General features: G+C 34.6%; 1 protein-coding gene, 1 long non-coding RNA gene and 1 pseudogene across 3 annotated transcripts in view; 2 read left to right on the top strand and 1 right to left on the bottom strand.

Annotated features, from left to right (window-relative positions):
* Nucleotides 1–26,925, top strand: part of LOC309840838 — a 332,568-nt gene extending 305,643 nt beyond the window's left edge. The window contains exon 3 of the long non-coding RNA XR_014298819.1: nt 26,808–26,925. This is a non-coding gene — a long non-coding RNA (uncharacterized lncRNA). The remainder of the gene's footprint in view (nt 1–26,807) is intronic.
* Nucleotides 26,926–272,227: 245,302 nt separating this feature from the next.
* CNTN5 (contactin 5) lies at nt 272,228–1,054,754 on the top strand. Its single transcript, XM_082683339.1, has 23 exons — nt 272,228–272,349; nt 511,019–511,240; nt 529,107–529,230; nt 529,359–529,534; nt 593,235–593,330; nt 655,603–655,806; nt 704,739–704,841; nt 748,879–749,060; nt 762,670–762,806; nt 764,915–765,044; nt 767,088–767,238; nt 896,810–896,937; nt 899,000–899,175; nt 931,235–931,355; nt 959,805–959,963; nt 970,037–970,186; nt 990,592–990,662; nt 991,889–992,123; nt 1,000,244–1,000,353; nt 1,035,830–1,036,016; nt 1,036,457–1,036,569; nt 1,047,706–1,047,874; nt 1,052,263–1,054,754. Exons 1-23 carry the CDS (start codon nt 272,295–272,297, stop codon nt 1,052,364–1,052,366), a joined length of 3,303 nt encoding a protein of 1,100 aa, XP_082539465.1. The 5' UTR covers nt 272,228–272,294; the 3' UTR covers nt 1,052,367–1,054,754.
* Nucleotides 647,334–650,806, bottom strand: LOC309841237 (V-type proton ATPase subunit D pseudogene; annotated as a pseudogene). Its single transcript has 2 exons — nt 650,731–650,806; nt 647,334–648,074 (listed from the first exon to the last, which is right to left on the bottom strand). The product of its transcript is annotated as a V-type proton ATPase subunit D pseudogene (transcript).
* Nucleotides 1,054,755–1,153,433: the final 98,679 nt, after the last annotated feature.

Below are 1,153,433 nucleotides of genomic sequence, written 5' to 3'. Positions count from 1 at the left end.
TTTTATAGCAACATGGATGGGACTGGAAGAAATTATGCTGAGTGAAAGAAGTCATGCAGAGAGAGTCAATTATCATATGGTTTCACTTATTTGTGGAGCATAACAAATAACATGGAGGACATGGGGAGATGGAGAGAAGGCGGTTGAGGGAAATTGGAAGGGGAGGTGAACCATGAGAGACTATGAACTCTGAAAAAAAAAGAAAACTGAGGGTTTTGAAAGGGTGGGGGTTGGGAGGTTGGGGTAACCAGGTGATGGATATTAGGGAAGGCACGTATTACATGGAGAACTGGGTGTGTTGCAAAAACAATGAATACTGTTATGCTGAAAAGAAATTAAAAAAGCAAAAAAACTGCATTTAGTACTCCAGATAAATACATAAATCTTGTTGTATCTGTTTAAAAAAATGTTAACAGAAAAAATATATGATAATTTAAAATAGTAAAAGCATTTGTCTTTTAGTCAGCTATGAAAGTGATCTGATTTATACACAACAAACGTGAAAATTTTGTAAAATAAAACAGTAAAAATATTTTTCTTATAAAAAAAAAGATATAACTGTGACTGTGAAAGTTCTGGAAACCAGGAGAACAAGGAGTCCCACCAGGGGAGGAAGATAAGGTGGGTTTATGGGGACCTGTGATCCAGTTAGTTATTGTTCCAATGACCTAGAAGCTTTCTTTAACCTCTCCAGATAAATTAATCTATACCCAACTTGATGTGTTAGTCACTCTGCAGACTCCTCACATTTTTTTAAGAATGTAGTAAAGGACCTCTTGTAGCCAAGTGGCTTGCTATCTGATTTTATCTATATGTATTCTTACTTCCCAGGAGGATTTAAAACAGGTGTGTCAGGTGGTGTTATCTGTCATATAGATTCTGCTTTGTTTAGCAAGCAATCAGGAAATTAATGTAAGGAACTTCTGTGGAAACAAAAGAAAAATGTAGGTTAATAGAGCATATTATAAACTCACTATCTGACTCCCAAGTGCTGTCAGTGAGAAGATTTCTAAATGATAGGCTCAAAGTATCCTCAGATGACATGGGAGCAGGCAGTTGCAATCAGATAGGTTTTTCTGATTTGTAATTCAAATGTTTCGTGCTCTTTTTGAGTGACTCATAAGCAACGGACACAGAGATTGTCCGTATATGGGTTTTGGGGCAATATCTCTTCAGTTGACCTCAATTTGTCCAGCTTCAGAATTCAGTTCAGTTTTTAATGACTTTAAGTCAAGAGAATGGAAGAAGATTGAATCTCTTGGTTTAGACAATTATAGCCAGATAGTTGAGAAAACCAGAGGAATTTAGTATCTAGTCTGATTTATAATAAATAATATTAAAATCTAATATCTACAAAGATATGTTATTAAAACATTTTCTCTCTCTGAATCACCCTCGTTCCATTAATCATAGCCAAATTAAAACTAACTCGCTTGTAAAACAGGCCCAATTTTAATGAACTCGGGCCTACTTATTTACATAAGCTCAGCAAGAATTGTGATTGGCCATATAAGTTTTTAAAAATCTTCTTTGCTGGAACTTCTCATAAGGAATCTCTAGATTGAAATTTTAATAGCTTCTTGAGGCTGGGTCCAAGTCTAATAGTTGTTGTCAGACTTACCTTTACCTGTAATACCTATAGGTTTGGATGAATTCCTCATCTCAATGTTCTCAAAATATCCTAAGGTTCCTAGATCTGCCAGGAAGTGACATGTTTTACTCACCTGGTAAGGCTGCTGGGAACTCTATAAACAAGGTCTTCATTTCCAAGGGGCTCCATAAAGTCAACCTTATGTCCTAAATATTGTCTGCTTATATCTAAGTCTATGCATGTCTCAAAGAAGACATTCCAGTCAAAGCTTTGGTAATATAGCCAATTTCCAATTGTGTCCTGTTACAAGAACAGATTTTCACAGAACTTATGAATAATTATATTACCATAAAAGAAAAAAAAAGTATTCACTGAGAGCTTCTGAATTTCAGAGAATTCAAGTCAGGAGCAAAGCTAAAAGCTTCAATTCGTACACAAAAGAATACTTTATCATATTTCTGTAAGTCATACATATCATGAGAGAAAACTTTCTTAATTTGGAAGAACGAATATCAGTGCACCAACAATATTTCAAACCAGAGTCATAAAAATATAATCATCTTATTCAATTCATTAATTGCATATTATTAATACCTGTTCCATGTGAATGCAGCTTTCCATTAGTTCTAGAAATTCTTCCCCGGTTTAGTTATATATCAGACATATCAGAAACCTGTATTTGTTAGAAAGATCTTTTCATGAATTTCCTTGAATATAAAACATACTTTGCAAAAGCATAAGGACAATAAGAATACATAACAAAAACAAAACAAAACAAAACAAACAAAACTCAGAGATGGGCATGGTTGAAGATCTGATGAGAATTCATTGTAATGCAATTGGCAAGAAAGTGTATTTATTTTTGTGACAAAAAACATTCTGATAATTATAATGTCTAGTGATAACTTTATATCAGAATATGTTAAAACTTTATGAATATCATATAATTTTAGAAGAGTTGTAGTATTTACCCTTACAATACAGCTTAAGAAGGTATGCCACATTTGTTTAACAATGTTCCCCAAGTAACTTAACATACCCAGTGAAAAAACCTAATTAGTCAAAAAGTTTTGAAACACTTGCCTAAACAAGATTACAGATCATTAAAAAGTTAATATTTATATTTAACCAAGATGATAATAAAGGATCCTACAGAAGGTTATACAGTTGTTAGCAAAACTTAGCTCCTTTAATATTGAGAAGTTTCAGTTTTCTTTACTAATTAGACTTGATAAAGACAAAACATAGAAACTTTGCTGTTCTGAGTAGATAAAGAAGAAAAGAAAATTAAAAAAAAAATTCTTATCAACAGAAGGTGAACAATCTATGAAAACTTAATTTATTTTTTTAAGAATTTGTTTATTTCTTTGAGAGAGAGACAGAGAGTGAGAAAGAGAGAGCACACGATTCAGGAGGAGAGGGACAACCTGATCAACAGGACCCCAGGATCATGACCTGAGCCAAAGGCAGATGCTTAGCAGACTGAGCCACTGAGGCTCCCTGAAATCTTTGTCATTTTGAAACAGAGAAAGCTGAATCTCAATCTTATACTAGTGTAATTTTGAAAATCCATCCATTTCAATCTTAGTTCTGATCATACAGAAAGTTATTTTCCAAAGGCTTCTCTTCACTAAACTTTTACAACTTTTTTTTTTTTTTTTTCAGATTTTGCCTGAAGCCTTTATTCTAAATAACCAGTCTCATTTTAGGGTAAAATTGTATGTGTGTGTGTGTGTGTGTGTGTATTTCTCAATATATTTCCATTCCATATATATATATATATATGGAAATATATATATATATATATATATATATATATATATATATATTTTTTTTTTTTTTTTAATCAGAACTACATCTAGGGGTACCTGTGTGGCTCAGTCTCTTACATGTTCGCCTTTGGCATGATCCTAGAGTCCCAGGTTTAGGATTCAGCCCAGCATAGGCATTAGGATCCCTGCTAAGCAGGGAGTCTCCTTCTTCCTCTGTTCCTCACCCAGCTCATGTTCTCACTCTGTCATTTTCTCAAATAAATAAATAAAATGTTTAAAAAAATACATCTAACATTTCTTGCATATAGTGTTGCTTCAGTTATTTCTATCACCTTTATTTATATTTAGCAGAATTTTAACTCTTAGTAACCATAGTCTCCAGTGAAAATTAGGTAGTAACCAATTGTGTTACTGTTTGTTATACCATAACTTTTTAGAACTAAAATTTACAAATACATTTCATAATTTTTAAAACCATGTTTTTCCATAGTGCAATCTTTAAATAAATCTTAAATCGTGTTTATCAATAGACACAATACCCTCAGTTTCTCTGCAATAATAGGCCAAAAGCAGACAAACTTATGTGCGTTCAGTAATCAATACTTTAATATTTTATTTTATTTGGAGAAGACCTACGTATTCAATGAATTCAATCTAATTTGTCATTTAACTTAGCAATACTTTAAAGTTTCAGATTACTGAAGATTTTGAAAATTTTAAACTATTTTATTTATTGAACTTGCTTGTTCTTATCCATTACCCATGAAAATATTATGAGACAGAATCAGCCTTTATTATTTTTTTTTATATTTTAAATTCAATTTAGTAGACATATAGTGTATTATTAGATTCAAAGTACAATTTAGTGATTCATCCGTTGTATATAACACCCAGTGCTCATTACATCAAGTGCCTTCCTTAATGTCCGTCACCCAATTACCCCATTCCTGCACTGACCTCCTCTTGAGTAACCCTCAGTTTTCCCCTAGAGTTAAAAGTCTCATATGGCTTGCCTCACTCTCTATTTTTATCTTATTTTATTTTTCCTTCCCTTCCTCTGTGTTCATATGTTTTCCTTCCTTCCTTCCTTCTTTCTTTCTTTTTTTCTTTCTTTCTTTCAAGATTTTATTTGTTTATTTGTCAAAGATAGAAAAAGCACAAGCAGGGGAAATGAGAGAGGAAGAAGCAGATTCTCCTCTGAGCAGGGAGCATGATGTGGGGCTCCATCCCAGGACATGGGGATTGTGATCTGAGCCAAAGACAGTCACTTAACCAACTGTGTAAACCAGGTGCCCCTGTTTTGTTTCTTAAATCCCGCATATGAGTAAAATCATATAGTATTTGTCTTTCTCTGACTGACTTATTTCACTGAGTATAATACACTCTAGTTCCATCCATGTTGTTGCAAATGGAAATAATTCATTCCTTTTGATGGCTGAGTAATATTCCATTATACATATATACTACATCTTCCGTATCCATTCATGCACCAATGGACATCTGAGCTCTTTCCATATTTTTGCAGTTGCTGCTATGAACACTGGGGTGCATGTTCCTCTTCAAATCACTATATTTGTGTCCTTTGGATAAATACCTAGAAGTGTAATTATTGGGTATTTGGGCAGTTCTGTTTTAACTTTTTGAGGATCCTCTATACAGTTTTCCAGATTGGATGCACCAGTTTGCATTCTCACCAACAGTGTAAGAGGGTTTCCCTTTCTCTGAATCCTTGCCAACATCTGTTGTTTCCTGAGTTGTTGATTTTAGCCATTATGACAAGTGTGAGGTGGTATCTCATGTGGTTTTGATTTGTGTTTCCCTGATGATTAGTGATGTTGAGTATTTTTTCATGTGTCTGTTGGCCATTTTTAGGTCTTCTTTGGGGAAAAGTCTCTTCACACCGTCTGCCCATTTCTTTATTGGATTTCTTTGTTTGTTTGTTTGTTTGTTTTTTGGATATTGCATTTGAGAAGTTCTTTGTAGATTTTTGATACTGGCCCTTGATCTGATAGGTCATTAGCAAATATCTTCTCCCATTCTATAGCTTGCCTTTTAGCTTTGTTGATTATTTCCTTTTCCTTGGAAAAAGAAACTTTTTTTGTTTTGATGAAGCCCCAGTAGTTCATTTTTTCCCATTATTTTATTTTATTTTATTTTTAATTTATCTTTTATTTATTTTCGGCATAACAGTATTCATTATTTTTTCACCACACCCAGTGCTCCATGCAAGCCGTGCCCTCTATAATACCCACCACCTGGTACCCCAACCTCCCACCCACCCACCAATTCAAACCCCTCAGATTTTTGCTTCTGTTTTCCTTGCTTCTGGAGATGTGTCTAACAAGAAATTCTTGCAATCAAGTTCAAAGCAGTTTCTGCCTGTGTTCTCCTCTAGGATTTTGGTGGATTCTTTTCTCATGTTTAAGTCTTTCACCCATTTTGAATTTATTTTTGTGTATGATGTGAGAAAGTGGTCCAGTTTCATTCTTCTACATGTTACTGCCCAGGTTTCCCAGCACCATTTGTTGAGGAGACTGTGTTTTTTCCATTGGATATTTTTTCCTGCTTTGTCAAAGATTAGTTGAATGTAGAGTGAAGGTTCCATTTCTGGGTTCTGTATTCTGTTCCATTGATCAGTGTGTCTGTTTTTGTATACTGCCTTGATGATGAGAGCTTTGCAGTACAGCTTGACATCTGGGATTGTGACACCTCCTGCTTTTCTTTTTCAAATTTCTCCTGGCAATTCAGGGCCTTTTCTGGTTCCATGTACATTTTGGAATTGCTTGTTTCAGGTCTATGAAAAATGCTGGTGTTACTTTGATAGGGATTGCATTAAATGTATATATTGTTTTCAGTAGTATAGACATTTTAACAATATTGTTCTTCCAGTCAATGAGCATAAAATGTTTTTCCATTTCTTTGTGTCTTCCTCAATTTCTTTCATAAGTGTTCTATAGTTTTCAGAGGGCAGATCTTTTATCTCTTTGGTTAGGTTTATTGCAAGGTATCTTATCATTTTTGGTGCAATTGTAAGTGGGATTGATTCCTTAATTTCTCTTATTCCTACTTTATTGTTGGTGTATAGAAATGCAATAGACTTATGTGCATTGATTTTATATCCTGAGACTTTGCTGAATTCCTGTATCAATTCTAGTAATTTTTTGATGGAGTCTTTTAGTTTTTCTACATAATCTGTGAAGAATGAAAGTTTGACTTCTTCTTTGCCAATTTGGATGCTTTTTATTTTATTATTATTATTATTATTATTATTATTGCTATTGTCTGATTGCTGAGGTTAGGACTTACAGTACTATGTTGAACAACTGTGAAAATTAACCATCATTTTAAGTCATCATTTTGGTTGACAAACTGTATCAGAGGTAACATGAGCTTATTTGACCTTTAGTAAATGTTGGTAGAAGGAAGTTTTATATTTAATCCTGCTCTAAAGATAAATGCCTATTTTAATTAAGCCAACAAATTTAAATTAGCTTAAATACCAAATATGCTCCACCTACGTTTAGTAGAAAGTAACTTAACTTGTTCTCCATTGTCAATTTTACTTGAGGCTCCTCTGATGAAATCTGAAATTGACAGTTTAAGTCCAAGGGAAAGCTTGGGCCCCTAATGGTTCACTTTGAACCTCATAACAAGGCAACCCATCAGCTTGGGGTGCTTTTTGTTCCCCTCTTCGGTAGTAAGTGTAGGAGGAGCAGAAGCCAATGATGTCAGAGACAGTGAGAATGGTGTAGGAACTAGTTTTGCAAGTCATGTCCATGGTGGTGCCAGATAGGAGGAGGGGGAGGTTGAGTCAGGAAGGCTGGAAGGGGATAAAAGCCCAGAGGGCAGAGAAAGAGGATCCCTGGTGCTAAAACTCATCAGCTTGGACAGATGAACAGAAACACTTTGTTGTTGTTGTTGTTTAAGATTCTATTTATTTATTTGACAGACAGAGATCATAAATATGCAGAAAGAGAGGGGGAACCAGGTTCCCAATTGAGCAGAGGGCCCAATGGGGGGCTCAATCCCAGGACCCTGAGATCATGACCTGGGCTGAAGGCAGAGGCTTAACCCACTGAGCCACCTAGGTGCCCCTTGTTGTTGTTGTTTTTATTATTTTCACAAAAAAAATGGAAATAAGTAGTTTAGGTTGGACTGGAAAAAACAGGGCACATCCCTGAAGCAAAATGAGTGTTTGCAGCTGTTTGGGAATATTCCTTAAAGTTCACATCTCAAGGTAGGCCAACCAGACAATTGGTTCCAATTATCAAGCCATTATCTGGGGAAATTAATGAGAAAAAAAAAAAATATATATATATATGTGTGTGTATATATATATATAAAACAAGAGTTTGGCAACATCCATCCAGTCCTCTAATGATATATTTCAATCTGACACACACACACACAAAAGCAGAGGAGTTGTGACTCGAGAAAAACAGTTTTATATGTACAAGATCTTGCTAGCAACCAGTTTACAGGGGGACAGGCACATAGAGAACTTAACAGAACATAGGTAAGGTAGAAATTTAACAGAATCCAAAGGGCCTGAGGCAACTGAACTGATGGTGGATTGAGGGGCAGAAAGAGTATGGACAGATCAGGGTTTTGGTACAGGGCCATAAAGTCCTGACTATATAGAATTTTGGTCCATTTTACAGAAGAAATCAAGTTGTAATACAGTGTTATAGTTAAGACTATCATTTTTTTTCAAACTTCTTCATTCTCTAGTTTAGTTTATATTGAGGCCAACAGTGTCACAAAAGAAATGGACTTGGTAAATAAGCAAATTAGTTGTCAGGGTAAAACTGGTTCTAATTTTTCAAGATGTATCCCAAGAGACTGTCAGATGGGATTGAGGATCGGTTACTCATTTAAAGGAGAGATAAGCAGTGACAGTCACCTAGGGGTTCCTGCTGAACCCCAAGAGCATCATCTTGGAAACTCAGGGCGCCAAGGATTGTCTCCCTGAAACCATCAAAGTATTGCCTCTGGTTCAGGTGAGCACCTGGGTCCTGCCGACCTCCTCTACCTCATGCACCTCCAGAACAGGGAACACCTGCTCATTCTTCCTTTTTCAATCAACATGAGTTTCCTCAAGAAACTTAGAAAAAGGCACCCCTGCACTTAGATTGAATTTAGTCTTGCAAACCAGTGTGTTTAATGTTGTTTATTTATTATTTTTTTCTTTTTTAGGCCTTTAAATGGGAGCTGATCCTGGTGTCTCTATATACACCATAAAGGAAAATCTTTGCCTTCAGGGAGAGAGTTGACTCCTATAAAAATTAGCAACTAGAGTTGATTCCCCAATAAAGGCCATCATTATGACTCCAAGATCTCTGAATAGCTCCTCCCCCTCATTCTGATAGGCCTTTCAACAGTTGGTGGCAGATAATGGCCACCAGGGATAATGGTCCCTTTGGTGGTCTGAATTTTTCTTGTCAAACCCACTGAAATCTTTGGTTCTCTTTTTGCCACCCATTCAGGTTAAATTAACTTCTATTATTATTATTATTATTTTTAATTCTCTGCATCCCTGAACTGCTTTGGTTGAATGCCATCAATTAAGTGATGAATAAGAAAAACCCACAGGGAAAAATCTCGTTGAGCAGGATTCCTTGTTAGGAAGTAAAATGGCTTATAACAAATTGTATGGTGACCTGTATGAACACAACAATGTGAGCTACAGGATCTCTGTGATAGGTGGCAGAATATCCTACAGGTCTCCTTGCCCACCACCAGCAAAGGAGAATGTGGAAGTATGTATGAGAGGAATCTGAGGAGGAATGGGGGTTGGATTCATAGCACCTCATAACCCAAAAGACCTGAAATAGAACTTCTGAACAAAGCGCAGCATAAGAGCAAGCCTCCACCACTCTTAGGAAAACCTTTCAAAATGAACTCCAATGCATTTCATCTGCCTGGTATCTGTTTAGACCTGTCTCACTTCTGGCAGTTGATAGAGGGAACAGACAAGAATGGGCTGAATTCATTACAAAGTCAGTCAGAAAATATGAAAGAAATAAACATAAGACACTAACACCTAAGAGAAGGAACAAAAAGATTTCTGATGAGGTAGAGATAGCCTGGAATATGGGACAGTCACATAGTAGTCAGTGTAATGGTTCTAAGTAATGACTTGCGAGCGTTACTTCCAAGAGCAGTTGGGAAGCACTCTTTAACATTTCTCTGATTAGAAGTTTAAGACATCTAGGGGGGCAGGAGACACTGGATAAATCAATCTTTATTTGTGTGTCTCCAGGCAAGCTAGAAATTAACTACTTTCAGAGGGAGGACTACTAGCATCTTGAGGAATAACTCAGACATTTCCCTGAGGGTTTTAGTCACCTAAGAACACCTTTTGGTGGGAAGGAGAAAGTCTCCCTTTATTTTTTGGACCTGAAAATCAGTCTCTCACAAATGATACCAGACTGTCCTATTCCCAGGTAGATGGGAAAGAGTGAGTAGAGCAAAGGAGGAATCAGTGCTGACTAAGCAACTCTCCAGCACAAGGGAGGTGAGACTTGGAGACTCACGGATGATGAAGGTGGCTCAAACTGCTATTAGTTTGTGTCTCTACCTGATCAACAAAAAGATGTTTCCTGGTGAACTGGGAGTCCTTGGGCCCTGGGACCTTGACTCAGCCAGAACTTAGGGAGTCACTGACATTCTTAGTCTTATCATAAGAAGGAATTCAAGGATAGACAGGTAGCACAGAAGTTGAGTAACAATCAGCAAAGCTTATTAAAGTACTGGAGATGCAAAAGCAGGCAAGGGAGATTGAGAGAGATCAAAGGGCTGGATTTCTTTTATTGGTTGTTGCTAACTAGGGGTGGAACATTCATTACTTAGGGAGGGAAGCTGAATTTCTAACTTTTTCTTTCTGATTTGGTCAGGGGTTTCTTGTCATGTCATCTGCCATTTTGGATATGTCTGCTTTGATCCAGCTTTTTGTGAAACACTGTTAGGATAGGCTTCTGATCTTCACTAACGGGCCATGACTTCCTTGATGCTGACCTCCAGACATCCTGTTAGAACTTAACTGACTGTCTACTCTACTAAAAACATTTGGTATGGTGTGTTGTTCATTTAATATAAACTATCAGATAATGGAATTGGAAAGAAAAGATTATAATTAGCCTCAGCCTAAGGTTTCTGAACATTATTATTTGGCAAAATGAAGCTTATAAATGCCTCTACTCATAAGTGTGGTGTTGTTTGTAAGGAAATATAGTTTAAAGGATAGAACAAATTGAGGTAGAGAGGGGAAGAGAGACAGGAAAAAGTGTTCTGAGGCCACTGCTATTGGCCAGTGAGGGAAACTACAGGCTGTACTTCAGTATTGAAGGTGAACCCAGATTTGGCACATTTTCTGAGTTATAATCATAGAATATAGTGAAATACTAGATGGAAAATTTGAGATAAAATTATATGTCAAAAATGATAATTTATATTTTATTTTGTTATATTTTGCTTTTTGAAGGAAATAAATGGGTGACAAACCATAGGAAAGTAGGTAATAGGGTATAGGGTGTTATGAAAATAATAAGGTTGAGAATATGAGATGTCCATATGTGTATATTGATTAGACACGTAGAGTTTTGGAAAATAAATCCCAGAAATGGGCTACTTGTGTTGATACTTAGACAGTGAAGGGTCCACACTGATTGAACATCTACTGTGAGCCCGTAATTTTTTCATAATTATGAAATAATTGCTTAGTCAGCACTGATTCCTCCTTTGCTCTACTCACTCTTTCCCATCTACCTGGGAATAGGACAGTCTGGTATCATTTGTGAAAGTCTGATTTTCAGGTCCAAAAAATAAAGGGAGACTTTCTCCTTCCCACCAAAAGGTGTTCTTAGGTGACTAAAACCCTCAGGGAAATGTCTGAGTTATTCCTCAAGATGCTAGTAGTCTTCCCTCTGAAAGTAGTTAATTTCATAATTATGAAATAATTATGAAATAATTTATTATTCTGCTATAACCTTAGCAAAGCAGCTTTGATAGAATGTTATGAATGATATAGAAATAAATGAATTCATGTATCTTGTAGAAATGTGTGGACAAAGGTATATAAATATGAAATGTGGACTTGGGAAAATAATGTCTATGATATTTGTCTTTTTGATTGTATGGTAAAGGGAGCATATGCCATTTTTTCTAAAGGGGCCATTCCTGTTTTCTGATTATGTCCTCTGGTGACAGACGTCTCCAGAAATAGTGTCTACGAGCTTTGTTCCAAGACCAGAGGCATCCTGGAGACACTGACAAATAGGTTGGTAAATTATCATATCCAAGATTAAAGCTGGTGATAACTGCAAATCAGAAAGTAATTGATGATGCTCTACAGTTTGTCAATATTCAAATCCCTAATCAACAGTATGGCTCCCTGAAGAAAGGCACCTTCCTACTACCCCTTCGCTGTTATGCATTGTACCAAAATTAAGTGACAGAGTTTGGGAAAGACATGATACAATATAATTCTTTATACCTTTTTTGTACTAAATTCTAGAATTATCTCTTAAAGTCTGAGAAATCACTTCATTGATCTGTCATTCGTCCTTATATCTGGATAATTTTCTCTAATTAGAACACATATAGTTATCAAAATAGACATTTAAATGTTATACCTTTCATCTATTTGAACTTTTCAAATGTACGCTTCTTCGTGGAAGACTTTGGGGTGGGAAACTGTGGAATGATTTTAATTTAAGCCCTCTCCTCCCATGACACATGTGTGAATTACAGAAAACTTAACTATGATGTTCTAAGCACCTCAGTTAGTCTTCAATTTTGAAATTACACTCTTAAAAACAGAGTCACAAAACACCTTTTCATTTCAATGATGTGAAGCAAATCCCTGTGCTTCAATTAAGAGCAATTGGAGGGAACAGTGATAACAGAAGTCCACCTCCAAGCAGCGTGTAACGAGACGATTAAGAGCTCTGGCAGTTAGCCAGACTGCCAGGCTGTTTTTCATGGCTGTTACTTTACTGACAGTACCTTCATGACATTTGTACCTTGACACCAGAAGTGCTAACAGCTGCAGCACCAGTGGAAGAAAGGCAGGAGAGACCTTTTTCAGCTTTAGTTGCTCTCACAGATTGTCAGCACCCTAAGAGAATAAAGTCTGTGAAAACTGACTCCAGCCTGCTGCATTCTTTGTGATGATTTTTGGTGTGGTGACTGAAAAGCAATTTTGTTCCATGACATTGGACTTAAGAGGCATAAGAGTTTTTCCAGAAAGAAGATACACGTGGTAAACATGTGACAAACGGCAGTAACAAGGTTAGGCTGGGAGTTCATGGTTTTGAATGAAATATTTCAATAGAATTCTGGGCTCCGTTATTTGCTACAGACAGCTTTTTTGGCCCCAAACTGAGGAAGCCAAAAAAGACTAAAGGACAAAAATTCTAGTTACTTTGAAGTTGGATGGTATTCTTAACTAATAGTGACAGATGCAACACCATGACTTCTGGTGGCTGCTACTTAATTGTAGGGCTTTGGGCTGTCAGGACTGAAAAAGGTCAGAAGACAAGTGCATGTATGTGAAAAAGGAGTTCAAATGATAAAAGATGAGATGTGGTCTAAGAAAAGTTTATTTTTGGAACTATGCCAGCCCATCTTTGTGCTTGCATTGTTATTCTTGGCACATCAGTGTGTCACTAACATTTGAATATTCTCTTGAGAACGAAGGTCCTAAAGGCTTACACTACTGTTTACTATCAGGGTACCACTAGGCATTGACAGGTCTTTTTCATAAATTAAGTTTTTTTTTTTTTATCATTTTAGTGTTACTACCATTTTGGTCTTAAAAATATGACTAATTATTTAGCTAAACATAATTAACTTTCCATAATTAGAAGACCATTTAAGAGACATTATACAACAATTAACTTACTATAAAAAATTTCCTATAGATGTACTGATACTAATAACATATTGGAAGTTTATGTGGATATAGCATAGGAGAAGTATTTTTAATTACATGATAACAGAGCTGTCTCCATACTTTCCTGAAAACACCATATTTGAAAAGCTGAATATAGAACTTTGTCTTATCTAAATTTTAAATAGTCCACATACCCAATGAAAGAATCTTTAAACAGTATGAAAACCCACAAATATGAGAGGTATTTAAGGGAAATAAGATTTTATCCCTTAATATGAATATATTTATGTATTATATTATTATATTACATATATAATATTATATATTATTATATTAATAGATTTATTAATAACTAAGTGACTTTAAGTAAATAAATCTAAAGGAAACAGGAAAGGAAAAGAAAAATTTATAATCAAGCATAATCCAATCACTGTATCTACTAAATTCTGTTACCTTCCTGTACATTTTGATGTCTACAAGAGTTAAGAGAACTGTGTAATTTTGTATAGCTGATGAGTGACTAGAATTCAGTATGCCCACTCTGAATTCCAGGGTTCTTTCTAATGTAATATTCCTGAACATGCGCAAAAAAACTAAAATATCAGAGTATTTTTCTTTGGGCACTTTGTTGTGATTCATGTCAAAATGGAAACTTCAACTTGTGTTGAGAGACTATAAATACATTGATTAGATATGATAGCATTGCATCACAGTAATTTTAAAAATGTTTGAGAATTAAATACATTCTTTTTTGTTTGGCTTTGCATTTAATTCTCAATTGAGCAATCAGAGTGAGAGAGGCCTTAAAAAAAAAGAGCTATGCATCATCCAGAATGTCCACAGGGAAGTCTGCACAATTTTTCCATTTCATTGCTAATGAGTCATTTTCACCTGACTCCTGCTCCCACCACTTCCCACCCTGAAGAGCCAGCTGTCATTTTCCACAGCTGAATAGGTTTGCTACCAGACAGGTGGCAGCAGGGTGGGGAAGAAATTGTGTCAGTGGGATGTAGTTAATCTAGAATTAGGATGATCCACCTGGTATCATTAAAAAGTGTTTCATAAATGGTTCACTACAATATAAACAACTCTTAAAAATTAAGGTTTTCAATATACTTAGAAAGACAGGAATATTTACCATTAATTGAATATTTGAGCCATCTTCTACACAGTGCTAGACTAATGAAGTCCATTTAGAAATGACAGCATTTTTTTATCCTACTTATAGGAAAAGTCACTTGAACTGTGCTATTCTGGATCCTCCTGTGTGCTTTAGTCTCTTTGAAAAAAAAAAGAAAATGTGTCTTCACATCAGTAAAGCCAGGTTGAAGCTTCAGTGGTTTAAAATACTTGGAAATGAGACAAAAGTTAAAGGAGGGTGTGAGGTTAAGAAAATGTAATACTTAGTTTTACGTGTCATCTTAACTGGCCTCAGGGTGGCTAGACATTTGGTCCTTCTGGGTGTGTCTGTGAGTATGTTTCCAGATCCAATCAACTGAATCTCTGAATAGAACAGAAAAGCTAACTTTCTAGTGAGTAAGAGGGGATTCCTCTTACCTTCCTGTTCAAACATCAATTTTCCCCTGCCTTCCGACTTGAACTGAAACATGAGCTTTTCTTGGGTTTGAGACCAGGACCTGCCAACTTTTAAACTGTATCTGTAACCGTTGGTTCTCCTGATTCTCTGCCTTTTAGAATTAGACTGGAACTATACTTCACAGCTCTCCTGCACCTCTACATTGCTGATGTATCAGTCTCCATATTTACATTTCCCATTAGCCCAATTTCTGGTAGTATAATTATAAACATATAAATATATCCTTATTAGTTCTGATTCTCTGGAGAACACTTATACAGAGAGGGCATATAAATAAATAAATAAATACATGTCTCCTCCACCTTAATATATATAATATTAATAACTATAATTAATTATAGTGATTGTTTATTTATAGTAATTATAATTATATTATAGATATATATAACTATAATAGAGTTATATTAATAATTCTATTGAGTCTCTGAGTAGTAAGTTATGCGATCAAACTCAGGAATTCCATGTCCACTCGTCCACTGATGTACCTCTTTGTTGTTAAGTGTAGCCATGGGTCCTATGCAATCTTAAGGTCTTTGTCATGGTTTGAACATCTGGTAACTTCTTTGAGAGTGGTGGAGGCTGCAGAATTTAGGACAAGAAAAAAGAAACCCATACCTAAAATATATGTAGATCATAGTGTAGGAGAATTCCTTTGCTTCCAGGTTGCAAGGATACCAACATAACATGGTAACTTGTTACCATGCAGCTGATTAAAGTCCTCATGGAGTAGGGCCAAATTAATGGCAATGGGTGGGCTTAACATAGTTAGGGCATTCTACAATGGTAGTAGTTGGATCAGCTTTATTGAGTGAGGGCTCATGTTATTTGGACCTAAACTTAACCTCTGTCTTTGACAAGGTTTCCACTCTGTTCATGAGTCTGCATGCTAATACTAGACTGGCTGATAACAGGGACTGGCTTTAGTTAATTGGCCAAGACATTCTGTGTATTTGTTTGTGTGCTTGTTTATAATGTTTGTATTTGTTTTATAATGTCTTTTCCTAGTGGATGGTAGCATAGCCAATCCCATGGATGGTAAACATACCTTAACACAATACCACAGACTGGGTGGCTTAAACAATAGAGGTATATTTTCTCACAGTTGTGGAGGCTAGAATGTCAACATCAAAGTATTTCTAGGTTTGATTTCTCCTAATGCTCTCTTCTTGGCTTGCAGATGATCACCTACTCTCTGTGTCTTCACAAGGTTATCACTCTCTCTATGAATGTTTCTAGTTTAAATTTCTTTTTTTTTTTTTTTAGATTTTATTTATTTATCTGACAGACAGAGAGAGACACAAGCTGGCAGAGAAGCAGGCAGAGAGAGAGTGGGGAGCAGGCTGCCCACTAAGCAGAGAGCCCAATAATGCAGGGCTCAATCCCCAGACCCTGGAATCATGACCCAAGCCAAAGGCAGAGGCTTTAATCCACTGAACCACCGAGGCACTGCTCCTCTTCTTTTTAAAAATATTTATGTATTTATTTATTTAAGAGAGAAAGAGAGAGAGAGAATGTGAGCAGGGGGACAGGCAGAGGGATAGAGAGAGAATCTCAAGCAGACTCCCTGCTGAGCACAGAGCCCCGACATGGGGCTCAATCTCAAGTCCTTGAGATCATGACCCAACTTGTAACCAGTCATATGCTCAACTGACTGAGCCACCCAAGTGCCCTATCAAATTCTTATAAGGACACCATTTATATTAGATTAGGTCTACCTAAAGACCTCATTTTAATTAATTACCTCTTTAAGACCTTATCTCCAAATATGGTTACATTTTGAGGTACTGGGGATTAGGACTTCAATGTGAGTTTTGGAGGGGCACAATTCAGCCCATAACACCAATCTTCTAATCGTATGCCTCCCAGTCCCTGAACAATGAATCAAGCCATTTGCCACTGTCCACTGCCATTTTATGTGTTCTTATCCTAGGCTATTTCTCTTTCAACAGGCAGGTTATAAGGACTTTTATTTTCCCTTTGTGCAAACCCAAAATCCATGTTAAAATGACAAAAAACCAGCAGACTCATGTAAGATAAATTCATGGTGACCAAAGGTGAGTGAAGCAGGATTATGAATAATGAGACAACTCACCTCCTTTTGGGTTAAATCACCTAGGATTTCTGGGCAACTTTTGATCTACTTTAAAAGAAATGAAGAAAAAAGATAGCTTCGCAAAGGCCATAACCTTTTACAAGATAGAACTCGAGATATAGCAACTAACATATGTAAAACTGAGTTTAGAATGAACTTCCTCATCTATTATTTCTTGAAAATTTTATTATAAGCATTTGAGTACACAGGGAATCTGACATCATTTTTTCCATTCTAAAGAATTAGCTCAGAAATGTTAAATTACTTTCTCAAAATCTAAGAGTGGCAGAAGCTTGAGGAAATCTGACTGATTCCAGATGTAGCAGTTTCTTCACTACAACACACTGTCTTAAAAGACAGGTATGAGCTTGCTGAGAAGACAAGAGTGAAATATGAGAAGCAAAGTGGAGGAGGGAATTAAAAAGAAAATAAGAACCATAACACTGTCATTCATTACAATTTCTTATTTTGCTACATCAATTCATAATTAAAGGGGGAAGTAATAATTAGTGATATTTATTAAATGTGTATTATATGGCATACACATTGGTAAGCTTATGTGCATTATTTCATTTATGAAATAAACGTTCATTATTTCATAATTTCGTGAAATAGGAAACAAAAATGATGCACCATGTCTTCACTAAGAAGTAATAACAGTAATGGAACACAGAATTCTGACTCCCAAGTAATTCTTCCTAATGAAAGCCCATACTGAAAGAAACGTAATGGTTTACATTCTTTTTTTTTTTTTTAAAGATTTTATTTATTTGACAGAGAGAGATCACAAGCAGGCAGAGAGGCAGGCAGAGAGAGAGGAGGAAGCAGGCTCCCTGCTGAGCAGAGCTCCGATGCGGGCCTCAATCCCAGGACCCTGAGATCATGACCTGAAGGCAGCGGCTTAACCCACTGAGCCACCCAGGCGCCCAATGGTTTACATTCTTAAGCAAGTTTTTGTTGTTTACTCTTACAAACTTCAAGGAAAAAAAAAAACAAAAAACAGTGTTCTTTTTTTTTTTTTAATTCTGTGCTCTAAGGGATAGAGTAGAAATGTATAATTGTCATATGTTAAGAAAAGAAGGAAGGGAAAACAAAGGAAGGGAAAAAAAGGAAAGCAATTAGGAGGGAAGGCAGGCAGGAGAAAAGAAGAGATAAAAGAAGTGAAAAGGAAACAAATGTGTAATCCCTCTGTTCATAATTCCTCACAAAAATAGACATTTTTACTTGTTAAAAACACAATAATTGGGTTTTTATTTGTTTGGTTTGGTTTTATTTTAAGCCTTCTTTCTGATTACACAATTCAACCTTGGCTTCATTTTTTTTTTTTAAGATTTTATTTATTTATTTGACATAAAGAGATCACAAGGAGGCAGAAAGGCAGGGAGAGAGGAAGGGAAGCAGGCTCCCTGCTGAGCAGAGAGCCTGATGTAGGGCTTGATCCCAGGACCCTGAGATCATGACCCGAGCCAAATGCAGAGGCTTTAAACCACTGAGCCACCCAGGTGCCCGAATGATTGGGTTTTGAAGTGAACTTAGAATATATTATGTTTCTTCACATAGTGTTTGTTGTACATGTGGTGTGAAATTAAAAAACAAAAAATTTACTGTGACTAAAAAAAAGTGATTTGTGTACTACAGGGATATTTAGAATTTGGACTTGATGTCAGAAATGCAAAAGCAGGATTAAAGAAAATCACTGGTTAACCGATATGAAATTACTGATACTCCACCATGACAATTTTAATGGAAATACATCTCTTGTGGTTCCAACTAATATAAAAAAGAACCATAAAGATCATTAATTTTTGGTCATGAAGACCACAAGCAACTGAAATACTTTTTCTCAATCTAATCATGAACTATGCAAGATAGGTTTCCTTTAACTTTTGGTAGAATCTTAACATGGAATCTCAGTTAATGGCCTTCAGTTACTTTGAAATCAGCAAACTAATATTCCAAAACTTATATTCCAGTTTAGTTATTTGAAATAAAGTATATTATATATATGGGTAGCTTTGCTCTGGTTTTGATGTGGGCACATTCATAAATCTATCAAAGAGTAAATTTAGGAAAATACAATTTTCACTGAGTAGAAAATTTCATTGGAACAGTGAACTTGGATGACCTCATACATGTAAATTCCTTGCAGGTAACCAAACATGGTGTACTTATATAATTTTCAAATATGTTTAAAATGCAAGTGTCACCAAATGGTATGAAAATTTTCCAAAGTCAATTGCTACAGAGCCCTTTCTTCCAAAATACATAATTTGAATAAAATAATTTTAAAAGGCAAAAAAAAAAATGTAAGTCACTTATAAGATTTAAATAACCAATACATATTGCAAATTTCTTAAATCAAGGGAATAATAAAGATAACTTAACATTGTAAATGTTAGGTATGATGTATAATTATTATAAAAAAAACTTCTAAAAAACCTGAAATATAGGTATAAGTTAATGTGTTAACTGTTTTTTCTTTTATTTCAGCCTTTTAAAAAGTTATTTTATTTAAATTTCATCTTGTCAACACACAGTGAAATATTAGTTTCAGGGGTAAAGTTTAGTGATTCAACACTTATATATAGCACCCAGTGTTCATCAATATGAGTACCCTCCTTAACCAATAATCCATTTAGTCCATTCCCTACCCACATCCCTCCCACTGAGCTTCAGTCTGTTCTCTATAGTTAAGAGTCTGTTTCCTGGCTTGCCTCTCTCTCTCTTTTTAAAGATTTTATTTATTTATTTATTTGTCAGAGAAAGAGAGAGCACAAGCAGGTGGAGTAGCAGGCAGAAGCAGAAGCAGGCTTCCCACTGAGCACGGAGCCCAATGTGGGGCTCTATCCCAGGACTCTGGACCTGAGTCAAAGGCAAACACTTAACCCAGTGAGCCACTCAGGCATCCATCTTTTTTATTCTTAAAAAAAAAAAAACAAAAAAAACTTAAATTCCACATATGAGTGAAATAATACAGTACTGTCTTTCTCTGATTGACTTATTTTGCTTAGCATACTTCTCCCTAGTTTCATCCATGTCATTGCAAATGGCAGATTTCATTCTTCTGTTATAGCTGAGTAATATTCCATTGTATATTTAAACCACATCTTCTTTATCCATTCATCAGTCCACGGATATTTTATAATGGATTTATATAATGGATATTTTATAATACTGCTAAAAACATCAGGGTATATGTATCCCTTAGAAAAGCACTATTTTTGTATTATTTGAGTAAATACTTAATAGGGTAATTGCCAGATCATAGAGTAGTGCTTTTGACTTTTTACGGAAACTTCACGCTATTTTTCAGAGTGGCTGCACCAGTCTGCATTCCCACCAACAGTGCATGAGGGTTCCCTCTTCATTACATTCTTACCAACACATACTTCTTGTGTTTTTTTTATTTTATTTTATCCATTCTGATAGGTATGAGATGCTATCTCATTATGGTTTTTATTTGTATTTCCCTGAAGTTGAGTGATATCGAGCATCTTTTTATGTGTCTATATGTCTACTTTGTAGAAATATCTGTTCATGTTTTCTATCCATTTTTTAACTGGACTATTTGTTTTTTTATGTGTTGAGTTTTATAAGTTCTTAAATATTTTGGATACAAACCTTCTATCAGATCTGTCATTTACAAATATCTTCTTCATTGGGTAACTTTTTAGTTTTGATGATTGTTTCCTTCACTGTGCAGAAGCTTTTTATTTTGATGAAGTCCCAATGGTTTACTTTTGCTTTTGTTTCCCTGCCTCAGGGCCATATCTAGTAAGAAGTTCCTATGGCTGATGTCCAAGAGGTTACTACTTGTGTTCTTTTTTAGGATTTTTATGGTTTCCTATCTCACACTTGTGTCTTTCATTCATTTTGAATTTATTTTGTATACGGTGTTAGAAAGTGGTCCAGTTTCATTCTTTTGCGTATGGCTGTCCAGTTTTCCCAGCACCATTTGTTGAAGAGACTGTCATTTTTCCACAGGATATTATTTTCTGCTTTGTCAAAGATTATTTGACTATATAGTTATGGCTTTATTTCTGGGCATTCTATTTTCTATTTTGTTCTATTGATCTATGTCTATGCTTGTGCAGTACCATACTGTCTCGATCACTACAGGTTTGTAATATACCTTGAAGTCCAGAATTGTGATGCCTCCAGCTTTGCTTTCCTTTTACAAGGCACCTTTGGGTATTCAGGGTCTTTTGTGTTTCTAAACAAATTGTAGGGTTGTTTACCCCAACTCTGTGAAAAATGCTAGTGATATTTTGACAGGGATTGCACTAAATATGTAGATTGCAGGGTGCCTGGGTGGCTCAGATGGTTAAACCTCTGCTTTCGGCTCAGGTCATGATCCCAGAGTCCTGGGATGGAGTTCTGTATCAGGCTCCTTGCTCAGCAGGGAGCCTGCTTCTCCCTCTCCCTCTGCTGTTCCCCCCCTGCTTGTGTGTGCTCTCTTTCTCTCTCTGTCAAATAAATAAATAAAATCTTTAAAAAAATAAACAAATATGTAGATAGCTTTCGGTAGTATATACATTTTAACAATATTTGTTCTTCTAATCCATGAGCATGTAATGTCTTTCCATTTCTTTCTCTTATCTTTAATTTCTTTCATCAGTGTTTTATAGTTTTCAGAGTACAGATCTTTTACCTCTTTGGTTAGGTTTATTCCTAGGTGTCTTACAGTTTTTGCTGTGATCATAGATGGGAATAATTCTTTGATTTCACTTTGTGCTGCTTCATTATTGGTGTATGGCAATGTCACAGATTTCTGTACACTGATTTATATCTTGCAACTTTACTGAATTCATTTTCAGGTCTAGCAATTCTTTGGTGGAAACTTTGGGTTTTCTATATGGGGCATAATGTCATCTGCAAATAGTGAGTGTTTGACTTCTTTGCTGATTTGGAAGCCTTCTATTTCCTTTTGTTGTCTGAGTCTGAGTACTATGTTAAATAGCAGTGGTTAGAATGTACACCCCTTCATTCTTCCTGACTAGAGAGGAAGTTTGCTTGTTTGTTTGTTTTTTCCCATTAAGAATTATATTAGTTGTGGGTTTTTATATATGACCTTTATGATATTGAGGGATGTTCTCTCTATCCTTGCTTTGTTGAGGTTTTTTTTTCATGAAGGGAAGTTGTACTTTGTCAAAGGCTTTTTCTTCATCTCTTCAGAGGATCATATGGTTTTTATCCTATTTTTATTAATATGGTGTATCATGTTGATTTATTTGCAAATATGGAACTACCTTTTAGCCCAGGAATAAATCCCACTTGACTGTGGTGAATGCTTCTTTTAATGTACTTTTGGATTTGATTTGCTAGTATTTTGTTGAAAATTTTTACATACATGTTCATTAGAAATATTGGCATGAGGTTCTCATTTTTAGTGGAGTCTTTGGGTTTTGGAATCATGGTAATGCTTACTTCATAGGGTGAGCTTGGAAATGTTCCTTCCATTTCTAATTTTTGGAAGTTTGAGAAAAATGAGTATTAACTCTTCTTTAAATTTTTGGTAGAATTTACCTGGGAAGCAGTTTGGCCCTGGACTTTTGTTTGTTGGGATATTTTTTATTACTGATAATTTCTTTGCTGGTTATCAGTTTGTTCAAGTTATCTATATCTTCCAGTTTCAATTTTAGTAGATTATGTGTCTAGGAATTTATTCATTTCTTCCAGGTTGTCTAATTTATTGGCATATAGTTTTTAATAATACACTCTTATATTCCTTTGTATTTCTGTATTGTCATTTCTCCTCTCTTATTTGTTATTTTGTTTATTTAGGTACTTACTCTTCTCTTTTTAATAAGTCTGGGTAGGGGTTTATCAGTTAATTTTTTTCAAAGAACTAGCTCCTGGTTTCATTGATAAGGTCTACTGTTTACAAACTACTTTAGTTTTTGTTCTTGGGAACTCTATTTCTCTTTCTATTCTGAATGATGGCCTTGCTGGATAGAGTATTCTTGTCTATAGATTTGCTATCTTTTAGCTTGCCAAGTTTTCTGTGGAGACATCTACTGCTAACCTTGTGGGTATTCCCTTGTAAGTAAGGGACTTCCTTTGTATTGCTCCTTTTAGATTTTTTTTCTTTATTACTATATTTTGCAAATTTAACTATAATATGGCTTGGGGTTAACCTGCTTTTGTTCATTTTGATGAGAGTTCTTTGTGTTTTCTGGATCTGGGTGTTTGTTTCCTTCCCCAGATTAGGAAGTTTTTAGTGATTCTTTCCACAAATAAACCTTCCCTCTTTTTCTTGCTTCATCTTCTGAGAGTCTTGTGATACAAATTTTATTACGTTTGCTGGAGTCACTGAGTTCCCTAAGTCTACGCTTGTAAGTATCATTCTTTCTTTTGTTCAGTTTCATTATTTTTCATAAATCTATCTTCGATATCACTTATTCATTCTTCTGCTTCTTCCACCCTTGTGGTTATAACATCCTATCAGTTTGAAATCTTAGATATTGCATTTTTCATTTCAGCCTTACTGTTTGTTTGGGGTTTTTTTTAGCTCTTTTCTCTCTGTGGTAAGAGTGTTCCTGATGTCTTCCATGCTCTTCTCAAGCCCAGTGTATATCCTTATGATGTTGCTTTAAATTCTGCATCAGGCATATTGTTTTTATCTGTTTCAATTAGATCTCTTGCCATGAACTTTGCTTATTTTTGTTTTGGGATGAATTACTCCATCTTGGTATTTTGTCTAGTTCTCTGTCTTCTCTGTGTTAGAAAAACCTGTTATGTTTCCTACTCCTCTGAGCAATGTCTTTATGAAGAAGAGGCCATATTCTGTTCAGGGTCTGGCACACCAGGAAGGGTCTCTGGTGTTCACTGTGTGTACTCGGCTGCTGTGTTTTAACTGTCTATCCCTCAGGTCAGTCATCTGTAGCAATTGGACAATTTTAGAACTTGATCAGAGTGTGGTGAGTTTTCACTGTCTGTGCTCTGGTCTGCTTGTTAAATGAGACCTGATGCTATTTCCATTAGAACTGAAGCTTTGCAGAACTGTATGAGCAATAGATGTGATACATGTGGGGGTTCATGCTGGTCTTCTGTGGAAGGAGCCTGCTGCACTGGTCCTTAGGCACACCTGCCTGAGATAAGCAGTACCAGAGTAACACAAGGGAATAGAACTTAGTGTAAGCTGGTTAGGCAGCCAGTGTTGGCACTCTGCTGTTTACTGACATTGGTTTATGCTGACGGGTGAGAGAGGGATGCCACTATTCAGTTCATTTGTTTCCAGAGAGTGGAGTTCATTCTTTCTGCTCTCAGGGAAGTCTCCCAGAGTGAATAATTGCCTTTCATGTGTCCTAGGCATTTTTCAGATTGCTCTTTTTACAGTCTGTCTCCAGGTTGCTTAACTTCCTGGAGCAGCACAGTACACTTTGGCTGACTTTTAAAACTATAAACCTTAAGGACCCAGTGTGCCAAGGACCTGCACTCATTTTCTGGAAGAGGGTCTTGCCTCACTGGGACTGATGAAGTTTGATCCAGTGGGGTGGTTACACCAGAGTGCTGGGGAATGGGATTTGGAATAAAGCAGGTTAAATAGCCAGTGTCCAAGTTAGCCACCCCTAGCAAGTGTATCTGCATCTATGCTAAGAGGGAGGGGGGAGTGAAATGGTGCTCACCAGCTCCTTTGTTCCAAGAAAGTCAATTCTACCTCTCACAGATGTACTCCAAGAAGCAGGAACAATAACCCTGAGCCCATCTCCATCGCCACCCTCCATCATGTACTCTAGGCAATCCTCAGACTGCATCATCTGTTCCAGGATTACTTGTCTGCTTTCTGTCCAGGAGTAGGGCAGCACCCTAAAGGGTTCTATTCCAGCAAAGCCCATTGACCTCCAGAACTCCAGTCTTGTGGTGTCTGGGTGGTTCAGTCAGTTAAACATCTGCCTTCAGCACAGGTCATGATCCCAGGGTTCTGGGATTGAACCCCATGTCCTGCTTCTTCCTGTCCCTCTGCCTGCCACTCCCCCTGCCTGTGCTCACACTCTCTCTCTCTGTCAAATAAATAAATACAATCTTAGACAAACAAACAAAAGAAGAAGAAGAAGAAGAAGAAGAAGAAGAAGAAGAAGAAGAAGAAGAAGAAGAAGGAGAAGAAACTCCAGTCTTTAAGACCCACTGATTCCAAAAACTCACAAAAATCATTCCCTCACATTTTCCCAGTCAATGGCTTTGTTGAAGTGTATCCCTTGTGCATATTCCTGTGCACTCCTTTCTCTCTTTTCCCTCTCTCTATGGCCAGGGCTCTCTCACTTCCACAACACCTATGAACCGTTTCTCCCCCAAACCACATCTCTCTACTTCCTACCTTCCTTGATGTGGCTTTTTTCTCCCTCTAGTTGTGCAGGTTGTTCTGTCAGTCCTCAGGTCAATTTCATAGATATTCGGAATGATTTGATAGTTACCTATCTCTGTTTGAGGGTTGAGGCAAGCCTAGGGTCCTCCTGCTATGCCACTAGTTTAGCTCTACCAACCTATTTCAGCTTTTGAATTATAATTGACATAAAAACTTGTAAGATATTAAATGCACTGTGATTATTTGATGTACAGATATATCATGAAAGAGTTCCCCCATCTAGTTAACATCTATTTATTTATTTATTTATTGTGAGAATATTTGAACTTTACTGTCTCGGAAAATTCCAATTATACAGTAGTGTTATCAATAGTATTCACTGTGTTTTACTTTAGATCCTCAGATTTTTTTTATCTTATAGTTAAAAGTGTATACTTTTTGACAAATGTCTCCTTATATCTCCCATCCTCTAGCCCCTGACAACCACTTTTTGACTCTGTTTCTCTTTAATTAATTGAAGAGTTGCTCTTCGATTAACTTTGGATTTAGTTTGTTCCTTTACTAGTTCCTTGAAGGTAAAGTTAGATTGGTTATTTAAAATATTCCTTTTTCCTTAATGCAGATTTTTCTTTTCTTTTCTTCTTTTCTTTCTTTATTATCTTTTTCTCTTTTTGTTTTTTCTTTTCTTCCTTTTTTTTTTTTTTTTGCTATGCACTTCCCTCTTAGAATTGCTTTTATTGCATCCCATAAATTCTAATATGTTGCATTTCATTTTTATTTATCTTAAGATTTTTTTTTTTATTATTATTTGATTTCTTCTTTAACCTATTTGCTGTCCAGGACCATGTTGCTTAATCTCCTTGTATTCATGAATTTTCCAGTTTTCATTTTGTATTTGATTTTGATTTTCATACCACCATGGTCAGAAAAATTACTTGGTATGATTCTAATACTCCTAAAGTTATTGTCTAATGTTGTCTAACCTATTTCTATTTTTTTTTATTTTTTTAAGATTTTGTTTATTTATTTGACAGAGAGAGCGCACAAGTAGGCGGAGAGGCAGATAGAGGGAGAAGGAGAAGCAGGCTCTCTGCCGAGCAGGGAGCCTGATGCGGGGCTTTATCCCAAAATCCTGGGATCATGACATGAGCTCAGGCACTTAACCTATTGAGCTATCCAGGTGCCCAGCCTATTTCTATTCTTAAAAAAAGTTTCAGGAATTCATAAGAAGAATGTGTATTCCTCTGTTGTTGGAGGAAATGTTAAGACTGTCTGCTCTGATGTGTAGTTTAACTTCATTGCTTGCTTATTGGCGTCCTGTGTGTATTATGTGTTAAATGTTTTAACCTATTAAAACCCATGAAAATTGGATTAAAGTGATGTTCATCTCTGTTTATTATAAAATATAAATTATAGAGGAAAATTAAGCCTGGAAAGCAATGACTAAATAGATATCTAGTGTTTAAAGTGTTATATCTATGTGTTTATGTTGTTAACCACTATAACAGTATATAGTCATTTCCTATATAACTAAATAGAGCCTGTTTCTTAACAGGTGACCTTCAAGGATTGCTATTTAGTGCCACTCAAGATCTACTAGCATCATTTCTGCATGACTACTGCAAAAGGATATCTTAACAGATCAGTTCTTTTTTGAAGTTTATAACTTGGACCGTTTTCAGAAAGCAGGTACAGTTCATTTTTTTATTAATCTGTCTTTACAGTTGAAAAGAATGTTGAAGGGGAAAAAATACATAAAACCTGTGTGTATCATTCATGATACTTCTTAGCGCAATATATTAAAGTCAATATTTTATATACTGAAAAGCAGAAAGTGTTCTATCTTTAAATTGAAAAAAAAACTTGATTGTATCATTTAAACACACTCTACAAATATTCTGGAGATAATATTAATGAAAAGTGGTACAATATTTTGTCTTTATTAAACTTATGGTTTTATATGAGCATGGCAAGAACATGAAGATTGTGTTAAATCGTTTGAAACAAAAAGACAATCAGTCCTCTGATGTACCCTCCTCTATTTCTTTGTCAACAAATATATACTATGCTAGTGAATAGATTTTGTGATGATGAGTTTGAAGACAGTGCTTAACCTGTATAAACAGGAAGTCATGGCAGAATGAGTTTGAGTCATCCCCACTTTCTTAAAACAACTTTTGAATGAAAGTGATTACTACAATGTTTTCTCAGCAGCTCCACATTCTTATATACTTATTCAGCAACCCAAATCATTAAATAATAAATGCATCTCCCTGGATCTAAGAGTCCTTTAAAATTAATACATTAAAATATTTTAGAATACATGATCAGATCCATGTTTAATATTTATGAGTAAGTGGACATCAATAGATCATCTCAAGTTAAATCCAACATGTACTGCTTAACTATAATATTTGTGATGTATCTTTAGATAATCAACCAAATAGATCAATTCATTTTACATAGAATTATTTACCTCTGTATTCTAATTATTTATAAATATTGACAATATCATAACTTAAGGTTTCCATATAACTCTCCTCTAATTTGTTAGGTTAGTTTAAATTAATTGATTTAAAATATTAGAATGTATTTTACTCAGTTTATTCTATATTTTCAGTATCTTCAGTCTTAAAAATTGGAGTTAAAGAAAGAAAGTGATCAAATCTGAATCTGGGGATAGTTCTGAAGGAGAAAGTAAGGGTCAGCAGTTTGGCCAGGACTTTCTACAAGTCAGGCCCAAATTCTGGAAAGTAACTGCAGAAAATTTTATATATGAAATGTCTTTCTTTCACTCTATTAAATCATATCAGCTTTTCATTTTTATTGAAGGCCCTTATTGAAGGCTCATACAATATGAGGTGTCCTTAGATTAATTTTGTGGAGTAAAGCAACCATGAATTTGACATTTTCCCAAAGACTAGGAAACAAGAGGAGAAAAAAGATAAAGAAGTGGGTAGAAATTCTCTAATAGTGAAACTCCAAACCATGGGGAAAGAATAGTTTGCCATAAATTAGTGCATTGCTACATTCCAATATTAGGCAGATTTTTCAGCCAAATTTTGCCATCATAGTTTTATTTGTAACAATAAGAATGATCTCAGAATAGGTTACATATACAAAATAAAATTAAAACAATCACCTTTTTTTCTATTTACAAATTACATGGACGCATTTTGGAAGGTATATAAAGCATTTTATCCTTAACTCTTAATCACAAGAATGTCTTAACAAATCAAAGTCTATATTAACTTCCTACTTAGGTGATAACTTGAGTACCAGATATAAATTATATGTAGACACTTTAATTAGATTTTGTAATGTTGGGAACCATTTATTTGTGGTGCTTGTAACATTTTCAAAAAAAGACAACTGAACACAGCATAGCAGCTGTAGGTAAGAGTATTTTGGGTCTAATTCTCACTTCCAGACGGATGATTGATATGCAATTTAGATTTATGGTAGACATATCAGCAGATGGAAATAGAATGGAGTAAATGTATTTCCCACCTGTGAACTGGTGTGCTCTATCAATTACCAGCTGAATTGTATTAAATTCAAGTAATTGAACAGAACTCTAATTAATTTTTGAGAGGAGAGTTTTTGTCAAGCTATTAATAAATCCAGGTTTCAAGTTGACAATATAGAGCTTATTTAACTGTACAGGGAACCTATGGTTGCAGGTTTGGCATAGCATAGTCCACTCTTGTTAAGTCACTTTTGTTATTACTCTGCCCAACTAATTGAAAAGCACAGTGGTAGAATAGGAAGCAATTGAAACAAATGAGACAGACTGAGCACTCCAAAAAGACTTAAGTGAATTAGAATTGATGAATCTGATGAGAGTGGATTCATGGTGTCACTTTAAATAAAGCCCCATTTTATTCATGTACTTGCGCCTCATCTGTCTCTACAACTACTAAAAACATCCAGGGGAAACACTGACAGTTTTATCTTGACATAATCAACTAAATTCCTGCCATAATAAGAGGCAACATATATTAAAAGCAGTCCTGAGTTTAACCTCTGAGAATGAGATATTTCACTCAATAACTTACACAACTTTTATCGAATAGGCATTGGCTTAGCTCCAAAAGAGCTTCATTCCGTTAAAGAAGAGTCTGAGTGGCTCTAGGTTTATAGATTTTCAGAATTGGCAGAATTCTGATCATCTATTTAAAAAAAATTCTCTATTCCTTACTCTCAATATATGCAATCCTAGAGTACTACAGCTAATAAAAATAGTAGGACGCTCTTTCACTTTCAAAAACGGGAATTTAATTTTTATCATAATGGTCTTGACAATTACATCACAATTTGAAAGGGGAAAAAACAACCTTTTTATATATATTAGTTGCTACATGTGTATAGTGTATATTAACAGTACTGCTACATGTTATGCATCCAGAACTGACAATTGAAAATAATGGGGAAAGTCCATGGAGATTATTTTTGGTGAATATTTGAAATTTTTAAACAACTAGATAGTCCTTCAGGGTTAGTGTGTCAAAATCAATGTGAATGTAGATTTTTAATTGCAAATATGGAAGATGGAACAGTTCCTTCCAAAATTGTTATTCAATAATAAAATTTTTATTTTGAAGTATTTGTTATAAACATCTGTATTTTGCCATTTATAAATAATAGTATTTTTATATACTATTTTATTTTGTAAACTATTAAATACTCTACTTGTAGTTTTTTGTCTTTCAGAAGATACTATTTTGAAATATTTTATAGGAACACTTGCTATATAAAGTATACAAAAATATTTTAATATGGGAACTGAAAAAGAATGATTTAAGTAATTTCTCACTTGGCATGAAATATTATATAATATGAAGTTGTATGAATGTCTTAAATAACATTATCTCTCTCTACCTGCTAATAGTAGAGGTGGGAAGGGGTGATTTGAGTTGACTATCAAGGGCTTATATTTAATATCAGTATATTCATAAAAGACACAGTGAATTACTATTTTTCAAGTTGGAATTCCTAAAAATATGAAAAAAAAAAAAAACTGGGTTTTCCCAAAGCAAGAAGAAAGAAAAAAGAGTAATAAATTTTGATGTAAAAATATGCCAGACTGCCTGTTTTATAGTGCATAAACCTTTGCAACCAGAATGCAAAGCATTCATAAACTCTAAGCATTCAAACACTTTGAGTGGTGTGAATATATGCAAAATACCTCATACATGATACTTGTCCAGTAAACAGTAACTTTTTATTGAATATTTTTTTAGTGGAGAGAATTAACAGAAACAGAGAAAATGCTGACATTTAGGCTATGTCATACTTTCCTATACTTTTAAATTTTAAGGAAGACTGAGTGTGGAAAACAAAACAAAACCAGAAAGATTTTTCTGGAGCAGTTTTCTTTTTTTTTCTTTCTTTCTTTCTTTCTTTTTTTTTTTTTTAAAGATTTTATTTACTTATTTGGCAGACAGAGATCACAAGTAGGCAGAGAGGCAGGCAGAGAGAGAGAGAGAGAGAGAGAGGGAAGCAGGCTCCCCGCGGAGCAGAGAGCCCGATGCGGGGCTGGATCCCAGGACCCTGAGATCATGACCCGAGCCGAAGGCAGCGGCTTAACCCACTGAGCCACCCAGGAGCCCCTGGAGCAGTTTTCAAATATAAGAAAGTTTCTGTCTAATCTTGCTTACATACCAACAATTGAAACCCTTAGCCTGAGTGCTCAGCCACCTGAACACTTCAAATCTATCCTGCAAAATATGAGAAGCTCTTTCTCTATCAGCAATGTCTGAAATTCTGAAACTCGGTTGGTCTCTCCGTACAAAGCCTAGTATACAGGGTGAATCCCAGACAGACATTGATTAATGAGATACAGACGTTCCCTAAAATTTGTCACATTTGCTGAATGTGTTGAAGTGATTTTTACAAATGGAAAGATTATAGGCTCTGGAATAAGGCTGACTCGGGATTGAATCTCTGCAGTAAATTTGCTAGCTGTAGGAACTTGACTTAATAGCTATGGACCTCAAATTGCCTTAAGCTTTAAAAAAGTGGATGATGTCTTGTTTTGTAAGAGTGCAAGTGGGGGGGGCACCGGGGTGGCTCAGTCAGTTGAGTGTCTGTAAGAGTGCAAATGGTTGAAATTAAGCAGGTCTGTCTATCATCTATCATCTATCATCTATCTTTCCACATTCTTCTATCTTTTCTTTTGTTTGTTTTTCTTTCTCTTTCTTTCTTTCTTTCTTACACATTTTTTGGAGTTTGGTTTCTGAAAGGTGTTTAAAATGATCACTATTATGATAGAATGAGTACTATACTATTTTACCACTGAGTGGAACAAAACTTTACAGGGTCTTATAAGTTGAATGAAGAAACTAGGAGAGAAAAAAAGAGGAAGGAAAAAAGTCAGGGAGGAAGGGAAAGAGGAGAAAGGAAAGGGAGGAAAAGGAAAGTAAAGAAAGAGAGATGAAGGGAGTGAGCAGACCGTGGGGGGCAAGAAAAAAAAAATAGACACTGCTTTTTTTTATCTAATAATAACATTTGCACCCAGGGCTACTGTGCTATAAGGTTAACAGATAAAAGTGATAATCTGTCACAAATATTAGAAATGGAAGACAAAAGAATCTTCCATTTATAATTGAAACAATGACTGTATAATTCTCTGCTGAATTTTTGTGTTGGCACATAATACTGTTTCCCCATTCTTGTCCTCTCCAATACATTAGGGAGCCTGAGGGCCTAAGAACTGCCTTTCTCAGAAGACTTGCTACCAAGGTTCAAGATTAAGTGCCATTTAACTGGAAACATGTGATATCAAAGATGTAAGAGAATCAGAAGTCCTATCATTGTCCTTCCAGCTACAGTGGCACCAGATCCTTTCTTTAGTATCCTGTATCTCAGTGCTAAAATCTAGGATCATTGCTGGCAGCTATCTACAGTTTCTAACTGTGTGAAAGCTCACAGTTAATTGAAGACTTAGCAGTGGTCTTTCCTGACATTCATTCTCTCAGATCTTCTAACAGTTTATAAGTACCTAATATCTACATTCCTTTCTGCTTAAGATATCACGGGTTTTATTTTTTGTACCTAATCTAGAAAGATAAAGAGAATGTCTAAATAGAAACAAAACACACACACACACAGACACCCTTAAAGAAATTTATAAATCAGAGATATGTCATGTTCATAAATGGGAAGACTAATTTCAGAAAATGTCTTAATCCATCCTCAACTAGTTTTATTTTGGTGTAGCTTTACAAATAATTACAAGTTATTTGTAAATTAAATTACAAATTTACAAATAATTAAGATAGTGTGTTAGTGGTATAGCATGGACTCCTGAGGTAGACCTCTGAAATGAAATAACACAGGTAATGTTCTATGTCTTCATAAAAATTTGGTATAAAATTTGGTATACAACTGATGTGATATACCCATAAGAAAAAATAAAATCCGGTCTCTCAGCATGCCATAAAAAATAAATAAACAAAAAAACTCATTAGATTTCAAAGTTAAATTTACAAAGCAGAATTTTGAACATTAGGAAGAAATAGTGGTACTAATATAAATAAATATATTTTTTTAAACAAGAAAAACAGTCTGAATGAACAAAAGGACAGGTGTGGCTACAATTCAAACAAAAGAAAGAAAAAATAAGATTATATTAAAGATCTTGGTATCCAAACTTTCAATAACTCTGTTTTATTTGTAAAGTAAAAACAGATTTTGATATTGGCAAATAATAATTTTTACAGATGTACTGTAGAATAACTTTGCACGTTTACAGCATGGTAGATTGCTATTTTGTCTTTAGCTCTCTTCATATCTGTAGTATTTGATTTTTACCTTTCCACTCTTAATAAAGGAATAAAGTGTATTTACCTTCTCTTTGACTTTGGGCTTAGCCATGTGACTTGCTTTGGTCAACAGAATGAAGCAAAATTCATAGTACATTAGCCCTTGGACTTCAGATACATTGCATATTTCCACTAACTTTGTTGCTCTTTTCCCATCACCATGAAAAAAGGAGAAAAAGAGATATGTAAAGTACAGCCACCCCAGGTGAATCATTCCAGCTAAGCCTAACATTAATTAATTAAACCCTCAGCTGTCTAACATTAAATTCATGATAATAAATGATCATTGTTTTAAAACAATGAATTTGGAGATAGTTTGTTTTGCAGCAATGATCAACTGATTCAACTATTATTCACAAGCAAATTTGTTTCTCATTATTGCTACTCATTATCTATAAATATGTTTTCACTGTCCTTCCCTAATTTCACTGTTTGTATTATTAGTCCTATCTCACATGCCCATTACACCCAGTTTCCCTTCTTTCCATGTTTGAGATCAAGGTCAAATTAAACCATTTCTATGGTATGTGTCAGTATCCTTTTTGATAAAATGAAAGACACATGACACATACTGAATGATATCCACATTTGTTCATCTGCTTTTATTTCCTATACAGTAGTTTTTTTAAAGCTAGGTACTTCAATTTTATACTAATCTGAACATTCCGTATAGTTTTATACACAGTATATGTTTAATATTTGAATAAAAAAGCATAAGAAATGATGAATATAATCTATATCCATATAGGGATATATGGATATCTATATCTATATCCATGGATATCATCTATATCCATCATTACAAAGACAAATTTTTTATATTGGACAGAGGAATTAATTTCATTTACAAATTATTCTTCCAGATTTAGGTTTTGTTCTTACTTTTCTATGGAGACTATGATTCAAGGAGAGTTCATATGCAAATTAGATAAGTTGATGATCATGCCTTTACAGAAGTTAAGTAATCTTCAAATAATGATCCTTAGGCCTAATATGTCAAAATAAGGAAGTGGAAAATCCCTATAACTAATGTATGGTGAGTTAACTAATTAGACTATTAGCAATAAAGATTATAGTTTAAGTGGTTTTTAAGTGACAGTATTCTGTCTTAGTAAACTTTAAGAGGCACTAGCTGGGTTTCAAAAAATGGAACATTATTGCATAAATTGTATACTTCACTTAGTACAGCAACATTTTTTTCCATTGAAAATAAAGTTTAAAATATCTATACATTTTATTGTGCTGTATCAACTTAGAAACTGGTATCTCTGTATGCTTTAGTGATTAGTTCATGTATGAAAACATAGTAAGTTGTCTATAATTGAGCACAGTGGCACCAGAACTTTTATTCAGTCCATTCTATTCTAAGACCATGATTGCAAAGGTCATTTAAAAAATTGTTTTTTCTTTTATACTACTTTAGAAAAGTTGGTACATTTACTTTTCAACCTTTTTTTTTCTCTTACCTAATTTGTGCCTCACATGTTGAAGATGGGGAATAGAAAGAAATAGATTATCTTCAGTAAAAAGTTTTTGACCACTCATGATTTATGTGACTTGGAGAGCAATAATTTACATATAAGATGGTATAAATAGGTTTCAGAACAAAGAAAAAGCTTAAGATTTGGGTTTATAGTACTTACAAATACTCACTGTTTTTTTTTTTTTTTTGCTTCTTTATGGAATGATGGAAATTCACAGAATTAGCTTGACCACTGCCTCATAGATTAAATCTAGAGACAATATATTCTATTAAATATTTCATACTATCTGTGTTTCTCATATAGGTAAGTTCTTTAAAATATTTAAACATTCCACTCTTATATTCTAAATATTTTAATAATATTTTAATGTTTTAAATATTTAATATTAAGCTAACGTGGGATAGAAAGTATTAAAGTATCTTCGACGTTTGTTTGGGATACAGTAGAAGGTGAAACATGGCCTTTGTGTTTATATGTCACTATAGCAAATCATATTGTTTTAAGATTTCAGTGATGCATAGCAGTGGAAATAACAGAGATGAGAACAATAGACTTTTCCATAGACTGAGTTTTCCAGGTCATTTAATCCTCTCTCATGTCTTCCGAACACTTCAACAGCATTAATGATAACAGATTGTCACATTATTGTCCTCATCATGATCTGTTTGGATAGAAGATAAAAAATGCTCTCCTCTCAAAGCTATAGGTAAAAATACAGTGATCATCAGCTCATCAACTTTGCACACATTCTCTCTCTCCCTCTCTCATACACATGTGCATTGCTGTATTGTGTCATTTTATTAACAAGTATAAACTATCAAGATGGAAATCAAGAACTGGGAAATAAAAATTTAAAAGGCCAGTATATGCTGGCCTTGAGTGATAAAAAAATCACGTCCTTTGATCTTGGAAATTCTCACATTCTCACTCATATCCATCCATGCAAGAATCTTTAAAAGAAATTCTAATAAGTTTTATTACAATTCTTATGCTATAATTTATTATAATTTTAACAGATTAAAAATAGAATGGGAGACAATAGTTGGGAATTTAGAAATAAATATAGGACCATTCTATGAACTGAGAATTGACAGCCTTTCAGTGTTGGCCAGAAGACCCTATAGGAAGCAGACTAATAATTATACATGCAAACCAATTTAGAAGTAATTCATAAAGTAGTAGACAGCTGAGAGAATAGTGTCAAGACAATCCTGGGTATGTGGGTTGAACCACTGTTGTGCTGTCCAGTAAAGGTAAGTACTAGCCATATGTACTATAGATCATTTGAAATGGGGCTTGTTTAAATTGAAATGTGTTGTAAAAATAAAATACAATACATCTGTATTGTATTGTACAATACATCCAAGACTCAATATGAATAAAAGTAAAATATTCTATTAATAATTCTATTTTTATCAAATGCTTAAGTGATACTTTAAGTATATTATTTAAATAAAATATATTATTAACATTACCTGTTTCTTTTTTCTTTAAAATTATGTAAGTGGCTTGCATTTGTGGCCTGCGTATTTATACTGAACAGGTCTGGTATAAGGAATTTTAGCAATATCCTATAATTACTGATTAAGGCAATCATAAATTATTTAAAATCTGAATGTATCCATTTGCACCTCCAATTTAGTGGGTAGCTTTTATCATAAATCTATTAGACATGTTCCATTTTAAGACAACGTAAAGAAAATAATTAAAAGCTGTTGCTTGAGCCAGTTTTTTACCTTCTGGAAAACTCAATTTCACAGTGTACTAGAACTTTTAAAGTCCTTGAAATACTTATCCAGAGCTTTTGGATACTAATTATTTTTTCTTCTAAAGCACTCAAAGATAATTACATTTAAGTGCTTGTGAATGAGAAAACTTTTAGTGGAAGTTATCTGTATAACTTGAGGAAGGGTCAGCATCAGCATATCCTGAGTGAAGTACCTATGTAAAACCAATGTCTAACCAAACCAAAGTACATGGCACAGATCTTAACTATTCTCAGTGCCATTTCTGGCTACAGTACATTTATTCACAACCTTTGTACTTCTACCAGGCACAAACAATCCTTGCTTCAACTCTGCTTTCTGGTTCTGGCCTTTGGAGGCATGCAGTGTTCACTCAAACTATGTATAAGAAGTACAAAGGAAAGGAGGCAGAATAGAAGAGAGAGCTCAATAACTTTTATATGAATGATAGAACTCAAGAATCTTGAAAACTGAAAGTGCCAGATAAGACACATATCACAGCAATAAAAAAAAGAAAATATTTAGTTTGTTCCAAAGTAGAAAGATGATCTAAAATTTAAGGATCAGAACATAAAACTAAATTTCACACACACACACACAAAAGAAGAAGAATACCATTAATTCCAAAAAATAAATCATGACTCTTAGTTTCAGTGTGGAACTATTATTTTCACTGAAAAATTATTTATGTGTTTGCCTGTGTTGTTACACTTCATCTTGCCAATATCATCTTTGAATTTAAAGATTTATATAAATAGCATTTTTTTAATAAAGAAATAAATTTAGTTCCAATGCACATTGTTTCAGTATTCCTGATTTGGATAGATGTTGTAGACTTCATTTTTATCAAACTTAAGTGTTAGTAAAGTCAAAGGATATATATATAAAACAACAATGGATAGTCACTGCATTTCTAATACTTCCTTTGGAAATTGTGTTTAATTGCATCAGAACTGTTTCAATAACTCCTTTTTGACCGTATTAGTAAAACCTGTAATAATAGCAATAGGTAAAATTCATCATTCACTAATTAAATATCAGAAGGTATTCTGTGATTGATTCTCACAACAACTTTCTAATTCAAGATTATTGATATCCTTGAGGTAAATCAAAGCAGTAAGAGATTAAGGAATAAATATTTGAGGATGTTTCAAATACATGTAATCTGGTCCTAGAGTCTCAATTTTTAGCCACATATCTCCTGCTACAATTGGGAAATTCTACAGTCTTTAATCGCTTACCTATCAAAACACAAGTTCTCTGTAGCCATGTTACATATACAATGCATATGCTGAAAATTATTTCCAGATAATTTTCCAGAAGTCATTTCTGTTTGGGTTATTTAAGCCTACACTAATAAGGAGACTATGGTGTTGATAGTTCACCAAAGAGATCATCCCATGAAACACAAGAGAGATGAGGAAAGCAAGACATGGAAGTCAGAAAAGTCAAGAAAATGTGCTATTATGAGTATGTCTAGAGATACAAATGGCTAGAACTCCATCATGCACCAACTTGCCATGAGGTTTCATATAGAACCTGCCTCAGAACTGTCACACCACAGAGATAAGTAACTTAGTTAAATGTGTCCTTTATTGATCTCATTGGTTGGGTATTGACTGACTTGGCTGAGCATCAAATCCTGGCGCTATTTTGGGTTTCCCTGTTTTGGCTGAGAAAGCTCCTATAGTGCTAGAGAAAACCTGAGGCAGAGAAGAAGTGATACAATGCAGATCTTGGAGGGAAAATGTCAATGAACACAGGAGCTGTTTTCTGTGAATGTTGGTGGATCAAGGTTTATGGATTGGGACATTAATATCATCTGCTACTGTGGTATAGTCACAATATGGTCAGATTTTCTGAAAATACACTGAATCCCATCAAAAAGTTTCTTCAGTCAATGTGCAAGACTTTTTACCCTAAGCTTAATCTTGGGATAAAAGTAAGTTTCTTTTAGACTAATTCTCTGCTTCTATTCATTGGAGGGATGTGTCTGTGCACACTAATAAACTCAACAAGCATATTAAGTTGTTTTATCTAATACATCAAACACTAGAGTGGTTCACCCAAAAATATCAAATTAGCTATTAGGTATAAAATAGTGAAAAGAAATTCTTTAACAGATGCTTCACTTTCTTGTGAGTTATTTGAATGACATGGACTCACAGCAGTATAATAAGCAGGATAAAAACTGTTGTGGAATACCTTAACTAGTATTTATTTTAGAATTTGTCTTGTGTTCCATGGTTATTACATTTAGAATTTGTCTTGTGTTCCATGGTTATTACATATATTGTGAAATAAATGTCATAAGAGCAAAAGACAACTAAAATAATCAAAGGAACATGTTCTTATGGGTACAAATTTTTATAAGAATTACAAAGTCTTAAGTTATAACTAAATATTTAAATTATTTTATTTTGCTGCTTTAAAATTTAAATGAACTTAGAAACTTAAGGAGAATAATTTTAAAACAGAAGATTTATTAACACCACTTGGGGTTGGGAGGGAAATTATAGTATATAGTTTTGATTATTTTTCTCTGTAATTTGCCTTGAAAAAAGACATTTCGCTTCATATTTTCTTAACACTTAGTAGTATGAGAAATAAGGTTAAACATAATCTTAAAAGAAACTTTTGAAATGCATATTATGCATATAAAATTTGAATTAGTTTGTAAATATTACAGTAAAATTAGTAAGTCACACCCTTTTTCAGAAATATCTATTTTAATCTACTTGAGGATTTTCAAAGAATAAAGATGAACATGTGTGAGAAATATTTTTAAAGATGCCTATATGCCTAAAGTATAGTGGAAAGAATTATTTCTGTGTCCTATATAAAATCAAATTAAAGAAAACAAAAATTAAAACTATACCAAATTTTGCTTTCTTTACTATTTCAATAATTACTATATAATATTAAACTTGAAATAATTGTTAAACTATAGTATTCATACTTCAGAATATCATATGCCATGTTATGTATTTTAGTTTAAATTAGATCCATGAACTTGTTTGTGAAAATTGAATTAATGTAATACAGTTTATATATCTTTTGGTAATAGCCCCTTCAACTTTCATTAGTACAAGTGTATGTTAATTTTATAGTGTTATTGGGACATCTGGGTAGTTCAGTGGGTTAAACCTCTGCCTTCAGCTCAGGTCATGATCTCAGGGTCCTGGGATTGAACCCCACATCAGGCTCTCTGCTTAGTAGGGAGCCTGCTTCCTTCCCCCCTCCCCCGCCTATTGGTGATCTCTCTCTCTGTCAATAAATAAATAAAATCTTTTAAAAAAATTTATACTACTATTAAAACAAAAAGTCTCCAAAGATATAACACAAAAATTCTACTATATAACATATATCTTAGTAATTTGAAAATGTTTAACCAAGTCTTCTAAAATTTATCTTTGTATTGAATCTGACCAGACAGTTGTATACCTGAATGTTATTTTTTCTTTCTTTTATAAAGTTGCCTGTACTGAATTGCCTTTTGTGTTTGCTGTTGTCAGGAGGAAAATCTTCCTGTGCCCTATGGTCTTTCTAGCTGGACTTAGAATCAAATGGACACGAGACAGAGTAACAGTGGAAAATCAAATTTAGTAGCCTTACATAGAGGGAAATCACACAGACATGAAATTCCAAAGACACTGAGGCAAGATGAAGCCTATATGACCTAAGGAGAGGGGTAGGGGGCTTGAGGACAAAAGGCGAGAAAACTCTTTATCAAGAAGGTGAAAAGAAATGTTTGGAAAAACAAAAAACAAACAAAGAAACAAACAAACAAACAAAAAATATATATATATAATGCAGTTAAGTTACTTAGGTAAAGGAGAGTCTCTGTTAATAGCTCTCTTCCTGTTATAAGCTGTCCTTTCCAACATAAGTTTAAGTAGTTCAGGGGTTACGGAGAGCTTTTCCTGCATCTTCTGGATTTTTAGGACTTCTAACACAAAATAATATTTATGCCATTTTTTACTCAATTTTATTTTGTTGCTATTGTTATTGTTTGGTGAGGATGAGGGAAGAAAAAAATAATATCAGAGATCTGGTGGGAAAGAAAAATTAAATAAGTCAACAAGAAGATTGTAAGGAATTCAGCTTTTACTTTCTATGAGGTGAGAAGATGTTGGAGGATTCTGAACTCAGAAACGTAATAATTTAATTTACATTTTAGGTGTTTGTTGATGGATTAAATATGACAGGAAAGAAAACAAAAAGTATATATGTCACCAATGTTTTGTACCTCTGTAACTGGAAGGTGAGATTTGCCTAGGTAACCAGAAAGATGGAGTTTCTTCTTACGAAGACTGAGAAAATGGCAGGTTTCAAGTATGGAAGATTAGGAGTTTATTTTCAGAAAATGTGGAATCCTATTTAATATACAAGTAAAGATGTAAAATGGGCCATTAGACATAAGAGTTTGGAGTTTAAGAGGGTAGAGCTGACTAAAGATATAAAATTGGAGTCTTCACTGATGTTTCATGCTAATAATTTAAAAGAACACAGGGAAAGGAAGAATAACATAGACTAAAATGTAGGTTATAGAGGAGGAGAAATAGGAAAAAAGCCTGGGAAGGAGCAGCTACAGAAACTGAAGGACAAACAGAAGTCGGTGATTCAGATGACTTGTGAAAATAGCTTTGAAGAAAGAGGAAGTGAACAGCAATAGCAAAGCCTGCTTAGGTCTGCTAAGATGAGAACTTGGTATTGATTTTATTTATGTTGATTTCATTGTTACCGAGCCAAGAGTTTTTGCAAGTGGAATGATGGTTTGGTGGAAATAAACACCTAATATAAGTGCATTTATGGGAAAAGAAAAAGCAAAAAGAGCAAGTACAGAGAGATTGTTCTCTAAGCAATGATTATTAATATTAAAAATCCTAGTAATAATTATGTAAAGTAAGTAATTACATGAAAGTAAATAATTGTAAATGCTATGATACCCTGATTTTATAAATCTATATTGAATTTATTCACAACTACAAAATATAATTACATGTCTTCCTTAGAAATATTATTTTCAGGCTTTACATTTTCTGTATTTTGAGAAAACATTCTTTTGCTTACTTCTGCTTCTCTAAATTTCTCTCAATTTGACCTGACTGGTTAAATAATAATTTATTGAACATGTCTAATTGTTTGGGTGATTGACATACTTGGTTCCTTGTAAAGCATTTGAAAAAAGGCCTTATTATCATATGTGCATGTTATACCTTTTGTAAATCAATAAAAACCTAGCAATTGGTGAAGTAAAAATTCAATGTCATATTATAACTAAGAAGAAGCTTCTTCTTGAAATGATTCTTATTCTAATGAATACCCATAGCTAACTGAAATAGTTTAACTCCCAGATATTTTAACTTAAATACACTTGTGATAAATAAAACACCGAATATTGATTTATAATAAATATAAAAGCATATTTCAAAACAAAATACAATTTTCCTAAAACAGAACATCTAGAATTTGTTTTCAGACAAAATGAATGAAAATCCAAATAGTTGAAATTTATAATTACATTTGATATTTTTTCTATACTAGATTCATAGTTTGACTTTTTGATTCATTAAAACTTAGAGGTGGTCTGGAAGTGTGGAATGACATGACATTTGTCATCAGAAAGTATGAATGTGATTCCCAACTCTGTTTTTCAAAACAGCATATTGAGGGAACCCATAGTCTGAGGGCACAGACTTGTAAAATCATAATAATCAGAATATCTATTATATTGGATCACCATGGAATTTACTGGGCTATACTATTACTTACAAGTCACAAGCTTTGCACTCTTTGTGAAAGGGGAAGTATCTTATCTACAAATACTGAAAAAGTGAGAGAAAAGAGGAAGGAAAAACTGAAGGCTTAGATTGTCCTCATAAGAACGTCTTTGTCTTGAAAATCATTAATGTCTCTATTGAATTATTAAGCAGAAAAAATTCCAGAGATCGAGAACTTTATGAAACACATCCTAAGTCCAGTGTCTTACCTTTGCAATTTAAGAAAATTTAAATGAAACAACGTAACTGTGGAAAATTACTATGAAAGAACAAAAGGAGTAAGGAAATTCCTGGTGTAATTAGCATACAAATGGAAATTGCTGCAGTAGTGCAGATTATAATCATAAATTATAAAAGTAATAAAAATGGTATTTAATTTTTTAAAGATTTTATTTATGGGGGCGCCTGGGTCGCTCAGTGGGTTAAAGCCTCGCCTTCTGCTCTGGTCATGGTCTCAGGGTCCTGGGATCTAGCCCCGGGTCAGGCTCTCTGCTCAGTGGGGAGCCTGCTTCCTCCTCTCTCTCTCTGCCTGCCTCTCTGCCTACTTGTGATTTCTGTGTTAAATAAATAAATAAAATCCTTTTTAAAAATATTTATTTATTTATTTATTTGAGAGAGAGAGAGAATGAGAGGGAGAAAGAGAGTATGAGTAGCAGGGAGAGGCAGAGGAAGAAGTAGATGGGGAAGAAGACTCTCCATTGAGCAGGGAGCTCCGATATGGGACTCAATCCCAGGACCCTGGAATCATAACCTGAGCTGAAGGCAGTTGCATAGCTGACTGAGTTATCCAGGGACCTAGTATTTAATTTTGATTGAAGAAACCTTACTCTGCTTTAATAAATAAGCTATTAACTTATGTTGAAATAAACCAGTTATGATAAGTATTTATTATCTGATATTTTCCATATTTTAAGAAAGTTTTTTAGTATCAGGAAAACCATTGAAAAATAACATTACATATAAGAAAGGAATTTTCTACTTGTTACAAATAAATAAAACTTTACATAATTTAAAAATATTTAAAAGCATTACTACCTAATGAGTGTGATTTGACTTGTAGATTTCCACAGACCATTTCTTATAACGATGTTCAGAGACATCTGTTGCTGGGAGTGTGGGAGGCAGAAATAAGGAATAGGAAACATGAATCAAAGCTGTAATAATAAATAGTTAATCACTGAAATTTTAACCTGTAATCTAAAACAAATTAGTTGGTCATTTTAAAGATTAACTTTTATAGATTTTCAAATTGTGTCCCTTTCATGTCATTTAAGAAGCAGGTAGATTCTAGGGCCCAAATTCAATTAGGTTGTTGTGCTATTTATTTTACTTTTAGGAATATAATAATTATTTGGATAAATGAAACTAGAACCAAGCAAGTTTGAGTTTTTGTCCCAGCTGGATATTAGTAATGTTACTATGTCTGCATAGAAAATGGCTCCAGTGAGGGCCATTTGTCAGCAGAGAAAAACCTAGAGATACAAAAATAAATAAATAAATAAAAATAAAACAAAAGTAAAATGCAAGGTATTATTTGGTTGCTGTAATTCAGAAGTAGTGAAACATGGGGACTAAAAATGCTAGGAAATACTATTCAGAATGAAGCCTGCTTTGGTGTCACTCTGCTTAGTTCTGATCAGGCAGTTTTGGAAGAGAAGCATTAGCGACCTAGAAGTGGCAGGATGAAAAAGTTACGGAACCTGGACTGGATCCTGATGGAACAACCAAGTGGTACTTGGAGACTTTTGGAGAACTGGAGGTTTATTTAACACCAGTGGGCTCAGAGGAGGTTGTTCTCCAAAGCTCTGAGCCCGGAGAACAGGCTGGAAGGGGAATTTATACCTTCGTACTTCCACATACTTGGTACTTTTGGCATGGGGGACACGGGATAGGAAAGAAAAACCTGGAAGGGCTTTGAGACAGACTGGAATTCCCTTGCTGGTTTGGTTGGCCATATTAGAGTACAGTTTTTCCCTTACCAAAAAGTGAGCAGGGGATGATAAATCTTTATCGCATGGAAAATGAAGAAATTAGTGATGTATGGTTTGGAGAAAAAGAGACTTAGAGACAGTATGTGTGTTCTCAGCTGCTTAAAAGTACTGCCATGTGGAAAAGGAATTAGAGTAGATATGCCTTGCTCCAAAGAATAAGACTCTGAATTAAGGCAAGCAATGAGAAAGAAAAATATTTCACCTCAACATGATAAAAAGATTCTGACATTTTAAATTATGTGATGCCAGTGGAAGTTTCATTGTTAGAAGTGTCTTGCACTTGGAAAGTGATAGTTATGGTTATTTCCAACACTAAGAATCTTTAATTTTGTGAGTTAAAGTAGATTTGAAACATCCATTCAAAGTTCTACTAAAAAGCCTTGCACATAGCTTTAAGATAATCTGAAATTCATATTACTATGTCTTATTTCTATCTTTGCTTCTACTCCATCTATGCATCTATCATCTATCTACCTATCATTTATCTCATGATTTCAGTTCTGCATAATATAAGCTGCATAAATAGATAAAAAGTTATGTAGCATGTACTAATAGTCTTATATTAAAATGGAAAAACATAATAATTGGTCTTTCATTTAAAACAAAAAAGATTCCGGGGTGCCTGGGTGGCTTAGTGGGTTAAAGCCTGTCTTCGACTTGAGTCTTGATCTCAGGGTCCTGGGATCGAGGCCCACATCAGGCTCTCTGCTCGGTGGGGAACCTGCTTCCCCCCCTCTCTCTCTGCCTGCCTCTGCCTACTTGTGATCTATCTATGTCTGTCAAAAAAATAAATAAAAATCTTTAAAAAAAAGGTCCCATTTCAACCTACAAAGATGAAATTTGATATAGCTCAATCAAATGCTATTAATCAAATAATGTGGTGCAGAGGGTGATAGAACAAGTCAAGTAAATGTGCAATTACAGCGAAGTGTGCTGTTAAAAGAAAAATATTTAGAGTGATTAATTAAGTCACATCCATGTTTACCAAAGTATTTCTTCAAGAAAACCTAACATTCAAAAACTATAAACAATGAACTTTGACTACTCATAAAAACCACCTTCTTGTATAGAGATATTCTCTGATAACTTATTTGGCAAAACTTCTCAAGGATAATTCTTTTGTGATTAAATATATGCAAGACATATATCAAGGAGCATAAGAAAGCTGGCAGTAGAGCATCTTCAACACAGAAAAGCTTTCCCATCTCATGCCTTCTAAGAGCTTTGCACGCTAGGATTTTGTCCAGTGATAATTCCATACCTTGCTGTTAAGGAAATTCTGTAAAAATCTTTCAAGAAATGTATTTGGATGGGTGCCTGTGTGGCTCAGTGGGTTAAGCCTCTGCCTTTGGCTCAGGTCATGATCTCAGGGTCCTGGGATTGAGTCCCACATGGGGCTCTCTGCTTGGCAGGGAGCCTGCTTCCTCCTCTCTCTCTGCCTGCCTCTCTGCCTGCTTGTGATCTCTCTCTCTGTCAAGTAAATTAATAAAATCTAAAAAAAAAAAAAAAAAAAATCCTCGTCCGAAAGAGTCTCATATTAATGTTTACCTCCATTATATTCAAAATAATCAATCTTTTGGTAAATATGATGAGGATGAAATTTTTCAGCTCACCTTTCATTCTGAAAAATAAAAATGAAGATGAATACAACTAATGAAAAAAAAGCGATAAAAGCAAAAAAAAAAAAAAAGTTATACAGAAATGAGAAATTTAAATCAAAGCCCTTAAGTAGAGCTCATGATCTCTATCACAGAAAACAGTGACATGAGCACAGCACTGCTTGTTGATATACACACACGAGTGGTGAAATGACTGACTATAGATTCCCAACTACTAATAAGACATTCAAAAATCAAGAAAAGCATCTTTAAGGGAGAAATAAAAAATGGGCTCAAAATTTCTTTTTAAATATAGCTAGTTGCTTATTTCTCAAAATCATAGTTTAAGTCATTGCCCTTATAAGATAAGACATTTCTGAGCCTCTTATTGGATAGATGAGGGAGAAGTTCAAATCACATTGCTTTTCATACCTGAAGGACCTATAATATAACAAAGAAGTAACAGTGGATTTCAGTCAGGACCCCTAGATGTTGAGTCCTTCTCTAATGCCCGTAGTCGAACCAATGCCTATAAGCATCTATTGATTCCAAATGTGAGATTTCTTATTAAGGGAATTTAGTTCTCTTGCAAAGCAGGGGAAAAAATCACTTGCGTACAAGCATACATACAAACGTATTTGATATTTCAAATAAAGCATTAACTAGGAATCTCCAGAAAGTTAGAAAATATGGGGATAGTATTTCTCATATTTTAGCACTCATATTTTCTTAGTAATTAATTATACATTGTTGTGAATGGTGTATTATCAATGCCATAAACTGAAAATAATGACTCTAAATTAGGATGGTGTTTTTTCTTAGGCCTTTACTCTGAACTTTCCCATTAACAAGTTTGCCTCTCTATAGGAGTATCTCAAAAGCAACTTAACTGTGTGCAAACCAAAACTCATGATTATACACTCTGATTCTTGCCATGGATTAAATCATTATTCTCAATTTCTAAACCTCCACCCAACCAAGTAATGAAGGTGTTATCACTCTTATTTTACAAATAAGGAATGTGAGGTTAAGAGAAGAGATGTGTACAAAGTCACACAACCAAAATGGGAAAAATTCAGGAGTTGACTTGATGTCTAAAGGGCATTAAAATTTGTGTATTTATCACATGAGGTATATAGGAAAAATATTTGGGAAAGAATTCTAAACCTTGGTTCTATTCAAATGTAAATTGTATTCATGTGCTGCTAAGCATATGTAAATTACTAGATAATCCTTATCAGAATAACTACAAAGCATATCTCCATTTTGGTTACTATGTCCTAGACACTTTGATATAGAAATACTAAGACTTTATTATATTGTTCCCAAAGGTAATAGTAACTGAGAATAAAACCTCAGTATTTAAATGAAAACTTTCAAAACAAAAATACATGAGAATAATTACATGTATTAATGCATATATCAAAATATTAAAGGAACAGAATAAAAATTATTTGCTCACATTCATACCACAATAACATAATACATTTTAAATTCTGTGTTTTCCTTCAGGTCTTATTCATGGGCAAAAATAATTTCACAACACTACAATGATAGCATTGATATTAACGATTTATTTGACTTTTTTCCTTTATATTGTGCTTTACAGATATGAAGATTGCTCTTAAGTATTGATTTCTTTGTTAAACATAGACTATTAACTTTCACAGAGGTCTGAGAGGCAAGGCAGTAATTCTGATTAATTGATGATAAAAACAGAAATTGAACTAAATTAATTTTGAAAATGCAATACAAAAAATTGTGACCTAATTTATTTTCAGAAATGTCTATGTGTTGCTGCAAACACCTGCCTTCCTTTTCAGATTTTAACAGATCCTCAGCCTGTGCAGAGATCTTCTCAGGCTTATTTTTTAATTCTTATTTACCCTCACATGGGCTGTGACTTTTTCACAGACCTCAGAAAGAAGCCTAGAGTTTTCCACTGATGTGGTCAAAGAGGTGTTGGCTCTCTCACAGCATTTCTCTGCCCGCAAGGAGTTGAACTCTATCAGAGCAAAGTGCATTTGTATCTGAGGAATTAGGTGGGGACACAGAATTGGAGTAAGAATGGAAAGAACAGCAGTTGTTGCCACTGCCATTTCTGAGCAGAAACAAACCATCTGAGAAAATAGTTTGGCTGTGGATTTTGAATACTGCTGATCTAACTTTATTTTCTATTGCCGCTGCCTGGGTCCCTATTTTTTGAGACAATTTAGTGCTTTAGGACAGTCCCATCCCCACTATATAGAACAATTATTAAGAAAGATGTGAAGTGTTTATCAATAAAATCCCTAGATGATGGTCATCATCTCTTTAGGAAATCCTTTATTTTTGGGGTGATGAGAGGAAATGCATTTGGTGCTGATTATATTGTTTTCTTCTTTCTTTCCTTGTTTCTCCCCTGCCCTTGCTTCCTTCCTTGCTTCTGTTTTTCCTTCCTTCCATCCTCCCTTCTTTTTCTTTTCCGTCTTCTCTTCCTTGTTATTCTAATGAGCTGTCCCACCTTCACAACATCGATGCCATCATATAGAGCTGATCAGATTATTCACTGCATAAGGTTCCCAGCCAAGGTGGACATGTGAGCCTGAAATCCCCATCTATGTGCCACTTGCCAAATAAATTAGGGTCGTATCTAACCAGTAGGGCACCTTTTTCTAATTCTCAGAAAAGCTCATTAAGGCTGGTGGCAACCCTGCCTTCCCTCCTCCTGCCATAGGAGTTTTCAGTTGTGCTTCTCCAAAGTAAATCAGTCACAGCTCACAGGTCAGTGAACCCACAGAGTCAATATATTCAAGCATTCTGCAGTAATTATTACCTTTGTCTTCCTCTATAGAATCTTACCAGAAAGTTCGAACAAATGTTTGGCAGAAACATCTTAACTGTGTAGGGTCAAAATATTTATTTGAATTTTAAAAGGTAATATCTATGGGTCAGTGGAGATATTACTATCCTATAAATATTATTCAAATGGAATTTCTTGCCATCTTTTTTTTTTTCCTACTTTTGATCCACTTTCTTGGCAAGCAATGTATAATTTGACTCAGTCCTTACATTCTCACTGCCAAGGTGTACAGGACTTATTTTGGCATATGGTCTTGTTTTTATGATCTTTTAACCTTTGTGTATTATAGATATGCCATGGTGTAATGGATCATTTGGGGTACTGAACACTTGGAATGGCAGCAGGTCTGGTTGAGGCCATCTGGAGATGCTGAGGAAGGGGAAGCTTGTTTCCTTGTGGAATAAGCTTTTTTTTTTTTTAAAGATTTTTTAAAAAAAAATTCATTTACTTGACAAAGAGAGACACAGTAAGAGAGGAAACACAAGCAGGGAGAGTGGGAGAGAGGGAAGCAGGCCTCCTGCTGAGCAGGGAGCTGAATGTGGGGCTCAATCCCAGGACCCTGGGATCATAACCTGAGCCCAAGACAGACAACAACTGAGCCGCCCAGGTGCCCCATCTTTTAAAGAGAGTTATACAAAAATAACTGGAAAACTTGCAATAGCCTCATTTAACAACAGGATGTGGTAATATACAAGGTAAATGAATAATCAAGGGATGGATAGATGAACAATTATGTGGTAAAGAAAATATACATCTTTATTTTGGAAGCTAGCATTCTAGAATGATCCATCAACTTCCTACCCCTGGTGGTCTTAGATTTTAGAAAGAGGCTATTCTAACATGAACAAAAGTTTTCATTTTCTTTTTGCTTTAGACATGGACATAATGTTCCCAGAGGCTGTATGTATGTGTGTGTGTGTATAGAATGATGGTGGTAGACGTTTGGAAATGAATATATAGGGGCGCCTGGGTGGCTCAGTGGGTTAAGCCGCTGCCTTCAGCTCAGGTCATGATCTCGGGGTCCTGGGATCGAGTCCCATGTCGGGCTCTCTGCTCAGCAGGGAGCCTGCTTCTCTCTCTCTCTCTGCCTGCCTCTCTGTCTACTTGTGATCTCTCTGTCAAATAAATAAATAAATAAATCTTAAAAAAAAAAAAAGAAAAGAAATATATAAGAGAATTTTTTTATTATATATTTTTGAGGTCTATTTAAGGTTTACTGTGTGTATTTTGATGGTGAACTGTCTTCTAACAGCAATTCTGAGCGTATTTTATATCATAAAATATCTTTATCTATAATGTATTTCAGTATGTGCAATCAATGAAATCATTTTCTTAGCATTTGCTTGTCACTTTTCAAGAATTTGTATGTAGGACAAAACACACACACACACACACACACACACACACACACACACACACCTGTTTATCCAAAATTAAAACACACACACAGTTGATAATATAAAATGCTGGCAAAGATTTTGAGATACCAGAGGCCTAATTCATTGTTGGAGGAAGTGAAAAATGGTCCAACAACTGGGAAAAATTTCCTGCAGTTTTTTTATAAAAGTAAATATAGACCTACCCTATGATCTGGCAGTTCTACTTCTAGGTGTTTACCCAAGACAAATGAAACATGTATCCACAAAAATACATGTACAATAGTAACCATAACAGATTTATTCATAATAACCTAAAACTAGAAATAGTCCTAGTGACTAGATAAGCAAATTGAGATATGCAAAGGAATACTTACTAATCATCAATAAGAAGGAATAAACTATTGATCATATAACAGTATGAATGAATCTCAAAAACATGCTGCATGAAAGAAACCTCATTCAAAGAAGTATGTACTTTATGATTTTGTGTATATTAAATTCTCAAACAAACAGATGTTATCGATGGTAGGGAAGAAAAACAGAATAATAGCTCTCACTAAGGAGTGGAGTAGGAGCTGACTAAGGAGGTGTATGGGAGAACTTTCTGGAATGATGCCCAATGACCTTCGTAAATAATAAAAGAATACAAAATGATCTTATTTTAACCAACCAGATATTTAGTGTTAAATAATAGCCAAAATTCTGTTACTTTCTAGGAAGAGTCTATTTCAGGTAGGAAGCCAATAAATAGCAGGATTTTTTAAAAAATTTTTCTCTAATTCTCTATTTTGTACATTTGGACTCCTCTGTTCATTAAGCAGGTTCAGTCTCCTCCAAGTTTTAAGTAGGAAAAGGGTAAACAGGTAAATTCTAGGGAAGATATTATTTGCCTGGTAATGTCAAGAGAAAGTACTAATTCTAATGCCTGACACTGGAATTAATTTCCAATTAATGCTGCATCTTTATCTATAGGAATTTTGAGTGTTTTTCAGAGACCTTCCCTCTCCCCCTCAATTCCCAATTTTTGACATCTCTTACTTACAATTATCTTATCCAAGCTAACTGTCTTTATTCTAGGAGGTCACTTACAATTCCTCAGCTCCTAAAATTGTACTATCATGCAAGCAATCATTTGAGCTCCCCTCACTACTGCTGGCAAATCTTTTTGGAGGGTTGTAAGACAATCCCAGACAGTCTTGCTCTTATAGATGATCTACAGGAAAATAGTCAATGTGATCCATGGAAAACATTGGCCTTTGGTCTATTTTGGTGGGAATGAAATTATTTCTCACTCTTAGCCCTATATTCTGCTATCAAAGACTCCGTCATCTAGCCGGCCATAGATTCATTTTCTCAGAGATGAGTCAGAAATAGCCCACTCTGATCCACACACTCCAATGGTCACATATTAAGCTCTCCTAGTAGTTTTTTTTTTTTTTAAAGATTTTTATTTATTTATTTGACAGAGAGAAATCACAAGTAGACGGAGAGGCAGGTAGAGAGAGAGGAAGGGAAGCAGGCTCCCCGCTGAGCAGAGAGCCCGATATGGGACTCGATCCCAGGACCCTGAGATCATGACCTGAGCCGAAGGCAGCGGCTTAACCCACTGAGCCACCCAGGCGCCCCAAGCTCTCCTAGTAGTTTTAAAGACTCACTTGATTTGAAGAAAAAACAATCACTACCCTCTTTGAGGACCAATTGGAGAGTTGCTGATGCACATTTGTATCTTTCTGATGATCTCCAATTTTTCTCTTGGTCTCCTTGTAAATTTGTAAGGCCTGATGACATGTGCTCAGCTGATGGTAGCTAAAGGGGTTTGAAAATCCAGGATAAGTGAACTAGCATTTCACTTTGAATTAGGCAATATTTACCATCTATTTATTCTCTTGTGTTTTCTTCTGAAGCTAAAACAGAGTCTCATTTTAACTTCCTATGGCACTAGTGATTATTGAACTTTATTGTATACTAATATTACACTCAATCAATTAGTATCCTAAGTGATTTGCATATGTTATGTCACTCATCATAAAATTACAGACATGAATTATTGGCTTCATTTTGTAGATAAAGACATTAATGCTTAGAGACTTTGGATACCTTTTCTTTCAAAATTTGTGCAGTCTCAGACAGCTGGAGTTGATATTCCAATTCAGGTTTATCTAAGTTAAAAATAATATAGTTGTTGTGGTACAAAATTCCTCCTGTGTTTCTATCTTATTTCCCTTACATTTTAAAATGCCTCTTCTGCATTTAATTTATTGTTTTATTTTAGATAATATATAAAATACCTAAGCATCAGTATTATTTGAAATAAAATATGGTATGAACAGGTGAACACACAAAGACAGTCATTCCTAATTTGGCTCCAATATGCATATACTTCTATGGCTAGTTCCTCAAATTCAATGCGACATTTCAGATTCTCCAATGAAGTGTTACAGAAGTCACATTTGAAAGTATGGAGTTCATTGTTACCGAGTCTATGATCTGAGTAGAAATGCCAAAAGATTACAACCATCTATTTTGTTTTCCTGCCAATTAAACTAGGCATTTGCCAAGGAAGCTCAGCTCTCCAATGGAGCATAAGTTGAGTTTGAAAATATAGAGTTAAATATCCTTTACAGCTAGACGCTGATTAGAAGGCAGTGAAAGGTTACAACATTTCTCTTTACCCCCTACAAAGTACATGTTCTTGCCTAGGAAATTGAAATCTAAAGCAGGTAACACTGACAGGACGAATGCTGTTAATCGAGATGGATATGTGCCATGTATAACACGGATTGAGACATTAAATGTCCAGCATTAAATGAAACTAGCAAATTGAGGATTCTCCAGTGTGTCAGATGTGTACATGATAGCTGCGTGAATGTGAACACATCTAAATAACTTGGAAGAGCCTGTTGTGTTGCCACAGAGCCAGCTTTTCTGAAAAGCTGTAGAGCAACCTTACAGCATTGAAAGGGCAATCTGGAAATAAATGTTATCTACTTATAATATGTACTATAGCTGAACAATTTAGCTCTTTAAATTTGCTGTCTCATGCACAGACAGGTATTTTGAGAGTATCAGTGTAGTTGAAATGTCTTACTGCTCCTTTTCCTTTCCATAAAATATTTATTTTTCTAACTTAGCTCTTATAATTTACATCGTAGAAACAATAACTTATACAGAAAGATAGAAATTGAATCATGATAAGCATATATGCCAAAAGCATATATGGGTTTCCTTCATTTTCTAAAATTGACCTCGTGTTGGTTTGGATTTCCTACTCCTAAAATCAGAAGAAAACTAGAAAAACATTAAATTTGCTAAAAAGAACTCGGTCTTCTCCACTTTCCACAGTTTCTGTGTGAGTAAATACTCAGCTGATTCACAGAACTCTCTAACAGAGTGTTATCTCCCCAGGCAAGAGGCATTATCTTCTACCACTCCTTTCTAAGATGTCTGGGAGCAGACGGGAGCTTAAGTATCCTTATGGCTGTGAAGAGGGGAGAGAAAGGCTCTGCTTTTTGTGCTGTCCTTGGGACTGCAGTGTCTTGTCCCACCTGCCAGCATCATCTCCATTCTTGGTCACCAAATGTTAACACTCAGCACAACTGAGAGGGTGTTTTGTTGACCCTGTCAACACATGTGGACGACCTCCCCTCTCTGAGTAGACTAGCCACTTAATGCTCTCATACAACAGACCCTTTGATATATGGACTATGTAGCATCTGCAATTCCTTCCTTCTGTGCCATCACCTGCCACCCACCAGCCCCCATCCCCTCAGTAAACTTGAAGATTCCTTAAATGCCCTGCAGATCATGGCAAAGAGGACGGACAGCCTAAGGCCCATTGTAGCTATTATCTTCACTAGTACTTTTGCTCCTATTTCCAACTTCTTGAATGAGGTAGGGTAAAGTCACAAAGTCATCTTATTAATTCCTGATTTGACTCCTTATGAATCTCATGAATCTTTTCTGACTTTTTTTTATTTCTCTTTCAAATGTTAAAAACATTATTCATTTTATTTATAATTCTATAAATTATTAGAATATATCATCTTTGCAAAATAGAACGACTGAGAATTCTGGATACGTGACACAATATGGTCCAGACAACCATAATGTCTCTAACTGGCAATCGCCTCCTAACTGGTCTCTCCGCTTCACCTTCGCCTTCTTAGTTTACCTCAGAGCATCTAAGTTATTTTTTTAAAATATAAATCTTATTATAACAGCTTTCTGCTCAAAACCTTGCCACAGTTGTAAATAATACAAAATAATATAAAAAATTCCTAACCATGGCCCACAGGACCCTCATGATATATGCTTCCTGGTTATCTTTCTTTCTACTCTTTCCTTTGCTCAATTTGACATACCTTAAACATACCTATCTCAGTTGTTTGCTATTAAGGGGCACCTGCATGGCTCAATCATTGAAGCATCTGCCTTTCGCCCAGGTCATGATACCAGGGTCCTAGGATCAAGCCCCTCATCAGGCTCCCTGTTCAGTGGAGAGCCTGCTTCTCTCTCCCTCTGCAACTCCCCCTGCTTGTGCTGTCTCTCTCTGTCTGTGTCAAATAAATAAATAAAATCTTTATAAATAAATAAATAAATAAATAAATAAATAAATAAAATTGTTATTAACTTTACCTAGAATTGCCCAACTTCTGGTATTCGTTTAGCTAGTTCCTTCATTTCATTTAAATATCCAATCAAAAGTCAACTCTTCACATAAGTCTCTCCTAATCACATTATCTTAACTAGCACACATTCTCTTTCCCATCCATTTTAACATCATTTATTCTCTTCACTTATCAGTGAAAATATTATATGTCTGTTTGTTCTGTTTACTGTATGCCTTGCTTAATACTGCAGATATTCCATGTGGTCAACAGGTTTGTTTTGTTTCAATAACATATTCTCATCCTATAGAATGTGTTTGGCTAATAGCAAGCATTAAGTTAATGAATATATGTTGAATAATTAATTATTTAATTAAGTAAAGCATTACCAAATGAATCCTATGCTCTAGGAAATCTTCCTTAAATCGGTTTCACATGAGATCAAAAAAATAAGAGCACTTCAATCCATGATAAATTCAAGAGGTATGCCCAAAGCAACTAGAATCTGATTTCATAGCAACAGAGACACAAAAATAATCCTGGAGTTGCAAAGGGTAGAGTTATAAATTCTTCCTCTCTGACATACACCAAAGGGGTCTTGTGGGTAATGGAGGGTGTTGTAATCTGGAAAAAGTAGAGTGGTTTGACACCTACATTTGTGAAAATATTAATCTTTTATTTAGTTTGTAGGTAAAAAGTTTTGTAGTCTTTATTCTTTTATTATTTTTGTATTAACTTTAGCAATGCTCTGAAAACTACTTTTGTTTAGTGACTTGGTACCTTTAATCAGGTTTTAGTACCCAGTTGCCTCAATCTCCTACTGTGATAGTGACCCAGGTTCTCTTTAGACAGTGACCCACAATAAGGCTTCTAATTTTTCATTTTCCCTTTGGTCCCATACACATCTGTCATGTTCCATTTAATTCCAATAGGGACAAGTTTTCTGTATATAGGATATAATACCTTAAACCAAAGAAATTTTAAAGTAGCTTTCAGGGTTCCTGGTGTTAGGGAAAAAAAAATGTCCTTTCAGAACATACATGAATGTCTTTTAAGTAATCATAGCAGGCATTCTTTATTGAACATTTACTATGTACCTGACAGCATTTAACCACACAGAATATAGACTATAATCCCTGGCTTTAATAGCTGATAAAGGTGAAGTACAGAAGGCTTATTGATAAAACATGCTCAAGATTACTCAGGGGACACCTGGGTGGCTCGCTTGGTTAAGTGTCTGCCTTCAGCTTGGGTAATGATCCCAGGGTTCTGGGATCAAGTCTTGCATTGGGCTCCCTGCCCAGGGAGAAGTCTGATTCTCCCTCTGCCCCTCCTCCTTGCTTGTGATCTCTCTCTCTCAAATAAACAAATAAAATATTTTTTAAAAAGATGAATCAGTTAATTATATTAATTCAAACCGTTGTTTTTACATAGTTGTCAGCAGGACATTGATATCCCCACCTTTCATGTAAATCTTTCCCAACATTATTAACACAATTATTGAGTACCTATGGTGTGTAAGACAAGGACTTTGTTTTTCAAATAATTAACTGAAAGAAGTTTGCTCATGGTTCTATGAATACTCTTAGGGTATGTTTCCTTTCATAATAAATCCAAAGTAATTAAGACATAAATATAATGCTACTTTTTAATATAAAAATAAACTGACATTTAATAAATGTTCATGAGAGCAGAAGGGAGAAAACAGAATTATATTAAGGCACTTATATTAATGGGATTATTATTAAAGTAAATGAACTTTCTCATTTGGCAGGATTTGATAAAAGAAATAATTAGTTTCTTTATTTGGTTTTAAATTAAGCTTCTATTTTTAAAGACTATCTGATCCCAACATTTGGAAGAATGAAATAATCTTTATTTAAATCAGTGATAAACATATGTAGGTAACACCAAGCTTCAAGATTGCCAAGTACTGGAGAAGGAAACTAAGAACTAGCAATTATCTATTTTGTGCCAAGCTTTTAATGTAATTTTGTTTAATATAATTTAATATAATTGAGTAACCCAGTTAAGTAAATTATAATATTCCTCTTTAAATATAGGAAACACACTCAATGAGCTTGTGTAACTTGCCCAAGGATATTTAACAGGTCAAGGATGGAAGTGGCATTTGAACTCACAGCTTTGTAACTCCAGATCCTTCTCTCTTATTACTAACACCTTCTTGCTTCCCAAGCCTTATTCTTTTTCTCATTTCCGTCCTCCAACATCCCTGTATACTCAGCATATACTAGAAACCATATAGACGGCTGACTGATGACTTATTACCTTAGATAAGATTTTCCTTTGTAATTGAAATTAAATCAGCACAATTATATACTTAGTAGGACAGAACTCCTTTTCAAGCTCAAAAATGCACACCTACACACACATACATACATACATACACATAGGTAGATTCATTTCCAGCAAGAACAACTAACACAGCACTGAAAATCAGAGTAGAGGTGATTAGTCCTTAATAGACTATTAAAACTCAAAATGGACTATTAAAACTCAAAGTGATCTCTACAGTGCCTGCAAAACAACAGAAAAATAAACTTTCATTACAGTGGGTTTGGGCTCACTTGAGTAAATCAAATGAGATTATGTAAAAATATTTTCTGAATGGACAGGTGTGACAATAAATGTAAGTTAATATTATTTATTGTTACTTCAGAATAGAGACACTTAGAAATTATATATAAGGTCTTCACTCACTCCCTCTCTCCCTATTGCTACTTTTCAACTATGATTCACTTTGCATGTGTTCAATATTAATACACTACAAGTCTTTCCATTTTCAAATTCAAAATTTAAATTATGGAATATAGATTAATTACATTTGGCAAGTATTAGGTTATGTGACTGTGACTTAAATTATTCAGTCTAATAATTTACTTGTTAGCATTATTTGTCTAATTACACAATTAGATTATATCTGGCTATCTCAGAACCCTTAAAATTATGTGTACAGTGCTTGAATGTGCTTCTCCCACTATACAGAAACAAAGTCAAGCAAAATTAAGCAAAAACCAGCTGATCTGTCCAATCATAAAAAGTAGGCAAAAATTCTAGGTGGAAAATATATTCTAAATTTCTTGAACTAAAAAAAGTTAACATTTCCTTTTGGACTTAAAAAAATATTGTTGTTTCATCTGATTATTTTTTAATGCAATTCTCCTATTAGCTTGACATGTAGTTGTAAAGTGTAAAGTTAAAATGTTCTTTTTTTTTTTTTTTTTAAAGATTTTATTTATTTATTTGGCAGAGAGAAATCACAAGTAGACAGAGAGGCAGGCAGAGATAGAGAGAGAGGGAAGCAGGCTCCCTGCTGAGCAGAGAGCCTGATGCGGGACTCGATCCCAGGACCCTGAGATCATGACCTGAGCCGAAGGCAGTGGCTTAACCCACTGAGCCACCCAGGCGCCCCTAAAATGTTCTTTTTAAATTAAAAAAAAAAGTTTGAGACAATTCAATTGAAATCATCTCAGTAGAAATCAACAAATATTGACTACACAGCATCTTTCATATAAAGCACTAGATACTTTTCACAACTGTAAATGGTAGTACAAACTCTAAAAAGTTTTTATATTCAGAAATGTAACCTCTAGTAGAGAAACACATATGTAATAAACAAATACACACATAATATAATGTACTTATGTAAACTACATAATCTAGTACATTAGATTACTGGCATTTGGCTGTTCACTAAACATACTGTGAACCAAAGATTATTATTTAACCCAATAAAAGCATGTCAGAATTCTTGTCTCAGAGAACAGAGATCAAGGTATTAGCTAATATTATTGTTTATTCTGTGCTAGACAGGGACCTAAACATTTTCTTGAATTAATTTCATTTATCCTCAGATGAATTATATGGTAAAGGTAACACTATCATGTTTATTAAAAACTTGAGAATCACTTTAAACAAAAGTTGGACCCCCTACTTTATTCTCTAGAATGAAATCAAGTCAGAAAGGTCAAATGTTAAAATACTTCAAAATAAAGCCATAAAAGTGCTAGAAGAAAATGGAAGGAATTTAAAAATAATCTTTAAAAATAAAAATCATCTTTAAAAATAAAAAATACAGAGGATTGAAATGCAGATAGGTTAAGTAACCTGTCCATTATCACTGAGCAAGTCAGTCAGTCTTGAGCAGTCTCATTCTGAAGCCAGCAGTTATAATTACTTCACCATATAGTATCAACCTAGCTCTTTATATTATTAGAGAGATTAACAGGTAGTAAACCTTACTTTTTATATCTGTGAAAATGAAACAAAAATTAATTTACAGACTTGCACGTGTAAGTGCTTAAAAAAATAAAAGACTCAACAAAAGTGAACTGCGCCCTTTAAAACATCCAGCATTCTGGGAGCGAGGACAGGGATGGAAATGCTTATGTGGAAGGCAGAATGTAAAGTTAGAAGAGTATGGTCTTCGTGTTCAAGCAACCATGGATTAGACCCTGGGTTCTGTCACACAGTAGCTGGGTAACCGTGTTCAAATTATTTAACATCCCTTATTTTTATGTTGTTTATCTATTAAGACAGAGAGAACACCGTCTCATGGAGTTTTTGTGATCACCAAGTAAAAGAAGATGGGTTATGTGCCTAACACAGCATCTGAGACATAAGATTACATTCAATAAATAAATTTGGCCTGCAGTTTGCCATGTCAAAGACTTACCAATATAGTTTTACTGTGGTAAAATATATATAAATTTACCACTTTAACCATTTTTAACCATAAAATCCAGTTTCATTAAGTTCATTCATAGTGTTGTGTAGCCATTATGACTATCTTCAGAACTTTTTCATCATCTCAGAGATTTGTACCCATTAACAATATACTTGCAGTGATTATCAATATAGTTATAATAATATAACTACATATAACTGTGACAATATTATAGTTATTAACAATTTGGTTATTAAACAATAACTCCCCATTCTCTTCTTCCCTCAGTCTTTGGTAATCTCTAATCTACTTTCAGTGTCTGTGAATTTGCCTCTTCTACCTAGGTACCTACTTATACTAGGTATAAGTAGAATTGTATAGTATTTGTCCTTTATTTTACTTAGCCATATCTTCAAGTTTTATCCACCATGTTGTAGCATGTATGAAAATTTCATTCTTTTTAAGGCTGAATATGATTCTATTGTATATCTATCTACATTACATTTTTGGTTTGTCTAGTCATCCATTGATGGCCATTTGTGTTGTTTCCATCTTTTGAATATTGTAAATAATGTTGTTATGTCCATTAGAATACAAGTATCTGAGTTGTTTGGGATTCTTCCAGGGGTATATCTAAGAGTGGAATTGTCAAACTCTTTTCCACAGTGGATGCACTATTTTTTATTTCCATTGGCAATGCATAATTGTTCCATCATCCTTGTCTATACTTGTTATTTTCCATGTTTTGATAAAATTTATTTTAATAGGTGTGCAGTGGTATCTCATTGTGGCTTTGATTTGTGTTTGTTTTTATAATGTCTAATGACATTGAGAATCTTTTCATGTGCTATTTGGCTATTTGTTTATCATCTTTGGAGAAGTGTCTATTCAAGTCCTCCTTTGCCCAGTTTTAAATTAAATTGCTTTTGTTGCTGTTGAATTATAGGTACTTAATAAATGTTGGATAAAAATCTCTTGTCAGATATATAATTGTAAATGTTTTCTCCAATTAGTTGTGTTGTCTTTTCACTTCTCTTGGTGGTATTCTTTCACACAAAGAAGTTTTTAATTTTGATGAAGTTTAGTTAATCTATTTTTTCTTTTGTTGCCTGTGCTTGTTGTCGTATCAAAAAAAATCACTGCCAAATCCAAGTTCATAAAGGTTTCTCATTATTATTTCCTTTAAAGGTTTCATTGTTTGGGCTCTTTATGTTTAGGTTTTGATACATTCTTAAGTTGAGTTCTGTATATCATTTAAGTTCAGGGTACAACTTCATTCTTTGCACATGGATATCTAGTTTTCCCAGCAACATTTATTGAAAAGATGGTCATTTCACCATTGAATGGTCATAGCATCCTAGTAAAATTTAATTAACCAAAAATATGAAGATTCATTTCTGGGCTTTCTGTTTTGTTGGTTTTTTTGTTTGTTTGTTTGTTTGTTTCATTAGTCCATGTCTATATTTATGCCAGTACCATACCGCTTTTATTGCTGTAGCTTTGTAAAGTAAGTTTTGAAACCAGAAAGTAGTTGTCCTCCAGCTTTTCTCTTTTTCACGTTTGTTTTAGCTATCCAGAATCTTTTGAGATTCTGTATGAAATTTAGCATGGATTTCCCTCTTTCTGAAACAAACAAGCAAACAAGAAAAACAAAAACAGAAACAAAACTTGATGCCAGTGCAATTTTGATAGGGACTGCATTGAAATTGTAGATTGCTTTGGGTATCACTGTCATTACAATATTAAATCTTTCAATCCATGAACATAGGATGTCTTTCCATTTATTAACATCTTCTTTAATTTCTTTCAACACCATTTTATAGTTTCCAGTGTAAAAGTTTTCTGCTGCTTTTAAAAATTTATCTCTAAATTATTTTTATTAAACTTATTTATTATTAAATTTATTTTTCCATAATTTTAATCAACAAAACTCTTACAAAGAGCTTTTCTAAGCTGTAGAGTAAAATGTAGAAACTGACATAAATTTCTAAACGTAAGTAGAAAAGAAATACTATTGGTCCACTTTTACTAGGTTATGCGACAAAATAGCCAACTCAATGTTACAATAACAAGGTTTTTTCTTGTTGTTTTTCACTTCATGTCAGCTGTGGGTTAGAGATGAAGTTCTGGGTTCTGTGATGATACAGAACTTCTCCATGTTTCCTTTTCATCTGGGATACATGCTGAAGGACCAGCCCCATTGGAAATGCATTCTCTCCTGTCAAAGGACAACATTAAGAGGGCAAATAGAAATACACATTCTCCAAACTTTTTTCTAGGAGTTTGTGCAGTTGTCAGTTTCATTCACATCTCTTTACTCAAAGCAAATTCCATGGCCACCCAAGATTAATGGGGCAGGGAAACAGGAAAGATACAAAGAGATTGAATAATTGTAAACAAATAATTTCCATCACAGTTACAAATAAAGAATAATCTTTCACAGTTGTGATTGTTAGTTTCTTCTAGAATTGTCACTTGTTGTACTGTTTGAATGCTGTCACCAAACCTAACTGCTTTATTTCTTTTTGAAAGAAAAGCAGTTTTCCTTTTCTTTCTTTTTTTCTTTTTTGAAGAAAATTCCTTCTTTCCTCACATGTCAAAAAAATTAAATGATAGCATAATTATGAAATGCCTTCAGTAAATTTGAACAAAGGTTTATCAGTTTCCAGTTTACTACATTTACAAAAAAAGACTCAAAAGTCTTTGTATTTTAAAATAGCAAGTATCCATGAAAAATGCCACAGGGCTTAGAGAAAAGGAAATAAAATGTATTCTTTGATAAAATTTATTGCTAGCACAATATTAGTAAAGAGAAAAATGTTTTTTTATAAATTAAGATTTCAATTAATATAATTGTGTTTATTTTTAATTAAACTAAATAGAATTGCTTGTTTCTAAAGCTCAGAGATATTAATATACTATATTAAATTCCTTAAGTATCACAGTTTATGACAAATTTAATTCCTATTTTCACTCAAATATTCAGGTGGTTATAAGATTAGCAGACATGTTAATTTTCTGGCTCACCCAACATATATTTAGCCTATGTTTAAAAAGGATTTTATTTATTTATTTGAGAGAGAAAGTGAAAGGGGAGAAGGTCAGAGGGAGAAGCAGACTCTCCATGGAGCTGGGAACCTGATGTGGGACTCGATCCCGGGACTCTGGGATCATGACCTGAGCCATAGGCAGTCGGTTAATCAACTGAGCCACCCAGGCACCCCTATTTAGCCTATTTTGTTTACTGAAGATCACACAGTGCTTTCCAAATGTGTTCATAAAAGTCTACCTCCTTGCTGAAAGGCAATTCAAGAATCTCATCTGAAATTTGTTCAGAGGAAATTGATGGGATAAGTAAGTAAGGAGAGAAGGCCTAGAAGGACTGACCTGTCTTCTATGTTCCATGTAAGTTCTTAGGACAAATAAAGTTTCAACACTAGTCGACATTATAAGCATTAATATTATCCATAATATCAGAATATAAAGATTTTGCAAAAAACAGTTTCAAATTTGAATAGAGCCCTCTAATCATTTTGTCATTCACTTCCCAGTGTGATTAAATTACGGAGCATGTGTGAGAAGGTATTGAAGTCTGTGGAAAAAAAAAGGATAAGGGAGATAAGCAGAAATTGATGACCCTGTGCTTTAGTTAAGTAAGCCTGAGTGGAAGTGGGCATTTGTACTTTAGAGAATGCCTCCTCTTGAAAGAATGACAAGGTCCTAGTGAAGGATTTTAGGCAGCAGTGGAATATGGTCATCTAGCATTTTAAATAGATCACTCTGGCAACTGAATAAAGATGACTCTGAGGTGAGAAAAGACTGAAAACAGAGAACTACCAGCAAGGCTAGAGCTAAAATAGATGAACACCTAAATGAGGATCAGTAGGAAGGGATCAGAAAGTAAGAATGTGGGTTTTACTGTCAAATTGACCTGGCTTCACCCTGTTCCCCAGCTCTGCTACTTAATTCTTTCACAGTGTATAAATTCTTTTTTTTTTTTTTAAGATTTTATTTATTTATTTAACAGAGAGAGACTGAGAAAGGAACATAAGCAGGAGGAGTGGGAGAGGGAAAAACAGGCTTCCCATTCAGCAGGGAGTCTGATATGGGGACCCCAGGAACCTGGGGTCTTGGTCTGAGCTGAGCCAAAGGCAAATGCTTAAGGACTGAGCCGCCCAGGTGCCCAACACTGTATAATATTCTTAATCACTCTAACCTTCAATTTCCCTTCTTGTCTGTAAAATGAGATGCGGTACTGGGACATTTCTTATAAGTGGTTATATGGATATAATTAACTAGACATATACATATTTAATATCAAACTGAATATATAGTCAATATCAATAATGAGAACCAATTTTGTTGTAGCAGGTAAAATAATTTTCTTAGTTTATACTTTTAGAAAGTGACATAGCACAAACCTGGCTGTGGGGCCTTTGACTTTTTTTTTTTTTTTTTCCTACTCTACCATAGTACTTCAGAGAGGAGGTTGAGAGAAAACAATTGTAGAGATGTGTAGAGGTAGTCCAGTATTAAAGCTGAGGTTGGACTAAATGACCTTGCAAATCCATTTTTGTGTCATTTCAAATATACTAGTAAGTGTCCCTGGTATCAAAAGTTGTTTATAATATGATATTATGTTTCCAAATAAATAAATATAATATGTAGCTTTAGCTCCTCAAGGACATAGATTGTTTCTAATTCCTCTTAGTATTTCCCATGCTTCATATGGGATCTGATACTTAACAGCCCTTCAATAAAGTGTTTCTGTATGAATACATCACACTCTTTTTGAAAATCAGTTAATCAAGCATAGCATAACTCATTTGAAATAAAAATAACAAATAAATGCAAGTAGCAATGAGAAAATAGTGAGGGAATTACAAGCAGTTCTTCTGTACTCCTCTGGTAATATATTGTTGATGATTTTCCTTGGAAATTTTTTTTCTATTGGGGTTAGCCTGAGTGAAAGGGTATTATACAAGGTTCTAACAGTGGTATCAGAGGAAAACCTTTGAGGTCCCAGCATCCCATCCACACTCATTATTAAGAAATCCTCCAAATATCTGGCTTCGATACAAAGTGGAATTACTAAAAGCCTTAATATTATTGCTGGTTTCCTCACTAATGATTATTTTTCTTCCTCCATTTCATAATGTCCTGCCTGGAAAAGCCATTGCAAGTGAGCGGCCGGAATTAGAATTCTTGTAAGGAAATGACTTCCACAAGTTGTTAATGATTTTGCAGCTTAGCTCAACCTTCACACCCCACAATTCCTATCCAACTCATTTTGTTCTGGATATTAATCACAATCACAGGAGAGGAAATGTTTTATTTTAATGTTTAATAAGTTTGTAACTCTCTTAGGCATGTCAGAAAATGTTGGAAAAGAAAGGTCTCCATTGATACCAAAAATTTTCATCATATCAAAGATACTCATTGCAAAAGGCAAAATATCCTTTCTTGGGCTTTAAAAATTTATAGCTATAATTAAAGATTACCACTATTAATGTGCATCAACTCAGACCTGGCGAAGCTCAGTGAACACTACTCACAGGCTGAATCTAGCTCTGCATGTTGGTAAATGCCTCTGTGACGTCACCTCAGGGAGTTGGCTTCTCTCTACACTGACAGAAATGAGACAGTAATTAGAAGTGAGTGACAAGGTGCTTTTTATCTTTGACTAGGAAAGATTTTTTGTGTCAAAATATCTCACCAGAGGAGTAAGTTTATCTGTGTGCGTTTCTTGTTCTGAATGCATTTTGCATGATAATAGAAAGGGGAGAAATTGTTTCTGAATGTTGCTTAGTGACAAATAGCAGATAAACTGCCTTTGCAGATAACAGGTGTCTCAATGCTGTCATATTGTGATATCGACAGATAGGACCCATAGTAAGCTGGGGATATTTATACTGGAAAAGCAATTTGTTTTTGATAGAATAAAATCAAAGATATTAAAGTGCTTTTTATGGTATTATGCCTCTAAAGGTTTAAAATTACCTGACAAGATTTAATCATCCAGTTGTAAAATACGTGTTAAGGATTTAATCACCTGAAATTTTCAGCACAATGAGAAGACAAATAACCAGTATAATGCATTTGCTGTTTTACAGAACCTGCCTTGTCACTCAAGATGTGCATTGCTGTCAGTCCAGACCACTTTCAAGCAATTCATAATTATGCTGGAAAATGGTCTGCATTGACTGTATTTAACTGGAAAATTAAAAAAAAAACAACAACATAAGGATTAAATGGTAAAATGTTAAAAAAAAGAAACATTTAAAAAAGACCAAAAAATCTATGTAACTATAGCTTTGCCTGGCATAGATTATAGGAATGTGAAAAGAAGAGTTTGATCTTGAACTGGAAACTGATAAAGTTAGGACAAAGTGCTTCCTTCCATCATTTCCTTCCAGTGTAAGGAGAACATTTTATGGGATTTTAAAATTCCATTTTATGGAATGTGGATATATAGTGATCAGGCATAATAGCAGGTGGAAAAATTGATAATGTTTATCAGGAAATATGAGTCTGATATACATTGATGTTTATATAACACAGATGTACAGTTATATACTATGCACTAAGATCAACAATTTCTAAAGAATCAATAAGTGAACATTATTCAACTTAGAAAATCTCAGCACATACTCTGTCCAAAAAGATAGTTAATATGGAAATTTAAAGAAAATAAATTAAGATCATCAATACTCAACTATGAATGAATACCGTAGGCTGTAACCCATTAGACAGAGAGAATATGAGTATTCAAAGACTTCATTGTCATAACAGTAAAATGTAATAGGCTTGGCAATAAAGTACTATTCTAATTCCTGAAGTTCACATTAATAACCCCATTAAATTAAGGCTGATCATATTCTCTGACAGCAGTTTCCAATAGACATTACAGATCTTATCTTTCAAGATCCTACTCTTCAATAAATTTTGATGTGACTACAGTCTTGGAAAAAACAAGAATCATAATGCCACTGTTTGCCCAAATCAAGTGGCCAGAAAACTAATTTCGTTTATTTCCCCCATTTTAATATCCCCACATTCCTTTTTATCAATTAGTTCAGAATAATTGTGAGAACATATTTATTGGGGTATTCAGGAGTACATTTAATATGTTACTCAGAACTCTCAGCCTAAAGAAAAAATAGCTTCGTATTAGTTTTAAATGTTCACAATTATTTGAACTTTAAAATAATTTTAGGGACATTAGCTTTATATTCAAATCCTAAAATAATCAATTTCATAATAAAAAATCATCATGTACTGATAATTATTTATATCAAATAATTTAGCTTTAGTTAGTAATTAACCACTGCTTATATCACACAAGTTTGTGTTGTGGACTTTGCACACATAATCTTCATACTAGTGTTGGATGCCTTACATGTATAATTCTCATTTTATCAATCAGAAAACAAGTGCTTGGAGTGAAAAATAACTTGTTCCAGGTCTCATGATCACCAATACCAATTAGAAATATCACATGTTTGTCCACAGAATGGCAGTTTATTTGCTGATGATATTCTTCCCAAATGGTGGTATAAATTACTCCGTTAATATTTATTTGCCATGTATGTTCTGAATACAAAATATCTTAAAAATATTTTAGTTGGAGCACCTAGGTAGCTCAGTTGGTTAAGAGACTGCCTTCGGCTCAGGTTAAGATCCCGGGTTCCTGGGATCAAGCCCTGCATTGGGCTCCCTGCTCAGTGGGGAGCCTGCTTCTCCCTCTCCTTCTGCTGCTCTGCCTGTTTGTGTCTCTCGCTCTCTCTGTCAAATAAATAAATAAAACTTTAAAAACAATTTTAGTAAAGATTTGAATAAATTATCTCAAAAAACAGTTGAGAAATCTGAGATTTGCCTGCTAAAACACACTTAGATTATGGTAGGAAACAGATAAAAATCCAGGTTCCTCCACATCCCATAACCCATGCTCCTTTGTTCATCATCCAAAATATATGGCAATTTATTATTTTATTCAATGAACAATTATTGTGTACTATGCTATATGATGGAAATATCTTTTTTAATATTTTATTTATTTGAGAGAGAGTGTGTGAGCATGAGCATCGGGGAGGGGCAGAGAGACAGGGAAAAGCAGGCTTCCCACTGAGCAGGGAGCCCCATGGAAGAGACTCAATCCCAGAACCCTGGGATCATGACCTTAGACAAAGACAAATGTTTAACCCACTGAGCCACCCAGATATCCCTAGAGATATCATTGTTAACAAGAGAATTAAGACCCCTTCTGCCTGGAACTTATAGTGTAAGAAGTAGCAAACAATTTTATGAATAACTGGTTATCATTGTGAGATGTGTTATGAAGGAAAATAAATAAATAAATAAATACCATGAAGATATATGACACACAGGTCAGATTTAGGCAAGGTAGATTTTCCCACAGATACAACTGGGACCTGCATTTGCTAGATAGAGAGAGATTCTGGGAAAACATTTGTAAATGTCTTGAAATTTTTGCTTATGCAAGCAAAAACATTTAATTAATTAATTAAGTTATTTTTAAAAAATATTATCAATAATTAGGAAGGATCAAAAAACAGAGCAGAAAAAAACAAAGCAAACAAACAAACAAGCAAAAAACAAACAAACAAACAAACCCTGCGCATCAGGAAAACCTAGTTTTATTTGTAGCTCTGCCACAAATTTTATCCTGAGAACTCAAAAGGCATGTGGAAAAGAAAGAAACAAACATAAAATAATTAGGGATGTATACAATGCAAGAAATAATAAAATATGATTTGGAAAATTTTTCAGTTTCTTTTCAGTATCCCTCAGTGGTTTGATCATATTTCTGTTATAACACTTACCATATTATATTATGCTGTATCTATTTACATTTGTTTCTCATCCACTGGGCTAAAGTCAGAAATTCATGGTGTATTCTTTTTTCCATTACCAACTTTTGAATACTGGTAGAAAGTGATTATGTGAGTATTTTAACATTTTTCCCCAGGTTTACTGGGGCATATTTGCCACACACCCCAAAATAAAACATAAAACAAAAAACAAAATTAAAACACACACACACACACACACAACCCCCAGTCAAACTAGTTAACATTTCCATTGCCCTCAAAAAAATAAATAAATAAATAAATAAATAAATAATAAAACAAAAGAAGAAGAAAAAAACCAGTCAAACTAGTCAAACTAGTTAACATCTCCATCACCCTCTATATTAACATTTCTGTTTATTTGTTTTTCTGGTAAGAATACTTAAGATCTACACTCCTAGCAAATTTCAAATGTACAATACAGTATTGCTAACAATAATTACCATACTATACATGAGATTTCCTGCATAACTGAAACATGAGTGATTTTTCATCCTAATTTTAAAATTTAAAAGATATGTCTATATACAAAATCTTCATATTTATTTATTTTTTAAAGATTTTTTTATTTGACACAGAGAGAGAGAGACAATATTTGACACAGAGAGAGGGAATACAAGCAGGGGTAGTGGGAGAGGGAGAAAGAGGCTTCCTGCTCAGCAGGGAGTCCCATGTAGGGCTTGATCCCAGGCTTGATCTCAGGACCTGAGCTGAAGACAGACACTTAATGACTGAGCCACGCAGGTACCCCTAAAATCTTCATACTTAAAGATTAGGTTAGTAGAAGATATAAACATACCCTCCATGATTCCTAAGAACACCTATGTGGTTGGTATAATATGGGTGTCAGGAAATATTTTTTGAATGGAAAGACTAGTTGGTAGGAGACAAAGATTTTCTTTCTAGACATAAGGTTTTCAACAGTAAAGAACCATCTGCAGACCTCTGACTCCTCACCCTCAGGCAGAAATACAGATGATCTGGTGCGGAGAAAATTAGTGATTAAATGTGCATAAGGGACTTAAATGGAATTTTTCTTGAAAGTACTTTATGATAGTGGGCTCCTAGTGTTCACAAATGTTTTTTCCTTGATAAACTGAGGTTCTGGTTTGTGTTTGAACTTTTCAGCAGGCTACATACTAGATTCCTCTGTCAGTAAAAGATAATTATCATATGAGTGAAACCATATGATAATTGTCTTTCTCTGCTTGACTTATTTCACTTAACACAATCTCCTCTAGTTCCATCCATGTCAATGCAAATGGCAGATATGCATCCTTTCTGATGGCTGAGTAATATACCATTGTATACATGAAGCACATTTTCTTTATCCATTCATCTATTGAAAGACATCTCATCCAGAGTTTGGCTATTGTGGACATTGCTGCAATGACATTAGAGTGCATATGCCCTTTATTTTCACTATATGCTGGCTAACTGAACATAATTTAAAAAAAAAAAAAAAAGCTTAAATAATAAATAAACTGTCAAGGTTCATTCTGTCTGAGAGTCAACCTGGTTGAGATAAAAATTGACAGGGAGGAATCAGACAATGCCAAGCAGAACAAGGAGGAAAAAATCAAAGAGTTCAGATTTTAATTAGAGGTTCTAAATCCAGAAAAGCCTGATCATTAGGGTACACTGGACAGACTACTGGAAACAAAAAGGTAAAGAGAAGAAAATAAATAAAGGATTCTTAGAAAATAAGAGAAATTAATCCTTAAGAGACATCTTGGAGGCTAGCTACCACATATTCTATACTCAGTCTCATTTTCTCTCATTTTTATTTAATTGAAATTAATTGGTAATTTTCATTACTCTTTGTTACAAAAAACACTAGCATGAAAATGGAAATCAAGCATACATACAAGTAGATTTTCTCATTTTATTAATATATCCATAATTTTACATAACAAAATGAAATTTATACTTTTTACCATTATACTAAAATACTCACAAGTACCGTTTTCCCTTTATAAGCCTCCAGAAGTTTACTCACATATCCCTTTTAAAACATGACAAATATCATATGTCAAATCAAATGACATGTGTATTACTTCTTAAATTCAATACAACTCAGAAGCGTAAGCAAGAAGTAATCAAAGAAGTTATCAAAACATATCACTATTCTTCAAAAGAACTTTTCTAGAAAAAGATTAGAAACATTTACAGTCTACTAACTGGTAAATGATATAATAGAATTTAACACACTCAAAGCTCTAATTTTCTTCAACTAAGGACCGATATTCAAAGGTCCAATTTCAGAGCTGGATAAACATCCGCTATCTTCTGCACATCTGTTTTTAATTTCACATTCATTTTCCCTCTCAGATAATATTAAAATGTAAAACAACAATAAAAACAAACAAACATCAATTTGACTAATACAAAGAACAAAAGTTTTGGCATTAGATACATCCATTGGATCATAAAAATATTCAAGATTCTGGCTGGTTTTAAGTCAGAAAAAATGACAATGATCCATCTACTAAAACTATCATGAATGTATTGAAGAAACCAGATTTGTATATGACACAGGAGAGAAAGAGAAAAGTTTAGAGATGGCATGAATCAGAAAGGAGCAGAAGCCATAGGATTATAAAAGCAATGATTTAGATGTTTCATGTAGAGGATGTTGACCCCCTGTCTCACTCTTGATATACCTTTTGTTTCAGAGACAAATGTATCAGTTATCTTCTGTTATCAGAATAAACAATCCCTAAATACCAGGGGCATTTCTTGCTTATGTTATCTGAGAACCATATCTCAGGTGAGGTTCTGCTCCAAAATATGAATAGTCTAAGGGTCTGCTCCATGTTGTCTTCTCCTTTTGGATCCAAGTTGAAGGAGCATTCCTCTCTGTGACATGGTATTCTCTTGGTAAAGAGAAGTAAAAGTGCTTAAAAATGAAATTAAATGTTTATTTTTGTTATTCAAGCATGCTAAAATGTCTGCCAGTCGCATTGTAAGCAAAACATGGTTGACTCACTTTTACAGAGAATATTTGACTATGTTTTGATTGGAATCCTTTACCTATGCCTGATGGCAACAAAATAATTTCCAGTGTAGTGGAAAGGACTGGCAATTTTGTTTTCTTCCACTTAACATAGTCACTATCATTTACCCAAAGACCCATTATGTGGATACAAAGGAGAAAGTAATATAGCCATTTGGCTGATAATGATGTCCCTTTTCTGTTGAACATTCCAATAACAGACTTGGACTGTAGTATTCCTATATTTACAGATTGTATCAGAGGCTGCCACCAGTCAAAAATCGTTAGTTTCATGATTTACACTGACAGCTCATTCTCCATGACTTAGCTAATATTGAACAAAGATAGATTTACTGACTTGTTGTAGTAAGGGAGACCATACACCACCATGAACTATGTGGTGTCTTACTAAGAAGGAGTCAGGATGGCCTTGATATAGGGTATGGACATTTGCTGAGTGATTTAGGAAGGGCTTAAGGAAGTGGGTGATTTATTTTGGATTAGGTTCTGTCAGGAAGCAAGGCAATTTGATGATTGGGTATCTTAAACTTACTTATTTTTTGTCTAGCAGGTGTGAGGAACAAAGCAGGGCTAGAATTGTCATTGTTAAAAAGAAAAAAAAATATAAGTAGTTACTCATATTTGTTGGGACTGGGAATTGTTTTCTATATATTATATTACCCCTGTCTTTTTCTTATATTCCAACATGTTTATAGATTAGTCTTACTTCTGCTTATTTTCACTATGTCACAGAATGTCTTCTCTTATTACAGTTGATACTTTGTAGAATTGTTTATGTTCCGTAAAGAACGTTGCTGACAATTTTTTTTTTTTTATTTTTAAAACTTCATCTCAAAGCTTTAGGGTATCCCTTTGTTTATTTTAAAATGTTTGTGTTGTTTTATATGTCTTAATCTTAGCTATTCCTAGTTGGCTTTCTCTATTCTCAACTTATTCTAAAAATCATAAATCTGCATTTTCCATAAAGAACTTACTAATTATCCTTCATCACGTAGGCGTTTCTGTTGAACCTATACTTGACCTGATGTGGCATAATCTCATTTCTACTCTTCCAACTACCACATACAAATATGAGAATACTTAGTGACAACTAGAGTGTAACAAATATTTCCTTCTCTAGGAAGTGCTTACAGCTATCTTGTCTTTGGTGCTATGAAAGACGATATGCGAACAGAGAATTACAGATCAGTTCCCTTTCTGATTTTTAGAGTGGACTATACACTTTCTCTTTTCTCTGGCTGTCTAAAAGAAACTAAGTTGTCCACTGAAGTAATCTCTACTCTTTTTGAAGCACAATTTAAATGCTTTACCTGCTATGAGTCACATTTCCATTTGTCTTTTTTGAAAAAAAAAAAAAAAACATGAAAAAGGAAACATACTTCTTCCTGCAATCATACATGAAGCAAGACAGGATTTTCTAACACAGTTTAAAGAGAATTTTAGACTGTCATGAGCCTAATTAAATTGTAATACTTTCTAACTACAAATCTAAGAACAACAACTACTTCTAACTTTTCTTTGGCTTTGAAAATCAAGTAATTTCCCTTATTTTTTTTTAAATGATGCATAACTGACATACAATATATTTGTTTCAGGTGTACAACATATTAACTAGACAAAATGACATCACAAAAAGGCTAGTTACTTTGTGTCACTACACAAGTTAATGCAATATTATTGACTATATTCCCCATGCTGTACATTACATTCCTATGACTTATTTGCTTTGTAATTTGAAATTAGGGATTTTTGATTCCCTTTACGAATTTTGCCACCCACCAATCTGGCAACCCACCAATCTGTTCTCTGCCTTTATGAGTCTGGGTTTTGTTTTGTTTGTTTTGCTTTTTAGATTCTACATGTAAGTGAAATCATGTGGCATTTGCCCTTTTCCATTTGATTTATTTCACTTATTTCTTCAAGTTTCATCCATGTTGTCCCAAATGGCAAAATTTCTTTTTTTTTAATGGCTGGGTAGTATGCCATACAACACTATACATTGTGTAGACACACATACATACACACCATATCTTCTTTATCTAACCATCCATTGATGTACACTTGTTTCCGTATCTTAATTATTGTAAATCATGTTGCAAGGAATTTAGGGGTGCACATATCTTTCCAAATTAGTGTTTTCATTTTCTTTAGATAGGTACCCAGCAGTAAGATTGCTGGATCATATGGTATTCCTCTTTTTGAGGAACCTCCATACTATTTTCTATAGTGACTGCATCAATTTACATTTCTACCAGTGGTGCACTAGGGTTCCTTTTCTTTACATTCTTACTCACATTTCAGACTTATCTTTTTTTTTTTTTTTTTTTTTTTTTTTTAGCCATTCTGATATTTTATTGTGGTTTTGACTTGATTTGTCTTAGGAGGGCACATAATTTTCTTCCTTACTTTAACTATAAAATTTGTAGGAACCCTACTCTTAACAATAATTGGACTCATGGACTTCAGAGATCTCTGTTCCCATTCTAAGTACTGTTACCAGCCAAATTTCCTAGTTAACACATTTTTATTGTTCTAAATCTGTTTCATGTTAACATCTCTATTTATTTAGATCCACTTTGTAAATAATTCTGCCAATTTTAATTTTTCACCAGATTTATTTCTCTAAGTATAAAAAATAACCTTTTAATAGCCATAATTAACAAGCCATACTTTGGGCTATCTCCCAGTCAGCATCATTGGATATATCCAAGTATTCAAGAATACATATATCAGTTTGGCTCTTGTAGAGTGAAAGCAAGCATTGAAAAATGAGTTATGTTATATAACATTGAATTTTAAGTCCTATCTTGAGAATCTATACCTCAAAGAACAATAATAGGAAAAAAAAAACATAATTTTGCATGGATTTTAAATATATACTCGACTACCTTATTTGAGGATCTTTGGCTGACTGATATTAATTAGGACCCCCAGAATGGATGAATTATATCTGGTGAACAGATTCTCTGCCATACTGTTATGGGCCAAACTTAAAAGAAATTGACTAGATGTACATGTAGGAAAGCATAACTAAGTGGGAAAAAAAGTGAGAAGAAAATTAAAGTTATAGGTTCATTACAATTAAGTAATCTCATTCAAAATAGTTCATAAGAAATTATGCAAACAGCATGATATTCACTAAGTACGTTATAATGGTTACTTTTATTTTAATTAATTAATTAATTTTTTATTTCCTTTTCAGATTTTATTTATTTGAGAGAAAGAGAACAAGTCAGGGGTGGGGAGAGGGAAAAGGAGCAGAGAGACAAGCAGACTTCAAGTTGAGCAGGACCCTGATGTGGGGTTCAATTCCAGAACCCTGAGCTCATGAACTGAGCCAAAGTAAGATGCTTAACTGACTGAGGCACCTAGGTGACCCTAGAATAGTTGCTTTTAGATAGAGAAGGATATAGCAATGGAGAAAGGGATAAAAGTGAATAAATAAAATAATTGATAAAATAAGATAAGATAGATAAAATAGAATAGTTGCTTTTAGATCAGAGAAGGATATAGCAATGGAGAAAGGGATAAAAGTGAGTAAATAAAACAATTGATAAAATAAGATAGAAACAAGGCACTTTCAATGGCAATAGTTTGACACAAACTGAAGTATATATTTCACAATATAATACAAATAACATAATATACAATAAAGTAGCATTTTATACAATTAAAATAGCATAATATACAATTAAATAGCATTTGACCAGCTTATTCCCATGCCTGTTTGTCTTCTGAGTACCTATGGTCCCCTGACAAAAAGTTTATTAATTTTATTTATTTATATACTTAATTTTTAAAACATATTTTGTTTATTTATTTGAGAGAGAAAGAGAGAGAGCATGAGAAGTGGGAGGGTCAGAGGGAGAAGCAGACTTCCTGCCAAGCAGGAAGCCTGATGTAGGACTTGATCCCAGGACTCCAGGATCATGACCTGAGCCAGAGGCAGTCGCTTAACCAACTGAGCCACCCAGGTGCCCCTTAATTTTATTTTTTTACTATCTACTATTGCCCATCTCTCCTGACTAAGAACTTATGTTTATAAGAGCAAGGAATTTCATTAGTTCTTTTGTTAGCTTATTTGTTTCCCCAGTACAAAAGCAATACATGATATTTATTAGATACCTCAATAATTATTCATTACACAAATTAATGAACTACATGAGTAATAATGAATTTGAGATCATACCATAAGTCCTGTCATTTTTATATATTATTTCTGGTTGAAAATTTGATAATTAAAAAGAATCTGTAGTGGGTGCTGGGTTAGTAAGGAGTAAAATACATTTAAGTGCTTATTAGTGGGTGATTATTTCTGGTTCAATGATTTTTTTCAACTGAGGAGTCAAATCAAATCAGTGTTCCAGTTCAATTTTAAGTTGAGACTGAATAGAATATAATCAATAAAACATGAAAGAAGATATGATTGAATGTTATATCTGACCCAAAGAAAACACTACCATCTATGTACATAACACTAACTCTGAGTATGAACTACTCTGAAAGTGTTTTGTTTGTTTGTTTGTTTGTTTGTTGTTTGTTTGTTTTTTATAAATTGATAAAATGACTTTGGATCAAAAACTTGGAAGTGGGGCACATGGGTGACTCGGTCATTAAGTGTCTGCCTTCTGCTCAGTTCATGATCCTAGGGTTCTGGGATTGAGCCCCACATCAGGCTTCCTGCTCAGTGGAAAGCCTACTTCTCCCTCTCCCACTTTTCCCTCTCTCACTGTCTCTCTTTTTGTTAAATAAACAATATCTTTAAAAAATAACTTGGAGATATAAAAATGATATATGTGTATGTTGTGTGTTTATGGGGATAGATGATGATAGAACAAAGAGTGTGTGTATATCTAAAAAAGATAAATACTACTCTTAAAAAGCATAAAAGTCTATCTCAGTAGATGCAGGAAAAAAAACCACATTTGACAAAATTCCACATATGTTTATGACAAAAACTCAACAAATTAGGTTTCGAGACAACATAATTCAACATGATAAAGGTCATATATGATAAACCCATAGCTAATATCATATTCAATTGTGAGAAATTGAAAATCTTTCCTCTAAAATCAGGAACAAGACAAGGATGTCCACTCTCACCACCTTCATTCAGCATAATATTCAAAGTCCTAGCCATAGATGTCACATAAAAAAAGAAATAAAAGGTATCCAAATTGGTAAGGGACAAGTAAAACTGTCACTATTTGCTGCTGACATAATACTATATATATAAAACTTTACAGACTGCATCAAAAAACTAATAGAACTAATAAACAAATTCAGGAAAGCTGCAAGACACAAATTTATATATGGAAGTTTTGATAGTTTCTATAAACTGATAATGAAGTAGCAGAAGAGAAATTTAAAAAATAATGTTATTTATAATTTTATCAAAGAATAAAATACTTAAGAATAAATTTCATTAAGGAGGTAAAAGATGTATATTCTGAAAACTACTGGACATTAATGAAAGAAATTGAAGATGGTACAAACGCAAAGACATACCATATTCATGGACTGGAATAATTAATTTTGTTAAAATAGCCATTACCCAAAACAACCTACAAATTCAGTGCAATCCCTATCAAAATGCCAATAGTATTTTCCCCGGAACTAGAAAAAAAAAATCCTAAAATTTATATGGAACCACAAAAGATGCTGAAATGTCAAAGTAAACTTGAGAAAGAAGAATAAAGCTGGAAGTACCACAAACATAGAGTTGAAACTATACTACAAAGCTATGGTATTCAAACAGTATTGATTTTCTTAGAGATAATTTCCTTGGCTTTAAGGAAGCAGTTCTCACTTTTTTCAGGACCAATATATTAGAAGTGATGGCTATTTATAGCAATTATTTTCAAGACAAGAATAGAATATGGGGCAAAACAATTCACTTGGATAATCAAACCTCTTATAGCTTGATAACGTCCCACCCACCCTCTTTCAATATGTTGCCAAAGGGTTTTGGAGAATTTTGACTGCCTTATACAGTGACTCTTAGTCTCTCTGCAAAAATAAAAAGGGAAACTTCAAGCTTGAGGCTAGAATTAGGGGTTTAAAAATAGTCTTCAAAATTTTTAAATGCCTCAAAGCAGCAATATTTGTATCTTTGCTATGAGAGTTCAGTGATCAGCTAAACTTGTTTCAGGTGTTCTTTTGAACTAATGACTAGGGGCTAGGAAAGAGGATAGCTTACTTCCAGAACATTTGGTGAAGGCTAGGGATGCAACTGTGCTCTGCAGAGGAAGCACAGACACCGCCACTGAAGAGATTTAATGGTAAACAGCCCCGTTGACATTTAGCTTTCACAGAAAATACTTATTACCTAAAAAGAAATCAACTAGACATAAATCTGCTAGAGTCAAGCTCATGGTAGCACAGAGAGATGAGGATTCAGAGAGAAAGGGAAAGTATAATTAAGGAGACTTTTGTTGTTAAATAAAGATTAGAAACCACCACTCTATTGCTAAATTTGACAGGCCCCAATTTAAGACATGCTCTATAGTCATTATAGTTCAGTTTTCTTTTCTGTATTTTGTGACAAAATATAACAAGCACCTGTATGTGCTTTTTTGATCATCTATTTGCTCTCCTCCATGTGCATGCTTGTATGCTATCATGAATAACCAACTGACTTAACATGAATGAGCTCATCAGCTTGTGGCTCTCATGAGACAGAGATAGCAGATCTAGTTTCTTCACTGTCCTTTAATGTTTCCTTATTTGGGGAGTGTCTTCAGCTTCTAATGGGATTAAGTCATACACATGCCATTCTCACACAAGTCAGAAGAATCAGGCAAAGCATACCTCACTAGTGTCTATAAATACCTTTTTTATTAAAGATAATTTTTACGGAAATGAATAAGTCATCATATTTAACATTAGTCTGTTTGTGTGTGAATATTTAAAGCCCTCAAAGCAATAGGAACCAAAAAACCTGAAGAAATAATGAGTAACTAGATTTATTATTTTTCTGACAGTCTAGTCCCATATAAAAAATACAAAATATTGTAGAATTATTTTTCATCTACTACATAGAAAATATCAAGAACACAGACTGTAATTTATGTCAAGTGGTTGGTTTTTGCCAGACTTAAATTCTGAGTGATTTAGTATCAATTGAATGATACAATAGATAGTACACAAGTTATTCAAGGGAATTACTACCTGCCCACAATTAGTATTTATTAAATTATCATACATCTCGGTTGAGAAGTACATTTGTTTACAGTAAGCCTACATATCTTGAGAAATTATATTCCTAGTTTACTGGGCAGGAGTACCTATAGTTGACTTCAAATCTTTGTAATTTTCAATAGCCACTGTGATTTGTAATGTACAGTATTCAGAAATGCTTATCTTAACAAGGCAGAAGCTGCTTTACCCTGGGCTTTTCCACATGGAAGATCATCTGATGATAATGACATGTTTCCAACAGTGGCAGGGAAGCTACCAAGGACACAGAAGGCCTGTGCAGATGTCAAGACTGCTGGGGACGGCACTGCCATGGTTGATGCACCCAGACTCTAAAGTCTCTTTAAATTCCTTTCACATAAAAGAGGAGATTTGAAGTTCAACCTCTAAGGAAGAGTTTTAAAAAGACCAAGAGTGTTTCATCCAAGTTCCATGGGTGATAAAACACATCAATCTGAAACATTACTAGCGCGTTGCTGATTCCCTAGACATCCTTCCATTTGCTGTAGCTGAACCATGATAGCGCTGTTCCATCAAGGGAAAATGATCCCTCCTCCCCTCCAAAAGCTTTTTACAAGGCAAAGCTATAAAGCCCTAGATTTATTAACAATTTCCATTTCAAGAGAAGCCCTGTTTGTATGGCAGTAAAGCTGTGCTTTCATGCAAATGCAGCACTTTAAGCCTGTTTTCCTAATGCCTTCTCAAGTCCTGTAAATAATGCATCCCTGTGCGGCATCCTTCACTTTTAAACAATTTGGGCAAACTGGTTCAAGTTGTAAAAATACAAATGTACTTCCTTTAACATAATAATAGCTTTGCAGACACTTTGGAATTTGCCAATTCTATACTTTTCTGAAACTCATTGATATTTGATTGCAAAATGGGATGTTCCTAAGTGAATTTCACCCCCTAAACAAGGAGTCTAGACAACAGAAAAGTTAGGATATATTCCAGTAAATTTGAAGAATGATAAAATTGTTTCATGAAGTTGAGAAGAACTGTATACAAGTTTTATAAACTGAAAGTGTCATGAGAAACTTCTTTTGTTCCCAATACCCATGACAGATTTTTGAGTCCAACAAGTTTTCACTGTACTATTTTAGTTATCTTAAGCAAGCAAACCAATTCAAATTTATCCTAATCTTGTTATGCTCTTTCTCTTATCTATATGTTTGTTTTCTAAAAGACATTATAAATATATCAGCTTATTGCTTAAGATAATAAAATGTTGCAATTCTCATTTAAAATTTTTATTATTTGGTATAAAAGAAATTTCTTTTTCTTTCGCCCCTGAGGATTATTTTTAAGGTAAATTCCCTGAAAAGGACAGTAACAAATTTGAAAAATGTAAGTATTTCCAAAACCCAGATTGGGCAGAACACACCTGACTGGACTTGAACTGAGAAGAATTGATTAGTATTATGTTTTATTCATGAACCAATAATTTTAGACTAGAGTGCTAGCAAAGGAGAAAAATATATTAAATGGTTCAGTGAAAAATTGAGTTATGGCAAGATTGCATAGAAAATTAATCTATAAGGCGTGACATAGTAGCGAGGCAAAATTGGGAGAAAAGGGGTCAAAATTATGAAGACTACTTTTGTCTTTAAGTTGCTTAGATATCCTTTTAGGCTCTTTTTTGGTAGCAAGCTGTGGACAAAGCAATATAAAATGGCTTAGACAATAGTGAGACCAATCAATTAATTTAACAAGAAGGACCACAGTTAAAAAGAGATTTGTCTCAAGGTTATCCTATTTCTGTTGTGCATTCTGCAAGGTCAGCTTCACCCTTATGCAGGCTTCCACATGTTTTCAAATGACTACAGCAATTCTAAGTTCCACAGACACACAAGGAGCAAGAACATCTCAAGTGTAGCTATTTTGAAAGAATTTATGGAATTTTGTAACCTGAAACTTTCAGGACAATTCTTTGGTAAAGGTCACATGGCTGTCCCTGAACAAATCTTTGACAACAAGGACCAATGCCATGGATTGGTTGTCTCAAGTCCCTTTTCCAAAACCAAACTCCATGGAGAAGTGGATAGCAAAGCCCTTGAGTAGAGCAGGGTCCACCTCTGGAACTTGGATAATGTCAGTTTCCTCTGAAGCACTTAGGAAGTGTACAGAAAAAACAACTAATTAAATAAAATTCTCCATACTTAGAAGTGTTATGCCCCAATAATGGGTCTATGATTAAAGGAGCGAGCCTGCTACAAAGCAAAGGTCAAGCAAAGCTTCATTTCATGCCAAGCATCAAGAATCAGACCGACCAGCAAACAGACCGGTCAGGGCCGCCCCTTACAGAGAGGACAACCCCTCCCTGCTTTCCAGACTAACTTTTGTAGAGCAAAGTCCATGTGGTTGGGCCTGGCCACACACAGGTGGCTTATGGTTTCTGGGACTTGTTTTTAAGTAAGTTGGCGGGGGGGGGGGGGGGGGGAGGGCGCAAAGTCAATTTAAGTTTTACAACAAAATGGCAGTTCAACCAGGGTGAAGCCTCTCTGGCTGAATAGGCCCTTACATTCCCCGCTTTTCTTTCGAGATTAGTCAAATCTTTGACTTTTCAGCCAGTTCTATGTCCCTTTTTAATGGCTGCTGGACTGTTTTAATGACTCCAGTGTGATTTACCCAGAAACAGCATTTCTCTTCTAGGGCTAGGCAGAGCCCACTCTTTTCTAGAAATTATGGGCGTATATTTCCCACCTATACTTTAACAATAGAAGCAACAATGAACTCAATGAACTCATTGTTTCTGAGTCTTAGCTTCAGACCACAATTGGTGGGGTCCACTGGTAGCGGCATCCATTTCTGGCGGGCGTCCTCGTGCTTAGCTCGTTTGACCTGACTCACGTGAATCCAGGCCCTGACACCCTCTACTTTCACCGTGTGAGGGTGGTCAGGATGACAGCAAATGGTCCCTTCCAGGGAGGCTCCAAGCTTCCCACTTGGTGGCAGTGTATCCAAACCAAGTCTCGGGGTTGGTTGGGATGTGGTTCCACCTCGGTCTCCGTCCCAGTGTGGGCTGTCCGGATCCCTGTATGGGTTCTTTTTAAGACAGACTGTAATGCCTGCAGTGACTGGAGTACAGACTGATCAGTCATTTCTGCTACAGCAACCTCTTGTATCTGAGGGTAGAGCGGGGGAGGTCTCCCGAACATTATTTCAAATGGGGTCACCTTGTTTAAGCAGAGTGTATGGCGTGCCCTGAGAAGGGCAAAAGGAAGGAGATCCACCCATCCACTGCCAGCCTCCAGAATTAGCTCTGCCAAGGTCTCTTTGAGAGTCTGGTTCATTCTCTCTAATTGCCCGGAACTCTGGGGCTGGTAGGCACAATGTAGTTTCCAATTAGTGCCCATGGCCTTGGCCAATACCTGTGAGACTGAACTCACAAATGCAGGGCCATCATCTGACCCAATTATGAGAGGTAACCCAAACCCCTAGTAGCCTTTTTGGCTACCACTCCTGCCATCTCATGTTTGGCAGAAAAAAACCTCTATCCAGGCTACCGTCCATATAAATGTTGGCAGTCTTTCCCTTGGCCATCTGCAGTGCCTTGGTGAGTACAGTCAGCTCTGCTTTTTGCGCCAAGGTTCTGTGTGGCAGGGTTGTCATCCAGAGTTCCTGCTCAGGAGAAACCACCACAGCTCCTGCATACCTCTTTCCATCAACCCTGTAGCTACTCCCGTCTGTGAACAGAGTCATATCTCTGCATCCGGGAGGGGAGTGTCTCTGAGATCCCGCCTTATTCCTGCGACCTGGGTTAGGACCTTCCTGCAGTCATGTGGGTGGTCAGTCAGCTCCTCTGGCAGCGACATGGCTGGATTTAGCACCGCTGGGGCCGGAAAGTCACTTTTGGTTTGTTGAGGAGGAAGACCTGATACCCCGTCACTTGGGCATTTATCATCCACCTATCTGGTGGAGTCTGGAGAAGGCCCTCAAGGCCCTCGATAGCATGGGTGGTGGTCAAGATGAGATTTTGACCCAAAGTCAATTTGCTTGCATCCTTGACCAGGAGCGCCATGGCAGCAATTTTGCGGAGGCAAGGTGGGGAACCCAGCCACTACTGGATCTAGTTTTTTTGTTAAGATAGGCTACTGGCCTTTGCCAAGGCCCCAAAGTCTGAGTCAAACCTCCCTTAGTTCATGGTGAGGTCCTGCCATCTCCGCGAACCACGGTATCCACAGCCTGCAATAGGCCACCCCGTCCGAAGATACTAACTCCCTCTTGGAGATAAAAGCCTAAATAAGTGTTGTGGCTCTGGCAAAGCTGTGCTTTCATTGCTGACACCTGATACCCTTTTCCTGCAGAGTCTGTAAGAGAGCTCTCGTCCCCTGCAAGCATGACCCATAGTCCTCAGCGGCTATTTCCTCTATTCCCATTAACTTGAGTTAATTAACATGAGTTATCCTGAAACTTCTCTGAAGTTTACCTCAAACTGCCTAGCTTACGTAAACAAACATTTAAAGACAACCAAATCTAGAATTTAACACCCATAAAGGTGTGTTAAAACTACTTTTTTTCTCTAAGATAACCCTCATCTCCAGAGATAGCCAAATCAGGACTAATTCATTTGAAAAACAAGTCCAATTTTAACAAACTTGGCCTAATTATTTACATAAGCTCAGCAAGAACAGTGATTGTGATCGTATAGAATCTGCATTGCTGGAACTTCTTATAAGGAATCTCTAGGTTGAACTTTTAGTAGCCTCTCTGGGCCAGAAGCCAAGCCACATAGTTGCCATCAGACATGCCTGTAATACCTGTCAATTTGGGTAAATTACTCTTCCTGAGGTCCTGCCCCTGCCAGGGAGTGACATTCTTTACTCGCCTGGTGAGGCTGCTGGGAATTCTGTAAGCAAGGTATCAGGCCAATAGTTCCAAAGGGCTTTACGGCTCCAGGTTTCATAAAGTCAACCTTAGTTCCTTAAAACTGCTGAAAGACCCCTGCCCTGGAAAGTCCCCTCCCCTGGAAGATAGATAGGACAACTAACCGCTTGTTTGCTTTTCTGTGAACCGCTGGCTTTTAGGCGTAGATTAGGTTATTAATTGCGTGACTAATTGCTCTTCTGCCCTTATGTAACTGTTTCGCTTATAGAAATAATAGAAGACGCCATGATGTCATTCCTACCTTCCCCCTTCTTGTTCCCCCTCCCTGCCTCTCTCCTCCCACGCGCGGGCCCTCAGAACCAATCAGCTTGTTCCCCCTTCCCGCCTCTCTCTTCCCCGCGAGCGGGTCCCCAAAGCCAATCAGCAAACTCCACATATGCCTTTTTCAAAAGTTCAAACTGTCCACCAATCAGTTGCGCCCCACCCAAAACTTGTTTGCACCTGTCTATAAAAACCCTGCACCACCCCAGCCAGGTGTGCTCAGCTAGCAGGAGCTGCTGACCACCCGCAGGCGCGCGCTGACCACCCGCAGGCGCCTGCGTAACAATAAAGAACCTCTTGCTGATTGCATCCAGTGGCAGTGTTGGATTCTTGGGTAAGGGGATCCGCGGGTCTTTCATTTGGAGGTCCCACCGAGATCATCGGACTCCTGCCCAAGGATCCAACCGACTCCCACTGGGAGGTAAGCTGGCCAGCATTTAAATTTTAATAACTATGTGTTTTTGTCTCCTGTCTCGTGCTCTTGTTTGTCTCTCGTCTTGTGAGGCCTCTGTTCTGCCTGTTCTGCGGGTAGCAGAATAGGACTGTACAACAGCGTGCGTTGTTGCTCTGTATTCTGTAGGCAGCTTGAGAAGGAATTGACGAACTCGGACTTCTCCCCTGCCACCCTGGGGGACGCCCCAGGGATCTGTCCGCCGCAGAGGAGCCTCGTGGTTCCCCTGGGCTGGTTCTGTCCGCCGCAGAGGAGCCTCTTGGTTCCCCTGGGCTGGTTCTGTCCGCCGCAGAGGAGCCTCTTGGTTCCCCTGGGCTGGTTCTGTCCGCCGCAGAGGAGCCTCTTGGTTCCCCTGGGCTGGTTCTGTCCGCCGCAGAGGAGCCTCTTGGTTCCCCTGGGCTGGTTCTGTCCGCCGCAGAGGAGCCTCTTGGTTCCCCTGGGCTGGTTCTGTCCGCCGCAGAGGAGCCTCTTGGTTCCCCTGGGCTGGTTCTGTCCGCCGCAGAGGAGCCTCTTGGTTCCCCTGGGCTGGTTCTGTCCGCCGCAGAGGAGCCTTTTGGTTCCCCTGGGCTGGTTCTGTCCGCCGCAGAGGAGCCTTTTGGTTCCCCTGGGCTGGTTCTGTCCGCCAAAGGGAGACCTCGTGGTTCCCCTGGGCCGGTTGAATTTGTATTTTCGGTTTTGTACCGAAATCGCGCAGCGTCCTTCTTGTTAATTGTTTTGTGTGTCTTGCTTATTGTCCTTGGTGTTTTCTTTGACTCCGAATGGAGGCCAACAATGTATGTCTTCATGCATGTCTCCATGTTATGTCTTTAAATGTGGATATATGTTCCTTGTACTGGTCATGAAGGTTACATTCTGTTTAAGGGGACTCTGGCTTTATTTCTCTCTGTTTCTCCTAATAGATGTGGGGGGCTTCTCCCTCACTCAGTTCCCATGTAAATGGCTATTACTGGAGCCAACTGGGGTTGGTCTAACTCGAGACAGAGACCATAAGGAATATTCCCAAGCAGCTGCCGAAACTCTTTTTGTTTCGGGGAAGTTTCCTTGTGTTCTCTGGCCTGACTTGGACTGCCTAACCCCTCCCCCCTTGCTGGTGGGAAAGCATGGCGTCTGCTCCTCTGTTGGGGCTTATGAGCTCTGAAACCGGGAATCTTTTCTCTGCCTCCTGGCAGCACTTTGTTTCCTCTGTTTTCCCCTTCTGTTTCTGTACCGTACCAACGTGTGTGCAACCTGCATGACTAGCCTCTAGATCATGCACCACAGCTCCTCCTCTTTTCACTGTCAAGGAGCAAGAAGAGCCCCCCCTGAACCTAACACCCCCACTCCAGATCTTCCCACGCATGTCTCAGGTAAACATTCAAAGCGGAGTGGGCCCAGGTGGAACGCAAATCAGTATTGGAACTAAGTTAAGTTTGTTGGTTTAATTAAGAAAGACGTGTCTTTTAAGTTATCAGCAGTAAATGTGAAACTTCAAAATTTACTGAAGGTCAAATAAGCTCATGTTATTTATTAAAATTTGTTAGCAAAGAAATGACTAAACTGATGGTTAATTGTCTATCTTAAAGTTCTAATGGGTAATTGCTGAAGTAGCTTTCAAAGTCTTTGGTAACCTGAAAGTTTTAAAGTTTTGCTTGGATGACAAATGGAATTAAATTGTGGACATCTAGGTCTTAACCAAACAGGATAAAATGCTAAGTCATAAATTACTGGATGTAGGTTTCTGCTTTTGACTTCTTACTGCAAAGAAACTAAGAGTATTTAAATCTGCTGGTAAGCTTGTTTTCCACTTAACTGATTCATAAATTTGCCACCTGAAGAATTCTGTTGTAACAGTTCACAATTGGTTAATAACTAAAGGTGTTTCTAAGAATACAAAGTTCTGCTTAGTGTAACTAAGACTGATGGAAATAAAAGGAAACTCTGTATGTAGGAAAATAGGAGATATGTAGGAAAGATTTAAGGAATGGGAATACATTTTGTTGAAGGTAAAGAAAGATAATTTTGTCCTAAATGAAATGGTTGTTTAGAAGGAAATGGCTTGGGACAAACCTGAATGCAAAGGAAAGTTGTAGAAGGTTTGTGAAGGGAAATCTTCAGAAAAGGAATTTTATCTATGGTCAAGAATGGATTAAGATTGAAATGAATGGGTTTTAAAGGTACATTGGTACAAGACTGAAATTCTCTGTTCAAAAGGACAATGTTTTCTTAGATCAATCTATCTGCTGTTAAGAAAATGTAAATGGTTTTTTCTTTGCCTGCCCAGAAAAACGAGTTTCTATGTTCAGTTTTATCAGGTGTTTAACATCCCTAATTATATTTAGGCATGTGCTTTAGAACTTTCTAAGATTTTAGCAAATGTTGACAAGATTTAAATTGTAAATCTATTTAACTCAGGCTTTTCCTTGGTATGTGAAGTTGCTCATGAAGTACTACTGAACCAATGATAAACCTTGGGTTACATTTGGGAAAATGCTATAACTATTCTAGAGATTCTACGCACTTCCTAAAGTTTTAACGTTTTGAGAGATCATCGCTTGATACTGTAATTATGGAAATGTTATGTATCACAGAAATAACCTGATTTCCTTGCAGCTAAATGGTAAACTCCCGTGTCTCTTTAGCTCTAACCATATCCATTCTGAGTTTTCGTCATTTATAATTGTTTTAATTCTCTGGTAAAATGAGTTTTATCTTCAAGGAGATTCCTATAAAGGACTTTCAGGACAAATAGATATTTGATATACTTGAAAATCCTAAAACTGAAATGGGTAAGAATTTCCAAAACTGACTAAAGCCGCATTCACCAGAATTAGTAATATGGGACTAAATGAACTAAAAGATGATAATGTTATGTCTCTTACTGTTTTATCTTTGAACATTGCTGGTTCTCTCTACTGTTTGCTCTTACAGACTAGGGATACTCCCTCCTAGTTATCTGTAACTTATAGAGATGTAAAAGTGCTCATTTGTAAAAGTGCTCAAAGCATTCACCTTCTCTCTCTATCTGAACCCTCTGAAACCAAAAGGTCTTAGTAAGTATTCTTTCTTCATGACAATCAGTCATTTGCATAAGTTCAATAAGAATCTGTTCTCCTTGTAACAGGAAAGAATTGGAAACTGGTTATTTTACCAAGGCTTTGACTGGGATGTCATATTTGAAAAGACTCAGATATGACCAGACAGCTTTAAGGAACTAAGGTTGACTTTATGAAACCTGGAGCCATAAAGCCCCTTGGGACTGTTGGCCTGATACCTTGCTTACAGAGTTCCCAACAGCCCCACCAGGTGAGTAAAGAATGTCACTCCTTGGTAGGTGCAGTCTCGGGAAGAGGAATTCGCCCAAAGGCATTGCAGGCATGCCTCATGGCAAGTACAGGGCTTGGCTTCTGGCCTGGAGAGGCTACTAAAAGTTCAACCTAGAGATTCCTTATACAAAGTTCCAGCAAAGCAGATTCTAAAAGATCTATTGATCACAGTCACTGTTCTTGCTGAGCTTATGTAAATAATTAGGCCAAGTTTGTTAAAATTGGACTTGTTTCACAAGTGAATTAGTCCTGATTTGGCTATCTCTGGAAATGAGGGTTATTTTAGAGAGAAAAATTGTTTTAGTAACACACCTTTATGAATGTTAAATTCTAGATTTGATTGTCTTTAAATGTTTACCTAAGCTAAACAATTTGAGATAAACTTCAGAGAAGTTGTACAATCGCTTCTTTAGTCAATCTTACTGTTTTGTGGGGATATTAGCAGACCCCACGGCACATGATTAAACAACTGGAATAATGAAATTGCCTAAAAACCACCATATCGCACTCCATAGGATTAACTATGGACTTGTGGAGATAATGGATGACCCCACTTTCTTTGAGTGGATTGAATGATCCATGGGGGACTCCCCTTATCTTTTGACAAGTTTTCTCACTTGCCAGTGATCCTCTGTAATCAGGATATTGTTAAGGCTGGACCACTCAAAGGTCGTCTTATTTGTTTCATCCCTTAGTCATATTTATCCTAGAGGCCACCTCTGTTGAGGTGCAATTGCAAACAGATGCTGTAGCTAAGCATAGAACAGCCCTCCTCATAAAAAGAGCCTCAAAGCTCACTAGAAAACAGTCCTTGACTATAATGACTTCACATCAGGTCCAGATTTGTCTTAGAAGCCAAAGGCCACCAATGGATGATGGAGGCCAACTTATTAAATACTGGGCTACACTAACAGATATGCCATAAATAATACTTAAAACTTGTCATACTTTAAACCTAGTTACCTGTATGCCTGAACCTGACCACTGTACTTCTTTCTCTATAGAGCAAAAATGTTCAAAAGTTATTGATCTTGCTTACTCTATTTGTCCAGATTTAAGATGCCCCTGTTAAAAATATGAATGAGAGTTGGTTTTCTGATGACAGTAGTTTTCATAGAAAAAAAATAAGAAAAGCTAGGTGTGCCATAGTGCTCACTAGCACTTTGCAATTGCCAAAGCCTAAGAATTAACATTTATACTGACTCCAAATATGCTTTCCTGGTACTACATGCCCATGGAGCTATTTGGAAGGAAAGGGGATTGCTATCAAGCCATAACTCCCCAATCCAATATGGGCCTAAGTTCCCAAACCCTCCTCATCGCTATACTAAGGATGGCATATATCAAATCTGGGATACACATTTGTGTCTTACACCCATGATTGGACAGCTCAGTCAGAAGGCAGTTTTATGCTGGGAACAAGAATCATACGAGTGGTACTTGGGCAAATAACACATGATGTCTAGGATGGCTCACTAGAAATGTGTTCCCAAGTAATAGTACTCCAGGCTACTGACCGGTTTGCTACTGATTGGGCAAGGTGACCTGGAATTAGATGGCCAGCTCCAAACGGAACCCACTGGATATGTGGAACCAACCTGTGGCCCTGGCTTCCTCCAGGGTGGATAGGTCGCTGTACTTTAGGATTTGCCTGGATCTATGGGCGCATTACTAAAACCATTACAACTCCAGCTAATCTCCCCAACTTGAAACAAAGATGGACACGATTTGTTTTTAAATGGTGTGATCACTTAGCATCCATCTTTGTTCCATCTGCGGGACTAGAGAATGTCATGTGGCATGTAGAAGCCCTTAATAAATATACTACAAAGGCACTCAATGATTCACTAAATGGCATCTCCCTACTTAATACCGAAGTGTCACAGATATGCAAGGCAGTCCTACAAAATAGGATGGCCTTGGATGTCCTGACAGCAGCCCAGGATGGCACATGCGCAATTATCGAGACAGAATGTTGCGTATACATCCCAGACTATCACAAAAATGTCACAGGAATAATAAAGGATATGAACACCCAGATTAAGGCCCTACAAGATCCTTCTCTCTCAGTAAATGGTTAAGTTCCTAATTTGAAGGAGGACTATGGCCGAATCTCTTTTTCGGGCTTTTCATTCTTATCTTTGCGTTATTAATCTTAATATGTTGCTTTGTTCCATGTTTCTCTACTTGGTGCCGAGACTCCATTGCTACAATGACTTCGCCACGACAGACGATCCTTGTCGCGCGCAAGGACGCCTCTTCACTGTCAGCACTGGATTCAGCTGCCTCCACCTTTGTAACTCCCTTATACGTTCCTTCCCTGATCAATATTGACCCGAGCAGGTAGGGACAGCTCTACGCCCCTATTCAGCATGAAGAAGTTATAGAAGATGAGACCTTCCACCTTCAACCCCCTTAAAGATTTCAGGGTCAAGATTGTTCATGGGGAAATGAAGGAGCAGGAGGCTGGCTGAGGAGAAAGCAAAAGCTGGCGCCTTGTACCCCACTTAGAGCAGGAACAAGACGAATGGATATAAGATTCTATCCATGATAAAGAAAAAGGGGGGAATGAAAGACCCCTGCCCTGGAAAGTCCCCTCCCCTGGAAGATAGATAGGACAACTAACCGCTTGTTTGCTTTTCTGTGAACCACTGGCTTTTAGGCGTAGATTAGGTTATTAATTGCGTGACTAATTGCTCTTCTGCCCTTATGTAACTGTTTCGCTTATAGAAATAATAGAAGACGCCATGATGTCATTCCTACCTTCCCCCTTCTTGTTCCCCCTCCCTGCCTCTCTCCTCCCACGCGCGGGCCCTCAGAACCAATCAGCTTGTTCCCCCTTCCCGCCTCTCTCTTCCCCGCGAGCGGGTCCCCAAAGCCAATCAGCAAACTCCACATATGCCTTTTTCAAAAGTTCAAACTGTCCACCAATCAGTTGCGCCCCACCCAAAACTTGTTTGCACCTGTCTATAAAAACCCTGCACCACCCCAGCCAGGTGTGCTCAGCTAGCAGGAGCTGCTGACCACCCGCAGGCGCGCGCTGACCACCCGCAGGCGCCTGCGTAACAATAAAGAACCTCTTGCTGATTGCATCCAGTGGCAGTGTTGGATTCTTGGGTAAGGGGATCCGCGGGTCTTTCACTGCCTGGTCATATCTGAGTCCTTTCAAATATGACATTCCAATCAAAGCCTTGGTAAAATAACCAGTTTCCAATGGTGTCCTGTTACAACGAGAACAGATTCTCATTGAACTTATGCAAATGATAGATTGCTATGGAAGAAAGAATACTTACTAAGACCTTTTGGTTTCAGAGGGTTCAGATAGAGAGAAAAGTTGAATGCTTTGATTCGTTTACAAATGAGCACTTTTACATCTCTATAAGTTACAGATAACTTAAGAAAAAGTTTCCCTAGTCTGGAAGAGCAAACATTACAGAACCAGTCTGTTTAAAACAAGACAAAACATTAAGAGACACAACATTACAACCTTTCAGTTCATCTAGTCCCAGGTTACTAATTCTGATTTAGTCCAAACTTAGCCCTTACTTCTGTAAATCCTTACCCATTTCAGTTCCAGGATTTTAACATATCAAAGACCTGTATTTGTCCTGAACGTCCCCCATTTGAATTTCCTTTAGGGAGGTTACCCAAATGTAAAACAAGGTTTATCATTGGTTTAGTAGTACTCCCTGAGTAACTTAGCATATCAAGGAAAAGCCTTATGAGTCAAAGAGATCTCCTTTACAACTCTAGGCAAAGAGAAAACCATTTACAGATCAACTAACCTAAGAAAACTTTGCCGTTTTGAACAGAGAGAAAACCAGCTTTTCTCTAACAGTGTCTTTCCTCTTTTTTTTTTCTTAAGATAGTGAGTTTTCTGGGTTTCCCTTCCTTCATAAATGATGTTGCAGACAAAGGGAGGGGCATCTTTCAGATGCTGTCCTGCCCACGTCCCTCGCGGTAACTTAGGAGCATCTTAGCTAAGGTCTGTCCATATAAACCCCAGACCAGGCTACTCCGTGGAGTAGATGACCGTTACGCCATATGATACCCCGCGGGACTCAGGGTGCTGCCCAGTCAGACTCCGTAGCTGAAGCGGTGGAGCTATACAGACACATCCATACAGTCAGGCACTCTTCAGATTCAAACAGGTTGGACACCCTCCCCTTTGGGTATCCCTGGCTAATGGGAGGGGATCAGTCTCCCTTTCCATTCTTTATGAATGGATCTAGCTCAGACAGTGGCCCTGGGGCTGTTAAAACAGAATTCAGTTAAGCACAAAAAATATTTACCAACAGATTTCAAAAGCACAAACCTAGTTCCAGCAACCAGCGCTCTAGCATTTTATCCCATTTGGTTTAAAGTTTCAGGTTACCAAAGACTTTGGAAGCTACTTTCACAATTACCCATTAAAACTCTGAGACAGACAATTAACCATCAGTTTAGTCATCTCTTTGCTAACAGAGTTCAACAGATTTTAACACAGGTTTTCACAATAACACAAGCTTATTTTACCTGAAGTAAAAATTCTGAAGTTTCACATTTACTCTTAACTCAAAAGACATGTTCATCCTAATTAACCCGACAAACTTAACTTAGTTCAAATACTGATTTATGTTCCACCTGGGCCCACTCTGCTTTGAATGTTTACCTAAGACCCGGCTGGGAAGATCCAGAGTGGGGGGTGTTAGGTCCAGGGGGTGCTCTTCTTGCTTCCTGACAGTGAAGATCAGAACAAAGTGCCACCAAAAGGCAGAGAAAGGGTTCCCAGTTCTAGGGCTCATCAGCTCCAAGAGAGGCGCAGACACCATGCTTTCCTGCCAGCAAGGGGGAGGGGCTAGGCAATCCACATCGAGCCAGAGAAGGCAAGGAATGTCCCTGAAACAAAGTTAGTTTCAGCAGCTGCTTGGGAATATTCCTTAAAGTCTCTGTCTCGAATTAGACTAACCCCAGTTGGCTCCATTTATACCCCTTAACACACGAAATGAGCTTTTCCCCCAGATTTTTGGTGCTATTTCTAGGGAAGATTTCTTTTATTTAAACATTGTTCATTTTATTAAAACTTTAATCACCTATAAATCTCTTGTTTAGCTAGCCTGCCTCTATTCTTCCCCAGTCTGTATCTTTTTTTTCTAACTAAATATCTGCTTCTAACCTAAGCCATGATTAGCTAGGAGAATAAATTAACAAGAGTTGCTTTTTAATAGATTTTTTTTTTACCTTTGGAAAAGCCTTAATCATAAGAATATATAATAATTAATCAATGTTGTGATTGTCCTTTTAAAATTCTATCTCCCAATTTTCATTTTTTCCATTTAAGACCTATGTTTTCCTGAATTATCTATTATCAATACATGTGTCATTGCATACCCAAAGACATGGTATTTTATTTTTGCAAGAAATGTTTTGTTACCATACTGGAATGACAGGAAATTTAGTTCTAAGTCACCTGGTGTTAAATGCATGAAAAATTCATAAATATCATTTCATTATTAGATACCATTTCCATTAGCTATACATTACTTTTGAATGGATTTTAAACCACAAATAATAGGTAATGGTATATAACCACCCATAGAAAGTTAGTGCTACATAGCTAGAATCATTTCAGCTATCACCCTAACACCTGGTGATCATGAAATGTTTATCCCATCAGCTGAAATATTCTTTCCACAGCCAACTAGAGATCTTGACTCTTTTCTGGGCCTCATACTACCCAGATGCATAACCTTGCTGCCAAAGGCCCTGTGTCTCCATCTTTCTCTTAGACCCAAGATGAAATACTTTAGGTATTTAAACATGTCAGGTCTCATCAGTCTTTGTTTTTTCTCATGCTGTTGCTGCCACTGCGTAGAACAATGAATGTGAGTGGTCCTTAACCTTGGCTGCAAATTCATGGAGCGTTTAAAAAATATTGGCCGAGTAGCACCTAAGACAAATTAAATAATAATATCTGGGGGTGGGATGCCTGGATGGCTCATTCCTTAAGCATCTGCCTTCCAGTCAGGAAAGGATCCCAGAGCCACACATCGGGTGGCTGGATGTGAAGCCTGCTTCTCCCTCTCCCACTCCTGCTGCTGTGTTTCCTCTCTCACTGTGTCTCTCTCTGTCAAATAAATAATTAAAATTTTTAAATAATAATAATATCTGGGGGCAAGGCCCATGATCAATATGTCCTTAAAAACTTCCTAGGTGATTCCAATGTGCAGTCAGGATTGAGGACCCTTTCTTCATCCTCTAGCTCCTGATTCCCTTTCACATCATTGCCTAAAAAGTGTTAGAGAAACTTTCCCTCACTCCTCAGGTGGGGCTTAGTATTCTGAAAGATGCTTTCACTGTGTCTGTAATTCTCTTTAACAGAACTTTGTATACTTGTAAGCTACTTGAGAACATGTATGGTGTCAGTTTTGTTCACAAGTGTATCTTTGGGTTCCTAGGATGATAGGCAAACAATAAATATGAACTGATTTGTCCTGCTTACTGGGACAAGCCCTTTGAAATCAGATTTCTGCTCATAATAAGACCAATATGGATGTTACTGCTACCTTGTAACTATGCACTCAGAGCTCCAAATGAATGAAAGAAACATAAAAAGTTACAACTTTTACTGTAAGATGCAGCTTTGTTCATAGTCCTTAGGTCTAAATCTGCAGTTAGGAGTACTTGTAAACACACATATATATGCCTAGTTCTCAACCTCTTTTTATGATAGAAACAGGTTTATCTTTCAAACCTACCTCCATCTCTCTCTCTCTCACACACACACACACACACAACGCAACTTCACATAGCACATATCACCTAAGACTTTTAGAGAGATGAGAAAAAAATACCCTTAAACCAGTTTAAGACCTTTCCACTCCAGGTTAAACATTTTCTCAATGAAATGGACCATAGCAATAACCACTACCTTCAAGAAAATTCCTACATCAACCTGTATTATATATAATAAAGTTCATACAATAATAATTCAATAGTAGCCCCAATTGAGTCCTATAACTTTAATCTTACAGATAAAACACAATACTGATTAATAGAAATAGTTGATTTTTTTAATAGACTGGAATTAGCCTACAATAGATATTACCTCCTTCATGTAATTCTACATCACACACACACACACAGAAACATATAAATGGAATTGCGATATATTTTCATTTAGAAAGAAAGCAGCAGAAAACCTGATGGGATATGAAATGTCAAAATACAGGCAGAAGTAAATCAGAACCTGGACTTTGCCCCAAGTGGTAGGAACAGAATATGACTAGAGATTCAAATTAATTTGGAAAGTTATGGTGCAGGATTTCATTTAGTTATTCCTTAATGATTTTTTAATTAATAAAAATCACATTAACCAGAATGGATCTTTCCTTTAATCGAATATGAAAGTTTGATTACCTTTGAATTCAAGTTAAATTTAATTTTTAAACCAGTTATTATCATAATTTTGAAGTCTTAGACTGTCTAGTCCTAAAGAGCAGATGCTATAAGCATACCTTAATTATCTAATTAGTACTAATGCATAGCACAGTGCCTGGCATATAGTAAATGTCTGATTAGTATTATTGAAAATATTTAATAGTTAAACAAGATAAAATCCTTACTGCCACATGGAAAATAAATAAGTTTGTTTTTAAAAGAAAAACGTACTTGCTATTTTTAAGAAAAGTTATTTTAAAACTAAGATATTTTACCTTGTAATCAGCTGAAGACATACAGAAAATACGTAAAAATAATATAGTTTGACACAAGATTAAGAGTCTTATTTCAGATCCTTACCATATCGTGTCAAACTTGTATTGATTTACATACTGTAATGAGATATAAGTAATTTAATTTTTTCAATTTTGATGAGGTATTATTGACAAATAAAATTGTAATGTATTTAAAGTATATGACATGATGACTTGATAATACTCTATGAAAGAAGTCTACCCATCAAATTAACACACCCATTACCTCATATACTTGCCTTTATTTAGTTATTTGGTAAGAAAATTCAAGTTTTACTCTGACAAATTTAATTGTTTAATACAACACAATCATCTATAAGTACCATATTACATATGGTATATATATATTATATATTAGACCCTTAATTTATCTTTAACTGAAAGTGTATATCCTTTTTTTTTTTTTTTAAAGATTTTATTTATTTATCAGAGAGAGGGAGAGAGCGAGCACAGGCAGACAGAATGGCAGGCAGAGGCAGAGGGAGAAGCAGGCTCCCTGCTGAGCAAGGAGCCCGATGTGGGACTTGATCCCAGGAGGCTGGGATCATGACCTGAGCCGAAGGCAGCTGCTTAACCAACTGAGCCACCCAGGCGTCCCTGAAAGTGTATATCCTTGACCAACCTTTCCCTATTTCTCACCCTAGTGTCCACTTTCTACTCTGTTTCTATGAGTTTGAATTTTTTTGTTTTATTAGATTTTACATATAGGTGAAACCATGCAGTATTTGTCTCTCTGCCTGGCGTATTTCACTATTGTTGTTGTGAACAATAGGATTACCTTCTTAATTAGTGCTTTGTAATAGTCCACTGTGTATATTATCAGACAATAATAGACTGGATGTTCTTATGGAATTTGGAATTTGGAATTATGGAATTTTATGATATATAGCTACCCCAGATTGGAGAAAATTTTCTCCCAAGCCAGGCTCAGAAGTGTTCCTTGATTTGGTATGTTATCCACAAATTATTTTAAGGTGTTCATTCATTTGATATGTGATGAATTCCTCCTCCCCTTTCCTAAATTACAGAACAATTTGTTAAACTTCACTTAAGTATCAAAGTCATTCCCATTTTTTCTCACTAACTTAAAAACAAAACTAAAAAAAAAAAATTACTCTTTATACATTCATCTGTTGACAGATACCAGCTCTTAGTTTCATTGATCTTTTCTATGGTCTCTTTATAGTTTCTATTTTGTATAATCTGCTCTGATCTTTGTTACTTCTGTCCTTCTACTAACGATAGGCTTATTTTTTTCTCCATTTTCTAGTTTGAGGTACAAAGTTAGATTACCTACTTGAGCTATTTCCTTAGTGTAGGTGTATATGTTATCACTTCCCCTTAAACACTGATTTTGCTGTGCTCCTTAACTTTTGATATGTTGTATTTCCATTTCCATTTGTCTCGATAGTTTTTTTTCTTTTTTGATATTTCCTTGACTCAATGGTTGTTCAGAAGTACATTGTGTATTATTCACATATTTGTGAAATGTCTAGTTTTCTTCTTGTTATTGACTTCTAGTTTCATACTGTTGTGATCAGATAAGATGCTTGATGTGATTCCAGTTGTCTTAAATTTCTTAGGACTTATTTGTGGCCTAACATATGATCTATCCTGAATAATGTTCCATACATGCATGAGAAGAATGTGTATTTGCTGCTGTTGGACGGACTGTTCTGTGTATACCTGTTAAGTCTCACTGATCTAACTTATAGATTAAGTCCAGTGTTTCCTTATTGATTCTGTCTGGGTCATCTATCCATTGTTGAAGGTGGGATACTAAAGTTCCCTACTATTATTGTACTGCTGTCTATTTCTCTCTTCAGGTCTGTTGGTGTTTGCTTTATATATTTAAGTGCCCTGATATGAGTAATTTAAGCATTGGTCTTACATTGCATTATATTCAGTGTCTCTAAGATTCTATTTCCTTTGTGCTTTAAGTAAAGTGAAATAATTATCAATAAGCTTCAAGATATGCTTGTTATACTTTCAGATATCTGAATCATTTTTTATCAACTTTCCTGAAATAATTACATTGTAATGAAGTATATATAATATACCCATTGTATACTTAATGATGATAACATGAGCATTTAGTAAATAAGGAATCATTCTTAAGCTGACATTAAATTATTAGGAAACTGTGAAATAAGTTTGTGGTTAGTTCTAAAATAATAAATGAAAGAAATTTATATATTTTTTTTATTTTAGTTCATTTGTACCACTAATTTTTGAAATCAGTACCATTTATTTATTCTGAAAAATTTAAAAAAAAGATATTTTAATTAAATTATGTCACTTTACTTTTTTTTTTAATTTATGTATTTATTTGAGAAAGAGAGAGAGAGAGAGAGCATGAGCAGTAGGGGCAGAGGGAGAAGAAGAGAGAATTTCAATCAGACTACCAAGCTCAGTGTGGAGCCCAATGCAGGGCTTGATCTCACAACCTTGAGATCATGACTTTAGGTGAAACAAAGTCAGATGCTTAACCAACTGTGACACACAGATGATCTAAACTGTGTCACTTTAAAAAGAATTTTTTTTTTAAAGATTCTGTTTTTATTATTTATTTGACAGCGATCACAAGCAGGCAGAGAGGCAGGCAGAGAGAGAGGAGGAAGCAGGCTCCCTGCTGAGCAGAGAGCCCAATATGGGGCTCGATCCCAGGATCCTGGGATCATGACCTGAGCAGAAAGCCGAGGCTTTAACCCACTGAGCCACCCAGGTGACCCTAAAAAGAAATTTTTAATAGCATACTCATCCCAACTAAAAAATACCTTTTTTATTGTTAAGTCTATGCCGTTTAGGTCCTTAAAAGTATTTCTAAATCTTCCAAGTGTTTGTTTTGTTTTTTAAGTGTAACAGTGATTTAAAAACCTGATTTTCAAATCTGGCTCTTCTATTAATTATGAGAATAACATGGATGTTTGAAATACTAGAATAAATGTCTTTTCTGTTCTAACTCTAAAATATATCACAAATGTATCCATCAACTTCCACTTTTTTTTTTATCTTCCTAATTTAAGTTTTCGGAATTTAGCATAATGGGGAAATACTTTTGGGTCTTAAAAAAAAAACATTTGAACAAACTTGAAAGGGAATGAAAAGCACTGGATTTACACCTTGGTGCTGCCATATTTGCTGAGAATCTTATATCATATATGTGTACCCATGCACGTCTTCAAGACATTTACAACATTGTGTAGGTTACAATATACTTTCATTTGCTGTAGTGAGATTGATTCTCAGAGCAATGATGTGGAATTGGCAATAGGGTAAAATAATTATCTCCAATTTATAATACAGAAAAATGGTGATAGGGATCTTAAGCCTGTTTTCTGTAATGTTAAATTGGGATGATATTATTGTTTTTTTTTTGGGGGGGGGATGATATTATTTATAGTTAAACTCTGGAAAGAAGTTAGTGAGGATTTAATGTAAGGCATCTGTTCCCAAATTTCTTTCTTCTTATCTCACAGGAGCATTTTTGAGTAAGTATCCATGTTTTTCTAGCATACCCTTCTCTAATATTAGACACAAGGCCACCAAGGGCGGAATAGGTAGGTAAAGCATATCCTGATTAACAACATGACTTTCCCACCTGTGCACTAGTTCCTAAACAGGAAAACAAACAAAACAAAACAAACAAAGCCCTCAAGAAATAGAATTCTTATGAGGGTAAAATGAAGTAATCCCTAGAAAATATTATATATGTGAATGTACCTGATGCTGAAATTGTTTCATATTATGTGCATTGTAATAAGGCAGAACATTGTTCAACTTCTCAATTAATTACCTATTAGCTGTGCAGAACTTGGACTTCATGGAGACTCAGTTTTTCTCTTATGACAAATAAAACTTAAATGATGTCCTCCATGTTGTTATGGGGAACAAATGAAATAATCTTCTCAGAATCGATCCCATTACATAATTTGTGCTCCATAAAGTACAACCATTATACTTAACAATAATCATGGGAGGGTAGATTTCTCAAGGAAATGTTGTTGTTGTTGTTGTTATTAACTATTATTAATGGAAGAGGAATACCATAAGGAGGGCATTAGAAAGGTGGTCTCTCCTCTCTTTCTATTTAGATTGATAAAATGTCAACCCTTCTCTAAATGATTTATAGCAAATGAAAAATCCAAACATTCCATTATAACAATTCTTGTTTTCCTACTAAAATATCTCCAGTATTGACAGACAAATTTAACTCTTCATGAAATTCATCAGATGACATTAACTCACACTACCATCTGCATTGTCAAAGATTGTAGTGACCTAAGTGAATGATTTTAGATGTTATTCTCATGTCCCCCAGGCATCTAATAAAATTTTCAGTAATGGTATTTCAAAAGATGACAGTCTGTTTCTCCATAAAAATGTATCAGCTCAGAGCCACCTAAAAGTTATCTTCTTTGTATTTATGGTGAAAGGCAAGTGTCTAAATTGAATAAGAATAGCAGTATCGAAAGTTTGCCACATGTCTATTACATTCTTAATTTTTAAAAAGGGCAAATAGTAAAGAAAAAATAAAGGGAAATTTGTAATCCTATTAACTATTTTGTAGCTGATTTTGCTGATAAAATGAAAGGATATACCATTACAAAACAGATGGTTTTGGTTCAGGTCATGATTTCAGTGTCCTGGATGCAGCCCTGTATTTGTGCTCCTGACTCAGCAGGGAGTCTGCTTTTCCCTCTCTCTCTGTCCCTCCCCCTACTCACACACACATGCATGTGTGTACCCTAGTGTGTGATCTCTCTCTCTCTTTAAAATAAATAAATGAATCTTTTAAAAAATGACTAGCACCTAGGAATAAGAATGCAAAGGTGAAAAGATGGCCTATCAGAGGAAACACATGTATTAATAAAAAATTACACCCAGTTTCAGTGGTTTAAAATAAATTGTTATAGGGACTCAAAAATAAAATATTAAATTCCTCTTTGCTGATTCAAGAAAGGCCTTATCAAGAAGAAACATTCAAGTTAATTATTGAAAGAAGAGCAGGGATTGCCCAGTAATAAAGATCCCCAGCTGGAAGGAAAATTGAGTAAGTAGTTTCAGAAATAACAAAGGCACAAACTCATGAATGTGGAAATGTGAGATGCTTGATGTTGCACTTCAGGAGGTGGTGGGGAATGAGTATATATGAAGATAAGACAAATATGGATTGAAGTAAAATCCAATAGGTTATAGTTAATTGAAGAGGGATCCAGAATTGGTTGGTAACCACAACCATGTGCCAGGCACTGTGGTAAATGTGTTATATTTGGTATTACTAATCTTCACAACTATTTAAGGTAAATTGTATTATAACTTATTTATAGTTGGAGGAACCAAGGTTCACAGAGGTAGGTAAATCAGGTCACACAGTTTGTAAACAGTAAAGCTGGGATTCCAACCTAAGTGTTCTTAGGCCATACTTTTTAACTGTGTCTTATCACTTTTCCATTATGATTGTCCTTTTTTGTCATTTACCATTTATTTGTTATCCTTTTTAGTGACTTTTCTTTCTACATCTTATCTGTTCTTTAAATATTGGGGTTGCCACAATTCTGGTTTTGTAGAATTTGAAGGGAACTATATAAAAATATATAGCAAATTTGTGTTAATTATACAAACATTGTACTTATAAATAAAATGTGGGGAAAAAGTCTGAAAGCCTTCAAAAACTATCATGATTTTATTAGTGGGCACTCACTAAATCATAGGATAAAATATAGAAAACTAGGTAAATAGCCTATAGGTACACATCAAACTAATTAGTGAGAGAATAAAATGATTAAAAATTAAAATTACTTACACAAGTTCTGAGGCATTTTCTATTTCTTTCTTAATGAGTCTTTAATTAGCTGAAATTACATTAGGGAAGTTTCTTGCCTTCTACATCTTTGCCAATATACAAATACCCTCTTTATTCACAAATGATGGGTATAAGTGGATAATGAAACATATTTCTCGGGAGAAAGGGAAATTGTAGTCAATTTAGTATTATTGAATATCAACTTGTGTGTAATTTTGGCTGAAGAAAATTAAAATCAACAGCAAGCAAGGGAAAATTTGTTTTGAAATATTTTATGTTATGTATGTTTTCTATAATCCCCCTATAAAATATTTTGAAGGAAGTGTAAAAGCTATTTCATTTTGAAGATCCAATGAATTTTTTTAATATTACCACGTGCAAAGGAATTATCTATGATTCACATTAATATTGTCATACCCCAAAATGTAAAATAAGCATCAGGCTAAAATTATAGACTGACTTTATCTTTCTTCTATTCCAGGATCAAAGTAGATGCTAACTCTCTCATGGTTTATGAGAAACTGATATGAGATAATTTTCAAACTAATGATTATTTTGTGCTTATGCTTAAAGACAAGCACAATAGAACAGGTCAAACTTTTCTAAAATAAACATAAGGAGGAAATAAAAAAAACTGAAATATCTAAATGGATTGAAATTCTTAAAATGATTTTTGTTTCTAAATAAAATATGGGAAAATTCTCATTATCTATAATGAGATGATTGTGACTCTTTTGTCATTTTTACAAACCCAGTGAATATCCACCAGTGTCATTTATGCTTATGGTTATAAACCACAACCTTTCTTCATAAACCTCAATCAGTCATCATCCTTAAGATTTTGTAAACGTTAATAAATGTAATGTTTCACTTCCAGTTAGAGTATAGGACATTTAAAGTTAACTAGGCATAAAAGAGGTTACTATCATTGAAGAATGGCTTATATAAGCCTATAAAATAAATAGCAAGACAATCTATACTGATTTTTTTTTAATTGGAGGAAAGCATTTTCAAGGAAACTGCTTCTGTCATAAATTCAATATTTAAGACTTCTATAAATAGCCATCCCAACAATAAAATTATAAGTCCCCTTTCATGTTTTATTTTAATAATGAAAAAAAAAATAACGTAATAGCTAACTATCAGGAATATGATGTAACCTTGAGCATGTTAGAATGGATTAAACTCCTGGAGGAGCTGGAAGGAGAAGGAAGGAGAGAACCAGTATCTATTTAGTGCCTCCAACATTCCAGACATTTGTTAGGTCTTTTACCTACATTATCTCATTCGATATGAAGCCTTTGGCTGTTGTCATTCCAACTTTATAGATGATGTTGTCATTCCAACTTTACAGATGAAAAAAACTGAGCATCTCAAAAAGTTTGACAATTTGTGTAAGATCTAAAAGCTAGGAAGACACAAAGTCAATATTTAACCCCTAAACTCTGATGCCAAAGGACAGGATCCTCTAGATTATGATTTTCTTCATCTTTTCTAGTTGTTGATGACCTTGACAGTTAGTTAGTTAAGTGATTTGTAGAAAATCCCTGAATTCAGATTTGACTGATATTTTCTCATGATGAAATTGGGGTTCTAGATTTTAAGGAGAAAGATCACAGAGGTAAAATAAAATTCTCAATAATCACATCATGTTAAGAATACATGTCATACAAATTATCAACATGATATATCTATTTCTATAGCTATATTTATATCTATCTAGACAACCAATTCATATAAGAATCTGAAATAGATCCCTGGCTAAGTTCCTTTCTTTGTAAAGCATCATGCATGGTCCTGAATAGTAGACTAGTCCTGTGATTCTCTTTAAAGTACTTTACGATTTCAGTAATACTGAATTATTCCTTTGTCAACAGTCTGATTGGCATTATTATTTGCTAAAATAATACAGTTGATATGTCCAGTAATTTTCATTATTTTTATTCAGAAACAATATTTAGTCATTATCTTCAAGTTAGGTAAATGTTATTCTGATTATATTTTTTATTTTTATATTTTATTTACTTATTTGAGAGAGAGAGAGAGAGTGCACAAGCTGAGGGGGGAGGGGCAGAGGGAGAGAGAGAATCTTTAGCAGTCTTCCTGCCCAGCTTGGAGTACGACATGTGGCTCAATCTCGAGACCCTGGGATCATAAGCTGAGCCAAAATCAAGAGTCAGATGCTTAACCAACTGAGCCACCCAGGTGCCCCTGATCTCATATATATATATATATATATATATATATATATATATATATATATATTTTTTTAAGTTGGAGTTAAATTTGTTAAATTTGTCTATAAACAGATAAATCATGAATTGATATGTACCGGTAGTTATACTTTATATATGAGGAAGATATAATAAATGAAAGAACTTCATAAAAAATGTAAGATTGGTTAAAATAAAGATAGGAAAATATTTCAGTAATAATTACTAAAATAGCAGAAGTGAATGAATTTAGTGAATTTCTTATAGAGGTCATTGCAGCTACCAAGTGTAGATGACATTTTAGTAGTGTAGCAAAATGACCCCACAAGTGAAGCAGAAATGGAAGCTAATTTGTGAGAATAATATGGCTACTTCATCAAAAAAATAATAGAAGCAATATTGGGAAAGACTAATAAGTTGTTTTTAATAAGTATATTTAGCTGTCATTTACTGAGTACTCACTATATTCTAAGCCCTATTTTCGGTGCCTTCATATCTCATATAACTCTAAGAAAATTACTTCATAGTAGAATATATTTCCTTATGATAAAGGAGACTTATTTACTCATCAAACATTTATTAAGTTCCTAAGAGTTGTCAGGTGTTGTGTTAGGGATATCATAATTAATAAAGTTGTATAATTGATCAGGGCCTAGTTTACAAAATATATTTATAAACAGATGATAACAAAAAAGGAGATAAATGTCTTGTTAAAAGCACATATATGTGGGCGATTATAGGAAGAAATAGCAAACTCTGCTTTGATTATATTTTGGAGTTTTCTAGCTAGAAAATGAGACAGCCACTGAAATTAAATTAAATTAAATTAAATTAAAAAAAAAGAAAATGAGACAGCTAAAATTTCAGTTCCATCCACAAACTATGTGGCCTTTCGTTATTTTTTCCAATTTATGGAAACATGGGAATTTCCTTTAGAGTTTACATAACTGGCACAGTTAAGGCAATAGGTGAAAACAGTACAAAAAATCAACTTGCAGAAGTAAAATGAATATACCTTCCCTTTTCTTCAAGAAAGACCAGCAAGTTAGATCAATATTGCTAGAGCCACAGAAGAGTGCTCTAATTAATACAGTAGATACCTGATATGAGTCCTAACCATGGAAGGAAAGGTTTCTAAATGTAATTTCTTTATGAATATTTTTCTTGATGATTAAAGGAAAGAAGCCCAAAACCAGCTGTAATTTTCTCCAGAAAGTACTACTCAGATCCTCCTTAATTTTCCCTGGGCAACAATCAGCAAACTTCCCATTAGAAAGAACTTGAAAAAGTTTGCTGATTTGCAAAACGTGGCATGAGTGATGTGTACATTACTTGCATAATTGGTTTTGTGCGTACATATGGCACATGCTATTTTGGAAATGTACCCCCTCTGTGTTCATTATAGCTATTGCTCATTCTATTCCCCGATAATCATTTATAGCTCTCGTCATAGTTTATTATTAGAAAAGTAATGAATCAGCAGTTTTAAGCACTCTCCTTTAACAACCTAATTTTAGAATTTTCCAAACCACAGTATGCAGTAATAGAAAGCAAGCAGTTTGCCCAAATATAATTCTAGATATTGAGCTATACATTCTACAGAGATTATCAAAATTTTAATAAATAAATCTTCCTTTTCATTATTCTTAATGAATTTTATTATACTCAAGTAGCATGGTTTATATAATAAACATGTTAAATTTTCAGTAAATCTGATTTGGCAATATATATTTATTTCTATATTTTCTCTAAATTTTACATAGCTGGATTTTTTCCTAACTGTGGAGATATTCATAATATATAGCTATATTGTTTGATTAGATAAGCCAATATCAAATACATAGGAAGAAGATTCAGAACAATTCTCAGGCTTCTGTGTGACTTAGAGATGAACTCAAGAAGAAGTACCACACCAAGGGGAGGGCATATATTGCATGGAGCACTGGGTGTTATACACAAACAATGAATCATGGAACACTACATCAAAAATTAATAATGTATTCTATAGTAACTAACATAACATAATAAAAACATTTAAAAATAAAGTACATCTTGGTTGTTTCTGAATTTTGGCAACTATGAATAAAGCTTCTATAAAGAAAACAAAAATAAATAAATGTTTCTAGCTTAAATTACCCTTATTTCTATAAGTTAATTAAGAAATTAGAACGCTTGTCCTTGCCAGGTTCTAGATCTTTTGGACAAGGGTTTTTATGCCAGCTACTGTGCTAAAAATTTTTCATACTTTATTTCACATATTGCTCACAGTGATTTTATCACATAGATGCTATTTTATTTCCATTTTACAGGGGAAGATACTGAGCCTTGAAGAGGGCATATAACATTTCCAAGGTCACCAGATGCAGAGTCAGCATGAACACAATTATAGTCTTCAGTAAAACATAATACTACATCCTCTATTAAATTATCCCTTTATAGAATAATCGATATCATGTGATTATTTTACCTATAAACTAGGCTGAATTATTGTTGCCCTTTTCTATAGATAAACCACTATGTTTAAATTTGAATTAGAAAATTATCAAGTGATCAGAACAAGATAACTAACCTAATTGCTTTTTTTTTTTTTAAGCTAAATCAGAAACAGACATCAATAACGAATTGCACATTTGACCTTATGACTTACTTTACTATAAGGAATAGCAGATGGATTCCAAGACCAATGACATAACTTATCTGTTTGCACCTTGTTAACCTTTAATTTTACTGTTCTTTGAAGTGAGAATTCAGAAGTCAGAGAACCATCTGCCTCTGTGTTTGTCTGCAGGCAAATTAATCTGCAGCAAAGCATCCTAGAGAAACTATCTACAGTCAAATATTAATGGAGTAGGTATAACTTTGAAGAGAGCAAGGCAAAAGGAGACTATGTACAGCAGAAAATCAAACCCAAAGGGAGATACTTAGTTACAAAATTCCAAGTATGACAAAGGGTAACTTAGAATATGACAAATTATTACTATGGCATTCAACAAGGATAAAATATCAGTAATGCTATTTTGAAGCCACTAAAAATTATCTTTCTCTTTGAAGTTTACTTTTTCTTATGTCTTTATTGTCCTGACAAATAAATCTCTATATAATCCATGACTCTCTTATAAAATATTTTGTAGAGCTGGTAAAAGTAATACTTTAATAGACTTCTCCATCTGCAAGGAAAAATACTTATATTTATAATCTCAATGTCCTCTGCCAAACCAATTTCTCTGTCTAGAATAAATTGATTTTTGGCTATGCATAAATTAAATGTCAACACATCTTTCACAAATCTACTTATGGGCAGCCAAAAACCAGGCTGTTGAACTAGAAAATAAATTCAATACAAATAACTGGATATCCATTTACTCAACAAATAGATATAAAGGAAAAGGAGCTTTAGTGATCCCAAGTATGTCAGCGTTAATTAGTTGATTTTTGAAGATGAATTCTGCCTCCTTTCTCACCATGGACCAGAAAAGCTGTTACATATTATCTTTCTGTCCAGCTATGTCTTATAATGCATTAGCTCCAGCTGAATAAACACTAAAAGAGTAATAAAAAAAAAAATCCTCATAGAGTTGTACTGATGTCACTGTGTGAATATATTCAATTTAAATGGACTGACCATACCCTTTAGAAAGGGTTCAACTGAGTGGAAGCAGGTAATGCTCTTCCTCTACCCCACTAAAAGAGCATGCGTGTGCGTGTGCGCACGCGCGCGCGTGTGTGTGTGTGTGTGTGTGTGCGGCAAAAAATAACTTTGTCAGGAGGAGGAATGATCAAAATCCTGAGACTGGAGGAAATTTGGTATTTTCAAGGAATGGCTGAGAGATGAAAGAATGGTAGGCAATCTAAGGAGTAACCAGGTTAAAGATATTTAATTTTATTTCATACCAGAGAAAAGAGACTGTTAGAAGATGGTAATGTCAGTAGTTTTAATTGCCTTTGGCTCAGTGTTACAGATGTCTGAACTATAATATTTTTCAAAAATTCAAATAAAATTGATAATTCAATATTGTAATTTTCAAAATATTTGCACTCATGGGTTGTGTCCACAAGGCATGGAAAAAAATAAATTCTGTGATACCTGGCACCACCACTGATATGTTAACTAGTTAACAAATTAAGTTGTGCAATTAGTTCTTCCCATATTGTCAGTTACATAATTCAACATTTTAAATTGGTATGGGGCATCAAAGGAATAGTATAAAGTAAGAAACTGAGATCCATAGAAGTTGAGTGACTTGTCCAAACTTTTTTTTTTTTTTTTTTGATTTATTTGACAGAGATCACAAGTAGGCAGAAAGGCAGGCAGAGAGAGAGGAAGGGAAGCAGGCTCCCCGTTAAGCAGAGAGCCCAATGTGGGGCTCGATCCCAGGACCCTGAGATCATGACCTGAGCTAAAGACAGAGGCTTTAACTCACTGAGCCACCCAGGTGCCCCGACTTGTCCAAACTTAAGTCATTTAATTCTGCTGCTGATTTTCTCAGAAACTTTTTTTTTTCCAAAAACCTAAGTTCCACTAAAACAAAATCATGCAATTCAGAGCATAACAGACAATGCTGTACTGGAATCAGTGCATATCTGATATCCCATTTCTGTGAACATCTCTTCCAACTCCAAGTTCAATGACAGCACATTGGTAGCTTGAAATCAGCAATGGTGACAATATTTTTACCATGAAGACTAGCAAATGCTATAAATCAGGACTTTTATTTTTTTCTCCTTTTTTGGAGAACCTAAATCACATTGGTGATTACAGATAATACAATTTTTATGTTCCTTTGCATGAAAAAGGAACATTCTATTATTAGCCCTGTATTACACTCACTACATTTTATTGAAAATATGGCTCAAGAAACTATAAATTGAAAGAGGTATTGACTAACCTAGTCTTCTATATATCCAACTTAGAATCTAACAACAAATATGTGTTTAAACATTATTACCTTACATAGAAAATGTTTGATGAACTATCTTAAAAAAAATTCAGTTCTTCCAAATTTAAAAAAATAATCTAATATGTCAAATAGAAGCTTGATTAGGTTTGTAGGTTTCTATTTTTTTTCAGTAAGTCATTTGTATATAAGGTAGACCTGGTCTAACTTTAGACTCATAATATGCAAAGTGAATAAACACATTTATAGGTTTGGCAGGCAAAGATTGATTTGTTGAAAATACATATTGCTAAAATATATTTTTTATTAACCAGTGTTTATATCCAGGGTAGGAATTATAAGTATACAATAATAATAACAATGAGTGAATATGTCTATTTACACTTATCCAGAAAACCATTATCCACGATACAACTCAACAGTAATGTTAAGTTTTTTCTAGAAATGCATAGAAAGTATTTCATTAAGGGTTAAAGTATATTTTATTTGTAATATGTCTAATAATCCTTGTTATTCCTACTGTTGAGTTGAAGTGCTCAATAGTTCCCACCATTTTATATTAAGTTTTATTATTATCTAGGAAGATAAAATGTTAGTTGAAGAATCTAAGTACTTTGAAGGAAGAAATTTTGAATTTCCATTCTTTTGTAAATTCATAGTACAAAAACAAGTTTCATTTATTGCTCTTAATTTTCAACAAATACAATTATTAATAATATTCTGTGAATACTTATATCATGAGTATGTATTGCTAGGCTTAATAGACCTTATTCCAATTTTGCTAAAGTGACACAATTAAACAAGTAAGATGAGTAGTATTTATTTGTGATATCAATAGAAAACATTTGTGTTTAGACTGTGATCTCTGAGAACTTTTTGTAAAATTTGTCATGCTGGTATTAGCAATTATTCTTTTTATTTAGATTTATAAAAATATGGCTTTGGTCACAGAAGTAATTTAAGGATTAAATTATTCAGGGGTTTGAAAAAAATCTGATGCCCTACTCTTGTATACTGCTAGAAAAGTCAGTCTTGCAAAGGTTAATCCAAGATTATATGACTTGAACCAGAATATTAGGGAAGAGCATTGAAAAAAGCCTATCTGGTCTACGGCCATACCACCCTGAACGCGCCCGATGTCGTCTGATCTCAGAAGCTAAGCAGGGTCGGGCCTGGTTAGTACTTGGATGGGAAAAAAGCCTATCTGAATTAACACAATGCTCAGAATAAATAGTTTCTAGTTTCTGAATTAAACGAAATATATGAAAGAATGAATCTGGAAACAACTTTAAAACCTGTGGTACTAATCTTAATTTGTACAGAAAGGGAATTTTTTGTTTGTTTGTTTTGGTTTGCTTGTTTGTTTCGGTTTGTTTGCTTGTTTGTGTGTTTGTTTAGCTAGATCCATAAGCAAGAAAAATAATCTTAAATTAACATCAAGACATTAAATAAGATCTGAAAAGAGCAATTGTGCTAAAAGCTCAGACGTGGTGTCTAAAATGGTGACACATACTGCAACTGTTTACCAGCTATGAATGGAAAAGATCATTTGCATGTCACCACTTTCTCACATGGTAACAAAAATCACACTATGAAAGATTTTCTAAATATTTGCCTACTCTTTTCCCAATGACCTCTTAAAATATAGATCTTACAATGCATACAGAAAGGTTTGTGCTAGTATCAGGTTTATAGGAAGAGACACATACTAGCAGTCCTAAGGAAACATTCAACAATGATTTTGTTGGTATTCAAATAGTCCTGGGAGTTTTGCTTATGTTACTGGTGGCAGAGACTGGATGTTATATGAATGGAGATCTCAGTCAGTCCTTGGATTCCTCACAGATTTACATGGGGAAATAAATGCCATGCCAAACAAAGACAACCAGAAGGAAAGTAGAAAGCACAAAGTAATTTATTAAAGGAAAAGTACATTCTCCTGGTGGGAGAGCAAGCAGGTTCCAGGAGGTGAAATCAGCCCTAGGTTGTTTTGGGAGTGGATATTTCTTGGGTCTTTTTTGGGGGGGTGAGGGGGGGGTGTTAGAAGGACTTGTGATGTACAGTGGGGAGGTCTCTAATGGAGGCTACAGGTTGGGGAGCTCCTCCTACATTTGGGGAGCTCCTCCTACAGGTTGGGAGGGGTAGTTTTTGACCATACAAGGTTTGTATCAGAACCCTCCTGGCAATCTTCTTCCACTGGGCAGACCTGGACAGCAAAGTAAATGTATCATAATGAGTCTACAGGTTATCCTGGGAGAGAGGTATAAGAGGAGAGCACTCGCTCTGTACCTGTGCCTCTTGATTTGTCAGGCCCAAGGTCTTAGTAGCCACAGGTTCAGGATGTTGTGCTGTCCCAAGTCTTTTAATGGGTAGCTTATTTATTGCTGTCCTTGCCTCCAGCTCATGGATCTATCATTCCCCTTCAGGGACTTGGGACTCTTCCTTGGGGCTTCCTTTCATTGCTCCTGTCTAGCTTCTACATTCAGATATTTCTGCCTTTCTATCTGTCTCTCACTCCTGCATTTCCCACATAGATGGCATTTGATTGAATTATTTGTTCTTCAGCCAAAGCTTATTGGAAGATCTGATATAAACAATTGCTGATTATTGAGGCTAACTTGATACACTTGGTTTTAGGAAACCACATCACCTACCTTCAGAAATAATTCCTTAGGGTTTCTTTCTTTCTACGAGAGTAGTATAATTGATGAGTATTTTGAGGCTCCATGGCCTTTCCAGTAAATTTTACCCAATACCGGGGCACCTGGGTGGCTCAGTGGGTTAAAGCCTCTGCCTTCAGCAGCTCAGGTCATGATCTCAGGGTTCTGGGATCAAGCCCAGCATCCGGCTCTCTGCTTAGCGGGGAGCCTGCTTCCCCCTCTCTCTGTCTCTGCCTGCCTCTCTGCCCACTTGTGATCTGTCAAATAAATTAAAAAAAAAAAAAATTACCCAATACCTATTCTACTTACTCTTGCCAGTTATTTTTCTAAAATATCTATAAAATTATGTTGGATCCTGAATAAAGCTTCTCATAACTCCTTATCGCCTTCAGACAAAGTTCACACCCAAGTGCATGATATGCAAGACCTTTAATTGTTCCAAAATTGCCAATGTGAATTACAGAAAATTTTAGGCTAAGGAGGCAAATAAATCACATAGGTTAACATATGCTCTGCCACTTGGCTATCTATGACAATTTACATATTCCTTCCAAAACTTGGTTCCTTCAACCATAAAATGTGAAGATTATCATTGATAGAAAATACAGAGTGTCTGCCTAACACAGAACCAACCATAAAATGTGAAGATTATCATTGATAGAAAATACAGAGTGTCTGCCTAACACAGTGCCTGCTGCTAAGCAAGCATCAGAGTAAAGGGCAGCAAAATTTGGGTCCACTTCTCCATCTCCTGATTCTCAGAAAATGTTATCAACCACACAGAGACCAGAGATCCTTCCGCCATCATGGTCTACATCAGAACAGCTGCACCGCACAGCCTCGGGGATGCTCTTCAAACTGAAGTTGATATGAATTGCACCCTCTGGAGATGGGAAAAGACCACATTACTTTATGTGGTGGTCTCAACCATTTTCTAGAGCTTAGGGTATGCTTGTTGGTTGGTTGAAAGGGTAATGAAACAAGCAATTTCTTAGAAGTTGAAAGATTTATATCATTAAAATTATTATACAAGTTATTGTGATTCTTCATTTCTGGGTTAAGTGGTTACAGCTACGTTTATCCTCTAACTCCAGATGAATGTTGAAACCATGCTGGGCTTAGAAGGGCTAATTGATTGTTAGCTTATTAAGGCTGGGAGTGTTAAATACAGTTTGACAGCAATGAAATTAGGGACAATACTAAACAGAGTTATATAAACTATAGCTAATAAGTGGTATGTATCATGCCTAGCTTATAAATCATAGCTTTTACTTATAGTACATTGGGTTGTGCAGTGAAGGTAGAATGAGGGGAGGCTACAGGAAATGATGCAAGTTTTGGGGGAAATTTAGTTTGGCTGTGGGCTGGTCATACTTGTTTGAGGATTTTTCTATTATGGTATTTCGCTTGACAAGAAGTTAGATAAATTATTATTATTATTACTATACCCTTTGTATAATTCATAGATACTTGTTAGTTAATTTTAGTAATCTGATAAATATTCAGCAAATCCTATGCACCAAGCACAGTGATCTTCACTGGGTATATGGTAGTGAGCAAAATGGAGGCTCTGCCCAAAGACACTCCAAGTGTAGTGAAGGACACAGAAAATTAAAATAAAACAGGTTAAATAGGGAAAATACAAGGTACAAGGAAAATGTGTGCACTCCTACAAGTTAAGTTAAAAATATATATGGAAAAGACTTTTCAGAAGGTTGTATCAAGTGTGTGTCACAGTTTGGATAAATATAATTTTTTCAGTGTGCATACAACAAGATTTTAGAAATTTCAGCTAGAAGTGCAAAACAATGCATTTAAATGTTAACAGTAATATTTTATAGTTTACATGCTTGCTGCCATCGCCATCAAAAGACTCTAGTATTGTAATAAAAAGTGCAAACTTCTAAACCTTAAATCTTGGCACTTCCAGAACTTGAACAATGTATAGAACCTTACTAAGTCTGAGAATCCTTGTCTGAAAAGGGGCACAATAATGTTCACATAATTTAGTTATGAAGAGGATTAAATAAGATAATGATGAAAAAGTACCTAGTTAAATGTCCAATATGTTTAAAGCGGTCAATCAGATCAGCTTAAAAGAAATTGCTATTTAACTGGTAATTGTTAGGTCTTATAGTTACATAAGAAAATATAGGCAACACAGAGCTTTTCTCCATTTAAAATAAAATTCTGGTGATGCCTGGGTGGCCTAGTCTGTTAAGTGTCTGATTTCCACTCAGGTCTTGATCCTAGGGTCCTGGGATCCAATCCCACATTGGGCTCTTTGCTCAGCAGAGAGCGTGCCTCTCCCTCTGCCTGTTGTTCCCCCTGCCTGTGAGCTCGCTCTCTCTCTCTCTGACAAGTAAATAAAATCTTTTTAAAAAAATAAAATTCTGATAGTATTTTTAATTTTCAACCTGGATTTTACACCCATGGTGACCAAGAACTTGGGCCTCTCTCGGTATTTTTGCCATTTCCTTTCCATTGAAAGGTAAGCACTGCTCCCCAGTTGCACGGTTACAGAAATGTAGCTTCTGGGAAGCATGAATAATAAGACTCCTTCAGATCCCTCCTTCTCATCCTTTCTTACTTTATTGACTGAAAATAATAATTGATTGCTTTCATCACAAGGATTCTTTTATCTGAAAGAGCACCCAAAAGCAGTATAGGAAGAACTTTCTTTTACAGTCAAGGTATGATCCCGGTTGTATATTATTCATTGAAATTTTTCTTCTAATGAATGTTTAAAGCATGTGCACTGTTTCAAGTCCTGGGGATGTTGGGGTGAACAAAATATCTCAGATCCCTTAACAGAGTTTATGTGGTATTGAGGAACAGAGATGAAATAAATAACTAGATCACTTGATCACTTTCTTTTTTTTTTTTTAGGATTTTATTTATTTATTTGGGAGATATTGACGGAGATAGCAACAGAGGGTGTGAGTGAGTAAGAGAGGGCTCGGAGCTGAGCCTGGAGCATGGAGTCCAATGCAGGGCTCTCGATCCCAGGACTTTGTGACCATGACCTGAGCCGAACGCTGACACTTAACCTAGTGGGCCCTCCAGGCATCCCTAGAACACAATTTCTAATAGTGAATAATTCTGACATTAGTTCAATGATCAATGCTCTAATTTCACTTAAAGAAGCTACCAAGGGACCTGGGTAGAAGACTATATTCCGTATATCCTTATGGTTGAAGGAAGCTGTAGGAACAGGAACAGAATTCAGGATCAAAAGCAGCTTCTTTCCCTTATTGTTGCAAGTAGCTACCTTAGAAACTCCTCAAATGGAATTGATTTCATATAAAAAAAATAGAATGTTTAAATTATAAAATCATGTACATTATGTTGTATGATATTAACTTATGACAATGTTGAGGAATGAAAATCATTTGACATTTTTGAGACTGACTTTTTCCCATTTCTTGGTGATAATGTATTGCATGTTTCAGGATTTTATGAGTTTTAGCAATACATATTTTGGTGAAATTTCTGTGAGATTTTCTTAGTCCAGTAAAATGAACTTAAATGCACTCTGCTTTGCAAGTCTAATTTAGAAATTTGAGTAAATCTTCTGCTTTCTCCAAATACAATTTACTCCCTATTTACTTTGCCTTTTAGAGTTATGACTTTTAGTGGAAAGAATAGCTGTCTTAAAAATCTTGCAAATAAATCAACAATTTATCATAGATTTTACATGCATCACAAATTTCCAGAGTCAAATTTTGTGGTAATGATGTTGTCCTAAAAAGAACTGCAGCTGTCTATTCAGTTGTGTTCAATCTCTACTTGATAGGAATAATTACCTTCTTCCCTCGGTAGGTAATTGCCTTTTGATTGAGGTCATCAGAGCAATCAAGACAGTGAGAGGTAGAAATCTCGAGCAGGATAGGAGACAAATGGAAGAATCATGAATAGGAATTTGAAAGGAGAACAAGAAAAAAGAGAGTTAAAGTTAATTTGTTTATAAAATTTTACTCTGCAGCAATAATTTCAGTAGTAGAAGTCATTAAAAATCACCATAATATGCAACCTAGATTAATTAGGTTGATAATTTTATTTTTTGAAATGAAAATCTAAGTGATTTTTAAGCATTTGATTAGGGTCATTAACACTTTCCTATGCATGACAATGTATTCTGTAATTTTGTTTACAAATATTTATTGCACAAATATTTTCTAGGTTCTAGGCTAGATAGGATGGGAACACTATAAAGAATATTTCTGTCTTAACAGTTTATATTCTGATGATTGAAAAACAAAACATATTTATATTATTTTTGATATTTAGGAGCAGAGAGAATTTAGCTGCAAAGGGAATGGAGAGGGTTTTTATAAATTGAACACTGAAGAAATCTTTGATGAATTAATGTTGGGTCCATGGTCAAAGGAACGAGACTGATACAAAGCGAAGGTCAAGCAAAGCTTTATTTCCGCATCAAGCATCGAGAATTAAACTGACCGGCCAGGGCCGTCTCTTGTAAAGAGGCAGACTCTCTCTGCCTTATAGACTAGCTTTTATGGGCAAAGGCCATGTGGTTGGGCCTGGCCATGCACAGGTGGCCAATGAAATTGTAACACACAGAGAAAGCTGCACAGTCATGCTAGGTCACACATAAGTGACCAATTGAGTTATAATTTACCCTAGTAGTTATTTGAACTAGCCTATCACCTTTGTCAGAATTGGTGCCCAAAAGACAGAACCCACATTCCTTGGTAGCTAGGGAGACAATATGCGTCCCCACTGATTGGATACCTCCACCTGGCCTGACCCACCCTTGTATTTGGTCTTTGTTACCTGGGACTGGTTTCCCCCGAGCTTGCTTTTAAGTAAGTCCCTGGGGGGCGGGGGCAGGGTCAGTTTAAGTTTTACTGTGTAAACAACAAAATGACTGTTTAATCCAAGATGGAATCGCTCTGGCTAAATAGGCCCTTACAATTAACAATCTTTTTAAGTAAGTAAGACTCCTCTTGGGGATGAGTTTGCATGAGAAAGTAAAAATTTAAAATATTTTGAATGCTTAAGGAACTTATAGGATACTGGTGTGTTTCAGAGTAGTTTGAACAAAGGATAAGTTTTAGATTTTTGCAGATTAATGAGCGAATCCCCCTAAAAGTACAAGGTTGGATTTTCAAGTATTGATATTAAAATACAATTAAAAACAAAATCTTTTCCCAACCAGATAGTATCTCCCATAAAGGCAGTAGAGAAAGGAAATACTTTTATTATTGAATAAGCATTAAACTAGAATGTGATTTTGCATCTTGGGTAATTAGTTAGGAGAAAGCAAAGACAGAAAGGCTACTTATAGTCAACAAATATAACTCATTGTATAACAAGTCTTCAAGATAAACAATAATTAGCTTTCATGTAAGAGGACTTGGCAGCACCTTTTGTCATATATAGTTCATTCTTAGTAGTAATGCCAGTGACCTCTGTGTTAGCTTATTGGTTTTATATAGAGGATAATCAAACTTCTATTTTTATGACAGTGGGCAGTTTCTCAACTTGAAACAAGATGTTCCCTAAAGTTAAACTCGTCCCCTTCCACAGAAACTGGAAGTTAAGGGGACTATATTCTTTGATATTTACATTTCAAAGAGATGGCTCCCAGGTCCTTCAGAAGGATAGTCCTAGGTCACAAAGCTGACATGTTTCTTTAGTTTAAAGATCCAAAGACATTTCTTTTTTTTTTTTTTTACTTTTTGAAGATTTTATTTGTTTCATTCTTTAAGAGGAAGGGGAGGGGCAGAGGGAGAGAGAATCTGAACCAGACTCCACAGCTGAGTGTGGAGCCCAACCTGGGGCTTGATCTCATCACTGCAAGATCATGACCTTAGCTGAAACCAGAAGTTAGTTTGTCACTTAACAGACTGAGCTACCCAGGCACCCCCGTCAGCATTTCAAAGAGACAAAGAAAGTACTTACATTTTCAAGTTTTCTAAGGTAAATGTTCTAACAAAAAGTGAGGAGAAGAAAATCTCTTCCCTTATTTTCAGAGGGGGGGGAGGGAATTAAACCTCTTATTTTTCACTGGTATTTGTCATTACACAAGTAATACTTATATCAATACTTCTCAAACTTCTCAAAAATTTTAAAAAAAAAGCTTCTCAAATCTACATGCAAATTATCTGGTGATCTTTTTTTTTTTTTTTTTTTTAAGATTTATTTATTTATTTTATTAGAGAGAGAAAGAATCTCAAGCAGACTCTACAGACTCCATGCTGAGTTTAGAGCCTCACACAGGGCTCAATCCCATGATCCTGTGATCATAACCTGAGCCAAAACCAAGAGTCAGATGCTTAGCTGACTGACCCACACAAATGCTCCTTTCTGGTGATCTTTTTTAAAAATTCAGATTCTTTTTTAATGGATATGTTATGGGGTCTGAATGAGAGCATCATAACAAGCTCCTTGGTGATGCCAGAGCTTCTAGTCAGAACACACTCTGAGTAGCAAGATTAGATATGGAGCTAAGACAAGCAGTAAGGGAAAAGTGACTAGGACCAGGGTGTTGGTGAATGTGGAGGATCAGGTCAGGTAGTGTCCTGTAGACCATTTAAAAGACTTTTGGTCTGGGGAACCTGGGTAGCTCAGTGGTTTAAAGCCTCTACCTTCAGCTCAGTTCATGATCCAGGGTCCTGGGATCGATCTGCTCAGCAGGGAGCCTGCTTCCCCTCCTTCTCTCTCTGTCTGCCTCTCTGCCTACTTGTGATCTCTGTCTGTCAAATAAATAAATAAAAATCTTAAAATAAATAAATAAATAGAAGACTTTTGGTCTGAGTGAGATTGAAGCTTTGGAGTATTTAAGCAGAAGAAAGACAAGTTCTGGTAGAGATTTTAAAGGATCAATCCAGATGCAGCATGGAAAAAACACTGCAAAAAAAGCATGATAAAGACAATCAGATTATTACAAATGTAGGTGGATTGTGGCCAGGACAGGTGATGATGGAGGTGGTAGAATGTAGTGTACATCTGATTTGGGATATGACAGAAAGAGTAAGTCTAGGGTGCTCACAAGGATTTTAGTCTGAGAAGCTCAAAAATAATATGTGCCATTTATTTTCCTCATGGGGGAAAAAACATAAGCAGAGAGAGCAAATTTGGAGAAAAGATAGATATAAGATTTGGGGTCTCTATAGTTTGTTTCTAGATACCATCAGCTTGCACAGATATAGAAAAAGTAACCAGGTGGAGGATTTTACCAGAGATGGGACTCAGTATAGGGGAGAAGAAAGGAATATATTGAGGATGTATCCAAGGGAAAATTTGTACACAGAGCCATATTACCTCAGTTGGCCGTGGACAGAATGAGAACAGGAGAGGGAGAGGGAGAGTGGAAAGTTGCTAGCATCAATAGATAGATATCTTTTTTGATTTTGATATTAGAATGAGTGGGTCAGAAAATAAAAGGTGGAGGTTAGAGTATGGCATCTGTAAAATTACTATGATGGAGTGAATGAGGTTCTTGGTAATGACATGATATACAATTTGTTGTCTTAAGTATGTTAGGTAGCTAGTTAGAACATTAGAGTATAGGAGGTTATGGGATTGAGGGCAATGATGAGGGTGCCTGGGTGGCTCAGCTGCCTTCAACTCAGGTCTTAATCCCAGGATACTGGGATCATTCTTCATGTCCAGCTTTCTGCTCAGCCAGGAGCCTACTTCTCACTCCCCCCCCTGGCTGCTGCTCCACCTGCTTGTGCTGTCTCTCTCTCTGTCAAATAAATGGATAAAATCTTTAAGAGGAGTGGGGGTATCATAATGATCACTATCTTGATAGTTATATCACCAAGAATATCCAGATTCCCATGGGAGGGAAGAGGGAGTAGCTAGATGCTGAATATCAAAGAACAAGGGTAATGACTCCAGAGCTATAAGTGACTACAAGAAATAAGTTTAGTCTGCAGTATGATTTGGTGGTTTGATCTTCATTCAAATCTGGGGCTTTTTAGAGAGAATTAGAGGTGACAGTTATGGAAGCAGCAATAAGAACGAAGAGGACATTTACCTCAACCTTCAGCTCATGCTTTGAAGAACGTTGTAGAGGAAATTTGAGAATGAAAAAGGGAAAGGTTCTGTGGGGAAACCCAAGTTTTTTTTAGAACAATTAGGTGACGGGGAAGTTAAAAAAGGGTGTTTAAAATATAAGAAATCTTATTAATGACTGACTGACTTAAAATGTAAATGACTTAAACTCAATGAATGTAATTGTAATTAAAGTTTATTTGGTAAAATAGAAAATATATGATCTATGTTTAATGTAAAACGTTTGTTTAAGGTAAATCAGATCATGTTCAAATCTATAATGATATGCTTAGTATTAAAGATATTTTTTTCTTTTGATTTAATACATGGGAATTGTATCCTCATGTTAATCTCTAATCTTTTCTGGTAGGTATTCTTTAATGATAGTTTTGATAAAGTCATCAAGTCTAATATTTGACTTTAATGACTGCCATTATTAAATAGAATGATATAATAATACTCAAAACACTGAGAAAAGATTTTTCCATCCTGTACAATTCTTAAGGTTAGAAAATAGTATGAATCGAATTCAATATACACAGGCAAATTGATAGATACTAACATAGTTGACACCATACATACTGTGGGTGATGGAAGAGATGGTTTCTTGAAGAATATTTTAAGAGGAGTGGGACAAAACTTAAACATTGATTGTAAATGTCTCTTAGTTTGAAGGCACAGGGATTCTGTTGTTTTATAACTTACCTAAAACAATTGGGTTTTACTGATATACAAGACTAAAATAACTGAAGTCTGTTTCAGAAAGCAAGGAAGCAAAACAAATAGAATTTGCCTGAAGATACCATTATCATTATTACTATGGTTTGTTATACATTCAAGTGGTATAATGTACTCAATGCCATACTTAACATAAAGTTCCAGACATAAACATATACAATGCTAGGTAATGGGAAAAAAGATTTAATTTGTGTTATCCTTTAGTTATCTCATTAAAGAAGATGATGAATGAAGCAGGATTAGGAGTATTTGGTGATTTAGCTCGACAGCCTTGATTTCCTCCCCAATGTTAGGAGAAAATTTAAAAAGTACATTTTGATGCAATGTCATTGTCCTATTTGTCATGTAGCATATTACTGATAAAACAGTAGAGAGCATTCATTCTTTTGGAAATATTTTGCCATTTCTGAAATGATGTATGGAAACTGGCTATATTCTGTGCTTAAGTTAGAATAGTAAATCTGCTTTAGTCTAGTGAGCTGAGGTTTGGAGGTTTTGTTTTATGAAACAATGTACACAGTATATTGTATATTGCAGGTAAAGTTAATTCATTTAAATCTTTCTCTCTGGTCCTACGAAACAGAAAGTAAGATGCATAGCTTTTAATTTTCTCTGCTATGCTCAGAAGACTTTACTATAATCCAAGTTTTCTCACACCTTTTGAAGTGTGTGGAAGAAATAGCAATAAGTCACGTTTATTTCAACATAGGGCACTTCTTTAATTAGAATAACTTTTAAGACCTTGTTTTTACCAATAGGAACTTTTAAACTCCACTGATAGTAATTGGAGAGATAAAGTCACTTGTCTTTAACAGCTGTGTTTTTGTTATTCATTTTTAGAAGCCTGTTCCTATATAATAGGTGTTCCCAAATTGCTGTGGAAATGATGTACACATTTACAAAAACCTTATTTATACTAGGCATGTTGTTTCGACAATTATGATAAATTTCATAATTAAAATGAATATCATACTCCTCATTTTTTCAGCAAAGTCAGTAATTGAGAATATTTGCCATATAATATTTAAAATAGAATCTCATATTAAATTTCAGGACTACAGTTATTTTATCTCTTAAAAAAGAATATAATCTCAGGATGCCTGGGTGGCTCAGTTGGTTAAACCTCTGCTTTCGGCTCGGGTAATGATCTCAGGGTCCTGAGATCGAGCACCACATCAAGCCCCACATTGGGCTCTCTGCTCAGCGGGGAGCTTGCTTCCCCTCTCTCTCTACCTGTCTCACTGCCTACTTGTGATCTTTCTCTCTGTTAAATAGATAAATAAAAAATCTTAAAAAATAGAAGAAAAAAGATGAAAGAATATAATCTCAACCAGGTAGTCAAAATGCTTGAAAACGATGTTGCTTAGGTCTAAATAAACTTGGTACAATTGATTCAAGATTATCTTTTTAGAGTCAATGACATCTTTGAAAGTTTGAAATGATGCATATGGAAAGAATATTATAATGTGGTATTGGAAAGACAAATACATTGTTTTCATTGTATGAAAGACAGTGACAATTCTGTGACATGAGTCAAAAAGTTTTTTTTTTCTTATAACAATATTTATAATTATTATTTTTGCACATGCTCACTTTGCTGGTCTAAGATTTATGTACATTGACTCTCTATTTACAACAACCCCAGAGAACTATCATCTTTTCATAGATAAGAAGTACATTTGTTAAGGTAGCATAGATAATACAATGTTAATAAGTGATTTAAGAAAAACAAAAGTTTATTTCTTGCTTAAGAAAATTCTGCTGTGGTCTAGAAGACTTATTGGCTGTTGCTCATGAGCTCATTCAAGTATGAAGTCTTCTGGGATTTGGTGGTTTTACTCTCTTTAGAGGAGCCCTCCACACTAGTGATAATGGGAAAGAGAACAAGTTCACATCATTGCCCACTGTATCCATTTAACTGGAAGTGGGGATGGAAATATTAGAGAAAATATGAAATATTTGGTGAGCAAATTATCTACTCTAGGATACACAACTGGGAAGAATACTAATGTCAGGTTAATCAAATAACTTGTCTATAATGTACAACCAATGTCAACAGTACTTGACATTGAGATTAGTTTTGTCTATTACCAAACCTACACAGTTGTTTTATATATTGAGGAACCGTCCTTTATTGGAGAGTGATAGACATGGAGAATCTTGAATGGTCATTTATTGTCATGTCATTGACATATTCATATAGGCAATGTAATTATATATGAGGACATGTAGGGGGAAGACACAAATAAGACGTTTCTGTGTCTGTGTGTGTCACAGAAATATTCCAAATTACAGTGCAAGATTTTATAGTCATTAGAAAAAAGTGAAATTTGACTTAAAAAAAAAAACCTCATTAGTTTATCAAATTTTCATAGATATTTCAAGTTTGAACATGTTCTCTGAAGTCTTATAATTCAACCAATACATGAATTCATAATATTGCTACCAAAGTTCCCAGAGTTAGAGACCTGATTTGAATCCTGATTGACTGTAGTGGTGACCATCATTTTGATTACTACATATTAAGAGGTATGCTGGGGATTGTGATAAGCACTTTGAGAATATTACTTTAATTATTCTTACTGTGAACGCTAGTATGTAGGTGCTATAATTATCCTCATTTCACATGTGAATAAATGGAGACCCAGAGAGATTATATTACTTGTGTTGAGATTCACAAGGAGATTGGTAGGACATAATGATCTTGGCTGTAACTGAGCTTGAGTGTCTGCCCACTAATTACTTTTCTGACATCTTGCACAGCTTACTTTATGATTCTTAGTCACTTCACAATATTTGTTCAGGATGTTATGCTAAGGTACATTTTCCCCATCTCATATCTATTTATAATGATTGGTATTCCTCTCATGATTGTGTTTATCACTGACAAATACCACCTTGCTAGATTAAGGTCTCTGACCCATTATCCAAAAAAATTTTACTATCACTTCCGAATCCTTCTGGCAAAATGTTTTTTCTTTATTTAATGAAGACAATATTAATTTTTATGTATATCATATTATATTTATAGAGTGCTCGTATTTGACACTTTCTTATCTCCTCACAGTAATCCTCATAACAGCTCCCTTCCGCCCGGCCTTTCCTCCCATTTAGTTCACTAGTCAGTCTTTTTTGTAAACTCTATTTCACATACTCACCTGGCGAGATGTTTGAATATCTGAAGACTTCATCCTAGGCTCTCTTTTCTTTTTTTTTTAAGATTTATTTTATTTAGAAAGAGAGTTGGGGAAGGAGCAAAGGGAGAGGAAGATAAGCATATTCCCTGCTGAGTGTGGAACCCATGAGGAGCTCAAACTCAGGACCCTGAGATCACAGTCTGAGCAGAGATCAAGAGTGGGATGCTTAAACAACTGAGCCATTCCTCCCTTTTCATTCCTATTTATCACCTTTCCCTAAGACATTTTCTCTACCTCCAGGGTATGTATTCCATTGGTATGTTAGAGACTTCCAAATTTGCTTCCTTAGCACTGATCTGTCCACTTGGGTTCACTTCTACACCCATTTTCTTAGTCAACTTTGTCTTTTGGATGTCTAACAGATATCTCATATTTACAATGTCCAAAAGTGAGGCCTGAGTTTTCTCTCTAAAGGTTTCACCAATTCTTTAGGTAAGTAATTGAAAATAAAAATTTTAAAAGCCTTTATAGGCACAGGGATCTAGTGGTGTACATGACAAAGAGAACTCACTCTTAGCATGCCAGATAAATGTTGATGATTTTCAATAATTACCTTAAAGTCACAAAGCTTGCAAATGCTAGTATGGAAATTCCATGTGGGTTTATTACTATAAATTTTTAAGATGATTATTCTTTAAATAAGAATTTAAAATCGTATTTGTATATTATTGTTTAATTAATATGTGCTTTATGATAAAATTAGTTGTGAAAATTAATTCTAAATAGTCTGATTAAATTGCATAAAGTCAATTGTAACATCAATAATACAAAATGCTTAAACATTATTTTTCATTTTATATCGCTTTTTCCTAAAGCTGATCATAAAATACAGCCAAACTAATGAATTTGAAGGATTGAAAGTCCTACAGAAAATTATAAAATCTCTCAAATTTCTCTTTTTTTCAAGATTTTATTTGTTTATTTGACAGAGAGAGAGAGAGGAGAGAACACAAGTTGGGGGAACAGCAGAGGGAGAGAGAGAAGCAGGGAGCCAGACACAGGGCTCCATCCCAGGACCTTGAGATCATTGACCTGAGCTGAAAGCAGATGCTTAGCTACTGAGCCACCCAGGTGCCTTTGAACCTCCCATATTTCTACCACTGTGAGGCAAACACTATTAAAATAGTAGTGTATTTTCTACCTTTTTATTTGTTTTTAATTTTTTAATGGATGAAATTATGTTCGCTATGGAGTATGGCATTACATTTTTGCTGCTTAGCATAACAGTGTTTACATATCAAGTACTTACAAATCATCATTTTTGTGCTATGTTCAACAAACAAGTAAAGATTTAGTTATGTTAGAAGTTAATAATCCAATAAAAATAATTTATTCTAAATCCCCTTTAGATATACCTCAAGTTCACAACTTCTAGTTGACTCAATAAACATTTAATGGGACATAAGGATAATACTAAATAATAATTTATTTCATATTTCAGGATTTTTAAATTAAGATGTTTGAATAATAAATGACATTTATTGATGTTTATGCAGGTTTAAATCTACTAAAAAGTGTTAATATTTACCAATTAAAATGCTGAATACAAAGGAGAATGTGATACAGGGTTAATGTCTTATAAGGCAGTAGTTGTTGGATAAGATTTGGGGCCTGGCAGTCTGATTTTAGAAACTGATTTCAATGTCCCCTGAACGACCCTCAGATATCTTCTCACTGCTCTTTTTTTGTTTTCTTTTTCCCTTTCTTTCTTTTTCTTTCTTTCTTTCTTTCTTTCTTTCTTTCTTTCTTTCTTTCTTTCTTTCTTTCTTTTATTCTCCCCATCTCCCTTACCTCTTTCTTTCTCACACATAAATACATAGCTTTAATTTTTTTTTATTTGTTTAATTAATATATAATGCATTACTTGTTTCAGGGGTACAGGTCTGTGAATCATCAGTCTTACACAATTCACAGCACTCACCATAGCACATACAGTCCTCAGTGTCCATCACCCAGCCACCTCATCCCTTCCACCCAACTCCCCTCCAGCAATCCCGTTTTTTTCCTGAGAATAAGAGTCGCATGGTTTGTCTCCCTCTCTGGTTTCATCTTGCTTCATTTTTCCCTTCCTTCCCCTATGATACTTAGTCTTGTTTCTAAAATTCCTCATATCAGTGAGATCATATGATAATTGTCTTTCTCTCATTGAATTATTTCACTTAGGTTAGTACCCTCTAGTTCCATCCATGTCATTGCACATGGCAAGATTTTGTTGTTTTCAATGGCTGCACTATATATACACATTTATATGTATATATACGTGTGTGTGTGTGTGTGTGTGTGTGTGTGTGTGTGTGTGGCATCTTTATCCATTTATTTGATGGACATCTAGGCACTTTCCATAGTTGGCTATTGTGAATATTGCTGCTATAAACATTTGGGTGCATGCAGCCCTTTGGTTCACTACATTTGTACCTTCAGGGCAAATATCCAGTAGTGCAATTGCTGGGTTGTAGGGTAGCTCTATTTTCAAATTTTTGAGGAACATCCATATTGTTTTCCAGACTGGCTGCACCAGCTTGCATTCCCACCAACAGTATAGGAGAGTTTCTCTTTCTCTGCATCCTTTCCAACACCTGTCTTTTTCCCGACTGGTTTATTTAGTCTTTCTGACTGGTATGAGGTGGTATCTCACTATGGTTTTGATTTCTTACTTCCCTGATGCCGAATGACTTTGAGCTTTCTTATATGTGTCTGCTGGCCATTTAAATGTCTTCTTTGCAGAAATGTTTGTTCATGCCTCCTGCCCATTTCTTGATTGGATTATTTGTTCTTTGGGAGTGGAGTTTGATAAGTTCTTTATAGATTTTGGATACTAGACCTTTATCTGATATGTCATTTGCAAATATCTTCTCCCATTCTGTCAGTTGTCTTATGATTTTATTGACTGTTTCTTTTGCTGTGAAGAAGTTTTGAACCTGATCTAGTCCCAATAGTTCATTTTTGCCTTTCCTTCCCTTGATTTTGGTGATGTTTCCAAGAAAAAGTTGCTGAAGTTGAGATTGAAGAGGTTGCTGCCTATGTTCTCCCCAAGGATTCTGATGGATTCCTGTCTCACAATGAAGTCTTTCAACCATTTGAGACTATAGCTGTTTGTGGTGTAAGGAAATTGTCCAGTTCTATTCTTCTACATGAGGTTGTTCAATTTTCCCAACACCATTTGCTGAAGAGACTTTTTTCCATTAGACATTCTTTCCTGCGTTGTCAAGGATTAGTTGGTCATAAAGTTGGGGATCCATTTCTGGGCTCTCTATTCTGTTCCTCTGATCTATGTGTTTGTTTTTGTGCCATTACTATACTGTTTTGATGATTACAGCTTTGTAATAGAGCTTGAAGTCTGGAATTGTGATGCTGCCAACCGTGGTTTTCTTTTCCAACATTCCTCTGTCTACTCGGGGTCTTTTCTGGTTCCATATAAATTTTAGGATTATTTGTTCCATTTCTTTGAAAATAATGGAGGGAATTTTGATAAGGATTGCATTAAACGTGAAGATTGCTCTAGGTAGTATAAACATCTTAATAATATTTGTTCCTCCAATCCAGGAGCATGGAATGCTTTTCCATTTCTTTGTGTCTTCCCCAATTCCTTTCATGAGTGTTCTACAGTTTTTGGAGTACAGATTCTTTGCATCTTTGTTTAGATTTATTCCTAGGTATCATATGGTTTCTGGGTACAATTATAAATGGGATCAGCTCCTTAATTTCTCTTTCTTCTGTCTTGTTGGTGTATAGAAATACAATGGATTTCTGTCCATTGATTTTATATCCTGACACTTTACTGAATTCCTATATGAGTTCTAGCAGTTTTGGAGTAGAGTCCTTAAGGTTTTCCACATAAAGTCTCATATCATCTGCAAGGAGTGAGAGTTTGACTTCTTCTTTGCTGATTCAGGTACATTTTATTTCTTTTTGTTGTCTGATTGCTGAGGCTAGGACTTCTAGTACTCTGTTGAATAGCAGTGGTGATAGTGGACAGCCCTGCCATGTTCCTGACCTTAGGGGAAAAGCTCTTAGTTTTTCCCCATTGAGAATTATATTTGCTGTGGGTTTTTCATAGATGGCTTTGATGATATGGATGTATGTACCCTCTATCCCAACACTGTGAAGAGTTTTGATCAAGAAAGGGTGCTGTACTTTCTCAAATGCTTTTTCAGCATCTATTGAGATCATCATATGGTTCTTTCTTTTATTATTGTATTGTATCACCTTAATTAATTTGTGGATGTTGAACCAACCTTGCATCCCGGGAATAAATACAACTTAGTCATGGTGAATAATCCTTTTAATGTACTGCTGGATCTTATTGGCTAGTATTTTGGTGAGAAATTTTGCATCTGTGTTGATCAAGGATATTGGTCTGTAATTCTCCTTTTTGATGGAGTCTTTGTCTGGTTTTGGGATCAAGGTGATGCTGGCCTCATAAAATGAGTTTGGAAATTTTCCTTCCATTTCTATTTTTTTGGAACAGTTTTAGGAGAATAGGTATTAATTCTTCTTTAAGTGTTTGGTAGAATTCCCTTGGGAGCTGTCTGGCCCTGGGTTCTTGTTTTTTGGGAGATTTTTGATGACTGCTTCAATCTCCTTACTGGTTATGGGTCTATTCAGGTTTTCTGTTTCTTTCTGGTTCAGTATTGGTAGTTTATACGTTTCTAGGAATGCATCAATTTCTTCCAGATTGTCAAATTTCCTGGCATATAATTCCTCATAATATGTTGTTATAATTGTTTGTATTTCCTTGGTGTTGGTTGTTATCACTCCTCTTTCATTCATGATTTTATTATTTATTTATTTATTTAAGATTTTGTTTATTTATTTGACAGAGAGAGAGCGAGAGAGATCACAAGTAGACAGAGAGGCAGGCAGAAAGGGGAAAGCACATTCTCTGCTGAGCAGAGGGCCCAATGCAGGAATTGATCCCAGGACCCTGAGACCAAGACCTGAGCCAAAGGCAGAGTTCTAACCCACTGAGCAACCCAGGCACCCCTCATTCATGATTTTACTAATTTGCGCCCTTTCCCTTTTCTTTTTGATAAGTTTGGCCAGGGGTTTATCAATCTTATTAATTCTTTCAAAAAAAACCATCTCCTAGTTTTGTTGATTTGTTCTACTGTTCTTTTGGTTTCTCTTTAATTGTTTTCTTCTCTTATTTTTATTATTTCTCTTCTCCTACAGGGTTTAGGTATTCTTTGCTGTTTTTTCTTCAGCTCCTTTAGGTGTAGGATTAGGTTGTGTACCTGAGACTTTTCTTGTTTCTTGAAAAAAGCTTGTATTGCTATATATTTTCCTCTCAGGACTGCCTTTGCTGTGTACCAAAGATTTTGAACAGTTATGTTTTCATTTTCATTTGTTTCCATGAATTTTTAAAATTCTTCTTTAATATCCTGGTTGGCCCATTCGTTCTTTAGTAGGATGCTCTTTAGCTTCCACATATTTGAGTTCTTTCCAACTTTCTTTTTGTGATTAAGTTGTAGTTTCAAAGCATTGAAAATATGCAGCCAATGATCCCAAAATTTTGGTACTGGTTGGCATCTGATTTTTGGCCCAGGAAGTGACCTATTATAGTAAATGCTCTATGTTCACTAGAGAAGAATGTGTATTCTGTTGCTTTGGTATAGAATGTCCTGAATATATCTGTGATGTCCATCTGGTCTAGAGTGTCATTTACAGTCTTTATTCCCTTGTTGCTCTTTTATTTAGATGATCTGTCCATTTCAGTGAGGGGAGTGTTAAAATCCCCTACTATTATTGTATTATTGTTGATGTGTTTCTTTGATTTTGTTATTAATTGGTTTATATAATTGGCTGCTCCCATGTTAGGGGCATAGATATATAAAATTGTTAGATCTTATTGTTGGATAGACCCTTTGAGTATAATACAGTGTCCTTCCTCATCTCTTATTATAGTTTTTGGCTTAGAATCTAATTTGTCTGATATAAGGATTGCCACTCCACATTTCTTTTGATGTCCATTAGCATGGTAAATGGTTTTCCACCTGCTCCCTTTCAATCTGGGTTGTCTTTGGGTCTAAAATGAGTTTCTTTGCAGAAACATACTGATGGGTCTTGTTTTTTAATCCATTCTGATATCCTGTGTTTTTTGGTGGGGGCATTTAGCCCACTTACATTCAGGGTAACTATATTGAAAGGTATGAATTCAGGGCCATTGTATTGCCTGTAAGGTGACTGTTATTTTATACTGTTTCTGTTCCTTTCTGTTCTGTTAATTTTAGGGTCTATCTTTGTTTAGAGAACCCCTTTCAATATTTCCTGTAGGGTTGGTTTGGAGTTTGCAAATTCTTTTAGTTTTTGTTTGTCCTGGAAGCTTTTTATTTCTCCTTTTTTTTTTTTTTTTCCAGTGACAGCTTAGCTGGATATAATTTTTTTGGCTGCATATTTTTCTCATTTTGTGTTCTGAATATATCATGCCAGACTTTCTGCCCTGTCAGGGCTCTGTGAATAGGTCTGCTGCCAATCTAATATTTCTACCATTGTAGGTTACAGACCTCTTATCCCAAGCTGCTCTCAGGAGTTTCTCTTTGTTTCTGACACTTGTCAGTTTTACTATTGGATGATGGGATGTGGACCTATTTTTATTGATTTTGAGGGGAATTCTCTTGCTTCCTGAACTTTAATGCTAGTTTCCTTTCCCAAATTATGGATTTGTCTTCTATAATTTTCTACAATATACCTTCTGCCTCCCTCTCTTTTTCTCATTCTTCTGGGATACCAGTTATTATAATATTGTTTCATCTTATGGCATCACTTATCTCTCAAATTGTCCCCTCATGATCCAGTAGTTTTTTATCTCTTTTTTTCTTAGCTTCTTTATTCTCCATCATTTGGTCATCTACATCACTATTTTCTCTTCTGCCTCATTTATCCTAGTAGTAAGAGCCTCTCTCTCTCTCTCTCTCTCTTTTTTTTTTCTTTTGCAACTCAGTAATAGCTATTTTTAATTCCAGTTTTGTTAGATTTTAGTTCTTTTTTCTCCAGAAAGGGATTCTCTAGTATCTTCTATGTTTTTCTGAAGCACAGCTAGCATCTTTATAATCATCATTCTGAACTCTAATTTTGACATGTTACTAATGTTCATATTTATTCAGTACCTAGCTGTCAGTACTGCCTCTTGTTTTCTTTTTTTGAGGTGAGTTTTTCCACCTTGTCATTTTGTCCAGAGAAGAATGTGTGAATAAGAGAAGAAAATACTAAAAAGGTAACAATGACCCCAGAAAGATATACTAACCAAATCAGAATAGACCTAAAACTGGTGGTAGAAGAAAGGAAAATTACACCCCCCCCCACACACACACATGATTAGGCTGGTGAGTAGGAAAGAGCCGCACACTTGATTTTGGGTATATTTTGGTCTGTTAGAAGAAACTGTCTCCCAAATTTTAAAGAAAGAAAAGCATATATATATATATATATACCCAAAAAAAGTACACACAATGAAGGGATGAATAGGACTGTAAAGATGAAAATTAAAAAAAAAAATTTTTTTTTAAGGAATTGATAAGAAGGTGGTTAAAAAAAATACAAAAGAAAAAAATAAAGGAGAGAATGTGATCAGGCTGGAGACTAGAACAAAGCCATATGCTAGATTTAGGTTATATTTTTTTCTGTTAAAAGAAACTGTATCCCAAAATTTTAAAGAAAGAGAAACTTATATGTATATAAAATGTAAGGTTAAATACACTGAAGGGATAGACTATGACTATAAAAATAAAAATTAAAAAAAATTAAAGGTATTGATAAGATAAAATAGTAAAAATAAGTTAAAATAGGAAAGAGAACAATTTAAAAAAATAGAAAAAGAAACAATAACAAAAATGTAGCTTTGAAAGACTAAAGAATAATGGGGAAAAAGCCATGAATTCTATGTTCTATATACCCCTAGTGCAGTTGTTTTGCTGTTCTCATTGATTAATAAACTTGATCTTGGCTGGATGTTCTTGATTATCTTTTTGAGGAGGGGCCTCTCACAGTAATTTATAAATGTCTTTACCCCAGGTGGAACTGTACTGCCCTTGCCAGTGGCAAAGCTAAGTAATCTGTTTTGTTCCCTGAAAGCTTTCCATACAGCTTTGGAGGATGAGAATAAAGATGGCAGCTTCCTAATCTCTAGCCCCAAAGGAGTCAAGAGCTCGGAGGCCCCCTCTTCAGTTAGCCCTCAGAGAAAAGCAGTCAATCACACCTTTCTTCCTGGTCTATGGCCACACTCCAAGCTCACCTGGCCAGTGACCCAATGTTGCTATCTCTAGAACATGCCCCAGTTGGAGTTTACAATCCTGAAGCACACTCCCATGCTGCTGCTCCTGGTGGAGGATGGGGAGAATCTCTTCTCAATCACTGCTCAAAAAGCAGTGTCCTGACTGTGCCAGGAGTCATGGTTTACGGTAACACTGAGCTGTGAGTCCACTCCTTGGCTCTGTCTTTGCAGCCAGCTTCCCCACTCTAATACCTAAGAGCTCTGCTATGTTCAGGCACCCCCAGTCTTTCTGTGATCTTGAGGGTCCTGAGACCACACTGTCCCAGCAAGGGCTTCATCCCCTGTTTAGCCTCTGAAGCAAAACCCCCCAGTGGAGCAGACTTAAAGTTCTGATTTTGTGTTGTGTTGCTCTACCACTTGCTGGGCACCAGCCCCTCCCCCCACGGTTTATATCACCTCAGATTCACTTCTCTGCAGGTCTTACCTTCCAGAAAGTGATCACCTTTCTGCTCATAGAATTGCTACTATTTTTTTCTTCAATCTCCTGTTGAGTTTGTAGGTGTTCAGAGTGGTTTGATAACTATCTGGCTGAATTACTGGGACCAGACAAAATTTAAAAGAACTTTTAAAAGTGCATTTTATTTATTCAATTTCTGAATAAAATAAATAAAATAAAATATAAATAAAATTTAAAAAATCAATTTCTGAATGATGTATTAGCATGCTTTAAAAATAAAAATATTGGGGCCCCAGCATGGTTCATTTGTTAAGTATCTGACTCTTGGTTTCAGTTCAGGTCATGATCTCAGGGTTGTTAGATAGAACACTTCATTGGGCTTTGTGCTCAGTTGGGAGTCTGCTTGGAATTCTATCATATCCCCTTCCTTTGACCCTCTCTGCATCTGTCTTTCTCTGGAATTAATAAATAAATCTTTAAAATAAATATTTTTAATTAAAAAATATACTCTAAAAAGTAAAAGAAAAAACTAATTAAAAATATATACTCTGATAGATTTTCTCCTAAAGCCCTGAATGTTTATCCATTGAGGCTCCACACTCGATGTCATAGTTCACTACACATTAATTTGTATTTATCAATTCAGAATTTTTTAATGTATATAAAAATATACTTATGCCTCTGGCATTTCATTGTAAATAAATATTATATATTAATTGTTATGTTTTAGAGATTGTTAACCCTTTTACACAATGTCAGAATATAGTCTGTGAGAACATTTTTTAAAAATTATTTTATTTATTTATTTGACAGAAAGAGAGATCACAAGTAGGAAGAGTGGCAGGCAGAGAGAGAGGGGGAAGCAGGTTCCCTGCTGAGCAGAGAGCCCAATGCGGGGCTCGATCCCAGGACCCTGAGACCATGACCTGAGCTGAAGGCAGAGGCTTAACCCACTGAGCCACTCAGGTGCCCCAAGAACTTTCTTTAAATTAGAAAAAAATTTTGCATTATTCATATATAGTGTTTTATTATTTTTAGGCATATGACATGACTAGATATTTTGTATATACTGCCAAATGATAACCACAATAGTCTAGTTACCATCTGTTACATAGTTAGAATTTTTTCCTTCTTATGAGAATTTTTCAGATTTAATCAATTAATGACTTTCAAATATACAATACAATATTAAGTATAGTCACCACACTGCATGCTATATTCCCATGTTATTTATTTTATAACTGGAGTTTGTACCCTTTGACTCCCTTTACTTATTTTGTCCAGTCCCCTTTATAAGCTTGGTTGGTTTGTTTGGTTTATTTTGTTTTGATTTCCTTGTTTTGGTTCCACATATAAGTGAAATCATACAGTATTTGTCTTTCTTTAACTTATGTCACTTATCATAATGTCCTCAAAGTCCATCCACGTTGTTACAAGTGACAAGATTGCATTCTCTTTTTTATGGCTGAGTAGTATTCCTGTTTGTCTGTCTCTGTGTGTGACTTTCTTTATTCATTTGTCCATCAGAGGACACTTAGCAAACAAAAAGTTGGCCAACAGGCACATGGGAAGATGTTCAACATCACCAATCATTAGGGAAATGCAAACCAAAAGCATCATATCATTTCACATCTGTCAGAGTGACTACAATCACAAAGATAAGAAACATGTTTTGGCAAGGATGTGAAGAAAAGGAAACCCCTGTGCACTGTTGACCACAATGCAAACAGTACAGCCACTATGAAAAACAGCATAGAGGATCCAGAAATTCTACTCATGGACATCCGCCCAAGAAAAATGAAAACACTGTGAGGGCTTTAATTGGAAGGCAGCTCCACTGAACTGATGATAGGTAGTGAACAAAATAAACAATAAACGTATATGTATTATAAGTTAAATAATCCGTATCATAAGTTAAATGATTTATTATTGTAATAAGCACTGTGAAATACAAATGTAGAGAGAAATGGGGTTGATGGTGATATGGTAGAAGTCTGTATTTTACATAGAGTGACTTAAATGATAAGGATTATACATGTGAAATTTGCATAAAGAATATCCAAGGGAGAAAAATTAGTTTCCATTAAGATTCCAAAAGCCAAAAGAAGTTCTGTGAACTCAAGAAACTAAAAGAAGATGAGTAGGGTTATAGCACAGAATGTTGAGGTTGAGGAGAGATGCAATCAGGAGTCAGATTAGCGCTAGTTTATGTAGATGTGTAGGCCACCATATATATGAAGATTTAGGGACTGGATATACACTTTTGATTTACAGAAATGTTAAGATAAAATTTAGGATTTCAGTATTTACATATGCCTGATTAAATTTGCCAAGTATTTAACATGTAATAACATTGTACACTTGTATCTAAATATAAATGTGTGTATATATATTCAGGTATAGATAAGATATATGCATCATGCTTTTGCTTGTTTGATTTTAAAATTGGTATATACAAGGAAATGCACTGGCATTTGGAATAGAATTTTTAAAGTATACAAAACAACTTGATCAATACAGATGTGGGTGGAATGAAAAATAAAATATATATAACAATTGTAGCTAATTCATATAAATTAGAAAAAGAACAAATATTAAAGCATTAAAATTATTGAATACAGCAATGAATGCATTCATTTTTCATGGTTCTGCTGAGGATTTAATTCTCTCTAACATATTTCTTTCAGTTAAAAAAAAGTTTTCTTCACATTTTTTGTCCCATAACTTTCAATAAATGAGGATAATTACATCTAGAAGTGATTCATCTTGATAAGTGCTCTTATAAATTACAGGAGCTAATTTTTAGTGAATTAGGTTTATTGGGAGACTGCTGAGTTAAAAGGGATGTTTTTCTGTTGAAATTCCTTATTAAGTTAATGACTTTTTGTGCAACTGAAATGGTAACTGAAATTATTACTAATATTTAAAATCTAAACTGTTTTGTTTGAACATAAAACACAGTTTCTTGTTTTCCTAGGTTGGACCCCCGTAATTGAGAGATCTATTTATTTAAAAATATAATTGGGGGAATATTTGTATACCATTTTACCTAACATGAGTACGCAACTTAGTTTTTCTGATTTCCTATGCTTTCTCCACGGATGTTCACAATTGCTTGCCATATACCTATTTGGACAGGTAACTTACTACTTTGGTTGGTTACTTAAACCTGAAAAGTTAAGGTCCTTTTTCTTTTTCTTCATGCTTCATATTTGGTAAAGTGAAGTGAGGATCTTGGAAAGATCTGTAAAAAAGGGAAAAACCTGGAGAAGCAAGTTTGGTAGTAGAAGGAAATCAGGTATATGTAGGCCTGGAAATCATAATCCATTGGCAAGAATTTGGTATAGTTAGCTATAAGTTCAAAACTTAGAGAGAGAGAGAGAGAAAATGCAAATTGTGGTGAATCATTTTTACCCTTTTGTACTACCTAGATCAATATTACAGCAGAGTAAGAAGGACAATATTTTGCCTTTGATGAGTTATTCTAAGTTTTGTAACTCTTGTGCTTTCTACACAATCAATTTATAAATGATGCTTTTCACTGACTCTCCCAAAAAGGGAGAAGCTTCAAGTTAAAACATTTCAGTCTGATTATCTTTTTCATCCTATTTTAAACAATTGTATGTGGAGTTCTCTTCTTCTTTTAAGCATAACTTTATACAAAAAATAAAATGATCTCTAGCATCAAGCAGAGGCTAGTTCGTCCTAATCTTTGTATATGTCTTCCCTAGAACTTTCTAGAATATCTCAAGTATGACTCTCTCCCATGCTAATATGTAACATCTAATGCTATCTCTTACTATTTTCACTGAACATGTGAATAATGTTCTGGCATAGCCCCAAATTCCTCCAACTTGAATCTGCCAATTACTCAGCCCCTCTTTAATAGGGGAGCCTTAAACTAAAATCTTCCTTTTGATACCGTTGATTGGATTCAGGTGAGCAGACGTAGGTAACTTTTCAGAGCCTGACACAAAATGTGAGCTAAGTCATTCAGATTGTCTTCTCAAGAAATTAAGTTGTAACATTTAATTTTTTAAAAGGTTTTATTTATTTATTTGACAGAGAGAGAGAGAGAGAGAGATCACAAGTAGGCAGAGAGGCAGGCAGAGAGAGATGGGAAGGAGGCCGCCTGATGAGCAGAGAACCTGATGGCTTGATCCCAAGTCCCTGAGATTATGACCTGAGCCAAAGGCAGAGGCTTAACCCACTGAGCCATTCAGGCGCCCCTAAGTTGTAAAATTTAGAGAGAATCAAACACTTGAGTATCAGCAGAAAAAATCTTGACTATATTAAAAACTATGACACACTTTGATAATCTCACATCTTGATTCTGAACTGCTTTTTTTTTTTTTTTTAAACATATTCCCAGGAAAAGAGTAAAATCTTTAAAATCATTTCTAAAAAGATTTTATTTATTTGACAGAGAGAGAGAGAGAGCAGGGGAAGGGCAGAACAAGAGGGAGACTCAGATTCCCTGCTTAGCAGGAAGCCCAATGAAGCCTAGATCCTAGGACTCAGGGATCATAACCTAAGCAGAAGACTGACAGTTAACCTACTGAGCCACCCAGGCACCCCTCTAAAATCATTTTTAATTTCTCTTGAGATATGGTCCCACATACTTTTCCATCAATACTCCACCCATCTGGACTATCAAATTGAGCTTTTGTCTAGCCTGCCTCTCTATTTCTCAGCTGATTTCAGGAAAACACTATGTGCTATTTCTCCATCAAATGGTAGGCCTAGTATCTCCACTAGGGAGATACTAGCTGATCATCCTAATTAGAATTTTTCTTCTTTAATGGCATTTCCACAGTTTCTTCATTTTGTCATTATTCATGTACATAACTTGCTAGCCTTGTTTTGTGGCAAGTTTTGGACTCATTTAGGCTATTGGAACTATGGAGTTAATGGGGTTATTGTTTAAGAGTACCCATGTCAGAGTTTTGTAAATATTATTGGAACAGAACTCAATGGGTTCTTTTGTTATTCCCTTTTACTCTAATCTCTAATATTTGTTGTGACTGTTTCAATGTATGCTTGTGTGTAATTATTATATGAATATGATACCTAAAACAGTGGTTAGACAAAAGACATTCAAAATAACTTTTTTTGAACTTGTGAAATTTAAGCTTTAGCTTCTTCCCGTTTGCCTATTTCTACCTCCAATTGGGAAAAAAAAAAAAAAAAGACACTGAACTCATACATTTCAAGCCTCTGTGGTAAAGGGTAAGGAGGGGGAAGAGACTATAAGCAGTAGTGATGAGAAGTCAGTGGCCGGGGACCAAGTCAATGAACCAAGTAGTATAAACCATAACTTCTTGATATTGGTTAGAGCTTGAGGTGGCAGGAAGGGCTTGATCTATGTGTTGGCATTATGATTGACTAGTCTTACATATTTCTCATTGCCTATATAAGATGTTAAGACTTCCTCCAATATTTATTCCTTTATTGTGTCTAGGATTGTGCCACTAATATAATAAGTTCATTAATTGAATGAACTGATAAAGTAATTCATAAAAGAATGCTTTGAAAATGAAAAAAAATATAGACAAAGTTAATAGATGGGAAGAAGAAGGTGATGATTAAAGTCATTGGTAGCTTTTTGCACAAAAAAATGTCTTGTCTACTCATCAAAATGCTCAAACAAATGAAAACATGGAAATATTTCTTTGAATCTAACACTCATGGATCTGAATTACAAGTTATTCTAGAAAGATTAGCTGCTGGCCTTTTTCTTTTTATCTCAGTATGCATTTGTGGTAATTATTTAAAAAGACACTGCATAGTCTCAAATTGTTGTTATTGATGCTTTATAATGTAAATATTAAAAAATGTATTTTTTAAAAAATAGTGGGTAGCCTGTGTACATTTTGATGACATTTTGACATAAACTTTGTAATTATATCACAAGTCAGTTTTTGCAGACAGTTAAAATCAGAACTGCAAGATAAATGCAAATCAATGTCATTTCTCATTTGTAAGAGACTTGAGAATTGTAAATTTATAAAATAGAAATCTGTTCTTTCCAAAGAGACAGTTTATGCCTCTTTATGCATGTAATACATAGATAGAAACTTTCATGGACAAGTATTAAATAGATTAAAAAAATAAAAATAGCATTATATTGGGTGATTCTCTAGGAAATGGATCATTGTCTGGTGACCTAAATATTGTACTTGGAATACTTGTTTATGGAGCATTAATTTTCTCAGTCTAATACAGATAGGACTGCCAACAATATTAAAGTTTATCCAATTTGGAACATAAAAGAGAGTGAGTATTTAGAGTATCTTATATTTAAATTTTAAAAAAAATATTAAAACACATTATTCACTACATTTACTTTATTCACTACAAAGAATTTCCTGTCAAGTCAGAAGTTATCTATTTGTCAGAAAACAGTACTGAAAATGAAGAAAATAATAAAGAAGCAAAGTATGAGGGCTAAGTGATGTTGAGAGGTCTAACAAGAATTTTTCAATCTATTCTGTCTTCTTTTTCCTTTGTTCATTTTCTTTGTTCCTTAAATTCCACATATGAATGAAGTCATACAGTATTTTTCTTTCTCTGACTCATTTTACTCAGCATTATAGCTTCTATGTCCATTCATGCTGTTGCAAATGGCAAGACTTCAACCTTTCTTATGTCTGAATAATATTCCATTTATATATGGATATATCTATCTATCTATCTCTCTGTATAATCATGTCTTCTTTGTCCATTACCTATGGATGAATACATGGTTGCTTCTATATTGTGGCTATTGGAAAAAACAAAATATAATAAATGGAGTCACATATGTCTTTTCAAATTAGGGTTTTAATTTTTAATTTAATTTGATTTAATTTAATTTAATTTTAATTTTCTCTGGGTAAATACCCAATAGTGGAATTACTAGGCCATATTCTAATTCAATTTAAATATTTTGAGGAAATTTCATACTGTTTTCCACAATGGCTAAAACATTTAGCATCCTTTGACAGAGTATGAGGGTTCCTTTGTATCCACATCCTTGCCAACAGTTGTTATTTCTTGTGGTTTTGATTTTAAGCATACTGACAGGTATGACGTTATATCTCATTGTGGTTTTGATTTTCATTTCCCTGATGATTAGTGATGTTGAACATCTTTTCAAGTGTCTATTGACCATCTATGTTTTCCTTGGAAAAATGCTCATGTCTTCTACTCATTTTTAATTGGATTATTCATTTGTTTGGTGTTGAGTTGTACAAAAAGCAGATGCCTTACTTTTATTTCAAAAAATCAGATTCTTAAATATTGATAACAAATGGGTGGATGATAGAGGGGAGGCAGCTAGGGAGGATGGGTTAAATTGGTGAGGGGAATTAAGAGTACACATCATGATGAGGACTGGGTAGGTAATATATACAATTATGTAATCATTGTACACCTAAAACTCATATGACACTGTATATTAATAATTAATTAAAAATAAACAAGTGTTTTTTATAGTAACAAAGGATAGTGCTTGTGTGGGGAACAAGTGAAGAATTGAGATGCTTAATCTTATCATTTTACTCTTACTCTGACCTTACTAGTGAGAAAGTATGTGAAAGCACCTAATATACTCTTTTTCAATGGTTGTCTACCCTATATTTCTTTTACAAGCAGATATGAAATGTATTGTTTATCTCCACAATACTTCAGAGGGAAGTATTGTGCCTATCTAAATGTATCACCTTTATTATTCTGAATAAATATCCCAAAAGGATGAATGTAGATACAGATATAGGTACACACATCCATATATTTGGTTTGCCTAAGTATATTTATTTATCTATATACACATATCTGGTTTTTGTCTAATGTTTACATTTGAAATATTAGGATGATATAAAAATCCATACATATTTTAATCATTTGATTTGATTTTTAAGGTTTTGTTTAGCATTTAACAAAAAAAGGAGAGAGAGAGAGAGAAGAAGAAGAAGAAAAAAAGAGAAGAAAACTGGGTGGTTCAGTTGGTTAAGCATCTGCCTTCAGCTTAGGTCATGATCTAGGGATCTGGGATTGAGCCCCAAAGTCAGGCTCCCTATTCAGTAGGGAGACTACTTCTCCCTCTCCCTCTGCAACTCTCTATGCTTGTGCTCTCACAAAAATAAAGAAAAAAAAAAAAATAAGAAAAAGAAAAAAGAAAAAAAAAGAAAAAGGAAGGTGAGAAGTTTGGATCATCTGAATATCATATATAAATTGCTAAGAAATTCTAATATCTTGAAACAAAGGCATGTAAAATTCAATTTTATTCCTTCCAGGGAAGGATGTGATTGTGTGTGTGTGTGTGCTTAAAGTAAAGGTATATCTCTGGGATCTTTAATATAATCTTTTAAGAACACTTTGCTTTAACATAGTCAAATCTATTCCCTCTTTTTTTCCTGTAAATATTCATAAAGCAAAGCTATCTCTATTGATGCTCGATAATTAATATAGTTTTTTCTTCATTTTATATATGTGTCTTACTATTAATATGCCAGAACTTAATCAGAAAATAATTAGTTAATTTGCTTTACAGTTCAGGGTTCAATTTTCTACCTTGCAGGGTAATAATACCATATCTCTTTTTCACTTATTTTAAGTTCAGTTTTCCTGAAACTAATAAGGTATGAGGTTAGTCTTGATATTAATAGCAATAAGTTTTTATTAAATACCACTTTATATTTCTCTAACAATTCTTCAAAAATGTTCATAGTGCCTAGAAAATAGTCCTTGCTCAATAAAGATTGGTTTCCTTCATTTTTTCTTTTTTTTTTCTTTTCTTTTCTTAGTGAGTGAATTCTGTCTGCACAAGAATGGTTCAAGTTTTCGTTTTTGTTTTTTTTTAATATTATACCTTTAGTAACAAAAATTTACTAATACTTAGTACTAGTGCATCTTGACATATTAAACTGTATTTCCAAAATGGAAAAATATATTATTAGATCTTTTATATTATATAGTGCTGTCCTCACATTCTGCTCTCAAAGAATCCAGACATCACTGGATGATAGAGATTAACTAAAAAAAATGGACAGTGTTCTCCACCCATCCATCCAATTATTTTTTTTTTCCATTTTCAGAAGTGAAAGTATTTAGTTGATATCCAGTTCAGGGGACTTTCCTTCCATTTAAAAATAACCCATCTATGGGATTTTTTTGGTAAGACCTGAATTTTGGAGAAGGTGCTATGGATATGATTAAGTTGTGTCTGTTTTCCTGAATCTGGTTAAAAGTCCCTGTATTATTTTTTTTTTATATTTTTCACTTGGTTATCTCAATCTTACCTCAATCTCAATATCACCTCAATCTCAATAAGTTTATCACTTTTAGACAAAAGTTATTTTCTCCTTCAAATTTATTTATTTCAGTCACTGAAACTGCCAGCTTGTATGTAATAAATATTTTAACTTAACTTGAAATAATCCAGTTTTTATTATTCTCTTTCACTTTTATGTTCAGTCAATCTATCTGGTCTGTGTATTATATGAATGTGCATTTGCAAAGTGCTTTATTGAAGTAAGGTTTTATCAGGATGAATGTAATTTATATGTCCATACCTTTCCTTACTGTTTCTGACACCAAAGATCTCTTCACTAGTCTAGAGTCTTTTAGCTGACTTTTTTGCTCAAATAGAGTCAATATAATCTAGACTAGTCTATTTTTTTAAAAACCCGATTGAGCCTCATCCTTCCCTTCACAAATTTCCAGTACCTATCTCTACTCCCCCAAATTCCCTATTTTTCTGAAATGCCCTTATCTCTCTTTTGAACCTATTATAACTTCATGTTTATGACCAAGGAAAACCCCCAGCCCATCTTTTCCTAGGCCTCTTTTTATTATGTTTCTCTCTTCTGTGTGCTATAATAAGGGAACACATACTCTAAGATACACAGATGAAAGCTTAGACACCAACAGCATCTCTTACTAATTGTTTAGCCCTGGGTAAATTACTTATTACTTTGAACTTTAATTTATTCCCTTACTAAGAGTTGATAATTTTATCTACCTCATAGGATTGTGGCAGGTGTTAGAGTTCATATATGTAAAAGAGATGCTGTGGCTTAATTCTGATGAAAATAATTTGCTATACTGTCTACCACACATCCTAGCATTAAACATAATGCTTTCTTTTATGTATGCAATTTTTCATATTCATTAAGCATAAATTGTATCTATACACTTGTATCTATACACTTTGAAATTTATTAAATTTATGTTAGAGAAGCCATAAAACCGCAAAGGATGAAGGGCTTTAAAAAGTCATCCCAGGGGTGCCTGGGTGGCTCAGTTGGTTAAGCGACTGCCTTCAGCTCAGGTCATGATCCCAGAGTCCTGGAATCGAGTCCCACATTGGGCTCCTTGCTTGGCAGGGAGCCTGCTTCTCTCTCGGCATGCTGCTTCCCCTGTTCGTGTGCGTTCTCTCTCTCAGACAAATAAATAAAATCTTAAAAAATAAATAAATAAATACAAAGTCATCCCATATGGAAAATCTAACTGGAAAACATCATGCAGAATCCTACATTGTGTTACTACAAGAGATTCAAGAAATGATAAATGAAATTTCCATGTATACCACCTATAAAGCCCCAGAAATTTGTTTGACCACATTAATAAATAAGAAGTTTAGTTGATATAAGTTGTGTAGGACTAAAATCTGTAAATATGTTCTGCTCATAGCTAGTGAATTCATCATAAATATGTGCAACTTATCACTTTTTATAGGAACTTGTGGAGAAATAGTTAAAAAAAGAAAACCAAAACCCCCCAAATGAAACTAATAAAAGCCTAGAAAACATAATTTTATAAACATTATGTCATTTATCCAGTTCAAATGTTTAAAAATAATCAGATATTACCACTTTTTTTTTTTTTTGCATGGCTATCAAGAGTAAGCCTCTATTCTGAGAACTTTCATTCTTTAATTTCATGAAATTCTGCACATGAACGTTTCTAGGGCAGATACTCACTTGTGTTATGTTATACAATTCCTCACTATCTAACATGAGCTTGCCATTATACTAGTGGACACAAAGAGCAACAAAAGCTTACCTGTTCCTTCAAGAAGCTTCCAATTGCTCAATAAACTTTAATGAGTTTTCACAGTTTTCAGAATTATGTTGAACATTTGTGAATTTTCCTAAATGCACTGAAAGTTTATGGATAATTACCTTGAAATTTATTTTAATGATGATTTAAATGAAAGTCATTAGCTAAATAGAAATTACTGAATTTTGTTGTTTTTCTGCAATCTGTTCCTCTGGGGAAAAAATGGGAATGTTAAAAGGTTAAGGAGGGCATGTATTGCATGAACACTGAGTGTGGTGCATAAACAATGAATCTTGGAACACTGAAAAAATAAACAATATTACAAAAAATATTAATTGCTTCCTCAAAATTTATACTATTGGTACGGTTTGAAAATTAACAAAATATTTGAAATGTCCTTTTCAGTATGATCAAACAATATTTGAAGAATTTGCTACATTTGTGTTTGTTTCAATTACTTTTTTCTGTATAACAATTTACCCTCAAACTTAGTGGCTTAAAACAATAATGTATTATTTCTCACAATTTTGTGGGTTAGTTTGGGTTCTTTTGCAGTTCCCACATGAGCTTTTGGCTATGATTGCCTTCAACTGTGAGGTTAACTGAAAAATAGCTCATCTGGGACAGATGGCCTATCTGCAGCTTTCTTTCTGTTCTCTCTCTCAGGGTGGTCACCCTATCTTTCTCCTTTGGTGACAACAACACACTAGAAGACAATATCCCAAGCAGTTATTAAACCTACAGTGGTGTCATTTAAGTTCATACAATTGCCCAAAGTGGAAATTTATTTTAGAAATGTTCAAAATCCGAGTTGATAATCTTTTATATATTTAACTACTGAACATGGTTTTTTAAAAGACCTTTTAAAGCAGTTTTGGGTTCATAGCAAGATTAAGAGGAAAGTACAAAGATTTCCCTTAGACTCTTTGCTCTAACACAGGAGTAGTTTGCCCACTATGAATATTCCCCACATAAGTGGTACATTTGTTACAATCAATGAATCTACACCAACACATCTTAATTGCTCAAAATCCATGTTTATATTAGATGTCATTCTTGGTGTTGTACATTTGTGGATTTGGACAAATGCGTAATGGCATGTGTTCATCAATATATTATCATGCAGAGTGTTTTTACTACCCTCAAAAATCCTCTCCTCTCTCCCTCTTTCTCCTTCACTCCTACCCCCAACCTCCATGGTTTTATTTTTCTGGAATGTCATCTTGTTGGAATCATGTGGTACGTAGACTTTTCAGATTGACCCTTTCATTTGGTAACATGCATTTATATTTTCTCCACATCTTTTCCTGAAAATTGGCATATATATATATATATATATATATATATATATACACACACACACACACACACACACACACATACATATATATATATAGTGGATATAGAATTACCTTTTAAAATCTTGTTAAGGGGCACATGGGTGGCTCAGTCATTAAGCTCTGCGTTGTGCTCATGTCATGATTCCAGGGCCCTGGAATTGAGCTCCACATCAGACTCCTTGCTCATTGGGAAGCCTATTTCTTCTTCTCCCTCTGCCGCTCCCCCTGCTTGTGCTCTCTCTCTCCCTCCCTCCCTCTCTGTGTCAAATAAATAAAATCTTAGAAAATAAAAAATAAAATATTGTTTGAATTTAAAACAAACAAGTATTCCAAGAAAAATAAAAATTAATAACCCTTTGTTAATATAAAGAAAACACTTGTAAAAAAAGTCAGAATAAAAAGAAATAATTCTATACTAAGTAAATAATCTAGAAGTATATTTAAAAAGTTAATGGCAAAATTTAATTTAAAGTTATGGAGAAAGGGAGCCTAATATGGCAGAAACAATGTGACTACTGGAATCATTATATTGAGATTAAAACTCCATTAGTCTCTTGCTGTGTGTTTTTTGAGAAAGAACAATTTTTCTTATTTGTATTTTTACCTTTTCATAGAACCCTATATATTGCGTCACTGTAGTACTTAGCACACTTTGAAATTTTACATTTAATTCATTGATCTATTACTTAATCTCTGTATTTCTCAATAAGCAGGAAGATCCCAAAAGGTAGAAATAGTTAGTTTCCCAGTACATTATCAATATCTAATATAAAGTCAAGATCAAAGCAGATGATCAATAGATAATTAAACAATAAATTAACTAAGAAAAAAGTTTAATGGAGAGTATAGTGAAGGAGCCTAGTGATTCAAGATGGGAAATGACTGATGGTTTGAGTACAGACTTATTTTAGCGTGAGTTTTCAACAATTAACTCATGAATTTTTAATATATATCAAATGTCTCCAATGGTAGCATCTAAAGAAGCTTTTCCTTTGTTATAGCTTTATACCTGCCTCATTCCTTGGGTAAATCATCCATATGATTAATTTAGATAACTATAATGGTAACAATGGTTAGTGACTGGTTACTCAACTTTAGCCGTTCTATAGATATTTAATTTATATTCATTATCTAGTTTATTCACACAGCAATCTTTAAACAAAAATGTACTTCTGATAAATTAAGGATCTAAAATGTGAAACATTAACTATCCTTTCAATTCAATCTGAGATACACAATGTGACAGGCATTGTGTGTAATATTGTATATAGAGTTAAATATCACAGATAATAGATGAAAGAGCAGGCTTAAAATTTAAATATCTTGATTCTAGTCCTGTATTCTATTATACTGCAAATTCTTATTCTGTTATATCATAAGAATAGTAGAAGCAGATATTTCTGAGGATAGCTGTATACTAAACTGAAGTAAAATGTACATTGGTATAGACAGACTTCTTAGAGAGCTATAGGAGTTGTTTTTTTTTTTTAATTTTTACTCTATTTATTTAAAGTAATAAACCAAAAAAAAAAAAACCAGTTCACTCATCACTCATTTTCCCCATTCCCCTCTATTCTCTTGCCTTTTGCTCCCACAAATCTATTTTCTGTATCTGTGAATTTGATTTTTAATTTTTTTCAAAAAAATACATTTTATTTTATTTTTTAGACAACATATAAGAGAGATCATATGGTATTTGAATTTCTCTGTCTCACTTATTTTACTTAGGAAAATGCTCTCACAGTCCATCTATGTTGCTGCAAATAGCAGAATTTCCTTGTTTGGGTTTCTTTAATGGTTGACTAATATTCCATTGTGTGTGCACGTATGTGTGTTCTGTGTGTGTGTGTGTGTGCATAGTAAAATATAGTATATATTATATATTTATAGTATATAAAACATAGCATATTTTCTTTATTTATCTATTGATGGAGGCTTAGGTTTTTTTCCTATCTTGGCTATTGCAAATAATCATGTATGTATCTTTTTGAATTAGTATTTTTCTTTTCTTCAGACAAATAACCAGAATTGAAATTCCTGGATCATAAGGTAGATTTATTTTTATGAGGAAGACCCATATTTTTTCCCACAGTGTTTGCACCAATTCACATTTCCATCAACAGTATATTTAAAAAGAATAATAGGAATCACTGTATCTTTGGTACTCTATATTTTCTTATACATATCTACACACATATAATCACACAAAACTTTAAGTTTGCTACTTATATTATCTGTGCTATAGATATAGATGAGGTTACTAATGAACAGAGAGTTCATGTGACTGGCCTAAATTCATGCTGCCAGTAAGTGGGAGTGCCAGGACCCTGTCTCAAAGCTGTTTATGTCCATTCCTATTTTCCATTATATTAAGCATGATGTCACATTTTGTAATAGATATTTAGGTATAGTGTCTTAAGCCTGACTTTAGATATGAAAATTCATGAAGTCCTTGTAAGACATTTAGGTAAATATGTTCAGTAGGTGGCTAGAATTACAGAGGTGATCCTAGGTGAGAGGTCGAGGAAGATAATATAAAACTTTCAATGTCATACTTAGAATAGCTTTAAATTTTTCTTGACAGATTATTGAAAAGTGATTCTTGCAGAAAAACCAGAGAATATTTCTACTCTCTGACAAAAAAAAAAGGTTGCTTTTAGATTATATACATAGTACATGTAATATAGCATCAATATAATACATATATATAATGTGCATATGTAATACATATGTAATACATTTATATCTAATATGTGTGTGTAAGTACATACAATCTATTCTCATTACTCATATGTTCTATAAAGTCACTAAAAGCGCTGAATTAGTGAATACTGAATCATTCATTGCTTCTTGGGTATTATATGTATTTCTCTTATATATTATAATCTTGAATCCTACCAACAACTCTTCTAGCAAATTCTAGTTCTTTATTTTTCAAAAAATAAAACTAAGTTCAGAAGTGTTAAGTAAGTCACCCAAAGCAACCCTAGTAACAAGTGCCAGAGTAGTAGTTCAAATATCATCTGACTAACCCCAGGCCCAGAACCTCTTCCAATCCATAAAATAGCATTAGTTTATGGAACAAGTTGCTTGTAGGTAAGGAAGTGCACTCTTTTCAGCAAAACACGAGATAATAACCTAAAATCAAAGGAAATAATAAGCAAATTAAAAAGTAAGCAAATTACTATCCAAAAACTCAACTGGAACCATTCCTTAATGGAGCAACTAAATGTTTCTTCCTCAGTATTTTCTTAGAATAAAACTGAGTCAGAGCATAGAATTCAAACAGAATGAAGTAAATAAAGGTGATTCCATGTTACATTACCAAAAATTGTAAGATCAAATTTAGGTTGACATACTCTAGGAGATTAAGGAGAGCCTAAAAGTCTACAAATAGTCTACCAAATATTAAAAATTTAAAGTTCTTGGTGTATGCAACGGTTAACCATTCTATTTTAAAAATTATCTTAAGTAGATTCTCAAATCTCAAAAATTCCAAATAAGATTCTATCAAACAGCAAATATGTCAGTATTTGTGACAAATCAGATTTTATCACATATCAGCTTTTGTTTTCTTAATCAAAATTATTTTTATATATTAGAAAACATTATAATGGCATGTTTTCTCTGTTGTTCTGCCTAAGAACTAGATAATAGATATAAGAAATGAGACTAGGCTTGGATTTGATGCAAGGTATTTATGAATAGTATTTTATTTATCCTTTAGACATAGTACTTAGATAAATGCCTAACATACTGCAGATACTCAATTTTTAAAATTGAACTAAATCAGTTTTGGAGCTGTAATCTTCCTACATTTTAATCATTCTATGTAGTAAATTGTGTAATTTTAATGACATATCATTAACTGAGAGACAGAATTGAGAGCAATGATGGAGAATACACTTGAAGCAGTTCCTTTAATTCATCTTTGAAATCATTCTTATAAATTTCCAGTAGTAGAGACAATTCATTAAGACATAAACATTTGAGTTAATAAGTGGAAGATTGAATCTTTATTACAATATTCCTTTTATATAATACCTAAACAAAAAGTTTAAACCCAAAATATAGAAATACATAAAAATTATTTAATCACAGTACCAAATACAATTATAAGCTAAACCCAATGCAAGGAACTTCAAAACTTGTGAGCAAAGAAAGAAACAGAGATTTTGAAGTAAAATGAAACAACAAAATATTAAAAATTACTTTTATTACTTTAAACCTGGAAAGAAGCTAATTTTACATACTTGGGTTTCTTTTCTTTTTTTCTCTTTCTTTCTTTCTTTCTTTCTTTCTTTCTTTCTTTTTAATTGGAGTATAAAAGGAATGGCTCTGAGAAAGAAATGAGAGCAATAGGGAGTGACTAAAGGGAAAGCCTATCTCTAGTGTAAGCAGAAATTGCAGGGTTACCCAGTGAACTGAATAACCCTTGAGTATTCCCCATTGGGAATGAAACATGGATCCTAGGGTAGGCAACTAGGAATATCTTAGGAAAGGTAATAGAGTTCAAGTATATTCTGTAAGTTTGTATATTTCTTTAGTTGCTATAGTACTTTAGCCTGCAATTAGGTTATAGAAAGAGACACAATATGGGCACTGGGGTGGCTCATTTGGATAAGTGTCCAACTCTCGGTTTCAGCTCCGGGCATGATCTAAGGAGATCAAGCCCCATGCTGGATTCTGAGATCAGTGGGGAGTGGGCTTGATACTCTGTCTCTCTCCTCTTTGCCCTAACCCATCATTCTCTCTCTTTCTCTCTCTTTCTCTCTCTCAAATAAATAAATAAATCTTGGGGGGGAGTGGAGAAAGAAAGACCATATGAAATACAGAGCTTAAATTTAGCTTAAAGGACTAAGAAATATAGATAATGCAAGAAATTACTCACATAGATTTGATCTAAAGAGATGTCTGAACAGAGTTTCTGAGGACAACTTGATAAAAAGAAATTACATTGAACAGTCAAAATATACCAAATAGACAGAGAAGAGAAATTAGAGTATAAAAAGTATAAAGATTCCAAGCTAGCAAATAAGAAAACAGACAAAGGGAAATTACCACATTTGTTTCACTTTATAGAACTACCTATTAAAATGGTTAAATAGCCCCAGGTTCATAGTGTTCTTTGGCTCAGGCATAAGGAAATGCAAATCCTTTCTAGAACAAAGTAACTCTAAATTTAGCCCTAAAGTTTTTTTTTATAAATAAAGATTAATGAAATATGAACCCCTAGCCCTCAAGAAAAAGTTGCCAAAATTAAGAGGTGGTAAAGAAAAAAAAAAAATTCAAATGTTTTGGGTACCAATCTCAAAGGTCTTTCATATTGTAATAACTGAGATAGTATATAAAGTTTCCACTTTCAGTAGGCATCTAGACATAAAAAATTCTCTAGGAGACAAAACCACATTAGTAACTATGATTTTTATTTTTCTGGAAAATATCCAGGATTAAAAGAAAAGCATAAGAAATAAATGCTCCTAAAAAAAAAAAAAAGCAAAAACAAGCATGCAAACAAACAAAAACTCACAAGCATAGCTGGGGCAGAATATAGTTTTGCTGAAATAAAGGAAGGAATTTCAAGAGGCAAGGCACAGTCAATAGTGTAATGAAACAGGAAGTCAAGAACAGCGAAAAGCTCTTCCATTTAATACTGATGTCAATTTAACCTTCCTCCCTTGTCCGAATTTTGCAGACTTCTTTGTTTGCCAACAAAATCAGCCACTGAGGAAAGTATGGGGGCAAGAAACACTGAGTTCTCTTCATCAATTATTAATAGAAAAAAACAACATGAAAAGACACATGAAACATTACTCAAATAAATATTATTTCAGGTCACTAGAGGAAATTTTGATGTTATTTATTTTTGAGAATTATATTGCTCTGCTTTGTAAACGTGATTTTTCTTAGTTTGTCCTATAGACTTTTTTGGAGGCCAGTGGTTTTGTTTGTTTGTTTGTTTGTTTTTAATTCTCAAAGACAGTTTTGACTCTGTGTATGGCTCTTACCTAGAGTAATTACCATGGCAGCCAGGGTCTCTGTCAGCACAGAAGATTTCATGTTTTAGAAGTTCGTTTAATTTGGAAAGTAAATTCTCTAGTTTCTAAAAATAATTTTCTATTATTTTTCAATTCCATTATCTTTCTATTACTGACTTATCTTAATGTTTTTGATCCACATTGCTTCTGAAAATCATTTGTCTTAAAACTCTTGAAATGAAACAATTTGGATGCAAACTTTTCCAAAATTAAAGGAGAGTGAATATGAAAACTCAACTGAGAACACACTTTAAAGGATCATTAAGCCACCTACAGAACAGGTGCTCCTCAGAAGAACCACGAGATAGTTTTATGTGGTTCATTCTAATGAAAATTGCCAATCTATTACCTTTGAATGTTATTTCTGGAATATGAATGAATGCTAAATATCTAAAAGTGAAGCGCGTTTGAAATACTAAGAACACTATGTAGAGAATTATTAAGAAAATAAATTATTACCTTACTTGTAGAGCTTTCTAAATCAATCTCTAAGACTAAACCCAGACCTTTCTTTTTGTGTTTCTAAGCAAGGGATTCAGGAAATAAAATGGTAGCTTTAATTGACTATTGTAAAAAAAAAAAAAAAAAAATTTTCACCTCAAAAAAAAATAGACTTCTCTTGCACTTAACATTTTCTTATACTCTTTTCCCAAATATTTGTTCTTTTAGCATTTGAGATTGAAGGTCTTTGTTTTGTTTTTATACCTATTGAAGATATATAAATAAATAAAAGTTTCCACAGTATTAAACCACATCAAGTGAATGAATCAATATTCCTAATTAATAATAAATGGCAGTAATACCTCTGAGTTATTTATTATTATTTTTAAGTTGATAAAACTAAATGTTAGGACATTCTCAAGGAGCATTCTGGATGTCTTAATTTAAATATTTTAATAAAATAATCATTGGCTCATTTTATATATTCAACAAATGTTTAAATACCACCTGTACACAATAGGCAACTCTGATAGGATGGAAAAATAGACAGTCAAAGCCCTTCTCCAATGGAAGGAAGCTAAATCCTAGTCAATATGAGAAAATAATTTTTCTGTAGATTTACAAAGTTATTTGAGACTAGTAGATAATATTAATAGTGTGAGAGAATGAGTACATGTGTATGTCAATGTTTATACAAATAATGAAAAGTGCATCTCTAGTGAGAAAATAGATACTAGTGAGATAAAATAGATCCTGTATTATCCCTGAGTAAGACAAATACTAGTAATCAACGGAATTTTTCTCTGGAAAGCTTTTGTCTAACCTGAGGTGATCAGAGATAGTTTTAAAAAGTAGTAGAATCTGGGTGCCTGGGTGGCCTAGTTCGTTAAGTGACTGCCTTTGGCTCAGGTCATGATCCTGATCACGTCCCATATCAGACTCCCAGCTCCATGGGGAGTCTGATTCTCCTTCTGACCTTCTCCCCTCTCATGCTCTCTCTCACTCTCTTTGTCTCAAATGGATAAATAAAATCTTAGAAAAAATTAAAAAAATAGTAGAATCTGATACATCCTTTTAAGAATGAGCAGAATTAAAGTACTTGGGGGTTAGGGGGGAAGAACAACTAAAATGAATAACAAGGTAGAGGAATAAAAAGGTATTACCCCTGCCTCTTACAGGGGAGGAGTACTGTGGAGGAGGTAAAAATTAAATGAACTCATTAAAAGATTTTGTAAAAGTGGATTCTTCCTTGAATATGATTAAATTGAAATATGCTTTTTTATCATGTTTATAAAGCTTCAAGAACTATACTTTCCAAAGATTGTAAATATTGTTATTATTAAGTGAAACTGCAATATCATCTTAGTTTATATGGCCACTTCTCATGCATTCTTCTAGTTCCATTTTAATTGTATATTCCAATATAAATGTTCTCAAATTGTCATTTCTATTATGTTACTCTTACTGCTTAAGTTTCAAATGTTTCCAAATAACTGGGGAACAGAATCACCATTCATTCAATTTACATCCCTAAACTCTATAATCTGCTTTCATTCTAACTTCTCAATAGCAACAAAAACAGAGTTTCCTCTCCCTCCACAATTAATTTTCAGTTTGGTCAGTTTCATATTCTTAATATCTCTCAAGTTTTGTTTCTCTCCAAATTCTTTGCCATCAGTTCATTTCAAGCAAACCTCATTTGTTCTTTGGTGACCCCAAGCACCTGCTAAGGTATCTCCTCATATTAACTGGTATATATTTTCCTTATTGCCCTTAAAAATCTTAAAACTAACAGATGAGGGGCACCTGGGTGGCTCAGGTCATGATCCTGAGCCTTTACCTTCAGCTCGGGTCATGATCTCAGGGTCCTGGGATTGAGCCCCACATGGAGAATATCTGCTCAGTGGGGAGCCTGCTTCCCCCTCTCTCTGCCTGCTGCTCTGCCTACTTGTGATCTCTCTCTCTCTGTCAGATAAATAAATAAAATCACAAAAAAATAATAAAATACTGAGCCCTGGGCCAAGGGACTTTACAATTAAAAAACAAACAAACAAACAACAACAACAATAAAAAACTAACAGATGAAAACACATAACCATTTCCTTTGTTAAAAACATTTTAGTAGCTCACAATTGTCCTCGGGCTTAAGTCAGTATATATCACAGCTTGATATGAAAACCTGTTATCATCTGGTTTCCAAATACTTCTTTCTCCAAATACTTCTCCAAATATTTCTCAATCCAATATTCTCTCTCTGATGACATGGGACTTCTCACATTTTCTTCTTACAGTACATTATGTTTTCACTCAATTGCTAGACTTGCAAATGCGATCTCCACTGTCTAATAAGTTACCCATCCCTCAACCCAAAGTTTATTATTTGGCCAATCCCTCAGAGACTTCAAGTGTTCTTTTTATTAACTTTCTCTTAGAATTATTTGTTGCTCAAATTATTTGCTGCTTATGGTTTTCAAATTCAAGTATGAACAGCCTTGTGGGTTTGGAAAAAATGTTTCAAGAAGTATGCAGTATTTACACAGATAGCTTAAAAGAAATCAATCTTTAGAACCTCAACTTACAGGTACATTTTTCACTAAATTTGGTCCACATGACAATCCATCAATAATGGAGATGTGAAATACACACATACACACACACACACATATACACACAATGGAATATTATTCAGTCACCAGAAAGGATGAATACCCACCATTTGCACTGACATGGATGGAACTGGAGGGGATTATGTTAAGTGAAGTAATTCAAGCAGAGAAAGACAATTATCGTGTGTTTTCACTTATATATGGAACATAAGGAATAGCGCAGAGGACCACAGGGGAAGGGAGGGAAAACTGAATGGGAAGAAATCACAGAAGGAGACAAATCATGAGAGACTCTGAACTCTGGGAACCAAGCTGAGGGTTACAGAAGGGAAGGGGGAAATCAGGTTAACTAGGTGATAGGTATTAAGAAGGGTACGTGCTGTGGTGAGTACTGGGTGTTATACACAACTAATGAATCCTTGAACACTATATCAAAAACTAATGATACATTGGCTAATTGAATGTAATTTAAAAAGAAGAAGGTGTTACAAAGTAAAACATGAAATAATATGATAACTCCAACTCCTCGGCATTTTTTTCCTATCCTATCCTAATTACATGCCAATCCCTGTGTTCAGACAAGTAATGAACAAGAAAGAGTCTCTACTCAAACTGAGTCTTAAGGTCTAGTAGAGAATAAAACAATGAAATATATGTGTGGATATACTTACAATGGTGATGTGACTTAGAAAATAATAAAGTTTTCATAATAACTAATAACAAAAAGACATAAAACTTTTGGAGATAAGAGAAGGGTAATTAAAGGTGTTAAATAATGAGATACATGAAATAAGATATAGACTCAAAGTTTTCTTAAATCATGTTAATAGAAAGAGGGAAATTAGAAAAGGTAGTTTTTTAATAGGAAAAATGGTAGATTTACATTTGTTCTGTAATGAAGTGGTATTAGTGTATCAAAGTAGAAATATTTATTAGATAGTTGGCTAGAATTTAAAAACAGTGCAGGTATACTCCAAATTAAAAGATGTGGTGCAAAACTAAAATATGCAAAACCTCAGGAAAAATATAAAACTTTTAGAAAATTACTTTAAAAAGAAATTTACAGTAAAATATATATTTTGTAGTAGAAAGCAAGAACTTTTGAGAAATATAATTTCTTTGTGTTAAGTCTTCAGACATTCAATTCTCCCTTATACTCTTTCAGGAAAGATGTATTCCTTCTCACATTAGGGAATTTTTTAATGAACAAAAGCATGAGGAACACTGAAATTAAGAATTTTTTAAAAGCTTAAAGTCTAAATTAGGAGATTAGATAAATTGAAAATATTTTGGGAAAAATAAAAGTTTTAAGCTACTGTAAAAGATAGCTACTTCTGACCAAGATGTAGTAACTATAGTAACTTATAAAGAGAAACAATTACCACAAACAACTAAAGAGCTGTACAAAATATATAAACCAAGGGTTTTTAGGTATTGGATTCCAGATAACCTAGAACAGTAAATTCCAAAAAAGGGAAACCTGGAATTCACATATTGTGCTTGTAGAACTGTAAAGTGAAAGACATTTATATGATGTTCAGTGAGAAAATGAGGAAGAAAGAATAGGAAAGAAAGCCAAAGATTTCCTTTTCCATTTTTTTTCAAATTTACAAACTACTCCATAAGATAATTTCAAGAGAAACCCCTTTAGTTCTTTAACTGACATGAAAAAGCTTTACAGTGAAGTACCTTGGAAAAAACACTAACTCACCAAGTTTTAACTACTGTAGGTCAATTCTTACCAGCCTCAACTAGTACTGTGATCAGCAGATTATAAATATTTGAAGTTTACTCTCATTTTTGAAGAATAAGATTATAATAATGTCATTGTTACTTGGTGAAGAGACTAGAGTTAATGTCTTCCGAAGAAACTCAGTAGTGCTGAATATGCCCATTCTCTGTTTGCTACCAAATAGAAAATGCATTAAAAGAATGAATGAGGAATCCGGCTTTCAGTGAAGAATTAGACTCATAACATTTAAAAAGAAGTCTGATATTCCAAACTAGTGCATTATATAATGAGTATAGAGTACCCAACACAGAATCGATCCTTTCTGGCTATAAAGAGAAAAAAAAAAAGTACTTAATATATTATAGCTTGCATTGCAAGATTTAAAATATTTGTTTGAGTAGAAGTATTTATGGCATCTGAAATGAAAAATGTAAACTTATTTGGGATATTACCATTTAATTTTATCCTGTAAATTAATCTAAATACTTAAGGACAGAATAACTAAGGAAGTAATTTTATACTCCCTCTGTTCAGAACCGAGCTTTATTATAAATGTAACCATATATTCAAAACATCAGTTTTTTAAATAAAAGTAGATTTATTGATTTTTATGAACATAAAAATGATTCTGTCCACTAAAAGGCAATTAAATGAAAAGTAACACTGCACTGTTTTGCACTGTATCACCCCAAAATTATAATAACATGATGAACATAGTACAATTTTAATGCTCTCTTTACCAATTTCTTTAACCAGGCTTGTAATTTTCCTCTGCATTATAGCAGACAGATGCAGCTGTTTAAAGAAGGCTTGGAAGAAAACACTGTGCTTTAACTGACAGAAGTGCAGTAAGCATTCCTTGGACTCTCTATTAGTGATTCTGTATTCAGCATATACATTTGGGGAGTATAATATTCTGCCTTTGAGCATAATCACAACTTTTTTGAAGTGCGCTCATTTTATAAAACTAAACAACTCTTCCATCTGAAGGAATTAGGGATGAGCACATTTCTGCATTGGAAGTAGTTGATAATGTCCTAGATATTTATCTTTTCTGAAGAGATAGCAGATTTTCATTTTTAAATCACAAATCTATTCATCAAGCACTTCCACTGATGGTCTATTTTCAAGGTATTCAAATGTCACATGAACAAATGTCACATGAACATGTGACAGATTAGCAAATAGGTTAAATAAGTTTACAGGCCAAAGCGAATATTTGAAAAAAAAAAAAAAAAGGAACTTAAGTTCTTTATGTGTTGTGGCTATTTCTTGGTCTCATGAAATAGAATAGAAGGTTGTTTCTTTGGATTATAGACATTAAAATCCAATCGTACGCTCTTGAGTGTTTTATATCTTTGAACAACATTTATTTATATACTTCTACTATTACTAACCTATAGGTTTGATACGGAAATTGAAACTATAGAAATTTGGATTTATGTGAGAAAGCTGGAGTGAAATATGGGATGGTTTTCCTCCTAAAACAATAGTAACCTATGGGAAATATGTCATAACATTTGTCTAAAAATAATTAAATTATTACTATTAGAGACTTGTCACCTACACATTTTGCCTCAAAAGTCACAACTTCTGGATAACAACATGGACAGCAATAACCTTAACAGCTATAGTAGTTCATTATTTCATTACGATAAAATTTGCATTCAGAGTTTTGCTTTATTTTTTTACTTTGGAATATTTGGAAATAAACACAGACCCATGCTTAAGATACTCAAATGCTTATTAGACGTTCTTAAAAATAAATCATGATACTGTTTGAGGACCAAAAAACATGCAGAAAAATGTAGGCAAGATACATTATGTAAGACAAGTCAAGGCTTTTAGTAAACTTCAGAGAAGTCTTATCCAAAAGTAGTGAATATGTGGATCAAGTTAAAAATCTGGCTTATAGATACTTTGTTTGCTTTTCTTCTCACAGCTGTCTATGTTCTTTAGCTGATGAGGTCCCTCAGCTTCTTTTTGTCCTTTCAACACTGCAGTCAACTAACATTGCCTTTTATTGTGCTTAAATTGTTATTTTTGTCTTTTAGTGTGCTTAAATTATTGTTTTTACCTAAGGAAAATATTTTTCAAAAAAAGAAAGAAAAATATTTTTCTAAGTCCTATGAGATAATACAATGATACTGAACACATTAAGTTTTTCCTATGTAGTATATATTTTAATATTTACATATTAAATTATATATATATGCTTAATCTATTAATTTCAATATATTTAACTTCTGAGTTCCAAGTAATGTACTAGTTCATTATTTCTAGAATTTAACTCTCATTCAATTGCATCCTTCTACAGACTTCATTCTCTTGTGTGTAAATGCTATATGACTCGTTTCTAGAAGATTGCTTGGTACATAGCAGAAAATAAGTTCATTTTTATTAAATAAAAGAGTTATTTTGGTGGAACACCACTTCTGGAGGCTTCTGGATTTTTATTGTCCTATAATTCACTTTACCTCTTTCATATGTTTGGCATCCTTTTTTCAGAAGTCCATGTTGTATTATTTCTTGTTGTGGTCATCTTACTTTGAGTATGGTTTCTTCTTATACAGCTTCTTGGGAAAGAATGCAAAGAGAGTTTTTTTGGTTTGTATTGTTTTGTTTTGTTTTTGTTTGTTTTGTTTTGTTTTTTGCATTAGAGCAGGCTTGGCTACCCTGAAATAAAAAATAAATCTAAATCCTTAATTCTTATAACATCACAATAAAAGTGTATTGTCCCTGCCACAGTCTAACCCATGAAGAGGCTGGGAAAACTTCTGGGCACTGTTCTAAACAGTTGCTAAAGAACTAATGCTCCTTCTGACTATGCCACTGAAATTATGGTCTTCAAAACTGCTCACTGTTCTAGGGAAAGAGAGATCTTGGTTGATCACAAAAGGACATTTTATTTACTTATTTTTAACACAGAGATTTTATATATAGGCAAGGAAGTGACATGCACATCTTTGCCAGCATACTCCATTGCCCAGAATCCAATTACTTGGCATTGCTTAATTGCAAGAGGAATGAGAAATATAGATTTCCTATAACCTGGAGGAAAATGAATATGTCTGCTGAGCACATAGCATTATCTATGCCACCACTCAGCTCTCTGATATCTTTATTCTTCTCATTCTTGATGAATAGGTTGGTTAAGAAAAGAATTTTTATTTAAGAATAATTTTTCTTCAGAATTTTGAAGATTACTCCATTCTTCTGTCAAGTGCAGTGTTATTACTTATGTTAAACAGTTGTTTGTGAATTATTTGACCTCAATTTGTCCCCACAGCTTTTTGTATAATTTTTAGCTTTTATTCCAAAATTTCATGAGGCTATGCCTATTGTGGACCAGTTTTAATTTACTATAAAAGGAGCTCTGTGGACAACTGCATTCTGGAAAGACATTATTTCTAAAAGTCTTCCTCATTTTTTCTTCTTTTTATATTTTCTTATTTTTGATTCTAACCATTTAATAATTGAGATACTGAACTGCTCAATTTGTGAAACAGTCTTACGATTCAGCCATGAGAAAACTCTCATTTTTATTTTCTTATGTTTTCTTTCCACTTCCATAACCTCCTCTGGCACCCACCCTAATGTATTTGAAATACTTTTCTATGTGTGTATACATTCTTTGTTTTTCTAGGTTTGGAGTCAAGATTACGGTTAGGGTAGGGGTTCGATTTTAATAACAAATATTCTATCATGGAACTTATTTTTAAGTTTTTTGAAATAAAGATGAGTTTACAATATATTTATTGCCCTGTTATCACCTGGAATTCAACTGCTAGTTATTTCTCAGCATGTATTCATCATCTTCTAGTGGTAGTCACCTAGGTTTACTCCATTACCACAATACCAAAAGCAAAACATCACTGAGCATTTTTACACATACCAAGTTATGGACCTATATAAGATTTTCTCTCTACTCTTCACTTAGGAGGCAATTACTAGGTTACACACACATTTGAGTAAGCAAATTAAAGTAATTTTAATTGAACATAAAGCGTCAACTTTGATACAATCATATCAAAATAATTACGGCCCTGTATTTGTGATTTTCAGGTCTTGCAGAGTAATTTTTATCTATAAAAATGTGATAAAATTTTCTCATATTTCTTAATTTTTTCTTTATAATTTAGTATAATTTAATTTATAATTTAGTATTTAATTCATTTATATTCACCCTTTTAATCCATTTGGAGTTTTCCTTTATACATTGTGGAAGATTAGGATCCAATTTTATGCTCCTCCTGGAGTACTAGTTTTATAAGTAATGTCCTCTAAAGAATATCTTACTTAATTTGTGATACAACATTATCATTAATGTTTGATCCTTGTTCAAGTTATCTTCCTATGTGTACTGTTTAGTTTGTTCTCCCTTCAATGTCATTGATTTCTTTGCTTTTGCTCCAATACTGTCTTTTCGATTTTTTAAGTTATTTTTGCTTTGTTACAAATTTGCTTATTGATAAGGTAAGCCCTACAATCTCATCACAATTTTATTCTTCTTTTTAAGAAATTAATGTAGATGATCATATTTTTTTTCTTTCATGTGATTTTAGGATTAATATATCAAGTTCTTCAAACATTTTGCCAAAAATTGTAATTGGCCTTGCACTGAATTTATGTGTTAACTTGTAGATAACTGATATTTTTGTATTATTATCTTATCTTATCCAAAAGCAAAATATATATATTCCCATCCGCTCAGGTATTTTAACATTATTTTACATTTTATAGATTTTAGACATCTTTCTAGTCACATTCTAAGGACATGGCCAGTATGAGTGGTACATTTTGGTACATGAGGCAAAAACAGACTGCACTATTGTAGACTATTTAAAGACAGTAGTAAGACAAAAATAATATGATATGCATTTTTAATCATTATGAACTGGTAATACTAAATAATATCAGTGTGAGAATGTAATTAAAATTATTGATTCTTCTTAGCTGTTTTGCACTATAATATTTTCTCAGTTTTTTCTTTTAACTTGAATCATTCGCTATAGGTAGTTCATCAAAGGAAATGTTCACTGCCTGTGTTTTTCCTAGCCCATTTTTAAAGTTCTTAGTATTTATTTCAATTCCATTTCTTCTGTATTTAGAAATCAAGTTTTTGTTTTCTTATTTAAAATACTGTATTTGTTCTGCAATGTTGGACAGTCTCTCTTTTCATTTGTAATGCTTATGACGAATATTCTTTCATTCTTAAATAATCTGTTCTTAAATATTAAAATATACATAAATGTATATTTAAATGTTAATCTTCCTTTCTCACTCTCCTTAAAATGTCTCATTATCTCTTCTTTTACATTTAACTCACACTGATGGCTTTAATCTCATTGTATTTTGAGTTACTTCTAGACTATTCACTTTTTGTACACATTTTATCTATTATCTATCTATCATCTATCTATCCATCTATTTAATCTATCAATCATCTATTTGTTACTATGTTGTTTTGACTTCAATATGTCTTGTAATTTTTTCCATGATAGCCAGATGTGATGTACTCGGTAAAAGGCACTAGTTTTGTTCACATTTTAAAATCACCATGCATTTCTACATTGTACTGAGTATGGAAAAATGAAATAATTCTAAAATTTCCTTTTCATTTGTGTTATAAATACATTTCCAATCTTTATTTACCCCTTGAGTCTTCAAGATATTGTTGAGATATTTTTTGTGATCATTTTATTATTATTATTTTCTTTGCATTTTTGTGAGGTATCCTCTATATATATTCAGTTGTAGATAGAGAAATGTTAAAGAGTGGATTTCCTTTAGCCATGCTTAGTATTCATATTCAGTAAACTTCCTTCTCAGAAACACTGATAAAAAAATATTATACATAATGATTAGCTCACTTTCTAATGTCTAATAAGCATCCATGCATCCATCCTATAACTCCTTGCTAGACTTAGGTGGGATCTCCTCTCCTCATTATCTGAACCAATGGAATGTATTCGTAACTACAATGCCCAATATAAACTATGTACTAGAGACCACCTTTCTCAACTAAAAATATTCTTTATGAGAACTTAAGTCCAATTACAGAATATAATGAATTGCCCCTAAATCCTACCTCTCTATTGCTCCCCAAAACTATCTCTAAGTCGACACTGTGAACGTCAGCTTCCTCAAAGCAGTCATAATTGCTGGTTTATATGATGGATGGTTGCTTACTTTCTTTTCAGCTACATTTTTTATATCTTCTCAGTTGTATGTAAATTTTATTTTATGTGAAAGCATGAGTGTTCCTCATGTATTTTCATAAATATTTAGTGGAGATTTTGGAGAGGTTGAATTGAATGTTTATGTTAGAAACCATTTCATATATATATTTTATTGATACTTAAAAAAAAACTTTTATGAATCTCACAGCTATTTATTTGTGATAACTTGAACAAATGGATGAAAGAGACATGTGAAATTCAAAATTACTTTTGCTTAGCTTTTACTTATTTATTATTTGGCTTTCTCCCAATTAATACCATGCTATTTACATGAACCTTATAAAGTTTAAAATTAACTAATTGTGAGAAATTATTTTATTTATTACTTTTTTCAATTTATTTTCTTCACCCAAATTTTACCAAATTCCTCATCCAAGCACCCAGCCATTCTGACCACCCTGGATCCCACTTTAAGGAAATTAAAAAGTTGGAGGCCTCAATTAGGTCTCAAAATTCAAATATTTGTCTGTAATTTTATACTTGTGCTTTTTCTTTTCCTCACGTCAATCAAAACACCATTTCTGCTCTTTTTAATGTGACTGTTGATTTGACCTCTTAAGTACACCATCCAAATCCCTTTGTGTATTTATTTCGATAGAGATAAAAGAATGAAAATACAGTAAGTCTTAAATTTATTTCATATTCCTATTCTTCCTGTCCATTGGTTTATTTTCCATGTAGAAAATTTAAAAACTACTCTCATTTGCCACTTTGTATAATACATATTTGAGGGTATATATCTTATTTTTGTCAACCACAAATAACGCTCACTTCAGGTCTTTGCCCATAGGAGGCACCAAAATTGATTTATTTTTTTAAAAAATTCAAATTATAGATAAAAATCTGAAGAAGATCCACAGTGTGTAACCGTAGTCTTGGAATTTTTTTAATTATTATTATTAGTTTGCTTTTGTTTTTGTTTAAATTAGGTTCCATGCCGATGTGGGACTCGAATTTACAACACTGAGGTCGTGAATCTAATGCTCTACTGATTGAGCTAACCAGGTGCCCCTGTGCTTAGATTTGTAATTAAAAATTGAAATATAAATGGAAAATCAAGGTATTAAAGTTTTTTTTTTAAATGTTTTTTTTTATCATTAAAATGACCTAAATTAGGATTACTGCTGAACATTTTAAGAAACTTTTATGAATATAGAACATGGCAGAATCTAAAGTAAGTAAAAGGCTGGGTGGATCTAATTTGTTGCTCTATGTTTCCATGAGTCAAGGACTGTTGGTATTGCAGAAAGAGCTTTCATTGACACATTCAGGTCTGGGTTCAAACTGACAGCTATCCATACTCTCAAGATGAGGCATACTGAAATCACAGAAAGCTCTCATTCTCTTTTTACAAAATCCTCAGATATATATTTTGGAACTATAAGAAGAAGTGCATTTTATATTTACAGAAACAAAAATGTCAAAAAAAGGAAACAATAACAAATAACATCATCAAGCTGCAATAAAAAGTAACATAATAACTCACAATGATATTTCATCCCTCTGTAAAATATCCGTCTGCTTCCAGAGTATAATATGGGTTCTTCTAAACCCAATCAGATGATATAAGCTTTCAGCATATCCTAAATTTTCAAACATAATGTTGTTAGAAATAAAGTCAATTTTTACTTTCATGGATCTTCTGAGTGAATCCTACACCACCTCTTTCCTTTTTGCTTGCCTTGATACTACCTATCTTTAGTATTTTACTTCCACAGGAAGTTCCTTCCTGATGTAAATTAGCCATTTCATCATTGACTCCAACTCTGCAATTTAAGTTATACCACTTTGGGCAAGTTATTTAACGTCTCTGTATCTCATTTTCCATACCTCCTGTTTGTTTTTTTTTGTGTGTTTTGCTTTTTTGTTTTGTTTTGTTTTTCATCTCTCTGAGGATTACACTACTTAAGGCACAATACGTGCTTCAAACAGTGCCTGGAAATGCATGCTGTGCGCTAGTAATAAATTATGTTCTTCTGTGGTACCCTGTCTTTCCCTATCATGTCACTAACCTCTATAAAATCACTGCTTGTGCAATTGTCTCTTTTCCCAGAAAGATTATAAAGTCTTAGAATTCTAGCAGGACCTGTATCTCTCTTTATTTGCCATAATATCACTCGTGGCTATCATAACACCCAAGACACAGAAAACAATGTATATTTGAAAGAATTAAATCTGTACTATGTTATAGGACCGGGGATAGGAATGTTATACACATTATCTTTTGAAATTTTTACAAGAACCGAGCAAGAAACAGTACTATACTCTACTGTTGAGGAAATTGAGCCTCAGTCTTCATGGTCACAATACAGATTCAAATTAGTCAAACTCCATATGACTACTACAAGTTCATTATTTCTCTTACAAAACTTCTTGAAGACAGAAAGTCAAAGCAACCAAAAGAGAAGCAAAATGTAGAAATTAAGTCTGTAGTGTGAGATTGTGGACATGCTAAAATAATGGCTGGCCCTTTATTTTCCAGGAATAAAAGTAACCTTGAAGGTGTTGTAATAATCACCTCTACATTCTACCTGAGTAGATTTTTATAATTTCATATCCTTTATTTCATTTTTGCATTTTCTTGTCTTAGCATTTATTGCAAATTTTGTGTAGTATGCATCACATTATTATAAACTTGCCTGTCTCCATAATCTCTATGATTATGCCAATTTTGCACCATGCTTAGCTCAGTCTTTGATCACTATCACTTTTCCTCTTTCTTCCCTGCTTTTAGCTGTTCTTATATAATACCTCATCTGAAATTTTCTTGCAAGGACTAAATTTACATTGAAAATTTACAGTCAAGTGATATCCATATATTGAAAATAGAAAATATGTTCAATATATTGAACATACTTCTGAAAACAAATTGCTGTAATACTATAATATATATATAAATTGTTTCATTTTTGAAGATATACATATTGTAAATATGTGTTTCAAATGCATATACATACATATACATATTTTTGAAACTAGTTAGAATATGTATCTACTTAATATTGCATAAATATATAAATATATTTACATAATATGAATATAATAATTAAATATAAAGATTATAGATTTTTAAAATAGTTTTAAATATCTAATTCTCAAAATAAATTTGTGAAGTAAGAGTTCAGAGTGTATGTTTTGTGTATATTTTGGATATACACACCTGACTGGTTTACTCTACATGACACAGCTAGTGTTACGTAACTAAGTTTCAAAAGTTTCTCTGGTTTGAAATTCATAGTGCTTCCCACAATTCCACATTAACTCACCAAGTAACAATCTGAGGAAGCACTGCTCCTGAGTTAATCATTTACATATTGTCCACTAGCTCCTCTTAGTAGTTCTCAGTGCCAGCTACCTACTAGAAACACTGGAAAACCTTTTAAAAATACCCATTGTACTTTTTAAAGGAAAGCAAAAGGAAAAAAGAGAGAGAGAGAGAGAGAGAAGCAAACCAAAAAACAGACTCTTAACTAAAAAGAACAAACTGATGATTACCAGAGTGGGGTGGAGGGGAGCATGGGTTAAATAGATGATGGGGATTAAGGAGTGCAGTTGTTGTGATGAGCTCCTGGTGTTGTATAGAAGTGTTGAATGTTGCATACCAGAAACTAATATTATACTGTATATTAACTAACTAGAATCTAAGTAAAAACTTAAAAAAAAAAAAAAGTAACCACTGTAGGGCTTAACCTTAACAAGATTTTGATTTAATTAGTCTTGAGTGTTCACCATCCCTCACTGAATTTGTTTTTAAAACTCCCCAAATAGGGACGCCTGGGTGGCTCAGTAGGTTAAAGCCTCTGCCTTCGGCTCAGGTCATGATCCCAGGGTCTTGGGATCGAGTCCCTCGTCAGGCTCTCTGCTCAGCGGGGAGCCTGCTTCCTCCTCTCTCTCTCTCTGCCTGCCTCTCTGACTACTTGTGATCTCTGTCTGTCAAATAAATAAATAAAAATCTTAAAAAAAAAAAAAAAAAAAACCTCCCCAAATAGGGGCACCTGGGTGGATCAGTGGGTTAAAGCCTCTGCCGTTGGCTCAGGTCATGATCCCAGGGTCCTGGGATCAAGCCCCTCATTGGGCTCTCTGCTTAGCAGGGAGCCTGCTCCCCTCCTCTCTCTCTGCTTGCCTCTCTGCCTACTTGTGATCTCTGTCTGTCAAATACATAAATAAAATCTTTAAAAAACAAACAAACAAACAGACAAGATATTCCCCACATAATTTTAACATGAGGGTCAGTGTTGAGAATGCTTGAGCAATATATTGATAATCATAAATATTTTTTGCTAATTAAAATGTCATTTTAAATTTTCATGAGCAAATACCTAACTTTCTGTTGGACATGTCTAATGATATACACCACAAGGACTTCAAATAGACATCACAAAATAGATTATTTTTCCTCTTTCTTCCACCCCAACTTTTTTGTATTTCTTAAGTTTGTCACTCTACACTTTTTAAGCCATAAACTTTTTGGAATATCCTTAAATTCTTCCTATCCCAAATAAGGGCATGCATTCTCTTCATCCACTGATTCTATATAAGTAATAGTTCTCAAATCTACTTTCTTTACTCAAATTCTTATACTATACAGTTGTGTGAAGCCATTCAATTTTTATTAGTTTATAGCTACTTCCTATGTGATGGTGTCTCCCCACTCCAGTTTATCAATCCATGTTCTATACTGGGCAGTGGTATCTTAATTTAGTAAGCTAAACAAAGAATTCTTCTGGTATCACTTAACGGATTCTATAATCCGAAAGAAAAAAATCCAAACTCTCTAGGATATTCAGGAAATCTATTTACACAAAATTTAATTTATTCTCAAAATTGTCATGTAGCATACACTATCCTACTGATAAAAACCCATTTATTCTTCAGTATCAGATTAAAATGATTGTCTGCCGTTTCCCAAATTCTTCCAGCAGAATTCAATACTTAAGAAATTTGGAATGGAAAACTGAGTAGCATGCATATAGGAAAGCTTACTTGGTGGTCAGTTAAGTTTCCGTCTGCTTTTAACTTTGGTCACTGGATTGATGATCTGTCTTGCTGACTCTACAACAAGACATATCAAGAGCTGAAGGGATTCTGTGATGCTGACTCATTAGTGAAGGTAGTTATGATCATTAAGTGATTTATTACCAAGGAGATAAGATACTTGGATCAGTGTCACCAGGCCACTTTCTGCCTTTGGCGAACTAGATGGAAAGCCAAATTATAAAAAAAATAAAAAAAAACAAAAACATAAATCTATTTTTCAATAGATTTATTGATTCCCACTTTGTCACAACCTAGCGTATACTTTGGTTTATCTCAGTTTTAATGTCATATTAAAATCTTAGCCAAAATCTCAAACTTCTTCTACTTAGAATTTTCTTTAATAGAAATGTGTTTTCATTTCTGAAGTAATGGAAAACATAATTTAGCAAATGATATATATTTAGAAATAATCTTTTGAAAAAATGGTTTTGTGAGTTTTAATCAATATCACCTGGAAATTAGAGTGCACAAAATTTGACACAGATTTTATTATTTAAGCATTTTTAAAAAAGATTTTTATTTATTTATTTGACAGATCACAAGTAGGCAGAGAGGTAGGCAGAGAGAGAGAGGAGGAAGCAGGCTCCCCACTGAACAGAGTGCCCGACACAGGGCTGGATCCCAGGACCCCAGGATCATGACCCAAGCTGAAGGCAGAGGCTTTAACCCACTGAGCCACCCAGGTGCCCCTTTTTTAAGCAATTTGCTCAACTTCCTATACTATTTAATCTTTAAGATTAATTGTCATGGGTGTCAAATACATTCATAAATTTGGACTGATTTCTCTAAGGAGTGTTCAGTTTGGGGCCCGATTTTCTCACTTTCTTTCATTTGTTCATTGCTTTTGTAGCTCAAAACTTTTTCTTTTTTGATTGATTCTGGATTTATTTAAATTGAAATTTCTGACTTTTTAAGGTTTTTAACAATAACTCATAAACCAATTATGTTAATTGATTGTAGATTATCTCACACCAGAAGTGAATGGCTATCATTCCCAACTACCTTGTTGGATATCAAGCTTCTGTCATTTTGTTCATTTCATTCTTGCTAGGTGACATATGTTGATGCCATCCTAGGCTTGTGTCTTCCTTTACTTATTTTTCCTTCCTTACACCTCTTCCTCTCCAGTCAGATTTTTTTTTTTCTTAATTTCCTGCCTGCTTCCTTCTTCCATAGGATTTGTTCATGGACTTAATCACTTTGAATACACTATACATTGAATTGCTATAATTTAAAAATATATTTTTTGTAAATATCTTAAGATTAAAATATTACTCAGACATAAATTGGCCTACCAAGAGTTTTGAATATTTTTAGTTCTCTTTTGAAAAAAAACTTGTAAATACTATAAAATTGAAATTCTCAGTTTGTTTTGATAATTTAGTAACTCTACATAGGACAAAGTTTTCTGTATTTACCATATAACTTTGGGGTCTAAATATTTTTATAGATGTTTCTCCATGGGAACATTAATTCAATAAGTTTTTAGAGGAATGAGCATGTTAAAACACATAATTCTGTAATGTAAGCTACATTAGGTTCACATTTTTGTTTCTCATTTTTTGAAAACCTTTTATTTATTTATATATTTTTAATAGATCTATAAAACAACTTGGATTTGTATATAAGAAAGGTAGTGAAGCTAAAACTGAACATTATTTTAATTTAAAATGGCTTGTTCTTAGAATTTGTGTCATTTTTATTGAAGATTCTGTGTATTTTCTTTCTTTCTTTTTTTTTTTCTTTAAGATTTTATTTATTTATTTGACAGAGGGAGACACATTGAGAGAAGGAACTCAAGCATGGGGAGTGTGAGAGGGAGAAGCTGGCTCTCCTTAGAGCAGGGAGGCCAATGCAGGGCTCAGTGCCAGGACCCTGAGATCATGACCTGAGCTGAAGGCAGACACTTAACAACTGAGCCACCCAGGCACCTCTGTTATTTTCTAAGTGTGATGCATAAAGTTTTATTTTATAGCAAACTTTTATTTTGCACTGAGTCTGGAATTGTTTTTCAATCTATAACTAATTTGCTGTATTTATTTTATTATTTTATTATATGTGTTTTTATTTCAATATTTTTCTTTATGGCCTTTAATATATCAGATAAACATGTATATCTTTTTGTTACATATAAGTTACTATAAACATAGTGCTTAAAACCAACATATATTTATGTTCTTACAGTTTCTGTTGGTCAACTGTCTGGGGCAAGGCTGAACTTACCCTTTGCTTCACAATCTCTCACAAGGGTACAATCAGTGTATCAGCCAGGACTGAGGTCTCATATAAAGACTCGGGTAGAAATTACCTATTTCTAAACTCAATTTCATTGTTGTTGGCAGGGATCAGTTCCTTCTGGGTTGTGGGACTAGGGGTCTTTGGCTAGAGCCCACCCATAGTTTCCTACACATGGGTCTCCTCAACAGGTTAATTTACTTTATCAAAGCCAGCAAAAGAATCTACTAGCAAGATGAGTTACAATCTCTTGTAATACAATCACAGAAGTAACATCTTATGTCTGTTGTACTCTATTGGTTTGAAGTTTCTAAGCCAGTCCAAATCTCAAAGGGAAGAGACTGCAAAAGAGAATGAATATCAGGAAGAGAGGATCATTGGGAATCATCTTAGAGTCAATCATCTTAGAAGTCAATTTTCTTTCTTCTCTCCTCCCCTTTCTCCAAAATAAGGGTTTCCAACAATGTGAATAAATGGATCATCTTTTTTGAAGTGGTTATAAATCTAAAGCAACATATAAAATGCATAGTGAAGGTAGTAAAATATTTTTAAAATTCAAAATAATTACTAAATTGTTTTAAGATAAACTATTTTAGGAAAGTAACATGGCTTTAGGAAAGTCATAACCAGAGTGGCATTTCTTTCTTTTAAAAAACAGATATGTATTTTGGGGCAACTGGGTGACTCATTTGAGAGCCAGGAGCATGTAGCTCTTGACTTTGGCATGATGAGTTCAAGTTCCACATTGGGTGTAGAGATTACTTAAATAACTAATCTATAAAAGAAAAAAAGGGGGGGCATCTGGAAGTCTTAATCTATAGAGCATGTGACAATCTCAGGATGGTAAACTTGAACACCACATTGGGTAGATAGATTACTTTAAAATGTTTAAAAAATTTAAATTAAAAAAAATTGGGTATGCATTTCAATGTGTCTATTTAACAGAAACCTTTATACAGCACAGAGCAAGTTATTGAATCCATACAGTATTATACATATAAACTGAAAAAATTTCCTATCTGATACTTTGGATTCCTTTGGTTGGTTTTAAATTGTGTTTGGAATTTCCTTTAGCCCCTAAACACTAAATTGTTCAAATGAATATAGAAAGAGAATATAACCTGTTTATGATATTGAACACTAATGTTAATGGCATAAGTTAAAATGTAAAACAATGGATTAAAATTCATATGGCTTTTATGGTATCTGAGGAAAACAGAGCATGGAGAGTTCAACCGGTTATACTCTTCCAGTTTCATTAAACCCTCTTTTTAAAAAGCTACTTAGTTGAGAATATGAATATGTGTAAGAATGGAAACAAATTACATTTAATCTATGAGGTTTAGGATCCCCTTTACATTATTTTTTAAATTTCACAGTGGGAACTTATTTACCATAAACCATAATAAGAAATAATGATTTGATTTTTGAAGACATTTTTGGCTATCTGCATATTCTATTCTCAGTAAGGGTAAATATTATGTACTAGATTTATAAAAAGGAGAAACTCCTTGACTGGTTTTACTTGATTTTATTTTATTCTGCATGACTTTTTATTCCAGGATTAAAAATATAAACATATTAAAAGTAGGAAGAGGAATTTTTTTTCCTGGAAAACTTGAAGGTAGATACAATTTAAATGATCTAAGTACAAATAAATAATGACCATAATTTTCCTTATCTTTATTTTTTTAAAAGATTTTATTTATTTATCTGACAGAGAGATAGCACAAGTAGTCAGAACAGCTGGCAGAGGGAGCAGGAGAAGCAGTCTTCCCACCAAGCAGGGAGCCTGATGTGGGACTCAATCATAGCACCCTGAGCCAAAAGGCAGACACTTAACCAACTGAGCCACACAGGCACCCCCTCTTACCCTTAAAATTTAAATCTAGAAATATATAACACTCAGCATGTCACTTGGTAGAAAGATATTAAAAAAAAAAACAGTTTTGATGTGTTTTATATTTCTAAGTCTCCTCTTAAAATTTAAAGTAATAAAACAGGTTCTTTTTCTAAAAACATGTATACTACATACTTTCTAATTAAGTCTATAAACTCCTATTTATTAATTATGATCTTCCTTAAAGATGTATATATTTTGAGATATAAGAAAAAAAATCATCAATGGTCCATACAATATTTTAATTATGCCACTTTACATTTTCACAGCTATTCACTTTTCTGTCTAGCTCAGTTTGTCTTATTGGACTGAATTCATTCCCAGAGACAAAAAACAAGCTGAACTGTTTATTATAGGACACAAACCTTTCATTTGGTTAAATGGAGAAATACAGCCTAAGGTATAGAATATACATAACAGATGACATTTAAGGCTGTTAGTAATCAACCATACTCAGATGTGGAATATCTCTGACCTTGGCTATAGATTGGAGCCATGATTTTTCCAGCACATGTTAATTACATGATGGAATATGAATTGTATATTGAAATATGGTGGTATAAAAATACTCTATAGTAGTTTAAATACTTGCTCTTTTGTTTTATCTTCCCCATACCTTTCTTATGCCATTTTCACTATCTGAAATGGTGAGTCTTTTCTGTAGAGCTGCCAATTGGTATCAAACTCTTGGCCTGGTAAAGGATGTAGACTCTGGAACCAGGCAGCTGTTTCACATGCATTCAGGGTCATCTTTGGAAATTTATTTGACCTGTCTCACCATCAGTCTCTTCATCTGTAAAACAGCATCAAAAATATTAAATTCATAGGATCGTTGTAAGGCTTAAATGATTTATTGTCTGTAAAACATATACAGAAATGGTTGGCATGATTGTAAGTATTATATAAGCAATGGCTGTTAATTGGTGTGTTCTACTGTATCGCTAGTTTCTAACTCATTGGTCTCTGCTCTAATCTTGATTATTTCCCTTCCTGTGTGTGGGGTTGACTTAATTTCTTGTTGGTTTTCCAGTTCTTTAAGGTGTCAAGACTGTTGGTGTGTTGGGGATTTTTCAATTTTTTTGAGTGAGGCTAGAATTACTATGTATTTCTCCCTTACGACCACCTTTGCCATATCCCATAGGTTTTGGACAGATGTGTCTTCATTCTCATTGGTTTCCATGAACTGTTTAATTTCTTCTTTGATTTCCTGATTGATCCAAATATTCTTGAGCAGGTTGGTCTTTAGCTTCCTTCCCAACTTTTCCTTGTGGTTCAGTTCCAGCTTCAACGCATTGTAATCCGTGAATATTTTGGTATCGGTTGAGCCCTGATTTGTAACCCAGTATGTGGTCTGTTCTGGACAAAGTTCCATGTGCACTTGAAAAGAATGTGTATTTTATTGTTTAAGTGTGGAATGTTCTGTATGTATCTATGAGGTCCATCTGGTCCAATGTGCCATTCAATGCTCTTGTTTCTTTATTGATTTTCTGCTTGGATGATCTATTACTGAGAATGGTGTGTTAAGATCCCCTATTATTAATGTATTCATAACAATATAGCTCCTTATCTTAATTAACAGTTGTCTTATGCAGCTGGTTGCTCCTGTATTGGGGGCATAAATATTTACAATTGTTAGATCTTCTTGTTGGATAGACCTTTTAAGAAAGATGTAGTGTCCTTCTTTATCTCTGACAACAGTCTTTAGTTTAAAATCTAATTTATGTGATATGAGAATCACACCCCCAACTTTCTTTTGTGACCCATTGGCATTGGCATGAAAGATTTTTCTCCATCCCTTCACTCTCAGTCAGGATGTATCTTTAGGTTCCAAATGGATCTCTTATAGATAACATATGAATGAGTCTTGTCATTTTATCCAGTCTGCAGCCGTGTGCCATTTTATGGGAGCATTTAGGCCTTTCATATTGAGAGTGATTATTGAAATGTTTTTATTGACATGTTGCTTGTGAAGTCCTTGTCTCTATGTCTCTTTAAATTTTTGTTCTATGTCACTCTGGGGTTCTTTCTTCTTTTATAGGACATGGTGATCACATACCCTTTTAAACCTTTCTGGTCTTGGAAGCTGTTTATCTCTCCATCCATTTTGAATGTCAACCTTGCTGGATAAATTATTCTTGGCTGCATGTTCTTCTCATTTAGTGCCCTGAGTATGCCTTGCCAGCTCTTTCTTTCTTGCCAGGTTTCTGTGGATAGGTCTGATGTTATTTCAATGGTCCTTCCTCTATACATGAGGAATCTCTTCCCCCTAGCTGCCCTTAAGACCTCTTGTCTGAAATTATGATTCATCAATTTTACAATTAAGTGTCTAGATGTCTATCTAGGGTCCTTGATCTTGGGAAGCATCCTTTCTGCCTCTAGGATATGAACCTTGTTCCATTTCCCAGATGAGGGAAATTTTCATCAAGAATTTGTTCAGCTATTTCTTCTAGTCATCTCTCTTTCTCCACCCCCTCAGGGATCCCAATAATTCTGATGTTGGAACAATTCATGGCATCATTTATTTCCCTAATTCTGTTTTCATGGCTTCTAAACTGTTTGTTCCAGGCCTCCTCTTGATAATTATTTTCTGTCACTTTCTCTTCTAGATTACTAATTCTATCTTCTGCCTTGGTTACCCTAGCTGTTAGAGTATTTAGTTTAGATTGTATCTCATTGATAGCATTTTTAACTTCATCCAGGTCAGCTCTCATTTCTGCCCTTAGAGAATCTATGTAGTCACTAATGGTCTTCTCCAAGCCATTGCCTGGATAATTATTACCCTGAATTCCTTTTCCAACATACTGTTTATGTAGATATCCAATAGTCCTGTGGCAGAGGGCACCGTCTCTGAATTTTTCTTCTGTTGGGTGTTCCTCCTCCTAGTCATTTTGGTGAGAGGTGATTTAAGGGATGGATAGCTGAATATATCAAACATGATCCAGATAAGTTGCACCCTGGGAAGTTTTGGAGCAATTGGAAGTCATCACCAAAAATAAAGAAAAAAAGAAAAAAGAGAGAGAGAAAGGGGGGGAGGGGGAAACCAGCTAAAATGAGTATCAAATGTAAGATTTATTAGGTACATAAACAAGAATGAACAAACAAAAGACCAAAAATAGTAAATAACAAGAAAGAAAGAAAAACCCTGCCAAAATGAACCCCACTAATAAGATACCAGAACAGATAAGTAATACCAGAACAACAACAAAAAACAATACATAGAAACACTGACAAAAGGATAAGATGGTAGTATGGTTATAAATCTTCAATGTAGGTGAGGAAGGTTATTTTGGTTCTTTCTGGCTTGTATCTTAGTTATCTTTGTTAAAGGACTCAACTTTTCAGAGATATAGGCAGATTAAAAATGGTTTATATATAGGGGTAGTATTGATGAGGGAAAGAGGATTACCTTGAACCTTATATCTATATGTGTATTAAAAATAAAAAAATAAAAGAAAAAGAAACACAGGTATATGTATGAAAAAATTTCAAGTTAAAACGTTATTATGGAATATGTTGTATTAAACCTTCAGTTGTAATGGTAAGTATGTTAAAAAAATTAAAAGAACAAGAATTGTGAGAACAAATTTAAAAAAAAAAGACACAAAGTAAGTAAAATTGTATTTATGAAATATACAGTCTTTGGGCCAATACTGGAAGCTTAATATATTGTTTTCCCCTGATGTTGGGATTTTATAGTTTTATGGGACACTGTGGTGGCTGTCCTCTTGTTCTTTTGGCTTGTCTTCTAGTGGAGGGACCTGTTGCATTGTTTACCAGTCAATCTTGCTTGGGTTGAGTCTCTCTGCCCTCTATCAAGGGACTAGGCTCTGTAAAAACCAGTTTTTCAGCCTTTTATTTTCTGGAGGTTTTTGTTCTTTGGCAGTTTTTTGTGGCTTTTCAGAAGGTCTGAGCATGAATCTGTCAGTACCCACATCTCCACCTCAGTCTCAGTCTCTTCCCTGCTGGGTGGTCCACAACACACAGACTCTCCCCCTACAAACTCTGCTGAACAGCACAACCTCCCATAGGCAGTATTCACTCCCATACCAGTGGTAACCTAAGGCCCCTGCTTGTCTTTGCACACCCATGCCACTAAAACCATGAACAATATTGGTCCAGGGAACCCACTTCCAATGGCTGCCTCTGCTGGGACTGCTGTCTAGAATTTAGGCCCACACCCAATGCATTCAGACCCCATAGGCCATGCAGGTCATGGAAGGCTACAACCTGAGGGACCACAACTGGAGTTCATGCTGGGTTCTCCCAGGCATGGGCTGGGTGCACTTAGGCCCCTTGGTTGCACAGATTATGGAAGGCTGCAGTCTGCAGAAGGCTGTGGGCTGAGGGATCCTGACCAGAGGTCATACCAGGCTCTCTCAGTTGCAGGCAGGAGTGCACCCAGCCCAAGTGGTGGTGCAAGCGGTGGAAAGCTGTGGGCTCAGGGACTCTCTCTGGGCTCTCTCTGGAATGAGTGGTTGCTGGTGGTGACCATCCTGGGACTGTGGAGTTAGGCCCATGATCATGACCACTTGATTCCACCAGTTGCCCCTTAAGATCTTTTGCTCTTTTTAAGTCATTTTAACCAGACATCAAGTCAATGCTGGCCCCTAGTCACAGGGCATTTTTGTATTGGGATATTACTTTACAATGGGTCACTTCTGGTGGCTCCCTCCCCTTCTATTTATCCTCCAATACCTGTCTGAGCATTCCCACTCCGCTTTACCTCTCTACTGATGTCTTCTGCCGCTGAAGAAGTATATAGTCTTACATCTCAGGCTGATTTCATGAGTGTTCAGAGTGGTCTGGTAGATATCTAGCTCACTTTAGGGAATGGGTAGAAACAAGGTATCCTACTTCTTTGTCATCTTGCCCCTCCTCTCTCTCATGATAGTTCTGACTTAGAGTCTGTTTTGTATAAAATAGGTATGACCACCTGGCTCTTATTTGGTGGCTGTTTGCATGGAATTTTATTTTATTTTTTATTTATTTTTAGCATAACAGTATTCATTATTTTTGCATCACACCCAGTGCTCCATGCAATCTGTGCCCTCTATAATACCCACCACCTGGTACCCCGACCTCCCACCCCCCGCCCCTTCAAAACCCTCAGATTGTTTTTCAGAGTCCATAGTCTCTCATGGTTCACCTCCCCTTCCAATTTCCCCCAACTCCCTTCTCCTCTCTAAATCCCCATGTCCTCCATGCTTTTTGTTATGCTCCACAAATAAGTGAAACCATATGATAATTGACTCTCTCTGCATGACTTCTTTCACTCAGCATAATCTTTTCCAGTCCCGTCCATGTTGATACAAAAGTTGGGTATTCGTCCTTTCTGATCGAGGCATAACACTCCTTAGTGTATATGGACCACATCTTCCTTATCCATTCATCCGTTGAAGGGCATCTTGGTTCTTTCCACAGTTTGGCGATCGTGGATATTGCTGCTATAAACATTGGGGTACAGATGGCCCTTCTTTTCACGACATCTGTATCTTTGGGGTAAATACCCAGGAGTGCAATTGCAGGGTCATAGAGAATTCTATATTTAATTTCTTGAGGAATCTCCACATTGTTTTCCAAAGTGGCTGTACCTACTTGCATTCCCACCAACAGTGGAAGAGGGTTCCCCTTTCTCCACATCCCCTCCAACATATGTTGTTTCCTGTCTTGCTAATTTTGGCCATACTAACTGTTGTAAGGTGATATCTCAATGTGGTTTTAATTTGAATCTCCCTGAGAGCTAGTGATGAACATTTTTTCATGTGTCTGATAGCCATTTGTATGTCTATATTGGAGAAGTGTCTGTTCATATCTTCTGCCTATTTTTTGATATGATTATCTATTTTGTGTGTGTTGAGTTTGAGGAGTTCTTTATAGATCCTGGATATCAACCTTTTGTCTGTACTGTCATTTGCAAATATCTTCTCCCATTCCGTGGATTGTCTCTTTGTTTTCTTGACTGTTTCCTTTGCTGTGCAAAAGCTTTTGATTTTGATGAAGCCCCAAAAGTTTATTTTCACTTTTGTTTCCTTTGCCTTTGGAGACATATCTTGAAAGAAGTTGCTGTGGCTGATATCGAAGAGATTACTGCCTGTGTTTTCCTCTAGGATTCTGATGAATTCCTGTCTCACATTGAGGTCTTTTATCCATTTTGGGTTTATCTTTGTGTACTATGTAAGAGAATGGTCGAATTTCATTCTTCTACATATAGCTGTCCAGTTTTCCCAGCACCATTTATTGAAGAGACTGTCTTTTTTCCACCGTATATTTTTTTCCTGTTTTGTTGAAGATTATTTGCACATAGAGTTGAGGGTCCATATCTGGGCTCTCTACTCTGTTCCACTGGTCTATGTGTCTGTTTTTATGCCAGTACCATGCTGTCTTGGTGATCACAGCTTTGTAATAAAGCTTGAAATCAGGTAATGTGATGCCCCCAGTTTTATTTTTGTTTTTCAACATTTCCTTAGCAGTTCAGGGTCACTTCTGATTCCATACAAATTTTTGCATTATTTGCTCCAGCTCTTTGAAGAATACCGGTGGAATTTTGATCGGAATGGCATTAAAAGTATAGATTGCTCTTGGCAGAATAGACATTTTAACAATGTTTATTCTTCCTATACAAGAGCATGGAATGGTCTACCATCTTTTTGTGTCTTCTTCAATTTCTTTCATGAGTGTTCTGTAGTTCCTCGAGTACAGATCCTTTACCATTTGGTTAGGTTTATTCCCAGGTATCTTATGGTTCTTGGTGCTATAGTAAATGGAATCGATTTTCTAATTTCCCTTTCTGTATTTTCATTGTTAGTGTATAAGAAGCCACTGATTTCTGTATTTCACTTTGTATCCTGTCATGTTGCTGAATTGCTGTAGGAGTTCTAGTAGTTTGGGGGTGGAGTTTATTGGGTTGTCCCTATAAAGAATCATGTCATCTGTGAAGAGAGAGAGTTTGACTTTTTCATTGCCAATTTGGATACCTTTTATTTCTCTTTGTTGTCTGATTGCTGTTGCTAGGACTTCTAACACTATGTTGAACGAGAGTGGTGATAGTGGGCATCCTTGTCGTGTTCCTGATCTCAACAGGAAGGCTGTTTTTTCCCATTGAGGATGATATTTGCTGATATTTGCTCAATTTCCCATTGAGGATGATATTTGCTGTGGGTCTTTCATAGATAGATTTGATAAAGTTCAGGAATGTTCCCTCTATCCCTATACTTTGAAGCGTTTTAATCAGGAACGGATGCTGGATTTTGTCAAATGCTTTTTCTGCATCAATTGAGAGGACCATGTGGTTCTTCTCTCTTCTCATATTAATTTGTTCTATCACATTGATTGATTTGAAAATGTTACCATCCTTGTAGCCCAGGGATGAATCCCACCTGATCATGGTGGATAATCTTTTTAATGTGCTATTGGATCCTCTTTGCTAGGATCTTGTTGAGAATCTTAGCATCCATATTCTTCAGTGATATTGCTCTGAAATTTGCGGAACAGGGTGATGCTGGCTTCATAGAAAGAGTCTGAAAGTTTTCCTTTGGCTTCAATTTTTTGAAACAGCTTCAAGAGAATAGGTGTTATTTCTTCTTTGAAAGTTTGGTAGAATTCCCCAGGGAATCTGTCAGGTCCTGGGCTCTTGTTTTTTGGGAGGTTTTTGATCACAGCTTCAATCTTGTTACTAGATAACGGTGTATTCAGGTTGTCAGTTTCTTCCTGGTTCAATTTTGGGAGTTTTTATAGTTTTCCAGGAATGTATCCATTTCATCTAGATTGCTTAGCTTATTGGCATATAACTGTTGATAATAACTTCTCATGATGGTTTCTACTTCCTTGGTGTTAGTTGTGATCTCTCCCTTTTCATTCATAATTTTATAAATTTGGGCTTGCTTTCTTTGGATTAGTGTGGCCAATGGTTTATAGATCTTATTGATTCTTTCAAAAAACCAACTTCTAGTTTCATTGATACTTTCTACTGTATCTCTGGTTTCTACCTCATTGATCTCAGCTCTAATCTTGATTATTTCCCTTCTTATGTGTGGAGTTAGTTTGATTTGTTGTTGATTCTCCAGTTTTTTAAGGTGTAGAGAGAGCTGGTGTATTCTGGATTTTTCAATATTTTTGAGAGAGGCTTGGATGGCTATGTTTTTCTCCCTTAGGACCGCCTTTGCTGTATCCCATAGGTTTTGGACCAAAGTGTCTTCACTCTCATTGGTTTCCTTGAATTGTTTCAGTTCTTCTTTGATCTCCTGGTTGATCCAAGCATTCTTAAGCAAAGTGGTCTTTAGCTTCCAGGTGTTTGAGTACCTTCGGAACTTTTCCTTGTGATTGAGCTCCAGTTTCAAAGCATTGTCGTCTGAGAATATGCGGAGAATAATCTCAGTCTTTTGGTATCAGTTGAGTCCTGATTTGTGACCCAGTATGTGGTCTATTCTTGAGAAGGTTCCATGTGCACTTGAGAAGAATGCGTATTCTGTTGTTTTAGGGCGGAATGTTCTGTATAATCTATGAGGTCTAACTGGTCCAATGTGTCATTCAATGCTCTCGTTTCTTTATTGTTTTTCTGCTTTGATGATCTGTCTATTTCTGAGAGAGGCATGTTAAGATCTCCTACTATTAATGTATTCATATTAATATGACCCTTTATCTTGATTAACAGTTTTCTTATGTAATTGGCTGCTCCCATATTGGGGACATAGATATTTACAATTGTTAGATCATCTTGGTGGATAGTCCCTTTAAGAATGATGTAGTGTCCTTCTGTATCTCTGACTACAGTCTTTAGTTTAAAATCTAATTTATCTGATAATCGAATCGCTACCCCGGCCTTCTTTAGAGGCCCATTGGCATGAAAGATGCTTCTCCAACCCTTCACTTTCAGGTTTGAAATGGGTCTCTTGTAGACAACATATGGATGGGTCCTATTTTTTTATCCAATCTGCAACCCTGTGCCATTTTATGGGCGCATTTAGGCCATTCACGTTGAGAGTGATTATTGATAGATACGTTTTTATTGACATCATGTTACCTTTGAAGTCCTTCTTTCTGTATATTGTCTATATTTCTGTTCAATGCTATTCTTAGGATTTTTACCCTTTGATAGAACCCCCTTTAATATTTCCTGCAGTGTTGGCTTGGTGGTTGCATAGTCTTTTAAGCCTTGCTGGTATTGGAAACTCTTTATCTCTCCATCCACTTTGAATGTCAGTCTTGCTGGATAAAGTATTCTTGGCTGCATGTTCTTCTTATTCAGTGCCCTGAATATATCTTGCCAGCCCTTTCTGGCTTGCCAGGTCTCTGTGTACAGGTCTGACGTTATTCTGATGGGCTTTCCTCTATAAGTAAGGAGCCTCTTTGTCCTAGTGGCTTTCAAGAGATTATACCTATAATTATGATTCCTCAATTTGACTATCAGGTGCCTTGATTTTTTTTTTTTTTGGAATCTATAATCTTGGGTGGAGACCGTTTGGTCTCTAGTACATGAACGCTGGTTCCATTTGCGGGATTGGGAAAATTTTCATGAAGAAATTGTTCCACTCTATCTTCTAGACTTCTTTCTTTCACTTCCCCTTCAGGGATTCCGATTGTTCTGATGTTGGAATGTTTCATGGCATCTTTTATTTACTTGATTCTGTTTTCATGATATCTAAGCTGTTTGTTCCAGGCTTCCTCCTGATCCTTTCTATCTGTTTGTCCTCCAGATCACTAATTCTATCTTCTTTCTCAGTTACCCTAGCTTTGAGAGAATTTAGATTAGATTGGAACTCATTGAGAGCATTGTGAACCTCATCCCTGGTAGCTTTTAGCTCTGCTCTAACATTGTGATCACCTTCTTTGGTCGCTGTCAGTTCTGCCCTAATCAATTCTGTTTGGTCATCCATGGCTTTCTCCAACCTAGCTATTGCCTGGATAAGTGTTAGCCGAATTCTGTTTCCAACATATTGTCTATGTTGATAGCCGTTAGCTCTGTTGCAGAAGGTCCATCCTCTGTATTTTTCTTCTGTTGGGCATTCCTCCTCCTAGTCTTTTTGGTGAGAGATGACTGAACAGATGTAGCTGGATGTATCAAACATGGTGCAGTCAAGGTGCACCCTGGAACACTGGAGCAATCAGGATTCCCCACTCAAATGAGAGAAAAAATAAAAGAAAAAGAAAAAAAGAGAGAGAGAGACAGGAAAGAAAGGGAAGATAAAAGAGAAGGTTCAGCCCAAATGGGTCCCAAGGTAAGATTGATGAAGTATACAAACAAAAAGACTGATAAAAGTATACGACAAGGGAAAAAAAAAATATATATATATATATATATATTTTATATATATTTTATATATATTTTATATATATATATATATATATATATATGCAAATAAAAGAAGAACCTCATCAAAAAGAACCCCAAGTGTAAGATTTATATACTATCAGGACAAACACAAAAAAACAGAAATACTGGTGGAAGAAAAAGATGGGAGAGTGGTTATAAATTCTCATTTTGGGCGAGGAAGATTGTTTTGATTCTTCCTGGATGTATCTTGATATCTTTGTTAAAAGACTCAACTTTCCTAAGATAATGGAGGATTAAAAATTGCTTTACCTATAGGGGTAGTATTGATTGGGGAAAGGGGATTACTTTGAAGTTTAAAAAAAAAAATAGAAAATAAAAATAAAAAAGGAATAAACTAGACTAAACTAAACTAAAACTTAAAAAAAAATAAAAAATAAAAATGCAAAAGAAAAACACAGGTGTATGTATCAAAAAGTTCAGGTTAGAAGGTTATTATGGAATTTGATGTACTGGACAGCTCACTGTGATGGTAAATAGGTTAAAAAATTATCTATGTTAAAAAAAAAAAAAGAGCCAAAATAGTGGGAACAAATTAAAAAATAAAAGTTGTCCTATGAAGTAATAGTGGTGGTTCTCTTGTAGTCTTTTTTTTTTTTTTTTTCTTTCCTGGTTGGTTTTCTGGGGGAGGGGCCAGCCACGTGGGTTTTCAGTCTATGATGTTCCCTGAGTTAAGTCCTCCCGCCCCAGTCAAGGGCATGCGCTCTGAGGAAACTGTTTTTTTCAGACTTTTGTTCTCTGGAGGTTTTTGTGTTTGTTCACTTTTTTTTTTTTTTTTTCTCTCGCCTTGACCGCTTTTGATGGTTTTTGTAGGTTTAGAGGAAAGCAAACTGCACCCTGACCTCCTTCTCAGATAGAAGCCTCAGTCTGGCTGCAGAACCCATATAAATTCCCCCTTGGCCACTGGCAGAGCAGTTTCCCAGTCACGGTCCCTGGGGACACAGGATCTTCTGCTTGTACCCAAACCACGGTAGCGGCATCTGTCTAGGAAGCTCCAGACCACCAGAGAGGTTCCAAGCAGTGATACACACTGAGATTTTCCTGCTGGCCCGGGCTGGGAGTTCCTGGTCTTTCTGGGTCTGAGTGCCCGGCTTGCATGCACCTCTCTCAGGGGAGGCTGCAGGTCATGCCAGAATCTCAGGATCTGAGATCAGGGTGCAGGTTTGAAAGCACCAGGCTGGGCCTTCATGCACCTCTCTCAGGGGAGAGTTTGGGGCATGCGTTTCAGGCTCTGAAACAATGGTGTGGGTTAAGAGCATCGGGTGGGCCTTTGTACACCTCTCTCAGGGGAGGGTGAGGGGCGTGTGTGTCTTAGGCTCTGTAGCAGGGCTCAGCATTCTACTGCCGGGTGTGGCTTCCAGCCCCTCACAGGAGCCAGACCCCATGCAGTCTCGGGCACGCTGGCGGCTCAGGGACCAAGACTTGGTTTCTTCGCCGCACTCTCTCTGTCTCAGCGCCAGGGGAGGCTGTCCTGGGTACGGGGACTTAAGCCCCTGTCTCTAGCCACCCTGATTCCCACAATTTCCCTCCCTCCCCATGATCCTTTGCTCTTTTGTAGTGCTTTCAACCAGTCTCCAAGTTAATGCTGGTCCCCAGACACAGGGCACTCTAGTATTGGGATATTACTTTCCAGTGGCTCACCTCTGGTGGCTCCCTCCCCCTTTTGTTTATCTTCTGATATCAGTCGATGTTCCCACTCTGCTTTATTTGCCCACTGGCATCTTCTGCCCCTGTAGAGATCCAGACATGTATAATTCTGATCTCAGGCTAATTTCATGGGTGATCAGAGTTCTTTGGTAGATAATCAGCTCACTTTAGGGTGTAGGTTGAAAAAGCACCTCCTACTTCCCCACCATCTTGTCTCCCTTGTGATGTATTTTTTTGAGAATTTTGTTGATGGATGGCCTTATGGTAGTTTCCTTGTATATGACAGGTCACTTTTCTCTTGCTGCTTTCAAAATTCTATTTATCTTTGACTTTTGACAATTTAATTATGTTTCGCAGTGTAGACCTCATTAGGTTCAACCTATTTGGGATGTTTTCTGCTTTATGAGTCTGGATGTCTATTTCCCTTTCCAGATTCAGGAAGTTTTCAGCCATTATTTATTTAAATGAGTTTCCTGCTCAATTGTCTTTTTGGGAATTTTATAACGTGTGTGTTGGGGTTTTTTGGTGATGTATATTAAATTCCTTAGGCTTTCTTCACTTTTTTTTTCCCCTCTGATTATTTAATTTCAAATGATTTGTCTTTGAGTTTTCTCATTCTTCTGCTTAATCAAATCTGTTATTGAAGCTATTTATTGAATTTTTCAGTTAAATCACTGAATATTTCAGCCCCAGAATTTTTGTTTCATTCTTTTTTATGGTGCCTATTTATTCTTGAACTACTCATTGTGCTCATGCAATGTTTTCCTAATTAAGTTTTGTTCTTGATCTCTCTTAGCTCACTGAACTTCCATAAGATGATTTTCTTGAATTATCTGCCAGGAAATTTGTAGATCTCCATTTCATTAAAGTTAGTAATTGGAGCTTTATTTTGTCCTTTGTTAATGTCATGTTTCCCTGATTCTTCATAATCCTTTCTTTTTTATTTTGGTGGATTTGAACAAGTAGTCACCTCTTCCAGTCTTTATAACCTGGCTCTGTCAGGGTAAGTCCTTTACCAGCCAGTATGGCTGGAGATTCTTGATGGGCCAGTTGATGGGATCTACTGGAGAGCCAGCTGAACTGCTCCTGGAGTCTCTGGGTGAAACTGCTACTGAGGACGCAAGCCATCTTTTGAGAATCAGGGACTAATTATTGAGAACTTCTAATTTCCTTTGTTCTTAGCTACTCCTAGACAATATAGCTAATACTTCCTCAGTGGATATGGCAGGACAAAAGCAGCTTTCTCAGGTAGGAAAAGTCAAATGTCACTTTACTCTCTCTTTCCCCCACAGGAGAACTTAGAGGTTGAGAGGGTCTCTCTTGGTACTGCACTGTGCCAGCCTGGGTGAGGGGTGACATGGATTGAGTGAAAGTGTTCTTTTTAGTCTCGTCAATGCTTTTCTCATTTCTGTGCTTTATTGGGATGCTGTAACTTCTCTTCTGGTTTCCAGGACCTTCATGAAGGTATTTTCATCCATAGATGGTTGTTAAATCAGTGTTTCTGTGGAGATAAGAGCTGAAACTTTTTATTTCACCATTTTGCTGTCATTGCTACCATCGTACCTTTTTGAAAACATTATTTTTCTTTATCTTTATATATTATATCACAATTATGAACATCTTTTCATCTAAGCAAACCCTGTCACCATTAATTTCTAAATATTTTTCTTTTTGTCAAGGTCACCTTTATTAGATGACCAAATTTTACAAAGTATCTTAGATTATTTTTTCTTAGTTGATATCTTCAGAGCTTTCTAATCTTTTTGTTCATATTCTGTTTTTTATCTAATTATAGACCCTTTGCCTTTTTCAGTATTGTTTTCCTAGTACCTGGCACTAGAGAACAATAAACTACATTGAACTTAAATGAATACATTTAGATTATTATGTGAGAAATATTTTAAAATGCAAAACTGATGTTGTTATTCCACTGTGTAAAATATTAAAACAATTTAATCAGTCAGTGTTCCCTACAAATTCATTATGTTGGCATAAAAGCCTTTGCAAGCTGGCCCTGATTATTGCTCCAAGCTCCCCAATGATTTCCTCCTCCAAGTGTTGACAACCTTTCTTACCTCTTCTCAACCTGAATGACTATATTTGGTTTACAAGACTCAGCTCAAATACTTATCTTCTTAACTCACCCAAGAGCTATTTTCTCTGTGCTATAAGTATAATCTGTAGTTAACCCTGTTAGAGATATAGTTCTCTATACTGCCATTATTATATATTTGTGTCTCCAATGAAATGATCATTTATATAGGAAAGAGGTTAAATTTCCTTAAATCTCATGTGTTGAAGACATTATCAATGCTCAATAAATGTTATGTGAGTAAATCAAGAATAAATGAATAAATTGATATGGTGGTAAGGTTTGACATCCTTAAGATAATACCTTCAATCCAAAATTCTAGGTGATCACATGTAAGAAACAAAGCACATTTGGAGGATTTTAAGAGGAATAAAAGGTCAATAAAAATAGTGTTAATTTCCTTATGAAATGAAAATTTAGTAAAATTCATTCAAATGTGAATTATCATTATGAAAATTATATAAAATTTAAATATGAATTATTACATTATAGCTTTCCCTTTATTTTCAATACTAAGGAAAATGATGTAAAAAAATAATGCCTATTAAACACATAACTAAACATGTTAATAGAAATGTCAAAATGTTTCTTAGTTTCTCATAAAGTTACACATTTTAAAGCTGCAAAGAAAAACAAAACTATCCTATTTTCTTTAAATGTTAAAGAAATTATAAGTGGCCTCTTAATGTTAGATTTTCAACCTTCAGTATCATTTAGAAACTGTATCTAATATGTGACTTTGTAATAACTAAATATTACCTGATATATGTAAATATATGTTTCAGAAAACCAGAAGAGTTTCTTTATTTTTTAAATAAAAATTTGTATATATTTAAAGTATACAACATGGGCACCTGGGTGGCTCAGTGGGTTAAAGCCTCTGCCTTTGGCTCAGGTCATGGTCCCAGGGTCCTGGATCGAGCCCCACATCGGGCTCTCTGCTTCTTCCTCTCTCTCTCTGCTTGACTCTCTGCCTGCTTGCGATCTCTGTCTGTCAAATAAATAAAATCTTAAAAAAAATAAATAAATTATACAACATGACATTGGTGTGTGTGTGTGTATATATATATATATATATATATATACATATATATGTATAATTATAGCAAAATAGTTATTGCAATTAAGTTAGCTAACATACACATCCTCTTATGATTGCCTTGATTTTTATTTTCTTGTGGTGAGAGGACCTAAGATCTACTCTCTTAACAAATTTCCAGTATACAATATAGCTTTATTGAGTATAGTAACCATGCTGTAATTAGATCTCTAGAATTTATCAATCCTACATAACTGAAAGTTCATACAACTATGACAAATATCTCTCCATTTGCCCCACTTTTCTGCCCCTAGTAGTAACCCAAAGAGTTACTTTAGTGTATGGATTGTAAATTTAGTCTGTTGCTTTTCCTTATTAGTATTATTGATTGGAATGTATGATGCAAAACTGCAAAACTCTTAAAGTATAGGAGAAAAACTATAGGAGAGATATGGTATATCTCTGTCTGTCAAATAAATAAATAAAATAAAATAAATAAAATCTAAACAAAACAAAACAAAACAATAACAAGGTACCACCGCACAACTATTAGAATGGCTGAAAAAAAAACATTGAAAACACCAAATGCTGACAAAAATGTAGACCAACAGGATTCTCATTAATTGCTAGTGGGACGGCAAAATGGTACTGCCACTTTGGAAGATAGTTTAGTAATTTCCTACAAGATGAAATACACTCTCACCACATGATCCAGTAATTATACTTCTTGGTATTTAGCAAAATGAATTGAAAAGCTATGTTCACACAACAAACTGTACATAGATATTTAGAGCAGCTTCATTCATAATTTACAAAATTTGGAAACAACTAAGATGTCCTTCAGTAGGTAAATAAACTATGATATACACAGACAATAGAATCCCTGATTGGTGTATCTTAGCCTTGTAATTATTGTAAATATTTTGTGTTCAGTTACCCCATTGCTGATTACAACTACTATCTACTGTTTCCTCAAAACTTATTGCTACTGGATCATATTTTTAGGGAGTGTTTTACTTCATCCTATAGTTCATTTGGACTTTCTGGCTTGTATGTGCCCAATTTAGTTACTAGTATTTTTTTAAGATTTTATTAAAAAAAAGGGGGGGCGCCTGGGTGGCTCAGTGGGTTAAGATTTTATTTATTTATTTGACAGAGATCACAAGTAGGCAGAAAGGCAGGCAGGGAGAGAGGAGGAAGCAGGCTCCCTGCTGAGCAGAGAGTCTGGTTTGGGGCTTGATCCCAAGACCCTGGGATCATGACCTGAGCCAATGACAGAGGCTTTAACCCACCGAGCCACCCAACTGCCCACTCCCCCTTTTTTTTTAAATACCCATTGTCATCTCTTCCAGAAGTCTAGACCAAATCATTTATCTTATATAAAACATTTTGTCAACTTATTTTTTTGTTATCTAATATGAACTAAAATGATGATGCTTTTTTTCCTATTAACTATGTGTAAACCTGGTGCATATGAATACAGAATAACTCATTCAAAGTAAAAAGTAAAAAAAAAATAGTTTGATTTTCAAAACAAGTCTTATAAACTGATTTTAAAGCAAAAACTGGGCATTTGATTTATTTTTTGTGTTCCTTTCATTTCAAAAACATTACTTTGGTCATTAGTAGAGATCTTAGAAACTCAGAGTGCAGAATTCAACCAAAAATTATAAAATGGGAAAATAATAGGATATAAAGAATTATTTTCTTATATACAGAGAACATACTTAACAACAATTCTGCATTGACTGTGAAATCATGTGAAAGAGGGCTTCTAGACTGGGGAGCTACATGAGAGAATCTCTGAATAAGTTCAAAGAAATCAAGGACACAAGATCTGTGTTGGTCTTTCAATATGGAATTCTAGGAAGAGTCAGCCCTAACAAACACACCACAACTACATGAAGTAACCACATTAAAGTGAAAAAAGAAGACTTTATATTGATAGCAAGATCAAGAAAATATCCCATTTCTTCTTAGGTCTGGCATATCATAAAGACACTTATTTTGGTTCTGCATGGTCAAATGGAAAGTTGAGTCTTCCTGCTGTATATCTACTGTATATTAAGGTGAAGTGACTAGGCAACAAATGTTGATGGTTTAGCAAAATAGTGAGATGTAGGTGAAAACATGAAGACCATCAGAGGTAAATATATCCAGTATGGTAACCTATTTAACATAATGGAAATTATAGAACTCCTAGGAGCCATCTCAATTCATGGTCTTTGCACAGTGACAAATTATTTAATGTAGCAGACTCCTGTAAAAAAAAAAAAAATGACAGATAAGTTGTTGATTAACAGATGCCAAGATCTTATCAGTGAATAACTGTTAGGTCACTATAAGGATGAGGTAAATATTCACCGTAACTTAAGTCAGATGCCCCTCAATGCCAGGAATGGCCAGCAATCCCTGTACCAATGGATGAAATATTACTCCAGACTTTGCCGTGAAAGAGAGGAGAAGGCAAGAGAGTCAATGCTCAGAAACAAAGACCCTTTGCTCTTCTTTAATCCCGCTTTTATAGGCCCCTCAGGATAATCACGAATCCTATTTCTCAAGCACATGATATAAGGGGTCTTACTGAAACTAGGAGGATTTGTTTACCTGAAAGATGTGATATGCTAATCTGTGCATTCTTGAGTTGAGCTAAACATAGCCTAAAGGGCAATGCATACATCTTAGATTGCAGGGCTGCTGGTCAGGCTAAGAAAGTTCTGGGGAAAGCAACTCCCCATGGCATTCCAGTGGCACAGATTGGTCATGCAGGCCTTGGCATTCCAAAGGCCTAAGCTTGTCTCCAAAACCTCCTCTCCCCTCCACAGCCTCTGTGTTACATTTTAGCAAGCCAGGTATTAAGGTATTATGGCTGATTTCATGCTCTACATTAACCCAAACACCAGTAGAATAATTTGTAAAATAAAGTGCTTATACTTTTGAAAAGGGAATGTGATACTTTATGAAAAGCATCCTCATAAAGATTTATTTTTCTTCCCTTATATTGTGTTCTCTTTTGAAGTCCTTAATGACTTCTTTCTGGTAGACATTACTTGGATCATCTCCAATCTTCATGAAAACGAAATCTAATAACATGAAACATCAAGAATGTCATAATGCCTTCCCAACCAAGATACTCCTTAGCTTCTATGAAAGTTTGCCTACTGCCTCCCCCCAAACTAAGTTCTTATAGCAAAATATGTAAGAATAGGCAACTTCTAGTGAGTTGAGTAGTTTTTGCTCTTTCATTTATCTATCAATAAAGAAGGCTCAATCAAACATCATGTAAAAGTGGAAGATTTTATACTGATTACCTGTCCACCTTTCTTTCTATCTATGCTCAGAAGTCAGTTGGAGGTTTCTAAATGTGCCATGATTTGTCTAGTCAGGCAGCCTACTTTCTGGTCAGTACTTTCTTACAACTATGTTTCTTACAACTACTGTTTAAGTCTTCTTTTTTATCTTCTCTTCCCATTACTATGTCTTGTTAAAAAAAAAAAAGAAGAAGAAAAGAAAAAGAAAAGAAAAGAAAAAGGTAAACATGCATGTAGCTTAAAAAAAAATACAAAAAGCAATAATAAACAGCAGAAGTCCATTGTCAAATTTTCTCATACTGGGATATAAACATATATAACAAATTATTTTCTCTTCTTGATTACCTCAATAATATTAAATCGGATACCTATGCCACTATGTCTTGCATTAATTCTAGACATAGTCTACTTATTTGAACCCCTTACATTATTCCCAATATCCTTCCATCAACTTCCCTTTACAACTATTAACTTCTTAATTATCCACCATCATTTGCTTAATCTCTATATAAGTATGAAGATATTAGCAATACTATTCTTATCTCTACCTCTACTCCTCCCTTTTATTTTCCAAATTTTGCTGTTACATCTTTCCTTCCACATCATCCAGGTTAAAAACACTTATGCTCTGGTAATATTTTTGTCTTGTGTGTGTATTATTATAGGTTAATTCTATAAAGTGAGAAACAAAAACAACATTTACTGAAGATATTTAATTGTTTGTATGTGTTTATTAACTTTACTGCAGAACAGGGAGTGTGCTAAGATTTTTTTTTTCTCTATAGGTCCAAATGTCTCTATTCCTGTCATTCTATGTATAGTACTCATACCTTTTTAGTTAAGTGTCTTCATTCTAAGCTTCATCAACTATTTAATCATTACATACTTTAACTTGCCTCAAATATGTTTTTTTGTAAGTTTCTTGTACTCTATCTCTACACTTTCTCTATAATGTCTAATTGATTTTCTTTTTAATTAAAAAAAGAATTGACAAAAAATCTTGATTTGAGTATATCACTAATATTTTTAGTGTATCCTCATACAGATTGTTAAAAATAGCTTTTGTCACAATAATCAACATCTCTACTTTTCAAATAGCTGGAAATCAAAGGTCTGTGAAGACTGGTAGAGTAGTAGTGGAAGACAGAGGTAACTTATTGCCTTCTGAGAGATAAATGACCTCAATTATATTTCTATGGTTGGAAATTATAGAAGAAATTGGTTTTCAGATCAGCGTGGGGATTACGATTTTTCCATAGTTCACATGTTCAGATTTTTATAGAACCCACCAATTACATTCAAATATTCCTTTTCTGTTTAATGGAACTTCATTAGATGAATGTACCTGAGATGAACGAAATTAAATGAAGAGTTACACATATCACCTTGCCCTATTGTATATACCTGATAACTATATTTGACCTTCATGATCACTGTATTTGACTCCATAATCATGAAGGTATTTACCATTGGCTGCTAAAATAATTTCCAAATTTCAGTGGATTAGCCAAATGCAAGATTTTTTCTTAACTTTTACCTCCCTAATTTAACTACCTGAAGCTAGTGAGGAATCTTTCCTGATAATCTTTTATCTAGTAGTCATTCTGGAGTCCAGTATCTTTCTACTGTGTGGCTTTGACATCCAAAATCCCTTACTTTACTCATAGTGATTAGAATGAGGTTAGTTTCCTAGCCAAGGCTCTTATAGGAAATTTTAGAGACAAGGACAAAGTAGGGTATACACTACTCTCCACTTTTATTGCCCAGAACTACTCATAGAGTAACAATTTAATTACATAGAATTGTGGAAAATATAGTTCCTTTCTGTGCACTAAACCAAGAAGCAAGATTGGTGAGAATCTATACAGCCATGTTAATAAAACTCTGCACATCCTGATTATTGCTAAATGTCATACTGGAAAGATGATCAGTAATGTAATTAACAAAAAATATGTTTGTGGGAATTAGTTGATAGATATTGAAAAATGGGAAAATGAGCATTATTATAAAGACTCAAAGTCTAAAAATGTTTTATTATAGAAAAAAATGTTAGGATACCTTTTGCCAATTTCAACATGTGATATAGCCTTTATAAAATTCCTACTTTATGGCTTGACAAGAAAAAAAATATTTTTTTACTCTTTTATCTAAATACATTTTATTTTCCTTTTTGTTTTTCTTTTAATGCATTGGTACAACTGGCTACTTTCCTTTTTGGATTTCTCTGAATTTAGAGACATTTTTGTTGGTGCACATAGGAGCCAAACAAATAGCTATTTTTTGTATGCTACTTGCTAAACTACAAGTAACTCAGCCAAGATGTAGGCTAAATGATGTTTAGGTGAGTTTTCAATACTCAAGAGAGTCATGTAACTGTATAAAAATCAGGTCTCAAATGTAATAGAACATTATTTATTCTGGTGTGTAAGCACGTAAACATGACAAAGTGAAGCTGTTAAAACAATGAAATATTTTCTCTCTAAAGATTTTGTGCACAATTTAACATTTTAGAGCATCAGGCTTACTCTTAAGAGTATCTGATTTTCTCATATATATCTTTTAACTTTTCCTCCTTTTTTGTGGTTCCTGCTTTAAGGAACCTCAATGTTCTTTATTTACTAATAGTGACATCTATGATTAATGAAAGCTTGTCATCTGAGATCATTTACTCCCACTGGAATTACCTCTAATATTGTAGAGCCTATATATACTTTATGACAAGTATTATTTTAACATGGTGATTCAACTAAAGTAATATTTTTATGAATTAGGCACCAAGACATGCATTTTGTAACATGGAGTCTGAAAAGAGGTGAAACTACCATGGCAGGAACTTAGGAAAATTCTGGTGGTGTCATATTTCTACTGCAGACTCTTTGCCAGAGAGAGTGTGGTAGTGCAAGGGATCAAAGAGCAAGAGTAAGAGCAAGTAAGAGAGGAAAGAGAGATTAATTTTAAAATAGAAAAACCTTTAAAAAATAAGATAGAAGGGGCACTTGGGTGGCTCAGTTGTTAAGCATCTGCCTTTGGCTCAGGTCATGATCCCCGGGTCCTGGGATTGAGCCCCACATTGGACTCCCTGCTCAGCAGGAAGCCTGCTTCTCCCTCTCACACTGCCCCACCTGTGTTACTCTCTCGCTGTGTCTCTCTCTGTCAAATAAATAAATAAAATCTTAAAAAAAAATAAGATAGACATTTTTTTTTTTTTAATGGCATGAGGAGCTTGAAATTGGTGTCCTTGCTCTTAAATTTAAAAATTTACCTTCATTTATATCTTTAGTTATATCTGGGCATATTCAATCTCAGAACTCAGACATATTTTTTTCCACTTCTTAGATTTCTTACTTAGTAATATAATAGAGTACACATGAAGAGAATTCATGAGTCTTTCTTTCAAAAAATATATAGAGAAATTATATTTAGTATCCTCATAACTTTCCACGTAATAAAAATTTTCAAGATGTTAATTGATCTTAAAAATATTATTAAAAATAGGTGATAAAAATAGGCACCATTCAAATATTTTGGTCAACAGAAGGAGCATACTAAAGATGCCTACTATCTGGGTCTTAAATTATTAAAGTAATAAAATTAGAAAAATACCAATAATTTATTTAAATGCAGAATATTGTTCTGAATATAAAGTCCATTCATAATCATTTAGTAGGGAATACCAGTGCTATTTATGTTCACAGTTTTTACATCTTCAAACTACATTTTCATTGTTTTCTTCTTACTTGAGAAATATCATGCAATTCAAAAAAGGATTTTTATTTTAGCCTCTGTTCCCCAGAAAGCAAAGTGTGGGGTAGAGTGTTTAATTGCTATTTTTTTATTAGGTAGTGCAATCCCAGAGAACAGAAGTGAGGGACAGGAAAGTAAAGTAGGTTAGAAAATATTTTAATAAGCTGGTTTCTACTAAATGGTATTTTTAATCCCTTAGGATGACCCTATAGAATGCAAATATACTGTTTCTTAGTTTATATAGGCCTGACTATCATGGGGTAAGAAAGACAGAAGAACTTAACCATGGTTTCTCATCTGCCATTAATAAAAGTGCCATTCCATTGATGTTAGCATTAAGACTAGATTGTGCAGGGTGCCTGGGTGGCTCAGTGGGTTACGCCTCTGCCTTCAGCTCAGGTCACGATCTCAGGGTCCTCGGATGGAGTCCCACGTCGGGCTCTCTGCTCAGCAGGGAGCCTGCTTCCCCCCTCTCTCTCTGCCTGCTTCTCTGCCTACTTGTGATCTCACTCTCTGTCAAATAAATAAATAAAATCTTAAAAAAAAAAAAAAGACTAGATTCTGCATATGTGAAAACCAAGAAGAGTACCATGGGGTCATCCTTAGGAAATCCCCAGGGTAGAAAATGCCAGCATGAATCAAGGAGTTTTAAAATTGTCTTTGAATGGAGTATGTGAGATTTCATACAGATCCAGTTCACTATAGTGGCAGCTACAATAAACCACTGGTAAGGCCTGGAAGATTTGAAGTGGTGAATGTGGGATACATTCCAACTCTAGAACCACAAAAATACACTACTGTCTTTCATATCTGTTTTCATATTACAACATAGATTCTCCATAATTGTGAGGACAATATACTTTCATTTCTTTTCTGAGCAGAACAAAGGAAGACAGAAGTAAAATCCAATTATTTGTAGTCTCCCTTAAGGTGTTAGCTTGCCTCAGTGTCTGAAAGATTTAAGGAATGAGGATTTTATGAAGCAAGCTACAGCCTCTTGCTGCTTCATCTGGTCTTTTCTGACACCATTATCAATATTCATTGTCTCTCTATTCTATTGCTCTTTTACAGTTCCCTCACTCTTAGCCAGAACTTTGGCTAGTCTTTGTGCTTTACCAGTGGAGTGACCCCAGAACTTTACTCTTGAGAGCTCTAAAACTTGAGTCATCTTGCCTTTGCCAGGGTATGGCTGCTGCCATTCCCATATATTGGTTCAGCAGGCCAGGCAGAGCAGACAGAGTTGCCCGTGAACCCCCTTGTTTCCAGACAGACTCCATACTTTTATCATAGATAAAACAGAACAGCAGAGCCTAGTGCTTACTGTCACAAGGGACCCAAAATGAATTAGTTATATTTGTAGCTCCATGCTTAGAGGGATCCTTATTATAATCCTTATTGGTTGTATTTCTCCCCTAGTAACTAAGGCTTTAACATAACAAAGTGAGTTGATGAGAATAGTGGACTCATAACTTATGCAAGGATGCTGGAAGTTAAGGGAGAAGAAATCAGTTCTACTGTATCCCTTGTTTCTGAGACCCAATGTGTTACAGGAGCTGTATTAATCAATGATTGAGCAAATATAGATATTCAAAAGGACAGCATTTTAATTTTGATAGGTATTTCCTCTGAGGGGGCATCTTAACCTAGGCTTTTACAGGCCAAGTCACTATTAGGCCGGCTGTCTTAATGAAGAACATAGTATTAACAGTGTCTTCTGTGCTCATATGATTTTTTTTTTTTTTTTCACGGCAGGCCGAAACCCTAGTTTTATTTCAGCATCAGCAACGTCTTAGCCATCACAAAAATAAACTCTACCAAGGGCGACAAAAGTCTCTACAGCGAGGGTAAGGGCTCAGCCGCCAAGTGGCGAACATCAGGGGTGCATGGCGGGCACTGCCCGGGCAATAAGTTAGGAAGCGGCAGGGCTGGTGGTGGTGGCGGTGGGGGCCGGGGCCTCACTTCTGGGCCGGCACGAGGTCGTCGATGGCCTGGCCTTGCTCCAGCCGCTGCTCCATCTCGATGAGCTTCACGCCGTCCACCACCATCTGCACCAGCTCCACCTCCGAGAAGCCCAGGCGGTCCGCGTTGGAGACGTCGAAGAAATAGTTATTTTCTTAGAAAGTGGGCCCTTTGGTCCAAGGCAATGTCATGCAGAATTATATATCAGTAGGTTAAATATTTTGTAAGCCCGTGGGTGGTCATGCAGGTAGAGGTGCTCCAAGCAGGAAATATAAATCCATATTCTGAATAAATACTGAAGCTGATAAAGATAAACATTTGTACCTTTCAGGGTAGAAGTCCTATGTAAGCAACTTGATAGCTGATCTCTTCAAGGAATTGTGCTAAATTGAAGGCTCATTTTTGGTCTCTATTGTTGGCAAGTCTTATATACAGCAGTGACAGTATCTCCACCATCTTCATGGAGAGGGTCATTCATTCCTGTTGGGCTCAGGTTATCCCTGCCACCATGGTCACTCTGTACTTAGATTCATCATGCAAACATGGAGGTATGGTGGCTACTGATTGAAGTTAGCTGACATCTATAGGATGGGTCATGTTCATTCTTCTCTCTGAATAACTCTCTCTGAGGAGCATTACTATAAAAAGCAAAGATCTACCTGTTTTGTGATCACACACATAGTTACGTAAATTTTCTTTTCTATATACCTCTTTGATTCTAATCCTTCATTCTGGTTTTCTTCAGGCATCTAAACTGGTAGATAATTCTTCATTACTAGGAACCCATGTTTATACCTACTTCAGCAATCTATTTTTTCTTCTCTGGCTTCTTTTGATCATTAATATAACATATATACATATATTATAAATCTTTAGAAATTATATGCCCCTTAAGAAAGTGATTAGTGCTATTGATATGTGTGAAAGTCCAGTTTTTAAATATTTCCCAGTCTATTTTCTGTTTATATGTTTAATTACATAGTTGATGATATATGAATTGAATAAATATATCTAGGTTTGTTTCCTCCTTTTGGAAGACAAAATAGTTTAAAGAGTGTGATCAAGGGGCACCTGGGAGGCTCAGTCCTCTGCCTTTGGCTCAGGTCATGATCTCAGGGTCCTGGGACCAAACTCCGCATCAGGCTCTCTGCTCTGCAGGGAGCCTGCAAAAAAAAAAAAAAAAGAGTGTGATCAAGTTCACAGTTAGTTTAAGTTGGTGGTTCAAAATGAAGTCAGAGCTATGATAATGATAGCAGTCTTAGTAAACTTGAGCATTGTATAAAATACTCTCATTTGGGCTCATTTGCTATCTTAAAGCAACAACCCTAGTAAATGACATTATTAATATTTTATTTTTTTCTTTCACCTTTTGCCATTATTAACAGTCATACCAACCAATATTGTCTAACTTTTGAAAATATATTATTATGAGTGCATGCATTCAGTTAACAAATATTGATGAAGAAAAATACTAGAGATACCGTAGTAACTCAAAATCTTATTCTAATGAGATTCAGAATAAGTTGATTAATATATAATATGTTATCAGTAAAAATGACCACTGAATAGAAAACTAAGGCTGGGTGAAATTATGACCAATGACAAAGGAACTAACTGGGATGTTCAGGGAAGTTCCCTCTGAGGAAATGCAATTTGCAGAAATGTTTGACCTATATATTTTTTTAAACAAATATGGAGATCAAAGATTCACTTTCCTTAATATGACCTATACCTTTCATCATTATGATCATGGATAAATAAATACAATATTTAAATTCCTTAAGATTTCAATAACATTTAGTAAATATACTGAAATTCAAAAACTATGTATATGACTATATTAAATTTTATACTCATTCTGATATTGCTGGCTATGGATTCCTTACAGAAAACTTATTACAAGTCTTTTATTACAGGGAAAAAATATTGCAGGAATTTATTTCCCTGAGACTTAAAATCTGTATATGCCTACACATTAACTTAATTTATATGAAGTTCCATTCTGAGACACTCAAGTCAAAGCTTTAGAGTTCTCCCCTGGAACTGAAGAGACTTACTCTTTAAGATGCTATCAAATTACTCCATATGGCAAATTAAGTACTAAATGAAATGCTTCTGAATCTATACAGGAATGTATGTGCTTAGTAGTTAAGGTTTAACTCCAAAATAATGGTATTGTAGTACCCCTTGCTTTCCTACCAAGCTATATCATGCTAGTAGAACTTAAATAGGTTTAATCCCAAAATATATCCTTTGTCTAAGAAACATATTTAATGGAAATGCTAAATCATTTGAACTGTATACCTTTTATCTTAATTGGAATAAATAATAGCTTCATAATACACTAACATTCCTTAGATCCTGAGTTTAAAAAATGAAGAAAATCTTGTTACTTTCTGGTAATAAGGTCCAAAAAGCTGATACAACTTTAATAGCTTAAAGAAAAACACTTCAGAGTTTCTGGGGGGAAAAAAATATGTCTTTGGAAAATGGAAGTTTTATACAAATGTTTTTAATCTGTTATTCTGAGATAGTCTGTAAGAATTAGGTCATCACAAATGACTATGGTGAAGTCTCATACTTTCTTTTATGACTAAACTAATGCAGCAGACTAACAGAGTTGATGGGCCTGTTCCCACTTCCATCACCAGGTAAAGGTGTTATTTATTTATTTATTTATTTATTTTAGATTTTATTTATTTACTTGACAGACAGAGATCACAAGGAGACAGAGAGACAAGTAGAGAGAGAGGGCGAAGCAGGCTCCCTGCCAAGCAGAGAGCCTGATGCAGGGCTCTGTTCCAGGACCCTGGGATCATGACCTGAGCTGAAGGCAGAGGCTTTAACCCACTGAGCCACCCAGGTGCCCCCAAAAGGTGTTATTAATTTTCCAGGATTTCATATTTATCTTTTTTTCCCTCATGATATTCATCTCAATCTTAAGGAATATGAAATGCAAATAAAACCTATTTTTAAGAGTGAAAGAATGAATACCTAATAAACTTTTCACACATTTAAAAAAGATGGCAGGTGCTGCTTATATTATATAGTTATAATTCATTCTAATTAGTACAAAGGTAAGCATTTTGCAACTTAAAATTTTATAAAGATGATAAAAATATAAAATGTTTGATTCAGGTACTTAGTAGGTTAAAATGATCATACCTATGATATAATATGATATAATTTCTTTATTGAAATCATGTCTTCATATGCTTATATGCTACAAATAAGCCATTTGTCATGTACCCATATCATGAGATATGGTGTTTTCTGGACTTAGCAAACATTCTGTATATATCACTTCCCTAGCATATTAGAGAGAAGGATAAGTTTTATTGAGATACAATGATAAAAACATTATATAAGTTTAAGGTACACTGCATGCCAATTTAATATATGTATACATTGTGAAATGATGCCAATTTAATATATGTATACACTGTGAAATGATTACCACCATGAGTTTAATTAACATCCATCCATCATCTCACATGGTTACTTTTTTTTTTTTTTTAATGTGATGAGAACTTTTAAGTGTTACTATCTTAGAAACTTTCAAATATCCAATAGAGTATCTTTGGCTATGGTCGCCATGCTATACATTACATGCCCAGAACTTTTTTATCTTATAACCAGAAGTTTGCAACTTTTGGTTTTCTTTACCCTCCTAGCAACAATCAATCTGTCCTCTGTTTCTGTAAGTTCAGGGTTTTTTTTTGTTGTTGTTGTTGTTTTTGTTTTTTTAATTCTTTTTATGAATGAAATCATACAGTATTATTTGTCTTCCTATTTCTAATTTATTTCACTTAGTATAATGCCCTCAGGTTTCATCCACTTTGTCACAAATGGCAGAGAGAGAGAGAGAGCAAATTTTCTTGTTCCATTTGTCCATCAATAGACACTTAGATTGTTTTCATGTTTTGGCTGTTATAAATAATGCTGTAATGAACATAGGGATACATATATCTCTTCAAGATGGTGATTTTGTTTCTTTATGATACATACCCAGAAGTGGAATTACTGAATCATATGGTAGTTCTATTTTTTAATTTTTTGAGGAATCTCCACACTGTTTTCCATAGTGGCTGTACCAATTTACAATCTGACCAACAGTGTACAAGTGTTCCCTTTTCTCCACATCCTCACCACTACTTGTTATGTCTTGTCTTTCGGATAACAGTCACTCTAACTGTTGTTAGATGATAACTGATAGTGGTTATGATTTGTATTACCTTAATGATTAGTCATGTTGACTTCCTTCTCATGTACCTGTTGTTTACCTGTATGTGTTCTTTGGAAAAGTGTTTTCTAGGCTCTTTGTACTTTTTTTTTTTCTTTTTTAGTTTTTGTTTTAATCCCAGTTAGTTAACATACAGTGTTATCTTAGTTTCAGGTAAGAAACTAAGTGCACTCCTTAATCCCCATCACCTGTTTAATCCATAACTCCACCCCACTTCCCTCTGGTAACCATCAGTTTTTTCATTCTCATAGAGTCTGATTATTGATTTGCCTCCTCTCTCCCCACTTCCCATTTCCTCAATTGTTTTGTTTCTTAAATTCCACCTATGAGTGTAATCACATGGTATTTGCTTTCTCTGACAGACTTATTTTGCTTAGCATTATACTCTCTGGCTTCATTTATGTTCTTGCAAATGTCAAGATTTCTTTTCTTTCTTTCTTTCTTTTTTTTTTTTTTTGGTGGCTGAATAACATTGCATTACACACACACACACACACACATGCATACATACATCACACCTTCTTTATCATAAGTCAGGGCACATTTGGGCTGCTTCCACATCTTGGCTGCAGTAAACATTTGGGTATGTGTATCTCTTTGAAATAGTATTTTTGTATTCTTTGGATAAATATTCAGCAGTGCAATTGCTGCTTCCTGGAATCATTCTTTTTTTTTTTTTTTTTTTTTTTTTTTAAACTCCATACTGTCGTCCAGTGTGGCTGCACCAGTTTGCGTGCCACCAACAGTGCAAAAGGGTTCCTTTTTCTCCATGTACTGGTTAACACATGTTATTTCTTCTGTTGTTGAATTTAGCCATTCTGACAGCTATAAGATGATATTTCATTGTAATTTTGATTTACAGTTCCCTGCTGGTAACTGATAATGAACATCTTTTTTTGAGTCTGTTGGCCACATGGATGTCTTCTTTGGTGAAATGTCTATTCATGTCTTCTACCCATTTTTTAGCAGGATTATTATTATTTTTTTGGGGGGTATTGAATGTTTGTTATAACTTCTTTATATACTCTTGATACTAACCTTTTATTAGATATGTCATTTGCAAACATCTTCTCCCATTCCATGGGTTACCTTTTAGGGTTTTTTGTTTGTTTGTTTGTTTCCTTTACTGTGCAGAAGTTTTTCATTTTTATATAGTCCCAATAGTTTATTTTTGCTTTTATTTCCCTTGCCTTAGGGAACCTATCTAGAAAAAAGTTGCTATGGTTGATGTCAAAGAAGTTACTACCTGTGTTCTCTTCAAGGATTTGTATGGTTTCAACCTCACATTTAGCTTGTAATCTATTTAGAATTTATTTCTAAGTATGTGTAAGAAAATGGTCCAGCTCCTTTCTTTTACATGTAGCTATTCAGTTTATTGTTTTTTTCCTATTGGATAGTCTTTTCCATTTTGTCTGTCAAAGATTAATTGACCATATAGTTATGAGTTTATTTCTGGGCTTTCTATTCTGTTCCATCAATCTATGTGTCTATTTTTGTACCAGTACTACACTTTTTTGATCACTATAGCTTTGTAATAGAAATTGAAGACTGGGATTGTGATACCTCCAGCTTCACTTTTGTTTTTCAAGATGCTTTCACTATTTGGGGTCTTTTGTAGTTCCATATGAATTTTAGAATTGTTTATCTTATTCTGTGGAAAATGCTGTTGGTATTTTGATGGGGATTCTATTACATGTGTAGGTTACTTTGGAAGAATACACATTTTAACAATATTTGTTCTTCCAGTTCGTGAGCATGGAATGTCTTTTCATTTCTTTGTGTCATCTTCATTTTCTTTCATCTGTGTAATAAAATTATAAAGTTTTCAGAGTATAGATCTTTCATCTCTTTGGTTAGGTTTATTTCGAGATATCTTATTGTTTTTGGTGCAATTTTAAATGAGGTTGATTCCTTGATTTTTTTTTTCTGCTGCCTCATTACTAGCATATAGAAATAAGCTTCTAAACAATATTTTTTTTATCTTGAAAATTAACTGAATTTGTGTATCAGTTCTAGCAGTTTTTTGGGGAGTCTTGAGGTTTTTTTATGTATAGCGCCATACTGAAAGTTTGGCTTAATCCTTACCGATCTGTATACATTTTATTTATTTTTATGGTCTGATTGCTATAACTGGAGTTTTAATATTATTTTGGGAAAATAAAAAAAAAAAAAGAAAGAAAATGGTGAGAGTGGACATCCTGTGTTATTCCTTAACTTAGAGGAATTGTTCTCAATTTTTCCCCATTGAGGATGATGATAGCTCTGGTGTTTTCATAAATGGTCTTCATTGTGTTGAGATATGTTGCCTCAAACCTTACTTTGTTGAGGTTTTTGTTTTTAGTTTTGTTATTTTGTTTTGTTTTATTTTATTTTTGTCTTTGTTTTTTTCCATGAATCAATGTTGCTTTGTCAAATGCTATTTTGCATCTATTGAGATGATCATATGGTTCTTATACTTTATTGATGTAATGTAACACATTGATTCATTTGCAAATATGGAACCACCTTTGCAACCCAGGAATAATACCACTTGATCCTGGATGAATTCATTTTTATTTATTTATTTATTTGTTTATATAACAGAGATCTCAAGTAGGCAGGGCGGCAGGCCAGGGGGAAGGGAGCAGGCTCCCTGCTGAGCAGAGAGCCTAATGTGGAGATTGATCACAGGACCCTGAGATCATGACCTGAGCAGAAGGCAGAGGCTTTAATCCACTGAGCCACCCAGGCGCCCCCTAGACTTTAATGGATTGTTGATTGCTAGCATTTTTTGAGAATTTTTGCATTGATCAGGGATATTGGCCTATAGTTCTCTTTTTCACTGAAGTCTTTATTTGGTTTTGATATCAGGGCAATGCTGGCCTAACAAAATGAATTTGGAAGTTTTCCTTCCTTTGATATTTTTTAGAAGAGTTTCACAAGAATAATATTAAGTGAAGCGTCTGTCGACAAAAGGACAAGACCTATACAAATTGAAAGTTAAGCAAGGCTTTATTTCACACCAGCACTGAGAACCAAACAGACTGGTCAGCGCCACTTCCTACGAAGTGAAAGCTATGGCCCCTTAACCTCATAGGCCAGTTTTTATAGAGTAAAAGCCATATTGTTGAGCCTGGCCAATGAGATTGTAGTGCACAGAGAAACGTCATACAATCATCCTAGGTTGCACACGGGTGGCCAATTGGATTACACTTTACCCTATGATAGTCGTTTAAATTAGCCTATCACCTTGGTCAGAATTGGCGCCTTGGTTTGGCACCTGAAAGGCAGGGTTTACATTTTTTGGTCGGTAGGGAAGTAATAAATGCACTTTTACTGATTGGACGTCTCCACCTGGCCTAACACGACCGGGTATCTGGCTCCGTTATCTCTGCCTAGCCTGACACATCCTGGTACCTGCTCTCTGTTATCAGGGGCTAGCTGGCCATATGTTACCAGTCCTGTTTCTAAGTGCATTCCTGGGGTGGGGGGGCAGGGTCAACCTGAGTGCACTGTCTAAATTACAAAATGGCTATTCTATGGGGATGGGGTTGCTCCAGTTGAGTAGGCCCTTACATTAAGTTTTCTTTAGATGTTTGGTAGATTTCACCTATGAAGCCATCTAGTCCCAAACTTTTGTTTGTCGGGAGTTTTTAAGTTACAGATTCAATTTCTTGACTGGTTATCAGTCTGTTTAAATGTTGTATTATTATTTTAGTTTTGGTAGATTATATATTTCTAGGAATTTATTAGTTTCTTCCAGCTTGTTCAATTTGTTAGCATATGGTTTTCCATAATATTCTCTTATAATTCTTTGCATTTCTTTTTTTTTTTTTTTTAAGATTTTATTTACTTATTTTAGAGAGAGAGCACCTGTGAGTGAGGGGAGGGGCAGAGTGGGAAGGAGCAAGACAAGAAGACTCCATGCTGTGTGTAAAGCCCAACAGGGGGTTCTATCTTACCACCCTGAGATCATGACTTGAGCAGAAACTAAGAGCCAGACACTCAATTTACTGAGTGTACCTCAGGAAATTTTCCCAGGTACCTCAATAACCCTTTGTGTTTCTGTGGTGTTGGTTATTTCTCTTCTCATTTGATATTTTATTGATTTCAGTCCATTCTTTATTTTTCTTGATAAGTCTGGCTAGAACTTCATCAATTTTATTGATTTTTTTTTAAAGAACCAGCTCCTGCTTTTATTTATCTGTTCTATTGTTTTTGTTGTTTTAGTTTTATATCATTTATTTCTATTCTAATTTTTATTATTTTCTTTCTTGTGCTGGTTTTAGGCTTGTTTGTTGTTCTTTTTCTAGCTATTTAAGGTGTAAGATTTCATTGTTTATTTGAGATTTTTCTTGCTTTTTAAGGTAGGCCTGTGTTACAATATGCTTCCCTCTTAGGGCTGTTTTTGTTGCATTCCAAATGTCTTGTGTTTTCATTTTCATTTGTTTCATGCAATTTCTAAATTTCTTATTGTATTTCCTGGTTGACTCATTCATTGTTTAGTAACAACATTTTTTTTAACCTCCATGTATTTTGATCTTTCTAGATTCTTTCTTGTGGTGCATAGTATTGTGTTCAGAAAAGATGCGTGATATGACTTTGTTCTTGTTTTTAAAGCTGTGATCTGTTCTGAAGAATGTTCCATGTGAACTTGAAAACAATGTGTATGCTGCTGTCTTAGGATGGGATGCTCTAAATGTATACAATAAGTCCATCGGTTCCAGTGTGTCACTCAAAGCCATTGTTTTCTTATTGATTTTCTGTTTAGAAAATCATTGATGTATGGTAGGGTGTTAAACTCCCCTACAAGTATTGTAGTATTATTGTTTAGTTGCTTTATGTTCATTATTAACTGCTTTATGTGTTTGGGTGTTCATAATTTGGGTGCATAAATATTTAGAATTGTTATATCTTCTTATTGCATTATTTCCTTTATTATTATATAGTATTCTTCCTTGTATTTTGTTATAGTCTTTGTTTTAAAGTTTACTTTGTCTAAGTATTGCTACTTCAGATTTCTTTTTTTTTTTTTCTTAAAGGTTTTATTTATTTATTTGACAGAGAGAGATCACAAGTAGGCAGAGAGGCAGGCAGAGAGAGAAAGGAGGAAGCAGGCTCCCTGCCAAGCAGAGAGCCCAATGCTGTACTTGATCCCAGGACCCTGAGATCATGAACTGAGCCAAAGGCAGAGGCTTAACCCACTGAGCCACCCAGGCGCCCTTCAGATTTCTTTTGACATTAATTTGTATGATAAATATTTCTCCATCCCCTCAATTTCAATCTGCAGATGTCTTTAGGTCTAAAAGAAGTCTTTTATAGATTTCATATAGATGGAATCTTTTTTTTTTTTAAATCCGTTTTGTCACTTTATGTCTTTTATTGGAGCTTTTAATTCATTTACATTAAAAGTTATTTTTGAAACAATATGTATTTTTTTGTCATTTTATTATTTGTTTTGTGGTTGTTTTTGAAGATTTTCTCTGCTCCTTTCTTGTCTTTCTCCCTTTCGTGGTTTACTGATTTTCTTTAGTGATATATATGGATTTTTTTCTCTTTATTCTTTGTTTATTCATTAATGGTTTTTGATATACAGTTGCCATTATATTTGTATTTAACTTCTTCATATAGCTGTCTATATTAAGTTGATGGTCATTTAAGTTTGAAATTGTTCTTTACTAGTCTCTTCCCCATGTTTTGGGTATACATGTCATCTTTTACAACTTTCTTTTTTGTGAGTTCCTTGTGTAAGTTTTTACAGAAATATTAATTTTTACTGCTTTTATGTTTCCTAAATTTTCACTGTGAATTTTGCTCTCTTTTCCAAAGAGTCCCCTTTAACATTTCTTATAGGGCTGATTTATTGGTCATGAACTCATTCCTTTCTTGTTGTCTAGGAAACTTTTTATCTCTCCTACTATTCTGAATGATAGCCTTGCTAGATAGAGTATTCTTTTTTTTTTTTTTTAATATAATTTTTTATTTTTTATAAACATATATTTTTATCCCCAGGGGTACAGGTCTGTGAATCACCAGGTTTACACACTTCACAGCACTCACCAAAACACATACCCTCCCCAATGTCCATAATACCACCCCCTTCTCCCAAACCCCCTCCCCCCAGCAACCCTCAGTTTGTTTTGTGAGATTAAGAGTCACTTATGGTTTGTCTCCCTCCCAATCCCATCTTCTTTCATTTATTCTTCTCGTACCCACTTAAGCCTCCATGTTGATCTCCCTGATATGAGGAAGTGGTAGATAGAGTATTCTTGGCTGCAGGTTTTTCCCATTCAGCACTTTGAATATATCATTTCTGGCTTAGAAAGTTTCTAGTGAGCAATCCCCCGCTAGTCTTATAGGTTTTTCCTTGTAAGTTGCTGTCTTCTTTGTATTACTGCTTTTATTTTATTTATTTTTTCTTTATCACTGTACAATACAATACAATACAATACAATACAATATGTCTTGGCATGAATCAGCTTTTGTTGATTTTTATGGGAGTTCTCTGCCTCCTATATCTGGATATCTGTTTCCTTCCCCCAGATCAGGGAAGTTTTCAATTATTACCTCTTCAAATAAATTTTCTTTCTCCTTTTCTCTCTTCTTTTTCTGGGACTCCTATAATGCAAATGTTGTTACATTTGATGGAGTCACTGAGTTCCTTAAGTTTATTCTAGTTTTTCTTAATTCTTTTTTCTCTTTTGTTCATTTTGCTTACTTTCCATTACTTTGTCCTCTAGGTCATTAATTCACTCCTTTGCATCTTCCAGCCTGCTATTCATTACATCAAATGTGTTTCTCATTTCATTTTTTTGAGCCAATGAGTTCTGCCATCTTATTCCTTATCTCTGTGTGTAAGGGTCTCATTCACATCTAGCACTCTTTTCTCAAGTCCAGTAAGTATCCTTAGGATCATTACTTTAAATTCCCTATCAGGAATGTAACATACTTATTTCACTTAGATCTCCTGCCATGGCCTTGTGTTGTCCTTTCATTTGGGATAATTTTTTTCTTCTTCTCATTTTGTTTGAGTCTCTGTCCCTGTTTTTGCATGCTTAGGAAGTCAGCTATGTCTCCTCTTCTTGAGGGTAATGGCCTATGAAAAATAATCCTCTACTGCACTGCCACATAGTTCCCTGCTCCCTTGTGTTGGGCCTGGCACTTCTGGAAGTGTCTCCCATGTGCACTGCATGTGCTCTACTCTTTTTTATGGCCACTTTATTCTTCCAGATAGTCACCTATAGAGGCTCTCTTTGCTTGTTGTGGGCAGGTTTGGTCCCTGGCCTGATCATGCACCTTTAATCTAGGTGTGCTCTGGTCTGTTTGTAACAAGAGACCTGTCACCCCTGCTGCCAGAACTGAGGTTCTGCAAAAGTCCCAGGTTGGGAGACATGGCATGGACAGATGTTTAGGCTCATCTTCAGAGGGATGGGGCCTGAAATGTTGGGATTGAGGCAAGTGTATATGGAAGGGGTAGTTCTACGTAAGTGTGGTGGGGCAGGGCTTGGTGTAGGAAATTAAGTAGTGAGTATCTATACTGAGCTGGTTCCTACAGCTTTGCTTTTATTTCTATATCCCAACTATTACTGCCGACACCAGTGTCAAGGACTTTTGTGTCTACATTTTCTTCTAAGTATCAGAAGCATTTCTATACACAATAAATTATCTGAAAAAGGAATAAATAAATAATATCATTTACACTAGTATCAAAAGCAATAAAATACTTATGAATAAATTTAACCAGGAGGGTTAAAAAAAACTACATACATATTCTATAAGATTTTGATAACAAAAATTGGAAAAGACAAAAATAAATGGAAAATTATCTGATGATCATGGATTGAAAGAATTATTGTTAAAATTTCCACACTACCTACAGTGATCTATATATTAAATGCAATGATATGTGATGTCCTCACTGAGTTGAAGAACAATATTGTGTGTGTGTGTGTGTGTGTGTGTGTGTGTGTGTGGCACCAATTCAGAGGTGAAAATAACATTACTGGATAAGTTTATTAATGTATCTGAAAACCAAACTGTCATAAAAAATCAAAGAGGTCATTGTTTGATCTTATATTAAAAGCCTAAGTTTGTTCACATTCAGTGATAGTAAGTCAAAGCCTATATACATACTCATTAACCTCTCTTTTAAGTCACTCAATTAATACTGATGGTACCGTCTTAAAAAGTATTATAAAACTAACTTGCTCATTGTAATTACAGATAAACAAATAAATGAAGTTACCTGAAGAGTTTAAAGTGGAAAAAAGAAAATCCTTTATTCACAGCTCTTATTTTTAATTTCCAAATCATTTGAATTCTTTTCAGGAAATTTTTTATGCATAATGAAATTACATACATATATGTTCCCTTTCATTCAATATTTCTTTCACTACATCTTCTTTCTCTTTCTCTCTATCCCTCATTTCATATAAATTCTGTGTAAAACATACTACAAGAATATATTTGGGATAGTGTCTGTATCAATGCATATCTTTATTTTAATGGTTATCTATATTCTGTAGTATATAAGTACCACAGCTTGTTTATTGTTTATTTAAACATATTTTTGCTATTTCCAGAATTGTATTCATACCAACATAGTATCGATGAATAGTTCGCATTTACAAGTGTCTTTTTCACTTATGTTACTCTCTCTCTTTTTTGTTAAGCTTTTATTTATTTATTTGACAAACAGAGATCACAAGTAGGCTGAGAGGCAGGCAGAGAGAGTGAGAGGAGGAAGCAGGCTCCCTGCTTAGCAGAGAGCCCGATGTGGGGCTTGATCCCAGGACCCCAGGATTATGACCTGAGCTGAAGGCAGAGGCCCCAACCCACTAAGCCACCCAGGTGCCCCATGTTACTCTATTTTTGTGTAGATTACTAAGCTGAAATTGTCAGAAGTATGTTCATTTAAATGTCTTAAACATTAACAAATTCCCACCAAAATGTTGCATAAATGTATAATTATAGCAGTCATATTATACTACCTTTTCTCTAAATGCTAATCTGTGCCTTTTGGAAGAAAAATATTTCAGAAATTTTTGTGCACCATTAAAATTTCATATATATATGTGCATTTTAAATATTTGTATACATAATATAAATATTTTCCATTTTTGTGTAGATGTGTGTGCATATGTGTTGTATGTATACACACGTGTGAACACACTCATGCATATATACACACTTTTTCTACGTTTTCTATGGTGTTCATAGATTTGAAAGTAGAAGTTCCCTGTTAAATCTATTATTTAGCTGGACTATAATTGGAGCACTCAGTGACAAGCTTCTCCTCAGCAATTTGTATTTTGAGTAATGATTGTTCTCCTGCTCCTTCATGAAATGAATGAGGTCCAGGTCTAGTCAATTATGGAGGGGGAAAACACTGAAATTAATGCAAATTATTCAGAATAAGTTTAAATAACCCTAGATTTGTTTAACTAACACTTAATTTAAAAAATCCTTGAAATCTTACTTTCTGAATTAGTCCTTTTCCAACTAAGCAAATCTGAAATGTAGATACAGTCTTCCAGAACCACCGACAAAGCAATACTTTCTCCTGGCATCTAAGAAAACACTACAGTTGCAAAATAACTAATTTGCATTTTCAACAGCAAGGGGTCCCTTTCTTAGATCAACAAAAATTTCTGAATTTTATAGGCAGGTAAAAAGTATTATTATTACCAAGTGAATTAATAATTCAATCACTAATTTAATCATCCACTTGACCAAGCATTTTTAGTGTGTTATTCCTAGAAGAGTGCTATAATTCTTCCTTTAAAATAAGGTCCACCTATCTCTGGCTCTTTGACTTTCGATAGGTTACTTAAGTTCTCAGAGATAAGACTATATATCTCTATTTATATATCAAGAAAACATGTAAAAGGCCTGATGGATAGGGACTTAGTAATTATTCTGACCTCTTCCTTTATATCACCTCTTCCTTTATATCACTTATTAGAATAAAAGATTGCCCTGATAGTCTGCTCTTTAGCCAAGGATCTCTGCTTAGAAGCGTCCATAGATACAATATTGATAGTTATTCTGAAATGGCTCATTTATAGTTTAATCTGCAAATTGCACATGTAGCCACTTTCCCAGTTTGTAACATTATGCTACCTCAACACTTTAATCTTCCCTCTATACTTCTATATATACAACAGGAGATCCAATTATATTTTGCTGTCCATTGTTAACAATGAAGTTTGATGGTTTTCATAAGCAATTTATGTCCTAGAGAGTGAAAAGTGGTACATGCTGTATTGTTCTTACTTTTAACTCATTTTTATTTCTTTAAAACTCTGCTTTTAAAAAATATTGCCATTCTTTCTTATATTCTAATATCCTACCAACTGTTTCTCTTTAACAAAAGTATGATTCTGCTTTAGGTATCTTATCTTCTTACCTTCTCAATCCATACACCTTCCTATAGGTGAACAAAGGATATATATATATATATATATATATATCCTACTTTACATCTCCAACTATATTTGCCAAAAGTACTTTAAGCTCATCTGTCCATTATTTAATGCATCATCTCCTTCTCCCCAAAGTTGTTTCCTCAACCTTCAGTTCACTTATCAGTGAATGACACTGAAGGGTTCTCTGATGGCAAACATGGGAAATTGGGAATCACTTTGCATTCCTTTTCTCTGATTTTTTTTTTGTTTATTTTGAGAAATTATTTAACACTGTCAAGTTCACATCCCAAATAACTATTATCTATCCTATCCTCTCTATCTTTACTTCTTTTTATTTTTAAGATTTTATTTATTTAACAGAGAGAGAGATCACAAGTAGGCAGAGAGGCAGGTAGAGAGAGAGGAGGAAGCAGGTTCCCTGCCAAGCAGAGAGCCTGATATGGGGCTCATTCCAGGACCCTAAGACATGACCTGAGCAGAATGCAGAGGTTTAACCCACTGAGCCACCCAGGTGCCCCTCTATCTTTACTTCTAGCACTTTTTTTTCAAGTCCTCTTTAATTTTTACCTGGAATATAACAAACATGGTTCTTATCAGAATTTTGATATACATATTCCTTCATAATCTTTCCTCTGTATGACTCTCCATCTTTCTCCCCTCATATCTTTCATTCCCTCAATATATTTTATTATTCCATGCCCGCGGTGTTCACACATGAAGTACTACAATGTGAAGAAAACTTGAATGCTTTCACCCCATTGGTTTGCCAAAACTGGCTGATTCAGTTTTATGCATTGTTGCAGAAGTATGAATATTCATTCCCCCCAAAACCACAATGATTTATCCAGGTAAAAGAGGGTGATTTACTTGTTAAGTTTATGCCAGGATCCCCAGCCACCAAAGCTCATTCCTGTCTTACAAACCTAACAGCTATTCATCCTCCAAAGGTCAGTTCATATATAATCTAATCACATTCAGGAGGCTTTCCAAGATTCTGGGAGTTTGAAATAATCCTTTTTCTTGATGTGTCCTGAAGCAGTGTTACATATTACATAATTGTTGATTTGTCTTTTCCCTTTGCTAAACTGCATGCTACTGAAGGACAGAAGCTAGATCTTTTATTTTGTTCTCTTCAGTCTCTACTAATACTGTGGACATATAATGGATGATTGATACATAGACAAATAGATAAATAGATCAAGATACACACACACATTATGTATATGGTGTGTATATGTGTATATGTATATACATATATGTATACTTTATTTAGTATAATTAATTTTAGTTAATAACTTCAATAAATATGAAATGAATTTTGTTAAATTAAATAATAAAAACAGTTTGAAATATAATTCATTTATAATAAAAGACTGTAATAGGATGATTCATATGTTCCTTTTCTATGTTCATTCTTTGCTTAGTATTCATGTGTTAATTTCTATATTGTCTGTTTGGCTCACTAGTTTTTCTTCACTGACATTTTGGTTAATGAGTTTGATTATAAATGTGTATCAAACAGAGGCTGATTAGGTTTAAGATAATTTTAATGCAAGTAAGCAACTAAGAGTTTTTAAATAGATATTTTCATAATCTATTATTTTGATGAAAATTCCTAGCACTTACAGGTTTAGAAAAGTGTTTTTTTTTTTCACTAGTGCTTCACTTTTCACATGTGCTTCAAAAGAAATTAAAAGATGGTTGTATAATTGGGAACCCATTAACAATTCAAAAGTCTGCTTCAATATTTCCACTTTTATTTTGTATGGAAGTTTCTGTTTTGAACTGAACTTTGAATTTTAAGCAGGAAGTTATTGTGAGATCAAATAAATTCTTGGGAAGGCATTATTCAAGCTCCAAATGAAAGATTCTCTGCTTTGCGATACTTTTTCTTTGCTGACTCCATAAACTTAACTACTTATTGCTAGGGGTTTCCTTGACATAGAGATTGGATTATAGTTAGCTGCCTTTGATGCTGCTTTCTTTAATCAACCATGAACTCTTTGAGTGCAGGGAATAGAGTTCATTGCTCTCAAAATTCTAAGTGCGAAATGAAAGACACAAAGATAGTAGGAAGCAAGGAAGAAAGCAAAAACAACAACAAAAATAGTCTCTGAATGTTTTGCAGCCACTTATTATATTTTTGTGTCAAATCCTATTTCCCCCTTACTGACTTCTGATTGGCTCTGTATCTACCAGGATAGATCCAGGATAGGATGCTATCTGTACTTATTTGTATTCCAGTAGTTTTTCAATCTTCACACCCACTTTGTTTCCTATTTCCCTAAAACAGTTCTGTGAATTAGCTGTTTGTAAGAAAACAGTTGATTTGTTTAATTCACATTAAAGAATGGATAAATATTATCTGTTTTTACATGGTATCCCATTAAAGTTTTAATGTTTAAATAAAAGACATGCTAACACAAACCAATGATTATCATCTTAGCTTGTTTAGGCCACTATAATAAAATACCATGGACTGTGCAGCTTATAAACAACAGAAACTTGTTGCTCACAGTTCTGGAGGCTGGAAGTCCAAGAACAGGATACAGTACGACCTCACTCTGATAGGGACCCTCTTTGGGTCTGCAGATGGCCAACTTCTCATTGTATCCTACATGGTGCTGAAGGGGCTAGGGAGATCTATATGAGGACATTGATCCTTACCCAGAAGTCTCTGCCCTCTTGACCTAATCACATTCTAAAAGCCACACCTCCTGATACTATCACCTTGGGTGTTAGGATTTCAATATATGAATTTGGGGACTATAGCAAAACACAAATATTCAGAGCATACTAATTTCTGTAGAAATTAGCTGCATGATTTTGGGACAAAGTGCTTCATGATGATCAATACTTTTCATGTCCTGCTCTGATTAATATTTTCAGAAGGGAGAAAGAGTATGCTAATTTTGGAAGTTAGTGTATGTGGAAAGAATAGAATTTTGAGAGCTTACTGGATTTTTTTTTTCACCATAATTTCTGAATAATAAATTCCCCTGGCCATTTAAGCACTAGGTCCAAACAGTTAGAAAGCTGGCAGAAAGCCTGCTATGCAGGATAAATCCAGATATGGGGAGATTTTATGGCCCTCCTAGCTGTCTATCTTGCATTCAAGGCTTGGAGTCTGAAAGATAACACAATTTTATGCTCCCTTCATTCTAAATAATACAAACTTTCCAGTTTGTTTGTTTGTTTGTTTTTTAATATATTATAAAACCTTTGCATTTATTTAAGTCAGTGTAAGTACAGGCTCATTGCACTGCTGAAGGATTTTTCCCTTCTCCACAGTTAAAATTTTCTGAACTTAATCATCAAGGAAACTTTTACCAGGCTCATGGTCATCAATCCATAAATGAATGACAATCTCCAGGCCAAAGGCTATCTAATCACCAAGTCCAAATGCCCTGTGGGTTTACTGTGTGTTCTTTTTACTTTTCAAAGTCATAACAGATCAGGTACAGTGGCTCCTGTTTCCACATTTGAGCTGCTTGACTAAACAGGAGGTAATCCCTCACCTTAGGCTATTGCATAATACATTCCAGCTTGTTGCTCTGAGTCTTTTTGACAGTTTTAACATTTGCTACTGGTGGTTGATCTCAGATTTTTGGTCCATGAGTCTGAGTGGCGTGGCTTGCCCTCAAGCTCATCATTCCTTAGTCAGCAAAGTAGTCTGGCATCCTTATTCAGGAGCTGACCCAAAAATGAACATCCTTCAAAGTAAGTACTTCAATGTTTGTGAATGGCTGTGTTTAAAAAGTCAAAATTCTCTCTCTGGATGTGGTGGCATGAGGTAGTTATTCTTTAATATTTTTTTAAAGATTTTATTTCTTTATTTGACAGAGAGAAAGAGCACAAGCAAGGGGACAGAGAGAAGCAGGCTCCCGCTGAGCTGGGAGCATGATGCAGGATTCTATCCCAGGACTCTGGGATCATGACCTGAGCCAAAGACAGACGCTTAACTGAATGAGCCACTCAGGCACCCTATTCTTCAGTGTTGTAACCATCTTGCCCTCCCTTTAAAATGGGAATGTTATATAAATATTTCATACATAAAACCTTTATCTATTTACATATAGTATTCTATGCTCCTATTCATTGTAGATATCTATTTCACATTTTTGCTTTTTAAAATATTTTAAAAGATTTACTTATTGATTTTGAGAGAGAAAGAGAGAACGAACAAGGGGAGGGGCAGAGGGAGAGAGGGAGATAATCTCAAGCAAACTCCCCACTAGGCCTGGTGCCCAATGCAAGACTCCCTCTCAGGAGTCTTGAGATCTTGAGATTTTGAGATCATGACTTGAGCTAAAACCAGGAGTTGGATGCTCAATTGACTGAGCCACCCAGGCACCCTAATATTTTGTATTTTAAATAATGGTCATTGAAAGTGTAAGTAAATACATCAAAAATGAAACTTAGCAATAGTATTTGTATAGGAAGATTAAATTTTCTCATCTAAACTTATTGAATAAATCACTTTTTATTTATAAAACTATGAATTTTAATGCATGAATAAGTAAATATGATTATATAAATAATAGTTATAGATACCATTTTAAAGTCATCTGATTTATAGTAATTCTAGGTATCTGCTTGAAGGAAATAAATAGAAAATCCAGCAAAATTACTGGATTATTTAATATTGTAAAAATTTTAAAAAACAAAATGCTCCAAGATGAAGTGATTGATAATACCATAGTAGAGAAACCTCAGGAAATATTCCATGGCCATGGAAAGTTGTGTTTAGCAAAAATATCTAAGCAGATAAAAAGTGTTATTTATGTAGAAAAGCAGATGAAATGACCATCACATGAAATTATCTAAATTAAGGTTATTCAAATATTTTGATCCCCACTTTCAGCAGGAAATATATTGCACATATGATGTTCATATACACATAAAAATGAAAAAAAATATTCAAAACAATAGTTTTACTACTATATATAATACATACTAACATTTTCTTTTCTTTGTTTTAATTTTTTAAAGAATTTAACTTATGACCTATTAGAGTGATTTCTTAACCAGCAAATGAATTATCTGCAGTTAATCGAATACAGATATAAACTACATAAATAATGTATTCTGAGACTATTCTAGAAAGAAATAAGACATGATATTAGTATTTTTATATCTGAGCACTTGGATTTGGTATACTTTAGTTTTTACCTTATTCTGTTCTGAATTTTTTAAAATATTGACAATACTGGTGAACATAGCTTAATGTACACAATTGTTGAATCACTAGGTTGTATATCTGAAACTAATGTAACATTTGTGCCCTCCCTGTAACATTTGTGTTATCTTTCAGACTCCAAGCCTTGAATGCAAGATAGACAGCTAGGGGGGCCATGAATGTTACATTTATACTTGAACAAAAAATAATAACTATACTTGAACAAAAATAATAATAATAATAAAATAAATAAAAATGCCAAAAATATTGACAATACAGTTTATTAATGATAAAATCATGACTCATTTTTGCACTTACTGTATTTTTTCATCAAGTGTAAATATGTTTTACATTTCAAAGTTTCATTTCCTTCCAATTTCCTTCCAGTTCAGTAAGGCAGGAACCTCCTAATTCCCATAGTATTTTCTTGACATAGTAAATTCAAGATGAGTAACCATTACATAAATAAATGAGTAGATGAATAAATGTATGGATGGCTTATATAACAACTTAAATGACATTTTATGATGTAAATCTTTTTTCTACTCCTATTTCCTTTTTTTACAGAGCTCTCTAAATTCTACTAAAATGGAAGTCAATATAGTCAAAAAACCTTGACATTTTTTTGTTCAAAATGAACTATTGCCCCAAATATGTGTTCAGTGTTAAGACAGAATTATGTTCTGTTGCTGCCATATAAAATGCAGAGCTGAGGGCAAACCAAAGTGTGAATCTTGGCTACATGACCATCTAAATGTGTTCCTGGAGAGTTTAATATCCATGAAACTATGATCCCTCTGTCGTAGAGTAAAAATAAAATTTGTCTCACAACTTTTTTGAATAGTTAAAGAAATTAGTATATTCAAAATGTCTAGGTTTGTGGCTGGCACATATGTTAAATGCCTTCTTTTCCTCTTCCTCAAGTACTTGGATAACATTTAAAAATATTTTCTAGGGCGCCTGGGTGGCTCGGTGAGTAAGCCGCTGCCTTCGGCTCAGGTCATGATCTCAGGGTCCTGGGATCGAGTCCCGCATCGGGCTCTCTGCTCAGCAGGAGCCTGCTTCCTCCTCTCTCTTTCTCTGCCTGCCTCTCTGCCTACTTGTGATCTCTCTCTGTCAAATAAATAAATAAAATCTTTAAAAAAAATATTTTCTAATTGAAACAAAGCAAAACAAAAAAAGCTGACAACAATTTAAAAATATATACAATCATAATTTTTATTATTTATTTTTTTACAATCATATTTTTTAAAACTGTAGGTTTTATGTCTATCCCTGACTTAGTCAGCAATATACAAGGTAAAATTTTAAATATAAAAACATGAAGTGTAAAAATAAAATGGCAAAGCACACACACACAAATACACACACAACCATGAAAACATGTGGGAGATGTTTATGTTATATGATGTGGAGTAAAAGTGTCTTAGAACCAAAAACAATAAGTTGAATATAAATCATTGTACAGGGGATGCCCTAGTGGCTCACTTAAGAGGTTACTCTGGGATTGGGTCATGATTCTAGAGTCCTGGGATCAAGCCCAGTATCCAGCTCCCCACTCAGTCACAGCCTGCTTCTCCCTCTCCTATTGCCCTTCCCCACCCCTCCCTCTCTCTCTCTCTTTCTCAAATAAATGAATAAAATATTTCAATCAATCAATCATCAATCAACTCATCATCATCATCATATAGTATTACACTTAGAAAAAAATGAATGCTCACATATATCTCAGAAATTTGGGCTAACAAGAATAAACAATATTGTCTTAGTTCAGACCTATATTCCCTAAAATCCTCATTTGAAAGTAAAATTGTTGTCTTTATATATTTTTTGTTGTTTTTGTTCTTTTGTTCAATTTCAGAGTTCCATAAGAAACCAAAGTCAGTTTACCAGAGTACATGAAAAATGTTCAAAATTTTGTGAATAAATATTAAAGCTATGACATTAATAAAAGAAATTAATGTTACCTTAACACAGATTTCTATGCATATCCAAAATAAGAATGGAAAATTGTCCCTTTTGTTCACTGAACAAAAAGTAAAGATTGGCTATTTTAGTAAAAAGAAAAGAGAAAAATGCTACTGAATTCACTTTAAAGCAAAATTGAGGGGCACCTAATGGCTCAGTTGTTAGGCATCTGCCTTTGGCTCAGGTCATGATCCCAGAGTGTGGGGATTGTGCTGGGATTGAGCCCTGCATCTGGGCTTCCTCTCAGTGGGAAGTCAGCTTCTCCCTCTGCCTGCTACTCACCCTGCTTGTACTCTCTTTCTCTTTCTCTCACTCTCCTTCTATCTCAAATAAATAAGTAAAGTCTGGAATTGTGATGCCACCAACTTTGGTTTTCTTTTTCAACATTCCTCTGGCTCTTCGGGGTATTTTCTGGTTCCATATAAATTTTAGGATTATTTGTTCCATTTCTCTGAAAAAATGATTGTATTTTGATAGGGATTGTGTTAAATGTGTAGATTGATTTAGGTAGCATAGACATTTTCACAATATTTGTTTTTACAATCCAGGAGCATGGAATATTTTTCCATTTCTTTGTGTCTTCCTCAATTTCTTTCATGAGTACTTTATAATTTTTTGAGCACAGATTCTTTGCCTCTTTGGTTAGGTTTATTCCTAGGTATCTTATGTGTTTGGGTGCATTTGTAAATGGGATCAATTCCTTAATTTCTCTTTCTTCTGTCTTGCTGTTGGTGTCTAGAAGTGCAACTGATTTCTGTGTGTTGGTTTTATATCCTGATAATTTACTGAATTACTGTATGAGTTCTAGCAGTTTTGCAGTGGAGTCTTTTAGGTTTTCCACGTAAGGTATCATATCATCTGCAAAGAGTGAAACTTTTACTTCTTCTTTGCTGATTCAGATGCCTTTTATTTCTTTTCATGGTTTGATTGCGGACAGTATGGAGGTTTCTCAAAAAGTTGAAAATAGAGCTACCCTATGACCCACAATTGCACTACTGGATATTTACCCCAAAGATACAAATGTGAAATCTGAAGGGGCACATGCACCCAAATATTTGTAACAGCAATGTCCACAACAGCCAAATATGGAAATATGGAAAGAATCTAGATGTTCAGCAACAGATGAATGGATAAAGAAGATGTGGGATGGATGGATATAATGGAAAGATTTTGTTTCCCTTGATAGCTGCATAATATTCCATTATGCAGCTATCAAGAGAAATGAAATCTTTCCATTAACAAAGATGCGAAGGAACTAGAAGATATTATGCTAAATGAAATAAGTTAATCAGAGAAAGACAATTATCATATGATCTCTCTGATATGAGGAATTCGAGAGGCAGGGTGGGGGGTCATGGGGGATAGGGAGGGAAAAAAATGAAACAAGATAGGATTGGGAGGTAGGCAAACCATAAGAGACTCTTAATCTCATGAAACAAACTGAGGTTTGCTGGAGGTGGGGGTGAGGGATAGGGTGGCTGGGTTATGGACATTAGGGAGGGTATGTGCTATGGTGAGTGCTGCGAAATGTGTAAGCCTGAAGATTCACAGACCTATACCCCTGGGGCAAAGAATATATTATATGTTATTAAAAAAGCATGAATACAGGTGCCTGGGTGGTTCAGTGGGTGAGAAAAGCATGAATAGATGAATAAGTAAATAAATAAATAAAAAAACAAACAAATAAACAAACAAATAAAAAAATAAATAAATAAAATCTTAAAAAAAAAAAACAAACCCATAATGTCCCAGAGGTTTTGATTTTCTCTTGAATAATGCTCTTTTATACCATATATATGTATATATATATATATATATATATATATATATAGTCAAGAAATCAATGGAAAACTTTTTTTTAAGATTTTATTTATTTATTTGACAGACAGAGATCACAAGTAGGCAGAGAAGCAGTCAGAGAGAGAGGGGGAAGCCGGCTCCCCACTGAGCAGGGAGCCCAATGCAGGGTTTGATCCCAGGACCCTGAGATCATGACCTGGCTGAAGGCAGAGGCTTTAACCCACTGAGCCACCCAGATACTCCTGGAAAACATTTTAAAAAATTATTATAGATTATTTAATTTGGGCTAATTTTCTTAATGTATTAGCTTACGTGTTAATTTTATGAATTAATTTATAGAATTTGATGAAGTTATATAATTTTATGAATCATCTAATTTTATGATTATATAATTATATATTATATATAAATTATATATATAATTATATAGTTTATATAATTTTATTAGGTATTCCCAAAATAATATAAAAAACTTAAACGACTTATTTATTGAGGGACAACACTGCTCAACATGTAAGCTCAGAAGCACTGTGCATTGGGATCAAATGCTGCTCCATCCGTAGGAGTTCTAGAACCCTATATGCAATTCTGGTTAAAAGTTTTTCATCTCTTTTCAACAAATGGTGTTGAGAAAACTGGACAGCAGCATCCAGAAGAATGACCACTTTCTTACACAATATGAACAAATAAGCTCAGTATAGACAAGAGATCTCAATGTGAGACCAGAAACCATCAAAATCTTAGAGGATTTTGGCAGCAGCCTCTTTGACTTTAACCATAGCAACTTCTTCCTAGACATGTCAGCAGAGGTGATGGAAACAAAAGCAAAATTGAACTATTGGGACTTTATCAAGATAAAAATTCCTCCACAATGAAGGAAATGATCAACAAAACTAAAAGCAGCCCACAGAATGGGGAAAGGTATTTGCAAATGACATATGTAACAAAGGATTAGTATCCAAACTATAAAGAACTTGAACTCAACATCAAAGAAAAAAAAAAAAGGTTAAGAAATGGAAAGAAAACACAAATAGACATTTTTCCAAAGAAGACATTCAGCTGGCTAACTGACATGTAAAAAGATGTTCGGCATCAACATCAGTCATCATTGGGAAAATACAAATGAAAACTAGGAGGAGATACCACCTCACACCTCTCAGAATAGCTAAAATTAACAACACAGGAAACCACAAGTGTTGGTAAGAAGGCAGAGAAAGGGGAACCCTCTTGCACTGTTGGTGGGAATGTAAACTGGAAAGCATTACGGAGGTTCCTCAAAAGGTTAAAAAAAAAAAAAAAACGTTAAAAATAGAGCTATGCTATGATCCAGCAAATATACTACTAGGTATTTACTGAAAGGATACAAAAATACAAATTTGAAGACATACATGCACCCCAATGATTATGGCAGTATAATCAACAATAGCCAAACTATGGAGAAAGCCTAAATGTCCATCAACTGAAAAATGGATAAAAAAAGTTGTGGGGGCACCTGGGTGGCTCAGTGGGTTAAAGCCTCTGCCTTCGGCTCAGGTCATGATCTCAGGGTCCTGGGATCGAGCCCTGTATTGGGCTCTCTGCTCAGCAGGTAGCCTGCTTCCCCTTCTCTCTCTCTGCCTGCTTGTGATCTCTGCCTATCAAATAAATAAATAAAATCTTTTTTAAAAATTTAAAAAGACGTATATATAGATATATATAGATATGAAATCTTGTCATTTACAATGACATGGATGGAGCTGAAGTGCATTAATGCTAAGCAAAATAAGTTAGTCAGAGAAAAACAAATACCATGTGGTTCCACTCATATGTCGAATTTAAGAAACTAAACAGGGGCACCTGGGTGGCTCAATTGGTTAAGTGCCTGCCTTCAGCTCAGGTCATGATTTCAGGGTTCTAGGATCAGGCCCACCATTGGGCTCCCAGCTCAGCAGACAGATTGCTTCTCCTTCTGTCTCTAGCCCACCTGTGCTTTCTGTTTCTCTCCCAAATAAATAAATAAATAAAATCTTAAAAAATAAAAGGAACAAAACAGATGAACATAAGGGGTGGGGGAGAGGAACACAAATCAGAAGAGACACTTTTGATAGAGGACGAACTGATGGTTGAAGGAGAGAGGTGGGTGGTGGATGGGTTAGATGGGTGGTAGGTATTAGAGAGGACACTTGTAATGATGAACCCTGGGTGTTGTATGTAAGTGATGATCTACTGAATTTTACTCCTGAAACCATGTTGCACTGTATGTTAACTAAGTAGAATTTAAAGAAAAAATTGAAGGAAAAGAAAATCTCTTTGGTTCAATATTTTTAAAATGGAGATTTAAAAAATACCTGTTTCTAATAGAACTGCCCTATGATCCAGCAATTGCACTATTGGGTATTTACCCTAAAGACACAAACGTCGTGACCCAAAGGGGCACGTGCACCCGAATGTTTATAGCAGCAATGTCCACAATAGCCAAACTATGGAAAGAACCTAGATGTCCATCAACAGATGAATGGATCAAGAAGTGTGGTATATATACACAATGGAATACTATGCAGCCATCAAAAGAAATGAAATCTTGCCATTTGCGACAACATGGATGGAACTAGAGCGTATCATGCTTAGCGAAATAAGTCAAGCAGAGAAAGACAACTATCATATGATCTCCCTGATATGAGGAAGTGGTGATGCAACATGGGGGCTTAAGTGGGTAGGAGAAGAATCAATGAAACAAGATGGGATTGGGAGGGAGACAAACCATAAGTGACTCTTAATCTCACAAAACAAACTGAGGGTTGCTGGGGGGAGGGGGGTTGGGAGAAGGGGGGTGGGGTTATGGACATTGGGGAGGGTATGTGCTTTGGTTAGTGCTGTGAAGTGTGTAAACCTGGTGATTCACAGACCTGTACCCCTGGGGATAAAAATATATGTTTATAAAAAATAAAAAATTAAAAAAAAAATACCTGTTTCTTTTGTGAGATTTAAACAGTCAGTATTTGTATATTACATAGAACTTCTCAAAACATTTCAGCAGTTATAATCTTTGGAGAAAAATAGCCAGAGAATGAGCAACAAGCACTCATAAAAATATAAATAGGCAACAAGTATATGAATTCTAGCCAACCGTGCTTATACTTATGACATGCATTTTCAATATGTAATGATAATGTATTAAAAGGCTTATAAACAAAATATAGGACCTTAAAATTAGCTAGCCATATAGTTAATATTTTTATATTAATTACTATTATCCTTACACAAAATGGATAATTGCTAGTTATGCTTTAGAAGATATTTATTTTGAAATAGATTGTAGAGTCATATGCTTAGGTGAATACCAATGTATACCTTTATAATTGTTTTAAACAGTAAGAAGAAGATCATATTAATATATTTTGGTAAATTGAACATTTTCTGGTCAACTAGGTTTTTCTGGCAACTTTCCTATAAGAAAAAGTGATTCACATATTACTGATAGTGGTATGAATTGAACAGTTACTCCACAATATGTGATTCCATAAGTGAAAGAATAGAAAAAAAAACCACTAGTTGAAGAGAAAAAATGGTTGATTTATCAATGTACAAATTATAATTCCAATTTGTCTTTTACTCTTAAGCTAAAATGAGATATATAAACAACAAGACACAGTAATGAAAAATTATTTTTATCATTTACATGGTCTTTGTATTGTCACTGTTCTAAACTATAACATTTTCTCAAATTAACAGAGTTGATTTTTTTATTGGTGAAAATTTTCCTTATAGCCTTGGGCAATAAAATTAATATTTGGCTCAAATTTTATGCCAAGAAAAAATCAACTTCATACAGATACTCTAATATCTATCGTAAATAATATATTCTTTTTAGTGTCATATCTTTTTGAAAAGTTGGATGGTCAACAAAATAACGAATAAGAAGCACACACCCACACAAAACACAAATACACACCCATACACACCTCTCATCCAAATCAATGACATCAATGAGACAGTAACTCAGAAATGATAATTTCTTTCTTTGCCATTAGTGTTGATAGGAGAATTTCGAAAACATCCCTTTTAAAAAAAATAGACTAGTGTAAGAATTCCAGTTTTAACTCAATCCTGGATTTGAAAAATTTCTGGCAGTTTATTTTACTTTTTTAATAAAGTTTAATCTCATGTGCAAAACTTTTGCTATTAAAAGATGTAAGAACCTACATTTTTTCCCATTTCATTTGGGATGCACATAAAAATTAGTCTGTGAGATACTTATGCTAGATGGCATTTTGTAAAGGATTTGATTTAATCCAACAAGCAATATGATTAGTAGTTTATACAATGAAAAATGAATTGGTACTAATTGTAATTGACATTAAGAGTTCTCTGATTATTTTAAATTATCTGATAAGTAGAGCAAAAGGGGGAAGGAAGCTAAATATGAATCTCTTCTATATGCCTAAACAGGAATTGATTCTCCTTATAATTCCTTATAAACAGTTTTCAATATCCATTTTGAAGATAAAATAATTAAATATAGGGAGGTTAAGTATTAAGTCAGAAGTATGAGAGGTATCCCACACTCTTCTTTTTCTTTACCCACAAAAATAACCAGTCACAAAGTTCTATTAAATTTTCCTTCTTAGCATCTTTTATATCAAACCTCTTTTTCTGTATTTTCTCTGTTGCTTTTCACCTTCCTCACCTCTTGACTGCATTCCTCCAATAGTCCCCCAGGAAATGCAGTAGACCTACCCCCACTGCTTCTCCTTCCTGCAATGTAAGACTAATCACAGGAATCCTTTGCTTAATGCCCTTCAGCACATCTCCATTTTTCTGAGGATGTAGTCTGAAACTTTTGTCAAGTCTATGAGATTTTCTGCATTCTGGTCCCTGCTCATTACTCAAGGTTTATTTTCCCAGACTCTTACTCTATTTTTCTTCAATACTTCTCAGACATCCCCAGACAATTGTTGTTCCAAATCTACTTTCTGCTGCTTTACATCTGAGTATTTTCTCACCTGTCTCCCTCTAACTTGAGCTCTCTACCTCTCCATCCTAATTTCTACCTAATAGTCTTCTGTAAGCTAATGATGGTGTTTCCTCCTACAGAAAGAATTTCACCTAATATCCCCATTCTCTGACCTCTTTTACAAGTGAACTGACAACTCCTACCATAGACATATTTCTACTGAGACCACCTAATTTTTGTATAAGTATTAACTTACATGATTTTCCCTATGAAACTGTGATTTCCTGAGGGCAAAGAAATCATGTTATGTTTTGTATTTGGCTCTGATAACCAGCTCAGTTCTTGTGACAACAGACAATATTGTTTTGGCTGTAAATGAATATTGTTTGAGGATACAGAGAATAGTACATTAGGTCAAAGGAAGGGTCGAAAAGTCACCAAGAACATAGAAGGAAATGAATTAGGAATCAATTTAGGCTATCTTAATAGTTATCAATTATGGGCCTTCTTTCAGAAGCATGTAATTAATGTGATTCAACTTTAATTGTTCCATAACTATATGAGTGTGTGTGTGTTACAGGTTTCATATTTCCAGTACACTAAATCAGACTTGCTAAAGTTGACTTAGGTATGTATCACTGAATAAAAACAATAATTTAGGTTCTTCTAGTTAAATATGACCAATGGGTGCCACTCACAGAAAATGAGGAGGGTTGATAGCAGACCACCACCTTCTGAGGTGTCCACTAAAGCATCCAGGAGATTTGACTGACTAGTTAGTGATTAACAGGAAAATAGAGCAGGTGCATATATAAAATGTTGATCATCTGGAAAACAGTGAATCTAGGAATATAAAATCACTAAAACTTCTGAAAGTTTAAGAGCCAAAACAAATCATCAATAAGGTCTTTAATTTTTTTCAAAACTCCTTGATTTTAAATTATGTATATAACTGTAGTGACTATAATTATGGAAAATGTTTACTTCCAAAGGAAAAGAGTAACAATAAAGTTAATATTTTTATTGCAAAAATAATCTTTCTCCAGGACAATGTGGCAGCAATGGATATATAAGGTATATGTTCAAATATCAAACACTATAGACTTCTGGTCTTCTTCCATTTTTTTTTCTTTTTTAAAAGTTTTTATTTAAATTCCAGATAGTTAACATATAGCATAATTTTAGTTTCAGGTGTAGAATTTAGTCAACCAACACTTCATACAACATCCAGTGCTTGTTATAAGCACCGTCCTTAATACCCATCTCTACTTAACCCTTCCCAAAAATATTGTTGTTTTTCTTACTTTTTATTGAAGTGAATGATACTGCTTTCCATTTTGTTTATAGTTCAGTAAATTTAGTAAATTTAAATTCAGTAAATTTAAAGTCAACCTTGGTATCTTCTCTCTCCCTTAACCACATATGTAATTCTTTACTCAATTCTAGTAATTATGCTTGTATATCTCTAAAACTTTCTACTTTGCCTACTTCCATTGCAATACCCTACTTCAAATTACCATTATCTTTCATCTACATTAGTGAACTAGCTTCCTAACTTATAACTGCTCATTTAAATACACCTACTCTGCCAAATCTCCATCTTTTGATTTTGTTTTTCATAATTTTCATCTAGAATGAGTTTTTGAAAACACAAATTCAAGCATATTCCTATCCCATCAGAAATATTTCAAAGGGGCTACATAGCTCCTCAAATAAAAATAAGACCCATAATTTGTTTCAGTAGTACAAATCTCCAACTTTATCCAACATTGGCTCTGCCTAAACAAACCAGTCTTATTGTTTGTCCTGTGTACTTAGATGCCTCTCATTATTTTAGGTGTCATTCTCTGCATCTAAAATTCTCATTCATAATTATTTCACTCAATTCACTTCTATTCATCCTTATGTTCTCAGTTCAAGCTAACTTCCTTGGAGAAGACTTTCTTAATCCCCCTGCTAGGTCAAATTCTGATACTATGATTTATTCTTACATGACCCTTATTTTTAGCTCATACTGCTTTCCCAATAATCTATCACAGACCCAATTTTATTTGTTTTAAATGTGATTATGTGGTTATCATCTTTTTATTGCCCTCTTTATTTTAAGTTCAGCGAAGAAGGGGCATGCTTGTTTAATTTTCTAAAGTGTCTACTGCATGACAACAATAAGTATGTGTTGAATATATGTATAAGTGAATGACTATTCACTGAAATATCAATCTCTGAATTGTAGGATATTAATTTTTATGGTTTATGTATCTTTAAATAATTTATTTATTATCTGAATTTTTAAATAAAAAAAGTTATTTTAAGATGATTTTAATGAGTCATTATCTTTCTCTTAATATTCTTGTTTATAATATATGTTCAAAGTAATACACCTACTTGTTATATAAATTAAAAACAGTTATTGATTGATAATGTTATATTCTGGATTTCATTCATAGACATCAAAACTCCTGCTTATTTAAATGAATAAAAATATACATTTCTTATTCAGTGATTAGTCAAATTGCACTAGGAAACACTCTTATAGTTTACACACACACACACACACACACACACACGCACAAATAGTACTTTGTATTGCCAGATACACTCTAACTAGATGGCAAGTTTCTGTCACAGAATATGCATTTGATATGTTTTACCCCCCAAGAACCTGGAGAATTCCAGATTCTAAGTAGATAGTAGATAGAGTAGATAGTTACTCTATTTTTTTTCCCATATTCATGCTCCCTTTAGATTGCTTTACTTTAGATTGCTTACCTGCCATTTCTGCAACAAGCTTTCGTGCCAGTTCACTGAACCAACATATTTAAATGTTTCCTTGTAGCATGTACTTTATGCTTGCCCTGGTTCTTGTAGTATATGAGAGTTCAGTACAACCAGAAAAGTATTTGGTGAACTAAGTAGCAAAGCATTTATGTTAGATTCTTTTCTGTGGATTTATATAAAGATATTAAAATACCATAAATGTAAAGTGAAAGTTCTTTAAGCTTTTAAGTAACTTAGAAAATATATAAATGTAGCTGAGACAATTAATAACACTAAATGTTTTGGGTCTCTTCTAGATAACTGCTTTTAATAAACTATAATTTCTCATCTTTATTCCCTTTTTATCCCTTCCAAATCCTGCCAACAAGCTAAAGTATTCTTACATGCTTTATGCACAATTCTCTCCTACTTTGCCTCTTTCTCCTCCTCCTTCCTACAATTATATTATTTATATTTAGAACTGGCAGTATGAGTGGAGTTAGAGAAAAGATGTGGTCTAGGCTGGGCAACATCATTCCTTCAAGGTCCATTTGACCTCTTGACACTGCACTTTCCACTTACTTGCTAGATGTGTGTTTGTGTATCTAACTTTTCTAAGATTAAGTTTCTACATGTAAAAAACAGAGGGATCACCTCTCATTTCTAACACACAATCTTCATTTTAAGCTTGATACAAAATAATTTATGTGAAAATACTTTGTAAGCCTTTAAAAATACGTATATTCCAGAGGATTTATTTTAATCTAATTTATCATTTACAAAGATCATTGTAATATTAATTCTATTCAATATGCTAAAAAAATCCAAGTAATGAATAAAAAGGAGTTCATTTTTCCTTTAAAAGAGAAATATTCAAGCTAGCAAAGAGGAGTACTTTTCATGAATAAAATTTACTTTAAGGTAACTTACTGTTTCCCAGCATCACCATAGTCCTTCTCTCTCATTAAGCACTGAATCCAGAGTATACCTGTTGCTTTTGGTGCTATAGATCACTATGGGAGGCTTTGGTCTTTTCTAACTTGCTCAAGAAGAACTTCAGAGCATATTAGATTTTTTATTTCCTCCTTGCATTTTGCTTTCCTTTCCTGGTACCTAATAGTTGCTTTAGAAAATTCATTCAAATGCATTTCCTTAAAAGTTAACTTGATATCAGTCTGTCTGTTACTAGGAAGAATAAACAACATGTAGGAACACTTGCTATCGCTTTATTTTTGTAGTAAATTTTCTTCTGTGAATCCCCTCTTGAAACTCAGGATATGAGGATTTGGAGCTTGGATAATGAAGAGAAAGAATAGAAAATAGTCATCTTTTTGATGTTATCAACCATGAGGCTATAGAGGCCCAAGACACATGAAGATAAATAACTGGGGAAACTGACACATAGTAGAGAAATTTGTTTCTTGTTTTATTTTAAGAATTATGCTGAGTGAAATAAGTCAAGCAGAGAGAGTCAATTATCATATGGTTTCACATATTTGTGGAGCATAACAAATATCATGGAGGACAAGGGGAGATGGAGAGGAGAAGGGAGTTGAGGGAAATTGGAAGGGGAGGTGAACCATGAGAGACTATGGACTCTGAAAAACAATCTGAGGGTTTTGAAGGGGTGAGGAGTGGGAGGTTGGGGGGAACCAGGTGGTGGGTATTAGGGAGGGCACGGATTGCAAGGAGCACTGGGTGTGGTGCAAAAACAATGAATACTGCTACGCTGAAAAGAAATTTAAAAATTAAAAATAAATAAATAAATAAAATCTTAAAAAAAAAGAATTCGAGGCAGCAAAAAGAGGAAATTAAAACACAGCATAGAGAAATAATTTGGCCTGTTAAAACAAACAAATAAGATGAATTATTCACATTAAATAGACATCTATAGAAAACATTTATGTACCTGGTCATTGTTTTATTTTAAAGAAAGCAAATCTATTATTATAGGGCTTTAGTCACTGGTTAGGATTTGAGGCCTACCTCATACAACCTTCTTTAAATTATACAAAGAACTTTTTGAGTTAAATCTAATAGGAACTTCTTGAGTAGAGCATATCTATACTCAAACATCATATCCTCTAAATTATAGGTATAATCATAAAATTAACAGATATTAAAACTGGATTGTTTTTACCAAATTACTGAATTTTCTTTTTTTTTTTAATTTTCAATTTTAATTGAGGGTGCCCAATCTGGTTTGAAATACCAGAAAATAAGTAGTTATTTAAGAACAAGACTGGAGAACAAAATCTTAAAATATTGTTTAGAAATATGTTATGGGTTAGTATGCCCTGGGACAAGTAATGACATTTTAATAAAGTTTTATTCTCATTTACATGAAGAGAGTTTGAAAAAGGAGGGAAAGATACTTCTTGTAAGGAAGAAATTATCTAGAGAAATTCACTAAAAGAGTTACATTATTTGAAAGACATAAGTAAATTATTTAACACTTTATAATGCTCACTTATCTTTTCAAATAGTTTGGGTTTTCTGCTTTTATTATAGTCAAAAAAGATATGATTAATATAGTAAAAATACAAAGAAGATTTTTTAAAGACATACTTTTCAGCTGCTTTTTCCAGGTACATTCATATTTTAAAAACTGACATATTTCTTTATTGATATTCTTTAAAATACTTGCATACTAATGTGATAGTCTCTTAACCTTCTCCTGTTGGTAACCTCTGCCACTTCTACTCCATCATTTATATGCTATAAGAATGACCCTTCTACATTAATCTGATTAAGTCATAATCCCACTTAAAACCATTCAATGACACCTTACACAATAAACTCCAATGAAGCCAAAGATACTTTTTTATGATCTAGGTCAAAATCAAAATTTCTTTCTTTTCCCACATTATGTTCCAGCAATAACAAACCATATGCAATTGTCTACATTCTTTTATATTTTCATATTTTTATTCTCTTTTTCAATACCTGAAATTACTTTCTATCTTTTGTCTGGTAAAGACTTTCTTGTCTTTCAAAGCCCACAATAGTTTGTCATTGACACCTTTCCTTTCTGCATTATTTTACACACACACACACACACACACACACACACTTTGGGCTCATTCACATAATTGCTCTTATTATACTATACTTGAACATACTGGTAAATTTCTATCTACATTCCAAGCCTTTGAAAACAGAATGCTTTACTTTTGCATCTTCTGTACCACCTAACACATTTCTTAGCATATATTTAGGAAGCATTATTTAGAAAAACAGAACAAATGTGGTGTAACATAAACTCAACAAATGCTAATTTGTTGTTCTTGTTGTTCTGAATTATGCTATTGTTTATCAGAGTTTACTTTGGAAATTAGATGAGGACAGGTCATTATTAATTTACAAAGGACAGTATTCTCTGAATGGCCCAGGCTTTTGCTCTAAGTCTTTGTCTCAGAGCCCTACTGAGACAAAGATAAAGGGTGTTTTTTTAGAGATGAAAGAGATGAGGAGAAACAGGAAAAAAAAAATAAAGAAAATAAGGCAGTTGGTGTCCCGGCTTTATAATTTCAACATTGAAAATATTGAATAAAAATAATTTTCCAAAATCTCCTTTGATAACAGACATTTTATGATCCTACTTGCCATAGCAACAAATAGAAAATGGTGACTCATATCCTTTGGTTTGGATCATTTGTGACTGTGCTTTAAGCTGGTTTATCAGGTGTCTATTTGAGAAAGTTCCCTGGCTAGGTTGTTAAGGCTTTTGCTTGTGCAACTTTGTTTTAAATTTCCATAAGATGATCATTTTAAAGTAATAATGACATCCTTACTTCTTGTTAGGTTGATAGATAGGAAGAAAGAAAATTTGTGTGGATATAATTTGTGTAGATATATTTTTCATATTGTTTTCATTGAGTTTGTCAAATTAAAACCAAACATCAGAAACTACTGATTAGTGAGAGACCATCAAAGCCTTCACAGTATTTGTGCAGGTAAATCAGGAGATAATGCTCCATCAGTTAGATATATTTATACCTGTATTTACTTCTCATAAAAAAGTATAGTAAGCTATAAGAATACTAAAACACTTCCATCTTATACTAATTTTAGTCATTACATTTCTATAATCAGATGGCCTTCAGCATGTATTAATCAGACCTCCTTTAAGATTATTTCCAAAGAAATACTCTTATTTGAATCATTCAGAGTATAGGGCAAACATAAAAGAAATATTAGTTGATATGCTTCAGTTGTCATCAAAATTATATATAATAAAGATTATATAAAATACAGTCATCTTTCCCATGAGATATATCTCCAATCAGGAAGACCTTGTCTGTTTATGAGCAAGAATTTATAAAAATCACAGCATGATTTGTGAGAACACAAGCTAATGCATCAAAAAATGAAAGATAAATGTGACTTTGTAAGTCAGCTTATAATTAAAAAAAATTTCACAACTTTCTTAGGAAGACCTCCAAATGCTGCTATATCTTTAGAAGTTTGATTATTTTTTAAATACCTACTAAATAGGTGCTATACCCAAGGAGTTTTTAATACACATAAAAAGATAACTAAATATATAAGGCTGCAATTGGTGTGATGAGTAAATGTTTGGGATAAGTGTATAAAAACTTTGAAAAAGCAGAATTTACTTTGAAATAGGATGATCTGACACTATTTGAAGAATGAATAGACTTGAGTGAGGTGACAAAAATAGCCTCTGTCACCTTGAAAGTATTCTTGAATTGGCATGAGGAGAATTAAGATAAGAGCTACGGTTTGAAGGAATACCAAGACCTGTTAGACTAGAGTAATAGTAGATCCACATTAAAAAAGCAAAAAGAAGAATGTGATTTTGGTAGCAGGAAAAGATTAGTGAAATTAACAAAAACTTGGGTATGAATTTCTGATCAGAAACACAATGACTGACCTGGAATCTTTTACCCAAGACATCCTCTAAGTAGACTATAAAGAGGGCAATCACTAATCCGGTTGCTCTGAAAGGCACAAAAAAACACTGGCATTGTAAAACCAAAAGAGCAAACTACTTTAATTAAAACAAGGCTACCTTTTTAAAGTTTTTTTTATTTTTTTAAGATTTTATTTATTTATTTGAGAGTGAGAGAGAGCATGAGAGAGCATTAGAGGGGAGGGTCAGAGGGAGAAGCAGACTTTCTGCTGAGCAGGGAGCCTGATGTGGGACTTGATCCCAGGACTCTGAGATCATGACCTGGGCCAAAGGCAGTTGCTTAACCAGCTGAGCCACCCAGGAGCCCACAAAACTACCTTTAGGGGCGCCTGGGTGGCTCAGTGGATTAGGCCGCTGCCTTCGGCTCAGGTCATGATCTCAGGGTCCTGGGATCGAGTCCCGCGTCGGGCTCTCTGCTCAGCAGGGAGCCTGCTTCCCTCTCTCTCTCTCTCTGGCTGCCTCTCTGTCTACTTGTGATTTCTCTCTGTTAAATAAATAAATCTTTAAAAAAAAAAAAAACTACCTTTAGAAGCCATTATGTTTTTGTTTTTGTTTTTGTTTTGAGAGCAAGAGAGAGCTTGCTATGTGTCTGCCTGCAGGAGCAGCAGGGAAGGGGCAGAGGGAGAGGTACGGAAAAGGCTCTGGATGAAGCCCTACCTGGGGCTTGATTTTAGGACCTGAGATCATGACCTGAGGGGAAATCAAGAGTCATAGGCTTAACTGACAGAACCACCCAGGTGCCTGAAACCCATTATAATTGTATTTGCAAATTTTTGTTTGTTTGTTTGTTTTTTAGTAAATAACATTTTTTTCCTTTGAAGTAAAGATTTAGTTCAGCTCATTAGATTAACAATTAAAAAAGTTACCCTCAGATTCTCATTAAGCAACATTAGAGCTTGTTGGTCTGCTAACACCCAGTATGGTCTCTGATCCTTCTATGCCAATAATTTGATTTAATAAAAAAAGCAAAAATATATAGAATGAAAGAAATGTGGTAAAAGAAGAAAATAAATGATACTGTGGTTTCCTCTCAAATGCTTCAAAATAGAGCTCTTCCCACTAGCTTATATATCAGACTGTGAGGACCAAAACCTTCCAGGTGCTGTGTGGTCTCCTTTGATATTTAGAACTGCCCAAAATACCTCATTCAATTCATTAGATGACTTCATTTCAGAAATTATGCTTTTTACTGAAATCTGAAAGTAGAGAGGTCCGGAACTGGCTTTACAAAGAAATGAAATGGTTCATATAAGAATAGTTCAAAAGGAATGCAGAGGTTTCTGGATTGCTTGTGGCTTCAGTGACAGTGATGCATAGATAGTTTGGGGACATATCTCCTTAGATTAGAGTTGACCAACAAGTGAGAAATTTCAGCAATTTCCTAATTCATGATCATTGATCTTTGAGATATAATGGAATTTTATTAAGACAAATTAATGAACATATGATAAAGTATAAATCTGTGTTTACTCTTGTTTCTTTACAACAGACACCTACATATTCATCATAGTTGCATTATTCTCATTCCAAAATGAAGTAGATGCTTCATGAATCTAGAGTCTATAAAATTAGGCAACATACAGAGAAATACACTGCTGCTACAATTTCTATTTTCAAGATCATGAAACTGCTCTGATGTTTTAATCACAGAGAGAAACCTTTACACTATTTCCACAATTGGGCCTGATTAAGCATATAGACTGTGCATTTGTAATTAAGCATGTGTATGAAAAACACAAAGTACCCAATTACCTATGTGCTCCCTGTAAGCCTGTTAACATCTCATAAGTCTCCCGAGATCCACTGCCCTTTTAACTAAGGGCAAAGCCACCTGTCTCCCCTGGAAGGCTAGAATGTCTGAAATAGCTGATTGTTTGCTTCTGAGCTAAATGCCTCTTCTCTGTTCACTGCTTTATCTATTGATTGTACTTTAGCTTATGACTGCTTTGCCCCAAAATTTCCCCCAAGTATTATGACCTATCTAACATTTATTCAGCAGAACCAATACCCCTAACCCTTAGGGTTTCCTGGGTGGCTTCTGAATGACCTTTTCTTCCTTTTAAGAAACTCCAGAGTATATGCACAAGGGATATGAGTACTATCTCTAGTTTAGATATCCTTCTAATCCCTTTGTGCAACTTCTGTCTTAAAATAAATGACCAGTTAGAAAATAAGTGACATTATGCTTTTAAAATGTTTTTTTAATTAAATTTATTTATTTTTTTAAATAAACATATAATGTATTTTTATCCCCAGGGGTACAGGTCTGTGAATTGCCAGGTTTACACATTTCACAGCACTCACCATAGCACATACCCGCCCCAATGTCCATATCCCCACAACCCTCTCCCCAAAACATATTTTTTTAATTATAAAATAAGTTTTGACCAGTTGCAACAAATTTAACAATACAAACATATAAATGCAAATTTAACAATACAAAATACAAATACAATACAAACTTCCAGTCTGAATATGGCAGAGATACATAGTAATTTTCCTTCTTTTTCTACATATCACACAAAACAGCAAAGTAAATAACCAAACAAACAAAAACAAAACAAAAAAAACAAAACACACACACACATACACACACCCCTCTCCATTTTCACTGAAGTTTAAATGTATGTATCATTCATAGATGTTCTGACTAAAAGCAACTATTGCTCTCACAAAAGCTATCTTGGTGGAGTGAAGTGCAACAGAAACATTACAGAAGCATTCTATGGCCATTACAGAATGACCATAGAACTGTCCAGGAAATGCCACTAAAAACGCATTTCCATAAATGTATGATGCAAACCCATAATTGAAAAATCTCATAATTTGCATCTAACAAGAGCTGCAGGATCTAGAGGGGTTAGGTAAAGATCACACAGAAGTTGCACTGAATGAAGGTGCAAAAAAGACCCACAGAATGACCCACAGTGTAGAGGTGTGGACTGCAGGAGAGGAAACAAAACAGGCACTCCTTAGAGGAGACTCCTACAAATAACTGGGCCAGGAAATCCCACTCATTCTCTAATGAGTACTATAGAAGTTGAAAAAGAATCAATATAAAAATGGTAAAGGAAAGCTTTGCTGGAATAATAATGCCATGAAACAGAAAATTTAGGCCAAACATCTTACCATGACCTAGAAAACATCATAACTACCATGAGGTATACAAATAGAAAGGAAAATAAAATGAAAACAAAAAAGTAAAACAGGGTTAGAAAATGTTAAACACATAGCATTTAATATTTACATAGTTGGTCTTTCCTATATAGATGAAACTAAAATATTTAAATATATTTTAAAATTATTAGAGGGACAAACTCAAAATGGTTTAAAGACCTACATTTGACTTCTGAAACCATAAAATCCCTGAATAGAAAATAGGCAGTTATTCCTTTGACATTGACTGTAGAAACATTTTTCTAGATATGTCTCCTCTTGCAAGGGAAACAGAAGCAAAATTCAACTATTGAGACTACATTAAAATAAAAACCTTCTGCACAGGGAAGAAAACCATGAGCAAAACAAAAAGGCAACCTACTAAATGGAAAAATATATTTGCAAATCATATGTCTGATAAGAGGGTAATATAAAAAAAATTAAAAAGTTACACAACCCAACACACACACAGACACACACACACACCCCAATAATCTGATTAAAAATGGGCAGAGGACCTGAATAGATATTTTTCCACAGAAGATATATATAGATGACCAAAAGACAATTTTAAAAAATGCTGAATGTCACTAATCATCAGGGAAATGCAAATTAAAACCATATCAGAATGGCCAAAATAAAAAACAAAAGAAATAACAAGTGTTGGTAAGGACATGAAGAAGTGGGAACCCTCACGCACTATTGGTGGGTATGCAAACTGGTGCCATCATGGTAGAAAACAGTATGGAGTTTCCTCAAAAAACTTAAAAGAGAAATATGATATTTTCCAATAATTGCAATATTAAGTATTTGTAGAAAATAAAAACACTAATTAAAGGGATATGTACACCCCTCTGTTTATAGCAGCATTATTTACAATAGTTAAATTATGGAGGTACCAATGTCCATGAAAAGAAGAATGGATAAAGAAGAAGTGATGTATATAATCAATGTAGTATTAATCAAACATAAAAAAGAATGAAATCTTGCCACTTGCCACAAAATGGATGGAGCTAGACAGTGTAATGCTAAGTGAGATAAATCAGTTAGAGAAAGATAAATGTCATATAATTTCAATCCTATGTGGAATTTAACAAACAAAACAAATGAAACAAACAAAACAAATGAATAAATGCAAAAAAATGAAACAAATGAACAATGAAACAATACAAAAAATGATGAAACAAAACAAATTAACAAAGAAAAAAAAAGGGAGACAAACAAAAAAACAGATAAATATGGCGAACAAACTGGTGGTTGCCAAAGGGAAGGTTGGTGCAGGGATGGATGAGATAAAGGAGAGCATAAGTACTCATGAGATCATGAGTACATACACACACACACACACACACACACACACACACACACACACCCCTACATACACATTGTTAGAAGACTATCAGTTATCCAATAAAAGGTTTTCTGGATTTTGTGTTCTTGGTATTTGTAAGTTTTTATATATTTGCAATGTGTGTGGCATTTTCTTTTAAGCATATCAACATTTACTTTGTACCTAACTGGGTATTCATGATTAAATATTCTTTTTCCAAAGGCCCTGAAATTGTATAAACTCAAAGTCCTCTCACTTCTTGACATGTTCCTACAGAGTTATACTTCCCTGCCTTAGAAAAATATAAATAAAAACTAACAGCTTATTTTTCATCATTTTTAAACATTCTTTTGAAATTAAACAGCAATAACAAGCTGCAACTTAGTAATAGTCTAATTTCACAAGGTAAAATAATTTTGTCATTTTAGCATGAAACCAAAAAGGAAGTCCAGATTTTAGGGAAATGGCTATGATTTTCTTTTATTGATTCATATAATAAAAAGCATTTATTAAAGGCCTGCTATGCAATACAGCTTTTAATGAGGCAATGCTTAAGAAAAGAGGAGCCAAGCTAGTCATGACCTTGAACCTCATGGAATCCATACTCTGGTAGGAGGCTGAAATCAAGAGAATAATTATACAAGTCTGATATCTAACTGAGATACACACTAACAAGGATAGACTAGTTGATACTTACATATCAGTTGTTAAAATTAGGTAAGTAGCTGCTGTCCCAAGGGATGCTGCCTTCTCCTTCTCTGCCCTTCTGTTATGCGGCAGCTAAAGTATTGAAAGGTCCCCCAATAATAGGTCCATGATCACAGGAACGAGACTGATACAAAGCGAAGGTCAAGCAAAGCTTTATTTCACACCAAGCATAGAGAATTAAACCGAACATTCAGGGCTGATTCTTATAGAGAGAGTGACCCCTTCCTGCCTTACAAATTAACTTTTGTAGAGCAAAGGCCATGTGGTTGAGCCTGGCCACACACAGGTGGCCAATGAGATTATAACACACAGAGAAAGCTGCACAGTCATGCTAGGTCACACACAGGTGGCCAATTGAATTACAATTCACCCCATAATAGCTATTTGAACTAGCCTATCACCATGGTCAGAATAGGTGCCCACACCCCTTGGTAGCTAGGGAGACAGTGTGCATGCCCCATTGATTGGATGTCTCCACTTGACCCAACTCATCCCTGCATCCCGGCTCTGTTAACTCTACCTGACCTGACCCACCCTGGTATTTGGGCTCTGTTATAAGTTATGTTTACTACCTAAACAACACAATGGCTGTTTAATCCGAGAGATGAAATTGCTCTGGCTAAGTAGGCCCTTACAGTATTTAACACCAGGCACAGAATCAGGTCCTTGGTAACTGGTTCCAGTTCAACCCACTTCCGGTTTGATTGTTCAGTGTAAATACCATCCAGAACCCCCAGATCCTTCCTCCTTGGCTTTATCATTGGATCTAAGGGAGGTAAAAGAAGGCAGACATTCCATTTTTGTCTCCAGCCTTGCTCCAAGGAATGGTGAGTGTGTATGTGTTTAGAGCCTGAATGGGAGTGTCACCATAGGAGCAGGCTAGTGCCTGTCAGATTAAAAGCTAACATTCTTCCACTCATAAACTTATACATAGGCCAGTTTGGGGGAGGGGTGCACAACAAGAAAGATAACCCGAGAACTGGTGAGTTCACTGGAATCTCCATGTCCCAAAGTCAAAGCTCATGTAGTTCCAAAGGTCTGTATGCAGATATATCCATTCAGCACTCTCACCAACTCCCTTCTGTGCAGGGAAACCATAGCTTCCTAGAATACTTGCTTTGAGAGGACAGGAGAGACATGAAGAGAGGAGGGGTTTGATGTTGATGGGAACAGCTGAGGATTAAGAAAGGACTTTGGGCTCTGTGCACATTGAGAGGGTTCCATAGGGACATTAGACCTGGGAATATTGAGAAGTTGCCCTTTTAACCATTGCTATTAATTTCTTCTTTTAAGACAATACCTTTTAAAAAAACATTGAAGGCCTTTTTTTCTTTTCTTTTTTTTTTTTTTTTTTTTTGGTCAATAACAAAATAAATTTGCAAGCAGAAATGAAAGCTAACTGCCACAGTACTCTACCTCACATATCTGGCTTAAAAGATTAGGTTAAACTTAATTAAATGAGGTGTTCCAATAAATGATTTTGTAACTTAGTCAATAATATAAATATTGAATGTATTAAAGCATCTTATATAGGATTATAGGGGTTAAAAACAAATTAAATGTAATTTCTATTAATTCTGCAGTAATTGACTTAGTACAACAGTTTTTTTTTAAACTTGTAACTATATATGGTGATAGAACTTTTTTTTTTAAAGATTTTTATTTATTTATTTGATAGAAATCATAAGTAGGCAGAGAGGCAGGCAGAGAGAGAGTGAGAGGAGGAAGCAGGCTTCCCGCTGAGCAGAGAGCTCAATGTGGGGCTTGATCCCAGGACCCTGGGATCATGACCTGAGCTGAAGGCAGAGGCTTTAACCCACTGAGCCACCCAGGTGCCCCACAACAGTTTTTGATATAAAGAAAAATTCTCTGCTTACTAATATTGTCACTTAATGACCATCATTTTAGTAAAATTTTCATAAAAGAAGCTTCTTATGATTCCTATGTCAAAATATGACTTAAAAAGGAATTTTACTTAGCTCATGGCAACAGAGTTAAACAAAGATCACAAACATACTTTACTAAAGTCAGTAAATAATTTGAGCATGATCAGAGTAATTTGATGAAAAATTTGTGCTACAGATGACCACTTAGTAAGTAGTAGTAGTTTACAAACAAATATATGCACATACAGATAGATGTGTATTAGTTTATTTAGAGAATGAGGAATATATGTAAATGTTTAATCTGGATGTTAATTATATATTTTTTACATTGATATACAGCTTGTTACATAACTGGAATATCACTCTAGAAAGCATACTACTATATAATATATAATAGCAGATTTGGATACGATTATACAGGGGAAGTGTACAGTTCAATGATCATATAATAAAGTGATTTTTTTTCCCATGTTGGGGTAGTCTGGGAGGACATCCCTGAGTAGTCATAAGTCAACTGTATTTTAATGATGAATAGAAATAAGAGAATTCCATATTTAAGCAAGGTATACTGAAGGTAGTATTTTGAAAGAGAGCCAGTTGTGTTCAGACCAGGTTAGGGTACTAGAATGGAGTGAAAAAAGCAAACAGACAAACAACAACAACAAAATAAATAGATGAGTCTTGGGAAGAAGTTAGAGACCACATCATAGATCATGATGGCACCTACGGTCTACATTAATGCAGAAGGCATTTGATGAGTTTGGTGATATGAATATATTTGAAAATATTTTAAAGATATTACTCAGATTGTGGTATGGACAACAAACTGGAGGAACACAAGTAGTAATATGGAAAACCAGATATTAAGAACCTTCAATGGTTCAGGCAGAAGAAAATGATAGCTAAGTGTAAGCTTTATTATAGCAATGGAGTAATGTACTAACATGAGAACTCTGTAGAGTGTGAGTATGTTGGGTGTGGAGGGTAAAACAGAAGGAAATTCAAGTTCAGTCATTGAATTTAACTTGTTAACTTCATTAAAATATTGTCAAAATCCACTCTGGATCCAATTAGAATCACCTGGGGATCTCTAATATGAGTTACTGACTCAAATAGCCTGCATAGGTCCTGGGTATGGGAATGTCTTAAAAGTTCCCCAGATGATTCTAATGTACAGGTAGCTTAAGAATCACTGATTTAGGGACACCTGTGTGGCTCAGTTGATTAAGCAGCTGCCTTCGGCTCAGGTCATGAGCCCAAGGTCCTGGGATCGAGTCCCACATCCGGCTCCTTGCTCGGCAGGGAGCCTGCTTCTCCCTCTGCCTCTGCCTGCCTCTCTGTCTGCTTGTGCTCTCTCACTCTCTCTCCCTCTGTCTCTGACAAATAAATAAAAATCTATAAAAAAAAAAAGAATCACTGATTTAGTGAGAAATGAGGTTTGGCTGAACTAGAAAGTTACCATAGTGATGGAATAGCCAACAAATTAGAGATATTTTACAAGTGGTGAGTAATGTTACTAAGTCTTTGTAAAATACTATCCCACTCTCTGTCCCTCCACCACCAACCTCTGTATATTATGTTCAGTTTTCTTTGGAATAAAACCCCTTCCAGATATGGTAGACTAAATTAGACCCATTGAGTATAGCATGCATTTTAGGATTGTTTTTTTTTTTTTTAAGATTTTATTTATTTATTTGACAGAGAGAGATCACAGGTAGGTAGAGAGACTAGCAGAGAGAGAGAGCGGGAAGCAGGCTCCCTGCTAAGCAGAGAGCCCGATGCGGGACTCGATCCCAGGACCCTGAGATCATGACCTGAGCCGAAGGCAGCGGCTTAACCCACTGAGCCACCCAGGCACCCAGGATTGTTTTTAATTTACTAAAATTATGCTTCTTATTGGATTCCTTCTTTATTTTTTTTTAATTGGGGTGTAAAATATAAATAACCAATTAGGTGAATTCTAATTAGGGAAGTTGTACTATACTTGTGTGTTGGTAGTTTTCCAGTTATTTAACTTCTCAAAAATAGTATTATTAGCCACACTCTAAGCTAAGTTATACATCAAGTGGTATATGGGGAAGAGTGAAAAGTGTATATAAATATGCACTTTTAGACTGAGACAATCTAAAAGAATCTTTTTATCAGTAAGAATTTAACTGGGTGACTCTCTGTAATGTGTTTCAGTCTCAGAAGCTAAGTATTTCAAAGTGACATTTATTCAGAAATGTTGGCATTTGTCAAGTTATTCTCTGTATTTGGGGGCATTCTTTGGATAGATAAAATAGACTATAAGCCTTCAAATCATAAGCTAACATTTTCACTGAAATTGCAATTATAGCCAGTAAATAATTAGGAATTATAAATTCTGTAACAATAAATACACAGCTAAAAACACAAAACAGCTAAAAATACAAAACCCTGTCCTGGAGATGTTAAGAAGCATAAGTCATATTCTCTGCTCTCAGGAATCTTAAAAATAAAGAAAGACAGGCTGATTAATTAATAAACTCAATAAAATATTAAATTTATGGGGTGGCATGTAACATGGTAAATATGCAAGAAACCAGTACAGCCTTATGCTTCTGATACTGCGCATATAAACCAGAAAAATGCAAATAGGACCTCCCATTCAGGGAAACTTGCTCTCCACACCACATGAAGGGAAAAACAAACTATAGGATGTGACACTAAAACCTACCCTGTTTTAATCACTGGAAAAAATTGTTTTTTACACATGATATCATTAATACCCAGAAAAATTCTTTGGCGATGCTATTATGAATTCTGTTTTGTAGATGAGAAAAATAAAAATAAAAGAATAAAAATAGAGCAGTATTGTCCAGTGGAAATGGAAAGTGGGCCACAAAATCAAGCAATATACAGAATTTAAAATTTTATAGTAGCCAAATTTTTTTTGAAAAAGTGAAAAAATTTTATTAATTTGGGTCCTTTCTCTTTCCTTTTGGATTAGTTTCCCCAGGGGCTTATCGATCTTATTGATTTTTTTCAAAAAACAGCTTCTTGTTTTGTTGTGTTCTACTGTATCTCTAGTTTCTATGTCATTGATCTCTGCTCTAATCTTGATTATGTCCCTTCTTGTGTGTGGGGTTGGCTTAATTTGTTGTTGATTCTCCAGTTCCTTAAGGTGTCAAGAGAGTTGGTGTATTCTGGATTTTTCAATTTTTTTTCCATTTTTTTTAAATTTATTTATTTTTTGAGGGAGGCTTCGATGGCTATGTATTTCCCCCTTAGCACCACCTTTGCCATATCCCATTGGTTTTGGACTACTTGAAGTGTCTTCATTCTCACTGGTTTCTGTGAAGTGTTAAAGTTCTTCTTTCATTTCCTGGTTGATCCAAACATTCTTAAGCAAGGTGGTCTTCAGCTCCCAAGTGTTTGAATTCCTTCCAAGTTTTTCTTGTGGTTGAGTTCCAGTTTTAAAGCACTGTGGTCTGAGAATATGCAGGGAATAATATCAATCTTTTGGTATCAGTTGAGCCCTGATTTGTGATCCAGGATGTGGTCTATTCTTTAGTAAGTTCCATGTGTACTTGAGAAGAATGAGTATTCTGTTGTTTTAGGGTGGAATGTTCTGTATATATCTATGAGGTCCATCTGGTCCAATCTGTCATTCAGTGCTCTTGTTTCTTTATTGATTTTCTGCTTGGATGATCTATTACTGAGACTAACATGTTAAGATCCCTACTATTAATGTATTCATATCAATATGACTCTTTATCTTGATTAACAGTTGTCTTATGTAGTTGGCTGCTCCCATATTGGGGGCATAAATATTTACAATTGTTAGATCTTCTTGGTGGATAGACCCTTCAAGAATAATGTAGTGTCCTTCTGTATCCCTGACTACTGTCTTTATTTTTTTTTTAATTTTTTAAAGATTTTATTTATTTATTTGACAGAGAGAGAAAGAGATCAGAAGTAGAGAGAGAGACAGGCAGAGAGAGAGGGGGGGAAACAGGCTCCCCGCTGAGCAGAGAGCTCAATGCGGGGCTTGATCCCAGGACCCTGAGACCATTACCCAAGCTGAAGGCAGAGGTTTAACTCAATAAGCCACCCACGCATCCATGACTACAGTCTTTAGTTTAAAATCTAATTTATCTGATATGAGAATTGATACCCCAGCTATCTTTTGAGGCCCATTGGTATAAAAGGTGTTTCTCCATCCCTTCACTTTCAGTCTGGATATACCCTTAGGTTCAAAATGGGTCTCTGCTAGATAACATATGGACAGGTCCTGTCATTTTATCCAGTCTGTAACCCTGTGCCATTTTAGGCCATTCACATTGAGAGTGATTATTGAAAATACGTTTTTATTGTCATCACCTTGCCTGTGAAGTCTTTGTTTCTATAGAATGTCTCTGTAAATTTCTGCTCTATATCACTCTTAGGTTCTTTCTTCTTTTATAAAACCACCCTTAATATTTCTTGTAATGTAGCCTTGGTGGTCACATACTCTTTTAAACCTTGCTGGTCTTGGAAGCTCTTTATCTCTGCATCCCTTTTGAACGTCAGCCTTGCTGATTAAAGTATTCTTGGTTGCATGTTCTTCTCAGTTAGTGTCCTTAATATGTCTTTCCAGCCCTTTCTGATTAGCTAGTTTTCTGTGGATAAATCTGCCATTATTCTGATGGACCTTACTCTGTAAATAAGTAATTTCTTCCCCCTAGCTGCTTTTAAGAGTTCCTGTCTAAAATTATGATTCATCATTTTTACAATGAGGTGTCTCATGGTCTTTCTAGATTTTATGATCTTGGGAGGAAAACTCTTTTTGCCTCTAGGAAACAAATGCTGGTTCTATTCCTCAGATGGGGAAAATTTTAATGGAGAATTTGTTCAACTATATCTTCTAGTCTTCTTTTTTTCTCCTCGCCCTCAGGAATCCCAATAATTATGATGTTGGAACCATTTATTTCTGTAATTCTGTTTTCATGGCTTCTATGCTCTTTGTTCCAGACTTGCTCCTGATACTTTGTCTTCTATCATTTTGTCCTCTAGATAACTAATTTTATCTTCTACCTCTGTTACCCTAGCTTTTAGAGAATTTGATTAGTTTGGATCTCATTGATAGCATTTTTAACTTTTTCCCAGGTGGCTTTCACTTCTGCCCTAATAGATTCCATGTTGTTATAATGGTTTTCTCCGCCCTAGCCATTGCTTGGATAATTGTTACCTTGAATTCCCTTCCCAACATACTGTTTATGTCCATATCCAATAGCTCTGATGGAGAAGTCACAGTCTCTGAATTTTTCCTCTGTTGGGCATTCCTCCTTCTATTCATTTTGTTGAGTGGTGGTCAAGGGGATATTTGTCTGAATATATCGACCATGATCCAGGCAAGGTGCACCCTGGAATGGTTCTGATCAATCAGAAGTCAACACCAAAAAGAAAGAAAAAAGAAAAAAAGGGAGAGAGAAAGAGACAGGGGAAAAAAAAAAGACAAACAAAGTGACAAAGGTAAATGAAAAGAAAAAGAAAGAACCCAGCCAAAATGATAACATTTATATAATACCAAAACAAAAACAAATACACAGAAATACTGACAGAAGTAAAACATGGGAGGGTGGTTATAAATCCTCAATGTGAGCAAGGAAGTTTATTTTGATTCTTTCTGGGTGTGTCTTGATATCTTTGTTAAAGGACTCAACTTTCCAGACATAAAGGGAGATTAAAACTGGTTTATATATAGGGGTAGTATAGATTAAGGAAAGAGGATTACCTCGAAGCTTATATCTATATGTACATTAAATAAAATAGAAAAGAAAAAGAAAAACACAGATATATGTATGAAAAAAGTTCAGGTTAAAAGGTTATTATGGAATGTGTAATATTAAACCTCTAGTTGCAATGCATACAAAACAGGTAATCATGTAAAAAAATGGGCAGAAGACATGAATAGACACTTCTCCAAAGAAGACATAAATGGCTAACAGACACATGAAAAAATGTTTATCATCATAAGCCATCAGAGAGATTCAAATCAAAACCACATTGAGATACCACCTTACACCAGGTAGAATGGCCAAAATCAACAAGACAGCAACAACAAGTGCTGGAGAGGATGTGGAGAATGGGGAACCCTCTTACAGTGTTTGGAAAACAGTGTAGATATTCCTTAAGAAATTAAAAATAGAGCTACCTTATGACCCTACAATTGTACTACTGGGTATTTACCCTAAAGATACAGATGTAGTGAACAGAAGGGCCCTCTGTACCCCAGTGTTCATAGCAGCAATGACCACAGTCACCAAACTGTGGAAGGAACCCTTCAATGGATGAATGGATAAAGAAGATACGGTCCGGGGGCGACTGGGTGGCTCAGTGGGTTAAGCCGCTGCCTTCAGCTCAGGTCATGATCTCAGAGTCCTGGGATCGAGTCCCGCATCGGGCTCTCTTGCTGAGAGCCTGCTTCCCTCTCTCTCTCTCTGCCTGCCTTTCCATCTACTTGTGATTTCTCTCTGTCAAATAAATAAATAAAATCTTTAAAAAAAAAAAAAAAGAAGAAGATACGGTCCGTATATATAAAGGAGTATTATGCTTCCATCAGAAAGGAAGAATTCCCAACTTTTGTATCAACATGGACAGGACTGGAGGAGATTATGTTGAGTTAAACAAGTCAAGCAAAAAGAGTCAATTATCATATGGTTTCACTTACTTGTGGAGCATAAGAAATAATAGGGAGGACATTGGGAGTTGGAGAGAAGTGAGTTGGGGGAAATTGGAGAGGGAGACAAACAATGAGAGACTGTGGACTCAGAAACAAACTGTGGGTTTTGGAGGGGAAGGGGTAGGGGGTTGGGTGAGCCTGGTGGTGGGTATTATAGAGGGCATGTATCACATGGAGCACAGGGTGTGATGCATAAACAATGAATTCTGGAACACTGAATGAAAAGAAATAAAATAAACTGAAAAAAAAACAAAAGAAAAAAATTTAAAAAAGCAAGTAAAATATATAGCAAAATCCAAGATACATAATCTAAAATGTAATCATTTCAACACATAATAAATATAAAAACAGGGGTTCTTGGGTGGCTCAGGTCATGGTCTTAGGGACCTGGGATCAAGTCCTACACTGGGCTTTCTGCTCAGCAGGGAGCCTGCTTATCCCTCTCTCTCTGCCTGTTGCTCTGCGTACTTGTGATCTTTCTCTCTCTCTCTTTGTCAAATAAATAAATAAAATATTTTAAAAATATATAAAAACAAATTATTGCAGTATTTTACATTCTTTATGTTGTATTGTCTTTGAAATCCAATGTGTATTTTACAGTTAAGTATCTCTGTATGTACTAACCACATTTCAAGTGCTTAATAGCCACATAAGGTTAGAGGCTACCCCAGCTCAGACTGAGAGATTTGAAATAAATTGTCCAAGGTTTAGTTACTCAAAATGAACAGAACTAAAATTCAAACCCACAGCATGAGCTCTTAAATACTCAATCCTTAAATATAACAATCCTGTGTTGCTTAGGGAGGCATGATCCTAGATTCATAAATCTAACTTGAAATGGTCTTATTAATATAAGATTTTTCAAAAATATTCAAGAAATTATGTGTATCTTTATTCACATAAGAAAAAATAAATGGTCTTAAAGAGGTTACATAAAATTCTAAAGGAGTCACAATCAGTAGATCATATAATAGATATTCAACCCACATCTATCTAGTTTCAAATCCCCTATTTCATCTAAATCACAACCATAAATAACTAAATTCACTGAAGAAGGAATTTATAGGAAAATCAGACTCCCAATGGATATAATACATGGGTAATAATAAACAAAGCAGTATGTTCTAATACTCAAGTATTCTTGTATTATTTTTAAAAAGTGTCTATGTAGTTAGAGAGGAGAAGGGAGTTGGGGGAAATTGGAAGGGGAGGTGAACCATGAGAGACTACGGATTCTGAAAACAGTCTGAGGGGTGTGAAGTGGCGGGGGGGGGGTGGAAGGTTGGGGTACCAGGTGGTGGGTATTATAGAGGGCATGGGTTGCATGGAGCACTGGGTATGGTGAAAAAATAATGAATACTGTTATGCTGGGGGGAAAAAAAACTGTCTATGTCTTTACATTCTCTTTAAATGTAAAACATAACCACTATAACTACTACAATCATCACAACAAAAAATCCAATTGATAGCTTAACTGCCTAGAGGGCTTATGTCCTAGGTTCTCTATTGACAAGCAACCGAATGAGGTTTGTAACTAAGCTTCTAAGAGCTGTGCTTAGTGTTCAGATTATATATGTGCATTAAGAATACTTTACCCAATGGACATAATGCTGCAGTAATGACACAGCCTTCTGAGAAATACTATAGGTAGCCTTAGGCAACAAGGAAATGGGAGGATACCCTAATGCTTTATCATTAATGGCCTAGAAGATTTCATGTTATGGTGTCTTGGGTTTTAAATTAAATGTCAAATATAATTTGCCACTGAAAATGTGAAGTGTGAAACTGCCCTTAGAGACTCTGAGAACTCGGTCTTCTAATTGGTGGCTGCCTAATATTGAGTGAAAATAGTTAGAGATCATTATCTGGTAAATTGTCATGCCACTCTGCAAAAATGTGTGGATTTTTACCTCTTACACTTTGACTCTGGAGTAAATTCTTGGGGTAGTATTTAAAATGTGCAGTGTTCAATACAGTATTAAATACGGTGGAACTGATAAACTCTTCCCTATGGGATCATGCCACCATCTACTTCCTGATCTCTCTGACATTAGTCTGTAACATCAAGAAACTTGTACAAGAAACCGAAGCAACACATAAACTACATATAGTATTATTCATTATGAGTATAATTAATGAATAATCTGCATATATTATTATTAATTATTAATCCACATATAAGTTAGAACAGGTATTTGTTGGGTTTTTTTCCTGATGACAAGGGTTCATATTAATAATAGGACTAAGAATAGGATTTCCAATCCAACTAAGTATATTAGCATTATATCTTTCTGAACTATCTGTATATTAGTGCTAATTATGAGATAAGTTTAAGTCCAAGAATGCACGCTTAAATACAAAGGCATCATTTTTACTGCCGGTTTTAATTACAAATCTAAAGGAAACAAGTACAATTAAATATACCCATAAAAATAATAGATCCATTTCTATAATACTAGCCAATTTGTTGCACCGTTAATATCACTCTGTGTGGCAGTTTTTGAAACATAGCAGAGTAATTCAAGCAGAAAATGGCTAAGAACAAAATTACTGGCATTTAAAGCACCATGAGTGTTTTAGGACAGCAAGTGTCACTCTCAGTGTCTGCAGCAATAGCTATTTTGCTTTGCAGCCACATTGTAAAGTTTAGTTGCCTATCTCATTAAACTCCTTGTTTCTAAGAACAATGAATCTTGTTCTGAAAGTACACTGCTTCTGAATGAAGTTAATTTAACTTTAGAAATACATAGTTGCAACATAATTTGCAAAGGAAATATTAATGTATCTGAGTTTTCCTAATGCCAAGGGAGTGATTTATTTTACTTTCAGAAATATACTGCTTGGCAAATCTCCTCCTCCACAGAGCAGGTAAACACAGGTTACCCTGGAAGAATCTTTCTGGGATGTCTAATATGCCATGGAGTAAGCCACAATGCTAAGGCACAGGCACTTGGCAGCAAACCTAAACTGAGAGAATGCCAGAATTAAGTGGACAGCCAGGAATCACTTTTTTTGTTTTCCTTTTATCCTCAACTTTTTGAATAAAACAAAGACAAACTCTCATATATGCTTGACTTCCAAAACACTGCTACATACATAATCACATTTAATCTTATGAAAACCCTTATGAAGTAGAGTATTATAATGCCACATAAGAGGCGAAAAATGTGTTATGACTTATCTAGCACAATAGTACCTACAATAAAAGAATATTATGGTATCTGCTAGTTTTATTCAAAGATAACTTGAACTTCATACTACATCTAGTCTAAATGATAATAAATTCTAAACTAAGTTTGAAATTAAGTTTCATCATAATGATATTGTCCATTAAAACAACTTGATGGTATTAGTTAAGAGGCAAATGTTTTTGTGAGACTATTCATGACATAATTTTACTGTCAAATATCCTTTGGCCAAACTAGAAGAACAATAATCTCAGGTCACAAACTTCTATTAAACTGAAACATTACACTTGACATAAAGGCCATGCTTTTTTATTTTCTCACTTCTGGCACAAATTATGGTTGTATCATATATGGCTTTCTGATATTGGCCTCAATCCTTTAAACATTACTAACTGTTCTTTTATACTTAAATCTTAAATTGAAAAACAAGAAGCTAGATTAGGATCAGTAAACACTTGTCAAATGCATACTATGTAGCTAACTTTCATTTGTGTCATTTAAGTATCATAAAAGATATGTAATATCTATTAGTAGTAGTTATTATCTTTTATGTATATGAAGAATCTAGGTGTCAGAGTGAGTAAGTTTTGAACAATATCACACAACAAACTGAGATTTAAAACTCACATCTGTTCTCTTAAAATCTCATATTCTTGCAATAATATTAGAAAAACCGCCCATGTTGTAGTTACCTTAATGAGAGTATTTAAAAAATCCTTAAAATCTCATAGGAAACATGTGTAAAATGAAAGAAGTTGTACCATACATTCTATCATTTTTCTCACCTAAAACCCCACTATTTTAATCATCAGTTAAACTTATTAATTTAGAAATTTGATCTAATATTCTAATTTTGTAATATATTTTAAGTCTTAGATGCTTCCTCTTTTTTTAAAGTGTCTATGTAATTATACACAGTATACCTGAAGCTGAAGAATTTGCCTCGGTTACAGATTCTTTATTCTGCTATCTGAGAAAAGCTAACCAGTCCCACAAGCATTCTCCATTTCAGCATGCTTTGCCCTTGAGTGAAGTGGCCTGCTTTGATGGATGTTAGGAAAAGCAAATTCCTCAGACAAGATGTCCATAGAGGATGAAGCTTCTGTATTGGGCAAATCAAAAAGAGTAAGCAAAGCACAGGGAAATGCCCAAGAACTAATGATGGTTAACCACATACCAAGTTTTCAATACTTGGTATGTATAGAAATTTGTATAGATTTGTATAGAAATACAATGCATGTTTGACATTAGGATTTCATTAATGTTTGAGCTATTGACAATCTGACAATAAATACATAACTAAATGTGATCATTTATTGCGTTTCTAACTATGCCAGGCACTTTGCTGGATGCCTGGAAGCAAGTATAGATAAGATACAGCATACCTTTAAAGAGTTCGCAAATTTAGATCAGGAGACAAATTCATCTTTGTTAAACTATTATATGTGAGAACTGGGATATAAACAAAGTGCTACAAAAGCACAAAAAAATTATTAAAGGAAAAATTTTTGAAAGATACCAGACTTGAAATATAGAGAAGAAATTTTCAGATTAAGGAAATCTAAAGGACGTTTAATCATGGGAAGGAGCATGGACAAAGAAGAAGCATCATAAGCTTGAAAAAGGCAAGTAACATTAGCTATAAGCAATCTGAACATGTAGCTGTGTCCATCTTGCTTACTATTAAATGAGTACTTCCTACCTCAGAACCCTACCATGTGATAGACGCTCAGGTGCTCAATAAACAATAAATGAAAATTGAGAGTGTCTATAGGAGATATAGAAGGTTAGTCTCAAAAGGCACATTATAGCTGATTTGAAAGGATCTTTTTTTTTTTTAAGATTTTTTTATTTTTATTTATTTGACAGAGAGAGATCACAAGTAGGCAGAGAGGCAGGCAGAGAGAGAGAGAGGAGGAAGCAGGCTTCCCGTTGAGCAGAGAGCCCGATGCGGGACTTGATCCCAGGACCCCGAGATCATGACCTGAGCCGAAGGCAGTGGCTTAACCCACTGAGCCACCCAGGCGTCCCTGATTTGGAAGGATCTTAAAAGTCATTTTATTCTGTAACGTATGGGGTGCCAGTAATCTAATTTAAAAAGAAATAATCAGTTTTGCTTTTAGTAAAAACAATGTCTACTTATGTATAGTACCATGTCAGGGTCTCACTACCTTCTTAAGCCTTTACCCTTCTTCTGCCTATAGAGGTTACCTGATCTTATCTGAAAAGTTCTGTCCATTCCATGTTCCAGGAATACTTCTGTCCTTAAAGTGATAATTTAATGGGACTCTTGGGTGGCTCAGTTTGTTGAGCAACTGCCTTCAGCTCAAGGCATGATCCAGGAGTCCCAGGATGGAGTCTTGCATCAGGATTCCTGCTCAGCAGGGGGTCTTCTTCTCCCTCCAACCTTTCCCCTTTCATGCTTGCTTTCTCTCATTCTCTCTCTCTTTCTCTCATAAATAAATAAAATCCTAAAAACAAAACAAACAACAAAACAAAACAAACAAACAAAAAAACCCCTGATGATTTAAGGATCACAAATTAGGAATGAAATACTTACCAACTGAATTCACTTGATGTGCACTGGATACAGGTCTGCACCTTCCAATAGTGCAGAATTTCCATTTAACTTTTATATAAAATTATTATATTTTATGTAATGCAATTGTCTATCTGCTAAAGCATGAATTTATTAAAGAAAAATTCATATTTTGTTTACACTTCTACGTTAGCACCTAGTAAGGTCACTGGTGCATTGTTGATGATTAATGAATGTTTACTAAAGAGTTTCATTTGGACCATCCAGAAATAAGATTCTTAGACTGAATCAGAAATGCAAGGGGAATTTAATATGTGGAAAGACAAAGAGTTAGGGCACAATGGAGTAGGTCCTTGGACCATAATGCAGCTGTGACTTGAAAAGAAGAAAGGAGTGAGATTGAACAAGGAGATCTTCAGAGAGATCCTTGATAGAATCAAGTCTAGGTTAGAGTTTCTCAACATCAACACTATTGAATTTTGGGCCCAAAATCTGTTTGTTGCAGAGGGCTATCCCATGAATTTTATGTTTGCCAGCTTCTCTGACCTTGCCACTACACACGAGGAGCATACCCCCAACCTGTGACAATGAGAAGTATCTCTTGGATATTTCAAAATATCACTTGGGGGACATGGTTACTTCTGCTTAAGAGTCCGTGGTCTTGGCCAACCCAGTGTATACTCCCAGAGCAAAGGTTTTCCATTAGAGGAGTTTCTCATTAGGCAGAAATGACAGGGGCCTTATAGTTCCACCATGCTTAGTCTTTGGGTAAGGACCTCCTGGGAGGCCCATGGCCTCAGCTGAAATACTGAGCCAGATTTTACAAGTGTTCTCCTCTAAAAGCTGTCAGCTAACTTCTCTACTTGAAGTTGAACAGAAAATTATTTCTTGAAAGGAGCATATCTACATGACTGCCACATAAAGCCCACTAGATTCTCCTTTGCAATTAATGGCCTCATGTGTGACATGTCCAATAAGCTTTGTTGTTGTTGTTGTTGTTGTTACTTCTACTAAACTAGTCCAGAACTGGAAATGTTTGTTTTGATACATATTCCAGGAACAACATTCTTTTTGTTTGGAATTTCTCCTGCAACTTTGGCTTGTTCTCTTTTCTGTGTTATTGCAGCCTCACTTTGAGTCAACAAAACCATATATCTCTGCATTCCAAAGTTGAAATATACAGTTCTTAGACTTTGGAAATAAAGTCAATCCTTCAGTTGGACAACAGCAAAAGAAGAGAGGTCTGTAGTCTCCATTCGTTTTATACAGTAGATTAAGGTCACTGCTCAATTTACAGTGGTCATCTATTTCTTGGACCTTCTATTTTCATGATATGCATCTGGAAGTCATTCAAGTTATCTTTCAAGTGGGTCTTCTTGATGGATGGTCAAGCTGAGTGTCACATCTATTTGCACTTCTAATATCAAATTCAGTTAGACTCTAAATTTGCTAGACTTCCTTTCCCAATTTGGTATGACACTTCTCAGAAACTCAGGATTTTAAAAATTATATATTATTCACAATGGTGTAAAATAATATATATCTATTCAGTGCTGCTTTAGTGGATACAATGTAAGTGAAATAGACACAATATCAGATTCTTAAACTTTCCAAAAATATTCTGAGATCATCACTATTAAAATAAGAATATTTCAAAACATATAAATTAAGTGTGCTATTTATACAGTAAAGCGTTATTGCCAGGTATTATGTAAGTACTGTTCTGAGACTATAATAGAATTGTTATCTGCTTGTGGAGATGGGTTGGGGGTTGGAAAAATGAAGAGCTTGTGTTTTTTTTTTTTTAAGATTTATTATTTATTTATTTATTTATTTATTTATTTATTTTTAGAGAGAGAGAGGGAGGGAATGCATCAGGGAGGGGCAGAGGGAGAGAGAGAATTTCAAGCTGACTCCTGGCTGAGTGCAGAGCTCAATGGAAGTCTCAATCTTAGACCCTGAGATCATGACCTAAGCCAAAATCAAAAGTTGAATGCTCAACTGACTGAGCCACCCAACTGCCCCTCCATAGTTTACTTTTTAAACAACAGAAGCAGTGTAAATAAATGGATGTTATCAACAGCCTTGTATTCATAAAGCACATATCTATCTAACTTTGAGGAATGAAACTGCTCTTTAAGAAGCAGTTTGCAGGGTGCCTGGGTGGCTCAGTGGGTTAAAGCCTCTGCCTTCAGCTCAGGTAATGATCCTGGGGTCCTGGGATCGAGTCCCACATTGGGCTCTGTGCTCAGCAGGGAGCCTGCTTCCTCTTCTCCCTCTGCCTGCCTTTCTGCCTACTTGTAATTTCTGTCTGTCAAATAAATAAATAAAATCTTTATTAAAAAAAAGAAGCATTTTGCATTAGCATAGGAGAAATGAAATAGGTATAACTTGTTTAACTTACCAATTAACATACTTTTAATTCTCACAACATATTTAAAGTGAATGTTATTAGTCACATTTCTCCAGAGAAACAGAACCAATAGAATATACACACACACAGTGAAAGAGAGATTATAAGGAACTGGCTCACATGATATTGGAAGCTAAGAAATCCCAACATCTGCAGTCAGCAAGCTCGAGACTTAGGAAACCTGGTGGGGCATTTCCAGTCCAAATCTGAAGGCCTGAGAATCAGCAAAGCTGAAGGCATAGTCTGAAAGTCTGAAAGCCAGCAAGATTGAAACTAACGAAGACTCATCCCATGTTTCTATGTGAATCAAAAGGAAAGAAAAAATGATATCTTTGTTTGATGGCAGTTAGAAAGAATTATCTCCTAATTGTGGGAGTGCCAGACTTTTTTTCATTCAGGCCTTCAAATGATTAATGAGGCTCATTCATATTAGGAAAAAAATTTTTTACTCAAGTCCACTGATTCAAATGTTAATGTTATTCAGATGCAACCTCACAGATACACCGGAAATAATATTTGACCAACTATTTGGGTACCCTATGGCCTCAGTAAATTGCCATATAAAATTAATCATTATGACCATCAAATACTATCCTAGTTAATTTCTCTACATAACTTGGCATTGTCACAAAGGACTTTAAAGATGGTGAGTTTATTCCTATTTTTGAACAAGACAATTGAAGCTTAGTTAGCTTATGTGAATTGCTTCAGCTTCCACAGATCGTGTGTTACTGAGCTAGAATTCAAACTCAAAATCATCAACTTTTAACTATGAATCTATGTTCTTCTAATAAATAATAGGTTGATCTTTCATTAATCTTTTTCTTTTATTAAAAAAATAATAATTTGACTTCAAGTGCCAAACAAGGTGGCATAGACTTCCTTTTCCCTTTATCACTCCTCTAAATACAAGTAAATACCTGAAAATAATTCAACAGGCAGTCATAAAAGGATCCTGGCATCTAGAAAGAAGAAAATAAGTTAGCTTAGGAACTCAGAGTTTGAGAAAATGCTGCAATGAATTCCCAAGGATTTCTTTTTAGCTCTAGTATATCCTGGACTGGAAGCCAGAGAGGCATGCCTAAACACCAATTGCCATAAAATCAAAGGAAGGAAGGAAGGAAAAGAAAGAAAGAAAGGCAAGAGAGAGAGAAAGAGGGGAGGAAAGGAAGGAAGGAAAGGGGGAAAAAAAAAAAAGGAAAAGAGGAAGGAAGAAGGGGGGCAGAGAGGGGAAAAGAAAAGCCCATTCCTTCCAGTTTCAGGATCTGGGAAGAGGAGGCCTAACAGACACCTAAGGAAGAGCCCTGAATCTTATTCTACATCAAGGCAGGTGTTAAGCCTTTTTGTCTATAATAGCAATGTTAATAGAATCTCTTTCCTCCCAACCCTCCATCCAGTGGGATAAGAAAATACCTTTCCATTGTTTCAGGGCCCATTGCTCAGCACCACAGAGTGATCTTAGCCTCAGATCTATAAGCCAACCCCTACCCTGATAGCAGAAAGTAAATCAATGGCATCTAGCAGCCTAGGGAAACACCTTTCATTTTTGCAAATAGCAGTAACAAGGATAAAGAAAGGAGGAACACTATTAACAGCAGAATGATGTAGGAGACCAGAATAACATTATAAGGAGTCTAAAAATGAAATTGTCTTTGGAAATACAGTCAGTCCATAAAAGTTGACAAAGAGCTACCCATATACTTAACCAAAAGAGAAACCTTCTAGCTAAAACAGAAGATTTAAATCAGATCAAGAGTGTTAAGATAGAATACTCAGGTGTCCAGAATATAACTGAAAATCACTTGCCATATCAAGAACTAGAAAAATCACAATCTAAACACGAAAAAACCTTGACTGATGTCTATACAGACATGATTCAGTTATTGAAATTCTCTGACAAGGATAAGTCAATGATCATAAAAAATGATTTAATGAATGATGAATTCTCTTGAAATGAAAAAAAAATAGTATATCTCATCAAAGAAATAGAAGCTATTAAAAATATCTAACTGGGAATTCCAGAATAATCAAAATAAAAGAAACTCACTCGATGGACTCAATAGTACAAAGGAGATGAGAAAGCATAGAAACTGTGAACTTGAGGATAGACCAATAGAATTCATTGAATCTAGAGAAAACATCCTGAAAGAAAAAAAGAAAAAAGAACACAGCCTTGGGGATCTGTGCGACAATAACAAACTATCTAGCATTTGTATCATCTGTGTTACAAAAGGAAGTTGAAAGAGTGTGGGACTAAAAAGTATTCAAACAGATAATGACTGAAAAATATCTCAAATTTGACAAAAAGCATAAGCCTTAGACTGAAGAAGCTGAATGAACCTCAAATAGGTAAAATCTGAAGAAATCCACGGCAAGGCACATCACAAGTATTTTTTTTTTTTAATTAAAGAAAAAGAGATAATATTAGGAGAAACTAGAAACTAGAAATACATTACCTGTAGGGGAACCCCAACTCAAAATTTCCTTTCTGAAACCATGGAAGACGTGGTAAAAGATCTTTCAAGAACAAAACAAAACAGGAGGGAAAAAAAGCAACTGAAACACTCTTGGCTGTGAATCTACAAGCTCTATATCCATAAAAGCTATCTATTAAGAATGGAAGGAAATAAAAGACATTCTCAAAGTAAACTAAGAGAATCTGAAACCATAATATATACTCTAAAAAAGGGATAAAATTCCCTCCATACACAGAAAATGCAGCAGAAACACTGGAACTTCAGTAAAGAAAACATTCTATAAGTTGGTAAAATAAGAATAGACTTAATTTTTATTTTTCCCATGAGTTTCTTAAATCATATTTGATATTTAAATTAAAAAATATAACAATATTTTATATTGGTCCTCAATATATTTAGAAAAATATTAAGATAATCATATATAAAAGAAGGAGAGTTAAGGTGCTTAAATAGAAACAAGATTTTAATATTTCATTATAGTGGTAAAATATTATACCAATAGTAAGAAATATAGCAAATATGAATATTGTAATAGCTACATCAATTCCTAAGCAAATGATATGAATAAGTATACTCAAAAACACTATACATAAATAAAATTGGAATAAATAAAATCAAGTGAAAATAAATTTTTAAATGAAATGAAAGTTATTTTAATAATTCACAATAAGGCAAGGCAATCAGATGAATGCAGAATAGAAAGGACAACCAGAAAACAGAAAATAATGACAACCTTAGGCCATAACATATTAGTAATTATTTTAAATAAAATCTAAATTCACCATTTAAAGCATAAAGATTAGCAGAGTTGACTTTAAAAAAAAAAAATGACACAACCATATGTTGTCCACAAGCAACCTACATCAAACATGACATTAGATAGGTTAAAAGTAAAAGTATGAAAATAGACATATAATGCAAATGCTAATCAAAAAAAGTAAGAGTGATAAATTAATATTGCATGATATGTACTACATAACAAATAAAATTACAAGGAACAAAAAGGGATATTACTTAATGTTTAAAGACCAATCCACCACAAATACATTATAATTCTAAGTATGGTTACAACAAACAAGAGACTCAAATATATAAAATAAACATTAGTGAAACTAAAAGAAGAAATAGAATAATGCACCATTTTAAAAGGATTCTGACATTCCACTCTCAGCAAATATATAGAAGAATTGAAAAGCATGATCAACTAACACAACCTAATTAACATTTTAGAATATTTCAACCAACAACAGCAGATATATATTCTTTTCAGATGTCCATGGAACATTCATCAAGATAGACAATATCCTGCATCATAAAATAAACTTCCTTAAATTTAAAGAACTTAAATAATACAGAGAATCTGTCTGATGTATAATGGAGTTAGACTAGAAATCAATGCAGAAAGGCAACAGGAAAACCTTGAAATACTTGAAAATTAACTAATGCACTTATAAATAATCTATATGTCAAAGAAGAAGTCTCACAGACACTAAAAATATGTAAAAGGCATATTGAGAAGAAAATCCAAGGCAATGTACTCTTATGTTAGGAAAAAAATATCATAGCAATAATCTAAGTCTTTGGTCACAAATCTAGGAAAAATAAGAGAAGATAAAACTTAAAGCAAACAAAAGGAAAGAAAGAATAAAAGTGAGCTAAATTAAGAAAACTGAAAACAGGAAAACAAAAGCACTGATACAACAAAAAAAATTGATTCCTGAATGAATGAATGAATGCATAAGTAAATAAATAAGTAAAACAATAAAATTAAGTTTAAAAAGTGACACACTTCTTGTAAGACTGAGATTAAAAGAGATGGCACAATTCACTAATATCAGGAACACAATAGGAGATATCTCAACAGATCCAATAGCAATTAAAAGATTAATAATAGAACACTATGAACAATTTCACACTTGTAAATTGGACAAATAGAAAATGTACCAATTTCTCAAACACCAAAAACTACCAAACAAACCACAACCAATGTGAAATTGAAAACTGAACTGGGGCTACAACTATTAAAGAAATTGACTTTTTGTATTATGGAGGGCACGTATTGCATGGAGCACTGAATGTGGTTCATAAACAATGAATTTTGGAACACTGATAAAAAATAAAATTAAAGGAAAGTAATCAAATTTGTAATTAAAAATCTCCCCAAATAAATCTTCTGGTCAAGATTGTTTCACCATGAGGTTTTATCAAACATTTGCCAAATCAACACTCATCTTTTTTTTTAAAGATTTTATTTATTTGACAGCGAGAGATCACAAGTAGGCAGAGAGGCAGGCAGAGAGAGAGGAAGGGAAGGAAGCAGGCTCCCTGCCGAGCAGAGAGCCCGATGCGGGACTCGATCCCAGGACCCTGAGATCATAACCTGAGCCGAAGGCAGCCGCTTAACCCACTGAGCCACCCAGGCGCCCCTCAACACTCATCTTGAACAATCATTTACAGAAAGCAGAAAATGAGGGAGTCCTTCCCATCTTATTATTTGAGATTAGTATTACATTGACAGAGAATCAAAGGATAAAAAATTCAAACAAAACAAAATTAAGCCAGTGCCTCTCATAAAAATGTAAAAATTCTCGGGGCACCTGGGTGGCTCAGTTGGTTAAAGCCTCTGCCTTCGGCTCAGGTCATGATCCCAGGGTCCTGGGATCGAGCCCCACATCAGGCTCTCTGCTCAGCGGGGAGCTTGCTTCCCTCTCTCTGCCTGCCTCTCTGTCTGCTTGTGATCTCCATCTGTCAAATAAAAAAATAATAATTAAAAAATTTTTTTAAAAATGTAAAAATTCTCAATTAAATATTAGCAAATTGAATAGAACAATCTATAAAAAGAATTATACATATGGCCAAGTGACATTGATTCCAGGTATACAAAGTTGGTTCAACACTCTAAACAATGCAAACCACTTTATCAACAAGCTAAGGAGAAAACTTGTGTGATCATATCAATTAATTTGACTACATATAATATACATTCATTGTAAAAATTCTAAACATTGTAGGAATAGAGAAAAATTCATGTTCACTGATAAAGAGTATTAATAACAAAAGCAACTATTATCTAACATCATTCTTTTTTTAAGATTTTATTTACTTATTTTACAGAGAACACAAGTAGGCAGAGAAGCAGACAGAGAGCAAGGAGGAAGCAGGCTCCCTGCTGAGCAGAGAGCCCAATTCGGGACTCAATTCCAGGACCCTCGGATCATGATCCGAGCCAAATGCAGAGATTTAACCCACTTTGCCACCCAGATGCCCCTAACGTCATTCTTACTGGTGAAAAACTGAAAGTTTTCCCACTAAGTTCAGGAATAAGGAAAGGATGTTTGCTTTCACTCTTCTTATTCAGCATGGTACTTGTAAATCCTAGCAACTGTAATAAAACAATAAGAAAGTGAAAAAAAGGAGTACGAATTGGAAAGAAATAAACAAACTGTCCCATTCATAAATGACACGATTGTGTTTGTAGCAAATCCCCAAAGTGTACTCCTCCCAAAATCCTAGAATTAAAGAGTGAGTTCATCAAGGTCACAGGATATAAGATTAATATATAGGCTTATTTACATTACTATATACTAAAAATGAATATGTAGAAACCAAAATTAAAAACAAGACCATTTACAGTGGTTAAAAAGTGAAATAATTAGGGGCGCCTGGGTGGCTCAGTGGATTAAGCCGCTGCCTTCGGCTCAGGTCATGATCTCAGTGTCCTGGGATCGAGCCCCGCATCGGGCTCTTTGCTCAGCGGGAGCCTGCTTCTCTCTCTCTCTCTGCCTGACTCTCCGCCGACTTGTGATCTCTCTCTCTGTCAAATAAATAAATAAAATCTTTAAAAAAAAAAAAAAAGTGAAATAATTATAAATCTAACAGGAAATGTTAGATTTATATGCTGGAAATTTTGTCATATGATGAAAAACATGAAAGTAGAAACCAAAGAAAACATAAAGAAAAGAGATATACCATGATTACTGACAGGAAGGATCAACATAGTAAAAATGTCAACTCTCCCCAAATGGATCTATGGGTTTCAGATAATTTCTATCACAGTCCCATCAGATTTTCTTGCAGAGATAGACAAGCTTATTCCAAAAGTTATTTAGCTAGAATAGCTAAAACAACTTTGAAAAAGAATAAAGTGAAAAAAAAAAAGAAAATGAAAAAGAATAAAGTGAGAATAATAATTCCTCCCAACAGTAAAGTTTATTATAGCTACAGTAATTAATACAGTGTGGTATTGGCCAAAGAATAAGAAACATAGATCAGGGGAACAGAAGTATAATACAGAAATAGACCCACAGAAATATGTCCAACAGTTTTTCTTGAGAATATGCTAAAGCAATTAGTTTAATGAGGAATAATCTTTTCTCATTGAAAAGATTGGTACAGGAACAAATGAGTGTACTTTGGAAATTAGGACTGGATGAAGAGTCCTTAGACATGAAACTAAAAGCACAACATACCCTGCCCCAGAACAAAAGGGAAAAATGGTCAATCAAACTTCATTTAAGTGGTTTCTGTCTGTAGGAGGCCCTGTTAAGAAGATGAAAAGGCAAGTTTGCAGACTAGGAGAAATATTCCCACCATACACCTAACACTAGTACTTATAAAAAACTTTTAAAGCTAAACAATAAAATTATAAACAAACATTATAAAATGAGTGAAACATACACAAGGACATTTCACAAAGGAGGATACACAGATGGAAAATAAGCATATAAAAAGATCTTCAAAATCTTTACCCATTAAAGAAATTGAAAATTAAAACCATAGTGGTATCACTATAGACCTATCAGAATGGCTAAAATTAAACATAGTAATATTAATAATATGATAACACCTAAAGTTGGTAAGGATGCATAAAAATGGATTTCTCAGCATTTTCACAAGTATTTTTAAATGGTATAACCATTCTAGAATGCTATTTTGGTAGTTAGAAACAACAACAACTAAATGCATTTACCAGATCACTAAACAATTCTATTCATTCACATTTAAATGCATTTACCAGATCACTAAACAATTCTATTCATTCACATTTATCTCAGAGAAATGAAAAAGATATACCCACTTAAAAACCTGTACAAAAAATGTTTATCATAGTATTACCTACAAACTCAAAAACTAGAAATGACCCAAATGTCTTTCAATGAGTAAATAGTTAAACCGATTATAATAAATTCAAACCATGGATTATAACACAAAAGTGAAAAGAAATACATGCAACTAAGATGAACCTCCAAGGAAGCATATTGAATGATAAGTCATGTCAAATGGTTACATGCTCCATGATTCTATTTATGTGACATTTTAAAAATAATATAATTATAGAGATGGAAAACAGATTAGTGGTTTCTGAGGATTATGCTTCTGGAAACATAGTGGAAGAGACAATATAAGGTAGTATGAGGAAGTCTTATGGGGATGGAACAGTTCTGCATCTTGACTGGGGTAGTAGTTACATGAAGTTACATGTGTGATAAAATTGAATAGAACTACACACACACAAGTAAAGATACACAAACATACAAATGAGAGCACGTAAAGTGATGAAAACTGAATAAACTCTAGATTGTACCAACACCAAGTTCATAGTTCTCACACTACTCTGTAACTATGTAAGATGTGAACATTGGAAGAGGTGAAGTAAAAGTTGCCCAGGACCTTATATATATATAGCAACCACCTGTGAACATATAACTATTTCTTTTTTTTAAATTTTTAAAATTTTTATTTATTTATTTGACAGAGAGAGAGATCACAAGTAGGCAGAGAGAGAGAGGAGGAAGCTGGCTCCCTGCTGAGCAGAGATCCCGATGCAGAGCTTGATTCCAGGACCCTGGAATCATGACCTGAGCCAAAGGCAGAGGCATTAACCCACTGAGCCACCCAGGCACCCCAAAAGAAGTAAAACTTTTACTATTTGCAGAAGACATGATACTATATGTGTGTGTGTGTGTGTGTGTGCGCGCGCGCACACGCGTGTATATATAGATATATATATATTTATTATATATAATAGAAGACCCAAAAGACTCCACGAAGAAATTACTAGAACTGGTAAGTGAATTCAATAAAGTAATGGGATATAAAATCAATGTACAGAAACCCACTGCATTTCTATTGATGGTAATGGAGCAAAAAAAGAGAAATTAAGAAAATAATCTGGTTCACAATTGAATTGAAAAATAATATAATACCTAGGAATAAACTTAACCCAAGAAGTGAAAGACTTGTACTCTGTAAACTACAAAATACTGATGAAAGAAATTTAAGATGACATAAACAAATAGAAATATATTATATTCTCCTGGATTTGAATAACAAAGCCTGTAAAAATGTCCATGTCACCCAAAGCAAGCTACAGATTTAATGCAATCCTTATCAAAATGCTGAAAACATTTTGCACAGAACTCAAATGAATAATCCTAAAATTTGTATGGAATCAGAAAAGACCCTGAGTTGCCAAAACAATGTTGAAAAAGAAGAATGTAACTGAAGGTAGCACAATTGCAGATTTTAAGTTATACTACAGAGCTGTAGTAATTGAAAAGTTATGTTACTGAAACAAAAATAGACACATCAATCAATGGAACAGAATAGAAAACCCAGAAACAAACCCAGAATAATTTGGTTAATTAATATTCCACGAAAGAGGCAGAATATACAATGGGAGAAAGACAGTCTTTTCAACAAATTGCGGTGGGAAAATTGGAAAGCTACATGCAAAAGAATGAAACTGGACCACTTTCTTACACTACACACAAAAATAAAATAAAAATGAATTAAAGACCTAAATGTAAAACCTGAAAACATAAAAATCTTGAAAAGAGAACAGGAAGTAATTTCTCTGACATCAGCTATAGCAACATCTATCTGCATATGTCTCCTGAGGCAAGGGAAATAAAAGCAAAAATAAAATACTGGACTTCATAAAAAAAAAAAAAAAACACTTCTGCACAGAGAGGGAAGAAATCAGAAAAACTAATAGACAACCTATGGAGTGGGAGAGGATATTTGTAAATGACATATCTGATAAGCAATATATAAAGAACTTACATGATGCAACACTGAAAAAACAAATAATCCAGCAAAAAATGAGCAAAAGACATGAACAGATATTTCTGCAAAGAAGACCTAAAGATAGTCAACAGACACATGAAAAGATGCTCAACAGCAGTCATCATCATCAAACAAATCCGGATCAAAACTACAATACCTGTCAGATGGCTAAAATCAAAACCAGGAAACAACATTGTTGGTGAGAATATGGAGAAAGAGAAATACTCTTGCACTGTTGGTGGGAATACAAACTGGTGCAGTCACCATGGAAGACAGTTTAAAGGTTCCTCCAAAAGTTAAAAATAGAACGATCACATGATCCAGTAAGCACAGTACTGGGTAATTATCCTAAAATACATAACACTGATTTGAAAGGATATATGTGCTCCTGTATTTGTTGCATCATTATTTATTATAGCCAAATTATGAAAGAGCACAAATGCTCCTCCTGAGATGAATGGATAAAGCAGATGTTGTATACCTATACACATACATATACATATATACACACACACACATATATGTGTATATATACACATACATATACATTGGAATATCACTCAACCATCAAAATGGAATGAGATCTTGCCATTTGCAACAACACGGATGGATCTAGAGAGTATAACCCTAAGTGAAATAAGCCAGAGAAAGACAAGAACCATATAATTTCTCCCATATGTGGAGCTTAAGAAACAGGGGCGCCCGGGTAGCTCAGTCGTTAAGCGTCTGCCTTCGGCTCAGGTCATGATCCTGGGGTCCTAGGATTGAGCCCCGCATCTGGCTCCCTGTTTGGCAGGGAGTCTGCTTCTCCCTCTGCCACTCCCACTTCTGTGTTCCCTCTCTCGCTGTGTCTCTTTCTGTCAAATAAATAATAAAATCTTTAAAACAAAACAAAACAAGGGAACAAAGGGGAAAAAGAGAGATAAACCAAGAAACAAATTCTTAACTATAAAGAACAAACTGTTAACTACCAGAGGTCGGTGGGGGAAAGACTAAAATAGGTGATGGGGATTAAAAAATATACTTATCATGATGAGCACTGAGTAATATATAGAATTGTTGAATCACTACATTGTACAACTGAAACTAATATGATACTCCATGTTGACTACCCTGGAATCAAAATTAAAAACTTAAGGGCCTCTTATCTCCATATTTGAATGACCTAAGAGAAAATTAAATATCAGGATTAATACAGGTTCCATCTTTCTTGCTATAATCCATGAGTCTAAAATTTTATTAATATCACATTGTTTTTATACAAAGGAAATCTTTGAAACTCAAGATCTTTTGGCTTCCCTAAGTGTTTTCTTATATTATTCTACCTATCAAGCTGTCAGAACTCCCTCTCAGACACTAACTATAATTCACCAGAAAACAAATTTATACTCATCTTAAATCTTTATCACCTCTCACTGGTATATGAGAAATATATACACCTGAAATTATACATTTAAAACTTTTTTTTACATAGAATTTAGTTAATTTACTTGCTCATGTGGAACCCTGGACACATGCTCTCATTGGTTTGTTTTCCAGAATGCAATAACCCAGATCTCCTTTTTCATTATTTATGCATTTTGTACTTCACTGAGATCCTCTCTTTGCAAAAAGCCAAGCTTCTAGTAACAATCATTTCTCTCTTTCAGAAGAATCTCTCCTAAAACATGTAAAAATATCTTCTCTTTAATTCTCCATCTCTGAATTTAGAATGTTTTCTCATTAGTAGAAAATGGATGATGCAACTTGCAGATTTTATTTAGCCCTCTACACTAAGAATCAACAGGCAGGAAAGCTAATCCTGATGTTGACTTTCAATTATGTGAGGTGTTAGGCAAGCCTGTCCCTTTTTCATGTATGTCTGATCTGCAAAAATGGATAGCTGTGTGTTTCTGTATACTTTACATGGGAAAATTACACATTACTGGAAAATAACAGAACTTCAGAATTTGAGTTACATGGTAGGAATAATTCATTTGTGTACTATGATGTATATAATAAAATTTAAGCTTCTTTTTTAGGCCTATTTGTCCTTTAACATCTAACTCTTTGTAATTTACAGCCTAGATTCCCTCCTTATCCCTCCTGGGATTTAGCTTGCTGCCATCCATTGGTGTTCTTGCAGCCTAACTACTCCACATTCATTCTCCAATTAAAATTTTGCACTTGCTCTTAATCAGGCAATTTAGTAACTTTTTATTTCTTTCACAACCAGATATTTTGAAATAAGGAATTTTCTGTTGAGGGGTGTGAATGTGAGCATTTCCTGGAAGACACAGAGCAAGAAATAGGTTTGTAAATGGTATTTCGAGTAGCTGTCCTTCAAAATGTTTGGGGTGGGATAGTAGATTGACAATATGCATAGTTTGAATCAAAATCTTGACAGCCTCTAAAGTTAGACTAAAAAAATTTAGGTTTCTGCTTTAAAGGACATGTAGGAAGTTGTTTATGTGTTATATTCTGTGTAAAAGAGTTTTAAATATATTTCTTTTCATTACCAAAAAGAGGGAGGTAATAAATATTTATGATAAATACAGATTTGTTTACTGACAAATTTCTATTTGTTCATCAGTTAACCTAGGAAAACATAGATACTTTATAAAAATCTAAATTTGTTTAAAAGATTTTATTTATTTATTTGACAAACGGAGATCACAAGTAGGCAGAGAGGCAGGTAGAGAGAGAGGAGGAAGCAGGCTCCCCACCAAGCAGAGAGCCCAACACGGGGCTCGATCCCAGGACCCTGACATCACGACCTGAGTAGAAGGCAGAGGCTTTAACCCACTGAGCCACCCAAGCGCCCTATAAAAATCTAAATTTAATATCTTTTTATTTCTGAATATATATGAACTGTATTTTAATTTTATATAAGCTTTACTTTTTACCCTGCAAGACATGGGTTATTGTTGTTTTATTAATACAATGTTTTCTTTTTATTTCCAATTTTTTCTTCCAGTTTTATGGAGAAATAATTGACATAGCCTAGTGTATACATTTATGTTATAGCAAAATGGCTTGATTTTCATATATTGTGAAATGATTAGCACAATAGGTGCAACTAAAAAGAAAAAAAAGAAGAAGAAGAAGAAAACCCCCACAATTTTCCTGTGAAGAGTACTCTAGTATTAACTTTTAACTTTCCTATGTACCATAGAGCAGTGTAAACTGTGGTCACCATAGGGTACATTATATCCCTACTACTTACTTATTTTATAACTAAAAGTTTGTACCTTTGACAATCTTCCTCCAATTTCTCCTTCCCCCACCCTCTGGTTCTGGTAACAACAAGTCTGATCTCTCTCTCTATTTTTTTTTTTTTATGAGTTTCTTTTAGTTTGTGGTTTGCTCTTTTGTTTGTTCTTTTCTTTTTTTAGATTCCATATATGAAATTGTACGGTAGTTGTTTTTTTATTTTTTCTGACTTAGTTCAGTCAGCATACTGCCTTCAAGTTCCATCAATGTTGTAAGATTTCCTCATTTTTATGGCTGAACAGTATTTCATTGTGTACATATATCACATTTCCTTCTATTTTTCCATTTATAAACACAGGTTATTTATATGTCTTGCCAATTGTAAATAATGCTGATATGAGTATGAGGGTGCAAATATTTTTCCTTTGGAGTTAGTATTACTATTGCATAAATTTACTATTTCTATTACTATTTCTATTGCATAAATTTCTAGAAGTGAAATTTCTGCCTCATATGATAGTTATATTTTTAATTTTTTGAAAGTACACACTATTTTTCACAGTGGCTATGCCAATATACAATCCCACCAATGGTGCATGAAGTTTCCCTTTTCTTTACATACATATCAGAATTTTTATGAATGAAAATATACATGAAATATGTAAATTACAATAAGATGATATCTTATTATAATTTTAATATGCATTTCCTTAATAAACAAGTAACGCTAACCATCTTTTCAGGTACATGTTGGTTTTTCGTATATATCCTTTGAAAAATGACTGTTCAGGTCCTTTGTCTATTTTTTAACTGGGTTACTTGTTTTTTGGATATTGAGTTGTGTGAGTCATGTTTGGATATTAACCACTTCTCAGATATATGGTTTGCAAATATTTTTTCCCATTTTGTAGGTTTTCTTTTCACTTTGTTGATGGTTTCTTTTGTTGTGCAGAAATTTTTAGTTTGAAGTACTTTCACTTGCTCCCCCCCCCCATTTTGTTATTTGTACTTTAGGTATTATATCCAAAAAATCATTACTAAGACCCATTAAGGCAGTTTTTTCTTAAATTTGCCCTCATACATATTTTTTATTGTTATTTTTTCAGATAGTATAGTGTGTTGTTTGAAGTCATGGTCTCTGCACCCAGACTGTCTATATATGAATCTCAAGTTTACTCAATGGCTGTGCAATCTTCAAAAATTTACTTAATCTCTCTATACTTCACATTTCCCACCTTAACATGAGAATAATAGTTTTAGTTCATAGAGTTCTATGTGTTAATGAGTTTCCAAAGAAATAGTGCCTGGTATATTTAAAACATTACAATTTAGCTTCTGTTATATTCCCTTTATTAATTTCAGAGATTACCTCTGCAATTACTTTTGTCCTTCTATCTTACAAATATCATTTTTAAGTATTATTCTCAATAAGGATTTATTTTTGGCAAATTCAGGTTATTTTTCCCAGATTTTTAAGATATAATTGGCATCTCGAGTAAGTGAAAAGAGCTTTATTTAACTCTTGTCCCTTAAAGAAACCTCACTAGGTTTGGAACTGTATATTGACAGTTATTTCTAACCAGCATGTTATTCTAATCTTTTTGGATCCCTTTATTGTTATTAAGTCAACAGAGAATTTGCTATTCCTATTTTCACAATTAATGCCTCTTTTTGTCTCTGGCTATCTTTTGTCTTTGGTGGTCAGCATTTCCATTTAATTTTACTGGTTGTTTTTTTTTTTTTTCTGGTCATTCTGATTGTTAAAATTGGTAAATCAGTTATGGAAACTGTTAGTAACTATCTCTCTTTTCACATATTCCTTCATCCTATTCTCTTCCTTTTCTGAAAATCTGATTAGGCATGAGATATTCCTACTATATCCTCAATTCATTTACCTTCCTATCATGTTTTCCATCCATTTGCCTCTTGGGGCTGCATTCTAGACAATTTCCTTATCTTTGTTTCTTCTTTTCCATAATGCCAATTCCTTTATGTTTAAAAACAAATCATATATATTTATTTTTTTAATCTGTGTTTGAAATGTCAAACATCTAGTCTTCACAAGTCTGATTCTGACTTTTATTCTCACTGTTGACTATCACTTATAGTGATTTGTTTTCCTGTGTATATCATGTATATTGACATGAATTTTTCAAATTGAAATTTTCTTTTTTCTTTCCATTTGTCTCATGGTTTAAGATTGATTTATTTCTTAATTAAATTCAACTAATTAACATATAATGTTTGAAGAAATTAAAACTTGTATATGATGTATTATAGGAAGGATTTATGTAGTAATAACTCATGATTTGAGGTAAAAGATAGCATTTTTCCATCAGAATATTGATACTCAGAAAAAAATTCATTCCTATATAATACAATTGACAAAAAAGAGTTAAGTCAGATTAGTTAAATTATAGCATTTAAGCTATGTTTGTATGATTTTTTTAAATTACCATTTTAAATTAACTCAGTACCAGTTTCAGTTATGTCAGATAGGAGGGCTTCTAGAAACTTTTGTAGATATTGCTATGAAGTTTTGTAAGAGATAAGGTGGCTTAAAGATCAAGATTATTCTTAACCCCACTTTTCTTTGACTAGCTGTGTGATCTTCATCAATAAAAGGTGTCAAAGTAATTTATAGAGGTGTATATGTAGAGTGCATAACATAATGCATAGCACATAGAATTTTTAAAACGGTGCTGCTTATGTTACTTTGTGTCAAATAATTTATTTACGAGAGATTCCAGTTTATCCAGTTTATCCAGCTTAGCTACTAAAACCAAGCATGCTCTGTTCTAGATGCTGAGTCTACAAAGATGACAAAAACAAAAATTCTTGATTTCATGGACATCACATCCCAGTAGGAGAAAAAGAAAATTTAAAAGAAAACAAATAAATAGTAGAACCTCAAGCATTGATAATTTATAAGAAGAAAAATAAGGCAGGGTAATGTATGGAAAACCAGTGACAGGGCTGACAGGAAGAATCTTTGGGAGGGACTTCCTGTTTAAGAAGCATCAAGAAGAGCCCAAGGAGCAGAGTCTAATTATCTGAAGTTACCCAGTCTGGGAAGAACTGATGGTGGAGGGGTCCAGGCAAAGGAAACAATGAGTGCTTGGCTTATTTGAAGAACAGCAAGAAAGCCAGTGTTGTGGAAAAGGAGTGTAGATAGCTAGAAGATCTGAAATACACTAGCTACTTATTTTCCTTTACTTGCAAATGTTTACAGTAATTCAGGTAAATATTTGAAAAGTAAAATGTTATTTCATACATTTTTCTTTAATAGTGACTATCACTAATTATCACTATCACTAACAGTGATAATATTCTAAACATTGAAATAAGCTCTTTTAAAATGTGAGGCTTTAAAATTTGTATCTGATTAGTAGTTTCCCCTTTAGTATTTCTGGCTTTTCAATCTTCTGATGAACAACAGTTTTTGTACAGCTACCAGTCTCCATTAAGATATTTCTAAATATATATCCTGTTGTTCTTTAGTAAAATGTATCAGCTGATTATAATTTAACCTGGCATGTGGGAAGAACTTAATATACTCTATGTCTGCATAAATACATTATTTTATTATTTGATACAAGAATTTTATTAAAGTCATGGGAATAATTGTTTTTTTCAAGAGATGCATATAAAAAAGTTAACATATTTCATCAACAAAACTAAAAGATCACCTATAGAATGAAAAAAAAATATTTGCAAATGATATAGTTGATAGTTAGTATCCAAAATATATAAAGAACTTATACAACTTTACATCCCAAAGAACAAATAATATAATTAAAAACAGGCAGAATGAAGCACCTGGATGGCTCAGTGAGTTAAGTATCTACCTTTGACCCAGGTCATGATCCTAGAGTCCTTTGACTGAGTTCCACATGGGGCTCCCTGCTAGTGGGGAGCCTGCTTTTCTCTTCCCCTCTGCCTGCCACTTCCTCTGCTTGTGCTCTCTTCCCAGTCTCTCTCTCTCAAGTAAATAAATAACAAAATAAATAAAAATTAAAAATAATAAATAAAAAATCTTAAAAATGGCCAGAAGACATAAATGGATATTTCTCCAAAGAAGATATCTGTGGGTCATACAGATGACACATGAAAAGATACTCAGCAACACTCATCATCAAAGAGATCCAAATCAAAACTACAATGACATATCACCTCACACCTGTCAGAATGGCTAAAATCAACAACATAAGAAAGCAAGTCTTGGCAAGGATGTGGGTAAAAAGAACCTTCTTTTGCTATTGGTGGGTATGCATACTGGTGCAGCTACTATGGAAAACAATATGCAGTTTCCTCAAAAAATTAAGAATAGAACTAAACTACCATATAATCCAGTAACCACAGTATTGGGCATTGACCCAAAGAATATGAACCACTAATTCAAAATATATATGTACTGCCATGTTTATCACAACACTATTTACTATAGCCAAATAATGGAAGTAGCCCTAGTATTTATAAATAATGGATAAAGAAGAAGTGGTATATAAAATGGGGTATTAGTCAGCTATAAAAAAGAATGACATTTTTCCATTTTCAACAACACAGATGGAGATAGAGAGTATAGTGCTAAGCAAAATAAGTCAGTGAAAGACAAATACTATATGATTTAACTTATATGTGGAATTTAAGTAACAAATAAACAAAGGGGGGAAAAAAGAAAAAGAGAGAGAAACCAGTAAACAGACTTTTAATTATAAAACACAAACTAATGGTTTGGGTAGGTGAAATAGGTGATGGGTATTAAAGAGTACACTTATCATGATGAGCACTGAAAAAGGTACACCTGATGCTAATATAACACTACATGTTAACTATAGTGTAACTAAAACAATAAAGAAAAGAAAAAAAATGTTTCTTAGTAACTTAATGATGCTGTTGGGACTTCTTTGTTTGTTTGCTTATTATTTAAAAAAGTTTACATATTTCAGAACCCAAAGATAATTTCTTTTACTTTTTACTTGAGGAAAATAAAAATAGAGATAATAAAAAAAGAAAGCAAAAAAAAAAAAAAAAAAGAAAAAATGCTTTAGATGTCTTAAGAGAATGGCTTTTAAAGATCTATGATTTTTTGTTTGTTTGTTTGTTTTAGCCCCATTAAGCAACAACCAAGAATGCTGGGGAATGAACCTCTCCCCCCCCCACACACAGGCTGTTTGAAGAGATTATTTTGTTTCTTTTAGTAATAAAATTCAGCGTAGTATTTTTTTTTAAGAATTGAAAAAAAAAAGTGCCTGAGTTATATACATAAGGATTATTCCATAATAGCATGTTGATAAAAGGAATACTCAAATATCTTCTTATCAGAAATTGCTTCTCTGAACCCCTGCTAAAATAGCTTCATCTATCATCTCACTGTTTCTTTACTCTGGCTTAATTCTATCATGGTATGGATCACTCTTTAATATTGATTTATTTATTCATATGCTCATTTTGAATCTCCCTGCATTGTCCCATTCAACAGTAAAACATTTGTCTAAGATCAGTGTCCTGAAATTTTACTGAAGAATCCTCTGTTTTATCCCCAACTTCTTCCAGTTTTATGAATAGATTCTCCCTTTTAATAGCTCTATATTAGTAGTATATTTACAGTATCCCCCTTCTTGGCTCATACTCTGTGATTAACTTCTCCATATATGTGCGCATGTGTGTGTGTGTGTGTGCACGTGTGTGCATTTTCTCTGACATTCCCAAATATAAAACATGTAAATGCTCTGAAAACTTGCATTTGTTGACGAAGAATGGCTAACACAACAGAGAACATTGCAAATAGAGAAAGAAAATACCAGTTTGGGGGACATAGACTGAGCAGAAGCTCATCAAAACAAGTGAAGCAAAACTATAGTAATATCTCAGATTTCACAATCTGAGAGAACTCCATTTCAACATGGGTTGAAAAATTCACTAATTCAAGTGTGAAGTTCTCATGAATCATAATTGTGGTTCTAGCAACTTTAAATCTCTCTAATGTTTATGTGTGAAGTGCTAATTTTCTTCTTTTCATTTCTAGTAAAATAAACAGTATATAAATATAAAAATGTTTTAAATTGTAAAAATTAATAATAAGATTTTTTGTGCTTTACATAGTTTTTGTTTCTGATATTTATTTAAAAGAATGAATGAAAAGTCTTTTTTTTTTTTGGAAGTAGATGACTATAAATCAATCATTATTAGCTGTTATTAACTTTCTTGTTCACTTGTGATTTCTAATTATATGATTCATATAGATTACCAATGTTTAGATTTAAAAATATAAATGAAATAAGAGTAACATTATTAGGTGGAAGATTCACTAATAGAAGTCCCTGTTTGGGCAAGATTATATCAAATTGGGGGGGTGCTTGCCTATATATTTAAGATTTTTTTCTAAAATACAGAGATAACCTGAACTTCTTTTATTTTATTTTATTTTATTTTATTTTATTTATTTGACAGACAGATCACAAGTAGGCAGAAAGGCAGGCTGAGAGAGAGAGGGAAGCAGGTCCCCGCTGAGCAGAGAGCCTGATGAGGGGCTCAATCCCAGGACCCTGAGATCATGACCTGAGCCAAAGGCATAGGCTTTAACCCACTGAGCCACCCAGGTGCCCCGTAATCTGAATTTCTAAGTCCATAAGAAGGAAACAGTTGCCAAGAAACAATTATTTTAAAATTATTAACACACTGTACAATAATTTCCCAATTTAATTACTAAGTGACACCTGAAAACTCAGAAGTTACTTGTCTATTATAGGAATTTTGAATGCACATTTGTCAAATTCTTGCAGGAAATTCCATTCCAAAATTTATATTTTTTATGTTTATCATATCTTTCAGGACAAATAATGGAACTTAGCAAAACTAATGGGCTAGACTCATCATTGTTATAAAAACACAATTAGACAAAATGTTTAAATATTCACAAAAAGTATTTCCTTTAGATTCTGGTTAGCAAAGAATGCTGAGGGAAATATCAGAGTAGGGAAATAAGACACAGTGCAGATAATCACAGGAGTTATAAACAAATGCAGTTCACATTAATAATTAAGTGAGGAAATTTCCTGTGGAGGTTTAGATGAGCTACAGCACAATGTATAAAATCACTTGGCTAACTGATCATTAGTTATGTTCTAGACCAGAGGAGTATATATTAATATAACTGGTTTTTCTATCCTATTTTTCTAGTCCAATAAGTTGTCTAATGAAATACATATGGCTATTTCCCTGTGAGGAAAAATCATCCTCATTAAAACCTGATGTTTTTATTTTATGTAAAGGAGTACTTAATATAAATAAATGTGTTAAAGAAAGTTTATCACTTCTCTGAAGTTTTTGTGTCATGCATTGGATTAATTTTAATGGAATTATTTCAATGTTGTCAATATCCAAGTATACATTAATCTGACCTTTGCAATAAAATGTATTTATTATTTTAGTGTGATAATTTTGAGTTGGTCTGTGTTTGTCTACTTTTTTTGTTTTCTCAGTTTTTGAAATCTGTTATTTATGCCCACAGGGCATTCTTTAAAGAAGAAACATCAGAGCTGCTAAACACACTGAGACACAAGATATCCTAGTAACCAAGGATGGCTTCCTCTTGGAAACTAATTCTGCTTCTGTCAGTAGCTGGGTGTCTTTCAGGTAAGAATTTTGATGTACATATGAAATAACAAAAATATATTAAAATCTTCATTACAAAATATCCTTCATTACAAAATATCTTCATTACAAAATATCCTTTAAATGAAATATGTTCATTTAAATTTATATCAGAAGTCACACTTTTCAACAAAAGAAAGAAAACAATTCTTAAACTTTGTTAAAAGCAAAAAGTCATATACAATTCAATATAATAAAGTACCTAGGAAAACACTATATGAATGTTAATAAAATGAGTATCCATCCCACCTCACTGACTTTCATTTACAATGTAAACCATTATTAACCTTTAGAAGATTTGGTAATATATTTATCATTTAGCTCAAATAATTATAAAAATGTCTCACTACAATGTGAAATTTTATCATATAAAGACAGAATTATGCTGGATTCATTATACTCACACACACAATCATTTAAAGGCATTTCCAACACAATGAATTTGTCTTGCTGTCTCAGCTTCTCTAACTTTGCTTCGATCAATCTTATTGTTCTACATCTCGGATCTAAAATGTTATCTTTTACTCTGCAAAAGTAGTTTATCTTCTTTGGAGTAATACTCTTTAAAAGCAAAGAGGTAATCCTCAACTTAGATTAATTTATTATTGCAGTTATAAATGCACACTATATGTTTAAATGTAACAGCTAACATATTTACATGTATTTGAATGCTTTCAGAAGATATAGCAAAACCTCTTTTTTGTTGAAATGTTAGTAACTAACTGCAAAAACAACAAAACAATCCTTAATTTATTACTATTTTTATGTATTGAGTATAACTGCTAATGTGGAAAAAAACAGGTTTAAGAAGATACTGGAAAGGTAAGATGAAACTTCTAAAAATGTTGATAGACACATCTGTGAAAACATGAAAAAGCAAGAAAACAAGAGCAAGAGGCATTAAAAGTTAAACGAAAACCATGATCCATCAATATTTTGGTTACTTTAAAAAGAAGTAAAGACTCTTCAAATATTTTATCTGTTTTTCTTTCTGTATAGTAGTAGCATCTCCCCCAGTGATTGTTTCTTTCTCTTTTACTGTCTCAATGCCCTTCTAAATTTTATATAGTTTAATACTATTCAGTGATAAAAATAAATAATCAAACCATACATACACCTGGATAAATCTTATATACATATTGCTAATTGAAAGAAGCTTGTCTGAAAAGACTATATATTGCATGATTCTATTTATATGACATTTTGGTAAGGAAAAAACTATAGAAACAGTACAGATTACTGATTACCAGAGGTTGGGAAAAGGGGATGATTAAATGTGTGAGTGAAGATAAAGTATTTTTTAGGGTGATAAAAACACTCTCTATGATATTGTAATGGTGAATGCATGCCATTACACATTTATCAAAACTAATAGAACTTTATAGCACAAAGTAACCATCATTGTATACAAATTAAAAACAATAATAATTTAGGAGATTAATGGATCCCAGATTAAAAGGCAGAATGTGACAAACAATCTAACTATATTACAAATGTATGAAGAAACTTCATTTAAGGCAGTGGGGGACAAGGGTAATGACTTTAGTAACTATGGAAATGAATCTTCAAAACTAAAAGCAAGAAAACACACACACACACACACACACACACACACCAAAAACCTTGTACTTAGGTAATATGCTCTAGTTAGTAATATTATCATTAGCAACTCTAATCCCACTATACATGAAATTGAACAATTAAGGCAGTGGTGGTGAATGGAGGCAATTTTCTCACTGTTAGAATGGGAGGTTACAGATGAGCAAGAGAAGGATAGATTGATCCATGTGGTAATGGGTTAGCATTAAAGACTTCATTATGAACTTACGTTTAGCTTAATGTAGATGCAGATGGTTACATATAAAAAGTATAGATATGTATATGTATGTGGCTAGGTATACACACATATATCATGTTCTGTCATTTAAGATGGCTTATGAGCAAGGTACTATAGTAGAAACCAGTACATAAAGTGCTAAGATCTTGGTTTCTAATACTATTTTCCAATTGAAGGGATCAGGGCTATTTGAAGAAGAACTAACTCTAGGACTGGGGCAGGAAGTATACTTGACAAGCCTAGGGTATCTTATAATAACAAAGAGTAAAGAGATGCTAAAACAAACAAAGCAACACACAAAAAACAAACACAATGAAGCAAGTATGTCAAAGGGACACAGAAACCAACTGAAAAAGTTCCCAATAGCCCAAACTGGAAAAAATTTGAGCAAGAAAATAAAGAAATATGAGTTAAAGCCAAAAGAATAAAATAATTCCCCATAAGTCCATATTGATATAATAAGCAAATAAATAAATAAAACAAAAGAATAGACTAATTTCCCTTGTAGATGAATTTCAAATAATTTATGAAAATACTTTTTTCTCAGGGAAGTGGAATGTAACTTCCCCATCCTTTAAATGTGGGCTCCACAGAAACTTGTTTCCAAAGAATACAGAATGGAAAAGGATAAAAAAGTAACTTTCCAGAGAAGGAAACTGATAACTTTTTCAACTCAGTGATGATCAAAGTCAACATCAGCAAAGATGGCATTTACCCTTGATGTGGTGTGATAAGAATGGCACCTTACTTCTGTGATTTTCCTCATTAAGACCTGTGTCCCCAGTCTAATATGAGAAAAATGTCAGTTAAATCCCAAAGGAGAGACATTCTATGAAATACTTGGCCAGTACTCTTCAAAAATTTGAAGGTCATCAAAAACTAGGAATATAGGAGAAAGTGTCAAAGAAAAAGGAATCTAAGATGACACAAAAGCTAAATGTAATATGTGACTCTGCAATAGAATCCTTTGATAGAAAAAGAACATTGTACATAAACAGAGAATCTACATAAAATATGTACTTTATTTAAGAAGTAGTAGGAAACATCAATCTTATGACAGTGAGTTGTGAAATGGTTAGTAGAGGAGGAAAATTAGATATTGTAAATTTTATTTTCTGAAGGTGAACCAAACAATTGAAAGAATGGCAGATAACTTCAAAAAGATAGAAATTCAAGTCTGTGTGTCTGTACATTTATGGATGTTTTAAGCCTAGAGGAACTACTATTTACAGAAATTCAGTCCACAGAAGACATAATATACATGTTGATTGTATATCTCACTAGTTAGATTTTTCTGTGTAATAAACCATCCTCAGATTTAGTAGTGCATAGGAGTGCATACACAAGCACATGTGTGTGTGCGTGCGTATACACACACACACACACACACACACACACACACACACCCCACAAACATTATTTCTTACAATCCTGAGTGTCAGGTTGATGGTTCTTCTGGCTTGGTCAGGTTTAGCTGATCTCTCCAGTCCCCATGACATTTGAAAGAGTAGGATTGGATAATGTATTTAGCCTCCCACTACTGGTTATTGGCTCCACTAGCAAAGGCAATGGGGATGGCTTGATCATGTCTCTGATTTTCCAGTACGCTAGCCCAGGCTCTTTCACACAGTTGCTCAGATAAGTGAAGCAAAAGTAGGGACAAAATCCAACTTGCAAGCGCTTTTCAAGCCTTTGTGCCATGTTTGTTATTGTCACATTGACTACAACAAATCACATAGGCCAAAACAGGATGCAAAGAGTAAAAAAATAGATTCCACCTTTTGAAGAGAGTAGTTTGCAAAAGCACCCTGTAAAGATATTGAATATAGTATTATTAACTTAGGCATTGCGCTACACAGTCGATCTCTAGGATTTATGCATTTTTCATAGTTAAAACTTTGTACCCTTTGAATAATACCTTCTTGTTTCCCCCTCTTTCTAGCTCCTTGGCACCCACCATTCTACTTTCTGCTTCTATAAGCTTGACTATTTTAGATTCTTTATAGGTTCTTTATATAAGTGGCATACTTAAAAATTTTCCAAGAGGGTAAATCTCATTTTAAGTGTACTTACTGTAAAGGAAAAGAAAAGAAAAGGAAAATAATAAATTAAAAGGGCAGGCAAAACTTTTGAAGATGATGGAGATGTTTATGGCATAGATTATGGTGATGGTTTAACAGATGTATACTTATTCCAAACTTATCAAGTTATATACATTAAATATGTAGTTTTTTGTGTATCAATCATACCTCAGCAAAGTGGTCTAAATAAAGTGTATATAGAGCAGTAAGACATGCCCATTTTCAAGCTCTACCACATAATGTTTTATATCTATGAATATTTTATATGGAAATAATAATCCTGCTTTAGTTAACAACAAAGAAGATATAAGATTTCTTTTTATCAATATTTCAGATACAATGACAGTGAGAACACTGTGGTCTAACTTCATTAGCTGAGCTTAAAATCTTTAAAAATCAAAAAATTTTTTATTAGTATAAGATAAATTCACTTGAATAAAATCAAAGCTTTTCAGCATAGAATGTATGAAATTGGGGGAGAAATCATAATTAGCATAGCCTAGTTCTATACATAGCTACAAAAATTATCAACATTTCAACCTCTACTGTGTTAAAATCCATGTTGTTTTCTTTAAAAATGATTCTTCAAAGATTTATTATCCTTCAAATGTGTATAGAGGAAGCAATTGGGAGGAAGCAATATGATACAGGATTTACCTTCTTTGAATTTATAAACAACTTTACTGACATTCCTTGGTTCTTTAAATTGCTTTTCATTTAATCTCCATGTTTAAACAAACACAACAACAAAAATTAAAGGGTTTAAATTGTTCTGCTCTGTTTTACAGAATATCCTATCTAATGGGTTTTTTAATCATCATATCCCTTTGGGAATGTGGCTAGTAATTATTCTAATTTCTTCTAAAATATTTAACACTTAGAAATATGCATCATAATAATAATCATTAACAGTATGTTTTTTTGTGAAATATAATAAAACGGCATGATGGGATACTGAGCTTAAGAGAGATAGTGAATGTGAAATATGTCAAATACAAATATTAATTATTCATTATTAAATAAGCTACAATGTAGTTATTATTATCCACATTATCATGTGGTTGAAGATCATTTGGTTGAAGGATTTTGAAAAAACATTCTTTTTTTTTTCAGTCCCCAGTACTAGCGTATTGCTTTCAACATCCTAAATCTGCTTATGCATTTCTATCAAAGTTATAGACTTAAGAAAAAATATTTAATTAGATTTATTTAAACTAGATATAGTAATAGTGTGACTATATTGAAAAAATCTCCTTCACTAAATTAAAAAAAAAATTAGAGTTAAAAATAATTTGGAGATCATGTGCCTGATTCCTTATATTTGGCAAGTGAAATATTATTTGTTCTCAATAGGAATGAGGCTCAGGGAGGTTCTATCACATACCCAATGACACATAGATGGTAACTAGTGGAAGAATAATGAGAAGGCTGCCTCCTATATCAATGACTTCAACGTACCAGACAACAGAGAGGGGAGACAAGAGAAGAAATTCAGTTCTCGAAGTTACACTGACTTTCTTCTGATATAATTACCTGTAGTTCATTTTTCCTGAATTAGTTTCAGATGCTTCTGATGTAAGCCGTATTCCTTTAAAACAACCCAAAACCACGCATTTTTCTCAACACTTTCACCTCATTCTTCTTCATTGAGTTAAATTCATTTTATTGGACATTTTATTGTTCCTGTTGCCAAGAAGATGATATACTATTGAATAGAGAATGTCTGTCATGGATAAGCTTATGCAAATACTCTCCTTCTTCTTGGTGGCAGTGAGGTAATAGCTCAGAACTTTGTCACTGACAAGTAGAGTTTCCTAACAACTTTAAAAGGAAATGAAAAGAGAAGTGTTACCGAAAACAAGTGCTTGATAATATTAAGTCTGACTGGTCTACTGCAGTTGAAAAGGAGAAATGGATAATGTGGCTCCTCTGTGATCATTTTGAAATTATATATGTACAGACTGTATTTGTCCCCCAGGAAGCCATGATGATAATAAAGGTTACCTCAGTGCAAAAAAAAAAAAAAAAAAAAAAAGCATACAAGTTTGACTCTTATCAGCTTTGCACTGGTTATATTAGACATGTAATTAATCAAAAGACAATTTAATTTCTCCTTATTAGTGGAGGTGGGTTTTGGTGGAGGAGGATACCTGAATTTAGTTTTATTTTTATCTTAAAAGCATAGAAAATGATAAGAAATATATATAATTTTCAGCAATTCCTAGAGTGATATAAAAAGGAAACCATCAGCTGAAGAGAGCCAGATTCAACATCCCCGAGAAATGAGAATAAATATGTGTTCTCAGTGTTTGGGAGAGTAAAGAGAGAATTAACTAGTTTATTGGGTCAAATGAATGTTATTTCGCCTACATGAGAAATATTAAAGATTTTTCCACATAATTATTGGTTAAAGTATAAGCAAACAAAATACATCAAAATGTTTTATAATCTAGGGGCGCCTGGGTGGCTCAGTGGGTTAAGCCGCTGCCTTCGGCTCAGGTCATGATCTCAGGGTCCTGGGATCGAGTCCCGCATCGGGCTCTCTGCTCGGCAGGGAGCCTGCTTCCCTCTCTCTCTCTCTCTGCCTGCCTCTCCATCTACTTGTGATTTCTCTCTGTCAAATAAATAAATAAAATCTTTAAAAAAATGTTTTATAATCTAGAAATGTTGTGAAAGTTATCTCATGCTACTTCAACTGGACTCATTGAAATTACTATGTTCAAAACAAATAAATATTTCTTGCTAAAATATTAACCAGAAACAGTAGTTCTTTCTGATATTGTAAAATAATGCTCAGAAAATTCATACTGTGTCAACTGTCCACAAGAAATTTTGAACAGATGTTCACGATACCATTTGTTAAGCACAGATAAATTTCTACTACAGTAATAAAACAGCAAAATATATCTACTTATGGTAAAGATTGTTTTATTGCTTAGATAGAACCTCTGAGGAGCTGCCTCTATTTACTAATTTGAAAAATTTATCAACAAGAAAACAGCTACATTTTCTATATCTCAGTAATTCAATACACATCTATTCTACTGATAAAATGTAAGATAGTTATATTTGTAAGAACCCAAACAAGCTGGACACAACTGAGTTGCAGAGAAATACAGAAAAAAAAAATTCTGCTCTCCTTGACTTTAAATAAAATTTATAGGCTTATCAGGATCTAAATATATAAAATACATCATGTGTAAAATAAATCATATCTAACTGATTGTGAGATTAAAATAGGGTTACTTAGCTATTTGCGAAAAATATTTTTTGCTAATAACCAACCAAGTCAACTGCATATTTCTTGAAACTGTAGATTTTTATATTTGGTGATATTTATCTGATACATCTATCAACCAAAATATTTTTGCTAACATTTAGAAAAAATGTTTCCCATTCTAATTCTCACTGTAGCTTTAGCAAAAATTTGTCAGAGAACTTGTTACTTGGTTATTATATGATGTATATATAAAGGTGTCTGTGCTTCAACAGAACCATTCAAATGGGCCAGATCAGGGATAAATATGGTTTTAAGTGATGATATTTACCTTTTTAGTATTTTAATATTTGTAATTATAATTTTTATATCCTTAAAGGAAACAGGATTATCTTACTCTATAAAAACAGGCAAAGTGTACCTTATTTAATGTGTCTTACAAAAGACTTAGAATAATACTTTCTAAAGCATGGGTACTCATTTTTAAATAAAAGAAAGGAATAATTAATTACTTGTTTGATTCTTCTGTGAAGAGAGGCATACATAAGCTATGTTTTTGTTTATAAAAATTTCTGGTCAGAAAACCTCCAAAAATGATGAATAATTTTGGATTTTCTAATCTAATCATCCTTATATCTTTTAATACCATGGACTAAACTGAGATATTTGTGGATATCCTGTAGTCTGGGGTTAAAGAAGAAACAATTTTCTTAGTTTAGTTCAGGAGATTGTGAAAATATGCCGAAAGGAAAAAAGAAAGGAAGGAACGAAGGAAGGAAGGAAGGAAGGAAGGAAGGAAGGAAGGAAGGAAGGAAGGAAGGAAGGGAGGAAGGAAAAGATGGGGAGGAAGAAAGAAAGGGAAAGAAAGAAAAAGAAAGATGGAGGGGGAGGGAGGGAGGAAAGAAGAAAGGAAGGCAGGAAGGAATGGAAAAGAAAGGAAAAGAAAAGAAAGAAGAAAAAATAAAACGTATGGGGGATAAAGGCAAAAAATAAAAAAATAAAAATAAAATAAAATAAAATAAAATCTTTGAATCACCAGTGTCTTTGATCAGGCATCTGAGGTCTCATGCTACACATTTTCACACAGCATGTAGGTCTGACAGATTTGGTTCAAGGTGTTCTAAAGATCTCCAAGAAGAAACCTGACTTGTATGCCTCTCTACTTGTTCTTCTATAGTAATTCAGAGAGATACATTAACTGATAATGTCTTTGCTGTCCTAGAACTATTTTTGTCTAATTCCTAACTTAAGCAAGAACTATTTCAACCTCACCCCTGGACACTTAATTCTGAAGGGTTCAGTACAACTCAAGTTGAAACATTTGTTTCACTTATGATTCAGTTTGTCTTCTAAAAATATCATAGGTATGGTTAAAAAGTTCCAAGTAGGCATAGCATAAGTAATTTGTCAAAGATGTTTTGTATTACAGATAGAAAGTGCAGAGATAAAAGGCCAGTCCCAGTGGCCTAATAAGTTCCAAGTATTTGTTAGCCCAAATCATTTATCTGCTAATTTAACAAATATTTATTTAATGCTTACTATGTATCGTTCTAGTCACTAAGGATACAGTAGTGAACAAGACAGACAAAACTTGCATCCTTGAGGAACACACATGCTAGGAGAAAAAATAGACAATTTAATAAGAAACTAAATAATGCAAGGTCTGCAGGGATAATTCCCATAAAGAAATTAAGGAGGGTAAATTAAAGAGTGATGTCTGTGGTGCTGGGGTAGCAAGTCGTTGCTTTACATAAGATGGCAAGAAATATCACTTGGAAATGGTCTCTAAGGAAACATGTAATGAATGTGAAAAAAAGCAAGCCGTGTGAATATCCAAGAGAAAGTGTTTCAGCAGCCGAGGGAGGCAAATGTCAAAACCCTCACAGGGAAGCACTTTCTGTGTTTGAAGAAGAACCAATATAGAAGACAGAAGAACCTTTATGGATAAAGAGAGTATATGACAAGAAGAGTCATAAAGAGTGAAATTAGTAAATAGGCAATGACTAGATCATGTTTTAAGCAGAGATGTAACTTGATAACATGTTAAAAGATCATACTAAATGCTTTATAGAAAATAGATTGTAGAGCTTGGGCAAAATGTAAGCAGGGAGAACGGGTTGCTATTTCAAAAAGTCTACATGGGGTGCCTTGGTGTCTCTGTCAGTTAAACGTGTGGTTCTTGATTTTGATTCAGGTCATGATCTTTGGGTTGTGAGATAGACTCACATTGGGCTTCACTCTGGGTGTGAAGCCTGCTTTGGATTCTCTCTCTCCCTCTCCCTCTAGCTCCTCCCCCACTTCTCTCCTTCTCTTTCTCTCAAAAAAAAAAAAAAAGTCTCTAAGAGAGAAGATGACAACAGGTATTCAATAAGTAATTATTGATTTGAATATGAGTCAGCAGTGTTATGTGGCTACCAAAACAAACAAACCAACAAACCAAAAAACTTATATTATCGTCAGCTGTATTAACAATGTTGAGAACAAGAGAGAAGTAAGATTTACTTTACATCTATCATGCTAACAATGACTGTGGTATTATGTTCAGTTCCTAGCTCAGACACATAATAGAAACACAGATAAACAAGAATGAATTTACTGGAGGGAAAGCAAAGTGAAAAGGAAAAATTTGAAACCATATTATAATAAAAATGGTAAAAGGAACTAAAAGAACGAGGATTAAATTAAATATTAGAGCTAATGTTTAAGGAAATTTTGAAGTAAGATTCAGTGAAGACCTCCTTCTTCTTGCAGGATCTTTCCTGAATCAATTATCTTTTGCTTTTTTTAAGTCAATGAGTAAAATATATTCAAAACTCCAATATACAAATATCTTAGGGGTCAGGCAAAAAGGCTTTTTGTATTTGAACTCTGGGAATATATTCTTCTCATACTTTTTAAGGTGATTTTACCTGCCTATTTTATATCCTGATTCACAGTAGTGACTTTCAGTTGTAGATTGCCTTCTTTATTTAGGACATTGAGGTCAGGCCTCTGTATATTGTCTAATGATAAGCAACTATAATCGTTCATGGAATAAAACAAAATACAAAGATTTTAAAAAAAGGAACGCCTGGGTGGTTTAGTCAATTTAGCATCTGCCTTCAGCTTGGGTCATGATCCCAAGGGCCTGGGATTGAGTCTTGCGTTGGGTTTCCTGCTCAGTGGAAGCCTGCTTCTCCCTCTCCCTCTGTCTGCTGTTCTGCCTACTTGTGCTCCCTCTCTATTTCTCTGTCAAACAAATAAATAAGATCTTAAAAAATATTTTTTGAAAAAATAACCTTTTTTCTTAACTATCATATAAAATATCATTTTCAGTATCCTGATCCCTTAGTGAGGTACATCAGCCTATAATTTCTCATAGCAAGAAAGAACTGTCACATAGCAAATAGGCAGGATTCTTGGCTCAAAAGTCAGAATCCCAAAGGTAATACCACATACAGCTTCTATCTTTAAGTAGCTGAAAGTTTGTCATATGTGAGCAGCTTAGATTTACTCTAAAATCTCCAAAGGGACAAATCAGTCAAAATACCAAAAAGTGAAAAGTATAATTAATTTAAAATGAAGATCATTCTAAGAAGTCAGAGTTGTGCACTGGTAGAATTACCTCTATCTTAAGAGAATCTGTCCGTTCTCTGTGAGTTCAAGTATGAGCTAAATGGTCATTATGTAAAGATAATTGGAGCATCAAAAGCTTGCTCAATCAGGTGATATAAATGCTTTTCCCCTATTAGATCTATGATTCTGTAAGCTGGACTTTAAGAAAGTAGCTATGCATTTTATATTTTATTTTTATCATATTTTAGTAACATAGGAAGTTTAACAATAGAGGATTACCAAAGGAGAGAAAGATGAATAGTTGCAGGTAGAAAAACTGGATATAGAAAGAATGGGTTGGAGGCCAAAAACAATATATAGACACATCCAGTAGAATTGACTTATTTGATGAGAAGGAAAGGAGAGGAAAGAGGAAAAGATATTTTTTGTTTGCTGTTTTGAGCCAGTATGTGAGAGTAAAGTGGAGCCATCAGTAGAAATAAAGACCAAAAAGTAGATTAGTTTGAAATTAAAGTTGACAAAATATAATTGACTTGTGAGTTGAAGAAATAAACAGTTGTTATTATCAAATATAATGTAATGGATTCAGAAGAAAAAAGTAATAAACTGGAATCTTTCTTATTCATTGTTGAACATGAAGTGACAAAAACCTGATACTTTTTTTTTAATTTTTTATTTTTTTATAAACATGTATTTTTATCCCCAGGGGTACAGGTCTGTGAATCGCCAGGTTTACACACTGCACAGCACTCACAAAAGCACATACCCTCTCCAATGTCCATAACCCCACCCCCCCTTATCCCAACCCCCCTCCCCCCAGCAACCCTCAGTTTGTTTTGTACGATTAAGAGTCACATATGGTATGTCTCCCTCCCAATCCCATCTTGTTTCATTGATTCTTCTCCTACCCACTTAAGCCCCCATGTTGCATCACCACTTCCTCATATCAGGGAGATCATATGATAGTTGTCTTTCTCTGCTTGACTTATTATGCTAAGCATGATACGCTCTAGTTCCATCCTTGTTGTCGCAAATGGCAAGATTTCATTTCTTTTGATGGCTGCATAGTATTCCATTGTGTATGTATACCACATCTTCTTTATCCATTCATCTGTTGATGGACATCTAGGTTCTTTCCATAGTTTGGCTATGTGGACATTGCTGCTATAAACATTCGGGTGCACGTGCCCCTTTGGATCACTACATTTGTATCTTTAGGGTAAATACCCAGTAGTACAATTGCTGGGTCATAGGGCAGTTCTATTTTCAACATTTTGAGGAAGCTCCATGCTGTTTTCCAGAGTGGCTGCACCAGCTTACATTCCCACCAACAGTGTAGGAGGGTTCTCCTTTCTCCGCATCCTCGCCAGCATCTGTCATTTCCTGACTTGTTTATTTTAGCCATTCTGACTGGTGTGAGGTGAAATATCATTGTGGTTTTGATTTGTATTTCCCTGATGCCAAGTGATATGGAGCACTTTTTTATGTGTCTGTTGGCCATCTGGATGTCTTCTTTGCAGAAATGTCTGTTCATGTCCTCTGCCCATTTCTTGATTGGATTATTTGTTCTTTGGGTGTTGAGTTTGCTAAGTTCTTTATAGATTCTGGACACTAGTCCTTTATCTGATATGTCGTTTGCAAATATCTTCTCCCATTCTGTAAGTTGTCTTTTGATTTTGTTAACTGTTTCCTTGGATGTGTAAAAGCTTTAGATCTTGATGAAATCCCAATAGTTCATTTTTGCCCTTGCTTCCCTTGTTTTTGGCGATGTTCCTAGGAAGATGTTGCTGTGGCTGAGGTCGAAGAGGTTGCTGCCTGTGTTCTCCTCAAGGATTTTGATGGATTCCTTTCGCACACTGAGGTCCTTCATCCATTTTGAGTCTATTTTCATGTGTGGTGTAAGGAAATGGTCCAATTTCATTTTTCTGCATGTGGCTGTCCAATTTTCCCAACACCATTTATTGGACATTCTTTCCAGCTTTGTCAAAGATTAGTTGATCATAGAGTTGAGGGTCTATTTCTGGGCTCCCTATTCTGTTCCATTGATCTATGTGTCTGTTTTTGTGCCAGTACCATGCTGTCTTGATGATGACAGCTTTGTAATAGAGCTTGAAGTCCAGAATTGTGATGCCACCAACTTTGGCTTTCTTTTTCAATATCCCTTTGGCTATTCGAGGTCTTTTCTGGTTCCATATAAATTTTAGCATTATTTGTTCCATTTCTTTGAAAAAGATGGATGGTACTTTGATAGGAATTGCATTAAATGTGTAGATTGCTTTAGGTAGCATAGACATTTTCACAGTATTTATTCTTCCAATCCAGGAGCATGGAACATTTTTCCATTTCTTTGTGTCTTCCTCAATTTCTTTCACGAGTACTTTATAGTTTTCTGAGTATAGATTCTGTGCCTCTTTGGTTAGGTTTATTCCTAGGTATCTTATGGTTTGGGGTGCAATTGTAAATGGGATGTACTCCTAAATTTCTTTTTCTTCTGTCTTGTTGGTGTAGAGAAATGCAACTCATTTCTGTGCCTTGATTTTATATCCTGACACTTTACTGAATTCCTGTACAAGTCTTAGCAGTTTTAGAGTGGAGTCTTTTGGGTTTTCCACATATAGTATCATATCATCTGCAAAGAGTGATAATTTGACTTCTTCTTTGTCAATTGGGATGCCTTTAATTTCCTTTTGTTGTCTGATTGCTGAGGCTAGGACTTCTAGTACTATGTTGAATAGCAGTGGTGATAATGGACATCCCTGCCGTGTTCCTGACCTTAGTGGAAAAGCTTTCAGTTTTTCTCTACTGAGAATGATGTTTGCGGTGGGTTTTTCATAGATGGCTTTGATGATATTGAGGTATGTGCCCTCTATCCCTACACTTTGAAGAGTTTTGAACAGGAAGGGATGCTGTACTTTGTCAAATGCTTTTTCAACATCTATTGAGAGTATCATATGGTTCATGTTCTTTCTTTTATTGATATGTTGTATCACATTGACTGATTAGCAGATGTTGAACCAACCTTGCAGCCCTGGAATAAATCCCACTTGGTCGTGGTGAATAATCCTTTTAATGTACTGTTGAATCCTATTGGCTAGTATTTTGGTGAGAATTTTCGCATTTGTGTTCATCAAGGATATTGGTCTATAGGTCTCTTTTTTGATGGGATCCTTGTCTGGTTTTGGGATCAAGGTTATGCTGGCCTCATAAAATGAGTTTGGAAGTTTTCCTTCCATTTCTATTTTTTGGAACAGTTTCAGGAGAAGAGGAATTAGTTCTTCTTTAAATGTTTGGTAGAATTCCCCCAAGAAGCCGTCTGGCCCTGGGCTTTTGTTTGTTTGTAGATTTTTAATGACTGTTTCAATCTCCTTACTGGTTATGGGTCTGTTCAGGCTTTCTATTTCTTTCTGGTTCAGTTGTGGTAGTTTTTATGTTTCTAGGAATGCATCCATTTCTTCCAGATTGTCAAATTTGTTAGCGTAGAGTTGCTCATACTATGTTCTTATAATAGTTTGTATTTCTTTGGTGTTAGTTGTGATCTCTCCTCTTTCATTCATGATTTTATTTATTTGGGTCCTTTCTCTTTTCTTTTTGATAAGTCGGGGCAGGGGTTTATCAATTTTATTAATTCTTTCAAAGAACCAGCTCCTAGTTTCGTTGATTTGCTCTATTGTCTTTTTGGTTTCCATTTCATTGATTTCTGTTCTGATCTTTATGATTTCTCTTCTCCTGCTGGGCTGAGGGTTTCTTTCTTATTCTTTCTCCAGCTCCTTTAGGTGTGGGGTTAGGTTGTGTACCTGAGACCTTTCTTGTTTCTTGAGGAAGGCTTGTACCACTATATATTTTCCTCTCAGGACTGCCTTTGTTGTGTCCCACAGATTTTGAACTGTTGTATTTTCATTATCATTTGTTTCCATGATTTTTTTCAATTCTTCTTTAATTTCCCAGTTGACCCATTCATTCTTTAGAAGGATGCTGTTTAGTCTCCATGTATTTGGGTTCTTTTCATACTTCCTCTTGTGGTTGAATTCTAGCTTCAGAGCATTGTGGTCTGAAAATATGCAGGGAATGATCCCAATCTTTTGATACTGGTTGAGTCCTGATTTAGGACTGAGGATGTGATCTATTCTGGAGAATGTTCCATGTGCACTAGATAAGAATGTGTATTCTTTTGCTTTGGGATGAAATGTTCTGAATATATCTGTGATGTCCATCTGGTCCAGTGTGTCGTTTAAGGCCTTTATTTCCTTGCTGATCTTTTGCTTGGATGATCTATCCATTTCAGTGAGGGGAGTCTTAAAGTCCCCTACTATTATTGTATTATTGTTGATGTGTTTCTTTGATTTCATTATTAATTGGTTTATATAGTTGGCTGCTCCCACATTGGGAGCATAGATATTTAAAATTGTTAGATCTTCTTGTTGGACAGATCCTTTGAGTATGATATAGTGTCCTTCCTCATCTCTTATTATAGTCTTTGGCTTAAAGTCTAATTGATCTGATATAAGGATTGTCACTCCTGCCTTCTTCTGATGTCCATTAGCATGGTAAGTTCTTTTCCACCCCCTCACTTTAAATCTGGAGGTGTCTTCGGGCTTAAAATGAGTTTCTTGGAGGCAACATATAGATGGGTTTTGTTTTTTTATCCATTCTGATACCCTGTGTCCTTTGATTGGGGCATTTAGCCCATTAACATTCAGGGTAACTATTGAGAGATATGAATTTAGTGCCATTGTATTGCCTGTAAGGTGACTGTTACTGTATACTGTCTCTGTTCCTTACTGATCTACCACTTGTAGGCTCTCTCTTTCCTTAGAGGACCACTTTCAATATTTCCTGTAAAGCTGGTTTGGTATTTGCAAATTCTTTCAGTTTTTGTTTGTCCTGGAAGCTTTTAATCTCTCCTTCTATTTTCAATGATAGCCTAGCTGGATATAGTATTCTTGGCTGCATGTTTTTCTCGTTTAGTGCTCTGAAAATATCATGCCAGCTCTTTCTGGCCTGCCTGGTCTCTGTGGACAAGTCAGCTGCCAATCTAATATTTTTACCATTGTATGTTACAGACCTCTTTTCCAGTGCTGCTTTCAGGATTTTCTCTTTGTCACTAAGACTTGTAAATTTTCCTATAAGGTGACGGGGTGTGGGCCTATTCTTATTGATTTTGAGGGGCGTTCTCTGAACCTCCTGAATTTTGATGCTCGTTCCCTTTGCCATATTGGGGAAATTCTCCCCAATAATTCTCTCCAGTATACCTTCTGCTCCCCTCTCTCTTTCTTCTTCTTCTGGAATCCCAATTATTCTAATGTTGTTTTGTCTTATGGTGTCACTTATCTCTCGAATTCTCCCCTCATGGTCCAGTAGCTGTTTGTCCCTCTTTTGCTCAGCTTCTTTATTCTCTGTCATTTGGTCTTCTCTATCACTAATTCTTTCTTCTGCCTCATTTATCCTAGCAGTGAGAGCCTCCATTTTTTATTGTACCTCATTAATAGCTTTTTTGATTTCAACTTGGTTAGATTTTAGTTTTTTTATTTCTCCAGAAAGGGCTTTTATATCTCCCGAGAGGGTTTCTCTAATATCTTCCATGCCTTTTTCGAGCCTGGCTAGAACCTTAAGAATTGTCATTCTGAACTCTAGATCTCACATATTACCAATGTCTGTATTGATTAGGTCCCTAGCCTTCGGTACTGCCTTTTGTTCTTTTTTTTTTTGTGGTGAATTTTTCCGCCTTTTCATTTTGTCCAGATAAGAGTATATGAAGGAGCAAGTAAAATACTAAAAGTGTGGCAACAACCCCAGGAAAATATGGTTTAACCAAATCAGAAGAGATCCCAAATCGTGAGGGGGGAGAAAGGGGATAAAAAGAGGTTCAAAAAGAAAGAAAGAAAGAAAAAGAAAAAAAGAAAAAAAGAAAAGAATTTAAAAAAGGAAAATAAATAAAGAAAAATATAAAAAGGAAAAAATATATATAGTAGATAAACTATTTAAAAAACGTTAAAAAAGAAAAGGGTAAAAGTTAAAAAAAATTAGCAGATTAAGAGAAAAAAAATGAAAAAGAAAAAATTAAATTAACTGCAAGACTAAAAATATCACAGGGAAAAATAAAAAGAAAAAAGAAATAAAAAATCACAGGGAGAAAGCCATGAGTTCCGTGCTTTGCTTTCTTCTCCTCTGGAATTCTGCTGCTCTCCTTGGTATTGAAACCACACTCCTTTGTAGGTTAACTTGGTCTTGGCTGGATTTCTTGTTGATCTTCTGGGGGAGGGGCCTGTTGTAGTGATTCTCAAGTGTCTTTGCCCCAGGCGGAATTGCACTGTCCTTACCAGGGATGGGCTGAGTAATCCGCTGGGGTTTGCTTTCAGGAGCTTTTGTTCCCTGAGCGCTTTCTGTAGATTTCCGGAGGACGGGAATACAAATAGCGGCCTCCTGGTCTCTGGCCTGGAGGAGCTGAGAGCCCGGGGCCCCGCTTCTCAGTGTGTCCTCAGAGAACAGCGCCCAGTTACTCCCGTCTGCCTGACCTCCGGCCGGGCTTCGAGCTCACGGAGCCTGCGACGGGTTCAAGGTAACCCTGAGCTGTGAGCTTACTGTCGGCTCTGTCTCTGTAGCCGGCTTTCCCGTTCCAATACCCGCAAGCTCTGCGACACTCAGACACCCCCGATCCTTCTGTGACCCTGCGGGACCTGAGGCCACGCTGACCCCACGTGTGCTTTGCCCCGGTTTAGCCTCTGGAGCGATGTCCCTCAGCGGAACAGACTTTTAAAAGTCCTGATTTTGTGCTCCGTTGCTCCGCCGCTTGCCAGGAGCCGGCCCCTCCCCCTGGGGTCTATCTTCCCGTCGCTTTGGATTCACTTCTCCGCCGGTCCTACCTTTCAGAAAGTGGTTCTTTTTCTGTTTCCAGAATTGCTGTTCTTCTCTTTGATCTGCCGATGGATTTTCAGGTGTTTGCAATCTTTAGATAAGCTATCTAGCTGATCTCCGGCTAGCTAAAGTAGTCTCAACCTGCTACTTCTCTGCCATCTTGACTCCTCCTCCAAACCTGATACGTTTTGAATTCCATCGAAGGAATCTTATTTTGTTAAGTTATAAAATAGACCATCATGCCTTTAATCATATAAAGTGGTTTTTTCATAAATTCAGATGATTCCTTTCTGTTAAGTTATTCTGCCTGATCAGAACATTGTTTTAGATATAGTTCCTTAATAAGCTTTGAGAAATGATTCCTCTTGGAAAGAAAAATAATGCACTTAGGGAAAATAACCTAGGATTACTATTGTGCACTAAATTCAACTTTGCCATGGATTTTAGGACTTTGGAGAAGTTTTTGTCTTCTCTGTAACACAGTGGCTTAAATTATATTATTTTAAATTATCTTTCATATTCTAACAGTTTTCCAGTTAGTTCACAATTTTTACTAAAGACATAAGTTGAGAATGATAAATACTCAGTATTCTCATATTTGAAAGAATGGTGCTACACATGCCCATGTGTAATTTACTAAAAGATGTCAATGTATGTTAACTCTGCTGGAATTTAAATTAAAAGAAATTAAGTTCAATAATCAAATTAACATGTCAAATATGGTCCATCCTAAATAATCAATTAGAAATTTAAAGAAAATCAAGAATAGTAAAAATAAATAAATAAATAAATAAGTCCTCAGACTATATAAAGCTGATGGAAGGGAACTGAGCCTTTATTTCCCATCACTAAGGGGAAAGAAAGAGGATACTTTCCTCAAGCCACACAAAGAGAGTCTAGAAGAATCCCTTCTGGTAACTAGACTGTCTGCAGGAAGAAAATACACCTCTCACTTCTATGCTTTCTAAGCTACAGAAATTCAGATGTCCATTACAGAGAAAACAATGGGGCAGAACACATTAGAAAAATCTCAGAAAAACCTTGCATGCTTTCCCTAGGCTTGAGTGTGGCTGACATGGTAGTATAAGAGCATAGAAATTAACTCCTGCTTTTTAAATTCATGAGGTGGATAATAGTTATCCTTGAAGGCCAAATGAGTTTAAAAGGTCACAGAAAATACACTAAGTCACAGCATTTGGGAGAACAAAGTTTCATGAACTTTCTGTGGGACAGAAGTTAATCCTGCAGAACTAGTCATCTTGATGAACTCTAGCCAATACAACTTAACAGAAGGAAATAAGCTGTTGGGGGTGGGGTGGGGAGGTAGACTCCTAGGGACTAGAACTGGGAGGGAGATACCAACATAATCTATCAGTCAGAGAGTACAAACGGGGCAGCATGATGGATTGTAAGGAGCCTCCAAAGAACCACCATGTGCAATACAATACAGAATCAACATTTGGGAGTCTGCTATGCAGATAGCCTTGTCAAATTACAACAGTGCCAGTCAGTTAGGCCAAGTAGGACTTTCTGTCTTTATCTTTTCATCAGCACTAAAGGATTCATCAGTAATAGGAAGGAAAAGAAAACAATACCCATTTTCCTCTAGTATGGTTTCCCTCACCATAAGGTAAACCTAATATAAAGAAAAGAAGGTTGAGAGACTGAAATTTAGGTCAGGGTTGGATATATGAACATTCTACAAATTCATCCCAATAGCCAAAAAAAAAAAAAAAAAAAAAAAAAAAAGAAAAACAACAACAAAACTTTGTTCTATAACTTGAAGTGTACAGAAAGCTGGGAATCTACTGAGAATGTCATCCAGGGCAGAAGGAAAATCAAGCAGGGGAAATTTAAAGGCAGTAATTGGAGAAAAATAAAACTTCTCAATGCCTTTGATAAATTTATTACATATGTTTGGATGTTCTCTCCTTATTAACATATAAACCTTCTGGTAGCATTTCATAGGTATTATTTCTTTAATAAAAATGTACTGAATGCTACTTTAAGTCAGAAAATGTCCTGAATGGTCTGGATAAACCAGAAAAAAATGCAATCCCACACAGTCATCAGAGGTTTTTATATCTGGCCTCAGAGAAGAGGTTGCTGCTTTCTTTGGGGGAAGAACAGACTCAGATTGCTCTGAAGTTTCCAAAGCCTGATTACAGATATTTGGGCTGATAAACAAATATTGAACTACGCAGAGGTAGAAAAAATGCCTAGGAGTCTATTGTACAGAACATACCTTATATTAATTATAGTATCATCAGAGACCTTTGTTGGACTCTCTTCTGCATATTTATTAAGCAATTCGCATCAACAACTTCAAGGGAAAGACTAGTATTAAGTGGGTGGTGAAGTATTGGCTGTGTTTGAATAGGTGGGGAGAAAAGATCATTAAAGCAGAGGGAAATGCACTAGTATATTGCACAGACAGTTCTAGCTCTGTCTGCTTGTGTTTTTTGGCACATTACAAAGATTCTTGCCTAATCCCCCTCCCTTTCCTTTAAGCACTCATATTCCATAACTGTATGCTCTAAATGAATTCTTCATATTTGGGAAAGTAAAGTATATGAGAGTATATGTCTTGTTGATCTACAAATAATTAATCTTAATGTTTGGGGAAAGCTTGGAATCCAGAAAAAAATAGATGTTTTTACTAAGTTAATGAGCAGAAGTTATGACATGTTGTTTCTCCCAAGCATTTAACTGTAACTTATGTCAATAGAGTAGCTTGTTACAGATATTATGATTTTAATTTAATTGAAATGTGAGTGGTAGATATTTCTTTTTCTCTTTTGAGAGAGAAGATTAAAAAATCTATACTCAAAGTGGTAAATAAAATAGAACAAAATAGAATGTTTAACAGCCCATGAGAATATCATATGATAATTACCATAGACATATTCAAAACAAATTTGGGAGGTCCTTCAATTGTTCCTTCTAATTATTTAAAGGTGAAAATGGGAGGGAGAGGATGGCAGAGTAGGAGGACCCTAAGCTCATGGATACAACTAGATAATATATCAGCACAAATGACAATGGAAAATGACCAGAAGAGAGGCAGAGCAACCTCCACAGCTAAAGGTGGAGAAGAGGCCACACTGAAGAAGGTAGGAAAGGTAAAGACACAGTTTGGAATGAAATAGACCATGGCTGTCCATAGTCAGGGAAAGCTGGTGGTGTAGAGAAGGTAAGAAACTCCAGCCTTCTCCACAGAGGAGCCTGCACTCCAGGAAACCTGCACAGAGAAGACAAATCTCCATAACATTTGGCTTTAAAAGTGAGAAGGACAAAATTTCATGGATTCTTGTAGCAAACAGGACCTAAAGCCTAGAATTTTAAAAATCAGTGGGCTCAAATCTGGGAGAGCAAGGAGGGCATTAGGAAAGTGAATTCCTGCCCTTAGATAGCACAGCAAGCAGCCTATACAGATACTGCATAGAACCAGCAGTATGAAAAATGCATGGGACTTGTGGGAGTGTTATTCACTCATGTTAGAGCTTGTCTCAGGAAGGCATGGATCAAAGGAAGATCCCTCCAGGAACAAAGGAGGAGGTAGGCACTATTTCTCTACTTTACCCCTCACAGCAAAATAAATAAATAAATAAATAAATAAATAAATAAATAAATAAAAATTTTAAAAAAGTGTTACCTGTGAGGAACTAGCATTGTTTGATACTCCCTACCTAACTGGCTTATGCCAAGATCCCCTCCACCTTGCATTTTGCAGATCTGTCATTCCCAGTCATACTTGCCTCAGTTTCCTTTCTGCAGGGTATTTTCACAGGAGATCTGCACACACATACTCCCCAGCCCCCCGCAATGAATCTCCTGGCCCACACATATTGCAAGGTTTCTGTTTCTGGTCTGGCAACAGCACCAGTGTCCTTTCACAGATAGACAAGGCTGCACCTTTTTAAAATATGCCCCACCCTTAATGGGGCCTAAACACTGCCCACACAGGCAAAAAGAACCTCTATAGAGGGCGCCTGGGTGGCTCAGTGGGTTAAGCCGCTGCCTTCAGCTCAGGTCATGATAGCAGGATGCTGGGATTGAGTCCCGCAGCGGGCTCTGTGCTCAGCAGGGAGCCTGCTTCCTCCTCTCTCTCTCTCACTCTCTCTGCCTTCCTCTCTGCCTACTTGTGATCTCTCTCTGTCAAATAAATAAATAAAATCTTAAAAAAAAAAGAACCTCTATAGACAACTGAACAAAAGGATAAGCATCCCCGACACAAAAGCAAAGTGCGCACACATACACATAGGAGATATTCCTAAAAGCACCAGGACTTAGGGAACAAGAAATACTCCACCACATGACACCGCAGGACCTCTTCTTCATAAAGTCATTACTTTTAAGAGCAAGTGACACAGCTGACTTTCCCAATACATAGATGCAGAAAGTTAGAATGAGGAGAGAGAAAAATATGTCCCAAATGAAAGAATAGGTTAAAAACATAGGAAAAGACCCAAGCAAAATGGAGATAAATAATACTCCCAATATATAATTTAAAATAATAATCATAAATATACTCATGAGCCTTGAGGGGAAAAAACAAAGTAGAGGACATCAGTGAGACCCTTAAAATGAGTTAAAAATAACCAATCAGAGAAGGAGAAGACAATAAATGAAATAAAAAAAATTATTTCTAGATGGAATAAATAACAGGCTAGAGGAAGCAGAGGGATTAATTAATGACCTGGAAGACAAAGTAATGGAAATTAAAGCTGAGCAAACGAGGAGACAAAAATATTCAAAACAAGAATAGACTTAAGGAACTAAGTGACTCCATCAAATGTAAAGCAACATTTGTGTAATAGGGATGCCATAAAAAGGAGAGAAAAAAAGAGACAGAAAATTTATTTGAAGAAATAATAGCTGAAAACTTCATTAATCTGGTGAATGAAACAGATATTCAGATACAGAAGACAGAGAAATCCACCCTCATCACCCCCCCCAAAAAAATCAACCCAAGGATGTCCACACTAAGACACATACTAATTAAAATAACAACAACACAAAAAGTAGTGATGAAGAACAAACAAACAAATAAATAATAAAAGCAGCAAGAATGAAGAACAAAATTATATAATGGACAACCCATAAGTCTATAAGCAGACTTTTCATCAAACTTCAAGCCATTCCCTTCTGGCATATTATGCCACAACATATTCAAAGTCCTGAAAGTAAGAAAATGTGCAGTTAAGAATATCCTATCCAGAATAAAAGGAGAGATACTATCCCAGACAAAACTAAGAGTTCATTACCAAAAAAACAACCTTACAAGAAATATTATAGACACTCTTTGAGAAAAGGAAAGTCCATAAATGAGAGAATGAAAACTAAGTATATTTGTAAAAATAAATGAAAGCATTCATCAAATAAAATAATGTAGTTAATGACATCATATACTTAAAACCTAGGTGGAGAGGAGTAGAGAATAGATTGAGATTTAAATGACTATCAATTCAATATAGACTGCCATATGCAGATGTTATATACAATCTGAATGGTAACCAGAAATCAAAAACCAGTAATAAAAATGCAGAGAATAAGGATAAAAGTATAGACCAAGTATATAGTCCAAGTATACCAAGTCCAATTATATCACTAAAGAAAACCAGCAAACCATGAGAGAGCAGGAAAAGATCAGAGAAAAACTAAAAACACAAACACAAAACAAGTAATAAAACACAATAAGTAAATATTTAAATAATTACTTTGAATTTAAATGGACTAAACCATCTAATAACATAGGGTGACAGATTGAATTAAAAACAAAATAGGGTGCGTGGTCTCGGTGGGTTAAACCTCTGCCTTTGGCTCAGGTCATGATCTCAGGGTCCTGGGATTGAGCCCCACACTAGGCTCTATGCTCAGCAGGGAATCTGCTCCCCCCTACTTCTGCCTGCCTCTCTGCCTATTTGTGTTCTCTGTCTAATAAATAAATAAAATCTTCAAAAAAAACTTAAAAATTAAAAACAAAACAAAACAAAAACAAGATCCATCTACATGCTGCCTAGGAGAGACTCATTTTAGATCTATAGATGTGCAGATGGAAAGTGAGGGGATAGAGAAACATTTATCATGAAAATGGATGTCAAAAGAAGTACAGGGTAACAATACTTATATTGGATAAACTAGACTTAAAAAAAAGACTATAACATATAAAGACACCATATAGTAATAAAAGGGACTATCCAACAAGAAGATGTAACAGTTGTAAGATTTATGCACACAATATGGGAACAGCCAAATACATAGAACAGTTAATAAAAAACATAAATGAACTAATCAATAGTAATACAATAACAGTAGGGAATTTTTTACAACCACACTTACATCAATGGACAGATTATACAAAAAGAATATCAACATGGAAATAATGGCTTTGAATGACACACTGGATCACATGGATTTAGCAGGTATATTCAGAACATTCCATCCTAAAAAGTAGAATACACATTTGTTTCAAGTGCACATGGAACATTCTCAGAATAGATCACATATTAGCTCACAAAATAAACCTCTACAAATTTAAGAAAATTGAACTCATACAGTGCATATTTTCTGACCACAACTGTATGAAACTAGATGTCAACCACAAGAAAAAAATATGGAAATAAGTACAAATACATGGAAGTTAAAAGCATACTACTAAACAATGAATGGATCAACCAAGAAATCAAAGAAGAAATCAAAAAGTACATGGAAACAAATGAAAATGAAAGCACAACAGTCCAAGAATTTTTTTTTTTTTATTTTTATTTTTTATAAACATATATTTTTATCCCCAGGGGTACAGGTCTGTGAATCACCAGGTTTACACACTTCACAGCACTCACCAAAGCACATACCCTCCCCAATGTCCATAATCCCACCCCCTTCTCCCAAACCCCCTCCCCCCAGCAACCCTCAGTTTGTTTTGTGAGATTAAGAGTCACTTATGGTTTGTCTCCCTCCCAATCCCAGAATGTGATTTTTTTTTTTTTGTACCATGGGGATAAAAATATATGTTTATAAAAAATAAAAAATTATATTTAAAGCAAAAAAAAAAAGTCCAAGAATTTTTAAATGCAGCAAAAGTAGTGCTAAAAGGGAAGTATATAGCAATACAAGCCTACCTCAAGAAGCAAGAAAAATCTCAAAGAAAAAACCTAACTTTATACCTAAAGGAGCTAGAAAGAGAACAAACAAATCCCAAAAAGAGCAGAAAGAAGGAAATACTGAAGATTAGAGCATAAATAAACCAAATAGAAAGTGAAAAAAACGGTAGAACAGATCAATTTAACTGGAAGCTGGCAATTTGTAAAGACCAACAAAACTGATAAACCTCTAGCCAGATTCAACAAAAGAGAGGGAAAGGGAGAGAAAGAGAGAGAGAGAGAGATAGAGAGTACTCAAACAAAATCACATATGAGAGAGGGGAAATAACAACTGATCCTACAGAAATACAAACAATTGTAAGACAATATTATGAAAATTTTAATGCCAACCAACTGGACAACCTAGAAGAAATGGGTAAATTCCTAGAAACATATAACCTACAAAAACTAAAGCAGGAAGGAACAGAAAATTTGAATAGACTGAATACTACCAATGAAATTGAATCAGTAATAAAAACAAAACAAAGCAAACAAACAAACAAACAACAACAATAAACTCTCAACAAACAGAAGTCCTGGATCAGTTGACTTCACAAATGAATTCTAAGAAACATTTGGGGACACTGGATGGCTCAGTTGATTAAGCATCTGACTCTTGATTTGGGTTCAGGTCATGATCTCAGGGTTGCAATTAAGAAAACCATTCACCACAATCAAGTGGGATTTATTTCTACGTTTTAAGGGTGGTTCAATATTCACAAATCGATCAATATGATATATTACATCAATAAAAGAAACAATAAAAAACACATGATCATTTCAATAGATACATAAAAAGCATTTGACAAAATACAACATTCATTCATGATAAAAACACTCAACAAAATAGGTTAAGATAGAACATACCTCAATATAATAAAGGCCGTATATGAAAAACTCAGAGCAAACATTATACTCAATAGGGAAAAACTGAGAGCTTTACCCCTAAGGTCAGGCATAAGACACAGATGGCCACTTTCACCAGTTTTATTCAACATAGTATTAGAACTCCTAGCCACAGCAATCAGACAACAATAAAATAAATAAAAAGCATCTAAATTGGGAATGAAGAAGAAAAGTTGGACTATTTGCAGATGATATGATACTATAAATAGAAAACCCTAAAGACTCCACAAAAACAAAAAACAAAAAACAAACAAACAAAAAAAACTACTAGAACTGGTAAATGAATTCATTAAAGTCATAGGATACAAAACCAATGTAAAGAAATATGTTCTATTTTTTATACACTAAAAATGAAGGATCAGAAAGAGAAATTAAGAAAACTATCTCATTCACAATTAACAAAAATAAAAAAGTCCCTAGGAATAAACTTATCCAAAGAGGATAAAGACCTGAACACACAGTTGTCAAAATGGTTGAAAGAAAAAACACAAGAACCAACAAGTAATCCCAAGGATTTGGAGAAATAGGACCCCTCATGCACTGTTGGTGGGAATGCAAAGTAGTGTACCCACTGAGAAAAACAGTACAGAGCTTCCTCAAAAAGTAAAAAAATAATATTATCTACCACCCTACCATCTACTAATCACACTACTGTGTATTTACTCAAAAATTATCAAATCACTAAATTCAGAGATACATGTACCACTATGTTTATTGCAGCATTATTTACAATAGCCAAATTATGGAAGCAGTCCAAGGATCCATTGATAAAAGAATAGATACAGAAGATGTGGCATAAATATTTGTATATTTATATTTCATATATATCATTATATCAATATATATATATCATTATTCACTCATAAAAAGAATGAAATCTTATCATTTGCAGCAATATGGATAGAGCTAGAGAGTATAACGCTAAGCAAAATAAGTCAGTCAAGAAAGACAAATACCATATGATTTCATATGTGGAATTTAAGAAACAAAACAAGCAAAGGGAAAAAAGAGAGAGACAAACTAAGAATCAGACTCTTAACTATAGAAAACACATTGTTGGTTACCAGAGATGGGTGGGTGAGAGATGGTTGAAATAGATGATAGAAATTAAAGAACACTATTACCGTGATAAGCATGGAATAATGTGCAAAGTTGTTGAATCATTATATTGTACACCTGAAACTAATATAAAACTGTATGTTACTATGTTAGAATAAAAATGCTTAATTAAGGTTCTCCTGGGTGGCTCAGTGGGTTAAAGCCTCTGCCTTCAGCTCAAGTCATGATCTCAGGACCCTGGGATGGAGCCCTGCATGGGGCTCTCTGCTCAGCAGGGAGCCTGCTTCATCCTCTCTCTCTCTCTGCCTGCCTCTCTGCCTACTTGTGAACTCTGTCTGTCAAATAAATAAATAAAAACTTAAAAAAATAATAAAATAAAATTCTTAATTAAGAAAATAGAATATTTAAGGATAATTCTGCATTCTTGAAAACTTTTATAGTGGTAATTTCCAAAGTTTTCCATTTATTTATTTTTGGCTATGAGTAATAACCATAATCACAAAATTAATCTTGTGAAATAGATCAGAGAATTATTTATCAGTGTTAAAGGCATCAGTAGTAAAGATAATAAAGATATGATTAGTATGATTAATAGTAAAGATATGATTTCTACACTGAGTTTCTCAAACAAATTTTTTTTTTAATTTGCAACTACTGAATTTAAAATTAAATGTTTAAATTATTCAGCTTTGTTCACTATTTGGGGAGAAATATATGGTATGTTATCAGATCATACATTTTCAGTCCAAAAATTCTCTTAATATTCTCCTACCTGAAAAAGAATTTTACCACTTTCTTTCCAGCTTGCCATGTTTTGATCACTTTGGCCTCAATTAATATTTTATTCTGGTACAGGACTTCTCAAAATATGGGCTGCAAGCTTCAGATCTTATAAATCTTCAGGAGTCCATAGAGTCCATACTATTTTCATGTTGTAGGCCTTTTTTACTACCTTGATATTTTTGTTAATGGAGCAAAAACAGTGGTGGCGAATCTGCCACAGCCATGATTCAATCAAAGCAGTGGCACAAAACAGTATTAAATAAAATTTAAAATGTAATCTCAATAATGTTTTGACAAAACCATAAAAATTATTAATTTTAAGACCACTGACTAATATCTTTCAACAATTTGTGTGACAAAATAGAGTGTTCGTAAGGTTCCTCTGCTGCATTCAGACATACAATGCTTCCAGCGAAAAGAATCACACTTTTGTCTACAATTGTGCAGTTGTTTGAAATGTGTAACAAACTGGCCACCCACTTTTTCACCGAGCACTGCTTTAACTTGAAGGAATGAAAGACAAACTGTTCTTCGAAGTTGTATACTCAACAGATATTTTCTTACAAATGAACTAAGTAGGTCTGCCTCTTCCAGGTAAATGTCTGATGGTATTTATTTGCAAAAGTGAAATTTATTGTGGGTATATTATAGTTGTTTAAAATAATATATTGTACACATTTCCTTTTTTTAATTTGAAATTTTGGTTTCTAATATAATAAAAATGTAGATGGTATAATTCACCTAAAGAAACATTCTTTGAGAAACTCAATTTTTTTTTTCAAATTGTGCATCGTAAGAGCAGAAGTTTTAAAAATAGCTACTCTGCTACAAAGCTGACTGCATGGTAGACACTCAGATATATCTGTTCTTTGAAGTCAGAGGAGGAAAGGCTGAAGAAATAATCATTTGTGAGGTCATGAAGATCATATCTGAAGAAACTTGTGATCCATAACAAAGAATTTAGACTTATTCTATGTGAGTCATTATGTATTTTTAAAGCGTATTTATTTATTTATTTGTCAGAGGGAGGGAAATCTGCTTAACAAGGCATACAATTGTAGGAGAAAAATCAAGATTAAGAATCATAGTCAAATTCAAGACAACATAAAGTCCTAGATATATAAGTCTTTCTAGGAATACTGTATATCTTCATCACCTAGGCAAGAATCATCAACAAGAGTCTAGTAGTTTGCAAATTAACTTGTTCAGGCAAGTGAAGTTCAATCAGAGGTTAAGTTAATGGTTTATTAAGGTCATTCCACATATGAGAACTAGGTAGTATCAAAAACAAGAAGATTACATTGGATGTTGAGAAACAGTGTCTCAGAACTGGAGAACTTTCATAGTATGGATAACTCTCCTGAAGCTTTTCCTTTAACACTAGTGTGAAACAACTATAGAGGGCACCTACACTCTCTATACCACACAGAATTTCCTTGTAGGCCAGATCTAAGAAACACGTTTGCTAACATTATAAGGAGAATGAACACTTTTGGAAGAAAATATACTTTCTGAAAATTAAATTAGAATAATGTAGAAGGGAAATTGGTTGAAAGAAATGTCTCCCAGGAAAGAGACAGATTGAATGAGGTTTGGGGAATTAGTCTCCTCTAAACAATAGCCAAATTCAGGTATAGGATACCTGAAAGTAAGACAATAATTAGATGCCATTAGACAAAAATGAGGAGACAATCGCTCTGTAGTCAGTTTGGATACTCGTATCAGTAGTTTTATTAGGTGATATGCTTCATCTCTTTTGAAGTATCACTAAGAGAATATGAAATTTTTGTATGGGAGAGGATGTATATTCTCAAGTTGAAGGTCATTTGCAGGTAAAATAAAGATTTTGCTAAAGGAAAACTGTAGGTGGAACAAAAAAAAATTAAGGCTCCATTTAAAAAATGGTAGCTGTACTCCCTCTTAACAAAATGGACAAAGGTGAGACAGACACAGGAAGAGTTGAATGATTCTGCTTAGTAAACTAGGAGACTTTTTTCTTTCTTCCTGTAGCCAGCTTAGAGAAGGAAGAAGAAAGGAGGAACAGAGTGAGAGAATAAGAACCTAAGGAAAGTACTCAGTCAGTAAGAAAGTCCCAAGACTTCTATCATTTGTCCACTATCAGTCCAGAGTCTATGGCTTAGGTGTGAGGAGATAGGTTAAATAAATGATGGGGATTAAGAAGTATACTTGTGATAAACACAGGGGGATTTATGGAAGTGCTGAATTACTATAGTGTACACCCGAAACTAACATTACACTGTATGTTAACTAACTGGAATTAAAATAAAAACTTGAAAAAAAAAGTGTATATATCATATCAAATCAATTTATGTAAATGATATTTTGTTGAAGTCAAGGCAAAAGTACCATTTTCCATGTTTCTGTTATTTTAGGAGGAAGAAAAGAAAAAGAAAATATTCATGGGTAAAATTAAGAATTTGGGGGAACTAGAAGTTTAGGGTAGGATATAGTAAGGGAACTTAATTAAACCCCCAATGAGCTTTCAGAAATATTGTAGACAGCAAGTGGTGGAGGTAGAATATGAACTTTCCACTTTTTGTAGGGTGGATCTTTAAGTCATTTTATTTAACATATTAAAAAGAAAAAGTTTTGAAAGCTAGAGAAACCCAGCAGTTGACATCTAGGCTAGTGACTGACGTCTGTTTAGCTTCAAAAATTAAGGAATCTAACATGGTAAAAATGACATCAATATGATACAATGAAAGAGGTCTCAACACAGACCAATGCTGTGGCAATTTTCTTGATTGTGTTGAGAGCTAAGTAACCGGAACAAGTTTCTGTAATGTGATTAGACTTTCTTAGAATGAATAATTGCCATAGTTGCTGTTATGGAAAAGTAATTAATTATATGAAGTAATTATTGTTTTCCCTCAAGTATACTCGTTTGACTTTTTTTTTTCCTAGAAAGTAAAAAAGCAATGTTGTTTTTATCTTGATAGGTAGTTCCATTGTTTGGGTCCAGAATTGCAGGGTAGAAAAAGGCATTGACAGAATGTGAAACTTGTTGGTTAACTAAAGCAGTGGTAAAGTAAAATGTTAACATAAACAGTCTTAATTTAAGGGAATGACTTTAAAGGGGTAGTTTTTAAATGAATCTCCTTTTTGGTAGAAGGAATTGCTTTATATACACTATCTGCCTAAGGAACAGGATGGAATGAACCAAACAAACCATCCTACCACCTGTGATTTTGCAATTTCAGAGGAAATCACCATGAATAAGATACACAAATGTGATAATCTGGAAGTGTGTTAAATGTGCATATGTAAGTCTTTTGATTAATTTCAACTTAGAATTTAATAAATTCCACCCTGATCATTCAGTATTCATATATTCAATGTTCTAAACACTAAAACCAGAAAAAAAAAGAATATTTCCTCAGTAGAAAGATCTGAAATAAAACACATGTATATTTAGAATATTTTAAAAAGTTATATTGCCTTGCAGAAATCTTGTAATATAAAGTAAATCAGAGGTGATTGGGGGAATGTGTTGTCTATACTGAATTTCTCACATGTTAATGGGAATCACAAATTCTTCTTTTCAGAAATATTTGGAAAGCACATCTATATTAATAAATCATTGTATTTTTAAAATATTTAAAGAAATTGTATTTGTGTAGAAAGAAATAATTCAAACATGCATAACTTCTATGTTGATATCAACTTAAATATTAATCACTATTACTTATCAGTCAAGTATATATGAAACCATACCATGTCTCCTGAATTGGGTTAGAAACAATGAGACATCGTTTACAGAAATATAAAACAAGCTTACTGTGCTCATAATATTCTTAAAATATTCTGCAGAGGGAGGAACATTAATGAGCAGGAAATCAAGGTGATTAATACAAGAGGAATCATATACTAGAGAATTCACACACTATATAAATGGTCAAGAAAGAGAGTTTTATAGAAAAATTGATTAGGGAGTGAATCATTGTGACACTCCTTGAAAGATATATTTGAAGTGTGGAGGAGGAAGGATCATTGATATGAAGGAAAATATGAACAGAAACATACAGGTCTATAAACTGTGGAAAGAACCAGGATGCCCTTCAACAGACGAATGGATAAGGAAGTTGTGGTTCATATACATTATGGAGTATTATGCCTCCATCAGAAAGGATGAATACCTAACTTCTGTAGCAACATGGGCGGGACTGGAAGAGATTGTGCTGAGTTAAATAAGCCAAGCAGAGAGAGTCAATTATCATATGGTTTCACTTATTTGTGGAGCATAACAAATAGCATGGACGACAAGGGGAGATGGAGAGGAGAAGGTTGTTGAGGGAAATTGGAGGGGGAGGTGAACCATGAGAGACTATGGACTCTGAAAAACAATCTGAGGGGTTTGAAGGGGCGGGGGTGGTGGGAGGTTGGGGTACCAGGTGGTGGGTATTATAGAGGGCACGGATTGCATGGAGCACTGGGTGTGGTGCAAAAATAATAAATACTGTTATGCTGAAAATAAAAAATAAATTAAAAAAAAAGGAAACATACAGGTCTATACTTAAGTGGAAGGGAATACAGTAGAGAAGTTGGGGGGGTACAAAAGAGAAAAACAATGGTCATGTAAGTCAATAAAAGTATAAAAAGAAGTTACATGAAGACAATTTCAAAAGCTTTCATTAGTAACAGCAAAAAAAAAAAAAAAGAAATGGAAAGAAAAAAAGAGAAAGAAAAAAGACTGCTGGATATACAGACATGAGAAAAATATGAATGACCTCAGAGATTAATAAAAGAAGAAGAGATTTACAATGAGGAACCCTGGGTTTAAACCATGGCTTTGCTGCTCACCAGCTGCATTACTTTGTAAAAGACACTAAACAACCTTGAATTTTTTCAACTTCAAAATAAAAATGATAATAATTTATTCATAAAGTGATGAGGTTAGGTTGGACAGCATTTCTCAGAGTATGTAACATAGTGCTTGATATAATTGAAATGTGTCAAAATGATATTGGATGAAATCTGGAAAGCAATTTTCAGACCTAAGTACAGATTGTATTTTGTAGACATATATTAGTGAACAAAATAGAGTAATATTAAAATATTTTTTGCATTTATTTGATGATTTGATTTATTTGTTCCCCAAACTAGAAAATACAGACATGTGTGAAATCAGCAAAGGGACTTTTGGAGAAAGTGAAAAACTTTAAAGCAAGAACAAGGGAAAAAGAGACAGATGGAGAAAAATTAAAACTAAAAAGGAAAAGTTATTCAAAAGCTGGAAAGAAACAAGAGTGAGGGCATGTGTGTATTAAGGGATATAATTTCCTTTGAAATGGAAAAAGGAAACATAAGTATATAGGATAAAATACAGATAATTAGAAGCTCAGGTTTTTTTTATTTTATTCAAATGCGTTCAATCTTACTGTTTGAGTTACTTTTTCAGAATCTAGATAATGGAGATGAAATTGGAGTATACAAAATTGCCACTGACAGGTTTGCATGCCCTGTCAATAGGTGGCTGACAAAACCACTGAGCAATGGCAAACACACTATTTAGATATATGTCAAATTGTTGCATATATTGATATATATATCAGTCAAGCTTTGGGTGCTTGATTCCTTTTCTGTAATCTAAATATGCAATATTGATATGTAATTGTCAACTGTCAGCTCATCTACCAGGTTTCCCTTGACCATCTTATCTAAAACAATATGGCCTGCCTCATCACTCTTCTTTTTTTTTTCCTCTTTTTTTCTTTCTTTCTTTTTTTTTTTTTTCCACCACCCATGGCTCCCAAAGCATTATTTCATTTTTTTTTAATGTTTCCATTGCATCTATTTCTTTTTTTTTTCTAACTGAGTTATTTACTTGTTTCAAATACTGTCTCCCCCACAACCCCCGCTAACTTTTAAAATCTATAGAACTTAGATTTTTGTCTATATTGTTCACTGTTATATATGCAACAGTGAGAAAATTGCTTGGGATGGAAGGTCACTTAAGTATAATGTTGAATGAGTGAATGCCTATCTGTTTTGTTATTTTACTCAGAAATATTTATTGTGAAAATTTTATGTCAGATGCCACTCAGATATTTAGAGGATATGATAGTAAGCAAAGAAGACTAGATCTCCATATTCTTCATATTTTTTTCTAGTGCTAGAAGTAAAAAAAAAAAAAAAAAGAAGAAGAAGAAGAAGTACATAAAGAAAAAATAAACATATTTCAAAGAGTAGTAAGATAGTGGTGGTGGGATAGTGGTAGGATAGTGATAGTAAGATACTGCTTAAATTGGAGAGATGACATTTAAATGAAACCTAAAAGATATAATACAGCTGCTATATAAACAGTCAGGGCCAGAACACTCCAGAGGGAATTGCAAATGCAAAGGCTGAAACAAGAAAGAATTTGGAGAAAGAAACAAATAGAAGGCAGACCTGAAAGGAGTATAATGAGACAAAAGAAGAGTGGTTTGAGATGACTGTAGAAGGCGGCAAGTGTCAGTCATCTTATTATTAATCTATTCTGTAAAATAACATAGTACTAATTTTATAAGATTCCATAAAACCAAGAATTCTAGTATATGGTATATATTATGTATGGTATACATTAAGGAAAGGTGTCAAAATTCATTTATCAAAATATCTATAAAAAATAAATATTTACTGATGTGCCTGGGTGGCTCAGTCAGTTAAGTGTCTGACTTGATTTTGGCTCATGTCATGATCTTAGGGTGGTGAGATCAAGCCCCAAGCCAGCATGGAACCTGTTTAAGATTCTTTCTGCTTCTGTCCCTGTCCCACCCTCAAAAAATAACAAATTAAAAAAAATATTCACTATATTTCCAATAAAAATATCACAAACATAAAACATCAAGTAAAACAGAACTAATAAAATTACAAAGAATACCTTAGCATTCTAGTGTAAATTATGAGCTTCTAATGTCCATGCTTTCTTTGATTTCAATCCACTATGCTTAGGGATCACACTGAGATATTGACTCAGATGTAACTTCTCCAGTTTGTCTCAGGTCTTCCTGCCCTGACTAGGGCTCCCAAGAGGAGATTAGTAGCTACCAAATTTGATTTAAATTCTGGTTAATCCTAGCAGGAGGGGAGCTCCACTTATGATCTACCTCTTACCCCTTCCCCTGAAATGTTATTTAGAAATATTCTTTCCACATTACTCAGCAAACCTTTTCATTTGGCCTGGGGTAGGGGGAAGAGAGACAAGAGGATGGATGATAAGTGTAGTTGGAGTTAAGAGTCAATGAGACATAAAAAGCTTGAGATGAAGATGTCAAGGATGGAGTTAAAAAAGTCAAGAAGAGGGAAGGTAAGAAAAGCATAGAAAGCTTAAAAACTTGCTGGTAAATATCTAAAATAAACTATCACACAAACAGAAATACCCATTTCAACACTTAAGAACTACTTAAGTGGTGTTTCTGTGACTCAGTTCATTAAGGGTTTGACTCTTGGACTCAGCTCAAGTCATGATCTCAGGATCCTGGGATAAAGACTCGCCTAAGGTCCATGGTCAGCAGAGAGTCTGCTTGAGATGCTCTCCTTCTTCCTCTGCCCCTTCACTGCTCTCTCTCTCAGTCACTCTCTTTCTCTCTAAAATAAAAATAAAATAAAATAAAATAAAATAAAAGTCTTTAAAAAATACTTAATATAATGGAGTAATGAAAGATCAAAGTAAAGTAAGATCAAGGACTTTTCTTGTAAAAGGAATGAGAAGAGAATAGTACAATAACATGGGTTTGCAGATATGGTGATGGAAGATATAATTCCTTCTAATTAATTACTAGTAGAGATAGCCAATAAAGTAGAAACTCAGTGTAAAGAAAGAGTACATGGGCAAAATATGGAGATTGAAAAATTATTCATGGTAGTCACTTTGGAGGGGGAGAAGAACATACCATATAAATATGTTTGAGAATAAACTCGTTTATTTAAGTTCTGAAATTTAAAGGGAAATCAACTAGTCCAGTTGTTTAGCTTTCTCTGGCATTTCCCAACTGGTAAACAGGCAGATGTAACAAAAGCAGTTCTTGGAATTAGCAGGGGCTTGAAATTGACAGGTGCAATGGAAAGGAAGTGAGGAGTACACGGGAATGGAGGTTCCCAGGACCATGGGGTTTATGCTTGAAAAGAGGAAAGTGAGGGAGAATGAGAGCATGCATAGAAGAAAGTCAGCAGATTTGATCACATAGAGGCTAAAAATTCTGGGGCCAAGGGTTCCAGAGAAAATTTGTTGGAAGGATAAGAGGCAGCTGTTAAAAAGATGTTGTTTGAAATCTATCTTTTGGTAGGAATAAACTTAGTAATCATAACTTCTAAGATGTGACTGTGAAAACATATTGCTGATTTAAATGAAAGAATACATAACACCTATGTATCTTTTCGGGTAGTTTCCCTGGTTACAGCTATTCTGATTAGGCTTTGCCCTTATACCTAACTCTTCCCCGATTTCTGTAGTTTTCCTTTATCTTCAGCTAGAGTATTCTTCTGACTTTCTACCAAATATGCCATTCACACTCCCACTTCCACCACTTGGAACATTGCAGTACTTCTCCCTAACATGCACTTCTCCTATTTGGTTGTACCTGTTCAATCCTTATTCATTCTTCAAGAGTATTGACTATCATTTAGGTGAAGCTTCTAAATTATCCAACCCAGAGTAATAATTTCCCCATTACAAGCCCTCTGAATATGTAACACACACAATTCACTTAACATAAATCAGATACTCACTTTCAAAATACCTTGTGTTACCCTGATATAGCATTGTATTCTTAGTATTCCACCAAAACAACCACAAAATATCCCAATAACTTAACCATATAAAGTTTATTTTTCATTACCAATGCAGCAATGTTGATGGTAGTTTATAAAAGGGCCTATTTTGCCTAGTGGCTAGTGGCTTTTCAGGCTCTTAGGGTCTGGGGAATCCTCTGGAGAATCTTGGCCATCTGGCCTGGCCAGCTAAAACACAAAATGAGAAAGCAAGGAGGACTGTGTACAAGCCTGATTGTGTAGGACATTTAAGTTACTATAAGGACTTCAGTTTTTACTCTGAAACATGGACTCATGCAGGATTCTGACAAAGAAGGAACACAATTCAACTTGTGTTTTAAAAGGAGGGGATGATAATTTCTGGGCATATCTTAAATTTATAGTTAACACTGCCCAATGGTTTGCATGTGCAGTGTGAGAGACAAAAAAAGGAATTAAGAAAGATAAGAATGGTAATACCTAGAATCTGACAGATAAGCATTCAATAAGCTTAAAAATGAATCAGTAGGGGAGCCTGGGTGGCTCAGTGGGTTAAAGCCTCTGCATTTGGCTCAGGTCATGATCCCAGAGTCCTGGGATGGAACCCAGCATCAGGCTCCCTGCTGAGCAGAGAGCCTGCTTCCTCCTCTTTCTCTGCCTACTTGTGATCTCTCTCTGTCAAATAAATAAATAAAATCTTTAAAAAAATGAATGAGTAAATAGGTATATGTGGGTGTTTTGTTTTGTTTTGTTTTGTTTTCCTACCAAGTTTGGCTTTTACAACTAATTTAGATATCTCTCTGACTTCCGGCATTGATTTTCTTGTATCATTGGAGAGTGCTTTCTTCTCCATGGTAACCCTGAAACCCAAACCATAGTTTAGGTTTTTATGGATTAAGAGCGTAAATATTTTTGATCTTCTCTTGTAATATCCCCTTGATTATTAGAATGCCCAAGGGATACGTAATAAAAAGACAACTTTTTGTTACAGGCCAACAAGGCACATAAGTCATAAAAATTTAATGTAAACCCTTGTTACCAGTATGAAAGTTACTGTGAGTTCTTTATGATACACTGATTCTGTCACATACTAGAGACCTCCATCAGTGCGATTTCAACTTGTAACTGCCTTTATTGAAAGTACATATAATCATATGGCCACAAAAGCATGACATAATAAAATTTTATTTCTTTTATCTGCACTGTCTTTATCATAGAAAACAGTTGTATATCTGTGGTTTCAGAAACTAATTCTTTATGAAGCAGAAGGAAAAACAGATTTATTTAGATATGGTCAAAACAAAATTAATGTTTAACATATATTTTTTAAAGATTTTATTTATTTATCAGAGAGAGAGGGGGGGAGAGAGCGAGCACAGGCAGACAGAATGGCAGGCAGAGGCAGAGGGAGAAGCAGGCTCCCTGCTGAGCAAGGAGTCCGATGTGGGACTCGATTCCAGGACGCTGGGATCATGACCTGAGCCAAAGGCAGCTGCTTAACCAACTGAGCCACCCAGGTGTCCCAATGTTTAACATATTTTTATGTTGCATCATTCTTCCTTTAAAGAAAACCCTTCCATCTAAAAATTGTACAGATAATGTTTTCAACCTCATGTGTTCTCCCTTATCTATGTTTACAGAGGATCTGGACCAGAATATGCCATTTCTGCCAGTTCCCCATGATTTGGATTATGTTCATAACTATTTTTGAGTGTTTTCCAGAATATTTTTTCTATCCCAGCACCAGGCTAAGATGAGGACAATCACTGGAGTGTGCTAGTTAATTTAATATATCTTATTGTCAGGTGTTCACGGGGTGAAGTGTATCCTTTTTTTTATATATAAAGATTGTGGAGTGACTAAGAATAAAGTTTTGTCTCCAGCGTTCAGGGATCATGACCAGAGTTTCCTATAGAAATATATGATGACTATAATTACTACATGGATTGGATTGTTGATCTATCTAGAATAGTCTCTATTTTTTATGCATAAGATATCCAATATCATAATATACTTTTTACTGGATCCAGAAGACAGCTTTATTGTGAAGAAGCATTTTAGTCTCAAACTTATCTGATCTACCTTGGTCCACTGTCCTAGCACTGTGGAAGTAGTATTTTTTATGTGCTACAAGTGTTTGACTGGTAACAGTTTTCCTGAGTGGAATGCTTTGGTTCGTAGATTTTCCTATTAAGTATGGTACTGTGAAAAGCTTCAGGTAATGCAGACAAGTGAGACTTTAAAACTCTACCTGTCTGGGGATGTTGCTGATATCTAGACAAAGCTTACACTAAAAAGCTAGGCTTTATGTACTTTTGTGTTTAGCTCCTTATGTATGCTCAATTCGTATTGTTGCTCATCACCTGTGCACTAAGAAGAACAGTGCACTTTAGGAACAGGTAAAGGTTAACTGTAGTGATCTGCTTACCGTATAATAGGATATAGTGGGGTATGAGGTTCGCCTTGGCCTGTTCTATCAATATGAGCTCTTAACTTGGCATGCAACTGTGAAAAGAAGTGCTTTAGTTACAACGCAATAGGTAGCATCAATTTTGCCCAGCGCAAAACTGTAGGTGGTTAACATTGGCTTGCCATACTGCTGTTAATGGTAGCACTTTAGATCAGTAAAACTCTGTAAGTGGTAACATTTAATCTCAGCATAACAATGTAAAAGGTGCTGCTTTCATCTCATTTAAAAAGACTCTGGTGTGATTATCCTTACTTTCCAAATTATTTTTGATAACACACATAACTGATAATGTGGACTATTTCCATTGCTGTTCTTAGCAAGTCACAAGACATTAAATTAATATAAGTAAAAATATTTGTAGATGTTTCTTCAGTATCAATGATTTTCTCACATATATAACTCATTCTTTGTTTTAAAAATAAATAAATTCAACATGAAAATAATGTAAACCTCTCAAACATGTTTTCTTTCAAGCCGGTATTAACTTAAAACATTAGTGAAATTAATAGGTAGAGTGTAATTTTGAAGAGCAATCTATAGAGAGGAAAAATTAAATATACAACATGAATCAGGAGCATATGATAAACTATAGAGTAAATAGATGTATGAAATACCAATGTTTTTCTCTGAAATTGTCTTCTAAATAAATAATAACTAGTAACACTGTGTCCATGATGTTATGAATATCAATTCTAAAGCGTTATTGAATTCCTTTTTTTTTCTTCCAAATATGTACTACTACACAGTATATATACTTGTTAGTTGCAGACAGAATTGTGTTTTTTATTGGTAAAATCAATAAATATTGAACTTCAGTGTAGTGCGTTGCATCCTTGAAAAGCCTCTTTAGCCTTTTAAAACCTTGCTGCTCAAAGTGTAGGACCTGGCCCAGCCCTATCAGTACCACCAGAAATTTATAGGAAATGCAGAATCCTATCCCCAGCCTATTGACTCAGAATCTGTATTTTCAACAAGATCTCTTTGATTTATATATACTTTAAAGTTTGAAAAGCAATGGAACAAATGACCTAGATAATCTTTAGGGTCTTGCCTTATAAAAATTCTGTCCAGGGCACAGACATCATAATCAAGATTAGAACTTTTGTAGGATAGATCAAAGAGCTGGTAGTGAGTTATGCTAGAGACATAATTTCAACTTTGTTTAACTTTTTTGAGCCATTTCAGGACTTTTATAAAATTTCCAGAAGTCACCCACTTCCTGACTGAGAAATACTGCCTTTGTACCAAAAGATAATATTAAGATATCAGTTCAGTTATCTAGAATCCTACTAGAGGATCTGGATTTGGTCACTGATTATCCTACAGTTAGAACAGTAAGATCAAGGAGATTCTCCTGTAAACTCAGAAGGATGTAGAGATTTCTGTTCTTATCTATGGAATGTCAACAAAGGATCACAGAAAAATATCCAAGTTTATTTCTGGTATTAATCTTTTATTTAATGTACATTTATTCTACAAGTATTTTTTTTAATATCTCATATATATCCATCAAATCAAGAATTTGGTGAAAATTCATAAACTTTAGTAGGCATGATTTTAAAGAAGTCTAAAGAAAATTATCGTAAATCAAATAAAATTTTATTATATGTTTTTCTTTCAAAAGTTCAAATTAACATTATATTCTTATTGGTATACTTGGGAACTATGGAGATAGTCACTAAATAAACATGTAGGGGGAAGAGAAGATTTATACAATTGGATTTTTAGTATTAGTAAATAGGTAATTCTCTATTCAGATTTTACCTGCTGAAGTGCTAGAAGTTGACTGATTTTATTTCTATGCATTTACAAAATATAAATTATTTTTCCATGTTGTGGAAACAACATTTCATCAATGTAAAATGACTTCTCTTTGCCAAACTGTAAAACTAAAGACACCCACCAGACAAATAATTCAAAAATCTCATAAATAAACAAATCATAATAATCAAAATTAATTATATTGTGTTGAAATAGTCATGTTTATAAAACTACTATAGTTGAAAAATGATTGCATACTTTGGTCTATTATTGATTCTGTTATACATGAGAAGTTTTCTTAAACCAAAAAGTAGCAGAAAAAACAAGTGACGGTTCTTGAGAGAACATTTCTTTATGTATCTCAGTTTTCAGATAATATACACAGTATTCTTTCATACCTCAGCTGCGTGATACATTAGAGTTAAGAAATAGTTTCTCATCTAGACGTCCTTCCTATTGCATACATTTTAAAAGACCACAATAACATGATTCATTTAAGTAACAAGCAGAATTGCACATCTATAATCAGATACAAGCAAATATAAACTTTGAATTTTATGAGCTCTTCTTGGGCTCTGAAACTTTAGTCTTTTCATTGGCAAATGTTTGAATCTAACCAAATCAGTTAAATTCAGTCTACTCCAAGATTTCATTCCTTTTGTTGGCTGCATAGTATTCCATGGAACTAGAGGGTATTATGTTGAGCGAAATAAGTCAGTCAGAGAAAGACAATTATTATATGATCTCCCTGTTATGAGGAATTTGAGAGGCAGATTGGGGAGCTTGGGGAATAAGGAAGGAAAAAAAATGAACAAGATGTGATGGGGGGAGACAAACCATAAGAGACTCTTAATTTTACAAAACAAACTGAGGGTTGCTGGGGGGATGGAGGGGAAGGACAGGGTGATTAGGTTATGGACATTGGGGAGGGTATGTGATATGGTGAGTGCTGTGAAGTGTGTAAGCCTGACAATTCACAAACCTGTACCCCTGGGGCAAATAATACATTATATGTTAATAAAAATAATTAATAAAAAAATTCAGTCTACTCCAGTAATATTTCCAGTCACTTCAAATTTGAATAGTCCAAATAGAATAAAGATTTGGAAATTTTAACTATTTCTAAACTTTACCTTTTTTTTACTGACTCTAAACTTCCAAAAGACTTCAAGCTCACCCAAAAAGAGTGCAGTGAGAATAGCAGGTAGGGAGTAGTCTCTGTTTATGTCTAGGACTCTTTGAGTGAAAACAGCTTGCTTAGTTTGTGCTCAGTTACCAACTGGTAATCAATCAATTACCAGCTGTTAGAATCATTAACCAGTCTGTTCTCTGGCACTGGTTCTATCAGCTGCTTTTTGTCACATATGTAGCTTTGCAGCTCACATTACATCTTATTCTGGCCCTTCTATGTGACAGGTTAAGGTGTTCCTCAAGTGCCCATCTCATCTCCCCCTCATAGCTGCCAGCAATTCTATGGAGAAATGACCCTTTTCCCCTAGATCCTCAGTGGGTGTTCTGGCCCAAAACTTTTTGGGGAGGTTTCCCTTATGGATGTTTCCTTGAGGTGAGGCAGGTGAGTGGCAACCCAGTGAATGTCCTAGCATCTATTCTTAGTTGTCTGAGTTTCTGGATGATTGATTCCTTCCTAGGCCACCTCTGTGCTTTAGGAATAGGAAGCTCTCCTTGACCTCTTTCTCCCTGCTATGACAATCTGCTGTCTCTTTCTAGTATTTACCTACAATTCTGACCATTAAGATGTGTCCGGAGATTCCTCTGGTGGCAAGAATTCATGCAGGGAGTATGATGTCAGTCTCCTTTATTTCTAGATATCCGTGCATAGTATGGGAGGTATACCAAGAACCACAATTTTAGATTTTCCAATTATGGCTCTCTAAAGCTATCCATGCTACTTCTATCCTGCAGGCCTTTCATGAAGTGTGTGTGTGTGTGTGTGAGAGAGAGAGAGAGAGAGAGAGAGAGAGACAGAGAGAGAGATCCTTTTTGTTCTTTAATGCCTTAGTGGAAGGTTAGAAAACTGTGCCCTTTGAAAAAGCACTTTAAAAAAAAATCTATAATCAAAAATATGTTTTGTTTTTGTTTTTGTTTTTGTTTTCCTCAGGTGTAGGCTAAAAGTCCAGCACTTCTTTAGCATTCAGTTGTTAAGAGACAGATGGTAACCGCAGGGAATAGGAAAGGACATGTCTAGGTGATACTTCACATCAGCACATTATATGTGATCATAAAATATTACTAATATTACTGTAGAACTTTAAGACTTTCACATTAGGGAACAATTCATATTTTAATATACATGAAAAACATCACTTTTACTGACAAGCAATGATATATTTCATTTTTATCCATGATAAATGTTAAAGTCAATTTTTAAAATCCTATAAAACTCAAAATGATGCCTGTGATATATATGCTTTAATACTGCCTTTTATTAATCAAATAAGATTAGAGAAAGTGGATACAATTAAATGATGAGAGGTAACATTTAAGAAAATTAAAATTATGAGTCATAGTTACACTTTGAATCTATTTCTGAAAGGCTGAAGATAATTGGTTAATTATTTTCAAAGCAGGAGAACTCTGTATCCTCCTAATATAGACTATGTCTAAATGAATATCCTTACATCTCAACTGGTCATTTTGAGATTTTTATACATACATATATACATTCTGGAAGCATTGAAAATCGGATTTTTTTTTTCAGATAATCATAGTAGTCCTGTATAATCATTTTACCTAGTTAATTCTTAAAAAAAATCTCCACCTTTTATAGAGTGCATATCAACATGTAACTTTAGAATAAAGTATATTTCTGACAGGTTTTTAACATTTTATTAACCATGTAAGAAATGGATTTTGACCTGTCATTGATTTGTCTATTATTTTACATATCATACGATATGTAAAACTGAACATCATGCTTTAAAGATATCAACTGCCTGTTGAGTAACATTTCAATTTGAGATTATTTACTATGCAAAAAGTTGTTTTTCATAAAGATTTTATTTACTTATTTATTTTAGAAAGAGAGAAAGAGAGTATGTGCTTGTGATGCAGGAAGAGGGAAAGAATTTCAAGCAGACTCCACGCTGAGCACAGAGCCTCATGTGGGACTCAATCTTATGACCTAAGATCATGACCTAAGTGGAAATGAAGAGAAAGCCACTTAAATGGATGAGCTACCCAGGTGCCCCTACAAGGTGTTTTTGTTAAAGCACAAGGACAGGACTCATGGGAAGAAAGAGCTGTTTAGATGGTTTTCATGTTATTTCCAAATACAGTGTTTTGTCCTCAAAGGGACAGACTTTATTCCATTCTATATTTTATAGTAAAGAAAGATGGGTTATACAGATTATAAAGAAAGCAGTTTTAATCTCATATTAAACTGCTCCCTTCTCCACCAAATACCAATGTTATTATGCTTATACCAGACCAAGTCCTATGTGCAAATGTTTCTCACAATCCTTAGGTGGCAATTTCCAAATGTCTCGGTCACACAACAAAAATTTATTGAATGTATATGCTGTATTTAATGGTGTGTTATTTGATTTATAAGCAGACACTTGGATAAAAGTTTAGAATCTAAGGGCAACTGGGTGGCTCAGTTGATTAAGCATCTGCTCAGGTCATGATTCCCGGGTCCTTGGATCGAACCCCGCATTAGGTTCTCTGTTCAAAAAGCCCGCTTTTCCTTCTCCCACTCCCCCAGCTTGGGTTCTCTTGCTGTGTCTCTCCCTGTCAAATAAATAAATAAATAAAATATTTAAAAAAGAATGCTTAAAATCCAAAATCTTAAAATGACAGATTTACAAAACATTTAGAAATCAACAAAAATAGATAATAAATAAGGAACCCAACAAGGTTTATATTACCTTAAAATAGATAGAAAAAATCTTCCTGCTTATGACAGGACTTAAGATTTATTTTTAAGTAATAATTAGAAAAATAATAATTTCTCTAAATTTTAAAAGTGTTAACAAATTGCTTTCTATGTAAGCATAGAAAATTCATTTCCCCTTCTGAAATAGAATGGTGTGATCTAATGCAACTTACTACAATTAATGTAATACATTTAATGATTTGCATCATCATTATAATACTTCATATTAATTAGGCTTAAATTGTAAGGGTAAGGCCAATGACTAACTTTGTCCCCTTCAAATGTTGCCTAAACACAAGTGGGCTAAACATAATCTACCCCAGTTTTCAAGGACAAACTGCCCCTTCTCACTCTCTGGAGTGAGTCATCAGGAGACTTAGGGAGGAAGATTGGGAGTACCTTAGTAGGATTAGGGTGTCTTATTCTGCAACTAATGAATCAGATCAAGAGGAAGATAAGCAGAAGCCAAATTTTTCAAACAATCTCATAGGAAGAGTTCTCCAACTGTTAAAACGTCTAGTTGACTTGAAAGATGGTTCTCCATTTCAAAAAGATAGATAAAAATGGTACCTTATTTACATTGTAGAAAATCAGGGCAGCATTTTTGCACCTTGTATCATTCCACTTTGCTTTTTCCTCAAATGTGTGACAGAAGAGAGACTATTAAAATAAGCTCAGTGAGAAGGACTCCATTGTCTTTGAGAAGGTTGTGATCTCTAATGAGGAATTTTAGCTTCTCTTTTCTTTTCCCATCTCAGCATGTTAAAGAAAAATGCTACTGCTTAGGATAGAAATAAAAAAAAACAAAACTAAACTAAAAACAACCCAGTATGATGTTTCCAGAAAGTTCAAATGTTTTTGTTGTTGTTGTTGTTCTCCCGGCTGATCATTTTTCATAACCAAGAATCTCTTCACATAGTTACCTTGACACTGAACTACTGTATTCGTTACAGGGGAATTGGCCTGGTGCCTTTTTCTCTATATATTCTCTCAAACACTTATTTATTTACCTTTTGGGTGTGTCTGTATTCCCCACTAAACTAAACAACAGAGATTATGTCTATCTTATTTCCCACTTTATCTCCAAGTTTGGCACTTGATAGGTATAAATATTTGTTAAATACATTTCTGACTTAATTTGCCAACTGCCTGTGATTTATTCCCAAATTTTTATCCTTAGTTATGATTTTTACCCAATATCCAACATGTTGAAAGTGAAACTCATCAGTTCTTAAATTTTCTACTTTATAATCTCAAAGTAAACTTAGTCAACCATCGAGGTTATGTGTGTGTGTGTGTATATATATATAGATATATGTATTTTTTCCCCCTTTTGGCTCTCTTATATATACCTCCTTTTCTTTTTCCCTGGATGTTATCACTTCTTACCAAAAGTTTGTTGTCTTTCAAATATCTTCTACAGATTAATAATAGAAAATGCACTAAAAATGTCTTCTTGTAAACTTTGCTCAAAGATGTCCCTTGCTAGTAGGAAAATAATCTAAATTCACTTGATATTCAAAGTATTCCTTAGGAAACATACTGAAGGTTACAGAAGGAAGGGGGATTGGGAGGATAACGTAGCCAGGTGATGGGTATTAAGGAGGGTACATGTTGTGATGAGCGCTGGGTGTTATACACAACTAATGAATCAATGAACACTGCATCAATAAACTACTTATGTACTAAATGTTGGCTAACTGAACACAATAAAAAATAAAACATTTAAAAAGCATTTCACAGGAATTTCCATCACAATCTTTCTAAATCTATTATATATTAACTTTCTACCAAAACACTGCTAAACAACCAATCTATATTTCTCCTTTGCCAACACAATACTTCTCCTTCCTTGAGTCCTATCTGATTGAGATTAATCAATCCTATTTTTGTCGTGGAACTCTTCTTGATGTCCCTCAGTACAAGTGCTGGCTTTCTCTCTGAACTGTTGCTTTCTCTCTGGGCCAGCCATTTGGCAAAGCTGCATATGATATTTACATTTATATGTAAACTTCACACTCCTACACTTAATTTACTCAAGGATAGGGAGCATGTCCTATACATTTTTAGGCATTTTTAGGCATATCACATTATGTACTAGCTTATATCTACAAAATGCATAGCTGTGTAACCTATACACCACAAATTCCAAATTTGTTAGATAAAATATGAGTTATCAGGGATAAAATAATAGATATGTCATGTAGCTAAATGAGGAGATTAAGACAGGAGAATTACCATGAGTTAGAGAAAAATTCTTATAGAATATATATTATGTTTAATAAATATGAGTCTTATTTTATACACTCACCTCTATTTTCTGTTATAATTATTAACTATATTGAGTAATTAATCAAAATATAAATACATTTTTATTGAAGAATAGAGATAGATTTAATTAGTAGAAATAGAATTTGTTAGCTTACTGAATTCATGGGAGATATTTAAGGAGAAAGTTCAGTATTTATACTCTTAAGACCTAATAAATGAGGTAAGTGAAGAACAAAGTTAAAGTTTCAATAAGGGGAGCAAAAAATCCAGAAGAGATTATACTGATCAGGCATCATTTCTAGTTAGATACCACTTGAGAACCCCATTAATATATTAATGATATAGGGAAACAAATCTTGTGTAAATGAACTATAGATAAGTAAGGTAGTGCATCACATAGTCTAGCTACCACTGCACTATGAGAACATCTTGGGGAGGGTTCATGGAATGTAATAAAATGATCTCAAAATTTCATGTGAGCTCAAAACTTTCTCTATCTTACAAACCTATCATATCAATTGCTGAAAATAATCTTAAGTTATAATAAAATGTTTAATGAATCCATGTTATTCTACCGAACAGCTAAGTAGTTGCATACTAGAAGTTGGAAATCTTTTCTGGTTACTAGTAATTGTTGCAGGCTGATGACTTTCTTGCTTGTTCAGCAAATTTTCCCAGCAAGGAGAATAAGGCATACCAAAACAGGGTTAGAAGAGTGGGTAAGGGTGGTGACTGCCATTGGATTGTGTCCCCCAAGAAGAAATATATTGGAGTTCTAAGAAATATATTGGAATGTGACCTCATTTGTAAAGATTTTTTGTTTGTTTGTTTGTTTGTTTTGTTTTGTTTTGTTTTGAGAGAAGCCTGGAACAGACCCTTCTCTTATAGGAGCCAACCTAATGAGGACCTTGATTTCAGACTTCTAGCCTCTAGAATAGCAACACACTGTATTTCTATTTTTCAAGCCACTCAATTTGTAGTCCTTTGTACCATCAGGTCTCGCAAACTAGTAACAAGCAGTAAATTTACCCAACTAAGTTTTACATTTTCATGCATATATATGCATGCAGGTTACTATGACTGGAACAGTGTACTCCTATGTGAGTGTTAAGTCTCAAGGTAATAACTGTGAAAATGCATTAGGTGGAGATTATAGAACTTTAGGAGTATATTAATTTTACAATGGGGGAATAAACATTACAATATGACCTGTTAAAATTTGTTTCAATACTATTGTCCTTTCTAACTGATGAATATGCAGCTCCATTTCTTAAGCTTGTCCTTGAGCTTCCAATGTCAGTTTCCATGATACTTCCCAAATGTCCCCTTTTCTTCCTGGAATTGACATTGGCATGACAAATGATGCAAATAGCATAGAATGGATTTTTTTTTTTTAGGTCAATCATTGTATAAAAAACCAGGTAGCATTCAAATTTTTGTTCTCTTGTTCTTTGCTTGTTCATGTTTATATTTATATAAACTGGCCTTATGTTACAATACTGATGTCTATCAGTATTGTGATTTTGAAGTCTCAGTCTTTTTTCCCCTAAAATTCTCAGCTTTCTGTAAAGAAGAAAATATTTGGAAGATTTGTTTAAAAAAAAAAAAGAGCATCAAAACACAGCAAAATGTAAAGGAAATATGTAAAAGCTGTTTTTGTTTTAATAGAAGCATATTCTTTTAGGTTAGAAGTTTAAAAAAAGTGTCCACTTTTAAAATGTTAATAATATACTTTCTACATGAAAATCTAGTGTAGAAATTTTACTCAATGCAATTAAAGTGCTTTAGTTAGAATTTTGGGATACTTTTGTAAAAGGAAAAGTCTTAGACACACAATTTTGTGTAGCAATGGGTATGAAAAGGTGTTTCATTTTCCAAAAGTATGGATTTGTAGTAAGCTATTTATTACTTCTGTAGATGTGTGTCTGTTACAGCTCGATAGTCCCAACATTTTCCATGTTTACTCCTTAGATAGTATACATGTAGTTGTGGGTTATATGCAAAGATTACTGATGATTTGTTCATCAATAGCAACAAATTATATTCCAGAGTGATTAATTTAAGATTTGAGAGCATTGAATCATAATTCAACACTAGCTCAGGCAGTATTTGGATGAGGCTATATCCGAGAAAAGAGAAATCACAAGCCCAGAAATGCTGACAAGATTATGCAAAATTTTAAAACTTCAAGATTAGGTTAGGACAAAGTAAAATACGAATATCACTATTAAAAGGTCCAAACCAAGTCAAGCTCCCACAAAAGTAGAGTGCATGAACAACAACAACAACAACAACAACAACAACAACAAAAATCCATTGCTTTTCTTTAATAATGCCAGGTATCATTAGGTACATATTAGGTAGTTCACATATATAGGGTAATGCTTAGTCTTAGAAGCATCAATATATGACTTACCCATATTCAAATCTTGTGGAAAGCTGTTTAAGTCAAGTTCTGTCCTAACTTTGAAACTGATGTTTTTCCTGTCCTTGGTAGCAGACGGAAATCAAGTGATCAGAAGTCATCCAAATGGCAGGTAATCAGGTCTTGATAAATCTTGCTACAGATTTGGGCTGACAGTGAGATATAGGGGCAGAAATCTTCTAATAAATGGAGATTGGAGAAGGCAGTCATTGGTTGTAAGTCCGGTGATTCTCTGTGCAATATTTCAGGTGGATATTCTGTCACTGATTCACCTGGAATGGTACATGAGGAAGAATTCGTGTTCTTTGTATTTGAGAAAGAACCACAGATAAAGTGCAGAGAAACAGGGATACATAGACTCAAAGAAATGAGTGGTAAGCAATTAGTCTGAGCATCTGACTAAGAGCTTATCATAGTACCAGTGTTTATAGATAATATAATACAGATCAGAGAGACCTGCCTATCCAGGTACTTTTTCCTTTTATTAGGTTATTGCTGGCATTAGTATAATTATCATTAAATTCAGGGAACTGTGGAAAAGTTCAGGAGGAACCCAGTAGAAAATCAGGAATTGTTGGAAAAAAGTACAAAGAAAGGGAATTGGTTCAGACTTCTGTTTTAAGCTGATGCAGCAAGTAGAACTTAGGGACAGATTTTTTCCCCCCACTTATGAACTCTGCTTTGTTGGGACAAAGTGTGTATCACCATCTCTCAGAACTATTGTAGAGGTGATGTCTGTATTGGATAGGAGATTATAATGGAAAGAACATGGGCTCTCAAATATGTGTGTGTGTGTGTGTGTGTGTGTGTGTGTTCTGGCTTCACTCCTTACTATTTGTTTTTCTTCAGGTTCTTAATTTTACTCACATGTGTTATCTTGTTTAATCCTCATAACATACTTATATGGCTAATTGTACTGTTATCTTTTTTATATAAATGAGGAAATTGAGATTTTGTTATTCATTCAATGCTACCAAGATAGTAAGTGGAAAAGTCTAAATATTAATTCTAAGGTCTAAATAGTACTTCTTCTCACTAAGGTGTGCAGTGCACTTAGCATGATATTTGACACACTGAAGCATTAAACAAATATTAAATTTCTCCAACTAACTCTAAAATATTTAGATCGTGAGATAGATTCCTGTTAACAGGAAAATTTCACTGATGTAATGTTGTGATTCTGGGCCCAATAATTACATCATATTCTTGGTAACTGGTATAATTTCTCACCCAGGTACAGATTCTCAGTCCCACACTAAAATTTAAGACCAGTCTTGGACATAGATACAATGATAAAGAATAATGAGATCTAAAATCTGAATTTAAGGAGGAAAGAGGAAGTGAGTTCTAGAACACATTTTATTTTATCAGACAGATCTATAATCAGATTCAGAGACATGGAAGACAAATTTAAACATGGTAGGATGTCATTTAGAAATTGAACCGGTATATGAGTTGGGGCTTCCATTGCTTTGGGAAGTGGGTTTCTGTGAGACACCTGCTTTATTATCAAGTGAAAGTAAGATATAGCTCCTGCAAGGATGTAAAAGAACTATAAAGTAACACATTGTAACACCTGATATTAAATGAAGCAAGGATACCAGTGGCTATGTAAGGAAATAATGGAAGGCAGATAAAGAATTAAAAGGAAAGGAGAAGGCTTACCTTAGATGTTTTTCATTAAATGTTCCAGATAATGAGAGTAGATCTAAAACAATTTCCCAAAGTAAGTGTACATCAGGAACAGGGCATGCAATGGTTTTTGAAAGAAAGTATAAGTGATAAAGAGTGCAGTAAGGGGGCGCCTGGGTGGCTCAGTGGGTTAAAGCCTCTGCCTTCATTTCAGGTCATGATCTCAGGGTCCTGGGATCGAGCCCCGCATCGGGCTCTCTGCTCAGTGGGGAGCCTGCTTCCTCCTCTCTCTCTCTGCCTGCCTCTGTACCTACTTGTGATCTCTGTCTGTCCAATAAATAAACAAAATCTTAAAAAAAGAAAGAGTGCATTAAGGAAGCAGAACCCTATACCTAGAGAAAAGGAGGAAGTGGGCAAACAATTGTCACTGCACAAGTATGTACACATAAGCACATGATTGAAACTGCTCATTAATGTAGTGGATATTCCATGGTTAACAGTTAAAAGCTAAAGCTCTTCACTGCTTTTTTTAAGGTGATGCAAGCTATTTTAAATCTTTATTTTCCATGGTGCTGGCAAACATAATCCATGCAGATGTTCATTTTCCTATAGATACTGCTGTAGCTTCATACATCAAAAATTCTATTTGAATATTTACCTCTCATCAACATTATGAAATAAAACATCTGCTTCTTCATATCCATGGTGTGTCTTATCACAGGAGTTTTCTAATCCTTGATAACTATATCAAAAAAATGCTGAACTATAGTATGTTGCATTTTAATAATGTAGTCAGTTTGGTACCAGATAGAGTCCAAAAGCTGTTTAAACCTACCGCTACTTAGAGATTCCAAATTCAGATATAATTCATCTGAGTGAAATATACACAGCTGTAATTTATCAGGTTGACTTAACGGAGATAAATCTTACTAAAGACATACAATTAATCACAGCATTTCTTATATTTATCTGACAGTTTAGAAAAGTTAAATGTAATATAAAAGCTAGTTTAGATTATCTAAGTGTGCTATTAATAGTGTCTGTGTTTGAGAGTAAGTATATAGTTAAAAATGGACTAGTGTTTCATTTCTTTTCAAGCAAAACTATATTGGAATCAGTCCTATTAAATATCTACGAATCTGACAATTTTAACTCTTTCATGATTTATGTGCAACAGAATCAACCCAGGCAGTTAAAAAGTGGAAGGAGTAAAGAATGATATTCACTATAAACAGAAACCCTCTTTCTTTCTCCATCAGTATTATTCTTTAGCTCCCTTTGACCAGGAAGCAGAATGAGAGACAACAAAATTTTGTTTGTAACCAATGGTACAGCATAGCAACTTTATACCTTTTGATGCTATGATGTTTAGCTAAACTGAGAGAAAACAAACAAACAAAACAAACAAACAAAAAATACTTTAAAACTCTTTAAAATTATGGATTATAGATTTCCATACCCCTACCATATAAAAGGAATTTATTTATATGGGAAAATGAAGGACAGAGGAAACAGGATTTGTTTTGCATGCCCACAATTACAGTTTACATTTTCAAGGACAAACAAGAGCCACAACCTTCAAAGATCAATAATGTTATTCAGTGACTACTATGTAGCAGGCACTTGCAACAATATTTTCTCAGTCTTTATAGAAACCCTGGGAGTTAAATCATATTATTATTTAGACTACCAATATGAGGAAACTGAGACTCTTAATTGTAAAAGAGAATGTTTGAACTCAAAAAGCTACTAAATTACACAATTTAGAGGCAAATCCAAGTTTCCCAAACTTAAAACTAGTGTTCTTTTTATTTGAAGCAAGATGTGGTAGAAATAACATGGACTTTGGGAATTTCAGGTCAGGTAAACTTGTGTTGGAAAGACTCTCCTATTTACCATTTGTGTATTCAAGACTAGTAACTTTACCCTTCTGCTTCCACCTCCTTCTCCTTTGTAAAGGGAAAATACTGCATCCCTGACAGAGTCATTACAAGCTTTATAGATAATAAATAGGAGATGTTCAAGACAGCATCAACATTTAGTTGTTTTGGATGGATTATGTAAAAAGTTGATATTTTAGAAACTTCTAAAAATCTCACTATCTGTACTATGAAAACTTTCAACTGAATTTCCTTCTTAGTACATTGAACATTTTTTTAAATATGTAGTCATTAAAATTATATTGTCCTCTTTAGCTTTTAGGAATATATTTCATCTAGAAGATCCAGAGTTTTTCATAAATCAACAATACAGTAGTCTTTGATGTCAAATGCAGCCTTTACAAAATTAAAGATACTCTTTATTTTCTGAAAAATATAGGCATAATTTTGCCAGATATTTATCATAGCCTTTTCAATAGGCATTTAAGAATCCAGGCATTTCTTGTGTCATATTATTCAGCAATTATTTAATAAGCATCTGTTATTTGAAGGCATTCTGACAGACAATGACGATTCAAAATGCGTAAGACAAAATTACTGCCTTGGAGATGTTAATATTTTTAATAAGGAGATTGACATGCAAGTAGACACACGAGTGCTAGAAGGAAAAGTAAATGAAGAATTGGGACCGCTAGACACAGGCAAAGCAAGGACTGTAGCTAGAAGTTCAAGTTTGAAGTTCAAGAAAATGGCAGATATCTGAGCCCACTAGACTTCATTCAGGAAGTTTGAAAGCTATTTGGCAAAGTTGAGCCAGAATTCTGGCTCAGTGTCATCAGTCTATAGCTCTTGTTCACAGCTTGTTCACAGGTGCAATCAAAAAGAACAATAGAAATCCAAAGAAGGTTATTACAAAATGTAAAGCAAGAATAAAGCCAAGCAAGAACCAGGCAATAGGGATAACTGGCAACAGAAGAAAGAGAAAAAGAATATTGAATAAAGGGACCAAAGGGGATGGAAAATTATACTTTTATTTTAGCATCAAGTAATAAAGAAAAACATCAGAATTACCAATATCATATTGAAAGAGAAAAAAATTTGGAGGGTTGACACTAAATTATTAATTTTGACTCTGTATTGTATTTGGTTACTTGCGTTCTGTTTCATTTTAGTCTCCAAATTTTGCTTAAAATATTCGAATAAAAGTTAAAGATATTGCCTGAGTTTTGTTTTCTATGTTATTATAGCCATAGAATGATTATAAAAATCTATTAAAATTTCATAAATGTTTGAAATTTTTCTTTATTTAGTGTTGGTTGAAATAAACTTTTTATATGTAGAAAAATTTAGGTGAGGCACTTTCCCTATAGTGCTTTTTTATCCAAATATATTAAAACATATAATTCCTTGTTTTCATAGGCATTGTGTTCTTTATGTGATTGTTTTTGTAATCAATTCTATTTTATACATAAAAAAATGTTCATCCACCAAGGTTGATTTTTGTCTTGTAAACATAATCATGTCTTACTTTTTGGAATCACTCTCTAACAGTGGAACACATAATATAAAGTAAATGTAAATGAAACTTTATGTTTTTTTCTCAAGTTTAAGCTTTCATACTTTTTTCTTATTTTAGTATAGTGTGAGTGGAAGAATAGTGGGAGCAACAAATAGCCAAATTAGGTGTCCTGACTCTTAGCTACATTTGTCTTTTTGACTTGAAAGAGGATCACCTAAACTCCCTAGTAATTTAAGAAAATAAAAAGGCACTGCATTGAAATAATGGTTCTTCGCATTAGGTGACAAGATTTGTTGTACACTCAGGGTGGGAAGGAATCCAGTATCCACTGTGCAACTCCCAGTTTCTTGGACTTAACCGGCTGTTCCCTTGGCCTCTGGTGCAGGCCTTTGTTCCTTTGTCTAGGAGCTAAATTAGAAACACCTACTTCGTGAGAATGGAACAGTGCAAGTGATGGAAATCTATCTTATTTTACCTGATTTATTATCTTACTTTTTTTTTATGCTTCACTTGGTATTAGTAATAAATAATATGGCAGCTAATAGTGATACGAAGTACCACCCTATAAAGATGTTTCCTCTTTTTCTGTAAGCTTACAATTGTCTTGTAATTTCCCAAGAAAAAGTTGATATGTCAGCCTGTTTTCTGATTTTTTTCTTTTGTAAAGGAGGGTGATTGTAGGATATATATATTAACACAGAGACAGAGATACCCCTTGTTTTATTGTATTTCACTTTATTGTACTTTGTGTATATCATGCTTTTTACAAATTGACGATTTGTGGCAACCCTAAGCAAGTCATCTGGTGTCATTTTTCCAGCAGCATGTGCTCACTCCATGCCTCTGTGCCAATTTAATACCCTTGTAATATTTTAAGCCTTTATATTATTATTATTACTATTACTATTATATTTGCTATGGTGATCCATGATCAGTGATCTTTGATATCACTATTGTGATTGTTTTGGTTCACAATGAACCAAACACCACATAAAGACAGAAAACTTCACTGATAATTGTTGCATTTGTTCTTACATTCTACCAACTCATTTTTTCTTCCGTTTTTCTCCCTTTCCTTGGACATCCCTATTTCTTGAGAAACAATATTGAAATTAGGTCAGTTAGCAATCCTATAAGGTCTTCCAAGTGGCCAAGCACACCTCTCACTTTAAACTAAAAGCTAGAAATGATTAAATTTAGTGAGGAAAGCTGAAATAGACCAAAACCTAGGTGTCCTACACCAAATGAGCAAAGTTGTGAATGCAAACAAAAAGTCCTTGCAGGAAATTAAAAGTGCTATTCAAGTGAATACATGAATGATGAGAAAGCAAAACAGCCTTACTGCTAATATAAAGAAAATTTTACTGGTCTGCACAGATCAAACCTTTTTGAGTCTACACAGAGATCAAACTATTTTTTAAGCCAAAGTCTAATCCAAAGTAAGAACTAACTCTCTTTAATTCCATAAAATGAATCAGGGGGTAAGGAAGCTGCAGGAGAAAAGTCTGAACTAGCAGAGGTTGTTTCATGAAGTTTAAGAAAAGCCATCTTCATACCATAAAGGTACAAGGTGAAGCAGCAAGTGCTGATGTAGAAGCTGTAGCAAATTATCCAAAAGAACTAATTAAGATAATTAATGAAGGTGTTTACACTAAACAACAGATTTTCAATGTAGACAAAGAAGCCTTCAATTGGAAGAAGGCATCTTCTGTAGGAAGGACTTTCATAGTTAGAGAGACGTCAATGCCTGGCTTCAGAGCTTTGAAGCCTCAAAGAACAGGCTCATACTTTTGTTAGGGGCTAATGCAGCTGGTGACTAAGTTGAAGTCTGTACTCATTTACCATACCAAAAGTCCTAGGGCTCTTACGAATAAGGCTAAATATACTTTGTGCTCTAAAAATGAAACAATATAGCCCCAATAATAGCATCCATTTGGAACATGGTTTACCTAATATTTTAAGCCCACTGTTGAAAACTACAGCTTAAAAAAAAATCCTTTGAATATATTACTATCCATTTGCAATGTACCTGATAACTCAAGAGCTATGATGGAAATATCCAATGTAATTAATGTTGTATTTATGCCTACTAATATCCTTTCTGCAACTCATGAATCAAGGAGTCATTTCAACTTTCAAATCTTATTATTTAAGATTTGAAGAATAAGAAATCTTATTTCTTAAGATTATATCTGTGACAGATAAGTATTCATCTGGTACATCTGGACAAAGTAAACTGAAAACTTTCTGGAAAGGATTCACTATTCTAGATGCCATTAAGAACATTTGTGACTCATGGGAAGAGGTCAAAACACCAGCATTAACAGGATTTTGGAAAAAGTTGATTGCAACTCTCATGAATGACTTTGATGGATTCAAGACTTCAGTGGATAAAGTAATTGCAGATGAGGAAATAGCAACAGATCTAAAATTAGAAATATAGCCTGAAGATGACTTAATTGCTGTAGTATCATACGTGTTTTTTTTTAACCAATGAGAAGTTGTTTCTAATCAGTGAAGAAAGTGGTTTCTTGAGATGGAATCTACTCTTGGGGAAGAAGCTGTGAAGATCATGGAAATGACAGCTAAGAATTTGGAATACTGCACAAACTTACTTGCTCTAGTAGTGACAAGGATTTAAAGGATTGACTCCAGTTTTGAAAGAAGTTCCATTGTGAATAAAATGTTTTCAAACAACATTGCGTACTATAGAGAAATAGTTTGCAAAAGGAAGAATCAATCAATGCAGCAAATTTTATGGTTGTCTTACTTTAAGAAATTGACATGCAAAAACACTAATTCCAAGTGTATATTTATTGAAGCACTTTTCATAATAGCCAAGTTACGAAAGCAGCTTGTGTCCACTGATAAATCAAAAAATAAAGATGTGAGATACACACACACACACACACACACACACACACAGTGGAATATAATTCAGCCATAAAAATGAAATCTTGTCATTTGCAGCAACATGGGTGGATTTAGAATGTATAATGCTAAGTGAAATAACTCAGAGAAAGACAAATACCATATGATTTCACCTGAATTTGGAATTTGGATAACAGAACAAACAAGCAAAGAGAAAGAGAATGAGACAAAACAAGAATCAGACTCTTCACTACAGAGAACAAACTAATGGTTACCAGGGTAGAGATGGATCAGTGATGGGTATAATAGGTAATGGGGATTAAAGAGTACACCTATCATCATGAGCACAGAGTAATGTATAGAACTGTTGAATCACTATGCTGTATAGCTGAAACTAATACAACACTATATGTTAACTATACTGGAATTAAAATGAAAACTTAATTTAAAAAAAATTTCCCATAGCCACCCTGCCCTTTAGCAACCACCGCCCTGATCAGTCATCGGCCATCATTATCAAGGCAGTCCCTTCCATCAGCAAAGTGATTACAACCGGCTGCAAGCTCAGATGATGATTAGCATTTTTTAATAATAAAATATTTTTCTTATTTATTTGTTTTTATTTAAAATCAATTAGTTAAGGTAGTTTTTATGTAATGTTCAATGATTCACCAGTTAAATAGAACACCCAGTGCTCATCATATCATGTGCCCTCTTTAATGCAATAAATTATTTTTAATGAAGGTGTGAACATTGTTATCTTAGATGTAATACTATTACACACTTAATAGACTATAGACTATAATATAAACATATATTTTATATATGATAGGAAACAAAAAAATCAATTTAACTCACTTTATTGTAGTATCTGCTTTATTTTGGAGGTCCAGAACTGATCCCACAGTATCTCTGAGATATGCATGTCTCTCTCTCTCTCTTTCTCTCTCTCTCTCTCTATATATATATGTCTCTGTTTCATATATATATATATATATATATATATATATATATATATATAGTAAGAGGGTATATATACATAGTAAGAGGAGTTAATAAGAGGATCCAACTTACCAAAACTAATTGCTTGATAATCAAGTTGGCATAACTAAATAAAACTATTATTTATATTTGTTCTTTGTGAGGCAAATAAATTTTTATTTTCAAAATTTTTTAAAATTATTTTTGAACTTTTAAATTTGAAATAATTATAGATTCACAAGAAGTTGCAAAGAATAATATGAAGGTATTTCACCCAGTCCCCCAATAGTAACATCTTGCTTGACTGTAGTATAATAGCACGCCCAAGAAATTGACATTGGTAAATTTCACAGACCCTATACAGATTTCACCTTTTTAAAATCACTTCGTGTGTATGCCAAATTTACTCTATGTAATTTCACCATATGTACAGATTTCTGTAACTGCCATGACAGTCAAGATATAAAATTATTCCATTACTTCAAGGATCTCTCTTGATATGCTTTCATAGCTTTTCCTTCTCCAACACTTGTCAATAACTAATGTGGCAGACATTAGAAATAAAATGGCAAAAAGGAGAGATCATTAAGAATAGCAAATAGTCTAGGCTCTGAAGTCAGACCACTTGGCTCTGCACTTTAGCTTTACCACTTACTATTTATGTGACTTGAGTTTAACCCCCTTATGCCTCAGCTTCCCCATTTATAGTGTGGATATATAATGGCATATACTTCACAATGTTATGATAGTCATGTCTGGTAATCCAATGTGATGGTGAAATGTACTATTATTAACTTTGTCTTTGTGTTTGTTTGCTTTTGGGGGGTTTTTTGTTTGTTTGTTTTTACAAACTAATAGGATATAATAAAGCAGTTTAATAGATAGTAGAAGATTGCTATAGGAAAGCCTATGAAAGAATCTAATCTAATCTGATGTGTCTGTTTTTGTGCCAGTACCATACTGTCTTCATGATGACAGCTTTGTAATAGAGCTTAAAGTCTGGAATTGTGATGCCACCAACTTTGGCTTTCTTTTTCAATATTCCTCTGGCTATTCGAGATCTTTTTTGGTTCCATGTAAATTTTAACATTGTTTGTTACATTTCTTTGAAAACAAATGGGTGGGATTTGGATAAGGATTGCATTAAACGAGTAGATTGCTTTAGGTAGCATAGAAGTTTTCATAATGTTTGTTCTTCCAATCCATGAGCACAGAACGTTTTTCCATTTCTTTGTGTCTTACTCAATTTCTTTCATGAGTACTTTATAGTTTTCTGAGGATAGATTCTTTGCCTCCTTGGTTAGGTTTATCCCTAGGTATTTTATGGTTTTGGGTGCAATTGTAAATGGGATTGACTCCTTAATTTCTCTTTCTTCTGTCTTGTTGTTGGTGTAAGAAATGCACTAATTTCTGTGCATTGATTTTATATCCTGACACTTTACTGAATTCCTCTACAAGTTCTAGCAGATTTGGAGAGGAATCTTTTGGGTTTTCCACACATAGTATCATATCATCTGCAAAGAGTGATAGTTTGACTTCTTCTTTGCCGATTTGGATGCCTTTAATTTCTTTTTGTTGTCTGATCACTGAGGCTAGGACTTCTAGTACTATGTTGAATAGCAGTGGTGATAATGGACATCCCTGCCATGTTCCTGACCTTAGTGGAAAAGCTTTCAGTTTTTCTTTATTGAGAATGACATTTGTCATTGTGTTTTTCATAGATGGCTTTGATGATATTGAGGTATGTGCCCTCTATCCCTACACTTTGAAGAGTTTTGATCAGGAAGGGATGCTGTACTTTGTCAAATGCTTTTTCAGCATCTATTGAGAGTATCATATGGTTTTTGTTCTTTCTTTTATTAATGTATTGTATCACATTGATTGATTTGCAGATGTTGAACCAACCTTGCAGCCCTGGAATAAATACCACCTGGTTGTGATGAATAATCCATTTAATATACTGTTGGATCCTATTGGCTAGTATTTTGGCAAGAATTTTCACATTTGTGTTCATCAAGGATATTGGTCTGTAATTCTCTCTTTTTTTTTTTTTTAAGATTTTATTTATTTATTTGACAGACAGAGATCGCAAGTAGGCAGAGAGGCAGGTAGAGGGAGAGGAGGAAGCAGGCTCTCCACGGAGCAGAGAGCCTGATGCGGGGCTCCAACCCAGGACCCTGGGATCGTGACCCAAGCCAAACGCAGAAGCTTTAACCTACTGAGCCACCCAGGTGCCCCTGTAATTCTCTTTTTTGATGGGATCCTTGTCTGGTATTGGGATCAAGGTGATGCTGGCCTCATAAAATGAGTTTGGAAGTTTCCCTTCCATTTCTATTTTTTGGAACAGTTTTAGGAGAATAGGGATTAATTCTTCTTTATATGTTTGGTAGAATTCCCCTGGGAAGCCATCTGGCCCTGGACTCTTGTTTGTTTGGAGATTTTTGATGACTATTTCAATCTTCTTACTGGCTATGAGTCTGTTCAGGTTTTGTACTTCTTCCTGGTTCAGTTGTGATAGTTTATATCTCTAAGGATGCATCCATTTCTTCCAGATTGTCAAATTTCCTGGTGTATATTTGCTCATAAAATCTTCTTATAATTGTTTGTATTTCTTTGGTGTTGGTTGTGATCTCTTTTCTTTAATTCATGATTTTATTTATTTGGGTTCTTTCTCTTTTCTTTTTGATAAGTCTGTCCAGGGGATTATCAACCTTATTAATTCTTTCAAAGTACCACCTCCTAGTTTCATTGATATATTCTATTGTTTTTTTTTTTTTGGTTTCTATTTCATTGATTTTTTTTCTACCACTTTTTTTTATTAATTAACTTATTTTCAGAAAAACCGTATTCATTATTTTTTTACCACACCCAGTGCTCCATGCAATCCATGCCCTCTATAATACCCACCACCTGGTACCCCAACCTCCCACCCCTCTGCCACTTCAAACCCCTCAGATTGTTTTTCAGAGTTCATAGTCTCTCGTGATCCACCTACCCTTCCAATTTACCCCAACTCCCTTCTCCTCTCTAACACTGCTTGTCCTCCATGATATTTGTTATGCTCCACAAATAAGTGAAACCATATGATAATTGACTCTCTCTGCTTGACTGATTTCACTCAGCATAATCTCTTCCAGTCCCGTCCATGTTGCTACAAAAGTTGGGTATTCATCCTTTCTGATGGAGGCGTAATACTCCATAGTGTATATGGACCACATCTTCCTTATCCATTCATCCATTGAAGGGCATCTTGGTTCTTTCCATAGTTTGGCGACCATGGCCATTGCTGCTCTAAACATTGGGGTACAGATGGCCCTTCTTTTCACGACATCTGTATCTTTGGGGTAAATACCCAGGAGTGCAATGGCAGGGTCATAGGGAAGTTCTAGTTTTAATTTCTTGAGCAATCTCCACACTGTTTTCCAAAGAGGGTTCACCAACTTGCATTCCCACCAACAGTGTAAGAGGGTTCCCCTTTCTCCACATCCTCTCCAACACATGTTGTTTCCTGTTTTGTTAATTTTGGCCATTCTGACTGGTGTAAGGTGACATCTCAATGTGGTTTTAATTGAATCTCCCTGAGGGCTAGTGATGATGAACATTTTTTTCATGTGTCTGCTAGCCATTTGTATGTCTTGATCAGAGAAGTGTCTGTTCATATCTTCTGCACATTGTTTGATATGTTTGCCTCTTTCATGTGTGTTGAGTTTGAGGAGTTCATTATAAATCCTGGATATCAACCTTTTGTCTGTGCTGTCATTTGCAAATATCTTCTCCCATTCCGTGGGTTGCCTCTTTGTTTTCTTGAATGTTTCCTTTGCTGTGCAGAAGCTGTTCATTGATTTCTGCTCTGATTTTTATAATTTCTGTTCCCCTGCTGGGTTTAGGCTTTCTTTGTTGTTCTTTCCCCCGCTCCTTTAGGTGTAGGGTTAGGTTGTGTATTTGAGACCTTTCTTGTTTCTTGAGAAATCCTTGTACCACTATATATTTTCCTCTCAGGTCTGCCTTTGCTGTGTCCCACAGATTTTGAACTATTGTGTTTTCATTATCATTTTTTTCCATGAATTTTCTCAATTCTTCTTTAATTTCCTGGTTGACCTATTCATTCTTTAGAAGGATGCTGTTTAGTCTCCAGTTATTTGGGTTCTTTCTAAATTTCCTCTTATGATTGAGTTCTAGCTTCAGAGCATGGTGGTCTGAAAATATGCAGGGAATGATTCCAATCTTTTAATACCAGTTGAGATCTGATTTATGACCCAGGATGTGATCTATTCTGGATAATGTTCCATGTGCATTAGAGAAGAATGTGTGTTCTGTTGCCTTGGAATGAAATGTTCTGAATGTATCTGTGATGTCCATCTGGCCCAGTGTGTCAATAAATGCCTTTATTTCCTTGATGATCTTTTGCTTGGATGATCTGTCCATTTTAGTGAGGGGAGTGTTAAAATCCCTTACTATTATTGTATTATTGTTGATGTGTTTCTTTGATTTTGTTATTAATTGGTTTATGTAGTTGCTGCTCCCATGTTAGGGGCATAGATATTTAAAATTGTTAGAGTTTCTTGTTGGACAGACTCTTTGAGTATGATATAGTGTCCTTCCTCATCTCTTATTATAGTCTTTGGCTTAAAATCTAATTGATCTGATACAAGGATTTTTACCTCAGCTTTCTTCTAATGTCCATTAGCATGGTAAATTGTTTTCCACCCCCTCATAACTATTGAGAGATATGAATTTAGTGCCATTGTATTGCCTATAAGGTGACTGTTACTGCATATTGTCTCTGTTCCTTTCTGGTCTACTACTTTTAGGCTCTCTCTTTGCTTAGAGGACCACTTTCAATATTTCCTGTAGAGCTGGTTTGGTGTTTGCAAATTCTTTTTACTTTTTGTTTGTCCTGGAAGCTTTTTTTTTTTTTTTAAAGATTTTATTTATTTATTCGACAGAGAGAAATCAAAAGCAGATGGAGAGGCAGGCAGAGAGAGAGAGATAGAGGGAAGCAGGCTCTCCACTGAGCAGAGAGCCCAATGCGGGACTCGATCCCAGGACCCCGAGATCATGACCTGAGCTGAAGGCAGTGGCTTAACCCACTGAGCCACCCAGGCGCCCCTGTCCTGGAAGCTTTTTATCTCTCCTACTATTTTCAATTATAGCCTAGCTGGATATAGTATTCTTGGCTTCATGTTTTTCTCATTTAGTGCTCTGAATATATCATGCCAGTACTTTCTGGCCTGTCAGGTCTCTGTGGATAAGTCTCCTGTCAATCTAATATTTTTACCATTGTGTTTTACAGACTTCTTGTCCCAGGCTGCTTTTAGGATTTTCTCTTTGTCTCTGGACTTGTAAATTTTACTATTAGATGACGGGGTGTGGACCTATTTTTTATTGATTTTGAGGGTGGTTCTCTGCACCTTCTGGATTTTGATGCTTGTTTCCTTTGCCATATTAGGGAAATTCTCTACAATAATTCTCTCCAATATACCTTCTGCTCCCCTCTCTCTTTCTTCTTCCTTTGGAATTCCAATTATTCTAATGTTATTTTAGCTCATGATATCACTTATCTCTCGAATTTTACCCTCATGGTCCAGTAGTTGTTTGTTTCTCTTTTGCTCACCTTCTTTATTCTCTGTCATATCACTAATTCTCTCTTCTGCCTCATTTAACCTAGCAGTAAGAATATCCATTTTTTATTGCACCTCCTTAATCCCTTTTTTTGATTTCAACTTGATTAGGTTTTAGTTCTTTTATTTCTTCAGAAAGGGCTTTTATTTCTCCACATAGGGTTTCTCTATCTGGAGAAATAAAATATCTAAATAAATAAAATATCTAACAGTCATCTTATCTTATCTTATCTTATCTTATCTTATCTATCTTCCATGCCTTTTTCAAGCCTGGCTAACACCTTGAGAATCATCATTCTGAACTCTAGATCTGACTTATATCCAATGTCTGTATTGATTAGGTCGCTAGCTTTTGGTACTGTCTCTTGTTTGTTTGTTTGTTTTTTTTTGTTGTTGTTGTTTGTTTGTTTTGTTTTTGTTTTTATTTTTGTTTTTGTGGTGCGTTTTTCTGCCTTGTCATTTTAGGCAGATAATAATATATGAAGGAATGACTAAAATACTAAAAAGGTGACAAAGACCCCAGGAAAATGTGCTTTAACCAAATCAGAAGAGACCCCAAATTGTGGGGGAAGAGAGAGGGTAAAAAGTTCAGAAAAAAAATTTTAAAAAGAAATAATATAAAAATATAAAAAAGAAAAAAATATATATATATACATATATATACATATACATATATATATTGGACTGATGAATAGAAGAGGGTCACCTACTTAATTTTAGGAATATTTTGGTCTCTTAGAAGAAACAATCTCCCAAAATTTTAAAGAATGAAAAACATATAAGGGTAAATGCAATGAAGGGATGGACGATGACTATAAAGATGAATTTTTTTTTTAATTTGTAAAACAGGAGTTGATAAGATAAGTTGATTGGGAGCATGAAGAAAAAGAAACTGGAGAGAATTTTCTCAGGCTGGAGAGTAGAACAATCCCGGAGCTAGATTTAGGGTGTATTTTGATCTATTAGAAGAAATTGTACCCCAAATTTTTTAGAGGAATAAACCCTATGTGTATATAAAAAATAAAGTTAGATATAATGAAGGATAAAATATGACTATAATAATGAAGGTTCAAAAAAGCTTTTTTTTTCTTTTTTTAATGAAAGGTATTGTTAAGATAAAGTAGTTTAAAAACGTTAAAAGAGGAAAGGGTAATTAGCAGAAGAAAAAAATAAAAAAGAAATTAACTTTGCAAGACTAAAGAATCATAGGGAGAAAACCATGAATTCCATGCTTTGCTTTCTCCTCCTCTGGAATTCCACTGTTCTCCTTGGTAAGTAAACTTGGTCTTGGCTGGATCTCTTGTTGATCTTCTGGGGGAGGTGCCTGTTTTAGTGATTCTCAAGTATCTTTTCCCGAGTCAGAATTGCACTGTCCTTACGAGAGGCCAGGCTAAGTAATACACTTGGGTTAGCTTTCAGGAACTTTTGTTCCCTTAGCGCTTTCCATAGTGTTCCAGAGGACAGGAATGAAAATGGCAGCCTTACAACCTCTGGACCAGAGGAGCTGAGAGCTTGGGGCCCCACTCCTCAGCGCACCCTTGGAGAAAAGTGTTCAATCACTCCTGTCTCCCTGACCTCTGCCCATGCTCCAAGTTCACCCAACCTGTGACCAAGCTTCTCTGTGTCTGGCATACAGCCCCAACTGGAGTCTCCAAACCCCACAGTTCCCTGGGCTCTTCCAGGGGGAGTCTACCCAGGTCCTGTGGTGTCCCTGCTCACAGAGCAGTGGCCTGTGCCATGGATAATAATTTAAGGTAACCCTAAGTTGAGAGTTCACTCCTTGGCTCCATCTCTGTAGCCAGCTTCCCTGCTCTAATACCTGTGAGTTCTGTGACACTGACAGCACTGATCCTTTTGTGACCCCCTGGGACCTGAGGCCATGCTCTCCCCACGTGGGCTCACCCTGGCTTAGCCTCTGTAGCGATGTCCCTCAGTGGAGCAGCTTTTTAAAAGTTCTGATTGTGCTCTGTTGCTCCGCCACTTGCCAGGAGTCAACTCCTCCTCCCATGGTCCATGTCCATCTTCCCATCACTTTGGATTCACTTCTCTGCCAGTCCTACCTTTCAGAAAGTGGTCAATTTCCTGTTTCTAGAATTGTTGCTCTTCTTCTCTTTGATCTCCTGTTGGATTTGTAGATGCTTGCAATGGTTTGATAAGCTATATACCTGATCTCCTGCTACCTGATGTCTCAGCCTGCTACTTCTCTGCCATCTTGACTTCTCTTTTTTGATTTTAGAGAGGGAGAGAATCTTAAGCAAGCTCCATGCCCAGGGCAGAGACCAAAGTGGGGCTTGATCTCAGAACCCTGAGATCATGATCTGAGCCAAAATCAATAGTTAGATACCTACTGAGTCACCCAAGCATTCCACCACTATACTATTTTTAAGTGTAAAATACATTCTCATTGAGAGCATTGACTTTGCCATGCAACCATCGCCATTATCCATCTTCAACTTCATCTTTCCAAACTGACACCCTGCTCTTTATTTTTAACAATAGGAGGATATTTTTATTTATTATCATTCTTTCTCTTAGATCAAAGTTAAGTTTAAATAAAGTACTTGAACAACGAAATATTTTAGTTTATGACCTCCATGATGTTGACCTAAAATGTCTGGTAAATGTTTTGGTCTTTCATTACCATGAGTTTTATAGGTTAAAAAAATAATAATATTTCATGATTTGAAATCCTAAAATAGGTGAAATACTAAGAGACAAAGCTTCATTGGATTAGTTCAGAGCCTTGAAAAATTTTGATCTTTAAATTTTAATCTTTAAATTTTGATCTTTTATACTTCTGCATTACACATAAATGTTCATAAGTATTTTGCAAATGCTTAAAGTGAATCTACAGCATACATTTTGATTAACAGCTGAGAAGAATTTTTTAACATTAGAGTTTTAAGCATTAGGTCTGTCCTCAAGGCTAAATATTGTCATTCTTACTTCTTGTGCTTATTATTTTATCCATAATGGACTCAGCAACTCTTTATAGCATTTCTTGTATTTAAATTTCTCTCACAATGTGCATTTTAAATATTTTAGGATGTGGAGAAAGGGGAACCCTCTTACACTGTTGGTGAGAATGCAAGTTGGTACAGCCACTTTGGAAAACAGTGTGGAGATTCCTTAAGAAATTAAAAATAGAACTTCCCTATGATCCTGCAATTGCACTAGTGGGTATTTACCCCAAAGATGTAGTGAAAATAAGGAATTATCTGTACCCCAGTGTTCATAGCAACAATGGCCGTGGTCGCCAAACTGTGGAAAGAACCAAGATGCCCTTCAATGGATGAATGAATAAGGAAGATGTGGTCAATATATACTATGGAGTATTATGCCTCCATCAGAAAGGATGAATACTCAACTTTTGTATCAAAATGGAAGGGACTGGAAGGGATTATGCTGAGTGAAATAAGTTAAGCAGAGAGAGTCAATTATCATATGGTTTCACTTATTTGTGGAGCACAAGAAATAACATGGAGGACATGGGGAGATGGAGAGGACAAGTGAGTTGGGGGATATTGGAAGGGGAGACAAACCATGAAAAACTATGGACTCTGAAAAACAATCCGAGGGTTTTGAAAGGGTGGAGGGTGGGAGGTTGGGTGAACCTGTTGGTGGGTATTAGGGAGGGCATGTATTGCATGGAGCACTGGGTGTGGTGCATAAAACAATGAATTCTGGTACACTGACAAGAAATTAAAAAAGTAAAAAAAATGTAAATAAAATAAAATATTTTAGTGTTTTAAAATTAAATGAACAGTGAACATATATACATTCTTTGCCATGATGTAATGTTTTATTATAACACTGGAGAAATTGTATGTCCTTTTTTTTTGAAATTCCAGAAATATTTTGCCTTCTGAATGAAGAATTTATGACTTAGTAAGATTTTAAAGCATCTTTATTTCCTTTGAGCTTTTGCCACACAAAACTTGAAATGATTAAGGGGCTATGCTTAAAATAGTTAACTACATGCCTCATTTTAAAGACTGATGGCCTGGCAGTTAGCACCAGTAGAAATCCCAGGAAAGCTATATGTGGCATATCAAACTGCGGACATGGAAAAGCCAAGCAACAGAAATCTAGCCTCTCAGCAGCATACAGTCTCATGATGCTTTTCATTCTGCAGCATAGGGGAATACTCAAAAATCAGAAGGGCACATTTCTGACCCTATGAATTATCACATTAAAATACTATAAATTAGGGGTGCCTGGGTGGCTCAGTGGGTTAAGCCTCTGCCTTTGGCTCAGGTCATGATCCCAGGGTCCTGGGATCAAGCCCCATATCGGGCTCTCTGCTGAGCAGGGAGCCTGCTTCCCTTCCTCTCTCTCTGCCTGCCTCTCTGCCTGCTTGTGATCTCTGTCTGTCGAATAAATAAATAAAAAAAAAATACTATAAATTAAAAAAAATACTGAAGTGTATACCAATAGAAAAATAATAAAACTTAAGATTAGAAATATTTAAGGATTTAATTATACATGTAATTATTTTTCTCCAAATTCTTCCTCTAAATTTTTTCCCAGAAAATTCATTCAATAAATATTTGAATGTGGGGTGCCTGGGTGGCTTAGTTAGTTAAGTGACTGCGTTCAGCTCAGGTCATGATCCTGGAGTCCAGGATCGAGTTCCCTGCATTGGGATCCCTGCTCAGGAGGGTGTCTGCTTCTCTCTCTCACCCTCTCCTCTCTCATACTCTCTCTCTCTCTTCCTCTTTCTCTCATTCCCTCTCTCTCAAATAAATAATAAAAATAATTTTTTTAAATAAATACTTGAATACCTAATTTGTGGAAAGCACTGTGCTAAGCAAAAGAGATACAAATGTCAGACAAGATATATATAATCTATACTTTCAAGGAGAAGAGTCTGGGGGTGGAGATCAGATAATTAAAAAGATGTTTATTGCAGTATATGTAAACATATCAAAGCAACATATTGCACACATTAAACTTATAAAATATTAAATTTTAATAATATCCCAATATAAAAAAGATGCTTATAATATAGCTGTGAAGGCTATAAGAGTAGTTACAGGGTTCTATGGAGTATGCATAGGACTGGACTCATTGTTCAGTCATGGCCAGTATATTGAAATGTTATCCAATGGAATTGCTTTTAAGTTGAGTTCTTAAATTTCAAGTTAACCAGACAGAGTAAAAAAGTGCAGGCCAAAGGGAACATGATATGTACTATATCTGGAATCAGAGAGTACTTAAGTGTTATAACCAGATCAACAAATAAGCCATATCAGTGTCCCTGAGTAATTAAGATAATTATATTTTAAATGTCAAACTAACTGTGAAAAGAATATGAAATTATAAGTGGAAATTATCTATAAATAAGTGTGGAAAAAGATGCCAAAATTATCAAAAAGACTCCAACTAATGACTTTTTTGTTTTTGTTTTCATTTTTGTTTTGTTTTTAAGTCTTAAGAACAGTGAATAGTACACAGTCATGATACTGGAAGAGGTTATTGTGTGGTCAATAAATATTCACTGATTAAAATTTGCTTATTATTTTGGGAATAATGCTGTTTATACTTCTCTATCTACTATTTAAGGAGATTGGTTCAAGCAGGTAAATACAATCCTTTTTTATTGCATTGGTTAGACAAAAGGACAAAATTATAATGTTTAAGATTGTGGATGTGGCATTTTTTAATTAGTTTCCTTCTTTCAATAGACAAGTTATCCTGAAAATTAGAAAAGTTGATTAAATGTGATAAAACATCTGCCTAATCTCTTTATCATTGCCCACATATGTCTAGTGGTGTGGTTCTATGGCACAACTTTTTTTAAAGTAAGTGGAAATATTGATGACAATATTTTTCTCTCTAGTCTTGCTATCCACTCAGCATTTGAAAATTGTTATCTTCTGCTATTTCCTAAATAGCTGACTGATTTCTCTAATATGATGGATAAAACCTGACTCATTTTATCTGGAACACTTCAGAAACACACACAGTTGGGTGGTTTATACATAATTCCCTACAGACACTTACACTATGAATCTTTTTAAGAGTGCTCTGTTGTACTTTTCTCCCTTATCAAGATGCTCATAGAAGGAATCTTATTTGTGGTGCCTAGTTCCTGTATTCATGGAAATCCTGCTTTGTTAACATAACTTTTCATTGGTGTGTGGTATTCAGCAAGTTAATAACTGTGTACTTGCAACAGCAGGAGACTTTTCCCTCCTAATTTTGTTGGATCATATATTCCAACCAGTTAAAATAAAATTTACTACACCCTGCTGTCTTAAATGTAAACGAGCCTGCAATCAATTTGGTTTAATGAAATTAAAGCCATACAGTATGACTAGAGAGAAGGCCCTTGGTTCTCTGCTGAATTCATAATGGAAACAACTGTTGCAGTCTAAATAGATCATGAGAAACATAGTTCTTCCAAAACACTAAAAAAGATTTGTTCTGTATTAATCAACAGAGAAGAAAATTCTAATTATCTTATCTTGGGAGGATTTAGAGATTGCATTTTCAACTGATGTGTTTTTAGGTACTTTGTAATGCCTCCTGTACATTTAATTGAGCTGTGAAATAATATCAGTCACTGTTTCAGTGAAAGAATGATTCAAGAATAGAAGCTGACCTAACTTATTATTTTTAGCAGATTGTGAATTAACAGAGAGATAATAATCTAAATTTCATTGTATACTTAAATTTGGAAACAGGTGTTATAGCATTGATTATTCAATGAAATAACCAGTTCCTTTGCAAGGTTACTCACATGACTTTTGCTAACTTGTTAATTGATTCCCCCTTATGGTGTTCTTTTTAACCTTAACATCAAAAGATTAAGAAAAATGTCAAATGAATTCAAATGTTCAAATTCAAAAATTTTAAATGCTCTTGAAATATAAACCTCTACTATGATTGAGATCCAACCTAGTCCTCTAGCTTTAATTCCCATTAGTCTCAAAATTATCTCTGCCTCATCTAATCAGAAATATTTACCTTTCTGTTAAATATTTCCCCATGCTTCCCTGATACCTTCCTTCAGGTTAGAGTTGCTTCTTCTGTTATATAAAGCAGTAAAACCTGTGCATTCCATAAGATCCATTTGATCAAGCCTTGCCTGATTATCTTCCTCTCATGGAGCAATGACCCTTCTTCTGAGTTACAAGTGTTTTTGGTATCTATTTACCAGTTGGAACTGTATTAGTTGCAAGTGACAAAAATCCCTTTCAGAAGAGCCCAAAAGACAAGGAATAGGGTCCCAGTAGGTGGGGAGTTCAAGGAGTGATGATAATTCTGTGCTCAATTGGATCCAAGCCCTCAAATGATGCAAAGTCTCTTTTTATATATACTTGATTTTATTTTGCTTTATTTGAATGGGCTTGATTTAGTCACTCTAATGGCCAATCTTTCCAAACTTAAATTTCTTTAGTGTTTCAAAAGTATCTATTATTATTAATTATTATTATATAACTGCATATAACATAACATTTCAGGTGTGAAACATAATGTTTTGATATTTGTGCACATTTTGACATGATCACCTCAGTAAATATAGTCAACTTACAAGTTATAATTATTTTTTCTTGTGATGAGGGCTTTCAAGATCGATCTTATTAAGTTTCAAATATGCAATATACCATTATTAACTAAACTCACCATGCTGAACATTACATCCTTATGACTTAATTTATTTTACAACTGGAATTTGGACATTTTGACACCTTCAATCATTTTGCCCATCCCCAACTCCCCAGCTCTGGCAACTGCCAATCTATTCTCTATATCTAAGAGAATATTTTTTTTTCTTAGATACCACATTTAAGTGAGATCATATATATATATATATGTGTATATATATATATATATATATAAACTCATATACTCTCTAATTTTAAAATAGTTTCATTGCCCTAAAATAAATCCCATATCCTATTCTCTCTTTATATATTTTGGATATTGGGTCTTTATTAGATATATGATTTGCAAATATTTTCTCCTATTTGGTAGGCTGTCTGTTAATTTTACTGATATTTCTTTTCCTGTGAAGAAGCTTTTTAGTTTGATATGGAACGTTCATTTTTGCTTTTGTTGTCTTTGTTTTTTGGAATCAAATCCAAAAAACCACACCAATACTTCAGGTCTTACATTCAAGTCTTTAATCCGTTCTGGGTGTATTTTTATTTATGGTGTTAGATAGTCCAATTTCATTATTTTTTCATGTGGCTGTCCGGTTTTCCCATTATCAATTATTGATGAGACTAACTTTTTCCATTATATATTCTTGGCTCTTTTGTTACAAATTAATTAACTATATATACATCAGTTAATTTCTGGGTTCTCTATTCTGTTGCATTAGTCTATGTGGCTGTTTTGACTACTATATTTTTATAAATATAGTTTGAAATCAGGGTGTGTGATATATCTAGATTTTCCTTCTTTTTATGGAAGGTAACATTCTTTAAAAAAAAAAAAAAGGTAATCATTCTAACAATGTTTCCAACAAAATTTGTGATAACATTTGCCTAATTTGAGTTATCTATCTCTTTTGTCAGATGAGTCTTGGTGAATAAGACAATGGGGGACCTTGTCCTTAACCCCTGACCCACAAACATCATAGGGATTGAGAAAGGAGAGGTTTAGTTACATAAAAGAAATCTTGACTACTTTCAGCAAATGGAGTGATGGAGAGATGAGATATTTAGCTGAAAAAGTAATAAATAAATAAATTAATTAAAATTATAATTTATAGCCTGAAATTGAGATGTATATTTTATTAATCTGTTTAGCCATCAAAAGTTTAATTTCTCACAAACATCCATTTATATAACTAAAGTTATTTTTTTTTAAATAGGGTTGAATCAAGATTAATAATAGAAAAAATGAGTAACATAGTAGTAATTCAAACTTACAAATTAAGAGTAAGAGGTTGGTATTCTGTCTTTAATTTTACAATTTAGTATCAAAAGACAAACATGTATCTCTATTAAATTAAGAACCTAAAAAAGTCAAAGGGGAAATTTTATGGTATCCTTCTCAACTCTCATTTCATAATGAATGAAAGATTTATTAAAAATGTCTTTCAGTTGGTGTATTTTCTTTACAATAGTGTAATGAACATATAATGTCCTGTATACTTGATAAGATGGGGGCTTATTGATGGCAGAACCTGTTTTCTTTGTGCTCCTCTATTCATTGTCTAGTCCAATACCTTACTTATAGTATTTGCTTCAAGATAATATTTTGATCCTTACAAAGGCAAAACCTTTAAAAATGAATGTAGTATCCCTTTTTAAAGATTATTCTATTTACTTTGACCTTAAAGTTTGTCTGCTAACATTTGAGCAGTACTTTCTTTATAAGTTTTCCTGTGATTGACTAAACAGTTCCTTCATGCCTATTTATAATTTATAAGTTGCATTTGCTTTTTGAGCTCACTTCAGATAATCTTTATGAGTTTTTAGGTGAATATTAATTCTCCTTGTCAGGTGATAAATTATTGTTTTCACCTGGTTGTATTCAGTAAGAATTGTTTGATATTTCACAACTATTTACATATTTTGACCTTCATATACACTTTCTGCAAACGATTTTTAAAAATATCATGTACTATCATTTACAAAATTCCTTCAAGCAAAGTTCCCAGGTGAGACAGTGAGTTGTGAAGGTGAGAACATAGGGATTTAGGAGAAAAAAAAAATCTTTGATCATACATAGCTAGAACAGGTTTTTGCTTAGTCACTGCAGTCTATAAGACATTACATAGAGCTATAAAACAATAATGATTAGTTATACTTATTTATTTATTTTCAATAAAAACTCTAACACTATATGTGAAAAAGGATGAGATGACGAAATCCATTTCTGAGAAAAATCTCCAATAGGCAGCAGCATTATTAAGCTACTGGACTAATGTAATCCTGATAGCGATACTTTGTTCCATGCACATAAACTTCATCCTTATGCAAATATAGCACATTATTTCTGCTAATACAGTCACCAATTTCAGGGAGAGAACATGGAGATGATTTAGAAACCAATCACTATTACAGGAGAAATGTTGAAAGCAGTTCAAACCATGCCTGCTGGTGTTGAGACCAAAGTGCTATTTATTTTCATTTGACAAGATCCTTAGGCTATTTTAGTTATCTGAGAATTCTGTATTGTCTATCATCTAAAAATTGCTATTTTGTTTCCCCTATCATCTATCTAGTGTCTAGTACATTGTTGGATAATTAAATAATTATTCAGAATTAATGAATGAATACATATTTATTAAAGCCATCATGAGAGAAAGGAAACGGACTCCTAAGTACCTTTCCCCTTTATACTCATCTGCCATTGAACTTCCCAGTGAATTGATATTTATTCAAAATACATTTCATATTTGGCTTAACACATTTTTGGGATTCACTTAATGGAAGAGAGCAGGGGACTGCCACAGTTGAATTAAGTGTAATAATATGTTTATTACTAGTATATTACATAAAGCTCAAAGCAAGTATATTTCAGGGAAATAACATTATTTAGAGAGTTATGAGACTAAATAGGACAGAAATTTCACCAGTAGCATGATACTTTCTTCCCCAGTAGTGGCTGTATCAATACTACCTATTTCCAAAAACAAAACAAAACAAAACAAAAAAACCAAAACAAACAAACAAAAAAAAGCCCACTTATTTTCTACAATATTTGGATTACCTTTTTTTTTTTTTTTTTTTTTTTAACTTATACTTATTCTGTATATATATATATATATATATATATATATATATATATTCTGTATATTCTGAGATGCAACATAAAGGAAATGCTAATTGGCACTAATGTAAATAAATTAAGCATATGTATATATTTCATCTATTCACTGAGAATTATTTTCATATCCCCTGGTCTTAACAGCCATCGATAACAAATTACTGTAGAGTTAAATCATTAAATCTTATAAAGACTTCCCACTCTATATGCATCCCATTACTTTCCTTCAGGAAAGGAAATAAAACTATTGACTCCCTTCATGATAACATATATTAAGTTCAAAACATATTTACTGAGAAGCTATTCCATAAAAGCTTTTTTCTTAGGGGTTGCAAGGTGAGATAGGAAGTGCAAAAAATGGATACTGCATGATATGCTCATCAAGTTTGATAAGAACTTATGGTGGGTAAGTCATAGACACAAATAAATCTAATAAAATCCAGAATTAGTAAGCATACTCAAAACACAAAAAGGGAGTTCATAAAAGAGAATAGTAAGAGAGTGGGGATAGAAAAAGGCAGACTTCATAGAATTTTGAGGGAGGCTGAAAAGGAAACATGAGAATTTGCTATGTGGAATCCAGAATGAGGGAAAGAGCTGTAGAAGTCACAAGCAGAGAGAGCCCTATAAGGAAGACATGGATACAGAGCAAGACTGCGGTTGTCCTTATATAGAGGGATTAATTAATTCAGCCTGCAAGAAAGATAGTTTTTGTGTAGATTAATGAGAACAGACAATAAAAGTTTGGTTGGTTCTACATTGTGCAGTGTCTCAGACCTGGTAAGGAGTTTATAAAGAATTTGTAGGGACTTGAGCAACTTTTGAAAAGTTGAGAATCACAGCAGAGAATCACATGATTCTCTCATGACACTCTAGGAAGACTCAAGTAGGACTATTTTAGCAGCAGTGTTAAAAATATTTATAGGATTTGCCTTGTTCTTTAAATTTGATGCAGCTGAAATGTCTCTTCTTTACAACTTTGTGTCTTCAAATCTCATCTTTCAAATCCAGCACAAGTGCCATGCCCCTTAAGAAGCCTTCCCTTCTACTTCTGGACTAAAGTAATCACTCCTAGTAATTGCAGTGCTGGTATTCTCCATTTCATTTTTATTTTTCTACTATATAATGCTATTTTTAGTACAAAAATAACATATTTGTGATAGGGTAAAACATACACAGCTACATCTAAATAGACACCAAGAAAGCACTATGTTATATTAAAATTTTAAATTAAAAAAATGTGCACTTATTTAGAAAACTTCAATAATTCCAGTGCTCAAGAGAAATGAAGAATATGATGATCAATAATTATATATATATAATCATATATATTATGATATATAATGTTATATATTATATATATTATATATGGTCAACTTTATATATGGTCATTATATATATGTCAACTTTACATAATATATGGTCACATTATATATAGTCAACTCAGCATCATTCCTTAGCATGACAATAATAATACAGAATGGATATTTACTAGAATCCCTTTTCCTCATGTGGTTCCTGAGCAGAATCTGTAAGACGAGAGCACTTGTGCAAGATATGGAAGCCTAAAGAGGAGAGGTCAGTTGTTGGCAGATTTATTGGTAGAAAACCATTTCCTCAAATCCTCTAACTCTGTACTGAAGACAGCAAAAATGTCACTATCTTTGAGATTGCTGAGATTTAGCACAGAGCCCAAGAATCACAGAAATCTGGCATCTGTGTCTCTGGCCTTATTTCCCTAATCATTTCAACATTTAAAAATGTTTGCATTTCCCCTTTTGAACATTTCCAATTTGGACTATCTAGAGTAGCTTTTGTTTTCTTGTTGAAAACTTGACTAATATAGCTTCTGTTGCAAGAATAACTCCTATCCTAGTTAAAGCTTTAGCTTTCTGAGTTGGTGAACAGTGGGAGGGGTGCAGGAGGGGGACAGTGACACTCTAGGAGAGGGCATGGAAGCTCTGTGTTCCTTCTCAAATATCTTACCTTACATGTCTCTTCCATCTGGTTGTTTATCTGTATCCTCTTATAGTAAATTGGTAAACATCACCCTAGGAGGAACAGAGATGCTTTCAGGAATCAAACTTCCAGGGAGACTCACCACAAAGAGGAGGGGAACTACAAGCTACAAGCATGGAGAAGGGAGAGGAGCAGACCCCACAATAAGCATCACTGATGTGGGGGTCCTGGACTTGGAAGTCAAGTCCCCATAATATTTGGCTTTAAATACCAGTGATGTTTAACTTCATTATTTTTATAAACCAGTGCAGCTTAACTTGGGTATTTTAATAATTAGCAAACTTAGCAGGTGTGACTCTGGGGTGGCTGGAGAGCCATAGGAAACTGAGCACCTGCCCTTGAAGGCACAGCATAACAAACAACCCTACCAAGATAGAGCATAGAAGCACCAGTGAAATCATCTGGGGTATATGTGAAAGAGATTTGTTTACTAAACCCAAAACATGTGCTGGAGGAGCATGGATCTTAAGTAGACTTCCTCAAGAAAAAGAGATGGCAAGAATGATTTCCCTCTTCCCTTCAGCCCATATAGCTGGACACTTGCAAGAAACAGCACAAACACTCTCTACCAACCTTGCTAACACTCTGTGCCTTGCCCCCATATTCTCCTGTAAAACCACACTATCCAACCTGCCCCATTCAAGCAGGAGTCCCTCCAAAGAGGCTTCTGCTACATCTCATCCTCCAAGCAGCTCCTGCAGGGACCAGCATCGCTCCAAAGTGACTCCTGTCATGGAGAAAGGAAGATAACTAAATGTATCAGTACATTCACAGTCCCATCAGCAGACATCAGCACTTACTGTCAGCGCTGCCCACCAACAAAAGCTCCTTATGGGATAAGAAAGTGAGAGCACCCTGCAGATCAGTGCTACTACAGTCCCAGCAGATGGACGGGAGCAGGCATATGATGTGATTGCAGACAACACTCAACTATAAGTCCACAGCAGCCTCAGACTGTCTTTTTAACAGCATAGGGACAAAGCCTGTCCACAATAGGCAAAATGGGCCATTGCAGCTGACAAGACTAAAGGTAAATAAGGCTTAGCCATGACAGTAGAGCACACACATAGGAGACACACCTGAAGCACCTAGTTCTGGTTAACAGGGACATTGTGCTACAAGGCACCCCAGGACCTCTTCTCCATAAGGCCATTACTTTCATGAACAGGAGATGTAACTGACTTTCCTAACATATAGAAAGAAACAAAATGAGGAGACAGAGGAGCATGTGTCAAATTAATGAACAGGACAAAACCACAGGGGAGAGAGAGAGAAAAAAAAAAAGCTAAATGAAATGGAGATAAGCAATATGACTAATAAAGAATTTAAAGTAATGGTCATAAAGATACTTACCGGACTTAAGTAAAGAGTGGAGGATCTGAGTGAAATCTTCCAAAAAGCTAGAAAATAGAAAAAAGAATTAATCAGAGATGAAGAACTCAAAAACTAAATTCAAAATACACTAGAGGGAATCAATAATAAATTAGAGGAGACAAAAGAATGGATCAGCGAGCTGGAAGCCAGAATAATGGAAAACAACCAATGTGAATAACAATAACAACAACAATAACAACAAAAATGAATAATAAAAGTGAGAATAGACTAAGAGAACTAAGCAACATCATCAAGTGTGGTAACATTCCTGTGTAGGGATCCCAGAAGGAAAAAAGAGAGAAAAGGGAGCAGAAAATATATTTGAAGAAATAATAGCTGAAAACTTTCTTAATCTAGGGAAGAAAACAGACATCCAGTACCAGAAGACACAGTGATCCACCAACAATATCCACACAAAGAGGTTCGCACCAAGACACATAGTAATTAAAATGGCAAAAGTGGTGATATAGAGAGAATTTTCAAAGCAGAAAGAGAAAACAGTGTATACAAAATAAACTCTGTAGGCTCTCAGCTGGTATTTCAGCAGAAATTTTGCAAGCTAGAGAAAAGTGGCATGATATATTCAAAGTGCTGAAAGAAAAAACAAACAAATGAAAAACCCTACAATCAACAATTGTGTATCCAACAAGGCTATCATTCAGAATAGGAGAGATACAGAATTTACCAGAGAAACAAAGGTGAGAGAAGTTCATCACCACTAAATAAGCCTTACGGAAACATTAAAAGAAATTATTTGGGTGGGAAAAAGAAAAAAAAGAAAAAAAGATCATAATCAGGAGTAAGAAAATTATGAAAGGAAAACATTTCAGAGGTAAGTACAAACATAATAAAAGCAGTAGATTAATTGCTTCTAAAACCAGTATGGAAATTAAAGAACGAAAGTAACAAAATCAATTGTGTCTATAAAAATCAGTCAAGAGATTCACAAAACAAAAGAATGTAAAGCATGACATCATATACATAAAAACATGGGTGGAGAGAGTAAAAATGTAGTGCTTTTAGAGTGGGTTCAAACTTAAGCAACCATCTACTTAATATAGATTATAATATAATCTATAATGTAATATATTATATGTGAGTCTAATGGTAATCATAGCCATAAACCTGTAATAGATGTGCAAAACATAAAGAGGAAGAAATTCAAGCATATAACTAAAGAAAGACATCAGACCACAAGATAAGAGAACAAGAGAAGGAACAGAGATAAAAAAACAAACAAAACAAAACCCAAAAAACAATAATGAGACAAGTAACAAAATGGCAATAAGTACACACCTATCAATAATTACTGTACTTTTTGAACTTTTTTTTTCTTTTTTAAATTTAATTTTATTTTTTCAGTGTTCCAAGATTCATTTTTTATGCACTCAATATAAATGTGAATGGACTAAATGACTAAATGGATAAAAAAGCAAGACCCACCCATATGTTATAAGAAATTCACTTAGACCTAAAGACACCTGGAGAGGGGTACCTGTGTGGCTCAGTGGATTAAAGCCTCTTCCTTTGACTCAGGTCATGATCCCAGGGTTCTGGGATGGAGCCCCATGTCAGGCTCTCTGCTCAGCAGGGGGCCTGCTTTCTCCTCTCTCTCTGCCTGCCTCTCTGCCTACTTAAAATCTTTGTCTGTAAAATAAATAAAATCTTAAAAAAAAAAAAAGGCACCTGGAGATTGAAAGTAAAGGGGTGAAAAGACATTTACCATGCAAATAGCAGCAAAAAGAGTTGGGGTAGCAACACTTATAACTGACAAAATAAACTTTAAAACAAACACTGTAACAAGAGACAAAGAAGGACACTATATAATGATAATGGTGGCAATTAAACAAGAGGATATAAAAATTGTAAATATTTATGCACCTAACATTTGAGCACCTAATCACACAAAGCAAGTATTAATAAACATAAAGGAAAAACCCTGGCAATTATAAATAATAATAGGGGACTTTAACACTCCCTTATATCAATAGATCGATCATTTAGACAGAAAACCAGCAAGGAAACAGGCTTTGAATGACACATTGGACCAAATGGATTTAGCAGATATATTCAGAACATTCTACCATAAAGCAGCAAAATACACATTATTTTCCAGAGCAAATAGAACATTCTCCATAATGGATCATATGTTGGGCTATGAAATAAGCCTCAAGAAATTAAAAATGATTGAAATCATATCATGCATCTTTTCCAACAACAACACTGTGAAACTAGAAATCAACCACAGGAAAAATTTGGAAAGAACAAGAATTCATGGAGGTTAAAAAACATGATACTAAGCAATAAATGAGTCAACAAGAAATCAAAAAGAAATTTTTAAAAAACGGAAACAAATGAAAATGAAAATACCATAATCTTTAGGATGCAGCAAAAGCTGTCCTAAAAGAGAATTTTATAGCACTATAGGCCTACTTCACAAAGCAAAAAAGACTAGGTAAACAAACTAACCTTACACCTAAAGGACCTGGAAAAAGAAAAAAGAAAGTCAAAACCCAGCAGAAGGAAGGAAATAATAAGGATTAGAGCAGAAATAAATTAAAGGTTAAAAAGCAATAGAATAATAATGAAATAATAATGAAACAAAGAGGTAGTTCTCTGAAAAGATCAATAAAATTGATAAATCTTTAGCCAGAATCACCAAAAAAATGAGAGAACTTTAAACAAAAAAGTTTTATTTAACAAGTAGAATACAATTACGGTAATATGAAATTTGGATAAGGGTACAATATGGAAAAAAAGATATATATATATATATATATATATATATATATATATACTTTGTAACATGAGGAGGGAAAAGTCCAAAACACTGCATTTAAAAAATAAATTGCAGTTTCTGCTAAAAATAAAAAGTATTTTAAAAGAACACCTCAAAATTACCAGCTAAGAGATGGGATTAATTGAAAATGGAGTCAGAAAAATACAGTTATAAAGAAAGCTTAGAGTAGGGGTGATTTTTTATAAAAATCCACTCAGAAATGGAAAAATGACAACACTGACAGATTTTTTTGGAGGAGTATATTTGTATTATTTTTTAAGATTATTATTATTTAGTTTTTAAATCGAATGATTAAATTTTCTTTAACTTATTTTATTTTTGAACAATTTTTACTAATTTTCACTAACATTGGAATGATAAAATATGTTTAACATTTATGTTTTCATATATTATATTTTCCTTAATTTTTATAATGCATTTTTATATCTTAAGGATATTACATGATCAGTTTTATTGATTTTTTTTTTTAATTTTAAGGCTTATATACCTGCTCTTGTAAATTAAGCTTTAGTAGCAATATCTTTGTTTTGGTTTTTCCAAAGGAAGTTTCTGAAAAATAAAATTAATTTAAATGATTTATATAGTTTATTTGAAGGGTAAGAATGAGAGTGCCTGGGTGGCTCAGTTGGTTAAGTGTCGGACTATTGATTTCAGCTCAGGTCGTGATCTCAAGGTCATGAGACTGAGCCCCACATCAGGCTCTTCAATGGACATGAAGCCTGCTTAAGATTCTCTCTCCCTCTGCTCCTCTCCCACAACTCCCTCCCCCACACCCTATTCATGCTCGGTCTCCCCCTTTCTCTCTAAAATAAATAAAATATAAATCAATAAACAAACAAACAAATAAATAAATAATATGAAGAATGAGGTGGTTATTCACTAACTCCTGTCAGTCACTAACCTTAACTAAGCTGATGTTAATTACAATGCACTTCCCTAGGACACATTTGGAGGCCAGCAAAAATCTTCATGCACTTGGTCTTTGGCATCTCAGCCAACCAGGCCCTGTAACAATAATGATTGAGGACATAAATGGGGCCCTGACAAGTCTGGTAGAGGCAAGTTGAACTTTGTATTTATTCAGGATTCTGTACATTACCCACACTATATCCCTGCTTCCTGGTTTGCTGACCATTCATTGGAATTAAGTTCTATGTCAAATGGGTCACCTTGCCTTCTAGACCAGAGAAGGACATTCAGCTGCAATTCACTCTTATTCCTATTAGATTAAGTTAAAGGAATAGGTCTGATAGAATGAACTCTGAATTTGATCAGGCAAAATTCATAATAATCCTTTCATTACTTACACTTGCAGACTTAGCAGTAGTAATCAGAGTATTCCTTTCATTACTGACTTGATTCAAATTGCAGGCAAATTAAGGCTTAAATTATTCTAAGAAAACTTAGTATTAATATTTTTAAGGTAGACATTTGACCTGTTTAGAACTCTCATTACCTCTGCATTATCTATTACTTCTTTAACTATTTTTTAAGATAACACTGTTTGGAATGAAAAACAACTCTAGATTGAAACACTACACCTTTAATGGAAAACAAGGTCTCACTCTTTCTGGTACTTGGAAAATTATGCCACTATTTTAAAATAAAGCAGCTATTTTAAAGTATTCTTAAGATATATATGTATGATTCAAATGGCATCAATAATTTGTAATAATATTAATTTAGGTTGGTAACAGTTCACTACATAACAAATACAAATGTTACTAATTAACCACAATGAAAATAAAAAATCTTCATAAAAATTTGAATTTTCATCTATCCACACACATTTCCATAGGTCCACAAACAAAACTAAATACTTTACATACATGCACATGTATATATGGAGACAGCAAGCAAGCACATCTACAAAATTTATATATAACTTCTCAGTAATAATTCTTTTTTTTTTTTAAGATTTTATTTATTTATTTGACAGAGAGAGATCACAAGTAGGCAGAGAGGCAGGCAGAGAGAGAGAGAGAGGAGGAAGCAGGCTCCATGCTGAGCAGAGAGCCCGATGCGGGACTTGATCCCAGGACCCTGAGATCATGACCTGAGCCGAAGGCAGCGGCTTAACCCACTGAGCCACCCAGGCGCCCCTCAGTAATAATTCTTATAGGTAATAAAATACTTAGCTAACAAAAGACACAGAGAAAGGTGAAAATACAATGAAATCAATTACTTTTGTTTCTTTTTTTTTTTTTTCTGCTTTGTCAGTGAAATGGAATTGCATCTGAATAATGGCCTACCATTATACTTTTAAATCAGGGCTGTTTACAAAAGCTCAAACAAGTAAAAGCTGGACCAGTTAATTTGTAGACAATTTACTGTTGAGATAATTGAGATAGTGGCACTTGCTTGTGACAGCATTATTGAAAAAATTCTGGTGGACTCAGCACATATTCACAAGTACAAATTGAATACTAAAACAAGCAAAAAAGTCAACTTCTTTAAAGTATTCACTTCTGAAACTTGCTAGCCAAATACTTACAAATTGAATAATAAATATGTTAAGACTATGCCAGAAAAGTACAGGCCTACTATTGAAAGAAATGCTTTCTATTACTGTTAGGAGAGTAAGCATTTCACATAGCAATCTCCTTTTTTTTTTTTAAAGATTTTATTTATTTATTTTGATAGAGATCACAAGTAGGCAGAGAGGAAGGCAGAGAGAGAGGAGGAAGCAGGTTCCCTGCTGAGCAGAGCAGGATGTGGGGCTTGATTCCAGGACCCTGGGATCATGACCTGAGCCGAAGGCAGAGGCTTTAACCCGCTGAGCCACCCAGGTGCCCCAGCAATCTCCTTTTATTTTATTTTATTTTTTTTTAACTTTAGAACCATAGAAAGTAGTAGTTAAACAACATAACACAAGAGATTGAATTTATGAAGGTATATACATTGTTGGTTTGCTAGGGGAATTTTAGACATGTAAAACTTAAAGCAATTATATCTTATTAGCATGTGAAGTAACATTTTTCCAATTATCTGTATTTGAGCAAGAGTACAAAAGCCAAAAATTTAGTAATAATTTTCCTCTAAATTCTAAGAAAGCATTTTTTTTTTTTAAGGAATTCACTCTTTGGAGAAAAAAATTTCCCTAGGATCTATTATGATGTTGCCCAAATATCCCTATTACCTTAGCATTATCTCAACATCTTTCTCTCTAGCCTATATGGTAAAATATAAATATACCAATGGAATTAGCAAAGGAAACAAAAGTGAAAATGAACTTTTCGGACTTCACCAAGATCAAAATCTTCTGCACAGCAAAGGAAACATTCAACAAAACAAAGAGACAACCCACACATGGAATGGGAGAAGATATTTCCAAATGACACTATAGACAAAAGGGTGATATGGAAGATCTACAAATAATTCCTCAAACTCAACACACATAAAACAGATAATCATGTCATAAATTGGGCAGAAGACACGAACAGACACTTCTCCAAAGAAGACATACAAATGGCTAACAGACACATGAAAAAATGTTCATCATCATTAGCCATCAGGGAAATTACACACTGAGATACTACCTTACACCAGTTAGAATGGTCAAAATCAAGAAGACAGTAAACAACAAGTGTTGGAGAGGATGTGGAGAAAGGGACACCCTCTTACAATGTTGGTGGGAATGTAAGTTGGTATTGCCACTTTGGAAAACAGTGTAGATATTCCTTAAGAAATTAAAAATAGAGCTACCTTATGACCTATAATTGTACTACTGGGTATTTACCCTAAAGATACAGATGTAGTGAACAGAAGGGCCATCTGTATCCCAATGTTCATAGCAGCAATGGCCACAGTTGCCAAACTGGAAAGAAGCAAGATGCCCTTCAACATATGAAAGAATAAAGAAGATACGGTCCACATATACAATGGAGTATTATGCCTCCATCAGAAAGGATGAATACCCACCTTTTGTGTCAACATAGACAGGACTGGAAAAGATTATGCTGAGTGAAATAAGTCAAGTAGAGAGAGTCAATTATCATATGGTTTCACTTACTTGTGGAGCATAAGGAATAACACAGTAGACATTGGGAAATGGAGAGGAGAAGTGAGTTGGGGGAAATTGGAGGGGGAAACAAACCATGAGGGACTGTGGACTCTGGGAAATAAACTGAGGGTTTTGGAGGGGTGGGGGTTTGGGGGTTGGGTGAGCCTAGTAGTGGGTATTAAGGAGGGCATGTATTGCATGGAGCACTGAGTGTGGAGCATAAACAATGAATTTTGGAACACTGAAAACAATTAAATTAAATTAAATTAAAAATAATAAGCAAGATAAAAATAATGCTCAAATTCTTATTAAATAAAAATTGTCCAATAGACATTTTCAAATAGGCTTTAATTTGTGAATTAAATTGCATACATCTACATTGTGGTAGATTGGGAAGATGTGATTATAATTCATATATTTCATTCAAGACTGAAAAACAAGAAACTTAAATATCCATCAATAGGTAAATCATTTAATAAATTATATTACATTCAAATAGTTCATTAGATATAAGGATGTAGTTTCATATTAACAAAAATAATAATCATCAAAATATTCAGTTCAAAACAAGATTCAAAATATTGCGTTTTGGGGTGACTGGGTCGCTCAGTCATCAAGCGTCTGCCTTCTGCTCAGGTCATGATCCAGGGTCCTGGGATTGAGCCCAGCATCAGGCTCTCTGCTCGGCGGAAAGCCTGCTTCTCTATCTCTCTCAGCTTGTGTTCCCTCTCTCACTGTGTCAATCTCTGTCAAATAAATAAATAAAATCTTTAACAAACAAACAAAATGTTGATTTTTGTTCTTTTGGATATACATATATATGTCTAGAATGTTGCTAGGATGATCCTTAAAAGAACTGCCAACTGTGATCACTCCTGGGAAAGGAGTAAGAGGAAATCAGGGTCAATGGGTATGAGGAGACTTTCTGCTGTGTGCCTTACCTTTCTCTATTGATATTTTATTTTACCAATGTAACAGAAAGCAGCAAACTCCCATCTTCAGAAATATACTCCTGGGTTTTAGTAATATGTACATTAGACAGTAGAAACTTTATATCAAGTCCTTGCCCAATCTCTTAATTATTTGCCATGTCAAAGATGTTTTAATGTTGATGTTTTTATTGCACCCATGTGGATCATTTGCGAAAAAGCAATTTGCTATTTTGGAGATAAATTAGCATTATTACTTCCTGTTCATGTGCATTGATAATCTGTGGACTATGGACTGTTTTCTCTACCCTGTCTCCTATTCTCAGCATCAATGCACCTATTAAATCTGAAAGCTTTATTTTTCACATTAATAAAAGGTAGAATTAGGTTATCTTTTTTTTTTAAAGGCACAAAATATTTTCATGAATTTATCCTACACAATCATTAATTTTTGTTCCCATAAAATCATTTTTACAAAACCAGCAAGGGAGGAAACACACAGTGCTTCTCAGAATATTGAAATAAAAATTCAGCTTATTTTTTATGTATATGGAAGATCAGGATTTGAGATTTAATACTATACTCAATATCTAGAAAGAGGCACATGGAATTACTGAAACAACTGACTTCAATGAAAAGAAAAAACAAGGATGGATAAAAGAATATTTTTCTTATCATAAACAACTGATATATTTCAGAACCACACAGCGAGCAACTTACTTAACTGTAAGGTAATATCAGCATGTATAGTAATAGCATTAGTAAATAAAGAATGGATTCTATAAAAACTTTCAGGTAATTAACAAACTGCTTAAATTAATAGAGGATAAAATAAAGTAACATTTTTCAATAAAAACATTTTTTAAAAGATTTTATTTATTTATTTGACAGAGAGAGATCACAAGTAGGAAGAGAGGTAGGCAGAGAGAGAGGAGGAAGCAGGCTCCCTGATGAGCAGAGAGCCAGATGTGGGGCCTGAGCCACCCAGGCACCTAATAAAAACATTTTTAATAATACTATAATTATAATGCTATGCAGGAAATCAAATCTGTTTTTAATTACAGATTAGAAAAAAAAACTATTATGTTCTATCCTTATTCAATCCCTTTAGTTATATTTACTTTTTCATAATTTTAATGTGATATTGCTAGGCAATATTAAGTAACCTATCTGATTCAAACTATTATTTTTCCAATTGTACAAATCACCTTATTATGATCTTCATATGGCTGTCCAATTTTATGATTTAGCACTTCAATATAATGGCATATAAAATATAAATGTATACACTAATCTAATATAGATACATATTTATATTAAACAATTAGAATAAAATTGTATACTATAAATGCACTCACAGTTATTATAATTATTAAATTTATAATAATGCAAGAAACTTTTTAGCTTCACTCCAAATGAACTGTAGCTGGAGATCTACGATTACTGTTAGAGTAAACATGTCATCTCTCCCCTGTCTAAGGCTCAGGGGTTGGGACACTTTGCCGAGGTACAAAGATGATTGAGAATGACTCTGAAGAGAAAGCCATAGAAATCTATGGACTGGATCTGCTTGGGAGTTCCTCTCCTCTTGACTTCTCTCTCATTTTCTACCATCCCCTAAAACTGATTTCTACGCAATAACCCAGGCATCTGGACTTGTTGTTTTTAACTTCACAAAACTTAAAGTAGAGAATGTGTCAAAATTAATTTTATACAGGTATTTAACATTATTATTATTAACAGGTGAACTAGGAAGCTTTGATTTAAAGAAATAAGGATTCCAGAATTCTTAATTTTCTCAGGACATGAAAGAAAAGTCTCAGCATCACTGATTAACCTTTCTCAGAACTCAATTTTCAGATTAAGAAACTCATTGGGTCTTTAAATCATTACATTTTCTTCTATCAGGAGGATTTTATTTAAACCATCACTAATGTGCATACCTGTTTAAAGTGTCTTCTAGGAACCACTAAAATGACCACTTTCTTTTAGACCTGATACATAGTATATTGCAAAAAAATTCTACATTGTTTAAAAAATAATATTGTTACACCATTTACTAATTATGAATGGAGATGTAACTGCTGTAACTGATTATAAAAGAAGTGTGGTCAAATCTTGGTGAAATGAGGAACAAACTTCAATTTGAAACCTCCAGAAATTACTTTCCCCAAGTAAATGCCTATGGATTCTTAAAAAGAAGAGAGGAAGAAAACGCACTTCAATTTCTCAGTGACCATTTTTTAGTGTATAATGAACCTGACAAGAATAGACTCCTATTCCTAGAATTGTCAATTTGGCATATTTCATGAATACAATGTGTTCTATTTAAAACTGTCACATATAGACATTTCTCCTGCTTATGTCTGCATTCTACAGTAATAGCATACTTAGAAATATTATAAAGTAGAAATATTTCCATTAATTTTCTGGCCTAAAAATGAGATACTTCTTGATGGGAAATAAAGGGGAAGATTGTTCTACATATTTAATCAGAAATTGAAATTTACCCAGTGTAGGTTAAAGTTGCAAGACATATTTATCAAGCAAATTTTACAAGCAAGAGCATCTTCTATGAACTTGCTACAGAAAGATAAAGAAGATAGACTTTTTCCTCATAAGTTATGTCTTGCGCAGAAGATAAAACTACAGTCATAGCAAAATGAATACCACACAGAAAAGTAATCACTTTAAATAGACATATGTCCTCCATGATATAAACCACAGAAGAAAAGCCCATAGTTTTCTCTTGGATGGAAGGAGAGCAGTATTTGAAGGGTATTTTCAAAAAGATCTCATTTAAAACAGGAAGTTTAGGTCTTTTGAAATATCATGAGGAAGAATGGGCCAAGTAAGCTAGTCATGAAGCATCTAAACTGTGGGGAGGCATAGGAGTGCTTGGCCCATTTTGAAGACAAGTATTTCAATATGAGAGAAGAGGACACATATGCTAGAGAGGTTACATGTCAGGCAGAAGAAGAAGGTGAGGCCCAGATCAAGGAAAGGTTTTTGACATTGTTCAAGAGGTGGGGACAAACATTATCTCAATTCAAGCGACAAAATGCTTTAAGCGGAGAGAGCATCAGATCTGTATTTTAGAAACTAATCAGGTAGTGACATACAGGATATACTGGAAAATGAGGTTGGACTATGGGGAATGGTCCAAGAAACAGTTTTAAAGGCTAAGATCAGAACCTGATTAACATTATACTTAGAGGATAATTGGAAGATGAATGCTCACAAAATAAGCAAGAAGAAACAGTGTGGAAAGAAGAAAGGAAGGTGATGAAAGGCAAGGGGTAAAATAAATTTAAGAAAATATATTCATGTAGAAGTCAAATTAGATAAAGTCAGGAAGACATCATTGAATTTGGAAATTCTGAAGGCACTGATTATTGTCAGAGGAATTTCAGTAGGAAGGTAGAGAGGAAAAACTAAATTTGGCACCATGAGTGTTGTAAGTTTAATTCTGCATACAGGAAGAAGATACACTGATTCTAATCCTAGTCCTGATATTTAGTACTTTTTTTTTTTTTCTATTGAACTGGAAGTATGGATAGGTGAAAGTATCCTAACATTCCTGTTAGTCAGAAAAAAAGTATGGCTAATGTTTGTATTGTGACAACTGCAAAAATCATCCAAAGAGAAGTAAATAGGTAAATATTTTCTAAGTAAATATTACAGAAGCAATTTAGTATGTTTGAGAATGAGGGATCAGGAGCCAGATTGTCTGGATTTATATTCAGGTTCTGATACTGGTGATATTACTTTGGACAAAAAAATTAATCTCCCCTTGACTCCTTTTTCAGAAGTGATTAAAAAAAATATTTAACTTGGGTATTGGTGTGAGGGTTGAAAACATAAACTGGTGGTTACTTAGTAGCTATTATTATAGATTTTTTTTTAAGCCCTTGCACTAACCAATGCTGCCTTCTTGTGTTACAGTGTTTTCATTGGGGATTTCTTGGCCTCAGCTGTTACCACTATTTACAGAATTCACAGATTAAACTTCTGTTCTGAATTCTTTCAAACACGTCTATTTTCTAGGCAGTTTTAGCTGGATGTATTAGTTAAGGCTGCCATAACAAAGTAACACAGACTGGATAGCCTAAACTAAAGAAATACACTTTCTCACAATTCAAGAGGTGAAAGTCTGGGATCAAGGTGTCAAAACCAACAGGGTTGGTTTCTTCTAAAGCTCTTTCCCTGATTTGTAGATGACTGTCATCTCCCTGTGTCTTCACATCATCTTCTTTCTATACTTGTCAGTGTTGTAGTGCCCTCTACTTATAAGGACATCAGTAATATTGGGTTAAGACTTATTTTAATGACCATATTTCACCTTAATTATCTCTTCAAAACCCTACTTCCAAATAGTCACGTTTTGAGGTGCTAGGGGTTAGGACTCAACATCTGAATTTTGGTGGACACAATTCAGATCATTACACAGGATATCCATTTAGCAGTTGAAATTTAGTAGACTTCAAACTTCTCCCACATCTTTTCCTCTCCTGATAATAATGTTCATCAAAGTCCACTTCCAAATTTTGGAATATTTTTGAGGATCCCTGGTGTCTTTTTTTTTTCCCACACTTAATTCTGTCCAATTGCAATGCCTTCTTGATTTTATTGCCATTTCTCATTGCTTCACTTCATCTTCAGGATGATATTTATTTCACTCTTAGAAGTTGTTGATAATTCCCAACAATTGATAATTGGGATAAATTGAGAATTTATCAATAATTCTCAATTATCTGTTGATAATTCTCTTGGATAATTACACAGTTTCATATCTGTTTTCTCTGTCTCTAGTCTTTCTTACTTGGTCCTATTTATATACTTCTCAGATAAGTATCTTAAAGCACCCTCCCTCTGTCAAACATCTTCCATTTTTTAATATAGTACATATTCCTAGAGATGAAACTTCTGCCCAGTCACTTCCCCATCACTCCATCTTATATTTTCCAGCAATAATATTGGTCATGAACAATGGTGAAGTGGGAATAGGGAAATAGAAGTAGGCAAGATAATAGCTCTCCTGGAAGGAAGTGACTCCTGTCAACACTAAACCCCTCAAACACCTGTCTGCTCCACAAGAGGAAGCTATACAACTTAAAATCTTTATCTCTCAGTGTAATGAAGGTGAATTTTGGCCATCCCAATGCAATTAGGAGATACATGGGTAGAAAGCAGAATATGTACATAAATGTTTATATAGATTTGAGGAAAAATAGGAAGGTATGTTTGCTATACTATTAATGATACCTGTGTAGAAATGGAGAGGGGCATGATTTTGACTATAAAGAGGACAATTTTACTTCTTGTTATAATTTAAACATGGAGTTTTAAGGATTTTTCCCTTCTTATTTTTCAGTGTTTCTTTTTTTAAAGTTTTTTTTTGTTCTTTTTTTTTTTAATTTATTTGAAAGGAGAGAGAGAGAGAGAATGAGAAAGAGGGAGAGCATGACAGGGGAAAGGTCAGAGGGAGAAATAGGTTCCCCGCCAAACAGGGAGTCCAATGCGGAACTCAATCCTGGGACTCCAGGATCATGACCTGAGCTGAAGGCAGTCATTTAACCAACCAGGTGCCCCTTCAGTGTGTTTCTAATTAAGAAATATTTTAAATGTAATTTATGCATATGAAAATCGTAGAGTTTTATAAGAATCCAAAGCAATAAAGTCAATGACTACAGAGGTCAGAATACCCTCATTAAGTAAGAGATTAGCTGTGTTACTCTGTGCAAGTCACTTAAATTTTTTGAGACCCAATTTCTTTTTTCTTTAATATGAAAATAATACTACTAAAAGTTCACAGTTCTTTTAAGATTATGTATTTTTAACGAACCTGGACAGCATAGAGTAAGAGCTCAGTAAATGGTAGATAATAAAACTGGAAATCATAACAGTAAGGAATATAAAATTTTACCCTGGTACTTTTGTTACTATGCACCCTACTTTTCCACCTGCTAGCTTCTAGAAGTAAGAAGGCTTTTGTTTTCTGAAATGTAGCCTCTGCTGGGAAACTGAATCCCAGGGACATGGCAGCATTTTTATTTTTACAAATTTATTTATTTGTTGTGTGTATAGCTGTGAAAACAAAGTAAGAAGGAGAAGGGAAAAATGTCCTTTAAATGACAGCATCTGTAGGGAAAATGATAAGCTCACGGTTGGTAAGTAAATTATGTTTATATATTTGTATGTTCATGTCAGTTTTGTTACAATATTCAAGGTGGCACTTGGGGGTTCACAGCTTTCATTTTATTACAGTCACTTTATATATAAAAGTATAAAAGCAAGGCAAAAGGAAGTCCCAAGTGATGTGCTAAAACAGTATTTTGAAACAAGAAAAAGCTTTTCTCTGCTTTCTGTGCTTTTCAATGGAAAATAAACTTAAAAGAATTGAGAAAGCCTTTAAAATGGATGCAACTCACTTAAAATTTATTTTTGCTTTCTTGAATGTTTCCTCTTTAGAAAAGAACTAAACAAGAAAGTTATATAAATAGGAAAGCAATTCTTTAATGTTCTCTAAATTCCTGAGTTAGAAGTCTACACATATGTATATGCCAATGAAACACTTCATAATCTACCTAAGAATAAGATTTAAAAATGGGAATTCTATTTTTATTCTTAACAATTTTTGTATTTTCAGTATCAAAGCTATTTGGAGAAGACTGATGACCTAAGTGAATAACAAGCACCTAAAATATTAAAACAAAACAAAACAATAACAACAACAACAACAACAACAACAACAACAAAAACCTTGCCTACCTACCATCTATGAAAATATTTAGGCTTATTTTGACACCAGCACACAAGATTATTAGAACAGTTAGTTTTCTTGCTTTGTTTTACTTTGTTTTCTCTTCCAGATTCCTTCTCCACTATTGTCTGTCCTATCCCGTCTCTGTGTTCTGGCAGGCTGAGCTTTTGGACTGCACAAATGGCCTTTCTTTTTCTCCAGCTTCTGTTTGGATTGAGACAATCAGAAACATGGGCAGAAAGGCAAAGGAAAAGTGAAATTAGATTATTTATTTCCTGGTTTCTTCCTGTATTTTCCATCAAAGTTCACAACTCCTATCAGGCAACTCTTCATGCAGCTGCATTTTCCAGCATAGTAACTTGCTAGGTAAAAAATAAATGACTCTCTATTGCTAATATCTGTACCTAACTGAACTATTCATGGTTTCCTAAACTTTGAGAACTCTTTTGTGGATTTCCAATCACTTAAAAATAATAGCACTAAACTCAGATTAAAATTGTTAATTGTCCTATATAAACTCTAACTGATATGGTTTATGACAACAAAACATTGGAAATATCTGAAGTGTTGTCAATCTGATCTGAATAAATGAAATATAATAAAATTACATAATCGATAGCCATATAGACTATCTATAGCATTAAAATGAATGCAGCTGATCTATAAGATGAGCATGGATGAATATCAAGGTCATAATGCGGAAGAAAAGTAAATTACAGAATACTGCATAGATCATGATAATATGGATATAAGTTGAATGAACCCAAGAAAACAGATAACACTTGGAATTTACAAACATGTATACATAAAGGGTAATTTGGAAGAGCACGTAATTCCTGATAGTAGTATCTTGGAAGGGGAGTAGCAGGTGGTAAATGATAATATATGCAGATTTTCCTTATAATATTATACCAAAATTAAAAAAAAAAAGTTACCAGGAAAACTTAAACCATGAAACCTGAAACCAGGAAACTGAAACAAAAACAATAGCAAGTATTTTTTCTGGTGGTGAGAAAAGGAGTGTTTCTTATATTATTCTTTGAACTTTTCTGTTTAAAAATTCCTGAGAAATAATGTGATTTGAATATGTTCAAATCATAGTAGCAAGAACATAAAACCTGGTCAATAATTTGTAACTATTACTTGTTACTTTAAAAATTAACTGTTATTTCAGTCTTTCCCATACATTTTGTAACTTCTTGGCTGTACTCATTATTACTTATATTACTTACATTACTTATACACTTATATTACTCCTGATATACTTATTATTCAAAGGACATCATTCAATATCCAAAACTCTAATTCTTATCCCCCTATGTCCTTGGGCCAGCCTCTCTGTATTTCCTCTCCTTGACCTACTTTTTTATGGTAAGAGTTTAGAGGGCTCTGATTGAGTGGATTTTAATTTTTAATTAATTATTAAGGTTTAGTGTTGGCCATGTAAATATAAAACTCTTGTTCTCAAAGATTAGTAAGTCTCTTTTACTTGCCTACCTTAATGTTTCTGTAACTGTGCTTGCCTAATCAGATTAGAATCATAGATAAGCAGATGGGAATATAGATAAAAAAGGGGCTATACATTAATTAAGAGCATGGATCTATAGCCATATTACTTGAGATTGAATTCTATTTCCAGTATATGATTTTATATATACAAAATAAATTGCAGTGCATAAGACACCAGGAATAGAAATAGATTATCAAGACCTATAAATATTAATAATAATTATAATCATAACAATAGCTACCAGAGTTTGAGCTCTTCCTATGTCCTAGGTTTATGCTAAGCACAACTGGTATAATTTGTAACCATGATCTATACAAACCATGCATAGGTGCCAGCTCTATGGACCTCTAAATGGACTAAGTTTCCTCAGGGGTATAATATTAATTTTCATAATACTTTATGTATTTAAATATAAATATTTAAAGTTTAAAGGGTATAATTAAAATAACATTAAAAGACCAATATTAACTTCTTGAAGCTTAATATGTGGTCTCAGTGCATTTCACTAATTTTAAAATACAAATAAGTTTCTTAATAGTTCAGAGATCTGCGTATCAGGCAAAGCCCATATTCCATAAGCACACACAACAAGTTTGCTATTAAGAATGTTTTTGAAAGGTAAGTAGAAATATTTCTATACATAAAAACATACAGCTTCACATATTAAAGCTATATGGAAATTCATGTGTTCGCTTTCAAACAGGTCCCCATATTCCATGGAATCTCTGAACATCATTTCCAGAAAAAAAAAAAAAACCTTCTACAACAAATAAAAAGTAGAAATTAGTATTATATGTTCTTCTTGCTCATTACTGCCAGATGACGTATGAGCTGTTGCTCATTTTGCTGTAAGTTCCAGTTAAGAACTTTTGAACCTGTAAGAGAGGAAAGAAACTGAACTTTTTGTTTTCTTCTTTTTCTCTTTCTTTCTTCTTTAGATTCTTCACAACTGGCAAGGTATTAGTTTCTTATATTGCATTTAGATTGCACTGTCATTGAGAACTGGGAAGAGCTGAAGAAGGAAGGGTAGGAAAAGTTACGGAAGGAGAGGACTGGGCCAGATTCTGCCCTATGCCACTGTGTACCTCGTAATTTAGAGAACATATTAGGTCTAACAATTGATGTGCTTAATTAAGGTGATTCTTCCTATCTATAGTAATTCAAGTGAACAAAATTTGGTATTATTAACATTAGAATTCAGACTTTTAAAATTTTTCAGTCATAGTTTCTTATCAATGTGAAAAACCTTCAAAAATATGTTATAAAAATATTAGGACCAGAAAGGAGTTTAAATTTGTCATTTGTAACAATTTTGTATGTTGATCAATTCAATTAAATTTGTTTCAGCAAATTGTTAAATATTCATTAATATAACAACTTAGCAAAGCACTGCAAATTATAGATACATTAGGCTAGTTCGCTAGTTTAATGAGATGATTATTCTAATATGTCCATTTTTGGATGATAATAGAGTATAGAGACTAAAGGAAATTACATAGCAGGATTCCTTTTTTTTTTCAAGATCTTATTTATTCATTTGATAGAGATAGACACAGTGAGAGAGGGAACACAAGCAAGGGGAGTGCGAGAGGGAGAAGCAGGCTTTCCGCTGAGAGGGAGCCAGATGTGGGGCTAGATCCCAGGACCCTGGGATCATGACCTGAGCTGAAGGCAGATGCTTAGTGACTGAGCCATCCAGGCGCCCCAACAGGATTCCTTTAAAAACTTGTTTTCTTTCATCTAACAATAAGTGGACAACCATGCATCCTCAGTTTCTCAAATAAAATATGTTGCTTTGCAGTTTAAATATATTTTAGATTGGTGCCTGGATGGCTCAGTTGATTAAGCATCAGATTTAATTTCAGCTCAGGTCTAGCCCCATGTCATACCCCATGCTGGTTATGGAGACTACTTAAGATTCTCTCCCTTTCCCTTTGCCCCTCCCCATTATGTGTGTGTGTGTGTGTGTGTGTGTGTGTGTGTGTGTGTGTGTGTGTACATACATATATATATATATATGTATATACCAGAAAGTTTTTTCCAGAAATATATATATATATATGCATATATATACACATATATATATGTATTAGAAAGTTTGTACCAGAAACCTTAACATCACAAACAAATGAAATGACAATAACAAAAACAGATTTTGAGATGAAAGCGTATGGAGTTCTGAGATTATACTACTCTGTGGTTTTACATGCTATGAAGTTTCCTAATGAAAGAATCAATTAAATATATAATCTATTCCTTGATTTGATTTCTAACTCAAAAAGGGTTAAACAACAGCAGAACAAAAGTTTGCAGTACAATTCCAAGTCACTAGTGCAGTTAATTTGTTTTTGTGGAGTCCATTTCTCAGTATTGATTTTTGATCTAGGCAATACTTTGCCAGGAGCTGGAGTTATTTGCACTTGAAAGCATTTGCTCTGTTTTGTTTATTTCATTGGGCAACTCATGTCTATGTACAATCACTGCCTGAAAAGAAAATTGGAAAGGCATGTCAGAAGTGAAGGAGTTGGGTAACAAAGTGGATAAATACAAATATTCTATCTGGAGGAACTACATCTACCTTAATATGCATATATAATGAAATTGGTATATTATTTTTACTATTGTGGGAAACTCATTCTACCTATACTGACACTTCACATGCATCTTCATCAAGCAAGACAAATTTCTTCATAGTGATGGTTTTGCTGTACTCTATTAGAATATTGGGTGCAAGGATCATCTAAAAGGTAGCATGCAAAAATTCAAAGCAGTATTCTCCAATCTCTGTCAGAATAGTCAATATATCTGCTTACACATATACTTAATTCACTGATCAATATAATTGCTAGTTAGGATATAAAGAGCTCATGCTTTTATTTGCATGTGTGTGTGTGTGTGTGTGTGTGTGTGTGTGTGTGTGTGTGTATTCTCTAATATTTTGAGAGCTCCTTGAAGAAAAATACTGTATTTACTTATTTCTTTAATTCTGATCTAAGTAATTCCCGTAAGTAATTGGGAATATTTGCCAAAGACTGAACAAAAGAATTTATTTTTTAAAGTTCACATACAGTGTAATATTAGTTTTAGGTGCACAATTTAGTGATTCAGCACTTTTATACAACACCTACTGCTCATCACAACAAGTGCACTTCTTAATCCCCATCACCTATGTCACCCATCCCCTCTGGTAACCACCAGTTTGTTCTCTATAGTTAAGAGTCTGTCTCTTTGTCTCTCTCTCTTTCTCTCTCTTTTTTCCCCCTTTGCTCATTTGTTTTATATCGTAAATTCCACATGTGAGTGAAATCATATAGTATTTGTCTTTCTCTGACTGATTGATTTTACTTAGCATAATACTCTCTAGCTCCATACATGTCATTGTAAATGGCAGTATTTTGTTCCATTCTGTAGTTGAGCAATATGCCATTGCATATATATAACCACATTTCTTTATCCATTTATCAATTGATGGACACTTGGACTGTTATTTAGCTATTATAGATAATGCTGTTATAGATATCAAGATTCATTGTCCCATTGAATTAATATTTTTGTATTCCTTGGGTGAATACCTAGTAGTGCAATCCCTGGATCATAGAGAAGTTCTAATTGTAATTTTTTTAGGAATCTCCATACTGTCTTTGACAAGGGCTGAACCAGTTTGCTTTTCCACCAAGAGTGTGAGAGGGTTTCCCTTTTTCCACATCTACACCAACACCTGTTGTATATTATGATGTTGATTCTAGCCATTCTGAGAAGTGTGAGATGATATCTCGTTGTAGTTTTGATTTCCGTTTCCCTGATGACCACTGATGCTAAGCATCTTTTCATGTATCTGCTTGCCATCTGTATATCGTCTTTGGAAAAAAAAAGTCCATTCATGTCATGTGTCCATTTTAACTGGATTATTCATTTTTGGAGCTGTTGGGAATCATGAGGCCTTGTCGAGGGCATTGCCCTACCAGGTTAAGGTTAGAACTAAAGCAGGCCTAATCCTGTTGAGGGCAGGATAGCCCTGCAGGGTGCAGAGGGCCGGATAGCCCCTCAGATAACCACAGTCTGTTAGTCTCTTGCCTTCTCCTCTGATCCCCGTATCTCTCTCAAATAAAGAGCCCCTTGTTAGTCTGCCTCAAACATCTCTCAGGCTTATTGGCTGGAGCAACTTCAAGGAGATAAATTATTCTTTACCTAGGACTATGGAGAACTTTAGATGTGTACCGCAATAGATGGTTTCCTCCCTAGTTTGATGTTTGTCCAAGGCTTTCACAAGCCAAGCCATTAAAATAACATCCTGCCTCCTGCAAAAGCAATGCCTTCTTGTTCCTACTTCTCACCTATATACTTAGTTTCTTCAGATAGCTTCTCATTTTCCATTAACCTATCTCTTATTTTCCTATACTTCTTTATTACCTAGTTTATTCCTAAAGCTTCTTGTTTTCCATTAGCCTGTATCTTGTTTTCCTACAGTTCTTTACTATCTAGTTTATCCCTAAAGCTTCTGGTTTTCTATTAACCTATATCTTGTTTTCATGCAGACCCCAGAATAAGTTACAAAAAGCACATATTTGTGCTACTTCCCATGGCTTTCTGAGGGATGGGATTACTCAAGAAGCAAGACCCTGTCCCCCATCCTTGGCACCAATCTGTACCCATTATACCTTAACTAAAATAACACTTGCTAAAGAGAAGATGAGTGCTTGAGTCCTTTAATGTCCTTTGCATGAATATAAACCCCCTGACCCCAATAAACAACCTATATAAGAAGCTCTATAGTCAGAATAAAAATGGGGATGCCTGACTACTGACCAGAACTTGCTGTGTGACTCTCCCATTTATCTTGCCAAAACCACCTCTCCTTCGGGGACACCTGGACCTGCCAAAGCTGGAGCCCAGCATGGGGTGTTGAGTTTTATAAGACTTTTATATATTTTGGATACTGACCATTTATCAAATATATCATTTGCAATTATCTTCTTCCATTCAGTAGGTTGCCTTGTTTAAATTGCTGTGCAGAACTTTTTGATAAAGTCCGAATAGTTTATTTTTGCTTTTGTTTCCCTTGCCTGAGGAGACATATCAAGAAGGAAGCTGCTACAGCTGATGCCTGTTTTCTCCTCTAGGGTATTTATTGTTTCAGGTCTCAAATTTAAGTCTTTAATACAATTTAAATTATTTTTCTGTATGGTGAAAGTGGTCCACTTTCATTCTTTAGCATGTAGCTGTCCAGTTTTTCTGAAATCAGTTGTTGAAGAGACTTTTTCTCATTGGATATTCTTTTCTGCTTTGTCAAAGATTAGTTGACCATATATTTGTGGATTTATTTCTGGATTTTCTATTCTGTTCCATTGATTTATGTATGTATTTAATCAGTGTTTCATAGCTTTCACAAGTCTTTCACCTCTTTGCTTAGGTTTAATCCTAGTATCTTACTTTTGGAGGCAGTTGTAAATGGGATTGATTCCTTGATTGATTACTCTTTCTGCTTCCTCATTATTGGTGTTCAGAGTGTAACAGATTTCTGTACACTGATTTTGATTTTGATTTTATTGAATTTGCTTATCAGTTCTAGCAGTTTTTTTTGGTGGAGTCTTTCACATTTTCTATATAGAGTATCATGTCATCTGCAAATAGTGAGTTTTACTTCCTTCTTGCAAATTTTATTTATTTTCATTGTCTTTTCTTTCTTCTTATTGTGTGATTACTGTGGCTAGAACTTTGGTACTATGTTTATAAGAGTGGTGAGAGTGGATATCCCTGTCTTATTCCTGACTTAAAGGAAAAGCTTTATTTTTCCCCATTGAGTATATTTGCTGTGGGTTTTTCATATAAAATTTTTATTATGTTGAGGTATATATATATATTCCCTCTAAACCTACTTTGTTAAGGTTTTTTTTTTGTTTTTGTTTTTTTGTTTTGTTTTGTTTTGTTTCGTTTTAAGATTTTATTTATTTATTTATTTGTCGGGAGGAGCATAAGCCCGGGAGTGGGAGGCTAGAAGAAGCAGGCTCCCTGCTTAGCATGGAGTCGAATGCAGGACTGGATCCCAGGATCCTGGGATCATGACCTGAGCCTAAGGCCCTTACCTAACAAACTGAGTCACTCCCCAGGCATCCCAAGGTTTTTGTTGTTGTTGTTGTTGTTGTTGTTTAAGATTTTATTTATCTACATAAATAAAGTCAGAGATAGCAACAGAGAGAGAGAGAGAGAGAGAGAATGAGTAGGGAGGAGAGAGAGAAGCAGACTCCCACTGAGCAGGGAACCTGATCCAGGGCTCAATCCCAGGACCCTTGGCTCATGACCTGAGATGAAGGCATTTAGGATGCCTTTTGGATTTTTATGATGAATGGATGTTGTATTTGTCAAATGTTTTTTCTGTGTCTATTGAGAGGATCATATGGTTCTTATTCTTCCTTTTACTAATGTGGTTTATCATATTGTTTTGTGAATATGAAACAACCTCACAACCTAAGAATAAACCCTACTTGATCATGAGGAATATTTTTTTAATAAATTGTTGGAATCAGTTTTCTATTTTATGGAGAATTTTTGCATCCATGTTCATAAAGGATATTGTCCTGTAGTTCTCTTTTTTAATGGAGTCTCTCTGGTTTTGGTATCAGGGTTATGCTATCCTCATAGAATGAATTTAGAAGTTTTCCTTTCTTTTATATATTTTTGGAATTTAGAAGTTTTCCTTTCTTTTATATATTTTTCCTTTCTTTTATATATTTTTGGAATAATTTGGAGGAATAGGTATTAACTCTTCTTTAAATGTTTGGTAGAATTCTCCTGTGGAGCCATCTGGCCCTGGACTTTTGTTTGTTGGGAGCTTGAGAATTTTGGTTTTTGTTTGTTTGTTTTTTGATTATTAATTCAATCTCTTTGCTGATTATCAGTCTGTTCAAGTTCTCTGTTTCTTCTTGTTTCAGTCTTGGCAGTTTATGTTTCTAGAAATGTATCCATTTATTCCAAGTTGTCCAATTGGTTGGCATATAGCTTTTTCTAATAATCTCTTTTAATTTTTGTATTTCTATAGTGTTGGTTGTTGTTTCTCCTCCCTCATTTATTCATTTGAGTCCATTCTTTTCTTTCTTGAAAATTCTGGCTAGAGGTTTATAAATTTTATTGATTTTTCAAAGAACCAGCTTCTGGCTTCATGATCTATATTCCAGTTTTTTTTAATTTTTATACCATTCATTTCTGCTTTAATCTTTATTATTTTCTACCTTCTGCTGGTTTTAGGCTTTGTTTGTTATTATTTTTCTAGTTCCTTTAAGTGTAAGGTTAGTTGTTTATTTAAGTTTTTGTTTGCTTGTTTATTTGTTTTGCTTCTTGAAGTAAACCTGTACTGCTAAAAAACGTTCCTCTTTATGATTGCTTTTGTTGTATCCCCAAGATTTTGGCCTTTTAAAAATTATTTTCATTTATTTCCATGTGCTTTTGTTTTATTTCTTCCTTGATTTCCTTGTTGATCCATTCCCTGTTCAGTAGCATGTTGTTTAACCTCCATGTATTTATGGTCTTTCCAGTTTTTTTTTTTTCTGGTGGTTAACTTCAGTTTCATAGCTTTGTGGTCAGAAAAGGTATATAGTATGACTTTGATATTTTTGTATTTATTGAGGCCTTATTTGTGACCTAATATGAGATCTGTTCTGGAGAATGTTCCATGTGCATTTGAAAGGAATGTGTATTCTGCCCTTTTAGGGTGGAGTGTTTTGAATATATCTATCAAATCCATCTGATCCAGTATGTCACTCAAAGCCACTGTTTCTTTTCTGATTTTGTTAGATGATCTGTCCATTGTTGTAAGTGGAATGTTGTCTCCTACTATTATTGTATTATTATCAATGAGCTCTTTTATGTTTGTTATTAATTATTTTATATATTTGGTTGGGTGCATAAATGTTTACAATTGTTAGATCTTCTTGTTGGATTGTCCCCTTTATTATTATGTAGTGTTCTTCTTCTTGTTACAGTCTTTGTTTTGGTCCAGTTTGTCCAATATAAGTATTGTTATTCCAGCTTTCTTTTGATATCCTTTTGCATGATATAGATTTTTCCCATCCCTTCACTTTCCATCTGCAGGTGTCTTTAGGTCTAAAATGAGCTCTTATAGGCAGCACATAGTTGGGTCCTCTTTTTTATCCATTTTGACACCCTATGACTTTTGGCTGGAATGTTTATTCCTTTTACATTCAAAGCAATTATTGATAGATATGCATTTAGTACCATTGTATTACTTGTTTTCTCAGTGTTTCTGGATGTTTTTATTTTGTTTTAATGATCTTTTCTTGTCTTTGTCATTTTTGGTATCTCCTTTGCACTCAAATAGTCCCCTTTAATATTTCTTGCCAGGCTGGTGTAGTGGTCCCTAATTCCTTTAGTTTTTATTGGTCTGGGAAACTCTTTCTCTCTCTTTATATTCTGAATGGTAGTCTTGCTAAATAGAATATTCTTGCCTACAGATTTTTCTCATTTAGCATTTTGAATATATCATGGCACTCTCTTCTGACTTGCCAAATTTCTCTTGAAATCCTTAGCTAGACTATTGGGTGTTCTCTTGTAAGTTAAGAACTTTTTTTGTCTTCTGCTTTTAACACTTTCTTTTTTTCTTCATCACTATATTTTGCTAATTTAATTATAATATGTCCTGGTGTGGCCTGTTTTTATTGACTTTGATAGGAGTTGTTTGTGCCTCCTGGATCTAGAACTCTGTTTCCTTCCCCAATTAGAGAAGTTTTTACCTATTATTTCCTCCAATAAAATTTCTATCTCATTTTCTCTCTCTTCTTTTCCTTAGACTTCTATAATATGAATGTTATTATGTTTGACATAGATCCTGAGTTCCCTAAGTTTAAGGTCATGTTCCATTAATTTTTTTAATTTTTATTTTTGTTTTTCAGCTATATTACTTTCCATTGTTTTGTCTTCTAAGTCACTGATTTGTTCCTCTGTTTCTTCCAGGTTGTGGTTTGTTGCATCAACTTTGTTTCCAGTCATTTTTATTGTGTTTTTCATCTCTGATTGATTCTTTTCACTCTTTTATTTCTGTGGTAAGAGTCTCTCTAATGTTTTTTATTCTTTCCTCAGTGAGTATCCTTATGACTGTTGCTTTAAATTCACCACCAGAGATGCTATTTATATTTATGTTTATATTCCTTAGACCTCTGGGTGTATCCTTGTTCTTTCATTTGTGATGAATTTTTCTGTCTTTGATTTTGTCTATGTCTCTGACTTTTTCCTATTAGAAAAGCCAGTTATGTCTCAAGCCTCTGAAAATAATGACTTTAAGAAGAAGAGGTTATATAATATAGAACCCTGAACTTCAAGGAGTTTCTTTTGTGTGTGTGCCATGTACTTTGCTTTTGTGTTTTGGCTACTCTATACTTCAGGATATCCTTCAGTCATCTGCAGAGGCTCTCCTTGCTTGCTGTGTGCAGTGTATGGTCTCTGGCTCGAATGTGATGAGTTTTAACTAGGTATGCTCTATTATGCTTGTGAAATGAGGCCTGACATCACTTCCACCAGAACTGAGGCCCTGCAGAACTCTCCAGTTGGGAGGCATGGTATGGGCAGAGCTTTCTGCTGGTTTTGGGAGGAGGAGCTTGTACAGTGGGACTGAAGCAAACTTGACTTGAGAGGGCAGTTCCACCAGAGTATGGTGGGTGAGGCTTGTTGTAAGCATGCTAAGCACCTAGTGTAGGAGCTGTTCTGCTTCCTACAGGTGGTTCTGTGAGCATGCTGAAGGGCAGGAGGGGAAATGATGCTAACCAATTCTTTTGTTTTCAGAGGAGTCTGTGTGAATGCTGCCTCTTCTGGATGTGCTCAGAAAAATATGAATAATCTTCCTATGCCACAGGTGTTCTTCAGATCACTGTTTCCATGCTGTCTGCCCCTGGGTTTGTTTGCCTGCCTTCTCTCCTAGAGCAGTGCATGCCCTCAGGGCTCTATCTCAGCAAGCCTGCTGACTGAAAACTCTAGGATTTAAGCCCTGCTGGTTGCAAAAACACACAATTCAGTCCCTTTCATTTTCCAAACCAGTGACTTTGGGGACATCTTTTCCTGTTCCCTCACGTGCTCCTCTCTTGCTCTTCTCTGTGAACATAGCCTCTTCCCTCTTCGGCACCTGTGATTTGTTTCTATCCTAAACTGTGTCTCTGAATTCTTTGATATGGCCTCTTCTCTCCCTTTAGTTGTAGAGTTTGTTCTGTCAGTCTTTAGGTTGAATTCTGGGGTATTTAGGATGATTTCTAGTTACCTAATGTCCCGGGGATGAAAGGAGCATATTGTCCTCCTTCTCTGCTGCCCTCTTCCCTTTCCTCTTCCCTCTGATTCTTAATGGGCATACGAAGAACAGTTTGTGCCTCTAACCTATAAATTGCTCAAGTTCTGTACTGAACAGAGGATCCTCAGATGCATTTTGGATGTCACAGGCTCACCAAATGCCACCAAGTGTCAACAATACCTGTGTTACATTCTACATGGATACAGCTATTTGAAGTTTCTTCTGCTATTATCCCTTCACACAGGGTTTATGTAAAAGTCAATTAGAAAATGAATATTTTCTAACATTTCAAAATTTCTTCCATATATTGAAGATTTTTCTGTTTCCCATAGCCTAAGTACTCATTCCAATGGATATGTAGAGCTCAAGTAAGGATCAATGGCTATTCATTTCTTCATAAAGCTCTGTACTCATAAGTGTCCATGAAGCAATCACTTCATTTTCTTCCAAAAATGAACTGCTCACTCATCTGGAAAAATGAATTTTAAAAAAGACAGAATTGCCTTCAAGTACATATCCAATATTCCAGATATCTTGAAAGGTAAAAAGTATTAAAACACTTTGTCCATGGTTTATAGAATATTTCTTGGCATCTTACTTGGTTTCCAAGGGACAATACAGCATATGTGAGAAATTCTAAATACAAACTAGAGAATATTCTCTTTGTTGTTGTTAATTTTATTTTTTCAGTGTTCCAAGATTCATTGCTTGTATACCACACCCAGTGCTCCATGCAATACGTGCCCTCCTTAATACCCACCACCTTAATATGCACCACCAGGTTCACCCTGGTCTCCCCTACAAAACCCTCAGTTTGTTTTTCAGAGTCCACAATCTCTCGTGCTTTTTCTCTCCCTCCTATTTATCCCAATTCACTTTTACTTTCCACTCCTAATGTCATCCATGTTATTCTCTATGCTCCACAAGTAAGTGAAACCATATGATATTTGACTTTTTTTGCTTGACTTATTTCACTCAGCATAATCTCCTGCAGTCCCTTCCATGTTGATACAAAAGTTGGGTATTCATCCTTTCTGATGGAGGCATAATACTCCATTGTATATGTGGACCATATCTTCTTTATGCCTTCATCTGTTGAAGGGTATCTTGGTTCTTTTCACAGTTTGGCAACTGTGGCCATTGCTGCTATGAACACTGGGGTACAGATGGCCCTTCTGTTCACTACATCTGTTTCTTTAGTACAATTATAGGGTCATAAGGTAGCTCTATTTTTAATTTCTTAAGGAATATCTACACTGTTTTCCAAAGTGGCTACACCAACTTACATTCCCACCAACATTGTAAGAAGGTTCCCCTTTCTCCACATCCTCTCCAACACTTGTTGTTTACTGTCTTGTTGATTTTGACCATTCTAACTGGTGTAAGGTAGTATCTCAGTGTGTAATTTCCCTGATGGCTAATGATGATGAACATTTTTTCATGTGTCTGCTAGCCATTTGTATGTCTTCTTTGGAGAAGTGTCTGTTCGTGTCTTCTGCCCAATTTATGATATGATTATCTGTTTTATGTGTGTTGAGTTTGAGGAATTATTTGTAGATATTCCATATTACCCTTTTGTCTATAGTGTCATTTGGAAATACCTTCTCCCATTCTATGTGTGGGTTGTCTCTTTGTTTTGTTGACTGTTTCCTTTGTCATGCAAAAGGTTTTTATTTTGGTGAAGTCCAAGCTAAAGACCATCTTGTTGAAGAATATTTGGATCAACCAGGAATTCAAAGAACTTTTTTTTAAAGCTCAAATCCTTTTATCAATGTCAGTTTTCTTACAAAAAGAAAAAAAAAAACTCTCACACAATTTCCCATTTTTTCAAAAAAGTATTTTTTTAAATTATTTCTATTACTATAAACCTATTAAAATATACTGGATAGATGTACTCAATTATTTGTTTTGTTCTTGGGCAAAATTAATAAGCATTCCTCTGGAATTCTAAAACAAGAACATAAATAAAACTATTTTAGCAGGAAATTTAGAATATTTGTATATATTGACTAGGTATTATAAATATAACAATATTGCAACATTATTTTCCCTAGAATAAACTTCAATGTTCTACACATAGGAGTGGACACAGAAGTACAAGAATAATGAACAGATATTGAAAGAAATTTATTTCTTTGTGAACTGAAGAACTACAAAAACTGCAGTATGTGTTGTAAATTTACTTGGGTTTTATTCGAATAGGTAGTATGTTACAAGATATTTTTTGCTTAAAGGAGAAAAAAAAATGAAAAAAAAAAAAGCAAAGCCATGAGTTAATTATTTTACCTCTATTAAGAGAAGAATTTAGTATCATTATGTACAAGGCTCACTCAACAAGACAATTCTTGATATAAAATTAAGGTTTTTGTTTTCTATAGCACAAAGAGCAAATAAAGAGATTTTGCAGAGAACAGTCTAGAGGTCTTATTAATTTGGTTTTGTTTATTCAAAGTTATCTGAGATATTGACAATACTTTATCCTGGCTAGCACTACTTGATTACATGGTTGTATTTTCAACATTTTTACAAATAAGCATTCATTATCGTGAACCTATAGTTTTTTTTTTTTTTTCATTTCCATAACAGTGATATCTGGAATACATATATGTATATCAGAATTGTTTCTTCTGTATAGGAAGAAATATAATCTACCTGAAATTAATTTTTTTACTTGAACCTGGGACATGCCAAGAATATAAAAAACATTTTTATTAACTGATGAATTACATGCCAATCTGAAAATGAAAGTTATTTCTATAATAAAGTTTTTTGTATGGGACATGTTTACTCAAGTTGAAGCTTTATATTACAGAGCCTTAAGAGAAGTGTAAAAGCAGAAATATCAATGGAACCATTTATAGTGAGAAACATAACTATCAAATAGGCTATTCATGCTCATGGTCAGTGTTTGCTTGCCATCAACTCTAGTGGGAATTCAAATATTATTCAGAAGAATACTTGGTAAGCATGAACTCTGTGGAAATGGATTTAGTTCATTCATTTGAATAACTGCTTACACCAAGTTGAGGAAGCATAATGCATCCTACTCTACTATACTAAATCTGTGGTGCAGTAAAAACCCAAGTTTAAGTAGGGCAGGCTACTTTCACCCAAATAGCATTGTAAGAACACTACCAATGTTTTTGTCCTAATTATAGATTTCCTGTAGACTACTCATTTCCCTTTAGTTCTCCTTTCTTTAGATTTAAAAAAAAAAAAGCAACTTTCTGGGATAAAATTTTTCTTAGTTACAAGAAAGAGTATGTAACTCAAGTTACATTCTCTGAATTTATACTATCTCTTCTTCTTATGAGGTTTGTGGGCATTCAAAAACAACAAGATTTGAAAAATATTTCAGAGAGGCTGCTAAATTCCCTCAGTAGCAGATAGTTTATCGTAAGATTACAAAAAGGAAAAAAAAAAAGTGGATATGTTTTTATCTTTCTCTCTCCCTACCTTTACAGGCCAGAGTAGGGAAAATAGCAATGGAAGAGGGAGATAAACTTTACACTCTTTAGCTATTGTGTGGACTGCAGTAATAATCTTCATAACTTCTCTTCATGGAACATCAGTCACTATGCTCCACCTTGGAGTACCTGCTTGAAATGTTAACATATTCAAGTGGGAGTGCCTGTGGCATAAGGAATTGTCATCCAGTAGTCTGGTTAATGGCCTTTCAGCCAAACAAAGAATTCAGTCGTTTTCATCCAGTTTCTCTCTTCTTTGGAAACTATGCTTCACGGTGTCTCCAATTGTGTAGAAATACTTATAATAATAATACATCTTTACAGATAATATTTTCACAATAATCTCAGTCCAAAGGTCAGTTTCCAAGAAAATGTTATTAATAGATAAGAAGAATGAATAATATCCTCAAAATGTATTTAGGGCAAGAAAATAAAGTTGTCAGTTTGCGTTCCTCATAGTTTCCTTGAGGTATGGCCTCATCTCATCCATTCCTTGAACTCTTTAAAGAAATATTACTATATTCTGCTTAATGATTTGGTTGACTTTGACTCAGTAGATGTTATTATGTCACATCTTTGTTGATGCTGGTCCTTTAGAGAACATGAAATGGAAGATGCAGTGCGTCCAGTAGAGTTGCCAGTCCTGCTTAGATGTAAAGAAGGTTCTTACCTATAAAAGGTACAAAGCACAGTTTGAATAATCTACTCATCTACTCTTCCATAGTTAAGGCTTTGAAAGTACTATATTTCTACTTTCAGAAAAGACACTAAATGAGTTTAAGATAAAACTTCTTATTTTTTCTTTAATTCTCAAAATATGCTTCAAATCAAGAAGTAAACTTTAAAGAGTAAAGTTTAAAGAAAATTATTTATTACTTAGCATATATAATCAAAATACGATCTGCCCTTCTAAAGTTGCTTAACATAAAATACTAAGGTTGCTAGGTGAATAATTTGAACGCATATAACTCAGTTGATGAGGTCTGAAATTTGAAAGTGAAATAGAGATGCCATAAACAATGATTATAAATTCAGTAATTTTTATAAGATAGCTTCTTAGGTCATTCTATTAAATATTGATTGTTTATAGTAATTTGATAGTTCAGAAAGAGGAAAGGAGTTGAGCTACAACAAGGAGAATGGAAAGGGTGAAGTTATTTTACAAAGAATAATATCTCTCCTAAAATGAGTTCTTCCCAGAGACTCTAGAAATTCTAAGCTGCAAGTAGTCAATTTGATCCAAAGCACATTTAAATTTAATATCATGGAACAAGCTTTTTTCATGCCCAGATTAGGAATTGAAGTGACAGGTATAAAGTGTTTTAGCTATTAGACTTTCATGAATGATAGTCCAAATTGTAAAATACTGTGTGTTTTATTTTGATCAGATATGTGTTTCATCTTTGAGAACAGACTTGTTCCAAAAACACTTTTAGGCAAAATAAAATGTGGTGTTATATAAATTAAAATTGAGTGACTTGTCTAATATGATTTTATCAAAGCTCTTTTTTTCAACACCATCCACTTTTTCTGTATAATATATAGACATTTTTTTAACATAACAACCAACCATAAAATCAACTTAAAGGTACTCATCTCAAAGTATTTTTTTTCTATGTATTCATAAGATTTAGACAATAATTCAATAAGATTTATAGAAAATAGTTTAGACTCTGGTTAATAATCTGAAAAAAGCTTTGAAATAGTAATGAATAAAATTCATTGATTATATTATTTTTATCTGGCTTCTTTAGACATTACCAAAAACTTTGCAACATGAAACAACACAAAGGCATTATCTTTTAAAAAAAAATCCATTTATTTATTTGACAGAGAGAGAGAGAGATTACAAGTAGGCAGAGAGGCAGGCAGAGAGAGAAGAGGAAGCAGGCTCCCCACCAAGCAGAGAGCCCGATGTGGGTCTCGATGCCAGGACCCCGAGACCATGACCTGAGCCAAAGGCAGAGGCTGGGTTACACTGGGTTACACTGAGCCACCCTGGTGCCCCCAAAGGTATTATCTTAAGGCTTCTGTGGATCTAAAGTTTGGCTCAGGTCAGCTTGTTCTCTTCTCAAAGTCTAACTAGAATTCAACAAATCTAATAAACGTCTAACCAGACTCATCAAAAAGGGAAAGAAAAAAAAAAAGAAAGAAAGAGAGAGAAAAAGAATTCAAGTAAACAAAATTAAATATGAAAGAGGGAAAATAACAATCCACAATGCAGCATTGCAAAAGAGCATAACACTATACTATAATATATTGTCTTGGACAATATATGGACAAGAAATGAATAAATGAATAAATTCCTAGAGACATACAACCTACCACAAAACTAAAGCAGGGGGACATAGAAAATTTGAAAAAAAAAAATTACTAGCAATGAAGTTGTATCAGAGCTCAAAACTGTCTGAACAAAAGTCCAAGACCAGATAGCCTCACAGGTGAATTCTAAAAATAAAAGTAAAGAAGAGTTGATATCTATTCTTCTCCAGCTTTTCAAAAAGTAGAGCAGGAAAGAAACCCAAATCCCCTCAATGAGGTCATCATTACCCTATCAAAACTAGATAAAGACACCACAAAATAATAGAACTATAGGCCAATATCTCTGATGAACATAGATGCAAAAATATTCAATAAAAGATTAGCAGACAAAATCCAACAGTACATTAAGAAAATCTTTGACCACAGTCAAGTGGGATTTATTTCCAGGACACAAGGATGGTTCAATATTCACAAATCAATCAGCACAATACATCATATAATAAAAGAAAGGATAAAAACTATATGATCATTTCAATAGAATGAAATTTTCAATAGCAGAACAACCATTTGACAATACAACATCCATTCATGATAAAAATCCTCAATAGTTTATATTTAGAGGAAACATACCTGTAAACATAATAAAAAACATAATATAAACATAATAAACATAATACAACTTAAAGTTTTATTTTATAAAAAATAAACATAATAAAAACTTTATATGGAAAACTCATCATACTCAATAGGGGAAAACTGAGCTTCTGCATTAAGGTAATGAACAACACAAAGATCCACTCTCTCCAGTTTTATTCAACATAGTACTGAAAGCTCTAGTAGACAGACAGCAACAATAAACAAATAAATAAATAAATAAATAAAAAACAGCATCCAAATTGGGAAAGAAGAGGTATAATTTTCACTATTTCCAAATGACATGATATTATACATAGAAAAACATAAGATCCCACCAAGAAAGTATAAAACTGATAAATTCTGTAAGACCACAGGATACAAAATCAATGTACGGAAGTCCATTGCATTTATATACACTAATAATGAAGCAACAGAAAAAAGAAGTTAGGAAAACAATCCCATTTACAATTGCACCAAAAATAATAAAATACCTAGGAATGAATTTAACCAAAGTATGAAAGACCTATACTATGAAAACTATAAAATACTGATGAAAGAAATTGAAGATGACATAAAGAAATGGAATGCCATTTCATGCTCATGGGTTGGAAGAATGAATATTGTTAAAATGCCTATACTACCCAAAGCAATCCTTATCAAAATACAAGCAGCATTTTTCACAGACCTAAAACAAACAATTTAAAAATTTGTATGGAAACCCTGAATAGCCAAAGCAACCTTGAAATGGAAAATGAAGATGAAGGCATCACATTTCCAGACTTGAAGCTATACTACAAAACTGCAGTGATCAAAACAGTATGGTACTGGTACAAAAATAGACAGATCGATGGAATGGAAGAGAAAGCCTAGAAATAAATACACATTTATATGGTCAATTAATCTTTGACAACAGAGGAAAGAATGTTCAGTGGAAAAAAAGGCAGTCTTTTCAACAAATGGTGGTGTGAAAACTGGGCAGCGACATGCAAAAGAAGAAAAATAGATCACTTTCTAGTACCATACACAAAAATAAATTGAAAATGGATAAAAATCCTAGATGTGCACCCTAAAAACATAAAAAATCTTAGCAAAAAATACAGACAGTAATTTTTCTGACATTGGCCATAGGAACATCTTTCTAGATATGTCTCCTCAAGCAAGGGAAACAAGCTATTGAGACTACAACAAAAGAAAAATATTCTGTACAATGAAGGATACAACCAACAAAACTAAAAGACAATCTACTGAATAGGAGAAGATATTTGCAAATGTTATATCTGATAAAGGTTTAGTATCCAAAATATATAAACAATTTATACAACTCAACACCAATAAAGCACAGATGATCTCATTTAAAAAAAAAAAAAAAAGTGTGGGGCGCCTGGGTGGCTCAGTGGGTTACGCCGCTGCCTTCGGCTCAGGTGATGATCTCAGGGTCCTGGGATCGAGTCCTGCATCGGGCTCTCTGCTCAGCGGGGAGCCTGCTTCCTCCTCTCTCTCTCTGCCTGCCTCTCTGCCTACTTGTGGTCTCTCTCTGTCAAATAAATAAATAAAATCTTAAAAAAAAAAAAAAAAGTGGGCAAAAGATATGAACAGACTTTTCTCCAAAGACATACAGATGGCCAACAGACACATGAGATGTTCAGCATCACTCATCATTAGGGAAATGCAAATCAAAACCACACAGTGAGATATCACCTCACACCTTCAGAATGGCTAAAATAAAAAATTTAAGAAACCAGTGTTGGTAAGGATGTGAAGAAAAAGGAAACCTAGTACACTGTTGGTGAGAATGAAAACTAATACAGTCACTGTCAGAAACAGTATGCAAGTTCCCCCAAAAAATTAAAAACAGAACTACCATCTAATCCAGTAATCAAACTACTAGGTATTTACTGTAGGTATACAAAAACAGTAATTTTAAGGCATATTATGCACCCCATTTTCATTGCAATATTATTCACAATAGCCAGATTATGTAAGAACCCAAATGTCATCCACAGATGAACAGATATAGAAGATTTGGGAGATTATATATATATTATATATAATAGATAGACAGATAGATAGATAGATGTTATTCAGCCATTAAAAAAATTAAGTCTTGCCACTTGCAACAACATGAAATAAGCCAGTCAGAAAAAGACAAACAACATATGATTTCACTATATTTGGAATTAAAAACAAACAAACAACCAAAAAACCCACAAATGTACAAAGTGGCAGAAAGAGGGACAAACCAAAAAACAGACTCAACTATAGAGCACAAACAGATGGTTATTAGAAGGGAGGTGTGTGGGGGAATGGGTGAAATAGGTGAAGAGACTTAAAAGTATATTTATCTTGATAAGCACTGAGTAACGCATAGAATCATTGTTCTACTAATTTTACACCTGAAATTAATATAACACTGTATGTTAACCATAGTGGAATTAAAAAGAAAACTCAGCAGGATGAAATTAATATGTCATAGTGGCTGAAATCCCCTTTCTCACCTGAGGCTTGGGCTTCTCCTTCAATGCTGTTTTGACTGTTGGCAGAATTCAGTTCCCTGCTGTTGTAGGATACCATATTCTTGGTGGCTCTCACCTCTTAGATGCTGCCTCCAGGTCCTTATCATGTGGTCCTCTCACAATATATCAGCTCATTTCTACAGAGCCAGCAGGATAGTGTTTCTCCAGGAGACTAAAACAGAGTCATATACATTTTAAATTAATCGTAGGAGTGACTGATTACTCCATTGTCTTTGCCATTTTTCATAATCTAATCAAGAGTAGCATCCCATCATATTGACAACATCCCATCAGTATTAACATATTGACAGTGACATCCTGCCCACATTCAAGAGAACAGCATTTACAGCAAGGAGTGGGATTCTTTGACACATCTCAGAATTCTGCCTATTGTAGTGATTTATTACAAGTCTACAGTCACTTATCCCTAATTATGAAGTTCAAAAGCTCTATAAATTGAAACATTCCTGATGTATTTGGTGACAAAATTTGAAAAATGACAATTTATGGAATCTATTTAATCTATTTATGCATGTATTTTGCCAAAACATCAATACACATGAGTATAAGTGTATACTATGTAAACTCAGTTATGTAAATATATATTATCATGTATATTTTTGAGCACCCACTGGGGGTGTTCATTAATATACTATATTCAGTATTACCTTTCTAAAATCTAAAAAACACTGAATCCTGAAGCACATCTGCCCCCAAGAGTATCATGTAAGAAACCTTTAGGTTTGGATCAAATGTACTAGATTTCTCTGAAAAGGAGTTCATTGGGAAAGAGACTATTTCAAGGATACAAGCCTCAGGATTACCTCAACTTCTGATAAATTAAATGACCTTCATCAGGATAAGAATGAGAAAAGGCAAAGAAGAAAACAATATTGTTTGTTTATACTTCAACTCTAAATTTCCTGACTCTTATTTCACTGGTGACACCTTTGAAAAACAGGGCTATATAAACAGAAATATACATTGCATAAAAGTTTTTTCTCTCCTAATTTGTTCAAGTTATTCAACAAATGACCTTATAGTCATATTAGAATTATACCCCTAAACTGTAGAACAAAGGACAATGATCTCTTTTATTTTTTCAAAATATGTATGTTAAAAGCAAGACTTTTTTTAAGCTTGTTTATCTCATTTTTCACCCTTAAGCAAAATATCTGTCTCTTGGGGTAAAACCTGTCATACTTGAGGAGTCCAATCTATCCATCCAGACTTTTAGTTAAATAATAAAGATTCTGTTTATACCTTCTTCCTTTCTCCCAGATTTCAACCTTAAATCATTAAGCAGTTTCATTTACTGAAGAAATTACCATATTTTAAAAAATGAATGTATATCTTGGTGACAATAACTAGGAAAGCAAACATCCTCAATGTGTATCTATCAATGCTAAATATAAAGTGTGAGAAAGGAAAAAACAAATGCTTATAGTCAGGAAAGAAACATAAACTGAGCTGTCACCAAACTCTCTTTCTTCTGAAATGTCTTATAATTTACATGTAATATATGTGAATTTACAAGCAACACTATAACGTGTGCTCAAAAGCATTGAGTTAATTAAATGAGTCCTAGGAGAGCACAGATCTCATTAGATCTTTGCCATAGTCAGGTTTGATTTTGAAAATTTGGTTCAAGGTATTTCATTCCTCATAATGAACAGAGTGATCTTACAGAAGCTTTTTTTTTTTTTAAATGTCATTTCTGCAATGGATTACTATGCAGCTTCTAAACTTCTAGTTAAAATGATAGATCCTTCTTTGTCTAAACAGTGTCAAAGCAGTCAATCAAGTCAGTTAAATCAAACTACTGTTATTTCCATTAAAAATAATAAATCCATCAAGTTAAGTACAAAAGAAAACAAAGCAAAGAGCTGTTAATGAGTTTTTTTCACTCTTCAGTAGTCATATAAACAAATCAGTGAAGGAAAGCTCAAAAGGAAAGTTATCATAACTAAGATTCTGCTTTTTAAACAACCATCCTAACCCATCTAAAGAGTGAATTGTGAATCATTACTAGGTGTTTCAGAAAGAGCGAATTGTGAATCATTACTAGGTGTTTCAGAAAGAGCTTAGTATGGTACAAAATGCAGCTTTTTGTGTTTTTTGGTTTTGTTTTTGTTTCTTTTCAAATTAAGATACCATGTGCCCATAGATGTACTATCTAATGTACTATCATTGTTTAGTTTATGGAACTAAAACATATGGCCAACTAACTATGAATAATTACACAACTTGGGGATTGGCTGCTTTCTCTTACCAAGAAAGCAGCTAAATAAGGAGTCCCACACATTTTGACACAGGCTATTGACATTCTATTGAGGACAAATGTGGGTGGAAAGTGGTAAAGGTAGAGTTTCATTTAGTGGTTCTGATCATGTAAAAGAGATGTGGTAAATGCAATTAGGAAAACCAAGTGATATATTGTATAGCACTACAAGGATGATATCAAAATGTTAAAGGTTTCACTTGGATTGGTTTTTCCAATAGAGATTTACTGGTGAAGTTACTGGGTTGGGTGAGTAAAAATGAAGACCTGGTTTTATATATTAAACTGCTTGTTCTGTAAAAAAATTTCCTGCTTGAAATGATGACCACTAAGAATTGAAAAATCTGAACATTAACAGCATTTTCTGCAATACCTATTTGGATTAAAAGGAATTTAAATGTATTTATAAATCTTAGAAGCTGAATTGTATTAAAAAACTCCAAACATTTATTTATAGGTCATAAATATATATCCCATAGCTGCTGAATTAAATATGTAGACTTGTTGGGGAATCCATCTTTTCTAGGAAAATTTTTATATACACTTTCTTCCAGGATAGTTGTTCATTCCCTCAAGACCCCAGGTTCATAGTCTTCTCATAAAAATCTATGGAATTTAAGAAACAAAACAGACAATCATAGGGAAAGAGAGGAAAAAATATAATAAGACAAAATCAGGGATGGATGAAAACCATGCAACTCTTAAGCCTGGAAAACAATATGAAGGTTGCTGAAAGGAAGAAGGGTGAAGGGATGGGGTAACTGGGTGATGGACATTAAAGAGGGCACATAATATAATGAGCGCTGTGTGTTATATAAGAATGATGGATCACTAACCTCTGTCTCTGAAACCAATAATACATGATATGTTAATTGAATTTAAATAAAAACAAATCTGAATCTCTTTGGAAGCAAGCAGTTGCGATGTCAGTCAATCACTCCCTTAATCTTGGGCACTGTAAGATTAATTTGGCCTAGTAATCTATTGAATAATCAGTCTTAGTTCTTCCACTTATATATATAATTAGGAAGAAGGAGAGTTGTTGTGGGGCTGCTGCTTGGCCAATAGAGTATAAAACACAAATTTATTTGGAGACACACTTATTTTTATTTATCCCTTCTTACCTCATAAGCCTGCTATATCAACTCTTTATCATTTAAAAGTGAAATGTGTGGGACACCTGGGTGGCTCCCTTAGTTAAGTGTCGCCCTTCAGCTCAGGTCAGGATCCCAGGATTCTGGGATGGAGACCCACACTGGGCTCCCTGCTCAGCGGGAAGCCTGCTTCTCCCTCTCCTGCTTGTGTTCCTGCTCTCACAGTCTTTTTCTCTCTGTCAAATAAATAAGTAAAATCTTAAAAAATAAAATAAAATAAAAGTGAAATGTGAAGTAGGAAAAAGAGATAAATAAAAACAAATGTATCTGGTTAAGCTTTTGATATATTAATTTGCATTGTTATACCATCTCTCCCCCCTCCCACTGCCAAACAAATAGCTAGAATGTTCATATTTCCTTCCCTTAGGAAATGTTGCAGAATACAAAGTAGAAAATGCTGAAAGACAAAAGCTTCATCTTTCTACAACTTTACGGTCTTAGAAAAGATGGTGTAAAATGATAGAAAATTGAATAACTTCCTTTAAAGCAACACTTGAGAAGGAAATGATGTGTGGGTATTAGGAACAGAGACAGTTTAGTACATTGGCCAGGATCTATGCCTTGGTCTACCCAAGAGGGAACTAGTAAATTCTCAGAAGATATAGTTGTATGGGATATCCAGGTAAATTAGACCCCTGCCCAGAGATTCTCAGTCTCAGATAAAATTGTTGTGCTCCACAAGAAACATAAAGATTGTAAATTATGAGAAACATGGCTTCAAGGAACCACAAAAACGGGAGGTCAACAATGACCACAATAGGCTGAAGAGCAAAAGCTGTTGCTTAAGTTTTCAGGCATTTTATAAGCTTCTCTGATTCTGTAAATGGCTTCCAAAATACCCAATACAATGGTATTCTGCCATCTTAGAAGGATAGGAGTTCAGCATCTAATTTGTTTTATTTTTTATTTCATATTTTATTTATATTTTAGTTTCAAGTTTTTTAATTTAAATACTAGTTAGTTCACATACAGTGTAATATTAGTTTCATGTGTATAATTTAGGTATTCATTACTTATGTACAACATGCAGTACTCATCACAACCAGTGTCCTCCTTAATACTTATCATCCATTTAATCAATACCCCTACCCACCTCCCCTCCAAAAACCATATTTGTTCTCTATAGTTAAGAATCTGTTTTATGGTTTGCTCTTCCTTTTCCCCCTCTTATTTTCATCTGTTTTATTTCTTTAATTCCACATAAGATGTGATATATAGATATAAAGATAGATAAATATATATATATCTATAAGATATATATAATGGAATATTATTCAACCATAAAAAATAATGAAATCTTGTCACTCACAACAAAGTGAATTGAGATAGAGGTAAATATATATATCTATAAGATATATATAATGGCATATTATTCAACCATAAAAAATAATGAACTCGTGTCATTCACAACAAAGTGAATTGAGCTAGAGACTATTATGATAAATGAAATAAGTCAGTCAGAGAAAGACAAATACAATTTGATTTCACTCATATGTGAAATTTAGCATCTAATTTAATTTGATTTGAAGATAATTTTTAAAAAATGCTTATTAGACTATTAGGAATGAAAAACATACTCCCTTAAAGAAAGTAAAGATCAAGAATGAAAAAGCTCCAAAAAAATTCAATATATACAACTGGCTTGATTTTTAATTAATTAATTAGTTAGTTAAATATTTATAAAATCAAAATCCACACAAAATGTTCAACCAAACCTTAACTGTAAATCAGTAAATCATAAAAATAAATATCCCCAACACCCACTATAAGAGTGGGTAGGGACTATTGTAAAGGGAGAGTCTTTCCAAAAATGTTGAAAACATCATTAATATCGCCACATGCATAATGGATATAACAAATAGTACAACACACCTGTAAAAATGTACACCTTTATCTATTTGGGGATTTGGAATTTGGGGGATTTCCCACATGCAGTTCATGGGTGAACTAGGACCTGTAAGTAAGCATCAGGCACAGGCTGCATGGTAATTTCATTCAACTAGTCGCCATGGAATCCATGATTCCCCTACAGTGTGACAAAAGTTTATCCCATATTACTGTAACTTGAAAACAAGTTTGTCCACTGCTTAATTCTACCTGGTAATGACAATTTCTTTTAGAAAAATATTTTTAACTTTCTCATCTGTTTTATAGGATTTTTTTAAAACCATGAATTTCCTTAAAAAGAGACCAAGAATAATTTCTAGGTACTTGACAAGCTGCATGGTTGTGCTGTCAATTATGACATTATAATGAATGGTAATACAAATGAAACATCTGTTTGATCACTCACTGACTACATCTGTTCTGTCATACTTGACACATTGAGCAGGAGTACATAAAAAATTCAAGGAAAATTTGTAAATGTGAGTACTAGATCACTGATTTTGAAGGATGAGATGAGTTAAAATGACTAGACCCTTTTTAGAATGTATTATAAAAGCACCAGCTCCTCAATTTAGCCTTTTTTCAGAACTCAGAGCCTTTCAATAATGGATCCTGTCTTTATAAATGCATTTACATGCTTTTAAAACAATGCCAAAATATAAATGACTGTAATTTATATTTCATTATTTTAAAACGTTGAATTCGTAATTTGCATGAAATACTTTTTATTTTTTTTTAAGTGCTGGGATATAGCTGTAAACAAAACAGCAAAGCCCCAGCCATTGAGGAGTCTATATTCTTAAATTTGGGTGTGCAAACACAAAGCAAAATGCAGAAAATAACAAATACTCCAAGCCCTGACAAGTAACCTGAAGAGGAAAGGCAGATAAAGAGACAAGAAGAGTTTGACAATTTGTATAGACTGGTCAAAAAATATGAGCTTTACATTAGCTCCTGCAAAACTTTAAAAGGATTCAAAGCAAAATGAAATCAAGTACATCCTCAGGGGTGACTGGCTGGCTCAACTGGTAGAGCATGTGACTCTTAAACTCAGGATTGGGTGTAGAGATTACTTGAGAAAGGGAAAGGAGAGGAGAGAAGGGGAGAGGGGAGGCGAGAGAATTGGAGGGGAGGAGAAGAAAAGAAAAAGAAGAGAAGAGAGGAGAAGAGGAGAGGAGGAGAAGGAGGAAGGGAAGAGAAGGGAATAAAAGAGAAGAGAACAAGGGAAGAGAAGGGAAGGGAAGAGAAGAAAGGAGAGGAGAGGAGAAGAGGGAAGGGGAGAGGAGGAGAGAGGAGAGGAGAGGGGAGAGGAGAGGAGAGAAGAGAAGAAAAGAGAAGGGGAGGGGAGGGAAGGGAAGGGAAGGGAAAGAAAAGAAAAGAAATAAGGTACATTCTCTTACAGAACAGCGAAATGGAGTCAGAGCCAAAAGTCTGATTTGGATGAAGGAGCATTTCCTGTAGACTCTCTGGATCATCAGATTGAATTTAAATTTTATATTCTCAATCGATCCTAATGTCTGAGACAGACAGAGGTGATATTTTCCGCAAACTATCAAAACTAGAGTTTATAATACATTACTCTTACAGTAGTCTAGAAATTTAGATATTTTTACTGCTTCTGAAAATAGATACCATGCCATTCGCCTGTCCAGAACCCTCCTTCTTTAGGATCAATATCATCCTGCACATCACTGATATGGTTTCAGCATGAACACTCATTTTATATTTTGTCCCCACTTCAAGCCACAATTGATTCATCTAGGAAAGGACACCTAAGGAGCCAATGAGAATCATTCATGGAATTTTTAGAGTTGGGGATGGAAAATATTTGATCATTAACTCTTAGGAAAAAGAAACATAAGTCTCAGGGACTACTGGAGTCACATTCTTGCCTTTTGGATACTTCTGGGAAGCCGATAAAGGCAGGCTTTTTGAGTAAGAGAGAGAAAAAGCTGGTGAAAGAAACAGAGTCATAAAAAGCAGAACGCGTACTCTAATAGCATTCTAATCCCTGTCTCCAGTTGTTCCTGTGACTACTATATTTCTTATCTGTAGACAAATGAGAAACACTAGTAAATGTAACTTTTTTTTTCTTTGCTTAAACTAGCTTGATTAGGTTTGGTATTTGTGAACAATGCCATAATTAAGATAAAGGCATCATATAGCACTGCGCTAGCCAAGGTTCTCCTGAGAAACAGAACCAGAAGAATAGATTGATAGAGATGATGATAGGCAAATAAATTGATGATTGATAGATAGATGATACATAAATAGATAGATATAGATTTATTAGATTTATTTAAGAAATTGGATTATCGCAGATGATTAAGGAAGCTGGTAATTTTAAAATCTGCAAGGTAGTCTGGCAAACTGCAGACACAAGGAAGAGTTGTTTTGCAGCCTGAATCTGAAGGCAGCCAGAAAGCAGCATTTCCTCTTTCTCTCAGGATCCTGGTTAGTTTTTTCTTAATGCTTTTGACAGATTGGATGAAGTCCACTCATATTATCAGATATAGTTTGTCTGGTTTACATATAATCTCATAGGAAAAATACCCTTACAACATCACTCAGACAATACATTTGACCAATTATCTAGGTACTATATCTTAGCCAAGTTGACACATAAAATTAACAATTATAATCACCAACTCCAGTAATTTTGAGAATCTATTTTCAACCATTTAAATGCATTATATTTAACTCTTATAATCCTGTAATATGGGTAGTAACCTTAGTTTACAGATTAAAACAAACAAACAAACCAGGATCAGAGAGACTAACTTGTCCAAGGCTAAAAGTGCTCAAATAGTTGGAATGATATTTAAACTAAGTATAACAACAAAGTCTATGTCCTTTCCTCTACAGCACAGAAAATCATCCAAGACTTAATCAGAAAAGTTTAAACTATATTTTTAAATACACATCTTTGCCGCAAATCAGTAATGAAATTAAAAAAGAACTTAGTCAAGTGTTAATTTTGAACCTCCTTGAAGTTGCCAGTAATTAGTCAGAGCAGGTTAACAGTTTTAGAATTCATGAGTTACTACTTGTCAAAAGTAAATGATAATTTAATAACTAAGATTATATTTTAACATTTTTGAAACTTTTTTAAAAATAAAGTGCAATGTTTCCTATAAAGTTACTATACATAGGAGCACCTGGATGGCTGAGTAGGTTAAGTGTCAGACTTTTGATTTTGGCTCAGGTCAAGATCTCAGGGTCTTGAGTTGAATCCCTACGTAGGGCTCCCCACTCAGTAGGAGTCTGCTTCTGGAGTCTGCTCTCCCTTTGCCCCTCCCCCTATTTGAATGTGTATGTTATCTCTCTCTCTAAAATAAATAGATAAATCTTTGAAAATAGTTATTATATATGTATATTATATGTATGCATTTGAGATGGGACATGTAGATATCCAATAAATCTAGAAAATTCTTCAGAAAATTAATATGTACTCAAGGATCCAAGACCTTAAACTTGGAAGACCCACTATGAGAACATGTCTACTTTTATCTCTTGAAGAAACAAAATATAAAGTTCAGTAATAAAATATCAAAGACAAAGACAAACTGTCCTGAGAACAATGGAGAAACTGACCATTTGTTCATATACTGTTGTTTTTTTCCCCTATTTTCATAACAGTTAATACTTGCAAGTTTATAGGAATAATCTAATTATTTCAAATTATAATGGAGGAAATTAGATTTATATAAATCAATATTGGCTTTTAATTTTCTGTTAATGTAGTCTGCTCTTCTTAACCCTATACTAAAATAATTGCTTCATTAAGCATTGAAAATATTTCAAAGAAATTGCAAAGTTGCTCATTATAACATTGTTGATAATGACACAAAATTGGAAATGATGCAAGTGACTAATAAGAGCAAATTAAGAATATTTAGTATATCCATATACTAGAGTAATAAGTGGCAATTAAATATTGTGTAAACAAAAATATTAGGAAATGGGGAAACGTTTACAACATAAGAAGATAAAAGAAAACTGATGCAAAACAGTATTTATGATGCTATCAAACTTCTATTAAAACAAGCTAGATAGAAATCGTATTAGGCACAAATACATAAAAATGCAATGATGGTTATTATTTGGTGGGATCACATGAAATTCATTTTCTCATTTATGCTTTTCCTTATTTACCTGCATTGTTATAGTAAACATGCATTTACACTCAGAAAATATTTTTAAAGAAATAAAATGAACATTTGAAATTAACTTAGTAGTAATAGTAGTAATAAATTATTAGGTTATAAGTTCAAATACTTCAGTATGAATTTAGCACTATTAATTTCTTATTTGGGGAATTCAAGTACAATGGAACACCTCTGTCACCCAGAAACATGTAATTCAAAGTCCCCAGAGAATCAGCATCAACAACACCTGGGTGCTTGTTAGAAATGAAAAATTTCAGGTTCCCTCCAGAGCTACAGGGTAAGAATCTGCATGTTAAGAAGCTCCCAGGGTTATACATATTACAGTTTGGGAAGCAATACTCTAGAAAACAAAATGTATGTTATCTAGAAATATTAGTCAAATAATTTTGACTAAATGAGTACCAAAGTTACAATGCAGCCTTTAACAAAGTATTATATAAGACAAAATACTAATATATAATCAAAAATTATATATAATAATTTAAATTATATAAATATATAACATATATATAATTATATATAATATGCAATCAAAATTATATACTCAAAATTTAAAATGTGCACATATGCATATAGACATGTGAACCAAAAAAATTCTTATACAGAAAATATTATATAAGAATTTTTTTGGCTCACATGTCTATTTGCATATGTGCACATTTTAAATTTTGATTATATGACATAATGTGAAGTGTCAATTGCTAAATCTCCTACAGAATATCTTTTTTAGTAGGAGCACTAGAACTAGAGTCACTTTCAGGGGACATTTGTACTGTGTTGTTTTTTTTTTAATTAATTTATTTATTTTCAGAAAAACAGTATTCATTATTTTTTCACCACACCCAGTGCTCCATGCAATCCGTGCCCTCTATAATACCCAACACCTGGTACCCCAACCTCCCACCCCCCCGCCACTTCAAACCCCCCAGATTGTTTTTCAGAGTTCATAGTCTCTCATGATTCACCTCCCCTTACAATTTACACCAAATCCCTTCTCCTTTCTAACTCCCCATGTCCTCCATGATATTTGTTATGCTCCACAAATAAGTGAAACCATATGATAATTGACTCTCTCTGCTTGACTTATTTCACTCAGCATAATCTCTTCCAGTCCCGTCCATGTTGCTACAAAAGTTGGGTATTCATCCTTTCTGATGGAGGCATAATACTCCATAGTGTATATGGATCACATCTTCCTTATCCATTCGTCCATTGAAGGGCATCTTGGTTCCTCCCATAGTTTGGCGACCGTGGCCATTGCTGCTATAAACATTGGGGTACAGATGGCCCTTCTTTTCACTACATCTGTATCTTTGGGGTAAATACCCAGGAGTGCAATGGCAGGGTCATAGGGAAGTTCTAGTTTTAATTTCTTGAGGAATATCCACAATGTTCTCCAAAGAGGCTGCACCAACTTGCATTCCCACCAACAGTGTAAGAGGGTTCCCCTTTCTCCACATCCTCTCCAACACATGTTGTTTCCTGTTTTGTTAATTTTGGCCATTCTGACTGATGTAAGGTGATATCTCAATGTGGTTTTAATTTGAATCTCCCTGAGGGCTAGTGATGATGAACATTTTTTCATGTACTGTGTTCTTAATTTGAAATTGTAAGATAATGACAACTTTTTAGAAAAAATATGTAAAGAAAAACATCATTAAATATATAGTTTGGTTATAAGAAGGATTCTGTGATTCACAGACCTGTACCCCTGGGGATAAAATATATGTTTATAAGAAGGATTCTGGTTCAAAAGTGTAAAAATGTGAATAAGAGGGAAAATTTTTAATTTCAAGTTAAAAAAAGTGATATACTGCTGGGAAGTTAACACAATAGTGGATCTAATTGCATAATTTGCCTTGCTGTGTTCTAACAAGACAAATTTATAAAATTTAAGGCTGAAAGATTTTAATTTGACCTGCAGTCAAGAAAGAGAGGGTGTGCATACTCAAGGAAAACAGGATGAACATATCTGAAGAGAAGTAAACATGGTGGGGAGATGACATGGTGAACAAGAGATCATGATAGGATATTTGGGGTAAATGAACATGAATAAAATATGGGAATAAATTGATTCCTCAAAAATAAATTCTGATTTGATTACCTGAGCTTTGAGAATACAAAGCACCTAGAGACAATGCCTAGACCCAGAGTAGCAGGGTGGCTCTTGAGGAAGAAGGAAACCCTAGAACTTATTCTAGTTTACCATGCCTCACTCTGATCAGAGATCTAAGTTGGACACTTATCCTTGGTGATGTAGTCTGACATCTGGAGCCGCAGGCAGCAGTAGGGAACAACTCAGTGAGATAGATAGTGCCTATATCCTTTATATCTACCAGAAGAAAAGAGATGCTGTCCGGCATCCATGGGGAAGAGTAACTCTTGTGGACAGTTTTGGCAAGGTCAGGTTTTAAACCACTTAAGGATGTTGCCAAAACCAGAAGATCGTGGAAGGAGTTGGTTTCTTGTCATGCTACAGATGGGGTTTGAATTAGAAAAACACTATACTGTATTAGCTAACATTGCCACATTTATTATACTCTCAGATTGTTGGTATATAACTATTTACCATCTTACAGGGTGGCATTATTAAAGATAAAACAAAATCAAAGTAAATTCTCTCACCTCATTTCTTGTTGCATGTCTCATCAATTTTAATGTTCCAACCAGAAGAAAAAAAGCAAATTATCTTTTTCCATACAGGTTACAATTTTAAAATATGCACTATTTATTTCTTTTGGAATTTGATGTGTATATTAATATATATGTTTTCTTTTTAAAATAATTTATACTCTATTTCCTCTAGTTTTGCAGAGTATCTTCAATCCTGCCAGCTTCAACATTTATAATTTTCTTACTTTCATGACATGGTCTGAAAATGCATTTTTAGTCAGTGAAAAGAGACATGAGAACATTTAGTTACGCTTTAATTAAGAAAATAAGACTAAAGTGAAGTATAAGAGATTGAGTCCTGAAATGAATATCAATAAATTAATCCTTGTCCTATCACTGCTACTTAAATTATCACAGTTGACTTTTTACAAACTGCTATTTCTTATTTCTCACTGAATAGATGTTGGCCTCAGTCAGCAGTTCTTGACATTTTTCTCTTGGCTATAACACAGAAGTGCTGTGACATTCCTAGCTGTGATAGTCTTCCATGGGGCAAGGGTAACTGCAATTGATTTCTGTTTTCAAAGTGCAAAAAACTGATAAAGTTAATGATAACTTGTTGTTCATAAAGAACTAGCCTATACCACACGTTAGCACACTACCACAGTATTCCATTCCACTGGAATATCTGATCCCTGTATCTCATGCAGTTCTAAAATTACGTAATTTTAATTTTCCTCCTTAGCAGAAGGTTTGAGCCTCATCCATTTCTTTAAAGCCCTTTCAGAATTAGTGGCATAGAAAATGCCATACCTTTCTTCAGCACCCTGTTCATGTATTTGATGTGTCTGTTATAAATAATAATGACATACTTAGTTGCTTAATTCCAAGGAGAGTTTTGAGAATTCCACAATAAAAGTATATATTCTGCTTTGAAAATTTTAGGAGACCATTTTGTTTATGATTGCATTTATTTATTTGACAGAGAGAGTTCACAAGTAGGCAGAGTAGCAAGCAGAGAGAGAGGGGGAAGTGGGGCTCCATACCAGGACTCTAAGATCATGACCTGAGCTGAAGGCAGAGGCTTAACCCACGAGCCACCCACATGCCCCTAGGAGACACTTTTAAACTTCATTTTTTAAAGTTCATCCATGTATAGATAAATATATCATTATATGTGCCATCTTTGTGAAACAAACTTTTTAAATAGTATTTTATATATGTTCCAAGTCCTTATTCCGGCATTCTAGAATTCTATGTCATGTAACTGACATTCTATGTAACTGACATAATTCTGTCTGTTAAAAACAATCTTCTAGGGGCGCCTGGGTGGCTCAGTGGGTTAAAGCCTCTGCCTTCGGCTCAGGTCATGATCCCAGAGTCCTGGGATCGAGCCCCTCGTCGGGCTCTCTGCTCAGCAGGGAGCCTGCTTCCCCTTCTCTCTCTGCCTGCCTCTCTGCCTACTTGTGACCTCTATCTGTCAAATAAATAAATAAAATCTTTAAAAAAAAAATAAAAAATAAATAAATAAATAAATAAAAAACAAAAAAACCCAATCTTCTAAGGGAGGATTTGTTACATACTTTTTTCTATCCCAACAGCTCCTATTTAGGTATTAATAAGAATTATTCTAAGGTATTGAATCTCCTTATTGCAAATTCAAGGGCAACCCAACAGACAGAGTAAGGTGAGTAACATAACTGAGGTTATTACCATGGGTTTATGAGTAGATGAAAGGTTTTAATTTCTATTATGTTCTCTAAAGACATCTCTATAGAAAAATTATGACCCTTTGGTGTCCCTGAAACACCAGGAAATGGCCATTTATTTTCATTCCTAGATCAGGCATCAACATTTCTTACCTGGATTATTGCAAAGACCTCTTAACTGATGTCTTAACACCAGCCTGATCACTCACCTAATCTGACATCTGCACTATGCCAGAGGATTAGATCGAAGACTCCTGAGTACACCCTGCAGCAAAGACCTGAATATCTTTAGGATGAAGAGCAGCTGACTGGGATCTTACAGGTCTCCCAGCTGCCTTCCCTCACCCACAGCCAGACTGAATCAGAAAGATCCCACAAACATACACTCCGGTTTCTGAAGGCCTTGGTGGGAGGAAGGGAGGGCAAGTTGGCGGTGCAAAGTGGCAAAAAGCACTGTCCCTAGAGCCAACAGTAGTGAATCTTGGCTGTGTGACATTCTAACTCTGACATTTTGGGCAAGTTTTGATCAGTGTGTGTTTTCTTCTCTCTAAAGTGGTAAATAGTCACTATTTGATAAATCATGCATGTAAGATGCTTTGCATCTTGCCTGGCTTGTAATAGCCACTCTGTAATTGGGGCAATTTCCCTTATTCTGAAACAACCTTACTCTCCACTGGCTAGTTTAAACTCTATAATGCTTCCTTTAGCTTTCTTCTTAAATGGCTTATTCCCACTAGATTAAGAGTAATTGTTTTACACTGCTAATCACACTGTATGGCAGGACATGTTTTTACTTACCTTCTTTACCAACAAATTATAAATTTGTGAACACAAAGACTGTGTTTATATTCTTCATTGTGGTCATTCTAATGCCCAGCACAGTGCTTGACATGCATGATAGATAATAAACATTTGAGGCTATATAAATAATTAGTGTGATTTTATTAATAGCAATTATTAAACATTTAAAAACAAAGTGAGCATGCATAGAGACCTTTATATATACAACTACACCATTAGTGAAATACTGGTGAATGTGTGTGTGTGTGTGTGTGTGTGTGTGCATATCTGCTAGTGGAACACATGTGTATTGTACATTACCAAATAAATATATATAAGGCATCTGATATGTGAAAACAGGAATTAGCAAAGATTTTTAAAGTAATGTCCAAACAAATAAAAATGGGGTAACTTACTGTGTGAAAGATTTATACAAATTTCTGGGTTATCAATTTATAGAAAATATAAAATATGTTTTCAGAAAAGTAATTTGCTAAAAATATGATTTATGTATTAGCTTCTAACCCATCTCTAAGGTATTCCATAGAACTCTTCAGAATTAATGTATTATATTTTGGAACAAAATAAAAATTGCTTCTGAGAATTTCAGTTGCTTACTGGTAATAGAAATATATTAAGGCAGAAAGGAAATTTTAATTTAGAAACATAATATTACCTCTCCAAGTTAAATAAATATGTGTGTGTGTGCAATAATTTATACACTCACATAGACATTCACATACCTGGTTTACTGAGCACTCTCAATCTTTGAAGTCATACACATGAAAATGCTCATTTCCTTGTAACTAATCTCCACTGTCACAATTTTCTTTCTTGTCAATCAGCAATTATCTGAATGACTGTGTAATCAGATTCCACAACTTTCTGTCACTTGTCTTTAAATAGTCCTTTTCTGATTCTAATGATTTTTTTTTAATTTTAAAACATAAAATCTCATATCTGTTTTAAAACTCTAATCTGTTCCCTCTCAAGCACCTGTTCCATCTATTTGTGATCTGTACTTTACTCAGACTTCTTCTTCCCTTTTTATGTGTGCTACCTCTTCTGGTTTTAGGGGAGGGAAAAGGTAGAAGGAAAAGATAACTGTCTCCATCCTTAACTGTCATTCCTTCCCTCCAGAGTGGTGTTTGAACCTAACTGGGAATGGGTCTCTGAACACTAAATATGAGACCCTTTATGCTCTTGCTTCTTACCTTAGAGTCAGCTACTGTTCTATAATAACAGGAAATACCCCACTCACAAGCTTCCTATGTTCCTAACTATTCCTGTGGCTATATATCTCAGAGATGATAAACACTTGACAAGCTTTCCAGGAACAGCCCCATCAAAAATTGAAACATGTTAAAGTCTGATTTCATGGGCAGCATAACACAGTGATTGGAAAGCCCAGACTTTGGCGCCTGATGGCCCCAGTATGTATCACCAATTCTGTACTCCTTTTTAAAAGAAAAATGACAATAATAATGACACATAGGATTGTGGTTAACAATTTGTATGAATCTCTAGCAATTTGTATAAATCTCTAAGAAAAATGTCTGATATTATATGGGTGTTTCTTCTGCTTGTTATCATTATTCTACAGGCTACTTCCCACTTCCCATGTTTCCCGCTGCTCCCAGGATATACAACTGCTTCAAGCTGACCTCAGGTTGCTGTGGATGCCTCTATAGCATCCTTTGCACTGGATAGTTAGCTCCATTGTCATTCTACTAATTAATTGTTTCAAAATTGCTTCACTCCCTAAAATACTCTGAGAGGTTACTAACAATTGCTTAATATGTATGATATTTTAGGAGACTCATTTTAATAGTGAGCAAACCCTTAAATCCAATTTAGAATTTTCACCCACCAGTACTGTGTACATAAAGTTGGCTTTTGTAGATTTCTGAGGATTTTAAAATCCCAGCACTAGAGAAGTCATCTGTAAGACAGAAGCAAAACTAGCCATATGTCATCCTAAGATCATAAACGGATTTTGGTAGAAGATTAAAAAAAAACAAATAACTGCCAATAAAAATAGAAACAGATCATCCCAAATGGAATTTCCTTAAAATTCAAGTTGTGTAAAATAATGGAAGGAAAACTGAAGAAGTTGTATAGCCCCTGGGAACTAAGTTGAAAGTCTTCCAATACTAATGGAAATTTTTTCATCTCCTTGTAAATAATTACATCTGATTTATTACCACACAAGGTTATGTAAGATTAAATGATATATGAGAAAATAATCTGAAAAGTGTAAAGCTCTCTATAGATACAATTATTAAAGATTTTCAGCACTTCCTCTCAGAGCTCTGACAGTGTTCAAAGATGCTAATAATCTTGTCTCATTTCTGCCTTGCAGAGATGTTGTGATCCTTGAATGGAATAATAAACATTTAAAACTCTTAACAAAGCATCCTGCATATAATAAATGTTAAATTATTTTTTACTATTAGCATAATTGTGATTTATAATTACTATTTAATTACCTAATTTCCTTGCTACACTATGAGTCCTTACAAAACAGCTGCTGCTTTGGTCAGCTTTGCACCACTAATGCCAAAATATGGTAAAGACTTAATAGATGGTCATTTAATTAACATTAATAATTAGATTATTTTAAAAATGACATAAGAACAAAAACATCAAGTAACAAAATGGAACAGTATAAAAGATAAAAATTTGTAAATGTCCTGGTGATGGGGACCTAAAACCAATGCAGAAATAGATATATTATACACTTTTTATCAAGTTACAGGATTTTTCCAAGAACTATATTTCTGTCTCACAGGCCCTTTGCAGCCCACTGCAGTCAGTGTATGCTATGCTGACATGTCTGAATAGCCTGCTGCAATAAAATTACAAGGGTTTCTGCCTATAAAATTTTATATACTGCAGACCTTGAATCTGCATTACTTTGCAGAAAGAATGGATTTTTTTTCATAACTTGGTGGTTGTTAAAAAAAAGAACTTAAGAAAAAATTAGTAAGTTCTTGAGTTGCCACTGTGAAATATGAGTCTATAGACTAAAGTCTTAAACACAAATCATTACAAAGGAAAGTTTATTACTTAAATAAAAATATGATAAATTAAATTCTTCAGTATGTAAAATCTTATGGCTGTGGGATCTTATATGCTAATCACACTGTGCATAGAGCTCTTCACTGACATGTATTAGGTCTTAAAAACACGTGTATGACCTGTTTGATTACACTTTTAGAAACTCAAACTCATTATCAAGCTGAAAATATGTTTAAATTTCTATACCCTGGCCAATGATTTTCATTTTTCAATAAATTAAAATATAAAAAAAAACCTATCAGCAAAACAAGATTTTGTAAGATAAAAGTATGTTTTATAATGTTGTACAACAATAAACTGATACTAAGTCATTTAGAGTATTAGGCAAAGGTGTGCTTATTGAGTTCCAAAATCATTTATATATATTTTAACTTATTTAAATTCAACTAGTTAACGTACAGTGTACCATTAGTTTTATATGTGGAGTTAAAGTAATTCATCAATTGCATTTAACACCCAGTGCTCATTATATCACATACCCTCCTTCTAGCCCATCACCCAGTTATCTCATACTCCCACATACCTCCCCTCCAGCAACCTTCAGTTTGTTTCCCATGGTTAAGAGTCTATTATGGTTTGTCTCCTTCTCTGATTTCATCTTATTTTTCACAACCTTACTCTACTGATCCTCTGTTTTATTTCTTAAATTCCACATATTCAAATCATATGATAATTGTCTTTCTCTGATTGACTTATTTCACCTAGCATAATACCCTCCAGTTCCATCCAAGTCATTGCAAATGGTAAGATTTCATCCTTGAGTAATATCACATTGTATATATACCACATTTTCTTTATACATTCATATGTCAATGGGTATCTGGGTTCTTTCCATAGGTTTAGCTATTGTGGACATTGCTGCTTTAAACATTGGGATGCAGATGCCCCTTCAGGTCACAATGTTTATATCCTTAGGGTACATACCCAGGAGTGCAATTTCTGGGTTGTAATGTAGCTCATTTCAACTTTTTGAGGAGCCTCCATACAGTTTTTCAGAGTGGCTGCATGACATTGCATTCCCACAAACATGTAAGAGGGTTCTCCTTTCTCCACATCTGGCCAGCAATTGTTATTTCCTGTCTTGTTAATTTTAGCTATTCTGATTGGTGTGAGGTGGTTGTGGTGTGAGGTGTGAGGAGTGATGTTGAACATTTTTTTCATTGACTGTTGGCCATTTTTATGTCTTCTTAAAAAAAATTCTTTATTTTCGCTATTTTTTGTTTTATGAGAGAGAGAGTGAGGGGGAGACAAGAAGGTTGGGGAGAGGGAGAAGAAAACTCCCTGCTGAGCAGGGAGCCTTATGTGGGGCTTGAGTCAGGGCCCTGGGATCATGACCTGAGTTGAAGTTAGTGCTTAAATGACTGAGCCACCCAGGCGCCCCTCCTTTGTACAACTTCTTTAGAGAAATGTCTTTATGTGTTCTCTTCATTACTTGACTGGATCATTTGTTTCTTCGGTGTTTAGCTTGATAAATTCTTTATAGGTCTTGGCCTTTATCTGATAAGACATTTGTAAAATCTTTTCTCATTCAAAAATCATTTATATTTTATTGACCATCGCTCAGAAGAAAAAAAAAAAGTATCTTCATTTCTTTATCTTCCATGTTCAAGCTTAGCCCAGACACTTAAAACCACAATAGCCAGCATAGTGAAATGAGCTTCTTTGCATGTTTATGATGACAGTTTTTACAATGGACATCTATGATCATATTTGCTGCTGTAAACATCAGTGTGATGAATAAGAGCAAGTATGTGACTAACAATGGAACACCTTTCCCCCCATAAGGAGTTTAAAGACATTGAGTTCTGAAACTACCAGCCAAGTTTACAACACTTATTTTTAATTGTATATTAATTTAAAACACAATTGTGATATTTGGAGGGACATGTCAACATGTAATTCCATACTGCTTTTGTTACTTTTGCAATAAAAATATCTTAATTCAGGCACCTGGATGGCTTAGGCAGTTAAGCTTCTGCCTTTGGATCAGGTCATGATCCTGGAGTCCCAGGATCAAGCCCCATGTCAGGCTCCCTGCTAAGCAGGGAATCTGCTTCTCCCTCTGTCTCTCACCCCACTCATTCTCTCTCTCTAATAAATAAACAGAATCTTAAAAAATGCTATCTTAATTCTACTTATTCCTTGTATAGACATACCCTGGAGATATTGCTGATTCAGTTCTAGATCACCCCAATAAAGCGAATACCACATTAAAACAAGTCAAATTAATTTGTTTCCCAATGCATATAAGTTATACTTGCACTATAGTATAATCTATGAAGTGTGAAATAGCATTATGTCTAAATAAAGTATACACCTTAATTAAAATTTACTTTATTGCTAAGAAATGCTAACCATCAGCTGAGCTTTAAGCAAGTCACAATCACTGATCATAGGTGATTATTATATTATTAATACATTATTAATAATATAGTATTAAATATAATAATAATGAAAAGGTTTGGAATATTGTAAGTACTACCAAAATGTGACATAGAGACAGAAAGTAAACAAATGATTTTGGAGAAAATGGCACCAATAGATAGGCTTGATGCAGGGTTGCCACAAACCTTCAATTTGTACAAAATGTAATATCTGCACAGTACAAAAAGGGTATGTCTATATTCACAAATTCACCTAAACAAAGAGACCTCAAAGATTTTACTGATATCTAGATTACATGTCTTAAAAAAAAGTTTCCTTCCTTGTTAAAAGCTGTGTTAATTTATTTTACACTACTATTTCTCAGAAATATAGTGGGTTTGGTGATTTAGGTATAAGTGTTTGTTGTGTGTATGTGTGTAAACATATTTGTAGTGATTTGTTTGTTGACTTTTTTGGAAAAGGCATTTATCATCAACTACATGATGAACTTGCAATTACCAAAAGTATGTTTATGGGCAATATTGTTTCCCAAGTATGTCAGACATTTTACCATTTTGTTTTGGCCCTTCTTACTATTAAAACATGGATTCTCCTTATCACTCTGCCATAATTAGATTCCAACAACCATCGCCTGTTGAAGTACTTTCTTTCTCCTTTATTTTTTCATAACCGCTTTTCTTTAAGGTTTTTATGGTTCTTATGATTTCTTATTTCTATTACTGTTATTTGGGCACTTATGCTACTTCCCACAGCACATATAAATGATTACGTAAACTATATCACTGGACATATGTCATAAAAATTAAAGTCTGGTTGATTTCCTTATTGTTCAACTAATTTTTAAATATATCTTTCCTAAAAGGAGCCATGGTTATCTAGCAAATGAGCTTTTCTTTTCTTTTTTTAGCACTGTATTTATTTAAAGGAGAGAGAAAGAGAGAGAGAACAAGTGGGAGAGGGGTAGAGGGAGAAGCAGACTCCCTGCAGAGCAGAGAGCCCCATGTGAAACTCAATCCCTGGACCTGGGATCATGACCTGAGCTGAAGGCAGACGTTAACCAACTAAGCCACCCAGGTGCCCACAAGTGAGCTTTTCATTAATGGAAACATTAATTTAACTTAAGTTAAAACATAGGCTAAAAAATATTAGGAAAAATTGTGACAAAGAAGGATTAGGGACTCTAGAGACAGATGATTCTTATAAATGGCTGCTCAAAATAATCATTTTTAAATCATTTAAGACAGTATTTTAAAAATATGAGTTCCTTAATAGTAACCATATGAATCCAATTTTTCCACACATCCTTCACCCCAAAACCATAAACTGTACAAAGGATGTGAAAAAAAAAATGTATGATCACTTATGTCAATATTTTTAAATTATTTTAAATTATCTGTTAATGGAGAAATAAAAATAAAATCCTATCAGCGTTTTGACCAGAGCTCCATAGGCCACTTCACACCTGTAGGTGTGGAGGGAGGAGAAGAGAGTTTAAGAAACTCCATGAGAAAGAGATGGGGTGAAGGACTTTGAGTACAGAGAAATTTACCCTAGGAAGTTTAAGTCCACCAGCAAGAGCTAAATTGCTGAACAAAGTTCTGGGGCATGGTGGTTCACAGTCCCAACTTCAGTAAATAAATAGAATATATATTGCCAGATGCTCAAAGAAGTACAAATGGAAATGTAATAAGGACATAATAAGTGAAAAAGGCATACAAACAATGAAAATAATAAAAGTGAGATTATGTAAACTTTTTTGGTTTCTACGTCATTTCAACCACTCTTTCCATGTCCATTTTTTATCTTACTTTTATTCTTTTGATTATTGCATATTGTATATTCCCTAAAAATGATAACAAAACAGAACTAATTATCTTTACATTATAACTTAATAAGACTCTCTAGAAATAAGAAGAAAATATCTTCAATCTATGTATTGATAAGCTTTACTGTATATCCAAGCAAAAGCAATTAAATCCAAGAAACATATAATAAAACCATTAATCTTTAAAGATAAAGAAAAGTATCCTTAGGGTCTCTAGGAAAAACAGATCAAGTGATTTATAATTACTTACAATAGCAAGAAATTTCACTGGCTGTAGACTTCTGAAGAACAATACACAAAGGAGACAATAGAGAGCCAATTTTAAGAAACTCAAGAAAAGAAAGTGTGAGTCAAGAATTTTATGTTCAGGAGAAATTTTTTTCTTCAAGGATCAAGACATAAATAAATAAATATGTAAGAACCCAGGGATCACTGTACACAACAGTTTTTGTTGTTTCTGAAGAATCTATTATATGATAAACTTCATCCCGCTAAATTACAACTGAAAAAGTTTCAGTAGGAGAACTGCTAATGAGCATTAACATATTTAATTCCAGAAATGAGCTTAAAATAAAAGTGAGGATATAAATAAATGAATAAATGTGTACATTTTATATGTTTTGACAAAGCAGAAGCATTAAACTATAAAATGAAAGAAGAAGGGAAAGAGAAAAGTGAAAATAGAATTATATAATTTAATGTTATATAATTAATAGGTGTGAATGATATGATACCTCCTAAGAATGAAAAACAGAAAGTAAAATACTAATGAAGGGTAAAAGAAAAAAAGAAAAAAAACAAAAACAAAAAACAGAGTCCGAGATTTAGGGATTACAAAATATAAATACGAAGATAATCAATGGACAAACATGGTAACTTTGCTAAATGCCAAAAAAATGTTAAAAAGGAAAAAAAGACAGTAAGTTGAGAAACACAGTAACTAAATACAATATACATAGTAACTATTTCTCAAAATGATAGTTAAACACAAACATTTCAGGTCTATCAATAAAAGTGAATAATTTAAACTCATATTTTAGAATAAAAAGATTTTCAAATTGGCCTATGAAAAAAAACCTGACTCTATGCTGTATGCCAGAAACATATTTAAATCATAGTCCTACCAAAAAACTTAAATGGCAAAAATGGATCAGGAAAATGGAAACTACAGGAAGAAATTTTAATATAAAAAGAAAATTGTGGGGCCCCTGGGTGGCTCAGCGGGTTAAGCCGCTGCCTTTGGCTCAGGTCATGAACCATGAGTCCTGGATCGAGCCCTGCATCGGGCTCTCTGCTCAGCAGGGAGCCTGCTTCCTCCTCTCTCTCTGCCTGCATCTCTGCCTGCTTGTGATCTCTCTTAATAAATCTCTCTCAAATAAATAAATAAAAATCTTTAAAAATTAAAAAAAAAATAAAACCAATGAGATCTCCAGATTTACTCAGTTGAAAAAAAAAATGTGAAATCAGGCCCAATAGCATTAAAGGACACGAAGAGTGTCATTTTATATTGCTAACAGCCACAGTTCTATAAAGACATTATGATTATGCATCAAATAATATAATTAAACAAAAATGTGACACAAAGCAATGGAAAACAGAGAAGCAATAACAATAATCTTGTATATTTTTCTACTGAATTGTCTTTTTCCTGCAGATTTGGAAGTGTTTGTTGTATATATAGAATATATAATTCCTTTTCTGATTTCATGTGTTATAAATATTCATATGACTAGTCATATATCTACTTGACTATCTTAATACTATAATTTGATGACAAAATTTTATTTTATTTAATTTTAATTTTATTGTGGTCCAATTTGCTTTTTCTTTATTGTTAGTATTTTGTATCATGTTTTACAAATCTTTCTTTGCCACATGTTATGAATATATTTTCCCATGAAATGTTTTTAAACTATGTTGTTTTAAAAACTTTTCACTTTTTGATCTTTCAACTTTGTGTTGTGTACAATGTGAGGTAGGAGGGGGTTTTATTTTTTTTCATATGCATATAAAACTGATTCAATACAACTTATTGAAAAGACTATAATTTCCCCCACTACTCTACATTGTCTCTTTTGCCATGTATAAAGTGTACATTCATGCAAAAATTCATTTATGAATCTTTATTTTATCCCATTTGCGTAGCCTTGTGCCAGTATCATACTGCTAGTTAGTGTAAATTTGTAGTAATTTATATTATAGTAATTTATAGAATTTATAGTAATTCTTGGGACCAAGTAGTTCTCTCTCCAGAGATGTTCTTCAACATCTTGGCTAATCTGAACAATTTGCATTTAAATATAAATTTTAGAATTCTCACCAAAATTTTAAAAAAAGAAGACACAAGAAACAAATGATAAACAAAATACACACATGATTTTTTTAAAAGATTTTATTCATTTATTTGACAGAGAGATCACAAGTAAGCAGAGAGGCAGGCAGAGAGAGAGAGGAGGAAGAAGGCTCCCTGCTGAGCAGAGAGACTGATGCGGGCCTTGATCCCAAGACTCTGAGACCATGACCTGAGCCAATAGAAGAGGCTTACTTAACCCACTGAGCCACCCAGGCACTCCATACAAGAAATTTTGATTGATAGTGCATTGAGTTTATATTTCAATTGGGGGAGAATTGGCAGTTTAAAATGTGCAGTCTGCCAGCCCATAAACATGGCATATTTTTCTTTTATTTATTTATATTTTGTCTTTAGTTTCAGAAAGTGTTTAAAAATATTCCAGGGGCACCTGGTAGCTCAGTTGCTTAAGTGTCCAACTATTTACTCACCTCAGGTCTTGATCTCAGAATCAAGTGTGTTCAAGCCCCATGTTGGTCTCCATACTGGGTATGAGGCCTACTTAAAAAATAAATAAGTAATGTTTCACTAGGGTTGTTTCATCTATTTCTTTTACCTTTGGAATTTTTTTTGCTTTATATACTTGAGAATACACCATTAGATAATAATACTTTAAAGTTATTATATCATTTTGGGGAACCTGGGTGACTCAGTCAGTTAAGCATCTGACTTTGGCTTAGGTCATGATCCCAGAAATCTGGGATCAGCCCTACATCCGGCTCCCTGCTCAACAGGGAGTCTGCTTGTCCTTCTCCTTTTGACTGCTGCTCTGCCTGCTTTTGCTCTCTTCCTCTCTCTTTGGGTGAAATAAATTAGGAAGATCGTAAAAATAAATAAGTAAATAAGTCATTATACGATTTTACTGAGTAACCACTTACTGAAAGTCACTATCTGTCCCTGGGAATGATTTTTTTTATTTTCTTTCTTTCTTTCTTTCTTTTTTTCCTCTTTTTTTCTTAAGATTTTATTTTTCTGTGACAGAGATAGCAAGAGAGGGAAACCAAGAGGGGAGCAGGAGAGGGAGAAGCAGGCTCCCCACTGAGCAGGGAGCCCGATATGGGGCTGGATACCAGAATGCTGGGATCATGACCCAAGCCAAAGGCAAATGCCTAATGACAGAGCCACCCCGGTGCCTGGGGAATGATTTTTTTCCTTGAAGTCTACTTTCTGATGTTACTAGCTTTCTTTCTTTAGTGTTGACATGGTGTACATTTCATTTCACTCTTTAATCATTTTGTTCTTTCATTTTAAAGTTTTCAATATTATTATACTTAAAAGCCTATCTTGTAAACAATATACGTTATGTTTTTTTGTTTTTGTTTTTGTTTCTGTTTTTGTTTTATCCAGGATGAGAGTCTCTGTCTTTTATTTTTTTCTCATTCATTTTAATATTAGTCTTAAGATATTTAGGCTTTAATCTATTATCCTCTTGTTTTAATATTTTGTCCCTCATGCTATATAGTCACTTTTCCTCTCTTATTTAAATTCTTTGTATTTATTTAGGACTGTTTTTAAATCCCAGTGTGAAACTTAAAGACATTTTCTCTTTCCTTAAAAAGTTGGTATCATTCATATATATATATATATATATATATATATATATATGGCATATATATATATATATATATGCCATTGTTCCCATATATTTCATCTACTATACATCTTTCAATTTCTAAGTAGCATTGTTAGTTATTGTTTTATACAGTCATTATTTACTTATCCATTTATCCATAACTCTTTATTTGTCCCTGCATCTCTGATTTCTTTTTAGGGTGATTTCATTCTGCCTGATTTTTTTAAAATATTTTTTTAGGGAAACTGCTGGGGATGAATTCATTTTTTTCTGCTTACCTAAAATAACTATATTTATTTATTTATTTATCTATCTATCTATCTATCTATCTATTTATTTATTTTCTGAGAGAGAATTATTCTGAGTACCTAATTGTTCCCCTTTGTTTTCTATCTTGGTGCTTTCATGTTTATCTTGAACTTACTCTTTTAAGCCAATAATAAACTAACATCCTCTCCTTTTAAAACAATCATGTAATTTTTTTTTTAGTCAGAAAATTTTGTTTTTCTAGCTGAAAAGTCCTTTAAAAATCCTGTGTTTAAAATTTTCTTCAAATCATCACTCATGTACTATTTCACTATAATATGTGATATGAATAATTTCCTTCTTACCAGCTCAAAGAGGTTGTTGCAAGTTTTGTTGGCTCCTTAGGGCTCTGATGGGTGTTCTTAGGAACTCCAGGTGTCGTCATATCTACAAGTGAAGGCAACTTGTGGGATCTGTCTTCCTGAAGTCAATAAGGGAAAGGAGGTGAGCTGCTGTTTTTTCACCGTAGAGATCTTACTCTCTCCCAGCTCAGAAAAGTTGTAGAACTCAGTTCATTCTTTCAAACCCTTCTTGTTAGCCTAGGTTAAGTGTTACCCTCATTTTAGCCAGCCAAATTCTTCCCAGGACCTTGATCCCACAGCTCAGATATTGTCCTTTCTTCACACAGCCCAGAGATGAGCAATGCTCAAGCCAATTATTTCTTCCCAGAAATTTCTTCACAGAACCCAAGACCTCAGGAGCCATTCCTGCACGGCCTCCACCCCACCCCGGAAAGAAGTAAATAGACTGGCATTGAATAGCCCTTATGTGAAGGGCTATTTTCAGCTCGTGATCTTTCTAGACTACTCCAAAGTTACACAAGAAAAGCTTGAAGATTAATGTACTTACATCTACAATTCAAATTCTGCATATTTTTGTTTGTTTTTCTATTTTTTTGCATACTGTTATTCATTGGGTGCTATAACTGACCTTCTCTGATAGAGAATTATACCCCAAAACCCCTCAATTTATAAAGATACTAAATATTATGTTAACAAGGTCAATATAATACTACCCAATGTATTGGAACTTAATTTACTAAGTAATTAAATGCCTGAAAATATGGTATTCTTTGTAAACATAAAATAGTTTGATAACCAGAAAATTTTCCCTACTGTATGTAAAGTCTTTTTAAAAATGATAAAAAAAAGTTTTGAAGTAATTTTCTAGATAGTTAAGTTGCTACTTCTCCAAATTGAAGTGTTATAGTTCTTATCTTATGGTACATCTTAAAGTTCAAGACCAGAAGGCATATATTGAATTTTCAAAATGCTCACTTATTCATACTTTATGGGCTGTAGCTCATTCTAAATGCTCAAGTTACATAGTAGTTACTTCATGATATTCTTCCTTGTGCTTTATGAAAATGAATACTACATTTAGGTAGTTCAGTGATAACTGATACCATCAGAGACACAGATTATAGGGAACATAAGCTTCTGCTGCTTTTATGTACATGTACATTTATCATAAAATAGATCTAGTTACTCACAAAAGTCTTAATAATATGCCTTGATGTAGCATATTGTATTTCAACAAAAGTAAAATTAGAATCAGGTGCTAGTTCTGTTCTTTGACACAATACGAACCCAAGTTATATTCATGGTCTTATTTGAATCAATCTCAATAGCAGTATTTAACATTCTGAAATATACGTCTTGCCAGGAGCATTCTGCAATATAGCTAAGAATAATTATCTGGCTACTTGGGTTCTTTTTAGGATTTCCAGGAAGTATATGATGGCTGTGTGATATTTTTATTGGCTTATTATACTGCTTGTTTGTTTTATAAATCAGCAGTTGATTCAGGTTGTGATATATTCATCAAAGTTATTCTTTATTTATTTGAATAATCCATAATTTATATGAATATGTAAAAGAAAACAAGAGTAGTTGTAATATACAGTATGTCAAAATAACAGAAAAATCTATTAGAAATTTGCTTTGAAAAAAAATTCTGGACCATTTCAATTTAACTAAATAATGTCAAATTTATTTGCTCATGAATTATTTACAAAGTCCTTTAACAAGTGAGATTGGAAAGTATAATGCAGTGTAATCCTACTTTCAAGAAGTTTAATGCTAAGTAAGAGGTGACCCATGTCAACTACTCTATACGACAAGCCTAAATAGATAGGTATATGGTCAATAAAATGGTGTCATGGCCAAATAAGTTTGGGAACCATGATTAGTTTTGGCAATTAAAAAAGCACATTTTATTATATTAAAGGCTCTTATATTAAAGAAAAAAATTATGCCTCATTTAATACGGAACTCCATTGACCATAGAACTCTTACCATGCCTTATTTTTTATTCCAAAATACTTACTAATGTCCCTTGGAAAACTACACTTTTGTGTAGTACTTAGTTGGGTAATTAGTATACCTCAGAGAAACAATTTATTCTAATGAATCCTGATTGTGGGGACCACAACAATACCATGTAGCCAGTGGTTTTGAGCATAGAAAAATGAGAAGGATATGGTGATTGGTGAATCTATGAAAGGGGGCTGTGTATAAATATAAAGAAATAAATATTTCAAGACTTAATAATTATTTAAGTAAGGACTTGAAGAAACATTTATGAAAAAAGTATAAATATGCACTTCTATATTTTTGGAAAAGTAATATAGTCATCAAAGAAAAAATTATTGATGTGTCTGTATAAAATTTGAAAAACACAAATAGACATAAGACTTTTGACATCAAAGAGGAAATAATAGTTTTAAAATAATATTGCTATGTGGGAAATAGCTTATCACAATTTTAATAAAATTATGACAAAAAATATTACAAAGCTGAATTGGATCATTCATTTATTCATTCATCACGTTTGAGTATCTACATGCCAGATAAATTTTGAAGTGTTGGAGATACCTAAGTGAGTAAAAATTTAAAAAGTGCCTTCCTACATAGAAATGAGAGTTCAATTTATCTTTTAATCAAAAAATTATTGGAATATATATCAAATTATAATACATGATACAAAAAGCACAACTTATGATAATTGTTTACAAGGAAGAGATTTTTGAGTTGATGTTGGAAGATGACGAGGTAAATGTTACGAAATGAGGTGTTCCAGGCAAAGGGCACAGAGGCCGAGTGGAGGGTAGAACAGGTGCCTTGAAGAAACTGAAGGAAACATGGAGTCTCTGAACACACAATGTCCAAATTTAATAGTTTACAAGAAAATAATTTTATTTGTTAAATGAAATACAAATATTTTAATAGGCTTTTGATAAACTAGAATGTTACTTTGATTTAAACAACTATGGCACAAATGCTTTTAGGAGTGGATGATATCTGATACTATGGAAAACATGTTAACTCAGTGAATATTTATTGAGTGCAGTTCCAAAGGTAGGAAAATGAATATGATACAATCCCTGTTGTGGAAGGAGACCAACAAATAAATATCTGTATGTACCTAACATCTTGAAAAGACTTTAAATGAGGTGAAGCTTGAGCTGACACAGGATGAATAAAACAGCAAACTTAAATCTGAGATAAGAAGGGTGATCAAGATAGAAAGAACTGCAGAAGCAGCCATGTGAAGCATGAGAAAATACTTTTGCAGAGAACCATAAGTAGTTTAATGCTACTAGAATGTAAAATGTCAGATGGGAAGAAAAGAGAGTGGAAGCTGGGGTGGGGAGGGGGACGAGGAAGCCTACATTATGTCACAGAATGATTCTGTAAAAACCATTCTAAGGGACTTGGATTTCATAGGTCAGGGATTGGCAAACTATGGCCAGCAGGCTAAATTTGGCTTATTGGCTTATCATTATTTGATAAATAGAGGTTTATTGGAACAGAGCCAAACTCAGTCACTTAGTATTGTCTACGACTGTTTCCACACTTCCATGAGAGTCAAGTAGTTTGCAACAGATATTACATGGTCCCCAAAGGCAAAATTTATCAGAGAGCATTTTACTGAAAAATGACTCTTTTACAGATAGTAGTTCATATACAATTTTTACGGAAGACTTTTAGACTTTATTTAAGTAAAATTTAGGCACCACCTTTTTAAATTTATGTTTGGCACCAAACAAGGTAATTTAAACATATTAATCATATCTCAAAACAACCCTCCCGGGTAGATACTAAAATCTCATATTGTACTGATGCGAATATTGAGATTTAGGAAAGTTCAGTAACTTGCCAAGGCCCAATAATTTTGACATTTTAGAATCATATTTAAATGATATTCTGTCTGAGTCAATGGCCTATACTTTTTCACAGTCTGACAGTGGGTTGGAAAAATGAGGCCTAGAATTAGATCATCTAGTTATGAGGAATTCATTGTAAGAATACCACTAAATGATGATCTGGATCTGAATTAGGTAGAAGAATGATACAGATAAATTCAAGAGCTTATTATGAAAAATATGAAGATTGTCTATATGAATTATTAATCATTGATAGATTAGGTGGAGTGAGTAAGGGAAAAGGGAAGTGGTAATAACTTCTGGTTTTCTGGTCTGGATGGTTAGAGGATGACAGATTTATAGATACAGGAAATTCAGGACAGAAATCCAGATCCATAGTTGGGAAGGAAAGGTAAGTAATGTTTTGTATGGTGTGTATATTTTCAATTGCCTGAAAGAAATTTAACTGAGGAAAGACACCAGGCTGTTGATAAAACTCAGAAAAGACACAGGGCACATGCTACACATTCATTTGCTTTTGCCAATGAGTAAAGAACAAAGCTTCCATTTAAATAATTTCATCAATTATTATTAAATATATATTCCACACATTTTATAAAAGTCCTTTAGGTTTAGAAAGAACTACAGCTTTGTAATCTTTAGACCATGGTAGAAGCAGAATGCCTGAGCTCAAATCTTGCCTCTACCAATTCTGTAAACTTAGGCAAATTTGATTTCGCTGTACTTCAGCAGTCTTTCATAAAATGACTATTAGCAACCACACTTATAGGAATGCTGTGAGGATGAACTAAGTTAATTCATATGAAGTTTTAAAATAATACTTGTAAATGGTCAGCACAATATAAGTGCTAGTATCTATTATGTTTACCTGCTTATTTAAAAATAATTAACTTACCACTTAGTATATTCAAATAGGCTTTTTCTGGATAATTTTCCACTATCCCATTCACTGATGTTTATTCTAAAATGGAAAAAGATGACAGTGAGCTAGAAAAAGAGAATGATCTGAATCCATTTATTTTCTTTCTTTTCCTTTTCCTTTCTTTTCTTTTTAAAGATTTTTTTTTTCTTATTTGGAGTGTGTGAGAGAGAGAGAGAACAAGTCAGAGGGAGGAAAGAGGGAGAGGGAGAAGCAGACTCCCCACTAAGCAGGGAGCCAACATGGGGCTCTATTCCAGGACTTTAGAATTATGACCTGAGCCAAATGCAGATGCTTAACTGACTGAGCAACCCAGGTGCCCCAAATTCAACATTTTCTACATATCTGTGTGTCTTATTTATTTCCACCTCTCTTTAAAAAAAAAAAACAACAAAAAAATCAATCTTTTAAAATCCTTTAAAATCTTTTTTAAAAGAAAGAAAAATCAGCCATGACTCTGGAGCATTGTGTAATGTTAAAATGAAAAAAGAGCTAGAAAGATAGAAAGACACATAACCATTGAGATATGTCAACAGGACAGAAGAGCCAAATGAAAGAGCTCTCAATGGCCAAAGCTGGAACTATTTAATCAATAAAATAAAGTGTTATGGGATTAATACCTAAATAAGAAAATAAATGCCCTTGAGACCATACTGATATAAATAAAAGATTTAATAAATAAGTAAATGAAGGAGCAGAGACAAATCTCCACAGAATTTCAAATAATTTATGTAGGTATTCTGTCATTTAAGGAGGTATCACCAAACTCTCCACATTTTGAATGTGAACTGTGCAGAATGGCTTTATCTAAAGAGTATAAAAGGGGAGGGAAATGGGAAAAAAAAAAGAGCAACTTATAGTGGAGAAACTGAAAACACTATCTCAATATAGTGATCAAAGTAAAAACCAACAGTAAGTCATGTTGATGCTATGAATGAATCTTTCATATGACCTGATGAGAGTGGCACTTTATCTCTGTCATCTTTCTCCCCAGACGCATAAAACCAAGGCCATCATGAGAAAAAAATCAGACAAAACTAAGTCATTCTACAGAAAACCTGACCAGTACTCCTAAAAACTGTTTAAATCATCAAAAGTAAGGAGTAGCTGAGAAACTACCACAACCTAGAGGAGCCTAAGGAGATGTAATGAATAATGTAAAAAGTATTCCATATGAGATCCTGGAACAGAAAAGTTACACTAAAAACAAACAAACAAACAAACAAAAACTATGGATCTCTGAATAAAATATGGACTTAATTTCTTTTAATAAGGACTTCAATCAATAATAATGTATCACAATTGGTTCACTGATTGTGACAGATGTACCTTACAAAATAGATCATATCAACAATAAGAGAAACTTGATGTGAATATAAGGAACTCTCTGTACTATGTTTGTAATTTTTCTGAAATCTAAAATCATTCTAAAATAGTTTATAAAACAATGTAGCTGCCCCATTTTGTAACATAGCAATCATAAAGATGTTCATTATAATCTAACATTCTTCTAATTTTATACTGACTAACTAACCTTTTGATAGTCTCTTTAGCTATGCAACTGATTTGGTTTTCTTAAAAAGCATAAATGTAATTCAGCATTAAATGTCATTGCCATTGTTTCACTGAATGTTTTTTTGATACTATGTGCAGAGGCCATTTATATTTTCATACTTTTTTGAACTTCTGGATAAACTTACTATTTTTTTACTACACAATTTCTATGCTCTTAGATTACTGTTGTAGCAGTCACTGAAATCTAGGCATTTTCTAAAGTGTGTTACTTCATCAGAATTAAAATTAAAAATAAATAAATAAGAACATTTGATTAAGAGTAATTTTTATAATTTGATTCTTTAAAATAATCAGGTAAGGAGAAAACTCTAAAAGTCAAGTACTCACTAAATATAGTTTTCTAAAAAAATTCCCAGAGACTTAAATTTCTAGAATCAGTTTTTAATAAATTATATTTATCTTGAGGGCATAGTGTATTACCATGAATAATCATAATGTCACCAGCTTATTCATATCCTTATTAGATTAAATGCATTTACAGACCTATAGTTTTATATATACATGGTGACAGAGGCAACTTTGACTTTAACACTACCTGCACAGTCACATGTTATATGTTAACACCTTTAAAATGCCAACTTTCAGGGTGCCTGGATGGCTCAGTCATTAAGCATCTGCCTTCGGCTCAAGTCATGATCCCAAGGGTATGGGATCTAGCCCCACATCAGGCTCCCTGCACAGCAAAGACCCTACTTCTCCCTCTGCCCCTCCTCTTGCTTGTGTTGTCTCTTTCTCTGTCAAATAAATAAATAAAATCTTAAAAAAATGAAATAAAATAAAATGTAACTTTCATATACCAATTATTTCCTTTGAACATATTGTTTTAATAATTACATGATAGATACTTCCTGATAAACCAATAGTTCCATTTTGTCTTATTTATACAAAAGTGTATTTACAATTAACTAAATATTCTATGACAATTTCCCACATGTTATAAAATTAAGGCAAAAACAGAAAAATGATTTTTTTGATTCTTATGATACTATAACCAACATAATGATGAAATTATTCAGTATAGCAAAGCACTGAATCTTTTCATTTAAGTTGTATGGTCATTAAAATTAAGTTGTATAAACAGCATGTAAAGGACAAGAATCCAAAAATATATACAAAATCCTTGATTCAGTGTTGAATAAACTTTCTAAAGGGGGAGCTACCACTGTGAGCACAAAAACAAAATTAAAACATTATTTTTTCTGAGTCAAATCCAAAGAGAAGTTATTAGAAATATAAAATTATTGGAAATGTAGATCACTCTTTGATCTTTGAAAAGAAGGTAGTAGTCAAGTTTCTCCTCACTGTTTTGGAAATATGTAATTGGCTCCTTCATTGGCTCCTAATGATTTCCCTATGAAATTTCTTATAAAAATCATTCTAGGTAGGTTCTTTCAAATTTAGTATTTTCCAAGAAATTCTGTATTCAGACTGACTGAGAGAACTAAAAATTAAGGTAAAATGTATTACATAACAGTATTATTCATTACAGACAAAGGAAGATGGCAGTGAAGTAGGGGATCCTAGACTTGCCCCATGAGCACAGCTAGATAATCTCAAATTAACCTAAAAAAACAAGCTCCACAACTGAAGGGAGAAAAAAGACCACAAAGAAGAAGGTAGGAAGTGTGGGGATGTGGTTTATGGAAGAAACAGATGAAAGTGCTAGAGAGGGGAGGAAGCTGTGGTCACAGAGAACAATGAGGAAGAGAAAGAGGGAGGAACATTCAGGGGAATGTGCAAGGAAAACATTTCCCAAAAGACATTGGATTGGAAAATGAGAGGGGCTGAATTTTATGAGTTTGTGCAGCCAGTGGGGCTTGAAGCCTGGAATTTTAGAGGTCAGCAGGCTTGACTGGGTTAGAATTCAAATGCTCCTGAAGAGAAGGCAGGCAAACAATCTGGGAGCAGACAGTGTGAAAACAGCAATCTGAAGTACATCTGGGACACACAGAGGGAAGTTTATTTGCTCTTCTCAGAGCACAGCCCTGAGTGGCAATTTTCATGGAGACACCTCTCATGGAGCAAAAGAGTTGGCCAGTGCCAAGTCCCTCCCCTGCCGGTCAGCATACACACAAAGCCACATGTGGGAAGGAAAGCAGCACACCCCCTGCCCCGCAGCCTAACTTGCATACACCAAGCCCCACCCCACAGTGGTCTGGTCATCAATTTTGATGACATCAGAATAAAAATTGTGTAAGACATGAAATACCTATTTAAGGATTATTTTAACTTATCATCCTGAAATACATGTGTTCATCCAGAGATTTATTTCATTTATTCCACAAATATTTGTAAATGCCATACATGTACACTGAGTCAGTTGAGGGCATATATAGAAATCAAAAGGAAAGTTTTGGTCTACTCAAATAGGTGAATAGAATATATGCACAAAAATCAATCAAACAAAGATACAAATATGCAAATGAAACTCAAGAATGAGTGAAGAATAGCCGAGCAAGATGGAAGAGATATAACCTCACAGAACCAAGTTTTGAGAAAAAATAGGGGAAAATCTTATAGTTATTTTAAATATATAAATATAGTTATTTTTAAATACTACAGTCAGAGATTATTGATGTAACCACCCATATTTCCAGAGATAATAGAAATAAACAGTTCTTTTAGAGAAAGAAGATGGAATTAATTAATTTTGGAAGTCTGACATGTTCCAAATGTCCAACTATTTCAAAGTGTTACATATACTAGAAATTTTAATGAAACAAAGTAAAAAGTTTTATGAAGAATGAAGCATTCCCAAACTGAATTCATATTATAAATCTGTTTTCAATATGTGATCTATTCTGCTTTTAAATATGCACGCATAGATCCTAACTATCTTTGAAATACAATAATCTCCAGTGAAAAAGAAAACATTTAATTTTCATTTTTTATGTTTGGCTTTCTTATAATAAATAGGTATTACTTTAAACTAAGAAGGATATATGTATTTTTTTTAAAGATTTTATTTATTTATTTGACAGAGAGAGATCACAAGTAGGCAGAGAGGCAGGCAGAGAGAGAGGAGGAAGCAGGCTCCCTGCTGAGCAGAGAGCCCGATGTGGGACTCGATCCCACGACCCTGAGATCATGACCTGAGCCCAAGGCAGCAGCTTAACCCACTGAGCCACCCAGGTGCCCCAGGAGAAGGATATATTTTTAAAACATTCCACTTGTCTATTTTCTGAATATACAGAATTTGTTAAACATAGAGTAACTATGAACATGATTAATAGATTCTGTTGTTTGGGCTCTCTCCCCTTGACTTGGCTTTTGAAATCCCTTTGTTCATATTGTACTACTTCACTCCTAATTTCCTCATAGAGCTATGTCTGATTCTACTATAAAGCATTTCAGAATTGGTTGGTACCAGTTAATTTGTGGTATGGAGAAAGTCATTTTCCCCATTTATTCACTGCATTTTTTTGTGAATTTTGGCTTTTTTCTGCGATAGAGATGCAGATATTAATAACAGAAAAAAATAGCATGGTCCTATTAACTCCCCATTTTATAAAATTCAAAAAATGTGAACGTTTAAAGGCAAGACATTATAAGAATGCAAGTGGATTAGGTCTAATTATCCATTTATTTTGTGCAGAAATTTTTGCAGCCAGTTTACTATAAATGCTGCTATAACCACTCAATCATATGTTTTTAGGTACATATTTCAGATGGGTTAGAAACACTAACAATAATTTAAAAAAATTTTTTTATTAAGTATCATTTTCTACTACTAGCCTCACCAAATAAATGCTCAACCCTGTATCTCTGTTTCCCATTTTCAACTTATTTGCAATACAATATCAAATGTTCAAATGAATAAAATGTCATGAATTATTTTAATGGAAAAGATCCCAAAACATTTTTAAATGATGTACTTATTAATGTCATTTTAAAATTATTATGGAATTGTGTTATAATTATCATAATTATCATTATCATAATGATTTTTCTTATAATATATTAGATTGTCTTTTTCTAGTTGAAAACTAGAGACCTATTCATTAATTCTCCTGACATTTACCATATTCAATAATAAATATTTCAATATTGTCTCGATTTTGCTCAAACCAGCAGTAAGTTTGCACCCTTTATTAATTTATCAATATTTTTTATAATATTTAAATATTCAAAATCTATCCTTGTATCCTTACATCCAAGCTGTTTGATCTGTTAATGTTCAGGTTTTATTCATGAAATCTCCAGAAGATCCAGCTGTTTCCTATTCCAGTGTTGACACACTGGCTTAAAAAACTGTTTGCTAAGGCTGAGAGTAGGCACCACCTATACAGGAAAAAAGAAATATTTGTGTTCATTTTTGTTTGTATGATAACCTCTGGAAATAAGAATGATTCAATGAAGTATATAAATATGAAGTGTCCTGTTGCTTTATTTTCCTTTTAAAATAAAGAAACTTCAGTATAATGAAATGATTTATAAATATACAAAGAGATAGAAGATCCTTTAAAAAATGCAAGAAGAGATTTTGCTCTTTATACTAAATGAAAAAATCAATATTAAGCAGCAGACCTATAACTCATATTTTTAAACTCTTTAAACTGTTAATAATTTTTATAGTTTTTAATCTTTATTTGATTTTTAAATTTTAATTTCCTGACTGGTTTTATATCAATAAAATATACATCAAAATCAGTAAAGTTCTCAATATACTAAGCATGTTATAAAGCAGATTGTATTCTAAATGCTAATTATTACGGAAATGTTTAAAAATATCTGCTATAGGGCGCCTGGGTGGCTCAGTGGGTTAAGCCGCTGCCTTCGGCTCAGGTCATGATCTCAGGGTCCTGGGATCGAGTACCGCATTGGGCTCTCTGCTCAGCAGGGAGCCTGCTTCCTCCTCTCTCTCTCTCTCTGCCTGCCTCTCTGCCTACTTGTGATATCTCTCTGTCAAATAAATTAAAAAAAAAATCTTAAAAAAAAAATAAAAAATAAAAAAATAAAGAGGCATGAAGGAAGTCTCTTTAAAAAAAAAATCTGCTATATTTGAAATATTAAATACTACCACTATATTTTATCTATGTGCATATCGTTTCTATAAGGATATGTCACTTTCTGTAATCCATGCTATTTCTGAAGATTAAAATATATCTAGTTTTAAATATGCAAAAAAGAAGAGTAAAAAAAAAAAAATTAAAAATGCAAAAGTTATCCCCAATATAAGACTTCTCTCTTTGTCATTAGTGACTGAGTCTTTGTCAGAAGATAACATTTTTTTTTTTAATGTATGTATGGGGTGCCTGGGTGGCTCAGTGGGTTAAAGCCTCTACCTTTGGCTCAGGTCATGATCTCAGGGTTCTGGGATCAAGCCCCACATTTGGCTGTCTGCTCAGCAGGGAGCCTGCTTCCTCCTCTCTCTGCCTGCCTCTCTGCCTACTTGTGGTCTCTGTCTGTCAAATAAATAAATAAAATATTAAAATGTATGTATATTGCCCAGAAATTCTTATGCTTATGGGGCTTCTAATTATTTCAGATAATTTTAATTTATTAAAATTAATTTATTAATATTATTAATTATTAAATTAATATTAATTTAATAATTAAATTATTTAAAATAAATAATAATTTCTAATTATTTCATTTCCAAATAACACAGTTAATTTTATAATAAGAGCTTGTTTGATGTAGGTGATGATTATGCCTTTGGCAGTACCTGTGGTTTACTTGGTGAAGAGCCAAAGAATTAATCACACAAAGTGGTCCGTATCCACCTACACCCCAAATTCCATTAACTTTCCACTCTAGAGCGGTCATTTAGTAACGTGTACAAATCTCTCTTGAATACACTCATATGTTTATTCTGTGCTCTTTCCTAAGATTGTGTGCTTCATTATCACTTACATAAAATAGTACTCCCTTTATGTGTCCTTCAGAATTATAGGGATTCTTTCCAGTTCTGGTGTCCCAGAATGGGGTCAGGGAGTCCAGTGGCAGTCTAAGAAGAGTTGCTGAATTTTTTTGAATGCTAATCAAAGCCAGTCTTAGCTCTTGACATTATCAAATGAAGATACCTTAAATTTACAGTCTTTCTTCCTTTGGAAGCATCTCCATGCTTCTGATAAATTTAATGTTATAGAAGTGGATACTAGGGTTAAGCTTCTGCCTTTGGCTCAGGTCATGATCTCAGGGTCTGGGATCTAGGTCCACACTGGGCTCTCTGCTTAGTAGGGACCCTGTTTCCTCGTGTCTCTCTCCCTGCCTCTCTGCCTATTTGTGATCTCTCTCTGTCAAATAAATACATAAAATCTTTAAAAATTAAAAAAAAAAAGTGGATACTAGGGAAGTGGTTGCTCAGTCTGTGTACTGAAATTCCTATGGTCTTGAATATGTTCACTCTATTCTGAGTGGGTTGTAGGAATCTTAATTCATTTAACCAATAATTGTGCCCTATTTCCTGATGTTAGGAGAATTTGCTTATTCTAGAGTATCTTATTTTGCTAGTTTAGTTGACATCTAGACAAAAAAAAGAATGCAGTTATTTATGGAGTCATAAATTAGTATGGTTAGAGGTTGGAAAGTGAGGACCTATTTTGGGCATGGAAAGTTTGCTGGAAACAAAACACAGAAAGAAGAAAAGAGTGTGATGAATTTGAAATGTCAGGTTTTTAATCTGATTAATAGAACTGCCAAATTAAGCAAAGTACTTTGAAAGCTCAGCTGAGTTCCACATTAGCAAACGTGGAGAAGGACATCATCAAACCTTTTCTAAATGGAAAACTTATGAGGGACAAATCATTCATTAAATATTTAATAATTGAGTACTGTTTGATATAGGGATTAAAATGGAGTTAAAGATAATACGAAGTTTTTGTTTGTTTATTTAATTACTGAATTATTAGAGTTGCCATGGATTAAAAGAGGGACTGGATATAGAAAGAGAAACATATTTGGTGGGTATCCAATGGGTTGGGTTTCACAGATGTGTGTGGGTGGAAATTTATCCTACACGTTTGGAAATGTTGGTAATGAAGTTGAACCATTAGGTCTGGAGATTTAGATTTGGTTGAAACTTAAAGGCATATAAAGCATAAAAGTATATGTGACCATCCTTATAAGGAATAAGCAAAATGATAATAATAATGATAGAAATCACAAATGTACGTTATGTAGAACTTTATGCAAAGCATGTTATTGGAAGATGTCTTCATGTCTAAGAAATTACTTTTATAAAATGTTTGCCTTACTATATTATACAGGTGAAGACTATAACCTGTATAATTGCTATTAAAGTAAATATAAAAATATATATTATATATTTACATAAATAGATATTATATATTTATAAATATATATTTATATATAAATAAGTATATATTTGTATTTCTATAAATAAATATGTCAAGTAAGTGCATAAAGTATAATTACTATTAAAGTGTAATAAATTACTGTATATTATATTTTATTTAAAATAAATATGCAATTATTATCACCTAAAAAGAATTAACCCACTGAGCCACCCAAGTGCCCCGATTATCACCTAATAAGAATTAAAAATTAATAGATGTCTCCATTTTTGCCCTTTTAGTTGGGAGATATATCAATGTTTGGAAATACCATGAAAAACTATGTATTATTTAAAGTAGTAGATCACTTTCCCCATCCATTTTTGCAAAATAACAACAAAAAAATCCTGTCCTCATTAATTAAACCTCTTGATTTAAAATTCTCATTTCCTAGTTTTATGTGTTGGTATCAGTGATTATTTTTCTTTCCCAAGTAAAATTCTATTTTAAATAATATACACAATGAATGATGGAGTGAGTTTCAAAAAAATTTATGAGCTCCACCTCCTTATCTATTTATCCATCTATCTAGCATCTATCTATCTATCTATCTATCTATCCATTTATCTATCTATGTATCCATCTTTCTATCCATCTTTCTATGTACCTTCATTTAAAATTCTTCTTTCTCTGGACAATTTTGACATTATTTTTAAGTGACCTGTTCAAAGACCTAAGGAAAGAAGAGTTCTTCTTGTCATAATAAAATGCTGATTTATTATTTTTTTAAACTATAAAGTTTAACTATGCAAACTCTAGCATAATCAGAGTAGCCTGAAATTCACTAGATGTAATCATCTGCTATATATCTCAATTAATCTTTCCGTCTGTGGCTAATCACTTTCCCACCAGTCAGGATCACACAATTCAGAGCCAAGATTATTAAAATCCATATTTCATGTTAACAGCCATGTGGATGAGATTAGTTCCTAAGTAGTAATGCACCTGCCATAAATTCCTCCTCTCTGTTATCTTCTGAAATACTGCTCTGTCAGAAGATGAAAACTACATGATGTACATTCAGAACCAGTTTGCAATCTTTTTTTTTTTTTTCCTCCATTGGTCACTGATTTGAAATGCCTCCTGTGTGAAATATGATAAAGGCCAAAGTGATCAGGTTTTCTTACAAAACTTTAGCATTTTTAGTTTAACTTATTCTCCTAAATAACTCTAAGCTAAAATATTAAAGGATTACAACTTTTTAAAAAATTGCCCATTTGAGTACCTAAACTAATTTTTCTTTCAAGTATCTTAAAATTTAATGACTCCTGAATAACCAACGTATTTAGCGTGCATGAATTCCCAATGAAAATGAAATACATAAAGTGAGGATAAAAATAAGAGTAACAATCAAAATGCCCAGGTTTTAGCTGTGGCTCTGTTATTAAGTGAATAATTTAGAGCTAAAAGTTTTTCTGTTTTTCATAGAAGACAGAAAATTTACATTTGGCTTTACTGTCTTATTCAATCTGAAAGCTAATCACTTGGAAGAAAATGAATCAAGTTCAGTCTTTATTAACCTAAGTATGAAATATGACTATCTGAGAGATGCCAGACAATATTTATTCTCCTTGTTAAAATGTATTGTATTCCTGGGGCACCCAGGTTGTTCAGTGGGTTAAAGACTCTGCCTTCAGCTCAAGTCATGATCTCAGGGTCCTGGGATCCTGCCTGGCATTGGGCTCTCTGCTCAGCAGGGAGCCTGCTTCCTCCTCTTTCTCTGCCTGCTTCTCTGCCTACTTATGATCTCTGTCTGTCAAATAAATAAATAGAATCTTAAAAAAAATAAAGTTCTATTAAAAAAAACTTACTGTATTCCTGAAGATTTTTTTTACCAATCTTATCTAAAATATTATGTATTATAATATTTACTTGCTGAATATTAAAGAAAGTTTTAGAAATGCCCCCAATCTGAACAAAATGGGAGATTGTTACTTTTGCCATTATTAAGAAAATACTGGCATATTATAGATACTTTAATAGATATAAAGTGCTTCCACGTACTTTTTAAGAAAATCTTTAAAAATGTATGCTTTATAGAGGTCCAAAGTTATCATTAATATACTTAGTTTGTCACCGTATATTTCTGTAACCTTTAAAAAAAAAAACTTTAAATATGGAAGTGAACAGCCTTTGGAAGCCAAACTTTAAAATCTAGAGAAAAAAATATGACCTATACCACTATCCTTCATGAATAACCAGAGAGAGATGCTCCGTGGGTTGGTATAAAATTCACATTTTTCCTATATAAAATGAAAAGAAAATATTACAGCTATGAAAAATGAATACTGCTGTACAACTTAAATTTTCAGGCCCTTTAAGAAAATAGATATTAATCCTTTTATTATGGTTTTTGCATGTGCATACATAGATACGTTAAATAATTTTACCTGTTTATAATTTAAATGTTTTACATGCAGTTGACAATTGCATGATATCTACAAATATATTCACACACGTAGTAATGTCACAATCAATCAACATTAAACTGGAAGATTAAAGACCAAAACAAATAAAAATACAAAAGGTAACAAATGCATTAATTTTCCCCTTTGTACATATGCTTTCAAAATTCTAATTAGATATCAGAAAAAGAGCAAACCTCTGATGTGATAAGAATTAAACATTGCTAAGTAATCAAATATAGTTAAATATTATATCATCCCTCTTCATTTATCTTCTAATCTTTTTTCTTTCTCACTATTTGGTGAACAAATCTATACTTGAAAGTAAGGACAAAAATGCCACACCTTCCCTTCTATTAGTATCACCAACATTCTTGCAATCTACGGGGCTGAAAACCTGGGTCATTTTGACAAATCCTTCTCTTTCTTTGGGCAGAGTCATAAGTTCTGTCAAACTAGGCTTATTTCCTAAATTTGATATTTCTCCTTTTCCTTAATATCATTCCAATCCATTTTTCATGGTTAAACATTTACTTTCAATCAGATTATGGCAACAGCTTCCTCCTCACCTTTCTGTCATAATTCCTCCCCTGTTCAAAACTAACTGCCTCATGACAATCAGTAAGGTTTTTCTTTAAATTTTTTATTATATTTTTATAAATATATAATGTATTTTTACCCCCCCCCCAGGTGTACAGGGGCTAAATCTCCAGGTTTACCCACTTTACAGCACTCACCACAGCACACATCCCCCCAGTGCCCATAACCCCACCACCCTCTCCCGACCCCTCTCCCCGCAGCAACCCTCAGTTTGTTCTGTGAGATTAAGAGTCTCTTATGGTTTGTCTCCCTCCCAATCCTATCTTGTTTCATTTATCCTTTTCCTACCCCCCAATTCCCCAACGTTGCATCGACACTTCCTCATATCAGGGAGATCGTACGATAGTTGGGTTTCTCCGATTTACTTATTTCACTAAGCATAATACCCTCTAGTTCCAGCCACATGGTCAAGATTTCACTTCTTTTGATGGCTGCATAGAATATATATATACCACCTCTTCTTTATCCATTCATCTGTTGATGGACATCTAGGTTCTTTCCATAGTTTGGCTATTGTGGACATTGCTGCTATAAACATGTAGGTGCACATACCCTTCAGATCACTACATTTGTATCTTTAAGGTAAATACCCAGTAGTGCAATTTCTGGGTCATAGGGTAGCTCTATTTTCAACTTTTTGAGGAACATCCATGCTGTTTTCCAGAGTGGTTGCACCAGCTTGCATTCCCACTAACAGGGCAGGAGGGTTCCCCTTTCTCTGCATCCTTGACAGCATCTGTCATTTCCTGACTTGTTAATTTTAGCTATTCTGACTGGTGTGAGGTGTTATCTCATTGTGGTTTTGATTTGTATTTCCCTGATGCCGAGTGATGTGGAGCACTTTTCCATGTGTCTGTTGGCCATCTGGATGTCTTCTTTACAGAAATGTCTGTTCATGTCCTCTGCCCATTTCTTGATTGGATTATTTGTTCTTTGGATGTTGAGTTTGATAAGTTCTTTATAGATTTTGGATACTAGTCCTTTATATGATATGTCATTTGCAAATACCTTCTCCCATTCTGTCAGTTGTCTTTTGGTTTTGTTAACTGTTTTCATTGCTGTGCAAAAGCTTTGATCTTGATGAAGTCCCAATAGTTCATTTTTGGCATTGCTTCCCTTCCCTTTGGCGATGTTCCTAGGAAGAAGTTGCTGGAGCTGAGGTCAAAGAGGATGTTGCCTATGTTCTTCTGAAGGATTTTGATGGATTCCTTTCTCACATGGAAGTCCTTCATCCACTTTGAGTCTATTTTCGTGTGTGATGTAAGAAAATGGTCCAGTTTCATTTTCCTGCATGTGGCTGTCCAATTTTCCCAACACCATTTATTGAAGAGGCTGTCTTTTTTCCATTGGACATTCTTTCCTGCTTTGTCGAAGATTAGTTGACCATAGAGTTGAGGGTCTATTTCTGGGCTCTCTATTCTGTTCCATTGATCTATGTGTCTGTTATTGTGCCAGTACCATACTGTTTTCATGATGATAGCTTTGTAATAGTGCTTGAAGTCTGGAATTGTGATGCCACCAACTTTGGCTTTCTTTTTCAATATCCCTCTGGCTGTTCGAAGGCTTTTCTGGTTCCATATAAATTTTAGGATTATTTTTTCTATTTCTTTGAAAAAAATGGATGGTATTTTGATAAGGATTGCATTAAATGTGTAGATTGCTGGGGCACCTGAGTGTCTCAGTGGGTTAGGCCACTGCCTTCGGCTCAGGTCATGATCTCAGGGTCCTGGGATTGAGTCCCGCATTGGGTTCTCTGCTCAGCAGGGAGCCTACTTCCCTCTCTCTCTCTCTCTCCCCGCCAGCCTCTCTGTCTACTGTGATCTCTCTCTGTCAAATAAATAAAATCTTTAAAAAAAAAGTGTAGATTGCTTTAGGTAGCATGGACATTTTCACAATATTTGTTCTTCCAATCCAGGACCATGGAGCATTTTCCATTTCTTTGTGTCTTCCTCAATTTCTTTCATGGGCACTTTATAGTTTTCTGAGTATAGATTCCTTGCCTCTTTGGTTATGTTTATTCCTAGGTATCTTATGGTTTTGGGTGCAATTGTAAATGGGATGGACTCTTTAATTTCTCTTTCTTCTGTCTTGTTGTTGGTTTAGAGAAATGCAACTGATTTCTGTGCATTGATTTTATATCCTGACACATTACTGAATTCCTCTACAAGTTCTAGCAGATTTGGAGAGGAGTCTTTTGGGTTTTCCACATACAGTATCATATCATCTGCAAAGAGTGATAGTTTGACTTCTTATTTGCCTATATGGATGCATTTAATTTCTTTTGGTTGTCTGGATGCTGAGGCTAGGACATCTAGTACTATGTTGAATAGCAGTGGTGGTAACGTACATCTCTGCCATGTTTCTGACCTTAGCAGAAAAGCTTTCAGTTTTTCTCCATTGAGAATGACGTTTGTCATTGGATTTTTCATAGATGGCTTTGATGATATTGAGGTATGTGCCCTCTATCCCTACACTTTGAAGAGTTTTGATCAGAAAGGATGCTGTACTTTGTCAAATGCTTTTTCAGCATCTATTGAGAGTATCATATGGTTTTTGTTCTTTCTTTTATTGATGTATTGTATCACATTGATTGATTTGCAGATGTTGAACCAAACTTGCAGCCCTGGAATAAATCCCACTTGGTTGTGGTGAATAATCCTTTTAATGTACTGTTGGATCCTATTGTCTAGTATTTTGGCGAGAATTTTGACATTTGTGTTCGTCAAGGATATTGGTCTGTAATTCTCTTTTTTTGATGGGATCCTTGTCTGGTATTGGGATCAAGGTGATGCTGGCCTCATAAAATGAGTTTGGAAGTTTCCCTTCCATTTCTATTTTTTGGAATAGTTTCAGGAGAATAGGAATTAATTCTTCTTTATATGTTTGGTAGAATTCCCCTGGGAGTCCACCTGGCCCTGGGCTCTTCTTTGTTTGGAGATTGTTGCTGACTGTTTCAATCTTTTTACTGGTTATGTGTCTTTTCAGGTTTTGTATTTCTTCCTAGTTCAGTTGTGGTAGTTTATATGTGTCTAGGAATGCATCCATTTCTTCCAGATTGTCAAATTTGTTGGCATAGAGTTCCTCATAGTATGTTCTCATAATTGTTTGTATTTCTTTGGTGTTGGTTGTGATCTCTCCTCTTTCATTCATGATTTTATTTATTTGGGTTCTTTCTGTTTTCTTTTTGATAAGTCTGTCCAGGGGATTATCAACCTTATTAATTCTTTCAAAGTACCACCTCCTAGTTTAATTGATTTGTTCTATTGGTTTTTTTTTTTTTTTTTTTTTGGTTTCTATTTCATTGATTGCTGCTCTGATTTTTATAATTTCTGTTCCCCTGCTGGGTTTAGGCTTTCTTTGTTGTTTTCTCCAGTTCCTGTAGGTGTAGGGTTAGGTTGTGTACCTGAGACCTTTCTTGTTTCTTGAGAAAGTCTTGTATTGCTATGTATTTTCCTCTCAGGACTGCCTTTGCTGTGTCCCACAGATTTTGAACCATTGTGTTTTCATTATCATTTTTTTATATGATTTTTTTTTCAATTCTTCTTTAATTTCCTGGTTGACCCATTCATTCCTTAGAAGGATGCTGTTTAGTCTCCATTTATTTGAGTTCTTTCCAAATTTTCTCTTGTGATTGAGTTCTAACTTCAGAGCATTGTGGTCTGTAAATATGCAGGGAATTATTTCAATCTTTTGATACCAGTTGAGACCTGATTTATGATCGAGGATGTGATCTATTCTGGAGAATGTTCCATGTGCACTAGAGAAGAAAGTGTATTCTGTTGCTTTGGGGTGGAATGTTCTGAATATATCTGTGATGTCCACCTGGTCCAGTGTGTCATTTAAGGCCTTTATTTCCTTGTTGATCTTTTGCTTGGATGATCTGTTCATTTCAGTGAGGGGAGTGTTATAGTCCCCTACTATTATTGTATTATTATCAATGTGTTTTTTTTTATTTTGTTATTAATTGGTTTATATAGTTGGCTGCTCCCATGTTAGGGGCATAGATTTTCAAAATTGTTAGATCTTCTTGTGGGACAGATCCTTTGAGTATGATATAGTGTTCTTCCTCATCTCTTATTATAGTCTTTGGCTTGAAATCTAATTGATCTGATATAAGGATTGCCACCCCAGCTTTCTTCTGATGTCCAATAGCATGGTAAATTGTTTTCCAGCTCCTCACTTTAAATCTGGAGGTATCTTTAGTTCTAAAATTAGTTTCTTGTAGGCAACATATTGATGGTTTTTTGTTTTTTGTTTGTTTGTTTTCATTGTGTCTTTTTTTATTTGTTTTATTTGTTTGTTTTGTTTTTAATCCTTTCTGATACCCTGTGTCTTCTGATTGGGGCATTTTGCCCATTTACATTCAGGGTAACTAATGAGAGATATGAATTCAGTGTCATTGTATTGCCTGTGAGGTGACTATTACTGTATATTGTCTCTGTTCCTTTCTGATTTACTACTTTTAGGCTCTGTCTTTGTTTAGAGGACCCCTTTCAATATTTCCTGTAGAGCTGTTTTGGTGTTTTCAAATTCTTTCAGTTTTTGTTTGTCCTGGAAGCTTTTTATCTTTCCTTCTCTTTTCAATGATAGACTAACTGGGTATAGCATTCTTGGCTGCATGTTTTTCTCATTTAGTGCTCTGAATATATCATGCCAGTTCTTTCTGGCCTGCCAGGTCTCTGCGGATAAGTCTGCTGCCAATCTATTTTTTTTTTTACCATTGTATGTTACAGACTTCTTATCCCAGGCTGCTTTGCGGATTTTCTCTTTGTCATTAAGACTTGTAAATTTTATTATAAGGTGATGGAGTGATGACCTATTCTTATTGATTTTGAGGGGGGTTCTCTGCACCTCCTGGATTTTAATGCTTGTTCCCTTTGCCATATTAGGAAATTTCTCTTCAATAATTCTCTCCAATATACCTTTCGCTCCCCTCTCTCTTTCTTCTTCTTCTGGAATCTCAATTATTCTAATGTTGTTTCATCTTATGGTGTCACTTATCTCTCAAATTTTCCCCTCATGGTCCTGTATTTGTTTGTCTCCCTTTTGCTCAGCTTCTTTTTCTCTGTCATTTGGTCTTCTATATCACTAATTCTTTCTTCTGCCTCATTGATCCTAGCAGTAAGAGCCTCCATTTTTTTTTAAGATTTTATTTATTTATTTGACAGAGAGAGTGGGCACAGGCAGATTGAGTAGCAGGCAGAGGCAGAGGAAGAAGCAGGCTCCCCGCTGAGCAACGAGCCCGATGTGGGACTTGATCCCAGGAGGCCGGGAGCATGACCTGAGCTGAAGGCAGCTGCTTAACCAACTGAGCCACCCAGGCGTCCCAGAAGCCTCCATTTTTTATTGCACCTCATTAATAGCTTTTTTATTTCAACTTGGTTAGATTTTAGTTTTATTTATTTCTCCAGAAAGGACCTTTATTTCTCTGGGCAGGGTTTCTTTAATATCTTCCATACCTTTTTTGAGTCTGGCTAGAACCTTGAGAATCATCATTCTGAACTCTAGATCTGACAAATTACCAATGTCCATATTGATTAGGTCCCTAACCTTTGGTACTGCCTCTTGTTCTTTTTTTTTGTGGTGAGTTTTTCCGCCTTGTCATTTTGTCCAGATAAGAATATATGAAGGAGCAAATAAAATACTAAAAGGGTTGCAAAGACCCCAGAAAATTGTGCATTAACCAAATCAGAAAAGACCCCAAATCACGGGGGGAGTAGGAGAAAGGGGATAAAAAGAAGTTCAGAAAAAAAATAAAAAAGAAAGCAAATAAAGAAAAAATATAAAAAAGAGTATATATATATATATATATATACATATATATGTATATATATATATATATATTAGACTGGTGACTAGAACAGGGTCACCCACTTAATTTTGTGAGTAATTTGGTTTCTTAGAAGAAACTACCTCCCAAAATTTTAAAGAATGAAAAACATATATAAGGGTAAACATAATGAAGAGATGGAATATGCCTATAATTTTTTTTAATTTCTAAAAAAGGAGTTGATACAATAAGTTGGTTGGGAGAATAAAAACAAGAAAGTGGAGGGAATTTGTTCAGGCTGGAGACTAGACCAAGCCCAGAGTTAGATTTAGGGTATATTTTGATCTATCAGAAGAAATTGTACCCTTAACTTTTTAGAAGAAATAAACCTATGTCTATACAAAAAATAAAGTTAGATACAAGGAAGGATAAAATATGACTATAATAATGAAGTTCAAATAGATTATTATTATTATTATTTTGTTGAAAGGTATTGTTAAGATAAACTAGTTAAAAAAACATTAGAAGAGGAAAGGGTAAAAGTTAAAAAAAATTAGCTGAAGAAAAAAACTTAAATTAAAAATAATTACCTGCAAGCCTAAAGAATCATGGGGCGAGTGGGGCGCCTGGGTGGCTCAGTGGGTTAAGCCTCTGCTTTCGGCTCAGGTCATGATCCCAGGGTTCTGGGATCGAGCCCCGCATCGGGCTCTCTGTTCAGCAGGAGCCTGCTTTCCTTCCTCTCTCTCTGCCTGCCTCTCTGCCTATTTGTGAATCTCTGTCTGTCAAGTAAATTAAAAAAAAAAAAAAAAAAAAAAGAATCATGGGGAGAAAGCCAGGAATTCCATGCTTTGCTTTCTCCTCCTCTGGAATTCTGCTGTTCTCCTTGGTAAGTGAACTTAGTCTTGGCTGGATTTCTTGTTGATCTTCTGGGTGAGGGGCCTGTTGTAGTGATTCTCATGTGTCTTTGCCCGAGGCGGACTTGCTCCGCCCTTACCAGGGGCCAGGCTAAGTAACCCACTTGGGTTCGCTTTCAGGAGCTTTTGTTCCCTGAACGCTTTTCGTAGAGTTCCGGAGGACAGGAATGAAAATGGCGGCCTCCCAATCTCTGGCCTGGAGGAGCTGAGAGCTCAGGGTCACACTCCTCAGTGGGCCTTCAGAGAAAAGCGCTCAATCATTCCTATCTCCCTGGCCTCTGACAGTGCTTGAAGAAAAGTGCTCAATGTCTCCTGTCTCCCTGGTCTCCGGCTGTGTTCCAAGCTCACCCAGCCTGTGACCAAGCATCTCTGTCTCTGGCACACAGCTCCACCTGGAGTCTCCGAACCCTGCAGATCACTGAGCTCCCCCAGGGGTTGTTTCCCTGGATTTTGTGGGGACCTCACTCACAGAGCAGTGCCCTGTGCCACGGATTATGGTTCGAGCTAACCCCAAGTTGAGAGCTCACTCCTTGGCTCTGTCTCTAGCCAGCTTCCCCCCTCTAATACCTGTGAGCTCTGCAAAACTCAGACACCTCTGATCTTTCTGTGACCCTGCAGGACCTAGGGCCACGCTGACCCCACGTGGGCTTCACCCCCGGTTTAGTCTTTGGAGTGATGTCCCTCAGTGGAGCAGACTTTTTAAAGTCCTGATTTGGGGGCACCTTTGTGGCTCAGTGGGTTAAGGCCTCTGCCTTCAGCTCAGGTCATGATCTCAGGGTCCTGGGATTGAGCCCTGTTTTGGGCTCTCTGCTCAGCGGGGAGCCTGCTTCCCCTTCTCTCTCTCTCTTTCTCTCTGCCTACCTCTCTACCTACTTGTAATCTCTGTCAAATAAGTAAATAAAACCTTAAAAAAAAAAAAAAGTCCTGATTTTGTGCTCTGTTGCTCTGTTGCTTGGCAGGAGCCGGCCCCTCCCCCATGACCTATCTTCCCATCACTTTGTATTCACTTCTCTGCCGGTCCTACCTTTCAGAAAGTGGTCAATTTTCTATTTCTAGAATTGTTGCTCTTCTTCCCTTCCATCTCCTGTTGGATTTGTAGGTGTTTGCAATGGTTTGATAAGCTATCTAGCTGATCTCCTGCTACCTGATGTCTTCTCAGCCTGCTACTTCTCTGCCATCTTGACTCCTTCCAGTAAGGTTTTTCAAACACAAAACTATTCTTGCCATCTCTCCCCATTTAAAACTTTGCAGTGATTTCTTAATGTTTGCAAAAATGACATGCACATTACTTACTTAGCATTAGCTAAGTATTAGCCACATCATCCTCTTCTTTCAAACATAAAATTGTTTTAATTGTAACATTCTGTTTGCAAGGGATTCTTTTACAAATTTTTACTTTTTTCCCTCTACCTGGGACACCCAATTTTCCTAACTTCTCATACCTAAATGGCTGCTCATCAGAATCCTTCTAGATGATTGTTAAGCATACAAAATGTCAAGCTATTGTCTGGAATCTGGTTTTAACAACTGTCTGAGGAAATCCTGAGGTAGTTGCTGTGGCATTCAGGACTATTTTGACTTTTAAAAACTGTATTTGTTCCTCCTGAATTAGAACAAGTTCCTTCAGGAAGCCCTTACTAATCCCATAAACTTTCAGTGTGGATCAATAGATTGCTTACATCATTAAATATTGGCAGATCTTGTCACTGAAACCCAAGTCAGTCTGACTTCATAAATCATAGCTTTTTTTGTGATTATAAGTTATCTATCTAACAGTGCCCAGAAATTGGGCTTCAACCCAGAATTAATATTTGAGCCAAGTGGTAATAAAAGAAAGACAATAAAAGAACGACAACTCCCTAGATGTTCTGGAATTTCCATCTTCTCTCTGAACTCCCAAACTTTTCAACTTACTCTAAGAATATTTGTCTTTCAGAAATTTCTTATTGATCCTTATTAATCATCTTTTTATTATTCTTTTTTTTTAACTTCTTCTTATTTTAAAAATCAACTTCAGACGAGAATTACTGGTTTGTAAATTTACTCCTGCCAATGGTTTTCTAAAATCCCATATCTTTAAATTTTGGATAAACTAGAAATTCAGTTTAAACATTGATGTTTTTCAAACCTTTACAGGAGAAAATGTAGAAATGATTTGTAATGTCATAGAGAAGATGTCAATTAAGATTTTTGATTAAAAAAATGGACTCACTTACATATAGAGGTATTTAAATCAAAAGTAATAATATTCAATGAAATCAGCTCAACACATCTGAGTTTGATTCCCATCCAGCCAAATAATTTATCACTAGAATATACTTGAGTAAATTACTTGATTTCTTTTAGCCAAATATTTTCATTTGTGAATGTAAATTAGATCTACTTTGAGCTGTGGAGTTTGACAATATATAGAAAGTACCTTGTACAAAGGCAGGCTCTTCAAATAATAGTTATTACTATCTAGATAAAAAAAGAAGTAAAAAGTTGTGCTCTTCATAGCTGCAATGATTTAAATGCAATAACTTTTCATGAGTCTCTAGCAAAGCAAATCTAACCCTTCCCATAATGTAACAGTAACCACTGCATAATGTAAAGAGTACAGGGACAAAAGTCAGTGGGCCTGGGTTTGATTCTAGGTCTACCATTTTACAACTGTTATTACCTACAGAAATTCCTTTAAGCTTTCTAAGCCTCAATTATTTTTTTTCCATGTAAATTAATGATAGCACATCCTCACAGAGTTGTTAAAAGGGTTGAATTAGATAATGCATGTGAGAAGGGTCTAGCACAAATCATAACACAACCTAAATCTGCAAACAAAGAATATATACCTCATGACTGATTTTATTTTTTTGCTAGTTCTGATTTTATTGCATTCAATATCTAGTTTGTTCTCAAGAAGCTATAACTTATTGCTTCCCTTGTTTTAGTAGAACAATAAAGTTTACAAATACTTTCATAGCACTCACCATGTGCCCAGCACTGCTTGAGTATTTTACAAATGTAAAATCATTTAAAACCTAAAAAAAAAAAAAAAAACTATGAAAAAAAGTAAAATTTCATCATAATTTTATTGATGAAGAAATTGAAGTGTAGAAGGGTTACATAACTTGCCCATGACCAATCAGCGGGCAAATGGCAGAACTGGAACTCAAGCCCATGAGGTTCCAGTTAGTTTGCTTCAACAGTAAATGGCTCTTGCCTTGCTATGTTGTAGCAAGCTGCCAGCCTGGACCTGCAATGATTAAATACTCCCATATGCCCTTCTTCTAGCAAAGAAGTCTCTTCACCTCAAGGGTTTAAAGCAATAATAAATTTTGGATGATTATCTTTCCGACCTGTTAATTAACCAAAGAAGACCATGCATTGGTCTGCTTTGTTTAAAAAAAAAAAAAAACCCTTCATGTTCCTTTTATCAAACTATGATGAAAATCTTGTTTTTTAACAAAATGTCTTTCTTTGAATGAATATGAAATCCAGATCATATATATTTTTTTAAAAATCACTCAACAACTGTATGATAGCCAGTAAGTTTGGGATTCTTCAAAGGAAATAATACCACTAAAGTTTGGGTAAATGATGACAAGATTTTGCCCTAAGTTTTTCGGTGGACCTTTATAATAAAAGTTTACATAAACCTTTATGCAAAAACTTAAAAACATGTTTTATCATGTGTTCAATTTTAAATATTTAAACTAAAAAATATGTAAATACTATATGTGCATCATAAAAGTAATTTTACTTAAAAAATAGACACACAAACATAGATACACATGTTCATAGTTGTATAATAACCTCACCAGAAAAATAGTTATGTTTCTGAAAAGTAGTCTGTAAATCAAATGTTCTCAAATTGGGCAATATTTCAATTAAACCAGGCAATTGCAAATTAACAGGTTTTTAATAAGTAAATAATGCTTTTGTGTTTGAGGTAAATTCTAACAGATATTTGAAAGGAATTTATTAAGGTGTATAACATACTGAGTTTGGATTAATTGGATTTTTACTAAGGAAAAGACATTGAAGTGAACCTATGCCTTCTGGGGGTTTACAAAAGTGTCCTTCCCTATGCTTAGAGTTATATAGTAGGTAAAGATATTAAAAAATTGATTTAAGTATTTTATTTATTTATTTGATGGACAGAGATCACAAGTGGGTAGAGAGACAGGTGGGGGAGGGGAGAGGGGAAGCAGGCTCCCTGCTGAGCAGAGAGCCCAATGCCAGGCAGGATCCCAGGACCCTGAAGGCAGAGGCTTTAACCCACTGAGCTACCCAGGTGCCCCTAAGAAATTTGATTTCTGAGAAGTTTCCTTGATGTTTATTTTACATTTAATCAATTGGGATTTCTATGTTTGCCATATCTTTACTATTTTCCTTCCTCTTATATTTTTCTCCCAAATTCTATTTATTTTATTTTATTTTTTAAAAGATTTTATTTATTTATTTGACACGAAATGAGAAAGCACAGCAAGGGAAGCGGCAGGCAGAGGGAGAGGGAGAAGCAGGCCTCCTCCCCCCCACCCCACTCCGCAAAGCAGAAAGTCCAACCTGGGGCTCAATTCTAGGACCCTGGGATTATGACTTGAGCCTAAGGCAGCCACTTAAGGACTGAAGCACCCAGGCAGGCACCCCTCAAATTCTATGTTTATTGCTCTACTGGTCTTCTTTTGTTCTAAAAACAAAGAATGTGCATTTTAGGCAAAGCTTGCTGATTCCATCCCTGAGCTCCCTGGTAAATGCAATGAACACTTCCCCAGCGGGTACTTTTCCATATAGAGTCAGAGCTCTTTCTGTAGCTGTAACCTAGGGGCACCATTGTTGCTGTGTTTGTCATCATCACTGTCCAACATCCCTATTCTGTGACAAGAATTCCACATGTTCTCCTACGGAGAGCCTTGCCCTACTCATTTACTGGGGTCCCTACTGTAGCACTCAAGGATGCAAGAAAACCCAAACTTCCTACAAACCTTAGCTATTCACTCTCCTAAAACTAACTCAATCACACTGCTTTAGCAGAGAGGGAGAGAAAGAAGGAAAGGAAAGAGAGACAAGTGGTTATTGTTTGTGAATCTGTGCTGGACAGGAAGGATGGTGAGACTGAATAGCACATGTAAGGGGGTATATCCCTATCCCAGAGTCCCTGTTTTAATGTGTGTGTGTGTGTGTGTGTGTGTGTGTGTGTGTGTGTATGTGGTGGATAACAATTGCCTACACACCAACTGTGACACTTTTTCTTAAAGCAGCAATCTCACACTTCGGGGCATAAAATGATATTAAAAGGAGTTCACTATTAGGGAATTAAGAACATATTCTAAAATCAACAAAGTATTCTGCATTATACAGGAGGAATGGGTGTGTTCAATAAAGGACAAGAGAGAAATAGGGAGGAATTACTAATTTTGAACAACAAAAAATCCTTTAAAAGTATATTATGTTTATAAATTGATTTATTAAAATTTTTGGAACAGAACAAAAAAATAAGTTGGAATTTAGAGTTATTATATTCAAAGAGTTAAATTTGAATCTCAGATAAATGTATTTTTTTTCTGTTTTGTTTTAGTATTTGTATGTACCATATACTGCATTTGATATCATTTGATATGCTTCTATAAAGGAATCCTTTACCTGTTAAATCTGGCAATCCTAGCTGCCTATATCTTATATAATAATTTCTCAAGTTCACAACAAAGTCTTAGTAAACTATTTTCAAGTCGTTCTTCCATCCTATAAAGAAAATTTGATTTTCGTTAAAGCAATTTGAATAGACTTTATTTTTTAAAAAGGTAATGATAACCAAATCAACACTATGAAGATATCTGATACTAACAAATTCCTTGTTTGAGCTTTTATAATTCTTATAGTATATTCTTTTTTGTTTAAGAATATTAAACAAAAATATTAAGATTGTATTTATTTATTTGAGACAGAGAGAGACAGAGAGAACAGGAGCAGGGACAGAGGGAGAGGAAGAGTGAGAAACAGACTCACCACCAACAGGGAGCCAGATACAATAAGGTGACCCTGGGAACATGACCAGAGCTGAAGTCAGATGCCTAACTGATTGAGTCACACAGGCACCCCTCTTATAGCATTTTTTTTTTTAAAGTAACACATTCAAGAGGTAGAGATTATTTGGGTGGTTTTATAAATGTTATTTCATGGTTCAATCACAGCATTATCTCCTAATACAATTATTTTTTCTTAGAATTCAGCAGAAGTATACTAAAGCAGTTTTACTTTCATACAAGATATTTTAGGGTGAATATTCCATATATATTTTCTTATTCATTTTTTCAACAGAATATTTTGATCTTATACTTCATGTAAAGACTGTGTTGGTGTCAACTGCAGAGCAAATTGTTGAAGTGGATACTGTTTACTGTATCATAAATGTGTATGTATGTGCACAGACAGAAATATAGAACCCAATGTACTGGTAACTATTAAGATTTCCTTTTTTTCATTCAAAAGTATATCCTGTACATTTCCAGAACTAGGGAAACAATTCAAATACTTGTAGTTTGAGTTTGAATGCAGCCAAACCCAGTGAATTTTATTGTAGAAAGTAAACAATCCATTTTCTCCCTTCATTTAGAGAAGGCATTACTGAAAAAGAAAAGGATTCTTGCTTCTATGTACATTGTAAAGGAACAAAACCTGGAGAATTGAATTACCTGCATAGCTGAGCAAAAAATAGCTATTCTGTGCTTAATATGAGTCAAGTATTTTTAGTAAAATACTTACATTTTGTAAACAAAATAAGGACAATGTAAGACATTGAAATTACCCCTTGACAAAAAAATAACTTGTATTCCATCTGATTCAGAGCTCTTTGGGAACATATTTCCTTTTCATCTTAGAATTTAAGAATTAAACATTATATCATCTTTGTAAAATTTGTACTTCTGAACTTAGAATATAATCATTTTACTAATACTATTAGATAAGTAGAATATATTTAAATAAAGCTACAGAAAAGATTACATAAAAAATAGAGTCCTTGGTACAGTAGCCATGTAGTATTTTACTGAAGAGAAATATTACATCTCATTGTGAATTCTTTTTGTGTTCCACAAATCACCTGTGTATAGTCACCCTAGAAGAAGACATATTGATATTCCAACAAACATAGCATGGATTTAAGTTTTAATTTTTACTGGTGGTTAATAATAGAAAACTATGTTATAATATACAACATTTAGAATCTTAGGAGGACCATCATCATCATTATGAGCTCCATACTACAAAAAGAATCTACCTATGGGGCGCCTGGGTGGCTCAGTGGGTTAAACCGCTGCCTTCGGCTCCGGTCATGATCTCAGGGTCCTGGGATTGAGCCCCACATCAGGCTCTCTGCTCAGCAGGGAGCCTGCTTCCTCCTCTCTCTCTCTTCCTGACTCTCTGCCTACTTGTGATCTCTCTCTGTCAAATAAATAAATAAAATCTTAAAAAAAAAAAAAGAATCTACCTAGTGAAGCTTAGTATGTAAAGGTTTACTTTTTTTTTTTCCCTAGATAGAGATGAAATAGAAAGAAATTAATAGTAACTGGCACCCTGACAAGTGCTGTGTGCCTCATGCTGAATGCTTTATATACATTATCTGGCTTACTCAAAGAAGAATATTCCTATTTTAAAGATAGGCATCATTATCCCTTTTTACAGTCAAAGAAATGGGGGCTCAGGGTATTAGAGTAAATAGCCCAAAGTCACACAAAAAGAATAATGACATTAAAGCTAAGATAAAGTGCCATTTAATTCTAAATCTCATGTTATATTCACTATATTCTACCCAACTGAGCAGAGGTTATCATTTGATGAAAATATAATTACACATACTACTAATGTATTAAAACATTTAGTTTGGTTGAGCGATAGCTCATGTAAGAAGCTGCTTTCAAGCTGATTCACTCCTAGAGATTGTTTTTCTTAATGAGAGGCACTATTGAGAATGGTGAAGAGCAAGGGTTGTGGAGTCTGAAAGCTTGCATTTGCACCCAAACTCTATGATTAATTAATCTTCTTCTGTCTTGGTATCTTCCCTGGCAAAGCAAAGATAATAATAATAATACCTAACTTAGTTTATAATTAGAAATCAATAAGATAATATGAAGCTCTTAGAATGATTCTTGGCATATAGAAATAATTCAACTTTATTGTAATAGTTGAAATAATTAATTAATTGATTTACATAGGAAATTTTATATGGTAACAACAGAGAGAAGAAAAGAGCTTGGAGAAAAAGGAGCCTGAATAAAAAATAGGAAGGAATGGTGCTTGCGATTTAGGATTAGATAGCGAAGATCAGTAGTTGGTAAAAGCTGCGGTTTTTGTTTTCTGTTTGTTTTTTAAAATCTTTACGTAAAGTCAGCAGAAGAATCCTTCCTATCCAGCTGACATAGGCAAGCGTAAGGCAATTCCCATACTATAAAGATTGGCAGCTTGAGGGCACCAAGAGGTAGAATGGCCAGTGGCTCTTTTTAGTGGTGATAATCATGGGGGTTCTTCAACATTTGATGAGACTGTGAATATTGTCCAGGAGAGCGAGGTCAAAAACAGAACAGGGTGGACCCCCAAATCTGATTTATATCTTGTAGCTCAAGAGCCTTATATTCCCCAAAATGCTGGGGTGACCTTGAAAGAAGGAGTACATGAGCAGAAAACAAGAGCAGAAATTTTGTAATACCAATTGTACATGGTATGAAATTGTATCATCAGGCTATAAAAACCTAAATCTATTTGATAGATTTTTTTTAAAAAATTATTTATTTATTTGACAACTAGAGATCACAAGTAGGCAGAGAGGCAGGCAGAGAGAGGAGGGGAAGCAGGCTTCCCTGCTGAGCAGAGAGCCTGATGCGGGGCTTGAACCCACCACCCTGGGTTCATGACCTGAGCTAAAAGCAGAGGTTTTAACCCACTGAGCCACCAAGGCACTCTGATAGATTTTAATATTTATTCCTTCTCAGTATTCAAAATGAGCCCATCTTCCTCTTTCTGTCTCCAGACAGATCTTTGCCTGTATGCAAGCATTTATCATCTGCCTTCTAAACTGGCCCCATGCAAATCCCATATGCCACTTAACCTCCACACATCCAGTTGAATCCATCAGCCTCAACCTTTTTCTTGTTCCTCTTTTCATATTCTCTATCTTAAATTATATACAGCCCTACTGATTGTCATAAACCTTTCACTCACAGTGTTTGCAGAATTAATATTGCAACCAATTCTTTCTTCTATCTGGGAAAAACTAGACCTTAGTATTTTTAGAGGCTTTGTTTTAAATAGATTTTGTCTCATAACTCTAAGGGAGGAATATATCCCAAGAATATGTTAGTAGAATAACTGAAATTGTGTTTTGGATAGTCATCCATTCAATATTTTTTTTAAATAGAAATATTTCATGCCCAGGCATTGTTCTAAACACAAATATATGTTAGAGAAAATAGAAAATAATATTTAAGAGGTTTGAGATGTTTCACACTCGAAGCATACCAGGGAATCAACTAAGTGAATTAGCTGTGCTTTCATTTTCATACTTTTAAAAAAATGTATTTGTTTAGTAACCTTGGTAAAATTAAAATTGAGTATTTCTTCTTCCAATTATTTTTTTGCTTTGCTTATTACCCTGTTGACAAAGAACCCACAAATTGTATATCTATATCTGTTGTTAGATGCCTTGCTACTTATTTTTCTCTTTGTGTAATAACGCTTGCAAGCCTGTACTACTTGTAGCTTTATTTTTAAACTTGCTAAGTCTATCTTTCTAGTTGGCGAGTAAATCCCAGGTTGTCATTATACTGAATATAGAAGATTAAGGGAAGAACTAGTATACAGTATAGATTAATAATAATTACATACATCGTTTATTTCTATTTAAAATATAAATTTGCAGAAGAACTGTACCTATCTATGCATAAGAAAATGTAAAGATGTTACTGCTAAGGATTATAGGTGTGCACCACTAATACAGTGCTCTTAGAAATGTAAAAGAATATATAGAGAGAAAAAAATAGAGTGAAGGTTTTCCATTGCATCTTCTAGATGAGGAAGAAAGGTATGTTTTGTTTTGATGTTTATTATTTTGCTTTGTTTTTTTATGTTTTCTAAATCAAACTTTTTCAAACCAATACTTTTAAAGCAACATTTGTTCAATTAAATGCAGATAAATCAGAGGTAACATACAGATGTATCCACAACCTAGTTTCAAAAATAAATGATTACAAGATCATAGAAAAATGTGTCATACTGAAATCCAGGTGTTCTTCAAATATATATATATATATATATATATATATATATATATATATATGTGTGTGTGTGTGTGTGTGTGTGTGTGTATGTATATACATACATACACATACATACAGGGAAAAAAAGTGTCATAGTTTATATGAGGTGTAAATAGTTTAAACATGGGCGCCTGGGTGGCTCAGTGGGTTAAGCTGCTGCCTTCGGCTCAGGTCATGATCTCAGGGTCCTGGGATCGAGGCCCGCATCGGGCTCTCTGCTCAGCAGGGAGCCTGCTTCCCTCTCTCTCTCTCTGCCTGCCTCTCTGCCTACTTGTGATCTCTGTCTGTCAAATAAATAAATAAAATCTTTAAAAAAAAATAGTTTAAACATTATTCTGAAAGGAATACTTCTGAAAAATAGCCAAAATGATCTTGAAATTTGAATACTTTATTCTTCAAAGAAGGAAAAGTGGTTTAAGCTGCAAGGATTCAATTCACCCATGACAAGTCAATACTCAGAGAGAGCCTTGCAATTTTACCACCTTGTTTTGCTGTCCTTCATTTCTAATCTCCACTGCTGTGTTTTCTTCCTGTATTTTATTAATTTTCTCATTATGAAATGCCAATCTTTGCTGAAGAATATCAGTCAACTCTTTTAATGGACTTCAATTTTGTTATGCCAATAAATCCTCTTCTGGAGTTGTTGTGCATCCTCAAGTGTCATTTCATTTACTTCCTGTTAATGACTTCATCCTTCATAATTGTTCTTCTAAGCTTTCTCATTGTCTTCTCTATTTTATTCATTAATTCATTTATTCAATCAATAAATATTTATCGATCACTTACTATGTGTCTGGTACCATTCTAAGTGCAGTGGGGAAAAACATTAAAGCTAAAAACAAAACTGCAATTTCTAAAAAACTAATTTGTTGAAAATATAGAGCTTTAGTTTAAAAATCTTTCTAGCACCATTATAATGACAGAACAGAAACTGTTCTTAGAAATTCTGATCCAGGAGAATGTCTAGGATATTTAGGAGATTTCCTTAGTAATCTGACATATAGACACTTTGGGAACCAAATGCTGATAAATAGAACATGTTTGAAACTAGGAAGAGAAATGTGAGAATCATTGGATTGGATATGCTTCTTATATTTGTATGAATATGTGTAAAGCTATGAGAAAGAGAAAGTACAAAGGGAAAAAAAAAAGACTAAGACAGAAGCTTGGAGCATGTCTCTGGATGGGTCAGAGGCTTAGAACAAAATATGAGAATGCTCTATGTAGCCTCCAAATGTTATCGACAGTACAATGACTAAAAATAATTTTATCATTCACTGAGATCTTATTATGTACTAAACACTGTGCTATGTCACAAATGTTAACATGTTTAATTCTACAATAGTGGTAGAGGAAATTAAGGTTCATATGCTTTAAGTACCTTATTCAATCTCTTAGAGTACTAAAGCCAGAAGTAAAGCCCCTATCTGCTTCACTGTTGATACATTGGTTATCTGAACATCTTTCTCCTTAAAGATTTTCATCCATAATAGAAATGAATAGTTTTTGCTTGAGAGGAAAAAGAAATAACTGATAAAGTGAAGTTCCAAGGAAGAGGGTAGGGAAGGAGATTAATATCATGATAGAGAGTCTTATTAAGGGGTCAATTTTTCCTAAGAAGCTTGTGTGAGGATATATTGAAAATATGTTTAAAAATATATTTGTAGGGCACCTTGGTGGCTCAGTGGGTTAAAGCCTCTGCCTTCGGCTCAGGTCATGATCTCAGGGTCCTGGGATAGAGTCCCGCATATCGGGCTCTCTGCTCAGCAGGGAGCCTGCTTCCTCCTCTCTCTCTGCCTGCCTCTTCGCCTACTTGTGATCTTTCTTTATCAAATAAATAAATAAAATCTTTAAAATAAATAAATAAATAAAATAAAAATGTATTTGTAGAGATAAAATGTATAAAATGGAAAATACAGTTCTTATAATGTATCAAAAGTGGAAAAGAGAAAAAGTATGAGGATAATGCAAAGTTTTAAGGCAAGGGGCTTTAGAGATTTAAGAAAATTCAAATCAGCCCTCGTCTTTTCTAAGTCTAAGAAGTGAAAGTGGTGGGACAGATAACAGACGAGTTTTGGCCACATAATTCCAGGCGCTTCTATCTTTAATTGCATCTGCAACACACAGATCGCACTCCTATCCCCAGTACACATACTAGGTACATACACTAAGTAACAGGATTCCTGATCACCCATTATCCTTATATTCTGATCCCCACATGAATTTGTGCATCTTTTTAACCAATTCCATTCCCTCCATTCCTGAAACCCTTTTACCTCTGAAACTCAAAGTCAACAGCAAAATCTCTAAATTCTGAGATTCTTCTTCTATCAAGATTCCCACAAACTTCATGATCTAACTGAAAGCTTATGGTCTCCTAGGGACCCAGTTTTCCCTACAGCCCTCGATCTTTTGGTTTTACTACTACTATCATTATTGTAGTTATTAGACATTCTTATCTTACTTGTTAAGTGAGGCAGTGCCCATGAATCTATCATGGAAATGGGAGAAGTTTCTTCTTTATTTCTCTTTGTTGTTTTCAGTTTATTCTCGCTACCCTCCTTTAAAAAAAAATAAGCTTTGAAATTCATGACATCAGACAACACTACCCATTGTTCTTTTTTTTTTTTTTTAAGATTTTATTTATTTATTTGACAGAGAGAGACACAGCAAGAGAGGGAAAACAAGCATGGGGAGTGGGAGAGGGAGGACCAGGCTTTCTGCCAAGCAGGGAGCCTGATGCAGGGAGCCTGTTTTGGGGCTCAATCCCAGGACCCTGGCTGGAATCATGACCTGAGCCAAAGGCAGACACTTAATGACTGAGACACCCAGGCTCCCCTACCCATTATTCTTTATTGGAGTCAATTTCCAACTACCCATTTACTTCCCTCAGACCCTAAAAATGTAAGCACCTTGTTCACTGTTATTTTGTCTAATACTCTTGTAGTGATTCTTAGTGATTTCAATAGCCACATAATCTTTCCAATAGCCAATCCTAATAGTACCTTATTTTTTCTTTTAATTATCTTGTCCTCCAACTTTCCTCAGATACACATTCTGATTGTCATATCCTAGATATTGTCACCACCAATAATTTTAAACACTCTTCTGTTTTAGGTTTTGTTTTTCTAAATCATACATTCTAGTGTTCAATTTCAACATTCTTTGACTCTACTGAAATCTGTAATTCATTGTACCACTTTCTCGGTGTCCATCCTTTTTTTTTTTTTTTTAAAGATTTTATTTATTTATTTATTTTTTATTTATTTGACAGAGAGAGATCACAAGTAGGCAGAAAGTCAGGCAGAGAGAGAGAGAGAGGAGGAAGCAGGCTCTCTGCTGAGCAGAGAGCCCGATGCGGGACTCGATCCCAGGACCTGAGATCATGACCTGAGCCGAAGGCAGAAGCTTAACCCACTGAGCCACCCAGGCGCCCCTCGGTGTCCATCCTTACCTCCACTCTTTCACTTGTTTCTTACCTAGGAATGTCATAATTGGTCCCTTGAATACTTCTCAACCTTATTCTCCTTGTTTCCCTTTACTGTAAATCCCATCATAGAAAAATTCCACACTGACCAAAATCTTCTATTTCATGTTTCTATGTGGACAGAAGAACATGACTGGAGGTAAAGGTAAAAGCATCCTATCTTGTCTCACTTAACTAAGACCCCAAACTCAAACGGTCCTTTGATGCTTCTAAGGAGGCACAGTATATATGCCTCGCCATCTATTTTCCTCTCCCATTCTCCTAGACCATCATTTCGTACCTTCTCATCTACATTCAACTTCCATTTTCTCCATACCCATCCTCAGGCATGGCTGATGACTCTGCTTGCCATTTCCCTGATGCCATAAAAACAAACATAATAACATTTCCATAAGCTCTCACCACCACATCTAATGTGTATTTGTATCTTGCTGATTTTTTTCCAAGGTGGTTCTGCCATCTAATTTGCTATATATTTTTCTTAGGTGTTTTGTATCTTGTATATCCCTCACCTCTCTATTAGCATTATAAATACCAAGTGAGGGGCGCCTGGGTGGCTCAGTGGGTTAAGCCGCTGCCTTCGGCTCAGGTCATGATCTCAGGGTCCTGGGATCAAGTCCCGCATCGGGCTCTCTGCTCAGCAGGGAGCCTGCTTCCCTCTCTCTCTCTCTGCCTGCCTCTCCGACTACTTGTGATTTCTCTCTGTCAAATAAATAAATAAAATCTTTAAAAAATAAATAAATAAATAAATAAATAAATAAATAAATACCAAGTGAGCAAGATTTTTATCTTTGGTATTTATCTCTGTGCTTATAGTATCTAAAACAACATCTGGCAAGTAAAAGGCACAAGAAATACTCTGTGTGTGTGTACACATACATACACATTTTATTTAAATATTTTTTTGAGACAGATCTTATAGTTTTTATTTTACAAGTGATTCAGACAGTTTAAGTGACTTTCTAAGGACCACTGGATCAATCAAATGGTAAAGCCAGAATTCCAGCCCATGTCATATGTGCCAAATCAACTGCAAAATATTAGTTTGAATAGTCTGAATCCCTGGTGTTTGTGCCCCAGAATATCTTTCCAGGTTTATCTTGCTGTACCTTCTTACACATACAGCAAGCACTCTTTAATCAACCTGGAATATGTTCTGCAATGTGTCCTGAACTGGCTCAGCCATTCATATAAATAGTTGTTCATACTAATGCCTAGAAACTGTTCTAACTTCTGCCTGTTGAAATTCTGTTTATTCTTCATGACCTATGTAAAATATTTTATCTCTCTATTACCTATCGACCTATCAATCTATCATTTATCTTTCTTTCTAAAATCCCTTTCAACTGAATTTTCTCTTTGCTTCTTTTAATTCTTAACAATGTCACAATCTATCTTAGGGTGCCCATTTAAATTCAAGCAGGAAAAGATATCCATTATACTTGTGTTTCAAGTTCCTCCAGACTCCCTACCAGACAACGAATTTTTTGCAGTACTTATTCATTTATATATATAATTTTATACAACAACATAATCTCATGCTTTTCACTTGATAGTTATAATTAACTCTTTGAATGCTTGCTGCTAAACATTGTTCTAAGCCATTACATGTATAATTAATTCAATCCTCACAGTCCTGCTACCATTATCCCTAATTTTCAAATGAGAAAGTAAGTACAGAGAACTTATCAAAGTCTCATAATTAGTGAGTATTTGAGCTAGGATCTGAAACTAGGTACCCTGGCTCCAGACCACTTGTATTTAACCAGGAAGAGATAATACCTCTCACCTACTGATTGTTAAATGTACTGTAAATATTGGTTCAATCCAATAATTTAAAAAACAGCATCTTAAAAATATTAGAAAAATGCAAGGGAGACTAGAAAAGTGAATGTAATCTTGTGGTATCTTATCTGGCTATTTGATGACAAAAGTAGGTCATGGTAATTACAAGCTTTATCTATGTTCCCTATTAGGAGAGATCACAAAGTCCTCATTAAGGCTAATTGTATTGAATTAAGATGAAATTTGCATTATACATCAAGTGATAAACCATTGCATACATTGGGCAAATGCTAAGTTTTTTTTTTTGGTTTTTTTTTTGGTTTTTTTTTTACCACACCCAGTGCTCCATGCAATCCCTGCCCTCTATAATACCCACCACCTGGTACCCCAACCTCCCACCCCCCTGCCACTTCAAACCCCTCAGGTTGTTTTTCAGAGAAGCGCTAAGTTTTTAATGTACCCTTTTGAGATTAAGTAGAAGACCTGATCATGAGAGATCAACTGAAAACCTATTGTAGAGTCTTACAGAGGCCCAGCAAAGCAGGGAAAACATCTGAATTTTCTACTTGCCTCATTAATGTGTAAGTTAATATGAAACTTGCATTTCATAATCTTTCCTCACCCTCTGGCTGGCTTCAGAAAACAGTGTTACCATATTCTTCACATCTGGCATGAGAAATTCCGAGGTTTGTATGAGAGACAATGAACTGTAGAGAATGAGAAGCAAAAGTGAGATTAAGAGGAATCATGTGTAGGTATTGATTAAAAAAAAAAAATTAGAGAGTAGATATAATTTGAAAATTATCTAGATAGCCATTTTCAAAGAAACTATACTAGAGAGTCATCTTCAAATTATCTCCATAAAGTTAAGTGTTTAACATGTCACTGAGAGGGATTTTCCTTTTTCATTGTATTTAAACATTGTTGTTGGTTGTTTTTCTGTTTTGCATAATTATTATTTACTATGGGGCATCCTCTGATCTAAAACAAGAGTGCACTGTAAAAATTGCAATGAAATAAGTATCGATTGTTTTAATCAATTCCTTAGCTAGATGAATAAATCCAGGGCAGACTCTGTAAATTTCAAGGATATGGGAAGCTCTTTATAAGCAATATTCCCTTTTACACAAGATGTCAGTAGCACCTCAAACCTTTCCTTTCATATCTGGGTCCACTGCTACTACCATTTCTTTAATCAGTGTGTGTACATTCTGCAGTAAACTGAAGAAGGATTCCTATTTCCTCCCATGGAGTCCTGACAAAGTAAAAGGAAATAATAGAAGCAAAGCAGGAAGTTACTTGTTTGAGAGCTCTGATGTGTAGCCTAGCCTCTATTGTGTGTGTCAGAGTTAGCAGACCATCAATGGAATATTGTCTATATTAAGAATTTTTTTTTATAATCTATGTACTATGTTATGTTTACCACAGCGTTGTTTTATCTTTTATTATAAAGTCTGCATTTAATGCCCGAAACAATAGCTTGATAACTCACAGAGAGTGCCAAAGGTTTCTTCAGCAAGAAATAGAGTAATCCCCTTGATAATTATTCTGCAATATTTACTCGGAACTATACTCTCTACATAATAGTAATCATTGACTTTTACTGCTTCCCTTACTTCAGAAACTATTCTAAGTATTTTAATATATCATTTTATTTAATCCTTACAAAAATTCCTGAAAGGTGGGAAACATTGTCTTCATTTTACAGATAGAAACACTAAGACATAGATTAAGTTTATTGCTCAAGATCATACAACTAGTGTGTAAAGAAACCAAGATTTTTGCACAGGCTATTATATTGGATACTTAGGAGAATGTTAAACATTGTGAATAGCGTCTGCAACCACTATACCATACCAACTCCCCCTACTCTAAGTTTATATTCTACCACTTAAAAATTGTATGTGACAAAATTCTGTGAATTATAGCTTTAAAGTCAAGAGTAATAAAAAAGTGTACTGGAATCAAACTCACAAATAATTTACATTTAAAAATGGACATTATCTTGATTTGTTCTTTGCTTTATAATTTCAACATTTGCTTTTATAAATATCTATAAAATTCCAGTGCAGGTAGCTTCTACTGAGTGTTGAGTATTGTCATGAAATAAAGAACAATGAATCTGATTATAACTTTAAAAAACTCTTTTGTTTTTCAGAGTCCATAACAATCTGAGGGTTTTGAAGGGGCAGGGGGTGGGAGGTCAGGGTACCAGGTGGTGGGTATTATAGAGGGCACGGATTGTATGGAGCACTGGGTGTGGTGCAAAAATAATGAATACTGTTATGCTGAAAATAAAAAAATAAATTTTAAAAAAATAAGTAAAGATTATTTACTAACTTAAAAAAAAAAACCTCTTTTGTTTCTGCTATGACAAAACAGTGATGTCAAAAACCCAAACTTTGTCATTGTTTGGGTTGACAGTTGCTTCAGTGCTATGTGCATCAACTGTTCTCAGAAACTAAATTTTCCCACTTCCAGGTTGAATTTAAATTATCACTATCTGTCAAAGAAAGAAATCAATTAAGGGACAGTACTCATTTTTCAAACTTCTTATAAAAATATTTTGGGGAAAAAATGAAAAATTTGGATTTGTTGATATTGATAGAAAGCCAAGCGATTCCAGCATATAAATGAATTAATATAAAATATAATACCATAAAGTCATTTAAGATGATGTCAAATTTAGACCACTTGTGTTTTTGCATTTCAAATAAAACATTAGCTGGTGCTTGTACAATACTTACTACTTGCCAAACACACTTCTAAGTGGTTTAGATTTATTAATTCATTTAATCTCTACAATAATCCATCATTATCTGTATTTTATATAGGAATAAAAATAAGTCATAGTAAATTTGTCATTTGTCTAAGTTTCTAAGCCCATAAGTTTGATTATTTAACTACTATGCCAATCAACCTCTGACAATTAGGTCAATCATTTGTTCATTCAAGATCAATGGAATTAGAAGAATTTAAGAATTTTGTATCCTACAGTTTAGAATCAGTGAGGAAGGTATTTTTAAAACTCAGTGTATTTACAAATACACTGAAGAAAATGTAGTTTTCAATATACATTAAGAAACACATAGTGGAGTCAAGAGACAGAAAGAGACTTAAAAAACAATAACACATAGTGGAGTACAAGAGACAGAAAGAGACTTAAAAAATTCCTGTACAGCTGACAAAGATGTTAAAGCCATTGCACAGTAGTCATATGATGTTAATGATTCTCTAAAACTGTAGAGTAAGAAATAAAAGCTATACAGAACAATAATGAAGGTAATTAACTAAGGTAATTTTAGGAGAAATGATAAACTTTTCTGTAAACAAAAATGATGGCTATGAATAAGAGTCAACAAGTTGGTATTTTGGTACATTTTTCCAGTAGTTCCTAAGAACAAAGTATTCCTGAACTCAAATATCATATGTTTTCATATATGCATGCATGTTATGACCCAAGGTATTACATACAAATAATATGTACAGTATTTCTGAATGATTTAAGTGATTTTAAGAATAAATTTTCCTAAGGATTTGAAATTAGAACCCAAACACTGCATTCTAGTAAAATTCAGGTTAGCTAAACAAATGTGTATATTCTGAAAGAGTCATTAAACTAGTAGCAAAGCCAAAAGAAACTTTCTTATTTCAGTAGTTCCTAATTATAATATAGAAGTCTACTAGACAGTTCTAAATTTTTCAGGGTTTATCTTACCAAAAAGAGTGTCTTTAAGGAAAAAATAGATTAGATTATAACCTGATGCCAAGAGCATTGCTTTTCTTCAGTAGTAGCTAAATCATGATGCACAACAAATCTGTTATGAGAGAAAGCCTGCTGGGTGGCTTGAGCTTCTCAGATCATGATTGCAGGAGAGGTATATGAGACAGTTGACCCTAAAAGAAGAGTAGTGACCATGAGTCAGTGAGATAAGAGTGAATACTAGTTTATTGTTAGATGTAAGCCTTGATTGAAAAGAAAAGGAAAAGTCTGAGGTCTGAAGAATTGAAAAGGGTCAGTAATAAAGATAAACCTCCAGAAGGAGAAGGCAGAAAGAAATGTGGTCAGAATACATGAGAACCAGAAGTCAACTTGTAATTGGAAGATATAGGTTAAGTCATATCCAGGAGAAATGCTTAAATAAGCAACATAATTTTCATCTTAAGAAGTACAGGTTTCTGTTAACCACACTGGAATTAAAATTAAAAAAAAAAAAAGAGCATAAGTTATTGAGTCAAATTACCTGGACCTTCTATAGGATGATTTCATTAATTCCAGCACTTCCTCTGTCACAGAGGGATTCAGTAGTGAATAAGACATGTCTTGCTTCTCAAAGAACCTCTACTGTGAACAGATAGACAATCTTATAGCTCTACCTAAAATATATATGAATAGATAATAAATAAGATATAAACTTTCATGTCGGTATCAAAGAAGATGAGACTAATTGTAGACAGGGCAAAGAGGTGGGAGAGGCTTCAGAGAGGGCCTTGAGATTGGGCAAGAAGGAAAATTCAATGCAAACTGTTAAATTAACAGTAAATGTTAGTTCAATGTGCTGAATTAGTGTATCTATCCATATGCCTCTTCATCAAGCTGTTAGGAACTAGAGGACTAAGCTCTTGCCTTTTCCCCATGTATCCCCTGCACTTAACACATGCTTATTATCCAATGACTGGCGACTAGTAGATTCTCAGTAATTGTTAATTAAACAGAACTAAACAAGTTGCTAACTTCTGTGTTCTATTCCCTAAAAGAGACAATTTTCTGCTCCAATTGGCTTCTCATTACAGCAGAGGAAGGCTATATTTTCCAAAAGAAGACAAAGTATACTAAGGAAACTAAGTAGCAATACCAAACCTTAAATGTAAGCATCCCTTTTACTTGACTGGATTTGCTGAAGATAAAAAGAATCCTATATTGACCCCCTAAATAAAAATCTGTTAAAAATAATATTAAGGGACACTTGGGTAGCTCAGTTCATTAAGTGTCCAACTATTGGTTTCAGCTCAGGTCATGATCTCAGGGTTATGAGATCAAGCCTTGCCTCAGGCTCTGCACTCAGCTCAGAGTCTGCCTGGGATTCTCTCCATTTCTCTGCCCTCCTCCTGCTCACACTCTCTCTCCCTCAAATAAATATATAATTTTTAAAAATTAATAATAATATTGAATGAAAGTCATCAGCTGCCTGGACCTGGACCTAGTCTATAATTCCAGTTTACCACTTCTTGTTTTTCCCCTTTTAGTCATACAAGATCATTCATGGAAACACACATCTGTTTCATCTTCCTTAGAGATGCCAGTTGTTATTGAACTAAACACTTACAAAATCATTCATTCAAGTATTTATAATATGTATAAAGCCAAATTTATGTTCATGCTTAGGATATGGGGATTTCTAATATGTCACCTCCCTCTTTTGTAATGATAAGTAAAGGGCCATATTAATTATTATTTTGTTTGATTATAATTTGTTCTTCATTGCCAAATGGGTATTGAGTCATGTCCTCAAAACAGGAGAAGGAAAAAGCAATTACAGAGAACTAAAAATCTGAGCATTCTAAAAGAGAAATGGGTATTTATCTTTTGTTACACTTTTTATACCTGTAAGGATCTTTTAAGTTAACTCTCTTTGTCATGCAATTAGAAGTCAGGTTCATATGCCTTGGTCCTATGATGGTTCCAATCATTGGTATAGTCATCAAAATGCTAACATTATACCCTGAACTTAAAACCTCATTTCAGGACCTCAAAGTTTTAAGAAAGTGGACCTCAAAGTTTTAAGGAAGTGGAAAGGTGGTAGTGTTATATCAGAAAGAAAATTTTTAATTAAGGAGTTAAGAGGGCTTTGTCTGTTTGTTTGTTTTTGTTTTGTTTTTTAATAGAAATGGGCACATTCATTCCTACCAGTATCACCATCCTCATTGCCTCGCCCCCCAATTTAATTCACAAGTTAATTCTGACCTTAGATAAAGTCCTCTTTTCCAAGAAACCTTCCCTAATCTCTCAGACTAAGATATACAGTACATTTTCTACTATGCTGCATTAGCATCTTTGGGAGCTTTTCAGAGGCTGGACCATAAATTAGCACAAAAACACTTCCATCACATTCTATTGGGTAAGTCCAGGATAAAACCAGCACAAAGGCAACAAGAGGCAAAGTAAACTTCCTGACTTGAAGAAAAAGGGAGGACACATGGTACAGAGATAGAAAGAATTGTTGGTGACCATCTTGGGATTTAATCCATATTGTATGCCCACTTGAGATTTGAGATCATAATTTTAAAGCCAGTATAATTTTTATACTTTTACTTCCTACGTATTGTATTTACTAGAATATAGTTTTGGAGCAGAAAATAGGTATGAAACAGACACGTATTTGAATTCAACCATCTGAGCCGGGAAATAAAGATGTGGCAGAAAAAGATTTAAACAGTCCTAGAAGAGAACACAGGAAGCAAGCTCTTTGACTTCAGCCAGGGGAGCTTTTGGCTAGACATGTCTCCAAAGGCAAGGGAAAGAAAGGTAAAAATGAGATATTGGGAATTCATCAAGATATAAAGGTTTTACACATCAAAGAAAACAGTTGACAAAACCAAAAGACAAATAACAGAATGAGGAAAGATATTTGCAAATGTCTTATCTGATAAAGGGCTAGGATCCAAAATCTATAAAGAACTTATCAAACTCAACACCCAAAACACAAATAATCCAGTCAAGGAATGGGCAGAAGACACAAACAGACATTTTTCCAAAGAAGACACACAAATGGTCAATAGACATATGAGAAAATGCTCCACATCACTTGGCATCATTGAAATGCAAATCAAAACCACAATGAGTTACCACAACACACCAGTTAGAATGGCTAAAATTAACTAGTCAGGAAATAACAGATGTTAGTGAGGATGTAGAGAAAAATGAACCTTCTTACACCGCTGGTGGGAATACAAACTGGAATAGCCACTCTGGAAAACAGCATGAAGGTTCCTCAAAAAGTTGAAAATAGAGCTACTCTATGACCCAGCAATTGCACTACTGGGTATTTTCCCAAAGGATACAAACATTGAGATCCAAAGGAGCGCCTCCACCCCAATGTTTATGGCAGCACTGTCAGCAATAGCCAAACCTATGGAAAGGGCGGAGATGTCCATAAGCAGATGAATGGTTAAGAAGACACACGCATGCGCGCGCACACACACACACACACACACACAGAGGAATATTACTCAGCCATTGAAAGGATAAAATCATACTATTTATTTATTTATTTAAAAGATTTATTTATTTATCTGACATGCAGAAATCACAAGTAGGCAGAGAGGCAGGCACAGAGAGAGGAGGAGGCAGCCTCCCTGCTGAGCAGAGAGCCCAAGATGCTGGTCTCAATCCCAGGACCCTGGGATCACGACCTGAGCCAAAGGTGGAGGCTTTAACCCACTGAGCCAACCAGGTGCCCCAAATCTTATTATTTACACTGACATGGATGGAACTGGAGGGTATTATGTTAAGTGAAATAAGTCAATCAAAGAAAGACAACTATCACATGATTTCACTCATATGTGGAATTTAAGAAACAAAACAGAGAGGTATGGAGGAAAGGAGGGAAAAATAAAACAAGATGAAATCAGAGAGAGAGAGACAAACCAACAAACCATAAGAGACTTTTGACCATCAGAAACAAACTGAGGGTTGATGAAAGGGAGGTGGGCCAGGGAAGAGGGGTGACTGGGTGATGGGCATTAAGGAGGGTACATGATGTAATGAGCAATCACTGAACTCTGCTCTGAAACTAATAATACACTTTATGTGAATTAATTGAATCTATATAAAATAAAATTTTTACAAAAGTTTTAAATATATAAACAAGGAAATTGCTATGGCAGAGAGGCAAGACAATAAATATATAGGAATTGTAGATAATGAAAAGCTGTATTAAGGACCTTTTGAGATTATAAAATTATTGGGGTGGGAGTAGCAGAATTAGTGAGCTGGAATGATAATCAGAAGGCAGATATAAAGAAGTGTACAGTTATGGGGATAATAAGGAAACAGAACATAAAACCAGAAATAAACTAAACCAGGAAAAAAGACAGAAAATAACTTTGTTATTATTAATAGTTCTAAAAATTAGCCATAATTTCAGAACAGAGAGAAATTTTTGGAGGCTGGATTGGAAACATTGCTTAAAGAGGGTGTGAATTGAGTTGAATCTTGGAGATAGGCAGGATTCAGCTAATAGGGGTGCAAAAAGACCTAAGACTTGATAGCACTATTTGCATGGAGTGCTTAGAGAATTAAGGATATACTAGGTTTTTACACTGTAAGTAAGGAGTTTAGAATTTGATCTTTGGAAAGTAGGAGTCACTGAAAATACAATTTAGTAGGAAAAAAAATTTTTTCAAAGATTTATTTATTTTTTGACAGACAGAAATCACAAGGAGGCAGAGAGGCAGGCAGAGAAAAAGGAGGAAGCAGGTTCCCCGCTGAGCAGAGAGCCTGATGGAGGGCTTGATCCCAGGACACTGGGATCATGACCTGAGCCGAAGGCAGAGGCTTTAACCCATTGAGCCACCCAGGTGCCCCAGTAGGAAAAATTTTTGATAAAAATAATAATTCAGGAAGATTAGTTTAACATGAGGAAAACTAAGCAAGCTTAACTTCAGTAAGAGGGAGAGAAAAGAGACAAGTTAATAAGAAGCTAACGCAATAACCTGTTGTTACTAAGCATTTCTTTAACGTATGCTTATTAGATGTACAGAATTAAAAGCTTTGCCATTTGTGTCTGGGGAATTCAGGGACTAAAAAAGGAAAAAGAGAGCTCTCAAAAAGATTTTCGAACATATGATAAAAAGCACATGTCTGCAGATAGTGCTGGAGTGGTGGTGAACAGCCTGAAGGCAGTTGCTTATGGATGGTCCTGTTGGTTTGACTATGTCTTAAGGATCTTTGAATTTCCTTCCTAAGGTTCTAGGAAGTTGTCTTGTGAGTTGTGTGGAAAGCAGTTGTAAAACTACCAAAAGATAACTTTAAGAGTCTATGCAAACAGAATAAAGAAGTCAGCTGAAGCAGTAAATGGGCCCATTTCAAGCAAGTGTTGTTTCAGCAATCTTTTTCCTAACTGGAGAAACAATGGTGTTGTGTTGTCTCAAAAATGCCTATTTACAAAAATGCAACGTGCTGCAGTAGGGCTGATTCCACAGTTCACATCAGCAGATTCCTAATTTGCTTTAAAAAGAGACTTCGAAATGACATTGATTTTGTTTTCTGTACCTAGTGCCTTCAGATGGTTCCCAGCCAAGGAGGATGTATCCCAATTTACATTGTTTTTTGCCTGCTTCCTACTGGGTATAAATAATTCTTAATTCTTATATTAAGTTAAAAAAATTATAGTCTCTTTAAAAGCTTTCTAGGCCATAATGTTATGATATAAGAGAATACCATGCCAACTGTTAGGTTTCATTCATTTATTCAGAGTTTATTCACTGACACCTGCTGGGAATGGCCAGCAATCCCTGTTTGGAGGGGTGAAAGGTTACTCCAGACTTTGCTCTTGAAAGAGAGGAGAAGGCAAGGGGTTCACAGGCAAAGACCCTTTCCTCCCCATTCTCCCCCTGCTTTTATTGGCCCTTCAGGATAATCACAAATCCTTATCACTATTTCTCAAGCAGGTAATGTGTGACAAGGGGTCTTACTAAAACTATGAGGATCATTTACAGGAAAGATAAGATGTGCTAATCTGCCTGTTCTTCTAAACACAGCCTAAGGGACAATGCATAAGTCCTTTAGATCACAGCGTAGTTATTTAGGCAAAGAAAGCTTCTGGGAAGGCAACTCTGCACAGCATTCCAAAGGCAGAATGGTCGCTTGCTCCCAGGGCCTCTGTGTTACATGTTAGCAAACCAGGTATTATGGCTGATTTCATGCTCTACATTAACCGTAACAGGAACCTACTGTGCATCAGGCATTACTCAAAGGTCTTGTCTTTATAGAGCTTACTTTATAGTAGAATTTATGTTCCAGGATATGCCAGGTTAACAAATTACCCCCTGGGAAAGCTATTCCAATGAAGGATTGTATTTCTGTAAAACATAAAAGGAGTAAACAAGGGCATGATTTCTCCAGCCCTCTTTCATTGCTTCTCCCATATTTGCATACTACCTTATGTATTTTCTCAGCAGTGAAAACTGAGATACCAAGTATGTCCTTCCCACAAAGCAGAAACTATATATTTATTTTGCTGCTCATAAACTACACTATATCACACTTTAGGCTCAATTTTCATATGAATGTTGTGATATAAGAAGACTGAGCAATGAAAATAGAACTTGCTAACTCACAAAATTGTTTGATGCGAAGTCTGTGATGCCAAACTATCAAAATAGTTTGATGATTGTGTGCCAAGGTCATCACTGATACTTAGTAAAACTAATTAAATATTTATATAATTGAAGTGAAATACATCAAAATCTTGTATAAATGAAAAGCCTTCCTTCTTCAATAGTTTATTTTAAAATTTATTTTTCTTTTTAATTTTTTCTTATATTTCTCCACATCTTTTTCTTCTTCTTTCCCCTTTTTTCTTAATTTTTTTCAACTATTGAAAATACTAGATAGACTTAATTTGTAAGATTTAATCTTTATTTATTTATTTATTTATTTATTTATTTATTTTTGATGGTGGGACACAGCACATTAACCCTGAGCACCGTTACTTACAGCTTTGAAAGAAAGAAGGCTGCTGAGGAGATCCTCAATGGTTTACACCTTGGGCAGTGTAAGAGTAAGCTGGAGCTGTTGGGGAAGCTTATGTATGGCAAGTGGAGTGTAGTAGGTTAGGTTCCTCAGGGCTTCCTGAGGGTTGGTTAATTTGAACGATTTTGCAGGTTCTGCAGTCTCATAGCTATTTCTGATTGTATGGTCCCTGATCTAGTGTGATTAGTACTGGTGCAGAGTGGCCCAGAGTGTACACGTTTGTTAAGGGAAAGAATTGGGATGTAGACTTAATCAGCTATTCAGGAAAAGGTACTATCAGGTTTCAGTCTACCCAAGGATGGAACACTAGGCCAAGATAGCATTTTAATAAAAGTCCATTACATGGCTGTTTATAATGTGTTTGATCAGGTTTATGTAAGATAGAGTTTTCTTTCATTCGCAGTCTAGCAGGGGCAACTTTATGACTAGTGTCAAGCTTAGGGATTCATACTGGTTAACCAGTTATAATCATAATCATGATCATAATACTTAGAGTACAAAAACAAAACCAGAGGGATACATTGTCACTGATGTCTCCGAAATAGTGTGGTTTTCCAGTTATATATACTGCACTAGTGTGTGTGTGTGTGTGTGAACTGCTGCTATGAAACTTTCCTAATTGACTAAAAACACAAGTGATTACCTAATTAATTCTTCCCAGCACCAACCTTAATAAACAAATGCATCAGCAGCAAGAAGTTACAAAATTTGTAAATTTTGTATAAGAAATGTGTAAGAAAATCGTAGAACTTAGTGAAATCAAGGAATTCAACAATAGTCTCAAGCACAGTGATTACATTAAGTCTATTTTAACTAATAATGCCTCCTGTCCTCAAGTTTCAGAATACTCTTTACATTTTGCAGTCACACTTTTGTTTTTGTCAAAAAGGAAAACCTTTTCCAATTATTCTTGAACACACACTCATATGGACGCATATTCCTCAAATGAATCCTCTGAAGTCCAACTCAAATTTTGCTCTGATAGTGAAGTCCTTTACTGTCTGCTTAATCAACTCACTTTAAGCGACTTATAATATTCATATTTTCTACTTCCCTGGAGCTCTTTTAATTATCTGCTAGTTGAAGAATAATTATAATCCAAAGTAGAGTGTAAGTATTACATTAGTCTTCCTGTATATAAATATATATGTATATATATATATATATATCTACATATATAATATTCATGAAGTCATAGAACTCTCTATTTTTGATGAGTGGATTCAAAGAAAATGGTAAAGTGTGAACTGAACATTATAGGTAAGCTTAATAAAGTGGAAAAATGTCTAGACTCAGAATTAGAAGTCCTTAAGTCTCTGTTTTGCTATTGACTGGCTCTGAAAAATAGTTTCTTTAGACTGCTATAGCAAAATCCCATAGACTGGATAGCTTATAAACAACAAAACTTTATTTCCTATAGTTTTGGAGACTGGAAGTTTGAGATCAAGGTGCCAGCAGGGTTGGTTGAGGTGCCTCTTCCAGGCTGCAGAGCTGTTGTGTTCCTACACAGCTGAAGGTTTTAGGGAGTTCTATGGGATTTTGTTATAATGGAACTAATCCCTTTTATGAGGGTTCTACCCTTAGAATCTAATTAGCTCCCATAGAACTCACCTACTAATACTATCACTTTGGGGTGGTTTGATTTTCAATATACAAATTTTGGAAATATACCAAATTTCAGTTCATAGCAAAACAAAAAATTGCAAAAAAATATTACAAGCACCTGGGTCTTGATATTTAGGTTCTTTTCCAGGAACTGTATAATGTGAATATATATCTTCTATGAAATGTAATTTATACTATTTAAAATCAGTATAATGCCAAATTGCCTACTTTAAATAGTATTGTGAAAATTAATACTTGTATTTAAAAAGCACTTCCTAAAAATAATTAATTAATTAAAATAAAAACCAGTTTCTGTTTCCCTAATATAAATTAGCCAATTAGCTAGGTCTAGGGATAGAGCACTAGCTAGCTATGCTGTTTTACCAATTAAAATATGCACATTTTTCACATTTTAACATCCCTAAAATCAAATATCTTACCACTAATGATTTGTTATGATCACCATGAACTATATTTTTGCAGTTGACAATTTCTGAAATCATAATTCATGGAGAAATATGGTAAAATTCAGTTCTCACCTTTAACTTTAGCTGAGGAAACAAAAAAACTCATAGAACTTAACAGAAACTGTCTATGCAATGTTATCAGAAAATATAGAATATAGTATAGGATCACAATAAAAGGGACAATGAAGTTCATAGGAGTGGTGTTATGGGCTGGATTGTATGCCATGAGAACTTATATATTGATGTCCTAATGCTTGGTATATCAGAATGTGATTGTATTTGGAGACCGGGCCTTTAAATAGATAACAAGTTAATATGAGTCCACTAGGGTAACCTTAGACCAGTCTAACTGATGTTCTTATAAGAGGAAACTGGACACACAGAGAGACACCAGAGATACAGGCACACAGAAGAAAGACCATATGATGACATAGCAAGAATGGAGTCATCTGCAAGCCAAGTAGAAAGATCTTAGAAGAAAACAAACCTGCCAACACATTGATATTGGACTTCCAGGCTCCAGAACTGTGAGAAAATAAATTTGTATTGTTTAGGCTGTCCAGTCTTGATGGTTTGTTATGGTGCAGACTACTATAGGTGACCCAAGAGAGCTCCTACACAAGTTGATGTCTCAGGTGAGAACCACAGGATGAATTGTAATTAGCCCAATGAGGATACCACTGAAAAAAAGCATTCAGTGCAGAATTAATAAACCCTTAGGGCAGGATATGAGGAAAAAGAGTGTATTCATAGGGCAGCAATATATATGTATATAGCAGTTATAATTATAATATATTAATTCACATATTAAAATTATTAGAATATTCTCTAGCCAACATTTGTCATACACATGAGAATATATAATATACTATGTGTGTGTTTCTATGTGTGTAAGGAACTGTCTGCTTTATAAGGATCAAATATAAAAAAAGAGTTGGTAGATTAAGAGTTCAAACCTTTTTAGTTTCCTGGAGCCTATTAAAACTCCCATCTATTCATTTTTCCCTTTTCCTGTGTTGCTTGCTCTCATTGAGACTTTACTGTCATTCCCCCTATGTTTGCCTTTCCACTTTTCTCACACATAAGTGTTATTTCTACACTTTTTCATTTATAAGTATATGAATTTGGAAGTTCACGTAATTACCTAAGGCTTAAAAGCTAATGATCTAGGGATTCACAGGTAACGCCTTTATCAACATACTTCATGTCACTAAGTAGTGAAAATGATAATGATACAATCAATTATTAAGCATATATATGTTTAATAATTATATTGCTTTGAAGAAATACATAGTAGGGAAAGTGTGGATAATAGCATGAAAGTTCATTTCATAGCAGAGCACATTTTTGAGAAACCTTTTACACATCAAATTTACATTCACATCATCTTAAAACATCAGGTAGATAAAGTTTAGAAAATGTAAACATTAAAATGTTCATTAATTTTGAATAAATAAACAAATAAAAATCACCTCTATTTGAAAGGTGTCCGGTTCCCATTTGACCTAAGTTTATATTCTATTACTAGGAAGCCTGGGGAAGAGGGGGTGCGGATGGTGGGGGCCTGACATTGCTCAACAGTTTCCCCTGTCCGAGGGAACAACATCTAAGTTTTAGCCTGCATTTGCTTACCAAATAAGTACTGCTGATTTTGTCTTCTTTGTTGCTTCTGTTCAAAGAGATTTTTATAGGAATGTATCAGTTTTACTATAGAGTCTGGCATACAATAAGCACTCAAAATATATAGGTAAATGGAGTTGAGTATTGAATCTATGCACAATGCTTTTAAAAACTTCAGCTGGCACAAGTGAGTGGGTGTGTTAAATGTGCCCATAACCTTGGTGTGTTGTCTGTAGGTTAAAATATATTGATCTTTATATTTTAGGCATTTGGCAAATGTTATTTCTTTTACTAATTTACCCACATTTGAAGATAAATACACCCTCAATCCCAAATACTGTGAAATATTATAAGATTATTTCAAAAGTTTGAAGACATTATAATTTAGTCATATTTAATAACCTTGAGAAAGAATAATTCTAACCATAAAGCAAGTGTTTTTCAAAGAACAGAGAAAGAAAGGGATTTATTTAGTTTTCTGTTCTTTACTAGGTTTATAAATATGAAATACAGGACTGAAGCTTTTCCTTCTCTAAAGGGGAATAGAAGTGGGATATAAAGTGTACTTAAAAAGTAATAAATTCAGTATTTCTAACCCCCAGAGTATTTACATGGAAAAAATTTACCCATTGCTATGGTCTGCATGTGTGTGTGCCATCAAAATTCATATTTTTAATCCTAATTCCCAATATGGTGGTATTAAGATGTGGGGCCTTTGGGAGGTATTAGGTCATGAAGGCAGAGTCCTTATGAATGGGTTTAGTGTGCTTATAAAAGAGATGCCAGAGATCTCGCTCACAACCTTCCTCAGTTTGAGACTGGGAAGAGGGTCCTCCTCTGACCATGCTGGAATCCTGATCTCAGACTTCCAGTTTCCAGAACTAAGAAATAACTTTCTGTTGTTTATCAGCCACTCATTTTGTAGAATTTTGTTATAGCAGCACAAACAGACTAAGACACTGCATCTTACTAATCACTAGGGGTGTTTGTTCAGTAAAAGGTAATGTGCTTGTTTAGGGTTACACATTATGATAGCATTGCCAGTGTATCATGTAAATAAGATTTATTTCATATTATACAAGTTAAACGAATAGGAAGGAGCTGTCCATTTTTGAAGTAAATGAGAAGAAGCTGGAGAACATATCTGTGTCAGTACTGCCACTGCCTCAGGGGCTTCATGTGAATTGGGAAAGGCAGCTCCCTTCCCTCCTGGTGCTTATAGTAGCAGCGTTGTGAGCAGAACCACAGTGGATTTCAGCCACTGGCAGTGCCTTTGGCAGGCATCATGGGTAGTGATCAACCTGCACCATCAGAAGTGGCAAGTGTTTTCACACCATAGTGAATCTGAAATTCTTTTAACTGAAGAAATGTAGATGTTTAGTATTAATAATACTTAAGCTCCCTTGACTTCCCTAACAAAGAAACCATCAACCTATGTGGCGTGGCATGCTCTTGTTTTGCTGAATACGGTAATTATGCTGTCAAACACCATCTTATGTTGTTTTCTGTTCACCTGCAACAATCCACATTTCACATTATTTTATTTTTTGCCTACTCAAATGCTCTCCATTGCATTGTTTCCAGCTTGAATTCCACATTTGCTAAAGACATTTTAGCCCAGGATATAATTTTTTTCTTTGGAATTCTGATAGAGTGTTAATGTCTGGAATATTTATGTATGTCAGATTACTCTTTATATTACTTATTAACATATTATCCACCTTCTTTCACAAGGATCTGAGGCAGCTCACAATTCATAGGTTTGAGGAAATAATGGTAAAAGAATATATTAGTAGGAGTTCTCCAGAGAAATAGAAACTGATAGGTTGTGTGTGTATGTGTGTGTTTGCATGTGTGTGTTATAGCATATAAAGACAGCAGAGAGAGAGAGAGAGAGAGAGAGAGAGAGAGAGAGAAAGAATTATTTTAAGGAATTATGCCATGTGATTGTGGGGACTGACAAGTCTAAAATTTGTAGGACAGGTCAGCAGGCAGGAAATACAGGCAAGAGTTGATTTGCTGTCTAGAATCTGAATTCCATAGAGCACCAACCTGGAAACTCAGGTGGAGTTTCTGCATTGAAGGCTTAAAGAGAATTTCCTTTTCAGGAAAACACAATCTTTGCTCTGAAGACCTTCAACTCATCGGATGGGGCCCATACACATTGTGTAGGGTAGCACTCACTGAGACAAAATAATTAAGTAATATCATGTAAAATAGTTCAAATTACCATTGAAATACTAATTAAACCAACGATTACAATAGTTTTGCATCTATCAGAGAAATTTATGTAAATCACTAATTCCATTATGTTAGAGGCCAGCATCAAATGGTCAGAGTAAACTCTTTCTTGTTCTGAATAACTATAGTATTATATTTTGACAAAGTCAGATGATAGTTTTTTTCTTTTTGTATTACTAAATATTGGAATTCTGTTTATTATGAAAACCTCCTCTGTTTTCTTACACACTTAGTGTGTCTTGAGGTAATACAGGCTGCCTAAGATTTCTTGAAATTTATGGCAGATATTTCTGTTTTACTAGAGTCCATCAAGTCCACATGTAGTTTCCTTGCTGTTCAGGCTGTCGCCTCACTGAAATGTGTAACAAATGTTCTTACTTTCACTAAGTATCTAACAGTCACTTATTCAATGGCTTTGGCCACTAGGAGACAGAACTGTTCTAAAACTAACCTACCCGGAGATTTCACTTCTAAGACTTAGTTAATTGCTTATAAATAATCCCTTCAAAAGCTCTTTACTTCTTGTCTTACTCAATTAAAAAAAAATCATTAAATGCAAATTTTACAAGTTTTATCAACCTCAAGGCAAGTTAAGCACTTTCTCTCTATTATACTTACATATTATCTCTTGCAGATATATGACTATCTTGTATTAGAAAATATTATATTCCATTGAATGAATTATGCAAAAATATGTGTGGTAAGGAGGAGACCTTTCATTTGTGTATGAATCTGCCGTGGTCTCCTCCACTAAGGATGCCTCAATTTACTAACCAGAAGAAAAAAATCTTAATTTTATGATTTATAAATTTAAAAAATCATGCTTTCAGTAACAAAAATTGAGATCTATAAAAGAAAAAGAAGGAAATGTAACTGTTAACTTTTATAGGGAACAATATAAGGATTAGTTTATTTAACTAAAACATAATACATCTCTAGCATTCAGCAAGTACTTTAACAGCTATTCAAACTAGAATGAAATATAAAACAAAATGGTGAGTCTGAGTCCTAGTGCAGCCCCTTATGAATGGTGTGACCTTGGCTAAGTTATTCCAAATTCAATGAGTCTATGTTCTCTTTTATAAAGTGTCAAAAAGATGATGTTTATTCTGTAGGATGATTGATGATTATGTAATTGTTTTGCAAATTCTAGAGTATGTTCCAAATATGAAGTATGTTAGATTGTATTTATTTAACATGCAGATTTTTTCTGATAAGATAATATAGTAAATATAGGAGAGGAGTGGGAAGCAAGAAACCTTGGTTAAATAACTAATAATTTTCTCTATTTTATCAGCTAAATATTTTGGATGACGGCTTTAAATGAGGTTGTGTTTGGAAGGAATAAAAAATCTCTTGGGTATTTTCTAGCTCTAAAATATGATAACACTATTATTTATTGCTTTGTTTTAATTAGCTAGGTGGATATTTTCCATTTATTTTATAGATCAATAAACTATAATTTTAAGAAAGCATTAGTGACCAGTATAAGATCTCATATTAAGTCAGCAGCTGTGTTGAGATAAGAATTTAAAATAGAGCCCATAATTTGTCACTACTGGCTGGTGTTCCCTCTACTGAAATCCTCTGCCTTGACACTACTTCTAGTTACTATAATCTAACTGATTCCATTCATATAAACCATTATAAAAATGACATTGATATAATGCATATAAATAATGATATTGATATATTGGATATGCTCTTGTTCAATGTTTCAGACCCTGTGCTAATGTACTGAAACAACCAGAAGCATAAGGCATACCTGCTGCCCTCAGGAAGCTCACAGCCTTGCAGAGGACCTTATGCACTGCCATTTTTACACTAGGTTGCTTGGCTAAACACATGTATAATGTGTTTTGGATAGTTAGAATTAGACAGTAGCCTTTAACATTTGCTATAAAGTACCTCAAAGAGAAGGATAAGAAAAACTCATTGCTCTGCTCATTAAAAGTATGGTGAGGAAAGAGATGCATCATTCTGAAAGAATAATGAAGAATCCTAATTAGAACAGGAATTTGTACATTAGACATGGCATTTTAAAATCCTGTGCCTGGTAATGTATGCATACATAACAAATATAAATCATCCTCTTCATACACATTTTTTATTTAATCTTCATGACAAAACTGTGGGATAGATTTATTCCAGTATTACAAATGATGAATCTAATGTTCAGATATTAGGAAGTATAATTTTGCTATTTGTCTTCCTCATTAAATTTTAAGTTCTCAGGAGAGAACATGTAATAGTGGAAACAACTTGCTTGTACTGAAGTATCTCTTCCATGAGTGCTATGTGAACCTGAGCAAGTTATTCTCTCTAAATCTAGGTTTCCTTGCCTTTAAGCAGAGTTATATAAAAAGCATAAAAAGTCTTGGGAAGGCATGATACATATTAGTAATACAATGGATGTTTTCCACATGTAAGACACCATTGTATATTAGCAGAGAGTCCATGAATAGACTCTTAGAATCTGTGGGGAAGGATGCTATCTGGTAATACTCTGCAAGAGAGCTTCTAATACAACTGGCTACTTAGTAGCTCTGAGGAAACCAAACCTGCACATTAATTATTTGTAAAATCATTAATTAATGTATAAATAACTTGAGGATGATACAGGCAAATCCTTTTAATAACTCAATGAAAGCTTAAGAGATACTTGACTAAATCCAGGTAATTATTAGAGCATGCCACTTCAACAGATAGTTTCTGGTGATTCTCATTCCATTGCTCAAGCACATACAACATGGCGATGCAAGAAATGATGAAGGTTGAACAGAAGTTAAACTGAAACATGCAAATGAGAACTTTTTTTGTTTGTTTAAATATTGATTGTTACACCTTGGTCAAACTCCGTTTGTAATATAAAAGTTTTCACCTTTAAAAGAAAAATGTACATGTTGCAGTTTGCAGGGTTTGGGCTGCGGGAGGGAGGAGAATACAACCTGGGAGTTGGTCAAAGGCATGTCTGGTCACCAGGCGTTAGTACCTACACCAGAACTTTCAGGGTCATTTAATTATTATTCGGAACCAAAGTGACCAAATGCCAGTTCTGCTGCTTATCTCCAACTGACTTCTTTTTTCACAGAGGAGAGACAAACACTTCAAAACAAAGTTGCTTTGATTTACAAACATTATACATCGGCGACAAAACAAACAGAGCAACAAATTCCTTATGGAAGGAGGACACATAGTGGATAAGGTTCTCCTTAAACAATGTTGGAGATGCTCAAAACAACCATATTGCGATAGAGATGCTAACCCTAAACTCAGAAAGACAGGCTATCTAAGCACAAAATGAGTGAAGCAAATACAGTCCTTCAATGTTGTGAGAGTAAAGAATGCTTGACTTATCTGCCAATGCAAAAGCTATGCTTTAAGACCTAGCATCCAAAACTTTAAGGAAGGCCTCATTTTTACCTTTTATAACTTCATTTCCCTTACTACTCAATTTCACAATTGCAAAGATCAATCTTTCCAAGTAGTTGATTGATTGCCATCATTGATCTTGCACATAGAAGGTAGGAAAAAAACCAAACAAACAAACATAAGTCTTGCTCGGCATTTTAGCAAAATTCCTTTATTAAGTGTTTATATTGGCAGAACTCAAATATATGTTCTTGGCTTGGAAATGGTTCCCTGATGGGCATAGATTGCTGGTCAACCTCCTACTCACCCTGATAAATTTCTTGATTTGTGGTGAAAAAGACGAAGAAAAGAAGATACAACTTTCTAAATGCCAGAGGAAAAAATAAAGATAAACTTTACTAGGGTCAATGTAAACTGAATCTAAACTTCCATATCCCTTCCAAAGTATCAGCAAACATTTTTATTCCAAATTTATTGTCTTTTCTAAAACCTCAATATTCTGTTTTCTACAAACCTTCCTCCATGGGTATATTGGTGTCCTTAGCTTGACCCTTTGGCTAAAGATGGAAAATAGTAATACTATGTTCATCTGAGCAGTTTTTGCAGAACCAACCTATGTGGCTGCCCTGTGAAATAGCTCTCATTTTATGTCAATTTCTATTGACAGACAGAACCTACTTGTGTTAGAAAGGATTCTCTAGACTTAAGTCAAAAACGTAGGATGATTGGTATTTTATGTCTATGAACCAAAAGCAAATAGCACCATGTTTCAAATATTTGCTAATCTTCTTTGTGCCAACCCCAATCAAGCTTCCTTTCTATATGTTATGGAGACATTTAACTCAATTCAATAAACATTTATTGAGAATGGTCAATACTTTATTAGGCATGGGGAGCACAAATTTAAAGATTTATTTATTTATTTATTTATTTTAGAGAAAGCAAGAGAGAGCACAAGTGTTCAGGGAGGAGCAGAAGGAGAGGGGGAGAAAGAATTTCAACCAGATCCACTGCTGTGTGGGGCTTGATCTCACGACCCTGATGTGGGGCTTGATCTCACAACCCTGAGATCATGACCTGAGGGGAAATCAAGGGTCGGACACCTAACTGACTGAGCCATACAGGTGCCTTGGCAGCACATATTTAGAAGACATGAACACTAAAGACAGTCAGGTAAACAAATGTAATCAAGTGTGGTATGTGAAAGAAAAGGACTATACTGAATTTATAGAGGTGAGAAAGAAGTAACGATGAAGTCTTCCATGAGTGGAAGTGAGAAAGGTGACCAGGGAAGCATTCTCAGAAAGAATTCAATTATTCAAAAAAATAATTCAGCCCAAGTTGAATTTTGAAAGATTATGAGGTCTTGCCTTTTTTAAGATCAAAAGTGACCATAACCTGGCCAAGTTTTTCCTGGAAATATTTAAGTTTTAATTTGAAAGAAAAACTGTGGCTTGATCTTAAAGTTTTCTTTCTTGAAGGAGAGTAACTCTGACCCCATCCTGTTCTTTGCCTTGCTACCTATTTTGATGGCTTATGAATCACACTTTCTCTGCTCAGTGTGATAGCCCAAACTCTGCTGTATACTGCATTCTATCTCTGTTTTTGCCAATGTTTCTATACTAAACTAGAATCCTTTGTCTTATTGCCCCATTCTCACACTTTTTCTTTCTTTAATCCTCCCTCAAAATTAGTGTATTTTATTCCTATATGCTTTATTAACTTCACTTATTGAGTAGTTCATATGAAACTATTTCACCCCACTAAGTTTCAAAACCTCATCTGCAATATGATAGCAATAATACCACTTCAAAGAGTTCTTGTGAGAATTAAATTAGTTACTGTGTGGAAGGTGCTTAGTACATTGCAAAGCACAGTGCACATACTCAATAAATATTAGCTGGTATTAAAATATTCAAGAAGAGTACTTAATACCCCATGCCCCAATCCTATCATTTCAGATAAATTTTCTGTTTCTCCTCCCTTTAATACTCTTAGTTTGAATGTAGATCTTTCAAAACTCAGTAAATATTCTGAAAGAATGTAAAAGGTTTTTTGGGCAACGCACTACTATTCAAAATTCATCAGAACTTTCTCAAGTGTGGGCAAACAATTTATATTTCTAATGGTCTTTTCAATATAACATGCATCTTTTTTTTTTTTTTCATCTAAAGCAAGTATATTTTGGTTATATATTATTTTATGATTATTTCCAGTTAGGGTCATTGGGGGATGATTTAGAGCCTGTAAACTTATTACAATCTCCCTCATAGTGAGGTATAGCTATATATCTATGCTCTAGGAGTGATTATTCCTACCAGGTCTTGACCTTAACACCATAAGATATCGACTTCCCTGCTCCTTTTTTCCTTCCTACTGGTGGGGAAATTGTGGAAACTGGACCAACCATCTGCCATAAATGCACAAAGGAAAGTCAAAAGTCAAGGATTATATACCCAATTACCCTCAGCTAGTTTGCCCATTTTTGAACAGATACATAAGAAAAAAAAAATAACTTAAATTCAGGCATCTCAATTATAGTAGCTTAGACAGTACCTGAGATATGCCAGTTTCTTTTAATTTGCATAGAAATATTTTAATCTCCATAGCAAGTGTAAATCTACATATAATTGATATACTTTGAGATATCTGCCCTCTATACTAAAATTCTGAGTCTCTTCACTATAAAATATTTGGAGCTTTTAACATAATATTTAATATCTCTTCAACTTCTAAATAAGAAATTGTTTTGCAAGTGAGGAAAGATAATAGAGGGTTCATAGTCTTTATATTTATCTGCTTTACATCTTAACTATAATTTAAGTTCAGTTGTAGAGCACAAAAGTGTAAGCAGCCATTTTAGGAGTATCACAATTGTATCAGGTTGATATATTTCTACATTGTCTTATATAGGTACCAAGAATCACATGACTGGATTTTAAGAGACTTATAGGTGTTTTATTCTACCTGATAGCTAAAAGCCACTTTTACCTCACTTATCAGTTAAAAAAAGGGGTGGGGAATGTATTAAAATTTGTTTTCTCAAAAAGAACAAGTGCTTATTGCCAAAAACCTACTAGAAATACTATCTAGGTATTCCTTAAGATATAGAAAAAGTAGAAATATCATTTGCAATAAGAGAAGTTAAGTGTGAGCATTTATGCTCATCATAGGAACAATATCTTTCTAAACATAATCTGTGAGAATCAGAAATAAGGTGTAATTTATATTCATACTTTTTCATCTCATTAGAATCTTTTGTGAGCAATCTTTAGCCTGGAGCATCTGTTTCTGTTTCTAGAAATGCAGTTAAAAAGCAAAATTTAACTATTTGGACTTTCAAAGTTTGCATTAAAGCTGGTAGACAAAATTCACTTTTAGCCTTTCAGTTAATTAACCAATATAACTCTTAACCTCACCTTTTACAGTGTTAAAGGAGTGAGATGTTTGTTTCTCACAATTATAACTTAAAGCTTACATGGGACAAGATGATAATTTCCCTCATCAACTTAATGTCCTATTCACAGAAGTATGATTTTAAATGGAAAATGTGGGTCATGTCAAATTTAATACAATAACTTCTCTCGTACTTTTTGAAAATTTCTGTTTTCACCTTAAGAGAAATTTACCCATCTCACCCTTTATAAAACAAGTGATAAAACATGTACAAAATTTCTTGTACAAAATTGTTTAAAGTGTCTGCACCACCACATCCTTAGAGCTGCTTATTAAATTATTACTACCTGGACACTTTCTGGCCTATATAATAATATGGGCTGCATTTCAATTACTGGCATCAATATTTTTAAATTTTTCCAAATATTCAATTTACAATTTCTGTATACATATAATTCCTCCTTCCATGCCCCAAAGAATGAACTAAGATTTCCTGTTTCACCTATTTAGTGATCATGATGATCATCTTTATTGGTGAGTTGGTTTAAACCATTTGTCAGGGAGTTCTATGAGGCTGAATCATTGGAAATATTTTACCCATTCCTCTGTATAGTTTACTTAAAACCTGAAAGAGTAATTACAGTGTCAGTTTTAAGTGTCAGGATTTGTTTGTTTAGAAAAACCATTGTAAAGAGTTTTTTAGAGTTTTGTGTTCATATTAAAGTTGAGTTAAAGATACAAAAAGCTTCCATCTACTCCCTGCACCTGTCCCTCCCAACACAAAGCGTCCCCTACTGTCAACATGTAATCTGGATTTTGATAAGACAATAAACAATTAGGAATATGGCAACAGAACAGTTTCTATATGTTAACATTTCCAGCACTTGGAAAAAATATGAGAAAAAAAAGGACACATGATCACAGGAGCCTTTTTTCTCTTACTACTGCATGTTCACATCAATGGTATACTTTGATTCCTGTGCAATAGAGACTACTGGATATGCTGTTTAGATCTTTTGCTGTCATCTCACACAGTATCTAAAACCGAATAAATGTATCATCTCACTATACCACCAGTAAGCCTCTCTAATTCAGATTCTTTTAGCAAAATTCCTGTCTCTGTCACTTATATCCCTAACCTTAGTGCTACATGGCTGGGAATGTTTTAATCTTTCTTCATATTCCAGTGGCCAACTAATTTTAAAATTAGATACTTTTTTTCATGTCTTAGTTTTCTTTTTTTTTTTTTTTTTTTTTTTTTTTTTTTTTTTTTTAAATGAATCTCATTATTTTAGGTCCATTTCCAACAAACCTCCCACCTATACCAATCCTAATCTGACCCCAGATCTGGGGTCATCACTTTGCACTTCAACTGGTACAATAATGACTTCCTTGCTAAGTTCTCATATTCGTTTATATTGATCAAATAGAACTGATCTAAAATCTATCTTAGGGCACCTGGGTGGCTCAGTGGGTTAAGCCTCTGCCTTCAGCTCAGGTCATGATCTCAGGGTCCTGGGATCGAGCCCACATCAGGCTCTCTGCTCCACAGGGAGCCTGCTTCGTCCTCTCTCTCTCTGCCTGCCTCTCTGCCTACTTGTGATCTCTGTCAAATAAATAAATAAAATATTTAAAAAACAAAATCTATTTTAATAATATCACTGTTTTCCTAAGAAATCATCTCCGTTCTCAATTATTTTCACCTTTTTCATATCAGTGCTTGTGTTTATGGTTTTATGCCTCATAATCTGACTGTTCTCTATATATCCAGACTTATTTCAGAAGTTTGGTCATTTATTTCACTGATCCTACCAATGTATCATATTTATTTCATCCTAAGGGTTCCTTCTAAGACTTTTCTCCCTTCTTCTAAGACTATCTCCTGATAGTACTTTCATTCACCCATGACAAACACACATACTTCTCACAATGTCATCATTTGAACAAATCACACATTCTCATTTGCCTATGGTATTACTTGAGCAAATGTCTTAATATCTTTGACCTGGTTTTCTTCTCTTCAGAATAGAGATATTAATATCCATCTTGTGGGTATTTGTTATATGGATTATGTGGAATAATACATATACAAACACTTTGTATTTATATGAAGTATGGAGCTAGTAAATGTTCATTTCCTCAGTTCTCTAGTTCTCGAGAAATTTTCTTAGAATTCTTACAATTCTGTTTGTCTATACAGCTAATATAGAATCAAATCCTAAAATTCTAAAAGTGCTTCAAGGTCTGGCCCTGCTTGAGGTGCCTCTATGCCTTGGGCAGTTAAGCGCCTGCCTTTGGCTTAGGTCATGATCCAGGGTCCTGGGATAGAGTCCCACATGGGGTTCAGCAGGGAGTCTGCTTCTTCTTCTCCGTCTGCCCCTTTCCTTGCTGTGCTCTCTCTCTCAAATAAATTAAATCTTTATTATAAAAAATCTGGCCTTGCTCAAAACTCATTGTGTGACCTTTCTCAACAGTGCCTTTTAAACTTACCAATCTGAGCTATGAATAACTTAAAATGCTTACAAATTTTGTGCCCCTCTTTATTTTCTCACAAATACTATTTCCTCTTCACCAGAATTTCTTATCTTGTCTTCTTTTCTTTCTCTAATGGACTAGCTAGTACTTGTCATTCATTCATCAGTTCAATGGCTCCTTTTCCCAGAAAACTTTGCATCCTCCTGTTTTGATCTGGTATTCTTTTTTATTAAAAATATTTTCTCAGAAGTTTATCATTAAACTTACAATGTTATATAGAAATGAACACTGACTCTTTTGCGTCTCTCACTGGCCTGACAGTATATTGAAGAAGGAAGAATTTTGGTCATCTTTGTGTATCCAGTGTACTGCCTGACTCAATATAAGATTTTTTTTAATTGTTAAAAAAGTAGATTTCTTATGAAAATTCCAATTACTTTGCCTAAGTATGCTTGATACTTTATACTAGTCTTCTCTTTCAAATAAACCATAAACTCCTTGCGAGTATGACCACATATTTCTATGTTATTCGTATTACCTCACATAAGGGTAGATAAATAATGATCACAGAAATGAAAAAAAATTATATTTATAAAATGAAAAAAGGGGATGGCAGAGTAGTTCTTTTGAAGTGGCATAAATCACTACATAATGTATTATCGTCAAGATTAATCTTGTACCATCTAATTCCTAAAAAGTCAGCTGAACTCAGAAGTATGCTGCTTGCAATGTTAAAGGAAAAAATATATTTTGACATCAAAGCAATAGTTTGATAATTTCATGAAATTTCTCAGAAGTTTGATAAATATTTTTATTTCTTTTCTGGAATTTTACTCTAAGAAATAAATATTTAAAATAGAAGCCAGCTGCTATGATTCTATATGATAGTAATACTTTTAAAATAATGATAGTTGGTATTTTTAGGGCCTTCTATGTTTTAGGTAGTTATATGGCAATTTACAAATATTATTTCTAAACTTTCCAACAACTTAGAAAAATAGTCATTATCCTCCTTTTATGTATAAAGTGGCCAATATGTAATTAGAAAGATTAACTAACTTGTTTTGGGTTACATAGCTACTAAGTAGAGTTAGAACTCCATTCAGATTGATCTGTGTCCAAAGTTCATATATTATATTTTATACTGGATGCAATCAGTTTGACTCAAAATTTATGTCTCCCTTAGAACTTTAGAATGTGAACTTACTTGGTAAATAGGATCTTTGCAGATGTTGTCATATTAAAATGAGGTCATCCTGAGTTAAGGTAGGCCTTAATTCAAGATGCCTGGTGTCCTTATAAAAAGAGAAAAACAAAGACTCAAAAGCACTGGAAGAATGCAATGTGAAGATGAAGGAAAAGATTTGAATGATGTGTCAATAAATCTATAAACAGGATTACGGACCAACCAACAGTTAAGAGAAAGGCACAAGCAGATCCTGCCCTAGAGTCTTCAGAGAAAACATGCCACTGCTGACACCTTGATTTGGGCTTTGAAAGCCATTTATTTTGTGGTAATTTGTTATAGCCCTACGTTACTAATATACTTTGTGATAAGTAATATGAAAATGTTATTTCTAGAAAGTTTGATATTAGCAGATAATTTTTTCTGTCATACACATCTCAAAAAAAAAACCCTCTAATGTTTTCTATTTTACTTTTGGCCACATTAAATTTTAGATTACTAGTTATTATTTCTTCTTTTCACATAATACATAGCTTAAATACCTCCAAACATGTCTTCATAAAAAAGTCATATTTTTATCACTGGCAATTTGAACATTTCTTTCTTACATAGAAAAAGTGTGGTTGAAGGAGTTAATGAAAATACTTTTATAAGATCTGAAAAACTGTAAAGTTTAAATACCTTGAGAATGGGTGACAATGCTGAAATTTACCTAAGCCACTGTGTAAATGTTCAAAAGTCTTAACAACAGCAAGTCTGGTGAACAGACCATTCTTTTTGTGTTTATTTAGTGGGACAGCTCTAATCTTAGAAGACAGAAATATCTTCAGCTCAGTCACTGTGCTTCGATTTGTGACAAGACCTAATCCACCTTTCCTTAAGCTTCTTCTTACTTTAATAGCCTTTGGTATTTGTATTGGCAGGAAAATAATAGAAAAATTGCCAGTGAAAGGCTAATGCTAATCTATGCAAATAATACAAAATTGATGTGTCTATGTATGTGGTCCTCAATCACATGCTGAGAAAGGACCCATAAAAAAAAGTGTAGATAGAGATCTTACTTAGAAAACAATTGACTATAATCATTCTACTACCTTCTATTTCACAAGTTACCTTTATAAGTCCCATTCCGCAGTTCTTCCTCATCTGCTTCCATTCTATAATGTGATGACCCTTTTCTTATATTGCAATACTTCCAACTGAGAAAAACATTTAAGAATCTCAAGAAGATGGTCTGACGTTATTCATAGTATTCTTGTCCCTCAGCTTTGAATAATGAAAACCTGAAAAATTAACTCTCAAAACATAGACACTTTTTAGTGCAGACTATTCTTGTTAACCAACTTTTGTACCACATTGCATGCATCTAGCAAAGTATCATGGAGGATATGTAATGGCTTTTATGCAACAAAACACGATCTTAAAAAACTCAATAGGTTATTGAATGATTATATATGTCCATGAGCTGCTAGCTTTTATTTGTATTATCACACTTCATGTCAAGTTGTAATCTCAAAATCTCATTCAAAAAAAGAAATGAAGAAGAAAAGAAAAACAATTCTCAAGGTGTTAAGAGTTGGAGGGGAGCTTAGAAATAATCTAGAAAAATTCTCTCAGGATCTCTAATTCCCATACCAGAAGCTATGAGACAACTACAATTATGCGGAAAAATTACCAAAGATGCTGTCAATGAGGATAAGTCACAGACTGGGAGAAAATATTTGCAAAAACATGTTTGATAAAGGACTATTACCCAAAATATATAAAGAAATCTTAAAACTCAATAATAGGAAAAAAAATTTTTAAATGGGCAAAAGACCTGAAGTGATACCTCATCTAAAAAGATAAAAAGATGGTAAACAAGTATATAAAAACATGGTAAATTAAAGCAAAAACGAGATACCACTATACAGCTATTAGAATAGTAAAAATCCAAAACACTGAAAACACCAAAGTCTGGGTAGGATATAAAGCTACAGGGACACCCATTTATTGTTAGTGGGAACACAAAATGGTACAGTCACTTTGGAAAACAGTTTTATAGTTTCTCATAAAACTAAACATTTTCCTACATAAAATACAGCAATTGCAATCCTTGCTATTTATCCAAATGAGTTGAAAATATATATGCACACAAAAGCCTGTATACAGTTCTGTACAGTAGCTTTATTCCTAAGCAGCATAGCTTTTTATGGACATTGGGGAGGGTATGTGCTTTGGTGAGTGCTGTGAAGTGTGTAAACCTGGTGATTCACAGACCTGTACCCCTGGGGATAAAATTATATGTTTATAAAAAATAAAAAATTTAAAAAATAAAAAATAAAAAAATAAAATAAAATAAAATTGTGAATGTGACCCACAGTTTAAAAAAAAAAAAAAACAACCAAAATGTCCTACAGTAGGTGAAGAGAAGCAACTTAATTTCACGCAAGTTTTCAGAGAGAAAACTAATGCCTATATAGTATGTATTGTGGTGTGCCAAGTGCCAAGTATCACAAAATTAGTAAGTTCACATACAGTGTAAGAAATAAACATTTATTTTTCTTTTTTTTTAATTTTTTATTTTTTATAAACATATATTTTTATCCCCAGGGGTACAGGTCTGTGAAACATTTATTTTTCTAAACCATACATATTTTATAAAATTTAGTGGTTAAAATAGTACATGTCCAAGTACGATATTCAAATAATTATATTTCTCTGGAAAGACTTCTTTCTATTACCATTAATTGCTTGTAATTTTAAGTTTATAAGCAAGCAAAACAAAAATAAGATCAGGGAATGCACAGCTTAATACTTAGAAATCTTTGTTCTCTCTGGATAATGGTGTTTTTATTTTTTTCCAATGACCTGAATCTAAATAGTCACTCACCTTTCCCTTTTTATCTTATTGAGAAGGACAATGGCATCATAGCAATTAAAATCTACATGACTTTTTATTAAATACAGTTGGCATTTCTACTTTTATAACAAATAACATCAAAACAACAATTTTTGTTTCAAAAGAATAGCTTCTTTTGTATATTTAAAAAATTTTCATTACTTTTAAACTTACAGAAATAATGAATACCTATACAAAAACTCCCTTAGATCAGGGGTCTGCAATTCCAGGGACAATCTCAAGTTCTTAACTGTTTTTGAAAATAAAGTCTTATTGGGATAAAAACTATGCATATTCATTTATGCATTCTGAATGGCTTTTGCACTTACAGCTACAGTGTTGAGAAGTTGAAGCACAGCCCATACGAGCACAAAGCCTAAAATATTTCCTATCTGGACCTTTAGAGAGAAAGCTTGTCAACCTCTGACTTGCACTGGTTATCCACATCTTGTTACATTTGCTATGTCTCTTTATAATTTATTTATCTATATTTATTTATGTGGAAGTCATACAAATACACACACATACACACATGCATGCATATATACATGTACACTTTTCTCTGAACTATTTGAAAACAAGTGTCTAACATGACACTTCAACACGTTTCTCCTAAGATCAAGGACAATCTCCTGTATAATCACATTATACTGCTCAAAATACTTATCAGTAATATAATAATATTATCTTATATACAATTCATTTTCAAATATCTGCAATTGTCTCAATCCAGCATTCAATCAAAGATCATGCAGTGCATTTGGTGTCATATCTCTTGAAACTCTATTCATCTATAATGCCCCTTGATTTATCTTGCATGGCATTTACATTTTCACAAAGTCCAAGATAATTGCCTTGTGTTATATAATTTGGGTTTGTATGATGCTTTCCTTTTGAATATATTAAATATGATAAAGAAATTATACAGGCAATGATACATAGTTCCCATTCCATTCATAGTAAAGGGTTTATGATGTCAGTTTATTCTGTGATTGGTGGGTTTGCATTACTCAAATAAGATGAGCTTTTGTCCACTCTAAAGGTGTATATATATATATATTTTTTTTTTGTATTGATAAGTAATGTGTAGAATGAGATCTTGAAACTATGAATGCACTGCCCCACCACAATTTTACATAATAATTTTAGCATGCAGTGGTAATCTTGGTTTTAATGAATTATTACATTAGGGAACACAAAGTGAAAATTTTCTAATTCTGTTAGTCTTTCTTCATGTATGCTCTAGCATTCCTATGTAAAGAGAAGTGTATTCCTTCTTACACATGTGTCTTTCTTAAAAACACACACACAAACACATACACACACAATGGATATATAATGGACATATTTATTCAATATGAAATAATACACTACTTGTAATGCATTTTTTGACACTTGAATTATGCCAGAATTACTATTGGAAACCTCTTCAAGTTGTCACTTTTGTCCTTGTCTTCTCTATTAATTTATTATTTCCTTGAATTCTGAGACAACAAAACATTCTAGATTCAATTTTTAATTCCACTGACTTAAATTTGGTATCTGCTATCTCTTCATATTACCAGTCTTTGTGAAAAAATTATTTAGACACCAGGATCTGAGTGTTTGGTATACTTATTGCTACAGAAGATTTAAAACAAAAACTGTGGAATACATAATCTTTATTTGAATTATAAATTCTTACATCTATTTCAAATCCATTGATACATGATTCTCCCTTATCTACTTCCACTCCATAATTTGATGTCCCTTTTCTTATATTGAGACTTTAACACCAGTAGAATGTATTCCAGGAACAAAAACAACTGTGAAAGAAATCTTCAACTCTACTGAATAAATTTGCTTTGGTAGTGGTGCTGATATCAGGATTCTTTGTCTATCTTGTAAGGTAAATCTAGTAAGTAATACACAGATTTTTTTTTCTTTTTTTGAGAGTCAAAATATTTTTTTAAAACATAAAACATTTACACAGTTTAACAGTCAAAACTATAAAAATATACATTCTAAGAAGTTTTATTATCATATCTATTCCTTTCACCTTGTTCACACAGCCTCATAAATAAACATTTTCATTAGTTTATAATTTACTATTCTTCCTTTTGAAAAAAATATGAGTGCACTTGTTTATTTTCCTTTATTTCTTATATAAAATTAGCATATCATAAATACACATTTTCTTCTTGTTTTTAACACTAATTAATATACTCTAGAAATAACTCCATATAAGTTTATAGAAAAAATGTTTTCCAGTTGCATAAAACCCTAAAAAAATGGATGATCCATAGTCTATTCAATAAGTTTCATATGAATCTACATTTAGGTTATTTCCAATATTTGTTGTTAAAATAGTGGTGCAATAATAAACTAGTATGATCCCATGTCAGATTCACAGAGTTATGTATTTAGGATAAATTCTTAGAAGTGAGCCTACACAGTCAAAAATATAAATGTTCTATTAGATTTTTGCCAAATTTCCTTCAATACTGTTTAATCATTTCAAAATCTCACTCATTAATATATGAAGATACTTATTTCCCCACAACTTCACTGTATTGCTCATTTTTTAAATTATTTCTATTGTATAGGTAAGAAATGACATCTTAGTCTTATAAGTAAACTTGAGCATCTTTTCATATGCTAAAAAACATTTTTAAAGTTTCTTTTGCAAAACAACATATATATGTGTATCCATGTGATAAGATACATGGATCTCAACTTCACAATTTATTGTATATTAGTGTTGCATTTAACAACCTTGTCAAATTTATTTATTAATTATAATAATTTATTTTACATGGATTAACATTTCCCATACAGTCAGAACAGCTGTACAATGAGAGTTTTACTTCCTCACTTACAACTGTTACTAGTTTTCATTGCCCTATACTGAATATGGGAATGAACAACATGACATCAAGGGAAAACTTTCAATACTTCAGAAGTATGTATGGTATTAGGATGTAGTGATTCATTTTTTTGTTTTTTAATTTCTTTTAAATTCAGACTTGTAAACTTTGCCACCTAGTTCAAGTAATTAATATGTTTACATTTAATGTAATAGTTAACTAATTTTACCATCTATCTGGCTCTTTGTTTTCCTTTATTCCTACTCTCCTGCACTGTTTTTGATCAAGTTTTTATGTTATTATCATTTATAGCATTCATCGCATTGATGGAAAAACAACAAGATATTTGGGGATTTTTAAATGGCTAGTTATGAAGAACTTCATGCCATTTTCTGATGTTAAAACTAAATGTGATTGCCCTCAAAGATGTAATTAATCTGATTTTCTTCCCTTCATTACTAAAGATATCCATACTTAATGAAATTTTTAAGTTAAAAGAAATCTTAGTGATCTTGGCCAAATTTTTCAGCAAATTCTCAGAAGAAATTTATTCTATGTTATAGAAACTAGTTAAAAACAGAAAACTTCATATCTCCTCTCCATGAGAGCTATGAAGTCTTAATTTCTCCCTAACTGTCCCAAAAGGAACCTGTGGTAGGCAAGTGATCTTTTCTGTTCTCTTGCTGTTCCTGCATTTACTTCATTGTTTCACTCTTCCTCATAGTTCTACATGTTTTGTAATGCCATTCCTCTTTATTTGAGCAGGATTTCCGTTCCATTAGGAACATGAGTCTGCTCTATCTACTCACGATAAATCTGCAGCTTTCCAGATAGAGGCTTTTCTACTATACTAAACTGATTATAATAAAATATAAAAGAAAATAACTTTCTTTTAAAAATACCAATAAACCAAGTATCTATTTCTTGGTGATTTGGCTGCATTTTAAAGAAATTTTATTAGGGGATGTATTTTATAAACACTTGAAAGTATCACTTTAGCTTGAATCATATATATATACCTAAAATAAATTGACCACTTTGGCATAATCATCAGAAGTGAATTGTGGCCAGTCTCCTAAATCTTTGCAGATGCTCTGTAGCTAAGTCACTCCAAACTGATGGCTACTATGGCCACACTGATTCATTTTACCGTGCCAATGTCATAATGCTTGGTTGTAAAAAGACTTGCCCTGGAATGATTATATCATAACATTTTGAATGATAACATTTCTGCTAGCATGTCTCCTATTTCCAATGACATTAGGAAGTAAAGCATCTTGTTTGTTAATATGTCATTTTCATTTACATATATATTTTTTATTATTTTTTAACCATGGAAAACCATGCAGAATGATATAAAACCTCTAAGATCCAGATTTCCTGGATCTGATTAGGCTGATAATAATTTGTCAGTCTATCTAAAGGAATATAAAAGTACATAGTACATAACGATTAGTGTTTTATCTACCCAAGAGTTTTTAATCCAACAAAAACAACTTTAAAACATAGATTTAATCTTATGAGAGAAAGAAACAGAAAATAATTATTTTAAAAATAATTTTAAGCTTTTTTTAATTGTCATATTTGAGGCACTCATATTTTAATAATAGTTTCATTTGGGCATATGCATAACTATTGTATATCAATATATATAAGGATAGATAAACAGATCTCTCTCTATATATATATCACAAATGTGTATATTTTAAAAATATGAATTATGGTAAGTAATAATGCTCAGCATTTTTTTTTTATGATTTCATTTATTCATTTGACAGACAGAGATCCCAAATAGGTAGAGAAGCAGGCAGAGAGAGGAGGAAGCAGGCTCCCTGCTGAGCAGAGAACCCGATGTGAGGGTGTATTAATCTATTTAAAATGAAGTTTTCATTAGGGGAATGTTCTTGATTTCACTAGAGGGGTGCTCTTTTTTTTTTTCATTCTCTCTTTTTAATGTCAAGAAAGAAGGAAAGGAACACTCCTTCAAATACGAAATCAATTATAAATAGAGCTAACAGAATATGTATTGAAAATGAATTCTTTACATCTCTCTATGCTAAAGTTAATTTGGAGAAAATTCAATAGTTCTATTAGTCATATATTTTTAGAATTTATATGTTTATCACTAATTTGATATTCTAGATAAAATTTTCTCTTCTCTTGAATTTTTAAAAAAATTTTTGTTAGCCATTTAGTTATTTATTCAATACATATTAATTGAGCGGACACTCTGTGCCAAGCATGGCTCAAATAACAAGGACTCTCACCTCATAAAGGCACAATTCATTAGAGCCCCAGAGCATGTACCTTACTATAAGAAGGAAAGCAGCCATATCTACAACATTCTGTGGGAGCACACTGGAGGAAGAGACTAATTCTCCCATGAGAGATGGAATTGTCAGGAAAAGCTCTTTGCTAGATAAGAATATTTAATTTAAGTTTTAAAGAATTAAATTTAAAAACAAATATCCACTTTTTACAAGCCATTTGTAGATAAAAATAATAATATTTCTGAATGTATTTTTCCCATGTACTTATCAAGTATGTTTTAATTTTCTCAGGCCAATTTTTGGGAAAATAGAGTGGCTAGTAATGATTTTTATACAGTTTTATAATGAGATTAATATGGTAATATTGTTTAAAATTTAAAAAATATATTCTCAATGTCCTTTAGCTTCCTTTCTCCCCTATTTCCTTTATGATCCTAGTTTCTCTCTTATGACAATCCATAAAGCATTTGTTCTGTTAACTTTTATTTTTCAAGTTTTAATGTCCAAGTGGGGCTTGGATAAATATACTTCAGTGCCCTCTCCTGGAGAGAAGGCCTTAAATACATGAAGAAAATGCCTCTTTAAAAGTATATGAGGAAGAATGTTTATCCTATTATAGGAAACTCAATGACAAATAAAATAAATAAATAAAACAAAAAGTGGCTGCTAAAAACAGTATCGTATTATTTTAACTTGACATACTTCTAGCAAAACTACTCTGACCTTTCTCCAATGGCCAGTTCATCTCAGGTGCCAAACACAGCTTAGTTCTGTACCTCCATTATAAAGATGTGATGTAAGCAACTTTCTGCTTTCTTCAGGAATTCTCTTTTGGAAATGTGTCTCTTTTTTTTATTGTAACTAAAATATCATGTTAGGTTTTTTGTTTTGTTTTTTGTTGTTGTTTTTTGTTTGTTTGTTTGTTTTTTACTTTTAAAATCTTCCGTGGAACAACTACCATTCTACTTCCTAGGTAGCCAAATTTTGATGATGATTATTACAACTTCAAACATGTTAAATTGAGCAGATTTTTATCACAGCGAATATTACATTCACTGCACTATTTATACTTTTGACAGTTTTATATTCAAGAAAAGTAAGGTTTACAGTAAGGAGAAAATGTATTTCAAAGTTCATCATGGCCTTTAAATAGCACATTTATATACTGCCCATAGATATTTAAACTTTTGCCCATGGTTAAAAATGTTCTGCATCTCTCTGTGAGACATAAAAGCCCTGTCTTCTCATTCAGTTATCTTGTGTTTTTTTGTTTGCTTGTTCATTTTTAACCTTTAACCATGAAACTTAATATTAAATGAATCCATTTGACAAAATAAATTATGAATGTACAAATGAAAAATTGAGGAAGTAAATGATGCCACACTAAGCTCTCAACTTCAAAAATGATATATTTGGAACTTTTAGTGTGGCACTGAATTTTTCCAGTACTGAACAGCACTTCTTAGAGATTTGATGGCAATTTTTTGCAAGTTCAATCAAAAATCATTAATTCCCAAGAGAAAATACAAAAAAAATTGTTCTTGACAGTTTTGTTCTATTAGAGTTGTAAATGTGTGGTTGCCAAGGGTAAGTTTCTATTTTGAGAACTTCAAATGTCTCTTCTTTGAATACGAAGCAACGTCAGGTTTAGAAGAGCTGATTTTTACTGCCAAAACATTTCAAATTGAGTAAGAATAATAGTGTCAATTCTACCATCTCACATCTATATGACATTTGATAGTTCATGGATTGCTTTCACATACGTACGTACATGGATACATAACACTCCATACACAGTTGTTATACAGATTCTATATAATACTACATGAGAAAGCAATTTCTTAACTTACAGCCCATTTGAACACAAAGAAGGAACAGTGCCTGAGTTTCTGTGGCATTAAGAAACCCTAATAAGTTTACCCATATATCAATTCTATCTCTAGTATCTTAAGTTACATAATTATATGGTTTTATTGTTTAATTCAGCTTGAATTGAAACTTTTTCTTCCTTGCAAACCAAAGTATTTTCCCAAATGCAGTATTCACATCATGGGTGCTAGTGCTTGGATCAATCTGGCCCTCTATTAGAACAATCTCTGTTATAAAACTAAAGAAATCAAGGGAGAGAAGCTTTATCAGTGATAGATTTTTTAAGAAACAGTCTTTGGATATGTCCTAAATGAAGGTACTAAATAGGTTTTCAGATTTGTTTAAATGAGTCTATTAACTACTGAGAAACATTATCATCTTGATAACTTGAGGAATAATTAGGTATGGGTCTATGGCTGTCTTATTCTAAAACAAAAGTTAATTAAATAGTTTTTTACTATTCCGTATACTTCAAAAAATTATATTTCTGAGTTCCTAACAGGCCCTCCTTAGACATTGTATTGTTTTTAAAAATTATTATGCATTGGATAAGATTGATAAAAATTTGTGTATTTCTGATGTAGGAATGGCTTCATCTTATTATCCCTCATTTAATTCTGAAGAAAATAATAGCTCTGTTGAATGCTACATAAATAAATTGGTGTCCTCTTCATATCTCTAGTTACTGTTATTATATATCAGAAAGGGGCAGCCAAACTAAAGTTCATGACAGGTTAAGAGCATAATTGAGAAAGCAACCTATTGTTTTATGTGACCTGAGAACTTCTCCAAGGGCAGGTAATACATTGAAAGTCAATTAAATTTATTACTATTATTACTATTACTTTGGTATAGAGTTGAAGAATGGTGAGTTCAAAAGCAACTAAACTGATAAAAATTTCACTATTTTTGAACTTCACTGAAATTAATATGAATGGTTTTAATTCTCTATTTGATAAATTTATAAAAGGGTTTAGAAATTAATTGTATTACTTCATTTTAGCTGAGTCTTAAGACATTCTGAATAGGCAGATATGTCATTTTTCTCAATATCCAGGTGGACAGGAAAGACTATAAATATGTACTTAAACATTTTTTAAAGATTATTTATTTGAGAGAGAGTAAGAAGGCAGGTAGGGATAGAGGGAGAGGGAGAGTCCTCAGCAGACTTCACACTAAGCATGAAGCCAAATGCAGGGATCAATCTCATGACCCTGAGATCACTACCCAAGCCAAAACCAAGTCAGTCCCTTAACTGACTGCACCATACAGGTACCCATATAAATATGGTTTTTAAAAAACAAAGCAAAACTACCATTTATTCCATGACTCTTGAAAAAAGAAAAATAAAATATCCATTGCCTTCCATTACTTAATCAACTTCTTTAAGCATTCATTGACCCATATTCATTTTAAGTAGTGAATAATTCTATAACTCTATAAAAATATGCACATTAAGAAGGCAAAAAACCAGTTTGTTTTTTATAAATTATTTCTGTGTTTTTTAATCCGTAGACTTCAGGCCAAAAGAAGAAATGAAATAATTGAGTGTTTCACTCTGAGCAAGGTATTTGTTCATTTTCTCTATTCAGGCTGGACTTGGATATGAGAAGCAGAATTTTGGATCAATATCAGCTGGAGTAGTTGTAAGCTAAATTGTTTCATGAATACAACACTAGGACTTCCAAATATTCCTTCTTGTAGAGCCAAATAAACTGGCAGTCATTCTTTAGTCACATTTACTTGGAATGTGTGATTCAAAATCTGATTCAATGTTAACTTTCTAGTAGACTGGTAAATTCCCAACTTGCTTTAGAATAGTTATAGTGATAGTAGAGATTTATTGCCTGGTTTCCATATGCCAAGCATTATTTCTGGTTCAAGTGCTTCACATGTATTATTTCTTCAGATTCTTATAAAGAACAGAGTTACAATTCCTATTCTGCCACGGATGAAACCGAGGCATAGAAAGGATAAGTCATTTATCAAAAATCGTATAGTTATGTGTAAACTTAGTTTACTGCTGAAAGGAAATTCTTAGTACATCAGTATTTGGTCAGAAACAAAATCCCTGTATATGGCCATGAAAACACAACTATAATCTGTCAGAGGTCATGTAGCCCACCATAAAGCCTTTGTTGATAACAGCAGGGCACCTCAGCTGTCACCCTTCCTTCTTTTCAGGACCCTTACTATATCCTAAAACATGTCTTCATGGCACATTGACCCTTCCCTCCTTATATTCAAATTGCCCATAGTTTCTGGAAGTGTATGTGTGAGAAGGGACAGAGTGGTAGTTCAAACAGGAGGAATCTGGGCATGTATTTTACAGGGACTGCCACGATCCTTAAGAATGTTTTGGCAACACTTCCTCTTCCCTTCCTTAGAGATAAACTACTGGTACTTTATTTTACCATTGTCTATAAGTCATCTTTTTTAGAGTTTTGATTTCTTTTTCAAGGTGATGAATTATACATCATACATGCAGTCTACTTTTCTCTGAACAGAATATATATTATTAACACCTAATAGCATATGAGCAGATGTGTGAAAAATATGTATTTTTTTTTTTAAAGCTGAAGATGTTCAAAGCAAGAGAAGAGTATAGCTAATAATAAAAGATCCACCCAGGGACACCTGGGTGGCTAAGTGGGTTAAAGCCTTTGCCTTCTGCTCAGGTAATGATCTCAGGGTCCTGGGATTAAGCCCTGCATTGGGCTCTCCCCATGCCTACTTGTGATCTCTGTCAAGTAAATAAATAAAATCTTTAAAAAAAAAAAAAAGAGAGAGAGAGAGAGAGAGATTTAAAGTTAGAATGATTAGAATTGAACTTAGAGAAAAATGTTGGATTTAGCTGGGTGGAAAGGCAAGGCAAAGACATCTAATTAATTTTTAATTTTTTTTAAAGATTTATTTGAGAGAGAGAGCATGCACACACACAGAGGGGAAGAGCAGGAGGAGGGAGAGAGAGAATCTCCAGCAGACTGCTTGCTGAGCACAGTTCCTAACAGGGGTTCCATCTTAGAGTACTGAGATCATGATGTAAACAGAAATCAAGAGTCGAATGCTTAACTGCCTGAATTACCCAGAATTGCAGAGACATTTTATTTTTTTAAAGATTTATTTATTTAATTTAGAGAGAGAAAGAGCCTGAGCAGAGGTGGGAGGGGCAAAGAGAGAGAGACAGAAAGTCATAACTTCAAATATGATCCAATTGCTAAAAACACAAGCTTAACATAGTGACATTTTTAGACAAATTCATCTTATATGGCAAAATAAAAAGATCCTTAACATGGAAAATAAATGTAATAACATAATTTATAAACTCTTGAACTGTTCTTAAGATTACTGACTTAAAGAAATAAACAACCTCCGATTTTTATTCAACGTAGTAGTCTCTCTCTTTTTTTTTTAAGTACATTTATGATCATTTTTCACTCTATGGCTCACTCTTCTTAATTTCCTCCCTAGCTACAATTATCGTCCTTTCAAAATCAATATTAATATGGATTTTTTAGTGGCAAATGAAAAACTACTATCATTTCATGACATTTAAAATATATGTATGAACATATTTGACAATACCACCAAATCAGCAGGTACATATTCTTACCTAGGAATGCTTTATGAGAAGCAAGTTATTTAAAAAATGATTTGCCTATCAACTAATATGCAGATTGATTCTAAAATTTCCAGCATTCTGTATGCAAGTTCTTAACCTGGATCTATTGGTAACTTTCAGGGAGAGAGCCCTGATCGCCTCCTAAAATCATCTGTAAGTATGCATTACATCTATTTGAAGACAGATGAGACTACTATGGCCCATACATAGCTTTTATCAAGTTCTTGTTTTGTTTTTAAGTTTTCACTTAAATTTCAATTAGCTAACATACAAGTATATATTAGTTACATGTATATAATATAGTGATTCAACACTTCCATACAAGTTTCTACATATAAAAAAAGGTATTTACCATTTTCTCACAGTTGTCTATAGATATGTAATGCTTTTGAAGACTGAAAGAAATTACATTGAGTAGTGAAAACATGTGAAAATTTATTTTGTATCTTCTGGGTGTCATGAGCTCTGTTCAGTCCTCCAAATCAACCTGCTTGCAAGAGAATGCAAATCGGGACATGGTAGGGCTAACATGTATGTATATTCACTATAATATAAAGCAGTGCAAAATACATGTATTAAAGACTTGCAAAATGAGAAAGGGTTAAAGAAGATATTCATAAAGACTGATTCTGTTTTAGAATGATTAGAATTGAATTGATTTATGTCACTTGGTATGGGAGAAGAGCTGTTTTTTTTTTTTCTCATTTAAAAAAATTTATTTATTTGACAGAAAGATAGGAGAGCACAAGTAGGCAAAGTGGCAGGAAGAGGAAGAGGGAGAAGCAGACTCCAGCTGAGCAGGACCCCAAGATCATGACCTGAGCCAAAGGCAGACACTTAACCAACTGAGCCACTAGGCGCTCCTATTTCTCATTCTTATAAAGCTTTTATTAAGGTACAAATATTACCATTGGATCTTAAAACAAATGGTGCATTGTGTCAACTATGTCAAAAAACTCACAGAAGTAATAGTTATTTTACAAAATTTAAGTGCCCCATCTAATTTCTACTCTTGTGCTTAGGTACATGTATTAAAGCAAAAATAACCATTAGAAAGATATAGATATTAGGCAATGAATGTATGTGAAATCTTGTGGTGAGGATAGTGAAAAGACAAAGACACAGCCTCAGGCAATTTACAATATAATTTACTCCTGAATAATATTTGACAGCTAAACATATTACATAAACTGAAATATCCTCTCAAGAAGAGACATTTGTTCCAGACTAAGACAAAGTTTTGAATGTGCACCTGACCAAAAACAAAAACAAAACAAAAAACAACACATTGTGGCATAGAGTCAACCCTTCTAATTTAAGAATTGTAATTAGTACTAAACTATAAAAAATAACAACAATACATTTTACAATAATTTGCAATTCCATTTTCTTGTAGAGTAGAAAAATACATAACCAAGTATAAGTCAAGGGAGTGTAGAAATATAGATACATGATTTGTCTCCCAGTTTGATGAGAACCAATAAACAAAACAAAGCAACAAAACAAAAATGAAAACAAAACAAAACAAAAAACAAATCAGATATGTTCCATACCTATTTAAGGCTTTAACGCATAACTCAAATTCTCACTCATGACCTTATTCTATATGCCTTAAATTCATAGAGGATTTTTCTACAGTCTATGCCAAAATGTGGAGGTAACTAGACTGTATACAGTTCTGATTCCAATTACTATTTACCTCATATTAATGTGATTTATTTGATTATTGTGCTGGGGCAATGAGGTATGGTTATCTAAATTACACAACCTTTACGGATATCTTAACTTGGTTATTCTTCTGCGCACCAGTTCTTGTCATTTCCATGATCAGAAGAATACAAAACCTTCCATAACTCTGCCTTGTTTCATCTTCCAAGATCTCTCTTCCAGTTCTTCCAGTCTTTCTTTAGCTCTCTGATATGGAAAGTTTGTACTGTTTCCCCTGGTGTAACTTATTTTCAGTACTCCTGACCTTACTTAGTACCTTTCTCTCTGAATTTCTCCTTTAATAAATAATGTTTATGTATCTAGTTCCACTGTTTATTCACTGCTTTATTCATAAATAAAACTGCTTTTAATAACACATAACCATAAATTCATAGGTCTATGGAGGCTATTTCAGAATAGATGTTTAAAAACTGTTTCTGGCAATGAAAGCCACTAGCCCTAAGAGAAGTGAATATTTTAAAAGATGGGATTTACTTGGATATATACATTCTGGTACAGAGATAGGACTATCTTTAATTTATTGTATAGCTCATGAGCAATTACTATATTTTTTGTGATGAGAACTTATAAAAAAAGTCAATCATTCTTTTAGTTTCTAGGTTTCTTTTCTATTCAACAATACTTAATTCAGTACTGACCAAATACAAGGCATAGTGGTAACCCTGTGGAGGATTAATTCAACTTTTTACTTAATTGCAGCAGATAACTCTACTATTTATGCAGATTCTGCTAAGGACTACTGTGAGAAAATGCATATGATATCTATCACTAGAAAATGTAGTTATTATTTTTTTTCAGCTACTTCCTGGCCTGATTAAATTTTCCTCAACAGGGACAGAAAATGTTTTTAAGTGTATCCAATTTTTAATACACTTAAAAATACTTTTAAGTGTATTTTTTTTCATCTTTCAGTTCTAAAAAACCTTTGGGTGGGAGAACACTTTTATTAAGGGAACTCAATTTCAGATTTATCACTGGAGATCTTTGCATGGCACATATATATATATACATATATATATATATGTATGTATATACACACACATATATATAATTGCTAGATCTTTGAATTATATATATAATATAATATTTATACAAATATTTAGATCACTTTTTGACCAAAAATTTCGATTAAAAACCCCCAAATCTAATGGTTGGTTTTCTTCTTAAACCTCTTAACATTATGATAACACCTCCCCTAAATAGAGCTAATTAACCTGAGACTCTCTACTGTTTTAAGAACCAAAAATACATGAGCAAAACACAACAAATAGTTCCACATTACTTTGAAGAATCTGTAGATGCATATCACTTTGATTTTAATTCAAATCTGTTTTAGTACTATTAGGTTTAATAACAGTAATAAAAATAATGATCATGATACAATTTTTAGACTTCCCATTTTGTACAATGTACTTGACAACTCATAGCATTTCAATCTTCAGAACAGCCATTGTGGAGTAGTTTAATATTACCCTGATTTAACAGAGAGATTCAGTAATTTACACAATGTCAGGCAGGTAATGAATGACAGAGTTAGGACCTGAACTTCAGGAAAACAGCTTTGAGGAGTTGGAAATTAAGTCATTAAGAATATTTTTAGATGCAGTACTGTAAATTACAAAATATAGCACATGGAATAAAGAGACTATTAATAAAGTATTGTATACTTTACTGTAGAAATAATGGGCAATTGGATAATAATCACTTCCTTTGTTTCCAAAAACTTCTAGATTTGATGAAATTTTTATCATTTTACTTTATATTGTTGTACTCTCAAAGATTTTTTCATCATTTGAAATATCAAATATTTTTTAAATGTTTATGTTTTTAATCTATTGTCTTCCACCTACCAGATCATATCAAGATAGTTTCTCTATTATAATGCAACATGTTCCTGGTCAAATGAGAAACTTAGTAAACTCAGCTGGGGTTTGATATCTTTCTATTTTACCACAAAAATGTCACAGCAGCACACATGGGAAAGCATCTGAGTAAAAAAATATGGCCCCAAATTTGTACTGCTCTTTAAAAATACCTTTTAAACTTCAAACCTACACCCCCAGTTCAATGGGTTCATCCAAACATTAATATTACATTAAGATGCTTATTTTTCAAGGTAACAAAAAGCTCTTAATAAAGTATACATTTTGGTATTTTGATAGATTTAATTTTATGTTTGCATTATTAAAACTATACCCAAGGTTTTTTAAAGGAATAAAGTTCTTTATATCAACACTGCAATGGTTTCCTAATATAAGTAAAATCTCCTAATGGAGGATTATTTAATATATTTTAAGTAATATAATAAAAGTAAATTTACATATTAAATATGCTTGATTGTTATTTTTGAATTGGAATTATTATTTATAAACTAAGAATGAATTAATCTTTAATTCCATAAATAGCAGTGATTTCTTTTATATATAAATGGAACATTCCCTAAATTTCATTTTCATAAAATATTCACTTCTTCACATCTTTTTAATTATCACATTATAACATTAGGGAAATAGCAAGTGCAAAGGCTGAAGAGGAAACATGGACTGATTGAGTTGAGAAACTGTCGCTCTTCATTATTAGTTGATCAAAATTTAGAGAAGGAAGACAAGAAGAAGACATTGAATTTACACAAATAGATAAGGATGCCCTTGTCCCTCAGAAGAAAAGTTTGCTTTACCATGAAGTTTGAGAGGAGTGATTGCAGTATTTTGGGCAGACATATATCATAATCAGATTTCCGTGCTATAAATCCTACTTTCATGGAATTGTGGTTGATGGACTGGGAGGATCTGGAGAGAATTTAGAAGAGTTAACAAGGGCAGTGCTTCTGGATATGAAGAAGGTAGAACTTGGAAAGCGTGGGAGGCTGCAAATAACTTTTGGAACATCCAAGAGATGATTTCACCCAGGCGATCAGAGGGAAAGATCTGAAGGTGCTAGGAGAGAACCGAAAGCTGAAACAAACTATGACAAGTCTGTGAATCCCTTATTTGTACAGAGAAAAACAAATCAGAGCTATTGTTTGGCATCATGAAGACAAACTAACTTGCTAATTGAATGGATTTTCATTTTTCTGCTAGTTGTTTTGGCAGCTTGAAGACACAGCCTTACAATCACTGCTCATTAAGATATTGGAACCATAGTTCCCCACTCTCCAGGGAAGCAGTATGATTTTATAAACCATGGTAACTGAAGAATGAACAATTTCAATGTAATATAATTAAACATTATGGGAAGGAATGGATTAGGGTTCTTTGTGACATTTGGCTAAACATGCTAGATAGCAAAAATACACAAATGAAGGTCACATTTGCAATTATTATAAAAGTGTCTGCATTTTAATTAGATAGCTGATAAATGTCATTGAGCCTTAGACACTGACCAACTATCATTTTTAAAAAGAAGAAAAATGTCACCTAAAACATAAGGATTTTTTGCATTGTCATGAAATTAAAACTTGTAGCCACAATAAAGTGTGTTCAGCAAAAAGGTATTAAGTGGGCTTAGTGAAAATCTCAAATAAAATTTTAAAAAGAAATATTTGACAACATATGATGTCACTAACAATATAGATTTCCAAGAATTGTTTTATAAAGCAGATCTGTCTATACCATCCAATACATGAGCCCACACTAGTCTTAAAAGGCTCTTCTTAGCATAAGTTTAATAGCATTTTTTGGCCTGTGGGTTTGGCTTAAATGCATTTTTTATTAATTTGGATTAAATATTCACTGACTTTCTCCCATCCATAGTTAATCATTCCTATTAACCTCAAGTAATTTTGTACCTTAAATAGAATAAAAGATATCTGAATAAACTTTTAGATATTCTGAAAGTGTTTTGAACTTTAAATAGTACTCAAAAATTATTGTCCCCTTCCCATGAAAAAGATAATAAATAAAATTTGCATCAATCAGGCTAATTAATATGACTTTCTTTTTAAGTTGGCATTTGAACATGGCACAGAGAAAAGATACGTATTGTTTTTAAGGTGAGTCTGACTAATATTTATAAATCTAAAATCTTAAAGTAGTCATAAGTAAATTTAGAAAGAAATTCAAAAGTCAAAGTAAATAATAAGAAAGAAAATGATCATTATATTTACCTACATAAAAATGTAAATTTTCTTTCTATAGTATACTATCATCAAATTAAAATTAGCATTGCAGTAAATGGAATTACTAATGGTCATAGTATACAAAATGATTTTAAGAACCAAGTGAAAGAAATCACAATTGAATAGGGAAAAAAAGGAAAACAACTTTATATGCAATTCAATGAGGAAATATGTGTATAGAAAATGTATCTGACTAATAATTAAAATGCAAACCTAAGCAATGATGAAATAGGGTTTTTGTTATGATACTTTAAGGATAATTCACATTAGCAATCATCTATAAAATAGTATACAAGATATTATAATGAAATGTTAAAAAGTTATTACTGCCTCAGAATGTTAACAAGAACATAAGTCAAAACTCTTAGAAAAAAAAAATTAAGAGCAATTTTCAGATTTAGAACTTTTACAACCATGATGTTCTTCTAAGGAAATTATTAGTTATACAGAGAGAAATTTATGTACAAGATACTCTTGCATCATTATTTATAAGAGAAAATTTAATTAGATCACAGGGACAGGATTAAATAAATTATAACAGAACACATCACTGGAATGTTATGCAACCAATAAAATGCATTTGAAGACCATTTGGAACAGGATTGAATAATCAGAATATGATATTAAATAAAAATTAGGAGACTGCATCTATAAACTGGTCCCAGTTTCCTTCAAACAAAACAAACAAAATCTGCCTATGTCTGTTGATATATCTGTCTATACATGAAGTAGAAAACATCAGAGATTGTTTTGCAAAGGTATTGCCTCTGGATTTTAAGCTTAGAGATGATTTTGATTCTATAGTAAGGATATATTTATGTTATAATCAGAAGGTTTAAAATTAGAATTCATGGGAAACTTAAGGAATCACAATTCTTATTGAATCTGAACCCCATAATTTATTCCATAAGGGAAAAGATTAAGAGAAGGACCCCTTTGACTCTGAAGCAAGTAACAAAATGAATAAAAGGCATTCGAGCTAAAACACTCCCACAAACTTAGCAAAGTATCAGATGTATTTCCTTGAAACTTAATTCATGTAAGTCTTTGAGTTGGAAAGTAGAGTTTGTGATCTGTAAGTACCTGAGAAATAATAGTATCACAGTTAGGAGTTGCTTTCTGGAAATTGGGTTTGTTAGATATTAAATGCCACAGATGATGCAGATGTGGAGGCACTGACAGTGAGAGTGGCATTCTAAATCAGGATGCAACATTTTAGCCTGCTTGATATCTTTATCTTTATTTAACTAATCTACTGGGCCAAATGAGCTGTCAGTTTAGGCTAGGATACCACAATCAGAGCAGATGAGTAAATTTAAATGATTTGCAGGTATTTCTTCTGTTAAATGAGAATTCATTTAACTTTGCTAATATTTCATTTAAAAAAATATTTTGATACTTTTTTTAAAGAAATTGCTGTTAGTTGCATAGTTTCAGGTTTATTCCCATATTACCTCGCTAGCATGTAGTTACTAGGGTCAAATTTGTAGGACTGCCTTTGAAGAAAAATTGCCTTAAAATGAGGCCATTTTGGGAACTTCAATAACTAACACCCCTTGAAAGAATCCTTAAGCAACTTTTTTCATGGGCTAAAGTAGCAAAATAAAAGTCATAAACACACTTTTAAATGTTTATTTTTCATTTCTGAAATATGAAAAAGCTTAAGTCAAGTTCTATGTCCAGTGTCACGTCCTTTTTGGTTGGTATCAATCGCTTCTTCCTAGATTTTCCCCAGCAAGTTGGAATGCACAATAATCCTATTGTGCTCCTATTTCACCTCCACTTTTAATAGGGTGGTTTGTGGCCTGGTCATCCCAATGAGACCGTGATTACTGGAACAACCAACAGCTGAAGAAAACGAGCACTGAGATTTCTTTAATCTAAATATATGGAAATTGATTTGCTCAGAGCAGCTACACAAGGCAGGAGTCAATACACTCACCTAAGTCAGAAGGCGCAGCTTGCTTGGAACTTTCCTCCTTCCTTACAGAAACATACTTCGGCCTAAGATTGTGCCCATGTGGAATGAGGATTCCACCAGGCCTCAGAGAAACATTTATTTTCTTAATAGGGTGGCATCTTACTGCTATATGTCTTCTAACCTATGCAAGTGTAAAAATAACTACTACACATCCCCTGTTTGTAAAGAACTAAACCCGTGAAGACCATTTCTCTAAAATAGGCACTATATTTTTACCTGAGAGACTATCAGCATCAGACTAAGGTTTGTTAAAATTCTATGATTATAAAGTGGTTTCCCTTAGTTATTCTTCTCTTAGTTTCTAAGAACTTTTTAAAGGCAAATATTTTCTATTTTATTGCTTTTTGTATTTCCATGATTAACTTTGGGGTACATAACTGAACATTTTCGGTGTACTGAATGAATGCTATGTCCTGTATTGCATTAAGTATGTCTATGTAGCCCACACATATCAAGATAATTCTTAGCTATCTAAAAGTCCATTAATGTAATTGACCATCTTGAATTCCATTTCTAAATCCAAAATGGAGTGAGTACATCCACATTCTATAGACTTACAGGTTGTAACATAGCTACTACACCATTGGAAGCACTGGACATAATGAAGCACACCTGCTTATTTTTTATATCTGCATAAAAAGCAAGTGTAACATTCTAAAAGAATATTTCCTAAAATTGGGGGCAAGGGGAATGCATTTGGTTTAATTATTTTTTAATCACAGCATTTATTGCTAAATAATGTCAGCTTTATCTGATTTATTATCAAATACTATCTAATCTATCTTAAACACACAGAGACTAAGAAGATAAAAGCTAATATAATCATTGCAGACTTAAAACTTCACTGAAAGCTTTAATTATCCAAAACAAGAGGGAATTCTTTAATCACTAAATTAATTTGGTTATACTTCACAACTAGCTCCTGCCCTTACTAATTTCCTCAGTGATTAGAAAACAACAGGCATATTATGGAGGAAATATCAATTAATGCAGTCACATTTAGGCTTTTGATAGTTTAAAGAGGTACTATCTAAATACTATATATTTTTTTAAACTTATAATAATAGTGGATAAATATCCAAATCAGAATAGATATGAGATCTATCTCTCTCCATCTCTCATTTAATAAAAGATACATAATATACAGATTAAGGTGTAGAAACTTTCATGATCTGTGCATACAACTAAACATTTACTATTGAAAAAAGATAAAGTTTCCAAATCTTAAATCATTATGACTTCAAATGTAAATAGCGTATCTGAATAGAAGTGGTAGAAATAATTTAGAGCTATGTTTCTTTTTACTCTATTTTTCAATCTTATGCAAAGAACACTAGAAATGTGATGCTGTTAATTTTTTATATATATACATCTTTGTAGTACTAAGTTTAGATGTCTGACTTTGGTGCTTTAAAAAAGATGAACCATGAGAGACTATGGACCCTGGAAAACAATCTGAGAGTTTTGAAGGTGCGGTGGGTGAGAAGTTGGGCTAGCCTCGTGGTAGATATTGTGGAGGACGCATATTGCATGGAGCACTGGGTGTGGTGCATAAACAATGAATTCTAGTACACTGAAAAGTAATTTTAAAAAATTAAAAAAAATTAAAAATGATGAATTTAATCTCCTGCAAATCTTTTTTTACTTCTCCAAATAAAACACTATAAAGTTTACACATAAAACAGTTCTTGAAGAAAGTGCTGATCTGAGACATAGAGGAAATTTGACTCAGACTATTTCAAACTCTCCTCTGCCATAGATGCACACTACCAAATTGAAATGATCTACATTATTTATAAATTATTAACCATTTTTAAATATGCTTCACATGACTGGCTTCGCTGAGGTGTTACATCCATCCTTGCAAGCTTCATAAGACAGTAGCAGGCTAAAGTTGCACAGTTAACATTAATTCTCATCCAAGAGAGGACAGCCTTAACAATTATCCTGAAAAAGGTCAGATATCAAATTTCTTTAAGCTAGCTTTGATGCCAAATTGAGTCACACTGTAGGCTTGGATATTGTATGACTTCTGCTTTTTCTGTACACTGTGTCATCAATATATGGTGTCACTATTTGCCCTACTGATTTATGAATCCATGATTAAGCATTAATATTCTCCAGAGCATCACATATCATTTGATTCTCTAGTTTACTTATATTTATTATATGAACTTAAATAAATACATAAAATAAAACTAGAATTGAATTTATACAAAAACTTGTCACTTCATGAATTCGGGGGGTTGCTTAGGCTTATTTGGCTGTAAAAATTAATACCATTGTGTGGGGGAAATGACAAAAAAGGATTTAAGTACAGAATACATTGGTGAGATTCGAGTTTTATCATCAATACTTTAATTGCTTTAAAGTTCATTGTAAACATGTTTTTCACACTTAGGGACAGAGATGCAATTCTTAAATTTACTTGGCATCAGAAAATTCAGGAAATTTTAAATATGGTAAGGAATTATATATTTTAAAATGTACCCTTTATCATCTTGGCATTTTTATCCTATTTATTTATAAATGTTGCCATAAAAATTCTAGTTCTACTAATTCTAATCCATTATCTCATGAATATTATTTACATTAATTGCAATGATATCTATAAAGTGACCTTTTAGGTAAGGAAAGGTAATGCTATTAGTTCTAAGACTGCAAGTGTTGGCAATGTCATTCTGACTTAATAGACTACAATTTTATTAAATAATATAGGTTCAGTGGTCCCAGGGTCATTTGATTAGGAAATACTTAATGAAGGCATTAATATTTACTCCTACCCAACTTCCAGCTGGAATTTCATGGTGTGAGAGCACCAGGTTAATTGAGTTTTATCACCAAATCTCTAGACCACTTTAGAAATAACTGTAATGCACATTCCCTAAGGTCTGATCTATGAGCAGTGAGAAAATAGAAGAAAAAATGATTAACGTATAACTAGATTTTGCTGACATCTTCAGCATAGATATTCATTAAAAGTTTGAGCAACTAGTGAAGATTTCTCTAACAAAGAATTCTGAGTTACTTTTCCTTCCTAACCCTGGACAGGAAGATGGAGAAAGGATGAGTAGGTCTTGCTTTAGCCAATAGAAACACAACAATATATAGGCACGAGTTTTCTATAGATTCATAATTTCCATTAGTGGCTAAAATTTTTTCTTAACAATTTACTCATGAGAATATACCTGTCAGGAAAATTAAATTGTAACTACCCCCTTCCACTTGTCAATCATTCAATTCCTCAAGGTAAAATGAGAATTAAAATTTGGTATTTATATTTTCATTTTGTAACCTAATCAAATCTGGAAGGCATAAGCCTGATATTCAGTTATGTCTATCAGAGGTAGTAAATATATGCAGGTAATAACAAAAAATAATATGGTAATCATTTATCGAGTCCTTACTATGAACCAGGAAAATTTCTAGGTGCTTTATGTGTATTGTTTATTTGATATCTACAATAACCTACAAAGGAAAAGCTATTGTTATCTCCATCCTAAAGGCAAGGAAACTGAGACCTAGAGCTATTCGGATTTTTTCCAAAGCCACAGATCTGCTATGAGGTAGAGTACATATTTAAGTCCAAACAATCTAACTTTGAAGCCTATTTTGCAAACAGGTTTACTGACAAAGCTGTTCTCATCCAAAATTTTCAGTCAATAAAATGAGTGGCCAAGATGTAGGAGGATGTAGACACCAGAGCCAAGAGAACAGTTTTCATTGCCAGGAACTGAGTCATGATGGCAACAAAGTAAAAAGTTGGATATTGGCAAGTATCCTTTCAAGGCACTCTGGTTTTTTCCTTTTCTTTTTCTTTTTTTCCTTTTTCTTCACTATATGTATCATAGTTATTTTTATATAGTTTTGGAATAATTTTATTTAATGTTTCTCTGCTAACATTTTACCAATGTATAATCCTCTACCAATGCTCATATTTACTCACAACTGTATCCTCACACAGGATATGTTATGTTCCTAACACATACTAGAATTTAAGTGAAGAGTTGCTGAAAAAAAAAATAAAAAGATGAATGCTGAATGGAAAAGGAGCAAATTAGGGAGAAAATGATGCTTAAGTTTGCTGAAATAAATCAAGGGCATATGTGTAATAAGAAACCAGTCCAGAGCCTGACAGAGTGTCACTTAGCAGTTATATTTCACTGAGTCTCTTTGAAATCTATTATTATATGCTATTATTTCTTTCTTTTCTTTTTTCTTTTCCTTTCCCTTCCTTCCTTCCCTTTTTTTTTTGTTTGTTTATGCCCCTATTTCTTAAATTACAGTTCTTAAAGTGATGACCAAAAACAAGTTCTGAATCCTGAATAAAATGTACCAAATTATTTATCTCAGAATATGCCTTTCACTGACAGAGGTTAAGAAATGCTTAGGAACTGAGACAGAAGCACAAAAGAGAGAGTAAAGAACTACTGGCTACAAGGTAGAAGCTAGAAGGAAGATTGAAAAGCATTGGTGCCTTAATGGAATTTACAGTTTGGGAGTACTGATAAAGGATTACAAACTGGTAAAATATTAGCAGAGGAACATTAAATAAACAAAATTATTCTAAAAATTTGTAAAACTAAGAACTATGATGCATTTAATTAACAAAAAGAAGAAAAAATTAAAAACCTAGAGTGTCTTGAAAAGAAGCTTGAGAAGAAAGGGAAAATTTTTTTTTTAACTTTCTTCCTCTTATGATTCTGTTTAAATGGAGAAGATATCTTTTTTCCTCCAATACCAGCATTTAGAAGCTGAGATGACAAAGAAGACATAAGGAGTAGATAGTGAAATAGGAATAAAAACATGACATGATAGTGTACTGGAATCACATAGGGAAAAGATTTAAAGGGGGGGAAAAAAAGAATGGTTAACCATGTTGAAAACTGCTCATAGGTGAAAACTGATCTTTAGATTTATTCATGACCTAGACATTGTTCACCTGAAAGAGTCATTATTGTGGAATATTACAAGCAAGACTGCTTGCAGTAAGCTCAAGAGAGAATGGCAGGAGAAAAATTGAAGACAGTGACCACTGACAGCTCTTTTCAAGAAGTCTTGCTATAAAAGAAAATCAGTGGGAGGGATGGTAAGTTTAGATAGCTTTTTTTAAAGGTTATATCACTTCTTGTATGGTTATGGAAATAATCTAATAAGGGGACAAAAATTGTTTCTGAAGGAGAAATAGAGGGAGTTTTCTAGAAAGAGTTCCTCGAGCAGTCAAGATGGGATGGAATGAAATTCAATGCACACATGTGGAGGATTTCATTTTTAATAGAGACATAAACAATTCATTCACAGCAACACAGTGAAAGCAAGGTAGAACATGTGAATGTACATACAGGTGGGGGTGCATGTGAGAGATCTACTCATGATTATTTCTGTTTTCTCATTTATTTGTTTATTTATTTACTATGTTCAATTAGCCACTGTATAGTACATTAGTTTTTTGATGTAGTGTTCAATGATTCATTAGTTATATATAACACCCAGTGCTCATCATAGCACATGCACTCCTTAATACCCATCACCCTGTTAAGCTCTCCCTCCACCCTCTCCTCTCTGAAACCCTCAGTTTGTTTCCCAGGGTCCATAGTCTCTCATGGTTCATCTTCCTTTCTGATTTCTCCCCCTTCAGATTTCCCTCCCTACCCCTATGGTCCTCTGTGCTATTGCTCATGTTCCACATATGAATGAAACCATATGATAATTGTCTTTCTCTGTTTAACTTACTTCACTTAACCTAATCCCCTCCAGTTCCATCCATGTCGACGCAGAAGGTGGGTATTCATCATTTCTGGTGAATGAATAATATTCCATTGTATATATGAACCACATCTTCTTTATCCATTCATCTGTTGAAGGGCACCTTGGCTTCTTCCACAATTTGGCTATTGTGGAAATTGCTGCTCTGAACATTGCTGCATATGCACCTTTTTTTCACTACATCTGTATCTTTGGGATAAATACCTTGTAGTGCAATTACTGGGTCATAGGGTGACTCTATTCTTAACATCTTGAGGAAGTTCCATACTGTTTTTGAGTAGCTGTACCAGCATGCTTTCAATCAACAATGTAAGAGGATTCCCCTTTCTCCACATCCTCACCAATATTTGTTGCTTCCTATTTTGTTAACTTTTGCCATTCTAACTAGTATAAAATGGTATCTCATTGTGGTTTTGATTTGTATTTCCCTGATGGATAATGATGTTGAGCAGTTTTGCATGTGTCTGTTAGCCATTTGTATGTCTTCTTTGGAGAAGTGTCTTTTCACATCTTCTGCCCATTTTTGACTGGGTTATTTGTTTATTAAATGTTGGGTTTGAGACGTTCTTTATAGATCTTGGATATCAGCCCTTTTTCTGATATGTCATTTGCAAATATCTTCTCTCATTCAGTGAGCTGCCTCTTAGTTTTGTTGATGGTTTCCTTTGCTGTGCAGAAGCTTTTTATCTTGATGAAGTCCCAAAAGTTCATTTTTGCCTTTGTTTCACTTGCTTCTGGAGATGTGTTTTGAAAGAAGTTACTGTGGCTGATGTCAAAAATGATGCCTGATGTCAAAGATGATGACTATGTTCTCCTCCAGGGTTTTGATGGATTCCTATGGCATATTCAGGTCTTTCATCTATTTTGAATTTATCTTTGTATAGGATATAAGGGAATCATCCAGTTTCATTCTTCTTTATGTAGCTGTCCAATTTTCCTAGCACCATTTATTGAAAAAACTGTCTTTTTATCCATTGGATATTTTTTCCTGATTTGTCAAAGATTAGTTGGTCATAGAGTTGAAGGTTCATTTCTGGAGTCTGTATTCTGTTCTGTTGATCTATGTGTCTGTTTTTGTGCCAATATCACGCTGTCTTGGTGATCACTGCTTTGTAATATAGCTTGAGGCAACATAATGCCCCCAGCTCTGTTTTCCTTTTTCATCATTCCCTTGGCAATTTGGGGACTTTTCTGTTTCTATACAAATTCTTAGGATTATTTGTTCTAGCTCTTTGAAAAATGCCAATGGTATTTTAATAAGGGTAGCATTGAAAGTGTAGACTGTTCTGGGCCAGATAGACACTTTAACAATATTTATTCTTCTAATCCATAAATGGAATGTTTTCTGTTCCATGTGTGGAATGTTTTTCCTCTCTTTGTGTCTTTTCTTAAGTGTTTTCTCAAGCCTAGCTATTGTCTCCATAATTGCTAGCCTGAAGTCTATTTCTGACATCTTGCTTATATCCATATATCCATTAGGTCTACGGGAGAGGTCACTGTCTCTGGTTCTTTTGTTTGTTAGGAGTTCTTCCTCCTAGTCATTCTGTTGAGGAGTGGTTGAGGGGATATACAGAATGGAAGATATCAACTACAATCCAGGCAAGATGCACCTGCAGGACTGCAAGTCCTTTGCCCCTGTACAGAGCCAGACATATATTCTTATATCTCAGGCTGATTTCATGGGTGTTCAGAATGGCTTGGTAGATTTCCATCTAAATTCAAGGGACCAGTTGAAATGGAGTCCCCCACTCCTCTGCCATCTTCTATTTTCTCAATTAAATAGGAACACTATAATCAGGAAACCCAGGAAGTGTGGAGGTGGAGGACAAAAGATAAGATGTAAATTATTCCATTCAGGGATATTAAATGGATTAGGGAAATGTAGTAACATTGCTTGGAAACTTGAAAATCTCACTCATAGTTACTATGATGAAATGTAACCTTAGGCATGATTTTCTGTTCTTTAAGATGCACTTGGGAGAACAGCATGTAGATGGTTGGATTTAGAGTAGACAGGGAGTTTAGTCTGCGAAGACAAGAGAAGAAAACTCTATTCCAGAGATGTCAGTGTGAGTGAAGGTACATTGAAGGAAGTAACTAAAGTAATGAACCACAAACTTTAAACTGGACAGGGAGGTGACTGAGGAAATGAGATGACTGCAGGGCAGTGAAAGGGTATTAAGATCAGTAGCTTATATATCTTGAAGAGGTTGAGATCCTAGAATGAAGTGAACAATACGTTGAGAGGGACAGAAATGCAAATATCTGAATTTAAACTTAAGGTGATGTAGTAATTTTTACCTTTAACTGACATACGTGTTAAATCAATTCAGTATCCCAAAATTGGGAGTTAAAGTATTAGGATGGAAACCTCACTTTCCCATTTACTTAAATTAATGTATCTATTTTCCAGAGCTGAGGGTCCCCAGAACTTGGAGTAAAGAGTGAAGAAATTAGAGATGTCAGAAAAGGAGCCTGGATAGCTGGGAGGGCCAGGTAGAAGAGTTGGAAATGCCCCCAAAAGAGGAAAACCTCACTGAATTGTTACTTACATTCAGACCAAGAGACCATTAGATGTCACAGGCTAAGGCCAGAGTCTACATGTTTAATGCAATGGAATTGGTACTGTGGGTGTTCCAGACTCTATTCCAGAGATTAAGAAGTCCCATTCACCTCCTTTCACTTTCACATTCACTGTGCATTTTATGTGGAGCAGTAAGGCAGCTTTGCTGCCGTGGGACACCCCTTCTCTTCAGGGCCAGACTTTCCATACAGGTCTTCAACACTGTCACCTGCTCTCTCATCAACATTGACTCTTCCACTCTTTTTAGTAACTTCACACGTTCGTGCTTTTCCTCTTTACAGGTTCCACTTCTACTATTGTCTTATATACTATTCTCTTAAATGCTTCTACTATTTTCTTAAATCAGGGTTCCATTTCCAACATTCTATTCCTCATTTTATGTTTTTTTTCCCCCTTGGCAAGCTCATTTATCTCATAGTTTAATAACTATCTATTTGGTTATTATTTAATAATCTCTCATTAGCCTGTGACTCCCTTATGTTTACAAAATTTTCTAATCAAAATTAATGTCCTAGGAGTACTTCAAGCTCTCCAGTTCCCCCAAACTGAATTCATGAGCTTTCACCTGAAGTACATGCCTTTTGCTTCACGTTTATCCATCTTCTAGTAGCATAGAGTATTCCCAAATTCTTATTTTCCCTTCCTTGCCTCCAATTTAATCAATCAGTAATCTTTATTGTTTCATTCCTACCTATCTCTTCATTACTGACTAATCTTTGCCTTTATCACAGCTTTAGGCTCTTGATATGCCTTTTTTTTTTCTTTTGTCTTGTTCCAAATGACACTGCAACCAGAGAGATCTTTCTAAAATTTATGCTGCTTTCCTTTCAGAGTCCTACCATTTTAGAAGGCATAATAGGCAATTTCAACATTAGTCCCAGCTTACCTATCCAGTCTTACTTCTCTCACCTCTCTCCCTCACCCTCTGAGCTCCTGACTATATTATTCTACCAAGAACACCCTGCATCCTTTCCTTTCCAGGTATTAATATATTTTCTTCCCTTACTAGGCTTTTTTCCCTACCCAGAATTTTGCTGAACTAATCACTAATGGTCTTTCAGGATTTAGATTAGATAGAACTCATCTGGAAAGCATTTTCTGATGGCCCTAGACTAGATGAGAAATTTTGCCATCCATCAGAGGGAGCCCATAACTCCTTGATTTTACTCTTTTTTTTTTTTTTTTTTTTTTGTCACATTGGATTAAAGTTCTGTATAGTTGCCTTTGTCACTATATCACAAGCTCCCTCATGCCCGGTGCAATATCTTATTCACCTTTGTATCCCTAGCACTTAGTCCCTACTGAGTTCTCATGACATGTTTGCTGAATACATGAATGAATGAATAAATTGTCAGAGTTCTAGTAACAGCTTCGGATTCACTTTAATTGATGAAAAAGGAATCTCCACTGCAACAGATGCAACTGATTACATTACAAATGAAGCCCTGGTGTGGAGCACACAGCCAAGTCATCATTTGGCTCATGTCCATCTATACAGAGTGCTATAAGCCAATTACTGTAGCACATACATAGTATCCATTTTGTTAATATATATTAGCGAATAGCATATATAATTATTATATATACACATATGATTCACAAACTCGATGATGGTACTGGCTTTTTTTGAGCCTTATTATGCCCCTTCTTGTTTTCTACTGATTATCCTTCTCTAGCTTTAAAGACTAGACACATTCTCATACTCCATTTTAATATTTAGCACTAGCATGGTATGGTCCTTTTTTTCTCCTTTTTTTCTTTCTCTTTTTATATATAAGCAGGGTATTCAGCTAAAACACAGAGAAACAGACTACACTAAGAAATGAATAATTTCAGAGACCACAACTACATACTATCTTGAAGGAAAACTCATTCTCTTTTCAATTCCTTATACCTCTAAGTGCCAAAACTTGCATTTATTTCCAGGTTTTAAGGGAGATTTAATGTCTACCCATAATCTATTCTTATATAGTTTGGCCAGGAGAGGTTAGCTATTTTCATTTAAAATTGATCCACCTTCACCATGCTTGCAGTTGAACACAAGGACTAAAGGACATGAATCTCTTAACAGTTCCTGATAGGGCTGGATTACACATATCTTCTCAATTTAAATGCACAAAACATCTAAAATGAACATCTAAAAACCTACTTTTTCAAGTTTCAGAGAAATCATATTTATAGTTTCACAGAACAGAAGATTTTATATTTAATTCAGTGTTTAACACCTACGAAAGTGTTATTTTCAAATCACAGAAATGCTTCTTGCATTCAAAAATAACTGAGACAAAACAAAGATTCTAAATAATTTTCATTATGAGAAAGTTTACTCGCAAAGGTAAATTATTTTTTGTCAAATTAATTTAATATCCATTAAATTCAAATGTCAGATACTCTCAACAAAAATTCTTTTAATATTTCCAACGTTAAGAAATTATAAAATTCAATAGAGAGTTAACATTGAGGGCACCTGGATGGCTTAGTGGCTTAAAGCCTCTGCCTTCAGCTCAGGTCATGATCCTAGGGCCCTGGGGTCGAGCTCAGCAGGGAGCCTATTTCCCCTTCTCTCTCTCTCTGCCTGCCTGCCTACTTGTGATCTCTGTCTGTCAAATAAATAAACAGTAATTAAAAAATTGAAAAAAAATTCAATTCCTGTGAAGTGTGTAAACCTGGTGATTCACAGACCTGTACCCCTGGGGATAAAAATATATGTTTATAAAAAATAAAAATTAAAAAAAAAAAATTCAATTCCTAATTGTTCTTTAGATTTCATAATAATTAGTTTGCATTTTTTAATTTAAATTTAATTTAATTAAATAAATAATTTAAATTAAATTCATTGTTTTCCATTTCTAAACATTTGCTCTACACACTAACCTGACTATCTCCTGGGGACATAAAAGAGTTAATATATTATCCTTCAGGTACTATATATATATATATATATATATATATATATATATATCTTTTTTAATGAAAAACCTTGGAAATTAAAACAAATTATGGTTAAGACATTTCTCAATAATCAATTAATATAGGAATTTCATAACAGGGTCCCCACTTAAGAATTAATATTGTTATATAAATTATATAACAAAATCTACAAAACAACTTTTGTTCAAAATTTTTTATTTTCCACTGTTAATTTAACTGTTTTTCAAGAACATGGGGAATAACTTACAGTCAAAATTACAGTCAAAATACATTCTGCGTTAGATGCATTTTCTACTCATGAAGATTCAATCTATATTTAAAGGATGTAACTGAGAATATGGGTATTTATTTTCCTTTTTCCCATTTTTTAATAATAAATAAGGAACTGATCAAATTTATGTGAATGGATATTTTAATAAGAAGGCAAACAAAAAGAGTTAATTCCCAAATATTCCTGGCAAAGAAAATAAAAACTTGAATTTTTGGATGACTTTCTTACTTTTCCCCTTATTCCCTTCTTCCTTCCTCCTTTCTGTTTCTTTCTTTTCTTTTTCTTCTCTTTATTCTTTCATGATTATTTACTTTCTTTCTCTCTTGCAGACCCAACATTGAGACTAACAGAATTTCCAAAAAAAAAAACTTTAAATCATATAAGTAATATTTTATATTATTTTGCCACTATCTCTGTAGTTTGCATTTGGTTGCAGTTCCAAGGGAAGTTGTTAACAATATCTTAAGAAAAAATAATTTTCACAGGAAAAAAAATACTCATCAGAATTCATTTTTCATTATTGTTTTTTTTTTTTAACAGAATATTCTGGAGCTCTTCCTAATTTCCCTACTTCATATGCTGCTTTGTTAAGAATTAAAAAGAGTTCATCTTCATCCCTCTTTGGTTCAAAGACCAGACTGCGATACAGTAATCCTTTATTAGGAACACTGAGTGTTTCTTCACCAAGTTGGCGAGGAACAGCTCAACATTATTATTCCCCCATCAATCTTTATCATCCCTCAGATGCCTTCAAACAAGATGGTAAGTGTTAAAGGAAAACTGCATCTGTTGAAGTTAAACATGCAATGAACATTTTTTTTTTCAGGACTATTGTAATTGGGGTCAAGGCTATTGCAACAGGGGTGAGAGTTTAAAACAATTCTCTCAAAACAGAAAGTGGCAGAGTTTTTAAGATCTGGAAAAGTGGAGGACATGGAGGAACAGGCTGGTCAATGTGGTTAGGGTACGTAACAGTGGAAAAACTTTCCCTTTCTTTGCTTCTAAATTTTTTGTCTGGTCTAATAATTAAATTGGCATAATACAGATTAACACAAGAAAATAAATTTAATCTCATACATATAGGAACTGGTCAAAGCAAGCAGCTTTTATACCTTTTAGACAAAGAAGCAATGCATTCGTCAAGAATTAGCAAGATAAATGAGTTTGGGCTTGAGGTAATCATTAGTGAAGAAATAAAAAGGTTTGTTTAGTCAGTTTTCTTGGCCCTAAATTCCCTGTTTCTGGTGGTAAGGATGCCTTCTATTCTCCTGGTACAAAGACGGTGCTTTTTACAAGGAAGATTAGTACCTGCCTTCGGTGGGGAAGAAGGAGGGTTGGAGTGTCCTTCTTATATCAGCTGTTTCTTAAGTAACTTTATTTTAAAATCATCACCATACCAAAGTGGTATAACTTTAGGTGGCATATTCTGCTCTCCTTTAGCCATGTGAGTTTATTAACTGCTGCTTATTAAAGTCAGTCTCTTATCCTCCTTATAGAGACTGGGAGATAGTGAGCCTTTTTATCTCAATAATTGCATTTCAAAGGACTGGCTGCTGGGTCCTTGAGAAAGTGTATATTTAACATTTATTCTGACAGGAAAATAAATAATGTAAATTTCCAAAACTAAGACAGTAATTATATTAAGGACTATTGAATAGCTATTAAAATTAAGGTTTGAATAACGTTTTCTAGATGTTTTCCTAACTGTCATTTTTGAGTACATTAACAAAATAATATAAGCTTAGTTAATAGTCAGAGAAAAACACTAACAAATGATTATTACTAGGGGCTGTTCCAGGCTCTTTTGTATAGCTTATCTAAATAATTCTCTCAACAAATATGTAAAGTGGATATTCTTACTGTCTTCTATGTAAATGGAAACGCAGAAGTAGATAAGCATCTTTTAAAAGTTCACACTGTTAATAAGCAGGTAATTTTTATTCCTATATCTACTGATTTTAAGTCCAATACACTGGGCTATATTTCAGTTATGATTGATGAAGGACTAAGCATCCAAAGAAGCATTTTGCAAGAATTAAACTATTTGAAAATGTCCTTGGAGTGTAATAGTAGATTGCTGTGCCAAACACAACAAACTCATGTCTCATGCTATGCCAGTTTTTGCCACATGAACATCATCTAATAGAGTTGACATGTAAATTTTATTTAAGCATAATATTAGCTCCTTAAAGATCTTTTATTTTTGAAGTAGTATAATTTTAAAATTTCCATCATGTGTTCTGTGAAAGACAATATCAAGAGAATTAGAGGACAAGCCACAGACTGGGAGAAAATATTTGCAAAAGATACATCTGATAAAGGACTATTATCCAAAATATATAAAGAACTCTTATAATCCAACATAAGACAACAAAGAAATTTTAAAAATAAACCAAAGACCTTAAGATACCAAAGAAGATACACAGATGTTAAATCATCATATAAAAAGATGGCTGCATCATTTGTCATCAGGAAATGAAAATTAAAGTGAGACACCAGTACATACCTATTAGAACAGCCAAAATCCAGAATACTGAAAATACCAAATGCTGGGGAACACTTATTGATTTCTGGTAGGAATACAAAATTTTACAGCCACTTTGAAAGACAGTTTGATGGTTTCTTACAATACTAAACATACTCTTACTAATATGATCCAACAATTGCACTTCTTGGTATTTATCTAAAATATTTGAAAATTTATGTGTATATAAAAACCTGCACATGGATGTTTAGAGCAGCATTATTCATAATTGCCAAATTTGGACATAATCAAGATGTCCTTCGGGAGGTGAATGGATAAATAAACTATGATACATCCAGAAAGTGGGATACTATGCAGCACTACAAAGAAATACATGATTAAGCTCTGAAAAGATGTGGAGGAACGTTAAATGTATATTAACAACTGAAAGAAGTCAATATGAAAAGACACATATTGTATGATTCCAACTATTTAACATTCTGGGAAAAAAATGATGGAGACAGTAAAAAGATTAGTACCAATTATGGGGGTTGAGGAAGAGATGAATAGGCAGAGCACAGAGGATTTTTAGGGCCATTAAAATACTTGGAGCAGTTACTGCTTGGGTAGCACCCTCTGTAAGGCCTGTGTCAGAGAGTTTGGGTTGGTGAGCACACAGAGATTTGGGGAGACAGGAGCACCTGGAGAGTTCAGGAAAGCACCGTGCCCTTTTGCCACACCTGGTCCTCTGCGTCTGTCCCAGTGGGCTGTTCCTGAGTGACTTCCTTTCGTGATATGCCAGAGATCTACTAATTTTCCTGGGGTTGTTGCCACCCTTTTAGCATTTTGCTTGCTCCTTCATATACTCTTATCTGGACAAAAGGACAAGGTGGAAAAATTCACCACAGAAAAAAGAACAAGAGGTAGTACTGAAGGCTAGGGAACTAATCAATACAGACATTGGTAATATGTCAGATCTAGAGTTCAGAATGATGATTCTCAAGGCTCTAGCCAGGCTCGAAAAAGGCATGGAAGATATTAGAGAAACCCTCTTGGGAGATATAAAGGCCCTTTCCGGAGAAATAAAAGAACTAAAATCTAACCAAGTTGAAATCAAAAAAGCTATTAATGAGGTGCAATAAAAAATGGAGGCTCTCACTGCTAGGATAAATGAGGCAGAAGAAAGAATTAGTGATATAGAAGACTGAATGACAGAGAATAAAGAAGCTGAGCAAAGAGGGACAAACTACTGGACCACAAGGGGAGAATTGGAGAGATAAGTGACCCCATAAGATGAAACAACATTAGAATAATTGGGATTCCAGAAGAAGAAGAAAGAGAGAGGGGAACAGAAGGTATACTGGAGAGAATTATTGGAGTGAATTTCCCCAATATGGCAAAGGGAACGAGCATCAAAATCCAGGAGGTACAGAGAAACCTCCTCAAAATCAATAAGAATAGGTCCACACTCCGTCACCAAATAGTAAAATTTAAAAGTCTTAGTGGCAAAGAGAAAATCCAGAAAGCAGCCCGGGAAAAGAAGTCTGAAACATACAATGCTAAAAATATTGGATTGGCAGCAGTCTTAACCACAGAGACCTGGCAGGCCAGAAAGAGCTGACATGATATATTCAGAGCACTAAATGAGAAAAACATGCAGCCAAGAATACTATATCCAGCTAAGCTATCATTGAAAATAGAAGGAGAGATTAAAAGCTTCCAGGACAAACAAAAACTGAATTTGCAAACACCAAACCAGCTCTACAGGAAATATTGAAAGGAGTCCTCTAAGCAAAGAGAGAGCCTACAATTGGTAGATCAAAAAGGAACAGAGACAATATACAGTAACAGTCAGCTTAAAGGCAATACAATGTCACTAAATTCATATCTCTCAATAGTTACCCTGAATGTTAAAGGGCTAAATGCCCCAATCAAAAGACACAGGGTATCAGAGTGGATAAAAAAAAACAAAACCCATCTATATGTTGCCTACAAGAAACTCATTTCAGACCTGAAGAAACCTCCAGATTTAAAGCAAGGGTGTGGAAAAGAATTTACCATGCTAATGGACATCAGAAGAAAGCAGGAGTGGCAATCCTTATATCAGATCAATTAGATTTTAAGCCAAAGACTATAATAAGAGATGAGGAAGGACACTATATCTTACTCAAAGGATCTGTCCAACAAGAAGACCTATAAATTATAAATATCTATGTGCTCACTGTGGGAGCAGCCAACTATATAAACCAATTAATAACAAAGTCAAAGAAACACATCAACAATAATACAATAATAGTAGGGGACTTTAACACTCCCTCATTGAAATGGAAAGAACATCTAAGCAAAAGATAAACAAGGAAATAAAGGCCTTAAATGACACACTGGACCAGATGGACATCACAGATATATTCAGAACATTTCATCCCAAAGCAACAGAATACACATTCTTCTCTAGTGCACATGGAACATTCTTCAGAATAGATCATATCCTTGGTCCTAAATCAGGTCTCAGCCAGTATCAAAAGATTGGGATCTTTCCCTGCATATTTTCAGACCACAATGCTCTGAAGCTGGAACTCAATAACAAGAGGAAATTTGGAAAGAATCCAAATACATGGAGACTAAACAGCATCCTTCTAAAGAATGAATGGGTCAACCAGGAAATTAAAGAAGAATTGAAAAAATTCATGGTAACAAATGATAATAAAAACACAACGGTTCAAAATCTGTGGGACACAACAAAGGCAGTCCTGAGAGGTAAATATATAGTGGTACAAGCCTTTCTCAAGAAACAAGAAAGGTCTCAGGTACACAACCTAACCCTAAACCTAAAGGAGCTGGAGAAAGAACAAGAAAGAAACCCTAAACCCAGCAGGAGAAAGGAAATCATAAAGATCAGAGGAGAAATCAATGAAATAGAAACCAAAAAAACCAATCGAACAAATCAACAAAACTAGGAGCTGGTTCTTTGAAAGAATTAATAAAATAGATAAACCCCTGGCCAAAATTATCAAAAAGAAAAGAGAAAGAACCCATATAAATAAAATCATGAATGAAAGAGGAAAGATCACAACTAACACCAAAGAAAGACAAACAATTATAAGAACATACTATGAGCAACTCTATGACAACAAATTTGACAATCTGGAAGAAATGGATACATTCCTAGAGACATATAAACTACCACAACTGAACCAGCAAGAAATAGAAAACCTGAACAGACCCATAACCAGTAAGGAGATTGAAACAGTCATCAAAAATCCCCAAACAAACAAAAGCCCAGGGCCAGAAGGAATTCTTCTGGAAGAATTCTAACAAACATTTAAAGAAGAACTAATTCCTATTTTCCTGAAACTGTTCCAAAAAATAGAAATGGAAGGAAAACTTCCAAACTCATTTTATGAGACCAGCATCACCTTGATCCCCAAACCAGACAAGGATCTCATCAAAAAAGAGAGCTATAGACCAATACCCTTGATGAACACAGATGCAAAAATTCTCACCAAAATACTAGCCAATAGGATTCAATAGTACATTAAAAGGATCATTCACCACGACCAAGTGGGATTTATTCCAGGGTTGCAAGGTTGGTTCAAATCTGCAAATCAATCAATGTGATACAACACATTAATAAAAGAAAGAACAAGAACCATATGATACTTTCCATAGATGCTGGAAAAGCATTTGACAAAGTACAGCATCCCTTCCTGATCAATACTCTTCAAAATGTAGGGATAGAAGGCACATACCTCAATATCATCAAAGCCATCTATGAAAAACCCACCGCAAATATCATTCTCAATGGAGAAAAACTGAAAGCTTTTCCGCTAAGGTCAGGAACACGGCAGGGATGTCCATTATCATCACTGCTATTCAACATAGTACTAGACGTCCTAGCCTCAGCAATCAGACAACAAAAGGAAATTAAAGGCATCCAAATCGGCAAAGAAGAAGTCAAACTATCACTCTTTGCAGATGATATGATACTATATGTGGAAAACCCAAAAGACTCCACTCCAAAACTGCTAGGACTTGTACAGGAATTCAGTAAAGTGTCAGGATATAAAATCAATGCACAGAAATCAGTTGCATTTCTCTACACCAACAAGACAGAAGAAAGAGAAATTAAGGAGTCAATCCCATTTTCAATTGCACCCAAAACCATAAGATACCTAGGAATAAACCTAACCAAAGATGCACAGAATCTATACTCAGAAAGCTATAAAGTACTCATGAAAGAAATTGAGGAAGACACAAAGAAATGGAAAAATGTTCCATGCTCCTGGATTGGAAGAATAAATATTGTGAAAATGTCTATGCTACCTAATGCAATCTACACATTTAATGCAATTCCTATCAAAGTACCATCCATCTTTTTCAAAGAAATGGAACAAATAATCCTAAAATTTATATGGAACCAGAAAAGACCTCGAACAGCCAAAGGGATATTGAAAAAGAAAGCCAAAGTTGGTGGCATCACAATTCCGGACTTCAAGCTCTATTACAAAGCTGTCATCAAGACAGCATGGTATTGGCACAAAAACAGACACATAGATCAATGGAACAGAATAGAGAGCCCAGAAATAGACCCTCAACTCTATGGTCAACTAATCTTTGACAAAGCAGGAAAGAATGTCCAATGGAAAAAAGACAGCCTCTTCAATAAATGGTGTTGGGAAAACTGGACAGCCACATGTAGAAAAATGAAATTGGACCATTTCCTTACACCACACACTAAAATGGACTCAAAATGGATAAAGGACCTCAATGTGAGAAAGGTATCCATCAAAATCCTTGAGGAGAACACAGGCAGCCACCTCTTCGACCTTAGCCGCAGCAACATCTTCCTAGGAACATCACCAAAGGCAAGGGAAGCAAGGGCAAAAATGAACTTTTGGGATTTTATCAAGATCAAAAGCTTTTGCATAGCAAAGGAAACAGTTAACAAAACCAAAAACAACTGACAGAATGGGAGAAGATATTTGCAAACGACATATCAGATAAAAGGCTAGTGTCCAAAATCTATAAAGAACTTAGCAAACTCAACACCCAAAGAACAAATAATCCAATCAAGAAATGGGCAGAAGACATGAACAGACATTTCTGCAAAGAAGACATCCACATGGCCAACAGACACATGAAAAAGTGCTCCACATCACTCGGCATCAGGGAAATACAAATCAAAAACACAATGAGATATCACCTCACACCAGTCAGAATGGCTAAAATTAACAAGTCAGGAAATGACAGATGCTGGCGAGGATGTGGAGAACGGGGAACCCTCCTACACTGTTGGTGGGAATGCAAGCTGGTGCAACTGCTCTGGAAAACATCATGGAGGTTGCTCAAAATGTTGAAAATAGAGATACCCTATGACCCAACAATAGCACTACTGGGTATTTACCCTAAAGATACAAACATAGTGATCTGAAGGGGCGTGTGCACTCGAATGTTTATAGCAGCAATGTCTACAATTTCCAAACTATGGAAATAACCTAGATGTCCATCCACAGATGAATGGATAAAGAAGATCAGTATATATACACATTGGAATACTATGCAGCCATCAAAAGAAATGAAATCTTTCCATTTGCGACAACATGGATGGAACTAGAGCGTATCATGCTTAATGAAATAAGTTAAGTGGAGAAAAAGAACTATCATATGATCTCCCTGATATGAGAAAGTGGAGATGCAACATGGGGGGTTATGGGGTAGGAGAAGAATCAATGAAACAAGATGGGATTGGGAGGGAGACAAACCATAAGTGACTCTTAATCTCACAAAACAAACTGATGGTTGCTGGGGGTGGGGGGGTTGGGAGAAGGGAGATTCGGTTATGGACATTGAGGAGGTATGTGCTATGGTGAGTGTTGTGACGTGTGTAAACCTGGCGATTCACAGACCTGTACCCCTGGGAATAAAAACATATTGTATGTTTATTAAAAAAATCAAAAATTTAAAAAATAGTAATAAAATAAAATACTTGGAGCATCACAATGATGGATATAAGTTATTAAACATTTGTTTACACCCACTAAATGTACAGCACCAAGAGTGGAACCTAATGAAAGTGATGGATTTTGAGTGATCATAATGTGTCACATTATGTTTATCTTTAGTTAAAAAGAAAAAGTATCATTCTGGCAATTTATCTTGCTAATAGGAGAAGATATGTATGTGTGTGAATGAAGTGTTTATGAGAAATCTCTACTTTCCTCTAAGTTATGCTGTAGATCTAAAACTGCTCTTAAAAAAATAAAGCTTTGGCATGCCTGGCTCAGTCAGAAGAGCATGTGAGTCTTCATCTTGTGGTCTTGGGTTTGAGCCCCAAGTGAGTGACGTAGAGATCACTTAAAAAAGTAAATAAGTAAGTAAGTAAGTAAGTAAATAAATAAAATCTTTTTAAAACTCTTATTATATTAACTTCAGTGTCAAAGTCATTAGGCAGAGATGTGTTGGGATTTGTATTCTTTAAGAATAATTATTTTATGGGACTACAACAAAATAGAATGTATTGAGTGGTTAGAACTACAGGGTACTCTTGTTTTTGGTAAATTCAATAGACCAGGAGTAAGGACAGATAATCTGCATTTATAAAAACCTCCCAGGTTATGTTGATGCTCCTGGTTGTTGAACCATGCTTTGAGTAGCAAGTCTCCAGGCTGGAGACCAGTTCAATATAATTTAAGTCTTTCACTGCTCTAGTTTGATCCATATTTAGAGTATCAGGAAGAATGGGAGTTTTGAGTATTTCCAAAGTAATCCTCCGTAGTTGTTATTTCCTCACCCTAGAATTTGATAGTTCTTGGCTAGATGTGACTTTGAGTTTGTTCTTTTAAGACCCTGACATATGGCTTTTTTCAGGTAATTCCCTTCTGCCTTAATAGAGAATAAAGTTAGGGTTGACATACTCTTGTGAAAAATGAGAAAAGTAAAAAAACCTGAATAGAAAGCCTTCCCATTCCTGCTCAGAGTTAAGCCCGGAAGTACTCCAAGATAGAGTTAAGATTTTTCTGAAAATTGTAAAAATCTAATTTGCAGAGAATTTTGAGAAAGCAATTCTACTCTTGTATATAAAACCTGGAAAACAAAGAAATATAAAACCATGTTTATTGCATTATATGTTTAACAACAAAAAGTTAGAGACAACTCAGATAGTTATCAGAAGGGAAATGGATAAATTATAATTTTTCATGTTTTGAAATATTAAGATGGTTAAAGTGAATAAACTATATATTTAAGAAACAAAATGAATATACCTCAAAAGTTAATTTTTAGTGAACAAGGAAAGTTAGACTACTACTTATAATACACCATATATGTAAAAAGATTAAAAATCAAAATAATATATATTATTTATGCATTTGGATATGTGGCACAATTTTTTAAAACATGAATGTGAGGTATCAAGTTGACTATAATGCTTATCTGTCAGGACAAAAGGAAAATGAGAGCAAAGAAATGACACCAGGATAGGGAAGGTATATGACCTCAACTATGTGATTTTTTAGTTATTAAAATAAAAAATATGATGGTCATATAATGAAGCTTGTACTCAGTAAAATCTAAAGTGGTTCACAATGATTCTCACCTCCTGATGTTTATAGTGTTATCATTTCTCTTTAACTGTGGGCCAAAGCCAGTAATCTGCTTCTGGAGAATGGATTATGGCAAAAATAATGCCAATATTAGGTCATGAAAAACTCTGTCTTCCATCTAACTTCCATTCCAAAGAATGCATAATCAGGATCTGAATTAAACAAAGTTCAATGTACTATACGGATTAGCTGCCTAGAGTAGAATACCAACCTCTTGAGATGATCACAAGATAACACAGAAAATTAAAATAGGTGAATCTGAGGAAGAAAACCTTAAAATTATGATATTGTGAGAAGAATCCTCTGTAGAAAATGTAGAAGTATGGTGAGGACATCAAGAAAATGAACCAAGGTTATATGTTTATTATCTCACATTTTCTGTGAGACAAAACCCAGATGTGGCTTAAATGGGTTCTGTGTCTCTCACAAAGCAGGACTGTAGTCTCATCCCAACATTCAAATGATATAGATCACTTGTTAGCACACTTATATGTTGTTGGTGGGGTTCAGTTCCTGGTAATTGTTAGACTGAGTGCTTTAATAATTCATGGACTGTTGGCCAAAAGCCTTTCTCATTGATACTCTCCATAGAATAGCTCACAACATGGTAGCCAACTTCCAACAGCAGGAGCAAGCCAGAGCAAGAGATGGAAAACAAAAAAAGACTTCAAGAAGTGTATAATAGACACTAACACTTGATTCAGGTGAGGAAGTGGAGACAGTTAATGAATAAAAATTTTTGTGCTAAATTCATGAAGCAAAAAAGAGTAATGGAGCCGTACCTGGAAGGGAGAATGTTGTTCACTGGAGTCAAGTGGAGTCCTCAGACCTATTTTGCTTTCAGTTTGATATTATTATTTTAGGTAATGATTATCACCACTTCAAATTTCATGTGCAAATGTTCCACCCAACAAAAGACATTATCTAGTTTTGAAAGAAACTGAGTTGTTAATAATTAAAGAGGTCGTTTGAATATATCATTTAATTGATTAAAAAGTTTTAAGGTTTAAACTGGAAATTTTCCAGTTTAAACTGGAAATTTTCATGATAATATAGGATAATTAAAAGCCCTTATGGGTCAGTCCCTCAAACACCTACAGAATATGTACAGTTTTTTGAAATGTGATATGGACAAGGATTATTAACTAGTGTTAACATAACATGCATTTTCCCTTTATAAATGAACAGCCAATAATATAGTCCTTGACTTCATTTCTCTGTGTTGTTGTTGTGGTTTAGAAGGAGTAACATAAGTGTAGAGAGCATTTCATTCTTTTATTTGTGATTAGATGGTTAGTTTAAAATATTTTATCTTTCTTAAACAGAGGAGCAATCTGGATTAGAAGTAATGCTGACAAGGAACTTTCGATTTACTAGGGAAGTCCACTCCTGAGATTCAGATTCTATAAATGCTACATCGGGTGGAAAAATGGTGATTCTTACAAACAACTGAAATAAATTATTTTCTACTAAGATTGAGCTATGTTTACATTTCTTCAATGATATAAACAACCTGTAATTTACATAACACTCTGAGTCTACCCACCCTTTAGAATTTCTACCACTAGCTTCTGACATGTGAAGATTTCCTGCAATTTGCCAACTTTGTTGCCTCATATCTTCAGTACCTTGGGCTGAATTTCATTGTTGACATGGCTTATTAACAGATTTGACTTGGCACATGGGCAATGGCATCATAACTCAAAGTAATCTCTGTGTTGACAATTTTCTGTTGTTTCTTCAAAACAGCCTTTGCTGATAAATTATTTTGGAGGATCAGATACAAAATTTAAATGATCTTTTATAAGAATAAGAATTCCCTCTGGAAGGGGAGAAGGTATTTCAGTTGGATGGTATACTCCTGTATAAAATCAGATCTCTCCAGTTTCTCAGTTTAAAAAATAGACAAATATATCCTAATAAAACTTTAGAATTTTAAGACGATTCACTGAAACTTTATGACCTTATTCTTTATTACATTGTTAATTTTTAGAGTTGTTTTTATTGTTTTACATTATTATGCTATTCTCTCCAATTTAACTATATGTCATTTGAGCAAAAACCACCATATACTCTTCTTTATCCACTCTCATCAGTAAGAACAGGGCCAGCTTACTAGGAATTTCACAAATACTGTTGAATAAAGAGGCATATGAGGAAATTAAAAATGAATTTATATATCATGATAGACTATTTGCTTGAATTTTGTTTATTTAAACTTTGTATTCTGGATTACAAATGAGAAGGTAGAAAAAGCAATGTCCTCCCTCTGTTGATATGGTGGCCTAGTAGTTTGGCATCTTCTGAAGTTTATATTGGGCTGGTACATTTTGACCATTCTTGTAAGTGATAGCATATCTGAATCATCTGATCTTTCTTTTGTAGATACATTAGAAAATGACAAAGAAAGTCTATTAGACTCTCATTTTATATTATGTACACAGCATAATGCCACTTACCCATGAAACATACATCACAGTGCTTTTTAATAAATAAAGCACTCCAGTTCTTAGGAAACTTGGAAAGTTTGTAATGAAAGTTTACACTTGTTCAGCTTTTATAAAAAAACAATTTTAAGTTGAAAAGAAATTTAAGATTAAAGGAAGGTTTGGATATTTTCTTTAAGAATTCATTTCCGATGCTCCCATGGTGTGGAAAGTTTTTCTCACATTGTAACTGTGAATTTCATCATAAAATGTAATTTCTGGTAAAACAATTCAAAACTTCTGGAAATCGTCACATGAAATATTAGTGATGATTTAAAGTGCATTTTTTTGTAATTGCGCTTGACACGATAGGCTGATATTTCTTCTAGATTATATTACTGATACACTTAGTTAATATTACATGAATAAACTAGACAAGGCCATAAATTAGAGTTAACTAGCATGTAGAGGGGTTTGGGGTCTGGCATTGGACCTTATCATTGAGAAAAAGAAGCAATTGTTTAAAAGAGGATTTCAATATAAAGGGCAAGTTTAGAATCTAGAGAGACATAATGTCTCCATACTTTTGTATCAGCAGAACATAAGTATTCTTAATGGAGCCTTTATATTCTAATTTTAATGGAAATTTATGTAAACTAAGGAAGTTATTATTGATGTGCTAATCAATTCAAGCATAGGAAAATCTTGACCAAAGTATATATATTCTAGAGCAGAATTCAGTAAAAAGCTGTCTTCATCTAGGAAACAAACTTACCTTTTATTTCAATTTGAACTTTATTTTAATATAATTCCAGCAATAAAACAGCAGTTTGTAAAGACTTCATGCATTACTGGAAGTGATCAAGCTAAGACAGATAAATATCCCAGAGATTTTTAGAAAGAATGCTTGAAATGAATGGAAATTTATTCTGATTCTAGAAGTATATGGCTCAAGGATATCATTCCAATGAAATTTAAACTTTTTAAAAAAAATTTTCCAACAATCATTATTTGTAAATGATGATTTTATCCTATGTTTTTCCTCGGAAGTTCACAGTTTTCAAAGTTATTTTTTTTCTTAAATACATTTTCTCATAAGTAATAGAGAAGAAAAAAATAGCATATTAATTATCTACTCCTGTGTAAAATGTATCTTAAAACTTAGCAACTTAAAACATCTTTTCTTTTTTAGAAACTGTTGGTCTGGAATCTGGGAGTGGCTTAGCAGGTTAGTTCTGGCAGTCCTGGTCTCTTATGAGATTTCAATCAAGCTGTCATTGTAGCTGCTTTCTTATTTGAAATCTTGACTGAGAGAATAATCCCTTAAAAATTCACTCATACAGTTGTTAGTAGGCCTCAGTTTCATGCTGGCAGCAGGTCAAACAAGAGATTTCAGTTCCTCAAATGTGGGCCCCACCATAAACTGAAAAAGTATCTTCAGGGGCGACTATATTCCCCCTAAGGGAATGACTAACAATAACAGTGCTAAGAATAGTTTAAAGAACAAATATGTGAAATCAAACTAAATCTGATGACAGAATGTGTTAAGAAGTAACTTTTCAAGCTCAGGAAACAGTGAGGGAAAAATAAAACCATTAAAGAATTGAAAACTTCATTAGTGGTAATACAAAGGCAATTGAAAAGATAAGAATGTAGCTATCATATTTGAAAAAGTCAAACAAATTAGAAAAAGATTAAAGATATAAAAGTTGTTATAGAGATGATAGAGAAGACTTTAAAAAAAAATTGAAGATATGCCTAATGGGTATGAGGAGAACTGAACAAATAAAGAAATTTTCCTGAAAAAGAAATTGCTGGGATGTCTGCATGGCTCAGTTAAGCATCTAACTCTTGATTTCAGCTCAGACTATGATCTCATGCTGAGATCTAACCCTGTGACAGGCTACACACTCAGCAGGGAGTCTGCTTGAGATTCTCTCTCTCTCCCTTTCCTCTGCCCTTCTCCATGCTCTTTTTCTAAAATAAATACATAAAACTTAACAAACAAACAAAAAAGTCTTGAACCTATAGTTATATAAAATGTTAAACACCAAGACAAATCCAGAAAGGGGAAAGAAACAGACTTCCAGATATAAAAACTAGTCTTTTAGGAGTGAAGGAATGCAGGCTCACTCAGACTTACCCATGGTAATGTTAATGCGATCAGAGAGTGGAAAACATCTACAGGCTTTAAAGAAATTAATACTGAACCCCTAATTTGATACCCAGCCACGTTGTCTTTCAGTTGTAAAGAACAAACAGATATTCTGAACCAAGAAGCAAAACAGAAAATTTAGGGAGTAAACATAGGGGAAGTGAGAGAAAGTGTATTAATTTCATCATTCTTTGTAGGAGAAAATCAACAGATCACTTTTAAATTGAAACAATTCTCTTCTGAGGAAGGACATTCTGGAGGTGTGAATCTGATATTTCACAGACAATAGCCACTCACATTATATAGTCTGTTCATAAAAACAGGCTGATTTTTAAGAAAAAAATCACTCAAAAATATTACTCCTATAAGAAATTAACATTGTATGTGATGGGATCTGCCTGTTACAGAAGTATCTCAAAGATTTCTACCTTGTTAAAAAAATATTTTGATTTACTTGTTATCCAGATCTTTGTGATGATTATCATATATGTTTTGAAGTCCATCTCCACAAGTTACAGATTCCATTAAGTTAAAAATTGCAAAATAGAAGGACATTGCTTAAAGTAATTCATTGTCTTCATCAATAGGTGTAGTGTACTACTGCAGGAGAGTGAATCAAACTGTCTGAGTTTACCTATAATAATACATTCTTGGTATGGAATCTTAAAAATGAATCTTTTTAGAGCTAGAATCATCATTGATTACCCTTTGGTGAGGACTGGGAAGTTCTACACATGCTCTTCAACCCCTACAGTGAGCTTTATTTCTAAAAGAAAAAGGAGAGAGAGAGAGAGGACGATTGCTTGCTAAAATGCTTTTAAAAGTAACAATTGAACAAAGAGATACTGAAAAGAGGATGAGTAGTCACAACAGAATACATGTTGTTTAGGTCAGTCTCTTATTTTTTCAGTGTGTAATCTTACCTCTTAGCATTTCTCTAGCCTGACAACCTTTATTTCTCTTGTCCTTTCTGATAATTTTCAGAACAAAAGATTTAGAACCATAGACCTTTAGTTAAAATCAACTGTTTATTACATTGCTAATTTTGGAGAAGTCTCCTCTCAGAACCTCAGAGTTTTCATCTCTTTTAGAAATAATTGTAATGTTAAGCTCAAAGAATAAAATAACAGTATATATTAAAATGTTTTATAAATGTTGTGAAAAAATTATAATAGTAATAGTAGTGGCAGGGATAATCAGATTCTAGATTCCAACAGCCCTGGATTTGTATCCCAGGTTTGCCATGTATTTGCTATATACATTTTTTTCATTAATTTCAGCCTCAGTTTTGTCATCTATACAACTGGGGATTAGTTCTAGTCACATGGATGTTGTGAGTGTTAAATGATACATTGCATATAAATAATTCAGTATAATGTCTATTATGTAGTAATTATACCACAAGAAATGTTAGTTGTTGCTGTTATTGTAATTACTAATTATAATTTATAGAGCACTTGTGTATACTATGTATACCAAGTATAAATGTTGATGTCAACCAATCCTCATAATAATATCTTCAGGAGACATGATCATCCATAGTTAATAAATGGAGTACAAAGGATAAAAGTAAAAACAAATAAGGAGGTTATAAAATGATGGTACTAGAATTTGAACCCAAGTGTGTCTGACTCATATAGTTCAAGAGTTTTGAAATATATAAAAATATAAAATATATTTATTAAATGTTGATTTTATGCATTATAGGAATTTATAATATTGATTTAATGATCATATTTATAGTGTAAAGACTAGAAGAGATATATTTTCATGACTCCATCATGCAGTTTAACTATAACTGAGAGTTTAAGGAGGTTTCATGTGCTTTTCCAAATTTTTTATAAATGCACTATGATGCAACAGCAAGTAGAATATTTTGACAATAATTTTCTCTAGTTCTTTTTATTATATTACTTGTTTATATTTTTGAGTAAAAGTTTTAAGTGATAGCAATGTGATTTGGTACATAGAAACACATTTCAGTTACTTTCATGTAATATTTTATTATTTGTAGCTGAAAAAAAAGGACTTCAGCTAGATTATCTAGGACTCAAACAAAATACTTGACAATGCCTGCTTTTTAAATGGTCAGTTTTATTGGGTGAATATTTAGAGTGCCATGAACACTTTTATTTTTCTATTTTTTCATTTCTTAAAAAATGAATACATATTTTTTTTTAAAATGTATAAATGTACTCTAAACCCATTATTCTAAATAGGGAGGTTTTTATCTTTTTAAGTAATAATTTTTTAAAGCTTGAGTTTCCTGGGACATTCATTCTTGTATTTCTTTCCTGATATTTTCTTGTGGTTATCTACAAAGAATGTGAATCTCCAACTGTTTAGAAGAAGTATTAGAAATATGTCTTTCCTAAAATTTTGCCTCTTCATTTTTCTAAGGCAGTAGTTTTAAATGAGGACAATGTTGACCCAGGGGACATTTAAGAATCTCTGGAGACATTTTTGATTATATACTTTGGGAAGGTGTGCTGATGGCATCTAGTAGGTAAGGGCTTGAGGATCTTGATCTAAGGTTACTATATAATAAAATTCATGATGGATAAAAATAAAGAAAAAAATTTACTTTCTTCTAAATTCACAATTCAGGATGTAAAAGATCCTAGATCCACATATAACTCTGTGAATTCTTGCACTACTACAAGCTAATAAGACTAATACTTCCCCCGACACATTTACTTATCATTTCTCCATCAGAATTATCCTAAAACTCTGGCAGAATTATGTTAAAACTTTTGAAACCCAAGCTATCATCTGAAGCTCAATATTATTTCTGCTTCTCAATAAAATTTTCATTAGTTTTAAATTACCTTTATCATAAGATTTCTCTGAATATTAACTAATTAAATGAGATAAAATTAGTATCTGGCATATAGTAGTTACCTAATAATTTTACGTGTCCTTCCCTCTTGTCTCTTTCTCTTCTGATCTCCTTATTTACATTGTTTACCTGCTAATGAAGACTTAACTGTATACAGTTTTTATATTCTTATTCATTTATTTGACTTTTTTTTAAGATTTTATTTATTTATTTGACAGACAGAGATCACAAGTAGGCAGAGAGGCAGGCAGAGAGAGAGAGGAGAAAGCAGGCTCCCCAGGACCCTGGAATCATGACCTGAGCCGAAGGCAGAGGTTTTAACCCACTGAGCCACCCAGGCACCCCGATTTATTTGACTTTTTTTGAAGACATCTCATTTATTCTATGAGAATATATTTATTTGTATTACATAATTTATCCTTTACAATCTAGCATTTTTTTAAAGATTTTATTTATTCATTCGAGACACAGAGGTACAAAAAGAAAGCCAGCATGAGCAGGGGGAGAGGCAGAGGGACAGGAAAAAGTAGACTCTCCACTGAGCGGGACCCCCAATGCCAGACCGATACCAGGGCACTGAAATCATGACCTGAGCTAAAGGCAGACTCCTAACCATCTGAGCCACCCAGACACACTTATACTCTAGCATTTGACAGAAATCACAAGAAGGCAGACAGGCAGGTGGGGTGGGGAGCAGGCTCCCCCACCGAGCAGAGTGCCCAATGCAGGGCTGTATCCCAGGACCTTGAGATCATGACCCAAGCCAAAGGCAAAGGCCTAACGCACTAGCCACCCAGCTGTCCCAACTTTTAAGTTTTTTTTAAATGTTCTTATTTAGCATTATCTTCTTTAGCTCTGCTTTAGATGAATACAAGATATGTATTTGAAAATGTACACCACCAATATTTGAGATATTTTTTAAATTGTATATATCATATTTTTAAAAGAAATCTTAGTCAATTAAAGAAATTCTAGGTAGGTCTCTAATTTACTAAAATAATGTAATTTTCTAGTTGTGACTTTCTTGTGTTAGTATGTCTGTTGAGTACAAGGATAAAGGAAAAATTTTAAATATTAAAATAATAGAGAAAAAGTCTTGATATTTTTAGAAAGTTTAAAGTGTGTCATTTTTGGTCCTTACAGAAAGTGTAGACTATGGGCCAGTGTTTGTACAAGAACCAGAAGATATAATTTTCCCAACTGATTCTGATGAAAAGAAAGTAGCATTGAACTGTGAAGCTCGTGGCAACCCAGTTCCCAATTACAGGTAAAAGTTCATTATTAATCATTTTTCTCAAGTATTAAAAATTCCCTTCAATGAGATTCTGAAATTCCCAGGGAGTATTATAATATCTCAAGTACTTTTTACATATTTGTCTTCTGATTTTTCCTAAGATGGCTTCGAAATGGAACAGAAATAGATTTGGAAAGTGATTATCGCTACAGTTTGATCGACGGGACTTTCATTATCAGTAATCCAAGTGAAGCAAAGGATTCTGGTCATTATCAGTGTTTAGCAGCCAACACTTTAGGAAGTATTCTTAGTAGAGAAGCCATACTTCAATTTGCCTGTGAGTAAAGTATATGTTTTCTTCATGTATCTATATATAGTGTGTATACATGTAATTTAACAGTTTGGTTAGGCAAAAGCTTAATGAAGACCTCAAATTTTCAAATAGTGGTAAAATATCGGTAATTATTAGAACTATGAAAACAATGTGTTTTTTTCTAAGATATTAAAAACTCCCTGAAATGTTTGCCTTCTTCAAATAAACCCAACACACTACTCTGGGAGGTTAAAAATACTACTCATAACTTTTTTTTCCTCCACCTTTTAAAACATCTACTTACCTGCTTTTATTTTTCTACTGTTTATTATAGTCACTATTTGCTATAGTTTCCTTTAGACATAAGATCACATATTCTAAAAATTCTGCTTAGGAAACTAAAGAAATGCCTCGGAAATGCTTATGTTTCATATTCCAACTATAATTTCTAACACAGATACACCAGTTTTTAATTAAAAAAAGATACATACATATAATTAAACATATATACTAGAATATATACATTTCCTAAAATAGACCATTTATCTAATTAACTATGTGTATTGAGTTCTTAAAACTTGTGAAATTATGTAACTTATGATAAAGACTTACACCAAATTGAGGATAGGCTACTGAGTAAAAGCAAAACAATACAAAAAAACAAAAAACAAAACAAACAATATCATTTCTTAGTAAACAATCCTACTTGAATACAAATTCTTGAGGATTACAATATTTAAAAAAAATAGGAGGGTAGATTTCTTCATGTTAATAATTTATATGTAACTTATATCGGCTATATAATTTATCACAAAATTATTTTTAATTTAAAATTACACCCTGAAGAATGGAATAATTGATTTTCTCTATATAATCTCCATCACATATTATTTCTAATTAACCCAGAATCCAGACACCCTATTATAGGAGTGTGAAGGAGAAAGGAAAAAACAAAGGAATAATAATGGATTTAGGGCTAGGTCCCAGAAAAATCTAAATATTATCTTTAAAAATAAATTTTGTTAAGTATTTAGGACAGAACTTTACATACACCAAATATACCAAGATAGTAGCCTGAATATACTCCTTTTGTTTTAGAAAATATGTGGTGTAACACAAAATCGAATACTTTTCATTATGCACATTGAAAGAGTAATCTAATAAACAAATAGCCCCTTAATTGCTCTCTGTAAATAAAGTAGTACTTTCAAAACAGATACAGAAAATCTGGAGAACATGATGTATGAATACTAAGTGGTTTATATCTTTCCCTTTGGTCTATACTGATACAAGTATACCAATTCATAATAGCTTATATATCAACTGTTCTCTCCAAAACCACCAGTGGAGGCAAAATATGCAAAATTTTCTGTCCAATGTGTCTGTATGACTGTACTACCCTATAATTTCTGCAAAGACTATTCATAACTATCTGATACTCACCCCCACCTGCAGTGAGCACATTGGTACCAGCATTTTCAGTTCAATAACTAGGCAAGGAAAACCCTATCTATCTTACTTATTGTGTATCAAGTTGTCCTGAGCTTAGTCTAGAGCAATATTTACTTTATTTTTGACTTAACACAGGGTTAATATACATATGCATTCCTTGGTAGCATCTTATGACCCTATTCCCTCCCCACCTGACTCAGCTGTGTTCTAAAGGCCATTTTATAAATACCTATGAGCCCATAATGTGCTTGGTTGAAGCAGTCACTTACATAGGGAAAGGCACTTCTGCCTCAAAATTACTTTTCCACCTAGAAGACATTATATCCATTAGATTAAAAAAATAAAAAATGAAAAGTCCTTTAGGTTTAGCTCTATCTTTTTTCCAGAAGATCTCTGGGGGGAAATGCAAATATAGGTGGTGGAGAGGAGAACAAAGACTCCACCAACTTTCTTTCTAGTGTCCTCGGATATGAGCATGGATGCTATGGGTTCCAGGAGCCAAGGTACATTTGTGACTGGAGGAAAATTGAGGTAGGAGCTTAGAAAGAAAAAAAGGAGCTTCTGAAAGGAAGTGAGAGGATACAAAGGAAAAAGTAAGATTAAAAACTTGGTGGGTTTGGTGCATAAACAATGAATTCTGGAACACTGAAAAAAAATTAAATTATAAACAAAAACAAAACTTGGTGTCACCTTTCCTTTATACTGTGATTTTCTATGTCTAGCCTCATTAGCTAGATACATAACGTACTCAGTACTTATTGTTGATAGAACATTTAATGTTTAAAGGGTTTTTGCAGCTAGAAGAATGTTCATCACTCTTTACACATTTTAAAGCTGATTATCATTAATCTTTTACAACTATAGTCACTATTTATGTAAAATTTAAATATACAACTAGTCTTTTAAAACTAACATTTTCAGCCATGGGAAACTAATATATTTAATAAATTTAGATAATTATAAAAATCTATTTTAATCAAATTAAATATTTAAATCTAATACATGGGTCTGTTAAAGATTTTAAATGTCATAAAATTAAGCAAAAGTTACAAATTATGAAATTGATTATGAGACCTGTTTAACAGATGTGATCTCTTTTATAATTTGAAGATTATTTTTGTTATATTAATAACACTTTAAGTCTGTAGTTTTCACATGGGCTTTACCTTTTGGAATATGACATATTTGTTTAAAATGATGTGATTCTAAGACTTATTGGACAGTGTTAACTAAGTGCCAGGTGAGTCTCTCCTAATTACATTCATGGAAAAATGTACTAATCTATATTTTTAATAGATACATATTTAATTGAAGACTCAAGATATCCATATATTAACAATCCTATTACCAATAAAGAAAATTAAACTTAAACATATCCTATTAGAGTCACTTTACTTTTTGATTGGAGATTATATACGTATATTATATAAATGTGCATTGTATTAAACTTTCTGATTCTGAGTATTATTAGAATCAGATGAGATTTTGCAGGTATATATATATATACACAAACTGTCACAGTTTGTCACAGGACTCACTTAATGCTAGCTTCTTCCCTCCTATTAACCAGAAATATATAAATATATTTTTAAAGATGTATTCATTTATTTTAGAGAGAGAGCATGAGAAGGATGGAGAGCAAAGGGAGAGAGAGAGAGAGAGAGAATCCTCAGGCAGACTCTCTGCTGAGCACAAAGCCTGATGACAGGGCTTGACCCTGGGACATCAAGATCATGACATAAGCCAAAATCAAGAGATGAATGCTCAACTGAATAAACAACCCAAGCATACTCTAACCAGAAATATATCTTAAAATATTCTAACTTTCCAGTAATAATATTTTGGTCCTGTACCCACATCCCATAAGTCAATCATAAGTTCAGCTACTTTTCATTGACTACAATGCATAATGTTATGGGAGACTAAAATCTAGATGCTGGAAGTGCATGTAAGACTGTCCCAAATAAGTTACAATAAGTGGGCAGAAGACATTATTACTGAACCAATGTAGTAAATCAGATTTTTAAAAAGAACATCCTTTATTTAGGGCCTCAAGTAGCTTATATTCCTTGAACATTTTATGTGGCAGACAGTGCTCCAAGTGTTTTAAAATACATTAACTCATTTCATCCTCATAACCAACATATGAGTTGTTATGTTATAAAACACAAATCCAGGGGCTGAGTGGCTCAGTCAGTTAAGGATCTGACTTCAATTCAGGTCATGATACCAGGGTCCTGGGATCAAGCCCTATGTCAGGCTGCATGCTCAGTGGAGAGTCTGCTTCTCCCTCTTTCTCTGCCCCTCCCCTCTCTCCTGCTCTCTCTCTCTCTCTCAAATAAATAAATTATAATAAACAAACAAACAAAAGCACATAAATCCAGGGGAAGCTGGGTGGCTCAATTGGTTAAGCATCTGACTCTTGGTTTTAGCTCAGGTCATGATCTCAGGATCAGGGATCAAACCCCACAACAGACTGCAGCACAGTGGGGAGCCTGCTTGTCTCCCTCTTCTGCCCCTCCCACTGCTTGCACTCTCTCTCATTCTTAAATAAATATTATCTTTAAAAATAAATAAGTAAAATTTAAATCCATTTTGTAGATGGTAACTCTTATTTAACTCTAATAGTACTCAGTCTTTCTCTATTCTAATATGTGTTGTATTCACTTTGATATACTCTATTTGATTTTCAACTTCTCTCCCAAACTTTAATTACATTGTAATTTCTCAAAAGTCTATATATTTGATTAGTCATCAACCTCCGGTTTATAATCAGTTTATTAACACTATATGGCACAGGAAAAATAAATATTAGCAACAAAAATAAGCATGTAATCACTCTGCATTTCTTCTTACTGCTCAAATTTAGTTAATGAAACACTTACTTAATTTTTCTTATGGAATTTTAAGAATTGCCAGTTCTCTTTTTAGATCTGAAATTTTAGGATGCATATTAATTTTTGGAAATAATTATTTTCTTATTTTCATATTTTATCCTTTAATAAACTTTGTTTCTCATAATTATCTTTACTTATTGGATAATGTATGGTTAGAAACTGGAAAGCTAAATTTTCTAAATGAACTTGAAATATGAAAAAGATAACTATATAACTATTATCAGTAGCTGACAATGTCATCATAGATCCTGGCTTTTGGAGGGAATGGTGATAAGGATATGAGAATTGGCACCTTTACCTGGTGATAGCAATGTGTGGAAAAATTAAATGTAAAATAAACTTGTTTTTTTTTAAAGTTTTGTTCCTCTTCACTTGTCACCTAATATGTTAAAAAATATGAAATAACAAATGTATATTTATATAATGATTGTTTTATTTTACTAATATATTTTATCTCAATATCATTCCAAAGGGTGTTTATTTGACTTGCTATATTTATTGCTAAATTATGTACCATGAAAAGTAAATATGCAAATAAATAAATACAGCACCAGGTAAAAAGACATTTCATAATAAGAGGTCAGGATAGTGTAGGCCATAATGTCTCATAATTATTGTGGCCAAGACATAAGTATTTCCTTGAGACTCCCAGCAGTCAGAGCAAATGGGAAAACACAGACATTTAAAGGACTCTAATTTCCCCTGAGTTCCTTAAAAGAAGAAACTCTTTTCTTGACATTTAATTCTCATTGAAATTTCTAGTTTGAGGCTTTATATGGAGATCTTAACAATATTCCTGCAACAGTTCAATAGTGAGTTTAATTAGCTTGACATAAAACCAAACCCAATTCTTTAAGTGTAACTAGAATTTAATCATGAAGCTATTCACTTCATTCATTTATATATATATATATATTTAATTTGATTTGAGCAACTAATGGATTTGAGAAGCTGCTGCAGTCATGCTCATTTTCCCCTTTTAACCTATTCTTTACATGTCTTAATGTCTACCATGAGGATCTTTAAAGTTCTCCCTAAATGAATATTTGTAAATGTGCTTCAGCATAGTTAATGTTAATAATGTATTTTAGCATTAATAAATATATATCTCATAAGGGTATAGTAAAAATTAATGTTGTAGAGAAGTCATGTCTGTGAATTGTTTTTTAACTTCAGGAGGCAATAAATAAACACAAAGTTGGATAACTATTGCTAGTACTGATTGTTACTGGTTATCAATAACATTGATAATGATTTTTTTGACAGAGTATACTTTATTCTGTAGCTTATGTTCATCATGAGGATAATTTCCTCACCTAGTGTAGTGATTTTTCTTCAGTGACAAGCAAGAATATACCATATAAAACTTTGTCACTCTATTAGCTTATTACCATGCTGAGAATTTGGAATTGATAATGTGACACTACACACTTCGCAAACATCCTTTGGATATCCAAAGCTCATAGCAATCTCTCCAACATTTGTATTCTTAAAAATAATTCACACTAGTAAGTCAAACATAAAATGAATCAAGAATAAATAGTAAGTCAGACATAAAATAAATCAAGAAGAAAATCTCCTCATTCTGTCTCTTGCTTCAAAATATCTTTATATGCCATCCCTGGTAAATTGATAGTTCATATCTAAATTCGAATATAGTGCTTTTCAGGGCATTTAGATGATTTAGATGCAGAATATTCCATTAGTTTTCCTTGAAGCAGTTGATTAAAATAACCTCCTTAACTCTTTGGGAGATTATATGATTTTTATAGACTTTGTATTTAAGCCTTTAATTTAACCTTTCATTTTTATATAAAACTCAAAAATTTCTTCTTTAGCTTTTCCAAAACTTCTTCTTTTAAATTAAAATTGACCTCTGACTTTAAAACTATGTTTAACTAGCATTTGATACCTAATGAAATTATTTGAATAATTGCTAACTCTACAGTATATCCACAGCTTTATTTCATTACTGTATGAGATTTTGTCCATAATAACTTCATTAAATCGTTTGAGTATCAAACTGAATGAATCACATTGTCATGGATAATTTCATTAGTTGCAAAATTATCTAATTTTATTACAAATTAAGTTGATATTACCTTGCAATTTTGCTTTCTATAAACAAAACAACTATGTGTTTCTTCTATAAAATCATTACTCAAAGAATATGGTTTAAATCTTACCATAAAAAACAAGTCTTCTGATCAAAATGATATAATAATTGTGAGTGTATGACTCCTTGACAAACTACAGTACGGATTCTTTGAGATCACAGAAAAAATTTTAATTAAAAATAGGTAAGTTATGCTTTAAAGGGAAGTTATAATGAACTAATCAAAGTTGAAATCTGGGGCAGATTGCCTTCAAACTGTTAATTCTATGACATAACACTTTTGTATTTTATTTATTAAAATTCATCCAAACACATATTTTCATTATTAATCAAAATCATGAATAATTCTGTCTATATGTGACAGATGCCCTCCAGCCAAATGGACAATTTGCCTGGCTTAAACTTTGATCTCACTGTTCTTCCTCTTTTTTAAAAAAAAATGCAGAAAAGCCAGTGTTCACTCATATTATATAAAGCAGCCCACAAAGACCTAGATCAGGAATGCACAAATCCTCTGACCCTTGCTGTTCAAGCCTATTTAATTCATTATTCTCTAATCCCTAGATAAGTGTCTTCCAAGGCACAAAAGTTCAAGAAGGTTTTAAATCTCATTTGATTAAATAGCAATTCCATCTCACGATAATTTATAAAGATATTAATATAAAACAAAAAATATAAACAAAGGGGCAGATATCAAATATGTTTGATTTCTAAATTTATTTTATTTCATAAAAACTTTTTTAGGGACAAGTTAGCAAAGAACATATATTACCTAGCCTGGAGGCCTTCTTCTTTGATTGCATTTTCATATCAAGTGCTAAATATTTCTACTCTTCATATGGATGGATGGATGAATGGATGGATGGATAGATAAATAGATATAGATGTACAAATGTGTATATGTATATGTGTATAGGTATAGATGTGGATATGTATGAATGTATACACATAAATTTAACAATAACAAGAATAATAGCAATAGTTAAAAGCAGCAATAGTTACTGAACACTTAAAAGCCAAAAAACTGTTAAGTATATTTAATGCATCTTTACCCTCTTTAGTCTTAAGGGAGTTGCATTATTGATTTAATTTATGAATTAAAAGAAAAACATAGTCAATCTCAAGAATGCCAACTTATTTTCCCCAAATCACATGGCTAGTAAATAATAAAACAGCATCTCCAACTCAAATATAACTTCAAACTTTATGCTTACAATCTTCCCTTTTCTATCCCATACCATACTTAATCATGCATTGCATTTTTTGTTGCTTAATATATGTAGTTATTCATAGAACACATATGCATATATCCCCTCTCTCTCTCGGGCATTGTTCCACATGTATATGGAGCCTATAATGAACAATGCATATTCTCATAGACCTTAATAGACCTTAACGCTAAGAAAGTCAGTATGAATCTCTCCATTCCATATATATTTCCTGAGTTGATACTCTCATTATCCTCCCTGAACTACCAGAAAAATTGCCTGCCTATGTATATTTTTTTCACATCTCTCTTCATCCTACCCAAACCTCAATAAAATCTCTCTGTACTGTTTTTCCTAAAACGATCTATGTAAAATACAATTCTGACCATGTTGTCCCTGCATAAATCTCTAATGGTTTACCATAATTGCAAAGAAATTTGTAATTCACTCTATACACTTTGAGAGTAGGCAGAGAAAAATCAGAGGGCTCCTTTATGAAAATGTGTCCAAGAAAACTCTATGGTAAAAGTCAAGTTAGGAGGTCATTTCAGTAATCTAGGTAAAAAGGACTGGAATTCCTCATACGTTGAATATAATAGAATAGATGTCTGTGGGAGAAGCTAAAATAAATGAGAATTTGCAAATGATAGAATGAATGGGGTTAGAAATGTAAAAAAATATGGAAGAGTTAGAATGATATCAAGATTCTGAACTTTGATTAATTCAGTTGAACAATCCATAATACTGTAACATAATAAAGTAACAAAAAGAAGAAGAGGTAATTTTATTTTGACTTTCAGGGGAAAATACATAATATTTTAAAATATTGGTTAGTGTGCAGGAAAAGCAGTTCCCAAAGGTGAGAACTGGCCACAAAACACAAGGACAGACTCAATGCAATCATAAGGATGTTTCATCAAGAGAGTTTGTACTAGAAAGAAAAGAGGGTTAAGGACCTAACCTTCTAGAATATATACATTTCTATGGTAGAAATATGTGAAGGGTAGAAAGAAAGGAGTTAGTGAAGGACAGAATAATGGAATAAGCCAAGAGGTGCAGAAGAAAGCCAATATAATAGAGTGAAGTACAAATGATACTTAGTTGTGTGTGTGTCTGTGTGTGTGTTTAATGATATTAAGTTTTAAGGTGTCAACTGTCACCTTTGTCAAACACTATAAGTAATACTCAAAAAATTTTTGGAATTTGAGACCTTTAAAAACCAATTTTAGTAATGACAGAGACAGATATCAGAATCCAAGGCTTTTAAGTATAAGATATTATAGTATTTGGGGGTAGATAAAAGAGAGTCTGCATAGAAGATTCTGAAAATACAAAATAGAGTCTAATTCGTGAAATTAATTTCTTCTTTCCAAGTAATTTCTCCTTTCCAAGTAATTTCTCCTTTCCAAGTAAACTATATTCTACAGATTTAAATCTCCTTCCAGGAAAATAGTCTGCCATAGAAAAGATACTAAGTGCTATAAGATACTATGTTAATTAAAGTAAAATTTAGAGGGGAACCTGAGTGGCTCAGTTGGTTGGGAGACTACCTTTGGCTCAGGTCATGATCCCAAGGTACTGGGATAGAGCCCCATATCTTGCTCTGCATAGGAGCCTGCTTCTCCCTCTCCCTCTGCCTGTTGCTCTCCCTGCTTTTGCTCTCTCTCTTTCTGTCAAATAATAAAATTTTAAAAATAAAATTAAATAAACTTTAGTTTAGACTCTCACATCTTGACTTAAAAACTTAAATTAAGTAAAGAACCTTAAAACCACTTGGGGAAACATACAATTTCCAGAAATATTTTCCTGACCCCCTTCAACCTAAATTTTAATTCCATATCCTCTAGAATCTTGATTTTTTTTCGATAAAATACAATATTATCTTAAGAGAAATAGAACCACTTTACTTTTGCCTTAATTTTGTGACGCCTAGTGGAAGAATCACATGATGATTGGGTTTAACTGATGTTTTTCCCACTCCAGGGAATGAAAAGGAGAGGAACTAAGAGGATAACCCCTAATCAATACCAACTAGTTAGCTATGTATAGCTCGGAAGGGCCTCAGCACCTGTGAATTCATGGCCCCAGTTTCTATGTGAGTTTTCTGCAATGTTTTTATTAAAACAAATAAAGAAAACATTTTTATTTTTTGTTTTTGTTTTGAGTCAAATTAAATACTTCAGGCAAACTCTGGGAGTGCACGTGGGGTTTCTCATTATAAATCCTTATATGCGTACTTAGGCATCTGAAACAGGAGCTTTTTAATAAAAGTCCTCTTTTTTTTTTTTTTTTTTAAGATTTTACTTATTTGACAGACAGAGATCACAAGTAGGCAGAGAAGCAGGCAGAGAGAGGGGAGGAAGCAGGCTCCCTGCTAAACAGAGAGCCCAATGTGGGGCTTGATCCCAAGACCCTGCAATCATGACCTGAGCCAAAGGCAGAGGCTTAATCCACTGAGCCACCCAGGCACCTCAATAAAAATCCCCTTTATTGCAATGGAGACTTGTTCAAACTATAAATGATGCTGCGTGAGTCTGTGTAGGAGTTTCATATTAAAATACCCTTATCATCTTTCATAGCTTTGTTTAAGATGTCTTCAGACATAGGCCATTTGTGCCAGTCTATAAGTTAGATTAGATACTCAAGTATATTTATGGGAGTTACAGTATAAGGTTAACATTATTATTAATAATAATAAGATGGGACCAGAATGACTTCTCTATGCCCTCTATGCAATGTTTTTATTAAAAAAAATAAAGAAAACCATGATGACTTCTCTATGCCCGGGTTACATTCTATTCATTTGATAGGAATTAAGTGGCAAGTATGGAGTTTAGTGGGACATTAAGTCATTAAGCCTGTTTCAACGGATGCAGAGGTATTTAGACAAGGAGTTACTATTCTCTAGCTTCTTTTTCTCTTACCCACTAATCTGGGTAGGAACATTAATCTGATCAGCCTGTCCTTAAAACAGTTAAAGTCCTCTAATCCAATCTAGGATAAAGAGCAAACTTCCACAAATGGTCGCAAGGCCATTTATTATTTAGATTCTGTCTGCTTTTCTAGCTTTCTCTCTATTACTCAGGCTGTAGTGAACTATATGTACTGTCCTAAAAGCATTTTGTTGCTGTTATATGAGACAGTCTACCTGTGTCATGGTAACCAAGGGCTACCATTCAGCAACTAACCTCCTCCCAACGCTCTCTGTCTCTGTCTTATTCTAATATGTGTGTGTGTATGTGTGTGTTTGTGTGCAGTATATATTATATATATAAAATATGTATTTATATATAATCTCACATGTTCTTTATTATATTTGTTTCTTGGTACATTGCATTACAACCATTTACGACAGTCACTTTGATTCTGAACTTATGCATACCACAGACTCTACAAGACTAAATTCACGGAAGACATATTTAATGTCTCATTTGTCCATTTCTTTACTTTATTTACTACCCAGCCTCTAATATGCAAGTTTATAGCCAGTACTCAGTGAATGCCTGCAGAATGAGTAAGTGAATGAATGAATATCCTCCAGCATCACAGTGGCCACTACTCTCAAAAAATATCTCCTTCTGAGACCCATTAGAAGATTGATTCTTTAAGAAGTGTATACATAGTCCTCTTTAACAAGTATAACAGAAAATCAAAATGAGTAATACAATTTATGCAGAAAAGTTTTATAAACTGTAAAGCTCCATATACAGAGTAGTTATATGATTTGTAAATGAGCATTAATAAACATTAATACCTACAAAGGTATTAAAGGATATAATTAATATTGATATCAAAGCAGGTGCTGATGTTCAGTTTAAAGTTAGTATATCTTTATATATTATTGTGCATACTATGGTAATAACTTCCATATTATAATAGACATCTGAGGCCAACTAAGGTATTCTAAAGAAATACTAAAAAGTCGCCTTTTTATTAAAAGTAATTTCAGATATGTCCCTGATCACAGAAGAAAGCTAATACTTTTTAAAAGTGATTCTAGAATTCTAGCAATGTGTCTCTATGGATCCTATTAGCAATGAATGTTTTCTATTCATTTCATAACGTCATTGGATTGTAAACTTAGAGTCAGGAGATAATGATAGAATTTGCCAAACTAAGCAACAAATCTTGCTGTTAAGTTCTTTAGGAATGTATATGTAAATGTTACTTTATTCAGTTGTGAACATGAGGGTGTCTACCCAGTGCCACTTCTATAATTCATGTCAAATTTCCAGAAATAATATTTAATATAATTTAACATTTAATATAATTAATATTTTTAGAATCATGAAAAGAAAATTTAATAAAAAGTATTTACCTCCCAATTCTTAATAGGTAGATGAATTTAGAGAATTGTTTCCCATAGTACTTCACAAGAAATGAGACAGTATTTTATTTTTATTTTATTTTTTTTAAAGATTTTATTTATTTATTTGACAGAGAGAGATTACAAGTAGGCAGAGAGGCAGGCAGAGAGAGGGGAAGGGAAGCAGGCCCCCTGCTGAGCAGAGAGCCAGATGTGGGACTCGATCCCAGGACCCTGAGATCATGACCTGAGCCGAAGGCAGTGGCTTAACCCACTGAGCCACCCAGGCACCCATGAGACAGTATTTTAAAAGAATCACATCTGTCATGACAAAATAACCAAAAATATGTCTAAAAATTGTCAGTTATAAGAGCAAATGTGATTCATATCAACTCAGTTTTCCATAAACATAGTAAATCATTCACCTAAGAAATCATGACTATAACAGACATTTAAATCATAATTTACAGAATTTCACAAACAGTAATTAAATTCACAAAAAAACCCAAATATAATTGCTGAGATGGAACTGGCATGTCATCTAAAAAAAATTCTAAATTCCTATGTAGCAACATATCTAGAAGGCTTGTTTTACAATTATTACTTAAATTCCTTTATAAGACCACAGAACTGAGTAAGTTATCAATGTTTTACTTGTCTTGATTTAAAAAAAAAAACACACAAAACATTCTTGGGGCACCTGGGTGGCTCAGTTCGTTAAGCATCTGCCTTCGGCTTAGGTCGAAATAAATAGAATCCTAAAAAAAAAAATAAAAATAAATAAATTTATTTATTTAACTTAGAGAGATACCATGAGAGAGGGAACACAAGAAGGGGAAGTGGGAAGTGGAAAGCAGGCTCCCCGCTGAGCACGGAGCCTGATGTGGGGCTCAATCCCAGGACCCTGGAATCCTGACCTGAGCTGAACGCAGATGCTTAACTGACTGAGTCATCCAGATGCTCCCCAAAACCATCCTTGATAGATAAGTAAGATTATATCTTTTTCTCTAGAGAACACTTTATGCCAGTTTTTATTCAATTTCATATTTTGTATTTCAGAAAATTTTTCCAGTTTTTTTCTTAAATTATTATCTGAATATGTGTTTTTCTTAGTTGATTCACCCACTATGAGATTAAGAAAAGCAAGCCTCTTTGTACATGAAATAAACACCATAATGAAAATAATTGTATCAATTTGCATAATTTATTTTAACTATTACATACTTATATAGTACTTATATTTAATGATATAAGCATTAATAGTATATAATATTAATAGTATATAATAACAATAATTGCTAAGATTTATTAAGTGATTATTATGTGCCAGATACTAAGGTAAGCTTTTTGCATATTATTTTATATTCAATTACAAAGAAAAAATAACATAATTTATGCATTATCCACACTTAAATATATTGAAAATTAGGAAACTGTCTGAAAGAGGGAGCTCAGTTGTCCAATGTGACATAATTAATAAAATGCAAAAGTGAAATTTGAGTCTTGTTCTATCTGATTCTAGATCCAGATCTCTTAATTACGTTTTTGCTGAGCTTCTGCACGTGATATCCCATTAAACCACACAAACGATCCTGAAGTTATGCTGAGTGGTCTCATAGACTCTCATTTTGAGATCAGAAAGTTGAAATGAAGAATGCCTGGGTGGTTCAGTTGGTTAAGTGTCTGCCTTCTGTTCTGATCAGGATCCCGGGGTCTTGGGATCGAGTCCCGCAATAGGCTCCTTAATCAGTATGGAGCCTGCTTCTCCTTCTGCCTGCCACTCCCCCGGCTTGTGTGCTCTCTCTCTCTCTCAAAAAAACAAAATCTTAAAAAAATAAAAAAAAAAAAGAAAATTGAAATTATAAAAGATCTTATATCCCACTTGTGGCCATACCGCTAAAAGATTTGAACTTAATCTATGAGAGATAGCTGATGTACTTGTACACATTCTTATCATTCTTGCATTTAATTTATACTTCAGGGTATTCACATATGACTACTCTCTGGTTTCTTTTATCCCAGGGTCTTGTCTATTCAGATTGATTAAGCCAATACAATGCTACACAGAGAGCACACATACCAACTGCTTTCAGTCTAACGATATTTTTTCAAATAAATCAAGTGATGCATAATTTCATATTATGTTGAGAAGTTCTTAATGATTTTTATTAATGTGCCTGTGAAACTCAAAATAGCCCAAATTATAAAAGAGGTAAAATAAATAGAATTCATGCAATTTTACCATCAATACAGATCACACTCTATTCAGTAGATACATGGAGACTGTGTGGTGGTCTCAGTAATTTCTTTATCTCCCAAAATAAGCTCCATTCAGTCTATTGCAGTTACTTACTTTAGAATAAGGCCTAACCTTAAGAATTAAGGGTATCCAGATAGTCTACTTTATTGGTTTTCCCTCTCTATTAGAAATGTTATTGGTCCTGGGGAAAGGAAGGCAGACGTCCCCACCTTCTGTCTCCTGTTGAGGGTACCACAATCTCTTACTGCTTTCCCCTTGCTGCAGATGGAGAGAGGCAGCTATTCCAGGGAGAACATTAAGGGCTTGAGCTTGGGCAAGGTCGCGAAGTGTGCCACTAGGCCGAGAGTAGGGGTAAGGAGGGCAGGCAGCTGGGGGCCAGAACCTGATAAATCAGCAGCGAGTCCAGCAGGTTGTAGTCCACAAAGAAAGGCTAATTCTTGGACAGTAGGGTCTCACCTGGGGGGATTGGGGGGGTCTCTTCACATACTCCTCCTTGCCTGCTTCATAGCTGTTGTAGATGAGATTGAGGTATTTGCTTCAGAGATCTGTGATGCCATCATTCACCATGTCCACCAGGGCCACATCCCACTGGTCCTTTCTGAATAGTGCAGGGCAGAGTCCCTGTCAGGTTGGTACAGTCCACTGGTACAGGGTAAGAGCTCCATCCTGGAACTTTGAAAGTTGCCCCTATAGCAAGGGCCCCGTGGTCACCACCACCTCCTTCCAGCTCTGGGCCTGGTCAGCCAGCAGTTTGCACATGGCCTCTCAGCCTCCTTCAATAGGGAAGGAGGCAATGGTGTAGGATGCCATGGTTATAAGTGTAGGCAGCAGCAGCAGTTGCAGCAGTAGGGGTGGCAGAGCCTGGATAGCCTCCTATAGTTCACACTACTTTCTAGCACCTCAAGTTTATAGCTGCTGTTACTCTGGTGGGCCTAAACTCAAATCAGTTGAATAGTTAGTAGTGTTTTTCTACTCTCAAAACTAATGGAAGAAAGCTTTAACTATAGTCCAAATTTTACGATTTGAGTTTTTATGTTTTAGAAATACTAGTCATATAAAATCTGTGACTATTAATCTAATTACAGTTAGTTCATTTTCTCCCTAACATAATCTGGATGGCATCATAAATATGGATAAAGCTAAATGACTATTTATATATAAAACATAAAAATTAACTGTCAACATAATCTAGTTTACCTTCACAACTCTGGCAGGCACTTCTGTGTCATTTTGAATATGAGATTTTCTTGGATGTTGTCAAATACATTTCAGCATCACTATCTAAGGAAAATAAAATATTTCAATACATACATTTTACACTGTCTTTTGAATTAGAAATAGTTGTCCTTGCCTAGGGTCCACTGACATTCTTCTGCCACAAAATGATATCCTTCATCTTTGCTTTAACAGATGTTATTCCCCCCGCCCCGGCCTCTGCCATAGAGACAAATTATCATCTCCCTATAAGACTATAAAACAGAATTGCTTTTCTTTATTCATAAATTATATAGCTTATCTCATTCCTAAAATGTATAACCTTGCACAGAGTGGAGAAAGAAGAACAACAACAAAAAAAGTGTACATTTTAACACAACCCTGTATTTAAATTTAACTTTCATAATCACCTCTTTCTTTAAAATGAATGTCTCACTATTTAATTTAGAAAATAATTGTAGATTAATTATTAATCATATATAACTTTTCAAATGGTGAACCACTAGTAAATGACAATAATAGGAAAAAGCACAAGACCCAACAGATGTTTCAAATGATTCGCTTTAAAAGGATCTTAGAGAAAAGCAGCTCACCAGACATTCCACTCTTCCACAAACAGAATAGCTTGTTAGAGAAATTTCCACCTCCCAAGACCTCATTTAATAAGTGAGCTGACTTTTCTCAATTGCATAATAAAGGCATATAACCTGGTGATTCAATTTACCTTAATGATGATAAATTCTAAAGATTGATGTGCAGGTGTGTGTGTGTGTGTGTGTTTAAGAAGTATCTTTGCTTACACTAAAAGAACTGAATACTTATTCTAGGCTATAAACTTGTACTATTTTATTATAAAATATTAACTCTAAAACTCTAATAGAAATTAGAAATCACCATTAGCATAAGAAAGGAAATTGAGAGTTAGCTTAGCTTGCTGTGTTTGAGATATATGTTTATCCTATTTATGACTTCTCTGTTAATGAAAGGTAAAGTAGGGAATAGGTTAGTTGCTTTTTTATTCCATCAAAGACGAGCCTAATACAATGAGAGACATATGATAACATAAATATTTTTTCCTTTATTTAGAAGGACTAAATCAATGAGAGAAGTTATATAGTGGGAGGTACAGAAACTGAGTAGTAGAAATCAGAAAACAATGGAGGAGAGATTTTCCAGTGCAAAGATTTGCCAACCACATCAAAGTCAATTGATTTATTTATGGGTAATAAGGATAAGGAAACTATATTTGTCAATAAAGAGCAGTGTTGAATATAAGGAGAGTATTTCCATTAGAGGATTGAAGTAGAAGTTATTATTTGAGATTTCAGGCATATGGTAAAAAATTGCAAAAAAAAAAAAAAAACACATTTGTTTCTTTAAAAGTTAGGCAGTGGATGGATAGTGGAGTTAAACAGTAAGTTAAGAAGATCACAATAGTAAACACTGTATTCTATTGAAAATTAACAAAGTTCTTTTTACTCTTCAACAGTAAAATGCATGGGTGTACTTCTAGCTTCATCTCCTCCTCATTCTACACTCAATTAATTTTTAACAATATTGAGGTCTCCTGACCATATTCAAATTAAGCAGTTAATCATGAAATAGGCTTTCATTGTCAGCATTGAAAAGTCCTTTCCTTGAATCATATTCACATGTAAATGAAAAACATTTACAAAAAAAATTACCTTTATCCCATTTGAAGCTTATAAGAATCTCTAACCACCCAAAACCACCACTCCCTTGGCAGAGAACTATAGTAGAAATGTTGGCTTTAATTTGATTTATCCACTATATGACGACCTTACCTCCTGACGTTTTCTGTGATGTTCAGATAACTTAAAAGAACTTCTTTTCTAGATCAATCAGTATTTCTCCTATATAAGATTCATCAGTTTGGGAGAATTTACTTTAATGTATCACATTCTTTTAATATCTTTCCTCCCTGATACTCCATATCATATTTAGTATCTGTCTTGTTTCTGTTCTTAATCCTGTTTTTTACTGTGTATAGGCTTCTCAAGTTTTGGGCAACTTTCTCTCTCTCTCCCTCTCTCTCTTTTGCTCCTTGCCCCCCACTTCTATAAATAACCTCAAACACTGTCTCATTTTCAACTACTATATTTATGTAGGATAAATTCATATCTCCTAAATCCATATCTTTGTTTCAGATTGTATTTCTAATAGCTAGTGCCATCCTGCCCGTTGAATATCTTCTTAGCACCACAATTTCAATTATCTTCTTGCCACAAAAAACCACAGGCTTTTGAATTTCTCTTTTGTAGCTTGTACCAATAATATCAGATTAGAAAACAGGAACATCACTGATTGCCTGTCTTCATTATCTCTTATCCCTCCACCATACCCAACAAATTTCCAAATAATTTTCATATATCCATTTTTTCCTTACCAAAGCACAATCACCCTAGTTGAAATCCTTAATGTACCTTCTACCTGACTATTGTGATAGAATGGTTTGATCTTCTCTCCTTGTTTTCCTATACCTCAGTTCTTATCAAGACTTCCTTCTGCTTAAAAACAATCATGTTCCACTGAGTACTAATACAAATTAAAGAACTGCACATCTGGACTCAACCAACTTTCCAGATACCATCTCTTGCTTTTGATGCCCATTTATTATTTATTACAGATAATTTGTAATATCCCTTCTCTCTGCCTCATACAGATCTACTGACGTGGTATGCCTCCTTTATTTCTGTGGCTCTTGATATCTCACATCTTCAAGTTATAAACCACATGCCCTGTTTTCCAAACTTATTCTCAATTTTTCTCAGAACATTGAGATGGCTCTATAATCAGTTTTTTTTTTTTTTAAACTCTGCTTATGTGACTGACAGCCCCCATAACCGGGTTCAAATACAGTCTCCTATTAGGAAAATTTAGGACAAGTTAAAAACGGCTTTCTCGAGCACCTGGGTGGCTCTGCCTTTAAGTGTTTGCCTTCAGCTCAGGTCATGATCCCCGGGTCTTGGGATCAAGCCCCTCATCAGGCACCCTGCTTGGCAGGAAGCCTGCTTCTTCTCCCACTCCCCTTGCTTGTATTCACTCTCTTGCTGTCTCTCTCTCTGTCAAATAAATAAACAAAATCTTAAAAAAAAACAAACCTGCTTTTTCATCAGTAAAATAGGGATTATAATAATATCATCTCATAAGACCGATATAAGAAATACATGGTGAAAGATAAGTAAGCCTGCTTCTTAACATCCATGAGATCAAGGATTTTTGTTTTGCTTACTAATATATTTCAAGTGCCTTAAATGTACCTTGAACATATTTTTAATTGTATAATCTATAGAACAGTATAAAATGTTAGTATTTGTTTTAAAGATTTTATTTATTTATTTGTCATAGAAAGAGAGATCAAGAGAGCAAGCACAAGCAGGGAGAACAGCAAGCAGAGACAGAAGCAGGCACCCTGCTCAGCAAGGAGCCTGATGTGGGACTTGATCCCAGCACCCTGGGATCATGACCTGAGCCGAAGGCAGACGCTTAACTGACTGAGCCACCAAGGCATCCCAAAATGTTAGTATTTTTAATTTAATATTATCAAAATTCAGGACTCTATAGTTACTTATATATTGTTTTGTTTCCTTTACCAGACAAGGAAATATTTCTATTAGATATTTATTGAATACTTACAACAGAAATTCCCATTCCCAGGATCCAAATCTCCTTCCTTCTCTTCATCACATCTCAGCTCTGATGTCCTTTTCTTCAAAAAACAAACAAACAAAAAACCTAAGCTCCCTAATTAATTTTAAAATTTAGTAGTTATTTTGTTTTAATGTGTGACATAATGAAACTCTTTGCCTCCAAGTTTTCAGGAATCAGACACCACTTCAATATATTAACAAACTAATGAAAAAGACAATAGAATTCCATTGTGTATATATACCACATCTTAATCCATTTATCTGTTGATGGACATCTAGGTTCTTTCCATAGTTTGGCTATTGTGGACATTGCTGCTATAAACATTCAGGTGCATGTGCCCCTTTGGATCACTATGTTTGTATCTTTAGGGTAAATACTATGCAGCCATCAAAAGAAATGAAATCTTGCCATTGGTGACAACATGGATGGAACTAGAGCATATCATGCTTAGCGAAATAAGTCAAGCAGAGAAAGACAACTATCATATGATCTCCCTGATATGAGGAAGTGGTGATGCAACAGGGGGCTTAAGTGGGTAGAAGAAGAATCAATGAAACAAGATGGAATTGGGAGGGAGACAAACCATAAGTGACTCTTAATCTCACAAAACAAACTGAGGGTTGCTGGGGGGAGGGGGTTTGGGAGAAGGGGGTGGGATTATGGACATTGGGGAGGGTATGTGCTTTGGTGAGTGCTGTGAAGTGTGTAAACCTGCTGATTCACAGACCTGTACCTCTGGGGATAAAAATATATGTTTATAAAAAATAAAAAATAAAAAAAAGACAATAGATTCTTTTCTATGTTTATAAGATAATAATTCATGTATAAACACATGAAAATGTATACTCTTTTCTTAAAGCAGAATCATATACCACAATTACTGTTTGCCTCCACTGAGAGACATAAATGCTTCAAATATCATGATCATATTTGTGAATCCTTGAAAAAAATACTGTCACTGACATATAATAAACATGCATTAATTTAAAAAATGAGTATCAGTTACAGGAAGAGGATTCGGTTGCTTCTGCCTTGATCTGTGTAACAACATTAACAAAATACTTACTTTGTGCCAGGTATTATAATAGGTGTCTTCCATCTCTGTCTTGAGAACTTTTATTTATCCATGATTTGCATCACATGTCACCTTTATGTTTTAACACCTTCTGTGTATCTTTTCCCCTGTAGCATATGTTGTTGCTGTAGCTGTGTTGTTGCAGTTTTCATATAATCTATACATCTTCACTGTAAGAATATAAATGCCTGAAAGATCAGGACAAAATCGTGAATCCTTAAGAATGAAGAACTCTCAATGGAACATAATAGAAGTGTATTGGATAAACAAAAGAATACCAGGTATTCTTAAATACCCAGTTTTAACAAAAGATACTGGGGCATCTGAAGGGTGGTTCAGATCATTGAGCTTCTGACTCTTGATTTTAGCTCAGGTCATGATCCTAGGACGGAGAACTCAAGCCCCATTTTTGGCCCTGCATTGGGTGTGGAGACTGCTTGGGATTTTCTCTCTCCCTCTTCCTTTGTTTCTACATATATACATATTATGTATGTATATACATACTATGAAAATTATAATAACATAACCTTTAATAAAATTATTTCATTTTATCAGGAAAAATATTTATGGAGAAAATATTTATGATGTATAAGTATATAAACATAGTATTTATATATCAACATGAATAGACTCTGATACAAAATAATTTAGAAATAATTTACAAATATAACTTCATATAAGGAATTAAGAATACATCTATTTTAAGTAATCTAAATAATCATTAACAATGAAGTAAAAATATTATAATTTTTAGATAAAAATAGCTAAGACAAATTATACTTATCTCATAATTGCCAAAAACTTTCTTTCTAAAATATAAAATAAAAATTATTTGCCTAAGCCACCTAGAAGTCTTTTACAGCCCATTAATTAATAGTAATGTGTAATTTGTTTAGTTTATTGCATTTTCCACAACTCATTAAATCTGGGCTTATGTGTAGTTGTAGCCTGCTTTGGTTTCACTTGTTTTAATTACTTTTTGATGATTTAAGACAATAGCCATATGGATTCAAGTTTTTTTTTTTTCTCCTTCCCTGCATCACAGCATAGTGCTAACTATTACTATTCCTATTTATACATATTTTAAAATACAATATTCCTTCTTGAGAATACTGCTGGTTTTATATTATAATGCCATAGTTTATTAATTTCACATGTTAGCAGCATCCAGGAATATATGAGGAATGGTACTCTAGCTTCTGGAATGTTCTGAGGATGTAATTTGTAATAAGAAATAATGAGATTTTATAGACTATTTAGGTGGTTTCCAAGTAGCTTGTCAGGGGTGCTCTTGCTCTAAACTTCTGAGTATAGAAAGCCAGTAAGCTGTCTTTTCTTTGCACACTCAAAAAATTTAGGAAAGGACACAGCTTAACAATTTCCTTGGCAGATATGGGTACAGAAGTTCTAGTTCCTTGTCCTTAGTATTTGCTTCATTTAAAATAAAAGGTTTTCTTTTAATGATTGCCTATGTTATACTTGGTATAGTATTAGGTGCTTAAGATAAATAATTTTAATTCTCAGTATGATCCTGCAAGGAAACTATGTTTATTATACTTTGCTGCTGAGAAAACTGGGGCTCAAAGAAACGGAAGTTCTTTTTTGTGGTCTGTTTAAAATCTTCCCCAAACTTCCCCAAATTTTAGAAACTAAAATCTTCGGGGTGCCTACTGTCCCTGGTGAAGTTAAGTTTCTTGGACAGTTGGTGCTGTTGCATACATCTTATGCCTCCTAGCCACTTGACATCACTATCAGAGCTAAGATTCAGGAACTAGTGCTAACATGAGTTAAGTTTTTGCTGTTCCATGAATCAGAGCTGGGATTTTACTGCTGTGGCCTTTTGTTGAGGAAGTCTCGCAGGGACCTGGAACCTGCTGGATTCTGTTTGTGGGTACTGTCAGGTTGTATTTCAGCTCTTTGGGCTCCTCTCCCCCGTGGACACCTCCCCAAGATGCACACTGTTGTGCAGTATTTATCAACCCCCATTATAACTTCCTCTATAATTTGTATAAAAGAATATATTTGGGGAACTGTGATTTATAGGTCACCAGGGGTTGTGCAGATATTTGGGGACTTTTATAATTTTAGTGAGTGGAAACTACTTGAGGTAATTGCCACGAAGAATACATCGAATAAGGCTGCAATTTCCAAGGGTCATACAGATATTTAGAAATATCTGGATTGCAACACTGATCTAGGTGATTGTAAAGCTTGTGTCTTTTCAACAAATTTTCTCTTCAAAAAAAGGACAACAAATATATTACTTTTTGCAGTCAGGATCACTGTTTTCTAGATCCAAGAGCTGTAGAAAAAAATTCCCTTGTGGTCTCTTTCTCATTCTTAAGGCTTTTTATTTTTAATATTTATTTATTTATTTAGGCATGACAAGGAGGAAGCATAAGGGTGGTGTTTTAGATAAACATTCTTTTATTGAGCACCTGTTATGTGCCAGTACCATGCTGGTTGCTATGGCCAAGAACTGGTGTATTAGTTTTCTTTTGCTGTTGTGATAAATGACCACAAATTTCATGGCTTAAGCGGTATACTTTTATTATCTTATAGTTCTGTAGGATAGTTCAACATGGGTCTCAGTGAGGTAAAATCAATGGTGAGCAGGGTGCATTCCTTTCTGGAAGCCCAGAACAATAAGTTACCTTGTTTGTCCCAGTTCTAGAGGATGCCCAAGTTTTTTGTCTTGTGACTCCCTTTCTTCATCTTCAAAGCCAGCAGCATAATATCACTCTGATTCTCCATCATCACATCTGATTCTCTTTTTCCGCCTCCCTCTATTTTTAAGAACACTTTTGATTACATTGGGCTCCCTTGGATAATCCAGGGAACTCTGCTTATATAAATCAGTTGATTAGCAGCTTTAATTACAGGTACAACTTTAATTCCCTTTTTTCATGTAACCTAACATATTCACAAATTCCAAAATTCAGACATGGACAAAGTTGGGTGAATGTTATTCCGCTTATCACACTGAGAAGGAGGAAATCACCCAAGATGTACCAGGGGTGATAACACAAGAGATGTACCTAAAACACACAAGAAATGTACCTAAAACAGAGAACAAATCATCATGTAAGAAAATATGTAATTATAACAATTATAATCATAGCTAAACTCAACATTTGTTAAAAATTTATTGTGCCAGGCTTTTTTTTTTTTTTAATATAATGATTGTCTAAACTTTCAAAACAACTTTTAAAGGTAAGAAGCGCAATCTTATTTTGATAAAGATAAACAGGCTTACACTTGCCCAGGTTCTCCCAGCTAATAAGTATGGAAATGGGATTTAAACTTAGGTCTCTAATTTCAAAGTCTGTGCTCCAGTTCGTAGAATAGTCACAAAATGAAACAGGATTTAGAGCAAATGATTCCAAGTCAGGGCACAGCTTTGAAAAGTGCAATTAGTATGTAGTTGCAGAAAAGCAGTAAGGAGGCATAAAGGGAGGCTGTGGAGACTTCATCGCAGGAGGTGGCAAGCAATATAATGTGGGGTAGGGAAGATCAACTGTAGTGGTGCATGTGAAGGTTTGTGCTGAGGAGGTAGGGAGATAAATATTGACAGGAAGAATGAGGGAGATTTTGACTGTTCTCTAATCTCTTGAGTATGTGCTTGAATGGATAAACAAGAGGGGCACCTGTAGGTTTTTAAATAAGTGAGAGAATTGAAAAAAATATGCTTTAGAGACATTAGTCTGAGCAAAACAAAGGACGATGGGGAAAGAATAGATTAAAACACACATTTGCAGTTATTTCAACACCAAATGACATGGGACTTTCAGAGAATAAGTGACCAATAATCAACCTACCATATCCTTTTATTGAGTACTATTGTTCTATTTCTCTATGCAATAGATTAGTAAATAGAAAATAGATAAATAGATAAATAGATAATAGACCAATAGACCAACAGGTCAATAGATAAATAGAAAACTTCTTTTATCTCATAAAAAATAAGCTCCAGAGAAATTTAAGAGGTTAATTTTCTCCAGGCTTTTTGTTAGGTTTAGGCCTTGAAATGTCTATAAAATAGTATTTTTACATGCCTTTGCATATCTGGACCTATGAATTCAGTGAGACACAGTTTCATAGACATTACTGAGAGGGAACTGAAACTCTGAGAAATGTTGATTTATCAAAATCCAGTGATGATTTCAATCCTGAATTTACTGAAAAGCCTTGCCTTTTTCTTCTCCAGATCTTGACTTACTATTATATAAATTGATATTATATAAATATAATTAAACTCAAAACTTTTAACATATCTTACATGTAAAAGATCCTGAGTTTTATTTCCTATGAAATTGGTATAATATAACACTTTAATTCTTTAAATAAGAACTCTAGGAAGCATAAAATTGATCTCTTCAACTATCTACCCCCTAAATCTCCTTTCTATTTGCCAAAATGGCTATCTTACTTCCTTCCTCATATCATTGTAAATACATGGCTGAAATCTACTCATTTCTTTAAACTGTACTAGGAAACAGCACAATCAGCAGCAGCTTTCTTTTTCTTCTTCTTCTTCTTTTTTTATTTTATTTTATTTTATTTTTTTTTAGCAACAACTTTCTAACAAGGCAAAATGTGAGGAATTGGTAAATATGTAGTTAACTGACCTGATAGAGCAGAATATAGTGTAGACTATGGCAGGCTGATTTTCATAGACTTTATCTCTGTTCAGTTTGCTTCTGTATTCCAGGTATTAAATCAGATCTATGTGGTAAAGATGATTAGAAAAGGGTAACTACTCCCTTAGGGAGCTATTTAAAAATGTCACAATTAAAATTTTCCAGAAAGTTTAGAGCAATTTTAGCCTCCTGGCTGATGCACAGTATTGAGCAGCACTGTTAGCTTCAGGATGTTATCGAGAAATGGAAATGCTGATTTATCCTTGCCCCCTGCCATGCCACCTAATTGGAAGGCTCCACTCTCACTGGTAGATACACTAATACAGGATTTTGTCGTGAAACTGGGAATAGCATAATAAATGGCTTTGTGATTGGGGATATGAGCTGTGCCTATATTTAGAAGGAGGAAAATGTTTAATTGCTCTCTAAATAAATTTGATTGCACAAATGTAGCTAGAAGTAGAGAGGTGGGATTTTTTTTTCTTCAATTGAGAGCAAAAAGCGTAATCATTTAACTTTCAGACTTATGCTTCAGCCATAAGAGGTAAGTAACCATGTCCCAGGAAAAACCAATGGATTCAAAACTACCACGATCACCTCACCCTTCCATTCCTTACCCTTCACCTCCAGCCAGAGACCTTCAGTATATATTTGACAATAATGATGAAATCTGAATAATAGTTCAGAAACTCCTCTATTAGAGGAAGTCATGTTTGGTTATTATTAACCTAATTTGTATGTTTTAAATCTTAATTAGACATGATAAAATATAGCTGACCTTATCAAAGAATAATATTTAGGGGCACCTGGGTGGGGCAGTTGGTTAAGTGTCCAGCTCTTGGTTTTGGCTCAGGGTCATTATCTAGCCCTGAGTAGGGCTCTGGTCTTGGTGCGGGGTCTGCTTAAGTTTCTCTCTTCCTCTCCCTCTTTCTCTCCCACTATGCATGTGCTGCTTTCTCTTTCTCTCTCTAAAATAAATAAATCTTTTAAAAAAGAGTAAAATTTATACATAATGGCAGAATCAGAAATATAGTATTACTTTGTAAGCAAACCAAACTAAAAATTTCTATCACTAAGTTTAATCAGAAGTAAACATTACACCATGAGGAATTTAAACATAGATATTTGGGCTAGAAAATTGAACTTACATTTCAGATGGGATTTTCCCCCAAATTTTCTTCATAATTGTGGACAAATTGAAAGCTGCCTTCAGGGGAAAAAATAAAACGCAATGAAAACTCTCCTCATATATTCCCTCCTTATTATAATGGAAAGAGGAGTAACTTATGTGTTCACCTTATATACCTTTAAAAGAAATTCAATAACTATATTATATTTGACAAGTTTTTATCCAGTTTCTCAATCTTTAAAATAAAATTTCTTAAAACATTATATGTTCTTCACAGCAAGAACATATAAATTGGGAATGAGTATATTTGCAATAATTATTTAGGTTCTTTATCGCCAAATGCATTCTCTCTTCCAGGACTGACCTGATTGTAGTTAGAACCAGCCTGGATTGCCCTTTAAAACATAGGAACAGAGTTTAATGTCTAATTTCTTTGTAAGTAGAAATTTACTAATAATAAGATCAAAGCAATCTTAAAATTATTTAATTTAAAAGACTACCAAGAGATTTAATAATTATATTCCATTAAGGTTAAACCCATGAGAACAGAACTAAGGGAAATATACTCTGTAAACTTAAACAACAAGATCAAGTTTTTGAAGGAAATATGGATACAAAAGAGAATGTTTTTCTTTTTATAGAATATTGTCAACCTACTGAATTCATAATTAGTAGAGGATTTTAAATATCAGAGCTCTACAATTCCTTAATGAAATTAATTAAAATATAGACTGGGTTTAATATAATCATTATCCAGCATATCTTATCATTAGCCAGCCTGGATCTGGATTGCTTAAATTACAAATAATTGTTGGTCTTAATTGTTATTAATTTAGAAAAACAAAAGATTTTCTTCTTCCAAAGCTGATCACCAGCCTGGTGTTAAAAGCTGAAATTTAGATTTTGCTAATAATAAATCCAGAAGTGTCTCTCTTATAGCTACAGGCTTGATGTCAGGCACGAAGAAACATGTTTTATACACATTTATAGTCTAGGGAAAAACAGAAGGACATAGACACAAAGTTGAAGGGAAAGGAAACATGACAAAGGATTTTGTAGATTCATTGACCTTTTTCCTTTTCTGGATAGCTTTGAATTTGTCCACAAATGTAGAAACAACAACATTAGGGCCAGAAAAAAATCCAGCTGAAGGTGTTTTTCTCATTAAGAGGTTTATATCTAAATACTTGATGTTTACTTCTCACTAAACACAGTGGTTGAAATTACTAGTTTGTTTGGTTCATACAGTATTGTAATCGATACATTTCTGATGTGGCCATAATGAATAAATGATATTCATTGTATATTTAAATATAAATATGATGTTGCTATGAAAGATAACAAATTGTTATCTTTAGTTAACTGAATCACAGTTAACTAAAGAATGATTCAGTTAACTAAATAATGATTCATAGTACTTAGAGGAAAATAAAATTGAAACTATGGTTACACACAATAAAGTAAGATAAAACAAATTTTAAAGGATATATTATTGAGTACTGTCTGCTTTTACTTCTCAATACCCTGTCATCTGCACAGCCACAAAAGTTTTAGTAGTTTTGAAATACCCCAAAGTATTTTATTATATGTGAAGTCTGCACTCATCTTTATAGCAACTGATTTGAGTATTTACCAGCAAAACTTGTTGATATCCAAATGCACTATGGAATGAAAACATAACTTAAAACTTAACTTTTATTTCTTGATAACAAATATGCAAATATGGTGACTAAATTCATCCATTTGAGTTATTTTATATTTCTAATAAAATTACTATAGTATGTATTTGATTTATAAATGTCTATTCTGATTTAAAAAGTACAACTTTTAAGGAAAATATGTAAAACAAAAATAACCATGACCTGTAATATTAAAATTAAAATTTTAAACACCTATTTGAAAGGAAATTTCTAGCTTCATGCCCTAAGGACAGCTGATTTTGCTAAATAAGTATAAGTAAAATATATCATGTGTGAAGATACCTTATAGAAAAAAAAATATCTTACCCCTCAGTTCTCTGAAGATGGAATCTGTAAACTATTATCAGTACATTTTATGTAGTAACGTGTACGAGTTTCTCAAAATATTCAACTTAAAGATTTATGTCTATCATATGGCTCTTTTCTTAACACTTTCCCATTTAAAAACTATTGCATAATTGAGATTAAATACTGTCATAAAAATTTTAAAAATGAGCGTCACTACATGTAATAAATGATATATTAATAAACAAGGTAGCCCTGCTTAATAGTATATTTTCATAATAAGCTATGTCAATTTGATGTTTTATTTTGTGATTAAATCTATAAACTATAATACAGGCCCAAAGACAACAAAAAACTTTATAACAATGCATTATTATAAAGCAAATATCTTTGTAACTATCACCCAGGACAGGAACTAGAACCTTGGCAGTGATTCCAGAAACTGTGCCTCATTGCAATTTCAAACCTCTCTCTACACATAAAGAGCCATTACCATGAATTTAAATTGTTAGTTCATTGAGTTAATTTAGATTTATCACCCATGTGATAATCCCTATAGTTTGCTTTTGCACAGCTTTAAAAAATATATGTCTTTTTAATTCTCCCTTTACCCCTTTCCTTTCCTTACAACTCTTTTGAGAAATCTAGGTCATTTGACCTTAGAGTTTCCTACAGATTGGAAATTTCTGATTGAGTGTTCACAGTATTGTTCAACATGGTTTTTTTTTTTCTCACAAATTGCCAGCTGAATCCAGAGGCTTGATCCAAGTTTGATCCTTTTCAAGATGGGAGTACACTCTCCTTGGAAGGTAGACAATGTTTGGTAGTCCTTCTTTTTGTGATGTTGATAGCTACTGATAGATAGTGTCTATATCCATTAATACACTGGATTTGTAAAATGAAAATATTCTAAATCTGACATGTATATTTCAGTTGTTAGTTGAAATGCTTTAATGAATAGACACTTCCTTCTTATCTGCTGTTAGGTTACCTAGTCATAGAATTCATACAGAAAAAGCAGGACAAATGCTTGATTCTTTGTCTTTATTTACCAGTTTCTGAGTTAACAATTTGATTCTCTTTCATTCAGATAAACAGTTTTTTTGATAACAAAAGAAATCATGAATTTAAAAGAATTGGTAGAGTTCAATCAATTTCCATTATTATCTTTTCTGAAATTTGAATTTTCCTCTTTTAGCTACTGGAAGTTCCTTCAAAATGGCTCCTAGTATCTTTCAGTTTGATCCTAGTGATGACCATCTGGTATGACAAGCCCCAGATTTAGAGTCGATCATTTCTCCTAGAACCTCTATTTTTTTTTTTTTTTAACTGGAAATGGTATATCAAGAACACAGGTAACTAACTAGAAGTACTCATTGCTATAGTATTATTAAGAATAAAATATTTCTTGAGTAGATACATACTAATACTTACAATCTGAACCCAGGATTATAGTGTTTTTTACATATCCTTTTCAGAACAACAGTATTTCCTTTCTTCCATACTGGGAATCCTGGTTTTTACAACCAAGGATGATAGAATTAGAATATTTCCTAATTATTCATTTATTTATCTCATATTATGCATATGAGGCTCAGAATAACAATACTATGGCAAATCACAAATAAGAGAATTATTTTTCTTTCCATATCTGGTTTGATTTTGTTTGGTTCATATACTTGCTTGAATCTAGGTTTATTCATCTACTAAAAGTTGATTATCAGAGAACTTTCTAAATTTGAATGGAGAAAAGTGCAATTAAACTATTGATTTTCTTCTGATTATTTCTGAATAATGGAAAAGTCATACATTTTTCCATAGCAATAATGAATTAAAAATTATAAAATGTGGTTAATGTGTGTATGTTCCAGCTGCACTATATTCTTATAACATAGCTCTATCCAAGCCTAAGCTTCCTCAGATATATGTATTTCTCTCATTGCTCACATTATTTTAAACATTATCAAAACACTGTATCTAATACTCAACACATTTGTAATAACTCATTCCAAGTCACCTCACTAAAAACCTGTGAACTCAGACCTATCTTTCCAGAGTACATACTCAGTACACACCTGTTGAATGAATGATTGAATGAATCAATGAAGCAGCTTTCTCATGTTTCAGAGAAATGTTAAAAAATATTATTTTAGCTCTATATTTAACAGGTATATTATACAAAGTCTTTTGTATATTTCTATAAACAAATATACAATATTTGTAAAGTGATTTTTCACCTCAGAAAAATAAATCACAAAGAGTAACATATTTCTTATGTGATTTCGATTAATGTTACTCCCTTCCATTCCTTCAGGTTGGATATTAGTAATGTATCACCCTGACTAAATTATAAAGAATGAGAGACTCCATATTATCTTTCAGTGAAATACAGCTAAGAAATTTTGATACCCTTCTCTGTTTTTAATATGCATAGCTGTTACTGTCTAGCCTATCTTTTTTTTTTTTTTTAATCTTTTTTTTTGGCGGGGAGAGAGTGTGTGTGCGCATGGAGGGTGGGAAGTTGTGACAGGCAAGGGGCAGAGGGAGAGGAGACAGAGAATCTTAAGCAGGCTCTGTGTGGAGCTGGAGGCAGAGCTTAATCTCACCACCCTGAGATTGTGTCCTGAGGGGAAATCAAGAGTCCAGTGCTTAACCAGCTGAGCCACCCAGGTGCTCCTAGCCTATCTTCTACCTTTAACTGAGCTGAGCTATCCCTGTGCCTTGCAGCCAACATCCATACAAAATCTCCTAGTCTATAAATTGTTCAGCGTCTGCATTGGAACCCCATTGTATTGGCTTGTTTTGCAGCTTTCCAGATCTATTATTAGTACCCTCAATTCCTAACTTCTCCCTCTGACCCCTATTTATGCCTTTATACTTACCTCTGACATCTGATGATTGATTTTCCTCTAATCCCGACTCTAGTCCTCCTCAGTGATTGTGCTTAGTTCACAGACTGTAGTCTTCCCCTCTGCTCCAGGCAATACTTGTTCTTTATTCAACTTCATCCTGAAGATCCAGCTACATTATATTTAAAGCCAGGGTGTCAATTGTGCATTAGGAGTATAATGAAGAAAGGGTCTTAGTACATGTACATTTAAATTGAACTATACAATAAACATGAGTTGTTCAAACTTCTTGATCCAGGTATTAGATGAATAATTGATCCTTCTTTAAAGGCCGCAGTATAAGAGTTAAAAATGAAATATTTTATAAATGCAGCATTTTATAACTTAGCAAACCCTGTAATATGTATTATTTCAGTGCTCCTGAACTCTGTAGTCCTGAACAGGGAAGATTATGCAGTGTTTTACAGAATTAATGAGGCTCAGAGACATTATTAATTTTCCAAGATCACACAGAATTTGAGTGGAAGAATATGATTGAATCTCAATATCTCATTCCTACATCAAGTAATAAATTTCATTATTTCATCACCAATTGTATAATAATGGCCAAACTTCTTAACTTTTACATGCCTCAGTTTCTTTTATCCTGTTAAATGATTTTCTCTGTCAAAGTGCGATAACTATGTAAATTGCTTTGAACTCCTAGAGGGGGGAAAGGTGTAGGAGTGATAATTAGATGCCATGGTATTATAGATGTTTTTAAATAGAGTTGAAAGGTTCATGGAATAAAATTCTTTCCATATTTTCATTAATATGGATTTTTAATACCCTTTGGAAATTAACCTGGAAAGTGTTTCCTTTTTTTAATAATACAAAAGGAACTTTATTCTCATTGACTCTGAATTTCTTTATGGCAGAAAATAGTCAAGTTACATGAAACCCAAAGGACATGCAATCATTTAAATAGACCACTTACCAATGGACATATCTATCTTTAATTGAACTTCTCAGCCTGACCCCAAAGTGAATAAAAATCTAGAGTTTCAAACCCACTGGAAATTTTGTTCCTGAATTCAGGTCCACTCAATCAACAGTGGCATGCTCAAATGGAAAATAGTTCTGCTTGTATATTTTGCCTTTTGAACTTACCAAAACCAAGTTATCTGCTTCTAAATGACAGGCAAATTCCTTTCTGTGGATTTTACAGCATTAAAAAAAAGAAATCTAAATGCAAGGTATTTTATATTTGCGTTTTTTAAAAAGATTTTATTTATTTATTTATTTGAAAGAGAGAGAATGGAGAGAGAACATGAAGGGGAAGAGTTAGAGGGAGAAGCAGACTCCCCACAGAGCAGGGAGCCAGATGCAGGACTCTATCCTGGGACACCAGGATTTTGACCTGAGCCGAAGGCATTGGTTTAACCAACTGAGCCACCCAGGCACCCCTATATTTGCATTTGTAATCAACCATTTAGAATAAGTTAATTTTTATGTTTATCCTTTAGTGATCTTTATTATTTTTAATGGGGACAGTTTTACTTTACCAATGTATAGATATGGCATTTTTCACATAGCCAAGTCTTACTTAGTTGCTTAAAACTAGATGCCATACAAGTGTACAACTCTGTACAGCTTTACACGGTACAGTATCTGTGTTTACATTTTGGACTTCAATCTATCTACTTATTAAAATCATCTCAGGACTATTAAGTATGTCCATATTGCCTACTGACTTTATAAATAATGTCAGTAAAATATGAATTTATTTCAGCATTTGCCATCAAGAATTTCTAGAATAGTCACAAAATTCTCATCTTCCTTTTTATTCCTTTGAAGGGTAGCATTCTGTCATACTACCTGGTAATGAACCTCATACTGAGCAGTCTATTCAAAAGCAGGCTACCTTAATCATTTCTTATAAAGAAATTTCACAAGTTCCACATCAGTTATTTTCTGTTAAATAAGTAGGATACATTATACACTGCACCCAAGTATGATGGTATTTAGAATCATAAAGCAGAAAGGAACTTTGAGATGATTTCTTCCAACCCTCTCTTTTAGAAGTAAGCAAACTTAGGTATACAAAATTAAGTCTTTTCTATGATGACAGAGCTGACTGGTGAGACCTCTGAGATTAGAGTTAAATCTCCTGACTCCTATTCTTTTCTACTTTCTGCTTTTTTTTTTTCTTATATACTGCCTCTCCTATGTGTTTTGTTGTAAAAGATAGATGAGCTGGTTTTCTTTAATTAAGAGAAAATTTCTAATGACATGGGGGAAGATGATCAAAAGCAGGGTGAATTATTACTGTACAACTTGGAATTTTTCAAATTCTAAACAACAATGCAGTCTAGTGATGACTTGTATCTAATAAGTGACAGTATGCATTTAAGACAACAAAGAAAAATGATTTTAAAAACCCTAACACACTTAAAGAAACATACTTCTTCCCTGAATCAATACTTTTGTTGGAATTTTTGAGAAAATACTTACAGAAAGTGCTGGTGATGATTATTTCTGATAAACCAGTGAGAAAAAGCAGGGCCCTGGCTAAATGGAAGACCAAGGAAGCCTTCAGAAGCAGAAAGCTAAAAAAAAAAAAAAAAAAAAAAAAACTTGTTTGAAAGCTCTTCTGCCCTGTCATTATAAAATTCAATTTTCCTTGGTACTGATGAAATATGTCAGCAGACCACAAGTACACATTGGTAGCTTTTAGGGGGTGTTGAGAAATTTGAAATTGGACAGGACACAGATGAAACCTGACACCACTAGCGACTTAGATACTGCAGATTTCAGAAACTTTTATCAGCATTATTTCCACACAGACTCGGCAGAAACTACTTTTTACTTTTTTTTTTTTTTTAAACTTGTGGCTCTCTGTCCTAATTTTTAAAAAATATCACTATATACCACTTTCTGAGTTTATGTGCTAGACATATGATAAATACTATGAACACATCCCACGTGGTACTCAAGACACCTTTCCATGAACTAGTGGGAATTATACATTACAATGAATTCTACAGAGGAAGACGTTAAGAAAGTAGCCTATGATCTAGAGTAAGTGCTGGAAAGCAGATTCAGTGCTCAGCCCAGCTAGCAAAAGTCTGTGGTCTTTTTTTTTTTTTTTTTAAGATTTTATTTATTTTTTTGACAGACAGAGATCACAAGTAGGCAGAAAGGCAGGCAGAGAGGGAAAAAGAAGCAGGCTCCCTGCTGAGGAGAGACCCTCCTCCCCCATGCAGGTCTGGATCCCAGGACCCAGGATCATGACGTGACGAGAAGGCAAAGGCTTTAACCCACTGGGCCACACAGGCACCCCAGATGTCTGTGGTCTTATAGACCACACAGTGGGGCAGCTGAGCAGTAACCAGTGGTACAATTGCTTTCAGGAGAAACAATATTCATTTGCTTAATTATCTGACTTCCTTAAAGAGAAAAAGTAAACAAAACCAAAACTAACTGCAGCATGTGAGAAGTTCTCTCAGTGTGATGTAGGCTTCCTCCTGGCCAGCCAATTTTCCCCTTCTTTTCACTGTTCTTAAATTCATGCCAGTTGAAGAAGTAGATTATACTTGGTTGTAGATTACATTTCCCCACATATGCATAGCAAATGTTTATTGATATCTCAATTATGATCAGTGAGGTAACTAAAAATATTTCCAATTGTGGAAAGCAATTAGCTTAAAATATAAAAGGATGAGATAAGACATTAATATTTTCATTGATCTACTGGCTATTTTCTTCTAAGTATAAGTTAGAAATATTTACAGAAATATGTAGCTAACAATTTTTTCTGCAATACTACTTATGGATTGAGAAAATTAAATGTAAAAACTAAGATGAATCACTCTTTTCCACTCCATTCATATTGTTTTCACTCATAGCCAATAAAACAAAACAAAATAAAAAACAAAACATAAGACTGGCACAATAATGACATAATATCAATTAAAATAAAGTTCAAAGTCTGTCAGAGTTAATGACAGTTAATGTCCTTACCTTCAGAAGCATGTCTGAAGAAAATATTTGAGCTATTTGCTCAGTTTTACAAAAATATTAACATTGAGGATGTACGCAATCAGAGAAAGAATTATCCTGTGATCTCACTGATATGAAGAATTTGATAAACAAGACAGAGGATCATAAGGGAAGGGAGGGAAAAATGAAACAAGAGGAAACCAGAGAGGGAGACAAGATTAAGACATCTTAATCTCAGGAAACAAACAAGGGTTGCTGGAGGGGAGGAGTGTGGAAGGATGGGGTGGCTGGGTGATGGACATTGGGGAGGGTATGTGTTATGGTGAGTTCTGTGAATTGTTTAAGACTGATGATTCACAGACCTGTACCCCTGAGACAAATAATACATTATATGTTAACTAAAAAATTGAAGACATAAAAATAAACAATATCTTGTATAATACTCTGAATTGGCTTTGACCTTTCCGAAATATTGTTCTCTAGTTCTGACAAATAATCATTTGTTTAAATTACCTTCTCAGTCAAAAATTCCAAGACATTATTACACAATATTAAGAGTAATATAATTGTCATTTATGTTTAAGAATGGAAAATGTTATTTTAGATTGTAAAATATTCCATCTACCAATTTAACCATCTATTCATGAGGGAACACAGGGAAACGTTATGACTTTTTTTTAATATTAAAAGAGAAAAGAAATAAATAAGAAAAAATAAGAGTCATTCTTTGAAACAAAACTTATAAAGTACACCTAAAATTGTCATGCTTCATCAGAAGCTACTCAGTAAGAAAATTAAGGCCAACTATGAAGATATTAATTGACTTTAAGAGTTGCAAGCTAGGGGCGCCTGGGTGGCTCAGTGGGTTAAGCCCCTGCCTTCGGCTCAGGTCATGATCTCAGGGTCCTGGGATCGAGGCCCGCATTGGGCTCTCTGCTCAGCAGGGAGTCTGCTTCCCTCCCTCTCTCTCTGCCTGCCTCTCTGTCTACTTGTGATCTCTCTCTGTCAAATAAATAAATAAATAAATCTTTAAAAAAAAAAAAGAGTTGCAAGCTAGTTTTAACTAAAATCAGTGGTAATTATTTAGCATACATCTGTGACTTAACTGAAATTCTGACAGGCTGTGCAACAGCGTGAATATGGCCATGTTTTTGGAATTATTGTAGATATGATGAGTGAGATCTTCTTTGTGCTGAAGGCAGTCACGAAACAAAAGCTTCCAAAAGATACATATTTACTTGATCTACACAATACAGACACAATAAATTAAGAACCACAGTACATGAAACTGTTTTTGTGCTCCAACAGTTAAATTATAATGATTATACAAAACAAAATTTCTGCTCCAAATTTTTAAAAACTGTATCTGGAAATGAGACTGTTTCTAAATCTTTATGAAATGATTTATATGTGTTATTTATGTTTTTTTACATGTGGGAGCTCTGGTGCATTTCCCAGGGAAAGGCACTTTTATTCTACATTAGTTGTACATTTTTTAATTCATTGTTTCAGTCCATTATTACAAATTACAGATTATTGTTTTCATATCAACAGTGTACATTATATCAAAAGGAATTTAAGTGCTGTTAGAAAAAAGAAAAGCTTGACTACTCAGGTAGGGTATACTGATCACAGTGTCATTATTTTTTAAAGGAAAATAAAGGGGAAAGCTTGCTCGGTAAGTGCGGTGTATAAGCTAAATCTGCCCCGAGGCAATGATTTGTGTACTGGTACAGAAGCTGCTGGCGCTAGGTTTTGGGTCATTACTGTGATTTGTAGCAAAGGCAGATCCCCCTCCAGCCGTGTATTTCAGAGTTTGCAGTTTATTCAGCAGACTACTGAGAGATGCACAACATTGTCTGATACCATTCCATAGCTCCCCAGTAAGTTCCTCCTAACTCATCTTGTTCATCACAGTAGATCACAGTCCTAGTTATTACTAGTGATCAAATATAGCACTGTAGTTATTACTAGTGATCAAATATAGCACGATAGCATTTTTACTACTCTAGTGCACATGAATGGGGACACAGAACCCTGACATATAGGTCCAGATGGTACAGGTTATTAATGAAATTAGAGATGAACATACATTCTGAAACAAAGTCATTATGAACTATTAGCCTCTTTTAGCAAGGATTATAAGGGGACTGTGAAGACCCTAAAGAAAATGCTAATAATGTCCATTGGTGAAGATAATATTAACTGCAAAATGACTTTGTACATAGATCATACCCTTAACAGTTATAACTTACATTGTAGATGAGTTGTCATCAATAAGTACTCTAGATAGTACTAAGAAGCTCTCCAATAAAAAGACACTATACTTTCCATAAAATGCAATTAATGCAGATGCTATATGAAGTTGGACAAAGCTCTAAAAGCACACTCCCTGCAATCCACTCACCTCTCTACAAAAAAAGAAAGAAGTAATACATTGCTAAAAACAAAAACTGTGAACAGTGAGCACCCAATAAACGAGATCTGGCTTAATTGGTAAATGCTACCATCAGTAATATGGTCAGAACTTAGTTTTGGCCCAACAGCAAGACTTTCTGAATAAATCTGCAAACAACTTTTGAGAAACCTATACCATCTGTTCCTGGATAAGGAGAACCTAAAGGGAATGACTGACTCAGATCCAGCTTCCTTATAAACATGGTCATGGTGTTTACTACCAGAAAGATAATGGAGAGTCCCTATCAAAATAATAACAACAACAATAGCAACCACAACGACACCATCTCTAATCAGTTAGGATATACCTGGTCTTTTGAGATAACTTATTATAAATAAACAAGAGCTTATGTATTTAACAAATATATGGAGAATAAGAAAAGCTAATGTTTACTACCCATGTAATTAAATATAAAACCAGGGAGTCCACATAATGAATCAGCTTCCTTTAAGAACAATGCTTCCACACACTTTGCAGAATCACCATCTGTAAATCAGAAACCAAATATGTCTTACTGCAGGAAAAAAAAAAGATAATAGGAATAAGAAACTGTCTTAGACACTCATGTATTGCCAGGAAGAAATACTAATTCTCTGCAAGACGTTGCTCCTATCTTTTGACTCATTAGTAGAAGTTGGTATTGGGGAAGATTTATAATTCAAGTGATTCTGCTTTGATGCTTTGTGTCCAAAAAATAAACTTGGAGGGGACTGAAATGTTTCCAAGACAGGAACACCTCCTACCTTCAAACACAAGCAAATAGAAATTCTTTCGAGAGAAGAGCATTCTGATTCAATCGTAGAGGAAAATGTTACAGCAAGTAAAAAAAAAATAAATAGGAAAAATATCAAATTTTTACCCTTAAAACTTAAATTAAAATAAGTTTCGAATACAGAATATGAAATAACTATGTATTAAATGTATAATGAAAATTATAACGTAATAAAAACTAAACAAGTATTCAAACAAGTAATCCAAATTGACCAGAGATTTGAAAAAATAATTTTTCAATGAAATATAAAAGTGAATTTGTTAAAATGTACAATGGCCATTTCTGAAGCAGAATAGAATAGAAATAATAATGAAAGAACAAATATTTGAAAATTCAGTGGCTGAGAATTTCACAAAACTCATGAAAATTATGAGTTCACAAATACCGAAATATTGAAGGTGCAGATTTACACTGAGCAGCATGAGTAAGAGAGAAATTCACCGAGACATAGTGCAGTGAAATTGCAGAACATGTACTACAAAGATCTTAAAAACAGAAAGAAAAGACAAAGCACTTACAAAAGAATGACAACGAAACTCTTCAACAAAAATAGAAACAGAAGACAGAAAGATAAAAACCTTAAAGTTTGACACACAAAAATAGCTGTTAACCTAGAATTGTGCACTCAGAAAATTTATCTGTCAAGAACAGGAGTTAAAAAAAAAAAAAAAAACTTTGCAACTAAACATAACTACCTATTGTTTAGGTATGGGTTGCACCTAACGGACTTCCAAAAAGTACAGTATGGAAAGAGGAAATTAAAGGAGAACTTGACAAAAGAAAAGCCTGACAAACATTACCTTAACCATGAGATCAAAGACAAAAGCAATGAGAAGTCACAGTGATAACATGTCTACTCATATCTGTGGTTGAATGGCAACAGGTTGGCTCGGTGGTCTCCATCCTCAAAACCCATAACCCCAATCTAATGATGACAAAAACATCAAACATATCCCAGTTGAGGGACATTCTTAAAATACCTGTCCAAAGTTCCTCAAAATTGTCAAGGTCATCAAAAAGCAAGGAAAGTTCAAGAAATTTTCAGAGCCAAAAGGAGCATAAGGAGACACAACAATGTAATGTTGGATGGAATCTTGGAACACGAAAAGCGAATTAAATAGAAACCAAGAAAATCTGAAAAATATATGGATTTTACATAATAATAATTAATAAATATTAGTTCATTAAGAGTGAAAACCATACCTTATCTATGTCAGAAAATATTAGAGCGAACCGAGTATGAACTATATGGAAACTTTCCCTGCAAGCATCTCAACTTTTCTGTAAATTTCAGTGTTCTAAAATGATAAAAAAAAAAAGTTATTTTTTAAAAATGTAAGTACTAAATACAGGGCATGGACATTAAGTGCTGTGTTCAGAGGAGGATTCGTCTTTCCAGCTGGCAGTGCTGGCAAAATTTACTAGAGGTGGTGAAGACTGGGCTCAGCATTAGAAGCTGGAAATAAACCATTTCACAGGGATTTCCATTGTAATAACTCTTCCATTTAATAACTCGTGACCATCAGAAGTCCAGTAGGTACCACATTTTCATAATAGCCTTTCTAATATGAGCAATGGATGTTAAATTGCCATTTTTTCTGTCATAACTACATATCAAGACACCTTATGGAAAATAGAATTCACCTATACTTGGCATTACTATAATATTGCAACCTAACAAGTGGATGTGCAAATAATCCCTGGACTGTTTGGACTACATCAAGAAAGATGTTGAAAATGGTTATTTCTCTTCTGACTGAAACTTAAGAAAATTTAACAACAACAATACTTTTTGCTTATTGATAGCATCACACTAATATAGTGCTTCATTTGACAAACATTTATTGAGGACCCACTATGTAGCTGAAATGTATAGATGCAGATAATACAATGATAACTCGAGACTCTCTCACAAACACTAGCTCCAGTATTGTCAGCAGTATGTTGCAGTAAGGACACAATGAGACATTAACCAACACATCAGATTCTTTCTGGTTCCTAATTAGCTTGAATCTGATAATTTGTCTTCACTAAAATGACAATATGCTAGTACATGTTCTGATAATAAAACTAACACCATTCTTTCTATTTCTTCACATTAAGCTATCCAATATTCCATTGTTTTTACATGTCTCTCTAGTATGAATTTGTTTGTGTGTGAGCGCACAAACAAATGTATATATGAAGACTTTGGAATTTACTTAGCTAGAGCAGATACTATATTTTTAGAAATTGTGTTTGGCTTTACACAGCTTAAACATTTGAGGCTAGGGTTCAAGAGAGATAGAACTACTCTTTTTTTGTAGTGTTTGTGCAGCTGTTGCCATTGCTTTGCCAGGTTTTTTGCTGATGTTTGTTAGATTGTTTGTTTTCCAGAAAGATGCTTCTGGTAGCTTTAATGCCAACCAGTGGCATTCTGTTATTAACCAAGATTTAAACAAAATTACCTTTTCTTGCTGCTGTTGCTATAGTGATTATTTTCCTTACCATTTTCACCCATTACTTATTGGGTAGGTTTCCTAAAGTCCAGTTGGTGGCTATTTCACATTTCAAAGAGATGCTACATTTGTTAGTAAACTTTCCAGTATTTACAAGGAAGGTGATATTTCTCATCTTCCTTTTCAAAGAAACTAGGCTTGGATTCAACATCAGTCATCAAAATCTCAGAGTTTAATTTCAATATTGTTAATTTCCAGTTAATCTTGAAGCCTATAAAGGTATCAGAATCATGAATATGATATTAACAGTTCTAGCTATCTGAAACCTAAAGAAAAACTAAGGAATATCAAATTTTATAGGCTTTCTTCACACTGTGTGTGTTTACCGCCTACAAAAAATGTAACTAAAACTGAAGGGGAAAAAAAGAATTCCCAGTGTATTATGACAGATACTGGCAACAAGGAAAAACATGAATTCACAGCAGTTGTATCAATGATTCTTGAAAATTGTACATTTATAAACACACAGAGAAGTTGAAAATAACTGTTTGCTAACTATACTTTGAAAAGTCTTTCTCACCTTAGTAGTAAAATACCAATGATTATGCAGAAAATTGCAAATACTAGCTATAACTTTATAACAGTCATAATAAGCTGAAAACCTGATGTAGAAGCATAAAGAAAATTGCATGAAATATAAACAACATGGTGCTAGATTTAGGAACACCTGAATTTTACCTTTACATAAAGAAGAGTAGTGTCACTTATTGAAAACAAGAGAGGAAAATATAGTGTCCTTTTCCAATGGCATAATATTACTATATAAGTACTGCTGTCCAAAATCATCAGAGTATTTTTCTTTACCTAACCCAATAGTTTGCAATAAGTTGTAGACAGAACCTTCTGTAAATCTATAGAGTAAAAAAATAGAAGTAGGCCTAGGGAGGCACATTGTTTCTAATTTATACAATCCTAGTAAACAAAATCTTTATGGTATAGCATAAAAATATAAAAATGTTTGATAACATTGTATATTAAAATTTGTCATTTTTGTTGTTCTCAATCAGTTTAGTGTCAGAACTAGGTAATTAAGAGATTTCACCTTACTTAGTCTAACAGAGCTGCTAGATATGGGAACTGGAAAAAAATCTTGTAAACATCTACTTGCCCTATAGTAAGTACTCTAAGGAGACATGATCGTCAAGGTAATTGAAATGAAAAGTTTATGTACCCTATCTGTTGGAAAATATCAAGTGTGGAGATCACTCTTTAAAGGAAAACAGGAAAAAAAACCCTGAGAATTAAAAACATGAATAATGTGTGTCTTACTTGAAAAAAATCTACTAAATAAAGGGAAGATAAAATGAATCTGAATACTCTGAAGAGGTAAAAAAGAAAATACTATAAAAAGTAAGAGACAATTTCTTAAAAAAATTAAAATAGTTTCAGGCACCTGAGTGGCTCCGTAAATTAAGCATCTGCTCAGGTCAGGATCTCAGGGTCTGGCTCAGTGGGGAGTCTACTTCTCCCTCTGCCTCTGCTCCTCCCCCTGCTTTCTCTCTCTTTCTCAGATAAATAAATAAAATCTTGAAATAAATAAGTAATTATTTAATAAATAAAATGGTTTCACAATCACAATAGGAAGCCAAAATATGCCATTTATAGCAAAAGGGGAAAAATTATGAGGAGTAAACAGGCAGAATTAAAGGTGCAGACTAAAGAGAAAGACAAGGAAATGAAAATGAGAGGGAAAATAACTGGTAAGAAGAGAGAGCTAACCTAAGATCCAAAAGAGAAATCAAAATGAAAACTGAAACAATCATCACAGACAAAATGAGGTAAAATTTTACATTGAACAAAAGGAGCTAAATATGTAGATCATATTAGGTTCACAATATGCTGTGGAAAATAATGAATAAAGATCTATAATTTGACATATCACGGCAATTTTAATGAGAATGATGAAGAAACTATTTTTAACTATTTCATTGAAAATTTTTTTAAAAATCCATTTGATCCCAGTCTTCTCTTCTATATACCAAGTGCTAAATAATAATGAGTAATGTCCCACTTTTTGAAGAAAGTATAACCAAAGAAATACAAATTATGGAAGTTGATATTCATATCTGAATGTGACAAGTAGATATCTCATTTGTGGAAAATTCTATGAAGATATATCACATACAAGCATTTGAAGATTAAGAAAAGAATCACAACATAAAATTCAAAAATCTTGAAATTTTGCTTTAAGGAACTAAATATTTCTTTCTAAAGCTAGTTAATCTTAAAGCTTATGTAAGGGAAGAACAATGTTAAAAATTTTTAAGGCAGAGATGTTTAACATAAACACACCATAACTTAATAAACACAGTTTGGGCTCTAAATCAGATTGTGTTAATAATGTTGAGAAAAGGAAGAGAATAGTGTTGATTTAAAAGTTTTCTAAGACCCTCCTTTTAGATGGAAAAGAGATTAAAGAGTTGTCATACTGTTCTTCATTAATAACAATGTAATTCTATTTTCCTTTTGAAAAACATAAAAGACTTTTTAAAGAATATAGATGACAGTCAAGAGAACTAATCTGATAGATATAACTTAATATGTATATGCATATGTTTTATCATAGTTAAGACAAAGCATTCTATATTAAAAAGAACAGGGAAAAAGAATCAATATAAAAGCTTAAAATGGCAAAATAAAAGCAGATATATCATCTGTGACAATAACTGTAAATGTACTAAATTACTCTATTGGAATTCAATGAATATGAGATTATTAAATTTGTTCTATATAACTGAAGTTTAAATTTCCAGCTTATGAAAGTGCATGTGCACACCACACACAACACACAAACACACAAGAACAGATTATATGTAAAATAATAGGCAAGGGGTGCCTGGGTGACTCAGTCGGTTAAGTGTCCAACTCTTGCTTTTGTCTCAGGTCATGATCTCAAGGTTGTGAGATCAGGTCCTGAGTGGGCTCATGAGGAGTCTGCTTAAGATTCTTTCCCTCTCCCTCCTGTTGCTCCTCCCCCTGCTCATGCACTCTCTCTAAAATAAATAGATGATAGATTGATATATAGAGAGAGGTAGATAGATGATAAGTAAGATCTTTTAAAATAATTTTTTAAAATAGAATAAAAGAATAGGCAAAATATGTTCTAAAAATACAGCAGAGATGGCTAATAGTAATGTTAGACCAACTACATTCAAAAGGATCAAATTCACATTGAGCTCTCATTTATGTGCCAAGTATTCTTTTTGATGCATGGGATATAGTACTAAGTAACAGATTTGGTACTTGATCTTGTGAAGCTTGAAGGAGCCAAGTTTTTAGCAAATAATCACACAAAATTATGGGCAGTTAAAATAAAGGAAAGTAATATTCAGTGTGTAAGCATATAATGCTGCGAGAGAGGCTTTGTGTGGAATCATTGCTTAAAAAATGGTACTTAAATTAACACCTAAAAAATTAAAACTTCAGTTCATATATACCAAAATATTTATTTTGCTTGCTGATTTGTGAGTATAGGGATAGGTTGGTGAGAAATAGCAGCACTGTAGGCAGAGAAAATAAGAGCAAAACCTCCAAGCAAGAAAGAAGATAGCAATTTTATATTCGTAAAAGATATTGTCAGTAATGGAAATATAAAACTTGTGGACCATTATGCATTAATGGTAAAATAAACACAGCAAATACTATTGGGATATCAATGAGAAATTGGCAAACAAGAGGAACAAATTTATCGCATATCTTTTGTTTTTTTTTTTTTTAATATTTCCAGGAATCCAAAAATGAATTAATAGTCAGAAAATTTATTTAATATAACATAGCATAGAAATAAATATATTAAGCTTTGGTTTTATTATCAGATACTGAAAGGTTAATGGATTAAATGTAAATTCTATATTTAATTTTAAAAACAGTTGAGTGAAATATAAATTATTAGTGAAACTCTCTTAATTTTTTTTTTATTCTGTAAATGGGTCTATTATTGCCTTATATTCTCAGCAAGCTAGTATGGCTTGAAGATAGTAGGTATTCAATTAAATTTTATCAAAGTAACTAAGAATTAATTAATAATGTAACAAATCAATCTTTGGGGATTTTCCTTTATATCATATTACTGTTTTTATATCACTGTGTTCTCCTGCTGAACTCACTCATTCACCAAAATTTTACGTTAGTATCTCTTCACCGAAATTTTATGTTAATGATGTTAAAGTGCCCCTGTCATCATGAAGGACATAGGCTCTGGAAACAGATGTTCTGCTTGGAATTCCATTTTTATTGTTTACTACTACTTCTGCATAATGTTGGGTAATTGTGCATAACTTCTCTGAACCTCAATCCCTCATTACACTAAATAAATAAAAATTTACAATAATGAGTATCTAATCAAAAAATTTTTGTGAGAAATAAATGAAGAAAATAGATATAAAGCCCTCAGTATAAAGGTTTGCAGGTACTGTGTGTTCAGTAAATGTTATCTGTCATCATCACCATCATTATTATTTTACTTCCCTTCTCTGTATCTTTTAAAGGTTTGCTTTGAGATGTCATTTGAACTATGAGCTGTGAAGATAATCACAGTTTTTCTTAGAATTATTATTGGTCATATCTTCTCTATTCAAGAACATAAAATGACTTACTTTTGCCTAAATCTAAACTCAGCTCACCAGTTAAAGTTTATCCAGTTAACAGTGTTTATTAAGTATGTAACATTGTGCCTTACACATAGTAGGCATGCAATGAATATTTGTTTAATGAAGGAAAATGAAAGAAAGAAAGAAAGAAAGAAAGAAAGAAAGAAAAAGAGAAGAGGAGGAAAGAAAGGAAGGAAAGAAGGAGGGATGGAAAGAAAGAGACTGCTATTTAGTAAACATGGTGCCAGATGCTAGATACAAGGATGAGTATGCTATCTCTTCATACAAAATAATAATAGCTAATATAGATATAGTGAGTTTACTCATTTATTCCTATTCCTATACAGGTTAGAAAACTGAGGTTTAAAGAAGGTTGTCTAAGGTTATGTGGCAGTAAGTGGAAGAGACAATTCAAATTCATGCCTTTCTAATTCCAGAGGTTAAGCTCTTTTACTTTGCAAATACCTTACTTCTACATGATGACTTGAACAGGCTGAATAGATAAGTTATTGGCTCTCTAATAGTTATATATTACCTATTAAACCTTTCTATGCCTCCTTATTTCAGTAGAGTAAACCAGAAGTCAACAAAATATAAATTGCAGGCTAAATCTGTGCTATTGGATAGCCCAGAAGCTAAGGATTTATTTTTAGATTTTAAAATAGTTGAAAAATTAAAAAATTCAAAAGATAATAGTTTGTAACATGAAACATGTAACTTGAAAATTATATGACATTGCCTATATAACATCCTCAATTTTGACTTTTGTCCTAAAGAGGATATTTACTATCTGACCATTTTCAGAAATGTTTGCCTACCCTTAAACTAGACTATGTGGAATGCCCTCAGGAATGTGGGCATTTATAAAAAATGTATCATGAGCAAGTAGACCCTACGAATCAATCCTATGAAATCTCTGGGAACTGTTTTACTGTACTTCAATAAAAAGGAGCTAGAACAAGAACAAAACAGAAACAAAAATTATAAGACTACTACTTTTTGAACGGATTCTTTCTTAGTGTGACAGCCGATTTCATTCTCTAAAGAACGTCTTCATATAATTGGTGGAAATTTCCACAAAAAGTAAAGTGTTTTTAATAAGTGATTTACATGTGTATTCTGCCTTCCAAAAAACTTTTGTCTAGTTTCATGGTGAAAAGTCATGTAGGAAGAGTGCTTCAGGTTTATAGAGATGAGCTCTGTAACAACTGCTTTTTTAAATGTGCATTATTCATTCATTCATTCATTCATTCAACCAATACCAGGCACTGGACTAACCAAGCATAGGTGATATACTGCCAAAAACCTGATTTTTTAAAAAATTATTTATTTATTTGACAGAGAGATCACAAGTGGGCAGAGAGAGGGGAGGAAGCAGGCTCCCCACTGAGCAGAGAGCCCTATGCAGGACTCCATCCCAGGACCCTGGGATCATGACCTGAGCCGAAGACAGAGGCTTTAACCCACTGAGCCACCCAGGTGCCCCCCAAAACCTGATTTCTGATCTGGAATAATCTATAGTTTATTTTTTCATCATTGACAAACTGTACAATATGTGAGTTGCTATACAAAATAAATTTGAGTATTTGAGTACATGATAAATTTGTGTATTACCCAAAGACCACTTTGCATATTAGTTCAGCCTAAATGAAAATCACAGATTAAAACTGCTGAGGTAATTGAGAGCAAAAAAAAAATAAAAGCCTATTATAAGGGTAGAGGGGAGAAATCTACTCTAAAGCAAGACATGAGGTTATTTAGCCAAGATCTAAGATAAATTGAAAATTGATCACTAATCAGCTGAGTTATGAAATAAACCAACTTCCTTAGATTTCTTTAATTAAAGAGGGTATAAATTATTCAGATAGAACTGTTGAGGTTATAGCTTGTAAAAGGAAAAAATGCAAATCTCTGGTACTTGTACAACAGCAAATGAGCTATGGGAATCAAGGAAGCAAGCAATTTACATCTTAAGGCATTTGATTGGGGGGCCAATACTGTTCTAGCACTCTGCAAAACACATAGCAGTTGAAAACAAACTTGGAAGAGCAAAACACTCAAACACACAATTATCAAAAGTACTGATAAAACCAATGTAAAAATTTAAAAATGGCAATACAGACATTCTTATGCAATTTTAGACTAGGTTGAATTTGGGAGGGGAAAATCTATTCTGCTAAAATATATAGTGCTCAGATTCAAAAGTATAATTTTACACTCAATCAAAAAAAAATATTTCTTTAAAAATTTACTCACCAGTTAGTTATATGTTTCCATTAGATATATGGAAAAGAAACAATTGTGTTGTCCAGAGATACTGTTCTAAGTAGAAGCTAGTGTAGGTAAAAAATGCCTTGGAGGAGTAAAAGATATGCATAAAGGGAAGTTTCTTTGTAAAAAACATGGTAGTGTCCCAGAAATCCCAGGTACTAACAGAATAATTTATACTTTTAAAATTAGAACTACCTTGAGTTCAAAAAAAGTAGAAGAGCAAGACACCTCTTGTAAACTTAACTTCTGCTGTAATTCATCAGATGACAAAGAACCATCCAGTGGCTTGGCAGTATTATTGCATTATAATATTCTCTACATTGTACAGATTAGGAGGGAAATCACTGTTCAGTGGTCAATAATCTTATAAATAGTGAAACCATGGAATAATCTCACTTATTATTTCCTACAAATATTTTGTTGTGCCATATGTTGTATGAATATATATATATACATATATATGTGTGTATGTGTGTGTGTATACTTAAATACTTAAATCTTACAAAAACTTGATGAGATAGACTTGCTTAAATCTTCATTTTACCAATGAGATGCAGGAGGTGAATTAGTTTGTTTAAATTCACCACTGTGTTGCCATTCCCCTCCCTCACCCCAGCATAAACTCAGACCCTCCTGAGGTTCAACTCACCTGATACTGGCTGCTTAGCCTGCTTGATTCAAGTCCCACATGTTTTCACTCTGGCATGACTGCCTTTCTTGTTCAAGCCTCCCTCTGTCCCAGTGTGACAAGGCCCTCTCCCAGAAGATCAGCACAAGCCCCCTTGCATACTCTGTCCTTAAGTTTGGAGTTTCAAAAGTCCACAGATTTGGCTGGAATAGATCCTGGAGTACACTGCACAGCACCAGGTAAGAATGCAGGAAATAACCCAAAGACAGACAGCATGAAAATGGCAATCTGAAAAATGCCTGAGATGCATGGGGAGAAGTTATTTGTTCTTTTAAGAGTGCTTCCCTGAGATCAACAAACAGAGACCCATCACCAGGGACAAAGGAGTTGGCTAATATTATTTCCCTTCCTCACACCTCAGCATAAACATAGAATCACCTTCAGTAAACAGCACAGCACCAACATAGGCTACCTAACCTATTTACAAATCCCACCACCCTGCCCTCTGCTGGTAATGCCTTTCTAAGGCAAGTGTACCCCAGTCCCAGCACAGCAAGCTCCTTACACAGAAGACCAGCAGAAACCCTCACCCACACCCCATCTTCCAACCAGAGAGTTCTGCAGGGCTTCAGTTCTAGTGGAAGTAGCATCAGGTCTCATTTAACAAAACTGACTAGAGTATACATAGTTAAAACTCACCACATATGGCTCAATGTCCAAATACTGCCCACTGCAGGCAATGAGAGCCTCTTCAGACAATTGGCCTGACACATAGAGTGGCCAAAATGCAGCAGCAGAGTACATTCAGAACACATCAGAAACACTCCATGAAGCACCAAACCCTGGAAATTATATGACCTCTTCCTCATAAAGCCACTACTCTAAGGTGCATGAAACATAACAGGCGGAGTGCCTGGCTGGCTCAGTCAGTTAAGTGTCTGTCATCGGCTCAGGTTATGATCCCAGAGTCCTGGGATCGATCCCCTCGTCTGGCTCCTTGTTCTGCAGGGAGCCAGCTCCTCCCTCTCCTTCTGTCTGCTGCTGCCCCTGCCCAAGCTCTCTTTATCTCTGTCAATTAAATAAATATAATCTTAAAAAAAGAGAAACATAACAAGCTTTTCTACCATACAGAAGAAGGCAGAGAATTAGACAAAATGCCAAGATGGAGGAATTCACCACAAATGAAATAACAAGATAAGGTCATGTCAGAAATTTAAATGAAACAGATATAAGTAATATGCCTGATATAGAATTGAAAGGAGCAATCATAAGGATACTCACTGGGCTTGAAAAAGGAATGGGAGACATCAGGGAAGTCCTATTGCAGAGATAAAAGTGTTAAAAAACAATCCGAAATGAAAAATGTGATAACTGAGATTACACTGGATGTAATGACCACAAGAATGGAAGAAACAGAGGAATGAATAAGTTACAAAGAAGATAAACTTATGGAAAATAATGAAGCTGAACAAAAGAGAGAAAGTAAAATTATAGAACATGAGAATAGACTTAGGGAACTTAGTAACTCCATCAAGCATAATAACATTTGTATGATAGAAGTCCCAGAAGAAAAAGAGAGAGAAAGGGGGCAAAATATTATTTAAGGAAATCATAGCTGAAATCATCCTTAATTTGGAAGAGACAGACATCCAGATCCAGGAGGCACCAAGAACTCCCATCAAAATCAACAAAAGCAAGCCAACACCAAGATATGTTGTAATTAAAGTTGCAAAATATAGAGATTAAAACAAACAAACAAAAAACCCTAAAAGCAGCAAGAGAAAAGAAGTCCTTAGGACTTATAAATGAAATCTAGTAATACTAGCAGCAGATCTCTCAACAGAAATTTGGCAAGCCAGAAGAGAGTGGCATAATATATCCAGTGTACTGAATGGAAAAAAGCTGCAACCAAGAACACTTGATCCAACAAGGCTATCACTCAAAACAGGAATGATTGTATTTCCCAGACCAAAAACAAACAAACAAACAAACAAACAAAACTTGAAGGAGTTCATGACCACTAATCCAGCCTTGCAAGAAATATTAAAGGAGACCCTCCAAGTTTAAAGAAAGACCAAAAGTTAAAAAAAAAAAAAAAATCAAGAAAAAAAAATGAAAAATATACAGAAACAATGACAAAATGAGTGATAAAATGCCATTAAGTACATATTTATCAACAACTACTCTGCAAATGACTACATGTTCCAACAAAAGACATAGGATGTCAGAATGGATAAAAAAAACAAAACCTACAAAAGATTCACTTTAGACCTATACACACCTACATATTGAAAGTGAGAGGATAAAGAAACATTTATCATGTAAATGGGCATCAAAACAAAGCCAGAGCAGCGATTCTTATGTCATACAAACTAGATTTAAATCAAAGACCATAATAAGGGGTGCCTGGGTGGCTCAGTGGATTAAAGCCTTTGTCTTTGTCTCAGAGTCATGGAAGAATGTCTCAGGTCATGATCCCAGGGTCTCAGGTCATGATCCCAGGGTCCTCAGATGGAACCCCATATCAGGCTCTCTGCTCAGCAGGGAGACTGTTTCCCCTCTCTTCCTGCTTTTCTACCTACTTGTGATCTCTGTCAAATAAATAAATAAAATCTTAAAAAAAAAAAAAGACCATAACAAGATATGAATGGCACTATATCATAATAAAGGTGACTATCTAACAGCAAGATCAAACCATTGTAAATATATATGCCCCCAATATGGGAGAACACAAATATATAAAACTATTAATAACAAACATAAAAGAATTCATGGATAATAATGCAATAATAGTAGGGGACCTTAATAGCCTACTTACAGCAATGGACGTATCATCTAAGCAGAGAATCATCAAGGAAAGGAGGGCTTTGAATGACACATTGGACCAGATGGACTTAACAGATATAATCAGAACACGGCATCCTAAAGCAGCAGAATACACATTCTTTTCAAGTGCACATGTGACTTTCTCCAGAATAGATCACATATAGGCCACAAATAAGGCCTCATCAAGTACAAAAAAACTAAGATCTTGCTGTGCATCTTTTCTGACCACAATATTATGAAACTCAAAGTCAACCACAAGAAAACATTGAAAAGACCACAAATACATGGAGTTAAACAATATACTACTAAAGAATGAATGGGTCAATTAGGAAATCAAAGAAGAAAAGAAAAAAGAAAAACATAGAAACAAAGAAAATGAAAACACATTAGTCCAAAACCATTGGGATGCAGCAAAAGTGGTCATAAGAGGGAAGTATATAACAATAGAGGCCTACCTTCAAGAAACAAGAAAAATCTCAAATAAACAACTTACCTATATAGCTAACGGAACTAGAAAAAGAGCAAAAAACAAAAGCTAAAACCAGCAGGAAGGAAATATAAAAACTAGAACAGAAATAAAGGCAGAAACTAAAAAGGACACAAGAACAGATTTATATATATAAAACTATGTAATAGTTTTCAGTATGGTTGTATATATGGCTATGAATAAGTGATATACACACACACATATGTATGTGTGTTTGAATATGAATATGTGTGTATGAATATATGATTTATATATATGGTTTATATATTGTATATATATCTATATATAATATATATTACATATATAATAGAATTTTATTCCATATATAAAATAGAATATTATTGAGCCATCAAAAGGAATGAATTATTGCCATTTTCAATGGCATGGATGAAGTTAGAGAATATTATGTTAAGTAAAATAATCAGTCAAAGAAAGAAAAATATTGTATGATTTTACTCATATGTGAAATTTTAGAAACGAACAAACAAAAAGGAACATAGAGGGGGAAATGGAGAGGAAAATCAAGGAACAGACTCTTAGCTATAGAGAACTGACAGTTACCAGAGGGTGTGTGGGCAGGGTGGGGGTTAAATAGGTGATGGGTAAGGAGGGCACTTGTGATGAGCACCCAGTGTTGTAAGTAAGTGATGAGTCACTAAATTCTACACCTGAAACTAATATTACATTGTGTTAACTAAGTGTAATTTTAACTACAAACTTGGGGGACAAAAAGAAAAAGTTTAGAAGAAAGACAATATAGTCTGGATTTTCCATTACTACATTTTTATGTACTACATTTTATGTAAAAATGTTACTACATTCTTAAATGGTTAAACTATAAATAAGTTAAAAAATCATCTTGTATTTAATGCAAAAAAGTTTGTGACTGTGCTTGTAATGGTTCTATCGACAGTCACTTTTACTTAATGAGGGTTATATAGCCTATTAATTTGAAAAACTTTGTACATAATCCCCAAATACTACAATTCGAGCATGTTTAATTCTATAAGTTCAAGGTACTTAGAAAAATAAAAAAACATTTAAGTTCTTAATTAGAAGTTGATAAAATACCTCTCTCTGAAATTTTTAGAGGAAATAATATTTATCAAGTGCTTTTAATTGGCAGTTGTGTGGGTAAGATATTTTCATGTTAGGATATTTTTTACCATAGTCTTTTAAGATATGGCTTATAATTATCCCATCATGGGTAGGAAGCAAAGCATAGTGAAGCAAAATAACTTTCCCAAGGCTCCTGTTAAATAGTGATAGTTGAATTTGAATGTAGGTCTTTTGTTTTCAAAGTCCTTATTTTTATAGCAATATTTTAAATATATTTTTAAGATCCACTGGTTAGTTTGTAACTTAAATAATTTATATTAAAATCAACCATAGAATTACAATGTTTCTCATAAAATATTTCCAAAGAAATTGAATATCTACTCTTCAGAACTGATTTTTTTCTTTTACTATCATCTTTAGTAGGAATAGTTTTCAGTGTGGTTCTGTAGACTGCTATGCATAACACATTTTCCTGGGAATATATAGAGATGCCATAAAAAAGAATTATAATTATTTGCATCTAGAAACTTTATTTTTTTGTAATTATTACATGACCAACAAAAAGAATTTTTTAAAAAAATTGTCTATCTTACACCTTCCATCTCCATCAAGGATTGAAATGGTATAGACATGACCTTTTTACTATTAAAGTAACTTAATCTTGAGTGGAAATTCTGCTCTAGAAATAACACAGTAATTTGTATATGTTTCAGTGTTATCTGTAAAGTTCAGTATTTATTGGGGATTTTGGGTTTCAAAGGATTATGATTTTTAAAAATGTAATAGCATAATATTTGGAAAATATCTCAAAATTTAGGTATTTCAAAATTATAATTTATCAAGTACAATTATATGCTAAAGATAAATATGTAATTGTTTTCAATAAAACAAGTACTTATTTATCAATTGTTTATTAGGTACCCATAGAGTAATGCATTAGACATTATTTTAAGCAGTGGTAAAACAAAATGTTTATTCAAAGATTATATTCTAATGTGTTGGGGAAGGCAGATAGTACATATTAAACCCACTATATAATATGTCAGATGATCATAAGTGTTACAATAGAAAAGGAACCAGAATAAGGAGAACAGAGATCGGGAGACTGGGAAGAAAGAATCTACTGATCAAGGAAGTCCTTGCTAACATTCCAGCAGAGATCTGCACAAAGTTAGGGATTTCTGAGCAAATACCCAGGAGGGAGAATATCCTAGGCAGAGAGAACAGTTAGGGAAAGAGTCTGGGAATATTACAATGAGCATAGCAAACAAAAATCCTTGTGCTCACAGACTTTAAATTCTGTATGTGGGAGGCACAATAGACAAGAAAAATAAATAGTAGCTTGCTGGAGAATAAGTACCACAGAGAAAAGTTAATTAGGGAAGGAAGATAAGGAATGTGTAGGGGATAATTGGGTTGCACTTTTTGGTAAGATGCTCAGTTGAAGCTCTCTCTATGAATATGACACTGAAATGGAGACCTAAAGGGGGTGTAGGTAACAGCTATGATTATATCTGGGGAGTGGAGGTGAGGAATGTTCTCTTTGGAGGAAGCAGCAAATACAAAGGCCCTGAGTCAGGACAACACATGATAGATTTTGTTTGAGTAAAAACAGGGAAGCCAGTATGCTCTAATGGAGGGAAGGAAGATGAATCAGAGGCAACAAAATCAAGATCGTCCAGGGCTTGTGTGCCGTTGTAAGTGGTTTGACTTTTCCTCTGAGTAACATAGAAAGCCATTTAGGTCAGATGGTCTAACTTCATTTTAAAAGAACCAATTCTGGCTGCTGTGCTGAGAATAGACTCAAAGAGGGTAAGGAAGAAGTAGGGAGACCAGTATCAAAACAGTGGAAGTGAGAGATGCCCGTGAAAGCTATAAAGAAGGTTAGATCTTGTTGTATTCTGGATATATTATAAAATTATGGATATATGATGAAATCATATATTATGAAAAAAGATTTGCTCATGAATTGTATTTCTGATGTGAGAGACATATTGGAATTACACATGATTTTTGCATTTTATCTTGCCTGGAAAAAATTGAATGATCACTTACTCTTTTTGGAAATATTATGACAATGGTAGGTTGGCAGGTGAGAATGGAGGTTCCATTGGGATATCTTATTTTTTAATGCCTATAGACATTCAAATGGAAATAGCAAGTAAATTGTGTGTGTGTGTGCATGTGTGTGTTGCTATTCAAGGGAGGTGTCCAAGAAGGAATAAATCTGATAATTTGTCAGGGTAAACATGCTTTTTAAATTTCAGACATTATATATAAAATGACCTGGAGAATGGTGTAGATTGAAAAATGAAAGGATCCAAGGACTAAGCTGAGGCCCTGAAATGTTTAGATATTGGAAATATGAGGAGGAATAAGCTAATGGAAGTGAAGAGGAGGGCACAATGAAAGAAGACAAATTCAAGTAAAAAATTCATTTTCCAAATAAAGGTGTGGAGAATTCTATCAAATACTAATCATAGGTCAAGTAAATGAGAACTGAGGAATTGAACAATAAATTTAAACAACATAAAGGTCGTTTGTTTCCTTCACAGTAGCATTTGGTCAGTGGTAGGAAGACAGCCAGATTTGAGAACCTTTGAGAGAATGGGAGTTGTTTGCAGTGTTTGTTTGTTTGTTTGTTTAATGGGGAGAAGGACCAACATGGTTCATACTTGGAGGGAAATGGGGTCAAAGAGATATTTATTTTCTTTATTTTTGTATTTACTTTGGAGAAATGCCAATCAATATTTTGAATGCTACTGATGATGCAGAAGGGAGAGGGGGTCTTTGAATAGATCAGAGACAGTTCATTTGTTGAAAAGAGAATCAGGGCAGTGTTGATATAGATAAGTCAATAACTATTGCGTTAGTGCTACTTGTTGACTTCCCTTGGAAACTGGCTCAGTGTGATTGGAATACAGTATGGATAATGGTTATTAAATAGTGCCCTTTGAGTTCATCCGCTGGAGGGGAGGAAGAAGGAGCAGATTTGGGAAGGAGAAGGAGCTGTGATGTAAGTTTAACAGAAACCCCAGCTGACACCAAAGAGGATCATTAAAGCTAGAATGACTTTTCAGGGTTGTTGAAGTTGAACCAAGGTAATCAGAACATTATATTCATTCACTGAGAAGTTGCTGGCTGTGTGTTACCCAAGGAAGTGATATAACCTTAGTTGAGCTGATTTTCTGTAGCAAAGGCAACCCCTTAAGGTGCTGACAGCCAAAAACTGCCAATAGGACCCCCAACAGTTGGGACAAGTCCTTCACTGTAGGGGAATCTGGGACACACATTCCAGTTTGCCCCTAGGGGAAATATATATAAGTGACTTTTTAAATAACGTCTGTTTTCTCCAGGAAGTAGGAGGGGAAAAGTGGGGGAAAGGGCAGGAGGTTATTTTGAAAGAGAGATGTGAAAGTATTGTCTAGAGGATGGAGAGTAATGGAATCCACAAATGTGTTGGGATTAGGTAGCGCAAAGGGCTGCCTGAGGTTTATGGATGAATTTAGAGCAAATTTAGTCATCATTATTGATGTTTTTCTCCATTTTCTCCACACTCCCATGCCAAAAGTACAATAGGTATGTAATGTAATTTAACCTATGTAGAAGCTGTGCTAGGAGAGTAAAAAGAAGAGAGAAAGGGGTAAGAAGTTGTGGTTGTAGGGAAAGAAGTATTAATCTAATAAAATATTATAAAATGTAAAATAGCTAGAGAAATGTTAGGTCCAAAAGGTTGAAAGACAATCAAAAGATGTATGAATTTTAGGAATTAATGTACTAAATGACTTTCTGGTTTTACTAAATGACACCTTTGCGCTCTCTCTATGGGTCTATAATACTCAAAATCCCTATCCATGTTTTATTATTATTATTGTTGTAGTTGTTGTTGTTATTGTTATTAAATTATTTATATTCTGGTGCTCAGACTTATAATTTCCTGAGACTGTTAGTAAATTAAGACTGATCTGAGTTAGGAAAAAAATTTGAACTTAGACATAAATGAATCAAAATTATTTATTTCTTAACCAGAAGGAAGGTGAATGGGGAGGGGTATATGAAATGGGTGAAGGGAATTAAGAACACACTTATCTTGATGAGCCCTCAGTAATGTATAGAATTTCTCAATATCTATATTGTACACCTCAGACTAATATAACACTCTATGCTAATAACACTGGAATTATTTTTTCATGTGGTGTATGGTAAATATTTAAAGAAATAATTACATCAATTGAAACATTCTAAATTAAGAGTATTGGGATAACTCTAGATTAGAAACATGCTAGTTCCGCACAGTTCTGTAATTAACCTTAGTGAATGCCCACGTCCTCATCAATAAGTAGGGATAATAAGCTTTTGCCTTCTGTGCTTACAAACTGATCACAGACTTATGAGTTCATTCTTAACCAAAAGAACACCACAAAACTTCATGTTTCTATGGCTTCCAGTCAAGGAATCATTCAAAAATCAAATTTTTATTTTAAAAACTGTTAAGAATCCTATTTGTTGTAGTGTCTTAGTGAAGATTTTACATGCAGGCAAATAGCTATGTATTGAAAAATGCTAATTTAATTCTCACTCAAAATAAATGCAAATATTATTTTTTCCATTGTTCAATAATTTTTTCATCTATATGTCCTTCATATGTCAGAAAATGACTTTTTAAGTGATCCTCATGTAGATTATTTCTTTTTTTTTTTTAAAGATTTTATTTATTTATTTGACAGACAGAGATCACAGGCAGATAGGCAGGCAGAGAGAGAGAGAGGAGGAAGCAGGCTCGCTGCTGAGCAGAGAGCCCGATATGCGGGACTCGATCCCAGGACCCTGGGATCATGACCTGAGCCGAAGGCAGAGGCTTAACCCTCTGAGCCACCCAGGTGCCCCAGATTATTTCTAAATTCCTGAAATCAACTTGGTCTAACTTTTAAATGTTGAATTACTTTTGTGCTAATATATTTTATAAAACAAACACATTGATTTTGATTGCCAACTCACTAGTTATTAACTGTGAGACCTTAGTCAAGCTTTTATTTGCTCTTCACAAGTTTAGTAATCCTCAAAATGGATAAATTAATATTTAATCTCCAAGATGCCTAGCATAGAGTATGTATGCTAGTAGATACTGTGATTATTATTTCATTTACACTTTCTTATTTTAGAATGTCAAAGATAGTTTCTGAATGAGATATGGTCAATTTTTATTACAGGATATTTATATGAGACACAAAAATATGACAATGATCTGAATAATCCTAATGATAACAGCAACAAAGAAATAAAAGTGATGAAAGAAGACTTCAATATTCAATCACTTTACAAATGAGGCAAAATATAAAAAGTTAATATTAGAAAATCTTTTGGCCATTTTTATAGAAATTACAGAAGTTAAAGCTATGATGCCCCACAAAGAGAGTACCTATATTAGTTCTTCAATATTATAATCTTACATAAGAATCTGATACCCTAATGTTAGTAATTAATAAAGTTCAAGTCTCTGGCATCTAGTCTAAAGTGTTTGACCTTTTCAATTGTTTTAGTTTTTGTAAAAAATCAAACTCAATTTCATGAAGTTCAGAACTCTTAAAAAACTATATTCACAAAACCTTTAGTGTTAGAGAACTAAGAATACCTGAAGCGTTGACAGTCTAAGCTTACTGGTGGTGAAGCCCTGATAGTCTAAAGCTTACTGGCACCACCTACAGGATGAATATATAACCAAGTGCAATTTATTTTATTTTAAAGACTTATTGTTTATTTAATTGAGAGAGAAAGAGAGAGCGAATGAGCGAGCAAGGGGTTGAGGGAGAAGGACAGAGAGTGAGAATCCAACCAGGCCGAGTTTGGAGCCTGATGCAGGGCTTGATCCCATGACCCTGAGAACAGGACCTGAGTCAAAATCAAGAGTCAGACTTTCAACTGCCTGAGCCACCCAGGCATCCCTAACCAAGTGTAATTTAAAATAAGCACTCTGATTCCTACTCCTTTTTTCAAACACACAACTCTCATACACCAAGCATTGTGACTTAATCAGAACAGATTTAAGACTAGGAAATTAAAACCCAGGAGGCAGATTAACCTCAACACTTTATTCCTAATTATTTAAGATTTATCTGGTTGAATGGTATTGGGAAAATTAGACAATAGAAGGATGAAACTGGACCATTTTCTTACACTGTGCACAAAAATATGCTCAAAATGGATTAAAGACCTCAATGTGAGAAGGAATCCTTCAAATTCCTAGAGGAGAACACAGGCAGCAACATGTTTGACCTCAGTGGCAACAACTTCTTGCTAGACATGTCTCCAAAGGCAAGGGAAACAAAAGCCAAAATACACTATTAGGATTTCATCAAGATAAAAAGTCTTTACAGAGGAAAAAAAAAAAAAGACAAAATCAAGACAATTGACAGAATGAGAGAAGATATTTGTAAATGTCCTATTAGATAAAGGGTTAGTAACCAAGATTTATAAAGAGCTTATAAATCTCAACATCCAAAAGACAATAATCCAAATTATCATATGTGAAATTTAAGAAACAAAACAGATGAACATAGGGATAGGAAGGGAAAAATAAAATAAGATGAAATCAGAGGGAGAGAAAAACCGTAAGAGACTCTTGACCATCAGAAACAAACTGAGGGTTGCTGGAAGGGGAGGTGTGTGAGGGGAAGGGATAATTGGGTGATGGCATTAAGGAGGGCTTGTGATGTAATGAGCACTGACTGTTATATGTAAATGATTAAATACTGAACTCTACTTCTGAAACAACAATACGCTATATGTTAATTAATTTAAATAAAATTAAAACAAATTTTATCCTGTTGCCTTGATCCTTTTCCCTCATTTCTCTGTAGTAGCTAACCAATCTATTGTACTTTAACCTAACATCATAAGATCAGTGTCCTAAACTTCTCATGTACTTTCTCTCTCCCACACCTTCAAATAATTCACCTTTCTAGGCAATGTTTTTTTTAAATGTTTTCATATGTATGTATGAGTGCAAGATGCACAATATCTACCTAAGTTGTCTTAATGGGTGAAAAACCTTCCTAACTTGCTTGCAAATTTGTTCAACCCACTATAACACCCAGTGTGATCTTTATGAAGTTTTTCAGGAGAACTACTTCTATAGATCTTACTATCTGGTAACATTATTCTTCCCCTGAGTTATCGGAAAAATTTTATCTTGCCATACCATGAATAACAAGACTGGAAATATATCCAGTTTTATTTTGGCCCTCTAAGTTTAAGGTAAAATTAATGGTCAACTTCTAATAATTTATAAAAATATATGACATATATTCTTAAGGGCTCATCTTAACCTAGAGGATTCATATTATACCCATTTTATCCTCACCTGGAATCTGTAAACCACTTGTTTGATCTTTTTGTATTGTATTTGTATTATATGCAACTGTATATAAGTGTAAGCTGTTTCAAATCCTTTGTTGGATAATGAAAGGAAGAAAGGGAAGAAGGAAAAAGGAAAGGTAAGCAGGTGGAGTAAAGAAGGAGAGAAAGGAAGGAAAAAACATGAATTGTATGTGTGTGTGTGTGTGTAGCTCACATTCAGGAGAATATCATGAAGTACTGTATAATAACTCATAAACATGGCTATGACAAGCTGAAACTACAATAGTTTTGGCTCATACATCTATTTGGTGGCACAGATTCCTCTCAGCTGGGTCTATGGAAAGTTGGCCCAAGTAGATATGATTAGTTCATACATCTACATCCATCCCTTGCATCTTCTCCGCAACCCTAGTATCTAACATTGTGTTCAATGTGTGGTTTTCACTGATGAAATATTTATTTAATAAATGGATGAAATGATTTTTCTTACATATGTTGAATATTCTTCAAATCACACATCCTAAATCTATATTCTAACTGTCACGTGAGGTTCTCAAACACATCATTTATTATATACCTGTTTTTCTTTGCATGGTTCATTGAGGATGAATAGGTACAATAATTGTGTAAGCTGCAGTTCTAGTTAAAATTCCACTATCAAACTCTCCATGAGCTTCTGAAACTGGGAAAAGAGTGAGAAAAGACAAGGCCTAGAGCTCTGTGATTCTTGATCACAAATTTTCTCCTCTAATCCATTACTTATCTATTTGTCCACGTGCTATTTTACAAGTTCAGAAAAGGTTTATTTCAGTTCAAGACTTTAACCTGAATTTTAGAGTCCTTGTACTACTAAGATTTTACTTTTTACTCATTTTTCCCTTGCAAGTCAAAAATAGAGCAACATGTTTTTATCATGTGTCAATAAAATAATCAAAGCTCCATCCATAAAAGTTCTTGTTTTTTTTAATCTCCTTGATATATACAATGCATAACCTATTAAAATAAAGTAATAAGCACTCAAAGTAAGTTCTCTGGTGAGTGCTCTCAAAGAAAAGTAACTTATTTTTATTTACAATGAGATAAAAATAACCAGCTGTTTTTTCATTAACATTATTCTGCCCAATTGCCATCCTCACTCTAGCCAATAATTTTTTTTTATTTTTACATAAATCATTCTGCCATAGATCAACCAGAATCTTCCCTAACACAGGAACCATTTTTACATTACAGGTAATAATATTCCACCTTTTTTTCCCCCTAGGAGGAAGGATTTAAATGAGAAAAGTATACTCTCCATGAAATTTCAGTCTTCTTTTTAGTATTTCTCCATATGTCTTATGAAAGAAAGAAATGTATTCATAATTGAAAAAAATCCATTTATCTTTGTTCCGCCAGTGTTATACTTCCTAGGAAATAATGACACAGAAAATTCCATGAGGAAATGTTGAACTGTACCCGCATTAACAGCTGATATCCAATAAAACAATTACAACTTTTAGGTCATTGTGGTCTCAAAACACTATTTGGGTCATAATTATTCTATAATTTATAATCATTCTATAATTTTCTTTCTTTTTCATGTTTAATTTCATAGTGTGCCTGTACTTCAGTGTCTCAGATATAGAACTTAATTTAGGACTGTTCTTTATTAAAATATTCCTTTTTTAAAAGATTTTTATTTATTTATTTGACAGAGTGACCACAAGTAGGCAGAGAGGCAGGCAGAGAGAGAGGGGGAAGCTGGCTCCAGGCTGAGCAGAGAGCCCGATGCAGCACTCTATCCCAGGACCCTGAGATCATGACCTGAGCTGAAGGCAGAGGCTTAACCCACTGAACCACCCAGGCATCCCTATTAAAATATTCTGTTTACTATACTAGGTTGATTGAAATGTCATAATAAGGATAACATAAATTTGTAGTAAATATATTGGAAGATACATATATATTTTTCAAAAACCATTTAAGAAACTCAGTTATAATACATTGATGTCTAAATAGACTTTCAGAGTTTATAAATTCAGTGATGATGAAAAAAGGAAAGTAAAACTATATAATCTTTAAAGAGACATTACAGCTTTACTGTGTGGTTCCTGTGTCTAAGTGTAGAGTCAAAGGAAATTAAATATCTTGCCATGCTTGTTTTCTCAATTCAGATCTTTTATGGAAAAAGACAGCTTCTATCCCTAAGAATCAATACATAGGAATTTAATGCCGTGAGTCATACATATTTGAAAATGAGTAAAACTTGATTTTCAACAGAAGTTATTGTGTGTTTTCAAACCACTGTTAAAAAGAAGAAAGAAAGAAAGAAAGAAAGAAAGAAAGAAAGAAAGAAAGAAAGAAAGAAAGAAAGAAAGAAAAAGAAAAGAGAAAAGAAAAGAATAGAATTAGGGCAATTCTTTCTAATCTATCCAGTTTGTGAAAAGCTTAACTATTGACAATGAAACACAGAATTCTTAAAATTTTATTTATTTATTCACGAGAGACAAAGAGAGGGAGAGAGGCAGAAGCACAGGGAGAAGCAGGCTGCTTCCGCAGGGAGACTTTTATGGGACTTGATCCCAGGACCCTGGATCAGGACTTGAGTTGAAGGTAGAACTTAACCAACTGAGCCACTCAGCATCCTGAAGCATAGAATTATGTGTAAAATTCTAAAGACGTTCATCAATAATGAATACTTCCCTAATTATTTGGCATTATGCCTTCATTGTTTAGTATTTCTTCATGATTTTGAATGCATTTTAAAAGGTTTGATTGTACATTTAGTAAATCACTAAATTGTGGCAGATATCTCAAAAAAAGTATAGGATCCTTCTTAAGATACTAAAGTTAGTGATTTCTCTTTCATATAATTTCAGTATACTTTCTCTACTGCTTACCCTTCACATCATTTGTCCAATTAACAAACATTAAATTTGAAAATCTGCATTGTATTACTGTAAAACATACTATTTTAATGTGAAGTAGTGAGGATTTTCCAAAAGAACTCTTTTACAATTGGTGAATAATGGAGGAAAACACAGAATATCTTCAAGAAGTATTTTTCACTACTGGAACACGATTTTACAGACAAAATTCTGGGACAATGTTTATTTATAAAAATATTGAAATCCTACTATTCCTAGGAAACTATTCTAAAAATCATATCTTTGATTAACTTAGCCCAAGAAGGGGGAAAGGGCCATATATACAGAGCTATGACTAGATTAATAAAAATAATAGAAATACAAATATTCTTCATTTTTTAGGTCACTTTATTTTTTGAAAAATATTTTAAAATTTTGCAAATGCAACATAATTTAAGAGAAGGGAGTTGATTGCCAATCGATGCTATAATTCTTCATGCATATAGTTGGGTATTTTGATAACTATGATATTCCCAAAGTAATGAAGATGAATGAGTGTAATTAATTTATACCAGCCATTCCAGGTTTCTATAAAATGAAAAGAACATGACTTTCTCACTCACATTTATAGAAAAAGAATACTTTATATCCTCATCATACTTGCTAGAGCACACAAGTCTCTCTAATTTGGAAAATTCACAATTGGTTTTACATACCATTCCTAGCATGACATAATGAGGCACTAGGTTGGATACCAGACACCTCTAACCACTTCTATTTCTCTTCTCACTATGCATGATTTGGTCTTATTAGTAGTAGAAAAATCAGTATGTAGGAAATATTACAAATAAATAAAAGGACTATCGAATGTGTTATAAATGTATTGTCTATTTTCTTCCTATACATCAACTTATATGAACTATAAATAGAAAAAAAGAGTGTGTAATACATATAATCTGAAAATTGTGGTATTAAAAGTGTATGATATAGACTTATTTTTAAGGCTCTGATATCACTGTGTAACAAAAATAAACTTTGCATAATGAGAGAAAAGTAGGTACAAATTATAAAAGTAGACATTGTTTAAGATTTTTTTTTTTTTTTTTTTTTTTTTTTGCCTTTCATCTAAATGCTGTGTTATATTGACAGATCTGGGAAATTTTAGTGGCCGGACAAGAAGTGCAGTCTCTGTGAGGGAAGGCCAGGGGGTTGTTCTGATGTGCTCTCCTCCGCCTCATTCACCAGGTACAGTAGGATCCCATTCTATATTGCTGCCTATCTCGTTTACTATATGCTCATCCTTTTAGACAGGGTATTTAGTAAGAAACATTCCAGGTGAAATGTGCACTAAAAAAAAATGTATCAGAGTACCAGCTGAGTAATTAAAGGTCATATATTCGAACTACCATTGGATAGAAGACTGCACTCCTATGATAAAATTGTTTTATTGCCATTCTAACTGTTGATTGTTATGGTTATGTCTCTGCCTGCCACCAGCGAGGAATACATTGCCTGGAGCACAAGGGATGTGATAAGCTGAGAGTAAACATTTTTCAAAATTATTTGGAATGTCCGAGTTGAGTTAATAACAATGTGCATCTTGTTTCAGAAGATAAGCTTGCAACGGGATTGTTTATAGTGTTGTTTGTCACCCTGGGAAAAAAAAAAAAAACTGCTAAAAAAATATTTTTTTTTGAGTTTCAAACAAGACTATAATATACATATTACTTTTTGGCCACTTGAGCTCTTATTTGTAAAAGTCATATTAAAAGGTTAAGTACTTCACGGGGTTTGAAGAAACAGAATAGTAAACTGTGCTCAGATTAATTATATTCCCTTTGCCAACCCAGCTAATTATACTTTTTGTAAGTTCTATAATTTGAGATGAGTACCTCTTTGTATCTCAGTATAGTTTTCCTAGAATACAATTTAAGAGTGGCCAGTATCAATTAGGGAGAGAGAATCAAATGTCTGTCTGAGAAATAAGAAAGACCTTACCACTAACAGGAAACTGAATTCAGGGTCCTGGCATTTCAGTTAATTTTTCTTCTTTGTTTAGTGTGAAAATCATACTTATTTCTAGATTGTAATTATCAGTGTAGCAATGGGGACTAACTTTGTTCTACCATAGATAATTCTTATCATAAATTATGATAGGACCTCAATCAATTTTCTTAAAATTTCTCATCTTTATCTGACCCCTTCCTAATGTTTTTTGATTGAAGGAAAAGTAAATTATATTTCAATAAGAAAATATTTTTTAAAAAACATTTTGTTTTAAAGTCAAATACTAATTTGAATCAATTTTTGAGTTTTCTCCCACTTAATTCTTATATATCAATTCAGTCCACTCTTCTGTGAGTAGTTTGGAGACTTTTACAGTAAACATATTTAGTCTTACCTGCTTGTGATTCTAGACTTAGATACTTTCAAGGAAGCATGTATTGTAACTTTTTTCCTATGGATAAGACAGAAAATTTTAGTAGGTTTAAGTGAATCATGTAGCATCAGTATATGCTATGTCTACTGTTGGGTTATTAGATTTCATTTAAGGATCAGTATTAGATGAGTAATAGTTAAAGATAAAAGAGAGGAAGGAAGAGGAGAAGGACAAAGGAACCTGCTCTATAAAGAATGAAAGTGTTCACCATCAGACCTACAGGAGTTAACACAAAAGCAAGATTTTTTGAAACATAATCTGTATCACAAGACTGTTAGAACACGTACAGAAAAGGGAAATATGAGACAATGATACAGGAAGCAAAACAAGATTACACAAAGACAAGTTGTCCAATTGCCGAAGAAAACTACAGAGATTTCTACTGGGGAAAAATAGCAATAATGAATTGCATACATGATAAGCAAGAGATAAGAATATGTATTAATAATTGATGAAATAAAAATATGATAGATGATTGACATCAATAAGAGTAATCCCAAATGGTTGCTATTGTGTATATGTTGTAAGAATATATACACTTGGGGCACCTGGCTGGCTCAGCTGGTGGAGTATGTGACTCTTGATCTCGGTATTTTGAGTTTAAGCCCCGCATTGGTTGTAGAGATTATTTAGGAAATAAATTGAAAAGAAATTTTTAAAATTTAAAAAGAAATATTACGATATTAATATGGTAGGAGAGGTTGTATTCTACTAGGTATTTATTTTGGGGTTTTATGTCAACTGTTGCACTCAAACATCAGTGTTAGCATCACAGAGTTTTAGGGGGTACACGCATGGTCAAAACAACAGGAGTAACTCAGCACCCAGACAAATGTCTAACACTTACCAGATGAGTAGTTTTCTCCTTATCAGCCAAATCCTATCTTTAAGTTTCTTTAATGAATATCCCTTTTATATTCTTTCTCCAACTGAAACTTGCAAATACCCTGAAGATTTGGCTTCCCCACTGCCCTTTACAGTCATGGCTATTTATTCTCCCAATTGGTATGTACCATTCAGAGTAAGATTAGAACAGATATCCTTTCTCCTTATTACCGGTTCTCCCTTCTTCCTTCCTCAGTCTTTAAATGTCAAGGCATTAGACTCCACACTTTCTTGTTGTAGTCATTTACACTTTCCAAGTTCATTATCTTCATTTCCTGAGATTTTTACCATCTGGGTCACTGTCAATTTCTTCAATACTTATCCAGTCTTAATATTTGATAATTTCAATAGAGGTCTTACAATATCCCGTCCTCTTCATTCCTTTTATTTCTCCATTGGGATACTCTTATTTTACAGTCCACCAGGGCCACTTAATCTGTTATTATCAACATGTACAATCTCTCAATTACCACATTTTTATACTCTGATTAGCATTTACTACCTCATTCCTTCCAGTACCCTGATTCCAGGAATCCTTTAATGTCATTGAAATCTGCAAATCATTGATCCTAGCCTCTTCTCACTCTATTTCCCCTCCTTTGATTCTCACTTTTTTCTTTCAATGATTATCATTTTCTTGCAAAGAGTTTCAATTTTCTCACCCTTTTATGCTTCATCACACTGACTCAAAAGTTGACAAAACTTTAATCCTAATGTAGATCCAACTTTCAGCCTACTTCATGTCCAAACCTATTCAATTTAATATAACTGTAAAAGAAAAGAATCAGAGTTATGCAGACTGATCTAAGTCTAAAATCCAAACTATGGATTTCAAGGGCACTTTAATGCTGATCAAAAAAAAAATTAAAGATTTTATTTTTTATAACAGAGATAGCGAGAAAGGGAACACAAGCATGGGGGTGGGGGCTGGAGAGGGAGAAACAGGCTCCCTGCTGAGCAAAGAGCATGACATGGGGCTTGATCCCAGGATGCTGGGATCATGACCTGAGCTGAAGACAGACACTTAATGACTGAGCCACCCAGGTGCCTAATCAGAAATTTAAAAAAAAAAAAAAAAAAAGTAAGTTTAGTTTCCTTACTGTAATTCTGTCAAATCTTAGTATGTCTCCCTTCCTTCAGTTCTTCTGTCATCCCTACTCTCAGCTGAAAACCATGCATCCTACTCCACTGGGGAAAGGAAGGCAATTGGGAGATAATATCTACAGTCTTCAGCACCAAATGAAACACTCATTAGCATCTGTACTGATAGATTCTAAATACACCCCCCCCCCCTTTTAAGAAAGAGAGAGAGTACATGCTGGTGACTAAGGAGAGGCAGAGGGAAAGAGAGAATCTTAAGCAGACTCCGCACCTGACTTGGGCAGGGAGGACTACCTCTCACAATCCAGAGATTATGACCTGAGCTAAAATCAGGAACTGAATGCTTAACCAACTGAGCTGCGTGTGTCACCCCTTCTCTTTTTTAGTATAGATGCATTTTTGTGCTTTTACAACCAATCCCTTAACTTGTGCACTGTAGTTCATTCTTTTTCTGTCTACTCTAAGAAATCTCTTTAGTGAAGATGATCTACATCTTCTCCATAGATTGATTGTTTAGTCTCTTCATGATCATTCCCAACAGCATCAACTATACTGTCTCTTCCTTCACCTGAAAACAAAGCAAAGCTCTCTTTACTGATGTCATCTCTCACCTACTACCTCATTTTTCTGCTCCTTTTCACTGCAAGACTCTTCAAAACCCTTGTCTACCATACTTCATCTAATTCCACTCCTTTGATTCTGCCTCTCTTTCTCACTGTCTGTCCCTTTTTCTCTTTCTGTCTCTCTCTTTTAAAAAGTAGATTTATTAAAGTACAATTAATATCCCAGGAAACTCACTCATTTTAAGTATAGTTCACTGAATTTTAGTAAATTTATACAGTTGCGCTACCATTATCAAAATCTTGTGTTACAACACTTCCATCATTTCACAAAGGTATTCCTACCCAATATCCCCATTGATCTACTTTTTTAGAAAGTTCATTTTCACTGAATCAAATCATATAATGTTCAGTCTGTGTGTGTATATATATATATATATATATGTGGTGAGAGAGAGAGTTTGGTTTCTTATACTTAGCCTAGTGTTTCTAAGTTTCATTCATATTAAGACAAGTATCAGTAGTTTGTTAGTTTATATTGTTGAATAGCATTCCATTGTACAGATACACCCTATTCTGTTTATCCATTACTCAGCTGATGGGCATTTGGAATGTTTTCAGTCTTCAAATTGTTGGTCAGTTCATCCTCCATAAAATGCTTTTCTTGCTTAGCTTTTAAATACTGAAAACATATATCTCCAAAACATATATCTCCAATTAGAACTCTGGCTTGTATATTCATTTACCTATTCAACATTTCCAATCAGAATACCTAATAGGCATTAATAAACCTAACCATGTCTAAAACTACACTTCTTGTTATATCTTCCCTAAATCTGCTCCACCTACAGTCTTTTCCAACTCAGTCAAAGGCAATTCATCTCTTACTATCCATCAGGACTTAGAGTCATTTTTAACTTCTCACTTCCTGACACCCCACATATAAACCATCAGCAATTTTATTGGTCCTACTCAAAGCTTTATTTAAAATCTGACCATTTCTCTCTGTTTCTTACTGTAGCTTTCCAGAATGAACCACCATCATCTCCTACCTGGATATTCACAATAGTTTCTTAACTAATTTCCCTTTTAAAATTTTATCTTTTTTTAAAACCTATTCTTAACATAATAACCAGAGTCATTATTTAAAATGAATTTTGGACACTAGTCCTTTATCTGATATGTCGTTTGCAAATATCTTCTCCCATTCTGTCAGTTGTCTTTTGATTTTGTTAACTGTTTCCTTTGCTGTGCAAAAGCTTTTGATCTTCATGAAGTTGTCATTTTACGTCCCCTCTGTACAAGACACTCCAAAAATTCCCCATCTACTGACTAATTGAGTTACCCCAAAATTCATATGTTATGTGACAGTATTCTGAGACCGGCCTTTGGAGGGTAATTAAATTTAGATAAGGTCATGAGGGTATGGCCCTCAGTATAGGTTTAGTGTCCTTATGAGCAGAGACACTAGAGAACTTGCTCTCTCTTCCTCGTATAAGATTATAGTACAAAAGCAGTGTGTACAAGTCAGAAAGAGAATTCTCACCAAAGCCAAATACTCTGGCACCCTGAACTCACAGTTCTAGCCTCCAGTACTGTGGGAAAATAAATTTATGTTCAAGTCACCCAGTCTATGGCATTTTGTTATGGCCCCCTAAGCTAACTATTACACTGTCTCATTCTGAATCAAAGCCAAAGGTCTCATGGTGGCTTGAAGGGCCCTCACCATGTAGTAAGAGATCTTTTCTTATCACTGACTTTTTTTTCTCATAATGATGATGTGAATGAACATAATTATAAAGTATATAAATAAATGTGATTGTCATTATTAATAGAGAATAATAAAATGTGATATCTTGTATTTTTGCCAAAGGAACAAACTGAAATCTAAAGGATTGGAATTATTAATTGAAAGTACAATCATACTGAGAAATAGTGATTTAATTCTAGTGCCTTACTTGGCCAATTAAAAGAACTCTGGGGGCGCCGGGGTGGCTCAGTGGGTTAAGCCCTCTGCCTTCAGCTCAGGTCATGATTCCAGGGTCCTGGGATCGAGCCCCACATCGGGCTCTCTGTTCAGCAGGGAGCCTGCTTCCTTCTCTCTCTCTGCCTGCCTCTCTGCCTACTTGTGATCTCTGTCTGTCAAATAAATAAATAAAATCTTTATTTAAAAAAAGAACTTTGAAAATGTCTCAGGAAAGTCAAGTAAAAAAATTATTGCTGAAGAGGCAAGGTTAAGTGTAGAAAGAAAAAGCCAGGGCTTAATCAATGAAAGAAGCTTAGAGTTTGAGTATGTAAACTGATACCTATTATGATCTCAACAACAGCCTTCTTTTTGGTGGAATAAGGTCATATATTGTGAAATGAGTATATAACCTGATACATAAAATCTCAGACCCAAATTTCTGTCTCATCCAAATAGTCATGTAGACCATTTTTATCATACCTACTTAACTGATACTTAATGCTAATTTGTTCCTCACTCTTTTTTTTTACTTTTATTTCAAATCATAATTATCTTAATACTTTATTTTATCATAATTTAATTTATTTTTTATTTCAAGTTTTTATTTAAATTCCAGTCAGTTAACATATAGTGTAATATTCATTTCAGGAGTAGAATTTAGTGATTCATCACTTACATAAAACACCCAGGGCTCACCACAACATATGCCCTCCTTAATCTCCATCACCCATATAGCTCATCCCTTACCTCCCCTCCAGCAAACCTCAGCTCTATAGCTAAGAGTCTATTCATGGTTTGTCTGTTTTTTTTTTCCTATGTTCACCTATTTCTTTTTTAGATTCCACATATGAGTGAAATCTTTCTCTGACTGAATTATTTTACATTCTAGTTCCAACCATGTCATTGCAAATGGCAAGGGTTCATTCTCTTTTATGGCTGAGTAGTATCCCCTTAATTCCATTCCAATATAAAATGATTCTTTTTTTTAAATTTAAAATCAATTAATGAACATATAGGGTATTATTAGCTTCAGAGGTAGAGTTTAGTGATTCATTGGTTGCATATAAAACACCCAATGCTCATTACATCATGTGCCCTCCTTAATGCCCATCACCCAATTATACCTTTCCCCCACCCACCTTCCCTCCAGCAACTCTCAGTTTGTTTCTTATAGTTAAGAGTCCCTTGTCATTTGTCTCCCTTTCTGATTTTTTCTTATTTTTTTTCCTCCCTTACCCCTATTTTATCTGTTTCGTTTCTTAAATTTCATATATGACTGAAGTCATTTGATAATTTTCTTTCTCTGAAAGACTTATTTCACTTAACATAACACACTCTAGCTCCATTCACCTCATTGCAAATGGCAAGATTTCTTTTTTGGTGGCTGAGTAATAATCCACTGTGTATGTACACCACATCTTTATCCATTCCTCTGTTGATAGACATCTGGGCTCTTTCCATAGATTGGCTAATATGGACATTGCTGCTCTAATTGCTCTTTTGAATCTCTATGTTTGTATCCTTTGGATAAATACCTAGTAGTACCTAGTCAGAGGATAGGTCTATTTTTATCTTTTTGAAGAACCTACATACTGTTTTCAAGACTAGCTGTACCAGTTTGTGTTCTCACCAACAATGTAAGAAGGTTATCCTTTCTCCCCATCTTTGCCAACATTTGTTGTTTCTTGACTTGTTAATTTTAGCCATTCTAACTATTGTGAGGTAACATCTCATTGTGGTTTTAATTTGCATTTCCCTGATGCCAAGTGATGTTGAGCATTTTTTCATGTGTCTGTCAGACATTTGTATGTCTTCTTAGAAAAAATACCTCTTTTGTGTCTTCTATTTTATAACAAGGTTATTTGTTTTTTGAATGTTGAGTTTTATAAGTTCTTTATATATTTTAGATACTAACCCTTTATCATATTTGTAATTTGGAAATATCTTCCCCCACTTCAAAGTTTACCTTTTACTTTTGTTGATTGCTTGCTTCACTGTACAGAAGGTTTTATCTTGATGAAGTACCAAATATATATTTTTGTGTTTGTTTCTCTGTCTCAGGAGACACATCTAGTAAGATGATTCTAAGGCTAATGTCAAAGAGGTTACTGCCTGTGTTTTCCCCTAGAATTTTAATGGTTTCCTGCCTCACTTTCCTGTTTCCTGGTCTTTAATCCATTTTGAATTTATTTTTATATAGTGTAAAATGTGGTCTAATTTCATTCTTTTGCATGTTGCTGTCCAGTTTTCCCAACACCATTTGTAAAAAAGACTGTCTTTTAACCATTGGATATACTTTCTTGCATTGGTGAAGATTAATTGGCCATATAGGTGTGGGTCCATTTCTGGGTTTCCTGTTATGTTCTATTGACGTATACCTCTATTATTGTGCCAGTACCATATTGTCTTGATCACTACAGCTTTGTAATAGAATTTGAAGTCTGGAATTGTGATGCCTCCAGGTTTGCTCTTCTTTTTCAAGGTTGCTTTGGCTATTTGGGTCTTTTGTGATTCCATATAAATTTTAGGATTATTTGTTCTAGCTCTGTGGAAAATGCTGGTGATATTTAGGTAAGTATTGCATTAAATGTATAGATTGCTTTGGGTAGTATAGACGTTTTAACAATGTTGCTTCTTCCAATCTAGGAGCATGGTATGTTTTCCATTTCTTGGCGTTCTCATCAATTTCTTTAGTTTTCAGAGTATAGATCTTTTATCTCTTTGGTTAGGCTTACTCCTAAGCATCTTATGGTTTTTGGTACAGTTGTAAATGGATTGATTCCTTGATTTCTCTTTCTGCTGATTCATTATTGGTGCATAGAAATGCAACAGATTTCTGTACATTGAGTTTGTATCCTGCTACTTTACTGAATCTGTGTATCAGTTCTAGTAGTTTTTTGGTTGGAATCTTTGAAGATTTCCACATATAGTATCATGCCATCTAAAAATAATGAAAGTTTGCCTTCTCTTTCATCCTTGGTATTTATTCATCTACAATATGCCAAGAGCCATCAGGCTCTTCCATGTCAGCTTGACAAAGTACAACCAGCCAAGATGTATTCAGGAAGAGAAGGAAAATGGGGGTGGGAGGAGGGAAGAGAGACCGAGACAGACAGAGACCGAGAGAAATAAAAAAAAAAAAAAAGAAAGAAAGAAAGTTTGACTTCTTCCTTGCCAATATGAGTATATTTTATTTTATTTTTGTTGTTGTTATTGTTGTCTGATTGCTGAGGCTAGCACTTCCAGTACCATGTTAAATAACAATTTAAGGAAGAAGACTTGTTCTTGTTCTCAACTTGTTTCCTAACTTTAAAGGAAAAGCTCTCATTTATTCCTCCTTCAAGTCTTATTTTAGCTGTGGGTTTTTCATAAATGGCCTCTATGTTGTTGAAATATGTTCCCTCTATCCAGACTTTGTGGAGGGATTTTATCAAATGGATGCTGTACTTTAATACATTTTCTGCATCTATTGAGAGGTCTTATGGTATTTATGCTTTCTTTAATTAATGTGGTGTGTCACATTGATTGAGTTGCAAATATTGAACTGCCCTTGAAAGCCATGAATGAATCCCATTTGGCCCTGGTGAATGATTCTTTTAATGTACAGTTAGATTCGATTTGCTAGTATTTTACTGAGAAGTTTTGCATCCATGTTCATTAGGGACATTGGCTTGCAGCTCTCTTTTTTTTTAGCGTGGTCTTCGTCCGGTTTTGAAACAAGGTTATGCTGGCCTCATATAATGAGTTTGGAAGTTTACCTTCCATTTCTATTTTTTTTGAACTGTTTGAGAAGAATAGGTATTAACTCTTCTCTAAATGTTAGGTAGAATTCCCCAGTGAAGCCATTTGACCCTGGAGTTTTGTTTATTGGGAGAATTTTTTATTATTGATTCAATTTCTCTGCTGGTTATCAATCTTTTCAACTTCTCTCTTTCTTCCTGTTTCAGTTTTGCTAGTTTATATGTTTCTAAAAAAATATTCATTTCTTCCAGGTTGTCCAATTTGGTGGCATATAATTTTTAATAATATTCTCTTTTAATCATTGTATGTCTGTGGTGATTTCTCCTTTTTCTTTTGTAGTTTTATTTGGATCCTTTCTCTTTTCTTTTTGATGATTCTGTCTAGTGGGCTATCAATTAATTCTTTCAAAGAATCAGCTCCTCGTTTCATTGATTTATTGTTTTTGTTTGTTTGTTTTTCTGTTCCTATATAATTTATTTCTGCTCTAATCTTTTTATTTTCCTTCCTTTACTTGCTTTAGGCTTCATTTTTTGTTCTCTTTCTTGTTCCTTTAGGTGTAAGATTAGGTTGCATATTTGAGATTTGTATTGCTTCTTGAAGTAGAACTGTATTGTTTAAATACCTCCCTCTTATGACTGCTTTTGCTGTATCCCAATGGTTTTGGACCAATGTGTTTTCATTTTCTTTTGTTTCCATATATTTATATATAGACAGTTAATCAACTGAGCCACCCAGACACCCCTGCCATTGTAATACTTGTTAAGTCATTATTTCTGGAAGTTTTCTCTGTTCCTTTCTAGTCTTTTCACTTTTGGATTTCTATCCCAAAGAGTCCCCTTTGATATTTGTTGCAGGGCTGGTTTAATGGTCACAAACTCCTTTAGTTTTTGTTTGTCTTGGACATTCTTTATCTCTCTTTATACTCTGAATGATGGCCTTGCTGGATAGAGTACCCTTGGCTGCAGATGTTTCCCATTCAGCACTCTGAATATATCATGCCATACTCTTCTGACCTGCCAAGTTTCTGTGGAGAGAACTACAGCTAGCTTTATGGGTCTTCTCTTGTAAGCTAGGGATTTCTTTTCTCTTGTTGCTTTTAGGATTTTTTTCTTTATCTCTAAGTTTTGCAAATTTGACTATACTAAGTCTTTGTGTTGATCTGCTTCTGTTGATTTTAATGGGAGTTCTCTGTGCCTTCTGGATCCAAATGTCTGTATCTTTCCTCAGACTAGGAAAGTTTTGGCTATAATTTTCTCCAGTAAACCTTCTTCCCCTTTTTCTCAGAGTCTCTGGGACTCAAATGACATGAATTTTATTGTACTTTATGGAGTTGCTGAGTATCCTAAGTCTACATTTGTGATCCATTATGTTTCTTTCCCTCTCCTTTCAGCTTCATTTTTTCCCATAATTTTATATTCTATATCACCTATTCATTTCTCTGTCTTTTCCATCCTTATAGTCATTACATCTAGTCAGTTTCATATCTTGGTCATAACATGTTTTATTTTAGCCTGACTACTTCTTAGGTTTGTTTGTTTGTTTGTTTTTATCTCTGTGGTAAGGGACTCCCTAGTGTCTTCTATGCTTTTCTCAATACCAGTTAGTATCCTTATGATTATTGCTTTAAATTCTGGATCAAGCATATTACTTATATTTGTTTTGATAGATCCCTAGCTATGACCTTTACTTGTTCTTTCTTTTGGGGTGAATTCCTCCATCTTGGCATTTTGTCTAGGTCTGTCTCTCCTGTGTGTTAGGAAAACTTGTTGCATTTCATGATCCTGAGAGTAATGGCTTTATAAAGTAGAGTACATATATTGTTCCGCGTCTGGCGCTTCAGAAGTTTCTCTGGAGTATGCTGTGTGTTCTCTGCTGTTGTGCTTTGTCTGCTCTTTCTCTTAGGTCAGTCTTCTGCAGAGTTTCTCTTTACCTGCAGTGGGGAGTGTTTTAACCAGATGTGCTCTGATCTGCTTGCTGAAAAAGACCCACTACTCTTTCCACTAGAACCAAAACTTTGCAGAACTCTATGGTCGGTAGATATGATGCATGTGGTGGGAGTTTCTGTTGGTCTTCTGTGTGAGAGGCCTGCTGCTCTGATTCTTAGGCACACCTGCCCCAGAAAAGCAGCACCTGCAGAGTGCAAAGGGTACAGGTCTTGTTGTAAGGGGTTTAGGCCATCAGTGTTGACGCTGTACTGCTCACAGAAGCCAGCTTATGGTGAGAGACAGGGGAGAGAACTTGTGCCAGCCCCCTCCTTTATCTCAGAGAGAAGAGTTTGTACCCACCACTGTCCAGAAAACCTCTAAGTAAAGTGAACAATATGTGTGTCCCAGGCTTCCCTCAGATATTGTCTTTACCATGACTTTATCTGGGTTCTCTGACCACCTGGCAGTGCAGTGCCCCTGTGTTCTATCCTAGGCATGTTGGCTATTTTAAAACCCAAATGTTAGGGACCTGACTTGGTGGGGACCCATGCTGGTCTTCTGGAGGAGGATCTTGCCATGCCAGGACAGACACAGCTTTGTCCCAGGAGGGCAGTCACAAAAGGGGTGGATTTTGGACTATCACTGAGCAAAAAGCCAGTGTCTACTTCAGCTGCCCTTATTCAGGTGTCTCTGCATCCATACTGAAAGGCAGGAAATGGTAATGGTTCCTGCCAGCTCTTTTGTCCCTGGAAAGGCAATGTTGTCTCTACCAGATGCACTCCAAGAAGGGGGAACTATTTCTCCCAGTGCATCCTAGGGGATCCCCAGATCATCCTATCAACTACTAAGCTATCTTCCCTCCTTCTCCACAGGAGCACTGCAGCACCCATCTGCTCCATACAAACCACAACTCAGACCTCTAAAATTCTAGTGTTTGAGCCCTGCTTGTTGTAAAATCTCACAAAAATCAACTCTTCTTGTTTCCCCAGTCAGTGTCTTTAGGAAAATGCTTTCCTTTTGTGCACTTTGTTCTGTTAATTCTCAGATTGATTTATTGGGTATTCAAAATGTCTTGATAGTTACCCAGCTGTGCTCAAGAGATGAGTCAAGCCCAGGGTCCTCCTACTACTCTGTCATCTTATCTCCCAACAATTTTATCAGAATTTTATTAAGTGAAATATGTGTTGGAAGTAAAAGTTTACTAATATTTTTTTTGCCATAGTAGATTATATGCTCTTTAAGGGTACAAAATTTAATACACCTAACAGTAGATACTTATTAAACTCATCTAAAATAACTGAATAAATGTACTGAGTCTATTAGCTAAACTTTGCAGGGCTTTAGACAGTTCCTATCAGCCTCCTGATATTAGTTTATCACAACCCATATTTATTACAGATATTTGGGCCACCTAATATCTCATTTGATTCAAATATTACTATTTCAAAGTATAGCAACTTCTATAATTCAGTACTACATAAAATTATAAACAATTATATATCATGGAAGATTAAGTACTATTCAGAAATAGTCCAAAGATCCATTTTCTCATTACTTCAAATGGATGTACAATGCACATTTTTGTGTGAATAAAAGTGAAAGCTAGGTTTGACTTTTTTGCAAAATAACCCTGTTTAATTTCCAAGAGAACAATTTTAACTCCTGTTGGTAGTATCTGTAAATGAAAACAACTTGACTGGATACTAACATAGTTATTCATCTATTAGGAAATATCTTTTTTCTAGGCAAGATGATTTTGGTTGCCAGAAAAAAAAAAAAAAAACAAGATGAAAAATCTCTGATAGTTTAGTAATTTTGAAAATCAGGGTTATATTGTAGAATAAAAGGATGAAAATGAAATAAGCCTCATAAAATCTATAACCAAATACAGACTTATTTTATGGCTTAGAGGTTATCTCCATAGATACTTTTAATTAAATAAAACAGTAATTAATACTTTAAATATGGTTTCTTCATGTTATGTGCATTAAGTTATCTCAGAAACTTACACTGAAATGGGACTTTAAGTTCTTATATGAAGTATTAGGCTTTAGTAAAAAATACATGTCTACTACTCTACAATACAATTATATTTTCATATTTACTATAATATGTAATCCTTGCAAAGCATCTGAGTTGGAGATTATTGTCATTCTTGTTGTACTGATGATAAATCTAAGCTTCAGAAAGACTAAGTGAAATACTTAAGCTCTTTTTTTAAAAGATTGTATTTATTTATTTGACAGACAGATATCACAAGTAGGCAAAGAGGCAGGCAGAGAGAGAGGCTCCCTGTTGAGCAGAAAGCCTGGTGCAGGGCTCAATCCCAGAACCCTGGGATCTTGACCTAAGCTGAAGGCAGAGGCTTTAACCCACCCAGGCACCCCTACTTAAGCTCTTATACTTAGTAAATGATGGAGCCAGGATTTCAATCTTTGATACATGTCATACCATATAAAATATATTTTGGCTAAAGCTATACTAAAACTTTCACAGCTTGAATACAAATAAGACTTTTTTTTAAACACGGAATTATCAAGCTCTCAAAAATAATGCTCATTGTATTATATCAAAATTGTAGTAATGTTTTCATTAAACAAATGTTTATTGAGTGCTTACTGTCTTTTAACTTATGAGTTTAGCCTATTTGTATCTGTTTCTATCATCTTATTCTGTACTAGTTACCTTGCTTTTTCTATGACTTATTTGCCCTATTTTCAACCTCACTATCTCTTTAGTTAAAGGGGTAGAAATTAATTGTATTTTTCCCTTCTACTCATTTCAAAATTACATATTTTATTTGTGTTATTTAGCAATTATACGTTAAATCTTAATATCCCTACTTAAAATCATTTTGATCACCTTAAATATTTTTGCTCTTGGTGACTAATCGATCCATTCATTCATTAGTCAAATGGAATTTGAAGAAAAATATGAACTTAATTTGTGGCTCTGTAACTATTTCCTATCAACTAGAAAAGAAGGTTGGTTTGATAGAATAGGATTAGTTGAGTTCTGGATATATGATACAACAGAAATGGGATATGAATCTGAAGTCTAAGAAATGGATCTAATCAGAAGACTATAATTTTAATAATAATCAGAATAGTCATCTAAGGAGTAATCAAAAGATTGTTTGGGTTCTCTCAGGGGGACTGTTTATAATGTGAACATTATATATTATTCTTCCTGTGTAAAAAAAGAAAACCACTTGTTTTGTTTTTATGATACCAACCAGTTTATATAGCTGTCAATTACTGGCAGAATTTGTACATTTGTGTGTTAAACTTTAAGCAGATCTCAGATCTACCTTAAAATTGTTAACATCTACAGTTTACATTTTTAGCTCCAACTTTTTTAAGGATTAACTGCTTAGATGCAAAAGAATTATTGACTATTTAAGGATTATATTGTTATGGTTCTCAAACATACAAGATCTAGACACTTCAAAGTTTAGTGCATCTTCTAGATGCCCAGGAACACTAGGGGCTCTATGGTTGTGAAAAAGAGGAATTTATCCTCAAGAAAAGATAGCCAGAATCTTTATTTGGCATCTCTATTATTTTCAGAGACTTCTAATAAATCCTGAGACAAAGTATAAAAAGAGCATAAAATGTATAAACCTTGTCCCAATGGTCTTTACATTCAAAAGGATAAACACTAGAGTACATAAAGTCACTTATAGCCAGAGGTAAAGCATGAAATGTAAGAAAAAAAGTTTTTCAATTTCTGCTGCCTAGACCCCTAGCTTATTCTCAATTCTACTAGCCTAGTATCATTTTGCCTTGGTAATTTTGTAAAGTTATGTGGGATGGAGTCCCAGGCAAAACACATCCCCAATCATTTATATATCTGACTTTCTCAAAATTTAAAACCATGGACACAGGTTCAGTTCTCTCAAACATGTTCTCCATGTCCCTCTACCACTACTCCTTCAATCACATGTCACTCGTGGGAAATACTAATGCTGAACTGGGTCTCAAAGTAAAGGAGAATAAAACCATAATAATTGATTACATAGGAAGCATCAAGGAAAGTGTATTAAGGTATTATGTAAAGATTTACAGACTAAAAGTATTTTATTTCTGCATACTATGTGTTTTGAGTCATCAGAGAATATAGCTGCATTTAGAAAGTAAATGCGCTATAGAAAACCCTATGTCTGAGCATGCAGCAAACACAGGAGCATACTGTACTTGGTTGTCCCTTTAACATTTTCTGATTGTAAGCTCTATGTAACATAACTTATGCAATTTGGGAAAATGCTCACACAGCAATAGACACTGAAGGACTAAGGGCCCAGATCCTGTCCACAGATGCTAAACCTTAGGAACCCCTCAATTCCCATGGGCCTGAAGTATTGGTTAGGATAGAGATAAAGAACCCTTCAGTTCTCCTGTCAAACCTGTTAACATTTCAGCTAAGACATTTTTCTATTAAAGAAAAAAAGAAAGGATTTTTGTTTTCTCTAGGTTGAATATATTTTTACCTCACCCTAATTTAAAACCGTAGGTTCACCAGCCTCAAATCCATTATGGAATCAAATGTTGCATAAATAAATTCAGAGAGTTCAAATAGATGCCCCTTTATACAGTGTGATGAAGAAATACTAGATAATGTCTGCTTTCAAATAGTATACTAACCATACTATTTCATTTAGGATTTAGACTTAGACAGCCAGGGATTCCCATCCAAGTTCTGATATTTACTATTGGCTTTTTTTGTTGTTAAATGAAGTCTTATTTTTTTTTAATTATAGATTTTATTTACTTACTTATTTTAGGGAGCAAGAAAAAGGGGGAGGGACAGGAGGCAAAGGGAGAAGGAGAGAGAATCTCAAGCAGACTCTGGACTGAACACAGAGCCCGATGCAGGGCTTGATCTCAGGACCCAAGAGTCAGACACTTAACCAAGTAAGCTACCCAGACACCCCAAATGAAGCCTTATCTTACTGTAAGGAAGGAATAATAAAACTACCTCACAGGATTGTTGAGAAAATTAAGGGATAGTGTATGTAAAACAATTAGCCCAATGCTTGGTGGATAGAGAATATTAAATTCAATTTTGTCCTGAAGATCAGTCTTAAAGAATACTCTTTAAAATGCAAATTCTGTGAGAGAAGTGACATCTTAAGTCATTATCTGCTAACATTAATCACCAGTTGTGAGGGATTAGTTGACATCAAACTGACAAAAGGCAACTTAGAATAAATGGCACTAGGAAATGTTAATATGAGGGTTTAAGATGGAAAAGAGATCACTGAAAGGAGAAATGAAGTTTGACAATAAAGTAAAAGAGCACCAGGCATCTTGCTATCTTCAGGTAGCCTCTTTATCTTAGGATAGTTGGTACCAGAAATTATTCCCTTAGAGCCAATTTATATAAAATGGGAACAAAAATTTAACAAAGGTGAAAATAAAATATTTTGGTTATTTTTTCTTATAAAATATATTTTACATTATAAAATCTGTATCATAACTTTAAAATTTTGTAATAACTGCAATTACTCAAGAAGTGTTTTGGGCACTCTTTTTCCAAGATCATGAAAAGTAATTATTAAAAAGTAATTGTTTCAAAATATTTGAGGAGTTCAACAATTTTCTCAAGACCTCTCTTAATTATTTTATTTCAAATCACTATATATTTTGACCCATATTCTTGCAGTTTCTGGTCCATTCATCAGAGCTTCATTTATTAGTAACCAAGTTCTTTTTTTTTTTTTTTAAGATTTTATTTATTTATTTGACAGACAGAGGTCACAAGTAGGCAGAGAGGCAGGCAGAGAGAGAGAAGGAAGCAGGCTCCCTGCTGAACAGAGAGCCCGATGCAGGGCTCGATCCCAGGAACCTGAGATCATGACCTGAGCCGAAGGCAGACGCTTTAACCCACTGAGCCACCCAGGTGCCCCTAGTAACCAAGTTCTAATGAATGGAGCCATTTTCCAAATTTGCTTTTATTAACTTCATGAAATTCATAATTTTATAAGATGTGCAGTTTCACTTTGCAATATGTTATTGTCATATTCTAATTTGTTATGAATAACTGATCAAAAGGAGATTGGCAAAATGGAAAAAGATAGTTTCAGTGCTAAAAATGGAAGGATTGTAACTAATTTAAAAATAATTTGTCCTTATTGTCATGTGATTATCATTTTTCTTCCCTAAAAATAAATCTTGTAATCAAGTAGACTTGAGTTACATTATTTGGACACAGAGTTAAATTCTGCTTAGGGTCATCCAACTTGTTAGGATACGAAACCTGATATTTTAGAGTCTCCATATAGTATCTTATTTAATCTTCATCTCTGCTTTTAACTTTATTATTATTTTTTTTTTATTTTACAAATGGGGATATTATCTTCAGAGAGAAACTTGTCTGAAGTTTTGCATCTATTAAATAAAATGCCAGAGATTCAGACCTGTGTAATTCCAAGCCTAGTGTCCTTTTGACCGTACCATAAAGTCTTTCCACAACATCATTCTGAAATTTTATTGAATATTCCTGTTTTTTGTGCACAGATGCCACTGGTTAATATATTTATTATGTCAATTTAAATGAATAAGTAATTTCATCAATTGCTTTTATTGACTTGGCCAAATTGTTAACCAAAAAATATTCCATATTGCCAAAATCAAGTATACAAATAACATATGAATGTAAATTATATATATGTAGAAATTTAAATACTTTTAAAGATTTTATTTATTTGAGAGAGAGACAGTGAGTGTGAGCATGAATGAGGGCAGAAGAAAAGGGAAAGGGAGAAACAGACTCCCTGATGAACAGGGAGCCTGATAGGGTGCTCAATCTCAGGGCCCTGAGATCAGGACCTGAGTTGAAGGCAGGCTCTTAACTAACTGAGTCACCCAGGCCCCCTAGAAATTTTTTTTTTAATTTTTTATAAACATATAATATATTTTTATCCTCAGGGGTACAGGTCTGTGAATCGCCAGGTTTACACACTTCATAGCACTCACCAAAGCACATACGCCCCCCAATGTTCATAACCCCATCCTCTTCTCCCAACCCCCCCCCAGCAAACCTCAGTTTGTTTTGTGAGATTAAGAGTCACTTATGGTTTGTCTCCCTCCCAATGCCATCTTGTTTCATTTATTCTTCTCCTAACCCCTTAAGCCCCCATGTTGCATCACCACTTCTTCATATCAGGGAGATCATATAATAGTTGTCTTTCTCCACTTGACTTATTTTGATAAGCATGATACGCTCTAGTTCTATCCACGTTGTCGCAAATGGCAAGATTTCATTTCTTTTGATGGCTGCATAGTATTCCATTGTGTATATATACCACACCTTCTTTATCCATTCACCTGTTAATGGACATCTAGGTCCTTTCCATAGTTTGGCTGTTGTGGACATTGCTGCTATAAACATTCGGGTGCACATGCCCCTTCAGATCACTATGTTTGTATCTTTAGGGTAAATACCCAGTAGTGCAATTGCTGGGTCATAGGGCAGTTCTATTTTCAACTTTTTGAGGAACCTCCTGCTGTTTTCCACAGTGGTTGCACCAGCTTGCATTCCCACCAACAGTTTAGGAGGGTCCCCCTTTCTCTGCATCCTCTCCAGCATCTGTCATTTCCTGACTTGCTGATTTTAGCTATTCTGACTGGTATGAGGTGATATCTCATTGTGGTTTTGATTTGTATTTCCCTGATGCCGAGTGATATGGAGCACTTTTCCATGTGTCTGTGGACCATCTGGATGTCTTCTTTGCAGAAATGTCTGTTCATGTCCTCTGCCCATTTCTTGATTGGATTAGTTGTTCTTTGGGTGTTGAGTTTGCTAAGTTCTTTATAGATTTTGGACACTAGTCCTTTATTTGATATGTCATTTGCAAATATCTTCTCCCATTCTGTCAGTTGTCTTTTGGTATTATTAACTGTTTCCTTTGCTGTGCAAAAGCTTTTGATCTTGATAAAATCCCAATAGTTCATTTTTGCCCTTGCTTCCCTCACCTTTGGCGATGTTTCTAGGAAGATGTTGCTGCAGCTGAGGTCGAAGAGGTGGCTGCCTGTGTTCTCAAGGATTTTGATGGATTCCTTTCTCACATTGAGACATATTACCAATGTCTGTATTGATTAGGTCCCTAGCCTTCGGTACTGCCTCTTGTTCTTTTTTTTGTGGTGAATTTTTCTGCCTTGTCATTTTGTCCAGATAAGAGTATATGAAGGAGCAAGTAAAATACTAAAAGAGTGGTAACAACCCCAGGAAAATATGCTTTAACCAAATCAGAAGAGATCCCAAATTGTGAGAGGGGAGAAAGGTGATAAAAAGAGCTTAAGAAAGAAAAAAGCAAAGAAAAAGAAAAAGAAAGCGAATAAAGAAAAGTATAAAAAATAAATAAATATATATATATATATATATATATATATATATGATAAACTAGTTAACAAACGTTAAAAAAGAAAAGGCTAAAAGTGAAAAAAATTTTAGCAGAAGAGAAAAAATAATAAAAAAATAAAAAAAAATGAAAAAGAAAAAAAAATTAAATTAACTGCAAGACTAAACAATCATAGGGAGAAAGCCCTGAGTTCTGTGCTTTGCTTTCTCCTCTTCTGGAATTCTGCTGCTCTCCTTGGTATTGAAACTGCACTCCTTTGTAGGTGAACTTGGTCTTGGCTGGATTTCTTGTTGATCTTCTTGGGGAGAGGCCTGTTGTAGTGATTCTCAAGTGTCTTTGCCCCAGGCGGAATTGCACCGCCCTTAACAGGGGCTGGCCAGCGTAATTTGCTCGGGTTTGCTTTCAGGAGCTTTTGTTCCTAAACACTTTCCATGGAGTTCTGGAGGACGGGAATACAATTGGCGGTCTCCTGGTCTCGGGCCCGGAGGAGCCGAGAGCCTGGGGCCCCCCTCCTCAGTGCGCCCTCAGAGAACATCGCCCAATAACTCCTGTCTGCCTGAACTCCAGCTGCGCTCCGAGCTCACGGAGTCTGCGACCGGTTCAAGGTAAACCCGAGCTGTGAGTTCACTGTCAGCTCTGTCTCTGTAGCCGGCTTCCCCGTTCTACTACCTGTAATCTCTGTGACTCTCAGACACCCCCAATCCTTCTGTGACCCTGCGGGATCTGAGGCCACACTGACCCCGGGTGGGCTTCACCCTGGTTTATCATCTGGAGCAATGTCCCTCAGCGGAACAGACTTTTAAAAGTCCTGATTTTGTGCTTTGTTGCTTCGCCACTTGCCGGGAGTCGGCCCCTCCCTCCAGGGTCTATCTTCCCGTCGCTTTGGATTCACTTCTCCGCCAGTCCTACCTTTCAAAAAGTGGTTGTTTTTCTGTTTCTACAATTGTTGTTCTTCACTTCGATCTGTCGATAGATTTGTAGGTGTTTGCACTCTTTAGATAAGCTATCTAGCTGGTCTCCTGCTAGCTGATGTAGTCTCAGTCTGCTACTTCTCTGCCATCTTGACTCCTTCCCTCCCCTAGAAATTTTAATACTTTTACCATGTCTCTATCTCCACAATTGTTTAGAAACCAAACAGAACGGGTAAGATTATAAGTACATTGAATGAAATGACAGAGAAATAAGAAATTTTTTATTTTTTATTATGCATCTTTTCCTATGTAAATAAAAAACAACAACAACAAAAACAAAACAAAAAAACAAAAAACACAAATTTGGAGCACCTGGGTGGCTCAGTAGGTTAAGATTTCAACCCTTGCTTAGGTCATGATCTCAGGAGTCAGGCTCCACACTCAGTAGGGAGTCTGTTTGAAGATTCTCTCCCTCTGCCCCTCCCTCCACTGTGCACTTTCTCTCAAATAAATCATAAAAAAAAAAAAGAAAAAGAAAAAGAAAAGAAACTCACCAATTTTATAACCTTAAGTTACCCAGAAAAAGGCTGTTTTAACCCAAACTATGCTATCTGATGAACCATTGTTTATGAGTTTTAACTAGTACTTTGACAGTTTCTGAACTTGGTGGTTATCAACAAATGTATATCAACATTTCCTTAAAATGTCCACAAGTATGTTTTAAAGTATCCTCCTTTTTTATTTTCCTGCTTGACCTGATTTTGTTGTAATGTGTACTCTAGATGTCACTGGAAAGGAAAACTCAGTGTGCTTTTTAATTGTATCTGACAAATTTTGTACATGAAAAGCTAAATATCACAAAGCAAATACTTCAAGCTGGAATTTGTTTTAGAATATTTAGGCACAGTAGAAAAAAAGATTTAGAATATTGCAATAACCTTTTTTTTTTTTTTGCTTCCTATATTTCTTTGAGATTTCTACATAGAGCACATTGGGTTTATTTAATTATGCATAGTTGTTTAATTGGATTTGGCTACATATTCCCAACTTTTTTAAATAGTCTATTTTTTTTCCCTCTTTATGAGATACTCCACAAAGAAAAGTGTAAAAAAACAGTGGGTCAGGACAGCAAGCTGTTTACTCTTTTGATCTGGGCAGGGCAGTTAGCATTTTGTCAAATTAGTGTGATTAAATGCAACCATATTAGATTGGACTGATGAGCTTATAAATTAAAAGGCCTCATATTTTAAAAAAAAAAGAATATTCCTTTTTTTTTTAATATGCTGTAATGTACCAGAGAAATTTTACCTCCTCATTGACTCTGAGTCAATAAGGGAAGATGGTAAAAAGAAACACATAATGGAGTCAGATAGTTGGCTGTGAATTCTAGTTATTTATTTCCTAGAATGTTGGTTCAGAATATAAGGAATAAAACTTACCCTACCCTCATTTTCTACCCTTGAAAATAGTAGGAAAAGAGTCCTGAACTTAGATAATATTTTTAAATAATATAATATATTGCTAGTATTTTTCCCAAACTACAATAGATCTTTGAGAGTAATGGACAACCATCACATATATTCAAGAAAGAGGAGCCAAGAAAACAAAAAGCAGGTGCTGGCTTTAGATGAAGATTGATTAATAAGAGAGGCAACAATGCCAAAGTCCAATCTTTTTTTTCTCTGAAAAAATCCTACTATTATTTGTCCATAATGTATTTATCTCACTAAACTAAGTACAATCTTGTCAATCAGGGGTAAGGAAACTTTTTCTGTAAATAGCCAAATGGTAATTTTTTTTTTTTTAATTTGTGGGTCATGTAATCTCTGTCATAGCTACTCAATTCTGCCTCTGTAGCATAAAAGTAGCCATATATAATACAGAATGAATGGGAACATCTGTGTTATAATGAAGCATTATTTATGCTGTATTATTACAACATTTGAAATCCATATACTTTTCATTCATCTTTCATTTTTTTCCAGCTATTTAAAAATGTAAACTTTATTTCTAGCTCACTGTCCACAGAGAAGCAGATAGAAAACCAAAATTATCTTCCCAGGCCTATTTTTCTTAAGAGGTTCTCTTGGTAATGCCACTTTCCCTCTAATTCTTTGTGACCCTTCCCTCTTTTTACAATATCTATATTGAGATGGAGGCAGGGAAAAATGTACATTATTTAGCACTTTCCGATTGCACATGATAGAAAGATAATTCAAAATAGCTTCTCAGTCCAAACAGGAAATATTTTGACTCTTGATGGATTCATTATACATATATATGGCATAAGTAAATTTTGTGTCCTAGGGTTAGAAAGATTCAACTCTGTTATCTACCTATAGTGTGACCTTGGAGAAGTTACACAGTCTGCTCTTATCATAATTCTTCATTTTTGAAATTCTACATGTATGAGGAGTTGAAAAGATTCTATGAGATAACATGTACTATGCTAAACATATTAACTTCTGCCTAGTAAATATTCCATAATTTGGTGATTATGGTGATGATTCTAATGGTGATGATACCTAATTCATTTTTTTCTTTTTATAATCAACTAAGTAAAAAAAGGTTCAGTTTTCTCTCCCCCTCTCCTTATCAGTATTCCTAAATGCCTACAAACAAGTTTTCCTCTTGTCTAATTCCTATCACACACTCCACTGTATGACAGTCATTTCTGTATCTTTCCTACTTCATATGGTCTGCTGAAGCAGTTCTTCTTTGTAACTTTTATAAGTTTGCTTACACCATCTTAAATGTATCAGGTGCTCAATATATATAGCTAGTTAACATTCTTAAACCAGTTTAAAAGGCTAGTCAAACACACCCATTTTTAATACCTCATTTCTGCATTTTAAAGAAGATTAACATTAACATTCTTTATTATTTTATTTTCAGAAAAAGAATGTAGTGATTTTGTGATGTTATAATACTTAATATAAATCTTACTACAGGAAAGTGTACAGTGGAACCTGAGGAACAAACTGAGGGTTTTGGAAGGGAGGATGATAGGGGGGATGGGTAAGCCTTGTGGTGGATATTAAGGAGGGCACATATTGCATGGAGCACAATGAATCTCGGGGCAATGAAAAAAATAAACTTTAATTTAAAAAAAGAAAAATAAATAAATAGAAAGTATCTTCATTTAAGAATTTTAATTAATGTTCTTAATTTTGAAACAGTTGAATCAATACTTTTCTCTTTATATCACTTACTAAATATGGGTTATTTTAGATGTATAATGTATAATTAACATATTTGATTTTGTGTACATTCAATGAGCTTTAAGAATAAAGTTATGTAACCACAACCATAATTTTTTTCTTTTTCTTTTTAATTTAAATTCAACTGGCCAACTGACAGTATATCATTAGCTTCAGATTTAGTATTCAATAAGTTATCAGTTATATAACACCCACTGCTCATCACATCACATGCCCTCCTTAATGTCCCTCACCCTATTACACCATCCCCCTACCTGCCTCCCCTCCAGCAAAACTGTTTGTTTCCTATAGTGAAGAGTCACTCATGGTTTTTCTCCCTCTCTGATGACTTCCCATTCTGCCTTCCCTCCCTTCCCCTACAGTCCTCTGCCTTATTTCTTATACTCCCCATGTAAGGGAAAGCATATGATAATTGTCTTTGTCTGATTGTCCTATTTTGTTCAGCATAACACCTTCCAGTTCCATCCACATATAAGTAAATGATAAGTATTCATCTTTTCAGATGACTGGGTAATATTCAATTATATACACACACACACACACACACACACACACACACACACACACATACACATATACATATACATATATGTCATATCTTCTTTATCCATTCATCTGTTGAAGGATATCTCAGCTGTTTCTGCAGTCTGGCTATTGTGGACATTGCTACTATGTACACTGGGGTACAGGTGTCCTTTTAGATCACTACATTTGTATCTTTGAGGTAAATACCTAGTAGTGTAATTGCTGGATCATAGGGTAGCTCTATTTTTAATGTCCTGAGGAACTTCTATACTGTTTTCCACAGTGGTTGTACCAGTTTATATTCCCACCAACAATGTAAGAGAGTCCCTCTTAGTTTGCATCCATGCCAACATTTGTTGTTTAATAGTCACTAATTTTAGTCATTCTGACTGGTGGGAGGTAGTATCTCATTGTGGTTCTGATTTATATTTCCCTGATGCCAAGAGACTTGGAACATTTTTTCATGTTTTTTGGGGCCATTTGTAAATCTTTGGAGAAATGTCTGTTCATGTCTTCTGCCTATTTTTTGAGTGGATTATTTGTTCTTAGGTGTTGCATTTCATAAGTTCTTTATAGATCTTGGATATCATCCCCTTATCTGATATGTCATTTGCAAATATTTTCTCCCACTCCATAGGTTGCCTTTTAGTTTTGCTGACTATTTCCTTTGCTCTGTAGAAGCTTTTTATCTTGAGGAAGTCCCATTAGTTTGTTTTTGCTTTTGTTTCCCTTGCTTTAGGAGATGTGTCTAGAAAGAAGTTGCTGTGTCCAAAGTCAAAGTGGTTGCTGTCTATGTTCTCCTCTAGGATTTTGATGGCTTTCTATCTCACTTTGAGGTCTTTCTTCCATTTTGAGTTATCTTTATTTATGGAGTAAGAAAATTGTACACTTTCATTCTTCTACATATGGCTGTCCATTTTTCCCAGCACTATTTATTGAAGAGACTGTTCTTTTTTCATTGGATACTCTTTCCTACTTTGTTGAAGATTAGTTGACCATAGAGTTGAGTGTCCATTTCTGGATTCTCTATTCTGTTCCATTGGTCTATGTGCCTGTTTTTGTGCTGGTACCATGCTGTATTGTTGATTACAATTTTGTAATATATCTTGAAGTCAGACATTGTGATGCCTCCAGCTTTGGTTTTCTTTTTCAACATTCCTTAGGCTATTTGGAGTCTTTTCTGGTTCCATATATAATTAAGGCTATTTATTCCAATTCTGTGAAAAATGTTAATGGTATCTTAATAGGAATTGCATTGAATGTACAGATTGCTCTGGGTTAGAACACACATTTTAACAATATTCATACTTCCCATCCATGAGCATGGATGGCTTTTCCATTTCTTTATGTCTTCCTCAAGTTCTTTCATAAATGTTCTGTAATTTTCAAATAAGTTTGGAAGTTTTCCTTCCATTTCTATTTTTTGGAATAGCTTCAGAAGAATAGGTATTAATTCTTCTTTAAATGTTAGGTAGAATTCCCCTGAAAAGCCATCTGGCTCTGTTGGCTGGCAGAATTTGGATTACTGTTTCAGTTTCTTTGATGGTTATAGATCTGTTCAGATTTCCTGTATCTTCTTGTTTCAGTTTTGGAGGTTTATAAGTTTCCAGGAATGCATCCATTTATTACAGATTGCCTTATTTGTTAACATAGTGTTGCTCATAATATGTTCTTAAAATTGTTTGTATTTCTGGGATTCCTGGGTCACTCAGGGGTTAAAGCCTCTGCCTTTGGCTCAGATCATGATCCCAGGGTCCTGGGATCAAGCCCTGCATCAGGCTCTCTGCTTGGCAGGGAACCTGCTTCCCTCTCTCTCTCTCTGCCTGCCTCTCTGCCTACTTGTGATCTCTTTCTGTCAAATAAATAAATAAATCTTTTAAAAAATTGTATTCTCTTGGTGTTGGTCGTGATTTTGCCTCTTCAATTCATGATTTCATTAATTAGGGTCTTTTCTCTTTTCTTTTGGATAAGTCTTTGGATAAGGGTTTTATCAATCTTTGTTATTCTTTCAAAGAACCAGCTTCTAGCTTCAATGATCTGCTTTATTCTTTTGGTTTATATTTCTCTGAATTCTGCTCTAACCTTTACAATTTCTATTTTTCCTGCTTAGTATAGGATTTATTTGCTGTTTTTTCTCCAGTTCCTTTAGGTGTAAGATAAGCTTGTGTATTTGAGAACTGTCTAATTTTTTGAGAAGAACTTGTATTGCTATGTACTTCCATCTTAGTACTGCCTTTGCTGTTTCCCAAAGGTTTTGAATAGCTAGTTTTTTCATTTGTTTCCACAAAATTTTTAAAATTCTTTTTTTATTTCCTGATTGACCCACTCGTTCTTTATAGGATGTGCTTTAGCCTCCAAGTGGTTGAGTTCCTTCCAAATCTCCTCTTGTGATTGAGTTCAAGTTTCAAAGCATTGTGGTCTGAAATTATGCAGAGAATAATCCCAATCATTTGGTATCAGTTGAGACCTGATTTGTGACCCAGTATGTGATCCATTTTGGAGAATGTTCCATGTACCCATGAGAAGAATGTGTAGTTTGTTGCTTTTGAGTGGAAAGCTCTGTGTATATCTGTGAAGCCCATCTGGTCCAGTGGGTCATTCAAAGCTCTTGTTTCCTCATTGATCCTCTGCTTAGGTGATCTGTCCATTGCTGTGAGTGGTGTTTTGGAGTACCCTCTTATTAATGTATTATTATCAATGTTCTCCTTTACTTTCATTATTAATTTATTTATATAATTGGCTGGTTCCATATTAGGAGCATAAATATTTATGATTGTTAGATCCTGTTGGATAAACATTTAAGTATGATATAGTGTCCTTCTTCATCCCTTACTATAGTCTTTGATTTATAATCTAATTTGTCCGATATGAAGATTGTTACCCTAGATTTCTTTTGAGGTTCATTAGCTTGATAAATAGTTCTCCACCCCTCATTTTCAATCTGGAAGCGACTTTAGGTTTAAAATGAGTCCTGTAGATAACACAAGGATGGGTCTTGATTTCTTTATATTTTATTTTATTTTATTTTATTTTATTTTATTTATTTTCCCAATCTGATAGCTGTGTCTTTGGCTTGGAGCATTTAGCCCATTTACATTCAGAGTAACTATTGAAAAATATGAATTTACTATCATTGTGTTACCTGTAAAGCCCCTGTTCCTGTATATTGTCTCTGTTCCTTTCTGGTCTATGTTACCTTTGTCTTTCTCTTCACTTACAGGATCCCTTTTAGTATCTCTTGTAGGGCTGCTTTAGTGTTCATAAGTTCTTTTAGTTTCTGTTTGATCTGGAAGCTCTTTATCTCTCCTTCCATTCTGAATGACAGTCTTCCTGGATAAAGTATTCTTGCCTACATGCTTTTCTCATTTAGCACCATGCCAGCCTTCTCTGGCCTGCCAGGTATCTGTGGATAGGTCTGCTGCCAGCCTAATGTTTCTATCCCTGTAAATTAAGAACCTCCTGTCTCAAGCTGCACTCAGTATTTTCTCTTTATCTCTGAAATTTGCAAGCTTCACTATTATATGTTGAGGTGTTGATATATTTTTATTGATTTTGAGAGAAGTCCTCTCTATGCCTTGTACTCAAATACCTGTTTCCTTCCCCAGATAAGGGAAGTTCTCAGCTATGATTTGCTCAAATACACTTTCTCTCTCTCTCCTTCCTCAGGGACCCTAATAATTCTAATATTACTTCACTTTATGGTATTGCTATTCTCTGGAAGTTTCCCAATATGGTCAATTAATTATTTTTCTTTTCCTCAGCTTCATTCTTTTCCATCAACTTATCTTCTATGTCACTTACTCTCTCTTCTGCCTTATCTACCCTAGCTGTTAGAGCATCCAATTTAGGCTGCATCTCAGTTAAAGCACTTTTAATTTCAGCCTAATTAGAATTTATTTCTACACTAAGAGATTCTCCAGAGTGTCTTTCATAATTTTTTCAAGCCCAGTTAGTAACTTTGTAATTGTTACCCTGAATTCTAGCTCTGATATTTCACTTAAATCTATATCAATTAGATCTATGTCCAGAGAAGAATGGATGAACAAGAGAACAAAATGAAAAATGTCAACCACAACCCAAGCAAAATACATACTAAACAAATCCAAAGAGGTCAGAAACCAAAAAAGAAAAGAAAAAGGAAAGAAAAAAGAAGGGGTGGTGAGGAAAGAATATAATTTCCCAGATGGACAAAGCAGGGTAATCCACTTTGTCCTGAGTGTGTTTTGATTTGTTTTTTAGAAGATACTAAATCCCAAAATTGTAATGAAAGCAAAACTTACATATATACTAAAATAAAATTAGATACAGATAAAGGAAGCAAAAATTATAGACTATATCTATAAAATGTAAATATAAAAAATGAAAGTGAAAAAAAAGACTTAAAAACAAGGAGTAGATAAAATAAGGAACTAGTTGAAAAGAAAAAAAGAAATGGCAAAATTTAAACTGAAAGATAAATGAATCATGAGAAAAAAACCCTCAAAATCAAAGTTTTGCTATCCTGTGTGCTCCATAAACTTGGTGTTCATGTGTTTTTCCTGCTGGACTTCTTAGAAGGAGGGCCCTGTTACACTTTGCATGTTTTACCTGGGCAGAGTTGTATTGCCCTTGCCAGGGAGCTCTGCTCAGTGTAAGGTGCTTTTGGTTGCTCTATGTGACTATTGTTACCTAAAGACTTTCTGTACCTCTTTAGTGGATGAAAATAAAAATAGCCATGGTCCAATTCCCAGCTTCAGAGCTGAAAGATCATCGTCCCCTTTCTTCCATATACTCTCAGGGATAAGCATTTTTCCCGTTTGTGCCAAAGTATGCAGTTTCCTATGGTAAATACCTATATCAATCTTCCTAGGGGAAGATGGGAGGGTCCTGCATTTCTGCCCTCTGTAGGACCCTCACACAGAAAGGGGTCACCCAGTGGGGTGCATTCCCATGCTACCCCTTCCAGGAAAAGTTGAAGGGTCATCACTTTTCCATTCTTTTCAAGACCCTCACAGGGAGAGCTGTCATCTTATTGAGTCACTGCTCCCAGTTTATGACAAACCAAGTTGAGAGACCCCTCCTGAGTTTGCTGACCCCAACCAGTTTCCCCAATACAATGCTTGAGAACTCCCCCATTCATTCTGTGCCTCAAGGGCTCCTGAGACTATACTATACCACCTATTATTCTGCTCTGCTTCAACACCTCAACACCTTTCAGACATGGAGGTCTCTCACTGGATCACATTTCCAAATGTTCTGATTTCATTCTCCAGGGCTATATCACCTTCCTGTAGCCAGCTTACAGAGATTCCCTCCACCTGCTGATTATCTTCTGATATATTCCCTCAGATTCACTTCTCTCTGCTTCCTGCCTTGCAAAAAGTTGTCTCTTTTCTATTCATAGAATTGTAACAATTCATTTCCTACATCTCAGGTTGAATTTTTAGGTGTTCAGAATGATTTGATAGTTATCTAGCTAAATTCAAGGGACCAGATGAAACAAGGTCCCCTTGTTTCCCTCCCCACATGCATAATTTTGGCATAACATTTCTATCATTGAAAGAAGTTTGCTGATGCTCCTTTATAATTACTTTCCTTCCCCAGTTCCCACTCTTGCCATTCACTGATCCTCTTTCTTTCTTTCTTTCTTTCTTTCTTTCTTTCTTTCTTTCTTTCTTTCTTTCTTTCTTTTTTTAAGATTTTATTTATTTATTTGACAGAGAGAGATCACAAGTAGACGGAGCGGCAGGTAGAGAGAGAGATAGAGGGAAGCAGGCTCCCTGCTGAGCAGAGAGCCCGATGCAGGACTCGATCCCAGAACCCTGAGATCATGACCTGAGCCGAAGGTAGCAGTTAACCCACTGGGCCACCCAGGTGCCCCACTTATCTGCTTACTGTCCTTAAGTTTTGTCTTCTCCAGACACTATTTTAAAGGATATCATCCAGCGTGTCATCTCTTGAGCTTGACTTCTCTTACTTAACATAGTGTTTTTTAAGAATCATCCAATTACTGAGTCAGTAGTCATGTCCTCCTGAACAGTGAATAGTATTCCATTGTCTTAATGTACTACAGTTTATTTATCCACTCATTAGTTGATCATGGGCTGTTCTAAAATTTAGGTTATTATGAATAAATCTGCTGTGAGCATTGCAGTATAAATCTTTGAGTTAGAAATGTATGTCTTTGTGTGATTTTTATTCATATTATTGGTGAATACATAATATTCATTTTCTCCATGAATATAACTTGATATTAGTATTTATATTTTTGTAGCTCTATGAAAATCTTGTTTCTACTCTTATCATGTTACTATTACTTTATCATTGAAAAATTATCAATATTTTAATATTAGTATCTATTACCTATTGTTTTATTCCTTTGGGAATGCCATATACACTTTTTGTTTTCTGTAAATACAGACTATAGCACACATATTTTCTTCCTTTCAGAGTTAAAATTCCTTCAATCTTTATTTGGAAAAAAAAAAAAGTAGAGGGTGACTAATGTTAATGCCATCGAAATGTCATACCAATAATGGTGACTATATTTCTCTTCTTTTTCTTTTCTCTCTCTCTCCCTCTTTTTTTTTTTTTTTACATTTTGGGTATAACTGACACACAGTGTTATATTAGTTTTAGGTGTAAACTGAATGATTTGACAAGGTTATACATTATGCTGTGTTCACCACAAGTATAGCTATCACCAGTCCCATTATATCACTATTACAATATCATCGACTATTCCTTGTGCTCTACTTTTTATTCCCATGACTTACTTGTTCAGTTACTGAAGGCCTCTCTCTCCCTCTCCCCTTTATTCATTTTGCCCTACTCCCATCCTCATTTCTACTGGCAACCATCATTTTGTTCTCTGCATTTATAGTTCTGATTTTGTATTTTGTTTATTCTTTTTTAAATATTTTATTTGTGAATGGAATCATATGGTATTTTTCTTTCTCAGCCTGACTTATTTCATAAGTACATCCATGTTATCCCAAATACCATGATCTCCTCATTTTTATAGCACTGTAATATTGCATTGGGTATATAAACCACATTTTCCTTATCCATTCATCTATTAATGGATGGATGCTTAGGTTGTTTCTATGTCTTGGCTCTTATAAATAATGTGCAATAAACATGGGGGTGCATATCTCCTTTTGAGTTGGTGTTTTCTTTTTCTCTGAGTAAATACTCAGTAGAGGAATTATTGGAACATGTGATATTCCTTTTTTAATTTTTTGAGGAATGGCCACGTGGTTTTTCCACAGTGGTTGTACCAATTTACATTCCCACCAATAGTGCACAAGGCTTCTTTTTCCTTGACAACACTTATTGTTTCTTGTGTTTTTGATTTTAGCCATTTCAACAGGTGTGAGGTGAAATCTCATTGTGGTTTTGATTTGTATTTTCCTGATGAAGAGTGATATTGAGCACATTTTCATGAATCTGTTGGCAATCTGAGTATCTTTCTTGGAGAAATGTTTATTCATGTTCTCTGTGCATCTTTTTTTTTTTCTTTTTAAGATTTATTTATTTGACAGAGAGAGAGAGAACAAGTAGGCAGGAGCAGCAGGCAGAGGGAAAAGCAGACTCTCTGCTGAGTAGAGAACTCAATGTGGGGTTTGATCCCATGACCTTGGGATTATGACCTAAGCCAAAGGCAGTCGCTTAACTGAATAAGCCACCCAGGGGACCCCCCCCACACACACCCTTTTAAAGATTCTTTGTGCATCTTAAAATCAGATTGATTTTTTTGGTGTTAGTTATATTAATTATTTATATATTTTAGATGTAAACCCATTATTGGATATATCATTTCAAATATCTTCTCCCATTCAGTAGGTTGTCCTTTTGTTTTATTGGTTGTTTCCTCTGCTATACAGAAACTTTTTATTTTGATGTAGTCCCAATTGTATATATTTACGTTTTCATATCTAAAAAAAAAAAAAAAAGTTTCTATCTCCAATGTCAGAGAAATTACTGCCTGCACTTTCTTCTAATATTTTTATGGTTTCAAGTTATTAATCCATTTTTAAATTTATTTTTGTGTATGGTATTACATAGTAATCAAGGATTATTCTTTCATATGTAGCTCTCAAGTTTTCCCAGCATCATTTATTAAAAAGACTCTCTTTCTCCCATTTTATATTCTTGCCTCCTTTGTCATATTAATTGTATATATATATATATATATATATATATATGGAGTTATTTCTGGGGTCTCTTTCCCATTCTCTTGATCTCTGTGTCTATTATTGTGAAAGGAACATAGTGTTTTGATTACTACAGCTTTGTAGTTTATCTTGAAATAGGAAATTGTGATACCTTCAGCTTTGTTCTTTTTCAGGATTGCTTTGGCTCTTTAGGGTTTTCTATGACTCCACACAACTCTTAGTGGTATTATTTGTTCTAGTTTTGTAAAAAAAATGCTGTTGGTATTTTGGTAGGGATTGCATTGAATCTGTAGATTGATTTGGGTAGTATGGACATTTTAACAATATTAATTTTTCTAATCATGAGCATGGAATATCTCCCATTTGTTTGTGTCATCTTCAATTTCTTTCATCAGTATCTTATAATTTTCAGTGTACAGATCTTTCACTCCTTTAGTTAAGTTTGTTCCTAAGTATTTTATTCTTTTTTTTTAAGATTTTATTTATTTATTTGACAGAGAGAGAGAGATCACAAGTAGGCAGAGAGGCAGGCAGAGGGGGTGGGAAAGCAGGCTCCCCACTGAGCAGAGAGCCCAGTGCGGGGCTTGATCCCAGAACCCTGAGATCATGACCTGAGCCAAAGGCAGAGGCTTAACCCACTGAGCCACCCAGGTGCCTCGGTATTTTATTATTTTTAATGCAAATCTAAATGGTGTGTGTGTGTGTGTGTGTGTGTGCGCATGCATGTTCACATGTGTGTGTGTGTTTCTTTTCATTTCTCTTTCTGCAACTTCATTGTTAGTGTGTAGAAATGCTACCAACTTCTGGGTATTAATTTTGTATCTTGACGCTTTACTGAATTCTCTTATTACATCTAACAATGTGTGTGTGTGCACGCATGTGAAATTCTTGGGATTTTCTATCATGCCTCTATAATGTTATCATGTTCTCTGTGACTAGAGACAGTTTAATTTCTTCTTTACCAATATGGATGTCTCATTTCTTTTTCTTGCCTGATTGCTGTGGATAGAACTTCTAATACTATTTTGGATAAAAGTTGCAAGAGTGGATATCCTTATCTTGTTCCTGACCTTAGAAGAAAATCTCTCAGTTTTTCATCATTGAGGATGATGTTATCTGTGGGTTTTTCATAGATGTCCTTTATATGTTGAGGTATGTTTCTTTTAGACTTATTTTGTTGAAATATTTTGTTGTTGTTGAAAGTTTTTATCATGAATATATCAAATCTTGTAAATGCTTTTTCCACATTTAGTGAGATAATCATATTATTTTTATTCCTTGTTTTGTTGATGTGGTGTATGAAGTTGATTGATTTGTGAATATGAACCTCCTAGCATACCTGGAATAATTCCCCCATGATTGTGGTGAATGATCTTCTAACATATTGCTATATGTGGTTTACCATTATTTTGTTGGTTTTACATTTATGTTCATCAGGGACATTGACTTATAGTTTTGTTTTGTTTTATAGTGCCTTTTATTTCAGTATCAGGGTAATGCTGGCCTCCTTGAATGTATTTGGAAGGTTTCCTTTCTCTTCTATTTTTTGGAAATAGAAGTTTACATGTAGAGTAAACATGTGAGTAGAGTAGAGTTTACCTGTGAATCCATTTGGCCCTGGACTTTATTTTTTGGTTGTTTTTTTTATTACTGATTTAATTTCATTATTTGTAATCAGTCTATTCAGATGTTCTATTTCTTCCTGGTTCAGTTTTGGAAGATTGTATGTTTCTAGGAATGTATTCATTTCTTTTAGCTTGTCCAGTTTGTTGGTATGTAGTTTTTCATAGTATTCCCTTATAATCCCTGTATTTCTGCATAATTTTTAGTTCTCCTTTCTCATTTCTGATTTTATTTGTTTGGGTCCTTTTTCTTTTCCTCTTAATGAGTCTGGTAAGAGTTTGTCAATTGTGTTGAACTTTTAGGACAACTAGGTTTTGGTTTCATTAATTTTTGTTTGTTTTAGTTTCTAGCAATTTATTTTTGTTCTAATTTTTATTATTTCCTTTCTTCTCACCTTGGGCTTTGTTAGTTCTTATTTTTCTAGTTCCTTTAAGCATAAGGTTATTTTTTATTGTTTCTTGTGGTAGGCGGGTATTGCTATACACTTCCCTCTTATAACTGTTTTGGTTGTGTCCCGGAGATATTGGACCACTGTGTTTTCATTTTCATTTTTCTCCGTATATTTTTTGAATTTTCTTATTTGATTACTTCATTAACCCATTGGCTGTTTAGTATTATCTTACTTAATCTCCACATATTTGTACTTTCTTTTTCTGTTTTTTCCTTGTGATCTATTTATAGTTTCATAATACTATTGTGGTTGGAAAGAATGCATGATATGATTTCAATCTTCTCATATCTACTGAGGCTTGATTTGTGGCCTAATATGTGATCTATTCTGTAGAATGTTCCATGTATATGTGAAAAGAATGTGTATTCTGTAGTTTTTGGGTAGTGTATTCTGTATATATCTGTTACGTTCATCTGGTCCAATGTGTCAAGCAAAGACATTGTTTCCTTGATTTTCCATCTGGATGATCTATCCATTGTTATAATTCAAATGTTAAAATCCCTACTATTTTATTGTACTACCATCAATTTTTCTCTTTATGTCTATTACTATTTGCTTTATGTACTTAGGTGCTCCAGTATTAAGTGTGTAGATACTTACAATCGCTATGTCCTCTTATTGGATTGATCCCATTATCATTATACAATGCCCTTTTTTGTCTCTTGCTATAGTCTGTTTTAAAGTCTATTTTGTCTGACATTAAGTATCGCTACACCATTTAAAAAAAATTTCTATTTGTATAGTGAATATTATTCCATCTCTTCACTTTCAGTTTGTATTTTAGGTCTGAGGTGAATCTCTTGTAGGCAGCATATAGAACGGCCTTGGGTTTTCTTAATCCATTCCACCAGTCTTTGTCTTTGGATTGGAACATTTAGGCCAATTACATTTAAAATAATTATTGATGGGTATATACTTACTGCCATTTAAAAAAATCTTCTGGTTGTTTTTGCAATTCTTCTTTGTTCCTTTCTTCTTTTTTTGCTCTCTTTCTGTGATTGGTGAGTATATTAGTGTTTTGTTTGGCTTTTTCTCTCTTTATTTTTTGTGTATCTATTACAGGTTGTGAGTTTGTGGTTACCATGAGGTACATAGATAACATGCTAAGTAAATAGCAGTCCATATTAATTTAATGGTCATTTAGGTTAAAAGAAAAAAAATTTTAAAACTTTCTTCTTATTTTTCTTTCTCTTCCCTTTTTACTCCCTTCTCCACAATGCATGTTTGCTTGTTTTATGATGTTTTATATATGTTTTATATTTTATGTTTATGTTTGTTTATGTATGTTTCTTTTCTTATTTATTTATTTTTTATTTATTTTCAGCATAACAGTATTCATTATTTTTTCACCACACCCAGTGGTCCATGCAATCCGTGCCCTCTATAATACCCAACACCTGGTACCCCAACCTCCCACCTACCCGCCAATTCAAACCCCTCAGATTGTTTTTCAGAGTCCATAGTCTCTCATGGTTCACCTCCCCTTCCAATTTCCCCCAACTCCCTTCTCCTCTCTAACTCCCCATGTCCTCCATGCTATTTGTTATGCTCCTCAAATAAGTGAAACCATATGATAATTGACTCTCTCTGCTTGACTGATTTCACTCAGCATAATCTCTTCCAGTCCCATCCATGTTGCTACAAAAGTTGGGTATTCATCCTTTCTGATGGAGGCATAATACTCCATAGTGTATATGGACCACATCTTCCTCATCCATTTGTCCATTGAAGGGCATCTTGGTTCTTTCCATAGTTTGGCGACCATGGCCATTGCTGCTCTAAACATTGGGGTACAGATGGCCCTTCTTTTCACGACATCTGTATCTTTGGGGTAAATACCCAGGAGTGCAATTGCAGGGTCATAGGGAAGTTCTAGTTTTAATTTCTTGAGGAATCTCCACACTGTTCTCCAAAGAGGATGCACCAACTTGCATTCCCACCAACAGTGTAAGAGGGTTCCCCTTTCTCCACATCCCCTCCAACACATGTTGTTTCCTGTCTTGCTAATTTTGGCCATTCTAACTGGTGTAAGGTGATATCTCAATGTGGTTTTAATTTGAATCTCCCTGATGGCTAGTGATTATGAACATTTTTTCATGTGTCTGGTAGCCATTTGTATGTCTTCATTGGAGAAATGTCTGTTCATATCTTCTGCCCATTTTTTATATGATTGTCTGTTTTGTGTGTGTTGAGTTTGAGGAGTTCATTATAGATCCTGGATATCAACCTTTTGTCCGTACTGTCATTTGCAAATATCTTCTCCCATTCCCTTGGTTGCCTCTTTGTTTTGTTGACTGTTTCCTTTGCTGTGCAGAAGCTTTTGATTTTGATGAAGACCCAAAAGTTTATTTTTGCTTTTGTCCTTTGCCTTTGGAGACATATCTTGAAAGAAGTTGCTGTGGCTGATATCGAAGAGATTACTGCCTATGTTCTCCTCTAGGATTCTGAAGGATTCCTGTCTCATGCAATGTACAGAAATCAGTGGCTTTCTTATAAACTAACAATGAAAATACAGAAAGGGAAATTAGATAATTGATTCCGTTTACTATAGCACCAAAAATTATAAGATACCTGGGAATAACCTAACCAAAGAGGTAAAGGATCTGTACTCGAGGAACTACAGAACACTCATGAAAGAAATTGAAGAAGACACAAAAAGATGGAAGACCACTTCATGCTCTTGGATTGGAAGAGTAAACATTGTTAAAATGTCTAAACTGCCTAGAGCAATCTATACTTTTAATGCCATTCTGATCAAGATTCCACCGGTATTCTTCAAAGAGCTAGAGCAAATAATCCAAAAATTTGTATTGAATCAGAAGAGACCCCAAATCACTAAGGAAATGTTGAAAAACAAAAATAAAACTGGGGGCATCACATTACCTGATTTCAAGCTTTATTACAAAGCTGTGATCACCAATACAGCATGGTACTGGCATAAAAACAGACACATACACCAGTGGAACAGAGTAGAGAGCCCAAATGTGGGCTCTATGGTCAATTAATCTTCGACAAAACAGGAAAAAATATACGGTGGAAAAAAGACAGTCTCTTCTCTAAATGGCGCTGGGAAAACTGGACAGCTGTATGTAGAAGAATGAAACTTGACCATTCTCTTACACTGTACACAAAGATAAACTCAAAATGGATAAAAGACCTCAACGTGTTTATGTATGTTTTATGTTGTCATATTTTATATCTTTTTGTTCATAGTTTTCCTATGTCTAATTAATGGCCATTTATTTTTTCCTTAAAAAAGCCCTTTAACATTTCCTGTAAGTCTGGTTTAGTGGTGATAAAATCTTTTATTTTTTTTTTTGTTTGTCTGGAAAACACTCTGTCTCCTTCAAATTTGAATGATAACCCTTCCAGGTAGAATATTCTTGATTGAAGTTTTGTTTTTTCCCCAGCACTTTGAATATATCATGTCATTCTTATGATATCAGAAGAAAGTTTCTTCTGCTGGCAAATTTTCTGCATAAGAATCAGCTGATAGTTTCATAGGTTTTCCTTATAGATACCTTTTTGTTTCTCTCTTGCTGATTTTGGATTCTTTATTTATTTATTTTTTTAACTATTGACATATTGTTATGTGCTGTGCTATTGGTTCATCTTGTTTGGAACACTCTGCTATTGGACTTGGATGTTTATTAAGCTCACTAGGTTAGGAAAGTTTTCAGTTATTATTTCTTCAAATACATTTTCTACACCTTTTTCTCTCTTCTTCTTCTGGGACACTCTGTAATGCAAAGGTTCATTCACTTGATGTTGTCCAAGACATATCTTATTTTCTCTCCAATTATTAAAATTATTTTCTCTTTTTGCTGTTTAGCTTTTTCACTTTCTATTAGACTGTCTTTCAGATCACTGATACATTCTTCTGCATCCTCTAATTTACTTTGATTCCCTCTAGTGTGTTTTTATTTCAGGAGGATATTCTTCACCTATGATTGGTGATTTTTAATACTTTCTATCTCTATTAAAAGTCTCTCTCAGTTCTTCCATTCTTTCCTCCATCCCAATGAGTATCTTATGTTCATGAACTTAAATTATTTATCATATATATTGCTTATCTTTCTTTCATTTAATTCTTTCACTGTGTGTTTTTTTGTTTTCTTGTTATTTCTTTTGGAACATATTCCTCTGTCTCTCCATTTTGCTCAACTTTCTGTGTTTGTAAGGCAAAATGGCTACTTCTCCTAAGGATGGAGTGGTCTTGTGTATGGTGACCCCTATGCAGATTCTGTGTGCTTAGTGACTTTTGCTGGCTGGTTAGAGCTGTGGCTCTATGTGCTAATTACTTTTTAATTACTGTTTTATAAAAAGAATTTTTTTAAAAAGAAAATGATAATAAAGGAAAAGAATAAATTAAAAGAAGGAAGAAAAAAGAAAAAAAAGAAGCAAGAAAGAAAATAATAAAATCTTAAAAAGAAATAAAAATAAGAAGAATTTTTTAAAAAATAAAACAAAATTAAAAAGTAAAAAAAAACAAACAAACAAAAAAAAAAACACAAAATGCTGGCTGGTTTTCTATACCCCAGCACCACAGGGTGCCTAGTGTAGGCTTTTGGACCCTGGCCTCTCTGAAGTCATAAGCTCCATGTGATAAACAGACTCATCAGTTATGTCATAGGGGCTATCTGTCATGGCACTGGACCTCCAGTTATGGAGTCCAAACCAGACTCTGCTCCAATCTTGGCTTTTAAGATGTAAGGGAAGGGAGCACTCCTGCAGTTCCTTGGCCCTTTTAAAGAACAGCTTTTCATCTGTGTGCCAGTGTAACCAGGGCTGTCAGCTTCAGGACCCTGAGATTGCTGAGGTCACAACTTCTCTGTGAGAAACAGACCTGCTTGTTATGAAGTCTGAACCTGCCCCTATGAAAGCCAGAATCTGTTGCAGTCTGGGTGATTGAGGTGGAGCAGAAGAAAAAATTCTGTGGTTCTCCAGCCTCTATAAACCATACCGTTTTTCTGTGCCCCAGTATGGCAACTTGCTGAAGTTGCAGACTCACCAAGACCAGAACTGCCTGGCATGGTATCTGGACTCTGCTCTGCTTCTAAGGTAACTGGGAATGAAAACCATGCTGTTTTCCAGCCCCTCTCACCTGGGGAGCATTCCTGCACCTTCTTGCCCCTTGGCAGAATTCTTGTGCTGTTTCTTTCATATGCTACTCTTTTAAACTGCAGGGTTATTTTCTATGCTCAAGGACAGAAGGATCTATTACCACTCCCTCAGTACTATCTCTGGTTTGCAGCACTGGGGGTGAGGTCGCCTTTGTAACTGTCTCTGCCTCTCTCACCATTCTTTCTGTCTTTGGTTGATTAGTATCTGTTCAGTCAGCCCTCAGTTCTTCTTCAGGAGGAACTGCTCCATTAAGAAATGAAATGTGTGGCTATCAGACACATGAAAAAATGTTCATAATCACTAGCCATCAGGGAGATTCAAATTAAAACCACATTGAGATATCACCTTACACCAGTTAGAATGGCCAAAATTAGCAAGACAGGAAACAACATGTGTTGGAGGGGATGTGGAGAAAGGGGAACCCTCTTACACTGTTGGTGGGAATGCAAGTTGGTGCATCCTCTTTGGAGAACAGTGTGGAGATTCCTCAAGAAATTAAAACTAGAACTTCCCTATGACCCTGCAATTGCACTCCTGGGTATTTACCCCAAAGATACAGATGTCGTGAAAAGAAGGGCCATCTGTACCCCAATGTTTAGAGCAGCAATGGCCATGGTCGCCAAACTATGGAAAGAACCAAGATGCCCTTCAATGGACAAATGGATGAGGAAGATGTGGTCCATATACACTATGGAGTATTATGCCTCCATCAGAAAGGATGAATACCCAACTTTTGTAGCAACATGGATGGGACTGGAAGAGATTATGCTGAGTGAAATCAGTCAAGCAGAGAGAGTCAATTATCATATGGTTTCACTTATTTGAGGAGCATAACAAATAGCATGGAGGACATGGGGAGTTAGAGAGGAGAAGGGAGTTGGGGGAAATTGGAAGGGGAGGTGAACCATGAGAGACTATGGACTCTGAAAAACAATCTGAGGGGTTTGAATTGGCGGGTAGGTGGGAGGTTGGGGTACCAGGTGTTGGGTATTATAGAGGGCACGGATTGCATGGATCACTGGGTGTGGTGAAAAAATAATGAATACTGTTATGCCTAAAATAAATTAAAAAAAAAAAAAGAAATGTAATGTGATGTATTCCATGGAGGAGGTGAGCTCAGAGTCTTCCTATGTCACCATCTTAAACTGGAACTCTCTCTTTCTTTATTTTATGTGACAAATCTTTGTCTTAACCCAAATAGTTTTGCTGTATCTATGCAGTCCTCTATACAGAATTATTTTAGTTTAACCAACTATGCATATTAGTTGGCATATGTTTCAACTTAAATACCAACTGACAATTGGTAAAAATTCCAATATATATCGGAAGACCATGCACATATGATACAAACTATCAAGAAATTATTGTTATAATTTATATAAACATTTTATAATTTATATAAACATTATATAATTTATATAAACATTTTCTAAATTATTATTGCCACTTTTATCCCTACTTCCAATCCTTTCATAGAAGTAGGAGAAATATTAAAATATCAACATTTTTTTAAACAAAATGGCCAATAATCCATAGTGATATGTATATAATGTATTACATATATACACAAGTATGTGTGTGTGTGTATATATATATATGTTATTAATTCTTGAAAACAGAAACATTTATGTTACAAAAGGTTAAAAGGAAAGTAGAAAGTACTTCCCCAATTCATATTTATCTTAACATACAGGAGATTAATAAATCAATAACAACATGATATTCTTTGGATTCTATAAAAATATGATCTGGAAACAAGTGTGTTGGAGCTAGCCTTTTTCAATAAGAATTCTATAAACAGATTAAGCTCTGTTTTCTCATTTCTTTCAAGGATGGTGCATAGGTAATAATATTCTAAATGAATAGAAAAGTTAATTCATTAGATGCAATGCATGCCTTGTGACATTAGGGGTTAGATTTTTTTCAGTATGAAATATATTGGAATCATTGCATGCAAAATTATTTAGTCTTCAATGTTATTTTAATGACTGCATAGAATTCCCCCAAAATAATATGATTTATTTAACCTTGACCTTGATGTTTGATATTTAAGAGATTTATTGTTGTAAATAGTTGTGCAATGACATTAATAGATATTTGTGTACATTCTAAATTATTCCTTTATATTAAATTCCTAGACATGGCATTTCCTTGTGAAAGAATCAGCAGTCATGGCCTTGATAAGTATTATCAAAATGCTTTCCAAAAAGAATGCAACAATATAAATTAGCCTCATATGGTCATCTCTGCACTAGTTGTGAAGCCCTGTTCTTAGTCCATTTGTTCTTTGTTTAACATTACCCTTTGCCAAACCTCTGAACTCCAAATTGTTAGACCTTGTTAGTCCTATGTAGAGGCAGCTGTGTGTGGAGCAGGAAGAACAGTTGTATTCTCTGGTTCCTCTTTCATCCTATCTTACTGGAATCCAGTTCTCTTTTACTTTTGGAAATGGCATTCACTGCCTTTCCCTCACATGTGTTCTGACTGCCCTTCTCTAGGTTCATTTTGTCCTTCCAACAAGAATAAAGATTTCCATTCCTCTATCAAATCTATTTCAAGGATAATACTTTGCAAAGTAGAAGGGCTCGAACTTCACAGCTCCAGCCTCTCTTCAATGTTCAGAAGGCACAGTCATTATTTTTACCTCCTGCTGAAGACGTTTAGAAGTGAAAAAAAAAAAAAATCTTTACCAAGGATGACAAAGAGCAGGGGATGCAGAAATGAACATCTGTCTGCCCATTGGCTGATTCACTAAAAATGAAACTAGCATGTTACCTAAGCAAATATCCGGTGAGTTTTCTTTCAGATATTTCAGTTAGTGAAGTTCTAAAACTATATATAGTTTGCCTGTTTTTTTTTTTCTTTTTTTCAGAGAGTCATAGGAAGTAGGGCAGCATTATCCAATTAATCCTCTGAGTGGCTTCACCTTTTTCTTTGCCTTTCTTCAAAAGGACACTGCCTGCTGTTAAGTGTTAAGCTGCAAGTAGCATTTTTGGACTTCGTGAGAAGAAATCCAGACTCTCCCACAAAGAGTTATATGTGAACCTTATTAAAAAGCCCAAACAATATCAAATATCATAGTCTTCTATCTCTCTAGCCTGCTGATCTGTTGGCATCCCTGCCAGGGTCAAGGCACATGAAGGATAATAGTCTCTGGGGATCAAGCAGCCAGATGTGCCTAAGAAAGTAAAAGAAAGTTAAACCGAAAGCATCACTGTCATCTTTGTCTCACCATATAAATAAATTAAACAGCTTTGGAGAGAATGGAATCCCATTGTCTTAAGTGTGGGTTTCTCCTTAAACATAGCACAGAGCATTGAAATGTCATAGAAATGTATTCTTTCATTAATGGTCAAACAATAGAAAGCATGCATAGAATGCTTCTATGAGAGGCACAGGACTAAGCTCATGCATAGATTAATCAAGTTAATACAATACACATAAAAAAGTTGTCATATTAGTTTTTATTTGCAGATGAAAATACCAAGGGGAAAAAGGAAAAAAGATTCATTAGCTATTCTATGCTTTTCTAAAGTTTGTGTATTTAGGATAGACTTTTTAATTTTTTTAACATCTTGTTAAGCATAATTCCTTAAGACCCATAAAAATATAATAAGACATGTGAATCTCATTAAAATATGCCCAAGTTTGATGGGGAGAAGACACGTCAGCTCTTAGGTGCTGCAGAGCCAAGATTGCTCTGCAAAGCCCGTCTGGAGGTTAGTGATATAAATGCTTTTTCTTGTGCTGTTCTTATATTTTGCAAAGAGGCATTAGGCTAACAAGCATTGAAAATGAGTGCCCTTAGACATGGCAGATCATTCATTGGAACCGTTCTTCCCCTCAGGGAAAATGAAAATCTGGAGAGAGAGAACTGGCTGACCTCGCCCAATTAACACAGTACTGATGCAGGCAAGAATGGCCAGCAGTGACAGAACTGTGCTTCAGGGATGTGTGTTCCTGGGCTGCGGTCCAGGTTATGTCAACAAGGATCATTCTGGGTGCCATTTCTCTAGTTCTATATTGGACACAAGAGAAAGAAGGGGAAAAGATAAGGGAAAACTATGGGAGATATATATAAGTATGTATGAGATATATATATATATATATATATATATATATATATATATATATATGTATTTGAGAACTTTGCTTCTCCCTCAGGATATGAGCTCTTTCTGAGCCTATGTGTGGCTGCAGCCTAAGGCTTGCTAAACAGGTCAGAAAATGGGAAAATACTGCAGTAGCAGCACTGATTTTCCCATGGAAACTGATACTCCTAAATGTTACAACACTTCAGTTTGAAGTTTTACTAGTAGAAAGTCTTTAATCTAGAAATTGAACCATGCAGCAAAGAACTGTAGGTTTTAGACTACATTAAAAAAAAAAAAAATAAAATAAACATCATTATATTTTGTATCTTCCCTTGTGTTTAATAAAGACAATGAAAATTCTCTCTTTTTTCTAAGAATGAGATCCAATGAAAGAATAAAGAACCCAGATTTTGAATGATTTTGTGGAGAAGGCAGTGTAATTCGTGCTAATATAGTTTCTGTGCTAATGTTTAAGAGTTTCTAAATCTGCAGTTACATAGGCCATACACTTCCTGTATCAAGGAAGTGTTCATAGTTGTAATTATTCCCTGAGATTCTGGTTGCAACTATACTCGTGTCCCTTCTTCTCTGTCTGGGACAGAAAAATACCTATGTAATTGTATCAATCCTTAGTTTTAATTCTATAAAATTGAAATGACCACTAATATTATTACAAATAATAGAGAATGGTTAGCAAAATACCTGGCACATAGTGAGTGTTTATTATATTTAAAGGTACTACAACATGATATGACATGTATAAGAAAATTTCATTCTTTGGAGCAATCAGATTTCGTATCTCCTTTGGGAATCAAAGCATATGATGGGAAGTGAAAGAAGATAGTAGAAGTCCTGAATTATTTTAAGTCAAGTCAGACAAAAGAAAATGGTTATTAATTTAATGCCAATTGAGTTGGGATAACTTTGAAATTTATATACTCATATATAGACTGGTCCTGAATCAAAAATCTTCTTTAGCTAGAAATATTCTAAATTAATAACATAATTTCACATATTTTCATTTAGTGAATGTTTTCTACGCATCAAACATCAAGACATGTACTTCACTGAAGTCACTTCTGTTTAATCTTTATATAATATGAAAGACAGCATATCTCCATCTGTAAACAGGACAACAAAGACTGAGGAACATTCAGTACCTTGTTTAAGGTTACACAGAGAATAAGTGGTGAAGGCAACGTTTAAAAAATTAAAAACTAGAATTCTAACTGAAAGAAATTACTTGCTTTGTATCTGGATTAATATATACATTATTTGACTCATTCTAGATTATTAGTTCTTATGATTGATCACTTCTGGTAAACTCTGTTTGCGTAGCTTTTCCCAGAGTACACTATTATGAACTGATTTATCAACCATTCAGTGGATCTACAATAACTTCTATAGTCTAAGAAACTATAAAAAAATATAGAAACTTGTAAGTCATGCTAACAAATGCCTTAAAACAATATTTAATAATCTGGAAATTTCTCTAATTTAAGAAACCAAAATCTTTATAATATAAGAAACCGATTTCTTTATCCTCTACTTAGCTCAGATCTCATGTACTTTAATTATTAAAATTTTTTCTCCTCCTATATCTACAATAAATTTGCATTTTGTTCTCATTACTTTGAATTAACTTATATGGATTTAATTTTTAATACATTTAAATAAACTCAGGAAATACATATTTCATTATTTAAAAATCAGGGAGACTTTAAATGATTGAGTAAAGGAAGTAAATTAAATGCATTATTTTGTATTTCACATATAACATATAGGTCTGTATGTTTGCAAGATTAATTATGCAAAATCAAACAACTATAAAACTCATGTGACTGAAATTTCTTCTACACCTTATATACTTTTATATGAAGAGAAAAATGATAATCTGATAATGTCCATATTGTGTCTTTGTGTTGATATATATTCAACCCAGTATTTGACATATTTTTTATTTTGACAGTTTTCGGAAAGTGGTCTGAAACATTATCAAAATATTAAGATGTATTTGATTCATTAAATCAAAAGTAAATAATGTTCCTTATGGTTTTGTACTATGATATGATTGGGTCCTAATTCTAATTCAATTCAGCAAAACTTACTGAATACGTATTCTATATATGTACCTTATAGAACTAAAATCATGAAGGAGGTATTGTACTCTGCCTTTAAAAACAAAATGAAAACTGAAATTAAGGCAGCTAGTTTTCACCTATCATCTATTTACCTATCACCTATCTATCATCTCTATCTATCTATCATCATCTATCTATCTTTTATGAAATGAAATAAAAAGACATACAGTAATCACCAAATACCTCAAAGTTAGTTAATCAGGGTATAATCACTATTAGATTAATCTAGGTCAGTGGTGCACAAACAGGAATGACTTCCATCCCCATGGTATCGATAATATCTAAAGATATTTTTGATCATTATAACTGATATAGGAGCAGGGAGAGGTTATAAAATGCATTAGCATGTAGAGGCCAGGAATGCTGGTAAACATCCTACAATGTACAGTACTATCTTCCACAATTATCTGGCCATAAATGCTGAAATTCAGAAACCTTGATCTAGATCATAGGAAGCTTATTGCATTAAGATATTTTATATAAGTGATAAGTTTATACAATATATACAGTTTAGTTTTTAGATCCTTAAAATATTAGTATTACTGGAGAGTACTCTCAGAAATAAAGATACTGAATAAATTAATGAACTACTATTTAATAGAAAAAAAGGAAAGGAAAGTTATAGGAGATGAACAAAGAAGAGTATGGGATTTCAAAGTTATTAAAATTGGAATGGCCTCATATAGGCCAGCACCCTAGTGTTCTCATAAAAATACTATTACATCGGGGTGCCTGGGTGGCTCAGTGGGTTAAAGCCTCTGCTTTCGGCTCAGGTCATGATCCCAGGGTCCTGGGATAAAGCCCCACATCGGGCTCTCTGCTCAGCGGGGAGCCTGCTTCCCCCTTTCTCTCTGCCTGCCTCTCTGCCTACTTGTGATCTTTGTCTGTCAAATAAATAAATAAAATCTTTAAAAAAAATACTATTACATCATCTAATCATATAGTATTTATTTAGGCATAGTATTACAATGATGCCAACACTCTTAAGATCCCCTTGGTCACCTTCCACATACACACTTTTTTTCCCTGATACAATCATTGGTGGAAATATTGGTGTTGGAGAGTACTTGCCCATGCAAGCTATCATGCTGTGTTTTAAAACTGTGTTAATCTTATCTGAGGATTTCATCAGAGAGTTAATGAAATCAATGTATTGTTGCCATTCTATAGTAAAGATCCAAGACTGAAAAGTATGTGCTCTTTTCCCCAGGTAGATTAAGTATTCATTTCAACAGCATTTCTTTTTAATTAAAATAAAAGTTCAGGCTAAGTTAAAAGTAATAAGACAGAAAGTGTATAAAGATGCAAAATCCCAAAATGGTGGTCTGACAGCAAAAGAACTAATAAAAAAACAAGGATGACATGGCTTTTATTAGCAAGCATTCACCACAAACTTTGAATCAATAGTTTCCAGTAAAATAAACATAAGAAATAGAACTGTTCTTATAGGTTCTTCTAATTCATCATTTAAATTGTTTCTTTCATTTCCTCTCCCACTTCCAACATTTGCAAAAACAACTAATATTTATATTGTTACTTCTTTAAATTCTATTTACTTTATACCGAATGAATTGGCACTATAAAATCCAGCCAACTGACTAGAATATTAATATTTGTGGTTTCATGTCCTTATCACATTATCTATCTTCTATCTATCCATCTATTATCTATCTATCACTTATCTATTATAAAATACATATATTCCCAAGGCTTCTGAGAAAACATCCTCATAAATCATTTATTTTATTTATTACTTTATGAAGGTCAAAACTGTACTCAATATCTTAATTTCCAAAAGATTTATGTTATGATACAGAGTAGGAAACATTTTCACTACTGCATTCATTCTCTATTCACTCAACAATTAATTAATTGTGTGCCAGTCACTTTTCACAATACTGAACGGTATGGTGGTGAACAAAGTAGGTAAGGTTCCTGTCCGATGAAAATTCACATTGTGGTGCAGAGACAACAAATAAAATATAGAGGTGGAGATGGAGTGACACAGAAAGAAAGGCAAAGATAAATTATTTGATAGAGCTGGTTTAGGTAAGCTGGTCAGGGATGACTGCCAAAGGGAGTCATTTGGACAGAGACATGAAAGAACTAGTGAGTACACAAGTATCTGGGAGAAGAATGTTTCAGACTAAAGTAAAAAACAGCTCTCATATGTTAAGTTGAAAATTGACATCAAGGCCAGTGTGGCTAGGATGGATTGAAGAAAGGAAAGATGGTGCTAAGGTTGAAGAGATAGCAAGGGCAAATTCATGAAGGGCCTTATAGAATTTATAAAACTCTATTACCAAAGGTTAAAGAAATAATATAAGAAAACATCTGATATCACTAGTGATGAATTAACAAAACACTGCATTCATCATCAGAAAGAGATTTATAAACTACTTGCTAGGCACTGTAGTGAGTTGGAAACTATTTTAGATTACTAGACCAATGGTACGAGATAACACTTTGGGGCAAGTTCAGATATCCCCAATGACATTTAATGGAAATATGACATACTTCTTAAAGTTTCTAAATATAAATTAATTTAAATAATTGTATTTCTTAAATAGATGCCATGTTTGTACAGTAAGCATATGACATAGCCCCACTTTAGATGAATTATATAATCTGGCAGAGAAGATGATATATACACATAGAACAGAAAACAGTGAGAGAACTTAACCAGCACTGATACAGGAGGAATGTGTTTTGTGGATTATAATTAAAGAGTAGGGAGACCATATAATTTATTTTATACTCAAACTGGAACATTTTTGCAAGTGAAAGGGGGACAACTAATAATCTTGCTGGGCAAAATAGTGCAAATTTCACTGTTCAAAGTAAATCAAGACACAAGTTAGTGATATGTCTATAGAATTCCAGAAAAGGAGAGTTAATTATAAATTAAAATGACTCCTGAAGTCTTCTTCAAGAAAATGATACCTGCACTTGAGTGTGTCTAGGATGTAACTAGGCCGAAGGAAATTGAGAATAAATTCTAGTCTAGGGAAATAACATTATAAGAGACATATCAATTTAACAATCACCGTAAGATGAAACTTTGATGATTGTGAAAAGTTACAGACAATATTGGATGGTTAAGGAACAGATGGGTTGAGGTATAGTAGTAGAACAGACTAATAGATTTGAAATATAGTGAAAGTCTTTTTTTTTAATTTATTTTTTATTTTCAGCATAACAGTATTCATTATTTTTGCACCACACCCAGTGCTTCATCCAATCCATGCCCTCTATAATACCCACCACCTGGTACCCCGACCTCCCACCTACCCGCCAATTCAAACCCCTCAGATTGTTTTTCAGAGTCCATAGTCTCTCATGGTTCACCTCCCCTTCCAATTTCCCCCAACTCCCTTCTCCTCTCTAACTCCCCATGTCCTCCATGCTATTTGTTATGCTCCTCAAATAAGTGAAACCATATGATAATTGACTCTCTCTGCTTGACTGATTTCACTCAGCATAATCTCTTCCAGTCCCATCCATGTTGCTACAAAAGTTGGGTATTCATCCTTTCTGATGGAGGCATAATACTCCATAGTGTATATGGACCACATCTTCCTCATCCATTTGTCCGTTGAAGGGCATCTTGGTTCTTTCCACAGTTTGGCGACCATGGCCATTGCTGCTCTAAACATTGGGGTACAGATGGCCCTTCTTATCATGACATCTGTATCTTTGGGGTAAATACCCAGGAGTGCAATTGCAGGGTCATAGGGAAGTTCTAGTTTTAATTTCTTGAGGAATCTCCACACTGTTCTCCAAAGAGGATGCACCAACTTGCATTCCCACCAACAGTGTAAGAGGGTTCCCCTTTCTCCACATCCCCTCCAACACATGTTGTTTCCTGTCTTGCTAATTTTGGCCATTCTAACTGGTGTAAGGTGATATCTCAATGTGGTTTTAATTTGAATCTTCCTGATGGCTAGTGAGGATGAATATTTTTTCATGTGTCTGATAGCCATTTGTATGTCTTTATTGGAGAAGTGTCTGTCTATATCTTCTGCCCATTTTTTGATATGATTGTCTTTTGTGTGTGTGTTGAGTTTGAGGAGTTCATTATAGATCCTGGATATCAACTTTTTGTCTGTACTGTCATTCAAGAGAGTTATTTAAAATCTATTGGTAGGCATATGACATAAATAGAGTAAAACTACTCTTAAACTCCAGTTTAGTGTGAGATGGGAATATTACAGAACAACATAGGGTATAAAATAAATAGATATTTTAATTCTACATAATCTATATCTTGCATGATAAATTGGAACAAGAATAGTATATGGGTATATCATTGGTATGCAAAGTCAAACCCCATTTTTTGCAGAAATATATTTTTAAGTAAGATTAAGTATTTTATAAGATTTTTAGAGTGACTGCCAGATTTATTCTGCAAAGAGGGTAAACATAAAATTACACACTCACACACACACACACACACACACATATATATATATATATATATATTACATTTTATGTAAAAATAAGCACTTATGAATACTTCTATATTACTAAAATTATCTTAGCACTTTTTATGAACTTCCCCCAATTTTCTAAACTAAGTATTATAATTATTTTATAGATGAATAAACAGAGCTGAAGAAGTCAGGTAATTAGCGAATACCACACAGCTGTTTAGGTGATGGTGAAAATATTCAAACACATTTTTGCATGGTATGAAGTCCATGACTTTTCTATGGTGCCACATTACCTTACATGTGCTCACTGAATTGAGTCTCACATGGTTCACAGAGGTCCCAGTTAAAACAAGAAGCTTGGTACTTACTAACATATCTCATTTATTCTGCTATGATCAGTGTTAGTACTACTGATATTATAAACTTTTCCTTCCACTAAAAATAAGAATTGAGTACTTGAATTTAAAAAAAAATCATTCTTCCTTCTCTACCCATTTTATACTTGATGTATCTTGGTATTTCTTTTTTTGTTGTTGTTGTTTTTTAATTTAAATTCCAGTTAACATACAGTGTAATATTAGTTCCAGGTGTTAAGTATAGTGATTCAACTCTTCCATACAACACTTGTGCTCATAAGAACGAGTGCACTCTTTAATTCCCATCACCTATTTTACCCATTCCCCACTACATAACCATCACTTTGTTCTATGTATTTTAAAGTCTGTTTCTTGATTTCTCTTTTTTCCTTTTGCTCATTTGTTTTAGTTTTTAAATTCTATATATGAGTGAAATCAGATGATATTTGTCTTTCTCTGACTGACTTATTTCACTTAGAATTATACCCTCTAGCTCCATCCATGTTTTTGCAAATGGCAAGATTTCATTCTTTTTAATGGCTGAGTAATATCCCATTATGCATGCGTGTGTACACACACACACATGCACACACACACACACACACCATTTCTATTTTATCCAGTCATCAGTAAATGGATGCTATATGGGTTGTTTCCATAATTTGGCTGTTGTAGATAATGCTGCTATAAACATTGGGATACATATATTCCTTTGAATTAGTGGTTTCATATTCTTTGGGTAAATACATAGTAGTTCAATTGTTGGGTCATAGAGTAGTTCTATTTTAACTTCTTGAGAAATCTCAGTACTGTTTTCCACAATGCTTGCGGCATTTTGCATTCCCAGCAACAGTACAAGACCATTCTGTTTTCTCCACACTTTCACCAGCACCTATTGTTTCTTGTATTTTTGATTCTAACCATTCTGACAAATGTTGCTTTTCTTTTCCCTGATAATGAAGAATGTTGAGCATCTTTTCCCGTGTCCTTTAGCCAGCTATATGTCTTTGAAAAAATGCCTGTTCATGTCTTCTGCCCATTTTTAATTGGATTATTTGTTTTGGGCTGTTGAATTTTATAAGTTCTTTATATATTTTGGGTACTAACCTTTCAACAGATACATCATTTGCAAATATCTTCTCCATTCCATAGGATGTCTTTTAGTTTTGTTGACTGTTTCCTTCACTGTGCAGAAGCCCTTTATCTTGATGGAATCCCAATAGTTTATTTTTGGTTTCATTTTCCTTGCCTCTGGAGACATAACTAGAAAAATGTTGCTATAGTCAATGTCGGAGAAATTGCTGTCTGTGTTCTTCTCTAGAATTTTAATTGTTTCCTGCCTCACATTTAGATCTTTAATTCATTTAGAATTTATTTTTGCATATGGTGTAAGAGTGGTCCAGTTTCATTCTTTTGCATGTTGCTGTCCAGTTTTCCCAGTGCCATTTTTGAAAAGACTGTCTCTTTCCCATTGGATATTCTTTCCTGCTTTTTCAGAGATTACTTTACCATAAAGTTGTGGGTCTATTTCTGTGTTTTCTATTCTGTTCTATAGACCCATGTGTCTATTTTTGCGCCAGTGCCATAATGTTTTGCTCACCATAGCTTTGCAATATAACTTGAAGTCTATAATTGTGATTCCTCTAGCTTTGCTTTTCTTTGTCAAAATTGCTTTGGCTATTCAGGATCTTCTGTGGTTCCATACAAATTTTAGGATTGTTCTATCTGTATGAAAAATACTGTTGATATTTTGATGAGGATTGCTTTAAATATATAGACTTCTTTGGATGCATACACATTTTAACAATATTTGTTCCCCCAATCCATGAGTGTGGGATGTTTTCCATTTTTTGTGTCCTTTTCAATTTTTTTAATCAGTGTTTTACAGTTTTCAAAGTACAGGTCTTTCATCTCTTTGGTTAGGTTTAATCCTAAATATCTTATGGCTGTGGGTGCAATTATAACTAGGAGTGATTCTTTGATTTCTCTTTCTGCTGCTTCATTATTGCTGTACTATAATGCAACAGATTTCTGTACTTTTTGTTGTCTGAATATTGTAGCTAGGACTTCCAGTACTATGCTAAATAACAGTGGTGAGAGTGGACATTCCTGTCTTTTTCCTGACCACAGAGGAAAAGCTTTCAGTTTTTCTCCATTGAGCATGATATTAGCTGTTGGTTTTTCATAAGTGACCTTCATTTTATTGAGAAATGTTCCCTTTTAAACCTACTTTGTTGAAGGTTTTTATCATGAGTGGATGTTGTACTTTACCAAATGCTTTTTCTGCCTCTATTGAGAGGATCATATGGTTCTTGTACTTTCTTGATTAATGTGGTGTATCACATTGATGGATTTGTGAATATTGAGCTAAACTTGCAACTCAGGAATAAGTCCCACTTGATCGTGGTGAATGATTTTTTAAATGTATTGTTGGATTTGGTTTTCTCATACTTTATTGAAGATATTTCTTGAGTTCCATTTAAGCAGTTTGTGTGCAGTCGCAAGTTTCTTCAGGTGATCCTCATAAATCACTTAGTTTTACTTTTAACAGTAAATTCCTAAATCAGCAGTTTCCACAAAACAACTGGTTTTTATTCTTGGAATTTGAAGTAATTCCTCCAGATGTATAGTTTTCCTATTTCTAAAACTAAATTTTTTAACTGTCTTGGGTTGCAAGGAAGTTATACTTTTTTTCCCATTTTTAACTCATTTTACTCTTTATATATTGTCACATTAAAATTGGCAGAACTCCCATTATAGATAGAACAAAAATCTGTCTTACAAGAAAAAATAGTGAAGGTTTCATAAAACTTAAGAGAAGTACCATGGTAACACAAGGATGGTGCAACAGTCTCAGATGACAGTGCCAAGGTGTTTGAGCAGGTAGGAAAAATGCTGCTGCAGGGACATTTGGCCTGAGACCACTTCTGTTTCCTAAGAATTTCCAAATATGCTTGGTAAGCAGATTACTTGTAACAGATGAAAATGGAGTAGGGTACCACTTCTGCAGAATAAATTCTGCAAGGTCCTGGGAAGTGTCTACAAATGTCATCCTGATAAATGGGTGCTGAAGATGTTTTTGCAATGGTAGTCCTATGACTAATACCCAGGGAAATTTTACCACCACTGAAATTCTTGGACCAAAAACTAAATGGCTACATATACCAAAGCTACACATTATGAATTTAAATGGTGCCATGTTAGGGCTTATGTTAGAACCAGACCAGGAAAAATTATTCCAGCAGAAGATCTTCATTCTTCTCTTCAGTCAAAAGATTAACAGGCTCCATCACCTCTCCAGCTGCCCTCTATTGCTCCAAGTCCTTTTCCAATTTTCCTGGAGAATCTTTTCCTTCTTTATTTTCTTTAACCAATAGAGCTCTTCTGGCTCTCTCTCATCCAGTTTTCTAATGATATAAGCACAAGTATGTTCAATTCCAGGGACAATGGTATATGAAATATCATTTACACATTTGTTGGTTATCTTAATAGCTTCATCCAAAGTAACAAAGGAAGTTTGAAGGGAAAATATTTCTATCAGTAATTCCACTGCTTTGACATAATTTCTCTTTAATTTAGCAAATTGTTCCCCACCTCTCGCTAAACCAGCTGGTTTATAACTGTCAGTTCCTTCACAGTAATGTTCAAATACTGGCAAAATAACACCTGATACATTATCTTTCTTAGCTAGAATCTTCACATAGGATTTATTTACATTTTGGATAACTGTGGTGTTGACATCCCCTGTTATGAACTTGGTGTCAGCAAGAGAAAAGGAAGCTTCTTCATCACTTCACCCATTAGCACTTTAGTCCCTATTATCTTCTTTAGGATCTGTTGAAAACAAAGAGCTAAGGCATCAGACATTTTCTTCAGGAGGTTTCAACCTGTCTGTACTCCTTTTAATCGAGACTTCATGATGGTCTGTGCCATGCATGAGGGAAAGATTTTTAATTTGGTCTTTGACCTACATTCTGATGGTGATTGTTCCACTCAGTCACCTGGCCAGGCATTGGTGGCTGCAACAATCTCCAGCCACAGGATCTTCCCCTATGGGTTCAGCTGTTTGTTGAAATTATAGTGTTTTTATTTCAGCTATTATAGTTCCTACTAGTCTTATGATTTTGGAAAATATCACTGAGTTTATCGCTAGAGTTAATTAACCAACAAACTAGAAATAGATTTACAAGGAAAAAATAATAATAAAACCCACACTTGTGGAAAATATCTAAGTAATCCATACTAAACAAAGAAGTCTGAACAAGTTGAGTTTTTAAGAAATAAATCCCTTCTGTATCCAGGAATTAGAATTGTTAAACTTTAAGATGGTAGGGCACTGACAAAGAAAAGCCAGTTTACAAAACTGAAAACTTCTGGGCAAATAAGTAAAACAGAAAAGGGGAAATATGGGAAAGTAATTAAATCAGGGATAACCAACATATTTTCCCCATTCTAATCTTTTATGCCCAAAGGATATGCATGCCTGAATATCTAACACTTGTATCTAACATGAATATTGGGCTCACAATAATTATCACAGTTAATTATTTTAATGATATTAATTTTAAAAGACATATTCCTATTTTACACTTGATCTTAGCCAAAAGGCCGAGAAGTGATTGGGCATATTCCTATTTTAAAATGTGTTTTTGAATTTTTCAAAAAACCCTATTATTCAAATTGGACTTTATCATAACATCTAGTTCACAGGCAGATTAATTTGAAGAGATTAACTACATGGAGGCTAAGATAATTATAAATGTAAATATATATAAATGTAATTATGAAACTCAAAACCACCTGATTTTTGCAGGAAATCCCTTATAAAATTATAAAGAGCATACATTTCAAATTGTTCTTGTACCATTTATATTGTTAGTATAAATCATACCAACATTTCTATTTTTTCAAAGAAATCAACTAAAAAATGTCTAGCCAAAAGTTTCATGCTACATGAACTCATACAAATGGAAGTTTGAAGATTTATTACAGTGATTATACCTCAACAGAGATAAATATATATTTTATGATTAGGATTTTTTTTTTTCTGAAACAGGTGAGCCATAGGGACAAACCTCCAAAGCAGAAAATAAACCATTTCAGTGTCTTTTGATAAATAGACAATATCCACTATTTCTATACAGTGCATGAAAATGTGACAAATAAATTACCTTCCTTAAATATTTGCATGAAGGATTAATGAGTATTAGTTAAGCCATAAAAGCACAAAGAACATTTATGAAAAGTTACATTGAGTGTAAGAATTTGAGTGGGAGAGAATCTTGTTACAATAGTTTATCTTACCTGAAGATTCTCTACTGCACCTATATGATAAATGTAACTTAAAAGCAACCAAATTTCCACATTTAACATGCAAAATTTAGGCAAATCACAACTCTACAGGGTTTTGTCCTCTGTGAGTTACTTACTAGAAGGGGGATAAATCATAAAACTCATATTTGTTTCCGTTAATATTTATGCTGCAATAAGTCTTCAAATTTGCACCATAAAACTTGCATAGCATTAAATTAAAAGACGTAAAGATATCTTAAAAATTCACCATCAGTAAAAAATATTGAGTGTTTTGAATACTTACCTTATGAATTTTCTTTTCCTTTCAATACATAGAACTTAATTAAAATTTAATTATTTTACTTGTGTGAAAATGACAAATACCTTTTGGATAGAAGATCATATTTTACTGAATAGCACAGAAAAATGAGAAAACTTTTTTTTTTTTTTTTTTTTTTAAATCTAGGTTTCCATTTTTCTCCCTTTGGAATATTACCCAGGATTAATGCTATCTACTCATCAAGCACTGCCATCTTGTGGACTCCTCTTGATTCTAGAAAATACTGGTTAATATAAAAATTATAAAATACGGGACTTTTGGGAGGTTAAATATTTGGAAAATTCTATAAATCTCAATGTTAGAGGAGATCCATGTTTGTAGTCATGCAGTAATATTGCTTTTACCCCTATGGACATCTGCATTTTAGGCACACTCTGCTGCTATTTTACAGCAGATTTCTGTGCCAGCAAGATATATTCTTACCATGTTACATAGTGAAGACTGGTGTGGCTCTCTGACAGTTTAATTAGGTTGTGACTCAATAAGAATATCTAGAAACCTGCTTTTGTCTGGTAAATGGAATTTAAGTTCTGCTTTGTTACTATGAAGCATCAAGGTTTTAATTTGTGAAATTAGATCCCATATCATATATAGTTCAACCTAATAAGTACTTGAAACCCCTATTAACCATGTTTTCTTTTTTTATTCAAATAAAAATTGATGTTTAATAAGAATTCTTAGTCAAATTTTGATTTCTGTATCTTAGTTTGCTCATCATAAAACTGAGTTACCTATCCTTGTAAGGATTACATAAATTAATATACATAGAGCACACTTTCTGGTACATACTAAGTGTTATACAAGTTTACTGGATGCTATTGGTGCCGAACCCAGATCTCCTTAACCTGCTTAATATGCCTATCCAGCAGCTACTCCTTCTCCAGAGAATTTCCCTTATCTAGGGAATTGTCTCCTTGCCCTTAGGGCACCTCACCTACCTCAGTTAGCAGCCTATATCCAAAAGGCTGAATATTTTTACCTTCCACTGCAGTACTCACCAATTCTGCAGTTAAATTTGTGTTCCAGAGTCACAAGTAGGATTAGTTTTAAACTAATCTCTGGCAGGAACCACATCTTTGCTTAGCTGATTTTTCCGCCTTACTGTTTCCTGCCTTTCTTAATTCCTTCTCCTGGGAACAACTCATCAATAAATTACATTCAAGTAATCTCCTTCTCAGATTCCGTTTCTACAAAACTGACCTTCACTGTTGTTATTATTATTACTAGGTGGTCTAATATTTTGATTTAATGAAAATAAATTTAAATTACCTTTGTTATGTCTAATGGATGGCTCATACAGTCCTCCAGTAATTCTCCATGCATGTCTTTTCTTTATGGTAAACTCTTGATAAGCACATTGAGTTGATCTTCCCAAGCAAAATTCTAAAGTACATATATTCTGTTGTTGATTAAGAGCTGGGATCTCTGGGCTTGACAGTGAATTGTGAAAAGTCTAGAGTGAATGCTTTTAAACCCAAAGTTCCAAGCCTAGGTTGAACTTGTGCCACTGACAAGCATACTGGTAAATAAATACTGGTCCCTGACCTGATGGAGTTTACAACTCAATAAAAATAATTTAAAAAGCCCTTAGCAAAGCAAGAAATTCAGGTTGCCTTTTGAAAAGAGTTAGCAATGACCTTTATATCTAGACACAGGGTTCTTGGGATTTAAAAACAAAAAGTCTGCTGCTGTGTGAAGCATTCCACAGAGAAAGTAAAAATAGCTTACTGTCACCCACGTGGTGTAATCGCTTGAACTCTATGACTTGGAATTCACTTACTCAGATTCATTTGAGTTACAGATCATGAAAAAATGACAATTTACTACTGTTTCTATTACAAAGTCTTTTCTTTATCTTTTATTTTGCTAAAGGTGTTTTGAGTTATATGCATATAAAATTTTATCTTGTCTTGGTGACATATTATAATGTTGAAGGAGCACTCTGCTGCTTCTGACTCTAAGTATTAAACTAATGAAAATACATGTCTCATAAATTTTTTTTGAAAAAAGGGGAATTACTACTTTGTTTTGTTCAACAAAGATAACTGAAATGTAGAGTAATAATACAACCTACCTTTGTACTGAAGCAATTTCATTTTTTTAAACATGACAAATGTTCTCTCGTATTCTTGACATCGTTAAAAATGTCTTGATTCCCTAAGCGCTAACCAAGTGTGGGGTAGACAGCTTTATTCTATTGTTATTCTCAGGATCTTTGCCTCTATCTATGTTTTATAGGTGAAACTCTTGACACTTGTAGAAATTAAATCCAAATGTACAAGGTTAAAGGTGAATCTGCACTGTATCGCACCCTGCATTACACCAGGTCATTTATCCTGACCTAACAGCTATTCTTACTGAATAGTTACATTGAACACTCTCATTTAAGTGGCTTACCATAGTCCTCAGCACAACATATAATGTAAAACTTACTATCCCATTTTATGGATAGTTAAACAGAGATTCAGAAAAATCAGAATGTAATAATTTAAGTGGCATAATATAATGATAAAATATAGATTTAGAGTGAGTTGGACAAATTTTAATTTTTCCTCTGATATGTAATGCGTCTTAATTTTCTACTGTTTCCTTTACCTGTTTGAACCCCAGACTTTTGATAATGAAGATGATTATAACAATAATAATAACTCACTACATCTAGTTCTGTAGTACTAACCTTACACAAAATACCTCATTTAACTTACAATTTCCTCCATTTTATAGATGAGAAGAGTAAAATTTTAATAAAGTTGGATAACTTGCCCAAAGATAGATAGTCGGTAGATCACACAGGCGTCTCTGAAATTCTGATCTTTGTGATTGTGAAGTCCATGGTCTAATTCACATGATTCTGCCTTCTAACAGAAGTGGGGTGATGGGGTTGGTGGGGTTGGAAAACAATGTAAAGTGTGTCTTTCATAGTAAAGTCTTAAGTCAGTTCCTTTCCCAGACCCTGGTAATATCTTAAGGAGTGTCTTGTATATAATAATTTGTCACTATTTAATTGTTGACACTTCCAGTTACCTTGACTCATCCTAAATCTATCAGCCAATATAATTTTTATATATGATCCATTTATAACTTAAACTGCTGAGTCAGCTTCCTCAACAAAAGGTCAGTGATCATGTCTAAGCACAGGAAAAATGATTGACAATCGTGGACGCTTTAACTTGAGAGAGAAGTTGGACCACCTCAAAATTTAATGTCCCTTAAATTTTGCCTAATTTACCTGGTAGAATAAATCATTAAAAAAAACTTCATAATAACTTTGTAAACATGACCTTTTGTCTTCTGTTCACAGACAATACATTCCAGACTGTTAAACTGCCTACATTATTTCTCAGTGTCTGTATTTAGCCTCACTTTAAATGCTATCTTTGCCTCATATTCTCAAGGCCAAATAAGTCTTGTCTTTTTACTGAGTTGAGTGCTATCGACCTACATACAATGCCTCTAATCCTCAACTGCAGTGTGATTTTGATCCCCATTCATTTATTAAAGTTGCCATTCAGTGATATCCCAATGTCAATCTTAAGTAACATTTCCCTTTATTTTATTGGGAATTTTTCCTTGTTTGACATTACTTAATCTTATGGAAAGATTAAATCATTGGCACCTATACCACTGCTTTTCTTTATTTCCTTGTAATCTTTCTAGCAGTCTCTTCTCTCTTACCCTATTTAATATTTTCTTACATTTATTTAGATGTTTGTGCTTCCTAGGGTATCTCCTCACTATAACCACCCCTCTTGATTTGTCTCACCTTCTTAATTGGATTCGATTATACCAATATACTGACAATTCTTAAATTTAAACTTCACCTCAGATTTCCTTTCCTGGACTTCAAACACATATTTGTCAGCTGCTAGAACGTCTTACCTAGATTTGCTTTGCAGACTTCCAACTTAAAAATGTGCTGAAAATGAAACAATAATCTTTCTCCCTAAACTAGTCTGACTTGGTGTATTTCCATTGAACCTCTTGTACCATCCTCTTCCCAGTCACTCAAGGAAGATATGGGTATTCCTGGACTAGTACTATTGGTCTCTTTCTTTGCCTTACCTCTGATATATTTCTTGGACCAACATCTTTCTTCCCATTTTTATGATCATGGTTCTGATTCAGATTTCTTCAGCCTTCACTTTTAGTATGCAATACCATCTTATTGTTCTCTCCTGCAATTAAATCCAAACTTTGCAGAATCACCAGAATAACCTATTAATGTATGTATCTATATCAACCCTTTCTTGAAAAACATCCAGTGGTACCATATTACATATAAGATTGACCACAAGCTTCTTAATATAAGATACACACACCATGTTAATCTTTGTTTAATAATTTGGATTTGCCTCTAATCTCTCCAACCTCTTCTCTTACCACTCCTTTTCTTGAAATTGTTAGTCCAATAACACAAAACTGTTTGCGGTTGTCCAATACCATCCAATCCTTGTGTGAATGAACCTTCTCTTGGCCTCTTTATTCAAATATACGCTTGCCTTATCAATTTCTCTAATACCAGATATTATATCAAATTTTATTTGCCAAAATTTGGGGCACCTGGGTGGCACAGTGGGTTAAGCCTCTGCCTTCAGCTCAGGTCATGATCTCAGGGTCCTGGGATTGAGCCCCACATCTGGCTCTCTGCTCAGCAGCCTACTTCCCTTCCTCTCTCACTGCTTGCCTTTCTGCCTACTTGTGATCTCTCTCTCTCTGTCTGTCAAATAAATAAATAAAAATCTTTAAAAAATTTTTTAAAAATAATTTGTATTTGCCAAAATTAAAATCCTAATTTTACTCCACCCATATCTCCAAAGAACTGCTACAGACTACAGTCTGTCCATTTTAGTAAAAGCAAATACATTCTTCTAGTTGCTCAGTGAATCAGGCCCCAAACCTAGATACTTGAGTACTCTTTTTGTCACATTTCATAATGAATCCCTTAGCAATTCCTGTCAACTCCCCAATCACATTTTTACCAGAAACAATACTGTCACTACCATCACCACTCTATTACTAATCATTTCTTTCATGGCTTTTTTGAAAATAGTCTCTTAGACTAATGGGCATTATTCCTCCCGCTTCTCCTCTGTATGCCTGCTTTGTCCTCACATTGTCTTTCTCTACCCACTAGTCAGAGAGAACTTTTGAAACATAAATTCACACGTTCTTCTCACCTCTATCACTTTCTCTCTTAACATGCTTTAGTTTTCTTCATTGCACTTATCACCACTTGACATACACTTGTGTGTTCCTGGTTTCTTCCCACTAAAATGAAAACTCCATGAGACCACAGACTTTCTTTATCCCCCACTTAGAAAATTGCCTGATCTACTGTGATTCTCAACCAATATTTTTGCATAAATGAGTAAGTGAATGTAACGTAGGTGTCTCTTATTTCAGGTAGTTTTCATTGCTTAGCATGGTTGCTTAAGTACCCCTCTCCAATGCTTTCTTTACAAAAGAGTACATATCTCCATTTCTTTATTCCATATTGAGTGATAGGCTTGGGTAAATCTCTCACTAGGTTGATCTTTGAGAATGAGAAACTATCTCTCTCATCTTTTTCATTTCAGTAGTATCATAGTGCCAATCATCCAACACACATTTAACACACTTTGGAATTGAATGGATGGATGGATGGATGGATGATGGATAAATGTTAAACAGCCTTTAGAAACATTTAAAATCTTCTCAGAATCATTAAGAACAATAGTCATTTGAACATATAATACTAAATTATATAGCTATCTGGATCAAATATATATGGCCTTGCAATACATCTAACACAGTAAATAATTTGCTCTTTGAGATTTAACTGTTAGTAAAATAATCTGTATATTTCAACAATAAATTTTGTGTATTTTCAGAGATCATCTATAGCTGGGTATTTAATGAGTTCCCTTCCTTTGTGGTGGAGGACAGCCGGCGGTTCATTTCCCAGGAGACAGGCAATCTGTATATTTCTAAAGTCCAGTCATCAGATGTTGGCAGCTATATTTGTCTGGTGAAAAACACAGTGACTAATGCTCGAGTACTTAGTCCTCCAACGCCACTCACTCTACGTAATGATGGTAAGTTGCATGGCCTGGATTAAAATGGTTAGCCACCTCAACTGTGAAAAATAAAGATGTATTTCTAAACATGTAAGCCTAATACAAATGTTTTTTAATTGTCATATTTAAGCATTCTATGTTTTTAGTCTGAGATTATGTATACCTTAGAATAAAAGTTTTGACATAAGAAAGTGATGATTTTTTGTTGAGAACTATTAACCATATTATCCTAATCCCAAAGAAAGAGGGAGCCTTTGAAAAGATGAATTGTAATAAAGCCTTCAGTTTTTTCTTTGTTCTTTAGTGCCTCTATATAACATATGTGTATGAATTGCAAGCATTTTATAGGTTCACTTTTCATTACTTTTTTATGTTAGCTACCTTCAAACTGAATGTTCAGCTTTTAATACTTCATGGTATAGCTATAATTGTTATTAGTACTTTTCCAATAATAGAAGCAGTTGAAAACTTAAATTTCAAGTGCAATTCATGCAGAAATTATGATTCTATAATTATAGGTATTGCCATCTATCTAAAGTATCTTCAAATTTAAACACCTCATTTGTAGTTACAGACATTTACAGTTAAGCATTGCATTAAAGAAGTCAAGTGCTGTATTAACAGTTGATATATGATATGTATCTTGCTCTGTCATGCAATGAAAAATCCATGAAGTGATTAAGAAGTGAGCTTGAGAATCCTGATTGATTTTCAAGCTTAAAAAATAATCTATTTCAACATTACTCTTTTATATGCTTAGTTTTAGAATATATGCTGCAGCACCTTACACTGAGTTTCATCACAGGATTTTTGCTGACTATACAGTTTCTCATTTTATATATTTGACACATATCTACATGTACACATATATAATATATATCCTATCTGGTAAAGAGTACACATACAATATCTAGTTTAGAGATAAAGAAGCCAATATTAGAGACATGAAGGGACCTGCCAAAAGTCACATAGCTAGGTAATACCATGGAGGAATAGCTGGGAAAGAAGAATGGAAATTGGGAAACCAATTCAAACTATTGAAGATCGCCAGCTGAGAGATGATGAGGTGCAGAATGAAAACACTGGTAGTTGCATTGGAGAGCAGGAAATATGAGGGATATTGAAGAGGTAGAATTACTAAAATTTAATAATTAATTAAATATCAGACTCTAGGAGGAAGTTTTGACACAGTTCGTGAACTGTGTGAAGATTCTCTTCAAAAGAAGAGATAACATAGATAAAGAAAGGGATTGAGGATTTGGTAAATGTGAGGAATTCAGTTTTTAATATAATGAGATGGAGTTTTCTTGGGAAATCCATGTGGAAATATGTGGTAAGTATTTAGATATATATGTCTAATATATATAGAAGAGTGCTAGGCTAAAGAAAGATATTTAAAATTCATCATTGTGTATTCCCTCACTGTAGTTAAAGCTATGACTGTGAATATATGGTGTCAACATCAAGATTATATGAAAATGTCCATAGGGTGAAAAGAAAAATGGAACTAGATATGATTTTTTAAATTTACCTAGTTAAGAGCTTAGAATTAAGGTGATTTTCTATAAACCATTGCCATAATGTTTCTGAGCATCTTCTCAGTAATTCCTTAAGAATTTAAAACATCTTTACCTAAAATTGTAAAAATTTGCTGACTAGCAAATAAATATTTCCACTAACACTATCCATTTATGTAAGAATGTATACTTGGATAGTGACTGAGGTTGACAAGGGTTGTCTTATTTTCACAACATTGGTCTAAACATTACACTGACCATCATGAGAGAAAGTAGTGCATATATAAATCAGAATCCAAAAACAGATACTGTTTTCACTAGTACTTTAAAAGTTCAGTACTCAGGCCCAGATGTATTCCTTAACTTTATCTTTTGTCTTCCATGGTCCAACATTTCAAGAATAATATAAAATAATTTTTATTGTTATTTAAACTCCCTTGCCCCTCTGTCTTCTATTGCTATTATTTGGAAAAACTTCAACATAGTTGAATTCAACTATGCCCTTAATCTGTGACTGCCTTGAGAATCTGAGATTCGATTCTGAGATTTGATCAAATCTGAGATTTGATTCATGATTGCCAAATTCAAATGGACCTTCAGGAGTGTCTCTCAATCTTATTAAGTTTCTGTGGATGGCTAACTTCCCAAAGAAGCATCTCTGTTTTCCTTAAACTGGACTGCCCCATCACCAACATGTCACAAAAACTGTATGTTACAACATTCATCTTCCTACTAACAAAATTAAATCTAACTACATCTGATTCATACTGTTTCTTCTCGCAAACTATTTCAATAGAATTGTTATACTGTCCCTTCACCTAATAGCACCAATCCCTCCATTCTTAACTCTTTCCTTTGGCCTTTACAGTACATTACACTGTTTCATATATATCTAGTACTATGTCTATTAAACTAATATTTTTTATACTAACTGAATTTACTGATGCAGTTGACATTGTTGACTGCTTTTTTTCTTTGATGAATATTTGTATTTTAAAAAATCATTTGAGCAGTACTACATGAAAGACTTAATAAAGCCAATAAAAAGTAAAATGAACTGTTATATTAAGGTTAGTATTTAAATTAAAAAGAACCAGTTGGGAAAAATTTTCTGAATTTCAATTTTATCATTCAGTGACAGTTTTATTTAAAATTTTATAAGAGGAGTTTGAAAATTCACATGGATTCTTTCTGTGAATGACCTAGGGTTATTGTTTCCTTTGTGGATTACTTTTTCCTTCACCCTTTCTACACTACATTTATGTCCTTTTGTCTGCTACTTCTACTGTTACACTTTTACAAGTGTTCTAAACTTTTCCATGGAATAACTGTAAGGAAGGGCTGAAAATTAAATTTACAAATTATTACTGTAAATTGTTATTTACAAATTATTATTATGTAATTATCACTCAATATCATATTGCTACAGGTTTTTAACCTATTCTTAGATGTGTGTGCTATACTAGATGTGTTTTTAATAAGTGAAACTTTGAATATAACAAGGAAAATTAGGCAAGGCTTTGATACACATTCAAAGTGTATCAGAGATTTTGATACACTTTGAATGTGGGTTTTCTTTTTTTCAAAGATTTTATTTATTTATTTGACACAGAAAGAGAGCACAAGCAGAGGGAGCAGCAGGCAGAGGGAGCGGGAGAAGCACACTTCCTACTGAGCGGAGAGCCAGATGGATGTGTGGACTCGATCCCAGGACCCTGGGATCATGACCTGAGCCAGAGGCAGAACTCACTGAACCACCTAAGCACCCTCATTTTTTTTTTTTAAATATTGAATGTAGATTTTTCTTAAAATTCCAGATACAATTAATAGTTTTAATAATATTGTCGAAATATAAACACAAGTCATCACAAAACAAATGGTAAATGAAACCATCAGTCTGGTAAAGAAAGTCCATGAGAAAAGTATGATATAGACATGAACTGAAGAACAAATCTTGCATAATCCAAATTGCTTTGGAAGAGTAAAGAATAAAAATCCTACAAATACAAAAGATAATGAGAGGTCGGAGAAGTCATAGGAAAAACAGAAGTGTAGCATCAAGAAAGCCAGTGGAAATGAGTATTTGAACAAGATGTGAGTGTACAGCTCAGAATGGTGACTTGGTACATGTATCTGTTGCCTGTTCCCTTTCTGAGACCTTACAAAAAATCCGAATCTTTAATGAGAATGCTGGAGAGAAAGTATTACATTAACAAATGAGACATTTTGATACATTTCTGGGAAAATAAGGAAGGATGTGAATTAAAGGATTAAATAGATGGAGAAGACTATAACTTAAAGTTTAAAGGATCTAAAGAAGGGACCAAGGACCATGGGCCTAGAGGAAGCCTAGGAAAAGCTTTAAAATCAAAGTTAGTTTTGAAGGGGGGCATAAGAGTGAGCAAAGAGGGATTAAAATATGAATGAAGAACAACTGTTTCAATGCAATATTGGAATCCCCCTCCTTCCCTATACAATATGCAAAAAGAGCAAAGGACAGATCTCTTAATAATATAAGTGAACTTTTCATGCAAGGTTGAAGTAGTTACTATGATAATGATGTACAGTATAAAACCTTCTTATTCTGACATTTGAGTGTCTGCAGCCTGAAAACCAGTTCCATGCCCTCATATCAAAACAGACCTGTCAACACATTCATCTAGATACCCCCCACCCCTACCTCGGAAAGGAACAGATTGTATAGTTAACTCTCACCAACTTTTAAGCTTCTCCAACTTTACATTTATATGCAATCTAAGAGTTTTTATTAAAAAATTACTGAGCTTTCTGAGTGGTTATAGAATTCATACCAGAATAATGTGTAAAAAATAGGAAAATTTTAATATTACTCCAAGAGAGGCACAGATTAGACTGAAATCATTTTTAATTCAAAACTTTCATATCACTATTTGATCTCCCCTCAAAAAGAAAGTAATTGAAAAGTATATTCATAAGAAGTATATTCATAAGAAGGACATATTCCTGAATGTTTTCCCAAGTAGTATATTTCCCAAAAGTATATTCATAAGAAGTATATTCATAAGAAGGACATATTCCTGAATGTTTTCCCAAGTAGGTGGCATAAATTAAACACTTAGTCTGAAAATAAAAATAGAATACAATTGTGGTTGGATCCATTTATTGTAGCACGGTCAACTGCAATTCCTGCTGCGTTTTACAAACCTCTCTATGCAGAGACAGGCATTGTAATGGATATTTCTGCAAACTTTGCAAACACCTCTGCAGGGGTTTGAATATAAAAATTACATTTAATCTGCTGTGACCGTACAGTTAGTTATGAAAATCATTTCAAGAACATTGCATTTTTACACTTCTCTGGAAAAAGAAAAAGTAGACCTTTCTAAAAATAATAGAAGCTATATACATAGGCACAGTATTTCAAGTACAACTATAATTTTACTTTATAAAATGTATTATTGTAGAATGCATGGTCATAGCTAGGTTTTTCTTAAAGCTTTCTAAAGCTTGAAACAAAATTTGCTTTTAGGTAGTTAATTGGAATGTATCCCTCAGAGGAGTGAGGGATGGGTTGGACATGAAGCATGAAATAATGTAATAGAAAGTTGCATTATGGAGATGACCACTTCTATAGGCCACTGGAGCTTGATCCCACGGGACCAGAGCCTTATGAAATGCACTCAGGGCAGTCTTCTTGGTGGATACATCATTGACCTTTCATCTCCCAGTCCCTGAAAGTGGCACCAAAAGCAGTTAACTCTGCACTTGCACTGCTGTCCTCAAGCTGCAACTCTGTGAAACTTGTTGCTCCTGCACAAACTGGTTACAGGAGTAGTTGAGTGATATGGCCAAGATTATTTGAACTGGCATGTAGTAGGGGTCTAAAACGTAGATGGTGAAGCTTTAGACCTGAAGTGCATGAATGACGTGATCAGTTTCCCTCTGCTGACCCTGTGTGAAGTCATCCTCACACATTCACAAATGTATATCTCATACCAACTATGTGTTAGATAATTTGTGAGGTACTAAGGATTTAATAGAGGACAAAACAAATACAGTAATAATTCTCTTATAGTTATGAGGGACAATAATACCCTAAATACTGAATGTAACTTGCATCCTAAGATCTGCTTGTTTTCACTGAGTGCCCCCGAGGCCAGTGTCATATTATCATTTCATTAAAACCAAAACAAACAAAGCTTTTATGAGTAACACCAATATTTGCTAAAAGTTTGGAGGATAATTAGTGAAGTTCTAGCTTTCATAGTAAAATTTATTGAACACTCCCCTTTAAACTACATCTTTCTTTTGCCAAATTTTTATTCCTCCAGCTGCCACATCTCTTCCTCAAAACATTTCTACCTCTCCCACAGCACTGTTGCCTCTAGTCTCCCTTCAGGGTCTAGCTAATCCTCTCTTAATTATGACTATTTCATACTTTTATTTCTCCTCTCATCTGTGTCCTAGTCCAATTTTGAAGATTTTTTTAGCTGATTTTATTTTTGTGTAATCAACATTTATGTTAGTTACTACTCATGTAAGACATTGTTCTAAACACTTTATAAGTGTTAAAGGACAGAAAATATATAAAAGCAAATGTTAACTAAATGTTTTTACTGATATCATATAAGATATTAAACACATTACTAGGGATAAAGAAAATAACCATACTCTGATAACAAGTTTAAGTCTTTGAGAAGATATGGCAAAGCATCTTCTTACTATCCATTATGTACAGGATCAGGCTACTCATTTCTCTTTCAGTACAGATGGGATCTTTTCTTATAAGATATCCTTCCTTCCTAAGGTAGAATTCTCTCAGCCACCTCCTCTAGGGCTATAATGGCTCCACAATGGCAGAAAGAGTATAATAGAAAAAGAAGAAAGAAAGAGAGAAAGAAAGAAGAAAAAAAGAAAGAGAAAAAAAGAAGAAAGAAAAGGGACAGAAGAAAGAAAGAATGAATGAACTAAAGAAAGGGAGGGAGGAAGAAATGGATGGAGGAAAGGAGGAAGGAAAGAAGAGTGAAAGAAAGAACAAATGAATTGATCCATGACCCTTTTCCCATCTTTGGAGTTGGAGAATGCAGTAGGGGGAAGGATAATTGAAGAAATAACTTGAGAAAGTGAGTAGGAATGGATTCAGAGTGCTTACAGAAAGATTGACCTTTGTTAGAAAATTTATCACTTGTCAGTGAGAAGAAAAGTAAAAAGACTGTAGATACAGATAACCTACTATTTGTTGGTGGGAAATCTGATGACTTTTTTTATTGAAGTACAATTAATATACAGTGTTATATTAGTTTCAGGGTATAATATGATGATTCAAAAACTCTATACATTTCTCAGTATTTATCAAAACAAGTGTACTCAATCTTTATTTCACCCATTCCTATCTACATTTTTTTTTTTATGAGCTACAGGCAAAGTCATCAGGTGAGAATTTATGTGTGGACAATAGGTTTATTTTTAAAACAAGAATCGAGTCAACAAGGAAATTATACACAGCTCCATTAATTTACTACTGAATAATTAAGATCCTATGAGCAATGCAGGGATAAAAAAAAATGGCATGCCCTTGAAGACTGTGGTAGGCTAATTCTAATTCCTAGAAACTTTAAATGTTACTTTTATGGTAAAGGGACTTTGTAGATGTGACTAAATTAAGGAACTTGATATGGAAATATTACCCTTGATTAGCCTGGATCACTCTAGATAATTAGTGTTAGCCCTAAATGTGGTTGCCAATGTTCTCATAAGAGGGAGACAAAGGGAGATTTGAGCACAAAAGCGGTGAGGACAATGTGATGATGGAAGCAGAGAATAGAGAGATGTGCTTTTATAGCCAGGAGCTATAAAAGAAATACAGCTCAAGAATCCAGAAAAGGCAAGGAAATTATTTTCTCTAGAGCCTCCATAGGGAAGATAGTCCAGCCTTCAAGAGGGACCACCTTAATTTAGGCCAAATGAAATTTTAATCTTCAGATTATAAACTTCTGACCTCTAGAATTTAAAAGACTGTGTTAACTTTAAACTACCAAATATTTTGTTAAGGCAATCATGGAAAACTAATACAAAGAGCAAACAGAAATCTAGAGAAAAGTACTTTTCCTTGTCCTGTGGAATATTTGTGGTTTCTGAAGCAGTATGTGAGAGCTGTCTTATTCCTGTTTGCAAGAGTTGATGGTGTACCTCTCTTCACTTCTTGGTAGCTTGATATTTTTGTTCACAATTTTCGACTTAAGGATAGTTCCTAGGGGACTTAGAAAGCTTGTGAGAAGAGCACTCCTACTCCCATATATTTATATATGTGAAGGAAACTAAATAATATTAAGGTTTTATGTCAAATTCTGTAGGAATATAGAAACTTACTTGGCTTTTTTAACATTTTTTTAAAGGTTTTATTTATTTATTTGACAGACAGAGATCACAAGTAGGCAGAGAGGCAGGCAGAGAGAGAGAGGAGAGAAAACAGGCTCCCCATTGAGCAGAGAGCCCGATGTGAGGCTCTATGCCAGGACCCCAGGACCATGACCTGAGCCGAAGGCAGAGGCTTTAACCCACTGAGGCACTCAGGCGCACTTATTTGGCTTTTATTAATCTTTTATTTATTTTGCTGTATGTCCCTCTGGAAAGCTTATCATCTTGATACTCTTTTTTTTTTTTAAGATTTCTTTTTTTTTTAATTTTTTATTTTTTATAAACATACATTTTTATCCCTAGGGGTACAGGTCTGTGAATCACCAGGTTTACACACTTCACAGCACTCACCAAAGCACATACCCTCCCCAATGTCCATAACCCCACCCCCCTTCTCCCAACCCCCCTCCTCCCAGCAACCCTCAGTTTGCTTTGTGAGATTAAGAGTCACTTATGGTTTGTCTCATTCCCAATTCCACCTTGTTTCATTGATTCTTCTTCTACCCACTTAAGCCCCCATGTTGCATCACCACTTCCTCATATCAGGGAGATCACATGATAGTTGTCTTTCTCTGCTTGACTTATTTCACTAAGCATGATACGCTCTAGTTCCATCCATGTTGTCGCAAGATTTCATTTCTTTTGATGGCTGCATAGTATTCCATTGTGTATATATACCACATCTTCTTGATCCATTCATCTGTTGATGGACATCTAGGTTCTTTCCATAGTTTGGCTATTGTGGACATTGCTGCTATAAACATTCGGGTGCACGTGCCCCTTTGGATCACTACATTTGTATCTTTAGGGTAAATACCCAGTAGTGCAATTGCTGGGTCATAGGGCAGTTCTATTTTCAACATTCTGAGGAACCTCCATGCTGTTTTCCAAAGTGGCTGAACCAGCTTGCATTCCCACCAACAGTGTAGGAGGGTTCCCCTTTCTCCACATCCTTGCCAGCATCTGTCATTTCCTGACTTGTTGATTTTAGCTCATCTTGATACTCTTGATGAAATAAGAATATCAAGAAAATAAGAACATCAAGAAATCATTGGATAATTTCTGTAAAATGAATATTTGTTTTGCTCAATCTTGATAATCAGTCATTGCATACAATTGTATTTCTCCTCAGACTTATAAAAACAATTTGAACTTTTATCTATAGAAATAAGAATTTTTATCAAGAAAAACAATGTTCATCATTTAATTAACCCTCTTAATATGTCTTAGAAACTTTGAAGAGATATTTAATAAGTACTTACAAATAATAAGATACAATTGTTAAATCTGTATCTAACGGGCTTTTTAGTGATTTCCTTGTTATTGTAATTCAGGAAATAAGATACCAAAGGATGTAATAGTTTGATATTTAGCATTGTAATTTATATTTAGCATTGAGAATGTATCATTCTCAATATAAGAAAAGAAGGTGAACTTTGAGATTTTTATTTTTTTATAAGAGTGGAAGATGCAGAGGCGCCTGGGTGGCTCAGTCGTTAGGTGTCCGCCTTAAGCTCGGGTGTGGTCCCAGGGTCCTGGGATCCAGCCCCACATCAGGCTTCCTGCTCAGTGGCACGCCTGCTTCTCCCTCTCCCACTGCTGCTTTGCCTCCTTGTGCTCTCTCGCTTTCTCTGTCAAGTAAATAAATGAAATCTAAAAAAAAAAAGAGTAGAAGATGTATGTTCAGTTGTGTTAATCTGACTTCCTTTTCTATTGTCCTGCTATTCTACAACTCAGTTGTTACACTTTCTTTATTTAATAACCTGAAATCTGCATTGATTCTCACCACACCACTCAATGTGTTTTCTCAAAACTGGTCATCTATCTGTTAGTCAAATAGATCAGTGTTTTCTCAGCCTTCATCATACTTGACCTCTTTGTGGTTTATGTTTAAACCTTAAAATATTTGTTTTTCTTAACTTAACTGGCAGTAGACTATCCCAAAGAGTTTTATCTAAACCTGAAACTCTCTCTTCTCAATCTACCCCCTAAATAAATCACTCTATGGAATTCTCTGTCTACCTGTGTCCATTCACCCATTTGTCTGCTTCGTGTATACTTGGCATTGTTTTAGAAAAGATTTAAGGAGCATTAATCTTGTAAATATAGATATTCGTCCAAGATTCTACTCCTGAGTTGCTCCTTTATTTCTATTTTTTTTTTCTTTAATGAGCACTTCTATTTCGCTGTTTCCAATTTAGAATTTTCCCACAAAGATTTCTCTAGCTGTGTTGTTAGTAAGATCACTTTTCTCCTAGACATCTTATATAAATATATCTGGGTCAATAAAATCCTCCAAACCTCTACCACATAAATACATTCAAGAGTTTGGCAAGTTCTGTGAATTCTACATCTGTGATGTTATTCTCATGCATCTTCTTCTTTCAACTTCTAATTATAATAGTCTTTATTTCTTGCATAGATCAGTGGCTTTCAACCACCTTTTTCTATAATTCATATAAGGTGAATAGTATTTCTATCCAAAACTCACTTTCAAAAGGATTGCCACTGTTTAGACTATGGAAGAAAAGAAAGACTGCAGGTGCAGTGCCTGTCAACTAGCTCTTATACCACCTCCTTTATCATCAATCAAAAAGCTTCCAGGAAGCAGGCTCATGAGAGTAACATCATTTCAGAGATTTAAACTAGCATCTATTTTGATTAATTTTGTTTAAAGTAAATGGGTCAGAAAGTCAGGTTTGATTTACTACGTGTATTATTATCCTTGGACAAGAGACTTAACCTGTCTGCGGTTCAGTTTATTCTTCTGAATATGGGATAGCATGGATACTTGTCTCATGGGATTATTGTGAGGAGTAGTGCATTAATATGTGTAAAGCAAATTAGAAAACTGCCTATTACATAGGAAACATTAGTAAAAGCTAGTTATTAACACACTATTTATCACAAAATCCCCACTGTATTTCACTAGTGTGTGGGTCATTGCTGATAGGAAATACTTTCCTGGTTCCATTATGTAGAGTTTATTGTTGTTGTTCTTTACTGTTTAAATTCAAACTCCTCTGTGTATAACTGATGTTTTAATGTAGTTTTGTGTTGTTTTGTTTTGTGGGAGGAGTAGCAGTGGGAGACGTTTTATATTTTATCACTAGCTTTCTTCATTCTATCATTCTTCATTTAAAATGTTTCATTAAAATTTAAAATTAAAATTTTCTTACTCTATCCCTTTTGTGTTCTCTCTTCCTGAGAAGCCCTCTTAACTCCTACTTCTGTCTGCAAGTATTTGAATGACTAACTAGCTCATACAACTAGCTAGATACAATAAGTAGGAATAGAATCTACTAAATAATAAGGGTAGTTTGAACTGTATTCTAAAACATGTCCTTATGTTTGAACATATTGAAAATCATCTGCCACGTTCATAATACCCACCCACACAACCTTATGATATCTTCATGGAAATTGTATTTTCCAGCTTGCTATTTCCCTTTTCCATTTGCTTTGCATGTAGTAATGCACTTAATCCTCACAATAACCCTATGAGACAATTATCCATGGTATCTCAATTACCCAAAAGTTTTGAAATTTTATTATCCCCATATTAAAATATTCTACAAAATAATAAACAAATGCCAGCTCTAATTTGACTCCTGAGGACTTTTCCATTTCACCAACATATTGCTTCCAATATCTAAGGTATTTCAGTACCCATGACAAAACATTACTCTTGTACATTATTTAATTCATTAAGCAGCATTATTTGCAATAGTCAAAATATGGAAGCAACCTAAGTATTCATCAATAGATGAATAGATAAAGAAGATGCAGTACATATAGACAATGAAATATTACTATTCAGCCATAAAAAATAATGAAATCTTGCTATTCACAACAACATGGATGGATCTAGAGGGTATTATTGCTAAGTAAAATAAGTCAGACAAAGAAAGACCAATACCATAAAATTTCACTTATATCTGGAATCTGAAAAATAAAACAAACAAATAAACAGAAACAGATTCATAAATACAGAGAACAAACTGATAGTTGTCAGAGAGAAGGATAAGCAAAATATGTGAGGGGATTAAGAGGCACAAACTCCTGATTACATAATAAATACATCACAAGAATGAAAATTACAGTATAAAAATATAGTTAATGATATATTAATAACTTTAGGAGAAGATAGTAACTCCATATATCATGATGAGCATTTTGTAAAGTGTATAATTGTTGGATCACTATGTTCTAAAGCTGAAACCAATATAAATTGTATGATAAGTATACATCAATTAAAAATAAAATAATAAAGTAATATTTAATAATAAAATTTCTCAAAACCTTTTGGAAATCTATAAACTTGCACCTAATAGGCCAAAGTTTAATAGTGTGATCCTCAAATACTTGCATGATAATAGTCATGGGTGCTTATAAAAAATTAAAATGTTGGGCACACCCAAGATCTAACCAATCAGAATTTCTGAAGTAGTCCTAGAAATTAGTATTTTTATCTCCAGAAATGCATAATGAACAAATTACCAATAAACACTTCATTGTTGAGACACAAGGAGTGTTTTCACTCTCCTCCTTCCCCAAATAATCCCAGCAGCCCTCTCCCAACTGAAAGTATTAGGAAGATTTAAACCCAAAGGATCTTTCTCCCTTAACTGGAAAAGCACTTCTTCAGGTATAGTGAGTCAGCAAGTCCTTCCCAAACCACACCAGCTAGCAGAATGTACACTGTCTTTAAAAATGTTTACAGGCCTCCAAATCCTTCAGGAAACTTCTAAAAAAATTAAAGTCCTAGACATACTTTTTCCCTGGCAGGTCTCAGGAGAACCTGGGTCTTCAAATGCACTACTAGGACTCCATTAGTAGAGTCACTGTTCCAGTTATTCCTTCAAAAAGGACTGGAAAAAAGAAATAACTTAATATATGTGTGCAAGTTGTCCTTGCCCTGCAAATCTCAGGAATCTGCATTTTCCATAGAACTTCCCAGATATTTCGTATTCTATGCAATTACAATTGGGAGCCCTCTGTCCACTGTACTAAATCATTACTTGCCAAGCATTTGTTGTTGTTTGGTGTTGTTGTTGGCCATTAATATTACATACCTCTTTATATTTTTTTAAATTAAATTTATTTACTTTCAGCATAACAGTATTCATTATTTTTGCACCACACCCAGTGCTCCATGCAATCTATGCCCTCTATAATACCCACCACCTGGTACCCCAACCTCCCACCCCCGCACCACTTCATTCCCCTCAGATTGTTTTTCAGAATCCATAGTCTCTCATGGTTCACCTCCCCTTCCAATTTCCCCCAACTCCCTTCTCCTCTCCAACTCCCCATGTCCTCCATGATATTTGTTATGCTCCACAAGTAAGTGAAACCGTATGATAATTGACTCTCTCTGCTTGACTTATTTCACTCAGCATAATCTTTTCCAGTCCCATCCATGTTGCTACAAAAGTTGGATATTCATCCTTTCTGATGGAGGCATAATACTCCATAGTGTATATGGACCACATTACCCTTATCCATTCATCTGTTGAAGGGCAGAAAGATTCCCTTCTTTTTTTTTTTTTAATATACATATATTTTTATCCCCAGGAGTACAGGTAGGTGAATCACCAGGTTTACACACTTCACAGTACTCACCAAAGCACATACCCTCCCCAATGTCCATAATCCCACCCCCTTCTCCCAAACCCCCTCCTCCCAGCAACCCTCAGTTTGCTTTGTGAGATTAAGAGTCACTTATGGTTTGCCTCCCTCCCATCCCATCTTGTTTCATTTATTCTTCTCCTACCCACTTAAGCCCCATGTTGCATCACCACTTCCTCATATCAGGGAGATCACATGATAGTTGTCTTTCTCTGCTTGACTTATTTCACTAAGCATGATATGCTCTAGTTCCATCCATGTTGTCACAAATGGCAAGATTTCATTTCTTTTGATGGTGGCATAGTATTCCATTGTGTATATATACTGCATCTTCTTTATCCATTCACCTGTTGATGGACATCTAGGTTCTTTCCATAGTTTGGCTATTGTGGACATTGCTGCTATAAACATTCGGGTGCACGTGCCCCTTTGATCACTACGTTTGTGTCTTTAGGGTAAATACCCAATAGTGCAATTGCTGGGTCATAGGGCAGTTCTATTTTCAACATTTTGAGGAACCTCCATGCTGTTTTCCAGAGTGGCTGCACCAGCTTGCATTCCCACCAACAGTGCAGGAGGGTTCCCCTTTTTCCGCATCCTCGCCAGCATCTGTCATTTCCTGACTTGTTGATTTTAGCCATTCTGACTGGTGTGAGGTGATATCTCATTGTGGTTTTGATTTGTATTTCCCTGATGCCGAGTGATATGGAGCACTTTTTCATGTGTCTGTTGGCCATCTGGATGTCTTCTTTGCAGAAATGTCTGTTCATGTCCTCTGCCTATTTCTTGATTGGATTATTTGTTCTTTGGGTATTGAGTTTGCTAAGTTCTTTATAGATTCTGGACACTAGTCCTTTATCTGATATGTCGTTTGCAAATATCTTCTCCCATTCTGTCAGTTATCTTTTGATTTTGTTAACTGTTTCCTTTGCTGTGCAAAAGCTTTTGATCTTGATGAAATCCCAATAGTTCATTTTTGCCCTTGCTTCTCTTGCCTTTGGCGTTGTTCCTAGGAAGATGTTGCTGCGGCTGAGGTCGAAGAGGTTGCTGCCGGTGCTCTCCTCAAGGATTTTGATAGATTCCTTTCGCACATTGAGGTCCTTGATCCATTTTGAGTCTATTTTTGGGTGTGGTGTAAGGAAATGGTCCAATTTCATTTTTCTGCATGTGGCTGTCCAATTTTCCCAAAACCATTTATTGAAGAGGCTGTCTTTTTTCCATTGGACATTCTTTCCTGCTTTGTCGAAGATGAGTTGACCGTAGAGTTGAGGGTCTATTTCTGGGCTCTCTATTCTTTTCCATTGATCTATGTGTCTGTTTTAGTGCCAGTACCATGCTGTCTTGATGATGACAGCTTTGTAATAGAGCTTGAAGTCTGGAATTGTGATGCCACCAACGTTGGCTTTCTTTTTCGATATCCCTTTGGCTATTCGAGGTCTTTTCTGGTTCCATATAAATTTTAGAAATATTTGTTCCATTTCTTTGAAAAAGATGGATGGTACTTTGACAGGAATTGCATTAAATGTGTAGATGGCTTTAGGAAGCATAGACATTTTCACAATATTTATTCTTCCAATCCAGGAGCATGGAACATTTTTCCATTTCTTTATGTCTTCCTCAATTTCTTTCATGAGTACTTTATAGTTTTCTGAATATAGATTCTGTGCCTCTTTGGTTAGGTTTATTCCTAGGTATCTTATGGTTTTGGATGCAATTGTAAATGGGATTGACTCTTTAATTTCTCTTTCTTCTGTCTTGCTGTTGGTGTAGAGAAATGCAACTGATTTCTGTGCATTGATTTTATATCCTGACACTTTACTGAATTCCTGTACAAGTTCTAGCAGTTTTAGAGTGGAGTCTTTTGGGTTTTCCACATATAGTATCATATCATCTGCGAAGAGTGATAATTTGACTTCTTCTTTACCGATTTGGATGCCTTTAATTTCATTCTGTTGTCTGATTGCTGAGGCTAGGACTTCTAGTACTATGTTGAATAGCAGTGGTGATAATGGACATCCCTGCCGTGTTCCTGACCTTAGCAGAAAAGCTTTCAGTTTTTCCCCATTGAGAATGATATTTGCGATGGGTTTTTCATAAATGGCTTTGATAATATTGAGGTATATGCCTTCTATCCCTACACTTTGAAGAGTTTTGATCAGGAAGGGATGCTGTACTTTGTCAAATGCTTTTTCAGCATCTATTGAGAGTATCATATAGTTCTTGTTCTTTCTTTTATTGATGTGTTGTATCACATTGACTGATTTGCAGATGTTGAACCAAACTTGCATCCCTGGAATAAATCCCACTTGGTCGTGGTGAATAATCCTTTTAATGTACCGTTGAATCCTATTGGCTAGTATTTTGATGAGAATTTTCGCATCTGTGTTCATCAAGGATATTGGTCTATAGCTCTTTTTTTTGATGGGATCCTTGTCTGGTTTTGGGATCAAGGTGATGCTGGCCTCATAAAATGAGTTTGGAAGTTGTCCTTCCATTTCTATTTTTTGGAACAGTTCAGGAAAATAGAAATTAGTTCTTCTTTAAATGTTTGGTAGAATTCCCCTAGGAAGCCCTGGGCATTTGTTTGTTTGGAGATTTTTAATGACTGTTTCAATCTCCTTACTGGTTATGGGTCTGTTCAGGCTTTCTATTTCTTCCTGGTTCAGTTGTGATAGTTTATATGTTTCTAGGAATGCATCCATTTCTTCCAGATTGTCAAATTTGTTGGCATAGAGTTGCTCATAGTATGTTCTTATAATAGTTTGTATTTCTTTGGTGTTAGATGTGATCTCTCCTCTTTCATTCATGCTTTTATTTATTTGTGTCCTCTCTGTTTTCTTTTTGATAAGTCTGGCCAGGGGTTTATCAATTTTATTAATTCTTTCAAAGAATCAGCTCCTAGTTTCATTGATTTGTTCTATTGTTTTTTTGGTTTCTATTTCATTGATTTCTGCTCTGATCTTTATGATTTCTCTTCTCCTTCTGGGCTTAGGGTTTCTTTCTTTTTCTTTCTCCAGCTCCTTTAGGCATAGGGTTAGGTTGTGTACGTGAGACCTTTCTTGTTTCTTGAGAAAGGCTTGTACCACTATATATTCAGGAATGCCTTTGTTGTGTCCCACAGATTTTGAACCGTTGTATTTTCATTATCATTTGTTTCCATGACTTTTTAAAATTCTTCTTTAATTTCCCAGTTGACCCATTCATTCTTTAGAAGGATGCTGTTTAGTCTCCATGTATTTGGGTTCTTTCCAAACTTCCTCTTGTGGTTGAGTTCTAGCTTCAGAGCCTTGTGGTCTGAAAATATGCAGGGAATGATCCCAATCTTTTGATACCAATTGAGTCCTGATTTAGGACCTAGGATGTGATCTATTTTGGAGAATGTTCCACGTGCACTAGAGAAGAATGTGTATTCTGTTGCTTTGGGATGAAAATTTCTGAATATATCTGTGATGTCCATCTGGTCCAGTGTGTCGTTTAAGGCCTTTATTTCCTTGCTGATCTTTTGCTTGGATGATCTGTTCATTTCAGTGAGGGGAGTGTTAAAGTCCCCTACTATTATTGTATTATTGTTGATGTGTTTCTTTGATTTTGTTATTAATTGGTTTATATAGTTGGCTGCTCCCACGTTGGGGGCATAGATATTTAAAATTGTTAGATCTTCTTGTTGGACAGACCCTTTGAGTATGATATAGTGTCCTTCCCCATCTCGTATTATAGTCTTTGGCTTACAATCTAATTGATCTGATATAAGGATTGCCACTCCTGCTTTCTTCTGATGTCCATTAGCATGGTAAATTGTTTTCCACCCCCTCACTTTAAATCTGGAGGTGTCTTCGGGTTTAAAATGAGTTTCTTGAAGGCAACATATAGATGGGTTTTGTCTTTTTATCCATTCTGATACCCTGTGTCTTTTGACAGGGGCATTTAACCCATTAATATTCAGGGTAACTATTGAGAGATATGAATTTAGTGCCATTGTATTGCCTGTTATGTGACTGTTACCTTGCTCTCTGTTCCTTTCTGATCTACCACTTGTAGGCTCTCTCTTTGCTTAGAGGACCCCTTTCAATATATCCTGTAGAGCTGGTTTGGTGTTTGCAAATTCTTTCAGTTTTTGTTTGTCCTGGAAGCTTTTAATCTTTCCTTCTATTTTCAATGATAGCCTAGCTGGATATAGTATTCTTGGCTGCATGTTTTTCTCATTTAGTGCTCTGAAAATATCATGCCAGCTCTTTCTGGCCTGCCAGGTCTCTGTGGATAAGTCAGCTGCCAATCTAATATTTTTACCATTATATGTTACAGACTCTTTCCCGGGCTGCTTTCAGGATTTTCTCTTTGTCACTAAGACTTGTAAATTTTACTATTAGGTGACGGGGTGTGGGCCTATTCTTATTGATTTTGAGGGTCATTCTCTGAACCTCCTGAATTTTGATGCTCGTTCCTTTTGCCATATTGGGGAAATTCTCCCCAATAATTCTCTCCAGTATACCTTCTGCTCCCCTCTCTCTTTCTTCTTCTTCTGGAATCCCAATTATTCTAATGTTGTTTCGTCTTGTGGTGTCACTTATCTCTCGAATTCTCCCCTCGTGGTCCAGTAGCTGTTTGTCCCTCTTTTGCTCAGCTTCTTTATTCTCTGTCATTTGGTCTTCTATATCACTACTTCTTTCTTCTGCCTCATTTATCCTAGCAGTGAGAGTCTCCATTTTTTATTGCACCTCATTAATAGCTTTTTTTTATTTCAACTTGGTTAGATTTTAGTTCTTTTATTTCTCCAGAAAGGGCTTTTATTTCCATGCCTTTTTCGAGCCCGGCTAGAACCTTGAGAATTGTCATTCTGAACTCTAGATCTGACACATTACCAATGTCTGTATTGATTAGGTTCCTAGCCTTCAGTACTGCCTCTTGTTCTTTTTTTTGTTTTGAATTTTTCCGTCTTGTCATTTTGTCCAGATAAGAGTATATGAAGGAGCAAGTAAAATACTAAAAGGGTGGCAACAACCCCGGGAAAATATGCTTTAACCAAATTAGTAGAGATCCCAAATCGTTAGGGGGGAGAAAGCGGATAAAAAGAGGTTCAAAAAGGAAGAAAGAAAAAAAAAAAGAAAAAGGAAAAAAAAAGAAAAGAAAAGAATTAAAAAAAGAAAACAAATAAGAAAAATATAAAAAAGAAAAAATATATATATTCGATAAACTAGTTAAAAAACGTTAAAAAAGAAAAAGGTAAAAGTTAAAAAAAAAATTTACCAGAAGGCGAAAAAAAAAAAAACAAAAAATGAAAAAGAAAACAATTAAATTAACTGCAAGACTAAAAAAAATCACAGGGAAGGAGGAGCCAAGATGGCGGAGAAGTAGCAAGCTGAGACTGCTTCAGCTAGCCGGAGATCAGCTAGATAGCTTATCTAAAGATTGCAAACACCTGCAAATCCATCGGCAGACCGAAGAGAAGAAGAACAGCAATTCTGGAAACAGAAAAACAACCACTTTCTGAAAGGTAGGACCGGCGGAGAAGTGAATCCAAAGCGACGGGAAGATAGACCCCGGGGGGAGGGGCCGGCTCCCGGCAAGCGGCGGAGCAACCGCGCACAAAATCAGGACTTTTAAAAGTCTGTTCCGCTGAGGGACATCAGTCCAGAGGCTAAACCGGGGCGAAGCCCACGCGGGGTCAGCGTGGCCTCAGGTCCCGCAGGGTCACAGAAGGATCGGGGGTGTCTGAGTGTCGCAGAGCTTGCGGGTATTGGAACGGGAAAGCCGGCTACAGAGACAGAGCCGACAGTAAGCTCACAGCTCGGTGTTACCTTGAACCGATCGCAGGCTCGGTGAGCTCGGAGCGCGGCCGGAGGTCAGGCAGACGGGAGTAACTGGGCGCTGTTCTCTGAGGGCGCACTGAGGAGTGGGTCCCTGGGCTCTCGGCTCCTCCGGGCCGGAGACCAGGAGGCCGCCATTTGTGTTCCCGTCCTCCGGAACTCTACGGAAAGCGCTCAGGGAACAAAAGCTCCTGAAAGCAAACCCGAGCGGATTACTCACCCCGGCCCCGGGTAAGGGCGGTGTAATTCCGCCTGGGGCAAAGACACTTGAGAATCACTACAACAGGCCCCTCCCCCAGAAGATCAACAAGAAATCCAGCCGAGACCAAGTTCACCTACCAAGGAGTGCGGTTTCAATACCAAGGAGAGCAGCAGAATTCCAGAGGACGAGAAAGCAAAGCACGGAACTCATGGCTTTTTTCCTGTGATTTTTTTTTAGTCTTGCAGTTAATTTAATTTTTTCTTTTTCATTTTTTTTTTCTTTTTTTCTTTTTCTTCTCGCCTTCGGGTAAAATTTTTTTTTTTTTAACTGTTACCTTTTTCTTTTTTAACGATTTTTTACTAGTTTATCTAATATATATATTTTTTCTTTTTTACATTTTTCTCAGGTGTTTTATTTTTTTAAAAAAATTTTTTTTTCTTTTCTTTTTTTTTCTTTCTTTCTTTTTGAACCTCTTTTTATCCCCTTTCTCCCCACTCACGATTTTGGATCTCTTCTAATTTAGTTAAAGCATATTTTCCTGGGGTTGTTGCCACCCTTTTAGTATTTTACTTGCCCCTTCATTTACTCTTATCTGGCCAAAATGACAAGACGTAAAAATTCAACGCAAAAAAAAGAACAAGAGGCAGTACCGAAGGCTAGGGACCTAATCAATACAGACATCGGTAATATGTCAGATCTAGAGTTCAGAATGACAATTCTCAAGGTTCTAGCCGGGCTCGAAAAAGGCATGGAAGATATTAGAGAAACCCTCTCGAGAGATATAAAAGCCCTTTCTGGAGAAATAAAAGAACTAAAATCTAACCAAGTTGAAATCAAAAAAGCTATTAATGAGGTGCAATCAAAAATGGAGGCTCTAACTGCTAGGATAAATGAGGCAGAAGAAAGAATTAGTGATATAGAAGACCAAATGACAGAGAATAAAGAAGCTGAGCAAAAGAGGGACAAACAGCTACTGGACCACGAGGGGAGAATTCGAGAATTAAGTGACACCATAAGACAAAACAACATTAGAATAATTGGGATTCCAGAAGAAGAAGAAAGAGAGAGGGGAGCAGAAGGTATACTGGAGAGAATTATTGGGGAGAATTTCCCCAATATGGCAAAGGGAACGAGCATCAAAATTCAGGAGGTTCAGAGAACGCCCCTCAAAATCAATAAGAATAGGCCCACACCCCGTCACCTAATAGTAAAATTTACAAGTCTCAGTGACAAAGAGAAAATCCTGAAAGCAGCCCGGGAAAAGAAGTCTGTAACATACAATGGTAAAAATATTAGATTGGCAGCTGACTTATCCACAGAGACCTGGCAGGCCAGAAAGAGCTGGCATGATATTTTTAGAGCACTAAACGAGAAAAACATGCAGCCCAGAATACTATATCCAGCTAGGCTATCATTGAAAATAGAAGGAGAGATTAAAAGCTTCCAGGACAAACAACAACTGAAAGAATTTGCAAATACCAAACCAGCTCTACAGGAAATATTGAAAGGGGTCCTCTAAGCAAAGAGAGAGCCTACAAGTGGTAGATCAGAAAGGAACAGAGACCATATACAATAACAGTCACCTTACAGGCAATACAATGGCACTAAATTCATATCTCTCAATAGTTACCCTAAATGTGAATGGGCTAAATGCCCCTGTCAAAAGACACAGGGTATCAGAATGGATAAAAAAACAAAACCCATCTATATGTTGCCTCCAAGAAACTCATTTTAAGCCCGAAGACACCTCCAGATTTAAAGTGAGGGGGTGGAAAAGAATTTACCATGCTAATGGACATCAGAAGAAAGCAGGAGTGGCAATCCTTATATCAGATCAATTAGATTGTAAGCCAAAGACTATAATAAGAGATGAGGAAGGACACTATATCATACTCAAAGGGTCTGTCCAACAAGAAGATTTAACAATTTTAAATATCTATGCCCCCAACGTGGGAGCAGCCAACTATATAAACCAATTAATAACAAAATCAAAGAAACACATCAACAACAATACAATAATAGTAGGGGACTTTAACACTCCCCTCACTGAAATGGACAGGTCATCCAAGCAAAAGATCAGCAAGGAAATAAAGGCCTTAAACGACACACTGGACCAGATGGACATCACAGATATATTCAGAACATTTCATCCCAAAGCAACAGAATACACATTCTTCTCTAGTGCACATGGAACATTCTCTAGAATAGATCACATCCTCGGTCCTAAATCAGGACTCAACCGGTATCAAAAGATTGGGATCATTCCCTGCATATTTTCAGACCACAATGCTCTAAAGCTAGAACTCAACCACAAAAGGAAGTTTGGAAAGAACCCAAATACATGGAGACTAAACAGTATCCTTCTAAAGAATGAATGGGTCAACCGGGAAATTAAAGAAGAATTGAAAAAAATCATGGAAACAAATGATAATGAAAATACAACGGTTCAAAATCTGTGGGACACAATAAAGGCAGTCCTGAGAGGAAAATATATAGCGGTACAAGCCTTTCTCAAGAAACAAGAAAGGTCTCAGGTACACAACCTAACCCTACACCTAAAGGAGCTGGAGAAAGAACAAGAAAGAAACCCTAAGCCCAGCAGGAGAAGAGAAATCATAAAGATCAGAGCAGAAATCAATGAAATAGAAACCAAAAAAACAATAGAAAAAATCAACGAAAGTAGGAGCTGGTTCTTTGAAAGAATTAATAAAATTGATAAACCCCTGGCCCGACTTATCAAAAAGAAAAGAGAAAGGACCCAAATAAATAAAATCATGAATGAAAGAGGAGAGATCACAACTAACACCAAAGAAATACAAACTATTATAAGAACATACTATGAGCAACTCTACGGCAATAAATTTGACAATCTGGAAGAAATGGATGCATTCCTAGAAACATATAAACTACCACAACTGAACCAGGAAGAAATAGAAAGCCTGAACAGACCCATAACCAGTAAGGAGATTGAAACAGTCATTAAAAATCTCCAAACAAACAAAAGCCCAGGGCCAGATGGCTTCCCGGGGGAATTCTACCAAACATTTAAAGAAGAACTAATTCCTATTCTCCTGAAACTGTTCCAAAAAATAGAAATGGAAGGAAAACTTCCAAACTCATTTTATGAGGCCAGCATCACCTTGATCCCAAAACCAGACAAGGATCCCACCAAAAAAGAGAGCTATAGACCGATATCCTTGATGAACACAGATGCGAAAATACTCAACAAAATACTAGCCAATAGGATTCAACAGTACATTAAAAAGATTATTCACCACGACCAAGTGGGATTTATTCCAGGGCTGCAAGGTTGGTTCAACATCCGCAAATCAGTCAATGTGATACAACACATCAATAAAAGAAAGAACAAGAACCATATGATACTTTCAATAGATGCTGAAAAAGCATTTGACAAAGTACAGCATCCCTTCCTGATCAAAACTCTTCAAAGTGTAGGGATAGAGGGCACATACCTCAATATCATCAAAGCCATCTATGAAAAACCCACCGCAAATATCATTCTCAATGGAGAAAAACTGAAAGCTTTTCCACTAAGGTCAGGAACACGGCAGGGATGTCCATTATCACCACTGCTATTCAACATAGTACTAGAGGTCCTAGCCTCAGCAATCAGACAACAAAAGGAAATTGAAGGCATCCAAATCGGCAAAGAAGAAGTCAAATTATCACTCTTTGCAGATGATATGATACTATATGTGGAAAACCCAAAAGACTCCACTCCAAAACTGCTAGAACTTATACAGGAATTCAGTAAAGTGTCAGGATATAAAATCAATGCACAGAAATCAGTTGCATTTCTCTACACCAACAGCAAGACAGAAGAAAGAGATATTAAGGAGTCAATCCCATTTACAATTGCATCCAAAACCATAAGATACCTAGGAATAAACCTAACCAAAGAGACACAGAATCTATACTCAGAAAACTATAAAGTACTCATGAAAGAAATTGAGGAAGACACAAAGAAATGGAAAAATGTTCCATGCTCCTGGATTGGAAGAATAAATATTGTGAAAATGTCTATGCTACCTAAAGCAATCTACACATTTAATGCAATTCCTATCAAAGTACCATCCATCTTTTTCAAAGAAATGGAACAAATAATGTTAAAATTTATATGGAACCAGAAAAGACCTCGAATAGCCAAAGGGATATTGAAAAAAAAAGCCAACGTTGGTGGCATCACAATTCCGGACTTCAAGCTCTATTACAAAGCTGTCATTATCAAGACAGCATGGTACTGGCACAAAAACAGACACATAGATCAATGGAACAGAATAGAGAGCCCAGAAATAGACCCTCAAATCTATGGTCAACTCATCTTCGACAAAGCAGGAAAGAATGTCCAATGGAAAAAAGACAGCCTCTTCAATAAATGGTGCTGGGAAAATTGGACAGCCACATGCAGAAAAATGAAATTGGACCATTTCCTTACACCACACACGAAAATAGACTCAAAATGGATGAAGGACCTCAATGTGCGAAAGGAATCCATCAAAATCCTTGAGGAGAACACAGGCAGCAACCTCTTCGACCTCTGCCGCAGCAACATCTTCCTAGGAACAACGCAAAAGGCAAGGGAAGCAAGGGAAAAAATGAACTATTGGGATTTCATCAAGATCAAAAGCTTTTGCACAGCAAAGGAAACAGTTAACAAAATCAAAAGACAACTGACAGAATGGGAGAAGATATTTGCAAACGACATATCAGATAAAGGACTAGTGTCCAGAATCTATAAAGAACTTAGCAAACTCAACACCCAAAGAACAAATAATCCAATCAAGAAATGGGCAGAGGACATGAACAGACATTTCTGCAAAGAAGACATCCAGATGGCCAACAGACACATGAAAAAGTGCTCCATATCACTCGGCATCAGGGAAATACAAATCAAAACCACAATGAGATATCACCTCACACCAGTCAGAATGGCTAAAATCAACAAGTCAGGAAATGACAGATGCTGGCGAGGATGTGGAGAAAGGGGAACCCTCCTACACTGTTGGTGGGAATGCAAGCTGGTGCAGCCACTCTGGAAAACAGCATGGAGGTTCCTCAGAATGTTGAAAATAGAACTGCCCTATGACCCAGCAATTGCACTATTGGGTATTTACCCTAAAGATACAAATGTAGTGGTCCAAAGGGGCACATGCACCCGAATGTTTATAGCAGCAATGTCCACAATAGCCAAACTATGGAAAGAACCTAGATGTCCATCCACAGATGAATGGATCAAGAAGATGTGGTATATATACACAATGGAATACTATGCAGCCATCAAAAGAAATGAAATCTTGCCATTTGCGACAACATGGATGGAACTAGAGCGTATCATGCTTAGCGAAATAAGTCAAGCAGAGAAAGACAACTATCATATGATCTCCCTGATATGAGGAAGTGGTGATGCAACATGGAGGCTTAAGTGGGTAGGAGAAGAATAAATGAAACAAGATGGGATTGGGAGGGAGACAAACCATAAGTGACTCTTAATCTCACAAAACAAACTGAGGGTTGCTGGGGGGAGGGGGTTTGGGAGAAGGGGGTGGGATTATGGACATTGGGGAGGGTATGTGCTTTGGTGAGTGCTGTGAAGTGTGTAAACCTGGTGATTCACAGACCTGTACCCCTGGGGATAAAAATATATGTTTATAAAAAAATCACAGGGAAAAAGCCATGAGTTCCGTGCTTTGCTTTCTCCTCCTCTGGAATTCTGCTGCTCTCCTTGGTATTGAAACCGCACTCCTTGGTAGGTGAACTTGGTCTCTGCTGGATTTCTTGTTGATCTTCTGGGGGAGGGGCCTCTTGTAGTGATTCTCAAGTGTCTTTGCCCCAGGCAGAATTGCACTGCCCTTATCAGGGGCCGGGGTGAGTAATCCGCTCGGGTTTGCTTTCAGGAGCTTTTGTTCCCTGAGTGCTTTCTGTAGAGTTCCGGAGGACGGGAATACAAATGGCAGCCTCCTGGTTTCCGGCCCAGAGGAGCCGAGAGCCCAGGGCCCCACTCCCCAGTGCGCCCTCAGAGAACAGCGCTCAGTCACTCCCGTCTGCCCGACCTCCAGCCGCGCTCCGAGCTCACCGAGTCTGCGACGGGTTCAAGGTAACACCGAGCTGTGAGCTTACTGTTGGTTCTGTCTCTGTAGCCGGCTTTCCCGTTCCAATACCTACAAGCTGTGCGTCGCTCAGACACCCCCGATCCTTCTGTGACCCTGCGGGACCTGAGGTCACACTGACCCCGTGTAGGCTTCGCCCCGGGTAGCCTCTGGAGCGATGTCCCTCAGCGGAACAGACTTTTAAAAGTCCTGATTTTGTGCTGCATTGCTCTGCCGCTTGCCAGGAGCCGGCCCCTCCCCCCGGGGTCTATCTTCCTGTCGCTTTGGATTCACTTCTCCGCCGGTCCTACCTTTCAGAAAGTGGTTGTTTTTCAGTTTCCAGAATTGCTGTTCTTCTTCTCTTCGATCTGCTGATGGATTTTCAGGTGTTTGCAATCTTTAGATAAGCTATCTAGCTGATCTCCGGCTAGCTGAAGTAGTCTCAGCCTGCTACTTCTCCGCCATCTTGACTCCTCCTCCACATACCTCTTTATATTTTTTAAAGTCCTTTATTATACCAGACAGGATTTCCAAAGAAAAGCTGGATGAAAGAATATACAGGATCACATTGGAAGAATCCTGCTAAAATTTCAGATTCTTGGGCCCTTCCCTTAGATGCTGTGATTTGGTAGGCCAGAAGTAAAGATTAGAGATACTAATTTTTTACTTTCTCACTGGGAATTTTTATGTTCAGTCAGCTTAGGGACTGTCTGACATTTTATTCTATCCAAAAAGCAACTGTGACTTTAAAGTCATCATCAAACAGTTACAGTATTTCTTCAATTTGTTTATTGCTTCTGGATTATTTTTTATTAACATATAATGTATTATTTGTTTCAGGGGTACAGGTCTGTGGTTCATCAGTCTTACAAAGTTCACAGCACTCACCATAGCACATACCCTCCCCAGTGTCCATTACCTAGCCACCCCAATCCTCCCACCCTCCTCACCGCCAACAACCCTCACTTTGTTTCCAAAGATTAAGAGTTTCTTATGATTTGTCTCCCTCTCTGGTTTTCTCTTGTTTCATTTTTCCCTCTCTTTCCCTATAATCCTCTGTCTTCTCAGATTCCTCATATCAATGAGATCATATGATAATTGTCTTTTTTTTTTTAAGATTTTGTTTATTTATTTGAGATAATGGGAGAGAGAGAGAGAGAGATAGCATGAGAGGTCAGAGGAAGAAGCAGACTTGCTGCTGAGCAGGGAACCCAATAAGGGATTTGCTGAGCTGAAGGCAGTCACATAATCAACTGAGCCAACCAGACATCTGATAACTGTATTTCTCTGATTGACTTATTTTGCTTGGCATAATACCCTCTAGTTCCATTCATGTCATTGAAATTGGCAAGATGTCATTTTTGATAGCTGCATAGTATTCCATTATATATATAAAATCACTTCTTTCTTATCCATTCATCTGTCAATGGACATCTAGGCTCTTCCCATAGTTTGGCTATTATGGACACTGCTTCTATAAACATTCAGGTGCACATGCCCTTTTGGATCATTATGTTTGTATTCAAGTAGTGCAATTGCTGGGTCATAAGGTAGCTCTATTTTCAACTTTTTGGGGAACTTCTATACTGTTTTCCAGAGTGGCTGCACCAACTTGTATTCCCACCAACAATGTAGGAGAGTTCCCCTTTCTCCACATCCTCATGAACACCTATCATTTCCTGACTGGTTGATCTTAGCCACTCTGACTGGTGTGAGGTGAGAAATCACTGTGGTTTTAATTTGTATTTCCATGATACCAAGTGATGTTGAGCACTTTTTCATGTGTCTGTTGGCCATTTGGATGTCTTCTTTGCAGAAATGTCTGTTCATGTCTTCTGATCATTTCTTGATTGAATTATTTGTTCTTTGGGCATTGAGTTTGATAAGTTCTTTATAGAATTTGGAGACTAGCCCTTTATCTGATATGTCATTTGCAAATATCTTCTCCCATTCTGTCATTTGTCTTTTGGATGTGTTGACTGTTTCTTTTGCTATGCAAAAGCTTTTTATCTTGATGAAGTCCCAATAGTTGTATTTAATTCATAGTTTTTGATCACCTTTAAGGTAATTACTGAAATTTAGATTAATATAATGATTTTGGAAGAATGTCCTCATAACTGAGCTGCCATAGGTGCCATAGCTCTTTTCACTTTATTTGGACAATCTTTATATTATTAAAAAGATGCCCATTTTCCTATGGTTTTATTTTCCTCATTTTGTTTGCACTGCTATTCTTAACATGATCTACCTGATTTTTCTCTGAAATACAATACAATTCAAATGCAATAATGTATTTGAAAAATAACCTTAAGTTTCTTTGTAAATCATTTTAAATTATTTCTTTCCATTTTTCTCTCCTGAACTAATTCTAACATTTTGACTCAGCTCTTCTGTCTAAAATTGAGTAATGCTATGGTAGATATTTTATGGTTTCTGTTATACTGCAACTATTTAATACATATCCTTATTTATACCCTCCTTTACTGAATTATACTTTTATTTTCTGATCATTTTTATTATCCAGTGCTAAAAATCACATACAGGATATTGAGGGTTCTAAAACTACTTCCAGAAAGCAATTTGTAATATTTAGAAATGTATCTCTCACAGTTAACCTCCATGAGATATTTTGCAAATTTATCATGAAACAATAAGACTGATTTTTTTTAATAAATGTACTGAAACTCATATATTCAAATGAATGTTGTGTTCTTTCATAGTAGACATATTGGGAGGCAATTTACTTTTATTAGTATAATCTTGCCATTATTCAAAAGATTTTATAACTCAGTGATTCATCTTACTATATAAACCCTGTATTTCAGTGTTGTGTAGGGAAGATAGCAGCTGCATAAGTGAAAGTCGATAATACTTACCACTTTTCCTATGCACTAGGCCACCAGTACTGAAAGCTTTTCATACATTCTCTTATTCAGTCCTCACAACAAAACAGCATTTTGAATCTTTTTTTTACAGTTAAATAATTTGCTGTTTGGACAGGTATCAGGTCCTCTGACCTATATTTGTATGACTTTAAAAAGTATACTGCTAAACATTATACTTTATGGTTCAGTTGCCAACCAGTGAAGGGACTTGCTCAAGGTCAGAGTTGGTGGAACATGTGGTATCAGACCTCTAACTTACAGTGTGCTTTCCATTGTATCATTATGCCTCTCTTATGACATCATTGCCAAATTGGGGGCTTGGGTTATTTTATCAGTATTATCTAAATCAAATTTAAAAGTTGTTCTTAGAGATGATCCTCAGTATGAATAGCATGTGAGGATTTTTTTTCTCAATTCATCAAGAATGAGAGTTCATCACATTTATTAAATTAGAGTATAATGAGTAACCTATATAAGTAAAATTGGGATTATGCTGATCTTTGGGAATGACACAATTCATCTATAGAAAATGTAAGGTTGCCCACTATATAGTGTGTTAATTATCTGCCAAGATATCTGTCAGGAGAATACATAGTCCAATTTTCTTAATAATTAGTAGGCTACTTAATATAACAGCAACCTTTTCTTTAAATGTAGGTTTTCTTTTAAAATGTCAGAGTTCTAAAAAAATTTAATTATGAGGAAAAGAAAATGAATATGCCAAATTCATCATCCTAAAGAATATTTCTATCACTCACTGCTTTAATAAATAAATTAAAGCTAACATAAAGAAATATTTTGCTGTCATCCTGATATCCAGATGATCAAATACATGTAGTACAAATCTTACTGACAGCCAACTTAGAAATGTTTCATATGTATGGATAGCTGTCCTTCCACAAGCTAGTCACTGCCACAGGCCCTTCTAACTTTGTCTTTATTTAAACAAAAGCTTTATCCCCAAGAAGCTTTTAGAGAATTTGAAATTCAGAATTGAGTGAAAGCAGAGAACAAGTTTTAAAAAGAAGAAACAATGGGAGCAATTTAGAGACTCTAACCACAGAAATGGACTTTCAGGCAGCTCTGGCTAAATTCAATAGACCCACTATCTCTGACCTCTTCCTCCCCTATGGCATAATAATTAAATCACTCAGGTTCAAATTCCATGAGCTAAATAGTCATTTAGATAATAAGCACTATGCTTTAAAAATAAAATTCCACAGATAATTGAATTTTCTGAAGTAAAAAAGTATTTCTTTTTTTTACTTCAGAACATATATGAATTAAATCATATCTTTTTACTTTTAAAGTCTTACGAGACAATATCCCAGTGATGAAGGAGTGCATGGGTTATAAGGGAAGAGAGTTGGATAAGACTCTAAAGAATAAAAGAAAGGAATTTTGTATCACTTTTTAAAATTTATAAATATGAATATATATATACACACACACAGCCAGGCAGAGAACTTTTGAGGCAGACTTAATTATTTTGTAATCCCAGTACTGCTTCTTTTTAATTATGTGACCCACCCTTTCAAAGCTTGGTTTCTTGGTTCATATAACAGGGATTATAACTACCTTGAGATTGTTGTAAAGATTAGAATAATTATGCATATAAAGAATCTGGCATAGTTCACAGGTATTTTTGGTTCTTGGGATTGAGGATGAATAACACACCCTTTGATCCTGAAAGAATGCATCATTTAATAGGGTAATTAGACAAGGTGCTTATTCTGTTAAGTAACATCACAATATGTGAAGAGTAAAATAAAGAGATATCATATGTCAGGGGTGCAAAAAAGGCAAGAACCGACTCCACAGCATCAACAGGAGTCTGCAGAGCAGATTTGACATTTGAAAGAAAGAAAAAGAGTTTGTCGTTTGTCCCAGTTCTGGGCTGGTATTATAGACAAAAGGAAAAAGCTAGGCAAAGGAACTAGAGAAGAAAGGTAAACAAAAAGTAGAATAGGAAAAAAAAAAATTTGTTTCTCAAGTTTTCATCTGACATTGGCTCTGCATCAGGGAAGGAAGCGTATGTAGAGAGGAGAGGTGATTTATTTTCTCCTCTCCCTTAACCTAAACCTTGCTTCTAGGACCCAGAAATCCAAAGAGCTATGTTAGCGCTATACATCACTTGTTATGAAGTAGTCAGTATTTTTAAGTTAAATAGCAACCAAACCATTACTTACAATTTTCTATGGAAAATGTGTTTGGCTCTAAAGCACTGATTTACCTCAGAACACATGGAATAAAATTCATTCACTGTATAGCATTGTGGAAAAAGCATGAACAATAGGGCCAGACTTCCTGAATTCAAATTGTGCCTGTAGCATTTAATAGCCATAATTTTGGACAATTCTTTTTTTTCCTATTTTTTTAAAGATTTTATTTATTTATTTGACAGAGATCAGAGTAGGCAGAGTAGGTAGAGAGGCAGGCAGAGAGAGAGAGGGGAAGCAGGCTCCCAGCTGAGCAGAAGTCTGATGTGGGGCTCGATCCCAAGATCCTGGGATCATGACCTGAGCTGAAGGCAGAGGCTTTAACCCACTGAGCCACCCAGGTGCCCCAACTTTGGAAAATTCTTTAAAAAGATTTTATTTATTTATTTGACAGAGAGAGAGAGGGAACACAAACAAGGGGAGCAGCAGGCAGAGAGGGAGGGAAAAGCAGGCTTCCTGCTGAGCAGGAAGTCCAACAGGGGGCTCCATCCCAGGACCCTGGGGTCATGACCTGAGCTGAAGGCAGACCCTTAACCAACAAAGCCATGCAGATGTGTCCCAGAAAATTTTTAACCTTTCTAATTTAGTTTCCTCAGAGGTAAAATGAGGAAACTACTAGACCAATTCAAAAGGTTGTAAGAATTATATTTGACATATCTAAAGAACTTGGAGAGGTACCTAGTATATAGTAAACTCCACAAAAAGACGGAGTACTATTTGCACTCCTATATTATCATTATACATTTAACAGTGATTAGAGCATGACCTGAAATATCATACTAGGTCTGTCATTATAATTTTAGATTTTAATTCATCTTTACAAATTTAGAAATCCTAGAAAAAGGTGAGAGAAATAAGGGGGAGAGTGGGTTATAAACTACAAAAATTACTCACAAACCTAATTACCAGCAATATAAATAAATACAACTAGAAGTAAGAAACAAGACCTTACAGAATACATTTGCATCTATCATTAAATTGCTTATTTTTACAAATCTTGATTTCACTAAACCAGTTTAAGCCTGGGGAATAAGTAGATTTGTTGAGCTGGGATAGGGTGCTACATAAATTTTTTTTTAAGTATCTGTCAATAGATGAAGGGATAAAGAAGATATGATATAGATTTATATAGATATATAGCTATATTAAATGTAGGAATATTATTCAGCCATAAAAATAATGAAATCTTGCCATTTGCAACGACATGGATAGAGAGTAAAATGCTAACCAAAATAAGTCAGTCAGAAAAAGATAAATACCATATGATCTCATTCATATGTGGAAATTAAGAAACAGAACAAGTGGGGTGCCTGAGTGGCTCAGTCAATTCAGTGTCTGACTCTTAATTTCAGCTCGGGTCATGATCTCATGGGTCATGAAGTCAAATCCCCACATTGAGCTCTGCCTTCTTTCCCTCTGTTCTTCCCCCCATTTGTGTGTGCTCCTTCTTTCTCAAATAAATAAATCTTAAAAAAAATAAAAGAATCAAAACAAATGAGCAAAAGAAAAGAAAAAGGAGAGGGGAAGTGACCAACTAAAAAACCAATTCGTAACTATAGAGAACAGACAGATGATTATTAGAGGGGAGTGGGTGGTGGGTTAGGTGAAATAAGTAATAGGGATTAAAAAGAACAATTATCATAATGAAAATTAACATAAAAATATCAACAAAATATTTTTTCTTTTTTTTAATTTTTATTTTTTTTATAAACATATATTTTTATCCCCAGGGGTACAGGTCTGTGAATCACCAGGTTTACACACTTCACAGCACTCACCATAGCACATACCCTCCCCAATGTCCATAACCCCACCCCCTTCTCCGAGCCCCCCTCCCCCCAGCAACCCTCAGTTTGTTTTGTGAGATTAAGAGTCACTTACGGTTTGTCTCCCTCCCAATCCCATCTTGTTTCATTGATTCTTCTCCTACCCTCTTAACCCCCCATCTCTACTTCCTCATATCAGGGAGATCATATGATAGTTCACTTTCTTCACTTGACTTATTTTGCTAAGTATGATACCATCTAGTTCCATCCACGTCGTCGTAAATGCAAGATTTCATTTCTTTGATGGCTGCATAATATTCCATTGTGTATATATACCACATCTTTATCCATCCATCTGTTGATGGACATCTAGGTTTTTTCCATAGTTTGGCTATTGTGGACATTTCTGCTATAAACATTCAGGTGCACGTAGCCCTTCCTATCACTATGTTTGTATCTTTAGGGTAAATACCCAGGAGTGCTATTGCTGGGTCATAGGGTAGTTCTATTTTCAACATTTTGAGGAACCTCCATGTTAATTTCCAGAGTGGTTGCACCAGCTTGCATTCCCACCAACAGTGTAGGAGAGTTCCCCTTTCTCCACATCCTTGCCAGCATCTGTCATTTCCTGACTTGTTAATTTTAGCCATTCTGACTGGTGTGAGGTGATATCTCATTGAGGTTTTGATTTGTATTTTGCTGATGCCGAGTTATATGGAGCACTTTTTCATGTGTCTGTTGGCCATCTGGATGTCTTCTATGCAGAAATGTCTGTTCATGTCCTCTACCCATTTCATGATTGGTTTATTTGCTCTTTGGGTGTTGAGCTTACTAAGATTTTTATAGATTTTTGACGCTAGCCCTTTATCTGATATGTCGTTTGCAAATATCTTCTCCCATTCTGTCAGTTGTCTTTTGGTATTATTAACTGTTTCCTTTGCTGTGCAAAAGCTTTTGATCTTGATAAAATCCCAATAGTTCATTTTTGCCCTTGGTTCCCTTGCCTTTGTCGATGTTCCTAGGAAGATGTTGCTGTAGCTGAGGTCGAAGAGGTTGCTGCCTGTGTTTTCCTTAAGGATTTTGATGGATTCCTTTCTCACATTGAGGTCCTTCATCCATTTTGAGTCTATTTTCATGTGTGGTGTAAGGAAATGGTCCAATTTCATTTTTCTGCATGTGTCTGTCCAATTTTCCCAACACCATTTATTGGCTGTCTTTTTTCCATTGGACATTCTTTCCTGCTTTGTCGAAGATGAGTTGACTGTAGAGTTGAGGGTCTATTTCTGGGCTCTCTATTCTGTTCCATTGATCTATGTGTCTGTTTTAGTGCCAGTACCATGCTGTCTTGATGATGACAGCTTTGTAATAGAGCTTGAAATCCAGAATTGTGATGTCACCAACGTTGGCTTTCTTTTTCAATATCCCTTTGGCTATTCGAGGTCTTTTCTGGTTCCATATAAATTTTAGGATTATTTGTTCCATTTCTTTGAAAAAGATGGATGGTACTTTGATAGGAATTGCATTAAATGTGTAGATTGCTTTAAGTAGCATAGACATTATCACGATATTTATTCTTCCAATCCAGGAGCATGGAACATTTTTCAATTTCTTTGTGTCTTCCTCAATTTCTCTCATGAGTACTTTATCATTTTCTGCATATAGATTCTTTGCCTCCTTGGCTAGGTTTATATCTATATATCTTATGATTTTGGGTGCAATTGAAAATGGGATTGACTGCTTAATTTCTCTTTCTCTCGTCTTGTTGTTGGTGAAGAGAAATGCAACTGATTTCTGTGCATTGATTTTATATCCTGACACTTTACTGAATTCCTGTACAAGTTCTAGCAGTTTTGGAGTGGAGTCTTTTGGGTTTTCCATGTATAGTATCATATCATCTGTGAAGAGTGATAGTTTAACTTCTTCTTTGCTGATTTGGTTGCCTTTAATTTCCTGTTGTTGTCTTATTGGTGAGACTAGGATGTTTAGTACTATGTTGAATAGCAATGGTGATAATGGACATCTCTGCCGTGTTCCCTGATCTTAGCAGAAAAGCTTTCAGTTTTTCTCCATTGAGAATGATATTTGTGGTGGGTTTTTCATAGATGGCTTTGATAATATTGAGGTATGTGCCCTCTATCCCTGCACTTTGAAGAGTTTTGATCAGGAAGGGATGCTGTACTTTGTCAAATGCTTTTTCAGCATCTATTGAGAATATCATATGGTTCTTGTTCTTTCTTTTATTAATGTGTTGTATCATATTGATTGATTTGAGGATGTTGAACCAAACTTGCAGCCCTGGAATAAATCCCACTTGGTCGTGGTGAATAATCCTTTTAATGTACTGTTGAATCCTATTGGCTAGTATTTTGGTGAGAATTTTTACATCTGTGTTCATCAGGGATATTGGTCTGTAGTTCTTTTTTTTTATGGGATCCTTGACTGATTTTGGGATCTAGGTGATGGTGGCCTCATAAAAGGAATTTGGAAGTTTTCCTTCCATTTCAAATTTTTTTTTTTTTGAACAGTTTCAGGAGAATAGGAATTAGTTCTTCTTTAAATGTTTGGTAGAATTCCCCCAAGAAGCCATCTGGCCCTGGGTTTTTGTTTGTAGATTTTTAATGACTGTTTCAATCTCCTTAATGGTTATGGGTCTATTCAGGCTTTCTATTTCTTCCTGGTTTAAGTTGTGGTAGTTTATATGTCTCTAGGAATGCATCCATTGCTTCCAGATTGTCAAATTTGTTGGCATAGAGTTGCTCATAGTATGTTCTTATAATTGTTTGTATTTCTTTGGTGTTAGTGGTGATCTCTCCTCTTTCATTCATGATTTTATTTATTTAGGTCCTTTCTCTTTCCTTTTTGATAAGTCTGGCCAGGGGCTTATCAATTTTATTAATTCTTTCAAAGAACCAGCTCCTAGTTTCATTGATTTGTTCTATTGTGTTTTTTGGTTTATGTTTCATTGATTTCTCCTCTTATCTTTATGATTTCTCTTCTCCTGCTGGGCTTAGGGTTTCTTTCTTGTTCTTTCTCCAGTTCGTTTAGGTATAGGGTTAGGTTGTGTACCTGAGACCTTTCTTGTTTCTTGAGAAAGGCTTGTACCGCTATATATTTTCCTCTCCGTACTGCCTTTGTTGTGTCCCACAGATTTTGAACCATTGTGTTTTCATTATCATTTGTTTCCATGATTTTTTTCAATTCTTCTTTAATTTCCCGGTTGACCCACTCATTCTTTAGAAGGATGCTGTTTAGTCTCCATGTATTTGGGTTCTTTCCAAATTTCCTCTTGTGGTTGAGTTCTAGCTTCAGAGCCTTGTGGTCTGAAAATATGCAGGGAATAATCCCAATCTTTTGATACCGGCTGAGACCTGATTTAAGACCGAGGATGTGAGCTATTCTGGAGAATGTTCCATGTGCACTAGGGAAGAATGTGTATTCTGTTGCTTTGGGATGAACTATTCCGAATATATCTGTGATGTCCATCTGGTCCAGTGTGTCATATAATGCCTTTATTTCCTTGTTGATCTTTTGCTTGGATGATCTGTCCATTTCAATGAGAGGAGTGTTAAAGTCCCCTACTATTATTGTATTATTGTTGATGTGTTTCTTTGATTTTGTTATAAATTGGTTTATATAGTTGGCTGCTCCCACATTGGGGGCATAGATATTTAAAATTGTTAGATCTTCTTGTTGGACAGACCCTTTGAGTATGATATAGTGTCCTTCCTCATCTCTTATTATAGTCTTTGGCTTACAATCTAATTGATCTGATATAAGGATTGCCACTCCTGCTTTCTTCTGATGTCCATTAGCATGGTAAATTGTTTTCCACCCCCTCAATTTAAATCTGGAGGTGTCTTCGGGCTTAAAATGAGTTTCTTGTAGGCAACATATAGATGGGTTTTGTTTTTTTCTGATACCCTCTGTCTTTTGATTGGGGCATTTAGCCCATTAACATTCAGAGTAACTATTGAGAGATATGAATTTAGTGCCATTGTATTGTGTTTAAGCTGACTGTTACTGTATATTGTCTCTGTTCTTTCTGATCAACTACTTTTAGGCTCTCTCTTTGCTTAGAGGACCCCTTTCAAGATTTCTTGTAGAGCTGGTTTGGTGTTTGCAAATTCTTTCAGTTTTTGTTTGTCCTGGAAGCTTTTAATCTTTCCTTCTACTTTCAATGATAGCCTAGCTGGATATAGTATTCTTGGCTGCATGTTTTTCTCATTTAGTGCTCTGAATATATCATGCCAGTTCTTTCTGGCCTTACAGGTCTCTGTGGATAAGTCTGCTGCCAATCTAATATTTTTACCATTGTATGTTACAGACTTCCTTTCCCAGACTACTTTTAGCATTTTCTCTTTGTCACTAAGACTTGTAAATTTTACTATTAGGTGACGGGGTGTAGACCTATTCTTATTGATTTTGAGGGGGGTTCTCTGCACCTCCTGGATTTTGATGCTTGTTTCCTTGGTCATTTAGGGGAAATTATCTGAAATAATTCTCTCCAGTATACCTTCTGCTCCCCTCTCTCTTTCTTCTTCTTCTGGATTCCTAATTATTCTAATGTTGCTTTGTCTTATGATGTCACTTATCTCTCAAATTTTCCCCTCATGGTCCAGTAGCTGTCTGTCCCTCTATTGCTAACCTTCTTTATTCTCTGTCATTTGGTCTTCTATATCCCTAATTCTTTCTTCTGCCTCATTTATTCTAGCAGTGAGAGCCTCCATTTTTGATTGCACCTCATTAATACCTTTTTTTATTTCAACTTGGTTAGATTTTAGTTCTTTTATTTCTCCAGAAAGGGCTTTTATGTCTCCCGAGAGTGTTTTTCTAATATCCTCCATGCCTTTTTTGAACCCGGCTAGAACCTTGAGAATCGTCATTCTGAACTCTAGATCTGACATATTACCAATGTCTGTATTGATTAGGTCCCTAGCCTTCGGTACCGCCTCTTGTTCTCTTTTTGTGGTGAATTTTTCCACCTTGTCATTTTGTCCAGATAAGAGTATATGAAGGAGCAAGTAAAATACTAAAAGGGTGGCAACAACTCCAGGAAAATATGCTTTAAACAAATCAGAAGAGATCCCAAATTGTGAGGGGGAAGAAAGGGTATAAAAGATGTTCAGAAAGGGAAAAAAGAAAGAAAGAAAGAAAAGAAACAATTAAAAAAAGAAAACAAATAATGAAAAAGTATAAAAAAGAAAAATATACATATATTAGAAAAACTAGTTAAAAAAGAACAGGGTAAAGTTAAAAAAAATTAGCAGAAGAAGAGAAAAATATTGAAACAGTAAAAAATATTAAATTAACTGCAAGACTAAAGAATTATGGGGAGAAAGCTGAGTTCTGTGCTTTGCTTTCCTCTCCTCTGGTATTCCGCTGCTCTCCTTGGTATTGAAACTGCACTCCTTGGTAGGTGAACGTGGTCCTGGCTGGATTTCTTGTTGATCGTCTGGGGGAGGGGCCTGTTGTAGTGATTCTCAAGTGTCTTTGCCCCAGGCAGAATTGCACCGCCATTACCAGGGGCTGGGCTGAGTAATCCGCTCGGGTTTGCTTTTGGGAGCTTTTGTTCCCTGAGCACTTTCTGTAGAGTTCTGGAGGACAGGAATGAAAATGGCAGCCTCCTGGTCTCCAGCCCAAAGGGGCCGAGAGCCCGGGGCCCCACTCCTTAGTGTACCCTCAGAAAACAGTGCCCAATTACTCCCGTTTCTGTGGCCTCCAGACACCTTCGAGCTCACCAAACCTGTGACCAGTTCAAGGTTACCCCGAGCTGGGAGCTCACTCCTCAGCTCTTTCTCTGTAGCTGGCTTCCCCATTCTAATACCTGTAAGCTCTGTGACACTCAGAAACCCCTGATCCTTCTGTGACCCTGCAGCACCTGAGGTCATGCTGACCCCGTGTGGGCTTCATCCCGGTTTAGCCTCTGGAGCGATGTCCCTCAGTGGAACAGACTTTTAAAAGTCCTTATTTTGCGCTCCATTGCTCTGCTACTTGCCAGGAGCCGGCCCCTCCCCCCAGGGTCTATCTTCCTGTCGCCTTGGATTCACTTCTCCTCCAGTCCTTCCTTTCAGAACGTGGTTGATTTTCTGTTTCTAGAATTGCTGTTCTTCTTCTCTTCGATCTGCCATTGGATTTATAGGTGTTTGCAATCTTTAGATAAGCTATCTAGCTGATCTCCTGCTAGCTGAAGTAGTCTCAGCCTGCTACTTCTCTGCTATCTTGACTCCTCCCCCCAAACAAATAATTTTATAAGCAGGTTTCCAAAAGCTTTTCAGTGTTGAAAATTCAGTAATTGTATAGCTAGCATGTTTGTAGTGAACACTTACTATAAGTAAATTCCTGCTTCTGGTACTCTTCAGAAAAGTATTTACTCACACTCAAGCAAAACTAGGACAATTTGCAAAGGAGAGCACTTTTTTCATTATGAATTCTTTCCTGACTCCCTTCTTTTTCAAAAAAAGGAAAAGTATATCTTTTACAGTCTATTAAATACCAGTTCTTATTTGTTGTTGCTTTTAAATGTAAATAGTTATATTCAACATTTATATTTATTTGGGGGGCATATTCTCTTTATGCTTTAGTTTGGCTTAATACTGGATAACATGTTCCACAAATAAAAATAATAAAGAAACTTATTAATATAGTCCTGTTAGTCAGATTCTTTTGTGAGAGCAAAGACATGAAAACTCAAATACATTGTAGTTTATTCATCATCATTAACAGACTGAAGATAGAACCTTCATTTCATCAGTATTAATGACCTTAGATAAATCTTTTTAATGAACAAGAATAAATGTTACTATAATTTATTAATGGGTTAGTCATTTTTAAATATTGTATCTTTTTGTTGTATGCACATGTATATATCTACATATAAAAAAATGGTAAATTCATTTTTTTTCTTCCCAAATGATATTGCAATATGAAATTACCTATGAGGATTTGGGGGAAATTCTGGAAGATTTGTGGTGTTTTCCCAGTCTTGAATATTCTTAAATGAATTTGAAGATTAGTTGTTATTTCTGTGTTGTATGTATAATTGGTGCTCAATAACTAGCCCTCATCACTTGGCTTATAAACTAGGACTATCTATGTACATGAACCTATCATGATCTGAGGCTCTATGAGACAAAATTAAGTGTAAAGCGTGGCTTTAGCCACCAGTAAACTGTCTATCTTATTAGAAAAACAAGATGTAAACAGTACACATTAAATAAAACATAATTATGTACAGATGAAAAGTATAAATTGTAAGTGCTTTAAGAACTTATAGGATAGATCCATTGACGGGCATTGTGGTTGTGGAAGGTGATTCTGAAGGGGGTGGGAATCTTAATCTGGCCTTCCTATTTGCTAGTATTTGAATGGATATATACTTTAATAACTTCACTATAACACAGAATGAATAAGTGCCATTTTGAAGACATTCTAACCAAAGCTATGGGTTTATTATAATCTGTTGGAAACTAAGTTTGAGAAATTAGATTTGGAGCAGATTTTTAAGGCCTTGCATGCTAATAAGGAGTATGAACTTTATCAATAAGGCAATAGAGAATCACTATTATTTTTGAGACAGGAAAATAAATGATGAAAATAAATACTAAGCTGAAGTCATGTACAGAATGTATTGGATGGAAACGACAGCAGAATCAGGGCTAAGTATACCAGAGATTGAAGTCAAAAGTTTGAGTTAAATTATCTCTGTAGAAAGAAATCAGAAAAGACATGTACAAGAAATACTAGAAAATTTATGAGGAAATTCCTTGGTTTGCTCCTGAAACACTCTCAAACTTAAAATGATAAATAAATAAAATGTTTGTAAGAACCAATCCAAGATAGTAAATAAGAATTTTAATAGGAAAATGAGATCAAATAGTCCATGGGAGAAACTATGGACCATGGAAATTGGTGCACCCAAAGAGTAACATGTAGCCAGTTAATCAGTTTAAGTATTGGCACTGATGGTACAAAAAAACAAGCTTCATTTCCTTACTGCTAGAAACCACAATGGAGTGAGGAATATAGAGAAGTAAACATCACTAAAATGCAGTGAGGATAGCCCTAAAATAATGGTTTGAATTGTGCACTATGAAAAAAGGTAGAGGAAAATTGATTCTTCTAAAGGGGAGATGAAATTTGAGTATGATTTTAAACCCTGAATGTTAGTTTATTAAGTAGATGAAATGTTAAACCAATTAAAGAGAAAGGCAAAAACATGTGATTTTAGAGTGACATGGTTACTTTGAGAAATGCAGAAAAGTATCATGTGGTTACAGAGTGAGCGAATAATGGATGTATGAAGGGGAAGAGTGAGAGGTAAATTTGAAAAGATAACTTAGGACTAGAACATTGAAGTCTTTGAGTGGGAAACTAAGAAATGAAAACATCAGTAAAGAGAAAATATCTGTGGCATGCTTTTAGCAGTCTCAATCAAATCTATTGCAATAATTTTTAATTCTCCTAGTTCAGTCTTCCTCATTTATGGATACTACTCTGTCTGGCAAGCATCCATATTTATAGCAGTGATCCATTCAATGTCTTGACCTCTGTTTCTTAACCTCCTTGCCACTCTTGAACTTTCACTCCATCTTACCTTAACCACCCATTACAAAGGTCATAGCCTGAATTTTGCCATTAACAATGATCCTGACATCAAAAGCTCAATTTTTAGTAATGACACTCTGTCCAGAGCCTCCTTTCTGTCTGTTTAGCACTTTCCATTCAAACAATTCTTCAACCACAAGCTCTGCAATCCTTTAATCAATCCACTATATATTTCTGTCCATCACACCCTTATGTCCTCAAGTACCTTTCTTTTCTATTTTATTTTTTTACCCTTTATTTGATTTTTTTCAGTGTCCAAGATCCTTTCTATTTAATAGCATAGTCACTCATTATAAACATCTTCTTATACACTCTATACACTCTCCATTCTTTATCACTTTATCTCTATTATATTGCACTCACTTGTCACTATCTCCAACTTCAGGCTTTAATCCATTCACTTCATGTTTATAAATGTGAAACTGTGAATATAAAGAGATACATATCTTTGAGTACAGATTTTGCCTTAATTTAATAATATTATATATTTTTCCAACAACAAACATAACATCTTACCTGTATCTATCTATTCATGCTGCCCTTACCTCTTATTACAACTAATAATCTGCTCTTGGCAGTTCTGTGTACTGGATCCCATACCCTCTTACCTAATTCAAGGAGTTTCTGAAGTTATCCTCTCTCTCTCCTATAAGGATCATTTGTTTCCTCCAAACTGAATCATAGTCATCAGCAAACATATTACAATACTCACTGTCTTAAAAGCAAATTTTTCTTGACTCAATAGCCTCCATCCAGCTCCCATCTTATTTTCTCTACTCTCCTTTATAGTGACACTTTTTCCAAGTGTTGTTTAAACTCTATCTCAAATATCTTCTATTTTATCTTAAATGTAATTATATGAGGCTTTAATGACAACTGGTCATGCCACCAAGTATCTCCATATTGCCATAGATAATAAGCTGGATGAAAGGGAATTCAAACAAGTAATGACAATCAGCATGGAAAGAAAGAAATAGATAGGAAACACGTTAGAGCAAACAAATTAATAGAGCCTGGTAATCGATAGATTATGGAGAACTGGAGAGAATTTATCACTTTATTCATTCACGAAGTATTTTTTATTCTCATATGACCATATTACAAGAATTTTTAAATCTATAGATTTTATTATTCCAGATTAGGACATTACCTTCAATTTTCTTCAAAATGGAAAGAACATTAGCATTGAAATGCATAAAAATGAAATATTCTTGGGGCACCTGAGTGGTTCAGTCAGTTATGTTTCTAACTCTTGGTTTTTGTTCAGGTCATCATCTCAGGGTCCTGTTTGCTTGAAATTCTTTCTCCCTTCCCCTCTGCTCTTATCCCTGCTCATGCACCTTCTCTCTCTCTTTCAAGTAAATAAATAAATAACATTTAAAAAGATAAAATAAATTTTAAAATATTCTCTGCTCTTTTGTTACTTATCATACATTTCCTATATAATGAGAACTAGATTCTTCATATATATGGAATATATAATAATATAATTACATGTAATATAGTTTTATATATATACATATATATATATAGAGAGAGAGAGAGAGACAGAGAGAAAGAGAGAGCAAGAGAGAGCGCAAGTGATACAGACAAACAAAGAAACAGAGATTAATCTGGATACCTGGGGAGGGGGTAGAGGGTCAGGAAAGACCTGCCGTTTGAAGTAGAACTTAGTTGTCCACAAAACTGGAAATGACTAAATAAATTCTGCCTTGCAAACAGTGGGAACATTTCCTGGGGAACAACATAGAATAATGAGGAGAAACTGGTTTTGGAATTAATATAGTCCTAGACTTGAAAACCTTATTTGTCACTTAATAGCTCACTGATGTTGAGCAAGTTAACTTTTCAAATACTCACTTTCCTCTTAATTAAAATAGAGATAATCTTACCTACTTTGTTGTGTTTGTAAGCTTTAAATGACAATTTTTACATACACTTACTGCATCAGGCTTAGAGCAGGTGTTCAAAATATTTATTCTCTCTTTACATCTAGACTTTTTAATGCACATAAAGCCCTGTGATGAGGCTGTGATAACTGACATTCCCCCTCTGGAAATATGTATCTTTTGAACCATGTCATTCATAAAGTCTTTGAAATCAGTGAGAGTTTATAAAATAGAATATGTTGTGAACTGTTTACAGAGCAAATCAGGGCCTGGTATGCTTAGTATCTCAAATCTGTGCTAACAGGAGGAATTCTGGCATTTTCAATAACAACACTGAAGTGAGAAAACAATCTGTGCCGATTAAAGTGTAAAAATAAACTCTTAAGAATAGTTAAACAATGCATTTGACACGTTTTCTCCCAGAGTTACACAACCAGGCAGTTGACCAAATGAGTTAGTGGAACTAATTCCTCCAGGATATTTTAAGTCCTGTGACTTCTTGGTGATAGTAATCATACTGTATGAATAAATAGACAACTATAGGTAAGAAATTTTTCTGCAAGGAACAATTTCCCTAAGAATGTTAAAAATCTAAAACTCAAAGGCAATGTGGGTTTCTAGGTAGTTGCAAGGTATAGACGTTCACTCCAGTGAGCTTAAATAAGAGATTTCTGTTTTCAAGAAATACATGACATGATGAGAGAAAAGATATTTTAAAAAACAAAGATTAGTTTTTGTAATATGGCCTGACCTCGGAGGAACTAAGACTAGAACGTCACTAAATGCAAATCCATAGTCTTAGGAATCTTAGTTTATGGCTATTTCCTTTATATCTTTCCCAATAATGAGTTTCAGCTCTTACAGATAATTTTTTTTTTAACTTTCCGGTTGGCTTATCTTTCCTTCTGATTTGAATAGATCTTCTTTACCTTCCAAATGGTGTGTCAAAACTGCCTCCTTATAATTTAGCCTACCTTTATCTTATTTGTATCTTACTGCTTTTAGTTTCTTATAGAAAGGACTGTGGATATAGCAATTTATGGTTAATGTCCTTAACACAGTGAAGAAAGTCCACCATATTTCTGAGGCATTTTACTTTATCTTTCTAATGGAAAAATACATTCTGATAGATATAAATATTTGAATGAATCAAACAGAAAGTATAGCTTTTACTTAAATCACAATTGAAAAGAACCCACTCTGATTAGGGTGGGAGAGCCCCACAGAATTATTTAGAGATCTTCGAAGCATTTATGTATTGAATTGTATATTAATATATCCCATTTGTAATCATTATATTTTAATTTTTATTTTTATTTCGTTTCCTTGCAAGTCAGTACAGTAATTTGCCCATTATTACTGGGACCAGTCAAACTAGCTTTCAGAGAAGGGTCCATGGCTGTAGCAATGAGGACCCTAGTTCATTAAAAAGCTGATCAATTGTTACACTCACAGGTTTTGGTGGCATCTCATAAAAATCAAGTTACCAAAATTTTCAGCTGTAACCAAATTTCTTTTTTCATATTTGAAAAGCATACACATAGGCACTCAGGCACACATACAGACACACACACTTAAAAAGCACAAAGTCAAAGAAAACTAGCAAAAATATCACCTATAAGAGTTATAAATATAGACATTACAGAACTATATATATTTTTGGTTATATAGATATATTTACAGAAACATTTCTGTAATTTTGTTTGTGAATCAAAATTTATAAAAAGGCAAACATTCAATTTCCTAAAAATGGAAAACTTTCTTTTAAAAAAAGGAAAACTTTCTTTTAAAAAAAGGAAAACTTTTAAAAATATTTCTCAAAGCGAATATTCAATCTTTTGTTAAATTTTTCAAATTTAATCTATACTATTGTTTTACTGCTAGAGAGCTTATGGTTTTGTTCAGAAAAAAATATATATATAGCTGCTTTCTTTAAACTTTACTTTTATAAGTTATTTTTCTAAGTTATTGATGTACATGGGCTGAGCCTTCAGATTGTGATAGAGAAAGATGCATATATTTTCCTAAATCACAGGGTCAAGAACAGAAGAAAATGCATCTTAAAATTCAGTAATCAGAGGAAAGAAATTACAGTGTGAGGCATCCCCTTGATCAATTTATTCTTGATGCTTAGGAAAAGGAAAAAAAAAAAACGACTATTGGTTTCTCTGATTTTTAGAATATACATGAGTGATGAAAACATCTTCTAATAAACCCCTCTAGTACTTCTCAAATCTCCTTAAATAAACACTATTCAAAATGGTACATTTATTTGAAGATAACGCGAGTTACTTATTTCCTCTTGTCAGGCATTCCTTCAATCCCCTTCTTTATATAATAATGACTCATCTTGAGAAACTATAATTCAAGGTAATATGCACTTTTGAGGTGAGAAAACAACATGTTGTCTATCTATCTAGGCTTGTGAAATTGTTTCTTATCAGGGACTCATTTTGGAACTGAAAAGAAGGCATCTGGACACTTTTCTAAATGATGAACATTTCCAAAGATTATAACTGGTAATTTATTTGAATACAGTAAATTAAAAAGAATAGATTAATGTACAATATTTAAATTTCTAAGGCATCCATAATATTAACTCATTATACATGAGAAAATGGATCCAGAGGGATTCTGTGATTGCCTCAATGTTCCAAGAGAGCCAGGGCTGGAACTGGGATTTGCATCACCTATCTACAAATCACAAGTTAATATCTAATATGTCCCAAAAAGATGAGTATAGTGATGTGTCCCACACATAGCACTATGTTAATAGGCACAGAGTGAACTATTTAGTCATTTCCTTTCTTCCCTCTTTCATCTTTGTCAGTATCATTATTAGTATTTTAATGTTTTTATTATTTATTTGCACTTTCATCTCCTTACCAGGGGGCTTACATAGCACAGTACTATATATTTATATTCAGGTTGCTAAAGACAGTAAAAAAAATATTACAAAAGAAACCTCTATTGAAACTCAACTACTCTTAAAATATAGACTCTGTAGACCCACATTCAAAGATCATCACTAGTTTTGCAGTTGAAGCCTGCAGACTGAAATTTTTGTAAATTTTTCAGATTTTTTTGGATGTCATTGGCTCTTTATTCTACAATGCACTTGGAGAAACTCTGCTCTAAGTTGTACTCTACTTAGGAAAATTTACCCTAACTCTTTGTAAGTAATTGGAATAAATTTTTAAAAATCAACAACCATGAAGACATAGAAGGAGAGTAATGTTCTCTCAGCTGGAAGACTTCTGTTTTTTAGGAATTAAGGTAGGTTGGGGTCATCTTCTATTGCCATGAAATTCCAACAGGATAACCTACCATCCCAGAAAAGACAGGTATGAAGAAAGATATGAAGACACATTGCAGTGTCTCCTGGGAGACAAGAATAAATAAATGAAACAAAACAAAATGAAACAAAATAAAATAAAAATAAAGAAACTATCTTAGACTAAAGAGATTAGCTTCATCTTTTGTACTTAACTATGTGCTTTATAGCATTGTTTCATTCCTTTTATCACCAAACCCAATCCAATAAAAGAGATTATAAGCTAAGCTACAAATGACTTTAAATATTAAAAATTGCTGCTGAAATAAACCAAGTACCCTGGCAGACAGTCAGTGATTGTAGTACATGTGATTTGCCTGGTCTGTTACACTCTGTGATTAAAATTCCTCAACAGAGTGATGTCAAGAAAATAGCGAGTAAAGACTCAAGGTCAGAACATTCCTTTTTTTGCCCATTTCCATCAACAGCATTCTGTAGGATCTTGAGCCAGTTACCTGACTTCTTTGAATTTTAACTTTCTCTAAAAAAAGGGAGGGGTGAATTATATTCGCTAAGGTGGACTTTAATTCCAACATAATTATCCCATGAAATAGCAAATCTTAATCACGGAATGTATTCAATTGTTAAAAAACAAAATATCTAACTAGATTTCTCATATGTCCTTATCATCACCATTACAGTAAAATTAAAAAGAACCAGTTGTTTCTTATAGTGCAGCTCAAATTAGATAATATAATTTGAAACCTCTTACAAAAACCTTCTAATTTTACTTTTAATATCTAGTTGAAATATTAGCAAACTTTTTGGGCCCTGAAGTGAAGCTTAACAATGTCTTCGGCCATATGGGACTCATTTGAGAAACATGAGAAGGCCCTACCTGGATGAAATCACTTCCCAAATTCTCCCAGAAATGCCTATCTTTTTAGTTATTCTTAAGGATGAAAGCTGTAAAAGAATTTTTTGCACTTCACAAATATTATGTGAAAGAGAAGAGAGATAATACATGGGTTTAACTCCTATTAGCCAATAATATCATTAATACTTTGATATAATGCAGAGGCAGATTCAGATATCGAAGAGCCTGAAATGTACAATTACAGAACCCTTTTATGTATTTTATTTATTTTTTTTACAGGATGCCCTTTAAAAACATAATAAAAAGTATTAGCATAAAAGAGGATTCTAAAGGGAATTTTTACTTATGGTAACAGAAGAAATCAAAACAGATTACTGCAGCTTTGGAGATTCAGGTTCCTTTTTTTCCTGAGACCTTTTTAAACAATCTCACAGCTTCAAATGCCACCCCTAAATGATGACACTAAGTGTCTATCACCTGTCCAGAACTCATTTAGAGCTTCATTCCTTCATTGTGTTAACTGGTCAGATTCTTTCTTCTGATGATCTTGTAGATATGAAATTCAGTACTCCTAAAATGAAAGTCATCTGCTTTTCTTCTGTAGCTATGTTCTTTTTCCTTTCATTCACATCACCCAGCCTCTGAAGATGAAAATCTTAATGTCATTATTAAAGAGGATCACACGCTTGTCCTCAGCAAACCCCCTCCCCCTCAACTGACATTGAGTGCCAATGTCAATTCTTTCTTGTTTTAGTTTTGTGGGTTTTCTTTTTTTTCATGTAGTGCCTCTTCTCTTTTCTTCACCACCATAATTCAAGTCTGGGCTTTTATTCTTTCTACATTGCTTTATTGAAATAATGTAATTGATTTAATGGTCTCTGCTCCAATGTCAGTATATATATCTCAGCAAAAATACCATTCCCTTATTCAAAACCTCAGTAATCCTAATTATTTATAGATTAATGTCTGAATATCTTACTCTGTTAATCAATGCCTCTTCTTTTTGCATTCCGTTTATATTTCCAAATTTGCCTAGTATCATTTCCCTTCACATACCAGTGTGCCAGAAAAACTGATATTCCTACTTCGTATACTTTCCCCTCATTTTGTCTTTATTTTTACAATTATATTTACTTTTTCTCCTCATTTTATTACTTACTCAAATCCTAACTATTCATGTATGTGCCCCAAATGTACATAATACTTAATTTCATGACACTCATCACTTCCTATTTTTGTTTACAGTCTTTTTATATATAACTATTTTTCCATATTTGAGTATATCTCATTTCTTTCTCTAAGAATACACTTACTGAGTGCTTGAGAGAACAGTCCATGACTGATTTATCTTTGTAACTCCCATAATGCCTGCAAAATGTTTGAATATTATAGACATTCAGTAAATGTATGTTGACTTAATGAATAAGTATTCATTTATATGACAATGATAAAGAAAGTTTTTACTTACATAGGAAAAAAAAATTACTTGCCATGGGAAATAGTCATATTTATTTGTTTTCCCTGGAATGTAATCAGTAATTAAACTAACAGTGTTGACTAACATTTTCAGTTATTATTATTTAAAATGGTATTGAACATACATGCAATCCAATCCTTAAATGAAGACTGGGATATTTCTTATTTCAGTGCATCAAAAATTTAGCAGTCATCAAAGAGACATTAACAACCAACCACAGTGCTTTTCAATGTAATATTTCCAGAATTGGAAGGAAATTGTGAGATTCATTTTATGCTTAAAGAATGTTCTTTATTTCCCAGGTGTGATGGGAGAATATGAGCCGAAAATTGAGGTCCATTTTCCTTTCACGGTTACAGCTGCTAAGGGAACAACTGTTAAGATGGAATGCTTTGCACTTGGCAAGTAAGTACATATTCTCCATAATTAGACACAATTGTTTATTAAAATGTGACATATCTTTTTTTGGATCACTTACTTTGTTAGATTTCATTTCCCCAGAAGCTCCTTGGAGTCTATTCATTAAAAAGGGGATGGGTTGGGAAGTGATGAAATAACCAATTATAATGATCATTCTAGTAGTTTCTATGAACAATTATATATATATATATATATATATGTATATATATATATATATACATATATATATATATATATACATATATATATATATATATATATAGTTTTGCTACTTGAACATAAAGGAAACTTGTTTAAATAAAAGAAGAGCTTCACATTTCTTTGCCTATATGTCTTAAATTTCCAATATCGTTCTTAAATTTTATTTAGTAATAATAAAATAATAAGTGGATAAAAATATAAGGTGCTATCTGCTCTTCATGCAAAAGATATAGATTCTGATAAGATATAATGAGACAACAGCCTAAAAATCGTAAAGATGATAGTTGCAGTGAACCAATTGATTACTTTAGTATCCCCTGAAAGAATGTTAACATAATAGCACCAGCTGTAAATGTGTACAACATGCAATCATTCTCCAAATCAAACACATGATTTATTTCACACTATAATGACTGGCTATACTTTATGATCTTATTTCTGAGGGTTTAAATCCTATGATACATAATCACTTGTCAATGATGTTTATAATATGAATATTGAGCATAGATATAGGAGTGAGATTTTGATTATATTTGATTAGAGTATTGTGATTTATTTTAAACAGGGTGTTGTTGTTTTGTTTTGTTTTTGGCTTTTCTTTAGAGTGATGAGACCTCAGGGTCCTTTCTAGATTATATGATTATAATTTTCATAAATGCATCTCTGTCAGAGTTACTAATCATTTAACTTAACTTGTGGTGAGCTAGCTATAAAGCACTTGGAGATGAAACATGCTATAAATGTGCTTAAAGTAGGTTTAGCCTAGGGTTGAGAAAATATTAGCAAATATGAAAAATTCACCTAGTAAGAAGAGGTTGAGCATGCAAATGTAGTTAAAAACCATGGTTTCTTCTTTTAAATTCAAAACCGATTGAAATTAAATGCATATATGTGGAATCCTATTTAAACAAAGTAGAAGTGGGCTTCCTGGGTAGAGAGCAGTCAGTTAAGCATCCATCTCCTGGTTTCTGTTCAGTATCTCAGGGTGGTGATATGGAGCTCTGCAATGGTCTCCACACTCAGCATGGAGTCTACTTGAGATTCTCTTTCCCAATGCCCCTCCTGTTCATTCTCTCTCTCTCTCTCTCTCTCTCTATATATATATATATATATATATATATAAAATAAACAAATCTTTTAAAAAATCTAAGTAGAAGTGATCATAATAGACTAAAAATGAAATGTTATCATGTAGTATTTTTAAGCAAAATATGTCTATAAGTAGAAATATATTTCAAGAACTTAAAATTCATCTAGGAGGTATTTGGGCTGATACCTAAGGAAGCCTTCCAAACCCAATGATATTGGTTAAATGCACATGATTAAATTATGCCTTAGAAGTCTTATTTTTTGCCATTTGTCCATATTGTGGCATCAGATATGCCTGAAAATGTCCTGAGTAATCATTTCAATTCTGATAAATACAAAAATAATATGTTTTGGCTTGATGCCAAAGGTTTTCATACATCCTGCAGTTAAATAATTCTTAAATGCCAGAATATGCACTAACAGAAGGTCATATTGTAAAACAAATTACAGAAATGGATTTATAGAGAAAAAAACAATATGGGATACTTCTCCAGGCAAGTTTATTTAATAAGTTAGATGTATTTGCTTTTAGAATTCTTGATATATCTTTAGTAAATTGATCTTTAAAGTCTCTTTCATTCTAGGAGGAATCCAACAGTCAAATTATGTTATTTTAAAACTTTATTTTCTTCAACTTTTCCACTCTTTTGTTACTCCTTCTTTTCACATCCCCCCAGCATAAGTATTTTAAAAAGGGGGTGGGGATATAAAGACACACAACCTGTCATGAAAGTTTCTGCTGCTCATTGGATTTTCTTTTTATGAAGTGTCATAATTCTGAAGAAAAAACATGGGGCACCTGGGTGGCTTACTAGGTTAAACACCTGCTCAGGTCGTGATCTTGGGGTCTTGGGATCCAGCCCTGCATCAGGCTCCCTGTTCAACAGAGAATCTGCTTCCCCCTCTCACTTTGCCCCTCCCCCGACTTGTGTTCTCTCTCTGGCTTATTCTCTCTCTCAAATAAATAAATAAAATTTTCAAAAAAGAGAGAAAAGAAAAAGAAAACATGCTATGAAGAGATATACCTCTACCTAAAGACTAACCTACCTCTGATGAAAGTAAACAAAATTTTAAAAAATAACATCTTCATATGTGCTTATTCTCTTAGACTACATTATCACATGGGATAGATTCTTATTGCATACCAACATAATCACAACAATTTCAAATTAATACCTGAGCATCTGCTTAGTTCCCACAGATGACCTGAACTCCTTTCCACTTTAACATGGTGGACCTTTGCCTGTCCACAAACTTTTTATCTGTCACTAGATACCAGTCAGGACTTTGTCACTCAAACTGATTTCCTCCCTTCATCTGCCCACATAATGCTTTGTTTTTTGGTTTCTTTTTTGTTTTGTTTTAAGATTTTATGTATGTACTTGAGAAAAAGAGAGAGAATAAGCACACAAAGAGGAGTGGTACAGTGAGAGAGAAGCTGAGTGGGGAGCCCTGCACAAGGTTTGATCCCAGGACCCCAAGATTGTGACCTGAGCTGAAGGTAGAAGCCTAACTGACTGAGCCACCCAGACACCACGGTCCACATAATGTTTTAATCAAATGTTTATCATAGAGTATTATAATGAAATTCTAGCATAGAGGATGCCAAGACCTTTGTTATCTCATGGCCTTTACATTTGCTGTTTCCTCTATGGGGAACACTCTTTCCATGGTAGCTTCCCCTTACCTTCTGGTGTCAACTTATTCACCTTCTAAAGACGCCTTCTCTGACTATTTTATGTAACTGACACTCATTATTGTCTATCTATTTGTGTTTTTTCATCGTACCCTTAATATAGTTTTAAATTATTAAATTATTTACATAGAAGTTTCTCTAATTTTTCCTCCTCTAGAATAGTCAGAAATCCAGGTAGAAACATCAAACCCTTACGGTTCAAAAGAGTTTAGTAAAGGCACAAGTTGATGATCAATGAGCAAGGTTAAGAGAACCAAGAAAAGAAACTGAAGCATTTATAGAATAGTGATAACATGAAGTCATTTCACACTTAAGCAAAAATGAAGGAGGAGGAGGAGATGTCCCATGGGAACCAGGGACAGCTGGAGATATGGAGAGGGCTGGGGCCCCCAAAGCAACTATAATAACTGTAGCCATGAAGAAATGCATTAAAAGAACACATTTGAGGAAAGGATCAGGAAATTCATACCCTGCTTTCTTTTTCCTCATGCCTTCTGAGTTCTTCTGGTGGTTCTCTTGACTACTGGCAAACAGAAGCCAGCTTACAATCCCAGAGGATGCTATTAGCAGCATTCAAAGCAAGGTGGAGATTCTGGGGGATGAGGAAGGTGACAGGCAAGGGAGGCAAAAAACAAATAATCAGTAAGTCCCCATCAAGTTTTAAACCCCATGAGGACAAGATTCAGGACTACATTCTTCAATTATTCCTAGTGCCTACCACAGTGCCTGGCATATAATAGCACTCAGGAAATATTTATTGAAGGAATGAATAAATTCAAAGTTTGTGTCTACTTAATCCAATTCAACTCTTAATTAGTAACACATAATAAATAATAAGTAACTTTACTTTTTATGCATAAAGTCTTTTGACTAATTCCTATTCTCCCAAACAAATCCACCTACATTCTCCACACCTCTACCTCTTGCCCTCTCATCTTTTTTTTTCCATTTGTGCCCAAATTTACACTTGCATTTTGCATACTTTTTATTCTTACCTCAATCCATCAGTATCTCTCTCTTAGACCTATAAGTTCTCCTTCTCATGTTTTTATTCTCAAAGCTTACTATTGTGTCCAAGTCATACTTACTACTTAGCCAGATGATCTGAAAATCATCCCTTTATCTATGGATTCTTAAGAGGGGTTTGGTTGTTTCCTTTGGGGGTAGTCTGAGGTTAAGAATGAAGTAGATTTATCGAAAAAAGAAAATCTGAAAAGGCTACTCCCTGAGAGATTCCAGCTATATGGCATTCTTGAAAAGGCAAAACTATGAAGACCGTAAAAATATCAGTTTTGTAAAGGTTGAGGGGAAAGAGGAATGACCAGTTGGATCACAGAGAACTTTAGGACAATAAAGATATTTTGTATGATATTGTAATGTTGGATACATTCCATTACATGTCAAAACCCATAACATAAACCAAGAGTGAACCCTTAAGTACATTATCACTTTTGGGTGATAATAATTTGTCAGTGAAGGTCCAACAACCATAATATTTGTATCACTTGGTGGAGGATGTTGATAGTATGGAAGGCTGCTGGAGGAAGGAAGTATATCAAAATTCTCTGTACTTTCTGTTCAACTTTGTGGTCTATAAACCTAAAACTACACTTAAGAAAAATAAAGTCTATTTTTGAAATAATTTAAAAAAATATTTACAAAATAAACAAATATAAGGTGAGGGACATAATAAAATATACTTATCACAGAAAGCAATACTTGATGCAGTAATGGCTTGAAGGACAAACAAGAGGAATATCATAAACACAAAATTTTGCTGTTCCCACCTTTGCTTCCTCCTACTCTTAATGAAGCAACCTAGATATCATACCATAAATCACCATTTTTATCATGTCATTCACTAAATCAAATGCCTTCCAAGATACTACTCTCTCAAGGAAAAATGATTCATTCATTAATGCAAAGGAACCAAAAAGTAAGTGGTATGCTTTGCGTAGTTCATTTGGTAAATGCAAACTGGCTAAAGAACCTAGCACTGAATACAAGTCTGAATGTTTTAAGAAAAACCTGGTGCCAATTACTGTACTAGTTTCCAAGGATTTCCAAGGTCCCTGTTCTCATTTTATCATACATTTAGCTGATTTATTATCACACTATCTGGAGTCCAGTCTGTCGTTACATAAGCAATAGTACACACTTTGACCAAATGTCTTCCCACAGTCAACTTTTATCTCTAGAAAGATTTATTGCCCATCTTTTTTGTTCCAACTTTAAACTTAGATTAAACAACAATAAAGGCAGATTTTCCTCCTCTTGAATTTTCTCTGACCCATGACAACATCTCATGAATATCATAAGCCACACTGGGAAATTTCTTTGATTGTTAAAATACTTTCAAAATGTGTCAGAATACTGTTCTAGTGCTTCCAAACTACATTTTTATTTCTCTTGAGAAGTAAATACATGCACTTCTATACACTCTGTCTCTAAAGGTATTCCATCCTTATAACTTAGAGGATGTAAATTAATGTAGCCATAGTTCCAAAGATCACTTAAAAATAAATAAGCTGATACTTTATCTGTATTATTAAAGAAATATAGCAGAAGACATATGATTTTAGGTTACTGAATTTCACTATCTCATAATATCATGCAAGTTTACCACTCTGCCTAATTTGAAATTAAATACAAAGTCAATAGGGAAGTAATAAATTGCAACTTCTAAAGAAACTTCCATTTAAGTCTGAATTTAGCAAAAATTAAATGGTTTCTCTGTAGGTTGCTGCAGCCTAATATAATGCCAGTGAACAAGTTACATCCCTAGAAATCTCTCTGCAAGTAGATTATACAACACTGAATGCAGAATGCATGCATGATAACTATGACATACTATGTTTAGTATTGGTAAATCTACAAAGGTATAATTTCCCCAGAAAAAAAAGGGAAATGCTTAAAAAGGATCCATAGGGAAACAAAGTTATGTGAAGTCCTGGGAAATACAATAAAGTGTTAAAAATAAGGGAGGGGGATTAATTACTTTGAAGATAAAAAGGCTGTTTCAGACATATGGAAGGTTATTATCAAGAGATTGCTCACAAGCTGTTCTCCAGTTTCAACCAGGTGGGGAAGAGTTGAAATTTCAACAGTATGAGATTAAACTAGCAAAACTAGATTGGGTCTAATGTAGAAGTTTGTGACCAAAAAAAGTTGTCGCATAGAAAATTTGTTATCAGCAGAGGCAGTAGGAGCTCTTTCTCCCCACTGCTGTAATAATATAATACCCATTTGTCTTCCAATAATCAAGGTGAGATGTTTCCTGAAAAGAGAGAAATGATCTGGGTCATGGATAGAAATGAATATTGTAGATACTCTCTTTTGCTGACCACTCATCTACCTGCTCAGGCTGAATAGTAAGAGTAGAAGTCTAGATCCAGGCAAGCTTAATTAGCTGTCTTTGTTAACTACATTATTACATAATGTTTTAAAGTGATACATGCAGGAAATGGAAAAGAAGAATGTTGCCTTTTCTTGCTCAGCGTCCAGCTCAAAGACTTTAGTTAGGGGGGAGAGGTGTTTCTGGTATTTCCCAGGTCTGCCTTAAACACTGAACACACTACTCTTGAAATGAGAGATAAGAGGTCAAAGGACAATGCAAGTAAGGAATCCCTTAGGGCCCTAGTAAATATTTCAGTTCAATGGTCTTCTCTAAATGTATTTGAAAGTTGGGGATATTTTCAACTCGTTGTACTCAGTTTTTAAGTCTAGTTTATGTAACTTATTAACTAGATTACACAGAGTGAAATGAGAACTTTTAAAGTTTAGAGAGTTGGTAACTGCAGAAAGCAGCTATTATCTCTAGGGCTATGGGGAAAAACAAGAAGAGCTAGAATTACTTAAAATTGGAAGCTCAGAGTTTCACATCTGGTGTTACTTGTCAGACAACAAAGTAACAAGGGTAGAACTGACACAGATTATACTTTACATTTTCAAACTCATCTGTACCTCTTTTTAAAAAATATTTTATTTACTTATTTGAGAGAGAAAAAGAGAGGGTGCACATGACCAGAGAGTTGCAGGCAGAGGGAGAAGGAGAAACAGACTACACACTGAGCAGGGAACCCAAAGAGGGGCTAGATCCCAGGACCCCAGATTCATGACCTTTATCGAAGGCAGATGCTAAACCAACTGGGCCACCTAGGTGCCCCCAAACGTATCCCTACCTCTTAACCACACCTCTTCCCATACCTCATCCACACATACTTTTCCACATCTGTGGTCCTGTAACTCAGTTCTGACATTCTAAAATATCCTGCCCTCGCAATCCTATTCAGTCTCTAAAACTTAGGTCACTTCTCTACTCTAGTCCTGCCTGCTCTACTTGAGATCCAATCTTACCTTTGGAACTATATGACTACCCATATTTCACTGTTTAGATTGCCCCATTGGGTCAGCTGTGTAGTTCTGTCCTCTTTTACTTCTTTACAATTTTGGGAGCCCTAGGGTATTTTTAAATGGAGTAGATGCTGACTATATTTATTGGATTTATATACTATAAGTAGATGCTAACTATATTGAATCTTTTATAACAGGAAGTATGCTGCTGCCTTAGTTTGGTCATACAGAAGTCTCCAGATGCCTTTCACATGTCTTGGCCCTGAAAATTCTGACCATATTACATTAGCTACAGTTTTCTGACAGATTTTATTTTACCATGTAACCTTGTGCAGACCCCGGAAATATCACTAGATATGTCACATAGCTACCAACAACAAAGAAGTAAAATTTGGTCACTGATGCTTAAATGACCCCGTGCACAAGGGCAAACTTGGGGTTCTTCTGTAATAAAAAAGACATATGCCGTAAAACAACATCAGTTTATCTGGTATGACAATCCTACAAGCTAATAGTGTCACAGGCAGTTTTTTTTTTTTTAACTTTAAATGTTCCTTATCTTGCTTTTGCAGCCATTAACACACAATCAGATCAACTGTTGCTCAAAAGGCCTTGAACTAGTAATTATGTGGATGACCTTTCCAGGTTCAACTGAAACCTGGTGGTGAGGTGGGAGGGAAGAACACATTCAGTTTCCTGCACGTAGTTCCTGCTTATCTCTCTTTCAGATAGCATTTACAAACCATCTTTTTGTTACACTTTATCAAATGTCTATTAAGAAACCAGGACGTAAAGTAGTTTTTTCTCTTGTACATGCTTATTGCAAATAAGAAAGCACCAGTTATCAATTCATAAAGTTCTTTTTGCTGTAATTTATGGTTTCTTTTTCTTAGTCCTCAGCCAAGTTGTCTCAAATGACTGCTCTTGTGTCCGACTGTAACTGTGAGAATGACAAATATTCCTCTGAGACTTCCCATGGTCTGCAACTGGCAAATGTTCCTGAAAGAATCTACTCTTCAGTTACAGATTGATGATTTATTAATACTGTTTATTTAGAACTTCTAGTCACTGAGGGCTGTAGGAATTAAAAATAAATTGCAGTTGGTGGTATTTGTCTATTAAACCTATAACAAATTACTTAATCATTAGATTGACAGAAGATCTGGGGATGAGAGTTAGTCACTGGGCCTAGGAATCAATTAATGTTTAGCTATCACAGGAAAGTGGTACATTATGGAGTGTTGAAAATTACTTTTCTGAACTATTGGTTGCTTCCATATTGTTGAGACCAAGGATGCATCCTCATTTCAGGAGTTATCCAAATGAGATAGAACCTTAAAGATCACACAGCCCAATATCAATCTGTGCATAAGAAAGTGAGACTCCATGGGAAAGGACTAGACCAATACTTGTGAACTTGCTGGACAAGCTAATGGTTTATCCTTCTTCATTTGGTGCTCTTTATATTTTCAGCACCCTTCCATAACATCAACTATGTGTTTTAATTACTTATTTACTTCTGCATCTGAAGGTGTCCACTATTTCTAGGAAAACAGGACCAATAATTTGCATAATTATTCACTTTGGAGTCAGACTTAAGTGGTATCATATTTCTAACTTTTCCTGGGATACATTAGGCCCAGTCAGTTTGCCTCACCAGAAAAACTACATATTTGTGCAAAGCTTCATAACTAGCAAGTAGTAGAGGCAGAACCATGTTCTAAGAATAAATGCTCTTCTCAATTTACCATACCAATTTTCTGTTGCTAAGACTAAATCCCACTTTATCATAGCAAATATTTTTCCAAATGCACTTAAGTATTTCAGTGTTTCAGAATAAGGAATATTAGTATGCAGGACAAGCCACCAAGGGCAGAAAGCAGAAGACAATTCCAAAATGACTGAGATTTTTACTTGCATTAGTTTAGTCACACAACAGCCTTATTTTGGGTGAATCTCCCTGGAGTTTTCATAGAAGAACCTCTTCTACTGGATGTTGATTGTGGGATGAAGAAATTGTCTGGCTGATAACATTCATAAAGAGATTATAAAGAATCAGTATATCCATTAGATATATATATCCATCCCACACCCAAAAAATTCATTAGATACATAATCTTGATATCTGAGTGAGCTTTTCGTGGAGCAAAAGGAGAAGAAAATTTTGACCAAAAAGTTGTCCAAACTTTCAGTACTTAAATCTGACATTCTACCTCATACTAGATGATTTCCATATCTCACTTAAATTCTAACTGCATCTCTGGCATGTTTTCTCAATGGATTAAAAACAGGAATAAATAGGGTGGCTCAGTCATTAAGTGTGTGCCTTCAGCTCAGGTGATGATCAAGTCCGATATACGCACATCAGGCTCTCTGCTCAGCAAGAAGCGTGCTTCTCCCTCTTCCACTCCTCCTGCTTGTGTTCCCTCTCTCTATATATCTCTCTCTGTCCAGTAAGTAAAATCCTAAAAAAAAAAAAAAAAGTAAATGTAGACACTTTTTTTTTGTTCTGACCTTATTTCCTTATCTTGGACTCTTCCAGTGTGGATTTCTACAAATTTTTACGTAATCAATCACCCACAAATTCTCACTGAGTGTTCTACTAGAAATTTAAATTTTGTGCCCAATGATTACCTCTTCTAATAGTAATTTGGTACCCATATTACTGCTTTTAAAGTGCATTTAGGTAAAAGCAAAAGTGTTGGAGTCTTTATTTGAGGTCTCATTCTGGTTTATATGTTTCATGAGAATACTTAATTTTTAAAGCTCTCTCAGTATATAGATTCTAAAAAGTGGTATGTCTTACCGATTCACTGTACTATGAGCTAAGCCTATCTGGTATATGTTTATTCTTACTGTATTGGTATTGCTTGACCAAGAGCAGCATCAAAATTTGTCCACTAGATAAAGATGAATTTAGAATATTAAGATGTTTTCATATGCAATGCTCAGATTGATTTTATACTAAGTTGTAAATTTAGACATCAGGCATTGGTAAACACATGCCATTAGTATTTATATATTTTATATATTATTTATATATTTATAATATATATTCATTATTAATATATATATTAAATAAATGTTTGTTGTATATAATATATTATTTATGTATTTTTAAATTTTGCATTTTTCTTTTCAATAACTGAAAATTTAAATATATTATGATAATTTATGATTTATTAATATGATATTCTTTTCATGACAGTTCCTTCTCTCTAACTTTAGTAGCCAATATCCACCCTCAAGCATCATCATTGTCCTTCCTCAAACCATCTGTTCCAATCTCTCAGCCATTTAAAAATCCCTCAAGTCCACTTCTTCCCTTCTACTCTATCTCCCAAAATCATAGTTTAAAGTCTGTTACTATTAAGGCAGTTTGGCTCTCTTATTTCTGCTACAAATTAGACTAGAGATATCCTTTTAAAAAATCACCACACTGATGATCTACAGTTTTAAGAATTTCTCCAAGTGCTGCTATCTATTAAGCTCTGCTACAGGCATTCTATCATTTCTGTTTTCTACAGTTTTCAGGGATTTACTCCTGGTTTTCTTATGACTCCCTATCTCATTCAACCTAATGCTTCTTTTGAGTTTTTAATTCGGTTGTTGATTCCAACTCCAACTCTTTATTCCACTTGAGATTCTTCAGTCCCTTTACCCACAGCTTGTAGGTCCAGACTGGGTTCCTAGATCTCCAACTCATATACAGCCACTACACCCATCTCACATCTACCTACATAAGTAATTTTCACTGTCACTGCAGGTGACCCCTGAGACAGTTACTCAAAGTATAAACTCTTAAATTTTCTTTCACTCTTTCTTCCTTTTCATCATCATCTGTTAATCACACGTGTATTAAATTTATTCTCACTTAGTTGGTACAAAACATTCATTGACTGAGTTAAATTATTCATCAACATAATAGGTATGCATATATGCTCATGAGGAAGAGAAGTAAAGTAACATATTAAAGAATTCTAATCCTGAGACTACATATGCATGGGCATTTAATCATAAAACTAAAAGCAAAGTGGCCCCATTTAGGGGTACACCAGAGAATGGTTTCACCTTGATGAGATCTCATGCTGTAGTATATATTCTTGTATGTCCAAATTTCAGAAACGGTTTTTACAGTTGATATATAGGTTCTAGCATGGTTGGGTTTTCCCACCAAAGTCACTCTGATAAATCAGAAAGAAAGCTGTGATAATTCACTAGTAACCAGCACTGGTTGTTTATAGAAATAAATAGTGCCTTTGTTAGAAACATGACTAGAAAGCTGATGTCCTTTAAACAGGGTCAGATCAAAGGGAATGGACTTTCCTATTGGTGTAACTATCAAGCCACTATAAATTAGTGGATTGTCTTTTTCTTCTCAAAATATTTCTGTATATATGGCACCTGTCAATAAGATTAAAATCATCTCTTCTGGGGTGCCTTGGTGGCTCAGTGGGTTGAAGCCTCTGCCTTTGGCTCAGGTCATGATCTCAGGGTCCTGGAATCGAGCCCCACATCAGGATCTCTGCTCGGCAGGGAGCCTACTTCTTCCTCTCTCTCCGCGTGCCTTTCTGCCTACTTGTGATCTCTGTTTGTCAAATAAATAAATAAAATCTTAAAAAAAATTAAGAAAAATCTTTTCTCTGGATAGTGTTAGGGAGAAACTAATTTTATTATTATTACTACTACTACTACTATTATTATTTTTTATTTTTCCAATATATTTTATCACTTAAAAATACAAGGCTTTTATAATACAAAAGCTATTAGTATTAACAATCTCATACTATGTATAGCAACCTCCAAGAATAATTTTTATTTTATTAATTACATATTTAAATTGATGGTTTCCTTTGGGTTTTTAGGAAATTACCTTAACCTCAGTAGTCACATTTCCATATTATATAATATAGAAATATTTCTATATTTGGGTTTTTAGGAAATTACCTTAACCTCAGTAGTCACATTTCCATATTATATAATATAGAAATATTTCTATATTTGGGTTTTTAGGAAATTACCTTAACCTCAGTAGTCACATTTCCATATTATATAATATAGAAATATTTCTATGAATATCTAATCCCATCAATTCTAATATCTGATTCTTCTCAATTCAGAATTTATCCTGAAATGTGGATGATATATCATATTTCTATGTCTTTTGTTTTGTTTAATATTTGATATAGGAAAAAACTTTCCCTTAAAATTTTTTGTTTCCATGACACCACGACAGAGAAGTCACCATTTTAAGTTCATTTGTTCATACTAATATTCTTACCAAACGAGTAACCAGAGACATATTTCCATCTTTGTCTTTAGAATATCTCTCACAGGGTGTTATAAAACTTGGAAGCAGGTGCCATTAAGATAAGATCAGTGGGGGCACTTGAGTGGTTCATTTAGGCATCTGACTCTTGATTTTGTCTCAATTCATAATTTCAGGGTCATGGTAATAAGTCCATGTCAGGCTCCATGTTCAAAGTGGAGTTGGCTTAAGATTCTCTTCCTATCTTTCCCTTTGTCCCTCCCTCTGCTCACACTTTCTCTCTAAATAAATAAAATGTTAAAAAAAAAAAAAAAAAGATGGGTGGAGGATAAAGTCGTAGGGAAAGTGTGTTAATTGAACCATCTGAAAACCATCTCCTATGCCTTTACTTGCAGGTAATATTATCTAGCTTTTATTTATCCCTGTAATAAGGTTTATTGTAAAACAACTTATTGTGAAATTAAAACATTGCAATTTCATATTCTTCACTTTTTTGTTACAAATCTAAAGTGCTTTTTAAAATATGCAATTAAATGAGATATATCTGCATGCACAATGTATAATCAGAATTGTTTTATAGCTCATGAATTGTTGCCTTAGTTAAATCATTTTATGATTCTCCATTCTATCCAAACATTTTCTATTTCATATGACAGAAACGTAAATGACTGGTACTTTTTGCATTAAGTGTTCCTAGCTGTGTGTTTGATTTTCAGTTGGTAGAGTCACATGTATATGTTAGTATTTAGTGCAATTTTATTTAATGTATTGCCTGTACAAGTGAAACATGTAGGTGTGGTACATGTATGTATATGTATGTAAATAAAGTATTAAGTCCACAGAAAGGTTGTTTCAAGATAGAAAATGTTAAGTCATAAATTAAACATCTGTCATATTTTCTTTTCTTTTTTCTTTTTTCTTTACAATGGAATATAGCAACAACTACCTTGTGTTCCTGTCACTGATTTTGCTGGTAGTGTATAGTGGAAGATGGTTTCATGTTGAATTTTTATAGTAATATTTTTCGCTGATATCTTAATATCCAATAAATACAAAAATGATACTCAATGGGGACTTATGTCAGCTGTTTTAGAACAAAAGGCAAATGATAGGTATTTTTGGTCATTTCTGTTCCCTTATTTTCTTTTCTTTTGGGGATTAAATCAGTCCAGTTACAACTTTTAGAATGTCTTATTTATGGCCATTTTTCCAAAGGAAGGCACATTATGAGTCAGGTCATTTGTTTTATACATCCCTATAGTGAATGTACCCCTTTCTATATTTCTGAAAGAAGAACACATATCAGTCTTTCTTACACGGACACATAGGGGAAGAACATCTTTTAATCTCCACATTCATGTAATTCCACTACACTTAGCCACACTCTATTGAGAGAAAGTATAAATATAATACACCCCAAAGAATACACTTTAAAAAAATCTATGCAATCCATATGTACATTGCAATGGATGGTATGTCATAATTTAATTGGCAATGTTTTCTTCCTTAGTGATTCTTAAAATAATACTGTCTTATAATCAGAAGTATCTTGGATGTGATGAATTAGAGTAATTAATGCTAAAGTGGCATATGTTCAAGCCTAAACTAGTGATCAAGTCAATCCGAACCTGAGTGATGGTATGTTCTTCCTCCATTTATACACAGTTTAATTTTTAAAATCTGAGTCAGTAAGCAAAATATCTCCCTTATAATATTCAAAAGGTACTAGAAAGATGGTTGTTGACTGCGTATTTTTATCTTATAAACCAACAAATTTTTCCTAGCATCAGCAGTCTCAGTTGCTTCCAGTCATGTTACCTGTGAGATTTCACACATAAACACAATTGAGGATAAAAATATAAAGGAGCCCAAAAGAATCCTTCTGCCCACTGTCTTAATCTTTTCTTGAGACTCTGGATTTTGTTGACTGTATGTCACAAACAAGAGAAAATAGAGGAAACATAAAAAGTGATATCTAAAGAGATTATTCATAAAGTAGATACCCCACAAGTATTTTTTTGTTTTGTTTTCATTTTGGCCTTATGGAAGTATAATGGAAAGAATGCATATTTTTTATTTTTTCAGCAAGAACATTTTTTACTTGAAGCATACTTAAGGATATATATTCTAGTACATTTTCAGTGACTTAAATATGTAGAGAAAATAAAACCTATTAAGTCAGAAACCCAATTAAGTAAATTAAATGTACTGCTCAAGTATTTCTTCAGATTGTTTCTTAAAAGCTTGATTAAGGGTATAATTGGCATATGACAAAATGTTTAAACTATGCAGTGTGATACGTTTTAACGATCTATGCATGACCCTTCACATAGTCACATAATGAACCTATCCAGGACCCATAATCATTTCTGCATGTATATTTATAACATTTCCCCTCTTCATTTCTATGCATTCCCAACCTTAGGAAACCACTGATCTGAACTCTCTGTTCTGTTACTATAGTTGGCTTTCTAAAGTCCTGTTTAACCAGAATTACAATATACACTTTCTTTGTCTGACTTCTTTTACTTAGAATAATCATCATGAGATTCATACAAGTTTTTGGCATGTCAGTAGTTCATTCCTTTATATTGCTGAGTGGTATTCCATTTTATGGCTGCCTCAAAATTTGTTCACATATTCATCTGTTTATGGACATCTTGTTTGCTTACAAGTTTCATCTATTACCAATAAAACTTTATGAACATTTGTTAACAAATTTTTGTATGCACATAAGCTTTTATTTTTCCCTAAATAACATGTTAAATATTTCCTCTAAGTTCTTAAATGTATGTAACCTAATTGAAATGACAGTTTAATGTTCTGGTCTAGTAATTCTATCATATGTGTCCTTTTTGTGTCCATTTCAGTTGATTTTGTTCTCATATGAGTTATAAGTTTTTATTCTTTGCAAACCCAAATTTTTTTTTTATTGGTGCCAGATATTTGACTTTTACATTTTTGGATGTTGTGTATTTTTGTATTCTTGACCTTTGTTCTGAGATGTGATTAAGTAACTTGGAAACAATCTGATTCACTTAGATCTTTCTTTTGTGCTTTTTTTTTTTTAAGATTTTATTTATTTATAAGACAAAGATCACAAGTAGGCTGAGAGACAGGCAGAGAGAGAGGAGGAAGCAGGCTTCCTGCTGAGCAGAGAGCCCGATGTGGGGCTCTATCCCAGGACCCTGAGATCATGACTTGAGCTGAAGGCAGTGGCTTAACCCACCCCAGCGCCCCATACTTTTGTGCTTTTTAAAACAAGACCTGAGCAACATTTTGTTTAAGGTTAATTTTTTTCCACCACTGCGGCAAGACTTCCAAGTGCTCTAGGAAATGGTTCCTGAATTATGACATTGTCCATTGTAGCTAGCTGTCAGGGTAAGAACTATTCCTGCCCTGGGCAGATTCTGAGCACTATTTCTTCCAATCTTTTCAGGATGTCCTTTTCACTGTTAAGTAGTTTTCTCCTATGCATATACTGATAAGTACTAAACAATACTCAAAGGACGTCTTCTGCACATTCCTATTGTCTCAATGTAGCTCTCCTCTTCCAAGTCCTGTGAATTCTGCCTTAGTTTTCCCAGACTTCCAAATTTGTGTCCTCAGCTCAGGAAGGCAGCTGAGCTTTGCCTGAGTCTTCCCTCCCTATGCTGTAACTTGGAAACTTTGCCCAGGGAGCAAGCTGAGGCTGTCGGTGATATGCTTAAAGTGCTTATTTAACTTATTTCAAGGATTATTATCCTTCACAGTCTGATGTCCAATATTGTGAGATCCATTTTTTAATATATTTTGTCAATTTTTAGCTATTTCCTTCTCAGTCATTTTTAGTTACTCAGTAACAGATAAATGAAAGGTCAAAAGTAAAGCTACTTTAACCATCTTTATCAAACTGAGAAGGTAGAAATAAAATAATCTCCATAGAGAATATAGTATGTTTTCCCAGTTCTTATTAGAAAAAAATTATGGTCACACTCTAACAAGAGAAAGGTAATAGAACGCTTCTTTAACAAAATCCTTCCTCTAAGAGAATATAAAATAGAAATAAAACAAAGATAGTTGTCTATTTTAACCTACAATCCTCAAAAAAAAAAAAAAAGCTTAAATGCACAAGGACAAGGACCTATAAATCTATAGTTCAATAAGATGTATTTTCAGTGCCAAGTGACAGGACACAAACGAAGTCTTGGTAGTTTGAGATACCTAATTTCAAATATCAGCTCAATCATTTACCAGCTATATGACATATTTTCAAAATCGGTAAACTAGAAATAACAATATCCACCACATAAAATTACTATTAGGCTTCACTAAGAGACTCAATATGTAAAAGCATGCCAGTGACATGTTAATTCTTCTTTTACCCTTGTTAAGGGCCTGTTTAGCCAGAGCAATTCCATCTGGTTAAACAGTAGTTTTGTTGTTTATGCAGTAAAACTTAAACAGACCCTGCACCCCCTTCAGGGAACTTACTTAAAAGCAAGTCCGGGAAATCAGTCCCAGGTAACAAAGCCCCAGTACAATAGTGGGTCAGGCCAGGTGGAGACATCCAATCAGTGGGGGTGCGCATACTGTTTCCTTAGCTACCAAGGAGTGTGGGTCCCGCCTTTTGGGCGCCAATTCTGACAAGGTGATAGGCTAGTTCAAATATCTACTAGGGTAAATTGCAATTTGATGGGCCACCCCTGTGTGACCTAGCATGACTGTGCAGCTTTCTCTGTGTGTTACAATCTCATTGGTTACCTGTGTATGGCCAGGCCCAACCACATGGCCTTTGCTCTATAAAAGTTAGTCTGTAAGGCAGGGAGGGGTAGCCTCTTCATAAGAGATGGCCTGTGTTGGTAGGTTTGATTCTCGATGCTTGGCATAAAATAAAGCTTTGCTTGACCTTCACTTTGTATCAGTCTTGCTCCTTTGATCACGGACCCATTATTGGGGGACCAAACAACCCTAACTCTCTGGAATTTTTGTGAAGCATAATTTATTTAAATTTAGTTCCCTATGATCCAATGTTCTGCTTCTTTCTTCCTGAATTATTACCCAATAAGACACAGTCCATATTTTCCTAAAACCAGGAATACTCGCATTCTATAAACTTCACTCTCTCTGATACCATTTAGGTTTTCATAGTTTTAACTAAATGCAGATTGTAAAAATTCACTCTCTGGTTCTTAATAATAATATTATTGCCATGTGGCTTAATAGTCCAAAGAAACTTTGAATCTGTAGCATTTCTATAGATATAAAATATTGAGATTTTTTATCAGTTTTATTATTACCAAATATACTTTTAAATCAACATCTTCCTTTCTTCCCTATGAGTTTAAAGACTATTTTCTGGAAGTGATTTTATATATTAGGTGAAAAGTGATATTTTTACTTTGCTTGATAATATTTAACATATTTTATATGATAATTTCAGCATCAAATTTAATATATCAATTTAGACAATAGCAAGAGACTAAAAATTTTTCAAAATGTAAATGCTGAGTCAAGTATTTAGAAAATAATACACATATACAAAATAGATATAACTATCCCATCATTAATTTTAACAGCTTAATAACTATTGCTGTATAAGCTATAATGATCTGGATGTAGGGGGGAGGAAGATGGTCAACCAAAGCAGCTTGTGCCATATTCTGGTTTTAATTACAATATGGGCTGGAATCTTCTTGTCTTAAAATAGGGCATCAATGAATTTAGAGTCTGTAGGTAATATAATTATTTTTAAAAATGGAACTAGAATGCATTTATTAATACAACTCAAGAAAAGGTTACTGAAAGGCAAATTTGAAATTGTGTTTCTCCATAACCAAGATAGATGATGGAGTCACCTACCCTTTATATGTATGATTCATTGGCTATTTATGCCTCTTTGCTTTTGTGGGATAAAAAGTGTTCTAATAAATAATGTAAATTTTAAACATGTAAAGATTGGGAGTAAATATTCACAGTCTTTCATTCTATCTTTATAACAAAATAATGACTAATATTGTCTGTTAAATAATTGTTCAATATATGTTTATGCTTCTCAAAAAATTAGAGTATTAAGACTTATTCTGTACCTTAATTGAATGGAAATTCATTCAAAACATTGTGCTCTAGAACTATAAATTGAATAAGCATAAACCCTCACTAATTGTATTGTTCTATGCTTTGAACTCATAATAGAGGTGAGGGCAAGGAGAAATAGAATTAATTTGTACTAATATAATCAATTTTATAATCAATAATATATGTTTTCATGTTTTATATAATACAATATCTTATAAATGCTAACGTGCCTAATCATATGCTCAATTCAAGTTGGAACAATGTTTCAGGCACTTGGAGAATGAAGAAAAGTTAGAGATACAAATTTGTTTTGACATATTTTCCCCATGAAGACTCTGAAAAGGCAGTCATCTGAGAATGTTACATAAAATCGTTAGATATGAAAAATCAGGTTGTCTGAGTATATTAAGTACTATTTTTTTCTGCAATGGCTCTTAGTTATTATGTTAATTTGGATTTAGGATATTTTATAGGAAGGAATTATATTTTAGTTTACCATGAACTATTTTGAGATTTTTTTTTAATCAACTTTAGTCTAATCCCTTAACATGAGCCAAAATAGGAAATGATTCCAAAATGACAGAATTACAAATAAGAAAAACTAGAAATATTCTAGAGAGAAAGTGTATGATGTTTCTTATACTTTTGTAAATTTAATTAGGAAAGAAAACATACTAAGTAGCTTTAGGTTTCCTCTTAACAATGCATTACTTGGAGTAACTATTACTGAGAACTTTATTACAGGAGTAGAGATTTATTGCGATCATATATTTATTAAAATTCAAAGTTAAAGAATATTAAGAAGGAACTGTCTGCCAATGTTTGCTATACTAGCACTGCTGCACCAGACAGAATTTCTGCATTAATTTCTCATGAAAACCTATGATGATTTCATTTGTTTCTCAAGTTATTTTTAAATACTGAATCTGTTTTTTTATTCCTGCCCACATTTGGGAGGGAGAAGTTCACAAGTAGCCTTACAAAAGGGGAAACATTTTTTTTTTAATATGGTCCCTACATAGTCCTTGAGTATAAGAATAGATATGATGAATATTTTTTAAAAATGACATTTCTTTCACTTTAATTTATAAATATAAATATTTAATGAATGAATAATTTTGGTTGGTTTCCAACTTCAGTTTCATATTTTCATAGAAGAATACAGTTCTTAAAATGTTATATAACCTTTTGTTTTAATAAAATTTTATATGTCAATATTTTAAAAGACTATATAATATTTATGTATTTATATATAAGACTATATAATTTACTAAAACTTTCTGTGCAGAAGAAAACAGGATGAAATTAAGTAGGAAGTTACTATGGAGTGAATGATCACAAGCTTTGTGGTCTTTCTGCAAGGTAAACCCTTTTCCATGTAAATTTTAATCTAACACATCCACTTTCTACAAAAAACATATACAAAGTGGTAAAGATAATACATTGAAATATTCAAAACTATAAGCACCAAGTTTTGAAGGAGAGCAGGGAAACAAGTCAACTTTTCTGGTTAAACTAAAATATTATAATAGAAGGTGAGAGCAAAGTACAGGGTAAAATAAGAGAGAATCTTTTTTTGTTAAGATATATATCCATATGTGGAATTTTATTGCATTGGAAATAATAAAATCAATTATAACACTTTCTATGACTTCTCATCTTTACAAATTTCTACGGCATTATTGGCAACCCCATTCAGTCTTTAGCCACATCAAAATTACCTTACCCTTATCCATGATCTCTAATTTCTCCATCTCTATTAGGATCTTTGTCTTAATTTCTTACCTTACAAAAGTAGAGTACATAGTCTATCATTTTAGTCACTGTCTTTTACGTCTTGCCACAATGTTCTTTTATTATGTCTAATCTTGGAATCCTCACTGAATCTATTCATTCAATATCTGCATGCCTCTCCTCAAGCTGCTTAGCATTACTGAAAAAAGCAGAGAATTCTACAGAATGCTTCCACTATAATATATTGTCCCTAAAAGACCCTTCATGCTGCCAATAACCTGCTGTATCTATATAGTGACTAATTCCAGAATTCACATTCTCCTAAAACCTCTGCATACTGCTTTAGCAGGCAATGTCACATGTCACCTAGAGAGATAAGTGAAACCATTGGACAAAATTTGCTTGACTTCTTGACTCTAAACCTACAAACTCCCAAATTCTAAAAATACCATGTTTTCCTTACCTTGTTTTAGGGAAACATCAAAAAGACATCTTTATCACTGATGTAATAATCTCTACCTATGCAGATTAATCTAATTTCATTTTACATCTTATCCCTTTCTACTTTCTTAGTATATCCTCTTGATTGTTATCTTTCCAATATTTTCAATGTCTTTCTCTTTACTGGTTTGTCCACTCCTGTATTCATCCCATCTTAACATAATTCATTCCAAAGTTCCTTTTCTGTATTTCCTGTGTAAATTAGAAAAAACAGTAATTTGTATTTCATAGAGTTGTTATAAAAAATAAATTCAGGATAGTGTAGCAGGAAGATGGCATAATAGAAAGCCCTGGAACTTCCTTCACCTCACAGGCACACTGATCCAACAATAGACACAGCAATGTTGTGTGGTAAATCTGGAAATTAGTTGAGAGGCTGTTGCACCCTAGGCAAGAGAAAAACCAGCCACATTAAAGCCAGTAAGAATATTTGAGACTCTCTCTCCATAAACCCTACTCTGGAGATAGCACCAAACAAATGGAAGGAAACTTCTTTCTTAGAAGAGAAAAAAAATACTGGAATATATTTTTAACATCTGATATTTCTGGGGGCTGCTTGAGGTACTGGCCTCAGTGTCATGTATCCCAGAGTGGTAATGGGACCTGGCATACTCTAGTCACCTCAGTGCCATGGAGAACAAAGAGTATTGTTTGAACTAGAAAGCTACTTCATGCCATAGCCCTGCCCTCTTGACTGAGTGGGTGGAAAACAAGTAAACAACTAAAAAACAGCCTCTATTTGAATAGATTAAACACCCCATTCAAAAGACAGAATAGGAGTTGAATGAGGGGAAAAACTAAAATCCAACCATACTAAATTAGTCTCTTGATCTCTTTCTATAGGATACTGAGTTTCGATTTAAGGACAGACATAGGTTGAAAGTGAAGAGAGAAGAAAATATTCCATGTACATGACAACCAAAAGAAAATGTGGGTGTTATATTTACATCAGACAGAATAGATTATGTCAAAAATCATTACAAAAGACAAAGAAAGATATTGCATAATGTTTAAAGGGTCAATTCACCAAGAAAATATAACAATTATAAATATATATACACCCCATTTAAATACATTTAAATATAATAAGGTAAACATTGACAAACTTGAAGGGAGAGATAAAGAGCAATACAATAATAATAGGAGACTTCAAGGGGCAACTGAGTGTCTCAGTTGGTTGAGTATACAACTCTTGATTTCAGTTCAGGTCATGATTTCAGAGTTGTGTGATCAAGCCCCATATGGGTCTCCAAGTTCAATGGGGAGTTTGCTTGAGATTCTGTCGTTCCCTTTCCCTCTGCCCCTCCCACACCTCTCTTTTTCTCTCTTTTCTTTTTCTCTCCCTCTAAAATAAATAAATCTTAAAAAAAAATAGGAAACTTCAATACTCCACTTCCAATAATGGACATCCAGGCAGAAAACTAAGGAAATAGCAGACTTGAACAACATAACAGACCAAATGGACATTTGGTCATATACATATAAACATTCAACCTAACAGCAAGAGAATAAACATTCTTATCAAGCACACATGGAAACGTCTCCAGGATAGATCACATGGTAGGACAGAAGCCAATGCTTAAGAAATTTATAATTGAAATGATATTTAGTATCATCTCTAACCACAATGAAATGAAACTAGCAATAAAAAAAGGTAAAACTAGAAAATTGACAAATGTGTGGAAATTAAACAACACACACAAAACAAGTTGGTCATAGAAACACTCAAAAGAAAAATTAGAAAATGTCTTAAGATAAATGAAAGCAAAATACAATACATGAACACATATGAGATGCAGAAAAGGAATACTAGGAGGGAAGTTTATGGTGAGAAGTACATTACCAACCAAAAAAGAGTTTAAGTAGGCAACCTAATTTCACAGCTCAAAGACTAGAAAAAGTATGAACTAAACCCAAAATTAGCAGAAAGAAGGAAATAATAAAGATTAGAGTAAATGTAAATAAAATACAGAACAGAATAACAATAGAAAAAAATCGACACAACTAATGGTTGGCTTTTTGAAAAGATAAATAAAATTTACAAGCCAATAATTAGACTCAGAAAATAAGAAAGAAGATTCATATAAATAAAATCAGAAATTAAAGAGAAGACATTAAAACTGATGCTACAAAAATAAAAGGATCAATGGAGACTGCTATGAATAATTATATGTTTAAAATTGGATAATCTAGAAGAAATGGATAAATTTCTAGAAATGTGCAATCTATGAAGACTGAATAATAAAAATAGAATATCTGAACAAATCAGTCACTAACCAAGGGATTAAATAAGTAATCAATAACACCCAAACAAACAAAAAATCCAAAACAGATTGCTTCAGTGGTGAATTTTATCAAACATTTATAGAAGAATTAATGAAAATCTTTCTCAAACTCTTCCAAAAGATTGAAGAGGAGGAAACACTCCCAAACTCTTATCTGGACAGCATGACCCTGATTGATACCTAAGCCAGACAAAGACACACAAGGAAAGAAAACCAACAGGCCAAAATCGATGATGAAGACAGATAAAACAATCATCAATAAAATATTAACAAATCAAATTGAACCACATATGAAAAGATGTATATAACTTGACCAAATGAAATTTATCTCTGAGATAAAGGGATGATCAAACATATAAAAGTCAATTACTAAGATGCATTCTATTAACAGAATAAAAAATAAAAACTACATCTCATTAGAGAAAAGGCATTTGACAAAATTCAACATCTTTTCATGATAAAAATTCTCAACAAACTAGAATTGAAGAGAGTTACTGTAACATATTAAAGGCAGCATATGAAAATCCAACAGCTAACATCCTACCTAATGATGAAAAACTGTATGCTTTTCCTCTAAAATCAAGAAGAAAACAAAAATACCCACTCTTAACACTTTTACTCAACACAATACTGGGATTCTCAGAGCAATAAGTAAGAAAAATAAATAAAAGTCATCTAAATCAGATAGGGAGAAACAGAATTATCTATTTGCAGATGACATGATCATATATCCTCCAAAAAACCCTAAAAACTCCACACACACAAAAAACAACTGTTAGAACTAATAAGTGAATTCAGTAAAGTTGCAGGATATAAAGCCAATATACAAAAACTAGTTGTATTTCTATATAATAAAAACAATCTAAAAGGGAAATTAAGAAAATAATCCCATTTTCAATAGCATTAAAAGAAATAATATACTTGGGAAAAAAATTAAAGAGATAAGAGTTGTACACTGAAAACTACAAAGCATTTATGAAGAAAATTAAAGACACAAACAGAAAGACATTTTGTTTTATAGATAAGAAGACTTAAAATGTCCATTTTTATCAAAACAATCTACAGATTCAGTGCAATCCCTATTAAAATTTCAATGACTTTTTTATAGAAATGCAATATATATATATATATATATTTCATAAAGAACTCCAAATAGCAAAAACAATGAGAAAGAAAAGCCAAGTTGGAAACATCCCACTTCCCAATTTCAAACTACATAATAAAGCTACAGTAATTAAAGCAGCGTGGTTCCAGGATAAAGACAGACATAAACCAAAGGAACAGACTAGAGAGCCCGGAAATAAACCCACACATATGTGATACCGATCCTCAAAAAGGGTGCCAAGAGGACACGATGGAAAAAGGATAATCTCTTGAACAAATGATCCTCATAAAACAATATCAACATGCAAAAGAGTAAAATCTTAAACCATATTAAAAATCAACTCAAAATGAATCAAAGTCTTAAATCTAAGACCTGAAATGATAAGACTTCTAGGAGAAAACATAGGAGAAAATATTCATGACATCGTTTTGGCAATGATTTCCTGGATATGAAACTGAAAGCACAAGTAGTAAAAGCAAAAACTGATAAGCAGGACTACATCAGTCTAAAAGTCTTCTACACAGTAAAGGAATAAGAGAATGAAAATGCAATCTACACACAAAGTGCTAGAACAGTAACTGGCATATGATAAGATCACAGTTCATATGCTCTCCTGTTGTGACACAGTCAAGCTAGAAGCCCAGAAACTGATGTGACCACCCCATTTTTTTTTTCTCATTCATACCCCACCTAATATCAAGTTCTGTTAGTTCTTTCTACCTCTTAAATACCCTATTTTTTTTTTTTAATTTGAGAGAGAGAGAGAGTATGCAAGTATGGAGCAGGGCAGAGGGAGAGGGAGAGAGAAAGGAGAGAAGTAGACTCTTGAGAGCAGAGCCCTTCGTTGGGCTGGATCCCAGGACCTGAGATCATGACGTGAGCCAAAACCAAGAAACAGATACCTAACAAACTAAGCCATCCAGATGGCCTTACCTCTTAAATAGCTTAAATATTTACTTCTATTTCTCACTTCATTACCATTGCCTAAACCAGGGTCATCTTTCATATAGATTTCTTTATCTGCTTTCTAATGTTTCTCCCTCAACTAATAGTGCTAATTTTCAGTGCATCCTTATTGCTGTATATAGAATATCTTAAACCAGGGATTAGCAAACTGTGGACCACAGACTCATCAGCTTTATTTATAAACAAAGTTTTATTAGAGCACAGTCATACTCATTCACCTATGTCTGTTTTTACATTACAATGGCAGACTTGAATTGCTATTTACAACTGTCCCACAGCCTAAAATGCTTAGAATCTCTCTTAAAAAAAAAAAAAAAAAAAGTTTGTGGAGCCCTATCCTAAACTCAACAATGAACATTACACTCCTGCTTAAAACACTTCAGTGATTTTCTCAGTACCACTAGGAAAACTCCAAAATCTTTAAAAATTATTTTTAAAGCACTTCATACTCTCCCCTGCCATCATTTTCAGTCTTCTGACTAGCCACTGCAAAATAAACAGGGTTCTTTAAATACATTTTCTCTCTAATTCCCAATGCTATTAACTCTTCCTTGAAGATTTTTATCTCTGCTGGGATAATTCCTCCTCATTCTTCAAGTATGAATTTAGTTTGCTTGCTTAAGGAAATGTTTTTTGCTTCCCACTAGACTCAATTTGGTGTTCTTTCTCTGTAATTCCCCTAAATCATGTCTTTAAGCCATTACCTATTTGCTTGAAAGTTCCATATCTATCATGTCACCATTATAACCTTAAAATTTACTGAAGAGTCTAGCACATAGTAGGTATATTGGGTATAATTATTTAATAAATGAATGAATAAATATAGCATAATTCCAAAAACTTCATTCATACCTCTGCAAATCTAATCAATGAACGTAGTGTTTCTTGGCAAAGATAACCTGGCATGTGATTCTTCTGTGTCCTCCTTGGATGGCTAGATTGAAGAGTCTCTGATTTGAAGGATAAGAAATACTTGGATGGAACCACATGTGGAAAGGAGGGTATCCAATTGCCTAAATTTGGGACACAAGCTGACCTCAGAATTGACTGTTTTCACTGTAACATTATTATTTTTTAAATGAAAGAAAATAAGTAAACTTTATGAAACAATGGTAAAAACATAGAGGCCATACCAGTCCATGATCTCAAAAAGACTACCAAGATTTTTTACCTAAATTTAATCATTGCTTAAGATAATTAAAAATGATGGGATGACATACTCTGAACTGTGACTCTAAGTTCCTAAGCAGAAATAATACCATGGGAAGGCTGTAAGTCAAGAATCTTGACATTGGTCAAGAATCAGAAAGCGGAGGGATCTAGAGCTTATACTTAGTTGAATGCAATTAATTTCTTCTCCAAAAACATGCCCATTAGTCTGATTTGGTGGCTGAGACGGGTTCTCAAAAAAGATCCAGCATCATATTCACTGCTTCTGAAAGTTTCCAAACTTTTACAAAGAAAACTTTTGCCTTCAAACGTTTTGCATATTATGTAGCTAGCAGTGATCACCTACATTAGTGATTGATTTCTTCTTCTTCTTCTTCTTCTTCTTCTTCTTCTTTTTTTTTTTTTTTTTGAATAAGGGATCATAAAAGAAAAAAATAACTTTGGCTCAATAGCTTTTTTTATGATGGTTTTTTATTTGCTTTCTTAGAGAAAAGTTATAAAACTTAGTTCTTTCAGTTTCTATCAAAGATATACAATGTTTCCTTCTTTTTTTGTGCAAGTCACAAAGGAACCATTACTGTATATATTTTCACATCAGATGTAAAATTCATGTCTCACTTGTGACTTATGCAAGGAAAATAGGAAGCTCCATTAGACAGACCTACAATTTGTCTATAAATGGTGATTTGCAGTTGGGGAATACTTTCCTTTCAAATCATTAAATCTTTACAGCTAAGTATTCTTTCTGCCTTGACAGATTCTACACATTACTTTATCATATGTATAAAAATGATTTTTAAAAAATACCTTTAATGACTGTCACAATGGCCAAAGTTCATCCAACACTTTCTTTACTTTCTAGAACTGCATTTGGAGGCACTTTTTACCCTGTCACTTCAATGGTACATAACAAAAAGCTTGTTTCAGAATTTCAATGCAGCATCACATCATCTTTTACTGTTATTAACAGATATTTTTCAGCCAAATGAATAAAGCCATCCTCAGTATAACATTAACTAGAAAAAATCTCCTTTATTTTTTTTAAGTTGCATTGCTTTTTCTACATGAAAATCAAATGTATAGTTGAACAGATATAATTTCAACAGACTAAAATAGGGGAAAATCTAACTGTGCTTTAGCTTACCATCAAAGCTGACATTTCTACCTATCCCTTCAGTTTAGCTAAATTCAGTCCTTTTTAACAAACAATTCCACATTCATGTTATTGTTGAAAAGAAATTTGCTTTGAATAATAATAGGAAACAGACTAAAATCTTATTGTGTGCATAATTTTTAAACATCTTACATGCTTACAAAAATGAATGAATTATTTTTCATTACAAATAAGTCATTTGAAAGCAGCAAAAATATTTGATTTCCCTTAAGTTATCTTGGACAAAGTAAATGACCATGGGGTATCCAAAATACCTGTAAAAAGTGAGCACTGCCAGTAGACCCATGATCACTATTTCATTTCACAATAGCATATGTATATTATTGCATACAGAGATCTTTCCAAATAAGCTTTCAACCACTCCATCAATACTTTTCAAAATATTCACATTCCAAGGTTATAAAAGTTCAGAGGCAAACATTTTAGGATACCAACTTTTAAGACATGACAAACACAAACATGGAATGAAACAGCGTTAAATCTTTCATAATTTGAGGATACCTTTATTTTTTAATGGAAAATGTTTGCTTCCCATAAACTTGCCAGTGCTTTCCTGCATATATCATTCAATGTAGCATATCAAGCTATGAGAAGTCTCACCAATCTGCCATGCTATCTCATAGTTTTCTGTGCTCAAGTACATGAATTTTACTGCGAAGAATACACTTTGCTGCCTAGATTAATTTTCCTCATCTTCAAGGCTCACCTCATGTGTAATCTCTTTGGGCTGCTTTCCCACACCTGCCAGTCTAATATAAATAGTCTTGTTTTCAAACTGTCTCTTGTATTTGAATCATTTGGTTCATTTATTTTTTGTCTTTTCAATTAAAGTTATGGATTTCTTAAGGCATTAGACATTCATTTTATTTATTTTTATTTTCAATACAGGTCTGGCATATAGTGAAGTTCTCTAGATTTTTTCCCTATTAGATCTCCTTTTTTCTTGGTCATCAAAAACAGTTTTGTCTCCCTAATATCAGAAGTATTTTCTCATGCTCTTTGCAATCTCATATCTTGGATATACTCATCCCCATCCCACAGACTTCTATTTCTATTCATATTGGGTTTCTTTCCTTGGTAGATTAAATGAAGGGATGCATAAGAATTGAGATTTTATTACAGTTAAGAAAATTAAATATCTTTTAAGAAGGAGTCAGAAAGTCAATGGAATACCACTGAAAATTGAGAAATGAAAAATTTAGGAAAATGTAGAATAGCAATTTTGACTTTGTGACTATTTGAGGTAGTGTATTCTTAGGTAAATAATTAAAGGTAAGTTATAATTCTATTTATAAGCTCCAAACACAAACTAAGTTTGAAGTGATAGAAAGATTAGAGACAGAAGGAAAAGATGCTATGTAAAATAACTGTTTAGTGATTTTGTATTTTATTGAGAAAATATGGAAATCTAGATATAAGAAAGGAATATCAAAAAATGATTATTCTCATATGAGAAATTTACCTGATAAGCTTAATAGCAGATTAAAATTACAGAAGAAAAGATTAATGAACTTGAAGAAAGAACAAAAATAAACTATACAAAATACAGTATATATAGAGAACAAAAAACTGAATTGTGCTAAGAGATCTGTGAAACAATAACTAAATTATCTAACATATATAAAAATTTAATCCCAGAAGATAAGGGTAAACAAAATAAATAAATAAATAAATAGAAAAGTGTAGCCAAAAATTATCACATTATTGAAGAATACAACTTCACAGATCCCCGAAGTTCAATGAAGCACAAGTAACATAACACAAAGAAAAAGACATCAAGGCACACCATAAACTAATTACTAAAAACAATGATTAAAAAAAATCTTTAAAAAACTACTTTACTTAGAGTTATTTATCAAGTGCAAATATTCTTCTAACTGAAATAAAAATAAAGATGTCAAACAAAAACAAGACCTTGAATAATTTGTTGTAGTAGCACTGTAGGAATGTTAAGGAAATTTCTCTAGGCTAATGGAAAACTATTTGAAAATTCCAATCCCTACAAAGGAATGAAAACCAGGAAATGCCTATAGTCTTTAGTTTCTCAAATTTTAGTTGAGAAATTTACTGTCTTTAGTCTCTCAAATTTCTAATTTCCACTATTTTCTCTAATAAAATAAAAATAATAACAACATATTAGATGGTTTATAAAGTATGTAGAAATAATGTGTATGATAAGTGTAGCACAAGGATGGGATGGGAGACATGTTAGTAAAATGTTCTTAGGTAAATACTGCAAATTTTAGAACAACCATGCACACACACACACACACACACACACACGAGCTATACATAATAAACCAATAGAGGACTTTAATGAAACATTAAAAAATATATTAATTAATAGAAAAGAAGGCAAAAAAGAAACAAATAATATATGGGATAGACAGAAAACTCATAATTCTAAACTTAAACCCAATCTCAGGTAAATATATTAAACGTAAATTCACTAAAACACACCAAAGGCAGACAGACAGACTGCATCCAGTCCGACAGGATGAAAAAGCAAGACCCTATTATATGCTTCAGCAACAATTCTGCTTTAAATCATGTCTCTATGTGTGTGTGTGTGTGTGTGTGTGTGTGTGTGTGTTATGAAACCCCAAGTTCAGCTACTTTTCACTGGAGAAGACAATATTTAAGAGACAAGTTTTGACTAGAAAAGAATTTGAACTTTACTCAGGAGGCCAGCCACCTAAGGTAAAAGTGAATGCATGTCCAAAAGCCAGCTCCAAGGTTTCTGCTTGATCTGGGGGTTTATAATGGGAACTAAGGTAGTTAGTCAGTAAAGGGAGGGCAGTGTTCTGCAACATTTCTTGATTATGTACACACTCGGTGTTGCCGGATAACAAATATTATCTCAGTGTTTGGGAGTTGTGCAATGGGGAGGAGGGTTTGGTTCTTATTTCATGATGTGCAGGAGTTCTCTGTCCTTTCTACAAGAAGGGTAAGGTCTACAAATATACAAAAGGAAGTTATTAAAACCATTTGTTTGACCTAAAACAGACAAACAAAAGAAAAAACAGTATGCTAAAAAACATTACTAGGCTAACCAGAAAGTCAAGGCATCTTCAAATAGAATTGCTGGCCTCAGTGGCCTGGGAAAGTTTTGTACCTTCACTCCCCTAGACCAGTACTCTTTCTGCTAGTAGTCTAAGGACTTAGGTCAGCAGGTAAGGAGTGTATTATCTTGAAACAAGTTAATCCTCAAGGCTGGTTGTAGTGTTCTTACATGTAAGTAAAAATATAGATATATAGGTTTTGCTAATCTGTTAGGTATAAAATGGAATTTCATTGTGATCTAAGTTTGCATTGCTCTAATCATTAATAAGATTGAACGCATTTTCATGTCTCTTGATCATGTATGCTTCCTCTTTTATCTTTTGCTTATTTTTACAAGTTGTTTTTCTTATAGATTTGTCAGAATTCTTTATTTAATCTATTAGTTTTTGTCAGTTATTTGTGTGGCAAATGAGTTCATCCAGATTTAAAGAAAATAAATTATTTGATGAAAATAAATTGTTAATATTAATGCAGTCAAATATATCAATATTTTTGTGGATAGCAATATTATAAATATTGTTAGAAAAATCACTCCATTCCTACAAACATATAAAAACATTTTCCTATATATTTCTCTATAAGAGTTACCACTGATTGATTGGGAAAAGGTGAAACTGTAGAATCATGTAGAGGGTTTGGTACATCATTCTTTCCTTATTCTATTGGCCAGAACTTAAGCACATGACCTTGACTAAGGTTTGCTAGAAAATAAGGTCTAATTACATACCCAGGAAGAAAGGGAAATGTGTGTTTTGAACACTTACCCAGTCTACTTTTCTGAAGAACATTTGAATTCTTCCCACACATTGAATGCACTCACCATTTCCCCAAGGGAGACAAACCAAATCCCATCTCATCTCTGCATCTACTTGAGTTCAAGATTTCCAGATCTCCATCAGGTCCAGATATGGACTATCCCGATTCTGTAACATATGTACTTAAAAGATAAATTCCGTGTCCTTACATATGGTTGAACAAGAATTGATTATCCACAGGAAACATTCCATTCAGAAAAGAGGAGAATGGCAGAACCAACTAGTCACCACTTCATCACAAATACAAATTTTCTTATAAAATCATTCATTTTAAAACAGCTCTCCCTTGGATGTGGGGTGAAGTGAGGGAGTACTTAATTAGACACTGGTACCACTCTTTGGAAGAAATTGTCTTGTTTACCCTCCAGGGTATCTTGGCTCTACTCTGACATTTTACTTTTTTTTATTCCATGGTCATAATTGAAATGTGTATTGAGGAATATTCCCTCCTTGCAGGCTCAAATTTTGTAGCTCAAATTCCTGTTGGTCTACATTTGGAAACCCAAAATGTCTTAAGGCTCAAATAATCATTGTTTTGTTGTTGCTTTAAATTCAGACACCTTGTTTCTTTGGCAATTAACTCAATATGTAATTGGCTTCTGACCTGTTTGCTTCCCATCAACTCCATGTACTTGTAACTTCATTCAAAGTTATTCCCTAGAAATAATTAAGTCCCCATGCCTTTTTTCTCTATATACTGGCACCTACCTTGAAGACGTCATGTTTGGTTGGAAAGACCAAAACCCTTAGCTTTGCCATGGGATTGGTTTTTAATGACCCCCTGGTATCCTATAACTTTTTATTTTTATTTCCTACTGTCTAGGATCTATTAAAAAATGAGATTTTCTAATCTAATTTCTAATTAATTATGTATTGCCACAGCAATGCTGCATAACAAAACACCCCCAAACTTAGCAGCTTAAATCAATAACTATTTATTATTTATAACAAAACAAAAATAGTTGTGTGGTTCTGTTGATTTGGCTCAGACTGAGCTGATAACAGCTGAATTAGCTCATAAATATGTCAGCTCTAAGGTTCATTGGAAGGTGGTTGGTCTGGAATGTCCTATGCCTTGACAACGTGGCCCTCCTCTATGTGTTCTCTCATTCTCCTTTAGGCTAACTTAAATGGTTCTCATGGCAAAGGCAAGGGAACAAGAGAAAGATCAAAAGCACACAAATCCTTGTAAAACTACATTCCAATAACCAAAGCAAGTCATAAGTCAACATAGGTTCAAAGTATTGGTTAACAGACTCTGTCTTATAATGATAAAGTCTGCAAAATCACATGGCAAAAGATGTGCATATAGAACGTAATTGAGAAGTAAGGCCATTTTTGCAATTAATCTTTTTTACTGGCCATGGTCCCACATTTTGCAGTCTTTCTATTCTTATTAATTCTGCTGAATTAATCCAGTATTTTCCTAACTTCATGTCTTTTTATTTTCCTAATACTTTGATGAATAAAGCTAGTAACAATCCACACACACTTTTAATATTCTATTTTCTAACTCTTTCACTAGCCTATGTAAGCATTTGGATGACCTTTCCAAATTATGAAAGATAAAAGCTTTACCAGATTGTTTTGTCACTACATAATGGGGTCTTCATTTTTTTATTCCCCCCAACAAGTCTTTATCTTTTTCATCCTGACTGTTCCAAATATATTATGTCTTGTTACAACAGTTATCCATTTTTATGCTAATTTCTATTTTAGTAAAGTAATGCTAGTAGGTATAACAAATATTCAAATATTAGCAGCTTAGCAAGATTTATATATCATTTACACAGAATCTGAAGAGAGTTATTGATTGGCACTGGTAAAGTAGTAGCTTGACACGTTCCTCTACAGAATTATTTAAAGACCTAGTCTCTGCTATCTTCAGCCTTTGACTTCCAAAATGTCCTGGGCATTGATATCCACCCAGGCAAAAGAGAAAGATAGAATAGACACCAGTGCATTTATACTGTAGTTCTAACTTTTTGAGCTGAATTATCAATATAGTTATTATTTATGGCTAATAATAAAACATGTAAGACTGTCTTGTCCTCAGATATCAGATATAGCCACATGTCGTATGATTTGATATGCAGAGTGAGCTGTACCATCTCTGCTTTTTGGAACTTGTTGAATCAATCTTTGAGGCTAAACATAGGATGAATTATTATGAAAGTTACATGTCTATAAAAAGGTATATTTTATTTACGATAAAAGTTTAAAAATTAGCTTTGATTTTTTTGTTGTTAAATTGTGTAATCCAATTACGTTAGTGTTTTCCAAATTTTTAAAGAAATTTAAATTTTAGCAGAATAAATCTTGGGTGGAATTTGCATCAAAAAGAGCATATAATTAAAAAGTAGTGAGTAAAGAGGTAATATGTCCTAAAGTTCTTTGACTTTGGGGAGGATAGATATTAATTCTAGACTTTAAGAATGCATGATAAAATTAATAGGAAAATTATTAAAAAAGTATAATTTTCCAAATAAATGTAGCATATTGCAAAGAGTGGGAAGCTTAGCCCTTCCCCATATCCATTTCTTTTTTCTCTTGGTCACATGTTTACCCACTCTTTGCAACGTATTTTTCTAAGTGATTTACTACAATATAGCTCACTTAATGTTCAAAATAATATTGAGAATCATTATTTCATAAACATCTATTAAATACTATGTGCCAAGCATTCTATGAGACATGGCGAACATACTGATGAACAAAGGAAATAATGCTGCTACCTTCAAGTCATTTGCATTCTAAAGGAACAAATAAATATATCCATTTTATAGATAGAAAATTAGATTCATTAACTTAGATAAGTTTCCTAAGATTGCATAGCATCTTTGTTTTTCAAATGTATTTAACCTAAATTGCATTCCCCAAATTCCATGCTCTTAAACATCGGAAATTTAAAAACCTGGGAAGGTTGGGAGTTGGGGAGAAAACATAAACACTGAAATTATAAAGGGAATACAAACATCCCCATCATATTATTGCAAATTGTTTTTGCCCACTTGCTCTGCCTGTAGTAATTTAAATTTGTGTGTTTTTTTTTTTTTTTTTAATTTTAAATCAGCCTTTACTATCTTTCAATCCACTCCTTAAACCAAAAATAACTACTACAAAGGTCGGGTGTGATTCCTCACCAAAAATTGTCAAGGTATTAACAAACATTATGTTTTTGTTTTTTGGTGGTTCTTTTTTAATTTTTTTTTTAAACATATAATGTATTTTTATCCCCAGGGGTACAGGTCTGTGAATCGCCAGGTTTACAGACTTCACAGCACTCACCATAGTACATACCCTCCCCAATGTCCATAACCCCACCCCCTCTCCCAAACCCCCTCCCCCAAGCAACCCTCAGTTTGTTTTGTGAGATTAAGAGTCACTTACGGTTTGTCTCCCTCCCAATCCCATCTTGTTTCATTCATTCTTCTCCTACCCTCTTAAACCCCCCATGATGCAACTCTACTTCCTCATATCAGGGAGATCATATGATAGTTGTCTTTCTATGATTGACTTATTTGGCTAAACATGATACCCTCTAGTTCCATCCACATCATCGCAAATGGCAAAATTTCATTTCTTTTGAGGGCTACATAGTATTCCATTGTGTATATATACCACATCTTCTTTATCGATTCATCTGTGCATGGATATCTAGTTTCTTTACATACTTTGGCTATTGTAGACATTGCTGCTATAAACATTCAGATGCATGTGCCCCTTCGGATCACTACATTTGTATCTTTAGGGTAAATACCCAGTAGTGCGATTCCTAGGTCATAGAGTAGCTCTATTTTCAACTTTTTGAGGAAACTCCATCCAAGCTGTTTTCCAGAGTGGTTGCACCAACTTACATTCCCACCAACAGTTTAGGAGGGTCCCCCTTTCTCTGCATCCTCTCCAGCATCTGTCATTTACTGACTTGTTAATTTTAGCCATCCTGACTGGTGTGAGGTGATACCTCATTGTGGTTTTGATTTGTATTTCCCTGATGCCGAGTGATATGGAGCACTTTTTCATGTGTCTATTGGCAATCTGAATGTCTTCTTTGCAGAAATGTCTGTTCATGTCTTCTGCCCATTTCTTGATTGGATTATTTGTTCTTTGGGTGCTGAGTTTGCTAAGTTCTTTATAGATTTTGGACAATAGCCCCTTATCTGATATGTCATTTGCAAATATCTTCTCCCATTCTGTCAGTTTTCTTTTGGTTTTGTTAACTGTTTCCTTGCTGTGCAAAAGCTTTTGATCTTGATGAAATCCCAAAAGTTCATTTTTGTCCTTGCTTCCCTTGCTTTTGGCAATGTTCCTAGTAAGATGTTGGGGCAGTTGAGGTCGAAGATGTTGTTGCCTGTGTTCTCCTCAAGGATTTTGATGGATTCCTTTCTCACATTGAGGTCCTTTATCCATTTGGAGTCTATTTTCATGTGTGGTGTAACGAAAGAGTCCAATTTCATTTTTCTGCACGTTGCTCTCAAATTTTCCCAACACCATTTATTGAAGAGGCTGTCTTTTTTCCATTGGACATTCTCTCCTGCTTTGTCGAAGATTAGTTGACCATAGAGTTGAGGGTCTATTTCTGGGCTCTCTATTCTGTTCCATTGATCTATGTGTCTGTTTTTGTGCCAGTACCATGCTGCCTTGATGATGACAGCTTTGTAATAGAGCTTGAAGTCCAGAATTGTGATGCCACCAACTTTGGCTTTCTTTTTCAATATTCCTTTGGCTGTTCGAGGTCTTTTCTGGTTCCATATAAATTTTAGGATTATTTGTTCCATTTCTTTGAAAAAAAATGGATGGTATTTTGATAGGAATTGCATTAAATATGTAGATTGTTTTAGGTAGCATAGACATTTTCATAATATTTGTTCTTCCAATCATGGAGCATGGAACATTTTTCCATTTCTTTGTGTCTTCCTCAATTTCTTTCATGAGTACTTTATCATTTTCTGCATATAGATTCTTTGCCTCTTTGGCTAGGTTTATTCCTAGGTATCTTATAGTTTTGGGTGAAATTGAAAATGGGATTGACTGCATAATTTCTCTTTCTTCTGTCTTGTTGGTGTAGAGAAATGCAACTGATTTCTGTGCATTGATTTTATATCCTGACACTTTATTGAATTCCTGTACAAGTTCTAGCAGTTTTGGAGTGGAGTGTTTTGGGTTGTCCACGTATCGTATCATATCATCTGTGAAGAGTGATAGTATGACTTCTTCTTTGCCGATTTGGATGCCTTTAATTTCCTTTTGTTGTCTGATTGGTGATGCTAGGATATCTAGTACTATGTTGAATAGCAGTGGTGATAATGGACATCCCTGCTGTGTTCCTGACCTTAGCAGAAAAGCTTTCAGTTTTTCTCCATTGAGAATGACATTTGCAGTGGGTTTTTCATAGATGGCTTTGATAATATGAGGTACGTGCCCTCGAACCCTACACTTTGAAGAGTTTTGATCAAGAAGGGATGCTGTACTTTGTCAAATGCTTTTTTAGCATCTATGGAGAGTATCATATGGTTCTTGTTCTTTCTTTTATTAATTTATTGTATCACATTGATTGATTTGCGGATGTTGAACCAACCTTGCAGCCCTGGAATAAATCCCACTTGGTCGTGGTGAATAATCCTTTTAATGTCTGTTGAATCCTATTGGCTAATATTTTGTTGAGAATTTTTGCATCTGTGTTCATCAGGGATATTGGTCTGTAGTTCTCTTTTTTGTTGGGATCCTTGTCTGGTTTGGGGTCAAGGTGATGCTGGCCTCATAAAATGAGTTTGGAAGTTGTCCTTCCATTCCTATTTCAGTAGAATAGGAATTAGTTCTCCTTTAAATGTTTGGTAGAATTCCCCCGGGAAGCCGTCTGGCCCTGGGCTTTTGTTTGGAGTTTTTTAATGACTGTTTCAATCTCTACTGGTTATGGGTCTGTTCAGGTTTTTATTTCTTCCTGGTTCAGTTCTGGTAGTTTATATGTCTCTGGAAATGCATCCATTTCTTCCAGATTGTCAAATTTGTTTGCGTAGAGTTGCTCATAGTATGTTCTTATAATTTTTGTATTTCTTTGTTGTTAGTTGTGATCTCTCCTCTTTCTTTCATGATTTTATTTATTTGGGTCCTTTCTCTTTTCTTTTTGATAAGTCTGGCCCGGGTTTTAACAATCTTATTAATTCTTTCAAAGAACCAGCTCCTAGTTTCATTGATTTGTTCTATTGGTTTTTGGTTTCTATTTCATTGGTTTCTGCTCTGATCTTTATGATTTCTCTCCTCCTGCTGGGTTTATGGTTTCTTTCTTGTTCTTTCTCTAGGTCCTTTAGGTGTAAGGTTCAGTTGTGTACTTGAGACCTTTCTTGTGTCTTCAGAAAGGCTTGTACCACTATATATTTTCCTCTCAGGACTGCCTTTGCTATGTCCCACAGATTTTAAACCATTGTGTTTTCATTATCATTTGTTTCCATGGATTTTTTCAATTCCTCTTTAATTCCTGGTTGACCCATTCATTCTTTAGAAGGATGCTGTTAAGTCTCCATGTATTGGGGTATTTTCCAAATTTCCTCTTGTTGATTGAGTTCTAGCTTCAGAGCATTGTGGTCTGAAAATATGCAGGGAATGATCCCAATCTTTTGATACCAATTGAGAGCTGACTTAGGACCCAGGATTTGATCTATTCTGGAGAATGTTCCATGTGCACCAGAGAAGAACGTGTATTCTGTAGCTTTGGGATGAAATGTTCTGAATATATCTGTGATGTCCACCTAGTCCAGTGTGTCATTTAAGGCCTTTATTTCCTTATTGATCTTTTGCTTGGATGATCTGTTCATTTCAGTGAGTGGAGTGTTAAAGTCCCCTATTATTATTGTATTATTGTTGATATGTTTCTTTGATTTTGTTATTAATTGGTTTATATAGTTGGCTGCTCCCACGTTAGGGGCATAGATATTTAAAATTGTTAGATCTTGTTGGACAGATCCTTTGAGTATGATATAACATCCTTCCTCATCTCTTATTATAGTCTTTGGCTTAAAATCTAAGTGATCTGATAGAAGGATTGCCACTCCTGCTTTCTTCTGATGTCCATTAGCATGGTAAATTCTTTTCCACCCCCTCACTTTAAATCTGGAGGTGTCTTTGGATCTAAAATTAGTTTCTTGTAGGCAACATATAGATGGGTTTTGTTTTCTTATCCACTCTGATACCCCGTGTCTTTTGATTGGGGTGTTTAGTCCATTAACATTCATGGTGACTATTGAGAGATATGAATTTAGTGCCATTGTATTGCCTGTAAGGTGACTGTTACTGTATATTGTCTCTGTTCCTTTCTGATCTACTACTTTTAGGCTCTCTCTTTGTTTAGAGGACCCCTTTCAATATTTCCTGTAGAGCTGGTTTGGTGTTTGCAAATTCTTTCAGTTTTTGTTTGTCCTGGAAGCTTTTAATCTCTCCTTCTATTTTCAGTGAAACCTAGCTGGATATAGTATTCTTGGCTGCATGTTTTTCATTTAGTGCTCTGAATATATCATGCCAGTTCTTACTGGCCTTCCAGGTCTCTGTGGATAAGTCAACTGCCAATCTAATATTTTTATCATTGTATATTACAGACTTCTTTACCTGGGATGCTTTCAGAATTTTCTCTTTGTCACTAAGACTTGTAAATTTTACTATTAAGCGATGGGGTGTGGACCTATTCTTATTGATTTTGAGGGGGGTTCTCTGCACCTCCTGGTTTTTGATGCTTGTTCCCTTTGTCATATTGGGGAAATTCTCTCCAATAATTCTCTCAAGTATACCTTCTGCTCCCCTCTCTCTTTCTTCTTCTTCTGGAATCCCAATTAATCTAATGTTGTTTTGTCTTATGGTATCACTTATCTCTTGAATTCTCCCCTCATGGTCCAGTAGCTATTTGTCCCTCTTTTGCTCAGCTTCTTTATTCTCTGTCATTTGGTCTTCTATATCACTAATTCTTTCTTCTGCTTCATTTATCCTAGCAGTGAGAGCCTCATTTTTTGATCGCACCTCATTCATAGCTTTTTTTATTTCAATTTGGTTAGATTTTAGTTCTTTATTTCTCCAGAAAAGGCTTTTATATCTCCCAAGAGGGTTTCTCTAATATCTTCTATGCCTTTTTCGAGCCTGACTCGAACCTTGAGAATCCTCATTCTGAACTCTAGATCTGACAATGTCTGTATTGATTAGGTCCCTAGCCTTCGATACTGCCTCTTGTTCTTTTTTTTGTGTGTGTGTGGTGAATTTTTCCGCCTTGTCATTTTGCCAGATAAGAGTATATGAAGGAGCAAGTAAAATACTAAAAGGGTGGCAAAGACCCCAGGAAAATATGCTTTAAACAAATCAGAAGAGACCCTAAATCATGAGGGGGAGAAAGGGGATAAAAAGAGGTTCAGAAAAAAAAAAGAAACAATTTAAAAAAAGAAAACAAATAAAGGAAAAATATAAAAAAGAAAAAAATGTATATATATATACATATATATAGATATATTAGATATAAACTAGTTAAAAAACATTTAAAAAAAAGGGTAAAAGTTTAAAAAATTTAGCAGAAGAAAAAAAAAACTGAAAAAAAAAACCCTACAAATTAAATTAACTGCAAGACTAATGAATCATGGGGAGAAAGCCATGAGTTCAGTGCTTTGCTTTCTCTTCCTCTGGAATTCCGCTGTTCTCCTTGGTGTTGAGCCTGCACTCCTTGGTAGGTGAACTTGGTCCTGGCTGGATTTCTTGTTCATCTTCTCGGGGAGGGTCCTGTTGTAGTGATTCTCAAGTCTCTTTCCGCTAGGCAGAATTGCACTGCCCTTACCAGAGGCCGGGCTGAGTAATCCACTCTGGTTTGCTTTCCTGAGATTTTGTTCCCTGAATGCTTTCCGTAGATTTCTGGAGGACAGGAATGAAAATGGCAGCCTCCTAGTCTCTAGCCCAGAGGAGCAGAGAGGTTGGGGCCCCACTCCTCAGTGCACCCTCAGAGAACAGTGCCCAATTACTCCCATCTCCCTAGCCTCCAGCTGCACTCCAAGCTCACTCAGGCTGCGACTGGTTCAAGGTAACCCTGAGCTGAGAGCTCACTCCTCGGCTCTGTCTCTGTAGCCGGCTTCACCATTCTAATACCTGCAAGCTCTGCGACACTCAGACACCCCCGCTCCTTCTGTGACCCTGCAGGACCTGGGCCACACTGACCCTGCGTGGGCTTCACCCCGGTTTAGCCTCTCGAGTGATGTCCCTCAGTGGAACAGACTTTTAAAAGTCCTGATTTTGTGCTCTATTGCTCCGCCGCTTGCCGGGAGCCGGCCCCTCCCCCCGGGGTCTATCTTCCCATCGCTTTAGATTCACTTCTCCGCCAGTCCTATCTTTCAGAAAGTGGTTGACTTTCTGTTTCTAGAATTGCTGTTCTTCTTCTCTTCAATCTCCTGTTGGATTTGTAGGTGTTTGCAATGTTTAGATAAGCTATCTAGCTGATCTCCTGCTACCTGATGTAGCCTCAGCCTGCTACTTCTCTGCCATCTTGACTACTCCCCCCGTAATTTAAATAATTAATGTTCACAACTACTCTCTGAAATAGGTCATATTATTTCCCCCATATTGTACATTTAAGGGGAAAAAATAAGATGTTAAATAACATATGGTTGCGGAACATTTTATTCCCAGAATGTCTAGCTGGAGAACCCACACTTTACTACTACTCCATTAGCAACTGTTCATGATTAAGGAGTTTTTAATAAATTTAAAGAATTATTTAAGCAACTTACTGCTAAAACATTGAAATTAGGGATGGAATACTTGATTTTTCTAAGAAAACATGAATTGGTAAGATTGGCACAAGCAGAACACAACACAATTAAGGAAAACTGGAAGGAACTAAAAATAGTATTGAAAAACTAACTTCACTAATGGTGGCAGACCCAAGTGACTTTTTTTTTTTTTTGGAAAATTCTATCAGTGTCCAAAGGAACATATCATTTCCCTACTACTTAAGCTGTCAGAAAGAAGATACTATTCTAGCATGTTCACTAAGATATCATCCTTCATTATGATACCAAATGTGTCAAAACTAAAACCAAATCTGTCAAAATATTGTAAGTGGGTGCCTGAATAGCTCAGTGGGTTAAGCCCCTGTCTTCAGCTCAGGTCCTGATCTCAGGGTCTGCTCAGCAAGGAGCCTGTTTCCCCCTCTGTCTCTGCCTGTCTCTCTGCCTACTTATGACCTCTCTCTCTCTCTGTCAAATAAATAAATAAAATCTTTAAAAAATTGTCTTGTAAGCAAACCAACAACTCCCTCACCAACAAGAAGTAAGCACACATACAAACCAATAAACCTAATAAGCAGAAAATAATCTCACCTTTGAATATAGATGCAAAAATCCTAACTTAAAAAGATCACAAATTCTCATACATATTAAAAAAATGATATGCTATGCCAATATTAGGTTATTCCAAACTGCAAGTTTCAATCCTCTTAGATGTTGGGTATGTGTATCTACCTAAATAAATAAGAAAAATTGTCAACTCTAATTCAGAAATTTCAATTCTATGCCTTATTCCTAAGGAACTAATCAAAAAAAGGGTTCAAAATACACAGGTGTTTATTATAGAATTGTTTATAATAGTAAACACTGCTATGCCTTCTATAAGAAAAATTAGTGTAAAAAATGTTAAACTTAGCAATTATAATCTATGGTAGAATGTAGTAAGAGCTGTGAGTTTAAAAAAAGTAAAAAAGGACTTATATTAAAAAAAATCCCTGTAGACTACACAAATAAGGAAAGACTTTGCTGAAGAGGAGGCATTTAAGATGGGTCTCAAAGGATTAGTAGGATTTTAACAGATATAATTGGAAACACACAGAGATATGTTTCTGGGTCAGGAGATATGGAAGGAAGCAGTGAGAAATCAAACTGAAAAAGTAGACTGGCTCCATACCGTAAAGTGCATTAAATATAGATAGTAATAAATAAATGAGTGGGACAGAACTGAGAAGCCTGAAACAAAAGTATGTGAAATCAATTATGTGACAAAGATAAGATACCAGATATTATAGAGAAAGGGGTTTTACTTTAATGGTACTAAAACAATTAGTTATATTCTCTAATACGAAACACATGAATATTATCCAGGTGGATTAAAGATCAAACTATTCAAAAGGAAACACACACACACACACACACACACACACACACACACACAATATACAGCCAGAAACAGTTTAGACAATAAGGACATAAGCAGGTATACAGATACTTTTTTTTAAACAAACAAAAAATAGATATTGTGAAGGAAACTATAGATGTTTATTTCCCCCAAAAATGTTCATAAAAGTGTATCAGAGATGTCATCATAGACTAACAATACACTGAGGGAGAATTTTTCTGAGAAACAAGGTCTTAGTGGCTCTAATACACAAAGAATGCTAAGAAATAAATTTTAAAAATACAAATAGGCAAATAAAAAATGAAAGAAAAAATAGGAAAATAACATAAACAAACAATTCACAGAAAAGCAGATGCAAATATCCCAAAAAAGTCTAAAAAATTTTCAATCTTCTTTGAGTTCAGAGAAATATTAAAGTAGCAACAAAATGTCATTTTTTACTTTTTGATACTGACCAAAATTAAACAGATTGATCACATAAAATGGCTGCAAGGATATGGAGAAACAGTCTCATATATTACTGATAGATATGGAAACTGCTACTATATTATTGAGAAACAATCTGGCAGTACTTATTAAAATGAAAAATGTGCACGGCATTTGATCCATCAATTCTACTTTTGTAAATGTCTGCTGCAGCAAATAAAAGCAATAGTATGTAATATATGTGCAAGGTTGTTTATAGCAATATTGTTTTTTAGTGGCAAAAAAAAAAAAGGAAAGAAAAAAACTACACATTAAGTGGGACTACACTTAATGCCTAACTATAGAGGATGGCTCATTAAAGTCTGATACATATATGTAAGGAATAATATGCAGTTATTAACTAGAATAAGTCAGGAGTTGATCTTGAATTTGATTTTTTAGTTATAAAATATCAAGTACACAACTTATTTTTTAAACAAAACCAGAAATAACTAATCATATGTGTTACATATATGCATCATAAAGACAAGGTGGGAGATTACATGCAAATTATATTTGTTGTTGCAAAAAGAAGATATTTGTGGAGGTGGGCATAAAAGAGTTCTTAGTTCATTTAGTTCATGAGTCTTTTGTTTAATATCTTTGAATAATCATGCATTACTTTTGTAATTTTGTCAAATTACTTTACCATTCAATTAATTTTTTTAAATAAAGTTTGAGTATTAAAATGTATAAAATGTTGTCTCTGAATTGCTTTACTGAAATACGAAAGAAGAGGAAACTATCTTCTTTGAGTGTGACTACTTCCCAGACAATACACCTGGAAAGTGAAGTACATCATCCAACACATGGTCCTTAATTGTGATTATACTTTATAGCACTCAGCCTATTAAGTGCTTAAGTTACCAGATAATAGAATCTATGTTCCTAACAGTGGAAAGTATATTAACTGCATTTTTGCTCCTTATTGTAGCCCAGTTCCAACAATCACATGGATGAAAGTTAACGGTTATATTCCTAGTAAGGCACGTCTGCGGAAATCTCAGGCAGTCCTGGAAATACCCAACATGCAGCTGGATGATGCAGGCCTATATGAGTGCAGAGCTGAAAACTCACGTGGAAAAAATTCTTTTCGTGGACAGTTACAAGTATACAGTAAGTGCTCTCAGCAAAGCATGTTGCTCTCATCCCAAGAGTCAAACTGAAAATGCAAATTAATTTGAACTGAATATTCTTTGTTAGGTAGTACCAAAAAAACCCAAGTAATAATTTTTTAATCATACTTCTTTTGCATGAAAAATATCATGTAAAATTACTCTATATACAGAAATATTTTTAACTAAAAATGAGTGGGGAATTATCAGGTTCTTTGTATAGAAAGTAGATATACTTACAAATAAGATGTTTTCCTGGTACCAAAGCCATTCTTTGATAACTTAAAAATCTTGTAACCTTTGTTAATTTATTCTTGCCCCTGGCCTGAGTCAGGAGTTGTAATCTATTGCCCATGAACCAAATCCTGTTCAACAATCACTTTTTTGTAAATAAAATTTTTTGGAATGCAGCCACACCCATTTGTTTACATATTGTCTATGTCACCTTTGCACTTTTGTGGCAGAATAAAATAGTTAAGACAGAATTAAGTAGGTGATTTGCAAAGTCTAGAATATTTGCTATCTGGTCCTTTACAAAAGAACTCTTTGCTGACCCCTGGCTTAAATTAATACATCTAAAAGATAAATAGCCTCTACAGCCTACAACCACTTAAGTTGTCCAAAATGCCAAAGAGCCAACCAGGTTGTGTGCAAGAACTGGGAGAATCTACTTCAAAAATACCTACAATCTCATCTTTACTGCAAAGGGTCATAAATTGTATCTACTTTTCATATTTGCTTTTATAGTATGTATTATGCATAATGAGCAGGTGATAGTATTCTTATTTCCTAAATGAAGACAGTAAAAAACAAACAAACAAACAAACAAAAAAGAGGAATACTATAATGCAGAACATTGTTATAAGAAAATTCAGATGCTTTCAAGATAAAATTATCCAACTTACGTATTTGGCTGAATCCACCAAGCAACTACAACTGTCATTGCATCTCAAGATCAGTTCTCCTAAAAGCCTAATGTCCTTCAAAAGAACTTTTAAAGAATTGCTTAAAATATTAATATCTGAATTCAGTGTGACCTTTCTTCCCTTATCTCTAATATCTCCTTTAGGATTTCAGCAGTCCAACCTTATTGAATCTACCATGCACATTTCATAAGTTCATTTATTCAAATAATGGTTATTAAGTGTATATTATTGCTCGACATACTAGCAGCAGAGCTTTCAAGGAACTTGTGGTTCATTGGATTAGATGAAAAACAAACCCCACATTAGAGCAGAGCATGCTGCCTGCTGTGATAAAGGCAAGTGCAAAGGAGTAGAGTCTACTGCATTCTAATGGGCTGATTCAGGGAAAGCTTTCCAAAGGATTTAAACCATTCTTTAAAAGCTAAAGAGGGAAAAGCGTCATGGAAAAGAAACAGTCATTTAGAAGTTTGCCAGATTGAAACACTAGCACTGGTTTGTTTATTTTTAGGCCATGGGTATGGTAGTTTGAAGAAATTCACAAAGCAAACTGTTCATGATTTCTTATTATATAATTAAGTAAACTGTCTAGCCATATGAAAAAAATGTTGCTTCTGTATCCCAGTGAACAATAATTAACATACAGATCACATCAGTTTGATTTGATTTGATTTGAATCATATTAATAACATTCATATAATATCAGTTTATCCTCAAAAGTGATAGATACTATTTTATCTCTACAGATAAAAATCTGATACTGAAAGGTGTTCAACCAGAACATTACTACTCAGAACACAAAAAATTCAATGAGTGGGGCACCTGGGTGGTTCAGTGGGTTAAGCCTCTACCTTTGGCTCAGGTCATGATCTCAGGGTCCTGGAAGCAAGCCCTGCATCAGGCTCTCTGCTCAGCTGGGAGCCTGCTTCCCCCTTTCTCTCTACCTGCTTGTGATCTCTCTCTCTGTCAAATTAATAAATAAAATCTTTTAAAAAAAATGCAAGGAGTGCCTGTTAGTCTGGGAAGTTACAAATCTTTCTGTGTGGTGAAAAATGGCCCACACCTAACTGTAATGTGATTCACAGTTTGAGACAGAAGTTTCTATATGGCCCTACTCTACTTGCACCACTCACCACTCCAGCTATTTGATTCATAGCAGCAATAATTATTTCCAGAAAAATGGGGAAAAAATGATTTCACTCAATACTACTGGCTTACTTTAAGAGAGTATGCTACTTAGAAACAAGGTATGGCTCTCCTTGTCCCACACAATTTGATGTACACTATAGGCCAATCAGGTAAGGACAAACCTGCCCAAAGCATGCATCATTTTTGATAGAAAATAATCAAGATTGTAGACTAGAAAAAGAAACTGGACCAGCTTGCTACTCCGGTACATATTTCTGACAGTTTGGGAAGGTATCTGGAAGAATTTGGCCTTTCACTGTAGCCCATATTTAGGGTAGTTTTCTACTCTGCTCCTGTTTTGCCTGGATAATCCCAGTTAATGTCAGTACCACTGGGACAGTTACAACAATCTCTCTTTCAGTTTGAGAAGTATCTTGATTATTACATATTCAGTCCTCACCTGTCAAACTCTGTAGAAGAATCTTGGCTAGCATTTCCACTTGACTGGCAGCTGATACAGAGTAGTATGATACATGAATATTCCACTAAATCCATGGTTTGGCATTAGAATGTTCTCCTTTCAGGGGAATGGATTTCTGTTGGAAGCTCTAACACCTGGTCTTCACCTATTGGAAGAACTAGAGCCTGATACTTTTTATCCAAATGGTCAATATTCACAGAGTACTAAAAACATAGGGTGTTTCCTGTGGCTCACTTTCTTTTGGAAAGTGTAATTACGGGAATATTTTACATGATCAGTTAGATGTTATTCAATGGATGGGTCAAGCTTCCAAGGCAAACGTTCAATCTTTCTAGTCTCATTTTTTTGGTCAAATCATTACAAAATAAGTGGTAATATAGGTAGTAGGCATAAATTTAAACCATATATTTTATTATTTATAATTCAAAATGTATATTATAAAAATAATGCAACAAATGGCACAACATGAAGAAGTCCATGGCAGTAAAATAATAAAAATTAAGGTGAAGCTATGTGTCTTATTTAGCCAATATATTCAAATAACAATACTCACGAAAGGGCACCTGGCTGGCTCAGGGGGTTAAAGCCTCTGTCTTCGGCTCAGGTCATGTTCTCAGGGTCCTGGGATAGAGCCCCGCATCAGGCACTCTGCTCAGCAGGGAGCCTGCTTCCTCCTCTCTCTCTCTGCCTGCCTCTCTGCCTACGTATGACCTCTCTCTGTTAAATAAATAAATAAAATTGGAAACAATACTCGTGAAAAGGAAAAAAATAAATTAGCAAAAACCAAAGTTTTAGGGGCACCTGGGTGGCTCAGTTGGTTAAACCTCAGACTCTTGGTTTCAGCTCAGGTCATGATCTCATGTTCTAGAGATCAAACCACAAGGAACATGGAACTCCACACTCAGCGAGGAGTCTGCTTCTTTCCTCTCTCTCCCTCCCCCTTTGTCCCACACCCCGGCTTGCATGTGTGCTCTCTCTCTTTTTCTCTCTCTCAAATACATAAATCTTTTAAAAACCACAAAATTTTAGTAATAATTGAAACTTAGAAAAACTGCATATTTAATCTATTAAATAGTCTTTTGTTTAAAATATATTATAGTCCGGGGTGCCTGGGTGGCTCAGTGGGTTGAGACCTCTGACTTCAGCTTGGGTCATGATCTCAGAGTCCTGGGATTGAGCCCTGCATCAGGCTTTCTGCTGGGTGGGGAGACTGCTTTCCCCACTCTCTCTCTGCCTGCCTCTCTGCCTACTTGTGATCTCTGTCAAATAAATAAAATCTTAAAAAAATAATAACATAAATCCAGGATCTATATTTCCAATGTAAATTGAACGTTCCTTGTTAAAGTTCTCAATTAAAATGAAAAGAATGAGAAAACAAAGGAAGAAAGAAGTAAGGAGGGAAAAAGGAAATAAGGAAGGAAGGAAGGAAGCTCAAATAATTTTAAACAATTTTATATATAAGGAGCTCTCAACAGGAGGTACTTTGAATACCGAAAAATATTAGATAAAGATGCATGATCTATGAGTTTAAATATATATCATGTGCTCCATCAACTAGTAATTTGTCACCCTGTTGGTAAGGACACTGTCACTAAAATCACTGATGATTGTATTGACAATTTAGACTAGAAATATATCAGTATTAATATATACCTGTAACCAAGACTTTTAAGAGAAAATTACATTGCATTGTACTAAATATCCAATAAGGAACACAGCTTTATTTTCATTGCAGTGCAGTGTTATAGATTTCCTTATTTTTGTAAAATCTCTGGAGAGTGCCCTCACAAATTTTAATACCTGCCAATGTCTGCAATTTGATAAAAAGTTTTTCCAAGACAAAGACTACTTTTGTTTGGTTTGTTATTTTTCCTATTTTTCCCATCATTAAGCATTATGCCCAGCACATAGTGGATAATTTTTATAACTCTATGCTATTATAATGATTAGTGCTTAGATATACACACCATTCTTCAAGGTAAACTGTGAAGACCAGATGCTAGTCAGGTAACGAGCAACACATGCACAGATGTGGGGCCCAGCAAACCTATGGCCCCCTGCAGGGAGCCTGAAGCCTCCAACCTGGGCAGATGCTACCCTGCTGGGCCATCTGGTGTCTATGGAGCACCGAGGAGATTGGGCCATGGGTGCAATAGGAGGCAGACAGACCTGCTTGCCCTGTGCATGAATGCAAATGCTGAGACCATGGCAGTGAGGGACCCCTTAGAGGATGAGAGCCTTACACTGTCATCTTCCGCCTCTGACCCAGCATGTGATGCTGTGGTTGGATATTTCAGATTTCACAGTCTCATTCTACCAGGAGTTTGAAGACAGGAAAGAATAAAATCACCTATATGCCTATTTTTAATGAATCTATCTCTTTGGTAGGGAAGTATTTTGAAGAACAGCTATCAGAGCAGATTCTTGGATTTAACATGGCAGCTTTCACAAGTTTACAGCACCATAAAGATTAAGTGGCTGATGTACATTGCATGCTGTTCACACTTTCAGATTTTCTAGCTTTTAAACAAAGTTTCAGGACTACAGAGCATTTTTTAAAAATAAACATATAATGTATTATTAGCCCCAGGGGCACAGGTTTGTGAATCACCAGGTTTACACACTTCACAGCACTCACCATATCACATACCCTCCCCAATGTCCATATCTCCACCCCCCTCTCCCTACCCCCATCCCCCCCGTCACCCTCAGTTTGTTTTGTGACATTAAGAATCTCTTATGGTTTGTCTCCCTCTCGATCCCATCTTGTTTAATTTATTCTTTCCCTACCACCCAAATCCCCCATGTTGCATCTCCACTTCCTCATATCAGGGAGATAATATGATAGTTGTCTTCTCTGATTGACTTATTTCACTAAGCATAATACCCTCTAGTTCCATCCATGTTGTCGCAAATGGCAAGATTTCATTTCTTTTGATGGCTGCATAGTATTCCATTGGGTATATGTACCACAACTTCTTTATCCATTCATCTGTTGATGGACAGCTAGGTTCTTTCCATAGTTTGGCTATTGTGGACATTGCTGCCATAAACATTCAGGTGCATGTGTCCCGTCGGATCACTACGTTTGTATCTTTAGGGTAGATACCCAGTATTGCAATTGCTGGGTCATAGGGTAGCTCTATTTTCAACTTTTTGAGGAACCTCCATGCTGTTTTCCAGAGTGGTTGCACCAGCTTGCATTCCCACCAAGAGTGTAGGAGGGTTCCCCTTTCTCTGCATCCTTGCCAGAATCTGTCATTTCCTGACTTGATATTTTTAGCCATTCTGACTGATGTGAGGTGGTATCTCATTGTGGTTCTTATTTGTATTTCCCTGATGCCGAGTGATATGGAGCACTTTTTCATGTGTCTGTTGGCCATCTGGATGTCTTCTTTGCAGAAATGTCTGTTCATGTCCTCTACCCATTTCTTGATTGGATTATTTGTTCTTTGGATGTTGAGTTTGCTAAGCTCTTTACAGATTTTGGACAATAGCCCCTTATCTGATATGTCCTTTGCAAATATCTTCTCCCATTCTGTCAATTGTCTTTTGGTGTTGCTGTTTCCTTTACTGTGCAAAAGTTTTTGATATTGATGAAATCCCAATAGCTCATTTTTGCCCTTGCTTCCCTTGCCTTTGTCGATGTTCCTAGGAATAAGTTGCTGTGGCTGAGGTCAAAGAGGTTGCTGCCTGTGTTCTCCTCAAGGATTTTGATGGATTCCTTTCTCACGTTGAGGTCCTTCATCCATTTTGTGTCTATTTTCATGTGTGGTGTAAGGAAAAAGTCCAGTTTCATTTTTCTGCATGTGGCTGTCCAATTTTCCAAACACCATTTGTTGAAGAGGCTGTCTTTTTTCCATTGGACATTCTTTCCTGCTTTGTCGAAGATTAGTTGACCATAGAGTTGAGGGTCTATTTCTGGGCTCTCTATTCTCTTCCATTGATCTATGTGTCTGTTTTTATGCTGGTACCATGCTGTCTTGATGATAACAGCTTTGTAATAGAGCTTGAAGTCCGGAATTGTGATGCCACCAATTTTGGCTTTCTTTTTCAATATTCCTTTGGCTATTCAAGGTCTTTTCTGGTTCCATATAAATTTTAGGATTATTTGTTCCATTTCTTTGAAAAAAAGAATGGATGGGATTTTGATAGGGATTGCATTAAATGTGCAGATTGCTTTAGGTAGCATAGACATTTTCACAATATTTGTTTTTCCAATCCTGGAGCATGGAACATTTTTCCATTTCTTTTTGTCTTCCTCAATTTCATTTATGAGTACTTTATAGTTTTCTCAGTATATATTCTTTGCCTCTTTGGTTAGGTCTATTCCTAGGTATCTTATGGTTTGGGTGCAATTGTAAATTGTATGGACTCCTTAATTTCTCTTTCTTCTGTCTTATTGTTGGTGTAAAGAAATGCAACTGATTTCTGTGTATTGATTTTGTATCCTGACACTTTACTGAATTTCTGTACAAGTTCCTGTACAAAGACTCCCATGTAGCGGAGTCTTTTGGGTTTTCCACATATAGGATCATATAATCTGTGAAGAGTAGTAGTTTGACTTCTTCTTTGTTGATTTGGATGCCTTTAATTTCTTTTTGTTGTCTGATGGCTGAGGCTAGGACTTCTAGTACTATGTTGAATAGCAGGGGTGTTATAATGGACATCCCTGCCGTCTTCCTGACCTTAGCAGAGAAGCTCAGTTCTTCTCCATTGAGAATGATATTTGCGGTGGGTTTTTCATAGATGGCTTTAATAATATTGAGGTTTGTGCCCTCTATCTCTACACTTTGAAGAGTTTTGATCAGGAAGGGATGCTGTACTTTGTCAAATGCTTTTTCAGCATCTATGGAGAGTATCATGGTTCTTGTTCTTTCTTTTATTAATGTATTGTATCACATTGATTGATTTGCGGATGTTGAACCAAACTTGCAGCCCTGGAATAAATCCCACTTGGTCGTGGTGAATAATCCTTTTAATGTACTGTTGGATTCTATTGGCTAGTATTTTGTTGAGAATTTTTGCAACTGTGTTCATCAAGGATATTGGTCTGTAATTCTCTTTTTTGATGGGATCCTTGTCTGGTTTGGGGATCAAAGGGAGTACTACAGGGCTTTAAAAGAAGGAAGGGGATTGGATTTAAGCAACAGTTTGATGGTGGCTTTGTTGTGTAAATCATCTTCTATAACAGTTTCCCAGAAATATTCACAACCCTAGATCCCACCTGCAGGCAATGACATCTTTCTCAGTGTTGCCCAATAGATTGGGAGAGGTTTTGGCTAATGTGAAAGAATTACATACTGGAAAGACTGTCTTTATTCTGCAACTCTTTATTAATGTTAAGTATTGATGGGTCAAAAGACAATCACCTGACTCTCCCTGAGACTTGTTTCTCCTGAAGCACTTTCTTGTGTTCAGTAATCCTAGTCCTCCTCCTTGAGTAGATGCCTTTCTCAGAAGCCTCTTTTGAGTCAAGATCCTCTGGAACAACCCCAGGTCCATCATTCTACCCAAGGCCCCTTTTCCAGTGTACAATGTTGGTATGTCAGCATTTGAAAGAACCCACCATCTTAATGGTCTTTGGCCCAGCAGGCTCCGCATGTCCCACCTGGTTTTTTGTGCTCTCACAGCTTTCAGTTTCAGTCTTGCAGTCTCAAAGGTGTTTTTGACTATTTGGGAGATTTGTCAAGGGTGTTACTCAAGCCAGCTGCCCCTCTTGAGACTTCTGAAGCATCTTCTATCACAGCTAGTTTTGGCTTTAGCAATCAACTGAGAGAGCTGTCCTTTACTTAAAGCTAGACATTAAAGTCAATTCCTAGTCTACATTTGTAGTTCTTCAATAGTATACTGATCCTGGTCTTGAGGTAGTCCCACTATTTCTATAAATCTCTTTTAAGAATTTTTGGAGGGCACCTGCATGGCCCAGTTCATTAAGCAGCCAATTCTTGGTTTTGGTTTAGGTTATTGTCTCAGGAGTGAGATCAACCCCCGTTTTGGGCTCCTCACTGAACGTGGAGCCTGCTTAAGATTCTCTCTCTTCTCCCTCACCCACTAATCACTCATGCTCTCTCAATAATTAAAAAAAAAAAAAAAGAAGAAAATATTTTTATAGATGAATAATCAGGCAAACCTAGCATATATACTCTCAGAATTCCAGGATTATTCACCAAAGATCAGAGTATTATGTTCTCTGTGCTTTTTAGCTGTTAGTACTATGGAAAAAAAAATGCTTTCTATGATGCTGTTTCTCTTTTACTGGGACAAATATGAATTTATGCATATGCTGTACTAAAAGCATAGTCCAGGATAAAAGCCATTCCTTTCTCATAGTATGTTGTGTTTCCAAAGGTTTGTTAAAACCCTTTCTGTATAAATCAGTTCATTAGGTTTTTTGGGGGGATAGAGGCTCTACAGTTCCTCATCCTGTCAGATGGTGTTCCACTGGTCTAGCTCAGCACTAGTAGGAGAGAACAAAGTTTTACTATTCATCTGTCTGCTTTGATTTAGTACATGTTTGATAGAACATTACTGACCAGGAAACATGGATGTCACAAATCTAGAAAGAAGAAAAAATGTAATAGTTCAATTCTTAATGTGTAATATATATATGTGTGTATATATACACACATATTTGTAATATATATTACAATATATATATCATAATACAATAAAATATATATTGCATAGATGTAATATATATTGCATATATAATATATTATGCATTACACACATATATATGTGAAAATAAGTCTCTGTATTGACTTTTCACTTGGCTCTTATAGTTCTAAAGGATGAGCTATAAGATCTGTGTGTTTCTGTACTGATGTGCATATAAAATAATTTTGTACCATGAAAAATAAATAAAGAAATTAAAGTGAGGGGAGATTAACGGACTAATGAAGGGAACAAACAGTTGCCAGGAACTTGTTTTGGACACTATTGCAGCTACTAGGTACTTTTCATGTACTAATTTACAATAACTCTTAGAAATTAGCATTCCTGATTGACAGGTGGGGAAACCAAGGCCTAGAAAGGTTAAGGAGCTTATTACTCCATGTCCCAATAATAATAAGCTATAAAACCAGATTCCAACTTAGAACTGGCAATAATATCAGAATTATATCCAACTAAACATACTACCTCTCAGGAAAATATTGAGCTGAGCTAAGGTATGAGATAAGAACTGATGGAGAGTAGTTAATTCCTATTTACTCATCTTTTATTAATATTAGAGAAAAATAAAAATCCTCACCATTAGTTCTCATTCTCTGTTTTTTTCTTTTCTCTGGAGCTGTGTTTTTCTGTATTAAGCATGATTTTAAAAGTATTTTAGCTACTGGGGCACCTAAGTGGCTCAGTCGGTTAAGTATCTGACTTTGGCTCAGATTATTATCTCAGGTCCTGGGCTCCTCTACAGTCAGCAGGGAATCTTCTTGTTCCTCTGCCTCTCCCCTGTGCTTGTTCTATTTCCCTCCCTCTCTCTCTCTCTCTCAAATAAATAAGTAAAATCTTAAAAAAAATTTTTAGCCACTAAAATACACTAAATATTTACCATAGAAGATAATACAAAATTGTATATTATGGATTGAAACTTGTATACACAAAGAAAATTTTTTCAGTCCTATTTCTTTGGAGAATGTATGTCACCTTGAATTTCACTGTTATGATGTATATTCCCAGTTGATAGAAAATGAAGTTCATGTTAATGCATGAGCAATAGATTGAGGAAGTAAAGTAACCAATATTTATAACCAATATATCATCATAGTAGCCCATTGAAATAGGAATTATCATCTATGGCTTACAGATTATACTCATTAAAGTAATACATTCATGATCACATATTAGAGCAAGAGCAGGGTAGCATTGGATTTGAACCTACATTTACCCCCAACTGTATTATCTTTCCAATATACCATTTTACCCCTCACAGCTGAGAGTCCTAATATTAAAAATGATTTATGTGATTAAATATGTTAACTCTTCAACACTTAAAAATACAGGAGTAATGAAGGAGACCAATTACAATTAGGTTTTATCAATAGGGGTTTTGAGATTTTCTAATGACAAGAGATAATAAGCAAGAGTTTCTTTATGTACATCTGCTTACTGTTTTTAAAAATGTATCCTGGAGACTGATCTGAAGCTCAAATGTATTACATAAATTGTTGCCAATATGCAATGCATCTGGTGAGAGTGTAATGGTGTTTAGGTGTTTAAAGTCCCATTCTTTTACCCCCTAAAAAAGGTGGCCTAACAAAAGATAGATCAAGAAGTTACTAGTGTTTTGATTGTGTGTTTAATTCTAGGGGAAGTATAAAAGACCATTTTTATTTGTAGAATTGCTGGTAGAGTGAATCTGAGTATTTTAATTCAATGTCTGTCTCGTCTACTAGACTGAGCTGACAGCAAACACACATTGTAACATATTGTTATCCTCAGTGTTAAGCTTTGCACCATTAGTGGTGTCCAATAAATAGTTGCTGAAAGGAAGCAGAATTATTTCCTTTTAGTTTCATTTATCAATTGTTGGTTCCTATGACAAATTCATTTTGGAATCAAGACTCTAAATTAGGCTAGTATTGTAGAGTAATCCAAATATGTTTGAAGAAATGTTGACTTAATTTCTAATTTTTTTTATTGCCTAGATGATACAATATATTTTTATTTCAATAATTATTTCTCTCTTAATTTTTCATTTGAGTAACTTTTTTAGTTCTCTTTTCAATTTCTTTTTAACTCCCATTTTAGTACACAAAGAAACAAGGCAAATATAACTAACCTAAAACAAAAACATAAAAATATACATGTATAACTAACCAATATCCTATAATTAATTTTATATGTAGGTCAGTTATGTCTAAAATAAGTGTATATGTCATGTCAACTTTGCTCTTGATGATCTTGCTATCTAGATGGGGTGCCAAACCATAAACAAGTTAAAAACCCAATAGATGTTTAAGTCATCAACAGGAGTAACTAAACATACCCAAAGATGGTACAGATGACTCCCTTTTGAGTTTAGAGTTAATAAACACTATGTAATTTAGACTAAACTTTGAATTATTAGTAAAACTAAAAGAGACAAGAGAAGCAGAACATTCCACATGGATTTAAAAATTTGACGAAGATACAGGGTGTGCTTGGGAGACAGCACATCTGTATACTTGGATTACAAGGGTCATGAGTAGAATGAAATAAACTGGCAAAGTAGAGTAGGAAAGTACACAGAAAGTCCTAATGAGAAAGTAGAGTTTAATATTGCTTTCGTATCTTACCATTCTTATCAGTATTTTTAGCATTATGACAGAAAATTATAAAAGAAATGATTTTAGGAACCAGCCACAAAAGTCAGATTTAATATTTGAAGCCCTCCCTGGTAAGATTTTTGCATGACAGCTCCTAGACTTGAAGTTGAATCACAGAGTTGTTCAAAGGCCTACAAATTCTGACTATGCCAAAGTAAGGCTCTTTAAAAACCAGACTATATTGCCTAGAAGACAAATGAGCTACTAAATACAAAATTCCCATTTAGAGACCAGTAGAAGGCAAAACACATTATGAATGCAATAAATGCTTCTGATTCATTTTTAAATCTGCTGGAATGGATTGAAAGAATTGTATGCTTTCTGAAGTCAGAAATATCTTATTTTGAAAGTGGTTACTATCCCTTATTAACTGTTTGACCTTGGGTACATTTTTTTAACCTCTCTGAACCAAAGTTTCCTGATTCATAAATTTAAGTATGTTTGTTTTCAGGATCTATGTTCCAGGGATTAATCAATAATGTAGCTCAGTTCCTAAGACTAGAATTTAATAAATCAGAGTTCTTTTTCTCTTCCTCCTTTTCCTCCCTTTGAAACTGGTTAGTTTTTGGACATCTGCTGCTCCCTCAGACCAACTGTTATTCATGTGCAGTTTCCTTTAGTGCGTCTTCTTTCCTTTCTTGTGCTATTATATTCTGTGACACTGACTTTAGATTTCTTCAACCACAGTATATACTCCTTAAAGGAAAAAAAGTAAGATAGATGCTCCTATATCCCTAAGAACCTCTGAGACTAAGAAAGGACAAAATAGTATGAGGTAAATGAATCAATGATCAAAGTCCTCACTGTCAGAAAGTAAAATATTATTGGTTTATGCCAAAAAGGTTGCTAAAGAGAAAGAGTTCGTTCAGTTCAATATTTTTTCATAGTTCTTGTTTTAGCTGTTTCAAAAAGAGTATTTGTGGACAAATAGTCACTTGGTTTTCAATATTTTTATTTTAAAAAAATTAGTCAATAAAGACATTATTCTGTACCTTATAATTTTTTTTAAATTACATTATTTCTTGGTAAAGTAATTTTTCACTTGTAACTTTGAAAATATTTTTTTAAATCTTTGAAGAATACTAGTAAATACAGAAAAACTTTACTCCAAGTGAATTTGAATTTACAAATTATTTTTCCTATTCCATTCAGGTTCTTTTAAGAAAAACAAAAATAAAAAAACAAAGCAGTTGGGGCGCCTGGGTGGCTCAGTGGGTTAAAGCCTCTGCCTTGGGCTCAGGTCATGATCCCAGGATCCTGGGATCCAGACGCGCGTTGGGCTCTCTGCTCCGCGGCGAGCCTGCTTCCTCCCCTCTCTCTCTCTCTGCCTACTTGTGATTTCTCTCTGTCAAATAAATAATTTTTTTTTAAAAAAAGCAGTTATTCAGCAAATAGACATGTTGTATTATTTCAGTTTGTGCTAATGCTGCCTTAATACCTAGAAACAGTTATGTCTCTAAGTACCTGATTTCCTTCTGAACAAGATCTGATACCTTGGAGATACTGGAGGCACAGCAATAAACTTGTAAAACAGTAAGATACAGTGGATCTAGCTTATGAAAGTGTTTTTAATTGTCACAATATTGTCACTGCTATATCCTTTTACATAGAGTTCAGTGTGAAATGCAATATTGTGCTTCTTTCAAATACATACAATTATTAGAACTAATACTTTTTTTAATGCAAGGAATACTTCCATATGAATTTGAATTTGGTAATGTATTTGAGAAATGAAATCATCTTTCTTTAATGCTTAAATTCTTATAGCTTATCCACACTGGGTGGAAAAACTGAATGACACTCAGCTGGACAGTGGGAGCCCTCTTCGATGGGAATGCAAGGCTACTGGAAAACCCCGACCCACGTACCGTTGGCTGAAGAATGGAGTGCCCCTCTTGCCTCAGGTACTATTGGAAAATGTTAGCCTTTTCTTGTGTAATTTAACAGGATTTCACACAGGACAAACTACCTCTTTTCGTCTTATGGCAAGTCATTTCTTATTTGTGCCTTCTAATGTATTTTAAGTGAGAAATATAACAGATGTAAAATAATTTTTTAAAATTATCTCATTACTTTTTTAAGTAATATATTGTTTCTTTAAATTTATTCAATCCTATAAATTCATAGAAAAATATCAATTATTATCATAGATTCATTGCTATTTCTAACTGACTTTTAGATATCATCTACCTTGTTGCTGTCCCCCTACAAATGGTGGAGTTAAGGCCCAGAAGTAAAGTGACTTGCCCAAGGTCACTTTTTTAGTGAGAAATGAAAGCATAATAGATTCTTAGCTTTCTGTATCCTGGACAAGTTTTTTTTCTGTGACATCCTACTTAGCAGGATTTAAAAGACTTAAATATCTTTTTAGTAAATCTACTGCATGAGTTTTTTTAAATCAATTACTATTTAACTTTAAAATAATAGTAATAATTTTAGCTAACTCCTTTATTGTGGCCTTTGCAGAAAGGAAGGCAAAGGGAGAATAGTTTGTTAGGTATGACCAAAATGGAGGGGAGGTATATGAAGTTGAAAATAAATTTTATATATATATATATATATATATATATATATATATATAGAGAGAGAGAGAGAGAGAGAGAGAGAGAGAGAGAGAGGAAGGATCTGGGCAGAATATATATATTCTGCCCAGATCCTTCCTCTACCAAAAGGCCTCTTTTCTGTCATTTACTTCTTTGGGGTTCATTTTGCCCCTTTGTATAATGAAGAGATTGTATCAGATCTTTCCCACAGTCCCATCCAGCTCCAACATTCCATTATTCCAAAACCAGTTAGGCCCAAAGAAAATACAATACTCTAAATACTCTAAAGAAATACAGAAATACAAAGAACTATAGAGCTATTAAAGAAAAGAGGATATGAGAATCCTGAGACATTGATTCATTGTCTCTCTCTCTCTAATTTTCTAAGGATACCAGATAAACCTTGAGATACTTTCAGCATCCAAGTAAAGTAAAGTAAATTCACTTCTGCAAAGTGAATAGGTTTATTTTGAAAATGTGTAAAATTACCTTGCATCTATTTTGATAGGTAAAGCACTGCTCACTAAAATTAAAAGAGTGATTTGCTTGGCATTAAGTAGACAAGACACCTGGTTGTTTAACAACATTTTAAATTTTAAATTCATTTTTGAAATGTGCTCTTGGCCTCACTTGACCTCAATTTGCACATGCTCAGTTTTTTGGCTTCTGTATTATATTTTATCTGATGATGGAGTTAATATTCTTTGACCAATAATTTTATACAGACTCCAGTTGCAGAGCAGTTTCTTTCCTGAATTTGTTGGGAAGTGAGAAAAAGGCAAATCCCTGACTAGATTAACATCATAAAAGGATTCTTGTTTTGATTTGGGCTATTTTTAACTTTGTCCTACTTGCTTACAGTCACAATTGTCACCAAAGGCCACATGTGAACCCCTTCTCCTTCTGTAAAATGAAGTCAAATAAAATCTTCATCTGCTGATTATACTTCATAAGCTGTACTAGTATACCAAACAAACCTGCTCAGTATAAAAACAAAACTAAAACTAAAACTAAAACTCATAAGAATAACTACAGGAGGGGTGCCTGGGTGGCTCAGTGGGTTAAGCCTCTGCCTTCGGCTCAGGTCATGATCCCAGGGTCCTGGGATCAAGTCCTGCATCGGGCTCTCTGCTAGGCAGGGAGCCTGCTTCCTCCTCTTTTTCTCTCTTTCTCTCTGCCTACTTGTGATCTCTCTCTGTCAAAAAAATACATAAAATCTTTTTTTTTTTTAAAGAATAACTACAGGAATATACAGTTATAATATCTTTTCTGGCCAAGAAATAGTTATAATTTACAAAAGACATTTTATCATAAAATAATGAACAGTTAATTCATATTGCTAAGTTGTCAAGTAATGCTCAGCTGTATTTATTGGAGGTTTTTTCCCCCCTTGGTCTAGGAAAGAATAACTGCAAAATCTGTGTAATTTATTCACTTTCTATATCTATTTTTTTTTTATTTTGTTACAGAATAGGATTGAGATGGTTAATGGATTGTTGGTGATCCACCATGTGAATCAGTCGGATGCTGGAATGTATCAGTGTTTGGCCGAAAATAAATATGGAGCCATTTATGCAAGTGCTGAGCTGAAGATTCTAGGTATGCAATTTCTAAGTAAATAAATGGGAAAAATGTGTAGCTTCTTTTCATGCTCTAATTCTTCCTATACTGAAATTTTACAATCTGATTGTAAAAACCTATTTTATGACTTGAAAAGAAATGCTTAATATTTACCCATACAGCTAATCATAGACAAGACAACACTCCAAGATAAAGCATCCTCTCATCATTGGGTACCAACTATTATCATCCTTACATGAAAAGGAAGGCCTTTCTGAGGCCACATCCAGGTGCCCCAGGGGATTACACCCTTGCTAGGACACTAGCACCTTACTATTTAAGTACTATTTAAGTACTTACTATTTAAGCCAATGATTCCATCCAATAGAATAGGCTTCCCAAACTGAGCATGTTTGGGCCACTGAATGAATTTTACTTTTTAGCATTCTAGTTTCCTAAACTTGGGTCTGAGAAGTTTGTAATACAAGAGAGAGACTTAAGTGTTCATAACTCATGTCACCCAAAGTGAGCAGGAGCCCACTACTTGTTCTGCACTAAAATTCCCAAAGCAAATATTAACAGAAATACCTACGATCTCAGGAATCTGGGAATTTAACATTTACATATCAGCTAAATGTAGCACACTGTAAGTCAACTTATTGAATTATGAATATTTGCTCTTAGAATTTTTCCACATTATAATAAACCCACCTAAAATAGACTCAGGAGTCCAAATTTCCATCTCCTACAGCCTAACTAATCAAATACAAATGTACTTTCTTCTCAGCTCATGCTCCAATATTTCTGAGTTAAAAAGCCAATTCGGGGTGACTCAGCAGGTGGCTCAGTAGGTTAAGCATCTGATTTCAACTCAGGTCATTATTTCAGGGTCCTGGGATCAAGCCCCTTTCAGACTCCCCAACTCAGTGCAGAGGCTGGCCTTCTCCCTTCCCCAGCTTGTGCTCTTTCTCAAATAAATCTTTAAAAAAAAGAAAGCTAATTCAGCCTTCACCTAGTTAATAGTTTATCCAGAAATACTCCCAAATATGTTTTTTTCTCATTCACTAGAGATATTTTCAAAATTACCTCTTACAAGTTCTGTTCCTACTAAGCAAACAAAATCATTATCTGTAGTCATATAAAATTCCTTCACTTTTCTTTCAATTCTTAACCCATCTCAATTATATACATATCTTTCTTGTTATATACATAGTTTTTAATGATGTTGTACCATGCATTATACTGCTGTATAATGGACATAAAATATTTATGAAATATCCATGAAGTTGTCAAATTGGTTTAAATAAATGTCTCAGATAGAGTAGACTCTTAGACATATCTTTCAAGTTCTCTTTTAGATTAAAAAGGGTCTTTATGTGCGTGTGTTGGTCTCTGTGTCACATGTTCTTTTAGTCCAGTATCCTCAACCCACAGCTGCCCACTAGAATTACTTGAAGAAATTTAATCAAAAGTATTTTCATGAAAATCTAGTGAAAACAATATTAATATTAATGAATGATCAGACCTTGTTATATAACTGCAAACAATGAAGTTAAATTTTTAATTGAAATTTAAATAATTCAATTTTAAATGTATTTTTGTAAAAACTACATTTAATTTTGTATAACATTAAAGTAAAATATGTATTAAGACTCATAGATAGGAAATGGATGACACAGGATCAATTACTCCACATATAACCCCCATTTTTCCAAAGAAAGTCCCCGATAGACTTTCTTGGCCATCCCCTTCTTCTCTTGCTCAAGGTGATCATTATAATGTCTTTCATGATTAAAACTGATAATCATAATTGAATCATGTTATCTTTTGAAACAGCCATTGTCTACGGACCCCACATTATATGAAACCATTATCTACTAATAGAAAGAGCAGCCAATAAGATATTAATTAATTACAAGTTTAAATTTTGAGTTAATGCCCTTTAAATGTGTAGGTATCCTACAATTTTATTACAAATGTTTCCCAGAAGAGATGCAAAATCATGATGAATCATCCATTGGAGATTATTGCCATTGCTTCTGGAAGAATTAACATTATTATTTATTTATTTTTTTGTCATAGCTTCAGCTCCTACTTTTGCATTGAATCAACTGAAGAAAACAATCATTGTTACCAAAGGCCAAGAAGTCATCATAGAGTGCAAACCTCAAGGCTCTCCAAAACCAACCATCTCTTGGAAGAAGGGAGACAAAGCAGTGAGAGAGAATAAAAGGTAAGAAGTCTATTTCATAATTCAAATTTTTAACATCAATCTTTTTTGAAGTTGCAGATGATAAAGAGTATACAGGAAAGACTTTTGCAATAATTTCAACCATATTTCATTAACAGATTAAAATATTATTTTTGTCTACATAATGATTGGAAAGAACCAAAAGCTCTGTTTCAATAGGGTCAGATGCCTTTGCCTACATGATGTTTTAGCACCAAAGACAATTTCATCAAGTTATAAAGAAAGCAAACATGTTTCTTAAGCTAGTTATTTTGAGTTTCATTTTGAATCTGCACATTTAGAGACTCACAAGTCACATATAATAATTTTTAGAGGTTGTGTCATTATTTTAAGGTTAATATTTTTAAATGATATGAGGATGGATCTTTCAGATAATTACTTATGGGGAGTACTTTCAACTAAGATTTGTGTCTAGGTTTGCCCTCTTTTTTTCAATCTTATTGAGGCAAAATAATATAGAATTATTTCAGTTGCCATAGGCAAATGAGAAATGTGCAGATGAATGTTTATTGTGTAAAGATTTGTTTTTAGTAATCAAAGCCAAAGGACATCACAGGAATACAAATGGGGAAAAATTATGAATAAATCAAATCATCATAGGACTATGTATGCCAAAATCAAAACCCCATGCTATATTAATCATTAACATATTGGTGTTGCAAATGGTAATTCAGCTTTGACAAAATAATATCCTTTATTATGTTTAAATAAGGTTGCATAGGTCATTTAAGGTTTTGTTCTTCATTTGATCTATAAGGATAAGGAGTTTATGCCTTATTTTATGTCTGTCTGGATCTAAGTAATAATATAGTAAAAGTTAATTTATGTCAGTATTAGGGTTTTATTTGAATAATTCTGTCGGTAATTTTGGAATATTTTGAAATATTTGAAAATTTTCTTTAGAAATGTGTTTTTTTCCCCATTCTAATCTGAAAAACACTGATTTAAACTGCTTGTCTCAGATGAGATAATTGACAGACTGATTGGGTTTAGTTCAGTCATAAGGATGTATAATTGCCTGAAAAGGGTGATCATCTGGGTTTGAAATGGGTTATATTGAGTATTTGGGGGGGGTTGTTTGTTTTGTTTTGGTTTGGTTTGGTTTTTAAGATTTTACCCATTTATTTGACAGATTGAGAGAGAGAGAGAAAGAGAGATCACAAGTAGGCAGGGAGGCAGGCGGTGGTGGGCGGGGGGGTGGGGGTTGCTGTAGGAAGTAGGCTCCCTGCTGAACAGAGAGCCCAATGCTGGGCTCCATCCCAGGACCCTGAGATCATGACCAGAGCTGAAGGCAGAGGCTTAACCCACTGAACCACCCAAGTGCCCCAGTGTATCTTGTTTTGAAAGAGAACTTATCTTTGTTACTTGAGAAAGGCAGCAGGGCAAAATGACAAACTGTGAGATGAATGGTTGAATTACATTTGGTTAAATTGCTTAGAGTGGAATTGAATTCTTTTGGTATTGTTGCTCATAGAAATTAAAAAAAAAAATACCTGACACAACCCTTATTAAAGCAGAATAAAATATTTTTGTATAGTAAGATCAAAGAATTTAAATGGTTTATCATTTTATCTTATTACACTAAAAATTTTTATATCATCAAAATGTATTTGGCATATTGGTGTAACCCACTACATCCGAAATGCATTACTTTGTGTTGTTTGTAGGTAGCATGTGAATCTTGTCCTATTTATTTCAGTTTACCATAGAATGTTCCTCAGCAAGTATTCATAGACATCCCATGAGTCTTAAAAAGTAGGTGGCATCACATTTGTCAAGGCAAATATATTGAGAGAGGAACAAAATTATGAATTTTCTGCTGCAACAAATATAAACATATTAAACTTTTTATCCCCATAAATTGAAAAACAGTTTATAAATTTTCCAGTTTTCTTGATTCCTTTTCTCCTCACATCTATCTCCTTAAGCTAGTGAAACAAATACACTGGCTTCAAACTCAGATCACTCAGTTTTACAAGTCTCAAATACTTTTGGTCAAAATACCATTCAGGAAGGAGGCTAAAATGTGAAACACTTGTATTTTTATTTATTCAATTAAAAGCAAGACTGGGCCACATTTAATCAACATTTTGCCTATTCTGATCTGTATGTTTATGTTTGTAAACTCTGATCTATCTGTTTATGTTTGTAAATTGGTTTAATTTAATAACTCCAGAGTATTTTTATATTTAAAATTATCAGGCACACTTGCAAAATATTGTTTTTACTAATGTACAATTTGTCACTTTATTGTGTAGTCCCAGGTTTCATGAAGAATACAATATATTTAGATATAACAATATTAAACTTCAAGTATTAAAATAAAAGGCTAATATTTAAATAACAATAGAAAGACTTTACATGAAGCCATACGTAGAAGTGTAAGAAGACATATGTAGATATTTGAAAAATATCTACATATTTTTCATATTTACAATATGTAGATATTTTTCAAATACCTACATATTTTTTCTAAAAATATGAATAGAAACTTGAAAATAAAAATCTCAAATGTACACATTAAATATTCTTTAAAATAAAATACCAATTACATGTAACTCCTTATTTTCTTATAAAAATTTTTAGTTCACTTCTCTCAGTTATAAAGCACACCACCTAATAAGAGTTGTGAATATGAAGTTAAGTGGAAAGGGAGGTATTAGAAAACTGATAAGGTTTTGAAAAGTTTATGTCACATTATTGCACATTAGGAATACAGGTTCAAATCATGGTTTATTTTATTGGAATACAAGTATATTTAATATTCATGTGATCTACATCAAATAGGTTCCCCACTTATCCAACCTATAATATTTGGAAAAAATGTTAAATGAATTAGACTTGTCTTTCATTCACAATGTTCACAGTTATTTTGGATTGATTTCAAATTAAAGATTGAAAAAGCAAATGGCAATTTCCTATGCAGGCATATAGAAACTAGTAATCTATTGGAGGAAAGTACCAAAAATAATAATGTATTATAAAAGAAACATTCAAATGTGAAAAATACAGCACTTTAAAAAGCATAAAATTATGTCCAAAGCACGAAAATAAAAATGCAATGCAAGATGTTAATTGCAGAAAAATAGCACTTAATTTCACTTAATTATTTGAAAACATGTCAGAAACTCAAATAAAAAAAAGAATTTAAACCTATGGCCAACTGCAATTTAACTCTAAAGTGTAAATGCAATGTTATAACAATTGAAGATTAATAGTTAATCATTTGTTTTATCAACAGAATGCTAAAGGACATATTGACATCTCTTTTTCTTCCAAATTTTGATTGAATCTTTCAAATTTTGTCTTTTGTTTGTTTGTTTGTTTTGGAAGGAGATGGTCTTTGTTTGTTTTTTTAATTTATCTCTTCTACTAAAAATATATGTAAATCATTTTCTAAAAATTTAAAGTTCAGTAAGTAATAACTAGAACATAATATGACTTTCAGAAGAAATCTGATTAACAAAGAAGTTACCTACTTATATATTACAAAATATCTCATTCATTTGACCCTAAATGATGCACCTAAATTATATAATAAGTTATATTACAATTTGAGTTCTGTGTAGTTATTTCTTATTTAAATCACAGAATGTTCAATAGGAACTGCTGCTCAAAAAGTAAACCATATTATTATTGATAATGAGTATGACTGCTAATAAGTCCATACAGTTTTAATTTATGAAGCACTTTAACAATCTGGATAACAGTATAACCCAATGTATAAAACAAGACTTAGTTGCCCTGCTTATCCTGAAGACTATGAAGTTTCCTTATAAAATTAATTTATTTCCTTACTTAAAAGCTAGAATTCAAAAGTATAACACATTGGGTTGTGGGAATTGAAATAAATTTTATAAAATACCATGGCTGGTATAATAAATGCTCCATGAATGTTATGTGTGATGATATTGATGCTGTTGCTGCTGATTGTAGTGATGGTGGTGATGATGGTGGTATCATTTTGATTCTTTGAATACTGACATATATTTCTGTTTCTCTTTCTCCAGTAGTTACAGGAATGGATTCTAAAGATTTAAGTTATTATCTGGGATTAAAGGAGTATTTTGGTTCTTCATTTGATAAATATGTTATTCATTGATCTGTTTCTCTAAAGTGACATTCTTTGTTCATCAGAACTGCAAATCTACACTTACCATTCTCATCAGCCTTACCTACCCTTAGTTCAGTATCTCTCAGATAGTTTCTGATTGCAGACTGAGCATTTATTTGTTCCATCATCAACATTATAGGTCATGTGCAAATATGTGCAAATAGGTGAATATATGTAGAGAGTTAATGGAAACAGAGCCTTTTAAAGAATTGTTTTTACTCTTTCTTCCCTTTTTTTTTTTTGGTTTCCATTTTCCTTTAAAGAACTCCAGATTTTGCCCCATCACTTTTAAAGATCACTGGCACACATTCCTTTAGATTTCTTTATCAATCATATCCACTTTCAATCTAAACTAATGAGGTCCAGGAGTGCTAAGACGTGAAATGTTCCACGGAGATTTTTTCCTCTAGTATACTTTCATTCAAAATGTTCTGCTTATCAAACTCATATTGGATTTTCACTTCAGCTCATTATTTCCATTACTTGGCCATTAACTTTTGTTAAAATATAATCACCCAGAAGCACTCCAGCAGTGCACAAATATTAAGCCTTCATTATTACATGTTCAATTTCCTGTACTTTTTGAGGACAAAGACAATCTTGTCCAATATGAAGAATGCATACTCTTCGGTAAAGACAGTTTTTTTTGTTTTGTTTTGTTTCCTTTCCATCTACATATATATAAATTATTATTGAAGGTCATGGAATATGCCATACATGTTTAAAAATTATTTACAATTATTGAAATATAAAACTGGTTTAAGTACCAGTTTTCATTTCTGGCCAAAGGACTATAATTCCAACGGGTGCTAAAGAAATCCTGCATCCAAAAAAATAAAAATTATCCTATGGAGGGCAAGTATTAGAGTCTAATTTTTCTTTTATGGGACTGTCTAAAAATGTCCTTTGTAAAACTTCCCTGTACACCAAAGGAGCTTCAGAACAGTGAAGTTTTTAACTTCCCCATTTAACACACACAGAAAATTGCACTTGAAGTACCCATTAGTTGACTTCTGGTGGGAATTCATGTTGCGTTTATTAGGCAAAAATGATCAGGCTTACATACTGACTCACAGATACATGGAAAAATATACTTGTAGTACAAGCCCTAAAGGACACTGTTACTGAGGGGAAATAGGGTCTTCCTTTTCTAAGGAAGAAGAGGAATTCATGGAGATAATTAGGGTCCCTTTGTTTCTACCTACATGCTGTGTTTGCTAATGAACAAGCTGTTTTGTTGTTTCCTCTGTGACAATGTCTTTTACATATTAAGAACATAAAACAATGTAGACCCTAGGTATCTTGGGTCTAAGAAATTGTATAATGAGAGAATATGAACATTCATATATCAAAAATATATCACTTCACTTCCTTTGTAAATTAAAATCTATGGTTTCAAAGGAAATAAAATGGTCAAAATGATATTATTTATCTAAAGAAAGAGAAGGTTGTTAATTGACCACATAAGTTTTAATATCTACAAACTGCTTACAATATACAATGTGTTAACACTCAGGATGGTGACTTGCTGCTCCATAGCTTCACCAAGTTTAAGGAGATGACAGAAAAGAAGAAAATGACCTCACATTCATTGTGATGAAGTTAAGATACTGACTTCCTGGTTTCGATGAAAACTAATGGCAGAAGGTTCTGCCTCATTAACCTTCACCACCTTCCCTCTAAAATACTAGTAAAGACACAAAAGTAGAAAAAGGTTCAGTCATAGCAGTACTAGAAATTATGAATATAGACAAGCAAATTCTTGGCCTCCAATAAGAATTACCCCTTCAGATAAAAATGGGCTAAATTAAGAAATGATCAATAGCTTGTTCAAGCCTAGATGGCTGAAACTCAGCAAAATCAATATAAGAGCTAGTAGAGGGAATCTTACACTAACCTCTACTTTATTTCCATATCTAAGTTCATTAATGAAGACTCTCTACAAAGTTTGGCTTAAAAACCTGTCTTACATGGAAACAATTCTTTAAGGTGGCAAAATATTACTCTCCATATTCCACCCTATCAACATTAAATTCAAAATAAACTTGGAGATTATAAATCCAGCAATGGGATGAGAGAAGATATAAATTTTAGGATTTAAGGGATTCATAAACAATGATGCCAATAAGTAGTGATATATATTAAGAATGTTGATATGGTTGGAGGATATTGATATCAATGGATTCTGGAAATTTATATAGTTCTATGTGCTGCTTCTAGCCAAAAAAGAAATACACAGTCTTTTCAGTTTTCCAGGAGTCACAATACCTCTACATAAGATGTAAAAAGATGGGAAACAACATATTGACTTAGTCTACTTGAATTGCATTAGAGCCCTAATAACCTCTGAACATTTGACATGGGTTTGTTTAACTGACTGGTGTCAAAATTAACATTTGAGGAAGAGACTCTGGGGCATTGAGAGAAATAACAAAGAGAGATATGGAAAACCAAGAACATTTCCAACAGATAAAAGCAGGCCTATAAACTTGGAAACACAAAAGAGATATTTATAGAGACTATAAAGATAAATTGTTCATAGGTTTTCTCTAAAAGATGGATTATGTATAATTTTACTTTTGTGCTTTTCTATATTTTACAACTTTTATGTAATTATTATATACAATTGTACGATACAAATTGTATATAATTATTTTTATACTGAGCTAATCAGTAAGGAAAGTTATGGTAACATTAAAAATTTATAGAAGAAATTTTCTTAAGATAAAACTACATAGGGGTGTCTGGGTGGCTCAGTGGGTTGGGCCTCTGCTGATCAGTGGGTCATGATCTCAGGGTCCTGGGATGGAGGCCTGCATCGGGCTCTCTGCTCAGCCGGGACCCTGCTTCCTCCTCTCTCTTGGCCTGCCTCCCTGCCTACTTGCGATCTCTCTCTCTCTGTCAAATAAATAAATAAAATCTTAAAAAAAAAAAAAAGATAAAACCACATATATTTCTAATCATATAATTCAAAAAGTTTAATTCTATCTGAACATATGAAAATAAAAGTATTAAGTAATTCTGCTGCATTTTTTTCAATCTTCAAAGAGAGAAACTACTTGGATTTGAAAACAATTTAAACTGCTTGGCCTAGTCTTTTAGAGGTTTATTACAGGAGAATTGATGTAATTTGCCCTAGAGATTCATCTTTAATTGCATTTGAATAGATCCTTCTCTTATTCTAACATCCTTTCAATCAACAGACCAATTGAACAAACCTTCACAACAAGAGAAAATTACATTTTCAAACTAATAAGTATATAGTAACCATTCTACTCTTTCTCTCTTCTTTCTTTGTTTCTTTTTTTGTTTTCTTGACAATGCTGAATTTTAGGCTCTTAAAATATCTCAATTAGCAAACATTCTAAATTGTGCTTTTCATTTCTCCCCACCCCCCCCATATAAACCATGCCTCTCCATATAGCTAGAAGAAACTTTCCAAAGCACACCTTTGACTGTGTCATCCTCCTGCTGAAACTATTGATCTCAATCTTGTACTGAATACAACCATAATTCATGAGTATATTTGAAGTTCTCTGTATTTTTCCACATTTATTAATTAATCCATCTAGCAAATAAAAGACTGAACTATATGAAATATGTTCCATTTTTGTCTGTTAAAAGTGAGTGAATAGCAAGAATTTCATATGATTCTACCTAATATTTTAAGGGTCTATATGCTATAATGCTCAATGCCCGCAATGGAGTTATGAATAAAATATACAAGGTACTACTAACATGAAGTTCAGCATCTTTACCCACCTGTTCAACTATCTTTTTCTCTCTCTCCGTGTTTGTTCTCTACTCATTTCTGCTGCCCCCTCCCCCCAAAATTTTAAATATTGTAGCTTCAAACTACAGAGATACTCACCATTCCCCAGAACAGGGTTTTCATTTTCCTATTTAATCATCTTAACTCAAACTTCCCCACTTTCTCTTCTCCCTTCCTTGTAGCTTGCTGGTCAAACTCAGCAACATTTGAAATACTAACTCAAAGGAAAAGACACTTCCTATACTTTCTCAGCTTTGGAAATGCTCAAGCTGATATAATTACCAAGAAGCTGTAGTTACTAGGAAGTTAGATAAATGAATTAAGTCAACTTCTAATCTTTAATTTAGTTTCTATATGTGTCAGTTCACAGTCCTCTAATTTAGATGTTGTCATCTCTGGCATACACATTTTGAAATTTAAACTCAAAGGAATGGGATGCCTGGGTGGCTCAGTCTGTTGGGCATCTGCCTTTGGCTCAGATCATGATCCCAGGGTCCTGGGATTGGGCCCAAGTTGGCTCCCTGCTCAGCGGGAAGTCTGCTTCTCCCTCTGGCCCTCATCCTGGTTCTGTTGTCTCTCTCCCTCTCTCTATTTCTTAAATAAATAAAATGTTTTAACTCAAATGGATAAAGTGACTTGTTCAAAATCATCCATCACAAAGAAGCTTAAAACCAAGCTTGCTGCTAGTCAATAATTCTTTGATGATCCTAACAATCAAATTGTTTAGCAATGATGCTGCATTTCAGTCTACATGGAGAATGGTGATAAAATTCCTTCTTAGTGCCAAAAGGATTCAGCTTCCCTGTCTATACTCAAAAGCTGCATGATCAACTTCATAAGTTGCTTCACATACACACACACACACACACACACACGCTCCTCACAAAAGTCCAGAAAAATCCTCCAAATGAAGAACCTAATTTAAATCTAATTTTACTTCTAATAAAAGACAGGGTACCCAACTAAAAACTAACACATGGTGTGGCCAAAATTTCATATTACCTTTAATTTCTTTTTCTACATTTTACTTTGTGACAAACTAGACCACACTGATATTGATTGGCAATCCAATTATAAGAAATATTTATTGTCCTTTTTTTAATGACATTGATCAATTGATCTAATGTTATAGATGGAATAATTCTAAGGTGGCATTATTGCAATGCTTCTGCTCTGTGCTTTTACACTTTTCCCATTGTAGATCCACACTGTTTTGATAGGTGTTCCGTGTTTCTTAACTTGGTCTCCCTCAAACAGTAAATAACCCCAAATAATTCAAATTTACTGAGAAAAAATGTGCTCACACCATGCCAAATAGTTGAATAGGAACGAAAAGACAAAAGAATTCTCACATTTTTCAAATGATTGTACCTTCAACAGTGTGTTTAGGTAGTATAATATTTGGTCTCAAATCTTCAAATTAATGACATTCATTTGAACACAGAAGACAAGCATATAAGAACAACTTAACTTATATGTTACCAATATTTCTCAAGATAAAGATTTCAAAAGTTCCTTTTCAAAGATCTCCAGTCTTTTTTTTCCTGATCTTACCACCAGTTTTTCTTGTTTCTACTTAAAAAAAAAAAAGTTAAATATAACAAAACAGGCCTTAACTCCCAATTGAGGTAACACTGAGGAAGTCAGTTAATTTAAACTGTAAATGCCAACAAGATAATCCCAGCTCTGTTTTGCTACGAACACCTCCAGTTTGTAGCATTATATTGCTAGCTAATTACCAATTTAGCAAACAGTTCATAAATTCTACTTCTAACTATGGTTCATTTATCCCAGTTACTATAAATTGCTACACAAGTTGCCTGGTTATGCTCTCCACATAGGCACAACTTGAACAATCCATTAATTGCTTAAAAGCTTTTCTTTTCCAAAAGCCCCCCAGACTACAACTTTCAGCTTAATTTGTCCTTAATACAAACAACATCCAAAATACTTGGGAATTCAAGCATCTATGTACATGCTACTGACTGATCCTACTACCTCCCCAAGTGACTCTTCATTTAATATAAAATAGTGAAAAAGAAGACTCTGAGAATGTTTAAAAGAAAGTATTTTATAATGGAGATTTTCAACTTCCTCTGAGAGTTACATAGTCACTTCTTTTCAATTTTCGCATAAATCAAGATCTAATTTAACTATGGTTGATTCATAATGGGAATTAGAATGACAACCTTGATGACAATGAAAAACAACCTGCAGATCATTTTCATAAAAATAACCTAAATAAATTTTATTGTTAGCATGGTTACTTTGCTTTACTTGAATAACAGAATTATTTATGAATCGATAAATCAATAAATACATAGATAAATAGATATATAAATATAAGATGACATCCGTGTTTTTAGTTGGATCTGGAGGTTTCAGAGTACCAATTTGGTTTTGTTTCTCTTTCTAATTGTAATGGTAGCTTCATTTCTCTTTTCCCTAATACCATACCATCTAGATACTCTTCTATTCAATTCAGTTTATTTCAGTGTAAACAAAATTTATTTCAAACTATATTGAATGTAAGACACTATGTCATTCATTCCGAGATAAGTAAGAAAGATTTCCATTCCCAAATGATGCAATTGCCTAATAGGCAATAAAACTAAAGCATACGTAACTGTAACACAAGATATTTAAGGTAATGATAACATAGGCTTATTAACACAGGGTACTTAATAAATATTATTTAGGTATCATTAACAGGATATTGAAGATAATGATAAAATACCACTTATTGAGAACTGGCTATTTTATATATGCATTACTTTATTTCAATCCTCGCAATAAGGTAATATTATAAGGAAGATATAATCATTCCTGTTTTAAATAAAGTAATTGAGTCATAAAGAGATTGCCTAAGGTCACACACATAGAAGTTGGAGAATCAGAAAGGGACCCTAATTCTCTTTGAAGTCAAATCAGTTCTTGGTCTATTCCACTGTACAAAAAAATTTGAGAGTTAAGAAAAAAGAAAATAAAATCTTGGTGGAAGATGAGAGGAAACTTGGATGAACTGTCATTTGAAATGTTCCTTGAATAGGATTTTGACATGTAGAGGTGCAATGTGTTTTATTTATTTATTTTTTAAAGATTCATTAATTTTTCTTTGAGAAAGAGAAAGAGAGAGTGTGCCTGAGAGTGAGGTGGTGAGGGACAGAGGGAAAAAGAGAAAATCCTAAAACAGAATCTCCACTGAGTGTGGAGCCTGATGGGGAGCTTAATCATCACAACCCCAAGATCATGACCCTAGCTGAAAAAAGAGTCCGACACTTAGCTGTCTGAGCTACTCAGGTGCCCCAGAGATAGAATGTATTTTAGACAGTTCAGAATTTGCAAAAATAGTCATGAATACAGGGCACTTTTTTGAAAAGTAAGTACTATTAGCTGGAAAGATTGAATAGCTGAGGACAAACTGAGGAGAATTGGAAAGCCAGATTGAATTTGTGTTTAATTTAGTAGCCAAAGGTTAGACTTTGAAGGATTCAATTCACATCTGTTTTGGGGCATCCACTTTTACTATATAATCTTAAAAGTTATATTTAAGTTCAATATAACAGAAAACTGCACAAATTTTCCTAAAAGAAAAAAAATTGATGACTTAAATATAAATATATAAATAAATTGTATTCAAATATCTTGATTTTCTCAATGAGCTGGCCAGAAAGTCAGGAAAAATGTTAAAGCCAAGATCTGAGCTTATCCAGTGATGAAGCTGATTTTCACCTCTAGGGCATTTGCTGACATTAAACATTGGTTTCTCATATTGATAGGCTAAGAAGGAAAAAGACAAAGCTTGGGGCATGCCTCTTATAAGGTTAAGCTCAAAAATGACAAATATATACATATATATATATATACCACTGCCACTTAAAACTTAACATTATATAATCAAGCCACTCAGAAAACTCATAAGATTGATTATATAATCAATCCACTCAGAAAACCATAAGAACAGTTATTGATCTTGGGTCTCAGAGGGGAAATCTTCCATTTAGGTGCTGTAATTAAGGGCTAGCAGCCCTAATTTATACTTCATTGTTCAGTGTAATACTAAACATGAATATAATCCCAGGTACTTAAGGTACAACAGTGAATGAAAACCAGTGGAAGTATTAATATGTATTAAAATGTATGTAAAGGTAAACAAAAGTTGTCATATAAAACAATAATATTTTAAATCTCAAAGCCTGGGGGAAAAAACCCAAAGGCTTGAAAACAGTAGCATAATATATATATATATATATATATATATATATATATATATATCATATACATAAACATATGTATATACATATACATATGTACATCATATACACATACATATAATATATAATGTAATAATAAACATATATATAAACTAATTTTATGCTAATATTTGTACTAATGTCTTAATGTTAAGAATACTTTTACTAAATTATTTCATGTTTCATTTGAGGCACAAACCAAAAACATGAAATAATGTAGTAAAAGTATCCCTAATCATTAAGACAATAGTATTAATATTGAGCTAAAATAAAAATCTAACAGTCATATGTTTAAAGCATAAGAAAATAGGAAAGTCTGATGTTAAAGATTTATCAGTTAAATACAAGCATTCAAAAAAACTTATTTAGCTGTATCAATATCAGAAAAACAGACTACAAAAGAAGCATAAATATAATTACTATATAAACATACTTAGAGTGATCAAATAAACGTAACAATTTTAAATCTGTAATAATCTCATAACATTGCCTCAAAACATGAAAATAAAAATGAACAAGTCTATAAAAAAAATATGTGAATCTACTATCAGAGATGATTTAACATATCTCCCTTGTATTCCAGAACTTAGAGGAAAACCTATGGTTTTATGTACTTACATTAGAAAAGTAAAAAAAAAAAACAAAACTGAAATTAAAGAACTAAACATCTGTCTTAAGAAATTAGGAAAGCAACATGAACAGATTAAACAAGAAAATGATTAAACCAAAATTATTTAAATTACCCTAATAAATATCAAGCACAATTAGATGACTGATAAAGCCAAATATTGGTCCTTTCAAAAAAGCTAAAAAAAAGTCCCATGTTCCTAGTGATCTAGAAAATGAGGGAAGATATTTAAAAAATAAATAAAATAAGAGAAAAAATGGAAACTTAAGCACAGATTCTACAAACAAATTGAAAAGGTAATAAAAGATTTTGAAGAATAATTGAATGTCAACAAAGTTGAATATTTATATAAAATGGATAAATAAAACATAATTTCCCAAGCTGACTCAAAAGAACTGGAAAATCTAAGTAGGCTACTATTATATTAATAGTTAAAAAACATTTACATGCACACAGCCAAAATCCTGCAGACCTAGATATTTTTTTTGGAAAGTTCTACCAAAGAATAAATAATTCGAATCTTACAGCTATTTCAAAGTGTGAGTATAAGAAGTAAACATAAAAACCATATTTCAAAGTGTGAGTATGGGAAGTAAATATAAAAACCAATCACTCTCATGAACATAGATATAAACAGTTCTAAATGAAATATTTCAAATAGAAAACAGCAGCATCTAGAAAAAGATACTATGTAAACAAGTTGAGCTTTACATAGGAAACCAATTTGGTTTAACATGGGAAAAATAATTAATGTAATTTACCACATTAAAGAGTAAACAAGAAAAATGATAAGGTTATTTCAATAGAATAGAATTGTTGAGCAAATACAACATTTATTTTTGATTTAAAAAAAAAATCTCCTAGTATCTAAAGAGGATAAAAAGAACTTCCTAAGCCTCTAAAGGTATCTTTAAATAGATAGATGATGATAGATGATAGATAGATGAGACATAAATAGATAGACAAACAGAATAGCAAAATATTAGAAACATTCCATTTGAGAGTGGAAAATAGACAAGAATTCCTGCTATAGCAGTCCCCTGTCAGCTCAGGAAGACAACAAAATGTATGAGAATTGGGAAGTAAAAACAAAAGTTTTATTATTGGTAAAGTATCTAATCGTATGCATAGAAATTTCAAAATAATCTATAGAAAAGCTATTTGCATTGTTTAGAGACCTTAAATAAGTTTCTAAATACAGAACAAAAATAAATTTGCATTTCTATACACCAAGACAAAGAGTCAGAAATTGACAGTGGCATCAAGAAAGTTACTTCTGAATAGAAGGTGTTAGAATTGTTGGGAAAAGAACAAATAGCATACTTCTGGGGTTGGTAATGTTCTAATTTAAAAATCTATATTTAGGGCACCTGGGTGGCTCAGTGGGTTAAAGCCTCTGCCTTCAGCTCAGGTCATGATCTTAGGGTCCTGGGATCGAGGCCCGCATCAGGGTATCTGCTCAGCGGGGAGCCTGCTTCCTCCTCCCTCTCTGCCTGCCTCTCTGCCTACTTGTGATCTCTGTCAAATAAATAAATAAAAATCTTTTTAAAAAATCTATATTTAGTTAAATTATACAGTTGAATATATTCATGAATAACTTTTCCTAAATTATATTACACTTAAGGCCCCATATTCTTTTCTGATAGCCAGAGGAACATCCTTCCCTAAATTAAATACAAAGCAATTGCAGAGACAATTGGCTGGCACTTGGGATTTCCTCAAAACATTTCAGAGACTTTTTGCACTCTCCATCATTGTGCATACAGGCAGTGTCATTGGATTGAGATGACTAATAATAATAATGGATGATAATAATAATAATAATAATAAACACTAATTGTGTGCCAAGACATATAACTTGGTGATGTAAGGGGAGAAAAGTTCTTCCTCTAGCCTTCTAGGCCTTCCAGCTGGACTAAGAATTAATCGTACATAATACAGGTTAATGGAAGGAAAAAAACAAAGTTTTATTATGTGCACACAGTGGCCCAATAATGAAATTGAGACCTAAAGAAACATCCAAGGCAGACAATTTTTTTTAATTTTTTATTTTTTATAAACATATTTTCATCCCCAGGGGTACAGGTCTATGAATTGCCAGGTTTACACACTTCACAGAACTCACCAAAGCACATACCCTCCCCAATGTCCGTAACCCCACCCCCACTTCTCCCAACTCCCCTCCACCCAGCAACCCTCAGTTTGTTTTGTGGGATTAAAAGTCATTTATGGTTTGTCTCCCTCCCAATCCCATCTTGTTTCATTGATTTTTCTCCTACCCACTTAAGCCCTCATGTTGCTTCACCATTTCCTCATATCAGGGAGATCATATAATTGTCTTTCTCTGCTTGACTTATTTCGTTAAGCATGATACGCTCTAGTTCCATCCATGTTGTCGCAAATGGCAAGATTTCATTTCTTTTGATGGCTGCATAACATTCCATTGTGTATATATACCACATCTTCTTGATCCATTCATCTGTTGATGGACATCTAGGTTCTTTCCATAGTTTGGCTATTGTGGACATTGCTGCTATAAACATTCGGGTGCAAGTGCCCCTTCGGCTCACTACGTTTGTATCTTTAGGGTAAATACCCAGTAGTGCAATTGCTGGGTCATAGGGCAGTTCTATTTTCAAAATTTTGATGAACCTCCATGCTGTTTTCCAGAGTGGTTGCACCAGCTTGCATTCCCACCAAGAGTGTAGGAGGGTTCCCCTTTCTCCGCATCCTCGCCAGCATCTGTCATTTCCTGACTTGTTGATTTTAGCCATTCTGACTGGTGTGAGGAGATATCTCATTGTGGTTTTGATTTGTATTTCCCTGATGCCGAGTGATATGGAACACTTTTTCATGTGTCTGTTGACCAACTGGATGTTTTCTTTGCAGAAATGTCTGTTCATGTTCTCTACCCATTTCTTGATTGGATTATTTGTTCTTTGGGTGTTGAGTTTGCTAAGTTCTTTGTAGATTTTGGACACTAGCCCTTTATCTGATATGTCGTTTGCAAATATCTTCTCCTATTGTGTCAGTTGTCTTTTGGTTTTGTTAACTGTTTCCTTTGCTGTGCAAAAGATTTGATCTTGGTAAAATCCCAATAGTTCATTTTTGCCCTTGCTTCCCTTGCCTTTGTCGATGTTCCTAGGAACATGTTGCTGCGGCTGAGGTCAAAGAGGTTGCTGCCTGTGTTCTCCGCAAACATTTTGAAGGAGTTTTCTCACATTGAGGTCCTTCATCCATTTTGAGTCTATTTTCGTGTGTGGTGTAAGGAAATGGTCCAATTTGATATTTCTGCATGGGGCTGTCCAATTTTCCCAACACCATTTATTGAAGAGGCTGTCTTTTTTCCATTGGACATTCTTTCCTGCTTTGTCAAAGACAAGTTGACCATAGAGTTGAGGCTCTATTTCTGGGTTTTTTATTCTGTTCCACTGATCTATGTGTCTGTTTTTGTGCCAGTACCATGCTGTCTTGATGATGACAGCTTTGTAATAGAGCTTGAAGTCCGGAATTGTGATGCCACCAACGTTGGCTTTCTTTTTCAATATCCCTTTGGCTATTCGGTCTTTCCTGGTTCCATATAAATTTTAGAATAATTTGTTCCATTTCTTTGAAAAAGATGGATGGTACTTTGATAGGAATTGCATTAAATGTGTAGATTGCTTTAGGTAGCATAGACATTTTCACAATATTTATTCTTCGAATCCAGGAGCATGGAACATTTTTTCCACTTCTTTGTGTCTTCCTCAATTTCTTTCATGAGTACTTTATAGTTTTCTGAGTATAGATTCTGTGCCTCTTTGGTTAGGTTTATTCCTAGGTATCTTATGGTTTGGGGGTACAGTTGTAAATGGGATTGACTCCTTAATTTCTCTTTCTTCTGTCTTGTTGTTGGTGTAGAGAAATGCAACTGATTTCTGTGCATTGATTTTATATCCTGACACTTTACTGAATCTTGTACAAGTTCTAGCAGTTTTGGAGTGGAGTCTTTTGGGTTTTCCACATATAGTATCATATCATCTGTGAAGAGTGATAGTTTGACTTCTTCTTTGACGATTTGGATGCCTTTAATTTCTTGTTAGTGTGATTGCTGAGGCTAGGACTTCTAGTACTATGTTGAATAGCAGTGGTGATAATGGACATCCCTGCCGTGTTCCTGACCTTAGCAGAAAAGCATTCAGTTTTTCTCCATTGAGAATGATATTTGCGATGGGTTTTTCATAAATGGCTTTGATAATATTGAGGTATGTGACTTCTATCCCTACACTTTGAAGAGTTTTGATCAGGAAGGGATGCTGTACTTTGTCAAATGCTTTTTCAGCATCTATTGAGAGTATCATGTTGTTCTTGTTCTTTCTTTTATTGATGTGTTGTATCACATTGACTGATTTGCAGATGTTGAACCAACCTTGCAGCCCTGGAATAAATCCCACTTGGTCGTGGTGAATAATCCTTTTAATGTACCGTTGAATCCTATTGGCTAGTATTTTGGTGAGAATTTTCGCATCTGTGTTCATCAAGGATATTGGTCTATAGCTCTTTTTTCTGATGGGATCCTTGTCCGGTTTTGGGATCAAGGTGATGCTGGCCTCATAAAATGAGTTTGGAAGTTGTCCTTCCATTTCTATTTTTTGGAACAGTTCAGGAAAATAAGAATTAGTTCTTCTTTAAATGTTTGGTAGAATTCCCCCGGGAAGCCGTCTGGCCCTGGGCTTTTGTTTGTTTGGAGATTTTTAATGACTGTTTCAATCTCCTTACTGGTTATGGGTCTGTTCAGGCTTTCTATTTCTTCCTGGTTCAGTTGTGGTAGTTTATATGTTTCTAGGAATGCATCCATTTCTTCCAGATTGTCAAATTTGTTGGCGTAGAGTTGCTCATAGTATGTTCTTATAATATTTTGTATTTCTTTGTTGTTAGATGAGATCTCTCCTCTTTCATTCATGCATGTATTTATTTGTGTCCTCTCTGTTTTCTTTGATAAGTCTGGCCAGGGGTTTATCAATTTTATTAATTCTTTCAAAGAATCGGCTCCTAGTTTCGTTGATTTGTTCTATTGTTTTTTTGGTTTCTATTTCATTGATTTCTGCTCTGATCTTTATGATTTCTCTTCTCCTGCTGGGCTTAGGGTTTCTATCTTTTTCTTTCTCCAGCTCCTTTAGGCGTAGGGTTAGGTTGTGTGCGTGAGACCTTTCTTGTGTCTTCAGAAAGGCTTGTACCACTATATACTCAGGACTGCCTTTGTTGTGTCCCACAGATTTTGAACCGTTGTATTTTCATTATCATTTGTTTCCATGACTTTTTTCAATTCTTCTTTAATTTCCCAGTTGACCCATCATTTTTTAGAAGGATGCTGTTTAGTCTCCATGTATTTGGGTTCTTTCCAAACTTCCTCTTGTGGTTGAGTTCTAGCTTCAGAGCATTGTGGTCTGAAAATATGCAGGGAATGATCCCAATCTTTTGATACCAGTTGAGTCCTGATTTAGGACCGAGGATGTGATCTATTCTGGAGAATGTTCCACGTGCACTAGAGAAGAATGTGTATTCTGTTGCTTTGGGATGAAATGTTCTGGATATATCTGTGATGTCCATCTGGTCCAGTGTGTCATTTAAGGCCTTTATTTCCTTGCTGATCTTTTGCTTGGATGATCTGTCCATTTCAGTGAGGGAGTGTTAAAGTCCCCTACTATTATTGTATTATTGTTGATGTGTTTCTTTGATTTTGTTATTAATTGGTTTATATAGTTCGCTGCTCCCACGTTGGGGGCATAGATATTTAAAATTGTTAGATCTTCTTGTTGGACAGACCGTTTGAGTATGATATAGTGTCCTTCCTCATCTCGTATTATAGTCTTTGGCTTACAATCTAATTGATCTGATATAAGGATTGCCATTCCTGCTTTCTTCTGATGTCCATTAGCATGGTAAATTCTTTTCCACCCCCTCACTTTAAATCTGGAGGTGTCTTCGGGCTTAAAATGAGTTTCTTGAAGGCAACATAGAGATGGGTTTTGTTTTTTTTATCCATTCTGATACCCTGTGTCTTTTGACAGGGGCATTTAGCCCGTTAATATTCAGGGTAACTATTGAGAGATATGAATTTAGTGCCATTGTATTGCCTGTAAGGTGACTGTTACTGTATATGCTCTCTGTTCCTTTCTGATCTACCACTTGTAGGCTCTCTCTTTGCTTAGAGGACCCCTTTCAATATATCCTGTAGAGCTGGTTTGGTGTTTGCAAATTCTTTCAGTTTTTGTTTGTCCTGGAAGCTTTTAATCTTTCCTTCTATTTTCAATGAAAGCCTAGCTGGATATAGTATTCTTGGCTGCATGTTTTTCTCATTTAGTGCTCTGAAAATATCATGCCAGCTCTTTCTGGCCTGCCAGTTCTCTGTGAATAAGTCAGCTGCCAATCAAATATTTTTACCATTATATGTTACAGACTCTTTCCCGGGCTGCTTTCAGGATTTTCTCTTTGTCACTAAGACTTGTAAATTTTACTATTAGGTGACGGGGTGTGGGCCTATTCTTATTGATTTTGAGGGGCATTCTCTGAACCTCATGAATTTTGATGCTCGTTCCTTTTGCCATATTGGGGAAATTCTCCCCCAAAATTCTCTCAAGTATACCTTCTGCTCCCCTCTCTCTTTCTTCTTCTTCTGGAATCCCAATTATTCTAATGTTGTTTCGTCTTATGGTGTCACTTATCTCTCCAATTTTCTCCTTGTGGTCCAGTAGCTGTTTGTCCCTCTTTTGCTCAGCTTCTTTTTTCTCTGTCATTTGGTCTTCTATATCACTAATTCTTTCTTCTGCCTCATTTATCCTAGCAGTGAGAGCCTCCATTTTTGATCGCACCGCATTAATAGCTTTTTTGATTTCAACTTGGTTAGATTTTAGTTCTTTTATTTCTCCAGAAAGGGCTTTTATATCTCTCGAGAGGGTTTCGCTAATATCTTCCATGCCTTTTTCGAACCCGGCTAGAAACTTGAGAATTGTCATTCTGAACTCTAGATCTGACATATTACCAATGTCTGTATTGATTAGGTCCCTAGCCTTCGGTACTGCCTCTTGTTCTTTTTTTTGTGTTGAATTTTTCCGTCTTGTCATTTTGTCCAGATAAGAGTATATGAAGGAGCAAGTAAAATACTAAAAGGGTGGCAACAACCCCAGGAAAATATGCTTTAACCAAATTAGTAGAGATCCCAAATCGTTAGGGGGGAGAAAGGGGATAAAAAGAGGTTCAAAAAGGAAGAAAGAATAAAAAAGAAAAAAGAAAAGAAAGAAAAGAAAAGAATTTAAAAAAAAAGAAAACAAATAAGAAAAATATAAAAAAGAAAAAATATATATATATTCTATAAACTACTTTAAAAACGTTAAAAAAGAAAAAGGTAAAAGTTAAAAAAAAAATTTACCAGAAGGCGAGAAAAAAAAAAATGAAAAAGAAAACAATTAAATTAACTGCTCGACTAAAAAAAATCACAGGGAAAAAGCCATGAGTTCCGTGCTTTGCTTTCTCCTCTTCTGGAATTCTGCTGCTGTCCTTGGTATTGAAACCTCACTCCTTGGTAGGTGAACTTGGTCTCTGCTGCATTTCCTGTTGATCTTCTGGAGGAGGGCCCTGTTGTAGTGATTCTCCAGTGTCTTTGCCCCAGGCGGAATTGCACCGCCCTTATCAGGGGCCGGGGTGAGTAATCTTCTCGGGTTTGCTTTCAGGAGCTTTTGTTCCCTGAGTGCTTTCTGTAGAGTTCCGGAGGACGGGAATACAAATGGCGGCCTCCTGGTCTCCGGCCTGGAGGAGCCGAGAGCCCAGGGCCCCACTCCCCAGTGCACCCTCAGAGAACAGCGCTCAGTCACTCCCGTCTGCCCGACCTCCAGCCGTGCTCCGAGCTCACCGAGCCTGCGACCGGTTCAAGGTAACACCGAGCTGTGAGCTTACTGTTGGTTCTGTCTCTTTAGCCGGCTTTCCCGTTCCAATACCCACAAGCTCTGCGACACTCAGACACCCCCGATCCTTCTGTGACCCTGCGGGACCTGAGGCCACGCTGACCCCGCGTGGGCTTCGCCCTGGGTAGCCTCTGGAGCGATGTCCCTCAGCAGAACTGACTTTTAAAAGTCCTGATTTTGTGCTTCGTTGCTCCACCACATGCCGGGAGCCAGCCCCTCCCCTCCGGGTCTATCTTCTCGTTGCTTTGGATTCACTTCTCCGCCAGTCTTACCTTTAAGAAAGTTGTTGTTTTTCTGTTTTCAGAATTGCTGTTCTTCTTCTCTCCTATCTGTCCATGGATTTGCAGGTGTTTGCAATCTTTAGATAAGCTATCTAGCTGATCTCCTGCTAGCTGATGTAGTCTCAGTCTGCTACTTCTCCGCCATCTTGACTCCTCCCAAGGCAGACAATTTTTATATGTTGAAGACAAAGATGCAATATATTTGGGGGAATTGACAGGATTAAAAAAAACAGATGTTTGAGAGTCTTAACTAGTAAGGAATTCTAAGCAGAATTTAGGTTAAGGTTGTAGATTAGAAAAAAATAATGTTTGTTTTTACAGCTTTTTCAGCTTTCAAGTTCCTATCTTTGGTGATAAGGATGTCTTTTTACTTCTTAATATAAAGAGCGTATTTTTCATATGGGAGATTTATTTCCTGCTTTCAGGGGGACAGAAGAGAATCTCAATGTCCTTGAAACAGCCGTTTCTCCAGTAACTTTTATTTAAAATAATTAATATGCTAAAGTGGCACATTTTAGGGTGGCCTGCCATTGGCCACTAAAATACTTCTTAAATGTTATTTTTTTTAAAGGTGTTTTCAATGTATTGTGGGATGTGTGAGTGCATGTGCATACAAGTGAATAGAAATGCAATGAGGGCAGACAGTGTGAGAATGTTTGAGATCTGATTATGGTATTGTTTGTGATTTTCTAGAACTATATTTAGAATATTTATGGTTTATCCATAATTTTATGTTCTGTATTTCTGGTTTTTCTGTTGGAAGGATTATTTCATATATGTATGTTTTGAGTTTTCTTTTAAATCTATTATAAGATACTGGTTGACATATATTTTTAAATTGACAAAAAAAGGAAAACTAAGAAAATTGAAATAATATTTAGGAAATTTTGGGCTTCCCATTTCATGATAGTTATGGTAAGTAAATAAACTTGAAAAGTTTACTTTTGTTTATTTGTAAAATGTTGGTTAGGCCCTAATTTGTTTATATTCATTATTTGTTGATATCATTATTGAAAATGTTTTAAAAAACTGAATAGAAGTGAACATCAGTGTTTTCTGGCTGTGTGATTTGAGCAATAATAACAGTCAATATCATATTTTACAGATTTACAGCAGGCCAGGAATGTCTGAATTACACATATTAGCTCATTCACTCCCACAAGTTTGGTTTTTGAGTAACTGTGATTTCACAAAAGAAGAAATCAAACTATGGAAATGTGAAATAATTTGACCACAGTCACAGAGTAGAGGATGGTGACAGGCTTCACACCTTGGAAAGCCAGCCATAGTTTATGCTCTTAAACAAACAATACTGTCTCTCATGTACGAAGCTTGCCCATCTTTCTAAACCTCAACTTCCCAGTGATAACCAACTCAGAGGATTTTTATGAGACACTAAGATTTTGCATATAAGATTTTGCACAAAAGATTTTGTCTTTATTGTCTAGCACATGGGAGATGCTCATCAAATAGCAACCATCTGCCTTCCTGTCAATATCATTAATAAGCAATAGTGCTTACATTAAAGTAGGCCAAGCATTATACTCAACTGCTGAGGGAGGGCAGATCCTTGCTTTTTTTGTCTAGGAGTCTCATTTTTAAAAAAGGTAAAAATCTGACTTATTTTTTTTTGTCCTTAATTTATCATCTCTTATTTATGTGGATTTTGTGCACAGCCAATCATTAGTCATTTTATACCACAGAAGTAAAATCTTTTGAACTGATCAAAGTAAGTAGTTAAATTTCCCCACCTACCCATATAATCCATACTATATTATCCAGTTTATCCTCACCAATAACCTCCAAACTGGCCTCTGTTTATCTGGCCTATCCCATATAGTATTCTCTATCTAGCAACCAGAATTTTCATTTAAAACACAACTTGAATCATGCCAGTTTACTTTTTGAGCTTTTCCAATAGCTCCCTCTTTTATTTAGAATAAAAAATTAAAACTTCGAACCATGACCTTGAGATCCTATATAAGCTGCTGCTGCCTTCTTTTTTCTCTTCATCTCATTACTCATCTCATCTTATTAGCCCTACTCATGAAGACCCATCTTGTCCATTCTGCTTTGTAGAATGTGTACATAGTAGACTCATCCTTGTCTCAGGGCAATCTACTTCTTATTTCCTAGTTTCAAACACTGTTTTTCCAGAGCATAGCTCTATTGTCTCCTTCTAAATATCTAGGTCTTGGGTCAAATATTACCTTCTCGTAGGCATTTCTGACTTTCCATTAATAGTATCCCCATCCTAAATATCCTTCTCACATCACTTTATCTTATGTTCTTATCACGCTCTGATATGATCTTGCTTGTTTTTTACTCTTTATTATTATTTGTCTCTTTCCCTAGAAGACAATCTCTGTGAGGCAGGGACCTTGGTTGTCTTATTCAGCCACAGAACTTAATATGGTGCTCTGTACATTATAGAAACTAATAAATACTTACAGAGGAATTTGTTGGAACAACACATGTGCCCAAATCCTCTGCCACTCTTTCACTTTTTATGTCCCCATAACTCAACCTCCCAAATGTGAGAAACAATGGTAATAGTTCAAACTAATTTTTTAAGGATATTTTGAGGATTAGAGGAAAAAGCATCATATACTACTCTGGCTTTCTTTGAAGAAAGGTATTGTAATAAAGGAAGTAATAGTATTAAGACTAATTTTGTATTATTCACATAAAGATCTGAGGCTTCTCTCTTACATGATTAAAATAGCATAAGATTGAATCAAAAGTCATAAGAAGAAGTAAGATCAATTCCCTTTGTTTATTTAATTTACGAAAATGAACTAAATGGTGTTGGATTTCCAAGATAGCTTATTTTGTGCTCCTTTAAAATTGGATTCTCTGGTCAACCCAGTTTGCAGGTCTGTCACTAAATTAAAAGTAGCAGCCATGAGGTGTGAGCTTCCTCATCTCTACCTCATTTACCCAGTGAAGCATCTGCAAAGCCTCTGTGGGTGGTTTAAATGCTAATACTCAGAAAAGCAGTCTTGGAAGCAAACACCCAGCTGTATTTAAGGCCTGCATTTTCCTGGCGAATGTGTCTCTAGGGGTGTACCTTTCCGGTGCCCAGACTTTTAAGCACCATCCATATTAAGCACAAATCAGAACACTTTTCACAAACCACTTAATGCTGTTTAAAACCCACAAGTAAATCATTTTAACTAAACCCTTTGATATAGCTTTGCTCTCCAAACTGTCCCTGTCTGGCTTTAAACACTATTATAAAATTGTTTTAAAAATTTAGAGGGTGGCATACCACATTAGTGCTGTTACATCTATATAAATCATGTGCGTGCAGTAGGACTGTGTTCCCCCATACTGAGATCAGCACTTAAAATTTTATGTGGTTGTCCTCTGTGTGTATATGTGTGTTCTGGGAGGAGGGGACAGAGGGGGGCCAGTATGTACACGTGCACCTGTGCATCACATTTTAATGCAGTGATTTCCAAATTCCTTTCTCTCAAAGTTGGTTAGGAGCCTTGATGTTTAAAATGAAATTAAAACAAAACATACTCCTTAACATGTAGGTTATAAATGGAATTTTTTCTATCTTTCTCTGGACCCCCACTCACCCTGGTTTCTTCCACCATGCAGAGTTCTTGAGGTACACAGTTATGTTTGAAGAAAAAAAGATAATTCCTATCTTCCTGCCTCGTTGCAGGGGTCCTTTATAATGTATATGGGACTCTTCAGCTTTGATATACAGTATCTACCTCCTTCTCACCCAATGACCATCATTGTATGGAGTCCCTGATCAGCCGTACATATTTTGCAGCACGACAGAATTTACCCAAAGCCCGTGGTGATTCATAGGAAAACAGGAATGCCTCTTTCCCTCCCCTAGTTTAGACCTCACAGACCTAGTCTAGCTACTGGCTGCCCTATCTTCCCTGAAGTACACTCCAGGCTACAGCTTATATTTGTTGATTACTTGAGAAAGATGCAAGTTTTTAATGCCTTCCTTTCTTAGTTGATGCATTTAGTGAAAGTAAAAATAATAAAAGACATGTCTGTTTTTTCTAATTTTTCTACAGAATGTGCTACTACAATTTGAGTTTGAAACAATCATGGTCTCATGTTCATTACTTGACAATTTCCCCAAAGTGGTCATTATTCATGGATCTTATTAGGCTTATAGAAAAACAGTACCTTCTCTAGAAATTCTCATGCAGCAGAACAGAGATGGGTCCCTGTGATCTAAAATTTTTATTAGTACACAGATGATTTTCAAGAGCAGGCAGGTTTAAGAAACTGTGATTCAGGAATAGCATTTCCCCTCAAACAGGGTGAACTGGAACATCTCCTACTATGTATAAATTAACTCTAGTTCTGAAATTTATTCATAATTTGTATCAAGTCATTTTGCTTACCATAAAACCAGACATTTCAGGCTTTCCCAATAATAGAGGCTAGTTGTATGGTTACACCTGGCAATAACAGAGGCAGGGATCTCTCAGGGAAAAAGAAAAGCAAAACCAAGAACAAAACAAGTTGAGTAGCCAGACCTCCTAGAGACTGAAATGGACAGTCATCCTAAATCAGACAGATCCAGAAACTATCAGCTTTGGTCCATGGCTCTCACTTTAATACGCTCCAACTTTAACTAGAAAGTCTCCTTTCTCCATTTGCACATCTCATTGTATAACTCTTCCTGATCCCAGCTGGATCACACTCCACTCTGAATCACATTGACCGTAATCCAATCTATCTGCCCCTCCCACAACTGCTGTATAATTTTGTAACCTAAAGGGGCATTTTCAAATATTTGTTAGTTTTTCCACCATCTTTGATTTTTGAAGAGTCAATCTATTTCTAAACACTTTAAAACTCAAATTTAAGTTTTATGAAATGTTTAAATCATAAAGTTATTCTTCTAATCACTGGAATAAAGACCTCTGGTGTGCTGGGAAGAGGCAATGGTGATGTGGTGTCCCAGGTTCTAACACATTTGTCTTCTAAGTGGCATCCCTCACCTCTAGCTTCTCTATGGCCCACACCAAAGAAAGAGAGACAGAGAGAGAGAAGGAGAGAGAGAGAGAAGAAGAAGAAAAGAAAGAAGGAAGAGAAGGAGAGAAGACAAAAGGAAAAAAGGGCAAGGAAAAATATCATTTGACTTCATGTTTGTTTGAAAACATACTTTTTATGAGAATTTATTGCTCACTTTGCATATATAGAAACATTAGTATAAGTCAAGACTTACATTTGGAAACCAATATTTTTTTAAATCCCTTTTCACAAATATTTTTGAAAATTACTTAAGGTAAACAAATAAAAAACAGTTTCACTTCAATGATCTGACTATTTTAGCAATATTGTATTATAGCATGATTTCTCCAGTTTGCTTATTAGATGAGGGTATTCCATGAAGAACCACTAAACCAAGAAAGTATAAACTAAAAAAGAAGATTCCAATATAGAGAATGAATATATACTACTACATGTTTCTTTCTGAAATTACTAAGTGCCTTAGTTTACACTGAGTCTCCAACAAAAACCTAGTAAACCTAGAAAGTGTTTTGGGGTGCAAGAGTATAGAAATCTTGCTATAATTGTTCTTTGTTTATTAAGAATTAATAATGTGTTTGGAACCACGTAGTGCGTGCCTGCATTTAGTTCCTGCTGTCTAGAATTGCGTGACTAAAGATGACATCATGAACATCACAGTTGATGTTTATGCTACATGTGCAAATATATCTGTGATGTGCATGGGTTCATTCTGAATAGTTAATTTCAAATTTGTCCTTTTTAAAAAAATAATCTTAACTAAGAGGTTCTATTTGAAAATTATAGGGCAAGATGATGTTTGAAGTGGTTTTACAAGCATGATGGTACTTTTTCAGCACATATATACCCAGTTAATAATTTAGATTAAAATTTAGGTTCAAAACAGGCCATTGAAACATTTCATCAGATATTTGTTTTATTTATTTATTTTTTTTTAGCAAGGAGCTGTTGTCAATATCTTTATTTCCATTCATAGTAATTATTTTTAAGTTCTGTCAAAAGGGTTTTGCTCCCCATTCAGTAGGAAGCAGAATACGTAATAGAGGTTAAGAGTAGCAGAAATGAGTTCCAACAGGCCTGGGATTAATTGATCAGCAGCTGGCTTCATGGGCATTCCACTTGTGCAATTGCATAGAACAACATGCTTAGGAAGGTTCTGTGCTTGCCTTAAGCATTTTGCTGTCACCAAATTGAAATTTATAATAATATTTTGAAAGACCCATGTTTTTATTTTGTACTACACTTCACAAATTATGTAGCCAATACAGTTATTAGGCTATGTGCTTGCTGTGTGGTCCCACACAAGTTATCAAATTTTCTACATGTATAAAGAAAAGTTAATTATATATATTTCATAGTTTTTGTAAGAATTAAAAGAGATGATGCTTTCATTATATTTAATAAGGCACATGGCTATATTCAATACCCTTTATTCACACATTGACTGATACACAACTACGTTCTTGGATGATCTTTTTCACTTGTAGTTTTTGCCATGGCCTAATATGTAGACATCTCCCACACATCATCCCTGAGATATTATCTCCCTCCAAACCTGGAGCTCTGTCACTCTTGCCACCATTCTTCTTTTATCCACAGACTTAGAATAATAGTCTTCTTTGACTGGTTGCTCTTCTAAGCCGTATTGGTCCCCAAAACCTATAAAACCTGACCACAACATCATTCTTGAACTATCTAAGACTATTAACTTTAATCTAGTTTCCAAGTTTACCTATATTAAAATGTAAGGTACATAGCTTATCAAGAATTTTAATTAAAAAGATCTACCTAGAACATCATTTTCTATTATATATTAGTCTGCTCTAAAACCTCTGCTAACCTCCGAGGGCAGCAATTCCTTACCACTTGCCATGTAACCAAACCACATGGTTAGAGAAAAGAGGAATCACATCTAAGTTCCCTGCATATTTGGATGCAATTGATAAGAAAAGCTTCTTCAACCTGCTAAAGTAAACACAGTGGTGAGGGAAGAACAGAATGTCCAGAATGCTGTTTCCCCACTACCCAAGCTCCCCAGAAACCCAGGTCTCCACAAGACTTTGCTCATCCCCTCATTCGTTTTTCAATACCATGCTGCATTCTTTAAGGAAATGGGGGTCAAAACCTTTAATTGGAAAAAAAAAATACTTGGTAGATTGTTTTCCCTTCACCTTTGACATATTATAGAAATTCACTTTTTCCTAAGTCACTATATAAGGAAATACCTGTATAATTCTAATTCGGTCCCTTCCATAATACTGAAGAAGCAGATGTTTTTCAAGTGGAAGGAATCTTAGATATCATTCAATCCAACTTCCTCATTTTACAGGTAATAAAAATAAGGTTCAGAGAAGTAAAATGGTTTTCCCAAATTCATGGTTCTGTATCTCCTATATTTCATCCAAGTGCCTTTCTCAGAATCCCATAGTACCCTTATATAATGAGAATTAGGTTTATTTTCCATGAGAATAAGGAAGGTCAGAGTTAAAAGGAAGAGGTTTTCTGGATGCAGAATGTCATTATGCCTATGCAGAGGAATGTTGGTAAAAATGGAAAAAAAAAAAAAAAAGAACACAGTATAAAAGAAATTATTCCTGGCAATTGACTGAGAGGAGAAGAAATCATAAAATGTTTGAATGACAGGCAAATGAATAATGTGATAAGATAAATCAAATTTTGGTACTACAGAGATCAAAAGGAAGAGTGTAGGGAATGAAAGATGTCTAGATTTAACATACATTTGGAAATTATTTAGAAATTTTGAGATAAAATCTTCTTTAAAATAATAAATGTAGTGTTACTTAAATTTTTAGGAACTGATAGATTCATGCATTGTCACAAGATGTTATTAAAATAGCTATTCATTTTTCATGTAATGATACAGAATTCTATATTGGAGACAAAATTACACTCTCAGTTATACTCATGTATTTTCCTTCAATAGCAGGTCAATTTAAATTGTAAGTGTCTATCAAAGGACACAGAAGAGTACTGAAAAAGAAATTTAATTGGGGAGCATTAAGAAAAATAGTTCATTTATCCCATTGTCACAATTACCAACATTCTGTAAGATGAGCTAGCTGATAGGTTAGCTCTATGAGCTAAAAGTCATCTTCTGTAAGTGGGCTGCGTATTTTTTTCAGGTCCATTTCCATTAATATTTATTTAAGTATAGTCAGACTACTGCAGGATTTTAAAGCTTGTGTCCAATTACCCAGGGACATCTCAGCATGAATTATGGCTATTATAAGCAAAGAGATTATGTGTCATCAGACAATGAAGTGAATACAGTATTATTCATTTTTTATTATATTCAACGATGACATCAGGCTTAGTGATTACTTGTTTTATATAGGTATAAATTTTTATCATTACCCCTGACTTGCAGTATACTTAAAAAACATAGTAACATTAGGATCCCAATGATATGATATTTTCAGTAAGGGAGGCATCTTCTGATTAGGATTCCCATATCCTCGACTGTTTTATATTGTGTTGTGTTTGTTTCTTTTGTTTTAGATTTATGCTATAAAATAAGAAAAATGTGTCCCAATCCTTGTCCCAACAGTTCTCCTTGCTGGAATACCATCCATTAGTATCTGAAGATTTTATTAGTGGACCCTGGCACCCCCTTTACCTTGAATTAAGAAATTCTCTTTCAGACCTGTCTATCGTTGTGTAACAAATTATCCCTAAATGCAGTCGTATTTAGCTGGGGTCCATCATTTTTCTGCAATCAGCTGTATGTTGGTTCAGAAAGTTTCTTGATCTTTGTTTTTTATGCATCTCTCATCACATCTGTCTTATCTGTTCATCACAAGTGGACTAATTTATATTTGGCCCACATATTCTGTCATTTTCTAGCAGATTAGCCAAACTTGTCACTTGGTAATAGGCAGTATTCCAAGAGAATGAATATAAATCTTGCAGGTTTCTTCAAATCTAGCTTCAGAAGAAGCTCAGCATCACTTCTGCTGCTTTCTATTGGTCAAAGCAAATCATAGAACTAGCCCAGATTCAGAACTGGAAATAGTAAGTAGGAGGAAGTGCAGTCATATTGCAAAAGGGAATGGATAAAAAGAGGGAAATATTTCCAATGAGTTTTGTAAATAGTTTATCATAGACCTAGAATAGTTTCTACAGAAAATTTATTTTCATTACTTTGATTATAGCTAAAACAAGCAAATAAACAAAAATAGGGAAGCCTAGAGAGGTCAAGTGACTATGACAACTTGATGGCAGAGTTTAGGTGGCCAACTATCCTATTTTGTCCAGGACTAGCCAGCTATAGGACTGAAAACCCACCCCCAGCCCCTGCAAAAAAGAACTGAAAATCTCACACGTATCCCAGACAAACTGGGATGATTGGATACCCTAGAGAAGAACTAGGATTTCCAGATTCCTAGTTGGATATTCTTTTCAGTACACTAAAATTGGCCTTAATAATGATCAATGTGAGTATTAGCTGCTAGTATAAGATCAGCCTACCCTCCTACCTGCCTCCTAGTATACTTACTCATATTTAATTAGTTTGTTTTATCGATTCATATCCTGCCTTGTTCCAAAAGGGTTTAAAGCATCTTACAAAGCAGTACACATCACAACCTGATAACTACACAAACCTACATTACCATTCTTTAAATATTCCCTTTATTCTAATGTTTCTGAATGTTTATTCTTTCTGGTTTGTACTTACTCTACCTCTCTGTCTAGAATGGCCTCCACTTTGTTCTCTGTGCTAAAATCATTAAACTTACAGTTCCCAATTGCCTTCTCTGTGGTATCTCCCCACCTGCAGAAGTAACCACTACCTCTTCTCCATTCCCAAGATACTTGGCCCATATTTTGTTCCCAGTACTTATCACACTGTTTCTAATACATTAACTGATTATTTTACTCTATTATGTTTTTCACCTTTTATCTCTTTTATTTAACATAATCCTCCACATCCATTAGGCATTCAATAATGTCTTTTGTTGTCTCTTTTTTTTGAGTAAATGAATGAACAAACTATTTATTGGGGCCTACTGCAATGTGAGAATTTTCTCTTCTGTCACTTAAAAGGCCTTGTTTGGGTTTTTTGTTTTTGTTTTTGTTTTTCAGCTCCAGCTATCTATTTTATACATTTTTTATCTTTTTATCTCAGTATAATTCCTGCCTCAAGCAACACAACTTCCCCTTCTAATTTGCTGATTTTTCATTGGCTAGGAAACTAGGAAACTAATTACATTAATAGTGTTTTTAATCCAGTCCAATGCAAAGTCTGCATGGGGATCTAAAGTGCTTTTGTTTGAGGTCTTGAGTTTTTGTGTTTGCACTTGGCAATACCAGTTCTGGCTAACAGTCTCCATGGTGTCCATACTGAGCATATAAATAGGACTCTTTTTGGAACTCATCACTCTGGAAATCTTTCTTTGACCAAGTCCCTCACAATTTTGTTGATGCTCTGCACACTTCTACCATAACCCTATCTTTTTATGTTATCAGCAAATGTTTAATTATACATCTTGTCCTTTACTATTCTATAAATTCTTTGAGGCCATAATCTGTAGATTATTTGTTTTTGCCATTCCTGGTTTATGGTGAATACCTAAACATTCTTTGTTCATTTCATGAACTAGTTAATCAAATTAATGAGTTAAGCCAAATATAGTTTCTCAGGAAAACATTATATCAAGAAAAATAATATTTCAGACCTTCTCTTGGCTTCTGGAATAACTTTTGTGTATTTAGAACAGCCTGTGTCTTTTCCAGAACTTGGCAGGATTGTGTAATTACAGGACTTGGCAGGTGAGAAGAGGAAAAGTCCAGCTATTGGTTTGCTAATCTCTCTAATTTGCTTTACCTAAATTTGCAACTTACATTTAGAGAAATTCCCTAGAGGAAGAGAATCTAAATAATGAGTAAACTGGATTTCCCACTTTGCTTATATCAACACTGACAAGACATCTATAAAAAGATGTCATGTAAGATGTGAGACTTCAGTCATTCCTGGAAGGAGAAGTATGACCTGACTTAGCAGAGGAAGAGGAGAACACCTTTAAGATAAGGGAAATAAAATAATCTAATGCATGAAATGGAATAACATAGGGTGCTCCTGTAACAGTGTGGACCTGTACATGAGTAGACTATAGGATAAAGGCAGGTAGGTTTGAATAGACCTGATTAAACAAAGCTGAGAAATTTAAGTCTGTCATCTTAATATATATGTGTAAAAGAGGAGCATGTAAAATATCATATGTAAATATTAATATTAATAGAAAACACCAATGACAGAGAAACAGCTTGGGATCTTTCACTGTTAAACACTGTTAAATATTCTTTGTGGCAATGAGAATGAGAAGGAAGACACATGCCCAAGATGGCATATAAGATTAAATTGAATTATATTTCTGAAGTAAGGAAAAATCCATGTTTCTAGGCTTGTCTTTAACCACCAAGCCATATCATTTATGCCTCAAAGATTCAGAATTTCTTATGTTCACTGAATTTATTATATCCCTTTGGATTAAAATTGTCTTTGCTCATGTGGCTTCTTCTACTTGATCTTTACCCATATCTCCTGACCAATTCCTACTTATCCTTCAAGATTCAAATTCTCCTTGCTTTCTCCAAGCCCTTTCTCCTTAAAAAGGCCATCATTATCTCTCTCTCTCTTTCTCTCTCTCTCAATAATTAAGACAAAATACAATGACTGTTACTCACATACTGCCAGCTATATACTACTAACAATAATGAAAGTATGAGTAAATCAAATGGATGAATTCTCTTCTCTACAGAGAGAGCACAATTGGAAGCAGGTGATTTTGGAAAATTTGATGAATGATTTGGGATATGCTGGAGATAGGTTAGGAGCAAGAGCTCTTATCTTAAAATATCTGGTCACCAAGTAGTGACTCAAAATAGAACTTCTGGTAAAAGGCACAAACTTGAAAATAGTTGACCCATACATAATGAAAACACATAGACTATAAAGCGTAGAGAAGAGTTTAGAGAAAAGCCTGCATTGGGGGGGAAGAAGGGAAGATGAAGAAAACAAAACAAAACAAGAGGGGTGCCTGGGTGTCTCAGTCAGTTAAGCATCTGCCTTTGGCTCAGGTCATGATGCCAGGGTCCTGGAATTGAGCCTCACATTGGGCTCCCTGCTGAGTCGAGAGCCTGCTTCTCCCTCTCCTTCTGCTTGTGCTCTCTCTTTATCAAATAAAAAATAAAATTAAAAAAAAAAAGAAAAAAGACAAATGATGTGGAATAAGAGATGTGGGTAAAAGTCTTAAAAATGTAGTTTTCCAGAGATTTAGAAAAAAAAAAGAATTTCAAGAAGAAAAGAGAAAACAATTATAAATGTAGTAAAGAGGTTAAAACTCAAGAAAGTAATAATTCAAAATTTATCAAGATTCAGATTGATAGGAAATCTTTAAAAGAACAATGTTAGTAAAAGACATTACCAAAATGTGTGTTGTTATTACATATTTTATTTATTTTAGGAAATAAAGGTTTACTCAGGAAAAGAAAGATTTTTAATTACTGTTAATGATCCTTGGTCATGGTATATGATTTTTCTCCCTTCTGTATTACCAGCAATTTCAACATAATGTGATTAATTAAGAGACATGGACTATATCTCTAGGTGTGTGATTTTTGGACAAAACATAGAACAATAGACTCTTGAAGTCATTTTACTCTCACCTAATATATGAATTCCCCCTACAACCTCCATGACAATTAATTTGCTTCACCTTTCTAGATAGCTGTTCTCTTACCCCCCCCCCAAAAAAAAGAAAGAAAAAAGAAAAAAAAAAGTAAAGGAAAAAATAAAGTAAAAAAAAAGTGTACTTGGACTTCCAGCTCTAACTCCTTATTAAATGAATTAGAAGATGGAGGCATAAAATTCCATTGTATATATGGACCATATCTTCTTTATCCATTCATCTGTTGAAGGGCATCTGACTCTTTCCACAGCTTGACAACTGTGGTCATTGCTGCTATGAACATTGGGGTACTGATGGCCCTTCTTTTCACTACATTTGTATCTTATCATATGGTTTCACTTACTTGTAGAGCATAAGGAATAACACAGATGATATTGGGAGAAGGTGAGGAGAAAGGACTTGGGGGAAATCAGAGAGGGAAATGAACCATGGGAGACTGTGGACTCTGAGAAACAAACTAAGGGTTTTGGAGGTGGTAGGGGTGGGGGTTTGGGTGAGCCTGATGGTGAGTATTAAGGAGGGCATGTATTGCATGGAGCACTGGGTGTGATGCATAAGCAGTGAATCTTGAAACACTGAAAAAATAAAGTTTAAAAAAAAAGAATTAGAAGATAAAGTCAGTGAGTCAAATGCCTTCAAATCGTAATTTTAACAAATACACTATATAATATTTTGATCTGTATTTTTTCAGCATAAAATATTTTTAAATGTTCATAAATGCTTAGAATCAATAAATAAAAAGTAATTAGCATGGATACATTCTTATCACCCTTCAGACTTTACTTCAACTTAACAGAAAGTTCTGTTAAAATATAGTAGTATTTTTATTGACACTTCAGTAGTTGCAGATGAGTCCTTGCCAGCTTTCCTCCTGATTCCAGCATTTTGCCTAATTCAGATTTCATGCATCAGTAAATTCTGAAAAATCCATGTCTTGGAGCGCATCATGTACTAATTTTGCTCTGACAACTTTGTAATGGGAATTTGAATACTTACTACATTTTTCTTGTTAAAACAAGAAAAAAAAAAAAGATTCCAAGTATTTACAGCTCTCTAACTTTGCCTCGACGAAGTGAAATTTGATGTATCTATTTCCTTTTACCTTGAAATCACATTTTTTTAAAAGATTCTATTTATTTATCAGAGAGAGAGAGAGAGAGAGAGAGAGCACAGGCTGACAGAATGGCAGGCAGAGGCAGAGGGAGAAGCAGGCTCCCTGCCGAACAAGGAGCCCGATGTGGGACTGGATCCCAGGACGCTGGGATCATGACCTGAGCCGAAGGCAGCTGCTTAACCAACTGAGCCACCCAGGCGTCCCCTGAAATCTCATTTTGAATATAACTATTCCACACTTGGCACTGAATGTTTCATCTGTGACCTGACTCACCTTTGGGAAGAGACACAATCCTGTAAATCCAACCTTATTCCAGCCAGTGAAGTATTGAAGGGTAGAGTCTGTTTTATTTAGTTACATTCTCCCCAGGAGAGATTTCAGATAATACAAGGAACCTGGAAGCTGTTATTAGATCACCATTTTCAGTTTTAGGGAAATTTCTACTAGAAAGGAAGCCATGAGGAGTCCTGGATTCACACTTAGCAACTTTCATAGGCAAATGAGGATTATCTCCAGCATACCTGCAAGAGGTTACAGAGATCTTCAACAAATAGTAGAGGAGTATAAAGATTGAAATTATGAAGTAAATGGAAACTTGAAACTTTACCAAATCACATAATTTATTTTATATTTCATTTTGTCAAGTAGAACTGGAAGTCATCAAATTATCTGCTTCTCAAATATTGCATTAAAACAAGACAAACAAAATTATGAGAGACTAGGTAGACAATGCCATGTTTTAAATGAATAGGTCTCAGGCATCATGATATAGTCAGATAAAGGAGCAGGAAGTTCCAGAACAAATAGTAACCTGCAATATCTTTTCCTGAGTACTCAGTAGAAACCAAGTGCTGTACTAGACACTTCACATTATCATCTAATTTAATCTTGACTTCACTGAGGAATATTAGAAATGGTTTTACCTATTTTACAGATATGACATCTGGGATAAGGTTGTATAACTAGAACTAAGTGGTAAGACCACTTGGTGGCAAAACTCAAATTCAGTGCTAGGTTGCCTGAAAACATGTGCACTTTTGAGAGCATTGTATAGTTTGTTTGAGTAGGAATTCATCAGACAGACAGAGAGGCTGCATTTCAGGCAAAAACTGAAACACAAGTTGCGAAGGCAAAGAAGCTTGAGGAAGGCTGTGATCAGGCAAGTTTGGGGTAAGGAGATCTGAGGCTTGAGAAATGGACAGGGACCTAATCTGGGGGTATCCGAATGTCATGCGAAGAAGTTTCAACTTCATTTTGATGGCTAATGTAATACTTTTGGAAATATCTACCCTAAATATGTGGAAGTTTATACAAATTAAAAAAGAAATCACCAAAGTTTGGAAGAAAAGAAAGCGAAGTTTATGAATAGGTAATTCAAAAGAAAAGAAATTAAAAATCATGAAGACACATAAAAACAATTTTCATTCTTACTAGTATTCAAGAAAAGTAAGTATCAATTTAAATCTATCAAATTAGCCAAGAGTTTTTGAAATGTTAATACTTAGTTGCTGGTCAGAATGGCATTGAGAAAGACCCCCCAGTTTTGTCACTGGAAAATTACATTTTAAAGCATTCTGGAATTGGAAATATGTGCCCCAACACTTTTACTTCTATGACTTTATCCCTGAAAACACACACCAGCATTTTTTCAGGAATGTTTATTGAAGTAATATTATTATTATTATTATTGTTAAAGTAGTCCCACGCCCCATGCAAAGCCCAATGTGGAGCTTGAGCTCACAACCTTGGGATCAAAACCTGAGAGCTGAGATCAAGAGTTTGATGTTTAACTGACTGAGCCACCCAGGTGTCCCAAAGCATTATGTATCATAGGAAAAAAAAAAAAAGTGGAACAACTAGATTTACAAGAATAGAGAGACGATAAACATATGTGATTATTCAGCCATTAAACATGTTTGTGAAGTACATTGAAAGCAGAGACTGTTAACTGGCAATTTAAGGATATATTTGATTCTCAGACACATTTTGTTTATTCTTTTTTTTTTTTTGAAGATTTTTTTTTTTAATTTATCTGACAGAGATCACAAGTAGGCAGAGAGGCAAGCAGAGAGGAGGAAGCAGGCTCCCTGCTCCCCCACCCGATGTGGGGCTCGATCCCAGGACCCTGGGATCATGACCTGAGCCAAAGGCAGAGGCTTAAACCACTGAGCCACCCAGGTGCCCCACATTTCGTTTATTCTTCACAATTTTGTTAGCCTGGTGGTGGTTATTAAGGAGGGCACGTATTGCATGGAGCACTGGGTGTGGTGCATAAACAATGAATTTTGGAACACTGAACAAAATAAATTAAATTTAGAAAAAGAAAAAAGAAAAACATTTAAATAACATTTAAATCAATAAATTTATGCATAAATTTCAGTATTTCCAGTTTCTCTTGAAGAACTATAATGTCCAGCATGGCCACAAGTGATAGATCCAAGTAGTGCTTTTTCTTTCAATAGGTCGTGAAATCCCACTCTCTCAAAAACTTTGCCACTCCCTGTTGTCTCAAACACAAGCCTGGGAATTCTTTTTTTTTTTTTTTTTTTTAAACATTATTTGCCTGGCCTCATTGAAATTTCTTCATAATGCAAGGTTATATTAAAGAAGCCAAAGAAAAGACTATATATAAAAATTTCATGTACATATGAAGGAAAACACAGCAAACGTTGTCTTTCTCTTTGTTTTTTTTTTCGTTTTTTGTTTGTTTTGGTGTGCCTTTTTTTTTTTTTTTAAAGATAGCACATTATTAAGAGGAGTGGTCCTTAGGTGAAGATTCAGTTGCCTCTAGATACATAGATTTGGTGGGATTGGACAGAATGAATAGATTAGAGTACCTGAATCTGGTAGTATTACTGTCTTTCTAATTAAGAAATCTCTGGTATCCTATAAACATATCATACATTCCTCAAGCTTTTTTTGCCATATGAAAATGTTTTTCACCATACTTCCACCTAGAATTTTCATGTTATATTTTACATGAACTAAAAAGACAACACCCTTGTCTGTTTCTTACTGCTATGTCAAGTTTCTTACTGACATAGCAGTAAGAAACAGACAAGGGTGCATGTTGCAAAATTCCATTATTGAAGGCAATCAGTGGCGAATTAGCCTTGATAAAGCATGTATTTGTATCTTGCACTAATTCAAGCAGATTATCTTCATCACAACCAGAAAAGCAGATTTTTACAATACTTCGCAACTGAGGAAACTAACACTAACTAGGAGTTACTTTATCTAAAAGAATTACTTAAGTGGAGTTTCTTAAACTTCCTGAGGGTTAGACTGCTGCTAAGGGACAGAGAGAATTACAATTCAGGGTTTATTTGACCTCAAACTCCTACTACTTCTGGCATTCCTGTCATGAAGAACACTCCAGGCAGCAGAATACTCAGATTTTAGCAGGTACTTCTAAGAGAGATGCATGAACTGAAACTGTAAGTAGAGAATATATTGCACCAGTGTGGCAAGAGACACAGTGCTTTGTTTGCAAGAAAGGCAAATGCTGACCTCTGTGACATTTACAGCAAATCAAAGAATCCTTTAGATGTCTGTCTTCTGCTTCTGGAAAACCTGTGTACCTCATAGCCACAGAGCTCAAAGTGTCACATTGGCATATACATTTCCTCAAATATGCCCACAAACATTCACCAGAAAGAAAAAAGCCATATTATAAAATGACTGCAAACTTCATACTTGTCCTACTGAAGCACCTGTTTTCCTGAAGCTGCCTTTGATGACTGTTCAGGAACGTATTCTTTATTAGGCTTCCTTCCTTCTTCTTTTCTTTTTATTTTCTATTTTTAAATTTTTACTGAGGTTGACATATAACCTTATCTTAGTTTCAGCTGTACGATATAATGATTCAATATTTATATACACAGCAATATGATCACCATAATAAGTCTAGTTAACATCCATCCACCATACATAGTTACAATTTTTTTTTCTGGTAAAAAGAACCTTTAAGATTTACTCTCTTAGCAACTTTAAATTATGAAATACAGTATTATTAGCTATAGTCACCACACTGCACATTAAATCCCCAGGACTTATTTTATACCTTGAAGCTTGTACTTTTTGACCCCCTTCACCCATTTCGCCTTCCCTGTAGTTCTGCCTCTGCCTAACGCCATCTGTTCTCTATTAGTTTGGTCTGTTGTTTAAATTCCACATATAAGTAAGAACATTACATATTTGGCTTTCTCTGTCTGACTTGTTTCACTTAGTATAATGCCCTCAAGTCCCGTCCATTTGTTGTCACAAATAGCAAGATTTCATTTTTTTTTTTAAGATTTTATTTATTTACTTGACAGATAGACAGTGAGAGAAGGAACACAAGTAGGGGGACTGGGAGAGGGAGAAGCAGAATTCCTGCTGATCAGGGAGCCCAATGCGGGGCTCTATCATAGGACCCTGGGACTTTAGCCCAAGGCAGACACCTAATGACTGAGGCACCCAGGCACCCCAATTTCATTCATTTTTGATGGCTTAATAGCATTCCAGTGTGTGTGTGTGTGTGTGTGTGTGTGTGTGTGTGTGTGTATTTGTTTTCTTCAGATAAATACCCAGAAGTGGAATTGCTAGATCATATGGGATTAAGTTTCTGAGGACCCTCTACTCTGTTTTACATATTCTAATTGACATTCCCACCAACAGTGCACAAGTGTTCCCTTTTCTGTACATCTGTGCCAACACTTGTCATTTCTTGTCCTTTTGGATAATAACCATTCTAATAGATATGAGGTGATATCCCACTGTAGTTTTGATTTGGATTTACCTGAGGATTAGAAATGTTGAGCCTCTTTTCACATACCTGTCAGCCATTTAGATGTCTTCTTTGGAAAAATGTCTATTCAGATCCTCTGCTTATTTTCTTTATTTAAGTTTAATTAGCCAATATCTAGTACATCATTACATTTTTCACAGAGCTGGAACAAATAATCCTAAAATTTGTGTGGAACCAGAAAAGACACCAAATAGCCAGAAGAATGTTGAAAAAGAAAACCAAATCTGGGGCCATCATAATGCTGGACTTCAAGCTCTATTACAAAGCTGTCATCATCAAGACAGCATGGTACTGCCACAAAAACAGACACATAGATCAATGGAACAGAATAGAGAATCCAGAAATAGACCCTCAACTCTCTGGTCAACTCATCTTTGACAAAACAGAGAATAATATTCAATGGGAAAAGGACAGTCTTTGCTTATTTTTTAATCAGATTGCTCGGTTTTTGCTATTGAGTTCTGTGAGTTTTTATATATTTTATATATTAACTGCTTATCAGATACATGATTTGCAAATTTTTTCTTCCATTTAGTAAGCTGCTTTTTTATTTTGTTGATTTTCTTTGCTTTTCCGTAACCCCACTTTTTGGAGCCTCCTTCTTTTTCCTCCACTCCACTGTACTTACCCACCAGAACTTAGCCCCTCAACTGGCTCCAGTTCAGGACAAAAATCCACACAGCCTGGCCTTTATGTTTCCAGGAAGTGTCCAAGGATCCATAAAACAGTAAATCTTTATGCTTAAAGACAAATTTTTAAAACATGCAAATTCTTCAGAGGGAAAAAAATCTCTATGTCGAACAATTTTGCCCACCTTTTATAGTAGAATGTTGGAGCTCAAGTATGCTAGCAGAGTATATTACTTAATAGAACAGGAGCTGCACAAGAGATTAGCCCTCAGATCACAAGGCTTACTATAAATAAACATAATTTGAGCTCATATAATATTCAGACTGCTGATAAGAAGATGGTTCTCCTGCAAATGGTGACACTCTGGAACTCAGACCCCTTTGTAAGCTATGCCACTACCATCTTTGCATCAAGCTACAAAAATAAACAAATAAATAAATAAATAAGAAAGGAAATGACATGGCAAGTTTGAATAGGGCCACACCTTTAATGGCAGCTGTCAAATCTACTCACAGGCCACTAGCATCACTTAACTACCAGGAAATCAGAAAATATGAGCCACAAGTGACACAGTATTATATAAAATGTGTTCTTAGCCATAATGTAATTGGTGTCAAGGGAAAAAAGAATACAGGTTTGCAAAAGATAGCTAGACTATGCAATGTAAAATTTTATCTCTTTCTAAAACTTTACCAAAGACTCCTTTTCCTTAGGGTGGGGACGTCTGGAGGAGAATAGGGAGGAGAGGTTAAAAAGAAGAAGGAGGAGGAGGAGGAGGAAGTAGAGGAAGAGAAGAAAAGGGAGATGAAGAAAACTCTTCAGTATTAAAACCATGGCATATATGCTAGATTTCCTTTATAAAGTAAACCTGTATTTTAAAATTGTACATTATGTTGGTGAAATCATCATAGAACACAGTAAACATAAGCTCTGTCACTGCTTTGAAAATGTAAAAATAAATGTATTTGTTTGGGAGATGATAAGACTCTCCAGATTTGATAATAAGAATTTGTCTATTTGCCTTTGAAATTACCTTAAATCATCTGGTTCTGGGGACTAATTAATGGTAATTAATGGCCTTCTCTCTCTAACAGATAACATGATAAGGATGTTATGGTATTAATATAAAATAGTATCCCCTCCTGGACAATGTGAAAGCAAACAGCCTACTAGTGTCAGAGTCACCAGAAATATTCTACAAAACATTTTACTTTGAAGGGGTTCTCTGACCACCTCTGGAGGTCAGTCAACGCTGAAAGTAATTTAATTGTTTTGGCAGTGTGAGACATATTAACTACTGTCATATTTATTTATGCCTAAGTCTGAAAGTGCAAAAATAAATAAATTCATTCAGATTTGGTAGATTTGGAAAGTAGATTTTAGTGGATTCAGATTCTTTATTTTCTGAACATAGCTAACACATTAATAAAGTAGGCTAATAATAAGCTTAGACTAATAAAAGTATCCCCAAGACCACTTTTCCCTCATTCCTATATTGCTTACACACTTGTCAGTAAATTAAAGTTTTATTTCCTTCATACTAGATATCCTGCAGATTTTGAGAAAAATAAAGTTCCCTTGTGTAAAATATAAGAGTTTCTGACAACCAGTAAATAAACTCTTATTTATTAAAAATAATTTCTTTCCTAGCATGAGGTCAGTAGACTTAATGAAAAAATTTCATGGTATAAACAATATTAAAATATACTAATTATGACAGTTCCAACAAATCCCAGAGTTGCACTAGGTTATAGAATAAAAAGCTTACTCCAGATGTTGTAACTATCTCAGTGGTTGCTAAAATCAGGCCAAAATACAATAGAAATAAATGTTTGAAAATCACACGGACAACCAATTTTGAGGACTAAATTGATGGCTAAAACAAATAAAACACTTTCTTATACAGATAGGTTGAAATATGATTCTATCATCATATAGTTGATAATTGTACCTTTTTTCTCTATTACCATAAATTCATCAATTAACAAATTCTTGTGAAAAACTTATGTATAAAGCTATGGAGTTTATAAAAGTAAAAGAAAATCTTCATTTTCAGTGACTTAAAAATCTCTTCTATATTTTATATTTATTAATGATATTAATAGTCTATCTATATGCTATATGTAACATATTTTGACATCCAAGCTTATGTACATATGCATACATATACATGTGATATGTGTGTGTATGTACTTTTAATATCAAACTTTTCCAAAGAGGTAACATTATATGGCTTATAGGAATCAAAGTTTGTTTTGGGTGAAACCTGGAAAGCTGAGTAAGATTTATCTAAACAGAGAACAGTGGAGGACCTTTCCTTGCAAGGAAAAGACCTAAATAAATTTTGTGAAGGGCATTCTGAGCAGATTTGTTTTACTACAATGGAAAGCTTGTATAGGAATAAAGGGATAGAAAGATTAGAGAAAGACTTTGAAACTACATTACAAAAAGACTGAGACTACATTTGATCTTACAGAGAATAGGGAGAGGTCATAGGTTTTTCAACATTATCTAACAAATATTGATGAGCTTGTATAGAAATCAAAGAGATTAATTATCTAACAAATATTGATGAACTTGTATAGAAATCAAGAGATTAGTGTTATGTAGCAAAATAATACATAAAACCACATATTCATTTATGTAATAATACATAAAATACATAATACATAAAATGCATATTCATTAACATTTATTAATAAATTAATGTTAAAACATTAATAAAAATTAATAAAGCATTAATTAAATTAATAGCATTAATTAATTATTAATAAAACTTAATGTTTCATTAAGACATCACTGGATAGCCATGTATGGGAAAAACAGAAATGGAAAGAGATCAGGGGTAGGAGCTGATGCAATATCAAATGTGTGATGGGCAAGTAGAAGTAAGAATGAAAAGAAAGGGGCAAATATGAGAGAGACATATTTTTATCACAAAGCCCCAATGAACTAATAATTCCATGTATTATTTCAAATCTACATATGCAGTGTTTCTCTTGGTTATGTCAAGAACCTGTGAAAAGATGGGCAGCCATGGTACAAAGTGAAAGTTTGAAACAATTTCCGAGTCCTATATATGCGATCATAAATGCTCTCCTTGACTCCAGTTTTACATATTCTTATAACACATTGTATTTTTCTTTTGTAGCATTTATTACCATTTGATTAATATTTATATTACCTTATATGAAAAGTGAACAACCCCTCTACCAAAACATAAATACCATAAGAGTGCAGACAATGTACTTTTTTTAATCATTGTATGCAACACACATTCAAGGACAATATTTTCTTTAAATCGATGTTCCATTTCACTGTGGAGGATGAGAGTCATTTGGTAGCATATTTGTTCTATGTTTTTTTTTTTTTTTTCACAATTTATCATAATCACACCTGGCCCTGGAATAAATGAAAAATCATTATGGAGAAAGACTTCTTCCACTTTTGCAATGATATTTCAACAACTTTGAGCAAATTCTTGTCTTCAACATCCAGTACTTTCATGCCACTATAGTCTTCTGTCATCATTAAAGAAAAGACTATAAAATTAAGTCACATATAATGCTAAGATTATTTGCTTTTTAAAGATACCCAAAGAAGAGACTAGATCACTACATGATGGTATTTGGGGGCATTCCTGAAGTACACATACCTGGAACCCACTCAAGCAACTGCTTCTAACATGAACACCTCTGAAGATAAGTATAATATTTTAAGTGCAATTATAAGGAATTCTATCTAAATTGATATTTTTCAATGATATAGGATTGCTATTTTTCCTGATAATGCTTAAAATATTTTCTAAATTTTTAAAAAGCAAAATGTGTTTAGTTTGTAATGAAAATGTAACCTTAGACATGAGTTTTCTCACTAGTTATTATAAAATGAATTAGAGACAGAAAAACATAGAACAATGCATTTATAAATCATATAATATACAACAAAGTACTCTCAATCTAATTTGCAATCCATAATAGACTCTGTAGTCTTCTATAGGAAAAAATGACTTACATTTGTTTATAAATAGACCTTGAAGACTCTGTATTTAATTAAATGTCCAATGACAAATCTGATTATTCTGATTGCATCTTCAGAATCAAAGATTGATAGAAGACACAGGGTCAGGGCAACCATTTACCATGGTGACAGTAAAATATGGGATTGTGGGGCGCCTGAATGGCTCAGTGGGTTAAAGCCTCTGCCTTCGGCTCCGGTCATGATCCCAGGGTCCTGGGATCGAGCCCCATGTTGGGCTCTCTGCTCAGCGGGAAGCCTGCTTCCTCCTCTCTCTCTCTCTGCCTGCCTCTCTGCTTACTTGTGATCTCTGTCTGTCAAATAAATAAAATCTTTAAAAAAATTAAAAAAATAAAAAATAAATAAAAACAAAAGAAATATGGGATTGATGTAGCTTCAGCCTGGGATGTATTATCTAAAAATGCTTAGTTTCTGGCAGCATCAGCAATGCCATTTTATTATCTTTCAACATTTGTGCATATGGTCCTGGAAGTGCAGCAGCCCATTGAGTATTGAATTAAAAGGGGAATCTCAAGCCATATCCTTCACTAGAATATAACTCTTCTCAAAGCGTCAGTGTGAAAAATGTAATGCCAATGTAAATTTGTAACCCTAAATCTCATCGTAACAGAACATGGTCACATAGGTGTGTCAAGAGAGAGAGAGAGAAGTACATCAGATTTAAATGTGAGACCTTTCAATATCAAGACTGATATGATCAAGACTGATATATGACCCAAGGTCATATATCTGAAAGGTGGAAAGGGGAAAGGGTAGACCTTTTTTTTTTTTTTTTCCTTTTTCCCATCTACCTGATTTTTGTTGGACCAAATAGACACTGTTCAAAAACAGGTGTCATTTGCAGTTTCAGTTAAAGTATCCAGTTAGCAATTCACTTTAGAAACTGATAAAACTACAAGGACAGAAAAACTGAATGAAAGAGACTGATGAGGCAACATTTTGTGAAGACAGGAGGAAAGGCGTGTATCAGACAGCCAAGTTATCTTTGTGATCCAGAGGCATAGCAAAGAGATCTATGTCCCTGAAGTAGCCTTCAGAATGAGAAATTTGGTTCATAGTTTCATAGCCCAACCTCCTTCTATTATCCAGTATCTTACTAACAGAAAGACAATAATGATATTTCTCTTTACCTCCTGCAGTGTTACTTTGCTGTATTTTCTTTCCTGCACCATCTTTTGTTTAGGAATTTAGTTCCTTATCTTATCTCATTTTTTATACAAATATATACATTTATATAATATGTATACATTTTATACAAAGTTCTATGGAGAAATAGTTCCCAAAATGCTGCATTTCCTTTTTGTAACATTCATTGTTCATAAATATCTGACTCTATCCTCAGCACATAGTGAGACTACATGCTTCGAAAGTAAGTATGGCCATGTGACTTGCTTTGGCTAATGAAATGTAGGTGGGTAGAAGGTGCGTATGTCACTTCTTGGGAGAAGTTCTAATAGGCAGAGACTGCTTTCCCTTGTTCTCATCCTCTCTGCTACCAAAATAGACAGGAGTGACTCCTATAGCCTAGGTAATGAGTTTGAAAACAAAGAAGAACAGAGCCTCAAGGGGATCCTCAATTAACATGTTCAGAAGTAAGAGGGAAAAGTCTTTTTGTGGTTTTTAGTTACTGAGATTTAGAGTGTTCTTGTTACCACAGCCTGGTGCATATTATCCATGATAAATAAACTGATGTAAGAATACTAGACATACTCATTCATAAATAGTAGAAAAATTCTATTTCAAAACAAAATTGATGGTTCATAATTACTATACACAAATGCAGCAAGCATTGCTGCATTATCTTAGCTTCTTCTAAATTAACTCACAGTTAGAAATGAAAATTTTTGATATCTCTTTAGAGATAAGGTAGGATACTTGTTGCAATTAACTTCTTTGTATGGTGTTATGAAACTTTGGCAATTACATTTTTTCCTCATGAAAATGGAAAACAGATGGCGCATATCTTTCTTGAAACCATTTGATTCATTTTGAGATTGATCAAATGGGCACAATTAAATCTAAAGATAAGTAAACGTGAAAATTTTAAATTTATGGTTTTGACATAATTTTAAGCTGAATGCAAAACAATACAATTGAAGGGGGACCAAGAATGGCCTTATAACAGGTAACTTACTAACACCTCCTCTTAAGGATACTTTGAAAAATCAAATGCACTGCAATGCTCCCTCATTGCCCATTTTTTATAACTGTTTAGTGTGATTTGCAGAAACTTTTTCATACTTGAGACTAAATTTACTTTCCAGCCCCTTCTTATAGTAGTCCTTTCCTTCTGCCCTATCAGCCCTTGAAAAATTTCCTGTTTCAACTATTTAGAGGACTATACCTCTTTCACCATTTAGCAAATTCTTTTTCATCTTTCAAGAATAATGTCATCTCATTCATTCACCAAATAGATAATAAATATTTGCTGTGTGATGTACTGTATTTACTGGTTTATAAATAAATTCACTTAATCCTTACAAACTCTCTCCCACCTTCCAAGAACACCCACCCATCCACCCATCATTCTTATTGGCTGGAGGAGCTCCATGGATATTGTGTCTCTGATATTGGATGACATTTACATCATCAGCCTCCAACACAGTCAGTTCCTCTTCTTTTCCAGCAGTCAAATCTCAAAGTAGGACCAAATGAATATTATAGACTACTGTAGATTTAGAGTAAGAAAACTCTGATTAATGTGACACAAACCTGTTGTCATCTTGAAAACTCCAGTTGAAGTTCAGGTCACTTTATTAGTAAAATGGCTTTGATTACTATTGTTCTTTTCCTATATAGCAATTATAAGCTGTCTTGTCTTTTTATCCCAATCAAGTGTTAGGGAAAATTAAGGAGTAAGATATTATCCATATTTTGCTCATATCACAGTGACAGATGCAAAGGCATCTGCAACTATATGCATATTATAATCATAAGTACATATTTATAATAATAAATGAATGTTTCTAGTATTCTTACATCAATTTATTTATCATGGCTAATATGCACCAGGCTATGGTAACAAGAAATCAGAAGCCTGGAGAGGCAGTACAATTTTGGGGGAAGTTGAGATGTACATTTTGAGACATACTATTTCTGGACTGCTGTGGCAGATCTAACAAATGGTGATGTCCAGCAGTTTAAACAACATCAACCAATCAACCAGCAAACAAATGAAAACCCTGGGGCCAGAGAAGTAGAATGCTGTCTTGCTTCTTTTCCCCCAAATGCCAAGAACCTGTAAACAGTCACCTTTATATCAATAATGTTTTAGTAAAAGACCAATATTTTAAAATTGTAATATGATTTTTAAATCATATAATTTTAGTGAAACTTGAGAGATTGTTCCTCTTTCTTTATACATGATTTAAAACTATCATTTAAATGGAAAATTGGAAATTGTTTTAAAATGACATTATAAAGTTTTTTTTTTTTTCTTTTTGAAATACAGAAGACAAGAAATCTGTTCATATGTGGACCAGTGAGGTTTGCATGGAGAAAAATCTGGTTCCACATTCTACATTCACCTATTACTTTAAGCCATTCATATGAAAAATTCAGGGCAATGGCCATAAAAGAGATAAAAGAAAGAATATGTTGGATGGATCTGTCTGAAACCATTACCACTTTTGAAAAAGAACAACCTCTGCCTGATCTTCCATTCTTCTAGTGCCCTAAGATAATCCTTCAGCCAACACAACATTAAAACCTCTTGGCATCTGGCCCAACCTTGGACTCCAGGCATGCATTGTTCTTATATCAAAAAGTCACATGTGAGACCCATCAGTACCAGCAAGTAGAGGAAACAGTCCCCCTCACTGATGTGTCAGCAGAACTCATCCATATTTCATTTAACCGGCAACAGTTTTTTTTTTTTTAATTTTTATTTCTTTATCTGACAGCATGATCACAAGTAGGCAGAGGCAGGCAGAGAGAGGGAAGAAGCAGGCTCCCCGCTGAGCAGAGAGCCCAATATGGGGTTTCATCCCAGGACCCCGAGACCATGACCTGAGCGGGAAGGCAGAGGCCCAACTCACTGAGCCACCCACGTTACCCAGTTTTATGTAAAAGAAAAAACACATTCTACACTTTACCTTCCTGGGAGAGAAACAAGTTATCAATGAATCATTTAAATGTAAACAAGTCACTCCTATATTTATGATAGGTAAAACACCCCTTGAAATATAGGAGATTTTATATCAAATACTCTTAATCTCACGAAACAAACTGAGGGTTGCTGGGGGGAGGGGGTTTGGGAGAAGGGGGTGGGATTATGGACATTGGGGAGGGTATGTGCTTGGATGAGTGCTGTGAAGTGTGTAAACCTGGTGATTCACAGACCTGTACCCCTGGGGATAAAAATATATGTTTATAAAAAATAAAAAATTAATAAAAAAAAAAAAATAAATAAAATAAAAAAATAAAAAATAAAAATTGTCCAAAAAAAAAAAAAAGTTTTATGGTTATAAATTAGACTTGGAAGAGTGCAAGAATAAATAAATATTCAGGTCACTTGTTACTAGTTTAAATATCAGAGTGAATTAACCTGATATTGGTTACCTGAGAAGAGGAGAAAGAATAAACTTTTCTGTGCATGGACAAAAATACCTCTGGGATGGAAGTAGAAAGTATAATTGCCTATTACAGGTTTATTTTTATTTTATAATAGCAAAACATATATATTTTTATTATTCATTATTCTTGATGAGTCTCATCTTTAGAAGCCAAGTCCTATATTATTTTACATGTGGATTTTGCACACTTCTGGCAAATTTAAATGGTTGATAGAAAGTGAAATGTAAGAGCAAAGGTAAATTTAAAGAGAAAGTGTTGGCATATAGCAAAACAAATGAAATATTGGATAACAGCCTCCAAGAAACTCTTTGGTAGTAACAGAACAAATTTAATTTCCTGCCTTGAAAGCACATCATATGTGGCAGGTGAGGAAATTCTCAGTTTCCTTGACATTTTTCCAGCCAGCAAGTGTGTCACATAATCACAAGAGTACTTGTGAAGTCACACAATCACAAGAGTACTTGCCTGGTTGGGCTTGTATTCAGGGGAAAAAAAAAAAAGTGAGAGGGTTCTGCGATAAACATATGCTTATTTTCTCTTGGCAGAGAAACTACGGTCTTATTTTTTTCTAGAGAGATTTTAGGCAAGAACATAGTATTCCTATTTGAATTACTATGCACCAGTGTCTCAAGCATTTTGGGGGTGAGCATCCAGGACCTGGCTTCTATAGGTCTTGATTTCTTTTGAGCCCCAATTTGCTTTGTGACCTTGAATAAGTGGCTATCTTGAGCTTCCATTACTTACCCTGCAAAATGAAGGAAACAAATAATGCTATTTATTATTAATGACTGTCAAGTGTTATGATTTCAGTCTTATTTATATCATAGAGTTCTTCTTTGAGAAGAAAAATACTGAATACAAAACCTATGAAGTTCTCTGACCTAATGCTATTTATTGCAAAACAATGTTTCTAACAGGATTACATGAAATAATGTGTCTAAAACATCTAGCACATAGTATACTTGACAAATATTAATCTCTTTCCCCCAATATCTCACTCTAGTAAAATCTTTTCTATCATCTGAAAAATATCATTGTGCCCAAGTATAATTGCTGTCAATTTGATTAATATGAATACACAGAGTTTAATATTATTACCGAAAAACCAGTTCACTAACTTTTGTGGGACATTTTTGTTAAGAATGGTATTCTATTGCAACACACTGTTATAGTGCATCTATACTTAACTCATCTATTAATTATTCAAAAAGTGAATATTATTCAATTGGAGAAATGAATGAATGGGTTGATTTAATAGAGTGCCTCTCCACTCAAACATTAATATATAATATATCTCAAATTGTGGGTTCATTAAACTACATTTGAGAACCTGACTCTTGTTATTGGACTAAAGTGAGTCTGATCCTCGGTGAGCTACAGACTAATACTACAGCAGGTGGACTTGCCTCACAAGGGCATCATTATTTATACAAATAAAGAGATGACAGGGAATAATTTCCAAAGCTAGGATTCCAGGAATGGTGGTAAGTCGTCTCCTTTTATTAGGATTTAGGATGAATATTCAAAGAGGCATTTTAACATGATAAAGAAGCTGAAATATCTCTCAGGCACTTTCTGATTCATCTACATAGGCTTCATCTTCAAATGTTTCTTTTTCTGTTCGAGCAATTCATCAGTTGATTTCTAATAGATAAACTTGACAGGCGGGAGCTTCTAAGAGTTTCCTGAGTTCAGGACATCAGTCCTGAGTTCAAGGGATCAAGGAGGCTTATTGGTGTCACTGTCTCTGTGATACTGGCTTAGACTGTGTAATTAAAAAAAAATAAAACAAAAACAAAACAAAAACAAAGAATATTGTGGATTCAGTATGAACTAGAAAAATTTACCTAATTAGTTGAACCTCAGGAAATTTTTTTAATTCATCCATGTAATGGGCATAGTAATACCTTATAGAGGTTTGTCAAAATTGAAGATAATATCTAACTACTCAAAGCTATGATATAAAGTAATATGGTAGCTACCCTTAAATTTCATATTACTTTTGAAGATATCATGTGTCATGTGCTTTTCAAATTAATTGCTTTAAATTTATTTATACAAAAATATCTCTGCATGTAAGTTTTTACAGGATTACAGGTAGTTCCCTCATTACCATTAGACTAGACTGCTACTCACTATAGCAGAATGAAAGTTGCTGACCTCCACTACGATTCTGGATTTCTTATGATCAATACAAAGCAAGGATGGGAAAAGTTATAAAAGCAGATATAAAAACAGCACTGCTTATTTAAACTATAATATCTTCTAACCATGCCTATCTATTATTATTTGATGATGGACATATGGAAATGTTTTTGATATAAAATGCAAATGACTCTGAGTCAATAATAAATTACTGGGTACAAACTATTCAGTAACAGGGAATTGATTTGAAACCAGGCAGCATTTTAGAATTATCTATTCTCTTCAGCTGTGCTAAGTTAATGGGGATTTGTAATTGCTTTGAATTTTAACTAATGCATCTTTTTTCACTTGGAAACTGATTTTATATTAGTGTCATATTTTATAGTTTGCAAAATTACCTGACTATTCAAAGGTTGACAGAATTGACCATAATCAAAAGCTTTGGAATACAGTACATCATTTTAATGTGTAGAATGTGCTTCCTTCTTCAAGAATATCTATCTTGTCTTTAAATGTTTCTTATGTATAATTGTTAAGAACTTCTATTTTAAAATTGTAAAATGCACATGGAAATAGTTTTTAATAACTAATAGCTAAATATTATCCACATATACTATTTATATTTTTAGTAATCACATTGTTTGCCTAGGAAGAAATTGGAAAACTCTGGCTAGTATTTTATTACTTATTTATTTTGTGAAAGATTTTATTATTTATTTATTTGCTAGAGAAAGAGTGGGCACAAGCATGGGGACCGGCAGGCAGAGGGAGAAGCAGGCTTCTCACTGAGTAAGGAGCCCAAAGAGGGGTTTGATCCCAGGACCTGAGATCCTGACCTGAGCCAAAGGCAGGAGCTTAAACAACTGAGCCATTCAGGTGTTCCTCTGGCTAGCCCTTTAAATTTCTATTTCATAAACCATAGAAATGTTCTACATTAACCATATCAATGTGCAAGCTTTTAGTTTCCTTTCAAGGAACATCCTCTATACTGTTACATGGTTTGGTTTGGAACTGTCTAGTAGCATAAATGCAGTATTGCTCTTTTCTCAGCTGAAAACAGGTTGTTAGAAACACATATTACTACAGAAATAAATTAAAAAAAAAAAAGATTGATTTATCCAGGATTTTTCATTTACATTTCTCCTTGGGGGTCCCTAAGGAGCAAATAATATGGAAACAGATGCAAGATTATTGTTACACTCTCCTTGCTATTTGGTGATTACCATTTACATGTAAATTACTACTGGAAAAGTACAACTTCTCTTCACCAGTAACCAGACAACAAAACAGTTCTTAGTAAATGGAACAAGATTGAATGCTCAAAAATACTTCCTAAAGGAATAATTTTTTAGAGTATTTTTTACTTTTGCATTTCCAAAAAAAAAAAAAAAAAGCAATTTTGGAGTGAATAAAATTAGAGAAACGCCTCAGTCTGATTCTGAGGCAGTGTCTTCATAATAAACAATTTTAGAAGAATATGTGGAAAAATATGAAAGAGCATAGTTCTTTTTTTTTTTTAAGATTTTATTTATTTGACAGAGAGAGAGAAATCACAAGTAGTCAGAGAGGCAGGCAGAGGGGAGGGGGAAGCAGACTCCTTACTGAGGAGAGAGCCTGATGCTGAGCTCAATTCCCAGGACCCTGAGATCATGACCTGAGCCTAAGGCAGAGGCTTAACTCACTGAGCCACCCAGATGCCCCTAAGAAAGTTCTTTCTGTGAGAACTAATTTTACTATATGAAAAGAAAAAAAAAAAAAAAACATTAAGTTAGAGAAGACACTTAAAGACTTGAGAAGAGATCAAAAATGAAATTTATTTATTTCTAAATTTTATCTCTAGGTCAAGTTAGATAAATTTTCTCCATACCTTCAAAGTGTTTATGCCTGAAGATTATCATAGGTATAGCCATCATGAAACAGCCATGAATTAGACAAATAGAATTTTTAAAGAATTCTGCATATTAGTGTTAATTAATACTTTGATACTTTTTTTTACAAAATAAAAGCACTTTAATTTAAAGATATGAATATAACAAAAAAAAACAAAAAAGAAATAAAAAAAGATATGAATATTGTATATTTACAACTGGAACATATTCTATTTCAGTTTTGTATGTTTTATATATTATATCAATGGTCATTTTCCATATTAATTTATGTAACCACAGCAAAATCTTAATAACTGCATAATGTTTCTTTTCACACCTGTATTATTTACTTACTTAACCAGTCCTCTTTAAAATATGCATTATTACTAGAGGGTATCATGTTTAGTGAAATAAGTCAAGCGGAGAAAGACAACTATCATACGATCTTTCTGATATGAGGAAGTGGAGATGCAACATGGGGGCTTAAGAGGGTAGGAGAAGAATAAATGAAACAAGATGAGATTGGGAGGGAGACAAACCATAAGTGACTCTTAATCTCACAAAACAAACTGAGGGTTGCTGGGGGGAGGGGGTTTGGGAAAAGGGGGGTGGGGTTATGGACATTGGGGAGGGTATGTGCTTTGGTGAGTGCTGTGAAGTGTGTAAACCTGGTGATTCACAGTCCTGTACCCCTGGGGATAAATATATATTATATGTTTATAAAAAATAAAAAATTTTAAAAAATTAAAAAAATAAAATATGCATTATTTTTCATTTTTTACTATCTAGGCCATTTTAAGATGGAAATGCTTAAGCCCACAACTTTGCCTTGTATGTTCAATTACTCCCCTAGAATCAAAGCTTCTGTATCAAACAATATGATTGTGATTGAAGGCTTTTATACATATTGACAAGTCGCTCTGCAGGGAAGTTGATCAAATTGATACCACCATAAGTGTAAGAAAATATCAGTTGGTTCATTTGATTCCATTTAAGCTGATAAAAGTGTCTAATAGTCTACTTAAATAATGACTCTTTTCTTCCTCCAATTTCAGAAGATTTTAATCAATCCAAAGGAGTTCAGGTCCCATCAGTATAGTCAGGAGAAGGGGGGAGTGGTACAATCATGTACCTCAGAAAAATCACAATCCATTTAATCCAGGGGTCAATCTGGCTTTTCAATACCTATGATTATAAACCATAGAGTTGGGGGAAGAGAAACATCTGAATTTAAGAACACTCAAAATATATAAGTAAATGTTTATTTTACAGGTTTTATAGATTAGACTGATTTGCTATTGGTTTGGATATGGAGTGGGAGAGAAATAAACGCATTTTTCAAAAATATAAACTTGAATCCAAGGTAATAGTTTAAGGACCAAAACATCACATAAACAGCTTACCAGAAGTATATCCCTAAGTGTTTTTGATTCTTATAGTAACTTTATTTTAGTATTTCTGAAATGGAATATTTCCTCCCATCCATCCTACCCTGAACATCATATTACAAAATACAGTATTTGCTTAAAAGAGACTACTATCGCTCCAGGAGCTCTTTTCCCCACCACAACCAACCCTGATGTTAGACAAGGAAGAGATATAGTCGTAACTTGTGAGGTTTTTGCTTTCCCTTTGCCCACCTCCCTAGTGCTGAGTATTCTGTGTCAAAGTATTGTTGAATAGAGACAGAGTGTTATTTCACTGAGCAAATCTGAGAGTTCAAAGGAGGGAGGTACCCCACACTGTAGTATGTATAGTACTATATACAGTACAGATAAAGTGCACGCAGTATCTGAATTTTTATGTACATATTGTCAATAGACACTTTCTTTTTCTGAAAAGTACATGTTTTTCTCTACTTGGTCATTTTTTTTTTCTACTTGGTCATTTTTTTAAAGCTAATGTGCTCTTATTTGTTACTCAGTACACAACTAGTTAATATACTTTTGGATAGCCAAGGTTTACTGTGGTATTCATGAATATCTTTTACAAGATCCAACCCTAGCTTCTAGCATAGTTGAAAACGAAAAGTAATATATCCAACTCTTGCCCTGGATTCTTTTTGCCTGAGAATGTACTCATCTTTGTCTCATATTTCAGAAGTTTGACAAAAATAACTATCAGGTTTTAGAGTTTTTGAAATAGTATAAATAAATCAGTCCATAATAATTTTTACCCTTTAAACATGAAATGTTTTTCCACTAGGTTTTTCTATTACAGTAGGATGAAAATCCACACTCCTCTTTATATCTATATCTATATCTATATCTATAGCCTTAATATTTCATGCAGAAAGAAGAATCAAATTCATAAATAATACATCTTAACCTCTTAGGTGGAATAAATATGAATATAGTGACTTGTGATGCTAATAACAAATATAATGTAATATAAAACTCTTTAATGTCAAACATCTTGGATGTCATTTAAATGACTAAAATGCCAATAGTTCATTTAAATATTGAAATTAATCATCATTTTTATTTAAAAACTCTTTTCTAAATTTTTTATTTTACTATTAGTCAGCCAAATTCCTAAGGTAAATGTAAATAATTTTTGTACTCTAATCCAGAATGGATAATCAAAATAAATTATGTGACTCAAAATGCTTTGAGGGCCAGGAAAGATGTCAGACAGAGAAAAACATGTTTAAGGGTATTAAAGGGTATTAAAACTCAAAGTTAATAACCATAAGTGATTGAAATTAAATTCAATTAAAGAGGTTCATTGGATCCTTAACTGATTAGAAAAGTATCTCTAGGGGCACCTGGGTGGCTCAGCAGGTTAAGGCCTCTGCCTTCAGCTCAGGTCATGGTCTCAGGGTCCTGAGATTGAGCCCCACATTGGGCTTTCTGCTCAGTGGGGAGCCTGCTTCTCCTTCTGCCTGCCTCTCTGCCTACTTGTGATCTCTATCTCTGTCAAATAAACAAATAAAATCTTTAAAAAAAAAAGTATCTCTAAGTAAAATTGAGTTAATAGTTTTTAGCACCCACTAGCATTAAGGGAGTGTTTATATTGTTTGTTACAATGATACATGACAGAAAAAGATTTATGTCTGAAAATCACTATGTTATCACTAGCTTAATTCAAGTCAGCAGTGAAGAACTATTAAATAATGAAGAATAATGTCTTTAGCACACAGCAGAATAGGTATATATACTGTTGTGGTATGAATTCATAATTTTGAAAACCTGATATCCAAGGGCTGGGGCTTCTGGGAGGTGATTAGGTCATGAGGGAAGAGCCTTCATTAGTGCCTCGAAAGAGCCCCAGAGAGCTCTCAAGTCCTCTTTCTGTCAATATGAGGGCACAATAGAAATTCTGTAGACTTTCATCCAAAAAGGTTGGCACCCTTATCTTGGTCTTCCAGCTGCCAGACCTGTGAGAAATAAATTTCTGCTGTTTACAAGTCACACAGTCTCTGGCATTTTGTTATAGCAGCCCAAATGGACTAAGACATAAACCCAAAATCCATTCCCCTCTTTATAATAATAACCAATATTTATTGAGTGCTTACTATGTACCAGGTACTATGCTAAGTACTTTATGTGCAGTATCTTGTTAATACTCTCAGAAAACCTCTGAGATCAGTGTTATAATTGTCCCCATATTGAAGATAGAAAACCTAATGCCCAAAACAGTTAAAAGAGCTTGTTTAAGATCATACATGAAGCAAATGATAGGATTTGAGCCCAGATTTTCTTTTCCTTTTTTTAGATTGATTGATTGACTGATTGATTGATTTTAGAGAGAGTGGGAGAGAAGTAGAGAGTGAGGGAGAGGATGGGGGAAAGAATCTCAAGCAGACTCAAATGCTGTGCTCTGATGCCTATCTGGGGCTCCATATGACCCTGAGATCATGACCTGAGCTAAAACCAAGAGTCAGATGCTTAACTGACTGAACCAACCAGATGCCCTGAGCCCAGATTTTCTGACTACAAAGCCCATGCTCTTGAAACTTGGGCATCTAAAAATTGGTAAAGGTAGAAATAACAGTCCCCTTTTCAATTATATTCAAAATATCCACTTTCTTTCCTATAGCTAAGAGCCATGTTACATAAACCAAATTCAAGAGCTTATAAATATGTGTCAAGAAAATTATTATGGAACCTGGCAGAGAAGTCATAAAACAGATAAAGATAAACAGCATGAAATTAAAAGGTATAAAAGTGATAAAGATAAGAGGCAATGTTAGAGTACCAGAAAATTTTCTAAAGAAATATCTAAAGATATTTAGATATCTGGCTCTAAAGAGCCAGTTCAGAAAGACTACTGGTTCTGAAACCTGGGAGAAAAAGCAGTTTTAGGGGGTTTATTAGTACAATATATTATATTGTGGTTTATAGTCTGAATGCAACAATAGTTCTTATAATACTAGCCAGAAAGGACCTGTAATCCTCACCCTTCAATAATCCTGAAAGAAATAGGAATAAAGTTAAGAATGTGATCAAAACAGGATGAGATCATGAAAAGAAGCCCACGTCTGTAGGACCCAGACTCGGAATGTGTCGGGATTTAAGAAATGATGCTGTTCCAATAAGCTGCTCACTTGAATACAGTTTATAAGTCAAAGTTCTTCACATGCTAATAAAATTAGCTCTTATACTATAAACCAGTGGTTGTCAAACTTCATTGCTAGGAAGATATAGTTGCCATCAGTACATGAAATGTTAGTCATATGATTGTCGGGTAGACAAATCTGTGTTAGTTGTGGCAGAAGTTTCATTCCTTGGAAAAACTCCCTGGAAGTGATTAAGATCAAGATGGATAACCATGTTTCTAAAATATTTCGCCTGAATTTTTACCTAGAGTCAAGAAAGGTGAAAGCTAGATGAATCTTATTGGTTCACAGACTTTATTAGGATCGGAATAATGGCCACACTCAGTCTGAGGTTTTCTTCTTATATGTCTTTTCTGCCTGTGATCTCTATTGCATCAATTATCATCTATTCATCAATCACTCAAAATTTATCTTCAATCTAAATATATACTCTAAGTTCTAGACCCATATATCCAATTGCCTATTCAACAGCTCCACTTGGCTGGTTATCTTACTTAACAAACACAAACCTAAACTCAGCATCAACTTATTTCCTAAACTGACTCTTACATTCTTGCTTTCTTAGTAAACAAAGGCATCATATTTCCGTATATTTAAACCAAAAACTTAAGAAGTCAGTCTTAAACTTCTATCCTTATCTTTTGCCACATCTAATCAATCAGTATTAAGCCCAGTTCATTCTCCTTCCTATATATAAATTTTGCCTGATCGCTGTAAGCAAGAAAATGGCCCTGCAAAGATAACCAGGCCCTAATCCCTGGAATCCGTGTCTATGCTACCTTACATGGTAAAAGGTTGCAGATGGGAATAAGACTGAATTTGGCTGAATTTATATTAGGGAAAATTTTCTTGGATTATATCTGTGGGGCCCAGTGTAATCACATGTCCTTAAAAGTAGAAGAGAGGGGCGCCTGGGTGGCTCAGTGGGTTAAAGCCTTTGCCTTCAGCTTGGGTCATGATCCCAGGGTCCTAGGATTGAGCCCTGCATCAAGCTCTCTGCTCAGCAGGGAGCCTGCTTCCTCTTCTTGCTCTGTCTGCCTCTCTGCCTACTTGTGATCTCTGTCTGTCAAATAAATAAATAAATCTTTTTTTTTTTTTTTAATGTAGAAGAAAGAGTCAGAATAGGAGAGTTAGAGGATGCTGTGACTTCAGAAAGAAGGCACAGAGAAATACGACTTTGGTGGCATTCAAAATAGAGGAAGGGGGGCGGATGCCAAACAATATGGGTAACCTCCAAAAGCTTGGAAAGGCAAGAAAACTATAATGGCAGTATGTTTCTTCCTGGCTTGGAGAGATGTTTTATGTGCTTTCTCCTCTTTCTGGAACACTTTCTTTCCACCACCACTCCTATTCCACCTGGATTTACTTAGCTAACATCATTTGGGTACCAGGTCTCACGTAAAACATGACTTGTCTGAGGAAAAATTCTCCAAATTTACATTCAGGTTGGCACTGCCCTTGCATTGTGCACTTTCAATAAGAATGTCTAATTATTCACTATCACTTGTTACAGTTTGAATTAATGAATATTTGACAAATAATTTAAGACTTACATTTTCCCTAGTAGGCTATGAGCACCAGGGAATCTGAGGCAAGAAAATGTCTTCCTTGTATTAGTAACATAGTTAAGCACAGTTATAAGCACAGTTCTTGGTTCAGAATAAGGTCTCAGAAAATATCTGTGAATGAGCAAGTAGTTAATAAGTGTATGCATATATGGATGGGTGCGTGGATGGATGGAGATACAAAATATATTAATGGAGAGTCATGCCCTTCTAAAGTGGCTAAACCTTTGTGGGGTGGCCTCTTTTCTATTCACAGCTAGAAATTTGACAAAAGCTTGAAAGATGTATTTTCAATGCAGATTTTTCTTAATCCTGACCAAGGGACCAGTACCAGTACGTGAGACTCATTTGCCATTCTATGACTATTTTTCAATGCTTCCATTTTTATACTTATACACAGGCATTCATCAAATTAAAATTCCTTTGAAGACTGAAAAGAGAGATTGTAATTACAGATAAAACTACAGTTGCTTAATAGTGTTACTAAGCCCCATTTTCATCAGTTCTTCCAAAGAGTGACATAAATATGTAGCTGAGCATGAATATTTTCTGATTTTTCTTGGGAGCTACAGAAGTTCTTTTGATCTCTCTGTAAGAGTTTAAAATTTATCAGTGAAAATGACTTACCCAAAAATAAATAGTTAAAGCCCATGAAGCTGCAAATCACAGAAGATTATCATATTACTGAGGATAATACCACAATTCAGATCCATACTCTTCTTATATTTAATTATGACATAAAAAGAGAATCTTAAGTTCCCACTCTGCAATTTAAATATATATATATTATAGAGTTTATAAATATTTGTATACTCTACATATTCTATATTTAATATTAGTACAACTGGTTAGCACAGCTTCCCAAAACAAGAATCCAGAATTGAAATCATGAATTGAACATATATTCTAATTTTCACAGATGTAGTCCCACTGGTACAAACCAGGGGAAAAGACAAAAGATACACATAAATTAGTAAGTAAGTAACCTTTCCTCCTCCTCCACCACCTCTTAGTCTTTGCTGCAGCCTTCTTCTTCTTCTCCTTCTTCTCCTTCTTCCCCTTCTTCTTCTTCTTCTTCTTCTTCTTCTTCTTCTTCTTCTTCTTCTTCTTCTTCTTCTCTTTCTCCTTCTCCTTCTTCTTCTTTCTTCTTCTTCTTCCTCTTCCTCTTCCTCTTCCTCTTCTTCTCTTTCCTCTCCTTCTCCTTCCTGGTCTCCTCTTCTTCCTCTTCTTCTTTTTCTTTGAACTGAGAAAAGGACAACCTAAGGGGGTGGGGGCACACTCAAATTCAAATGTAATGTTAAATAACTTTTATATTATCCTAATGCCAATAGTGAAAGAATTAAGCACAGGAGTCTTTTGATCTTATGCAGAGTTCAGGAATTTTACGCAGGCTATGTGGAATGAGTTGGGATGAAGCAAGAGTGGATACCAAATCACTAATTAAAAGGCTACATCAGTACTTCTGGAGACTAAAGCTAGTGTTGTGGACCAGGGAGCTAGCAGAGGAGAAATAAAAGGATTTGACGTTTACCTTAGAGGTAAACACAGCATGGCTATATACAGATTTGATGTGAAGTGTTAGGGATTGAGCAATTCAATAGAGAGTGCTCCCTTTGCTGAGATATGTACATGGGAGAAAGAATGACTCTGGGATGAGGAAGATCAACGGTTAAGTTTTAGACATGTTAAGGATAAAATATCTGTGAATTACGCAAATGACTATGTTGCTGGGCTATTGTTTGGCCAGCAAACCCTGAGATGACTAATGAAGATTACTCCCGACACTTAAGCATGAGACCCTACACTCTAGTGGAAAAGGCCCCAAGCCAAACTCTACCTCCATTTTTATTATGCATGTTATCAAAGAATCAAGATTGGAAAGGAATGTTGTGAAGTTTCAATAACAAGGGCAGTGACATTTATTGGCATTGTGTGATTAGAACTATGCTCATGACTTGCAAGCAGGGAGTAAGTGACTACTAAGGATTTATGTCTAACCTAAATTAAGCATCTGCTCCCTGGGGAAAAGTGTTGAACCACAATTGGGATCTGGCTATTTTCAGCCCAGAAACCTAAAATGAGGCCCAATTTTCTGGTCACCACTTCTTTGCTTTTCAGCTAGTGTCTCCCAAGGAGGATTGTATTTATCTTATCTTAGCTAGCCAGGCATTATGAATTCCCACATTGGGCATCCAAGACAAAGACAGGGCTGGAGCCTGGCATATAGAAAGTAGCTGAGGCAGGCAGATAGAGAATAATGTCTCAAAAGTGTAAAGATGAGAAGGCAACAAAGTCAAAAATCTCAAAAATGAAACAGAGAAAGAATGATTAAAGAAATTAGATGGGTGAACAAAACATGTTAAAAAGAAAGACAATGAAGTCAGCTGGAAAATGGAGTAAAAGGACCATAAGCTCACTTCATCCCACATGTACAACTAAATAACACTAACATTGGAATAAATAACCCTGGAGACTGGAGACTGGAGAACAAACTACACAACTAAAGGTAGAGAAGAGACCATATTGAAGAAGGTAAAAAGGGCTAAGATGTGGTCTAGGAGCAAAGAGGAATGTGGCCTTTCATAGTAAGGAGGGACTCATTGGTTCAGAGAACAGACTTTCATGCTGGGGAGCCCATGAACAAGGTGAACAAATGACCATAACATATTCCTTTGAAAGCAAGAGGAGCTGAATTTCATGAATTCTTACAACTAGCAGAACATAAAGCCTGGAATTTTAAAAATTGGCGGGGTCAGCTCTGGAAGAGCTGGGAGGATGATAAGAGGCATAGTCTCCACCCTTACAGAGACAGCACAAAAAACAGCCAATGCAGATACAGCATAATACCAACAGTCTGAAAAATCCTGGAGCCAAACAGGAGGAACAGTGATTTGCTTATCACAAAGCATCTCCTAGAGAGACAGAGATCACAAGGAGACCCCCTCCAGTAATAAAGGAGCTGGCAGGTGCCATTTTCCTCCCCTGCCTCCTTGTGTAAATACCTGCTGGAACCAATGCAACACTGACACCTCCTACCTAGCTTGCTTGTACCAAGTCCTGCCCCCCACACATCAGTGTGTCCACCCTTCTCAGTCACTCTTACCTTAGTTCCTGTACTGCAGTCTCCTTCCCCTAGAAGACCAGCACAAACACTGCCAACACCACATCTCCTGGCCTTTGCATTTTGCAGGACCCCAAATCCAGTGGTGGTAGGGGCAGATCTTGTTTTGCAAGCAGGCCACAGCACACCTTGTTAAAATGTGCCCCACCATGCTGAGGTCTCAATACTGCCCATAATATGCAAAGAGAAACTATGCAGACAACTATATTAAAGGAAAAAGAAGCCAGGGTTTGACAGCAGAGCACATGCAACATGCATAGGAGACACTTCCTGAAGCTGCAGTCCTGGGAAACAGAGGACACTACACTGAAAAGCAGGACCTTTTCTTCATAAGGCTATTATCATTAAGAACAAGAGAAGTGGTTGATTTTACTAACACTGAAGTAGCCACAGAAAGTCAGACAAAATGAGAAGACAGAGAAGTATCTTCCAAATTAAAGAAAAAGAGCAAACCACACCAAGAGACAAAAGTGAAATGAATATAAGTAATATACCTGACAGAGAATTTAAAATAATGATAATATAGATACTCACTGGACTCCAGAAAATAATGGAGGACATCAGTGAGGCCCTTAACAGAGAGATAAAAAAGAACCAATCAGAGATCAAGAACACACAAATTGAAATTAAAATACACTTGATGGGATAGATAGCAGGTTAGATGAAACAGAGGAACAAATTAACAAACTGGAAGAGTAATGGAAAGTAAAAAACTGAGCAAAGAAAAGGAAAGAAAATTGTGCAAATTTTGAAAAGTCTTAGAGAACTCAGTGACTACATCAAACATAAAAACATTCACATTATAAGGATCTCAGAAGAAGAGAGAGACAGGGGCAGAAATTTTATTTGAAGAAATAATAGCAGAAAAATTCCCTAAATTGGGATAAGAAACAGATATCCAGATCCAGGAGGCACAGATATCCCTTTACCCCCACCCCCCCCAAAAAAATCCAACTCAAGGAGGTCCACATAGAGACAAAAATTGAAATGGCAAAAAGTAGTGCTAATGAAAAAAAAATTTTAACAAGGGAAGCCCATAATGCTATCAACAGAAGTTTTGTCAGCCAGAAGAGAGTGGCATGATATATTCAAAGCACTGAAAGGGAAAAATCTGCAGCTGAGAATATTATATCCAATATCCGATACTATTTCCAAAGCTATCATTCAAAATAAAAGGAAGAGCAAGGAGCTTCTCAGAAAAACAAAAACAAAACCCGACAAGAAATATTAAAGGGAATTCTTTGAGGAGTGAAAAGGAAAGACTATGAATAATAGTATAAAAAAGTAAAAAACAGAAAAGCATTAAAAATGAATATTTCTGTAAAAATCAGTTAAGGGTGTCACAAAATAAGTGGAAATAAAATATGACAACATATACTTAAAATGTGGAAAGGAGGAGTCAAGAATTTGTTTAAACTTAAGCAACCATTAACCTAATATAGACTGCTATATGCAGATGTTGTATAGAAATCTAATGGTAACTACAAATCAAAAGCCAGTAATAGATCTACAAAGATAAGGAGAAAGGAATCTAAGTAAAGAAAGCCAACAAACCATTAAAGAGAGCAAAAGAAGAAACAATCAGAGAAAATCTATAGAAATAACCACAGAACAAGTAAGAAAATGGTAAGAAATACATCAGTCAATAATGACTTTCAACATAAATGGACTAAATCCTTCAATCAAAAGACATAGAGTGACAGAGTGGATTAAGAAACAAGACCCAGCAATATGCTGCCTACAGAGACTCATTTTAGATCTAAAGACACCTGCAGATTGAAAATAAAGGGATAGAGAAACATCTATCATGCAAATGGTTGTCAAAAGAAAGCCAGAACACCAATACTTATACCAGAAAAAATGGCTTTAAAACATAGACTGTAACAAGACAAATAAGGACACCTTATAATAATAAAAGGGAGAATCCAGTAAGACAATATACCAACTGTAAATATTTATGCACGCAATATGTGAGCACCCAACTACATAAAACAGTTAATAACAAACATGAGGGCAATAACTGATAATAATACATTAATAGTAAGGAATTGTAACACCCCATTTAAATATATGGACAGAGCATCCAAACAGAGAAATTAACAAGGAAATTGTTGCTTTAATGACATACTGGGCCAGATGGTTTTAACAAATATATTCAGAACATTCCATCCTAAAACAGCAGCATACACGTTCTTTTCAAGTGCACATGGAGTGTTCTCCAGAGTAGATCATATGTTAGACTCCAAAATAAATTTCAACAAATTAAAAAAACAGATGAGGTCATACCAGGCATCTTTTCAGACCATAACACTATGAAACCAGAAATCAATCACAAGAAAAAATCTAGAAAAACCACAAATACATAGAGTTTAAATAATATGTTACTAATAAATGGGTCAACCAAGAAATGAAATAAGAAATCAAAAATTACATGGAAATAAATGAAAATGAAAACACGATTATCCAAAATCTTTGGCATTCAGCAAAAGTAGTTCTGAGAGACATTTATACCATCACAGGCCTACCTTAAGAAGCAAGAATGATCCTAAATACAGAACCTAATCTCACACCTAAAGGAACTAGAAAAAGAACAAATAAAACCCAAACACAGCAAAAGGAAGGAAATAATAAAAATTTGAAAATAAATAAATTATATACAAACTAAAAATCAATAGAAGAGATAAATGATACAAGGAACTGCTACTTTGAAAAGATCAAAAAAGTTGATAAACCTCTGGCAAGACTCATTCAAAAAAAGAAAAGGAGAGGAGAAAGAGGGGACTCACGTGAACAAAATCACTAATTAAAGAGGAGGATAAATAACAACCACCACCACAGAAATACAAACAATTATAACAGAATATTATGGAAACCTAAATGCCAGTGAATTGGATAATTTAGAAGAAATAGATAAATTCCAAGAAACATATTACCTACCAAAATTAAAGCAGGAAGAAATAGAAAATTTGAACAGGCCAATTATCAGCAAGGAGATTGAATCTGAAAAAAAAAAAAAAAATCCCAAAAAACAAAAGTCCAGCACTAGATGGCTTCATAGGAAAATTCAATCAAACATTTAAAGAAGAGTTAATAATTATTTCTCTCCAACTATTTGAAAAATTAGAAGATTAGAAGAGCAAAGAAAACTTCCAAATTAGCTCAAAAAGACCAGTATTAGCATAATACCAAAGCCAAATAAGACCACAAAAGAGAGTGAGAGAGAACTATAGGCCAATATCTTTGAATAGCATAGATGCAAAATTCCTCAACAAAGTACTAGCAAATAAAATCCAACAATACATTAAAAGAATCATTCGCCACAATCAAGTGAGATTTTTTGCTGGGTTACAAGGGTGGTTCAATATTCACAAATCAAACAGATTATACCACATTATCAAACAGATATACCACATTAATTAAAGAAAGGATAGGAAATATATGATCATTTTAACAGTTGCAGAAAGCACAGCATCCATTCATGATAAAAATCCTCAACAAAGTAGGTTTAGAGGGAATATAGATCAACATAATAAAATCATATGTGAAAAATCCATAGCTGATATCTTCCTCAATGTGTAAACCAAGAGCTTTTCCTCTAAGTTTGAGTACAAGACAAAGATGTCCACCCCCTCCACTATTATTCACCATAGTACTGGAAATCCTAGCCTCATCAGCTAGACAACACAAAGAAATAAAAGTAAAAGACAACATAAGAAATTGGTATGGAGGAAGTAAAACTTCCACTATTGCGATCATGTGATACTCTACATAGAAAAGCCTAAAGATACTTCCAGCATCTACTAGAACCAATAAATGGATTCAATAAAGTTGCAGAATACAAAATCAAGGTACAGAAATCTACTGCATCCCTATACACTAATAATGAAACAGCAGAAAGTGAAATTAAGAAAACAATCCCATTTACAGTTGCACAAAACACAATAAAATATCTAGGAATAAACTTAACCAAAGAAATGAAAGACCTATACTCTGAAAAAATACAAAACACTGATGAAAGAAATTCAGGAAAACACAAAGAAATGGTCAGACATTCTATTCTCTTGGGTTGAAAGAACAATTATTATTAAAATGTTTATACTACCCAAAATAATCTACACGTTTAATGCAATCTCTATCAAAATACCAATAGTGTTTCTCACAGAACTAGATAAAAACAATCCTAAAATTTATATGGAACCACAAAGGACCCCAAATACTCAAAGCAATCTTGAGAAAGCAAAGCAAAGCTGGAGATATCCTAATTCCAGACCTCAAGTTATATCCTAAAGCTATAGTAATCAAAACAGTATGGTACTGGTACTAAAACAGACACATTGAAATCAATGGAACATAATAGAAAACCCAGAAATAAATCCATATTTATATGATCAATTAATATTCAACAAAACATAAAATAATATCCAATGGGAAAAAGACAATATCTTCAACAAACGGTGCTGATACAACTGGACATGTGAAAGAATGAAACTAGACCACTTTCTTTCACAATGCACAACAATAAGCCCAAAATGTATTAAAGACCTAAGTGTGAGACCTGAAATCATAAAAATCCTAGAAGAGAGCACAGGTAGTAATTTCTCTGGTGCTGACCGTGGCAACATTTTTCTAGATCTGCCTCCTGAAGAAAGGGAAATAGAGGCAAAAATCCACTATTGGAACCACATCAAAATAAAAAGCTTCTGCATGGGGAGGGGAAAAAAATCAACAACACCAAAAATCAACCTACAGTATGGGAGAAGACATTTGCAAGGGGCATAAATGATAAAAGATTAGTATCCATAATATATAAGCACTTATACAATGCAACACCCAAAAAACAAATAATCCAATTTAAAAATGGGCAAAAGACATGAATAGACATTTCTCTAAAGAAGACATACAAAAAACATACAAATAACAATTACTATATGATCTGACTGATATGAGGAATTTGAGAAACAAGACAGAGGATCATAGGGGAAAGGAGGAGAAAATAAAACAAGATGAAACCAGAGAGGGAGACAACCATTAGAGACTCTTAATCTCAGGAAACAAACTGAGAGTTGCTAGAGGGGAGGGACGGGAAGGATGGGGTGGCTGGGTATGGGGAAGCTATGTGCTATGGTGAGTGCTGTGAATTGTGTAAAACTGATGAATCACAAACCTGTACCCCTAAAACAGATAATGCATTATATGTTAATTTAAAAAATACCTACAGTTGGCCAACACACATGAAAAGTTGGCCAACATCACTCATCAAGGAAATGGTTATCAAAATTAAATTGAGGTATCACCTCACACCAGAATGGCTTAAAAAGAAGCCAGAAGCCAGAAGCCGACAGAATGGCTTAATAAACACAAGAAACAGTAGCTATTGGCAAGGATGTAAAGATAAAGGAACCCTCATGCAGTTGTTGGTGGAAATGCAAGTTAGTGAAGCCACTCTAAAAGAAACAGTATGGAATTTCCTCAAAAAATTAAAGATAGAACTTCAATCCAGTAATCATACCATATATATATATATATATATATATATGGATTATTATTCAGCCATAAAAAAATAAAAAAAGAATAAAAAAAGAATAAAATCTTGTCATTTGCAGCAATGTGGATGAAGATGTAAAGTATAATGTTAACAGAAAAGTAAGTCACCAGATAAAGGCAACAACCATATGATTTAACTCATATATGGAATTTAAGAAACCAAAAATAATAATAATAACAAATGAGAAAACAAAAGAGAGAGACAAACCAAGAAACACTCTTAACTATAGAAAACAAACTGATGGTTACCAGAGGAGAGGTGGGTGGAGTGATTGGTGAAATAGTGGGTGAGAAAAAGAAAAAACAAGAGAAGGCCAACAAAAGAGAATGTTTCAAGAAGTAAACATGCCATAACAGTGTGCTCAGCAATGAGGATCTAAAAATCTAAAATTTATATTCCTGCTTTATAGTCCAGATAGATGAGGTTGGGGGAAGGGAGACAGAAATTTTTCCAACACAACTGATAAATATTACGATAGAAGTACATACAGAATGTTCTGGTGACTTTAGAAGGAGCATTTAATTCATCCTGGAAAGGCAGTTATGCAGAGAGAAAGTGGAGGGAAATCCCAGCCGTGCGTTTAGAGAGATAATAATAGCTCAGCTTCATTTCTGAGGGGAGGCTTTAAGACAGGAAGAACACTGAACATCTGAGGTTACTGAAGAAAAAAAAGTCAAATCATGCATAGTAATTTTGGCCTCCATCAATGTCAGCCTGGCTGACATCACTAGATAGCTTCACTCATTAGACTGAGAGCTCTTTGAGGGTCAAGATCAATGCAGACTCAACTTTCTAAAAACTCTGTAACCGTGAGCTACTTACCTACCTCCTGAACATGTTTACTCCCCTTTAAAAATAGCACACATTGCTATGGCCTGAATGTTTGTATACCTCCAAAATTCATATTTTGAAAACATAATTCCCCAAGTCATGGTATTAGGAGGTAATGTTTTGGGAAGTGATTAGGTAATGAAATGGAGCCCTCATGCATAGGATTAGTACATTATAAAAGGCTAACTTGCCCCTTCTGCCCTGTGAGGATAAAAAGTCAATAGTCTGCACTGGAAGACAATCCTCACTAGCACCTGATCATGATTGCACCCTGATCTTGGACTTCCAGCCTCAAGAACTGTAAGCAACAAATTTCTATTTATAAGCCACTCAGGGTAGAGTATTTCGTTATAGCAGCCCAAATGGACTAAGATACCCACTTAATAGAATTATTGTGAAAATTAAATAAAAAGTGATAATAGATATAGCACATCTCATACAGAGCCTACCTGGCACTTATCAAAGCACAGCATGTGGTAGGTGCTGATAGTGATGGGGGTTGCATTAATACTGGGGACAACTATAATAACAGTTGAAGAAATAGAATGAATTGCTCTTGCCTATTTAATGTTTACTCTGAAATTCTAGAGTTATATTACATATATTATATATTATGTATATACTTTTTTGACATTCATAGTTTATTTTTGCATAGAGATTCCATGGATTGTTCTATTATGCACATTCTTATAATAAACTTGCTTGTGAAGACATTATACACACACACACACACACACACTTTTTTTTTGAGAATACCATGCAGCATTATGCTTTAATTTTGAGTCACTAAGCAATAAAATCCCCAAATGTTTCATACGCACTTTTAAAAACAGAAGTCAAGTGATGCACTATTGTTAATGCACCAAAACTTCAGTTTCTAAGACTGGACCATTTAAAAAAAAAAAAAGTGCTATCTTGAAAAACCCACCTACCTTGATAAACTCAATATTTATGAATACCTCAGTTTTTACTTTCAATGTGGAGAAAAATTAGTGTTTTTGATTTATGTTTTGCAAATACAGAAGTAACTCGTGTTTTTAGCAATAATTTCTCTACAGGGTTATTATAAACTTTAATCATGTGCTGTAAGTTACTTAATCACCCTTATAAAATAATAGAAGTGTATTTTATTATTAATTTTAACTATGTTACAAAATGGACAACATAAATAGAAGATACTTGGAAATCCCCCAGTATTTTCTCAAAGGTGGCTACATAGATTAAAAGAAATTATACACACTGAGGTTTATTTTCAGTCGCTGGCAATAAATTTAATGATGAATAGTAACTTAAGTACTCAGTTAATGACCAGTTCAACCTCTGTCACCCCTTCATATGAGCTGTCTGCTTTTAGATATTCTCTGCTAAAAATGTACTGTCATCAAGAGATATGGAAAGAATTGCCAATATCAGAGGATTAACTGTTCCATTTAGAAAGTCCAGCTGGCTAATGGGATTCACTTTGGTTTGCTGTCAGATTCAGCCTAGCATAGTTAATTTTTTTTCTCTTAAAAATATAGTTTTTCATAGAGATCCTGCTCACAGAATGACAAGGAAAAGTTAAAAACTCCAGACTTCATATTTATCGCTAGCAACACAGAGAGTTACAAAGAAAATATAATCATACTTTTGCATAGGGATTGTATTTATAAGGGCCTATTGGATCCAGGATAGATAATTTGACCCTGATGTAATTCACCGAGAACTGTGTAAAGTTATAAATGTGATCAAAATGCCTATCCTTTATTCATTTCCTCAGTACATATTTATTAAGCTACTCTGTGTTCTCAGAAACAATGAGCTTGACCTCCTTTACCATGTAATCTGGAAGAGGAGAGATGATTTGGTCTTTTTTTTATTGATATTAGTTCCATTGGAAAGTTACGAAGGGCATGTAATCAGCTATTTGCTGGTAACTGGAGTTAAAAATTGAACAGTACAATTTTGTATCTAATTTAAAAGATGGTTCTCCCTTAAATTCAATTTATAATGTCATTTGATTTCCATTATTTTTTAATGATATCAAAGATGGATTCATAGATGGGAATACTAGTGAAAGCAAAAACTGGTCCAGTAGGTGAAATGTCAGAAAAAAAATTGTGAGGATGGAAATCAGAAAACCTAAATAGAACAATGTTATAAAAGCTGTGCAAGATACAATAGGTATTTTTAAGCTTCCTAAATATATCAACAAAAAAGGTGAATTGTCTTTTCACAGTTGATAGAGAAGAAGGTCTTATAACTGCTACCAGCAATTCAATTATATATAAAAATGAACTTACCAAGCATGACTTTTCTCTTTAAACTCTGTTTTTACCAAAATAAGTGAAATACTAACTTGGGAAGGCAGGTTATAAACCCTTCATAATCTGTTTAGAGAATCTCTTTTTCTTCTGTGTTCCTTTTAAACGATGTTATTTCCTGATAAAGTTCAGCCTCACATCCTATTGGCTATTTGTCCTTGAACAAATTAACTTTTTCAAGCCTCAGTTTCACAAATTATGAAATGGGTGGTGGAGTTTGAATGAGGTGATGAATATAAAGTGCCTATGCCTGGTATATAGTTAGTGTCTACTAAATGACAAATTGTAGTTTTGTTATTGTATTAAAAGTTTCTCTTTATCAGTCAGTAACCTTCCCTGGATCAGAAATTCCTTCAGGTCAGAGTCCATCTATTGTTCATCTTTGTATCTTTAACACACAACCCATGTTTAGGACATTGAAGCAACTCAGAAAATGTGTCTACAACAAACCTACGCAGTCTGATCATCTGTGAGCCTAGCATGCCCTTCCTAACACATGCTGGTTTGACTGACTTTGACTTCAAGATCCTGCTTAAATGATCATTCCCCCAAAAAGCTTTCCCATGGTCTTGAGTCTATCCAACAACACAAGCAAAGAAAGTTGCCTTCCTGCACTTTATTTCAAAAGTATTGCATTGTCTTACACACGTTTCAAATATGAAAATAATGCAATTATTTGTTTATGTTTCTCTTCTAACCTACTCATCCCTTCATAGTACTTATACAGCGTCTGGTACATAAAAAATTCTCAATATATACCAGTTTAATTAGTTGCTAATTGATTCAGTTTTTACATTTTTTGTAAAATTTAGTTACTATATTTTCTCTAGGGATACAAAAGACATAAAGAGACAACATGGTTCAAATTGTATGAGGAATATTTATGTCCCCATGTTGAACATAAGTTCTGTGTTATGCTGGATATAAGAGGTAAACTAGAATCCTATTTAGATCTCCCAGATAAAACAAATGTGCTTCTTACCAAAAAGTTGTGAGGACTAGGACTGATAATTTTTCTAATTCCCTTTTATTGCTAACCTTTTTTTACCAAGTAATATACTTATTAAACATCTACTATTTGCCCAACACAAGCAAACATGGCTCATCTTCAAAAAGAATAAAATCACCCGTGAATATTATCTTTCTAATTGCTTTCTAACATTTGGTATAACTTCACTGGGCTCTTTTCTGACTAATAAATATGGCTGTTGCCACACTTGCAGTTGCTGGTATTATTTCATAATTTTTTCATCTCATTTGAGTTCATAGTTGCTTGTTTCCATTTGGTTTCAATCAGAATTTATAGGTTGGTTCTAAATAATAGTTCATCATCCACTTTGTTTGATATATCTCTGCTGTTTCCTAAGTCAGGTCAGGGCTCATCCCTGCTCATAATTTGTTGAATACTGGTATGTGACATTATTTGTCACCATTATCTAGAATTTTGGTGTTCTGTTCAGGGCATATAAAAAAAAATACCCTCAACCTACAGATAATTCAGCATTGTTTTAACTTTAAAATAGTGTTTTGTTGAATTAGAATGACAGATGTGACTAAATCATCCATACCTTAATTAAAATGAGATTAAACTCAGGATTGTCAAAGAAAAGGTTGAAAATAATAGCCATCATATTACTGGCCTTGAGAACTTGAGATAGCTTGCCCTTGAATATGGTATTCAAGACATGGGATTTCAATTCTTCTAGTCAATATAAATGGAAGTAAAATTTCTTCATATAAAACTCTTTCTGAAAGTAGCATTTTCCCATACTTTTTTTTTTCATATTTCAGGTTTTTTTTTAATTAAATTTATTTATTTTCAGCATAACAGTATTCAGTATTTTTGCACCACACCCAGTGCTCAATGCAATCTTTGCCCTCTATAATACCCAACACCTGGTACCCCAACCTCCCACCCCCCCACCATTTCATTCCCCTCAGATTGTTTTTCAGAGTCCATAGTCTCTCATGGTTCACCTCCCCTTCCAATTTCCCCCAACTCCCTTCTCCTCTCCAACTCCCCATGTCCTCCATGATATTTGTTATACTCCACAAGTAAGTGAGACCATATGATAATTGACTCTCTCTGCTTGACTTATTTCACTCAGCATAATCTTTTCCAGACCCATCCATGTTGCTACAAAAGTTGGATATTCATCCTTTCTGATGGAGGCATAATACTCCATAGTGTATATGGATCACATTTTCCTTATCCATTCGTCTGTTGAAGGACAGAAAGATTCCCTTCTTCTTTTTTTTTTTTTTTTTAATAAACATATATTTTTATCCCCAGGGGTACAGGTCTGTGAATCACCAGGTTTACACACTTCACAGCACTCACCAAAGCACAACCCTCCCCAATGTCCATAATCCCACCCCCTTCTCCCAAACCCCCTCCCCCCAGCAACCCTCAGTTTGTTTTGTGAGATTAAGAGTCACTTATGGTTTGTCTCACTCCCAATCCCATCTTGTTTCATTGATTCTTCTCCTACCCACTTAAGCCCCCATGTTGCATCACCACTTCCTCATATCAGGGAGATCATATGATAGTTGTCTTTCTCTGCTTGACTTATTTCACTAAGCATGATACGCTCTAGTTCCATCCATCTTGTCGCAAATGGCAAGATTTCATTTCTTTTGATGGCTGCATAGTATTCCATTGTGTATATATACCACATCTTCATGATCCATTCATCTGTTGATGGACATCTAGGTTCGTTCCATAGTTTGGCTATTGTGGACATTGCTGCTATAAACATTCGGGTGCACATGCCCCTTTGGATCACTACGTTTGTGTCTTTAGGGTAAATACCCAATAGTGCAATTGCTGGGTCATAGGGCAGTTCTATTTTGAACATTTTGAGGAACCTCCATGCTGTTTTCCAGAGTGGCTGCACCAGCTTGCAATCCCACCAAAAGTGTAGGAGGGTTCCCCTTTCTCCGCATCCTCACCAGCATCTGTCATTTCCTGACTTGTTTATTTTAGCCTTTCTGACTGGTGTGAGGTGATATCTCATTGTGGTTTTGATTTGTATTTCCCTGATGCCGAGTGATATGGAGCACTTTTTCATGTGTCTGTTGGCCATCTGGATGTCTTCTTTGCAGAAATGTCTGTTCATGTCCTCTGCCCATTTCTTGATTGGATTATTTGTTCTTTGGGTGTTGAGTTTGCTAAGTTCTTTATAGATTCTGGACACTACTCCTTTATCTGATATGTCATTTGCAAATATCTTCTCCCATTCTGTCAGTTGTCTTTTGATTTTGTTAACTGTTTCCTTTGCTGTGCAAAAGCTTTTGATCTTGATGAAATCCCAATAGTTCATTTTTGCCCTTGCTTCCCTTGCCTTTGGCATTGTTCCTAGGAAGATGTTGCTGCGGCTGTAGTCGAAGAGGTTGCTGCCTGTGTTCTACGCAACGATTTTGATGGATTCCGTTCGCACATTGAGGTCCTTGATCCATTTTGAGTCTATTTTTGTGTGTGGTGTAAGGAAATGGTCCAATTTCATTTTTCTGCATGTAGCTGTCCAATTTTCCCAGCACCAATTATTGAAGAGGCTGTCTTTTTTCCATTGGACATTCTTTCCTGCTTTGTCGAAGATGAGTTGACCATAGAGTTGAGGGTCTATTTCTGGGCTCTCTATTCTGTTCCATTGATCTATGTGTCTGTTTTTGTGCCAGTACCATGCTGTCTTGATGATGACAGCTTTGTAATAGAGCTTGAAGTCCGGAATTGTGATGCCACCAACGTTGGCTTTCTTTTTCGATATCCCTTTGGCTATTCGAGGTCTTTTCTGGTTCCATATAAATTTTAGGATTATTTGTTCCATTTCTTTGAAAAAGATGGGTGGTACTTTGATAGGAATTGCATTAAATGTGTAGATTGCTTTAGGTAGCATCGACATTTTCACAATATTTATTCTTCCAATCCAGGAGCATGGAACATTTTTCCATTTCTTTGTGTCTTCCTCAATTTCTTTCATGAGTACTTTATAGTTTTCTGAGTATAGATTCTGTGCCTCTTTCGTTAGGTTTATTCCTAGGTATCTTATGGTTTGGGGTACAATTGTAAATGGGATGGACTCCTTAATTTCTCTTTCTTCTGTCTTGCTGTTGGTGTAGAGAAATGCAATTTATTTCTGTGCATTGACTTTATATCCTGACACTTTACTGAATTCCTGTACAAGTTCTAGCAGTTTTGGAGTGGAGTCTTTTGGGTTTTCCACATATTGTATCATATCATCTGCGAAGAGTGATAATTTGACTTCTTCTTTGCCGATTTGGATGCCTTTAATTTCCTTTTGTTGTCTGATTGCCGAGGCTAGGACCTCTAGTACTATATTGAATAGCAGTGGTGATAATGGACATCCCTGCCGTGTTCCTGACCTTAGCGGAAAAGCTTTCAGTTTTTCTCCATTGAGAATGATATTTGCGGTGGGGTTTTCATAGATGGCTTTGATAATATTGAGGTATGTGCCCTCTATCCCTACACTTTGAAGAGTTTTGATCAGGAAGGGATGCTGTACTTTGTCAAATGCTTTTTCAGCATCTATTGAGAGTATCATATGGTTCTTGTTCTTTCTTTTATTGATGTGTTGTATCACATTGACTGATTTGTGGATGTTGAACCAACCTTGCAGCCCTGGAGTAAATCCCACTAGGTCGTGGTGTATAATCCTTTTAATGTACTGCTGAATCCTATTGGCTAGTATTTTGTTGAGTATTTTCGCATCTGTGTTCATCAAGGATATTGGTCTATAGCTCTTTTTTTTGATGGGATCCTTGTCTGGTTCTGGCCTCATAAAATGAGTTTGGAAGTTTTCCTTCCATTTCTATTTTTTGGAACAGTTTCAGTACAATAGGAATTAGTTCTTCTTTAAATGTTTTGTAGAATTCCCCCGGGAAGCCGTCTGGCCCTGGCTTTTGTTTGTTTGGAGATTTTTAATGACTGTTTCAATCTCCTTACTGGTTATGGGTCTGTTCAGGCTTTCTATTTCTTCCTGGTTCCGTTGTGGTAGTTTATATGTTTCTAGGAATGCATCCATTTCTTCCAGATTGTCAAATTTATTGCCGTAGAGTTGCTCATAGTATGTTCTTATAATAGTTTGTATTTCTTTGGTGTTAGTTGTGATCTCTCCTCTTTCATTCATGATTTTATTTATTTGGGTCCTTTCTCTTTTCTTTTTGATAAGTCTGGCCAGGGGTTGATCAATTTTATTAATTCTTTTAAGAACCAGCTCCTAGCTTCGTTGATTTGTTCTATTCTCTTTTTGGTTTCTATTTCATTGATTTCTGCTCTGATATTTATGATTTCTCTTCTCCTGCTGGGTTTGGGGTTTCTTTCTTATTCTTTCTCCAGCTCCTTTAGGTGTAGGGTTAGGTTGTGTACCTGAGTCCTTTCTTGTTACTTGAGAAAGGCTTGTACCGCTATACATTTTCCTCTCAGGACTGCCTTTGTTGTGTCCCACAGATTTTGAACTGTTGTATTTTCATTATCATTTGTTTCCATGGTTTTTTAAATTCTTCTTTAATTTCCCAGTTGACCCATCATTCTTTAGAAGGATGCTGTTTATTCTCCATGTATTTAGGTTCTTTCCAAACTTCCTTTTGTGGTTGAGTTCTAGCTTTAGAGCATTGTGGTCTGAAAATATGCAGGGAATGATCCCAATCTTTTGATACCGATTGAGTCCTGATTTAGGACCTAGGATGTGATCTATTCTGGAGAATGTTCCACGTGCACTAGAGTAGAATGTGTATTCTGTTGCTTTGGGATGAAATGTTCTGAATATATCTGTGATGTCCATCTGGTCCAGTGTGTCGTTTAAGGCCTTTATTTCTTTGCTGATCTTTTGCTTGGATGATCTGTCCATTTCAGTGAGGGGAGTGTTAAAGTCCCCTACTATTATTGTATTATTGTTGATGTGTTTCTTTGATTTTGTTATTAATTGGTTTATATAGTTGGCTGTTCCCACGTTGGGGGCATAGATATTTAAAATTGTTAGATCTTCTCGTTGGACAGACCCTTGATTATGATATAGTGTCCTTCCTCAACTCTTATTATAGTCTTTGGCTTAAAATTGAATTGATCTGATATAAGGATTGCCACTCCTTCTTTCTTCTGATGTCCATTAGCATGGTAAATTCTTTTCCACCCCCTCACTTTAAATCTGGAGGTGTCTTCGGGCTTAAAAGGAGTTTCTTGGAGGCAACATATAGATGGGTTTTGTTTTTTTATCCATTCTGATACCCTGTGTCTTTTGACAGGGGCATTTAGCCCATTAACATTCAGGGTAACTATTGAGAGATATGAATTTAGTGCCATTGTATTGCCTGTAAGGTGACTATTACTGTATATGGTCTCTGTTCCTTTCTGATCTACCACTTGTAGGCTCTCTCTTTGCTTAGAGGACCCCTTTCAAGATTTCCTGTAGAGCTGGTTTGGTGTTTGCAAATTCTTTCAGTTTTTGTTTGCCCTGGAAGCTTTTAATCTCTCCTTCTATTTTCAATGATAGCCTAGCTGGATATAGTATTCTTGGCTACATGTTTTTCTCGTTTAGTGCTCTGAAAATATCATGCCAGCTCTTTCTGGCCTGCCAGGTCTCTGTGGATAAGTCAGCTGCTAATATAATATTTTTACCATTGTATGTTACTGACTTCTTTTCCCGGGCTGCTTTCAGAATTTTCTCTTTGTCCCTGAGACTTGTAAATGTTACTATTAGGTGACGGGGTGTGGGCCTATTCTTATTGATTTTGAGGGGCATTCTCTGAACCTCCTGAATTTTGATGCTTGTTCCCTTTGCCATATTGGGGAAATTCTACCCAATAATTCTCTCCAGTATACCTTCTGCTCCCCTCTCTCTTTCTTCTTCTTCTGGAATTTCAATTATTCTAATGTTGTTTCATCTTATGGTGTCATTTATCTCTCGAATTCTCCCCTCGTGGTCCAGTAGCTGTTTGTCCCTCTTTTGCTCAGCTTCTTTATTCTCTGTCATTTGGTCTTCTATATCACTAATTCTTTCTTCTGCCTCATTTATCCTAGCAGTGAGAGCCTCCATTTTTTATTGTACCTCATTAATAGCTTTTTTTATTTCAACTTGGTTAGATTTTAGTTCCTTTATTTCTCCAGAAAGGGCTTTTATATCTCGAGAGGGTTTCTCTAATATCTTCCATGCCTTTTTTTGAGCCTGGCTAGAACCTTGAGAATTGTCATTCTGAACTCTAGATCTGACATATTACCAATGTCTGTATTGATTAGGTCCCTAGCCTTCGGTACTGCCTCTTGTTCTTTTTTTTTGTGTTGAATATTTCCGTCTTGTCATTTTGTCCAGATAAGAGTATATGAAGGAGCAAGTAAAATACTAAAAGGGTGGCAACAACCCCAGGAAAATATGCTTTAACCAAATTAGTAGAGATCCCAAATCGTTAGGGGGGAGAAAGGGGATAAAAAGAGGTTCAAAAAGGAAGAAAGAAAAAAAAAGGAAAAAGAACAAAGAAAGAAAAGAAAAGAATTTAAAAAAAGAAAACAATTAAGAAAAATATAAAAAAGAAAAAATATATATATATTCGATAAACTAGTTAAAAAACGTTAAAAAAGAAAAAGGTAAAAGTTAAAAAAAAAAATTTTACCAGAAGGCGAGAAAAAAAAAAAACAAAAAATGAAAAAGAAAACAATTAAATTAACTGCAAGACTAAAAAAAATCACAGGGAAAAAGCCATGAGTTCTGTGCTTTGCTTTCTCCTCCTCTGGAATTCTGCTGCTGTCCTTGGTATTGAAACCGCACTCCTTGGTAGGTGAACTTGGTCTCTGCTGCATTTCTTGTTGATCTTCTGGGGGAGGGGCCTGTTGTAGTGATTCTCAAGTGTCTTTGCCCCAGGCGGAATTGCACTGCCCTTATCAGGGGCCGGGGTGAGTAATGTGCTCGGGTTTGCTTTCAGGAGCTTTTGTTCCCTGAGTGCTTTCTATAGAGTTCCGGAGGACGGGAATACAAATGGCGGCCTCCTGGTCTCCGGCCCGGAGGAGCGGAGAGCCCAGGGCCCCACTCCCCAGTGCGCCCTCAGAGAACAGCGCTCAGTCACTCCCGTCTGCCCGACCTCCAGCCGTGCTCCGAGCTCACCGAGCCTGAGACCGGTTCAAGGTAACACCGAGCTGTGAGCTTACTGTTGGTTCTGTCTCTGTAGCCGGCTTTCCCGTTCCAATACCCACAAGCTCTGCGACACTCAGACACCCCCGATCCTTCTGTGACCCTGCGGGACCTGAGGCCACGCTGACCCCGCGTGGGCTTCGCCCCGGTTTGGCCTCTGGAGTGATGTCCCTCAGCGGAACAGACTTTTAAAAGTCCTGATTTTGTGAGCTGTTGCTCCGCCGCTTGCTGGGACCCGGCCCCTCCCCCCGGGGTCTATCTTCCCGTCGCTTTGGATTCACTTCTCCGCCGGTCCTACCTTTCAGAAAGTGGTTGTTTTTCTGTTTTCAGAATTGCTGTTCTTCTTCTCTTCTATCTGCCAATGGATTTTCAGGTTTTTGCAATCTTTAGATAAGCTATCTAGCTGATCTCCGGCTAGCTGAAGTAGTCTCAGCCTGCTACTTCTTCGCCATCTTGACTCCTCATCCATTGAAGTTTCTCCCATACTTTTTAAAGATCACGTATTCATCTGTATTTGGACATAGAGTTTGCTAAAAGCCCAATTTGCCCCACTTCTTTTGCTTTTCTACTAATTTACTTTGAAAAAAAAAATGAACTCTACTTCTATTGAGATTTATAACTTTAATATGGAGGAAAAACAACTATTTTAGAGTGCAGTCATTTTTTAATTTTTTCAGTTATGTTTGTGATTAACATGAATCAATCTGATGATAAATTATATTTAAAATATCATATAAATTAATACTTTTTACTGACTGGAATGTCATAGGTAGATCCTTCTAAACAAAGAAAACAGGATGATCACTTATTTAGACAAAAAAATATGCAATTTTTAAGCCAGCAGAGACTTACGTGGATATCTTTTCAGTTATAAAGGGCATGAAAATAAACATGTGCCTGGTTTCCCAAATTTAAAAGGGGGGGGGGGGCAACACACAAGAAAAGCAATTTGGAAAAAAGAGAAAAGCAATGTATTTTTTCACTTTTCCATTCTTATTTTGGTTGCATATCAAGAAAAGCCCATGGTTATGGCTCTCTATGTCTTTACCTTTAATGAAAGGTGAAAAAATTATAAATGAATCCAAATATTTTGATCAAATTAACATTATTTACTAAAACATATGCATTTACTTAAACATATATAAATTAATGTGTGTGTATATATGTTACATATACATATGTTTTATATACATATATAGTAATGACTTAGAAATATATGATACATAAAAGATTTGGAGTGGGAGAACTTTATATTTGACTAAAGTTTTCCCCATTCTCCATTTTGCTTTTATATGTAAAAGACTATCTTAATACTTTTGTATAATACAGAAGTTATATAAAATAAAAATTAAATATCCAATTGAATATTCAATCTGCTTTGCCTATATGAGAGGCTTATAATGTGAAATTCCTAATGTGAACCAGTAAATTCACAGAGTTTCAATGTGAATTTTATCTCAAACTGGAAACATTTCAGAAACTATTCACTCATTTATTCGTTCATTTAAAAATATATTTATTGAGCACTAACAATGTGTCAATTCTAAGTACTGGAACTCTCATGGAGAAGAACACAATTACATAATCGTAATCTGAAATATAGAGATGATTATATTAAAAGATGAAGTTTTTTTTCTACTTAAATAACTAATCAACTTATCCATTTCATGTTACCTTAAATAAAATTTTAGTCATGGGAAAGTATATTTATATAAAATGGAGTATCCTGCAGTAAAAATCCCAAACCTAGAATCTAGTTACTTACTGGGAACTTAGGCAAGTCACTCTATCGCTATTAGCTTTGGTTTCACTGATGAATTACTGTACATTATCAGTTTGATTGGAAAATGCAATCTGGGAATGATTAATTGAAATATACCATTAGAAGTACTTTAATGAAAGTATGCATAGCATGATATGGGAGTCAAGATAACAAAGCAGAATCTTTATTTGTAATAGTCATTCTGCTAACAATATGAAGGATGGATTTGAAAGAGTTAGGAAGAAATAACAGATTCCAGTTAAAGGGGTACTATAAATATCTAAGTGAAAAATAATGGGTCCCGATACATTGACACCAGCAGTGAACTTGATAAATAAAAGACTGGCTTGCGAGATATTGAAGAGGTAGAATTAACAGAACTTGATTGATAAACTGGATAATGTAAAGTGAGATTGAAGAAGAGAGAGTCATCCAAGTTTAGATTGGTTTGGGGTACCATTAACTAAGATAGAAATAGTATAGAGAATAAAATAAGAAAGATAAGAAAAGGAGCAGACTAGGAAGGGATTTCATATATAGTGCCTTTTGAATATACACCTATAAAAATCCTGTGGCAATTGGATATGTAAGTCTGGCAGTAAGAAAAAGAATGGTGCTGATAATTCACATTTTTGACTTATTATTCACTTATTCAGTAAATATTTATGAAGTACTTATTATCAGACAGGCATATTCTTGGTGTTAGAGACTCAGCAGTGAACAAAGCAAAGTTCCTGCATCAAATAATTTATATTTTATTATAAGAATCCAGACAAAAAAATTTAAAGTATAATTCATCAGATTGTGTTAAGTACAATGAAGAGAAAATAAAGCAGGATGAATGGGATAGAGTGCCAGAAAAGAGGGTAAGAGTTTCTGATTCATATAATGTGATCAAAAATGGTCTGCTCATTTGAGAAACAGCCAAGAGATTAATATGGCAAATGTTGAGTGAGTGAAAGGAAGTATGATAGGAGTTATAATTATAGAGATAATAAGAGACCAGAATATGTAGGGTCTTATAAGTCACTGAAGTACTTTGGTTGTCACTATGCTTGAGATTAGAATCCTTTGGGGAAGTTGAGGAGAGGAGCATGATCTTACTTATTTTCCAAAGGATCATTATGACTATGTAAAGAATAAGCTGGAGTGTGGTGGTAGAAGCAGTGAGACAGTTTAGATGATATTTTATAAATTTAGGCAAACAAAAGTGTGGCTTGGAACAAAGTAGTTGGCAATAGTCGATGAAGAGCAGTATGATTCAGAACATATTTTAAAGATAGAAATGATAGGACTTTCTGATTTATCTGAATTGGACTGTGAAATTTAAAAAGTACTGTAGGGTGAAGGTAAGAATTTTGACCTAAAGAACTGGAAGAACTAGAAGAATGGAATTGGCTTCTACTAAATGGGAAAACTGTAGGAAAAACAAGATTGGAAGCTTGGGGAATTTAAGTGAGAACCCTTTACAAAGTGTATCTGCATGTGCATGTGTCTTTTCCAATATAGGAGATGGGAACAGAGATAAAGTCTAAGGCTAGAGGGATTTGGAGCCATCAACATATAGATTAAAATCAAAGGCATGAGACTTGATTAAGTCATTATAGAGTAAATATTAGTGGGAAAGAGTTTGTAGAAGAACAGCAAATCAAAAATTAGAGGTCTTGGAAAGAAAGAATAAAAAAAAAAAAAAAAGAAACTGATTAGACCAGCCACTTAGGTAGGAGGAAAAAACAAAACAAAACAAAAAACAAAACAGAAGTCAAAAAAAGAAAAGAAGTATTTTAAAGAGAAGAAAGTGATCCCTTGTGTCAGTGATATTGGTGGGTCAAGTAAGATGAGGACAGAGATATGACCATAAAATTTTAGTAATGTGTAATTCAATTGCAACCTTGACAGGAATAGTTATAGTAAGTGTCAAGGGCAAAAGTCTAATTGAAATGTTTTCAAGAAGAAATGATGGGAGAATTTTTAGAGGAAACAAATAATAGATTTTTTTCCCCCAAGGAGTTTTACATAGTGAGGGAGAAAAAACTGATAGTTACGCAGAGATTGAAGAGAATTGTTTGAGCAATACCATACCAGTCAATGAACATATAAGGCAGGTGGTAAAATTCATGCATTGTTGGTCCAGATGAGATTGAAGTGTTGTTGGAGTCAGGGTGAAGAAGAGGGTAACCTGAAAGGGTGGAGTTCAGGTTCAAGAATAAGATATTTGCAGTAGGAATTATGAAAGTGTTTCAATTTTTTTAGTAATGAAAATGTCTAAGATATGCTTAGTGGGGTGAAGACCTGAGATCAGTTAGAGTCCAAGATCATTGGTACAGAGGAGAGAAGAAACTGACAGTGCCAGAGAAGTAGAATAGTTATCCTCGTGGGTATTAAAACTACTAAAAATTAGGACAGGGCTTAGAAAATGAGATGAATTGGAAACTAAACTCTACAAGAAATGAAAGTGATAAACCTGAGGCTCTTCTATATAACTCTAAAATAATGGTTCAATGGATATATGGTCTGGTATCAGTCAAAGCTGAATGTTTTAGTGAACAGAAAATAAGATGTTCTGGAAAAAGAGTGAGAATCTAGAAAGTTTCCTATCCCATATCCATTTTCCCTATGACATGAATGTTGACATAGGAGAAACAACTTTCACATCAGAGGGCTACAAGGGAAGTAGAGTCAAGAGGGGAGAATCAGGTTTCCAGTGGAGCAAAATGGGGAAAAAGAAATTGAGATAGAAAGCATTGAAGAGAATGCTGATGATCAGCTGTTCATTTTCATAGGGCACATGTGAAGATTTTAGAAATTGGAGAAGGGTGGAACTGAGGGTCAGAAAGGGCAAGACAGAGCCATGTGGGGATTCGAGTTTAGGGAGTTTTGACCCCTATTAAAAGTGGTTTGCGAGGAAGTTGCACTTAGCACAATGTCAAGGTTAGAATAATTACCTCCATCTAGCCATTAAAGCATTTGCCCTAATTCTGTTCCTGTCATTTCAAATTGAAACACCTTGAGAACAAACAATATCTATCAATCTTGTATCCCCAGTGCCTGTCAAAATGCCTGGTCCAGAGTTTCTTCTAAGTCAACCCTTATTATAAAGTGAATAAAATAGTATGTAACACTGACAACCTTACAGTGTTATTTAAACAATTGTTATATACCTTATGTGTTATGGCAAACTGAAAATTATATTTGTATACTGCAGTGTTATGTGTGAATGTTTCTACCTTAGTTCTACGTTTTGCTAGTTATGTTTGAAAATGAGTCTAACACTGAGGCATATTTCCTTGGCAACATTTGTTAAAAAAAAAAAAAAAAAAAAAAAGAAACACTATCCTTCTCCTCCTCATTTTCAGAGTGCTAAATATTCTTGAACAGAATTCTGATGATTAGAGCTTTTTGAAGCTTGAAAATTCTGAGCACCAATCTCTGAGTGAAAGACTGGGTCTTCCTTCCAGCCAACTTTTGTCCCTGACAAATATGAACTAAACAGGAAAATGGAACTCACAGGGTAAAATCTAGTTTTTCAAGGAAAGAGAATAGGTCTCATTTTCTCTTGGATTAGAAATTAAATATTCCATCTGTCTAGGTCTTCAGTCATGCTTGGACAGAATGACAATGTGCAGATTAACTAGTTCCTAGAAGAATTCTCCAATTCTAAGAGAAGAAGAGGGTGATGTCAATTAATATCAAAGTTCAAGTTGTATTCTACACCAGATTGCCAGAGATCTGGTGTCCATTCTTTTAATGTATTTCCCTTTTGCCTTTTAAATATCTGTATTTTTTTTTTTTTAATATGAGCCTATTTCTACTGGGCCAAAAAGATTTAAGGGAAGTCATGTTCATCCATATGTGAGTCAGAGCTTTCAAGGGATAAAGTTTCAGTGAAGCCAGAATGGTGCTAGGAAGGGACATCAGTAAGGAAAAAATCAAATGATGTGATTCTAGAATTTTTTTTTCTCAGCAAGGCATAATCTCAACCTGTAAACGGTTGAAACTTCTAATGGTTTCTATTATCAAGCTTATTCACATTTTGTCCTTATATTTCTGGTCTATCTTGGTATCTATCTTTCTATGCATTATTCTCTCCAATGATTCTCTATAAATAATTTTTTCTTAAAACTTAAAAACAACATATTTCAAAATGGTCAATTCATGTTTGATCATGAATAAATAAAAAATTTTATTAAATACCATTTTAGCATCTGCTTAGATCAGTGTTACATAAACCCATTTTTCAGAATATTACTATATGTTCTGATAAAAATGAATTTTCTAGTTAAACAAGTTTAAAAACTCCAGGTTAAACCATTAAACTAACTTTTTATACCAGAACTCCTTGGGACACTTTATGCATTTGTTCTATGTCTCTCAAAAGGGAGGCATAGTATGAATTTCTAATGCTTATTTAGTTCCAGAACCTCCTTTCTTGGAATACTTATTAACAATCTAGATGTAATTTACAAATACTAATTGGGAAATGCTGATCTGAAGTGATTATATATTTTTTTTCCTATTTTAGTCTATGGAAGTGAAAAATTATAAAGTTACCTTGTTTCATATTTCATAACGAAGCACTCCACTTGGATCTGATGTTTAAAAACTTGATTATTCTACAGAACTCAATTTTCTGGTAACTTCTGTCTGTATCTATGTATATATGTACTTCATCTATGTCTATCTATCTATCATTTCTCTATGTATCTAGCATTTATCTAACTAACTAAAACGATCCATGCCTTCTCCCTTCTTGCTCTTTTTGTCAAGTTTGGGTGTCAGGATTATGTTGTCAATATCAAATAATGAATTGGAGATCTTCCCATTTGAAACATCATTTTAAAGTTCCATTTTGTTACCAACATTTAGTTAGTCTTCTGACCTATCTGTGTGATCATGATTTTGATGAGACATTCCTATGAAGAGTAAATGAAATTATGCCTATAAAGCACTTAACAAATAATATGGCATATTAGCTATTGTCATTGTTACCATTCAGGGAAATGTGAGACTAGTTTCTGTCACCAGTCATCAGTCACATATGTTCTTACTGAAGTCATGTTTTTGGCATGCACTGGAATGGCATTTTCAAACCTCTGGTGCATTTTTTTCATTGGCCACTAATCTCTTGGCTCAGCAAATGCTGATAGATGAAAGCTTTTGAAGAGAGATTTTTATCCTGGGAGGTGTTTGTGTGACTAGTAAGCAACATGTGTGAAGGTTTGTGTTTAGATGAAAGGCATGAGTTGACAGGAGTCTCTAAGGAGTCATCATTGCCTAATAGGTTTCCTTAATGACCAGTCAATTAAGAACTTGTATTTGCAAAATGCTTTGCCATCATTGTCTTTCTTTCAATTCTCTGAGCCATTACTATCATCTTACTGATGAAATAGAGACAGAAAGTGTATTGACTTGCTTTTGATTACATGGTCTGAAATTCCAGGAACTCTTGGGACTTGGGTCTCAAGAATCCTGCTGTTCTAACCAAACAGGGGTAGGTTCTCTCAGGAGATGCACTCAAGAGACAATGGGACTAAATCTAGCCTGATCACAAACCATAAGAAGCTTTCAGGGCTTTTGGTCTGTTAAACAGTTCTGTGATTTTTCCCAAATTACTCCATTAATAGCCTTTCTCTAACAGTCATGATTTGTTTATTAAATTATTGGCGACTATCAGAATCAAACACTGTGGAGTAGAAGAGTTTTATTTTAATACATGGGATATTCTATCATAAGCAGGATAAAATCTAATCTTTAAGTAAAAAGGAAAAATTTTCATTTAGCTTCTTTGTAAACATAATAACTATAGCAATTCAGATAGAATAAAAGGATATTTTATAGGCTACAAAAGGATTTTGCATTCTTTGTGAAAGAAATAGCTATCAATAATGCTTAAATTTATTGAGTTTGAGGCCTGGCTAATGGTGACTCTATTTTAATTTTTCTCATGTAAATACATTTTATTAAATACTGTAAGGAAATAGCCCAAAAGATAGATAGTGACTATATCTTCATGGGAAATTATATAAGATGTTTATTTTCTTCTACATACAGTTTAATGAATATCCATTATTGCTAATTTTTTTGAGTGGGAATATACACACACACACAATTTTAAATTACATTTATGTTATCTATTATATGAGGAGAGTTATAGCTGTAATTAGAGAAACATTCTGCTAACTTCTATTAGAAAATATTCTTTCGTCATTTGAAGAGTTATTCCTTAGTCTTGGTCTCAAGTTGTCAGTGACAAATGAAATAAGATTTATGTCCATCTGTAGCAAATTTTGCAGTTCTAAATAAACATGTCACAGGATGTATAATAACTATCCTCAGTAAGTAGATCATATTCAATGCTGAAAATTCTGTGATATAGTTAGAAAAATGATCTGGCCATTCATGATACATTCATTTATTCCTAATATATTTTTTCCTTTAAGCTAATATGAAAGGATATAAATAAAAGGCAAGTTTAGTTATACATATCATGAACTATATATGAGAATAAATTTATAGAAATTTATCAAATGTCATCTCTATACAAGGCAATACACCACACAATGTGCAAAATAAAATGTAAGATATGGTCTCCATTCTCACCATTGCCTATAATCTAGATTTTCCTCATCTTTTGCCTAGGCTACTTCAGTAACGTCTTAAATGATATCTCTGCTAGACTGGTACTGTATTTACAATGTAAATATTATCATGTCTTATAAGTCTCTTCAGAGTGACATCAGCATCATGGTGGCATGAGATATTCCTTTTTTCTCTCCTCTTTGATTTACAACTAATGAGAAATCCATAGTGGAAAAAAAAAAAAAAGAAAAGAAAAGCATCTTTGCACAGCATACCAGGATACCCATCTGTGCACCAGAAAATGGGTGTATAGGACCAGAAATGGGGTGGCAGAGCAAGCACAGTGGCAGTGGAATAAGTAGTGGCAGAGGCAATGATGGCAAAGAAGGCAGAGGCCAGTTGACAGTAAGCCAGCATACCCTTTCCAACAGAGGAGGTAAAGGGCAAAGGCAGTGAGTGGGGGTCTACCTGGCCACATAGCATGAGGATAGAATCCTCTCATTGGGGGTGGGGGGGTCTCATGGACTGTATTGTCACCTCCTGGAACAGATAGCAAAAGACGTTTTGCTGCAGTTCTTTTTTTTTTTTTCTGCTTACTTGCCTTTTCTTTCCCTCCCCCTAGTCACTGAAGTCTCTCTTCAGATCTCTCTAGGTACAGCACATGTGATAAATAGTCATCAGAATTAGAATATGGTTTTAGAATTGTATATTAAATCCTCAGCTATAAATTAAAGGAAAGGAGCATTAAATAATTATAGCCACCACAACTTAGTTACATTACAGCATAAAAAGGGATAATTTGTGGGGGTTCCTGGCTGGTTCAGTCAGTAGAGCATACAGCTCTTGATCTCAGGGTCATGAGTTCAAGCTCCATGTTGGGCATGGAACCTACTTAAAAAAAACAAGTATAAAAAGGTGCATTGCTAATAAAGAACACTGTTAAAAAGGGATAATTTGTGACATTAAAAAATATAAAAGGAAAGAGTCAAAGGATGAAATCTTTATAGGAAACAAAAATAAACTGCTATCAACAATTTTCTCTATGAGATGCTTTATGTAAACCTCATAACCACAAAGCAAAAATCTAGAGCAGAGATATGGAACAAAAAAAAGGGTGAGGGGAGCAGACTGAGCAAATCTCCATGGAAAACTACTAACTTAGGAAGGTAGACAGATACAAAAGGGAAAATAAATAATGGAGAAACAACCTAACCAGAAGACAAAAGACAAAATGAAAATAATAAATCCTTATACATCAATAATCACCTTAAATGTAAATGGATTGAACTCACCATTTTAAAGACACCGAGTGGCTGAATGAATTAAGAACAAACAAACAGGGGCGCCTGGGTGGTTCAGTGGGTTAAGGCCTCTGCCTTCGGCTCGGGTCATGATCCCAGCGTCCTGGGATCGAGCCCCACATCGGGCTCTCTGCTCAGCAGGGAGCCTGCTTCCTCCTCTCTCTCTGCTTACTTGTAATCTCTGTCTGTCAAATAAATAAATAAAATCTTTAAAAAAAAAAAAGAACAAACAAACAAAAACAAAACCCAACTATATGCTGTCTACACAAGAATCATTTCAACTCTAAAGAGTTAAAGACATACATGGGGTCAAAATGAAAGAATAGAAGATGATATTCCAACAAATGGAAATGAAAAGAAGGTGGACATAGCCATACTTATATCCGATAAAATAGACTTCTAGCCAAAAAAGGGTATTAAGAGACAAAGAATGCCACTTTATGATTATAAAGGGGTCAGTACATCACAAAGACATAAAAATCATAAATATGTATATGCTCCCAATACCTGAGCACTGAAATATATAAAGGAGAAATAGGCAATAATTCAATAATTGTGTGGTCTTCAATATCCTACTATCAGCAATGGATAGATCATCCAGAGAGAAAATCAACAAAGAAATATTGCAATTGAACCATACTTTAAAACAAATGGACTTGAGAGACATACAAAAAACATTCCATCCAATAGCAGCAGAGTAAACATTCTTCTCGAGAGCCCGAATATTCTTCAGGGTAGGTCATATCTTAGCAAATCACAAATCTTAGCAAATTTAAGATTAGAATCATACATGGGGCACCTGGGTGGCTCAGTCAGTTCAGGGTGCGACTCTTGATTTCAACTCAGGTCATGGTCTCAGGGTCATGAGATCCAGTCCTGAGTTTGGCTCAGCACTGGGTGTGGAGCCTGCTTATGATTCTCCTCCCTCTTCCCTCTCTCCCTCTCTCTCTCTCAAAAAAGATTAAAATCATACCAACCATCTTTAGTGACCAACATGGTATAAAACTAGAAATCAACAAAAGAAGAAAGTGAGAACATGTATAAATACGTAGAAACATAACAAATTTCTAATCAATCATTGGGTCAGAGAAGAAATCAAAAGAGAAATGGAAAAAAAAAGATCTTGAAATAAATGCAAATAAAAGCATTACATATTGATATGGTAGAATGCTGCAAAAGCAATTCTGAGAGATAATTTTACAGTAGTAAACATATATAGTAAGAAATTAAAAAAATTAAAAAGATCTCAAATAGGGCTCCTGGGTGGCTCAGTGGGTTAAAGCCTCTGCCTTCAGCTCAGGTCATGATCTCAGGGTCCTGGGATCGAACCCTGCATCGGGCTCTCTGCTCAGGGTGGAGCCTGCTTCCTCCTTTCTCTGTCTCTGCCTGCCTCTCTGCCTACTTGTGATCTGTCTGTCAAATAAATAAATAAAATCTTAAAAAAAAAAATCAAACAAATGACCTAACTTTACACCTCCTTAAAGTAGAAAAAAAACAAAAAAGGACAAATTAAACCCAAACTTAGAAGGAAGGAAATAAGGATCAGGTCAGAAATAAATTAGATACCAAAATAACCTATAGAAAGGATCAACAAAACTAAGATCTGGTTTTTTTTTTTGAATATTTTATTAATTTATTTGACTGAGAGAGAGAGAAATCACAAGTAGACAGAGAGGCAGGCAGAGAGGGAGGGGAAGCAAGCGCTCCGCTGAGCAGAGAGCCCAACACAGGACTCAATTCCAGAATCCTGAGATCACCACCTGAGCCGAAGGCAGGGCTTAATCCACTGAGCCACCCAGGCGCCCCCTAAGATCTTGTTCTTAAAAAAGATAAACAAAATTGACAAAATTTACCTTCAGCTAAACAAAGAAAATAAGAGAGCAGACTCAAATAAATAAAGTTAGAAATAAAAGGGCATACATTACAAATGATACAGCAGAATACAGCTGAATCATAAGACTATCAGAAACAAGCATATACCAAAAATTACATAAACTAGAAGAAATGGGTACATTTCTAAAACATACAACCTAAAAAGACTGAATCAGGAAGAAGTAGAAAATCTGAACAGACCAATAATAGGTGAAAAGATTCAACCAGTAATAAGAAAAATAAATAAATAAAATTTAAGAAAAAAGAAAAAAAAGGAAGAGGAAACTCCAGGATCTGGTAGCTTCACTGGAGAATTCCAACAAACATATAAAGTAGAATTAACATTAATCCTCTTCCAAATACTGAAGAGGATGTAACTATTCCAAATGCATTTTACAAGACCAGCATTACTTTGATACCAAAACCAGGTGAGGTTACCACTGGAAAACTATAGATCAATATCCCTGATGAATATAGATGCAAAAATTCTCAATAAAACATTAGCAAATCAAACTCAAGAACACATTAAAACACATTTTAGAAAAGAACACAGTTTAAAAATTGTAAACAAGGGCACCTGGGTGGCTCGGTCTTTAAGTGTCTGCCTTTGGCTCTGGTCTTGATCCCAGGGTCCTGGGATTAAGCCAGCATCAGGTTCCCTGCTTGGCCAGAAACCTGCTTCTCCCTCTCCCCGCCCTCCTGCTTGTATTTTCTGTCTCTCTCTCTGTCAAATAAATAAACAAAATCTTTAAAAAAAAATAAAAAGTGTAAACACATACACTGGGGTGTCTGCACGGCTCAGCTGGTTGGGCCTCAGACTCTTGATTTCAGCCCAGGTCATGACATCAGGGTCATGAGATCAAGCCCCAGGTGGGTTTAGGATTCTCTCTCTGTGTGTCCCTTTGCTTCTTCCCCCTCTCCCCACTCATGTGCTCTCTCTTTCTCTCTCTCTCTCTCTCAAATGAACAAACAAACAAAAAAAGAATTGTATACCATGGCCACCATGTATGATTTATCTGTAGGATGCAAAGACAGTTCAACATACACAAATTATCAAGTGTAATACATCACATCAATAAAATAATATGTTATATTATAATATGTTTAACAATACCTTATCCATATACTCATGCCTTTTTTTTTTTTCCCCCCCGCAAAAGACTTTATTTCCATTTGGTCAACTACATTGAGGGCTCCAGGGTGGATAAAAATCTTCTAGTAGCTACAGGGAGACTCTGGCAAAAGCCCTGACACCCAGGAGAATGTGAGAGGGGCCCCTCAAAGCTGCTGGGTTTTAAAGTCTCCTAATCATATTTAAAGGTTAACCTTTCAAAGAGATACTCACCCAGCACAGCCTGGAGCTAGTCAGCCTAGGGAGAATGGTTAGTCAGGGTCTGGACATCTGTTTTTAAAGTTTTTATTTAAATTCCAGTTAGTTAACATACAAGACAATATTAATTTCAGGGGTACAATGTAGTGATTCGACACTTCCATAGAATACCCAGTGCTCATCACAAGTACACTCTTTAATCCCATCACCTATTTAATCCATCCCCATCCACCTCCCCTCTGATATCTATCATTTTTTGTGTGTGTAGTTAAAAGTCTGTTTCTCGATTTGCCTCTCTCTCTACACACAAGTAAGATCATATGGTGTTTGTTTTTCTCTGCCTGACTTACTCAACTTAACATTATACTGTCTAGCTCCATCCGTGTCATTGCAAATGCCAGGGTTTTATTCTGTTTTAGGCTGAGTGATATTCCGGTGTGTGTGTGTGTGTGTGTGTGTGTGTGTGTGTGTAGACATATATATGCACACACATCCCATCTTCTTTATCCATTCATCAGTTAGTAGACAATTGGGCTAGGTCCATAATTTGGTGATTGTAGATAATGCTGCATGCATCCATTTGAATTACTAATTTTTTAATTATTTTTGTAAATACTCAGTAGCGCAACTGCTGGATCATAGGGTAGTTCTTTTTTTAACTTTTTAAGGAACCTCCATACTGTTTTCCAAAGCAGCTGCACCTGTTTGTATTGCCAACAGTGCAGCAGGGTTCCCCTTTCTCTACATCCTTTCCATCCGTGTTGTTGATTTTAGCCATTCTGACATGAGTGGAGTGATACCTCATTGTAGCTTTGATTTATATTTCCCTGAAGATCAATAATGTTGAGGATCTTTTTCATGTGTCTGTTGGCCACCTGTACGTGTTCTTTGGAAAAATGTCTATTCAGGTCTTCTGCCCCTTTTAATCAGATTATTAGAGGTTTGTTTGGGTTTTTTTTGGTGTTGAGTTGTATTATTTATGTATTTTGGATATTAACCCCTTATCAGGCATAAAAATTGCAAATACCTTCTTCCATTTAGTAGGTTGCCCTTTTGCTTTGTTGGTGGTTTCCTCCATTGTGCAAAAGCTTTTTATTTTAGGATAGCCCTAATAGTTTAATTTTCCTTTTGTGTCCCTTGACTGAATAGACAGATCTAAAAAAAGTGTTTTTATGGTTAATGTCAAAGAAATTACTCTGATGCTTTCTTGTAGTTTTGAGGTTTCAAGTCTCACATTGAAATCTTTAATTCATTTTGAGTTTATTTTTGTGTATGGCTAAGAGAGTGATCCAATTTTATTCTTTTGTATGTAACTGTCCAGTTTTCCCAGAACTGTTTGTTGAAGAGACTCATTTATGATTTTAATTTGCATTTCCCTAAAGATCATTGATGTTGAGAAACTTTTCATCTACCTGTTAATCATGTGTATGTTTTCTTTGGAAAAATGTCTATTTAGGACCTATGCCCATTTTTTAATTCGATTTTTTTTAATATCAACTTATGTGAGTTCTTTATATATTTTGGATATGAAGTCCTTATCAGTTATATCACTTGCAAATACCTTTTCCCATTCAATAGGTTGGCTTTTTATTTTGTTGATGGTTTCTTTTGCTATGTAAAAGCTTTTTACTTTGATACAGTTCCATATATTTGTTTGTGGGGTTTTTTTGCTTTTGTCTTTGCCTGAGGAGATAGATTTAAAAAAACCGTGCACAGACTGATGTGCAAAAGCTTGCTGCCTAAGTCTTCTTCTAGGATTTTTACAGGTTCCAGTCTTACATTTAAACCTTTAATCCATTTTGAGTTTGCTCAAAATGGATTAAGTATAAGAAAGTGGTCCAATTTTACTCTTTTACACTTAGCTGTCCAGTTTTTTCAACACCATTTGTTGAAAGGATTGGCTTTTCCCCATTGTATGTTCTTTCTGCTTATATTATGTTTAAATTCCATAAAATCAATACTAAGATCAATTAATTAAATTAGATTTTGTCTTTATATATAGAGCCATATGCTCTGTTTGATTTTTGAAAGAATTTTTATTGTTTTAAAAGATTTTATTTATTTATTTTTTGACACAGAGAGAGAGACAGAGCACAAGCAGGGAGAGCAGCAGAGGGAGAGGGAGAAGCAGGCTCCTTAAGGCAGGGCTTGATCCCAGGACCCTTGAATCAAGACCTGAGCTGAAGGCAGGAGTTTAACCTAATGAGCCACCCAGGTACCAAAAGAACTTTATTTTTGAAGATGTCTTTCAAATAGAACTATTTTATAGGTCCACCAATATAAAAAAAAAAATCTCAGGCAATTGATAAGTATTTCAAAAATTCCACAATTTGGGGGTGCTTGGGTGGCTCAGTTCATTAAGCATTTGCCTTCAGCTCAGGTCATAATCTCAGGGTCCCTGCTCAGTGGGTATCCTATGTCCTCTCTCACTCTTCCTGCTTGTGATAAAATGAAAATGGGGACAGGGCTGTGTTCATAAAAACATGATTGTAATGAATGAGCATATATCTTTCTAAACTGGAAAGGGGAGGAATGTGAGAAGTAGAAGGTAGTAGGATAAAAACATTGTAGATAATCTACACAGGTGAAAGAGTGATGGAATTTTAGAGGGATTGAGCTGGAAGGATAAATGGGGCTCCTAGGGTTGTTTACTTGTAATTGGAATTTTATGGAAATGAAAGTCCCTAGATGATTATTGTAGTGGAGATTTCTGATCCCAAGGTTCAAACCTTCTAGTGAGTACCCTCTTGGGAGAATGCTGTTTATCTTGATTTATCCTGATGGGGCAAGCTACCTGGTACAAATATTTTGTACAATTCTCAGTGGCTTCCCAACATTAATTTAAGCAGATATTACCAACTTAGTTTCTTCACATTCTTTCTTAAGTCTGTTCCAGCTATGTCTGCTTTCTTAATTTTATTAAATAGATTGAGCAATCAGGAAAGAAATATTTTTCATCCACTCAAAGCAATGGGTATATATTTTCCAGAAAAGATTGATTGCAACTTTTTTTTTTTTTTTTTTTTTTGGTATACCTAAAGTCTAAAGTATTTTGAAATATCTTCCTCCACATTATAATAGGTTTGGGTGTCCTAGCTTCTTGAGTGTAATATGTCTTTATTCCTATGTGAAAAGCTCTTGGCAGATGGTTAAATCAGTTCTGTGGGCTCAGCTCTGTTTAATAATATGTTTCAGTCAGAATTCTCTCTTGATCCTATCTGCTGTTTTTTTCTGACACTCTTAACCCTTCTAACCACATCTTCTTTAGCCATTATTTTATTCCTGGAGGAAATGAGCGATATTTAGCCTTGACCTTCTAAGTGAAATCACCAATCAGGTTTCTACCACCCTCTGCCCTGGCTGTGACTTGGTTGCCTGCCCGAATTGATGTGACTTCTATAGTTTCTCATTAGTCTCCTTTTCCTCCTTAACCCCAAAGGTTTCTTTTCAGCTGATTTTTTTTTTTAAGGTATTGTTCTTGCAATGATGATCCTTGTATTCTGTGACTTTAACCAGGTAGCATTATTAGTAAGCAGAGATACAGATGCCTTAAGGTGATCTGTTTAAAGCTGGAAGGTTAATTACTGGTAGAGGCAGACCTGGAATTCAGGTCTCCTGAAAACCTGTTTCAAACATTTTTTTAATTCATTTACTGCCAAAAAACAAAACAAGTAAACACACACACACACATAAACATACACACACACAAACCCACCAAATAAAAAGCTTTTATCTCTAGGCACAGAAAAAGTGAACATAATTTCAGTATGCTCTGGAAGCAGGGTGTTCCAATTAGGCTGATGGAGCACTGATGGAAGGTACCTAGTATATAATCAATAATAATCTATTGACTGAAAATAATGGACTCATCATTCCCTGTGATTTTTCTTTAGTGAAAACTGCATTTTTAGTCCCTTTCCCTAAATATATCTGAATATTTTCAGTACTATAAATAGCTGTCATAAGTTTTTGCACTTTTTATTATTGTTGTTGTTATTTTTAACCAATTACTTGTTTTTATTATTAATCAATGACTATTTTTGAATTACTCTTCTATACAAGTAACATTCATCTATAATATAAAACCCTTTATTATTTATTATTTATTGAGAGAGCACATACAGTGAGAGGGAGAGGGAGAGAAAAATCTTAAGTAGGCTCCATGCCCAGTTCAGAGCCTAATACAGGGCTCTATCTCAGAACCCTGAGATCATGATTTGAGCCGAAATCAAGAGTCAGCTAAGTGAGCTACCCAGACATCCCTATAATATAAAACCCTTTAAAGTAGTTGGTAACATTCCTATTTTACAGCTGAGGAAACTAAAATTCAAAAAGATTAATTTTTCAAAGGTCGGAAACTAAAACTTTGCTACATCATCCTGGGTGTTCATGCCCTTCCCAAAGAACAAGATTGGTATCATGAAGACATGGATTGTTTCTATCCATGGTATTAAATTTTTAATGTGTTAGCCACAAAAATTTCTCATAAAATTAAACATAAAAAGAAGTAATAAAGATGTGATTTTCCATTCCACCTGATTTATGAGAAACAATTAGGAATCATAGTAACTGAACAAGCATTCTAAAATGAGAATCCAACTAGAATTGATAATTGAACTCTAATCAGCAAAATCATTTACATGATATTTAGAATGTTGTCAGTTTCTGTTGTTACAGGATTGCAGCATTAAAATTATTAGATAGCAAATCTGCACAAGCAGTTAAAAACCATTCATTCAGAATTTCAGACCAAATTAAATATTACTTAAGATTTCTTTAATAATGTTTTCCTTGACTACAAGTACTTTAAAAAGTATTCATTTTTAAACACAAGGTCATACAACATCTTTGATGATAATCTATTCATTTTAAATTTTCAAAATGCCATTTATTTAGTCAATTATAAAGAAATACTGCTATTTATTATCTTATCCTAAAATTTGCCAAACTGTATGACAAATAATAAATCAGATTTAATTGGTTTGATTCACATTATATTCATTATCTAAAGACATGATAAAGATTTCTGAACTCTGTGATAATTATAAAAGCAACATGATTTTACTGATCAAATGGCATGAATACTAGCGTTTTTTCCTTGGCCAATAAACACATCCACTTGGAAAATGGACACACAGTTTTGGTAAGAGTAAAAGTCTTTGATGAGGAGAAGCCATGCCAACATATTTTTCTGGTGTCGTGGTGATTATATTTTCTAGCTTCAAAATATTTAAATATTTTAAAGAAGGTAAATAATAATTTTATAACAACATATAAATTATATTTTATGATAGTTTTTGCTCAAATATGAAAAAGAGTTGCATAAATGAAGTATTCTAGTGCATGTAGGCTTCACATCTGTCAAGCACATGTCTACTTAAAATTGAAATGTTTATCTGCCCCTGAAGTAAGTACTACTTAATAATTTGATTATATCCTAAACATAGGAATTTTAGTATGCTTGTTAAATAAATGTTAGCATATGTTCCCTCATATGTGTATTAGTTAAAGTAGAATAAAAAACAGTAAGTTCTCCATAATGGCATATTGCTAGTATATAATAAACTATCAAGATAGAATGAGGAAAAAAATAAAACTCATTATTTATGTATTATATAATTGCAGATACTGAAAATCAAATTTATGTGGATAAATTTCTAGAAATGAGAATTTAGCTTGGTTGTAGTTCTGTATAATAATAAAAGTAAATAGTTGCAAAATAAAAATGTTTTAAAGAGATACTATTTCATGTTAACGAATTTTCTAAAGATTTTTTTTTAATTTGATAGAGAGAAAACAAGAGAACATGAGCAGTGGGGGAGAAAGAGAAGCAGGTTTCTCGCTGAGTAGCGAGACCTGGGGCTCCATTCCAGGACCATGGGATCATGTCCTGAGTTGAGGCAGACGCTAAATCAACTAAGCCACCCAGGCACCTGTCATATATATTTTTTTTTAATTCTGACCCGAAATAGATGTCATCAAAATGGACAAGATTTTATTGAAGAAAATAATTTTTTTCAGAGACATTAAAGAAATTCCAAATAAATGTGACATATACTATGTTCACAAATTAAAAAACTGTATTTTATAAAGATAATTCCAATCAATATTGTAGCAATGTTTTAATATTTTAAATTAATGATTTAATATAAGAATCCAGTCATGGATTTTTGCTTTTGCTTTTATGGAACTTGACAAGCAAATTACAGAAATTATATGAAAGATAAAAAATCAAGAGTTGTAAAGATTTACATGAAGAAAAAGAAGGTGGAAAACTTGCCTTGTATGATGTTAATATGATGTTAATATAATATAGTTTTATTCTTACAAGGTTATAGAATTTAGATAATGAAATCCGGACGTAAATTGGCTTAGACAGTACATCCTTAGTTTTTCATGTTGTGTCCCCAGAGTCATTGTTTACGTATAACACCTGTGCTCCATGCAATACGAGTACTGTATGGTGACCAACATAACATAATTAAAAAGAATAAAAATCAATTGGCTTATAGATAAATGGGACAGAATAGAGAGACCAAAAACAGATGCACATATTTATAGATACTTAAGGCAGAGGTGACATTGGAAATCAGTGGAAAATTAAAAAATATATATATGTGGGAAAAAATGATCCCTACTTCACATCATATTAAAAAAAAATATATATATATATATATTCAGGTGGATTGAAGCCCTAAATACATAAAATTTTAGAAGACAATATAGGAGGCAAACCAAGAAACAGAATCTTAACTATAGGAAGAAACTGATGGTTACCAGAAGGGAAGGGGAGGTTGAGTGGAGGTGGATGAAATTAGTGATGGGGATTAAGGAATGCACTTGTGATGACCACTGGGTATTGTATGGAAGTGTTGAATATTGTACACCTAAAACTAGTATAACATTGTATGTTAACTGGAACTTAAATGAAAACTTTAAAAAATAAAAAAATAAATAAAAGATAATATAGGAGAATATCTTCATGACTTCAGAATAGGAAAGTATTTCTTAAAAAATAAGATAAAAGAGGAAAAGAACCATTGAAGAAGATTGATTTTTAGAATTTTGTATTAAAATTATGAAATTTTGTTAATCAAAATAAACCTTAAAGAGAGTGTCAAGACAAACCCTGGAGTGGGTCAAGATATTTCAATCTCATAAGTAAAAATTATCTAGGGGCCTCCGACTGCCTCAGTCAGAGAATGTGTGACACTTGATTTGGGGGTCGTGAGTTCAGTCTCCACACTGGGTATAGAGATTACTTAAAAAATTTTTTTTGAAATATTTTTAAAAGATCTAATATTCAAGGGCTCCTGGGTGGCTCAGTTGGTTAAGCAACTGCCTCCAGATCAGGTCATGATCTTGGAGTCCTGGGATCGAGTCCCACATCGAGCTTCCTGCTCTGCAGGGAGTCTGCTTCTCCCGCTGACCTCTCTCCTCTCATGCTCTCTCTCTCTCTCAAATAAATAAATAAAATCTTAATAAATCCAAAAAAATCTAATATTCAGATTCATGATCAAAAAAGCAAAACAAAATAAAACCAGTTAAAAAAACTACAAAAGTCTTAAACTGACTTTTCACAATAGAGGCACTGCAATGGGAAAAAGTGTTCAACTCAATTAGGTAACAAGGAAATGCAAATTTAAAAAAACAGCGTGGTATCCTTACAAATCCTCCAAATTTGGGAAAAATTAATAATCTGATAGTAACAAGATATCATGGAGTAAAGGGAAATCGTAAACCTACTGGAAAGATTGTATATTTTCAAAACCACTCTAGAAGCAATTTGGTGTTATACAGTAAAGATTTGCATTCCCAAGAATTTCACTATTCCACTATGTACATACCTAGCTAAGCTTTTACACATGTACAACAAGAGATGCACACAGCAATGTCCATTGCTGCATTGTTGGTAATAGCAAAAGCTGACAATGACCCAAATGTCCATCAACAATTAAGTGATAAATTATGGTATATTGAGATGATAGAACATTATTCAACAATATAAATTAATGAAATACAGCTACAACCTACACTATAGATCAATTTCATAAGCAAGGATTAATGAAAAGTGCAAGGCACAAGAGTATATAAGGTAATTCTAAAAATTCAAAAATGGGCAAAACGAAACATATTGTTGAGAAATTCATATATAAATGTTAAAAATAAAAGAAAAGCTAGAGAATGATCCATCAACAAAATCAGAATAATGGATAAGAATTGTGACCGTGGTGGGCCATGCAGTAGAGTTTTGGAAGTTCTGGCAATATTCTAGCTCTGACCAACATAATGGTTACATAAGTTACATATGATTTCATAATTTTTTAAAGGTATATACAAACGGTTTATGCACCTTTCTCTTTGACATGATATAACTAAATTTTGACTTGTTCTTTAAAAAGTCTACCTTCCACCAAAAGCACTCTACTACTGCTAAATCGCCTAGGTTGTAGACTACCCCTATAAGTATGTTTTTTTTACACTTCTGCCATTTAGTTTTTTTCCCTTTAAATTGTTTGTTTGTTTGTTTGTATTGGTTGTTTTGTTATTGCAAAGGGAATCTATGTGACAAAGGTATTAGATTTTTTTTTTTTCCCTAAAGCTAATAGGTTAAAAAGAAATTGGTGTTTTTGCAGTTCCTAGTAGGGGAAAAAAAAAATAATGCATGTACCTTATAACACATACCAGTTATTGTTTATTCCACTGAATTTGCTCAATATTTGTAGTACCTCTTGGGTTCAAAAGACATCTCAAATAGACATAAACTGGAGCGTTGGCAGTTCACAGAGGGCACTATTACTGCAGGCAGTAATACTGCCTGCTTTTAAGTACTTTGTGATGTACTCACTTTATCACAACATGAATATTCCTAGAGATTAAGAAGAATAATAGTTTAAGACTTCCAGGAGAGATTTAGTTTCATCTAGAGGAGACAGGAGAGAGAGAGAGGCAGAGGTAGGGACAGAGACAGAGAGAAACTTGGGTTTATCATCAACCCTTAAGAAGGGCAATCACAATCAGAAACATCAGAAAAGTGACAGAAACAAATGAGACAACTGAGTGGTTCAGCATTTATTGTTTGCTAATGAAACAAGTGCCTTTTCACCCTTAGTATTAATAGTAATAAGATCTTTGAATATAATGCATGCTTCTTGGAAATTGCCTTTTTTCTCTAGTTGCTATGTAATATTTCACCTTTAATCATAAGAGATAGATGGTGTTTAACCTGCTCGGCAAGATATTATACCAGATAGCTCAATTTCTTTTAGAATGGTAGATGAGGTTTTATTCTCACTCAAGACAGCCAAGAGAGTGTAAATAAGACACTTGTTCATTATTGCCTCCATCCTCCCAACAGCTTTAGATATGTGCTAGTGTGGGAGGTTTTAAAATAAAATTATTTGTACATCATTTGGCAAAAATTATCTTACAAAACTTCTGTACCAAGTTTTGATATTTTGACAAGTTAAAACAAAACAAAAAATAGATTTTAAGCTTAGAGTTTAATAGACCCTTTGTTAAAATTAACTTAAAGAATCTTAAAATTGAGAAACAATAGTAAAAATAAAAAACTGGAATATAAACCAAGTCTCATCATGAAGATTACCTAATTTGTTACATTTGTAATTGTTTACATTGTTTACGTACTTGAAATTTTTATATTTTTTATATTGTGCCAACTCAGCCTGGTGCACTCTCATTGCAATGTTAATGATTTAAATAATTGTTTTATATATCAAAATAATACGTTAACAATATAGATGATCTGGATAGTTAAAAATATAACAGATCTGAAAATATTTTCCTGGACATCATTACTATCAATGCTTATCAAGCAACTATTGCCCTAAATTCAACAAATGCAGTGTACTCCTTCCTGTGTTATTGCCTTAGAATTTACTTTAAATACTAGAAATCTTGAAATCAATTAGCTAGCCTACTGCCCACACTTCTTATTTCTCCTGGCTTTGTTTCTTCATCCAAGTTAATTTATTTACTCTCTAACCACAGAATCTCCTCTCCAGGTCAGTGATTATCTCACTTTCTCTGATTTAGTCTTTATTTGGAATACTTTGCCTTCCTAGGACCTTCCAGTTTCCCAAAGGAAATTTTCCAAGTGAGAACAGCCATAATAATTACTACTTCTTTTTATGTACCAGACACTGCAACTAGCATTTCATATGCTTTATGTCACTTATTACCCGAAATAAAGGAGAGTTGTTATTATTATTATTATTATTATTATTATTTATACTGATAAAACAACTGAGACTAAAAGACGTTGGGTGAGTTACCCAAGGTCAAAGTGCTATCTAACTCAAGTCCACACTTCTAGCCCCAAGACTAAGTTTGGAAGATCCTAGGGCTAGAAATATTCTATATTTACCTACCCTTGTAGATTGCAGTGCTCATTTCTGTGAATATGCATAGATCCTTATTCAGTTTTTATCACAAGCTTGAGAGATTAAGTTTGTGAGTTTTCTCTTTCCAAAACTTGGCATTAATGATATATACAATCGAAGCTAAAAATCTACTTCTAATATCAACAGAATGAATAGAAGGATAGGACAAAGTATCTAATTGATAATGTATTTTTTAAAAGATTTTATTTATTTTATTTTTTTTAAAGATTTTGTTTATTTATTTGACAGACACAGCAAGAGAGGGAACACAAGCAGGGGGAGTGGGAGAGGGAGAAGGAAGTTTCCCACGGAACAGAGAACCTGATGTGGGGCTTGAACCCAGGACCCTGAGATCATGACTTGAGCTAAAGGCAGAAGCTTAATGACTGAGCCACACAGGTTCCCCAATAATGCATATTTTTAATATAATAATTTATTATTATATTATAAATATAATATTATAAGTATAATAATTTATTATCTCAGTTCTTTGACTCTTTTATTTTGTCTTTAGATCATTATTTGCTATATTTATTATTTGCTGTTATTTGCTCTAAATTAAAATATAGTCTTTTTTAAAGTGGTAGCTGTATCTTCCTTATTCTGTATTCCAGTCCTCCTAGCATATTTGGTTCATGAATAAATATCAAATTAAATGGAAAAAATCTATACTTTACTTATAACTAGATGAAGTACAGAAGAGCAGGGTCCCAAATAAATATCAGAAACCTCAATTTTCCTGTCTTATTTTCTATCTAGTTTATTACATTATATATTATACATAAGCACTACATATTTGTTTCAATCATGAAACTATTTAGAAGGAAATAATAATGCTGTTGATAAAAATAAAATTGGATCATTAAGAAATCAAATCAATATGATTTTTGTAGTAATGTATCATAAAACTAATTGATAATAGTGTCAAGAGGATAGAATTATTGGCACCTGGGTGGTTCAGTTGGTTAAGTGAGGGCCTTCTGCTCAGGTCATAATCCTGGAGTACTGGGATTGAGTTCTGCATTGGGATCCCAGCTCCATAGGGAGTCTGCTTCTCCCTCTGACCTCCTCTGCACTCATGTTAGGTTGATGAAAGCAAGAACAGAAGAAATTTAAGGAGGCAATGGGAGCCAAATGAAAAAAGCCACATACTGTGGGATTCCAACTGCATGACAATCTGGAAGAAGCAAAATTACAGAGATAGTAAAAAAAGGAATAGTTGTTGCTAGAATTTAGGGAATGGGGAGGGATGAATAGGCAGAGCACAGGATGTTTTTATGGCAGTGAAACTAATCTGTACACTATACAATGGTGGATACCTATAATTATACAATTGTCAAAACCATAAATGTACAACACCCAGAAGGAACCCTAATATGGCACCTAACACCATAACACTATGGACTTTGGATGGTAGTGAAGTGTCAATGTGGGTAACAAATGTACCTTTCTGGTGGGAATTTTGATAGTGGAGAAGGGGATGTTTGTTGAGACAGGTTGTATTTAAGAGCCCTTTGTACTTTCTAGTCCCTTTTTCTGTGAACCTAAAACTTCTCTTAAGGATAAGGTTTATTAATTTAAAAATATATATATAGACATTGTGAGAGACATTCTGAAGGAATCTTATACTCAGATTCTCACCTACTAGAAATAATTCACATTAGAAATAATTTGTCAGTAGTACACTGAAGTATGGGTCTAAAGATCTTGGTGCCATTTCTGCCTCTCCACTATTAAAGTGGGTATCAGCTTCCTATGACTGGTCCCTCATATCCGTTTTGAAGCCATTATTCCCTGGCACCTACATAGATGCCTGGAACATAGGAGGTATTCAATAATATTTAGGGAATGAATGAATGAATGAATGAGTAAATGAATGGACCATACTTCTTTCATAGGGTTGTTATATCTAATGAGATAATGTATCATAAGTGCTTTACGAACTATAAAGAAATAGAGATATGAAAACATTATTAACTAATTGGAAGTTCAATTTAGACTTATTTTAAAAGTTCTGACAAAGCTATTTAACAATTAAAAGGATTACTTTCAAAATAGTGAGTTCTTTGTCCTTAAAGTAGTTAAATAATAAAGTCGAATGATCTTCTATCTGATAAGCAATAAATCTAACTCCTGCTGTGAGAATAGGGTGGCATGCAATGTTAAGATTCTATAATATTTTAGATATGATAGCCAACATATGCTGAATGTTTATTGAGTGTCAGACACAGTGCTAATTACTGTGCATTGCCTCACAACTGTTTGAGAGACTGATCCACTCACAAAACAGAGGCTCAGAGAAGTTAAGGAACTTGTCTGCATCACAGGATAGGAAGTAACTTGAACCCAGGTTACAGGAGGACTTGAACCCAGATATATCTAGCTCCTGGACCTTTGCTTAAAAGTCTGTATCAGTATATTATACTGCTTCATAAAAGCATCTGTATCTCCTTGACTCATTACTGTGGCCATCACTAACTCTGAAACCCTTGTTCTAATTTATCTGCTAAACTTTGATAAACAAACTAAAGGTTTTAGAGGGGAGGGGATGGAGGTACAGGGGAGCCTGGTGGTGGGTATGAAGGAGGGCACATATTGCATGGAGCACTGGGTGTGGTGCATAAACAATGAACCTTGGAACATTGAAAAAATAAAATTTAAATAAATAAATAAATAAACTGTTAATAGCTGCTTGATGCTTCAAGTCTATATTATCAGTCCTAACAAATCAAAAATAGCACTTCTGATTTTATTAATTCCCCCACTACAAATGGTATATAAGTAAAGAAGAAAAAATGTATAACATAATATTTTGAGTAACAAGATATTAAAACTTTTTTTTTTAAATAAGGCATCACTGAGACTTAATATTTGAAGCAACACTGCTGAAGACTATGAAACTTATTAGAGAATCAGGTTTCTTTCATCTGACCAGACGTTATTATAAACTTTATAATAACAATAATTTAGTAGATGATTGCTGCCCCAAGCATATGAAAATGTTCCAAGTAAACGTCTAATTACCAATCCTCAATTTAAAGATGCATAGTCCTATAAAAGGCACTTTGTGCTTCAGGATAGTATGGAAATAATTCTGCTGCTCATTTCACATTGCTCAAAGTGTGTGTTGTTCATCTTGACTGTATTTAGACCTGATTATAACTTAGGCTATGACGCATTGACCCTTGACAATTATATTAAGAACACTTTTTTTTAGTTAATCTGTGCTCCCTAAATAAGCATTAAGCCAAAATAAAAGGATGAATTAGAATGAGTGAAAAATAGCTTTGTCCTTCCTTTTAGTTGAGTTTGTCACTATATCTAATACAGAACAGGTAATAAAGAGCAGTAGGTTATAGCTTTTTGTGAATGACCTAAATTTGTGTGCATTTGCCTAATAGTATCTTTAAAATTTACTTACAGAATGGATTCCATATTTGATCAAATAACTGAATTAAAAACAAAGCTTTCTCCCTGGGCTTTCTGAATGAGTGTTTTTAGTTATTTCATTACATTATGCTCGGAACTGAAAGAGATATTAGAAACCACCTGGATTAATTCCCTCACTTTATAGGTTAAAGAAATTACCTCTAAGTGAAATGACTTACTTCTTTGCGCACAAACAATGGGGCAGAAGATGTCTTAGAGGGGCGGCTGGGTAGTTCAGTTAGTTAAGCAGCTGCCTTCAGCTCGGGTCATGATCTCAGGGTTCTGAGATGGTGCCCTAGTCCTCAAGCTCCCTGCTCAACAGGGAGTCTGCTTCTCCCTCTCCGTCTGCCCCTCCCCCCCTGCTCCTGTTCTCTTTCTTGCTTTTGTTCTCTCTCTCTCTCAGATAAATTTAAAAAATAAATAAATAAAAATAAAGATGACTTAGATCCAAAGTATCTTAATTCCTAGCCTTTCTTCCTATTACATGTTTCACACAAGAATTCTTAATTGTACTATAGGGTAAATTCATGTCCTTTTCTACCTTTTTAAAGTGTCATTGCCAGGGCACCTTGGTGGCTCAGTGGGTTAAAGCCTCTGCCTTCAGCTCAGGTCATGATCCCAGGGTGTTGGCTTTCTGCTCAGCAGGGAGCCTGCTTCCCTTCCTCTCTCTCTGCCTGCCTCTCTGCTTATTTGTGATCTCTGTCTATCAAATAAATAAATAAAATATTAAAAAAAAATAAATAAAGTGTCATTGCCTGCCCCAATTTCCAACCCCTTCCTCTAAATCCCAATCTAAATATACCAAAGTATTAATAAAAATGAACCAAGAGAAAATAATATTAAGTTGATAATATACTTAATCTTCCTTTATTGTGCTCTGAGATTGTGATAAAAGACATATCCTACATATGTGTAAGACACAGATGTTATTTACAAACAAGCCTTTAAGTTTTCAGTATTTCTTAAGCTTCATTTTAATAGTAGCAGATACAAAAATTAAAGTGACTAATACAATATATTTAAAGCAAGGCAAAATGCATTCATCCATGCATTTATTCACTCAACATTTTGGTGGTATTGATTTGAGCCAGTCTCCATATTAATATGTACAGGGTTAAATGATTAATAAAACAATGAATATAAGTAAATTCAGAATTGCCCTTATGGAGCTTATATTGTAATGAGGAAAGAAACCTAAAATAAATATCACACTAATCTGTAGTATCAAATTGGGTTAAGGAATGTACTTTTCTTTCCAAATAATAGAAATCTGATCCTGTGCATATGTATAACAAAAGAAAAAGGCCAACCAAGGTCTGGGGCAGTCAGGGGTACTTCTCAGAGGAGGTGACATTTAAACTGAAGAATTGGTATGAGCTAACTAGCCAAATGGAAGGCAACAACAGTGGAGTGAGAGAGTATTCCAGAACCAAAGCCTTGTGGCTGGCATTAGTGTGCTGCATTTTTGCATTCAAATAATAGAAAGACATCTTTTGAGAACTTTATATTGGAAAAAATATTTTATTCCTTTGTGGAGAACAAAGCATGAAACAATCGCTGACACATGGTAAATGTTTAATGAATACTTCAGTGAAAGAAAGACACTTGTAGGCATAAGGCTATGAAATCCAATTGGTACCAGAACTTTGAGTCCTGAGGTGGCGAGTGTCCTAAAAATAGCAAGGAAAAGTGAACTGTCTTGTTTAAAGATGCCAAAGAAAATGATATAGTCTTACATGGTCACCCTTCAACTAAAACACTTGACCAAGACTATGAAAGTTTAAAAACTTCATTTACATTTTTCCACTAATTTTGACACCAAATAAACACTATTACTTTTCTTAAAGTAAGCATTAAAACATTATTACTTTATTTATTTATTTTGAGGTGGGGAGGGGCAGAGGGAGAAAATCTTTCAAGCACCCTTCCCACTGAGCACAGAGCCTGGCACAGGGCTTGTTCCTAAGACCCATGAGATCATTACCTAAGCAGAAACCACGTAGAACACTTAACCGACCGAGCCACTCAGGCACCCCAAACATTAATATTTTTAAAAATATAAATGGTCTCAATTTTACTCCCAGCTAAAGTAATTTAAGTAATTAGATTTAAGTAATTGTATTCACAATTTGGATTATTCTCACTAAAGGAAAAAAAGAACAACACTTTTTTTCCCATAGTATTTAAACTGTCAAACTAATCCTAATAATATAAATACTAGTTACATTTACCCAGTATACTCCATTCACGCTCTGTCTTTAGGCCCCAATTCATTCTAGTGTCAGGGCCTTTGAGTCTATTATTCCCTCTGACTGACAAGAATATTCTTCTCCCAGATTCTATGCAGCTGCCCTTCTCTCATCACTTAGATCTTAGCTTAATGTTACTGTATAAAAAGACCTCCCCCACTTTCCTAGGCAAGAGAACATAGCACAGTGCCTAGCACAGAGTAGGCATTTTACAAATGGTAGTTATTATTATTTTTAATGTTAAATAACAAATACCAACTCAACGCTTTCTATTACCCAAACACAGTGAAAGGCATTTTAAGCATTTTTAATTCTTACTACTACCAGATAACTATTATTATCCCTCATTAAATTTTTTGGCCAATGTCACTGAGGCAATAAGGGGCAGAGCATTTGTCTAAAATAAAAATTTAAAAAAAAACTGTATGTATTTTTTTTTTTGCAACATATACTTTTTGATTAAAAGAAACCAAATGCACAAATGATGTGGTTACATTGTACTTAGACCTAAAAAAATCAAGATGGTTGGGAAACATATTTTTTCTGATTGGATTACTCTGATAATGGGTTCACATTTCTCCAATTTGTGGCGCTGCTTACACTCCAAACTCAACTCAACTGAAAATTTGACTTACTTTTTATTTATTTCTATTTGCTAGTCAATACTGACTTAAAATTCCTCCAATATTTAGAGTTACTCCTTACCACCCAAATTAGCTCTTGAGCCTTGTTAATAGCCAGGTTGTTTGACATAGGTGAAGAAAGGATCAGTGAGTATTAAAAGGGCACTGAGCAATGTTTTGTATGATTGTATGTCGTCCCCAGAAGAGGATAGTGACCTGCATGTCTATGACTAGGTGCAAATTAGAAGTTAGAAACCGGAACCTTTCTTATTCTGAGACAGATCTTGATAAGAACGAAACTGCAAGGCAGCTTCCAGAAAAAAGAATGCAGACAGATTCTCTGGGTTCACTGTAAGATTAGGGGGGAAAAAAATCATGGAATGTAGCCTGAGACCAGGAAAAGAGTTCAGAGTTATGGGTAAATGAGTAAAAACTACCTTAGAAATCAAGTCCACACTGTTCATTTTATAGAATAAAGAAAAAATCATAGCGTTAAAATAAAGGCCAATCAACAAGTGAGATCAGAAGTGGGGTTTTGTACTGACTTCCCAACACACTAAGTTGCCCTGCATTGCCATCATAAAAATCAATGAACTGATGTTGATTTGACTCCACTCAGAAAGTAAACTTGAACTAAATAGTGGGAGAGTTGCTCTCCAAGAGAGAACTAATAGAAAAAAATGATAAAGTGCATTATTTTAGTATTAATGAGCTTAGCCATGGTCAAGCTTTCTAATTAGGTCAGGATAATTTAAAATGGACTAAAAACTATCCCAGGTGGGGATGCTGACAATTCATAATTTTGCCCTCTATGACCTGAGAGGTTTCGGAAGAACAGTAATTTATCCCCAGTTCCCATGAAATTTTGATATTTATACATGCAGCAGATTGAAAAGAAAATCCAAAAACTCACACAAACTCCAGCAGTCATAAAGATTTCAGTTCTTTATAAATACCTGTCCTTTTCCTTTTTAATCTGCATTAAGAAAATACTGGCAGGTTTCATGTCCAAATTAATGTGAAATGACAGATTATTCAGTTCAGAGCACTGTGAAAAGCTAGAGGGTAAATGATTCAATGCCACCTCAACTATGTTGTTGTTGTTTTAACTATGTTTTTTACTTAAAAAATTATCCAGGCCTGTTCCAATTCCATAGATTTTTCAGTTTTAGAAACATCTCACTGGAAAAGTTTAGAATCCAGTGCACAGTCACTCCAAAAGCATTTACCTAATTCATTGTGTTGGGTTTTAATTTCTCTCTCTTTATAAAAATCAATTTCTTATTAGTGCTAAGTCAAATGCTTCCAAGGGAAAATGAAGAAATGCATATAGTTGACACGGGGTTTTATCAAGCTATTCAAGAGCCTATAAGGAAGAAATAACTTCAATATAAAATAGAAAGAAAATGTTATAAATATATACAAGTTTATATCTGGCAAGTAAATAGTGCTTTTCAAAATATGGTTCAAAGGAAGAACACCATTAAATTTTTACTAGCTTTGTACTGTTAATAAGGAAAAACCGATATATTCATGCTAACAGACACATGATAGCACCATGAAATGTTTCTTTAAACCAGTGAAAATAATGAAAAATATTTTAACAGGGATAATAAAGACCAGAATTTCAATCCTATCAAATTAAATTAACTCAAAATTCTTTCTACTATGTCTTCTACAATTTTACTCTGCCTCTCTACTATGGTTAAATAGCTACAGCTGTCTTCATGGACCTTCAAGAAAAAAATGTGGTCTGATAATTTATTCTAAAATGTTGTCATTAATCAGATATTGTGATGAGGAATTTGAGCACTAGTTAATCATTTGTTGACTTATTGTGTTATTATGAAACTTAGTTGCTTCCTCTAGTGAAAACATTTATAACATAATGTGCTAAGATCTGGGATACTGAGAAATGTAGTAGAGGTATAAGAAGACAATAGGAATCATGATGTATGGGTAGGAAAATAGTAAGTGAGGGGCAGGTAACATCATGCCAGTGGGAGCTGAGCAATAACAACAAAATTTAGAGAATGATAAGTAACTTACCAGACAGATAGGAGACTGGAAAACAGGAAAAGTCTCATGCAGGTGGAAGAAAACTATTTGCAAAGACCTAAACATGAACTCTTCAGAGAATGAACTAGTTCATTATGAATGTAAGTTAGGATGGGTGTAGATGTGAGAAAGCAGCTAGAAGTCTGAGATGAGATTAGAAAGGCAGAGAGAGATTAAGATTATGAAGAATACCATTTATTAGCTAGGAAGTTTGGATTTTACCCTGAACACTGTGAAAACATGGATGGGCATTAAGTCGGTTGGGAGCATTATCATGTGACACATGTGAAGCAGTGGGATTCCAATGTAGGAAGTGGCCTGATACTGATAGCAGAGGGAGCAGAATTTCAGTAATATGGATAAACTCTGGGGAGAGGTTCAAAGGTTGTGATAGTAAGAGAAAATGGTAATGATATATTAAGCCTGGGCCCAAAGATGAGAACAAAGCAACATTAGGCACACAGTATCCTGAAGAGACTCCTAGAAATTTGGGACCAGATAGCTCCTTCAGAACCTAAGTAGCTGAATCAATTCTGCTTATACAAATAGCTTCCCAGCATCATGTTACCATCCACCCACTCTCCACTTCCCACCTCTGTATATATGAGAATATTATACACAGGGAAAGACATTCTTTGTAGTCGTTTCCTGAGTGGGTACTGCTAGGCTTTTCTCACCCTTCTCACCTCCAAATTCAAGTGACAGAAAGACTCCAAAGACTCATTCAAAGAAATCATAAAATTGGTATCTTGTTCTTGATTAAACACTTTCTTAGGTAACAGACTTGCTGATTGGTTCCTGGCCCTGTTTGAATGGGGGAGAAGATAACTGGACAGAAATGACAGAAAAGTAAATAGCAAGAAAGAAACCTACATTCCCATCGTTTAGAAAGGCAAGCATACACAGGATTCTTAAGGTTTAGTTGGAGTTTGGAGGAAGTTGACAAGCGTATGCTTTCTGGGTTGTATGACTAAAATGCCGGAGGTGGGAGCTGACAGAAAGTTGGAAGAGGCAGTACCTGAGGAAGTGGTTATATCAGGAAACTCTGCATTGGGAGGCCCCAAAGACTCTTTGCTGTGCTCACAAGAGCCAGTCTTTGGAAGTCTGCTTCAATAATGGCTCAGTGGATAGCAGCTTTACCCAGACTGGCAGCTATGTCCCAGTAAGGGACAGTAGTTGTTTTGTTTTGTTTTATTTTGTTTTGCTTACTACCCAATTAATTAGAGTGATCTTTTCAACATAAAAAGAGGAAAAGAGGGAGGGACAGAGGGGTTAGGGGGGACGGGCAAAGGTCTAAGGCTGCATACCAATGCTATTTGGGGCTGGCAGTACCTGCACACTTAGAGAAGCACCCACAGCTCTAGGTTCGAACAAGATGGCATCTTGTGCCAGATGGGATGTGTTCCAGATTGTCACACACCAGACAAGTGGGGCTGAGAATGGAGAATTCCCAGTGAGAATTAAGACACAAAGTTTGCAGTTTCATTGTGTTTTGAAATCAATTCAGCCATAAAAATAAGATTGGGATGGCAAGAGGCAAGAACACCAGAGAAAAGGCAGTGGAGGGCACCCACCCTGGGGTAAGGACAAAAGAGCTACAGCAACAGTACCAGGCAAGGGATCCCACCAAGGATGGGAGTATTGCACTGAGCCAGGTGGTGCAGGGGGAGCAGGGAGAGGAAGCAGAGGATTGAGTCTGGCAGGGAAAAAGTAAGTTGGATAAGCACAAGACACTGGGTCCCTTTCTAGCCTTTCCTCCCTACTCTAACACATAGAGGGGAAAAAGAACTGGGAAAAGAAAAAGAAAAATGTGAAAAGAAATGATTCTCCATTTCACTAGCAGCTGCTGGGCCTTGAGTCTAAGTCACTTGTTAGTGCTGAGGTAGGAAGGAAAAGATCAGGAAATTAGAGATAAATTTTATCTTTGTAACAACGGAAAATCATCTAAAAGCTATGGGACCTTCTTGGATGTCTAAAGGAAGTTGAAAAATGTATTTGACAGAAAATAGTTAAAGGCAATGATTTGAAAAAATAAAGCCACTTCATGTTTGTTACCCACAGTAGAGTTTCTGGTAAACCAAAAAACAAGGGAATGGATTTAAGAGATATTTAAAATGTGCAATAGATCCAGCTTGACCAATTTGTTATGAGAGAAAAAGAAAAGTAATTGGTAATCTCTGAGTTAATAGTTTGAATTATGCCATGAGCTACCTCATCTATAAAACAATTTCATGGTGGTTCTTAAGCTTATTTTCATCACAGACTCCCATGAGAATCTGAGGGAAGTTACACACTGTCCACGAAAATAGGTACACACACACACAGAATTTTCAGAGACTCATGTAAAATAGAAAACATTGGAGTAGGAAGCCAATCTGAGGAAAAAGATTTGAGTATAGTTCTGAATATGTTAATTTTATTGTGTCCATGACAAATCCTTGTAGAGATGTCCTTCAAAAAGAAGGCAATATAAGTGTGTGCCTGGGTTGTTTTGTTTTGTTTAGTTTAATGGCAAGCACTTCTGATACCAGTTCTGACAGGAAAATTGTCTCCTTCTCACTGTTTTTTTTCAGAGCCTGGAGGTTCTGAAATTATTCAGTGGCTCGGTACAAAAGGTTCTGGAATTTCTTTAGGTTGCTCATAGAGATGCTCAGAGCTAAGGATGAAGCCCATTAATTAAAGTAACTTCTACACTTAAGCTTTCTCTCTCGCTTTCTAAAAGCTGTCATACATGTCCTTCTGGGTCACCTCACTTTTTCCTTTCAGCTAAATTGCATCTAAAGAGTAGAGCATAGTGACAGCCCAGACTTCTTTGAGTGTGTTGCTCTTAGCTTTTCAAAAATCTTATGGATCAAGTTAAGGAATATGAGTTTCTCCCTTTTCCATCATCTATAGAAAACATGTGTCTTGTTATCCTTGAATTCCACTTCTGTCAGCTTTTATTGTAGGTGAGAGCTTCCACTAAGAGTGTGATTTTATGCAAAGCTTTCTTTTAGTGTTTACATTGGGTTAATGTCTGGTAGCTGAAAGTGCACTACAAATTCTGGAATGTAGCAGGGCCTAGTCTAAAATCCTGGTATTTATTTCAGTCCTTTTTGCCTTCTTGTCTTCCTTTTCCCTTATCAAGTAAGTGGAACAATATTTGGGGATCTTTCTAAGAGTTAAAAGAAGGTAATGTTTTAAAAGAGCTTTGTATAGGGTATGGCAAATAAGAGTTTAATAAATGTTATCAAAACAAACTGTGTGAAATTTCTTTTCTTTTGGAAATCTATCTGTCTATTTATTTATTTAATATTTTATTTATTTGACAGAAATATAGAAAGAGAGAGAGAGAGACAACAAGCAGGGAGAGCAGTAGAGGAAGAGAGAGAAGCAGCCTCCCCGCCAAGCAGGGAGCCCCTTTTGGGGTTCAATCCCAGGACCCTGGGATCATGACCTGAGCTGAAGGCAGACGCTCAACTATCTGAGCGACCCAGATGCTGCGGAAATTTCATTAAAAAAAAAAAAAAAAAAGATTTGAACTACTTTGTCCTCAAGTTCTTCATCTACAAATTAAATTGGCTAAGGTATATTTAGTTTAATCCAGTCCCCATTTATTGAGTACCGGCAAATATGGAGTTTATGAAGACAATAAGTGAAAGAGGTTACAAATTAGTGAGGAAGGTACTGACAGGCAACAAAAACAAATCAAAGAGACGGTTGGAAATCAGGGCTGATTAACCATGAATAAAATAATAAATGATGACAAACCAATAAATGATGATGAGTTTTCTCATGAGTAAATGAGACTAACAGTGGTCAGCTCACATAATGGTTAGAAGCATTTTGTGAAATAGTGTGGAATATTTTTTTTTTTAAGATTTTATTTATTTATTTGACAGAGATCACAAGTAGGCAGAGAGGCAGACAGAGAGAGAGAGGAGGAAGCAGGCTCCCTTCCGAGCAGAGAGCCCGATGCGGGACTCGATCCCAGGACCCCGAGATCATGACCTGAGCCGAAGGCAGCGGCTTAACCCACTGAGCCACCCAGGCGCCCCGAAATAGTGTGGAATATTGGTGGGATGCCTGACATAAACAAAGTGATCACTAAAAGTTTGTCATTAGTAGAATCTTTTCAAGACCTTCACAGGTCCTAAGCTCTCTTATTTTTTAAAGATCCCATCCTAGGCTTTATGTAGAATAATAAAATGTATCTATATCCCATAAAACTGTACTTTTTGCTATAAAGTATTTTAAATAATTTTATAACTTTATCATTGAAAATGTTAATATAATAGTAAATTTTTAATTATATGGTCATACTGGTAGCATTTTAAATATAAAAATGGTAGAGATATGTTAAAGTTGACTGCTACAATATTACTTTGTATTATTTTCAACACTATAGTTATTTTTGATTGTTTGAGCCAATGACTTTTTTTTCATGTCCCGAATCTTTATGCAGACCCTTAAAAATGCTGAGACTATATGCTCAATGGATAAAACACTCTAGCTGTTGGATACTAAGGCAAAATACGATAAATGTTCTAATGAGTTTCTGAAGAAACAAAAACAAAAACAAAAAAACATGAAGAAATAATTCTAACTAAAGAGAATTAAGGAGGAGTTCAGCTAAAACAAGTATTTGAGCAGTGATAAATAGTTAAGAGTCTGACCATTGAATAGTGTATGATCTCATATGACTAGAGCAGTGATCTCCAAATAAAGATTTGAACAATGAGAATGTGTAGAATGTCCATTAAGGGGCAAGAGGAAGGAAAGGAGAAAATAGCATAACGTATCTGGTTCTATTTACAATTGTAATTTCTAACTATTGCTTGTTTACAATGTACTTAGTATATTAGTATAGTACTCTGTTTTTGTGTGTATGATGTGTACATAATTGTAAGTAAAATAAAATACATATATTGAGAATATATTACAAGACAGTTTCACTATTTACAAAGAACACCCCCCTATGATCAGGGGATGACAGAAGTTATGACTATTGAAGACTTGGGACTGTTCTACTAAGGAGTAAGTACATTATTTTGAAGACCATAGGGAAACATAAAACGTTTTGGCAAAAGTATTGTTAGATCTGTGATTTAGGAAGTTAAATCCAGAGGTAATGTGCAATTTGAATAAAAGCAAGTGAAATACTAAAATTCAGAAGAGCAATTGGGAAAAAAAAATCAATAGTCTTATCAATAGGTCATTTTACCTAAGCCCCAAAACAGAGTAGGACACCTAATTTTCAGCCTTCCATTGAGTTATCACCTCCTCTGACATGATCACAACCTTAACCATGGTCACAACCTGCAGCCTGGTAAGCTGTCCCTCCTGTGTACTCCAAAGAGTTCCTTGAACTTACTCCTTTCCAGAACTTACTACACGAAATGTTACTTTTCTGCTTACTTGTCTAATGCTTCCTCTATTTTCTGTGGCTCCTAAGGGTAGGAACCAGGACTTATCTATCATCATATCCCAGATGACTTCCAGAATGCCTGCAATACAGAAACTATTCAATAAGCAGTAATGAACACAAGGCACTTTTCGCTCTTTCCTCAGCTTCCAGACATTCAGTGGACTATTTCCTATCACTCTTTCAGGTCTCAGCTTAGATCACTTTCTTCAGAAAAGTGTGTTTCCATTTAGTTCTTATCTCCTTTAATCATAACTGCATATATCTTTCCTATTATGAGGATAGCTATTTCTTTCACCAACACAGGGAACTGAGGTAGGTAGAGTTTTAAGTTCCTTCACTGTTTTTTTTTTTTTTTTAAGATTTTATTTATTTATTTGACAGAGAGAGATCACAAGTAGGCAGAGAGGCAGGCAGAGAGAGAGAGAGAGAGGAGGAAGCAGACTCCCTGCTGAGCAGAGAGCCCGATGTGGGACTCGATCCCAGGACCCTGAGATCATGACCTGAGCCGAAGGCAGCGGCTTAACCCACTGAGCCACCCAGGCACCCAGTTCCTTCACTGTTAAATCTTGTATATCTGTGCTCTTTGGGAGATACTGCAGAAGGTCCTATTGTATAAAGATGAACTGCACACTCAATCCAGATCACCTCTACCTAAGGCTCTTGGTTTTCTCTGAGGTGAGAAAAGTCTCTGCACAGCTGTTCTCTTTCTGGTCTGTGTTCCCTCCTTTGACCTTATGTATAGACACATTCCCACTCTATGGTTGGTATAAAAAATCTGTAGGGTGTTTCATTTCAAAGGAGAGTGCATTCTGTTCAGAGTAACTGGTAGAGCCAAAATAATAATAATAATAATAATAATAATAATAATAATAATAATAATAAAAGGTAGCAGTATTTATGTGAGCTTCCATGAACCCACTTTTTCTGAATCATGAGTCCTTTCACTATGTACTGCACCAAAACCCTCAGCCCCACTCTCTCTTTTTTACCACAAAGACACTGCACTTCTTCATTTTATTAATGATTAGTGGCTACCAGCATCACAATTGCCATTATGCTCCTTCAAACCCTATTAGAAATTTTTGTCTAAAAGTAAAAATGCTATTCTGGTTTGTTTCATCTCTTCTCTATTTTATAAACATAGCATACCGATTTCTGATTTTATTTTCCTCCTTTGCTCATTTTGTTCCTTTTTTCTAAAAATATTTTTCCACTTCTTTCTACATATCTACTCTTTAAGATCTATATAAAGCTTTCCACTTGTAACAACTCTTCCAGCTTTTATTGGTTCTCTCTTCTTCTGAGCTTCACAAGAACTCCTGGCAGACACATAATTACATTGGTCTGTAGTCCTTGTGAATAATCAAAATGTTTGAACATTATGGACAGTAATTGTGCCTTAAAATTTCTCTTATATTTTCTGTCATATTTTGCATAGCACAAGAAAGACAGTAATCACTAATGCTGTTGACCAGATATTTCTAGTTTTTCTTCCAGACACATGGTATAGGAATGTGCTTCCCTGTTATTTTGAAGCATTTGAGGCCAAGTGCCTTGTTTTGGTCAATGAAATATCAGTAAGTGTTGTGTGCCACTACCATGTAGTAACTATAAAAATATTAATATAGTTTGGCATATTCCATTTTTTCTGTCTTGGCAACTGGATAACCATTTCAGCCTAGATTCCCGAAGAAAGGTGACATATTAAAGAATACTGCAGTTGATTTTTGATGGATGGCATCCAGAAGATCCAATGTCATTTGTTAGTTGAGAGAGCCAGCTACCAAGGGTGGAGCAATTGAATCATGAGTGCCAGATAATTGGCCAGTTGAGAAAGAAAATAATCACAGATAGTGGAGACCACATATGTGCAAGTCACTCCTGAAAAAAGCAGAACTTTCTTCCTTCAGTAGTACTGCAAGAGTACTGGTGCACTAAAGTCATATAACCATTAGGCTGAACCAAGTGAGACTGCCATTTTTCCAGGACAAAAACAACCAACTATTGGAAATTTCATATAGTGCAACCAAATAGAAATAAAACTAAGAGAAGAAAATAAGAAATATCGATGAGAAGACATGCACCACTTTTGAATGAACTATTGAATTTTATAGTGTCCAATAGTAAGACCTGAATTTGCCTGAATTTATACAAAGAGTTGATGATGTACTAGAACCTGTTACTAGATTATAACCGTATTGGACTAAACAATTTATTATGGCTAAGCAGAACTGAAATATAATAAGCCAAAAGAAAAAAAAAAACCTTTGCATTTGCACAAGTAATAAAGGAAACATGTTTTTTTGCAAATATACTACCCAGCTTAAAAATATTTTCTGAGCTCATTTAATAAGTAGATAATCTGAATGCCTTATATCTATTTTAAAAGTTAAATTTGTAGCTTAAAGTCTTCCCACAAAGAAAGCACCAAGATCAGATGGCTTCACTGAAGAATTCTACCAAATATTTAAGAAGGAAATAATAACTCTTAGACACTCTTTTAGAGATTTGGAGAGGCGAAATATTTACTGACTCATTCTATTAAAGCAGTATTACTCTGAAAATAAAGCCAGGCAAAAAAAATAAAATAAAATTACAGGTCAATGTCTCTTAAGAACATAGATGTAAAATTTTTAACAAAACTATCTTAACAAAGAAGAATGAAGCGAGGGGTGTTATTCTTCCTGATATTACATATTACTATATAGCTACAGCAATTAAGATAATTTCATTTGTTAGAGAAATAGGATATAGATCAATAGAACAGAATAGGACAACCAAAAATAGACCTACACAAAAATACCCACTTGATTTTTGACAAAAATAAAAAACAATTCAATTGTGAAACATTATCTTTTTCAGAAATGATGCTGGGACAATGGACATCCTGATGCAAAAACAAAGACAAAATACAACAATAAAAAATAATAATAAGTTAGAGTCATATCAATGGAAGGGATGCAAGATGGTATGTAGTAGGAAGACCTAAAGCTCACCCACCCCACATTTATAACTATATATCACTCATATATGAGTCAATAACCCAGAGAAAAATCCAGAGAGTGGCAGAAAAACTCCACAACAAAGTATAGAAGAGAAGCCATATCTGAGAAGTCAGGAAGGGCAGAAATGGTGGCTGGGAGCTGCCCATAGGAGGGAGGGAGCTCCAGTTGTGGAGAAAAGAAAACACCAGAGAGCCCACACAGGGAAAAAGAATCCTCATAATGTGTGGTCTTGAAAGAGAGTGGGGCTGAATTCCATGAGTTTGTATGACCAGAGGGACTTGGATCCTGGAGCATTAAAAGTCAGCTGGCTCAGCATTGGGGGAGCTTTCAGGGGGAGTGATAACAGGGTCCCTGCCCCTAAAGAGACAACAGTCCAAGCAGAGCAACATTGAAGTGGCAGCTTGCACAATGGAAAAAATATTTGTTTATACTAATTATAGAGCATGTTGGGGGACTTCTTTGGGAACAAAGGGGTTGGTAGCCACCATTTTCCTCCCTTGCCCCATACCATAAACACAGAGCCACCTGCAGGAGGTGGAACTACAAAGACACTTGCTACCTAACCTGCTAGCTGTGAGCCCTGCCTATGAGTTCTCCTGAGGACTTGCTCTCTTTAAGCCTGCTGGCCAAGTCTCTGGGCTCAACTCAAATTTTGTTAGTAATGCATATGCTCTGCCCAGCCACTGCCTCCTGGTTTCATGCACCAGATGGTTGCTGAACTTCAGGAGATCTAGCCTAAGACTAGTGTCTCAGTGCAAATTTTGTTAATTCCTCATGTGCCCTGACCAGGCACCACACACACAAACACAGTATAATGCACCCAGCCATGGGGCACAGACACCAAATGCCCTGGCAATGGCTTCTGCTGTGTGCTGCACTCCCAACTGCTGATGTACTTTGGGCAATAGGCCTAGGATTTGCAGCTTAGTGCAAATTTTGCGGACACAGTATGCCATGCCTAGTGACCTCCCCACTCTGGGAGCAGCCTCTCTTCATGCATAGACACTGTGTGTCACACCCAGTTGCCAGGCCCTCCTTGCCACTACCTCAGCCATGCATCTTATTATCTGGTGGATGCCACTCATGCACATTGTAACTGTGGCCTAATCTGGTCTAAGACTAGTGACTTGGTGCAAAAGTTGCTAACACTGACCCCAAGCCCTCCAAGGATCATGCTCCCTCAGAGCCGGTCTGCCTAGGTCTCACTAATACCACAGAGAGCAAGCACAGCCCACAACAGTTAATGCTACACAAACACAATAGCAGGTTATAGGCAGCACACATAAGAGACTCCTGTAAGTGGCAAGTTCTAGTGAACACTTTACTGCAGGGCACTCCAGGACCTCTGCAGAGGATAGCGCTAACTTTCCTAACATACACAAACAGACACAGAGGTGGACGAATTGAGGAGACAGAGGAATTTTTCCCAAATGAAAAAACATGACAAACCACAATAGGAGATCTGAGCAAAACAGATATAAATAATATGCCCGATAGAAAATATAAAGTAATCATAAAAATACTCACTGAACATGAGAAAAGAATGGAGTACATCAGTGAGACCCTTAACAAAGAGATTTTTTTAAATGACATACCAAAGATGAAGAACTCAATAAATGAAATTTAAAATATAACAGATTAAATTTTAAATTAATATAACAGATTAACAGATTAATATTGTAAATTAAAATATAACAGATGGAATGAACAGTAAGTAACAGGAAGCCAAAGAATGTATCAGTGACCTGGTGGATACAGCAATATAAGGCAATCAAGCTGAAGAGATGAGAGATCCATATCCAGTAGGTACAGAAAACCCCCCAAAAAATCAACAAAAACAGATCTACACCAAGACCCACTATAAATAAAATGGAAAAATGTAAAAAAAAAAATTAAAAATGCCAAATGTAGTGATAAAGAAAAAAAAATTAAAAGCAGAAAAATGAAAGTTTCCTATAAAGAAAACCTCATAAGGTATCAGTGGATTTTTCAGCAGAAACTTTGCTACCCAGAAAAATGTGGCATGAAGAGTGTTGCACAGCTGAAGTTGTTTGGGCACCTGGGTGGCTCAGTGGGTTAAAGCCTCTGCCTTCGGCTCAGGTCATGATTTCAGGGTCCTGGGATCGAACCCCACATCGGGCTCTCTGCTCTGTGGGGAGCCTTCTTCCTCCTCTTTCTCTGCCTGCCTTTCTGCCTACTTGTGATCACTCTCTCTCTCTCTGTCAAATAAATAAATAAAAATTAAAAAAAAATGGGGCATGATATATTCAAAGTGCTGAATGGGAAAAAATGAAGCCAAGAATACTCTATCCCGCAAGGATATCATTCAGAATAGAAGAAGAGATAAAGAGCTTTCCAAACAAACAAAAACTAGAGAAATTTATGACCACTAAACCAGGCCTGAAAAAGACAGTAAAAAGGACTCTTTCAGTATGAAGACCAAAAGTGACATTATGAAGTATGAGACAAAAAAAGCATCAAAAAAATAAATGTTTTTGTGAAGAAAAAAAAAAAAAAAGTCAAGGAACTCACAAAATAAAAAGATGTAAAATATGACACTGTAATACCTAAAATGTAAGGAAGAGGAGTAAAGAATGGCCTTAAACTTTAGAGACCATCAACTTAATATAGACTACTGTATGCAGATGATGTTATATACAGCCCTAACAGTAATTGCAAATAAAAAACATTAATAGGTATACAAAGAATAAAGAGAAAAAGTTCAAATATATCACTCAAGAAAACCATGACAGAGAGGAATAGAAGAAAGGATCAAAGAAAACTACAAAAACAACCACAAAACTAGCAACAAAATGACAATATATACATATTAATCAATAATTTTGAACATAAATAGACTAGATGCTACAATCAAATAACATGGATGAAAAAACAAGGTCCATCTGTATGCTGCCTACAAGAGACACATTTTAGACCTAAAGACACTTGCAGATTGAAAGTGAAGAGATGAAGAAACATCTATAATGAAAATGGATGTCAAAAGAAAGCTAGAGTAGCAATACTTACATTAAAATAGATTTTAAAACAAAGTTTGTAACAAGAGACAAAGAAGGACACTACATAATAACAAAGGGGGCAATTGAACAAGAAGATCTAACAATTATAAATATTTATGCACCCAACATGGAAGCACTTAAATGCATAAAACAGTTAATTAAAAACATAAAGGAACAAATCAATGTCAGACCTCAAGTTATATTACAAAGCCATAGTGATCAAAACAGTATGGTACTGGCACAAAAATAGACACATAGATCATTGCAACAGAATAGAAAACCCAGAAATGAATCTATATTTATATGGTCAATTAACCTTCAACAAAGGAGGAAAAAATATCCAATGGGAAAAAGAGTCTCTTAAACAAATAATGTTGGGAAAATTGGACAGCTACATGCAAAATAATGAACCTGGACCACTTTCTTTCATCATACACAACAATAAACTCAAAAAGGATTAAAGACCTAAATGAAACCATAAAAATTTTGCACAGGCAGTAATTTCTCTGGCCCTAACTGTAGCAACATTTTTCTAGGTATGTCTCCTGAAGAAAGGATTATAAAAGGAAAAAATACACTAAAATACAAAATAAAAAGCTTCTACACAAGGAAGGAAACAATTAACAAAACTAAAAGGCAGAAGATATTTGCAAATGACATATCCAATAAAGGGCTGTTATCTAAAATACATAAAGAACTGTTGCAACTCAACCCCGCAAAAACAAATAATCCAATTACAAATGGGCAGAAAACATGAACAGACATTTCTCCAAAGAAGACATACAGATGGCCAACAGACATATGAAAAGATGCCCAACATCACTCCTTATCAGGGAAATGCAAATCAAAACTATAATGAGATATCCCCTCACACCAGTCAGAATGGCTACAATCAAAAACACAAGAAACAACAGGTGTTGGTGAAGATGTGGAGGAAAAGGAAACCTTATCAACTATTGGTGGGAATGCAGACTGGTACATCCACTCTGGAAAAGAGTATGGAGATTCCTCAAAAAGTTAAAAATAGATATACCCTATAATCCAATCAGACTCCGGGGCATTTACCCAAAGAATACAAAAATAATAGTTCAAATAGTTGTACCCCCTATGATCAGCATCATTATTAATAGCCAAATTATGGAAGCAACCTGTGTCCATTGATTGATGAATGGATGAAGAAGTGTCATGCATAGATAGATATAGATATTAGATATACATATAGATATAGATGATATAGATGCTGGAATATTATTCAGCCACCAAAAAGAATAAAATTTTTCCATTTGCAAAGACATGAATGGAGAGCAAAATAAGCCAGTCAGAGAAAGACAAATATGATATGGTTTCATTCATACGTGGAATTTAAGAAAGAAAACAAATGACCAAGATAAAACAAGGCAAAGCAAAAGAGAGAGAAGATAAGCCAAGAATCAGACTCCTAAGAAACAGACTACTTTGGGTTACTAGAGGGGAGGTAAGTGGAGGGAGGGGTAAAATAGATGATGGGGATTAAGGACTGCACTAGTTGTGATGAACACTGGGTGATGTAGAGAATTGTTGAATCATTACATTATACAGCTAAAACTAATATAACACTATATGTTAACTACACTGGAATTAAAATAAAATTAAGTTTTAAAAAATAAAGTAAAATAACCAGGAGAAAAAGTTAGATTCATACCTCACAGCATAAAGAAAAACTAACAAAAAGAATCATAGACATAAACATAAAACCTAAAGCTATAACATTTTTAGAGGAAAATAAAACATTTTTGTGACTTTAGGTTAGGTAAATTTTGTGTCAAAAACACAAAGCATAAAATAAATTGATATATTAATCTTTATCAACTTTAAGAACTTCCGCTGTTGGAAAAACATTAAGACATGCCTAAACTGGTAGAAAATATTTGAAATTTTTTCACTTGAAAAAAGAGTTATAGCTAGAATATTTTTTTTAAAACTATCAAACCTGAATAAGAAGGCAGTTTCATTAAAAAGTTAGCAAAATAGGGCACTGGGTGGTTCAGTGGGTTAAAGCCTCTGCCTTGAGGCCCACATCGGGCTCTCTGCTCCGCAGGAAACCTGCTTCCTCCTCTCTCTCTGTCTGCCTCTCTGCCTACTTAAGATCTGTGTCTGTGTATCTACTTAAGATCTGTGTCTGTCAAATAAATAAATAAAATCTTTAAAAAATTGGCAAAATATTTGATCACTTCACCAAAGAAGATATATGATGGGAAATAAGCACTTGAAAGATGCTCAACATAATTAGTCATTAAGAAAATACAACTAAAAACCACAATGAGATTCTACTACCTAATGGTTATAATAGCTAAAATTAAAAAGACTGATCATGTTCAAGTGTTGCAAGAATTCTCAGACAATGCTCCTAGAAATGTAAATTATAGTATGACTGCTTAGAAACAGTATAGCATTTCCCTTAAAAAAGTTAAACATTAAACATAAACATAGGGATATTGGGTGGCTTATTGGTTAAGCATCTGCCTTCAGCTCAGATCATGATCCCAGGGTCCTGGGATTGAGCCCTGCATTGTGTTCTCAGCTCAGTGGGGAGTCTCCTTCTTCCTGTTCCTCTCTCGCGCTGGTTTTCTCTCTCTCTCTCTCTCTCTCTCTCTGTCTCTCTCCCTTTCTCAAATAAATTAAAATCTTCTAAAAAATAAAAATAAAAAATAAACATAAAGCCTATGATCCAGTAAATTGTCCTAAATACTTTTCTAAAAGAAATAAAAGCAAACTATCTATAAGATAGTTGTTACACAAATGTTAAAAGCAGCTCTATTTGTAACAGATCTAAGAAGAAAATAACCCAAACGTCCAACCAGAAGATGAATGGATAAACAAATAGTGGTATATACATGGTATATATATACAATGGAATTCTATTCAGAGTAAAAAAAAGATTGGATTATTGGTCATCACAACTACACAGATAAATCTCAGCTTTCTCTTAACTGAATTAATCAAGACATAAACAAAAAGGCATATATAATATTATGGTTTTGTTTATATAAAATTATGTAAAACTTCAAACTTACCATAGGTACACAAAGCAGATCGGTAATTGCTTGGTGATAGGGGTATGATAAGAAGAGGTTAGAGAGACAGAATACAAAGGAACACAGAGATACTTTGGGGTGATAATATGTGTTGACTATCTTGATTGTGGTCATTGTTTTGTGTCTGCATCCACTTGTGAAAATCTTTCAAAGCATCTACTTTAAATAAGTGAGCTTATTATATGCCTACACACCTCAATAAAGTTATTTTTTTAAAAAGTGGCAGCTTCGGGCACCTGGGTGGCTCAGTTGGTTAAGCAACTGCCTTCGACAGGTCATGATCCTGGAGTCCAGGGATTGAGTCCTGCATTGAGCTCCCAGCTCCTCAGGGTGTCTGCTTCTCCCTCTGACCTTCTCCCCTCTCATGTGCTCACTCTCTCTCTCTCTCAAATAAATAAATAAAATATTTTTTAAATGGCAGCTTCCCATTACCTTAAAATAGAGATCAAACGTTTCCCATATTACACTAGATCCTACATGATCTTGCCCTTATCTACCTCTCCAGTTTCACTTTGGGACCTTCCCATCCCCCTTTATATGTTGCCATCATAATTGGCCATTTAGTTCTTCAAGAGTTTGTGGTCCTTCTCACCTCAATATCTTTGCAAATGCTATTCCCTCTCCTTTCCCCACACTTAACTCCTAGTTAACTTCCTCTCATCCTTCAGTTCTCATTTCAGATATTAGTCCCCAAGAAAATACTAAATGAACACCCCAAGATATTTGAGGTTTGCAACACTCTATTTTTTCCTTTTAAAATTTGTCAAAATTTTTATTTATATTTTGAGTACATATTCAGTTAATGTCTATCAACACTACTAAAGTACGCAAATTTACATTAAGTTAATAGTTTTGAAGAACAAGTTAAATGTAATTATAACATTTTATATATAAGGAAAGAGATAAACTGCTTAAAATCACACACATACTAGTCAATGGCAGTGATTTGAAATCAGCTCTCTCTGACTTTAAAGCATATAATCTTAATTAATGATTAATCATTCTATAATATCATATGCACTATGTATGATATGATACCCAAAAAAAAATACATTGTGGAAGTCAGAGCATGATCTCTAAAATGATGGCAGATAAATAGGTAGTATTTCCAGGGAAGCAGTCTACTTGGAAGAACCTAAATTGTTTGTGGGGTATCTGATATTTAAGCCAAAAATGGAAGAGGAATGGCTCTGAAATTTGGAGATGAAGATGGCTTCAGGAAGTCAGCAATAAATCCTGCAAGATAAGAGTAAACATAGTGCTAATCTAGACAGATTGTGGCATTGGGCAGATTAATAAGGCAGAGATCCAGGAATTTGGTACAAAATGAGAACCAAGACATCTCCAGGGCTAGGCAGAACCTCATAGAGAAATTTTGAGATAGAAATATGGAAAGACGTTGGGAAGATGAAAATATGGAAAGATGAATGCTAGAGTGCTGCTTTGCATTTGTAAAATCTCTCCATATCCCCAAGAGACCTTTACCTAACCACTGACTTACCATGCTACTCCAGTTTCAAGGACTTCTCAGCAGAATTAATCCCCAAATTTGAAAATTTTAAATGTAGGAGACACATAGTAATAGAAGAGGTGAGAATATATACAAAATTTTGGAAAGTGCAAGAAAATGTTAAATCAATATTAAGTAATTATATACATAATAACCAGACATTATAAAGTAAATCACATTCAGTGTCTCAACTGTTTTATCTTTCCTACATTTGAAAATATATATATATGAGCTCATCCAATAAAGATTTACTATTGAACTGGAGGTAGGCTTTTGGTTAAATGACACTGCGACTTGACAGATAAAAAAGCTCCATACTATTCAAAATTCTTCCTTCCTCAAGTAGCTTAAAATTCAGGGGTGTTCATAAACAGATCTTTAAAAGGAGAGTATAATATATTGCCTCCTGTCAGAGAGAAAGGACTTATCTTAAATCAGGAACTGAAATACTCCCAGAATCTTAAGATACATTTATTTATTTATTAAAAGATTTTATTTATTTATTTATTTGACAGAGGCAGAAACAACAAGAGAGGGAATACAAGCAGGGGAAGTGGGAGAGGGAGAAAGGCTTGCTGCCGAGCAGGGAGCCCCTGCAGGTCTGGATCCCAGGACCCTGGGATCATGACCTGAGCTGAAGGCAGAAGCTTAATGACTGAGCCACCCAGGCGCCCCAAGATGCATTTTTTAAAATATTTTATTTATTTATTTGACAGAGAGAGAGAGAGAGATCACAAGTAGGCAGAGAAGCAAGCAAAGAGAGAAAGGGGAAGCACTTTCCCTGCTGAGCAGAGAGCCCCATTCCAGGCTCAATCCCAGGACCCTGAGATCATGGCCTGAGCCAAAGGCAGCGGCTTAACACACTGAACCACCCAGGCGCCCCGCATTTATTTTTCTAAATGAAGTAAATTCTAAGCCAAATTTCTCACCTCCTAGATTAGAATTTATGCTAATTGATAAAATATAGGTATTTGCAAAATATTAGTAAAATATTATAATTTATATTTCAATAAAGTTTATAATTCTTATAAGATATTACCATTTGTTTATGAAAAGTATAATTTTTACTTTCAAATATATCCTGTTATAGTATGTGTACCTTTGGATAAATGGAATAAATATATTTCATTTTTTATACAAAATGAGCGCTATCTAATCATCAGAATCTTGCATTGGCCATCTTCAATAGATTTTATAACATTTAAAGGCACTGTGTTTTCCAAATGTCTGAAGTCAGTGTCTCTCCTAGACATAAACTACAAAAACAAATTCTCTATTCTTAGTTTGGCTTGCCTCTAAGTTTGTTTTCCTTCTTATAAGTTGTAAAACAGTTCTGATGTATATTGAAAAGAGTATTATGTGTTTAAACTAGTATCTTTATTGGGGCGCCTGGGTGGCTCAGCGGGTTAAAGCCTCTGCCTTCAGCTCAGGTGATCCCAGAGTTCTGGGATCGAGCCCCGCATCGGGCTCTCTGTTCGGCAGGGAGCCTGCTTCTCTCTCTCTCTCTCTCTGCCTGTCTCTCCGCCTACTTGTGATTTCTGTCAAAAAAAAAAAAAAAAAAAAACTAGTATCTTTATTGATAATAGTATATAAGTATAAATTCATAAGCAATAGTCAGCAACCTAGAATCTAATCCTATTGTTGAAAGGCTCAATGCTTTAAATAACTCAGTTCTCGGTGACTGGCAAGATTGAATACATATTTTAAAAAAACATGAAGGATATTGACTAAACATATTTAACCCATTTTTTTTCTTAAATAATATAAGATAATTATATTACCATTGAATAAACTATTCTTTACAGAACTAGGGAAATTCGATTTTAGTATTTTAAGTTCAGTAGGGCCACTGGCTCTTACCAAACACCTATTACTTTCTCTTTCCTAAAAGTCAGTCCAAACTCTGGTGTCATATCAAATAAAACCATAAAAGCCACTGCTATTTAGTTTCAGGTTGCTTGAGGAGGTTGATGCACTGGTGAAAAAAACGAGTTATAGGGGAGCCTGGGTGGCTCAGTGGGTTAAGCCGCTGCCTTCGGCTCAGGTCATGATCTCAGGGTCCTGGGATTGAGTCCTGCAAAAGCCTCTCTGCTCAGCAGGGAGCCTGCTTCCCTCTCTCTCTCTGCCTGCCTCTCTGCCTACTTGTGATCTTTCTGTCAAATAAATAAATAAAATCTTTAAAAAAAATGAGTTATATTTCAGGAGTATAGAAGGGAGAAAAAAGACAAAAGTACTAATCAACTCTGAAATCCATATATTTCTGGGATGATGAATACACAGGATAAAATGATAATCCCAAATGTCAACCTCATTTTTGCTGAACTTCTAAAAATTTTTAATAATGCCTTAATTTTTCACCTTCATATGACTCAGAGTACACTTTTAACAAAGGTCTCAGAAAAGCCCAAACACAAACTCAACTATCATGTTTTTAAGTTTAAGGAATGCAGTGTGAGCAGCCCAGGTATCAGGTATCAGGTCTCATTTTCATACCCTTGCTGTACTCATGGCACTGTAAAGAAACTACCATAAATCATTTCTTAGCTGTGTACAATTAATTTTATGTTCTGTACTTGTCTTCCTCTATGTTTTTATGCTGTTTCTTTTTATATTTGATTTTTGAGGTCACTCTGGGTTTGAAGTAAAATACTCAAACTTCATATTAAAATATCACTGGGTGATATTATAGTAAAAGTTTTAATAACCAAATTCAGGGTCACCTTTTCCCACCAGTTTCAAAATTAACTGTCAAAAAGGGTCAAAAGAAAAATAACCTGTAATACTCTAACCCTTTTAAGTATAAGAAGATATTAAGTGGGTTTATTGCATAATTTCTGGAAAGGTAAAACATTTCTACTATTACTGCATATTTTCACAGTGATCCCTTTATCTTATTTATCATTACCTTGGAGGTGGTTTCAGACATCATCAGAATATTTTACCACTTAGCTTATTTGAAGTAAAAGAGGAAAAAACCTTTTTTAATAATTTTCAGAATAGCTATTCTTCCAGACGGAAGTCTACGGATGCTAAATGCTTCTAAATCTGATGAGGGAAAGTACGTTTGCCAAGGGGAAAACATCTTTGGTTCTGCTGAAATCATAGCATCAGTATCTGTAAAAGGTAAGAAAATGTAGCTAACTGTCTTATAAGCATAGTTTCATGGCTTTGTCAGAAAGTGAATAAATATAATATGCATGTAAAATGTGTTTGTTCATATGTGTCTGCATGCTCCTATTGATAAGATACACTGCAAAGATGGAACTAACACATCCAAATTGTCCCTTTCCATTATTTAGAAGACCATAAAGAAAAGAACACCTTGTTGGTAGAAACTTAACATTAGAACAAAATATGTGAGGATATAAATGTTAGAAATATTAGAAACAAAATATGTGAAGGAGATAAAGCTTTCTGAAGTTTTACTGGATGTCTCAAAATCCAAAAGTATTCCAACAATATAAAAATATTTTTCCTCTATCAAGATTAATTTTAACATCAATCAGTAATATCCCTTTGTTATCACTGCAACTGGGGTCTGGAGCAGAAAGGAGTAGCGGAAGGAGGACATAAACATTGTGGTGTCAGAATGTGTATCAGGTAAACGGTTACCTGACCTGTTCTTTGGTGTTTGCATCAATGGAATTTTTAAGCACCGTCACTTTTTAGTGTTATAAATATTACCACTTAAATTTTTCTATTAGTTTTCTAGTTCAAACATGTACTAGATTTTGGCCTAGAACTTTTTTTTTTCTTTTTGGCCTAGAACATTTTTTTGAGACTACATATCATTCTTTAGTACAGACAGAAAAATCCCAATTTTTCAATTTTTCAATTGGCAAAGAAAAATTTTTCCAACTGAACTATATCTTCAATCAACTTTTTCCCTGTAGGCATGTATCAAATAGTGAATCATACCTGGGTATAAAAATATAGAAATATTAAGTTTTCTTTTTCTTTAGAAATAAAAATGTCATTAAAACAGCCAGTACGCTGATATTTTAGAAAAGAAGCAAACATTAGATGAAAGGATGAAGGAAGGGAAAGATGAAGAAAGGAAGATAATTTAAATGATGCCTTCATTTATAGCATACATAATGGGAATCTGACTATATCTGCTAGTCTGTGCCTTATGTGCTAAACAATCTTTGTCATAATGAAGCAATGTTGAATTCACAGACATTTAAAAAATAATAACAAAAAAGGTTTCTGTTAATCACAAGTTGAATGGAATATTTAATTACTCAGAACATTCCATTTCTCACAAAGTTAAACTACAATCAGTATGCTGTGATTATCTGTCTTCTCTGATGAAGCCAGAATTTAGAAAGCCAAACAGAATATCTGACCTCTAGAATGGTAACGTTTACATTTCTTTTCTGCTATTGTACTTTCCTCTCTGACTGCTTGGAAGGATGTCACATATTAAAGGATCTTATGAGTGGTTAAGAATGATGCTTCATCAGACTATGCTATTGCCAAAAGCAGATCTAGACTAGGAAAATTAACCTAATTTTTAATCATTTGGGTCAGTCTTCTTGAGATATCTACAATTAGAAATCTAATTAGGAAAAAGGACTAAGTCAAAATTATTTCCATCCCCTCCCTACTTTATTAAAAATACCATATTTCAATTACTTGATCACTAGCTTAAATAACCTTTAGATGTACAGCAATATTAACCTTTATTGGCTCTAAACACAATGAAAGGGTATCTATTTTTAAAAAATTTAATTGAATCATTAAATAATTAAACACACACATTTTTTCTCAAAAAAATTTTCCCTTCTGGGAGCTTGGGTGACTCAGTGGGTTAAAGCCTCTGTCTTCAGCTCAGGTGATAATCTCAGGGTCCCGGCTCAGGTCATGATCTCAGGTAATTTCCTTCTTTGGGAATACCAAATGTTGCTTATCGTTATATATTTTCTTATCTTTTTTGCATAAGTTTACTTCTTAAAAGGAATAGTAAGTTTTAAATCATCAGTTCCATACACAAGTATAGCAAAATGCCCTAGCATACAAAAAAGGTAATATTTAATTAATAATAGCTTAGTTAAAGATGTGCATCTAGAGCAACGGCATTGCATAAATTTCTTGTTTAAGTTTTTCTCTATTACTTAAAATATAAAATACAAGGAAATACTATGTGTTAATTATGTTAATTAATATATTTTTATTTCTGTAGAACCTACAAGAATAGAACTTACTCCTAAAAGAACAGAGTTAACAGTGGGAGAAAGCATTGTCCTTAATTGCAAAGCAATTCATGATGCTAGTTTGGATGTTACTTTCTACTGGACACTAAAAGGACAGCCTATTGATTTCGAGAAAGAAGGTGGACATTTTGAAAGCATCAGGGCCGTAAGTTAATACATTTTTATTTGTTGAGTACTAATAATTTTTAAAATTTACACTCAAATTTCTTATCTAGGAAAAAATCAGTTTGATTCAAACAATTACTTTGTTATTTTATGTTACATCAAAATGAAAGTATTTTTTTAAATTCCAATAAAAACTGAAAATACTTCATTATACAAATCTGGCTTCTTTCCCACTTTTATTTACTTGATTAATATTATCAATATTTGCACTTTACTTCTTAGATGTTATATTGCTACATACTAGTGTTATTTAAGCAGTCTTACCAGTAATTATGATTCAATAAATAAATGAAATGAGCCTGCTTGTCCTCCTCCTCAAGAAATAGTGATTTTGGAAATTCTTTAATTCCTCAGAGGAATTAAACATTAGCTTAGACAGAGCTTAAACATGCAACCAATAGTCAAAAATACACACTAACCTTAGATAAGCTTTCATAGGTATATTCATTTCTTGCCTATCGAATCCTTTCTTTGTAATATCTATGTGGCAATCAACTAAATGAAGTGGGGATCTTTTGAACCAAATCCTTTAGTATAGAACACCACAGTGTTCTCAATAAAGAAGTGAAGAAGACCTGCTTCCTCCACATTCTTGTTTAAGATAAAAGAGTGACATAGTAACAAAGGGAGAGAGAGAAGGATGATGCAACTGGGGTAACAGATATTTTGGCTGAAATATCCCTTTTACATTGGCTAAAGAGATAGATCTAAATGCAATTTATGCGTGCAAGTCCAATTTAAAATACTTCTTTATACTTATTAATATCCACTCATTCTTCTCTAAACACTTTGGGAAGCACTAAAAAACCACAGCTGTAGTAAGACCAAATAAAATTAAGTTTAGATTGGATTTTATTTTACAGGTACTATGATACATTGAAAAAAGTCCAAGACCCAAAGTCAGGAATTTTCTGGGTCAAGTATCAGCTCAATCCCTAATAGGCTTTGTAACAAAAAGCCGGTGACTTGGCTTTCCTGGGCATTAAACTCATAGAGAAGTAAAGTGAAAGACTTGCACCCCAAAATTGCTAAGGTCCCTTCTTACTCTAGAATTTGATAAATTTGTATTAGTAGAAGAATAAGGATGAGCTATCTTTGTTGGATTCACCAGTTTAACCAAAATTAAACATTTTCTTCTACATTTATCTTTTCATCCTGATTTACTTTGAAAATAATGGGAGAAACTATATATAAGAAATAATTACCAACTGCATTATTTAATCTAACTAAATAAATTAATTTTAATTATTAGTGGTTATGCTATATGTAAAATATTTAGAGAATGTTAAATTAAATTCATTTTCCTCTGATTTGTGACTTTTCTTTTTCCTTTACGTGGGGTTAACAATTTCTTCAAGATTGTGAACAAACAAAACAGAAGCAGAAAAATGTGGTATAAAAATATCACATTTGAAAACAAAAAATATACCATCAAAATACATCTTCTTACAATTATCTGTAAACATTCATTTTGGGTGATCAGATTATAAAGTAAAAATATGTCTAAAATGAATATTTGTTTCATATAAACATGTCCCTTATTTTAAAATACCAACAAAAAAATTAATCATTCTGGTAAAATTGTATGAATTCTTGTTTCTGCCTCTTAAACATTATTAGTCTGGTTTGATATCATTCCTTTGTAGCAATAACTACTGTTTATCTTTTTCATAAGTTTGGGAGTTAATAATACCTGCTGTTTCCCTCTTTATACATATGCTCTTCTTGCCCTTAAATAGTACAAAATTGACTCCTTACTCCATGCAAACCCATATGGTTACAAGCCATGTTAAAATTAGGCTCTAGATTTTAGAAGTGACAAGGAACTATAGAATAGAAGAAAAAGCAAATTATCCTACTGAGAAGCGAAAAAGTATTTAGCTTTAAGGTAATTTAGCATTCATCATATTTAGTGTACTTGGGATAATTAAGAGAAATACATATGTACTTAAAAATTTTTCGAAGCTTCAAACCTGCAAGGTGTAAAAGAAATTCTTCCCCTTTCTCTCAGTTACCTCAAATACTGATTTGGCCTTGTCTGGCTTCAAGGACATACAGTGGAGACAATTCCATTTTATGACATTGAGGACGCAGAAAGAAAAAAGAAAAAAAAAACATTCTATTCCTAAAATCATGTGTTTTAGAAGGAGAAATGAAAATGTTATGTAAAAGGGAGGTTTGGGAAGGCCTCTGGACTTGTGGGCTATCTTGTTTGAGAAATCAATTGAAGACTTTGGGAATAGGAGGGACAGGACAGAGCTCACTCAGAAGGGAAGGTGTTTAATGGCCTACTTTGAGTTTCTAAGGAGAGCCATTAAAGAGACCAGAGGGGTCTAGGCTAGCACAGCAGACTAAGAAAACCAAACAAATTCAGGGACACAAGCAAAGAAGAGTGTGCCTTTGATTGGATTAACTGCCCTGGGACCTCAACCAGCAGTGGGTGATTGAAGAGGGGTAATTCAGAAAAGAAAAGGCAGTATATTTTTTTAACATTAACACTGCAAAGTGTCAACTGAAACAACCAAAACTCTGGGAGGGAAAAAGTACCAATGACATCTCGTAGTTGATAATGTATAGCTTAATGAAATTCTTTACTTTTCAGCTAATTGTGCTGGTGTCTTTTTTACACATTGTTTTTTAGATAAAGCTGTTTATGTGTAGCTATCATAAAATCTGTATACAATGTTTCAGTATACTTTTGTTTTAAATAAAACAGCTTTCAGACTGCATTATAAGAGAGTGAGTAGATAAACATATAATCATATCCAGTTAAACAAAATCAATAGCTCTTGCTTTGAAATTTAAATTAAAACATCTATAATGGAAAATTTTTCTATTTTCCTTGCCCATTTTACTTACTCCGTGTTTTACAAATCCAGGAATTTGACTGATTTGAAGTGAATCCAAATTACTAAAGCCACTGTTAAAAGGGTCCAAGCAATCCATTAATACATATATAAACATTTAATCCAATTCACCCAAGTCACTTTTTTTGGCAATGATATGAATTAACTAAATTTGGCAAATTAGTGATGCTATTCTTAAGTTTTTAATTTCAATTCAGTTTCACAAGCTAACTACTGTGGAGGATCAAAGTAAAGGACCTTCTCCTCTAGGAGAGCACCATTTAAAAAGAGAGACTGCAGGATGAGAGCTAGTGATCTGCTGTAACTGTTGTCCCCAGAGAACCTTGTGCATGTGTCCAGCAGGAGCTAGAATTTGCACCTGACCTGGATAGGTAGAATTTTGCTAGATTGTGAGCTAGAATGAACTGCGTCTCAGGCAGAGTGAGTAGGTAAAGCAAAGACAGTCTGGCAGAAGGGTTTAGAGGATGTTTCAGGAGCAGTGAGGAACCACCTGCCCTGACAGCACAGTGAGGGCACACAGTCATTGTAAGGCAGTATTTTTATATATAAATATATATAAAATATATATATATATATATATATATTTTTTTTTTTTTTTAAGCAGCAGAGACCTTATTGTAAAAGGCACTGATTTTCAAGCCATGGAACTGGAGTTGTATTTGGAATGTAGCAGGGACTCATGTGATTCAGATTTGTGTTTTTTAGAAAGACAGTTTAGACAGCTCTGGGGAGCAGGAATCGAACAGCTTGTGGCTTTTATATTCATTCTGGTTAAGCAATGAGGAATTGACCATTACAAGCTTTGTTCTTAAATTACCACCTTATTATCAAATAAGGCATTTTCAATTGTGTTTTGACATAATAGCTTATGTTAGTCAGAGTTCTGCAAGAACATCTTAATACTCTCAGGATGTCTGGACAGCACCTGAGCATGGCCAGATAACCCCAAAGATGAAGTCTTAATGGAGAGCTTTAGTGGTCCATTGTTTTCCATAGACTTGAAATTCCTAATTGTTCATTAAAAATGTAAACTTTCTTTAATTTTTATAATGTCTAAAGAAGAGTTGCACTGAATATCATGGCAGCATGTAATTTGCTCTGTTTTTTGGAAGAGGAAAAAACCCAAATATCTGTAATTAGGATGGTCTGCTTCCCATTGTGAATTCTCTGAACATACTAAGTCGTAACTAAATGGGCAACCAAATAAAAGTGCATTATTTGAGTGGTCCTTCATATTTACCCAATTCTCTGGTTGTAACAATATAACCAGGAAGGCATAGTAGGGATATTTGACCCCATTTTTTTAATGAGGAAACTAAAACACAAGACTTTTCCAAGCCACATGAGTACTAAATAAGGGAGACAAGATTAAATACAGTGTGATTTTTTAAACTGCATTATTTATTGGTTCTTTTTTATAAAGCTTACCTTATCCATATTCATTGACCCTATGAGTTCATTCAATGTCAAAAAACTGTGTGAAATTTTAAAAAAAAGATGATTTGACTCTAGTCTTTAATATAAAGATAATGTAGAATATTAGGTAATGCAAGAAAAATATGACTATAAAAATAGTTGCTATTTTTTTATTATAGCTGAATATTCTTGCAGGCCATAAAAGAAACAGATTAATGTGAATTTTTATTATTTTGGAAGAAAACGAGCAAATGAATTGAGCACCTACTATATGCCAAATACTCAGCATATATATATATATATATATATATATATATATATATATATATATATAGTGCACACACTAGTTTGTCAATTCCTCATAACAATTATATGAAAATAATATTATTTGAGGAGAAGCTGACACCTGACATAGAGTTCATCAGGATAGGAAAAGATGAAAGAGAAAGGCAGCCTAAGATAGGAAAAGATATTGTATCTCAGGGCTGTGAGGGATATTGGAGATTATAGGGCTTGTCCTAGATTGATATTCCATTTAAATTAGTGTCTGATGGGACATTTTTGGTGATGAGTAACTCACTTCTATGAAGTAGTCCACTCCATTACCAACCAGATCTGAATGTCAGAGCATTGGAAAATAATAGTAACTATGATACTCCGTATACCAACAATAGAAACCATAAAGGAACATACCTGATTCATATCCATGGTTTTTGTGGCATATTAGATACATGAAAAGAGACCAGAATACAAATTCTTCAATGTTTTAAGGATTTTACATTAGCTAAATAGTTCTAGCCTATGTCAATCTTCCTATTATGGTTACTTCTGTTCCTAGTTTACCTTCTTAGGAATTAACATCTATTTCCTAAGCATTGTAAAAGTCTCAGAATCCAATTCTGTACATGCTCAGCTGGTATCATTTTCTTTCCTGATGGGTCAATATTAATATTGTAAAAATGAATGAAATCATCAGACACACTGCCAGGGTTTGCTAAGGCACAAAGTTCTGAGGACGTCTCAAGCATTGGTTGTACTTTCTTCATCATCATATTAGCAGGTCTAAGTCGTGGAGGTCTTTGTAACTAATCAGGGAGTGTGTGAAAGAGCAGAAGATCAGTAACTATCAAAGGCACACATTTTCTTTGGCTCATTCTACTCAGTAGTAATATTTGTACTTTCAAGCAGTATGTCCTCCTGGACTCTGAGCCCTACCTTCTCCCTGCCTGACAAAGGGCTTGTCCTTCCTCATCACCTGATTACTTGCCTCCTGGATCTCAGTGTTGCTGTGAATCCCAATGTCCTGGTAACCCACCAGCTTTCTGTTCTTGGCTGCAAGCTTTATAACCTCTTTCTTAATCCTTTACCTAACCTAACAAAAGAAGTCACTTTGTCATTTTAATAGGACAGAATAGTCACTAATCAAATCTCAGTCTCTAAAAAGGAGAGAGATTATTCTCAAAAACCTTAAAATTTTCAGACCATTCTAGGAAAATGTGCCACATTCATTCTCCCGGTTTGTCTATGCTAGATTGAAAGAAAATCCCCTATCCACTCACTACTCTTTCAAAGTAGTTGTAGTTCCTATAGCAAAAAAAAAAAAAAAAAAAAAAAAATGCCCATCTTCTTTAGTATGCGTACATGTTTCATGTAGTCCTATGAACATGAACAAAATATGCCATTAAAATCTATTATTCTATAACATTTTATACATTCATGAAACAAGATAAACTGTGGGATCCCTAAAACCAGAAACAAATATGCTTTTTTATTTTTTATTACTTTGTACTATAGATGTCCACCAAATAACTACTCAGTCAATCTCTGCTGAATGAAAAAACATTCTGATGTAAAGCATTTTCTCAGCTTAGCCAACTATTGCATTACTTCAGAGATTTTTAGTATAATTAAATCTCGTTGTTGTAACATATTAGTTGCTTATTAGAAAACCCTTCCCTAGTTCTCGTGGATGTCATCTGAGTAATCTGTGGGTCATAATACCACCAGGGTAACAGCTGAGTAGTAACCCCATGTTGATTACCCACCCACCTCCATTTACTCTGATTCATAGTTGGTCAAATGGAGCAGAATCTGGTAATGCTTCCACCATTATCATGTATAAAAAGATAGCTTAAGCCATCCAAATGACAGGACTCACTTTGTTCATTTGAATATAATCCACAGAAACAAACTTTCTGGGTGTGGTATTATAGTGAAGATACAGAGCCTTTTTGTTCAATTAAAGGTCCATTTTGACAGTGGTTTTACCTTTATGATACATTTTCATAGCATATGGATGATATGAGAAGTTACTAGTTTCTCTTCCATGTTTTTTAGTGAAGAACTACAAGTTTACTTGTTTGTTTTTCTGAGAGAGTGTGAAAAGAAAAATAAAACTTCTTGATAGAGAAAGGCAATTTTAGTTAGGCTATGCTGGAAAAAAATCCAATCAATAACCTGTGCTCTGTGATCTCTCAGGGGATAAAATACCATACTTTCTAGAGATAAAAGACCATACTTTCAGAGCCAGTTGGGATGTTTCAAGTTATTAGATTGGGAAAGCGGGGAATGAGAAATAGAAAACACTCCTTACTTCTTAATAGAATTCGCTTTCCTGGATTATAAACTCCAAATTTAAATATGCTATTAGCTCACTATTTCCAGAGATTAAGTGCTTACCTGAAACAAACAAACAAACAAACAAAGAGAAAACAGAACAAAAACAAAAAAAGAAGTGCTTAACTTATCTAGGATTCCATAATTGTTTTCCTTTTGGGAGTTTTGTTTTTCTCCAAAATTATTTTTCCATTCCATGCGTATGTTAATTTTGATGGTATTTCTGTAATACTACATTCTCTTTAGGTTGGTTGTTTTTAATCCAACCAAAGGATGAATTTAATCTGGAGTAAAGTGACTGTTTCTTTGGAAATGTGACCATTGGTAGACCCCAATAGGTTTTTGCAACTATGTCACTGATTCAGTTTATTAAAATAAATTTTCATCTAATTCTAAATCACTTTCAATAATGAATTACTTAGACTTACTAGTTTTTAAATATATATGACAAACTTCTAATATAAATTTTCACACAAAATATTCCAAATATTTTGAGTTTCATTTCAGAATTTCCATTGTATCATGAATCATTATTGCTCTAAATTTCTATCAATTATCTTGCAATGGTACATGGATGAGTAATCAGTGGATTTTGACTCTGGAACTACTTCCCCATCCCAATCTAATAAAGATTATTTTTATAAGGCAGCAAATATCTTGTATATATATACTAAACTGCTTAAAATAAGTAAATAAAAGTCTCTTTAAATCATCAGATTGTAGTTTTCTAGGCATATCAAATGTTCAAGATAAGTTACTGAAATGAACACCTAAATTAATATCAAAGCCTAATACTCTTCTTTTCTCAATACTCCAATTTGCACATGGTGTTTGCTTTTATTTATTTTTTAAGAGGATGCTATTCAAATCTTGACAGTTTTTTTTTTTTTTAAATACCTCTGTCTTTCTATTGTTTTTTTGTATTTAGCTCTCTTTCATATTCAAATTGATTTGTGAGCCTGCTCGAATGAATTGCATTAGGAAGGAAACTAACTATGTCCATTTTAATTGAGGATACTATAGACTTTTTTGGCAGATACCATGGTGTATTGCCCAGATTCTTCTTTCAAAAGTGAGGTACTCCTTTCCCAAGCCATTGAAACTATTCGTGGTTGCTACCTCTCACCAGATCCCCTCTCTGGGAATTGCCCTTAGCCAAAAAGAGATATCTGATTCAAGTTATGCCCCAACTCTGCAGTCCATGCCCAAGTATTGGGATGATGAATGTCTAGGGATGGTTACAAAAGATAAGCTGAAACCCTTGCTATGAATGCATTATAATTAAACACTCACCCTGCTCAATTCCGCTTTCTTCATTTTTTCCAAAAATGTTGATCCCAAAGTCATTCGTTAATGGAGTCTGCATCTCAGAGACTGTTTCTCTGAAACTCTGACCTTAGACATCCATATTGGCAAATGCCGCCAACTGAGAAAGCACTGGAAACAGAGATGAGTAATAATAAAAATAATTATAATAGCTGTCATCCACTGTCTATAAGATATACGGCAACATGCTAAATTTTCAAATATTACTTCATTTATTTCTTTTCAAAAGGTACTTTCCAGATACCCTATGATGTAGTATGATGTAGGAATTGGTTTTGTTTTTATTTGTGGTTGTTTTTCAGAAAAGAAGAAAAGGAATATAATATTTTAAATTTCTTTTTTCTCAGTAAACTTAGTGTTAAATTATAGTAAATATCCTTCATTTGATTTAAAATTTGGGGGTCAATTATTCCCATTGTTGGGAATATTTGCATATATTAATCTAAAATCACTCACTCCTATCAAGTTTATACTATGATTATGTGGTTACATTTATAATATGAAAAATTTTTCCTCATATTTGTAAACTACCATCGTGAGCCATCTCCTGTCACTTAGCCAAAAATATGCTCGTTATGTATATTTTTAAAGACATACCTACAAATCAGACTCTTCAACCAGGCTCTTCAAATGTTCAGTTAATCATTTCAGAATAAAATTAAAGTAGTTTCATTATACAATTAAGACCTAGGCTAAAATATATAAATTGACTTCTACATCATGAAGTGAACTTCTAACCTTCCTATTTTATATGTATTATTTCATTCAACTCATACAACAACATTGTGAGTCAGGCAAGTAATACATATATAAAGCACTCAGCCCATAAAGGGAGAGAGATGAAGGGGCAACACAGGCACATTTATGACACAGCTACCATTATCATTTGAGCTTCTTTGAGCTTAAAACTTCATTGCCATGAATACTGTTCCAGATATGGTTTGATGTTTCAAAACAAAGATATGATGAATAATATCTGTAATTCTTCACTATGTCATTTTGAAAATTGAAGACATAAAGAGATTGTTTCTTTTCTATAGTTTTACCTCTTTAGCTGGGAACTCAGCCTATTTTTAACCTTACTTATTTTATCACTTTTAAAGCATTAAAATCGTCTGTTCTCTTCTGTAAGAGCAAATCGCCAAATTGTTAAAAAAAATAAAATCTTACAAAAGTTGCTGAGAATGAATTGAAAAACATCTTAAAATATCCTCCTGTATTTGCCTCTTCAGATGTTCTGTGGGTTTGTTTTCCCATTAGTTAAAGCTCACTCTTCTGGCTGCTGTAATTGTATCATTTTATAGTGTATGAACCTAATTTTATCAACTTCTTTTAGTCTTTTGAACATTCTCTCAAAATGGTTATGAGATGCATTATGATTCATTGCTTTTACTGCTGAAAATGAGGCAAAGAATGTAGAGTACAAGGGTCACAACTGTTCTTCGGAGGAAATTATCTTAGAGAATAAATAAATATTTGTAGAGTTGCTAAGGGAATCAGCAAAGGTAGGAGTAGATAAACTAAAAACCCACCATTGAGAGTAGGTCACTTAGAAACAGATGTCAACTATGGTCTCTAAATCTAAATTTTTTTTATTATTGTTAACCAAGGAAAGTTTCTAACTTCTATTAAAGGTATAAAGAACATCAATTTTCAATAGTTTTATTCATTTTGCTTCACAAGAAAATATAAATATTTTAGATATTGTACTAAAATAATTTTTTATAATAACCACAGGAGTTGATAATAAAAGAGAAACACACAATGGATTCTAGTTATCATAATGTGACAATGCTGAGATGTTTTATAAGTTTTCTGTTATTTTTGAGAAGTACCCTATATGTATCTATGAATCCAGGGGATATAATTTAACCTTCAGAGGGATGAAATGCATAATATAATAAAGACCTTGATATTAGGATTTCCAGCCTGTAAGAATAATATATAAAAGAAGATTATTCTTTTTAGTTTCTGAAAGCCTTAGTAAATAAAAGACTGTCCTTATTCTCTAATACCACATAAGGTTTAGGATTTTTATAAGCAAACATGGTTAAGTTTACATTTTGAAACACTATTGATATGTAAGTATTGTGTTTTAGACTGACTCCTATATTATTTCTCAAAGTGATTTTCAAAGAGTTGGTTTTTGAGAGGCCATTATTTTCAAGACATCTTTGAAATTCTACTTTTATTTGGCAATTTCTCTTTCTGCATCTGTTTTGTGTTAAATTCTAAGCATGCGTAAGTATTATGATGTGTTTAGCTTTTAGCTTTTCAAAATCCTCTAGTTTCTTTCATGCACTATTTTTATCATATTACAATACGAAAGTGAACTTTACGACTCCAGAATTAATAACTCAGTAGGTAGCCTCTCAAGAATGTTTTCTATCTTGTAAAAGGAGGAAGAGGAAATTTTGGAGATAGCTATTGAGCTATTATTATTCACTTCCTTTCTTCATCTGATATCCCTTATATAAAAGAAATGGAAAAGATCAACTTAGAGAATTTGGAGATCACAACACCTTTATCTTTAACAAAGAATTAATGGCTCTATAGAGTATTTTATCAGGGTACAGTAGATGAATTCTGAATTTATCTCAGTTCCACAAAGAGTTGTTAAGCACCTGCACACTAGGCACCTGTCCAGAAACTGAGGGTTCTATAGTAATCAATAACAAACACACTATGGGAGGTATATGAATACAACTGAGATAGAGCAGGGCCTTTGAGGAGAATAGTCTTAACAGAGGAGAAGGCATATAAGCTGCTGCTGTGTGGCAAGAGCAATGGAAGAAGTGTGTTGAGGGAATTCAGTCTGTTAAACATTACCCGACCTGTAGAAGCAAAGGAGATTTTCCAACTAAATAATACCTGAGCCTAGCTTTTTTTTTTTTTTTAAGATTTTGTTTATTTATTTCAGAGATTGAGAGAGAGCAAGAGGAGGGAGAGAGGCAGAGGGAGAGGAAGAAGCACATTTCCCACTGAGCAGGGGGTGCCTAAACTAGTCTTACAGGAGAATACAAGTATTGCAGAAAAGCAGGGAGAGGAGCACCTGGGTGGCTCAGTGGGTTAACGCCTCTGCCTTCAGCTCAGGTCATGATCCTAGGGTCCTGGGATTGAGCCCGGTGTGTGTCGGGCTCTCTGCTCGGCAGGAGCCTGCTTCCCTTCCTCTCTCTCTGCCTGCCTCTCTGCCTACTTGTGATCTCTGTCTGTCAAATAAATAAATAAAATCTTGAAAAAAGAAAAAAAGAAAAGCAGGGAGAAGCAAAAGGGGAGGAGACATTCCAGGTAGGGACTGAGCATGAGGAAAATCAGAAAGATACTGGGGTTTTGTATACCAAAACATAATAATGAATAGTGATCTTACAGTTAAGGCAAACCTCATCTAATAATTACTATAGAAATTTCACTTTAGAGAAAACTGCTCATATCACCTTTTAAAGTTAAATAAATGGTCGTGATTTTTCTTGGTTCCAATTAACGCAAGTTACATATTCCTAGTAAAATTTAAGGTGCCAGATTTTTCCAAATTAAGTCCAGGGATAAATTATATGTTTCTTAGCATAAGTGTATGTGTTTTACATAAATTTACATGTTGTTTAAAGCTTTCTATGGAGTATATAAAAAAAGAAATTAACTACTGCATTGTTAAGACTCAATATTCAGGGTCATTGAGATAATTCCTGAGAAGCCGTATGTGATTTTTTAAAGGAGACTGCTTGTTATTCTAGAAACAATTATAAAAATATAAAACAATTAAAGAAAACAGAATAAAATAAGAATTTCTGCTTCCATCCACATTTATTCCTTTACTAAATTATATATTTTTGAGGACAGGAATCATATCTATCTTTTAACCATTTTTGAGCACTTGGTATCATGTCTGATAGATTATTTGCTAAACATTTGCTAAATTAGTTATTATATAAACAACTATAATTTTATGCTCATATATAGTGACTTCCTCATTTCTCTGCTCATTTGTTAAACTACCATACCAAAAACAAACAAACAAAAGGAATATACCAAAAAAAAAAAAAAATACCAATATCATGGAAAATTTTAGTACAGTTTCTCACTTGACAAAAACTTAATGGTTACATGCGATATGTATAGCACTACCTTATGGCAGGAAATACATGGTTCATTAAAGTGTGATCTTTCTTTTATAATGCTAATCAATACAGATATTGAAATAACTATTTAATGTGGTAAGTGTTATAGTATTGACACTTTGTACTATTGAGAGAAGTAAACTATGAAAGGGAAATTTGAATTAACCAAGTAAATCATTGGCAGAAAGACTTAATGTTCAATTGAATTTATTATTAAGGATAATACTAAAGTTTATTTAAGCAACTAGTAAGGTAAGGTAATAATCTAACTGATAATTTCTAAATATCTTGTCATATACCTTACACATCTGCAAAACCAAAAGAACTATCTTGAAGCAAAATTAGCTAAAATAATTTAGAATCCATTAGCATGTGAAGATATAAGATTGTACTAAACAGTTCAAGGATTTCTTACTAATATGCCTAATTGAAACTATTGTTTATCTTTTTTAACTGCTGATAGCCTCACAAATAAAGCATACTGATAAATTTGTTTTAAAATACTTATTAAATATAGTGATGGTATTTTACACAAGCATTTCTGAAATCCACTGTCTAATTGCCATTATCCATCATGTAAGTAGTAAGGAAAACTGAAAGACTGGTTTTCTTGAAGTAAGAGACCTGTGACATACTTTGCTAACTTCCATCACACTGTAATGATTCTAAACAGTCTACTGCAAAGTCTTTATTGTTTAAAATAGGTTTAGTTAATGTTACAGATGCAAGCATTTCAATAAGATGTTTCTATTTAAGAGTATTCAGGCAACAGACATTAAAAATCACTTTTTGTTAGCTAACTTTTTTTATTGGGGGGATGGGGGTTGCCTGGATTGGGGGTGGAGTGTGGGGGGGTACCTGACTGCTACATTCTGTCTCGTACCAAAATTCTGACTGGAATAATCCTTTGATATGTTTATTTTTATATTTTAGACATTGATACATAAATGCCATTAGAGAGTATTTCACAGTTTAAGTATCAATGAATATTTTTTGTACATATTTCCTTTTGTTTCCTGTAACTATGAGAAGGTAATTCGGGACTAGTTATCCTAAGCATACAGAGGTGAACATTAAACAAACATAGTTTGTATTAGGTTTTGTTTTTATTTATTTTCAGCGTAACAGTATTATTTTTATTAGTTTTTGCTGCAAAATAATTCACTCAAAAACTTAGTAACTTCAAACCATCATTTATTTAGCTCGTGATTTTATAGAATAGCAGTTAGAGCTAAGTTCATGGTCTCAGCAAGAATCATTCATGCATCTGTAGTCACCTGCTAGTCAGCTTTGAGGCACTAACGTTAATGGATTAGCTCGCCACTAGGCAAATGGACCATTTGTTTCTTACCATCCAACAGGCTACCCCAGGGTTGTTCACATAGAGGACTCACAGTTCCAAGGTCTGAGAGCAGAAGCATCATGATCCCTTAGGCTGAGGCTCAGGACTTGTTCAACATCACTCTGTCACATTCGATTATAAGGCCTTATCAGATCCAAAGAGTAAGGAAGGAAATGTTTGCTGGGAAGAACTGCAAAGTATTGCGGTATTTTTGCAAGCTACTAATCATCTGTCCTCTGACCACAATTTTTTACATTTCTTCAAGTTGCAACCCCCTTCCCAAGATCCACAAAAGTCTCACTCAATTACAGTTCCAATATTTGTTTTGTTAGCTTTTGCTGCAAAAAGAATTTCACACAATTTATGACCCAATTCTATGGATCAGTACTTTGTGCAGGGCTTGGTTGTTTTTTCTCCTCTTCTCATGTGGGCTTTTATATGCATCTGCAGTCAGCTATCGGGTCCACTAGGAGTTGTCTGAGGGAAAGACAGCTAGGATGTTATGTGTGTGCTCTAAGTGGTCTCCCACCCTATAGCAGGCTAACCCAGGTTATGCCACATGGTTGTTATAGGGTCCAAAATAGCAGTCTCCAATGCACATGCACATTGCAAACATCGGTTGGTTCCAGGTTTGCTAATGTCTTATTGACAAATGCAACTCACTTTGTGAGGTGCAGTGAGTATGGGAGAGGGTTGCCTAGGGGTGTGGATCCAAGAAGTCATGAAAAACTTTGGGGCCATTACTGCAACAGTCTACCCCACAGTCTAATAATTATCAGGTCCAAGTGATCCTTAACTTCAACTATGGTATCATTTTTTAAGATAAAACAAAAAGCTAAATTATATATGTGATATTATGTAGGGGGAAAATGAGCATTAGGGAACGATCATTTGCACAACACTAAAATAACATATGCTGTCACCACCAACACAAACTATATCAACTGCTGTATGTAGTCACTATCTGAATTGATTCATCTTTATTGAACTAAGCCAGTCAAAGTGCTTGATGTGGCTATAGAAAGTCATTTTTCTGTTTTATATGCCTTGTATTCTACTTTTTAAAATATTGGGAAATTTTAACCCTTTACCTGTTAATAGAAAATAGGCAACAGTTAGAAAAAAGAAATTAACAGAAAAAGATTCGTTGTTTAATTAAAAATGAATTAATTGGCATTTCAGAAACATAGCATATTCTGAAGATATTTACAATATATGCTACTTTATCTATCCTAAAATAATCCATGTTAAGTATCTCTTCAAAAATTGGTTGTAGTGACTTTTGTGCTTTAGTTATATTTTGATAAGAACAAAAGCATATTTATTATTAATGAATGATGAAAAGATTATAAATATATCTAAAAAGAGGGACATACTGAATATTCCAAACCCAAAATAAATTCATAGGCTGTTTCGGCCAATATTTCTAGTTGTTTCTCATTAACGAATGGTTGGCATCATAATATTTGTTATCACTGATTTTGCTACAGCTTAAACTACTGAAGAGAATGGGAATATTTATAAAACTGCTCACTATCTAGAATTAAATGAAGAGCTTATCCTATAAAACAATAATAACAGTAGACTAATCCAAGGAAAACAGTAAAGATGAAAAAATTAACTAGTTCAATTTCATATCATTTTCAAGTTATACATTCAATAATTGTTTTATATGAAATATATCAATAGGGAACTTCTAAAATATATTTGAAGACAAAAACAAAGATGACTAAGGTATATTAAGAAATGCAAAACCTGACAAAATTTATAATTAGTATAATGCACATTAGAAAGTTTTGTTGAAGTTCTACTCAAAGATGAAGGGTCCATCTGTGAACATAATAGCAGAAAATTAACTTTTCATGAGGATAATTTTTAGCTGGTAACACCAAAGAGTACCATAAATACCATGAAAGTTCTTCAGGAAATCCTCCAAGAATTTCTTATTTAGTAATGATTATAATCTTAATACATGAAATCAAAAGGACTTGAAAAGTCAATTCAACTGAATGGCTTAATATACCAGAAGATTCATTCAAATTCAATTCAAATAAGCTCTAGTCAAATCTGAAGATCTGAACAACAGTTATAAAATGTTATCTTCCATGTGTCTAGAAATTCTTAACCAGCCATTGAAGTCTCATCTATTATCGCATGTTTTACATATACTATGTCATCAATGTTACCCACCAGTAGTTCTAATTTTTTTTAAGATTTTATTTATTTATTTGAGAGAGAGAGAGTGCACACCACAGGGGAGGTGCAGAGGTAGAGGGAGAAGCAGACTCTCTGCTAGCTCTATGACCTGAGCCCAAGAGAGCCACTTAATCAACCAAGCCTCCCAGACGCCCCCCACTACTATTTATTAATGTTAAAAGCAAGGTAGTATGCTTTTGAGGTTTGAATGTAGCTGCCAGCATTTACACAATTATGCTGGATTGAGCAACATGGAGAGCAGATAATACCAAGACAATATTGAAGCAGTTTTCCTAAGCTTAAATATGCAAAGTATCTTTGCAAAGACACTTTTTAAAGAATATATGGAGAGCTATGGATCACATGAAGATGAACATAACACAGCTATAGATGCTAACATACAACCATAGTGCTAGACCAGTCTGACATTGAGCAAAAGAAAATATGAGGACTCTGTTAACAGATGCCTTGAGAAGGCATACCTAGTTAAGCCTGTTAATATCCTAATATTATACTTCTTATATTTTCCTCTGTCTTATTGTGATCTTATACAAATTATATATGTTCAGGAATATTTTTATTAGTTTTTAAATTAAAACATATTTTAAATCTTTGTTCTGTGTCCCATTACTCTTATTCAAAATTGCTGAAAATTCTTCATGCTATTTGATATATATCTAATTCATTCTTTTCAATAGGTATATTATAGTCCACAGTAGAGTATACCTCAATTTATTTAGCCATTTCCCTATTAATAAATATTAACTTTGTTTTCTGTTTTGAGACATATATGAAGAATGATACAGGAAACATTTCTAACCCTCTGTATCTATGTATGTTAATAATTTTCTTTCTATGGCATAGATTTCCAAGAATGAATTGCAGGTTAAAATAATAAACTATTTTTATTTTAAATAGATGCTTCAGAATTTTCACAGTAATGATAGGATTTCAAATTATGCTACTCGACATCATTATATAGTAAAATATTGGTAGATCAGGTTGGAAGAGGGTTTCAAGAGTTTTTGATGTGGGCCCAGCTTTGTCCCTACTTAGCTGTATTACACTGGATGAGTAATGTCACCTCTCTGAGTCTTCATCTTCAAAGATAAAAGTTTAGAGTCAATGACTCCTAATGATCTACCTAATTTTGAGGTTCTGTGATTTTCAAAGACCAAAATCCAAAAAAGTCTCCAGATATGGTATCCAATAACAGTGAAATAATTTTTTAAAATGTTAATGCACATTAACCATTTTTTCAGGAGGGAACATTGATAGCTTCAAAAATCACATTTTCCTTTTTAAATATTGCATACCTACTCGATTAATGGAAGATACCTCAAACTCTACTGATGTTCTTAGAATCAGACATATCTTTATGCTTAAAGAGTTCCAAAACGGAAAAATAATCTCAAATCTGAATTTTTTGCTATGGCTAAGAATATATTTATATGTGTATAATACTTTGACACAAAATTGAAATTTCCTCTAAAGCTAAATAAAGATTTCCTCTAAAAGCAACAATAATCTTAGAAAATGGAACAATGTCCTTTTTTCTTGAAAAGGGATCAACATGTCTTATTTTTTTTACTAGCATAAACGCACACATACATACACACACACGAAGACACATATAATGAAAAATATAAGCCCTAGTAACATTAAATCTTAGAACAAAATATATATGCATATATGATTATTGGTTTTTCTATCAGTTCACAGGTGTGAAGTTTTGAAGAGTCTTGTAAATATTCCTTGAAATATCAGAAGCGGTATAATATAGCTAAAGAAGAGAGATAAGTAGGAAAATATGATGATTTTTAAGATTTTGAGTAAACTCTGATTTTTATATGTTAAGTAAGTACAAATCCTTATTATTAAAAATGAGTTTTCTGTGATAAAATGTCTTGGCTAGCTTTCAAAATATCAGTTGAATTTGACTGAGTCCTCGACCTTGAACTTTTCATACTTGGCTTTTGATTGATACATTTACTCAATTTGACCTTTTCTTTTAACAGAACTATTCTTCTGTTTGAATCTTCATTGAAAGATTGCTGTTGTAGCTCACAGTCTAAGCAATACTTTGAACAGTTAGTCTTTTCTGACATTGATATATTTAAATTCCCTAAATTCTAAGTATTTTTGATATGATGAGAAGAATCTTCATGACTGTGAAGGACAGTGCTTAAACAGATTGCTTTCTTTTACAGTGAAGTATTTTTCAGTCAGAATCTTGTTCCTAAACATTAGTAACTATCAAATTAAGCTAGGAAAAGAATAGTAGTTTTTCATGAAGCCAATAGTTGAAATAATACAGCTGCTTATTGAAGATTATACTTATTAAAATACTTAATAATATTACAAATAGGATATGAATACCTGAAAAATTTGAATTTTGAAGGAAAACTTGAAACAGCTATGTATTTAACTGGCAAATTCATCTTTAGAAATTCTTATATAAAATTAATTACTCCATTTGGAATATTATATTTTTGCAACAAGCTTAGGTTTAAAGTTTCTCCACTCTTCTTGCTCATTTTTTCTTTCAAACTGTCAACACATTCCATAGCAATCATTCCATAACAAGCCATATTTTTCCCATATATGTGAAGAGGCTTCTATGTGCCAGACACTGGGCTAGACACTGGATATAGTGAATTGAATATCATCTGTATTTTTTTTATAAACATATATTTTTATCCCCAGGGGTACAGGTCTGTGAATCACCAGGTTTACACACTTCACAGCACTCACCAAAGCACATACCCTCCCCAATGTCCATAATCCCACCCCCTTCTCCCAAACCCCCTCCCCCCAGCAACCCTCAGTTTGTTTTGTGAGATTAAGAGTCACTTATGGTTTGTCTCCCTCCCAATCCCATCTTGTTTCATTTATTCTTCTCCTACCCACTTAAGCCCCCATGTTGCATCACCACTTCCTCATATCAGGGAGATCATATGATAGTTGTCTTTCTCGGCTTGACTTATTTTGCTAAGCATGATACGCTCTAGTTCCATCCATGTTGTCGCAAATGGCAAGATTTCATTTCTTTTGTTGAAAATAGAACTGCCCTATGACCCAGCAATTGCACTATTGGGTATTTACCCTAAAGATACAAACGTAGTGATCCAAAGGGGCACGTGCACCCGAATGTTTATATCAGCAATGTCCACAATAGCCAAACTATGGAAAGAACCTAGATGTCCATCAACAGATGAATGGATCAAGAAGATGTGGTATATATACACAATGGAATACTATGCAGCCATCATCTGTATTTTTTTTAAATGAATTCCAATTATGGTTGATACTCACAAGATCAAAATATAGTTAAAAAGGCTTTTAGGGTGATATTTACTCAGTGGATTCAAAGGTCTTTTCTTTTTTCCATCCATTTATAGCTCAAGAATATGAAATAAAAAATAAGCTTATATTTCAAACCAGCAAGTTCTGGGTTTGAAATATTTCCTCTAACTTCTCCCTGGGGATGATCTTTTTTTAGCTCAAGTCACTTCTCTTATATATTATCACAGGTAACTAAAAGAAGTCAGGCAGTTAATACTTTTAATACTAATTTTCCTTATAAATCATCTTAATTCAATCCATAATTTCATTAGGAACTTTTTTGTATCTTCCACATTACCACAGGCAATGGTTTTGCTAATTTTTCTGCCAGTTCATAATCAAATACGGCCTCCATTTGTCATCTTCTCAATGTTTTCCCAGCCTCCACCAAGTTTCTTTGGGTTCGTCCCTGTCTTGGACTGGGGGTCTGGTTTTGTGGAAAAATATTCTAGTATAAACAAAAGGTCTTATGCCCACATACCTTGGTCTTTACCTTGAGACATGCTTTTCTTGTAGCACCCTGTATTGATGTCTGCCAAGGCCATTTCTTATTCTGCTAGTCTCATACCATTTGGTGAGACTGGAGATGACAAGTGTTTTATTTTTGAATCTATAGTCCTGGCTCCTTCAGATTTCCTTAGTATTCTGCTTCAAAATGAGTGATTCCCTCTTTTTGGTTCATTTTTCTGTATTCATACCTTACTTTATATAGCTAAAAGGAACCTGTTGGTACTTTTAGTTTTCTTCCTAAAAATAGTTCCTTAAGCAATTTCAAAGTGTGTTCACTTTGAATAATGTGTGTTGTTCACATCATCTCAGATGACTGTATTGCCTAACTTTTCCACCACTGCATGATGGTTCATCTTCTCTTCAGTGTCCTATAATAGTTTCCTCACTGCTTTTCAAGTCTTTATCACTAGTCTCCTTGAGATATTCCCAGCTGCCATTAATATTGTCCTCATGGCCTCTGAAAATAACCCCAAAGCCAATGCCACATGTTTAGACTTGAGTTACAACGGCACCCACTTATAGGTACAAAATTATTTTATGTTATTCACTGTTGTACAACGAGGCACTCCAAAACTTATAAACAGACAACTATTTAGTGCTGCTCACCATTTTGTGGGTCAGGATATCAGGAATTTGCTGTTACTTAACAGCAAGGATGACCTGAAACCGAAGGATGACTTGAATCTTTTCCACAATGGCTGAGCCTTCAGCTAGTGTAGTCAAGTGGCTGGACATGGTCTGCTTGGGTCAGTATATTCTACGTTCCTTAAACCTCCATTCTGGCTGTTAGATGGATTCCCAGTTCTGCCAGGGCTAGAATGCCCAAGATGATTTTATTTTATATTTTTGTCTTACAAGTCTGGTGGCTGGGTTAGAATGGTTAGAACTTGGAATTTCTGGATTTCTTTCTCCATGAAATCTCTCCACATAAATAGCTTAACCTTTTTATGTAGGATGACAGCATCAGGAGAGTCTGACTTTTTAAATGATAGCTGGTTTTCCCCAGGGGAATTAAAAAAAAAAAAAGTTCCAGGGGGTCTAGGAAGAAGTTGCACATCTTTTTATGATATTGCCACAGAATTTCCAAGACATCATTTCTTCCTATTCTATTAAACCAAAAAGTCACTGATACCAGACCAGATTTGGGGACTATGAAATTAGAATTTACCTCTCAATAGAACAAGTAGAAAAATCTATGTGAACATCTTTAATCTACCACAGTAAACAAGAGGCTAAGTCCTAGGCCTAGTAAGTTCTTTGAGCAACATTATATGGAAAAGGTGTCACCACAAAGCATAGAAAACACCAGTGTAGTATAAAATAGATTGTGAGAGTTTTGATACAGTAAGTATTATGGTTAACCATATTAAAATAGAGTAGGTCTCACATGGACTCAGTGAAAATTTTAAACACCAATTAATTCAATCTCTTGCTGAAAGAGAAAAGGAATAATTAATGGGAAAGAATAAACACTAGCAGGGCAGAAGTGAAGAGAATCTCAAGATATTAAATTTAATTCAGATATGGAGCATTAAAGCTTTATTCCAATTATTCACTGATATTGTACTTTTGAGAGATGTTGGGGATCCAAAGGCAGGAGTAGAATCCATGCCTCAGGAGGAGTAATAGTTAAGATCATAAACAAATGGGTCATTAACCAATGACAGGGAAAAGAGAGAAACAGAAACAGTAGATTAGATCAGGTAGATCTCTTCTGGTTTAGTCTTCTAGATGCAGTATTAATCTCCCTGGCCTTCCCCATTATGCCAGAGACCCAGGATGATAAGTTAATTGCATCTAAGTGACCTAAGTAAAACAAAAAGATGCAAACAAAGTGGCCTCATTCCAGACTCATTCCTAAAGTTTTGTGTGAAAATAATGAAACAGAGTGATCAACCATATGCCTGACATTTTAAGACTTTATAACAATATCAGTTCAATGCTAGTCCTAACTGATGAGTGGGATGAGAACTACTATAGTCTCTCTGCCGGGGATTTGCTGATTTTGGGGAAAGCATAGAAATCCCACAGATGGCTATCCGATCACTCTTCCCATTACCAGAATGGGACTAGACTTGCATGCAGATATTGACTATGTTGCAGTATAAAATCAGTAGCAGAATGAAACTAAATTTATTCTGTATGTGATGGTATAACAAAATAGTGTTGATCTTACAGGATAAATCGAGAATATTGTGATACTAGAAAAAAGAGAACAGAAACATTGATGTATCAGTAAAATATTGATCTGTCTAAATTCTGAACTTTGAAGTCAAGTGTTGTCAATTCTCCTTCAACTAAAGATGCAACAGTATAAACTGTCAATGGCTTTTTTTTTAAGTCATTTGTGGTTCACATATAGAAGATTCTCCCAATGCTGGATTAATAGTCACAGAAAGGTGAAAAAGCCATGAACAAATAAGGTTGATGGGTCATATGTATTATCAGAAAGATGATTATGATATTTTAAAGGGAGATATAACATTTCATGTCTAGATATGGCAGATGAAAGACAGTCATAAAAGAATGAGCTCTCAGAATATTTCTGTAGTTTATTTGGAAAGCTAATTTCTAATACTTTCATGGTTGTTACTATAAAATGAAACCATTTTATTTTGACACACCTGACAAATTTTGCTTTAATACTGTTGAATCAAATTGACTACAGGTCTAAGCAAAATAAGGATTAGTTTTACAGGCAGAATAGTAGAATAAAAGTAGTCTTGATGAGAGTCAGGTGCCCAAGGCTCTTCTATCTTCTCACTTAACTTGCCCTTGAACAAGTCACCTACACCTTTTAGCCCTCAGTTTTCTCAACTGCTGTAGGAATTGGTTAACCAATGATTTTTTAACTGTCTTTCCATGCTAATATTGATATATTTTGCAGTGATTTTTTTAAAAAGATTTTATTTATTTTTTATTTGAGAGAGAAAGCAGGTGGAGCAACTCCAGGGACAAGCAGACTCTGCTGAGTGTGGAACCTGATGAGGGGCATGATCTCATGACCCTGAGATCATCAACTGAGCCAAAATCAAGAGTCTGATGCTCGACTGACTGAGTCACCCAGACACCCAGCAAAGCTTTTTTTATACTATTTACTACTTTAACATATCACATTGTATTATAGCTAGTTTTCTGCCACTCACACTGCATTGTGAGTTTCTCAAAGGTATAATTTTTCTTTTATCTTGTAGCCTGTGCAGTTCAGATACGACAGATTTTATCTCTTATAACAACTCCAGTCAACTGAAGCTCTGTGTTGAACAGGATGAATAGGTTAGGTCAAAGCTCAGGCATATTAACTATGAGTAAGGAAGGGTATAATTTCAAATGTGCCAAGAATTTGCAATTTCCTATTTAGACAAAATAGATACTCTAACAAATGATAAGTGAATGAATGAATAATTTTATAATGGTACATGTGCCATGAGCTCTCATAAAATAAAATATATACCTACTATAAAGTTTTACAATTCTGGAGCTTTCCTAGTGGTCATGCCATTGCTAGTTGTTTACAAAGCACATATTAGTGCATGAATGAACAAAATGTTTCCTGACTATTTCTTTGTCCTTATGTAATGTCAATGAGAGGTAATTTAAGAAGCATAAGCTCAGTGAGTGATAGTTAAAATTATTCCATTACTAGACAATGGTGTAATTTAGAGAAAAACATTTATTCTCTATCTTGATTATTAACAACTTTTTACATCACTGAATTTTTAATGCAAGACTTAAGAAGATGTAATCTCTTCTATTTCTATTTTTTAATGCAACATACATTGAGAAAAAGCTCGAGTCAACATAGAGTAGAAAAGAAGATACAAGGATACCTGGGTAGCTTAGTAGGTAGAGCATGCAAATCTTGTTCTTGGGCTTATGAATCTGAGCCCCCATTGGGAGAAAGGTTTACTTTATTTTTTTTTAATTTTTTTCAAATATTTTATTTATTTATTTATTTATTCATTTGAGAGAGAGAGAAAGAGAGAATGAGTGAGGAGAGGTGGGAGAGAGGGAGACAATCCTAAACAGAATCCATGCTTGGTGAGAAGCCCCAGGTAGGGCTTAATGTCATGACTCTGAGGTCATGATTCAAGACAAACGCTCAACTGATTGAACCACGCAGGCTGCCCTAGAATTCACTTTGAAAAAGAAAGATACAAACATTAAGTTAGAGAAAATATAGACATTGTACAATTTATAAAGAGATGTATGCCTGCTCCTTCGTATTTATTCCAAAGAGCACCACCTCACAGAATATGTGCATGTACTCCAGGAGACCACAGGCAATATCAGTGTGGCTTGGAGTGTTCATATACAGAACCCCACACTGAGAAGAGTCTTGTGCTTGGTGTAGTGCTTCACTTGACACCAATTTGACATTCTTAATCATTTTTGGACAAGGGGATCTGTGTTTTCACTTTACAGTGGGGTGCATAAATTATGTAATCAGTCCTAGTGGTCAGTTAAGTCTTTTAAAAAATAATAATAATAATAATAAGATTTTTAAAAGTCTTTAACATAGGAGGTAGAATATGGAGACGTTCGCAGTTACTGAGGAACCACTTGAGGAAAGATGCAGAGAGTATATTTTCCATTATAGTGAGAGACAAGGTAGGTTGAGTCCAGCCTTAAATGCTCATTAAGAAGTTGGGCCACCTTATAGGCCGTAAGTAAAGATAGACAGTAAAGATTTTGTAATCGTAAATAAAATTAGTCTTAAAGAAGGACAGATCTAGGGGTGCCTGGGTGGCTCAGTGGGTTAAGCCGCTGCCTTCGGCTCAGGTCATGATCTCAGGGTCCTGGGATCGAGTCCCGCATCGGGCTCTCTACTCGGCAGGGAGCCTGCTTCCCTCTCTTTCTCTGCCTGCCTCTCCATCTACTTGTGATTTCTCTCTGTCAAATAAATAAATAAAATCTTTTAAAAAAAAAAAAAAAGAAGGACAGATCTAGCAATGGTATGTCAAATGGGTAAGGGCGAGAGACGGGATAAGAAGCTGGTTTGAGAACTACTATTAGAAACCTAAATTTAGAAATCAGTATTCATGAGATGATTGTTACTACTATATGAAGCACACAGAAAGAGAAAATATCTTTTTTGGATCCTGAGTATTGTACTTATCAGGTAACATACCTATTTCTCTTATTCACATTTATTTCAAACCTAGCTGCAAATATGAGGAAAGATACTCCACACTCTCTTCTTGTTTTTTTTTTTTCAATCAAACTTACATTAAACTAGACATTCAAGTGCAGAGTCTATATATATATATATATAAAACAAAGTTTAGCATAGCCCACAGAAATAAATATCAGTTGAATTAATCAGCAATAATTGCATAAACAATAAAAGGAGGATATATCAGATTTTCTTAGCAGGTATATAAGGTAAACTTTAGCAACAGTTGGAAGGAGTCAAGAGTAAGTTCAAGAAAGTATAGACTGATAACCTATATGACTTTGTCTATTTCATGCCTCTTTTAACTTAGAGGTGCTAGATTAGTATAGAAATGACACTATCAGCATTAGGGCTTATTTAAGTCTATCAAGGCAACTTATAACAGAATACCATAAAATGGGTGGCTTATGCACAACAGAAATTTATTTCTCACAGTTTTGGAGTCTGGGAAGTCCAAAATCAAGGCACTGACAGATTCAGTCTGGTGACAGATGGTCATCTTCTCATTGTATCTTCACATGATAGAAGGGGTAAGAGAACACTTTAGGGTCTCTTTTATAATGGCACTACTCCCACTCATACTATACCACCCAAACACCTCACCTCCAAATACCACATCATATTGGAGATTAGATTTCAATATGTGAATTGGGTGTGGGGGGGCTGGGGTCCACATACAGTGTATAGCATGATCCTTTTATTTTGATCATTTATGTCAATCATAAATAAAGGAATGCCCTTTTACCTGATTGCTTGGGAAAAGAGAGTCAATGCACATATGTTCAGACCAAAGACATTTTTCAAGAATTAGGGAATAAACGCACCACCTAAGTCTGACATTGACTGACATATTAAATATCACATTCTCCAGCCCTATATGTCTACTTGGGAAAGGAGAAACACTAATGTGATACACACACATCACTTTGTCATTCATTCATTATTCTTCATATATCCAATTTTATCATTGAGGAAATAAATATGACTTGACATTTTTATTTTTAAATTTGTTATACTAAAATTTAATTGTAACTTGTCTTGTATATTCTTGCTTTGAGCTGCTTCCTAATGTCTAATCTTCATTTTAACCAAGATAGTGGACCTATTCCATGAATTTATGACTTTGTGCTTATAATGCTAAGTGATCCAGCTTGGGTATCTGGCTATTCCGAGTTCATCAAAGAGTTTCAACTCATTCATCTTTAACTTATGTCATCAAGTAAAGCTTTTTTGCATTTTTCTTAATACTTAAAAGTATATTATTTGAATGGGTATTGGAAATTAAATACCAAATTCATAGTAATGGGATATGAGAGCCATTTTTACCTATTTTTAGTCTTCACTTGTTGGATTCACTGACTATTTCATCATTTTAGACATAAATATTTTTGTCAAATATTATTTTGTCTAGTATTTTTTCACTAGTAGCAATTAATTTTTCTATTTCAGGCATGCAATTTAATATCAGCTTTCTTTAAAAATATAATAAAACCCATACCATCATGAATGTAAACCCTATTATATAAAGGCTTAAGGAAAAAAAATGGGAGATAATATATATTTTTCTTTTTATAACTTATCATGATAGGGTATTTGAAACAAATCATCCTCAAGGAAAAAGAAATACTATGCCAGGGAAATCTGTTAAATATTCAAGAGTTTATGCCAATAACATTGATAATATCTAATAATCCATGTCTCATACCTGACACCTAGTTTTTTTTTATGTTAGAAAATATTTTTAAAACCACATCACACAGAATTTATATGCTATCTTACTTTTGCTTTGTAGAGAAGAATGTATGTCTCTGCAAATGTAGAGAAGATTTGTATGTCTGTTAGGGGATAGGAGTGCTGGAAATACCCTTTGTGAGCCCCTTGAGAAAATTAAATAAACCCTAAAGGAAGGCACAGAAACTGCCATCCCCATAGGCTTCTGACTGAGCCATTCAGCATGAGCCCTGTTTACAAGAATACTCAATTTAAGCTATCTTGTTTAGATGATTCATTCCTTGAACATTCTCAGAGTGCTTAGTATGTGCACAGAAATCTGCTAAATCCTGCTGAAAAAAAAAATGCTTTAAGAGTATTATACACTTTTGAAGCATTTCCCAATAGTTCATGTATGTATGTATGTATGTACTTTGTTTCACTTGATTTCCCTCATGAAAGAGACAGTGCAGTTGTTATTATTCCAATAGAGTGAGTCTCCCAGAGTTGTAGGGCCAGGAAATTGCTAAACTAAGGCTAGAATTGAGGTCTTCTTATTCTGAATGCAGTAGTTTCCTTATAAGAGAGTAAGAGAGGAGATTTTACACAAACACACACACACACACATATATGTATGTATGAGATTATAGAGAGGCGATTATATATATTATATATATAAAATATATTCAGGTCTTCTGAATATATTTTATATATATAATGTATATAATCGCCTCTCTATAATCTCATACATATATATATGTATTCAGAAGACCTGAATATATTTTATATATATAATGTATATAATCGCCTCTCTATAATCTCATACATATATATATGATCTCCTCTCTTACTCTTACATATATATAATGTATATAATGTATATTGCATATATATAATGTGTATATATATAATCTCCTCTCTTACTCTTACATATATATAATGTATATAATCTCCTCTCTATAATCTCATATATACATAAAACCAGAAAATATATATATATAAAACCAGATAGATAGATAGATAGATAGATAAAACCAGAAAATTTACTATATCTATGGAAAATATTGATAGACATTTGTTGAAGGAGTGAATACCAATTAAAGATTTGTCTCATTTAAGAGTGTAATTATAGTTCCCTTTAACAGATAACATATATCAAAAACTTATTATGTGCCAAATATTGCTATGGGCTTAACTTGCATTATCACATTGCTGCTGTGAGAGAAGTTCTACATGATATAAGAATTCCCCAACTTAAAAATTTAATAAGTGGCAAATAATACATTATATGCTAATAAAAAAATTATAAATGGGAGAGCAGGAATTCACACAATTCTGTGTCTTCCTAAAATCTGTATATATTCTTTAGGTACCCTTTCCCATTGTCTTTTTCCACAATCTTTTTCTCATTTCCCATCCTAACTTCTTTGAAAGCAAAAAAGAGGGGAGAGAAGAGTTATGTCAGGCACAGAGAAGGAAGAAAGCAAGTCATTGGTGCATTTTTGTCAGCTCACCCAGTGATCATTGGCTACTTTAGCACCAAGCTCAGTTCTGAGACTGTCTATAGTAGACCTTGGGGGTGACTTCCAAGAATGTCAGGTGCTATTTCAGAAACATGAGCAAAATGCTTTTGAAGCATAACTAAACAATGGTAGAACTAATGAAGCCTAGTCCAGAAAATCCAGGAAGGCTTTACCAAGGAGAAAGCATTTGAGCTGTCCAAAAGTATTTTCTCAGGGAAAGAAAGAATAAAGAGCATCTGCAACAGAACAGGCAGAATTATGGGAAGTAGTCCCATTGATGAGAAAATTTCAGAGTAAGTTTATAGAAGCACAGGATTCTGTCATAGGAGGCAGTATCATGTTCTGAGGAGCCTTCTATATTGGAGTGAGGAGATTAGACTTTATCTGCAAGGTAATAGGAGCCAGCAAACACTTTGAACAGTAAAGTTATATGTTCTTCCATTTCTTAGGAAATCTAGCAGTCTTATGTTGGATGAACAGGACATTTAGTCAAAGTGAAAGCCAATAAAGAGTTGGACTTGAGTAGAAAGATGACAGTTCCTGTTTTATTTCAAAACCATAAATAAAAATTAACGATAATCTAGCAACTGCTCTAGTGAGACTTTGTGACCAAGAGATGTAAATGACTTAGCCATGTTACTGCTCTCATAGGTGGTGAACATATAGCTTCTTTCTTTGTTCTTTTTTTATTGAAGTACAGTTAATATACAATGTTACACTAGTTTCCAGTATACAATATAGTGACTTGAGTAGTCTTTGCATTGTGCTATGCCCATCACAAATCTAAGAGCCTATTTCATAAAGAGTCTTCATTTTATTCAACCATTCAACAAATATTTATTGAGCTCCCTCTATGTGGCATGCACCATGCTAAGTGCACAATGCTTGGAGCATTATGTTAAGTACTGGTTATGGGGAAGTTCATTTGCAGCAACATGTAACTCTATTTATTCATAAAGCCAGAAAAGCAGCAAAGAAAAGACAGGATATAAAGTAAGTGTCAAACAAACAAAAAAAGAGAAACTAACTCCTAAGACAGAAAAAGTGAAAATGAGGTTTAAGCTTAAGAAAGCAAGCATCTGTTGTTAAGTAACCATTTCATTAAAAGTGCACTAAATTGTGGAGGTTTTCTCTCAAGAACTGCATACTGTGGACCAAGATTAAGTATAATGGGTTCCCACATGAATTCTTCTCATTACTTCTCTTGAAAGATCAGTGAATCTAGTGAACGGGTGATTTAGGTTTAGTGTTCACAATCCGTTCATTTTACTTTTAATCTCCCCTGTTTAGAATTGTAAAAATGTAACATAGGTATAATCCAAAAGAGAAGGGATGAGGCCAAAATGAGACTATTTCAACTCCTCAGATAGTCTTGACATTGACAGAAATGCAATGAGCTGCAGATTTTTTATTCCTGATAGATGGTGATGTAGTTTCAGGCAGTTAATAAGTATTGCACACTATTAATTGCAGGAACCGAGTAAAGGACAGCATAGGAAAGATAATCTATACCTCACCCTCCTGATTTCCTTGAATCTTTTTGTTATTTTCAGTGAAGACTCATCTTAATCCAATTACGTTTTTCTTTTACTATAATTCAGCAGAGAGGACAGAGGTTTGAGGACTTTTATCCAGGACAAAAAGAAATCAATAATTTGGGAAGAAAAAGTTCTGGAAAATAAGACAATCAATTATTTAATCCTAAGAATGTGATTTTTATCATTTATCATTTATCACATTTATCACATTTTTTATCACATTTTTCAAAAATGTGAGCCTGAAAAATGACTTATAATCATATTTTCCACTGTCAAACTACCCCAGCCAGTCTGTTATATGAGAAAAATAGACAAGACAATAAAAAAACAACAAAACAAAAATCAGCAAGCACAGTCTTTCATAAGCATTATTTCTGGAAATAATAAAGTCCCTTCTGATTTTTTGGACCTCTCCTTGAATTTTCCATTAGACATGGGCCCCATTCTGAGTTCAGAGTGTGCCTGTTGATTCCTGATTAATTTGAATACCCTATTAGGAGAGTTTCTTTGAAATCCAAGGGGAAAAAGAAATTTTCACACCTAAGATGGACCCATACTACATAAAGTGGTAAATATATCAAAGCTAATTTGTAAGTATTAGGTTATGTTAATTTGAAACTGAATTATAGCTTATAATGCTTATAATTTGCTTTTGTTTTCCATATTAAATAAGAGTTTTAAAGTATAAATTTCCTCTTCAGATTTGAAAGAAATAAACACTTAGTCCAGTATTGATGAGAAAATTAATTTTAGAGTACCAACTTATCCTAAGGAAATTTAGTGGCATAGGACATTCTCTGGATAAATATTACATTCTTTGAAATAATTGCTATGACATTTTAATGCATTCTCAACATGAAACCTTCCCTTGTAAATGACTAAACCAGAGTACATCTTAACAATTATTTCATGAGAGAAAACTTCAATACTCTTAGAGTTACTATCATAAGACTAATGTAAAGGGGGGGAAAAAAAACAGAAGTGAAATACCAGAAAGAAGTGGTTTAAAACAGTACAGGGTTAAGCATTTCATTTAAATAAATACACACAGTTCGAGAGGCCAAAACTTCAAAGATTTCACAAAATTTACCAATGAACTCTAAGGAAAGAGAAAGCGTCCAAAGAATTTCCAGAAATTCCTCTAACTTTTATGATTTTTGTATGACCCATTGGTCTATATCAAAATAAATGCAAGCAACTAAACTCAAATAATTATTGGAATACTGCCCTCTAAGTAGACAAATGCACCTTTTTTTAAGGTAATTCACCTATTTCCATCAAAAAAGAAAAGATGTCTAATTTGAAGTGCTTCTCTTTGGCTTGCATTAAACATCCTTTCATATGCTCAACAACTGTTAAAGAGAAGTGTTGAGTTCTTTGAAAATGTTATTTCAAACTGTATGCATCTATGCTCATTCCAGCCAATTGTTTTTGATTGCAACATGAAAACTGAAGAGTATATTGGAGTTTTGCTATATCATTATCTGAAAAAATACCTTATGAGTTGTGGATTCCAAATATTTGGATGTTCATACTTACACATAAAAATCTGTCTTTTCGGATAGAGTAAACGAAAGCCAAGATTAAGTAATGAAAGCCTGCACCCAACATTCTGATGTTTACGATCATCACTAATCCCATGAACTGATATATCTAGAAGACATTTTCCCTGGTACTTATTGATCTCTTTAACTGCAGTTGTTCTTCAACTACATTCTAATCATCTTGCTCCCAACAAGAACCAAGTGTTTTGGACATCCTTTGTGTTTTATAACTACATTGATTAACAGAAATTCAGCCTGACCTTACTCCCTGATGGTGGTGGTTATGGGAGGAATAAATCTTTGTTAAGTAAAGGCACATGGCTTTGGGACCAGCAATCTTTCACCTGTGCACTCTCATCCTGTTGTCTACAGTGTACTTACAAAAGCAATCATTTAATAAAGTGGCACAAGATAATCTTTTAAGTGCTATTTTCTCATAATTTCCACAATTTGCTATTCCTTTCAAAACTATTGTCTTGCCACTGTATAGGCCTGTCTCAGAATGTCAAAGCACTGATTATTTTTCCTATCCTTTTAAATATAGGATGTTTATGGATATTTAAATATTTATTAAATATAGTAGCTGCTAAATCATTATATAAAATATTAAATGTTCAAATTCTTTATTAGCAATTGTTGAAAACATAACTTCCATGTCTTTCTTAAAATAGGGCATGTTTGATTTCTGTATTGTTGTCATATAAATTGTAAGGACAAAAATGGGCCCTATGACTGAATGTACAAAATTCCCCTTAAACCACCTTGAACTAGGCAGATTTGCAACATTTTAAACTGGCACTTCATCCCTCTTTCAGCAAGCATCCTCTGCAGATTTAATGATCAGGAACATCCTTCTGATGCATGCTGGGAGATATGGCTGCAGGGTACAGACCACAGCAGACAGTGTGTCAGATGAGGCAGAACTTCTGGTTAGGGGTGAGTATGCTAATAGTGCAGTCTGAAGACATGATCACCATAAATTATCATACAAAGGAATTTAAATGCATGGACTTTGAGCACATCAGGACTGTGCATTTTACTTTCAATTTTACAATATATGTCATTTTTGCTTAACCTTTTGTCTTTGAAAAATTACATGGAAAACTGCTTCTTAGTAACAGACAAAACCTACAGATCCAAATGCAGGGTCTAAAACACCTTTAGTAGTAAGTGGTCACTTAGTGTTTCACCAACTTAATGCCAAACAAATTTTAAACAGTTGAGTCACAGATACTTGGACTACAGAGATAAAATTTGTTTGTGTGTGTTGATGTGTTTTTCAAATGCAAAGCTAATGGAACCCCTAGGCATTTTTTTTTTCCCCTCCACTAACTTCTAAATTCTGCTTTCCCCAAACAGGAAAACAGCACGCCTAATACGATGGCATTTGCAACTGTTCAGTGACAGGGACTTTTTAAGTATGAAAATATCAAACAGAGTCTGTGCATAAATGACAGACAGTTAAGTGGTTTCCACTATGAACTGGGCTGCCAAATTCTGCAACCTTATAAAGTTACATCTTATTTGAATTAAGTAAATGACTGTAGCACAAATTTCTTTTAGCACATTACTCCCCAGTATGGGAAATGTAGCTCCTAGCATGCAAATTCTTTCTCTCCTTCCTTCCTCCTTCTCTTCCTTCCTCCCTCCCTCCCTCCCTCCATCCCTCACTTTTTTCTTTCCTTCTCTCCTCCCTTCCATTCTTCCTTCCTTCCTTCCCTCCTCTCTCTCCCTTCCTTCCTTTCTCTTCTTTTCTTCTTTCTTGTTTTTTTTTTTTTAGCTTGAGATACAATATGCCTACAGAAAATTCCACAAAATATTTGTGTACAGGTGTATAACTCAGTGAAAAATCAAATGTGAATACACCATGAAACTAAATTCAAGACAACAGCTAGAACATTACCAGAATCTCTCCTACTGTCCCTCCTTTTTTTGATTTTAAACAATTACATTTGAGTGATGTGAGTATTGTATGCTAAGACTCCTTGCATGATCTCTGCAAATAAAATTCACAATCCATAGCAAAAACTTGTATTTTAGATTTGTCTTTTATCTACGTGAAGTGTTTTCCAATCATAGTTTTTAAGAATTCATTAATATAAAAAAATCTTGAGTAGGAAACATAAGGCATATAGTAAGTTTTATCATCTCTTTGTTTTAGTGGTATGTATTATCAAAGGTTTATTGATTTTTGCTAGTGCATCCATTATTGATCCAAGTAAAATATTGTTTTGATACTAGTGTGTATCTGAGTGAGTGGCATTTTGTTCATTTTTTGATGTGTGTGTGTTCCATTCCAAAGGTTATTTGAACTTTTCTCCAAATTTATATCAAGAATGTGTATCTCTATTACCCTTTTACAAAACAACAACCTTTTAAAGTGCTCATCCTCATGGTATCCCATTTAGATGAAAATTTTTCCTTTATGCCTTTTGAAGTTATAAGGTTCATGGAATTGCAAACCCCATATTGCAGTCAAATTTATGGAAAATTGCTTTCTTCTCTTGTTGTGGTCTATTTTAGATTATGTGTATTTATTGTGTAGCACTTGACTAGTAATTTAGAATGATGCTCCTAAAATTGGAGCTTTCTAAATGGATAACACAATTTAGAGGCTGATAACAAGAAACTAGGTATTTTTACAGGGTTATAAGGAGCAAATTTAAACCAACATTCTGCTTTGTAAGTAAAATTAAACTCAACAGAGTTTAGAACATAATTCAGGTTCAGCTTTTTGTGTTCTGCTCTTTTAGCCTTTGGCTTTATGCCTAGGAGAAGACAAAAATGCATAAATGTTAAAATTACACTCAAAAGAAATTTCAAGCAAGTTTCTATTGTCTGAATATTCATGTAACATTCAACTCAAGCTTTTGTTCAAAATGAGTTTGATCAAGTCACCTATATTTTATTACATAGTTGCTTTACTTCTCTAAAATTAGTAAAAATAACTTTCCTCTTCTCCCTGGTTGGTCTTAGACAGATTTAAAAACTTAACTAGGGGTTTTGGTTCTTCCTTTTTTATTTTTACTATTTATGTTAACACCTCCTGGTAATTTAAGGAACTTGGATGCTTGACTTTTGCAGTTTCTCATGTTGAGTTGTGAAATAAAACTCAAAATAGTTTTACCCTGCTGTTCTTTCTCCCATTCCCATTCATTGATTTAAAAAGCTGGGAAATTCTGGGGCACCTGGGTGGCTCAGTGGGTTAAAGCCTCTGCCTTCAGCTCAGGTCATGATCCCAGGGTCCTGGGATCAAGCCCCGCATCGGGCTCTCTGCTCAGCAGGGAGCCTGCTTCCTCCTCTCTCTCTGCCTGCCTCTCTGCCTACTTGTGATCTCTGTCTGTCAAATAAATAAATAAAATATTTTAAATAAAAAAAAAAAAAAAAGCTGGGAAATTCTAATAGTACAGGCCACAGGACCAAAGTCGAGCATTTAAATGGAGTTTTTCTAATGATGGCTACAGTTAGAGCACCAGAATCCTTAAAGTGCATTTATTCAAGTATATGTCACATAAAAATGGGAAGAGCAAAGACAATTCCTCATACATCTTCCTATAGAATACCATCATTGGATTGTCTCAGCAGTTCACTTCGCTCAGTGTTGGGTATGAGGAACATTCTTGGGTGGCCAGGGATAAGTTTCTATAACCCTATAATTCTATTTTAGTGGGGATTTAGGAGATTAAATCTGTGTTCCTCAAGATTGATAGAAGCTACTTTTTTATCATCCCCTTTCTCATTAAATATAGTCTTTGAAATACTTTTGTACCTCTTATCAAGTCCTGAAATTTTTCTCCAAACCTCTTAGGAACATCAGATTGGAGCTCAGGTGTGTAGCCCTAAGACCTCGTCATTGCCTGCTTAAAATCTGAGTGTTCCTAACTAGTAATGTCTCCCGCTTCTCTACCCATTCACTATTTTAAAGCTATATTTCCCCAAAATGCTTGTTTCCACTGCTGCTTCATTTTGCTTGTGAATGTCAGTTCTATTATTCACTTATTTTCCACTATTTTTGTCATCCTCCAAAAATTGAATTTTCCTTTAATTATCTGAAGCATAAAATCACTTGCTCTTGTATATTTAATATTCAGTGAACCAGCATTATCACAGCACCACAAATAATTTGGAGATCCACAACAGAAGTAACATGTTAAAATAACTGATTTTGCTGAAATACAAAGAGAAGTTCAAGCCACACCTGGACATCTGTGCACAATTTAAGTCACTTATTCAAGTGTGCTATAGCAACAAAACAGAAAGTAGGGCTAGACGATGTTATGGGAACCAGATAGAACTGTATTATGTTTCTAGGGCAAAGGAGATTGATCATTAAGAGTAACACGGGAGGATACAAGATCTGTAAAGAACCGATACTCCCAAGCAATATGAGAGTTGGTCAAACACAATATTAAAACTCCAGAGAACGGAGTGTTCTTTTTTTGTTATTTTATTTTATAAAAATAAATATTAGAAATATGTTTCCCCAAGCTAATATAAGAGCAGGAAACTATCATGGTTTAAAGAATAAAATGTGTTAGCAGTAACTGGGATCAGAGCAAGAGTTCTATTTACTCCACCCAGGGACAGAAGAGTTTAAAAATTCACTTCTTCATTAAATTTTATATCCATATTACTCTGTTTATTAATATAAAACAGTAGTTCAAGAACTCTTGGGATAGCCAAAGAATAATCAATAATCTTTTGGCTCCTCCTAAATGCATACCTTATATGCTCTTCTTTCTCAAAACTTGGACAATTTTCATTTCCTGCATTACAACTTACAGAATGAATCTGATGTTTATTAAATCAAATTTGAGAAGAAAGACTCCACCTTAGGATGTAATTTATTGAGAGATCTATTTTTAATCATTCACCCTTTCTTATTCAACTTGGTGTTCAACTTCTCTTTCAGTTTTATTTGCTTTAAACTTTCCATCAATTCAATTCTACTTTTTCTCTTTTGAAGAAAGCTTTTTTCCTCGAATATTTTACCTATAATCTCTCCCAACCCACCTAGTCACTTTTCACTGCAAATATAAAATTATTAAAAGTTTGACTATTTTATTACTTAAATAAGTCAACAGGTATACATTGATAATTTGTTATTCATTCACTCATTCATTCATGCAGTAACTTCTCTGTATCAAGCTCTGAGCTAGGCATGTAGATGGAAAGATGAAGAGCCCTCTGTGTGGTCCTATGGCCACTAGTGTGAGAGGCATCTTTGGGAATAGCATGAGAAACACTAAAAAAGTAAAGCTCGCTGGGTAACTTTCAGTCTTTTAGGGGAAATAATCAATACTAGAAGACAACAAAGGCATAGCTACATAATTTGTGAGAACCAGTGCCAACTAAAAATTCAGAGCCCCTTGGTCAAAACTTCATAAGAATTTCAAGACAGTGAGAACAGAGCCTTAATCGAAGTATGGAGACCCTTTAAGTTAGTGACCCTGAGTGACGGTGCAGGTAGCAGAGCCATGAAGCCAGCCTGCTATCCCTATTAAATTATGTATTACTTTACAAGAAGAAAAAGGACTTTACCAAAGAATACTAAGATTTTTTTTTCAATTACAACAAAGTTATCTAAATCTGCTTTCTCATCTCAGATATTAGAACCTCCTCAGTGGTTTTATCAGCTTTTTATTTGAAATGTCTTTTAATTATTCTACTCCATTTTGGAAGATTTTGTTTACTGTGTTAAAGTAATCATTAATTCATATTCCTATTTTAATTTCCACCAAAAACTCTTGTCATCATGTGGTATCTAGTGTTGCTGGCTAGATTTAAATCTAGTCAACAGCAGAGACTTTACATTTTAGCTACTTGTGAAATGTTACTTGTTTTATTTTGCTTTCAAATTAACCTAAAGATATCAATTACTGCCTGATGGAAACCAGTTTGGAACTTTTGACTAAATACTGTCTAAACTATAATTTTCAGTGATTCTCACTAGCAAGAGAGGAAAGTTTGAGGATCTTCTGCTTTTTGTCCTTGGAAGGATGCAAGTACAATAACTTTCCCAATAAAAAGGGAAATTCAAGCTTAGGTGAAAATCTTGAACATATTTCTATTTTGAGAATCTGATTTGAGAATTAAACATTACTAATGTGTTAATGTCTTTATGTCTTTCATGGAACTACCATTATGAACCATGTAGATTCCAAACTGAAATAAATGCTTATCTTAGCACTGGCCTACTTTAGCATCTGGCCACTTCTGAAAGTTTCAAGCTTTAAAATATACAATATTTAACAGAAGTATCTTTTGGGAGATAGAGTTTGCATAGTTTCTCTTCTCACCATTACACGATTACCTTGTACTTGGAGATTGCACAAACCTTCATATGGTAGAGTAATGTGTTAGACTAAAAAGAATCTCTATTTAAAAAAAAAAAAAAAATCTTCTAGTGGAAGGAAAACGAGCCAGTAGTCACAAAAGCAAAGCTGAGTTTGCCAACATTTGGGGATCACAGGACAATGAAAAAGACTTTCAGTGTAATTTTTATCTTAATTAATAGTAATAGTAAACGAATTTGTAAATAATTTATGTTTTAGAGCAGATGAAGTTTATTTAGTTAATATGTTTGCTTTTGTACATTAAAATAGCTTTAAAATGAATATATAAAATATCTTCCTTCTTAAAAAAAATCTGATCTCATTCATGCAGTGTCTTATTGAAATATCCTACATCCCTGTGGAAATTTTTAGATCACTACCATCACTAGTATTGGATACGATGATCTAAATAACTTATACCAATGACTTATTTTTCTAGATTAGAATTTTTTGGTATTAAGTAGTTTGATATTAACTTTCGTTGTTGTTGTTGTTGTTAATCATATGTTTGGATTCTGTGTACCACATTTAGTCTGGTTCATTGAAGAAATAGTTGACTGATTGACTTGATTGATGGAAATGATTAAAGCAAAACTAACACATAAGTTGTTATTGTATACAGACAACCAACTGATAGAGACTAAGTTGTGTATTTTATTCCCTCAACAAATACTGAGAACTGCCAGAAGCCAACTTTTCCTTTAGGCACTAATAATTTCTGTCAATTGACTTAGGCTTTTGCAGGTTTCTTGGTAGGAACACTTTGCTGTTTTGAAGCAAGTACTCTTCATTTTGAGGCTGTGTGTAACTCTTCATTTTGTGACTTACATTTTGAGAAAAACTCTGATCAGCTGGATTTTATTTACACATATTTTTGAGTGACAAACTGTAAGGTAATCACACTTCACTATATATATTGACCCACAGACTAAGCTATTTTTCTTACAAATCCATCTTAATATAAAAATGACATTTACTATCACTTCACATTTACATAAGCTTATTGAGATAAATTCTCTTTTTTTAAGCTTTGGCTTATTCATTTGACAGAGAGAGAGAGAAGACAAGTATGCAGAGAGAGGCAGGCAGAGAGAGGGGGAAGCAGGCCCCCAGCTGAGCAGAGAGCTCGATGTGGGGCTTGATCCCAGGACCCTGAGACCGTGACCTGAGCCCAAGACAAAGGCTTAACCCACTGAGCCACCCAGGAACCCCTGAGATAAGTTCTTGATGTGTGGCTTTTGATTTAAGTGATGATTTTATTCATTATTTAGTGAGTGCCTACTATATGCCAGGAGAGTTCTAGTATGCAAGAGGGAGAAGTGTGAGATAGGATTGCGTATAAATGCCTACTAATGCCATGGTAGAGAGATTAACTTTTATGGACATCTATCAAAGGATCAAAGCAGGAAGGGGACATGATTAGATATACACTTTGAGAAGATCATTTTGAAAACTACAGAGAATGTTTCAAAGAGTGAGACCAGTGGTTGTTAGTAGACCAAGTAGGAAGCTATAGCAGCAATCTTCACAAGAAATAAGAAAGGTCTGAAAAAAGGCAATGATAATGGAGATTAAAAAGAGTGTACATATTCAAAAAATAAGAAGGAGAGAGAATCCATAGAACTTGGTAGCTCACTGCCTATGAAAAATGAGAGGCAAGAGTCAAGAATGAATCCCAGTTTTGATGTTTAATGGAGTGATCAATGGCAGAGAGACCATTCATTCCGGTTAGACCAAGACAGTTCCAAGTTAGAGTAATTATTAGTGAAACCCTTTCAATCTTAAAATTTTCCTGCTTTAGATAAATTACGTGAACACCCTTAAGAATGATCATGCTTTTCATGTAGTCTGGAAGGTAAGGAGAAAATTGGATTGGTAGAAAAGCAACAGCATTTAAGATAAGGCTCTCCAAAGAGAAATACTCTGTTCGCAAGCAGATTTGTGGGTATGGAGCTAGGAGAGAAGCACTGAAGTTGAGATGTAGATTTGAGCACAGTCAGATGGAAATGAAAGTACAGAGATAGCATATAAAGAATGAAAAGGGAAAAGCACTCAAGATAGAATCTCATGAAAAACTAAAGTTGAAAAGAAGAGGAATATACAAAGATTGGGAAGTGACTGCTGGAGACAGCAACCTTGGAAGAAAGCCAAGGAAATCAAGTTATAAGGACAAAGAAAAAAGAGAATTTCAGGAAAGACAAAGTAGGCAACAGTGTCAAGTACAAGTAAAATAAGAACCAATATCTCCATTAGGTTGAGCAATTTGAAAGTAGCTGATGACTTTGGCAAGGGCAAATTCAATGGCCTGATAGGGTATAATATCCAAATTACAGTAGATGGAAAGAGGCAAGCAATGATGTATAAAAGGAAAGCATGGACTTTGAAGTCAGACGTTCCATTTCACCTCCCCTAAGCTCTAAATGGTCTGTAACTTGGACAGGTTGCTTACCTTTAACCTTGCTCACTTTTCATTCATTCATCATACATTTCATTCATACATCATACATTTCATTCATATATCATACATTTATAGAGCACATAATAAGTGGCAGGCAGTATACTAAGAACAAGCTAGCCATGAATAACTTGTGTCCCTGACATGGAAGAACATGTCTTTTTACAATATAATATAAGGAGTGCTGTTAGATGTATGAGCAGCACATTCTACTGATTATAAGCCCCATTAATAATAATAATAAACAATTATCATTTATTGTTTCTCCTATATGCCAGACACTGTCCCTATATGAATTATTTCACTTTATTCATTTAGCATATCGTATAAAAACAATGAGAAGAATACTGTTTTTAGTTTCAGTTTGTAAATAAGGAAACTAAGGCTTGGGGAGATTTAGGACTTGTTGACATCACCCTAATAAGTGGAATAGTGAGTACAGTCCAAACAGACTAATTTCAAAATAAACATTTTAAATTACTATTCTGCCTTCCATCAATATCATCAATTGTCAGATTGTTTCATTTTATTCATTACTGTATTCCCTGGACCTACATAGTTCTGGACACATAGTTCCTGACATATATTTGTGGAAAGAAGGTGGAAAGAAAGAGAAGGAAAGGGTAGAGCAGGGAGGGAGAAAAGAAGGAAAGAGGAAGGAAGGGGGAAAAAGAAGAGAAAGAGGAAGAAAGGAATAAAGACTGAAGGGAAAGAAAAAAGTCCTATAAGAAAGGATGGAGTGACAAGTTCTGTGTAGGAGTCAGAGAATTTTTATACATGAGCTAGATTAAAGTCATTTGTTAAGGTAAAAAAGAGAGGTTAATCTACAGCATTTTGCAAATAAGCTCTTTTTCACTCTCATCTGCCTCAAACGGCAGGCCTCATGCTTTCTAATCCTCTAAAGTTTTTTAACTTTGACCACATGACTGGGAGCCTCAACATTACCAATCACCACTTTCTTGCATATTTTGCTCTAAATCACAACTAAGCTTACTGACAAGCCTGAACTTCCTCTGACCCTCATGTCTTGCCAATCATATAAGATGTCAAATTCTAATAATTCTTTTCTCAGGACATCTTGTAGGACTTCTTATCCAAACACGTTAAGTTTTGGTAGAAAAGAATCACTTCTGGACAAAATGTCACCAGGAATACTAAGCAATATTAAAGAAACAGACCTCTTTCTGCATGATCTCTTCTTATTCTCTCATTTTAAACTTTCTTATGATTGCCACAATTATGAGGGAAGAACAAAATTCCCAGCTACTTTAAAACGCACCTGACCTTCATTTCAATCATTGCTGCTGGTCTTTCAAACCTCTGATATTTGTTGTTTCTTACCTACTCATGGGTAAATCATGCCAAAAGTCATGAAAACAAAACAGTACAAAACACACTAACCAGTATTACTTGGGCAAAATGTTGGAAGTACATTCTACTGTGTTCACTTGTTTGAACTGTTTCGAAAAATCACCTACTTACTTTTTATAGTTTTTATAGATGTAGGACAAAACCAAGCAGCAATCCTTTCTAACACATGACCTTTTAAATCTCCTGAATGCATTTGTTTTCCATGACTGTTACCTAGGTTGTTTTAGCATTTTTTTTTTTTTTTCAGTTTTAGGTAGTAACTTATTTTCATGTAAAGCCTAGAATACACATTTTCACAGGCCATGTATATATATATATTACATTGCCTTTCTTTCATAACCCATATGTGGTCACCAAGAACCCAAGTTCCAAGCAAAAGATTTGTGAAATGTCAGCTCAATACTAGTCACACCTCCAAAACAATGGAAAATTGGTAAGTTTACTTTAGTCCCTACCTTAAAATCTTGTTTTATTTCAATATATGTTCCAAAATACTCAATTCTTAATTATTCTCTTGATTTTGTCTAACATCATACAACATGTAACCTGGTCTCTGAACCTAGTCTTCATTGAACAACACAAAATCCATGAATATTGAACAGAGAGAAGACCAGCACTGATTGAAGAAAACGTTTGCTGACTTTTATTGAAGATTAGACTTTGTCCTCCTAAACACCTGGTAAAGGTAATACCTTTGTTTCACTAAGTACCCCTTAATTTGGAATTACAAAGGCAATTAGCTCTCTAATGGGTTAGAGCAATTGAGGTGAGAGACTAGGAGAGAAACTGAAGAGCAGATGATGTCTGTTAAAGCCAAGAGAAAAAAAAACCAAAAAACAACTGAATCATTCTTGGTAAAAAATCTTTCTTATAAATGTCTCTCCTCCTTTTTTTTTTTTTTTTTCATTTTTCAAAACTAAAGTGTGTCTAACTTTATTGCTTAGTATGTATGAGGAAAATCTAGTCTGACACCTTATATGTAAAGATTGGCAGTCATGAGCACATGGATCTCTACCTTGGGTTATTGATTGAGTATGTAAGTAGACATTACCTTCCAAAACTTCTGGATCATTGCTGGGTACCTAAACACTCAGGGGGAAAGGGAGAAAGATAGCTTCCAGCTTTATAAAAACAGTTTATTAAAATAGAAAATAACCACTGTAAGATTCAAAGTGGGCAGGCATTGAAAAGCTGAGATATAAAAGCGACAGCTGCAAGGTTATTTATTCAGTGAGAAAATAAAATTGCATAAGCTTAAGGTGTATAAAAAGTACCAAAGAAAGGTCTGCTGTGCTTGCATTTCATTTAGGAAAGCAATATCTTTGAGCAACCAGAGCACTTAGCACTAGACCTAGTTTATAGCTGGTGCTCAATAAATGTTAGTTGAATCTCAATAGCCTGATTTAAAAATGACACAAGTAGTTTAAAATTGCTGTGATGGTAACGAGTTTATACAGCCAGTACAGTGTAGCATTATAAAAATAACCCAGGCCCAGATTTCAATCTCACTCTGACACTAGCTGAATAACCATAGGCAAGTCAATTTACCTCTTCTGGATTTTTCATTTCAAAAGTAGGCATATAATATCTAATTTGCAGACTTAGTAGGAGAATGAAATGAGATTTTAAATGGTAGAATGTTTCTCAGTAAATGCAGATATTATTGTTGATATTTTTAATTAGAAAAAGGATTTTTATTTCCCTAATCTTTAAGGTTAAGGGACGAATCACTGTTCTTTATGGTATGTATGTGCAGGGAAATGGTATACATTTCTCCAAAACTCAATCCTATTTTATTATCCATTGACTAAAATATCCAATAGTATTCTGATTATTTTTGTTCGTCTTGTTCGCTTACAATTTGATAATACATTCTAAAGGTGATTGGGAGCAGACTGCCTCTCCTTCCTCAGGGTCAAATTGGCATGTTGATAGATTTGGCATAATTGTGTTCTCTGCTGGTTTGTTGTCATTAGGATAAACTGAAACACCATCAGGGCCATCTCAGTGCATTCAGTAAACTGAAGCAATGAAATCTTGCATCACTTTCCTGAAGTGGGTTGTTTATATTAACACATATTTACATGCATTGAAGATTCCATTGTGATGGCTTCCATCCTGGAGCAAAAGGCAATAGCTATCTTAGTGTACAAAGGAATTTCCCAAATGTGAAATAAATGCTGCAGGGCTTCAAATACAGTTATACAAAGGAATCAAAAGAAAAAGACTGAGTTTAAAAAAAAAAAAAAGGTTATAAAGTCAAATACACAAATTATATTTCATTCTAGAAAAGATGTGTAGATGAGCCCATTCTAAGGTGTTTTTTTTGTATCAATAACTAGCTTCGGAATCTGCATAACTAATAGTCACCGACTTGGTATCACACAAAATGAGCACCAAGTACATATTATAAAATCGATTTAAATCACAGCATTCAATATTTTTAAAACATATTTATTCTATTAATGTTTACATAGAATTTTGCATACCTTCAGTTTAGTTGATAATGAAACAATGCAAGAATTAAAATAAAGGATACAAAGCTTTTATAAAACACCAAGGACACTAAAGGATTTGGAAATATTTGTAAAATAAATACTTAGATTCTTAAAAAGTGAAACAAAATAGTATGAGTGATTTTTAGGTTCCCCTAAAATTATGTCTTAGATTTTAAAATATTCCAGTCAGAAGTACAAAATTTTAAGCAATGGAAATTTTTTTTTAAACCACATAAGTTAATCATCTATACCAATGCATTAGCTTTCTCATTTGTCAGCATTCTGATTAGGCTAATTTAAGTATTCATTCATCACAGAAAACTGTGGCATAAAACAAGTTTCTTTGAATTATATGTTTTGTTCAGTAAGTTATTGGTTCATATAATTATTTCTTTTGTGGCAACTCAAGAAATAGAGCAGTTATTAGTAAACTTCATTTGAAATACCTTACCACTGTTTCAAAGACATTTTATCACTTGATCTTTATGTATCAGTAAATCAAAGCTCATATATTTGTCTCACAATCTCAGCTCACAGAATGTTAAGTCAAGCTAATAAACAGCATCGATCATATCCCACTGGATGAGGTAGTATGTATTACAGGCACTCTCCCTGTAATCCATCCATTATATGAAACCTCTGCTACAAATTATCCAACCTCCAGTACTGCTCTATTTAAGTGCTCTGCAAGAGCCCACTGTCTCCATTTCCCCAAATGAGTTAGATGGTGGTATCAGGATTGTACCAAGTTCATTGTCACCATTTGACAGCAGTCATCTTTCAGTCTGTGCCAAACTCTTAATGGTACATTAGATAATGGTATATGTCTTCTAACAGCTGTGTAGCAAAAAATCGTCCGAGTATAAAGCAGCAGCCATCAAGATACCCCTAAGACTATTCTTGCTCCATTATGTGTCATTGGGAATAATAATTCCAAATTCACTTCATGGTATATTTGGGAACATAAGCCACAAAGATATCTATAAATTATTCATAAGTGAAAAGTGAATAGTGATAGTGAACAGATTTAAAAGCCCATGCTTTATTTTTTATCTTAATTTGCATTGCAGAATTATAATAAGTCATACACAATAAACCCAATATTGGATTTATATAAAGTTTTACAGATTTGCACTTTGCATATTTTAGCACCCCTTATAGAATTCCTGTAGGATTTCTTTAACTCATTTTTTCTTAGAATTTATTTAATTTAGTTTAATAAATTAATTTCAGGATAGCATCTGGGTTGCTTGAAGTTTTTAATAAAAAAAGATGATTGTTTTTATTTGTTCTTGCAACTTGTACAATAGACTCTCAAATATCTATTTTCCATTTCAGAAAGATCACCTTCGATGGATGGACAGTATTATTTTTCTATTGGAATATATACAGTGTACACAACTTCAACTCATGTAAAACTACATTAAATGTTTATGCCTGCTTTACTACCTGCAATTGTCGGCTAATGTACCTTTCACCTGATTTATGTGATAATTGACTGAGAAGTGTTTGTGTTTTTCTAAAAAGAAGCATAGAGTTCTTTAAACATCTTAAACAGGGTGATATGGAGAGTCTCACATTGGCAATTAAATGCTTCAACCAAAAGTGGCACAGGTCATTTTAGCTCACAACTCAGTGGTCTAAACCAATCACTTAGCCTCATTTAACACAAAGGAGACAGAGTTCCAATGACAAACACACATTCACAAATTATACCTACCAGGATAAATTTCATGAAATTCCAATTTTATAAGACTGGTGTAGGGGAAGGATAGTGTCATTTTGTTTTGTTTTGCTTTGTTTTCCTTACAACATAAGTAGAAAAATGACCACACTCTCAATAAGATTTCAAGAAACTGGTACGCAAAACATTCTCAGAGACTAACACTGTTATTGAAACTACACTGACAACTTCAACTAAGCAGCACCAGTACAATAAGACATTAGAAAAGTGATTTACTGAATCATTGCAATTTACATTTGTTACCAATATGTTATTACAAAGGTGTTGCAGTTTTAGCATTAATGCTGATCACTAACATTTTCAAGTATTTAAATAGATTTTCCCCACTAGCTTCCTATAGTCTCTGAGGGATTCCTTTCCACTTTGCTCTCTGGCTTTCAGTGGCTTCTTTCCTTTGACTTTTCTCTTGTGTTATCCAGAGTGACTTCTTATCACACTTAGATAAAATCTAAATTCATCACCATTGCCCTCAAATCCCTCTGTCATCTGGCACCTACGGACCGGACCTTTTCCTCCTCTATCTTCTTTCTCTACTTTGCTTCCACCACACCTGAATCCGTTCTGTTCCACAATTCTGCTTAACTCATCAACACTTAGGAATGTTGCTACTGATGGTCTCTGCCTCAAAAACTTACCCATAATATGTATGTGGCTGGCTGGCTCCTTATTTATTTTTCAGCTTCTTATCTAATGTTTCCTATCTCACCTCCATCTTATCTTCACCCTACTTTATTTTCTTCATAGCATTTATTACTATCTGAAACTATCTCATTCATTTGTTCATTGGCCTTCTTTTCCTCCCTAGAAAGTAATCCTGATCCCCAGGGTATGACACACAGTAGATATTTCCTCAATATTGTTAAGCAAATTATGAAATGTAAGAATAAATGACTAATTCTTTTTCCCAAAGTGAATAATTACATTTTAAAAATCAGATATATAAAGAAGGATAGACAGTGTATGAAGTAGTAATTGAATAAACAATAATCATAGGCATTTAATATTAAATATATTGCCATGTCATATGACATGACACTGTGAAATATGAGAAAAAACTATATGGGAATAATATGGTGGGCTCAGGTTTCCAGAAGTTTCCTATAATGGTAATCACAAAACAGTTCTTTGAAGCTTGGCACTCCCATCTCTATAATAAATACCTTAGCATTTTTTTCATGATTTCACCTATTTTTTGCAACATACACACATTTTCACAAGAAATGTTGATTGAAATATTAAAAATCAAATGCACATAGCAAAGGAGGACTTACATGCTGGCTTCTGGCTACACAGAGTGTATGGGAAAGAAACTAAATAGAAGTACTAAAGAAAAGGCTTCTGTGTCCATTAAAGATTTTATGTCCATGAGACAAATTTTTGAACTATCCGTTGAAACATCAGCCAGCAGACAGCCCAGCACCTAATTATCTTGCCTTATTTGCAACTGTAGGGGCCCAACCCATGTCCTTCAAGCTTCGCTATGTATAGTTTGATCTGTTTATTGGGATATGAACTCTCTGGCAGCAGCTTTAATTTACTGCAATAGGTGTATCACCATATTTATTGAATCTTCCTCTGAATTTCACATGGACTCCAATTAACTTGTATGGTCACCAATTACACTTAATTCGATTCTTACCTAAAATCTACCTACTCAATAGGTGGGCATAACTTCCTTGATACTACTCATCATACCAACTTTTGAACTCAGTCACCTCTGTTTTTGGTTATGAACAAATATGGGACATAAAGAATTTAATTGAACAATGTTGACTGAGTTCCATGTTTTTCATTTCACATAAGTTTTCAATATTGTTCTCTATACTGATATTTGACTGTTATTGATTCCCTATCACACAACTATTCCTGATCTTTTTGACTGTCTTCAGGCTCAAAACTAGCATCTTCCTACCTCTGTAGTTCACTGTTGTCATAATTTATTTCAATTGAAATTAATTGCTTTAACTTGACAGAAAAACTTTTGAGATCTTCTTCCAGATTTTCTCTTTATTCTAACATTATTCTTGCAATTTATCCAAGCATGAAATTCTGGAATAATGTTTCACTCCCACCCTTGACTCTTCCTCTATAATATCTAATGTGTTGGTCCATCTCCCATTTAAAAACATTTACTAGCCCTCCACTATTTACAGAACAAGGTTCAAACTCATTGTCCTGGTATTCAACTTCCTTTTTCCCACTTTTATAGACTTTTGATACTCTGATCAAACTTAAACTGCTTTCCCTCTCTTCAAAAATACCTTGAATTTTCCAGTCTTTTAGCATATTTGTTTACTTATCTTTTATCACCAAATAATAATAAAGTCATCTGTTCCATCTTAAGTACCAGCCCAGAGAGAGGAACTGCCTTCTTGGAATCTTCACTTAAAAAAAAAAAAGGAAGAAAGAAAAATATCCTTCCAGCCTCATTATTTAAAGAATTCTCTGTGACCTAGAGATATGAAGTATATTCCTAAGTCATTTTGGTTGGAAAATGACAAGGGCTGTATGAGAACTGAGTCTTATGGTACCCAGTCAGCCTTCATGTTTCAAAGCTGTCAAGTTTAGCTTTTTGGTTTTGTTTTCACATGGTAACATCTCTAAATCTTTCAGCCTTCTCCTTTTTTTTTTTTCCTTTTTTTTTTTCCTTTTTTTTTTTTTAAGTCAATGTAGCAGTGAACAACACACAGAGTATTTAATTATGGGTTTATAAAATGAGTTTTTTCAATTTTGCTCTAAAATTCTTTGATTTTTCTTTCTTTTTTTAAAATATCTTATTTATTTATTTGAGAGAAAGAGAGCATGTGAACAAGTACTGGGGAACCTAAGGGAGAGTAAGAAGCAGACTCTCCACTGAGCGGGAAGCCCAATGTCAGGCTCAATCCCAGGACTTTGAGATCAAGACTTGACCCAAAGGCAACTATTTAACTAATTGAGCCACCCAGGTGCCCCTGATTTTCCATACTTTGTTGAACTTTATTGTCATAGGAATACATTGAATAAAACAGTACAACTTTAATATGTTCCAAGTCTCTAACCAAAAGTATTCATTCCATTACCCTACAGGCAAATTTTTAAATCACTTTAATAATAACATTGCATTACGTGTTTACCTATCTGGCTATTTGCTTCTATTTGACCTGCTGTTCTATCAGTTTTCCCAGTTGACTTGTTTTTTTCCAACTCCAAGGGGTATATCTGATAATTAGATATGTTGAAGATCCTCTTTTCAGGTTACTTTTGCTAATGTAACCAATCTTTGTGTAGGTAAGGAATTATTCCAGTGTTAATCCTTCCTAAACCAAGGGAGTTTCAGTTATCCTTTGTCTCTTAGAATGCGTACAGTTGCAAGTAATATAAAAACAAACTCAAATTGACTGAAACAGTAAGGAATTTTATTGGTTCTCATGAGAGGACTGAAGCAGATTTTTAAATTGATTAATCCAGCGCTCAAGTGTTTGTTTGTTTGTTTTTTCCAAAGACCCAGGTTGATTCCATCTCTCCACTCTTGTCTACAATGTTGGCCTTACCCTAAGCTCATGGTAGTCATAGGCTGACTGCCAAGAATGGTATAGGCTAAGTGCTTTTCTGTTGCCACACAACAGGCAAAAGAACTAGCGTATCTCTACAAGTGTCCATCCCTTCATTTAATTTTGCCTGTCTAGATCATGAACCAGCATCCAACATAAGAAGATTATCATGATCTGACTGGCTTAGACTTAACTTCCTGAACCAGTCATGACAGGAGCAGGTGAAATTGCCAAAATAAGCATAAACTAATCAGGGTCAGCCATAGAATGGGGACTAATTCCCTACACCACATTGTGACACGTGGAGTGAATATTAGGGAATGAGCCACAAAGTCTACTTCATTTCTTTCATATGTTTCTACCTCCAAATTCATTTTCAATCAATAAAAAAGTGCTTCCTGCTCATAATTATTTTTAATGCTCTGAAATTTACATTTTCTATGTCTGTGCTAAATTATGTGAAGTAATGTTGAGTACTAATAAATAGGACAGAGTTAAATCTCTGATACGTATGAAATTAAGAATCAGAATTGAACCCCAGGTCTATCACTGGGGTGTAGTGTAACCTTGAATGGGTCACCTGAACTCTCTGAGACTCGGTCTTCTCATTTGTGGAAAGGGATTATTAATATCTGATTTGCCTTTTTTTTTTAAATACCTGATTTGCCTTAAAGATTAGAGAGAAAGTACATAACATTAAGCATAAAGCCTTCAACTTGATAAATAGGCATTTTAGCATTTTTCCCATTTTACATTATAAGCTCTCCAGAAGATATTGCTTGTTGAATTTGCTAAAAAGAGTACATTTTTTTTCAAATTATTTTCATATCTATCCTTTATATTTTGCTATAACCAAAGGTGGTGCATAGGTTTTGATTTTTATTGGTAAAAAATGAAGCATAGTGAGATCATATGACATTGTCAAAGTTACCAAGCTATTGAGAGGTCCAACCACTGCTAGTATATAACTATTTACAAAATAATTTTTTATTACATTGCCCTATGTAATCCTGACAATAATGATAACATTGTTATTATCATCCCTTTTATAAAATGTAAGGAAATTTAGGTTTAATGAGGTTCAGAAATTTGCCCAAGTTTCAGAAACTTATATAGTTTTTACATAAGCACTCAGGACTGGAATTAGATTTTTCAGACTCTTTATCCAAATATCTTTTCTTTAGATTATTTTTTCTTGAAATACAGGACACATAAAAATTTCCTAGGCATTTATACAAAATGAAATTGAAATTTAGTAGCTATTGAATAAAAAATTAAAACTTGAGCAGACATTTAAAATTTGAAGACTAAATAGGTGTTAAGTGGTTAAAATTAGGAGAGACAAAAATTTCACACTGAGGGACCCACTACATAGATGACAGATAATAATTATAACAATAGTAGTAATTATGAGAATGATAGAATAAATGGTGAGCTTTACCAATTAATTGAGAACAAAAGTGTTTTAAAAAAATAATTAGAACTGTTTATCATTCATTTCCATCCTTATCCACTCCACTAAAAATAGAATTGGCTATTCTCATAGGATTAAGATCAGTAAGAAAGGGTCACTTAAATTGAGTTAGTAAATATTAAAGAAATCTAAGAACACTCTCAAGTTGTCATGATAAACATGATAATAAAGAAGTATCTGAGGAAAAAATAAAGAAAATTAGATACAATACTATATGAGGTCAGATGTTGCCATCCCATTACATCAAGAGCATGTCAGGACAGTTCTTGCATAAGAATATAATATCAATAAAATCATGGTCTCTAAATCAGTCATGCCAAAGTCTTCATAATTCTATTCTAAAAATGAAAATCTTAAAAACCAGTTATTAATAAATATGACTATGTAATGTGCTACAAAAAATCCATTCACATTATTGACTATTACTTTTTCAAATTTATTTTTTTGTTATTTTTTATCTGAGTTCAGTTGAAACACAATATTATATTAGTTACAGGTATACAACAGATTGATTCAACAAGTTTATATGTTATGCTGTGGTCACCAGAAGTATAGCTAACGTCTGTCATCACACGATGCTATTACAACATCATTGATTACATTCTGTGTACTATAACTCTTATTCCTATTACTTATTCATTCCATAACTGGAAGTCTGTATCTCCCACTCCCCTTTACCCATTTTTCCCATGGCCCCACCTCCTCCTTCAACCATCAGTTCTCGGTATTTATAGGTCTGATTCTGCTTCTTGTTTCTTTATTCATTTGTTTTTGTTTTTATATTCCTCCTATAAGTGAAATCATATGGTACTTGACTTCCTTGTCTGACTTATTTCACTCACAATAATACTTTTTAGGCCCAACCATGCTGTAGCAAATGGCAAAATCTCATCTTTTCTTATGGTTGAGTAATATTCCTGTGTGTGTGTGTGTGTGTGTGTGTGTGTGTGTGTGTGTGTGTCACATATTTTTTATCTATTCATCTATTGGCAAACACTTGGGTTGCTACCATATCTTGGCTGTTATAAACAATGCTGCAAAAAACACAAGGGTGCATATACCTTTTTGAATTAGTGTTATCTTTTTCTTTGAGTAAATACCCAGTACTGGAATTATTGGATCATATAGTATTTCTATTTTTAATTTTTTGAAGAATCTCCATACTTTTTTCCAAAGTGGCTGCACCAATTTGCATTCCCATTAACTGCAAGAGGGTTTCTGTCTCTCCACATCCTCATCAACACTTTTTTTCTTATCTTTTTTATTTTAGCCATTCTGACAGATGTAAGGTGATTTGTATTTTTATTTACATTTCCCTGTTAGTGATGTCAAACATCTTTTCATGAGTCTGTTGGCCATTTGTATGTCTGATTTGGAAAATGTCTATTGGGGCCTCTGCCCATTTTTAATCAGATTATTATTTATTAAGTGTTGAATTGTGTAAGTTTTTTATTTTGGTGTCTGTTTTTGTCTTCTTTGCCTTGGGAGATATATTTGGAAATGTTGTTAAGGTTGATGTCAAAGAAATTACTTCCTATGTTACTTACTTTCTAGGAGCTTTATGGTTTCAGGTCTCACATTGAGGTCTTTAATTCATTTTGTGGTTATTTTTGCATATAGTGTAAGAAAGTTGCTCAGTTTCATTCTTTATTTTAATAAAACATTTCAAGAATTTGCATAAATGACTTGTACAGGGGCCATGCTAATCTTCTTTCGAACATTCCAGCTTTAGTATATATGTTGCCAAAGGGAATAGCAGTTTAATCAGTTTGCATGTAGTTGTCCAGTTTTCCCAGTACCATGTGTTAAAAAGACTATCTTTTCTCCATTATATATTCTTGTTATACATTAATAGGCTACACTGACATGGTTTTGTTTCTGGACTCCCTATTCTCTTCCATTGATCTATGTATTCGTTTTTGTGCCAATACCATAATGTTTTGATTACTATAGCATTGTAGCATATCAAAATCTGAGAATGTGATACTTCCAGATTTGTTCTTTCTCAAGATTACTTTTGTTATTTTGGGTGTTTGGGGGTTTTATACAAATTTTAGTATTATTTGTTCTAGTTCTGTGAAAAATGCTATTGATATTTTGATAGATGTTACATCAAATATGTAGATTGCTTTGAATCATTTGTACATTTTAACAATTCTTTCAATCCCTGAGCATGGTATCTCTTTCCATTTGTCTTTGTTTTCTTCAATTTCTTTCATCAGTGTTTTATAGTTTTCAGAGTATAGATCATTCATTCATCTTCTTTACTAACTTTATTCTTAGGTATTTTATTCTTTTGTTTGCAATGTAAATGATATTGCTTTCTTATTTTCTCTTTCTGCTACTTCATGATTAGTGTATAGAAAGCCAACAGATTTCTGGGTAAAATTATGTATCTTCCTACTTTACTGAATTCATTTATTACTTCTAATAGTTTTTTGGTGAAGTCTTCAGAGTTTTATGAATAGTATTATGTCATCTACAAATAGTGACATTTTAACTTCTTCGTAACATGAATGTATTTTATTTCTTTTTGTTGTCTGATTGCTATGGCTAGGACTTCCAATACAATGTTGAATAAAAGTGGTAAGATTGGACTTCCTTATCTTTTTCCTAATCTTAAAGCTAAATCTTTCAGTTTTTCACCATTGAGTATGGTGTTAGCTGTGGATTTTTTTTTATTTATAGGCTTTGTTATGTTGAGGTATATTCTAAACCCATTTTATTAAAAGGATTAAACTAATGGAAAATTGTTTTGTGAAAAGTATTTGTTGTTACTTTTTAATGAAAAGTTTTGTTGTTACTTATATATGGGCTTTTAAATTGGGTCTATCCAAAATGGTCCTTTGTACTGAATGGTTCATTACTTGTATTTAAACTACATGATAAAAATTTTAAAAATCCCAGGGGCACCTGGGTGGCTCAGTCAGTTAATTGTCTGACTCTTGATTTTGGTTCAGGTCATGATCTCAGAGTCCTGAGATCAAGCCTGTGTCAGCTTCTGTGCTCAGTGGGGAGTCTGCTTGAAAGCCTTTCCCTATACCCCTCCCCACCAAAATAAATAAATAAATCTTTTTAAATTTTTTTAATTTATTCTTTGTGGCCTGATTTATTGAGTTTATTTCTCTGTATTAATATATTCTTTTAGACAGTAGCTAAATCTCATCCTACTTGGTTATAAAGGCATGTACAGGACCTTGTTTCCATGAATAATTGTATTTTTCTGCAGTATAGTCCTACATGTGTTGAGAAGTAAGAGACATTTGTCCCAATCAATATTTATGGGATTAAAAATGAAAATGAACCAGTTTAAGACACCATTGTATATTTGGTATCAATTTTTTTATTTTAGTTTTAAACAATGTAAGGCAAAGACCTATTTAATGTTTTAAATCCCAATGAGTTTAATTATTCGCTTAGAATTTCTGTATGAAAAAAAATTACATGAAAGTCCCAAAAATCAAATAAAGTGAAAGCAATACGAGTCTATATAAAATGTTAAAAAAAAAAACAGAAACAAACAAACAAACAATAACAAAAACATGTAACAGTAGGGATTTTTGTTGAATCAGTAGATGTCAGATTCAGGCAGGGAAAATGATGCTATCTAGGTGGGAAAGGGCCAGAAGAGTTGGCATGAGGAGTCAGCTACAGTAATTAGGAGGATTTTTAAGAATTTTTCTTCAAGAAATGTTGGACAATCACATGAGAAGAACTGGTTGGCTCCACCAGTTCTTGTCAACAAGGAAAATGGGTAATGATTTTGCAAAAAGTCGGTACACAATTTCCAATTTATTACCACATTAGTTTGTTATAATTTGCTTTGAACAGGAAATATCACTTGGTTGGCTGTTAAATGAAAGCCAAACCCTGTTTCAACACTTTTCACCCAAAGCAAAGGACTCTTTTGGTCTTCTTCTTCTTTTTTTTTTTTTTTTTTTAAGTTTTCCTGTTTCAATTACTCCTCCCCCATCTGAAAAATAGCATGGTTGAACAAATGACTGCTGTTAATTTAAAAATCCCAAGGTTCTGTAACATCGCTTAACTATCAAATGAAGTCTTATATCCTTGTTTCATGTCCCCAGCCTAAAAATAACAGCTTTAGAGGTTATAAGGAGACTTATATTTTATTTGCTTTTCAGCTTTAAAAGTCAGTGTCTTCTCAAGAGAAGTAAATTTTCTAACTGAACATTAGGTCAACAAAATGAGTTGATCTGATAACAATCTAATAGCAATCCTAAGGGTCCTTAATTGAGAGTAAATTAAATTCATGAGGGCATGGCTTCTGCCAGGGGCCTTTGTGCTTTGTCGTTTGCTCAGCAGTCCTCCCAAGAAGAAATGAAGAGACTGTATCTATTCTTCTAAATTATCTATTTTCAAATAAAGTATTTATTTTAGTGACTCTATCTAATAGCACTGTTGTGGGGTGAGGCGGAGACCTTTCCAGATTCCTTCCTATCTGATAATGAATCATTACAGCTAAATATAAAGTTATTAATATAATTTCTGCTAAATGAGAGGCATCTGTATAATATTCAGATATTAGGTACTATCACACATTTGTCATATGTGAGATATTTATCTCTTATTAATCTATTTTCAAAGATGTGTAATGTAATTAGCTATAACCTTTAAAGAGAGAATTTACTCCCTTATTTAAAAAAAAAAGCAAATAATGGCAAAAATATGACCATCATTAACAGGCCTTAAGAACAAAGGAATTGTTTGTATTAATATAATATTAATGTAATTCACTCCTAATTATAGACAGGAACATAATTATAGCCACCATTCAGTATATAATGTCTAAAAATGCATAAATAAATGAGCATTGATAAGCCAATACCAGTATAATAGCCATAAATCTCATTTCACTTTTATTATGGCTGAAAATTATATTTAATGTTTTAAAAGGTAAATCACATCATTAATTTTTCAGAATATTTTTACAAGAATATATTCATAAAAACTTTGGATTTATAAGGATGTAGAAAAATTATCTGTCCACAGGGTTTAATAATTTATTAAATCATATGAAATCACTTGTTTGCTTCTTTCATGGAGCTATTCTGTCAATTTTTTTTGCCATCTTACTCAACTTGACTGAAAAATCTTTTAAACATATATATTTTTTCAGATGTATTTTAATTTAAAAAAAGAAGTTACTGTATTGGAACTTTGTCTTATATGATAATTACTTTATTTTAAAACATCCTTTTACTTGTTAATTGTTACACAATATTCCAAATTCAAAACAACTCCTCTGTCCTTTCTTACCCTCTTTTTTCCTTCTTATCCCTTCTTTCTTTCATCTCTCCTTCTACAAATACTTATTTAGTGCCTAATATATGCCAATTGCTATGTTGAATATTCAGACAAGTGGAAATTACAGAAAAATAATTATAGTCAATTTAACAAGAGCTATAATAAGATGGAAAATATATTCCAAGCACTTGAACATAACATTGTCATTACATGGCATTTGTTTTTTGTAAACGATCTGTTTCTGCCACAAGATTTTAATATAACTAGAACTGGAACCCAATCTTGTTCACCTATAAATCATTTCCCCCACTTATCTCACAGCACTCAGCACTTTACTTTATGCATAATGGGCCTCCAGTAAATGTTTGTTAAATAGACTATACTTACAACAGTAGATACATAAAAAATGGAGGCTTCCTTTAAAATAATAACTTTAAAAATATTTTTAGATGTTTATGGTCCAGAATTGGAAGCCAAACAAGTAAAGAATAAACCTTAAGTCATCTACATTCTCACTTCCAAGCAATAACAATCACCATGTATACGTCAATGCATTTCTTTCTGGTCTTTTCCTTTATGTATTTGGGAAGTAACTATACATACATGTTTACATACAATTTTCATTCTAATTTTTTCACTTTTTATATTGTGAACATTTTCCACATGGTAAATAATCCTAAATATTAGTCAGTTTAATGGCTGCCTCATATTTTATCATAAAATTTTATGATTTAAACATTACATGATTATTGGACAATTACTTATTTATAGTACTTTGTAATTATAAATAATTGTACACCACAGACAGTGTCCAGGATACACAGATTTTGTTCACTCTCACTGATTATTTTTCTAAGGACTAGACTTGAAAAAACAACCACATCTAGAGAAGAATACTTGAATATTCATTAATTACGTTGTAAATTATTTTTGTTCTAGCTGAAGTTTTAAAAAAAATTTAGAGTATTACCCATTGTTAAAAGAAATATGTATTTCTTTAAGAAAACTAATTTTACATTTTCTAGAATACTAATACTCAGAAAGGCAAATTATTTTAAGTTACAAATAGTTATTTTCCACTGCATTTCCTATCATGTCTCACACATAAGTGGTTGTAAATGCTTTTTGAATAAGTAAATAAATAGAAGAGATGGAATGGAACAGAATAAGTGGAACAATATAGAAGAGCTTAATAAGCAAAATAAGTTAATCAGAAAAGGATGATTATCATATGATCTCTCTGATATGAGAAATTTGAAAGGCAGGGCAGGGGTTCTTGGGGGAAAGGGAGGGAAAAAATGAAACAAGATGGGACCAGGGAGCTGGGGCAAGGGGAGGAATAGGGTGGCTGGGTTATGGACATTGGAGAGGTTATGTGCTATGGTGAGTGCTGTGAATTGTGTAAGACTGAGGATTCACAGACCTGTACCCCTGAAGCAAATAATACATTATATGTTAATAAAAATAAGTAAATTTAAAAAAATAAATGAATTATGTTAGTAACTATTCTTATTTGAATACATTAGTAGAATTTTAAGTCTTTTTTTCAAAAGATTTTAAAGATTCCCCTTAAAAAATTCTCTATGAACAAACTTTCAAATCAAACTATTTTGAAGCTTGTTCCAGTTATCTGTTGCTGCTCCAAAACTTAGTGGCTTAAAACATCCATCTCTTATTTGCCCTGATGATTTTAGCAGATGACAGGCACAGTCAGGTTAATTGGGATCTCCCATGTACATGAGTCCCTTGGTGGCTGAAGCTAGAGTTACTTGAAGGTGCCATCACTCACATATCTGGTGCCTAGGCTGGGATGCCTGTGAGAGTTAGGAAAAAGTTGGATCTAGCTTTCTCCACAAGCTTCTCCAAATGAATAGCTTGTGCTTTCTTACAGATGGTGGCTTCTGTTTAATTAGATTTCTAAGCATAAGCATTTCCACATAAGCATTCAAAAAACCTGGGATAAAACTGCAAAACTTCTTTTGATGTCCCCTCAAAAGTCATGCAGTGTCACTTTTACCATTGTCTTTTGGGACAGCTTGTGGCAGGCCAGTACAGATTCAAGGAAATGAAAGAACAGGTTCTACTTTTCAAGGAAGGAATGGCCTGCATGTACAGGGAGGAAATAGTGATAGTGTCCACCTACACACAAAACTGCCACGAAGTCCTAAATGCTTTATTCAAATGTCATCTTTATCTCTACCACATAATTTTTTTTTTTTTGAGGATCATGGGCTTGTTTTATTTTTAATTAAAAAAAAATCAGAGCACTCACCATAACACATGCCCTCCCCAATGTCAATAACCCCACCACCCTCTCCCGACACCCTTCCCCCCAGCAACACTCAGTTTGTTTTGTGAGATTAAGAGGCCCTGATGATTTGTCTCCCTCCCTATCCCATCTACCAAGTAATTTAAACGTGTCTTTCCTTAACACACAATTTTCTCCCTTCCATTCCTTCAATTAAAACTACTTTCTAGCTTAACAATGAAAGGAGGAAGGATTTGTTTACGCCTTGCTTCTTTGGGCAAATCAGACTTCACAACCAGATTCAAATTCAAATCTTAGCTGTTCCATTCACTAGCAAAGTTACTTGGGCAAGAAATGTTTCCTCAGAAAAATGGATTCTCTGACACCTACTGCCTACTGTAACACCTAACATATAATAAGATTATTAACTTATTTATTATTTATTGACTAACCAATCTCTGAGATCCCGTTATAACCTCTATGAAATAGGGAGATCAACCTCACAGCGACATAGAAATAAATGAACAACTTATTGTTTGCAAAATACTAAATACAGGGCCTTAATACAGTAAAGTGAGGATATGCTATTAGTAATATTATTATGATTAATACTCTCATCATTACTTGGGTTATTGCCATTATAGTTACTCTTTATATTTGTGTCACCACAGTCTAAGAACTCAGACATCTTCTTCAGCTCCTGGATCTCGTTTATTTACTTCACTTCATCCTTAGCCACTGTCTTAATGCTTTAAATATTCATACTGAAAATAAATTAAACATATTCTTTCATAAGTCCTTGACCTTGTCAACTTTAGCAATCATATTCCCCATTTCACTCCAAATAAACACAAATTATCACTTAAAAGTACCCTACACTTAAATCACAAACTGCAATTTTCTCTTCACATGTTGCAATTCTTGTATCTTCCCATCACACTTTCCTTGATTCCTTATTTTATTCTCGTCTATCAGCACCTTTCTGGTTTTACTTGACTCCCTAGTCAACCTTGACACCATGGCCATTCACACTATTGGCATCTTTGATGATAAGTCAAACCAAATTTTAAAAATTCCTAAATCTGAATGGGCTCAATTGATAAAAATGTTCACTTCTCCTTTCCTAAAAATGCCATTGGCTTCATGAGGCTTTTAAAATTATTTCTCCATCCCCTTGCTCCTTCCTTGTTGAAATTCTCTACCCAGAGGTCTTTACCATCTGCCTCCATTTCTCTAGCCTTCCACCATTTCTTAGCTCCTTACAGTCTAGCTCAGCCCCTCATGATGAGACTTTGCAATCACCACATTTGACTTAGCAAAGTTAAACTAGAAAGCCAGGACCAGAGCCAGAGAAAGTAGTTAACTTAGTCCATTCAGATTTAAGAATTTATAATTTGGTTTCAGTTTGTAGCAAAGATGCAAATGGTGTGAATGACAATGGTATCAAGGTGGATTAAGGAGTTAAGTGAAGCCAGAATGATGCTGGTAGACTAATTCAGAAACAACTTAAAATACTTAAGAAGGTTTTTTGTTTGTTTTCATTGAAAATAAAAGCATCTTTGCACCCTGAATGGTCTATATTAGAGAACAGAAGAATGTTAATAAGAATATTGATATGCTTTCCAGCCTCTAAAATGTGAACACTCTACATATCTTTGACTACTATTAAATATCACTATTTTAAGGGTTATAATACAAAAGTATATTTCTTCATCAGATCACAGTTGTTTTTTAAAGCTAGAGTCTACATGCTCATAGATTATTGCTATTCTATACCAATTTTTCACAAGCATAAGGAAAATAATATCTGATTCATCACTCTCCCATGCCCACCAAAACCCATCATTGTCATCATCATCATCATCATCAAAATCACATTTTCTTTTAGCTCCCCACAAAATTTTTCCATGCCTCACTTCTACAATATACCCTTCCTTGGCCTGAACTATCATTATTTCAGAGCTCTTCATATTTCCCTTGTTAAAGTTTAAGCTACTTGATAGTCACATCACACTATTTGTACATTGCAGATTTTCTGAAAATAAAAATTAAACCCATAACCTAGAGCTTTTTAGTAATGATGGGATCTTTTTTGTAACTGATACCATTGTTTATCACTCTCTATTGTTGCTGCTATAAACTATGGTTGATGTCAACAGTCATAGTTGATATTGACATCCATATTCTTGTGTGTGTTTCTATTTCTTTTTCTTTTCCTAAAAAATATAATGCTAATTTGTAGTTGTCCCAAGCACAAAGTTTTAGAAAAAAATCATATCTATAATTAAGTTACCAGCAGAAATCATGGAAACTGCCTTGCACCCTATCTCTTTCTAATGTCCATTTCCATCACTAAATATGTATTTCACTAAGATAGTTTGATGGGATCTTTACTGGAAATGCAATTTCTTATGGCTCCTCATCATGGCTTGTACTTAACTTTATCCATACCCTTTCTCCTATAGGTCCCCCAGGCCCACCAGGGATAGTGATTGTTGAGGAAATCACAGAAAACACAGCCACACTGTCCTGGAGCCCAGCGGCTGACAACCACAGCCCAATCTCCTCCTACAACCTGCAGGCTCGAAGCCCATTCTCCCTGGGCTGGCAAACAGTAAAAACAAGTAAGAAGCTCTAATGTAACATCAGAGGCAACCAGAACACCTTCCTATGTCATGAGCTATATTTGCTAGCAATCTCAGTAGGATCACTTTGGATTCTGGAAACTTTGTTATTTATCACAATATTAACTACTATTTACCTTTTTTTATAAAGATATTTTTCTTTCTGGGTGTCTGGGTGGCTCAGTAAATTAAGTGTCCCACTCTTGATTTCAGGTTCAGATCATAATCTCAGGGTCTGAGATAGAGCCCTCCATGGCTCCCTGCTGGGTGTGGAGCCTGCCTAAGATGCTCTCTCTCATTACTTCACACCTCACCATGTACTCACACTGTCAAAAAAAAAAAACCAAAAAAACTATCTTGCTTTCTTCTCTCAATTCCTAAGAATTCCTAAGAAGAGATCACATGATTTGTATTTGTTTGTTTATTGAAATAACTTTAGGCTCAATGGGAAGTTGCAAAAATAGTACAAAAATTTCCTGTGGAACTATTCCTCACCTCTCCCTAATTACAAAATTTTATGTAACAGTAGTACAATTATCAAATCAGAAAATTGACACTTATAAAAAATAAAAAATTAAAAAAAAAAGAAAAGAAAATTGACACTTATATAATGCTATTAACTGATTTATAGACTATATTCAGATTTCACCAGTTTTTATATGCAATTTTAGTATGTCATCCCATAAAATTTTATGAAATTTTATTGCATAGACTCAAGTAACCCACCAAGATAATCAGGTACAGAATTTTTCCATTACTCCACTTCCTTGTGCCATCTATTTATAGTCATACATTTGTTTAATTTATAAAAAGAAGATTTAACACATTATATTATGTAAAACAATGCAATGCAGCATTTTGATGTCTACTTCTAAGATGTCTACTTGATAGCTATTAGACACTTATTTAACATGTTGGTATTTAAAACTGTAATATCTATAAAATGTAATCTTCAGAAGCAATTGTCCATCCTAAGGATTTGAGATTTTATTTACTATCTAAATATAAAACCGATTTATTTGTTTAGAAGGGAAATATGAAATCAGTAAAATTTCTGAGTGTAGTAATCATGAACCTCACTAAACATAATGTTATAGAAGTGGAATTATCTATTTTGCTGCTTAAATAAATGAAATTTAAACAAATTTATTTTTGTGTAAAATTTTACAATTTGAGTAACAGGAAATATATTCATCTGCATGCAAAATACAATTTAGTTTTTTAAAAATTAGGTTCCTATTAATTTATAAAATTTATTTTGATTATCACTAAAGTGTCCTATTTGTGTATACATATTAATTTGTAATATGATTAATTGTGGGTGTTAGCTTCACTTCTGGCTCCATGTTAATCTTGTGATTCCTCTGCAGATCCAAGAAATTGGGGGAATCTCTAAGTTTAATAGATAATTCTGGAAAGATCACAAAGTCAAGTCACACAAACAGGCTTATTAAGAATACTTACAACCTCTGCCCCAATGCTTTTATCTTTTCCTTTGTGTGACAGCCCAAACCTCTTGCTTTGTAGCCAGGAAATGGATTGACTTTTAGATCTGGTGTTGTACACTCACCAAGTCCATTTTCCTGCCTACAGCTATCTCCACTTTTGCCACTCTGCCCACAATTCTTGGGACATTTTCCTTGTGGGCACATTGCAGTACATATATGTGTGTTCCTCACTCATCCCATGACCATGTTCTTGGCCTTCTTACCATAACACATGGCCTGGCAATCCAGAACATCGAATCTTCCTCCTATTACAACCATAGTTTTCTAGTTACTCTTATATCTGATTTCTCATGTCTTGATTCACTTGTTTCTACCTTATATTGTTTGATACATAGAAAGATAAATGTGTATGTATTTGTGTGTGTGTATACACACACACACATGTCAACTGTAGGAATTTTTGGCACAAGATAAAATGAAAGAGAGAGAAAGTGTGTGTGTGTGCGTGTGGCTTAAACATTTGGACTCAGTGTTATTTGGGGGTTTATTTGTTTTAGAAGTGCCTACTATAAAGTTGTATTCTCATTTTCCTAATTTAATTTGAATGCTGGAACATTTTTGAGAGTTCTTTTTAAATTCAGTTCAGCAGGTACTTATTAAGAAATCTATGCTTTATTATATTTATAAGGAAATATAGATTTCTGGGAAATATATTTCTTTATATGATTAATTTTACTTGTCTTTGAGGGCATCTAATGGGGTCGCTTGTTCCTCAAAGTCTAGCATGCCATCCTGTAGGAAAGCAGGCCAAGGAGCAGTACTCAACTTTTGCCTGCTCTTAAGTAACAGTTTTAAATAGTTTAAGCTCCTAGCTAAATTCAACTACAACTTTTTTCATGCCTGTGATGAGGAAAAAAGTCCCTCTAAAGCCACAATTCCCTTGGGGCACTGGGCCTTTGTTTTCATAGCTTTTCTTCACCTAAATGAATTTCAAAAGAGGCAAGCTCTAATGCAGAAATATCTATTAGAAAGAAAAAATTGGTTTGGGGTTTGAACTCTGATAATGTTAATGGAGTCCATAAGCTAGTATTTAAAAATTACTTACAATTCCTTTATATACCACCATAAATACAAAAAATGGTGAATAACTTATTTTTGACAAATAAAGTAATGAGTTGCATCTGTACCTTCTATGTGATGATAACTGGAATTAATTTATTAATATTGCCAGTTCAAAACTCGGACTCAAGTCAGATGACTGTGAATGTGACTTATTTATTCATTTTGAAGAAAGCATGAAAAGAGCCATATAAAATAGATAATTTCACTTATAGACCCCTTTGCTGTTCAAACAAATTGCTTTTGATTTGGAAACTTGACTTTATTCTTTAAATTATTGAATACTATTAGCTGACTTAGTATTTCATTGTGTCTGCTTAAGAATAACAAAATCACCTAAAATCATAGAATTGATTGGTCATTGTTTACTTAATTCAAACATATTTCTTAACTATTCTTTCTGTGGATATGTTTCCTATCTGTGGATATATTTCTACTGATTGGTTGATTAAATTTGTAACAAGACAGGCTTCTTTAGTTTACAGTCAATTGTTCAATTAAATTCTAGGATGCAATTCCTCTACAAGGAAAGGCATTCTAACAGGTTTCCCACCCTGAATCAATATGCGGTGATCCACTATTTTTTAGTCACAGTGTGTTTTCACTGAAGAATGTTTTATTTGAAACCAACTTGTCCCCATACTTCCAGAAAAAAATATCTTTATAATAAGATACTTGTAAGATTTTAAAAATACTTATTTTAGTATACATTTTCCACTATCTTTCATTTTCATAATATTGCATTTGAAATCAAATGCTAATTTTTTTAAAGTTTATTTTTAATGTATTTCATATAGCATATTATTTCATCCAAAATATTAATACCTTCAACATAAACTTTTATTTTTAAGATTTTATTTATTTATTTGACAGAGAGAGAGAGACAGCGAGAGAGGGAACAAAGGCAGGGGGAGTGGGAGAGGGAGAAGCAGGCTTCCCGCCAAGCAGAGAACCCGATGCAGGGCTCGATCCCAGGACCCCGGAACCATGACCTGAGCCAAAGGCAGATGCTTTAACGACTGAGCTACCCAGGCACCCCTCAACATATACTTTTACAATTGTTTTATAGTGCTTACAAGTAACAAGGAATTTAGAATTTATGAATATTTTCATTTTTATTTTTAAAGAGGGATTAGATTTAAGGATGGGTGTTATAGGGTGAGGGAGAAAGATTTTAAACCCTATAGCTATTGCTAAGAAGATATAAATATACATATCATTGGGAGGAAGTACATTTTTTAGATTTCATATTTTCCTTTCTAACATAAAGCCTGAAATAACCCCATTAAGGTTAAAACAGAAATTAGCTGTACTTATTTTTATCACACCTGGCAATCTGAACATCTCTTTCATTCATTCAATATAAATTTGTCAAATACCTTCCAGGCAGTATTCTAGGCACTAGGATATATGAGTGAATAAAACAAAACAAAAATCCCTACTCTTGTGGATATTGTATTCTCAAAGATGAAGACAAACAAAAACAGGGAACATAATAAACAAGTAAATTATATTGTATCTTAGAAGGTAGTGAATGAAAAAAATTGAAGAAATATTATAAGGAGAATCAGAAGCATTATGGTAGGGGCAGTGTATTTCTGTTCAGGCTGCCATTACAAAATACTGTAAACTTGGTGGCTTAAATAAGAGAAATTTTTCTTATAGTTCTAGAGGCTGGGGATCCCAAAATCTAGGTGCTAGCCAATAGGATTTAATTCCTGGTGAGAACTCTCCTTCTGGCTTGCAGTTTCAGCCTTCTCACTGTGTCATCTTGTGGCAGAGAAAGAGGAAGTGAATGCCTCTGGTATCTCTTCTTAAAAGGACACTAATTCTATCAGATAAGAGCCCCATCCTTATGACCTCATTAAATGGGTTAATTACTTCCTATTTCCAACATAGTTGGAACTAATGTATTAAAAGTTAAGACAGAATATCAAAATTCTAGTGAGCTTCTCTCCATTTCTCTCAGGATGAGAGCCCAAGTCCTATATGATTTTGTCCTATCAGTCTCTCTCCAAAGTCATCTTCTACCATTATCCTTAAAGCTCACTTTTCTCCTGACTCAGTGATCTTCTAATGTTCCTACATATAATATTTCTAATACCTTTGTACTAGTTTTCCTTTTATCTGACATGGTTTCCCCTAGATATTGGCATAACTAAATCCATATGTCTTTTAAAAACTTCACTCAAATGTGCGTTCTTAATAAGACTTATCCTGACTCTATTTAAAATTGCAACCTGCTTGATATGGATTGAATTGTGTGCAAATTGTATCCAAATGTTTTATGTTGAACTACCAGTGTAACTGTATTTGGAGATGGGGCCTCTAAGGATAGCAGATAGGCAACTGGATATATGAGGATGGAGTTTGAGAGGCTTAGAAAAAAGATAAAAATTGGAAATTTATTGCCATATAAATTTCATTTAAAACAATAAGACTGTATGTCATCTCAAGGATATGAATGCAAAGAAGAGAAGAGAGGAGTATTGAACTTGGAGCATTTTGATAGTGAGAAACTGTGGAGAAGAGGAAAAATACAAAGGATACAGAGGATAACTAGTAATTTAATTAAAAAAGAAAGCCAAGACAATGTTATATCCTGGAAAGCCAAGACAATGTTATATCCTGGAAGAGGAAAGAATAAAATTAATCATGGAAGAGGAAATAATTAATGTGTCAAATGTTACTGATATATGAAGTATGATGAGGATTGGGAATTAATCTTCAATCTTAGCAACATAGAGGTCACTGGTTGTCTTGACAACAGTAACTTTAGTAAAATAATAACTAAGATCTCACTAGAATGGGTTCAAGACAGAAGAGGTCATTCACCACAATGAAGTGGGTTTCATCCCAGGGATGTAAGGTGGTTCAATATTTGCAAATCAAGCAATGGGATATATCACATTAACAAGAGAAAGAATAAAAATCCTATGATCATCTCAGAAAAGAATTTTGACAAAGCACAACATCCATTCATGGTAAAAACACAATAGGCACGTTTAGAAAGATCACACTTCAACATAATAAAGCCCATGTATGAAAAACCCACAACTAACATCATACCTAATAATGAAAACTGGGAGCCTTTCTCTAAGATCAGGAACCAAGACAAGGATGTCCACTTCCACCACTTTTATTTATCACAGTACTGGAATTCCTAGCCACAGCAATCAGACAAGAAAAATTAACAAAAGCCAACCAAATTGGTAAGACAGAAGTAAAACTCACTATTTGCAGATGACATCATATTATATAGAGAAAACACTGAAGACTCCACAAACAAATAAACAAACAACCTAGAAGCATAAATTAATTCAATGAAGTCACAGGACATAAAATTAATATACAGAAACTGTTGCATTTCTGTGTTGGTAACAAAGTAGCAAAAAGAGAAATTAAGAAAATAATTCCCTTTATAGTTACATCAAAATTAATAAAATACCTAGAATTAAAAATATCCAAGGAGGTGAGAGACCTATACATTGAAAACTATAAAACACTGATGAAAGAAATTAAAGATGACCCAAACAAATAAAAAGATATTCTTTCTCATGGATTGAAAGAACAGCTTTTGTTAAAATGTCCATATATCCAAAGCAATCTACAGACTTCAGGTAATCCCTATCAAAAATATCAGTAGCATTTTTCACAGAAATAGAACAAATAATACTAAAATTTGTATGTAACAAGACCCTGAATAGCCAAAGCAATCTTGAAGGGAAAAAAAAAAAAAAAAGCAAAGCTGGAGGTATCACATTCCTAGATTCCAATATATACTGCAAAGCTGTAGTAAAACAGCATGGTATTGGTGTAGGAATAGACACACAGAACAATCAAACATAATAGAAAACCCCAAAATAAATAAAGTCAATTATTCTACAACAAAGGAGGCAAAAATATTCAATGGGGAAAAGACAGTCTCTTCAATAAGTGGTGCTGGAGAAAGTAGGCAGCTATATGCAAAAGGTTAAAACTGCACTAGCTTCTTACACTATATACAAAAATAAACTCAAAATAGATTAAAGGCCTAAATGTGAGATTTGAAATAATAAAATTCCTGAAAGAAAACATAAGCAGTCATTTCTTTTGACATCAGCCACAGCAACATTTTTCTAGATCTGTCTCCAAAGGCAAGGAAAACAATAGCAAAATTAGACTATTGGGATTGCACCAAAATAAAAAGCATAAAAAGCTTTTGCACAGTGAAGGAAACATTTACAAAACAAAAATACAATCTACTAAATGGGAGAAGATATTTGTAAATGATTTATCTGGTAAGGAGTCAATACCCAAAATATATAAAGAACAACTCAACACCAAAAAACCCCCAAATAGTCTGATTTCAATATGTGCAAAGGACTTGGGGCACATGGGTGGTTCAGTGGGTTAAAGCCTCTGCCTTCAGCTCAGGTAATGATCTCACGGTCCTGGGATTGAGCCCCACATTGGGCTCTCTGCTCATCAAGGAGTCTGCTTCTTCTGCTCTCTCTCTCTGCCTGCCTGTCAAATAAATAAATAAAATCTTTAAAAAAATAAATAAATAACATGGACAAAGGACTTAAATAGGCATTTTTCCAAAGAAGATATACAGATGGTCAACAGTCACATGGAAAAATGTTCAATATCACTAATCATGCAGGGAAATACAAATCAAAACCACAGGGAGATACACACCTGTCAAAATGGTTAGTATCCAGTAAACAAGCAATAACAAGGGTTGGCAATGATGTAGAGAAAAATGAAGCTTTATGTACTGTTGGTAGAAATACATTGAAATACATTGGCCACTGTGGAAAACAGTATGGAGGTTCCTCAAAAAAATTAAAAATAGAAACACCATATGAATGAGAAATTCCACTGCTAGCTATCTACCCAAAGGAAAATAAAACACTAATTTGAAAAGATACATGTATTTATTGCAGCATTATTTATAATAGGCAAGATAAGGAAGCAACCAAAGTGTCCATTATAGATGATTGGATAAAGAAGATATGCTACATATAAACAATAGAAGAAAAAAGCCATAAGAAAGAATGAGATCTTGCTATTTACAACAACACGGATGGACCTAGAGAGTATAATGCTAAGTGAAGTAAGTTAGTCAGAGAAAGACAAAGACTATATGATTTCACTTATATGTGGAATTAAAGAAACAAAACAAACATTAAAAAGGAGATTAAAAAAACAGACACTTAAATACTCAGAATAAATTGATGGTTGCCAGAGGGGAAGTAATTGTGTTGGGGGAAGAGTAAAAAGATAAAGGTAATCAAGAATACACTTATCTTGATGAGCACTGAGTAATGCCTAAAATTTTTGAATAATTATATTGTATACCTAAAACTAATATATCACTGTATATTAATTCAATTTTTAAAAACAGGAGAGAATGAAAGAAAATATAGAGGACTCTCTTAAGAAATTTTGTTGCAAAATGAAGTAAAGAAATCACATTTTGATATCATCAATTTTATAGTTGCTTATGGGTTGAACTGAGACAGAGGGAAAAGAAAGGGATCCATGATGACCCCAAGATCTTGGCTATAACATCCATAAGAACACAATTATCATCCACCCAATAAGGAATAGTTTAGAAACAGGGGGTGGAATTTAAGGTTGAGAACCCTATCTAAATAGAAATGTCTAATGCGCCATTGGAAAAATGAGTTTGGAGACCAGGGAAGAGGTTCATGCCTGAAAATACTGGTATCATGACCTCCAGATGGCATTTTAAACTATGAGACTAGATACGATCACCAAAGAGTTAATAGAACTGGGTGCATCTGGAAGATGAAAAGAAACCAGCAATAGAGACTGATAAGACTGGAAGAAAGTTCAGGAAGAAAATAGGATACAGGGGATTTTGCTAATATTGGATAATGAATTCCAGAGGTCACAGTAAAAGATTTCACAGAGTAGGGAAGGATGGGAACTAGGGCAGAAAAGGAAATGTGCAGAATTCAATCAGGATTGGAATAAAAGGGTTGAGGGATGACCTAGATGTCTGGAGTTGCTTGAGGTAACTGACAAACAGATGTAAATTAAGCAGTGAGGTACTTCTTTTTTTTTTTTTTTTTAAGATCTTATTTATTTATTTGACAGAGAGAAAGATCACAAGTAGGCAGAGAGGCAGGCAGAGAGTCAGGAGGAAGCAGGCTCCCTGCCGAGCAGAGAGCCCAATTCGGGGCTCAATCCGTGGACCCTGAGATCATGACCCGAGCTGAAGGCAGATCCTTAACCCACTGAGCCACCCAGGCACCCCTGCAGTGAGGTACTTCTTTGGTGGACCAAAACAAGTATTGATGGTAAAATGTAGGTTAGGGGCTAGAGAGGGCTAAGTGTCTGGGGAACTCTTCTACATTTATGTTTGGCAAGCACAACTCAGCATTTCACCAAACTATAGACTGGGTGGTAGCCTTTCTCCCTCTATCTCTTAGACTCCAAGGATATTGCTCAGTTGCCAGTGCAGCAAGGAGAGACAGACTATTGCCCCAGGTCTCATTTCACTGCTGGAAAAAAAAAAAAAATCAGCTTTTTGGTGCTATGAGATTTGTCAGGCAGCCCACACTGCCTATGCTCTGATCATTTACCTTTCATGGACTGATTAGTTGGTAACATTCTCTTGACATGTTTCAAAATAAATTTTCATGTAAAATCCAAATGCATTTAACTCCATCTTGTCATAGTAAAACTGCACTGAGTCCTCAAATCAAAATCCTCCCCCATCTTACCATGCTTAAACAAAAATCTAAGACTGATATAGATCTGGAGGATCTTTGCACATCTTAAAGAATGTTCTCCCTTTTCCCTATTATCACCCCTGTAGCAAATGTTCTTCCAGAAATATTTCCTAGACAGCAGAGATGAGTGAACAAGAAAATCAGTCTCAATTAGAATATGTGTACTATGTAACAAGTATTTTACTCTGTGATAATTGTATCGACAATTTTATGCCTTAATAAAATCAAAATATTGTACAAAAGTCACTCCAAGAAAAGCTGCAGAGCTTCCACTTAGAATGCACAAACTGGATTTTTTTTTTTTTAATTAAAGAGATGTATTCTTAATCCACTGCTTTGAACTGACAAGTGGCCAAGCATGTTTGCCAGAACTGCAAGGGGCAAACTGCTCAAGAAAATTCCCTAGAAATTTGAGAACTGTTTGATTAAATTGTAACACTTAGTTGCCTTCTTATTTGAGGCTGAGGGGTTGACAAAATGATTTTAGTGTACATAATGGCAAGTTTTGTTATAGCAATTTATGTATTAAGATGAGATGAAAGAATTCTAATCAACTACAACAATCTTTAACATGTGCAAGTGCTTATTTCCTGAAGATTGATTTTCATTTTACTAATGAGACCAGAGGTGACACAATGACCATGCATAATTCCTTATTATTGGACCTGCTGATTCTGTTAGTATCTATGATACCCTTGATTGCCATTTGTAACTATTTCTGAGTCCTCCTAATGCCATGAAATCTCTTTCTCCTCCATAGTCCCAGAAATTATAACGGGGGACATGGAGTCAGCTATGGCAGTGGACCTTAACCCTTGGGTGGAATATGAATTTAGAGTGGTGGCCACCAATCCAATTGGGACTGGAGATCCAAGCACCCCATCTCGAATGATCCGCACAAATGAAGCAGGTAAGAATTTTGGAGAGTCAGAATTCAATTTGGCATGCCTCTAATCACTTTGAAAGCAAGTTGAATTAACCATGGTTGTTTTCTCTATTTAGCATAATTTTTGCTCATTCATTTACCTGGACATCATAAAATTATTTCCTTTAAAATAATTCTTTCACTTTGTTTTCAGATCTTTTGCTCCTTGTTTCCACACGTGCATCTAGATTCTTCAATTTCCTCCCAACCCTAGTATTCTTCAAGTTACCATGAAACTGATGCAGTTAGTTTCTTTTTCTGATTATATACTCATTCAATATAACAATTCCATAAAATTTAGAAAAGATAGGACCACCCTCTTTTTATCCAGTGGTAACAATTAGCTATAATTGCAGTGTAGTTCCTTAAAACCCTTTATATTGACCTTCACCATGGACCTGGCATAAATTATATTCAGCCAAGCAAACATCATCTTAACTTGCCTACTGCTTTACATCTATGATTACAATAAATATCCATCTCCTTCCTGAAGGAAAACACAGCAACCTTCTGGCCTTTTGGAATGAAGAACCTCTAAAATGTTTCTAGTAGTCATATAAGAGAATTAGCAGCTTTATTTAAAAGATAGCAGAGAAGTAGAAGATCCTGTTTTAACCAGTCCCCTAAAGTGAGCTAATTATCTACCAGAACACTCTGAACACCTATGAAATTAGCCTGATATGTGGGATTATACACTTCTGGATCTCTACAGGGGCAGAAGACACCAGTGGAGAGGTAAAGCAGAGTGGGAATGCTTGGACTGATATTGCAGAATAAATAGAAGGGGAGGAAGTCACCAGAAGTGACCCACTGGAAAGTAATACCCCCAATATGAGAGTGTCCTGTGATTGGGAACCAGCGTTAACTTGGAGTCTGGTTAAAAGCACTCAAAAAGAGCAAAAGATCTTAAAGGGCAACTGATAGAATCAGGCGGTCATGGGCACGGTCTAAGCCATGGACCAAGGGTGGTCACTGCAGGCAACCACTCATGCTGGAGAGAGTGCAGTGGAGCCTCCAGTTCCTGGTCCCTGAGCCCCTGGAGTCGTGGGGCTTTATCACCACTTGGCTGGGTGCACTCCCACCCCAGCAATAGGGAGTCTGGTGTGGATGCCAGCCTGTGCTCTCTAGAACTACAGCCTTTCACCTTCTTGTGAGCACTGTGATACCAGGGTCTGGCCCACTCCCCACCAGTGCCTGAAAAAGCTCTGTTCGGGTGCTAGCCAGTGATCTCTAGGACTGGCTGTGGGTCTGTATGCTCCCAGCCCAGGCCTGAAGGAGTCAGCACAATCTCTGGTCGGGATCCCTCAGTGGTGACCTGTGCAACTGCGAGGTCTGGGCCCCAGACAGCAGTCCTGGCAAAGGCAGCCACCAGAAGCAGCCCCCCTGAACCAATACCACTCACAGTTTTAGTGACACTTGGGTGTAGAGACAAGTGGGCACTTCAGGTGACCCTGAGATGGTGGCTGGGGAAATGCACTGCCTGTGGGAGGCTGCACGGTTCAGTGGAATTTGCAAAGAGGGAGTCTGTGTGTTCTGGACCACCCAGGGGGTAGCAGACTGAGGCTTCTCTCTGAGATGGAGGTCTGGGTGCACTTTGCTTTCCACTAAACCTCTGAAAAGCTGAAAAAGGCCACCAAAGAACAAAAACATTCAGAGAACAAAAGGCTAAAAGATCGGTTTCCACAGAGTCCAGCCCCTTGACAGGAGGAGGAGGACTCAACCCAAGCAAAACTGACTGAAAAACAATGCAGCAGGTCCTTCCCCAGAAAACAAGCCAAAAAAAATGAGATCTCAACCACCAAAGGGTCCCCATAAAACTGTAAAACCCGAACATCAGGGGAAAAGAAGATATTAAGCCCCCAGCATTGCCCCAAAAGCTGTATATTTCATAGACACAACATATATTTTTCTCACTATTCTCATTCTTTTTAATTTTTTAACCTATTTACCATTACAACGAGAGGTTCAATACAACAAATTCCATAGTAACCTTTAACTAGAACTTTTTTCATACATATACCTGTGTTTCCTTTTTCTTTTCTATTTTTTAATATACATATAGATATAAGCTTCAAGGTAATCCTCTTTCCCTAATCAATACTACCCCTATATATAAACCAGTTTTAATCTCCCTTTATCTCTGGAAAGTTGAGTCCTTTAACAAAATATCAAGACACACCCAGGAAGAATCAAAATAACCTTCTTCTCCCACATTGAGGATTTATAACCACCCTCCCATCTTTTTCTTCTGTCAGTGTTTCTGTGTATTTGTTTTTGTTCTGGTATTATATAAATCTTAACCTTGGGGTTCATTTTGTTTGAGTTCTTTTTGTTTCCTTGTTATTTACTTTTGTTGGTCTTTTTGTTTGTCCATTTTTGTTTGTATACCTTATAAATCTTACTTTGGGGGCTCATTCTGGCTGGGTATTCTCTGTGCCCTGTCCATCAGAGCTATTGGGTATAAACATAAACAGTATGTCCGAAAGGGAATTCAGGGTAACAATTATCCAGACAAGGCTAGGTTAGAGAAAACCATTAGTATCAACATGGAATTGAATTAGGGCAGAAGTGAAAGTCACCTGGGAAGAAATTTAAAGTGCTATTAGTGAGATCCAATCTAATCTAAATTCACTACCAGCTAGGGTAACCAAAGCAAAAGATAGAATTAGTGATCTAGAGAACAAACTGATGGAGAAAAGGGATCAGGAGGAGGCATGAAAGAAATAGCTTAGAAGCCATGAAAACAGAATTAGGAAAATAAATGATGCCATGAAACATTCCAATGTCAGAATTATTGGAAAGAGAGACAAGTAGAAGATATAGCTGAACAAATTCAGAGTGAAAATTTCCCAGTTGGGGAATGGAAACAGTATTCATGTCTTAGAGGCAGACAGAACACTCCATCAAGATCAGTAAATCTAGAAGGACCTCAAGGCACTTGATTGTGAGACTGACGAATCATAATTTTAGACAAGAGCTTCAGAGGGAAGCTAGGAGGAAGAGATTCCTTAGGTACAGAGAAAGGTCCATCATAATAATGTCAGACCTGTCCACAGAAACCTGGAAAGCCAGAAAGGTCTGGAAAGATGAATTCAGGGCACTAAATGAGAAGAACATGCAGCTAAGAATACTTTATCCAGCAAGGTGAACATTCAAAATGGATGGAGAGATAAAGAAATTCCAAGACCAGCAAGGTTTAAAGGAGTATGTGACCACCAAGCCAGCATTACAAGAAATATTAGGGGGTTGGGGGAGGAGTTCGATAAAAGAAGAAAGAACCCAAGAGTGAAATAGATTGTTTACAGAAACAATCTATAGAAACAAGGACTTCACAAGCAACATAATGTCAAGAAAAACATACCTTTCAATAATCAGTCTCAATGTGAATGGCCTAAATGCTCACATAAAATGGCACAGAGTTGCAGACTGGATAAAATGATAGGACCATCGATGTGCTATTTACAAGAGACCAATTTGGAACCTAAATATATATCCAGACTGAAAGTGAAGGGATGGAGAAACATCTTCCATGCCAATGGGCCTCAAAAGAAAGCTGGAGCAGTGATTGTCATATCAGATAAATAGATTTTAGGCTAAATAATGTAGACAGAGATAAAGAAGGACACTATATCATTCTTAAAGGGTCTATCCACCAAAAAGATCTAACAATTGTAAATATTTTATTTTCCCAATATGGGAGCAGCTAACTACATAAAACAACTATTAATCAAGATAAGGAGTCATACTGATATGAATACATTAATAGTATGGGATCTCAACATACCACTCTCAATAATAGACAGATTATCCAAGCAGAAAATCAATAAAGAAACAAGAGTATTGAATGACGCATTGGACCAGATGGACCTCACAGATATATACAGAACATTCCTCCCTCAACAAACAGAATACTCATTCTTCTCGAGTGCATATGGAACTTTCTCCAGAATAGACAACATACTGGGTCACAAATCAGGGCTCAACCAATACCAAAAGATTGTTCCCTGCATATTCTCAGACCACAATGCTTTGAAACTGGAACTCAACTACAAGGAAAAGCTTGGAAGGAATTCAAACATTTGGAAGCTAAAGATCACCCTGCTTAAGAATGTTTGGATCAACCAGGAAATCAAAGAAGAACTTAAACAATTCATGGAAGCCAATGAGAATGAAGACACATTGGTCCAAAACCTATGGGATACAACAAAGTTGGTCCTAAGGGAGAAATACATAGCCATTCAAGACTCCTTAGGAAAAAAAAAAAAAAAAAAAACTGAAAAATCCAGAATACACAAGCTCTCTTTACACGTTAAAGAAATGGAAAATCAACAAATCAAGCCAACCCATGCACAAGAAGGGAAATAATCAAGATTAGAACAGACACCAATGAGGTAGAAACTAGAGATACAGTAGAACACATCAATGAAACTACAAGCTATGAAACTAGACACTGTTTTTTTTTTTTTTTTTTTAAGAATCAATAAGATCAATAAACCACTGGCCAAACTTCCAAAAGAAGAAATAATACCCAAATTAATAAAATTATGAATGAAAGGGGAGAGATCACAGCTACAAATTAGGAAATAGAACAATCATCAGAAATTATTATCAACAGTTATATGTCAATAAATTAAGCAACCTAGATGAAATGGATGCATTCCTAGAAAGCTATACACTTCCAAAACTGAATCAGGAAGAAACTGACAACCTGAATAGACCAATATCTAGTAACAAAATTGAAGCAGTTATCAAAAACTTCCCAAAAAATGAGAGCCCAGGACCTGATGGATTCTTGGAGAATTGTACCAAACATTCAAAGAAGAAATAATACCTATTCTCCTTAAGCTCTTTCAAAAAATGGAAACAGAAGGAAAACTTCCAGACTCTTTCTATGAGGCCAGAATTATCCTGCTTCCCAAACCAAGCAAAGACAAATTTCAGACCAATATCCTTGATGAAGATGGATGCCAGGATTCTCAACAAGAGTCTAGCTAATTGGATCCAACAGTAAATTAAAAAGATTATCCACCATGACCAGGTGGGATTTATCCATGTGATACAAAGGTGGTTCAACATTTGCATATCAAGCAATGTGATGGAACAAATCAATAAGAGAAGAGAGAAGAACCACATGGTCCTCTCAACTGGTGCAGAAAATCATTTGACAAGATACAGCATCAGTTCCTGATTAAAACACTTCAAAGTATAGGGATAGAGGCAACATTCCTCAACTTTATAAAAGCCATCTATGAAAAACCAACAGTGAATATCATTTTCAATTGGGAAAAGCTAACAGCCTTCCCTTTGAGATCAGGCACACACAAGGATGCCCACTCTCACTACTCTTATTCAATATAGCACTAGAAATCCTAGCAACAGCAATCAGACAACAAAAAGAGATAAAAGGTATTCAAACTGGCAATGAAGAAGTCAAACTCTCTCTTCACAGATGACGTCCAGATACTTTATATAGAAAACCCAAAAGACTCCATCCCCAAACTACTAGAACTCACCCAGCAATTCAGTAATGTGGCAGGATACCAAATCAATGTACAGAAATCATTTGCTTTCTTATACACTAACAATAAAAATATAGAAAGGGAAATGAGAGAATAGATTCCATTTACTATAGCACCAAGAACCATAAGGTACCTGGGAATAAATCTAACCAAAGAGGTAAAGGATCTGTACTCGAGAACTACAGAAAACTCATGAAAGAAATTGAAGACACAAAAAGATGGAAAAGTAGTCCATGCTAATGGATTGGAAGAATAAACATTTTAAAAATATCTGTACTGCCTAGAGCAATCTATACTTTCAATGCCTTCCCCATCAAAATTCCACCAGGAATTTTTTTTTAAAGATTTTATTTATTTATTTGACAGAGAGAAATTACAAGCAGATGGAGAGGCAGGCAGAGAGAGAGAGAGAGGGAAGCAGGCTCCCTGCCGAGCAGAGAGCCCGATTCGGGACTCGATCCCAGGACCCTGAGATCATGACCTGAGCCGAAGGCAGTGGCTTAACCCACTGAGCCACCCAGGCGCCCCTCCACCAGGAATTTTAAAAGAGCTGGAACAAACAATCCTAAAATTTATATGGAATCAGAAGAGACCCCAAATTGCTAAGGAAATGTTGAAAAGGAAAAACAAAGCTGGGGGCATCACATTGCCTGATCTCAAGCTTTACTACAACGCTACAAGACAGCATGATACTGGCACAAAAACAGACACATTGACCAATGGAACAGAGTAGTGAGCCCAGACATGGACCCTCAACTCTATGGTCAAATAATCTTCGACAAAGCAGGGGAAAATATACAGTGGAAAAAAGACAGTCTCTTCAATAAATGTTGCTAGGAAAATTGGACAGCTATTAGTAGAAGAATGAAACTTGACCATTCTCTTATACCATACACAAAGATAAATTCAAAATGGATGAAAGTCCTCAATGTGAGGCAGGAATCTATCAAAATCCTAGAGGAAATCATAAGCAGAAACCTCTTCAACATCAGCTACGGCAACTTCATTCAAGACATGTCTTCAAAGACAAAGGAAACAAAAGGGAAAGTGAACTTTCGGGACTCCATCAAGATCAAAAGCTTCTGCACAGAAAAGGATACAGTCAAAATAAAGAGGCAACCCACAGAATAGGAGAAGATATTCACAAATGACACTACAGACAAAGGGCTGATATCCAAGATCTATGAAGAACTCCTCAAATTCAACACACACAAATCAGATAATCATGTCAAAAAATGGACAGAAGAAATGAACAGACACTCTCCAAAGAAGACATACAAATGGCTAACAGACACATGAAAAAATGTTCATCATTACTAGCCATCAGGAAGATTCAAATTAAAACCACATTGAGATACCACCCTACACTGGTTAGAATGGCCAAAACCAACAAGATGGGAAACAAGTGTTGGAGGAGATGTGGAAAAAAGGAAACCTTCTTACACTGCTCATGGGAAAGGAAGTTGGTGCAGTCACTTTGGAAAATAGTGTGGAGATTCCTTAAGAAATTAAAAATAGAGCTACCCTATGACCCTGCAATTGCACTCCTGGATATTTACCCCAAAGATACAGATGTAGTGAAAAGATAGGCCACTTGTACCCCAATGTTCATAGCAGCAGTGGCCACAGTCACCAAACTGTGGAAAGAGCCAAGGTGCCCTTCAACAGACAAATGGCTAAAGAAGATATGGTCCATATATACAATGGAGTATTATGCCTCCATCAGAAATGTTGAATACCCAACTTTTGTATCTATATAGGCAGGACTGGAAGAGATTATGCTTAGTGAAATAAGTCAAGCAGAGAGAGTCAATTATCATACAGTTTAACTTACTTGTGGAGCATAAGGAATAACATGGAAAACATTGGGAGATGGAGAAGAGAAGTGAGTTGGGCGAAATTGGAGGGGAGACAAATCAGGAGAGACTGTGGATTCTGAGAAACAACCGAGGGTATTGGAAAGGAGGGGGGTGGGGGGGTTGGGTGAGCCTAGTGATAGGAGGAGCACTGGGTGTGGTGCATAAACAATGAACTTTGGAACACTGAAAAAAATAAAATTAAATTAAACTTTAAAATTAAATTAAATTAATAAAATAAAATAAAAATGTATTTAAAAATATCTTGCCCAGCATCTGGAAAAAAAGAAAGGAAAAAATTTAGTAAACTTTTTGACTACTTTGAACAAAATTTTACTGTAATTTATCTCTTATGTCCTTACAAAATTGCATATTAAAAGGTGTGCAATAGAACATTAGCTTAGGCAAACACAAACATCAATAATATTGATGAAAACAGTCAACAAAACAAAGAGGCAACCCACGGAATGGGAGAGGATACTTGCAAATGACAGTACAGACAAAAGGTTGATATCAAGGATCTATAAAGAACTTCTCAAACTCAACACACACAAAACAGATAATCATATCAAAAAATGGGCAGAAGACATGAACAGACACTTCTCCAATGAGGACATACAAATGGCTATCAGACAAATAAAAAAATGTTCATCATCACTAGCCATCAGGGAGATTCAAATTAAAACCACATTGAGATAACACCTTACACCAGTTAGAATGGCCAAAATTAGCAAGACAGGAAACACCGTGTGTTGGAGAGGATGTGGAGAAAGGGAAACCCTCTTACACTGTTGGTGGAAATGCAAGTTGGTGCAGCCACTTTGGCGAACAGTGTGGAGATTCCTTAAGAAATTAAAAATAGAACTTCACTATGACCCTGCAATTGCACTACTGGGTATTTACCCCAAAGATACAGATGCAGTGAAAAGAAGGGCCATCTGTACCCCAATGTTTATAGCAGCAATGGCCACAGTCGCCAAACTGTGGAAAGAAACAAGATGCCCTTCAACGGACGAATGGATACGGAAGATGTGGTCCATATACACTATGGAGTGTTAGGCCTCCGTCAGAGAGGATGAATACCCAACTTTTGTAGCAACATGGACAGGACTGGAAAAGATTATGATGAGTGAAATAAGCCAAGCAGAGAGAGTTAATTATCACATGGTTTCACTTATTTGTGGAGCATAACAAATAACATGGAGGAGATAGGGAGATGGAGAGGAGAAGGGAATTGAGGGAAATTAGAAAGGGAGGTGAACCGTGAGAGACTATGGACTCTGAAAAACAACCTGAGGGTTTTGAAGGGGCAGGGGGTGGGAGGTTGGGGGAGCCAGGTAGTGGGTATTAAGGAGGGCATGTATAGCATGGAGCACTGGGTGTGTTGCAAAAACAATGAATTCTTGGGGCGCCTGGGTGGCTCAGTGGATTAAGCCACTGCCTTCGGCTCAGGTCATGATCTCAGGGTCCTGGGATCGGGTCCCACATCGAGCTCTCTGCTCAGTGGGGAGCTTGCTTCCCTCTCTCTCTGGCTGCCTCTCTGTCTACTTGTGATTTCTCTCTGTCAAATAAATAAATCTTTAAAAAAAAAAAAAAACAATGAATTCTGTTACGCTGAAAAGAAATTTTTAAAAAATTATTTATTTGTTAAAAAAATTGATGAAAATTATCTGAAAATAGAGAAAGGGGTATATATTACAGATACAGGCAGGGGAAAATCAAATTTTAATATTTTTACACTCCATGAAAACATACGAATCTCAATAATCATTAGAATATAAGTGCACTTAGAATGAGGATTTGTATCTAATTTTTTAGTGTTCTGTCCTTAGCACCTAGAGCAGTGTCTGGCACTGGTGTGTGATTTTATTGAAAGATTAGAAGAGAAGATTTCTTTTTTACCTTCATATGCTTTTACCCAACCAGTACCCAGGTGAGAGATACATATACATAGAAGACTAACAACTAACTGTCCCTTTTGTATTATAGTTATAGAATTGGACCAAAAAATGTGATTTGTGACTTCTTACAAATTGAACAAAGCTTAAAATAATTAAAATAAACTACAGAAATATTTGATTCTTTCTACAAAACACACCAGGTCTGACCTTTTTTTAAAAAGGGAGAAAAAAAATACCAAATGGTTATTACTACACTAAGTTGGAATAGCTCTACAAAAGACGTTCAGATTATTTCTATATAAAAATTAAGCAACCAAGATAATAAAAGATAAAGTAGCCTAAATATGTTGGAAATGATTCATTCACAGAAAATGTAACTTTTCTGCTTTTGTGATTTGCCTAGTACAAGTTGTTCTTTCTGCTACTTTTTCAATAGTGTGAATTTTAAATTGAACATTAATTGCCTGGTTAGATTTTCATGCATTCATAAATCAGCCATGCTTTCATTGTGTACAGGTGTTCACTAATTAAGAGTATAACAGGTTAGTCATTCCTCATTTTATGTACTCACTATGCAGATATTGAAATGACTGCCAATATTAGTACTTATGCTCATATATTTTCTAAAAAGAACTGCCTTATTTTGCATATTGTTAATTGTGTTTAAACAAAGGCAAAGACTATGCCTAATTCAGAGTCTCTCTATAAATATTCATTTTGAAAATAAATAATCCGTTTGAGATGAATAATCTTAGACTTTTTCTAATATAAATCTCCTTGTATTATTAAAAAAGACTATAGCAAAACAGTTCTATTTTTTATGCTAAATTGCATTCAGATGATACATTCTGAAAGAGTTGTCCCTCATCTCTTCAGGCAATTACCTCAATCACATAGTTCCTGCCTCTCCATTTTATCTTAAGTTCTATATACATGGCATACTTTAGTCCACTTTACATCTCATGGAAGAGAAAAGAAATAGCATGAAAAATGCACAAAACACTCCCCTTGAAAGTTAGTTGAGGAAGGTTTATACTGCCTACTTTATGCTTGTTTTGCTTTGGTACCACAAAGGGATAGAGCTGCTAATGGTGTTGAAACAAGTGTTGATTTTTGTGCCTGTTTTGTTAGGTGGCACAGATTAAAAGGCATACAAATATCCTGAAATGTCTTCTCAAGTGACATACTCCGCCTCTGTCCTGTATTTTAAAAGATGATGCAGTTCTAATGGATGAACTAATCTCTGAAAATCAACAGAGCTACTTGAAAGAGAAAAGATGTCACATTCAAGATACTGAGTTGAAAGTTTTATGTTCCTTTAAAATTCCCATATTTACTAGAATATTCTAAATCCCAGGGCAGGTTTAGTAAAGCAATTTTACTTTAAAGTTGTTTCTCTCCCACACACCAAAAAAGTTTATTTTTTTTTTTTCCAGTTTACTCTAGGGTATATTTTGAATTTTACTCAAGGGTATATTTTGAATTTTACAGTCATCAAAATACCCCTAGCAGTCAATAAATATAAAATAAATTGGTTTGATCTAGTCTCTTATTATTAGAATATCAAAATAATAATATACATATTTTTGTACTTCAATGTACATTCATTTATTTATTTATTTGTAGTACAATTTTCTTACAAGTTTTAGTTAGTTGATAGATATAGATAGATGATAGATAGATAGATAGATGATAGATAGATGATAGGTGATAGATAAATATAAACTGTGTTTAGTTTTGGAAATGTGTTACTATTATCAAACCAGTATAAAATTTGGGGATGAGTAGTAGAAATGTTTTATTATTTAAAAAGAAAAAAAATCATGTCTTGGGAAATGCATTTGAAATACACATGATAATAGAAACAGAAAAATGTGTAAAACTGATCCAACAGTAATTCTTTCACTTAATTGAACTTTAATGTTCCATAAATTATGCATTTAATTTTTTTAAGATTTTATTTATTTATTTATTTGTTTGTTTGAGAACAAGAAAGCATGTATGTGCATGGGGGAGTGGGCAGAGAGATAGGTAGAGAGAGACTCTCAAGAAGATTCTGCATAGAGTGTGGAGCCTGACAGGGAACTTGATCTCACAGCACTGGGAACATGACCTGAGCCAAAATCAAGAGTCAGATGCTGAGTTGACTGAGCCACTCAGGTGCCTCATAAATTGTGTATTTTATAACACTAATTGTTGAAAAATAAATGAAAAGGAGATAAGATAGAGTTAAATGATGTAACCTATTATCTAAAAAGGTTTGCTTTTCTCTGCAATATAAAATGTCTATTATTATCAAAGCATTGGATATAAATCTCAATATTTGTAGTTCTTTATTTTCAAATTATGATGAAATAAAGAGATTGATAACAAAAGAATGAGAGAAAAGAAGGTTCTGTCTTCGACCTGTAATTAGGAGTTTGAGTTTTGGAATTAGGAGATCTGGATTAATGTTCTGGGCTGTTTACTAGCAGTAAATGTAGGTAAGATATATACCTTGCTCAAGGCTCAATTTTCTTACTTATAAAATGGAGACAGAATCACAACCTACTCCATTGCCTTGTTCTATTAAATAATATAATGCATGCAAAGAACTTAGCATAGTACCTGGCACATCATAGATGCTTACTATTAGCCATTTATCATTATCATCATCATCGCCATCATCACTGTCATCATCATCATCATCATCATCATAATCATCATCATGATGTATTTAAATATTATTTCTTTGTTCAATGGAAATTTAAATAATAGTAATCATGCATGTCATTTTTTCATATTGAGGAAATACTTTCAGGTTAAACATCATTTTGTTGATATAGTAAGAGTCACCCAATCTCTTGGCTTGCATCTGGCTCCTCCAATATGCCATCATATTGAGAAGTTTCTGCTGCAGTCTGTGTACCAGCAAGCCCACCTGATGGCTTGGAAGTCAAGAAAGCCTTTCAGAATGTGGTGCAAAGTACAGAACATGCCTCTTCTCTAAATCTCTGTCTCCATCTCTGCTTAGTTTATCATGCTGTATTTGTTATCTAGACAGGTATCAGTTTATAAGTGATTATTGTCCCAACATGTGGTTATTTGCTTTGCTTATAGCGTAGACAAGACAAAGGAGCAGAAAAAAAAAAGTGTCAAATGAAAGAACTTGCTTAAAAAATATGTTCCACATTCATATAGCATTCCAGTTGCTTAACATCTGATCCGCCATTCTTTTTTGACTCTGAAATGGAAAATGACACACACATACTTTAGGCCACATAAGACAAAATATTTTTTCTATACTTAATAAATAAATGGTTGACCAGATAAATAGGAGTGTCAAGTAGACAATCAGATAAAAATCTTTCCTGGCCCCTTAGCACTTTCTGCAGTATCATAGTTAGGTAAATAGTTTATTATATAGACTGAACTCTATAGAATTTAAGCAGAAAATAGTTGTTTTCTTCTCCCATCATTGCTTTCCATTATTCTTCATCTGATCTCGGACTTTAGTCCCAAATTTTATTTATATATATATATATATGATATAGATAGATATCGATATGGATATAGATATAGATATATAGATATGCATATAGATAGATAGATAGATAGATAAAATTTCCAAGGCACTTTTCAGTATTGGTGAAGTCTCATTTTCAAGTATTAAAAACGTCTATTTTCATTTAAATAAGAACTTGAATCTCACATCCATCTCCATGTCTCTCTTCCTCTATCCCAAAGGGTTGACCCAAGAGCTACAATTTGTCTTTTCTTTCTTCTTTTTATTCCCTCAATCTCAAGCTGCTGTTTCAGGCACTTTCCAGGCCAGATAAGATTGGGAGGGAGACAAACCATAAGTGACTCTTAATCTCACAAAACAAACTGAGGGTTGCTGGGGGGAGGGGGTTGGGAGAAGGGGGTGGGATTATGGACATTGGGGAGGGTATGTGTTTTGGTGAGTGCTGTGAAGTGTGTAAACCTGGTGATTCACAGACCTGTACCCCTGGGGATAAAAATATATGTTTATAAAAAATAAAAAATTATATTAAAAAAAAAAGAAGAAGAAAACATAATTAGGTGGTACAATTTGTAATACACCTATGGGTGTTGAGTGCAATATGTGACAGCATTTGTCCACACACTGCTTCTTTCTCTTACAGGATACATTAGATTCTTTGGAGACTATCCTGTCCACTAGCAGACAGCTTAATTGGATGTCATCTCAACAAGCCTATTTAAACTTACCTTCCATAATATCCACTTGCCCCACAGTAATCACATTTCTGACTTGCCAAATTCTGTGTTCTCAAGGATATTCTCAAGAGCTACTTTGGTCTCTGCTCAGTGATAGAGGATGGGACTGGGTCATATTACAAAATTTTGAAGTTCAACAGCATTCAGCCACAGTGTAAGAAATAAGAATCTGTACTCTCCGCAGCAGTGTTCTCTCCTCTTCTCACGTAGCATGAGAGGGAAATGGCACACACGTTTCTTTTCTACCAACAGCTAATGATGGAAGGAGATGCCACAGCACATTCATCTATTAAGCTGACAGCCTTCTTCCAAAACCTTCCTTATGCTAAAATCCTATGTATATGAGCTAGAGGGGGAAAATGAAAAAGGATCCTAAAATTTGGTTTTTCTGATCTTACCAATTCTGTGGTTTTGTCCAACCAACTTCACATTAGCAGTTAAGGTTACATCTGACTAATCTCAAGTCCAGAAGTCTCATTTAATTTTCTATTAGTTTCTTTCACTGTATATTATCTCCTTACTTCTGAAAGGATCTTGGTTTGTTCCGATTTGCATCTTCAAAGTTCTTGTCCCTGATAATTGCTCAGGAAACTTCACTGAGTTCAAAAATTTTGAAAGGAACACAATAAAATACTTCTGTAATATAAAATAATGTTGAAATAAATAAAATAAAATAAGGCTGAATTTGTTTTCTCTGGGGTTATGTGTGTTGGCCTTGTAAATAGCATTTAATGGGATTTTGAAGGCCAAAATTTATTTATAGAGGTCAAAAATTAATTAATTAATTAATTAATGGGATTTTGAAGGCCAAAATTTATTTATAGAGGTCAAAAATTATTTATAGAGGATGATTAGAAAATCCACTGTTGTCAGGCACTGATGTGTGCAGAGAAAAGACAGAAAGCTATAGGGTTTTAAAAAGTATCTCCAGTATATGTTTCTAAGAAAAATTAAAAATTAAGCATTCAGCTGAAACAATTGAGAAAATCTAAAAGAAAGCACTACTAAACTAAGCAGACAGTATTTTTAAATCATGAAGCTCCTTTGGTCCAGGTAAGTCTTTTCTACAAAATATATTCAAGAAATTGTCTCCATTTTCAGAGGCATTTTGCAGGCAGAGATGGCAATTTTACAAAAGCCTTTATAAAAGAAATGTGGCTAATTTTTAGGGATGTCTTTTCTGATTAATAGTTAAGTGAAGGAAGAACAGTAGAAGACTTGAGCATGAAAGATAAAAGCATGATGCAAAGTTATCAACTCAGGAGTGAATATGAGACACTCAAGTATGACTTTTCATATCTTCTTAGTTCCCCATAATACCATAAACCAGTGATAAATCATGAACCATGTTCCAGACTCTATGCTAAGTACTTTCCCTTTATTACATCATTTATTTGCCACATAAACCCTCTAAAGCAAGAAGTGTTTATCCTCATTTTACAGATGAAAAAGCAGAATTAGAAAGTTTAAAAACTTGCACAAGGTTACCAGTTAAGAGGTAAAATTGGAATTCTATATTTCTATCAAAGACAGTGATTTCAAGTTACCTGCCTTCCCTCCTCCCTTCTTCCTCTTGCTTTTTCCTTTTTTTTTTTTTTTTTTACCACATGCATCAACAAATCTCATTTGAAGGTTATTTTACCCATCCTCAGCTTCTAATTTCTTGTGAACTCATATAAATAAAGCTAAGAGAATATAAGTTGAGGTAAACACCATTTATTGTATATATAAACTTCCTGTACTTTTTATTGCCATTTATTAGAAAATTGTTGGGGTAAATTGGAAGGGGAGGTAAATCATAAGAGACTATGGACTCTGAAAAACAATCTGAGGGATTTGAAGTGGCGGGGGCGGTAGGAGGTCGGAGTACCAGGTGGTGGGTATTATAGAGGGCACGGATTGCATGGAGCACTGGGTGTGGTGAAAAAATAATGATACTGTTATGCTGAAAATAAATAAATGGAAAAAAATTGAATTTAATTTAAAAAAAAAAAGAAAATCCACAAATCAGAGAAATCTTATATTTTCTAAAATAACCTCTTTTGTAAATCAAAACTGCTATATTGCCTAGGTTTCCAAATTTAAACAAGCTGAGCCAAAACTGAAAGTGTAATTACCATGGTACTATCAAAGCAATATTATACATATTTTCAAGGGGATAATCTCTCAAGATTACATATGTTGAACTTTAACTAATGTGTATCATAGAAAATAAACCTAGTGTTTATCATAGAAGACTTCACCATTTTCTCTTTTTGAAATCTAAGTAGATGATAGCATTAGGTAATATTTATAAATTATAGTTCCAGGCATCGTAATAAATAATTTTGAAAAATAACTTTAAAAAGTAGGCTATATCTTTGTGAAAGACAACAAAGTAAAGAAATATTTTCAGCTAACCAGTTTAGCTGGAATGGTAGGACTGAAACCCAAGCCCAGACCTTACTCACTCCCACAAAAACACATTTCAATTTGTGCATATCACCTTATCTATCCTACTAATAGGAGTAAAAGCATTATTTGAACTCTTTAGAAAATGCCACTGCTACTTTTTGTTTTGGATATTCTTTAAACTTAACTAACTGTATAAAATGAACTTAAATAATAATCAGTTAACTGAAATGTTTGTGTGCTACATATGTCAATTCAGTTAAGAATTGTTTTAATTTCCCTCTTAACTCCCACCATTATTGTATAAACAAACTCCCTTTCTTCTTCCTATACTTTTGCAACTTTCTTTTCAAACAGTTGCTGGATTATCATTAAACTCTTAAAATACATGTGCTCTCCTAGGTGTCTAAGAAAGCTATATTACTAAATAAGCTGCATAAACATCCACAGTATTAGATAACAGAAGTTTTTCAGGAAAAAAGAGTTTGTAAATAATTTCATCCTGTCTTTTTTTAGTTTAATGCAAATTAAGGCATGTTGTTAGCGATTGACTTTGTTCAAACTATTATATTTTGAGTCCTTTGAGATTCAAGCTTAAAGTCATGCATGCTTAAACTAAGTTACTATAGCTTGATCACTCTGAGTGTTTATAGTATTTCCAATGCATAAGGTGGAAAGAGACAATAGTTTACATTTCAACATGCCAAATAAGGCCCAAAATAGCAAGGCATTTACAGCTTGTGAAAAAAGTGTTAATAATATTATCCATTTATGGAACAGCATTGCTCAGAAAGAAACTCGGAAGAGTCTGACTTTAATCCACTAATCATGCATGTAAACTTGATTCTCTGAGCTAATAAGCTGATGACATCTATCAGTAGCCAACTAAAGGAAAAAAGTATCTAGCTGTTTAATTCTAAATCAGGTTTTCATTAATTATATTGAAAATATATTTAGTTTTCCAATAAATATGTATTTCTCTGAACTCAATAAAAGCATTTATCAGATGTTTGATTATATTAATTTCATGGTTCTAACAAGAATTATAGAACTTTTATACCACAAATGCACTGAAAGATTAAGTCAAATCCCTACATACCTTGAATATGTTGTTTTATAAATAAAAGGATATAATTAAAATCAGTGGACTCTGAAATTGTGACTGCAGCGATAACTTGAAAAATAAATGAATGAATATAGGTTCCATTGATCATCTGCATGAAATTGGGAAAATTAAGACAATTAGGAGTACCTAATGCAAACATTGTGATCCTGATAACAAAACACAATGTCTGGTGCCCAGTTATTAAAGTCTTAATATTTCTTTTTTTTTTTTTTTTTTGCTTTCTTTTCTAGTTTTATTGAGATATTGTTGACATATAACACTTTATCAGTTTAAGGATATACAACATGTATATATTGTGACATGATTCCAAAGTAAGTTTATTTAACATCTATCACCTCACATCATTATATTTTTTCCCTTGTGATAAGAAGTTTTAAGATCTATTCTTTCAGCCACTTTCAAATATATAATGCAGAATTGTTAACTATATACTACATACCCAGACCTTATTTATCTTGTAACTGGTAGTTTGTATCTTTTGACCATCTTCACCCATTTCCTCTACCCACCATCCACCACCTCTGGCAACCATAAATCTATTCTGTTTCTAGTAGTTCCATTTTTTTAGATCCTACATGTAAGTGAGATCATATAGTATTTGTCCTTCTTTGGCTTATTTCACTTAACAGAATGTCTTTATTTATGGATAAATATTATATTAAATTGATATGGGCTATCTTCCTTGAAAATAATTTAGCAGCAAAAGGAAAACTTCAAAGACTACTTTCAAATAATAAAATAAATTTTCTAAACTGGGTCATTTGTGGATACTTCAATGATGAAATTACCCACAGGAAAGCAAATCACATTGTAGAAAGTGTTATTTTGCTTTCTTTCTCCTTTAAGTAGAAATTTTCACCAAATTTTTTACTAGTGTCTTTTCACTTTTTTATTTAGAAAAGTTAAAATTTTTGAAAAATCTAAATATGTTTTCTAAAAAATAAAAGCATTAATGGATTGTGGAACAATATTACCAAAGCTTCAGAAGAAAAAAATCAACTTTCAATAGTCATTTATTTGTATTTTATTCTAGCCTTATCTTTTAAATGACCTTCAAGAAATATTCAACTAGAGAGAATACAGCCTACTCTCCAGCTTTTAAGTTAAAGTTTCCATACATCCTCTTTTGAGGTGATGTTTGACAGCTGAACAAAAGAGAAAGTAGTCTTCAGTGCCTAGTCTCTCCACAACATCCATGATCATAGGGAAAATATCCTCAAAGAAAAAGATTCAAAATCCTAAGTTTAGGGACTAAACAGTGATTTCAATGTAATAGATGAAGTAGGTGGCTGTGGTAGATACTATGTATAATATTATTTAACTGTCAGTTATCAGAGATGAACATGAAGTGTGCATGCATGAGTGTTCCTTTTTTTTTCTACAAACAAATGCCATAGTCATATCATATCAACAAATTAACATGCTTATCTACTTGTTTGACCACGCATTAATGATAACAACTCAGATCTCAGAGATCACCCACTGCACCCACTGAAGGGATATTTGGATCCTTAGATCCCTGTTCTTTTATGCATACAGTTAAACCAGCTCCACTCCTGTGTACCTTACCTATAGCATGGACCAGAAAATAAATTTAGAACTTGAATTATATAACAGTGGTTTGAGGACATGGTGTCAACAAACTGGGATGTCATATGTTGTTATATTCAGCAATAACTATGGCTAATAAAAAAACAAGTTAATAAGTGATTTACTTGCTTTTTATATAAATCAGGTCATATTCACTGTTATTGTTCTAATAGTATCATTTTTTTTTCTCAGTTGAATTTCTTGTGATGTCTTGAGATGACAGACTAAGGGGTATCTAATTCCATTTAATTCTGAGAAAATTCCTTACAGTGAACTCCGCATGTAAATAATCATATATATACACATATATACGCATACATATACATATATATAATCTTCTTCTATATATGCATGAGTGTACTCCACATATAAATAATTTATATATATGTAATATATATGTGTGTATACACATATATATGTATATACATATATACATGTGTCTGTATATATATATATCCTTCCACATGTGCATGAGCAAGACAAGAACTCATATCCATGAAGAAAAGTGCCCAAAGACACTGAAATTTGGAGCCTGGTGAATAAACATTTTTATTTCAGTGGAGCCAATTATATATATTCACAGACTTTTCTCTCCCACCTCCTTCATTTTGCGAAGAGCACTTTTTTTTTTTCCTTTCTCGTGGAATATAAATTCCACATCAGTTTTTCTGGTACATAAAATGCTGTATATGCTTTGAATATCTACCAGTAATTAATAGCCTTTCATCCAAGTAAGTAATATATAGGAGTGAATTTATTGCTTGTGAGTATATAAATATCACTTAAAAACTATATGCAAGGACATAAAGGCAACGCTGAAGTGTAAAATTGTTAATGCAGACTCATAGCCTGGAAAATGATTTCTTTTAATGGTCTTCATTTAACAGTTCTTCCTTTGAAAATGTTCCCTTTCAACTACAGATTTTGTGTTTTGGTGCAATGAAGGAGAAATTTATTCCTTTGAGACATTTATTCTTTTAATAGTTACTCATTTGAAAAAGTTTCACTGGGTGCTTGTGTATTTTGTGGGTTACAAAGAGTTCTATTCTTTTTTTTTTAATATTTTATTTAGTTATTTGAGAGGCAGGCAGAGAGAGAGGAGGAAGCAGGCTCCCCATAGAGCACAGAGCCCAATGTGGGGCTCAATCTTAAGACCCTGGCATCATGACCTGAGCCGAAGGCAGAGGCTTTTAACCCACTGAGTCACCCAGACACCCCAAAAGATCCATTCTTGATAGTTTTTTTTTTATTTTTTTAATGTTTATTTATTTAAATAGGTTCTCACTCTGTGGAACTGTTGTCTTTTCTTTAAACTGGAACTTCCTGCGGGTTCTGGTAAAGCAGTAAGTAGTAAGTCAACCCATAGACTTTCTCAGAGTTCTGCAAGCCCTGAGGCCATGGAAGAGTCACATCATCAGAAAGGAGAAAATTTGTAAAATGAAATTTAATCATTAGTAGATGTCCTTAACTTTAGTGTTATTGAGATTTCAACTTTACTACCACAGAGCATTTACCAGGCGACTGGTTTGATAATGTATTATGTTGCCATGAAAAATATGTATCAAACTCTCCTATACAGATTTGAAAACAGGGTATCTGTCACAAACATTTTGTTTTAATTAATATTGAATATGGCCACTATAACTTCAATTCTGATTGATTGTTTTGGGATTTTTAAGACCAAATAGGGTCATAATGTGTTCTTACATATTCTCTTAAATTAAACATCTATTTATTGTCCTCACTTTAGCCCATTTTTCATTTACAGTTCCAAAGACAGCACCCACCAACGTAAGTGGAAGAAGTGGAAGAAGGCATGAGTTAGTCATAGCCTGGGAGGTAAGTATGCCTGTACTCAGTTGTCAGACTTGTTGATTCCTTAGAAAATAAGGCTACATATATAGGACCTGTACTTGGTACAGAGAGATTGAATAATTTCTCTTTAAATGAGTTTAAGAAACTTCCTTATCTTTCAGCTTCATGTCTTAGACCCAATGCTAAAATAAGAATACCATAGACTGGGGGTGAGTTATGAATGACAGAAAAATATTTCTTACTGTTCAGAGCCTGGAAATTTAAAATCAAGTCACCAGCAGATTCCAGTCTGGTGATAGCCTGCTCTCTGCCTAACAGAGGGCCATTTTCTCACTGGCAGAGGGGCAAGAGGGGCACTACTCCCATTCCTAAGTGCTCCACCCTCATAATCTAATAACCTACCAAAATCTTCACCTCTTAATACCATCACATTGGGGGTTAAGATTTCATTATATGAATTTTAGGGGGACAAAAACATTTAGTCTATAAAACTTTGATATAATAAGCTTTGTCTCTCTTTCTCTACTCAATACAGTTTTTCCTCAAATCAAAATTCAAAAGAAGAAAAAAACATGTTTCAACAAATATATATTTGGTATCTATGTGTCAAGCATTATGCTAGGAAGTGGCTGGTGACTGCTCCTTTAACTAACTAGTCAATCATAATTACTCCTTTCTATGGTGTTTATGCCTGTTTAACAAATTTAAATATAAGCAGATAGTATAACAATTACTTGAACAAATATTCTTTTCTGATTTTTCACATTAATAAAGCACAAAAGCAAATGAAAAAGAAAATACCATAAAGAAGGTCTTACATTAATAGTTCCTGTTTTTCTGCACAAAGGACTCTGCAGAGCATTTCCAGCAACAGATTTTTCTGACCACCAGACCATATGACAGTTTTCCCCAACATGCTAAATTCTAGTGTGGAAGGTTCATTTCATATACATGACTAACAGGTTTAAATTTGTTTCACTCCAAGAGTTTTCAGGACCCTTGATACTATTCTTAAATACCAACTGATATTATTTAAGTTTTTATCTTTTGCTTTTAACTCCTTTTAAGCTTCCAAAGACTACTAAGTGATTGTTCTATACTAAGTGATTGTCTTCCAGTGTAGCATTACAGATTTGAAAGTCTCCATTTCTCTGGTTATCCATTATTTAAAAAGAAAAAATAAATTTTGGGAGAAGTGGCTGTTTTAATCAGTTAATTTGCTGATCATTAATTGTATTTTTCTTCTTTAGCCAGTATCTGAAGAATTTCAGAATGGGGAAGGCTTCGGCTATATTGTGGCTTTCAGGCCCAATGGAACACGTGGCTGGAAGGAAAAAATGGTGACATCCTCTGAAGCTTCAAAATTCATTTATCGAGATGAAAGTGTTCCTCCTCTTACTCCCTTCGAAGTGAAGGTTGGTGTTTATAACAATAAAGGAGATGGACCTTTCAGTCAGATTGTGGTTATCTGCTCAGCTGAAGGAGGTCAGTTTCTTTATCCCTATTATTTACATTCCATGTTTTATTATGGGCCCAGCACGCTTCCGCTGCGCAACTCTGCTTCCATGTTTTATTATGGATGTTATGTGGATGTTATATGGATGAAACATTGTTGCACACATGAGCTACATGGCAGGGGTTGGGGGTGGGAAAAAGGTCATTTGAATATTGAAGCACAAAAATAGTGTCTGATTTATGTAAGGTGCAGTTTTTCAGTACAAATAGCCCTGAGTTGTTTGTTTTTTTTTTTTTTAAATATAGAACCAAATTCTGAAGAAGAAGTAGAAAGTTTATCCTAGTGATAATGACCAGAAAAAGTGAAGAATCAAGTAATAACAAGGAATCATAGGTGTTCCAGTGAGATACCCATGCACTTAGCATCTTAAGTATCTGAAGTGTTCCCAGATACAGCAGAAGTACCATATTACTTAGATTTGTTTAATTTAACTCTTACAACCAAACAGGAAGTAGCAATCTCAAACCCTAATATACTTTTCAGGAAGCTGAGGCTCAGAGAAATAAAGAAACACACTCAAATTCACACCAGTAAGTGAGAGAATTGTAAATAACTATAGTAAGTGACACAGCTGGGATTTGAACCTGCATCTGTATGGCTCCAAAGCTCATGCTTTTAACTACTACTCTAAACTCTCTCATCAGAATGTATATAATAATAATATTTTGTTATTTTACTATAATATATATAATAATATTTTGCACTATTTGTTACTGAAAATATCTATTTTGAAGTACAGATTTTGTTCAGGAAATCCATCTTGTTGCTTTAAAATTTCTTCAACTTAATTATCAAGCACATAACTCCAAAGGTCACCGAAGGTAAACTGGAAAGGTTTGTGAGCAAGCTTTGTAGAGTAACACCAGTGCTAACTTTAAGAAATCAAGATTGGAAGGTTCCTTGTCAACCTTTGCTTTGAAATTAAATTATAGCAATCACGGTGGGTTGTTTATACTGTGTTTCCTTAAACTTGAAATAGCTTGCCTTTGGAGATTACTCTTTCAACCTAGATAGGAAATATGCATATTTTTTTAAGACCCTGAGGTTGTTGCTATAACATATTTCATAGTAGCACTTCATTTATTTTGGTAGATTGACATATGAATGATACCAGGCAAATTAAATCTAGATAGTCTGCTTTTTTTTTAGTATTAAAAAAGTGTATTTATTTATTTGAGAGAGAGAAAGGGAGAGAAGGAGAGAGTATGAGCAGGAGGAGGGGGAGAGGGAGAAGCAGAGCTAGATCTGAGATCATGAACCAAGCCAAAAGAAGATGCTTAACTGACTGAGCCACCCAGGTGTCCCTACTTTTGTTCTAACAACAAAATTGAAATTTGTATTTGGCATTTGCTCACTAGTAAAATTTACTAATTTGGAACGTTTTGTGTAAATATGAGTAAAGTTTTAACATCATTAAACCGTGCCAACTAGGAATAGTAGGACAATGGAAAGAAAGAGCATTTGCCTGAGATGGACAGTCAAAGTTTCAATCTGCTAACTAAAATCTTTTTTTTTTTAAGATTTTATTTATTTATTTAACAGACAGAGATCACAAGTAGGCAGAGAGACAGAAGGAAGCAGGCTCCCTGCCGAGCAAAGAACCAGATATGGGGCTCGATCCCAGAACTCTGGGAGTCATGACCCAAGCCAAAGGCAGCGGCTTTAACCCACTGAGCCACCCAGGTGCCCCTCTAACTAAAATCTTATAGTTTATCCACCTCTCTGGATCTTTTTCTTCTTCCACTTTAAAAATGAAAGTCCTGAACTAGAATATCTCTAGAAGCCATTACAAATCTGAATCTCAAAGTTTGTCAATTTATTCTATAATTTTAAATACTCTAATTTTTAATTTTCCTAGATAGGAAAATTGCTTTACTTTAAAAGAGTGAACATGTTGAATATTAAACCATTTTTTAAGAGTCAAGGACTGTAATGAACTTATAAGATATACTATATAGTGTACTCATGCCATTGCAATTTCCACTTCTCTATGTTGGAGGACATTCATACAGATTCAGAGTGTGCCTTTGTCATCATACCCTTGCCCAAAGCCCAACTGATCTGATTGAGGCCATAGTTCTCCATAAGACAAATTCTGCACCTTTGTTCTTCCACTAACCTAGTCCACTTGCTTAGTACCTCAAAAGCCTACCATATTTTTTGATAAAGTAAAGAACAAGAGGATTGGGGCTGGCATTCTATCTTTGTTCACAGGCACAATTATTCTTCATAGAAAGATGACTAGCTACATGCTTGGAGTACCATGGAAAAGCCACCTTTTCACAGCCAGCACCAAGGCAGGAAGAAAACGTGTGCCACCAAAATTCATGTTGTTTGAAAGGAAGCAAGGTCTTCAAGACAAACCTTGCAATACTATTTCTCAACCTATTTCTCAGTGGTACATCAATGATGGATGACACGCACATCCAGAGGATACTTCTATAAGTGCTTATGTGCATGCCTCACACCTTCCATTCCTTTCTTTTCCTCTCAAGAAAGGCAATTACAAATAGCATGGAGGACAAGGGGAGATGGAGAGGAGAAGGGAGTTGAGGGAAATTGGAAGGGGAGGTGAACCATGAGAGACTATGGACTCTTAAAAACAATCTGATGGTTTTGAAGGGGCGGGAGGGTGGGAGGTTGGGGGAACCAGGTGGTGGGTATTGGAGAGGGCACAGATTGCATGGAGCACTGGGTGTGGTACAAAAACAATGAATACTGTTACGCTGAAAAGAAATAAAAAATTTTTTAAAAAAGAAGAAAGGTAATTGGAATGAGAGTGAGAATTACATTATTATAGGAAAATTTTGAATGTGATCTTTAGTGAAAGAACTCGTCATTTATAATATTGGTTCTTGATAAATCACTTGAGAAATGACCTTGACTCTTGTAAATCCAAAGTAGACTGCTACCACAGAATACTGTCAGAAAAGCTCCAAAGAGTTCTTCTGTTAATGCTCTTGTGCCTTGGAAACCTTTCAAGATTTCAGCAACAGAAGTAACCCTAAATGACTCTAGATAATCCTGGAAGGAGAGACATTTGTTTACCAAGACTTCTGTACACCTTGCACATGTATCACTATTTACACCCTTTAAACCAAGCAAGAATTATGTGCATTCTAATCTTGATTTGAGTTTAAATCCCTGGGATATGCTGTAATCCTATACAATACCCTCATTCTGGAAACAACTCTAATGTTTTTTAAATGAGAGCAAAGTTGCAACATAGTAATTTATAATGCATGGTAGTTTTTTTGGCTTTCACTTCTACATATCTAGAAATAGTTTTTAGTCAAACTTATATCCATTTTCCACTTAGTTCTTACTACTAGAGTTTTGAAAGCAAAAGAACCTGAGCATTCAATTATATCTAATAGAATAATAGAGGGAGATTTGATAAAGATAAATTATAGTTTGAAAGATTTATTTATTTGTGATAAGACTTAGCTTTCTCTAGTTTATTTGGCTTTTGCCTTGTATGTGAAAAGTATACTGCTTTACTTTTTGTTAAAACCAAGAATCCTCTCCTCATTTGCAGAAAATGATATGCAATTATCTCCTTGCAAATGGAGCTACCACAGCCCAAATTAAAACCCAACATTCATGAGGTGTTATTCTCCAGATCAATTCGTACTCAGTGGGATTTATGTGAGCTTGAAAATTAATAAATTGGCATATTAGTTGTAAAATACAAGGAATAATTTCCTGTCTTTGCCAGATGATCCACTTGGATTAGTGCCTGTAAAAGTTCAACTACAGCGGTCTTCGCTGAATTTTTAAATAATGACACCATAACCCTTTCTCCCAAGGAGTTTATTAAACCCTCCTTTGATTAATGCTGTTACCCACCCCTCCTGGGAAGTCAGATGTATAATCAATATTGCAAGCACATCCCCCATCTTACTTGGAGAACTCCAGCTGTTAAGTCACTTAATACAAATATATCATCTAAATTCATGAACATGGTAATGCTGTTCAAAATTTTTAATCTGACAGAAACTGAAATCTATCAATCAGCTTGTCCACTTTACATCCCAAGACTGGAGTGAAGGAGTTAGCCATGGCCTAATTAATATCATCATAAGTAAAAGAAAAACAAAATCTTTTTAAGTCTTTGAGTTTATTACACATACCATTAGTACAGTCTCTGAAATAAGTCCCTGAATATTCCTCGGATTACCTGAGTATAATGAAGTGAGAGTGGCAGGAAACACATTGTTATTTACAGATCAGGAGAGTTTCAGAAATGCCTGAATATAATAGGATCTATGAGAAGCAGTGCAATTGTGGTTCAGCTTTATCAAAAATTCCATGAAACAGGAATACAAGGAGCTGACAGTAAGGCTGCAGTAAAGTTAAATAAGAGATGACAGGGTTTAGGGTGGCTTCTAACAAGACTTAGAGTAGAGAGCCCAAGTAGGGACCCCAACAATAATACTCTTCTAGAGAAATTTGGTGTGGTACAACAAGGAGAGAAGAAAGCAATAATACAAGGAAAAGCATCATGTGTGTGAACACAGATAAATGCACAGAAGTGGAACAGCATGGCATTTACAACCTAATTGATGTGTTGAAATCCTCTCTCCACCCTCTAGCAGCTATGTGAACTTGGGCAAGCTGCTTGACTCTGCCTCTCAATTTCTTTATTGGCAGAAATAGTGATAGAGATAGCAGGGTTCTTGGAAGGATTAATAAATTCATGTAAAGATTTGTGAATAACACTAGGCACATAACAAACCCTCAATAAATGGCAATTATTATTACCTTTGGCTGTTCCCCTCATCTATTTTTTGTTGTTGTTTGTTTTTAATTGTATTCCATCTATACCTCTGTCAGTTATTTAGAAGTAATTGAGCAACAAGAAAACGAACTATATGTTCCCTCCGAAATCTCTTGTCTACCTCAAAGCTGACTAAGAAATATAGAATGAGCCAGCTGCTGCCTTGCACCAATATAAAAACAACAGAAGAAAGAGTACTTGAGACCTGAGCTCTAGTTGGGGTTCTTTTCAGAGCCAGAAGCAGAGTTCGGGAAAATCAACCTGTGTACATGTCACATTTTCATCTGCAAAATGAGAATGTGGATCTAAAACATAGGTCCATAACTCAAAATCCTATAAGTTGCAGTAAGAGATATAAATAAGTGAAGTAGTCCCAGCGTGAGATAATAGGTAGTGGTAGGGACTCTGGCAAACTGAAAAGACTATGTCCTGACTAATGAGATGAATTGCTAATTCTCATCTACCGAGATCCACAAATTCAGACTTGGTATCACCAATTTTCTTCTTTTTTCCATAAAGAAGCCAGAAATTCTTTTATATGAACTGTTGAAATAAATTAATGTATTATTGGGCCATACAAAGCATGACTAAAGACCCACTGGCCATGCATTTACGATCTTTGATTCAAGTGACTTACTAACTTCTTTCTAGTTTTAGTTTTAAAACTAAAACTTAAAACTTTAGTTTTAAAAATAGTTTAGTTTATAGTTTTCTAGTTTTCTTTCTTACCTTCCATTATTCAGTTACAATGGGATACTCAAACAGAAGAGCCAATTCCAATCCAAACTACACATTCTGTGATCTAGTCAGTACTCTTGCTTACAGAAAACCTTTCAATCATTGGCTATAACAATATATACTGAACCTTCTGGAAGTAAACCCACGGATATCACTTTTTTTTTTTTTACATGCCAAAATTTCTCATTTAGATCAACATGGGTTTATTTCTGATACTCTTTACATCCAGAAGGTAAAACACGTTAAAAAAAAAATGACTCTTAAGTTCTGTTTGATTCATCTGCCTTCATTCAATGAGATGCAATTATAATATTAACCCCCAAGAATGTATCTATGACATGTCTGCTTGTATCTATGACATATCATGTCTGATCCTGATTTAAAATCCTCAGAGCTTTTAAACAGAAATTCAGGGTGCTTGTTTAGGAAATAGATTTCTGAATATTTTTTCTTTTCCTTTAAACTTTTCTTTATTTTTTAAAACTTTCTTATTTCTATTTGAGAAAACTACTTAAGGTTGTGCAGTGCTACAGAAAGCGGAGAAAGAAATTATTCCTTTCTCTAAGGATAAAGAGGGATAGAAAGACTTCTACCCAACCACTGTTTTATATTCCTGAAATTATTTATCTCCCTGCAATCTTCTTTGACAATGATGTAATTGCTTCAATAATAAAAAAAAGCTGAAAGAAGGCATGTGGCACACAAAACTCTCTAATGCATTAATTTAAAAGATAAGCAAAATTGCTTGTGAATAACAAGTGATACCCCAAGTGTGGCTGTCTTTGAAATAAATCATACCTTAAATCCTGGAGATCAGGTTGTACACACCTTAAGAACATCACCATTTCCTTTCATTTGTTTGCAAAAATAAAGAATTTTAACTCCTACTAAGTAACAACGAAAAAAAAATCTTGTTGCAAGTCTGGTGATCAGAATTCTGATAGAAGTTCTCCAGTTTTTTTCTTTTCTTTTCTTTTTTAATCATGAAGATGCCAGATACTAGGAAGTTGGAAAATGGAGTGAGGGAAACCAGTGAACAAAGAAAATAATAAAAGGTGACAGAATGAGAAATTGCAATTTATACCATAGCTGGAATAATGTCGGCTCCTATGTAAAGATTAATGTGAATTTACTAAAGCATTTTGAATTAACATAATTATAACATGTGATTTAGTGAGTTTTATCAGAAGATAATCATTACTCAGTACAAACAAGTACCTTTGGAAAAGTCTTTCCTAGTTTTCTTTTATAGTAACAAGGGTAGATGTTTTTCATTGATAATTTTCATTAATAATACATAAAGTTTCTCTAGGTAGATGTGTGACTACCTTTCATTAGAAAAACGAAGCTCTCAGAAAATGTTTATAATTCCTTTACTATCTCTAAAAATGATTTTTAAATATTTTAGTTACAACTCAGCTTCGATGTATAGCTCCCTGAATCTAAACAAACAAACAAAACGTTTTCAATAGTTTAATCTGAAGTCTTACCAGTGATATGGGTTAGTATTAAAGTCTCTACAAAGGAGTTTTTTAAATTAACTTTGTACAGAACTGTTTGAACTGAAGTATGGCCTTTATTTTGCCATTTCATTTAACGAGTGTTTGTGACATAGTATTTATGATTCAGCAACGTCAAAGCTGAAAACATTTTGTTCCTCACATACAGTGCAACCTCAAATAAAGTGCACCTCTTGATGGATGCCAGTCAGACATGGTATATTTGGGAAAAAAGTGTGAGAAAAGTCATCAAGTGTAGGAACAAATGAAAATGTACTTTGAGCAGTAGGATTGAGACCTCCAGGGATTTTCCTTTTCAGCGTATAACTGTCTTAAAAGTCAATGGATGCCTTTTAAAAATCATGATTCCTATCACATTCCTTATACAATCATGGAAATGTAGTTTTGAGGTTGGAACAAGAACAACAATTAAAAAAAAAAAAACTAATGAAATGTTTACTCTATTTGTGCCTGCAAGGTAAAAAATAAAATAAATTAACAATAAAAGGTATTTTGTGAATTAATATTTTAAGTGCCAAGCATTGTGCTAAATATTTTATATCAATTATTCCAGCAAAAACAAAACTTAAAAGCCTCTGAGATAAGTACTCTTATTATGCCGATATTACAAATGAGGGAACTGGAGCATAGAAAAAGTCAAAACAACTTGCCTAAATGCAAATAAATAAAAGTTTTTGAAGGTGAAAACAACAGCAGCAAAATAGGCGAGCTTGATTCTCTAGTCCATGCTTTTGATCATTATGTTAGACTGGCAGATAATTTGTCAGACAATTTAACATCTCCAGAAATGTCCTGGTTAATACAAGGATAAAGATCTTTGCTTGTCTTGCTAATTTTGTCATTTGTCATTGGTAAAATATTGATGAGACTTGACCCAAGTATAGAAATCCAAAAAGATCATCTTTTTATCTTGTTATGTTTTTCATAGCTACCATAGCACCTCATTTCAAAAATAAGGTAGAAGGTGGTAACACCTGACAGATTCAGGTGCAACGTTTTCATAGACAACTTGTTACCATCACAGTTATTATTTCCATTTTCCTTTGTACAGAACCCAGTGCTGCTCCCACAGATGTCAAGGCTACAAGTATGTCTGTGTCAGAGATTCTTGTTGCATGGAAACATATTAAAGAGAGTCTAGGAAGACCACAAGGATTTGAGGTATGAATAGAATTATTGAAAATAAGCCTTGTTATTTTTGCTACTACTGCATTCTCCTAAAGAAATGGTTTGATGACACTTCAAGAGAATTATATACTTTTGAAATTTTTGCTCTGTGGCAAAGAAAGTAAGAAATGCACTATTTTACTGACATGTTGTTCATTAGCTGGCTTATTTTTTAGTTCAGTTGTTTCCAAAGTACCATATAAAAAACTTTGTTAAGGTGAAAATAGACCTTAGATAAAAATTAGGAGTTACTAGTGGATATTTACTGATATCCAATTTACTGGTCATTAAAAATGTTTTTGAACAAAAAAGTGTTCTGTGTATTTCCTCCTAATAATTTAATGTATAAAACAAGATTTCCTATTACAGTCTTGGCAGATCTTAACCCTTATACTGAATTCTCAAAATTTGCTTGGACTTGGTGATATATACCTATTTATTCACATTACTTTTTGTCCTTTAAATTTTGCTCTTTTTAAGCACAGTTATGGCAGCCTTATAGTGGTGAAAATTTCATAACATTTCAATGACTTCAATGAAACTCCACATGAACTAAAGGATCATATGCAATCTATGAAATTGAATAGTCCACAAATTCAAGATCCTTATTTTTTGCGTTGGCCAGTAAGTGATAGGATTTAGGGGTATAATTTCTAAAAGACAAAAAATAATTACCATCCAACACAAGACCTTAGTTCCCTTCAACTTAAACATTGATCACCAATGGACTTTTACACCAACATGGTTTCAGACTGAAAATACATTTTTTAAATTCTATTTGAGGTTTCAAATAAGCCTGAGAAATATTTGATTAATATACTACTAGCATTAGATAATGTTTTCTATGATAAAGAATTCACACAATCTTTCTTAAGAATTGCAGTAAGGACCATTGCTAAGAAACCATTATCTATACAATATCATGGATTTGTTTCTATAATACCGCTTTGATTTATTATTTAGAGGTCAGGGTTATAATTCAGTATGTGTCTAATCATGATTGCATGCTTGTTTGATTAATATCTCCTCATCTCCCCATCTATGCTGCAAAACCATATCTATTCACTAATGAATCTTAGCAACTGATAGTACTTGGCTCATGAGACCTACAATAAATATTTGTTGAATGAATGAATATCTATGATTCATAACACAAGTGTTGGCTGCTTATGGTTAACCAAAGGGTGCTACTTTAAATGAAAAAAATCCCTTCCCACAATCAGACAACACAAAGCCAGTGACTGACTGAGTGGTCCATTGACTAAAGGAGAAAACAACCTTATGGTCCATTTTATGATGCAGAGCCTTTGCTGTGTGCATTAGGACAAGGCTGAATTGAGACCACAATCCTGCTCAGCTCCCTCCCTTTCCTTCTTCTCTCCTCCCTTCTTTCAGGTTTACCTGCAAGCACTCTCAAAATAAATCACAGGCACTCAAATCTCTCTCTCAAGTTCTGCTTCTAGGGAGCTTAACTTAAAACAACTATGTAAGTGTAGACTAACCTAGAATTCTGAATCAAAGTCTGGTGTGCAAACTTTAGAAGGGCTACAAAGTGTATCCTGGTGAACAAAAGAGTGAGGGATCCAGGCTCCCACATCTCAGAGTGGTGCTTCTCTCACACAATCAGCCACACTCAATTTTTTTTTTTTTTTTTCTGCATGACATTCACATTCCCACTGTGACTCACTTATAACTAAAGCTCTCTTGGAGGTCCTGCAAACATCATGTAAGGTTTATATTTGTGCACAATTCTTCTTTTTCTAAATATAAGCCATTCATTCATTAAGTCAACAAACATTCATTGAAGACTCACTAAGTACCTAACAGACACTAAGTTAGATGGCCAGGGATAAAACAATGAGCAAAATGAAGTCTCCGTCCTCATGAAGTTCATATTGAATTAGGGAAGGCACGTAATAAACAAACAAATAATGTGTGATGTGATTTCAATTATGATAAATACTCTGTAGAAAAATAAAACTGAATAAGAAAGCAGAAACTGAAAGAGTGTACTATTTATAAAGGTTTGAAAAGTCACCTTCTGGGATTGTGACATTTGAATTAAAGCATGACTGAATGAGGGAGAGAGAGGCAAAGAGAACAGCAGACTCAGTCTGTAAAGGAACAAAATGAAGGGAGTGATTTGGGTGAGATAGCAGTGAACAGAGAGGGTGGTAGGAAAATGGTGGAAAGAGCACCAAGACAAAGATCAGATTATATGGGGTATTGCGAACCACAGAAAGGAATCTGGATTTTATCCCAAATATGAGGAGAAGGCATTAAAAGATCTTGAACAAGAAAAGTCCCATCAATATTTGACTTATATTTTAAAAGACTCTCTTAATCTAGAGGGTAGAGAATAGACTCTAGACAAGAACTCAGGGAGAACGGAGAAAAGCAGCTGTTCCAAACTAAGTGACAATGAACTTGCTTTTTAAAAAAATAATTTATTTAGGGACGCCTGGGTGGCTCAGTTGGTTAAGCAGCTGCCTTCGGCTCAGGTCATGATCCCAGCGTCCTGGGATCGAGTCCCACATCGGGCTCCTTGCTCCGCAGGGTGCCTGCTTCTCCCTCTGACTCTGCCTGCCACGCTGCCTGTGCTCACTCTCACTCTTTCTCTCTCTCTGACAAATAAATAAATAAAATCTTTAAAAAAAAAAAATTTATTTATTTTAGAGGGAGGGAGAAAGAGAGAGAACAAGTGAGTGGGGGTGGAGGGGAAAGAATCTCATATCTTGTATGGATGTATGATGGAATTTGAAAATGAATTCAGTGTGAACTAAGAAAAAGAAAGGAATCAAAGATAATTCCAGAGATTTTACCCAAGAAATGGGATGAATAACATGTCATTCACGTAAATGAAGAACTCTGAAAAAAGACTGGATGTTAGTGGAAAAAAGTCATGGGTTTTGTTTAGTTTTATGCAACTTCTTATTTTCAAAAATAGTTGTCAAGTACGTCTTATGCTAAGAAAAAGGGTAAAGATGGAGATTTAGCTCCAAGGAATCATCAGTATACAAATGGCTTTTATGTATATACTGGCTGAAATCACTGAATATTGATAAAGAAGATGTTTCAGAATTGAACCCTATGATGCCTAAACATTTGGAATTCAAGAAAGAAAGGGAGTTTGGCCAAAGAAATAAAAGGAGACACTGAATAAATTCAGAAGCTAAGAGAAGAATTGCTCTAAAATTCTAAAAATTCTTCTGAGAAATTCAGAAAGATGAAGCCTGAGTTTGCAAAACAGATATGGCAATACAGAGATCCTAGTGACCCTGGTGAGAGTTTTATGGAATGCTGTGATCAAAGCTTGACTAGAGATCAGAAGCAAAACCACTCAAGAGTAACACTCAAGGGTCAAAGCACAACATTTTCGCTAAATGTATACCATTTAAAATGGAAACATATCCCAAAAACTGAAATATCCTTAAGAATAGAATGCTAATAAGAATAAACCAAATTCTGGAATAATCATCACAATGACTGCATTTTTACATTCAAATAAATTAACACAAATTTGAACAACTATTTTTATACTTAGAAACACAGAATCCATGGGCACAGTAACCTATAACCATTTTATAGTGCTTTATAAATTGTTTTTAAAAATATGGCATCTTGTCAAATCAAAAAACCTACAATAGATACCCAAAAAATAGAAAGAAATCTAAGCATAACAATAAAAAAAATCATCAAAAAACAAGAAAAGAAAGCAACAGAGAAGAACTGCAAAAACAAGGAGAAAACAATTAACCAAGTGCCAATAGCCACATACCCCTTAATAGTTACTTTAAATGTGAATGGACTAAATGCTCCAATCAAAAGAAATGAAACAAACAAACTAACAAACAAAAAAACAAGAACCTTCTATATGCTGCCTACAAAAGACACTCATTTCAGACCCAAGGACACATACAGATTGAAAGTGAAGGGCTAAGAAAATATATACCATGCAGATTGAAGCAAAAAAAAAAAAAAAAAAAAAAAAAATGACATAGCAGTAGACTTTAAAGCAAGAGACAAAGAAGGACGCTACATAATGATAAAGGGAACTATCTAACAAGAGAATATAACAATTGTAAATATTTATGCACCCAACATAGAAGCACTTAAATACATAAAGCAACTATTAACAGACATAAAGGAAGAAAGTTGCAATAATACAATAAGAGTAGGGGACTTTAACACCCCATGTGTATCAATGGATAGATCATCCAGAAAGTAAATCAACAAGAAAACGGCAGCTCCAAATGACCCATTGGACCAGATGGATCTAACAAATATATTCAGTACATTCCAACCAAAAGCAGCAGAAGTGACATATTAAAGTATACATGGAAGATTTTCTAGAATACATCGCATTTTAGATTGCAAAATAAATCTCCATTAATTAAAAAAGATTGAAATCATATCATGCATCTTTTCTGACCACAACATAAGAAATCACGAGAAAAAATCTGGAAAGAACACAGATAAATGGAAGCTAAATAACATGCCACAAAACAGTCACTGGGTCAACCAAGAAAACAAAGAGGAAATTCAAAATTGCACAAATACAAATGAAAATAAATACACAATAGTCCAAAATCTCTGAGATGAATCAAAAACTGTCCTAAGAGGGAAGTTTATAGTAATGCAGGCCTACCTCATGAAACAAGAAAACTCTCAAACAACCTAACCTTACACACAAAGGAACAAAAAAAGGGGCAAAGCTCCAAGCCAGTAGAAGAAAAGAAATAATAAAAATTAGGAGGAAAAATGTCATCTTTTACCAAATTTATTTATTTGGTATATATTAACATTTAGCTGGTCTATATATATTTTTAAATTTATTTGGAAAATTAAATATATACTTTTTATAATCAAAAAATGAAAACTTTATAATTCAGTGGCCAAATATGACATTAAGGGTTATTTTAAGTAATATATGGTCAGCAAAAATGATTTTAAATTTATACTATCTCATAACTGGATAGTTATTTGTAGATTTAAAAATAAATGTGATTTAAATAGGGCTTATAAGTATTTCTTCCACCCTCTCTTCTCTGTACTCTTTATCCCTTTAAGGAGAAATATACCTCTACCCTTCACCTTATCTACACTAGGACTTATTCCTCTCCTCTCCTCCCCTTTTTTTCACTACTAAAAGATCTCATTAGATAAATGTATTTAGATAAATACTACTAAAATATAGTAGCTTACTAAAGTTTAATATTTTATCTCACCACTACCTCCCTCCTCTATTCTATCCCAACCACAATCCTAGCTAAATTTACTATTGGTAGAATTCTGAGCATGGTGACAATAATGTATTTTTCTGTCAGCAAACTCATGGGATTCATTTCAAATTTTATATACTTACCATATCAGTTCTACCAATCATTTTCTATCCATACTTTCAACTTTACCTGCAATGTTTGAAAGAGCTAGTTACTATAAAGGCATTATGTGCCATTTTAAAAATATCAGAGACCATGTTTTCAGCCACCTGTGTTCTTTTTCCTGAATTGAAATGTGTGAATAAGATAGAAAAGGTTCTGTTCTACAAATGTTGAATCCTCTAACAAGAGAATACAAATTAAAAAAAAAAGAAAGAAAGAAAGAAAGAAAGAAAGAAAGAAAGAAAGAAGAAAACAAGTAAAATAAACTTAAATAACAATACATATAGAAGTTTAAAAGTAGAACACACCTGGTTCCTTTTAGAAAAAGAAGGAAGTAGAGCAACTGGATCTGAGTGAACAATGTTGTGAATTAAAAGTAGAAAGTTAGTGGGCATATACAAGATTATGTAGGAATATATGGATTACAGAGTTTTCATTTTCTTTCAAATGCAATGAAAAGCCAGTATGGCAATTTAAAGAGAGGAGTGACAATATCTGATTTTTATATATTTTTAAACACCACTTTGAATGTTCTTATGTGAATAATGAAAGGATAAAAGAAGAAAAGTCTGGAATAAAAGTTAGGAGGCTCTTGCAATAATCCAAGTAAGAAATGATGATGACTTAGACTAAGGTCTTAGCAGTGGAGTAAAAAGTAAATATATTTCAGACACAGAACTGACAAGATTTGCTGATTTATCAGGTATGGAGGGTAGACAAATGATTTCTGCATCACTGGTTTGGTCAGATGAATGAATGGCAGTGCCATTAAAAGAAAAAAAAAAGGAGAAACTGGACAAGAGAGGACAAAGAACAGATTTGAAGGTGGGAAATTAAGAGTTCTGTTCTGGTTAACTTAAATTTAACATGCCTATTAGAAATTTAGGAGTATAAGTCAGGTGGGAAATAGGATATATGAGTTTGGAGTCTAAGAGATCAGGGTAAAAACATGAAAGTGGCAGTCATAGACATGTTACTTGATGAAACCACTTAAAAGAAAAAATTTCCAGAAAAGAGGAGAGGAAAGTAAAGAAAAAGACATAACAGCTACATCTGTACAATCTGTACAACTAATTCTGAAAATGACCTAAAGACTAGCAGAGTTGTCCTTCCACAGCTAATCTTAGAAAGAAGACCACATCTGAAAGTGTAGGAGTGTTGAAGACTCTGCTGGGAACCCCAGTGCAACTAACCACAAATAAGAGGGATACCACAAGCATGGAGAAGTGAGAAGATCGATCCAACACCAGATATCCCCAGCACTGGGGACCTGCACTGGGAAGATGAGCTCCCGTACCACTTTTTACTTTGAAAACCAGTGAGACTTTACACGAGTTTTAAAAATAAGCAGCCTTAACTCCTGAATGTTGGAGCATGGTAGGAAACCAAGGCCCCACCCTTACCAAGCCAGCATACTAAAGGACTCAGCCCCAGACACAGCACAGCAGTTTGAAAAGTGCCTGGGATATATGTGAAGGAGATTTATTGAGTATTCTTAGAACATGTGCATGAGGATTAGGGGATCTATAGGAGATGTCTTCAGGAAAAAAAGTGCTGGTGGGTGAAGTTTCTCTTCCCCTGCCCACCCCCCAAGTCTAGGTAGCCAGACACTTGAAAGAGCCAGTGCTGACATTCTCCGTTTACCTTGCTAACACTACATGCCCTTTCCCTGCAAAGTGTCACCTGTGGATTCACCTCATCAACTCTGCCTGGCCTTGATAGGTGTCCTTCTAAAGCAGCTCCTGCCCCACCATACCCAGCAGGCAGCCCTGGCCTGGAAAGCACCACTCCAAAGTAATTCCTGCCCTGTGGAGGGAGGATAACCCCACAACCAGCATGCCAGCAATTCTTTCAGGTGGCCCTCCCAGCTGGCTCTGCAGGGTGTAAGCCCTACCATTTTGGTGCCTACTTGCAGCTGTGGCAAAGAGGCTAATTGCAAACATCGGGTTAGATTGATGACCTTACTCACCAAGAGCCTGAAGCAACTGCATCCAAGCCTCTCAACAGATTATATAACAAACTCTGTCCAGTGTGCCTGCAGCAGACAAAGCAGTTCACTGCAGCTGGCTGGGCTGCAGACAACTGTGCTCAACCACAGCAGCTCACACAGGAGAAACCTATGGAGAATCTTATTCTGGTGACCATGTGGAATTGCACTGTATTTTGCGTATATTTTACTCAGGACTTCTTCTATACAAGCCATGACTTTCGAGACCAAGAGACATAGCCAACTTAAATTTAACATGCCTGTTAGAAATTTAGGAGTATAAGTATATATATATATTTTTTAATTGTAAAAACTGTGTTCATCCTACAAAAAAAAGTGTGTTATGGGGGGGAGGTGGCAGCGCAGATGGGGACCACAGCACAGGCCTCCTCTGAACTGGGGTCCAACAGAGTTCTAAAGGAGGGTTTGCAGCTTGGGGTGGGGGTGGGAGGTTCTGGGTGAAGACAGAGGAGGAGGGGGAGGAAGGGGCCCTTCCTGGGAGGTCCGTGTCCACCAGAGTTAGAGGTGGGTCAGGGGCAGGGGGGACCCCGATAGGGGAGGGTTGTACGGAGTGGGAGAGCCTGGGGGGAGGTAGGGGTTATAGTGGGGGAGCAGCTCTCCCTGGAGCCGGGGGTTACTCTGAGGGAGTAACAAACAAACATAGAAAGTTAGACAAAATGAATAGAGAGAAGAATATGTCCTAACTGCAAGAACACAACAAAATTATAGTAAAAGAGCTAAACAAAATGAAGATAAGCAATATTCCTAATAAAGAATTCAAAGTAATGGTCAAAAAGATATTCACTGGACTTGAGAAAAAAGTAGAGTCTCAGTGAGAACTTCAACAAATAGAAAATATAGAAAAGAATGAGCAGAGCTGAAGAATTCCAAAACTGAAAAGAAGCATACACTAGGGGGGATCAAGACCAGATTAGAAGATGCAGAAGAATGGATCCGTGATCTGGAAAACAGAGCAATGAAATGCACCCAAGCTGAACAGCAAAAAGAATAACTAAAAATGAAAATAGATTAAACGAACTCTGCAACAACATCAAATGTAATAACATTCACATTACAGAGATCCCAGATGAAGAGAGAGAAAAGAAGGAAGAAAACTTACTTGAAGAAACAATAGCTGAAAATGTTCCTAATCTGAGGGAAAAAAAGGCATCCAGTTATAGAAAACACACAGAGCTCCTAACAAGAAGAAGCCAAGGAGGTCCACACTAAGACATGTAATAATTAAACTAACAAAAAATAATGATAAAGAGATAATTTTAAAGCAACAAGGAATAAGGAAACAGTTACATACAAGTGAAATCCCAGAAGGCTAGCAACTGATTTTTCAGCAGAAACTTCAGGCCAGAAGGGAGTGGTATGATTATATTAAAATTCTGAAAGGAAAAAATCTGCAATCAAAAATATTCTACACAGCAAGATTGTAACTCAAAATACGCAAGATAAAGAGTTTCAAACAAAATTTAAAACAAACAAAATTTAAAGGAGTTCATGACCACTATATCACCCTTATAAGAAATGTTAAGAGGGATTTTTTTTTAATTTTTTTAAATTTTTTCAATTTGTTTATTTTCAGAAAAACAGTATTCATTATTTTTTCACCACACCCAGTGCTCCATGCAATCTGTGCCCTCTATAATACCCACCACCTGGAACCCAAACCTCCCACCCACCCACCCCCACCACATCAAACCCCTCAGATTGTTTTTCAGAGTCCATAGTCTCTCGTGATTCACCTCCCCTTCCAATTTACCTCAACTCCCTTCTCCTCTCTAACACCCCTTGTCTTCCATGATATTTGTTATGCTCCACAAATAAGTGAAACCATGTGATAATTGACTCTCTCTGCTTGATTTATTTCACTCAGCATAATCTCTTCCAGTCCCATCCATGTTGCTACAAAAGTTGGGTATTTATCCTTTCTGATGGAGGCATAATACTCCATAGTGTATATGGACCACATCTTCCTTATCCATTCGTCCGTTGAAGGGCATCTTGGTTCTTTCCATAGTGTGGCAACCGTGGCCATTGCTGCTATAAACATTGGGGTACAGATGGCCCTTCTTTTCACTACATCTGTATCCTTGGGGTAAATACCCAGGAGTGCAATTGCAGGGTCATAGGGAAGTTCTATTTTTAATTTCTTGAGGAATCTCCACACTGTTCTCCAAAGAGGCTGCACCAACTTGCATTCCCACCAACAGTGTAAGAGGGTTCCCCTTTCTCTACATCCTCTCCAACACATGTTGTTTCCTGTTTTTTTAATTTTGGCCATTCTAACTGGTGTAAGGTGATATCTCAATGTGGTTTTAATTTGAATCTCCCTGAGGGCTAATGATGATGAACATTTTTTCATGTGTCTGAGAGCCGTTTGTATGTCTTGATTGGAGAAGTTTCGGTTCATTTTTTGATATGTTTGCCTGTTTTGTGTGTTGAGTTTGAGGAATTCATTATAGATCCTGGATATCAACCTTTTGTCTGTACTGTCATTTGCAAATATCTTCTCTCATTCCGTGGGTTGCCTCTTTGTTTTTTTTGACTGTTTCCTTTGCTGTGCAGAAGCTTTTGATTTTGATGAAGTCCCAAAAGTTTATTTTTGCTTTTGTTTCCTTTGCCTATGGAGACATATCTTGAAAGAAGTTGCTGTGGCTGATATCAAAGAGATTACTGCCTATGTTGTCCTCTAGGATTCTGATGGATTCCTGTCTCATGTTGAGGTCTTTTTATCCATTTTGAGTTGATCTTTGTGTATGGTGTAAGAGAATTGTCGACTTTCATTCTTCTACATATAGCTGTCCAGTTTTCACAGCACCATTTATTGAAGAGACTTTCTTTTTTCCACTGAATATTTTTTCCTGTTTTGTCAAAGATTAATTGACCATAGAGTTGAGGGTCCTTATCTGGGCTCTCTACTCTGTTCCACTGGTCTATGTGTCTGTTTTTATGCCAGTACCATGCTGTCTTGGTGATCACAGCTTTGTAATAAAGCTTGAAATCAGGTAACGTGATGCCCCCAGCTTTATTTTTGTTTTTCAACATTTCCTTAGCGATTCAGGGTCTCTTCTGATTCCATACAAATTTTAGGATTATTTGCTCCAGCTCTTTGAAGAATACCGGTGGAATTTTGATCGGAATAGCATTAAAAGTATAGAATGCTCTAGGCAGTATAGACATTTTAACAATGTTTATTCTTCCAATCCAAGAGCATGGAATGGTCTTCCATCTATTTGTGTCTTCTTCAATTTCTTTCATGAGTGTTCTGTAGTTCCTCGAGTACAGATCCTTTACCTCTTTGGTTAGGTTTATTCCCAGGTATCTTATGGTTCTTGGTGCTATAGTAAATGGAATCGATTCTCTAATTTCCCTTTCTGTATTTTCATAGTTAGTGTATAAGAAAGCCACTGATTTCTGCACATTGACTTTGTATCCTGCCATGTTGCTGAATTGCTGTATGAGTTCTAGTAGTTTGGAGGTGGAGTCTTTTGGGTTTTCCATATAAAGAATCATGTCATCTGCGAAGAGAGAGAGTTTGACTTCTTCATTACCAATTTGGATACCTTTTATTTCTCTTTGTTGTCTGATTGCTGTTGCTAGGACTTCTAATACTATGTTGAACAAGAGTGGTGAAAGTGGGCATCCTTGTCTTGTTCCTGATCTCAACGGGAAGGCTGCAAGCTTTTTACCATTGAGGATGATATTTGCTGTGGGTCTTTCATAGATAGATTTGATGAAGTTCAGGAATGTTCCCTCTATCCCTATACTTTGAAGCGTTTTAATCAGGAACGGATGCTGGATTTTGTCAAATGCTTTTTCTGCATCAATTGAGAAGACCATCTGGTTATTCTCTCTTCTCATATTAATTTGTTGTATCACATTGATTGATTTGCGAATGTTGAACCATCCTTGTAGCCCAGGGATGAATCTCACCTGATCATGGTGGATAATCTTTTTAATGTGCTGTTGGATCCTGTTGGCTAGGATCTTGTTGAGAATCTTAGCATCCATATTCATCAGTGATATTGGTCTAAAATTCTCCTTTTTGGTAGGGTCTTTGCCTGGTTTGGGGATCAGGATAATGCTGGCTTCATAGAAAGAATCTGGAAGTTTTCCTTCTGCTTCAATTTTTTGAAACAGCTTCAGGAGAATAGGTGTTATTTCTTCTTTGAAGGTTGGGTAGAATTCCCCAGGGAATCCGTCAGGTCCTGGGCTCTTGTTTTTTTGGAGGTTTTTGATCATTGCTTCAATCTCGTTATTAGATATTGGGTCTATTCAGGTTGTCAATTTCTTCGTGGTTCAATTTTGGTAGTTTATATTTTTCCAGGAATGCATCCATTTCATCTAGGTTGCTAAGCTTATTGGCATATAACTGTTGATAATAACTTCGGATGATTGTTTCTACTTCCTTGGTGTTCGTTGTGATCTCTCCCTTTTCATTCATAATTTTATGAATGTGGGCTTTCTCTCTTTTCTTTTGAATTAGTGTGGCCAATGGTTTATCGATCTTATTGATTCTATCAAAAAACCAGCTTCTAGTTTCATTGATACGTTCTACTGTATCTCTGGTTTCTACCTCATTGATCTCAGCTCTAATCTTGATGATTTCCCTTCTTATGTGTGGAGTTGGTTTGATTTGTTGTTGATTCTTCAGTTCATTAAAGTGTAGAGACAGCTGGTGTGTTCTGGATTTTTCAATTTTTTTTTGAGGGAGGCTTGGATGGCTAAGTCTTACCCCTTAGGACCGCCTTTGCTGTATCCCATAGGTTTTGGACCAAAGTGTCTTCATTCTCATTGGTTTCCATGAATTGTTTCAGTTCTTCTTTGATCTCCTGGTTGATCCAAGCATTCTTAAGCAAGGTGGTCTTTAGCTTACAGGTGTTTAGTTCCTTCTCAACTTTTCCTTGTGATTGAGCTCCAGTTTCAAAGCATTGTGATCTGAGAATATGCAGGGAATATTCTCAGTCTTTTGGTATTGGTTGAGCCCTGATTTGTGGCCCAGTATGTGGTCTATTCTGGAGAAGGTTCCATGTGTACTTGAGAAGAATGAGTATTCTGTTGTTTTAGGGTGGAATGTTCTGTATATATCTATGAGGTCCATCTGGTCCAATGTGTCATTCAATGCTCTTGTTTCTTTATTGATTTTCTGCTTCGATGATCTGTCTATTTCTGAGAGAGGTGTGTTAAGATCTCCTACGATTAGTGTATTCATATCAATATGACTCTTTATCTTGATTAACAGTTTTCTTAAGTAATTGGCTGCTCCCGTATTGGGAGCATAGATATTTACAATTGTTAGATCATCTTGGTGGATAGTCCCTTTAAGGATTATGTAGTGTCCTTCTGTATCTCTGACTACAGTCTTTAGTTTAAAATCTAATTTATCTGATATGAGAATCGCTACCCCAGCCTTCTTTTGAGGCCCATTGGCATGAAAGATGCTTCTCCATCCCTTCACTTTCAGTCTAGGTGTATCTCTAGGTTCAAAATGGGTCTCTTGTAGACAACATATGGATGGGTCCTGTCGTTTTATCCAATCTGTGCTGTTTTATGGGTGCATTTAGGCCATTCACATTGATAGTGATTATTGATAGATAAGTTTTTATTGAAATCAAGTTACCTTTGAAGTCTTTCTTTCTGTAGATTGTCTCTATATTTCTGTTCAATGCTATTCTTGGGATTTTTCCTCTTTTATAGAACCCCCCTTAATATTTCCTGCAGTGTTGGCTTGGTGGTTGCATAGTCTTTTAAGCCTTGCCAGTCTTGGAAACTCTTTATCTCTCCATCCATTTTGAATGTCAGTCTTTTTGGGTAAAGTATTCTTGGCTGCATGTTCTTCTCATTTAGTGCCCTGAATATATCTTGCCAGCCTCTTCTGGCTTGCCAGGTCTCTGTGAACAGGTCTGACGTTATGCTGATGGGCTTCCCTCTGTAAGTAAGGAGCCTCTTTGCCCTGGCAGCTTTCAAGAGATTATACCTACAATTATAATTCCTCAATTTGACTATCAGGTGTCGTGATTTTTTTTTTTGGAATGTATAATCTTGGGTGGAGACCGTCCAGCCTCTAGTACATGAACGCTGGTTCCATTCGTGAGATTGGGAAAATTTTCATGAAGGACTTGTTCCACCATATCTTCTAGACTTCTTTCTTTCTCCTCCCCTTCAGGGATTCCAATAATTCTGACATTGGAATGCTTCATGGCATCATTTATTTCCCTGATTCTGTTTTCGTGGTTTCTAAGCTGTTTGTTCCAGGCTTCCTCCTGATCCTTTCTCTCTGTTTGTCTTCCAGATCACTAATTCTATCTTCTGTCTCAGTTACCCTAGCTTTGAGAGAGTTTAGATTAGATTGGAACTCATTGAGAGCATTGTGAACCTCCTCCCTGGTAGCTTTAAGCTCCGCCCTAACATTGTGAACATCCTGTCTAGTCGCTTTCAGTTCGGCCCTAATCAATTCTGTTTGGTCATCCATGGCTTTCTCCAACCTAGCTATTGCCTGGATAATTGTTAGCCTGAATTCTCTTTCCGACATATTGTCTATATTGATAGCCGTTAGCTCAGTTGCAGAAGTTCCATCCTCTGTATTTTTCTTCTGTTGGGCATTCCTCCTCCTAGTCATTTTGGTGGGAGATGACTGAACAGATGTATCTGGATGTATCAACTGTGGTGCAGTCAAGGTGCACCCTGGAACACTTCTGAGCAATCAGGATTCCCCACCCAAACGAGAGACAAAAGAAAAGAAAAAGAAAAAGAAAATAAGAAAAAAAAAGAGAGAGACAGGAAAGAAAGGGAAGATGAAAAAGAAGGATCAGCCCAGATGGGCCCCAAGGTAAGATTTATGAAGTAGACAAACAAAAAGAGATAAAAAGACTGATACAAGTATATGACAAGAGAAAAAAATATATATATATGCAAATAAAGAAAGAACCTCGTCAAAAAGAACCACAAGTGTAAAATTTATATGCTATCAGGACAAACACAAATAACACAGAAACACTGGTGGAAGAAGATGGGAGAGTTCTTATAAATTCTCAGTGTGTGCGAGGAAGGTTGTTTTGATTCTTCCTGGATGTATCTTGATATCTTTGTTAAAGGACTCAACTTTCCTAAGATAAAGGGGATTAAAAATTGGTTTACCTATAGGGGTAGTATTAATTGGGGAAAGGGGATTACTTTGAAGTTTAATTCTATATGAATATTAGAGGATATAAATAAAAAGGAATAAAGTAGACTAAACTAAACTAAAATTTAAAAAAAGGAATTCAAAAAATAAAAATGCAAAAGAAAAACATAGGTGCATGTATCAAAAAGTTCAGTTTAGAAAGGTATTATGGAATTTGATGTACTATACAACTCGCTGTGATGGTAAATAGGTTAAAAAAATTACCTATGTGTAAAAAAAAAAAAAAAAAAAAAAGAACCAGAATAGTGGGAACGAGTGAACAATACAAGTTTTCCTATGAAGTAGTGGTTGTTCTCTTGTAGTCCTTTTTTTTTTTTTTTTCCTCTTTTTTTTTTTTCTTTCTTGGTTTGTTTTTTGGGGTAGGGGCCTGCCACGTGGGTTGTCAGTCAATGATGTTTCCTGAGTTAAGTCCTCCTGCCCCCCTCAAGGGGGTGGGCTCTGAGGAAACTGGGTTTTTTCAGGCTTTTGTTCTCTGGTGGTTTTTATGCTTGTTCACTTTTTTTCCTCTCACCTTGACTGCCTTTGATGGTTTTTGTAGTTTTAGAGGAAAACAAACCGCACCCTGATCTCCCTCTCAGATGAGCCTCAGTCTGGGTGCAGAGCTTAAATAAGTTCCCTTGGCCGCTGGCAGAGCAGGTTCCAAGTTGCAGACCCCGGGGGCGCAGGATCTTTTGCTTGTACCCAAAGCCAAGGCAGTGGCAGCTGTCTGGGAGCTCCTGACCACCAGAAAGGTTCCAAGCAGCGATCGCACACTGAGATTTTGCCACTGGACCCAGCTGGGAGTGCCCGGCTTGTGCGCATCTCTTTCAAAGGCTGTGCGTGTCTCAGGCACTGAGAACTGGGCGCTGGTCCGTAAGCACCAGGCTGGACTTTTGCGCACCTCTGTCATGGGAGAGTTTGGGGCGCGTGGCTTAGGCTTTGAAACAATGGCGTGGGTCAAAGAGCACCGGCCGGGCCTTTGTAACTCAGGGGAGCATGAGGGACGTGTGCGCCTATCTCAAGCTTTGTGGCTAGGGCTCGCACATTCTGCTGACTGGCGTGCCTCCCATCCCCTCACAGGAACTAGAACCCACTCATTCTCGGGCGTGCTGGCAATTTAGGGACCAAGAGCTGGTTTCTCCACCTCACTCTCTCTGCCTCAGTGCCAGGGAGGCTGTCCTGGGACCGGGGACTTAAGCCCCTGTCCCTAGCCACCCCATTCCCACAATCCCCCCCCCCCCCCCCGCGATCCTTTGCTCTTTTGGAGTGCTTTCAACCAGTCTCCAAGTTAATGCTGGTCCCCAGACGCAGGCACTCTCACTCGTATTGGGGTATTACTTTCCAACTGGTCGCCTCTGGTGGCTCCCTTCCCCTTTTGTTTATCTTCCGATATCAGTCCGCCATTCCTATTGCACTTTACCTGCCCACTGGCGTCTTCTCCCCCTGTAGAGATCCAGATGTGTATAATTCTGATCTCAGGCTGATTTCATGGGTGATCGGAGTTCTTTGGTAGGTAATCAGCTCACTTTGGGGTACTGGCTGAAAAGGCACCTCCTCCTACTCCCCGCCATCTTGCCCCCCAAGAGGAAATTTTTTTGTGGAAAGAAAAAGTCATAACTAGAAGTAAGAAAATTATAAAAGAAAAAAATTTCAGAGGTAAAACAAAACATACAATAAAAATGTAGATTAATCACTTACAAAGCCAGTATGGAAGTTAAAACACAAAAGTAATAAAATAAATTATACCTACAAAAATTAGTACAGGATGTATAAAGATAAAAAAGATGTAAAATATGGTGTCATATACATAAACCATGGAGAGGGGAGTAAAAATTTTAGTGCTTTTAGAATGTGTTTGTTCTTAATTGATTCCCAACTTAATATAGTCTGCTGTACACATAAGATGTTATGTTAGAACTCAATGGCAACCACAAATTGATACCCAAAACATAAAGAGAAAGGAGTCTAAGCATAACGCTAAAGAAAGCCATCAAACTAAAAAAGAAGCAAGAGAAGCAGGAATAGGAAAATAACTGCAAAAACACTCAGAAAACAATTAAGAAAATTTCAATCAGTACATATTTCTCAATCATTACTTTAAATCTGAATGGTCTAAATTCTCCAAATCCAAAGACACAGTGTGACTTAAGGGATAAAAAATAATAATAGTAATAAGACCCATTTATGTTGCCTAAAAGAGATTCCCTTCAGACCTAAAGACAAGTACAGACTAAAAGTTGAGATGAAAATATATATACAATGCAAATAGGAACAAAAGAAAGATGGGGTACCAGTACTTCTATCAGACAAAATAGACTTTATTTATTTTTTTAAAAGATTCTATTTCTTTATTTGACAAAGAGAGATAGAAATCGAACACAAGCAGGGGGAATGGGAGAGGGAGAAGCAGACTTCCTGCTGTGCAGGGAGCCCCATGGAGGCCTCAATCTCAGGACTCTGGGATCATGACTGGAGCTGAAGGCAGACACCTAATGACTGAGTTACCCAGGCACTGTCAAAATAGAATTTAAAACAAATATTGTAGCAACAGACACAGATGCACATTTCAAAATGATAATGGGGTCAATCCAACAGGAGGATATAGCAATTATAAATACCTATGCACCCAACGTAGGAGCACTTAAATACATCTAGCACATATTAAAAACATACAGGGAGATATTGACAGTAATACAATAATAGAAAGGGACTTTAATTGTCCATGTATATCAATAGATAGGTGACCCAAACAGAAAATCAACAAGGACATAGTGGCTTTAAACAACACCTTAGACCAAACAAAAGTCCAGGACCAGATGGCTCCATAGGTGAAGTCTACCAAACATTTAATGAAAAGTTAATACTTACACTTCCCAAACTATTACAAAAACTAGAGAAGGAAGGAAAACTTCCAAATTCATTATATTTAGTCAACATTACCCTGACACCAACAGCAGATGAACACACTACAAAAATTAAAATTTAAAACATTTTTTAAATTCTTTTTTAAGGGACACCTGGGTGGCTCAGTGCGTTAAGCCTCTGCCTTTGGCTCAGGTCATGATCTCAAAGTCCTGGGATCTGCTCAGCAGGGAGCCTGCTTCTCTCCCTTTCTCTCTCTGCCTGCCTCTCTGCCTACTTATGATCTCTCTCTCTGTGTCAAATGAATAAATAAAATCTTTTAAAATATATATATGTATATATACACATATATATATACACACACACACATATATATATATATATATATATATATATATATATATTAAAACTACAGGCTAATATCTCTGATGAACATAGATGGAAAACTCCCAAATATTAGCAAAGCAAATTCAAAAATACATATTAAAAAATCCTTCATCACAATCAAGTGGGATTTATTTCAGGGTTACAAAGGTGATCCAAATCAATCAGTGTGATACATTAATAAAAGGAAGAATAAAAAACCTATGATCACTTCAACAGATGCAGAAAAAGCATTTGACAAAACACAACATCCATTCATGATAAAAACACTCAACAAAGTAGGTTAGGTTTAGAGGGAACATACCTCAACATAATAAAGACTATATATGACAATCCCAGAGCTAACATTATACTGAATAGTAAAAAAACTGAAAGCTTTTTCTCTAAGATCAGGAGCAAGACAAATATATCAGCTCTCACCAATTTTATTCAACATAGTACTGGAAGTCCTATCCACAGCAATCACACAATAAAAAGAAATAAACATCAACCAAATTGATAAAGAAGAAGTAAAACTGTCCCTATTTACAATGACATATTACATATAGAAAAGTCAAAAGCTGCTCCAAAACTGTTAGATGTAATTAATAAATTCAGTAAAGTTTCAGGATACCAAATTAATGTACAGAAGTATGTTGCACTTCTATACACTAAGAATGAAGTAACAGAAAGAGAAATTAAGGAAACAATCTTACAATTGCACCAAAAGAGTAAAATACCTAGGATTAAATTTAACCAAGGAGGTGAAAGACCTATAGTCTGAAAACTGAAAAACACAGATGAAAGAAATTGAGGACAACACAAACAAATGGGAAATTATACCATGTTCATGGATTGGAAGAATTAAAATCATTAAAATATTATCTACTTAGTCTATGCAATCCTTTTCAAAATATCAACAACAGTTTTTATAGAACTAAAACAGATAATCTTAAAAATTATATGAAATTATGAAATACTTCATATAGCCAAAGCAATCTTGAGAAAGAAGTACAAAGGAGAAGGTGTCACATTACCAGATTTCAAGGTATACTATAGTAATCACAAGAGTATGTTACTGGCACAAAAATAGACAAAAAGATCAATCAAACAGGATAGAAAGCCTAGAAGTAAGCCCACACACAAATGGTTGATAAATCTATGACAAAGGAGGCAAGAATAATCAATGCGTGAAAAGACAGAAAACTGGACAGCTACAGGTAATAGAATGAAACCAGATCATTTTCTTAACCATACCCAAAAATAAACTCAAAATGGTTTAAAGACCTAGATGTGAGACCTGAAACCATAAAACTGCCAAAAGAAAACATAGGTGGTAATCTCCCAGACATCACCCGGGAGATTAGCAACACATTTATAAATATATCTCTGTAGGAAAGGGAAACAAAAGCAAAAATAAACTATTAGGACTTTTTACCAAAGTAAAAAGTTTCTCCACAGCCTAAGAAACCATCAACAAAACAAAAATGAAATGCAATGAATGAGAAAAGAAATTTGCAAATGATATACTTAATAAGGGGTTAATATCCAAATTATATGAAGAATTTACTCAACACACACACACACACACACACAACACACACACAATTTCATTTAAAAATGGGAAGAGGAATTAAATAGACATTTTTCCAAAGAAGATATCCAGATGGCCAACAGAAACATGAGAGAAGAAGTTTAATGTTACTCATTAGGGAAATACAAATCAAAAGCACAAAGAGATATCACCTCACAGCAGTCTAATGGCTAGTACCAAAAAGGCAAGAAATAACAAGTGCTGGTGACGATGTGGAAAAAAAGAGAACCCTTATGCACTCTTGATGAGAATGTAAATTGGTGTGGAAAATAGTATGGAGCTTTCTCAAAAAATTAAAAACAGAAATACCATACAACCCAATAATTCCACTTCTGGTTATTTATCAAAAAAAAAAAAAAAAAAAAAAAAAAAAGAAAGAAAGAAAGAAAACCACTCCACTTCTGAAAAAAAAAAAAATGAAATATTCCTCAGCCATTAAAAAAGAATTAGATCTTGCCATTTGTGACAACATGGATGCACTTAGAGGGTATTAAGTGAAATTAGTCAGACAGAGAAAGACAAATACCATCTGATTTCACTTTTATTGTGTAATTACAAAAGAAAAACAAAACAAGTAACAAAGAAACAAATAAAGCAGACTCATAAATACAGAGAACAAACTGATAGTTGGTTCCCCTACAGGGGAAGTGATTAGAGGGATGGGCAAAATAGATAAAGGGGATTAAGAGGTACAAGCTTCCAATTATAAAATAAATAAGTCATGGTGATGAAAAGTACAGCATAGGGAATATAGTAAAAATTATTATAATAACATTGTATAGTTACAAATGGTGACTACTTATGGTAAGAATAATGTATAGAATTGTTGAATCAATATATTGTACACCTGAAACTAAGATAGCATTTTATGTCAGTTGTACTTCAAAAATATTAATGAAGAGTAAGTAAATAAATAAATAAATAAAACAAAATTTAGCTGAAGAGGAAAAACTGTCAAAAAGATTGGTAAGGAGAGATCAGTTTGGGAAAGGTGTGATAGATGTCAGACTGAAAGAGCTGCTTCAAAACACACACACACACACACACACACACACACATACACACTTCAATTCAGAGCTCTCAATCCAGCAATATCTTTATTTCTTGTGGAATCATCTAAATCTTGTCAGGATACCAAGAAGTTTTGATGAGAATCATGATGCTCCAATGTTAGTACCAAAAATGGTTAAGGTCATACATGACTTAAGATCGTACATGATTGTTTTTGCACTACTCAAAGATTATAATAAGTGAGTCTAATTGATTACTGCAGAAAACTATTTTCACCACAAACAAAAGCTGCTAAAAGAAGTCAAGATGGGAAATGTTCTTTGATATAAAAGGAAAAACAGGGGAGGTAAATGAGAAATAAATCATTTCTGAAGTTATCTGCACAGATTTATTACCTTCTAGAATATGGTTCTTGTCAAGTACATGCAGATATACAACTTTAATATTGATGAACTGTATCTCTAGAATACATACTAAAGATAATACCTCAATGTGTTTTCCTTAATAAATAAGCAAATTTAAACCTGTAGGTGGCTTACATGATTCTGAAATCGTCGTATTTTCTCTTCTACTAATCATGGAATTCTGTGCTTGAGCAAGGGTCATTCAGAGACAAGACAGACCTCATCATGGGCAGTAAAGTCCTAAAGGCTCCCTGACTCCAATCCCTCTCATGTGCTCTCTTTCTGACTGTTCCTCAGCTGACTTGCAGTCTGATTCTGTGACCCAGATTGACAGTCATATTTGGAATTTGAATTGCTGATCTGTCTGTATGTTTCATCTGAATCTCATTTATCAATTCACCTAATATTTATTGAATGGCTATGTTTTGGTAAAATGTGTGGGGTAAAACAATAAGTAAAATAGAGTCCCTGCCTTTATGAAGTTTCACAGCCTATCAAGGAAGATTGAACGTCTTTTGTTTTTGTTTTCTAGTATTTGTTTTTTAACCCCAACCTAAGGTCTGACCTAACTGCAGGTAGCTGCTTTTGCTTGATAACATGATCTTGATATTCTTTTCCCTGATGTACCTAGCCCTACAGAGCAGCTGTAGAATTTCAGCAGGAGGTCACCTCTGATACCATCTGTTAATAATCAACTCACAATTGGCATTTTTGCCTTTTACAAGGCAGCCTCCATTACATTTTAATTGTTTCAAAAAATAATCAACCAAGCATTTTTATATAAACTATGGTCATCTGCAACAAACTCAACACTTTAGAAAACACCATTTAATTCAATTCAAACTGATTTTTGTTATTAAATTTACTAATTGCCTTACTTAATAGAATGGTCATGCCAATTGAAACAGTAGGAATAGCTATGCATAAAAATAGGGACAGAATGATAATATCCCCTAACCCACCAGAAAAAGACTTTAATTAATGGTCAAGGGCTTTTTACCCATGGGCATTTCTAAATGTCACAATTAGGCTAGATTAGGACTCTGCTATTAGAAGAAAAAAAGTGTTCTTTTCTTTTCAACAGCTTTTAACACCACCTTCTTCTTCTTCTTCTTCTTCTTTTTTTTAATTAACATGTAATGTATTATTTGCCTCAGGGGTACAGGTCTGTGAATCATCAGTCTTACACAATTCACAGCACTCACCCTTTACATATCCTTCCCAATGTCCACAACCCAGCCACCCTATCCCTTCCCTCCCCATCCCCAGCAACCCTCAGTTTGTTTACTGAGATGAGGACTTGCTTATGGTTTGTCTTCCTCCCGTGTCCCATCTTATTTCATTTTTTCCCTCCCTACCCCCCACAACTACCCAACCTGCCTCTCAAATTCCTCATATCAGAGAGATCATAAGATAATTGTCTTTCTCTGATTGACTTATTTTGCTCAGCATACTACCTTCTAGTTCCATACATGTTTCACAAATGGCAAGATTCAGTTTTTTGGATGGCTGCCTAACACTGCCTTCTGCAAGTCTAACACTACCTTAGAAAAAATGACCATTTGAGGAAATAAGAATGATTATGAAATCATAAATGTAGATACTAATCCATATAATTGTATTTTACAAATATCTGTACAACTTTGTTCACATTCTCTTAGAACCACCAATTAAGAATTTTGGTGAACTACATGGAAGTGACTTCAGACTTTATGGCTGTATAGACTAAATGTAGAAAGTATTGATATTGCAATATGTGAAATTCTAGCTTATGACATGCAGCATGATTGAAAAATGAAAATGGGCTTTATTTATTGAACAACTTTGATTCATGAATAACCATGACTTCCATCTGGATTGTCATCCCTGTCATTGGCCTATGCAAGTAAATTATTAGGTTCATTTTTGAATTCATGAATCTGCCAGCATTCTATGTCTTGTGAATGAATGGTAATGTTTGAATCCTAGAGCAGAGACTCTCAAGCCTTTCTGAGAAAACGAGGATTTTTATTGCATACAAAATAAGAACAGACACCAGTCTGGCAAGAAGGAGAAGTAAAGAAAAATAAGGCCAAATTTTATCATTTTTCTCTATGTTTCCAGATCAGGCAGAAGAATGAAGGAAAGTATGTGATAATGGAACCTTGGTTGATTCATTTTTTCATTCCTTCACTCATCAAGCATTTATTAAGTATCAGGCACTGTGCCAGGCAGCAGAAATGCAAAAATTAATTAGATCTAGACCCTGATTTCCAAAAGCTCACAATCTAATATTAAAATATGTTTATGGTAAATTTAAGTAAACGAGAGAGAGGGAGAGAGAGAGAGAGAGAGAGACATTGGAACAATACAAAGTCCACGCCCAGAATTACCTCAGGATTCCTCAGTATCTTGATTCTCTCAAGAAATGTTAGTGAGAAAAAACCCATGCCAGTGCCCTATCTGGGTATCAGTTTCTGTTTGTGTGAGCATATATCCGTCCCTAAAATGTGATCAATTTTCCTGAATAAAATAATAAATTAATAAATTATATATTATTTATTGAATAATATAAAAAGAATTTTTTCTAGATGTAATATTTAAAAACACTGTATTGTATATATTCTGCCTGTGAGACATAATCCCCCATGATTACTAAGTTTAAGGTGCTTGTATTTTTTGTATGCTTTTTGTAACAGTATTATTAACTATTTTTACCTTTTTTAGTGGCTAGAATCCTTTCAACAATAAGCAAAAATGTAGTTTTGTAGCAAGGGGTACACAGTGTCCTAGTTGGAATTCTGAACTTTTTGATGTTTATTATTAAGAGAAATGAAAGACAAAACAACTTGTCCCATTTTACAATTCTCATCAAAGCACCTCTAATAACTCCTTTTCCTGGGCTATGTTCAAGACATGCATGTGTCTTAAAACTTTCAGAGAATATGTAACTAAGAAGTTCATTTTAGACATATCACTAAAGTCATTTTTAGTTATTGATTGTACCGAAGAGAGACCAATTGAATTTTGCTCTATAAAATAAGTTGTGGGGGGATTTCTTTAGGAGAGAAAGGATGAGACTGTTGTGGTTGTGTATTTTATGACCTAACTCTGTAATCATCATAGCAGAAGACAAAAACATGGGCCTATTCTTGTCTGACAATAACTCATGCCAGATAGATTGCATTTAATTTGAATAGCAGGGGGTGGGACAGTGTGTGTGTTGTGTGGTGAAAAATGGAATTTCAGATATAAATTAAAGAGGGAAAAGAAGTCAAAATGAAACCAGTCACCAAAAGGCTAAACAAAGGCTATTTTATTTTCCATATGGTGGTTGGGTAGTAGCTGTTTTAGAGATTTTGTTTGATTTTTTATCATGACTATATAAAAGTAAAAGTATTAAAAACTAAACAGTAAAAAGAAAAAAAAAGATGCCAATTCTACTCTTCTTTTTCTGAAATTCTGCAGGCTCTGATTTAAATCAGATAGCTTTCATATCCCTAACATTAGATTTCCTTCTTAGGTTATTTTCATAGATTTGGAGTCTAACCAAAACTATTTACATTTTTCAAAAATCAGCAGATCTAAGGAAATTGAAAAAGTAACATTTCAGTTACTTAACTCGTTCCTTCCCCTGTCCTATTGAAAGGCAACTATGGAATTCTTTTTTTTTTTTTTAAGATTTATTAATTTATTTATTTGACAGAGAGAGAGAGATCACAAGTAGGAAGAGAGGCGGGCAGAGAGAGGTGGGGGGGAAGCAGGCTTCCCGCCAAGCAGAGAGCCTGATGCGGGGCTCGATCCCAGGACCCTGAGATCATGACCTGAGCTGAAGGCAGAGGCTTAACCAACTGAGCCACCCAGGTGCCTCGGCAACTATGGAATTCTTAGAGAGCAATTAATCACTCAGTTTACTGTGTTTCTGTTTGTTTGCTTCTAGATACATTGCTTCATGGAAAAAAATGCTTTAATCCAAATAACTTTTCACAATTTTTTTACTGAAATTTTTACATAAATCATTTTATTTTCAACATTAGAATATTTGTGTGAATGTATTATCTTATACACATAAAAGACTGAAAGGATATTGATATCTTTTATCATGTTCATAGTTATTTTCCATTTTTTTATTCTTTTACACATATCTAAAGTTACTATAACACCTCTAAACAGGAGTTTTCTCATCCCTAAATCCAGCCATCCTGAGTTCATCGTCCGTCCATCCACAGTCTCACTCTCTTATATAGCAGACATTTGTACACACAAAATATACAAAAAATGAAACCACAAATGTAGACATCAACCCATTTAGTTTAACAAATACTTGGAACATTTTTGTTGACACTCTCTTAGAATGATCCATTTGAGAATTACCAAACTGCAACACATTCTCCTTTCTTTCGAGCAACGGGTTTTATTTTAACACCGAACAATGTACTTGTGGTCTAGAGGTATTAACTCAATGAGTGTTGAACAGAAAGATACAGCCATGGTTTTGCTTACTATACTATGAAATTGAGAAGTGTTATAAAATGCCTAAACACACACATACAAAAGGAAGCTTTACAAAACACATACTTAACAGTATAAAAATACTTATTACTAATTGACTGCTAACTACTGACTGACACTTTATTTTCAAAAGGACAATTTTTTTAAATCTACATATGTAAAAGAGCACAAATTATAAATGTGCAGTTCAATGAGCTACCACTAAGTAAACATACCTGTGTAACTATAATCTGGGTCATGAAACAAAACATTACTAAAAACTGGAGACCTACCTTGTGTTTACTATAGTCACTATCCTTATTCATACCCTCCCAAAAACCAATATCCTGAATTCTGATTCGTTTTCATAGTTTTTGGAATTATATGGAGCTTTTTATATCTTTCATTTTCTATTGTTACATGCTTTCTCCCAAACTATATTGTATGAGCATACCACAATTTATTTTTCATTCTATCATTGATGAACTTTAGGGTTGGGTTTTTTCCAACCTGGATCTGTTATGAATAGAGCTACCTATATAAACAATTTTGAGAATTATCTACTTGCAATATTAATTCTCATAATTGATGATTTTTGTATATCCCTGTTTTGTTTTGGGGTTTTTTAGGTGTTCTTTATCAATATATTTCTTAGAAATCTTTTCTTAGATTAATCCCTGTTTTATTTTCTTGATTCTATTGTAACTGTGATCTTTGTCTTAAACTATATTTTTTCTTTAACTTTGTAATATGAAAAAATATATGAAATATACAGAGAAGCATAGTAAATTTCTATGTACTCAACATTCACCTTCAACCATGATGAATTAATGAATAACATTTTACATATAACTGCATTTAATCAATTCTTCCATGTTATTTTGAAGCAAATCTCAGCAATTACATCATTTCACACAACATATTTTATAGTAAATCTCTAAAATATATGTTTTTTAAAATTGCCACTTTTCTCCTTCCTGAGACATGCATGTTGAAGAATGCACTCAGTTTAAACAGGAGCAAACCAAAAACTCCCACCCAATGCAGTTGTTTTGAGATAGATTTTTTTGGTTGCCACCTACATTTATACCCACTCTCTCATATATTCTTCCTGAGAAAGCATATTTAATCTTTTAACCAAGAAGATGAGCAGCGTTTACACTGGGATTTTCAGTCTTACTGTTTTTTGCAGTTCCCTTATTTATCGAATTTCCCTTTTAGATGTCCAGCTGCTCTTTCTACATTCAACTCCATCTATTTTTTCTCCAGCTGGTAAGGCTGCAGTAATATTCTAGCACCATAGTCATATTTTCAAACAAAAAAAGCTGTAACTTACCTGTTTCAGTTTCAGCTTTCCAGAGAAAACTCTCCTTCAGTGTCTGGCTGCTTTTGGATGCTCGCCAAGATTTTTCAGTTCTCATCTAGGCCAGGATTTGCATGACCACTTTTCTTAGTCACCAATTATGCCTATCATTTTATTTAATATCTCTCTTGTAGATCTGTGGTATTAGTTTCTATCAATAATTTGTATATCCTCTACTCCCCCTATTCTCACCCTCTCACTCTCTCTGATCACTCTCAATCAAAAGAGATTTCCAAATTTTTGAACTTCTCAAAGAATTAACTTTGGCTTTATTCATTTTTTTATCTGCATTTATTTTCAGTTCATTAAATACTGTGCCTATCTATATGATACCCTTCTTTTTAGTTTCTTTGAGTTTACAATATATGTTCTTTTTTGAGCTCCTTAAGATGGACATATCATTGAATTTTGGTTTTTTATCTCTTCTAATATATAGTTAAAACTATACATCTCCAAACTCTGCATTCCTAACACCTTATATATGGTAAAATACATAATAATTTTTTAAGATTAATGTTCTTCTACCTGAAAGTATTAACTTTCAAATCAAAACTTGTTTTCTTTCATTAAGAGACTATTATATTTACAGCTCATCTCATAACCACAATTAAGGACTTGGTTATAATAAAATATTCACTGAATTTTCTTTCTTCAACATGCTTTATTTTACAACATTTGATTAAAGAAGGGAAGGGAGCAAACACATGTAAAAGACCTGCACTGAACTACATGGATTAAGAACACGTTCACTTATTATTTATAGCCACTCTTCTTCAGTATATTTTCTTTAGATACTAGTGACAGCTTCTAGGAAAAATAAATACAGATTTATTCAGTAAATTATATCCATCATTATGTTCTTCCTGCATTTTAAAACTCCTCACCCCGTATCCTCTAATCACTGTTGAATTGTCTCATAAATATTCAAAAGTTTAACTAAGCATTGTTTATTTATCTTATTTGATTCATTGAATTGCATCCTTTCTAGTAAAATTACTGTTGCCACAAAGCAACTAATATGATACTGACTGTCAGTGTATCTCAGAGTATTGATTGTGAATAGCCAATTTAATAACTATACCTTAGTGCTAAACTCAGGAGATTGGGAAGCTGGAGATCAACTAAATTGAGGCAAGCAAAGACATTCTTGACTGAAACAAATTCATTTTCCACGGGAAATGTGTTCCTCATATATAAGCTCTCAGTAGAAGGACATGGCTAAAATTAGGTGTTAGATGAGAAAAGAGGAATGTAAAAGGCAATTGAAGCATTATTAGAGAAAATGTCATAGCGTTTCAAAGTTTATCTGAAGATGAGGAATCACTGGAGAAGCAGGCTAAAAGTGAAATATCTATCTCCTAACTCAGTTTACATTAATTACAACTGTTGAATTTAGGAATGGCAATGAATTGAATGGAAGCACATACAACTGGCTTTTCTTGATTTCTTGTAAAGTAACCATGAAACTGTAAGAGAAGAGAAAATGCTTATTGCAATTGCAATGAGGGATATGAAACAAAACTGTTAGCAGCATTTTCTAGGTTTTTCTTTGTGCAATGACCCAGCCTCAAAATTCCATTTTCTAGGTTCAAGTACACAATGAAATGGCCTCTGGCCTCCTTTCTCTTTATCTTCCTCTTCAGTGCAACAAACTACAGTCACACACATAAAGCTTTGTCTCTCAAATCAGCCTTGGGTAGATTTCATTGTGTTACTTGCAGAATAAGGAGTGGAGGCTTGTACTAACAACCAATAATCTAGCATCTGCCCACACTGCATAGACCACTGGTCTGGTATATACAGTTCAGAGATGGATTTCTTCCCATTCCAATCAACTTTAATTCCTTTCTAGAACACCATTAAAGTTTAGTTAGGTAAGATTCAAGGATGATTAAACAATAAAACTCTTTGAGAAAAGAAAACAAATGGTAAGGCTCAGTATGAATTCCTTTCCCTATGAGATTTTCTTGTAAATCGGAAGAAAAATTTTAAACATATGAATCTAGATACCAATGAGAAAAAGGGGAGTATTTCTTCTATTTCTAAAGAGTGATCCAAAATATGAAGAGAACGCACTATAAATATTAAAGTCTTAAGAACTCCTTTTTTGTCATGCCCACAACTAATCTACCACAAAAGTCTATTGATTTTATTTTCTAAATATTACTTGACTCCATATGTGTCCCAGCATCCACCACCATAACCCTAGTTCAGGATATCCTCATTTCTTAGCCAAACTCTAAATCCCTTCCAACTGTTCTATACCTATTCTTGTCTCCTTCCAGTCTCTTCTCCATATTGCAACCATTGCCACTTTGGTGCTTTGTACAAACAAACAGATAAATTAGGATAGCTTCATATAGTTTCATAATTACAAATGACTGTAACAAAAGTCTGAATGACATGAAAGAGAGATGGTTTATTTAGAGAAGTGGTCAATGGAGGCTTCTCAGGTAAGCTGGACCATTGGAGAAAGGAGATAACCATTTAAAGAAAAAAAAAGCTATAAAAAGAGCTTCCATAGGGATAGCACCATAAATTCAATTAGAAATGTGAGTGAACGTCTGAGACCCATTTTTCTGAAAGGCAGCAAGAAAAATGAGTTAGAATGTAAAATGAGGTTGGAGAAAGACATGAAGACCCTATCAGGTAGGGCCTTGGAAACCATGGTAAGGAGTCTGGAATTTATTCTAAGTGCAATATGGAAAGGTTTTTAACAAGGGAGCAACCTGATTCATGTACTTCAAAAAACAAGACAGACAAACAAAAAAACAACAAAAAAAAACTTTGGACAGCTGGGTGTATCTTTTCAAAAAACAAATATACACTCCCACTCTCACGCCTGCTTAAAATCCTTCAATATGTTATAATTGTTCCTAACCCCTTAATACAGACAACTAAAAGGTCGAGCTCCATCCTTTGTCTCTAGGATCAAATTAATCCACATTCATCATCAACTTCAACATCAACCTAACTGTTTAATTTTTTTCAGAATACCTATACTCATTCTTCTCTTTAGACTTCACACACTATTCCTCTGCCTTCCTTCCCTCTTTGCCTGCTTAGCTCCTGCTTTTCTTTCTGCCTGTGCTCAACTATTTCTCTTATGGAAGCCTTCTCTGACCAACCTCCCACCACTGAAACCTATCCTATATTGTAGATCTCTAGCAATGAGTAGTTTGTCAGAACCACAATTTTATGTTTGTGTGGTTATTCACTCAATGGCTATTTAAGCTATTATTTTTTCAATTAATAAACTTCAAAAAAGAAAGAAAGAAAGAAAGAAAGAAAGAAAGAAAGAAAGAAAGAAAGAAAGAAAGAAAGAAAAGCAGTTTTAGGTCCACAGCAGATTTGAGCAGAAAAAGTAAAGAGAATTCCCACAAACCCTTATCCCTACACACTTACCACTTCCCCCACTATCCACACACCTCAACAGAGTTGTACATTTGCTTATAATTGATGAACCATACTGATACATCATCACCATTCACAGTCCAGAGTTTAAATTAGGGTTCATTCTTAGTATTGGATGTCTCTAAGTATTTTGTTTTCAAGATTTTATTTATTTATTTAACAGACAGATCACAAGTCGGCAGAGAGGCAGACAGAGAGAGGGGGGAAGCAGGCTCCCTGCTGAGCAGAGAGCCCGATGTGGGGCTCAATCCCAGGACCCTGAGACTGTAACCTGAGCTGAAGGCAGAGGCTTAACCCTCTGAGCCATCCAGGCACCCCTTGTCTCTAAGTGTTTTGACAAATGTATAAATATCCACCATTATAGTATTGTACAAAATAGTTTCACGGCTGTAAAAGTCCTCTCTGTTCTGGCCTATGCTATGTCTTTTTTGACTCACCATTAGTCCCCAGTTTCCTGCAGGCATAGTTCTTGGTAAATAATACATATTCAAAAAATTTTTGAATGAATAATTGAATTAATAATTTTTAAGAATAGAGTCCTGATAAAATATTTACATTTTAATATGCATTTAGATTTTAAAAACAAACAATAAGAAAACCTCTAAGCTCCCTATAAGAAAGAAAGAGTTACTTTCAAAGATGCAAAAAATCAATTATTCATTTGCAGCATTAAATAACAATAGAAAATAGAGCTACACTTATTAAACTCAAGGAGTACAATATTGAATGAGCAGTGATCAGTAAGTACAATTAAAGATATAGAGATAAATGACTAAAGGAACTAAGAAGAAAGTGTATTTTTAAAATCTAACTGGTAACAAAAATCAGAAGATAAAATATTAAGGAGACTTCTTCACTGAAAACCGAGAAGTAAATTTCACCACTCATCCAGTAACCATCTACTGTAAATGGCAAAAATTATGGATTTTTGTCTTCCTCTCTAGTTTCATTTTTCCTTCCCTTCCACTATGCTCCTTTGTTTTCTTTCTCAAATTCCTCTTATCAGTGAGATCATATGATAATTTTCTTTCTCTGATTGACTTATTTTGCTTAGCATAATACCCTCTAGTTTTTGTATCAAAAAGCACAATAATTTTCGTAACTTGAGACACCATAATCTTCTGTGTGGGATTCTATCTGGGAATTAATTCAATATGTAGAAAACAATACAGATGAGGATATTTGTGGCAACATTTTAATGAAAAAAAAAATCAGATGGAAGCTACCCAAATGTTCCACAGTAGAGTACTGGTTAAATAATATTTGGTACACAGACATATAATAAAATATTACTTAGAAAAAAGAGAAAATATTTATGTGTAACTCTAATGTTAGAGAATAAAATTAAGACATGCAACTGTAGGTACATTAATTATATTAAGTATATGTAATGAAAACATGGGAAGAGATACACAGACACATACCAAAGACAATTATCTGAAGTTGATAAAATAGTGGTTATCTATGCTTCTTCCAGTTTTAGATATTTATATCTTTTTTAATGTTTTTGACTTAATTTCAAGTGATCTTATAGAGTTTGAAGTATATGCACTGATGAAATATATCATCAAAATAGGAATTGACAAGGAAATCTAAAATACATTTATACATACACACATGTACAGGTGAACATACTCTATATATCTGGTATTTAATATATGTATGTTTAGTATACATACTGACTGAATATACATAGCCTGCAACTTGCTTTTTAAAACTTAATGTATCTTAGATTACCATATGACCAGAAATCCATCTGTAGAAGGTTGCAGGAGTAGTTCAAGGCCATGATGATTTATTGGAGAATCTTGAGGCTGGGTGCACGCAGATGGGTTATAACTCAGAAGCTACTCAGATATCAAATGGAGGCTATATGGTACTTATTTTCCTTCTGTCTACAGTCCTTGTATTGCAAATTGTAATTTTTGGTAGCATTAAATTAAAACTGATTTAAAAAAAAAGATGGGAATTGAATCAGGGGGAGATAAATGAATGAGTAAGTCTCAACATTAGAAGGTGCATGTGAATTGTGAGTACTGTATTACCTCAACTTGAATTTAAGAATGATAAAAGAAGCATAATATTAAACTCCAAATATTTTTGTTTTACTTTTTCTCCCATCCAAAGGAAAAAAAAAAAAGAAAGAAAGAAAAGAAAAAGAAAGTGGGGGCAAATAATTATTATTTCACTGTGAAAGCAACAACTACTATTCTTTTGTTGTAAACATGCTAGAAATAGAATGTGTGGATTTTTTTTAATTTCTCTGTAGGTTTAATTTTTTATTGCTTTTTAAATTAAAGTTCTATATTTTAATTCCAGTATAGTGAACATACAGTGTTATATTAGTTTTAAGTATACAATATAGTGATTCAGCAATTCTTTACATCATTACCCAGTGCTTATCTTAATAAATGTACGTACTCTTAATCCCCTTCACATATTTCACCCATCACCCCAACCCACCCACCTCTGATATGCTTTATTTTAAATTAGCACCCTCAGTTAAAGTTGTTTTTTTTTTTTTTAACAAGAACATTTTTTACCTGAAGCATAGTTCAGAATACACTGTAGTTTTCAGTTGGAATTAGTTGGAATTTTTTTTCACAATTAGTTACTTAAGAAACATTTTATCTTTCAATAAGATGTTTTAATTTTATGGTAATTAATCAGAACATTAAGTATTCAATATTTAGAAGTCAAAATTTATAGTGAAATCTTTATCAAATAAATTCAAATTTATTGAATTTAAACATACTTGTTTCCCTCAAATATATATTTAATTAATTTAAAATAATCTAACCAATTAAAGAAAATTAAAACAGAGAAGTGGAAATCAGATATATCACTGGAAAGGAAAGATATGTGTTTGTTCATCTAATGACATGTCAACCAATTTTGTAGTTTTAAAATAACTTAGATTTATTCTCTTAAAATATTCTCAAAGATGAAGCAAGTTAAGCTAGTTTTCAGAATTGGGAATGAGTCCATCATCATATAAAAGTTAGGATTTTAGGGGCACCTGGGTTGCTCAGTGGGTTAAAGCCTCTGCCTTCAGCTCAGGTCATGATCCCAGGATCCTGGGATCGAGCCCCACATTGGGTTCTCTGCTTGTCAGGGAGCCTGCTTCCCTCCTCTCTCTCTGCCTGCCTCTCTGCCTACTCGTGATCTCTGTCTGTCAAATAAATTTAAAAAAAAAAGTTAGGATTTTAGAGGATTCCTACTTATTCAAACAGATTTTTGAAGTTCAGTCACTTAGCTGTATACCAGTTCAAATCTGTGAAGAGACAAGTATGAGAAATAGGAATTTGATTATCTTTTTAGCCTTTAAAAAAAATAAAGAGATTGATATATACAAAGATATATGAGATCCATGTAGATGTTTCAGACAGGGGTTAGTTGCAAAGAACTAAATTAGTTTAAGTAAGAGGTATTATAGTTATTAAGTTTTTTGTAAAATTATTGACTTAAATTAATGGACTTTAGGGTGACTTGAAAGATCAAGGATGATTTTCCAAATCAAACTATACAATCAACACGAAGGAAGATGTCTTCTAAGCCACCAGACCCAGAAGCATGTGCCACTGCCATGGTTAAAGAAGCCACTATAATCAGGATGGTGCCACATTCAGGAAGTTGCTGCAATCTGGAGACCTCCAATCTTGTTGTCAGTTCCAGAATCCCACTATGCAAACTATGATTTGCACCAACAAAATGGATATTCTGTGCCCTGATTCTTGATTCTCATAAAGCTAATGCTGCCTTAGGGTGGCAGGGAGGAAAGGAAAAATAGACTCCATTAATATGCTTACCAGCAGAGATGCAAAAGCAGAAATTCAATATCCATCTCACTTTTACTTTCAAATTTCAGGCATATTCATCTGACTGAAGCTAAAACACATTGAGTCTTAACTGCAGAGGAGTCTTAGAAATAAGATTTTTCACTCTCCATCCTCTGCAGTACAAGGAGATAACTAGGATGAAGAGTGAAATGGATGTTGAACACTAATGTAACCATATCCCTTTGGTTACTCAACATATATACACATCCTTTTCCCCACTTGGCAACACTCAAAAGCAACAATAAGCAACAACTGTGTATCACTTTTTAAATGAAAATGTACTGACCCTTTCCCTAGGCAGGAAAGCCAAAGAAAGTTCCATCAGTAAATCTGTCCAACTCATGGTGAGAGTTTATTCTTCCTCTGATGAACTATATTAGAAAGTTACCTATCTACAACACTACATAATATATCAGAAGAAAGGAAAGGGCCCAATTTGTTAATATGTATACACAAAACAATACCTGGAAGAAAGTATAGCTATTATAGTCTTCATTTCACAAAGTTGCAGTGACAACCTTCCTTCCTTTGCCTTCAAAGAGCACCTAGGCTGGTAGAGGACTTTTAATGTGATGTGGTAACTCAAATGTTTTTTTCCTGAGAGACAAGAGCCTATAATCACTTCCTATGGTTATAGCTGGAAATGTCAGTCTTTGGCATGCTCCAGAATATTTCAAATAACAAACAAAAACACCTCGCTGTCCACAGTGTATAGCAGCAACCTTAGCTGAAAGCCTCTGGAAAATGTGGTGTTTGTCTTTCTAGCCTCTACAGTAGACAAAGCACTTGAAGGAGGATGAAATGGGTGCAGTCATCTACTTCTTTCACCACAGTAAAAATGGGGTGATGGGGGAACTACTGTTTTATTACTTTTACCACAGTAAGTAGAGGAATAAAAAAAATACTCTTTTCTCCACTTAAATATGGTCACATTTTAATGTCTGAGATAGTGTTAAGCTTAGGTATACAAAGAGAGTTAGTTAAACTCACAAAGGGCTCAAGTTTGGTATGAGCGCTGTCACATGAGCTTATAATCAGGAAAGATCATCTCAATGCATAAATTATGCTTTGACAGAAAAGTTCCTTTCTGCCTCCCTCCCATATCCTAGCAATGTGATAGGTCTACATTTAGACCACTCCCAGATACTGTGAATGTTCTGTGTCACCTCTTCTCTATTAAATCCATACAGCTTATATGACTCCCCTTTTTGTAGAGCCCAGAAGGAAATATTTTTCATGTCTTTTTCTCAAAAAAATCAAAGTTCCATGACTTTGAAAGATGAAAATTTCTGATAACCTATGAGAGAAAAGCCCTTCTTCAGTTTCTTTAAATGATTCTTCCTTAATGTCAGGATGTGTTTTGGGCCCTTTCCAAGAAACTCGTGCTATCAGGCTAGAAGGTAATACCTTTTATTGCTCTGCTGAGTCCTGCTAAGATGCACGCAGATATAGATTAGACAGTGACTAACACTGATTTTGCCAAGTTAGTAGTACCTGTTAATTGGATGATATAGGAGTGATTTCCTAGGGTTTTAGGAAAACCAAACAATCTCAAGCATAGAAGAAACTTCAAAATTAATTTGTCATTTAATAATCTGTTGACAGGTTGGTTATTGGAAAGACATGGAACAAGAAGATGCAGCAGAAACAGTCAAAACTAGAGGGAATGAGTCCTCTCTCATTCTGACAGGATTAGAAGGAAATACTTTATATCACTTCACGGTGAGGGCTTATAATGGAGCTGGATATGGGCCACCTAGCAGTGAAGTGAGTGCAACCACCAAGAAATCCCGTAAGTGACTGGGGCTTTTTGTTTGTTTCAAACAAAAGGAAAACATTTTTTTTAACATTTCTGAAAGCCATGTGAGGTACAAAATAAGAAGCATTGAAGGGGAGTTTTAATTCATAGTCTTGCTTGAATGCTTAGATCTAAAATCCAAAACTAGCTCAGAAAATTTTGCATTCACAGTAGATAAACGTTATCTTCCTGTGAAACAAGGCCACGCGATTTTGTCACAGAAGGAGGATAAAAGGATTCTAGTTCAAAAGTTCAGTAGAATAGCTATTAAAATGACACTTTGGAGCAAAAACCTTCCTTATCTGACTCCAGTAGGAAAGAAGCCTATGGTGCCAGCCAACTACCAAACAAAGAAAAGGTTGAAATACAAAGATTTAGGTGAAGAAATGGATTTAACATTCCTTGTCAGTTCACTTTCACTTTTTATTTTGCAGCCCCTAGTCAAGCACCCAGCAATCTCAGGTGGGAACAGCAAGACTCTCAACTTTCTCTGGGCTGGGAACCAGTCAGACCATTAGCCAATGAATCTGAAGTCATGGGCTACAAGGTCAGTATGTTTCTTCACTTCCTTGTATAGATACTCACCTTAAAAATCGTTAGTATGAGGATATACAAATATAAGGCATGAGCATATTCTAGTCATATTCTACTTATAAGTACAATCATATTCTACTTATAAGTTAGAAGAAAACCCCCCTACAATAGGTCAGCCATCACAGTCAAAATCAGTTTTAACTGCACAAGGCATAGGAAGGGAATAAGTAGGTAAAGCAGCAACAGTTTGAATCCAGGATGAAGAATGGCTCCATGAAGCAGTGGCAGGACCAAGAGAACTTAAGCACAGAGTCCTAGCATTTTCTCCCAGAAGATAAAGTTTTCTGGAAGATGACAAAGACTGGATGATTTAATTTGTGTGGAAAGACTACTAGCAAAAAAAAAAAAAGAAAGAAAGAAAAAAGAAAAAAAAGAAAAAATGTTAGGTCCAACACTTTCTTAAGAGATAGATTTTCTTTCTTTCTTTCTTTCTTTCTTTCTTTCTTTCTTTCTTTCTTTCTTTCTTTCTTTCTTTCTTTCTTTCTTTAAGAAAGAGTCCATCTAGAGACACCAAGCTCCAAAAAAGACACAGCATTTCACATATAGTTATCCTGAAATGTGTCAACAAACGAGCTGGTAATATGAAGACATTTAGATGGTTTTTGAAGAACGACTATGTGGTCTATATATTGATTTAGTTGAATTTCAGATTCTTTTTCATCAGATTCTATTATCGTCTTAAACTCCATACAGAACCATACATTGAATATTAGTTATATCAAAAATTTTAAGCATTTTAATAGTATTTAGACTGAAAGTCATCATTTATGTGGCTTTTCAATTACCAGAAATTATAACTCAGTATTTTGTATTTAAATTGTTAATATTCTGAAGCTAAAAACTTAAGAAGTTATAAATGAAATATATTTTTAAGATAAGTAATTCCCATTAATCATATTTTAAAACACAAATTATATTATTTCTTACAGACTATAATTAGTATGGATGGCAGACATCCTTCATTACTCAAACATTCACACTGAAATCTGTTCTAATCCTTAGAGATATTGAATTTGAGCTTTTGCAGGAGGGCAGGTGACCCATTTTTTAGACCTTCCCTTTGCTCTCTTCCTTCTATACTCTTACCCAAATAACCATGTCCTTACAACGTTTCCTCTAAGGCAAATATACCTTCAATAATTAAAAGTAGCAGTATGGCCACAAATGGTCATATACCTTCCAAGAAAAACTTCATATCATTAAAACTATGGCAACCAAACTCCCAAACTGGAAGAGCAAAGTAGAAAACAAGAAAGAAATACATGAAAGCATATGGCTACCTGAACAGAACCAGTCAGCATAATCACCTCTCGGATAATAAACCCTGAAAAATACGTGAGGTTGGGCATAGGGTTCCCAGGCAAGGTAATTCTTCTTTTTGCTCACAATTACCCCATCTATTTCTGTCACTGTTCTTCCTCTTTATATGTAGTTGTTTCCCCAGCCAGACTATATGTGACTGAAGGCAGAAACTCCTTATCATTTTATCCCCAGTGTTTCTAGAATGAATGAATAAATTATTTAATTTAAGCCAGCTAGATGTATATTATGTATATATTATCAGATGTGTGTTTTTTCAGCATGGTCTTTTTGTTTGTGATCTGTCATGGGAAAAGAACACCAGCCTGTGAGTCAGACTTTCTTTCAAATACTATATGTGTAACTTTGAGCAAGTTGCTTAATCTCTCTGAGTCTCTTTTCCTTAACTTCAAAATGACAAAAATAACAATAAAATAATATCTATCATACAGAATTATTTATGGATTAAATAAGATAATTGATTTAAAATACCATATAGCTATCAGCATATAGAAGGTGTTCATTTAAAAATAACTATTATTTATTCTAATTGTTTTGGGAGAAGAATGTCTGGTTAGGTGAAATTTAACAAAAGGAACTAATCTTTGAAAGTTGCCTGCCTGTTCTACCCAAATGAAGACTGCAGAAGTTACCTTGGAATACCTTCTTGCTGGGGGCAGAATCACTAGCATGTTCCATCTTAGTTATATAAGTTAATGACAAATTAGGTACACATTGATAGAAGATTTTTTTTCTTTTTTCCCTTGAAATGGTTATACTTTCTTGTGTTCTTGAAAAGAAAGAGCTTGTTCCTAAGAAAGGAGTCTGCTGGTAACAAATGGAGTGAGACCTCAAAGCCTGTTCCTTTGCAATTAAATCTTATTCAAACTTCTGATAGGATAATCCCCAATGAGAAACCTATCGGCAGAAATGTCACAAGTAGGGGTGCCTGGGTGGCTCAGAGGGTTAAGCCTCTGCCTTCAGCTCAGGTCATGATCTCAGGGTCCTGGGATGGAGCCCTGCATCTGGCTCTCTGCCCAGGAGGGAGCCTGCTCCCCACCGCCCCCCTGCTTGCCTCTCTGCCTACATGTGATCTTTCTCTCTATGTCAAATAAATAAATAAAATCTTTTAAAAAGAAAAAGAAATGTCAAAAGGAGCCCCATGAGGGAAAAAGGACTTTAGGCTGATGACTGTGGCTTAACACAGTGCTTGAATTCTCCTAGGAAAGTCTGATTTTCACAGGATGAAACTCCTCCTGACATATGCACAAGGGGCCAGGAATGTGATTAGAAACAATAGCTGCAAATCTAAACTAAACTGTAACCCAGAGAACACAAGCTTGTAGTCCCCTTTTCTGAACATGACTTTGGAGAAAACTCCTCCAGTCTAGGCAAGGATCTGCACTGCATCTAAAGAGCTGTACCATTTGGATGGAGGTTCACCCAAGTGGCCAAGGGTAAGCATGACATTCAGAGAGAAAAAAACCTCTTTGATTTCTACTACATCCCCCCAAACTACTGCCAGACCAAGAATGACCTAACCACTAGACCAAGAATACCAGTATAAGAGTGGACCACCTCTTAAGCTTAATAGCATATGGCAGTCACAAAAGATTGACAAAAGTAGGTACAAGTCAGTACACTATATCTTTATACATGAGGCAATTTGAGGTAGAGGCCTTCCTGCTTAACAGGGTAAGAGAAAGCTTCCACAAGTAATTATAATATCAAAAAGAGAAGTACATTTATTTTTACTTTGTCATAGCCAAGGTACTTTACTTTTATAAGCAAAAGAGATCACTGGAAATGTACCTGGTGTGTAGGTTTGATGTTGGGAAACTTGGAGTCAATGCCTGAGGTTTGAAATTCAAGGACTGTGCATTCTACCTTTTGTATTAAGTCCAAAGTAGATGAATTCAGAAAAGTCTTCATTTATTGTTATATCATTAACCCAACTCACATCATTGTTGTATTACATCATATATATAGACTAGCTCTTTCTAGATTATGCTTTTCAGAATAGCAGTACCACATTAATTTTTTGTTTGGAATAACTTCTTTAGAAAACTCACTCTTCCCGGTTTATTAAGTAGAATTTGAAGACAGTATTGAAAATACAATTTCCTTTATGCCTAAAGATAGCTGTCCTCACAACCACCATTCTGTAAATGTCTAGATTCTCAAAGGACTCCCTCAACTCCTTATTGTCAATAACTATTTCTGACATGTCTTGATAACTCCTTAACCTTGTCATATTTCTCATTTTCATTCATCTTTACTAAATCAGGATTTTACAATGAGCTGAGATTCTCTCAAACATCTGAGACTAACCTTTAATTTAATGCATCTTTTCACTTAGTATACCTACTTAGTGACTCATAGCATCACATCTCCCTGGATGTACTGGTAAAAGCCAGTACATTTTGATATCAACTGGAATTTTTCCTGCTTTTACCTTTTGTTTCTAAATCTCAACTGATCCACAAATTTTTCTTCAACTCTGGATTTTATAGCAATATTAGATATGCATTACTAGCTGCATTTTTCTTTGTGATAAGAATTGTAATTTATAATTACATAATAACAATGTCCTCTAAAATAGTCACTCCCCTGCCAATCCTCACCAATTTACATACTTCCTCATTGCCATAAATGTGCTTTCTAATTACCTCATGTGGATGATCAGAATTCTAATTCATTACACTGCTACAGTCGAAATAAGAAGCATAAACTCTGATATAATTATCATTTTTTAAGCTGAAAGAACCTGCTGTGGGCATGCTCTGAGAAATGTTTCTGATGCCCCAAATCTTGACCAAGTACAACTCTATGCATTGCTATATCACCAAATACATTTTCTATTGCAGTGTATATCACATGTCACTGCATTACTATCTGTCCCTATTACATTGTAAGTGACATGAGAGCAGGAACCATGTGGTCTTGTTCTGTTATGAATCTCCAATATATAGCAGTGTTCCTGGCCCACATGATATATCCAATAAATTATACTTATTCTTCCCTATAAGAATTTCAATGCATATAATTACTGCATGCACTAAATACTTTTAGAGAGAAGTTACTTCTCTCTTGAGACCCTGAAATAAATTTAAATCTCTGAAAGATAAAGAAAATGAAATGGAGGGACCATTTATTACCAGAATGCAAAAGGGAGGATCAAGTATAGGCATGATTTAATATATGACAAGATTGTTCTACTAAAGTTTTTTTTTTCCTTCTATATCTGTTAGTTCAAGCTCAAAACAGATTTTAATAAGAAAAAATCTAAATTTTTATCTAGCTTTCTAAGCATCTTTTATGGTGCAATTGAAATACTGACTATTGACAATGAACAATGATGGCAAAAGAAGTCAATTTCTTTTAAACAGAAATATAGAGATTGTATTTTCTTTTATTTTGTTTGTAGGAGATTTTTTTAAATCCAGATCTATAAGTAGAAACAATATAATATAGTTCTGAAGCAGCTCTTAAATGATCATCAGAATAATAAACTTCTAACCCAATTTCTTTCTTAACCAGCCATGTGATCTTGTACAAATTGCATAACTCCTATGATCTTTGCTTTCTGATATGTAACCTAAGGATAATTTCATGTCTTTTTAAATTTATTTTATTTATTTTTTAATTTTGTTAGTTAGTCACTATAAAAATTCATCATTAGTTTTTATGCAGTGTTCCAAGATTCATTTTTTTTTTATGTACAACACCCAGTGCACCATGCAATACATGCCCTCCTTAATACACACCACCAGGCTCACCCATCTCCCCACTCTCCTCCCATCTAAAACCCTCAGTTTGTTTCTCAGAATCCACAGTCTTTCATGGTTTGTCTCCTTCTCTGATTACCCCCAATTCACTTTTCCTTTCCTTCTCATGTCCTCCATGTTATTCCTTATGTTCCACAAGTAAGTGAAGCCATATGATAATTGACTTTCTCTGCTTGACTTATTTTACTCAGCATAATCTACTCCAGTTCCATCCATGTTCATCCAAAGGTTGAGTATTCATCCTTTCTGATGGCTAAATAATATCCCACTGGATATATGGACCACATCTTCTTTATCCATTCTTGAAGAGCTCTTGAGATGGAAAGAGCATCTCAGCTCTTTCCACAGTTTGGCTACTGTGGACATTGTTGCTCTGAACATTGGGGTACAGATGGCCCTTCTTTTCACTGTGTCTGTTACGTTGGGGTAAATACCCAGCTGTACAATTGCCAGGTCATAAGGTAGCTTTATTTTTAGTTTTTTGAGTAATCTCCACACTTTTCCAAAGTGGCTACACCAACTTGCATTCCCACCAACAAAGGAAGAGGGTTCCCCTTTCTCCACATCCTTCCCAACATTTGTTGTTTCCTGTCATGTTAATCTTTGCCATTCTAACTGGTGTAAGATGGTATCTCAATGAGGTTTTGATTTGAATTTCCCTGCTGGCTAATGATGATAAACATTTTTTCATGTGTCTGTTAGCCATTTGTATGTTTTCTTTGGAAAAGTGTCTGTTCATGTCTTCTGCCCATTTTTTGAGATGATTATCTGTTTTTTGGGTGTTGAGTTTGAGAAGTTCTTTATAGATCTTGGATATCAGCCTTTTGTCTGTACTGTCACTTGAGAATATGTCCCATTTCGTGGGTTTCCTCTTTGTTTTGTTGGCTGTTCCCTTTGTTGTGCAGAAGCTTTTGATCTTGACGAAGTCCCAAAAGTTCATTTACACTTTTGTCTCCTTTGTCTTTGGTGACATGTCTTGAAAGAAGTTGCCGTGACTGATGTCGAAGAGGTTACTGCCTATGTTCTCCTCTAGGATTTTGATGGACTCCTGTCTCACGTTGAGGTCTTTCTTCCATTTAGAGTTTATCTTTGTGTATGGTGTAAGAGAATGGTCCAGTTTTATTCTTCTATACATAGCTGTCCAATTTTCCCAGCACCATTTATTGAAGTGACTGTCTTTTTTCCACTGTATATTGTTTTTCCTGCTTTGTTGAAGATTATTTGACCATAGAGTTGAGGGGCTGTATCTCAGCTCTATACTCTGTTCCTTGGTCTATGTGTCTGTTTTTGTGCCAGTACCATGCTGTCTTGGTGAACATAGCTTTGTAATAAAGCTTGAAATCAGGCAATGTGATACCTCCAGCTTTTTCTTTTTCAACATTTCCTTAGAGATTTGGGGTCTCTTCTGGTTGCACACAGATTTTAGGATTATTTGTTCCAGCACTTTGAAATGCTTCTGGTATTTTGATTGGTATTACATTGAAAGTATAGATTCCTCTGGGTAGCATAGACATTTTAACAATGTTTATTCTCCCAATTAATGAGTATGGAATGGTTTTTGTGTCTTCTTCAATTTCTGTCATAAGTGTTCCGTAGTTCCTCAAGTATATATCTTTTACCTCTTTGATTAGGTTTATTCCAAGATAATCTTATGGTTTTTGGTGCTATCGTAAGTGGAACTGATTCTCTAATTTACCTTTCTACAGATCCATTGTTAGTGTATAAGAAAGCAACTGATTTCTGTTCTAGTAATTTGAGGTCACCATTATTTCTTAGTCACCATAAAATGCATAATTAGTTTTTGAGGGTGGAGTCTTTTGGGTTTTTCACATAAAGTATCAAGCCATCTGTGAAGAGAGAGAGTTTGACTTCTTCTTTGCCAATTTGAATACCTTTTGTTTCTTTTTGTTGTCTGATTGCTGTTGCTAGGACTTCTAGTACTGTGATGAACAACAGTGACAAAAATGGGTAATCCTTGTCATGTTCCTGATCTCAAAGGGAAGGCTGTCAGCTTTTCCCCTTTGAGAATGATATTCACCGTGGGTTTTTCACAGATAGATTTTATGAAGTTGAGGAATATTCCCACTATCCCTATACTTTGAAGTATTTTAATTAGGAATGGATGTTGTATCTTGTCAAATGCTTTTTCTACATCAATTGAGAGGACCATGTGGCTCTTCTCTCTCCTATTATTGATTTGTTCTATCACGTTGATTGATTTACAAAAGTTGAACCACACTTGAATCCCATGGATAAATCCCACCTGGTCATAGTGGATAATTTTTTTTAACGTACTGTTGGATCCTGTTAGCTAGGATCTTTTTGAGAATCTTGGCATCCATATTCATCAGAGATATTGGTCTGGGGTCTTTGCCTAGTTTAGACATCAAGATAATGCTGGCTTGATAGAAAGAGTCTGGAAATTTTCCTTCTGTTTTTAATTTTTGAAACAGATTCAGGAGAATAGGTATTATTTCCTCTTTGAATGTTTGGTAGAATTTCTTAGTATATCTGTCAGGTCCTGGAATCTTGTTTTTTGGGAAGCTTTTGATCACTACTTCAATCCCATTACTAGATATTGGTCTATTCAAGTTGTCAATTTATTCTTATTTTAGTCTTAGAAGTTTATAGGTTTCCAGGAATGCATTCATTTTATCTAGGTTGCTTAACTTATTGGCATATAACTGTTAATAATAATTTCTGATGATTATTTCTATTTCCTTGGTGTTAGTCATGATCTGCCTTTTCATTTACAATTTTATTAATTTGGATCCTCTCTCTTTTGTTTTGGATTAGCTTGGCCAGTGGTTTATCAATTTTAATTATTCTTTCAAAAACAGCTTTTAGTTTTGTTGATGTGTTCTACTGTATCTCTAGTTTCTAGCTCAGTGATTTTTTGCTCTAATTTTAATTATTTCCCTTCTTGTGGGTGGGGTTGGCTTAATTTGTTGTTGGTTCTCCAGTTCTTTAGGTGTAAAGAGAGTTTGCATATTAGGGATTTTTCAATTTTTTTAACTGAGGCTTGGATGGCTATATATTTCCCCCTTATGGCCGCCTTTGCCATAACCCATAGGTGATTGACCCAAACATTCTTGAGCAGGATGGTCTTTCAGTTCCAAGCATTTGAATTCTTTCCAAACTTTTTCTTATGATTGAGTTACAGTTCAAAGCATTGTGGTTTGAGAATATGCAGGGAATAATCTTGATCTTTTGGTATCAGTTGAGACCTGATTTGCGACCCAGTGTGTGGTCTAATCTGGAGAAAGTTTCATGTGCACTTGAGAAGAATGAGTATTCTGTTGTTTTAGGGTGGAATGTTCTGTATAAATCTATGAGGTCCATCTGGTCCAATGTGTCATTCAATTTTCTTGTTTTTTATTGATTTTCTGCTTAGATTATCTGTCTATTTCTGAGAGTGATGTGTTAAGATCCCCTATAATTAACATATTCTTATCAACTTGACTCTTTATTTTGATTAACAGTTGGCTCATGTAGGTGGCTGTTCCCATGTTGGGGGCATAAACTTTTATAATTGTTAGATCTTCTTGGTGGATAAACCCTTTAAGAATGATGTAGTGTCCTTCTTTATCTCTGAGTATGGTCTTTAGCTTACAATCTAATTTATCTGATATGAGGATCACTGTCCCATCTTTCTTTTGAGGCCCATGGGCATGAAAGATGATTCTCCAGTCCTTCACTTTCAGTCTGGATGTATCTTTAGGTTCCAAATGGGCTTCTTGTAGACAGCATATGGATGGGTCCTGTCTTTTTATCCAGTCTGCAAACCTGTGCCATTTTATGGGAGCATTTAGGCCATTTATGTTGAAATTGATTGTTAAAAGATAAGTTTTTTATTGTCTGTGAAGTCCTTGTTTTTATAGATTGTCTATAAAGTTCTGTTCTATATCACTCTTGGGATCTTTCTTCTTTTATAAAAACCCTCTTAATATTTCTTGTAGTGCCAGCTTGGTGGTCACATAATCTTTTAGACTTTGCTGGTCTTGGAAGCTCTTTCTTTACCTCTCCATCCATTCTGAATGTCAGCCTTGTCAGATAACCTATTCTTAGCTAATGCTCTTCTCATTTAGTGCCCTCAATATGTCTTGCCAGGTGTTTCTGGCTTTCCAGGTTTCTGTGGACAGGTCTGACATTATTATCATGGCCCCACCTCTGTATAAAAGGAATCTATTCCCCCTTAGCTACCATTAAGACATCTCTGAATTTAGAATTCAGGAATTCCACCATCACATGTCTGGGGGATCTTTCTACCCTCACTGATCTTGGGGGGGTGTCCTCTCTGCCTCTAGGACATGAACACTTGTTCCATTCCCTAGATCAGGGAAATTCTCATCTAGAGTTTGTTCAACTATATCTTCTAGTCCCCTCTCTCTCTCCACCTCCTCAGGGATCTCAATAATTCTGACATTGGAACATTTCATGGTGTCATTTCCCTAATTCTGATTTCATGGTTTCTAAGCTGTTTGTTCTAGGCCTCCTCCTAGTCCTTCTTTTCTATCAGTTTCTCTTCTAGGTCACAAATTCTGCCTCATTTACCCTAGCTGTTAGAGTATTTAAATTAGAATGGATCTCATTGATAGCATTTTTAAGATCTGCCAGATCAGCTCTCACTTCCACCCTTAGAGATTCTATGTTGCCACTAATAGCCCAACCTAGCTATTGTCTGGATAATTTTTACCCTGAATTCTATTTCCAACACACTGTTTATGACCACATTCAGTAGTTCTGTGGCAGAGGTCACAGTCTCTGTCTTTTTCCTCTGTTGGGTGTTACTTGTCCTACTCTTTTGGTGAGAGGTGGTTGAGGGGATATATAGCTAAATATATCAACCATGATCCAAGCAAGGTAAACCCTCTGCACTATGTCCTATAGTAGAGACCAGAAGTGTATAATCTTCTGTAGAGATCCAGAAGTATAAAATCTTATATCTCAGGCTGAATTTCATGGGTGTTCAGAGTGTTCTGGTAGATATTTAGCTCAATTCAGGGGGCCAGTGGAAATAGGATTCCCTACTCCTCTGCCACCTTGTCCCTTCTCCTTATGTCTTTTATTTTTAAAGATATTTATTTATTTTTTAAGAGAGTGAGCAAGACAGAGAGAGCATAAGCAGGGGGAGCAACAGACTGAGGGAGAACCAGGCTCCCTGCTGAGCAAGAAGCTCAATATGGGGCTTGATCCCAGGACCCCAGGGTCATGATCTGAATTGAGGGCAGATACTTAACCAGCTTAGCCACCCAGGCACCCCAGGATAATCCTGTCCTAATTTGTAATTCTGAAACTGTTTGCCATGAATAGATGTTCTATTCTAGTACAATGGTTAGATGTCAAAAAGACTTTACTTTACTATCCAAAGCATCCAAATGCCAGTTCACAGTAAAGCAAACCACAGAACTAAGTAAAAACACTAAAATTTTAACTTTTCAGTGATTTCTTACATTGTTAAATATTTATTGTTTAAATTTTTAACAAGTTATCTTTTTAATCCTTTGAATTTGAAGATGCCGGCTTTGACTACTCCCTCAGGCTACTATTCATTTCAATAACCAAGAACAAAAGACTTCAGTGATATGCCCCTTCACTACCTACTGCTCTAGTTTCATGTATCACCATCCCCCATGTCTATTCCATATCCTAATGTTATGGTTTCTTATTGCTTAGCTGTATTTTTTTTTCATTTTCTCTTATCTTTTCCTAGAATTCTCATCCCTTTATCCAACTTTAGAACTCTACTCATACACAGATGAGGCATCACATCCCATGCAAAACCTTTCTTAACCCACAGACAGAATTAAACTCTCCTTCTTTATTTCCATAGCATCTTATGTACTTTTTCACTGTTGCATATAGCATATACATTGCATTTACTTACATATCTGTCAAAGTCATAGGCTTCCTTAGCTCAAAATATGACATAACATAGTCATTCAATAAAGATTTGGAATAATTTGAATATAAAATGTTCAAACCTCTGTTATTATTTACAGGTTTTTTATAGGCAAGAGGGGCACAGCAATAGTCAAGTTATTGAAACACAGAAACCTCAAGCAGTAGTACCACTGCCGGATGCTGGAGTCTATATTATTGAAGTTCGAGCATACAGTGAAGGAGGGGATGGGACAGCTAGTACCCAAATTAGGGTACCATCCTATTCAGGTAAGTTTTGACATAGTAAGCTTAATTTGATGACCACCAACAATGTTAAATAGTGTAAATCTCACAAACAAATAATATGATGAATTGCATGGATGAAAACTTTGTAAAGGTCCTACTTCTCACTCTGATTTCCATACCATCCTCCAATTAATAAGAAGATGTCTCAAGAAGCAACTTGCTGGCCATTTGGGCTTTGCAATATTGCTTTTAAACTGCCCGTTCACTGTTTTAACATACTTATTTCTCAATTACCTTGATTACTTTTATCATTAGATAATGGAGAATGAGGTGTATGAGGTACAGAAAAGCTTAAAAGAAATGCTCCTTAAAATTAAACTTGGATCATCTTTATTGATTTTAAAGTAAATTGTAAACTCTATTTAGTATCATTTTTTTGTTTTTCAGGTTTATTGAGATATATTTGACATGTAACATTTTGTAGATTTAAGGTATACAACTTGTTGATTTAATATATTTATGCACTGCAAAATTACCACCATAGCATTAGGTAATGCCTTCATCATGCCATATAACTTCCATTTCCTTTTGTAGTGAGAACATTTAAAATTTACTCCCTGCACAACTTTCAAGTGTGTACTATAGTATTTTTAACTATAATCACAATGCTGTACATTAGATCACTGGAACTTATTTGTGTCTCATTGTTTTTATTATCAGTATTAAAAATTTATAGCTTTTACTAAGCCCTTACTATGTGTTAGGATTGGTCATAAGTCTTACTGGCCATGTCTTATACATCATTTTATTTAGTCTTAGTAATAATTATATGAGGTCAATGGCACTATTCATATTTTACAGAGAAAATTTAAATAACTTGCCTAAGACCACACTAAGTAGAAGAACTAGGATTTGGAACCAAGTACACTTATCTCCAAGGCCATGTATCTTCACCACTACCATCATTATTACATCAGCAAAGAAATTAAAGGAAGAGAAATTTTATAAATTTAGAAATGAGTAATCATTTCACTGAAGTAGTAAAAAAAATTAATAAAGTATGCAGTTATCTTATTAAGAAAATATCAGGTAATTTTCCCTAAATCCTTGATTAAAATGTTTAACGTGCAATTAATTAATGGGCAATTATGAGCACTATTTATTGAATAATCATTCTCAAGAAGAATTGTCACCTAAAGGGAAATATTCAGTGATATCCTGTAGGATACTACATGTGGCTTTGTTGCATTTAACTTATTTATCAATTTGGATTAAGACCAGAGGTATTGCATATGATTTTTTTTTTTAATTCCACAAAGTGGGATAGAAGGCAAATACAAGGAAGAAAATAATTAGACTGAAGCTTTGAGGAAAGTCATTTACATAATATTTGATAAGTAAATTCTTACATAAAATACAAGATGAGATAAAGAATATTATTGGGACAGTTCATAAAATCTGAATAATGTCTATAGATTAGATAACATATATATCAATAATTATCTTTTCTTTAAAAAATGTACTGTGGTTATATAAGAAAATGTCTTATTTTTAGAAACTATACATTAAAAGTATTTAGGGGCTAATGTATATCATATCTTCAACTTACTAAGGATGTACTGTGTGATGACTAACATAACATAATTTTAAAAAATGGATCAGGAAAAATGTATGTATTTATAGAGAGAATAATAGCACAACAATGATGAAACAAACATTTAAGGAATCTGGATATATTCTTTGCTCTGTTTTACAACTTTTGGTTCATCTAAAATTATTTCAAAATGAAAAGTTAAAAATTTTTTAAAAAGACAAGATACATGAAATCTGACATTTTTCAGAAATTTAGGTGAAAAGACCTAAGAATTTAAATACAGTGTGGCCACAGTAAAATTTAATACACTTTATGATTCATTTATAAAAGTATAACTTCAAAAGCAAGAGAGATAATAATGTCTCTACATTGATTACTACAATTGAACTGTTCAGATGTGGGTGTTAAATTTTCAAGAGCACCTTGAAAGACTAAAGATTATTTCTGAAAAGTGAAAAAGATGACAACTCTCTGCTTGCATCATAAGTCTTACATTTCTAAAAGCAATGATATAATGAGCATTTACTGACCCTGATCATGTTCTTGGCATTACGCTAGGTATTTTTCATATATTATCTTCTTTTATCCTTCTAGTAAACTTCTAAGTATTCTATTATTCTCTGACTCCCCAAGGTTCCTGTCAACTCTAAGACAACCAGATTGTAAAGTATCATCTGGACAATATCAACCCCAAGTTTGAAAGTACTTATAAAAACATTGATTCTCCCATTGTATTACAACTTCTATTCCATGAAAAATGAATTGTCAACTTTTATGATTTAGTTAAAAATATATAGCTAGTGCAGCCCATTTTCTGAGTTTTAATAAAATGAAAATTCATTGTCTATCTCAGACCTATAGAAAATGAGCAACAATTGGTTTCATTCTTATCATTTCCAAAAACCAAAAGCCTTAAGAAGTTCAAGGGCTCGCTCAAGTAAAATAGCTAGTTAGTTTTGCAGCTGGAACTAGAACTTAGTCCAGTGTTGATGTTTGTGTTTTGTTTTGATTTGCTATACCAAAATAACATTTTTGGTTTGTGGATTCTTTGTGAAATCTGAGCTATAGTCTAATTTGCATTCTAAAAGTGAAATGATTTTGTAAAGGTGTCATGTTAGTCAATTTAACAAGGACTCAGCCACTCTCAAATAAATAGAAAAGATGTTTTCACAGTTTGTATTACATACCACTCCAGTGTAGCTTTGTCATCAGGCCTTTCTTGTGGTTCACATGAGGCCTTGCACTTCGCAATAATTCCTTTTGTACAAGGTGAAATACATGTTACATTCTCCAATATGTTGATTAAAGTTCTATTAGTGTCTTAAATATGGGCATTTTCTAAGAAAAGATTTGCTGTTGCTGTTGCTATGTGTGTGTGTGTGCCTATATGTGTGTGTGTTACCAAGAAAATGATACCCCAGCTCTTAAATAAATATCTGAAAAAAATGTGGACACTATTTCCATAACAAAAATCATAACCAGATCCCAATAACACTCAACTCTTGCCAGAGAAGGTAACTTGACAGAACGATGATCCCAAAAACTTGGTAGTACCTTATTTTATGACTAATCTATCAGTAAGGTTTTAATTAAGGCCAATTATAAGAACATCTGTTTCCACTAATCCCATCTTGATGACTGTAAGCAAGTTCTAGTATCTAAGCTCAGGGAAATAAAAATGGTACTTACTGCATGGAAATGATGTGAGCCTTGAATAAGATGATATGTATAAAGGGCTCATCACAGTGCACTGCATATAGTAAATGTTCATTAAATATCAATCATGATGACAATACTTCAGACTTCTGACTTGAGGAACTGATAAGTTAGGTCTAAGGGTAGTACTTAGTTCACGTGGAGTTTGTTATGTGGAACTATCAAAACTACTTCAAACTAATCCATTCAGATCAGTGTGTTTAATGAAACAACCACCTTAATACATTAACTGCATAAAATAATTTGTTTCCAAAAAGGAAGAATTTCTCCTGGGTATAATATAGGTAAGAGTAATGAAAGACGGATCTCTTGCCTTTGCCAAGTTTGGTATGAGAATTTAGAATTTAAGCCTGCTCAACCAAAACAATCAAGTCAGTGGAGAACCCATAAGTAAATAAAATAAGTTAAATACTTTTGTTATTATCAAACTCAAACACTGACTGAAGTAATTAAATTATGAATTCTATTCCTGTCTCACGTTGATGTCTTTTATCTATTTTGAGTTTATCTTTGTGTACAGTGTAAGAGAATGGTCAAGTTTCATTCTACATATAGCTGTCCAGTTTTCCCAGCACCATTTATTGAAGAGGCTATCTTTTTTCCACTGTATATTTTTTCCTGTTTTGTCAAAGATTATTTGACCATAGAGTTGAGGGTCCATATCTGGTCCATATCTACTCTGTTGTGTGAATTCTATTGACACAAACTTTTGCTAACTATTCTTGTTCCCTTTTTTAATAAATATACAATAAATAAAATATAAATAAATAAAATATAAATAAATATAAATATAAATAAATAAAATATACTATTTTATTGTTCATACCTACCTGGAATTTGGGATGCTTTCTAGCAGTGCATCATTGGTGAAAATTAAACTAAATTTCAGAGTAGAGGTGTTTTTCAGACATGACATAGCTTGTAAGACAGTATTCCACATAGAATTCTGCCTTCCATATAATTTTTGGGAGCCCCATACCTTGTCTTTTTTTATAAGCACACCCTCATCAGAAACAAACCCATGTGCACTCCTTTGTCTTAAAAACCTAAAAACAACTCTCTCCTAGCTCAAGCAAAATCAAAATAATTTGCTGCATTTAATACTTCTCTATTTTCACAGGTGGGAAAATCACTAGTGCCCAGTCGACCCTCCATACACTCTCCCCATCTTCATCATCGGTAACATTGCTCTTGGCATTGATGATTCCCTCAACCTCTTGGTGAAAACTACAGACTTACCTTGCTTTGCTTTGCTTTAGCCTGAATATAGCAGTGAATAGAGTGTAGTGTAAGTGGAGACACAGGACCCTGAGATGAGCTTTAAACACTTGGGACTAAACATGGTGCACTTACAGGAGGTTGGGGGGAATATTACTTAACCACCAGGTTTCTCTTTGGTTTTGTAAATGGAGAGGGCAGTTCTTGGTCCAATAAAATATGCAGATTGTATGTAATGAATTTTTTGTAAGCAAAGGTAATTTCTGTCAAATGTATTCTTTACTTTTTTAATATGTTGGAATTTGATTTTATATCTGATGACCCTGAGTGTGTGCCATCTATTTGTTAAGTAAGTTGTCTCTAGCAGATATGTTTCAAACACAAATACAAAACTGAGAATGAAAAGTTTGCTAAAAGATTCTGAGTCTACTGTTTTTCATTTTCCCTTTGGCTAACTATCCCAATTGACAAAATGGTAGAAGATATGAAAAAAAAATACTTCAGTTGTGTAATCCATTATAGAATAAGTACACAAAAGTGTTTTTTTGAAAAATATTATGTTACCTCGTAGTGAATTAGCAAATTTGTCAATATATTATTCTATATATATCCCTAGAACAAGTTATTAGGATAGGGTATAAGCCATTTACATTAGTGCAAGGTAAATAGAAAGCAAGTCCCAATGAATTTAAGTGCTGTTTTTCATTAATTACTATGTTATCTAATAATTGCAATAGCTACACATATAACAAATGCTGAATTTTAATAGCAAAAGATTAAAGTCACTAAAAAAAAATATATGGTCACTAGAAACTGTAGTCACTGATACGCTGCCAAGGGTGCTAACTTGAAAACAAAATGAATACAGGACAGAGCTTTCCCATTTCCCACCTACTGTCCAAATAGATGTTGAATTAAATCCAATTTTTTTAATTGCCAACAGTTTTAAAGACAATGGAAATCCACTGTGCAAATAATAATGCATACATATATAGTCTGTGAGTTAAAATGTTTCAAGCCAACAAATAAATTTTGATTCCTTAAACACTTCCATGCATCACATACCACTTACAAAATGTTACCAACCATTAAAATAAAAGGGACTTATTGAATAAATTGATTTTTTAATTAAGCTCTGGAAACATGGCCTCACTACAGAGCCTCAACTAGCCATACACTGCTTGGGAAATGTTCCCCGTTTTTTATTTTGGGGAGTCACCATGAACCAAAGTGACTTTAGATAGTTGGATATTGAAGTGAAAGTTTTCTACTTGATAGTATATAGAAGTTCCAACTGTCAGAGTTCACATAACATCCAGGAAGATGCCTGAAGGGATAGTTAATGCAAAGTCAAATGCCAAAAAAAGAGCTTGGAGAAACTAGTTTTAAAGATGATGTTAATATGAAAACAAAGAGTAGTCTCTTTTCTCTTATAAAATGTAACCTGTTAGTTTTGTTTGTAGCATCCTTAACAGCAAGAAAAATGAAGCAATATTTAACTCTTACTGCTGGATCTAGAGATTAATCCCTATAGAATCCGGATATATTGGAATTTCTGTTCTGAATATCTAAAAGATTGGTTTCAGAGATACAGAACAACTATTTAAGTTGGCTACTCATTCTGTTTGGGAGAAATGAACAAGAAGGGAGTCCTTTTAGGACTATTTTTAGTTTACAGATTATTATAGTAAATTACTACAGATGATGAATATTGAAGCCTGTGAATGATAACAACCAAGTGGCCTTCTTTGAGCACCTCCTTAGGGGTGGGAGAGGCTGGACTTTGCAGATAGAGAGATATGAACTATTTAGCAGGCAAAATATGAACTCTCATGACTATGGGTTAGCTTGCAGAAGCAAATTACACATCAGAAAAAAAAAGATACAGCAAGAATATAAAAGAATAGACAACTTTTACTTAATACTGTAAATCATTTTCTTTGTTTTTCATGGTGTTTTATACTAGATTTAGTGAAAGACTTTTAAAAATCAAGTCATTACTGAAACCCTTATAAAAACAAAACCCAATAAAATGTCAATACATGACAAATTCAAATTAACAAAGATTCCCAACTAGCTGATGGATGGTACATCTGATAGAATATTTACATGTAGAATGTCTGATGTATTCTTACAGGAATCAGAGATAAGGGATGTTTTTACTCAATCTGCATAGAATATGTATTTTGCATCATAAGCCTATAAAAAAAAGTTTTAAATGTTTATGAACTTATCTATTACATACTTGTTCCTTTATGGAAAGCAGAACAGCATTCCTTATCAAGGTACTTAATTTTTCAGCTCCAGTACTAAGTGAGCTTTTTCTTGGATGGTATAGTAACCACACAGTCTTAAATTACAAAAGAGACTGTATTTTTATATAATGTCAATTGAATTTTGAAGGAAAAAAAAAACACTCCTCCTAATCAAAAATTTCATGAAAAGTGAATGTTTTGCATATCTAAATAAAGGTACTGTGGACTTCATGTCAAACTATTAAATATATTGTATACAATCTGTATATATACTATATGTAATGGTATATATCATGTGGAAGACACAGTCAGATAATAGTTCTGTGTACTGTTCTTGTAACATTAGATCTTTTTAATAAATAATTCTCTTTTTATTGACTTTTATCTTCTCTCCTGTCAGCTACATGAATGACTTTATTTCATGCAGACCACAGTATGATCATAATTATGGTAGAGTTTTCATGCTGAAAATATCACAATGTTAGTACTTTGAATGCTCTTGTGATTTTAGGTTGAAAAATCTCCATAGATATCCTTTTTGGTTTCAATTCAAAAAGTGGAAACCATGTCAAAGAAGAAAAAACAAATGGGATATATTTAGGGTTAGACACATAATTTACTTCTTCCAGGAAATGAGACCATCAATGAGTTTTATAAAGAGTTTACTAAATGCATAATTATGTTTTATTAGAAACAGTCTGTCCCAATCTATCCTACATATGATTCTTATAAACTTAGTCATCCTTTGTGCTCCCTTAGCACCATGTATAAATCTCTGTTACATCAGCAATCACATGATTTTACAATGATTTGTTTATGAATGGAGGTGAATGCTTCACCTCCACTCTCTAGGCTATGGATCCACCAAGGGACAATATATTATATTCATCTAAGGATTTCTCTCATCTTTACATAGCAGAGTATGTAGGACATATCAAGTGAACAATTTTTTTTATCTTTATTTATTTTTTATTTTTTTATAAACATATAATGTATTTTTATCCCCAGGGGTACAGGTCTGTGAATCGCCAGGTTTACATACTTCACAGCACTCACCATAGCACATACCTTCCCCAATGTCCATAACCCCACCCCCCTCTATTTAACCCCCCTCCCCCCAGAAACCCTCAGTTTGTTTTGTGAGATTAAGAGTCACTTATGGTTGTCTCCCTCCCAATCCCATCTTGTTTTATTTATTCTTCTCCTACACCCTAACCCCACATGGTGCATCTTCACTTCCTCATATCAGAGAGATCATATGATAGTTGTCTCTCTCCGATTGACTTATTTCACTAAGCGTAATACCCTCTAGTTCCATCCACATTGTTGCAAATGGCAAGATTTCATTTATTTTGATGGCTGCATAGTATTCCATTATATATATATATACCACATCTTCTTTATCCATTCATCTGTTGATGGACATCTAGGTTCTTTGCATAGTTTGGCTATTGTAGACATTCCTGCTACAAACATTCAGGTGCACGTGCTTCTTCAGATCACTATGTTTGTATCTTTAGGGTAAATAACCAGTAGTGCAATTGCTGAGTCATAGGGTAGTTCTATTTTTAACTTTTTGAGGAACCTCCATGCTGTTTTACAGAGTGGTGGCACCAGCTTGCATCCCCACCAACAGTGTGGGAGGGTTCCCCTTTCTACGCATCCTTGCCAGCATCTGTCATTTCCTGACTTGTTAATTTTAGCCATTCTGACTGGTGTGAGTTGGTATCTCATTGTGGGTTTGATTTGTATTTCCCTGATGCTGAGTGATATGGAGCACATTTTCATGTGTCTGTTGGCCATCTGGATGTCTTCTTTGCAGAAATGTCTGTTCATGTCTTCTGCCCATTTCTTGATTGGATTATTTGTTCTTTGAGTGTTGAGTTTGCTAAGGTCCTTATAGATTTTGGACACTAGCCCTTTCTGTGATATGTCATTTGCAAATATCTCCTCCCATTCTGTCAGTTGTCTTTTGGTTTTGTTAACTGTTTCCTTTGCTGTGCAAAATCTTTTGATCTTGATAAAATCCCAATAGTTCACTTTTGCCCTTGCTTCCCTTGCCTTTGGTGATGTTCCTAGGAAGACGTTCCTGCGGCTGAGGTTGAAGAGGTTGCTGCCTGTGTTCTCCTCAGGGATTTTGATGGATTCCTTTCTCACATTGAGGTCCTTCATCCATTTTGAGTCTATTTTCATGTGTGGTGTAAGGAAATGGTCCAATTTCATTTTTCTGCATGTGGCTGCCAATTTTCCCTACACCATTTATTGAAGAGGCTGTCTTTTTTCCATTGGACATTCTCACCTGCTTTGTCAAAGATTAGTTGACCATAGAGTTGAGCATCTATTTCTGGGCTCTCTATTCTGTTCCATTGATCTATGTGTCTGTTTTTGTGCCAGTACCATGCTGTCTTGATGATAACAGCTTTGTAATAGAGCTTGAAGTCTGGAATTGTGATGCCACCAACTTTGGCTTTCTTTTTCAATATTCCTTTGGCTATTCAAGGTCTTTTCTGGTTCCATATAAATTTTAGGATTATTTGTTCCATCTCTTTGGGAAAAAAATGGGGGGGATTTTGATATGGATTGCATTAAATATGTAGATTGCTTTAGGTAGCATAGACATTTTCACAATATTTGTTCTTCCAATCCAGGAGCATGGAACATTTTTTGATTTCTTTGTGTCTTCCTCAAGTGCTTTCATGAGTACTTTATGGTTTTCTGAGTATAGATTCTTTGCCTCTTTAGTTAGGTTTATTCCTAGTTATCCTATAGTTTTAAGTGCAATCGTAAATGGGATTGACTCCTTAATTTCTCTTTCTTCTGTCTTGTTGTTGGTGTAGAGAAATGCAATTTATTTCTGTGCATTGATTTTATATCCTGACACTTTACTGAATTCCTGTACAAGTTCTAGCAGTTTTGGAGTGGAGTCTTTTGGGTTTTCCACATATAGTATCATATCATCTGCAAAGAGTGATAGTTTGACTTCTTCTTTGCTGATTTGGATGCCTTTAATTTCTTTTTGTTGTCTGATTGCTGAGGCTAGGACTTCTAGTACTATGTTGAATAGCAGTGGTGATAATAGACATCCCTGCCATGTTCCTGATCTTAGCAGAAAAGCTCTCAGTCTTTCTCCATTGAGAATGATATTTGTCATTGGGTTTTGCGTAGATGGTTTTGATGATATTGAGGTATGTGCCCTCTATCCCTATAATTTGAAGAGTTTTGATCATGAAGGGATGCTGTACTTTGTCAAATGCTTTTTCAGCATCTATTGAGAGTATCATATGATTCATGTTTTCTTTATTAATGTATTGTAACACATTGATTGATTTGCAGATGTTGAACCAACCTTGCAGGCCTGGAATAAATCCCACTTGGTTGTGGTGAATAATCCTTTGAATGTACTGTTGGATCCTAATGACTAGTATTTTGGTGAAAATTTTCGCATCTGTGTTCATCAAGGATATTGGTCTGCAATTCTCTTTTTTGATGGGATCCTTGTCTGGTATTGGGATAAAGGTGATGCTGGCCTCATAAAAGGAGTTTGGAAGTATTCGTTTCATTTCTATTTTTTGGAACAATTTCAGGAGAAAAGGAATTAATTCTTCTTCAAATGTTTGGCAGAATTCCCCTGGGAAGCCATCTGGCCCTAGGCTCTTGTTTGTTTGGAGATTGTTGGTAACTGTTTCAATCTCCTTACTGGTTATAGGTCTGTTCAGGCTTTCTATTTCTTCCTGGTTCAGTTGTGGTAGTTTATATGTCTCTAGGAATGCATCCATTTCTTTCAGATTGTCAAATTTGTTGGTGTAGAGTTGCTCATAATATGTTCTTATAATTGTTTGTATTTCTTCGGTGTTGGTTATTATCTCTCCTCATTCATTTATTACTTTATTTATTTGGGTCCTTTCTCTTTTCTTTTTGATACATCTGGCCAGAGGTTTATCAATCTTATTAATTCTTTCAAAGAACCAGCTCCTAGTTTCATTGATTTGTTCCATTTTTTGTTTGTTTGTTTCTATTTCATTGATTTCTGCTCTGATCTTTATGATTTGTCTTCTCCTGCTGGGTTTAGGCTTTCTTTCTTGTACTTTCTCCAGCTTCTTTAGCTGTAGGGTGGTTAGGTTATGTATTTGAGACTTTTCTTGTTTCTTGAGAAAGGCTTGTACCGCTATATATTTTTCTCTCAGGACTGCCTTTGTTGTGTCCCACAGATTTTGAACCGTTGTGTTCTCATTATCATTTGTTTCCATGATTTTTTTCAATTCTTCTTTAATTTCCTGGATGACCCATTCATTCCCTAGGAAGATGCTGTTTAGTCTCCATGTATTTGTCTTCTTTCCAAATTTCCTCTTGTGATTGAGTTCTAGCTTCAGAGCATTGTGGTCTGAAAATATGCAGGGAATGATCCCAATCTTTTGATACTGATTGAGACCTGATTTAGGAGCCATGATGTGAACTATACTGGAGAATGTTCCATGTGCACTAGAGAAAAATGTCTATTCTGTTGCTTTGGGATCAAATGTTCTGAATATACCTGTGATGTCCATCTGGTCCCGTGTGTCATTTAAGGCCTTTATTTCCTTGTTGATCTTTTGCTTGGATGATCTGTCCATTTCAGTGAGGGGAGTGTTAAAGTCCCCTACTCTTACTGTATTATTGTCAATGTGTTTCTTTGATTTTGTTATTAATTGGTTTATATAGTTGGCTGCTCCACGTTAGGGGCATAATATTTAAAATTGTTAGATCTTCTTGTTGGACAGACCCTTTGAGTATGATATAGTGTCCTTCCTCATCTCTTATTATGGTCTTTGGCTTAAAATCTAATTGATCTGATATAAAAATTGCCACCCCAGCTTTCTTCTGATGTCCATTAGCATGGTAAATTGTCTTCCACCCCCTCACTTTAAATCTGGAGGTGTCTTTGCGTCTTAAATGAATTTCCTGTAGGCAACATAATGATGGGTTTTGTTTTTTTTATCCATTCTGATACCCTGTGTCTTTTGATTGGGGCATTTAGCCCATTAACATTCAGGGTAACTATTGAGAGATATGAATTTAGTGCCAGTGTATTGCCTGTAAGGTGACTGTTACTGTATATTGTCTTTGTTCCTTTCTGATCTACTACTTTTAGGCTCTCTCTTTTCTTAGAGGACCCCTTTCAATATTTCCTGTAGAGCTGGTTTGGTGTTTGCAAATTCCTTCAGTTTTTGTTTGTCCTGGAAGCTTTTTATCTCTCCCTCGATTTTCAATGATAGCCTAGCTGGACATAGTATTCTTGGCTGCATGTTTTTCTCGTTTAGTGCTCTGAATATATCATGCCAGTTCTTACTGGCCTGCCAGGTCTCTGTGGATAAGTCTGTTGCCAATCTAATATTTTTACCATTGTATGTTACAGACTTCTTTTCCTGGGCTGCTTTCAGGATTTTCTCTTTGTTACTAAGACTTGTAAATTTTACTATCGGAGTGTGGACCTTGATTTTGAGGGGGGTTCTCTGCACCTCCTGGATTTTGATGATTGTTTCCTTTGTCATATTAGGAAAATTCTTTCCAATAATTCTCTCCAATATACCTTCTGCTCCCCTCTCTCTTTCTTCTTCTTCTGGAATTCCAATTATTCTAATATTGTTTCATTGTGGTGTTCGTTATCCCTCGAATTCTCCCCTCATTGTCCAGTAGCTGTTTGTCCCTCTTTTGCTCAACCTCTTTATTCTCTGTCATTTGGCCATCTATATTACTAATTCTTTCTTCTGCCTCATTTATCCTAGCAGTGAGAGCCTCCATTTTTTTTGCACCTCATTAATAACTTTTTTAATTTCAACTTGATAAGATTTTAGTTCTTTTATTTCTCCAGAAAGGGCTTTTATCTCTCCAGAGAGGGTTTCTCTAATATCTTCCATGCCTTTTTCGAACCTTAAGAATCATCATTCTGAACTCTATATCTGACATATCACCAATGTCTGTATTGATGTCTGTACTGACTTCAGTACTGCCTCTTGGTCTTTTTTTTTTTTTTTTTTTTTTTGTGGTGAATTTTTCTGCCTTGTCATTTTGTCCAGATAAGTATATATGAAGGAGCAAATAAAATACTGAAAGGGTGGCAAAGACCCCAGGAAAGTGCGCTTTAACCAAATCAGAAGAGACTCCTAATCATTGGAGAGGGAAAGGGGATAAAAAGAAGTTCAGAAAAAAAAATTTTAAAAAGGAAACAAAGAAAAAATATAAAAAAGAAAAAAATTATATATATATATATATATATATATATATATTAGATAAACTAGTTAAAAAAGAAAAAGGTAAAAGTTAAAAAAAATTAGCAGAAGAAAAAAAATAAAATTTAAAAACAAATTAACCACAAGACTAAAGAATCATGGGGAGAAAGCCATGAGTTCCGTGCTTTGCTTTCTCCTCCACTGGAATTCTGCTGCTCTCCTTGGTAGGTGAACTTTGTCTTGGCTGGATTTCTTGTTGATTTTCTGGGGGAGGGTTCTGTTGTAGTGATTCTCAAGTGTCTTTTCTCGAGGTGGAATTGCACCACCCTTACCAGGGCCCGGGCTAAGTAATCTGCTCAGGTTTGCTTTCGGTCCTTTTGTCCCCTGAACACATTCTGAAGAGTTCCAGAGGACGGGACTGAAAATGGCAGCCTCCAGGTCTCTGACCCAGAGGAGCAAAGAGCTCAGGGCCCCACTCTTCAGTGCACCTTCAGAGAAAAGAGCTCAATCACCCCCAGATCACTGGCCTCTGGCTGTGCTCTGAGCTCACCCAGCCTGTGAAGGGTTCAAGGTAACCCCAAGCTGAGAGCTCACTCCTCAGCTCTGTCTCTGAAGCTGGCTTCCCCGGTCTAATAACTGTGTGCTCTGCGACACTCAGACACCCCTGATGAAGTGTGGGTTCCACCATGGTTTAGCTTCACTCTGGAGCTAATCCCTCAGTGGAGCAGACTTTTAAAAGTCCTGATTTTGTGCTCCATTGCTCCGCCATTTGCCACAAGCTAGCCCCTCCCCCTGTGATCTATCTTCCCATCACTTTGGATTCACTTCTCCACCAGCACTACCTTTCAGAAAGTGGTCAAATTTCTGTTTCTAGAATTACTGTTCTTCTTCTCTTCAATCTCCCATTGGATTTGTAGGTGTTTGCAATGGTTAGATAAGATATCTAGCTGATCTCCTGCTACCTGATGTAGTCTCAACCTGCTACCTCTCCACCATCTTGACTCCTTTTCCTTTCAACTGAGCAATTAATTGGATTTACTTTAATGTTAGCCCTAAAATTTTCCTGTAAAACAGGATTCCTACACCTACAGGTGATTATCTAAATCACCTGGGAACCAAAATATAAGAGCTCTGATTCAGTAGGTAACGAACCAGGGAACCTTATTTTCAAAATCCCCCTCAAACAAAAAATGATGTGACCCTACTGAAGGGAATTTGGCAGCAGTTTTGCATGGATTTACCCTTAGATGTAGTAATCACATGTGTGCTATCTATCCCTAAGATAGACTGACAAAAATATGTAAAATTTTGCATAGATTTACCCTTTGACCTAGCAATAACATATCTAGGTATCTAACCCTAAGATTAACTAGCAAAAATATGTAATATTAAGGCAAAAAACAAGATGCAAAACAATTAATATATGGTTCCTTTGGTGTAAGAAGTGGAAAATAACATTATTTACTAATATTCTCTAAAAGAAATGATGGAAGTAAAAACTACAGACTAATAACAATTGTTGCCTATTAAGGAGGGAAAAATGGGATACAAGAAAAAACATGCAAACCAGCTCTTTCTTTTTCTTTTTTTTTTTTATTTTTTATTTCTTTTAAGCATAACAGTTTTCATTCTTTTTGCACCACACCCAGTGCTCAATGCAAACTGTGCCCTCTCTAATGCCCACCACCTCGTTCCCACAACCTCCCACCCTCCGCTCCATCAAAACCCTCAGCTCCTTTTTCAGATTCCATAGTCCCTCATGGTTCACCTCCCCTTCCACTTTCCCTCAACTCCCTTCTCCTCTTCATCTCCCCTAGTCCTCCATGTTATTTGTTATGCTCTACAAATAAGTGAAACCATATGATAATTGACTCTCTCTGCCTGACTTATTTCACTCAGCATAATCTCTTCCAGTCCTGTCCATGTTGCTACAAAAGTTGGGTATTCACCTCTCTGATGGAGGCCTAATACTCCACAGTGTTTATGAACCACATCTTCCTTATCCATTCGTCCGTTGAAGGGCATCTTGGTTCTTTCCACAGTTTGGCGACCATGGCCATTGCTGCTATAAACGTTGGGGTACAGATGGCCCTTCTTTTCACTACATCTATATCTTTTGGGTAAATACCCAGTAGTGCAATTGCAGGGTCATAGGGAAGCTCTATTTTTAATTTCTTGAGGAATCTCCACACTGTTCTCTGAAGTGCCTGCACCAACTTGCATTCCCACCAACAGTGTAAGATGGTTTCCCTTTCTCCACATCCCCTCCAACACATGTTGTTTCCTGTCTTGCTAATTTTAGCCATTCTAACGGGTGTAAGGTGGTATCTCTGTGATTTTAATTTGAATCTCCCTGATGGCTAGGGATGATGAACATTTTTTCATGTGTCTGATAGGATTTGTATGTCTTCATTGGAGAAGTGTCTGTTCATATCTTCTGCCCATTTTTATATATGATTATCTGTTTTCTGTGTGTGTTGAGTTTGAGGGGTTCTTTATAGATCCTGGATATCAACCTTTTATCTGTATTGTCATTTGCAAATATCTTTTCCCATTCCGTGGGCTGCCTCTTTGTTTTGTTGACTATTTCCTTTGCTGTGCAGAAGCTTTTGATCTTGATAAAGTCCCAAAAGTTCATCTTCGCTTTTGTTTCCTTTCCCTTTGGAGACATAACTTGAAAGAAGTTGCTGTGGCTAATATCGAAGAGGTTACTGCCTATGTTCTCCTATGGATTCCTTTCTCATGTTGAGGTATTTTATCCATTTCAAGTTAATCTTTGTGTATGGTGTAAGAGAATGGTCAAGTTTCATTCTTCTACATATAGCTGTCCAGTTTTCCCAGCACCATTTATTGAAGAAACTTTCTTTTTTCCACTGTATATTTTTTCCTGTTTTGTCGAAGATTATTTGACCATACAGTTGAGGGTCCATATCTGGGCTCTCTATTCTGTTCTACTGGTCTATGTGTCTGTTTTTATGCCAGTACCATGCTGTCTTGGTGATCACAGCTTTGTAGTAAAACTTGAAATCAGGTAACGTGATGCCCCCCCCCATTTTATTTTTGTTTTTCAACATTTCCTTAGCAATTTGGGGTATCTTCTGATTCATTACAAATTTTAGGATTATTTGCTCTAACTCTTTGAAGAATACCGGTAGAATTTTGTTCGGAATAGCAATAAAAGTATAGATTGCTCTAGGCAGTTTAGACATTTTAACAATGTTTATTCTTCTGATCTAAGTGCATGGAATGGTCTTCTATCTATTTGTATCTTCGTCAATTTCTTTTATGAGTGTTCTGTAGTTCCTTGAGTACAGATCCTTTACCTCTTTGGTTAGGTTTATTCCCAGGTATCTTATGGTTCTTGGTGCTATAGTAAATGGAATCAATTCTCTAATTTACCTTTCTGTATTTTCATTGTTAGTGTATAAAAAAGCCACTGATTTCTGTACATTGACTTTGTATCCTGCCACGTTCCTGAATTGCTGTATGAGTTCTAGTAGTTTGGGGTGGAGTCTTTTGGGTTTTCCATATAAAGTATCATGTCATCTGCAAAGAGAGAGAGTTTGACTTCTTCATTACCAATTTGGATACATTTTATTTCTCTTTGTTGTCTGATTGCTGTTGCTAGGACTTCTAATACTATGTTGACCAAGAGTGGTGAGAGTGGGCATCAACGTCGTGCTACTGATCTCAATGGGAAGGACACAAGTTTTTCCCATTGAGGATTATATTTGTTGTGGGTCTTTCATAGATAGATTTGATGAAGTTCAAGAATGTTCCCTCTATCCCTATACTTTGAAGCGTTTTAATCAGGAACGGATGCTGGATTTGTCAAATGCTTTTTCTGCATCAATTGAGAGGACCATGTGCTTATTCTCTCTTCTCTTATTAATTTGTTCTATCACATTAATTGATTTGCGAATGTTGAACCATCCTTGTAGTCCAGGGATGAATCCCACGTGGTCATGGTGGATAATCTTTTTAATGTGCTGTTGGATCCTGTTTGCTAGGATCTTGTTGAGTATCTTAGCATCCATATTCATCAGTGATATTGGTCTGAAATTCTCCTTTTTTGTAGGGCTTTGCCTGGTTTGGGGATCAGGGTAATGCTGGATTCATAGAAAGAATCTGGAAGTTTTCCTTTGGCTTCAATTTTTTGAAACAGCTTCAGGAGAATGGGTGTTATTTCTTCTTTGAAAAGTTTGGTAGAATTCCCCAGGGAATCCATCAGGTCATGGGCTCTTGTTTTTTTGGGAGGTTTTTGATCATTGCTTCAATCTCGTTACTAGATATTGGTCTAATCAGGTTGTCAATTTATTCCTGGTTTAATTTGGGGAGTTTATAGTTTTCCAGGAATGCATCCATTTCATCTAGGTTGCTTAGCTTATTGGCATATAACTATTGATAATAACTTCGGATGATTGTTTCTACTTTCTTGGTGTTAGTTGTGATCTCTCCCTTTTCATTCATAATTTTATTGATTTGGGCTTTCTCTCTTTTCTTTTGGATTAGTGTGGCCAGTGGTTTATCAATCTTATTGAGTCTTTCAAAAAACCAGCTTCTAGTTTCATTAATACATTCTACTGTATCTCTGGTTTCTATCTCATTGATCTCTGCTCTAAACTTGATGATTTCCCTTCCTATGTGTGGAGTTGGTTTGATTTGTTGTTGATACTCCAGTTCTTTAAAGTGTAGAGATAGCTGGTGTGTTCTGGATTTTTCAGTTTTTTTTTTTTTTTCGAGGGAGGCTTGGATGGCTAAGTCTTTCCCCCTTAGGACCGCCTTTGCTGTATCCCATGGGTTTTGGACCAAAGTGTCTTCATTCTCATTGGTTTCCATGAATTGTTTCAGTTCTTCTTTGATCTCATGGTTGATCCAAGCATTCTTAAGCAAGGTGGTCTTTAGGTGGTCTTTAGCTTACAGGTGTTTAAGTTCCTTTGGAACTTTCCGTGTGATTGAGCTCCAGTTTCAAAGCACTGTGATCTGAGAATATGCAGGGAATATTCTCAGTCTTTTGGTATTGGTTGAGTCCTAATTTGTGACCTAGTATGTGGTCTATTCTGGAGAAGGTTCCATGTGCACTTGAGAAGAATGAGTATTCTGTTGTTTAATGTAGAATGTTCTGTATATATCTATGAGGTATACATGGTACAATGTTTCATTCAATGCTTTTGTTTCTTTATTGATTTTCTGCTTAGATGATCTGTTTATTACTGAGAGGCGTGTTACGATCTCCTACTATTAATGTATTCATATCAATATGACTCTTTATCTGGATTAACAGTTTTCTTATATAATTGTCTGCTCCCATACTGGGAGCATAGATTATCTATGGGGGTTATCATAGATTATCTATGGGTGTTAGATTATCTTGGTGGATAGTCCCTTTAAGAATTATGTAGTGTAAGACAGGAAACAACATGTGTTGGAGGGGATGTGGAGAAAGGGGACCCCTCTTACACTGTTGGTGGGAATACAGGTTGGTGCAGCCTCTTTGTGGAACAGTATGGAGATTCCTCAAGAAATTAAAAATAGAACTTCCCTATGACCCTGTAATTGCACTCCTGGGCATTGACCCCAAAGATACAGATGTAGTGAAAAGAAGGGCCATCTGTACCCCAGTGTTTATAAGCAGCAATGGCCACAGTCGCCAAACTGTGGAAAGAACCAAGATGCCCTTCAACGGATGAATGGATAAGGAAAATGTGGTCCATATACACTATGGAGTATTATGCCTCCATCACAAAGGATGGAGGCATAATACCCAACTTTTGTAGCAACATGGATGGGACTGGAAGAGATTATACTGAGTGAAATAAGTCAAGCAGAGAGTGTCAATTATCATATGGTTTCACTTATTTGTGGAGTATAACAAATAGCATGGAGGACATGGGAGTTAGAGAGGAGAGGGGAGTTTGGGGAAATTGGAAGGGTAGATGAATCATGAGAGACTATGGACTCTGAAAAACAATCTGAGTGGTTTGAGGTGGCGGCCGGGTGCGAGGTTGGGGTACCAGGTGGTGGGTATTATAGAGGGCATGGATTGCGTGGAGCACTGGGTGTGGTGAAAAAAATAATGAATACTGTTATACTGAAAATAAATAAATTTAATTTAAAAAAAAAAGGAATTATGTCGTGTCCTTCTGTATCTTTGACTACAGTCTTTAGTTTAAAATCTAATTTATCTGATATGAGAATCACTACCCCGGCCTCCTTTTGAGGCCCATTAGCATGAAAGATGCTACTCCATCCCTTCACTCTCAGTCTGGATGTATCTTTAGGTTCAAAATGGGTCTCTTGTAGACAAAATATGGATGGGTCCTGTCATTTTATCCAATCTGCAACCCTGTGTCATTTTATGGGTGCATTTAGGCCATTCACATTGAAAGTATTATTGATAGATACGTTTTTATTGACATTGTATTACCTTTGAAGTCTTTCTTTCTCTAGATTGACTCTATATTTCTGTTCAATGCTATTGTGATTTTTCTTCTTTTATACAACCCTCCTTAATATTTCCTGCAATGTTGGCTTGCTGGTCGCATAGTCTTTTAAGCCTTTCCAGTCTTGGAAACTCCTTATCTCTCCATCAATTTTGAATGTCAGTCTTGCTGGATAAAGTATTCTTGGCTGCATGTTCTTTTAATTTAGTGCCCTGAATATACCTTGCCAGCCCTTTCTGGCTTGCCAGTTCTCTCTGGACAGGCCTGATGTTATTCTGATGGGTTTTCCTCTGTACATAAGGAGCCTCTTTGTCCTTGTGGCTTTCAAGAAATTGTATCTACAATTATTATTCCTCAATTTGACTATCAGGTACCTTGATTTTTTTGGAATCTATAATCTTGGGGGGAGACCATTCTGCCTCTAGTACATGAATGCTGGTTCCTTCGCAAGACTGGGAAAATTTTCATGGAGAATTTGTTCCACTATATCTTCTAGTCTTGTTTCTTTCTCCTCCCTCTCAGGGATTTAAATAATTCTGACGTTGGAATGTCTCATGGCATCATTTATTTCCCTGATTCTGTTTTTGTGGCTTCTAAGCTGTTTGTTCCAGGCTTCCTCCTGATCCTTTCTCTCTATCTGTTTGTCCTCCAGATCACTAATTCTATCTTCTGTCTCAGTTACCCTAGCTTTTAGAGAATTTAGATTAGATTGGAACTCATTGAGAGCATTGTGAACCTCATCCCTGGTGGCTTTCAGTTCTGCCCTAATCAATTCTGTTTTGTCATCCATGGCTTTCTCCAACTTAGCTATTGCCTGGATAATTGTTAGCCTGAATTCTCTTTCCGACATATTGTCTATATTGATAGCCATTAGCTCAGTTGCAGAAGTTCCATCCTCTGTATTTTTCTTCTGTTGGGCATTCCTCCTCCTAGTCATTTTGGTGAGAGATGACTGAATGGATGTAGCTGGATGTATCAACCATGGTGCAGTCAAGGTGCACCCTGGAACACTTCTGAGCAATAGGATTCCCCACGCAAATGAGAGAAAAAAGAAAAAAAAAAGAGAGAGAGAGACAGGAAAAAAAGGGGAAGATAAAAGAGAAGGTTCATGGTACGCCTGGGTGGCTCAGTTGGCTGAGCCTTTTGCTCAGGTCATGATACTGGAGTCCTGGGAATGAGTCCCGCATGGGACTCCTAGCTCCATGGGTAGTCTGCTTCTCTTTCTGACCTTCTCCTCATTCATGCTCTCTCTCACAGTCTCTCTCTGAAATAAATAAATAAAATCTTAAATAAATAAATAAACAAATAATAGAGAAGGTTCAGTCCAAATTGGCCCCAAGGTAAGATTTATGAAGTATACAAACAAAAACATACAAACAAAAAGACTGATTAAAGTATATGACAAGAAAAAAATATATATATGTAAATAAAGGAAGATCCTCATCAAAAAGAACCCCAAGTATAAGATTTATATACTATCAAGACAAACACAAAAACACAGAAACACTGGCAGAAGAAAAAGATGGGAGAGCGGTTATAAATTCTCAGTGTGGATGAGGAAGGTGGTTTTGATTCTTCCTGCATGTATCTTGATATCTTTGTTAAAGGACTCAACTTTTCTAAGATAAAGGGGGATTAAAAATTGGTTTACCTATAGGGGTAGCATTGATTGGGGAAGGGAGATTACCTTGAAGTTTAACTCTATATGAATATTAGAAAATAAAAATAAAAAAGGAATAAACTAAACTAAACTAAACTAAAATTTAAAAAAAATTTTTTTTAAATAGAAATGCAAAAGAAAAACACAGGTGTATGTATCAAAAAGTTCAGGTTAGAAGGTTATTATGTTATTTGATGTACTGGACATCTCACTGTGATGGTAAATAGATTAAAAAATTATCTATATAAAAAAAATGAACCAGAATATTGGGAACGAGTTAAAAATAAAAGTTGTATATATGAAGTAGTGGTGGTTGTTCTCTTGTAGTCTTTTTTTTTTTTTTTTTTCCCTTTCCTGGTTGGTTTTTCTGCGGGAGGGGCCTGCCACGTGGGTTTTCAGTCAATGATGTTCCCTGAGTTAAGTACTCCCACACCACTCAAGGGGGTGGGCTCTGAGGAAACCGGTTGTTTCAGGCTTTTGTTCTCTGGAGGTTTTTATGTTTGTCCACTTCTTTTTCACTTGTCTTGGCCACTTTTGATGGTTTTTGGAGGTTTAGACAAAAGCAAACTGCCCCCCAACCTCCCTCTCAGAGAGACGCCTCAGTCTGCTTCCCTGTGGGTGCTGCAGAGCCCATATAAATTTCCCCTTGGCCACTAGCAGAGCAGGTTCCAAGTCTCAGTCCCTGGGGACACAGGATCTTCTGCTTGTACCCAAAACCACAGCAGCAGTGCCTGTCTGGGCAGCTCCAGACCACCAGAGAGGTTCCAAGCAGCGATCATACACTGAGATTTTCCTGATGGCCTGGGCTGGGAGTGCCTGGTCTTTCTGGGTGTAAGAATGGTGGGCTTGTGTGAACCTCTCTCAGGGGAGGGTGTGGATCGCACATGTCTCAGGCTCTGATAGCAGGGCGCAGGTCTGAGAGCACCAGGCTGGGCCTTCAATGCACCTCTCTCAGGGGAGGGTGAGGGGCACACATATCTCAGGGTCTGTTAGCACGCTCAGTGTTCTGCCATCTGGCCAGGCTCCCAGCCCCTCACAGGAGCTGGACCCCAAAAGTTCTCAGGCACGCTGGAGGCTCAGGGACCAATTCCTGGTTTCTCCACCACACTCTCTCTGGTCAGTACCAGAGGAGGCTGTCCTGGGTCCGGGGACTTAGGCCCCTGTCCCTAGCCACCCCGATTCCCACAATTTCCCCCCCATAATCCTTTGCTCTTTTTGAGTGTTTTCAACCAGTCTCCAAGTTAATGCTGGTCTCCAGACGCAGGGCACTCTTGTATTAGGGGTATTACTTTCCAATAGGTTGCCTCTGTGGCTCCCTCCCCCTTTTGTTTATCTTCGGATATCAGTCCGACTTTCCCACTCTGCTTTACCTGCCCACTGGTGTCTTCTCCCCCTGTAGAGATCCAGATGTGTATAATTCTGATCTCAGGCTGATTTCATGGGTGATCGGAGTTCTTTGGTAGATAATCAGCTCACTTTAGGGTACAGTTTGAAACGGCACCTCCTTCTACTTCCCTGCCATCTTGTCTCCCCTCGCAAACCAGCTCTTCCTCTGTGTATTTATTTCATAGTTTTGACTTTGGAACTACATGAAGGTTTTATGTTAATTTAAAAATTAAATAAAAAGGAAAAAAGCAAAACAACCTCAAAAAACAAGAATAAATAGATAAATAAATATTGAAATTAACAATATGTTGGTTGAACGGTTGATAAGTTATTTTCTCTTTATAGAAGAATTTACAATTACATAGATAAGTATTTCAAGTCAGTATTTTGACAATACATTCCTAATGAGACATACATACCAAGGACAACACACACACACACACCCCAAAAAGAAATCTTGAACTAAATTCATTTATCTTGTGAATAGCATAACTAGCATAATTATGTTTTAATTAGCCAATGTATGAATATAAATGCTGAAGTATTAGAAGAATGAATTTTCAAGATAAAAGAGATATATCTGTAAAATTAAATTAAATTAAACCTGCAACCTTCGATATAGAAATATCAGTATGAATTCATATTTCATTTAAACTTTTTCTTATAAATAACCTATTTTTTGCTTTGTTCTACAGAAGTCTAGAAAAACAATGACCGCTCTTAATGGAAAAATAATACAAGTAAATAAATAGCACACAAAATGTAGTCTTCAAATTTCATTTATCACTAAAAGGAAATTTCTTGGAGAAATGGCTGATTTAAGGTATCAGGTAGTGAATGTATGAGATGAAACTGGGACTTCTTACTGTGCTCATAAAAACTATCATTTAAGTGGAGACTTACACACCTCCCACTAGCAAAGATGGGATAACTTGAGCTCAAGAAGAACAATGACAGCAATGGACAGAAACACGTGCAATATCTACAAATCTATGATTTCAAACTAATATACACACAAATCATTGGATCTTTGCTAGATGCAAAATTCATTATTCTGAGAATTGTAATAAAATATTAAAAGCGCCAGAACTGAGTATTCTGCCTTTCCTGTAAAAACTGTGCCTCAGGATAATCAAATAGTTGATGAAGAATAGCTCTACTTTCTGAAAGAACCACAGCTAACAAATGCAAGAGGAATGATAGAATTAACAAAATTTACTCAGTTAATGATTCTTGGTAAATAATAAAATCATTAGTTAAAATACTGATGAAGGACAGTGCAATAGAAATTTTAGGCTGTTGGGGCACCTCGGTGGCTCAGTGGGTTAAAGCCTCTGCCTTAACTCAGGTCATGATCCCAGGGTCCTGGGAATGAGATCCACATTGGGCTCTCTGCTCAGCAGGGAGCCTGGTTCCTCCTCTCTCTCTTTCTTTCTGGCTGCCTCTCTGCCTACTTGTGATCTCTCTGTCAAATAAATAAATAAAAAAGAAATATTAGGCTGCCATAATCTGAACCCACTGATTTTAACATCATTGAAAAGGAGACATAGAGACATTAATATGATAGAATAGATGGTAAACAGCACTATCTCTTTAATATTTTTGCTCTAAAATTTTTATCATGAACCTGAGTGTATCAAAACTTTAGCCCTCTGAGTAATAGTACACTGAATGTTAACTAAACTGGAATTTAAGTAAAAATTAAAAAAAAAAAAATCATAGGCCTAATGTTGGTTAGCAGGAAATCCTGGAGAATAAAAGAACCTAAATAATACCACAGGAAGAAACCATCTAAATCTTCAATGTAGTATATTCTGCGGGACAAAAGATTCAGGTCTTCCCAAATAAACATAATGTGAATTTAAAATAGGGAAAAGAACTGTTAACACATTAAAACAGCCTGAGAGGCAATATCAGCAGAATGCAATGTGTGGACCTTGTTGGGATACTGATTTAATAAACCAGTCACAAAAAGACAACTTTGAAACCATGTGGAAAATTTGAATGTAGGCTGGATATTAGAATGAGAAGAGGAAATGATAGTAGTATCAACAGTTACTTTTTAAAAAGTATTTATCAGAATATACAGGTAAAATTGATATTATATCTTATATTTTCCTTAAAATATTCAATATCTGGGGGCACCTGGGTGACTCAGTGGGTTCAAGCCTCTTCAGCTTGGGTCATGATCCCAGGGTCCTGTTATCAAGCCCTACATCAGGCTCTCTGCTCAGTAGGGAGCTGCTTCCCTGCCTCTCTCTCTGCCTGTCTTTCTGCCTACTTGTGATCTCTGTCAAATAAATAAATAAATAAAATCTTTAAAAAAATCAACATCTGGAATTTGCCTTAAAATATTCACTTAAAATAAAATTTGAGTAGAGGGGCGCCTGGGTAGCTCAGTCAGTTGAATGTCTGCCTTTGGCTCAGGTGATGATCCCAGGGTCCCAGGGTCAGGATTGAGCCCCATATGGGCTCCCTGCTCAGCAGGGAGCCTGCTTCTCCCTCTCCAGCTCCCCTGTGCTTGTGCTCCCTCTCTCACTGTCTCTCTGTCATAAATAAATAAATTAATTAATTAAAATAAAATAAAATAAAATTTGAGGAGAATATATGAAACAAGAATGGAACAATGGTTACTATTGAAGTTGAAAGATATGTTAGTAGACATTTATTATACTACTCTGAGCATTTGTATAAGTTTAATATTTTCCATAAGAAAAAACTGAAAAAGTCTGTTTTAGATTTCCTGGCAGAAATAGTCACCTGTGAAAAATAACTAAAAGCATTTTAATAGGGACTATAGACATATCTCTGTGTCTTGATCTTTACCACTTATAATGAATACTAGATCATTTTCTTAAGATAACTTTTAATGCAAAAGGAAAACTTACACCAAATGAAACTTATTTTAATTTTCTGTGCTGTCAATGAAAAGTTCTCAAAAAAATATTATAACATGCCACATTGATGTATTCTATTTTTTTCTAAAATTTATGTAACAGTAATAATACTGAGTCATCTTTGTAAAATATATATTGTTATTTACAAATGTGCAAGAATATATTTTACACTGAATAACATTAAATGGATGCAAATAAAATTCACTAAATACCTGGTGGTTTCCACCACATAAAATTGAACTGCGGTTTTAATAAGCAGATTAAGCATGGCTTATGTTGCCATTGAAAATCTTATAGAAAGGTAGCATTATATTTTGACCTGAATTTTAGACTACAGTAAAAGAATTTAGCAACCCAAGATTTGTGAATGTGTGATTCAACTATAGCAGAACACAAATATTTTGAGATGACAAATTTCCTATCTTTACTCCATTTTTTTTTCTAATTTTGAATTAAATTCATGACAGTTATCAAGAAAAAATTCTACATCTGGCCAAACATCTGGATCCCCTCATCAGTAATCTTTGTGGCATATTACAAATTAACCTCTAACACGAACCAACAACTAGTTAAGAGAACATCAACACAATATATTAGAAATATTCCAATGCTAAACATTACCTAAGAGGCAGAAACTTGCTCACCATGCCTGTTTCTTCCTCTCCCAGGATTACAGCTAAACCATAATTCCCAGCTTTTCTTTAACTTAGATATGAACAAATAACTGAGTTCTAGCTAATGGAATATGATGGCAATGGTGTATGCTCTCCAACAGTATCCTAATTAATACAGTTGAGTTTTTATTTTATGAGTAATATCTTCATGCTAAAGAATGGATCTTTTCAGATTAGAATAAACTGGATCTTTTCAGATTCAGGAATAAATCTCAATGTTTAAAATTATATTGTAAAATTGACATATTTCTATATCAAATATATTTTATGTACCTCTCCTGATTCCCTCACCTGTCTTTTAAACCCTGGGATGCTTGTTCCTCCTCATCTGCCACCTAACTGACTAAATTCCTTCAGATTCCCTCAATTCCAATGCATGGGACAAACCAATACCCTTACCCAGAGCCAGGGTACCACCCTCAGGTATAATTCTCAAAGCCAGGCCACCCAAGCATAATTTTAGGGCCCTAGTGCTTCTCACAAGTTTTGCATGTAGATCAAATGTCACAGCTCAGGGCATAGGTTCTGGCTTCCCAACTAAGCCTTAAATGTATTAGATGATACAGAACAGAAGTGCAAAAAACTAATTCTTAGGGGTGAACTTTGACTAATGGGGAATAAAGAGTAGATGGAGCCTAACAGATGAACTTACTCCCCTATTTTCTCTACCATAGGTGTCCCCAAAAGTAATTTCTTCATACAGCCTATCAGGAGACATCCCACATGACTGCAGATGTATTTGGCAAGGATGTGGCCCCATCAAAGCTTAGCATAAAGCAATAAGCTGAGCATACATCATCTTACCTTGCTTCCCATTCTTTCCTTCCTCATTCTCTATTTCCTTTACTTATGCTACCCTAAGATTACATCAAAATCTATGTCACCAAAATCTATATTGCACTAGAGAATCTGGCCTGAGACAGTCCCTTTATTAAAGGGAAGCATGGCCCCCTGAAGAAATAGTTGATTTGAGGCCTGGGGCAAGAATTAAACAAGATAAGCCTGAATTATCTAGTAGAGCCAGAAAGCAAGGAAGTTAAAAAGACAAATGGTGTCATGATAAATGGAGATAGGATCCACCTTGAAAATGTTCTCAGTGGAACAAGGAGAACAAATAAGATTTGGACTTCACTACCTAAACTTACTAATTAATTTTAGCATCACTACAAGTGAGACAATCTTATAATGTTGAGCACCTCATATGTAATATGAAATATCTAATGTACCACAAGGCATTCCTCAGTTAAAAAATCCTGAATTTAATCAACTTCTAAATCTATCAGTTACAGAAATCAAAGGAAATAGAAAAATCTCTTTATGAAACCATAAAAAAATAACTGGCCAAATATGGAATGTGGACACTCTTCAGGATAATAACCCATTTTATTTCATAAATTGATATCACTAAAAAAATAGGGGAGGATTGGGGGCTTCCCTTTAAATGAAATGTAAGAAATTTAAGAAATTAAAAAGATATTGTTAAAATTCTGATTCAAATAAACATTTATAATAAATGATATTTGATAAATAACCAGAAAAAATACAGTATGGACCAGATAAAATGTGTTATACTAATTTTGCTAGATGTGATAGTATATTGTCATTATTTTAGGTAATTTTTCTAGAAAAAGATGATATAATGCCAAGGATATACTTCAAAACACTGCAGAGGAAAAGAAGAAGGAAGGAAGGAAATAAAAAAATAAGAAGAACAAAAAACTTTAAAAAGAATAGCGTGCACCTAATAACACAACATCAAGCTACATGAGACAGAAACAAAAAGAACTTTAAGGAGAAACAGATGAATTCACTATCATAGTTAGAAACTTCAACACCCCTTTATCAGTAATGGATAGATTAAACAGGCAGATAAATCAGTTAGGACATAGTTGAACTCAACAGCATCATCAATAGATGTAATTGACATCTAGAGAATAGATGATGTTCCAACAATAGCAGAATACACACTTTTCTCAAGCTCCAAGATGGACCACATTCTGGGCCATAAAACACACCTGAATAAATTTAAAAGAATAGAAATCCTACAATGTCTTTCTTTGAGCCTATAATGGAATTAAACTAGGAACAGTAACAAAGATAATTGAAAGCCCCAAAATACATGAATATTAAATAATATCCATGCAGCAAAGAAAAAAGTCTCAAGATGAATTTAAAAATATTTTAACTAAGTGAAAATGAAAACACAACCTATTAAAATTTGTTGGATGGAGCAAAAGCAGTGCTTAGAGATAAACTTACAGCATTGAATGTATATGTTAGAAAAGAATAGAGATCTAAAATCAATAATCTAAGTTTTCACCTTAGGAAATTAGAAGAGGAAAAGCAAAGTAAATGCAAAATAGACCAAAAAATTTTTTAAATAAATAAGAATTAAAGCTGAAATCAATAAAATTGAAAACAGAAAATGAATACAGAAAAATCAACAAAGCCAAACGCTGAGTTTTTTTTAAAGTATCAGTAAAATCAATAAGCCCCTACTCAGGATAACTAAGGGGAAAGAAAGAGAGGATACAATTATTAATATAGAAATGAAAGATGTAACATCACTATAGATCACTATAGATCTTCTAAACATTAAAATTATAATTAAGGAATACCATGAATAACTCTATACCCACAAATCTGATGACCTTGATGAAAAGGACTAATTCTTTGAAAGACGTAATTTTCTGAAATGCATCAAGAAGAAATCAACAGTCAGAATAAACCTATTGCTATTAAAGACAACAAATCAATGATTAATATCATCAGGCCTGAAAGCACCAGGCCTGGATGGGTTCACTGGCGAATTCTACTGAATATTTAAGGAACAAATTTTACCAATTCTCTACAGTCTCTTCCAGAAGATAGAAGCTAAGAAAATACTTCCAAATTTATTCTATGAGGATAGCATAGCCCTAATTCAAAATCAGACAAAAATATTACAAGAAAACTAAAGACCAATATCATTCATGAACAGGGATGTAAATATTCTTAAAAATATTTACAAATCAAATGCAACAATATATACAAATAATTATACACCATGACAAGTGGGATTTATCCTAGGTATGCAAGGCTGGTTCAATGTTCAATAATCAATTAATGTAATTCATCATATTAACAAGCTGGACAAAAAATCATATGATCTTATCAATAGATACAGAAATAGCAATTAACAAAATCCAACACCTATTCATTATAAAAACCTTCAATAAAATAAGAAACAGAATAACTTCTTCAACTTGATAAAGCATATCTACCAAAAAATCTACAGTTAACATCACATTTAATGATGAGACTTTAGAAGCTTTCCCCTAAGATTGAGAACAACAAGGATATTTCTTCCTACTACTCCTTTTCAACATTGTACTGGAAGTCCTGGTTAATGCAATAAGACAAGAAAAGGAAGTAAAATATACAAATTAAGAAAAAAGTTTAAATTGCCTTCATTCACACATAACATTACTGTCTTTGTAGAAAATCTGAACCAGTGAAAAATTCCTGGAACTAATCAGATATTATAGCAAGTTTACAGGATAAAGTTAATACACAACGTTTATTACCCTTTCTATATACCAGCAATAAACAAGTGGGATTTATGATCCAAAACACAATACCATTTAGAATAGCATCTCCCAAAAAATGACATACTTATGAATTAATGTAACAAATATGTATAAGATTTATATTAGGAAAACTACAAAAACCTGAAGAACAAAGTCAAAGAACTAAATAAATGGAGAGCTATGACAGGAAGACTCAATATTATTAAGATGTCAGTTCATCCCAACTTGATTTATAGATTCAATACAATCTCAGTCAAAATTCCAGTGATTTATTTCATGGATATTCACAAACTGATTCAAAAATGCTGGGATGATGATAATGATGATGATGATGATGATGATGATGATAAAGTTAAAAATCTTTTTCATCCTTGGTTGGGGCCTTTGGTAAATGAGAAATCTATGTTACAAGGTTATCACAGATTTTTCTCATCTTTTCTTCTGACTTAAATTTTAACTCCCTCCTCCCTTCCATTTTTTATAACCTATCCTTCCGAAACTACCATGTTCAAAGAGGTGGGCCTGGGAAGAAAAAAACAAACAAACAAAAAATTCTTACTAACCATCACTAATGTAAAATGACTTTCTGCTCTCTGAGCTTAGTAGTTTTAAAACTCATTCTTTAGCTCATTCATACCTCCATGGGTTCAGAGAACACAGTAGATATATTTGACTCGAATTTCTGAATTCTATTTTTTTCTGGCTGGTTATTTTCCCCTCAATCTCATCACTACTCATTGTAATGTTTTGGGGAAGGATTTAAAATCACTTAAGGACAGCTCTGCTCCTACATGGCCTACACCTGGTGTATGTGAAATACACACAAATTTTTTACTGTATTGAATTCTGCATGCACAGACCAAACCCAAAACAATGAGCTTAACTCCAGCATCAGCAGCTTCGCTACCCAACTGCAGCCCTTTATATTTCTCAGCTGGGTGTTTAAAACAAAACAAAACAAAACAAAACTCTACAGTTTCACTCAAGCCTGTAGGCATCACAGGTTAAGATCTCTGAATGGTCTCACTGGAGTATCTTCATTACATAATTGGAGGTGGGACTCATAGACAAGTTCTTTTCATGCCTCTTTAAAAATCCTCTTCATGAATGTTCTTGTCTCAAATTTTTTTTTAAATTCTTTACAGTATATTATTATAATTGTTCTATTTTTTTGTATTTTAATTTTTTATTTTTTTTATAAACATATATTTTTATCCCCAGGGGTACAGGTCTGTGAATCACCAGGTTTACACACTTCACAGCACTCACCAAAGCACATACCCTCCCCAATGTCCATAATCCCACCCCCTTCTCCCAAACCCCCTCCCCCCAGCAACCCTCAGTTTGTTTTGTGAGATTAAGAGTCACTTATGGTTTGTTTCCCTCCCAATCCCATCTTGTTTCATTTATTCTTCTCGTACCCACTTAAGCCCCCATGTTGTTACACTTGATGTAGGTAATGTATATTACAATCCTGTAACTGCTTTTGGTTATTTTGAAATATCTAAAGGTTCTTTGTCATCCAACTCCCTTTGCTATCTGATGGCTATTGACTCAGTCAAAACGCTTCACTTAACACCCTATTATAAAGACTTTTTTAAAAGGAGAGAAATAAAATTGTGCTTTTAAGTAATTTCTCTGGTTCTATAAAAATAGATTGTGGAGGGTGGTGGCAAATATGGAAGCACAGAAAAGACTAGTAAAGTAGTTTGAGTGAGATGTAATGTTGACACAGACTAGAGTTGGGAAAAGAAGTTGCATGCCAGATATATATTCAAGGTAGAAGCAGTAATGCTCATTAATTTTATAAAAGGTGTGAGAAAGAGAGAGGAATCAAGGATAACCACCATATTCTCTTCCTGAGTAAATATGTGAAGGGTATGTCAGTAACTAGATAAAGACTGGGGCAGTAGATTGTTCAGAGAGGTAAAGAATTAAGAGTTCGATTTTAGACATGCTAAATTTTAAGTGACTATTAAATATCCAAGTAGGAATACCAAAGGATATAAAGTCTAGCGCTTGAGAGGTCTAGAAATCAGGGCTAAAAATATATATTTGTACATTATCAACACTTAGGAAATATTAAAAACTGTAAGACTAAATGAGAATAACTTGGAATTGGCAGTGGCTAAAGGATAAAAGAGAACAAAAGATTTGGTAGCCTTCAGATACTCCAAAATTCAGATGTTAGAAAGATGAGGGAGAACTACCAAATAAGACTCAGAAAGGACAACCACTTCCAAAGTCTCTGAAAGGGGAAGAAAAAATATTAAAGAGTGGTCATTAGGTCAAATGGTAAAAGGTATAATCTCCATTCCCACATATTAAAAACTTAAGAATTGAGGGAGGCAGCACATGCAGTTGGTTCAAAGTACATTCTTTTCCCTATAAGACAGTAGCTAAAAAAACCAAAATGTTTTCTCACTAGTGATAGTTTAGCTGAGACTTGTAAAGGATCATCTAAGATTTTCTAAAGCTAGCAGAAAATGTTGTCAGTTAGCATATAGCAGTGTTACCCTACTCTTTGAAAGAAACAGCATTATGATATAATAATTGCTTAACATGCCTTTATCTGTGGGTCCCTGAGTCAGTCCTAGGAGATGAGTCTCATTAAAAATAAGTAATAATAATAAATTAAAAGAAAATAAGGTAAAGTGTTCCAGGTACACCAGAAACAGAAAGAGGAAAATACATACTCTTGCTTTACTATCTGCATTCATCTGTTTGCTCTATAAAGATCATCTGATGGACAATGTTCATTTTTAAAGTTGAGTTACCAGGGGTGCCTGGGTGGCTCAGTGAGTTAAAGCCTCTGCCTTCGGCTCAGGTCATGATCCCAGGGTCCTGGGATGGAGCCCCGCATGGGGCTCTCTGCTCAGCAGGGAGCCTGCTTCCTCCTCTCTCTGCCTGCCTCTCTGCCTACTGGTAATCTCTGTCAAATAAAATAAATAAAATCTTTAAATAAATAAATAAAGTTGAGTTACCAGATTCAAACCTTAATATACTCCCCAATTAACTCTAACAGTGCTTTCAAAGATGGACTTTGACTTTGACCATTTAATGAACAAATCCAGCCACCTTGTTAGTGAAAATGGAAAAGAGACATCTTTGAGAATGAAAAATAACTAACCACAGAGGGAACTCACAAAGCATACTACTGTAGAAGCTATTTTATATTCACTCTCACAATTTTTTTTAAATGAATTGATAATAGTTTTTCTTTGTTTATTACAAACCTCCACCTCAAACTCTGAGGAGAGAATCCGTCACATTGGAATTCTGTTACCTCTCAGCTAAGTTCAAGGAATCAGATTCATGAGAAAATAAAAGTTCATTATTCAAATTACCTTTCTTTGATGGGAAGCTCAGAAATCACCCACCTATATAAGTTATAGGCATGAATTTCTTGTGTAAAATGACTTTTGGGTCACATGAGGTACATTTGAATATTAATACTGAACAAATATTAGCCTAATAATCTCTGTTCAAGTCAATAAAGGAACACACTGCATTGTAAAATCAGAGGGTTAAATACAGATCATTGGAATGGGAGGATCATATCCTATAGCCTTTGTAAGATCTTAATCCAAGCATTCCTTTAAATCCTACTAGAATTAAAAACCATTGTTTATATATTAGTATTGAAGGACCTAACTGCTATGTAACTAGGGAAATTTGCCTGAGAAACTCCTCATCATCTCTCAATTTCTAGTTCACATTTTAACTTCTCCGTGAACTTCTTAAATTTCCCATTTCTAGTCTCTTCCTTCTCTGCTTGCACAGATTCATGTCACATTGAAAGCACCTCCTCACATTTCCTGTAATCATCTACTTACAAGTAGTACCACAAAATAATGGGTCTACTTAATTTTTTCACATAACCATATGATGATGTCTAAGGAATCATGCTGTGCAGGCAGCATTTAGTTCTCAGCCCCCGGTTAAGCCTTCAGCTCTACCAAGGAAGCGTATGTGCCCATGCCATTCTTACTGTAGTGGATGCTGTTGCTGTCTTTTTCATAACACTTTTACTATTTGGTATACATAGTACACCCTCAACACCAACCACAGCTGCTGTGAGTGTTGGTTGAAAACAACTCACAGCTGATATCTTCACCAGAGAAGGAAACTACCCAGTGCAGACCTCACTTAATGCTGGGGGGAATAAAAGGGAAAACAAAGAAATATAAAAGGTGAGCCCTCCTCTCTGCTCAGCAGGGAGCCTGCTTCCCTCTCTCTCTCTCTCTGCCTGCCTCTCCGACTACTTGTGATTTCTCTCTGTCAAATAAATAAATAAAATCTTAAAAAAAAAAAAAAAAAAGGTGAGCCCTCTTCACTCAAGGTGGGACAAACTCTGTGCTACAATAGATGTGCCAAAGCTTTCCTGAGGGATAAAAATGAAGTCAGCCTCATTTTTGCTTTATTTTTCCTCCTGTTTAGTCCTGTTTTGCTCACTTACTTCCTCCTCCAATTAGTCACTAAAACTATCTCAGGTTCTACTTCAAGATATTTTACCCAACATAGCTAGTACTTGACGTGATTCTAAGAAGCAGACACTATGGCTGGGGTTCTAGCATGGTTCAATCACTGACTGGATGGCAATGAGGACCTATCAGTGAGGATAGGTGTTGTATTTATAGCTCATGCCATGCTAAAAAGGTGTGATTGTTAAGACTTCCATCTTTTGTGGAGGGCAAAGGGACACAGGAACAAGGGAAGCATTAGCTAGTACTATGTTTTTGGGTTGAGAGGTTAGGGAGAAACAGCAATTATAAAGACTATAAAATTTTGTGGTTGTTCTTAGGTGCAACTGATTTGTTGAAGAAAGAACATGACAGGTTCAAGTCTATTAATCAAGAGTTTATAGCAAAATATGACTATCTGAGGGCAGCATTTAAAAAGAAGCTTATCTCATGCAGCCAGAGGACATAGAAGATCAGTCACAGGACTTAACTGAAAGAGAAGAGCTTCAGAGAGAGTTGGATTCCCAGTCAAGTCTTTGATGCCAAATCAAGGCCCATGATAGGGAAGGAATAGGATCATAAGGCCTATCATAGAGATGTCTGGATAAATGGAAATCACAAGGTTATTTCAAGAATTAAATGTCAGCAGGGTGCCTGAGTGGCTCAGTGGGTTAAAGCCTCTGTCTTTGGCTCAAGTCATGATCCTGGAGTCCTGGGATCGAGCACCACATGGGGCTCTCTGCTTCTCCGAGAATTTGCTTCCCCCTCTCTCTTCTCTGCCTGCCTCTCTGCCTACTTGTGATCTCTGTCTGTCAAATAAATAAATAAAATCTTTAAAAAAAATTAAATGTCAGCATCCACGGAAATCATTTAACCATATCTAGGACATGGGATATACTTGAACATGTGACAGGTAGTATTTTTTACTTAAACAAATAACATATGGTTTTCTTTTAAATCTGATCATTTTGGGCAGAACTGATTTGGAAAGATGACACAAGATTCTAATTAATTAGAATTTAATTTAAAAATCAGTTGTTGTTCAGTTGCAATAGCTATATTTTAAAGGCCATGTTTGGCTCAATAACCACATGTGGCTCATGGCTACTGAGATAGATATTGCAGATAAAGGATATTTCCTTCATTACAGAAATGTCTACCAGATAGCATAGCTTCAAATTATGCAAACTTTGCAAGGTAAAAGAATGTTCTTTGAGAGTGATTTGTAAGTATAGTAGCTAATGGCACTTATGCCTACATTAGGCCATGTTGTCCTTAATTGTCTTGCCTTCTTATTCCTCACAGACTAAAATTTAAATGAAACAATCCTCACAGAACTTTGATCTTGTTGAGTGTGACAAGAAATGTTAGTCTACATGGTAGCATCATTAATGAGAATATCACTTACAAGATCTCTATAGTCATTAAAAAACATTTACATTATACTGAGTCTGCTAATTTCCATTGGGATTTTCCCTAATTATAGTAATACAGTCCTTCAGATAGAATTTGAATATGGTAACAATGCAGAGGCCAACTTAGATCATTTTTCATTTACTTTATAATATCACATTAATCCTTTTCCCATTTAATACTTCCTCCCATTAATTCTGAACCCCGCTGGCAACTTTATATATATATACATATACATATGTGTAAATATATATATATGCCATTTGCAAAAGATCACATTGCTTCCATGTAAATGATCTTATCTCAAATTTAATTTTACCAAGAAGAAAATATGCCTTTCCTCTTTTATTTGCATTTACTCACAGCATCTTGAACAACTCATAGTCAATTGCTGTTATTGGTTAGAGGGTGGATTTATTTACCAACAGACAGGCTCTGTTGGTTTAGCATTATAAACTAGAGAAGTGATGCAAAAATTTACTTTTTTTATGTTTGAAGGTGACAAGATTAATCTTATCTCTATTCTTTAACCCATATAGCTATAAAAGCTGTTTCATATATCATCATTTATTAATTGTGCAAATTTATATTAAACGACTGTAACGTACATTTTTATAAAAGATTTTATTTATTTGACAGACAGAGTTCATAAGTAGGCAGAGAGGCAGGCAGAGAGAGAGGGGGAAGCAGGCTCCCTGCTGAGCAGAGAGCCCAATGTGGGGCTCAATCCCAGGACCTTGGGATCATGACCTGAGCCGAAGGCAGAGGCTTTAACCCACTGAGCCACCCAGGTGCCCTGTAATGTACTATTAATAGGACAATTACATTCAAATTTCCAAAATCAGAACTTTTTTCCTAAAAATTGTTGGATGTTAAATTTCACTTGACTACATCTTTCATTTTCTAGCAGTTACTTTGGTGTAACAAAGGCAGGGGACACAGCAGATAGTAGATGGGGCCCTTGCCTTTGGTCAGTAGGAGTCATAGGCAAAAATCTACACATAAACATCACAAATTTACATGGTGCACATTAGAAAAAAATTTAAATACAGAAAACACAGGAAAGTGTGAAAAATAATCTCAAAAAATTAGATAAAGTAGAAAAAAGATTCAACGTTCATTCACATCATAGTTTCTAGTTTTGATGGATGGGGAGTAACCATACATAATCCTTGATGTGCAAAATCTCAGAAATGATCATTTGAACAGCTTTATATGGAGCTCCCCTTTGAACCCACAAAATAAGAACAAGTATAGATTTAACAGAGAAGCTTAACCTATTGGATGAAATAATAATTGCTTCCATGGTATGATTTTACAACTACTGATGAGTGAGGTCAGGCTATGTTTAGCTGCAATAACAAATAACCTAATCTTAGGGATTTATAACATACATATATATCTATCAGGGGTCAGCCACTGCTCTGCTACACATTATTTTCACTCTAGGACCTAAGCTATGGAGCAGCCTGTATCTGGATTTTTGTTTGTCATGGTGGCGGAGAAAATAAAAAATATGGCAAATCCCATGGTGGCTTTTTATTATTATTATTATTTTTATTTTTATTATTATTTGCTTCAGGGGTCCAGGTCTGTGAATCATCAATCTTGCACAATTCGCATCACCCACCAAAGCACATACCCTCCCCAATGTCCATAACACAATCACCCCCATCTCTTCCAACCCTCTCCCCTCCAGCAACCCTCAGTTTGTTTCCTAAGATTAAGTGTCGCTTATGGTTTTTCTCCCTCCCCAGTCCCATCTTGTTTCATTTTTTCATTTTTTTCCTCCCTTCCCCCTACACCCTCTTCACTCTGCCTCTCAAATTCCTCATATCAGAGAGATCATATGATAATTCTTTCTCTAATTCATTTATTTTGCTTAGCATAATACCCTCTAGTTCCATCCATGTTGTTGCAAATGGAAAGAGTTCATGGTTTTTGATGGCTGCATAGTATTCCATTGTGTATATATATTCTGCTGATTTCCTGATTGGATTCTTTGTTCTTTGAGTGTTGATGTTGCTAAGTTTCTTATAGATTTTGGATACTAGCCTTTTATGTGATATATCATTTGCAAATATCTTCTCCCATTCTGTTGGTTGTCTTTTGGTTTTACTGACTGTTTCCTTTGCTGTGCAAAAGCTTTTGATCTTGATGAAGTCCCAATAGTTCATTTTTGCCCTTGGTTCTCTTGACTTTGGTGATGTTTTTAGGAAGAAGTTGCTGCGGCTGAAGTCAAAGAAGTTGCTGCCTGTGTTTTCCTCAAGAATTCTGGTGGATTCCTTTCTCACATTGAGGTCCTTCATCCATATTGAGTCTATTTTTGTATGTGGTGTAAGGAAATGGTCCAGTTTCATTCTTCTGCATTTGGCTGTCCAATTTTCCCAACACCATTTGTTGAAGAGACTGTTTTGTTTGTTTGTTTGTTTTTCCCATTGGACATTCCTTCCTGATTTGTCTAAAATTAGTTGATAGATTCTGGGCTCTCTATTCTGTTCCACTGATATATGTGTCTGTTTTTGTGCCACTACCATACTGTATTGATGATTACAGCTTTGTAATAGAGCTTGAGGTCTGGAACTATGATGCCACCAACTTTTTCAAGACTATTTGTTTCATTTCTTTGAAAAAAGTTGATAGCATTTTGATCAGGATTACATTAAATGTGTAGGTTGCTCTAGGCAGCATATATTTTTCACAATATTTGTCTTCCAATCCATGAGCATGGAACAGTTTTCCATTTCTTGGCATCTTCCTCAATTTTGTTCATGAGTATAGTTTTCTGAGCACAGATTCTTTGCCTCTTTAGAAGATTTATTCCTAGGCATCTTATGGTTTTGGGTGCAATTTTTAAGGGGATCAATGCCTTAATTTCTTTTTCTTCTGTCTTGTTGCTGGTAGATAGAAATGGAACTGATTTTTGTGCATTGGTTTTATATCCTGACACTAAATTTTGCTGAGTTCTAACAGTTTTGGAGTGGGGTCTTTTGGGATTTCCACATAAAGTACCATATCATCTGCACAGATTAAGAATTTGACTTCATTGCTGATTCAAATGCCTTTTATTTCTTTTTGTTTTCTGATGGCTAAGGCCAGGACTTCTAGTACTATGTTGAATAGCAGTAGCAATAGTGGACAGCCTTGCTGTGTTCCTGACCTTAGAGGAAAACTTCTCAGTTTTTCCATATTGAGGATAATATTCACTATGGGATTTTCATAGATGGCTTTTATGATATTGAGGTATATACCTTCTATCCCTACATTTTGAAGAGTTCTGATCAAGAAAAGGTACTCTACTTGTCGAATGTTTTTTCACCATCTATCGAGAGTATCCCATGGTTCTTGTTCTTTCATTTATTAATGTAGGTTGATTTTCAGATGTTGAACCAAACTTGCAGCCCAGGAATAAATTCCACTTGGTCATGGTGAATAATCCTTTTAATGTACTGTTGGATCCTATTGGTCAGTATTTTGTGAGAATTTTTGCATCCATGTTCATCAAGGATATTGGTCTGTAATTATCCCTTGATGGGGTCTTTGCCTGGTTTGGGGACCAAGGTAATGCTGGCCTCATAAAATGAGTTTGGAAGTTTTCCTTCCATTTCTATTTTTTTGGAACACTTTCAGTAGAGTAGGTATTAATTCTTGAAATATTTGGTAGAATTTCCTTGGGAAGCCATCTGGCCTGGGATCTCGTTTGTTGGGAGATTATTGATTACACACTCACACACACACACACACACACACACACAGAAATAAGGGTAAACACAATGAAGGGATGAAAACTGTAAAGATGAAAATTTTAAAAGATTCTAAAAAGGAATTGATAATATAAGAAGTCAATTAAAAAAGAAAAAAAAAGAAAAGAATGTGATCAGGCTGGAGACTAGAACATGCCATGCACTAGATTTGGGGTATATTTTGATCTATTAGAAAAAAACTGTATCCCAAAATTTTAATGAAAGAAAAACCCATATGTATACAAAATATAAGTTCCCTTCAAATACAATGAGGGGATAGAATATGACTATAACAATGAAAATTTAAATTTTTTTAAAAAGGTATTGATAAGATAAAATAGTTAAAAATGTTAAAATAGAAAAGAGAAAAAAATTTTTAAAAATAGAATAAGGCAAAAATAAAATTAAAAAATAACTTTGAGAGACTAAGGAATCATGGGAGAGGGGAAAGCCATGAATTCAATGTGTTGCCTTCCCCTACCTCTGGGATTCCACATTTTTCATTGATAGGTAAACTTGCTTTTGGCTGGATATTCTTGTTAATCTTCTGAGGAGGGGCCTGTTGATGATTATCAAATGTCTGTCTGAAGTGCAAATGGACCATCCTTGCCATGGCCTAGTTTAAATAATCTGCTTGGTTTTGCTCTTGGTAGCTATGGTTTCTTGAATGCTTTCTTTACAGCTTTGGAGGATGAGAATGAAAATGGAAGCCTCCCAATCTCCAGCTCCATATGAGCTGAGAGCTTAGGTTTCCACCCCTCAATGCACCCTCAAAATAAAACAGTCAATCACTCCCATCTCCCTGGTCTCCAGCCACACTCTGTGCTCACCAAGCCTGTGACCAAGTGTTTCTATCTCTGGCACATGGCTCCATTTGGAGTCTCCAAACCCAGCAAATTTCTGCAGCATGCTCCCATGCTGCTCCTTCCAAAGGAGGAAGGTGGGTGTCCCCAGATCTGCCACTTGTGGGTCCCTGCTCAAAAAGCAGTGGCCTGACTGTGCCTTGGATCATGGTTTAAGGTAACCCTAAGCTGAGAGCCCCTTTCTTTGCAGCTGGCTTCCCCGCTCTGATACCTGGGAGCTCTGCTCAACTCAGGCACCCCTAATCTTTCTGTGACCCCAAGGGTCCTGAGCCAACACTGTCCCAGCGAGGGCTCCTCTCCCCCATTTAGCTCTGGAGCAATGTCCCTCACTGGAGCCAACTTCTAAAAGTTGCAGTTTTTTCCTCTGCTGCTCTACCACTTGCCAGGGACTGACCCTTCCCCCAATGGTTTATCTTCCCAGACATTGCCTCAGATTCACTTCTCTGCAAGTCTTACCTTCCAGAAAGTGGTCACTTTTCTGTACACAGAATTTATTCTCTTCTCTTTGATTTCCATTTTGCAACAAAGCTCAGAGTCTAGATGTAAAGACTCAAAGCCCTGTGTTCAGGGTCCATATGATGTGGTTTTGGAATATAAGTGAGGTTCAGTGGGGTGGGGTCCAGAGCTGATGACCAAGAAAGAATTCTTAAGATATCTTTGGTGTAAAATGGTGGTTTATTAAAGCATGGAGACAGTACCCAAGACCAGAAAGAGCTGCTTCCCCCCACACTGGCTTTTAAAATTCTATGCCACTTCCTCCCATACTTCATTGTCAACACCAACTGTGTGCTTACTTCTAAGTTTGTATGACAGAAATGTATAAAACTTCCTTAAAGAAGGGTACAAAAGGGAAAGAAAATAAAATATTTGCTGACAGTACTACAAGCTATACCAGAATTACCAAGTGGTGGGGAGCCTGGGTGGCTCAGTAGGTTAAGCCACTGCCTTCGGCTCAGGTCATGATCTCAGGGTCCTGGGATCAAGTCCTGCATCAGGCTCTCTGCTCAGTAGGGAGCCTGCTTCTCTCTCTCTCTCTCTCTCTGCCTGCCTCTCCATCTACTTGTGATCTCTCTCTCTGTCAAATAAATAAATAAAATCTTAAAAAAAAAAAAAGAAGTACCAAGTGGCCAATTCATTCCAAAATATGCATATATACCCCTTGCTGCCCTTCCTGTTTTCATTTCGTCATATTTCTATTAAAATTTAAATATGCCACTTTTCAGATTCTGAATCCAAAGAGATTTTGCAGTTTTCCAGCTGTGCTACAACAGAGCTTTCCAATCCATGTTTAAATATTAGTATTGGGGCACCTGGGTGGCTCAGTGGGTTAAACCTCTGTCTTCGGCTCAGGACATGATCTTAGGGTCCTGGGATCAAGCCCTGCATTTGGCTCTCTGGTCAGTGGGAAACCTGCTTCTTTTTCTCTCTGCCTGCCTACTTGTGATAGCTCTTTCTCTCTCTCTCTCTCTCTCTCTCTCTCAAATAAATAAAATCTTTTTTTTTTAAGTTTAAATATTAGTATTAAAATGTCAGTAGTAAAACTGATATTTCACATTTTTCCTAACTTTTCCTAACTTTCTAGTTTCTTCTTTCTTATATGGACCAGAACTTGGGAAGGAGAACAGAATGAGAATAGTCTCAGGTGCAACATCTACATCACCATTTCATTCATAGTGTCTTGGATCAGAGAATACTTTTCTCTGGAAAGGAAAGGTATCTGAAAGAGAATTTCTCATGGTTTATCCCATTTAATCCTTATAAGAACCCTGTCCAGTAAGCATTATTGCTGTCACTAACACACGATGAAACTGAGACTCAGATAACCTAAGTCAAATGCTCAAGGCAGAGATTTAAACCTATGCCCTGTCAGCTACCTCACCTTATTCATTCCTTTTAGTGCCAAAAGTGTAAGTATCTTTTAAGACCCAAATATGACCATGTTCTTATGAAAATCTGCCTCATTGTCCATCTTTCAAGCTGAGTTAAACATTATCCTCCCTTTATTGTGTGACTGTCTCCACCACCAGACTGTGAGCCTGCTTAGGGCAAGGAAGTTATTTGTCTTTATATCCTCAAGGCTTACCACAATGTTTGTCATTGGTCTCATCTTTAATATTAATATTAACAAAAATCATAAATAAATGACTGAACTGTGCAGGTAGCTTCAAGCTTGGTCAAAAAAGAAAAATACCCAAATCAGTGTATTAAATCAGATATAATACAAATATAGTTGGATCTGTATAGCATTGAAAAATTTGGAGGTCTGAGAGTCAACTGGCCTAGGTCTTAATTGTGTCTCAATCACTATATACTATTATCATCTTGGAGCTTTAATTTTCTCAACTATTAAATAAAGGGGTAGGAACAGATGATTATTAAAGCCCAATCAGCTCTGAAATTCTTTGGTTCAGGGAGGAAACTCTTTTTCTTCATCACCAAAAGCAATTCTGAAAGGTATATACCTGTGGATACCTTTGCTACATCAACTAATCAATCAGTCAAATCACTCTTTCTCAAATACCTCTTTCCTATGTTACTTCCCTATTATAATATATTCATTAGGCCATTAAATTCCTTCCATTAGTTGGCCTGACTTTATCAATTCAATCCTATCTTTCATTTCTCATGAGAAAAGAAATAGTAAAATTGTATTAGGCAACAAGTCAAAAATTTTACTGGGAACCTAAAATGAATGCAGGAACAAGGCAGAGAAGAGATATCAGAGTAGATCTGGGAGAAGTATAGAAATTAGGAAACAAGATGTCAATGGAGAGAGGACATAAAAATTGAGGAAAGACATGATTTAGGCAGGAAATTTTAAGTATACTTCCTATTGAGATAAGAGAAGTGCCAGTCCAATGAACTAATCAACTCAACACATATTATTATGTGTTATTATGCCAGGTACTTTCCTGGACACTAAAGACTCAAGGAGACAGAAAAGGATGGGGGAGGGGAAATGAATAATTAACACACAATATATGTGCTATAATAAAAATACAAACAAAGGACTTTGTCACCAAAAATAGGATGCAATTAAATCTTTCTTAGGAAGCCAGAAAAGCTTTCACAGAATTTGTGACATGTGAGCCAAGTTTTCAAGAATTATTAGAAGCTTTTTAGATATTAAAAGGGTTTTTTTCCCCAGAGACAGAACAACACAGGAGATGATAAATGATACAAAGAATGAAGGGCCATATGTTTTGATGGAACACCAAACAGTTTTAAGGCCACTGGAGATTAAGATAAAATGGACAGACATTAAGAAGAAGACACTGAAGAGGAGGCCATATGGTGAAAGATTTCCTTTGCTAATCTGGTAATAAGGAGAAATTTGTAAGTAGGTAGTTCTACCTATAGAACAACACAATTGCCCCTCCTTTGCTAAGGCCCACATTTCAGAAAGCTTCTCTCTTTTTTCCAGTCTTTTGCCCCCACTAATACAAGAAATCTGTGGGGCCAAGTGAACATTCCCACCTGGAATTCTTCCTAATGCCTTTTCTCCACCTTCTCACTTTCCCAATGCCCAAAACCCCCTTCTACTCTTCCATTCTAAACAACACTCCAGGTCCTCTGAATACTAAACCCACTTGCCTAAATGCCCTCAAATACACTTCCAGGGCCTGCACATTTCCTTCTGCAGCTCCATGCTCTCAAGCACAGACCACACTGTCGGTGTGTGCCTCTCTGTGCATGGGGAGAAGGTGGAAGGCTATTGTTGGCTAAAGGTATTGTTGAGGGTAAAACTCAGACATTTAAGTGTGAAGCAGAACCAGGGTTCAAAGAAAAACAGAAAGAGAATAAGGGAGTCATAAGTCACAGGATCAGCTTCAATTTTACCTTTATTCATGCAAATGTTGGTGGCAGGCTTTTATTCTCAACTTTTAACCATTTTACAAAATTGTGTTAACTATAAGGATAATTTGCTACATGTGAATTGTCATAGATTAATTTGCACTAAGCTTAAAATCTGATTTTTTTTTTAACTAGTCCCCATGCTGACTTAGATTAATTGCCTCTCTGAACTATTAAGAAAATAGTCCTTCAGTCTTTTAAAATTTTGTAAGGACCTTAGACTGCCAGTATGTCAAGAAATACACTCATCTTAAAGAGGAAGGGAGCTAGGTCTTCAGAAGATGCTTCATCATAACAGCACAAGTGAATAGAAGTACAGTGAACAAGTATTTTCCTGACTCCTTGATAAATTTTAATCTGGCATTCTTATAGAGCTCAAGTTCCTGACCTTGGCTCTGCTGCACTGAATTGATACGTTGTTGCAGCTTCCTCTTAACTCTGCTTTAATTCTGGATACTATAGTGGCATACTACAGAGACCTCTTGTTTCCTGCTATTCACCCCCACCATCCAAACCAAACTCTCTACCTCTTTTCTTCAATTTTATTATTACCCTGTTGTCATTAGCAGCTATTATTGCCTTATCTCCATAAGCCTCCTAATATAGGACAGATCTATCATTGCCAATAGCAAATATCCAGCAATAAAATAAACGTTTTGTTTTTTTGTTTGTTTGTTTTTGCAAAATTGAATATCTTCAACAACTTCTCCATGATGGAATACATTCCCTCAGCCCACTTTCGAGAGAGCAAAGAAAGCTTTTATTTTTCCTCTTAATTTATAAGGACAAATAAAGAGCTAATTCTCACATTTGGAAGACAGGAACAGGGCATCCCTTTACAAGGCAGCAAATGCACAGCTTACAGTAACTGGAGAAAAGCAGTAGCTGGAGACTCACTAGGAAGCACAGATGGGCTCTGTGAGAGTTTGATTTGCTTTAACATCTTCTGTGTAGTTGTCTCAACTGGCTTTGAAAAGTCAGTTGTTGGAGATGCAGTTTATGATTCAACTAAAAGTATTCACTGAAGCATATGTTCTTGGTTGTTAATAGTTATTTCAGAAAAAAAAGAAGATGTGTGTATTCATTCTTAAAATACTTTACATTCAATTGTGGTTGTAATTTTTGACTGCACAATCCATTTGATGGAAAAACAAGACAGATAGCAAAGATGTCTGTGATTTTTATGGCTTCCTGTTTATTCACCAGGCTCCCAATTTCTTTTTTGCCTACACAGTTACTGAGGGGAATTAAGGCTTCTGCTCAATCTGGCATGCAGGAATAACTTCAAATAGGTTTTGCTTTGTGATACTGAAAATGCATCATTGGTGTAACTTTTTAATCAAAACTTATTTCCAAAGTCATTTTAAGACACAAATTAAACCAGTCTAGATAATGGACCAATTTTAACATTAGATTGTCTTTCAGAGACCCAGTGAAATGAAATGGAACAGTGCATCTTAGCCCTTAAAACATCATTGGTTAAATGAAGCAGGATCAGACAATGGGGAGGTGAGCATAGTATTTCACAGCTATGAGTTAGGGAATTCTGTCCTTAGAGCTTCCAATCCAATTTCTAAAAATCAATTTATAGTAAATTCCATGTCAGAGACTTAGGAAACCTACTGATATTCATTAAAACTACTTCCTAAGGAGAATAGGGTGAGGTGTCTTGTTTAGTTCTTTAAATAAAGAACATGAACCTTTGAAGGAAAAGCCAGAAACAGACTTTTAGTTTTAAAATCAGCTTTATTGAGACCTGCTGAGTTGCTTTTTACTTTCTAATGAGGTGTCAAACTTTAAAAGCTCCTAAGTGGTCAAGGTGAGTGCCTACATTTTTCTCCATTCCAGGCACATGCCCAACTTCCCATCCTCTGTATGAAAGAGAAAAAACTATAAGCTTAAAGCCCACAATGACAACACTCTAGCTTTGCCACAAAGCCCAACTGTTGAGCAGAATATTAAGTGATAAGTGCTAAACCCACCCTAAGGTGATGACTCTGAGTTCATACTGAATTCAATTAGGCCAGCTTCATTTTCATCATTAAATTATTTTGATGGGAGTCCTACACCTGCTAAAGGAAATGCTAGCCTTCAATATAATTCACAGAGGAAATGTCCTTGTTTAGTAAGTCAAGGAATATGTGGATTTAGAAGAAAGCTTTAGCGTAACATCTCATCTATTGCTTGCCATCCCTACCACCACATTTTGGTGAAATGGATTTCATTATTCCTAAATCATGCTTGACAAATTGATATCAAATCTCTCCTAGAGTATGTCACATGACAATTCACTGTTGCAAGGGTATTAAGAAAGCTTGCATAATATAGAGATGAAGGAATACCCCATGGCCATTATTGTAATAGATGACTGACCTCCAAGAAGCTGAAGCATATTAATTTCTAACCCAGATGAGTTATTTTGAAACTACTGGAATTTCTCTATATGCTGGACACTTCACTGTATCCAAGAATTCATGCTCTTTATGAATTTATTATATATCCACCAAATACATGTGAACAAGGATTTTTCTGTAACTTAATGAATAAAGGACAAAGTAAACACAATCTCTCCTATAGTTAACATCAAGAAAAATGTGCAAAATAGTTTGTAACATATCAAAGAAATAGTACTCTCAAATTCTCTATGGAATCAGGTGAAGTAATACAAATTAAAAGTGGTCACATATACATGTATACACAGCCTGGTGAAATGCACCTCTACATATACAGCCATAGCCTCTTAAACCATGGCTAAAATTTACTCTGTCCCTGCTATTTCAGGAAGAGTATATTCTTGAATATAATATTTGTCATAATCTTCTCATCAATGGGGGGTAAGTGATGTACTCAAAGCCACGTGGTTAGACCCTTTATCTTCTGTTTTCACATTTCATTCTTTTTTCCTCTAAATCTTATAAATTAAGTTAGGATATTCTACTTAATTAAATTAGCCATTTCTGGGTCACTAATTTCCTAAGGATTTAGAAAAATATACTTAATAATAAAACCTGTGATAATTGAAAATACATCCTCTCTGATGATCTGGCTCTTTTGGAGCTTAGTGTTACACTTGAAGCCCTGCTGCAAACCTGTAAATGTAGGTAGTACAGAACACTTATGCAAATGTGTTCAGGCCCAAGACATTCCCTAGTAATTTTACTGCATTTCTCTTTATTTTGAGCAAAATCCAAATGGCCACATTTATTTCTCATTGGCAGAAAAAATCAGGGAGTGTAGAGAGTCCAATTATTCATATATTTCCATTATTCAAATGCTAGACAAATAGAAATATAAGCACCTTGAAGCTGAGGATCTTGTATTACTTTTCTTTTTTCCCTCGTGCCTAGCACAGTCTTAACTTATAAAAAAAATGCTAAATTAGTATTTTCGAATGAATAAACACTAGTGTAAAGTGCTAGTTGGAACCTTGCGAGTCTGTGAATGAACAAACTACATGCAAAGGAAATTCTATAGTCCCCTAGCACTTGAACATAATTAAAGTTCATTGTAAAATTAATAGCAAACATTTACATAGTATGTTCTGTTTGCCAGGCACTACTTTAAGTCTTTTAAATATATCCTATTCATTTACTCCCTGAAATAATGTTATGAAGTATATATTTTAATTATGTATATGTGTGTCTCTCCTTTCTTCTCCTAGACTGCTTTAAAGGGACTACACCTTATTCCTCTTGTAAGTCAAGCCTCTATCAACCTGCTTAACACATAGTATATGTTGGATAAGTAAATAAATTCATGAGTAAGCTGTTTTCCTCTGTGGGGAAGATATTGTAAAGATCAGGTCACAGCCATAAATGCCTTCTACAGTATGCCTAGAAAATGACCATTTGAGTTGCAGCTACCACTACAATAATCACACTTATTTTTGCAACTCTGCAATTTATTCAAGGACTGAGTCATTCAGAATTCCTCCCTAACCTACCATCATGGTCCTTTGAATCTATACTCTATGCTCTGTTGGATCAAAAAGCATATCTGCCTATAAAACATGCAACTTATACTTCCATAGGATAACACAAGAGTTAACATCTAATTTAAGACAAGAAAGCAGGAGCCATGCAGAAATTCCTAGGTGTGTCAGAAAGTGAGAAAGTTAGGAGATTTGGCTGATCTTGGGCATGTGACCGGAGTTTGGTTACTGGGAAGGTAAATAAATATATGTCAATATCTGAGTTGACAAATATTGAGACAAAATTCCTGGGTCTGTTTGAAGTCAAAACTGAAGAAACAGAACCAAGTGATGAGATCATAAAATTAAACATGAGTAGACTTTAAGAAGAAGGACTTCTGCTGGGATTTAGTGTCAGAAAAAGTTCTAATTGGATGCAGAAACATGATAGGTGTGATATGATGAGGTAAAGAACAGACAAATGAAAAAAAAATAGTCAGGACTTGGTGAATGAATAAAAATAACTGGTAAGGTAAACAGAGAATCAAGAATGATTTCAGTAAAACTGCAAGGAATTTCAAATCTTAGTGATGGGGATGATTGGCAAAAATAGAGAGCTCTGGAAGAAATGCTAGGTTAGGGGAAAGATGATAAGTTCTTATGTATTTATACTGAGTGTGAGATGATCCATCCAAAAGCATATAGAATAGAAAATCAGAAAGCCCAGCATTATCCCTTAGAGTCCATAAAAGAATGAAAATTTAATGTCATCTAAGTCCAGGGAGCAGAAACTTCAGAGAATTTCTCAGCTGGCAGATTAATATTTTTAGACCAATAAATTTTTGAGGTGTTCAGAAAATGGCCACTAGTATTTTTGTTTTAGGGAAAATTGGTGGAATTCTATGAAGCCTGACCACTCTAATCTTCTACCTTGCCTTTAAATGAATATAAAAATCCTGGAGTCAGTGACATCTCTTGCTCTCCATTATATCCCTAACATATAGACTATCACCTAGCACATAGTAGAACCTCTACAAATATTTGTTAAATGAAAAGAAAGGGCAGGGTGGGGTATGAGGGAAGGCAGGGAGGGAGGAAGACCAGGAAGGGGAAATACCACAAAATGCTACTGATTTGCAGCAGACCATGAGATAGAAAAAATTAGAATTGTTTCTACAAAGTTTTATTTTAAAGATCTTATAGGATAGAAGCATCTCTAGCAACAGCATACAAAAGATAAAATAACACTGATTGATTTAGAAACAGAAACACATACTTTTTTTCTCCAAACCCACATTACTATCAGAGGTGGCTATTGAAACTGACAAAGAGTAAGAAATAATGGTCGGGCACTTAAACCATTTAGAAAAACCTCACTTATTTCCTCTTTCCTCATATAATACACACATGCACAATACTGATTCTGAACACATCTCATCCCTCAGCTATTTCATTGTACAATGAGAACAACTTAAGGGGACTTAAAGGTGAAAAATGAATTTTATACTCTCATAAAATGTTAGAGTCAGCCCATCCATGGCTAAGGTGATACAACTGTAGGTGGTAAATATTCTTTTTATTAATCTGTTTAAGTGATCTGGAGAGGAAACTGTCCCACAATAATCTTACCTTCGTTCATTGGATTTTATGATTGCTTCTTTTAGTTACTAGTCATTAAAGTAAATACAGGATCTATCTCATCTTTACCACAAGGAAAATTATGTAATATGAGGACAAAGGGTTATAGAAATCAAAAGTTATCTCCTTCATCTAAAAATTCTGAAGAATTACAAGTTCTAAATTTCTTTTTTAATAAAATGTCTAAAACCCAGTTACAGCTAATGTCTTTTTGTTAAATGAAAACTGTGTTCACAATTTTTGAAGCATACTAAATTTATGCAGTAAAATCTTCCTTTAACAGAACTTAGCAACCAAGAATCTTCAAAGTTACAGGAGATTTTATTCACCCTCAAACTTCATGCTAAAGTATATAGAAACAATTTACTTAGAGTCTTAGTGACCAGGGCCCTATCTAGAAGAATAGCAGAGGGAATTTAAAGGAAGACAGCAAAGAGAGGTCTAAGGTAAAAGCTGTTCAGCAGGCATAGGGGAAATTCCACCTAGACCAGGGAACTAAGGGTTTGTTTAGAAGGAAGAGTAACTGAAACTAATTGAAGCTAAGAAATGGATTTTGGAAAATTACACCATAAAGCTCCTGAAGGGTATGAGAAGAATTAGTGATGGGCACAAAGAAAACTATGTAAATGAATAAGCAAGGAAATTATTTTTATCTTCAGGGAAAGGAAGCATAACCATGGTAACATTCAACAGTGAGTAACATATGTATAAGCATAGTATAAAGACTTAACAACTAATTATTATTTTACAATAATTGTAACAAAACTATATTAAAAGCAAGTTTTTATCATCTTTAATAGAAAATCAATAGATAACATGGAAAAGTGATGAATCAAAAAAACAGACATATATCCACAGGCACCAAATCCTAACATAAAGAAAGATTTCTAAGTGGACAAAATGGAAGGAGAAATTTATGTAGGGAAATATATGTGAGCAAAATAATGGTGCTAGGAATATGTAAGTCATGATTAAACAATAAAAGAAGTTGGAAATGAGGTAATCATTCTGTGTACCATTTTGTATGCTAGAATACAAAAAGTTGGAATGTTGCCCTTTAGGCCACAGAGAACTAATGAAGGCTAACAGTGGAGTAACATGATAAAATTGTTTTTCAGAATCTGAATCTAACCTCAGTATGTCAAGTGGGTTTGGAAAGGAGAGAAACTATAAATTGAAGAATCAGTTTGCTGCTTAGAAAATAGTCCAGGGATGCCTTGGGTGACTCAGTCAGTTAAGCATCTGCCTTCAGCTCAAATAATGGTCTCAGGGGTCTGGGATCAAGCCTTCATCAGGTTCCCCGCTTGGAGGGGGAATCTGCTTCTCCCTCTGCCCTTCCTTGTGCTCTCTCTTTCTGTCTCAAATAAATAAATAATCCCTCTCTCTCTCTCTCTCTCTCTCTATATATATATATATATATTCATAGAAGAATTATATTGTATACCTTCTGACCAAGTTGGCAAAACAGGCAGGGTTCCTGACTTTGCACCTCACAAGAAAAACTAACAACTATTCAAGAACAAGATACCCCTTTGAGGATTCGAGACGACGAGGGTAAGCTGAATCGTAGCCCTCACCCCCAGAGACCCAGACAGACTGAATTAGAAGGGTAAGAGAAACAGCTACAAGTTGAACACATTGCCCCTCCCCCAGACCAGTGCAGCATCCTGAGGAGAGGTCTCCCCTGAACCCAGGGGGACAACCTGGCCTCAGCATTGTGGATTGCTTTGTGGAAGTCACTATACTTTCAGACCACATAGGGATTCAAGGGAATCTATGGGGCTTAACCACTGGAAATCTGACTACAATGAAGAAGTGGAGAGGATCTTAGGAGACTGCATTTATGCCTGCTGTACCCAACCAGCAATTTTGCTCCCCTGAGAACCACTTTGGAAGAACTCTGACAAGGAACTTGGCAAGATGCAGACTTCTTCAATTTAGAACTTAAATAAGTGGTTTTTCAAGCCTTAGAACCCAGTTACATAGTCAAGGAGCTAAGGCACAGCCTCACCAGCTGTGGAAAATATCTCCTGGGTATATCTTATCATAGGGGCAGGTGGGAGCTCCTGGAAGTCATGTAACTCAATGCTCAAGATGAAAAGTGGGTGGGTAGACATGATCATCCCCAGAACAAAGCCAGTAGCAGGTGTGGAGGATTTCCATGGTATGCACAGGCAGAGTCATCAATTCATTAAGGCCATGGATAGCTCTCAGCCCCTCACCCCAACTGGAGAGCTGTTTGGGAAGTTGGGAGTTGCTTGGAGTAGCCATCCCCTTCAAACTCAGACAAGGGGGCTGAGATATAGCTTCACCCACTCAGAGCGTGGTTCCCAGACCCATATGACCAGAAGGGATGGCAAGAACACCTGGAAGCTATAGGGTCCAGTGGTGCTTCAGCCAAGAAAGGAGCAGGAGAGCTGACAGTTTGCAGAGCAAAGCCAGTGGATTTGTTCAGCTAGAGAACTTGGGGCACAAGTTAGCCTGAGTTAAGATAATGAATGAAGAGCTTTACCAGCCTTAGAGATGCTTATCCTTTTGGGGGGAGGGTGCTTTATTGATAAATAGGTTACAATGAAATAGAGTGATGGTTTCTTAGAGAATAAAAACTCAGGCAGAATCTCAGTCTCTCTTCATCCCAACTCTAGCTTTCAGTTTCTGCCTTCTTACTAGTCAACGTGGATGAGAGGCCTTGGTAGGAATGACAGGTTTCTTGGGGGCTTGGAGATTTCTGTCTACCTGGCCAGGGGTTCAGGCACTGTCTTAGAACCACCACCCCAGGAGGAAAAGCAGTCTTGGTCTTGGGCCACTACCTATTTAGGAACCTTGTTTTTCTTCTTTTAGTCTGGAGAAGAAACACCATTCTTGCTCTTGGAACCATGGATTTTGAACTCTGACATCCAGTTTTTGTTTTCTGTGGGCCTCGCCATCTTGGCTGCTTCTTCTGCCTTTGACCTTTGATTTTCCACTGGAGCCAGTGGTGCTGGGAAGGGCCTGTGTGGCCTTTTCTGGCTATTGTGAGGCCTTCCTGGCCTTGCTCAGTCTTGCCTCTTGGTCTTTGGTCTGGTCACCTATTTTTGGCACCTTTCCTTGGCTTCACCTGGTTTGGCAGAAAATGTCCTCACCTCTCCTGGCTTCCTGTGTCCCCTTTTCACCTTGTGTGGGTTGGGGTTGGGAGGGTCTTTCTTTGCCTCCCTTGGTTTCTTGGGGTTAATGTGCAGCCTAGCTCATTACTAAATACCACCTCCCACCTGCCCAACCAGGGAAGCTAACCAGAGTACATTTTTATAGTTCTGCTTACAAAGACACTTAAACAGAGAACATAGCCTTTGGTTTTCCCCATCTGCAGAACAAAATCAGTAGTCTCACAAGACCAGGGAATTCAGTGCACACTCTTGACTGATTTAGGTCCCCAAATAATGAGCTATACAGGCCTTGGTTCCATCCTGCTCCTTCCTGCCAGGCCTGACTAGAGAATTCAGACAACCACAGAGCCCATCCTATACCTCACTTGGGTGGACAACTAAGCCAGAAGTGCTATCCAACTGTTCTCACCTAGTGATACACCCTTATCATTACCATCCTCAGACCTCAAACAGTTGCCTCACCCCAAAAATAGACCATAATAGCAGACCACACCTGCCCAAGAACACTACCAGAAGATATGCCCAGAAATGCAAACTGGGCTGACTGGTGAAGAGTCATCTCTGCCAAAGCAATGTGAAGTCTGGAAGAGGAACTTAATTATTCAAATGCACAGATACTAATGTAAGGAATGAGGTATCATTAAAAAGCTAGGTAAATATGACAACACTAAAGTAAACTAATAAAATCTAGTAACTGATCTTAAAGAAATGGAGATCTATGAACTGTCAAAGAATTCAGAATAATCCCCTTAAAGTTTAATGAACTACAAGAACACACAGACAACTAAATTAAATTAGAAAAACAATGCATGAACAAAGTGACAAATTCAAGAAAGCCATGGAGACCATCAAAAAATGCCAAACAGAAATCCTATAGGTGAAAAATACAATAATTAAACTAAGAATTCAAAACAGAGCTTCAAAAGTAGACTTGATGATGTGGAAGTAAGAATCAATGGAGGATATTAAAAATTAAGGAAGATAGGACATTAAAAATTATACAGTCAGAGAAGCAAAAAGAAAAAAAGAATAAAAAAGTAAAGAAAGCCTATGAAACTTATAGGACACAATGAAAAGAAATAATGTTCACACTGAAGTCACTCCAGAAGAAAGAGAAAAAGAAAGGGGCAGAAAGTATATTTAAAGTAATAATGGCTGAAAACTTCCTGAGTTCTCTCCTAGGGAAAGAAATGGGCATTCAGCTCCTTAAGTCCCAAAGGATTCCAAACAGTGAATCTGATTAGGGCTACACTGAGACAAATTATAACCAATCCCAAGTCAAATACAAATAACTGTAAGAAGAGCAAGAGAAAAGAGAGAAGTTATGTACAAGGGAACCCCCATAAGACTATTGGTAGATTTCTCAACAAAAATTGGTCAGGAGAGGTCAGGTCAGGAGAGAATGGGATAATATTTTCATTATACTGAAAGAAAAGAATGGTCATCCAAGAATATTATTCCCAGTGAAGCTCTCCTTTAAAAATAAAGGAGGGAAGATTTTCCCAAACAAAACTTAGGGATTTCAGGACCACTGAATCTGCCTTACAAGACATGCTTAAGGGAGTTCTTTGAGTGGACGTGAAAGAATCCTGAATAATGTCATAGTGACATAAAAAGGTAAAGTAAAACTCACTAATAATGGTAAATATATAGTCAAATTGAATTCTGTAATTTGGTAATGATGGTATATAATTCATTTACAACTCTAGTTTAAAAGTTTGAAAAATGAACATAGTAAAAATAACCACATTATACTAATCTGTTATTAGTTATTTAATATAAAAATATATGAATTATAACAGCAATAACCAAAAATTGTGAGGAGAAAAAGAAGTAAAAGTATAAAGTTTTGGAATTCTATTGAGGTTAAGTTGTTATCAGTTTAAAATAGGATGTTACAAGTTTAAGATATTTTATGTAAGTTTCATGGTAACTATAAGGAAAAAACCTCTAGCAATTATACAAATGAACATGATAAAAAATTCAAGGCTTACATATAACCAAAGACATCAAAACACACACACACGCACCACACACACACACACACACATTGACAGCAGAATAAGAAACAAAGAAAAATGGATCTACAAAACAACTACAAAGCAATTAACAAAATGGAAATATTAAGTCCTTACCTATCAATAATACTTTAAATATAAACAGATTAAATTATCTAATCAAAAGACAGAGAATGGCTAAATATATTTAAATAATAACAGCAACAAGATCCAATAGTATGCTGCCTACAAGAGACTCATTATAGCCTTAAGGGTACATGTAGAGAGTCTCTGAGAGTGAAGGGATGGAAAAAGTCATTTCAAGCAAACAGTAACCAAAAAAAAAAAGCAAGGGTAGCTATAGTTATATCAGACAAAATACACTTTACTAAAAATGGTGAAAAGTGACCCAGAAGGTCATTACACAATGATAAAGGGTCAGTCCATCAAGAAGATATGACAACTGTAAATATTTATGAGCCCAACATCAGAACATCTAATTAATACTGCTAGTGAATACTGCTATATGATATATAGGAGAATTATTGAAAGAATAAATCTGAAGAGGGCTCATCACAAGGAGAAAATCTTTTTTTAATTTTCTTCTTTCATTTATATTACATCTGTATGAGATAATGGATGTTAGCTGAACATATTGCACAATCATTTCATATTGCATGTAAGTAAAACCATCATGCTGTATACATTAAGTTTATGCAGACAGGTATGCCAGTTATTTCTCAATAAAACTGGAAAAAATGTTTAATAAAACCCATACATTAAACAAGAAAAGGTTATTATAATTGTTTTCTGGTAGCAAACAGTTTATAGCATTTACTATATAACAGGCAGCATTCTAGCTTTATATATATTAAGAGAATTAATCCCTTAATAATACTATGCGGTAGGTTATACTCTTATTCTTAGCTTGCAAATCAGTAAGATACACAAGAGTTAAATAACTCAACCAAGGGGTGATAGCCAGTAAATGTAGAAAGTGAGATTTGGATTCTGGCAATCTATTGTCAAGAATTCACATTCCTAGCCACTATACTACTATGAATAAGTGAAAATTAAAAGTACAACTATTTCTTTGGGCATCTTATTTCTGTTAATCAATGCTTCTACATGAGAAAAATATAAACATGTGGAGACTTATATCAGACCTCAGTTATTGTAATAACCATGTCACTAAGGGGCTTTTGTTAGCATTGTGGTAAGTTAAGGGATATAATACCTCCAGTTCTTTGCATTGCCTTGTATCTAGGACTTCCCACTCTTGTTTCTGGGCTTGTTCATATATTATGGGTTACATGGTGTCTTCCCTTAAAAATGCATATGCTGGATCCCTAAGTCCTATACCTCAAAGTATGACTATATTTGTGGATAGGGCCTGTGAAGAGGTAACTAAGTTAAATGAGGTCATTAGAGTGGGACTTATCCAACTGACCTGTGCCCATATGAGAGGAAATATCGACACACAGACCCCAGGAATACCAGCACACAGAGGAAAGACCGCATGAAGGCAGTGGAAAAGTGAGTGGCCACCTGCAAGTTAATGAGAGATAACTCAGGAACAAACAACAACTAAAACAATAACAGCAACAAAACTGCCAACACCTTGATCTTGGACTCCAGAACTGTAAAAAATTTTTGTTTTTAAGTCCCCTAATCAGCCCTAGCACACGAATAAATCATGAAACTTGCTTTGCCCAGTAGGATGTTGGTACAAGTGACACAAACAGAATCTTAAAAAGCACTTGTATCTTTTATTCTCTGCCATCACCCTAAGAGCATGCTCAGTATCTTCTAGAAGAATTAAAAACAAATGGAACAGAGTTGAGTAACCATTGCTAAATCTATCCTAGGTCATCCAACACTTAGTCAACTCCCAGATACATCACCAAAATTAGCCAAAACCACATCCTGCTCTGTCCAGCCAAAACAACAATAGACCTATGACCTAAATGGTTTTTTTTTTACTTTTTCTTTTTTTTTTAATTAATTTTTTATTTTTTATAAACATATATTTTTATCCCCAGGGGTACAGGTCTGTGAATCACCCAGTTTACACACTTCACAGCACTCACCAAAGCACATACCCTCCCCAATGTCCATAATCCCACCCCCCTTCTCCCAAACCCCCTCCCCCCAGCAACCCTCAGTTTGTTTTGTGAGATTAAGAGTCACTTATGGTTTGTCTCCCTCCCAATCCCATCTTGTTTCATTTATTCTTCTCCTACCCACTTAAGCCCCCATGTTGCATCACCACTTCCTCATATCAGGGAGATCATATGATAGTTGTCTTTCTCTGCTTGACTTATTTCGCTAAGCATGATACGCTCTAGTTCCATCCATGTTGTCGCAAATGGCAAGATTTCATTTCTTTTGATGGCTGCATAATATTTTATTATTGTTTTAAAACACTGTTTTGTAGGGAGCATTTTGTTCAACATTATTACAGCAATACATAATTGATACAAGCATCAAATAAATATAGTCATCTGGCACATAGTAGCAGCTCAATTATTTAAATTCAGCTTACACACTTCTCTTGTGTTTTGAAGGAGGCCAGAGTAAACAAATAAATCCTATGTGAATTTACTCACATCACATCTGTAAACAAGGCTCTAGTAATTAGGAAAAGTATAAACTAAAACATTCATTTCAGATGTAAGGGAATTGATGAGAATGTAAGATTTTCTTCTTTTAAAGGACACACATGTCCATTACATACTATTTTAAATATTAACAGGCCTCACTTCCCTATCATTAGTAAAGAAATTCACAATTACTTGTAGCTTCATTAAATAAGTCAATCCTCTAATCCTCTCAAATTAATTATCATCAGTGCAGATGATTTCTGTGGCCACAGTAAATAAAGCTGTTATCAATTGCCAACCATGCTTCTCTCAAAGCAATATTTGATTCCATTATTTTAAAAAGGAAACTCAGAAAAACACATGGACTTAGTATGAGAAGAAGGTAGAAACAATCATTCAAATCAATTCTTTTTTTTTTAAGATTTTATTTATTTATTTGACAGAGAGAAATCACAAGTAGATGGAGAGGCAGGCAGAAAGAGAGAGAGAGAAGCAGGCTCCCTGCTGAGCAGAGAGCCTGATGCGGGCCTCGATCCTAGGACCCCGAGATCATGACCTGAGCCGAAGGCAGCAGCTTAACCCACTGAGCCACCCAGGCGCCCTCAAATCAATTCTTTTCCCAAAGAATCTAATGCTTAAATATTTTCTTTATTGGCCCCCAAATTTTGTTTCCCAACTGTTTCAATCTTGGTCCATATAGGAGGCAGAAACCATACATAATACAAAAATAATTTTATTATAAAGACTCAATAAGCAATAATAAAATAGATACTATAAGCTATAAGGAAAACTCTGTAGGATACACTAGGACTGACAGAAAATATCCAAATAAAGACAAACCTGGATGAAGATACCCAACCCCAAGGAGAGGATTCAGACCTTGTCAGAAGAGTTTTGGTGGCAATCCATTAGATGGTGGAAAAATTCTCTGTGTTGCCCAAACCAGAGCTGGTCCACATACTGGGCAAATGAAACAATCTTCTGAGACACAGAGGAGCTCCAATCAGTGGGCTAGCATGCATATGGAGGAAGTCAAGGTGCCACTATGGGCAGGAGGCTGGAAAAGGTGTTGTCTCTCTTGGGAAAGTTGCAAAAAGGTGACTGACAGGCTGGATGAGGACTACAATCTCAGAGAAGTCATGTGGTTCATCTGCATGGTTGGGCAAGGCATCACTGGATATCCTCACATTCACATGGCTGACCAAATGTATAGCCTCTGGATCCCATGAGATGGTCCCATCCTCCTGCAATATCCTGGTAGTACTCTCTACTGAGGAAGCTTAACGCTGTGCTCACAATAAAGGAGAAGTGGTTTAAGTAATTCCATCCATTCGAGCAGAGCAAGTTGAAGAGCAAAATGTGAGAATGTGGAGCTGAAAGGCAATAAATCAATAACTATCACACCCACCAAACTTAAACATTCACTGTGAGGGAGGATTAAATACTTCCCAAGCAATGAAATTATCTCAATAGCAATTGTAGATTTTATCTGATTTGAGATTTTTTCATCTAAAAAAAATAAGGAAATTTACTAATTTAAAAAATTGAAAATATATTTATGGTCTTTCCAAATACAAATACATAATATAAATTTATTAGCAATTCCTCTTTGAGTGATTCTTATTTAATAGCTAAAATTTTCCATTAATAAACCATAGCATATGATTATAGCAGAGATAAAGAGTTAAAAATAGGTAATGATTTTTTGAGTGTGTTGAAACCTGAGAAACATATCCAAGTATTCAGAAAATTATCTACAAATCATTACTTCTAATAATAAACTTTCTTTAAAACTACAAATGTAATGATCTCCAGGACTGGTTCAAGTTCACTTAGTATTTGATGTAACTAAACCCTTTATTCTGAGAGAAGCTAAATGCCAGTCTTAGCAGTGAAAAATAGAATTTCTTCCTAAAATCTCTCTGTGTTAGTTTAAAAACAGTATCCTGGGGGTTAGGGAAAGGGCAATGGCTGGGTGGCTCATTCAGTTGACTGTCTGCCTTAGGCTCAGGTCATGATCCCAGGGTGCTTGTTGGAGCCCCAAGTCAGGCTCTCTGCTCAGCAGGGAGTCTGCTTCTCCCTCTCCCTCTGCCTGCCTCTCCCCCTGCTTATGTTTGTTTTCTCTCTCTATCTCTCTCCCTTTCAAATAAATAAATAACATCTTTTAAAAATTTAAAAATTTTTTTCATGTGTCTGATAGCCATTTGTATGTCTTCATTGGAGAAGTATCTGTTCATATCTTCTGTCCATTTTTGGATATGATTGTCTGTTTTGTGTGTGTTGAGTTTGAGGAGATCTTTATAGATCCTGGATATCAACCTTTTGTCTGTATTGTCATTTGCAAATATCTTCTCCCATTCCATGGGTTGCCTCTTTGTTTTGTTGACTGTTTCTTTTGCTGTGCAGAAGCTTTTGATTTTGATGAAGTCCCAAAAGTTCATTTTCGCTTTTGTTTCCTTTGCCTTTGGAGACATATCTTGAAAGAAGTTGCTGTAGCTGATATCAAAGAGGTTACTGCCTATATTCTCCTCTAGGATTTTGATGGATTCCTGTCTCACGTTGAGGTCTTTTATCCATTTTGAGTTTATCTTTGTGTATGGTGTAAGAGAATGGTTGAGTTTCATTTTTCTACCTATAGCTGTCCAGTTTTCCCAGCACCATTTATTGAACAGACTGTTGGGTATTTACCCCAAAGATACAGATGGAATGAAAAGAAGGGCCATCTGTACCCCAATGTTTATAGCAGCAATGGCCACGGTTGCCAAACTGTGGAAAGAACCAAGATGCCCTTCAACGGACGAATGGATACAGAAGATGTGGTCCATATACACTATGGAGTGTTAGGCCTCTGTCAGAAAGGATGAATACCCAACTTTTGTAGCAACATGGACGGGACTGGAAAAGATTATGCTGAGTGAAATAAGCCAAGCAGAGAGAGTCAATTATCATATGGTTTCACTTATTTGTGGAGCATAACAAATAGCATGGAGGACAAGGGGAGTTAGAGAGGAGAAGGGAGTTGAGAGAAATTGGAAGGGGAGGTGAGCCATAAGAGACTATGGACTCTGAAAAACAATCTGAGAGTTTTGAAGGGGCAGGGGGGTGGGAGGTTGGGGGAACCAGGTGGTGAGTATTGGAAAGGGCACGGATTGCATGGAGCACTGGGTGTGGTGCAAAAACAATGAATACTGTTACACTGAAACAAATTTTAAAAATAAATAAATAAATATGTAATAAAAAAAATTTAAAATTTAAAGAAGTACCCTCTATCACACATCCCCAAATATATATACCTGGCACTCAACTACCTCAAATTATATGTTAAAAATTATTTTCCCCACCTAATCTATACTTTCTCTTGACTTCTTTATCCCATTTGATGACTTTAATATCCAGCCAGTTAGTTATTTAAGGAACAGAATTCTGAGTTTCTTTTTTTTTAAAGATTTTATTTATTTATTTGACAGAGATCACAAGCAGGCAGAGAGGCAGGGAGAGAGAGGAGGAAGCAGCCTCCCTGCCAAGCAGAGAGCCCAATGCATAGCTTGATCCCAGGACCTTGGGATCGTGACCTGAACAGAAGGCAGGGTCTTTAACCCACTGAGCCACCCAGGCGCCCCCAGAATTCTGAGTTTCTAAACTAACTCAACATTACCAACAACTTCTAGTACTCCAAAAAAATATTCAGGTTCCAGGATGCCTGGTGGCTCATTCAGTTAAGTGTGTGTCTTCAGCTCAGGTCGTGATCCCCAGATCCTGGGATAGAACCCCACATCAACCTCCTTGCTCAGTGGGGAGCCTGGTTCTCTCTGTCCCTCCCCCTGCTTGTGTCCTCTCTCTCTCTCTCTCTCTCTTTGACAAATGAATAAACAAAAAGCCTAATATATAAAAAAAAATTCAGATTTCTTCCCCTTGATACCATGACACCTGCTATGTCTTCCCCATAAAATGAGATTCCCTTCCTTGCCTTGCCAATAAACTCCTATCTATGTTTCAGGGCCCACCTCAAATTCTCCTCCTCTCAAACATAGGAATTTCATAAATAGCATAAGGAGCCAATTGCTGAAAATATGCCTACTTATTTTACCCTTTATCCTTTCTATTCCATTTTTCTTTGAAACTAATAGAAAAAATAGTATTTTCTTCATATTTTTTAGACATTTATAACCAGTTCTAGCAACTTTCACAATATTCTGGAAACTTTTTATTTAGCGTTATTAAAAGATCTGTCTTCCACACCAGATGGAACTTCCTAAGGTTCTGCCCAATTCATCTTTAGAGAAATCTAACATAACAAATAATAATAGATAAATATTGAAATAAACGGTTGAGTTGAGTTGACCAGTTTCCTGTTAAATAATTCCCATCATAACTCTGTCTTTCTGGAGGAAAGAGCTCAAATAGTTTTTTTTTTTTTTTTTTTTTTACAATTTTCAGCTGCATTTCTTTAGAGGAATGTTCAGATAGGAAATATAACCTACGGAAGTTGGCAAGAGATGAGGCTAGAGAGATAGGGAGGGAAGGAAAATCTTTTACACAATCATTAATAAAGGAGGTATTAGCCTAAGAAACTAGCAGGAGTTTTAATTCCAGGGGTGCTTGAATGGCTAGTCAGTTCAGTTTATGACTCTTGATTTCAGCTCAGGTCATGATCTCAGGTTGTGGGATGGAGCCCTTCATCAAGCCCCACATCAAACCCTGCATCAGTCTCAGAGCTCAGTGTGGAATTTGCTTGAGATTCTCTCTCTCCCACTCCTTCTCCCTGCTACCTCTCTCCCCCATTTGCATTCTCTCTCTCTCTCTCAAATAAATAAATAGTATTGAGGGAAAAAGTCTTAATTCAAGAGAGTTAAATGATCTGATTTATATTTTAAATCAGATTTTAAAAGGTCTCTACCAGTTACAGGCTATTGCAATTGTTAAGGCAATAAATGATAGTTGGTAGCAATGCACAGGGAGAGATATACACAGACCATGTATATTTTGTTGCTGTAACAGATATATAGGTAAAAAAAAAAAAAAAAGGAGACATCAAAAATAAATACTACTGTGTTTCATCTTAATCAACTAAGTGAAGAGTGATGCCATTCACTGAAGGGGGAAAGAGAAGCTGAGGAATAGTTTAAGAATAAAATTAAAACTGCATGTAGACACATTAAGTTGAAAATGACCAGTAAAAATGAATATGTCAATATGCCAAGCCAAGAGCTCAGGATGAGGTAAAGACTAAAGGGATCCATTTAGCTCTTGAGATTCATTAGCCTTTGGACAGAATTAAATCTATGGTGCTGGATGGAATAACCTAGGAAGAAAGTCAGGTGAAGATGACAGTAGACGGAAGACTAAGGAATAAACTCTGGTGTCCCTCAATATTTAAAACCAGGATAAAGGCAATTAAAAAAAAAAAACTGAGAAGAAAGGCATAGCAAAAGAGGTGGAAACCCAAGGGGAATCAATATATCATAGCACACTTCCTAGCTCTACAGCAAGCAACATTTACACAGTCATGACCATGTTTTCAACATTTAGAATCAGTGTCAAGAATATTTTGGCTGTGGTTACAAAACAGAATGTATAGCTTATTAATCTTGAAAGTGTAAATGTAAATTTATGGCAAGCAAAAAGTGGGAGAAGGTTTGAAAATGAAAAGAAGGAACAAAGTGTGAAGGTGCTAAAATCTTCATTTAGAACGTGGAAAGTTAAGCACTAGTGCTGAACTAGAACACACAAACTATTTTGAAGTGTTGATGTAACTAGAATTATCTCAAAAAAAAATTAAAAACCCTTCCAGGGGAGAAACAGAATAGAGGTCTGTTTCTTCTCATTTTAAGTCCTTCTACACTATTTGATGTTTTAATCATATGCAGGTTTTACTTTGATGTAAGAATTTTAATTTAAACAGTAATTCTGAAGCCACATTGGAGATGTATGATGGGAGGAGGAATAAAATTAAATTGAATTGATAAGGCTGAGATATTCTGAGCCATAAATTCTACTTCTAGTAATATTCCCTATGAAAACATTCAGAAATAAAGACAAAGATTTATGTACAAGAATGTTTGCTACAGTATTAATTATAATAGTAAAAGGTTGGAAACTACTTACATAATAAATATTTGGAGATAATTTAAATAAATCATAGTTTCTCCATAAAACAGAATATTAAATAGCCACTAAATCATTTTTGAGATTATTTGGGAGCAAATATAATGTTCATATCACACTATTATCCTCAGTGAAAATCTGGGATTAAAAACTGTATGTGTGCACATATACATTCATAGCTCAGCAAATATATGGTTCAAGAATAAGAATTAACATTTCTCTACAAAACCAAGAATTTACTACCATCCTCCCTAAAAAAAACTTTTAAATTATATACCCCTAAGAAAGAACATTCTAGCATGGAGGTCTAAGAAGAACAATGTTGAAGAAAGAAAATTTTAAATGTGTGGATAAATCTAAATGAGCATTAGTAGTGAACTTAAAAAACAGAAAGAACTAAAATCCTAGGAGAGAAAATGTACAGTTGGGGAAAGCAAGATGAGTTAAAAAGTTTTAAGTTGTTCTAAGATAAAGGTAAAATTATTTAAACATTTTAGCATATGCATACTAAAAAGTATAGGCAAACTATTGAGAAAATACAAAGATTTTATGGTTTCTGAAATAGTATAGAGAAAAAAGGAACAAGGTAGAAACTACTTGATTGAGAAATAGGCAAAAGAAGAAAAGAATTAAAAATTAAGGGAAAAAGCAGAACTAAATCGTGCAAAATAAAATAGTAAAAATGAATACAAGTATATGAGCAATAATTTGTTGTGATTTATTATATAGAGGTAGTAGACTGAACAGTTAAAGCACAAAATTATGAGACTGGTATGTTTAGTATCTATCTAAAACCTCTTTATGAGAAACAAGACATAGTTCTCCTACTCTAACAGGAATGCCATGAGAGTGATTTACATTCCCAGGCCTTTGCATCAACTATGACCCTACATACAGCAGCTCTCAAAACTTTCCCCAATAAACAATTACCTACATTCATGACTAAATCCCTTTGGGTTTCCTGTGAAAGTTTGCCTTGATATTGCAGAGTCCCTCCTCAAAGGATATGATCACTCATTATAAGTCTGAGTCTGAAAACTGGCTGGTATCTGGAAATTAGTCAAGGAATCATTGACTTATCATTAGGAAAGCTCGCCTCAGCTGTCCATTTATTCCTTCTTGATTTCTTTTGATTCTATACATTAAGCAGTGCCCTTATTGACTGTGCACTTATCCTGTTTCTAGGAAAACAACGTTCTTTGAGTCATCTTTATGTAACCCTCAAATCAAAACCCCCTAATTGCCACTCCAACCTTGCTGCCCACCTTGATTATGAAAATGAAGTGTTGCTACCTGTCCTCAATTATTCCAGGTTCCTATCAACCCCCCCCCCACCCTTTATTACTAAGGAGTTCTTTAATATCATTTCCAACCACATAAACCACTCCTGAGCTTTTCACATAAACCACTCCTGAGCTTTTCACCATGTTTGTCTCCTCAGTAGTACATTCCTTACCACCTTGAAAAAGGGAGCAATCTTTGGGCCCTCCCAAGGAAACACTACCAGCAAAATGGGCCCAATTGAGCATATCCAGTGTTCTGAGACTTTTCATTGCTTCCTTCACAGTTATCCATAGCAGTTTTTGGCATCTTTTTTTTATTTATGAGAATTATTGTTTTTTTCCGAAGTATTCAAGATCCATCCCAGCAACGTGTTATAGCAATCCCCCATAGCCCAAGCCAGGAATTAAATGCATAGAGTGCCCTAGATAGACATTGTTCTCTTAACCAGCTTTATAATTGCCCCCTGTGTTCAGCATCCTCAGAATTAGTTCTCCTTGTTGCCACCTTATGCTAACCAAGTACTATAGCTTGGTACTATACACTTTTAGTGTATAATCTTGCTCTTAGCAGTCCTAACATTCCCTTAGTCAATTTATGCTAAGATTGTACATTATGAGTGATATGGTGATCAAGAGAAGTGAAGGCAGTTCCCAAGAAGAACTGACAAAGCACTGGCCTCTTTGGAGGAATTTTAATAGTCTCCAAGTAAGGAGTGGGGGCTGTATCTTCCAAAAGGATCAAGGGGCCACTTTTGTAGACCAAAAGGATTCAGGAAAATTTAGAAATTCAAGATTTTAATTACATCTACTCAGATATCTTATGTGTCAGGTTCTACTTTTTCCCTATCAGGGTGCTAGTTTTGATAAAAGAGTCTTCTCTGAACTTCCGTGACTATGCATTTAGAACTTTCAGAAGAAAATATAGGTTCTCTCTACAACTTCGGAGTAAATGTGGGTATGTTAAATAAGACACATACACACACAAAAGCCTGAAGGAACTCAAAGAAAATTAACTTTATGAAGAAAAGAGCTTTTATAAAAGCAAAAATGACAAATCTGGAAGAGGCATAGGAAGTCAGACTCATGTAGGTAAGAGTCTATTATTTTCTCTTTCATTCCATTCCTCTATGGTCTAATCCCAACAAACAGGAGGGTAGTGCCTGGATACAATGAACAAAAAGCAGGGCATCAAAGCAGTGGGTGTGTTTCCTAACTCTGAAATCAGATTTATGTGTCTGATGCACAGTAAGCCAATCTCTAAGTCACCAGGTTTGAAGCAGAGAAAATTTTATAATCATAAGGGCAGCTCAATAAGAAGAAAAGGGGGTATTCCCAAACCTGTCTTTCTAACTGAGGTTAGAACTAGTTTTTTTAATAAGTGTAAGGGTTGAGGTTACATACATATTGATGAAAAAGTGCTAGGAAACATATGTCTATTCATGAGAAAAGATGAAACATATACATTGAGTAAATATGTGTAACATAAATGCCATGTTCACTTTGGGGTAGAGCTTTAACATCAGAACAAAGCAAAATTTAGTCTCTAACATCAGGAGGTTATCTCAGGACAAGGAAAATGGGATATGGGTATAAAATAGGTGGAGTCTTGGGCTCTTATCTCGAGCAAGGAATGTCAAGTCTTATTTGCTCACAGACCAAAACACATCAGTTGACCTGGAGTCCAGGCTTATGTAGACAGAGCTAATGGATTTATAAATGGAGTCTGCAAAGAAACAATAGCTGATTACAGAGAAAGAGATCTCTCAAAAACAAGCTTTAAATTTTCTACTATTTTGAACCTCATTAACCCTCTAGGGCATGGTTTCAGGTGGAAGACTTCATTCTGCAACTCTCAGGATGACACTGCTAGAGTCTACTCTGTACATCTTTTTCCAGTTAAATTCTGCAGCCCAAAGAGCACACCCCTAATGCACAACTTCTTTTCTCCCACTGAACATAAGACTTCACACTTTCACACCTGAAAGGACCTGCAGGTGTGTCTACTACTTACAATACATGAGAGTTCTACTGCTGGCCAGATGACAGAGAACTTTGCATTTAGAGATGTTAACCTGAACAGTGTTCACAGAGATTTCAGTTAAGAGAAAAATGATTGTTTAAAGTGAGGTAATCAGTGGATAAACATAAGGTAGTTTTGGGCTCAGTCTAGCATTTATTGATATGTGAGACATCTGGGGTTGCAAGAAGAAGAGGTGTATGAAAGTGGGAATGGTAGTGCATTGAGTTTAGAGTGGGGTCACCACAGCTGGTGAGGAAGCTGCCAGCCTCCCCAGTAATTGGGTCTTGCTGTCACCATCTTGCTGTCACCATCATGGCCATGCTTCCTGCTGCCACTGTGAAGGCAAACAAAACTAAAACAAGTTGTTAATAGATATGGAAAAATAGTATTAAAAAAATAAAGAGTGGATGATGAAATTAGCAAAGATTAAAACTGAAATTTTGAATGAGCTAGGAGAGAAATAGAAATTAGAAATAAAGAATAAAGACATGAACATAAATAAAGATAAGAGATTAAGAATGTTTAAATAATAGGATAAAATAGATTAAATCAAAGATAAAGGTCAACGGGATTAATGGATCAAAGCTATAAGAGTAAAGGACATAAAGGTTATTGTTAAAAGCTAAAACCCATTAAATAAAAACCAAAATGTAACATAGCAAATTAAGGATTAAAAGTATGAATTATGACAAAAATAAAACTAAGAATAATAAATAATGTAGAGGAGGAGTCAAGATGACAGAGAAATAGCAGGCTGAGACTACTTCAGGTAGCAGGAGATCAGCTAGATAGCTTATCTAAAGATTGCAAACACCTACAAATCCAATGGAAGATCAAAGAGAAGAAGAACAGCAATTCTAGAAACAGAAAATCAACCACTTTCTGAAAGGTAGGACTGGTGTAGAAGTGAATCCAAGGTGACGGGAAGATAGACCCCGGGGGAGGGGCCAGCTCCCAGCAAGTGGCGGAGCAACAGAGCACAAAATCAGGACTTTTAAAAGTCTGTTCCGGTGAGGGACATCGCTCCAGAGGCTAAACCAGGGTGAAGCCTATGCGGGGTCAGCATGGCCTCAGGTACTGCAGGGTCACAGAAAGATCGGGGATGTCTGAGTGTCGCAGAGCTTACAGGTATTAGAACAGGGAAGCTGGCTACAGAGACAGATCCGAGGAGTGAGCTCCCAGCTTGGGGTTACCTTGAACCGGTCGCAGCCTGGGTGAGCTTGGAACGTGGCCAGAGGCCATGGAGACGGGAGCAATTGGGTGCTTTTCTCGGAGGGCGCACTGAGGAGTGGGGCCCCGGGCTCTCGGCTCCTCTGGGCCAGAGACGGGAAGGCTGCCATTTTCATTCCCATCCTCCGGAACTCTACGGAAAGTGTTGAGGGAACAAAAGCTCCCAAAAGCAAACCCGAGCAGATTACTCAACTCGGCCTCTAGTAAGGGCAGTGCAATTCTGCCTATGTTCTTAGGTCAAAAGAACTTGACAATCACTACAACAGGACCCTCTTCCAGAAGATCAACAAGAAATCCAGCCAGGATGAAGTTCACCTACCAAGGAGTGCAGTTTCAATACCAAGGAGAGCAGCAGAATTTCAGAGGAGGAGAAAGCAAATCACAGAACTCACGGCTTTCTCCCCATAATTCTTTAGTCTTGTAGTTAATTTATTTTTTCTTTTTCAATTTTTTTTTCTTCTTCTGCTAAATGTTTTTTAACTTTTACCCTTCTATTTTTTACCATTTTTAACTAGTTTATATAATATATATATATATATATATATATATATATATATTCTTTTTAAATACATTTTCGTTATTCGTTTCCTTTTTTTTAATTGTTTCTTTTCTTTCTTTCTTTTTTTTTTTTCTTTCTGAACCTCTTTTTATCCCCTTCGTCCCCCCACACGATTTAGGATCTCTTCTGATTTGGTTAAAGCATATTTTCCTGTGGTTGTTGCCACCCTTTTAGTATTTTACTTGCTCCGTCATATACTCTTATCTGGACAAAATGACAAGGCAGAAAAATTCACCACAAAAAAAAGAACAAGAGGCAGTACCAAAGGCTAGGGACCTAATCAATACAGACATTGGTAATATGTCAGATCTAGAGTTCAGAATGATGATTCTCAAGGTTCTAACTAGGCTTGAAAAAGGCATAGAAGATATTAGAGAAACCCTCTCTGGAGAGATAAAAACACTTTCTGGAGAAATAAAAAAACTAAAATCATATTAAGTTGAAATTTAAAAAGCTATTAATGAGGTGCAATAAAAAATGGAGACTCTCACTGCTAGGATAAATGAAGCAGAAGAAAGAATTAGCAATATAGAAGACCAAATGTCAGAGAATAAAGAAGCTGAGCAAAATAGGGACAAACAGCTACTGGACCATGAGGGGAGAATTCGAGAGATAAGTGACACCGTAAGATGAAACAACATTAGAATAATTGGGATTCCAGAAGAAGAAGAAAGAGAGAGGGGAGCAGAAGATATACTGGAGAGAATTCTTGGAGGGAATTTCCCCAATATGGCAAAGAGAACAAGCATCAAACTCCAGGAGGTGCAGAGAACCCCCCTCAAAATCAAGAAGAATAGGTCCACACCCCATTATCTAATAGTAAAATTTACAAGTCTTAGTGACAAAGAGAAAACCTTAAAAGCAGCCTGGGAAAAAAAAATCTGTTTTAACATACAATGGTAAAAATATTAGATTGGCAGCAGACTTATCCACAGAGACCTGTCAGGCCAGAAAGAGCTGGCATGATATATTCAGAGCACTAAATGAGAAAAACATGCAGCCAAGAATACTATATCCAGCTAAGCTATCATTGAAAATAGAAGGAGAGATAAAAAGCGTCCAGGACAAACAAAAACTGAAGAAATTTGCAAACACCAAACCAGCTCTACAGGAAATATTGAAAGGTGTCCTCTAAGAAAAGAGAGAGCCTAAAAGTAGTAGATCAGAAAGGAACAGAGACAATATACAGTAACAGTCACCTGACAGGCAATACAATGGCACTAAATTCATATCTCTCAATAGTTACCCTGAATATTAATGGGCTAAATGCCCCAAATCAAAAGACACAGGGTATCAGAATGGATAAAAAAACAAAACCCATCATTATGTTGCCTACAAAACTCATTTTAAACCCGAAGACACCTCCAGATTTAAAATGAGGGGGTGGAAGACAATTTACCATGCTAATGGACATCAGAAGAAAACGGGAGTGGCAATCCTTATATCAGATCAATAAGATTTTAAGCCAAAGACTATAATAAGAGATGAGGAAGGACACTATATCATACTCAAAGGGACTGTCCAACAAGAAGATCTAACAATTTTAAATATCTATGCCCCCAACGTGGGAGCAGCCAACTATATAAACCAATTAATAACAAAATCAAAGAAACACATCAACAATAATACAATAATAGTAGGGGACTTTAACACTCCCCTCACTGAAATGGACAGATCATCCAAGCAAAAGATCAGCAAGGAAATAAAGGCCTTAAATGACACACTGGACCAGATGGACATCACAGATATATTCAGAACATTTGATCCCAAAGCAATAGAATACACATTCTTCTCTGGTGCACATGGAACATTCTCCAGAATAGATCACATCCATGGTCCTAAATGAGGTCTCAACCAGTATTAAAAGATTGGGATCATTTCCTGCATATTTTCAGACCACAATGCTCTGAAGCTAGAACTCAATCACAAGAGGAAATTTGGAAAGAAGACAAATACATGGAGACTAAACAGCATCTTCCTAGGGAATGAATGGGTCATCCAGGAAATTAAAGAAGAATTGAAAAAAATCATGGAAACAAATGATAATGAAAACACAATGGTTCAAAATCTGTGGGACACAACAAAGGCAGTCCTGAGAGGAAAATATATAGTGGTACAAGCCTTTCTCAAGAAACAAGAAAGGTCTCAGGTACACAACCTAACCCTACACCTAAAGGAGCTAGAGAAAGAACAAGAAAAAAACCCGAAACCCAGCAGGAGAAGACAAATCATAAAGATCAGAGCAGAAATCAATGAAATAGAAACCAAAAAAAAAAAAAAAAAAAAAAAAACAATAGAACAATTCAACAAAACTAGGAGGTGGTTCTTTGAAAGAATTAATAAGATTGATAAACCCCTGGCCCGACTTATCAAAAAGAAAAGAGAAAGGACCCAAATAAATAACATCATGAATGAAAGAGGAGAGATCACAACTAACAACAAAGATAACAATTAACAATACAGACCATTATAAGAACATACTATGAGCATCTCTACGCGAACAAATTTGACAATCTGGAAGAAATGGATGCATTCCTAGAGACATATAAACTACTACAACTGAACCAGGAAGAAATAGAAAGCCTGAACAGACCCATAACCAGTAAGGAGATTGAAATAGTCATCAAAAATCTCCAAACAAACAAAAGCCCAGGGCTAGATGGCTTCCCGGGGGAATTCTACCAAACATTTAAAGAAGAACTAATTCCTATTCTCCTGAAACTGTTCCAAAAAATAGAAATGGAAGGAAAACTTCCAAACTCATTTTATGAGGCCAGCATCACCTTGATCCCAAAACCAGACAAGGATCCCATCAAAAAAGAGAGCTATAGACCAATACCCTTGATGAACACAGATGTAAAAGTTCTCACCAAAATACTAGCCAATAGGATTCAACAGTACATTAAAAGGATCATTCACCATGACCAAGTGGGATTTATACCAGGGATGCAAGGTTGGTTCAACATCCGCAAATCAGTCACTGTGATACAACACATAAATAAAAGGAAGAACAAGAACTATATGATACTCTCAATAGATTCTGAAAAAGCATTTGACAAAGTACAGCATCCCTTCCTGATCAAAATGCTTCAAAATGTAGGGATAGAGGGCACATACCTCAAAATCATCAAAGCCATCTATGAAAAACCCACTGCAAATATCATTCTCTGTGGAAAAAAAATGAAAGTTTTTCCGTTTAGGTCAGGAACACAGCAGGGATGTCCATTATTACCACTGCTATTCAACATAGTACTAGAAGTCCTAGCCTCAGCAATCAGACACCAAAAGATATTAAAGGCATCCAAATCAGCAAAGAAGAAGTCAAACTATCACTCTTCGCGAATGATATGATACTATATGTGGAAAACCCAAAGACTCTGCTCCAAAACTGCTAGAACTTGTACAGGTATTCAGTAAAGTGTCAGGATATAAAATCAATGCACAGAAATCAGTTGCATTTTTCTACACCAACAACAAGACAGAAGAAAGAGAAATTAAGGAGTCAATCCCATTTACAATTGCACCCCAAACCATAAGATACCTAGAAATAAACCTAACCAAAGAGGCACAGAATCTATACTCAGAAAACTATAAAGTACTCATGAAAGAAATTGAGGAAGACACAAAGAAATTGAAAAATGTTCCATGCCCCTGGATTGGAAGAACAAATATTGTGAAAATGTCTATGTTACCTAAAGCAATCTACACATTTAATGCAATTCCTGTCAAAATACCCTCCACCTTTTTCAAAGAAATGGAACAAATAATCCTAAAATTTATATAGAACCAGAAAAGACCTTGAATGGCCAAAGGAATATTGAAAAAGAAAGCCAAAGTTGGTGGCATCACAATTCCGAACTTTAAGCTCTATTACAAAGCTGTTATCATCAAGACAGCATGGTACTGGCACAAAAACAGACACATAGATCAATGGAACAGAATAGAGAACCCAGAAATAGATCCTCAACTCTATGGTCAACTAATCTTCAACAAAGCAGGAAGGAATGTCCAATGGAAAAAAGACAGCCTCTTCAATAAATGGTGCTGGGAAAATTGGACAGCCACATGCAGAAAAATGAAATTGGACCATTTCCTTACACCACACACAAAAATAGACTCAAAATGGATGAAGGACCTCAATGTGCTAAAGGAATCCATCAAAATCCTTGAGGAGAACACAGGCAGCAACCTCTTCGACCTCAGCCGCAGCAACGTCTTCCTAGGAACATCGCCAAAGGCAAGGGAAGCAAGGGAAAAAATGAACTATTGGGATTTTATCAAGATCAAAAGCTTTTGCACAGCAAAGGAAACAGTTAACAAAACCAAAAGACAACTGACAGAATGGGAGGAGATATTTGCAAATGACATATCACAGAAAGGGCTAGTGTCCAAAATCTATAAGGATATTAGCAAACTCAACACTCAAAGAACAAATAATCCAATCAAGAAATGGGCAGAAGACATGAACAGACATTTCTGCAAAGAAGACATCCAGATGGCCAACAGACACATGAAAAAGTGCTCCATATCACTGGGCATCAGGGAAATACAAATCAAACCCACAATGAGATATCACCTCACACCAGTCAGAATGGCTAAAATTAACAAGTCAGGAAATGACAGATGCTTTCAAGGATGCGGAGAAAGGGGAACCATCCCACACTGTTGGTGGGAATGCAAGCTAGCACAATAACTGTGGAAAACAGCATGGAGGTTCCTCAAAATGTTGGAAATAGAACTACCCTATGACCCAGAAATTGCAGTACTGGGTATTTACCCTAAAGATACAAACATAGTGATCTGAAGGGGCACGTGCACCCGAATGTTTATATCAGCAATGTTGACAATAGCCACACTATGGAAAGAACCTAGATGTCCATCAACAGATGAATGGATAAAGAAGATGTGGTGTATATATACAGAATGGAATACTATGTAGCCATCAAAAGAAATGAAATCTTGCCATTTGCAACAACGTGGATGGAACTAGAGGTTATCATGATTAGCAAAATAAATCAAGCAGAGAAAGACAACTATCACATAATCTCCCTGATATGAGGAAGTGGTGATGCAACATGGGGGTTTAAGGGGGTAGGAGAAGAATAAATGAAACAAGTTGGGATTAGGAGGGAAACAAACCATAAGTGACTCTTAATCTCACAAAACAAACTGAGGGTTGCTGGGGGGAGGGGGGTTCGGAGAAGGGGGGTGGGGTTATGGACATTGGGCAGGGTATGTGCTATGGTGAGTGCTGTGAAGTGTGTAAACCTGGTGATTCACAGACCTGTACCCCTGGAGATAAAAATATATTATGTTTATAAAAAATAAAAAATTAAAAAAGAAGTAATGTAGAAATGTTTGAGATTAAAACACATACAAAATGCTTGAAGATTAGATGAATAGATGAGGAAATAATATATAGAAGTGTGGAGAGAAACAAGAAGAAAGCAGAGGTTTTTCTTCATTGTGCTAAGTTGCCCCTGTTTGTTTTTGCTGTTCCTACAATGATATACACCTTTCTACCTTCTATATCTAGCTAGTGACTCTATATCCTTCAAAACTTGAGTATCACTTTCTTCAGGAGGCAACACATACACACACATACAAACACACACCACACATCTTTCTACCCAACCTGGGTTAAATACTTCTCTGTGATTTAACAGAATACTGCATGTACTTTGGATCAATATTTCTCTCTTATCCTTGCCTCCTCAGAACTTTACTTTGCATTCCTTGCTGTACAAAGAAATACTATTATAATCACTTTTCTAGAAGATTTTATTTATTTATGTGAGAAAGAGAGAGAGAGAAGGAGCAGTAGAGAGGGGCAGAGGGAGAGAGAGAAGCCCAATGGCAGGGCTCAATCCCAAGACCCAGATATCATGACCTGAGCTGAGGGCAGACACTTAACCAACTGAGCCACCCAACCACCCCTATAATCACTTTTTAAAATAAGAAGCTTTATCAAATCCTGGAGTTTTTTTGTTTTATTTTGTTTTGATTTTGGACTATATCCGTTCAGCAAGTATTTCCTAAATACTCACTCTGTGACAAGTTTTGTGCTAGGATCTATGTATACAGAGATCAATAAGACCTCATCCTTGTCCTCAAATAATCTATATTTTGAGCTGGGGATAGAGCTTAGTAAGCAGAATTGACAGCAGAATGACCCTGAAAAACATGAGTTTTACTTTTCAAAATTAGTTCATTTTGACATTACATCTAACAACATCAAGTCTCTCTATATTAGTAAAACCTCCATTCTCTGTTTCCACGGCGACACCTTAAATGGAATTTTGGGTGTCCTTCAGTAAAGATTTTATAACACAAGAATAGAAAAAGTAGTCTATTTCAGCCATCCTTAGGAAAACAGTGTAAAGCAAAATATTCATTTGGTCAGCTACCTTATTTCACCAGTGTGGTGCACTGTTGGGCTGGGCCATTGGATGGAGGTGCTCAGGGCAGGAAGTTCGTAAATTCTTGTTAATAATTTTAAGGTACCTTTGCCTCTGAGCACAGGTATAAGAGGCAAAACCCCGCAGTGTATCTACATATATAAATTCTGTTTTATGAGATGCTACTTAGACTCATTTTGTGGCTAGAGGAAAAATCAATAATATAAATTCCAAAAAATAGTTCTCTAAGAAAAATAAAACTTCTCCCCTTCAGATTGAAGAGTTTACCAAAAGACTGGTATTGATGAATAGGGCTATCAGATTTGTGTTTATACTGTCTTGCGGGTGTTCATTTTTCTACATTTTCTATAACATAAACAAACTCTTCCCTCCTATGATGTCTTTAATGGGATGGAAATTACTATAACTTTCAAATACAGGAATGTACTTGGGATGATTACTGGGAAAAATACTTAGAATTTTATTTCAAAGTACATAGTATACCACAACCTCCTTAGTTTTTAGGTAATTAGCATTTATCAACTTTCATTCTTCTATGAAAAGAAAAAATTGAGAAAGAAATGCATGCCTCAGGACTTGGAGTCATAAGGCTAGGGGGTTCCAGATTCTGTGTTGTAATGACTTAGTTAGACAAATTACTCGGCTTGTCCAGCCCTCAATTCCTTCATCTGAGAAGTAAAGATCCATATTACCATGTAGACCTGTATACCATGAAAACCTGTATACAGAATATCAGTACACAAATATAAGGAGGAATCATCTGAGATGTATGGTCAAAAACAGAGTGCAATCCCCTCATCAGAGCCAACCTTACTCATAAGCACATTAAGACATCGAAAAAGTCCTATTTCCTCCAAAATATTATCAACAAGTTGCTGCTTACTAATGATATATGATTATATTTTTAAGATTTTATTTATTTATTTGAAATTGAGAGAGAGAGCAGGAGACAGCACAACCAAAGGGAGGGGCAGAGGCAGAGGGAGAAGCAGGCTTCCCACAGCAGGCAGCCCAAAGCAGGGCTCAATCCCAGGACTCTCGAATCACCCAGACATCCCTACGATCCTTTATTTTTAAAAATAAGAACAAAAAGCCTCTATTCTATAATTAAATATTCAAAATTGAAATATTTCTGGTAATAAAGTTGAATCCAGGACATGTGGGAAAGATAAGGTAAGTGCATTTAAATTCAAGAAAAACTGAACGAATAAAGCAAGAGAAAATTATCTTAGAATGTGAGAACGTTTGGTTGGACAAAATGAAGAACTCATTTACTACAACGATGGAGGGCTATCCCATGATATAAGAAGGTAGAAGAAACTTTATGCTAAAGGCAAAACTGACAAGTTTGGAAGGTGTAAAAAATGTGATTCATCATCTCTCACATGTGCCAGGCATTATTCCAATGTCTTAGTATATATTCATTCATTTAATCTTCACAGCAACTTAAAGGTTGGATTATAATTATTCACACCATTTACAGATAAGAAAATTGAGGTTCAAAAGCTAAAATACCTTTCCAAAGAATGGTGTCATGATGCTTTTGAAATACCAGGTATTAAGCTAATAATGTTTCCTATGTTTGATTTTAAGTCATTTAATTAGATATTTCCCAGATACTAATTTTGGTTTCAAGAGCTGAATTAATAATACAGCCAATCCAAAGTGAGTCTAAATTTCTAATTCATGAGCTACCAAAGTAAATAAATGCAAGGAATTTTTCCTAGATGGACTAGAAAGCAGCGTGCCCCTGCTTCTGAAAGTAGGAAAAGAAAAAAAAAGACTACATAAAAGTAGTCTTGGATAGGCTCCAGAGATGCAGTGTTTTGTTCCAATGACAGAATTGCTTCTGGATGATGCCTTAAACCTAACCTCACTTCCCCCAGCTCCAATTGATGTCAAGCACAGCTTTAGTTCAGAAGAAGCCAATACCAACCAAATGTTCTAAAAGTCCTATTATTATTATGGACAATTTAGTATATCCACATTTGGATGATGGGAGTAAGTTAGAGTGGGAAAGCGAATAAGCCTTTTCTATTCTTAAAATTTATATCTTCCTATCTTTTTAAGATTCTAATTCTCAGTCTTGAACTTTAAGGTAAGATTTGATATTCCAAGAAAGCCAACAAACATCCAATCTGGAGTCCTAAAACCTAAGACAACATGTTTTTCAGAGTTCCTATTTTTTTTTCAAATATAAGAAACAAAATTTATGCTTTTTTATAATTTATGCTTTTATTGTAATTATGTAACATTCCCTATAGGGTCTAGGGAACCCCATGACCAAACATATGAATACCTTTGCAGAAAGGTATATGAAATATATTTAGCAAAGTGGAATGATAAAAACTATAAATAGTATCACATCAGAATGAAGTAGTTTTAACATAAAATGAACTTGATACATGCTTAAGAAAACACTTTGGTTTTTTTATTTGAATTCTGGACCTCCTCCACTATTCCTTGAGGCTAAAACCAAAGTGATCTCCTAGAAAGTTACAACCTCCAGGAGACCAATATTAGAATATCGAGCTTCCTAAATTAGGCTTGCTGCTAGAAAGAGTGACTTCTGGTCTTTGTTATTTCCTTTCTTCTGCTAACTTTGGACTTTGTTCTTAATTTCTAGTTCCTTGAGGTATAAAAGTAGACTTGGATTTTTTTTGAGATTTTTCTTTTTTTTTTCTGAATGTAGGTTTTTATAGCTACAAACTTCCCTCTTAGTACTGTTTCTGCAGCATCCCATAAGCTTGCAACTTTGTGTTTCCATTTTCATTTGTTTCAAGATATTTTTTATTTATTTACTTATTTAATTTTAAGATTTTATTTATTTATTTGACAGAGATCACAAGTAGGCAGAGAGGCAGGCAGAGGGAGAGGAAGGGAAGCAGGCTCTCCGCTGATCAGAGAGCTCGATGTGGGGCTCGATCCAGGACCCTCAGGAAACCTGAGCCGAAGGCAGAGGCTCCAACCCACTGAGCCACCCAGGCGCCCCGCATTTCAAGGTATTTTTTTTAATTGCCCTTTGATCTCTTCTTTGACACACTTGTTCAGGAATTTGTTATTTAATTTCCATATATTTGTAAAATTTTCAGCTTTTCTTCCTGCTATTGATTCTAGTTTCATACCACTGTGGTCAGAAAAGACCATGTACTGGTGTTTGTTGGTTTTGTTTTTGTTTTTGTTTTTATGTTTGCCAAACATCAGTTAACAAAACAATAATGCCTTCTTCAGTGAGATGAGACAAACATTTTAAGTCTGCAAAACTCCTAACAGATTTGGAGAATCTCATGGCATTTTTCTGCCTAGAGAATCAACTATTCCTTCCCATGGCTCTCACCTTATTGCTGCTTCTGTAAAACTTCCAAAAGTTCTTTTCTCTATAAACCGCAAGTGACCTCGGAGTCAAGAATTGCTTTGCCTGTGTAAATAGACAATTATTTTACTCAACACTACAGGGTCTGTAAGTCAACTTAGACAATCGAGTAGCAATAGGGTATCAAACCAGAGAGAGAATCGTACCCTTGCAGGCATTTCTTCATTTGAATGCACAGCTGCAACTACTATTAAAATAGCAAATTCTTAATCACACTCAATCAACAACAAAGATATTTCTATTTATGATCTGTTCAAGGTCATTTATTTTGCTGTTATCCGACCTGTGTTAAGTATCTAAAAAATGAAAAGATTTCTAAGTCTTTGGATATACACATATCCCAAATAAAAGATATATTTCCTTGATCTAATAATCTGCATAATTGGATTTTAAACAGAAAGAAAGAAATGTTAACAACAGTATAAAGGTCATAGAAGCAAAATATTCTCTCTAAAGAGGGAATTGAAACCATATACTATAATTATTTCATTTTTCTTCTACATTTTAAGCCATATTTAGAAAAAAGTATACTAACAATGATAGCTTTGAAAAAGCAAATCTTAAAAAATTTAACAAAATCATATTTTGTAACAAAGTAACCGTTCTGAAAAATTGAAGGAAGTATGTAAAGTATATGCCTAGATATTGACAATATTGTTTGTTTTCAGTATTTATTGACTATTTATTATTATGCCAGGTGTTGTGCTAGGAACTGAAAATAAAAAATCAAGAAGACAGTGTCCCTATCCCATTACATGTTCTCAATATTGAAAAATATATAGATAGAAAGTTTTATTTAAGTGTTTATGTTTCCTCCAAAATTTAAATTTTAGTGGCAAGAGTACTCAGAATTTCATACTTTCATGTATTGCTGAGGGGAATATAAATTAATTAAGGTGACTCTTTTTAGAGTATATTTTTGTGGCACTTCTCAAAAGCTTTCAATATAGGCTTACTCAAGCAAATTCATTTCTGGGAACTCATCCTAAAAAAAATAACCATGAAGCTGCACAAGGATTTATCTAAAATAAATTTCATTATATAATTTTTTATAATGTTACAAGATTGGCAACTACTTAAAAGGCAAATTATTTGGCACCTATGAAATAGTGCATGGCCATTTAAAATAATGTTATCAATAATATGAGGAAATGTTGGCTATATTGTCAAGTGTTTTTTTATCTTAAACAGGCTACAAAGCAACATGTTCAATATAATGCTAATTTTGCAAAAACAATTTAATATGCAATAGGATGAATTGGCAAGAATCACCTCTCATTGTCTTCACCAGTTGGAAGCCAATAATCAAAATAATTTAATCATAGTTGGCACCATTCCTCCTAGTGCCAAAAAGAACAACCATTGACAATCAGCATGGTTTTTCTTATGATTCAGCCAAGTTTCAGGTCTGGTGAGAAACAGCAAAATGCTTCTCAGCATAATAATGGGGTCTTCTGTTTCACAAAGGACAAAATTAAAAAAAAAAAAAAAAGGAAAGAAAAAAAGGAAAAAGGTACTTTCCTTATTACTAGAGCATCCTGTGTTTTATCAGAGGAAAATTATTTAGCCTGTGTTTTCTCAGCTTATCTTTGTTTGAAGGATATCCTCTACAGGTCATTTAGTTAAGAGAAGCTGCTTTCAAATACGAAGAGGCTGAAATTGTATTAAGACATTGGGGGGTGCCTGAGTGGCTCAGTGGGTTAAGCCTCTGCCTTCAGATCAGGCCCTGATGTCAGGGTCCTGGGATCAAGTCCCACATCAGGCTCTCTGCTCAGAAGCAGGGAGCCTGCTTCCCCCTCTGTCTCTCTGCCTGCCTCTCTGCCTACTTGTCATTCCTCTCTCTCTCTCTCTCTCTGTCAAATAAATTTTAAAAATCTTAAAAAAAAAAAAAGACATTGGTATTCACCCTTCTTCACAGGAAAAAGGTCCACTGTCTTCTGTCATCTATTATGTCTAATACAAGAGTCAGCAAACTATGGCCTAGGGGCCAACTCCATTCTGCAATCTATTTTTGGGTGGCACACAGGCTAAAAGTTGTTTTTACATTTTTTAATGTTGAAATATATATATACACATATATATATGAAAGATCCTATTTATATATTTGAAAGGAAGCAGGAACAAGGAAAAGCAGACTCCCCACTGAGCATGAAGTCCCATGCAGGACTCAATTTGTAGAGCTCTATGCGGGGCTCAATCCCAGGACCCTGAGATCATGACCTGAACTGAAGGCAGATGCTTAACCAACTGAGCTACCCAGACATCCCCAAACTATATTTTTTGAAAACAAGGTCGTGTGACATGAAAATTACATGAAATTCGGATGCTGGTGCCCATAAAGTTTTATTGGAACACAACCATACTCATTTTTTTTTATAAATTTTCTATAATTATTTTCTGCTACATCAGCAGAGTTGCATTGTAAGAGAGTATGGCTCATAAAGCCTAAAAAAACTTACTATTTAGATCTTTCAAAAAAAGGTTTACTGAAACAATCTAGTAGAGATATCCTCAGTGTGCTTTTCAGCAAAGCTCAGGTGGCATTCAAGTTTGCAATACCTCCTGTGAGGTGGATTACAGTTTAGAATGATTTAAAGTATCCTTTCCTTCATTTCTTTGAAGGTTGCAAAATCTCTGAATGTTGGTCACAGTAAAACTTGCTTCATAAGTTTGCAAAGACTCTGCTTCAGGACCTAAAATGGGAGGGAATTCTGACACACCTAGCTTACATATAAATGTAACACCAGCACTGATATCCATCCCCATCCCCACCCCTCATTTCCAGGTCCATCTTTCTTTGAAATACCCTAAAAAGTGAAAGTTTTTTTTAAGGTTCTCCTGACCTGTCTACTCAGAAGCTCCTCTGGGGCAACAGTTTCTCCTAGGTTAGCCATGGGCCACCTTTCTGCTGTTGCTCTTCATCTGGCACTCTTTGACACTGACTCTTATTTAGACACCATCTCCTCTCTGCAAATATTAGCTGGAGAGGACAGTGTGTAGCACTCTTACCTTTTATTCTCTGAAAAAACCTCTAGCTAAGCCTACAAAGATAAAAATTATTTTCTCCTTCTAGCTTTTTCTCCTCCAAGTGCTTCTTCATCTAAACTTCTCCAGGCAGACCTCCTACCTTCCAGAAAACTCTACTCCTTGCAAATAAGAATTTATCTTACTGCAGAATCTATTCCCTGTCCCCTTCCCCCAAACTGCAGAACTCTTCTCCAGTTCTTTTTTTTTTTTTTAAGATTTTATTTATTCATTTGACAGAGATCACAAGTAGGCAGAGAGGCAGGCAGAGAGAAGAAGAGAAGCAGGCTCCCTGATGAGCAGAGAGCCTGATGCGGGGCTTGGTCCCAGGATCCTGGGATCATGACCTGAGTCGAAGGCAGAGGCTTTAACCCACTGAGCCACTCAGGTACCCCTCTTCTCCAATTCTTTTGAATGCAGTCTGTAATAATGAGAGGGTGGGGGGTAGTAGAGGGAATTCCAACAAGATGAGTTATGATAGTCATGACATAGCAGGTCATGCAGACAATGATAGGTGGTTTTGAAAATCCAAGATTCAAATTCAATCATAAGCCTCCTGTCTTGGACTGAATATTTATGTCCCCAGAAAATTCATATGGTAAAGCCCTAATTCCTAATGTGATGCACTTGGAGTTTGGGCCTTTGGAAGGTAATTGGATTTAGATGAGGTCATGAGAGTGGGATTAGTGTCTTTATTAGAAGAGGAAAAGAGAAAAAAATCTCTCTTTCTCTCTACCATGTGAAAATAAAGAGAGAAGCCGGGAAAAGTGTTCTTGCCAAAAACTGAATCAACTAACATCTTGGGATCTTGGGTTTCCTAGCCTCCAGAACTCTGAGGAATAAATGTCTGTTTTTAAGCTACCCAGTCTATTATATTTGGTTATGGCAATCCACACTAATGAAGGCACCCTACAAATAAGGTCACATTCTCAAACTTTGTTTTGAATGAATGTATTGAATGAATGCATATGAATGTATTTAATCTGACCAATCTTTTCTAGTAGGTAACTAATGGACCAAGCACTGCATACTAACACATACTTACACACACACACACACTCTCTCTCTCTCTCTCAAACAATATACTTTCATGTAATTACCATACATCTCCCAAAGACAAAAACTACTTGTCAAGTTATAAAATATTTGTTAAGTTGGTTGCATGGCTGCAATGAAACCTCCTTTTCTGTCTCTTCTATGAAAGCTTTATCAAAGTCTATGTAAGCTCATTAAAGTCTATAATTAATAGTAAATGAATTTTTTTGTGAAAAGACCAAAAAGATACAACATTTCATGTGGATCAATATAGGGTGGTAAACATTATGCACTTGCTTAACCAGAAGGCTGTTTAGCCAGAAAAACAACACTATTAGGCCTCTGAGACAAAAGCAACATTATTAGGCCTCTATTTTCAGAAATCTTGAGGGGAGATTTTAGGCCACCATAAACTGCAGAATAAGAATCCAAACCGTGGCGCCTGGGTGGCTCAGTGGGTTAAGCCGCTGCCTTCGGCTCAGGTCATGATCTCAGGGTCCTGGGATCGAGTCCCGCATCGGGCTCTCTGCTCAGCAGGGAGCATGCTTCCCCCTCTCTCTCTGCCTGCTTCTCCATCTACTTGTAATCTCTCTCTGTCAAATAAATAAGTAAATAAATCTTTAGAAAAAAAAAAAAGAATCCAAACCAACTATGAAATGATCTTTGTTGGCCAGGGCGATATTAATTATAACTTTAACATGTAATCTTTAATTTGGAAAATTAAAAATTATTATGTTTTGGTTGTATTATGGACTGAATTGCATCTTCCCAAAATTTGTATTTTGAATTTCTAGCTACCAATGTAATTATATTGGGAGGTAGAGTCTTTGGGAGGTAATTAGGTTTAGAAGAATAATGAAAATGGAATCTCCATGATGGGATTAGTGCCTTATAAGAAGAGCAAGCCCTCTTTCTCTCTCCTCCCCTTTCTCTTTCTCTCTCCCCCTCTTCTTTCCTCCTTCCTATTCTTTCTCCTCCCTCCACTCTTTTCCTTTCCCTCTTCTTCTACATCTTCATCTCCTTTTCTATGTGCATATATTGAGTAAAAGCCATGTGGCACATAGTGTGAAAGTGGTATCTGCAAGTCAGGAAGAAGGTTCACACCAGAACCCAACTATGCTGGTACTCTGATCTTGGGCTTCCAGTCTCCAGAATTTTGACAAAATGCATGTCTGTTGTCAAAGACACTCAGTCTATGTTATTTTGTTAAAGCAGCCCAAACAAAGGCAGAAATCAGTTTTGAGAAATGATGTACTGCTCTAACAAGTACCTAAAAATGTAGAAGTGGCTTTGGGTAATGGATAGAGGCTAGAAGAGTTTTGTGAGGCATGCTAGAAAAAGTAGAGATTGTTGTGAAGAGACTGTTAAAGTGATTCTGGTGAGACCTCAGAAAGAAAAGAGGAAAGCTATACAGAAAGTTTCCAACTTCTTAGAGAATACATAAATAATCATGAACAGAATGTTGGGAGACATATGGATAGTGAAAGTCATTCTGGTGAGGTCTTGGATAGAAATGAGGAACGTGTTACTGGACAATGGAGAAAAGCTGATCCTTATATAAAGTAGTGAAAGACTTGGCTGAATTGTGTTCATGTTCTAGTCTTTTGTAGAGGGTGGAACTTTTGATAAAACTATATATTTAGTGAGCAAATTTATAAGCAGAGTATTGAAGGACTTGCTTGTTTCTTCCTGATTGCTTACAGTAAATTTCAAGAAGAAAGAAAGAAATTTGAGAAAGAATTGCTAAGCAAAAAGAAACCAGAACTTAAAGATTTAGAAAAGTCTCCACCTATCTGTATTTCAGAGAATACTAAGAGTGTGGCTGAACAAGCATTTCATAAGATTAACATAGATGTAAACCACAGACCTAATCAGTCATCCCAGGGGAAACACTGCCAGTTTGAACTGAAGGGGAAATAAATGAGACAAAGTAAAATGTCTTAGTTTGGACTGCTAGAACAGAAAACCATAGTCTTGCTGTCTTAAAAACAATACAAATTTATTTTTTTGTTCTGGAGGGTGAGAAGTCTAAGATCAAGTCACCCACAGATTTAGTGTCTCATGAGGGCCTTCCTCCTAGTTCATAGACATCTGCCTTTTCACCATAACTTTCCATGGCAAAAGAGGAGAGAGCACTCTCTGTGGGGTCCCTTTCATATGGACACTAATCTCATCAGGAGGACTTCAAAGTCATGATCACCCCTCAAAGGCCCCCACTTCCAAATACTATCACATTGAGGATTAAGTTTCAACTTATAAATTTTATTTTATTTTTTATTTAAATTCAATGAGCCAACACATAATACATCATCACTTTCAGATGTAGTGTTCAATAACTAGTCGGTTGTGTATAACACCAGTGCTCATCACATCATGTGCCCTCTTTAATGCCCATCACCCACCTACTCCATCCCCCCACACACTTCCCTTCCAGAAATCCTTTGTTTCCTATAGTTAAGAGTCTCTCATGGTTTATCTCCCTCTCTGATAACTCCCATTGAGTTTCCTTCCCTTCCCCTATGACATTATGCACTATTTCTTATATTCCATATATGAGCAAAACCATATAACTGTTTTTCTCTTATTGACTTATTTCACTCAGCATAATACTCTCCAGTTCCATCCACATCGATGTAAATGGTAAGTATTCATCCTTTCTGATGCTTGAGTAATATTCCATTGTAAATATGTACCACACCATCTTTATCCATTCATCTATTGATGGACATCTTGGCTCTTTCCACAGTGTGGCTATTATGGACAATGCTACTATAAAACTTGGGGTTCAGGTACCCCTTTGTATCAATACATTCGTATCTTTGGTGTAAATACCTAGTAGTACAGTTGCTGGATAATAGGGTATCTCTATTTTTAACTTCCTGAGGAAATTCCACACTGTTTTCCAGAGTGGATAAAACAGCTTGCATTCTCCAATGGTGTAAAAGTGTTCCTCTTTTTCCACATTTTCACCAACATCTGTTGTTTCCTGTTTTGTTCATTTTAACCATTCTGACTGGTATGAGGTGGTATCTCACTATGGTTTTGATTTGTATTTCCCTGATGGCAAATGATTTGGAGCATTTTTTCATGTGTCTGTGGGCCATTTGGATGTCTTCTTTGGAGAAATGTCTGTTCATATCTTCTGTCCTTTTCTTGGCTGGGTTATTTGTTTTTTGGGTGTTGAGTTTGATAAGTTCTTTATAGATCTTGGGTCTTTATCTGATATATCATTTGCAAATATCTTCTCTTTTCTGTAGGTTGCCTTTTAGTTTTGTTAACTGTTTCCTTTGCTGTACAAAAGCTTTTTATCTTGATGAAGTCCCAAAAGTTCATTTTTGCCTTTGTTTCCTCTGCCTTTGGAGACATGTCTACCAAGAAGTTGTTGTGGCCAAAGTTGAAGAGGTTGCTACCTGTGTTCTCCTCAAGGATTTTGATGGATTCCTGTCTCACATTGAAGTCTTTCGTCCATTTTGAATTTATCTTTGTGTATAGTGGAAGAAAATAGTTGAGAGTCATCCTTTTACATGTGGCTATTCAATTTTTCCAGCACCATTTGTTGAAAAGACAGTTCTTTTTCCATTGGATAGTCTTTCCTGCTTTGTGAAAGATTAGTTGACCGTAGAACTGGAGGTCCATTTTAGAGTTCTGTATTTGGTTCCACTGATCTATGTATCTGTTTTTGTGCCAGTACCATGCTGTCTTGATGATCATAGCATTGTAATATGGCTTGAAGTTGGCATTGTGATGCCACCAGCTTTGGTTTTCTTTCTCAACATTTCCCTGGTGATTTGGGGGCTTTCCTGGTTCCATACAAATTTTAGGATTATTTGTTCCAGCTCTGTGAAAAATGTCAATGGTATTTTGTATAGGGATTGCTTTGAGTGTATAGCTTGTTCTAGGTAGCATAGACATTTTCACAATATTTTTTCTTCCTATTCATGAACATGGAATGTTTTTCCATTTCTCTGTGTCTTCCTCAAATTCTTTCACAATGTTTTGTAATTTTTAAGGCACAGATCCTTTCCTCTTGTGATTGAGTTCAAGTTTCAAAGCATTGTGGTCTGAAAACATGCAGGGAATGATACCAATCTTCAGGTATGAGCTGGGACCTGATTTGTGATCCAATAGTTATCTTTCTAGAGAAAGTTCCATGTGCACTGGAGAAGAATGTATATTCTGTTGCTTTCAGATGGAATGTTCTGTATATATATCTGCGAAGTTTATCTGGTCCAGTATGTCATTCGATGTCCTTGTTTCCTTGATATTCAGCTTAGATTATATATCTATTGTTATAAGTGGGGTGTTGAATTCCCCTACTATTACTGTATTATTATCAATGTGTTTCTTTAACTTAGTTATTAATTGATTTATATAATGGACTGCTCCCATGTTAGGAGCATAAATATTTATAATTGTTAATTTTTCTTGTTGGATAGGTCCTTTAAATATTATATAGTGTCCCTCTTCATCCCTTACTATCGTCTTTGGCTTTAAATCTAATTTATCTAATATGAGGATTGCTCCCTAGCTTTCTTTTGAGGTTCATTGTGTGATAAATTGTTCTCCACCTTTCAATCTGGAGGTGTTTTGGTCTAAAATAAGTATCTTTTAGACAGCATAAGGATGGGTATTGCTTTTTTTAAATTTCAATTTGACACCCTTTGTCTTGACTGCAGCATTTAGCCCATTTACATTCACAGTAACTATTGAAAGATATGAATTTACTGCTGGTGTATTGCCTACAAAGTCCCTGTTTCTGTAGGTTGCCTATGTTTCTTTCTGGTCTGTTACTTTTGGGCTCTCTCTTTGCTTATAGGATTGCCTTTAATATTTCTTTAGGGCTGGTCTAGTGGTCAAAAATTCTTTTAGTTTCTGCTTGTCCCAGAAACTCTTTATCTCTCTTCCATTCTGAATGATGGCCTTGCTAAATAAAGTATTCTTGGATGCATGGTTTACTCATTCAGTACCCTGAATATATCATGCCAGCTCTTTCTGGCCTGCCAGGTCCCTGTGGATAAGTCTGATGCCATTCCCATGTTCCTACTCCTTTAGATTAAGGACCTCCTGTCTCAAGTGCTTTCAGGATTTTATCTTTGTCTCTGAAATTTGCAAGCTTCACTATTGTATGTCCAGGTGTTGATCTATTTTTATTGATTTTGAGGGAGGTTCTCTGTGCCTCATGAACTTGAATGGCTGTTTCCTTCCCCAAATCGGGAAAGTTCTCAGCTATGATTTTCTCAAATATGTCATCTGCCCCCCTCTCTCTTTCTCTTCTCTCTTCCCAATAATTCTAATATCATTTCACTCTATGGTAATACTGATTTCTTGAAGCCTCCCCTCATGGTCTATTAGTTGTTTTGCTCTATTTTCCTCAGCTTCCCTTCTTTCCATCATTCTGTCACCGACTCTCTCTTCTGCCTCATTTACCCTAGCCATTAGAACATCCATTTTAGACTGCATCTCAGGTAAAACATTTCTAATTTTGGCCTGATTAATTTTATTTCTATACTAAAAGATTCTCTATTGTCTTTTATGTTTTTGTTTTTGTTTTTCAAGACCAGCTGATAACTTTATAATTGTTATCCTGAATTCTGCCTATGACATATTATATCCATATCCATTAGGTCTGTGGCAGACAGTATTAGCTCTAGTTCTTTCTTTTGTTGTGAATTATTTCTTTTAGTCATTTTGTCCAGAGAAGAATTGATGAAGGAGAGAATAAAATCAACAATATCAACCAAGATCCAAGTAAAATACACACTAGACAAATTGGAAGAGGTCAGAAATCAAAACAAGAAAAGAAAACGGTAAAAAAAAAGGGGGGGGAATATAATCTCACAGGTGGACAAACGGTGATCCACTCCATCATGGGTGTATTTTCCTCTGTTTGTTAGAAGACACTAAGTCTGCAAATTGCAAAGAAAGCAAAGCTTTCTCAATAAAATTCAATAAATAAATATTCAATAAAATTGAATACAATGAAAGGAAGTAAAAAATGAAGAATATATCTATGAAATGTAAATGTAAAAATGAAAATCACAAAATGACTTTAAAACAAAGAGTTAATAAAATCATAAACTAGTTGAAAGAAAAAAGATAAAGAAAATTTTAAACTGAAAGATTAAAAACTCATGAGGAAAAAAAAAAAGTCTCTAATTCTATATACCACTTTCCCTGGTGCAGGAGATTTTTTGTTTGTTTGTTTCTCAGTGGTCTATAAACTTGGTATTTGCCTGAGGATCCTGCTGGTCTTCTGGGGCCTATTTCACCGATTCTCAGGTGTCTTTGTCTGGGCAGAGTTTCACCACCCCTCTCCAGGGGACTGGGCTCAGTGTAAGCTGCTTTGAGTCACTCTATGTGGCTTTTGTTCCCTGAAGGCTTTTTGCACTACTTTAGAGGATTAAAAAAAAAAAAAAAATGGTAGCCCCCCCAGATCTCTGTGGAGCTGAATGATCATGAGCCCCACTCTTCAGTGCATCCTCAGGAAAAGGTAGTCAATCCTTTTTATGTGCACCAAACTCCATAGACTCCTACAGTGCACACCCACACCAATCTTTCCAGGGGAGGGAGAAGTGTCTCATAGAGCCCCACTGCTTCTTGAGAACCTGCTCCAAGATCATTTGCCTAATCTTATGGGCACTTGTGCCACTCCTCCTAGGGGATGGAGCAGGGTTTCCTAGCACTTGTCACTTGCTAGGCCCCTGCTTGGAGAGTAGTCGCCCAGTGGCACAGCAGTTTGCGTTTTAAGACAACTCTTAGCTGAGAGACCACTTGGGGGCTTCCTAAATGTAGTCAGCTTCCCCACTCCAATGCAGAGGACTCTGTCACACTCAGGCACCCTCATTCTTCCTGTGAACCTAAAGATCCTGAGACCACACTGTCCTACCTAGGAATCTGCCCGACTTTGCCACCTGATCACTTTTCAGGCAGGGTTGTCTCTCACTGGAGCAGACTTCTAAAAGTTCTTATTTTGTGCTCAGCTGCTACAACACTTTCTAATAACCAGCTTAAGGAGGCTTCCTCCCCCATGGCTTATCTTCTCATATAGTCCTCAGATTCACACCTCTGCACCTCTCACCTTGCAAAAAGTGGTTGCTTTTTTATTTCTAGAGTTGTAGCAATTCTTTTCTTAGATTTCAGGTTGAATTCACAGGTGTTCAGAATTATTTGATAGATATCTAGCTGAATTCAAGGGACCAGATAAAACAAGGGGCTCCTACTATGCCACCATCTTCCCTCCTGACTCCCAACATATAATTTTTAAATGATTTAATAATAAATAATAAATATTATTTATTTATTTATTTGAGACAGAAAGAGCATAGAAGAGAGTGACAGTATGAGCAGAGGAAGGAGTAGAGGGAGAGGAAGAAGGAGACTCCCCACTGAGCAGGGAACATGAAACGGGACTCAATCCAATCCAAGGACCCTGAGCCAAGGGCAGATGCTTAACTGACTGAGCCACCCAGGTGTCCCATATAAATTTTAAGATACACAAATAGTCTACAGCATAAAGGAAAACTGTCAGACCTCTTTAGATACTATAGGACCAGATTATAAAGCTATTCAGCTGTAAACAAGCTCTATTCTTCAAGACAAGGAAAGAATGACCCCTGAGGCAATTCAAAGATTATCAGAACTCCCTCCTTTGTTTCTAAGTGTAGGGCTATCCACTCAATTTCAACAGGCCAGAAGGCAACTTCCCTGTAGCTGTGGGAGCACAGCTGCAAGGAGCTTTGGGGGACTGAACCCAGTCCAGCAGAACCTTGGAGGCATGGCCTCCCATCAGGAGAAATACAGGGGCAAGTCTGCCACTTCAGTGGGTCCTGAAGGAAGAGCACTAAACCAAAGAGGTATGTTTTCCAGCCTTAAGTTCTCCTTTTTGAAGTAATAATGCCTATCCTATCCTTGCCCTATTATTTTGGGATCAAAACTTGTTTGATCTCACGGATTAATTGCTGGAGAGGATATTTCCCTCAGGATGAATCATCCCTTGAGCTGCACTTATATCTTTTCAAAAAAAAAAAAAAAATTAAAGTAAGCTCCACTCCCAAGGTGGGGCTCAAACTCATGACCCTGAGCTCTAGAGTTGCATGCTCTACCAACTGAGTCAGATAGGTGTCCCAGAGTTGCACTCAAATCTAATTTAGATGTATTTAAATAAAAATCTGGACTTTGGACTTTGGACTTTAGGGTTTATAGTGGAACAAGTACAGATTTTTAGGGCTATTGAATGGATTGAATGTATTTTGTACATGAGAAGAAAATGAATTTGGGGAGCCAGAAACAGAATGTGATGGACTGAATATGCCCCTCCAAAATGTATATTAAAACCCTAGACCCATTGTGATGTTATTAAGAAGAAGGGCCTTTGGGATGAAGTCATAAAGATTGGATCCCCCATGATGGGAATAGCACCCTTTAAGGAAAAAGAAGGAGGCACGAGCTCTTCTTCTGCCAGCATGTGAGGATACAGTAAGAAGGAAGCATGTGCTAGCCAGAAATAGGGCACTGTTCTTGAGAACCCAGTCTACTAGCATCCCATCCTAATCTTGGACTTCCCAACCTCCAGAACTGTGAGAAAGAAATAATCTGTTGTTTAAGCCACCTATTCTGTGATGTTTTATTATAGCAGCCTATAACGAATTAAGATAAGCTGCAAAGATAACAAACTGGTTAAAACAATTAGGATATTGATTATATAAATTAATGGAAGCAACAGGTATGGTTCTCTTTGTCCAGTTCAATCAGACAGATCAGTTCTGTTATCAAAGATAAAGGTTGTGTCTTTCCCTCTACTTAACTACCATCAGTGCCAGCTTGATCCTGAGTTAGCTCTTATGATTCCAAATTGGCTATATTTGCCATTAGAACTTCATGCTTTCTTCTTCATATTAAACAAGAAAAAGAAAGGCCTCCCTCACACTTGGAGAATACTCATCCCTTTCTACAACCCGAGTGGTCAAAATAAGTCATATATCAACCCTTGAGTTGCTAGCAGTCTTCAGAGGAAGATCAAATACTATATAGTTTATAATAATGAGAATCTACCTTCCCTGTAACAGAGTAAGCTTTCCCTGTAATAGAAGAATGAGGTTGATATTTAAATTAAGTTTCCATTACAAGAAGGAAAACAGGAATAAATGAATGTCAGGTGGGCAAAAAGATTATCCATTGCACAGTAGTATTCATAACTCATTTGAACCCAGCTTTAAATGTAAATTCATATTCTGGGGTTCAATATATCTTCCATTTTGTAGATAATACTGAGTAATCTACCAAAAAAAAAAAAAAAGAAAAAAGAAAATGCTGAAAAAATTTACATATATTCATACATGGATTAAAAAGAGCCATCAGGTGTCACATGTCACACCCTAGAATATAATTAGATACTCACAGAGGTGACTTCAAGTTCCAAAATAATTATTAAAATCAAAGGTGAAAATCAAAAGAAGTCTATAGTTTTTAGTAGTCAATTATTCAGTTTTCAGAGCTATGACAATAGTCTTCCAGTTAACTTTATTCCAGTTATCCCAAAGTCAGTTCACGTTTTTTCCTCTCATCCTTAGGACAATCTAACCTTGATTCTATCCAACTATGGTGAATATAAAGAAAAAAAAATTATTAATGGAGTCTCAAAATCCTAACCTCAACCCAGAAAATAGGGAATATTATTTATGAGTACTCCCATAATTGCTGATGACCTCAATCAGAACTTGAACTCAATAAAAGATTTGGTCCTAAGTATATAACACACCTCCACAATATAAGTCAAAAGATTAAAAATAACCCAGGCAAACTAGGTTAAAATATAATGGCAGTCGTTTAGCACTGACGCTTTACATTGAGTTCTTAAGTTTTCTACTTATAGCAATTACAAATACTTTGATAATCTTTATGGGTTTTTTCATATTTGTCTTTACATAAGTTCTTATAATTATAAGTGGGTGTGCCTTTCTCTTCATTCATTATGATACTTAAATTTAATTGAAAAAGTAATATCCTTAAAATTCATAAGTAGTCTTTTGACAGTACTTCACTACAGTAAAGCAATTTCCTGATTTTCATTAATGACCAGACTTATATCTTCTTAAAACTGAACAATGTATTTATTAAAATTACTATTCACCATCTGGGTCTCCTTGAATGCTTGTCTGATGCCAAGCTGTTATTTCTATAGAAGAAAAGAAAATCAACCAAGCTGGAAGCACTCAATAGGTCTATAATATACTTATGAAAATTTTTCTCAGATAGGGCATGCACTTGATTAGCCTCTAACAGTCAAAACATAAGAAATAGAGATAAATACTTAGTAATTTAAAAGATAGGTTATAGGAACAGAGAAAATAGAAGATGATATGGACTATCTGTAAAGTGAATCAAGGGCCAACCATATCTGACACACATGTGTTTAAAAGTAATTTTAAGCTATCAAACAACCAGTATTTTGAACACAGCCAGTCACTGAGGAATTATGTGACTCCAAGTGATCATTTGCCCAAGGCATTGAGAAAGCAGAGTCTGCAGAATCCTCCTTGTTCTTGAGTCCCAATTCCAAAACTGAATAACTGTGTGACTTTGAGCAAGTCACTTGGCCTCTCTATTCATCTTATTCTTCACTTGTAAAGTAGGGGTGATAATAATGATACCTTCATTATGGTCATTCATAAATATTTTAAAAGGTGGTATATAAACCACAAAGTTTAGCACATTATGAGCCCTTTCTATATGTTCCATATTATAATAAATTTGAAGAAAGAGAAAAATCAGTTATATATTATATAAAATTATTTTCCAATTGTCTTTATTAACAATAGAAATAATAAGTAAAGTATATAGTATAGGGATTGATACATGCTTTATATAAAAATAAAATGGGAAGGGAGATAGGGAGAGTAAGGGAAAAAGTAGAGGTTGTAGTTTGAAGTAGGATGGTCAGGGGAGGTCTCATTAAACAGGTGACTTTGAGAAAAGACTTGATTAAGTTCATGGAGAAATCAAAAAGAATACCTAGAGGAAGGGTATTTCAAGTAGATGGAATAGTCAGTGCAGTCATATTAATTTTATAAACAACAAAGAGGCCAGTTGGGATGGATAGGAATAGAGACAAGGAAATAAGATTAGAGGAGAAATGGAGACCATATTATAGGTCTCATAGATCATGAAAACTTGGCTTTTTCCAAATTTTCATTGAGTGAGATGGAAAGCCAGTCAATAGTTTTGACCAAAGGAATAATATGACCAGACCCATATTTTAAAAGGATTGCTCTTCTTGCCTTATAAAGAATAGATAAATAAGGAGATAATGGTGCAAATAGGGAAATCAGGTAGGCTTTTACTGTATGGTAGTTCACATCAAAATGGTAACAGTGGAAGTAGTAAAAAATGAAATAACATACAGATGTCTTGATGGATGTGGTTTTGGTTTGAGATAAAGAAAGTAATCAACTACAGCTCCAAGACTTTTTGTCTTTAACAATTATGAAGATAAAGTTATCATCAGCTGAAATGAACATGGAGTAGGTTTGGGGAACTGGAGGAGAAATCAGCTATTAAGATTTAGCCATGCTACAAAACCAGACACATAGATCAATGGAACAGAATACAGAGTCAGAAATAGACCCTCAACTCTATGGTCAACTAACCTTCAAAAACAAAAACAAAAAAAAACAAATAAATAAATAACCAAAAACCAAAAAACAAACCAAAAAAGCAGGAAAGAATGTCCAGTGGAAAAAAGACAGCCTCTTCAACAAATGGTGTTAGAAAAATTGGACAGCCACATGCAGAGAAGTGGAACTGGACCATTGCCTTACACCACACACAAAAATAAACTCAAAATGGATGAAGGACCTCAATGTGAGAAAGGAATCCATCAAAATCCTTGAGGAGAACACAGGCAGCAACCTTTTCAACCTCAGCCGCAACAACGTCTTCCTAGGAACATCGCCAAAGGCAAAGGAAGCAAGGGCAAAAATGAACTATTGGGACTTCATCAAGATCAAAAGCTCTTGCACAGCAAAGGAAACCGTTAGCAAAACCAAAAGAAAAATGACAGAATGGGAGAAGATATTTGCAAACAACATATCAGATAAAGGGCTAGTACCCAAAATCTATAAAGAGCTTAGCAAACTCAACACCCAAAGAACAAATAATCCAATCAAGAAATGGGCAGAGGACATGAACAGACATTGCTGCAAAGAAAACATCCAGATGGCCAACAGACACATGAAAAAGTGCTCCACATCACTCAGCATCAGGGAAATACAAATCAAAACCACAATGAGATACCACCTCACATCAGTCAGAATGGCTAAAATTAACAAGTCAGCAAATGACAGATGCTGGCAATGATGCAGAGAAAGGGGAACCCTCCTACACTGTGGGAATGCAAGCTGGGGCAACCACTCTAGAAAACAGCATGGAGGTTCCTCAAAAAGGTGAAAATAGAGCTACCCTACGACCCAGCAATTGCACTACTGGGTATTTACCCTAAAGATACAAATGTAGTGATCCGATGGGGCACATGCACCTGAATGTTTATAACAGCAATGTCCACAATAGCCAAACTATGGAAAGAACCTAAATGTCCATCAACAGATGGATGGATAAAGAGGTGGTGTATATATACAATGGAATACTATGCAGCCATCAAAAGAAATAAAATCTTGCCATTTGTGACTATGTGGATGGAACTAGAGGGGATTATACTTAGTGAAATAAGTCAATCGGAGAGAGACAACTATCATATGATCTCCCTGATATGAGGAAGTGGAGATGCAATGTGGGGGAGTTTGGGGAGTAGGAAAAGAATAAATGAAACAAGATGGGATTGGGCAGGAGACCAACCATAAGAGACTCTTAATTTCACAACACAAACTGAGGGTTGCTAGGGGAAGGGGGGTTGGGAGAGGGTGGTGGAGTTATGGACATTGGTTAAGATATGTGCTATGGTGAGTGCCGTGAAGTGTGTAAACCTGGCAATTCACAGACCTGTACCCCTGGGCATAAAAATACATTTTATATTTATAAAAAATTTTTTTAAGTTAATAAAAAAATAAATAAATAACAGATGCTTGGGAGTCTCCCACCTGCTTCCATGGACTCTGTGAAGCTCTAGGGATGGGAGCAAATACCCCTGATGCTTCTGATTGTCTGAGGCTGGGAAACACTACATCAGGGGAAAAATACATGCAGAGTACTACAAAAATATATATATATATTTAGCCATGCTAAATCCAAAGTGTCTTCTAGATATGAAAGTGGAGACATATGATTTGGTTGGACAATTTGGTATATGATTTCAAAATGTTCAAAAGAAAAGTGCAGACTAGGAATATAAATTTGGTAGTCATCAGATTGAGTATCTAAAGCCAGAAAATGAAGGTAGATAAAGATGATGACCAAGGATTGAGCCCTGGAGTACTTCAATACCAATAGATCAAGTATAAGAGAAGAAGTGAGCAAAGGAGACTAAGAGGGAACAGTAGAGAAGTAAGAAAAAAAAAAACAATGAAAAAGTGGTTCTTAGAATATATGTAAAGAAATTATATTGAGGAGGAAGAGCAATTATACAAATTCTGTGAATAGGTCAGGTAAGATGAACACTGAGTCCTGATCATTAGATTCAGCAATATGGTGGTCATTTGTGACCTCCAACAAGAGCAGTTTTCATAGTGTAATGGGGATGGAACCCTGATATGAATTTAAGAAATAATTAGAAGAAAGGAATTGAAGACAGTAAGTGTAGACAAATATTTCTTAAAATTTGATCACTAATCATAAGCCTTCAATAACCCTGGAAGGTTAAGTATATGTGTATGCCTTTTATAGATAAGAAAACTGAGGCTGAAAGAGAATAAAGATTTAACCCAAAGTGAAAAAGCTAGCAAAAAGAACTGGGACCTAAATACAGATGTCTAACTTAAAAGATAGAGTTCTTACTTGTTCCATTCATTCTTCAAACATATGGTGAGTGCTTACTATGTGTATACACTACATGATACATAGTACTGTTAAATGTTTATCTGAGAAATTATCTACACAGTGTTTCTCAGAATAGTGCAAAGATGACCTGCATCAAAATTAACCAGCAGGATCTTAAAAATTTAGATTCCTGAACTTTATCACAGATCCTCTGAATTAGAATCCCTGGAGGGTTCAGCATTCCAAGAGATTCTTACTCCCACCAAATTTTAAGAGTTGCTCATCTTGTGAGATATGTTTTTTTTTCTCCTAAGAATAAATTTAAAATATGCATAATTTTAAAAATTTCTCCACCTTCTACCTTTTCTATATCTCATTTGCAGGAATGAAAATCCATTTGGTAATTCATCCCAAAAAATTTTTAATGATCTGTTTCACAACAATTTTTATAGCTAAGTAAATTTTGCTGGAATGATAAACACTTTTTCCTTCCTCAAACCTCTCAACATAGGTTTCCAGAACTTTGAATAATCTACATATTGCATTTTTTCTTTAAGATGAGGTTTTACTTGATTGCAAGTTAATTAGGAAAAAAAAATTCTTTTTAAACCAAATTTCTGTGTTTAAGAAAAGATATGAACTTGGGTTTTCAACTCCAAAAGAGAAGATTCCATTGAGAAATATTTTTAATGAATGGAAAAATGCATCTATCCATTGTATATATCAGGTCATTCACTGCTTATGCTATTGATTGAGATAGTAGTTCCACAGCATTTTCAGAAAATCACCCTATTGTAAACCCTTGATCTCTCTTTTCTAAGAATTCAAGAACATTGGTTTGCTGCACCTATTCAGAGGATGCTTTATTTTGTGCCAGTTCTTCGCTTTCTATCCAGAAACAGCTGCTCCATCTCCTGTGACACAGGATGTAATAAAATGGAGTAAATGGAGTAGAGTATTTTGATAGATTAATCACTGTGGGGTGTGCAGCATTCACAGCACTCATGGTGAAAGTGAAGAGATTATACCAGAATGGCATCTGTTTTCTTCTATGTAAATTGCTAGACTTTGAATCTGCTGTTATTTAGCAGATGTGTAGATTTAATTATTAGGATTGCATAACCACTGGGGAAAGCACAGAATTTTATTGATAGCTTTCCACCTACGGTAATTGCAGAATAAGTAATCTGCCTTTGTCTCCTTTGTGGAATAACACTAAAAAAGTTAAACCTATAGGGAATGTGCTCTTTCTTATTCTTAAGGTGTATATGAACTACTTGTGTGAATACATATGTATGAATAAAATTCCAGCAAATGGGTATAACTATTTAATAATTTGTTTACTCACAGACTGCAACATAAGGCCCACTTTCAGTAAAATCCTTCAGAGATGCTTATTGGCCCATCATCTGCAAGGCTGAAGATCTTTTTCTGGATTCCTAGGATTTTTAGGGTTATCTACAGTTCAGGTTAAAGAAATTTTGGAGACAATTTGCTCTCATCCATTCATTTGGCACTTGAGGCAACTAAGAAGGAAAGAAATACAGTATCTACTAAGCAAGTGTCAAATTAATCATCAATTTGCTGATTTTCATCCCAGTTTACAGAACAGAGTTTGTTAGGAGAGGGACTCAAATCTGTTGGCAAGGCTCTCTACAGAATACCCTGAGGCTTAGCCTTCTCAACCTCTGTGGTTTTATCTTCCTGTTGTAATAGAAATAATTTGAAGATAAGGTTGGAGAAGGTCATCGAGAGGATATGACCTTTGATTGATCACCATTATATATATGATCTAGGCCATCAGAAGCTCCTCATCCCATATCCTGTCCTTACAATATACCTTTCACTAACTTTCTCACAGTGGGAGCTCTTTTCCAGGATACAGCCTTGAAAGAGCAATATGTTCTTGAAACTACCTGGATGGTACATGTCAATGAATACAGTTAAGACCTCAGTGTCAAATTTTAAGTTTCCAACAGATGGGTGCAGAGATCTATTTGTCATGTGGGTACTCTAGACTGTCTTTTAAATTCCCTTGCTTATTAAATCTGCAATTTACCAATCTGGAATGGTCTGCTTCTTTCTTCAGTCTCTCATTGCCTTTCATGTCAGGGGCCAGTTCAAATTTCACCAGGTAACAAAACAATGAGCAAATGGAAGATATTTGGCAAAGCTTTAGAGAAATTGTTGCTCTGGATAGCAAAAGAACACAAAACTCAAGATTCTATAGCTACAGAATCTGGTCCCATGTTTGCCACTATGTGATTTGTGGCCTTGGCCACATCTGTTTCTCCGTTTATACAATCATTGGTTAATCTGAGAAACCACCACCCTGCATCACTGGGATTAAAATCCATTCCAGGGACTCTTCTACTATATAATGCTCTTTCTTCTTTTCCCCAAATGCTCTTGAACCTAATATATCAAGCAAAGATGTTAAATAATTAACTTCACTTGTCCAGAAAGGATGGCTCTTCATGATCAACTCTTTCACAATGTCTATGTTGATCCATTTGAACAACTCTAGACTTAATCACTAGATTAAACTCTAGATTTAATCACATCTAAGAATTAAGTTTATGTAATATCTGCCTCTCCTCCTTTTTAAAATGGTATTTAAGGGCGCCTGGGTGGGTCAGTGGGTTAAGCCTCTGCCTTCAGCTCAGGTCATGATCTCAGGGTTCTGGGATCAAGTCCCACATTGGGCTCTCTGCTCAGCGGGGAACCTGCTTCCTCCTCTCTCTCTCTCCGCCTGCCTCTCTACCTATTTGTGATCTCTGTCTGTCAAATAAATAAAATTTAAAAAAAATAAAATAAAATAAAATAAAATGGTATTTAATATTTACAGAATATCAGGCATATATAATGCTAGCCAAAACAGGCAAAGGCATGTCTTTAAAAAAAAAAATCAAGCACATTAGATCAAAAGTAATAGTTATTCAAAAGATTTGTCCAAAATAAAGAAACCATCTGAATATTTCAAAACCATCCAGATAATTAGTTGAAATTTTCCATTTTGATTCAGATATTTTAGTATTATGTGGATGGCTAAAGCATAAATATGGAATCTTTCTGACAAATTGGTTGTGGGGTACCCACTATATGGCACTGAACAGAGTTCACAGAGAGTGGCCCACAGTCATGAATTCTACAGATGCCACAGTGCATATTCTCCCTCCCATTCCACCATTACCATAACTGGACCAGGAATCCAGGAGAACTATGCCTTGCCTAGAAACTATGATTTTCCATCTTCCCCACCTTCAGGGTGATAAGCCTTCAGGAAACCTCAAACCCAACCTTGAGTACTCCTTAGTTGATGCCCCATTACCTGAGCTCTTATTCACATGGATCTGTATATCTCCTTAATCTGACTGAAGGTTCTACCACTCACTGACCTCTCTGACCATCTACTATACTCTCTAAGTCCCTCCACCTGTCACTGACAAAACCCCCTTTTATCTTTAACTTCTACAAACATTCCCTTCAATCCTAACAAAAATCCGCTGTCCTCTAAGGATACTTCTTTGCATGTAGCCAACTCAAGTGCCATCTTTTCTCTCCCACACCACTTGTTTCACTGGGTCTAGAGGTGGTGAGGCTGTCTATTCTCCATTGCCGCTCAAGCACTGTTGTCTTGGCCACCTCTATAAAACACTTTAGTTATTGTGAATTTTAAGCTATTAAACCATGCATTCATTGTATTTCCTTGTTACATTCATACCCACATCTCTAACTCATTCCCCTTGTTTCTTAAATAATTTAGCAACTGCTTACTTGTTCTTCTAAAGAAATATTCTTGTCAAAAAATTTTAGTAACTTTTGCTCCTTTTTTTAATACCATCATGCTCAGGATGAATTTTCAAAATATTTAACAAGTATGGAACAGGGACCAATCAGGACTAAAAAAAGTGGTAGGCTATACCTGTGTATACTAACTCTCAGTCCCCCTCAGTTTTCAAATCTACTTCTTATTGCTTATTTTATGTGTCCCCTTACCAGAGAGGCCTTCTCCAATTAGTCCATATAAATTAACCACAGCTTCCCACAAATCACCATTTTTTAATTGTTTACCTTTTCCAAAGCATAGGTGCCATGTAATATATTTGTGAGTTTACTAATGTATCCTCTTTCTCTCTTTTTTAAAACTATTCATTTATTTGAGAGACAGAGCACAATGAGCAAGGGGAAGAGCAGAAAGAGAGGGACAAGCAGACTCTCCATTGAGCATGGAACAGGACACAGGGCTTGATCCCAGGACCTGGAGATCATGACCTGGCCAAAGTCAGACACTTAACAAACTGAGGTACCCAGTCACCCCAAATAATGTATCATCTTTCTCTTCTAACTAGAATATAAGCTACATGAGAACATGGACTTTTTTCCCTCCACAGTTGTTATCCCAGTGCCTAGAGGACAGCCTGACACAATTGATTTTCAATAAATCTTCATTGAAAAATAATTTTTCACATGTTGTGATGAACACTGGGTGTTATACGCAACTAATGAATTGTTGAACACTACAACAAAACTTATTATGAACTATATGCTGGCTAACTGAACATAATAAAAAAGAAAAAGAATTTTGAACCCATATAGGAGCTTTAGTGGTGAAACTACCAGACTTCTACTTTGTCCCATTTAGCCTTTGAATGTGAATTATTTCCTCATTATTTGAAATATTTTTATATGAATCAGAAAATAACAAAATTCCATTTTGGAAAAGAATAAATTTAATGCAAGTATGCCAATATGCCTCCCAAATTCTTAACAACTACCAGTATCCAGGTCTATCTCTACTTAATAAAATAGAGACACATTAAATCTCATGGAATAAAGTGGCTCATGAAACATCAGAGGTGATATCTTAGGTCATCACATAGACAAACTTGTAGAAATAACATCATTTCAACCTAGGATGGTAGGAATATATAAATGAAAAATGGGATTCAGTCAGTGAAAGCAACACTAAATTTCTACCTCTGCCATGCTTAAATTTCCTGTCTTCCAGAAAATAGCTTTAGAGGAAGCACAATTCATTTATTCATTTGGGGATTTGCCATATAAAATAGAATATATGGAGTGAATTGCAGTAAGGGGGCACATTATTCTAAAATTTTCTAATAAGCGAGCCAAGTTTGCCAGGTTCCAAATTAGCATTTAGTCATTTGTCCTATGAGAAAAATGCAAAATTATTTATTTATACCTCTTACAACTTTGTTTGGTTAAAGCTGTATCTGCATAATAGGCAGTGTGCTAGAAGAGGAAGGAAATATGCTTATGGCATCTGCCATAAAAAGAAGCTATTAAAATGACATTATTACTGATTTCTTGGGTGTTGAAAATAAGTACTCCATGAAAACACCATTCCACAACAACAGACTAAACTAGAGACTTTTATTAATAGAACCCACACAGTTATTATTCCCTGGACCAGAAGACAGTTTACATCTGACAAAAGAGTTTTCATCTCTGTGGCCCCAAACAGTGGCCATGCTTGATGTAAAAGCTGAGAGCACAGTCTAGCAGAGATGAGGGAGCAAGAACTTTACCATAATCTTTCAACACGTTTTCATTAAAAGGAGAAAACTAGGGCACCTAGGTAGCTCAGTGAGTTAAAGCCTCTGTCTTCGGCTCAGGTCATGATCTCAGGGTCTTGGAATCAAGCCCTGCATCAGGCTTTCTGCTCAGCAGGGAGCCTGCTTCCCTCTCTCTCTGCCTGCCTCTCTGCCTACTTGTAATCTCTGTCTGTCAAATAAGTAAATAAAATCTTTTTTAAAAAACAAATAAAAAGGAGAAAAATAAAAAACAAATTCCAAACTGATGGCAAAGTTTGGAATTATTTTTTTTGTAATAGATTCATATTCAACAAGTCAATTTTAACTTTAAAAGGCTACCAGTAACTTATTCCAATAAAAGAGATTAGATAAAAAATATGATCCATAAGAAACACCTTAAAAACATTTTTATAAATTGTCATTTATAATTTTTGCCAAATTTTGCTCTATGCACTATTTTCTTCATGATGTTTTATTATTATCTTCTGGGTCTTGGAGAGCCAAATCTCTCCTCAAGTCAGAGCCTTCATTAGGTCACCTTTTTTCAGTGCTGAACTAGTTACTAGCAAATGCAATAAGGTTTCCCCTCTAAGATCAACCAGGCAAACCTCTGGAGATGGAAGAGAGTCCACTTCTCCCAAAACACATGGCTTTGTGTATCCAGGATAAATATCTGGAAAAAAATTAAGTATCCACGGGAAATAGAAATGGACAAAAAGCTATTCTCACTATAGTAACCAATTCTAAAGAACCAAAGTCAAAATTTGAAAACTGTTTTCAAGCACATCTCTTTATGATGTACACTATTGCCACATGACGACAAAATAAGGAACTTTTTTTCAAAGTATTCAAACCATCATCTAGTCAAACTTACAGAGAGACTTAAGTTTCTCCTCACCTCCTACAGTGACATCAGGAAAGTCAAGTTGGTATAGTGGGACTTGGCATCAAACAAATTATATTGAATCCCAGCTCTGACACTTACTCTCTGTATAACCTTGGTCAAGCCACTTAATTTCTGTAAGTTTTTACAGTTATCAGGTATAAAATGCTCAAGATATTGTCAACTGCCAAGAGTAGTCTGAAGCTTGAAGGAGATAAAGTAAATATAGGATTATAAACTATACTTCACTACATTATCTAGTTTTAGTTTGAGCATAATAATCGCTCAATAAATATTATTGAATATGTGATTTAAAATGTATATACATATTGAATATGTAAGTCAAGAAAAGAGAGAAGATAGTGGGAAACCCTAAACCAAGTACTAGTAGCATGATGAGCTTGGAGATTTTAATGGCATGGGGCCCCCTTTACTTTTAATATATACTGTATTAAAGCAGCTCCATAATTAATAACAATATTTATTAAACCTTCTCCATAAGCCAGATAGAGTGTTCAATACCTCATACAGTATCATATTTAACCCTCCCAAGAAACATATTTACAAATGAAGAAACAGAGTCATAGAGACATTGAATTGTTTTTGGAGGCATCAAACCAGTTAAACCACATAGCTGGGGTCTGAGTTTAAGTCTGCTGAGGAAGCCACACTCTTAACTACTACTGCTCACTATCTTATTCTGTGTCTCTAAAATATGGGTTGTTGTATCATCACTAGGGTTTCAGAATCTGGCTGTCCTTGTGCAAACAGGTTCCAAGTTACTTCATTAACAAAAAGTACATAAGTATGCAAATAGTTGCTAGAAGCCTGTATTGATCTCTTTTCAGAAACAATTGGTGAGCAAAGGGTAGCAAAAACAAATGTTAAGGCTTACACTGCTGAGAATGTCCTACTGCTAGCTAACTAACAGGAAGGATGCTCCAAGATAGTTGAGTTCCCGGGGAGCTCAAATTTCCTCTTTGGCCCTGATAACATACATCCCAAAGAGGATGCACAAAAAGAAATTTCCCAGTGTTTCTAAAATATTTTTCTTATCACACAGGATTAAAATCTGGAAGTGCTCTTAGAGACCTCTCTCCCTTAGCCTACATGCCTTAGCAGTGATAATGTCCTGTTCTTCCTTCATAATCTATTTCCAATCCATACTTGCCTTCTGGTTTCCCCACAACATCTACAGGAACCCCTTCCTGACCTCATGCTTACTTCACAGTATCATGACAAGGGTGTCACTGAATGTCCCAGCTGATATGTCTCCAATCCACTGTGTGCAACAGTTGCCTCCCTCTCTTGTATAACAGGTGCAGGAATGTATCTCCACCATATCCTTATAAGATGAGGTGCTAATTTTTGGGTTTGTGAGTTTCTTGGGGCATGAAACGTGAGCATTTGTTGTATGAGCCTGGGCAAAACTTCACAGCTCTAGGCAGGCTGCTGTGTGGCACCACAACCTAAGGATGGTGGTCTTCTGCAAGGAGACTAAAGAGTAGCAGACAACCTGAGTGCTGGTGCTCTGGGTGATATCCCTGCTAATGATTCAGAAACCTGAGCTTCCTTGGCACATGAACAATGGCCCTAGAAGAGGTCTTCAAGGTTCATTCGCCTGTCACCAAAGGAACAAAGCTTCCATGAATTTGGTTTCCCAGGTCCATTTGCCTACCACCTTTCTAGTTCATCATCATCTTCCCTACATCTTCTTTTATCTTCATTTACAAATAGACCTAGCCTCATCTTTTTCTTTGATCAGATCTCAGTGGCCCATGAAAATTATTTAAAAAAAAAAATCAAAACTAGGATCATTAGAAACCATGGAGATAAGTTAGTAGGATAATAGGAGGACCCAAGGCATGCCTCATCCTTTGAATACAGCTAGATAACTATCAAATCATTCTGAATACCCAAGAAATCAACCTGAGGACTGAGAGAACAAACTGAAGGTAAGAAGTGTAGAGACATGGTTTGAAGGAGAAACTGATCACAGATGTTATGGATGGGAGGGAGCCCTGGTCACAGAGAAGGGGAGAGAGAGAGGACTGCACAAGGAAATGCACAATGAGAGCACTTTCCCAAAGCCACTGGCTGGGAAAATGAGACTGATTTTTGTGAGATTTTGCAGTCAGCTGGGCTCAAACACTGGAGTTTTAGAAGTCTGAGACTTGGCGAGGATACAGCCCTGAAGGCACTGCCCTACTCCTGGAAAGAAGGCAGGCAAGCAACTGAGGAGCCAAAGGCACTAGCTGAGGATCACTTAAGGTGCACAAGGAGAGACTTTTCCCTCCTCTGGGAGTGCGTATATGAGACGTGACCTTCACAGAGTCACCTCTCAGGGGACAAAGGAGCCAGCAGGCACCATTTCCCTTCCCTGTCACACAGCATATATGCAGAGACACCTGCAGAGGACCCCTAAATCAGAAACTGGCTGTTTAGCCTACTTTGCTCCAAATCCCATTTCCCTGCACTCTGGGACATCTGCCTTCTCAAATCTTCGTCTGTCCCAATGTGGCAAGACCCTCCCCCAGGGAACGACTGCAGTTTCTTGCCACACTAGACCCCTAAAGTTTGGAATATTAAAAGTCAGCTGGCTTCTCTGGGATAGAGCCCAAAGTGCAGTGTGCTCCTCCAGGCAGCCAAGCAACCCAGTGGCAGACAGCATGAAAACAACAATCTAAAAAATGCCCAGAATGCACAAGGGAAAATTATTTGCTCTCCTGGGAGTGTGAAGCAGCAAGCGCTGAGAGCAACAAATACTGAGTCCCCTCTCAGGGGACACAGGAGTTGGCTGGTGCCATTTCCCAGCTCCCACCCTTCAACATAAACCAATTTCAGTAAATAGCACAGCACCAACATTGGATGCCTAACTTAATTATACCAAGTCCTGCCACCCTGTGCTGTTCTGATACTGACTTTTTTTTTCCCCCCAAA

Source organism: Mustela nivalis, assembly GCF_964662115.1.
Source record: "Mustela nivalis genome assembly, chromosome: 9".
NCBI lineage: Eukaryota > Metazoa > Chordata > Mammalia > Carnivora > Mustelidae > Mustela > Mustela nivalis.
The sequence above is the reverse complement of the archived record's forward strand: the minus strand, read 5'-3'. Positions and strand labels throughout refer to the sequence as shown.

Bases quoted from the DNA above. Each gene is read 5' to 3' on its own strand.
- CNTN5 (XM_082683339.1), top strand. From the start codon at position 272,295: ATGGCTTCCTCTTGGAAACTAATTCTGCTTCTGTCAGTAGCTGGGTGT. The intron at 762,807-764,914 runs GTACTATTGGAA...ATTTTGTTACAG, and splicing joins GAGTGCCCCTCTTGCCTCAG to AATAGGATTGAGATGGTTAA. The intron at 767,239-896,809 runs GTAAGAAGTCTA...AATAATTTTCAG, and splicing joins GCAGTGAGAGAGAATAAAAG to AATAGCTATTCTTCCAGACG.